Here is a 1153433-nt window from a genome sequence, read left to right on the forward strand (position 1 = left end):
TCTGAAATCCAGAAGTAAGTCTTAAATAAGGTAGGCCCACTGAATCAATGGAACTTATGAAAGAGTTGACTCATTAGATCCCTACAATATTTGTGATTTATTACTGCTATATCATGAGCATTTTGGCTTCTACTTTTTTGACTATTTCCTAACCAAATTTTAAGCTGTCTTTGCCCTTCCACTCTCAGGATAAAGGGCTGGACACACGTGATGGAGTCAACTAGGGCCACACTTTATTTATTATTTTCAACCACTTTTATCCTGCAGAGGGGCATGAACAAAGTACGGATCCCTGGGGCAGGTGCCAGGGCTATCTCTTACCCCTTCGCTGTCTCTAAATGGGGGAATCCCAAGCCCCTAGTCAGAGCTATCCCCTGGATGGCTCATACCTGGCCAGCTAAAACTGGGGGACCCTCCCCATCATCCAACCTTCCAATCCTCTTGAACTTAGATGGGAAGCATCTAGGGCTGGCTCCCCTATACACACTCATCCCAGCAAGCGAATCTCAGGGTCTTATTTGCTATGATGATGGGTGCAATAATACTCTTGTGCCTGCTGGGGACTCACCAACGCTCACTTCCCATTCTGTACTACTTGCTGGTATGACCTATTTTAATACAACGCCACTTCCAATCATACCTGCAGTGTCCTTTGGATAAAGCAGTGTGGGTTAGGCAAAAATATATCCATCAACCTGTTCAAGCCAGTGAAGTGAGACAGGCCCAAAATTCCTATCTGGCCCCAAAGTGACCACTAGAGCCACACTGGACCCAGCGGCTGGTGGGTAGGTTGCTGCAAATGAAAGAAGTTTGGCTGGGTAAGGTCTGGCCTTAACAGTGGTCCCACTCACAGCCAGTCTTGAGGGTATCACTTATTGGTGTACCCAACTGCCCATCTTCCACCAGGAGGAGAGGGCAAAGAACCCCTGCCAGGGCATGTTAGCAACACTGGAGAGAGCATTGATGAAATTGTTCTAAATGAGTGGTACAGATTCTTCTCAATAGCTGGTATATGATCCAACCCAAGTTATGTGCTTTGCTGAACAGTGCTTATTCTCCACACCAAACAGAAGACATGAATAGTAAAAGACACTAAAACACTGTAACTTTCATTTCTCCCTCCCCCCAACCTAATCAACATTCAGTAAATTTGCTTCTTAATGGAACCGTGGCTTAGCTAATTATACCATCATTACTCTGGAAAACAGTGGTTTTGGATTTTTAGAAATATGTGAATATAACACAACGTGCATTTCAATTTTTCCTTGATGCAAACAATCCAGTTGGAATTTTAATGACTAAACATTTAGTGACCATCTTTAGCTTCCAGAATGGTACTTTGGGAACACTCAATTTGTTCAATGATGCATAATTGCTTTAAGATAATTACTGCCAATTAAACAAGTTAATGCTAATTGGTTCACACTAACTTTGAGACTGACAGATATAGCTGGACATCTGTGAAGGTAAAAATAGAAATTAATTTAGCTTAACATGCTTTCACTGATGTCTTGAATGTCTAACAATCTCGTATTCCACATAGGTGTGCAAATCCTTGCTTGCTTTATTTTCCTGGGAGAAATTGAGAAACCACACGTTTTGTTCTCTTTGCCTGTGACACAGCAATACTTTTATTTCTTTATCTAGAAGACATGTCACATTTTTTTAAAAGTTTGCCTTTTTTGGAGAGAAGTTCAAATTTTTTTTTGGGGGGGGGGAGTTCAATTCTTAAAAGTTTTATAGCTGCTGCAGGGACTTCCAAAAATGAAAAGCATCAGATAGGTTATTCATATTTCTTGATCAATGAGCCAGTTTTTCTGTCCTCGCTACATGTGTCTGATCTGCTTCACAACAAGAAAATGAACTGTTTTCTACAGAGATGTTTTTTCTGCAGACTGCAGAAATTTTAACAATAGCAAACACTCCTTGTCTTGCTCTCACTCTGAAAATGAGGAGTCTTGTGAGTGATAATAAATTTTCAGTTTGTTAAGACATGTTGTTTCAACGAGAACAAGTGATTTAGTAAAATACCTTGCCATCCATTTCTCCAGTGGTAAGCAATTTGACACCTACTAATCCAGTGGCATGACATCTAGGAAACAGCTGTTACACTGTTTCATGGATGTCATGTAAGTGGCTTCATAGTGGCCACAAGGACACTACATGTCACATCCTGTATTTATCAGCCTATTGCTCTAAGAGGAGCTTGTCTTATCAAGGTGATAATATTTTGACTTGGTCAGAAAAGGAGATTATGTTTTTTGGAATGTAACCTTTCCCCTTCCAGGGGAATATCTGTCATTCTCCTCTACTAATTTTCAACCAACCGCACTATATAATGTATGTACTGCAGTCACGTAATAGGACATGTTAAAGTTTTCAGTGACCTTCACTCTAAGTGACAGGATTTTGGCCAGTGTTCTGTAAGCAGTTGCAGCTAGAATGTACAATACTCTACCACAATATATTACCTGCTACTGGAGAAGTTTTTTCCCTGTGCTTCAGTCTAGCATATCTCTTAAATTATAGCCTTTGGAACCTTAAGCCAGCACTGATATTTGCATTAGGGAACTCTTAATAAAATCTACCAGGTCATCGGAATAAAAGTGGATGACATCTTCATTCATCTATTCAGTTTTTGATGGGTACAGTGCCACTACAGGCCATACTTCCATACCCTGCTGGCACTGTTGCCTTGGTTTGGGGATAGCTCAATAATTCTATCATCTCTAATAGCATACAGTACATGTAAACCATTCTGCAATCCACTGTTGCTCAGTAGCTGAGATTTGCCCTGATTTGTTACTGTTCTTCTTGTTGTTATTTTCATTAGCAGACTGGAAAGAATGTGAGGTTTTGTTCATTTGATTGTTTTAAAAGAAGAAAAATATCTTATCCCCGTATGAAAGTTCACAACACAGCTATGGCTAAGGGAGAATTTTAATCCTTTCCATCAAATCCCCTGCGAATGATATGGCACCTCTTTTGAGGTGAGGAAGACCAGAACACCATCATTTATTCCTTTAATGTTGCAACATTTGATTGAAGCAACATGGTCTATATAGGACAGATCATTCACTCCTGGAACAGAAGCTTTAGCTGAACCAGGTACTATTTTCCCTTTGGTGTTCAGATGTCAGGAAAACATCCAGTGTTGTTATGCTTGCTACAACATGTGCAATCCCAAATACTGTATTCTATTATTTCCTATATTTGTATACAGTCCTTTTGATCAAATTCTCCAAGTGGTGCATTTTTTAAATGTAACCCCCATTAAGATAGCTATAACATATCTGTACATGAGACACATCTCACAGCCCTATAAATGTCTACCTGACTTACTTAACTTTTCAATAAAAAATTAAGCAATTATGTATAGGATGTTTGATCTCAAAGTGCTCTCTTGTAGTGTTGATGGGTGCCATTTCATTTTATAAGATCTTATTTTATAAGATTTTAATTTTATCCCAAAAAGTTGGCAATGAAATGCAGTGAACAGGAAGTGTTGATCTGTAAAAAAAAATGTTCAATACAGCAGGTTTTTATATTATCAGTGGCTGCTAACAAAGGATGTCCTTCATCTGAACCTTACAATTTGTCTCAAAATCCTCTATGTGCAGCTTTGAAGAAACCATTTAGGCATGGCCATCTGCAGGCAAGAGGCTTTAAGTGCTTCATACATTAATGACAGTGGAAATTAATGCTCAAAAGTAAATCAGAATAACTGGAAAGATAACTCTGCTTTCTCTCAGGATCTGTTTGGACTTTGAAGTCAGATATTCCTTTTTCCCCATTTACAATGATGGAAAGTAAGCTGATATGCATTCTTTTTTTCTTCAAAACAAAAATGTTATTTGATATGAAGCCTTTGGAAATGAAAAACTGAAAATAAAAGTAAGAATTGAATGCATTGAAGTGATTAAAAATGGAATCAATCATTTCAGTGAGTATAACATGAAGACATATAGCAATATTGTCTACATATCTATTCCCACATTCATTCCTCAGTTCAGTATTGTCGCTCAGTGAGTAGGATACCTGGCTACAGAGCTGGAAATCTGGAATTTGATTCTCCACTTTGCCTCTAGGAGAAGAGCCAACCTATGTAGGCTTGGACAAGCTGCACAGTTCCAGAACATCCCCAGAGGAAAGCAATGGTGAACCTCTTCTGCATATTCTATAACTAGAAATTCCCTGCAAAGGGTTGACATACGTTGGAATCAACCTCAGCACTGAGCTATTAATAAGTATTGTGAGATAAAGGTAAAGGTTCCCCTTGACATTTTTAGTCCAGTTGTGTCCAACTCTAGGGGGCAGTGCTCATCCCATTTTTCAAGCCGTAGAGCGAGCGCTTGTCTGAAGACAGTTTCCGTTGTCACGTGGCCAGTTTGACTAGGGAGCACCATTTTACCTTCCCACCAAGGTGGTACCTATTTATCTACTCACATATGCATGCTTTCGAACTGCTAGGTTGGCAAGGAGCTGGGACAAAGCGACGGGAGCTCACTCCGTCGCGTGGATTCGATCTTATGACTGCTGGTCTTCTGACCCTGCAGCACAGGCTTAGTACTATAGCATAAAACCAAGCATAAATTGACTAGAGCCCGCTGTAGCTGTTATCCAAACACACACTCCCCATGTCAATGAAGGGCATGACCACCCTCCCATTATGATTAGAGAGGGGCCTGAACTGCCAAAATGGCGGTTTGTCTTGATTTGTGGTTCATAGATCTCCATAAACCATGAATTGAGTCATTGATTTGTTTGGAATTTTTTTTGACAGCCCAGTCAAAAACAAACAAACAAACAAACAAAAACTGGCTACTTCCCTGCCCCCACAGCCTGATAATTAAAAAAAAAAATTAATTTTGTTAGTGGGCTTGTCAACACACCAGGGGGCTTCTGCACAGTTCTCCACCTCTCAGCTGAGAAACAGGCAGCTGTGGAGACCCCCCCTGATAGGCTGACAAGCCAGCTAAACAATTTTTTAAAAAAAAAATATTAAGCAGCCAGCTGAGAAGTGGTGCCTGTGCAGATATAGAGACAACAGGCCAGATTTCTGGAAGGGAACGGGCTGCTGTATCTCTGGATCGCAGTGGAACAGGTGGCAGGACAAGATAGGGAGGCAACAGGGAGCAGGAGGTGGAACAGGCTATGGGGGAGGAGTAAACTAGGATGTTAGTTAAATCAGAAAAAAACCATTGATTTGAGAAATAATTGGGTTCTCTGGTTTGGACGAACCTGAACCAATCCGAATCAATGAATCATCGATTTTTTGATGATTTTCCAGGTTCATGTTTATATTCATGGCCATCTCTAATCATGACCTTTACCATCTCAACCCTTTCTATATGCCAGGACTGAAGATTTGAATGAAGAGAAATGTATATGTATATATTTAGACTCTCTTCTTGTTTTGAAATGTGTACAGACTCTCCAAACAAGTAAGGAGCCTCAGGAATCAGAGTTTTTGCTCACTTGGAAAAAGCCTGCATGTGCAGAACCTTTTCCTCTGCAGAGTTACGATTTTCCGCACATAGAAAACAACAATGGAAGGCATCCTCGTGTTGGATCGGCATGCTACATAATTTCTGAATCAGGTTCTGCTGAATTTAGAACCCTACAATTATGGTTCTAGATTATATAGTGAGATGGAGTAGAAGTTCTCTTTCAGCTAGCTCTACCTCCCACTATATGGACATGGAGCTAGCAGAAAAGGTGGAGAATGGGGCCATAAAACATTCCCCCAGCACTCTCCCTCCCCCCCCCCCATGTGGGGCATTTCCAGTCTGGATTTGGAGCACAAGATAATTGCTGCACTCTCCTGTAAAAAACAGGAACCGTCTTGACAGTCAAGAGCAGCGCAGTTCTCCCATTACTTGGAGCAGCTGTTCCTGTCGAATTTGGAGAACCTTGTTAGGTGAGATATTTTTGCTCATTGTTTCCCAAATCGTCAAGTTTCTCCCCAAATTCAACCTGTTATTTAAAGGGGAAAATGCAAGAGGAAGACATTTGCTTTGGCTGGCTACTGGCCTTGTCACTCAGCCCAGAGTCTGTACAGCTTTCTATTCAAATGTCAAACTCAAGGACAGCAGAACCATCACTAATCTTCCAGCCATTTAAAAAATAAACTCATTTGGTGAGGACAGGAAAGACCCTTTTCTCAGTGCTTGCTTCCAGGCTTTGGAATGCACTGCCCCAAGGAGCCAGGTTGTCTCCCTCCCTCTTGTCCTTCTGTCCTTAGGCAAAAAGCTTCCTTTTCACGCAAGCTTTTAAGTCATAAGTGGGGGGTCTCAGGAATGCTAAATTTATTAAATTTAGAGATATTTAAATGCTTTTAAATTCATTTTGAATCTTGGTTCTAATATTGGCATATGTTAATTGTTTTGATTATAGTATTTTTAAAACAGTTAATCACTGTATAGTTTTAATTCTTGTGAACTGCCTTGGGTTACCTATGGAAGGAAAAGCAACATATAAATAAAATAAAATAAAGACTAACTCTCTCTCTCTCTCTCTGTCACACACACACACACACACAACTCCAGTCTACTTCTGCGATTGTATACATAAGACTTCTATTTAGTGATCAAAAGCCTGAGTAGCACCAGAGTTAAGACTTTCTCTTGTGGACTCAGTCTCAGTCTCCATAAAGCCAGGAAAATAGGAAGCTAAGGTTGATGCTTTAACAGATGCTATGATAAATAGTCTGGATATGCAATTGCACTTCTCTGAAATGTACTTTATATGTACCCACACTTTTACTCGGCCTTTCAAGTCTAAATCGAAATCCAGATTGGAGACGCCCAACAAAGTTGCCCCAGATTGTCCTCATTCCCTCATACCTGTTTTTCTGCTTTGTGGCTAGGCAAGGTACAAATCAGTACATCATCATGGATTAAGAAGACAGCATTAACAAAGGAAAGAAGCTTCTTTTCCAACAGACTCCCAGTGTTGTTATTCAGCTTATGTCATGCCTATTTGAAAAAAGTAAGTCATTAGAAAAAGCTTCAGCTATAGACTTTCTGCATGATGAATATTTATTTATTTATTTATTTATTTATTTCATTTATACCCCGCCTATCTAGTCAATTGTGACCACTCTAGGCGGCTTACAACATGTTCATGGAGCAGGAGCCTTGAAGGGAAATAAAAATGGCAGTCATTCAGCCAAAAAAAAAAAAGAGAGAGAGAGAGCAAGAGAGCGAGAGAGAGAGAGGACATGCTAGGAATCATTGCCACTGGCTGGAATCCTGTAGTAGGCCATAACTACAGTAGTTGAGTATATAAATATATGATTATATACTATATAAATATATACTTTCACTCACATTTTTTGAACACTTATCTTCATGAATAATTTTTTTCAATTTTTTTCTCATGTTCTCAATGTGACTTAAATCAGCTTTGCCTAAACTGCACAAAATTATTATGTTGGCTGTCTTGTAAACATTTATAAACTGAAACACTGTATGACTTGTTTGGACCGCCTTAAAACAATCAATCATCCTGTGTATGTGCTTTGCTTCTCAAAGAAAAAGGATACTAATTTTGGGCAAAGAGAGTTTGCACAAAAAACGAAAGCCATGATAAGAAAGAAGTGCTTCTGATCTCCTTCTAGAAGCTGAAGGGGAGGAGAATCAAGAATCTGTGAAACACCTCATGGAAGTGGAGGTGGAGGTGACTCATCCTGTCAAAATAACCTAAGTCAACACGGAGTTTGGTAAATACTGTTCACATCTCTAGCACCATATTTGAAGGAACTGGCTAGTACAGCAGACTGTCAAGAAGATGCAGTTCTGTTTTCCAACAAAAAGGAATGTCTGGGTGGACACTGATGCTATCCCCTCTATGCCACCCAGGATTTACTGCCGGAGATGGTTGCCTCACTCTACATCAAGCACGGACATCCTTGGGCTATTTATATCCATTTTCAAAAAAGCAATCCCTTGTAGAACTTGCCTGAACCCATGAACTTTGGGGCTATCAGATTGTTGTTTCAAGCACGGAACTCAGTAATCAGAGTGTTTTTCTAGTTTATCTCACAGTCTCACTTCCTTCCATTGCAGTCTTGAAAGTTGTAGAGTATGGGCATGTGCCAAGGAGAATTTCATTTGACTTTGGTTTTAAGTAAACTGAGTTGAATTTGCATTTCCTAGATTAATGTGCAAGCTGGAACACACACACACACACACACACACACACACACACACACACACACACACACACACACACACACACACACACACACACACTTATAAAAATAGGTACACTGGAGAAAATGATGTACTGTACAAGAATTTCTGTATGTTTTCACCCAATTCTTTAAAACAATTGCAAGCTGATGCAGAAATTAGATTGCACTGTTTTATTTGTACAAATCAGAATAAGTTTTCCATTCCTACCTCTGCCTCCCCTCTCCTCTGCACTAATACACCTTTGTTTGAAGTAAAATTTCCTTCTATATATTCTTATCAGGGACCATTTTCTCTTTGTTTCATTTTTTAGAAGTAAGGAATCAATGATTCTTTGGAAGCTTTAAACTGGGATCCATCCAGTGTGTCATATTGAGAGCAAACTCTCTGGAACATTGCACATTGGGGAAAGCAGCTGGGGTGTGGCCACTTGGACCTGTTTGCATTTAACAGGCAAAAGTCAGTCAACTCCAACCAAAAGATGAGTGCAGATGAGAAGGCATGGTGAAGCTGCATAAAACAGGCAGGAGGAAAATCATTTGGTATTTAAAGAGGAGAATTGTTTTTAAAAATGTGCCATGCAAGACCTGATGCATATCCACTGCCTTTGATAGCTGCATGAGCACAAACATCCCAGAAGCTTTTCTTCTGAGCCAATTAGTACTTACCCAGGAGCGTGCAAAGTAAACAGAACAAATAGCAGTAGGTTGCCAGCAGTAGTCCTCTAATTCACACAGAGATGCAAAAGAGTCTAGCCAAGAAGCCGATGTGGGGATTCAGAAGCTGCAACCAAATCCCCAGCTAGACGTAAATTATAATCCTAGTTTCTCCACTGACTCTAGAAATCTTAAGTCCCATTCAGCCAGGATTCCCAGGAAAATTTCCTCTGCTGTGTGAAGAGAAGAGGTTAAATAGGTATAGCCTTTTGTCTGCATTTCTGTGATAGGACACAATGCACTTTGTGAATTTCTCCCTGTTGTGGACCTCCTAAACTAGGAGATGGGTTTGGTTTGGTCAGTAATTTCTGTCAACTCTGCACACTCATTGTTGAAGGGTGATGGGGGATATAGTTCCAGACTTCTGCCACCACAGTGCTTAGGGTTGCTGTGTCTCTTGGTACAGACTGAAGTCTCAGGAAACTGTTAGGTTTCTCTAGTTCTCCAGGGAAGAAGGCAAATCTCAGGGTAAGTGGTGTTGGAGAAGAAGAACATTTGATTTCAGAGTGTGAGGCAGCATCCAAGCTTGATTTTTCGGTGTGAGGCCGGTAATCTATATAGTGATTACTGAACCCTATTTCCCATAGCAGCCTACCTGGATTGTTATGAAGCTAAAACAAGGGGGAGTGGAGATAATGTATAATGCCTTGAATTCCTTGGAGAAAAGTGTGATGCTTAGGAATAAAAATGACTCTGAGAGCCCAACAATCAAAATTAACAGCTTTTTTCCCTTGTTGTCCTTAACAGATGATGTTAGGAAACACCAGAACCTCTGAACCTGAAGACAGCATATTGTCATCAGACTGGTAGCCATTGTTAAGCCGCCACTTAATAATTTGTCTAAACCCCTTTTAAAGTCATCAAACTATTGGCCAGCATCTATCTCCACATTTTGTGGCAGCAGACTACACTGTATGAAGAAGTGTTCCCTTATGGTTATGCCATCTCTCTTGTCTACCATTGTTATCAGGTGATCCCAAACTATAGATATGTCACAGTCATGAAATCCAGAAGTAAAGGCAGCCTGAATCACCTTTCTGTTTTTGCTCTGGGCAGAAAGGACAACTTTATTTTTTTATCTCATCCCCTCCTCATATTTGAAAGCTACATCAGGTATAAAAAGCAGGAAGAACAATTATACAGTGGTGCTCGCATAGCGATCGCTCCATTTTATGGTGAAATCGCTTTGCAACGATGTTTTTGCGATTGCAAAAGCCATCACTTTGTGATGTACCCTATGGGCTATTTTCACTTTGCGATGATCGCAGGGAAGTGATCATCGCAAAGCGCCCATTTTCACACAGCTGATTGGCGGTTTCAAAATGGCCACAGGGTAAACAAAATGGCCACCCGCTGTTTTCAGGCACGGATTCCTCGCTTTAGAGGCACCGAAAATGGTGGCGCTATGGAGGATCTTCGCTTAAAGGTGAGTTTTAAGCCCATAGGAATGCATTAATCGCGTTTTAATGTGTTTCTATGGGCTGTTTATTTTCGCTTAGCGATGTTATCGCTTAGCAGTGATTTTTTCAGAATTAATTAACATCGCTAAGCGAGGCACCACTGTATTTAGTTATATTTCCTCTCCACTCACCTCTTGGTAACATGTGAAGCCACTTCACTTCCAGTAAGGAGCCTTTCCTTAAGCACAAAGGGTCAAGCAGGGAGGAACGTCATCTGACCCATGAAAACTGATATATTGCTGTATAAAAGGGCTAGTGGCATTGGGTGACGGGGCATTAATTATGTATTTATTAACAGCAATATCATTGCAGAGTTCTACAAACTGGTGGGGGGGACTGTCTCTCCAACAGACACAGAATGGTTCACATGACATGGGTCATAGCTCATTATTCAACTAGAGTTCAGATAAGGTACAATAAATGTAATATGTTGGACTCTGAAAAACTGGGAAGACCAACAATCAAACAAAACTAGTGCGAAATACAGCACTGCAAGGGAAAGACCACATGCCCCCTACAAGTTAACCAAAATTTGTTTGTTAACTTTCCCCTTGTAATTATTTATCCTATGGTTGCAAGCAATTAAATCTAAAATTGAACCTGTTTCATACACACACACACATATTGTATATTTGTACCAATGCTTTCAAAAGTGCTCCGTGAGACAGATAGTCAGTTCATGAAGAGAAAACCTTTTAGTGCAACCTGCAGAAGAAACCTGATGAATAACATAAGTGATCACTAAAAAGGCCAATGTTTATCTTTTTCACACCCCATTTCTGGATGCTCTTTTCCCCATTGTATGTTTCTCCATTTTTTTTTAAAATGTGTATTATTACTTGTTGCTATTCTAAACACTGTTTTACAGCAGGATGTTATGCCTTCCAAGATAATTTTTTAAAGGAATGGAGAGAGAGAGAGAGAGGACAGAGGCAGTAGTAGCTGTCTTTGTTAAGACTAGATGTATTGCATGTGTATTTGTCAAGGGCTTCCACACTTCTCTGGTTTATATAATTGAATTTCTTTACCTTTCTCTACCTTTGTGTCCTTATCATATTAGTCCAATACAGCAGCCTTTTGTAGTAGCAGTGAGATATCTCAACACAATCACAAGCGATCAATGAGCCATCCCATTATTTGTACATAGCATAAAACTGACTGGCTGATTAATCCCCTCTGCATTCATGCATTGTACAGATGAAAGAGCATCCATAGATCAGAACCCAAGTTTTTATATGCCGTGATTACAAATTCAGTAAAGTATTAAAAATTGTCTGGCATATTCTATAAAAATCTGAGGAATAAATATGGTGGAACATAATGTGCAGCTGTATTTGCCAGCAAAATGAGGCTTGTTTCTCGTGCTTAATGATCTGGAAATGACTTCAGCATGGCAGAGGCAACCCAATCAATATGTTTAAACAGCAGAATGCAAATCAAAGAGTGGCATGCTATTGATGAGGATGAGATGCACCTGTTGAACACCTGCATTGCTCTTTTCCTCCTAGTGATCAAAGCTTTCCAGGCACCTTCCATAGAGTGGGTTGTGATCATGATTTACTACCTGGCTACTTCTAGGAAAATGTGCCATTTGGTAGCTCTACTCATGTGCATGCCATAAGTTAATCATGTCATATGTTGTTATCCTGCTGTAACGCAGAAAGGAAGCTTGTTTGTCTTTTCCTTTTTCATCTTCTCTTTCACAATTTTCAATGTACATCTAAAATGAATTTTAGACTCTCCAGTATCAGCTAACAAATGTGGAAAGGTTATATTTTTATTTTGGTGACCATCCTTCTGTATGTTCAGCCATCCAAATATTATTGCATTACAACAACCATCAGCTGGAGCCAGCATAGCCAGTGGTGAATTATGATGAGAATTTCAGGCCAACAACAGTTGGAGAACCATGTTACCTATGCCTGTTTTATTTATGGGTAAATGGGGAGTTTTATTCCCCACTGTACCTCCAGGGAGAAGAGCCTGCCTGTGTGGCTTCAGGCAAGCTGCACAGTCCCAGGATGCCCTCAGAAGAAGGGAGTGATAAGCCACTTCTAAGTATTCTCTAACTGGAAAAACTCTGAAAGTGGTTGTCATAAGCCAGAATTGACTTGGCAGCACATGATAGTTACTAAATGAAGAGCAGACTTAAAAGTAGACCTGACTTACCACAGAATGGTTTGCACATGTAAATAAGCTACAGTTACTGATGGTTTGCTGAAGTGAACTGTTGCATCAACGTAAGGGTATGAGATGTGAATAGTCACTTGTTTGTTTGTTTTGTCTTTTTTGTTTGTTTGTTTGTTTGTTCGCTTAAAATATTTTTACTTTGCCTTCTTCCTTGAGAGGGACCCCTGGCAGTTTACAACATTTGAAGAGAACATTTAAAATTGAAAACAATGAGTATACAATGGTTGTTAACATGATTAAAAGACAATATTTAAAACTGAGAACAATGAGTATAAAGAAGCAGCTTACATCTTTAAAAGGCTACATTAAAGCTAAGAACAAAAGTATAAAATATTTAAAAAGGGGGAAAATGCCACTCTGAGAAATGGAAAACACAAAAATGCAAGACAGTAGCAGTACTAAAAATCTAGTCAAAGCAGTAATGCATAATAATCCACCTAAAATCTCACATAGGTAGCTAATTACGGAGGGAAGATTCACCTGAAAATAAAGGTCTTTGATTGCTTGCAAAAGGATGGCAAAGATGGGGCTAGCCTGGCCTCCTGTGGGAGGGAGTTCCATTGTCTGGATGCAGCAACGAAAAAAGGCTCTCTCCTATGTCGCCATCAGATGTACCTGTGAAGGTGCTGGGACTGAGAGGGAGCTCCCCACCGCCGATGATTTTAACAACCAAGCTGGCTCATAATGGGAGATACATCTTTGAGATATTGGACCCAGGCTGTTTAGGTTAAACCAGTGCTTTGAATTGTGCCCAGAAATTGAGGGGCAGCCATTGTGGAGCTGTGATCCCTTTTACCAGCCTCAGCCATCAATCTGGCTGCTGCATTTTGGACCTGCTGAAGTTTCCTGACACTTTCCATCAGCAGTCCATGTAAAGCAAGTTATAGTAATCCAACTGGGAAGTAACTAGGGCATATATGACAGATCAGATCTCTCCAGAAACAGAAATAGCTAGTGTATTGGTTTTAATTGCTGACTGTGGGATTCTGGAAGTTACCATTCTTAAAAGTAGCTTCTCTCTCTTCCAGGTGAAACAGGCCTCTATAAATTAGTTAGTTAAGGGAAGGTGTGCAATATCAGTGGATTGGTTTGGGCTAAGGCAAGGCTGTCTCTCCTCCCTGCCCCCCTTTTACAAATCTCATATACACAGGGTGGCAAAGGTAGCTATTCCCTAGTTCTTGAGGGTCAGCCAGCTAGGGTGCATTTATGGTTAATACGGCTGTTGACCAAATGCATTCCATGTGGAGGGCAGATCCTTTGGGACTGGGAATATCATGGGGTAAATTAAAGATACAGGTATTCAGCTTTCCTTCCCCCTCCTATGAAACAATTTGCCAGTTTCACTTCTATGAAAACTGGTGATGAATTGCTCTGGCCTGAGGAGGTATGGACCTTTCTGCTAATTTTCAAACCAGCTGCATCACACACTGGTCATAAGCAACACTCAGGCATCTTTTTACAGCTGAAATCCTTAGTGCCACTATAGAAGGCATTAAACTGCAAGAAAAATCAGCCCCTAAACCTCCTTCTAAATAGTTTGAGGTTGTTCCTTTTATACTGCTCCAGCCAGAGTCTCCTTTGCTCCAAGCCAGTATCATACTTCAAATACTCTGTGAAAGAGTTTCTCAATCCAAGTAAATCTTGCTTATCTAGAGAGAGGATGGTTGGCCCTACCTGCTTTTTTACATTTGGGAACAATCCAGGCTCCATGGGTTGAAATATTGGTCTTGAAAAAAGGCCTTTCAAAAGGGTGACCATTGATTTCTTATCACATGCAGTATATGTGTGGCTGGATTTCCTGCTCTGCAACATTATTGTGTTCATTTTATGTATGAAACTTGTTCGTATTGAGGGCTTTTGTTCTTTTTGTTGTTTTGATTTTCCTTTTCAGATATCCAACAGTTAAAACCACCAAGGCACTGGAGCAAAATTCAGTGCTTTGGAGCATTCCTGATCCAATTTGAATCACACTTCAGGCTTTCATGATTTACTTTAGGCTGATATAGAAACTGACAAATGCTCTCCATTTCGCTTCATTTTCTGAATATATTCTGAATCCAAAACACATTCTTTGTATGGGATAATTTTTCATGCCTCCCATGTCTCCTTAGAAGATTTACACATCTCAATATGTAAGATTTGTTTGTTTATTATCTGAGAAATTATGGTGTCATTGGCATCTTGGTCTTTTTATTCAATTTCAGCTCTTAGTTCAGCCATAGTTGTGTCAACTGGAAAGTCCCTTGTTCCTACATCAAGACATTTTTTCCTTTCTCAAAGTATGAATGCATACAGAAATTACACAAGATATAATTGCTGTCTGCCAACAGGGTTACACAGAACCTCAATTGCTTTGAAATGGTTCATACGTCTTTACCTGCTATCATTTGGACTGGGCTGGTGAAGGCTAAATTGAGTCACTTGGAGATAGGTGGAGGTTTAATTCTTATATCCAAATAGCATACTTATCACAAGCAACATTATTTGGCTAAAGAAGGGTAAAGAGAAAACAATCTCCAGTGTTGCCCCTTTCCGTCACCTCTTGCCTTCAGAAGAAATATTTCAATTGTTGTATTATTTTCTGTAAGTAATGTAGCACATCAGTGCTGCCCTAGCTGATTAAAAAATGCCCCCCATAGCTCATGTGGCATCATAATCTGTTAGATCCAGACCCTAAACCTAATAATATAGCTTCTATTTGCTATGCTTACTCTCCTAACAGTATCTAAATGATATGAGTTAAGCTGGTGCAATAAAGGTACATATCTATTGTATTATTTCATTTGTAATAAGGACTCTGGATTATTGCAGAATAGATCAAGGAATCATAAACTATTTACATACAAATATTAGTGAAGGGGTTCTGTATGCCATGTAGATTTACTATGCAATCATAACAATATAAAACACAACTAAATGCAAAGTAAACTTCATGACATTTTAACAAAACGGAACACTCAATGCTTCAAAGGAATTCTGTCCAAGATTTTTTAAATGACATATTAACATTTATATCTTCTAGTCAAGAATCCATTCAACAAACATAATTTGGCATTAAGCTAGAATAGAGGAATAAAGATTAACCGTAATTCCAAATTGCAAATCCATACATGTCTTTTGGTTTACAACCCAGAATCAATACAACTGAGAATCACTGCACCACACAAATGTGCTTCCATATCTGTGCTGTCTGTAACCACAATCTGACACAATTCATTGGCAACTCTTTTATTTTTTTTTCCTAAGGGGGGGGGGAATTCCTGTATCTTGTCACAACAGCAGGGATGGTGCGGAAATGTCTTTGACCAGTGTTTTAACAGACCTAATGTTCGTGTCATAAACCAATACATGACCTGAAGTGCAATTACACTTTGATGTAAACATTTGGGGGTTGGAGCCTAAAAAACATTTCTGGAGACAATGGTATCCCTGTAGAGATGTACATCTTTATGTATTACATTCTCATATGTGAGTACAAAAAACTTCAATGTTATCTCCCACCAATCAGGATTATCAAAAAAAGTGTGTTTCCCCCACCCCTTTTCTTACATTTGAGCACCCTTTCATGAAAACATTCACAGAACTGTTTTTGTACACAAACTTCAGCCTCTGTACATCCAGTGTGCACATCTAGAAAGAAATTCCTGTGCATGAGTAGAATAAGGGCTTCATGCCATCATGATATTTGTTTGTATGGACATTAGGAACATGCTTTAAATACTTAATGTATTTGGAAAATAAAGTGAAGTGGGGAGTATTTGTCACCCTTCAGACTGATCCAATGTCAGTAAAAGAAGGCTGCAGTGGTGCTCAAATTGAATTAGGGCTCTTAGAAGCATTGGGTATTGTTTGGAGACTTCAAAGTCTGAGAAAGAAAAAAAATGGAGTTGGGAAGTCTCCCTTGGAAAATGAAGGTAATGCATTAATATGTCCAAGAAGCCCAAAGGAAAAAAGATTGACAGCTCAAGCACCAATGAAGAGTTCAAGCTCTCCTAAAAACTCCTGTTATGGACCCCCTAGGTGGGCTGCAGTCAACCAAATGAATTGTCCTCTCCCTATAATCAGTGACCATTTAATGTCTTTGTGAGGAGATGGAATGGTATTAGTTTATTAGTGACTGATATTCTCATTGCTTTCATTTTCAGTAAGGTCGATGTGCATTGGATAATTTTTTCTTCGTTTTTTTAAACAGCTGCAGATATCATTTTGTTTTATAGTTTAGATTCTAAATTATTGTGTGCCTGTATGTGCAAATGTGGGGTCTTGGCTTGAAGCAAATTGGTTGCAATCTGTAAGGCAAATTGTTTGGACTGAATCAAAGCAGGTGGTAGACACACACCCCTAGTAGAATCTTATTTGCATAGCAATCTGCTACAAATATAACACAGAGATCTTTTTCAAACATCCATATACGTATACAACATTCAAATGTCAGAGTAGGACTAACTTGCTGTTGTGACACTGGGGATTCATGACATGACCTTGCTTCCACTTAACTGTATGAGCATCTTTCCCATGATAAAATTCTCAATGAGGTTGAGAAATCACTACAAGAACTGTGGAGAATTTCAGTCTGAGGGCCAAGTTGAATTTCAGAAAAATGTAGCTTGAAGATCTCAATGCCAGTAACTAAGTCTTAGGAGAGAAGTTTCAGACTTTGAACTAGGGAAAAACATGTAGAAAAGCTGGACAAATACTGAAAATTTTCATCTTGAGGAAGGGGTTACAGCAAAGGGGTACTCCTTGTTGGACTGGGATCTCAGGAGGTCCAGATTCTGCACCAGGGCCCATGGTTCCGCACCTCTGCACTATAAGGTGGCAAAAGTATTGTGGGTCTTATGCAAGATCTTGATATCAGAGTAATCAGCTGCCCCAACTGCATTAGTATTGCTTTACAGTCAACCACACTCAATGTATGGACTTCAAGGTGAGATTGGCTTGAGCCTGAACTGTTTTTTCCTGCGGCCAGTGTAGCTTTTGTTCTTCACAGAATGGGGGTTTTGTATTTTGACAAAGAAGAGAAAAACAAACAAAAACTATTGAGAGATAATTACAGTACTTTGCTCTCATAAAGACCTGTGGAATCTACAAAAAGAAACTCCATTATGTTTTTAATGGGGTAAAAATTCTAACGTGGTGGTAAAAGGGAAAATGGTGCTAAAAGGTAGCTGTCATCTTCACACTGAGCAGTAAAAATTATATAGGCAATTTGGTGGTTTAGAAATGTTGTAATTGATGATTGTTACCAAACTATTGGCACATGCTTTTATTGGAAAGGCCTGTAGTTCAATGATGGAGTACATGCTTTGCATGTCAAAGGCCTCACTTTCAGTGCCTGGCACCTCTATTTCAGTGGGGAATCCTCCATATGAGAACTGGAAGATCATGTTGACATGATTGCTAACTTTTACAAAGCCCAAGAATGTAAATTCTGACCTGATTTATTATTGTGTGTTAAATGAGAAAATATGAAATTCTGTTTCCTCACCACACACAATACTGTGAAAATATTTTTGACAGGCAAGAAGATTTGTGAGAGTGGTTTTTGTACAGTTCTGAAGGTACATTTCTTTTGAAAAATGAGATTAGTGTTGCTTCTTGCATGAACTAGCAACCCCAATGGCACTGGATATGTTAATTGTATCTTTCTGATGACTTATTCCAGAGGGGTAGCTTTCATTCCTCCACTGCCGCTGTTAAATATCCATCTATCACAAACGACAAACTGGTGCTCAGCTTGCTTTTCAGAAGGGTCATCACTGTCTTTTCAAGCAATGCCTGGACCTTTAAGGCCGGAAATACCTAAAAACCAACGTTATACTTGTAGAAATAAAGGCCAAGAAATACTTAATGCTCATTCTCTCTATGGTTCATCACTTGCCAAGTATGGTCCTGATTGAAAGTTATAACTTTTTTTGGGGGGGGGGAACTGACCCTTCTGTCATAAATGTCTTACAGAATGTTGATTTCACTGGTCATGCAAAACCAGAGGCATTAACACATACCTCTATTCTTCAACAGAGGGAATGGCAAAAAGGCTGAAACTATGGCTCCCATCAACCAGCAACAGTCTTATTCTACCTAGTGAGAGAATTATTCTTGCTAGTTGCAGGGCTTTGCATTGTGAGAACATGAGTGCAGATGGCATCGGCTGAGAAATGTGCTCCTTCTGCTGCTACAACAATGATGGTAAAATAACAGGAAAGAGAAAAGAACTGCTATGAAAAGAAAAAGTGCAGCCCCGACATGTCCCAGGTATAGATAATAGATTAGCTGATGCATTGTTGTGCCAACAGATTGAACTGTTTAGGGAGTTAGATCCAGGAGCCAATGAGTTCCCAGAGATTCTACCACCAGAGGTCTGGCAAACTGGCGCGAAGATGCAGAACAGGCAATAGGCTTGGCCCTGGGACTGAGGACGAAGAGGGTACTCTGCTGTGAGTAAAGAGTTCCAGGAATTTAGGAAGAGGGTTAATTTGGAACCAGTTTGGCTAGCGCCAGTTGAACACCTTCAATAATCCATAGTGTATTTGAATAGGAAGGGTTTGGCGCCGGGAACCATACAGAGTAGGTTGTCAGCGCTAGCCTTTTACGCCAGGGTGAATGGCTACCATGATTATTCCTCAGATTACCACATTAGGAAGATGGTAGAAGGATGGTCTAAGGAGAGAGGTAGAGCACAGGATACTAGAGCTCCCATATCACCTGCGCTGCTAGAACGCAGTTGTAAACAGTGGGAGCTTTTGTGTAGAGATGACTACGAAGTTGTTTTATTTAAAGCAGCATCCTTGTTGACTTTTTTGGTGCTCTCAGGATTAGTGAGGTAGCTGCTGCCGGAAAGGGTAACTAGACTTGGGTGGCTTCGCAATGGCAGGATGTTAAGTTGGTAGATGGGACGGTCCAGATCCACAGACACTGGTCCAAGGCCAATCGGCTAGGTAGGGGCGTGCAACTTACACTAGCGTGCTACCATATAGAGAGCATTTAGTACCCTTCTTACCTCATGCATCACTTTTGGGCTTAGTTTCCGGGCTTACTTAATGCACAGCTTTCCATTATGTCTGAACTCACATAACATTAGCTTAGAAGCAAGATTTGGCTTGCCATTTTAGCTTCTGGCTTCCTAGCCTATGTTCTTAACCATCAGCTGGGTTCCATGGTTTAGGAGTAATAGGGAATTCTGGCCTGACATAAACCAGAAAATAGGCTCCAAAGTTGGCCACAAGGAGAAAAGAAAATATGAGTAATACTTGGCCCTAACTCTCTTTTCTGGCTTGTAAAGCCTTGAAGGATGATTCAAAACATTTGCAGCCTCCTTTATGGAATAATTTGAGCCATGCTAGTATTCTCTATATAGAACAGAGAATGCACACAGAAACCTTAGTAGCTTTCACACAAGATTGTAACCTTTTGTGGTAAAATTCCACGGAGTGAAATTTCAAGAGAAATTTGAGAGGTTTGGTCAAACATCTGAAAAACATGACGGGATTAATGAAACTTTACACTGGTTCCTGTACATCCATATTAAGTGGTCTGACCAATAAAGATTGTTTTTCTCCACCACCAAATAGTGATAGCTGATCATCCAAAGACCCCTATAAATCTGAATATATGAGGTAAAACAATGATCTGGGAAACCTTTAGTGTGTAATTACAATTCCACTAAATTAAACCAAAATTTTATCTAATCTGGGATTTTATTCTCACAGTAGCCTTGCAAATGCCCTTGGAAAGGTTGCTTATAGAAATGTAAATCCTTGCTTGTCTCTTTCTCACACTCGAGAATGAAACAACGCATTTTGTCCTTGTTTGTCTTCAATCAGTTTTGACAAAAGACAATTTGCAAGCATTTTTGTGTGTATTTGGAAACTGTGCAAATTTTATGAATTAGGGAAATGACATTATCCCCTTACCCCAGAATAAAGACGTGAGACAACTGTTATGGGATAACATGGGCCACACTTTATTGAATATTAATAATTGTCCTCAATTAAAAAAAGGGGGGGTCCTGCTGTAGTGTGGAATCAGGCTCTGCAGAGGGGTCTCAACGGACCCCTAACCAAAATATGGGTGAGTCCCGAGCCCCAAGCTCTTGCAGTTCAAGAAGACAGCAAGAACCTGGTTGGCCCAAATTTGACCACCTCTGAACCTCAAGCCCCCTCCTTCCTGTTGACTGTTGGTCCAGTAGCAGCCCCAGCTGATCTTCTCCCCCAAGCACTGTAATCGCAGTGCTGGGAGATCAGACGAGCTATACTTTACCTGTGCTTGTGAGGGGGGTTCACTGAAACCTGTTTTATCCACACTACCCGCCTGTGTGAACAATTAAACCACCTTTCAATATGCCAGTGCACCTTGTCTAGTATGGGATAGGCGAAAAATCCCCACTTCCAAGGCCAATCAGGTGTGATGATTTGTGTTTTTATGTGTATTAGAATGGGATATGTAGTCCTAAGATTGTCCCAATAGCATCCATCTTGATTTAAAGTCTGCTCTGTAGTAGGAAAGTTTTTCATGCTGTTTCAGAGAAGCTTCGCTCTCTGGTTATCTCGTTGCTAAGATGAGCAGAGAGCAGAGACTTTCGTAGTCAAAATAATTCTGCCACAAAGTATGATAACAACTGAAGCTCCATGAGAAAGTTAGGCGGAACAACAAGACCCAGGAGGGGGTGTTCCTTATGAAGAATTCTGGGAAGAAGAAGGAAGTTGGTAAAGGAGTTGAAAAAAGATGGAGTTGGACTGAGAAAGGTCAGACACGTGCTTTTTCCCATAATGGTTTGTAGCTTTGCTATGGACTATTTTTCCTACCATGGACTGATACAAGTCAACTGGATTTCATCTAGCATCAGCCTATGAAGACCCAAGACACGTGAGATGGACTGTGTTATGCTTTTTATTAGTTAGCATAATTCTATTTCTTTATTTTTCCAGCTGGAGTGGGGAGGGGAGTATTCCGTTTGTCTTGATATGAAAATGTACCTACTGAACTATTTTACCATCAACTGAAACCTTTTCTAAAGCAATTCTTTTCAATAAAGCAGTAATGTTTTGATCTGCATGCATTTGTTCTTGTACAGACTAGCTGAATGTCTAATTGGCCATGTGTGTTTGCTACCAAAGATTTAGAGCCAGATTATTCTGAGTATAACTCATGGATTTGTCTGTGTGTGTTGCTTTCTTAATAAAGGGGATTGGCTTTTGAGAAAGAAGTTTAGACAGGACCTTGCTGAGACCTAAGTGGCTCTGCTCAGCAGTCAGAGGTTTGTCTGGATTTTGGACTCATCCCAGTCTCCGGCACCCCCATAAATCTCTTTGGAGATAAGGGGCTGCTTACATGGTGCAGCGGTGACACGAAACACGGGCTTTGATTTATTGTGTTTACTTTGGCTTAAGTTGAAAGCAGCAAGCATCTCGATGCATGTGCTTTTCACAGCTGGGAAATCCCAAGCCTTGGCAGAGGGGTTTCTTCCACGCTATTTACTTTGAAGGGCTATAAATTAGCTATATTGCATTTTTCTTTTCAGCTAAGGGTCTTAAAGAAAGACTTAGCTTTAAGCGAAGTCTGTAAGAACTAATGCTTTGGTTATGTAATTGGGCTGTTTAATGAGTGGGCATTTTCATGCAAGTAAGCGGTCGCCCTTCTGAAGCTCCAGGGTAGGGCTGTTTTCTGCCAGAGTGTTTTATGGCTTTGCCCTCGCCCTACAGTTTCGACTACAGGGGCAGGGAGAGGATTTTTCCTTTTGGGTCAACTTGGCGTCTGCGTTAGTTGCAGCTTGCATGGAGCAACACTTAGAAGGAGAAGAATTTTTGGAGTTGCCTGGAGAGCAGTTTGTGACTCAGAGAAAAGTTAAGATTGGTGGTGCATCTGCTAGGCTGCCTTTGGTTAGTAAAGATACGAAGGCCTTGCATCAAGAGCTTTTGGAGGCTGTTGAGCACGACGTTTTGACTCAAAGTGGAGCTAAGCAAAGGATTACTTATGGTTCTTCACAACTAAGAAGGGAATTACAAAAGGGCAATATAATGGCTAAACTCCCAGCACAGGACATCAAGGACCTACTTGGATCTGATCCAGATCAGACTTGGTCTAAGTTGCAACAGATGGATCAGGCAGAGGAAATGGCGGGTACCAGCACTCCAGTAGGGAGGGGAGTGCCAGCCAGGGACATTCCTGATGAAACAGCAGGAGCGGCAGCAGCAGCAGCCGGTGCTGAGGGTCCTGATCCTAACAAGAGTCTATCACCAGTGGATAAGTTAACCCTTATGTTTGCTGATTTTGTTGCTTGTCACACTCAATCTATTCATAATCAGAACATTGCTGATCAGTTATTGAAGCAGTACAGAGAGAAAAAGGTGGAGCGTTTGGTTAATGAGCTGAAGGAAAAAGAGGAGTTTAAGAACTCAATAGCCAGTGTTGATAGAAGCAATCTACCTTACTACCATGATGGCGATGATATCTTATCATTTTTATCTATATATGAACAAGCGTGTAGAGATCTTAGGATACCTGAGGCCTGGTACCTCCAGTTATTGCGTACGCAGTGTTCTGGGCAACTTGCCAACCTTGTAGCCAAATTATCTGGTGAGGACACTGACTGGCCTATTTTTAAAGAGGTGGTAAAGAGAAAATTTGGTTTCACTTCGGAAATACTGAGGCAGAACTTTAGAAAACTGAAAAAGCAGCCTAATGAGTGTTATTCTGCACTAGCTGACAAAATAGAACATCTAGGTGATCAGTGGATGAGCTCCTTGGGCGTCAGTACCTTTGAGGATTTAAGAACTGCGTTGTACATGGAGCATTTTCTTAATTTAGTGCCTTCAGAAATAAGGAGTACTTTGTTGGAGAGAAACTACAAAGACTTGCAAACCCTTGCTTTAAAAACTGATGAAATTCTCTCCTTTAAAATGCATGAACCTGCTATTAGGGCAAAGACTGCACCAGTAGTGCCTAAGAGACAGAGTCAGCCTGATTTTAGAAAGTCTTTTTCTCAAGAGCCCAGGCAAAGTTCATTTGAGCAACGCAGGAGCCTAGCTCCTAGCCAGAGTAAAACACCTCTTAAATGTTTTGAATGTGGTGGCTCTCATCTGCGACGAGATTGCCCAAGGTTGAATGTGCCAGCTAGCCAAGTTAAGGAGCCAGCTAGAAAAACGCCTGTCCCAGCTCCACGCAGATCTAAAGCAGGCACTCCCAAGATGGCGTATGTAAGTTCTGTGCCAGCGGGAACTCAGCAAGTGCCAGCTGCCAGTAATGCAGTTTCTGTGCCTCACCAGTCAAGCATTGTGCCTTCACAGAGTCAGGAAGGAGTTAACCTAACTGTAACCCCTTTGCAAGCCAGTGGAATGCAGGCAGCAGTAAACCAATATGTGCCTAGAGTTTTGGACTTACAAATTGCTGCAATTTCATCAGAAATTGTAAAAGAGACAGCATCAGGAGAGAAATTTTCCATTATGGATCCTGATTGCATAGTACCAACTACACAAAGGGACTGGGCAACCCGCACATTTTCTGAGGTGGTTTTTCTTCACACACCTGGAGGTGATATGGCTTTAAGTGCTTTTCGTGACTCGGGTGCCGACATTTCTTCGATAAGTCGACAGTTTCTAGACCCCACCTTGATCTTGAACAACCTGAGGTGTCCAGTAAAAACTTACGGGTCTATAGAGACTGAGCAGAAGTATGTCGCTTTGGCATATGTAAAAATTACCTACAAGTCCTGGTCAGATGCAAAACATATTTTAACTCATGAGGGAAAACCTGATTTTCTGCTTGGAAATGATCTTGCTTTTTTGGATCACATGCAAAGTCAAAATGCAACTTCGATGCTGGTAGTCACGCGTTCTCAAAGTAGGGAGATGCATGATCCTGAACAGGAGCAGGAATCCACTGAGGATAGCTCAGATGGAGACCTTACCCAACAGCAGCCTCTTGTGACCGAACCTGATAATGCAGCTAAAACTGAAACTACAATAGAGGAGGTGATACCTAAGGGATCAGAGGACTTTAGACTGAAGCAACTTAATGATCCCTCTCTAGCTTCTTTGAGGTCACAAGCAGACAACTATGTTGAATGTCCTGCACAGCAGCAAGTTAGCTTCCTGTGGGGAGAAAATGGACTGTTGTACAGAGAATATTTCCCCAAATCCAACTTGGATGCCCAACCTATTCAACAGTTAGTCGTACCTACTGAATACAGACTGAGAATACTAGAAATGGCTCATGACCATCCGAGTAGTGGGCACCAAGGGATACAAAAAACCCTAAAGAGGATTTCTCAACATTTTTACTGGCCTGGTATTTCAAAAACTGTAAAGGACTATGTCAGTTCTTGTGACTATTGCCAACGCACAGGCCATCAAACTGACAAGGTAAAGGCCGAAATGCAGATTATGGAGATTCCTGACCAAGTGTTCCAGTGTTTGCAAATGGATGTGCTAGGACCTTTTGTTCCTACTAAATCTAAGAAGAAATACATCATTTCTTTCATCTGTTCAGCCAGTAGGTGGATCGAAGCCTATGCTATTAGCAACCTTACAGCTACCACCATAGCTAGAATCATCGTGGACTTGTGCTCGCGTATTGGAGTACCATCCAAAATAATTTGTGATCAAGCAGGAGCCTTTACAAGTGAACTTATGCGTAAGATCTGCGAGATAAGTGGAATAACCATCAGTTTTAGCACGGCCCATCATCCTCAATCTCATGGTATGGTGGAAAGAGGTCAACAAACTTTGCTTAGGATGATTAAAACTTTGACCCAAGAATATGGAAACATTTGGGATGAACTTTTGCCTTTTGCTTTGTTTGCTTACCGTAGCTCAGCTCATTCTTCACTAGGTGGCTTTTCTCCAAGTGAGGTGGTGTTTGGAAGAAATCTACAAGGACCATTGGACTTCCTTAAATCTGATTGGGAAGGTGTGATTAAAAGTAGTACTGTGCCAGTTGCTGATTTTGTTAGGAAACTTCAAGAGAAACTCTTGGCTGTCCAGGAGTTGGCCAGAGACAATTTGTTGGACGCTCAAGCAAGTCAGAAGTTCTTCCACGACAAGAGATCCAGACACAGGGAATTTTCTGTGGGTGATTTGGTACTTGTTCTGAACCCACTCAGACCTTCTAAGTTAGAAGTTGTCTGGGAAGGTCCAGGTGAAATTGTTCAAAAATTGGGAAATGTCAATTATCTTGTCAAAATGTTGGATTCTAATAAGAAACCTGTTCTTTACCATGTCAATAGTTTGAAACTGTACAAAGATAGATCTGCCATGGTTTTTCAATGTCATGCTGAATATTTTCATGCTGCAAATGAACCTATTGATATGTTGTCTGAATTGCAAGATGCAGGTACATGGTCTGATAATCTTGTTTTAACAGGTACCGTTGATCAGAAAGAAAGGTTGTTTCAAATTTTAGAACAATACCAAGATGTGTTTTCAGATAAACCAGGTTACACCAAATTGATCAGTCATGTGATAACTACTGAGAACAATGCCCAGCCCATACGGTCTAGCCCATATAGAGCAATTGGTAATCATGCTATCCAGATTGAACAAGAGATACAAAAGATGTTATCTTTGGGGGTGATTGAACCGTCATTCTCCCCTTGGGCTTCACCGGTGGTACTGGTGCCAAAACGTAACGCTATGGGTGAAATTCTCGAGGAAGTAAGATTTTGTGTTGATTACAGAAAGTTAAACAGTGTTACTGTTCCAGATCCATACCCATTGCCTAGAATGGATGATTTAATTGAACACCTTTCAAAGGCTAAGTTTATCAGCATTCTCGATCTAAAGAATGCTTATTGGCAGCTCGATTTAGCTGAAGATTCACGAGATAAGACCGCTTTCATCACGCATGTGGGAACTTTCCGTTTCCGAAGATTGCCATTTGGTTTGAAGAATGCTGGTGCTTCATTTCAAAGGATGATAGACAAACTTTTACAAGGTTTACCTTTTGCAAGTGCTTATCTTGATGATGTTGCCATTTTCAGTTCTGATTTTGATTCTCACATGTCTCACATTGAAGCTGTTTTGTCCAGACTTCAGCAAGCAGGACTGACAGTCAAAGCCAGCAAATGTCAATGGATGCAAGGAAAAGTCATGTACTTAGGTCATTTGATTGGGCAAGGAGAAATTCAGACTCTGCAAGCCAAAGCACAATCTATTAATGATTGGCCTATTCCAAAAACTAAGAAACAGGTACGCTCGTTTTTGGGCCTAGTTGGCTACTACAGAAAATTTATTCCTGATTTCAGTCATTTGGCTTCACCTATGACAGAGCTCACTAAGAAGAGACAGCCTGTCAAGGTAAAGTGGACACCAGAGTGTCAAGGTGCCTTTGATGCTTTAAAAGCTAAGATTATGGATGCACCTATACTGAAATCCCCTGATTTTGACAAACCATTCATTTTACAAACAGATGCCTCTGAATTAGGCCTTGGAGCAATATTGTTACAGCAAGGAGAAGATGGGAACCTTTACCCTATCTCATACTTCTCTAGAAAACTCTTGGATAGAGAGAGAAATTACGCAGTACCTGAAAAAGAGGCTCTTTCTATATTTTGGTCTCTAAATTTACTTAGACCTTACCTATGGGGGCGTTTTATCCACACTACCCGCCTGTGTGAACAATTAAACCACCTTTCAATATGCCAGTGCACCTTGTCTAGTATGGGATAGGCGAAAAATCCCCACTTCCAAGGCCAATCAGGTGTGATGATTTGTGTTTTTATGTGTATTAGAATGGGATATGTAGTCCTAAGATTGTCCCAATAGCATCCATCTTGATTTAAAGTCTGCTCTGTAGTAGGAAAGTTTTTCATGCTGTTTCAGAGAAGCTTCGCTCTCTGGTTATCTCGTTGCTAAGATGAGCAGAGAGCAGAGACTTTCGTAGTCAAAATAATTCTGCCACAAAGTATGATAACAACTGAAGCTCCATGAGAAAGTTAGGCGGAACAACAAGACCCAGGAGGGGGTGTTCCTTATGAAGAATTCTGGGAAGAAGAAGGAAGTTGGTAAAGGAGTTGAATAAAGATGGAGTTGGACTGAGAAAGGTCAGACACGTGCTTTTTCCCATAATGGTTTGTAGCTTTGCTATGGACTATTTTTCCTACCATGGACTGATACAAGTCAACTGGATTTCATCTAGCATCAGCCTATGAAGACCCAAGACACGTGAGATGGACTGTGTTATGCTTTTTATTAGTTAGCATAATTCTATTTCTTTATTTTTCCAGCTGGAGTGGGGAGGGGAGTATTCCGTTTGTCTTGATATGAAAATGTACCTACTGAACTATTTTACCATCAACTGAAACCTTTTCTAAAGCAATTCTTTTCAATAAAGCAGTAATGTTTTGATCTGCATGCATTTGTTCTTGTACAGACTAGCTGAATGTCTAATTGGCCATGTGTGTTTGCTACCAAAGATTTAGAGCCAGATTATTCTGAGTATAACTCATGGATTTGTCTGTGTGTGTTGCTTTCTTAATAAAGGGGATTGGCTTTTGAGAAAGAAGTTTAGACAGGACCTTGCTGAGACCTAAGTGGCTCTGCTCAGCAGTCAGAGGTTTGTCTGGATTTTGGACTCATCCCAGTCTCCGGCACCCCCATAAATCTCTTTGGAGATAAGGGGCTGCTTACATCAGGATGTGGGTCAAAAATTCCTATCCAGCCCTAAAAGGCAACCAGCAAAACTCACACTAGAAATCATTTGTTCGAAAGAGGCCCAAGGTAGGTGGGAAGCTCTTTTATCTATACTGCTCCTTCCCCTTCCCTTCTCAGGTTGCTCTTGCTAGACTGCCATGTCAGGCTATCCAGGGAATGGGATAATGGCAGCCCATGCTGCCGAAGAGCCTTACCAGCAGACCAGGCATACACTGCAAATTCAACAGATTGTGTAGCTCAACTGCTTACTGCTGTCTTGTGTGGAGTTTACAAATTTAAAAAAAACTAGATTATTTCTGTGCACCTTTTTGATCAGCTGGTCATTCTGTGTTTATTTTCTATTTCTGTATGGTTCTATGTGTTTTTCTTAGTAGTGATTTTGCACAGAGAAATACAAGGCTTCTGTAGTTGTGAAGGTTTCATCTGAAAAAGGACAACTCTGCGGATTAGGTCTCTGTCTGCAGAGCTAGAGGTCAGGAGTTGACAGCACACTGTTGTTGTTTTCGCTGTTGTTTCACTCTCAGTGGGTAGGCAAGAAATCTCACAGAAGTGAACTTTCCCAGCATGTCAAGGCATTCTCTCTTTGAGAAAGAGTAATTTAGTGAGATTTTTACAGGCCTCTGCTCAAAAGTAGAACATGCATAGCATATATTGTGTTTATTAGCTCAGGATATAAAGATAATTTGCCAGTTTTCTCAGCACAGCTGATGAAGTGTGTCTTGACTCATCAACCTCATATAAAAATTGTCAGTCACAGAGATACCGTATTTTTTTGCTCCATAAGACGCACCTCTCCATAAGAAGCACCAAATTTTTAAGAGAAGAAAACAGGGAAAAGTTAATCTGTTTTCTTCTCCTAAAAATTTGGTGAGCCTTATGGAGAGGTCCGTCTTATGGAACACACCCTAGCCCCCTCTGGCCCTGTGGGGGGGGGTGAGCCTCCAAAGGGTCCTAGGGTGTGTTCCAGGACCCTTTGGAGGCTCACCCTGCCCCCCCCATGGGGCCAGAGGGAGCGAAATTGCCACCTTCTGGGACTCTTTTGAGGCTTGGGAAGCTTCAGAAGAGTCCCTGAAGGTGGCAATTTCACCCCCTCTGGCCCATCGGGGGGGGCAGGGTGAGCCTCCAAAGGGTCCTAGGGTGTGTTCCAGGACCCTTTAGAGACTTTCCCTGCCCCCCCGGGGGTCAGAGGGTGACAGGTCTCAAATCAACCTTAGGAATTGTTCATTGCAATTCAGTAGATAAGTTATAACAGGATCAGAATTTAGTAAGCAACATGTACCAAAGTAACACAGCTGGGTTAATTGAGACAGCTGTGGGACAACCAAGTTGATTGGAGCAACCAAGAATAAAGCTAGCCAAGCTTGCAGACACAAGTTGTTGGGTAGTTGGAGGTTGTGTAGTTGAGAGCTGTATATTTGATTGTGAAGGAAATTTATGCTGCATCGCTGGATGAAGACTTGCTACATTGCAAGAGGAAGATCCTGGAGGAAGACTATCTCCGTGGTGAGAGGAGAAGACTTCGTGGATGCTGGACTATTTATATTGGTAACAATCTTTGGATACTGAACCTGTAATTTACTATTGCAAACTGAAGAACTACTGTGAAAGACCAGGACTGTGCAAAGACCAAGAGAAGTTGTACTTGTACCTGTATATATGAACTTTAATGTAAATAATTCTATCAACACTACAACAGTGTCTGTTTGGTTTCATCTCTGAGCAGTTCATTTCACCATAGCACCCCCTGGCGTAGTCTGGTAACGCCGCACCTCTGTCAGAGGGGGTGAAATTGCCACCTTCAGGGACTCTTTTGAGGCTTGGGAAGCTTCAGAAGAGTCCCAGATGGTGGCGATTTTGCCCGTGCTGGCCCCGTGGGGAGTTGGGGGGACTGTTGCAAGGGTCCTGGAAGGCTCACTCGGACTCTTGCGATGCTCCCCCCTCCCCCACGGGGCCAGCGCAGGTGAAATCACCAGCTTCCAGGACCTTTTGTGAGGCTTGAAAGGCTCAGAAAAGGTCCTGAAAGCTGGCGATTTTGCCCCCGCTGGCCCCGTGGGGATGGGGGGAGCCCCGCAAGAGTCCTGAAAGGCTCACTCGGACACTTGGGAAGCTCCCCCCCATGGGGCCAGTGGGGGCAAAATTGCCACCTTCGCTCCATAAGACGCATAGACTTCCCCTCCCACTTTTTTTTGGGGGGGAAGTGCATCTTATGGAGCAAAAAATAAGGTACTTTTTCTCCAATGTAAGACTTTTTTCTGTCAGCAGTATTGGGGTGGTGGGTGGGAGAATATCAGCCATTATCTGATTTGTATGCTTTACATGTGTACCCATCCATTGCTCATTGGTCTGAGCTTTTTCAGATCAGCACCTGCCTGCGTATATAGCATGGCTACTCCTTTGCCAGCTGTACAACTAATGCTTGGCTTCAACAGAATTTGGTGCCAATGTAATGTAGGACAGTTGGCCAAAATAAAGCACTTTGGCAATGCCAGTTGCTGTGCTCTTCACCATTTTTAAGCATTGCTGTGTGACAGCACTGGGTGACTTCTGCTAACATGAATGCTATGCCTGCAGAGTGTTATATTCAATTGTTAGTGTTTGTAAAAAGGATATTGGTCCTTACATTTTGCAGCATGATCTTTGCATTGGGGGCAGAATACACGGTGTATGTTTTGGCACAAAATTCCAATTTGTTTGTTTGTTGCATTAAAAAAATCCCAGTGTATGTCAGAAAGAAGTCTGGAGCAGGTAAAATGTACAAAACCTATTGTACTCCTTCCCAGAAAACTTTTTTTAAAATGTACATTTCCGGTGGTAAAAATGAAATCAGCAGTTTTGCAATCCCATCTCCACGAATTGTTATTCAGATGGTCTATACATTAACCTTTGATAGCCTTCTTCCATGACATACAAAGCTCTCAGGCTGATGATAGTCATGACTGTAAACTGCAGGTTCAGAGAAATCTCACACATCTTCCTACAGAGGCAATGTGATGGTGGTCAATAGAGACACATGTTCTGCTGCATGTGGTCCAGCATAAAAGGAACCTACCCTTGCTTCTCCATAATTTGTCCACACAATGAGCCTAATGTCCTGCCGGCCCATATCAAAGATTGCTCTAGCAACATTATTAAATGCCATGTGAATATTTCTTATTTTTTGTGGCCCCTTCAACACTCTCTTGTATTTTGCTCCATGCTGAAATTTGCTGGAGATGCATTCAGTGAAATATACAATGAGCAGGAATAGTTTCAGGAGGCTGGTGATATCTGAAAGCATTTTGTTGGTAACGATGTGACCTTTTCTCCATGGAGGCTTAACTGACCTGCTCAGCTCTGCTCTACTCAGTGATATTTTTTGAAGGCCAAACGTTTTTAAAGCATTCTATTCTACTATGCATTTTTCAGTTGGCATATAATTTATATGTTCAGAATATGCCCATTGGAAAAGTCCATCCAAAATCTGCACGCAAAGCCTAACAGAGACAGAATGTTTTTTAAAGCTCTAAATTTTCAGGTCAGGAATACGTAGATAGAGTTGTAAATTAAAACAACAACTATCGCATAGGGGGCAATGGGTGCATGGATTTTTAAGAAATGCTGCCAAGAAGTGCTAATAAAGATCCTTGCCTAGCTTCTTTGAACAGACTATTCCACTACCTGCCAAAGACCTTGCTTTAATGTTGTTCATATTTTACTTATTTATTTATTTACTTATTTTTATTTATTTATTTTAATCAGGCAAATAAAGGAGATGAGCCTCTGGCAAAAAAAAATCAAACTGCAGGTGCAAATCTATGAGGGTAATTTAAGGAAGACTCATTTTAGAACAATGAAAACATCTGATTGCTGGCGAGCACGGGCTAGGATGGCAGGAAAAAAAGGGACGCGTTACAAATCTTTGATGCCACATTTATAATGTTAATAGGTCAGAAGAGGCCAAAAAAGAGAGCCCTCAAATTGCCAGGATTAAAAGGGTTTTATGCACTCACGTGATAATAAAATAACATTTATAATAAAATAAATATTAATTGTTTCGTTAGAAAACCTCTGGAAAAAGACGTATCAAAAATAGTTATTTAAGGCTTCTCAAAAGTAACTTAAACATGCAGAGTAATTATTAAGATACAGTGTCTGGACAGCCCAGTAAAATTTACTGGCTGAGGCAAAGGGCAAGATTTTGCCTTTATTCAACACATAGAAGTCAATAGGAATCATAGTTGATGTTGTCAATGGGATTTGTTCCTTCACCGCATCCAGAGTCAGGAACCTTTCTTTTCAAGAGGTTGCCATTTTTAGTCATTGCTCTCTCTTTTTTAAAAGTCTAACTTATTCTCTGTTATTTGTTATTTTAACACCTAGCCATGGGTACAAATTTAGCCTTCTCCAAATGGCCATGTTCCCTTCTCCATATGACACCATTCCTTTAACATCTTTCTTTAAGCCCTTAGAGTTTGGCTCTTCATTTGCAAGTGTCTTTAACCATGTAAGATAATTCAAACAGAACGAAGCTTGCCTTAGAAAATAATTTTGGGAGGCAGAGAATCGCAGTGTACACTTCACGCATTGTTAAACATTTTAAGAGATTCCTGTAAACAAAATTTAAGATGACAATCCATGCTATTATTGCTTACGCTAACATTAATTCTGTATGAAGTTGTCCTAGAAGCACAGTCATGCTAGCTTCCTTTGTACACAAGAAAACGGTGATTCCTCTCAGCAGTCACTTTGAGAACATACATTTATAATGTCATAAGATAAGTAAAAAGGAGAGAAAAGAAAAGAAAATTCAGCTGAATTGTAAGCCACAAGGGGTTGGGGGAACAGCCAAGTTTGTCTTCAGGCTATTATCACTGTAAGTGTTGACACAAACAAACACAGAAGGATGTAAAACTACATCAGTTTGAATCAGGGCTGGGCCAATATTCACTAACTTTGGTTTTAAAGGCATCTGTTTCCTTTCAGAAGTGTGATATAGCTGCCCCCATATTTCATTAATGATTAGTGATGGATAATACAGTCCAGCTCAAATAAAAAACTGTGCCCAGCAAACCAAAATATCTTCTGAAAATTCAGAACTAGCTTAGGTAACTCTGTACCCAACTTCAAGTCCAGTTTTAACAGTATCCGCATGCACCCCCCACCTAGCAGTCAAAGCTTTTTTTAATCTTACTCTTTCACTGTGTTATTGATGTGCTACTGCAGAGTACTGGCAGCAGTCAAGATGGTCTATAGGATACCCTTTTGTGCTCAATACCATTCACAAAGAGACACCAAGCAAGGGAAGATTCCAGAAGCTTACTCCTTTTTTTCATCAGTTAACCACTTCCCTCCCAAATGCAAAGCAATTGTCATCACTATATTTTAACAAGTATGGAAGTTAGTGAGCAGAAGAAAGTATCCTGTAGACCATCTTGACTGCTGCCATGGTTGTTGTCAACATTTAGGCTGTTCTTTGCTGTGTAAAGCTTAGCATCCTTTATCCTGCTGGCAATGTGGGCACAATATTGTGCAGCACTATCGAGCCATTGCCAGAAGTTTTGAATTGTGGATATAGAAGTGCAATATCCCACATTTATAAACCAGAGATATTATTAAGAATTAAATTTCCTGGCTTTTAAAAACAGAAGTTTAAGTATGCATACACAACACATACATTCTAACATAATTGTCTCTCATGTCCCAGTGCTAGAGGGTCCCAGAAGATAAGCCCATGATCTGTACTATGCTTGCTGTGGAAGGACAGAAGTAAGATCAGCTCGGATGTGGCTGTAGTCCTTCTGTGCCAAAACATTTTTCAAGGCTGTTTAGGACTTAATGAAATTATGAAGCAAAGTTGTAAATAAGTGCAACAGATATAATGGAGAAATATACACACCCTTTCACCTCTCAGGTAAACAAATGTTGGCACGCCTGCTCTATAGAATGCAGACCAGAAAGTTCTGTTCAGTTTCCAAGCCATTTGCTTGGAGTAGGCGACCTGAGATAGAAAAACTCTATTGGAACAAAAGCTCTACAAACATTTTGCATGCATATTTTCCAAAATCTGTCCCTTTGTCTTTTGAATTTTTTTTAAAAAGTAGGGTGGGCTTACAGTTAGCAAAGATTATCATTTGATACCAAGGTCAAAATAATCCATACTATGTAAAACAAAGGCAGCAAAGAAAGATGGGGAAAAATCAACTCATTTGAAATGTGGTGCTGGAGGAGAGCCATACAGATACCACAGACAACCAGAAAGGCAGATCAGTGGGTGCTTAATCAAGTCACGTCTGAACTCTCAATGGAGCAAAGATGAGTAAACTGAGGCTATACTATCATGCACATATAATGAAAATGCAGAACTGATAAGAAAATACAATTTTGCTGGGAAAATTAGAGACGGGGGGGGCAGTAGGTAGAGAGAACAACCTAACATGGGATGTTGTTGGTTTGTAAGACATGAATATAGCTGTTAATGATAGGACATTTTGGAAGACAGTAATTCATATAGTGATCACATATCAGAAGTGACTTGATGGCAGATAATATCTTTGGAGTTGTTTTTTTATTATCAAACAGTTGTATAGTGATAAGTCTGGTTATATTAGTTGACAGATGGGAAACCTTGACGTCTGAGCGTTCAGCCTGGAGGCAGGCGGTGCATCATGGCCTGTCCCAGTTTGAAGAGACACTTGTACAGCAGACTGAGGCAAAGAGGCAGTCCCGAAACAAGCAAAACCAGGGAGCTGGACAGGGGACAGATTGGATTTGTCTCCAGTGTGGAAGGGATTGTCACTCTCAAATTGGCCTTCTCAGCCACACAAGACACTGTTCCAAGACCTCCATACAGAGCACGATACCATAGTCTCTCGAGACTGAAGGATGCCTACACATTAGTTGACACTATTACCACATGTAGACATCAAAGCTGTGCTAACATCAAGTAAGACCATTCTCAGCCACAAACCAAATAATTCAGTAATTTCACAGCTTAGAATGACCTTCTGAATATTTGTTTTCTATCCTTCTCTTAATCTCTCTTTTATTTATTTTTTTTGCAATCAGACATAAAATTTCTTTATAAGTAGGAATGCCTGTTTGGCTAGGAAGGAGTTAAAATCCAAATGATTCCTGATGGATATGCTCAGAAGTTCAGATTGCCCCAAACCTGCCTCCATCTTTATTTGTGCTATAGAATGCTGATTTGTTCTGCTAGCACAAGATCATCACTGCACTCTTGCGCAGGAATAATTACATTTTCCTGGGCATATTGTCCTTACAAATGTTACTCTGTCAGTTTCCTTGGTCCTTTTCTTTATTGTCAGTGCCTTCTTATTTGAACTGCCTGGGTGATTTCTGGAATAAGTTTGATTAATCATTGTAGCAAGAACATAACACATCCCCACAGTCAAATTAATAACCAGAGTCTGAAGGTTAGCTTGTAAATGGGTTCAGGACTTCTGCACTGTAGCAATAGATCTTAAAGCTTCTACAATGCCCCTTCTCAACCCCTCATCTTTGGAAAACCTATTTATTATCACTGGAGAGATGAATGAATCTTGCTTTTTATTATGAAGAATAACTGAGCACTCCATTCTTCATTTTCCTTCCATTTTAAACACTCGGTCCTGGACTGTTAGTTAAGCAAACATCCAATTATCTTCATCCTGTGTTTTAAGAGCTGAAGCAGTAAATTGACTAATGATTTGCTTGAACACAAGGCAGAATGGAATAGAAGTCCCTGCTCAAGATGCCAGGATTCATTTCCACACAATATTTTATCACTTGATCCCTCATGTATCTAGGCTTCTTGTTAAATATAAATTACTTGAAGTTACAGTGGTGCCCTGCATAGCGACGATTCATCGCTATACGAAACAAAAAAGCCCATAGGAATGCATTAAAACACGTTTAATGCGTTCCTATGGGCAAAAAACTCACCGTTCAGTGAAAATCCTCCATTTGGCCGCCATTTTCGCTGCCCGGTAAGTGAGGAAAGGGCGCGAAAACACAGCGGGCAGCCATTTTTTTACAGCTTACCAATCATCGTAAAGCGATTTTTCACTATCTAAAACATCGCAATGCGATCGCTTTTGCGATCACAAAATCTTCTTCGCTATGCGGATTCATAGTTAAACGGGGTGCCCGTTATGCAGGGCACCACTGTAATTAGATACCAGATCTGAAACAGAACAGCAGCTAGTATTGATTTATTTTAAATACTACACGACCTTCACGCACAATGGTAAACAATGCTACACTTCACTTTGGGTATGAAGGAACCAGCACTTTTATTGCCTAATTCATAATACAGCTAAGCCAGTGTATTTAGTTTCTCACCACAGTCACCACCACCACCACCACCACCACCACCACCACCACTACTACTACTACTACTTGTTTTAAAATGTCATTTTCACATTACTATTATTTGCTTTAAAACGTCATTTTCACATTACAGTAGAAGGTCTCTGGAATAGGTTGTTTTCAGCTAGGACTCCTCTGCTGGCATAAAGCTCTTTGACTCATCAAAGGCTTTGATCAAAGGAATGGAGAAAGGCCATTAATTCGCCATCACACTTAAAACCCACCACCCTTCCCATATCATTTCCAGAGTTTTGGGGAGACGTTCAGAGCAGCATGGGAGGTAGCCTGGGGAAGAGTAAAACTGCTGCATATCCCCATGATGGAAGCCTACAGAGGATCAATGAACCCTTTGTTAGTGAAGGAACAATAAACAGATACAAGCTCCCTGTTATTTATTTATTTACTGTTTCACATATTTTCATTCAAGGCCATCCAGCTAAGTTAATCCATGCATTGAAGCAGAGTTTCCTGTGTAAATTACTTGTTGGGCCACAAGTAGACATGCATTGGGTACCCATTGAGATATGAATCCAGGGGAACTCACCATCTCTCCACACTATTGTGACTAGGGTGACCATTCAATTTGCACTGCCTATACGAATATACTTGCTTAGATGTGATTTGAGCCTGTCTGGGAGACATGTATGTAACAAATATTCTTCTTGGAAATACAATTAAAATACAAACTATCATGTTAATAAACACCCTTCACACAATTGCTTGTAGACATAACTAGGGATGGTGGAGGATTTTGTTTCAGTTCTGTTTTGCAAGAACTCCAGAAGAAAGAGGAGAACTTATGTTTGGTGGAAGGGTATACTGCAACATTTTGTTACATGCTTCTTTGGTATATTTCTAAAACTGGGCTATGGCACAGCCTCACCAAAACCCACTTCCCTGCAAAACCTCTGTTCATTTTAAATGCATTTTCTTCCAACTGTCTTGATTGCTATCTCCTACAAAGACTGACATACATCTGGGGCCAGTTGGGATTAGATCGAAACAAAGGGCTGTTTTACTCTTTAAAAGCATCCCACTCCTTGCGAGAGGTTGTGGTGTTGCTGTATATTGAAAATAATGATTTCTTTCTCTAAAAAAGTCTTTGTAGGGTTTCTCCAGGAAACGTTGCAGAAGGAAAAGTGTACAGGGACAGATAAAACAGTGACAAAACATTACTTTCATGCATTGCTGTCATTGTTGGATTCCAGCGGATTCATTTATGGAAACACAGAATGCTAAGGAACAAGCTAACAGGACATAACATTCCTCATTGTGGAGATTATAGTCTTCGATCAGTGATGCTATTGCTGTTAATTATACTCTTTCACTTCTTTATGATCCTTTTTACAGTCACATCTCCAATCCTATGGAGATTACAGAACAAAACTTTCTGTTTCCAAACATGTATGCTTAGAAGAGAAGCAAAAAAGAGGACTATTTTAGAGATCCAAGCTATTTCCAAGTAATCATTTATGTTGAGACAAAACTTAGTGGATTTCCAGGAGTAGCTATCTAGAACCACATGCTCCCTGAAGCTGTTTACTCTCTAATACACCTGATATGCCACCATCTCCCTCACGTGAGTGCCATTACTCCATTATCTCAGCTGCAGTAGAGTTGTTAAAAGCTCGATGTTGGACTACAAATCCCATAATCCTCCAGCCAGCATGACCAGAAGGTACACTATAGTCACTGCTAATGGATAGCTTCCATTCTGAGAAACTGTTGGAGAATTTCTTTTCTCTATGGAGGAATTTGGTGAATGTTTCATATGTTTGGCTCACAAAAAAAAGCTGAGGTCATTTGTGCACAGCTATAATTCTGACCACTTTTTGTCTCTTTTCAAATCAAGGGAACATTTCTCAAAGCCACACATACATTACGGTCCCATATCTTGCATCAGAAAGCCCAGATGACTAATTCATAAAAATCAACACATTTTTAAAAAATCAGTTTACAAAAAGAAGCAATGCATTTTAATAACGTATTTTGTGTTGCTTTTTACACATAATAACCAAGAGTACAGGTGTTTTGGATGAATGTTTTGCAACATCTTTATGGTCTAAAAAAAAAAAGCCCTGCTTCCCTACATGGTAAAATGCTGATTACTATACCATTAAAAATATGGCATTCCAGTTTCATTAATGAGGGTGATTTGGAAGACACAACCTCCAAAGTTGAGATGCTAACCTCACTACTCTTCATATGTCTTCTCAGAGGTAAAGCCTGTTGGAGTTTTCACAGCTTCACATGCTTCTTGGAGAAGGTGTGGCTGGGAGGGGCTTTTCTGGACTTGGGTGGTGGTCCATCTATCCAGCACTAACCAAATGTTCCCTCCTGCCTCTGAATTCGAAGAGAGCCCCTGCCTCTTTGCTCAGCTCTTTTTGCCTTTCCTTAATCTGTTGAAGTCTCTTGCTGAAAGTCGTCATGTTTGTCAGTTTGCGGTTTGTTCTTTTCCATGTCTCAGGCTGAGTTTTTGAGAAAAGGGGGTGGACTGATCTGGGGAACATGAAGCTTTTGCTCAGTTCATTTTTGGGAAGAGCTCTTCTTTCCCCTTCTAAAATTTGCAAATTTTTTCACAAATTGAGGAGAAGAAAATTGAGAATTGAAAATATGTGACTGTGAGATATAATCAAAGTGAATAAAACAGTAAAGTAAAACATGAGCTTCCAAGACTTATCTCTCACACAAGTTGCAATCAAGATGAAAGCAGTAAAGTCTATTTTTTGAAAATGGAGAATAGCACACACAAGGTTAACACATGATATTATGGGAATCACTGCTCCTATCCATGTCCCTTTATGGGTCTCATTAACTATACACCTGGTTGCAAAGAATAGGTCTCCTACAACAAAGAAAAAGTCACACACACACACACACACAGAGAGAGAGAGAGAGAGAGAGAGAGAGAGAGAGAGAGAGAGAGAGAGTTACATTATCATTTACATGGCACACACTTTTCTGACAGGCTGTTTTTAATGATTTTTTCAGCATACCTGTTACTCATGAACTAAAGACAAAAAGATACAGTATTGTTGCTTGAAACCTAGCTCAAACGCAACAAGCTAATGTTTGATGAGTGACAGAACTACTTTCCCAGCACTGCATGGAAAATCTATGTGCAGAACCATCAACAACCCAAACTGAGCAACATCTGATCAACAACAAAATGTTAGGTTTCTTTCAGAAGCACCATGATTATTCGTTAATTAATGGAGAGAGTAAAGAAGCCTGTTTGTGAAAGCACAGAACAATCATGTCCCCAAAATTTTGTCTTTAAAAACCAGTTCACATTTGAAATCTGGACTTTCTCTAAATCTCCTATGATCAGCTGCAGCTTCATGTGGTAAGACAAATTTCCTCTTTTTCACTGTTCATGATGCTGCCCGTGTCCAAGGATCATAAGACAGCATTCAATATTCAAAATCCCATTTAACCATGAAGCTCACTGATGGATCTTGCAGACGTTTTAAAGGTGTAGTCATGCAAGCCTATTACAACACAACCAACAGAGTGGGTTGTGACATCTTGAAGCTTACAATTTTTTATTTGGAATGAGCTTTTACAAACTTTAAACAACTTCTTCAGGTGCTGAAAACACTCTCTGAATGTTAGGTACAAAAATAATTTAGCTGAACACAGAAACCACAAAATTCAGGTGCACCTGAGGAAGTGGACTGTAGTCCCTGCAACCTTCCATCATAATAGTCTTGTTAAACTCGTTAATAGTTCTTTCCTTGCTTTCCATTATATAATCATAACAGTGGTTGGAATCTTGTTTGCACAGAATAATAATAATAAAAACCTTCCTCCTCTGTGGAGGAACAGAGGAAGGAAGCAACAATTCTTTTTTAAAGCTTTTAGAAATGCACTATACCTTCCCGGATTTTTTTTTAAATAAAACTTCCTCTCAGAAAGAAGAGAAACAAGAAAGCAAGGAGGGGAATATTTGAAATTCACTTTCTTAAGGGAGGTGGATCAAATACAGTTGTTTGAAGTGTGCATATAATATGGATACAAGGACTGCAGTAAATAGCATAGTAGACCTCTATGCAACCCTATTTAGCCCATTCCTATTGAGCTGTGTAGGCAAACTGGAAATATCTGCAAGATTGTTTCAGTGAGCTTCATGGTTACATTGGAAATTTAAATCCTAATTTTCCTAGGCCAGAGCATGGAATCTTAGATATAAAAATAATTTAATTAAATGTAAATTTTTTGAAATATTATCTCTAATGGCAACATCTAGCATGTTTACCACATTAAACTGGGATTATTATTGCTTTAATTTAAGCATTAATTTAATGGAAAGCACATGTCACTCACACTCCCCACCCCAAAGTCAAAAAAGGCCTATAGAGATTCTTAAAAATTAAGGTAATGATTGACAGTCCAATCTAGGACTTCAGTCTCTGAAGTTTAAATATCCAGAAAGTTTCATTCAAACAGTTAGCAATCTATACTTTTCTCTGTTCTCAGAATTATTGTCTAAAACAGCCAGAAGCCCCAAAAGCTAGGAAGCACTGCTCTACAATAAGTCTGATTGACATTTCCAATAAACTTTGTTAGCCTAGTGGTGTGAGTAACTTTGTGCACAGTGCTCACTAAAAGGTGCTCAGAGAGCCGCAGACCTTTCTGATCTCACACAGCTCTTGAGGTCATTGTGGCCCCATTCCCAGTACAGGTTGACAGCCCCGCTCCTCAAATAATTATAACAATGAAAGAGGAGGAGGGGGATAGTGTTCCTTGTATGATGTTGGAAAAAGAATGTTATTTGAACCAAAGCCACAACTCAGCAGCTTCTCTGCGTGAGGAAGCTCAAAGGGTTTTTATGGTCAAACTTACTGCTGAAGATTACAAAATGAAATGGTTGACTGATGGACACAAACAAGAAAAAACGAGAACAAAATCTTGGTTGGTGCAAGAAGGGCCTCTTTTTCATTTGTAAGAACTGTGGGATGGCCGTTAAGAACTGAGTCTGAAATGTAGCTACACAGTTGTCTGGGTCTGACAGTTCATCTAGGCAGCCATAGCAGCAAGAAAGACTTCCTCCTCACACCAATGACCAACTGGCTTTTTACAGCATGATGGTTCTTAACTCTTCAAGGTTTGGGGGTTTTATTTCTCAGAAACCCATGGAAACACCACAGGCTGTTTACTGTGTTAAGGTTTCTGACTCTTATCGCCCAAGTGCATTTAGAAGTCCAAGCCTGAGCCAGCTAATACAAATCCATTTCTTAGATTTACTGTACATGGACTGCCACAATCCCTTCTACAAAGGGGCTTGCAACTAATGGGTTTTACTTCCTTAATTGTTACTGTTAAACATTAGATTTTTGAGGTCCTTTGGCACTGATTTAAAAAAAAAGAACAGCTTTACATTTGGCATGAATATTTCAAATTGAATGCATTATTTCCAAGCTCTTCCCCAGACCTAAACTAATGCTCTCACAACTACATCGGAGTTGGGGAACATCTAATGGGATGTTGTTGAACTCCAACTCCCATCAACCAAACCAGCATGACCAATGTCTGAGGATGATGGGACCTGTAGTCCAGCTATATCTGTAGAGCTAAGGCTTCTGTCCCTGCATTGTACCAAATTAGTTCTCATCTAAAACAAATCTGCACGTTCAGGGGGGGCAAAGGGGCTCCTGAAACAGCTCTCAATGGACTATACTACTTACAAGGAAACACAGAACTGCATACACACCCAGGTATGAAAGAAGCAAAGAAATCTTGGAATTTATATAACTAATAAACCAAGAAAGAGGAGCTTTTTAAAAATGATGTATAGGAAAAGAAATCAAGCATTTTAATCATGTATAATCTGATCATTCTGCAAAGCTCAGTATTCAGTTTCTGTTTCTCATTTCTTTTGATAACGAGACAATCTTTTCTCTATTCTTGGCTGTCACTATGATAATGCCAAACCTATACAGTGACCTTTCACATTAAAATGTGATAATTGAGAACAAGCGACTTTATAAATGTAATCTGTAGACAAAGGTAGTATCTCCATTCAAAGGACATATATAGATTTCTAACTATAGCAGGACTTGTGTGCTGCAATGAAGTGCTCAAGATAAAATAGTAATGTTTTATGTAGTGTAATCCTATAACAACCCACAAAGGGCCCCTTAAAGTTTAATAAACTTTATCTGACATAAGTTTTTGTGGAGTGCAACCCACTTCTTCAAATGCATTGAGAGTAGTAGACGGACATTTATACAGAGTTGGAAAGGACAGAAGATGGAACAGAACTGAAATGCAAGGTATCTTGCATGTTGATGGCAAATTAGGGGTCATTGACAAATCACAGAGATGAGAGAGCGAGAGCGCTAAATGGTATTTGTTCAGTTCATATGTCAATGGCAGGTGACAGGTGCTGTATATCCAAGCATACTAGATAAGGAAATTAACACACCAGCAGACAGAATAAAATGATATACAGCAGAAGGATGTTAATACACAGAAATATGCATGAATGAGTCAATTAATATTGGAGGGTGCAGATCAGCTTACAGGCTTACAAAGGTATGGATTGTCTTTTCCCAAAGGCATGCTAGTCTGCATTTGGGATCTACAAATGGAAGAGAAGATCCTATCACATCCATGCCTTGTTTGTGAATTCCCAGAATGCTGGAGTAGATGGGTCTCTCCAGAACAAGTTTTTTTTTTTTTTTAAAGACAGCTCTCAGAATCCCCTAGGCAGAATGTCTTGAAGTCTTGCTGGTTTTGGGATTCTGGGAGATCTAGTCAAACAAAGTAACTTCCTCAAGTGCTGGATTTTATTATACTCATGTAAGGCACTTCTGATGTTCTTGTGAAGCATCATTTCCCAATCTTGGGTCCTAGGGTCTTTTAGGAGTCTAAAAAAACATGGTGATAGTGGGTGATCAGTTTTGTAGCTCAACAGCATCTCCAGACCCACACTTCAGTAGGCTTGCTCAGGTTTTGCACTGTTCATAAGCAACGTGTTGCTTCCGTTCCAAGTTGTAGTAACCAATTAATCAGAACCTAGAGGCTATCATGGAAATTCAAGACCTTCTATACAAAGTTTCCTTTCGTCTACTCATAATATGTGCATAGTTTTCACTTACATCAGTGGATCTCCTGAGCTGAACATGGGTTATTATTTATTATTTATTTTAAATATTGTTGTTCTAGAAAGAATCAGCATTTGTAATTAACAAAAGAATGTTTTTAAACAGGCAAACTATGATAATACTTTTGAGACAAACAGTTTTATTTTGATGTGAGGTTTTGTGTATTAAAATCCATCTCCTCAGACACAGGAGTGCAAATACATGTCAAATATAATTAAAAGGAGATTCGAGAGGGAGACAGCAGAAACTGACTACATAAATAAGCTCTAGTGGACCTCTAAGGGCGTTAATAGAGTTCAGGGCTTCTTAGTGCACTACATATGTCAATAGCCTGGTGTTATAGTCATGGGTATACAATAACTATCTCCCTTGACAGACTTTGACCTCTGTCCCAGAAGCATCTTTCAAGATTCCTATGACAGGCGTGTTATCTTGGTCTACAGGTTATTACCTTTGCAAAGGTAATGAAATAATTAAAGCATGATAATTCCATTCCTGTATTAATGAACTGTTGGCTGAAATCCTGTTCTATAACTTACACTGTCTAAGGCTGCTGATATCAGCTCTGGTGATTTTTCAGAAATAAAAGTAATTACAGTTCTCTGCCCTGAAGGTCACAAAGCTTTCATGAGATCCTGGTCATCATTGTAAAGCTGTTGGAGGTCATGGGATAGAGGGAATTCTTTTCATTTCCAAGAAAACATTATCAGCAGTAAATTCTCCTGCAATAAAAATAATCCACAATTTAAAATCCACAATGAAGTAAAAACATACCAATTATAATGTGAAAGTGAAAGTATAATACACAGCTATTTAAAAATATTATTTAAAAATTATGAATAAGCTTTTGGAAAATCTCCCCCATCTCAAGTGCCCGTGGAATACTGAAAATAATTTCTCAAAACAGGTAGGTGTTCAGTTGCTGATTTGTCTATTATCTGTCCCCTCACATGGTCATAAGGATATGCATGATTATTTGCACTCCTGTGTTCAAGGAAATGGATTTTGATTAGAGATGGGGGTATTCGTATATGAATATGAACATCCCTGCGCAGCTGCACTTAAGGAGGGTCTGGCCCCTGGGGCTGGACCATCCATTCATGTTTCCGGTGGCAGCCTTGCTCTTCCTTCCAATCACTCCCAAAGTGCCACTTTCTTCCTGCTCAGCTAGCGACTCAGCAGTCTTGCAGAGAGACTCATCCGCCCTCCCATTGCCAGGAGTGGCTAGCCAAGCGGGGCTCCAGGGCTGATTGGAAGGAAGAGCAAAGCTGCTACTGCTGCCAGATGCATGAGTGGATGTCCGGCCCCAGGGGGCCAGACTCTCGTTAAGTCCAGCTGCGTGGTGATATTCGTATTCAAATACAAATACCCCCATCTCTAATTTTGATCCATAAAAGCTCACACTGAGATGGAACTGCTAGTCTTTACAATTTTGCCTTTGTTTTCTTTTGCCAACACACTGAGGCAGACTATCATGGCCACTTGAATTATCCCATCCATTTCCTGATTGATGACCCGAGGGAGCTATAACACATGGAGAGGATATGCCATGTTCTTTTTTTACTCCATGTGTAACAGCAGAATAATTAGGGTAAGAAACAAACTGGCTAATTAATGTTTTTTTCCCCACAGAGTTGCCAACTTCTAACTGGGAAAATAGTAGTCAATCTGGTCATTCACTCAACTAGTGGAGCAAAACAGAGACAACATCATGCATCTGATTATGACCAATAGTTGTGGGTATCTACTCCCATCATTTCATGTTGATTACTGAATAAAGTATTGAAAAGAACCTCTTTAAACTTATGGAATTCAATTCATTCAGCTTTACAAATGTGCATTTCTGAAATGGAAAGTAGTGACTCAAATTTTTTGAGGTACACCTTGCTGACAATACATTTCATAATGTCTTATTTACACCCAATCTAATGAACAGGTGGTAACTCTGGTGGATGCCACACCTCCGCAGTCAACTCATGTCAAGTGAGAATATTTACATTATATTGTCAAAACACGATAGATGTAAAAAGACGTTAGTGCAAAGATAAAATAAAAGAGGGACAACCCATTTGTTTGCTTGGTGGCTGACTTGTTTGTTTGCATAAAAAGAGATGCTCAGAGAATTCTCTTCTTCTGACCCAATATTCAAAACACATCATCCTCTGAAAGAAGAGAACTCTTGGCGAACAATTGGACCATCCAAACAAGAAATACGTACCTCTGTCACATCTCATTTCTTTTTTTTAATTCTTGGAAAAGTGTAACATTTTGATGAACTTCTTAAATATTCATTGATTTCAGTCTAAGACTTTACAACGTCAATGGGAATAACAACTTTTTAAATCCCACCCCACCCCATGAAGTGTAGGCAGAAGATATGTAGTGTCCTGTCAGACAATTTGTTTCTCTGGTGAAACAAACCCAAACTGAAATGAACTCTGCCCCCTTTAAGTAGGGTGGTCACTGGAATTATTCCAGCCATTGTTGTAGATGTGTGTTTTAAAAGAATCGGAAGTCAGCATTGTGGCTATTGCTTCTTGACATAAAAGTGACTGTCCTTCCCTTTATGCCAGTTTTTCTTAGCTCCATTGCTGCAGTCATTTCCGCTTTAAATGGTAAGAGTTTCAAGAGGCACTTCAGTGGAATTAAGAAAACATCTACCACTCTTCCACCATGATGCCAGAAAGCTATCTTTCTTTCTGTGTATTTCTATCAATACATTGTAGCTAATAGGCCTGAGGTTGTCTCAGTGTGACGCCAAGGTAATAAAAAATAAAACTCAACCAACCAACCAACTAACAAAAAGAAAGTAGATAGTCAAGGGTGATCCATCCCCTGGCAAATAGCGAAATCAAGATTGACATTTTGATAAATATAGGAACTTGCTGGAAACAGCTTCTGTCTCTTATAATCAAAGGAATCTTGTCCTATAAAGCTTGTTTATTTTAAAATTTATTGTGGGTTAACTTTTCCTTTCCCCCCTGCCTCCAGCTAAGTGACTTTATCAGGATTATAACTTTCTTCTTCTCCAAACATCTCTGCTAAGACTTTAAAGCGTGGTCCCCAGTCACTCAGATAGTCATAATCCTGGTCTGCCTCCGTTGCAAGTGAATCTATAGAGCTGAGAGATTCAGCCACAGATCCATTTCCTTCGTAAGCATAAGTCGCTAGTGAGTCATAAGGTGGAGCTGAGGGGTCGCCATCATTTTCTCTCAGCCTCTGATTGATGAAATCTCTAATATTTCTGTTGTCCTCTGCAGGCGGTCTTGAACGAGGTAAGCAGAGAGCATCCGGCTTTATATCCCTACGTATTTTATTATCCTCAATTGCTTTGGGATTCCTCAGGGCTCCAATGTCAAAAGCCTGAGTGTCCTCTTCACCACCACCTTCATCATCATAATGGATGACATTGTCTCGGATGTCTTCCTTAGAGGTCATAAGAGTGTCTTTTTTCTTCTGCCGTCGCAGGGCTACATAGAGAACCACGATGACTAAGAGAAGAAAAGAAATGTAAGTTAAATTAAATATAAGAGAAAAAAGCCCTGCTTTCTGCCAGTAAAACAGTGCATCATTCTAACACAGAGATTTTCTATTCTCCAAGAACCGTCAGGGCTGATTCTCAAATATAAGCTTCTGACTTTTTTGGGGACATCTGTCTTCCACAAAAAAAGTGGCAGGGAGACTTCAGACTGGAAGATCTTTGGGATAAACTCTCAACTTTTCTCAGGCTGGTTCAACTTTGTTTTTCTTATGTGCCATCACAACCGACTTACAGTGACCCTAAAATAGAGCTTTCAAGGTAAGTGAGATATTTAAGGAATAGTTTTACCAGTTTCACCCTCAATAAGTTTCCATGGCAGAGGCAAGGAATTGAACCCAGGACTCCTGAGCTTAGTCCATTACTTTATCCATTATACTACACTGGGTACTCAGGTGAGCCTAGTATGATATATATATATATATATATATATCATACTAGGCTCACCTGAGTACCCAGTGTAGTATACATATGTTACCAATGGAGAAAAAAAACATGAACTTCAAGGACAGCAGAACTGCAATAGGCAACAGCAATATGGTGGCAGGGCTGGCTAAACACAGTTTGCTGCCTAAGGTGCGCTCGCCCAGCTCATAGTGAAGAGCATCTGTTGCAGAGGAGGCATCACTTCTCAAAGCTTGCTCTCTCTTGCCTTATTCAGGTGTTTCGACATGCAAATGAGAAGGAGCCTACCACTGCATCTTCTGTTTAGAACTTCCCACGTCTGAAAAGGCAAGATCCTGTTTGCATGAAAGCTTTCTACATGAGAAAACCAGGATTCCTGTCTGCATGGAGATCCTAAATGTGGACAGAAACCAGGTGTATCACTTTCCACCAGAGGAAAACAGTGACAGAGGGAGAGGTCCATTCTTTATATGTTGAACATAACTGAGTAAGTATCACTTGAACAGTACTATAGCTTCCTATGGGTTCATTGCCTCCCTGATAGAATACTCTTGGGGTGGCTTCTTCTTGGACTTGCCTCCACTGCAGTAACAATGTCAGAAAGGCAGCAGCCTACATGGCTTCCATGCCTACCCATGGAGAAGAAGATCCACAGCTTCTTACTGCTCACATATTGGTAGTATCCTGCCCAGATGCTGTCCTAATCCATACCTGCTTATTTACAGTTAGATTGCTGCACTATGTGCATTCAGGGATACCCTTTCTGAGGCCTTAGAACAACTCTGTAAGACATACATTACTATCTCATTATAGGATAATTATCTTCCCATTGTTATACCTATAACACAATGAGGCCATAACAGAAACTGGCTTGCCTACGGCCATACCATCCAGTGGATTCATGAACTGAGGGTGCTCTGATCTGCACTTCAGTCTCCAACAGTGCAATTCTACACAGACTTAGGCAGAAGTAAGCCCCCATGAGTTTCAGAGACTTAATTCCAGATAAATATGCATGATTACAGCATCAGCCACTATGCTGCACCAGCTCTCACATATTTTAATGAGCAGTAGCATATCAAGTATAATACCAAACATGCCAGGTTTAATTATCAGTTCTAATAAAGCATCAATCTTTGTCACATCCATTCGCTATAATACTTCAGATCGACCGTCCAAAAATGTGTGTGTTTGCATTATGCACTGTTGTAAAGATTGATGTAGAACATTCATTCAGTGTGTCTGAAATTCCCCTGTCCTTCTCTGACATGCTTTTCCAACTTTTGTAATTTATTGGTTCTTCTCAATTTCCTTTCTGTATCTGAAAATGACTATTAGAGGATACTCATCAGGTGGACTCAGATATTTTTCTACCAAAACAGTACTCTGCAATAGATGCAAGGCAGTTGACTTCTCATGAGATTGTTGTTTATTTGTAACCTATGTTTATTTTTGCCGGGTAGGTGGGACTTGTCAGCCTTGGAAGGCAGCCCATCTAGGAGAAGGAAAACTCCGATTTCAAACCTCCACTGCCTTGTGGCTATATCCACTGATGGTAAAGGCTTCAGGAGTTAACCTCAAGGCAAAATCCAGAGCCAGAGTCCCGGAGGCAGTTCGTGTTGTTCTGGCAACTCCCACGACGTCGCTGGAACCAGTTGCATTGGCTCTTGCCTTTCCACTGGACCATTTCAGTAACGTGGAGAGGGGGGTTTGCTACTCGGGTAACAGCCTATCCTCCATATTATTTTACCCAGGCTTCGTGCTCTGGAGAGGACACTCAAGCTTCGCATACAGCATCGAAACAACACGGGAAGTAGCAGTTACCAGTTATAAGTCTTTGCTTGATTGGCGTACAGCATGATGCCAGGGGCTACTTCTGATGGTGAGAGAGGTCATTGCACCACACTAGGTAACTGCCACCCACATTAATCTGGGCAGTCCCCAGCAAGTAAGGTGCTACCTCGCCACGCCATGGTTTGTTAACCTCACGGGGTGTGTGCGGTTTAGGATGAAAGCCAACAAGCAGATCAATAACCCTGCACCATGCAACAATCATAAGAAAACTTCTGCCCTAAAGTTGGGCCCCTGGAATGTTTGGACAATGATCCCTGGCTTTTGTGACGACGGCTTTTCTGATGACCTGCAGGAAATAGACAACATGTGCAAGACAGCTGTCATCAACATGGAACTGAGTAGACTGCAGATGGACATTGTTGCCCTGCAAGAGGCGAGACTGCCAGACTCAGGATCTGTCAAAGAAAAAAACTTCTCATTCTTCTGGCAGGGAAAACGACTGAATGAGACCAAGGAATATGGTGTTGGCTTTGCAGTCAGAAATACTCTGCTGAGATGCATTGTTCCACCTACTGTGGGGAGTGAAAGAATCCTGTCGCTGCAGCTCCACTCATCAGCAGGATTGGTCACCCTCATTAGTGCATATGCAATAACACTGTCATCCACAACAGATGTCAAAGACAAATTCTACAAAATCTGACAGCTACTATCAAAAAAGTCCCTGAGAGAGAGAGAGAGAGCCACTGTTCATTCTTGGTGACTTTAACGCTAGAGTTGGTGCTGATCACAATTCTTGGCCCACTTGTCTAGGCCGTTTTGGCATTGGGAAGATGAACAAAAATGGCCAATGCTTCCTGGAGTTTTGCTGTTATTATGGTCTTTGTGTCAGCAACACGTTCTTGAATACAAAGCTTCAACACAGACTCTCTTGGAGACATCCAAGATCGAAGCATTGGCATCAGCTCAATTTGATCCTCACTAGACATTCTAGCCTTCCTAGTACAGTATTACGATCACACAGAGTTACCAGAGTGCTGATTGCAATACTGATCACTCCCTGGTGTGTAGTAGAGTAAAACTGTGAACAAAGAGACTGTATCACATGAAAAAGGACGGAAGACCATGTATTGACATCAGCAAGACTCGTGATCAAAAAAAAGTGGAGGGATTTGCCCAAGCACTTGAGGAAACCCTTCCAGTCCCAGCTGATGCAAATGCACCTGAACAATGGAAACATTTCAAGAATGCTGTGTATGACACTGCCTTATCCATATTTGGAAAGAAGACCAAAAAGACGGCTGACTGGTTCGAAGCCCATTCGGAGGAGTTGATGCCAGCCATCGAGGATAAGAAGAGAGCTCTAGCAGCATACAAAGCCTGTCCTAGTAAGTACAACTTGCAGGGTCTTCGAGCTGCTTATAGCCAAGTCCAACGGGCTGCCAGGAGATATTCCAGTGATTACTGGCTTCAGTTCTGCTCTCAGATACAGATAGAAGCAGACACAGGTAACATAAAAGGAATGTATGACAGCATCAAGCAGGCTTTAGGTCCAATACAGAAGAAATCTGCTCCCTTGAAGTCTGCTACAGGCATGATCATCCAGGACTGAGCATAGCAGATGGAACTCTGGCTGCAGCACTACTCTGAGCTATATTCCAGAGAGAATGTAGTAACTGAAGAAGCATTAAATAACATCAAGTGCCTGCCTGTCTTCAAAGAGTTGGACAGCAAACCAACTTTAGCAGAAATAAAAGTGGCCTTGGATTCCCTCGCCTCCAGCAGGGCACCTGAAAATGATAACATCCCTGATGAAGTGCTGAATTGTTGTAAAGAGATCATCGCCACTGAACTGTATGAAGTCTTTCGTCTTTGCTGGAGGGAACGTGGAGTACCACAGAACATGAAGGATGCAAACATTGTCACATTGTATAAGAACAAAGGAGACAGGGGTGACTGCAATAACTACCGTGGCATCTCTCTTCTCAGCACTGTAGGGAAGTTGCTGGCCTGTGTTGTGCAGATGAGACTCCAGCTGCTTGCAGATAGAGTCTATCCAGAATCACAGTATGGATTTCGAGCTAATAGATCCACCACTGACATGGTATTCTCCCTCAGACAGTTGCAGGAGAAATGCAGGGAACAACAACAGCCACTCTTTGTGGCCTTCATAGATCTCACAAAGGCCTTTGATTTCGTTAGCAGGGATGGCCTTTTTCAAATGCTTCCCAAGATTGGATGTCCACCTCGACTCCTTAACATCATCAGGTCCTTTCATGAGGGAATGAAGGGCACTGTAGTTTTTGATGGCTCAACATCAGATCCCTTTGACATCCAAAGTGAAGTGAAACAGGGCTGTGTCCTTGCACCGACCGGGTTTGGGATCTTTTTTGCTGTCATGCGCAAGCACGCCTTTGGAACTGTAACAGAAGGTGTCTATCTCTGGAGTAGATCAGATGGAAAGCTCTTTAAACTCTCTAGATTGAGAGCAAAGACCAAAGTCCAACTGAAATGCATGCGGGACTTTCTCTTCGCTGATGATGCAGCCATTGTTGCCCACTCTGCTGAAGACCTCCAACAACTCATGAATCGTTTTAGCAAGGCCTGCCAAGATGTTGGACTAACAATCAGCCTGAAGAAAACACAAGTCATGGGCCAGGGCATGGACTCACCTCCCTCTATTACCATCTCCACGCAAGAATTGGAGGTTGTTCATGACTTTGTGTACCTTGGCTCAACGATCTGGGACACTCTCTCCCTAGATGTCGAGCTGGATAAATGCATTGGCAAAGGAGCTACCATGTTCTCTAGACTCACAAAGACAGTATGGTTGAATAAGAAGCTGTCGGCATATACCAAGATCCAGGACTATAAAGCCTTTGTCCTGAGGACACTCCTGTATTGCAGTGCATCCTGGACCCTTTGTGCATGGCAGGACACATTCCATATGTGTTGTCTCCGACACATTTTTGGTATCATCTGGCAGGACAAAGTTCCAAATAGAGTAGTCCTAGATCAAACTGGAATTTTTAGCATGTATACATTACTGAAACAGCGATGTCTACATTGGCTTGGGCATGTTGTGAGAATGGCTGATGGTCGGACTCCAAAAGATCTCCTGTAGGGAGAATTCATTCAGGGAAATCGCCTCAGAGGAAGACCACAGCTGTGATACAAGTATATCTGCAAGCGGGATCTGAAGGCCTTAGGAATGGGCCTCAACAGATCTGAAACCCTGACAGCTAAGCGTTCAGCCTGGAGGCAGGTGGTGCATCATGGCCTCTCCCATTTTGAAGTGACACTTATCCAGTAGGCCGAGGCAAAGAGGCAGTCCCGAAACCAGCCAAATCAGGGAGCTTTTTGGAGAATGGAGAATTTTGTACAATTTTTGGAGGAGTCCTGTCATATGTGACAAACTATCAAATTCTCATTTGCAGAAAACAAAAATTTGAGGTATCTGAGGATATCTTATGAGCTTAGTCTACAAGGATGTGCTCTGGAGAATTTCTACCTCCTGAAATTAGTCTACAGGTTATGGTAACAACACAATAGCGATGGGGGTGATGGTGAGAAGGAATTTGAAGTACTATTTTGGGCATATCCTCTACAAGCCTTCGTCAGATCATGTGATATCCCACCATTTCTTCTTTTTTGCCAAATATCTTGAGCAACCAAGATATAATGTATCTTTAAAGGAGGACTACTTACCTAGAAGTATAATAATACACAACAGGATTGCTATCAAGGCCCCTGTGCTGAGCCCCACTGGCAGGAAGATGGCTTCAACATTGCAAGACAGGATAGTACCATCTGAGTCACATCTGCAGACCCGAATTGTCATTGTGTTTGTACTGCTTTGTATGGGATAACTGCTATCTTCTATCACAACTGGAAGGAAATACAACTCTTGCTGCCGACGGCTGTAACCACTTCTCCTGGCCACAATCCCAGCTGTATTGTCTGAAAAACAGAACATTCCAAATAAGCAGCTGATTTCCTCTTTTGCTTCATGTGCTAGACATATTAAAAGTTATCTTGAGTCCTGAATAGTGGAGTGATAGTATCAAAAATAAGCAAATAAATAAAATAATGAAGTGATGGGAAGCTAATGCCTGGACACAGACATTCTAACACATGTGTATATGTCATTGAAAATAGCAGTTGCCTCATCTCCTTTCTCTGGCAACATCAAGTAATACAAAACCATCATCACATTTTCTTTTTGCAATAAGCTGGAGTGGGAAATTGTGTAACAAGCACTTTATTAATAGATGCCATGGTTAACCTGAGTCATTGTGGGTTTTTCAGGCTCTTTGGCTGTGTTCTGAAGGTTGTTTGTTCTTCCTAACGTTTCGCCAGTCTTTGTGGCCAACATCTTCAGAGTGCTGTCCTCTGAAGATGCTGGCCACAGAGACTGGTGAAACGTTAGGAAGAACAACCTTCAGAACACGGGCAAAGAGCCCAAAAAACCCACCACAACCATTAGATCCTGGCCGTGAAAGCCTTCGCGAATACACTAACCTAAGTCATTTTGTTGCTTCAGATGAAAGCAAGATGGTGCCTTTATCCCAATCCATACAGTGAAGCTAATCTGATTAACAGCTGAACCTTCATTCATATTGGCAAAGGGATAGTAGTGTTCTCTATCACACTTGAAGACAACAAGCTAGCTCAGGGAGCAAAGGGAAGACCACACAACACACATGGTCCTTGGATTCCATTCCTCACTTCTTAGCATGTACTGTGTGAGGCAAGTGCCATACCCAGCCACATGGAGGGACCAGCCTTATTAGATATTATGAGGTGGGGAGCTGCTGCCACTTTAAACCTCACATGAGCATTAACAGTGAATTTCTGTCCTATTTCAGAATGAGTGAGACAGTTCCCTTGTTCCATCATTACCAAAAGTGTCACATTCAAATCCCTCCTTCCCCAGGCAAATGTTAATTAGTATGGTTCTCAAGCCAGCTGAGTTTGACAGCAAACTTGTCAGAGAAGACAAAAGGACAAAGGAAAAAGACAAGAGGTATCACATTAGTAAGGGATGTTATATCTTCCCTAGCTCTGGTTTCTTGTTTTTCCTCAGGTTTGCTTGGATGCCCTTCAACTGCTGTGATTTTTCTTCTGTGCTCCAGCAGGATGGGAAATATGGCTTTCTTGTTCTGCCAGTTTCCTCTAGAGAAATCTTTAAAAAGGTAGGAAACTTTCCCGAATCCTAAATCTGTTCGGAACAAATGATTAAGAATAGTCCCACCAGAAATCAAACTAGACACTCAATAGCATTGATACATTTGCTAGCAATCTCTGGCTAAGGTGAGCCCAAGCCTCTGTGAACAGCGTTGTACCACTTCCCTCAGTAGGTGCTCAGTTATTGCAGTTTTCCACTGAATCAAAGCAAGCCGATGAGGAAAAAAAATTGATATAAAGATTAAAAGGATTAAGCAGGAAGGAAGATTAGAAACCAATTTGCTGGCAGGTCTGATTGGGATTGCCTGTGGTGCTCTCTTCTGCTTTATTATCTCTCTAGCGCTCTGTGGTTCACACAGCATCTCCCACATTACACAACACTCTCTATTGGATATATATTTTGCTTCTCTCTTTGAATGCTGCTGTGAAAGAATTGAGAGATGAAGTGACATATCCTGTTTTCTTGCAGATAGACTCCGTTCCCATTGGAATTATCAGTTGCCAAGTACTGAGTATTTGTATTTGAAGAGATTCATTTTAAGGATAAAACTCCTGAATAGATGCTATGGCATTATATGCGAACATACAGCCCCGCTAGTGTTGCATATTAGCATATGGTGCTTTATTTTAAGGTGAAAGACATGAGAGTTACCATTAGAGTTAGAAAAAGCTATTTGGATATGATATTAGATTTATAGCCTATTCCATGATAAAGTTTTGGTTGGAGCTTTTACAGCTTCACATGCTGCCTCTGGTGGGTGTGGCTGGGAGAGAACATCCTGGTCTGGATAACTTTGTCTATCCAGCACTAACCAATAATTCTTTTCCTCCACTGAATTCAAAGACAGCCCCACCTCTCTTCTGAGTTCATCTTTTCCTCTCTTGAGTCTGCTGGAAGCAGTAGCTTGATGTTGGTCTGTTCACCACTATAAGTAATGAAACATTTTTATTGTTTATCCTACTAATGTCTCAGAGTGAGGTATTGAGACTTTAAGTGCCAGTTAATGAGAAAGGGGTGGACTATCTAGGGAACTTGTAGCTATTCTTCTCTGTATTTCTGCTGTGTAGCAAAAGGAATTTTATCAAAAACTGAAACAGTTTCATGGTTGCTTTCCTTATCTTGTTCAATCTCACTGTTTTATCTATTAAATAGGATAGGAGGATCATACACTACCTTCACTGCCGCATCATCACTCTTCATGTGTGAAGATGAAACTTTAATATATCTATATTTATCTATATCTATATATCAGTGGATTGGGTATCTGGCTGTGGAGCCAGAAGTTAAGAGTTTAGTTCCCCACTGTGCCCCATTGACAGGGGCTGGACTTGATGATTTATAGGGTCCCTTCCATCTCAGCAGTTCTAAGATGATGATGTCTATATCTATCTTTATGACAAAATGAACTGGCAATGTATTGTTATACAGCATCCTACCATCAGGACTGTCTCAAGAGTTTGTTTACCAATTCAACTCAAGGTGGATATTACTCAATGTCAGGCAAGATCATTTAGCACACAGGTTTGGAAACCCCAGAAGACCTATTCCCATCTCTCAGAGGAAAAATTCTGTAACAACAAATTAAATAACTAACCATTTGCTGGATTCCATGACACCCAGAATGTGTTCCATGAGGTGACTGCCTCACTCTGCCTATTCCCAGGCCCTGATAAAAATCCTCTGTATGATATTCCTCTGTGTTTATAACTCCTCCTGACAGTACACATAGTAAATACAGGGCCTGGAAAGTTAGGTTTGAAAATTAACTTGTTCATGTCAACCATTAAAAACTGGATGATTAATTTGGTGCTGTTAAATTTAAAACTGAAATTGAACTAGCATTATTAATTTGATAATTATTTGTTCTGGAAAGAACAGTGGTATTTACAGGGCTCCTTCACCATTTATGGCTAATCCCTCCATTCAAAAAGCTCTTTGTACCCCTGTAAAACTGGTTTCCCCAATAATACACTTGTTTCTAGACATGCTACAATTCTCATAATACAGATATGGAATCCAACATGTCTGAAAACCATAAGGCTAGGGGAGATTGTCTGTCCTGCAACATGGGCTCTGTTGTTGCCACCTCCCTTAGGAAGAAAGAGGAAGAAAAGGAATGTATGTTAGAGAAACAATCGGATGTCTATTTGAGAATGAGGATTTGATTGATGTATAGATTGATGATATATATATGATTTAGTGACTTTGAAATCCTTCCTTTCACTCATGGGCTAAGAGTCTTTGGGTTTTTGTATATTTTGTACGGTGTATTTGAAACAGTCTGAAGACCTCTTCAATAAACGTTATATTCATATTCACTAATTTTTTAGACCACTTTCACATGGAATGAGCACACCATAGAAGAAATTAGTAGAACAGTACATGTTAAGAACCTCTTCAGCCCTCAGCACTGATATTTTCATTGTCCATTTACCAATTTATTACCATAGCCATAATATTTATGGCCCTGTCATGAACCTGCCCCATAGAGGCAAATTCCAGTCTCCCATGGACTTACTTAAGACATGTTTTTAGAAATTTGCATGTATAGCAAAAGACCCTCTGACCTCCAGTGGAAGATAAAGCTGGGATTATTTGCATGACCCCTTCTCTAAGTACAACTCTTTTTTACTGAATCTCTCTGAAGGCAAATGATGGTTAACACTAAGACAGCAGGCACCTCCCCTCTATTCAGTATTGCTAGTATGTGTATTTCGTGCACTGCAAGCTGAATAAAGGAAAAAAATTAGTGGTAACGAATTAAACCTTACACATTTCCAAATTCTAAGTAAATATCACTGATGCAGCTATGGTTAAGAAAGATGAGCAATTATCTATCAGTTAAGTGGTGGCTGTTTCAACAGGAGCAGTGCTCAGTTTATTTAGTTGTATTTCCTTCCCCTCTTCCCTTGTGGATTTCTCCATAATGCTACAGGAAGAATGTGAAAATTTGCAAGTCTTGATTTGGTTGCATTTATCCAAATTTCACTTGAATTCCCCCCCCCCCATTTCATACTGAGGGTTTTTTGTATGTTTGTTTGTTTGCAATTTAAACATTTTGCCTAATGTGCACACATATTTATGCATTTTACAGTATTTATGCATTATCACCAATGACTGAAGAATACTGACACACTCCCCCCCCCCCAATCTTACACATTTTCATCTTCTGAGTGATTGTATTTCCCTATACAAGCCTTCTCAGCTTTTTAGATCTTCTGGAAAGAGCCTTTTCTTGATTCCACCAGCTTCCTAAGCTCGTTTGGTGCGGACATGAAAGAGAATCTCTTTAGTAACTGCTCCCAGGCTTTGGAATGTTCAACCCTGTGATGCTAAATTGTCCCCCTCCGTCTTGTCCTTTCAGGCAGAGACCAGCTTTTAAGTAACAGGTAAGGGTCTCAGGAATGCTATATTTACTGAATTTACAGTTTTTTACATGTTTTTAACATTGTTTTTAATTGTGGCTTTAAGACTTATAAATGTTTAATTGTTTTTACTGTAAGTGCAGCAGCTGTTTATAGCATTCTTAAATCTGTGATTATTGTATAGTTATAATTGTTGTGAGCTGCTTTGGGTCTCCTATGGGAAAAAGGCAGCATATAAACAAACAAACAAACAAACAAACAAACAAACAAACAAACCCCATGTATTTTTAAAATGTGGGCACTTTATTTCTGAGAAATGACTTAGGAACTTCACAAATGTGTGTGTTTCAAGCTATGTTTTTTTCTCAAAACAAATCTAGGAAAATATGAAAACATTACTTTCGCTGAGAATGATAAATGCAGTGATTTCCCCCTATTTATATGCTAGAACCACAACTGTGAAATGCTACCATCTCTGCATCTACAAACTGGTGAACCCTAGGATTTCTTTGTCTAGAAAACACAACTGTCATCCATTTTACCTAACTCTGAAAAACTACACATATTGGAACACCTCACACATTGAGACAGAAAACTATAGCCATGACAGCAACAGAACAAAATAATTGGCAACCTCATTATCTGAAGCGGAAAGATAAAAACAGTCTTACTTCTGAAATCGTGGACTGTGAAATTTGGCTTTGTAGAAACCTCTGGTGAGAGTCGAAAGGAGAATCTTTGCCCTGCAGGTGACAGATCCTTGTCTGCTGCACCAACAATCTGTATTACCTAAAATCACAAAGGAGTACAATTCAATCACACATTCCTGACTGAACAGAAAAATCTTAATATGATCACCATGTAACAGAACAAAAGTAGACGTTAGTGTATTACAAAAACACATGGTGGACTACACTTCATGCCTACTGAGAATTTATTTTTGATTGTAAGAATGGAAAATTACATTGTAGTTTGTCTCTTTTATTTTGTGTTTTTTTTTGCTTGAGAAGAACAAGCAGGAAGTGGCACAGTCCCTTAGCTGTGGGTGTCTGTTTCTCTATTTGCAAAATCTTTTTCTTTTAAATCTCTGTTTGCAAAGTTTGGATAACTTTTAAGGACATCAGGTTCATGAAAGACTTGCAGAAAACTGGCTCATAAGCATATCTCCTAGATCTGCTAAGCTCTGAGTACAAAAGAAAAGAAAAAGAAACCAAAAACTAACACAAGCTGAGATCTTTGGAACTTTTGTAGCTATCAGATGTAGGAATTCTTGCTTCAGTTAATTGTGATAAGCATTTTGTGACCCAGTAGGTCCCAATGGCCAATAGTCAGGATTTCTAGGCACTTGAGAAGCCAAGTATGGGAGCCACTGCTCTAATCCTAGTTCAATGACCGAGGTAGTATGGAATATCCACAAACATCCAAATGTTTAGGTGTTGGCTAAAAAATACTAGCTACAGCTGATACTATGTTAGGTTAGCAGGAAGAAAGTATGTGACAAGGGAAACAGATGGCATTAGCAAAGTGTTGATGAACTATTTAGACTGTGTCCATATGAATGTTGAGTATGTTGAAATGAACAGTGCTCATCCGAAAAGTGGATCTGAATACTGCATTTTAATTGCATGAATCAGTAATGTGTCAAAGAATGAAGGATGAGTGGATTCAAACAAGTATTATAAGCATGCACACCTCTGAAATATTGAGATTCTCTACTTGTTCCAACATAAGTTATTCCTTGTTTCACCACTGGCTTACTAAATTATTTTCATTGCATCGCTAAGCCTTGTAAAGCAAATACATATTATTCCTAGAGGGTTTTGGGCCAGAAAAGGTCCAAGGTGCTGCTCTCGTTATAAATCTGAGTATTCTCATCCAGACTCAACAGTCTGCTCACAGATTGGGGAAAGCAATTTAAGCATTCATATATCACATTTACTTTTCCCCTCATACTCCACTTTGACAAGCCATAGTTGTACATGCAGATATTTTCATGAAATTCCCTGCCCCTCCCCTTCTCCTTTGTCCTCCTTCTTCAGAGGCTGCATGTCATAATGACCTCGCTTGACTTTGGGTTCTACAATTCTAAACACTGATGCTGTGTTACATCAAAACCAGTCTTCAAGGCTCTTCAGTTGAAAAATTGTTCTCCTTCCTGCTCTTCTTTTCCCATTTACAGTGGACCCTCTACTTACGGAATTAATCCATATTGGAACGGTGGCTGCAGGTCGAAAAATCTGTAGGTCGAGTCTCCATTGACCTACAATGCATTGAAAACCGATTAATTCCGTAACCGGCCATTTTTGTTCCATTTTGGGTTTTTTCTGGTCTGTAGGTCGATTCTCTGGCTGCAAGTCGAACCTAAATTTTGCAGCCAGAGAAGTCTGTAACTCGAAAAGTCTGTAAGTCGAGCTGTCTGTAAGTCGAGGGCCCACTGTATTTCACCTTTGATGATCAGCTGAAAAAAAATCTGTAATGATCATTTCTAATTGTCTGGTCAAAGTGTTCTACTACTACTAATTCTACTAACTGTGTGACTGAAGTATTTTACTGCATATTTTGCATTTTATGATTTCTCCATCTCTATTTATTTGCTTTGGTATTTTTTCACTGGAAATCTCCTTATCCAAGAAATTCTTAACATCCTAAGAAGAAAATCACTTTTCAATTTAATCTGTCTTTTTTATATATATTCTATCCTGTGTCCACAATTCTATACCATGTAGTACAGCTGAGAATAAATAGCACCACACAATGCACAATTTCAACACCAACATTTTTGTTGCATATTATATCCTTCCTGTGAAGAAAATAGTCCCAGGACATTTCTATTCTGACTTTTATAACATAATGACTATGATCTCATTTTTCATTCAACAACTTTGAAGATATCAACATGCTCAGCATCTTTATTTTGGATCGTTAACATTTCCTAATGCTTTCTTTTTTTGCCATATAAGTTGATGGCTGCCACTGAAAAATGTTGCACCCCAGTTTAGGGCTACAGCTGTGTGGGACAAATTCTGTACACCAATGCCTCTGACATTGGGTGAACTGGCCTTCCATGATGGTTGCCTCAGTGTGATGAACAACAGGTAGTTGTATATACATGGAACTCTGGATCCTTACTCTTGCTGTTACTACCATGACTGCTACTACACCACACACACATTTCCCACTGTCTCTTTAAGATCAAAGTTTGATAAAGTTGCTTTGTTGGACTGCAACTCCCCAAAGTATGCAACCAATGACCATACTGACTGTATGATTCCAAGAATTATAATTTTAAAAGCGTTTTCCCCAAACTCTGCTCATAATAATAATTAGCTTTTCCTTAACCTTGTACATATTTAAAAAATGGAATGGCCATGTCCTGGTCCTCATTTGAGCACACAAAAATCAGGAAGATGAAACCACCATAGCTTATTGAAATGAATCTCTGAGCTAGCCAAGACTTTCCTCTATACAAAGAAGCCATCCAAAGCAGCCAATCTGGAGGTGCCAGCACCTGCTTAGAACATAGCTAGGACTCATGGTGCTAAGTCCACTAAATGGCAGCCATCATCTCATTGTGTGGCTTCCCTGGGGTCATCCACTCAAAGCAGCATGGTGGAATATCCAGAACAGATAAAAAGAAGTTGTTCTTAGCCTTCACTTCAGTTGTGGAATTTACTATCACAAGGTGTTACTTTGCCAACCTGGATGGTTAGAAAAGAGCACTTTGTAGATTTATGTATGTTATAGCAATCAATGGCTACTAACTAAGATGGCTGTATATTTCCTCTAGCACCAGAGGCAGTGCACCTTTGTTGACAGGAAGTGTGGGACAGAAGGAGCCCATCACATTCATAGACTGTTTGTGGATCTCCTCAGAAACAACTGACTGGCCAGTGTTGATATGAATACTGGACCAAATAGGACTTTGGTCCAATCCACCACAGCTCTTCTTATGTTCTCATATTCTTGTTCCATCAGTTTTAAGTGAAGGCCAAGTAGCAAGAGTGGTAGTGTCTCAGTTTAGTTTACTTCCTCTCTATCCCTGTTCCTGTGACAGAGCCGAGAAGGAGTGACAAAAACATCAGCCTCTATTACCACTTGTGTGCAGGATTGCCCCTATTCCCTTGCAGCAGTGGATGGTTTTATGATTTCAGACCTTTGATGTGTCATATCTGTACATTACGACTCTTACAAAAACAAAAGCCATAATGTGGAAAAAGGTTGTATAAGCAGTTAAGACTGGCAATTATTTAAAACACGTTTCTGCCTATGTAGAGGAGATCAAGAAAATGTTTCTATTCTAGGGGTGTAGTAATTCAAGCAAGAGAACTGTTGAGGCTGCAAGATTCATGTCCTTTGGGCAACAGCTTTGAATGAGGTATGGGGGAAAATGTTATGGGCTGGGGCCTGGGAACTCTCTGATTCAACAAAACTGTATTATAGAGTGTAACAGGTCAGATTTTGTTGCTGTTGCTACTGCTGAATAGCACCTGGAAAAAAAGAGTTTAGGGGAACTTTAAATGAGGGGTGGGGGAATGTACTATACACAGTAGTGAGGGTTAGCAGAATTTACTCCTGTAATATATTTTGTGTTTATATTTCTGTCTGTGAACATTTCTCCCACCCTGGCAAGGATATTGCTTTCTTTTATGAGTTTTGCTCCTCTGTAAGGAACTTGCAATCATCCTGCCTAACGTGAGTGGGAAATCCCTAGAGGCCAACTATATGGTGGCTGAATACATCTTTCATAGAGTCACAGTTAATTTGCAGAACAGTCAGTTCACTGTTCACTGAGCTATCTACGAAGCAAGAAATATGGTTACCTAAAACAAGCCTGCATGGCTTTTCATCAGCCAACATACATGCAGCAAATTGCCATGAGTTTAAAAAGTTATTTTTCAAAGGTAATTACTTACAGTTATAGTTCTAATCCTTCATCAGAGATTGAAAAGTAATTTGTTGCAGTTAAAATCCCAATCATTTTCCAGAGCTTAAACTATTAATTAGAGTTGAGGGTTTCTGCATATGAATATCCCTGCACAGCTGGACGTAACCAGGGTCTGGCCTCCTGGGACTGAACCGTCCACTGATGCGTCCGCTGCCACCGTCAGCTCTGCTGTCCCTTCCCACCACTCTGGAGCTCGTGGTTGACTCTCCACTCCTGGCAGAAGAAGGGAAGACAAGCCTCCCTGCCAGGATGACAAGTGGACAGCTGACCGCAAGCTCCGGAGCAATTGGAAGGGGAAATGGAGTCGGCGGTGACAGGGGACACATGAGTTGATGGTCTGGCCCTCTGGGGGTTGGCCCCTTGTTATGTCCAGCTGTGCGGTATACGAATACCCCCATCTCTACTGTTAATATTCCCTATTCCAACACAGATGCACTCTTCTTTATTTCTACATTTTTATTTCCCCTCCCCCACCTTGGGTTTTTGACTGATATTACCAACCCTCCTCCTTTCTTGTTTCACTCTTGCCTGGTTATCTGTTTTCTGTCTCCTGTTGGAATGTTTATAATAGAACTTAACACCAAACATAGATCATAAATTACTGCATGTATGATGTAATCACACACCAAGGATTCTTAAAGCCAATGGATGTTTTGAATTTTTTACTTGTGATTTCTGTATTTCATTCTGCATTTCATTTTTCCCCATATGTCTGAAGAAAGGGACATGATACATGAAAGTTCACATTAAAATACAATAGTCTTTAAGGTGCCACATGTTTTTATTTTGTTTTGTTTTGTCTTGCTTCTTTGGATTTTGCCTGATGAGCCTACGAAATAGTGGCAGAAAGCCTGTTATTTAGTGCAGTAAGTCACAAGTAAAATAGGAACTTAGAGATGAATTGACTCGCCAACTCCCCACTGATTCAGTGGGCCTATACTAGTAAAATGTACTAAGCTAAGGAACAGGATTTCATCCTATGTTTCCAAAGTAATTAGTTATAATTCCAGTTCTTTGATACTGCAGCTGTGATTTTAAAAGCAATTTGTGATTTTAAAAGCAATTTCCCATCCCAGAAAAACAACAATGAAACTCATTTAAGTTACTTTGAAAAATCCAGATGGTTCTCTTTAAATAATATGAGGCATGACACAAACCAGGACTTGAGGACCATGTTTCCCAGATCCAGAGAGAAGGCCATCCTTCAAATGTTCAAGAAGCCATATAAATGAGATTCTTAAACTAGCTTTCCTTGTTTCTTACCTTACTGTGCATGACTGAAAAAACATTTAGCATTTAGAAGAATAAGTATACCTGTCCTGGTCTTGCACTCTCACACACATAGGACTCATAGGGCACTGCAATTTCAGGAGGAAATTCATTGACGTCTAAGACATTTATGATGACATTGACCTTGCTGGTTAATAGTGGATTGCCTGTTACAGAAAAAAAAAGTTAAGAGATACTGGTAACACCTTGAGCAACATTATCTGGCATAGATGACTGAAAGATCTAACTACCTATCTTTCTTGACATGTCTTTTTATATTAGTAAAACACTTAAAGTGAGAGAAGGAATTATGTTATAATGATGCAAAACAGGAGTGAGCAACTTGTAGACTTCCGGGTGTTGCTAAAACGCAGCTTCCTTCAGCCCTCTCCACTGCTATACCAGGTTTGGCTGATGAGAATTTCAGTTCAACAACATCCAGAATTCTGCCCCATAGATTGCTCAACTCTGATGTCAAGGGGGCAGAACACAGAGATATATAATTTAGGTATACAGCTGCATAAGGGCTTCTTTAGGTATAGCATAAGGCCTGAACTGCAGTAAGCTGGACATTGAAAAACAGTTGCAATATGTAAGTTAATTTGTGCGCGCGCGCGCACGCACACACACGCTGGTTTCTATTGATCAGTCTTGATGCCCAGCTACCAACATAAACCAGTACTCTTCATATTTGTCTCATTTTCACTGAGCTAATAAACAGGGAACTGTTTTTTTCTTTTACTGCAGCTTCCAGAATTCCATAGGTAGAAGTCTTGACGTTCCAGCCCAAAGAAGCACATGTATGCACCCTTACATTTTGTTGGCTGCAGAGCTGTTTTGAGGCTTGGTTTCTGGACAAAATGGGAAGCTGTTGTGGTGCTTTCTGGGGTTCTTAGTGTTTTGGCAATGACCAAAACTCTATGGAGACTAAAAGGCAGTGATACTATTATTGCTAAGGAACACCATGACTACTTCCTTTTTTGTCCATTAACAACTGGAAGCAAGGCCTGAAGAAGGTATGAAGGCTTTGGGGGGCAGGCCCAGCTGCAGGCGAGTGAACTGTAGGTGTTTGAATTTATCTGTAAGTGTGGGTCTGTGGGCTGGAACCCCCAGAACTCTGACTGGGAAATTTGTTGGAGAATTTTGGTAGTTGGAGTCAACAGACGAAAAAAGGAAGAGGAAGAGGAGGAAAGGTTACATCACTTAACTCTCCCTGAGCTACATTATTCCAGCCCACAAGCTGGAAGGAATTCGAAAGAATGAATCATCCATACCAAAAATATATATTTTTAAAAACCCATTTACATAGAAAATCAGTATTTCGGAAGTAATTGTGGATAATATCCCCGATCCTGAAACCAAGGTTTGCCATATAGGCAGATTTTTAGATTGTTTTTAAAATGAGAGCCCACTTCTACTGTTAAAAGTGCTACAACTCAGACATCAGTGTATTACCTCCATTAGAGTAAAACCTACATTACTGTGATACAGAACAATACAGTCCTGCCCCGCTTTACGATGGCCCCGCATTACGACAAAACTGCATTACGACATTTTTGCAATTGCTTTTGTGATCGCAAAATGATGGTTTGAATAGGCTTTTTTTGCTTTGCGATGATCAGTTCCCTGCTTCGGGAACTGATTCTTCGCAAAACGACGATTTCCCTACAGCTGATCAGCGGTTTCAAAATGGCCACCAGGTAAATAAAATGGCTCCCCGCTGTTTTCTGGGATGGATTCCTCGCAAGACAGCCACTGAAAATGGCCGCCCTATAGAGGATCTTTGCTGGACGGTGAGTTTTTATCCCATTGGAACACATTAAAGGGGTTTTAATGCATTTCAATGGTTTTTTTATTTTCGCATTACGACGTTTTCATTCTACAGCGATTTCGCTGGAACGAATTAACATCGTAATGCGAGGCACTACTGTATATAAAAGGGGAACAAAGTCCATATTAAAAGTTCAAAGGGTTGATCTGGCTACTTAGAAATCATAAATGGATGAGCTTCTGAGTCCCACAATATTCATCATCAGATTGGGCACTGCAAAGTAGGAATGTAAATCTTTGCTTATTTCATTGAATGAAAAACTTCAAATATTTTCTCTCCACTGGATGATATGATTAGTTTTTGTGCATTTTTTACATCTGGCCTTTCTTGGGTAAAATTTTGCAAAGCACTTTTTTTCTGCACCAAAATGATGTATTTTTCATCCAAACCACTGTATTCTGTAGAAAACGCAAGACATAGTACAATATTTTAGGTGCAAAAAAGCGATGGCTTTTGCTTGTGCTGCTTCTATTGAGGAAGGTGCTGATCTTTTTGCTCTCATGCAGGAACAAAAAAAAAAATCTCAGCGTAGTGGACAATTAAAGTGTCAAGATACCCTTTTTAAAACTGAGGACAAGCAAAGCTTTGAATATTCATTAGATCTTTGCTGCAAAACATATGGAGGAAAGTGACATAAAAGTCTTGCTTCTTCTATGAACCCTGTAGAATAAACCATAAAATATAGAGAACTTTGGATGGAACATTCCATTCTAAGCCTAAAAACAGAATGGCCTGTCCTTGGGATAGTTTTCATGTTAAAGGTATAAAAGAGAATACTTCGATTCATATAATAGGAATTGAATGAGACAGAATCAGCCAGACCTTGTCAAAGAAAGACTAACCTTTCGTGTATGGCGTGATTTCTATTATACATTCCCTGTCATTGTCTTTATCAGCATAAGCTGCACAGCATTTAAGCTGGTAGAAGAAAACCAGTGTGATCTTTTGAGACTGAACAGGATCTCAGATCATTCCTAGTAAAGATTATTTACTTTGAGAGAAGCAGTGAGATAAGCGTCATCATTGATTTTAAATGTTGCCCTGTCTCAAAAGCCGCAGATGCTCTTTGGAAAACATCTGTCAGAGTCCCCAAGGAATAAGACAGGCACAGCTGATCCTATAGACACCTGCTCTTAACCTTCAACTCATCCTCTGTGCTAAGTGGCAAAGTCCAACTTCACTTCTGCTTTCTGAGAACTGACAGGAGGCCACCTGGTGGGGTTATTTATAACTGGAAATAGGAGGACACTTCTATAGTTTGTCCATCCTTCATAATAAGCATCCAGAGTCACTTAACCGACTATGATGGGGAAGAGTTGGAAAACTAATTTAAATGGGAAAAAAAATCCCACCCACCTTGTTTTCAGTTAACTATAATGCAAAATAAACTAATAAAATAATGTTGATATTTTACTTTTAACCTGTTATTTCTAAGTTCTAACTCAAGTAATACTATGTTTGTCCACCCGCCAAAGGTACTCTGAAGATAGCAGTTGAGCTGAGAACACGAAGCCTAAAGGACGTGATGGATAATACTGTATCTGCCAATCAGAAGTCCTGTTCTTCTGATCTTTCCACTACATTTCTACCCAGAATATGCAGAGCTATGCAAACATTTGCCAGAAATTTGTCATCCATTAACAAGTAGGAGGGATGTAGAATTTAAAAAAAAACCAGAAATGTAACATTCTCATAACAGTATATGGTAAAGTCAAGCGGGAGCAATGGCTGGAACCCTGCTGTGCAGCTTCTCCAACACAACTCTGATGGCATCATCAGCAAATCATCAATATAAAAGGCTTCCTTCAGCAGTTTCAGATTGCACACAACTTCATTGCAGATTTGTTTGTTTTTTTGTTTGTTTTCCATGGGGACCCAAGGTGGCTCACATCAACTAAAGCTGTACAAGTAATAACTTAAAATATTAAATAATCTATGAAAAAAATATTAAACATTTATCAAGATTAAAAAATAATTATAAAAACAGTCAAAATATCTAAATTTCATAAATGGAACATTCCTTAGAAAAGGAAGGTCTTTGCATGACAAGAGAAGGACAAGAGGGAGGGGGCAACCTAGCTTCTCAGACCGGTGCATTCAAAAGCTTGGTAGCAGCCACTGAGAAGGTCTTTTCTTATGTCCTTACTAAATAAGCTTGGAAAGGTGATGGAACCAAGAGAGGAGCCTCTCCAGAAGATCTTAAAAGCCGAGAAGGGCCCTACGGGGTGACACGGTCCTTCAAATAGCCTGGACCCAAGCAGTGTAGGGCTTTACAGGTAGTAACCAGCACTTTGAATTGGGCCTGGAAACAGACTGGCAGCCAGTGAAGCTGTTGCGGTAAGGGAGTTGCATGCTCCTTGTAACCAGTGCCAGTCAGCGGTCCAGCTGCGGCATTTAAAACCACCTGAAGTTTCTAAACATTCTTCAAAGCAGCCTCACAAAGAGCATGTTGCAGCAATCCAACAAGACGTAACAAAAGGCAACTGTCACATCCAGAATGGTAAGAGTCATACACATTCCTGTACCACCTTTAATCACTGATCATTTGCCTTTAATCAGAGGCTATTTGCAAGTGATGGTGACATCATCCCTGGTGTGTATGCAGAGAAGTGCAACAGGATTTCAGTGACTGTATCTGAATAAATCATGCCCTTGTTTCTTTCTTGTCCATATATTCTGAAGTGATATGCATATATTTTCTCTTGCCAAATCAGTTTTTAGGGGTGTCAACATTTGGCATTACGCCTGGGCATATGAGGTCAATCACTAACTTAAAATATACTGGCAAAAATGAGTAAAATAAGCCCTCAGAATTTGTATGAATTGCTCCACTGTTGCAGGTCAATCACTTTGGGATGTGGAAAATTATAAATCAAGGAATTTTACAACAAAAGTGGCCAACATCAATTTCATATAAAGTGAACAAGCATGGTTGTCAAGAGAATTCTGGGAACTGCTTCCATAATGGGTGATTCCTTTTCTGTTATACTTACTGACTTTACTTGCAATTATTGAAAAATTGTACTGTGCAGTGGTCTCTCTGTCCAGTAATTCATTTGTGGCAATAGTTCCTTCCATTCCATCTATTGTAAAGTAACTGTCCACATCGCTCTTCCAGTCTATGAAGTACCTGCAGATGCCAGGAAGTAGGAGAGAGAAAAACAAGATATAAATTGGCAGCACCTAGTTTTTTATGAAGATATCAGCTAGTGCAACCTAATGAGTTGTGCTATTCCGATTTGATGAGTTATTTGCTTGTTTTATAATAAGGATACTGTCAGTGCCTTTGTGTTAAAGGCTAAATGGGGAGCAATGAAAGACGGAGGAAGTCAGCACAGAATATGTAAACATCTTTGACTTTATTTATGAAAGAGTGGTTCAAAATGTTGTCTCGGGTGCAATTCTACATTTGTCTCTTTCCTTAAACACCATCAAAGTTTGAACAACATGTACATATCTAGGTCTGCAGACTTCTTCTTCCTGGAAGACGATCAACTCTAGAACAAAACTGTAATTGTTTTATTTCTTTCTCTATTTGTTCTACTTCAGTCATTTTTAAAAAACTGCTGTTCATAAATCCAGTTAAAACACTTCTGTTGCTGCCTTACCGTATTTGCCAACGTATAAGACTGGGCGTATAAGATGACCCCCCAACATTTCCACTCAAAATGTAGAGTTTGTTATATACTCGCCATATAAGACTACCCCCCTCTTCTGCATGCGTGATTCTGCTTTGGCTGCATCATGGGGAGAGTTTGTTTTGCCGCTTTTGGTTCCTTTCACTGGGAGAGAGCGAGGGTTTGCTGGAAGAAGGAGAGCATCTGCGCCGAACAGCTGACTGTCGGGAACCAGCAGAGAGGTGGCAGCCATTTTGGAGAGGCAGCAGCCATTTTGAGAAGCAGCAGCCATGTGGTTGCATCTCAAAATGGCTGCCGCCTCTCTCCTGGTTCCCGACAGTCAGCTGTTTGGTGCTAGAGTCCGGCTGTTCTGAGGCTACCAAGGAGGAGTGAGGCTCGGTCTACTCAGTCTTACTACCAGGTAAGTGACTTTGGTGGGAGACAGCAAGGGTTTACTGGAAGAAGGACAGCATTGGCTTCCTTCTGGGTTTGACTGATTGTTTAAGCGGGTCAGGTAGCTATAATTTGCTTTCATTGGGGGTTTGCTTCTAAGGAGTAGCCTTTTTTTCTTTCTTTAAAGCAAGACTTGCTGGCCTGACTTCTCACTGTGGCGCAGCGGTTTTGCTGCCACGCCACAGCGCAAGTGTCGTTAAGTGAGCAACAATCAAGAGGGCTGGTCCGTGGGAGTGCGAAAGCCTTTAGCTACCCCCCTTGTTTGTGTGTGTGAGTGTATCTGTGTGTGTATGTGAGTACATGTGTGTTGCTTTTGAATTTTTAAGTGCATTCAGTGTATAAGACAACCCCCCCCAACTTGGTGGCATGTTTTTCAGGGCAAAAAAGTTGTCTTATACGCCGGCAAATACGGTAGGTTTTTCATGTTTTCTTTGCAGGTTAAAAAGTATGCTTTATTTCACAATATAGTTGCATATTTATTTACTATATCCTGCTATTTTGCAGATTTTAAAATGAATAAATCTAATATCTCTCAGAAGGGAAAGGTTCCAGAGTTTATTCTGCCAACAGAATTCTGGTAAATGCTGCTAACTTTCTCATTCTCAAAATTAGGATCCAATTCTTGTATGCCATTCTGATTTGTAACCTGGAGCTCTGGTTTTTGACTGCATGTCAAAATCACCTCTGACAGATGGCGATCCAGCCACTGCTGACAAATCTCTAGAGAAGACGTGTCCACTAGCCTCTGAGGCAGTTAATTCTATTGTTAAATGACCCTCATTGTTAAGGAGTCTTCCTGATGTTTAGTTGAAATCTTTCTTGCAACTTGAAACCATTATTCCTGTCCTGTCATCCTGAACTGCCTGACCTGCTTCATCTTTGACATGACAGCATTTCAGATATTTGAAGATGGCCCTTATATGACCTCTCAGGCTTTCCTCCTCAAGGCTACACATGTCAAGTCTCCTCAACCCTTTTTCATAGGGCTTGGTTTCCAAACCAATTAGCTTTCTGGCTGCCCTCTTCTGGACACCCTCCAGCTTCTTGATACCTGATTGGAGCTGATTTGAATAGATTTGTAGGAATGAAGTTTAATTTTTGTGAAAGGTAGAGCCCTACAAACTATGATATATATCATAGTTCAGATGCAAGTCTGTTAGAGTTCAACAGAATATATTCACAAGTGACATGTGCAAGAATTTGGGTTCCAACCATAGCCTTGCAGAAATGGTTTCTAGAAAATCACCTGCATGGTTTTTGGAAAGAGAAATTGGGAGGACATTTTTCCAATTTTATTTAAAGGGAGGAGAAATTCTCCAAAAACATCTCAAAAATGGGGTTTTTGCTGGAAGTGGTTTTATCACAGATGTGTCATTTGTTGCCCTAAAGGTTTTTTAAACCTCCATTGCTACTCGAAGTAGCAACAAAGGGAACAGATTTGACAGCTTAAACACCGTTTTGCTACCCCACAATACTGTAATATTATTCTGAAGCACTGTATCCTTATAGAACCTTTGTCTTGCGTCATTCTAGACACATTCTTGGGTAACTTGGGTGGGTTCTTGGACTACAACTCCCAGAAGCCTTCACCACTATCTGTACTGTGAGCTACAGTCTCAGAACACCTTGGTTCCCCAAAGTTGGGAACCACTATTCTAGACCATGGTGATGGGAAGACTCTTGGGAAGACTGCTATCCCTGCCTCCCCCGCTGCCAAATAGGGGAGAGATTTTGGAAATAATTCCACAAATCGGCTTTATATTTCTAGGACTGTAATGATGGGTGCTGGCAGTGAGGATTCCGCGTATTTCTCTGGGAGCTGGGGAGGCTTCTGAGGAACATTTCGCTCAGTGTTACTTGCCACTCTTCAGGGTTGATACAATTTGTCTTTATTGCAGGTGATGCTTCTAGATCAATTCTTCCTTTCTCTGTCTTGTACAAGTATGAGGGATGTGAGTGTCTTGTCTAACTCCAAAAATGAGATGAAGTTAAGGAAGTTATATGATTTATTCTACAGCTACCCAAAAGTATGTTTCACCATGAAAGAGGTTGTATATCATCAGGGCTCCTTACACTTTCTTTTGGAAATATTTTTGAGCATATCATACTCATGGAGACCAAAGCTACCACATTTGTTTTGTTCTATCACACATCTCTTCACTATTTTGTTGCTTCTCTGGCTCCCCGTACTTCCTCGTTTGCAAAATACCCATTGGAGGAGATCTTATGAGCATTTCCCTGAACTTTAACTGAAACGTCAGTAGCTGGAGAGACTGCTGGTTATCACAGATATGATTGTACCGTATGAGACAGGAAATTGTCATACATCCTCGCTCACCTCAAAAGTAAGGTAAGTATGAGAATACTGAACCTCACCCATGAAAATTTATTAAAACTTTCTCCTCCTTAAAAATTCTTTTCAAAGGGAATTTCGTTTGTATCAAATTGACACAGAATAGTCAATGTTCTCATGGAAGAAATTTTCAGCACACCATTACTCCCAAAATTAGCAAATATGGGCAAATAAGTAGCTAAAAATAGGTGTGACAACATGCTAGAACAAAATTGCTGGTCAAAATATGAGGTATTTCATGGCAGAAATAGATGTTATCAGTCATTGTTGTTATGTGCCTTCAAGTTGGAACTGACATGTAGCAACCCTAACACAATTTTCAAGTAAGTGAGATGTTTAAGGAGTGGTTCTATCAGTTCCGCATATCCCGAGAGCTTCCATGGCTGAGCAGCGATTTGCGTCCAGGCCCCCTGAGTCCTATTCCATCACTCTATCCACTATACCACACTAGGTATCCAATGTGATAGTCATGAGATGAAGAAAATACTCTGAAGCATGAGTAGGAGCTACTTCTACCTTTTGGAATTTGGAAATCAGCTTCTGATTAGTCTTCAGGAATTCAACATAGGGTTCCTTTGAAGTCTGATTTCTCAAACATGAAAGATTGTCTGAATAACGCACTAAGTAGGATTTGGCCATAATCATGGGCTATCCATAATGTATGTTTCTGCCCTCATTGTTCTATTTACAAAGGTGAGGTGACAAATGCCTCCAAGGCATACCGTATTTCCCCTAAAATAAGACAATTGCTCCAAAAATGCATTGGGTCTTATTTTCAGGGATGTTTTATTTTTTTCATGTACAACAATCTACATTTATGCAAATACAGTCATGCCATCTTCTTCTGGTTGCTGCACAGTGGTGGAGGGCGGGATTTCACCTAACTGGGACTTATTTGGGGGGTAGGGCTTATATTACAAGCATCCTGAAAAATCATACTAGGGCTTATTTTCAGGTTAGGTCTTATTTTCAGCGAATCAGGGTAGGAACTAGTTAGAGAAATGATCAAGCAATGTCATTCCTTCTGTGAACCTCAAATTTGTTTGCAGATAGAAGAAGAAACAGAATGGAACTGAAAGTCTGTGCCCCTACACAAATTACTTGTGGAGTCACAAACAGAAATTCTGGAACATGAAAAAAAAATATTTTAGTTTCATCCTTATCCAATTCTGAATCCAAAAATCACCAGCCCTATTCATTCATGGTACAAAGTAGTTGTCTGATTCAAATCTAGAATTTATTCAGATTCTGAAGGAAACCAGGGCATTTATCCATTTTCAAAGCAATCCAAAGAGAAGCATGGAAAGCCAAAGCAGTACTCAGATCAAAGCAGAGCCTTCCAAAGGCCTAAATATTGTTTCAAACATTAAAAATAATGTGTTCTTTGAGAAAATTAAAGTCATGTGATAGAACAAGGAAGCTCAAAGCAGAAGGAGATAGACAGCACAAGAACAAATGAAAAGCTCATAACCTCCTGGAAAGAAGCAAAGCGAAAAGCATACTGCTTATATAACCACTCCATAGTGCTTCAAGCACTCTCTGTGTGGTTTACAAGTTAAGTATGCAGGCTACACATTGTTGTCCTCCTGGCTACTCATTTTACTGACCTCGGAAGGGTAGAAGGCTGAGTCAACCTTGAGCCGGTTACCTAGGATTGAACCCCAGGTCGTGAGCACAGTTTTGGCACAAGCACCCATGTGCGAGAGAGAGCACCCTCTTTTACACATGCGCACAAGCGTAGGGGGGTGCCCCATCTTCCCCAACTGGTTTGTGGGGTTAAAAAGGTTGGGGACCACTGGATTAAGCCTTTTTATGCTTGAAATGTGTGCCATTGTGCAGGGTATGATGGGGTGGGTAGGTCACAGTAGAGTATGGGGTAAGTAGGTCACAGTAGCATTAGGACTAGGACTTAAGCTATCTAAACAGCATGGCTCCTGGCATGGAGGATGAAGAAAAAGCATGGTAGGAGCTTTAGTGGAGGTTCATACGATGGTGCTCAGATTCATATCCCATCCCATGACAAAGCCTTTTATTTTTGTCCAATTCCCTCACATTCACGTTTTTTCACTATTCAAACATAAACAACATAGAAATACTATGCATTTTCAGAAGAGAGTGCTGGCCCTATTACTCGATGCTACCATTTTAATCATGAAAAAATGACTGTCTGAAGAGGAGGAGACTGTTGTATACAGATTGTCTCTTTACATGAGCCAAACTCTCCCAACACTGGGGTCATGTCTCAAATGCGGAGGCAATCTGTAGAAGCCTCCCTCTTTTCAGCCAGTCAAGTTTCTCTCATAAAAGATGTTGGAAAAAGTAGAGCCAATGCACTCACCTCAGTATATATGGGCACCACGTGCTTTATAGCATGGCTGAAGAGAGCTTCAGGTTCCTCCTATCCCAAATATGGAGGAATAGCCAACATTTGGTAAATTTTTCAGAGGACTATGCTGTACTAGCCTGCTATATCAATGCTAAAGATGTGGCACCTCTCAAGAAGAAAAAGAAAAGAGAGAGAAAAAAGCTAATCCTACTTTAACAGGGGTGGATGCACAGAAATGCAGACCCAGACATTTAGTAGTGGTAGAAAACCCAGTGGTATGTATTAGTTTGGGGTCCTTCCTTCCTTCCTTCCTTCCTTCCTTCCTTCCTTCCTTCCTTCCTTCCTTCCTTCCTTCCTTCCTTCCTTCCTTCCATCCAAATCTGAAGTTCTTTCCATCTCAAATATGAAGAATTTGAATCTTAAGATATTTGTGAAAGTTGTATTCGCAAAGGCTTTCACGGCCAGGATCTAATGATTGTTGTGGGTTTTTCAGGCTCTTTGGCCTGGAGTAGGAACAGAGCATGGACAGAGTTCCTACTCCTGTCCTCTAAAGATGCCGGCCACAGAGACTGGCAAAACGTCAGGAAAAACAACCTTCAGAACATGGCCAAAGAGCCCGAAAAACACACAACAACCATTTGTGAAAGTTGGTAAATTCTGATTTTAAAATGCAGTAAAACCAAGTTCTTTCCCATTGCTAGATAAGATGCAGCCTTGTAGATCAAGTTTCTTCACCAAAGGGAAGTTTGATCTCTGATGTAGTAATTCCACCTCATCTCCAAAATAAATGGTAATATTAGAGATACTTTGTTTTACAAACATAGCAATGTGGAAAAGAACAATATTTTATTCTCTCTCCTACTATCTTGGCTAGGCTAAAAATATAACTAAAATGCTAGAATGGAAATTTTAATTGTTAGCAACTTTTTGTGATTGAGTATTGAAACTGATAGGATACATTCATTAGAAAGGTCCTTTTTTTGGTGGCAGACATTATTTTCTACTCTTCCTTCCCTGCAATGAATTCCAAGAATGGTTTACAATTTAAAATGCAGACGCACAAGAAAATTAATATGACAATATTTACAACAACAGTAAATTACATCAGTAATTTTAAAAGCTCTTCATCTGGCAGATAAAAATGGTAAAGACAACACCATGTGAGCTCCTTTGAGAAGGAATTTTACAACTGCAGGACAATGTCATGAAAATTAGATTAAAAGCTACTCTCTAAATTTCAATTTCAAATGGCCATCCTGGTTGAGGATTCTGGGAAGTGTAGTCCAATAAGTAGCCCCTGCTCACTTTGTCTAGAAAGAGAGAGGAAGAGAGTGTCATGCTGCTTACATAAAAGAGGAGCTATATTAAAATTCTAACCATCTTCCCACAGCTCAAACAACATTTTGAAAATGTGTTTGTTCTCTAAACAAGGCGACTGTTTCCTTGTATAGCAGTTGCCATAATCAGCTGATCATTGACTCATCATGACCTACTAAGTATAGCCTTGGTCCAGATATAGTCTTGTAATATGGCACCTGTAGCATTCCCCTTTGTTATGTCAATGGTTCATGATTGGTTAGGTTAATTGTTCATGCATATTCATATTGCTGAGAGGTGGAGCCAAGAGAGATATTATAAGAGGTGGTACCTGAGGGAGTCAGTCAGTCAGAGTCAGAGAGAGAGTATGAGTAGTGTGAGAGAGTGGAGAAGGAGATAGAGTGTGGAGTTCAGGGAAATCTGAGAGGTGATTAGTTAGGAGTGTATTATCAAATAGAAGGTTGTTGTTAATAATATATTTACCTATAGAAGATATTCATGAATCACTATCAATTTCTGTAATCAACAAACAAAAGTTATATTTAAAAGACTTTGAAGTGTAGAACTGAAGTAATGGTGATTTAGCAATCACCTGGTGGCAGCAGTGTAAAAGAGGGAATTGTTTGCCTTCGTGTGCTCTGAGTCTTAACGGTCAAGCAAGGGGCACGAGGGCAAGTGCCACAGCACCAGTTCCTGAATAGCTGTCTGACATATGTAAAGAGCCTGTTGTGTGAATGGGGCCTTTACTATCAATGTTAACTCCAACTTATGGAGTCTTCACCATCCATGCTAACACTCCAATGTATGAGTGCTAAAATGTTTGAAGTGTAAACCAGATATTTTGTTTGCTTTCTTCAGATCCTTGCAAGACAGTGAATTTTGCTGTGGATTATGTTAACCAAAGTCAGTCTCATTTGGGAGTTATGGGTGGACTGCTCAGGTTTGAAAAAAAAAACCATCCAAAACAGGAAGGATGCATATTTTGCTTTCTTTCAATGGTTGCTCAAAGACAGACTCCTAAACATGAACCATCCATATTTATAAAAGAGGAACAAACAAATGATTTAGTTACTTCTGTGTTCACTCTTTTGTGTAACTTTTCCTTCACTCTTGGCCTCTCAAATTGGGGTGAGGCCTTTGATTACATTGTTGTATTTATTTGCTTTCTTGCTTTTCTTAGTTTTGGGGAGGGGAACAATGTGTGTGTAAGTTTTATTTTCCTATTTTATCCCCCCTCTGTGTGTGTGTGTGTGTGTGTGTGTGTGTGTGTGTGTGCGTGCGCGCACGCGCGCGTGTGCATGCGTGCATGTGCGTGCACGTGTGTGCGCGTGTGTGCGCATGCATGTGTGCGCGTGTGTATGTGCAGGGGGGATGTTTTCTATGCTTGATATTATGAATGTCATAATATAAAATAGTGCCTGCATAATCTGATAGTGATTTCCCTTTTTCATCTGTTGCTTGATTATGATTGTAGTGAACAGCCCTGCCCTTACCTGTCCATTACAGCAGAACAATGGAGAAGGAGCCAATGAGAGGATGGAAGGTGGAGCCAAGGGGGGAGGGAACTGGATATAAAGGCTGGTGGATGGAGTCGGAGAGAGATTGTGGTAGTGAGAGACACTGTGAAACTTAAAAGTGAACTAAGCGTGAGTTAGAGATCTGTAAGAGCCTAGATTGAAACCTAGGTTTAAAAGAGGTTTAAAACCTGTGATTTACCTATTGAATATTAATCATATATTAACTTCCCTGATCTAATAAATGACTCAAGTTTTAAAAGCACACATGTCTCTATGATTAAATGGTATTAAAGTAGTAATACCTGGTGGCAGTGAAGAAAGAAGAAGAGCGAGAACCTCGTGAAGATCTGGGGGAATAGGGCTTAAGAGGAGATCACCACAAAGAGGTGGCCAGCAGCGGGATCCGATTTAATCCAGTAACACCTAGAACCAGAAAGGTTCCCAGAGCAGAAAAATATATGTTAGTCAGGGGATCTGAAGCGAATAGAGTGGGTAACTCCCTAGAGCTTTTCAGGGGGGAAAGCTTAGTGGGAAGGCTCCTAAGCTCAGATCGCGGGGGGGTTAAAAGAGGGACAGGCTCTGAGGATACCTTTTCCGGTGTAAGTTTACCTCAAGCAGAAACTGGGACCAGTTGGCTAGCTTGTCCTGAACTCAAGGGACAGAGTTCTGAGGGGACTAAGTGGAGGCCAAAGGTTAGAGAAGCTGAGGTGACTCAAATCAACAAAAACTGGAAAGAGTTAAAGCTGATATTTCTGTTTATTTGGTGCCTAGAGGCGGGGAGACACTTTGTCTCAGGAAAAAAAGCCTGGCTGGGAGCCAGAGGTCTAAACACAGTATTTCAGTGAAAATTGGCAGGGAAGCTACTTTATTACACAGACTCTAACTCACAAAAAAAGGGGGGAGGAAGTGTACCTTTTAAATTTGAGGCTTGTAAATTGAAGCAGAAGCCTACATAACTAAACATGCCTTCCACAAGGGGGAAAAAGGCGACAGAGATGCCTCTTGAGGGTGCAGATGACTCAGATCAGGAGGGGGAAGGAACTCTGGAAGAAATTACCTCAGAGAGTAAAATGGAGACCTCGAGGGGGGAAAATCTCCAAGCATTTCAAAAGTTCCAAAAATGGAAGTTACAAATGAAATTGAAATTGGAAGCATTAGTGATTGAAAATGAACAGGAGGCCAGTCAAATATCCTTTGAGCGGAGGAAAAGACAAATGGAAGAGTGGAAATCAGAACGGAAATCCCAGATAAGACAAATGGAGCTAGATTTTAAGGAGATATTGGAAATAGGGGCTGGGGCTGAGGAAAAAGTTTTACAGCCCAAAGCTGAAGCGGAAAAGTGTAATGATTCTGAAAGAAAGATAAGGCCCAAAGATGTTCAGAAACCAGGAGGGGTCACAGATTTTATTTCACATATTCGAAACCCAAATTTTTCTGAGGTAAAAGTGGGAAGAAAAACCTGGGAGACCAGCAAAAAGGAGCCCAAGGTTTACTTCAAGAACCAGCAGGCAAGTGGCAGCCATTTTGTAGGCACACCCACAGAACAGAGCCAGCCAAAATACAAGCACTGGCAAGGGAGATAAGACCCTTAGCCCAGAACATAGAAATTCTCGATCGTGTTTTGGTTGCAGAGAGAAAGGTCATTTCATTTCACAATGTAGTAAGGCCAGAGAAGGGGGTCAAAAGTCTAATTTACCCAAGCCTAAGTCAGTGTACTGCGTGCAGCAAAACAAAGTTACCTCAGAGAATGGCGAAACAGTAACTCATAATACAAATGCAGCAGGGCAGAGGGTCAGGAATAGCAAGCAGAACAGCTGCCTGTAGCTGATACTGTACATTGCTATCTTATAGAAACCAACCAGGAACTTTTCAAAAGTTCTGGAGAAAGCAGTTACATAAATGAGACAAAATGTATGGCTCTGAAAGACTTGTGCTCTCAAGTCACTTTGTGCCATCCCGACATAATCCCTCCAGAGAACATAAAGGTGAAAGCCTGACAGTTAAAGGGATAGGTGCAGAACTAATTACAGTAGTGCCTCACATAGCGATCGCTCTGTATAGCAATGAAATCACTTTGCTATGGACTTTTTGCCATGGCAAAAGCAATCGCTTTGCGATGGTCCCTATGGGGAAATTTCGCTTTGCAATCGCAAAGCCTTCATTTTCGGCCAGCTGATCAGCGGTTTCAAAATGTCCGCCCACTGTGTTTCCTCGCTTTAGAGGCACCGAAAATGGCCACCCCTATGGAGGATCTTCGCTTAAAGGTGAGTCTTTAGCCCATAGGAACGCATTAATTGTGTTTTAATGCATTTCTATGGGCTTTTTATTTTTGCTTAGCTTGCAGATTTTTTCTGCACAGATTAACATCACTAAGCGAGGCACCACTGTACCATGCCAGTGGCTGAGGTAACTATACGATATCAAGGGTGGAGAGGATTATGGAGAATAGGCGGGCCAGATAGGTGGGGTATAAATCAAATCAATCAATCAATCAATCAATCAATCAATCAATCAATCAATCAATCAATCAATCAATCAATCAATCAATCAATCAATCAATCAATCAATCAATCAATCAATCAATCAATCAATAAATAAATAAATAAATAAATAAATAAATAAATAAATAAATAGGCATGGCTGATCGATTGCCGGCGCCTTGTTTATTTGAGATCGATCTCACTGAGCATGTCAAAAGTGTTTTAGTACAGACTCGCTCCCAACAGAAAAAAGAAGGCAAAGCAGAGGATAAGGTCAAAATTCAAACAGAGCTGTTGAGGGGAGAAGCTCCTACTACTGGATTAATACCTGTTAAGGTTCCACTAGAAAGTACAGTTAAAAGGGAACAGAAAGCAGATCCCACGTTGGATCAAGGTTTTAATAAAGTTGGCGGAGGTCAGTTAACCCCTGAGAGTCCTGAAAGGTTCTTCCTAGAAAAAGATCTTTTGGACAGGGAGGCCTGTGTGAATCCCAGAGGGGGAGGGGAGACTCACCACAAGCAGCTGGAAGTGCCTCTCAAATATCAAGTGGGGATAGAGGAGCAGGGGCACACTGGTACCTTTGCAGCTCATATGGACATGACAAATACTGACCAAAGATTGGCTCAAAACTTTTACTGGCTTGAAATGGAGGAGCAGATAAAAGAATTTGGCCAGAGTATGAAGGAGGTCAGAAGCAAAGGGGTTGCAGTGACAAAACCGATGCCGAGCTATGTCCTTTACCTGCCATTTCGAACTCAGTCCAACACAGTGGTTTGGACATAGTTGGACCATTGCCCAGAGTTACCCTGAGGGGAAACAGAATCATTCTGAATATCACTGAATGTGCAACACGTTATCTGGAGCAGTTCCCCTGAGGAATACTGAGACTCAGAACATTGTAGATGCTCTGCTGAGGCAAATGGGTAGCATGAGGTTTGCTTCTGAGTTCTTCACGTGTTTAAGAACCTCTTTCCTGTCCAAGATGGTGAAAATAACCTCCCAAGTGAACGGCGGGATAGTGGACTGGATGAAGGTGATCAAACCCTACAATAGAAAGGAAAATGTGGTCTGGCTGGAATTGAAAGAAGCTGACAGTGAAAGCCTCGAGTTACCTTTTGGGGAAAGGAGGGGCGGACCCAAATACACCCCAGAGGAGGTCTATTTCAGTCACTCACTTTCCTCCGAACAACAAAAAGAAGCTAGAGCCATGCCTATGAAGTACAAGCAGGTTTTCTCCAACAAGCCCGAAGTAGCCAAGGGTGTAGTGCACAGGTTTGACACCGGGGATGTACGCCCACAGGAGGTTACACCTTACAGGGGACGAACCTATCTAGTCAAACTTTGGGGCCAGAAAGCAAAGTTGGTTCAAGATAAGAGAAGGAGGAAGCTCAAAAGAAAGCATGCATGGCCATATTGGGAAGGCAGAGGGGTGACCTATCGAAAGCTAAATAGGTGGAAATGTAGCCTAACCCTGCCAGGGGGACAAAATGAAAAAGGATTGAGAGCTATGCTCTATCTTGCTAGGCCCTAACTAAAGGGGTTAACTAAGAGCATCACAATGCCTGCTCCAGAGGGAGAGGTGAAACTCTGTACAGCAGACAAAATTACACAGTGGAAAGAGAGATGGAAGACTGCGCCGGTGGCTGACCACGTATGGAGAGGTTCTGAGTGCCGGAGAGGTGTCACCATCATGGAGGGGTCCAGATTCGAGACAGGGGTCACGCCAAGCCAGGCGGATGACTGCAAGATCCTTCATCCAAGGACATTCCAGAGAGGGAAGCTGCAGGTTGACAAGGAACCCCAGCTGTCAGTAATCCGTGATAAAGATTAAGATGGTAGCATTGATGAATGTAATAATATAATCTAGTGTGGGCATAGGTCTGATGATGATTTTTCTTTCTCATGTAATGTTCCATAGTTTTGGAGTAGATTGATTATCTGCTGCCTTGCCTCTGATTTTCTGGAGCAGTTTCAAAAGATTTTCAGTGCTTCTGGAGTGCCAGAAAATACAAATGGGGACATACTGTATTTGAAACATAAAAGAAGTTTTCTTTTTCATGTAGAAAAGAAAGGGCCAGTTAAAAAGTGACAAAAATGAAAGCAACCCCCCCCCCTGCACCTCCTGAAAGAACCCAAAACAAAAGAAGTACAGGAATTGTCACTATGGACATCCCTACTAGATGTGAGTGCATGATAAGGAAAACTATCTCTGATATGACAGGAGGCAAAACTCTTGAGAAGATAGTCCTGAAGACTGAAATGAAGTTGATTGAATAAAACAAAGTTACTAATGCTGCTCAAAGAGCAATACATTTCAGGTTTCAGTTTCAGCAAATGTCTCCTCTTTGCATGTTTGTGAGAGAGAATAGTAATTTTTGTTCCAATTATCAGCACTTTCTGAATGCTGTCTACACTTTCATCATTTCCCACCATGGTCTTTTCAGACACATTGTGCATTAATTTAACAAATGCTCCTGCCAACTTGCTTGTCAGCTTTACATTTCTCATAATAAGCTAAACAGCTTATCAAGAAATGTTGATCTTTGCAAATGCTGATCTGCTTCTAAGGATTCAAAGGCTGCTGAGACACTGAAAGAGACAACGGCCCAGAAAGAGACAAAATGTCATGCTTTCTAATTCAACAGTATCACAAATGTTTCTGCAGGAGTTTCAGGCAGGGGCACAGACATCTGGATTTAATTATTTTAGAAAGATATACCAACATTGAATGATACATATCTGGAGTTCCCACATCAACAAGCACCACAACTTTAGAAGCTAATCATTTCTCTATGAAAGCCTACCCACCCATAAAAAATCAGACAGAAACATGTATCATGCACTCCTAGTTGAGAGGACAATTTCACTAACCCTGGCATCAGTTTCCTCCACCATCAAGTACTATATCACCAGGATATGAACACACAAGGTATCTTACAATGTGACCCATAATTAGAATTAGTGTTAAATAAACGAGCAGCAGGATGTTTAGAAAATGGCTCCCCTCCTCTTTCTTCCTTTGGTACAATGGTGACAAGAGGATTAGAAGTATCACCTCCTAGTTTTAACCCATTGCTTGACAGGCGGGAGTCAAATGTAATGCTAGCGCCTGGAAAAAAGAATTCCACAGGACTGTTGTGTCATTTGTCTCCATGTATTGCTCAGTCTTCATGAAGTGTTAGTTACCCCACAAGGTTTCACAAGCTCCACTCTGCTGCAATTGGTCAGCTTAAAATTCTTATGGCTTTGCTTGTCAATTCCACCTTTATAAAAATGACTGCAAAAAAAGGAGAATAATGCACATAAGGCACTAAACGCTGAGCTGGCTCTCGCTTAAATAATAGCCTCCTGGGCAATCCAACCCCCTTTCCCAATTGAGTTTAGCAGTGCTGTTGAGTTGGAGTTACATAGTTTATATTATACACAGAGCTTAGTTATGTCACCTCATATTTCATTGGTTTGTATTTAGAGAAAACAACATAATACTGGTAAATGAAAATAAAACATAATTTAAAGTTACTTGCTAAAAAGTTCTTTCTTTCCCATTTATGCCCAAATAACCTGATTCATCTCACAGCTGGGGGACTCATTTTTCTGAAATAAGACAATAATGGCTGCAAATTTCTTCCAAACATTTTAAGGCAGTTCCTTGATTAACCCTTTTGGAGCAGGAGCAAACATTTTCATCTCCCAGAGTCACAATAGTTGAATCCACACAGAATGAGACCAACATTCTGTTTGAACACTCAAACAGAAGCTGCCATCAGCATAGTCACCTGAAGGGTTCTAACAGTTTCCCGAGTTTGTGCCTTTTGTCATGAACAGCTCTTTGATTTAAACTTTTCCCCCAAAAATAATAATAATAAAATAATTATTTGTAATCAAATAGTCCTGTGCAGATGTGAATACAAACTAAACACAAATATGCACATAAGCACATAAATCAAACATTGTTAAAGCCCAGCACGCTGAGTCTTGGAAATATGAACCAATCCTGCCCCATCTATCTCTAGGATGCCTACATTCTTCTCCATTTCCTCCTCCTGTTTATTTCTGAGTTCTTGACAGCTTTGATTGTCACGCAGGAAACTCCCGACTTCTCAGAAAGTTCAGCTGCTCTGATTCTACCCAAACAAGAAAAAATAAACCTCAGCATTCTCAATGAGCTTCTGCAAAGCATATTTTTCCTCCTCCTCTATTCTTTAAATAAGTGGATTTCCTTTCTGCTATCATTTAGCTATTATCTCCCAATCCATATGTCAAAGCCAACAGATTTAAAAGTCTTTCTTCCTGATAAAGTGTAATAAATTGCCACGACTAGTGTTACTTCTGCTAATGTGAGCTGTTTTGGAGTGCTTTGTTCTTTGAGTTCTGCTGTCTGCTGCATAAAGCATAGATCTATCTTTTGTTCCCCTCTTCATTGTTTTGCAGATTACAGATTTGTGTAATAGGCATTGTGATGGCTAAAGCTGTGCCTGGAAAACATCACAGAGAAAATGAATTAATTTGCAATGAAACCATACTGCACAGCACATTATATTGGATATCGCAGGCGAGAATGCTTATTGTCTTCCTGTGTCTCCTTAAAGACCTATTATTTTCTCCCTCCCCTTGCATGATGTTTTGCAAGTTCCCCCTTTAAAATATTATAGAACTGACATACTTCAGCTGTTTTTTTTTTTACCCTGACAAGGCAAGCTCATTTTTCAAAAAGCTAGCACAGCATAATGGTTCTACATTGTAACATGTTAGAAAGTTCTAATCCCACTCATCTGTTTGTAACTAATTAATGCTTTTGCTCATTTCTATTTATTGACTTTTAGTTTCAGTTAAAGTAAGTACAGTAAACCTCATGCCTACTCAAGTCTAATATATCAGTAGTAACTAACAACTGCATAAATTTTATTTTCTTTAGTTTTGTGACTGGATAAATAAAGCACTGTCAGCTTATTAAACTGGGAAATCTTCTGAGACTTGACAACTTGTATTTTTTTGAAAATCACAGTATCTTTGTATCAGCAGCACCTCTACATATTCAAATACCACAAAGAGGGCTTTCTCTCATTTCTACCACCTCCACAGGCACAGTTGGTAGGGAAAAACTTGGAATAGTTACTTTTCTTGATTACAACATTAAGATTTATCATGGTGGGAGGGAAGTGTGGGCGCACAATAATGTAACAACCTTGAGGGCCAGGGCTCTCCTTAGGCAAAATAAGGCAGCCATCTAAGGCAGAAGAGTTTGGTGTAGTTGATGAAAGAGTTAATTGTTAGTCGTGTGGTTGGCTATTTATTGTAGAAGTGCTTGAGGGATTTTCTGCTTCCTCTGAACAAAGGATGAATGACAGATTTTGGATAAAATGCCCCTTAACTTGGGCAGGTGGGTTGCACCATTTGTTACTCTGTAACAGGTAGTGAAATTGTTTGGCTTCACCCTTGTTCCATGGAACACCATCTCCCCCAGTAAATTAAGCACAAATACTTTTAGCAAGTTTCTAACAAAGTCATTGGGCGTAACCTGACATTTGACTTCAGGAAAAAAAAAACCTCAGTCAGGTACTGGTTCATTCTTATTTTTGCACCAATGTAGGCATGCTTCAGTCTCAAGAGACTGTAGAGGTCTTGGAACAGCATCTAGTGTCACTGAGAAGGCCAATCCGAGAGTAACAATCCCTTCCACGCTATTTCAGTAATATATAAATGCTAACAATTCTAGCTTGTTCCAGGACTACATCATTTGGAACTTTGCCAGGTGATGCCAAAAATGTGACAGAGAAAACACATATGGAACGTGTTCAGCTTCCTTTCCTGCTGTGCACAAAGGGTCCAGAATGCACTGTAGTACAAGAGTGTACTCAGGACACAGGCTCTATAGACCTGGATATTGGTATATGCCATCAGCTTTTTGTTAAACCATATTCTCTTTGTGATTCTAGAGGCAGCTGCTTTGCCAATGTGTTTATCCAGCTCGACATCTAGAGAGAGAGTGTCAGAGTTCATTGAGCCAAGGTACATGAAATCATGAACAACCTCCAATTCTTGTGTAGAGATGGTAACAAGGTAGTGCCTCACTAGACGATGATAATCCATTCCACTGAAATCGCTGTTTAGTGAAATCATTGTCTAGCGAAAAGCATTTCTCCATTGGAATGCATTGAAACCTGTTTAATGCGTTCCAATGGGGAAGAATCATCGTTGTCTAGCGAAGATCAGCCATAGGAAAGCCGCTTTGGGAACCGCCAATCAGCTGTTTAAATAGCTGTCTTGCAAAGCTTAGGTCCCGAAAACACCTGTTTTGCGAGCACGGAGGGAGCTGTCAAAATCGTCGTCTAGCAAAAATCAGTTTGCGAAACAGGGACCAAACATTGTCCAGTGAAATTCCCCCATAGGAATCACTGTTTTGCGAATCGCTATAGCAATCGCAAAAAGTCAATGTCTAATGAAAAAACTGTCATGCAGGATAACTGTCTAGCGAGGCACTACTGTAGAAGGAGATGAGTCCATGCCCTGTGGCAGTTCCAGCCACAGATAACTCTCTTTATTGCATTGTATCTGGCTAAGACAGTTGGTCAGGTTCTCTCAGGAACAAAATGGTGATAATTTTTCTCAGCTTCCAGTATCAGCCAATGTGTTGTGAAGAACTGGTACTTTCAGGGTATGTCTGCCAATGTGACATTAAAATATCTTATTTTACAAATTTAATGTAGGACACTTTACTAAACTAAATGAAATGTGCCGTAACCCAATTTACAAAAGCATTAACTAAGAATTGTTTTTCTTTGATCAAATATAAGTGGATAGTTTCTGTTGGACAGCTTGTTATTTAATTTTGGATAAGGCACAGGATCTTAAGCAGTTCATTGTTTATTTTTATAATCTAAGTGTTAAAAATTGGCAATGAGCCAAGGCAGAGAAAGCCAATAACCCAGCCTTAAATTGTATTATCCCTTGAAATCCAGATTTATTACAAAATATTTTCTTGTGGATTTCATAGTCATTATAGTGGGCACTTTCAAGCATCTAATCCTGATTTGAATTACACTTCAACTAGATGATGCAAGCAGTATTCGTATTATTATTGCTATCATTATAAATGATTTTTTCAAAAACAGTATAAGAAAGGGATCTGGTCTTACCACCAACATTTCTGATGGAGGAAATGTGGAGGATGTAAATATATCAGAAGAAAATTGTGCAAAAATGTTGGCTTTATTTCAGAATGCAAATAGATGTGGGTAGGATATAAAAAGGAGATTTGGGAATGAGCTTGAATTGCTTTAGGGAGCTTTTCAGAGACAGAAGGCAGTACAGTTTAAAACATGCAGGTGTTATGAGGACATTATTTTTGATGCTCATAAGGTCTGCAATGTAGGAAATGTTGGTAATAGTTAGGAAGACATGATGATATCTTACGTTGAGCCAGATAGTTGGCATATCCGAGTGGCCATGGCTCTGTATTGTTTCAGGAAGGATTCTTTTCTAGCCCTGTCTTCACACACTGATGACAGAATCTGGGGCCTTTTGCATACAAAGCATGTGTGGTCTACTACACCCTCTGCTAAAAACTAGGTTAACCTTTGTTTGAATAGCATGAACTCTCCCTCTGTTTTCATTTTTCTCTGCCTATGTTGTACTCTTTTTCCTTTCCTTTCCCACTGATTTTTCTTTCCGTCAGTGATGAAGTTTCTTCAGCCTTACTCTCTGTACACTCCTCTATTTCCTTTCTTTCTTTCTTCAGGCCAGGCGAGGGAGTTAAATGAAAATCAGATATCTAAGCAAGAACATTCTAATGATATGGTCAAAACAAGTGCAAGGTTGAAGCCAAAGGAATCATTTCAGAAGGCAAGCAAAGGTAATTCAAAGGTGAAATGAAACATTCTACAAACTTCAAACAGCATGGTCCAGTCAGAATACATGCATGTGAGGCAAGGGCAACCCCAAGTCAAGATCAATTGCAATCTAAGTTCAGGCACAATGGAGTCTTTCAGAGAAACATTCAAAGAGTCCAGAAAAGGATGTGAAAAGGTGAGAGCATGTAAGAGGACTATATTCCAACAACCTTCTTGCCAACCAAAGTGGCTTATCAAGCTGAGCTTCCAAAGCCCCACTTTAACCTTAGCTGTAGGTACTTTGCCAGGAAACTTCCTCATGATAGCCTTGTTTGTAAGAAGGCTGCTACCCTTGATGAATCTTTCCTTGAAGGTGGGCATTATGAGCTTTCAGCCAGAATCCTGTGCTTTCAGCTGTTGGTACTTTTTCCTCCAACTTGAGAGCTAGGCTCCATACATCTCAGGGTAGAAACTCTACCACATTCTGCCCCAAGAATTTATGAACATCAGGGGCATTCTGCTCCTCATTTCCATCTAACCGAGGATGCTCTTGATCCTCCGCAATTAGTTCCATAGCCCTTCTGGCTAGAGAGAGATTTCACTTGACCTTTTAGAAAGCTGGAAAAAAAGTTATAAGTTCTGCTCTAGAAAGGCAGTCAAACCTACAAAAAGGCAGTCAAGCCTACATAGCCCAAATTCAGCTACCAGTCACTCTTTGCTTTACTTAGTCCTTAGTCCATCCCTTTTGTTTACCCCAGACACTTAAGTTTATATATTAAGGTGGGCAGCATGTAGCCTGCAAGCATTTGTGCCCCTTAACATCCCACACAACAAGGAAGGAAGGAAGGAAGGAAGGAAGGAAGGAAGGATCTTATTTATATAGATTTTTATAATTAGCTCATAAATCCCCTTTTGCTCTACAGGGGGCATGGGGGGCAATGGTTTGAAGAATCACCAGAACCCCTTTCCCCCATACCCTCCACCTTTAAAAAAAAATGGACAGCAGAGGGTGCCATGTGGCTTTTCAATTAAAGTAATGGGGGATGAGTAGAGAAACTAAAAATTCAAATAACATGTTAGGGATGTAAAAGGGAAGGATGTGTGTGGCTCCCAGCCCTCTTGTAGTTGCCGACTCCATTATATATCACTATTGGTAATGGTGGAAGTAGTGTTCATTTTTCTCATTGAGAAGACTGCCGTCAGTCCCAGAACATTCAAATAGATTTAAAATATTGTGGTGTTACCTGATTTGGCCTTTTCACCCTGGACCACCAGCAAAGTGCTGGTCCCCAATTTTGAGTATCACAAGACTTTTTCTGTCTTCTTTGAGTTCATCCTTCAGCATTAATATATTTTTCCTGGTGCAATCTCACTGAAAACATTGGATGAGTTAGGGCACGGAGCACTTCCTTACCTAACAGCACTGCTCCCGACATCCAAGTCCTGGGCCGTCACAGCTCCTATAATAGTCCCAATCGGTGTGTCCTCATAAACTTCCATGGTGTAAAAAGGTTTGCTGAAAACTGGAGGTTCATCCACATCCAACACATTGATTTTCACTGTGGCAGTATCCTTGAATGGGCCCACAGAATGGAAGCGATGATCAAGATGGACGTTCGAGGCTTCTACTTTAAAAGTGTAGGCCTTTTTTGTTTCAAAGTCCAGTGGCTGCAATATAGACAGACAAGTGCGAAGCACAATGTCAGATTAGGTGCCAAAGACATTCCTTATACTAAGGCAAGGTCTAAAGGGTCTAAAGAATTGTATATGCCCCTGTTGATTCCCCTAGACCAGTGGTTCACAATCTTGGGTTACCCATTGGTTCCTGTACTACAATTCCCACAAACCCCAGCCAGCACAGCTCATGGTGAAGGCTTCTAGGAATTGCAGTCCAAGGTTGGGAACCACTGTCCTAGATATTTAACTCTGGGTGTTTCTTCAGCAGGCTATTATTATGCAATTATGTTTTATGGGTGTGTAGATAAATGTTGTCACTGGCTTAAACCCCTCTTGGGTTCTGCCACCTCTTCCATCTTTTAAAAAATTTTATTTGTTAGAAAAAATCACCAAGATTTCAGAATGAAAAGTACAATCCTATGTACTGTAGTTTTACTCGGGGTGGGGGAATCAGACACATGAGAAAGGGGAAGAGAGAGAACCAAATAAGTCTTTCTCACAAAACTTTTGACCATAATAACGCTGTGCATTTCCTCTGTCTCTTGAATTCTACAGTGGCTAGCTAGAGACTTTCTATTGTTGTGATTGCAGTGGTTGCTGTTTTTTAAAAAAAGAGAGCAATTTAGGAATCCAAGCCAACCAACAGTGCACATAAGCACTGAACAACATGATTAGGTGCTGAATAAAATCTACCCAAGTAGAGAGCTTATAAACTCCCCCCCCCAGGTCCATCTGTGGTTGTCTGAAATCTTGCTATTTCCTTCCCACAGCCTTGCTCTCACTCACTTGTTCCTAGCACAACTACATTTCCTGTCTGTGTTAGGGACATGCACTGCCCCCTGAAGTGATCTGTGATCAAACAAGAGTGCACAGATTGATGCCTCATGCACTGTTTTCCCTTTAGCAGACATTCCAGCCTGTTTGTTATCTGGATCTGTGTCAGTATCATCTGTGTGCTTCTCAATTTTCAAGGGAAAAACGTACTCCCACAAATGGGAGCAACATAAATCACTATGACTTAGGAGCAGGACAATAGACAGTGGCTGAAATCCTGTTCTCACTGATACACTGTGTAAGGCTAACAATGTCATCAGCCATAGTGATTATTCAGAAAGAAAAGAGTTTCATTACATTCTCCCACCCCCACCAAAGGTCTCAAGGCTTCAGTAGAATCTCTTTCATCATGGAGTAACTGGGGGAAATCTAATTTCTGAAAATCGATGCAGCTGCGATGACTTTACTGATGATGAGGAGTTTTGGAAATTAAACACTTCACCCTCACCTGGTCCCCACTGGACTCCCCAAAATGCAGGGAAACCCTGGGAGCCTTTGCAGGGGAGAGGAATCAGAAATACTTCATTTCCAAAAAGAAAGAAAGAATGAAAGGACCAAAAAAAGAAGGTTGATGACACCATAATCTTTACACTGCATAGCTGTGCATACAGGATTTCAGTTAATGTCATCAGATTTATTTCTGGCACAGTTCTTTTCCATGTCCATGCTAGAGAACACAAGAAAAACAGAAGTAGGAGCCAGCTGTTATGAATATTGGCAGTGCTACCATCACACCAACTAACTACAAAAGAGAAGTCAAATGAGACTAGCGAAAAAACCCCAGAAACGATCATCCTGATCAACTAAATATGTTTTTTAAAAGACAGCAGGGAAGAGGGAGGAAAAGCTGAGGATTCAATGCTCAGGCAATATGCTACAGTACTTCATTGGAGGAACTACAATCAATCAATCAATCAATCAATCAATCAATCAATCAATCAATCAATCAATCAATCAATCAATCAAGCTACCAGGCAATGCCCTCAGAGACCCCTAGTGACTGCAAAGGAGAGATCCTGGGTTTCATCAAGGGGGTGAAGCTGTCAATCTATGCCTTAGGAACTGGCTCAGCATCTTCTTCATAAGGTATACTTGTGATTCCCTTTTCTCATGTAATCACATTGATTTTGCCCGGTTGTCACCTTTGAAACACAAATATATCCTTAATTCCACCTGTATTTTCACATTTGTCAGAAGATAGTTCACACCCCTAGTCTCCATCTCTACCATTATATACCAATTGAGATTTTAGGTGCTTGTTTACATCTCTCTCTCTCTCTCTCTCTGTATCGTTCTCAGTCTCTCTTGATCACTCACAATCTCCTTTGTTTTGTCTCTGTCTGTCTGTCTGTCTGTCTGTCTGTCTGTCTCTCTCTCTCTCTCTCTCTCACACACACACACACACGCACACACACCTGCCTTGTCTGTATCTGGTCAACAAGGAGGCTGTGTAGTCTGAGCTACTGTATGATTTAACAGGATTAGAGCTGGCTTTTACTGGCTTTTCTACAGTAAGCTAACACTGACATCAAGTGGTGAGTTTTAGTAACAGCCCACAGCTTTTTATTTTGTGTTAAAACACATGGAACAAAAGTAGCATAGAGGAGACAACTTGAATGGTAGATAGGTTAATGGTTCTTCATTTTAATTAATTACTATTTGCCACATCATGCTGAACGTGGATGCAATCTATACTTTTTGGGCATATATTTACAGATTACAACAAAATGTTTATTATGATTTGTGTGAGAAATTAATATTTGCTCTAAGGAAGCAAGAGATCAAGATTGAAAAGAAATATATTTAAACAGCAGGTTTTTTAAATGGTTCTAATTTGGAATGTATGAAAGCATTTTGACAGCGGTCCAAAAAGGGCATGGCTCAAAGAGGAACACCCAAATATGCCTCATATTTTGCTTTCGTCTTGAGCACTTCAGCAAAGCCCTTTTTGCCTACCAGAACCCACCCACTTTTATTTTATATTGCAGTAGGATAAATGTGATGGGCCTCTGGACTCTGCATTTTGATGACTCAGGGCCAATTCCCACCAGACTTCAGAAAGACCTCCTTTTTTTAACTTGTTATATAGAGTTCTTCAGAAACAGAAGCTGCTATATTCGGGCATTACACCCTGAAAGTTTGTAAGGCTTGAAACATGGTGGTGATGGGGTGGAGAAGTAATTCCTGTTCCTGCCTCCTACAGAGATATCATGCAGAAATTCACGTGTTCAAAATGGAGGTCTGCAGCAAAGGTTGTAAGTGCATTCAATAAAACGCATTTACACTATTCTTGTGATTGGGATACTTATTGGAGTTCCTTATCAAGAAATCACTGCAAGTACTGTACATCCAGTAGAACATAGTAGTCACCAATGCTGTTGCAGACTCCCTCTGTGAACACACAAAGGTGTGACTGAGATTTGGGTAGTGAAGAAAAAGATTTGCATGTGTGGGTGCGGTCCATCATAGAAATGATGCCTAAATAGGACTTACATTTAAAGCAGCACACCATGAGATAAGTAGCTGTAGGAAGAATCAAATACTCATCTTAAGCTAGGGAAATATGATGAACAATTGCACCTAGCAAGAGGCCACTAAGGACAAAGGGGGGAAATGCACTGCTTCCAGGAGTGCATTACACCACACACTATAATGTATTTGCATCATTAACTGGCATTAAACTTGAAGACTGAGAATTTAATGAAAATTAAGGTGCTATGTACAAAATGAATTCCTTTGAGTGGTACAATCCTCTGTCCAAAATGGCCTTCTCATTCTTTTGCACTCACAGATCTGTAAAATACAGTTTACCCTCTCATTAAATAGTTATTCCATAACCCTGAATAAGGATGAGAAGAATACTTGCTAATTACGTTGTTGTAAATTTAAACAATTTTAACACAATGAGACACCTCAACAAACCCTGTGAAATTTGTTGCTGCCAGTAACAGTGAGACAGAAACACTGTTTTTTCTCATCAAAGTTCCTATGATTTGAACATACTATCTCTGTGCAACTCTAATATCCCATCCCTTTCTGAAGTAAAATATATGCATGTGTGCATGCACACATGCACACAGAGTACAGAATTGGCTCATTGTTTATAGAAAGATACAAATAACCTTTCCAATTCTTCTAATTTTTAAATGTCAGGAACTGTTAATTTTTACAAATGATATTATCTGTGTCAAAGTATTAAAGGCTAAAATCCTGTTGCACAATTTTACACTGTACAACATGGAGGAAGTGATCAACTGTGGCCATGCCATATTGTTTCCTGGTACATAATAATAATAAAGAAACTTCCTAGAGTCCACCATCTCCCCCCCCCCCCCCCCCCAGTTTTGAGGATCCTTAGGCATCCCATTCAAGCTGGGACAACTTTCAGGAGTCATGCAACAAGACAGTGAATGACTTAAAGCTGCAAATTTGTCCCTCCTGCTGCAGAGCTCCCAAAGGCTGCCCCTGGACTGAGGAGATCCCTAGGATCTGGAGGCGAATTCATGGATTCTTTTTTGGGGAAATGTGTGAGGTATTTTGAAAGAAGGCAGAATAAGTTTGATAAGACTGCCTTAGTTTCTCAGGGATGTTTTACACACCCTTCACCTTCAGTTATGCTTTTCATTAAACCTTTAACGCATATAGACACACACAAAGTCCGACTAATCCACATTATTCAGAGCATTACACTACTTGAATTCAATAATGAAAATGAAAACCAGTCAGATTAGCTTGATTTATTAGTCTACTACTTCAGACAGCATCCAATTATTCGCCAGATTAGGTGTTCCCCTTGATATCTTGCCTAGATGTAGGCCCCATGTACACATTCAGGAGGTGTGTGCCATTGCTAGCACAGCACTAGAGAGCCAGCTCCTCCTCCCCTACCAGTTTTGTGGCTTTGTAGCTCTACAAAGCTGGATGAAGCGGTGGGAATTAGTGTCTCTCAGCTCAACCCACATGGATTCTCTGCAACAGCAGGCCAGACCTGGGAGTGGGGGGAGAAGGAGGTGTTGCCATAGTCTATTGAGATTATATGCCCCTCACCAGACGTCCTGACCCACGGTTTGCTGGGTTTGAATGTGTTTACCTAAAAGTGGGTGTCTGAGATAGAATATGCCAACAGAATGTCAGTATTCTGCCCACCTGCTGCTCAACAGTCTCCTTCCTTGAGCTGGTTGAGTTGGTCTTATAAGTGATGCTGGAGCCTCCTCAGCTTGTGTGATGTGGACTTCACATCCACGCTGAGGATTCCTTATCAGGAGCCCTTCATAACTTCATGTCCACCATGGCAACTATAGGTCTGTCCCAAGTAGTGTTTGGTCCATAAGTGTTTCAGGGCACACTCTGGACCTGGTTTTCTATACTGGGCAGGGTGAGGGTGACCTGGCTATGAAGGAGCTTTATATAGTTATCTTTTCATAGATAGATCATTACCATATGGGTTTTATTTACTGGAACTCATAACCTTCACAAGGATGGAGGCACACAATTAAGATGGCCCATCCCAAGAGGCCGATAGATTTGTATGGTTTTTTGATGGCCCTTGACAGGCAGCCCTGTTGAAGCCCTGGCTCACCTCTGGATTGGGGAAATGGCCAGAGTCGTGGGTGCAATCACCCCTAAGTGTCCCCTCTAACGGAGCGGAGCCAAACAAGCTCCCTGATTTACCAGGGATCTGGTGATGACAAAGCAAGTGGGAGACAGACTAGAATGATGATGGCACAAAACTCAGAACCTGACTGAGCATAGGCTATGGACCATTTGAAAGCATATTCTGTGGCAGTGGCTATAGCAGAGAAAGCATTCTCAGATGCCACTTGGATTCATTCTGACTTCGATGGTGCAGTTGATGCAACTCCTGTGGATGTAACTTTGGCCCCTTCTTGTCCAGTGATAATGGATACATTCCAATTTTCACAACCTAAGGATGGGGACATAGTCTTTGGAGAGGTGAGGGCTATCACATGTGTACTGGATCCTCACCCTTCCCATCCTTTAGAAGCAGCCAATGGGAAATGGCTGAGTGATTAAAGTAAAGTAAAGAGAATACTGGTTAGTGACCCAGGTGTTCTTAGACTACAGCCCCCAGAAGCCTGCACCACCAGGTGTGTTGGCTCATCAAGTTCCCATTGATTCAATGACTCTACTCCAGTGATGGCGAACCTATCGCACGTGTGCCACAGCTGGCACGTGAAGCCCTTTCTTCTGGCATGCGACAAACCTTTTGAAGTGGCTGCAGCTGGGATTCCCCCTTTCTCTTCCTGTTCTGGGTCCTTTAACTTCCTGTCCGTCCCCATGATCTCCCCCCCTTTAACTTCATATCCATCCCCATGATTCCCCCTGAAATTGCCACTTCCTGTTCCGGTTTTGGTCTTCTGGGTGGCACGGCAGCCACTGGTTTCTTGCCCACCCCCTCATTTTGGGCACTCGAGCCAAAAAAGGTTTGCCTCCACTGCTCTACTCTAATGCAATTTAGTATATTAAACAATAGGATTTGGGCCAATGAAATTTAATCCAGACAAGACACAATTTTTTCTGGTCAGCTGAAAGACTGAGTAGAAAAAAAGGATTGTGACTGGGCTGGAGGGATTTCTACTGCCCTAGAAGGCTCAGGTTCATAACTACATAGAACCATCCCTGAGCCGGGATGTCTAGGTTTTGGCTGTGGACAGCAGTGCTTTTGCATGGTTAAAGCTGGTGTGCTAGCTGAGCCCATTCCCTAAGATGTCTGATTTGGCTACAGCAACACACGCCTTAGTTGCATACTACTGTATTTGGATTACTATAGTGCACTCTACTTGGAAGCTGCCTTTGATAATGGTTTGGAAATTTTAGCAACAGGCAGACTGACGAGTGCTGCATTACAGGGATTATATAACTCCCCTGTTACAATTATTTTACTGGCTCCCCATCTGTTTCCAGGTCCAATTCAAACGGCTGGTTATGACCTATAAAACTCCATGTGGCTTGGGCCCAGCCTATCTGAAGGACTGTTATCTCCCCTTATGCGCCTTCCCACATCCTAAGATCTTCACAAGGTGTGTCTGACAGGAATGGGAGAAAGCACTTCCTCTGTGGTGTTCCCAGGTTGTAGAACGCTCTTCCTTGGAACGTTAGGTTGTCCCTTCTCTCTAGCCCTTTCCACAAGAACTAAAGGCCTGCTTTTTAAGGTAAGTTTTGAATGACTGGATTGGGCAAAACTGAGTCTCTTCTTCTAAGTGTGTTCTCAAAGTTTTGAAATGTTTACATAATAGTCTTGATTACTATTATAAGGTTTAATATCTTTTTTAAGCTTGTAATGTACTGTGTTTTTAGTCAAACTTGTTTTAATCATAGTGACCTCCTTTGGGTCCCCTCAACAGGGGAAAGAGAGCATGTAAATGAAATGAAGTTACATCAATAAATAAGTAACTGGTCATAAAATTGGCAGAGTTTTCCTTCAATGTAAATAAGTCTAGAAACATTTCATAAATATGTTTAAATATATATCTTTTTTTCCATTCAAATGTGCATGGATGCAGGCAAGGAACCCAGTTCTCTTCACTATTCCTTTGCCCTTGCTGAATCTTAAAATGGTACGCCTGGTTTTTTAATGATTTTCTAAAAATTAATCCAATTTGAATTAAAAGGCTTATTTTAAATATATATACATAGAATACAACAAAGGCTGAAAATGATTGAATAAACTGTTGTCATAAACACAACACTGAGGAGGAGGTGTGCTCATTCACACCCCTCATATAGTGATTAGAGACATACAGTGCTGTCTGCTCTCTGTGAAGACTTGCACCGCTAAACAGTTTCTATATTTATCCACAGAACAGGCAAGGCATGAAAAGAAATAGTGAAGCATGTCTTTACACTGTATTATCAGCATTCCTCAGGCCTGGTAAAGAGAAATGTGTTTCTATCTGCTTTCTACGGTGCAGGCCTGCACAATTTGTGTCCAGTGAAGCCAGCAACAACTCATCAGACATACACTATTGTCTGCTTGTCCGTCCCATTGTTTTTTTGCATTCTCATGAAGAGATGCTATTTCATTTCTTGTCCAGTTTCAGGTGAGAAACCGCCAGCCCAAACCAGGTGGTTGTACTCAAACTTTCAGATTCAAAACATTTATAGTACTTTAAAGTGGGGCCCAGCTCTGGGAAAATAAATTACCAAATCTTGCTCAGTTTACATGCACAGAAACCCTTGTAATTTCACCCAGTGAGGAGAATGAAAGAAGCAAATAGACAAACAATTAACAAGTCATGATGTTGCCTCTCCCACTTCTTGTCTTTGGGTGAAGACTGGGAAATGAACATGAAATTATGTCACAGGGAACTGACATCACACAATACAGTATGAGGGGGCAGAACATGACATGAAGAGGCACATATGACATCTGCATAGCATCTATCATAATATATAGTTGGGATTTAGACAAAATGCTGCCATTTTATCCTATAGACCAGGGGTCTCTAACCCCTGGTCCACGGCCCTGTACTGGGCTGTGGCCTTGGCAGGACTGGGCCACAGAGACAGATCTCCTGCCCCCGCACACACTCCACATGCATGCACGGTCCTCCCACCCACACATGCGCACAAGCACACCCTGCCCACCTGCAAGCACCCACTGCCCATCTGCACATGCATGAGCGTGAACCCCGCCCATCTGTGCATGTGCACCCTGCCCACCTGCGAACATGCCTCACCTTCCCGTGAGTATGGGGGGATTGCCCCGCCCCTGACACATGGACCCTGGTCCCCCCCAACTGGTCCACGATTTGGAAAAGGTTGGGTACCACTGCTATAGGCCACAATGGGAGATTGGAAATGGTTATCTCAAAGTTATCTAAGAAGCCTTGTAAAGTCACATCCTTAAAAGAACCCAAAGTGGCCTGTAGATGAGGAGAATAATTTTGTAGGTTCTCATTCTTTTACATGAGGATGACACAAGCAAGTATCCAAGTATCCATGCCTCTAATTTTTCACACAAGGAAGGACCCTGGGAAACCAAGGGTTTTGTTTTCATGTGGAGATGATCCAGATGAATCTCTGTTCTCAGAGTTGTCATTTTCCATATGATAAAATTAGGAGCAGCAGCTAGCACTCCCATCTCATCTATTTGCTAAACAGACTTATTGTTAACAATGATCCTTTATGTACTGGTGAACACATAGGTCCACATGACCAGAGGCTGTTCCAGTGAATATTCCATTATACATATATTCTCACACATGGAAGTGAATGAGGAATGTCTTCCTTGTGCATAACTTGGCATGCATCCCAGAAAGTCTGAGGGCAGGCTATTGGACTGAAGTGACTCTAGCCTTTCTTTTTTTTTGGGGGGGGGGGACTTGCTGCCTTTCAAACAAATGGCTTTGAATCAGTATAGCATGAGCTATAATGCACCATGTTAGGATGTGAATCTCACAGCCTCTTGGTGTCAATAAGAAACCCATTCCTCTTTTCTCCTTGACATTACATCTCTCCGCACATTTTTTTTCCTTGAGAAATCACATGGGATTTTTTTGAGGGGGGGATGTTTCATGGTCTTTTCCTCCCCAAAGAAACATCACTTATTTATTTACTCAGCTTTCTCTTCAAGAGGACCCATGGGCAGGTTACAATATTAAAAACAAACACAAAAACCAGAAGAGGAGAAGGAATCCCACCCCATCAGCCAAACTCTTAGACAGTCAGCCACTGAGAAAGTATTGCGTTTCATGCTCAAAATGGCATCTTTCTTGTTCAAGTGTCCCCACAAAGGGTACCCAGTTGCACAGATTATGACCGTTTCTTGTGCAAAATGTCTGCAGAGAAATTAATGAATAAATAAATAAATAAAAATGGAAAAACATGACTAGGGTCTCATTTTTCTTGGAGAGTCAAGGAGAGGTGGTGTAGAGGTAAGTATCAGTGCAAAGTCTTCATGACGAACTTGGAAGAGCATCAAGAATGATAATGTTTTTCAAATATTCTTCTCATTTCTAGCACTGTGCCCATGTGAAATCAGCATGCATGGCCTATGACCTGTTAAATTCAATGCAGCCCAGCAGCAAAGTTTTCTGGCTTTTCAGGTTTGTGACGTGCCTCTCAATTTCCTATTTGAGACAAGCAGGAATAAACACACATATGGCCACATATTTGGTGTTCTGTAGCATGCATGAGGCACCACTAGCTTTAGGAAGCTATTCTGTTGTTTTCCTTTTAGAATAATAGCAGTTCATTGACATGATGTTGAAAAAGCAGCAAAACAAGTTTCTTCCAGTTCCATGTGGCTGCTAGTTTATCTCCTACCACTATGGGTCAGTAGAACACAGAAGTTGCATGTTTGCTCCTAAGAGATAAGAGAGGTTATCTTCCGATTTGAAGCTCAAAGTCAAATAGCCAGCAATCCTATTATGTGATTTGAGATGCACTACACATATACCTCCCTGCAGGCAGGGCTGGATTACAACAGCTTTTGAAAATAATGAAGAAAAGAGTCTAGCATGGAATCCCCTCACCCCTGACCAACTGTGCCTATCCTTATTATTATTTCCCTGTGTTCTTAAAATCTGATAGTCAATACATCCATGCATTAATAGCAATTCCCATGATTTATTTTATTTTCTTGGTATGATGTTGGTTACTCGAATGGGGTATGAAAAGTAAAACATGCATGGGCATTTTTTTTGTAGGAGCGAACAATTCTTTCTTTCTATGAATGATTAAAGATTTTGCAAATCCATATTCATTCTACAATTTTGATCCAACATTTCAGTTGTTTCACAGTCAAGGCAGGAAATGTTTAGTTCTCTGAATCCAGTTTTTAGAATTGCTCAAGCTACATTTTGCAAATAGAACTGATTCAATTAATTTGATGGCCACTATAGCCCCGAAGATACAGTCTCTTTGGGGCTTTTCAGTACTAACTTTGCTTCTAATAATTTTGCTCTTGAGAGAAAAATAAATGTGAAGACTCAAGCAATAATTACAAATTGGCATGGAATAAACACAAGTTAAATATTGAGGCATTGCTATAACTGGCTAGCCGCCCTGAGTAGACGTTGTCTAGAGGGGCGGGGTAAAAATCGAATGAATGAATGGATGAATGAATGAATGAATGAATGAATGAATGAATGAATAAACAGATAGATAAATAGATAAATAGATAAATAGATAGATAGATAGATAGATAAATAAGTAAATAAGTAAATAAGTAAATAAGTAAATAAGTAAATAAATAAATAAATAAATAAATAAATAAATAAATAGTAATCGGAGCTTTGAACTAAGTAGTTGCAAATCATACGTTGTTCCTGTTGTTCCTGTTACGTGCTAGCAAGTTGCCTCTGGCATGGTGATTCTATGAATGGGTGACCTTCAAAATGTCATATCATTATCAGTCCTGCTCAACTCTTGCAATCTCAAGACTGTGGCTTCCATGATTCTGTTTTTCCCCAATTCATATTTGTCTTCTTTTCCCACTGCCTTCAACTTCTCCTAGAAATATTGTCTTTTCCAGTGAGTCTTGTCTTCTCATGCTGTGCCCAGAGAACAACAGCCTCAGATATGTCACTTTGCTTCTAAAAAGAGCTCAGGTTTTGATTGCTACATATATACAATTCTTTTTAAAAGTCATGACGACGCAACCGAACCTCTTTGCAACTGTGACTTCCATACGGATTCTGCTACTTCTACATTTACAACCCACTAATAATGCCAGTTGAATCAAATGCCTTGATCAGTTACAACTGAAATGCATTGATTTGAAAACATATCAACCCACACGGAAAATAGAACCTTTCTGACTTGGAGGCACACTTGGCTCTTTGTATCTCAGCAGAACAAGTAACTATCATGTGTCATCAAGGCAATTTTGACCCATCCTGACCTTCCCAGGGTTTTCTAGGTATAAAGTATTCACAAGCGGTTTACCAGTTCTTCCTTGTACTGCTCTGGGACTGTGCAGCTTACATAATGCCATATAGCTGGCAGGGCAGATATTTGCTCTGGGTGATCTCAGGTACAGTGAGGATTCAGACTCCTGTTCCCTAGCTCTACACCCAAACACTCCAAGCCACTGAGCGAAACCAGTTCCTAATTACTTAGCTACAAAGGTATCCAAGTGACATTGACAATTCATGCAGGAAGAAATTCTAGGAGCTTGCAGCCTGGTAGCAAGTAATGATGGAAAAGAGGATTAAGAAAATGGAGTCCTACCCAATAACTGTAAAACCTAGGGTAATGTAGATTAAGTCTGTACTGGGTTTAAAAAAGAGATGTACCAGTTGACTGATATTTTGTGTTGAGGATGTGCTGGATCTTTCATAATGGCATGAAAAGGTTATGTGGGGAAACACGAGAAGGTCCAGAATATCAGGAATTTACTTCACCTAAAGCATTAAAAAAAGGTATACTTACTGTTCCTAATAAGTGACTCAACCCACCACCAATTTTGTAGGTACTTTTTTTTACAGATTAAAAAAAGTAACAGTGTAGGCAAGATGTTCTACTGTGCCAACTGTGCTGGAATAATTCAGAGCAGTCTTTAAGATTTCATTTCAAAACAGGAAAGTTACAGAAATGTAAAGTCTCATTTGTTTCATCCTAGCAATGATCCTTACATACAAATGTAATGTTCTTCTCCAGAGACTTTCAATAGAATTCTCATATTGGAGAAAACAATGGTTTATGGTGGGCATAAATCAGAATTTTGTGCAAAATTTACAATACTTATGTAAAACTGCCTGTTTTTGATTTTTTGATTTTTATTATTATTATTTGCATGTCGCTGTGCAATGTGTGTGCAATTTGTCCAAGACTTGGGCGATCCCTACTTTATTTAAGAACCTGAAGAATTAGATGGCTTTTTGACATTTTCTTAACAGTCACCTAGTCTTTTGGTGTTTGCTGGGAATGTGTGTATGCACACCCTGCTTCTTAAAGGGTAGGAACACTATAAACCAGTTACCTGTTTAATAGGGATGTGGTGGCGCTGTGGGTTAAACCGCAGAAGCCTGTGTGCTGCAAGGTCAGTAGACCAGCTGTCGTAAGATTGAATCCAGGTGACGGAGTGAGCTCCCGTCACTTGTCCCAGCTCCTGCCAACCTAGCAGTTCGAACGCATGTAAATGCGAGTAGATAAATAGGTACCACCTCGCCCTGGCCACGTGACCACGGAAACTGTCTACGGACATATGCCTACACATGTCCAATAGCTTGTCAAATTGCTGTGGAAATTTCTGCAATGGCAGCTCTATATGCATGTAAATATTGAACAGGATACTGGCCGTTATACACAAATTACCTAAGCCTTCAGTAATGAAAGGAGCTCTTTGTCTGAAGGTAAAGCATCTATGAGGGCTTTAAAATTTCTCAAAGAAGATGTCCCGATAGCCATGCTAGAAGGAAGGATGTACAAACCAGTCAACCAACAAACCATATCCCTCCTCAATCTGGGAATAAAGAAACAGTGCATCTGTTTCTCCAGGTAAACAGGTGTCTTAGACATGCAATACCTGTGATTGGGGGAATAGAGATGGGAAAATTGCAAGGTCTTTTATTAGAAATAATGAGATTTATATAATCAAATACTGTGCAATTTGAGTATTTTGAGTAAGCACCATTAGATTCACGTGAAGCGCAGCTGGGCACAAATGGTTTGATTTGTGAAATCTCTATGTGGATATTAATTCCAAGGGATGTGTTATTTATGCAGTCTATTAGAGTTGGGTATGAACCGCTAATTCATGGTTTGTGCCCATCCCTACAGGACAGGCCTCCGAGTCAAACTTCTGAGGCTAGTGAGGGATCTCCAAGTGTCTATTATGGCCAGCTGGGTCCCTGCTTGAGCCTCGGCTGAATCTTTGGTTAACAATCAACAATTTCCTTCTGTTATCAAAATATGTGTAATTAATCTAGTACTAGTAATAAAATAATGTATGTTTCATCATTCTGCTCCAAACCTACTTTGGTCTGAAAACTTTGGAGTATTTGCTGTGCAGGTAAGAGGCTTCAGACATAAACTTCTGAATGTGAACGTGGTAGGAACAGATGAAATCTTTAAATTTAAGGACCTAAAAGTTTGTAATAAATCTAGTTTAAGAATGATGCTTTTGTCCATGGGTACTCAGGCAGAAATCCGGTAGTAAATTGCAATTAGAATAGGATTAATGATTCAGTAAGGATTTGATAAGTCAATACTTATGTAAGTTTCATTGATTCAATAGGCCTACTCTAGTTGCATCTTACTACTGGATTTCAGCCACTTTCTTCAGTCTTTCCTTTGTAGCATACACAATCAAACCAGGAAGCCTCAGTTGTCTGTAGTCTCTCATCCATTTGTTGTAGGAAGCTTCTTTGATATCTAATCTTGTTCAGAAGTTTGCACATACAGTTTTCTTGTTGGGATGAAATGGGGAATTACAGTTAATTAGAAGCTTCCTGGTTTGATTGCTAATGCCACAAAGAACAAAGGTTGTGCATGTGCAGACAACAGGGTGGTTCATATCTTGCAATAACCTAAAAATAGCCAAGATTGTAAATGAGCATACTTAAGAACTGTTTATGATCTAGTGAAGTTTTGTTGAGCCAAGTGTATTAATGTTGAGATGGACTATTAGATCATTTGTATCTCTGCTAAATACCTTTTTTAATTTGATGATCCCTTCTTGCGTGTTCTCATCTGTGCTGATGTCAAACAAATTTCCTCCATCTCCTGGAACAATCATATATTCAATTTCTGCATTTTTCCCAGAGTCAGGGTCCACTGCTCTGATCCTTCCAATGGCTGAACCAACAAGAGAAGACTCGGGCACTTTTAAGTGGAAGATACCTGTGATAAATTGATGAGCAATTAATTATTCAGTGCTTAAAGAAGAAAATTTAACATGTTTTTATTATAATTAATATAGCACATTAAGGCAGTAGGTAATTTTTACATTAAGATCATTCTGTGTTTAATAGGGACGTGGTGAGTGAGTACTTTGAAATATTCAGAATTAATCAATATGTCTAGCTTTAGTATCCAAATTTTCAAACTAAGAATTCAAGTTCAGGTTTTTTTAAGTGAATTTTAAATTGACAGATTTACATTAAAGCGTTGTAGATATCTAGGTCTTCCTTCGTTGTTTTAACCTGAGCAGGTATGAAATGTCAAACATTACTAATAATAGAAATATATTGCCAGATAACGCTGCATGATTACCTCTCATTGATTGTTAATGGGTAGGAGCTAAAATTACATGTTAGCAAGTATCAAATACTGATATCATGAATGACTGGTATCAAATATAGAAATCAAACATTTGGTCATTTGATAGATTCAGAAATATTTGAAAAGTATATGTAGAATATTTGATGCAAAATTCCACCAGCTAATTTGTAGGAAAGCGTGTTTCAACACAGTATTTGATTAGCTGCCAAGAAACTAAGTCAAAATGCTTTGCACAGGATCATCTACATAAGAAGGAAATGGGAATTATGCTAAAGTGTTTCTAACTTAAAGCAAAATGAAGCAGAGTATAATATTAAAAATGTTGAAACATTGCCAGTTTGTTTAATGGGAACAGCCTTGCTTGTTCCTCTGTAGGGTCCTTACTGCTGGTCTGGATCTAAGCGTTTGATATGTCTAAAGTCCTAACACATGCCAAATGCTGGCTGCAGGTAGTATATCAGTTTGCTGCAAGTATTGTAGTAACAAGGAACAAAGGTAAGTTTGGACAAGACCAGTCTTACCATTATATGGTGTGAGGCAGTCACCACAGGTGATGGGATACGAGGAGTGGCAAATTGTGTTCTTTCACAGACACATACACACACACACACACACACAGAGAGAGAGAGAGAGAGAGAGACAGAGAGAGAGAGAGAGAGAGAGAGAGAGAGAGAGAGAGAACTGCTCCTCCTCTGCCTTTTGATTTCAACAAGTTGTACAGTGGTACTTCGACTTAAGAACTTAATCCGTACTGGAACGGTGTTCGCAAGTCAAAAAGTTTTTAGCTCGAGGCACCATTTCCCATAGGAATGCATTGAAAACCGATTAATGCGTTCTGGGGGAAGAAAAAAAATACCCCACAAAATTAAATAAATAAAAATAAAACACTGCAAGTCCCATGCTGGGACTGCAAAAAACAAACAAACAAACAAAACAAAAAAACCCAAAAATAAACATTGGAGGAAGTCCCACACTGGGACTGCCAAAAAAAAATCACCAAAAAACAAAACAACACAGAAACATACCCCCTCACCCCAAACCTACTCTCCAAACCCCACCTAGTTCAACATTTTTAAAAGAAAAAAAGCAGCACTTACCAGTCTGAAGCCTCCTGGGGGTCGCCTGCCACTGTGATTGCCGCTGCCCCTGTGAGGCTTGAGCCTGGCCGGGGTGCTTTGGCCACTCGCCCCCGGCCACAGCGGAGGCAGTGGTCACCCAGTGCCGGGAGGCTTGAGCTGGCCGAGTTTCGGCCGCTTGCCTCCCGGCTCACCTCCCACTTGCTCCGTGCCACCCTCCATGGGCCCATGGAGGCAAAATTAAAATGGCAGAGGGCGGCAAGGAGTGAGCGGGAGGCAAGCTGGGAGGGAAGCAGCTGAAGAAACCCAATCAGCTCAAGCCTCCTGGTGCTGGGTGACCGCTGCTTCCGATTGTGGCGGTGGGGGACCCCCTGGGAGGTTTCCCAGGGCTTCCCTGCTGCCATTGGAGGGCAGGGGTCCCCCACCCCTGTGATTGGTGCCTTTGGAGGTCTCTGGAGGCCTCCTGGGGGTCCAATTGTGGCGGGGGACCCCCAGAAGGTCTCTGATCACGACGGAGAAGCCCCGGGAGACCTCCTGGGGGTCCAATCGCAGTGGCAGGGGAGCAATTTTAAATTTCCCGCCCCTTTCCACTGCTACGATCGGACCCCCAGGAGGCCTCCAGAGACCTCTGAAGGCACCGATCACGGTGGCGGGAGACCCCCCAGGAGATCTCCGATGGTGGCGGGGAAGCCCTGGAAGACCTCCCCCAGGTCCCCTGCCACTGTTGGAGACCTCCTGGGGGTCCCTTTTCCTAATAGTTGGGGTGAAAGAGCAGCCTCTTTGCCACTAACGGTTTGAATGGAATGAAAAAAAGGCAGGGGAAATTTGAATTTCCTGCCCTTTTCCCCTGCCTTTTTCTTTTGGTTCATAGGGCGAGGTCTGTTCGCAAGTCGATACAAATTTCTGTGAACAGAGCCATTTGTAAGTCAAAATGTTCATCGTTAGGGACATTCGTAAGTCGAGGTTCCACTGTACTCGTAAGTCAAGGTTCCACTGTACTCTGCTTCACTTTCTGTAACACCAAACCATCATATCAGCTTGCCTCCCTGTTTGTTTGCTTGTCTTAGGGTGGGGCGGGTCTGATCTCATAAAGCATCAACGACATAGAATCTTCCCCATGCAAACCACTGGTTCCCTACAAAGATTAACTGGCTACTTTATGTGCCCAGCACCTTCTGAAGTTGGGGCTGAGAAGAAGCAGGCACGTGTACAGATTCTTCTTCATGGAAGTGAGCAGGAGAAGTGCTTTCTCACTCACTTGCTTGTTCGGTACATTGATGCTCCCTCCATCACTGCAGAGGGAATATCAAACAATTCAGGATCACCAGAGACTACCTTTTCTCCCTTTTGTAAGCTCTGCATTCCTGGGCAGGGATGTTTTCACCATTCCATACAGAGCAGCTGGAGAACTGACAACTGCTGGACGGCTGCAAAGCTTGAGGTGGGATGCATAATTTTGACAAAATGACCCCACTGATACAAGATGTTCCTATTCTACCAAGAAAGAAGAATGGCATTAACATTTTGTTAATCATTCTAAAAGAGCTATATTTTTCACATTCCATCAGAGCCAGAAGTCAAGGATTTTGTGCTGAACAGTCTTACTGGTGCCAACTGAAAGAGCTCCTCAAGGCAAAAGGAAAAAAAAGATATCCTAGTGAGTTTAGTTCTTTACATGGAGCTTTCCCTGAAGATGGTACAGAAGCTTCAGCAGGTTCAGAATGCGGCAGCCATGGTAATCTCTCTGGTTAAGAGATTCTATCACATTACCCCCATTCTGGCTCAGCTACACTGTCTTTCTGTTAGCTTCTGTACCAGATTTAAGGTGTTAATTACAACTTATGAAGCCATAAACAGTTTGGGATCTCTCTGCCTGCTGAAGTGCCTCTTCCTGAGACTATCTACCCTTCCAACCTGATCCTCTCAGGCCTCTCTATTGAGGGTGCCCACCTTGAGGGAAGTAAAGAAGGTCATCACTAAAAATCAGGCTTTTACAGCTGTGACATCCTCTTTATGGAACAAACTTCCATTAGAGATCAGACAGGCCCTCTTCCTACAGTCCTTTAGAAAATTATTGAAAGTTGAATTGTTCAGGGTGGATGCTTTTGTCATCTAATATCACCAAGGGATTTTGTGATCTTTGTTCACTTCTTGTAGTGCTCTACTTCCTCACTCTACCTCTTTCACCACTTCTTGCCTAAGCTTAACACAGGGGCCAGACAGAGAGCTGCTATCAGAGTACTGTTCATTCATTCATTCATTCATTCATTCATTCATTCCTTCATCCATTCCTTCATTCATTCATTCAATTTATATACTGTCCATCTGGCCGACAGCCACTCTGACTTTTCCCTATGGATTCGGCCCTTGTTGACTGGCTGTTGAGACCTTTTTGCTAGGCAGAAACATTTGGTGTTGCCTTTTAAGCTGCTTAGGTAGGCTTCTAGAATTATAAGACTCTGTCAATTTATCCGTGTTCATTTGCTGTCTACTGTGAAGGCAAATAGCAATCCTAGAATTCTCTCACCCATGATAGTGATGTCATACAGTGCTCTGCCTTTTTTGGTAGTGGTGATTCAGAATACCTGCCTCAGGGATTGTATCCATGAGGCTGATAATGATACCTCCTCATCTCTGATCTTCATGCTCAGAAAGAGCAGTCTAGACAGAGTTAGACCAGGTTTACTCTCACTACCTCCTGGTGGTAAGGACAGACCATTTTGTTTCCTTTAGGCTCTAAAGAGACCATGTATATTTTTATCATGCCTCGTTATTGATTCAGTTAGGCTAATGATCATAATGGTAACATAACAGTTAACTGTTGGACTGAAACAATATATCATATGTTGAAAGAAGAGATATAACAGACTGGAAATTAAATGCAAGTTTTTGTTCACACAAATATGAATGGAATTGCCTCAAGAATAATAGTGTTGCTTGTAGTGTATCACAATCACAGTATGGATGACATATGACTGGGAAATTGAAAGACAGAGATTTGGAACAATCAGCAACAACCTCAGGTTACCTCCATCTTTTGCTAAGGACAGCAATAACAGCTAATTGAACAAAGAGCTGCAGGAAATAATACATACTATAAGGCATGTAATTTCAGCCATCTTATACAATCACTTTCCATGACCATTGTGGTTGGAGAGTGGTGGTGGAATTCTTGCCTCAAATTGCACGTTAGAGCTATCAGTGACTGAAGCCTACTTCCCCTTCCCAAATATACCACTGTGATTTTTTTTCCCTTATGTGGTCACACTGGATGGCTCTTCCCTATTTATTTTACACAAATCCCAAAATCACTTTGAATCTTCTTGGATCCTGCTGCTTTCCTCTGGAAACAAAGCTAGCCATAATCAGTCTAAAAACTAGGATTTAGTTCAAATGAATGCACAGCCTACATAGAATGAGTGCACATAGCTTGTCTAAAACGTAGCAGTGAATATGATACATAGTCCAAAGAGGACCTAGATTTTTTAATACCACTGTTTAGTACCTAGAGCTATTTCAGTACCTCAAGCTATTTTCATATTCTCAAAATGCTTCACAGACTACCTTTTAACATGATTTCAGGGTAACTGCAAACTGTCCCCCATACTCTCTTTATGAGAACAGCAGGCATAGCTTCCCAGAACTGCTGCTTTTTTTGGTGCAATGATGTATATGCTGTTCCACAAATACATGTGACAGAAATAGCTCCATTATAAAACTTCCTGCCCCCTCTTTCTCCACCAATGCAACACTGAGATCCAATCATTGTTGCAGAGAAGCTGTTGAATCAGCAGGTCTAATTTGATGGATTACTTCCCCTGGCTTTTTGCACTGTGAGCTCACTAAGTGGTAAAAAGTTGCACCGAATTTTATTCTCCTCTTTTCTTTTCAAAGAAGTATGGCAAGACCTTTAGAAAAGATAAACTCCTTTAAAGAGGATCACATTATGATATAAATAACATATGTCAAGTCAGACCAACCTCAGCATTGTGGACACTTCAGCGAATGAGGTTAAGGGATGATGTTTTAAGTGGTGAATAGCATGATGTATGTGATACCTGCTTAAATGCCATCTTTGTGCCTTTGTCAAAGGGACAGACAACAATGCACACAGAAATAGTTTTTTATTGTCTATTGGATATTAGCAGATCTTGGAACTGAATCCCCCATCAACATGAACTGGTCAAGAACAAATCCTGCTAAACTAATTTGATCTCGTTTTTTTAATCAGGTTACCTCCCTGATAGAGGGAATGTTGTAGATGTGGTATATCTTGACTTCAGCAAAGCTTTTGACAAAGTGCACCATGATATCCTGATTAGCAAGCTAACTAGGTGTGGGCTGGATAGATCAAGTGTCAGATGGATACACAATTGGCTACAGAATCATACTCAGAGGGTGATGACTAATGAGCCCTAACTGGGAGGAGGTAACTAGTGGGGTACCCCATAGCTCAGTCCTGGGCCTGTGCTCTTCAATATTTTTATTAATGACCTGGATGAGGGAGTGCAAGGAATACTTATCAAATTTGCAGATGATAACAAATTGGGTGGAATAGCAAATATCCTAGAACACAGAAACAAAATTCAAATTGACCTTGCTAGGATGGAGCACTGGGCTGAATGCTACAGGGAAAAGTGCAAAGTACTGCACCTCTGAAAAAGAAACAAATTGCACAGTTACAAGATGGGGGATGCCTGGCTCAGCAAAACTACGAGTAAGAAGGATCTTGGAATTGTTGTAGATTACAAGCTAAATATGAGCCAACAATGTGATGTGGATACAAAAAAGGCAAATGCTATTTTAGGCTGCATTAACAGAAATATAGTTTTCAAATCCTGTGAGGTGCTAGTCTCCCTCTATTCAGCACTGGCTAGGCCTCACCTTGAGTACTGTGTCCAGTTCTGGACACCACACTTCAAGAAGCATGCTAACAAATTTGAACAAGTTCAGAGGATCAGGGGCTGGAAACAAATGAGAAAAGGCTGAAAGAATTGGGCCTGTTTAGCTTTGAGAAAAGAAGACAGAGAGGTGATATGATAGCACTTTTCAAATATGTGAAAGGCTGTCATACAGAGGAGGAGCAAGATCTGTTCTCGATCATCCCAGAGTGCAGGACATGCAACAATGGGCTCAAGTTAAAGGAAGCCAGATTTCGGTTGAATATCAGGAAAAAACCTATTAAAGCAGTATGACAGTGGAACCAGTTACCTTGGGAGTTGAGTGCTCCAACACTGGAGGCATTCAAGAAAAACTTAGACAATCACCTGGCAGATATGCTTTGATTATATTTCTGCATTGAGCAGGAGGTTGAACTTGATGGCCTTGCAGGCACCTTCCAACTTAACTTTTCTGCTATTCTCTTTTGTTTATGCTTTCGTACACTTGATAACTCTGCAGGCGGAACAAGCCAGCTTTTTGTCTGCAGAGGTGGGAAGAATATCAGAGTTAGACTTTCGTCACTTCTGCCTCACAAGGAACTGAAATTCCACTTTTCCTTATTGGCAAGCTGGCTTTCTGAGCCAAGTCAATTATATCTGGTCCAATTTTTGAACTCTATGCCTCAGATTCAAATTTTGCAACCTCTTTGTCTGATGAAAAGTTCTGAAGAACCTGAAAGCTCATCTTATTTGTAACTTTTTAGTGACTGAATAAAGCAATGTTACTGTAATTTCCACTGGCTACACCATAACAGTAATGTGTTGGCAACCAGTTACAGAACCTGCGGCTTTTCTGGATGGGGTAGCAGTAATAAGAATCTGGTGCTGATCCAAAGAACTGAATAACATAATAAGTTCCCTTTAAAAAGTAACATTCGGAGCCCTGTTTATCAGATTAAACATTGATAGATGTAGAGTCAATAGCCTTTTCCCCTCTCTGCAGACAAGAGGCTGGCAATGTCTTTAGGTGAGGAATATGGACTCCTGCACTGGCTTGGAAAAGAATGGCAAGCCCCATTACCAGCAAACTATGTATTAAATTAAGAGGTGCCCTGGGGTTTGAGTTTCTGTAAAGTCAACTGAAGCCAAATTATAACTAATATGTACATCTACTTGTTTTTTCTCATGATTTGTTAAGTCTAGTAGCCACATAATGTGTCCTGCCAACCTTCTCAAAAGTCTGCTCTCTCCCTTTCTCTAGTCCTGGGCAAGGAGCAGTTAGAAAACTGTTTATCAAGTCCAGGATGCATAACTGGCAAGTTGCTGTTTGTGTTAAACCCCAAGTCAAGCATATGGCTTCCAATTCTCCTTCATACATTTGAAGGATGTACCCTAAGCTTCACAGGTTAAGTTAGCATAAAACTGACTGGGACATTTCTTTATCCTTGTTTTCCATTACGAAGTGCGCAATTGACTAAAAGAGGTTTTCTTGTATTTACTCCTGATTCTAAGCTAAAGCCGTGAATTAGTTAAAGAAGTTCATTTGAAACAGATTAGGCTGCTGTGATATATTTCCAACAATTTGGGATCCTACTGTTTCCAGAAATTCAACAGCAATAAAAGCTGGGGTCATTTGGATTAATTCAAAACTCGGAAGGATTCTTCAGCTCCTGCCAAACTCAGATTTCTGATGATGTACTGTGTAATTATGCTGCCATCGTCCTCCAGTAATAGTACCTCAGTAGCATATGGAACATCTTAATGGATCTTATCTTGGCAGCATACTGTTAGGGGAAATAATGAAAATAAACAATGTTTGTTTTCCCCCAACTGAGGGTAAAATGTTAAATTCACTTTGCCTTTTTTTTAAAAAAAACCTAAGAATAGGAGTGAGAGATTGTATGAAAAGAACAAATGCACAAACTGCTGTCAGAATGTTTATTCAACTATTCCTCTTATTTTGTTTGTAGTTGAGTGGGCTCTGGATTTAATCATGCTTATTGAGCTACTGGAGTCCGTGGGACTTAAGTCAGTCATGACTAACTCATCTTACTGTTCTTGGTGGGTCTAGTATAATCACTAGGTTTGAACTCGGAATATTTTAGGATTTTAATATTTATCAGAATCTCTCTCAGAAATCAGGTACCAATTCCATCCACTCCTCTCAATCTATACTATTAAAACGGACCACGCAGAGGAAGGCCAAAAAGGCAACTATAAGGTACCATGCCTTTTTGGTGGTAGCCCCCAGACTCTGAAACAAGTTAACAAAAGAGATATGACAAGCTTTTCTCCTCCTAACATTTAGGAAATTAGTAAAGACATAATTGTTTAAAGCTGCCTTTAATAACTGACCCCCCTAGATGCTCTTAATTTTTCTGTACGAATTTTAGATTGTATAAGGTTATTTATATTTATTATTTAATTCATGATATGTATCACCATATTTTTGACAGTATGTTTGTTACGTGCAGTCTTGAGAGTTTTAAGTTTAAACCTGCAACACACCCAATCATGTGCTGTCAAGTAAATTCCCAAGTGTTTACATTAATGGGGCAGTCATGGTTAGCTCTCTGTCTCTCTTTGTGTTATCCATGTTGATCAGATATAAAGTCTACTGTGCAACAATCACAAATTAAAGTAGTGCCTAGAAAATGTGAACCACTGGTCATATCATAAGCAGCTCATTTGACTTTGCCACATATCTATCCTACCAGAATGGACCTTTCCTGTTAAATCTCCCCTCCCCCAATTTCTTCACAATTTGCTGGATATTTTCCCTGCTTGAGATGGATCTTCTGAATTTACCTAAAATGTTCTCAATGTGTTGTTGGAACTGCAAAGAGGTTGTGAGAAGTGGAAACAGAAGACCTCTTTTTGAGATGAGATCTCCCACAGCCTGCCTATGAGACCTTCATTTGAGACAGCCTCTTGTAAGGCTTCTAAAACCATACTTGTTTCCTTACAGCAGACACTTCAAACTGTTTGCTGTTTTTCATCTGGCCTTGTTCTAGGCTGCTAGGCAGAGCAAGAAAGCTGTGTTGCCTGCTCCAAAATGTCTCCTGGGTTCTCTTTCCCAAGCTGTCTAGCCTTATTATATGGGTATTGGTCTCCCTACTTCCATTCCACTATCATGCACAAATTGACACAAAGCAAGGGGAAGTCCCAGAAGCTGATCCTCCCCCCCCCATCAGTTAATTGTTTCTCACTCAAACACAAAGCGATTGTCAGGGCTGTTTTTTGACAAGTGTGCATGGTAGTGAGCACAAGAGGATATGCTGTAGACCATCTTGACAGTTGATATGGGTGTTGTCAACAATTCAGGCTGTCCTTTTCTGTGTAAAGTTTGGCAACTTTTTTCCTGTTGGCAATGCAGACACAATATTGTGCAGTAATATGGGGTCATTTCCTGGCTTTTCGAATCATGGACACAGAAGCACATTTATAAAACAGAGGTATTTTGAAGAATTGAATAAGATAATGTATGGACAATGAATTTTGGCATTTGATTCTGATACCATATTGTAACAACAATTGCATAATTGTGCATTGTCTGTATTTGAAACAGTGGCCACCTAGGTAAGAGAGAGTCAACTTGAGACCACTAGAAAGGGCAAGCTGAATCCAAATGTCACACACGCTTGGGTTACTTAAAGGAAATACATTGTAATTTACACATGCACAAATTGCCTTTTGCTTAGCTGACGTTATCCAAATGGCAACAGTGACTGGGGGAAAATGTCAAATTGTATTAAGTTTTGCTGTTTTATGTTCTGTCTTCCTCGTGGAACATAAAATGCTTGTGTGATCTGAATTCTCATAGAGTAGGATATGGTGAACAAAATTTATAATCTGACCTGTGCATGCAAACACTCATTAGGTGAGACACACCTAGGTTGATTCATGTAAAAAGCTATCATAATTATAACAGGAATTAACACTATTTGTTTTGGGTGAGAAAAATTGTGCATAGCTTCACCTCAGTTGTTGCTATGTTCATGTGAAGCTATAGAGTTGGAGAAAGGAGACAAATCATATTGTGAACACTTTTCACATGAGCCTGAAAATGGGGAAACAGAGGTTACAGCTTTCATGGACAGCCTTTATGGATTAAATAATCTTCCCTTTTCAGAACAGTTCCTTCACATGAGCAAAGCAACTGTGGAGAGGTGGGATGCTCTCTCTCTTCTAGCAGATAGTCAACAACTGAACAGGGCTATTTTATTACAATATCTCTATAAAATACGTTTGTCTTCTTCTTGCTCCATTCCCACTGGAGGTTGGAAGTCATCATAGCCATTTTGATTTCAGATGTGGCATGGTGTGGCATCCAAAACCAAGGGTCCGTGCAGATTTTACAGTACTACCATGAATCATATTTAATCCAGCTACTGTTGAAAAGGCTTCAGCAACTCCTATTAGTTAAAATAAAAGGTAGCAATATCTAATTATTTTAATTTATATTTAAAATAAGACCTTGCAGCTTTGTGAACCTATGTGTCGTCGTCATCGTCATCATCATCATCATCATCATCATACTACTACTACGACGACGACGACGACGACCACCACCACCACCACCACCACCACTAATACTAATAATACTAATAATACTAATACCAATAATAATAAATCTGTCAAGTCAATTTGGATTTACAGTGATCCTTTTCAGGGTTTTCCATGGACCAAATACTCAGAGGTAATTCACCATTCCCTTCTTTTTGGGGCGCCCTGGGACCGTGCAGCTTGCTCAAGGCCACATAGGCTGGCTCTGCTCTCAGGAGGCACAATGGGGAATCGAACTCCCAACTCTGTAACCACAATGCACCCAGCTCTGCAGCCAGATACCTAAACCAGTGAGCTATTCAGCCAGCCAGTTTTGAACATAATTACTGAATTGGTGCAGAAGAAGAAGGACCTTAAAATTTATTTATAACAATTTATTGCTGGCCAGTAGCTATAGTATACAAGGTTGGAGAGAAGTGGGGAATGAAGAATTGGATTGTCCTATTTTGTTTAAGTAGTGGACAGTGGCTTTTGCTTCTATATCCACTATACCTATGTATCTAAAGTTATTTCTACATATCTAAAGCGGTGATTTATACAGAAAACTATATTCCATATATATTGAACACCACAATAATTTCCCAAGAGTCTGAGTAAATCTGCTATCCGTTGGTCATGCAATACACCCGATGCATTTCTGAAGCATGTGCTGTAACTTCTTTCTAGGGAGATATTGTTACACACATTAATTTTGAATTGGATCAGTATCAGAATTTTATTAATGTATATATTTTGTTGAAGTGCCTACCTATCTCATGGAAGTTAAACAGTTATCAATGGAAATGGATTCTCTGTGACTTAATGATATCCAAATGATTGATACTGCAACACTGGAAGGATGAATGCCCACCTATAATTAACTGCAGCTCTTTATTTGGGGGTATTTTTTTGGCCTTTTGTATATTGTATTTTTACCCCCTTTTTGATGATTTAAGTGAATAAAAATGAATTCAACAATGGGGTATATCTCACCATCATGGTTATAATATTTAAGGAGTCCTAGCTTTTATTGTTCTCTTATCAGTGACAAGTAATAGCTGACATTCTTAATATGAAGATTTTGGTTTTTCCATACTTTTTATGAAAAGAAAATCCTTGGGAAGCTGATGTTACCATTCACTGCACATATGAAATCCACTCTATTGGGCTATTACCAAACTAAATGGTCTGAACCTTATATACTCATGCCCATCAGTAAAACATTGTATTCTATGGTGGTCTTACTTGCCTCAATGCTTACCTGGTGTGTTGGATCATAACTTCCATCATCTTCAAGAAGCATGGCTATTGGGAGTTGTAACCCAACACATCGGGAAACTATCAGGCTGACAACAGTGGTTCTACAAGAAGATTCATATAGAAAGTAAACCAATGTGCATCTTACTAAATTGTGCAAGAGTAAGGTTTTAGGGGATGAAAATCCCAGATTTCTGAAAATCTCTGAAAGGTGTATATCTTTTTGATAATCTCATAAATTAATCAGTTCTCCATCCGTTCTCCTTTTATACAAACAATTTCAAACCACTCTCACCTACCTCTCAATATCAGGAAAAACTATAAACTTTTATTGACTCGGGAATGTTTTTTGCTAAAACTATTATTTCTTGAATTGCTGACTACATTTGATTTTTGAAAAAAGAAGTGAATTATGGGAGCAGCAGCCTTTCACTCTAAGAAAATGCTTTTCCCCACCTAAGAGGATAGCCTCTGGTTTACTATAACTAGAATGAAAACAATATGAAATGTATTTCTGTGGCAACTGTGTTCTACTTCATGATTTTTATCTCTCAGCAGTATGTTTATTTTGAATTAAATTTAAGTAGTGGGTGTCTTCTTGAATCAGACTATCCCATGGGTATTCATTGCTTTGTGCACAATATATTATGTGTCTAAATTACTTTTGAATTTTCTCTTTCATTGCCATGAAGAAGATGATGAACAAGCCAAGGAACAAACACACCGCAGAATATGAATTAACCACTTCACTTAATTTGTTTGATTCAATAATGTATAACTTATCTCAGCTAATTATACAGTTTATCTGTTTTAATTTTGTAAGTAAATTCTTATCCTCCTGAAGAACATGGATTAAAACAGCTGGAAATCAGTTACAACAACTATAGCATATATTTTATCCCAGTGGTAAGCTATTTTTTTCTGGATGCACTTCCCTTCTGTTTCCTGTCTCTTAATTTCTGTCACAATTCATGTTAAAGTGACATAAATCTTGTACAGTAAGTGAATTGCCACATGTTAAGATGTTAACACCAGTGTTTGTTGTTACACATTGATTCTTCTTAACTTGTGGTGATTTACCAACAAAATTTAGACTGTGTAAACCAGTCTAACAACTCAACAGTATTTTGGCTATAATGTTTGAAAGGGGGAATAATATACTAGTGAAGAATACTTGATCCATCTTCATTCTCGTAGATTTTGGCTCCCTCTGTAAGACACCTCAACCAGGATTTTTTTTAATACCTCACCAGCATCCAGTTGAGAATGAAAGAAGGAAGACTGCTTTTCTTCACCAGGTTTTCCATAACCTTGGCAACTTTGGAGCATTATTGTTAAAAAAGAAGAAAAGAAAAAGGAAGCAAATATTGCTTGTGATGTTTCTAATCCATAAAAGCCCAAGCATCAAAATAGCTACCACCATCATTTTGAATTAAAATGTGCTATGACTTTGTGCAAATTTGCTTAATTTCTGAAAAACATGATTCTAAATGTTGTTCATCTCTCTTGTCAAGAGTACCATCATATCTCTCACCTTCTTGTGTGGACAAAAGGATGATTCTATAGTTGCTTGTTCCTGTGTGCAAGGATAGAATAAGCAATTATTTATATATGAGTACCAGGTAGATGTTTTTGCAGAGTCAGCCCTAGTATTGGGCAAAGTGAGATGACTAAGGCAGAAGGAGTAGCAATATTCTGGCTATATTCTTCCTAGACTTGTAGGCTGTTTCTCTGCTGGAGTGCATTTTGTCTCCTCCTCCTCCCATGTCCTTCTGCATCATGAGGACATTATTCCATCTCCAGAGATGGAGTAAGATTCAAGGGACAGCCTGTGTTTTTTGTACAGGGAATGGAGAGGAGTGTCATATTGTCTTTTGCTTCAAATATCAATAAGTTTTAGGGTGGTCTTGTCACTTAAATATTTCTCTTGCCAAATCAGGAAGCCAGCATGGATATTTACCTTACTTACATATCACTAGGGATAGAAATCTTCAGTTGTTTCATTGATGTAAGTAGGGACATAGTTTCGCTTGACAGGATGAAATTATGAGTGTTTATGCCCCCCTTTCTTAACTGTAGATCTCTTTTTCCACATAAAACCTTCTGTTTTCATAGAAAACTTTGCATTTTGTGCAACACATGTGTTAAGTGCAGAGTACAAGAAGAGTGCTGTTGTTAATTTAGAAAGTGTTTTGTCATTACATTTTAGCGTGGGAGTGAAAAATCCCACATTAGCTGATAAAAGGTCTCAATGGCTGAAACCCTGTTGTGAAGCATAGCAACTTTCAACTAGAGTAATCAACTTGAATCAATGGAATTTATGAAGGAGTTGACTCCGCAAATTCCAATGGATTCAATGGGCTTATTTTAATTGCATTTTACTATGCTAAGCAACTGGATTTTAGCTGATGCATCGAGATACTCTTTTTCTTGAGGAGAAAATTTGCAAGTATCCATTAGGTCCTTATGCACTGCTCAGATATCCTACACTGCCTTGAAGTAGATTAGTGAATCTGTGACACCTATTTTAGTACCTGTTTTGATAGTGACCCTGCATCTGCTCATTCTTGTAGCATCACCATTTTAGACAATGTCAGATTAACTGTGATGCTTGATTGCACACAGCTATTTTGCAATATAACAAAAGAGGTTTTTTTTAAAAAATTATAATGACTACCCATTAGTTAGTTTATTTCTCTGAAGGACCTAGGTTCAATCTTTTATTGCTAAAAGGAATGCAGGTAGTATGGGTTGGAAGGGCCTCTTTGTGGCCACATGATTAGTTCTAGGTTAGACTGTGTTGTTCAGTATAAGGCAGCTGCTTATTCAACAATTTATAGCTTTCCTTTCCTCAAATGGGAAAAAAAGCTTGACAAGATAGGTTCATTGTTTGCAAATATACAGCATCTTTCACTTCAAAGAAATGACAGTCATTTAGAATGACAGCTTTGTACGAAGAGTTGTCAAAATATACATGACAATCCTTTCCAGAAACAGTATCTTTGTGATGGAAACTTTGAAAGCTGTTTGCTTTCATACAAATCCTTCTGGCAAAGATGCTTTAGTTTCCCCAAATATGTGTCAGATGTGCAACACGAGATCAAACAATTTAATCACAAATAAATAATAATCAGGTTACTTTCTCTTCTTGTCCTCGCTTTATAAAGCAACATGGTTTAGCATCACTTTTGTAGCCAAAATCCTATTGGTGTTCCAACGAGGTTAGCATAGTAGATTGTGGCTAATTGCTGCAGAGTGATTAGGTGTCATTGTGCATCTTGGCCATGCACCCAACCAATTTAGATCCCAACATTTCATCAATTAACAGCAAATAACTATGCCAAGTTATACAAACCCAGATTCACCAGTAAAATTCTTCTATATCAGTGGTTCCAAACAGAGATGGGCACAAACTGCAGTTCCATGGGTGCAGCACACTTCTGCCTCCTCTGTGTGCTCACCCATTCTCTGGGTCCTCTAGTGGCTGTCCACTCAAAAGCAGCACTGCAACCTTCCCTGCCCCACCTGCTTGTCTGAGTGGGCATTCGCCAGAGGAGGGAAGTTCACTTTGTGATGCATGACTGGGCAGTCTCACTGAGGAGGCAGGGAGGGAAACACACATCACCCAGGGAATAGGCAGATATGCAGAGGAGGCAGGAGAGGGAAGTGTGCTGCACCCATGAAACACCAGTGCAGGCACAGTGCCAAACCAACAAACTGTAGTTTGTGCCATCTCTAGTTCCAAACTTTCAGTAACCCAGGTGTTCTTGGTCTGCAACTCCCAGAAATCCTGGGCAGCGCAGCTGGTGGTGAAGGTTTCTGAGAATTGCAGTCCAAGAATTGCAATCCAAGTGGTTCCCAACCTGGGTTACCCAAGGTTGGGAACCACTGTTCTATATGACAGTATGCATGCATATGTCCAAACTACCTCAGATTGCTACAGATTTTACAGCTAAGTACAACCCACAGTTACTAATTTTTTCTCCAAGATTGCCATCAGTAACAACTCTATAATAAAAGAATTTCTAATGGAATTCACGAATGTGTTATTCATATCCTTATGAAATATATTACACAAAGGACAATGGAATTCCATTGATCATTTACTTCTCTTATAATCTAGGCTGTCTGGGAAATTTTGTTTTTCATTCATAACTACTATTCATTCTTCGGCAGATGAACAGCTCAATGGAAAGTCTTGTCCCACTATAAAAACTTCTCAACATGTTGCATTTCACTTGGCAGAATTGTTTCAACATAGTTGCATTTTGCCCTCAAATGCATAAATTACCAGTTTTGAATGGAATTTTTGAAGTTTGATCTGGTGAAATTTTACTTGTTTCATCTGGGTGATTGAACTGATCAACCAAAGACTGTCATCAATATAAAAGCAAAGCGTGCTGCTTATATATCGCCCCACAGCGCTTCAAGCACTCTCTGGGCGGTTTACAATTTAATTATGCAGGCTACACATTGCCCCCCCCCCCAGCAAGCTGGGTACTCGTTTTACTGACCTCGGAAGGACAGAAGGCTGAGTCAACCTTGAGCCGGCTACCTGGGATTTGAACCCCAGGTCGTGAGCACAGTTTTAGCTGCAGTACAGCGGTTTAACCACTGCGCCACGAGGCTCTTCATATATAAAGGAGAATTAAGATAAGCAATGTTTATTGGAAGGATTTTAAATGGCATTTCTAGGTACAGGTGGTGATGTTTCTTTATTCCCATTCTTTATAAACCAGCATCTTAGCACAGGCATGTTTCTTTATTCCCATTCTTTATAAACCAGCATCTTAGCACAGGCATGTCTGTATGTGTGACTGAAGTAGGCATTTCATATTGACAAATCTTATATTTCATTTTATTTTATAAAAAATAAAGCCTGATGTACATTTTAGGCTTGATGTGACTACCTTTTTGTTTCTGCTTGGAATTCTATAAGCAAAGGACATAAACTTGTGCATCATTTGAAAAAAAAAATATAAACATAGCACATAACAAAAGAGATGTACAAATTGTGCTCTCTCCTACTGGGATGATTTGGGAGTTATTACCATTTTCCCCCTATATGGAGCCTCTTCCAGGAATGTTTTACCATTTATATTAGATTAGGCATCCTTCAGTCTCGAGAGACGAAGGTAACATGCACTGAATAGAGGACGGAACAGTGTCTAGTGTGGATGAGAAGGCCAATTCGAGAGTGAATCCCTTCCACACTGAAGACAAATGCAATCTGTCCCCTGTCCAGCTCCCTGATTTGGCTGGTTTCGGGACTGCCTCTTTGCCTTGGCCTGCTGGACAAGTCGCTTCAAAATGGGAGAGGTCATGATGCACCACCTGCCTCCAGGCTGAACGCTCAGATGTCAAGGTTTCACATCTGTTGATGTCGATCCCTAAGGCCTTCAGATCCCACTTGCAGATATCTGTATATCGCAGCTGTGGTCTCCCTCTGGGGTGATTTCCCTTAACTAATTCTCCATACAGGAGATCTAAATTTCAGCTCATTCTAGGACTACTCTATTTGGAACTTTGTCCTGCCAGGTGATACCAAAAATGTGTCAGAGACAATGCATGTGGAATATGTTCAGCTTCCTCTCCTGCTGTGCACAAAGGGTCCAGGACTCACTGCAGTACAGCAGGCTCTATAGACCTGGATCTTGGTATATGCCATCAACTTCTTATTAAGTCATACTCTCTTTGTGAATCTAGAGAACATGGTAGCTGCTTTACCAATGCGTCTACCATGAAGTCTCTGTATTCTAACTCTAATGACATGTTCCACAAAAGCTTAAATTAAAATATAGCAGTCTTTAGAGTGCCACAGTGTCTTGTTTGCCTTTCGTTTTGTGTTTCTTGTTGAAATGCTTGCAAAGACTAACTTGGCTATAACTTCACAGAGTTATAGCTGGCTACTTTCAAGAAAAGTCATAACTATCACCTTTTCTGTTAAAAGGGATTTCCTGTTCTTGCTCTCCCTGTTTCATCTCCACCTGCATCTAGAATGATCTCTGCTATAAAATTCATTGTAAGCTTGCTTTGCTGTGGTCAGATTAGGGCAAGAACCCAGTTAAACATCTAGGAATTCTATATCCATAGAAGAGTACTGGTATACTGGAGGAGCCTCATGTCACAGTGGTTAAACTGCTGTAATGCAGCCAAAACTGTGCTCATGACCCAGGGTTCAATCCCAGGTAGTCGGTTGACTCAGCCTTCTGTCCTTCCAAGGTTGGTAAAATGAGTACTTAGCTTGCTGGAGAGGCACTGTGTAGCCTGCATAATTAACTTGTAAAGCACTCAGAGAGTGCTTTAAGCACTATGGGGTGGTATATAAGCAGCACAATTTTGCTTTATCCTCAAGAGGCCTTGGTACCCAGAAGACACACACCTAGCTTTCTTTTGTATGAGTCAGTATTTGCAGTAGGCACTGAACACCACAAATCCCAATAACTGTTATATCATACAAATGACATGATTCATCCTTAAGCAATGCTTCAATGTGATTTTATGAGGCCCAAGAGTATCAAGCCTCCAAATTAATAAATTTCTCAAGTACTTTAAAGCCAACATGTGGTCTTCTAGAATTTGTCATTTACTTTCTATGAAATTAATTTGACTTTACTCAGGATAATTGGTTCATTTCAAAATCTAACAGGGTTGAAGAACTCAGCTAATTAACACTCCCCCTCCCTTCTGGAATGGATGGCAACACTCTGAGATAAACAGACAGGATATTTCAGGTAGACATTAAGCCATGAGCACATGAAACAGCAGCGACCAAAGACATTCCCACAGGGGAGGAGCCTTGACATAAGGTCACATACATAGGTCATTAAAAAACCTCTCAGTTTTTTGGGGGGGAGAAGAGGGCTGTATCACAAAAATTATTCCTCATAACAACACATGTCAGTTCACTTTCTGAGTCAGATAATTTTTATGGACAGTTACCAGGTGCTGTCATTAGCAGTGGAAAAAGACTTCCTGTTCTCAAAAGTCTCATTATGTTCAGCCATCTTGACACAGTGAAATAACTTCTCCAGAATTCTCCAAACCCCTCCGGAGGGCTCAGCTTTGTCATGAAATCATGACTCTAAATAGTCCTTTTCACTGTGTTTGAACTTTCCACAGTTTTCACAACATTTAATCTATGCAAACCTCCTCTTTCTACACAAAAACATTAGACTTTTTCCTTGTGTGAAGTTGAGCACTTATGAACAACAAGAACAAGAAGACAGGCTGGCGGATCAGAGACACAAACAAACCATGCCAATATCTCTTCGATCTCATTCAACAAAGGCAAAAGTTGTCACAATTTCAAAGAAATGTGCAAAAGCCCATTCAGAAATGCCCAACATTTCTCCAAGATTTCCACCTCCCAAAAAAAGCTTGCTGCTTTGTGGCAGTTTCCATTGAGGAGAATGTTTTGCACAAGTCAGCATTTAAATTCTTACTTGTCATATGAATGTTTGAAAATAGATCTCTTTGATTTATTCATGACTGCAAAGTCTTTCGAGAGTAGTTGTAGGATGAGAAAATAACTATTCTGTTTTGGGTGGATTGGGTGAATGTGCACATTTCAGCATTTGATATTCTGTCTGTGAAATCTGCCTGTTCCATGCTTCCCTCCTCCCTTCTCTCTCTCTCTCTGCCTGAGTTTCTTCTTCCCCTTTGTGTTTGAGGAAGTGACTCACCAATTGGTTATCTTATCCTCCTCCATCTGAATCCTCTGTAGGGTGCAGCACCTCTACACCTAAAGCTGCTATATCTTTGTAATTTGTTATTTTGTGCCTGTTGCCAGAAATGTTTTGAAGCTTGAGGAGGAAGCCCCATCTGTAGGAGATTCCTGCTGTCAGGATTCCACATGGCCTCTGATTGTTTCACCAACCAAAAAGCTCATGCTACGTGCCCCTCAGCTGCCACCAGTTGATTTCATCAACAATACCTATTATGAATGATAGATGACCATATGTCCTGACAGAACAAGCAATATTGTTAACTCTTAAACAAACATTCTTATTTTTCCACTCTCAACCACCATTCTCCCGCCCAAACTCCAAAGCTACACCAGACCCTTCAACTCTCCCTCAAACTCCCTATCTCTAAAACCCTATCAATGTCTATCTAAGCTCCTCCTGCTGCTGCTGAATCTCTTATACCTTGTGACTCTGCCCCTCCAGCACTCTCACTGATCTATGCAAACAGCATATGAATATTCATGACCTGCCTTGCAGACCTGGTCTATAAATGTTTCAAGACTTCTGTCTACAGAGAATCTCAGGACACAGATGTAATGACAAGGAATGGAATCTATGGATGGAAAGAACACTAAATTCCTTGTTGTCACTGATTTAGGCATGAGACATATTAATGAGGAATTTCAGCATGTGGTGAGATTCCTTTCCTCCAAGTGAGGACAACAAATATACATTCATTTTTTTCTGTCAAAATATCTTCAATTTGCATGAAATATTTCTAGTGCCCCTTGAAAAGCAAAGCCATGAGTGCTGTAAGGAGCGGCCAACCATAAAGACTGGCCACTGAAGGACCGGCCAACTGTTAGATGCAAACAACCCATCTAGCACTTCGAATTCTTAAATAAAGCAACAGTCATTTGAGCTTGCAGCAATTTGCACAGCATGGGCAATTGTGCAAATCACCACAAAAACAGACAATGTTTGCACAGGACAGTGCTGTAGTTGATGGGAGATATCTATCAACAGCCTGAGGACATCAATTGCTACCCTTGCTGGTGAGGAAAAAATATGTCCTTCTCTGCAAGTACAAGAGAAGCAAAGATTCACATCCCTACTCGTAACTCTTAACATGGATGAATTTCAGTTCTGCCTCGGTTATTACTGCAGCATACAAGACACCAGTCTTCCGGGTGACATGGCAAATGTTTTGCTACTACCCATTGGTGTGTCTTCTTTGATTAATCACCCCACAATTCAGTTAAGCATTCTGTTACATGATTGCCATAGGGCATGTTAATTTTCCGTTTAATAATGTTACTGTGACAAACCCAGACCTACTGGGATCTGCCACACGTTAACTAAGCTGCCACCAACCATTCCCTATAAGAAGTCACACAGACCAGGGATGGATTTTCAAACAATAAAAAGAATGAGGTTTATTTAAATACACACACAGGGAAAATAAAATAATCAGGTGTATAAGATAAAGTAACGTGGCTTATTCTCATTCATACATGCATACAGTTTGGTTCACACAGAACCCTTAACTTGAAGCACAGACCCTGAACCTATCAGTTCTGGCTGACCAACAGACACCTGAACCTATCAGGTTGGTACTCTGACACACAGTAGTACCCTGTCTGACACACAGACTCCCACACCAGCTTCTTCTTCCCAGCTGCTGCTTCGTCACATCCCAGCGTCTCCTCTTCACCACACAGGCTTCACCTATATATACAGTACAGCCCCTCCTCCTGATGTCCCGCCTTCCACTCCCCATAGGATGGAACTTTCCCTCCAAACCCATGACAGACAGGTAACATCAGTGCTGTATGTAACACCTCCCCTCTTTATAAGTTGTTTTGTAGGGGGAAAGCTAAGGTGCTTTTTCCCAAAAAACAACCTGGATAAAACACACAAAACAGTTATACATACCATATCATACTTACCTATACTTACATTCTAAGTTAACCATAGCAATTAGGCATTTAACCATTTACCATATACATTACATCAATTTACCTTTATTCTTACAAACCAAATTCAAAAAAACAGGTACATTTAACCTTTGTCATCAATATATATACATAGTCCATGTTCTTTCGCCGTCTTCAATCTTCAGGTCTTCTTGACAAGGCGTCAGCAACACAGTTCACTGACCCTCTGACCACCTTCACTTCAAAGTCATAGTCCTGTAGATTTAAAGCCCACCTCATAAGTTTGCTATTGTGGGTTTTCATTGTCTTTAACCATTGCAGTGGTGAATGGTCAGTGCACAGAACAAAATGTCTTCCCCAGATGTAAGGCTTGGCCTTCTGGATCGCGTAGACTATGGCCAAACACTCCTTCTCCACGGTTGCCAAATGTCTCTCACCTTTTTGAAGTTTCCTACTCAGGTAGGACACTGGATGCTGGTCACCATTCTCATCCTCCTGGCACAGAACTGCTCCTACCCCGCTGTTAGACGCATCGGTGTAGACGATGAACTCCCGGTCGAAGTCTGGAGCACACAGCACTGGATACTGGACGAGTGCCTCCTTCAACCTCTGGAACGCCGCCTCACAGTCGCTGGTCCACGGGATGCTGTCATCAGTCTTCTTCCTCGTCAGATCGGTCAGCGGAGCCGCAATCTCGCTAAACCTCGGGATGAACTTTCTGTAGTAGCCCACCAACCCAAGAAATGATTTGACTTTTTTCTTGGTGTTGGGTCTGGGCCAATCACGAACAGCTTCTATTTTGGCCTCCAGGGGTTTTATCACTCCTCCCCCTACCTTGTGACCCAAATATTTTGCTTCTGGGCTACCCAGCTGCAGTTTGTTCTCTTTGCAGAGCCTAGGCCAAAGCACTTCCTCCCCTGGGTCAAAGTGCCTCTCCCTGGCTTTCTGGACACACCAGGCTTTCTTTCTGACCTTTTGAGCTTGCAGGGTCTCTGCTGCTAGCTCTAGGTTTCTCTTTAGGTCCTTCATCAAGGTGTCTATGTATGTCACAACGTCTTGTGGGTCATCCTGGGTGATCTGCTCCCAATTTTGTTTGATCAAATCAAGGGGCCCTTTCACCCTTCTCCCAAATAAAAGTTCAAATGGACTGAACCCGGTACTGGCTTGTGGCACTGATCGATACGCAAACAAAAGGGATTGCAGCTTTTGGTCCCAATTGTTTGGATTCTCTGCCAAGTAAGCCCTAATCATGCGCATTAGAGTCCCATTGAACTTCTCAGTTAACCCATTACTTTCAGGATGATAGGCAGTGGTTTCCTTGTGCTTAATTCCACAGATTTGCCATAAGCGTTTCATGAGCTTTGATGTGAACGATGCGCCCAAATCTGTGATTATTTCTGAGGCAAATCCCATCCTGGACATATACCCCACCAAGGCATCTGCCACTGTGTTAGTTTCAATGTTAGTCAAGGGTATGGCTTCAGGGTACCTCGTGGCATGGTCCACAATTGTGAGAATGAACCTGTTCCCCCTCTTTGTGGCCTTGGGCAAAGGTCCCACAATATCCACCCCTATGCATTTGAACGGAGTGTCAATCACAGGCAAAGGGCACAACTTTGCTTTGGTCCTGTCGCGGTTATTCCCCTGCCTTTGACACACATCACATCGTTTACAGAACTCCCTGATCTGCTTCCCTATGTCAGGCCAGTAGAAATTCTGTGTGATTCTCTGTTGTGTTTTGTTCACCCCTAAGTGTGCAGCAAACATGTCAGAGTGCCCCCTTTGTAAGATCATGGGGCGATACTTTTCAGGTACCACCAGCTGACTTCTGATCCCATCTCCCCCTTTTGAGATATTCCTCAGGGTCTCTCTATATAAAATCCCCTTTTTCTCCAGAAATCTCACTGGGGTTTCAGGTGTTAGCTGGGCGTCAGTCACCTGTTCAAAACACTTTTGGAGAGTGGCGTCTGCCTTTTGCTCTTGTCCAAATCTGCTGTCAGTGGTTAAGGTTTCCACCACAGCTTCTGAACTCCCCTCTGCTTCCGTCTCTGGCTCATCATTACCCCCCTGAACTGTCCCCGTGGTGGCTTGTGAGCGTGTAATCACTAGCACCCGTTTCACATGTTCAGCCAGGTCATTTCCCACGAGCACGGCTGCTGGCAGAGTCGATGAAATCGCTAGCCGCCAAACTCCCCTCCAGCCTTGAAAGTTGACAGGTACCTCCGCGACTGGGAGTGAGATTATCTGCCCCTCAATCCCTGCTACCTTTATGCTCTCATTCGGGATTATATATTCCCTAGGAATAATATCTGGATGGCACAGGGTCACCTGAGAACAAGTGTCCCGCAGCCCCCGATACTGACGGTCAAGTATTCCTACGTCCACCCCTGCTGTCTCAAACAACTGAGAATCTGTTCTCACGAGCAAGCATCGCTTGACCTCCACAAGAGGACCACCTTCCTCAGCCTGATCAGCAGATGCAGCCGTTCCAGACTGAGCAGCCATGGCAACAGGCTCCCTCAGTGACAATGAGCCTTGCTCTCTCTGGACACAGAACACAGCTTTTGGCTTGGTTCCACTAGAATCCTGAGGCACCATTCCTTTTAGCTGCCTTAATTTCTCACACTCTGAGATTAGATGGCCCTTTCCCTGACAGAAATAACATTTTCTGGTGTATTTTGATTCTCTCTCATCTTGTTTTGGTTTTCCCTCCAAAATCTGAGGTCTTGGTTTCATGTCTGAGGGCTTCCCTTCACCATGGGCCCCTCCCCCTTGCTGGCTTTTCCCTGGTCCCTGAGAGTACTTGCTGTAGGTTTCTTTGGGTTTACCTACAGATTTCCCCTCACCCAAGGGCTTTCTTATTTGCGAAATAAAATCTGCGATCTCGGCTGCTTCTACCACAGATTTTGGTTTCCTTTCCCTCACCTGGAATTTCAATTCCCCATGCAGGACTGAATAGAACTGTTCCAGCGCTATCAAATCTTTAAGCTGTTGAAAGGTCTCTGTCCCCTCCTGCGATAGCCATTTCTCAAGCAGCCTCACCAATTGGGCCCCCACTTGGGTAAAAGTCTGCTCTGGCTTTTTGGTGATTGACCTAAATCTTTGTCTCAACTGTTCCGCATTTATCCCATGTCTTGCAAACACCAGTTTTTTAAACTCTGCAAAATCTTTCATCAGTTCCTCAGGCATCTCGGCATAGACCTCAGCCAGGCTACCACTGATTAAAGATCGCATGATGGTCATCTTCTCAGTTTCCCTCACTGAGAAGTCCACAAACGCTCTTTCCACTAAGGAAAAGAACACCTCAGGACAATCTCCCTTGTGGTACACAGGGAATTTCTTCAGGTCAGCTTTAGACAATTGGCCTCCCTCAGAATCCCTATTGTTATTATTGTTCTGGTTCATCATTTCCAATTTTCTTAATTCAAACGCCATTCTTTCTTTTTCCAGAGCAATTTTCTCTCTCTCCATTCTTTCTTCCCTCTCCATTCTCTCTCTCTCTCTCTCTAATTCAAATTGCCGTTGTTTCTCTCTTTCCTCCATTTCAAATTGCCTTTCTCTTTCCTCCCTTCTTTCTCTCTCTAATCTTTCCTCCACTTCAAATTGCCTCATTCTCAGTTCATGCTGTTGAGCTATGAGCAATTTTCTAAGTTCTGGGTTCTGCTCTCCTGTGCTGTCACCTTGCACTGAGCCAAATTCATCCTCAGAACCTTGGTCAACCTGGGGGTCTTTCACTTCGCCCATTTCTGCCATCTGGCTTCGAGTCAAGGGCATAATCCCCCCTCAGAACAGGCTGCTTTAAAAAGTCAAGCCTCAAAATAAAACGACCACTTTTTCCCTCTTTTGCCTCAGAACCAGCTTTCTATAGATTGCTGCTGTTCTTCAGCACTACTCTTGCAACTGTAGCAAGTTGGAGTCTACCCCCCTCTGCTGGGCCTCTCAGCAGGCAGGCTAGATCACTGTTACTACGCAGTTTTGCCTCAGCTTTTTTCCCGCCAAAACAAGTTGCCTCAGAGCACCCTAATCTAGTCTTCCCACTTGGCACGTTCTTCCACTAGCGCACCTCCCCGTGAGGTACACCTAGAAGATTACCTACGCGCCTCAGATTGTCCCTGACTAGACCCCCCTTGCTCTGGGCACACTTGCCAAGGCTTTGCTGGACTGCTGGACAACTGGACCAGTCGTATCCCACACGCTGGACACCAATCAATGTGACAAACCCAGACCTACTGGGATCTGCCACACGTTAACTAAGCTGCCACCAACCATTCCCTATAAGAAGTCACACAGACCAGGGATGGATTTTCAAACAATAAAAAGAATGAGGTTTATTTAAATACACACACAGGGAAAATAAAATAATCAGGTGTATAAGATAAAGTAACGTGGCTTATTCTCATTCATACATGCATACAGTTTGGTTCACACAGAACCCTTAACTTGAAGCACAGACCCTGAACCTATCAGTTCTGGCTGACCAACAGACACCTGAACCTATCAGGTTGGTACTCTGACACACAGTAGTACCCTGTCTGACACACAGACTCCCACACCAGCTTCTTCTTCCCAGCTGCTGCTTCGTCACATCCCAGCGTCTCCTCTTCACCACACAGGCTTCACCTATATATACAGTACAGCCCCTCCTCCTGATGTCCCGCCTTCCACTCCCCATAGGATGGAACTTTCCCTCCAAACCCATGACAGACAGGTAACATCAGTGCTGTATGTAACAGTTACTTCCTCAGATGAGCTTGTGCTCACTTTTCTTATTTCTTTTTCTTTTTGCTCTCCTCTATTCCCACAGAAGGTGACAGCTATTATTGGCTTCTGTGACATTTCATGTGATAGAGGCTAGACATTTTTAACTTTAGCAAGGAGCAGAACAGACGGCAAGCTAGAAGGATTGGCTTTTTGACAGCAAAAACATAGCCAATGAGCAAAACACTTAATATTCACAACCACAGACCTATAACACTTGGAGGGGAAAAATCAACACCCATGATATACCTCCTAAAAATTTTTTTTGAAAAAAAGACTGCTTGACTTATGCAATGTTAGAACTTTTCCCCCCTTGCACCTGGAAATGCCTGAGTCTATTAAGCTGCTGCCTCTGTTACAAGGCAAGGTTTGGCTGGAGGAATAGCAGGTTAGTCAAAAATACTGCTGCAAAAAAAAAATGCTATATGAAGCCAGACATCTGGCAAAATGCAGACCTCTGGAGGGAGGTCAGGCATTGTACAAAATACCTTGAAAACTGGTACTTAAGAGAACAAGGAACAACCATTTGAGGTTTATGAGAGCTAGGGATATTGTGTCAGTAGAGATATGACAAAAATGCTTAAATAACAGAAAGCTTCCTGTAATTTTTAACAGGGATTTTAGAGTTAGTTTAGAAACACCTTGAATAATCACATATCATGCAGGGAAAACATAGTGGCCAGAATCTAGTTGGCAGACCTGCACCAATGGCTATTCCCACCTAAGGTAGGACCAGCAATGGAGATTTAAAAAAGAAAAAGTAAAGGTTTCCTCACCACCACCACTCCAAGTTTCCCAAAGGCTTCTCAGGGCAAAAGGGCAGAGATACTGGTAAATCTTTGGATCCAAGTCCCAACTCCAAGTCCACATTTTTGGTACCAAAGCCCAAGTCCAACCCTCAAATCCCTATTAAAAACAAACTTCTTTTTCCCCTGCCGTGTGTGCATGTGGAGGTCTGAGGGTTGTGAGCCATCCGTTTTTAGTCCCATCTGCCCTTCCCTCGAGCATGTGGTTGTCACCACAAATTTGGCTTGAAAAGCATACCATTATCAAAATTCCAACCGTTTATTGTGAGAGCACAGCTTTGTGTCAATAAACGGTTTGAATCAGCTATAGCAAAACTGCGTATCAGATAAACAAGTAATTTTCTCAGTACAATATGGTAAGATTGGCTCCCAGCCTAGTGCTAAAACTCAAGACATTTCACAACAATAAACTTGCTGAAATGATTCAAGATTATCAAGGTTGTATTGAAGAAACACAATTTTCTCTACACAATTGGCTCCCAGTCTAGCACGGTGAGGTCTCATCACAATTCTGCTCTCACTGAAGACCTGCTCCACTGATGTTGAGCTTGCAGGAACTAGAAACACATTCAAAATAGCCACAGTGAGTAACCCCAGGTCTTTGTGAGGCCTCCTCCCAAATCTCGACACATTTACTAGGCTACGCTCACTGCTTTGCGTTACTAAGGAGTTCTAATAATACATCTCAGCACCAAAATCCAGTTGCGCAGTCAAGAGACTGAGCTTCTTCCAGTACTGGGCATAATGTATGCAAACAGAGAAGTTGACTCACAGGAAAGAATTTTGTTAAACAATTTCATAGTATGTAAAATTTGCTTTTCTATACTTCACAATAATTACATAAAATATTTAAAACTGTATAAGAACTGAATTTAAAATCTGATTTCTCCAAGCACAGGCTTATGCCATATTAGTCTGTCTGTCTGTCTGTCTATGATATATATATATCAGTGCAATTCATACAATAGCCTTAACCTGAGATTTTTAAAAGAAATCAAAAGGAAAAGAAAGAAAATAGCAGAAGGTTTAGTTCATATCTAGTCAATTGAATGACAAAACTCCCAATTTATGGTCTGCTATGTTGGATTAACCACTTCTGTGCTAATACATCAATGCCTGGCTCCTTGTAGCGCATGGATCCAATGGTGGCAACATCACACCAATCATGGAAGTAGTCCCACTGGCGCTGCCCCACCCCCTCCCCACAGCTGGCCGCTCTGGTGTGGAGGCAAGAAGATGCGTCTCCCCACTCAGCTGCTGAGCAATCGGCTGAGAGGAGCAGCAAGGCAGCACCGTTGGGACTACTTCCATAATTGGTGCAATGTTGCTGCTGTTGGATACACATGCTGCAAGCGGTCTAGTGAGTGGACTGGGCTAATTCTGGGGGGTGGGAATGGACCACTGTGCCACCTGTGGTGCTGAGGTTTGTATTCGTATCCCCTGCAATATGAATATGAAGCTACCATGTTTACTCAACTGTATACATCTCAAGTGATGACATTGACTCACACAATGGCTGAAATCCAGTAATAAGTCACAGTTTGAGTAGGCCCGTTGGATAAGGAATGATTTCTTGAATCAACACCTGTTGGTTGGTTGGTTGGTATATTGCCCCATTAGTGCAATGCACTATTCTGGGCAGTTTAGTCAATAAAATCAGACAAACAAAAGCAAAAAAAGAAAATCGTAAAGATAGCTATAAGAGTTTCATTAAGCTTACTCTAGTTGTGACTTACTAATTGATTTCAACCCATGAGTGTTAATTAGATGATATAGAAAATACAGTATTAAACTCTTTTCTCATATAACAAAAATCCATTTCAGAGTTTTGGCAAACAAATCAATTCATGTAGTATCTTATCTACTGCAGCACAGGTTCTCTAGAACATTAATCACATTGCTGTGCTAAATAAATACAGTCATCTTCATTTTGAATATCTCGAAGTTGAGTCATGGCAACTGGACTTCTTCGTTGAAATATTTTGCTTCTCGTCCAATTAGCTTCTTCAGTCTGAGTAGTGTTGGTAGGAGATCCTTGATATATCCTCCACATTGGCTTCACTTCCCCCTGGTCTGAATCGGCTCACTAGAAGGACAAAGGACAAGGGGTGAGGGATAATCCCACTTCTGCAGTCCTTCTCCACCCACTTTCATGGGTTGCTAACAGTCGTTAACAGTGGTATTTCTGGTTAGGAAGAGAAAGAAATCTAGTTGCCAGGACTCAACTTCCAGATAACCACACTTGGATGGCTGAGAATTTTCATAGATATCTTCATTTTGAATGTTACTTATATGTGACAGAACTTACTCTTGGGAAATCGAGGTGGATTGTCATTGACATCAGTGAGAGTGATATTCACAGTTGTTGTTCCAGCTAATCCTCCAAGCTGCCCTCCCATGTCCTTGGCTTGAATGAGAACTTGATACTGTTCTTTGACTTCTCTGTCCATGTTTGGCAAGGCTGTCCTGATGACACCTTTCAAAAGAAGCAGAAGACACATACATGCATCCAGTGTATCAGTATTGTATGATATCCTATGATGTCCATAGAAAAATAATTTTATTATTCATTCTATTGAACAGTAGTGTGGAGAGGCAGGGGACTCCTCATGCCCCTGCCTTTAGGACAACAATCCTAAAGCATTAGGTGTGCACAGAACCTTCTGAAACAGGAACTGTCATTTTCTTACTCCTGACAACTCATGCCTCCTGGAGGAAGATAGAGACAGTCATTTCTCTCTCTCTCTTCTCCTATTGTCTTCAAGTGCTGGGAATTTCAAATAGGTTTATTGCATTCATATGACCCATACAGAAAAAGAGTATACAGTATAAACAATGAGAAGGATTACAGGAAGACAGGTGCATTGAGAGGTTAGGTAACTGGGACAAACATCGCCCTCTTACACATTGTAGCTAGGAAAGAATTGCTACCTGTCCTATGATATAAGGGTTATGGTTTAAGAGGCAGTATTTTACTAACCAACTGGAAGGGTAGCCGTGGAACGTGTTCAGCAACGAGCAGATTAGGCTATTCCTGATTTGTTCATAAAATGGGCAGTATAAAAGTGTAGGCGCAAGAAATTCAGGGGACTCTTTTCCACATGGGCAGAACCTTTCTTGGCACGGGGATCCCTTAAATCTGCCCTGAAGAAGGGCTGAGGGGAGCATGTTCAGTCAGGCCAGCATGAATGTTCTGCAGGCCTGCGGTGAGCAGAGTGAGATTAGGTAGCCTGCAGGGGTCCTATATGGTGGGAAAACACTGTGTGACAAAGGGGGGCACATTCTGTTTGCCTGGGAAAAGAGTTCCTGATTTTCTGTGTTGTGTAGCCTCTGGGTGAGAGCTCTCAGGGCCTGTTTCTGCCGAAGCATCAGAATATGTTCAAGGGGGATGCCTATGGACCTAATTTTTTGTTGGATGAAAGACTGCCACTGATTGTGGTAGTCCACCACTTCTGTAGAAAACCCGGGCCACTGCAAGTGAACTGCATTTGGCGAGATTAAGAGCCTATTTACAGTGGGAAATAATTGTTGTGCTGGAAATTTGTTATAATCTTCTTATTTAGGGTACTGAAAGTCAGGTCTTTTTGGTGCATAGATCCTGGAATCTAGCAGCCTGGAGTTGTACCCCCAAAACCTAACAGTAACCTCTAATCAGGGAAGATGTCGAATATTCCAGCCATTCCTGTGTCTTCCACACCTGGAACATTTGTACAATATTTTTAAGAATGACAACTAAGAAGTATTATTTTTCCCTATTTAAACAATGCCTTTTGGATAGAAACATATTTTGGGGTTAGGGTTGGTGCAAGAAGCGTTGTGGCTCTCTAAAATTTCAGGGTAAGAGTATGTAACCCTCAGACCTCTGGATGCTACCACCTTTCTCTAAAAGACTCTTGATGTGCCTCTCCACAAATATATTACCAGCTGTACGAGATTGATTCTAAGTCTCTACAGAAGGCTCCCTTCTGCCAATACATTTTAGAGGATTTTGAAGAGTGCACATGTAGTGATGTTAAGATTTTATTCCTGAAATTCCAAAGCACAAGAGGATAGGCTGAGTCCACCACTACAGAGTGGAAAGCTTTAAGAATATAGAACCAATGTACTTGCTCCTCCATGAAATCCCTCTCTTCCATAAAGCTGAGAAACAATAAGAAAACCAACACCTAATCAGGTAGAAAGAGGAAATAATTATATCAAATACCTGGAGCAAGTTGTTATTATGTCCTATCAAGAAGCAAGTTGTTATTATGCCCTATCAATTAATTTCTGTCTTTGGATGACCCTATGAATTACTGACCTCCAGAAGGCCCTATCCTGTTTAAGTCTAAGAAAGTACAGATTTAAATCAATCCATTTGATGCTATGCCATCCTCTACTCCTCCTGCCTTTCCCTTTTTCTAGTACCACTGTCTTTTCCTGAGAATCATATTCTCATAGTGACTCAAATCTAACAGTAAGTCAAAACTAGAGGAGGCTCATTAAATTTTTGGGGATTTGTTGAGTCAAAATCTATATAAGTTTCACTTATTCAACGGGCCTCTTCTAGTTGCAACTTACTGCAGGATTTCAGCCAATGTGTATAAATTATAATAGCATAAGTCTAGTAATTTTCAGTTTCCAGTGAGCATTCCAGCTGGATTTCATCTAGAACCTGTTCATTTTCCTTTCTTACTGTCCACGGTATCCAAAAAACCACAATCCAACAACACATTTCCAATGAATAATCCTCCTCCCCAATCTTCTTCTGCTGTCTAGCTTTCGCAGCTATACAACATAATCAAGCATACTATAGTATGGATGAACTTGGTCTGGGTCTCTAGGAGCATATCCTTACTCTTAAGGATATTTTCTAGTTCATACAAAGCTGCCCTTCTAAGTGAGTCTCTTTTTTTTAATTTCTTGACTCCATATGCCATTTGTATTGATGATTTAACCAAGTTGTAGAAAAAATTTAAGAATTTGTTTGTTGTCAGTATTACGTTTATGCACTTCTTTTATACTCGTTTTTTTAATCATAACATTCAACTGTAATCTTGTTTTTGTACTTTATTTTAATCTCCATCGGTAGCTGTTGCAAGTCACTGCTCTTTTCTACCAGTTAAGAACATATATTTGAAACATATTTGCTGCCTGTTCCTTTTCTGAATTCAGCTTAAATATTGTGCAAAAATAAATAAGGAGGGCTCTGATTCAAAAAGTAAGGAAATATCAATGTATTCTGAAATTCCATGAACCGAAGGCAAAGGTTGATCTTAGAATGTTTCTGGATAAGATTCTCTCTTGTGTGTTTGTCACAGCATATGATTTTTTGGCCAATTCTATTATATTTCATATAGAGTGCTTTCTTTTGTGATTGGTCATTGGAAGGCAACTTTGGTCTTAATTTAAAAGTCTCAATGCTGATAAGGCGTACCTTTGGGGAAGTCTCCCTGCAGGAGGACAATGGCTTAGTCAGAGGAAGTATGCATTCTCCTTCATGCCTAGTTTGACTCAGAGAGGGAAGGGAAGCTCAAAGAGATGAAAACACAAAGGTGAAAAGGCCAGTTATTGGTTATAACCTAAGCAGCTTGGGTAAATGTGATCTGAAGGACCATCTTCTCCTTTATGAACTTGCTTGGGCTTTGAGATCTTCAGGTTAGATCCTTCTTTCAGCCTCACCATCTGCAGATGCACATCTAGCAGTGACACATCTAGCAGTGACACAGAAGAAGGCTTTCTCATTGGCCACTTCTGAGTTATGGAGCTTTCTGGAGGCCATAGTTGCTTCCTCGTTGTCTTTTCACTGGTTGACAAATAAGGCAAACTTCTTTTTACTGGGGCAGGAATCTGGCTGAATTTCATATTCCATAGTATAGCACTGGTTAGGACTCAAGTTGGTCCATCCTCCTGTAACTCTGAGCTGAAAGCCAATGCTCTAGCAAAGGGCACCTTTATGGGAGGGACAGAAGAGGGTATTTATCACTTACTATTCAGAGGGATGAAGCCAGTCAAATACGTGGTAAATCTGACTGGACCCCAGAAGAATCAAGGTTTCAATAAAGTTCTTACGCGGTGAAGAGCAAGTCCTCATGGTTCGAATCTGCCCACAGCCAATAACCCCAAACCATTAAGACCTAAGCCCAGCTGTGCTTCCTTCTGAGTGTACGCCGAATATAATTAAGGAAGGTGGCATTGAGAAAAGAAGCCAAAAAAAGCAAAGCAGGAGATCCCGGGGAAATCTTTGTTGTCATTATTCATCTCATCCAGAAATATTGCATAACACTCACAGAGCCAGGATTTTAACACCTCTGCGTTCCCAGCAAGATCTCATTAAAAGAAGAACATGAAGAGGACATTATTTCTATCCCCTTTGGGCCTGGGGAGAAGTGGGGGAGTGGAAATCATGCTCATCCTAATTTCAAAAATAAAGCCACTGATTCACACACTTGCAATACAAATCTTGTGTTAAAATAGGGTATTATTTGACAGAGGACATGACCTCTGGAGAGCTTGCACTGACAGCATTATGCTGTTTCCACCTCCCCTCATTGATTAGCCAGGAAGCAAGAGTCTTTAATACTCCATCTGACATTCAAGTTGAGATTCAGTGGGAAAAAGAAGTTCCATTTGCAGGAAGGGGCTGGCAGGCAGCTCCTCCTACGCTGCATTCAAGACACACAATTGGCAGCATTTACTGCAGAACGTTTTAGTTAAGTCCTTGAATTATTAAATACAGAAGCAGGAATGACATTTCAGAATATAGGACGAGATATGCAATTAACAGTCCTCCTGTCCCATGAGCTTTTCCGGCTGTTCATGCACCGTTTCCCTCCCTCCCTACCCCCCACTCACACATCCAGTGACCTCCAAACAACAGTCTGACATTAACATCTACCTCTTACCCACCAATTTTGCTACCTGCCAAAAGCAAGCGATTGGGAGGAAAAGCACAGGTTTCCCACTGAGTGCCAGTGTTCATTTAAATGCCCGCTTGTGCCAGAATAAAACTTAACGGCACATATCCAAATAACATAGGGCATGGTCCAAAGACCTCAGCTACACAAACACCCTGGATAACTATGGCTCAGAGTAAAGCCAAAGTGCTGCTTATTGGAAATCTGGCTAAAGAAAAGGTCATTCCAAATTAATAGGGAGGATATATATGATTAAGCATGGGATTTTCAGAGGTATGCTGCACACTGGAATTGGATTACACACCCTGGCTGCAAATGAAATTGGCTAACTGTAAGAGGCAAGTAACAAGAATATCCGAATGACAAGATGGATTTCCTGGAAAAGTAGATGTTAACTTCAGATGGCACATAGAGGAGTCACAGGTTTAAATGTTCCCCAGAGCTCAGGAAAGATATTGTTTGGGAGGGACCACTGTTTACAGAAACCCCACCAGCAAACATGGAAAGTCTTTAAACAACAAGGGTGTTTTTTTCCTATATCCAGGGACAGCTGCTGGAAGTGATACAATGCAGCGCAATGTATAGTACATGATCCTGATGATGATGTAACAGAGACTGAGACAAGATGCTGCACTACAGGGCTATGGATTGTCTTCACACAAATGTGCAAGTATGAAAATCAGCACCATGTGTGCAGTTCTAGAGTGACAACAGAGTGGCAGAAAGAGCTCAGGTATATGAACGGGGTGGAGGGGCACTCTGACTACAGTAATTCCTTGTCTCAAGGAAGAAAAACTAAGAAAGATGCTGACTTGCTGGTACCAGAGAATGAGAATTTTTTTTAAACCCTGGAAAGGATCCTTCATTGCCTTTCCTGCCGAAGATTCATTAACATCTTCTGGCGATCACACACCTAATTGCAGATCCAGGGAATATGAAAGGCAGAGGGAAGGACACAGGTCAGAATGGGCAAAGAAAGCCTGCTTTGCCCTTTTAAGAAGGAGAACTGTGTCCAGTTCTGTTTAAAAGGACCTCAGTCATTCCCTTCCCAGTGGCTGCCTTAAAAAACGGGTGGGAGCATAAACCTAGGTCCCGGGGGGGGGGGGGAATAAAAAAAAAATCAGAGCACTCAGCTTTGCAGACTACAGTATTCCTGACATCCTTCTACCCTGCCTCCACCATTCTGTACGTGAGCTGGCCTTGCTGTTTACATTTCCACACTTGCAGAAATGAGGTCTTCATGGAAAACTGGTGGTGGACAAATATAATGATAAACCTGGGGAAAGATTAGGTTGCTGTATTTCCAAAAGGGTACATGGGGATTGGCATTGCTCAATGTGTCCTTTATTTAGGCACAGTCCAGGTCTTGGAGCCTACTGAAATCCCTATTACATTGGTAGCTGTAGAATCCTTTTCGATATATTTGCTGCCCAAGTTGTTAGGGAATGTATTATTAGCTCAGAACTGTAACTTGTGTCAACAGTATCTGCAGCAGGGGTCAGCACAGTGTGGCCACGGTGCACCCACCTGCTCTGGTCTCTTCAGACTCCTTTGCCTTCTCAGAGAGAGAGAGAGAAAAAAAAGCTTTCCCAGTAACAACACAAAAGAAACAAAAACAAAGGAGCCTGCAGTGATTCGTCTTTTAAATAGATTGCGAGACATTAGCCTCTTACTGCTGCAGAAGTAGACTCTAGTCATCATCTTTGTCTTTTCTCACCCTTCTGTTCTTCCGTTCTTTGGAAGTCCCAGACTTTAAAGTGCAGTTCCAGGCCTGTGGCAAGAAGATTAGTGCTCATGCCTGTCAAAGTTGCTTGCTCAAAGCTATGACAAATAGAAGAGTCCCAAGGATCTATACAATGCCTAGTATGAACTGATAAATCTATTATAAGCAGAGAGGTTTTTTTACAGTAGGATCAATTAATGCATTAATTTAGTTGTATAAAAGCAATTGAAAGTAAAGTTAGATGGGTGCCATCAAACACTGAAAGCTATTTTGCTAATGTTGACTATCACATAGTTAGAGCAAGCTGATCCATTTAAAACCCCAACCTCCACTGGAATATCCATAGGTAAGATTTAAGTTAGCCAAACGACACCACAATCACCTATTCCCATCATTTTCCATATGGAGTAAGGCCTGTATGCTCTTTGGTGAAACTTAATTTGATTCAGTTAGGTAACTGTTCACTGAATTTGGGGAAGCAGCATTTCCACCATTCAAAGAGAAGGCAGGTGCTATTTTTCAGTCTGCAAGCACTGCATTGTAAGGGTCACTATATCATTAGAAAAAAAAATTGTCTAGGGGAACATCTGAAAAGCTTGATACTTGAAAAAGGAGAAGTAATAACACTCCTACCAGAAAAAAGGTTTTGTTACCTGTCTTGGGATCGATGGAGAAATATGGCTGTCCCTGAAGAATACTGTAAACCACTCTGGCACTATTACCATATGTTGGATCATCCGCATCTGTTGCTTTGACCTGAAGCACGTATGCCCCTAGGAGAAGAATAAAACATGTGGTCATACAGAAAAACAAAACAATTAAACTTTGTATATCAAACAGGACATGGCTTCATTCTTACAGGCTCAGCTTTTTGGATGCAATTTAATATAGTCATATTAACTTTGTACCTTTTCCTTTTAGGGGAAAACCCAAGGGTTTTAAGGGACAAATGGTCAAAGCAGGTAGACAGACTTACAGTTACTCTCTCTTTCTTTAATAAAATACAGATATTTAGAGCAGAGGGATTGCATTGTGTAAATCTTTAAAAGATAATCATGTGTTATCAAGTCAATTCTGACTTACGGCAACTCTTTTCAGAATCTTCCAGGTAGAAAATATTCAGAAGTTGTTTACCACTCCCTTCTTCTAGAGGTGCCCTGGGACTGTATAGCTTGCCCAAGGCCACATAGGAGGCACAGTGGGGAATCAAACTCCCAACTTTTGGCTCTGCAGCCACTGAGCTATCCAGACAGCTATGAAAATCTTTAGGAAAATCTTTAGCAGGGAACATGTAGCCTTCCAGATGTTGTTGAATGACAGCTCCCATCGCCCATTGGCTATGCTGCCTAGGACGAACGGAGCCTTCAATCCAACAACATTGGTTCCTTAGATGTTTGGAGGGAATGGCTTATGCAGCACAAAACCTGGTCTAGAGTCACATATGTTCCCAAGCACTCTTTGAGAGTATAAATATCAAAACACAGGACTGGCATTTCACATCTCTTGTAAATAAAACTATTTTTATTCTCCGGAGGTTGGAATGGCTCTTACAAGGAGTTATGAGATAGCCCAAGTTTTCCTTCATCCAAGGCTGCATCCCATCAGCATGCATTTTAATTCTATACATTTATATCAAGAGAAGGTTTATATCAACATAGTAATGTTTCCTCCCCATGGCACATCTCTCCTTTACCCAGGTGGATGAGTTGCATACCTTGAAGGACATGGCATTGGACAAGGTGATGAGAATTACTAATTGCAGTTGGGTGAGCCTGTATGAGAAGGAAGATAGGGAGAAAATGGCTGATCTAAAATGGAGATATGAACCCAGTCCTAACTGGGCCACTACACTACACTATTATGTTAACAGTCACATGTTCATCTTCTCCATAAGGTGGAACAATGCAACAAGAGAAGGTGCAGCTCTATAACATACATATGTACACTCCTGACTCGTACCACTGTAAAATCAGGACAATTCTGTACTAATTCTCCTCTTCAAATTGTAGGCTTCCGTCTGCCCCCTCTCCTCTGGTCGCTCTAAAAACGTAGCCACTTGCAATAGTAATATTGTCAAATATAGCAACCTGTCAGCTATAAAGCTATTATTTATTATAGCTATTATTTCTCTATTCCAGCAAAATAAATCAGCATTCATTAGCCTTCCCCTCACCATTTCCTCCCATTTTTCTCTCCCCACTCCTTTACTTTCTTCTTGAAAAGGACAGCACAGTAGATTTAGGATTTTCTCTGTTGGAATTCAGATCAGAGAAGCTGTAGAGACTCCAAATGCATTTTCCTGACCTGTCACTGGCAGTTTTTAGCAAGGCCTTACGACTGTGAAAGTATATGGAGCATCTTTAAAAAGAGAGATGCTGACACTGCCAATAGGAGAGGGGAAAAATTGCCAGCAATGTGCTGTGAAGATATACTTCTGAAGCCAATTCCTATATGAGTAATGACAGCAAGAAATACCTGACCTAGACAGGACCCTTTTTCTTAATGCTGCATTTGTGCCTGGGCTGCCCCTGATAATACTATGCACTTTGCTGGCTCCATCAATATCTCAGACACAAGAAACACAGGAAAATTCTCCTCCCCAGCTACGCAGGCCTGAAGACGGTGTGGATGTATATTTCCTTACTTATTTTCCCATTTTCTTCTGGCAGAAGTAATGGTCATCACATAAACAGTGCAGCTATTCTTCATTATAACAGATTAAGAATGACAGGTCAAGATACTATGTCTACATTGTTCCCAATGCATTTAAAGAAGTGGAAAAGAGGAAAAGGCCCTGTTTTATGCAGGTCCATCTAGCACTCTGAGTGATATCTGGAAGCACATAACTTAATTCAACAAAATTTTGAGCAACACACATCAAGATTACAGATGAAGTATTTTGAAGCAGAAAAAAAGTAGGTGGATCTGCATTGCACTTTTGGGGAACAGTTGTTTACATTTTGAAATATGAAATGTTATTACTGTTAAATATAAGCTATTACAATAAAATTTTGTGCTGCAAACTCTGTAACATTGAAAAAGGGGGGGGGGGAAATGAAACCAACACACTTCCACTGTCAGATACTAAATAACATCAAATGTGGTCAAGGGTTTTATTCAAAGGGTTTTCAAACTATTGCAAACTGTTTTCTGGGAAAATTACAAGGTACTTCTCAGTAAGCACAGGTGAGGCACATACTGAACCTAACTATTGATTTTTCTCTCCATTTACAGCCAATACCCAAAGAATATACAGATAACTCATTATTCTCTAAAGAGTTTTTAGCAAAGAGCCACAGCTCGTGAGGAGCCTAAAGATAAGCAGAAACCTTTCTCCACAGACTCACAAGGAAAGGAACAACAGTGGGGTAAGGGGCTATAGACTTCCTTCTGTACGCACTGGAGAGAAGTAGGCAAGCAACAAATACCGTTTGGCATATGGATCAAATCCATCCCACAGATAGGAGAGTGAACTGTGTACTGTGTCTTCTTGGTAGATAATGAGAAGGGAGATCAAGATTGACTGGTTTCCTAGAAGTTACTTTATTACTACCCTGCCAGGGTTGTGACAGTTTGGTGGCATGATAAATGTTACAATTAAAGTAATTCTTACTTATAATTCAGGGGTCTTACCATCTTTTCCATAAATGGTACATTTTATGTGTGATTGAGTAGTGGTGGAAACACAACACAACATACACTCTCACACACATACCAAAGTGGATTTTGCATTTTTTTCAACAATTTCTTATTCTTCAGTTTTCCACCATGAGGAATTAAGCATAACTAAAGAAAGAAAGAAAGAAAGAAAGAAAGAAAGAAAGAAAGAAAGAAAGAAAGAAAGAAAGAAAGAAAGAAAGAAAGAAAGAAAGAAAAAACCAACCCTACATAACAAATTGCATGCGCTTTTTACATAGATGCTCACAGAATTCCTTAATTTACATTTAATATAAATGATTGAAGTATTTATAAATAATCCACTTTCATTTTTCTTACTTTCATTTTAATACAGATTAGTGTAGATTACTCATGTCTTTACAAGACTCCCAAGAGGTTTGTTCATAACTAAAGACCTATATAAACATTTGCTGCAGTTTTATATCTGAAGAAAATAGGGTTGCCCAAAATAAATGTTAATAGGCTGTACCAAACATGAACATAAAAGACTCCAGAGTAACTGTCCCCCACCACAAAATAAAACTGGGGGAAAGCTCAAGACCCAATTAGTAAACAATAAGTTCACAGGAGGTTGAAAAACAATGAAATATTTCTACTGGTGATTGCTCATCTTGTATTTTTAAATCCACAATTGTCTCCCACGTAAATGAAACAGGTGGGATACAAAGGTATAAGAAAGGTATCCATATACAACTTGTTTGAATCATACTGGCTGATGGGATACAGGATTTGCTGGAAGCCTTACTACACTCGTGGTATACAAATCACCCAATCCATTTAAGAAGACATATCAGGAGAAAGCAGGACAAATTCAATGGTTGAACTATTAAGATGGGGTGGACCTCTATAGGGAAGGATATTGATAGCACAGATAAGGGGCAAAATGACATCATATCCAGAGACATGAAGAAATCCTACCAATGTCTTTTCTATGGTTAAGACAAGCTGTCTCAAAAAAAAAAAAAACACAGGTGGGGGAAGGGGACCGTGTTAAAAAAAAACAAAAAATAAACCACAGAAGAAAAAGGACCATGTTAAAGGGGGGGGTGGGAAGGAGGGAGAGGGGAGAGTCTTGAAACATCAAATAACATCCAATAATTTCACCCAGTCTAGATACCTTCTCTTTCAAATTTCCACTCCTTGCAAGCCTACTTGCTTGTACCTTGGTTGCCTTTATCTCCCTTCCAAAGCCCCCACACAATCAGCAAATCCTTGCCTTCTTCGAAACAGTAGATTTTGAAAAGGACTCCATCCTTCCATATTTTTAGAAAGACATGATGACCGCAGTTGTATCTCCTACTGTTCTTGATTAGAATTGATGTAATGGGTTTCACTGTTTTCCTCCACTGTATAGATTCATTGCTTAAATCCTGGAAGATCTGAACTGAGTTTAACCTATAAACTAACACTTCTAGTTTTTCTTTAAGGACCTTGAGAAATTGCTCTTTTTTGGCATAGTTGAAGAATTTCAATATTATGGGTCATGATCTTTTGGTTCTGGGATTCCCAACAAAATGTATTCTCTCTATATCTTCTTCAGCCAGATGTTGGGAATTCATAATAGAATTAATCCAGGCCACCACTTCCTGCTTAAGATCAGTTCCTTTTTGATGTTCAAAATCCATTATTTTGATGTTGTTACGTCTTGAGCTGTCTTCCAGATAAAATGAGATTGAAAGATCAAATGAAACAAATCCTTCAGAATAAGAATATCTCATGGTTGAATTAAATGCAATTAGAAAGATGGCCAAAAAATGGATAAAGAAATATAATAAAGGTAGAAAATACACAAAGTATGAACAATTTCTATTATCATATGAAGATATTCAGATGACTGATTCAGTAAAGGATGCAGTGAGTAAAATTTATAGATTCCTGCTTGACTTAGAAGAAGAAGAAAGTGAGAAAGAAGGATTGAAGTTAGTTAGGGAACAAGACTTAGGAAAAAGAATAAATGATGAAGAATGGAGAAAGATGTGGAAAATGAGGGTTTTAAGATTTATGTCAGTGAGAATAAGAGATTTTTTTTCAAATTGGGCTTAAGATGACAATATTGAATAAAATTAACACTAGTTATCTGAATGTCTGTTGGAAATGTGAGAAGGAAATTGGTACATACTTTCATATGTGGTGGGAATGTGAAAAAGTACAAAGATTTTGGAAACTAATCTTTAAAGAACTAAATGACATATGTGAAAAATATATAGAATTTAATCCTGTGCTTTGTTATCAATATTTGAGAATGTGGAATATGATAAGATGACTAAAAATTGATTACCAATTTATTAACAGCAGCTACACTAATAATAGCTAGGCAATGGAAATCAAAATCTGAATTTCGAATGGACGAATGGTATAATGAAATATGGAATATAGCTATAAATGATAAGTTAACTTGTAATTTAAAGGTTAAGAAAGGAGACATGAAAAAGGATAATTTTATGACATATGGGGCAGATTTTTGGAATATGTGTTAAAAAGAGGAAAAGGGAAAGCTCGAAATCAAGAATCAATGAAGTTCTGGAGGACAATAAAAGAAGAATATGGAGGAAGAAGAGGATTATTGCAAGAGGTCCCATCTATGGTGGTGGGGAACGCAGTTAATTTGTATTTTGGTTTATGTATTTTATGTTTATGTTATAGTTAAAATAAATAATAATAATAATAAAAAGACAAGCTGTCTCAATATGGTAGGCCAGCTTGCTAGGGATTTTCCAAGTGCCATCAGATTTCTTGTTTCAAATGTAAGAGGAAGCCATAAAGATGCTACTTTTCACTGTTGTGGTTGACACAGTTCACACTGAATGGTTCTCTTGTATTTCCCCTTGCACAGCAAGCACAAAAGAGCAAACTCATTGCTCACAAAGTTACAAATAAGATGTGGCATACCTCTGCTCTCTAAATGCCCATGCAAGAAGGGAGCAGTTACCACTGTTTCACATTTCACCCAACTGCATGTATGTGATCTTACAAACTACAAATTCTCCGAGATCAACCCTTTCATATCTGTTCCTCTCCTCTCCCCACTTTCTCCTTTCATTTCTGAGAATGAACCAAATTGAAAAATACATTGCTAAATATACTTCCCAAGCCATGTTCTTATGAATGGCATAACTGTATAACAGCCCTGGACTTATGGCAGGATACGCCAGTGCTATCTCTCATTTCAACTCACACGGGTGTTAGAAAGTGAGTCTTGAACCCTGATGTATCATTCAGATGCGATTAATCACTGTTGCCTCAAACGTGTTCACATGGGAAACTCAATTTTTCATATGGATTTTGGGTGTCACTAGGTATGCTCCCGAAGTGTACATGGAAACTCACACGTTTTGTGAAACAACCATAAGAGATCATTGGACCCTAGCACATGACATGCATCATGACATAGATTGGGCTAAGTATATTAACATTTTAGAGCAACATGGAGCAATTTAACATGAGAGTTTTACAGAAGTCACAAACATTGAGATACATAAAACGATTACTGGGGAAAGCAAAGGTTCAACAATAACGTATGTAACTAATATGGGGAAATATATATTCAAAGGAAGTGAGAGGATTATGAGATTCAGGCTGCTACTGCCATGTTCTGCAGTGGTATTTGCAGAGATGATACAAGGATAAGATAAGGAAAGAAATAAAAGATATTTTCTTAAGCCACACACATATACAGAGACATGAAAGAAGGGGGGCGTAGTAGATTGGTGAACCACCAAAGTACAGAGAAAGCACTTCTGAGGATTAGGTGTGACAAAGATTACCTCTCCTTAGTCTCATTTGACTGTCATTAGTGTGCTGGAAATCTATCTGGAATAATGCAAGGGAATTCTTGGGCAAGGATGTACTGTACAGGGAAGACAGGCGAACAGAGGTCTTAGGCCAGAAGCCACTAATTCTGGAGATAAATATAGGCTAATAGGATTTTCTGGCTGAATTATAGATGGCTAAGAGAGTGGTTTTATTTTAGAAATAACGAAGTCAGCCCAGAGAGGTCTGGCAGGGATCAGCAAGAGGCCTTCAGCTGCAACAGGATTCTGACACAGATGGAGAGAGCAACCATGTTCACTCCAGAATGAATAATATGGCAATCATAGGCCTGTTAATGAGATTCTTGGGGTGATTTGCTAGAGTGGTTTGACCCCTTAGTAACTCATGTGTGCACGTAACCTGTTTTGACCTGATCATAATCTTGCATAACTCGCTAATCCTATCAGATGGTCAAGGGATAATGGTGATGTCACAGAGCAATGGAATGACTCATTGGACCACTTGACTTACATGAAAACGAGGATGGACAGGCGCTGTTTAAGAAAATAAAAGTCATCTTACGCTGTTTCCTCTCCCAGAAACTTTAGATGATCCTTGTTATAAAAATAACAGAAGGTGATGAAATCAGTATTGCCTCTGTCTTTCTTGACATTGTTTTTGTGGCAGATGTTTTTTTTCCCCCTCATGTTACATTGCAGGTTGGGTTACTTCCTGGTTTACTGCCATTATAAAGGATTTTTTAAAATTGAAGCTCTATGCAAACCCAGTCCAGGTATGTATCTAAGTGTATGAGACATAATGCTGTCAGAATTATATTTGGGCTTTCAGTCGCATAAAGGCCTTGACAAGGGCTGTCTTTTTCTTTTTTAAGTTTTTATCTCCTCCTGACCCCAAATGCAGTGTCAGCTGCAAAACAACATAAAATGCTTCTAAGCAGAATGCCACAGTGTGGAAAGAACTGTCACAGTTAGTTTGAAGAGTGATAAGTGCCAGAGACTGATGGCCAGTTTTCGAACATTAATGTAGCTAGACAACTTTGATGTCATGTAGATCATGAAACATTTCTAACCATCAGCTGCTTACCTTTCAAAATAGGTGAATGCAAGGCAGAACGAGAGCAAGCTGTATGAAAGAGTTTTTTAAATTATCTTTGTTCATATCAATCTACTCCTTTGAAGTGCCAAGTCATCTTCAGAAAGCCAGGTATGTGATCAAGGTCTCCATATAGGATAAGAGAGGACCCAAGATGTCAGACATGACACAGCAGCTCAAGATAAGCATGTCAAGAAGTCATGGCCATCATTTTTACTATGCAGTGCTTCCAACATACTGTGTGTCTTGTGCATCAGCCCTCTGTACGTCAGAAGAATTACAACAGAAGCACTGGCATAGGTTTTAACATAGGACAGAAGGAAGAAAAGGTGTGAAGGAAATGAGATTCTTTTATGAATGATGCATGAAAAACAAGGTGTCACCTCAAATTGATCTCACTGGTTTCTGGTTCGAGAATGCCATACGGGATATCAGATGCACAACATTATTTTTACTAAGAGTTGTTACAGAAATTATCCTAAACAGGTAAATCCAGGGAGGTTGTGTGCTGTGTAGGGATTTCTGCACATTTCATTCAGCCTGCATCTTTAAGCAAAGCAATGTGAACCACAGTTCCTGGAATAACAATGCACAAACAGTAACACACTTGTTTGTCATCTTTTGCACTGCTGTGAGTTGTGTGATGCAATTTTCAGTTCAAAAAGGGACTGGTTTGCTGTCTTTTCAACCAGTCTTTCATACTCCTCTTCCACAAAATGACAATTCCTTGCACATATGAAGTGTAAATGCATGAACACTGTATTTTAATCAGAGGGAATCTGGATATTACCACATGATAACCTCGTAATGTATGCAGAACTTTTTCTAGCATAGATTAAAGACTAAAACATATTTTCTGAACAAACCCGAATAAAAAATGTTTAAGCCTTTTCTCAGACACAAGGGGCATATCTGAGCTGCAATCAAAGTCACATATTTTGTTGTACTCTGGTTCTACTTGATTTAGATAGGATTTTCTGAAAATGATATTGAGTAAAATAAAGACTATGAGAAGAAATAGTTTCCAACTTTAGATACACCAGTACTGGCTTGCAAGCTCAAACTGCTTCATTTGTCTGCAACTCTAATATTCACCTTGTATGCAGATCCAGCCTCGTGGTGAACTGTCCATGGTCCTGGCTGTTTGCTCTCTGCTTTGTATTTTCCCTTTCTCATGGGCTAGCAACAAAACATTATTGTGAGCTCCAGTACAATATAATAGTATCTGCCAAAATGTATTCTTTTTAAGAATAACAGTAACACAAGTGTAATCTGTTAAAAACATTGTGCTCTCTTGTGATTTTCAGAGTGTTATCAATCACATCAGACCTTGCTTTTCCTTCAGTACATTAAAGCTGACACTCAAAAAATTGTGTTCTCTAACTCTCCATGAAAATTTATTGCATACCTTTTGTCACCAGATGGTGCTATTTTCCTTGCAGATTTTGGATTTTTTGTTGGAAACAGACTTTAGTCTTTTCTCACTGGAGTTAAAATTCTTTAGAAAACATTTTTAAAAATAAGAGTTTATGATATTTTTCTTTTTCTCCTCTTGCTAGAAAAATAAGGCTATCAATGGTACTAACTATGATGGTGATGAAATATAAAAGACAATGTTTGGAATCCTGTAACGTAAGTTGCACACTGACAGGAGATCTTTGATAACTAAAGAGTTCTTTCTTCTGTCCCACAGCTTCCATAACTAATATGCAATGAGAGACAAATTCCATATGTTGGTTAAGCTACAGGACAAAAACAGGAACCTTTTAACTACTGAAATCACACCCACCCACCCCATTAGAAACATAATCACTCATATACCAGTGTAACCTACATAATATGATTTTGGTCAGTATGGGCTCTTGTAGTCTAAGATTTCTAGTAGGTCATTGTGAGAACAAAACAGTGACTGAGATTAGATTAGGGATGTGAAGAAAATTTGCTAAATCCCTCCTTCTTATCAGTCTAAATTCTCTTGACATGATGAGACCCCCCCCCCTCCTCAGTGCCAGAACAAGACAAGCACTTTTTTCTTTAGTTTGTGTATCATCTCTGCTCAAAACTACTATCTTCTAAATGTTTAAAACTAAGCATGCACATAAAATTCACGCAGGGATTGGCTAACTGGTCAAAATGCAAACAACCAATCATATGTTTCTAATTTTTAAAGTAGATGCATCAGATTTGTGCAACTTACGTTACATTTCATTTGGTCAAAACTCATTCGCGTAAATGGGAAAACTCTACTCAAGACAGAGAAAATCTCTCATCCTCTCACATGGAAAGTGAAAAATGTTGTTTCTCATTCCCAACAAGCAACAGCTTCAATCCTTTACTCCAATTTAACACAGGTTTTCTTGATTTTTTGGGGGGGGGGCATTTTCTGTTATTTTCTTTTGTGAATTTTTGATTAATATTCTTCATTTTGGATGTCAGCTGCCATCCCCCCCCAAAAAAAACTCTTACATAGGCTTAGAAGAATGCTAGATGCTTAAACAAGGGAGTCAACTGTATTATCTTTGATAATTTCACAATTCTAATATTTCATTCCCCCCCCCCCCGTCTATCTAGGACTTAGGTAGACTGTGGTCAACAAACTGTCAGTGAGTCTCCTCTTGCATCAAAAAAGGGTAGAGTATAAAAACATGAATTCCCTCAAAATATGAGTTTCTTTAAAACTTGAGACTGGGAGTCCACCATTTAATACCCTGCCCAAGAGCATTGAGTCAAAGGGTCTATGAACACGCTCCCTTGAATATCTCTCTGAGATACGGACATCTGTAGCTCTATTCAGGAATTTTAAAAGTGTTGTTATCGACATGCATAGAGGGGGTTGCGGCCCCCTCTGTCGTTCTCTCTCTGAGAAAGCAATGATATGAAGGTGAAATCCTGCTCTAACTTTGGAGGTTTTACATGAATGCAAGCAACATAGAAATATCAGGTTATGGTTCACATTACAATAAGTTTTTTTTTCTATAAATAGCTTTATAGATGGCAGAGACAGCACATTCTCATCGATACATTTGTAATATACAGCATATGGTTTATTAATGCACGAAAAAAGATCATATTAAAAACTGATCTCAATTCTACTTTTGCTTGTAAATCAAACATTCTGTTGCTGAGTTTTGGATTTTGGTTAAATTCATCTAGCTGTGCAGCAGAAGTGCAGGGATTCACAGAGCAGAAATAACGTCAAGTTCCGCAGATAAGGCCACTCCTTTTTCTCACCAACTGGCACCTACAGTCTCAATAATTCACTCTGAGACATTATCAGGAGAAAGAATAAAGATGTTTCATTTACTTACAGTAAACAGATAGCAGCATGCTAGCAATATGACCAACTACTTTGAGCAAAAAGGACTGACGTGGGGGTATCTTTGAGTCAGAGGCAGGGAAGGAACTATTGGTTAGTGCTGTCAGTGATTTGACAGTCTCACCAGCCCAGAAAGCTCCCTCCCAACAGACCTACTAAAGGCAGCGTGCAAGGTTGCCATAACTCCAACGCATTCTACTGTACAACACACACTAATCACCCATCTACAGAAAAAGACAAAAACCTATCTCACAGCCATAAATACTGCACTCCCAAAGCCAACTACACCAGAGCACAGAGTGCTGTCCTCTGAAGATGCGGGCCACAGACCCTGGCGAAATGTTAGGAAGAACAACCTTCAGAACACGGCCAAAGAGCCCGAAACACCCACAACAACCATTCTACTGTGTATTTGGTTAAAGTAACAAAATGGCACACAATAATTAGCCATGCTTAAATAGTTAATACTGAGCAGCATTTTATGTTTTGATTTAAAGGACAAAGCAATTGGCAGAATACCGACTCAGGTTTGGTAATTAAATTTTAGGAAAAGTGTCAATCAAGAAGCCCTGACTCCAGTTTTGTTTTTGTTTTAATCTCAGCATATTGAAAATGAATTAAATTTCTTATTTTAATTTAAAGGCAAGACCTGTCAGCATAATTTCGGTGCCTTTTGTGGCTTTCAGCTGTGAGAGAAAATGAAGACCTTTATGATTTAAAGTTTTAGATTGTTATCATATAACCTCCTTTTCTCTCCTTTTATCGTTCACACTGAATTCATAACATTTTTAATCAAAATCCTGCTTTGTTATAACAGAACTTACCCACTTAGATCCTTAATAAATACTGAATCATTTAAAAAAAAAAAAAACACACAAAACCATTTCCTTAGGAACTTGTTATGAAAAGCACTCAGCTAAAAGGCTTAACTGGAAAAATGAACAGAAAAGTAGCACTTTTGTTCAGAACTTAATAGTTCACCTTCCAGGTTTTGTTTGTTTGCTGTCTGAAGAGCAAACTGTAGGGTTGTGTTTGATTATGAGCCAATGTGCTCCAGTGGGTAGAATGTCTGAACAGAACTCAGGAAACCTGGATTCGAATCCCTGCTTGGCCATGGACTATCACTTGGCTGGAGAGGACAAAAGCAAGCTGTTCCTTCAGCAGTCTCACATCTCTACACATTCCTATTAGGGTCACCATTAGTTGGAACAGACTTGATGGCACATAGCAAAAATTTATTCTACTTAAATCTGATTAACATTGGATAGGAGGTTCATAGATATGCACCTGTTCATGGATAAAACACAACACAAGACTGCAAATGTTTAAATCCCACTAATTTCAATGCATTCTAGGAGTGTAGAGACTTTTATTTTGTGTACTATACTCTCTAGTTCCTAGAGTGGCACTGCTAGCAGGGTCGCTTGAATCTTTTTGGGAGCTGTACTTGCTTCCTTCAAATGACCTTTTGATTACCTCTGTAGAAAAGTGAGAATACATTGTGCAGCGATCAGCCCTGCCCTCACCTGTCCGTCACAGCTGAGCAGTGGAGAAGGAGCCAATGAGTGGACGGAAGGCGGTGCCAAGGGGGAAGGGGGCTGAATATAAAGGCTGGTGTATGGAGTATGAGGAGAGATTCTGGTAGTGAGAGACAGTGTGAAACTTAAAAGTGAACCAAGAGTGAGTTAGAGATCACTCTAGGCAGCTATTTTTATTCCAAAAGATGAAAGGACATATTTTGGAAAATGTACAGGCAACAGGGCTTGGAAATTGGAAGACAGCTTTCTAGTGTGCAATCTGCAGGGCAGGCACAGCAACATTAGTTTACCTGAGAAGTTAAAGGGTGTGCATGCTTCTTTGCTGTATATGTTGCACTGGTTCACACTTTAGCTTCACCATTTCCTTAAGTCCAAAACAGCCCTTCGAAATATTATGTCACATATGGACTGCAGTCACATCCTAGCTGTTCTTGGTTCTGCCCTCCTCCAGCAACCATGGAACAAATAATGCAATCATCTTTTGGGATCCTCAGGCACTGGGTAATTCTATATAAGGGAAATTACTGTTGAATTTGTTATATGTATACTAAAACTTCTGTTTTTAAGGGAATACAAGTATTAAAAAACTCTACAGTTTATGAATTTGGGATATTGTGCTTCCTTTATTCATGAGTCAAAACACTAGGAAATGGCTCAATATTGCTGCACAGTATCATGCCCACAAGGCTGTATATTGTCTCCCTACTTATTTTATGCAGAATCCATCATGCGGAAGGCTGAACTGGATGAATCCCAAGCGGGAATTAAGATTCTCAGGAGAAATATCAACAACCTCCGATATGCAGATGATACCACTCTGCTGGCAGAAAGTGAGGAGGAATTAAAGAACCTCTTAATGAGCGTGAAAGAGGAGAGCAGAAAAAAAATGGTCTGAAGCTCAACATAAAAAAAACTATCATCACCTCCTGGTCTCATCACCTCCTGGCAAATTGAAGCGGAAGATATGGAGGCAGTGATAGATTTTACTTTCTTGGGCTCCATGATTACTGCAGATGGGGACAGCAGCCACAAAATTAAAAGATGCCTGCTTCTTGGGAGGAAAGCGATGACAAACCTAGACAGCATCATAAAAAGCAGAAACATCACCTTGCCGACAAAGGTCCGCATAGTCTAAGCTATGGTTTTTCCAGTAGCAATGTATGGAAGTGAGAGGTGGACCATAAAGAAGACTGACCGCTGAAGAATTGATACTTTTGAATTGTGGTGCTGGAGGAGACTCTTGAGAGTCCCCTGGACTGCAAGGAGAACAAACCTATCCATTCTAAAGGAAATCAACCCTGAGTGCTCACTGGAAGGACAGATCCTGAAGCTGAGGCTTCAATACTTCGGCCATCTTATGAGAAGAGAAGACTCCTTGGAAAAGATCCTGATGTTGGGAAAGTGTGAAGGCAAGAGGCGAGGGGCACACAGGAGGATGAGATGGTTGGACAGTGTCATCAAAGGTACCAACATGAATTTGACCAAACTCCAGTAGGCAGTGGAAGACAGGAGGTCCTGGTGTGCTCTGGTCCGTGGGGTCATGAAGAGTCGAACATGACTTAATGATTAAACAACAACAACAATCATGCCCACATTGCCAACAGGAAAAAAGTATGTCAAACTTTACATAACAAAGGGCAGCTTGAAAGTTGATGTCATCCATGTCAGCAAAGTGCACCAAGCAGGGGAACCCCAGAATCTAGCCCCTTTTTTAAACAGCTAAGCACTCAACCAACCACAAAGCAATTGTCAGGGCTCTTTTTCAAATTATTATGTAGGTATCTCTTGTTTGGAGCCACAAAGTAATCAAAATGCTTGGAAGAAATTTATCTTTCCCACATTCATAAACTGGAGAATTTTTTTAAAGATTTGAATCCTACCCTACCAGTTTTAGAAACCTGCTAGTTTTCTGTCCTTTTAAGATAAACACCCAACACTTTCAAACACCAATAGCTTCTGAAGACAGGCTTTGTTTAAAGTGCCATCTTATCAAAAATACAGATTTGGAATCCAAAGGAATGTCTTTCCTATGCTGTCCAGAGAGAGAAAATACACTGTAACATTATACAAAACATGAAGTATTTCAGAATGTATCAAATGGGACCTTGTGCGCAGAGTTGGAACACAGCTGTATACACCAAGCCTAAATACTGTCGTGACCTTTATACCTGTGTCCAACCAAGCCCAAGTATGACATGCAACACATCACAGGCTACAGTTGCCCTTGGGTTCTGAGATATCTGAAATTGGGTATACTGTATTAACTTATTTATTTATTATCTTGTTAGTTTTATTTATATGTCACATTTCTCCCAACAAGGGACCCAAAACATATGACATCTAATCTTCAGTGCAAAGATCAAGTCAACCACCTTTAAAACTGATTTTTGGAAGGAAGGAAGGAAGGAAGGAAGGAAGGAAGGAAGGAAGGAAGGAAGGAAGGAAGGAAGGAAGGAAGGAAGGAAGGAAGGAAGGAAGGAAAGTGGCATGAATGAAAGAGGCAAAATAATTTGCAAAACAGCATTTGAAGTGAAACCTCTTAACTACTGTGCCTCAGTTTATGTATATCATAAATCACTGAAGTATTGTGTTGAGTTTTCAATATACATAATTCAGTTATTTGTATTAATGGATTTCGCCTTTTATGTCTGAAGATTTTTCAAAAGGAAAATAGTAAAAATGTAACCAGCTGAAAAATCAATCTTCTCTAATGCACTGATTAATGGAAATGTGCCACCTTGCTGTCATATCCTCCATGCAACCCCCATTTCAAGCTCTAATGAAATGTCTCTCTTTTCCAAAGCATATGCCGCAACATGGTACAACTCCAACAATTGAATGATGCATGATTTCATTCTAATGTTGAACCATAAATAAAGTATATTGTTCATACTAGCAATGAGCTTAATTATTTTCACTAAGTTTGCTTTGAAGGCTTAAAACATTACTTTGAGGAACAACCACAGAATTTAACTTTCATTTATTTTAAGACACACACACACACACACACACACACACACACACACACACACACACAGAGGGAAAGAAACATACTGTAATAAAAATGCAAATAATCTTTTTAATTAAATATGCCAACAGTGGTGAGGCCTCTCTTTACAAACGTTACTTTCAATTAGTGGAGTCATTACAGACAACATTAAAATGACAACATAACTGGAAGTTGATGAATGAACTTATTTTCTAATCAGCTATAGGAATATGGATCAGAAAACAATACAACACCACAACACAAGTCTTGAAGTCAAGAGCCTAGATTCCATCATGGGAAGACCTCTTCTTACTATGGTCAAGACTGTCAAACCATAAAGGACTGTTGATTTGTTGTTCAGTGTGGAAATGATTAACTTTGAAAAGATACATTAGCATGTCACTTGATCATAGTCTCTCTTCACTAAGGATGGGCAAATATTCAGAATTTTTCTCTTCCTGGATGAATAGTTTCTCTTGACACCATAAGATATTTTATCAAAGAAAATGTCAGCCACTGCAAGATTTTTCTTCCATATAAGAAAAAAATGACCAGCCCTTTTTTGCCAGTGGCAGATGTCTTTTGCATAAAGTCTTGTCATTGTTTTTTTTTTGCATATAAAAAAAGTCCTCATATTTTACACAAATCATGATTTTCCCTCATCAGACACACATCTGTTGTAAGACAAAGTACAGTCTTTTGAGAGGGGAAGGCCTTTTCATTTTTTCATGAAAAAATCCTGAAACACAAAAAGAAAAGAAAACTGCAACAACTTTCATAACCTCACCTAACAGACAGAAAACTTGTCTTTCTCAGGTGTAAGAATGAAATAAATGCAGATTTACATCCCTGCTCTTTACCCAGCATTAGGGAAGTAAATTCCTGCTAGACTCAACCTGGCGGGGGAGGACGAGGAACTGAAAACATTTCCTCTGCACCCTGTGAAAAAGTGATATCTTTTCTTGTGCTGTCAACTCAACAGCATTTACATTTGGATGCATACATTGCACAAGTTATGAAACTTGCACACCTTGAGCAAATTATACAGAAATACAACTGCTATCACCTGTTGCATGGACTTTAAAGACTCAGAAGCATCTACTGTGTTGAGTCTTTTTTAAAAGAAATACAAAAAACAAACAGATTTTCTCTGCCTGGTGCATGTGTGTGCATGTGATCCCTTTACCTCTTGAAGAGAAAGGTCACCAGATGTACTCAGACTGTGAGACAGACATTGCTTGCTAACTGCAGAAATCTTGATGAAGGAAAGAGGAGCATTTTCTTGAGGCAAGGAATCTCCCAGTTTCCTCTTGACATATCTTATTCCATTGAGATGGTCTGAATCAGTGAGACCTAGGAGTTCTTCAGGTTATTCTTCACAGCCCTGCCCAACACACAGGCAGGGAATAAATAAATATCCCTTCATTTTGATGAGGCAACCAAAAGCTTCTCTTCTTTCCTTCAGTTTAATTATACACTCTGTGGGGTTGGAAAGACTCAATTACCTCGGCCTTATCAAAATCTCATCTCTAAATTACTAGTCAAATCCTGAAGTTACCACTGCAGATTGTAATTTGATTACATGGATTAGAATGCTACATTGGAAGGCTGATGTAGCAAATGGGATAAACTACACTAAAGGCTAATATAGTCAGACAGCTTGCCATACAAACTAGACTGGAAGATGCTGTCCAGAATCAGACACAGAAGGAGGCCCCACCCCTCACTTACAGCCTGGTACCTTAACTTCAGATAATGGATGGAGTAATCTGGTAATTTTGACTTATTTTCATTTCTTATTTTCCCCCTATACATTGGCTGCAAGTTGCATTTACAGGTCACATTTCCACCTCATTTCCAGGTGAAAAATCAGGGACTGAGCTTCAGACCATCTGAAAGAGGCACTAAGCTCTTGTCCTTCCTCAACAATTAAAATGGTTGAGGCGGCACTGGTTGCATTGCATGATGACCTTTTAAGGGAGGCTGACAGGGGTGCTTTGACCCTGCTGGTCCTCCTGGATCTCTTAATGGCCTTTGATCCCACAGTTATCTGTTGGAGCATCTCTCTTACAGAAATGCTGCCCATTTTATCCAGTCCTCCCAGGCCTTGCTGTTGTGGGTGGCCATGCTGAGAGAGGCAAGGAAGACCCTCAATGGTGTCCTCCTGCACTCTGGAATGGCCTCCCCTCAGACCTCCTCCCTCCAGAGCTTTAAAAAACAGCTGAAGACCACACTTTTTAAGGAAGCTTTCAAGGATATTCTCCCCCTCAATTAGCTCAGTCTTCGGCCCTGTGCCACCTGAGGGTTGTCGCCAACATTGTGTGTTATCTCATTCTGTTTGTTTATTTTGAGTTGTTTTATTGGTTTGGAGGTTATTTTTATTCACTGCATATTGGGTGATGGTGGTGGGGTCAGGGTTTCCATGATGTTGTTATAACATCCCAGAGTGGTGGTTTCCACTAAGTGGGGCAGAATATAAATGTGTGTGCGCGCGCGCGAGAGAGAGAGAGAGAGACAGAGACAGAGACAGAGAGAGAGAATGAATAGGCAAATTATTTCTTTAAGGCCATAATGTGAAGGACAAAACTCAAGATCCTTTCCACTTCTCTTGAAAATACATGCTTTCAGTGAAATATATTTTGACCAAATTCAGAACATAACAGTGGAGGACCCTAAGACACTGGTCATGTCAGTAACTTGCAATGCAATTGCAATCGATTAGCCCACCATTAGAGTGGTCCTGATACGACCAGATAGGCGGGATATAAATAAAATAAAATAAATAAATAATAAATAAATTTAACCATTTTTTTTAGGATATATCTTGTGCTCACCTAAACATACTGTACAAGTGAAATTTCCTGTCACCACAAAAATGGCTGAATTGAAAATCTGGATCTCTCACACAAGTGGTTGGTAATTTTAAAAATAATCCACCATGTGCTTTCATTTCTACTATTTGCACCCAATCCCTGTTTTTCCTAAATTACAGGAAGAAAATCCACCAAACAAGTGTCAGAAGCTAGGTGAAGAAGAGGAGCCTGAAGGTACCTTTCCTCCATATACACCCCCAGCTGGGCTCACAGCTGCTTAGTGGCTGCCATCTGGGTGTGTCTAATTAGAAACTGCTTAGAATAGGCTTTCACAAATGTTATTAAGAAGAGGTTCAGCAGCAGATGCAGAACCCTGCGGCTGAAAGAACCCAGGGATCACCAAGTAATCAGAATATTGTTATCACATTGCCTGGTGTTTTAATTCAATGAAGTGTTCATTTAAAGGGCCAAACATTGCTTTTGCTTGGGATTTACATGGTTTCCTCCTGAGACTGATGAATACAGAGAATAAGGACATTTGAGAAAAGAAATGAAAAGAAAAGAAACAGAGGCATACCAAGATATTATGCATCGTGAATTCCGTCACGTGCTGATTGCACAGGCAAGCATTTTTTAAGGCAAATGTCACACTCCCCTCCCTCTTGCTTATTTTACACCCTGCTTCTTAAAGCTGCTAAATGTCTCACTCTCTTCTGCTCGTGGCATTGGAAAACTGAACTTACAGTTTAATGTCTTAGGCTGTTGTTCCCAATGCATGCCCTACAGCAGAACTCCATAGTGATATCTGCAGAATTGTCACTGCTTACTTTCTGCATTAGTATCATACAGACTGAACTCCAAACACTGCTGACTAAAAAACTACCAGAAGGAAGAAGAAAAAGAAAACAGAAGGAGAGAAAAAAGGCTGACTTCCGATGCAAATTTTCAGCTCAGCATCAGGAAAAATGAAAATCATTTCCTGCTAAATTCTGCACATTTTAAACATCCTGAACTGTGGTTAGCCAAGGCCATTTGAAGTGAAATGAAATAACAATCATACTCACTATCTTAATCTTGATATTATGTATAGGTTTGATGGCATCCTGAGTGCATTCCTCAAGCTCCAGGAACATTTCTCAAGGGGCGTCTGCCCAGCCCAATCCCACTGTAAACCTTCGCTGTCCCAGATTGTACAGAATTCTAAAGGTGTTATTAGACAATTACTATTCTGGCAGCAGAACAACCATTTATGATGATGCACATGGAAACCTCAGGCAGTTGCCCCCGAACCCCCCCATATTACCTTTATTCATAAAATGTACTCTCTCTGACACATAATTCTATTTCTTTTCATATCCCAATCATATCTGCAGAACACAGGCATGCTATTTAAATATTTCAGTCACAGATATGCAATATTCACAGCGCAAACCTGTTGATTACCATTGTGATAGAGATATCACTTTCTTTTCCTACATCCTGAAACCAAAACTGAGAAATGTGGTTATTCCTAAAACAAGAGTTGTTTTTTTATAATGACACAATGAAACCTGCAGATCCAAAGTCTTGTGCTCTAGTGAGAGCTGACCTTACCATTAGGTAGGGTGGGGCAATCAATTCACTTAGGAGATACGTGGGCTAGGTGAGCAAATGACTATCCACTGGCTATTCTTCCTCAACTTTCTGGAGTTCCCTTTGAAGACATAAGTCCTATTTAGGCAATCAGGAAAGATTTAATTTCAGGGATGGGGATTTGAGTTGCAGGATTTATTTATTTATTTATTTATTTATTTATTTATTTATTTATTTATTTATTTATTTATTTATTTATTTATTTATATATACCGCCCACACTACCCAAAGGTCTCTGGGCAGCTTACAACATTTAAAATACAATAAAAAGGCAAAATAATTAAAATGCAATTAAAAATAGATACTCTAAAAATTGCCATCAGACCCACAGTTGATATTATTTCAATTAAAAGCCTTCTGGAAACAGGAAGGGTTTGACCTGGCGCCGAAATGTCATCAGTGTCGGCGCCAGACAAATCTCAGTCGGGAGGGCATTCCATAGTCTGGGGGCAGCTGCCAAAAAAGCCCTTTGTCTACAAGCCATCCCTCTTATCTCCTTAAGGGACGGCTCTTTCAAAAGGTCCCCCTGGTTAGATCTTAACTGCCGGGTATCCAGGGCCCAATCCATTTAGAGCTTTATATGTCAAAACAAGCACTTTGCATTGGGCCCAGGTAGCAACTGGTAGCCAATATAACTTAAACAGAATCGGCTTGATATGTTCCCTAGCAGCCCCACCACTCACCAGCCACGCAGCTCGATTCTGGACTAGCTGTAGTCGTCAGACTGTCTTCAAAGGCAGCCCCACAAAGAGCCCATTGCAGTAATCTATGCGAGATGTTACCAGTGTGTGTGTAACTGTCATGAGACTCTGCTTGTCCAGGTAGGGCCGTAGCTGGTATAATTTCCGCAACTGAAGGAAGGCACCACTGGCCACTGCGTCCACCAGGGCTTCCAGTGTTAGACTGGGGTCCAGGAGCACCCCCAAGCTGTCCCTTAAGGGGAGTGTAACCCCCATTCAGGGCAGGGAAATGGCCCTCCAACATGTCCGGCAAAGCACCCACTAACAGCACTTCCGTCTTGTCTGGATTGAGTTTCAATTTATTAACCCTCATCCAGTCCATTATCAGGTCCAGACACGAGTTCAGCACAGAAACCGCCTCACCTGGATTGGTGGAAAACGAGAGGTAGAGCTGAGTATCGTCAGCATATTGCTGACTCCTCAGCCCAAACCTCCTGATGACCTCTCCCAGTGGTTTCATGTAGATGTTAAACAGCATGGGGGACAGTATTGAGCCTTAGGAAACCCCTGACATAAACGCCATGGGACAAAGCAACTGTCCCCCCAGAACCACCGAAGGAGTGGAACCACCATAAAGCAGTGCCCCCAACTCCCAACCCAGCCAGCCTATCCAGAAGAACACCATGGTCGATGGTGTCAAAAGCCACTGAGAGGTCGAGGAGTATCAACAGGGTCACACTCCCCCGTCTCTCTCCCTGCAAAGGTCATCGTACAGGGCGACCAAGGCAGTCTCTGTACCAAAACCCGGCTGAAACCCGATTGAAATGGATCCAGAAAATCCGTTTCATCCAGCAGTGCCTGGAGTTGCCCGGCCACAACCTGCTCCAACACTCTGGCCAAATAAGGGAGGTTCGCTACTGGTCGGTAATTAACCACCAGCCTTGGGTCCAGGTTAGGCTTTTTAAGGAGTGGCCAAATTACTGCCTCTTTCAAGGTGGTAGGGACTACTCCCTCTCTCAAAGAGGCGTTCACAGCCTACTGGACCCAGGTGCGAACCCCCCCTGGCAGATCTTCCAATTAGCCAGGATGGGCAAGGGTCGAGCGGAGTGGTGGTAGAACGGACAGATCCAAGCACCCTGTCCACATCCTCAGGTCTCTACAATTGAAACTCATCCATTAATACTTGACCTAAGCATGGCACACTGGACACATCTTCTGATTCTGCAGTAACGGTGGAGTCCAACCCACTGCGAATTTGAGCGATTTCCCCCTCAAAATGGGTGGCAAACTCATCACAGTGAGCTGATGAGCAGTCCAGGACCTGCACCGGATTTCCCGGTTGAAGAAGATCCCGGACCACCCAAAACAGCTCTGCTGGGTAACATTCTGAGGAAGCAATATGAATGCAGAAATATTGCCATTTCGCCAGTAGTATTGCCACGAAATAGGCCCAAAAATGGGCTCTAAGTTGTGTTCAATTGGACTACCAGTGGGACTTCCTCCATCTGCACTCCAGTCGTCTCCCCTTTCGCTTCCTTGCCTGCAGTTCAGAAGTATACCAAGGAGCTGTCTGGGCGCTGCGTGCAGGAAGAGGGCACTTAGGTGCAATCGTGTCAACCGGCCGGGTCATCTCCCTATTCCATAGGGTGACATGAGCTTCAACAGCAGTGCCGACCATATCAGATGGATAATCCCCCAGAGCATTCAGGAAACCATCTGGATCCATTAGTCTCTGAGGGCGGATCATCTTAATGGAGGGGAGAAGAAGCTAATAGACTAAACTTGACCAAGAAGTGGTCTGACCATGACAATGGGGTCACAATCAATCCCTCCACATCCAGACCACCATCTTCCAGTCCCGTTGAGAAAACCAGGTCCAAGGTATGGCCCTTCTCATGTGTCAGGCTGATGACACATTGAGACAGCCCCATGGTTGTCATGGCGGCCATGAAGTTCTTGCTGTCGAGTCAGAGTTATGTTGCACCAGTGACTGACTTGACTCAGGATTTTTTTTAATGACTTGGACTCAACTGGCGAGTCAGAATTCACTCATCCACTCCCTTTTTTCTGGGAGGGGGAAGCTTGTTTGTAATAAGGACTTGGAATTGGGGCTTGGGCTTTGGTACCAAAGGCTTGGACTTGGGACTCAGACCCAATCACTTGCCAATATTCCTGGTTAATGTGAACAAACTGAGATAGTGTCAGCCATACCGTTTTTATTTTCATAGAGAGGAACAGTCTAAAGAAGAAAGCTTTTGCTCTGTATGGGCCTCTTTACGTGATTTTTCAGGGGTTGTGACCACTTTGAGAACCTACATACATATCAGAGGCTTTCTCTTCAGTCTGTCAATCTTTGTGACAATGGAGGGGGCACAGCTAGCAAGTCTCTGTCCTGACTCTCGTGTCTGATTGTAACCCGTTTCTGAGTGCCTGAATAAGAGCATATAAATATGCTATACAAATACTACATAAATTATCTTGATACCTCTCAAATTAGCCTGTTGCCTCAGTTTGATTACTAGTTTTGAAGAAAGACACAATTCCCAATCCAGCTGGTTTCTAGATGGGGAAAGGGGGGGCAGTGCCATTGAAACCTTTGCTTACCAGTTGCAGCTTGCTTGCAGGTGTCTGAGAGCACCTGTAAAACACTTCATTTTTCTAAGTGATACTGTTGAAGTGTGTATTGGCACTACCTGCCTGAGTAATACCTTTCTACTGGTTTTTATGGCTATTAAGTACAAAAGTGGAAGGTAAGAAAGAAAAGTGAATAGATTCTAAGGTCATTTGTAACAGCCATCAACATGCTCATATCACAGAAGCCCTTTGTGATGGATTAGAGATGTCAGAATGAATACACTGCAACAAGTACGAGAACTCCAGGGAAAATAAAGAGAAGTGTTATGGCAGGAATGAAGACATGAAGAATCATCCACATGGGGAAATGCTGGCCACTTCTCCATCACAGTTGAAATCATTCAGCAAAATGCATCAAACATGAAAGGGAATCTGCACAAATGGAGTAGTAACTCTTTTATGTACCCTACAGCAGTCCTCCAAATAAATCCATACTAATTACTAGCTACGAAATTCACCTGCTTGCCAAAACGTGCATACCTGAAACAGGGAGAAGTAGGTGCACATCTGAAATGAAGAAAATACCTGCTTCTCGTCTAATTTGCCTGTTCAGCTGGAAGCAATTCTTATTTCCTACAATTAACCAGACAAGTTACCATTTGTATAAGTTGGAGGTATAGAATGAAGAATCCTGTCAAAATCAGAGGTCAGCTTCTTATATATCATAGCACATCCTTAAGAGAAGAATTCCAGCCTCACCCTACCTCTTCTCCAAATAGAGGTGAGGAACATGTGACTTCCAGATGTTTTTGAACTGATGAGAGTTGCAGCCAAACAATAACTTGAGAACCATACATTCTTCATCCCTGATCTAGAAAATACTGGCAAGTCTTTCACAATATGAAAAGGGAGGAGATGAAATGTTCTAGTTACAGATACGTTTTCAGATACCACTGATGTGCCTAGTATACCAAAAAGAATGGCGATCATCTTGACATCTTGGTGTGGGCCTGAAGAAACAGAGCAGAGAAGCGACTTCGGCATTGGCCTCTGCTAACCTCCAGACTGATCCAGAGGACAAGCATAGAGGTGTAAATAGCCACCATTTGGACCTTTTGTGGACAATAGGATTGTGTAGTAAAGAAAACACCTCTTGAAGCAAAGACTTCCAAGCTATGGAACACACCCACTCAAACATAGAAAGTACTTTTCTGAGGAAAATCCAGGAATAAATATAACACTGAGGTCTGCAGCCTTCTTACATGCACAGTTTTATCAATGAAATTGTAGGCAAATGTTTGAACTAAAGGACAGTATCTTGTTGCCCAGCTCTGCTGGCACAAAGAGGGTGATGTCACCAGCTAATGTGGTGCTAATGAAAGAATTCCTGGTTCATTATATAGGTTGTACATGACTAGCCCAACATGAGATAAAGTTGTTTGCAACTCAAAAACAAAGCAGGAATTCTTTCATTAGCAAAATTCTGCCATTGCCATCCTTCTGGAGACCAAGAAAATCATTGTGGAGTTCAAATCAGGACTGTGTGTTGGCTATCAAATGGCTACATGTGAACTTCAGAAGGAGTACTTGTCCTTATCCATTACACATGCAATGAAAAAGTGAGTTATATTTTAAAAGATGTGGGATCAATCCAGCAATAGTTGACACCCAAATTACATATGACAACGTAATACATAGTATGAGCTTTTTTTTTCTGGTTTCAATAGTTTGAAAGCTCTCCAGCTTGACTCAGATTTACAGGGGTTATTGACCTATCATTGGCCTCACTGTAGTACCTTCATTAGCTTTTCTAGGGCTCCAGGAATAAATCCAAAGAAGAATGAGGCAATGGTTCCACTGTCTACAAATCATAGTTGAAGGCTAGAAGGGCTCCATATATCAAGCTGAAACAATAAAATACAATTTAGTTCCTGGGCGGTCAGAACAAGTCAAGGCATTCAAACAGTCTGAAGGCCTATGCTTTGCATCAAAACAATGGAAAAATCAAAAGGAAAGAACTCAGCATTCCTTGAATCTTTTACATGATTGAGAATCTCAGTGTTTTTTTATCTCAAATACAAGCTCTAATTCAGAGACAACTCTAATGCTGCATACACGGAGATATTTTAATGGAATCACATAACTGAAGTGGATAAAAAATCACCTTGGCTAATCGCTAGCCTAATAAAAGTATTTTAAAAGACACAGAGAGAGAGAGCTACTTCCCAGTGACACATGGATTAATCTAGCTACTTAGCTCATAGTATTAGCAGTAGACTAGCACGTTTTCCCTGAAATATACATAGCACAAAGATCTCAGTCAACATAGCCAATTAATATAGGATTGGGACTGAAAAATAAATCAACAGAAAATCTTAAGACTACAAATATGGCAGAGAGAGAAAATACCTTCCAGATCTCAGACACTGTAGTCAGATTCTGGGAACAGAGGTTTTTTTTCTTTCAAAATGAGGGGTGGGGGAAGACATTCACACAGTATTGTTCTTATAGTACCAACAATTTCATATCTTGGCTGCTATCCAAAATTTTATTTGTTTGTTTGTGTGTTTGATTTCTACACTGCCCGTGTGTCTACAAGGCCACTTTGGGCAGTTGATACACCCCTCTGATGCTGTATTCATATAGCTCACTACAAAGACTGTCCTATCGCCATATGCCATTAAGTAGTTTCTAATATAGGATCTCTTTACAACTTAGTCACTTTCAGAAGGTCCTCTCATTAACAGCCTTCCTGAGTCCCTCCCAATCGGAGTTGGTGAATAAAATGTAACATGAATGGGGAACTAAATCTAGGTGCTCCGTCTCCTCCCCCAATAGAGCAAGGGTAGCTGGTCAGCAGTTTCCCATGCCCTGACATTTCAAGGTCAACACCTAAGACAAAGAGACAAGCCCCCTGCAATGCCCAAGACCACTGTATTCAGAGGGCAAAGTGCACATTTGCATAAGTCCCACTGTCTGTAGGGGCCCACGTGAAGAGGGAGGTGGAGTGGCCAGAGCAGCAGCAGCATCCAGCTGGGAGCCAATGGGCCTGTGAGGGTGAGGCTGGCCAAGGGTGGTGGTGCAGTTGACACAGGTGGTGCTTCTGGCCAGCGAGTCATGAGGGCTGGACAGCGGGCAGATGGTGCTAAGCTCCTTCATGTACATCTTGCCTCAACAGCCTGCCATAGCCCCACTGCCACAGTGTATAGGGAAGAGCCAAAGGACCTTCTGCTGTGGGTGCCATTGGGGTGGCTGATTTTCTTCCTTTGCCAGATGGTGTCACTGCGCAAGGAGGAAGCACCCCTGCAGGAGGTGCTGCTGGGCACTGCCGCCCGACGAGGAGAAGGGTACCCTCCTGCACCTTGAGGACCTGATCTGGAATGCCTTCCAGGTCCCTGAGGGCGCCACACCTCTGGAGGTGCACATGTCTGTCTTTGCCCCTGGCCACTCCAACAGCATCTAGGAGTTCAAGTGCCTCAGCATGACCCACCTCTCCCAACAGAGGTCAGGTGAGGGAAGAAGGGGAGTAAGGCCAGACAGGACATGTTGGCACTCTGCTTGGGCTTAGAGGCACTCTTCTTGCAATTGTCTTTAGTTGGGTGGCGGTGGCTGTTCCTTCAAAGTGCCTGTGGCCCTCCACCTCATCCCACACCTGAGCCTGGCATCCTGTAACCTCACACAAAAGGCAGCCTCCCTCCCTCCCACGTGGGGCCTGCTCTGGATTGCAGCCTTGGCATTTCCTGCACACAATGTGCATAGTTTATCCTTTTCCCTGGAAGTGTGCAGAGTGCCTAGGAGCTCTGCTTTAGGCTTCCCCTGCCTCACCCCTCCCTCATAAGTTAGACTTTATTTTCATTATGTTGTTGGTTTACCTAAGCATTGTTCACTTATTTGCTGCTAGCAAGATTACTTTAGTGAGTCAGTCTTATTTGTCTTATATTACATTGTTCATGTTGAGTGACCTTTTTAGGTGATAAGTAATGGAAAGAGAGGGAAGAGCCCCCAACTATTACATTTTTTTTGTCCAGGGTCCACCAGAGCTTTGAACTGGCACTGGTGATGCCACAAGCAAGGGGGGAAGATCTTCTTTCAAGGACCTGTAATGCTTCTGCCAAGAAGCCTCATATGTTGCAGTGCTGGGGCTCTGCTCCCTGTCTCACTCCAAAATAAAGAGCCCTGTGCTGATGTACCACAAAGTCAAGAGTAAAAGGAGGAGACAGGATGGACTGTCCATCAGCAGAGATCCAATGGGAGCAACTCAAAGAAATATGTCCCCACTGAACCAGGGGCTATGGTGTCAGCTGGGAATCGATGTCTATGTTTTAAGGCAGCCTCATGTAAAAATATTTGAACTATCTCCTCCACCAGTGCAGCTAATCCTGGTAACCGCAACCCGAACAGCTGGTTGTCAGGAACCCAGCCTTATGCCCTAAGCACTGGCTGCAGAGCACTTGCTAAATCAGAGTGAGGAATTGTGTGAGCAGAGCAGAACTGATTGGATGACACATATAATTTCCCATGCATCTGAAGATGTATTAGTAGAAACTTTAACACTGTTACAAGGACCAGAGAGGTTTACTAGAAATTTCTCTGCTTAACAGATGTATTTTATTTTTTAAAAAATGATTAAATAAGAAACAAAACAGAACAGAATATAAGCTTCTTTCAGGTTACCAGATTATTTTTTTATTTGCTGTCTCATACTTATAGGGTAAAATGTTGACATTATAGGTCAATCTAATGACTTCAATGTTTGTATTCCATATAATCTCTACTTTTAAATATGTCAATTGGGGTAAGCCTTGTTTAATGCAAAAATTACATCAGGCAAAGATCATGAAGCTTTCTTCATTGATATTGACGCTTCCTTTTACTGATATGGCAATTATACACTATTTTCTCTTTCTAATGTACATCTCTATCTCTCTGATTTACTCCCAACAGTTGGAATAGTTCCCATGGCACGAAAGAGGAAACTAAAGAGCAGGCTATTACAAAATAAGACTTATATTGCAATGAGAGCAGAATATCTTTTGACTCAGAGTGTTTGGATCACATCCAGACCCCAGAGTGATTTCACACTCCCTTGAACTTTGCAATAATTTTCTATTAGTGATATCTCATCTTAAAACCAAAAGGGCTCATTCAATCTTGTGAATATATGTTCAAAAAATGGCCATTAAACTAAATTTAAGGATAGACACAGAAAATGTAGGTACATGGAGAATGAACAGAAGGCTAATAAAACGAGGAAAAAGAATGTGGAGATCAATAACAAGCAAGTGTATCGAGTCAGTACCAGCCACAGGATGGACATTTTAATGTCCTGGAACTGCATGGCTGATGTTTGCCTACCTTTTCCGGAGGACGCGAGACTACTCCTGGTCACGTGGTGTGAGGAGGGAGGGTGAGCGGCTACTTAAAGGAACGCTCACCCCCAATGTGCCCTCTTTCTTGTTCGGACAGTGCACTGACAACCGTCTGAGCTGGAGAGAGTTCAAATGTGGCTGGGAAGTCTTCTGAGGCTCCGTTTTCTGGTTTGGGGGAGGGTAGCTCTTTGCTCCCTCCTTGGGTTACATTGATTGTCTTATGAAGCTTTTTGTATTTTTTGATTTCTTTATTTCCTGTTGGTTTCGTTTCTGTTGTCTTTTAATTGTGGGTTGGGAAGGGCGGGAGCGGTGGGGCGGGTTCGCCCTGCTGCCGCAAGTTGCAGCACTTTTATTTACTTAATTATAGCTTCAGGGACTTATTGGATCCAGTTGGGGAACATTGCTTTTACTTGTCATTAAGGGGTTTCTTCTACTTGAATTAAGTGGCCTGAATTTCTGGGGGTTTGGATTGAAGGACGCCATTTTGTGTTCCCCTTTCCCCCGCCCTTTCTGCTACGTCCACCATTTTGATTTTTGTAAAAGCAAGACCTGATTTATATATATATATATAAAAGGGAGGAAGGGCAAGCTAATTGACAGAATATTGAGCCTACCCCCCGCTAATTAAATAAGCCAAATAGGTGTAAATATAATCTTCCCTTATGTTAAAACCAATTAAGAATATTCTAATGGATATAAGAATATTCTATATATAATTTGACCCCAGCAGTCAAAGAAAAGAATATATAAGGGAGGAAGGGCAAACTAATTGATAGAATATTTTAACGAGATTGATTAATAATTCTTATAAATTACTAAGGAAATTCAAGTGGGATATGAATAGTTTAGTATTAAAAACCTCAGTACAGGTCCTCAGTGGAGGTCTTTAGTAGGCATTTTCAGTCACTTCAATAGTAACCAGGGAAGTACACCTTGGGCTAACTAGAGTTATAATGCCTTCCAGAAAGGGATGCAGTGCTAGCAAAGGCAAAATCCCAGCTAAAAAGAGAACTGTGCCACAGGTCTCACCTCAACAATCCTCTTCTGATGAGGAATCTTGGCCAATTTGGAAGGACCTGCAAGAAAAATGTTGGCCTTGGAGGCGCAAAGGTTATCAAAATAAGCCCCCCTGCAATGCGAGGCTTCCCCTCACCAATCTGTTAGGGTACTAATGGCTGCCGCAAAGCTAACCTAATGTCTTTAGCGGAGGACCTCATGAACCAATTTGTTGCTTTGGAATCCAAGCAGGTTCCTGACAGCCAGGACCAAGCAATGTTATCAGGGCCTGACAGCAGGTCAACAGGGAAGTGTTTAGAGGTGTCTGCAGCAGCGGCCTTGAATCGGTGGTCAGTCATCATAGGATCCAAACTTGCAATACTGAATGTTTTCATAGTGATGACGTCCACCTGTCTGATGCAGGTTTGGACATATCTCTTGAAGACATCAAAGGGGGCCTGCTCTCTGAGCTCTGAGTGCATGGTGGCAGGCATGGGACTTAGTCAGGCTAGTCCCTATGCTGTGGCGGGTAGCACGGAAAAACAGGTGTGCCCCTTTGGTAATTCAGGTAAGCCAATAGTGCATCCGACCTCCTGGCTCTGCGGATCGTGGAATTACAGGGCCGGTAGTGAGAAGATGCACTGGGCCACTTCCAGACAAAGTCATCAAGTAAAGATGTCTGGAGGTCTGGGGTATTTATTAGAGGCCGGCCGCATTCCTGCTGTCTTCAAGACCACTGGAACCTGGGGCCTGAGACTCACCCATTGACTGATCTAGGGGTATTTTGGATACCCTACCTTTACCAGTTTCTGCACTACTGCAGGCCCCTTCCTTTGATGAAGTCAGCGATATACAATTGGATTTGATTTAATAAAGTGTGGCCAGTATTTAATCCATATCACTATCTCATGTCTTTATTCCAGGATTGGGTGGGCAACAGTCCATTTCCATACACTTCTTCATTTTCCTTCAAGTCAGTTTCATGCTGGTTCCATGAAAAGTTCTAGTTTTTACCAAAAAATTCCACATATTTCTCAAATACTGTACATATTTTTCAAAGATGCATTAATGAAGCAAATTTTTCACACATTCTCAGTGGAGAAAAGGTTCTGTTCGTCGCTGACTTGCTTATGTCCATAATTCATTAATTTTTCTTCTGCACTTGTAGACTGTGGCAGTCTTTGGCCTTTCTTTAAAGTTTTATGTTCCATTTAGACATATGAATCTTGACTTGATTCATCCTCACGTAGCAGTGCCCCCAAACCGGAGATGTGTACAAACTATATTTTATGCACATTGTGAAAATCACAGCAACCTCCCCTCTATCTGGTATCTTGGTGTCACACCAGAGCTAAGGTCTCTCGAGAGGGGTGGAAAATCGTTGGCTGGCTTTCTCACTGTGCAAACTGTCTCACAGCCAGTCTTGGCCAGAATCTTGGCAATAGTAGCTGCTAGAAGAGGTTGTCTGGAGTTTTGGGGTTTGGTGCCATCAGTATGCTGATGACACCGAACTTTATTTTTCCTTCCCATTAAATTCCAAGGACGCTATCCTGTACCTAGACCAGTACTTGTTGTCAGTAATGGACTGGATGAATACTAACAAACTGAGACAGTCACAAGGCAAATCAGGGGATAAGGAATCAGCCTGTACTGGATGGGGTTACAGCCCCTCTGAAAAGTCAGGTTTGAAGCTCAGGTGCACCGCTGGACTCAACTGTGAGCTTATATGGACAGGTTTCAGCAGTGTCAAAGAGTGCATTTGCACAGTTGAAGCTGGTGCACTAGGCTGCACCCCTTCCTTTAGATGTCTAATCTGGTCATGGTGACTGAAACCTGATAAGTAGAGAGGGGCACAAACATTGGTTTGGAGGTTTGTGCCAGTTTGGTGCCATACATTCCCTTGCCCTGCCTCTCCAACTGGATACTCCACTAACCAGTCAGCATGTACTCCTCTCCTCCTCTTCAGCTGTTTGACCAGTCTCTGGTGGGACCACAGGTTTCCCTGTCCTGTCTCCTTGGTTGATTGCCCAGTCAGACAAGGAGTAGGACAAGTGTAACATTCACCCTTTGTTAGGTATAAGTCATGTATTAATCATGTCTATGCTAATGTGGTTGAGAGGCGGAGCCAAGAGAGAGGTTAAAAGGCAGAGCCTGAGAGGAGGAGAGTCAGTCAGGAGTGAGTCAATGAGTTAGTCAGAGTCAGAAGAGATAGAGATTGAGTTAGAGACTGGTTAAGATAAATAGATAGAGAAGGTGGAAATTATATGGCAAAAGAATAGTATGTACATCTGAAGAACTTGTGACTGACAAATTGGCTTCACTTTAATAAATAAGTTTTGTTTGCATTCACAATAGAAGTGTCTGATCAAACCTCATTTATTTTGTGGATTGAGGTAATCCACTGGTGGCAGTGAAAGGAAAACACAACAGGAACCTTTGTGAGGGCACAAAACGTAGGTGCCTCAAGGAGGTGAACGTCACAATAAGCAACCCCATGCTCCTGCCAGGGACTGGTTGAACAACCAAAGAGGAGGAGAGGAGTGTGTGCCGACTGGTGAGTGGGGGATCCATCCAGGGAGGTGGGAGAAGGGAGCATGTGGCACGTATCGTGCCATGTGCACAAACTGACACAAACCTCCAAACGAAGGTTTGTGCTCATCTCTACTGGTACGAATAGCCAGGACAGCTGGTTGTCAGGAATCAAGTCTTTTGCCCTAAACACTAGCTGCTGGGAAACTTCAAGTGATCCAGTACACTGCAGCCAGACTGGTGATAGTTAAAAAGAGTATATTAATTCCCTTATTGCAACAGCCTAACTGGCTGCCAGTCTGTTTCTGGGCCCAATTTGAAGTGCTGATTATTACCTATGAAGTCCCATATGACTTGGGTCCTGGCTATTTGAAGGATCATATTATCCCCATATGAGTTTTTTCAGCCTTTAAGTTCTTCTAGGGAGGCCCTTCTCTCATTTCCACCACCTTCGAAAGCTCCTTTAGTGAGGACATAAGAAACAGCACTCTCAGTGGCTGCTCCCAGGCTTTGGAATGCACTGCTTGAGAAACCAGGTTGGCTCCTTCCCTTCTGTCCTTCCATTGCCAGGCAAAGACCTTCCTTTTCAGACAGGCTGTTAAGATACGTGCCTAAAGAACACTCTGGTTTTTTTTTTTTTAATGGATATTTTAAAATGTTTTCAAAATTGTTTATAATCTAGGTTTTTAATTTTGATCTTTGTTTAATTGTTTTTAATATGGTATTTCCATAGCATTCTAAAAAGAGAGGTTACTTACCTGTAACCATGGTTCTTCAAGTGGTCATTCTGTGAATTCACACAATGAAGGGGTTAAGCCAGCGCCTGCGCGGGTCCCTCGGAACGTTCTCGAGCTCTGTAAAAGAAACATAATTAGGAGTACCTATACTGTGCATGCTCCGCCCGCCCCAACCTCAGTTCCATTTATCCGCCAATCAAAGCAATAATGACAGTGATAGTGCAGTGACGGATAGTGGGGAGGTCGGGCGGGCTTGTGTGAATTCACAGAATGACCACTTGAAGAACCATGGTTACAGGTAAGTAACCTCTCTTTCTTCAGCGTGGTCTTCTGTGAATGCACACAATGAAGGGTGACTAGCAAGCTTGCTTACCGGAAGGTGGGCCGTCACTGTAGGGCGGATGCCAAGACAGCTCTACCAAATCTTGTTTCCTTTTTAGCCCTCATGTCCAGCCTATAATGGGAGATGAATGTGGACACTCTGGACCAGGTGGCCGTCCGACATATGTCAGGTAAGTCAATCCCTCTTAAGAGTGCTGTTGATGAAGCTACCGCCCTGGTGGAGTGGGCGCGGAGGCCAGCAGGAGGAGATTGATGCTGAAGCTGATAGGCCAAAGCTATGGTAGTAACCAGCCAGCGGGATATTGAGGAGGGAGAGGCTGGGAGACCCTTTTTACAACCAAAATAGCAGAGGAAGAGCCTTGGGGATAGGCGAAAGTCCTTGGTACGGGCAACATAAAAGGAAAGTGCCCTCCTGACGTCGAGGGTATGGAGCATGCGCTCGGTATCGTTGGTAGGCTGAGAGAATAATGTGGGAAGTATCAATGGTTGATTCAGGTGAAACTCGGAAACGACCTTGGGAAGAAAGGAAATGTCGGTATGTAGGACAACTTTATCCTTGAAAAATTGCAGGAATGGTTGGTCAGCTCTGAGGGCAGCCAATTCGCTGGCTCTGCGGGCAGATGTGATGGCTACGAGAAACAAAAGTTTTAGAGACAACAACTTAAGAGAACAGGTAGCCAGAGGTTCAAATGGAGAACGCATAAGTGCATTGAGGACCAGGTGTAAAGACCACTGGGGTACCAAAGGTCTCAGCGGCGGACTCAGGTGTGTAACTCCCCTGAGAAAGGTTTTAACCGTGGGATGAGAAAAAAACCGAGAGGAAGGGGAATCTCTTGGTTGAAAAGAAACTATAGCCGCTAAGTAAACCTTCAGAGTAGAGAGGGATAACTTGAGGTCGAATAAATGGCGCAGGAACTGCAGCGTGGTGGAAAGGGACGCTGGTGATGCTTGAAGTCCTCTGGATCTGGTAAATTTAAGGAAACTTTTCCATTTATGAGAATATAACGTGGAGGTGGACGGTTTTATGGAATGATCTAATATCTCCTTGATCTCGGGGAGATCCTCCACGCAGTGAGGTGTAGCGTGTTCAGGTCCGGATGGCAAACCTTGCCTGCATCCTGAGTGAGTAGGGCTGGAAAGCTGGGGAGTCTCAAAGAGTCTATTGCCAAGTCCATGAGAGTTGGAAACCAGGGCTGTCGAGGCCAGAAAGGCGTCACCAGAATTGCTTCTGCTGACTGAAATCGTAGTTGAACCAAAGCTTTCTGAATGAGAGGGAATGGCGGAAACAGGTAGAGCAGACGGTGCCTCCATGAGATCATGAAAGCATCCCCCATTGAGTTCTTTCCCCGTCCTGCCCTGGACGCATACAGAGGACATTTGGCATTGCGATGGGTGGCAAATAAGTCTATCTCGGGAGTGCCCCATCGATAGCAAATGCGGTGGAAGACTGAGTCGTGGAGCTCCCATTCGTGCATCTGGTTCATGGTCCGGCTCAGCCTGTCTGCAATCACGTTCTCGGTAGTCGATATGTGGACTGCTCTGAGAAATATGTGGTTTTTGTAGCACCATTCCCAGAGAGTTACTGTTAGGAACAGCAGGGACTGAGAACGCGTGCCTCCCTGTTTGTTTATGTAGTGGAGTGCTGTGGTGTTGTCGGTGACAATCTGGACTCCACGGCCTCGCACGAGGGGAAGAAAGGCGTGGAGCACCTTGAAGACAGCCAAAATTTCTAAATGATTGATGTGCAGTGTGCGTTGCTGTGGCGACCAAAGAGCATGGACACGATGTGGACCACAATGCGCCCCCCATCCGGTAGGACTGCCGTCTGTGGTGACTTGAACAGTTAGGCGGAGGGGACGAAAGGGTCGCCCTATCTGTAGATGCAGTACATATGTCCACCACTGAAGTTGTAACGCTAGTTCCTGTGTGACAAGGAGGCGCTTCCTGGGATGGTCCCGGAGAGGATCGAATAGAGATAGGAACCATACTTGTAGGGACCGTAGCTTGAGACGTGCATGAGCCAACGCTGGGGTGGTTGATGACATAAGTCCCAGTAGATGTTGAGCAAGTTTGGCTGGCACTGTACGTCCGGGTCGAAACTTCGCTATTGCTCTGCGGATTTTCAGAATTCTGTCCCTTGGTAGGAAGATCCTTCCCTTGCGGGCATCGATTGTGGCACCAATATAATTTACTACCCTGGAAGGCCTGAGATGTGACTTTTTGTAGTTCACCGTGAGACCCAGACTGTTTAGGACATGAAGGGTGAACTTTGTGTCCTGTATGGCCTTTTTGCTGGAGGACGAGACCACTAACCAATCGTCTATGTATGGGAAAACATGGACACCGTTGAGCCTGAGGTATGCCGCCACCGGGGCCATGCACTTCGTAAAAGTCCGAGGTGCCGTAGCCAACCCGAATGGTAGGGCAAGGTACTGATAAATAGTGTCCCGGAAGATGAAGCGAATTTGCGATGAGCGCGGTGAATGGTGATATGAAAATAAGCGTCCTTTAGGTCGATGACTACAAACCAATCGTTTTCCTTTAATAGGTGAATAATGGATTCCAACGTTACCATCCAGAACCGTCGGGGATGCAGGTAAGTATTTAACTGTCTGAGATCGAGGATGGGTCTCATGCCTCCATCCTTTTTGGTTACTGCAAAATACCTTGAATAGAAGCCATTTGCAATGTCCCTTTTTGGTACCTTTTGAATGGCACCCTTTCGTAGCAAGGAGTGAACCTCCTCCTCTAGGACAGGGTCGAATGTAGTATACTCTGCCCGACCTAAAGGAGGATATTCTGTGAACTCTAGACGATACCCTAAAGAGACGATACTTAGAACCCAGGAGTCTGTTGTAATGGTGGACCAGTTTGGAAAAAATGGCAGTAGTCTTGTATCTGGAACGGGATTTATCTGTGATACCTCTGAGTCAAAGATATTGCTTGTGCTTTCTCGTAGGTTGCTTGAAAGACTGTCGACGTTGGGATGGCATGTGCGAACGGTAAGTAGACGTTGCGGAAGCGACGGGGGGAGGTCTCGATTGTGGTTGGGTCTTGAATTGTCTGTATTGCTGAACCAGCTGATTATATTGAGGGGAGGACTTCTTCCATTGGTATCTGCCAAATTTAGGTTGGGGCTGGATGTAATACGATTTGGCAGTTCTTTTAGCCTTATGGAGTTCTTCAAGATGATTATCTGTCTTTTCACTGAAAAGACCAGAACTGTCAAAGGGCAATCCTTCCACCTTAGCTTTCACATCCTCAAAAATATTTGCAGCACGCAGCCAAGCGTGCCTGCGGAGAGTGACAGCTGTGACCAATATCCTTGCTGCTGCCTCAACTGAGTGTCTAGTAGCAATCCTCTGATGCTTCGAAACAGTCTGCGCTTCCTCGTAGATGTTAAGGAAAGCCTGGTGGGCGTCCTCAGTTATCATCTTCAACCCTGAAAGGGTCTTAAGCCATAACTGTTTTTGATAAGCTTCCAGTGCGGTTTGATGGTTAGCCACACGGAGAATGAAGGAGATCAGAGAATAGAGACGTCTGCCAATCATTTCCAACTTCTTTCCCTCCTTATTGGTGGGGACAACGTGGGCCTTGCCGGATGGTCTAGTACAACTTGTCTCCACGATAAGAGAATTGGGGATTGGATGCTTAAGTAAAAATTTTGCATCAGTCCCATTGATTTTGTACATATTCTCTGTACGTTTTGCCAAAGGTGTGGAGACTGAGGGGTGCTCCCATTGTTCTTTAACGATGTCCAATAAGGCTGGCAAAAAAGGGATGCTAGGGGGCGGGGAGCGGTCCTTATGAATATCACCGAAAATAAGGTCCTCCTGAATAGGGGCTGGATCATCTACCCGCAGCTTCAAAGTTTTAGCAAGGCGCGACATCATCTGTGAATACGATGTAAAGTCCTCTGAGGGAGAGGGGTCGTGCGGGTCACCTGTGTCCGACCCCACAGTCTCCCCTTCTGGCAAGTCCTGAGGTTCAGGTTGGGGAGCAGGCTCTGCCTCCGAGCTTGAAGACCGAGAAGAAAATGAAATGTCCTCGTCCGATGAGGAAACAAGCCCCCTCTTCCGACGTGGAGATTGACCATGCGGTAATGTAGGAGTGGGGCGCTGTGGTGGGATGGGTGCGCCCGACGTCGAAGGTGGAAGAGAAGGACCGAGCGGAGGTTGCGGTATCGACAGAGGCTGTGGAGGGTTAGCCTCGGCGCCCCTTCGGTGTCGACGTCGACGCCTCCTGGGCGGAGTCGACGCGGAAGATGTAGAGGAGACGTAGATGTATTTAATCTTGCGCCGATGCCGATGGCATTCGGGCGACGTCGACGCCGAAGATGTGAATGAACGGTGCCGACGGCGATGCCTACGCCTCTTGCGCCGGTCGATTGAAGAGGAGTCATCCGATGTCGATCCATATCGACGTCGGGAACGTCCGTGTCTCCCAGCGCCATCCCTGTGAGGGGATCGATGGCGATCTCGGGAGCAGTGTCTCGTCTTTCTCACCCGTTTCCTTGGTGGTGAAGGGTGGTGAGAAGACACCGGAGACACAGAGTGAGCCGGAGAGCCCCGCCCGCTGGATGCGGGACTGACAGGGGTAAAACCCAAGCTTGTAGTGGCTTGTACAAGCTGACTTGGCGTCGGTGAAGTAATGCCAAGGGGTAAAGGCGGCTCAACTTGTCGAGGGGGAAGCGGTGCAAACGCTTCAGACACAGAGTCCTTATCCCTGGAAGAGTCCTCCAAAATAGGGGACGGGAGGTTGGTGGCTACGGCGGACATCTGAGAAGTGGGGTCCTTGGATTTAGTCGACCCTTTTGATTTTTCCTTCTTCCCAGGTTTCGCAGCGGGGGCTGTCTTAGGAGCAGGCTTCTTCCTCAGAGCGGACGACTTTTTGGTTGTTTTTTCAGCAGGTACGTCCGCCGCTTTGGTGGTTAATGCCTGGGTTGCTGATCCTTCCGTATGGGAAGTAGAGGAAGAAGCAGGGAGCTCCATAGAGGATGGTGTAGAGGCAGAAAGAGCGGTGTTCCACAGGTGTAATTTTAGCCGCTGCTGCCTCGCCTTCAAGGCGGCCCTAGTAAATGCCTGGCAATGCACACAGTTTTGGGGAGAATGAGATTCCCCTAAACAAAAAAGGCAAGTATCGTGTCCGTCCTGGAAAGGGATCTTTGCAGAGCAAAGGACACACCGACCGAAAGGGCCAGAGGATGGAGGCGGCATAGACACCCTAGGGAAAATGGCCGGTAAAAAGGGCGGGAAAACGGGTAACGACTCACAAATGAGTCGAGGAAAACCGTAGGCACCAGCAAACAAATCCTAAGGCTTAGAGAAGGTCCGTAACAGTCCAAGGTCGAAATCCGAGCAGACAATCCGAGAAAACAATAGAACAAGTGAAAAAATAGCAAGAGCTCAAGCCGAAAGAACCACTTCACACGGCGGAGAAATGGAACTGAGGTTGGGGCGGGCGGAGCATGCGCAGTATAGGTACGCCTAATTATGTTTCTTTTACAGAGCTCGAGAACGTTCCGAGGGACCCGCGCAGGCGCTGACTTAACCCCTTCATTGTGTGCATTCACAGAAGAGCACGCTGAAGAACTGTTTATTACTAGATAGATAGATAGATAGATAGATAGATAGATAGATAGATAGATAGATAGATAGATAGATAGATAGATAGATAGATAGATAGATAGATAGATAGATAGATAGATAGATAGATAGATAGATAGATAGATAGATAGATAGATAGATAGATAGATAGATAGATTTCATAAATCAGAAGCCAGCAATGACATATCCTTTATCACATTTTTAGGAAGAAGGAACATTTAAGAAGGTCTCTTTTAATTAATAGGCCAATGGCTTCAACCACACCGTTTATTACCTTTCCTAGTCTTTCAGCCTGCCCTGTTCATGTTGGCAAAAGCTGACTGCTGACACAATTCATGTGATATTACCTGAGGAGACTGACCTACATCCGTCAGTCATATTCCATATATTGTACTACTATTATAGCACAATAGCAGTGTAGCATGACAAGGTCATCATCACAATATGTGAGACAGGCCAAGAACGATGAAAAAATCAATACCCATTTTCAATAGGTGACAAAACACACTTTCCCACATGGCTCAAGACATTTTGTGTAGAGTTTAAACATGTATGTACTATCAGCTCTGTTGCTGCTTATAAGATTTCAACAAATATTTCTGGGTTTTAATTCCTGCAGTGAAAATCAAGAAGTGGGAAAAATTCCTCCAAAAATACCTGTGCGAAGACAAAAGTCAGAAAATAAAACAACTGGAAATTTTCCAAATGAAAATGTGTGTGACACATCCGAGTGACTGGGATATAATTCAGGATAGAAAGAAGGGACGATGGGGTACAATGAATTCTTATCAAATTTGCTGATGACATGAAAATGGGTGGAATAGCTAATAACCTGAAAGACAGGAACAACAACAACAACAACAACAACAACAAGAACAACAACAAGAACAACAACAACAACAACAACAAATCTGGATAGTGTTGAGTACTGGGCTGGAAAAAATAAACACATTAAAATTAAACTCAGGTGAGTGCAAAGTTCTACCCCTAAGGGGAGACAAAAATAAATGCAAAGTTACAAGATGGGAGATACTTGGCTCAGTAATACTACAAGAGAGAAGCATCTTCGAATTGTTGTACTGTAGATCAAAGGCTGAATATCAGCCAACAGTGTGATGGGGCTGCAAAAAAGCAGATGCTATTTTAAGCTGCATTAACACAAGTATAGTCTCCAAATCCCATGAGGTAGTCTCCCTCTATTTTGCACTTACTAAGCCTCATCCGGAATAATGAGACCAGTTCTGGACACTGCACTTTAAGAAGGATGTCAACAAACTAGAGCAAGTTCATAGGGGGGAAACAAGGAAGATCAGGGGACTGGAAACCAAGCCCTATGAGGAAAGAGTGAAAGAACTGAGCATATTTAGTCTTCAGAAAAGAAGACTGAGGGGAGATATGATAGCACCTTTCAAATACAGTGGTGCCTCGCAAGATGGGTGCTCTGTTTAACGAAGAATCTGCATTACGTTGAGGTTTCTGCGATCGCAAAAGCAATCGCAAAATGACATTTTGAATGGGTGAATTTCGCTGCGCGATGATCAGTTCCCTGTTTCGGGAACTGATTTTCGCTTCCCGATGATCAAAACAGCTGATTGTCGGGGTTCAAAATGGCCGCCGGGTGCTCAAAATGGCTCCCCGCTGTGTTTAGGAGCCATTTTTCGCTGCACAGGCACCCAAAAATGGCCGCCCCTATGGAAGACCTTCGCTAGACGGTGAGTTCTTAGCCGATTGGAATGCATTAACCAGGTTGTAATGTGTTTCAATGGCTTTTTAATTTTTGCTTTACCTTTTCGTTTTACCACGATTTTGCTGGAACGAATTAATGTCATAATGCGAGGCACCACTGTACTTGAAAGGTAGTCAGGTATACAGAGGAGTGGCAACATCTCTTCTCAGTCATCCTGGAGAGCAGGAATATAATGCACTAAAGTTACAGGAAGTCAGAATTAGCCTGAATATGAGGGAAAAAATTCTTAGCTATTGAGAGCAGTGCGACAATGGAACCAATTACCTCAGGAGATAGTGAGTGCTCCAACTTTGGATGCATTCAAACTAATATTGGACAAGCATCTGTCACAACATCTTTGATTTGGATTCCTGCATTGAGCAGGGGGTTGAATTCAATGCCCTTATAGGCCCATTCCAACTCACTTATTCTTTGATTCTATGGTTCTATGAAAGGAGCAAGTACACAATAGTTTTCCAAAGGCAATGATTTGGGTTTAAAAGAATATGATGAACATTTACTCCTTGTAAAGCAAAAAGACTCAAATTATATGGCAAAATCTTTTCTTAAGCACGATAAACAGTTGGTAACAAAAATTAACTGACACACAAATTAGTTGATACAGCTGCCTGCGTTGGTGACTTGAGTTTGATTCTAAACAATGCAGCATGTGTGCATTTTAGAAGAGATATGCTGGAGCAGAGACACTTTAATAGCATGTTTGGTATACAAGACATTTTATGGTTTATACTAAATCCACCAAGACAGTTTATGGTTTGTACTAAATCTTTAAGATATAATCTCTGCTAAACTAGATCAAAGTAGATCTTAAGGGGGCACTGTTCTGTTTTACCTTCCACCATTGAATTTCCTTAGTGACAAGTGTCTTAGAAGTCACACTTGCAAATTAAGCCAGTGTTTACCTTTCAATGATGAATCAGGAAACAAAGCATGACAGATACTGAATAAAGAAGCAGAGGAAATCATGCACTTTCATAAAGTCACACCAGCCACCACTTTGCTCTGAATATCTATCAGATGACCAAACACTGGGAAGGAAAGTATATTTGGACTGTTTTTTCATTGCTTTCAAGTTTAAGGTTTGAGAAATGACAATTGGTGCCTTCAAAAAAACATGAATAATGAAGGCAGTAAGACAAGGAAGTCTAGACTCACCTTTTTGGATGGCAACAGAAAACAGAACTGGTGTCAGAACCAGCTCATTTAAGGATTTTGCAAATTCATTGTATCAATTCTCTTCCTAGGCAGATACCCCTATCTACATTCAACTATATGGTCTGTTTAGCATGGGGATGCTGGATGTCCAGCATTGGCACAAACAAATCTTTCAACCTTCAGTGTGTTTGTTCTTTTCACACTATCTATAATCTATACAATCAGTGGCCTCCCCCTTTACTTTCTCATTAATCAAGCTGCTAGTGAATACTTGGTTATCAGAGTCTTCCCCAAGTTTGGTTCTATCTGTTTTTCTATACCTAGAATTTAAGCTACCAAATTGTCTTTAAGTATTTGGGGGGCGGGGAAGGGGCCCTTCTTCTGAGGTGCCCTGTAGCTCAAGATACTTCTTGCCCTCCTCAATTGTAGTGGAGTAATACACTTTGGAGCAGAAAAAGGAGGGGGAATAGAGCACTATAAAACAAAGGAGCCAGAGTATGTGCCAAATATCCATTCTAATCTATCTAAATATCAGCTTGCTCTCATTATCTTTAGTGTCTTTGTGAGAATTCAATGACTGGGACATTACTGCTTGTCATAAACCAAGGACTGCCTGGATGACAATAACCCTTGCTTACTTTCAGACGTGAAAAATATAAATAGATTTGAACTAATATGAGCAAAATAGCTGAGCAGCTGGAAGGAGAGAAAGGATGTTCACTCAGCTGGTAGCCAGAAAAAGCAGTTTTGATATAATACAGTTAATATTTACAACCATTTGAGCAACTAGAAAAAGCAATCTATTTAAAAATAGTCTCTGGGTTTAGATCCATTTACTGGGCCAGACAGTTATTCTTGTTGAAATCAAAGATTTAGCATAAAATCTTCCACAAGATAAAGTCCATGGGCTACAGCGAGATACATACAGTGGACCTTTGACTTACAGACGGCTTGACTTACAGACTTTTTGAGTTACAGACTTCTCTGGCCGCAAAATTTAGGTTTGACTTGCAGACTGAGATTTGACTTCCAGACCAGAAAAAAACCAAAATGGAACAAAAACGGCCTGTTACGGGATTAATCGGTTTTCAATGCACTGTAGGTCAATGGAGACTTGACTTACAGACTTTTTGACTTGAGAACCGCCTTCCAATACGGATTAAGTTCTCAAGTCAAGACCCCACTGTACCTAAATTACTAGGATAGTCTCAATAAATCAGGGTTTACTTACCATTTAACCAATAAATCAGTGGGCCTACTCTGAAAGCAAGTATTACACAATGGATAGAGTGCGAGGCTAGGATTCAGAAGAACAGGTTCAAATTTCCACTCAATCATAGAAACCCACTAGAAACTCCAGTACTGCAGTCAAGCCTCTGCTCACAGTCCAAGTTCGATCCCAGTGGATTCAGATAACCGGCTCAAGGCTGACTCAGCCTTCCATCTTTCTGAAGTCAGCAACCAGTTCACTGAGGGGGTCAAGTTGTTGTTTGCATAATTATGCTGCAAACTTCTCGAAGGGTGCTCTAGCACTATGGAGCAGTATATAAGTGAAAACAACAACAATTGTAGAACTGCCTCTTAAATATCAGAAACTCTATTACAGTCACCATACTTCAGAATCAATGTGATAGCATGTAGCACAAACATTTGAGAAAGGACTAGCAGATGCATTTAATACATCTGCCCCGATGAGTATCTTTCCTTCTCCACTTCTACATCTGATCCGTGTCTGGTTTTGTCGCTTTTTAAAAATCGGGTAAGGTCTATTTCTTTCTTCGTTCTTCCCCCCCCCCCCAAGATGCACATATTTCAGTGTATGTTTTAAACCATATATATTTGCACATTCCCTACACTGACTTAGAAATGTTTAAGCAGAGTTTTGTGCTCTTTTGATATATGCACTTTTTGCCATGTATACTTTTCAAATGTGTCCATTTGGAAATACATCTGCACCATCTGTCCACATGAAAATTCTGACATACAAACTGCACCTGTCTTATGCACAGTTGGGGAAGCAAAGACTGGCTTATCAAACCTATAATATAAAAAGGGTTCCCCTTCCCCCAACACTCTCATACCAGCTTGTGTTTAAGTCATGTTTGTAATGCTTCACAGCCCAGTCCTACACATGTTTACTTCTACTGGGAAATTTGCTGTTGCAAAGTTTTTAATTTCTAGTAAAATTCCTTGTGATGCGCAGTACAGAGTACAAGTACAGAGACTGATAGAGGAGAATAGCTACAAATTCCCTTGAGTTCATCCCTTTCTCATTTACTGGCACTTAAAGTCTCAGTAACTGACTCTGAGATACAGTATCTGTAGTAGAAATGATAAAATACATTTCTTTACTTACATTTAAAATTAACATTACAAATTTGTGAATGCTGCTTTCATTACTGCACATATACTTACAACTGAACAAATCAACAGTAAGCAAACCGCCACCAATAGACTCAAAGAGAGGGAAATAGGAAACACTCAGCAAAGAGATGGGGCTCTATTTGAAATCAAAGGTGAGGAAGAATGATTGATAGTGCTGGAAAGACAGATAATCATCTCAACCCAAAAAAAGTCCCTCCCAGTCACTCAAACTACAGAGTTAAAATAAATCTCCAACAGTACTATCCTGTGCAAATTTAGTTAGAAGTAAACTTTATGTATTTTAGTTTTAAACAATATGAAAATCCTATCCCTAGTAATACTGCACAGTTCCTTGTGGTATTGCACTTGTGCTTATCCTGCTCTGATAGACTCATGATATGTTTGTTTGTGTGTGTGCAAGATTTTTCTCTATCTAACAATATTTATTTGTCAGAGGTGCAGTTCATAAATAGATCTACTGATGTCCCAGCCATCTATGGCCAGGCAGTAGGTATAACTGGTCGATAACAATTTCATTCATGCACCCTTCCTTCTGCTAGGCTCCTCTTTTGAAAAATGCCCAATTATTCTGTTGAAGCATGTGTCATCCTTTGTAATTACTCCACGGTATGATACTTTATCAATAAACACTTTTGTTTGTTATTTATAACACAAGCCAAGCTGCCAGCTAGCATCTGCGAAAAGCTGATAGGATCACACAGTGACAACATCTTCAACTTAAAAATAAAAAGTCAGCCAGTAAGGAGTGGGAAGGGGTTGGGGGAAAACTTGGCAGGAACAAAACAGAGACCTTAACCAGCTGCTTTGTAGATCATGCACTGCATTTAAGTCTTAAAACCCATTACAAATCTGACAGGACCAATTACAAGCTAGCTTCTTTACTTAGTTTGTTGGAGTACATTCTGATGTCCACAACCTACTTTAGCTCTACTGAATTACATAAACAGATGTTCAGATATACATATAGAGGCCACACTTGTTAAGCATAAGTGCAGAAAGAATGGCAATCTTCCAGTGAACCTTAATTTCTTTCCATTTTAATCAGGAAGCAAAACATAAAATGATTCAGGCAAAATCAGACTTGTAACTAAATAAAGCTCACAACATTAGCAATAACTAGTTATTTGTCATTAATTATTTTTCTAACAGCAAAGGGATAAATACAATACATTCCAACTGTAGCGTAACAACGAATAGCTTCACCTTTTGCAGTGTTACTGTGATCTCTTTCCTTTCTTTGAAAATTATGGGGTGTGTGGGCTCATAAAATGGTAGAGGAGAAATATATTGTTCAAATATAGCTGCCTAGAGTAGCCGCAATGACCAGATAGGCGAGGTATAAATGGAATAAATAAATAAATAAATAAATAAATAAATAAATAAATAAATAAATAAATAAATGCTGGCAGGTACTGTTGTTACATGCTTTATTGTGTGTGTCAAGGTAGTGACGAGGCGGATGGGAGGAGATTGTATGCAGTTTACAATTTTCAGATACGGTTTTTAAAAGAAGTAACTAGAAGTTAGTTTTCAAAAATGAGAAAATATTTTTAACAAAACTAATTAACTACTTTTGTAGGAGAACTGGAACGATAAACTGTAACTGTATGTTTAAAAATGATTCATAGGGTCAATAGGAAACACTATGGTGATGGAAACAAATAAAAGCCAATGCCAATGTAGAGATGACAGGCAACAGGGAAGAGGGGGAGCAAAAAGGGAGGAGATGAAGGATTTGCAGTCATTATATGAGGGAGAAGACCCAGAACCATTCCAAAACAATGTGCACTGTGGGCCGGTCTAGACTGGCCATTTGGGGTGTGGAGTGGGTCAGGCTACAAAGGGTCTGTTGAGGTTGGTAGGGGGAATGAGTGATTGGCCATTTGGCATGCTCCTCCTGTCTGAACAGCTAAAGGCCCATTGTAATTCGATCAGCCATCAATTAAGTGCTTCCCCTGATCCTGTGGAGGGTCAGGGAAAGTTAAATCATTTTCTTACATTGCTCCTATATCCCATTTTTGGTGCCATTCGTTTTCTCCCTTCTCTGTCCCTGCTTCCCTTCCCTTCTTCTCCTTGCATTTTCTGTCTCCCTCTCCCTCAGAATCTGCAGCCACAATGGCAGCTGGAAGCTGAGGCAAGGTGCACAACAGCTTCTTAAAGGGGAAGGATAGATCATTCTAAGTAGAAACACTTGTGGATGGGGTCTTTTTTTTCTGATCCATACCATAAGCAATCCATATACCATATCTATGTGCCAGTGTGGACAGGTCCTGAGACAAACGGCAAGATAGCACCCTTGTTCTGTGCATAGGATCTGACTAGATTGGCACATCACCATGTCTAAGGATGACAGGCTACCCCATATGGAGAAGGAAAATGATATGGAGCTGCCAGCCATTCCCCAGCATCCACCACCTGAGACAGCTACTTCATTCTTCCTAATGGTAGGGTTGGCCATAACCGTGAACAGGGCAAGGGTATAGCAGATAGTTTCTATGCAATATAATATCTGATAGCTCATTAAAATGTCAAGGCAACAGGTACTATGGAAGACCTCTGATTGAGATCCTCTGATTGAGATTCCCATATGATACTGGCAGAGATGGACAAGTAATCCCATCTGGACTAAAATAGTTTCCAAACTTTAAGTGGCTCTTTTATTCCTCCTCTTCTACCCCATTTCTCCTCTGGGCCCTGCACTGTCTACAAGTGGAAATGCTGGACTGTGGTCATGTTCTTCGGCCTTTAAGGTGGTTTCAGAGTGGAACGTGTCAAATCAAATTTTGTTAATGAAATATCATTTATCCTACTATGGAGGTGGTACTAGAGGTACAAGCCAGAGCAACAGGAAATTGATAACTAGAAAGGCGTAAGCTGTTGTGGGTCAAGCTGAGAAACAATAATCTCTTACAGCAATGTACACCAGCAGCGAGCAACCTCTGTGGCTCTCCCTAGTCTTGTATAGATGGCGGTTCCACCGTTGGATCACTTCCATGAAAAAAAACTGCACTAAATCTGCATCCATCCTCATCCATATGGCCTCTGACACATCAAGCCACTCCCAAAAATGTGTGGCCATTTTATGCAGTTGTTCTGGAGTATTACTTCAAATGAAGAGCCTACAGTACATATGGCAGCAATGACAGCTCTGTAGCTCTATGATGAAATAGCACATAGGAAGAAAAAAAAGAATAATTTTGAAATGCAAGATCAGGTGGAAAGTCTACATCATTACAGATCCTTTTCAAAGCAATTGCTGACACAATGAAACCTTGCACCAAAACAGCACTTCCATTTTGCTTGTGGAAATAACACATAGTTGTACATCCCTAACTGCAAAAATCCTATGGCTGTGAAAAATTATTATTTCCAAAACCCTGCAGGGAAATTTCTAAATGACCATATCAAAATACTAATATCTGGCTTCATGGATTGCTACCAACATGAATTTGACCAAACTCCGGGAGGCAGTCTAATATAGGAGGGCCTGGCATGCTCTGGTCCATGGGGTCACGAAGAGTCGGACACAACTTAACAACTAACCGACAACAACAATATTTGACTTAAAAAATCTTCTGCGAGAGAAAAGCTTGTGAAGCTTGTTGCTCCAGCATTTTTGGTGATAAATACTGCTGTTCCAAAATTTGTCCTCCAGTTTCCAAAATAAAAGAGAGGTTGCAGAGGGGTGAAGAGATACATAACAGAAAGACCCAACCCTCATACAGAGCACCCTAAGCCAGTTCACAGTGATGAATTCAAAGAGCTTGTCGCTTGAAAAGTAGTACAAAATGTCTTTCTTTAAATAAAATAAATAAATGAACCACCTAGAGACATTCTAAAGGCAACTGAAAATTAGGTGGGAATAAAGAGGTCTCTTCCACAAAGAAGTAAAAGTTCCCAGAAAGACTGTGCCACACAAACGTTTTCTCATGAGACGGAGGTTCTAAAGGGAAAGGGTGTTTTCATGAATACTAAAACATTTCAAGTGACAGATTGGTTTTCTGCCTTTTTTTTTAACAGCCAGTCCTTCTGTACTTGCTGTGGAGGTGTGTGCTTCCATGTAGACTGGACTAAATTCCGCAACTCAATTTGGTGGGAAGAAATTGCTCTCACAAATGTCGGACTGAATCTAGACTCCTGAAAACAGAACACATTTTTTTTAGCACCAAGGAAAGAATATTTAATTTTCTTGCCCTCACCTGTGAAGATGAGATCAGAAAGTGCTTACATCCCTAATATTAATAATATGCCATCAAGTCTATTCTGACTTACGGCAATCCTCGTAGGAGCTTCTAGATATAGAATATTCAGAAGTGGGGTTTACTATTCCCTCCTTCTGGTACAGGTTTGAGACTGTACAAATTCCCCAAGGCTGTACAAGTTAGAAGATACATCGGTCCATCAGTAATACAATGTCTGGGTGGTCTAAACTGCCCCCTTCCAGCAGACACAGAGGATCTTTGATTCCCCAGGCTTTAATTCCAACACAGAGAGCTATACTTACTTCCCACCTACGTATGTAATAGTCACATACTCAAGCACGGTTTTGAGCCACCTTGAAGGGCAACAATGTTAGATTCCACCCATAAAAAAATCATTGAAATGTTCTCATCCTTTGAACATTTTTTTCAAAAGTAGTGTCTTTAGTATAGAGCGGAATGGGAGTCGATTCAGTTTTCACACTGAGAAAAATAAGGAAGACTTTTTTGGAACAGAACTAGTGATTAATTTAGAAGGTTACAGTATGACTTGAGCATAATGAGGATGGCTTGTTTATCACTATGCATATGCCAAATGCTGTGAATGCTCTTTTCTTTGCCTAAGAATAAGGCAAGCTCTTCATTTTGCCTATGCACACAGAGCTCCCTAATCTTTGAAGGACAAACTTTTCATCACAATAACTTTGCCCCCAAAGGGCAAGTCCATTCCATGGTTGGTTTTCTCCATAGAGTAAAAGACAATTTTTCAGGATGGGGGGAGGATATTACAACCAGGAAAATGACAGCTGAAAGAATTAAATCCCCTTCACTCAGAGATGTGATCCCCAATAGAATTTCTCCCTTTGCAGCTGTTATTGGGTTTCTAAGGCACAGCATATAGCTGGTGACAGACCTCTTTCTATCACATCTAATTAGCTCCCACCCCATTTGATACTCATGCAGTGAACTCAGCCACAAACTAGAGAATGACAAGGAAGGAAGGAAGGAAGGAAGGAAGGAAGGAAGGAAGGAAGGAAGGAAGGAAGGAAGGAAGGAAGGAAGGAAGGAAGTTGTAATCTCATAGTGGAAGTTTTTACTGTAGAATACAGTATTACACATTTGCAGGCTTTTAGGTTTTTCATGCCCACTGTATGAACTGGTGATAGCATTAGCATATAAACCACCAGTGATGGATATGTATTGTTATCAACTATCCTGGGAAAACAAACTTGAAACTCCCCAGGGACAAAGGTGCATTTTACATCCCAAATGCTAGTCACAGAAATGCTTACCTAACATGGTGACACAGAGCTCACTAACACAATGAAAGAGCATCTAGGTATCATATTGAAAATCAAGCAGAAATGTAGCCCCTTAAAATACATCGGGTCCACAGGGGAGTTACCCCGTGTAATTACCTTGGCAGTTTGTGGGGCCACTATTGGGTTATGTTTGAGTGGAGGTCTCCCCCTCCCCATATATGCAACAGCCACCTCTGCTACAATGAAGACCTATCACAAACATGGACACCTCAGGGACCAGGGTCACTTCATTCACATGGTGACAGACCACTTAAACAGTCTCCTATATAAAATGTGTTTTATAAGCAATGATCCCCTATGCTCCGGAGGTAATTCTTTAGGTAATGTCAATCACGTGGAAAATACTCCTCTGCAACAACATAGGCACTGCTCTTCTTTTCAGATGTCATATTTTAATTTCTACAGTCAAATGTTTAAAAGTCCAAAAAGTGACAAGAGTGGTTCAAAGTCTTACTCACCTACTGGAGACATTTCAGGGACACTGGCAACATAAGGCCCATCAAGGAATTTTGGCTCATTATCATTAATGTCCTGCACTTTGATGATGAACTCTGATTCCGGCTCCAGTGGCTTCCTCGTTTCTATGTCCACTGCTTGAGCACGCAGAGTGTAGAAAGGCTTCTCTTCACGATCAAGGCTCCTTATGGCATGAATGTCCCCTGTGGTCTCGTCAATGGTAAACACAGTCCCAGCTCCGTCTCCTGATAATGTATACTTAACACTTCCCACTCCCTTGTCCAAGTCAGAATGAAGCTTAACAGCAGAAAAAAAGAAGAGCGAAATAATTAACAGAGCAGTCCATGGACTGATGAACAGTAGCTTTGAAGAAGAAAAAATTAGGCCTACATGTTGATGACATTCAGGAAAAAAATACTGTACATTTAATTTCCAAATATACAGTAGGAAAGTGTCAACATACAGTGGTGCCCCGCATAGCGAGGTTAATCCGTTCCGGATTAACCTTGCTATGCGAAAACATTGCTGTATGGGGCAGGAAAAGCCTATTGGAACGCATTAAACTTAGTTTAATGCGTTCCAATAGGCGCCAAAACTTACTCCTCCAGCGATGTTTTCGCTGGTCCGGCGGCCATTTTGGAGCCACCGATCAGCTGTTCAGCGGCTCCAAAATGGCCGCCGGATGACCCGAAATGGCCCCCCACAGCGTTTTCGCGACCTCGGTAAGCAAGGGGAGGGCGCAAAAACACTGACAGGGGGCCATTTCGGGTCATCCGGTGGCCATTTTGGAGCCGCCGAACAGCTGTTCGGTGGCTCCAAAATGGCCGCCGGACACCCCAATCGTCGCAAAGCGAGTGCGGCGATTGGGGCAGCTCCGTATAGCGATCCCCAAAAAGGGATCGCTATACGGATTCTTCGTTATACAGTGCGCTCGTTAAGCGAGGCACCACTGTATTCTGAGAAATGGACAGCATTATGTAAACTCTTGTTTCCTACTGTCAGCCTACTTATTTACAGAATATATATCTTTATTTATATATTTGATTCATATCCTGCCTTTCTTCCAGAAACTAGTACTCAAAGTGGTTTACAGCAGTGGTTCTTAACCATTTTGAAAGAAACGCCCCCTTGAGCCATTGAGGAAGTTATCATCGCCCCCCTCCCCGCGGTGATGATATCTTTCTTATTTATTTGTTTGTTTGTTTGTTTGTTTGTTTGTTTGTTTGTTTTTGACACTTAAATCCAATGACCCCTGAAAACAAAATTCAATTCCAAGAAAATGAAATGCCCCCCAAAAAGTAACATTTAATGATTTAGTTGCAAGCGAATTTTAAGACACAAAAAGAAATATAAAAAGGGCATAAAAACAAACCACAATGCAGGAACTAAGAATTTCAAGACGAAAACTTTGAAAATAAATTAAGATTGGAGGAAAATATATATTCATGCACACCGTAAAAAGGCTGCAGCCATCTTAACAGGTTTGGCTTGCTCCAGCGCCCCCCTACCGCCCCCTTCTGCTCCAGCGCCCCCACACCGCCCCTTTTCATTCTACCGCCCCCCTGAAAAATGAAATCGCCCCCTGGGGGGCATTATTGCCCACGTTAAGAACCACTGGTTTACAGCATTGTCTTAAATATATACTTAAAACAACAGATTATAAATATTAAAACATAATTAAAAACAATGCAGTTAAAAACCTCTTTAAAACCACTCAGATAAAATAAGTACAAATTATCAGTAGAAAGACTTCTACCCTCAAAAGGTGGGATACTTAGCAATCAGCTTGCTGATAAAGGCCTGCCTGCACAAAAAAGCCTTGTGTGTCATCAGAGGAACATCAGGGAAATGGTGGATTTGGGGCTTATCTACTACTGATAAATCACAGGATATAGATAGGAGTGTCTTGCTGCAATTTGAAAGTCATGTGACAGTCACATGGTATATGTCTGCATCTCCTTGAGATAGTGGTTATGGCTTTGCATTTTTATACTGCACCTCTTGGGAAAACTTTTAATACAATTTAAGCTGTACTGTAGAGCAGTGGTCCCCAACGTTTTCTGAGTTGCAGACCAATTTGGGATGGGGTCTGTGCGCAGGGGGGCAGGGCACTCATTTGTATCCACAGATTTGGGGGGGGGGGGTTGCCTGGCTTTACAGTGGTGCAAAAACACTGATCCAAGCATGGATTTTAACATGGGATTGTTTCCAAACCACTGTCTAATCTGTGGGCAGAGATGGTTCCTATGATGAAGATTGGGGGATGATCCTACATAAAAATCATGTGGATCCATGAAGATTTGTCCCTCTGATTCATTTTTTTCTGAAAGATAGCTCTTTGCTCCTCCAACTCTACACTGGACTGGCTGTGTCTTCCCTTCCTCTTGGGTTGCCTGCACTTATTTATCCCTTCTTCCTTCCCCTTTTCCTGTGCTCTTGTTGCTGCCGCCACCTCCCTATCACCTGGCACCTCTGCCGGTTACCCAAAGAGGTGGGCGTGATCATGATTGGCCTGGGAGGGGTGAGTGATGGGACAAGGAAGCAAAAAGCAGGGTGGCTGAAGGCAATCAGGCAGGGAGCAATTTATGGTGGGAGAGCAAGGCACATTGGGCAATTTGAGACATTAGACCAGCGGTAGCAAACCTTTTTGGGCTCATGTGCCCCAAACCCCCAAAAACCCAGCACAAGGCATGCCATGGCAGCGGCAGAACCGGAGGTGGCAGTGGTAGGGAGCATCCTGGCCACAGAGGTGCCTTGAGACCTCACTCTGGATCCACGTCCAGCACCAGCTGCTCTGGATCCACCTGTTGAAGCGCCAACACCATGGCTGTGCAGAGGGGGAGTAGCGATCCAGCAACTTCTGGCTCGCGTGCCCACAGAGAGGGCTCTGCGTGCCAGCTGTGGCATGTGTGCCATAGGTTCGCCATCGCTGCATTAGACCATGATTCAGCCCCAAGCTAAAATGAACAAGCCAAGCCGGAGGAGGTTAAATTTATTTATTTATTTATTTATTTATTTATTTATTTATTTATTTATTTATTTATTTATTTATTTATACATACCCCACCTATCTGGTCAATTTTGATCAATGATGGTCAATGATGCACTTCAGAACAAAATAATACAAGTGGGGGGGATCTGATCCATTGTGCATGGTATGATCAATTTTTTTTAACATTGATGCAATTGCAGCTAAACATGGTTTATATACCAGTTCTTTTACCAATGTAATCACAAGCCTAGTTTCCCTTATCAGGGAGTTTTGTAACCTAGGAACAGCCACTGAAAAGTCTCTATTCCATGACATTGCAAGCAATTCTCTGAAGGTGGTGGCATCAAAAGAAGAATATCACTTGCAGATCTTAGAGCCCAGAGGGACTTATATTTATTTATTTAAAGTATCTTGTCCTACCTTTCTCCTTAAGAAGGACTCAAGGCAGCTTATAATCACCAAAACACAATATTTAAAGCTTAAAAAATTGCATGTTTAAAAAGATCAAACAAATACTACACTGAAAGACAGTAAGGAACAGCCATCCATTTAAAAAACCCACTCAGGCAGCCAATCATTAGGAAGAAGCTTGGCTGAAGAGAATGAACAAGCTGCTGCTGAGCCAAACTTCAGCAGCACGGCTCTCCTTTGCCTTCTTCCTCGGGGGTTGTGAGACCTCTTCAATCTCACGTGGGCAGCTAGGTGGGAGAGGGGGAACAATAGGTTATTTAAGGGCTCTTCCCCCCTCTCCTCTTCCTCTTCCTTTGCTAGCACCCACCTGCCTGCCCTATATTCTAGTGAGAGTTTATCTAGTCGCCTTTGGGGCCGGATAGGAATTTTTGACCCGTATTCTGATTGGCCATTGGATGCGGGAATTTTTGGCCTATCCCACACTGGAAAGGGTGAGTTGGCACATCTGAGGCAGAATTTTCGGTCACATAGGTGGGTAGTGCGGAAAAAACAGCTGCCATCTTTGCGAAGAGCAGCCACTCTCCCTTTTTACGTGCATGGCTGGGAGGCCAGAAGGAGACCTCGGCATCAGTGGTTAAGGTAAGGGGGTGTTGGTGGGGATGGGGGCTAATATAGGGGAAGGAAGGGGTGGGAGGGTAGGCTGTGGGGGTGGGTGGCTGTGTGTGTGGAGTGGCTGCCTATTCCCACTGATCAGTTGATTGCTCGCCGGTAGGCAGAATGGTTTTGTTTTGTTTTTTAATATGAAGAACAAATAAAAACAGGTAAATATTTGTCCCTTCATATTCGTGGGGGGGTCTCTGGAACCTACAAATATGAAGGGATGAATATTTAACCAACTGGCTATTTTTGTCAAAAAAGCCAATCCATTTTTATATTCCTCCCCATCTCTACTCTGCATCTGCTTGTGGAAGGACAGTAAAGATAGGGCCAGCCTGGCCTCCTATTGTGGGAAGTTCCAAAGTCCGGGAGCAGCCACAGAGAAGTTTCTCCCTGTGTCCCCATCAAACACACCCATGAGGGTGGTGTGACTGAGAGAAAGGCCTCTCCTGATGATCTTAATGGCCAGACAGGCTCATAAAGGGACATTTTATGCTCCATTTAACTGACCCTGTTTACAATAATTACAAATATACCGAATGATTGGCATATTATTGGTAAATTATTTTGCCGTTCATATTTCATGAAGCTCAGCTTCTTCTAAGGTAAGCTACGCTGGGAGAGCCTGACATTTCCAAAGTCGTTCAGAGCAGTTTCAGATTTTAATGATATGTGCTTACTCAAAAATGATTGCTGCTATGCATTTCTAATTTTCGTTTGAGGGATAGAGGTACACATTCCTCAGACACACGAGGCATCAAGCGTATGCTTCTAATTGGCATGATAGGAAGAAACAGAAACTAGAAAAACAGCACAGCTATGATTTCCACATTTATTAAAAAGTAGTGATGTGCATGTTCATTGGACAAATGTGGAAACACTGTTTCTGCATTTTGAAGGGAGACCATGGGGTGCAGCAAATAGTCACTGGTTGCCCACACTATGGAACGCAACATGCATAGAGTGAGAAATAGGAAAAGAGTTGGGGGGGGAGAGAAAAGACCAAGTATAAAGATAGGGTTGTAATGTTATCACCATTCTTTTTCAACGTAAACAAAATGTTTACTTTTTCTTCTTAAATAGCTTTATTTAAGCTCTCTCTGTATTATATTGCTTCCCATGTAAGGAACTCAAAGCAGTTAAATAAACTAATTTGCTGGCCTAATGGATGAGAGAGGAGAGGACTGAGAAAAAGAAGGGGATAAGTTGACATTCCTGGTGGTGTAAGGAAGAGCAGGCTTGCCACACAGCCCTTTTAAGAAAGAAATCAAAGAAATCAAAATCAAAGCCCTTTGGCTTTTTAAAACTCCTCACATGCTGTTTATTTCACCCGTGAGCAGCTACTTGGGCTCAGGCCTCTACTGTCCAGCATCAGAGTTCAACCACTATAAGACACTGTCTTCTAAGATATTTTGTCATTACAGTGGTGCCTCGCAAGACGAGCGCCCCGTTTAACGACAAAATCGCATTACGATGAACTTTTTGCTATTGCAAAAGCGATCGCAAAATGATGTTTCCTATGGGGGAATTTCGCTTTGCGATGATCGGTTCCCTGCTTTGGGAACCAATTCTCGCAAAACGACGATTTTCGGCCAGCTGATCGGCGGTTTCAAAATGGCCGCTGGGTAAAAAATGGCTCCCCATTCTTTTCTGGGATGGATTCCTCGCTGCACGGGCAGCGAAAATGGCCATGCTATGGAGGATCTTCACTGGGCTGTGAGTTTCAAGCCCATAGGAACGCATTAATCGGGTTTTAATGCGTTTCTATGGGCTTTTTTAGTTCGCATTACGACATTTTCGTTCTACAGCGATTTTGCTGGAACAAATTAATGTTGTAATGCGAGGCACCACTGTACTCTGTCTTAGTGCTTAAGGTATTTCGACAATGAGGGATGGATTGTGCCATCGTTGTTCATTTACCCAAGGCTATCCTTGTGGGCTTGTGGGTTGTAGCACAGATGTACAGCTAAAGACATACAATTCACCACCCCCTTTTTGCCTTTATGAAAGCTTTCTAAAATGATCTCAACGATCTTTACTTGTATGCCAAGTTCATTACAATTAACAGGGAAGCTACCCCCACTTCTGTTATGTATCCAATTCCTCCAGTATTTGTTGAATGAACAGATAATAGCTCCAGCACAGAGATAATTACTATCTCTCCCTCTCTTTGTGGCCAGTGTAATTTAAATAACTCAGACATATCCGGGAGAACGTTAGACCTAAGATCAAACTCTCTTCTCATTTATCGTTAAATGTTTACAAGGCAGATTAAGGAAGACAGTGTTAAAAGGGTGCTGCAATGAAAACATGAACACATTTTGAAACGATTTATCATTGATAGAATGTGAATTTGCAGAAGTACTCTTTACTTCATGGATTTTCTCTCTGTCTCTGCATTTAGCATTTAGTAAAATGTGCAACAGTAGAAATTGCAATCAAAGTTGCCTTTTTGGTTGCATGAACTAGTTGGCACTGGATGTAACTTGTGTAAAGGTAAAGGTTCCCCTTGACATTTAGTCCAGTCGTGTCCGACTCTAGGGCGTGGTGGTTATCCCTGTCTCCAAGACATAGAGCCAGCGTTTGTCCGAAGACAATTTCTGTGGGCACGTGGCCAGCGTGACTAGACACAGAACGCCATTACCTTCCCACCGAGGTGGTACCTATTTATCTACTTGCATTTACATGCTTTCAAACTGCTAGGTTGGCAAGAGCTGGGACAAGTGACGGGAGCTCATTCTGTCGTGTGGATTCGATCTTACAAATGCTGGCCTTCTGACCCAGCAGCACAGAGGAGTCTGTGGTTTAACCCACAGCACCACCACATAACTTGTGTACCTTGAGCCTTATAGAATAATTTCATAATAACTTATCTGAAAACAGTATTCAGGAATTTTGCACAAAATTTTCATATTATGTTTTGCACAAATTACCAAAAAACAAACAAACCCCACACACTACCCTAGCAACTTTGTGTCACAGCAAAGCTGAAACCTGTCAAGCAAGTTGACAAATATTCCCAATGTCACACAGAGACCTCCAGATTCAAGAAAATCTGATTCTCTCACATCTGTAATAGCTAGGGGATTCTGGGAGTGGATTCTAAACAGTAATTTCAGCCTTTCATCCTTCCAAGGTCAGTAAAATGAGTACCCGCTTCACTAGAGATGGGGGGGAACAATGTCTAGCCTGCATATTTAACTTGTAAACCACCCAAAGAGTCCTTTATGTCAGGGCCCCCCAAACCCCTGGTCTGCAGACCGGTCCCGGTCTGTGGCCTTTGAATGACCAGGCTGCGGAGACTGGTCTTCAAACGTTGAAGAACTGCGCAGGTAGGAACCTGCATGCATATGCACAAGCACTCCAGCCCTCACACAGAGACACGCACACAAATGCCCGCCCCCTGCCTGCACAGACGCTTGCCGGCTGCATGCATACCCCCCGCCTGCCCCCCGCACGCATGCACAGATGCACACACACCCCCACACATATGCACAGATGCATGCAAACACACATGCATTCCCCCCCACTCCACGCACACATGCACAGATGCCCACCACTTGTGGGAGAATGGTCTTCAATGAAACTGGTTCCTGGTTTTAAAAAGGCTGGGGACCACTGCTTTAAGTACTATGGATGATGCATAAACATCACACTTTACTCCCCCCCCCTTTAATGTTTTCTGGCTCTGATAAATTAACACATAATCTGAGACTGAATAAACATTTCAACTGCTCATAGATTTCCATCTCAACATTTATAGTTAGATAAAAATGATCAGCTTAACCTGGCTTTAGTCAAGCCTTTAGTATAGTGCACCGCAAATCTGGCAGTTAGAGAAATGTATTGAGTCAACTACCACTGTATAGAAATGCCTTTCAAAATCTATCATCCTATATTTAGGCAAAGAAATGTGGAGGGGAAGTCCCCCCAAGAGAAGGACTGTAGAATCCAATAGTTTCTCAGAGAAGAGTGGAACTATCTGCAGAGGGTGTAGCATAGCTTTGCTCCCATCCAAATCAGGGTTGATTTGTTTATTTTGCACTGTCACTGGAAGTGGCAGCAACAATAACTATACTAGCAATTTGACTACCATTTTGCTGGCTGGAAAGCTCAGTGGTTTAGATAACTGTCTGCGGAGGCAGAGGTTGGAAGTTGTGCCTCCTGCGAGTAGAGCCAGCCTGTGTGGCCAAGGGGGAAACTGGACAGTTCCAGGGCACCCCCAAAAGAAAGTAGTGGTAAACCACTTCTAAGTACTCTCTACCTATAAAACCTCGAGAAGAGTCACCATAAGTCAGAATTGACTTTCTGTGGCACACAATTATTATTTCTTTGTACCTTATACATAATGTCTAGGGCAAGGCAGTGTTGGGAAAGGAAATGTTTGGTGATAATCCCTTCTTTTTCTAAAGGAGAGAGAAAAGTAAATATGACACAATGCTTCCCTCAGCCAGAACCTGGACTGTTATTGTACGATTTAAAAGGAAACCATCATGTTACTCATTAATTTCTTGGGAGCCAAGTTGTTGTTAGAATGGCTTTGATCATGTAAATAATTTGTTGAATTACCAGTACTTATTATTAATCTGTTGATTATTTTTGCTGCCAGCCAGAGAAATAGAGGGGGAAATTCTCTGGCTCCCTCCAGTGGCCAATTCTGATATTGGAAATATTTTTTAAAATATCAAAGACAAAACCAAATCTTTTCCTTGTCATTTAGGACTGATAATATAATAATAATAATAATAATAATAATAATAATAATAATAATAATAATAATAATAATAATAATAATAATAATAATAATAATAATAATAATAATAATAATAATTTATTGTCATTGTAAGTATATACACATACAACGAAATTCACAGACACCCAGAGACCAGACACATGCACACACATAAAATTCCCAAACACTCCCCACCCACTAAAAGTCCCCCACTAAAAATACAAACATCTACACCGCAGGCCAAGTTACACAGTCCAACTAATTATTCACTACTGGTGGTCTTTAAGCTCATTATTAATTGCAATTATAGCTCTGGCACAAAACTGAAAGAAGGGGGAAAAAGCTTACTAGAACACCTGTAAAAATGGCTTAAAACCTTTAAAATTAACTTTGCAGAAAAACTAGATGTCATTCATTCTACCGTATTTTTTGCTCCATAAGACGTACTTCCCCCCCAAAAATGTGGGGGGAAAAGTCCCTGCGTCTTATTGAGCGAAGGCAGCAATTTTGTTGCTTGCGAGGCTCCCCCACCCCCCACAGGGCCAGCGCCAGCTTCCAGGTGGGGGGAGTATTGCAAGAGTCCTGGAAAGCTCACTCAGACCCTTGCGACGCTCCTCCCACCCCTGCACGGGGCCAGCGCCAGCGAAATCGCCAGGTTCTGGGAGTGTTTGGAAGCTTGGGAGGCCTCCAAACACTCCCAGAAGCTGGCAATTTTACCCCCCTGGCCTTCTGGGACTCTTTTGAGGCTTGGGAAGCTTCAGAAAAGTCCCAGAAGCTCGCAATTTTGCCCCCTCTGACCCCTGGGGGGGCAGGCTGAGTCTCTAAAGGGTCCTGGAACACACCCTAGGACCCTTTAGAGACTCACCCTGCCCCCCCGGCCTCAGAGGGGGTGAAATCGCCACCTTCTGGGACTTGAGGCTTGGGAAGCTTCAGAAGAGTCCCAGAAGCTGGCGATTTCGCCCCCTCTGACCCCCAGGGGGGCAGAGTGAGCCTCCAAAGGGTCCTAGGGTATGTTCCATAAGATGGATCTCTCCATAAGGCTCACCAATTTTTAGGAGAAGAAAACAAATTATTTTTTCCTGTTTTCTTCTCCTAAAAATTTGGTGCGTCTTGTGGAGAGGTGGTCTTATGGAGCGAAAAATACAGTAAGTCATGTAAGGTTACATCTGAAAAATAATGTTGAAACTACTAGTTATATTATTCTTTATCCAAAAAGCAACTAGTTGCACATTTTTTTAAACCAATAACTAGTTACAGTGGAACCTCTACTTAAGAACTTAATCCGTTTTGGAATGGTGTTCTTAAGTTGAAACGTTCTTAAGTTGAAGCAAAATTTCCCATAGGAATGGACTGAAAACCAATTAATCCGTTCTGGCTGTTTTTTTGTTATGTAGAGGTGCGTTCGTACATTGAAGCATTAGTTCCCATAGGAACTAATGCAAAGCTGGTTAATACGTACTCTACCACTAGGGGGAGAATTTTTTTTAACCTAAGATGACCTAAGGTTAAAAAAAGAGCAGGAAAGTTTTTTTTTTTCCTGTTCTTATCTTGGATTTCTGTTCTCAAGTAGAAGCAAAATTTAGCAAATGGAGCTGTTCTTAAGTTGGATTGTTCTTAAGTAGGGACGTTCTTAAGTAGAGACTCCACTGTACTGTCAAATTTTCAAGTTTGGCATTTGACACTGTTTGGGATCAGATCTTAGAATAAAGAACAAGGCATCCACGTATACTCCTTGGTCACATGATAACAAGATAAGCACAGGAAACTGAGGCTCACCCACAAGAATTTGTCCATCTTTTTTCTGCCTTTGAAATTCTCATACAATTTCTTTTCTATCAAATTGCAGGAGACTGGTCAAAATTCTCATACGACAAGTTTTCAGTACAGCACTAGAATAAACTATAATTTTTGTTTCCCCTAACCACTCAAGTCAATGTGTCTGGTGAACAAAGCCAAACACTTGACACCCCAGGCAAAAGCAACAGAAATATATCTTCTCATGGAAGTAAATTTATAAAAATAAATTTAATTTAACAATAGAATAATTAACTTTTTGAGAAAGCCTCAATCTATCCCATCCAACTCTGCATAGGATCAAGCAAAATCCAAAGAAACAAAACAAAGCAGGACAAAAACATGTGGAATCTTAAAGAGTAACTACTATATTTTAATGTGAGCTTTTGCGGACATGTTCATTTTGTCAGACATATGGAAGCCATTCAGTCTAAAACAGCATAATATCTAGCTTTCCCTGGTTGTATTCATAGACAACTACTGCATTTTCTCTGTGTTTTTGTTTTCGCTTTTTAATCATGGCTTTCCTATGAGCAGTTTCAAAACAAAACAAAAGATTTCTCCTCATCCATTTTATTCTCCCAACGCGCCTATGAAGCAGGTTAGCTTGAGAGAGTGACTAAACCAAGGTCATGCTGAGTTTTATGTCTAAGTAGAGATTTCTAGTCCAGTGCTCTAAATGAGGAGTAGGCATTTGAAACTGTCCAGATGTTTCTACCTTACAACTCTCACTCCTAGTAAACAGTGAGGTTTTGTAGCAGCTGCAGACCAAACACAGCTGCATTATATGAACAGTAATTTAAAAACAGCTGGAAGGCCAGTTTTCTCAACCTCCTCTAAACATTACATCACACCAACCACAGAGGAAAGTATACGACAATGAAAGTTTTATCTGTGGAGATGGATTAGTGAAACCTCATTCATACAGTTAACTGCTCTTTGCAACATCACATCATGAAATTCTAAAAACAACTTACCAGACCTTGCATAATCTTAAAATAAAAAAACCTTATACTTACAAAAACAGAAACCTTGTAGGTAAATAGAGGAAGAAAAGGAGCAAGATATGATATGAAAGGTAGAGAAAATAAGATATCAAATGGAAGTCAATAATGAGAAAGATAGCACTAAAGGAAAGAGAAATCACAAGCTGCCCATTTAGATCACATTCACTGCTCATGGCAGGTATGTAAAACCCTACACTCTAGATTCTTTAGATAGTAGGTCTATTCTTTACACAGTAAGTTATAATAATGCTTGTCTGTGCTGGGACATGGCCAGAACACTGAGTACCTTCAATTGGATAACTGACAATATCTTGATCAATTATTAGTGTATGTCAGCTAAATTAAGCCACCAGCAATAGGAGTTCATATATAACCGTTATCTCCACAATGTGCTGTTATCCAGTCTCAGTGGAACAGATTGGGTTTATGTTTTTATTTTAGGCTAGAGGTATAAAGGAAGGAAAGGATCACTTTCTTCAGCTGTTGGTTCTACAGCCTGATTCATCCTTCTTCTTTGAACTAAGCCCATTAAATACCTGTTGCTAAGCCACTTCTTTCTTTTTAATGAACTTTGAATCTTTAACACTTAAAAACAAACCTATAAAAAACCTTGAATGAGAATGCTGATAATAATAGCAATAAGAATAATAATGATAATAAATTTTGTTTTCTCACAAAAGATACTTGCATTTTTCTGTCTCAGTTTTAGGTACTTCAGAATTTTTCCCTTTATGATTTTGTTTGCTGTTTTTTTTTAAGCTTGCAGAATTGGAAGATGCTGCATTTATTTTATTTTTCCTTCTTTTGCACATTTCACTACATCTCAGCAGCTGCATTGCCTGCTCATGCTTCCTAATCTTAAAAAGCCTTATGGAAGGAATTATTTACCTTATGGAGTTTACTTGAAAGCCTGACAGCTGAAAAGGGTGACTACCAGCTGTCGCACAGTAGAAGACATACACATACAACTTCTTAACCATTTACTAGGTAAGGTAAGCATAAGGATCCTGAACATTAAGCATGTGAAATTCTTTTTCAAGTGAATATCTTTTTCTATGAAATTTAGCCATTGGATATATTTTCAGGGCAGTAATGTATCTATAATAAACACTCATTGGTATAAAATGCCATTTTATATCAGTGAAAGAGAATGCACATTGGCCACCTTTACCTGTTTCATTCTAATCTCAACTTCTCCATAGCAATTTCTTTCTGGGGCTACATGAGAGACACCCAATAATAGTTGGGCAGGCCGTCAAACTGTAAATCAGCAAGTTTTAAGTCATCTGTTCAGTGGTACACTTTTGTTGACATTGCCTAAATAGGATCAGGTGACAGTTAAAAAGACCAGACATCGACAGAACTAAAACATCTACTGTTGCATCCTTGATCACTCCTTTTGAATTTTTTGCTGCCTTGAACTTGACAAGAAACAGATAGCACTTTCACAGAACAAATGACTGCTTCTTTAATTCTAGTTTATACTTGTGACAGAACCCTCACCTCTTCTACCCAGCAACATCAAGAAAAACATGATTGGCTGAAAATAGAACCAATCCAGAGAAGACAACAAGATATATTTAAAACAAGAGAGGAGAGGTTTTGTCCGTTAAGGAGAAGCCCTTAGAAGGTATCTCAGGACAGGAGTGTGGATTTCCATTTATTCTAGTTACTTTGGATAGGAGAGAACTTGTTCTAGCATGGAAAGCTGATTCTTTTAACACATGAAACTTCAAGCTTATGAGAGTGCCTTGTAACTGCTTACTAACTAAAGAAATTTATTTTCTGTTTCATTTTAAAACTGCTTGGTTCTTATGATTTGGGCTTAAGCATAGCGCAGTAGAAAAGACAAGGCAAACCAAGACATGATTAGGCAGGTAGGACAGGTCACATAATGGGTGGCAGTGGTGGGATATGAAGAATTGAGTAGAGTGTTGTTGTTTTTGAAAAGCCAGGAGAGGTCTGAGGAAAATCCAAAGTAGTGGATTTAAAGACTGAGTAGAGGAGCAGGATCCAAAGCGCTGGGGAAGATTTTGAAGCTTCTGAAGCAGTCTCAGGCAAATCCTAGGTGGATTTGTAGACCTGTTCACTAGAATTTCTAACTCAGGGAGAGTTAAGAGTTATTTGAAAAAGTCAGCTGCCCTGTCAGTTAACACCATTCTCTAGGTAACTGTTTAAGGTAAGTGGTAGGAGAATTGGGGAAAGCTGGAGGAAGACCAAGGTAATTTTGCTGTAGTCCCCCGAAATAAAATGCTTGTGGTAACATAAGGAGACACTGGAAGAATTAAATTCAGCAAAGCATTCTGTGAGGTAAAAAATTGAGGCAAATTAGTAAGAGAATTGCTAGGAAAGCTGAATAAAACAAAACAAAAAACCAATTAGTGCAGTGTTGTTCTGAGGTAAAAGTTTTTGAGTAGCATAAAAAGACACTAAGGAAACATACCCCGGTCAATGAAAGAAATGACAGGAACAGTTTTAAAGTATTTCCTGAGGAAAGCGTTTCAAGGTAGTCGTAAGGAAATACGAGTACATGCCTCCAAAAAGACTAAAAAAATCAGAAATGAAAACCCAGATTAATGAAGAAAGCCAAGCAGTTGAAAGTTTTCTGGAGGATACTCCCACAAGCCCTGTTCTTGTTGAGATTCCACAGAATTTGGAAGTATGGAAAGCTGAAAAAAATGGAACAAAAAATAAAATTTTAGATTAGGCATCTTTCAGTCTCAAGAGACTATGGTAACGTGCTCTGTATGGAGGACATGGAACAGCGTCTAGTGTGGCTGAAAAGGCCAATTCGAGAGTGACCATCCCTTCCACACTGAAGACAAATACAATCTGTCACCTGTCCAGCTCCCTGATTTTGCTGGTTTCGGGACTGCATCTTTGCCTCGCCCTGCTGGATGAGGGTCTCTTCAAAATTGGAAAAGTCATGGTGCACCGCCTGCCTCCAGGCTGAATGCTCAGATGTCAAGGTTTCCCATCTGTTGAGGTACATACCTAAGGCCTTCAGATGTGGCTTGCAGATACCCTTGTATCACAGCTGTAGTCTCCCTCTGGGGCAATTTCCCTGCACTAGTTCTCCATACAGGAGATCTTTTGGAATCTGAACATCAGCCATTCTCATGACATGCCCAAGGCAATGTAGAAGTCGCTGTTTCAGTAATGTATACATGCTAAAAATTTCAATGTGTTCTATGACTACTCTATTTAGAACTTTGTCCTGCCAGGTGATACCAAAAATGCGTCGGAGACAACGCATATGGAACGTGTACCGTTCACCTTAAGTTATGCATTGTAAGTTATGCATTATTCATGTTATATGTTAATGTGGTTAAGAGGTGGGGCCGAACAAGATGATAAAAAGGCAGAGCCTGGGAGAAGGAGTGATAGAGGTGCTGCGTTACCCGACTACGCCAGGGGGCGTAATGGTGAAGTGAACTGCTACTAGATGAAACCAAACAGACACTGTTGTAGTGTTGATAGTATTATTTACATTAAAGTCCATATATACAGGGGTAAATACAACTTCTCTTGGTCTTTATACAGTCCTGGTCATTCACAGTAGTTCTTCAGTATGCAATGGTAAATTACAGTTTCAGTAACCAAAGATTGTTACCAATGTAAATAGTCCAGCATCCACGAAGTCTTCTCCTCTCACCACGGAGATACCGTATTTTTCGCTCCATAAGACGCACCTTTCCATAAGACGCACCAATTTTTTAGGAGAAGAAAACAGGAAAATATAATCTGTTTTCTTCGCTCCATAAGACGCACAGACTTTCCACACCCCTGTTTTGTGGGAAAAAAGTGAGTCTTATGGTGCAAAAAATACAGTAGTCATCCTCCAGGATCTTCTCCTTGCAATATGGCAAGTCTTCATCCAGCGATGCAGTATATACAGCTCTCAACAACACGATCACCAGCAACACAACAATCCAACCACTCAAACTACCCAACTACCCAAACTACCCAACAGTTTGTCTCTGCAAGCTTGGCTAGTTTTATTCTTAGTTGAACCAATCAGCTTGGTTGTCACACAGCTGCCTCAATTAACCCAGCTGTGTTCCTTTGTTACATGTTGCTTCACTAAATTCTGATTCTGTAACAACTTATACACTGAATTGCGATGAACAATTCCTTAGGTTGACTTTGAGACCTGTCAATCTCCTCCAATTGTTTATAGCAATTCTGTAACATATCTACTTACATAGTACATTGCTTTTATCATATACAGAGTTCTTTTACATTCACATATACATTATATCATTCCCAACATTTCACATGCTTTGTCATGTTTGGTTGGCCCCAATACTTTTGTCAAACAATCAGCTTTATTGTTTTCTGTTCCACAGTATACCAGTTCCATTAAACCATTTTCTATACTTTGCTTTACATTTTGGTATCTGATATCTGTGTGTTTAGATCTGCTTCTTACATTTGGTGAGTTCGCCATCTGTATGACAGCTTGATTATCTTCAAAAACTTTAATTTGTGATTTTATATTCATTCCCAGATCTTGTGCTAATTGTTTGTAGAAAACTAGATCTGTACATAGTTCAGATAATGCTGCATACTCAGATTCGGCAGAAGACAACGATATAAATTTCTGTCTAGCTGTCTTCCAGCTTATCAAACTTCCTCCCAAATGCACTGTCATACCTAATGTTGATCGTCTGGTTGTTAAATCACTACCATAATTTGCATCGGCATAAGAGGTAATAGACAGTTCTCCCTCTGGTTCTAAATTCAGCTTTTTATTTTGTGCTTCCTTTAAATACCTAAGTACTCTTTTTGCTGATTGCCAGTGCCTTACATTCGGTTTGCTCACATTCCTAGATAGCAAATTTACAGCTATAGAGATATCTGGCCTTGACCATCTACTCAAATATAGTAAGCTGCCTATCAGGGATCTATATATATCAATATCACATTCTGGGCCATTAATATCTTCTTTCTCAAACTCTATATTCATTGGAGTTGCTGCACCTTTACAATCCTCCATCTTATATTGTTTTAGGAGTTTTAATATTTTGCTCTTTTGGACTATTTTAAATCCTTTCTCACTTCTCTCTATTTCTACTCCCAAGTAGTTACTTATTTCTCCCAAATCTCTCAATTTGTAATGTTTCTTTAACATTTGTATTGTTACTTCAGCCTCTTTCTTATTTTTGGTAAATATAGCTAAATCGTCTACAAATACTAATATTATTGCTTGTGTTTTCTCATTTATAAATAAACAAGGATCTGCCTTTCCTTGCACAAAACCATTATCCTTTAAAGTTTTGGTTAAATGTTGGTTCCATTCATGGCCACTTTGTCTGAGACCATACAAACTCTTTTTCAATATCCAGAATTTACCTTCACTTTCAATTCCTGGTGGTATTTCCATATAAATTGTGTGTTTCAGGTCAGCATATAAATAGGCTGTTTCTATATCAACATGCCTGGTCATGAGATTATGTTTGGCTGCATAGGTTAAAGCAAATCTCAATGTCTCTGGTCTTAGAGCCGGTGCAAAAACTTGATCATAGTCGTTTGATATTTGTGCATACCCTTTTGCCACTAGCCTTGCTCTATACCTCACATTACTATTGGCATCCACCTTCCTTTTAAATACCCATCTGGAACCAATTACTTTTGATTTTTCAGGCAGTTTTACCTCCTCATAAACTTTCAGTTGTTTTAATGAATTTAACTCCTTCTCCATTGCCTCTTTCCATTTTATTTGTTCTTTCTCAGGCATATTGCATATGTCATCATATGTCTCTGGCTCAGCCACATTGAGACAGTAATAGGTCTCAGGCTTGTACCTGTCTGGAGTTTTTCTCTCTCTGTTAGACCTCCTAGGTAATTCCCTGTCCTCCTCAAGAGTTTCCCTCCCTTTTGAGTTGGATGGAATTTCTTTATCAGATTGCATATCTTCAGGTTCTACCTCTCTTTTTATTTCTTGCTCTGGTTGAGAGTCACTATCCTCTCCACTTTCATTCCTTTCATGCAATTTAATTATTGTTTCTGGGGGTTTACATATTTTGTCCCAGTTACTGTGCTCATTAAATGAAGCACTGCTACTTATGACAAGTTTGTTGGTATTTGGCAACCCAAACCTAAATGCTCTCCTATTTTGTTGATATCCAAGGAAATACATCAATCTGGCTTTCTTTTCTCCTTTTCTCCTTATTTCTTTTGGGATGTGAACCCATGCAGGAGATCCAAATACATGTAAAAATTTTAAATTTGGTTTTCTCCCAGTCCAAACTGTGTATGGTATGTTGTTTATTCTACTGTGCCAAAGAATATTAATATAAAAATTCGCGCACAGTATAGCTTCACCCCAATATTTCTCCTATAGACTACTTCCCCTAATCATTGCCTCAGCCATGTTCTGCAGAGTTTGGCCCCTTCTTTCAATAAAGGCATTCTGAGTAGGTGTATAGGGAGCGGCTCTTCTGTGAGTTATACCATTTTTCCTTAATATTGCTTGAAATTTGGCATTGGTAAACTCTGTTCCATTGTCAGTTTGTACTACCTTAACCTTTTTCCCTGTTTTACGTTCTACAAATTTAAGCCATTTTTCAAACTCTACATGTACTGCACTTTTATCTTTCATAAGATAACAGTATCCAAACCTGGACTTTTGGTCTTGGATAGAGAGAATGTATCTAGCTCCTCCTAATGATGCTCTTTTGGGTCCAATAACATCAACTGACACCAAATCTAATATATTTTTCACTTGTACATCACTATGTTTCATTATTGGAGCTTTCTTACTCTTGGCTAATTGACATGCTTGACAATTTACATATTCATTACATTGCCTTAAATTAACTCCTACTGAGTTTTCAATTGTTTTTCTTAATGTTTTGTAGTTTGCATGTCCTAGCCTTTGATGCCATAAATGAATACAACCTTTGTGCATACATTTGTTCTCATAGACATTGTTAGCCTTAGTACAGTTTAGTCTATATAAATTATTTCTAGCATAGCAATTCAATTTTTCATTGTTCTTGCTAGTTATTATACATTTATCCTCATAGAAAGTGCTTACAAACCCATTCTTTGCTAATGAACTCACAGAAAGTAAATTATGCTTCAATTTTGGAACATGTAAAACATCTATTGGTCTAGCTATATAAGGCAATTTCACTTTACCTTTTCCCAGTACCTTAGCACTAATACCATTTGCTAAGCATACTTGTTGGTTGGATACAGGTTGGTAGTTAAATATTAGCTGTTTGCTCTTACACATGCTGGCAGTTGCTCCAGAGTCGACAATCCACTCTTCTTCCTGTTCAGAGTTATAAATTTCCTCAGTCAGGCTTAGTGTTTCTCTCTTGTGTCTGGTTTGTTTTTCTTTTACTTTCTTAAATTTACAATCTTTTATCAGATGTTTTCTTGAGCCACAGGAAAAACAGCGTTTTCCAGAATGAATGCTTGCAGCTGTGTCCCCCTCCTCCTCACTTTCTTTCAGCTTATCACGGTGATTAGTGAGTTTGGAGTCTCGGAGCTGTTTGTTATCTTTTCTCTTTTGTTCTTCTTCCAACAGTTTGCCCGTTATATTAATTACTGTCAGCTCTGCTTGAGGAAGAATTTCTAAATTGGTCACCAGCTGATCATATGACTTATCTAATGAAGACAGGATAATAAATGCTTCCTGTATTTCCGTAAATGTTATGTTCTTTTCTCTTAAGTCCATCAACATTGACTTCATTGCCTCTAAATGTTGAAGCATACTCCCTCCAGCTTGCAGTCTAGTTTGAAAAAGTTTTCTAGCAATTTGTATCTGGCTTCCAACGTTATCTCTTACGAAGAGTCTCCTTAAATCCTCCCATGCCTGCTTTGCTGAGTTTTGGCCTCTCAGGTGGATAAGAAGATGGTCTTCTAGAGTTAACCCAATAATAGCCAGAGCCTTTGCATTTAATTTCTTTTTCCTCTCATTTAGGAGTGCTGGGGGATTTTCTACTATGTCCCATAATGCTTCCTTTTGTAATAGCAACTGAACCTTCTGCTGCCAAGTTGCATAATTCTCCCCATTCAACTTTTTTTATGCACAGTCCAGCCATAGACATTTCGTTGGCCATTTTTACCACGGACTGTAGACCACACTACTTGGCTCTCTCTGGTCAGCAGTTTCTTCAATAACTTCTTAAATTTATACCTGGATGCAGTCTGGTGCGCTGTCTGGGCCCATAACCAATTGACAGAGGTGCTGCATTACCAGACTACGCCAGGGGGCGTAATGGTGAAGTGAACTGCTACTAGATGAAACCAAACAGACACTGTTGTAGTGTTGATAGTATTATTTACATTAAAGTCCATATATACAGGGGTAAATACAACTTCTCTTGGTCTTTATACAGTCCTGGTCATTCACAGTAGTTCTTCAGTATGCAATGGTAAATTACAGTTTCAGTAACCAAAGATTGTTACCAATGTAAATAATCCAGCATCCACGAAGTCTTCTCCTCTCACCACGGAGATAGTCATCCTCCAGGATCTTCTCCTTGCAATATGGCAAGTCTTCATCCAGCGATGCAGTATATACAGCTCTCAACAACACGATCACCAGCAACACAACAACTCAACTACCCAAACTACCCAACAGTTTGTCTCTGCAAGCTTGGCTAGTTTTATTCTTAGTTGAACCAATCAACTTGGTTGTCACACAGCTGCCTCAATTAACCCAGCTGTGTTCCTTTGTTACATGTTGCTTCACTAAATTCTGATTCTGTAACAACTTATACACTGAATTGCGATGAACAATTCCTTAGGTTGACCTTGAGACCTGTCAAGGAGTTCAGTTAGAAGCAGACAGACAGTCAGTCTGAGTCTGGAATCAGAGAGAGAGAAAAATAGCTTGGGGGGGTCTGAGGAGTGATTAGTTAGAGTGTAACCTGTGATAATTAATATAGAAGGTTAATATTGATGATTGATGAATCCTGAAGAATATGCGTATGAATTACTACAGAAACCGTCTGCAATTAATAAACCTGTTCTGTTGAAACTTCAGTATTGGATGGACCTTCATCTTTTCTAAGTAAACTAATTTGATAAAAGAGATCAACTGGTGGCAGCGTATCAGAGGGTGTGCCGAGGTACCTTGTGAGCTCTGTGTTTGGGTAAACAAGCAGAGCCCATGAGGGCAAACACAAAAGAATGTGTTCAGCTATCTCTCCTGCTGTCCACAAAAGGTCCAGGACTCACTGCAGTACAGGACTGTAGTCACGACACAGGCTCTGTAGACCTGGATTTTGGTATTTATTTATTTATTTATTTATTTATTTATTTATTTATTTATTTATTTATTTTATTTCTATCCCGCCTATCTGGTCTTATTCGACCACTCTAGGCGGCTTACAAATCACAGCAATAAGTTCTAAAAACATTATAAATTAATAAAAATAAAAGTCAAAATGATATAGAAAGAGAAAGATCGTCAGGGGTTAGCTGTTGGGAAGGCCTGCCTATACATAAGTGTTTTTAATTGTTTCTTGAAAATACCCAGCGAGGGAGCGGCGCGGATCTCAGGAGGTAAGTTGTTCCATAGGCGAGGAGCCACCGCCGAGAAGGCCCGATTTCTGGTCTTCTCATTCCGGGCCTCTCTCGGCGTCAGGCTCCTCAGCCTCACCTCCTGGCTCGCACGAGTGACCCGGGTAGATCTTGGTGGGAGAAGGCGTTCCGCCAGATATTGAGGTCCTAAACCGTTTAGGGCTTTATAAGTAAGCATCAATACTTTGAAGTCAATGCGGAATCGGATGGGCAGCCAATGCAACGCGGCCAGGGTGGGGGAGATATGTTGGTATCTTCTCACTCCACTAAGTAATCTGGCCGCAGCATTCTGCACCACCTGTAGTTTCCGCAGCAGCCTCAAAGGTAGCCCCACGTAGAGCGCATTACAGTGGTCTAATCTTGAGATTACAAGCGCGTGTACCAAAGTAGTGAGAGCCCCCACGTCGAGATAGGGTCGCAGCTGGGCAATCCACCTAAGATGGAAAAATGCGGTACGGACCACAGACGCCACCTGAGATTCCATGGTGAGGGCCGGGTCCAGATGTATCCCCAAGCTGCGAACCCCATTGCTGGCAGGCAGGGTCACCCCCCAAAAAATATACAGTATACAGTATGTCATCAACTTATTAAGCCATACTCTCTTTGTGGATCTAGAGAACATGGTAGGTGCTTTTCCAATGCATTTATCCAGCTTGGCATCTAGGGAGAGGGTGTCAGAGATCGTTGAGCCAAGGTACACAGAGTCATGAACAACCTCCAATTCTTGTGTGGAGATGGTAATAGAGGGAGGTGAGTCCACACCCTGGCCCATGACTTGTGTTTTCTTAATTCAAATGAAATTAAGGGAGTTAGAATTACAAAAGGAAATGAAATTAAAGGAATTGGAAATGAAATTAAAGGAACTGGAAATAGAAAAGGAAAAGGAAATGAGATTTTTTAAGAATGGAATTTCAGTTAAGAATGAGGGAACCAGAATTGGCAGCAAATTCCTCAAATAATAACAATAGTACCAATAATTTTCCTCACCTAGCTATGATGAAATTTCCCAGATATTATAAAAGCAATAAGGAGGATGTTTTTCTCACAAATTTTGACAGAGCTGGAGTGGAGATGGCAATTCAAGGTGAAATTAAAATGGGTTGTTTGAGGTCTCAGATTTGGGGTGGCTTAGCTGAGATTTATGGAGAAATGAAAAAGCCCAGGATTATTAATTGTTGGAGCACAAACTAAAACAAAGAGGCTTCCTGAGGCTTGCCTAGCATGGAAAAAGCCTCTTAAACCCAGTGCCAATCAGCTGAGAGGCGGGGAGAGGGGGGCGCAGGAGCAGAGACAACCACAAAATGGCTGCCGCCTCCCTGCTGGTTGCCAACTCTGAGCTGTTTGGTGCTCTTTTTCTGGCTGTTCCGGGGTTACAAAGGCACCGTGAGGGGTGGGGCTCAGTCTACTGTACCTGGTAAGTGACTTTTTGCTGACTTTTCTTTTGGTTTCTGACTCTCCCCCCCAATAGGAACACATTAAATTTAAATGCATTCCTATGGGAAATGTGCCTCGCAAGACAAAAAATATCACAAGACACCCTGTTTTGCAAGGCATCAAAAATCTCTCAAAACCCTTTTGTCTTGTGAGTTTTTTTGTCCTGTGAGGCATTTGTCTTGCGAGGCACCACTGTATCTGAATTCTTGGCACCCACACTGAACTACAATACTGAGTCTTTTTTCAAGGATAATGACAGTTCATGTCTTATGTAATTGATAAAAATAGTAGCATAGATATGCCTTCAAAGACACAGTTCTCTTGCAAAGTAAAGCAATTACTTTATTGTCTCAATGTAATATTTTACATTCTACTGTTCATTTATTTATGTACTTCTTTATGTCTTCACCAGCAAATGTATCCAGCTTTGTCAGGGTAGAAACCAATTATGAGTTATCTTCTTCCCTACCTCAAATCTTTTTCATTTATTTTTGTTATTTTTTTCTCCATTTTTCTCAGTACTTATTCATCCTGGGCTGGAAACTGGATGGACCTCCTGCCCTCTACCTTCATATTTTAATAAAAGCTCTTGGTAGATATTGCAAGTCCTTCTGGAGAGGTTTGTTTTTTTCCTCATCAGGAATTGTAGGCAGCCAGAGAAACTGCAGTGTGATGAAAGGACGTATAAAAAGGACAAACAATTATCATCTTGCAATATCGTGTTAAGATCAAAAATCATACCAAAATAGTCACATCGCCATTTACTATTTTTTTATTTATGCAATCTAGGCTTGCTTATATTCCATCTTTTCTCTATCTGTTGGAACATGCAGCATGTTAAAAATAACATACCTTATCAACAATAGTGTACATTGAAATAGGAAAAAGAAAACAAAATCTCAAGAATAAGCAGAAACATCTCAAATAATTTTAGCTTCACTAGGAGGAACATCTAATTCACTTTGCTTCTGTGCTTAATACACATATTGCCATATTTTTCCATGTATAAGACTCACCATGTATAAAATGCCCCCCACTTTTCTAAATCAAAATTTCTTTCTTTGCAAGAAAGTGGAGGGCATTTTATATATGGTGAGGCTTTCCCCCTATATTTTCATTGCAAAAAGCAGCTTTCCCCCTCTAGGTTTTGCAAAGAAAATGCAGGGGGAAAGTGATTACTGCTTTTCTCCTACATTTTCATTGTGAAAAGCAGCTTCCCCCCTCCAGGTTTTGCAAAGAAAATGCAGGGGGAAAGTGTTTTCTTTGCAAAACGTGGAGGGGGAAACAGAGATCAAAGCACTTTGATCCCTTTCCCCCTTACTTCTGAGTATAAAATGGTCCTCAATTTTTCCTTTAATTATTTTAGGAAAAAGTGTCATTTTATACACGGAAAAATATGGTAGTTTGCCTAATCTTAAAACTGCAGAGTTGGATGGGACCCTATAGTTCATCAAGTCCAGCCCTTGTAAAGGAGGCACAGTGGAGAATTGAACTCCCAACCTCTGGATCCACAGCCAGATGCCCAAGCCACTGAACTATCTTTTTATACAGATCATTTGGTGGTCATGAAAATGTTGATGAAAACATGAATCTACAGAGAGAGAAAACATGAGACAGAGAGATCTTACACAGAAGCATTATTTTTAAACTTGCTTAAGGGGGTGCATCCTATCTGAATGCAAATTGTGTTTTCCAAGAATGCTGATTTTTCCCCTCAAAGAAAACATCAGTTGAGATGCAGGCTGTTCTCTCCCCAAAAGCTTTAGGGCATGCACGTGTGATCTGAGGGCTACACTTTGCCCACCCTTGATCTAAAGGATACATTGTACTGAATCATTCTTTATTGCTGATATGAGAAAAGTCTTTTATCTCAGTGCATGGAAGCAGCAGGCCAGGTCAGTGCTGTTGGCATTCCAGCCATTGTTTCATTACATGTGTGTCTCTTTCTATAAAAGCAAAGGCATCTGCTGGCTTAAGCAAGCTATTAGATCAAATTAAGCACCAGAGGTTTTTCACTCAAGAAACCATACAGCTCAAAAGAAATCATGTCATGCTGTGAAGGCTGAGAAATACACTTTGCAAACTAAAAGACTTTCTGTAGCTTCATTTTGTGTTCCATTGGAAAAATTAAGTCCAACAACAAAGAGGCAAGGGGGTGGGAAAGGTCTCTCCTCATTAAGGATTGTTAAGGCAGTCACTAAGGAACAAGTTCTCTGAGGAAGTAGATAAAATAATCTCGTAAAGAAAGAGATAAAATGAGCTTCTGACACCGGGTTAACAACTCTAGTTCCCGTGTGGAAGGCCAAGGAGTTCCAGTAATGGGAATGCATGCAAAGTGGAAGGAAGAGTGGATACAGACATGAAGGCATGGAAGAATGCTGAGAGAATGAGCTCAGTGGAGCTGAGGCATCAAATCCTACAAATTCAAAATCTACCAACTTTTCAAAACCTAAATTTGACTTTTGGAATTCTAGAACTTCTTCAAGTTTGCTTTTAAATTGTAACTTTAAAATAGTTTTATTAAAAAAGAATTGAAAGGCTAATTTTAATTGAAGCCAAGGAATCTTAAGGCAATTAGACTACATTCATATTTCTCTTGTTAAAAGTAACAAACACTGGAAACTGATTTATTTCAAGTTAAACTGTTGGTACATCTGGCCCCATATTCGCAGCTAATCAGAATTACAGAGAAAAGCCTTTCCATATTTATCTATTGATTGATTAATTGATTGATTGTATTTATATCCCGCCCATCTGGTCAACTGACCACTCTGGGCGGCTAACAACAGACAATATCCCATTGCTAGGGACTGAAACCAAGGCCCTTCATAAGCAAATCTACTCCAGTTATGATTTTTCTTCCTTTTAAAATTGAACTCCTGTATCAAGCCTCTTTGACTTGCGGAAGGAGGAAGTTTGAGAAACATAAAACATGAGGGCTTGTTTAACATCCAACATATGGAAAGACCGTTCGAGGTCGGTTGTTGGTGATGGAAAAAAGGTAGGCAAAATAATAGGTTTTATGAGATGGAAATCTGAGACAAGCTTTGGAAGAAAGGAGACATCAGGATAAAGTGCAACTTTGTCAGGGTGGAATGGAAGGAATGGAGAGTCTATGCAAAGGGCGACAAGTTCTGAAGCTCTGCGAGCAGAAGTAATAGCCACTAAGAACAAAGTCTTAAGGGAGATGAAATGTTCAGACGTAGTTGCAAGTGGTTTGAATGGAGGGAGTGTAAGATGTCAGAGGATGGTGTGTAAGGACCATTACGGAGGGGGAGGGGGTCTTGAAGGTTGCATATTGGAGACACCCTTGAGAAATTGTTTCAATGTAGGGTGGCGGAAAAGTAGGGCCACCACTGAGTCTTGTGGTTGATGTGCAACTATGGCAGAAATCTAAACCTTGAGGGTTGACAGGGAAAGCTGTTGACTAAAAAGATAAGAAAGGAATGTAAGGACTGCATGAAGAGTTGTTGGATTGGTTGGAAGGTAGCATTGAGTTGCAAATTTTTGGAAGGGGGCCCATTTATAAGAGTAAGGTTGTGTTGTAGCAGATTTTCAGGCATTGACCAAAATGGTGGTTACTGAGGGTGAATCTTCCATGCTGTGAGGGGGAGAGAGTGAAGGTCGGGATGGTAAGTTCTGCCCTGATGTTGAGTGAGGAGGTGAAGGATGGGGGGCATATGAAAAAAGTATGTGGAGATGGATTAGCAAAGGAAATTGCCCAGCAGAAATTAGATATAAAACCTGAAATGGCATTATTGAATGTCATATCAGGAATCAATGATAATAAATTGAAGCATTATCTCATGTATATACTCACAGCAGCCAGACCGGGGAGAGTAGAGGGGTTAACGAGGCTGGAGTCTCTGACTCCAAAGGGGAGGAGGATTTAGTTTAAATTGAGGGGTTAGTTAGGTGTTTTTTTTCTTCTTTTTCCTTTATATTTGGTCTGTTGCTTTTCTTTCTTTTTTTTCTCTTCTTCTGTGAAAATAATAATAATAATAATAATAATAATAATAATAATAATAATAATAATAATAATAATAATGTTTTGTAAAATTTATTTATTTATTTATTTATTTATTTATTTATTCATTCATTCATTCATTCATTCATTCATTCATTCATTCATTCATTCATTCGATTTATATCCTGCCCATCTGGTATATTCTACCATTCTGGGTGGCTTGCCAGTATGTCTTCGATTCCCGTGTGGCAATCATCAGAAATGCGGGCTGAGTGAAGCCAAGCCTGTCTGCGAAGGGTTACAGCAGTAGCCATATGTTTTGATGCAGCTTCAATGACATCTTGTGCATTGATGCGCTCTTGACATGCAAGGGCCATAGCTTCTTGGTGAAAGGCGAGGCCATAAGCTTTATACTCATCTGTTTCCTGACTAATGTTTTGGAAGAGCCTTATTCCAGCGGTAGTGATGATAGGCTTCCATAGCTGCAAAATAATTAGCAGCACGTAGGGCAAAAGAGGCATGAGAAGAAACTGCGGCCGATAATGTCCAGCTTTCTACCTTCCTTGTGAGGAGTGGCATTAGAGCAATTTTGTGCTCTGTTTTGTGTAGCATCCACAATGACAGAATTTGGAGCTGGATGTTTCAAAAGGAAAGCTGTGTTATCTCCATACATTTTGTATAAATTTTCCACCCTCCGAGACATTTGTGGTACCAAGGATGGTTTGGACCATGACAGTTTGATTAATTTCACTTAGGATGGAATAAGTCTTCAATAAATGGAGCGGTGGAGTTTGGTCGTCATTAATGTCCTCATATACCTTATCGGATTCAGATTGGACTGGTTGTTGGACATCCAAGTCCATGGCTTTGGCTATGTGAAGCATCAGCTGTGAATTGGATGAGAAGTCCTCCAACAGCAGGGGAGGATTGACATCTGCTATGTCTGAATCCGGTGTGGGCAGATGGTGAGTCAGAGGTATCTGGTGGTGAGTCAGAGGTATCCAAATCAGAGAGTTGCAGAAATTATGTTTGAGAAATATGATGACACAGAGGGGCAGAGGTATCGGGATGAGGCTCTGGTGTGTAACGGGTAGGTTTGCCAAAAGTATGTTTAGGCAGTATGGGCTGAGTTGCAGATTGATGAGGTTTAAGGTGTTTCTTTTACTACAGTTGAATAGTATCAAGAGGCCCAGGTGGAGGTCCGGTATACATGGTTGTTACTTGTAAAGAAGATAAATGTAGTAGGCTCAGTAGACAAAAGTGGAGCCTTAACCGATGACCGATATTGCTTCGGTATCATCAGTGGGTGACCTATGAAAGGTTCAGGAATATGACTCCTCTTGCGAGAGGACCTATGTGGCTTTGGTGCTGTAGGTAGAGGTGCGGAGTCATACTCGGATGAGGTTTGGTAGTATTCATGGGACAGCGATCAGTACAGAGGAGGAGATGGTGAATCTGATACATCAGATGGATAGTAGCATCTATACCGTGAACATTTAGGCTTGATGTATAGTTCAGTATAACTTTGCCAATATTGATATGCTTGATGTTGATAGCGTTTGGACAGAAGCTCATAATAAGTTGGTGGGACGTACAGCGTGACTTGCTTTGGGTGTCGATATCGAGTCAAAGAATCATGTGATGCTAACAACCCTGTAGAAGTCAGAAGTTGTGCAAGATTGGCATTGGATTGGCAAGCCTCTGGTGTATGGTGAGTCTTCCTGGATCACTTACACGGAGGTGATGGGTTGGGTAAAGCAGATGCTGACTCCGAATCACACACAGAGACTGAATAACCTATGGATTTGGGACTTGAATGTGCCGTTTGGGAGATAACTGTCAACTCAGCTGAGGTGTTGGCCCGAGATGGAGACTGGGCAAGGACTGGAGACAGTGGTTGACTGGAAGGTGGTGGCATGAAATCATTATCTGGAGAGTAAAGGCTCACAGTTGGCTGATCCTGTAGAGGAACTGTCAAGAGTGGTTTTGTCGGATGTCATAGATCTTTTAGCGGATTGGGAATCCAAAGAGGATTTGGTCTTCTTAGATTTCGAGTGTTCCGGTACCAAAGGAAGGTTCTGTGTCGGTATCGACTTAGTCGTGAATGTCAAAGACTTAGATTTAGAAGTTGTCTTAGATTTGAATTTAGAAGTTGGTAGCTTCGACGTTGGAGAAGAGGTGGCCACATCAGAGGACCCTTTGTGGGGCTGAGAAGTTTGGGAAGCCTCCATAGGCTGGGTGTAGAGAACATTTCCAGAGAAAGAATTTGAGACGCTGCTGTCAGAGTTTGAGGGCTTGTTTAGTAAATTTCTTACAAAACTGGCACAAAGATGGTTGGTGAGGTTCCCTGAGGCAGATGAAACAAAGATTGTGTTCATCTGAGAGGGGGATCTTGTTGGAGCACAAGGTGCACCGTTTAAATGGTGCTACAGGGGCCATAAATGGCAGAAAGGGAGGGGAAGGGGGGACAATCAAAAGAGGGAGAAATAGTTTGAAAAGTCTTACAATTTTCCCTCTGTATTTTTATTTTAGGAAGAACTCGAAAGCAGTGGCGAATGGAGAGGTCGACGAGAGATGAAACCCTGGCAAAAAGGAACTGAGGCCGTCACCAGGCTGGGTGGACCATGTGTACTGGGGGTGGGCGGTCCTGGCAAACACATGATAAACTCTAGAATATTGCGGAGACCTCTGGGCAAGTGCAAATTAAACCCTATAGTGTGTATTTATAGAGATCAGTACACCACCGCACATGTCTAAGGAAGCTGATCAGAAAAGGTCAGGAGATAACAGTCATCAGCTGAGATCCTTCAGGTCCTATGACATAAAAATCTGATCCACTATGAGCAACTTATTAGGTTGATTTAGGCTGACAAACTGCTGGTTGCCTTCCCAGCTTGATTTCTGGCCTTCAACTATACTTTTCTAGTCCTGCAGCCATAACTGTGGGACGGCAATAAAAGCATAGAGTGGATTCCTTTGCTCATTGCTGTCCTGTAAGGAAAGAGCACTGGGCAAAGTTATGTTACACAGTTATGACAAGCAGAGGAAACCCTCTAAAAATCAGGGAATGAAAGGATTTGAGACTATGAATTGGACATGCCCACTTAATTGAAAGGATGGAATACTAGTGCACTGAAACTGGAGGTGCCCTGTACAATGCTCATGAGTGTCTGTGTTTCCCATACCCTTTAAGTGTTTTTCAGCTGACATCTAGACTTTGTATTAAGTTTCCACTCAGTTCCTCTCTTTCTTTATGCCTCTTTCCATCAATCCTCTAGTTTGTCTTTCCAATGTACTCTCTGGTTTTGAAAGTCCAATTCATTTCTTTATTCTGCCCATTCCATTTTTTAAAGAACTTCATCCTTTACCTTTCTCATGTTTTGGGCAGGTACATGGGATCTTATTTTATACTTCCTCTACCAGATATGATGTCATAAGAGAAAGTGAGGCAATCCCTGAAGCAGCATATTTTGGTTTTTCATGAAAGGGCAACAAACTATTATTGTATTTTTGCCAGTAGGAAAGGGAGAAGTATTTGTAAGATTGCTCTGTCTAAGGTGCCAAGAGAAGTAGACTAGGTCCGGGTGTTTTTCACCTTGATTTCATCTGTTCTGTACAGCCCTCCCCATACTCTGGAATCCCACTCCTTCCTTTCATACAGCTGCCCCAGTAATCTTTATTTTTCTGAATATTGCTAGCCACTCTGTGCTCACGTGAGGAAGGATGAGATGTAAATTAATTGAAAAAAGGGAGAGGAGATGGAGGAGGAGGAATAATGAAGTCCAACTGGCAGTGTCTACAAGGCATTATGATCCTCCGTAGGATCACCTCTGATCCTACATAGCATGATCTATTTTAAGATCACTTGAGCAGTACAGTGGACCCTTGACTTACAGACGGCTTGACTTACAGACTTTTTGAGTTACAGACTTCTCTGGCCACAAAATTTAGGTTTGACTTGCAGACTGAGATTTGACTTACAGACCAGAAAAAAACCAAAATGGAACAAAAACGGCCTATTGCGGGATTAATCGGTTTTCAATGCGCTGTAGGTCAATGGAGACTTGACTTACAGACTTTTTGACTTGAGAACCGCCTTCCAATATGGATTAAGTTCTCAAGTCAAGACCCCACTGTACAGGCAGCAGTCCTCACATTTTCTCCCTGAGGATACCAGAAAATGTAACTATTTTCAAAAGCTTCCCCTGATGATGCCTATTCCTAATGTCTAGAGTCAAGGTTTGGGGTCTCCTCCTTGCCTTTCTCAACAGAGTCATTTAATCTTGCTGTAATCTTGATTCTATCTGCTTCTTACCATGTTTTCCCGAAAATAAGACAGGGTCTTATATTAATTTTTGCTCCAAAAAACACATTAGGGCTTATTTCAGGGGATGTTATATTTTACAGTCATGTCATATTCTGGTTGCTGCACAATGGTGGAAGGCGGGGTTTCACTTAACTGGGGCTTATTTTTGGTGTATGGCTTATATTATGAGCATCCTGAAAAATCATACTAGGGCTTATTTTTAGGTTAGGTCTTATATTTGGGGAAACAGGGTATTACTTCTGGACTTCTTTAGACTGTCCCAAACCAGCTCGATTGAGTCCACTGCCTCACACAGACAAAATGCCCTGACAATTTAAAAAATGGACAACTTATTAGCAAGAGTCATTCTTCCTGTAAATGAGAGCCTCATTAACACTAATCAAGCTGTTTATCTGAGATAATTTCTTCCAGAGCTGAGCCATTCCAAGAGAATTGGCCAGACTTTCTGCAGTGAGATGAAAAGGAAAAGAAAGTGAGAGAAAATAATATTGAAAATAAGCTAAAAGAACAACAGCATCAAAATCCTCCATCCATTTAAAAAAATGTCCTGCATCTCCTTTGAAGGTTTTCCTTTTATATCTTTTCTGAATTATCCCTAATCCATACTGGGTTGGCTGCTGCATTACTCCACCTAAATAAAGAAATGGTATGGGGTACTGTAAGTATTGTGAAGAAAAATTCACATAAAGAGTACCACCATGATGATGAACTGCAGGGGGAAAAACTATGCATCATAAATCTATAAGACATTGGAGCCATATTAAGCATCTAGCCTTGCCTCGCTTGCATTTCTATCTCCTGAAACACATGGAAAAAAGGTTTGCAAATTTTGCGAACATATAAAAATGCATCTTGCCTGGGGAGCATCAATTAATTTGCCTTCTGAATGGAGAACAGCCAATTCCATCAGAACATGTGAGGTGCTGGGAGCATTTGATTTTATTCAGGCATTATTTTTTTAAAAAAACTACAAAACTCAGTTTTTACAAAGAGCCATTCTGCATAATTTAGCTATCTGCCAGCTGATGGTAAGCAAGTTTACTCAGAAGTATGTTCCAACAAATTCAGTGCCACTTAATCTCAGGTAGACCATAGTTTGAGGGAGAGACAGATTTTATTCTCTGATGAATCCAAAACTTTTTTTCTCTTATTTACTTCATGTCTTCCTACCCCCATAAAACCTTTGGAAAAAGGTACTGTACGTATCAATTAATGGAATGTTGGCATGAAGAAATAAAAATCTTTTGCTGCTACATGCATGAGTAACATAAAAAGTACCTTTGAATGTTAATTATTTGTACATGCCTGTACCTATTTTAATCCAGTGTTTACTTCTGGTTGGATCTAATACCAGATTTTATCTAAAGGAAAATTTCAGACAAATACAGTATCTTCAAGAGGAGGAAGAATAAGAGATGGCATCCTTCAGTCTCGAAAGACTATGGTATCATGCTCTTTATCGAGGACTTGGAACAGCGTCTAGTGTGGCTGAGGAGGCCAATTTGAGAGTAAGAATCCCTTCCACACTAAAGACAAATCCAATCTGTCCCCTGTCCAGATCCCTGATTTTGCTGCTTTCGTAACTGTCTCTTTGCCTCGGCCTGCTGGACAAGGGTCTCTTCAAATTGGGAGAGGCCGTGATGCACCGCCTGCCTCCAGGCTGAATGCTCAGATGTCAAGGTTTCCCATCTGTTGAGATCCATTCCTAAGGCCTTCAGATCCTGCTTGCAGATGTCCTTGTATTGCAGCTGGGGCGATTTCCCTGCACTAATTCTCCATACAGGAGATCTTTCGGAATCCGACCATCAGCCATTCTCACGACATGCCCAAGCCAACGTAGACGTCGCTGTTTCAGTAATGTATATATGCTAAAAATTCCAGCGCGTTCTAGGACTACTCTATTTGGAACTTTATCCTGCCAAGTGATACCAAAAATGCGTCGGAGGCAACGCATATGGAAGGTGTTCAGCTTCCTCTCCTGCCGTGCACAAAGGGTCCAGGACTCACTGCAGTACAGGAGTGTACTCAGGACACAGGCTCTATAGACCTGGATCTTGATATGTGTTGTCAGCTTCTCATTGAGCCATACTCTCTTTGTGAGTCTAGAAAACATGGTAGCTGCTTTGCCAATGAGTTTATCCAGCTCGACATCCAGAGAAAGGGTGTCAGAGATGGTTGAGCCAAGGTACACAAAATCATGAACAACCTCCAATTCTTGTGTGGAGATGGTGATAGAGGGAGGTGAGTCCCCGCCCTGGCCCATGACTTGTGTTTTCTTTAGGCTGATCATTAGTCCAAAGTCTTGGCAGGCCTTGTTGAAACGATTCATGAGTTGTTGGAGGTCTTCAGCAGAGTGGGCAACAATGGCTGCATCATCTGCAAAGAGGAAATCCCGCATGCATTTCAGTTGGACTTTGGTCTTCGCTCTCAATCTAGAGAGGTTAAAGAGCTTTCCGTCTGATCTAGTCCAGAGATAGACACCTTCGGCTGCAGTTCCAAAGGCATGCTATAGCATGATAGCAAAAAAGATCCCAAAAAGGGTTGGTGCGAGGACACAGCCCTGTTTCACTCCGCTTCAGATGTCAAAGGGATCTGATGTTGAGCCATCAAAAACTACAGTGCCTTTCATTCCCTCATGGAAGGATCTGATGATGTTAAGGAGACGAGGTGGACATCCAATTTTGGGAAGTATTTTAAAAAGGCCATCCCTGCTAACCAAGTCAAATGCTTTTGTAAGGTCTATGAAGGCCACTAAGAGTGGCTGTTGTTGTTCCCTGCATTTCTCCTGCAACTGTCGGAGGGAGAATACCATGTCAGTGGTGGATCTGTTAGCTCGAAATCCACACTGTGATTCTGGATAGACTCTGTCTGCAAGCACCTGGAGCCTCTTCAACACAACACGGGCAAGCAGCTTCCCTACAACGCGAAGAAGAGAGATGCCACGGTAGTTATTGCAGTCGCCCCTGTCTCCTTTGTTCTTGAAGAATGTGACAATGTTTGCATCCTTCATGTCCTGTGGTACTCCACCTTCCCTCCAGCAGAGACAAAAGACTTCATACAGTTCGGTGGTGATGATCTCCTTACAGCATTTCAGCACTTCAACAGGGATGTTGTCCCTTCCAGGTGCCTTGCCGGAGGCGAGGGAATCCAAGGCCGCATTTATTTCTGCTAAGGTTGGTTCGCTGTCCAGCTCTTCCAAGACAGGCAGGCACTCAATGTTATTTAATGTTTCTTCTGTTACTACATTCTCTCTGGAATATAGCTCAGAGTAGTGCTGCACCCAGCGTTCCATCTGCCGTGCTCGGTCCTGGATGATCTCACCTGTAGCAGACTTCAAGGGAGCAGATTTCTTCTGTATTGGACCTAGGGCCTGCTTGATACCATCATACATTCCTTTGATGTTACCTGTTATCCGCTGCTATCTGTATCCGAGAGCAGAGCTGAAGCCAATAATCATTGGAGCATCTCCTGGCAGCCTGTTGGACTTGGCTACGAGCAGCTCGAAGAGTTTGCAAGTTGTACTCGCTAGGACAGGTTTTGTATGCTGCTAGAGCTCTTCTCTTATCCTCGATGGCTGGCATTAACTCCTCCGAATGGGCTTCAAACCAGTCAGCCATCTTTTTGGTCTTCTTGCCAAATGTGGACAAGGCAGTGTTATACACAGCATTCTTGAAATGTTCCCATCGTTAGCGTGCATTTACATTAGCCAGACGTGAAAGGGTTTCCTCAAGTGCTTGGGCAAATTCCTTCACTTTTCTTTGATCACAAGTCTTGCTGATGTCAATACGTGGTCTTCTTTCCTTTTTCATGTGATACACTCTATTTGTTCGCAGTCTTACTCTACTACACACCAGGGAGTGATCAGTATCGCAATCAGCACTGTGGTAACTGCATGTGATCATAATACTAGGAAGGCTGGAACGTCTAGTGAGGATCAGATCGAGCTGATGCCAATGCTTGGATCTTGGATGTCTCCAGGAAACTCAGTTTGCAGCTTCATATTAAAGAATGTGTTGCTGACACAAAGACCATGATAACAGCAAAACTCCAGCAAGCGTTGGCCATTTTCGTTCATCTTTCCAATGCCAAAACAGCCTAGACAAATGGGCCAAGAATTGTGATCAGCTCCAACTCTAGCATTAAAGTCTCCAAGAATGAACAGTGGCTCTCTCTCAGGGACTTTTTTGATAGTAGCTGCCAGATCGTCATAGAATTTGTCTTTCACTTCTGTAGTGGATGACAGTATTGGTGCATATGCACTAATGAGAGTGACCGGTCCTGCTGATGAGTGGAGCTGCAGAGACAGGATTCTTTCACTCCCCACAGTAGGTGGAACAATGCATCTCAGCAGAGTATTTCTGACTGCAAAGCCAACACCATATTCCCTGGTCTCATTCAGTGGTTTTCCCTGCCAGAAGAATGAGAAGTTTTTTTCTTTGACAGATCCCGAGTCTGACAATCTCGTCTCTTGCAGGGCAACAATGTCCATCTGCAATCTACTCAGTTCCATGTCAATGACAGCTGTTTTGCGCACATCGTCTATTTCTTGCAGGTTGTCAGGAAAGCCATAGTCAGGAAAGCCAGGGGTCATTGTCCGTATATTCCAGGTGCCCAGCTTTAGGGCGGAAGTTTTCTTGCGATTGTTGCATGGTGCACGGTTATCGATCTGCTTGTCAGGTTTCACCCTAAACCCCACGCACCCCGTGAAGCTAACAGACCGTGGCAAGGTAGCACCTTACTGGCTGGGGGCTGCCCAGCTAAAGGCGGGCAGTATCTACCTAATGAGGTGCAATGACCTCTCCCACCATCAGAAGTAGCCCCTGGCGTCATGCTCTACGCCAATTGAGCAAAGACTTATAACCGGTAACTGCTACTTCCCGTGTTGTTTCGACGATGTATGCGAAACTGGAGTGTCCTCTCTAGAGCACGAAGCCTGGGTAAAATATTATGGAGGATAGGCTGTTACCCAAGCAGCAAAAAACCCCTCTCCACGTTGCTGGAATAGTTCAGTGGAAAGGCAAGAGCCTGTACAACCGGTTCCAGCGACATCGCAGGAGTTGGCAGAATGACACAAACTGCCTCTGGGACTCCAGCTCCGGATTTTGCCTCGAGGTTATCTCCTGAAGCCCTTTCCATAAGTGGATATAGCCACAAAGCAGTGGAGGTTTAAAATCGGAGTTTTCCTTCTCTTAGATGGGCTGCCTTCCAGGGCTGACGAGCCCCACCTACCCGGCCTGCTCTCTAATAGTGTGGAAGTATGCAGTGTTAATTGGCTGTCCTATTTACCAAAAGGGGGTTAAAAATAGGATTTGAGAATTTCACACACCATTTGACATGCTCTCCTGCTCATCCTCCTTCAGAGCTGAAACTCTGCCCTCCCTCAGAACATTCATATTTACCAAGTTAGGATCAGAGACAGGATTAGAGTATTTGATAATTTGATAACGGTGCGCGGTCCAGGGAAACCCCAATTTAAAACCCTAGGCCCTCCCTCCTCCTAGGCCATGTGATGAGGGGGAGCAAAGAAAAACAAAGAAAAGAAAAAACAGACCTGGCCTTCTTGCCCAGCCAAAAGCTCCTAGGTAAATCAGCAGGGACTCAAGGGAAACCCCAATTTAAAACCCTAGGCCCTCCCTCCTCCTAGGCCATGTGGTGAGGGGGAGCAAAGAAAAACAAAGAAAAGAAAAACAGACCTGGCCTTCTTGCCCAGCCAAAAGCTCCTAGGTAGGAAGAATATGCTCTGGTGAACTCAAGAGGGTTTAGAAAAGATAAGCAAAATTCAAACCAAAATGCAGTAAATAATTTCTTTATGGATGCTCAAGTACGGGCCAAAACAGATGAAATGAGGAGCTTTGCTATTAAGAAGTAACAGCACATTATCCCACCAGAGGCACATCTTCAAAGTAATCGTATACGCAAACTCAACATGCAAACAAAGACCACTGTTTTCTCTGGAAGACACCCTACCAAACAAAAGCAAGCTAGTTTTCAACTAGTAACTCATACAAGATGTTGAAGGATAACCAAATATCCTTCACTGATTAAATCTCCTCCACTTCTACGCGTGCAGCTCCCAATATTGTTTATTCTGGCTTTGAGAAATAAGTAAGGAAAGAATGGTATCTCGGCAAACCTGAGACTTGAAGCTGGATCTGTACAGCCCCCATTCTACCCCCATTCAAGAGGTTATGCTCACTGACTGGAATGGAATCCTGTGTGTGGCTTCTGCTTTTGGCCTAATCAACATCCCCCCCTTGGGGCTTTACATAATTGTGATTCTACCTCCTCAATGACATGACACCTCTGAGATTTCTGTAATACACCAGAGGTTTCGAAAAGATCTTACTTCTCATAGGATGCAACATAGATACATAAATAGCACCTCACACAAAGGAATACAGAGAAGTAGTACACTTTTCCAACTAGGACAAAGTATAGTCCCCTTCCCAATTCAAATAGTTTCTCTGTTGCAGATATATCTTCCAGATATTCAGGCAGAGATACCTAGACTTTTACAAGGATAGACAAGACAATGTGTTCCCATTGGTTCCTTACTTTCTGACACTCAGTGGCTCTCCATTTTTTCATTTTTAAAAACATCTCAATCTTTTTTCTGAATTTGAAGACATCTGCAAATTTTGTAAATTGCTATCAAAACCCTGTAAAAATAAAACAAAACAAAATATTGGCGGTAACCTCGGTTCAATAGTACTAGCAAGGATGAATGTACAGGCCCAGACTTTTAAGAAGTCAATTATTTGGACCAGGATGAATGACTTTGTCCATTCTGGTTCCCCCTATATTAAAGCTGTTTGCACTCAAGTTCTTTCTATTCAAAATAAGAGGAATGTTGTACATTTGGGCAAAGGATTATCAAAGCCAAGCTGAGATAAATTTCTGTGCATGTATGTTCAACCTGATGTGCACTGAAGAGGGCTGTTTCCCCTGGCTAGTTAGTCCTTCCACCATCACCAACTCCATTCCTGCATTCCCAGGATAAACAAAATGAAGCCTCCTGTACCTTTGGCACCATCTCCATTTGTCTTGTCTGAATCATGTATCAGAATCTAACCCTGAGTTTGAAATTACAGTAGCACTGGCCAAAGTCAGACAGATACATCTCTATTTTTTTTTAATGTAACAGCATTTTCTCTACTTGATTTATATTTAAATCTTTGAAACAAAATACTTGGGTTTGAAGTCTGGAATTGACTAAATGTACACCTTGCTACAGGGTAAGTCTTACATGATTAACCATTTATGACTGCAAGCTATTTTACACAGAGAAAAGATGCAATGTAAAAGGATTGGGTCCCTGACTGGCTGAAACAGAGAATTTGCTCAAAGTACTCTCCTGCTCTTAGATCAATTCTCATGTATCTTAAGGAGGTGATGGTTACTCACTTGTCAGTAACACTTCAGATTTGACACTGAAAGAAAGACAGGAACAGGTATCTGCTTGTTTCCATGGGTCAGACTCTTTTTCCTTCTAGCCCAGGACTGTCTACTTTGATAGCAAACAATTCGGACCCTTCACATCTATCTGAATTTTTAAAACTGGAAATGCCAGGAAGTGTACATGCAACCTTATGTATGTAAAGCTTAGGCTCTACCCACTAATCTGCAGTGTCACAAAAGAATTATCAGTAGCTAGTTTTGCAGGGCTGACTCTTTACCTCAGCACTCACTCAAGTTAGGAGTGTTTGTGTGTGCAAGTGTGCATGACAATATACATGCGAGCACAACGCTTTATAATGTTTGCAGCAGTTTTAGCATATTGTCTATACTTGCATATATGAATCCATGTTTGTGTACAGTCCCCAAATTTGTAAACCACCGCATGAACCAGCAAGTAGCCCTTGTATATGGCTTTACTCCTGAAAGGCTGATAATGCTATTATGACCCACATATGCACTTATACTCTTCCTGTTTCACACATCTACATTACGCTGGATAGAAACAGACAGAATTCTCATTCTCACATTTACCCCACTTCTGAAACTTTTCTGGAATCCAGAAAGTAGAAAGAGTCTGTGGTTATGGGAGAAATCTCAACCCTTGTCTCCTTCTTTTTAAGAACAGACCTCTTGTTTTGTCTTTGTCTTTACTACATTAAACTTATTACTTGCTCCTTCTTTACATGTCTATGACTGGACACCACCCTTCCACTCAGTTTTGAGTGACCCATGGGCCCCAAGTATCTCAGCCTGTGAGACCTGTTGTTTTTTCTCTCCATCCCATTGTGTATCACTTTAGGCTATTACCTGCTTTTTTAAAAAAAAACATCTTTGTGTGCTCCTGCAAACTTTTGGGTTCCTCTTGGCCTCTTGTGAGTGAACAGTGCTGGTCTGGCTAGAGAATAAAGATACACTTCTGAATTTCAGACATGCAGGGATGATTTAGAAATTCCTTCTCAAGTGAAACAGCAAACCAACTTCAAGGTATATATGAGTGTTTCCAGTAATGCTGTCAACAGAAGAAGCCCACATTCCCTGCATTTCAAATGACTACAATCCGGATTTGAGTCACATACCTGCTGCATTGCAGGCAGTGACAGCTAAAAAGATTTTCAACATATATGTGTGCTTTTTAAAAAATGTTAATATTGTATTGCTCACGTGTAAATTGTATTTCTGGCATAAAACCTGGCAATCTGACGGTTTTAGAGAAGTCCCCCTATATTTATTGCAATAAGAAATTAAATCAGCATTCAATTTTTCCTTTCTTTTATCGTTGCAGCTGTTGCCCTTGAGGAAAACAGGCAGACAGCGTTGAAGCTGGTCCCACCCTCATGGGCAAGAAAAAGAAAAGACAGCGTCCCTCCAGTGGTTCTCCTAGCAAGGCTCCAAAACAACAGAAGCTGGACCAATGGACCGAACTACTTCCAGTAAGTGATTTTAACAGCCACTCTGCTTCTAAAAACTCTGCCTTGATGGTGAATGATAAGGGGGAAGAGAGTGATACTTGCTCAACCCTAGCTAACCTCCCTTCTTCTGAAAATGGCCAGCCCTTTACCAAACGCTCCCTCCCAACAACCGCAGCTTCGGTGGGAAACCCTAAACAAACCCATCAAATGCTGTGTAAGAATGCTGAAGTGGATTTTGAACAATTCCTGTCCCTCTTGGGAGAACACAGCATTATCTCTGGCAGGACAGTTATGTCTATTTTCCACCGGCTTAAAGAAATATCATCCCAAATTGAAACCCTCCAGAAGCAAATGAAGCAAAGTGTCCTGCAAAATGCTTCGGGAACTCTTCACTGTCTAGATCCATGCAACAGCCGAAACAGAGAGAAGCCTTCTTCGGTTGACTCACCTGACAAAGGGAATGAAGAACATAAGTTAAAACTCGAAACACCGAGCTACTTTTCTGCTTGCTCGCAATGTTTCCAACCCAATCAAATAGTCCTTGAAATTCAAAATGCACTAGCTAACAAGGACAAATGGCTTAACAAACGATGTGCCCTCATTTCTTTAAGTAAACTTCTTCGTATAGAGACCAGCCAAGTAGATCTGGACAAAATAGAATGGCTTCCTGGATCTCCTAACTCAGAAAGAATCCACCTCACCTTCTTTACAAATACACTACCTTTAATGCTCTTGCGCATGGGGAGGTTTCTAGAAAATTTTCAAATAAGAACTAAAAGAGTCTTTGCAACCACAGGGTTAAAACCCCTGCTTACAGGGGAAAAAAAATCCTTGGTAAGCCTCCCTTTTTCCCGAGCTGCTCAAAATATCTCTTGGCCAGCTTCCCAGACTTCCGATAAGCCTTCTGCAATTAACTCACAAACTAATCAGGTGAATCCCCACAGTCACATCCTCACTGAAAAAGAGCAGTCTGCCCTACAGAGTTTGACTCTCAGCCTAGAGAAATCCTTAAACAACATCAGAGGCTCCTCGCTCAAAAGAGGCATGCAAGGAAACTCTGATACGCTACGGAATATTGGCCTAGTAAACCCCCAGGAGTTCCTGATGGAGATCGAGAATTTCCTGGGAACTGACCAAGATCAAGTGGCTGACCCTAGACACCAAGACGATCGAAGGGCTGCCCCTACAGCTGTTCTACCACCTGGCCACGATGATTTTTTTGACCTCTTAACGAACTCTCATAACAAACCTCAGCCGGAAGCAGAGATCATTTCAGTAATGGATCAAGCTAGGACATCTGATTTTAGCCTGACAAACTCCCTTCAAAACTCTGCAAGTTTTGACCCAAGCTCAGGAAAGGCAAATCTCCCAGCCTCTAAACCTACCTCAAAAGACTCACTCCTGCAGCTTGAGTCTGTTGGGGCTGATGCAGCCATTGTAACGAATACTCAGGCTCCGCCCCAACATATGTGTCTTACAATTTCTAACGCCGATCCCATTGCAGTCCCTCCTAGCGAACCCAGCAGAACTACAGTGAGCCCTCTGACAACGGATTCTAATGTTGCTCTGCATCAAACCAGAGACTCTACTAGTTTTCTCGTGGGTCACAATTCCGACCTTGAGGTGATTGCTAATGGTTGCGCCCCATCCCAGTCCAACAACCTTCTAGACCTACTTACTGAATCTGATTGACTGGTCAACCCCCTTTCATACTCCTCCTCCACTTCACCTATCAAGCTAATCTCTTGGAACCTCTCAGGATGGAGGAGTAAGTCCAAGGACAAAGACTTCCTGAACTACCTTCGATCCTTCGATGTCGTGCTCTTCCAAGAAACCTGGGCGTTAACGCAAATCAACGTCGAAGGGTTCAACTCTTATTGTTCTCCAGCCCTAAAAACTAACAACAGAGGCCGCCCACAAGCCGGTCTAGCAAGTCTGGTGGCCTCGCATTTAATTTCTGAAGCTGTCAATCTACTGTCGGACTTTCCTTGTTCAATTCAAGCCACAAAACTCACCATTGCTAAAACAACGCTAATCATACTTAATATATATATCCCTCCATCTCCCAATTCCGCCTCTCTTCATCACCATTGGTCACACTTAACTTCTCTTATGGAGGACCTGGAAAGAAAATTTCCCTCCTCAGAAATTATTCTGGCAGGAGACTTCAATGCAAGGGTTGGTAACGATGCCTTGTTGTTCCACAAGGCTCTTGATGTTGACCACGACACCTTTTTACCACCTCCTTACTCACAAAGCCGACATTCAAAAGACAAATTACTAAACCGTGCTGGCATTTGCTTAACAAAATTCTGTTTTCAGTTTAACAGAATATGGCTTAATGGGTCAACGAACTTCGCCAATTCCGGTGATTTCACTTTCCTGTCACCCAGAGGCTGCAGCGTAATCGACTATATAGTGATCTCTTCTTCTTTTCTGCCATACGTTTATGACTTTGCAGTGGGCGACCGTACAGATAGCGACCACGTCCCTTTAACAATGAAAATTAAGCTTCATTACCAGCCTAGCTCTCTTTTAGCCAAACAATTCCCTGCTGAATCTACCGAGGCCCTATGCAAAATCCATTGGAACGAGGCCTCAATCCAAATATTTTCTAACCTAATCAAATCCCACACCATGCTAGAACTTCGGCTACACTGTACTTCATCTGATGACCCCCCCGAATTTATTAAAAGATACGAGGCTATACTGCTCCACATAGTTGATTCCTTGATCCAGAGTCCAAGATCTCAAAGGAACCTAAGAACGCCTTATAGTTCTCCCTGGACAGACAAGGGGTGCCGTGAACTGAAACGTCTCACCCGTGACACTTACCGCCAATACCGGGACTCCAATGACAGATCTCTACTTCTAAGATACTTTGACCTCAAAAAACAACTCCAACAACTTATCCAGAAAAAGAAAGAAGACCTTTCATTTTCCCAGTGGGAACAGTTATATCAAGCCACAATTTATAATAAACCTAAACTTTTCTGGTCTATAGTATCTGGGTCTTCTCATAAAGCTGATCCAGAGGCTTCCACAGTTTCATCACTGGAGTGGCTTCGACACTTCTCAGCCTTGTTCTTTGAAAGACAAACTGATGTTCCAAACTTTTTAGATCCCCCATTGACCGCCTTACCCAACTGGCCCTTGACCACACCAGACGAAGTCCGTGAGTTAATTTCCCAACTCAAAAATGGAAAAGCCCCTGGCCCCGATGTCATCTCAGCTGAAATGCTAAAGCATGACTCGGACTTCTGGGCCCCCCTTCTTGCTTCCACCTTTTCAATGGCTGACCAAACTGGCTTAATGCCAGAAGCATGGACGAATGCCATTATAACTCCCATCTTCAAGAAGGGAGACCGCTCACTCCCCTCCAACTATAGGCCAATTAGTCTCTTGTCCATCATCGGGAAACTCTATGCAAAGCATCTAATGGCCAAACTTGCCTCCTGGATGGCACAGTCCAAAATCCTTGGGCCTGAACAAATTGGGTTCACTAAAGGGAAGTCAACTACAGACCACTGTCTAGTTCTCTATCATCTGGCCAACAAATATTCACAGAAGCCCAATTGTAAACTCTACACTGCTTTCCTGGATCTGAAGGGAGCCTTTGATTCTATTGACAGAGATCTCCTCTGGTCCAAATTATACAATCTGAACATTGACCAAAGACTGCTCTTCCTCATCAAAAGATTGCATACTTCTACAACTTGCCAAGTCAAGTGTTCCCCCGCTGGAAAACTAACATTAAAGATCCCGGTTAATAAAGGCGTTAAACAGGGCTGCATCCTAGCGCCCGCTTTATTTAACCTGTTTCTCAACGACATGGCCCCTTTCCTGGCTGAAATAGATGCTCACTCTCCTAAAATCGGCTCCCTACAAGTCCCTCTGCTCCTCTACGCGGATGATGCTGTTCTAATTTCCCGCACCCGTGTGGGTTTGAAACGCCTACTCACTAGGTGCCTCGAATATCTTAACCAAAACAAGCTTCTACTAAACTGCGAAAAATCAAAAATTCTTGTTTTCTCCAAATCCTGGCGACCCTTAAAATGGGTAATCAATGGAAACACAATAGAACAGGTTAAGCATTTCAAATACCTTGGTATCAACTTTCAATATAACTTATTTTGGACACAACACCGTAATTTTGTTACAAATCTAGCCACTTCCAGCACCCTTGCAGTCTCCCGGTTTTTCTACAATACTGGCAACCAATTCATCCCTGCAGCCATAAAGGTTTTTAACGCTAAAGTTCAGGCCCAAATTCTATACGGTTGCCCTATATGGATCAGCTCATTCGACCATTCTATTGAGTGTATCCAGTCAAAATTTCTTCGCAAAATATTAGGGCTGCCTAATTGCGTCCCATACGCTGCTCTTTGCCTGGAAACCGGACAGACTTCAATCGAATCTAGAGCCTGGTTGATTACCTTCAAATACTGGCTGAGACTTCATAACGACCCTGATCCAAATAGTCTCATTTTTCAACTACTTCAAGATTCATCCTCCTCCAACTGGCTTGCCATCATCGAGAAAAAAATTAGTGCTTTGGGTCTATGCTTGGACTCCTTCTATATGCTGTCTGCCTCTGAAACGTTTCAAATAATTAAACAAAGAGTCCTGGACATTGAGCAACAAAACCTTTACAATGCGGCTAACAAGACTTGTTCACCAGTGAAATTGTCTCTTCCTTGCAAATTTGGACATATAGCTTCATACCTCTCTGCACTAAGTAACCCCCAGCACCGGAGGGCGTTCTCATTGGCCCGGTTTAATGTGATGCCATCTGCAGTCCTGACGGGCAGATTTTTAAGGACCCCCCACGCAGATAGGCTTTGTTCATGCAAACAAAACTGTATCGATTCAATTTCCCATATCCTATTAGGGTGTCCCAAGTATACTGCCCCTCGTATCCAACTTTTAGAACCAATTTTAAAAAACAAATCAGGCCTCTCTGAAGCTGACAAAGTTTATTTTATGTTGAGTGACTCTTTACAGGATGTATCTGCGAGTGTAGCATCCTTTCTACACTATGTTACAATCCTGTGTAACAAAGACCAGCAAACTGTACTCCTCTTTTAACTTTCCTTTTATACGTTGTCTTGTCTATGCCAATAAAGGTCTGATTGATTGATTGATTGATTTTTCCTTTCAATATGGACAACCATTCCTATTTCAAATCATTGGGCAGCCTCAAGCATTAACTTCCTTCGGGTTCATCTTCAGATCAAACCCATTGCAGCTTCTGTTGCAATTTTTTTGGCACAACTGAAGAACAGATTTGATTTGTTGTGTTCCAAGGTTGTAGTAAATCTAATTTTGATTGGATAAGAAGATCCTAAAGTTGTATCTTTTTCTGACATATGGAGACAAAGGCAGAAAAAGTAGGGTTCTCACTTTTATAGCAGTTTTAAACTTAGGGCACGGAGTCATCACTCACTAGCCTCCAGCCGGCCTTGTTTAGAGTAATGTAATACATGGTTGGGGAAAAAACATCTTGAAAATATCTAAGAAAAATGAGCTTTTGTCTGCCTTAAAAGGGTGGATTTTTCATTTTAATGTTATACATACAGGAAATTTATATTGGTGGTGTAGGCTGCCAAATACCTGTCATGGTCATGGAATGAAATTTGGTGCTATAAAATTATGATGAAGTTTTGCTCCTCTACACAGCATTGCCATCACTGAGTGATGTTTCGTTTGTTAGAATAGGAAGTGATTGAATTTTATGTTTTTTCCCAAAGGCACAATTAAATGCAGAAATTTTGTCAACTGACTGGTCACTAATGGACTTTACTTAGTACACTAATTGACACTGAACTAATTTCTTTCAGGTTAGCCAAAGTCACTTTACCTGTGCTACATGAAGCCTTTAAAAAAGTAAATTTTAAATTTATTGCAGCTTGAGATCAAATATAATCAAAAACTATTGCGAAGTAAGATAAAATATGACTTTTATTAGAATGAAATAGCACATTAGGGCACAGGCAAAATTTACCATTGGAAAAGTGTCCCAGTCAGAAAAAAATGAAAATGACATAAAGCAAAATTGACTTTTCTCATGGAATTATATACAAATTGCATATGTTAGCATAATAATGCAGTAACTCCATATTTCATCATAATGATCTATGGAGGTACATAGTACACTGTAAGGCAAATCACAGTGAGTTGCACTATGTCTTCTTGAGAACAGTGGGGCATCAGATCTCATAAAAGAGCATCCTTAATTCATCAAGATCTCTTGCTGCTCACCTTCCAGTTGTAACCTGGAGGCTCTCAAATGGATTAACAAGGAATGCTGAGATCAAAAGGACTGTGCCAATGCCATAAGAGTGAGGTCCTCATTTATTTCCTTATGTATTTCTAATAAAATATGCTGAAGTATGGCAAAGACTCTTTGGTTCAAATAGTACTTATAGTTTTGCTGACAACAAACTATTCTGCCATATTAGATAGTGAACCACTTTGCATAGGGAGTAGGTGGTGTGAGGTCTACATATATATCCCCACTCCAAATGTTTATGCTGTTCAGGCCAGCACTGATTGTATCTCTTTTGACAGACATCCATCCCAATTTTATCTTCCTTGCCTACTTTATTATCACTCCCTTTGTTTCCAGACTTCAGTTCTTAGAAAAAGTCTATGCAACCCAACAAAGAGAGCACACACCTTTGCCACAGTCAGCAGCTCAGTAACAGGACAACTGCCTCCCCTTAAAAGGTCCTAGATTTAATCCATACTATCTCCTGAATTATGCAATCCTGATTCGGATTATATTTATTTCATATTGTGTTTTTGGCTGTGGCCAAAAGAAGATTGAGAATGGCTTCTCTAGAAGACACCACATAAAAGAATTAGAAACGCTATTAATTACTATGGTTAACAATACATCAATCAGTAAATGAAGGGACTAGATTCAGGAGAAATGAAGCTCAGATAGTTCAGAACAAATTGAGCATCCAGGATGGGCCATCATGAAGAAAACTAGCTACATCTTAAAGAGGCAGCTTTGAGTTGCCGCCTCTTCCTCATCCTATACCATTTAAGATTGTATAAACCATGTGATACATGTTGAAACATTTGAGAGTTTGTACACATAGTTCAAGCACAGTATCAAAAGCCACACAAATAATGAATGGTACAGTCGTGCCCTGCTGGACGATTACCCCGCTGTATGACAAATCCACATTACGTCGATGTTTTTGCGATCATTTTTGCAATCGCAAAATGATGTTTTAAATGGGCGATTTTTGTTTGACGATGATTGGTTCCCTGATCATCGGGTTTCAAAATGGCTGCCGGCTGTTTTCTAGGATGGATTCCTCGCTATACAGGCACAGAAAATGGCCACCGTATGGAGGATCTTTACTGGACTGTGAGTTTTTCAGCCCTTTGGAATGCATTGAATGGGTTTTCAATGCGTTTCAATGGGATTTCTTCATTTCGTTTGACGATGTTTTCGCTCTACAGCGATTTCGCTGGAACGAATTAACATCGTCAAGAAAGGCACCACTGTATTCTCCTTTCTGTGTGCCAGCAGTTGTAAAAAACACTCATTTAAGCTTGGTAACACTTTAAAGAACTTTTACTATAAAAATGTAGTAGCATAAATTAAAAGTGCTTAGAACACTTAAATAATATATTCCTATCAGCTATAGTAACAGACAAGCCTCATGCTAATAAACAAGCTGTCAGACTAAGAGACTAAACAGATGCAGACTCAAGCAGAATAAATTTAACCCCCAACTATCACTTATTTTTTGATCTATCTGGCAGTTAATTCACTTAACACCCATTGGCTAACAACAGACAGAATCTGATAGGTTACAGGACTACACCATGCAAATAATACATTCCAATCATTCCCATATACACATACATGCATGTTGGGTTACACAGCTACATATTCCAACAGGACCAATGTGAGGAAATATAGCAAGATCTCCAAGAGGCATCTTTGAGTTGTCTCCTCTTCTTCACCCCATAACATTTAAGATTATATGAAGCATGTGATACAAGATCATTGTGTTTTGAGACCCTTTCCAATTCATGTGAGACCAGAAAAAGATGAAGTGGAAAGATACATATTGTAAGCTGGCCACACGTGCGGCTCATTTCAGTGGTAGTTACAAGCTTACTAAGTATATTTGAAGCCAGTGTGATGAAGGAATAGAAAGATTTTAATTGGAAAAAACTGAAATTCACAATTTGAAATATGAATGTCTAAAATCCATAGAGTGATAAACAGTAACAACATAAGGTGTACATGTTGGTTCATAAAGAAAACATATCAATGAATTAAGGTTGTTGGCTGAGGAAAAATGCTTAAATAAATGAACACGTTAGAGAAATGTGTTATAAATATACACAGATTTGTGTGTGGTTTGCAAACTAAAAATCACAGGAGTGCGAAAAACACTGCAGGAGGGATTGGGAAAAAAAATTGACAGATAAAAAATGAACTATACATTAGCATGACCCGAAAGCCTGCATCCAGGACAAAAGAAAAAACACAGATCCCAAACCTTGGAGATCAGGGTTATATATTAGTACAAGGGGGTCTTGAAGATTTTCAGAATAAAGTTATATTTAAGGTCCTCCTCACACTTCTAAGTTCCTCACTCAGGGCCTCCTGTATTCCTGCCTGACACTCAATCACAGGACATGTTTTCCCTATCAATAGCTTAATTGAAAATAAGGAATTAATAATTTCGGGAGCATCTTTCTACTTATCTATTAGTACAAGGGGCCCTTGAAGCTTTTCAGAATAAAGGGACACTGGCCAACTCTTCCTCCCTAAAGGCACAGTGGGAAATCCAGCTCCCAAACTCTGCCTACACAACCAGTCTTCGCAACAATATTAAAAGAAACCTAGAGCGTGCCCCCAAAGCTTGCTTCCAGGAGAAAAGCAAAGACACAGATCCCAAACCCTGAGGATCACTCATTACCTAAAGTGTGATATTCTCAATCACAGGAGATATTTTCCCTATCAATAGCTTAATTGAAAATAAGGAATTAATAATTTCAGGAGCGACTTTAAAGAAAATGGGTACTTATCAGTTAGTACAACGGGGCCTTGAAACTTTTCAGAATAAAGTTATTTGTTAAGGTTCTCTTCACTCCTCTAGGTTCCTCGCTCAGGGCCTCCTGTATTCCTGCCTGACACTCTATCCACTACAACACCATAGCTGTAAACAGGTCATAAAGCCCACCTTCAAACCTCAACTTGACCTAACAGGAAGATCCATCCTGACCAGATGAAGCCACAGCCTGACAGTTAACTGCCTCTCAGTTTGAAGAGATACAGACCAGATTGTGACCTCATTCTGACATCGGAGGATTCTGACCTATGGCTAGGCTGGTTAGGAGAATTGTGGGATCTACAGTCAAAGAAAGCAACTTTATCAAGCCCTGCTTGGCATGTGCTGAGCTTACCCAAGGGGACACAGGCCAGCTCTTCCTCCCTAAAGGCACAGTAATAAATCCAACTCCCAACCTCTGCCTACACGCCCAGTCTTCGCAACAATATTAAAAGAAACCTATAGCGTGCCCCAAAAGCCTGCTTCCAGGAGAAAAGCAAAGACACAGATCCCAAACCCTGGGGATCACTCATTACCTGAATTGCGACATCCTCAATCACAGGAGATATTTTCCCTATCAATAGCTTAATTGAAATTAAGGAATTAATCATTTCAGGAGCATTTTTAAAGAAAATGGGTACTTATCTATTAGTACAAGGGGGCCTTGAAGCTTTTCAGCATTAAGTTATTTGTTAAGGTTCTCCTCACTCCTCTAGGTTCCTCGCTCAGGGCCTCCTGTATTCCTGCCTGACACTCTATCCACTAAGATACCATAGCTGTAAACAGGTCATAAAGCCCACCTTCAACCCTCAACTTGACCTAACAGGAAGATCCATCCCGACCAGATGAAGCCACAGTCTGACAGTTAACTGCCTCTCAGTTTGAAGAGATACAGACCAGATTGTGACCTCATTCTGACATCGGAGGATTCTGACCTATGGCTAGGCTGGTTAGGAGAATTGTGGGATCTACAGTCAAAGAAAGCAACTTTATCAAGCCCTGCTTGGCATGTGCTGAGCTTACCCAAGGGGACACAGGCCAGCTCTTCCTCCCTAAAGGCACAGTGGGAAATCCAACTCCCAACCTCTGCCTACACACCCAGTCTTCGCAACAATATCCAAAGATACCTATAGCGTGCCCCAAAAGCCTGCTTCCAGGAGAAAAGCAAAGAGACAGATCCCAAACCCTGGGGATCACTCATTACCCGAAGTGCGACATTCTCAATCACAGGACATATTTTCCCTATCAATAGCTTAACTGAAAATAAGGAATTAATAATTCCAGGAGCGCCTTTAAAGAAAATGGGTACTTATCAGTTAGTACAACGGGGCCTTGAAACTTTTCAGAGTAAAGTTATTTGTTAAGGTTCTCTTCACTCCTCTAGGTTCCTCGCTCAGGGCCTCCTGTATTCCTGCCTGACACTCTATCCACTACAACACCATAGCTGTAAACAGGTCATAAAGCCCACCTTCAACCCTCAACTTGACCTAACAGGAAGATCCATCCTGACCAGATGAAGCCACAGCCTGACAGTTAACTGCCTCTCATTTTAAAGAGAGACAGACCAGATTGTGACCTCATTTTGACATCGGAGGATTCTGACCTGTGGCTAGGCTGATTAGGAGAAATGTGGGATCTACAGTCAAAGAAAGCAACTTTATCAAGCCCTGCTTGGCATGTGCTGAGCTTGCCCAAAGGGACACAGGCCAGCTCTTCCTCCTTAAAGGCACAGTGGGAAATCCAACTCCCAAACTCTGGCTCCACAACCAGTCTTCACAACAATATCCAAAGAAACCTAGAGCGTGCCCCCAAAGCCTGCTTCCAGGAGAAAAGCAAAGACACAGATCCCAAACCCTGGGGATCCCTTGTTACCTGAAGTGTGACATTCTCAATCACAGAACACATTTTCCCAATCAATAGCTTAATTGAAAATATGGAATTAATCATTTCAGGAGAATCTTTAAAGAAAATGGGTACTTATCTATTAGTACAAGGAGGCCTTGAAACTTTTCAGTATAAAGTTATTTGTTAAGGTTCTCTTCACTCCTCTAGGTTCCTCGCTCAGGGCCTCCTGTATTCCTGCCTGACACTCTATCCACTAAGATACCATAGCTGTAAACAGGTCATAAAGCCCACCTTCAAACCTCAACTTGACCTAACAGGAAGATCCATCCTGACCAGATGAAGCCACAGCCTGACAGTTAACTGCCTCTCAGTTTGAAGAGATACAGACCAGATTGTGACCTCATTCTGACATCGGAGGATTCTGACCTATGGCTAGGCTGGTTAGGAGAATTGTGGGATCTACAGTCAAAGAAAGCAACTTTATCAAGCCCTGCTTGGCATGTGCTGAGCTTGCCCAAGGGGACACAGGCCAACTCTTCGTCCCTAAAGGCACAGTGGGAAATCCAACTCCCAACCTCTGGCTCCACAACCATTCTTCGCAACAATACCCAAAGAAACCTATAGCGCAGGGGTCTCAAACATGTGGCCTAGAGGCCACTGGCGTCCCGCTGGATTATAGTTTATGGCCCCTGCCTTTCCTGCGCCCCGCAAAGCACCCTTGCGTCCTCTGCTGTCAAGAGTTAAAAAAAAGCTTCACCTCGCTCACCGGTTGTCTCCCAAGACACAACCAGTCTTCGCACCTTCCATCCAGAACTGTAGCCTGCCAGCCAGCCCTCCTGTCTGCTAGCTGGCAAGCTGCAGTTCCAGATGGATGGTGCAAGAGGCGCTGTCTTGAGGTAGAGCTGGTGAGCGAGGCATGCTGCCGGCCCTTTTCTCCGAGCGCCCGAGCTGCTGCCGCGCGATACCAGTGGGGGCTTTTCTCCTTTGCCAAGGTGAATTCTGTGAGGGTTTTTAAATTTTTATGTCATGCCCTCCTCCCCTCGCCAGCTAGGCAGCCGCCGGGACTCCCTCCCTTCTCCACTTCTTCGTCCTGCTGCTGCTGGTTGTGGTGGTAATGAAGAAGGACCTGGAGGGGGCTGTGGCCAGTGATGAGGGTTCGCATGCCCCTCCTCCGCCTCAGAGCCCCAGACGGGCTAAGGAAACTTCTGGGTGGCTTCCTTGGGCTCTTGCTCCACTTGGCAGAAAATCTGATGCGGCCCAGCCTCACCCACACTCTGCCTCCCGCGGCCCCCAGGTAAATTGAGTTTGAGACCCCTGATTTAGACACTGAAAGAAACAGGAAATAGGAGAATGATGTTAGTTATAAAGTAACCAACACAACTTTTGTTGAATATAAGAAAATAACTGGAGGATAAAAGGAGTTGTGCTCCTCTTTAACATAATGTCTGTTGTGCAAAAAGTGTAACTTTTAGCATCAAATTGTCCCAAGTTAAGAAATTTCTGTAGACATTATCTGTTATATGCTATAAGGTCTACAGAGATTTCTTGACGGTAGGCAGTTTGCCAAGAAAACATACACATTTTGCATAACTGCACCACAGGATTTCAGCCAATGTATTTTAACACTATTATAATCCCATTGTTTCTGTTTCATGGCAGCGAGATTAAGACCAATATCCAACCACTGTCAAACACATGTAAGATACACTTTCTAGGTTATGCTTCAATGGCCAATTGTGCTGGGCACTTAATACCTGCATCACAAATAAAAGGCAAATGGATTTTACATGTGAGGAAAAAATGCAGTACCCAGAAGGGCAAGCAGATGGAATCAGAACTGGAGTCAGTGTACAAGAATTCTCTATCAAGGTTGGTGAATAATATATGCATCCCTTAACTGTTGCTTTTATCTCTCCATATAAAGAACATGAGTGGAACCCTTTCAACATCAGAACGAGCAACGTTCAGTGAACACATTTTCATGTTCAGAGGAAACTATTAACATTTGAGAATAACATCACTTTAAAGATCTCAGAAGTTAAATTTAAATTTAGTGCAATTTTAATTCTTTGCATCCCATTTCTACTCTGATTTCCCCAAGGCAAATATATTAACAAGGGACAATCTCTCCCACTCCTTGTCACAGTCTTAGAGGTGGGACTGAGAGCAGGGAATATGCCTTTCGTTCACCAAAAATGTTCTGTTTTCTAAATTCAATTCATTATTTTATTTTACTTTCTAAAATTTTTAACTGTCTTGCAGCAATTCTGCTCTCCCCACCCATACATTTAATTCACACCACGTTCCTGCTCTAATTATTGAATTCATCATGGACATCTTTACACCAATATCTTGCTTGTGAAAATCTCCCCATTATTCTGAGTGTGACCCATTCCCATGCAAAGTTTTCTTAGATGTGATCCTCACACACTAGAAAAGGAACTTCAAGGTAGAAACTATTAGAGGAATGATTTCAGGTTGAAGTTTTTAATTCTCTCACACTCATATATATTAGGATGAGAATGTCATGTCAGCTCACTTTTTAAACAAGTATTTCCAAACATGCTCAAAATTCCTTGTATTAGGAATAGAATTTTTTTTAAAAAAAATCCAAGTGATGAATTCATCTATGCACAATGTATTTGCAAAGGCTTTCAAGGCTGGGATCTAATGGTTGTTGTGGGTTTTTCGGGCTCTTTGGCCGTGTTCTGAAGGTTGTTCTTCCTGACATTTTGCTAATCACCCTATCTCCTGAAAAAATACCCAAAGCCATTCCCACAGCTATAAATACTATCCAACAAACACCAACAAAGCATGGACAGAGTTCCTACTCCAGTCCTCTGAAGATGCCGGCCACATAGACTAGCGAAACATCGGGAAGAACAATCTTCAGAGCATGGCCAAAGAGCCTGAAAAACCCACAACAACCATCTATGCACAGTTTGGGTCGTGTGTACTCAACTCTAAAACATCTGGCCTTAAATTCCCATGTATCCAATCCAAACTGTCTGCTTGAATTAGGGTTAACACCTCCTCCATGACAACTCATCTTTCACAGCTATTCAGATGTCAGGTACAAAATGCTCTTCTATATTGTGAATAGTTGTACCTACTCAATTTAAGTAGTGCATATATCTATAAAATATATATAAAAATAAAAATAACTTGATTTTGCATGGAAAGCTATGCAGACATAGCAATATGGATGCAAGTTCTTTAATTAAGCAGAGGATCCAAGATTCTGACAGGCAGAATTTGTGTTCCCTGCAACATTAGGTCCAAACATCCCTCTTAGTAATGCATGTGACCTCTATTTGAATCAATTGTTATTTCCTAAGTACTGTATAGGAAAGCATAGGAATAATATCAGTACTGATCTCCCACACTCAGGTTTATCTTTCTAGATTGATATAAACCTTTTGGGTGATTATAGTGATGATGATGGTTTCCACTCTGCTCATCTTTGCATAGAAATTAATTTTACAGTGTAGCCACCATCATTAAAAATGTTAAGTAACAATAATTGGCCAGAATCTTATTGGTTATTTATGTATGTACAAAAATTATAATAGAAGTTGCTGATTAGGTGCCGGTCACATGCCTTACATGTTGGTCACATGGCCTGATCATGCACCCAACTTTATACTCATCCACCTTGTTAATTAGTTGCAGCAATCTCTGTGATTTTTCCTGCATGTTTGTAAATATCCAAAAGTATTTTGACCACTATTGCTTGCTAAATTCCCATTTGAGTTTGCAGGGAAAGCATCTTCATATAACAAACCTGAAGGCAGAGCACCTAGTAAAATATTTACATTCTGAAGGCAGAGCACTTAGGGGAAATATTTACATTTTTTTTAAAAAAAGCATATACAAGTATACTATTTGCAAAGAAAGCACACACAGAATATAGTCACCAGTGTAGTGTAGCAGACAGAGTGACAGATAAGGACTCAGGAGACCTGGATTCAAATCCTTGCTTGGCTACTGAAACTCACTCGAAGTAGCAAGGTAAAACCACTCCTTAAATACTTCACATATGTTGAAAACCCTATTTATGTTGCCATTATTTGGTCATGTCTTGATAGCACATAACAATCACCCCAGGTTCTCCATGCAGTAGAAGCCCAGGGATATGACAAGTAATCCTGATTTGGAGTTGCTTCAAAACAAAACTCTGTTCATAGTACCAAGTGACTTGGGAGTAAGCCTTTTGCCCCATTGTTTCTTTTAAGAACTGACTCTGGAATGTTATTGTACAAATATAAGTTTATTTTTTAAAAAATCATTTTTTATGACTGGTCTAAATAATTGTCTCTGCCTGGAGGGTTAATTCCTGAAAATATGCTCAATGGAACTAAGTCTATCAAACTAAATTAAACAACATATTTGCTTCCTGAGCTTCCACAAAACTTTATTCAATTATAAAGGTTTCAAATGCATTGTTTTGAAGTCTTGTTGCAAATCTAGATTTTTAAAATTAGCTTTAGAAATGTGATCGGTCTTTACTGCCTAGCGGAGAATGAACTGTTATGCCGTTCTAAGTTTTAAAATGGGTTTGATTAGAAGAATTTTTTAAATTTATAGATTCCACTGTTAAAAGCTTTTCCTTTTAGACTACAACAATTACTTCTTAAGTTTTATATTTTGTAAAACCCATCGGCATTTGATTTGTGGTGAAAGAATAGTTGAAGTAATTCTACACAATCTGTTTCGCTACTCAAAAATTGAGAATGTGAAATAATTTCAGCTTGCACCACTGCTGTTCAGATTTACCCAAACATTAATTACTTGATAGCAAATAAGTGGGGCACTCAAAGAATGTGCAGGAAGAGTTTATTTCTTTTTTATTATTATTTTTAGGCCAAAGAGCTGGAGCGACCAGCCTTTTGAAGCATATTCTCACATTGTTTGGACCAGTACAGGAGATTAATCTGTAGCTTCTATGTATACCATATGGCTTCAATTAGTGCTGGATTTATGTAGGGCCATAGAAAAAGGACATAATACAGTGGTGCCTCGCTTAACGAGTGCCTCGCTCAACGATGAATTCGCATAACAATGGCCTTTGCTGGAAATTTTGCCACCTCACCTAATGATGTTTCCTATGGGGGATTTTTGCATAGCAATGTTTGGGACCTTGCTTCACTTAACGATGACAGTTTTAGGTCCCCTGTTTCGCTTAATGTTTTTTTTGACAGCCCTGTTTTCGCTATTTTAAAAATATTCAAAAATGTTTAAAAATGTTTAAAATGCTTGGAATCGTTAGTGCACCTAATAAAACCTTCGTTAAAGTAATTTGGCTTTGTTCTGAGTCTTTTTGAATTTTTGGTGATTTTTTTTCACCATTGAAATGTATTGAATAGGCTCCTATTGGAACGGATTAACCGGTTTTCAATGCATTCCTATGGGAAATGGTGTTTCGCTTAACGATGTTTTCACATAACGATGTTTTCAATGGAACCAATTAACATCATTATGCGAGGCACCACTGTATAGAGTCTGGCCATTGGTGTATCTACACTGGTGCTGTCAGTATTGACTGTCTGTGGTTCTACAGGTTTTCAGACAAGATTCTTTCCTAGTCCTGCCTGGGATTAAATCCAGAACCTTCCACATGTGAATTTGTGTTCTACGAAAGAGCTACAGTTCTTCTGGTGTACCTAACCCTGTTCAGGCTAAACTAGTTGGAGCTTATGACCTCTACAAAGACAGTTGTGCCAATATCGTATTGGGCCTTGTATCATTAATTTCACATCTCACCATATCTTGATTTGGCCATTCTGATTTCAAATGGCAAAACTGAATTTCTAGATGACAATATAAAACCAGAAAAAAGCATAATATCCCTTATATGTAAGTTAAATAGTCCGATTATTAGCCATGTGTCCAGTATAATTACCTCAGGACTACAGAGAGAAGGAAGGAAGAAGAACTAGCTCCGGCTATTAGCTGAAGAACCACAGTTCAGCTGAAAGATATTAGTTCTTTCATTCTTGCCCAAACACCAGCCACATGGCTCCAAACTTAATTAAATAGTTATTAAAATTGATATTAATTACCAGAAAATAGAATATAGTGAATGCTTCGCTTCTTAGAAGAGCTTTGATGTCCTCTAAATTATTTTGCAATGTTTTGTTTATGTCCCCTATTTTGCCAAATACCATCATTATTTCTTTTGACTTTGTGCTGCCAGAAGAAAACTAATGCTTTCTCTCTGTCCCCCTTCCCCCAATTTGCATTTGCTCCCCTTTTGTGTGTTAAATGTCCCTGGGGAAATACAGTGAAACCTGGAACTGCTTCAGGAGAAAGAGGAAGTGCATTGTGATCTTAACCGCAAGCATTCAGGTGGGCAGCTGCAAGTTTCTCCCCTGTATCTGCCCAACAATATTTCTTCTCAATCGAGCAGTACCAGAATTGTCATTTACTTATTACAATGATGTTTTTCCTTTCCTACAAGAAACATGAGCAGCAGTGCTAGGTCAGTAGCATTACAATCCCTAAGATTTCACGACCAAAATCTGGAAACAGGAGGTCAGTCCTCATGATACGTGTCACTGAGGTGTGGCAGGTAGAGTATGGTGAGGCAGAACTGATTCTGGGCCAACTGACTGCAGAAAGAGGTATTGGGGGGGAGCAAAGTAAATATTTACTGACCCAGCAATTGGTAAAATGCACTCAACAGCTATAGTGGTTGCTGCCATTCTGACAAGTGCACCCCACACAGCCTTTTTTGTACCATACATGACACACAGGGAGTTCTTTGAAGCCTCACACTGCTACCAGGGATTGTGAAAGGTTTCCACCAAGCCTTTAATTGCTGCACATAGGCCTTTTGGAACAAGAAGGCACATAAGTCGATGCTATCACTCCACTCCTTGTCATGGCCAAAATGGTATGATAAGACCAAGTTCATGCATTCATGAGATTTCTTTCCAAACTCTCCTTCCCTTCTGGCTCTGAACCAATGAGCTTGGGGATGGGGAGAAATGTCACGCAGCAGATGGTTTTATTTATACAAAAATAAAACCTTCTGCTTCTCCAGCACTGCTCATCCTGAGATTTGTCTCCACACCTACACAGTCGGGAACACATAGGGAAGCATTTCCTAAGACTGCAGTTCCTGCACCAAGAGATGGCAATTCTCCCAGTTCTTTTTTCCTTTCTGCCACACAACTTGTCTATGCTCCCAAAATCAGTCTGATGCCTTAGGCTGTATTGGAAGACACCCATCTATTGCAAATATTGAGGTAAAGCCGAAATAATTCCTTGTATAGAAATGCAGCTGACTCCTCTACAGTAAACCAACCAGAATGCCACCTTCTTGTTTCCCTCTGACAACAAACTGCCTTGCGCTGACCCTGTATCAAGTTGTGGTATCACTGTGAAGCCACCATATGTTATCCCCTTTATAACCAAAGGAACAATCCAAGGTCCGTCCTTTCAAAGCTCATTGATTCAGTGGGGCATAGGGTTGACAGACCAGCAGTATCACATTTCCTAAGATTTCAGAGCCAAAAGCTGAAACTGGGGTTTGTTCCTTGTAATCTTACAGAAGCAGGCCATTGGGATGGAGACCAAGATGGCTTCTGGGCCAAATCAATATGGAAGCAGGAATGAGATTAATCCAAGTGAATGGCCCTGGAAAATCTGACTACCAGGTAAAATGGCAACTTAGAGCCATGTTTGTAGCTGCATTTGGCAGGTAGCTAGGCAGGTAGAAAATGCACATAGAGTTTGCATCTGTTGCTACCACTGCCATTTTTGTTCAGGCTTGCATCCTGTTTGGCTTTCCTACAACACACATGATGTGGAGAGTTTTTTCTGGGTCATGCTCAGTTACCGGAGGCTTATGGAAAGTTCATTGTCATCAATGAGGGATTTTTCTCCCCCCAGGACCTGTTATAGTTCTGTGAGCCCTGAAATGCTTGCTATGTAACAGCAGGTTTCAAAAGTTGTGACACCGACACTGCACTTCCTGCCTTGTTCCAAAAAAGACGTCCACATGCATGTATGCTTTAGGTCCCTTCTCAATCTTTACTCTTCACACCTGGCTTTTTTTGTAAACAAACACCACATGAACATAATACATATAAAAACACCTTTCACTGAGTCAGTGAGCCCTGGTGCCAGCTGGGAATGCACACATACACACAATACAAATGCTCTCCCCATCTAACAGCATTCACCTTCCATTTTGTTCCCTTGCCTGGAGAAGGGAGTCTAGCAATTGCCTGGAATGTCAACCGGTGCCCTTGGACTAGGCAATCCTAAAGGTGAGATAGCTTTCTGCCCTCCTTCCTATCCAGATGATATTATGATATAACTTACACTGAGAGTCAATAAAGTTTATTTTAAGAATCCCAGATACTAACTTTTTCTCTCAAGAGTATATAAGCCCAGTGTCTGGAGAAACCACCATAAAGTACAACACTTGCGGTTTGCTTAACAAACAGACCATGGGTAACTCAAATGAGTCTGTACAACTGTAGTAAGCTTGTACACATCAAATATGGAGAGGCAGAGAGAAAATAAGAAAGAAAGAGAGAGAGAGAGAGAGAGAGAGAGAGAGAAAGAAAGAAAGAAAGAAAAAGAAAAAGAAAAGGCTGGAAAGTTCAATTAAGATCTAAGCTGAGAGCAGCAAAATCCACAGAGTGCTAGGACAGCTTTTGAGTCAACCAGTAATTCCTTCTTGATTTTGTTTCACTGGCAAACAGTATTTGCCGACTTCTAAGTGCCAAGACTGTGAAAAATGTCCATCATGATCTAATAGCTTTTATTTTTCTTCTTTTGCCCCCACCCCTTTGGAAAAGAGAGAGTGCCATTTTGCTAGCAGCATCTTTAAAACTGCTACTGAGTACATAAGTGACTATCACTCTAAATTACAGAGATGTTTATCTGCATAACTAACAGTCTGGTAACTTTGCATTAAGCAAAGAGCTATTTATGTACTACCAGTGGTGAACAAAGTGATTGCTATCATGAAAGAAAACAGAACAATGGGAGACTTTGGGGAAAAATAGGCTTTTATCTATTTAACTGACTGAACACAGACCCTGCAAAATGCATCTGCATTAATAAAACTGTCAAAATGTGTACAATAATGGCAACATTCAGGCAATGTAACTCCTCTGTCTTGCAGCAGCTCACATTTGGGCCCTTGCTCATTTTGTTCAAGTTACACCATTGTTCATCCTACCACAGTTATGCCATGTTGAAATTACATGAGGCTTTATTAAAAGATGCAGAGAATAACCCATCCCTTTTCATGCCCATTGTTTTGTACACAAAGCAAGAGACTCACATGGGGCAATTGTTCTGTCACATTTTTGAACCAGGCAGAGACAGGGGTCCTCACCCTCAAACAGTTGAGGAAGTCACCTTGGAAATTTTGGGGTGAATTTCTTCTAGAAGAAAGAAAAGACTATAAAGGATTATTACAGTCCCTGTGCAGCATTCACCTGTAAAGGGCAGAAGAAACACCAAGCTGTGTATCATTGTCTTCCCTGCACAAGGATTCACCAGAAAAGGCATTTCGTTATACAGAATTTAGCAGTTTGCTGCACAGAACTGTGAGCTTAAAAAAAAAATAGAAAGGAAGACTGACCTCTTTTTTTTTCCTTAGAAAGTCAGAAAATATTGTTGATGCAGTGGGGAGTCCTTGCAGGGAATCTTGGCATGGCAACACTCAAACATGTCTGAGAGCAGGAAATGTAGGAAGGACTCGTGATGTGTCCCTACTCTGTGCTTTGGAACATTTTAAAAAAGAAAAATCAGAGACACAGGGCTATCCAACTGTTTGAATTAAAGACATTCTGTAGGACTTCTCTGCAAGCAAATTCCATTCTGTCACTGCATCAGGCAATGAAATTTGGGGGCGGGGCATATTTTTATTAAGCATCCAGTTTGGTGATGTCTCAGTTATTGTTATTACTGGTTTCAGATCTTTCCCCAGTTTGTTGTGTTTTCAGTACTCATTTAAACAGCCCCACGGAATTAAGAGAGCAGAAGACCAGGGCAGCAGTTTGTCTTTCACAGAATTTTCATCATGAGAAGAGAATACCTCCAAAGTAATTGAGTGCCACTAACTGGATCAGGGGAGAGCAAGGATGTGATGAATACTCACACATTTCCTCATCCTTGATTTAAAAGGGTGTCTCAAGACAACACACTGGGGGGGGGGGATTTCAACTACAACAAAGCTTTTTACCCCATATGATAGAGAAAGTCCCTGATTGTGGAGCCAGAGGTTGGGAATTCAGTTCCCCACTGTGCATCCCAGAAGAGCCAGCCTATGTGGCCTTGGGCAAGCTGTACAGCCCCAGAAGTGCCCCCAAAAGAAGGGAATGGTAAATCACTACCGAGTACTCTGTACCTAGAAAACTGTGGAAAGGGTCACTGTAAGTTGGAATCCACTTGATGATAACTATTATTATTAGAATAAAAAGAGTATTGTCTTTTTTAAAAAAATCAACCAGATTAGCAAATAAATTAAGAAGTTTTGTAGAAAATATCCAGATTTTGCACAAAAACCCTTCCCAAGATAGCCCCAAATTCCAAAAACAAAAAGAAAAAAAAGCAGAAAACCTCTTGTAATCTTTGCCAAATGGGAGGATAACTTTAATGTGTCATCCTCACCTGCCAAGATGAAAGAAGGAAAGACTTGCAGTCCTGGAGGAAGAAATTTGTATGGTTCCTACTTCAAGTAATCTTTGCCAGCCTCTGGATTCTAATGAAAATGGCATGGTTCTGTATGGCACACTGGACAGGCTGGGACCCAAGAGACTCAGTTCATATCTGCATTCAAACATGGAAACTCATAGGGGTGCAGGGTAGCACTTTCAAAACCAATGTTTAAATATTTCATATACATGAACATTCTATTAGAGTCATTATAAGCTGGATGTGATTTGATGACACATATGTTGTAAGGATATGTGGCACTTACACTAGCTCAGTACGGCAGTACTCTAATCTCAAGATTACAAGCACATGGACCAAAGTGGTGAGCGACCCAACATCAAGATAGGGACACAGCTGGGCAATCCGCCACAGATGGAAATAGGCGGAAAGGGCCACTGACGCCACCTGGGTTTCCATGGTGAGCACTGGATCCAGATGGACCCTCAAGTTGCGAACCTCACTCTTCGTGGTGAGAGTCACTCCCCCCAAAGAGAGGGAGTTTCCCAAACCCCCAATGGAGGGGCCACCCACCCTCAGGACCTCCGTCTTGTCTGGGTTCAGCCTCAGTCCATTTTCCTGCATCCATTGCAGTGCAGCCTCCAGGCAGCACTGAAGGCACGGAACAACATCCACTGTGGTAGGAAAAAAGGAGATATAGAGCTGGGTGTCATCAGTGCCCCACACCCCCTGATGACCCCACCCAGCGGCCTCATTTAGATATTAAACAGCATTGGGGAGATAATCAAGCCCTGTGGAACCCCATAACTGAGGCTCCACGGTGCTGAAACACTCTCCCCAAGCTTTACTTTCTGAGGACGGTCCTCCAAGAAGGATTGGAGCCAGGCAAGTGCCAGATCACCAATTCCCAGCTTGGAGAGCCTCCCCAAGAGGATACCGTGGTCAACGGATCGAAGGCGGCTGAGATATCGAGGAGGGCCAACAAAGACATTTTGCCCCTGTCAGCCTCCCTCAGCAGGTCATCAAGCATGGTTGTCATGTGTGGAGGTTTGCTTAACTATGGTGCAGATGCCATGTGAACCTACTACTCTCTAGCTCAGAGGAAGAAATGAATAAGAAGTTACCTCAGTGTGAGGAAAAGAAAGGAAGCCTACTATTCTACATGGATATTTGGGGAGCAGGGAAACTACAGGAGAAAACGCACCTGCCTGTTTACCTTTTATCCCCAGCTCCTCAAAGTGGTTTGAAGCTCTTGCTTACATGCATTGATGCTCTGTTTCAAGAAGATCTTTGAAATTCACCAATGCAATCCCCAAATCCTGCCCATAGAGGATGTGGCATCGTGCTCTCTCGCTCTCTCAGCAACCAAATGGGAATGGGGAAATGAATCATATTAGTAATCATAATTTAAAGCCAAGAATTTTGCAATGTCCTTGCCTAATTTGTAATGCTTTCTACCCTCAACCCCTTTCTCCCTTTAATGTAGTCCCACTGCTTCAGCTGCATTTCCAGACATTTACACTGGAGACTATCTGACTACAGAAGCAAATAATTTCTACATACTTATCCAGTGTTCCTGACTGTGTGTTGGTAATACTGTAGATGGGGAAATGAATGGTATTATGCAGAAGTGGGAAGGAAGGATTATTTGCTCCTAATTAGTAATTATTTTCTTTCCATATAAAAAGAGCCAACCCATCAAGTTTGCATCCTGTTCCCTCTATTGTAGTACCCAGGCCAATATGTAGACAAAAAAAAAAGGTTTTAAATTGCTTCTGTATTTGAAAAGCATGTAGGCCAAAATGTGTAATGGAGATGTGGGGATGCAGGTAATCGCCTATTTGTTAAATATTTGTCCCTTCATATTCGTGGGTTCCAGAGACCCTGATGAATATGAAGGGATGAATATTCCCCATTTTTATTCATCCCCCATATAAAGGGAGGAAAAAGCCATCCTATGGCTTTTCCATTCTGCCTACAGGCCTGCCAATCAGCAGCCACTCAACCCCAGAGTAGGGTTGCCAGATGTCAGGCAAAAGGAGGACATATCCTCCTTTTTAGCCTAATGTCCTCCGTCAGGCAGGCAAAGATAAAATGTCAGGCTTTTGTACATTTTATGTTACAATTTTGGATGGGAGGGGAAGAGGTGGAAGGACCCCCTTCCCCCTGGCTTCCCCCACCCCACCTGCCTGCCTATTCCCGGTATTTTGAAAAAAAGCCTCCATTGAATTTATTTTTATTTTTTAACATGACTGTTTCTTGGTCAGTTAACTAAAAGACATTTATTGGCAGCTATTGTAATAAAATTGTATTGATTGTGGGTTTAATCTGGAACGATTCAAAATGAAACATTCAATATGTCCTCCTTTGTCCTCCTTTTTGTCTTTCTATGTCCTCCTTTTAGTACCCGTGTATCTGGCAACCCTACCTCAGAGCCACAACCCCACAGCCTATTCCCTGCCCCTTTCTCTGCCTACCTTAGCCCCCCCCCAGCCCCCCTGCTGACCCCCCCTCACTGTAATCTCTGCCGCCGCCGAGGTCTCCATCTGGCCTCCGTAGCTACAGCGTGTAAAAAGGGACACTGGCTGCCCTTTGCAAAGATGGCGGCTACGGCTTCATTTAGAGTAGGAAGCTGCAGCTGCCATCTTTGCAAAGGTCAGCCTGGACTCCCTTAGCTTGCCTTGGCAGCAATGGTGATGGTGGCAGTGACGATTATGGTGGCGGGCGTCAGTGGGGGGTGGGGGCATCGGCGGGGACAGCGGGCGGTCAGGTATTTTTAGGAACCCCTCATGAATTGACAAATACATTTATGATTCATCAGTTCATGGGGGCAGTTTTGTGCTTCGTCAACTTTTAACAACTCATGAAGCAGGACAACTTGCCAAAATGGTGAGTCGTCCCCATTTCTAATCTAAATGTAACTCACAAGTATGTAAATATTAATATAGGGGGAAGGGGAAACTGCATTGGAAAAAAGAGGTTAGGTTGCTAGTTGTTACTTTTGATTGCATTTATATAATCTAGCTATTTTGAGCTTTCTATTTCATTGGTTTAGATTATAGAACTTTTTGAATGGGATTGTCAGTTTAATTTGGTAGTAAATCATCTGGAAGGGAATAGCAAGGTTTTTCTTTTTCTGTGGGGGTGGCTGGGTTCATCTCACCTTTGGTTTTTTTGAGAAAGCGCTTGGAAAACAATGGCTAGCTAGTGAAAAATGAGTTTATACTGTTGATGGTGTTTTTCCTTTCTGATGTGAACTGCTAGTTTTTATACACCCACAGACACAATTCACTGCTATTAGAATTATTGTACGTACATACTCTAGGGAGATGGAGCTGTTGCGGTAAAATTTAGCAGAATCATTTGTTTAGGTGTGGTGAACGTTGTGATGCAGGTATGTAAAAGGTTTCTTTCTGACAGGAAAGCAGCAACAAGATGTACAAAACACCAGCATTAAAATGGGGAGGGAGCAAGTGGACCTTATGAATTTTAATAACACACATGGCTTCTGCTGCCAGGTTTTTCCCTCATGGCTAAAACAGAGTAGCTCAGAGTGATGACCCATGCCTGTAAACTTGTAAGAGATGACAACATTCTCTTCTGCTTAGCTCCTTCTCTGCCTGAGTCCCCTAGAGCTTTGTTCACCTTGCAGCTGTAAATTTCAGACTGTTAATGTCAACTCCCTTAGCTTAGAAGTAGAACACAGGATCTAATAGCTGTGGCAGCTACTAGGTGAAACACAGTCTGACCAATGAGTCTTTCGCTTTTCCTCAACACCCTTTATTCTTTTAAATGAGGCAGAGACCTACTGGAGTTCCCCATCTGCATAGTGGAGAAAACATCTGCATCTGCCTCAAAAAAACACTTACGAGGATAATAAGGATTCCAGATACATTTTTCTAGACAGCACTGTAGTCTATTCAAAGTAAAATCAACAATTTAAGAGCCATTGCCTTGAGATTATTTCTAATTCCATGACTTTATCCAAGCAGAACCTGGCCATCTTGTTAAGCCATCAATGTATCTGCTTGATGACTCTTCATTAGGAGCCCAGATGCAAATATAAATGCAGGAGGAACTGGGATCTTTCACTATCCAGATATGCTTGTATTCCTGTATGGTCACTCTGAACAACTGAAATCCCACTGCAGAAACACTTGTGATGACACTTATGGTGTCTATGTCCAAACATTTGTTGTCCAAACCTTCTGAAGTAATTTGGATATAATTTGGGGGAAATGAGTTTATTCCCAGCTCTCTCTCCTTCTGAACATATACTCTTTGACAAGAGGGGTTATGGATAGGGAAGGAAAAGAATGTCAATTTCACTTTGGCTGGGGTTTGAATTTCTTAAATCTCAAATTCTTTCTGAACCAAATTAGGGATGTGATTAGCATTCCTAAAATTTCTTATTCTCTGTGATCTTCTGAGTCTCTTCATGCTTAGACTCCCCGCTGGCACCTTCCCCCTGAGATTTCCCAGCTTCTCATTCCCAGCCTCCCTTTTTTTAAACCTGCTGTTATGCACAGGAAATTGTTAAAATCTATACAGTTTAATGCCTTTTCTGGTAAATCCTGTACAGGAAAGATTATGTTCTGTGCAGAAATTTAAATGTAATAATCCTGCATGATGTGGAGTTTCTACTGCCATTTCTGGGTGGACTTTATGCAGGGAAGGTGCCATTTTGTGCAGGAAATATAAAAATCCTTCAGAGCTTGGCATTTCTTCCAGAAAACAGGAAAAATGTTTCTAAAACCCATGAGATTCTTCACAAGATTCCTCAAGGACAAAATACTTGTGCCAAGAAATTTTGCTGTGAGGAGAAAAGATTTTTTAAAACTCAGTTTCTCATGGATAGGAAACATCCCTATCCCAAACACAAACGAATTTGCCAACTGGGACAAATTTTTCAAAAGAAAAATAAAAGGATAAAATTCTTCCACTTAGCACTGACTAAATTAGTAGGTTTATTTACTCCAAGCAAGGAAAGGACTATGTTATACTTTCCAGACATACAGTGGTGCCTCGCTAGACGATGATAATCCATTCCATTGAAATCGCTGTTTAGCAAAATCATAGTCTAGCGTAAAGCATTTCCCCATTGGAATACATTGAAACCTGTTTAATGCGTTCCAATGGGGAAGAATCGTTGTCTAGCGAAGATCGGCCACAGGAAAGCCACTTTGTGAACCGCCGATCAGCTGTTTAAATCGCTGTCTTGTGAAGCTTAGGTCCCGAAAACATCTGTTTGTGAGCGCGGAGGGAGCTGTCAAAATCGTTGTCTAGCGAAAATTGGTTTGCGAAGCAGGGACCAAACATTGTCCAGCGAAATTCCCCCATAGGAATCACTGTTTTGCAAATCACTATAGCAATCGCAAAAAGCCAATGTCTAGCGAAAAAACTGTCATGCCGGGTAACTGTCTAGCGAGGCACCACTATATAGGTGTTAAAAATGTGGAATATGGCTGGAAAGAGTGCTCATTAAATTCCTTTCTCTCATTAATTTACACTTTCTCAACAAGATGAGAAACCTCAGCAACACATTTTCAAGCCCTGCAAGATTCCTTACCTCTAGTTCAGAGTGAGACAAAGAGCACTTTTTTCTGCCTCAATGTATACCTGGCCACAACTGCAATATACATATATTGGAACCACAAAATGCAGCATCCACACCAGAATCAAAGAACATGAGAGACAATGCTGACTAAAACAACTGGAAAAATCAGAAGTAGCTGAAAATGCCCTGAAACAAGCTAGACATGAAATTCTATTTCAAAACACAGAAGTACTGGACAACACCAGAAATCATTATGTTAGATTGCATAGGAAAGCCATTGAAATCCACAAACACCAGCAAAGCTTTAACAAAAAAGAAGAAAGTCTAAAACTCAATAAAGCCTGGCTCCCAGCACTGAAAAATACAGCCTGCAAAAGGTCAACAAACTCTACCCAGCCACAAGGACCGGTGATCGCTGCACACAAAAGACCAGCTAATGGCACCCATCAAAGAGACAGTTCATCTCTCCTCCTTATCACAATACACCCCCACACACACAAAAAATGCTGATCACCATAATCGCCCAATCTCCTGAAAAGGACAAAAAGCTGATCCCACAACTATAAATACTCAGGTATCCCACAAACTGCACCAAAGCACAGACACATTTCTGACTCCTGTCCTCTGAAGATGCTGGCCACAGAGACTGGCAAAATGTTAGGAAGAAAAACATAAAGAAACGGCTACACAGCCAGAAAAAAACTACAACAACCATCAGACAAATATTTATTTCCTCAAACTTTCTTCCAACATTGATCTAATATAAACACTCTTGGGAGAAAACGAAAGCTAACAACCCTAACTTAATACTGACATTGTGAATTTCCAGGTCTACCACTCCGGATATGAAGATATTTTAGAATTTCATTAGATTGTTTAATCACAAATTAAAATAAACAAACGTTTCACCCATGCCTACCTGTAGAACTAATGTATAGTCTGCAGAGGGACATATAAGAGGCAAAACTGAAGAGCCCCAGGCAGGAGTTACTGAAGCAAACATACTAAAGGTGACATAGGCAGTAAATGGTAATAAATTGATGCTTATATAAGAAGGCAGCAGTGGGAAAACAAAAACTCTGGAGTAAAACTAAAATGGACACTTACAGGCACCATACACTATACACCATACACAGCCAAGCATTTGGAGGTGTTCCTCACCAATATCCAGATACACCTGAAATGTCACTTAGAGATGAGGTGCACATTATAACTTCACCAGAGATGCTATAGAAAATGCCTCTGTATTTTTCTCTCCTGAGGTCCAGAGTTATGAAAAGCCAGGGATTCACTCTTTTTCCAGTTTGTCCAAAAAGTTTAGCACTTTACAAATTACCATTGCTGTCCCCCTTACACCTCAAGTATGTCAATGTGTCCTGAAAAGGACTTCTGAAATTTAGTTGGCATAAAACATTATGGATGCTTCTTGTGAAAAGAAAGAAGTTATACATAAATAAATGTATGGAGAGATGCATAGATTAGAGGTCCACAGGAGTGCACATGTAAACGTGCATAACCAGTCAAATCAATATTCTGTAAGTTGTTTTTTATTGAAAAGGACAATCCAACAAAGCTTTATAATTTTTAATGAAGTATTGAATAGGAAATCTATTTGCTAAAGTGATTGTAGACAATATGGACTTGCTGTGTGCCAAATCTGGAGATCATTTAAATCCCTAATCTTCAATTTAAACAACTGTTCCCCTCCCTTGTCTATATTTAAGATATCTTTTAGGTTGGCTTATAGCAAGTTTAATTGTTGTTGTTGTTGTTGTTGTTGATGATACATATAAAACATACAGGGCAGAAAACTAAGACCTAACAAAAGCAACACCAATAACAAAGAACAGTAAAACTAAACATCCATACTACAAATATAGATCGGAGATGTTGCCATTGTCTGGTCATCTAAATATAATCAACGGATTCCAGTGAGCACTGATTCACTATAAACTAATTCTTCCCCTAAGTTTCTGTCCTTTCCTGGCCCAATTATATATCCGCTTCCAGCTTTCCTTCACAAAGCATCTCGGTTGATCCTGTAGTGCCTTTGAAAGCATATCTAGTTCTGCAATATCCAGTAGCTTCTTTAATAGCTCCTTCATTGTTGGTATTTCTTCATTCTTTCATTTTTGGGCCCAGAGCAACTTGGCTGCTGTGTATATATACAGTAGACTATATTTTATTTTCTTATCAATAATCTCTGGCATTATATTCAATAATAACATTTCAGGTTTAAAACTTAATTTTTGCTGAACAATTTCTTGTGCCATTTCCCAAATCTGTAACCATTATTTTTTTGCTTTTTCGCATGACCACCATACATAATAATAAGTCCCTAGATTTTTTTTACATTTCCACAAACATTACTGATCCCTTCTGACATTTTTGCCAATCTTACCAGAGTAAAGTGCCATCTGTGAAACATTTTAAGGATATTTTCTCTAAGATTAATTGGTTTAATCAGCTTATAATTATCCAGTCAATTTTTGTCCAGTCATCAATATCAATATTATAACCAAAGTTTTGTGCCCATTTGACCATCACCTCCTTCACCCTCTCATCTTTTAGATCCACTCTAATAGATATGTACACATTTTACAGTATTATTTTCTCTTTTGTATAAATCCATAGTTCATCCACCTGAACTTTTCGCTCAAAAAAGCCCATATTTTTGTCCTTTTTAAATCTTGATTCTAATTTCAGCATTGACCACCAATTCCCATATCGGGATTTTCTTTTATTTTTGCATTTGAAATTTTTGCCATACTAGACATAACACTTTCCCCACAATACGTTCTGAGAAATGTGTCTGTTCTTTGAATTTTCCATACCATACATATGCATGCCAACCCATTTTTAAATCATGACCTTCCACTTTCAAAAATATTTGATTTTCTAATGTTATTCATTCCTTTATCCAAACCATAGCACAGGCCTTGTAATATAATAGCCAATTCAGCAGTCTTAGACCTCCTCTCTCTTTTAAATCTTGCAATGTTCTAAGTTTTATTCTTGGTTTTTTGGCCTTCCATACAAATTTCCAAATCAGGCTGTCCAGGTCCTTAAAGTATTATAATTTAAGAGCCATTGCCTTGAGATTATTAATAGAATTGGCAAGTTTTGAAACAAAAACAACAGCTTTGGTAAAATACTCATCTTTATTATCGAGATTCATCCCATCATTGAGATTTGTAGCTTATTCCAATCCTCCAAGTTTCTCTGTATTTCTTTCTGAGCTGTAAAATAATTTTCTTTCATCGAATTACTGTACTTGGGTTTTTTTGTGATAGTAACTCCTAAATATTTTACATTTTGTACCTCCTCAAAGCTAGTTTTCATTATCAATTTTTCAATATCCTCTTTATTCATGTTTTCAGTCAGGAATTTCGTATTTTGGTAATTTATTTTAAGACCTGCAACTGCTCCAAACTCTTCTATAGTTCCCAATCATTCTTCCATACTATCCAGAGGATTTTCTAATATTAGTACTAAATATTCTTGTACCTTAAATTCTTCTCCCCTAATTCTAAGGCCTCTAATTCCACTATTTCCTCTTATTTGTCTATTCAAAATCTCTAATGTTAGAATAAATAGTAACAGAGAAAGGGGGCAACCCTGGCTCATGCCTTCTTTGATCTGGATATCTTCAGTTGTTTGGTCATTAACTTTGATTTTTGCCTTCTGTTTAGTATATATTGCTTTAATTGTTTGTAAAAAAATTTTCTTCTGCTCCCATCTTCTTCAATTGCAATAACATAAACTCCCAGTTCACATTATCAAAGGCCTTTTCTGCATCCAGGAAGATCAGCATCATTTGTTTTTCTGGATGAGTTTCATAATATTCCAAAATGTCTATTATTGACCATATATTTGACATTAGTTTCCGTTTCGGGATGAAGCCTGTGTGGTCTTTGTGTATCATTTCCGTAAGTACCTTCTTTAATCTAGTTGCCCAGATGGTCACATATATCTTGTAATCAACAAGAGAGAGATTGGTGTATAGTTCTTAATTTGTTTCTTCTCTGTCCCTGCTTTATGCATTAGGGAAATATGCGCTTCTTTCCATGAATCCAGAATTTTCCCTCTACTTTCAATATAATCTACTAACTTTTTAAAATGTGGGTTTACAGTTTCTTCCAATGCCTTATAGTATTCAACTGGAAGTCCATCTGGTCCGGGGTTTTTCCCATTTTTCTGTTTCTTCCCTGCCTTCACAATTTCATTTGTCCTTATTGGTTTATTTAGAATTTCCAATTGTTGGGAACTAAATCTCCAGGGAGTTTTTCCAGATAGTTCCATTGTTGCTCCTGCTCAATTTCTTTCTTTCTGTAAAGATTGGTATAATTTTGTAAATTTTGGGGGGGATTTCTTTTTGTTTATGTTTCCAGCCCTTCCTTATCCACTATTGCATTGATTATTGTTTTTAATCTTTTTTTAAAAATTCTGTATGCTAACCATCTTCCTAGTTTGTTAGCATTCTCAAAGAAGCTTTGCCTTGCAAATTTGATTTTATGATTATTCTTTTGCCATTTCTTCCTGTTTCAATAAGTTGATTTTGTGTTGCAATATATTTATCTTATTTTTAGGTACTTCACTCCAACCTCCTCTTCTTGAGAATTGTCCTAGAGTCATCATTATTGGGCTATGGTCTGCTTATGTGTTTGGTAATATTTCAATTTCTTTCACTTGATGTGTCATTTCTGCTGATATCCAGCAATTGTCTATTCTTGACCATGAATTGTGTTTATTTGAATAAAATGTATAATCTATTTTCTGAGGGTACTTAATTCTCCACATATCAAATTAAGTTATTCTGCCATTTCCAAAAAAAAGGTGCCATTTTGTGTAGGCCAGGGGGTTCAACTGCGTCTGGTTTGCTGGGAATTCAACACAAAAGGTTTCTGCAACCATAAACTGTGTAGATAGCTTCACCAGTGTTACTTATATGGGGACATTCATAGTTTGTTATTCTGCATTAAGGGACACCCGGATCCAGGAGGAGGCAAAGATGGAGGCAGTGCAAAAAGACCTGCAGAGGGCTCAGTTAACCCTCCTAAAGGGCCCCAGTACAATTAATGTGTTGGTTCTGGCTGAGTGGTTGCTGCTTTAGCCTGATAAAGAGCAGCGTCCAGGGTGATAGGTGTGCTACCCTGGTGAACAATTTGAAATCTGTCTAGGGTATGGAAGATGTGGTCCAAAATAAGATTGAAGACAGGAGAATAGCTGGACCGTTTATTGAAGCCTCTGTATCAAAGTTGCACATTTCTCCTCTGGGGGTGGTACCTAAAAAGTCACCAGGGGAATTTCGCCTTATACACCATCTTTCCTACCCCACTGGGGAATCTGTTACTGATAGGATTCCCCAGGAGCTGTGCTCGGTTTTGTTACACATCTTTTGATGCTGCTTTTCGGACGGTTAAGTCCTGTGGTAATGGGACTGAGCTGGGGAAGGGAGACATTAAGTCAGCTTTTTGTTTGCTGCCCATTCACCTGGAAGATTTTTAATTATTAGGCTTTCAATTTGAGAGCCATTTCTACATGGACAAAGCAATGCCCATCGGATGCTCAGTTTCTTGCGCTGCCTTTGAGTGCTTTAGTACATTTTTAGAATGGGCCCTCAAACATAAGGTGGGGCTGTCCCATATCGTCCATTATTTGGATGATTTTTTTTTATTTTGTGGGAAGCCAGGATCTGGTCATAGCAAGTTATTTATGAGCACTTTAAAAAGTGTTGCAGGTGAGTTGGATGTTCCCTTGGCAGAGAGGAAAACAGAGGGCTTATCCACCATGTTTACCTTTTAAGGTATTGAACTGGACACTATTCAGCAATCCAGGCGGTTGTCTGATAGTAAATTGGTGGATCTGCAGATTCGTATCTGAAGCCTGTTACATCGCTGCAGGGTTACACTGAAGGAGCTCTAAAAGGTGGTGGGCCACTTTAATTTTGGTTGCAAAGTTATTGCCCCTCACCGGGCTTTTCTGCGAAGGCTTTGCGGAGCCATGAGAGGTCTAAAGACGCCTCATCATAGGAGAAAAATGTCAGCAGACATGAAGTATGACTTGCACACTTGGTTGTGGTTCCCTGATGGACTCAATGGCATTTCATTTTGGAGAGATGAACTGTGATTGGGAGCTGAGTTCCAGGTGCACTCTGATGAGGCTGGGTCATCCAGTTATGGCATTTACTTTAGAGGCCAATAGTGTGCTGGTCTGTGGCCTGCTGAATGGAGTGACTTGGAAGTCACCCGAGACCTCACATTTCTGGATTTTTTTTTCCAATTCTCAGAGCGCTATGGCTTTGGGCTGATGTTTGGGCTAACTCCGCAGTCACATTTTGGTGTGACAATATGGTAATAGTCCATTTAGTGAACACCCACACCTCTAAATCATTGAGGTTTATGAGACTCATGATAGCCTTCACACTTCGTTGTTTGGAATACAATATTGTGTTCCAGGCTTGTCATGTTCCTGGTATAGAGAACGAGCTGGCTGATGCCCTGTCCTGTCAACATATCAACAGGTTCAGGGACTTGGCCCTGGAAGCTCAAGCTCGTACAGAGTTATTGCCTCAGGAGGTATAGCACATTGGAGAATTAAAGCCAACAGGGCAATAATTTTAGCGATTGCTCCGAGCACCAGGCACAGCTACGCAACAGCATGTGAATTATTTGTGTTTTGCGGACGCAAAGGAATGGGCAGTCCATGGTCTATAACGGTGGACCATTTGCAGCAATTTGCAGTTCACCTCCAATGTAAAGGTTTGGCTTCATGCACCATTCAGGGTAAAATGTCTGCCCTTGCTTTTTATGCCAAGGTGTGAGGTTGCCCTGATCTGGCCGTTGACTTCAGGATCAGAAAAATGACTGAGGGTTGATCCAAGGAAAGGGGTACGCAGGGAGATATGTACATGCCTCTGTCTCCCAGAATTCTTGTTCAATTAGGTCAAGTGTGGAATCTAGTATGTGTTGATCAGTATGAGGTTAAGTTGTTTGAGGCAGCTACCCTTTGTGCATTTTGGGGGGCTTTTTGAATTAGTGGGCTTGTGAGGGCTTCCTAATTGTATAATTCACACATGGTGTTGCAGATGGATGACCTGCTTGTCTCTGAAGACAAGGTTTTGTTGCATCTCTGCCAATCTAAAACTGATAAGCGTGGAAAGGAACAAGTTATACATTTGGGGCCTTGCTCTGTAAAATATCTCTGCCCAGTTAGAGCCCTTGCTGAGTTTGTACAGTTGAGAAGGGATTTGGGCAGAGACTTATTTTGCCACTAGGATGGCTCATCCCTTACGAGGTACCAATTTTGGTTGGTCACTTTGCACAGGCTCCAGGAAGCTGACTTTGTGGGATGGAAATTTGGTACTCACTCCTTTCATATAGGTGCAGTAGCCACGGCTGCAGCTTTGGGTTATGGTGAGGATCAAATTATATAGGTTTAAAACTTATGTTTGTTTCCTCCTGTAATAAATTTGATGTTTTTTCTTTTGCAGGACCCAGGGTTTTTTCCTCACGGCTGTGAGTGGTTGTGTATGGATACAGCTATACCCACCAGGCTGGGAAGCATGCCTTGTGGACAGGTTGGGGGGGTTGTAATTTAGGTTTGGGGGCTTCAGGTACTTTAGAATGGAATGGCAAGAGGGGCATGCTGTGGTCTGCAGCGAGCCCTGCCAAATATTAAGGATGCACCCCCGCCCCGATATATTTGTGGTGCATTTGGCAGGTAATGACTTGATGTTGAGAAAAGGCAAGTTGTTGATGTTGCAAGTGATCCACGACTTGCAGACATTGAAGAATATGTTTCCTTCAATGTGACTGATACAGTCTAATATTATTCCAAGACTTGTCTGGAGAGCTGACTAACAGCCTAGTCAGATTGATTGTTCTAGATGTGGTTTTAATCGAAAAATAGGCTGAGCAATGAGGTTGGGGCTTGGTTCGGTGATTCAACACCCCGGCATATGTAGCCACCAGCCTGAACTGTTCAGAAGTGATGGTGTTCACTAGTTTGATTTGGGTATGGACATTTTTATGAGGGACATACAAGGGGGCCTTAGAGCTGAAATTTTCAGCTTGAGTGGCAGGCTTGGGGCATATAAATAGCCCCAGGCTGTGCTGGGTAGTGCGATGGAAAAGTAGGGTGAGTTCATGATCGACACATCATGGCAAAAAATTAGGCCAGGTCGAGACAATTGGCTATCAGATGAGCGGTGGTTTTACATCGGAGGACCTCCCAGCCAGCTACCTGCGTAGGGTCACGAGGCTCAGTGGGATCAGTTGGTTGGGGGGTACCACTTCACACAGCACCTGAAGGTGTGCTGTACAGTGGACAGCACGATTCAGAATTAGAAGCTCGCCCTGCTCTAGGAAGCGTCCGGAGATCTAAGATTATCCGAACATTGAGGAATATTGCACTACAGTAGTCCCCCTTGTATTTTTGGGGGGGGGGGGGTGAGCTTTAAATAGTTAATAAAGTTGTGACCCAGGTTTTAACCCAAAAACTTGTGTCTCACGTCATTATTGAAAACTGATTAGAATTCTGAGCTATCTCTGTGAACCATCACTAGGCATAAAATGAATGCCAATTAACAGTGACACTTATTTTGTTCTACATTCATTTTTCCTTCCGAATCTTAGTATTTTTTTCTGCCTCAGAAGCAAAGAAGCATTTGCTACAGTCTTTAAAAATGAAACAAGGCAATGATCCTTGCCTGTGAAAAATATACAAATAAAGTGCATATGAACAAAAATGAAACATATTTACCCTTTCTCTCAGACACAGATGTCAATTATCTTTGTTGTTATTCTCTGTTCTTTTTAGGAAGTGAGCTTTTTGTTGTTATTTTTCATCATTTTGAAAGCCTCCTGCCACAGAGAAATGGCACAAATTTTCCCGAAACATCTTCTGGTTTTGTTTATAATATGAGAATATTTCAGTTGAACAAGAAGGACCCTCTACATTTCATTTTCAAATTTCACGTGAAACAAAGTTCCCTTGTTTTGGTTCAGAAGTTACTTTTTAGGACAATAAGTCTCACAACCTTTCAACCTGGGATGGCCAGTGCTATTGCTGGCTTGTGAGTTTCTTGGAGTTGTCATGTAAAAAAGAGGTATTTTTTCTGCGTTCTCCTTGGATTATGCCATACAGTGCAAAGAAAGAAGCACTATGTAACAGAATAGCTGAGGGGGTTGACTCCTCTCCAAGCCCTGAGCTTTTGAAACCAAAGTGTTGACACCAGCAATCATGCTGATCTGATATTTAATTCAATAGCATTATTTATCTGTTAACCTAGGAAAAGGTGATATTATTCCCAGGAAATCTTGGAAGACAGCCTACACAATGCAAGAGCTTCTTGATTGTGAACACAAGTGATATGTAAGAGTTTGGAAATGAACTTGATATGGAATCCAACCACTATTTCAATGTTATGACAGCTGTTAAGCCATACAAATGCTGGCTGCCAGATTTCATTAGGATTTAGCATGAATTTCTTTCTGGTTCTTCAGAAACACACTCTCTTTGATTGATTTTACATTTCTTCCAATTTCATCAGTTAGGTTTTAACCAGAAATAGTTACTTGCCATTGGAATGAAGCAGCTGATGTGGAGAAGAAAGGCTATTAAGTGTGTTTTTTCATTGATAGTTAAAAGACAGAGGGCGTAGGAAGTTATGTAACTTTCTAAGTGGTACATTATGACTCCAATCATAAATATAAGTCTGGTGTGATTCTATGTTCAAGAACTATCTGATCCCGTCCATCAAATTCAAGTGGTTTTAAATATTAATGAAGAAACTTTCCAAAACAAGTTCATAATCATGTCTCTGTCAGGCATATGAATCTTCTTTGAATGTTCAAAATGGGACTTTTGGACCTTCCATCCCAAAGTGAAAGTTCAATCCAGTTGTGGAACTAAATAGCCCTAAATTCAACTGCTAGTCTCAACTAGTGGAACCACTGAATCAATGAGACTCTGATCAGTCAGAATGTATGTAAGTCCCATTGATTAAATGGATTTACTCTGGTTGTGGCTAACAATTAGATGTAGCTTATAGTTTACTAATATTAAGAAGCAGAAGATATTTCCCCATTATTTAATGGATAGTCTGAAGGAATCCCATGACTCAACCACAGGTCTCTGCCCTCTCCATTATCTTACAGTAGGAAAAGGAAGTGTATAGTGTTTATCTCCCTTTATCTCTTGCCACTGGCTACTGGATACAATTAATGAGTTGCAGTCCACCGACATCTGGCCACAGGTTGCCTACTTCTGCCCTATGGGATTAATCATTTTCATGAGAGATGATGTAGAGATCGTGCGTGTCAGACATTGATACTACTACTGGTGAGATCAAAGAAAATCAAGCTACCTTCATATCTTAGGATGTGGGTATTATTGCCAACTGGATATATAAATATTTGAACAAACTGGATGAAGGCTGTAAAATGCTGAGATGAACCCAAATGTTGCTCCAGCAGAAACCAAAGTATCCATAATGGGATGAAATTAATACTTTCAGTTCCAGAAAGCAGTGGTATTACTCTGTAGGATTTCCATGAATATGTAAGAGTCTATGATTGAAAGCTCCAGAGAAACAACAGAACATCCTGCCTGACTCCACACACCTCTGGTTTTCTGTTCAGTACATGGATAGCAGAAAAAGTAATGTGGAAAAGCAGGTAATTGTACAAAGCAAGCACAATGTATGGCACAAGAAACCAAAGTCAGACCACCAACTATGTGGAGACATGCCAACGAAACTTATGAAGCACTCAAAGATTATCATGGCTACTGACATATTTTCAATATGTCACAAGACATGCTGTGGAGGATTGGTATGTAGAGAAGTAACATGGCACAGTTGTTAAACTGCAGTACCACAGCCCAAACTCTGCTCACGACCTGGGGTTCAATCCCAGGTAGTTGGCTCGAGGTTTACTCAGCCTTCCAACCTTCTGAGGTCAGTAAATTGAATACCCAGTTTGCTGGGTAGGGGGTCAATTTGTAGACTGCTTTAAGGGCTATGGTGTGGTATATAAGCAGCACACTTTGCTTTTTGCTTTTAAAGAAAATTGGCTATGGTGTGAAGGACTGAGGGCTCTTGGGCATGGCCTCCTCTACAAGGCATGGAACTGGAATATCTGCACAACATGGAAACATTATTTTCAGACTTCAAGTCTCAGAATCCCCCCAGTCACCGTGGCTACTGCTTTAAGCAATAGAAAGTACAAGGGCTGTCTCAAACCAATCATGTTACCTTATCATGGCCCAAATTCTGTTGCTTAGCATAGTTAATTGCATTAGAGTAGGCCCATCTATCAGATATGCAGACGATACCAGTCTGATGGCAGAAAGTGAGGAGGAATTAAAGACCCTTGTAATGAGGGTGAGAGTGTGAAAAATGGTCTGAAGCTCAACATAAAAAAAACTAAGATCATGGCCATTGGTCCCATCACCTCCTGGCAAATAGAAGGGGAGGATATGGAGATGGTAACAGATTTTACTTTCCTGGGCTCCATGATCACTGCAGATGATGACAGCAGCCACAAAATTAAATTTTTGGGAGGAAAGTGATGACAAACCTAGACAGCATCTTAAAAAGCAGAGACATCACCTTGCCGACAAAAGTCCGAATAGTCAAAGCTATGGTTTTTCCAGTAGCGATGTATGGAAGTAAGAGCTGGACCATAAAGAAGGCTGAACACCAAAGAATTGATGCTTTTGAGTTGTGGTGCTGGAGGAGACTCTTGAGTCCCCTTGACTGCAAAGTGAACAAACCTATCCCTTTTGAAGGAAATCAAGCCTGAGTGCTCACTGGAAGGACAGATCCTGAAGCTGAGGCTCCAATACTTTGGCCATCTCATGAGAAGACAAGACTCCTTGGAAAAGACCCTGATGTTGGGGAAATGTGAAGGCAAGAGGAGAAGGGGACGACAGAGGACAAGATGGCTGGACACTGTAATTGAATCTACCAACATGAATTTGACCCAACTCCGGGAGGCAGTGGAAGGCAGGAGGGCCTGGCGTGCTCTGGTCCATGGGGTCACGAAGAGTCAGACACAACTTAACGGTTAAACAACAACAAGGCCCATCTAATCAATGGAAATTTAGTGAGTTAATTGCCCCACATGATTCATTGATTCAAATGAGCCAACTCTAAATGTGACTCTAACATAGCAAGTCACGGTTAGAATAGGCCTACTTTCATGGAGTGAGTCAACTTATGGAGGAACTGACTCACTAAATTCCCATAAATTCAATGTACCTACTTCAGCATGATTTACTATGCTAAACAACAGGATTTCAGCCACTGAGTCAGACTATTGATCCACTTTTGCCTATTCTCATCAGCTGTGGCTATACAGCGTTTCAAGTCTGGAGGTCTCTCCCAGCTTAGATTGCCTCAAGTACTTCTCATTTTAACAAAAGCTGCCAAAACCTGAAACTGGAACATTCAGCATTCAAAGTGTGTGCTCCACCACAGAGCTTTCATCCTTCCCATCCCTCCCTTCTTCATCTCGATCCTTCATTACCTGTACTAAAAATAAAGCAGATAGGATAGTTTTCACATTCATTGTTCTTGCCAATGTGCCTTAACAATGGACTGCAGAAAAGAGGGGAGGATATTAATCACAAACCCAACTTAGAAGTTTTCTGTAGATTACAGAGGAACCATAAATAAGTCTTTAGCATAATTAAACACACACAATTAAAACAGGATACAGTGTAAAAATCCAAATGCTTTCTAACCTGAAAATAGGCCAGCTCCCTTGCAGTTCTTCAGGTGCCTCCAAACGAACATTTTACCCCTGAATTGTTGCAGCAATCAGCACAAAATGAGCCACTGTTCCTGCTCTCTCAACCTTTCTGCCATTTAAAAATAACTTGACGTGGTGTTCGCCCCTCGTGCCTCTGCCTGACCCTCCAAACACAGAGCACACAAAGGCAAACTAATACTCCTTTTACCCACTGCCACCAGTTGATCACTAAATCAACATTAATTATGGTAGGATGAAGATGCAGGTCCAAACCTCAATGTCTTTTAAATAAAACTTGTTTATTGATTACAGATCACAGAGTGCTGTCCTCTGAAGATGCCGGCCACAGAGATTGGCGAAACGTTAGGAAGAACAACCTTCAGAACACGGCCAAAGAGCCCAAAAAGCCCACAACAACCATTAGATCCTGGCCGTGAAAGCCTTCGTGAATACAAACTAAAGTCACTTCTATATTTCTTGCATTAAAACAGTTCATGATTTGGGGCTCCAAACAAACAGCGAATTGCAGAATTCCACATAAGAGAGACATTTTACTCTACATGTTTCAAACAGCCACTTTCTGCCATATGGAAAGAAGTCAGTTCGAGCTTTCCTTTATCTGGAAATGTCTTTTCTCACTTGGATAATTAAATGCAGTGTGTGTGGCTAGGCATTTTGTCTGTGATTTTAACCCCTGAGTAGCAGTGCTGCTCAGCCAAGGCATCATCTGCTTGGACAGATTTGAGTCTCAGACAGATGACCCTTGGTCATCCTGCACACAAACTGATGCTCACCACCAGACAAAATGCTTTAGATTTATGTAATAACAGACACCATTTTCATTTTCAGTGTTTGGCAGGTGTCCCCTTTAAGTGGGCATGACCATCCCTCTAATTTCAGGCAAAGTTACAAATTCTGCTTCTCTCCAAAGTCATGGTACAAATTTTCTTTCCCAGCAGTAAAAAGGCAATTAAAACATTAAAAAACACATTAATGTGAACAATTTGCTGCTGCTTCATGATATTAAAAATCTGATCCCTGAGGTAGCTTCCACTCTCTGACTAAGTTAAGGGTGACCCTGATCATTAAGTAAATACCTCACCTGTATACTGGCTTATATATTGTAGACCATTTTATATCCCTCTGTCCATCAGAACAGCAGATCCCAGGAGACAAAGAATAACATTATTCACCATTCTTTCTTTTCCATTTTGTTTAACCATCTCCCTTTGCGATCCCCATTTTCCCAGAGTGTCCTTCAAATGTAATGCAACCATAATAAGAGAGTGGTGAATTGGCCCAAAAGTGTAAAGACCATTTTGTTTTTGTATTTTTCTCTACTTCCTCATTTCTCTTATATCGATCTTTTTATTTTACTTTTGAAAAGCTACTGTTGTAGCACACAGAGACTCTAAAAGAAAGAAAGAAAAAACCCAACAACCAAAAAATGATGAGATTTGCTGGCACTTTATTCTGCTGAGGTTGAGGGCCCTAAAAGTTTACAACCTCTTACTGAGAAAGCCATCTCTTGTTCTCACAAGTTTTACCCTTAAGGTCAACTGTTTCATTATAGCGAAACAAGCCAGGAGAGGAAGCTCAGAGATGCAGAGGGGAGAGGGAGCCAGAGATCCAGGAGCAGTAGAATTACTTGGAATTCAGAGTGATCTTTTTGCTAAAACCAACAGAACCCTAGACAGGCATATTCAAAACTTAATTGTTACTGATTTGAGTCAGGGCTTCTTTGAAATCCCCTGGCCTAATCTGTATCCAAACAAAGCGCATTCAGATTCAGGCTGATTTTCCTTGTACTCTTTAGATGGCATACCCTCCCATACCATCCTGGGCTCTGTGGCATTATCCCTGTTCCTGGATTATTTTTTAAAGGTGAAGAGAAGAATGCAAATAGCTGTAACAGAGTAGGTGGGTGAGTGAATCTGTTGTGCTGCATCCTAATTATATGATTGTTGCATGGATTTTTGTGAAGTCCATGCAAAAGTTAAAGTCCATGCAGTAATAATGCTTCCACATTCTCCCACATACAATAAATCCCAACAGTGATGTAATATTCTATCAACTTTAGCAAACCAAGCAAAAAGCACAAAAGAAACAAATATTCCAAAATATAAGTCTTTCCATACATCAACAAAAATCATTCTCTTCACTGCCTAGCTTCCCAAAATGCCCAGTGGAGCTGGTATAAGAGGGTATTAATACACAATGATCTCAATCTGAGCCCTCCCTGGCACCTCAGTGGTTAGAGGGCCCAAGGGAGAACATGGGCTTTATGGGTTTGTGTGTCAGCTATCACCTTCTCCTTTGGCAGCAATAGCTCAGTGTGCTGTGTTACTTTCAATTTTCTTTTTCTACATTCAAACCACTGACCATCTTTCAAACTCTACTAATAACAAACGGGATATGAAGGATCTGTTGTGGCGTTGCTCAGCCCTGGAGATGAACAATGTGTCCTTGCTGTGCACTGTAAACACTTTAGAACTGCACAGATACCTTGATTCAGTTCATTTTTACATGTTGCTCAAATGTTCAGACGCATCCTTAATTTCAATGGGGCTTAATATCAGGAAAATGTGCATAGGATTGCAGGCTAAAAACAGCAACTCTGGTTTTTTTAATGAATGATGGCAGAGTTTTTTAAGTATCAGAGCACGGAATTGTTTTCAGCACCAGAATGGAGCTCACAGTCCTTTCACAAATCTACTTCTTTCTCTCTCCTTTGCTTTGTCTCAGCAGTTCAGTTCAGAAGAGGAAAAGAAAATTGTCTGATAGATTGTTTATGGCTGCTGATGTTGTTAAACAACTGGGACTCAAAAACCTTTGCAGATCTACTGCAAATTACCCATGAAAAACTTAGGACAAATGAAACTAGATAGCTTTAAAAGTGCCAAAAGAATTTTTGTTGCTTTTGCTAAAACAGACCTATATGGGTACCCTTCTTGGAAATATTTAAAGGTGTTTTATGTTACATACACAATTCTGACAGCTTTGTGCTCGCTCTCTCTCTCTCTCTCTCTCTCTCTCTCAATTTCCTGCTTTTTTGCTTTGGTCTGGTTTTTTTCCAGATGAAAATTATGTTGGATAGTTAGTGGAGAACAATGTTCTGATTCATTTATTGAAGCAGATCATTTTGACCCAGGATTTCTTTAAGAATTAAGTTCCTGAATATTTTCTAGAGGTGCATCACCTCCATAGCTTGTCAAATGCTAACTATTATTGTCATTTGCAGAAGGCAGTTAGAAAATAAATACTTTTTTTGCCTAAAACCAACGTTCAGTCAAATGCCAAAAGAAATTTTTAAGAAAGCAAAATTCCTTCTACAAAGTAGTATTCAAAACATCACATGGTCCCTATAATTCACTCTTTCCCCTTCCTAAATGGGACTTCCTCAGATATATAGATATAGATATAGATATGGATATATCATTCAATAACGAGACTTGAAAATTAAGTCCCTGTTTTCCAACAACTCTCAGACTACATGATGTCAACAAAGAATGTAAAATGTGAGGTTAATCCTGTGCTATGAAAAAATGCATCATCAATTTTGACCTTGAATTGTCTGGAAAACAGCAACAGCTTCAGTCTTACTGATGGTTCTACTTAACATTTTAGGATTAGGCATCCTTCAGTCTCAAGAGACTATGGTAGAGACAGGACTTGGAACAGCGTCTAGTGTGGCTGAGAAGGCCAATTCGAGAGTGACAATCCCTTCCACACTGAAGGCAAATACAATCTGTTCCCTGTCCAGCTCCCTGATTTGGTTGGTTTCGGGACTGCCTCTTTGCGTCGGCCTGCTGAACAAGGGTCTCTTCAAATTGTGAGCTTGGGCAAGCTGCACAGTCCCAGGATGCCGTCAGGAAAAGGGAATGGTAAGCCACTTCTGATTACTTGCTACTTAGAAAACCCTGAAAAGGGCCACCATAACTCTGAATTGATTTGATGGCATATTGTTTGTTTGTTTGTTTGTTTATGCTTACATTACCGGCCTGCAACATGTTTGTTCCAAATAAGGACTTCAGGCAAATTACCGTATTTTTCCGTTTACAAGGTGACCCAAAGTATAAGACAACCCCCCCTTTTTTTCTAACCCCATATTTACGAAAGCAGGGCTCAAAGGGCTCCCTTTTTGCTAAGCTCCATGCCTTGGGAAAAAGCAAGGAAAGCGGCTGTCAAAGTGACTGCCACTTTTCTTTGTCTTTTGAGAAGGTTAGCAAAAAAAGGCAAGGGCCCGCTGGGTTTAGCAAAAAAAAAGGAAGGGAAGCAATTGCTGCCTTTCCTTTGCTAAAGAGGCAGGAAGAGGCGCCCCAGCGTGCACCTCCCACTGCCTCCACCACAGGAGGGGACAAGGCAGCAGTGATCGGGCAGGCGGGGGGAGGAACGCAGCAGTCAGAGGCACCAGAGCACGTGTGAATGCTCCTTCGCCTATGCCTCCTGCTGTCTCTGCCCCTGAAGGGGATGGGGGGGGGACAAGGCAGAGACTGAGCTGAGCCCCTCAGTCTCGCTGGAGGTAGTGATTGAGCGGGTGGGGGGGAGGCAGGCATCAAGAGGTGCCAGAGTGTGTGTGAATCCTCCTTCGCTTCCGTCTTTGCCTCTCCTCCTGCTGCTGCCACCACCTGGATCACGGAGGGGACAAGCTGTGAGCTCTGAAAGAGGCAATTGGGTGGCAGCAGTGGCAGCAAGAGGCACCCAAACAAGCACGAGCGACTGCTTCCTTCCGTTTATAAGACGACCCTCATTTTTTCCTCTGATTATTTTAGGAAAAAGTGTTGTCTTGTACATGGTAAAATACGGTAATTCATTTCTCACTGCAGGAGCATCGTGGCACAGTGGTTAAACTGCAGCACCGCAGCCAAGAGCCAGGTTCCGTCCTGATGGGCTCTAGTAGCTGGCTCAAGGTTGGCTCAGCCTTTCATCTTTCTGAGGTTGGTAAAATGAGTATACAGCTCACTGAGGGGCAATGAGTAGCCTGCATAAATAAACCACCCAGAAAGTGTTCAAAGCAGTATGGAATGCTCAGCTTAGCATAAACCAGGTAAAATCCCCACCTATCTATGAGACTCAGTGCAAGACCTTCAGCCAGCCATTGTCTTTTAGCCTAACCTAGCCCACAGGGTTGTTCTCTGGACAAAATGGAGATGCAAAAATTATGTACACTCTCCTCAGGTCCTTGGGAGAAATGGCGAGATGTAACTATATATGATTTCAGTGAGAGATATATTTCCCAGTCAAGTGTCGTGAAAAGTGGCAAAACTTACTATGTGATCAGTTATGGGGCCACATTAGTTCCTTCATCTCTAATGTGACATCACTAGATAAAGTCAGTCCTGCAAGGAGGTTTGTTTATGCACTCCTTTACAGTATTTACAAAGGCTTCCACATCATTCAGAATGCAACACAATGGAGGCTTTCAAATATTTGCAAACTTTTTCATTCCCATTGATGGAGGCTTCCACAACTTGATGAAGACCTCAACAAGGATTTATCAGATCCTAGCCTCCAGGTGAGAGTGAATCAAGGCATGCTATTTGCAGGGAAGGCAGCAACTTTATAATCTGCACAAATCAGGGATATGACAGCTGCTTGCAACCTACCTTGTTCCTATTGATTTTCCATTTCTCGACATGCCAAGACTTTTTGCTGAGATTTCCCTCCACATCAGTGAGACTTCCTGGCTTCCTAAAGCAAAATGAGACCTGGCCTCAGCCCCTTCTGTTTCCCCACCTGTTGTTCTGTGCAGAGAACTGCTAAATTATCTGCAGCTTAATGCAATGAATCTTGTGCAGTGAAATATTATTTCAGAGAGGCTTTTTAATGCAACCCTGCTTGATTCTTATGCCTCGTGCTCTACCTTCTATTTGGAAATTACATGTCTTGCAGTATACTGTTTTATTTGTCTGGTTGGTTTTATTTATGATTTTATTGTCCTTGCTTGGATCTTTATTTTATCACGTTGTGAACTGCCCAAAACAATGCTTTGCACTAACGGGGCAGTATACAAATCAAATGAAATCAAATCGATCAGTCTTAAAAATCTTGCACAGCTTGGTGTTCTTCTGCTATTTTCGGGTGAATCATGTTCTGGAAAAACATATTTAGACACAGGAATTGTAGTTATCCTGCTCAGATGGGCATTACTTTCAGAAAAAAATAAGTAATTACAAGATGTCCAAGAAATCCTGTGAGATTTTTTTGGGGGGGGGGGAGGATCTTGGGCAGAGTAATCTAAGACAGAAAATTATTGTCCTCTATTTTCTCTGCAAGAGCAAGAGAAGCAAGACTTGCATCCCTGGTGTAAACTGGTCACAATCCAGACATCATGTACATACAGAACATATAACTGGCTGGTTTAAAAAGCACAGACCAAAAACCTTCTCTAAAGCTTCTAACCTGTAAACACCTGTACAGCAAAGCAGCAGCCATTCTTATCTTGTGCTGTTTGTATTACCTGCACTAAAAGCAATATCTGACTTATTTGCACAGTTTGGGTTATTTGGTGCAACACTTCTTGTTTTTGTTCCTGATCTTGTGCTCATTCTCTTCTCTTGTCAAGGATACCACAAAATGCTTTGCCCTCTCACATGGTGGGTTGAATAATTTGAGCTTCTGTGTCCTTGCATGCAGGGATGAAAAGAGCAAAGGATTCACACACATCCTCTGAGTTCTGAATCATGTGAAAACTTTTGCATGCATAGCAGTACCTGCAAAATCTTTTAATAATAATCATCATCATAACCATAACTGGGCTGAAGTAAAAAAAACCACAAATAAAATTGCAGAGGACAAAATAGCCAAGTGACAAGAATGCCTGGATAGTGGACACAGAATATTACATATAAACTTGGAGGAGATTGGGAGGGAGGATGGAATGTAATATCCAGGAAAAGGGCATGGTTGGCTGTCTGGAAATCTAAACAGTGGGTTGCTGTACAATGCATTTACACTTCTAATTTTTGTCTCCATAAAACTATTCCAGAAGATAAATAAGGTTACTTTCTTCTATAAGAGCAGATATATCAAAAATGTACATGACAAGCTATTTAAGGCCAGTCAGATGCAGGAGTTAATAGTTATTTTTAGGGAGAGATGGAAATGGGTTGAGAGAGAGAGAGAGAGAGAGAGATTTCTTCACATGGTTCACGGCAGGCATTTCTTTTGTCCTGCAATAACCTCTGCTTAAACAAGTTTTATAGGTTTTGAAAATAATGCAAATCCAACAGAGCCTTTAAAAATTGCAGCAATTTCTTTCTCAGGCTTCCCTCTTCTACCAAAACATTTGTTGAGAAATGAGGGTATAAGTCCATATTGCATTCAAAAGGCCTGAAAGCTGTTTTTGCTACAGAATTAAAGGGGTGAGACACAGAGAGTATAGTTGAACCAATACAAAGCAAAGGTCCCAATCTCAAAGAGGAGGCTTGAGACAGTCCCCGACCCTCCCTTAAAGCCACACCCAGTGATATGGAGATTGATGGTCATCAGCCACTCCCTCCAGGGCCACAGAACTCTAGGCTGATCCTTGTAGGCTTACAATCGCAATCATCCATTTCTCTTCACAGCTCCCATAGCTCTTCGTTGCAAGCTTCTGAAATAGTGAATCACCTTTCAGAGTCCCTCTTGGAGTTCATCAAAGTTCTTCTGTACCTGCATAGCTGTGGTAAAATTCACCTACACAAACAAAATATATATATAACTTTGAAACTGGACCTTTGATCAGCACCAAATTCGGCACAGATGTAGCAGGAATTCTGTTCTTGCTCTGTGCCAAAGTGGGGGACAATTGAGCAAAGGGTTCTTGAATTTTAACTTTGTAAAAAGTAACACTTTTTATCCTGTGCAGATCAAATGACCTGAAGCTGTGGCTGTTTGAAAACAGATTTATTTATTTATTTTATTTATTTTATTAGATTTCTACCCCACCCATCTAGACCAAAGGTCTACACTCCCACCACCCTCTGCCAATTTCCCCCTTGAATCTGCATTACCCTTTTAGACAGCTGAAATCCTACTTGTACAAATAACCTTACAGTCATTATATGTTTTCTGTTTCATCAATTTAAATATTAAGTATTAAAAACAACAGTGTTCTTGAATGCACATCAAGTCAGGGAATTAAGTTCTCAATTCAGAAGATTGAATTATCACCACTCCTTTTGATGAGTGTAGATTGATTCATTCAGAAGGTTGGAAAATGCTGTTTTTTTAATAATTACAGGGCAATGTTATATGCCTTCTAGTGTTGTAAATATCAGTGTATTCACAAGCTCGCAACAGGTCACTTTTAAGGAATAGTACATGCTCACTACCACAGCTGTCAGATCACTACATAGAATCTCATAAATTCTTGACACACAGCACTTCTAAGGATGTTTCAAGTCATATGAACACTAGGAAGAAGTCGTAAATGGATAAACCAACGAAATACAAATGAGTATTCTCAAGAAACACTAAATTTATCACCCAAACACAAAGCAAATGGCAGGGCTGTTTTTCAACCAGTATGAATGGATAGTGTGCAGAAGAGGGCATCCTGATCTTGACTGCTACCATTGATGTACATTCAGGCTGCCCTTTGCTATGTAAAAGCATGGCATCTTTTTTCTTCCTGTCAACGCGGGCACAATATTGTGCAGCAATATTCAGCCATTTCCTGGCTTTCTGAATCCTGGCTACAGAAGAATAATATCCTACATTCATAAACCAGAGGTGTTTTTGAAGAACTTTATTTATGATTAGGTTATATATAACCTGAGCTCCTCACCCTTGAAGCTCGTACACGACATGGCAACACCTTAATTGTTGCATCTCCCTCTGGGTTTGTCCTCAAATGACATCCTCCTCCCCACCAAGGCAATATAAAGGAATGGCACTGTAGCAACTTTAGAAGGGAAATCAGTTTCAGAAAGAATTCTTGTAAAGAAAGTGTCTTACTATTTCTTCACCCACCAGGATAGCTAGGTCTCAGGGTGACAATTGGAGCCTCAGGGAATTGCTAAGGGAAGGAAAGTGTATTTTTTGTATGTGATGTATCTTCTACATAGGCATTCATTGCCAATCATTCCCACATGCCACTTGGTTCGCTGGTTCAGCCCAAAGTTGTTGGCATGTGTGTTGGACCTGCTCCATTGCCAACACCTGTCTGCTCCTTCTTTATGACATCAGAAAGATGTGACAGCAGTTGAAGATATGAAGTGGTCTAGTGTGTGTCAGTATCGCAACTGTTGTAACGAGATGTTGTACAAATGCTGCATATATCTGTTTGTTTAAACCAGTCCTGGCACACAGTTTTGTTCAGTAGTCAATCACTTAATCCACTGAATTTGTACTTATTTTATGCCTTTGTTATGGGAAAAATATTTCGCCTTCATGTGGCTTACCTAGCAAGCACAGATTGGAAGCAGAGCTAGTGTTAGTAAGTGTAAAGTGTATATGGGCAGATTTACCAAAGGTTTGACTCAGTACAAGACTCCTATACTCCTAATACAGAAGTACAGTAATTCTTTGCTTGTATTATTCCTGTGGGTAAGAACAACAAACCATAACATGTTTTCTTCCTTGCTTTAATCTTTTTTTCATTATTTTATTACATTTCTATCCTGTCTTTTCTCCAGCATTCTCCTCTCTCCCCTAGTTTTATCTTCATAACCACCTTGTAAGTTGTAAGTTACAGGGTTGCAAGTTGAATGCGAAGAAGACAAAGATCATGACTGCACAACTTTAATGTTGACAACAAATTAATTAAAATAGAGATTTTGTATATTCAATAATCAATCCAAAAGTACACTGCAGCCAAGAAATTAGGAGAAGACTGAGACTAGGAAGGGCAGCAATGATGTATCAAGTATAAGGATATATCACTGGAGACCAAGATCATCCGCACTGTATTTCCAGCCAACATGTATTGGATGTGAAAGCTGCACAGTTCAGAAAGCTGACAGGAAAAAAAATGTTTGTTTGAAATGTGGTGCTGGAGGAAAGCTTTGCAGATAGATACCTTGGACTGCCAGAAAGACAAACAAGTGGATCAAATCAAGCCTGAACTATCCCTGGAGACAAAAATGTTGAAACTGAATCTGTCCTATTTGAACACATCACGAGAAGGCAGGATTCTCTGGACAAGACATTAATGCTAGGAAAAGTGAAAGGCATGAGGAAAAGAGGAAAACCAAATATGAGATGGACTGGCTCCCTAAAGGAAGCCAAGGCTTCAGTCCACAAGAGTGAGCAGAACTGTTGCGGACAGGACAGATTTGGAGACTACTTATTCATGTCAGAACCAACTTCATGGCATGCAAAAACAACAAAGCTAGGCTGAGTGACACTGACTTGACAAAGGCCACATCATAGTCGAGCAAGAGGTTGAAGCTGGGTCAACGAAAAAAATATCAAACAACATTCACAGATATGCAGGCTGTCTTCTCACCCCAGCCTGTGGTGGCTTCATTCTCTAGTCCTGAAAGAAGTGTTTCTCCTTAAAAGGACCCATGTGTTGGCTGACTCTTACTAGTTTGGAAAAGAGAGGGCACTGTTGAAAGTTAATGAAAACGAGGACACAGTGTGCTTTTGGTTTTTGGGCGTTTGTTTGTTTTTAAAGGAGAAAACATTTATTTGGGAACAATTAGAAAAGAGATATAAAAATAAAACCGCCAAGTTTTTTTAAAAGCACATTTTCTAACTGCTCAAATGACCTGTCAGATTTCCCCACTGCAGAAAGCCAAACAAGCTGGAGGGCTGTTTTAGTACCTATTGCACTGCTGCCAATAGATCCTGTGGACCTTCAGTACTGATGAACATGAAGAAAATGAGTTGTTTTGATATGGCTTGGGCAGTTTGATTAAAGCATGGAAACCAAACAGTTCCTGAATCTTACATAAACTGCATTACATGGACTGCCTGTTGTTTAGCTTCTTAATAAACAGACATACGTGATCTGTTAGCTTTCTTCTCTATTTCTCAAACCTCACTGTTCGTCATTTTTCACCCGGACATTTTTTCCAACTTCATGCTACTCCTCCTACTGTGCTTATACATATTTATGTTACTAGCATACTAGATACAATTCTATACTATAGTTCTATAGTTCTGGAAATTGCACCTGAAAAAGGGTATTAAAAACTACAAAACTGAAAATGAAAATTATAAAAGGGGCTAGAGCAACTCCCTAAGGTGTAAGATTAGAAGAACAGTGGCTGAACTGTTCTCAGAGCTATGCTGCGTACAGCTGATGAGGTCATCAGCAACAGTGATTTTTTTAAGGCAATACAAATTTTCCAATCCCGACCTACAGGACATCCTGAGACTCCAATGAAATCCCCTTCAATGTGGGGATGTTGTTGGATTTCCTGGGATGGGAGAACGTCTAATTTGCAAAAATCACCTTCACTTGTGTGAAGTCATCTCAGTGGCAGAGATTTTAGAAAATTTAAGATTTCCCTTATATCACATCCCCCAATGGCTTGCTCATGAAGGGGAAAGGAGCAAGGAGAGGAAATCAGAATTTATTTTAATTTGCAGAAATTCACTGAAGCTGATTTTGCCATCAGCCTTATGTGACCTAGCTTCACAAACAGGCTTTCAGCCAGTGGTTAAGGCTAAATATGTTGAAAGAGTATCTGTTGTGTAGAGCACTGGTTCTTAACCTTGGGTTACTCGGGAGTTTTGGACTGCAACTCCCAGAAGCCTTCACCACCAACTGTGCTGGCTGGGGTTTCTGGGAGTTGCAGTTCAAAAACATCCGAGTAACAAAGGTTAAGAACCACTGGTGTAGAGAAATGTCACATTCCCAGGGGGTTTCAACAGGCAAAAGTCTAATAAGCCAGTCCAATATCAGAAGTCCAGAAGATGCAAAGCAGATACAAAAATGCCAAAGCCAAAACACAAACCATAGTCAGAAGTCAGAGTCCAAAGCCAAGGGTTCAGAGAACAAGGTCCAAGATAACCAGGAGTATGGATGCAAGCCAGAGTGTTGACTTGTTGCTTCCACAAACTTCCAAGCCTCTGGGTGCAGATTTTATAGCAGCAGCAGTCATCTAAACACTCCATCCTGCTAAAACGCAGGGCTGGTCAACCTGATGTTCCTATGGGAAGCATTCATGCAAGCCTCTTATCTTCATGTCATGAGTCCTTGCCAAAGCTTCTCCCTTACTCTGGCTACTGTGGGAGGAGAATCTGGTGGTGATTCAGCTGCCTGCGATTCTGATTGCCCAGCATTTTCCTCAGCTGTAATTAACCCCTCAGATTCCAGATCTTCTTCAGCTGAACTCATAACAAGAAAGTAGATAAGAGAGAAGATTACTTCCTACTTGAAATACTATAATTTGTGTCATGCGCTGAAGTTGAATGGTGAAAGAAGATAAAAGGATGCACTGCATACAGCACATATGAAAGTTAATGAAAATGTGCATGCAGCACATAGTGATACTGTTGACTTTGTGCTTCCAAGATAGACAATTTTAAAAGGGTTTTACACAAATCCATGGAGGATTGGGTTATCAGAAATGATTAGTCATGATGGATCTATATTTCATCCAAGGTGAGAAGTACTATAAATACAGTAGTGCCTCAACTTATGAAATTAATCCATTGTTTCGTGGCCGCAACTCAAAATTTTTGTAAGTCGAAACACCATTTCCCATAGGAATGCACTGAAAACTGATTAATCCATTCCGGCTGTTTTTGGTTCTTATGTCAAGGCGCTGTTCTTAAGTCGAAGCATTAGTTCCCATAGGAACTAATGCAAAGCTGGTTAATCCATACTCTACCACTAGGGGGAGAATTTTTCTTCTTAACCTAAGATGTTCTTGGGTCAAAAAAAGGGCAGAAAAGGAGGAAGGGGGGAGGGAACATCTTTTAAACAGAACATCTTTTAACCCAATCACCTTTTAACCAAAACCAAGCACCTTTTAGGTTTAAAAAAAGGGCAGGAAAGGAGGGAGGGAGGGAAGGAAAAATGGGGAAAAGAGGGAGGAAAGAAAGAAAGAAAGAAAGAAAGAAAGAAAGAAAGAAAGAAAGAAAGAAAGAAAGAAAGAAAGAAAGAAAGAAAGAAAGAAAGAAAGAAAGAAAGAAAGAAAGAAAGAAAGAAAGAAAGAAAGAAAGAAAGTCATCACTGGGACACACAGACCCCTCAGACAAAGGTTTGTGCTGTTAAACACACACACACACACAGAGAGAGAGAGAGAGAGAGAGAGAAGACAATGGGGGGGGAGAGACTTGAGTCTACAGTAAACTCCATTTTAAAGTCTGCCTACCTGCATCAACAGCCCCTCACATAATATTTTCTGATTTTAAAAGAGACAGACCTTGGAGCCACATTTTAAACACACACATTTAAAACTAAAGAGAGGTCACAGTACACAAACCCTGGAAGCCTCAGAATTCAGAAAGTATTATTCCAGCACAGAAATCCTCATCACAAAAAGAGAAGACAGAGAGAGAGAGGGACAGAGAGAGAGAGAGAGAAGACAATTGGGGGGGGGGAGAGACTTGAGTCTACAGTAAATTCCATTTTAAAGCCTGCCTGCTTGCCTGCCTGCATCAACAAACATCACAGAATATTTTCTGAATTTAAAACAGACTTTGGAGATACATTTTAAAAACACACATTTTAAAGAGAGGTCACAAAACCTAGGAGCCACAGAATGCAAAAATAAATTTAAAAAATACATTTTAAAATTACAGTCTAATTTTCACATTTAATTTTAATTTAATATTACAGTCTACTTTTCACATTTTAAGTTCACACTGCAAGACCCATCAGAGCACAGAAACATAACCCCCACCTAGCCCTAGCCCCCCACCAAGCTGCAAAAACCGCTGTACAGTACAGTAAATACAGTGTATTCACCCAGAACAGGCAGTCTCTCTGTTTTAAAAAAGAAAGTAAAAAATCCAAAAAGCAAAAATTTAAAAAGCAAACAAAAAAAAATACAGGCCATATTGTACAGTACCAGGCAGTACCAGGCAGTCTGAAGACTCTCTCCCTATCCACTCTCTAACCACTGGGACGAGCGAGGTAAGAGACAAGCAGCCTCTTTGCTGGCCAATGGTTAACTGAAAGTTAGAACTTCACACTTTCCCCGCCTCCCCCACATTTTTTCATCTGTAACTCAAAGCTCTGGCCGCAAATTGAAGTAATATTTTGCCGCTGGAGCTTTTTGTAACTCGAAATTTTCATAAGTGGGGATGTTCGTAAATTGAGGCACCACTGTAGATGGCCAATATCATCCTGTGGAGCTCCACCAACAGAGAGGATATGACTTCAGTGGAAGCAGCAGATTGCTGCTAATTAAAGATTGCCTGTGTTGCACCGAAGTCCTGCTTATAGGCTTCCCATTAGCAAAGTGGTTGGCCTCTATATGATTAGATTAGATGGTGGCCTAGATAGGTCTTGGGTCCAGTTCAGCATGCCTCTTTTTACAGGCCAATACTCTATTCCATTGCAGTGATTGAGTTTAATACTCTTGTTAATTACTAAAATAAAAATTTTGATGGTATGTGGGCACACAGACATTTGCCCTAGGTTGACTCAGGGTTCTTTATACTTCACCCTCACATTTAAATTGCAGCTGTTGTTCACACTTAAATATTTAACTGTTTTTTCCTCCCTCACCCTTGTTTGTCATTATAACCAGGTTCTGACCCACTCCTTTTGCTGCCATCCAAACCTCTTTTCACTTTTTAATAAGTAGTAAGTGAATTAGCGCTCAACTGACATGGTAAGCATTTGAATTACTGCTGAATCAGTTCAGGACACTACCCATATAAATCCAATTTACAAATTGTGTTGCAGCTGTGGCCGTTACCAGTGTGAACAGAGGAATGGGATTCCCTCCCACACTTAAACTGACTTGGTGCACCATCCATGATGTCCTGCCCAGCAACTGCCCCAAAGGATTGATATAGGCAATTGCACAAGAAAAAAGCAAGACACAAAAATGTGACTGCCTGCCAGCCAGACTGCATACTCATGCCAAAAGATTGGATCAACTACACACTGACACTGTGTCGTTGCTGGAATAAATATCAAAAGAAACAGCGAGGAACATGACACAAACAGCACACCTGCCTAATTGCTCCGAGAATTAAACTTCAAGGGGCTTGGGGAGAAATAGCATAGATCTGTTCTTCTCCAAGCTGGCTAAAAATGTATTTCTGTCTACTCTGTAAAGCTGCTATGTTCCATTTAGAATCCAATATTATGATACAATATGAAGGCAGAAGGTGCTTTGATTTACAGCTTGGCTTACAATGGCCCAAGCAAACTGTCATGAGGAGTTTTAGTGATGGGTTTGAAAGTGTCAACCCCAAACACTATTTCAGGATATCTAACCATGAACTTGTCTAATGCCCATCAGTTTCTGCAAACTGACACTTTAAGATACTCTCCTGGAAAAAGAAAGAAAGAAAGAAAAAGTCAACATAAAATGGATTGAGAGTTTTAGCTGATAGCATTTGACACGGTTGCTGTAAATCTCTTCTGTGCTTGTCCAGGTGCCTTCCAAAATTAACTAGTAATCCAAAAAAGTTTAGAAAAACTGGCAATTGATTTAATATGCTCATCACAGCTCTATTTATAAATTGCAGGGGTATTTCAGTGCTATGCTTCTATAATAACTAAAGTTAACTCTGCACCTGTCTATTTAGCATGAAACCATAGCATGATTTGGGCCATGTGTGTGCAATTGTTATACGTATTTGTTTAAAAAAATCATTGAAAATTCTGGACAATGCAAGGGATATAATACATTCAAAATAGTACAATCGTAGGATAACTATGAACCATCTTTCCAAAGAAGTCAGTGGGGAAACTGACATGGATTTTAATGGCTTACAGTAGGAATTTACATCACCCTCAAACAAAGGTGTAACCTGAGCTGAATCAGAGCAACCATGGAGCTGGTCCAAAAAAATTGCAGAGGCATTAACAAGGTAGAGCAGCACCCCGCCAGATACTTCATATTAATTTCAACACCCACGTGTCACACTTAGAAACTGGAAAAGCTAGAAATACCAAAATGGATGGGAGGAAAGCATTATTCTTAACTTAGAAATTAACCCTCTTTAATTTTCCTGCTACAGAATCACTGATTAAATAATCAGAGTCTTATGGCTACGTCACTCTTGATTTCAGACCAAGAGAACAGGAAGAGAGGGGGCAGAAAGAAAGGACGGAAAGTATAGGAACACAGGTTTTAAGCTACCCTTTGAAGGAATCAAAGACCAGGGGGAAACAGGACGGCACAGACTATCAGAACCAGTGCTTATGTTTGTATAAGAATTATAAACCTGCTCATAGCCCTACTTCTCTGTGTTTGGGCAGAGCTAAATCACTCATGCCAAACACCAGTTTGGGGAACAAGAGGTGCCACTCTTCTGCTGAAAACTGGAGATGGGAAAAAAGTGATTTGTAACAGAGAAGTTATGGGGAAGGAAATAAATGTTCTATTCCTCCTGAGATCCATGCGGCCTCTACGTTGGGCATCTTTAAAAACCAATTGAAAACCTGGATGTTTAGGCAGGTCTTCCCTTCAGTTATTATTTATTTTTTCTTATCACTTTCCATCTTTAACTTTATTACTAATGTCTATAATGTTATTTTTTTATATTGTTATTATATATGTTGGAAGCCGTCCAGAGTAATCAATTGACTAGATGGGTGGGGTATAAATGCAATAAATAAATAAATAATAAATATTGCCTACAAGCTTTCCTGAACAATCTATGAGCATCTTGTCCTCTAGCAAGGAAGGTCCAGGTAAGCAAAGCTGCCCTGAGTGAGTATATATGAGCAAAGGTCACCTAAATGAGTATACAAGTATACAAGGAGGGTAGAGGAGTTAAACATCTTCTTTCAAAGAAAATTTGTGGAAGTAAATCTTTGATGACAATAACGTTTTACTGCAGATAGCAAAAAAGGTGCAAAATGATGTTGCCTGAGATTGCATGAGATTTTGAAGACTCAAAGATCAAGGTGATTATTTGCATCTTGACTGAATTATTGTATTTTTATCTTAGCTTTTTCCCAGTGAAGGCCACAAAGTGGCTCATATATTGTTGAAACAAACAAAATACATTAACTATTTAAAAATATATGTTCTGATTTTAAAAGAGATATCAAAAAGAATTTTTAAAAGATAAGTACATTAAATGACATTAAAGGGGGGGTATAAAAATAGGAAACAGGGTGTCTAAAACTATATTTAAAAAGCTTGTCTGAAGAGACAGGTTTTGACTTGTCGCTGAAAGGACAAGAGCCAAGCTATTTTCATGGCCAAGAGCATTACATAACCCTCTCTCAGGTCTCCCTCAAATGTACCTGTAAAGGTGATGGGACTGAGAGGAGAACCTCCCTGGAAGATCCTAAGACCTTAGGAGAGTTTTATGGTGAGATATGATCTGTCTGATAGGCTGGACTGAAACCATACAGGGTTTTATAGGTCACAACCAGCACTGTGAATTGGGCTCAAAAACTGACCGGCATCTGTAAACAACAACAAAACAGTCAGGTACTCTCTGATAGCTTTACTTCTCAAACTGAAAGGGCACTAGTTTTGCATAGGTAGAGTACAAGCTCACTGGCCAAAATTCTGTTGATTAGCACAGTACATTGTACCAATGATCATTTAATGAGTAAACTCCTCTGCAGGCTCCATTGCTTTCTGGAACTTAGGGATAAATTGACTGAGCAAATTCCTATTGATCCAACAGGCCTCTAGTGTGATTTTCTATGCTAAAGAACAGGATTTTGGCCACTGATTTTAAAAAAACAACACAAATGCTTGTTTCACTCCCTCCTGACAATGAGGAATTTTTAAGGGACTGAACATCCCTTGTCCAAGTGTCCAAGTTAAGTTGAAACAATATAAAACAAAGAGAATGAAGAGGTCTGTAAGTATACTGCATATCTTCAGTGACTTGTGATACTTCTTCACCCTTCCCAAATTTCCAGCTTACTTAGAAATAGAAATCTGCCTATAATTTGTACACATTGTCCCTAATGCATCCAATTTGTGTGCATTCCCCTGCTGTTTGAAGTGTTTCCCTGCAGATTTCACATATACATTTTTCTTTAGCCATTCTTTGTATCTGTATGGTATTTGAAAAAGCAAGGTGGGGATCTGGCACTCACAATTTCCCTCTGATAGCAGGAAACTGAAAGGCATGTGCACATTTTAATGAGCAGTCCCACAGATTATTGGATAAAGTTGTCAGAAATCACAGTGTGAGTTGCTTTTCCATCTTTATGGTTCAGAGCAAAAACAAAAAACAAAAAACGGCAATCATGGCTCTCAGCCCCATGCTTCTTTCTCTCTTATCATATCTGTTCCTTATTCAACAATTTATGGGGGATGGAAGCCATTTAATTCTATTATTAGCCATTTCTCTTCTCCTGTTACATAAGACATGCCTTCAGACCATGTTGGGGGAATTTGTAGCAGTTGGCTGTGGTGTGTGGCATAGCTGTTTTTAACAGCAATACTCATACAACTGTAATGACAAAACACTCTATACTATTAGGCTGTTTAATTTGCATATATATTGCTGCAGTTTGGACCAACAACCTTTTCCTGGTTTAAGAAAATCAAGCAGATAAATAATTACTCAAAGAGCAAAACTTCATTTGTTTGACCTTAGGAGCCAGAGACCACTAGGAATTTCTACCACTGTAAATCCTAACTTGATGAAATCAGCTATAAACATCAGTTTAGTACTCTCTTCAGCAGCCACCATTTTCATGTTCACAGTCCATGCTCCCTAGCTCTCTGCTAATGAAGTATTTGCTATGCATTCTTTATTTTGCATTTTATCACCTAGATCCCCCATATTTCATTTTTATCATCTAGCTACGAGTGGCACGCTAGGGACACATTTGCTTAAAAGTATACGCTTAGTACTCAAGAATGCATCAATATTACTTATCTCAAAGCAAGATTATGCCCATGCTATGTGTGTGGCAGAGAACATTTTCATCTGAGTGTGGCTTCCTGCTCTCCATAATAAAACATTCAACTAGGGATGTGAATCTCACATTTTTGAGCTCTTGAACAGAAACGGAGAGTTAGAGGAGAGACCACTTATTACAAATGTTAAAATTCTTGCACATAATGACATCTTTTCTCAATAATATTCACTGGAAAGGACATGATGCTGCACAGAATTTGGCAGGCTTCACGCCCCACACACACACAAAACAAGCAAAATATGGTGTGTGGGGTGAGTTAAAAGGAAAACAAAGCCAGGGTTGTATTTTACTGGGAAACTGGCAAATCTCAGTGAAGCAGAAGACATCTAGATGAGGTGTTTCGGTATGGCAAGCTTTAGAAAAGCATCTGGAATGAGATTTATTGTGAATGCACATAGCTTCTCATCAGCTTATTCTCATTTGTGCTAACTGGTTAGAGACATACAGGACACCTACAGCCATAAATACAATCTTTATGTGAATCTATCATTTTTTGAAAAGTCTAGAAATTGCTATGAAGTTGCTTTAAGATATTACAGTGTCTGTCATACTGAATAAGAATATGTCTCAATTTATGCAACTTTATCTAAAAATAAGTCAGAAACCAAGAAGTAACACACATACCACAATCCAAATAAAGATCCACGTAAAACAGTAGTCTAGAACTTCTGCTAAGGACTTCTCGTTATTGTGCTGCATTAGGTGAAACCTTGCAGCCTCTATCCCAGGGGTGTCCAACCTTTCACCTTCCCTGGGCCACATTAGATGAAAATTTGGTTTGGGACGCACATAAATTTGGTTTGGGCCGCAGCCCTGCTCCAAGCGCGCTTGCCGGCAGCTGCGATCTCAGACAGCAGAGGCTGCCAGCTTCGACTCCGGTGGCTTTAGGGGGCCGGGAGGGGTCCACCTATTGATGGGGATGGCGCAATGCAGTCACACAGGCCCCCTCTCCCCTCCCCTCCCCTCCCGCTCCTTCCTCTCTCTCCCCCCCCACCATTGTGACGTGCCCCAGCCGCATTCCGGCCGCAAACACCGGAAGTGTAACTTGAAACCTTGAAATTTCTTTAAAAATAAAAAAATTGCACTGGGCCGCATTACGAGCCGGCCTGGGCCGGATGCAGCCCTCGGGCCGCAGGTTGGACAAGCCTGCTCTATCCCAATGGTTCCCAAACTTTTTCAAGTGACCACCCCATAGAATCAGAGAATCAGAGAACCGCTGAGTTGGAAAGGGTCTACAAGGTCATTGAGTCCAACTCCCTGCTCATGGCAGAAATCCAAATCAAAGCAGATGGTTGTCCAATTTTCTCTTGAATGCCTCCAGCATTGGAGTGCCCACCACCTCCCAAGATAATTGGTTCCATTGACATACTGCTCTAACAGTAAATAACTTTTTCCTGATATTCCGCCTAAATCTGGTTTCCTGTAACTTGAGCTCATTATTATGTGTCCTGCACTCTGGAAACATCGAGAACAGTTCCTGCCTCTCCTCTGGCCCGCCTTACAGTGAATGATAAGCAGGCAAATTTTGTCTGTTGAATACTGGTTACCCATGGGATATTGATGGGATGTTTGATGGTGGAGCTACTTCTAACACTGACAGTAGTGCAGAATGGGGAGTATTGGTGAATTCCCAATAGGCGCACATTGTGCCCAGCATCACAGCAACTAGGGTCCACAGATCCACTTGCCAGACTGAGAGGTGCTTGTAGGACCGGATCTGACTGCTGACCGTTTAACTTAACAAGGATTTGATGTTTGGTGGGTGGGAGGGCCTCCCAGTCTTAGCCAGCCAAGCTGGGGAGAGCTCAAACCAGGGGGTTGTGACTCACCTGTTAGGGAGCAATGAAAGGGTAAGAAGTACCCTAGTTCCTGCCTGAGGAATCACAGTACATTTAGTCCCCTCTGCAGGATAAGGGAGGTTGAAAGTTATAATTAATAAAGTGTAGCTCTAGTAAACTCTGTATCGGTCTTTTTATTCCAGAAGTGGGAGGGCAATGAACTGTTTTGCATGAGATAAAAGGAAAAAGAACTCTTCCTGAAGTTGTTATACACTGGCTAAAATCTTGTTGTTTAGCAGAGTATGTTGCAACTAGAGTAAGCCCAGTGAATCAATGCAACTTGTGGAGGAGTTCAAATCCCTACTGATTCAATGGGCCTACTCTGGTTGTGGCTTACTGTGCTAATCAATTAGACTTCAGCCAACACACTATGGTTTATAGGCTGGTGCAAAGGATCTACTTAAATTCACTAAGTGAATGCCAAATGAAAATCACGCGAAAGCTCTGCTTGCTTATGTTCTCCTTGTGACAATAAAGAAGTACAGAAACTCTCAGAAATTACTCATAAATGAGGAAAGCAATCTTAGCTAACATTCTTCTCACATTCACAAATGTTACCTAAATAAATTAACATACACACAATGAACTTACTCTCTAAGGTCAAACTTTCAAGGTTGTTTAGCAACAGAGAAAAATTACAAATAAAGCCAGGGATCTGGAAGCAAATCAGAGTGTTCTTCCTTTAGCTGTATTTTACTCCTCTAGAAATAGAACTCTTTTCTTTCTAGGCAATACTGTAGCTCTACAAAGGGATAGAAATTATAGTATGGTTTTCCCTTTTTAAAAGGGGTATGACAAAAGCATCTTTATATGTACACCATGGTGGCACTTTGCCTGCCCACTCAGAGCCATCAAGTGCAGGCATTTGATGTAGAGGCCAAGGGGGGGGGGGGCTTAGTAAGAAAGCCTTTATTAGGCTGGCTCCCCCCAGGCTCGGCCTCTCTTGCAAGTGCTGCCCACTCGCCCACCCTTAAGAAGTACAAATGAGAGTAGCTGGTCACTTTGGGGCTGGGTGGGATTTTTTTGGCTTGCTTCTGCAATTGGCATGTGATAGGGAGCAGGTGTGTTCCACCCATCCCATTCTTACTTCATGTTATAATTAGGTGATGTTAGAAGGACCCATTAATGAGGCCACAACTGCGAGTAGTGTGAAATTAAGAGTTTTGGTGAGTTCCATTGGGGCACCCGAGGAGGGTGCCAATCATTCCATCTCCCTGATTGGTGGAACAAGAAGTTATATGAAGGGGGGTGGGAGTTAAGGGGATCTCCCAGGTGTCTGTGCCCCTAGGGTCACGAGGCCGTGGGGGAATTCCTGCAGCTGGGCGGCTGAATACTTGCTAGACACAGGTCAGCATACTTCAGTAATAGGAACTTGCCCTTGGTGGTCTTATCCAGTGGTAAATGGTACACCAGAGTCAGAGGATAATTTCGCACTGCAGCAGGCCCCCTTGTGAAAGGGGAATTCAACGTCTAAATAGTTTAATAAAGTTGAGGCTCTAGTTTTATCCAACCCCTGTGTCTCAACCCTTAATTCTGGGCTGGGAAGGCAAAGGTTTTTTGAAAGAAGAGCAGAAAAATCAGAAACAAAACAATAATAAGCCCCTGCAAAAGAAGGCTATTAGGGATGAAAGGAAAATTTGTATACACACTGCAAACAGCAACAGACTCATTTAATCTCTAGGAACACTTTGCATCACCATCACTAGAACTTTGTCATCTGTTGTGCTCCATTAATGTGTCATTTTAGATGACTTGGTTCAAGAGATGCTGATATCAACATGATGCAAATTTAAACTGAATCTCTGATGCTAGAATCCTAGCTGTTTGATAGTATATACTTTAATATATCTATATCAATATTTATATCTCTTGCATTGTTTGCCTATCGGCACTGAAGGACTGGGAAATATTGATGCAAGTGGCTCTCAGTCAGATACCTAAACAGTGGTACCACTTCAATGGTGCAACGCTTCTCCTGACTAAACAGGTTATTTAGAGTGTTATGCTGAACGAAGCGTCTCAAGTCATTAAAATGGGTATATGAAAACAAGGAACCATCACAAATCAAGTCTGTATCGAGGAGTTAGAAACATCCCCTTTATGAAAAAAGCAAGAGTCACAGAGGAAACCAAGAAAAGATTAACTGAGACAGAAATAAATTCTGTTTCAGGAAAGAATTTTAAAATCCACTTGCATTTGCTAACATTACATGTTCTAAGAGCAATTCTGAGGATTAAACATTTGGTCAACTTTTTAAATATATATATGAGTTGCACAAAAGCCTGAAGCCTATTTAAATATTCTACATAATGTGTAGCAATTCTACTCAGAAGAAAGTTCCACTGATTTCAGTGGCCCTTACTTTAGTAATATGAATTAGTACAGCAGTATAGTCTCAAGCTGCATTGTTATAAATCATTTCTCCATGTGGAGAACTCTGTGGCCAGAATCTTCTTGAGAATTTCTGCACATGCAAAACATGTCCCATTTTGCAACTAGTTAACAACTGGTTACATGAAAGACAGTTGTCAGAAGGGGGAGACCTGCTTCCATATTTGTGGTTTCATACCATGTATCCTCAACAGGATTCTGGCCTGTGTCGCTTAGCTTGTAAACTCATTAATTGTCTTCTTTTATCCTCCCTTTGAACTATAATTGCCAGAATCAGAGCTCTTGTCACCAAAACTTAACATTTTCAAGTCTGCTCTGAGTTACAAAGAACTGGTCAGGATAATGATAAATAAGACTTTTTTAAAAATAGTATTTCATTAAAGCTCGTCATCAGACCATTATTATCGTAAGTTCACAGTCATTCAGACAAAACAGGGAAATTGATATAAGCAATTGGTATAATCCCATGCATTTGTGGTACAAGATGTCATTCACTTCAAATGCATCCATTACACACTTACTAGGGAGTAACCCATGCAGAAAACAAGACGGTGTACATCTGAGTGGACAGGTATACATTTCCACTATCAATTAACTGAGCTTTTAGAAGGTTAAGCATTTACCTTTCCCACGTACTGGGGTTCGGAGCCCATGTATTCTTCCAGCACAAAGAACTGATTCCAGACCCAGCCTCGCTTGACCCGCACAGCAGCTGTCCTCCGCTCTGGCATTGTGGCATCATTTCCTCTCGTCTCACCTTCTAAAGTCTGTTGTGGTTGTGGATGAAGTGACATTAGGAGACCTCCATCGAACAGGAACCAGAGAAGCAGGGATAAGCAGTTCCTTGTAAGCATTGGCAATGGTTTCCCTACAGCAAGTAATTAAAAATTCCAACGCTGAATGCTGAGCCGAGGAATCCAGGTTTGAGACTGTCCGTGGGCATTCACCAATTAGCTTCGAATATATGTATTTTATTGTCGAAATGCTAATGCTGACATTAATCCTTCCGGTGACAAGGTTTCTGCCATGTAAAATTCCATCTAAAGGGACCTATAAAAGAGATTTACATGGTAACATGAAGTGATATAAAATTAGACTGAAATATTCATCCAAACTCTCACCTAGCTAGCTCCTCAAGATAGTGACTGAGAGTGAACCACAAAACAGAGCTTGAAGTATTATTAGTATTTTACACTGTCGCTCTGAGATGCAGCAGAACACTGCACAGTAACTGTATGGATGTTTCATTTGGCTTCTGCTTTGTATTATTTTAGTGTCTGCCTGAAGAGCAGCATGCAGCCTGCCCTTTATGGCCCAGTTATAAAATAAAGCTGCTATACACCAGTGAATTCAGATATTATTTACTCAAGATTCACATAGGAAAGGAAAAAAAACAAAACATTAAAAGCAAGAATGGACCAACCTACCAGTAGATGTGGTATTACTATTTATATATTATGTTTCACATAATATAAATACTAAGAAAGGGAGACCAGTCTACTCACCCTAAAAGAACTAGATAAGCAGAGAGAGTTTTGCCAATAATGCTGTCATTATTTTCAAGTGTACAAATTATATTAGGTGCAACTAGGCACTGGATGAGCCTAAGATAATTTACCATCTAAGGTAAAGCAGCAAATGGTTACCTCACCCATGTCAATGTATGCAGGACCCCAACCCAGTCTCATTGGTTAGGCACATGAGGCAAACACCGCTACCCACTGTGAAAATATTAAAATGACAAAATAAATAACTGTCAATTTGGTGCACTTGAACAGGGATCTGATACCAGAAGCCTTAAATATCTGCCAATTACTTATTCTCCTTCAGAATGTGTGTACCAAGAGAAACACAGGATGTAGAGCAGTGACGCCAAAAATATAATGCTATTCCATAAATGTAACTCGTTTCCACAGCTAAATGTCACGAAGGAAGGAGGAATTTGACACAGTGGAATTCTTTCCTCTGAGCCGAAGGAATGGTGTCCCATTTTCTTTAATGCAATTCAAAACACTATATCTTTCCCTACCCTTTGTGTGGGTTAGCTTTATAATGAACTTACTAGCAAAAACATTCTAAGAAAAGGAAACACAGCAAAGAGATTGCTACTATTGGGTTCATCTCCACACTAGACTGTTAATAATATCCATTTATTTTTGTTGAAACAAAGAGGAAGGGGATGAAAAAAGCCCTCCTAAGTGCCATCTGAAAAAGGTTTGGGGATCAAAAGGTAATGCAAAATATTTTTTCTCTCTCTGTGTCTCCCACAGACATTTTTTCTCTCTCTTGTACTCTCTCTCTCTCTCTCTCTCTCTCTCTCTCTCTCTCTCACACACACACACACACACACACACACACACACACACACACACAGAGAGAGAGAGAGAGAGAGAGAGAGAGAGAGGGAGAGAAAGAGAGAGAGACTGAATACATATTTAGATATGGAATACACTAATCCTTTCCTTAATCACAAAAAGGTCAAGATGTTTTCAGCAAGTACACCCTAGTCTTTCATGGGTTTGTGCACACTGTATGTACTGCATTATTTTTATAAATATGTTCAAAGATAAAGTAATTGAGAAATAAATTGGGAAAACAAAGATATGGTCAGAGGGTTTTTCCCAGTGAGAGGAAATTCTACCAATGTAGGGGTCCCAATAAAAAGGCCCTATTATCAATGATGACTCATTCTGCCTCAGATTATGACAGAAAAGAAGGAAAATTTGTTATCCCAATGGGGAACCATGTAAGTCTTTAAAAGACTAGCGGTTTGAATTGAGCCAAGAAACAGACTGGCAAGTCACCACAAATGAAACAGCAAAGGAATTATTTATACTCTCCAATTTGACTGAATGATATCCTGAAATGTTCCAGTCAAGATTTTAACAAGGTAACCTGAAATATGTAAAAACTAGAATTAAGGTCACTGACTCTGGAGAATACAAATCATTAACTAGACTAAAAATCATTCTGTGGATTGCAAATGAAACTCTATTAATGGTGTTAATAAAAAATAATCATATGGTGCCCCTTCCTGAAGACAGTGAATAAGATGAACACAGAGATATGAACAGTCAAAAAGCAGAAGTAGGATTCAAGTTTTCTACAAATGCTCAAGTGTAATTGGACATCCATGCTGTTACACAGCTCTTGGTCATTACAACATAGCCTACATAGGATAAGAGCTTGGTGGTGTCTATCTTTACAAATCACTGAGTGATGCAATGAGTAATGATGAGACATAAATTGGCAGCCAAAGTTGTGTTTCCCAACTGCACTCTGCAACTGAGTTTCCCCCCCCCTCTTCTTCATATTTATGATTTTCTCTAAATAACTGTAGCAATTTAGCAAATTGGTAACATTAAAAGGATGTAATTAAGTATTTCCATTACTATGGGCAAATAGAACAATTTCACTTAATTTGTGGCTTGAATTAATGAGCATGGCAAACATGGAAGCTTTTAGCTCTGTCACGGTAGAATAAATAACAGACAAGCAATGTGATTATTACTGTTGGTGTTTCTATCAGTAAAGTAACACAGGACATATACAGCTAAATGCAACATAAGAATAAAATGAGGCTGGGCCTTGCCCACACACTTGTACTTTACAAAACCAGGTGAGGTCAGGATATTTTAGTAGTACTTGAAGCACAGGACAAGGTGGCATCTGTCACATCTTTACCTGCAGAGAACCTGACAGGGTTGGTTGTCCTTCAGTGACAACTGAAGAACAGCCAACAAAATGTTGTTCTTCAGTGACAACAGAACATTTTTTTTTCATTGCAGCTGGAGGCAACAGGTTAGCTTCAGGCTGCAGAGGGTGCCCTCTACCCCAGTGGTCCCCAACCTTGGGCCTCCAGATGTTCTTGAACTACAACTTCCAGAAGCTTTCACCATCACCTCTATTGGCCAGGATTTCTGGGAGTTGAAGTCCAAGAACATCTGTAGGCCCAAGGTTGGGGACTACTGCTCTACCCTATCACCTAACTTCTCACTGCCACTCAGGGTACAGAAGAAGTCGTGTTACTGCCTGACACAAGAGTAGCAAATAGCACACCCATCCATGTCTAGGTGCACACTGTCCAAAACTAGCCAAATGGTTTTGGCAAACATGACAAGTAAGCACACAAACATCTCCCACTATTTTTTAACAGTAAAATACATGTACTGTACCTGTCGTTAAGTAACTGCGGAATTGGTTGCCCTTCCAAGACACTCCAAAGCTGCTGCCTAAACCTCATGCCTCCCCAGCCCTCACACCAGGCTCTTTCCTCTCAACAATGATTCCCCAAGAAGGTAGGTAAGGATGGCCCAGTTACAAAGAACAGTGCAAATAGGAAGTGAACTGGAATTGGGTGGAAAGTGAAGGAGGTGCATTTGAATGAAGACTCAAAAGGTAGAGATAGCTGAACAATTTTGACAGGGCAAAGTAATTGTCTCAGTCAAGCTCTATTATCACTTGCTATTAGGGGGATGAATATCTCTGAATCTCAGTTTCAATGTCCCCGCCCCCTGCTCTGAATCCTACATGCACTCTGTTCTTACCCTTGTTTCATAGCATGTAGCAAGAACCAGCTTTCTCTTGCATTGACATTAACATATATTTTAAATGCATACACATTTCCTGCATTGAAATCAATATATATTTAAGGCATGTTACCTTTTGTACACATTTTCCCATTGGCTGGAATGTATCTGTGCTTATTTTACAGATTGTGCACATTTTTAGCATTGCTGATGAGCAATATGCAGAAAAATATGGGCCACTAGGTTTTTAGTGGATTATTTAAAAAAAAAAGTCTTAAAAATGTCTTCTAGCAGGGGGAATGGAGGAGGATAGAAAACCTGTGCAGAACGAACAGATTTTCTACCCTCCTCCATTTCACCTGCTAGAAGATATATTTGAGACATTTTTTAAAAAATAATCTACTAAAAAATAATCTACTAGTGGCTCATATTTTTCTGCTGGATACAGAACTATCTTCTGAAGCTAATGCAAACACAAAATACTAGTTTATTAGTAGAATGATAAAAATGATAATACAGTGCAGATGAGCTGACTAGTAATTGTGCAGGATATTTACAAGAACAATATGATAATAGACAAGAGCTTTTGCTCTTTTCAAAAGAGAAACTAATACATTTGAAATTATGATCAAGATTTAAAAATAAATGGAGTTTGCATAGTGATTGTTATATTTCATAATTAACAAATGAGATCACACATTCTCCAGTGGCTTAACAACAGCATCCATGACAAACAGCACACATTTGCTATCAAGCAAAAGCAAAACACAAGCAGGCAAAATGGCAGCACCTCACCTCAAAAGGATGGCAGTAACAAGTCTTAGAAAGAAAAAGCATAGCAGCAGTAAGGGAAGCTAGCAAGCAAAACAATAAGCCAGTTAGAAAGGACTTTATTAAAAGCTGCCTCTCCCCCCCCCCCCACCAGCAGCTCAGTTATAAGAGCTGGGATAGGCTGAATCAACACCAATACAACAAAGGGAGATGCGGAATAGCATACATTGGAAGAGGGAGAAATGGGGAGGAGTTCTAAGTCATAAGCCATTTGGGTCTTTAGATGTAAAAAGTACCACCTTCAGTGAAACCCCCAAAGACCAGACCAAGCCCCCCATTTTACACCTGTCTATCTTGTTGGGTCCTCATATCACTATAGTTGCTTCTAGGTTTGTTTTTTCAACACACTTCAACGAAGGTGGGAAAGTGGGGGTGGGCAAAGAAGGTGAATCATGGGGAAGCATAAGAAGGGAAAAAGAAAACAAAAATTCTAAAATGCAAAATAACCCCTTTTGGCTCAGCTTTGAGGTGTTCAGTTGAATCAAGACTGCCTAAATCAATGAGAACAAAGAATTTAGTAATTATTCTTTAGATTTCTAGTCCATGTTTTGTTGACAGTGATCTGTGAATCTACTATAAAACTGCCTCTCTGCCTTGTCTTTTACCCCATTTGTCTCTTTGTTACACCCTGAACAGAGATTAGCACTAATATATTATAATCAATTTATCAACTAAGTAGGACTTTTTTTATCTAGTTGGGTGATGTAATTAGTGTTTAACTTAGGGATTTTGCATCAATGTTTCTCTAGTGATAAGCTAGTCAGGTATGAAGGAGGACAGGAATCAAAGCTAATGACAGGGTTGTTAATGTGTTCAAATTTAAAATTTAATTTAATTTAAAAAGAGGAAAGGATATATTCTGTAAATGTGAAAGATAACTTAAATATTCTCTTTTGAATTTAAACATAGTTTAGATTTTGTTGTTGTTGTTGCTATTAATGGCTAACTGAATATGTGATTGTATTTTCCCCGTTTCTAATTAGTATGGTAAAAAAAATGCAATAGATAAAATAAATAAATAAATATTCTCACTAAATTTCCATCTGAAGAATGGGTTGATATGTCCTACTTACTGCCTTTTCCTGGGTTATCAGTTAAGGCCGGCTTAGTTGTGGGAGGCAACCATTTCAGATGCTTCCCCCCACAAAATGTAATTTCAGGAGACATCTTCTATATAAAACCAATGTACATAAAGGCCATGAAATTAAAATATTAGACTATTTTCCTCTCAATGTGAAACTATTTCTCGAAGTTCTGTTTTCCCTCTTAATTATACTGTTCTTATCAGTAACAATTATCCAAATATTATTTGCTAGTACAGGCTGACTTCTTTTATCATCAAGGATATATAATTGGGAATTTGGGGATATGTAAGTTCTGAGAAAGGAAGGAAGAAAGGAAGAAATGTAATCTACAATGCCATTTATTTCCACCCTGAAACAGGATTTAATTTCAAAAGCCGAAAAAAGTCCAGTTGACTTCGCTCTCTTTTTTTTCCTGCCCTAAAACTGCCTTGTTTCAAGATCTAAAGGGCAAACAGAAACATATGCAAGAAAGGGGAGGACGGATGAAGAGAGATTAATAAAACGAGAGATTAAAGGGTACTGGAAATGTGTTTAGTTAAAATGATTGCTTGATCCTAGTATTCAGAAAGGATTAAAGCGAGATGCAGGTGGGAGTGAAGAAAGTGCATATAATACTCCGTAAAGTTTAGAGTTCATGTGAAGCCTCTCTCTCAGTCCCCCTCCCCTTTTTTAAACAAGATGTTTCTCCCATGAGCTGATCTTCTTTGGGTCATGCATGGGCCAAACTATGAATAATACACATACATACACCCTCTTGTTATTGGGTTGTTGTCTGCCATTAATGGCTGGCAACCAAGAAAAGAACCCATTATATTTGGGGCTGGTAAAAGTGTGTGGGTTCAGTACACGTGCAATGCATTTCTTTTACCCACTTTATTTATTTAACATATCAGAGGGCTCTCGTGCATCCTCCTTTTAATGGACCTTCACTATATGGTATTACAATCAGAGGTTGCTCATCAATAATGCAACTTCCAGGTCCGGGAGACTAACAAGCCCCTTTAGCATTGTGGCTACGACTGTCTACATAATTCTGATGGCAAAACATCAACAGGACCTAAAGACAGCCGTCTGTCTTCTTCCTTTGCATTTTCCAGATTACAGCTGAAAATCATCATACGGAACAAAATCTACAGAACAGCTCTTCATGTTAGCACAGTATTCCCTAACCTATTTTCTTTCCAATTCAGCTGCCACTCCCAGTAAGGTTCAGCTCAATACGTAATACCTCTCTCACTAGGTCTCAGCCTCCGGCTTTGTCTTGTTAACCGGGGGAGCTTTTAAAGTACTATATAAAGAACCAAAAGTAATGTAACAAGGTTGATGGACTCCCATGAATGAGAAACCATTCCCTCTGAGGCTTGAAGATAGCATGCAGGTTCAAATGAAAATCACTTTTAATCCAATCTCTTTTGCAGACATTGTGTGACCATACAATGTGGCTGGGAAGGGGAAACGTGGAAAAGATGGAAACATGGAAACCATTGTGACAATATATTTCTTGTTTTCCTGTTCATTTAGCCCTTTCTTCTGAGAGCTGATAGAAATGTTCATTTCTATAACTGCTCCTAGCCTAGAAACACTCTAGATCTTATGTACTTTGGGTAGTATAATGATGGCAATTAGATATGGTGCACAAGAGAGAACATGTACAAAATTTTCAGTAAGAAAATACAATGCTGAAAGAAAATGTCAGATCCATTTTCTAAAATCACTCCTGGGACAGACTGCAAGGACAGTATTCAAATAACAAAATATCTGCGGCAAGTTGTGGAGTGTGTGTGAATGTCCTAGAAAAGATAGTATGTTGAGGACAGGTTAAGCCTCTTTGCTCTGGCAGAAAGGTTTGTACATACAGTTTAACATGCAGATGATGTAGCCGAGACTAGCATCATTAATACATGTGATTTCATATACACAAGACCACATTCCCATTTAATGAAATGTCCATGTGTGTCTGTCTGTCTGTCTGAGTGATATGGAAAAGCCCAATGAAGCTTGGAACAGGAATGAAGCTATTTATGCTGAAAACTTCCAGACCATCTTAACATTACAGAAAATGCTCTAGGCAGTTTAAGATGCTTTATAAAGCAAATGCTAACCTAACAAAATAGCAAGACCTCTGCTAAAACACTGGGGAGTCATAACGCCAGTCCATTTTCCCAAGATAAAATGAAAATGGAAAGTTAAAATGAAGAGCAGAACCAGCCCAAATATATCATACCTTATGACAGAGGTTTATAAATTTGGCAAAACCAATATGACACGGAAAATATGGGACCCAAATTGTCCTGGGAACTAGAACAGTGTTATTATGGCAAGATGTGCAGGTATTCTCAAAAGGGTCTGCTGCTAGAGTGCTTCTGTTTTCTAAAGCTTAAGTGTAGCCTTCTCAAAGTTGGCACCTTTCAGATGCACCTGCCATCATCTGCGGGAAGATGGGAGTTGTAGTCCCAAACTCTGGAAGTTTGCGCTGATGAATCACAATGGTGGAGCTCTTTGTTGAGAGAGTTCTGAAGCTGCCACACCTCTACAGAAAACGGAAATAACAAGATTCCAGTTTTGCTTTTCCCACATTTATTTTTTTGCAACTGTACATCCTTTCAGTGCACGTTTAAAAAGTAAACTTATGTATGAACAAGTCTCCAGTTATTTCCATCTCTTTGTGATGCTTGAAAATTGGGGGAAATTCTTAGAAAAGATGAACAGAAATGTTTCTTACCCAGCCTTAAGAACACTCTTAGGAACGCCCTACTGCGTGCCATAACCGGAATATCTGCCATAGAAGATTACTTCAGCAAAATGAAATGTGCAAGGTACAGAGCTAATCCTGCAGTGGAAAAGTTTGCTTTTAAAGTCTCAAGCAGATACACGAACAACATTGTCTCGTGTCAGTCAGAGGAACAATAAAGTGCAGCTTTAAAAATAGAGAAGAAAGCAATCTTGTAGGAAGGCAAGAACATCCCGAACACTGTCACTTGAATGTTCCTGCAAATATCCAACATATTTTAGATAGGAGCAATTGATGGGGAATCTAGTCAGAGACACATAATACAGCCTAAGCACAATCAACTGAATAAACATTGTATGAATTGTGTAATTAATGGTAGAAACTAGAATAGTGGCTTGCACAATGTGGATAAGAAGTGGCCCACATCTTGCTTAAAATGGAAAGTGAGACAAATCTGGATGATTCTGTTTAAGAAACAAGAAACAATTCACATTTAATAAAATTCACAACCATGCCAATGGGAGGCCATCGTACATCTCGCCCACCCATGGTAAAAGTCTGTCCTGTTTTTTCCAGTGAGGCCCCAATATCTACAGGATCGGTATCCATGATTTCATTTATCCATAGTCTGAAAATATTAAAAATATTAAATTAAAAACTCCAAAAATATGTACTTTCATTATGTAATTACCAGACCTGGCCACTAGAGGGAACCAGAGGCTATCCTCGGTATATATAGTGTTCACTATTATCTGCAGTTTTCAGTATACATGGGGGGCTTGGAACCAATTCCTCATGTATATAGGGGTAGTACTGTATAACAGTAGCCTCTAGAAATTTTGAAAAATGTGAAACATAACATTTTTTGAAGCAGCCCTATCATGTATTTTTATCTACAAACCCAGTGCATACCATTAGAATGTTATAAACTAGGACTATATATTCTTTTAATTTGTAGAGTCAAAACAGTTGGCTCTCTTTGACATGGTTGAAATATGAAAGTGTTTTGTGGACAGGGTTTATATGGCATAACAAGGTGCCTGCAATTCATAAGCCCTCTTTAGACATTCAGGCTATAAAGCGTGTAGGGATCAAAGGATGGTGGTAATATTCCATAAACTCTTATATTCTAATTCAGTATGAACACATAAAGTAAGCTGCATATGCTAGCAGACTATGTAATAGAGATGGGCACAAATCAGAAAAATGGTGGTTCATTTTGATTCATGATTTGTTAAGATCAACAAAACATGAATTATGAATTTATGAATATTTTTCTGACAAATCGATAAATCCACTTGTCAATTCTTTCTTTTTTACTTTGAAACCCTATAAAACACCCCCCAAGCACCTAGATACATCAAAATAACAGGAAAGCTTCCCCTGACTCTTCTCTATAAGCTTTCCAAATATGGTGAAGATTGGATTTCGGACGTCGAAGTTATACACCCACAAGGAACACTTCCCCTCCAGGAAAGTGCCCTTTAGCAACTGGCTTGGGGAAACCCAGTCTTCATCAAACTTGGAGGATTCTAGAGGAGAGTGTAAGCGGGTTCAGTATTAGCCTTAGGTTGTTCTTCAGGCAATACAAATGACAACTCTGAATTATCTACAGAGAGTCAGAGGAAGCTTCCCTGCAATAGTGGTGTCTTCAGGTGCCAGGGGGCATTTTATAGCCCAACAAATCAACAAATAAAAAATCACAAAAATTTCATTGATTCATATTTGTCAGGGGCATTGATTCCTACAAATACAAATCAATGAATGAATGATTTTTTTAAAAAAAAAATATATGGGGATTCATTTTTTTTAATTCATGCCCATCTCTACTGTGTAACAGTTGTGTAACAATTATAAGCCAAAAATAAAAGCAAAATAAAAACTAAAGATGGCAAAAATGTTGTGGTGCCTTAAAAACTAACTGCTATATTTTAATGTGAGCTTTTGTGGACAAGCCCAGTTGTTTGGCCTGAGGAAGTGAACTTCTCTACAAAAGCTCACATTAAAGTATAGCAGTTAGTCTTTAAGGTGCCACAACAATTTTGTCTAGTTTATTTATTATTTTTTATTTTCTATATACCTGATATGCTAGCACAGACTAACATAGCTACACATTCTAAAATAATAAGCCAGAATCTATGTATATTATTCCATCACACCCTTGATTTCAGTTTTAATTAGTATGGCCAAGGCATTACGTCACACTTCCAGTCACCTATTGTATGTGGCACTGCATTAATCCTGAGCAATGCTAACATTGTATTTCAGTTGTATATACTTTTTGAGGAACTTTTAAAAAACCAATTTGTTGATGATTTAGCTTGCTTGTTCATTTGTTTCCTATTGCCACTTCAATACTGCCCCATTAGTGCAAACATACTCTGAGTGGTTCACAACATACAATAAAATAATATAGTAAAAAAACCACAGTGTACAACAAATACAAAACCCTGTCAGTAGCTGAACTAATGAACCTGCCTTTAAACAGAGTTGCACACATTAAATCACATTTAAGCATCTCAAATTAATAGTTCAATTCTAGCAAAAGGCAGCTTTATATAATTCTATCTTGATTAGCTTCCTAAAAACTAAGAGAGATGATGCCTAGTGGACCTCTGTAGGAAGCTTATTCCAGAGGAAAGGGTCCATGACTGAAAAAACGCTCACTTCCTGGTGCTCTATCCTTTGGCGTACTTTAGTGTTTCAATTTTTAACTTCAAGGACTGTGAGGGATGGGTGGTACAGGTAGCTATTTTTGTGGGAGAGACACTCTGCAAAGTATCAAGGTCCTTGAGAGGGTTCATAGATTTTTGTTGCTTCAAAAAAGGTGAAAGATTTATTGGTGCATTTAATATTAAACGAGTGTCCATAACACGTTCTTGAGATTTGTCTCCTTCCGCCAATGAGTTTCCAATCTTCGAACATGAACGGATTTCCACAACTGCCGTCCCATGGTCCCAGCAAATCTGAAGGAACCCAGTCTCTTATGGTCTGCCCCATCAAACCTACCAACAGGGGCACGGTCTATTCATCCCAGGCATCAATCCACAGGGTTCATCTCTCTGGGTCTCAATTCTTCCAGGGTCTTCCCTGTAACTCTTCCTCCTCATTCTAATCTTTCTTTCCTTTCTCTCTCCATTCTCTCTTTCTCCTCTCCCAGTCTCCTTCTCCACTCTCTCACTTCAGCTTCTCCCCAATATGAGGGTCTAGGTGGAGTCTCCCTTCTCCTTCTATAGTCAGCCTCCTCTTTGGACACTCGTAGCCTATGACTCAGTCCAGGGTTCCTCCATTCACACCAATTCCCAGCCTGGTGGCAACTGCCCTTCCTTCCTCTTTACTTCCCCTACTCCTGCCTCACACTCCACCCTCTTTTTCCTCTCGTTTCCCGCCTTTTCCTCCTGAACCTCCTCCATCATTATTTTCTGTATCTGTTCACTCAGTTCCTCTATTTTTGTCCCTTGCTGTGCTCTCTCCTTGGTTTGGGTGCTGGCTGGGGTCTTGCCTCGTTATCCTCATTTTGGGGAAAGGACGGCTCTCCGGTGAGTGGGATATCCCTCTCACCTTCTGTCTCACAGTCCTAAACAGTTCAGAGCTTTATAGGTTGTGACCAGGACAGAAACTAACAGGGGGTCAGTGAAAATGTACCAAGACTGGGGGGGGGGGGGATATGTGTTCATATCTGCTGGTATCTGTAATCAGTCTGGCCACTGCATTTTGGACCTGCTGAAGTTTCCGTACTTACTTCAAGGGCAGCCCTTATGTAGTCAGTGCTACAGTAGTCTATTTTAGGCATGAATTGAGGGACGTGGTGGCGCTGTGGGTTAAACTGCAGAAGCCTCTGTTCTGCAAGGTTGGAAGACCAGCAGTCGTAAGACAGAGCTCCCATCGCTTGTCCCAACTCCTGTCAACCTAGCAGTTCGAAAGCATGTAAAATGTGAGTAGATAAATCGGTACCACCACAGTGGGGGAAGGTAATGGCGTTCTGTGTCTAGTCATACTGGCCACGTGACCACAGAAACTGTCTATGGACAAATGTTGGCTCTATGGTTTGGAAATGGGGATGAACATTGCCCTCTAGAGTCAGACACGACTGAACTAAATATCAAGCGGAACCTTTACTTTTACCTAATGCATGAATTACTGTTGTTAGGCATTTCCCGGTAGGAGCACAGCTGTGCAATCAACCAAAGTTGATAAAAGACATTCTTGGCCACAGCAGATATTTGCATCTCCAAAGAGAGAGCTGGGTCCAAGAATACTCTCAAGATGCCAATTCAATCCTTCAGGGGGAATGTAACCCCTTCTAGGCCAGATAAATATCCCTCTAACTAGGCCATTGGTCCTCCTAGTAGGATCTCTGTTTTATCTGAATTCATTTTTAGTTTATTGACCTTCATCCAGTCCATTTTCAATGCCATGCAGTGCTGAAGGACCTGTACTATATGTTCTGCACATGAGAAAAAAGAGATATAGTTCTGTATGTCATCTGTGTATAAATAAGAGGGAACTCCAGATCTCCACATGACTTTCCCAATATTAAAAAATATTGAAGTGACAGATTATCCCTGGGTAACCCCATAAGGGAGGTCCCAAGGGGTGGACATCACCTCCCCAAGCTCTACCATCTTGGATTGGTCCTCAAGGAAGGAATGGAACTACTGAAAAACAGAGCCCCCAAACCCTAAATTCAATAGCCATCCCAGAAGAATACTGTGGCTGTATCAAAGGTTGTAGAAAAGTCCTGGAAGAGCAGCAGGATTATACTACCTTTGTCTGTCCCCCTCAGTTGTGTTATTCAGTAGAAAGAAAGAAAGAAAGAAAGAAAGAAAGAAAGAAAGAAAGAAAGAAAGAAAGAAAGAAAGAAAGAAAGAAAGAAAGAAAGACTCAAGTGAGGGGTAATTTATTAATGTCAACATCTGTGAATGAGTATCCATTAAGCCAGGGGTCCCCAACCTTTTTCACCCTGTGGACCGGCTGGGGAAGGCGGGACCCCCCTGCGCTTGTGCGCATGTGTGAATGAGCACGTGTGCGTGCTCTCATGCAAACAAGCTCGTGTGCATGCATGAACGGCAGCGCATGCACTCATGCACATGCACAAACAGCAGTACGGCGCATGCACAAACAACAGTATGGCGCTTGCACAGGTGCACCGGACTGTGCGCGCATGCACGAATCAGCTGTATGAGGGTGAGTGCGTGCGGGAGTGGGGCAGGAGGTCTTTCTCAGCAGCCCGGTCCAGCTCAGGCTACGGACTGGCACTGGGCCGCAGACCAAGGGTTGGGGACCTCTGCATTAAGCCATTCTCCATTCAGTTTACCAAGTACTTATATGAGAAGAAGATCAGAATCCATAGAAAGACATGTCCAGCATTCTGAGCCCTATTTATTCACAACAACTGGAAGATTTCTGATGTGATTCAAGCATCTCTTTTGGTAAACAAATGTGTAAGGCTTCGGAAATGAAGGTGAATCTGTTTTAAGCTTGTTATTCTTCTCGCTAATTTGAGCTGTACTCTGTTATTCATTAATTACTTATCAGGCTGCCATGTACTTAGATAAAAAATAACTTGCAAATGAGCTCACAAACATTTTATCAGTGACCCAGTTCAATGTCAATCATTATTACAGGAACGGCAGAATAGCAATAAGTAAGCTCTCAACTTTGCTTGTTTGTTTTAACAATCAGTGTGCTTGTTTGTTTTAACAATCTAAAAATTTCCATATGAGCTGGCTGAATTCAGGAGCTACTAATATTCCCACCATGGAGATGACCATGTCGTATTGGTGTTAAATATAAGTGCCTGAAAGGCAGGAAGAGAGAGGGGGACTGACAGTAAATTCAAGGTAGATAATATGCAACGTACAGTATGTTTAAAACTCATAATCAGTGTATGTAATTCTTGAGAACAGTACAGAAGAGTGCTTGGTCAAGGCAGTGTTAGTTGCAGAAATGGACACTTTCTCCTTTTTTTTTCAGACATCAAGAGAAAGCTTCCAGAGTAGAGATGGGCACAAAGTACTCATACCACTCAAATGCAGTGTTGCAGGAATCCCTGCCCTGCCTCCTTGTCTCAGTGGTATGAGGAGGAGGTGAAGAAGGGAAGCCCAGGCTCCTGTCCAGACTGGAAGATTGTGCAACAGAGAGGGATGGAGTAGTGTGCACCAGCTGGTCAGTGGAGATGCTATCAAGGCAAATGGGAGAAAGGAACGCATGGCAGCACAGACAACTTATGATGAAAGGGCACAAAGTAGTTTGTGCCCATCTCTATTCTAGAGGCTTCCTATGACAATTATTTTAAAAGGTCAATGAACACCATCGTCTTTGATTCATTCCTAACGCAACGCAGCGACACTACTGTTCTCCAGTTTCCAACTAACCGTTCTTTCTGCCCCCCTCCCTTCCTGTTCCCTGGATCTGGAATTAGTTGTGCTGTAGCTACAAAACTTTGATGATTTAATCAATGCCTTTGCAGGCAAAGAAGTTTCAGTTCTAAGGTAAAGATTATATATTGCTGTGTTTTTCTTGTTTTTTTTTTTTTTTTTTTTTTGCCTCGTTACTTTGGCCACCCTGCCCAAGTAATGGCTCTGGGCTCTTTGTTCTGCCCTGTGATCACCTTGAGAACTCACAGATACCCCAGATTTGATTCCTTTTTACATGTTTGTCCAAAGACATGCCTAATAAATTTAATATTACAATTAAAAGCCAGAATGCATCTCAAAACCATTTGATAATCAAGGAAGTGGAAGTGGGGAAAGATAACTTCCCTTAGTGATCCACTTTCCAGATGCATTAGGTTAACCACTGCTAGAAACAGGATGCTGAATCGAGTAAACCTCCCTATCTAGACAAGTTCTTGAATTTTCTGACTTTCTGGTGGAACTGATATTTCATTTTATTTGTTTCAGTTCATTTTCGAAAAAATATATATTCAAACTTGCCTTTGTGTGCATCCATTTCAGGTAGAAATAATTTGAAATTTAACAAATGTGATGGTGGGAGAGGCCATCTGCCTCAGACCTATTCTAGACCCATGTCAGAGAATAAATTGATCAAAACTGTGGGAAGATGTATTATGTGCCGTCCATCTTGAATCTACTCCTAATCAATTTAATTGGATAGCCCAGGTTCCTATGGTTATTTTAAAAGGGTGTGTGTGAAATTTTCTCTATCAATTTTCCTCTATTTTTACAAACCACTATCTTATTCTTATTTTACAAACCACTATCGAGTTTTACAAACCACTATCTATAGGAAAGAATCGCTATAAGCAAAGAAGCCAGACCAGTCCAGTGTCAGTAAACCTACAACTTCTCTTTCATTGCTTTTTTTTTTCTTTGTGAGACATATGAGCTGTGCTCGGGATTATACTACAGTATGGTGGCAAAAATTTTGTCCTGCTTTCAGACCTTTCCTAGGGGAGTACTCCAGTATTTATTAGTCAGACTTTAGCTATGAAACTCTCCAACATGCTCTTTTAGAGAGAAAAAAATTACATTAACTCCCTAAGACAGGAATTTTGCTTGACCTACATGATTAGAAACCTCTCAAGTGTCTCTGGTGGGCATTCTGCACACTTCCTCGACTCATGACTAATGAGTTGAATAATTTTACAACAGATGCTGAGCTGGCTTTCAGCACTCAAGGGCCTTGGCAAGCCTGACAAGGTAGCAGCAGCATCTCATACAGATTCATGTTCAGTCTTGGTCCTGAAAATGAAAGTTGTTTTAACAAAAGACCACCTTCTCACCAGGAAGCTTCATGATCTCGGAGGACGGGAAGGGGGCATGATGCTCAGAATAACCTTACCTGTCAAAGGTGGATTAAGATATACTGAAGCCCCAAGATATGTGAAGAGTCTAGAACAGAACAGAAAATGAGGCTCTGCTTAACAGGGAGTTTGATTCCCCACTGAGCCTCCTGTGAGAAGAGCCAGCCTATGTGGCCTTGGGCAAGCTGCGCAGTCCCAATACACCCCCAGAGTAAGGGAATGGTAAACCATTTCTGCATATTCTCTACCCAAAAAAGAAAACCAAACCTGAAAAGGGTCACCATAAGTCAGAATTGACTTGACGGTACATAATTATTCTTATTATATGTTTCCAAGATGCAATATTAGAATTAGCCACTGGGATATATTCCCATGTGTCTTCCTGGCCTATTGGTGAAGGCAACATAATATATTATTAACACACAATGCAATTAATTATTTGTCAATAATGGCAACCTGGCTGCTGAGAGTAATGAGTAATGCAACAAATTCCTTTTAAAATTAACAGTGCATTTAAAATTAGCACTGACTGGGATTGGGTCATGTAGGAGATCATTCATGTGGCTAATTCAGTGAGGTGGGGGAGAATTGGCTGGAGGAAATGATGCTGAAGTGGCAACAGCTTGAGGAAACAGCAATACTCTACTGAATTTGAGTGTGTGTTGGGAGGGGTAGTAAAAAAAATTCATATTGAGTGTTTTACTAGATATATTTCTACCCTAACCAAGCAATTGTTTTGACTGTAATTGCAATTTGAGATTATTTGGGATAGCATTGCTAACAACTAAAATTTAGTTATTTGTTTTGATATAATGCAAGTACAATCAATAGATTTAATACAATGTTTATTGTGTCCAGCCTTGGACAATAAGCATAAATTTGTCTGCTCATTGCAGCCTGCCAGCATGTGGTTTTGATACAAAATCAATGATGCATTTGTAAAGCTAAGCTTCCCTGAAGCTATGCATTGAGATGGTCCCTGATGAAATAGTATATCTGCAAAACTCACCAGCAATGAATGGTATTATAGTGAAAGAGAATGGCACTATATGTAGCAGATTTTTTAGATAGGCTTTGAAGTGTTAACAATATACCATGTATCTTTGATGGAGGAGACATGTCATAAATTGATTTTTGTTTTAAATGAAGGGACGAAAAGAAGAAAATCACATTGAATTCTTTACTAATGTAAGCAGATTAAATTTATAAGGGAAATATTTTGTGATGCAAAATCCCTCTCTTGGAACTTACGTGCAAAGCTAAATCATATGGTGCAGTGTTTCAGGACAGAATAAAAGCAAAAAGCGTGCTGCTTATATACCGCCCCATAGTGCTTCAAGCACTCTCTGGGTGGTTTACAATTTAATTATGCAGGCTACACACTGCCCCCCCAGCGAGCTGGGTACTCATTTTACCAACCTCGGAAGGATAGAAGGCTGAGTCAACCTTGAGCAGGCTACCTGGGATTTGAACCCCAGGTCGTGAGCACAGTTTTTAGCTGCAGTACAGCGATTTAACCACTGCACCACGAGAATAAGATGTTGCATATACCCTGTGATTAGAAGAGCCTATCTAACTAATGAATGCATTGGGGTGTGTCACAAGAATGGGCTTCACTCATCTCTGGGAGCAGGCAAATTGGTTTGCTTTGCTCGCCAGTTGGTCTTAAACATCATATTCCTTTGATGTCTGATTTCAGAAACCAACAAAGTTCCTCAGTCTACTCTCTGAAACGTAATGTGCTCTCAACTATCATTATGAGCTATCACAAATTCTTTGTCTAGCCTCCGAGTGCAACCAGAAGATGTCCCCCATAAATAATAACAGTATCCCTGCAAGCAAAGTTATAGCTATAAGGGAGAAATATAGGTTAGAATGTTGATATTTCTCCATTCACCAGGGACATTTTGATACAGTGGTGCCTCGCTAGACAATTGCCTTGTGGGACAAAAACCCCGCAAGACAATTATTTTTATGATCACTATGGTGCCTCGCAAGATGTTTTTTCTATGACCGTGCTTCGCAAGACTTTTTTTTTTTTGAGACCGATGCTTCACAAGACTTTTTTTTTTGGAGACTGATGCATACGGAACCTCGCAAGATGATTTTTTCACAAGATGACGATTTTCGCGGAACGAATTAAAATCATCTTGCGAGGCACCACTGTACATTCATAGACTATATTAGGTTTATTGAATCATTTTAAAATGGAAGTAACTGATGGTCAAGACATTGGCTATGCATTAGTAGGAGCTATGATGGTGACGTGATGATGCCACCAAAAAACAGCTCACCAGAACCCCAAGCATGTTTGATCCTGTTTCTATCTTACCTATATCTGATTCTTCCGTCAATGACTCAGTGAGTCTGACTACACAACAAAAAATAATGCAAGAAATACTATGGATTTGGAGTGCACTGACTTCCATTTTTTGATCACATGACACAATGGGAAATACATGTGATCACTTTGAACCAATGCAAAAAGGAAAGACACCAGTGTGCGCACACATGCATAGAGCAATACTTTGGCAAAGCACCTCCTCCTCACCTCCTGACATATGAGGGAGGACTAGGAAAGCTGCCTCCAACACATACATACAGACACATACAGAGAAGAGTGCCAGAACTCACCTCTTTGTGCAAAGCCTCTCCTCCAAGACATTTCTCTTTTTAAAATCACTTCTTCTGGCAGAGATGCTTTGTTTGTTTGTTTATTATTACAGTTTAACAAGCTCTAAATTGTAGCTGACAAGATAAGCTAAAGAAATGAGTGATTGAATAAGGGATCAATCACTCGTTTCCTCTTAAGGTAGGTCCTTTGAACCGTGCCACCTACAGGGACTTCAAATGGAACTGCAAGTAGAAGGGATCTTTCTCCTCTGTCTGTGTGGTCACTTAAATGGATGAGAACCAAATTGCCTGGTATGAGAGAATGTGAGTTGTAGTCACACACCATCTGCTGTCACACCCGAACTGGTCAGTCTCAACATCAGCTAGATATGAGTAAATTTATCTTAATATATTCTCTTACTCCTCTATAAAAATCACTGAGTTGTCTTAGGAAATGTAAAGAGTGTCATTAAATTTTTGCTTTTCAGGGTTTCAGCTTTCTTGGTGGAATATCTCAGGAGGGAATTTTCAACCATGAAATTCTTTGTCCCTAAATAAGAGCAAGACAATGAGTTTAGCAAATGGGTTGTACAAAACTCTTGCCCTTTCCCCTGCAGAAACACACAGAGAACAAGCACAGAACAATGGCCAATGGCTAAAAAAGACACAATGCTGACTTCAGTGCTTCTAATACTTAAACATTCATATAGAACAGCAACAACCATTGTCATGTTGTGCAGTTAACATTTTTGTTACAGGATTATTTTGCCTGATTGATGCAGAAAGTCCTTATTCTCTTTTCTTACTAAGAACGGAACAAGATCCTTTGCCCTCTGATGCAGTAAAACCAGTAAGTTTGCAGTTCCTTGTATTGTAAGGTAAAGGTAAGTGAGGTAAGTGGAATTTCACATTTTCTGAATGTTCCACTATAATCCCATTCAGTCACTTAATAAAAGGTTTAACACATGAATGGAGCTAGCCCTTCCACTTCCATCTTGCATGTGAAAAACCAGATCTGAAGAGGAATATCTCCACAAGATCAGGAACCATGGTTTTTTAGGTTGTCTGACCCACAAGAAGAGGGTCTTTCCTCATGTGAAAAGACTGCTCTGCTCAGATTTAGCTATCTACACATGAGAGTTCAGGTGGAGAAAGAGGGTCCAGCTTGCTCCCTCTACTCACAGGCAAAGAATAACCTCTTTACAGAATACCTGAGTAGGATTTCTAAAATTTGTTCTGGGATTAGAAGATTATTTAATTCAATTAATTAACTCGATTAATGTTTATATTTCTTCAATGTTAACACACACATTCACACACAAAGCAGTGATCAGGCATTTAACTACATGTGTGGTGCTGTGCTAATACAGTACTTCCCAGCCTTGGGTTCTCAGATATTCTTGGACTACAACTCCCAGAAATCCTGGCCAACTTAGCTAGTGGTGAAGTCTTAGTGGGACCCAAGGTTGGGAACCACTGTACTGATTGATACATATATACATATATGTGTTTGTGTCTGTGTGTGTTTTTTCATTTGTGAATATACAGCAAAACAAACAAACAAATAACAAATCGGTCATGTGCGAAAGAAGAGAATAGGAAATAAAACTGGAAGCTCTGTACCGTAAATGAAAAAAAGATCTAGAATTCCAAAAGGAGGAAGAAATTTGAAGGAGGAAAAAGTCCAATGTATCTCCATCTCTGGTTAAGATTTCCTTCTTATACTAACACAGTATAAGAAGACTATACTATACAACATAACACCATTTTCGAAAGGTTAAGATCAGAAGTACACTTAAGTGAATTGTGTTAGATTTTGAGCTTTGCATTTTCTTTGCAAAGCCAAATATGTTCATTATTCTGAGTAAAAAAGAAGGAAAGAATAGTTTCTTTTATCACAGAATTTTAGACAAAAAGAAGCAATTTGCACATTAGAAGTAGGACCAAAATATTATTACAGATTTCATACAAAGCTTCAAAACCTTTGTTTTCCTTGATCATTCCACTTTCCCCTTCTTTTTAAAGATTTCTTAAATGACAAGGCTGGTTTCTATGGATTTATTTTTTATATTGAAGTTTGGAAAGTTTCCCTAAGGGCTGCTTAGATTATTATGCAAGTACCCAGGAGTGAGCAAACAAGAACTCTCTGCAAACAAGATGATCTCCATCCTGGGAAGAAAGTCCTCCATAATGTCTGAAGGGCTTGTAGTGAAAAAGGTAATGGGACTATTTTATTAGCAAGTTTGCACCTGGGAGGGGGTCACTTTGATACATGATTGAATATAGATTTTGATAAACATCTTTGGAGTCTTGCAGTTAGGATCAAAACAACAGATATGCCAATAGGTGATTCATCTCTGCTACTTAAGTAAATGATTTAATCTTGTTAATTCTTCTGAAAATGTGTCCCCCCCCCCGAGAAAATGGATGAAGTCATTTCTTTCCCCCATTTTTTAGTCAATTTACTTCCTTTGTGAATGTCCCTTAATATCTCAAAGAAACACAAACATATACTCTTGACACATTGCCATTCCTTATAAATCAAAATTCTAACATGAAATAGTGCTTTCCGTTATCTAGTCTAGCTATTCCCTGATAGAAGTTTCCCTCCTTCTTCTTGGAGATGGAATAGCTTGGCAATTCTCTTCAGTTTTGCAGCTAGCCAATTTATGAACAATTTGGGTGACCTTTAAAGTAAGCCTATTGAGATCCAAAATTATGTTCAGCTTCATATCACATCTTGTGGAAATCCATTCAGAGCCACATCAAAGTCCTACCCCCCATCCGACCATTTAGGGCAAAGGCAAAAAAAACCTTAATAGGCAGTGGCACAGCACATGCCTAGAACACAAAATGTTCTATTCCCTGATATCTCCAGCTGAAAGGATCAGCCAAGATTGGACATACTATAAGGCCAAATGAGAAAACTGACTAAGGTGGCAGATGCTGAGAGGGACAAAAAAAGGCTTCCACCAAACCATTCCTCATTAGCCTCCTGGCCAGCCTGTCAACTCTTAAATTACTGTATTTTTCTGTGTATAACATGATACATTTGTCTAAAATCTTTAGACTAAAAATTGAGGGTCATCTTATACATGGAAGTAAGCTGATGAGAGAACAAAATGGCTTTGATCCCTTTCCCCTCCATTTGCTAAGCCCCGCCCCCATACTTAGCAAGAAAGGGAGGAAATCAAAGCAATCCCGCGGCTGCACGATCCCTTTGATCCCTTTCCCCCTCCAGGAAAAGGGAAAGCAGGGATCAAAGCAATCCCGCAGCACTTTGATCCCTTTCCCCCTCCACTTGCTAAGCCCCACTCCAGATAATCTCTCCCAGGGGTTTCATGTTGATAGGTTCAATAGCATAAGAGACAAAATAATCTCCAGATAATCTCTCCCAGTGGTTTCATGTAGATGTTAAATAGCATAAGAGACAAAACAGAAACCTAAGGGACCCCACAGGGTGAGACAGGAATCCCCAGCACCATCTTCTGAGTTTTCTCCTCCAGAAAGAACTGGAGCCACTGTAAAACAGTGCCCCCAAGTCTCATTCCAGAGAGATGGGCCAAGGGGATACTGTGGTTGATAATATTGAAAGCTGCTGAGGTCCAGCAAAACTAACAGGGAACGAAATCCCCTATCCAGTTCTTGTCATAGGTTATCCACCAAGATGACCAAAGCAGTCTCTGTCCCACAGCTAGGCCTGTAGCCAGATTGAAATTGATCTAGATAATCTGTCTCATCCGGAAACCTCTGGAGCGGAGAGGCCTTTGGCAACACATCTTTGGACAGCCTTGGGATTTGGGTAGCAGATGGTAAAGTAAAAATTATGAAAAAAATAAATTAAGTATCGGTGACAATACTGATCTGGATGGTTCAGTACAAAGTAGTGCAATGTGTTAACTTATATAACATCTATGAGATATCTCCTCCTGTACTTCAGATGGGCATGGCAAAGGTAAGTATCTTGCTTTTTGGTGACCTTATAGTGAGCGGTGACTTGCTACTTCCATCCTGTTCTTCTATCTGCCTAGTATAGTAGTTCCATGCATTTTAGTTATTTCAACTTATTATTAGTCCATGATTATTACTTTTTCTATTTGCTAAGTTAAGAAAGTTTGAAGCTAAAATACAGTGTGTGCTGTGATCAACACAACAGGTGATAAGTTATAACTGCTATCCCGTTTGGAGCTACATGTATAGTATGGGTGTACTCAGCCTCCTAGTACCCATTGGTCTATTTGCTTTTTTTAAATACTAAGTAATTCTGAGGTAATTCTTGGATTTCTTGCCAACTGATTTAAATTAAATTGGTGAGAGATGGCAAGAATTGGTTTACTTCAAACAGCAAGGAAGCAGAATAATTGGGAAAGAGTGTAATGATCTTTCTCTGCCTTTCATTTACATCACAGTAAGCAGTTTCCAAACAAAAGTTAATCTTCATGCTGGAATAATGCATATCCTCCCGAAATGTATGAAAGGCTGTAAACAAATGTTGCTTTGCCTACCAGCATTAAGAAGCCATTCCACAAAGGGGTTCTCAATAAAAGTATTGGAGTCAAATGAAACATACACACGTTTATATCTCATCACACAGTAAACTTAATGGCTTCAAGAGGAAAGTATTACATTGCAAGTGTAAATTGATACATATGCATATATTTGTGTGACAAAGACTAAATAAATGCTATTTATATGGTGGAATGACATTACTGAAATCCATATTCATTCCAATTTGAAACAAGATTGTATTGAATTTTCTTTATGTTCAATATTGGCTTGGAAATTATCATGTATAAAACATACACAGAAACAACGCCTCCCACCTCAAAACCCCAAAGCCATCAAATAATACTAAGTTCACTGACTATTCACATTGTTTCAATTCAGATCAATACCATTTTGTTTCCCTGACTTCAGGTGCTGATTCTCAATGCCATTTCCCTTAGTGTGCATCTTCCCTGTCTTCAGATTTATCTGCCATTTTATCTATTTGTTTAGAGGTCTTTTTCAGAGCACGTGTCACATCATTGCTTTGACAAAACTGAATAGGCTGGATTGGAACTGAACAGCAGCGAGCCCAAAAAAACCTGAGGAAAGTGATGCCAAAGCACAAGAAAAATGGTGCCAAACAGAAAGAGCAGCCAATGTAGTCAAAGGTGAACTGAACAAAATTGAAATAGGTAGAATAATAAGAGGCAGAGAGAGAGAGAGAGAGAGAGGAGAGAGAGAGAGAGAGAGAGATTCTGTCTCCACCTCAGCTTGAAGACTATGAAACAAAGGGACCTGAAATTCATTGTTCGTGCTAAAGGATCCTTAATGGTGTTCATTTTGGGAATTGTACTGCTTTTTAAAATTGATCTCAATTAATTAATTCTAATTAAATAAAAGTACCGACTAGTTGAGTGATTCAGTGGCAAATACCAGCCTCCTCAAGAACAGTGGTCTCCTCATGTCCATTTAGCAGGAAGCCTTGAATTTTAGACTGAACATTTGCAGTTGGTTCAGCTGGAGCAAATTTCAGCCTACCGTATTTGCTGGTGTACAAGGCGACTGCCCATATAAGACAACCCCCCAACATTTCCACTCAAAATATAGAGTGGACGCCTCTGCGGTGGCGGCTGCCCAGGGCTCTGCCTGGGCCCGCCCTGGAAGTTCATGGGGTGGGGGGAGGAGGGGGAGGAAGAGGGGAAGTGGCTGGGCAGGTGGTGGCAGGAGGAAAAGGAGGAGGAGGAAGAGGGGAAGCGGGCAGGTGGCGAGCGAGCGAGCGTGCAGCTGGCTCAGCAGCGAGAGGGTGAGGAAGAGGGGAAGAGGCTGGGTGGGCAGCGGCAGGAGTAGGAGGAGGAAGAAGAAGGGAAGCGGACGGGTGGCAGGTGAGCGAGCACGCAGCTGGCTCAGTGGCATGGGATGGTGGGCAGCCCGGCAGCAGGCTCTGGATGCTCAGGCATGGCAGGCTCTGCTTACGTCCCTCCATCTGGACCGACTGCCTGCCTGCCTGCCTGCCTTCCTCCCAACCAGCACGCTCTATGTCACTCACGCAATGGCGACGGCGGCTCCTTCCTGGCCCAAATGAAGTGCACCCGGTGTATAAGATGACCCCCCCACTTGGAGGCACAAATTAACGAAGAGTCAGAACAAAGCCAAATTAATTTTGCACACGTTTTACAAGGTGCACTAACGATTCCAAGCATTTAAAACAGTTTTTGAACATTTTAAGACACTTTAAAAATAGCGAAAACGGACATCGCAAAACCATTGAAATGCATTCAACAGGCTTCAATGCATTCCAATGGGGGAAACATTGTATCGCTTAGCGATGTTTCCTATGGCGATTTTCGCTTAAGGACAGCAATCCGTTCCTATTGCAACGGATTATCCAGTTTTCAATGCATCTCTATGGGAAAATGTGTTTCGCTTAGCGATGTTTTCCCATGGCGATCTTTTTGAACCAATTAAAATCGTTAAGCGAGGCACCACTGTAGTTCATTTTCCCTAATGCTGTGCAACACTTAAAGCAACAAACCTGCCTTACAATGAACCATAAAAAGAAAGCAGGGGAACAGCAGGGGATAGGATCAATGAAGGAGATATGGGGCACAGATCAAACCACATTGGAATCAGATGGCAGCATGGACACTGTCAATGAAGCAATCCATGGTCTCTATGTGATCATTTATCCCAAAGAGAAACATAAAGAGGCTTCAAATCAAGTGGTAGCATAGTCACAGTGTAGTTGCAGCCTAAGCCTCACTTGTTCCAGATAGTTTGGTAAACGAGAAACAAGAGAAGGAGCAGAGGGAGAAAGGAGCAGAGGGAGCAGGAAACTAGAAGCTTTGTGATCCACATTGAGCTAATACAGGTTGGATGAATACAGGGAGAAAGGCGAGAAAGACTCCATAAAAGAGTTAGTGTAGAAAAGATGAGTGCAGTATGGGTGTGGGGGGAGGAATGGAACCAATAGTTTTTTAACTGGGTAATGCTGGCCACATTTGGCAAAGATAAACATGTTTACAATGAGCTTCAAAACATCAAATAAAAGAGGAAAAAAAATTTTAACACTAGTAAAAACTAGCAATGGCGGTTATACTTTTTAAAAAATCCCTTCTGTGCATGCATGGTAATTGAAGACCAAAAATTTGTAGATTGCTAGGTAGGACAAAATGTGTATGTAAGGAAGAAAACTACTGTAATTCTTTTGGACTGGGTGGACAAGCCAGTGAGTTGGCTACCTGACTAAGGAGCCAGAGGTTGGGAGTTTGATTATCCACTGTGCCTCCAGGGAGAATAGACAGACCATGTAGCCTTGGGCAAGCTGCCCACTCCCAGAGCACTCCCAGAAGAAAGGAATGGTAAACCTTTCTGTAAAATCCCGGAAAGAATCATCATATCTCAGAGTTGACCTGATGACTCATCATCATTTAAAAAAAAAAACAATTTTGACTTGATGCCTTAAAGATACATTTGCCTAAAATTCCTTGAAAGGTTTACCCAAAGAAACCCCTTTACATCTATGTGGACTGTCTGTTGCTGCAAATGTTTGCAATAAAGCTAATTTACTATTCTGTGCAACAAAGTGGGAAGCTATAGCCAAACCTGTACATACATACTTTGCACTGGTAGTCACTTTTCTGAAGCAAAATTGTGAGCAATACTATTCAAGACAGCAGCCGTCACAAGGAGTTACAGTGCAAAGGTATCCTCTTGTTGACGGCAAAGTCATTTTTCATTGCCCTGTGATAGTTTATTCAAGACAGCATTGAGTAGAAAGTTCACCAGACATAACTCCAAGTATTTGCTTTTTGGAGGTTGTCGGAAAGGTGTAAAAGGCAATCAAGGGTATGAAAGACAATGAAAGCTTACCTCTTTAAAGGGATTTCAACTCAAATGGCTTTTGTTACTTCTCCAGCCTTTAACTAAAGGCTCTTCTGATGTTGAAGCTTTTGATATTCCTGGGAGGGTTTCCTCTCCTAAAGGAGCCATATCTTTCCATTTCAAAGAAGAGTAAAACAAGTCTTTGTTTTAAACTCCATTTTGATCCACACAGACAGTTATGTACCGCTTCTTGCCTTCAAGAGTATTAAAAATCTGAGACCTGCTACTCAGAAGCCAAGTAACATTATAAGATTCTATCTATATGGTTTTACTATCCCTTAACAAATTGAGACATTCAATGTATGCATTGAAAAATTTGCCCATTGTTTTAATATATAATTAACCATACATATGCTTCATTCTATTTATCTCTTAGCCTTAGAAATAGAACTGCTTAGGAAGACCTGAAGCAGCCCCTTCCAAATACTTCCCATACATTGCAACATGAGGGGCAGGAGAGGAAATCCCCTTTCTCCAACAGCAGATCGGAAATAACAGCAACAGGGATTGGTTTAGGCCCCAGTTTGTGAGTTAACTGTCCTTGCTAGGACTGAAGCCCTAAGGGAAACACAGAATGCATAGATTGGTAGGCTCATATAGAGAAAGGGGGGGAGAGGTTACATATGCTTTGGAAAGGTAGCAGGTGACTGTTGCTGACTAAATCTTTGAGCAGACCATTATGAAAAATGCTTCATGTGCAAATAAATCTAGCATGTCAGGGGGAAAAACAAGCTAGAACTATGTAACATATCACTTTACTCTTTCTCCTGCTAAATGTGGAATGTCAATCTCTCTCTCTCTCTCTCTCTCATACGTTGCATCTTCCAGCTATTCTATGAAGCAACACAACTTAACAATAAATGTTACATGAGATATCTGCCTACCTACCTCTATATGTGCCTCCCTCTATACCAAGATTTTCTTCCACAGACACGCTCCCACCATTAGCTCCCATAATTTTGATGGAAATGACTGGGTGCAACTCAGTTCATACTTTTAAAAATGTATGCCTTTTAACAGGGAAGAGCAGACAGGGCTTCATCAGATTTTCTGGACTGCCCTTTGTCTGCTCTGACCTGTACTGACCTTCCCTTGCCCTCAGGTGGGTATTTTTAGGGTTGCTGACATCATTTCCTTCCTTCTCACAACTCTCTTTTGTTCCTCCAGAGGCAACATCTTGTTTTTGCTTTCTAGAGATGAAAGGGATAGTTGTGGCTCCTGATGTGTACAACAAAGATTTCTTATCACCTTTCCCAAGCGTATTTTTTAAAAATAAACATAAAGTGTGGAAGTGATTCCTTTCCAATAGGGGAAATGTCCTTACGTAATCATTCCAAATTTCAAGGGGATGTATTCACAGCTACCTTTGTTCCAGTATTGTTATATGTGTACTTTCCAGCACATTTGAGTTATGATACTTCATTAGTAGTGGCATTCCAGACATGGAATGGTCTCCTCAGGCTTGTCTGCTGTCTAAACTTTCAGTAAAGTTATTTCCTTAAGCATTTTAATGTTTCATGTCTGGCGATAACTTGGTGATTATCTTTTATAGTTATCCTCAGATTTTAATTGTACTGCATTATGCTTTGAATCTTTATTGGAAGATGCCCTTCAAATTGAAATAAATAAGAGAAGTACAGACTTATATACTACATACGATTCCCATGTTGGTTCTACGAAGATTCAAGACTTCTAAAAGGCCTCGCGGCATATTCTGAATCTCTGAACGGTTGTGGAAATACTGTGATTCCTTTCAATACGCATAGTTGATTGCACCAGTCTATAACCAGTCCAGCATTACACATGTGGGATGTTCTGCTTCTGTACCCATCATTCAAAAAGTCAGGAAATGGCCTGATATTGCTGCACAATATCATGCCACATTGCCAGCAGGAAAAGGGATGCCAAGCTTTACATAGCAAAGATCAGCCTGAATGTTGACAATACTAACACAGCCGTCAATATGGTCTTCCGGTTAAACTCTTCTACTCAATACCATTCACAAAGTGGAAAATCCCAGAAGCTGACTCATTTTTTTTCATCGATTAGTCACTCTCACCCAAAGACAAAGCAATTGTAAGGGCATTTTTTAAAAAGTGTGAATGGTAGTGAGCTGAAGAACTCTCACTCAAGCAAAAATGAGTCAACTGAGCCTATCCTTTCACACAAATATAATGGAAATACAGATGTGACCAGAGTAAACTTTATTGCGTGAAAAACTGGGGTGGAGCAGTAGGAAAAGAAGAAAACCTAATAAGAGATGGGTTGACCCAATAATGGAATTTTCAAGATTTGAGTAGAACATCATGGGAAAGACAATATTGCTTAGGAAGGTGGGGCGGGAGGAAGACAGAACAATGTAACATGAGATGATTTTCGTTTGCAGGATATGAACAAAGCTCTTAATGACAGGACACCTTTGAAGTCAGTAGCTCATATAGTCACCACACATCAGAAGTAATTTGTTGGGACATAATATATTTGGAGTTTTTTCTTAATTACCAAACTATGGTATAGTTACAAGATTGGGGGGAATAGACACCAGAGCTTCATAAAGCCATCCCCAGCCACAAAGCAGAATACAGTAATTTTGCAGCTTAAATGAATGAGCTTCTGAATATTTATTCTCTATTTCTAAAATAACTTTTAAAATATTTTAACACCACAAATAGAAACTGTTTTTAATGTCTGTTTAGCCAGGAAGGAGTTAAAAAGTTATCCTTCTGCACGTCATTTGATCTGGTCCTGACTGGCAAGGTCAAAAGTTCAGATCTCCCTTCCCACACTCAATGTTTATGTTTAGAACATTTGTGGTGATAAAAAAGTTAAGGTAAAGGTTCCCCTTGACAATTTGTCTAGTCGTGTCCAACTCTAGGAGGCGGTGCTCATCTCCATTTCCAACCCCTAGAGCTAGCGTTTGTCCAAAGACAATCTTCCATGGTCATGTGGACAGCGTGACTAGACACGGAATGCTGTTACTTTCCCACCATGGTGGTACATATGTATCTACTTGCATTTTTGCATGCTGTAGAACCGCTAGGTTGGCGGGAGCTGGGACAAGCAACGGGGGCTCATTCCGTTGCATGGATTTGATCTCACAACTGCAGGTCTTCTGACCTTGCAGTACAGAGGCTTCTACGGTTTAACCCACAGCGCCACCACGTCCCTCATGGTTACCACCCCTTTGATGATAACCAGCTTCTAAGAAAGAAAGCCAGAAACTCAAGAGGTTTTCCCTCTCTCAAATGGCTTTTTTCAAAGTCAATATCAACTCTGTCCCCCCCATGCATGCATTACTTAAAAAAATTAAAAGGTGGTGGGACTGACCATTCTCTTTTAAGACAAGCAGATTTAGTCTTGCAGTGCATTTGATCTGTTTTACAACTGAATATGGAAATGAGTGTTGCGTTTGCCCAAGGGGAGTTCAATACTTTACTTTTTTTAAAAAAATGTAACATGAAAATTGTTTGCCCACCCCCCCCCCAAATGTGGCATAGAGCAAGCACAGTCTGTCTGCTATATCCGTGCCCAATTTGGTGCTGACCCAAGGTCAAGTTTTAAAGTTACCATTTTTTGTTTGGAGAAACCCCTTTTTTGAGTTGCCTTATGGAATGCTGATTTCTCTATTGCACAATACCTATTGCTGCATCCTGTGCATCCACAGTTTCACAGATTCATTTTCTCTACTGTTCATCTTGCCTACCACTCATCACTGATGAAGAATAACCCAGTGAAAATACAACAATTCCAACATAGGCATGATGGCTGAAAATATGAAAGATGAAAAGGAAATTGAGATTAATATTTATCTAGACGACTCACAGGGAAATAGGCAAAATAAAAGAGGGGGATGTTGGCAAATGACTGAATGACTATTTCTTTCTAATGTGTATGCAATAGGAGAATTCAGCCAATCAAGTCAAAATTATTTGCAGACTAGATCATTACTTAGACATAGATTGGTAAACATGAATATGCAAATGAAAAATCCTTGCTCAAATTACTACTATTTGCATAGTTTAATCTTCTAAAATTTACCTGGAGAGCAATTAGGCACCAAAACCACACAAAACGTTTTGAGAATTGCATATTAGAAGGATGAACTTTTACTTATATGTCAGTAAATGTTCAGTGCCCTGACTTTCTGCAAAGCTATTAGACCATACATAATGGCCAAAACCCTGTTGTGCAGTTATACAAAAGGGGTAAGTTTTGGAACTGAATTGCTGTAAGTTACGAAATCTCTATAGACATTATCTGTTGTATTCTGAGTTGAGTGTGGAAGAGTCTTCAAATTGCTTGTGGCATGGGACTTCTCTATGCCCTCTCAGCCTGTAGCCCCTGAATACCCTCCAACTCTATATGTCATAGATGAGCAGTAATTAGCAGCAATGAGGGTGTCTTGAAGCTTGGTGGTGTCTGGGTAGGGAGTGGAAGGTTTACAATCCTCCCTGCCCAGAGGCCAGTCCCCTTTGTATCTTTGCCAACCTCATCCACTTACCTTCTTGGTTAGTGAAAGCACTGCTGTCGCTTATGAACAGGATATGATTTTTTTTTTGCCCTAGTTTAATTGATTAGTGTATTGGATAAAAGGTGGCCAGGACTGATGGACTGATCGATTATTTTCTTAGCTTTAAGTATTGTCTTTTAACGAGGTTAACCACTATTGCCTACTTATTGTTTTAAACTTTAAATCTTTTAATGTTATAAGCCGCCTTGGGTCCTTTTCAAGGAGAAAGGCAGGGTATAAATAAATAGATAGATAGATAGATAGATAGATAGATAGATAGATAGATAGATAGATAGATAGATAGATAGATAGATAGATAGATAGATAGATAGATAGATAGATAGACAGACAGACAGACAGACAGACAGAAAGACAGACAGACAGACAGACAGACAGACAGACAGACAGACAGACAGACACACACACACACACACACACACACACACACACACATACATACATACATACATACATACATACATACATACATACATACATACATAAAAATTAAGTCTTGGCTGAGTGGATAGAATAAAAATTGGGAGGGGGTTTAGTGCTGAGCTTTAGGCAGCACAGTTGATGAAAGGACATTCAACACAATAGAGCCCCTGATCTTGAGGTGCAGGTACCTCTTGAGGTACATTCATGGCCTGGTGAACACCCTCCTCTTCAGGTTTCTGAGGCTTTGGAGAGGAAATGGGTCTGGAAAGGTCTTTCATGTGGGTTGACTGTTGCCATGCTACCGTAATACAGTAAAGCATTGTGGCTCTGGGCTGTCTCCTACAAAGAGGGTTAAGAGGAACACTGTTGTTTATCTAGTTTCACATTACAGGAAGGCTCCTTGGCAGGTGAGGAAGTTAAATAGTTTAATAAACTTGTGGACCTAGTAAACCCCTTGCTTTTATCTTGCATCTTTATAGATTTGAGCACAATGTCCTTCAGTGAATCCACTTTCCCAATGGATCTATATATTTTTAATTGTTTATTTTGACGTTTCATTCTTACCATTGTTTTATCAATTTTTTGTTCTTTTCTGTGGTTTAATATTTTTGTTGCACATTGCTTGTATCCGAAAAGAGACTTTCTTTCTTTCTTTCTTTCTTTCTTTCTTTCTTTCTTTCTTTCTTTCTTTCTTTCTTTCTTTCTTTCTTTCTTTCTATTTATTTATTTATTTATTTATTTAGTACCCCGCCTATCTGGTCCACTGGACCACTCTAGGTGGCTTCCAATACAAGATCAAACAATAAAAACGAATAGATATATAATAATACAACAAATACTACAATAAAATAAGAAGTAAGAACATAGAAAGAAGAAAATCAGGAGTTGGCTGGAGGGAAGGCCTGAATGAATAGCCATGTTTTAAATCAGGTTTTAAAGATGCCCAGCGTAGGGGCCGGGCAAATCTCCATAGGGAGATTGTTCCAGAGGCGAGGAGCCACTGCCGAGAAGGCCCGGTTTCGTGTTCTCTCCTTCCGGGCCTCTCTCTGCGTCAGGCTCCTCAGCCTCACCTCCTGACTCACGCAGGTGATCCGGGTAGACCTTGGTGGGAGTAGGTGTTCCGCCAAATATTGAGGTCTACCAAATATTTCTTTCTTTCTTTCTTTCTTTCTTTCCCTCATTCCTATCCTACTGGAGGTTAGATGTCATTACAGCCACTCCAAACTTAGAGCAAAAATGCAGCTGGACAACAAACTACATCTTTTTCCCTGGAGGATGAATGCTACTGAATTTCACTCAACACATTCCTCAGGAACGAAAAGGACATAAATGTTTAGTTATGGACAGCAAATGAAGTGATTTGCAATAGTCACAAAGATAGGACCATGTCAGAAACAAGGTCCCCTGAAGGACTGCTTGCTTCCCGAACAGAGAGGGTCCAGGTGTAAGTGTACTCCTAATTAGCTGAGCAGAGTCCGGGTGACTCGACCAGGACGTAACGCAAACCCCATTCCACAAGTCTGTTCTTGTAAGTAATTAAAAAAGAAAGATAAAAGGTAAAATCATGAGGTTTGGAGTCTGCCAGGACAAACAAAGCTCAGGCAAAAGGACTCTGTAGCATTCTGTGGCCTAACTTCTGGTATTTTTCTGGAAGCAGGCTCAGCAGACTTGCTATTCAAGAGACGAATCTTAAGGATTTTAAGATTAATTTTTATTAGAAAAATAGAGTATTTAGAGATATTCAGTTTGTTGCATAAGCAAAGCATAGGTTACATTTCCATAAGATATTGGAGTTAGAATCTTAATAAAATTCATTTAGCAAAAATCAAATAAAATTTTAATAGCTTCTTGAAGGGTAGGCAAGGGTTAGCCCCCCTCCTCTAACTCTCTCTCTCTATACTACATCTTAGCATAAAGCATTCAAAATGGCTCTCTAGAAACTAGAATCTAGCATCATACCACTCTTCCAGCTGTGGTATCACAACTAAAAATGTTGGTATAACTAACATAATACTGTCTAGAGATAGAATGTGTTGACTTGTCAAGCCCAACATTCTCATGGTTTTTATTCCCCAACCCAGCAACCTCTTTCCACCTCCATTCTATATAGGCGGTGAGGAGCCTGCATGGACAGGTAGGTAGGATGGTAGGTAGGTACATTTTATTTCAATTTCTTTCTTTCCTTCCTTTAATATGTGCCTTTCCCCTCACATATTCTGAGCCATACACATCAATCGACAAAAAACCCATATTTCTATACATATTAAATGTTTAATATGTAGCAGAGCACATCTCTTGTGTTTCATGAATTTATAGCAATCACATGAATGTATGGATTTCCAATGGCAAATTGTACCCAGGTATATGCTTGCATCCCGGACACATGGACTTCAGAAGATCTTGTAGACACTTGAGCAGAATGAATTCCTCCCACATCCATCCTCTACATGTACTAGCTATGGCTTTCCAGAGTTTTAGGTACTGTAGTTTTTTTTTCAGTCATGCCTGAATATGCCAAGCAGGACTGAAGCATGATTTTGAGTGGGCCAGTACAAACATACAACTGAGCATACCCCACATATATACTACAGACTCATTCCATGGCTCTCACAAATCACAGAAGAAATGTTTCCATTTGAATTCTGCATTATATTTTCTATGCTCTTGTAATTACAACACTGCTCAAAGTGCTGCTTTTCTACCAGGTGCCCAACTCTTCCCCCTTGTACTTTTGGTCTAACATGACCTCCAGTTAGGAAAAAAGTCTACAAAGCTGACTATTTTCTATCTTTTTAATTGGTCTTCAAAAAGACCATATTCATTTGGTTCATGTTCTGACCCTCCTTTTCCACTCTCTCTCTCTTTCTCTCTCTCTGTCTCTGTCTCTCTCTTAGTGGACTAACTCAGCTCTTATATATGGACACATTTTCCCCCTTTTGCCCCTTTCACTGAAACATCGAGAATTAGCCATCAAACAATTAAATTATACACCTGGACCTCTGCAAAAATATTTCCAGATTTTTGGTCATACACCACATAGACACTGGATGTGTTTGAGTGTCACAGAACGCTAACAAGGAAAGAAAACTGTAGCTTGTTGGCAACATGCTATTAATCATGTTCGGACAATGACCCCTGGCTTTCCTGACAACAGCTTCTCTGATGACCTGCAGGAAATAGACGGCGTGCGCAAGACAGCTATCTTCGACATGGAACTGAGTAGACTGCAGATGGACATTGTTGCCCTGCAAGAGACGAAATTGCCAGACATGGGATCTGTCAAAGAAAAAAACTTCTCATTCTTCTGGCAGGGAAAACCATTAAATGAGATCAGGGAACATGGTGTTGGCTTTGCAGTCAGAAATACTCTGCTGAGATCCATTGTTCCACCTACTGTGGGGAGTGAAAGAATCCTGTCTCTGCAGCTCCACTCATCAGCGGGACCGGTCACCCTCATTAGTGCATATGCACAAAAACTGTCATCCACAACAGAAATCAAAGACAAATTCTATGATGATGTGGCAGCTACTATCAAAAAAGTCCCTGAGAGAGAGCCACTGTTCATTCTTGGAGACTTTAATGCTAGAGTTGGTGCTGATCACACTTCTTGGCCCACTTGTCTAGGCCGTTTTGGCATTGGGAAGATGAACGAAAATGGCCAACGCTTGCTGGAGTTCTGCTGTTATTATGCTCTTTGTGTCAGCAACATGTTCTTTAATACAAAGCCTCAACACAGAGTTTCCTGGAGACATCCAAGATCCAAGCATTGGCATCAGCTTGATTTGATCCTCACTATATGTTCTAGCCTTCCTAGTATTACGATCACACGCAGTTCCAGAGTGCTGATTGCAATACTGATCACTCCCTGGTGTGTAGTAGAGTAAAACTGTGAACAAAGAGATTGTATCACATGAAAAAGGAAGGAAGACCACGTACTGACATCAGCAAGACTCACGATCAAAGAAAAGTGGAGGAATTTGCCCAAGCACTTGAGAAAGCCTTCCAGGCCTGGCTGATGCAAATGAACCTGAACGATGAGAACACTTCAAGAACACTGTTTATAACAGTGCCTTATCCATATTTGGAAAAAGACCAAAAATACAGCAGACTGGTTCAAAGCCCATTCAGAGGAGCTGAAGTCAGCCATCGAGGATAAGAGGAGAGCTCTAGCAGCATACAAAGCCTGTCCTAGTGAGTACAAATTGAAGGCTCTTCGAGCTGCTCGTAGCCAACAGGCGGCCAAGAGATGTTCCAACGATTATTGGCTTCAGCTCTGCTCTCAGATACAGACAGCAGTGGACACAGGTAACATCAAGGGAATGTATGATGGTATCAAGCAGGCTTTATGTCCTAAACACAAGAAATCTGCTCCCCTGAAGTCTGCTACAGGCGTGATCATCCAGGACCGAGCACAGCAGATGGACCGCTGGGTGCAGCACTACTGTGAGCTATATTCCAGAGAGAATGTAGTAACCGAAGAAGCACTGAATAACATTGAGTGTCTGCCTCTCTTGGAAGAGTTGGACAGCGAACCAACTTCAGCAGAAATAAAAGCGGCCTTGGATTCCCTCCCCTCCGGCAAGGCAAGGATAACATCCCTGTTGAAGTGCTGAAGTGCTGTAAAGAGATCATCACCATCGACTCTGCACAGCATTACTATCTCCACGCAAGAATTGGAGGTTGTTCATGAATTTGTGTACCTGGCACAACAATCTCTGACACTCTCTCCCTAGATGTCAAGCTGGATAAATGCATTGGCAAAGCAGCTACCATGTTCTCAAGACTCACAAAGAGAGTATGGCTTAATAAGAAGTTGACGGCATATACCAAGATCCAGGTCTATAGAGCCTGTGTCCTGAGCACACTCCTGTACTGCAGTGAGTCCTGGATCCTTTGTGCAAGGCAGGAGAGGAAGAACACGTTCCATATGCATTGTCTCCAATGCACTTTTGGTATCACCTGACAGGACAAAGTTACAAATAGAGTAGTCCTAGTTCGAGCTGGAATTTTCAGCATGTATACATTACTGAAAAAGCAATGCCTACATTGGCTTGGGCATGTCGTGAGAATGGCTGATGGTCGGATTCCAAAAGATCTCTTGTATGGAGAATTAGTGCAGGGAATTTGCCCCAGAGGGAGACCACAGCTGCGATACAAGGACATGTGCAAGTGGGATCTGAAGGCCTTAGGAACAGACCTCAACAGATGGGAAACCTTGATATCTGACCGTTCAGCCTAGAGGCAGGCAGTGTATCACGGCCTCTTCCAATTTGAAGAGACCCTTATCCAGCAGGCCGAGGCAAAGAGGCGGTCCCGGAAGCAGCAAAATCAGGGAGCTGGACAGGGGACAAATTGTATTTGTCTACAGTGTGGAAGGGATTGTCACTCTTGAATTGGCCTTTTCAGCCATACTAGACGCTGTTCCAAGTCCTCGATACAGAACACATCACCACAGTCTCTCGAGACTGAAGGATGCCTATCATTAATCACATGCCCACGGCCTGATTGCTGCCATTTGGAATGGGGTAAGCTAAATAAACTTTGGGCCTCTGTTCCATGATAAGGATGTAAATATTCATTCATGTTGTCCTTGCACCCTAAGATAAACAACCACAAGATTGTTCTCCTTGCACTATGGGGAGTATTTTATGGATTTCTTGACATGAAGCTTTTGGTTTTTATTTTGTTTTGGACAAATTAATTAGAAATGTGCACAACCCCCTAGGTGCATCATTGAAGCAAAAAAAAAAAGTTTTTAAAGACCTTGAAACTTTGAGTGGATGGGGGTGGGAAGGCATGCTAAGAGCCATGACGGAATTGCCCCTAGACTCATCAGAGTGCACAACTGGACTCTGTGTGTGTATGTGTGTGTGTGTGTGTTTCTGTGTTTTTGAAGATGCTGGGGCGCTGAGTTTTGAGTCTTAATGGGCCATATATGGTCTGTGGGCTATATAGTAGCCACTCCAGGCTACCTAAAATTATATTTGTCAGAATGCTGAGTGATAACTGATTTGCAAGTGAATATCACCCATATATAATTAAATTTAGTAGTGTGTTTATAACTGCGTGCAAAGGACAACAAATTAACTCACCCTTGGTGAAAAAGGATGTCTCAAAACATTGAGATACCTTTTTTTTTTAAAAAAAATGGCAATCACTACAGGATGTTTCATTTCTGCATGAGAGCAAGGAGGCCTAATTCTTAATTTTAATTCTCAACAGCATTAGCAAAACAAGAAAAAACAGGTTTTCTCCTCTTCCAGGGAGAAAACCTTTGAACTCTTGCATTCTATCTGCAAAAATTGAGTAAAGATAAACACACCTATGGAATGCCTGGCATTTTGCAGTTTATTTGCCCAGTTTTTCAGAATCTGCCTCAAAATCCTATTCATTTCTTTTGTTTTGTTTATTACCTGGTTCTAAGTAGCTTTGTGCATCCGCAAAGTCCATCTGTTCTCTAGCTCTATTACTTCCTGGCTAATCAATGTAACAGTTCCCAGCCGCCACCCCCCCCCCCCAAAAAATCTTTGACGGCTCACAGTGCTTGTTTTCTCTCTCAGTTTTCAAAAGTGACCATCTACGCATATCCTGTGTTTTCTAATTGCCAGTTGCTAATCAATGATTTCCATTAAGCTTTCATTTCCTTAAAAGCTTTTTGAGAGGATTGTTGTCAAAGACAATTCAAGACCTAAATATGACCCTAAAAGGCTGTCAGCCAGCTCTGCTCCACAAGGATCCGCCTCGGTGTCATTGGCTGGAACTGTTCTTTGCGCGGTAGTTGAAGTCTTAGCAGGCTTCTTTGAACTACTACTGTCACAAGTGTTTACTTAAAACAAAGTGAACATATTTATTCAGACAATATATTCGAACATTTGAAGAACTCCCAGAAGAGTTTTGATAAAACCTGCCCAGTTTCTCAGAGACGTGTCAAATATCTTGAAACTGCCATAAAATTTTACCTAAGACCAGAGATGGAAATAGAACAGTTCATGGGAGTTGTAGCCCAAAAACGATTAGCCCAAACTAATACTATGCGTTCATTATAATGATTAGGACTTGTTACTTAACATTTATGTAGGTTCCATTAATTCACTCAGGGCCTGTCCAGACTGATGTATAGGTCAATATATGAATCTCTTGTACAGTTTGGTTTAAACTAAATGTGGTTTCTACCTGGATCGATCCACCCTGCCCCTTTAAGAGCTGCCGTACTCCTTTCTGGCACAATGCTAGATAATGTATTCTTTCTTGGTATGATTCAGCACAATCCTAATTATCTCATGTAGCTTGTGTGGACAGTTAGTTTGCACCCGAATGGACCTGTGGGTGGCATGATCAGAGGTGACAACGCTATGAAGTAAAAGGTGGGTTGTGGCATTAAAAGAGAGAATTTAGCCCTAAAAGTTGTAATTATCAGCATATTTCATCAAGGAAGGAAGGTACACAGGTATTCCTGATGGTTTCCAGCAGCTCATAGAATCAAGACATAAATTATTACATGTATGGTTCCTGAGTTGTTCAGGTTAAATGAACAGAAAAAGAAATACTCTAGAGATTGATCAAAATGGAGAAGAATAGTAATTTCCAAGCAGCATTTATCTTTCTGTTAAAGCACTTATAATTTTAAATGTTTTTTGGGGGTGTGCTTTTTCAAATTTCACTGGGAGGGCAAAATAGGTTTTTGGTTTAATGTTTGGATTCATTTTCTGTTAAAATGAAACAGAGCAATCACACAGAGAAACAGGAAGAAAGAGGAACATTTAGTTCATCTTTCAAAGGCTTGTTATTGCATGCTAGCAGTAGGAAATTACAAACACAGTGTGGAGTCCTATCGCTTTCTGCAACTTTTTGTACAAGTCTTATGTTGGTGGTTGCAAAGATGTTAGTTGATTAAGGCAGCCAATTTTTAATAAGTGGTGGGGACAGAGCAATAAAGTGAGGGGGTGTTTTTTTTTCCTTTCTTGCTCAAGCTAGCTGATAGATTTAAAAATGAGATGCAAAGAAATGAATGGACAGAAAGAGTCCTCTTCAACCCCAGGAAACCTTGAGGAGATGCAACAATCAGTAGGCCCACAGGGAACCAGCCAGTGTCATCAAGTCAATGTTATGACCAGATCCTCATAGACTACTGATTGATAAGTTTGAATTTCACTTGGTTGGGGATGCGCAATTCCAGACTGCAATGAGTTATTTCAAAGGAGTACTTGTTTAGCAATTATAGCAAGCATTATAGCAAAAGAGGCAGGAAAGTTTTAAGGGTTGGATCATACTTCCATATTACTTTACCCAGGCTTCATGCTCTGGAGAGGACACTTCTCGATACAGAGCATGTTACCATAGTCTCTCGAGACTGAAGGATGCCTATGAATGACAACAAAGGGCAATTGAGGATCTTTCTGGTCTTGGAAATTCTATCCTCCCACCTAGGTTTGGGCCTGAAATACTCTGTCAATGAGCAGGTCATGGAGGGTGAATTGAAAGCAAGCATAATTCATGACTCTGCACAGCATTACAGCATTTGATCAGGGTGCATGACTATAAAGGCACACCCACCCACTGGTAGTCTAGACCTGGATTATGGTTCACTGTATCAATTATAGTTGGCTAACATCCTGCACCCACAGCTTTGTAATCAGCAGAAAAGGAGATATAGCAATGATGGCAAGGTCTACCTAACAACAATTCAATAAGAAGGCAAGACCTATGCCTGTGTATCCCACAATCCATGGCTTCACTCATACTGAGTGAATGTCATCTGCCCATGTTTCCATAATGTTGCTTGAAGCCTGTTGTGTATCACTCTGTACAGGTTCATCTAAGCCATATGAAGCTGGGAACTTGCACTTGTGTGTGTGTGTGTTTTAGCCTCACAATGTCAGCAGTGTCTAATACCTTGAGATGCGATAGCCAAAGCCTAAGGAGCAGCTCTTTGTAATGTCATAGGGCGCAGATCAGTTACATTTGCACAACATATGCAAGATAGACAACACAGAAATTCTGTGAGTTTTAAAGGCCAGTGGCTGAATTCAAGCAGCTCTAGCAACAGCTCTAGAGCATGCAAGGTGAAGAAAAAGATTGGGGCACTTCAGAGCTTGATTCTTGTGGCATATCCTGAAGCCACAAGAATCAGCCCCATAATGTAGGATTGCCAGGCTGGCAGCACTCTCTTCTTATGTTCAAAAGCCAAGAGCTGGAGAATCTGCACCAAAACCTGATCCTCACCGACCAGATAGGCGGGGTATAAATTAAATAAAATAAATAAAAATAAAATACTCGGCGACCCCAATGTGTGTGTTTGTGCATGTATATGCATATGTCTGGTTGTCTGTGTGCATTCCTCCCTGTGCAGGCTAGGAAATAATTTAAGCAAAGGGTGCTGTGCTGTTCACCAATTGTCACTATGCCACAGCAGAGGAAACCACCAGAACAGACTACATAAGAGTATGTGGGGTGAATCAGATCTTGGAGGAGAGAACCATGATTGGGAATGAAGCATGGTACATAACCAATGCCAATGAAGTGAACTGTATGTATCAATACTCATTCAGTGTACTTTATCTTAGACAGATGTTTAAGCATTTGAGGGAGGAACATAATGTGCAATTAAACCAAGCTTTAAATAGTAACATGCAAAAGATGCATAGTAAAAATTGTGGTGGTACAGTGAACATCTCTTTTCCTTCCTGTGGTTCCTTCCTTGTATCTGCTCTGGTAATATACAAATACCCCCGCTTTGCCTCAATATTGCCCAAAGTTATTGGCCAAGATCTGGTGAAACCACCCAACCCTATTTAAAATAAGAGGAGACTGGAGTTTCATTATGATGTGAAATCACCAGAAAGAATTTGGGAATTGTACAGCACCTTTCAGACAGCACACTAAATTTAGCAGTGGGGGCCAGGAAATGGCATGTATCTATTAAAAAAAAAACAATATTTGCTATTTCCAAATCATTGGGAACACGGCTAAAAGAAGCAACAACTTTTATGTTCTGCCTTTCAAATGCCTTTTAACGTATAAGGAATGGCAAACTTCTGTCACCAAAGGCTGAGATTATTGTCAAGAAAGGACCATTTCATTATACAAAGATAAATGTTGATTTTCTGCAAGCAAAGCCAAAGCTAAGTATTACAAATTCTCCTTCCTCTCTTTTATTGATTATCCCTGTTCTCCTAGGAAATCAAGGGGGGGAAAGCTGCAACTTAGTTAAGAATTGAATTACTCATGGCAGTTCATCATTCAGAATCACATCCCTCCTCCTCTCTCTCTACCCCTTACTTTTTTCATACTTTTTTTTCTAAATGACCGTGGCTGGGATTTTTCTGTCTGCTAGCGGCAAGCCTTTGTTCATTTCTTTTGCAAATTTCATTTGCAAATGTTCGGCTTGGCCATAGCGTTTTGGGCCTCCTGAAGATTCCAAATCGTTTTCCAAATGAAACCTCCAGTACATCATGTTATAGTAAACCTCATAGTAACTAAAATATATGTTACTATGGCTCTCCAGGAAGAGACAGAGTTGGGACATTAGCCTTTCAATGCAAATTGAATCCCTGATATGCATTTTGAATGATGAGAAGAAGAAGCTCCGCCTCATTTGGACTTCATCCTCATTCAGGCCATTATTGACACCATACACTGGTTCAGAAATGAAACAGCTTCTCCATATTTGAAAGGAAAGAAAATGGAATCAGGTGTCATCTGCATACTGGTGGCACTGGAAGGGGGCAAAACTGAACCCTCAGGGACTCCAAAGGCCAAAGGCCATTTTTTAAAATAGAAGTCCACCACACACCGCTTTCTGAGCTGTCTCAGTAGAAAGGAGCAAAACTACTGCAAATCAATGCATTCTAGTACCATCCTAGGAACTGAATTATATCAAAAGCCATTAAGAGGTCCATCAGATCCAAATCTTTTTGCTTTCTTTCAAATTTCCTCAGTTTGACTACAGATGTCCTCCCCCGTCCAAGTTCCTTTGAATCTGTATTTAGGCAGAATTTTGTTGCCAACAACTCTACACATTTTACACTAGTGCACAGTGCTGCTAAAGTTGTGGAGGTTTTAGTTGTATGTGGCTTTAAATTGTATAATGCTTTATATGTTTTAATTTGTTTTATGTTCTTTTCACCTTTTTCAACTATCCTATGTGTTTTAAATTAATTTAAAAATGCCTTACATTGCTTTTTGTGCACCCAGTCCTGAGATCTTCTGATATAGTAGGTCAAAATATAAACAATCTAAATAAATACATAAATAAATGGATAAAGAATCAACATCAATATTACATTACACCCTGAACATTGTATTATGGATTATTGTCACATTGTCCATTGTATTGCATACATTTAGGGCATCATGAGAGTATTCCTTCAGTAAAATGCTTTCCTCCACAAGAAAATTCTTATGACAATTTCTGTAGGGACATACATAAAAACATAATGACTATTTGCTCTTAGAATTTCTGGGACAGGGCTATGAGTACAAGCCAGCAGGAATCTAGTGTACTGTTCTGAGCCATATGTTCTCCTGTTTTGTGGATGAATTTTGACAAATGAACAATGAAGGTCACCTGCTAATGCTGAGCTTTCAGTTGCATCTGCTGCTCATGCACATTGAATGATACAGGGGCAACTGCAGATTTGGTAACTGCAACCCAACAGGAACATTGATGGGAGAGCCAATAGAGAGACCAGAAGGCGGGGCCAGAGGAGTTTAAGGGGTTGGGGGGGGAGAAAAGGAGAGGGGAGTGCTGGAAAAAGGGGGAGAGAGCTGGAGGCTTGAAAATTGGACCAGGAGGGTCAGAGATAGATAGAAAGAGTTAAAAGAGTGATTTGAATGAACCAAACCTTGTTTAATAAATGTGATTCACTTCCAATTCCCAACTGATTATTAACCCCACCCTATTCAATAAACTGATTGTGTTTGGCAGCATAAGTGTCCAGTACTTATTTGATGTTAACGAAATAACATCTGGTGGCAGCGTGAGGAGGAGGAAGGAGCGTGACCCTTTGTAAGGATGAAATAAAATGGGCCACAAGGACGAGCACCACAGGCATCATCAGGCATGCATTTTTCTACAGACATAAGCCTCAGTTTGTGCACTTAGCTCTACTTAGGTTCCTTCTCTGAGGATCATATATTTGTTATTTTGGAGCATGGAAGGAGAGCTACATTAATGGAGGGGTGAAGCTAGTCTTCCCTGTTTCAGCAGTCTCCAAACAATTTACTATTACTAAGGGCATGTGCCAGGCCAAATAAAATTTTGCACCACTTGGCTACAATGCATATTAATGTCCTGCTCTGTGGCTGTAAGCTCCCATACTGCCAGTAATGTGTGAGGTAATGGGCAAATCTCTTAGAACATTCTGAAAAGGAAGTCCCAAAAAAACTGGGCTATGTCTATACAGAAAGAAAATGTGGAAGGCAGTTCAAATGAGCGGGCTGAAGGTGTAGTCAGAATAAAAGCTGAAATTGAGCCATAAATCAGAGTCCTACCGAGTCATCAGTCCAAGCAAAGAACAGCTAGAGGTGAACTTGGTGGAGCATCACAGTCAGGTTAGCAAGGTTGCAATCAGCTAGGAAATGTAAGAATGCTGAGAGCAGGAAACAAAGCAGGTGGGGTTCTCAGAAGCTGGTCATGGTATTGCCCTTCCATGCTTTAGGAAAACTGTAACCCTGAAGGTTCTTCCGCTGGAGTCTTGGTTGGGCTCAGCCATCCCACATCATGATACACCTCCTTGGAGTTCAGTCTTCTTTAGAGACTGTTTCTGAGCCATCCTCCTCTGGAGGCCAGGGAATCTTCTCTGAAGATTGCAGCTTCTGAGATATCTATAGGGCACCTTCCCGCCAGGAGTCTGAGTTCCTTCTCTGACTCGGATGTCTCCAGATGGGTCATGTCATCCTTGCTCTTGTCCTCAGGAGAAGATTCCTCTAAGTAGGGCATGACAATTCCAACAGAACTGTAGTCTTTTCTGTGTTTCAGCTGTGTACATTGTACCTGATAATCTTCCTATATATTTTAGTGCTCAAGAGAATGTGTGTTTCCTTTGGTTATCCCATTTCCCCTCTTACAAAGGGACTTCTTCAGATATACTGTACCTTCCACATCAGTCAGACTGGCAGATCAATCCCATTATTTACTTTCTAATAACCAATCACCAAGCAAAGCACAACAAATGCAAGCTAACAAAAGAGAAAAATCATGGCCCGGGGGATAGCTGTAGAAGTGCTGTGTTTTATTCTCCCTGTGCTTAGCAATCAGTGCATGGTTGATTGCCTGTTGTACACTTTTTAAATTGCATTTTGTATGTTTTGACCATGTAGTGTGTTTTATGGATTGGCTATACACTTTTGAACTGCATTTTTGTATTTTGGCCACATGGTATGTTTTGTGAATTGTTTGTATATTTTTTAACTGTACATTCGTGCCCCGCTTTACGATTACCCCGCATTATGACAAATCTGCTTCATGATGACGTTTTTGTGATCGCTTTTGTGATTGCAAAACGATGGTCTAAATAGGGTTTTTTTTGCTTTGCAATGATCGGTTCCCTGCTTCAGGAACGGATTCTACACAAAACAATGTTTTTTAAACAACTGATCGGCAGTTTCAAAATGGCCACCGGGTAATTAAAATGGCTCCCCGCTGTGTTTAGGGACGGATTCCTCGCTATACAGGCACCGAAAATGGCCGCCGCATGAAGGATCTTCGCTGGATGGTGGGTTTTTACTCCACTGAAATGCACTGAACCGTTTTCAATGTGTTCCAATGGGCTTTTTATTTTCACTTTACGACATTTTCGCTTAACAGTGATTTTCCTGAAATGGATTATCGCCGTTAAGTGAGGCACCACTGTATTTTGTATATTTTAGCCATGGATATGTTTTGTGGGCTGGTCACCTGACCGTAATAAATAAATTCTAATTCTAAAAAAAGAGAAGAGAACAATCAAGCGCTACATTTTTCCCTGTTTTTTGGAGTATGTCTGCAAAAGACATGGCAAATATTATCACTTAATTTGACCCTAGCTGCATAACTATAGCAACTAGGAATGTGGACACCCAATATTCTGTGGCAAATAGATAATTAGAATGAAGGTAAATTATTGCTCATCACTGTGAATATAAGCATAGAAAAGAGTATGGTTTTGATTTTGGGATCAGACAGCCTGAACATACAATCCAGAATAGTAACTCTTTTTTTTTCCAGTTCAGCAACACTGTGAGTTGTTTTCTTTGTTGATATGAGAGTCTGCTTAAACCAAAATAATATATAAGAAATTATATATTTTAAAATGCTTAGCTTTGGTGTCAGTTTTGTGTAACTTGTCTATTGGACTAGTTCAAGTTTAACTTTTAACTGAGCCCCTGGAACTGACTTATAGCAACCCTAATACAGTTTTCAAGGTTTAAGGAGTGGTTCTACAAATTCTACTCCCTCAATGAGTTTACATAGCTAACTGGGGATTTGAACCCTGCTCTCCAGAGTCCTGGTCTGTCACCTTATCCACTACACCACACAACTTGTTCAGTTTGTTTTTCAGATTTTGTTTTAATCACTTGAGGTATGTTACATTTTTATTATACTTTAATTGCTGTTTAATGTGTTGTATATTGTACAGTCTTTTTATGAAGAGAAAGGCAGCCTACAAATGAGACTAATTAACTAGATAAATAAATTTCATTTGAAGAATATGGAGAAACAACTACTGGATAGCTCGTTGGCTTAGGCATCTGGTTGTGAAGCCAGAGGTTGGGAGTTTGATTCCCCACTGTGCCTCCCTGACAGGAGCTGGACTTCTAGGGTCCCTTCCAGCCCTGCAGTTCTAAGATGATGGTGATGATTTCCTATAGGCAAAGGTGTCAGACAAGGGTGCATTTTACCTCCCCATCTGTTCAGTCTGTAAGCAGAACATATCAGGGATGTTGGTCAGAGTCTGTCTTGGGCCCAAGTCCCTAGTTAAAATTCGAGCCTTTAGCCCTGAGTCCTGAGTCTTTTGGCCCACTTCCAGGTTTTGGACTGGGGATTTGGACCCAAAAATTCAGACTGTGCATCGCCCAGCTTATAGGCAGTGCATTTGCAAAGAGAGTGGCTTCTGAAAGGGAAGCACAGCCTACTGCCTCTGAAGATGGCCACTACTGCTGAGGAGAAGGGAAGAGCTCCCTGCCCCCCATCCCTGACCCCCTCCATGGTCCTCTAACCCCCTCTGTGCCCCCCACCTGATCCTGCCACCATGTTGACTTCCAGGCTTGCTCAGACAGTGAACCTGGAAGAGAAGGTGAGCAGGCCTGACACCAACCCACACACAATGCCCTCCTGTTACATAACAGCACTGATGTTACCTGTCTGTCATGGGTTTGGAGGGAAAGTTCCATCCTATGGGGAGTGGAAGGCGGGACATCAGGAGGAGGGGCTGTACTGTATAAATATGTGATGCCTGTGTGGTGAAGAGTAGATGCTGAGACAGACTGTGAGACACTGGGTTGGGACGAAGCAGCAGCTGGGGAAGAAGAAGCTGTTGTGGGAGTCTGGGTGTCTGACAGGGTACTACTGTGTGTCAGAGTACCAACCTGATAAGTTCAGGTGTCCGTGGGTTAGCCAGAACTGATGGGTTCAGGGTCTGTGCTTTAAGTTAAAGGTTCTAGGTGAACCAAACTGTATGCTTGTGTGTGTGAGAATAAGCCACGTTACTTTATTTTATTCACCTGATTGTTTTATTTACCCTGTTTGTATTTAAAATAAACCTTATTCTTTTATTGTTTAAAAATCCATCCCTGGTCTGTGTGACTTATTATAGGGAATGGTTGGTGGCAGCTTAGTAACTGTGTGATAGATCCCAGTAGGTCTGGGTTTGTCACATTGATTGGTGTCCAGCGTGTGGGATACGACTGGTCCAGTTGTCCAGCGGTCCAGCAAAGCCTTGGCAAGTGTGCCCAGAGCAAGGGGGGTCTAGTCAGGGACAGTCTGAGGCGCGTAGGTAATCTTCTAGGTGTACCTCACGGGGAGGTGCGCTAGTAGAAGAACGTGCCAACTGGGGAGACTTAGATTAAGGTGCTCTGAGGCAGCCTGATTTTGGCGGGAAAACGCTGAGGCAAAACTGCGTAGCAACAGCGAGCTAGCTTGCCAGCTGAGAGGCCCAGCAGAGGGGGGTAGGCTCTGACTCGATACTGTTGCAAGTAGTGCTGAAGAACAGCAGCAATCTCTAGGGAGAGCTGGTTCTGAGGCAAGAAGGAAAAAAAGTGGTCGTTTTATTTTGAGGCTTGACTTTTTAAAGCAGCCTGTTCTGAGGGGGGATTATGCCCTTGACTCGAAGCAAGATAGCAGACATGAGTGAAGTGAAAGACCCCCAGATTGACCAAGGTTCTGAGGATGAATTTGGCTCAGTGCAAGGTGACAGCACAGGAGAGCAAGACCCAGAACTCAGAAAAATACTCCTAGCCCAACAGCATGAACTGAGGGTGAGGGAAATGGAAATCAGAAGAAAAGAAAGAGCTGAAATCTGTCAGGCAGAGGCAGATGCCAAGAAAAGGGGAATGGCCATGAGGATAAAAGAGATGGAACTGAAACACCAAATTAGACTGGTACAATTGGAATTGAAGTTCCTAAATAAGTTTATTAACAATTTATCAGTGGAAGAAATGTCAAAGAAGGAAAAGTATGAGGCTCAGGTCAGACAAAGTGAGCAAGATCTTGAAAAATATACTCAGCAAAAAGACATTAAATTAAAAGAAATCAGAGATAAGACTGAAGAAAAAGTAAAAGAGATAAAAGCAAGGGCTGAGGAAGAAATTTTACAGATCAGGGCTGAGTTTGAGGCCAAGCAAAAGGAGATGGATTTGAGAATAAAAGGGAAAAGCCAGCAAGGGGGAGGGGCCCATGGTGAAGGGAAGCCCTCAGACATGAAACTAAGACCTCAGATTTTGGAGGGAAAACCCAAACAAGAGGAGAGAGAATCAAAATACACCAGAAAATGTTATTTCTGTCAGGGAAAGGGTCATCTAATCTCAGAGTGTGAGAAATTAAAGCAGCTAAAAGGAATGGTGCCTCAGAATTCTAGTGGGACCAAGCCAAAAGCTGTGTTCTGTGTCCAGAAAGAGCAAAGCTCATTGTCACAGAGGGAGCCTGTTGCCATGACTACTCAGTCTGGAACAGCTACCTCTGCTGATCAGGCTGAGGAAAATGGTCCTCTTATGGAGGTGAAGCGCTGCTTGCTGATAAAAACAGATTCTCAGTTGTTTGAGACAGCAGGGGTGGACGTAGGAATACTTGACCGTCAGTATAGGGGGCTGCGGGACACTTGTTCCCAGGTAACCCTGTGCCATCCAGATATCATCCCTAGGGAGTTTATAATCCCAAATGAGAGCATGAAGGTGGCAGGGATTGAGGGGCAGGTAATCTCTCTGCCAGTAGCTGAGGTACCTGTCAACTTTCAAGGCTGGAGGGGAGCTTGGCGCCTAGCAATTTCATCGACTCTGCCAGCAGCCGTACTCGTGGGAAATGACCTGGCTGAACATGTGAAACGGGTGCTAGTGATTACACGCTCACAAGCCACCACAGGGACAGTTCAGGGGGGTAATGATGAGCCAGAGACGGAAGCAGAGGGGAGTTCAGAAGCTGTGGTGGAAACCTTAACCACAGACAGCAGATTTGGACAGGAGCAGAAGGCAGACGCCACTCTCCAAAAGTGTTTTGAACAGGTGACTGACGCCCAGCTAGCACCTGAAACCCCAGTGAGATTTCTGGAGAAAAAGGGGATTCTGTATAGAGAGACCCTGAGGAATATCTCAAAAGGGGGAGATGGGATCAGGAGTCAGCTAGTGGTACCTGAAAAGTATCGCCCCATGATCTTACAAAGGGGTCACTCTGACATGTTTGCTGCACACTTAGGAGTGAACAAAACACAGCAGAGAAGGGTGAAAGGGCCCCTTGATTTGATCAAGCAAGGTTGGGAGCAGATCACCCAGGATGACCCACAAGACGTTGTGACATACATAGACACCTTGATGAATGACCTAAGGAGAAATCTAGAGCTGGCAGCAGAAAACCTGCAAGCTCAGAAGGTCAGACAGAAAACATGGTATGACCACAAAGCTAGAGAGAGGCACTTTGACCCAGGGGAGGAAGTGCTTTGGCTTAGGCCCTGCAGAGAGAATAAACTGCAGCTCAAATGGGCAGGACCATATAGGGTCATTTCCAAGATGTCAGACCTGAACTACCTAATAGAGCAGGAGGAGAACCAAGCAAGGAGGGTGGTTCATGTGAATGCCCTAAAACCCTACTACAGAGGGGAACAGAGGGTTTTATTCGCGATAAAAGCAGCTGAGAGTGAGGAAGCTGAATTACCCTTCTGGGAGGGTAGAGGGGAAGTAAAATACAACCCAGAGGAGGTAAAGATCAGTCCTGCACTCACCCAAGACCAGCAGCAAGAACTAAAAATGCTGCTTAGTAAATATCAGCAGGTGTTTTCCAACAAGCCGGGGATAGTGAAGGGAGTGATGCATCGGATCCACACAGGGGATGCACCCCCGCAGGCAGTATCCCCATACCGAGTAACGGGACCCTATAGGGACAAGGTGCGGAAGGAGCTGGACGAGATGCTGAGGGAGAACATAATCGTCCCCTCTTCTAGTCCTTGGTCCTCTCCGATAGTCCTTGTGGACAAGCCTGATGGGAGCATTAGGTTTTGTGTTGATTACAGGAAATTAAACCGTGTAACCACTCCTGATGCCTACCCAATGCCCAGGCTAGACAACCTGATTGAAACCATAGGGGGTTGTCGGTTCATCTCATCATTGGACCTGGTAAAGGGATATTGGCAATTAAGAATTGATCCCAGGGATCAAGAAAAGACTGCCTTTTGCAGCCCTTTTGGTCTCTATGAGTTTCGAGTCCTGAGCTTTGGTCTCAGAAATGCACCAGCCACATTCCAAAGGCTGATGGACCAGACCTTGGCAGGGCTCAGTGACTTTACAGTGGCCTACATTGATGACATAGGGATCTTCAGTAATACCTGGGAAGATCACCTGATACACCTGGAGTTAGTGCTGCAGAGGTTAAGTGCAGCAGGGCTAACAGTAAAGGCCAGCAAGTGTCAGCTGGGTAGCCCAGAAATAAAATACTTGGGTCACATGGTAGGGGGAGGAATGATAAAACCCCTGGAGGCCAAAATAGAAGCTGTTCGTGATTGGCCTAGACCCAACACCAAGAAAAAGTCAAATCATTTCTTGGGTTGGTGGGCTACTACAGAAAGTTCATCCCGAGGTTTAGCGAGATTGCGGCTCCGCTGACCGATCTGACGAGGAAGAAGGCTGATGACCGCATCCCGTGGACCAGCGACTGTGAGGCGGCGTTCCAGAGATTGAAGGAGGCGTTAATCAACTATCCTGTCCTGCGTGCTCCAGACTTCGACCGGGAGTTCATCATCTACACAGATGCGTCTAACAGCGGGGTAGGAGCAGTTCTGTGCCAGGAGGATGAGAATGGTGACCAGCATCCAGTGTCCTACCTGAGTAGGAAACTTCAAAAAGGTGAGAGACATTTGGCAACCGTGGAGAAGGAGTGTTTGGCCATAGTCTACGCGATCCAGAAGGCCAAGCCTTACATCTGGGGAAGACATTTTATTCTGTGTACTGACCATTCACCATTGCAATGGTTAAAGACGATGAAAACCCACAATAGCAAACTTATGAGGTGGGCTTTGAACTTACAGGACTATGACTTTGAAGTGAAGGTGGTCAGAGGGTCAGTGAACTGTGTTGCTGACGCCTTATCAAGAAGACCTGAAGACTGAAGACGGCGAAAGAACATGGACTATATGTATATAATGAAAACAAAAAGTTAAAATGTACCTGGTTTTGAATTTGGTTGGTATTAATAAAGGTAAATTGATGTACTGTATATGGTAAAATGTTTAAATGCATATTTGCTATGGTTAACTTGGAGTGTAAGTATATGTAAGTATTATATGGTATGTATAAATGTTGTTGTGTATTTTATGCAGGTTGTTTTTTTGGTGAAAAGCACTTTTAGCTTTCCCCCTACAAAACAACTTTTAAAGAGGGGAGGTGTTACATAACAGCACTGATGTTACCTGTCTGTCATGGGTTTGGAGGGAAAGTTCCATCCTATGGGGAGTGGAAGGCGGGACATCAGGAGGAGGGGCTGTACTGTATAAATATGTGATGCCTGTGTGGTGAAGAGTAGATGCTGAGACAGACTGTGAGACACTGGGTTGGGACGAAGCAGCAGCTGGGGAAGAAGAAGCTGTTGTGGGAGTCTGGGTGTCTGACAGGGTACTACTGTGTGTCAGAGTACCAACCTGATAAGTTCAGGTGTCCGTGGGTTAGCCAGAACTGATGGGTTCAGGGTCTGTGCTTTAAGTTAAAGGTTCTAGGTGAACCAAACTGTATGCTTGTGTGTGTGAGAATAAGCCACGTTACTTTATTTTATTCACCTGATTGTTTTATTTACCCTGTTTGTATTTAAAATAAACCTTATTCTTTTATTGTTTAAAAATCCATCCCTGGTCTGTGTGACTTATTATAGGGAATGGTTGGTGGCAGCTTAGTAACTGTGTGATAGATCCCAGTAGGTCTGGGTTTGTCACACCTCCCCCCCTCCATGGCCCTCTAAATAAAAGATTTATTGACTCCATGAAGGAACCACAGTCTTGAGTTTACAGAAGCTATTACATGCCTGTTGAGAACAAAACATTTTGGAGATCACTTATTCACAGAAGATTTTGGAGATCACAGAATCATGATAAATCAGATGTGATTTGACAGCATTAAAGAAACAACAACAGTTAATGAAGGAGATATCCACGAACCTGCAGAAAATCTCATGGGGAAGTCACTAATTGGTTTACTGCCTTTGCACCCTCAAAACAAGGTCATATCCATCACACAGCTCTGAGTAATATTGCTTCAAGCAATGTTAGGAATAAAAGCTTTCCATAAGATCACCCAATATTTTCATGAAATCTGATTTAAAGCAGGAATAGACCATATGCCTAGTTTCTTATTCGTATTGTCTACTCAGTGACATAAATTCAAACTGCAAGCATCTCCAGTAATAACCTTTAGCTAATTATTTTGTAAATTAAGAATGACCAAGACATAGAATATGATGTCTTGATTCTGGATTATTATTAAAGCACTAGGCCATTAACTAATGTTCTTTATGTAGAGTTTCAGACTCTGAAGACTGATGCATGAGTCTATTTATTACTGTTTTCAGTGGACCTTTACAGTTATTAGTAACAATTCTGAAGCTAATAGAATTGGGCTTTTTAATAAGATTGATACCCAAGATTAGGTATTGTCTGAATGGCAATTTTTTACTGGAATTTATCTGCTTCATCTCAATTCGAAAATTCAAAAGAGAAGGGAAAAGATCTGAAATAGATCTAGCAGTGTTTGATATTAAATAGACACGATACAGATGGTGACAATAGCTATGGTCATTCCTAGGTGTGTGTGAATATCATCCTCTTCAGTCTGACTTTTTTTCTTACAAAATGTAGCCAATTGTCTTTGCGCCAATTTGTACCCCATCTAATTCTTTTTTACATACAGATATTTTAAAATATTTGCATGCATTTGTATTAATCTGAATAATGGAAAAACAACAACCCAATAAGCATAGATAAATAAAGGACTCTGATCTGGGCTGGCTGGCTGGCTGGCTTCCTTCCTTCCCCTGCCCTATCAGAAGCCATGCAAATTCCTCCTTCCCTCCCTCCTTCCCTTCTATTCTGACTACAGTGGTGGCTCGCTTGACGATGTTAATTCGTTCCAGCGAAATCGCTGTAGAGTGAAAACATTGTCAAACGAAATGAAAAAAACCATTGAAACGCATTGAAAACCATTCAATGTGTTCCAATGGGCTGAATACCTGCTCATCCAGCGAAGATCCTCCATACATCAGCCATTTTTGGTGCCTGTATAGCGAGGAATCCGTCCTAGAAAACAGCGGGGGGCCATTTCGAAATCCGATCTGCTGTTTGCTGATCGTCGTAAAGCAAAAAATCTGTTCCCGAAGCAGGGAACTGATCATCGCTAAGTGAAATTTCCCCATTTAAACCATCGTTTAAAAGTCAACGTAATGCAGATTCATCGTAGAGCGGGGTAATCGTCCAGTGGGACACGATTGTAGCTTGGCCTTGTTGCTAAGCTCACGCCTGGACCCTCTAAAATGAAAGTTGCCACTCCAGGTTTGTAACTCCCAAAACAAAGAAATAAATGCAATATTTTGGAGAACCATGATTCAATCCAAATATTGCTTCAAGCCTCCTTACTTTGCTATGGATTAGTCTGTGAATGGACAAATAACCCTACTTCCCTCCTTTTCCCAAACAAGTTCTGAATTTGAAGAACAAACATCCCAGTAGTGACTACTACAGAGGTACCATAGTCAAATTATGTAGAGTCTCAGTGTCTCCTAAACGTTTTCCTCATATTAAGGTTTCCAACCATTCATTCCATCCAATCAAGCCATTTCAAATTTGCTTTTATTTTGTTCATTTTTTTTCTGATGACACAACATTCCATGCCTAAAAGAAATGTTCAGTCCTCTCTCTCTCTCTCTCCCTCCCTCCCTCTGTGTGGGTGGGTGGGGAGTAAGTATACACTCTTAGCTCTAAGAGCCACTGTGGTATAGTAGAGTAATGGACTAAGACTCAAGAGACAAGGTTTCAAATTCTTGCTCAGCCATGTAAACTCATTTGGGGCTGGAATTGGTAAAAACAGTCTTTAAATATTTCATATAACTTGAAAACCCTGCTTGGGTTGCCATAAGCTGGACGTGGCTTGACAACACATAATACATATACACACACCCTTAGGGTCTTTCTGATTTCTTTTGTACTTCAGAAAACCTTGAGGTTTCCTGAATGTGTCATACTTTTCTATTTTTCCTTGGCTGACCAGTTTCAGTTACAGTTCTTATAAGACTGAAAACCCAAGTTTGCTCTTAAAAAGAGTGTTACTGTTCTTGAAGATGATGAAGAAGGAGATGATGGAGAATTTTAAAAGGTTTAATGCCAACACTCTGAAGTCATTTGTTTCATTACACAAGTATATATAAAATCAGTAGTTTTCACTGAGTTAGTCTGCAGCCTCACGTAGACCTGGAACTACCTGATACAATTCCAAATGTTTGACAATACCAGAGGATAATAGTTAATGTGAATAAAAGCAGTGCTGGGATTTCTCAGTTCAGTATGATCAAATCACATTCACCGGCAGAAGTGGAGGGAGGGAAATCTTGAAATCAAAACAACTTCCAGTGGCTTAAAAAAACCCTCAAGCTACTTACACATTTTCTGTACTGAAAATATACGATGCCTTGATGAGCTGTCAAGGCGTAAGATAGAAAAAGTCTCTATGCAATAACACAACACAATAGGCCTTTCGTTTATGAGGGGTATTTCGTTCCTCCTTCATACAGATAGGCTTTACTTCACTGTAGCGCTTTGATGCAAAGATTAGCTTTTCCCAAGGTTTTAGAATGAATCCCCAAGCCCAGCTATGATTTGCTTCATGCTCAAATACTGTAGCAGGCTAGCAGCTGTATATAATGTGCAGTGCAGCAATGTATTTCACAAGACCTGGCTGTAAACAGCCTAATGTTTCTCTTTACTGAAGAACCAGAGAACCATTCTTCACATGCCAAAGTCCCAATCAGGCAAGGCAGATCTGTCATGGAGGTAAGCTTCAAAACACTTAGTAAATCAAGAGCCCCCACATGTTCCTCTGGATGTATCTCTATATTGTGAGATTCATTCTGGCCCCTGCAATTACCCTGTTAGAGAGGCATAATGAGTCTCTAGAGTGCCAGTCTGAGGCTGTGACAACATAAAAGCTTCAACAACTTCCATACAGGCTTGAAATTATGTGGTGACTGCACATCAGTTCTTACCGTCGACAAGGATACATGGGAGCAAGGGCTGTTTTCCCCATCTTCCTTGTAGAAACTGGGGGTGGGGATGGGGGTAAGGAAAGAAATGGTGACTGGGGACAAATGATGGAGGCTGACCATGGGGAGTTGGGTTTTTAAACCCAAGATATAGTACTAGCACTGCAATTCAATAAAGATATTGAACTATTAGAATAGACATCTCTTGTCCATGTTGCTTATCCATGTTGATAAATTCTGATCAAAAACAGTCTGGATTTTAAGAAAGAAATCATTCCACCCCTGTTCAGGACTAGTGAAACAAGAAACCACTCAGGCAGTCTCAAAAAATATTTTACAGAGCACAATCATGGATTTACTGACTCATCACTACCCATAGGTAAAGGTAAAGGTTCCCCTTGACAATTTTTGTCCAGTCGTGTTCGACTCTAGGGGGTGGTGCTCATCCCCGTTTCCAAGCCATAGAGCCAGCGTTTGTCCAAAGACAATCTTCCGTGGTCACATGGCCAGTGCAACTTAGACACGGAACGCTGTTACCTTCCCACCTAAGTGGTCCCTATTTATCTACTTGCATTTGCATGCTTTCGTACCGCTAGGTTGGCAGGAGCTGGGACACACGACAGGAGCTCACTCCGTCGCATGGATTCGATCTTACGACTGCTTGGTCTTCTGACTCTGCAAGCACAGGCTTCTGCGGTTTAGCCCACAGCGGCACCACGTCCCTACATCACTACCCATACCATGCATCAAATCTAGACTGATCTCTCATTTGCTAAATGTTCTGAATATTACATCTGTTGTCACATAGAGGACTCCTAGATCTACTAACGAAACACATTCCATCTTTTCCTCCCCAACAGATTTTCTTTTTTGTGTGTGCCAGGAGGGAAGAAACAATTGTGGGAAAACAAAAAGTGATAAACTGTAGCCTCTGTAAAAGCCCATGAATGAGGCAGAGTGATCACAGAGGAAAACCTAAAATTAATGAGAATTCTACAAAGGCAAACACAGGAGTATATACATCTTGTGGGATTCCACTCCCAAATTGTGAAGTATCTGTGCTCACTGTAACACAGCACAGTACAAAACAAACTTATTATAGCCTTGGATTTCCAATTACACTGCTGCACTTCAAGACAAAACTCTCATGTCTGAAACAATGTATACCAAGCTGTTTTCTTTTACGTCTTTCCAAAGGCTGTCAACATCTCACTTTATTATTCCAGCATTCTGAGCTTGATGTGCCATCACATCAGAGGGCTGAATACTGTTGAAAGGGATTATGTAAAAATCAACTTCACTGCCACAATCTTTTTTCCTCCTCAATCCCCAGCAAGACTGCTTTTTTTAAAGTTCTGTTATGGACTGCAGTATCTGGCTTCAAAGTGCACTCTTGCCCCTTTAATATGAACAGAGCATGAGAACCTTTAGCAAGTGAAATGTTTCTTGATCCTGACCATTTACTGCAATGCCACACTCGAAAATGTTCCCACAGTGGCAAAATGGCTCCCTGAGAGTCTTCTGTTCAAAGCTGCACTGGCCTTGATGCTTTCCACATCATTACATGTAGGCATTAATTGTGGAGGTAGAATCGCAATACAGTATCTCTCCTGCCCTCAGAAACAAATACTAGTCTTGCTAGTTCACCTCTGTAGGATGCACAAAGAAATCCAGTGTTTGCTGTTTTTAAAATTATGATAAATCTTGTTTTCTTCAGGGATACATTCTAGACAGTTAGGCTAATCATTTCATATCACATCACATTATCCTATATGAACAACTGAGCCAGTCTACTTGAAAAAGCCAGCCATGCTCTGAATTACCTGGGACATTTTTTTTCAGATGGCAGTGTATCTAATCAGTGGGTGAATTAGTGTAAATAAGTGCTACAATAATGAACATGCTCTGAAGATGCTCAGATTTAAACTCCTGCTCAGCAAGCAAGTTTACTGAGTAGTTTTAGTTATTAAGGGATAGCTGTTGGACATGAGGCCTTCCAGATGTGGATATGTCCATCAGCCCTAGGAAGCCCAGCCAATGCTGAAGGTTTGTGGAAGTTGTGGTCTTACACCATCTGGAAGACCATACACTGTCCCACTCAGCTCTGCATCCATAGCCACTGGGGATTGGGTCCTACAGATACTAAAAACCAGGGATAACTTGCATTATCAGAACTGGCCATTAGAGGGCACCCATTAGAGTGTGATCTCTGGATCCTTCTAGTGGCCAGTTCTGGTAATACATGTGAAAATAGTTTTTTCTGGATTTTTTTTCTTTAAATATTTTAATATTCTCAGACTGTGGATAAGCAAATCAGTGGATACTGATCCTGCAGATAAGGGGGTCTGACTATAATGGAAAATAAAGTATGATTTTCTGTTAAATGAATGGTATAAGGAAGAATGGACTATAGCTATAAATGATAAATAAACATGCAATATTAAAGAAGGGATTTTTTTAAAGTCTATTTTTACAGATATTTGGGGATAATTTATTGATTATGTGTTAATAAAGGGAAAGGGAAGTGCACCATCTCAAGAATCATTACAAATTTGTAAAGGAAATATGATTCCATGAAGGAAAGAGAACAGTTTGCATTTCCAATGGTTTCTTGTGAAGAAGCACTTCGATACAATTGTTTTGATGCCTTTGTGTTAGAAAATTTGTTGCTTCTCTTTTGGTTGTGTATTGTCATGTTTATCATGTCTTGTTGTGTTATATGTTTGTTATTGCAAAAAAATCAAATAAAAGATAAGAAAATAGTAAATCATCTCAACTTTCAATGAGCAGAACATAACACACTATAGATGTCCTTTAAAAAGCATTATAGAACAAAAAGGGGTCAAAGGCAAACTCCAGCAGATGAATCACATTGTATCAAGGAAATCAATTCTGTTAGTCTTGGCTCAGATCAAGACTATCAAGACTGTGTCTATGCATGTTTTTAAATTATACTACAAGTAATGGCATACAAATGTCAGGAGTTTTGTGTTATTTCAAACACTATCTTGCTAAAGAATACTATTTTACTTTTTAAATAACTATCACTTCCTGTTCTTTCCAAATTTCATTTCCCATATCTTCCCTCAACTCACCTGTCTAATGTATAATAAATACCCTATATCACACCATGAAATCAAAGTTATAATAAATTTGTTAGTCTTTGCAATACAGCAGTCTTAAATTAGAAGGTGAGGTGTTTCCAAAACAATAAGATATTCATTCTGACATAAGCTTTAGGGCATAATTTATTATGGGGGAAAAACAGAGTTTACTTCAACTAATGGATGCAAAGTAACCCAAATTGGCAGGTACATAACTCACAAGGAACAGACTAACAAGATTATAGATGGGTACAAACCAGAAAACCAGTGGTGATGGTTCATAGTTTGTGGCTAATCATCAATCACTATGAACTCCCAGAAAAACAAACTGGTTCACAGTTCATTTTCCTGGTCCATGCCTGGAGGGGGGGGGGGGCTACCTGTCCTTGCCATCTCTGTTGTTAGCACATGCTCAGAGGCAGTGTCCAATTGGCTACAGAATCATACTCAGAGTGTGATGATTAATGGCTCCTTCTCAAACTGGGAGGAGGAAACAAGTGGAGTACCTCAGGGCTCAGACTTGGGCCCAATGCTATCCAATATTTTTTTTATTAATGATCTGGGTTAGGGGATACAAGGAATAATAATCAGATTTGCAGATGACAGAAAATAGGGTAGAATTGCCAACACCCTGGAAGACAGAAAACAAATTAAAATGATTTAGATAGGGCTGGAGCACTGGGCTGAAAACAGAATGAAATTCAACAGGAATGAGTGCAAAGCACTGCACCTTGTAAAAAGAAACCAAACAGTTACAAGATGGGGAATACCTGGCTCAGCAATATTACAAGTGAGAAGAATCTTGGAGTCACTGTAGTTCACAATATGAGCCAACAGTGTGATGTGGCTACAAAAAAGGCAAATGCTATTTTAGGATGCATTAACAGAAGTATAGTCTCCAAATCTTGTGAAGTACTAGTACCTCTCTTTTCGGCACTAGTTAGACCTCATCTTGAGTACTGTGTCCCCTTCGGGACACCATACTTCAAGAAGGATGCTGACAAATTCGAACAAGTTCAGAGGAGGGCAACAAGGATGATCAGGGGACTGGAAGACAAGCCCTATGAGGAAAATTTGAAAGAACTTGGCATGTTTAGCCTTGAGAAAAGAAGACTGAGGGGAGATATGATAGCACTTTTCAAATACTTGAAAAGCTGTCATTCAGTGAAGGGGCAGTATATGTTCTCAGTCATCCCAGAGTGCAGGACATGCAACAATGGGCTCAATTCACAGGAAGCCAGATTTCAGTTGAATATCAGGAAGAAGGCCATAACTGTTAGAGAAGTACGACAATGGAATCAATTACCTGGAGAGGTGGTGCTCCAGCACTAGAGGCATTCAAGAGAAATTTAGACAATCACCAGACAGATATCCTTTGATTTGTATCCTGCATTGAACAGGGCACCGGACTCAATGGGCTTATAGGCCCCCTTCCAACTTCACTGTACTATGCTTCTATGATTTTATGATGATGATAACACATGGTGTTATAGGAGGAGACTGGAATAGAACTGGCACTGGGCTACCACATAGGATTTGGGAAACTACAAGACTCTTTTAATTACAGTATTCCTACAATTTTTCTTTTAGTTATAAATGAGAACGGTTTGATGGTTTAGATGTTTTACCAATTGTGAACAAAACAGCCTTCTGCACGTCATCCAAAGTGGATGTACTATATTTTGTGAGAATGGCCTGACTGATGGCAAACAATCTTCTAGTTCATCATTTACGTATTATCACCAGATCTTGGAAAAATTCCTTTTGGGTCTACAAGTGGCCAAGCTGGCTGGGAAACCTGGGATGCTAGTCCTAAAATGAAGTTGTCTAAAATCAGATAAATTGCCTTGGCATAGTCCCTCCCATATTTTTCACCCTCTTTCAGGATTCTGGCAAGAATTATGGACACAGGTATTCTTTTTCTCCTGAAAATGTCCCTGTGGCACAGTGGTTAAACTGTAGTACTACAGTCAAAACGCTGCTCACAGTCAGTGTTCAATCCCAGTGAATTTAGGTAGCCAGCTCAAGGTGGACTCAGTCCTCCATCTTTCCAAAGCTGGTAAAATGAGTACCCATTGGAGAAGGGCAATATGTAACCTATACCGGTGGTCCCCAACCTTGGGCCTCCAGATGTTCTTGGACTTCAACTCCCAGAAATCCTGGCCAGCAGAGGTGGTGGTGAAGGCTTCTGGGAGTTGTAGTACAAGAACATCTGGAGGACCAAGGTTGGGGACCACTGGCCTATACAATTAAATTGTAAACTGCCCAGAGAGTGATTTAAGCACTGTGGGACAGCGTATGAGCAGCACACTTTGCTCTTTTTCTTTGTTCTTCTTCTTCTTCTTCTTGCTTTGTTCACTTGTATGCAATGCCACTGAAAAATTAGAGCAAGTGCTTTTTCAATGGCACTGCACACAAGTCAACAAAACTACTGTCTTGCCAAGGAGTGAAGTCAGCTTTAGTGCATATGTCCACCTGACAGATAATTCAAGAAATCAGAAGAGTAATTAACACTTGGCAAGACAGATGGCCAGCCTATAAATTTTCTCAGTTCACATGTCTGTTACATGTTTCTACTGGATAAAAGACTCTCTCTATTCTCCAAATAAGCAAATAAGGTAAGCTGGCTTCTCTTTTTTCCAGGCAGACAGGAAAGGCCAAGCCACACTACACCAAAGAAAATAGTAAATAATTTCATTTTAGAGGTTTTCCCCCATAGCTAGCCCAATGTATACCAACAGAATACGCTTGGTTTTAATCACGATTTCTGTTTCTTTGAGGAGCCATGCTAATCTTTCTAAACTATGCGTTGAGGATAGAGGGAGTGACAAGAATGCATGAGGGTGGATGTAATCCAAGGTTTTTTGGGGGGTGGGGGGGTGGAAATAAAGTCAATAGTGTTGCTAAACATTTTGAGTCACACTGTTCATTCAGTTAGAAATGCATTGGCAAACTTTCCAGAAGTATGTCAAGCATTCCTGACTTCATTTTAATGCATCCTTTGGCTTTTTATGTCTGTTGGGATTCTGAAACCTTTCTGTAAGATTTTTTTATTTCAGGGAAAAAATCCACACAGATATAAGCAGCCCTCTACAAACTGTCAGGAAGCCTTTCATCACAGAGTCTCCCCACCCCAGCCTATCATTTAAACGTCTTCTGGAGTTGGGAATGAAAAATAAGGCCCTCTGGAAGGTTTTCATTTGCTAGATAATGATGCCTGCACCCACTTCTGAAGAGACAGGGTGCAGGGCTATTATCATACATCAATCCACACATTCCTTCAGAAAGTCTGAACTTGTCCCTCACGCATATCCTATGAAACAATAGCTGACAGAATGCCCCCACATCATTTTGAACAAGCAATATTCATTGGTCTCTGGGGTGGATAAAGAGCATTATTTAAAATGGTTGTAGAAGCCTGCATGAGTTATCAACCTGGCCTAGGCCTGGCTAACTGATAATGGAATTAGCTTGGCCAAGCAGAAATCACTCAAAAGAGTCCAATACTTTTTATCTTTCATTGAGCATTTCATATCATATCGAGAAGCTATGACAGGCTGCAGAGTGACCTGTGATGTGAATTTATGTTATTTATTTATTTATTCTATTTATATCACGCCTATCTGGTCATTGCGACCACTCTAGGCGGCTTTCTCGAGTTAGCTCTGTACGTTCCATACTGTGGTAAGAGTAGTAGTATGTATTGTAGCCATCATAGTATTAATAGCAACAGCAACAATAATAAGGCACTCTTTGAAGCACAAGTAGGTCATTGCTGCAATGAGCTTACTTTCTGAATCTTATATTCTAAAAGGTACAAACTCATCACCACTAACCACATTGAAACCACACACTTCCAATAGAAAGCATGTGTTTATATTTTCCCAAGGAAATCTGAAGAATATAAAAGTGCTTCTCTTGGGCTCTATCATAACCAATATTTGGACATTGTGGGACACAACAGAGGGAAGCCAGGGAAGGAGAGGTGAGTATAAGCAAGAAAGAAACTGAGCTAATGAGGCTTTATCTGCTTGGACTTTGTAGCAGATTAAGTATAAATGCAGAGTAATCAAAGGCACAGCAGATGGATTTAGACTGTCAAAAGATGTGGAAAAATGCAGAATTTGCTTACTTTCCAAAGAAAAATCAACTCACAGTTGCCCTCTCCCCTACAATAATGTTTTACTCAGAAGCTTTAACAGATTTTGCACTAGCTTGTTCAAAAAGAGCATGCTTATTTCTGTACAGCATTTCCTACCTCTTCATAAATAGCAACAGACGTAGTACTTCATTATTAATTAGAAGTATAGCAAATTGGCTGTCAGAAGCTGACAAGTTTGTCTCTACAAGCTTAAAGCAATTTGCCCACCATGTTTTGGATGATGAGCATGTCTAAATAAGTGCAAAGCACATGTCTTGTGATCTCAAGAATTTTAACATCATCATGAGGACGAATAGTGAGAAAATTAAGTGATGTCATTTTAAATGTGGAAAACTAATAATAATAATATTATACATAGTAATATAGTAAATATAACTAATAATAGTTGTTGTTATTGTTTTACTACTACTACTACTACTACTATTATTATTATTATTATTATTATTATTATTATTATTATTATTATTATTATTATTATTATTATTATTATTATTATTATTATTATTAAAGTATTTGTTAATCAATTTTCTGATCACTGGCACTCCTAAAGAGATGGGTAGGAAAAACAGATTTATAAAATGCATTTAAAATATATTAAATCCTTCTTTTAAAAGGCAGTTCATAAAATTACAGTTTTATAAGTCCAAAGCCATATAGAATAGGACAATGTGGGGTGCCCCCAGAAGGATGGATCCCACACAGCTTGAAGCAAGTGGTCTGAGGAGTAATTCCTTGGTGTCAAATGTTAGAAATGAGGGGTTTTTTGCTGTTAATGTTTAAACCTGGAAATGTTTAATTTGCTGAATTACAGTCATTAATTACATTTTTGAATTGTTAGTTTTTAAAATAAACAATGTGGGTTTATACATTATGACATGGCAGTTGTCACCATCACCTCCAGTAGAATGTTTGCATTTCTACTTTTATATCTGAAAAATTTTCATTGATTGATTGATTGATTGATTGATTGATTGATTTGCTTTGATTTGATTTGATTTGTACCCCGCCCATCTGGTCTATAAGACCACTCTAGGCAGCTTCCAATACAAGATTCAGTTTGTTACTTGGGAATTTCTTTCCAAAAACTGCCTCCCCGCCCTCATGGATTATAAAGCTCAATAATATAATTGCTAGCAAGGACTGGTGCCTTGAACAGATATGAAAACTATTATGTTGAGAAAGGATGTGTGTTCTAACACAGGCTCTCTTCTTCCCACCTGCTGAAAAAGATACACCCATGCACATCCCAGAAGATTGGATCTACAAAAAGTGAGTATACTTCTCCCTTGAATTGCATGTGGTTATACACAGGGGTTTTAAAATAAGAAAGAACAGTCAATAAATATGATGCCCTTGGCCAGCCAGAACCCCATGAGTTAAACACTGAAGGCACTGAAGTGGTCTACTTGCCCCCAAACATAACATCTCTAATTTAGGCTCTAGAACAGGAGGTTATAAGGATCTTTAAGGCTCCTTACACATAGTACTGTACAGAAAGGATTGTCAATGCTATGAAAGAGAAACATGTCTGTGTTCATTAACTGTTTATACTTTTTAATTACATTTTTGCAGGTATAAAAGTTATATGTGAATTTTGAATAATCGGGTGGGGAGCTGCAGCTCTGCTAACCCTAGCATTGTTGAAAGCAGAAGAGTAATTTCTTTAGCCACTATCAATGAAATTCTTTAACAGAACACCATGAAAAATGTTTTCTGTATAACCTAAAAGTAATTGTTGGGTTTGTGTGGATCAGAGGGAGGGCTCGGGTTCTCATAGGCCCCTTTGTCCCAAGAGGTTGCCTTCATCTTCAGATAGTTGGTGAGGGCGGGGAGAGCATTCACTATCCTCCATGTTTTTCAGCATCCACAGAAGGGGTGGGGGGCTTGGAACCAATCTCCCATAGATATGCTTGTTCCTACGGTATTTCAGAGGGATGTGGTGGTGCTGCGGGTTAAACTGCAAAGCCTCTGGGCTGCAAGGTCATAAGATCAGCAGTTCAAATCCACATGACGGAGTGAGTCCCCATCGCTTGTCCCAGCTCCTGCCAACCTAGCAGTTCGAAAGCATGTAAAAATGCGAGTAGATAAATAGGTATCACCAAGGTGGGAAGGTAATGGCGTTCCATGTCTAGTCGTGCTGGCCATGTGACCATGGAAACTGTCTACGAACAAACACTGGCTCTACAGCTTGGAAATGGGGATGAGCACCGCCCCGTAGAGTCAGACAGAACTGGACAATTTGTCAAGGGGAACCTTTACTTTTTACTGTATTTCAATGCTTGGTAACAGCAACCTCTGTAACAGCAACCTGCTCCAGATCCACTCTATGTGGATTCTTGCTATGCTAGAGCTTCCCTTGTTTTAGACACATGGAGACTCTGTCCAACAAATGCTGAAGGAACACACAACAGAAATGGGACCTTTTTGATGTTAAAGGACTTCAGCTCCCATCAACCCTGGCCACTGTGGCTGGGTCAGGAATAACAGAATCTGTAGTTGAACATCTGGGCAGTTCCATAGGTCTTTACATCTATACATAGATGCTTCAGCTCAAGGTGATTCCATTTCAGGTTTCTCTCCAGCTGTCTGATTTCCTTGTCAACACCAAATGGGAAGGCTAAATGTCCTACCAAGTAGCACTGAGAAACAGACAAGCCCTGTTAGAGTAGATCCAAGATCTATCTTGGATTCTGATCCTGGGATCCCCAGAAGTAGGTCAAGAATCCAGTGAAACAAGAATCCAGAGCACAGAGTGAGTTCTGATTCCTGTCCTCTGAAGATGCCGGCCACAGAGACTGGCGAAACATTAGGAAGGACAACCTTCAGAACATGGCCAAAGAGCCTGAAAAACCCACAACAACCAATCCAGTGACCATTCATTGTTTTTCACGCTCTGCAATTTGTACTCAAAAGTTTGCTGCTTTAATCTGAAGCTCCTATTTACTGGTTAATATTGCCCATGAATGTCTCTCATTCTTTTCTAACATTTTAAGCTGTCTAGGATAATGGCCATCACGCTATCCTGTGGTGTTGACACACACATACACAACTATGTGCCTGGAAGCACTGCCATGAGCCAGTCTTGTACAGCATCCAAAAGACTAAAACCTATAGAATAATAAATTAAGTCATTCAGTATTGTGGATTGACTTTTATTCCCTATAAAGGGAAGCATTTTTACGTTTTGAATATGCAGTACATTGTTGTAAACAAAAATTGTTGAACCCCTCCCTGTTTGCAAGCAGTGCACAGAATTCTCTCATATAATCCTTCTCTGCTGATTACAATTAAGGTTTAGTAGTGCTATGAAAATTTATTGGGTATAGTCAGTCATCACTTTAACCCTAATGCATAATTGTGCTGCAGTTCAGCTTTTTGTCTCAAAGCAGCTTTATAATCAAGGGACTATTACTCTTTTCTGTCTCTTCAAGCAGTTGTGCTTGAAGAGACAGTATTAATCATTTCAGGTTGAAGGCATCAGAATAAGTTATTGAGTAGTACGGTATAATCATTAATGGAAGTTCTATGTGCTGATCAAACATAGCCAAGATTCCAGTGTTGGATAATGAAACAATTCATCTTAGATTTTTCTAATGAACTGATTGTGGCGATGCAAATATCACAGATATTGGAATCATTCATATACGCATGGGTGCAAAGCCTAGCTAATAGATTCTTAACTTTTGAATATTGTCTTTTAATGCTGTAAGCCACCTTGGGTGCTTTTTAAGGAGAAAGAAGGGATAAAATATTTTTAAATAAAAAATGAACAGGCTTTGTAACAGAATAACCTTGCTTGTGTGGTTTATGGCACTCATACTGTGGTGTTGACCAACATCCTGGGTGAATGGGTGGAATCTCATTTTTGGAACTTTTATACCTTCATATCATTTAATTTTTAGAAGCATAATTTTGCTGTTTCATAAGACATGGTGCCCTTGTAAGAAATCCCTTGTTGCATGTCCAATGAGCTAAAGTTGTTGTAATGTATTGGAAACCAGAAACAAAACGTAAGAAATCCCCACGCCCATTGTTAGAGCTTGAGTACACTGTATAGGAAAGCTGGAGTAACTTGCATTCTCTTCATTTCCAGAGGACCTCTAGACCTTGCAGAAGCCTCAAGCCATCCATTCTGGGAAAGAAAAGGTAGCAGGACACTGTGCTCTGGCTTTTGAGGTGTTTAAAGAAGCCATAACTGTTGTCTCCGTCACTGTCTGGCACTGGCAAGGGTTGGAAGAGCACAAGGAGAACAAAGACCAGATGGGAAGAATGAATGAGGAAAAAGGAAGCCCAGAGATAGGGGGAGAAACCAGGAATCAGAATGTTCAGGAGCATGTGGGGGCTTTGCCCAGGGCCCCCTCAACCCACAGGGTATCACTGCAACTACAGAAATACAGGGAATCCTTCCTACTTGTATTTTGAGGGATTACGTAAGGCGGCCATAAAACATTTTTTTCATTGCAGAATACTAATGAGAGCAGAAGCAAGATAGTCAATTTGTTCTCCATGCCTTATAAACAAGGAATTAAATAGTATCAGTTATAACTTGCTTTATATAGCACATTCAGAGCACTTCAGATACATTATTTTCACAATCTTTTGCAAGGTGCCATAGAATACAGTAGAAGTTACAATCGCAGGCTCATATACAGAAGGCTCACTAAGACAACTCATGTAAAGACAGAAGAACTGGGAAGTGGAGAACCATCCAACGATGGTCCACACGCTGTATGTTTTCAAACACTACATATCATCCTTTCCTATGGACAGGGATGAACTATTACAGAAGCTCAAAAGATCATTGTTCTGTAAAGGCCGCCATAAAGGTCTTGTTAACTTTAAAATTGATTTGATGTAATAAAGTGTTGTTCCCTTCCCCTCCCCATTGAATTCCTCATGGTCAAATAAATACAATCATCCATTTATTTATTAAAATGTTGGGTTTAAACAAACAAACAAATAAGGTTCTTCAGGTGCTGAGGTTTTTTAAGGTCAGAAGTTTTTCTTCTCACCAACAAATTTAAACCTTTTTTAGGAATTGTGGCAGCTGGTGGATAGAGTTATGGAGTGCTGTAAAAATGGCTCTGAGGGCATACTGTAAAAATGGCTAAAAGATGTTTGTCAGTGGGCCACATGTTTCCACCCCTATGCTGGAGACTAAGCTGCAGACTTATTCATTTTACATATTTCTGTTTTTACTTAGACTGTCATTTGATCAGCAGGCTAAGGATGGACATAGAATTGAATAATCATAAAATAATTGAGTTGGAAGGGGCTATAAGGCCATCAAATCGAAGTTATCAGCATATTTTAGACATCCAAAGGATGTTATGTACTAGGTGATTAAATAAAAATAAAAAATAAACTAAATAAATGTCTTAGTAATTCCACTGCAGCTTGAATCAGCTGCAGTTTTGAAGACAACATCTATAAGTGCATGGTGAAATGTTTGCGTTTTTCCACAACACCATCATTAAATATGGCTTACATTAAAAACTTCTATCCTGCTTGGGCTACTCACAGCATAACTGTTTGAACAGTATAAAAAAATTGAATTCCTCCTAGACTTCATGACTTTGCAAAGAGCACCATAAGTCATTCAAAACTTAATTTCCTCTAGATTTGCAATAAAGTCTCACATATGATCTATGATGCTTATACCTCGTCATGCTGGCTGTAGTTAATGCAGCTCTGTCTCAGACAAGTCTATCTTCTACCAGTGAAAAATAACATGAAGGATATTTTTGGCTCTGCAGTTGGGGACCCATAAAGACTTAATAAAAAGAAAGTGACACAACATGAAGAAAAATAGAAATATAGCAAGTCGTAAGTCTTGCCATTCAAGATGCCACTCACAATACCCACACCACACCAATATGACTGAGGCAATGCCCAATAAAATGGTGGAGGCAAAAGGCTGGTAGAATAACAGGATGGAAAAAATTCATTGAATTCAGCAATCTAATATAAAATTGCTTCTTCACTACGCATATACTCACAAGCCTTGCTATGAGAAGATATCCACATTGCCTCAAGAATGCAGAAATATCTGTCTTGTAGGAAATTCAGGAAAATATGGTGTGCACAAATACACACATTTCAAAATGTAAATGCATAAAAATGCACCTAACTGGGGATGGGTGATGGTGCAGCAGAAATAAACTTCAGTCAATGGGACAAGTACTAAAAATACACTATTAAATGTGCATTTGGAAAAATGTGTCCTAGAAAAAAAAGCAATAAGATGTGTCCAAATTGGAGTGCATGATAAAAAGAGATGCTGTAATCCAGCTGGCACAAGTTTTGACTCACAGCTCCAATGACATCATCAGCCACAGTCATGCTGCAGCCATTTTGGAGGTCTCAGCCACCTTCGATACCATCGACCATGGTATCCTCCTTGGGAGGCTCTCCGAGCTGGGAATTGGTGGCCTGGCACTTGCCTGGCTTCGATACTTCTTGGAGGACCGCCCTCAGAGAGTATAGTTTGGGGAGAGTGTATTGGCCCTGTGGAGCCTCAATTGTGGGGTCCCGCAAGGCTTAATCATCTCCCTAACACTGTTTAACATCTATATGAGGCTGCTGGGGGGGGGGGTCATCAGGGGGTGTGGGGCCTCGTGCCATCAGTATGCTGATGACATGCAGCTCTACATTTCCTTTTCACCTACTTCAGTGGATGCCATTCTGTCCCTTCAGCATTGTCTGGAGGCTGTACTGCAGTGGATGCAGGAGAATGGGCTGAGGCTGAACCCAGACAAGACGGACGTCCTGAGGGTGGGCAGCCCCTCCATTGGGGGCTTTGGAAACTCGCTCTCCTTTGGGGGGGTGACTCTCACCACAAAGAGTGAGGTTTGCAGCTTGGGAGTACATCTGGACATGGCGTTCACCATGGAAACCCAGGTGGCGTCAGTGGTCCGCTCCGCCTATTACCACCTATGGCAGATTGCCCAGCTGCGTCCCTATCTTGATGGCGGGGCCCTCGCCACTCTGGTCCACGCACTTGTAATCTCAAGATTAGACCACTGTAATGCGCTCTATGTTGGGCAACCATTGAAATTGATATGGAAGCTTCAAATGGTGCAGAATGTGGCAGCCAGATTACTTAGTGGAACGAGAAAATACCAGCATATCTCTCCCACTCTGGCTGCCTTGCATTGGCTGCCCATTTGTTTCCGCACTGATTTCAAAGAGTAAATGATGACATATAAAACCCTAAACGGTTTAGGACCTCGATACCTAGCAGAACGCCTTCTCCCACCTAGATTTACTTGAGTCACTTGCTATAGCCAGGAAAGACGACTGAGGGGGATGACGCCGAGAGAGACTCAGAAGAAAGAACAACAAACCGGGCCTTCTCAGCAGTAGCCCCTTGACTTTGGAACAGCTTGCCATCAGAGATCTGCCTGGCACCCTCACTGGGTGTTTTTAAGAGCCAATTAAAGACTTGGCTCTTTAGGCAGGCACTCCCTCCTGTCAATAATACTTGACTTTTACTTTTACTTAGTTTTTTGTCTATTTTCCCATCTTGATAAACACTAATATGTCAATTTAATTTATTCTTTTAACTGTTTTTATGAATGATTTTTGTGACCCGCCCTGAGTAGACAGTGTCTAGAAGGGCGGGATAAAAGTCAAATAAGTAAATAAGTAAGTAAATAAGTAAATAAATAAGTAAATAAGTAAATAAGTAAATAAGTAAATAAGTAAATAAGTAAATAAATAAATAAATAAATAAATAAATAAATAAATAAATAAATAAATAAATAAATAAATAAATTTAAATTTTTCTTATTCCCCTGTGCTAAGTTCTGTGGATCCATAGGGGTCCCCTTTGTCCTAGGAAGCTTTCAGGAGCCACTGAATGGTGTAGTGAATGATTTAAAGTCAGAAAATTGCTGCTGTCAATGCTGGTCTGGATGACATAATCTGAGTTGGTTAGTATAACTTGCCAACAGGATTCTGTTTATTGGCTCACAACTTGGTATGAAACAAGGACAGGAAGAAAATGAAAAGAGGTCTTGCATGAGACTATGTCCTACAGAGGCATGCCAGAGGTACAAATTCATTTTGAACAAAGACTGCATTCTGTAGTGGAACACATAATTTATGAGGAAGGGATCCTGGATCCTTGAGGTAGAACTGGGGTTTCTGGTTGATACCCCAGAGGGCTACTCTCAGTTAATGTAGGCCAATGGTCATTGTTCTACAGATTGTATTGATGGTAGAGCAAAGGCTGGACTTAGTATAATTGCCTTCGTGGCGGTGGCTCCTTGCCTTTGGAATAATCTCCCTCCTGAGATTCGCACGGCCCCTAAGCTGGGTACATTTAAAATCCAACCAAAAACATGGCTGTACACCCAGGCCTTCCCTCCTATCAGCACTTAACTTCCTTTCTTTTTGTTATCTATCATTTATTATATTTTTTGCGCTGTTCTTGTTACTGATTATGCCAATGTATCTGTGTTATTTTAATGTATATATGTTTGTTAGTAGCCGCCCAGAGTGGTAGAATATACCAGATGGGTGGGATATAAATAAATAAATAAATAAATAAATAAATAAATAAATAAATAAATAAATAAATAAATAAATAAATAAACAAACAAACAAACAAACAAACAAACAAACAAACAAACAAACAAACAAATAAATAGATAAAATGATGTCTTCTATTTTTCACTGTATTCAAAACAGGCATGTGTTTGTCCTGTGATATTCATGTTATGGTTATTATGAGGCAAAGGCTTGTCCAAAACATTAAATCCGGTGAAATACTCTATAATGATTAAAAATTATCTTCCACATGCTTGCAAACTGTAAAAATAGCAATGATAATCTATAATGGGTTTTCATTTGGAAGCTTCCAATTCAGGGCTTCCAATCCGATCCCAATGTGGTCCGGATCAATCTCTGTCCCATTTGATGCAATTTGCACTTGGGATTAGAATAAATGTATAAACTGCCCATGAACTGACATTAAAGATAACAATGAAAGTGTCTATCTGCTGTGCATGATCACACAAAGAGGGATGTAACGCTGCCTACATTACTGACAGCTAGCTTCAGGAATCTGTATACTTAGCACCTTTAACATTTGCTGTGAAAGGAAAAAAGAAAAAAAGAAAGAAAGCTGAAGCATTTTGTGCCCAGACTAGTTTGATTCATGCTTAACATTCAAACTGATCTATATATTCACTTCACTTCTGCACTGTAGCTGACTGTTCCAGTTTGATCTGGCCCTCCCTGACAAATTATTCCAAATTAAGTCAATTCTGCTAGCAATCTGGAATTTGTCCAGATTTGGTGTGCAATCTTAATAAACTATAATATTGCAAAAAAATACTAATGAAAGGCAGGAAAAGACAACAGCAAGAGTGAAACTGGAAGCCCAAGTATCTCCACCTGGAAAATCCATGCTATAAAAACTGGCTTATTGGTGCTGTAGCATGGATCTGTAGAGTCAACCAGCAGTTGGGTTTTATTTCAAAATAATGTTTTTGGAGATGTGTCCCTTTAGTTCTGCTGACCACAGAATCCCATCTCTTTCACCTTCAAGAAGAAACAACCAATACAGGCCAGATAATAACACAGGCCAATTCAGGTTTCTATTGTATGTGTTGCTGCCCTCATTCTCTCCAAGAATTCTGCTCTTAGACAATACTCCAGCTCTTCAAATGCCACTAAATGTCACAAAATGCTTTTTAGAGTATTTATTTTAAATAAAGGAGAAGTGAGATTTTAAAGAGACTTAGCTGCGAATGTGATACACTGCAGATCAAATGGCGTGCAGCAAGGAATATTAACCCACAGGGACAGTTATCATTGAACCATTGAACTTTATGGAAAAAAGAACTGATATTAATGAAGGGACATTATAAATAACACATGTTACACAAGCCACCCAAAGCAAAACAGTTTTAAGCCCCTTGCAAAGGGAGAGGTAAGAACATGCTTGGCTTTTAAAATTCAGCATAAAAATGCTTACCTTCACTTTGGACCCACGGGCTGAAATCCTGTTCATGTTTGTGTAACCTAAAGTTATGCCAGTGTAAGTGTGCCAAGCAACTCAAATAATCCAGATTGAGTGATTAGACTGCACCATCAACTGTGTGATTTCAGTTTGGCCATTGCTTAGCATACATGCAGAAGTGCTTTTGTGAACAACATTTAGAGCCTGCCATGCTTTCCCTTAACTTGGCCTCAGCTTTGCCTTGTGCATTTGCAGCTTTGCAACAGGATTTCAGCCACTGAGTTGTTAAATAGCTATTAAATCTATCACAAGAAATACGTAGACGCATCAGTTGCATCAGTGGTTGAAGCTGATTTCCCATGGCCCACGAACATTGTCTTTGTAATTCTTCACATTTCCCATCCGAATACTGTCTTCCATAAATAATACCCACAGATGGGAACTTGGAAAGGACAGCTAGTCCAAATTTGCATTTACGTCAGCTGTCTTGGGCATAAAGTTACTGAAGCAAGTCTAACTTATATCTCTATTTTAATATTTCATAGATTCTTGCCTCTAGGAGCCCCTCAGCCATTAGAAAGGCAGTTTTCTCACATGCTTAATCACAACATTTATCAGTGCTATCATGCAGCTTCTCTTCAAAAGAACCTCTTATGCTCCACCAAGAACAAGTAATCCTAGCAAAGTTATCCAGGAGAACTTTCCCATCTCCTATCTGGTCTTCCTCTAAAGGATGATGGTGGCCTATAGCAATAAATAAGTTTCAAAGCTTAAGGACTATATCTCTTGACTGAAAACAACCCTGTAGCATTACTTGGCCAATGATTCATGAAAGCTTCTAACCTGTCAAAATACACTGCACTGCAAAGATCAGCATGTGTGAAAACTCAGTAGCAATGGGATTTTCAGATTCTGAAAGTTCTACATGACAATAGACTCACCTGGGAGTAAGTCCTCAGCTGGAAGGTTTTGAGCCTGAGCTAGACCTCATTACATCCAAATTTCCCTTGGAAGTTTTTTTTTCTCAACAAGAAGCTTGGCAGAGCAAAGTGTCACAGTTTTTCAGTTGAGGCCTTTCTCCCAGATGAAAAGGGGTGGAATCTGGGGATCTTGAAGCTAATCTGTTCTGTGAATCCCTGCACTTCTGCTGTACAGCTGGAGGAATTAAACCCAAAATGCAGAAGTGTCATAAATGCTAAAAGGAAATGTCTGAATATCTTCAGAGGGTTACTGTATGAACAGAGTCCCAATGAGAGACATATAGAGCTTATATACTACTGCCAAAGATATGATTTCTGTCTCAGAAGATTTAGCAGCCTTTTAACAATATTTCAATCCTTTTTTTCTGGATACCCCTTTGATTTCTCTATTTCTTATTGAATTAAATTTCCAGAAGAAAATCTTCCTTTCTAATACTGTATTTCTTTAGCAAGTAAGTGTGTGTGTGTGTGTGTGTGTGTGTGTGTGTGTGTGTGTGTGTGTGTGTGTGTGTGTGTGTGTAAATGGATGAGTATTTATTTAAATATCTACAGTCTTCATATAAAACTTTGGGTATCCATATAAGCAATATTCAGTCTGAGATGAATAACTGTTAATAACAAGCAACTTTTATATTCTTTAATGTAACTTAAGCACTTAAAGAAGGCTTTAAATGTTAAGACTAGAGATGGGGGCATTCATATATGAATACCCCGCATATCTAGACTTCATGAGGTTCTGGCCCCTAGGCCCGGACCATCCACTCACACATCCAGTGGCAGCAGCAGCCTTGGTCAGCTTTCCAGTCGCTCCTGGAGCACCACTCTCTTTCCGTTCATCTAGCAACTTGGCAGCCATGCAAGGAGACTCATCCTCCCTCCCCCTTCCTGGAGTTGGCTAGATTAGATTAGGCATCCTTCAGTATCGAGAGATTATTGTAAAGTGCTCTGTATGGAGGACTTGGAACAGTGTCTAGTATGGCTGAGAAGGCCAATTCGAGAGTGACAATTCCTTCCACAATGAAGACAAATACAATCTGTATCCCATCCAGCTCCCTGATTTTGCTGCTTTCGTGACTGCCTCTTTGCCTTGGCCTGCTGGACAAGGGTCTCTTCGAAATGGGAGAGGCCATGATGCACCACCTGCCTCCAGGTTGAATGCTCAGATGTCAGGGTTTCCCAACTGTTGAGGTCCATTTCCAAGGCCTTCAGATCCTGCTTGTAGATCTCCTTGTATCGCAGCTGTGGTCTCCCTCTGGGGCGATTTCCCTGCACTAATTCTCCATACAGCAGATTTTTTGGAATCCGACCATCAGCCATTCTCACAACATGCCCAAGCCAACATAGACATCGTTGTTTCAGTAATGTACACATGTTAAAAATTCCAGCTCGATCTAGGACTACTTGATTTGGAACTTTGTCCTGCCAGGTCATACCAAAAATACGTCAGAGACAACGCATATGGAATGTGTTCAGCTTCCTCTCCTGCCGTGCACAAAAGGTCCAGGACTCACTGCAATACAGGAGTGTGCTCAGGACACAGGCTCTATAGACCTGGATCTTGGTATATGCCATCAACTTCTTATTGAGCCATACTCTCTTTGTGAGTCTTGAGAACATGGTAGCTGCTTTGCCACTGCATATATCCAGTCTGACATCTAGAGAGAAAGTATCAGAGATTGTTGAGCCAGGTACACAAATTCATGAACAACCTCCAATTCTTGCCTGGAGATGGTTAATAGAGGGAGATGAGTCCACGCCCTGGCCCATGACTTTTGTTTTCTTCATGGCTGATAGATAGACCAAAGTCTTGGCAGGCCTTGCTAAAACAATTCATGAGTTGTTGGAGGTCTTCAGCAGAGTGGGCAACAATGGCTGCATCATAGGCGAAGAGGACGTCCCACATGCATTTCAGTTGGGCTTTGGTCTTTGCTCTCAATCTAGAGAGATTAAAGAGCTTTCCATGTGATCTAGTCGGGAGATAGACACCTTGTTGCAGTTCCAAAGGCGTGCTTCAAGAAAGATTCCAAACAAGGTCAGCCTGAGGACACAGCCCTGTTTCACTCCACTTTGGATGTCAAAGGGATCTGATGTTGAGCCATTAAAAACTACAGTGCCCTTCATTCCCTCATGAAAGGACCTGATGATGTTAAGGAGTTGAGGTGGACATTCAATCTTGGGAAGGATTTTCAAAAGGCCATCCCTGCTAACCAAATCAAAGGCTAGATGAGCAGAAAGAAAGTGGTGCTCCAGGAGCGACTGGAAGGCTGGTGGAGGCTGCCTCTGCCACGAGATACATGAGTGGACGGTCCAGCCCCAGGGGCCGGACCCTCGTTAAGTCACCTGTGTGGGGGTATTCATATTTGTATACAAATATCCCCATCTCTAATTAAGATATTGAAAAGTCATGTATGTTCTTAATATCTAAAAAGGAGAAAAATAAAAACTATCATAAAAGTCATTTTAAAAGTCATTTAAAAACTGTTAAAGAATCCTCAAAATATTGCAAGATTATTGATTTAGTATCAAAACAGGTGTTTCTGAAACACATCATTTTATTATCGTACCCTCTCCTGACAGAGATCTTCTCCCCTCTCAATGAAAACAAGGCATGAGTCTCTCATAACACTGAACACCATTTTTCCTGTATTTATAGCTAGTAAACCAAAACAATCAGCCTTATCAGCAAGGTTACAATATCGTTAACACAGTGAGCCACTGGTACTGGACACTGTTACTATAGTGAAATGCATCCTCACTGAGGAGTTGGGGGGGCTGCTAGAAAGTGCACCTCACTGGTAATATCAATAGATGGTGCCACAAGATGTATATTATTTCATACTGTCTTCTTTCTGTTTAAAAACTGTAAATTTCATCCATCACCCTCTTATTAAAATAAATAGTTGGCAACTACTGTATGTACCTGCAAGGATTCAAAGGTAGCCTCAATGTGGTTCTGAAAGCTCTTAGCCTTTAGAATAATGGATTGAATTTGCTCTGCAAGAACCCAGTGAGTTCTTTCCCATCATAGCATTCTGAACAATGCTAACCAGGTAAAGTAGATTATCACAACAAAATGTGCAATGTGCTCTGCTGCAATTTACTGTAGCTAATATTTTTTTTATTTTATTACACACCTACACACACACACACACACACACACACACACACACCGAAGAAAAATGGCACAGAGTGAAAGAGTGAAGCTGCTGCTTTGGAAAGAAATGGTATATGAAATAAATAGGTGGTTCAAGATGAGGTAAATTTCCTCAGTATTGCTGATTACTAAATCAATGAGAGAAGAAGAAGGAACCTCAAGTTTCTTCCTCTTCTGTCACTGATTTAGTTTGATTATAGTTTGAAAAATGTATCTTCATAATCTTCAATCAATATCCAGAGTATGCTATGAAATATGAGATGATTTTTTTAAAAAAAAAAAGTTCACAAAATGGTGGGTGACTTACATTATCCATCACTTGTGATGATATAGGCCCCTTCCAGCAGGCATCAATGAATGTACACAGCCAGTTCCACATAACACAGTTATAAATGATGGCTAGCTGGGGGAAAATTGCATTTTCCCAGAGACAAAATATTGTAGCTCCAATGTTGGTAGAAGACGATATCTTTGCAACCAAGTACTACCTTGAGGAAAAGGCTGGTTTCCTCACAATTAATGAGTAGCAACTGCTTTTATCATCCCAAAAGGTCTAGTAACTCAGTCCACAAGCTGTTTATTCCTGGTTTGAAGCATCACAGATATTTGGAGGCTAGATAAAGAACCATTAACATTTGAAACAAAAACAGCAGAAAAAAATCAATTAAGACTCTTTCTCATAATAGTCTGATTATTTTTAGGTCATTGATCCCACCTTATTAAAATAAAATGGCAAAATCTATACCTCTTCTCTCAGTGTTGAGGTCAACGAAAGCAACTAGCACATTAGCGATGCTTACTTTCAAAGATAAAGTTTTTGTCTTGTGTTGCCTTATATTCTGTAGCTAATCTAGTCATGAAAAATGTTCCTCTGCTCAGTTTTCAACAGTACAATACAAATTATATAAGGCAGAGCTTCACCTGTTATTTGAAAATGTTGGGTCCTCAACTTGTAGCAGACAGGATGAAAAGCAGAGAAGGGATGGCTCCATGAGTGCGGGCTAGCCATGCCAGTGGATACTCTTTTCATGCCCACCCAGAGGGGAGACGAACATTCAGGGGAATGCCAGCTGGTGTAGCCCACATCTGCTGTCTGAGGGTGGGAACAGGGTGCCTTTATAGGGTAGTCCTGCTTGGAGCAGAACAGCCTGTCTACCTGCCCTGTAGGTCCAGTATGAGAGTAGCTGGTTGCTTTGGGGCTCAAAATGTGACAAAAACAAAGGAGGGGACTGACAACCTCACCACCCAGTGAAGACCAAGAACCTTTTCTGCACTCTCCAACTTCACAGAATCTGGGAAAGTTCCCTGAGTGACATCACTTGAGGCTTATACTGTATTCTTGCAGGTTATGTTCTCCTACATCCATCTTAGATATTTTGTTAAGGAAATTCTGAGGTTGCAAAGAGCATTTCTCTACTATTGCTGAAAGACTTCTAGTTAGGTAGCCATTGTAGCACACTTCACACAACTGGGGAGGGAGCAATTGTGCCTCCATTCCCATTCTAGTGCCTAAAATAACACAAGTTCATTCTTTGCTCCTGCTACCACTGCTTTTAACTGAGCAGGTCTGAGAAGAAAAATAATCCCAAGATATTCTTGTTTAGTTTTATTTACAAGACAAAAGCAATAGAGGTTTGATGTACATTGCTTTTTAATTACACCTAATGTTATCTTTAAAAGGGCCAAACAACTCCAGTGTACACACAGATGCAATTAAACACAATTTGGCTTACAGGAAGCCCCCAGGAAGGCATTAATGAAAGCTAGAAATGGGCTGCACATTACCCTCAAAGTAAGGAGTGCCTGATGTACCACCAAGGGCAGGAAAATGCATTCCATCAGATGAAATGCTCTTGAGATCATCCAAAATGAAAGAGGAGTCAAGGATTTTGATAAATTGAATGTTTCTCTTTCAAGAAGCAAATGGAAATGCCTCATATTGCCACCATGAATAATTACTAACAACACCCATTCTGTTTACGCCTTCAGCTCTGATGGCTTCATTGTTTAACTTCAAAGCAGATGGCCCACAAAAGTGGGTCTTATCCCTGAGACTCCCCCTGTAAGCCAGTAAGCTTTCATTACTTTCTTACTTGACTTCAGCTGAAATAAGTTGCCTAAAACAGATATCAAAACATACAAATATTAAAAACATGGAAGTACCACTCTTGAAATGGTAAACAGAATTAACATTGAAAACATGTTGAAAGCAGTAAAGCATAATAATCCATTTAAATATCCCACTCATGCAGCCAATCACTGAGGGAAAGCTTGCCTGAAAAGAAAGGTCTTTGCCTGCTTGCCAAAGGACAGCAAAGACAGAGCCAGCCTGGCCTCCTGTGGTAAGAAGTTCCAAAGTCTGGGTACAGCAACAGAGAAGGCTCTCTCCTGTGTCCCCATCAAACACACTTGTGAAGGTGGTGGGACTGAAAGAAAGGCCTCTCCTGATGACCTTAACATCCAAGCAAGCTCATAAGGGGACATGAGTTCCAGAAGGAATAGCAGCCTACACTGCAGCTGTTGGCATGTTTCACTGAGTGCCCACCCAGAACAAAAATTGTGTTATCTGGTTAGTCAAGTTTTACATTGTTGGTTTTGTGCTTGTTTAAAAACATGCCCCTCACATCAATTTCTATAGTCAGTTTGCCCAGAAGTGGTTCGCTTCTGACCATTCTTCCAACTTTTGCCTAGTTGGACAAGAAGCCACTTGTTTTGACATTACCTGTCATCTAAGATTTTGACTCTGAAATCTCAGCAAATGTAATGCTGTTCACTTGGCAAACCAATAAGGAAGTCTGTTCCCTATCCATTTATGAATGTAGGCCCCATGTCACATTGACGATTTTCAATATGCAGTACAGGAAGTTGTGTAGGCCTACAGTTTACTCTTACAGATCACTGCAAGCTAACACTACAGTACGTGTAGAAATAGGGATTAGAAAAAAATTCATTTGGTTCATAATTTTTCCTCTCTCAAATCACACCATGAATCACAACATAGTTATCTTTCCAGATTCATCCTCTCCCCCTTTTTTGCAATGGCATTTTGCAATCAAAAGATCCATACAAAACATGTATATTAGGCAAAATAAGTTTTAAACAGTTAAAACTTATTTGGGGTGAATTAAATTTAATTCAGAGAGAGAGAGAGAGAGAGAGAGAGAGAATAAAATGGATAGATATTCAGAGAGGCCCACAGCTTACTATGTGTTGGCACTATGTGTTGGTACTAGAATAGTATGAACCAGCATGGTGGGATGGATTGTAAAAGAAATGCGTCTCAAACCTGTCACCAGGCAAGTACACCAATATGTTTATGGGCCTGATTTCACTTTATTCATAAACTATAACTGCATAGCTGTCATGGGTTCTAGATGATGCTCATTACTGTTCACAAAGTGACACCACACAAGGAAAAATCCCAGAAACTGATTTCTTTTCCCATCAGTTAACCATTTCTCATCCAAACACAAAGCAATTGTCAGGGCTGTTTTTCAAGATGTGTGCATCTTTTCTAAAATATATGCCTTTACCTTTTGAAATAAATAAATTAAAAAGAGAGAGAGAGAAACTCGAGTTAGCAAAGAGTGTCACTGGAAATCAAGGTCAAATTCATCCATACTATGTAAAAGAAAAACAGCAAAGAAAGGCAGGCCCTCTTAGGTGGCTTTTTCAAAGTCAGTGTTACCTCCCACAAAAGCCTGGATTCCTTTCAAATACAAAAGGGGGCTGGGACTGACCATTGTCTTTTGAAATAATGAAGTTTGACCTTTTCAATGTATTTGAACTGTATTACATCTGCAGACAGTAAAGGTTGCCACTGTCTGCAAGGGAGGGGAACAACTTTACATTTAAAATCGTAACTTGAAAACCTCTTTGCCAAAATGTCCCAAAATCTACTACAGATCAAGAACTGACTGTCTGCTCCATTTGTGACAAATTTGGTACTGATCCAAGGTCCAGTTTCAAAGCTATCATTTTGGTTTTGGAGTGTCCCCATTTTTTGAGTTGCTGAATGGAGTGCTGTTTTGCTCTCTTGCACAATGTCTATCATCACCATCTTAGAAGAGACCCTATGGATCATTGAATCCAGCCCCTGCCAAGGAGGCACAGTAGGGAACTGAACTGCCAATTTCTGGCTCTGCAGCCAGATACCTAAGCTTCTGAGCTATCTATCCATCAGTTACTCTCATGCAGCAATAATAGGAAAAGATTTACTCTGGAAAAGTAAGCTAAATCCCATGCAGGTTGGACTCTTATAATTGTAGTAGCAATAGTTGTTGTTGATTTTTTACAGAGCATTTAAATATGATTCTATAGCAGCAGCTGACGTGATACAGTCCATAAATAACTTAGTTTCACAGGGTTATTGCAGAATGTACAACATTTACACTGCATTGTTCCTGAACTCCATAGCAAGACATTGACACATAAAAGCAGATATGAAACAACAGTATGGGAAAACCACAAAAGCCTTTCATTTAAAAAACACAAGCAACATTCCCACTGTATATAATGCAGTAAGCTGCAAGATGAAACATGCTCCTGGACTATGTACACCTGGAACTGTTCCCTATAAAGTGACAGAGTATAGCTACTGATTGTATAGAATTGTGTGGCATTAGACTCATAAAGTAGGAGCTACAACAGAGATAGGTGATATCTTTTATGTGAACAGTTTTACAGAGCAATTCTGTCATGAAATGAAGTCAAAAAAGGAGATTTTTATTTTCCTTTAGTTCAAAGCTCCTGCCATGGTAAATCAAATGAATTCAGTGTTATGGATGAATGGGGTTTACCCAGAGTCTAATCTGTACTGCCGTGAACACAACACATCCTTTGGTTTGGAGGGAGAAAGTAAAAACCAGAAGCTAAGTGGGAGAGGGGGAGTCTTTTACTGAAGAGGAGCGGCAAGATTTCAAGTTGTTTTAGTCATAGATTTCCTCCTATCTGCAATCTAGCAGGTATTTCAGAGTTCTTGAGATTTACAGTATAGATGCATTTGTGTATGATTTTACGAGGTCAGGGCCAAGGCCCAGAGCAATGAAATAAAGCTGGAAGTACAGCTTTGTATAAAATATTACAATCAGAGATACATTTCCAGAGATATATATTCCACAGGTGCTGTTGAGATATGATGACTGAAGGTGCATGTACAGGTATTTACCGTGGCCCAAATATGGCACTGAGATTTTTTGGACTCCGACTCTCAACAGTGCCAGCCACCCTGACCAATACTTAGATGTGATGTGATTTTTCTAGTTTGCAATTTTTGGAGGTCATCCTGTTGGGAGGGGGGAAAACAAAAATCCTACAATTTCTAGCATAGTTTTGTAGTTTCAATATATTTTCCCCGTCAGAGCTACAACAATTGGGAAGAGATGGTGAGGAAGAAGTTCAACCAAGTGTACAATGATCTCTTTTCAATCTCTTAAATATATATATTTTTTTTAAAAAAAGCTGACAGCATATTATGCTGCTGACATCTTTATGTGAAAATATTTTCTATAAATCCAGTACAGAGATCTACACTGCAGCTGATGTAACATAATAAAGAAAGCTGCTTTAAGCTATTTAATTGTCCTGGTGTGCTTAACAAATACTGCAGAATATATTACAGAGTGGAGGCAGGCACTAGACAGGAAAACAATTGGATTGCAAAGCCGAACAGCTTTAGCATGTTGATGATACTAAAAAAAAACAATTAAAATGTTAACATTACAAACAATTTCTATGAGTTATGAAGGTATTAAAATGAGATATCCTTGAAGCTGGCTGCAACGGATATAATATTTTACTCGGTGCTAAAATTTATGCATGCTGTCTAGAGCTTCATATCAGAAGCAAATGCCTTACTTGCAGAAAATCTATTGACCAGCAAGCTTGATATTAAACCAAACAGTACACGTCTATCAAATTGCGATTAAAGAGACAGACTCTTGTTCAGTCACCCTACCATTACTAGATTATTTGTAGACATCATCACAACCAACAATTAACAGTTAAGCAGCTCTCCAGGGTACAGTCCAACCTGAAGATACTACGGATTATACCTGGTACTTTCTGGATACGATGTACTCTATGGCCCCTGCCAATCAAGAAGCATATCTATTAAGTGAGTTATTTTTTATTTTTATTTTTTAAAAAATCTCAGTTCGTGAGTAGGCCCTTGAGAAAAAGAAACACAGATCATGGCTGTTCACCCCCCTTCTTCTATGATGAACAAATCCTCTCACATTGGCTCTGAGGAACATGGAATTTAGCAGTTATACTGATAGTCTTATGCAGTCATTCTCACCTTTTAGTGTTAAAAAAAATCCCAGGGCTAAAGGTTTGAAAACAGCAATCTTCTACAGCCGGCAAATGTGGCCAAAAGATGGTCTAGCTACCTGCCTGTGCTGTGCTGAGCAAATTAACAAGCTGTCAATGTGTGCCAAATGATTCCAAAGGTAGCAATATGTACTGAGTGACTTGCGGAGGCTCTCTGTTCCATGTATAAATGAGGTACTTAACTCTGGAAATCTTTGGACAACAAGAAGAGTGTTGTACTCTCATGTACATTTTAGATACAGACAATATGAGAAAGGACCAAAGACAGAGGAAGCTATCACTATTTAATAAAAGAGAAGCATCTTAGTAGATGCTGTAATTAGCTTTGAAATACCTCACGTGACAGGATCACCAGGAAATTCTTTTGGTGATTTGCCTTAGCAACATTCAATTAACCATTGCCCAATGCGTTCTACGTAAGGCATTAGATAATCTATAAACCCTGTGTGAGAGGAAGGATAAGGAGAAGACTCTTCCTGTCAGTGTGCCATCCTCTTCTTCCTTGCCTTTGGAAGAGGCAGGCAAATCACCCCTTAAACAAGAAGAGGCAACATCATCATCAATAATCACCTCAGGGCTAGAAAGCCAGGGAAAAGCAAAAGAGGTGGGAAGAGAAAACAGCCCAGAAAATCTAGAGGAGAGAAAGGAGGAGGAGTCTGGGGAAAGGGGAGAAAGGAGAAAGGGAGAATGAGGGGACAGTTGGGACAGTTGGGAGAAGATATAAGGAAGTGGCAAAAGCAGAAATACAAGAAGAAAGTGAGAAGGAAGATTTCACTTGCATAGCCAAACAAGATGCACGGACTGGAGAGTGGGTCAAAATACTGAGATAGTAGGCAGAGAAAGAGTGGCAGAGGAGGCCCCCCAGAAAGCCTTGATACTGATGAAAAAGGGAGTGGAGAGAACAGTTGACATGAGAGTGGGAAAGAACTGAAAAAGAGGAGGTACAGAGGGAGAAAGAAGGAGATGGAAAGAGAAGCAAGCATGAGGCAAAAGGGAGGGAATATCAAGACATGAAGGAATGGGGACACTGCAACACCCTGGTTCCTATGAATTTATCCCCTTTCAACTTACCAACCCCAGGGTAGGGTGGTATGGGGAGTTGGAGAGCAACATACTCATCCATAATCGACTGTATTATGTGTGGAAAGAATTACTTACCTCAGACCCCTCTAAAGGGAACAAAGGGTTTCAAGGATGTTATGCTGTCAGTTGATAAAGAGTTCCCATATAATACTGTTTGAGTTATGAAAGAGAAATACAAGCATGAAGTATATCCAGACCTAGAAGAGATCATTGTAGATAAGTTATTCAATAAAACCTCTTGTGTTAAAAGAAGTTAATAGATCTCTTCCTTCTGGGTGTGTCTTGGGAGGGGAGGGGGCAGTCAGTGAGAACCACACACTATAACTGACTAACTCCATTATTTTGTTGTAAGGAGACATAGTGGAGAGTAGGTCTTGGGAGAAACTTTCACTTAATTTCCATTAAAAGATACTTGAAAAGTTGTTGTGTCTCCTTGGGTCCAAAATGAAAGACTGAAACTTATAGTAAAATTTTTATACCTTTCTTTTTTATTTTAACATCTTGTTCAAAATTGCTGTGAAAGATATCAGTAACCTGTGAAACATATCCATCAGTAAGGCCTCCAAAACCATTCATACGATGCAAAATCCTCTGAAGAACTATTATGTAATGTAGATCACATTTATTTCAAGAAGCCTAACTCCCACATAATTCTGCATAGGATTGCAATCTAAAGATGCTAGAGAATCAAAGTGTGTCTTTGAGGTGGATCATTTTAGGAATTCAAGATGGTCACAGCATGAACCCCCAAATATATGGTTATTACACTGTGACACCGACTGTTTCCTTCTGAAGCAATGGAAATAATATGGAAATCATCTGGACATCATCGGGACATAATTGCAGCTCTTTCACAGAATTCAGATTAGCTCAGAATTGAACTTGGACAGCTTCCCATGTGTTCTCTTCAGTGTGTGAAAAAGGAGAAAGACAGAATATGTGTTTTGTTTCCATGTCGTTGCTGTTGTTTTAGATGTCCAGGAGGAGACTACATAAATAGGCCCACAGGGGATTTGAAGTTTAAAATAGAAGATTAAACTAAAAGGGATTTTGTCAAAGAACCCACATGATCTACTGTGTTTCACTCTTCTGGGGGCAGCAGGAGTGCTAGGTTAATAAAAGACTAAAACATCAAGTATCACTGAATAGAAAAACAATCAAGAAGCTATTCAGGGCCTCTCCTCTTTATACCAAAGATCAATCACTTGGCAGAGAGACAATGTAAACATACAATATTTCCCAAGGAAATCTCATTAGTGTCCAAGTTCATGGAATACAATATCTCACTGTATGTGTTCCAACTCCCCGGTCATCCCCCTCTTTCCTACTTGTTTAACAGTTAAGGACTTGATTTATCTGACACTATAGTAGGACACTGAAAGACGTTTAATAGTATCAGCACACAAATTTGCACATGAGTATGAGGAACTCTTGTATCACCTTGTCAGCCATTTCAGAAACAATGTCAGAACAGTCAGCAAGCCCAGACAACTCTCATGGCATTTTAAAGATCTGAGTTCTTAGGTTTGGAAGGGGGGAAAGCATAAAAATCTAAATTGGCACTGACAGTTAGTAAATAACTCCCTGCAATTACCCAATGAAGCCATGATGTCACAGAGATGGGGATAACTAAGGAGGTGCATAATTGGGCCACCATTTTTTTTTACCCCAAGCTCATTTCTGAGCATGTATCTTACTCAGAACCTGAAAGCTAGTGGGTATAGCATAACTTGTGATAACTCTGACTGGTTCTAGAATTCTATTTCACATGCCTTTGATGATGTCCAGCATGATAGTTGGGTGACTACCACATTCAGACTTCTCATTTCTCACTGTGGCTCCTGGGAAAAGAGCCAGCTTGTGTAGCCTTAGGCACGCTGTACAGCCCCAGAGCACCCCCAGAAAAAGGGAATAGTAAACTACTTCTGTAAACCTAGAAAACACTGGAAGAGGTCACCCATAAGTGAAATTGACTTGATAGCACATACATAATTATTATCTAGCTATCAAAGCTACTTATAAGAGATCGATAAAATTGACACAGAATTCAATGACATAAATGAAATTTAATATTCTGAATCTTCAGTGCATGGTATCTCTCTTTAATATTTTTGTTCCCATTTCAACACAAGGCAAAAGAAATACATTTCTAGGAAACAGAATAAACAATATAACATCAACCAGGACCTTATCATTCTGAATCTTCATCATCAACCATTCCATTATCCTCCATTATATATGTATGTGTGTGTTCTGTGCCGTCAAGTTGGAACTGACTTATAACAACTCTAACAGGGCTTTCAGGGTGAAATGTTTTTGAAGAGTGGTTTCATCAGTTGCACTCCTCCAGTGAGTTTCCATGGCCAAGTGGGGTCTGAACCCTGTTCTCCAGAGTCCATCACACTATTGACTACACACTGGGAAACACACACATATATGACCTGTAGTTTTTTAAATGGGATGTCTGTCTTCCACACAAAAGATGACACTGTTATGAGCAAACCACCACATGTATCTCATATGACCCAAGTGTTGTTTTCTCAGTACATCATAGAGAGCCAAGTGCAGGCTAATACTTATGAAGTCTTCTATTTGTTTAAACCACATGAGCAGGTATGCTCAAAACATGATATATTCTTATTTTTTTTTCTAGCATACTGGAAGGCATTAGATTTAAGTGAGGTTTAGTGAAGTCCCCTCTATTTCTGATTTTATGTAAATGCTATAAAAAACTAAAAAGGAAAAAGACCACAGAATATGAACTTCCTTGTGCAGGATCTACTGTCCCATACTATTTATTATCTGTATTGTTAATATAAGTACAACATAATCACAATCTTTATGACTCCCCTGCTCTTCCAGTTTATGTATCCAGAAGTATAGAAGATGCACCAAAAAAATCACATCTTCCTTCGCTGACTTTAAAACTAGAAAGTGGTAACTCAGATACCTTTGCAAGATCTATCAACCACATAATTCATTTGTCTGCTGTAGTTTATACTGATTCAATTCCTTGGCTTTGTTCAGAGATGTTGTTTTGGTGGATTGTCATCTGCTGGGTATGTCAGCAGCTGCTACAGGATACAAGATGGCACACAGAGAGCCCTAGGAAATTTTAGGTGTCCCTGTAGCCACCTCACAAGCTGCCAGGCTTTAGTGTGGTGAGCATATTGTGGCTAACTACCTGCTTGCATTGCCAAGCATAATGGGTACATTACTGAAAAAAACTGTGAGCCAGGTCCCATTCCGTAGTAATGCAGATGGCAAATGGGATTTCTCTGTCTTCGATGACAGGTAGGACATCCATAGATTTAAAAAGAAATGCCACCAAAGCTTTCAGGGAAATTAAAAGCATAGTTTGGGGTTCCTCCTCATGCAACACAAGAGGGGCATATCAAAAGATGTCACAATATTATCAGTAAAAATACATCTTGATGGAGAATATTTCTCACGTATTCCACGTGCATAGAAACATGAGGTGAATTTTGTGGCACACTATGCTTTTGAAATTTCCAGATCATTGTCTCAAGTGTTTTCACAGAAGTTCAATGTAACCATAAGAATGAAAAAGAAAGGCATATCTGTCTTTCTTAATGATGAGTATCAGGGACAAATCTGAGGTGTGATATCCAATCCACAGCTGCCTCGGTTGTAACTTTAAAACAACAGCTCTAATGCAGCCTGTATCTTTCCTGACTTGCAACTAAAAAAGATGCAAAATCCATCTTGATAAGATCTTTTTGACTTCCAGTTCTTTGCACTGGTATATGCCTCTCAAAGTGCCCTGTCCTGAACCACAAAAACTTGCAGATTATATGATTTTTTTGTTGTTGTTGTCTATAAAAGTATTGTCTACTGTTATATTTGTGTTTTGTAATGGCCGTATAGCTCCCTTTTATTTCAAGGTACAAATCTGTGTTCTCTTCACACTCCTTCCCACCTTACCCCACTTTTTGGGTGGTATGTTTACATTATATTTTTCTCCTAGAAAAGAGACAGTGGATGGTTTCCTCACTTCACCTTCTCATTGTTATAGGAGGTACTGATGTAAAAAATCTGTCAGTCCCATTGTTACTGAAGTGATGTTTTGTTCAGAACTGAATTTTTTTTTTGCACAAAATTTCAGTTATAATTCCACAAATTCCACAAAATTACAATGGCTGTTGCTTTTTTTTAGGAATCTGAAGCACTGGATGAGTGGTTTGCTTCTTTCCTGACAATCAACTAGTTCTTCTTGTGCTTGCTGTGTATATGATCTGATTCTCAAGGGAAAGGAAACTAGATACATACTGTGCTAATATCAGAGACATTAAGGAGAAATAAGATATTTTTTCGGCTCTTGAATGAAGATGAGGGATCATACAGGATGCTGAAATTCTTCAGTGAGGATCTCATCATGTCAGGACATCCAAAATTAATAAGAGCAAGGAATTATTGAGGTTATCCTATCCCTTCCCTCCCTCCCTATGAAACAGAAACACAAGAGATACGAGTTAAGGTCGCTAGAAGTCTTTACTTACACAGAAGCCAGCAACGAACCAACTGTGGAGGACTAGATTATTAGCTATGTTACTAAAGTTGAGCAATTGTGTTCTCCATTTAGGCATGCTGTAATACAGGGTAATCTGTAATGGTTTGATTTCCTCCTCCTTTTTTTTATGGTACTAGAATTTCAAATGCATCTGAACACTGGGGCTTCTGGTACAAAAAAAGCAGGAAAACATCTCTATGTTTACACTGAGAAATTAATGTTACGATTCTTCAAGGATAATTCTATGCTCAATAACAGGATATGGAAAGCAAAGTTGTTAAGCTGCTGGTTCATTTCTGGATCAAAGCTAATGTGCTCTAAAATGCAAACAGCAAGATAACCTAATGTGATGAGGTAATATAATAATATTCAAAGAAATCATTTTAAGGATTTAAATGTTAGATATACAGCTCTATGAAGTTTTGCCCAGTTCATAAAGCTGATTCTGAAGTTTAACTTGCTCTTCAAACATAGTTACTTGTCCAAATATCGACTTTTACCCTGTAGCCACAGTTCCTCCAGGTGAGAACAAGCATATTCAAGGGATCACCCAAAGAAAGCGTTTAATTAACTTACAGCTTTCAATGGACAATATTCATCTCAATTTTAAAAGGAGAGGAGAGAATGACTGTGACCTTTCTCTGTGCAGTATTTTCATGGGGAAAAAACCCTCCCACATTTTAACCTCATGAAACCGGTACGTCTTTAGCATTTCAGCTGTTGACCTCCTTTCAAACAGCTGCCAGATATTTTCTTGCAACCAAAGTTCAACAATGACAATGTGGCAGAAGGTGTATCTAAGGATATTAAATATATACTCATTAAATTGTCTCTCCATATCATTTTTGGAACTGAAGCATGTTACATACAACCTCCTCTGAAAGCTATTGCAGGAAATAAGCCCCACGAGATAGGTTTAAATGGTCAGTCTAATGCTAGTCAGGTTAGCAGATGGTGTTTGGAATAAGTTGTTAAGGTGAACATAAGACACTCTGGAGCCACTTGTTCCATCCAGCCTAGTGTGTCTACTTTGACTGGCAGTTGAATTTTGTGAGGGGTTCTGTACATTTAGGTTGGACGAGTAGGCTGCTGGGATGGGTTGAAATGACCATATGATACAAAAGTCTCAAAACTCTGTGAAGCAATATGAGACAGGGAAAATTAAGAGTTTTCCTCCAAGCCCCAAGAGGGATATTTAGGAGGGAAAATAATTAATATACCTTTTCATATATAAGAGCCATTGCAGCTCCAGCTTTAAATACTTTCAGTCCAAACAACATTAATTCAGTGTCTACAGACTTTCAAATGAAAGGTTGTGGAGGCACCGTTTTTTCTGGCTAATTAGGAGTATCAGAAGGGGCTCAGATCCAAACCCACCCACCGGAGATACTGGGAGATGTAATTAAAACCACATGTAGGATGCCAGAGTGAGCAGGACTGCCCTAGAATCTCTTGTCCATCTATAGGCCATATTGAAAAATCTATATTACACTTTCAGTTGTCTAGACAACATGATAGGCATTTAAAGTATTGCAACTAGACAAAAGTAAACTGCAATGAAGATGTACTCTTGAAGGCTTTCATGGCCGGGATCCAATGGTTGTTGTAGGTTTTTCGGGCTGTTTGGCTGTGTTCTGGAGGTTTTTCTTCCTAAAGTTTCACCAGTCTCTGTTTTCAGCCTACAACAACCATGCAATGAAGATCCTAGAAAAATAAAAGGTGGGGTGATGTCTTTATTTCTGAAACCATAAAGTGAATGTGGGAATATAATACTGAAGAAGGTAGGCTCTCAGAACTATTAAGAGGAACTATTAATTAATTAATTATTCCATCCATCCATCCATCCATCCATCCATCCATCCATCCATCCATCCATCCATCCAATTATTATACTGCCCATCTAGCAAATTGCTACTCTGGACAACAAAAGTAAAGTCAAAACATCATAAAAACAAATTCTAAAATACATAGAACAAAAAAGACAGGCAGCAAGAAACTGTTGAATGGCGAAGAAAATCCCAGGTTCCTCCTTCGCTCATTCAAGCAAGTGAGGAAAACCTCACCAAAAACTTGCTTTAAAAGCTCTGTTTTTACCTGTATTTTAAGGCACGGAGGGTGGGTGCCTGTGGCAACACACTCAACAACAAGTAATATAACAGAAGAATCTTAAGTGCAGATCATTCTGTGAATCCTTTTTCCTCTGAAGTATTATCTTTGTTAAAGTATAAGCCTAATATGAAGTTGAGATTTAACATGGTACTATAAAATAGCAAACGTGGATGTTGCCCATTTCCTATCTTCTGATGGTCACAGTTCTTCTCGAAGTACCTCTTAGGGCATTCCTCAAGTGGACTTTAGAAAGAACTCTAATAAAGCGATCTAGAGTAACTCCAACAGATAAATACACAACATATTAGAAAGGCCACCTAGCAAAAGTCACCATTAAGACATGGTGGATGGGTGATTGCAGAAAAAAAAATGGTTTGTTTATTTTAAGAAAATAAATCCAGAGTCATCAATATAACATAAAATATCATATAAAAAGTTACGTATCACATTAATAGTTGTATCACCCATGATGATACTGGCTGTCCAGATATTTTGAACCGTGACTTCCAGATAGTTTGAACCTTGACACCAGCATGATTGAGATTTGAATATTAGTCCAAAATATCTAAAGCAAATTCTTTGTTTTACAGTACGAAGATGTGGGGAACATTTATTTTAGTATGTTTAGACAACTTTCAAAACTATGTTGCCAGTCTTATGCAGAGTAAAGCTGAGATGTACAGCAATCACCAGTATCCTGTGAGATATTGCCATGTGCATGGAGCATGAACTGCAGAAACAGGAGCAGTGACCTGCTGAGGAACTGATTGTGTACAATCTTGCACACAACCAGCATCTCCTCTGCAGCAACTTCTCCAGCTCCATATGCATAAATATCAAACAGGATACTGGCCAATGGCACTTTATGAAATGACACTGTGAATTATCCAAGAAGAAGATTCCCTGCCATCATTATAATCTAAACAATTCTCCAAGAGTTCAGCCGGGCCATAACTGCTAAGATTTAAAATTGCTGCACCCTAGTCTTTGCAAAATAAAGATCACATTGTCTGCTCTTGATCTAGAATTTGATCAGACCTTAATTGTCTTGCTATTTCTATGGGTCTGTGAAGTGTTAAGTCCTCTAGTATTTGTATTCTCTTTTGTTTAAGGTGGTAACTATCAGTCTCCCTCCCCTTCTTTTTATCAGCATATTCACTGTTTGCCCCATTCATACAAGCCTGTAACAAATCACTTTGTCTCTTTAGATCCATGTGCTTCTTGACAGAAGCCAGATCTTTCATAAACCATATTCTTTTTGGGGATTAAATAGGCATCAACCTTGGCCAGAACAGCCTCACAGTTGTGCTTACAGCTCTCTTGAGCAACAGGCTTTTAAATATTGCTGGCCTCTCTCTACACAGCATAAAAAAGTGAAATTACTTGCACTACTTCCTGTTTTGGCAGTTTCACGATGAGACAGATGCAAGCAAGCACTGCTTTCCATTCTGGCCGTGCTGCGACACAGAGAACTCTGCAATTTTATTTGCTTTGGTAAAATCTGTTGGTTAGACTTGCCTTCTTATGCCACGTCACAGAAGGTTTAGGAGACACTTCAGTAAGGAAGCTAGAAAAGAAATTTAGCAGCTTTCCTAAACAGGAAGCAATGGCTGAAATCCTGTGAGCTTAGATATGCCTGCAGATGTGAATACATTATTAGCAGGGGGAGATTTTCAGTAAGGAAAGACTTCCCTCTTCTGTCCCATGACTTTTCTGCCTTACAAATAATCCCTTTCATCAAGTAGAAGCCATGGGAGTTGTGGGATGTGAAGAGGAAGTCTTTCATTATATTTCCATAATAATACTGAATGCTTTTTTGTCAATAAACAAACTCAATCTTTAAACGCACACTCATTCTTAATCTGCTGTGTCTCTCTCTTTTTTACTCTCTCTTGACTTCTGTATGCACGCTGGGCAGCTGAGGCGTAATCGCCTCTCACTTTTAGTGCCCAGGTGTCAGTTCCATCTCTCATGGGGCAAGCCTTCCTTCATTTGTGAGTCCATTTTGACCTCAGATGCATTAACCCAGCCTGCCCGCATTTTTTCCCGTGCTGTCATACAAGATGTACTCCACATGAAATAAAGAACATCGACCTTGAAAGTGAGGGGGGGAAGGGGGGAATACATTCAGCAGCTCAGACCAAGATCTAGGTTCTGTCAAAATGATTTCTTATTGCATTTTAGCGAAGCAGCATCATGCTTTATCACTTCTGCACTCACATCTTACAGCTCAGGCAACTCACTTGAATAGGTAACTTGCTTAGTAAAAGTACAGATGCGCTATTCCCATTGTCTGGGTGATTTAAACACAAAGAACATTCTGCAATGAATGTCAAGCATGGCCGCCATGAGAAGATGGGATGAGAACACTATTAGCTGCATTGAGTATCTGCCCTGGTATCAAAACTCTCCATTTAGGGTGTGGCCAGCTCAGAGGTGGTTATGTGATCTTTCGATCTTTCAGCAACCTTTGCTATTGTTCACTAGTTGGAGCCATCTGGGAATCATAGCTAAAATGGATTACTTATCTTCATCACTAATCTTTCTAGTGTAATTAGCCAGCAAGATTAAAGTCAGTGCCTGAATGACTGAAAATTCTTTCCAACAAGAACATTCAAGAAGCCCCTTCCAAAATGATTTAAGATATTTTTTGGCCATGAAGCTTTATGCTTCGTTACACCCTGTTCAGTCACAGAACTTTAAGTTCTACATTTATTTCTACATTCTTCTGGCAAGGTTTAACTTCAGCAACACAGGTGGAATGCTGTCGCATCTCATAGCAAGGGACACTGCTTGACATCTACTGATTTTCCCAAAGGAAAAATAGTTCTGTTAAATAGTAGGAAGGAGAAGGTCAAGTTCTCTAGTGGTATGCATGAGTGAGCGAAGGATTGCTCAATGAAATTAAGGATGGGGGAACCTATATATGAATATATGTTCCTAGAGTGCCATCCTTTTTCCTTTGATTTCTTCAAATACGTATTTTCTATATGGAAAAAAATCCTCATCTTTCCATAAAACAATGTCAGAGGAAACAATCACAGCAGTCTCTCTACCATCTCTCTGCCAGTCACACCTTCAAATTTTAGTCACACACACAAAAAAGATACTGTAGGCCAATGACCAGTAAACCCAGCAGGAGCCTCCCAGCACCACATCTTGGAAGCAACCTTCCAGGACATGTCAGACAAGAAAACAGCATCCCAAGTCAACCCTTTTCTGATTGCTTTAATTCCTATGTGCCTGGATGGGACATTTTATATTTTCTAAGGTTATATTCTGTTGCAGAATCCACACAGAACTGGATTTAACAATGTAAGGATTATACAGTACGAGTTACTATCACCCAAACAAAGAGTAGGAAGCAATGGCCTGGATCTTGTTTACACAAACTGCTTGTGCAGTGGGCAGTAGTGTGGGTAATTGAATATGTATGTCTCCTGCATAAGGAAGCATCCTTGTGCAAGTGAAAACTGGACTTTCTCAGTAGAAAGTACTGTACTACTTGTGTGATGGAAACATTTGCACAAGTGCACAATCCCACTTTACGTAATTCACAGGTATTCTACTGAACAGAGTCCCAATAAAATTATGGTTTATGTTTAAGTCTAATGTTCAAAGCACATTTTCCTCCCTTGTAGCAATAAAAATAAAAGGTTGGTCCTGGCCCATGTACTGTAATACACTGGCATAAAAGAGAGAGAAAAAAGAAAAGAAAGTCTTTTACTGATTTACAGAAAACAATTATATGGAGAAAGTTGCAGAGAAATGAGAAACAATCACCATGCCTGCTTGGAGACACAAATCCGGTAGTCAACTGTTAACTGAAAATTCTACCATCTGCACAAACTATTGTTTTTCAAGAAAGTCCCTTGCATTGTTTATGAATAAAAAGACATGTTGTTAGTTGTTTTGCAATCTGGAAATTCTAGTTTCTTCAGGGTTTTGGTTCAAAACAAGGTTTTAATCATTGCAAATTGAGAATAACAGAAGCAAGTTTAAAGAGAAAGAAGTGGTGTTCATTGCACTGTTTTCAAAACAGAATGGATGGCATCTATCCAAATAATGCCTCCACAACACGTCAACATGGCTGTGTGTATCTGGGTATTTTGGAACACACTTTCTTCTGAATCCAAAATACTGTACTCTTTGTCCACCCAATCCCGGAATAAAGATGCAAGACAGTAATATGGATTAAATGCAGGCCACACTTTATTGAATCAACATTAAAATTGTATTTGCCAACATTGGAAAAGAAGGGGCCTGCTGTAGTGCGGAATCAGGCGAAAGGTAGGGGTATCCAAATACCCCTTGATTAGTAAATGGCGAGTCCCCGGCCCCAGGTTCCAGCAGTTTTAAAGACAGCAAGAACCTGGCCTGCCACTAATTAAACACCCCCAGACCTCAAGACATCTTTATTTGATGACTGTTGGTCCGGAAGTGGCCCAGCGCATCTTCCCACCACTGGCCCTGTAATTGCATGATCCACAGAGTTGGGAGGTCGGATGCGCTGTTGGCTTACCAGAAATTACTATTGGGACACACCAAAAATACCTGTTTTTCTGCACCACAGCATAGGGTCTAGCCAAGCTATGTCCCCTGCCCGCCACAGAGCAGCTTGAGCTTGACAAGCAGGCCCCCTTTGATGTCTTCTGAAAGGACATCCAAACTTTCATTTAAAAGATTGACACCGTCACTGCGAAAAAAAAATCTGGTTTGTTCAGTTGTATCCTATGGTGACTAACCACCAATCCGAGGCTGCCGCTGCAGACACCTCTGTAACTTTTCTGTTGACGCCCTGCCGGGCCTTGATGACATTGCCACAATTCCGGGTGCCTCATCAGGCTAACATGGAACGATTGTGGACCACACGATCCGCATCGCAAGATATCAAGGCCGCCACCGCAGACGCCTCTATCACCATCTGTTAACGTCCCACGGGCCTTGTGAACTTTGAGGAAAACTCAGGCCTCTTCAGTTGGATCCTCTGGTGATGCTTCACCGATCCAGGCCGCTGCAGACCACACTGCAGGCCTTGCAGTTAACACCCCTGTGTGCCATGTTAACTCTGAGGAAAACTCAGGCCTATTCAGTTGGATCCTCTGATGACGCTTCAACAATCCAGGCCACTGCAGACCGCACTGCAGCCCTCGTGGTTAACACCCCTTTGTACCATGTTAATTCTGAGGAAAGCTCAGGCCTATTTAATTGGATCTTCTGGTCATGCCTCACTGATCCAAGCCTCTGCAGACCGCACTGCAGACTTCGCGGTTAACACCCCTTTGTACCATGTTAATGCTGAGGAAAAAACTTACCGTCTCTCTGTGCCAAATAAAGTATGCTTGTGAAACACAAGGTACGCGTGTCCGTGTTTGTGGTCTTCAACCATTTAAGGCCACAATGACATTCGTGAATAGCTTTTTCAATGATGCCTGGCTGAATCAGTGCCTCCACAGTGCACACCCAACACTTCTGGTGGAAACTGGCCAAGATCCTCCATACTCCAAAGCTGGCTCCACAATATGCCGAGTAGCCGTTCTCATGGAGCATGTGCTCTGGCTCCAAAATCCAGGTCACTGTTCCATGGGGATGCAGCTGCATAAAGCCCTGACCAATGTACTTGGCTGGGGCTGATAATCACAATATACCTATGCCTCACCGGCCCTATGGGCCCTGCAAAGACATAACCAAACTAGACCCTTGCCTACATGTTAGGAAGTGTTCTTATATATCTGTGGTAACTGGATGATGGCCACCTGCCTAGACACTTGAACCCTTCTTGGGATAGAACCCGGGCTGCAACGATGGAGGCTGCCCCAGTTCTGAATGAATACATGTCAAAATTGTTGCCTTGGATTCACTCTGTCCAGGCTAAGTCAGTTAATTTGAGCACTGATATTTCATCAAAAGCAACTTATCAGTATGTTAACAGAATTAACCAGTGACCTGTTCTCTAAACTTTAACTACAGCTGTGAGGCTTCATGGGGAAAATGCTGCTTGTGTTACACTGCCTTAAGGTGATTTGTGAACACCTTGCCAAGCTGACCAGCCTTGGATCATTGAATGAGAATTTGCATCTTCCCAACTTTAACCTTAATATACCTGCCATTGCAGGGCTAGCCTGTACTCATCCCTTTCACCGGTGTACCCTTTGCTAATTCAAAAAGCCCCAGCAAACATCATTAACGACACCATCTCAAATCTGTTCCTGCAGAAGGGCACCCAGTGTTTGCAAATGCGCTCCCAAAAAGAGGTAATATGGAGCCCTAGTGTCTTCTACTCTACTTCTCTTTTGGGACCATCCCTTTGTTGTTCCACTTGTGCGATAATCTCTTGATTGATCTCTAAGGCCATTTATTTATTTATTTATTTATTTATTTATTTATTTATTTATTTATTTATTTATTTATTTATTTATTTATTTATTTATTTATTTATTTATTTATGCTGGTGCTCAAGCCTTCCCTGAATTGCCCCAAGTGCCATTCCTTTTCTGCTTCAATGTACCCAAATCGTTGTAAATGTCCCACCGTTGCTGGCCGAACCTACTCCAGGTCAACCATTTTCCAAAATTCTACTTTCTAAATCCGGTACATGTCATGCATACACGAGTACGTTAAACTGCAGGGCACAACTGTAATTACCATAACCAATATGATAACCCTTTCTGAATATGACATAGGGTTCTTTATAATGAAAACAACCACTTGATTGTCACGCCAAACAATACTACCAAGTTTGACAGCTCTTTGTCCCATACGTAAATGCACCCAGCATTGGGAAAAAATTTAAGAATACAAATCTGGTATTGTCGTTTTATTGCCGCTTGTCGGGCTGAGTACCAGCATATCTCCTTCCTCTATAATAAGTTCCATATTACAGGGATCATGCCACATCCGTGTGAACCTGGAAATCTGCAGTTGGCCAAGTCTGCCTCTCAGAAGGAGATCCACTTAATTTTGCTAACACTGACTCCAAACTAATATCCTTCTCATTCCTGGTGTAATCCTGGTCCTTTGTGCAGTTGTAAGTAGCCACCTCGCAGCCTCACACAGTCACAGCAGAATCAAAATGCCCATTAAAATTGCTTGAAGAAAAAGTATACGGTTTTAATTTTGCCCTAGCGGGGTTCAAGTGTTACAACCACAATGGGTAAGGCCAAACCCTCCGCTAGCAATGATGCTAGGTTGGGTAAAGGAATGAGAAAAGAGAGAGTAGTGAGCAGTCAGCTACTGAATTGCAGACCGGCACATGGCCGTTGTTGCAAGTGCACTGAAGCCATTATCTCAGGCCTTCAGGAGGTGCTCACTCTTCTACACAGTTGCTGCCACCAATATTTCAGTTTCAATACTAATTATTCAGTGAGACATGTGTTGCTTTAAAACTTAAACTTGTTTATTTGATCAATAATAAATAATAGGCAAATCACAAGATGCTAATCAATCTCTCTCACTCACTAAACTCACTGACACACAGAACCCTACTCTCACTGACTTTCTGGCTCACAGGCCCACAGACTCACGAATTTCTCCACATACTCCATACACCCCCTTTATATCCCAGCCCCTCCCCCTTTAGCACCACCTTCCGTTCCCTCATTGGCTCCTTTTCTACTGCTCAGCTGTGACGGACAGGTGAGGGCAGGACTGAACGCTATAGCTGTGCCTTGCTGTCCAGCCCTGTGATGTACTAGTTGTGTTTTGAGCAAAGTGTGAGATGGATTGACTGCCGCTGGCCAAGGTCATGCAGGGATCGGCATGTGCATGCCTGGTGCAGCGGCTACCTCACCGGATAAAGCCGTTGCCTTACTTGGTACGTCCTCAGTGTAATACTGCAGACCTTGTCCATCAGGGCCTCCTTCATCTGCTTCCTCTTGCACGTACTACCCTTTACCATGCCATAACCTTGGATTCAACGATGACCAATCTGCATCAGCGTCTGGCGGTGACTTTGGATGGCTGCTCTGCCTTAAAAACAACCATTCTCGCCTTTAGATCATTCGCTATTGCCTTGATCTCAGCCTTACAATGTCTATTGGTCTCCCTGCCTGATCTAGCTTTACGATGACTATTGGTGTCCGTAGCTGATCTAAGTGGCTGGGCTCCACTTGTCTGCGGAAAAGGAAAGCGTGCTGCTTATATACTGCCCCATAGTGACTAAAGCACTCTCTGGGTGGTCTACAAGTTAATTATGCAGGCTATACCTCCCCCCCCCAAGCAAGCTGGGTACTCATATTACCGACCTCGAAGGATAGAAGGCTGAGTCACATTGAGCCAGCTACCTGGGGTTGAATCCCGGGTCGTGAGCATAGTTTTGGAAAAAACTTAACCACTGCGCCACGAGGAAACCTGTTTAGTCATTCTTTCGGCCTTCAATGCCAATATTTTCTCCTTTTTAAACCACGTACTATGGGGCTACTTTTGCTGCTAGGGAGGTCTTTTTTACTTCCAGTCCCCATGCCTTAGCCTATAGCCTTCAAAAGTTGCTATCAGGCATCTGCCTAATTTTACTTGTTGCTTTCTTGACTACAAATATTGGACTAATATAAAGGACTGTGCCAATGCAAATTATTTCTGAGTTACATGTTAAATCAACTACTTTACCACCCATTAATCAATCTTCAATTAATTTATGCTGTTTAAAATAAATGCATTAAACAGATTAGTATGATCAATACAGATAAACTAGTTGTTGAATAAGTTAATTAAATCAAGGCCTCAACGCTAATTGATTAATCTTCACTAATATGCTTGGTGCAATAATTAATTGCTTTATTTAAAGTCTGTTCTACATACTGTACCTTAATGTAAATGTTTTATGAATTTATTTGACTTTTATATATCCTATTTTATACTTATTTCCTATATCTGTTATTATTATTATAAATATAAATACATATACACACACAAACACAGACACACACACTCTCACACACATATACACCCATATATATATATATAATTTTTATTTATCATTATTATCATTATAATTAGTTATTATTACTACTTTTATATATATTTAAATTATACATGTAGTGCGGTGGGTATTCGCCCCTCTGCTCCGCTAATCTAATGCATTGAAATGTTAGACTTTGATGAGGGGGAAAAGCCAATTGGTGAGCGCACTATGGCGGCTGTGAGGTGAAAGCCGTTCCCGGTCGAATTGCTTCTTAAAAGGGGGAAAAAAGGAGGCCTGACATGCTGTGGGTAAAAAATGACACCCCGCTCAGCGCCATAAATGCTTGCATCCTATTAAATACCAAAATTTCCATCTAAATAATCTTCCCAGTTCCCTTTTTCCCTTTCCTTTACACTTTCTTATTTCCTATCATCTGTTGTTGTGTGGGTATTTCCTTTTGAACAACAACCTCATGCGCCGAAGCGCAGCTGGCAGGGAAAAGCTGCTGCTTTCCCCCCTTTCGCTCAGTCAGCCACTTTACAAGACAATCCACCATACATACAAAATAATTGAGAGAAACCCTGGGAGGGGGGGCTATGCTACCGTCCCTTCCTTCCAAACCAAGAAAGCGATGCTCGCACTTGAGCACAACGGGCACGAGCCGCCACCGCCGCCTTTTGCCTCCCATTCTAAAACAATCAACCATCCCAATTCCAATTGATTGAACAGTTTTCAAATCAATAAATGGATATTAGCACCCTCGGAGGGAGCTGAAGCTGCCCTCCCCTCTTGCATGAACAAGTGACAATCTCAGATCGAGCAATGTCCTCTTTCCCTGCAATGCCCAAAACAGGAAAGAGGGCGAAACAAAGGGGGAGTACTCCTTTAAATAATCGCACTCCCCCCACGCAGTGACCAGTCACGTGAAAAAGGACAGTCTCACATCATCTGGGATGGCAGGCAAAAGCCAGATACGCTGTTCCAGGTCAGTAGACTGTCCAGTGGCTGGAACCTTTGGACGTGGGGCCTTTCAACAGTGAAATTCTCATTGGGATTAGAAAATACCTCACAAATCACAAAACAGCAACAACAAAAACAACAAGAACACAGTCCTAATAAATAAAGGTTAAGCAGCAAGACCACACTGGTGGTCAACTGAACACCAAAGAAGCCCACACACTCAGGCTGTACAAACTAAAAGGTCACCATAACAATATTACCAAAAGTAAACCCACTGAATCTTGACTAACTGTAGCATTCTGGTCAGAATAAACAAGCAGCTTCATGCACCAAAGCGGTATGAGGTGATTTCAGAAGACCATCAAATGAATACACTCCCTATCCCATGAATACACTCCCTATCCCATGTATGCAAAGATTTTGTGAATGTCTCCTTGTTTTGGAGCTTTCAAATCAAAGTTAGCCAAAACATCAAAATCAATTGTATATGCATATTGGTTCTTAAGAGGGTAGGAGTAAGTCAGAATACAGTGGTGCCTTGACTTACAAACGTTCTGACATATGACCATTTCTAGTTACGACCAGCTCCGGCCACAAAATGTTGCTTCCAATTACGAACACAAAAAGGCAGGGAAAAAAGGTGGGAAATTCAAATTGCTAACTGTAGATGGCGAAGAAGCTGCTTCTTTGTAGCTCTTTCGCCCCAGCAGTTAGAGAGTGTGATTGGAGGAGGCTGCCTGGTAAGGTAAGGTGCTGCTTTCTGCTTTTAAAAAACTTTTCTGGGTTGGTTTTGCAGCATGGTTTTGGGCTGGGGGGGTTATGTTTCTGTGCTGTGATGGGTCTTGGGGGGGTTTGTTTGTTTTTTGGGTTCTCCCCATTTCCAATGAGTCTTAGGGGATTTGGTTGCTTTTTGGAGTGTTTATTCCCATTTCTGATAGGTCTTGGGGGGTTTGGTTGCTTTGGGGTTTTTTCCCCATTTCCGATGGGTCTTGCATGCTTCCCTTGCTTTTTGCTTTGTTTTCTTTGCATTTCCGATGTGCTCCCTTTGCTTTTCCCTTTGTTTTCTTTGCATTTCTGATGTGCTCTCTTTGTTTTCTTTGCATTTCTGATGTGTTCCCTTTGTTTTATTTGCATTTCTGATGTGCTCCCTTTGTTTTCTTTGCATTTCCGATGTGCTCCCTTTGTTTTCTTTGCATTTCCGATGTGCTCCCTTTGCTTTTTCCTTTGTTTTCTTTGCACTTCCGATGGGTCTTGCACACTTGCTTGCTTTTCTTCCTCCCACCCTTTGGCCGGAAGGGATTAATCGCGTTTCCAATGAGTCTTGCAGTGATTTTTTTGTTATTTTTTTTCCTTCAGCCAGAAGGGATTAATTGCATTTCAGTGCATTCCTATGGGAAATGGTGCTTTGATTTATGACCATTTTAAGTTAGATCCATATTCTGGAATGGATTATGGTCGTAAGTCGAGGCATCACTGTATATTTTTGGGGGGTGGGGCGAAGGATGTTTGAATACAGTAGCAATAGAATTACATATGGCATTTCAACCTCAAGTTAACCTGTACTTATAATTTACACTCACATGCAATTCACAACTGTGATTCAAAACTATATTTTTGTCTATGCATTTGAATTGGCAGCATGATGCCCAGAACCTAACTCTGCATGGCACACACATCATGCAAGGATTTGTGCAATGCAAGAATTTAAGCAAACAAATTGGCAATAAAATCAGATCTCTACTTCTATGGATAAGTATCCCAAGCAAATAATACCAGAATCTGGGGAAATAGAAGCATCCTAAATATAGAGAGATTTGGGGGGGGGGGGGGTGGAGATTTAAAATGCATACAAAATAACAAGACTTTTTCCATCCCCCCCCCCCCCAGTTTTACAAGCAGAGAGGGAAACAGATCTGTTCCAGTACTGCTGGAAGTTCCGCTTCTTTTCCATTATATTACAGAAGGGCGTCAACACATTCAAGCATTTCATGTAAATTAAAAACAATATTATCCAAAGAAAACGAACCCTAAATGCTCTGCCATCTGCACTTTCTGCAATGTGAATAAACAAAAAACCCTGAAAGTCATGCAGATGACTTTGCTGACAAAAGAGCCATAATAAAAACTAGGTTAAAAGGGAATGCATTAGTGTTCGATACCATTCTGTCTCTGCCCTTAACATTCCCTTTGCCTTTCTATCTTGCTACCCATTGATTACCTTTCAGTAAAGTTTATGTGCCTTCATTAAATGTTAATAATGCATTAATATTAAGCACGCCACCATAAAGTTAGCAATGCTATTAATAGGCTCACGTGAGGAAAGCAATATAAGACGCAAGTTACCAAGATTGGTTTCAATTGTGATAGACATAAAACCCCACCTTGCCTTTCTAGATTTGATAGCACTGAACAATTGAATGGCGGCAATTCATAATTAATATCCCCTCCCTTTCCCACTGGGTAGAACATATACAGTCAGAAGTAATGGATATTTGAAAATCATAAAAAATTAGATCTATTTTCCCTTCCAAGATGACGGTTCACCTTCTAATCGTTCAGTTCCATCTTTCCATTCTCACGGTACCTAGCAACCATGCCATTTTATTCACTGCTGTCTGATCAACAAAAAGCAACATCAAGAGGAATCTGGCTTCTGTCATTCATGCTTGGCAACCTCTTATTTGGATGACTAAAGTGTTCTCTATGTGGGGCTGCTTTTAAAGGTGGCTTGGAAGCATCCACTAGTGCAGTGGATGCTTCAGCCCAGTTATTATATACCAGCCTGGAAATGGGGAGCACATTATTCCCATATTGAAAGATTGTTGGTTGCCTATTTATTTCTCAAACCCAGTTCAAGGTGCTAATTTAAATGTCTGGGACCCTGTCTATCGGAGAGAATATCTGCTCCTGTACAATCCTATAAAAACACTCTTAACCTCTTCCCAGAAACTTGTTACTACTACCCCACAGTCTCTATTTCCTTGTGATGCCAGACTGGGAAATTAAAGTTGCAGGGCCTGGCTCTCCTTGGGTGTAATATCACAATGTGGAGGTAAGTCAGTAAGGGCAGGTGTTAGGACATGCAGTGGTGCCTCGACTAACGAATGTCCCGATTTACGACCATTTCGAGTTGTGACCAGCCCTGGCCGCAACATTTTGCTTCAACTTGCGGCCGGAGCTTTGAGTTGTGACAGGAAAAAGGCAGGGGGAAAAGGCAGGGAATTCAAATTTGCTAACCGTTGGTAGGTGAAGAGGCTGCTTCTTTGTAGCTCTTTTGCCCCAACGGTTAGAGTGAGTGAGATCGGAGGAGGCTTCAGACTGCTCGGTGCTGCTTTCTGCTCCTGAATAAGTACATTTACTTTGTTTTGTAGGGTGGGTTTGGGTTTGGGGGGGTTATGTTTCTGTGCTGTTATGTTTTTTGTGTTTTGGTGTGTTTTGGTGTGTTTTGGTGTGTTTTTCCCCAGCTCCATCACATTCGGGCTGGCTGTGTGTGGGGTTTTTTTTTGTCTCCCCCCCCCAGCCCCATGGTGTTCTGCTGGGGCTGGCTGGGGCGGGCTTGTCTCCCCCCCAGCCCCATTGCATTCGGGTTGGCTGTGTGGATTGGCTTGTTTTTTTTGTCTCTCCCCCCCAACCCCATAGTGTTCCACTGGGGCTGGCTGTGTTTTGTTGTTGTTGTTTTGGTGTGTTTGTTTTTCAGCCGCAGCGTGTTCCTATGGGTCTTGCCGTGTTTGTTTGTTTGTTTGTTTGTTTGTTTGTTTGTTTGTTTATTTCCCCACGCTGAAACGGATTAATGGGGTTTCAATGTATTCCTATGGGGAATGATGCTTCGACTTATGACCATTTTGACTTACGCCCACTGATTATGGTCATACGTCGAGGCACCACTGTACTTTATGAGAATGAAAGCAGAAGTTTTCTTTTAGAAAACATTTGGACTAAGCAATAGGATGTTGATACTGATTCTGTTAACCTGGTTTTTACTTGGTTTTAGGATTCATTTTACTGATCTATAATCCTTTGCTGAATGCTTGGCTGTTTATATCCAAATCCAGATGATGAGTTTAGCTGTTTTGGTTTGACAGCAGGGTTTTGCTTCCTGTCATAGATGTTTATTGGAGAAATGCATATCAGGAATAAAATGTTTCAGGACAATAATAAGCACTGATGTGACATCACAGCCCAAGCTTTCCACTAGATATCTCCAACAGAGGGAACAGTGACTAAGAGATGCAACCAGAGGCTTACACGTGCACCACACTGATTTTTTAGTCTTATCCTTTGACAAAAACTGATCTGTTATACGAGTATAATAAGCTCTACAGCCATGTCCCTCAAGTATGCTAAATCATTATGTGGGCTCGAATTTGTTTTTCAAACAGCTTTCCTGACTTCACAGCTGGCAAACTGACACTTCCCATCACTCTGGCGCCTGGCAACAGATGCCTCTCACTTGCGCGCAGATGCCAGGTAGCCACCCAACCCTAACATTAGCCTGGTGTTCTGAACTAATTGGGCCAACACAGTTGTAATTAAGATTTGAATAATTGGAAAACTAACATGATCATTTTCACAATTAATCCTCACATTGGATCACAATGCGCAGGGCCAGCTTATGGATGTTGAAGCACTATTATTCGTTGCGACTCAAAGCTCTACCAGTCTTCAAGACAGTGGAATATTGTCATGTTCATGATGCTAAAATGCTATTTAAAGAAAGGGATTACAGAATATTGATTTTATAATGGAACAATGTAGGCATTTTGAATAAGTTTGCTGGGTGAAAAGACAGGCATTTCCCATTTCTTTTGTCTTTCTTCTTTCTCTCCTTACCAATTTCATCTGAATATAGAAACAAACCGCACATAAGAAAAGAACATTTTTGATTTGTCAGACTCAATGTTTTGCAGGATAGCAGGATATAAGCAAAAGTTGTTTTATTGCACTTTCTTAGAAAATGCAATTTTAACTAGTTAAGAGTTCAGTAACACAGCAAAAAGACAACTAAGGTGTTACATAAAGCTCTTATAAAAGATTGGTTACTAGGCAATCCAGTGACAGAAGAGGACGTGCTGCTAAGAGAGCAAATGCAACATAATATTCACTGAAAACGATATGTACAATGGTACATTTGAAATAAAGAATTCAAAATGCATAGTTCCTTTCCTTTGTTCAAATAAAGAACATAACTGAATGCTAGAAGTGAGGTCAAAATAAGGATGATGACTCTCCCCCACCGTATGTCACCTGATGAGTAAGGCCATCCATAATATCAACACAAACAAGCACCAGAACACCTATCATAATGAGTCGTTTAATACTCTCTCTCTCTCTCTCTCTCTCTCAGATGCTAGCTTTATATCCTTAAACACCACACACAAAATGACTTATGAAGCCCAGGCGTTTCAGGCTATAGTGCTGGTGGGATTTGCCTGTTGCACAGGAATGGAAAAGAAGTAAATATGGTCTTCCATTTAGTATGCTGATGCCTTACTAAATGGTTCACAGCCTGGCTGTACTAAAGTCCAACCCCAGCCCCCCCCCCAATCAGTTAACAATGCTAACTGGCTCCCAGAAATGATGTTCTTGGATCAAACCTAAATGAAACCTTTTCCCCTTCTCCCTCTTTAGGACAAGGATATGGGCCCTGGCCATCCCCATCTTTCCTACGTATGGACTCAATAGGCTCAATGAGCTACAGGAAGCCAGATGGTTGGGAAAAACATCTTAACTTCTTAACTGTTAGAGCGATATGACAATAGAAACACTTGCCTTGGGAGGTGGTGAGCACTCCAACACTGGAGGCATTCAAGAGAAAATTGGACAACCATCTGTCAGATCTGCTTTGATCTGGATTCCTGTATTGAGCAGGGGGTTGGACTTGATGGCCTTATAGGCCGTTTCCAACTCTATGATTCTATGAATCCTAGTTTTACATCACAAAGGCTAGCCTACCCCAGTATCATTTTGCCCCAGTGTCAGTCTGCCTTCTTCATTGCAAGAATGATGGGTTTTGTCATCCAATTAACTCTTTCTATGTGCCTGCCACAACTTCTTCTTCCAAGCACAAGGGGCTTTAGGGGGGCTCTGTCGCAGGATATATAGGAATAGGCTCCTTGCTGTATCCATTGGTTGCACCACAGGCCAAGTAGCATGCTTACTACACCCACTGAATTGTCAGGACTAGTCTTTAACTTTTAGTTCAGGCTGTGAGATTCCTGCTACTCCAATACTCTGTTTTGTTTATTTCTGACATAGATTTATCTCACACCTTTCCTCCAAATAGCTCAAGGTGTTGTATATGATAATCTCCTTCACATTTACTCTCACAATAAAGCTTGTAAGGAGGCTGACAGGGTGATTGCCCCAAGGACCATTTCATGGCTCAGTAGGGACTTGAACTTGTGTCTCCCACATCTCACCAGAACACAAGTCCCAGAACAATAAATTACAGCACATTTCCCCATAGCAGTGAACTGTGTGTTTAGTCAGCTGTTGGCATGTACAATGTTAGGATCTCCATATCTTGATGTACTTCAGTATCTGGAACCACTACAAATTATGGATCCTTCCAACTTATTTCTATATCTACACATATTAGTTCCCACTCAGGTTTACAGTACCAGCAACATTCCCCTGAAGATGAGCAGCTTGAGATGAAATTGTCTTCCACAGGCAATATCCTTCCACAGATTTAAACTCCACCTGAACTTTTACACCCAGATTTCCATTTTATTTCTCGGCACATGGGATTTTTGGATCATAGTCTGCTTCAAAAGCTTGCTCTTGATCAGATAAGTACACAGGCCATTGGGATATGAGTAGAATATTGAACTTTGACCAAGACCAGGGTGCAAATCCCTGTAAGAAAGCCAAATTCATTCCCTCTCAGTCAAATACACAACATGGGAACTGATAACACCATAATAATATAACAAATGAACAAAATAATAATATAAAACCCTAGTGGATGGAAGGAGATGAATATTATAAGAGTGATAATAATAGCTGTCATAGCTGCATTGCTACAGATTCTTCATCCCCTAAGGTAGAATTTGAGGTATATAACTTCACCTATGTCTGTCAGCTATTTTAAAGAAAATGGTTTCTTCCTGATCTTTTCCTCCTGGATTATCAAGTTCCCTGTTCTGCATACTGCTGCCAAGGATTTTTGTATCTTTAGCTGAAAGATGCTCAATGGATGATATATAGTGCCTAATAATTTACTTCTCTCTACCCACCCCACCCCACCCCACAAAAAAGTGAATGTCATAGAAGCATAGATTCTATTTTTATTCTAGTTTTCTACAACATAACCAAGCACTTGCCTGTATTAATGCTGTTTTACATTCAGATAAACCTAGCCAGAATGGGAGGCCCAATAATAATGATGCATATATAAATCACTCTTTGGGAATACCACATTTGCATTAAATATACAATATACAGTACAGGAGCTTCTTCTTCTTTCTGTACATTCAAATAAATGTTTAGGGCCCCAATAGAGATCAACTTACACTTGGGCTGTGCACCTCCCATGCAGGGATTTAGGATGGTTCAAATGGGGGAAATCCGCTTTACGTTGATTAAGAGCCTGCTTTGCAAACCGTTTGTTCACAAAATGATGTTTTTCCCGGCTCCACAAAATGGCTTCCCTCCCTTCTCAAAATGGCTGCTTTCCAGTTCCGCAAAATGGCTTCCCTCCCTTCTCAAAATGGCTGCTTTCTGGATGGAAGCTTCGCATTACAGCGATTTTTAACAGCTGATCGGCGGTTCTCTATGGGCAATCTTCGCTGGACGATGAGGTACTTCCCCCATTGGAATGCATTGACCGGTTTTCAATGCATTCCAACTGGGATTTTTTTTGCTTGATGATGATTTCGCTTAACAGCAATTTTTCTGGAATGCATTATCATTGTCAAGCAGGGCACCACTGTATTTGGCTTTGAATCTTTTATCTTTTGGCTCTATCTAGTCATCCTGGGGAAGTTCTGGAACCTTAAATCAGTGTCTCGAAGTAGTTTTGGAATGGATGAGGATGAAGAAGCTGAAACTTACTGCAGACAAGATGAATATCTATGGGCAAAGAAGAATGACTGCTCTGGACTGCCCATGAGCAAAGGACCACATATAGAATTTGATAGTTCTGCAGTTGCACGATCTGTTGATAATTTCCCTCCTTCTTACTGCAAATGTGCTTGTCCTTTTTCTACAAAAATGCTTATAAAAATTCTGCTTAGCCTTATAACATGTTATCTTTACCACCAAAGGCATGCCTTCATTTAATAATGAGCATTTACATTATCATTGATAGCAATGTAATCTGGCCTTTGTAAACAATAAGCCAAGAGTAATGTAGGAGTGACTTTCAAATCCTTTGTAAAGTCTCACCTACCAAAGGAAAATCTTGGCATGTAATTAGTTTTCTGAAGGACACAGACTCTGTGAACAATAATATTGTTTACTTTTTCTCATTTCCAAAAAGAAACATTTCTTTATTATCTTTGTGTTATATTTATTTATACTTTTAAAATGTTTTCCAAATGTTAGCCTTGAGGGTGCTGAAGCTCGTAAAAAGACATTATATTTTGTGGATCTGCATTAACGTCCATTTTCCCCTGACACACTATTTTTAATATCACTTTTGTGTCCTCTGAATTCAATATTCCCTTCTTTTCCTTTTAAATGTATAACTTATCATCAGAACCAGACTCAAAAGATTCAGTTTGTTGCTGTTGCAATTTCCGCTTGAGAGTGAGACTCTTATTGTTCCATATCTGAGGGCCGGACAGATATACAGTACCTATATATTCCTAACAAAAGCACTATTGTTTATGATTACTTTACCAGAAGCATACTAATTATGTGAATTTTGGATTTCCACTAGTATAATATGGAAAGCAAAAGCAACTGTCAGGAAGTTTACAGAATAGATACATAGCACATTGCATGCTTCTTAATGCAACCGGGATGAAAGTGTACCTTATCCCAAAACAAACAAACTTTTCTAACAAGGGCAGGAAATAAAAGGTCTACAGCTCTACTTCATTTCTATATCTAATTACTTACTAGAGTGCTTTTTATTTCATCCCTGTATATTTCTGTGATTGCTTGTTTGCATATTTGTAACTGGATTTTTTTTAAAATGCTTTCTTTAGGGATATGTGGATTTAGACTCTATTTCTAGATATATATTTCCTCCTTCCCCTATGCCAGGGGTCTCAAACTCAATTTACGTGGGGGCCACTGGAGGCAGAGGCAGGCTGAGGCTGGGCCACATCAGATTTCCCGCCAAGCGGTCAAGAGCCTGAAGAAGCTGCCCAGGAGCTTCCTTAGCCCGGCTGGGGCTCCGAGGAGAAGGAGGGGCACGCGAGCCCTCGTCGTCGGCCACAACCCCCTCCAGCTCCTTCTTCACTACCACCACCACCACCAGCAGGAGGACGAAGAAGCAGAGAAGGGAGGGAGCGCTGGCGACCACCTAGCCAGGGAGGGGAGGAGGGCATGACATAAAATTAAAAAAAAAAACCACAGAATTTGCCTTGCCAAAGGAGAAAAGCCCCCACTGGTACCCACGGAATTAAGCAGAACAGGACACCCTCCCCACAGGTGCATGCGTGCACACACAAGCACACACACACACACACACACACACACACACACACACACACACACACACACGGAGATCCGGCAACCTTTCTCTGAGGGCCCCCCTCAAAAAAAGGCACACTCAACAGCAGCAGCTATCTCCACCATGACAGAGGAGCAAACTTTGTGAGGTGAGCCCAGGCAGCCTCCAGAGCTGAGGCGGCTGAAGCAGGACATAGAGGAGGAGGAGGAAGCACCGCCAGGTGCTGAGGCGGGCGCTGGCCAGGCTGGTGCTGGGGGTGCCAAGAGAGAAAGAGAGCCAGAGAGTCACTTTCCTGGAAGAGGCGGCAGCAGCTGCTGCTGTTGGAGGCTTGGAGGCACTCTTTGAGGACAGGCTGGGAGCGAGCTCTGCTCTCAGGCATCGCTCAGCAGCGGCTCAGGTGCTCAGGGAAAAGGGCCGGCAGCGCACCTTGCTTGCCGGCTCTCCCCCAAGACAGCGCCTCTTGCACCCTCCATCCGGAACTGCAGCCTGCCAGCCAGCCCACCTGTCTGCTGGCTGGCAGGCTGCAGTTCCGGATGGAGGGAGGAGAGCCAGTGAACGAGGTGAGACTTTTTTTTTACTCTTGACAGCAAAGGATGCGTGGGCACTTCGGGGGGGTAGGCAAGGCGGGGGCCACAAACTATCATCCAGCAGGCTGCAAAAGGCCCGCGGGCAGCGTGTTTGAGATCCCTACTCTATGCTGAGATGGCATGTTGAGGAAGTTACTTGTTCACAACAGACCTGCAATCTTCATCATACAGATTTGACTTGTTATTATGTATAGTGGAGAACGGTAACTTTGGTCACTACAACTCCCATCTGCCACAGCTTAGAAAATGGTGAGAAAGTTGCAGTTTAAAATATCTACCTGAAGTAAACTTTGTTATACATTAGCTTGTGCAACTAGTGAAAGGAAGAGAGAAATTATCTTATGATAATATCTAAAACGTGGTACTTGTTCCAGTCAATAGTGATTAATGACTTCAACCCTGAACTCACTGATGTAGGAATGTGACCCATTGAACTTGGTGGAAATCCTGTCTGAAGAAATTAACTTAAGATCACATTTTAAGGCATTTTTTTCTCATCCGATGCAAGAGAGAACACATGTTCACACTGTTGGTCAGTCGTGCGGATCTCAGAACAAACTTCAGAAAAGTGAATGCATTCCTACTCTGTTCTTCCAATAAGATCTTGATTTAACTTTCCATACCTGAAAGCCAGATGTCTCTAGCCTTATTCAGGTGATAAACTGAACTGCTCTTACTATGTAAGCTGAGGAACATTCTAGCACACCAGTGCCAATTCCATCACTCCTGTATGTCCAGAGGGCAACATTTTCAAGGGGAAAGCCTCTAATATCCATGGAAGCTCTTTGTGTTCTACCTCACACAGAGAGCTCTCACAGTTTAAGGACGCTGTTTCTCTTCAGATTCCATAAATATGAAAGCTGTGTAAGAGATAATAATGGAGAATAACGCTGTAGTCCTCTCCTTGATCACATGGCGAATGTACTCAAATATAATGCCTGAACAGAGCTCAAAGTTCAACTGTACAGTACATGTAAAGAGAGCTCTATTATATCTGCACAAGCACACTCTTTCAGAGAATAGCCTGCACTCTGCATTCTGCATGCTTGTTCTATTTTTCACATGAGGATGTAAAAATGTGTCTGTTTCATTTATGTTGAATTTCTTGAAATCCCATCAGCATTCTTGTCCCATTGAAGCACCATATTTGTCCAGGATTCCTCCCTCCCCAAGGATGGGCATAGTTTTCTCAATATGTGCAATTTTTTGTAACAATTAACTAACAAATGTGTGTACACACTGTAAATTTATGCACCTTTTAAGTGTGCACATTTACTTGGGTAAAAATCAAAGAAGGAAAAGTGCAGAAAGGAATCTGCTGCTTACCGGTATGTTTTCCTCCAGATGGTGAGAAACCAAAGACTCTGTCTGCTTTTACAAGTGTGATGAATTCATGAAAAAAAAAAGCAGCCTCTCAAGAACTGCTGTATAGCTCCGTGGTTTAGGTATGGTTCGGAGTTCATTTCCACACTGGGCCTCCTTGACAGGGGCTGAACTCAATGATCCATAGGGTCTCTTCCAGCTCTGTAGTTCTAAGATGATGGCAATAGTTATTATTATTTCCTGACATTGGAAGTATGGACAAGGGTAGGCAGATATGGAGAAAGCCAGAGAGTTCCAGAAAAACATATACTTCTGCTTCATTGACTACACAAAAGCCTTTGACTGTGTGGATCACAACAAACTATGGCAAGTTCTTAAAGAAATGGGAGTGCCTGATCACCTTATCTATCTCCTGAGAAATCTATATGTGGGACAGGATAGTTAGACAGTTAGAACTGGATGGGGAACAACTGATTGGTTCAAAATTGGGAAAGGAGTACAACAAGGCTGTATATTGTCTCCCTGCTTATTTAACTTATATGCAGAATACATCATGTGAAAGGCCGGACTGGAGGAATCCTGAACTGGGATTAAGATTGCTGGAAGAAATATCAACCTCAGAAATGCAGATGATGCTACTCCGATGGCAGAAAGTGAGGAGGAATTAAAGAACCTCTTAATGAGGGTGAAAGAGGAGAGTGCAAAAAATGGTCTGAAACTCAACATAAAAAAACTAAGATCATGGCCACTGGCCCTATCACCTCCTGGCAAACAGAAGGGGAAGATATGGAGGCAGTGACAAATTTTACGTTCTTGGGCTCCATGATCACTGCAGATGGTGACAGCATCCACGAAATTAAAAGACGCCTGCTTCTTGGGAGGAAAGTGATGACAAACCTAGACAGCATCTTAAAAAGCAGAGACATTACCTTGCCAACAAAGGTCCTCATAGTCAAAGGTATAGTTTTTACAGTACTGATGTATGGAAGTGAGAGCTGGACCATAAAGAAGGCTGACCACTGAAGAATTGATGCTTTTGAATTGTGGTGCTGGAGGAGACTCTTGAGAGTCCCCTGGACTGCAAGGAGAACAAACTTATCCATTCTAAAGGAAATCAACCCTGAGTGCTCACTGGAAGGACAGATCCTGAAGCTGAGCCTCCAATACTTTGGCCATCTCATGAGAAGAGAGGACTCCCTGGAAAAGACCCTGATGTTAGGAAAGTGTCAAGATGACAGGAGAAGGGAACAGCAGAGGACAAGATGGTTGGACAGTGTCATCGAAGATACCAACATGAATTTGACCAAACTCAGTGGAAGACAGGAGGACCTGGCGTACTCTGGTCCATGGGGTCATGAAGAGTTGGAAACGACTTAACGACTAAACAACAACAAGGCAGATACAACATATAACAGAAATCCAGCATGTGTACATTTAACCATTCATTCAATCAACTTGTGACTAGATCTCTCAGGTATATAAAAGGTAGATTTCATCAGGTATAGTTTGCCTGGGGGAGAAGGAGAGGGCTCAGCAAAGTACCAAGGGGATTACTTCTCACATGTATAGCTACATGCATAAAAGAATACAATATTTGAAGGTTTGTAATATGAAAGCTGAAATAAATTTATTTTCTCTAAATCCAGAAGATAGGTCCAAATTGGATTCAAATGAGAAAAAAGGAGATTTTGTCTCACTATTAGGATGTTTTTTTTTTCAAGATGAAAGCTGCTCAGCAGTGCAACAGACTGCCTCCAAGGGTGGTGGATTCTTCTTCACTGGAGGTTCTGAAACAGAGGTTACATGGCCACATCTCAGTGACATGTTAGCAGTGTATATCCTGCTTTGACAGGGGGCAAGACGTAATAACACATGGAGTCCTTTCCAGCCCTACAGGTCTATGATTCTCTGACTCTAATGCATCTCTGACTCTAATGGATCAACAAATTTGATTCGGGGGGGGGGGACTGTCTTGATTAAACTCAGATGAAGCATCATCATCCTGTGCCAGACCATTGGGCACCGAGACCTGAATTGTAGTACATCTGGCAAAAATCTGTCAACAGTTTTGGAGGCAGAGATCTTTCCTCAGATGAAATCTTTTTAACAGATATGAGAATTAAATCCAGAAGCTTCTGTGTACCCAACATGCAGTCTTCCTTTGAATGACAGCCCTTCCCATCCTTTGGAAGGCATTTCACACTGACTGAAAAACTTGTCCCATATTGTGTGGATTTGCACACCACAGTGCATGCCTTTATAAATCAAAGGCTATCTACAGTAAGTTAAACCATCCCTTTGCCTAATATTCAAGGAACAGGGTTGATGTGGAGGAAATGTTAATATCCGTAGACCGTCAAACACCAACAGCAATTAGATGAACTTTGTGTGTCCTCTGAATTAGGCCATATCATTGCAGGCTGCTTTGCTCTGTTAACAGTGATATTCCAAAAAACACTCAAGTGTGTCACTTTCTGATTTAAAATATGCATGCTCATTGGTCAGAAGTAGGGCAAAAAATGTCATCCAGTTTCTACAGAGATAAGGGAATTGATTAAAATAAGTGACCTTTCCATAACATTTGTGCTAAATAAAATAAAGTAAAATAAATTAGCCCATTGTTAGTTAGAAGATACAGGAATTTTTAGGATGCCTGATATTAATTTAAATAACAAACACAACCCAAAAATTATATTTGTTTATCCAAAGAGAGAAAGAGAGGGTTTTTCTTTTCTTTTCAAACTGACCTATTAAAACTACTCAGATGACTGTCTATGTTATATTTGTTTTCTGAACTGCCAGCCAAGGTGAGTCTTTTCTGATCTGGTACTTCCCATGCAGATCACTGTGTGCATGACATGCCTAGGCTGGCTATATTAAAAGAGTGGCCGGCAGCCCCATGAGATTGTGTCACGCCAGATAATTTGCTCTGGCAATGTTTCTGAAGTTGATCCAATGTTCCCGCTTTCACAGTTTAGATGGGACACCTCCAGCTTCTGTAATCAGATAGAATTAAGTGGTGCTGGTAGGCGCTATGATGGAGCAGGACCAATTCTATGGAATGTCTCCAAGGACTGGAAGATGGACATTGGGTAAAGTTCAGTCTCAAGGCAGAAAGAGAGATTACACAACAGGAAACACATCAAAAAGAGCAAATGTATATGCAGGGCTATCCTGCCTGTCAGATACATCTAATGCACATTTTCGTATGGCCACATAAAACTACAACTGAAATCCTTCATGTTACATGTTGAGTAATCCTACTGAATCAGTAGAGGTGGATTAAGATCCTTAGAGGCCCTAAACATGGAAAAGATCATGGTGCCCCTAAGAATATAACGTGTCACAGCTCCCACAGATTGGGGGGGGGGGGATGTATAACACGGATATTATAGAGATGAAAATACGGTAATTTAATTGTATAGCATGTGGCAGAAAAGAACCATGTTTTGTATACAAAATCATACATGCAGTCAAATTACTGGCTTCTAACTAAATCTTGCACTTTCATGCTTTGATTAATGTAGACAAATTTTGTCAGAATCTGTGAACTGAAAAAGTTCAAACAAGAACTTAAAACCTCTTTGGGCGCATTTTTAACAGTGGCTGTCATTTATTTGGCTTCCACATATAGTGCATAGGCCGTGGGTCTAAAAGACCTGCAGCTCTTTTTATCCATTCCCCCTCCCAACCTCCCAAAATACAGAAATAAAAATAATAAAACAAACACAAAGTGATGATGATGATTGATCATTTCACTCAAAACATAAATTTTCTTGCTTGGCAAGTGTTTATGCTTTTTAGTTTTTACTAGTTCATACCCAACCAATTTAGAGAGGGATGGATGAAGGGAGCATAGAGTAAGGGATGGATGTGATTGTTAAGGAGGGTGCACCATTTGCACAATGGTCCATGGTAAATCTCGCACTGAAAAAAGACTCTGTGGTGCCCTCTTCTTTCGATGATGCCCTAAGCATGTGCTTATTTTGCTTAATGATTAATCCGAGGATATGAATTTGGTGAGCCACCTTCTTAATTAGTTCCACTGATTCTACAGGCCTACCCTAGTTGTGACTTACTATGCTAAGCAATAGGTTCTTAGCTATGTCTTTCTTCTTCTGCCTTAGGAAAGCATACCAGACCTCTGGGTAGTTTGGGCGGCATATAAATTGAATAAATAAATAAATAAACATATATGGGGAAGCCCAATAAGCAACATTACATATAATTCAGGAGTCCTGTAAATAGGTTCCTCAACAATTGTACAGTGTTTAAAGCAGCCACAACCTCAAGGAGTGGAAGTAAATGCATATCATCCCCAGTATGAGATTCAGTATGTTTTTGTATATCAGTTACTGGTGAGTTCAGTTTGGAGGCTCCTATTGCAACTCATGTCTTGCTGCAAACGTCTCCCTGCTGGGCTAGGTGGGCCATTCACCTGATCTGACTTGGCACTTCCTTTCCTTTGTTCTTATGGTATTAGGAGATATAGTACAGGGAGTAGATATGCAGTCACTATCTATAACTAGAAATATCCAGAAAAGGATAAGAGAGTTATCCATATGTGTATGCAACACTGGTTGCTCTTTTATTCTTTAAATATTCTTAATATTTCTTCCAAAGTGCAGAATTTTGTAAAAACAGCCTAGAGTTCTAAAATTCCAGGCAACTTTGAAAGACACAAGTTGTGTTGCCTGCTTTTGGGGACTCCTTTGTACATAGGGACGTGGTGGCGCTGCAGGTTAAACTGCAGAAGCCTCTGTGCTGCAAGGTCTGAAGACCAGCACACATAAGATCAAATCCATGCTTGTCCCAGCTCCTGCCAACCTAGCAGTTAAAAAGCATGTAAATGCAAGTAGATAAATAGGTACCACCACGGTGGGAAGATAATGGTGCTCCGTGTCTAGTCATGCTGGCCACGTGACCATGGAAACTGTCTATGGACAAACGCTGGCTCTACGGCTTGGAGATGGAGATGAGTACTGCACCCTAAAGTCGGACATGACTGGACTCAATGTCAAGGGTAAGCTTTACCTTTACCTTGTACATTCATCCAGGTACTGAACTTTCAGTGAGTCCTTACAATTGTGTGCTTACCATACTTTAACCCTTCTTTATCAGACTATCTTTTCCAAACTCATTGATTCTTCAGTGCCCTCTTTTGTACCAAGATTTATTTACTCCTCCAATCAATTATGTTTTATTGAATACAGTAAGCTAGAAGCATGCACATACAAGCCCCATTGTTTCCTTAGCTTTAAGTCTACAGAATGGATTGGCTTTCACATTTTTCACTGCAACTCAGCATTTGCAGCCCAGATTTGAAAGGTGAAAAATGAGAATGCCCATAGAAGTGGATGAATTTTGTACTCCAGTAATACATGTTACATGACAGTCAGGGAAGGGACATAAGCAACTGTTCTGCGAGCAGGCAAAGACCTTTCTCTTCAGGCAAGCCTCCCCTCAGTAACTAGCTACCTATGTGTGATTTTTAGATGGATTGTGATGCATTACTTTTACCAGATTTTTAGTATTACTTAGGTTTTCTATTTTTGTATTTTTGTTAAGTTAAGTTAAATAAATAAATAAATAAACAAACAAACAAATAAATAAATAAATTTTCCATTTTCAGAGTGGCTTTTAAAAATGTATATATACTTATTGTTCTTAGCTTTAATATTGCCTTTTAATGATGTAAGATGCCTCTTTATACTCATTGTTCTTAGCTTTAAATATTATCTTTTAATGACGTTAATCACCGTTGTATAATTATTGTTTTCATCTTTAAATATTGTCTTTCAATGTTGTAAGCTGCCTTGGGTCCTTTTCAAGGAGAGAGGAGGGGTAATATATTTTAAATAAATAAATAAAAATAAACAATACCTATGGGTTGCTAACAACTGTCTGAGCACAAAAGAACTGTTGCGTGCAACACAGTCAACCCATGGAAATGATTACCTATCAACTGTCCTAAATGAATTGTCTATATCAGGAGTAGAGATGGGGGTATTTGTATTTGTATACAAATACAAATATCCCTGCACAGGTGGCGTTAACGATGGCCCAGCCCCACGGGGCTGAATGGTCCACTCACCAATCCGCCGTGGACGCGGACGGCGCGATTCTACAAATGGCTCCGCAGCGCACAGTCCGCTTGCCACTCCTGGCAGGAGAACAAGCCCCACTGCAAGGCTGAAGAGTGGCGAGTGGATTGTGCACTGCAGAGCCATTCGTAGAATCACACCATCTGCATCCACGGTGGATCGAAGAGTGGAGCCCCATATACGAATACCCCCATCTTTAATCAGGAGCCATAGAACACAGACCACAACTGTGCACATCTAGAAGCTATGAGAGAAAAGGTCAAGATACAAGTTCATTATAAATGCAGTTAGAGTTTGAAATACCTTCTGGTGTTGTGTTCTCAGCTACATAAGTTGTAAGGGAAAGGAAACTTTCTCTCCAGCAATTAGACTACAGCAGAGGCTCTAGGGAAATTAGGACCCTACTCTAGAGCTTACTTAGCATAAAAGTTAACACAGCCCTGTTTCCATCATTAATCATTTGGATCTGATGTGTTTTTTCCAATAGTGCTACAAAGGGCATTTGGGAGACATTTCACTGATTTTGGTATCAATTTATACAGGGGTTAGTGACCTGTGGTTGTTATGTGATGTTTACATCGGAAAAACAACAACAACAACAACAACAACAACAACAACAACAACAACAACAACAACAACAACAACAACAACAACAACAACAACAACAACAACAACAACAACAAGGTTTCAAGATTTGGGTTCCTGTGCTGCAGGAATATCTCTGTTGGAGTAAATTGTTTCTGTGGGGTTTGTCAAGTGTTGAATATCAGGACCATGGGTTGCAGGCTGCAGGGTAATGGGGGACAGAAATATCTTCGAGATTTTTTTGTAAGTGGCATATCACATAGCTGTAACAAAGGAACACTGTTTCAATCAGGTGCCAACATGCTTGTTTTCTCTTTGAAGATACAAGTCGCGTGGTGATCAGAACCATAAATGTGTTCCTATGGGGAATCTTGATTAAAAAACACAAGGACCACTTACTGGTGAGGCTGATGTAGAATCATTAGTTTTCCATGCTCTCAGATCCCTGCAGCCACGTTTCACTCAAACTGGTAATGCCATGTTACGAAGCGCTCTTGCAAAAAGTTTTACAACCACCATGGTGGTTTTCCTGATCCCGCTGCTCTAATTTAGCCTTGCTTTTGCAAAACCCCATCTGTGAATGCTTGCCGGAGAGCAACATTCAGTGCAGCTAAGGCAGGGATAGCTGTTTGTGTGTATGTGTGTGTGCTTTTTAAAGTAAAAGAAAAAAAACATTTCCTGTAAGCTGGCTTGAGGCAAAAGTACCAATGCTGCCCTAATTCAAAGATACAGACACTAAGCTAAAACAGAGCTGACATCACTGTACGCTGAGCATGTCTGTATCAATGACCTTTGAAGCATCCCCTTGCCTTTCTCACAGATCTGGCAATGTGCAGGTATCTGGCATTGTATTCAATTATGAGCCAGGTAAGTTAGATATTTACACTGACAACTGAAACTTTATACCCACTTCATATTTAACTGGCTGAGGATATAATGGCCACAGTTGAGCACAAGCACGGGCATCGTCCTCTGTCATGTGTCTCAGCTAATGTGCAACATGAGCATTATAGGGGCAGTCCTTTGTTCATCAAAAGGACAAAGGTTGCATATATCCAATGCTGTACATCTCCACTTCGCTGCATGCCCTTGTTAAGAGCGTACCAAAGAGATGCATGCTTGATGGCACTTCTGCCACACAAGGAGACATAAGCAGACTTGGAATTTGTGGGTGATGCGTTAAGTATTATCAGTACTAATTGTGTCCCTTGGAGTTCCAACATCGGTCTTCCTTTATTTAATTGCTGAAGGGGTGGAAAACTGGGGCCATCCAAGCGTCCCATCACCCCACATGACTGGATGTCATGACTAAGGCTGATGGAAGTTACAGTCCAAAAACAGCATTGGAGGACTCACTCATGTATTATAAGCACAAAAGGTTCATTTGTACTGCAGTGAGCAGGGAAGGAAACTTTAACCCATTCCTTCTTTAGCACAATTGTATTGAAAATGTCCCCTCCCTATACTGCCATTACATCAGAGATGGGAAAGGTTACACTTTTTTTTAATTCCCAGAATCCTCCATGTTCTGGCCATTCTGGCTGAGATACTGCAGGAGTTGTAGTCCAATAAATTAACTTTTCTTCTCTCTGCATTAGATTTAGGGGGACAGGTGTCATGTGTGCTCTTGTCTGAGCATACATGTGGTCCATGGAATTCTTTGCAACTGAGGCAGGGAAAGAACTGGTTAAAACTTTCCCTTCCTTTGCATTAAGATCCCAATGAAACTCTTTCCTAGTTATGTAATTACATGGGGGAGGGGGAGTCACGACATGCTTGCAAGTAACGTAATTAGCACCATGTACTGTTAGGCTGTCATTCTCGAGGTTATGTGGATGACCCCGCTCAGCAAACCAAATTATTTGAAAGCTCAAGTGTGAGGCTTCACATGCGCTTAATTCAGTAGCTTCCATGCAAGATTAAGGAGATATTAAGCATTACATTGCCAGATTAATATAATTAATGTGCATCGAGTTACACAAAGATTTGTTGGGGGGGGGGACATTCTGTCTGATACTTATGATCACATATTTCAACTCTCGGATAGTGAAAACTTAATTAATAGCTATAATTAATATAAAGAATTAATATGAATATTTATTGATATTTAATATCTTGAAGCCTGACAAGATTTTCTTTTTGAAATCAACATATGGTTTTCTTCTGACTAATGTATGTGGAATAAATGTTTTGATTCATATATATTAACCTATGCTCATTATGTTGAAAAGCCATTGCTTATTTCTGAAATTTGATTCAGTGAGAACAGTTAAATCAGGACCACCCAGCAGAGATATCCACAGTTTGTGAAGAGAGGACACATAGGAGCTGAGGAAAAAATAAAGCAGATATTCTTAAACATTATTCCTTCTTTCAACCCAGTAAGATTATTAGCTACCCAGAGTGTAACTTTTCACTGATTATTATGAGATCATATGTTATTGACCATCTCTGTTCACCCTAGCTGGGAACTAATGTTATCATAGCTGGTCCTCCCTTTTCATTTGCAAAACAATCCTGAGAGACCAGATTAGATGATCTTCCCCAAGATCATCCTCTGAGCATTCCCAGTGAGTGGGGATTTGCACCAGGATGTTGCTGGGCTAGGTGTGTTATTTCCATCACATTTCTCTCATATGGTCATTGTGTTTGAGCTGTGTGTGGCTCTTTGAAAGCTACTAAGCCATTGCAGAATATAATTATTTTACTATTAATATGAGAAGAGAATATATCATATAAGATTCTAGAGAAAGCCTGCAATGGACCATAATAATTAATTGGGTACTCAGTTATGCTTGCCATACTTTAAATCTTCCTTACTGAAGTCCAGTCTAGTCCATCATTCCCACTGGGGCCTACTACATCCCTACTAGAAGCCAACAAGTAGAACCTGCTTGAGGGCAATACAGTGGGGTCTTGACTTGAGAACTTAATCCGTATTGGAAGGCGGTTCTCAAGTCAAAAAGTTCTCAGGTCAAATCTGCATTTCCCATAGGAATGCATTGAAAACCATTTGATCCGTATCTGCTCTTTTCCGTCCATAGAAACTAATGGGAAGCTGCTATTCTGCCTTCGACCACTAGAGGGGGATATTTTGTTTCTTTTTTTCTTAGGTCAAGAAAGGTTCAGGGAAGGCAGGGAAAATACAGTCCAGGCAGTACCAGGCAGTCTGAAAACTGTCTCCCAATCCACTCTCTAAACGCTGGGAGGAGTGAGGAAGCAGACAGGCACCCTTTTCACTGGCCAACAGTTAACTGGAAGTTCAAATTTTGCACTTTCCCTGCCTCCCACGTGGTTTTTTTTCAGTTTGTAACTCAAATCTAAGTATGTAAGTCAAGTCAATATTTTCCTATGAGAGTGGTTCTTAAGTCAAAATGTTCTTAACTCGAGCCGTTCTTAAGTCAAGCCCCCACTGTAATAAATTGCAACCTCACGCTTACTCACCAAGCCATATTTGGAGGCATATTACTGTACTTCTGATGCTAGGGAGAGCATCTAGTCAGCATATATTTGATTTCCAGTACCACAGTATCAGGAAGACACAAGTTAGGTTGAAGTACTTCACCTTAGTGTTGAGGTGGTGAGACATGTGGCAGCTGTGTGTGTTTGCAGTGTGTCATTCTGCTTTCTCAGATCATATTTACATAAATGGGATTAACCAATCCCCCATACTCTCTCAGGCACTGAGCTCATATACTATGCTGAATACTATTAGTTCACAATAACCTTGTATGGATTTCAAAGTTACGTCACCAAAACATTTGATCATTTGACATGTTATATATATATATATACACCATTCTGCTGCTGCTGTTACTCCCAAGTCACTCACTGTAGAGCGAAGACCTGTGTTGCTTTTTATGGTAGAGTCAAGACAGGAGAATGGACTTCTTTCAAGCAGTGCTGCAGAAGACATGGTCCTAATTTGCTCTTAGTAACATAGACCTTTGTCTTCAATAAAAATAAAACAACAGTCTCACAAGCTACTAAGTATTTTTCACAGCAGCTCACCCTAACTTTACTGTGAGAAGTAAAACACTACTTGTTGCATAAAAAAGTAATTACTTTGCCTGTTATGTTACTTAGACCTTGTGACTCTCCCCACAAAGTAACTGACTACAAGCAATGTCATTATTTGTAATATATTACCTGTAAGCTCTGAAGAGGAGGAGGAGAACAACATGGCTTCATTGTGATGGTTTAATTGCCCTTTTCCCAAATACTGTATGCACCCAGGCTCAGCTCCTTATCACTGTTAATTATTATTCTGAAGTTCTAAATAGCTTGATCACCCATACTAAAGGCAGCTGTTGTCTTCTCCCATAGGCACCCAGCCACTAAAATCAACATAAGCATCTCTGCTCTGTGGCTCAGCTTTGAAAACTGTCAATCACTGAGGCTTAGATGGGATGTGAAGAAATCACATAAAATTTCTAAACATCCCCCCCTCACCTTACAAAGCAGAAAATACATAAGCAGAGCAAGAACAAATGTCTGGCTGATTAATGAAAACAGACAGGAGCAACCCATAGGATGTTTTAGATTTTTTCCAAGTCCAGGAAACAAGGAAACAGATGCTGCAATCATACTTCCAGAATTGTACAAAGGTCATTCACACAAATGCAAGAACTCTTGACAAAGAATATCTTGCCACCTCACAGGTGAGGAAAAATATCTTACAGTTCATGTGTTTTGTTCTCACACCTCTGCCTAGGAACCTAATGAGCTGCTGCCAAGCAGAGCAAATACTCGTGGACTGTATGGAGATATATTCTGACATACCACAAGGCAACTTCTTACGCATCCATAGGAACACAGTGATACCCACTATAAGGCAGAGACTAATAGTGGTGACGAATCAACATGGCAGAACAGTTAAGTTTGCACATTTGCTTATGAGGGGGGGAAACTATATATAACATCCACATTCTGTACACTAAAAAGGGAATATCTAGATTTTAACCTGCTTCCCTTGAGAATTTTCTCTGGGCAGAACTTATAAAGGGTATTTTGCATGAATGTGTAATAACAATAGTAACAATGGTTATATATGAGTATACACAGTAGATACCTATTGTAGTGCTGTAACTAAGAGCATAAGCCAGACGGACTTTGGTATACTTCCCATCCCAGCCACACGGTCACAAGGATCTCTAACTTCAACTACTTTTTTTCTTTTTTTCCATATCCTAATACCCTTGTTTCTCAGAGGCAGGAAAATATTTTAGTCTTCCTTATAGGACAGTTGAAAAGATGACAAAAGTCACATATGTGAAGCATTCTGAACACCTGACATGGCTTATATAAATGTTACATATTCTCATTCATATTATTTTTGTTTTTGGTAATGCCATAGTGTTCCTGCTTTTTAATGAACACTGCAAAAGCACTCACAGAAAAGTATGTCATATTATGGAACATACATTCTATTTGTATACTGACCTTACAGAGTGGATTTCCTCAGCATATGACAGTTTGTTACACAGCACCTCTCTCTCTCTCTCTCTCTCTCTCTCTCTCTATCTCTCTCTCTCTCTCTCACACACACACACACACACACACACACACACACCATCCCTTGTGAAGGACTGGATTTTAAAGGCAATAGAAAGGTGAATTTGGAGCTGCTGTTCTATAGGCACGTGGCCACATTTTGACACATTATTCTAAGCTATGTGTCACTTAAGTCAGTCCATGATTCTATGAACTTTTAAAGCAACCAAGACTGAGAAGTCTGGAATAAGCCCATTGTGGAATTTGCCATTCCTGCCACGATCACGCTGGCTGCCCAAGAGCAGTTTCAGATGTGAGCATCTGAAGTCTCTCACTCAAAAGATTGCTAATCTTTCAAGACATGCCGGCTGCTGTCACCTGCCTTGCCCCCTTCTCGGATAAAACATCTCCAACCGTCAGCTTTCCTTCTCCCTCTTAGCACACTGCCAAGCTGCGTTTGTTCTATCTGTTCCCGACCTTTTAATCAAAATGACTATTCACGTCACATTTTATTACTGCTGACAACTATAGATTTCATTTCCCCAATTGCACCCAAAGCAATTTCCACCCCTTACTTCCATTTGCAATTCAGCTGCTAATCTTGCACAAGGAAACCATGTCAGAAGATACTGTATGTTTATTCCCCCCAGACAACAACAACAACAATAAATATGCATATCTTGGATAGAAGTCAGCTGTTCTTTCCTTTCCTGTGCTGGAATGCTAAACAAATATCCCCCACATGCAGCTGAATCACCTCTGCCTGCCTCGGTTGCAAGACTCTGAAAGGCTCTGACAGTGAGATTCTACTAAGCTAGCTGGTACTGTCTAATGAAAAATAATTCTGATGACGATTTGTCATTTACAGGTCACACAGCTTTGCCTGTACACGCACACAAACACACCTCCCAAGATGGTTTAAGCAGTTTAGCAAGATGTGGAAGAGTTCAAATGGGATCCAGCATCTTCTCCAGGAGTTTCCCCTTAGACCGGTGATAACAAGCAAACATGCTCCTGAGACAATTGTTCTATTCTGGGATGCTTCCCTCTAAACTAAGCCCTTTTCTCCTCCTCCCCTGCTCCTTTTCTCCTCCTGACACCACAAACTGTCTGAGCTGCTGCAGTGCAGAATGTCAGTTTACTCATTGGGAACTTTCAATGCAGAACATTCAGAGTGATGCAGTCAACCAGATAACGCAGCACTTACCCTAATTGAAAAAATCCTCTCTTTGGACAAAGGCAAACCGAAGGAAGCGCCGTGCTCCAAAATGAGCTGGTTTATTGGGAGGGCAAAGCTAAGTTTTCAGTCAGCACCCTCCAAGTAGAGAGGCATCCTGGGCTCTGCCTTTTGCTGTTGACGTTGAACTCCTCACTGTCTAGAAAAAGGAGAGAGAGAGAGAGAGAGAGAAGGAAAGATAAGCTGGAATCCTCGGGAGGGACCTGAGTAAGTGAAAGAGTACAAAAGCTCTGTTGCTTAAAGGGGAGGGATGTTTAACAAAACGTGCTCAGGTCTGAATGATCCAGTAGCTGCTGGTGCTGCTGAGGCTGCTCCTCCTGCTGCTGCCGCCGCCGTGATAGGTCTCTGTCCTGTCCCCTGAGCCGTGGGATGATTGTTGACCTGATTAATACCAGGCACTCTCTCTACAGAGAGAGAAAGCATCGGGAGGATTGGTGGGTCGCCAGGGAGTCGCGGACGGCACTGGGGCCACTTGGGAATGTCATCTCCTTCCAGATTAATAGATGTGATGCTGCAGCTGAGTTGTAATTTTGCAAGGTGGGCTACACACAGGGTAAAACCATCCGGCAATTTCAAAATGAACATACATTCCTGCAGTGCTGCCTCCCCCCCCCAAAAAAAAAATCAAGGTGCCTGAGCATTCTGAACAGGTTATGGCTGATTAATTAAAACAGACAGATGTAGCTTCTTAGATTATGTGACGCTCACCGTATGCAAAGCTTTGGGAGCCAGGGGGACATTGAATGCTCTCTTTTAAGCATGGAGACGGACATGCAGGTTCCAGTCCGATAGAAACAGTGATGGGCAAATCTCCCAGACAGATGTTAAGTAGTGTTGGGTGGGAGGGAAGGAAGTTCTGCAAGGTGCATTTGGCAGCAGGGACATGCCATTAAACTTGCAAAGTTTTTGTTTTTGCTCCCTGCCCCGGCCCAGGAGAGAAGTGCTCCCTTGAAACACAGTTATCAAGTCAGTGGCAAACAAATGAGATGTGCAGTTGGGCTCACTGAATCATTTTATAACAGGTAGCAACCCCGGCAGCTCCGTCATGTCATTGGCCAGCCAATGAAGGGATCGAGTGAGTATTATTCAAGATTCTAAAGGATTAATTTATTAGGATAGTTATCTGTTTGCGGAATGAGTGTTTGGTTTTCCTACAAAATAGTGCTCAGATACACATTATAAACGGGCCATGGAGTAAGGCTATTAAAAAATTTCACTAGGGCTGCAATGTTGCTGGTGAAAATCAGGAGTGGTTGCTGGTTTTGCTGCTTTGCTGCTCATGAAAAAAATAATGAGAAATTTAATGGCTATGAGGTTGGCACCAGAGACATCTCTGGCACCAGAGAGCCCTGCCAGGGTGCGAAGTAGAGGGTCTCCTCCACTTCTGAAGTATAAAGGAAGACAAGAGGAAGGGCTTATTCTCATTTTTACCCTATGGTACAACCATAACCTTTTTTTCTGTCAGCAAAAGTAGAAAATGGGAGCAATGGGGCCCACAAAAATAACCTTCAGGACTGTAACTGGCCAGGTGGCGATACATTGCCCAGCCCTGAAGCAAAAGGCTCAAGTTCATTCCTTGGAATGGTGATGTAAAGTTGGGAAAGACTCTTGCCCTAATCTTGAATCACCAATCTGATCTGTTAAACAAATGCCCATCCCATCCCACAGTCTCAAGGTGAGCTAGAACAATGAGAACAAAAATGGAATATTTAATTTCCTTTTTTTTTTTTTCAAAATGAGTACCACTTCATCCAAGTTTTATCCTGTGAGATGTCAGTGGGAAAGTACTGCTAATGAGGTACTATCAAGTAAAAATTAAATCTCATTCATTGTCATGGAATAAAATGAATCATGTCTCGGAGTCTGTCAAAATCCACAGAGATCATTTGTCTTCTCGTTTGACTGGATCCTTCCCTATATATGTACAAATGCCAAGTAAGCACAAATTTGCTGAAAACACTGTATAAATACTTCTCTCATTAAGATGGCACTCAACATATGATGACTGGGTCATCTGTAAAATGTCCACTATGAATTCAGTGTTTGAGAGTTCCTTGTTATGACATTCATGCAGCACTCAAGGATAAACACCAAAATTCCCTTATATGTCAAAGCACAATTAAAGCTGTAGGGGTTTCCAACCCAAGCTATGAAGTTGGGAGTCATGTGAAATGATTCTTCATGACAAACATAGGACTTTTCCATGAGAGACAAGTACTACTGTTTCAGGAATCCACGGCGTCCTTATTCATATTTTCAACAAGAGTTCATATCACACCACTGTACGCACAGTGTCAATTACAGTGTGCGCGTGTTTGTTTTGGTGGGATGGTAGCAGTGGTTGTTTTAGAACCAGCTTTCAGAACAAGTAAGGGAGTACAGATATATGAATCTCTTTCCTGTATGGGCAGCCCTGGTTCCCCTTTTCTCAAGTGAGTTTGAGTTACTTCTCTATGGGAGCCTTTGCACCCTATCAGTCCTTCTTCTTGATAGATGTTTAAATGCCAGTTGAAGATTTGGACCAGAATCCAACTGGTTGCCTTAACCAGAGCAAATCCATCAAATCTGTGAAGTTTACATTCAGCAACTGACTAAATGAGTCTGCTCTAGTTGAGACTGACATGCCACTGCTGTTCTTTTGCTTATATGTCTCATGGCACAGTGGTAAAACTGCAATACTTCACTCAAACCTCTGCTCACAAGCCAGATTCAATCCCAGGTAGCTGGCTCAAGGTTGACTCTTCCATTCTTCTGAGGTTGGTAAACTGAGTACCCAGCTCACTGGGGGTGAGAGGGAGCAATGAGTAGCCTGCATAATTAAATTGTAAACCACCCAGAGAGTGCTTTAAAAGTGCTGTGGAGTGGTATATACACAGCATGCTTTGTCTTCAAGAAGATATTGCTCTGATCTTGCTGTTCTTTTACAGCCAATTTTACTATCAATTGATTATATCTTTAAATGGCAATGTTAATATTAATTTCTGTGTTTCACTATCGGGCTTGCTATTTTAATCAAAATTATTAATTACTTTAAAGGCTAAGTTAAGTGGTTGGTAGCAGCATGCTAAGCAGAGAAGCAAACAATATTTTACATGGATCCACCCCAAATTTCTGGCTTCTGTGCACATAGCTGCTTGAAACCCTGGGTTTGTGCCCACTTACTGTCATGGACCAGTTCTGGGCTTTGGCCCCAAACCCCATTTGGACACCAGAGAATTCCAAGAACTGGCCTGGCATCTCCAACTCTTACTGAAGCCACTGGATTCCCCAAGGAGTGTGGGAGAAGAGAGGTTAAATTCTATGTCTCTTCTGCACATTGCAGTGACCACTTCTAAAAGCTGCATCATCATCATCATCATCATCATCATCATCATCATCATCATCATCATCATCATCATCATCATTTGATTTATTTATTTATTTATTTATTTATTTATTTATTTATTTATTTATTTGATTTATATCCCGCCCATCTGGTCTGGTCGACCATAATAATAATAATAATCCTGTCAAGTCAATTCTAAGTTATCACAACACTTTTCCAGAGTTTTCCAGATAGAGAATACTCAGAAGTGGTTTACCATTCCCTTCCTCTGGGAACGCTCTGGGACTGCATGCAGCTTGCCCAAGGTCACATAGACTGGCTCTACTCGCAGGACACACAGTGGAGAATCAAACTCCCAATCAACCTAAACCACTTAGTTATCCAGTCAGCTAAATGAAAGGAATCAAACTATATTTCTTTCAACTCTGATGTGTAGAAGCTTAGAATACTGTGGAACGGAGAATAAGGATACCTAAGTAGTAATTTTGCCTTGGGTGGACTGTTCACATGCCTTTTAAGCTCCAAATCACTCTAAGATGAAATGAATAATTTGAAAAAATAACATTGGAGACACACATGTATTCAAATTCTCAGTCATGCATTTTAGAGTGGCTCCTAATGAGAAAAGAATTTAGAAACTCCAAGGAAGTTTCATTGTGACTTGGCTAGGATCTTTCTAACACAGACATCTTGTAGAATACTAAGCAGCTGCTTGGCACCACCTCTAACCTCTTCATTATAAAAATAAAAAAATAGAATAGGACTTTGCTAAAGTACCACGTGACAAAGAAAAAATGAAGACAGGCTAAGCAATCCCCCCCCCAATTATTAGACCAAACACTGAAGAAAATGTTAAATATTAGCTTGTATTGGGAGGGGGGGAAGTCTAGCTGATATAAAATTGAATTATTGGAGAAAGGGGTGGAATGTGATTACAGATTACAGAATTTTGGTTAGGATGTGGCATAAAAAATACTCCAAATAAGGGAAATACGCACTTGAGAGCTCAGATTTTTTAAAAAATTAATTTTCATCACTGTCCCTATCTGCTGTACTGCTTGAAACAGGGTCTGAATATTGCCATGCCAAATTCCTCTAATATTCATTTTTCATAAGAGAAAGCAGCATTTCAGTGAGTGCTAAAAGAGTCAAAGAAAAGCAAATAAACAACTACAAAAGCCCTGCCTTCCACTCTTCACGAATCTTCAGCACCTATTCACAGGTTCTTCCTACATTCAAAATCTCTTTCTAAAGAAAACCTCTCACATGCCGATAGTAGCCAACATCCAGCTTTAGTATTAGAAATAATCATAGAAGCTAGAAGGCACCCATTGGATTATCAAGTCCAGCCCTGGTCAAGGAGGCACAGTAGGGAATCAAACTCCCGACCTACCTAAACCACTGAGCTATCCAGCGGTTAATGGAGGATAGAACTAAGCTCAGAAACAGAGATCTTTGGCTGTTCCCTAATGTTCACTCAAAGTCTTCTTTATAGATACTTACTATGCACCAACATACAAGGGTGGCGTCCAAATGTTCTCCTATTGAGAGTTTTTGGTCACAATGATGGAAACTGACAAGACTGACTTTGATCAGTGTGATTCCAGTTTGTCTATCCTAAGCATGAATAAAATTTGAGCCAACCCATTCTGCTTCGAACTTTATCTAAATCCCGGTACTCTGTCTCTCTTGCCAAAAGCAAAGGTGCTTTTGTGCAGTGCATAAGTGGTCATGGAAATTGATCCTCTTGTTAGGCTCAGCATTAACCTCTAGCACAGATGGTAAAAACAAACAGGAGGAGACAGGGAGGCCAAATAGGCTTCATATTTTATGCAACACATGTGTGGAGATGACTTGAGGTGGCCCACATTAATCAAAGGATCATGTTCTACAACACATGCCAATACTGATAAGTTAACCTTCATCTAATTCCTAAAGGACTGCTCTGCTTTTCTGAAAGATTTTAGTTGCCTCGGGAATTCAAAGTAGTTCCTATAGTCTTAGTGCAATGTTTCAAGAATGTATGACAAAACTGTTCCAGTGCCTAGGCTGTTCTGGGAAAAATGCAACATGGTGGTTTTAAGGTACAAAGTTTTACTTTTTTGAAAACTAGGTTTTATGTGAAGCATGTTTATTGTATTCCTCATAATCATCAATTTTGTCTGTACTGACACTGTGGGACACCTGGATGAGACGTTCCTTACCTCCAGAATGAGAATTAATCAAATAGGGTTTCTTTTCTTGTCTTCTTCAAAATTTAAGCAATTTGTATGCAGTGGCTGAAATCCTGTTGATAGTGAGCAACAACTAGAGTAGGCAAACTGAATCAATGGAATGCTGTCTCACTAAATCCCCACTAATTCAATGGGCCTATTCTGCTTGCAACTTACTATGCTATGCAACAGGATTCAGTCACTACATATAAATTGCTTAAATCTTCAAGAAGAAAAGAAGCACTATTTGACTTACTGTCATTCTAGAGGTAGAAAAAGCTTCTCACCCAGGTATGATAAATGAGCAGTGATTGTAGCATTCTGTGATTTGCATTTTACATGATTTGTGCATGTGAGAAGTAGGAGGTTGACAGGGACTTTGGGATCCTTGTCCCACTTTTCCATGAAAATGGCTTATGTCCCAGCTTCTCTTGATCTGGAGGAAACTCTACTTGAATATGATAGAGGAGGAGAGTTAGAAAAGGTAGGAAACAGAGAAACGGGGGACAAGATGAACAATAGTTGGAGGAGGAATGAGGGCATTGGGGAATGCAGGATATAAAAGGGGAGTTAGAGACAGTAGGGGGAGGAGAGTGGAAAGAGGAGGAGAGGATCCTAAAAGATGCAGGGAGGAAGGATGAAGAAACTCCAAAGGACAAAGACTCAGAGATGGCAAGGAGGAGGAGAAGTGGGGAGATGCTCTGGAGGAACATGCTTCAAGGAGAAACGGAGGTGATAGATGCTCCCAAGTCTCTGCCAGAATGGGAGATTATAGAGAAAGCGGACCCATGGACTGGCAAGGCAGTCTCTTTAAGGAGGCCCAAAGAACAGGCAGAGCATCACCATATCTGTCAGCCATCCCATAAGCCTTCTTTCTGGGGAGAACGGGAAAGGAGGTAGAGACATCACCAGGCTCAGGAGAAGGCCTCAGGAATCCATTATCCCGCTCGCAACAAGAGCTAGCTGGGAACTCAAAAGAGAACTTGGCAAACCCTTTAGTATCCAAAACATGAGGTGGGGTTTGCTAGTCCCATCCACCCTCAATACTGCAAACCATCCTTGTTGTGGAACTCCTTGGCTGGCTTATCATTAACCAGTTACTCACAAAACCCAGGATCACAGCACCAGCATTGACAGCTGACCCTGGAATGAATGCCAGAATTTTTTGTAGAGATACAGTTGTTGTTTTTACCAGGTTTAATCTCAGTTCAGACTAGTTGATTTTCCTAGGAAGTATGTTGTTGGCTCAATAAATCCTATTGAAGCAAATACTGTATCATATCATATCATTCTATGGAGCAAAATATGAAGAGGGAACCCCTGGTTTGACAGGGGTCAAAGTGATTCACCGTGCAAGATAAACAGTTTTGCACAAGGTACGCAATATGTATATAAATTCTCCAATTGCTATCACTCGAAAATTTCATGCCATCTCACAGGGCAAGAAGAAGAAAAAATTGTAATGTTCTTGTCTTCATCTACAAAAAAGGCAGAAGGATTTACATCCCTGCTTATACAACTAATGACTGGAAGTGTGAAAAAATGGGTTCAGTAAAGTGCAGATTTCTTTCTTTCTTTCTTTCTTTCTTTCTTTCTTTCTTTCTTTTTATTTGGGGGGGGGGGCGGGCAGATTCACACTCATATTTCCAGGCACAAGTGCAAATTAACACCACAGGAACCTTAAAAATACTTCACAAAAGCAGAGAGGCATGACAGTAGTGAATTAGTCTTTTCCAAAAGCAGACAATGGTATGTGTGTGAGAGAAAAATATCAACCCCCCTATCAAAACATACATCTTTAATAGGATAAATATACATGAACTTAACCATAAACAGTTTTTAAAAATCAGTCAAACAGGGAAAGCACAGAGTGGGGAGAGAGAGATTGAGAGAGAGATTATAGAATAATAAAAAGAACATCCATCTTCTATGTGGTTTTTTAAAACATTTTTTCTTACTATGACCAGCTGAAAGAATCCTTCTCTTTCTGGACAGACGATACTCCTAAATGACATTGTCAATCTTTATCTTAAAAAAGTGCCCCATCAAGTGGTGAGCTAGGTGTACAATTGTGAAAACACATTGTAAGAAGCATGTGTGTCATTGGGATCATCTCGAAAATGTAAACAGTGGCTCCCTTGCATGTCTAATTCCAGAGACATACATAAGAAAGGAGATAACACTGCTAGGCACGACATGTGAGAGCAGGAAAAACACATTTCTCTGAACATGTGTTTTGGCACTGTCTTGCAAGATCTAAATCATTTTGAAAAGGATGTAAATCTCGATGGGCATCTTTAAGAGTCAAAAGTCCAATTTTGTCCTGCTCTATTCAGTGGCAAGGGGAGGAGGATATAAAACAAGAGTTCTGATTATTTTATAGGCACTGTAGGGGTTTGAAGCCAAACTTCCAGGACAAACTGTTATAGTCATTTAAAGCCAATACAACACTTGCTTTAAATGCTCTCTCTTGCTGTTTGTCAAAAGAATTCAGTGATGCAGTTTTCAGGAGTAGTAGGGGAAGCAAAAATGGCCCTGGGGCCACAGGCAGCCCAGAGGCCACACAAATGCCACCATTAGTTTCCAAAGAAATAGGTATATCCTATTAGTGGGTATCCCCTTCACAGATTGCTGCCTTGTCTTGGAGAAGGGGGTTGAGTTATTCAGAGAAGCTAAGGACTAGGCTGTGCAGGGACACCCAAGACGGACAGATCATAGTGGAGAGTTCTGACTAAACGTGATCCACCTGGAGCAGGAACTGGCAAGCCACTCCAGTATCATTGCCAAGAAAACTCCATGGACAGAAAGAAAAGGCGAAAAGATATGACACTGGAAGATGAGCCCCTCAGGTCAGAAGGCATCCAACATGCTACTGAGGAAGAGCGGAGGACAAGTGCAAGTAGCTCCAGAGCTAATGAAATGGTTGGGCCAAAGCCAAAAGGACACTCAGCTGCGGATGCGCCTGGAAGTGAAAGGAAAGTCCAATGCTGCAAAGAAAAATACTGCATAGGAACGTGGAATGTAAGATCTATGAACCTTGGTAAGCTGGATGTGGTCAAACAGGATGGCAAGAATAAACATTGACATCCTGGGTGTCAGTGAAGTAAAATGGATAGGAATGGGTGAATTCAATTCAAATGATTATTATATCTACTATTGTGGGCAAGAATCCCATAGAAGAAATAAAGTAGCCCTCAAAGTCAACAAAAGAGTGGGAAAAGCTGTACTGGGATACAATCTCAAAAATGATAGAATGATTTCAATATGAATCCAAGGCAGACCTTTCAACATCACAGTAATCCAAGTTTATGCACTAACCACCAATGCTGAATACACTGAAATTGACCAATTCTATGAAGACTTGCAGCACCTTCTAGAACTGACACCAAAGAAAGATGTTCTTCTCATTATAGGGGACTGGAATGCTAAAGTAGGGAGTCAAGAGATAAAAGGAACAACAGATAAGTTTGACTTGGAGTTCAAAGTGAAGCAGGGCAAAGGCTAATAGAGTTTTGTCAAGAGAACAAGCTGGTCATCACAAACACTCTTTTCCAACAACACAAGAGGCAACTCTACACATGGAAATCATCAGATGGGCAATACCAAAATCAGATTGATTATGTTCTCTGCAGCCAAAGATGGAGAGGCTCTATACAGTCAGCAAAAACAAGACCTGGAGCTGATTGTGGCTCTGATCATCAGCTTCTTACAGCAAAACTCAAGCTTAAACTGAAGAAAGTAGGAAAAACCACTGGGCTAGTCAGGTATAATCTAAACTAAATCCCTTATGAATACACAGTGGAAGTGAAGAACAGATTTAAGGAACTAGATTTGGTGGACAGAGTGCCTGAAGAACTATGGTTGGAGGCTCGTAACATTGTACAGGAGGAAGCAACAAAAACCATCCCAAAGAAAAGAAAATGCAAGAAAGCAAAGTGGCTGTCCAACAAGGCCTTAAAATAGCAGAGAGGAGAAGGGAAACAAAATGCAAGGGAGATAGGGAAAGTTACAGAAAATTGAATGCAGACCTCCAAAGAATAGCAAGGAGATACAAGAGGGCCTTCTTAAATAAACAGTACAAAGAAATAGAGGAAAATAATAGAAAGGGAAAAGCCAGGGAAAAGCCAGAGATCTGTTCAAGAAAACTGGAGATATTAAAGGAACATTTTTTGCAAAGATGGACATGATAAAGGACAAAAATGGTAGGGACCTCACAGAAGCAGAAAACATCAAGAAGAGGTGGCAAGAATACACAGAGGAATTATACCAGAAAGATTTTGATATCCCAGACAACCCAGATAATGTGGTTGCTGACCTTGAGCCAGACATAGTGGAGAGTGAAGTCAAGTGGGCCTTAGAAAGCATGGCTAACAACAAGGCCAGTGGAGGTGATGGCCTTCCAGTTGAACTATTTAAAATCTTAAAAGATGACACTGTTAAGGTGCTACACTCAATATGTCAGCAAGTTTGGAAAGCTCATTAGTGGCCAGAGGATTGGAAAAGATCAGTCTACATCCCAATTCCAAAGAAAGGCAGTGCCAAAGAATACTCCAACTACCGTACAATTGCACTCATTTCACACGCTATGCTCAAAATCCTACAAGGTAGGCTTCAGCAGTATATGAATCAAGATATCCAAGAAATACAAGCTGGATTTCGAAGGGGCAGAGGAACTAGAGACCAAATTGCTAACATGCACTGGATTATGGAGAAAGCCAGAGAGTGAAGATTCCCTGGAAAAGACCCTGATGTTGGGAAAATGTGAAGGCACAAGGAGAAGGGGACGATAGAGGATGAGATGGCTGGACAGTGTCATCAAAGCTACCAACATGAATTAGACCAAACTCCGGGAGGCAGCAGAAGACAGAAGGGCCTGGAGTGCTCTGGTCCATGGGGTCACGAAGAGTCAGACACAATTTAACAACTAAACAACAACAACAAAAATTAGTCGGTATTTCCCTCTTACTGTAATTCACCATGAGTTAGGAGGTCTTGAGATTACTACTTTTGCCCTCTCATTCACACCCTGCAATGGCCTAGCTTAGGAATGGCCATTCCTTAAAACCATTGCTTCCCAATTCCATATGAGCTTGCAACTTTTTTAAAAATCTGAAGAAATGAATGTTTAAATAACATGCTTTTCTCTGTTACAAAATATCACAGGATTTGTGTTTTAACTTCCCCCTTGCTATCAGTTAGCATACTGTATATTCCTTTGGTGAGGTGGCACAGTACAAAAACCAACCAATGAACCAACGAACCAACGAACGAACGAACGAACGAACGAACGAACGAACCAACCAACCAACCAGCCAGCCAGCCAGCCAGCCAGCCAGCCAGCCAGCCAGCCAGCCAGCCAGCCAACCAATTAACAGCTATTCCATATAGCTACAAAACCTTGTTGTCATCCCACTACCACTTAGTATGCCATTTAAATACACATGGGGTTATATCTTTACAACATTTTCTTGCCACTTTCTTCCCCATTAAATTCAAAACACTGTATCTGGGCATTAAGTTCCAATGGACCAGTGGCACCTTCTGACTTCTTTTTTTATAGGGACAGTGAATCCCATATGAGTCTTGGTCTGAGTTTTGAAGAATCTATCCAAAGTGCTGAACCTGTTTTGGGGGTGGATTCAACCTTTGAGATAGGTCCTGTAGAGTCTGGATGAAAACCCAAAGCAGATTCATTGCCCATGGAAAACTGGAGTCACCAGCCTACACGGATGGAGTTAGGCTGAGGGAAGAGTGACTTGCCTAAACCACTTAATGGTAGGTTAGTTCAAACTCAAGTTCTCTTAGCTCATCTTCAACACTGTTCATACTAGAACTGCCAAGGGCAACAGCATCATGAAGGCCTTTGGCTGAGTCACAGGGCTGGGAAAACATTCTGGACACCAGCTACCAATCAATGTAGACTAGGCAGTGAGCAACTGTTGCCTCCCAGCTACCACTGGCTTGCCATTCCAAAAGTTGTGGACAACTCTTAGGCTATTGCCTGAGCTATAATAAGGCCACTTCCTCTGTTCACGGCAAGTTAGCATCTCACAGCAATTAGGTTTTACTGATTCCAATGCTCAGGAAAAAGAAAGGAGGTTAAGCAACTTGCTTGAGGCTGAATGTGGGGGGAGCTAAATGGAAAGAGGCATATTACGGGGAACTGTAGGAGCAGATGGAACAATTAGAGATGCTGCAGCATGTAATGATGCTGTGTGGGTGAAGAATTTGACACAATCATTGTAAAACAGGTACTGTCAGCAGAGCATTACCCATCCACCCCCAAAAATTGATCCTGCAAAATATAATGCATTGATTCTGTTTAAATGCACTTTTGCAATGCTTTAACCATCATTTTGGTCTTCAGATAATCACATCCTTTAAAAAACAAAAAACACTAAACAAAGCTATGAAAACAAATGTAACACAGAGAAGCTTGATGCTTGCTTTATACTTGCCTCCTATTCTGCTTGACTAAAGGTCCCCACTCCACCCCCGGAGTTGATTAAGTGAAAGCAAATCAGGAAAATGTTTTCCTAGAACTCTTGATTGAAAAACATAAGGGGGCTGTTGTTCCCTTTTTTTTTCCACAACCAGATTTTTCCCACGCTAGTCTTAGCAGACAGAAATATCCCAGCTAGCATCAGTAAGTTTCTCAGTGCATAACAACCTCAGTGTCTAGCTGTGAAAAAAGAAAGCATCCCACTAACGAATCATCTCCACTTCTGATGTGGAGACAAAGGGCTAGTAGAAACTTGCTACCCTTTATATTATTATTGGCTGGCTCACACCAAGAGGTGTGTGTGTGTGTGTGTGTGTGTGTGTGTGTGTGTGTGTGTGTGTGTGTGCGCGCGTGTGCGTGTGCGTGTGCGTGTGCGTGCGCACGCGCGCGCCACAACTCTTTGGGCAAGGTTTAGTTGAACAGGAACTGGGTCAGATTTTCTGAAATGCCCCTTAATGCTTTCTTGGAAGACACACAGACACTGTTGGAAGATTTTGGACCTAGCCCTGAATAGAATGACCCTCTTTCTGCGTCCCCAACCAAGAAAAACATGGAGATGTTTCCAAATGGAGAATCTGGAACACAGAATTGCTGATGTAGCCACAGTATAAAAAGTTACTTCTAAGCAGTAATTAGATACCGTTATAGTCCAAAGGCCTCCCAAGTAGTTAGTTGGCATTATAAATTAGAAATCAAGGCAAAAAAGGGTCAAAATCCTATTGCTTAGTGTGAGGCTTATTTGAATCAATGGAACTTACAGAGGAGTTGGCTTACCAAATCCCCACTGATTCATTGCATCTACTCTACTATGCTAAGCAACAGGATTTCAGACAATAAGTGAAGGGATGTACTTGTACATTTATTTGATTCCAGTGATTATCCATATTTTGCTCCAGTGGACAATCTATCTAGGACTCCATGGAGACTGAGAGAGCTGCTGAAGCAGCAGTGGGGAGAAATGCTAAGCACTATTTCCTTCTCCCAACTTCACGTTGATTTCCTGTGCAAGATTCAGTTTGATATCACTGTACTCCTTATGCTTCAAATATTATGCACTGCAGATTTTTTCATCCTTTTACTGTTCTTACACTTACACTGGGCACGCACCAAATGGTTGTGCATGCAGGCAAATTTTGCTCACTATACCTGGATCAGGAGACAAGGCAGTCCTGGTGCCTACTGGCTGCCCAAGGTCACTGATGAGGTGGGAAGGGAAGCCTTTATTAGCAGCAGTCTCACCTTCCAGCTGGCCTTATTTCTGGGTTGGGTGGGTAATGTGTATATATTTTATTTGGGGAGCTTTGGAGAGCCCTGGGGGAGTACAAAATGTCTCATGCCTAAACATGTTCTAGTGGAAACTCTGAACAGAATCAGGATCAGCCTTTCAATGGTAGAGGCTATGCTGCAAAATTTTATTGCAGGTTCTAATTGCCTTACATAATTTATCACAAATGAAGACATTTTGAGGAGAGAAACTTATTCCACATGCCCAGATCTTGATTCTTATGCCGAATGGCTATTGACTGCATAATTATCTTTACCATGTTTCTTTTCCTGAAGCATTGGCTAATTGCCTAAAATAAAGATTTATATAAACTATTCTGACACAGAAAACTGAAGCTCAATGTAACTACAGTCTTGTGTGACAAAAAATGAGCCAACAAATACCCCCTAGATAAAGTAATAATGATGACCTTCTTATGAGTCACAATCATTGGAAATAATCTTGGTTCAATACATTCAAGAACATGATTATGCTTTGAAGCAGCTTTCTGCATTACAAAATACACATATAACATTTCAAGTCAAAAGATGCCACCCTAGTAATTCCAAAGGGACAGTCCAGTTTCTCTGGTCCTGGGATGAAGAAGTCGCAAAAGTCCCATAAGCAGTATATGTTTTGTAATAGACATCAAAATCACATGAAGCAGAATAAGAAATTTCACCCTGAATTACATTTCAGGTGGGGCTTAGCAGCACTTTTAATAACAGCCCTGATCAAGATCATTCAGTATTTGGTACAGAATCCTGGAAATGACACATGATTTGGAGCTGAACATCCTAGATAGGCAAGAGTTATTTCCATCATCCATACGATTGTTTGGAAATCAAGAAACATCAGAAAGGAAGTGGGGGGATGCACCTGAGTACCTCAGATGAGATTGGATATCTGTGTTCATCCATCCGATTGCCTTTACCTGAGCTTTTCTTAATTGTGAGGACGACTTGACAGGCAGTTACAAAAGCAAAAATTTTACAGCATTATTTGATGGCTCTCTCAGTCTCTTCTGCTGATAGCATGTGATGAATGCATCGAAATGGCAAGTATGACAAGTCCACTTTTCTTTCCTATTCAGCAGTCATAATAGATAAAGAGATAGCAGAATGATGAATGTGTGCATACCAACCACAGTGTAATGGCTACGGTAATTGGAGGCACAGAATAGGAGTGGTTAGAGATGCAGGCTTCCAACACACAAAAATAATCTTAATTAGCAAAGGCTTCTGTTTCAAGTCCAAGAAATGCTATACTGTAGCTTCTAAGCAAATTTAACTTACTGGTTGTTACTATGGGAGATAAGGCTTGGAAAGATGGCACCTTTTTTCTTGGAGTATGGCTGTTGCTGTTGAAGAAATGAACACTTTAATACCAGGAACTATTAGATAACTATAAAAAACATGCCTTGATGATTCTACTGCTGCAAGAGATGATGTAGTTTATTTATTGATTGATTGATTGTTGTTGTTGTTATAAAGAACTTGAAGCAGAACATGAACCTATACACTATATATATGCCTATGTCTAAATATAGTTGCTGTCATAGCTATTTTTAAATAAAGGACATTTAAGGAAGATGACAAAAATACCAAATGTTCTAAAACAACATAGGGCTCCACTGCTTGCCAAGTCCACAGTCACCTTCTGGAATACAGTACTGTTTGCTGGTCACTGTTTAACAGTATCCAGCTGTCACTGCTTCAGTGTCTATTTTTAGCACAATGTCGCACAAGGACGTAGTACAGTACTTCTTAAGTGAAGAGGGTGTGGTCCATATCCACTAAGTCAGGTTATCCTGGTTAGCAATCACTTTTAAACAAGAAACACTTTATTATTTAAAATATTTTACCTCACCTTTCTCCTTAAGATGGACCCAAGGTGGCTTCCATCAATAAAAGACAATATTAAAACTAAAAACAGTAAGTGTACAAATACTGCAAAAGCAGCAAACAGATACCACCACTAAAAGATAGCAAAAAAAAAATAAAATTAAAAAAATAAAAAAACCACCAAAAATGCATTCAAAGAAATATAGCACAAGAAGCCATTTAAAAACCCCACTCAGGCAGCCAGTCATTGAGGGAAAGCTCAGCTGAAGAGAAAGGTCTTTGCCTGCTTGCAGAAGGACAGTAAAGATGGGGGCAGCCTGGTTTCCTGTGGGAGGGAGATTCAAAATCTGGGAGTAGCCAACAGCGAAGGCCCTCTCTTGTGTATCCAACAAATGCGCCTCTGAGGGTGGTGGGACTGAGAGAGGAGCCTCTTCTGCTGATCTTTAAGCAGGTTATGGAAGTTAACCTTATCCCACAATAAGGAATACGTTAGTTCTATTGTCACAGCCCCCAGTCCCCTCACATATCTTCTGCCAGTGGGCTATTGCTATTTCTCAAGAGGTAAATTTGCTTTTGGGGTCAGATTAGGGGACCTCCAATTGGTGATCATTATCATGCCACCGAATATCCTTGTGATGTGGTAATAACAGCAAAAATTGTGTGCCATTAAGTCAATACTGAGTTATGGTAACCCTTTCCAGGGTTTTTCTAGGTAGAGAGTATTCAGAAATGGTTTAACATTCCTTTCTTCTTGGGGCATCCTGGAACTCTGCAGTTCACCCAAGGCCCCACAGGCTGGATCTTCTGGGACACACAGTGACTGAGTTGAACTCTCAATTCACTGAACTATTAGCCAGAAATGTGATAATAGAAGAGAATGGGATAAAATATACCTTATCCCTGCATACAAGACAAACAAGTGGATGGCACTGAAACTGAAGGTATATATTTTAACACCATTCCCCTAATGATAATTTACATGGTCTGTGAGTCACACTGGACATCCAGGCCTCAAATACAGTGTATTGACATCTTTGACAACCAGCACTCCTATATCCCATTTAAAGGATTGTAGTGAAAAGGACTCAAAATGCTCTCTCGTGCCCTTCAGGGGCTGTGGGGGACAGGTATGCCAGGCTTTGAGGGTCCCCTATCATCTTGGAGTCTCGCATACTTTATTTTTTCTTTAAAAGTAGGCCACTAGAGGGTGCAAGGTGGATTTTTCAGCTGAAAAAAAAAGGTTAGGAAAATATTCTAGGTCAAAGGAGTGCGGGTAGCCAGACAGGTGTAGCCCATGGAATTTGCAAATTGCCCACTCCTGCATTACAGGAAAATTACAGTTACCTGCTTAAGTATCTTATTTACTGCTAAAATGCACATGTCTTTGTTGTAAGTTTATATTGGTTTTACTGTTTGGCCTCCTGAAGTAAGGGTGTTTGAACTCTCTCTGTGGGACTTCCTTCATTTCCTTGCAGCACTACATTTGCCCAGAGTTTGTGGGGTCAGTGGGAGAAAACTGCTAACATGGATTAAGATTTGTCCTTACTAGTATTCTCAGTGGAGATTTGTCAGAACTTTATTTGTCTTTTAAAAATGAGATTACTCAGTTTGTACCTTCCAAAATTAAACACAGGTAAGAGCACACATTTCCAAGTTTGTGATGCATGTTTTTAACAAAGTGTTCAAATCATTTAGATATTTTTTGGGGGGAAATGGAAAAAAGAAGAAGATGCTGATCATGATGATGATGATAAAGAAGAATATGAGAGCTTCCGGCCTTGCTTTAGATTTATTATTCTACATGGAGGGCTGTGCTGGGCATCTCAAAAAGACAAGTTGATTCTAGGTTTTGTTGCATGCTAGATTCTAATAGAATCTCTGCTATTCAGAGTACACCAATCCAGTTTCTGACACAAACTCCTGTTGCGTCACTACTAGGGATGAGAAAGAATTTCACTGGAGATAAAATTCTATGAAAAGAGCCAGTATCACATCTCATTGGAAATCAAATATAGTAGGCCAACAGAATCCAAGGGGGATTGGTTCTAGGCTCTCCTGCAGATTCCAGAAAGTTTGATTATAAAAAGCCTATATATCGCATCATCTCTGGTTCCCTTGTCAGTTCTAGTAATACACATTGGAAACACGTATATAGATATAGATATAGATATTTAGAGATAGATAGATAGATAGATAGATAGATAGATAGATAGATAGATAGATAGATAGATAGATAGATAGATAGATAGATAGATAGATAGATAGATAGATAGATAGATAGACAGACAGACAGACAGACAGACAGACAGACAGATAGATAGATATAGATATAGATCTGTATCTATATCTATATATATCTATATATCTATATCATCTAGATCTAGATATATAGATATAGATATATTGATACTGATATTTGTCCATAAAAGCTCACATTAAAATATAGAAGTTAATTTTAATTTACCACAACATTTTTGTCTTTTATATATATATAAAAGACAAAAATGTTGTGGTAAATTAAAATTAACTTCTATATTTTAATGTGAGCTTTTGTGGACAAATCCACTTCCTCAGACATAAGAGTGCGACAGTGTCTGAGGAAGTAGACTTGTCCACGAAAGCTCACGTGAAAATATAGCAGTTAGTCTTTAAGGTGCCACAATGTTTTTGTTGTCTTTATTTATTTGTTTCTTTCATTTTGTTTTTGCTGGGTATGCTAAAACAGTCTAGCATGTATTCCTGTTTTTTAAAATTTAATATTTTCAGTCAGCGGATAAGTGAAATTGTGGGTACAGACCCCATCGATACGGTGGTCATACTGTACTTAAGATCCATATAGTTGGAAAACATACACAGATAATGAGAAAAACATATCAAAAAGGCCTACATTTAGAAACAATGTGCATCAAAAGTGCTAATGAATTTCCACGTAGGAAAACAAAATCTGAATCAAACAAAAGATGAGTGAGAATACAAATACGGCTCAGATGCCAAAATCCTGTTGCTTAGAGCTTGATCCTACTGACAATAAGAACCACAATCTGCTTTTTAAAAATGTTTCATAATAAGGTTCTCCATGACATAAACAGAAGAATGAATTATTTTGCCAGGGAGGTGTGTTTTCTGATAGGAAAGCAAAGTAAAAGATGCTTCTGCCAGAGGATCATTTATTTTAGCACACATGTGACACCTGATTTGTTTCAATAGTTTCCAGATATGTAAACTCCTCTGTTGCTGCAAACCGCACCTTTAGAGAACCAACAGAGGCGACGGGATAGGCGCGGGCAGCAACAAGAGTTGGGAGAGGGAAAGAAGGATGGAGGGCACAGGGAGGACGCAGCCAGTCTTTCTCTTACAGCTCCTCCCCACTCCTGCTGTAGGATGTCCCTTTAAGAATGCTCCCTAGGAAGCAGAAAAAAACAGCATTTAAGAAAAGAGGTACAGTATAGATAGATAGAGCCGCTAGGGACTAGAAGGAGCTCTTTGCTCCTCGAAGCCTTCAACTCAGGCTTTCCCGTTTGCCTTGTTCAAGACTGAACAGTTTCGCATAGGCTGCTTTTCTCTGCTTCCAAGGAAACATCAGGAACATTCTCAAGAGTAAAGAAACAGCCAAACGTTCTGAAGGGACAAGCAGCATTGTCAGCAGACCCTCCCTTTCCCTCTCCCTTCTCGCTCACCACAGAAGCCGGGGTGAGTGGCCAACATTAGGGCAGGGTTGGCACACACAGGACAAAGTGTCAAATGCAACAATTCTAAAAGCCAACATAGCTCCCTCAAATGAGATACAACAGAGCTTAAAAATGGATTATTATTTTTTCCCTAAGAGGACAGACATACCAACCAAAATACCATGTGACTACAGTACATGATTTCTAAATCGATTCCATTTAGAACAGAACATACTGTGAGGCAAATGAAAATAAGCCCATAGTGTGGACTTTGTGAGCCAACTCTTCTGTATGTTCTATTGACTGAATGGAATATTAGCCTATTTAAACCATTGGAATTTATAGAGAAGTTGATTCACTAAATCCCCATTGATTCAATGGGCCTAATCTAGTGTGATTCTCTATGGTAAGTAACAAGATTTGGCCAGAGGAGCACAAGAAAATGTAGCCCACCAGTTTTTTCACAGGCCTTAAAACTGGTCATCTCTATTCACCATTACTTCAGAAATAGGGTGGCCACAAATCCTTTTTTAGGGAGGATTCTTCTCAGTTTTAGGTGCTGCCACAGAACAATCCTCCGTTTCAAGATTGTCCTCCAGTTAAAAGGCTGTCTAATTCAAGTCTGACAAAGTAAAAACCGTAAGGAAGGAGATTAGGGATTTTGAAATTCTCCACCCAGCACCTGGGCAATCGATTCTGCAGACATTCAAAGCCCTTGGCCACTGTCTTCCTTTTTCAAGTGAGGTTCTTTTATTCCCCCCCCCCAAAAAAAAGAATTTCTTATCCTATGTACATATAAATAAGCAAAAGTATTTTTTTAAAAAAATTTAGGATCCTCTTCTGCTCTCATGTTTAGTGATGGCATCACTTCCTGATATTTAAGAAGCCAGAAATTACTATGAATTTGTCACTGGATCTTTCTAGAATAAATAATAATTTTAGAACTGCAGAGCCAGGAGGGACCCTATGAGTCATCAAGCCCAGCCTCTATCAAGGAGGCATAGTGGAGAATCGAACTCTGAACCTCTGAACTAGTAGTTCTCTTATCCAGCTCTCATGGAAGGAAAAGAAAATGAATAATAAAAAGGACTCTTTTCATCTAAAGGCATTGTCCAAAACAGCTTTGAGAGAAATGTAACTGACACATTTAGATATCTTTACTGAAAGTGATTATATTTATGCAAAAGAAACAGGAAGATGTGTCATGTTAAGTAGTTTAGGCATGAAGCTGCTAGCTCCAGGATTAAAGGTTTCAATACAATGTATGATTCTCTGGTGCCCTAATTCAACAAAGCACCCAAACTATCTTAAGAAGGTGAGTAAATCATACAGTTACACTACTATTTATCTATAGCTCAATACTGAACTGTCAATATACAGTGCTCACTTCTTCTGAGACTTCGGCACCTGAAAAAAGTCCTCGCTCAGCACATTTTGTAATTGAAGTTTTTAAATACAATCAGAATGTTGCTGATGTGACCATTTCAAAGAATGCAAAGTTTATTTTGGGCTCTCAACATGAAAGTGTCATTCTTCTCATCAGTTATGTTTCCATATATTTCCATTTGCAGACCTCTCCCCAATAGACACTATGAATAAATATTCGGGATGCTGTTCTCTGGCTTAATTGAATCTATACGAAACAAACAAAAATAGTAGAAAACAAACTAGCCCACCGGCTGACATTAGCACAATGCCCACCAGCAAATCACCTGGATGCAAATTTATCCCACATCATTAATGATATAAAAGATACAAATTTACTTATTTATGATTAATAATAAGTATGAAATATTAATCTGTGCACGTAATACACAGCATAAATAATACATATGCTGGCCTCAACATGATCAGAATAAGATTTTTCTAGAACAGTTTATACAATAATTAAAGAATTTATGAAAGAAGAACTCATTTGGGTTAGAACTGTAAAACCCCTTTAAACACGCCTATAAAATGATTTCTACTAAAACAGAAATTAAGGGTTACTCATATGGACTGAACAGAGTAAGGCTGCCTCTCAGGTAAATAATATTACAGATATCAGCAGCTATTACTCTTGAATACTACAGTTGTTTACCAGATCACAGATTATTTCTCTGAGATTTCTAAAACAAAATCTGAGGCATTTTGGGGGTGGGCCTTTATGAAAATGATGGTAAGTAAAGGCAGGAAAGGGTAGAACTGCTTCTCCACCAACTGGTTATGGATAGAAACTTGAGGGCAATCCAGGTGGTGAGGCCCAGAATCCAGGCAAATCCAGATAAGTAATACAGTGGTGCCTTGAATAGTGAGCGCCTCTATTAACGAAAAAAAAAAGAATAGCAATTTGTTTTTTGGGGAATGTTTTCGCTTTGATTAGCAATTTTTCCTATGGGCAATTTTTGATTAGTGATGGTTGGGGTGGCGGTGGTGGCGGCAGGGGAACGGAAAGGGCCCGGGCGAGTGGCACTTCGGCCGGCTCGCTCCTCCCGGGGCGGCAGCGGGGGAAGGGAAAAGGCCCGGGCGAGTGGCACTTCGGCCGGCTTGCTCCTCCCGGGGCGGCGGCGGCCACCCATCTCCTGGCACCCTGGCCGGGCCTTCTCTGGCTCCAGCTCCTCCTGGCGGCGCTGGAGGTTGAGGGAGGAGAACAAAGGGACTCACCGGGCACCCCCCGGCAGGCAGGGACGGGTGGGCGGGTCGCCCCAACGCTCCTTTTGGGCTGGCTGGCTGGCTGGCTTGCTTCCTCCTCCTTCCTCGCTCCCTCGCTGGCTGGCTTTGTTCTAGGTACCATCTCGGTGGGAAGGTAAACAGCGTTCCGTGTCTAAATCACACTGGCCATGTTACCACGGAAAGATTGTCTTCGGACAAAACGCTGGCTCTATGGCTTGAAGAGCGGCATGAGCGCCGCCCCCTAGAGTCGGACACGACTGGACAAAAATTGTCAAGGGGAACCTTTACTTACTATTTTTTTCCCCATTGAGATGCATTGAATAGGTTTCAATGCATTTCAGTGGGGGAACCGCGTTTTGATTAGCGAGGTTTCCCATGGAGATTTTTGAATAGCGACGGCAATTTGTTCCTATTGGAATGGATTAGCCGGCTTTCAATGCATTTCAATGGGAAACCGCGTTTTGAATAGTGAAGAAATCCAATAGCAGTGTTTTTTGCGGAACGGATTAACATCGCTATTGGAGGCACCACTGTATAGTAATCTAGAGGTACGTGGAGAAGAAACAAAACATGGCCAGACAGGAAGCAAAACACCTTCAACAGCTGCAGTGGTTGGCACCACTTCCATGCAGGAATGTGATGAGTACATGAACAATTTCTGAAACAGTTTTTGAAGTTTTGCCATGCTGAGGATCCCCACTGATTCTCCCACCAATAATATTTCCTGCCTTCCAACAAAAATGAAAACTCAGTCTCAATTTTTCCCATTTATTTATTTATTTAGTTTGGGGTGTTTGCCTATTGTTCTGTGCAGGAAGCTGCCAAATTCTGCTGTAATGTAATGTTGTTTCGAGGGAATCCTGAGCAGAAAGATGCTATTCTGTGCAGAAATAGTAACAGTCCTGCACAGTCTGGAGACTCTTCCACTTCCACTCTTTCCCTGTGAACCCAGCACGGGAAAGAACCTTAGTTGTTCTCAGTTTCGCATTACGTCGGGGGGGGGGGCGAGGAAAAGGCTGAAATTAATCAGAGATATCCCCAATAATTCAAAAAAAGATTTTTTGAAGATAAAATATTGTCCAAAGGTATCTTTGCAAAGAGAAAACAATTTATTTATCCTGGGTAATCTCCATGGCAACAATTCACACCAAACCTCATATCAGTACAATTCTGACCAAGGTCACAGGTCACCCACCCTCACTTGTCCTTAACACCACCTGCTTCCCTGTTTTATTTTTCAGTTTAGCAAACAACATTGCGCTAAACTGAAATAACAGCTTATGAGCCTTGTAGTGCTTATTTGACATAGCACTTAATTGAAAACACATAATAAAAAAATTGTTTAGAGGAGAGCCAAGAGGCACTCACTTTTAATGCCATACCCTGTAGCATGGCATTATATGCCAGTATGGAAGAAACATCTTCCTCCAGTGAGCATCTCTCATTTCTCTTCTGAACATTTTTTTATAATGCTTTCCCAGTCCAGCCCAATGTCACTTGCATTAAAGTGTGCTGCTTATATACTGCCCCATAGTGCTTCAAGCACTCTCTGTGTGGTTTACAAGTTAATTATGGAGGCTACACATTGCCCCCCCCCATGAGCTGGGTACTCATTTTACTGACCTTGGAAGAATAGAAGGCTGAGTCAACCCTGAGCCGGCTACCTGGGATTGAACCTCAGGTCGTGAGCACAGTTTTGGCTGCAGTACAGCCGTTTAACCACTGCACCACGAGGCTCTTATTAGAACAACAACGACCAGAACAAGATGCCCCACCATCAACATCACCCTAGGACATTCCCATCACTTCTTCTTTGGACTAATATAGGTAATCTCATATGCCAGAAACCAGAAAAAAGAAGAAAAAGGGGGGGGGGGAGAAAAAAGTGATGTGAGAAAAATCACTATATAAAAACAACAGCAATTACCACCAAGAACAACTTTGCTGTATGAACAAAAAGCAACACATGTCCATGAAAAAAAGACCTGGCTTAATCATGATTAAATGTATGTCATATAGTCAGGAGAAGCAACTTCAACCATACCAACCCTAACACAAACCACAGGGTAGTCACTTAACAGAAGCCATTATGGTGAGCCAGTGAGCCTACCATCAGTCAAGAGCAAGCATGATCTGGGTACCTGAGCAACAAACCCATCACAAACAGTAAAATGTTTATCCTCCGCTAGTTCAACCTGAGATTTGTTTTCTTGCTTGGAGGCTCAGGGACTTATAACAGTTCCTTGAAACTTCAGCCAATGTCTGAAAATTAGCAATTCTACTGGCAACTCTATCCCTAATATACAACATGCCCTGAACTCCCTGAATCAGCCTGATGTGTATTGAAGGAAACATTTTTTTGACATTGTTGATATGAGATACAACTGCCAGTCCAGGTGGCTGCTGCACAAGAAATGGGCTGGAGTTTTCCTTTGCTACAAGCGTCAAACTGAAGAAATTGAAATTTTATTTTTTTAAAAAAAATTATAGTTTTCTTAACAGCACAAAACTCCAATTCAGTTGGAGGGGGTAAACTTTTCATAGTAAAGTTGATGTTCAATTGCCATTGACGTTTAAGCTACTGCTTGACTAATGGCATTATTAATGAAAAAAAGGGGGAGCAAAGAGAAAACAAGACAAAATATTATGGCACTTTAAGGTATCTGAAGAAGTGGGTTTGATTCACAAATGCTCATGCTGAAATAGATCTACTTAATCTTTAAAGTGCCACAATATTTGTCCTCCCACCCTTTTCTTCTTCTCCTTTGATTTTACCAACAGGCTAAGGCAAAGAAATACAGCTACTGCTTCTGAAATTGCTACTTCAGATTCCTGCAGCTTTAAAAGAAAGAAGTAGGAAAAAAATTCCAGAAATTGTGGTTCTGGCTCACATGTACTTCAGACCCACTTTTGTATGTTGAAAGACAGACAATGAAGGATTATGAGGCTAGGACACTCACCCCAGGAAATGTGGTCTCCACCCAATTATCGCATGACTGAAAAAGAAAGCACTTTTAGTGCAACTTCATCTAATTATGAGTGGGTAGTGTCTACTCTACTATGCAACATGTACAGCAGACCCAAAAAGTGTTCATTTTGTAAATTTCTACAAGATACCAATGTGGCAGTTTTATGGACCCTTCTTCTGGACCGAGGCAAATAAAGATGCAGCTTGTTTCTGTCTAATGCCTCTCTGTATTAAAATAAAAACAAAAATAAAATGATCCATCTGATTTGCATATCTCTCCCTCCCTCCCTCCCTCCCTCCCTCCCTCCCTCCCTCTCTCGCTCTCTCTCAAACAGATTCTTAGAATTTCACAATACTCCATTTAAAAGGGAAAGCCAGTCTGAAGAGAAAGGGCTTGGTCTGCTTTCAGTAGCACAGTCACTATATGTTTGTATATCAGGAGTAGAGATGGGGGTATTTGTATACGAATATCCCCCCGCAGGTGCAGATAACAAGGGTCTGGCCCCCTGGGGCCAAACTGACCACTCACAATTTTGCCACTGCTGTGAACTCCACAGAGCCTTCCTATTGCTCCGCTGCTCACAATAGATTAGCCAGTCCTGACAGAAGGCGGGATGACAAGCCTCTCTGCCAGGTCGCAGAGTGCTTATCCATCACGAGCAACGGAGAGATAGGAAGGCTTTGAGGAGCTCACGGCAGCGGCTTAATCATGAGTGGTCTGTCTGGCCCCAGGGGGCTGGACACTTGTTATCTGCACCTGTCGGGGGGATATTTGTATTAGTATATGAATACCTCCATCTCTAATCAGGAGCTGCTGAATAGCTCAATGGTTTGGTTGGAAGTTTGATTCCCCTCTCGGCCTCCTTGACAGGAGCTGGACTCAGTGATCCATAGGGTCCCTTCCAGCCATGCAGTTCTAAGACTATTATTATCATAACTAGTTCATCAGAAGCATGAGCAACAGGGTCAAGCTTGAAAGAATTTTAAAAAGGCCATGGAGCTCAGGATTATACAAATGCAAGATGCCTTTATTAAACTTGTTTTAAAAAATCAAACAAATTGCAAGCTTTCATGAGTAAAAGCTCACTTCCTCAGACTGGGTACCACCCCATCATGAATAGTGAAGAAAAATTGTATGTCAGAGTCCCAAAAATTCATGGCAGATGTCTGTTCTGAGTCTGCTTGTATGAGTTGATCTGAGATTTAGATTGTAAAGTCAGCTGTGAGGTATGGTTTCAAGTATCACCCCTTGCAGCATGGTTGGGATGTTCCATCCCAAACTCCAAACAAAGAATTTGCTAATTACTGTGTGGCTGCATCACCCATCACATTACTTGCTCCTTAAAATGGAGTTTCTTCTGGGCTGAGGAAAAACAATACAGAGATGCAAAACTTCCAGAGGAAGGTTGAGATTATGAGTTTTTTATTTACCAGGAAGGAGCCAAATGTAGCCAAATTAGTCAAATTAATGGTGTTACCTGGTGAGTAGATGTTTCTTCAGTTTGTAAGCACCTCAAAAGTCTTCATGGCTGATGTTAAGAGAGTTCAGGGTGGTGCTATTGAGCAGCCATTGTTGGTATCAAATTTGTGAGCTGGTTGGCTAATGTGAGTACAGGATGCTAGATTAAAGAGGCTTTTCATCTGACCCAGCAGGGCTCATTTTATGTTCATCCTCTCTTTTTATCTCACATTTCCTCTCTATTTTAGAACATACTACCTACCCTAGGGCACAAGGTTGAAGGTAAGGAATAAGTGCAGATTGATACATACTTTGACTACTGTGCTGCTGATTTTAAAACTGATCATTGTAAAGTCAGAACTGAGCCTGCAAACAAAGTTTTGATGAGTTCACTGCCTGAACTCAAAGTCAGCACTGAGCCCTTGAACAAAGTTTTGATGAGTTTGGCACCTGAAGTTCCCAACTCTTGTTTGTTCTTTTTTAAACCCTATCTTAAGAAAGTCTTGACATTTCTACAGATGGATAGACCAGCAAGCCAGTAACAAAATTGTAAATATCTCACTAGCCAGCCTGATGCATACCTATTTCACATTCCTCCTGCTCTTAAACTTTGTGGTCTACTGTCTCAACCATTGATAAAGTGGGCCTCCCCCCCCTTTCCTTATCAAGCTACTCAGTCAGAAACATCTCTATCTTTTTTTTCACTTTCCTTTCCTCTTGTGGCAAAGGGCTGCTGCCTTTAAAAATTACAGGGAACAGATAGAAATTCAAACAGTACAACTTATTTTGTATGAATATGAGAGAAAGAAGAAACTTCAAACTTTTCAGTGTCTGACTATCCAGATCTTCGAAGGCACAAGAGAGAATATAACATAGTCAGGTAATTATACATCAGCTTCTTCCCAAAATGGTTTTTTTTTTCCCTTTCACTCCATTTCTTTACTCACTCACTGTCTCCCCTATTCTTTAAAAACAGTTAAATGCATAGGGTTTTTTAAAATAGAAATCAACTAAAGTACCTCTCCTCTCTAATCTACTCGTTAAGGTTCAGTGAAAGATGGGCAATATATTATGAAATGTTAGTAATGCTGTAAATAAATCTGTACAGTAAGCCGACATGAGAGAAGGAACAAATAAGAGATAAAGCTTGATTGGCAGACTTTGATAGAGGCAGGTGCATTACTTGAATACCGTGCTCCATTATTTCTCTGACAGTTGTATGAAGAATCTCTAAATGTCAGACGACTCCCGGTCCATTAAAAAAACATGACTCTCCGTGGGCTGTTTCATGGCAGAAAAATATTGGGTCTACTACGTCATGTACGTTCAAGACAGAGCTGCAGTCAAAGCTGGACCGCCAATAAACGTGTCTATACCAGATAGAGTAGTAGAATGGATCAGGAACATGGGAGAGCTGTGTTCCAGGTCCTCTTTCTCAGCCGAAAATGGGACACCATTTGTTGGAGCAATACTTGCTGGTATTGGAATCTAAGATTGTTACTTCTTTGGGTGTGATTAGAGTAGAACATTGAATTAGAAGGACTCAGCTTTGCTTCGAAGCCTTTATTGAATTCAAAATAGTAATCAGTGCTCACACAGGGGTTGCAGAATCATTTTGGGGAGTTCAGTGTTAGCACTGGACACATTGAGATCAATGTTCCACACCACAGGCCTCCATCTTTTCTTCCTCTTTCTAGTCCTGCTTCTGGCTTTCCAGAAGCATACAAAAAAATAAAATCCCAGAATAGAAATCTACCCTAGTCCTCTTCAAAAGGCATATCCAGAAGTGAGACAGATCCTGGGCAACTACTAATTTTGCTGAAGGTATAATAGCAGAAATGACCAACTCTTTCTACAATAATAATAGAGAGATCAAAATATTCATTCCCTCTGGGGAAAGGGAGGAACTGTTATACTGCCGTGACAAGAGTTGTAATGAGATGAGAATATGGATCAACATGAACCCACTCACATTGTAATGATAATGGGAAATTGTGCAAACACAACCTATTCCATTACAATACAAAGATTTTAATCTCCTAGCCATTCCCAAATGCAGTCTCTTCATTCTCGGACTAAATTAAATGAACCCATACACAACGGATAAATTAGTGATAGGAAAGAAGCCATTTTATACCAATCATTATATCCGATGATTACATCTAATTTCCTTCCCTGTCCAAATGTATGCATTGCAGAGAACCAGGGAGGCGGGGGTGGAGGGGAATCCAAAATATTTTTAGTCCAAGTGTGTTGTGATAGATTGTGGGTTGTGTACCTCATTTACAATGGAATCTGTAGGGTTTTAAAGTACGATCTTGTTCCTTCTTATCTAGTTTCACTTTTTAAACCTAACCCCCCCCCTTTTATTCTCTATCAGGCAACCTCCATTTGCTAGAAACTAATTCTAGAATAAAGGACTCAGTCTTCATTGTTTAAATAATTATTCCCCTTCATTTAATTATTCCCTTCTGCAGATTAAATCTAATATAATACCTATTTGATTTAATCTGCAGAAGGGAATTATTAATTAATTATATAATACCTATTAGATTTAATTTTAAAATATAAAGAGAATTGTTGTAAGGTCACACAGAAGATATGGAAGGCACAAGGTACAGTCTTTATATATGGACCACTGAACGTTTGGAAAAAAAGAATTTAAACTATGTAGTAAAAGATGGACTACAATTCTCTTCATCTTTGACCACTGGCAATGTTGACTATGGAACTGGATTCTGGAAGCATCTAGAAGGCCAAAGACCCCTGACTCCTGCAATGAGATGACTCTCACAACCTCTTGCTCTTGGAAAAAAAAAACACAAGGAAAAATAATCACTTCTTTTTTCAACTGGAATTTCTTAGCAATTTTTCCCCTTGAGGAGCCTCATGGAGAATCTCATAGGACTTTTCAGGACGTTTGTTTTATTTTGATTTGCTCTTTAGCAAATCAGTGCAGGATTATTACAATTCCTATGCAGAATGGATTTTTGTGTGTGTATGTGTGTGGGTTTCACATGAAAAAGGTATGAAACACTGCAATTAGACTTTCCGCACAGAATAGGATCTTTTTTCTAGGCAAAGAGATATAAGCTGCAAATAATTTGGCACATGGGAAATCGGGGGGGAGGACTCCAAAAAGCAACCAAACCCCCAAAGACCCATCAGAAATGTGGGGGGGGGGACCAAAAAGCAACCAACCCCCCCCCCAAGACCCATTAGAAATGGGGGAAAATAGCAACAAACAAACAAACCCCCAAGACCCATCAGAAATGGGGGGAAAACTCCAAAAAGCAACCAAATCCCCCAAGACCCATCAAAATTGGGGGGGGGGACAAACAACCCCCCCAAGACCCATCACAGCACAGAAACGTAAACCCCCTCCAAAGCCCAAAACCATGCTGCAAAACCCACCCAGAACAAAGGACAGTGCTGTCCTCTGAAGATGCCAGCCACAGATCTGGCGAAACATGAGGAAGAACAACCTTCAGAACATGGCCAGAGAGCCTGAAAAACCCACAACAACCATTAGATCCTGGCCATGAAAGCCTTCGCGAATACACCATCCAGAACAGTTTTTTAAAAGCAGAAAGCAGCACCTTACCTTACCAGGCAGTCCGAGGCCTCCTCTGATCGCACACTCTCTAACTGCCGGGGCGAAAGAGCTACAAAGAAGCTGCCTCTTCACCACCAACAGTTAGCAATTTGAATTTCCCACCTTTTCTCCCTTCCTTTTTGTGTTCGCAACTGGAAGCTTCGGCCACAAGTCAAAGCAAAATGTTGCGGCTGGAGCTGGTTGTAACTCGAAATGGTCATAAGTCGGGATGTTCGTACATCGAGGCACCGCTGTGTGCCTTTGTTGGGCTAGGCACCAATTATCATGATCTTTAGAACTCCTGAATTTTTGCTACACCAGCTACAGACAGGTGTTTCTTGGCCTGATGAAGGACTGTATGGGCTAAAAGCTAACATTTGTTTGTGATTTCTGAGTATTCTAACACGGGGTCCCCAACCCCTGGTGCATGGCCTGGTACCAGGCTGTGGCCTTGGCAGGACCGGGCCGTGGAGACAGATCTCCCACCCCCTGACTGGTCCATGGTGCCAAAAAGGTTGGGGATCACTGGTCTGAACAGAAGCATTACCTCTGCTTATCATCGGCAGAATAAGACCCAGTGGAAATTCAGATGACATTTGATGGGTCAGATTGGTCGACACTTTTTCTGGCATCTGCATGTGGACATTAATGAAATGGACCAATTTGTTCCAACCTGCACCTTTTTTGAACCCATCAGCAGGTTCTATAATTTTGGTATGGGCTGAAGGGCTCAGGTTTAGTCTGCTTCCGGCAACTGTGGTCACTTGAGACAGACTAAACTAGAGTCTTGCAGCTCATTCTGGTTTCAGTTTTTTATATTCTGACGTTGCTTACAAGCTGCTTTAGGATATTGGAAATTGAATACTTGTCCTATTCATCTGTGGATAACAATGCTGGAAATCGCATTGTTTACTGCAATCAGTAACCTGCAGAACACCTTCTTCCAGAAATAACTGCCTGTCCTACTCATTCATCCCAGGTGGGATGTCAGAGGCCACTAATCCCAAGAGAGCCCCAGAGGGAGAGGTCCAGGAACTGGACCTTCTCAGCAGTCACACCCCAACTTTGGAAGAATCTATTCCCAGACATCCACCTGCCCCCCTTGCTGGTAGCTTTTAAAAACCTTCTAAAAACCTGACTGTTTACACAGGCATTTCCATTAAGGGAATCCTGAAGGAACTACCACCAAAAGTATTGCACTGCCACTTTAAATATTTAACATGTAATGTGTTATTGTTTAATAGTAGTTATATTTTAGTATGATTAATGTGTTTAATTTTCTTTTACACTATAGTGATGTTTTGTTGTTTTGAGTATGTTGTAAACCACTCGCAGTGGCCTTTGGCTGGCTGGATGGATGGATGGATGGATGGATGGATGGATGGATGGATGGATGGATGGATGGATGGATGGATGGATAGATAGATAGATAGATAGATAGATAGATAGATAGATAGATAGATAGATAGATAGATAGATAGATAGATAGATAGATAGATAGATAGATAGATAGATAGATAGATAGATAGATAGATAGATAGATAGATAGATAGATAGATAGATAGATAGATAGATGAGAAGTCTAATCACAGAGATGTAATTCATAATTTAGGTAGCATCCAAATAAATAAGTTTCAACATGTGCCTACTTGGGAAGGTATGACCATGGTGATTGTTCTGTCTCCTAGAAATTGTCTTCAGAATCGGCCAGCTAAAGGTTGACAGATGTGCAGCCAAAACTCACCCTCCTGTGTTGGGAATTAAAGCATCACATGCCACCACCTCACACTGAGCAATGCTGAGCTTATGGTCCAGGTCAGAGATGGACTGCACAGTCACTCGTTGGCTTATCTAAAATCTGGGCAAAATCCAGCAAACTAGGTGATTTGGCAACTCAAGGGGGTACAAAACTTCTTCTCGTTGTTTATTAGCTGTGTCTTGATTAAGAATGCCTAAAGAGGAATGTGTGGATAGAATATCACACAGTGGTAGGACTGTGTGGGTAACATACTACAATATAAATTTTATATATGTGTGTGGGACACCTACTGAAAGAGTCTACAAAATTTTATATGGCTTGATTGCATTCATTCATTCATTCTCATTTCTAAGCCTCCTTTCTCCTCATAAGGCATCTCACAAAGTTAAAACAAATAAAATTAAAAGACAAGAACAAATTGAAAAACAAATTAAAGAAACAAAATAATCAAAATATGTCACATGATTAAAAGCATTAATTTTAAAAACAAACAAGTTGAAAAGCTAAAGATCAGGATCCAGGGACTCAATTTAAAAGTTACATGTTCGATGGTTGGTGTAGGTTTTTCGGGCTGTTTGGCCGTGTTCCAGAACAGCCCGAAAAACTTACAACAACCATTGGATCCTGGCCATGAAAGCCTTTGAGAATACATTGCATGTTAAACGTAAAGGTTAAAAGTTTGCTTGAAATGAGACAAAAGGGATGGGGACAACTCTCTTGGAAGATTAGGAAATGCTGGTTCTGAGGACTAGCATTCCACAATCCGGGAGCTGCTGCAGAAAAGGCCTTTGATAACAGTTACACACTCGATGAAACCTACCCAAGGGCATGTTTTCATTTATACACACCAGTCCTGTCAGTTTATAGCTATGCAAAGCACTTTGTACTCTCTTTAGATCAATAATCTAATCATAAGAAAGCAAGTGCTATTGTGGTCATCCAAAATAGTCCATTTTAGCCTAAATATGGTCCTGAAGAACACTTTCAAAAGTATTCGATACTCGATTAAATTGATTTTTTAAAAAAAGAACAAAAACACTTATCCAAATGTACTAGCCGGCTGTATAGACTCTGCAGATTAAACTTTGAATGATATCATAGGAAAATATTGTTCAAATGCAACGAAGACATTTTCACCGAAGAATGTAATGTTGGGGTGAGTTGCCACTGAAATATCATCTAAACAAACAAGGACACAACAAGGGGGAATTTCATGGGAATCCAAAAAGTTTTGTTAAGACACGTCAGATTAGGGATGTGTGAGGGATTTGCTATGATGGGCTCTTGCACAGAACTTTTGCAGAAAACAAGCAAACAGGTAAACAAACACGACTGGCAGCAAAAAATATATAACAGCTAAGTAGATATGTACCAATTTGGTGCCTTCCATGGTATCCAAAATTTATTACCTAAAGCTGCCACTTTACTTTGCTTAGTAATAGGGCTTGCCAGACATACGCACATGTACAAACACGTATGCAGACGTGCATGTGTGTGCATGCACAAACACAGATAGGATGCACAGAAGCCATGGTTTTCAATTAAAAATAGTTTGCACCTTTTGCATCAAATGGCTTGATAACTCAGTGTATTCAGTATCTGGCTACTCAGCCAAAGATTGGAAATTCAATTCCCAGTGTGCCTCCTGCGAGAAGAGCCAACCTGTGTAGCCTTGGGCACAGTCCCAGGGCTCCCCCAGAAAAAGACAATAACAAACCACTTCTGAATATTTTCTGTCTAGAAAACCCTTAAAAGGGTTATCCATAAGTCAGAATTGAATTGATGGCACATGACTATTATTATTATTATTATTATTATTATTATTATTATTATTATTATTATTATTATTATTATTATTATTATTATTATTATTATTATTATTATTACAAGCACTTTTGGAATACACACAGATTTGAATATTTTTTAAATAAATAATTTCCTATGGCACAGTCACATATCTCTGCAATGAGCCTTATCCCCAAATTCCACCCTCCGATTACCACTTGACTATAGACCCCCTGATCCATGACAGTTGTCTGTCTCTGGTTTCAAGTATTATCAATCTGACTATTCATCTCTCTCAATTAGAGATGGGGGCATTTATATTCGTATACGAATATCCCCGCACAGGTGGCATTAACGAGAGTCCACTCACCGATCCACTGCAGACGTGGAAGGCGCAATTCTACGAATGTCTCTGCAGCACATGATCCGCTCGCTACTCCTGACAGGAGGCTAGAGGACAAGCCTCACTGCAAGGTCAAAAAGTGGCGAGCGGATCACGCGTTAAGGCGCCATTCGTAGAATCACACTGTCCGCATCGACAGCGGATCGGTGAGTGGACTGTCTGGTCCCATGAGGCTGGACCCTCGTTAACGCCACCTGTGCAGGGATATTCATATTTGTATACGTATACCCCCATCTCTACTGTCAAACTTTTTCCCTCCCTTGCCACATTGGCCCCTTTTTTTTGGGAACATGGTGACAAGACGAAACTTTCATATTTTTCTTAATTTTGCATGTTTGTGTGTGTGTGATATTCAGAAAGCTGGGTATATTATTTATGTTGCTGCTTGCTTTCTTTTTTGGATACAGATATTATGACATATTGATTATAAAAATACCCTCTAAAAATAAAAAAAATTAAAAGTGATCTGTTACCTATAGCAAATTTAGTGGAAATAAAATTAACTTGATTCCCTTTAATGGATCAGCAGCTGTACTGCATAGAGTAAATTACATCATGAAACTAGATAATGCTGTACATGGGGAGTGTAACATTGCAGAAGTACACTATGGATAGCACAATCATGGGTATCTGGCTGAGCAGCCAGAGGTCGGGAGTTCAATTTCTCACTGTGCCTGTTGCAAGCAGAGCCAGCTTGTGTGGCTTTGGGCAACGTGCGCAGTCCTAGAATGTCCACAAAAGAAGGGAATAGATACCAGAATCTGTGTGTTCTTCTGTAATGTTACGCTCCTCATGCATAATCTTGGTTTATGATGTACTTTATTACTATATGCAATAGAACCATTTATGGCAATTTGTATTCCTGCCTGGAACTATCAGATCTTACACTCAAAAAGCACTCAATGACTATGGATTGTTTTGGAACCTCTCTAAGGAAACTACTGCCAGAGTCTGGAAACTTGTTTTTTTATATGCAACTTTGCAAGACCAAAGTTACTATTATTGTTGTTCCATGTGTAAAAATACTCCATTGAATTATGCTTTTTTATAGTGGCACAGTGCCCTTACACCAATAATACCTATGCACTGTCAAGTCAATTCTGACTTAGGGTGACCCTTTCTGAGTTATTTTAGGTATAAAATACTCAGAAATTGTTTACCATTCCCTTTTACTGGAGGGAAACACAACCGTCAAAATGTTTCTAAAAATGCCTTTCTAACCACTTTAAAAGTGGTTAGAAAATGTTGCTTGTCAAATTAAAAATATTTTTAAACTATTAATCACATTATTTTGAAATGTAACTTTGCTGTACCCTTGCTATCCCAAAAATAAACTAGTTACAGGGAGTTTCATTACTTGTAACAAGTTATTTCAAAACCCTGGCCATTGTTATATTATCAATATCTTTAACATTATTCTTACTTAGGACAGAGAAATCTGTTCATTTTGGTCACTCTCACTTTCCTATTTTTAAAATCTGTCCCCTTTATGAAAAACCTGCCTAGTGTAATAAAATTATTTACATAAATAAATAAATAAATAAATAAATAAATAAATAAATAAATAAATAAATAAATAAAAAGAAATTTCAGTTTTTTTGAAATCAAAGGAACGAAATCCCCACTGATGCACTTCAGCTAAATGGAATAAATGTAAAGGTAAAGGTTCCCCTTGACAATTTGTCCAGTTGTGTCCGACTCTAGGCGGCGGTGCTCATCTCCATTTCCAACCCACAGAGCTAGTGTTTTGTCTGCAGACATTCTTCCATGGTCACATGGCCAGCGTGACTAGACACAGGACACCGTTTACCTTCCCACCAAGGTGGTACCTATTTATCTACTTGCATTTGTTTGCATTTTGCATGCTTTCAAACTGCTAGGTTGGCGAGGAGCTGGGACAAGCGATGGGGGCTCACTCCATCGTGTGGATTCCATCTTATGACTGCTGGTCTTCTGACCTTGCAGCACAGACACTTCAGCGGTTTAACCCACAGCGCCACCACATGGAATACATACAATTATTTATAACATCATATGAGAAATATTATGTTTGTGTCTAGCTGTTGAAGAGGAACAGTCTTTTGCAGGTGGGGAGGTCCATCCTAATTCACTGCCATAGACATGGTTGAATACACAATGACTTAAGCCCACATTTTAAAAAGTTAAGCATTCAAAGCCTTCTTTATGGATGGGCAAACCTTTTAGTTTCACTTTCTGCCATGTTTGGGAACTCCAGATATCTAATTCTTTCCATCATTTGTATGCATTCATTTGAGAAATTCTCTCCAGTCTCTACTTTTATTTATCCATTGTAAATTAGTATACAGTAACTATAAAGTAGGGACAGAAATAGTATGCGGTTGCTGGTGAATTAATTGTCAAGCCCCAAAAAGTTGTTTGCCTCTAGCCAAGAGCAAAACAAAGAATCTTCCCCAACATTGTCCCTGTAATTCATGAAAAATGTCTTTTGTTTCCCTTCTCTTTGAGAAGCAAAGCACAAAACACACAAAGGCAGAGAGAAAGAGCAAATGCTGAAGGACTAGCTCCTAGGTTGTAGATGCAACCAGCCCTTCTAGTGTTTTGCATTCTTTGATAAAGTGTGAATTGTCCAATTTTTGGAACAAAAGGGGTAATTTTGTGCAAAAATTGACACACACACCCCCTACATTTAAACCCCACACACTGTATCAGAATGCTAGGTAATTCCTTGCCATTCTCACTGCTAAGCAGAAGAATATTTTGATTCCTCATTATTGTGTGTGAGGTAATGATAATTGAAGGTTTACCTCTGAACCTGAAAGGGCGACTTCAGTAATGTTACTGACCACAGATACAGCAAGGCTCTTGCAATATTTTTCAGTCCCAGCTGTGACAACCAGACGATTGGGAAGTGCTGCTTGCTGGCTCATACTCTGTTTGGACATGTGACTTGTTCCTCATTTCCTATCTGTCAGCTCAGCTTCTGATGTGCTTATGGCAAAGTGGTCATCTGTGCACTTCACCAGGCATAAAATGTGATTTAGAAAGTACTCATCAATCCATTCTGGTGTGGTTAGAGCAGTATGCTGAGGCACTGTTTTTTGCCCATGATGGATGGCTCCAACAACTGTTTCAGTAGCACACAAAGAAACCCAAGTCTGGGCTGACATATAACATCAGCCTGGACTGAAAATAAAGTGTAAAACACAGAACTAAATGTCACACAATTCCACCCTCAGATGAATCAAGTAAAACACAACATTCACAGTCAAGAAAACTATGATCTACCAAGAGCTAAATTATCTCTGTTTGAGACCCGTATGGAATGAATACAAACAGACATTTACTAAGAGAGTCCTCTCACAAGAGCTTAGGCAGACATAATGCTTAGATTCCTGAACAAGGAAGTGAATTCTGTTTCCCTCATGGGAATGTCCCTGATTTAATCATGGTTGAAGTTTGTATCAGCAGTACTTATTAATAATGATCAATAGAGAAAGTCTTTGTTTCACCTGTAGTTATTTCAAAACTTTTGGGATGAGGAGAGAGCTGTACCAGTATTTTCCTTTGCTTTATATATGTGCTGAAAAAGTTAGAATTAGTGATGGGTAAGGATAGATATCCTGGTGGTTCATTTTCATGCAATAACTGGGAGGATGGTTACAGCAGGAAAACAAACATATTTGAATTGGAATTAGCATATTTTAAATTGATTTTTTTAAAAGGTGGCAACACAACACCCATGGATGCATTTAATTTAATTGGAACTGATTCAACATATATAAATACCTCCCTTGTTGGAAATGATGTCTGTGAGGTTTGCCACTCACTGGTGGGGTTTTCATGCTTCCTCTCCTTCTCCACTGCCTGTGTGTGTGTATGTGCACATGCACAATGGCCAAGGCTGAGAACCAGACTAAGATGCACCCACCATTTTCAGGATCAATGGTTGTATCACCAGAGGATCATGGATAGTTTCAATGGGGATGGGGCAGAGAATATCCTGATGGGCAGCTACTGGGCAGCAGCAATACTGAAAAGTGGTTTAGAATGTTGCACAGGCAACAGCAATGACACTCAAGCTAACTTTTGTTACTACTGCACAAAACATAGCAATGGTAAGCTGCCGATAGATGAAATAATCCAAATTGAAACAAGCAATAGTGCTGGGATATGAGACCCCCAGGTCAAAAAGCTGTCAATCAGCTACTGAGGAAGAGCAAAGGACAGGTTTGAATAGCACAGCCTCTAATTATGCAACTAGTTTAAAGCTGAAAGAACCTCTTGTGGATGATATGCACAGAGGTGAAAAGAACATCTGATGCTGCACAACATGTACAATTGGAACACTGAACATGTGAAGTATGAATCAAGATAAACTGGAATTGTAAAGCAAGAAATGGAATGCTTAATTATGGAACCACTTGGTATGAGCGAATTTTAAATGGACTGGATTGGGATGTCTTCAGTCAGACAACTACTAAATATTTATCTCTGGAAATGACTAACTCAGAAGAAATGAAGTGGTTTTAATAATGGGGCAAGATGTAGCACAGGCGGTTGGGGCTATAATGTAAGGTCTGACTGAATAATTTCAATCAGACTCCATGGAAAACTTATCAACATAACCATCATTCAAATGTATGCTACAACTACAGATGCTGAAGAAGTCAAAAGCTTTTTGCAAGCATCCAGGAGGAAATTGATCACACACCACAACAAGACATACATACTGATAATTATAGGTAATTGGAATGTAAAAGCAAGCAAGAAAGCAGAAGCAACTATTATCAGAAAATTTGGCCTAGCAATCAGAGTCAAAAGAGGAGAACACTCACAGAATTCTGTGAAAGGAACCTTCTATTTATTGCAAATAAATGCTTCAGGCAACCAAACAGATGACTGTACATCTGGACATCACCAGATGGCCAATAAAGAAATCAAATAGACTACATAATTGGAAGTGGGTGGTGGTGAAGCTGTATCCTCTCTGATAACAAGACCAGGATAAGATTGTGGTACTGGCTATACATTGTTAATATAAATAATAAGAATAAAATTGAAAAAGAGCACAAAAGAACCTTAGTTTCAGAATATATTTTAACAACTTTTCCAATGGCTTTAAAGATCACATAAGGAACAGATTTGCATTACTAAGCTGAACTGACTGTAAACCACAAGAACTGTGTATTGAAATTGATGACACACAGATAAACAGGAAGAATGCAAAAAGACTATCTTGTGGTCAAATAACAGATAAATAAGTAAGTAAAGACAAGACAGGGAAAAGACAAGGCAAGATGTATGAACACTCAAAATTTTTATGGCCCGGTGAGAAGCAAAAGTAAAAAGTGACAGAAGTAGGATGGATCAAACTCCTACATGCAATTTTCATCTTCTATCACATAGAGCTGAAAAGAACTATTTACAATGGCTAGTGCAAAGAAATTGAAGAAAACAAGAAAAAGGGGGAAAACAAGAGACTTTGTACAGACAATCCCAGAAATCAAAGTTAAATTTAAACTTATACAGTGGACCCTCTACTTACGGAATTAATCCATACTGGAATGGTGGCTGCAAGTCGAAAAGTCTGTAGGTCGAAACTCCATTGACCTACAATGCATTGAAAACCGATTAATCCCATAACTGGCAGTTTTTATTCTATTTTTGTTCCATTTTGGGTTTTTTCTGGTCTGTAAGTCGATTCTCCGGCTGCAAGTCGAATCTAAATTTTGCGGCCAGAGAAGTCTGTAATTCGAAAAGTCTGTAAGTCGAGCTGTCTGTAAGTCAAGGATCCACTGTATTAGGGATGCAAATATACCAACAAGGGAATATACCATCAGATCAGGATGAAATAAAGAGAAACTGGAGACAATATTCTGAAGAACTACACAGAGGACACAAAAAGATTACTGATTACTTGGAAAAAATAAATCTAATTATGAAGAACCTGTAGTTTTAGAAAGTAAAGTGAAACCTCACCAGGCATAGACAGAATACTGACAGAACTCTTTCAAGCTACAGAGACTGACTCTGTCAAAATCCTAACAAAAATATGTCAACAAACATGGGAAACAAAACAATGGCTCATCTATTGAATACGTTCAATACGCATTCCAGTCTCTAAGAAAGGAGATGCCAAGTAGTACAGTAACTATATAAACATTGCCATGCAAGCAAAGTGATGCTCAAGGTGTTTGAACACAGATTTATACACTAAGTGGTGTGTGAAATGTCTGATATTCAGACTGGATTCTGAAAAGGAAGAGGCACTAGAGATCATTTTACAAATATGTATTGGCTAATGGAGTGCACCAAAAATTCAGAAGAAGATCAGACTATACAGACTATAGCAAAGCTTTGGATTGGGTGGATCATGAGAAGCTATGGGTTGTTCTGAAACAAATTTGTGCACCTCAGCAGTTGATTGTACTGATGCTTAACCTGTATCATGGACAAGAAGCTACCATTAGGACAGAATATGAAGAAACAGAATATTTCCCCATAGGCAAAGATGTCAGACAAAAGTGTAGTTCCTATCTGTTGAATCTCTGCACAGAATATATCACACAGAAAGCTGGGCTAGATTCAGATAAAGGAGATACGAAAAGTGGCAGAAGAAAAATCAATAATTTAAGATATGCAGATGATACTAATTTATGGCAGAATGCTGCAAGGAGTTGGACCAACTTCTGATTAACATGAAAGAGGAATGTGTGGAAGCAGGATTGCCAATGAATATTAAGAAGATAAAAATTGTGACTACTGAAGAGTTACACAAATTTAATGTTGACAATGAAGAAATTCAAATTGTTAAGGATTTTTTATACCTTGGGAATGGGAACTGCAGACAACAAATCAAAAGCAGACTGAGACTTGGAAGGCAGCAATGAAGGAATTAGAAGAGATAATCTAGTATAAAGACGTGCCACTGGAGACAAAAGTCAAGATAATCAACACTGTTGTGTTCCTGATTCCAATGAATATGTGCAAATGCTGGACAGTGAAGAAAGCTAACAGAAGAAAATTATTCATTTGAAATATGGAGTTCAATAAGAGCTTTCCAAATACCATATACCACCAGAAAGATGAACAAGGGGGTCTTTGATCAAGTCTGAACTTCCTCTGGAAGCAGAAAATGACAAAACTGAGCTATTGAAATGTTGGGCACATTATGGGAAGTGAAGGCAAAGAGAAAAGTTGAAGGCACCTGGAAAAGAGGAAGACGAAATATGAGATGGATTGACCGCATAAACGAGATCGAAGCCTTGAGCTGGAGTTTTGGAAGCATGTAAGAACAACAGTAATAATATTCAATACTTCTATCAATCAAGCTCTAGTGCAAAGAATTAATAAGAAACAGTGTATGATTGGTCTTACTTTTACTTTATGGACTATGAGAACAATATTTTGCCATCCTGTACTGTATATCACTGTCAACTCAAAATGCAATTTCTTCCTTGGATTTGGGGTCTGAGCTTTTTAAACCAACTTATTTTTCAAGTTCACTGACTGACAAAATAGCCAATTTTCTTTGACAGAGAATATCAACACCTTGTTGATTAGTTTGGGAAAATTCACATAGGCACCATCTTAACAATTTCTGCCTATCCTTTTCCAATCACAAGACACACAATGATTCACCAACTGTCTGTTTTATGCATACATTAGTAACTTGACTAAATGTCAAGGGGAACCTTTACCTTTACCTTAGTAACTCAGCCACAATTTCTGTGCTAGTCCTGTGACTTTGCTTAGTAAACTGCACTAGCGTAGGGCCATTGAATCAGTATGAATGTGGCGAACCACCTTTTTTGGAAGTTCCATTGATTCAAATGGTCCTACTGTAATGGTGACTTATTATGCTAACGCAAGTCATGCAGTAGGCCTATTTAAGTCAATGGGATTTATGGAAGTGATGACTCACCACATCCCCATTAATCCAGAATCCAAGGGCTGGATTTTGGCCAATGTTTACTTCTTTTTTTAATGAGTTTAAAAGCTTGATAGGTTATTTGTCCCTGATTTTACTCAGGGCTCTTAAATAATCAAATGCATGGGGTTCACTTTTTCTCCACTTCACTAATCTTGCTCCTAGTAGTATTCAGTCAAAGGTTATAAACAAATTATACAATGGCAAAAAAGACTAACCTAATACCCTTAATTTTTAAAATTCAATATTCTTCTAGCATGTATTTCCATATTTAAGGTAAAGGTTCCCCTTGACCAAAGTTTCCATTCGTGTCCGATTCTAGGGTGCGGTGCTCATCCCTGTTTCCAAGCCATAGAGCCAGCATTTGTCTGAAGACAGTTTCCGTGGTCATGTGGCCAGCACGACTAGACACGGAATGCTGTTACCTTCCCACTGAGGTGGTACCTATTTATCTACTTGCATTGTTACATGCTTTCGAACTGCTAGGTTGGCAGGAGCTGGGACAAGCGACAGGAGCTCACTCCGTCCCGTGGATTCGATCTTATGACTGCTGGTCTTCTGACCTTGCGGCACAGAGGCTTCTACGGTTTAACCCGCAGTGCCACCACGTCCTTCTATTTCCATATTTACTTTACATTAAATAGCTAGTGTGATCCTCAGGTAACAACTACATATACGGTTATAGAAAAAGTTTGATTTGCTGGGTAGAACCTTGCAGAACTTTTGCTTTGCTACCATATACTTTGATAGCCTAGGACCACCCCTCATGCCATGATGAAGCAGTCAAATGGGACTTTGTGGATGTACATATTTGCCATATAAGCATGTGTCCCATCTATATTATGCCAATACCTGTGAAAAAATATTCTCATACACTGGCTGAAATCTTGTTGCATAACTTATGCATGAGTAAGGCTGACGATGCCTTAATCAGGGGTGATTTTTCAGAAATTAAACATTTTCTATTTCTGCGCTGCAGTCCCATGGCTCCTATGTAATTTTTTTTTCATTATCTGGAAATCATGTAGCTGTGGGATGGGAGAAAGAAGTCTTTAATTACTGAAAATTGCCACAAGCAGGATGACTTTATCACAACTAATTATTGTTCATAATGAAGGGCTTCCTTCTCCAGTTCCATGGTTTTCAGAGCTTTCTGATAATGAAATAGATTACATGGGAGTCATGGATGCCTAGGGACAACAGTAGGAAGCATCTAATTTTGAATAATTGTTCCTGCTGGTATCATAATCAAACTCATACAGGCACAGTTGTGTGAACAGATAAGATGGAGACCAGTTAGTGGAGGGTTGTATTTTTCCTCCAGTGCTGTTTGTTTTTTGTTCCTTTTTGTTTTGTTTTGTTCTTTCTCCATTCTTTTTCCTCTTAATCTGCTTATCTTGCCCGTTGTGTTCTTTGTTTTGGGTCATTTATTCTTTGCTGGGTTTGAGCTGCTGGATGGTCTACAGATCTGGAACAGCGTAGCTGGCTTTTGCCCACTATTCCGGATTATGTGAGACTGTCCTGTTTCACGTGACTACAGTGGGGTCTCGACTTACGAACGTAATCCGTATTGGAAGGCAGTTCTCAGGTCGAAAAGTTCTTAAGTCGAATCTGCATTTCTCACAGGAATGCATTAAAAACCATTTAATCCGTATCTGCTCTTTTTGTCCATAGAAACTAATGGGAAGCTGCTATTCCGCCTTCTGCCACTAGAGGGGGATATTTTTTTCTTTTTTCCTTCTAACCTAAGATGACTTAGCTTTTAAAAAAAGGAAAAAAATAGTTCGTAATTCGAATCTAAGTTCGTAAGTTGAGTCCATATATTCCTATGAGAGCGGTGCGTAAGTCGAAACGTTCGTGTGTCGAGCCGTTCGTAAGTCGAGACCCCACTGTAGTGACTGCGTGTGGGAGTGTGATTATTTAAAGGAGCGCTCACACTTGTTTTGCCCTCTTTCCTGTTTTGGGCACCCACCCGCCCTCCCTATTTCTAGTGTGATTTTTTTTTTATGGTTGCCCTTTTAGGGGCCGGATAGGAATTTTTGACCTTCATCCTGATTGGCCTTTGGATGGGAGGATTTTTGATTATTTGATTGACCATGCTGAGAAGTAGTCTTGTAACAAAGTCTGGCCTTCTGATGGTGCTGCTCTCATATTCTATGACACACTCAAACCCCCTCACCATATTAACGTGTGCATCAAAGAAGGAGACTAAACTGAGGCTATTCTACTTTGGGTACATCATAAGACTCAATAGAAATGGCAGTAATGATGGGAAAAGCTGAAGGCAGTAAAAGAGGAAGAGTGAGTTGGCAAGAGGACAACTATTAGTGACACAACTTTTTGGAATCATTAATTCATAGAGTCACTACAGAACACTGTAATGAATCCCTGTTAATAATTTGGGTTGTCTCAGGTGGTAGTATGACAACCTAGAATTGGCAAGGGTAATTGATGTAATTCAGTGGCATGACAAGCAGGAGAATGTGCTCAGTAACTACAGTGGCTGCCACCATTCTTTCTTGGGCTCAGATTCTGGGCACCCTTAACCTACAGCAAACACAACACATGAGGAGATTTTCAGGCCCTTCTTTGGGGCTTGTGGAAGATTCCCAGCTAGCACACATATACTGCATTTCTGAGTCCTGTGCAGCTGCTGGCAGTATTTGTGCAACAAGAAAGCTTTTGATTCACAACACTGTTGCTCCACTCCACACCTTGCTTGAAATGGCACAATGACACAAACACATTAATTCACTGTCTCTCTACCCACCTCTCTTCCTCTCAGTTCCAGCTTTTTTTGGTGAACTGCAGATACCCTGAGACTATATTGGCACCTTGAAGCCTGGCAAGGTTAAATAAAAGATTGTCCTGGTTATGATTTGGGGAAAAATTGGTCCATATGTGAAGGAGATCTCCACTGACAACACTTCAGTGAACCATAGCATTAGTCATCACTTCAGTATATTTCAAGGTACTCTGCATATTGATTGTCATCAACCTATTACACATAATAGAAAGCAAGATGTGCCAGACAAGATGCCATTGAAGTAACTGCATGGATAGCTTCTGAAAATAAATATGGGCGATGTCTCAACTACTTGCATTAGAAAGCTTCCACTAATGGAGCTCTTTTTTCTAATGTAAATAGTTGTCATGGGAACAATTGGTTGAATAGGTCCTGCCCTCCACCATTGCCGATATAAAGATGCTGACTCAGAAGTAGGGACACATACATATTTATTTACTTTTAAAGAATCTTTTATACAATTCCTTATTGCCTGGCTGACACCTGGTCTGATTCAGCTCTCCATTGCACAAATATTCAGTAGCTGTCTGGTACGGATCAAGTCCTTTGTTTGCTGTTTTGGAAACTATCATCTCAGAGTACTGTACAATCCTGACTCACAGATGTGACATCTGTTAGGGTGGTTCGAAACAGCAAAAGCTCTTGCACCAGTACAACTGCCCTTATATTGGGTGGGCTCAAAGAATGTATGCCAAGAGCCCTAAAAAAGGAGCGGAATAGGAATAAGATGAGGGAGGTGCTGAGGTCGTTCAGATCCAAACTTACTGCAGCCATGGACACAGCCATTATGCCAGCAAAAAGTCAGGACAAAATGAGGGTAGAATTAAGTAATACTTCCAACACCCCAAGGATGAGAGATGGTTGGATTCAGCATTGCTTCATTTGGTCCAGCGTCATCTCACCTGGCCCTCAACACCCTTGGGTAGTTAGGATTGTGTTCTTACTTAAGTATACGTGAAGCAAAGTTCTGTTAAGCAATCTAAAGACACTACACATTTATTTCATACCACATAGAGTGTCCTGTACATTAGTTGTATTTTGCCAGGGTCAAACCACTTGCCATTTCCATTCATTTTCAGTGGTTCTATGCTTGTCTTCCTTGAAAAGCTCGATCCAAAGGAACTGTGTTTTCCCTCTTCTTTTTCCAAAGACAATTATAGGCTTAAACTATCAATACCCTTTGTCCCTGCAGTAATAAAAGTAATGACAACAATATAGGTCATTACACTGCTTTTCTCGTCTTCTCTGTTGAACTCTGCATTAGTGAAGCCCAAGCAAACTTTGGAGAATTGGATTAGATTAAAAATTGCCACCTTCAGAGACCTTTGTGTTTGCAAATATGTTATGGGATATGAAATATGCAATCAGATGGAGCATGTGCATTCCACGGGAGGCACAAGAAGCACACTGGAAAAACTAAATTTGGACAGCATGTGATAGATGTCTGCCGAGTGTAAATAATTGCCAAACCCAACTTGACTGTGGTGAGGCTTACTAGGTCAGCCTTTATTAAAGTGATGCCCTTCAACAGCTATTCTCCAAAGTGAGCACCACATCAGTCAGTATACAGTTGTATACATCACTTTTGCCAGGTGCACACAAATAGATATGACCTGAGTTAGGTCAACAATATGTAACAACTGATTCTTGACAAAGCATTTACAAAGTAGTTTCTATTCATTAACAGGTGAGGGGGACAGAAATACAGTTTGATATAGTAAAAACTGATATCTATTTCTACACAGCTTGCTTTTCCATGCCCCCCCCCATACTGCAGTGGTGTAATGCAGTGGGTAAAACAAGATTGACCATCAAGATTGTGAGGTAAGCTCAAGATTGTGAGCTAGGCTTAAAAGGCTAGCTGAAGACATCAGTCTGAAATCCGTTACATACAAAGCATGTGTTTTATGACTGAACCACTGTCTCCTCTCTGTTTCCCCCAAGGAGGAATCCAGCCTTATAGACCCTCAGCTTATAAGTCTCTTCCAACTGAAATCAGCATTATGGCATGATAGCACATGCTCAGTCATCTCTTTTTATTAATATATTTTGTCATGATGGAGGGGCTTCATTCAGTTTTTCTGCTTCAAATGTGAAAGGCTATGGACTGCCTCCACCTATTGATGGATGATGTCTTTATTCAAGAAAAACCTGCCCAAATCTGCACACTTCTTCATAAATGAGACACAAACAATGTGAGATTTCAAGGGGAAAATATGGGTGAAACCAAAATTGACAGATCTGTTCCTAAAGTGAAACAACTCTGAGTGCTTGGCTCATAGAAGTTTAGGTTGAACTCTAATAACATGCAAACCATGTGTATGATGCTAATTTAACTCTGCCACTTCTATGCCCTCTCCTAACAAATTTTTCATCTTTTATATGAACAGGAGCCTATTCTTGAAATGTGTCCTATGACTGCACAGATTTCTTCAAAATCCAAATAAAAATAGAAGACAAACATCCTTATGGTGCCTTAGAGACTAACTGTTACAGTCATGTGGGGGGAAAAGTACTTAGTTCTTCACACATGGCTTCTCCATTTTGGCTTTATTTCTGTACATTGAATCATGACTCGATATAATATGGCATTTGATGTTGTTTATCTGAGGTAGTATTTACCTAATTTTCACACCTGCTAAGGACCAGATGATTTTTATTATGTCCTGATGCATAAAACCACAGCATTCAAGCAGAGTGCGCTTTGTATTCGCGAAGGCTTTCACGGGCAGGATCTAATGGTTGTTGTGGGTTTTTTGGGTTCTTTGGCTGTGTTCTAAAGGTTGTTCTTCCTGACGTTTCACCAGTCTCTGTGGCTGGCATTTTTAGAGGACTGAAGTAGCAGTCCTCTAAAGGCTACCAACTATCTATCTTCCTACAATCCTCTTAGAAAGGCCATAAAATAGCAAAGAGGAAATATACCTCAATGTTACAATGGTTGAAGAGTGACCATGCCCTATATATAGGTTCCTGCATGCCAATCCCAAAGTATATCTAGTTCATTCTTATAGAAATACCATATTGGTTTATTCCTCCATCTATTCAAATAGGAGTACAGAAGACTCTATTACTAGCACTCTGTCCTCTGAAGATGCCGGCCACAGAGACTGTCGAAACGTTAGGAAGAACAACCTTCAGAACATGGCCAAAGAACCCGAAAAACCCACAACAACCAGAGTGTACTTTCTTTTTCACATGGCTGTACATTTTAATGTGAGCTTTCATGGACAAGTCCACTTCTTCAGATATGGAGTAAAAAGTAGATTTGTCCAAGAAAGTTCATAATAAAATATAACAGCCTCTAAAGTGCCATTAGGGTTTTTTTTTGTCTTTTTAATTTTATTTTTCTTTGGGTTTTGCCTGATATGCTTGCACAGACTAATATGGCTACCTCTTCTAAAACAGATTTCTTAGAACTGCACAGATAGAAGGGATCCTATCGATCAACAAGTCCATCCTCTGTCAAGGAGGCACAGTGGGGAATTGAAACTGCTGGTTTAGCAGCCAGAGACCTAAACCACTGAAAGGGAATAAAAGTGTTGACTGAACATCAGCTGCTTAATGTAGAAAAGTAAGTGGCAACTACACTAGGCCTGTTAGGACCAATGGAACATATTGACTCATCAAATCCCCAATGATTCAATGGGTATACTCTAGTGTAACCTACACTGCAAAACAACAGGATTTATTTCGGATTAAAACATGTTTATAGGAGAAAACAGATCTGTAAGATTCATCCACACCTACCTCATATGAGCCAGGAATACTGCAGACTAGACGCCTCAATTCATGGATTTCTTTAATGGAGATATTGCAATATTGACTTAATGTAAACTTTCTTTGTAAAAATTATTGTAAACCACTTTAACTTAAAGGGCTATACATTTCAAAACTTAAATATTTGTGTACTAAATGTTACACCGGTATTGTGCCCACCATTCCAAGAAAGATACAACAGGAAAAAAGAAAATAACTACTTGGAAAACACAGGACACAAAGTGTCATCAGCCATTCACATAAGCCTAGTTCTCTGCTAAATGACATTTATTAATGCATTTATTTTATTTTGCCCTTTCTTTCTATCTCTCTATACCCCTTATACATATTCCAACACCATCCCAATATAGTGTATAAAATATTTAAAAATCAGACACTGCTAAAATACACTCAACTATCACATTAACATTCGGTTAAATCTATTATTATGTTGAAACAATCTGTGTAGAAATAGAATTATAACAATTCAAAAACACTTCAGGACTTTTGTTTTTTTAAAAACACAGTACGGCAAACCTCACTGAATCTGCCTAAAGCCCTTTTTAACAGAAAGGTTTTTGCCTGCTACTGGAAGAACAACAGGCACGAAGCCAGCCTGGTTTTGCAGAGCAATCTCTGGGGAAAAAAAATCTCTTATGAGCATACTTTTCCCAGTTTAGGATACTGTTCCTATTTCCCATTGTTGCAAACTGAATTCTGGCACTTATGTTACCACAGGATGGTCCTTTTTCTAGTTGGGTAAAGGAAGTTTTGTTTACATTTTTAAAAGGTCTTTGCCAAAATATACTGTTTCCTGGGCCTGTCTCGGGGAAATACTGCTCAGCCACCAATGCAATCCTGCACATGTCTACTATGATGTAACTACACCGTCCAAAGAATGCTAGTTGACTAAAGCCAAAAGTATGATGACACACTTCTCCATCTCATAAAATAGCTAGTTGGATTGGCAGCCTGATCTCACTTCAGTATTTGCAATGTAACAGAGTCTCCCACCGTATCTAAGGGCAGCAAGTCAGTTTAAGGGGCAGGGAGAACTGCCTCTGTGGCACGCACAGGTTTTCCTCTTAGAAAATGAAAAAGCCAAAGAGATTGGAAAGGGGGCTATCCACTGCTGCCACCAGAGGCACGTGACTCAATCTGCCTAAGTGGTAGGATTAGCCCTGTGGCAAATATCACTGAGATTGCTAAACTTCAGAAAAACAGACCTTTTATTTTTGGAGTAAGTTTCTCTCTTCTCTTCTCTTCTCTTCTCTTCTCTTCTCTTCTCTCTCTCTCTCTCTCTCACACACACACACACACACACACAGAGAGAGAGAGAGAGAGAGAGAGAGAGAGAGAATATATCTGCCCTTTCAGGTTAAGAAGTATAAGGAGCAGAAAAAACTAACCTGAAAATAAATATTGCTGACAGCAAAAGTGCCTTTCTGAGAGACTCCCACATGATATCTGGATTTAATGGATAAAACTCCCACCTGTTTGTGACATCCCAACAGGAGCTCCACATTTAAATGGCTTATTTGTGGAACATCTTACGTGTGCTTCAAATAAAATAGATTTAATCAGAGCCCCCACTGCCAAATTTCATATATACTGCTGACTCCTCTATATTCTTTTTCTGTACTTTCTGGAATAGGAAAAACAGCCTGGGGGTGTAATTGTCCTCTAAACTTCTCCAAATATCCCTATTTCTGTGGAAAGTTTTTTAAAATAAACTTTGTTTGCAGGTGAGTTCTCTCATGTATACTAAAGGAAACCTCATTTGGGAGAACACTAAGTTCCTGACCTGGAAGAAGTGGGGAAATACCCAGAATTTAGTTCAAAACTTAAAATGAGAAACTCCAAATACTTACACAAGTTTCTGAAATAAATCATATTAATTGCCGAATTGTGTGAAGGCTTATTCCCCCACCACCACCACTTTGAAACAATCTCCCCCCTTTAATTTTTTTCATATACTCATTTATTTTTAAATAAGTTTTATTTGCTGTTGTGTCTGGAGCCTTTTCATCAATTTTTCAATTGGGTGTATAACCTGGTGGGGGTTTATTATATCTTTTTATTGCTGTTAGCCAACCAAAGTTGTGCTCTGTTATCTATCTATCGATCCATCCATCCATCCATCCATTGATCCATCCATCCATCTATCCATCTATCCATCTATCCATCTATCCATCCATCTATCCATCTATCTATCCTTATCAACTGCCATAGTAACAGGCTACTGCTCTGGGAAGCTAACAGAGAAACATCAAAATAACATCATAATAGAAATAAGAACAACAGCAAATGATGCAAAAAAAGTCAGACAATTCAGAAAATATATAAGTTAATTAAAAAGTAATAGGTGGACAGCAAGTTCAAAATAGGAGTAGTAAAAAAAAAGTTAAGCAAAGTTAAATAAACATAACCTTTAGAACACGGCCAAACCGCCCAAAAAACCTACAACAACCATCGGATCCCAGCCATGAAAGCCTTTCAGAATATATTAAATAAAGATTATTTAATCAGGAGCAAGGCTGAGAAAAGGCTTGTGAAAAGAGCCAAGTCTTGAGTTGCCTCTTAAATAAGAGGAAAGATGGGGCCAGTTACACCTCTCATGGGAGAGAATTCCAAAACAATATGGCCACCACAGAGAAGGCCCACTTTCGAGTAGCAAATTTTAGGCCTCCCTTGAGGTGGCCACTCAGAGCATACCAGTATGTGAGTTACGGGTGGGAGAGGTAGACGTTTGGAGAGTGTGCTCAGATAGGTTATTCAATGGGTGGGATACAAAATAAACAAACATTGACAATGAGGCACACTTGGTCTTACTGTTTCGCTGAAGGCAGAAGATCTCCAAGAGCTTGAAAATTCCTCATTTTGCTTTCATATTGTATTAAGACAACCTAAAAAATTGGGGCATTTAGCAAATATTTTTCACATCTTTTCCCAGTCTGAGTCTGGCTGTAATGTAGGGGTGCCCAGTGGACTACATACAATCCTAAATCATTTTTTTCATCTCCCCCGCCAAAAGAAATTTCATCAGTGCAATGAATGCAACTCTACAATTTCACATTTTTAAAAAAATGTGCATAGGGAGCACACACACTATTTTCACTGTAAAAATCAGAGAGAAAAAAAGAATCCTTAAAACTAGAAGCTGCCTAATGTGTTTGTGATTTGTGTTGTCAAATCAGAACAGACTTATAGTGACCCTATTAGGGCTTTCAAGGTAAGTGAGATATTTAAGGACTGGTTTTACCAATTTTAGTGAGTTTCCATAGCTGATTGAGGATTTGAACCATGTTCTCCAGAGTCCTAGTTTGTCACTGTATCCACTATATCATAATGGGAATTTCCCCTCCTATATAGCTATAGGATGTCCTTATGAGCTAGTGAGCAGGATGAATGAAAACAAGTATTTTACATGAAATTGATGGGCTAGATAAAGGATAATGTAGCTGTGGCTGTTGACTTGAAGGTGATTGTCTGACCTGTTTGGAAATATGTTTCTTTGTTTTTGGCTTTTTGTTTGATTTTAGAAGTGTGCTTTGACTAGCACATGGTCCTGGAGGAGCAGTTACGATTGATAGGTGGACAGCAGGAAGTCCATAACTAATTAGATTCAGCAGCATGAAAGCAAACAATTCATTGACTCCCTCTGCTAATAAGTCCATAATTATAATACAAAACATAATTGTCTAAGATCTGAACAGTTCCAGCTGCCCGGCATTTTGCGCTGAAGAAACATAAGGACTAGCTGTCGTAGTGGAACGCATGGAATATTAGCATATGTATATAAAATTGCGTAGGTGGCTGAAATCCCATTGGCCATTTATAAATGTAGTGGCTAAAATCTTCTTGTCATGTGCCCATGAGTGCAACCAGCACCTCATCAATGAGTTGCATTTTGCCACCATGAAAAATGTTATTTCCCTTACACAATAAATGGCCCAAAGGATTCTGGTCAAATAATCACTTCTCTTATTGAATCTATGGATTGTGTTGTTATATAGTTTCGTCACTATATGGCACTGTATGTAAGAGTAAGGTCCATTTACTGGACCAATTAAAGAAAATTACAAGCTTTTGTGGAGAAAATTCTACTTCATCAGGTTGGGCAACTTAACTTCATGGATAATGCAGATAATAGTCCCAAAAATTCATGGAAGATGTCTGTGCCAGCTCTTTTTTTTTAATTTTATTTTATTTTTATTTTATTTTATTTATATCCCGCCTATCTGGTTGTATCAGGACCACTCTAGGCGGCTAACAACATTAAAAAATCATACAATGAATATACATATAAAAACAATTTTTCATAATGGGAATACTAAACAAAATAACTAAAGGAGAGGTAAAAGAAAAGGGAAAAGGGGGTGTCAGGAATTATCTGATGGGAAGGCCTGCCAAAACATCCATGTTTTTAATTGGTTCTTGAAAATGCCCAGCGAGGGAGCCGCGCAAATCTCAGGAGGTAGGTTGTTCCAGAGGCGAGGAGCCACCGCCGAGAAGGCCCGATTTCTTGTCTTCTCCTTCCGGGCCTCCCTCGGCGTTAGGCTCCTCAGCCTCATTTCCTGGATCGCGCGAGTGACACGGGTAGTTCTTGGTGGGAGAAGACGTTCCGCCAAGTATCGAGGTCCTAAACCGTTTAGGGCTTTATATGTAAGCATCAACACTTTGAAGTCGATGCGGAACCGGATGGGCAGCCAATGCAGTGCGGCCAGAGTAGGAGAGATATGTTGGTATTTTCTCACTCCAGTAAGGAGTCTGGCCGCCGCACTCTGCACCACTTGAAGTTTCCGCATCAGCTTCAAAGGAAGCCCCACGTAGAGCGCGTTACAGTAGTCTAATCTAGAAATTACGAGCGCAAGTACTAAGGTAGTGAGTGCCTCCGTGTCTAGATAAGGTCGCAGCCGGGCAATCCGCCAAAGGTGGAAAAAGGCGGTGCGGACTACTGATGCCACCTGCATTTCCATGGCGAGCATCGGGTCCAGGTGTACCCCAGGCTGCGGACCCCACTCTTCGCGGCCAGGGCCACCCCCCCAAACATGAGGGAGTTTCCCAAGCCACCATCCACAGGGCCACCCACCCTCAGAACTTCCGTCTTGTCCGGGTTCAACCTCAGCCCGTTCTCCTGCATCCACTGCTGTACGGCCCCCAGGCAGTGCTGGAGGGACAGGACGGCATCACCTGCAGTTGGTGAAAAGGAAATATAGAGCTGGGTGTCATCGGCATATTGATGACACGATGCTCCACATCCCCTGATGACCCCACCCAGCGGCCTCATATAGATGTTAAACAGCATTGGGGAGATGATCGACCCCTGTGGAACCCCACAATTGAGACTCCACGGGGCCGAAATATTCTCCCCAAGTTGCACTCTCTGGGGGCGGTCCTCCAAGAAGGAACGGAACCAGGCCAGAGCTAAGCCACCGATACCCAACTCAGAGAGCCTCCCCAGGAGGATACTGTGGTCGACGGTATCGAAGGCCGCTGAGATGTCGAGGAGGACCAACAAAGAAATTTTACCACTGTCGGCCTCCCTCAACAAGTCATCGTATAGGGCAACCAATGCCATCTCTGTACCATGGCACGGCCTGAAGCCCGACTGAAAAGGATCCAGGGCATCTGTTTCATCCAGATGTGCCTGAAGCTGGTCAGCCACCACCCTCTCGACTATTTTGCTCATGAAAGAAATATTGGCGATGGGCCTATAGTTGCCAATTTCGTCCACCACCAAATTAGGTTTCTTTCTTATGGGCCTAATGAGTGTCTCCTTGAGGGCAGAGCTCTGTTTCCATGAGGTGAATTCAGATTCAGGTTGCAAACATCATTTGGGGTGGTGGTGGTCTCAAGCACCATCCCTTGCAGCATGGCTGGAATTTTCTACCCAAATCAAAACAAAAGGTTTCCTAATTACTCTTGTGACTGCACTGGACACAGATCTTACATATAGCCAGGCACTTCCTATTGCTGCTCTGTTCTGTCTAAGAAGTTTCCAACAGCATTTCAAAAGCATATTCAGCATGGGTGTCAGAATAATTCACTGTGAATGTCTGCTAAGGCAGATCAGTCTTTACCACATCTATGGATAGGTAATAAAGATGGGCACAAAGTAGTTCATCTCAGTTTATAATGGCTCCCCTCCCTGCTTCCTCAGCCAAGCTAGCCAGTCGCCCGGCCCAGTTTGCTAGTTTCTAGCAGCTCTAAACAGTTTGGGACCTCTTTACCTGGCAGATCACCTTCTCTCACCCAGGTCTATTCGAATCACCCAACAAAGCCAGCAGGGACGGCTGAGGGACCTTATGCCGAGTGAGGCCCGGAAGGAAAGAACATGAAACCAGGCCTTCTCAGCGGTGGCCCCTCGGTTGTGGAATACTCTACCAATGGAAATCCTCCTGGCTCCCTCACTGGGTGTTTTTAAAAGCCATTTAAAAACTTGGCTCTTTAGGCAGGCCTTCCCTCCAGTCAATTGATTGCTTTGTTTCTTCAATTTCCTCATCTTGATAATAATAAAACAACTAACTAATGGATGTATACATTAAGTATTATTAAGTATGTTATTCTATTGTATTTTATTATTTATGTAAGCCACCCCGAGTAGACTTTGTTTAGAGGGGTGGGGTATAAGTCTAAATAAAGTAAAAGTAAAGTAAAGCTCCTCAAATAATCTTCCTCTCCTGGCTGGAGCACAGACGTCTCTGCTCCATTCTTTTGTCTAAGTGGGAGATCAGCCAAAATGACAGGACAGAGAAGCCTGAGCTGTTGCCAGGAGTGGAAGATCAGTTGAGGAAGTGCCAGAAGCTACCAAACTGGGCTCAGTTTGTGGCTCTTTGAGCCAGAGGAACTGGGGGAGGGGATCAGCAGCACCTGTGCTACTGCTTTTACATACCAGGACAAACCGGTTCGTGCTCCTCTAATAGGCAGCCATGTATACAGTATGTAATGGCCCTATCTTATCCTGCTAGATCCTTTTCAATAAGAAATATAAAATTTAAAACATAAACCAGGATTTGCTCTTCCATAACATACAGTTGATCATTAACTGTGCTAAATAATACAGCATACTTTGCAAATTACATGGGGGAAATGACATTTCTTAAAAATCCAAATGTACAGTGAAACATTTATTTAGACCACTAAAAATCAAACTGTCAATGCAAGCTTTCATGAATAAAATTCACTTCCTCAGGCAATAGGTAGAAAAATTATGAATGAAAGTCCCAAATGGACATGGCAGAGATCCACCAGGCATGTTATTTAGGTGAGCTGAGAGCTAATTTCAACCAGTTTGGGTTGGGTGTTTTTAAATGCCTCACCTGGGTACCATTTGGTCGGAATTTTCCACTCAGCCTTTAGGATAGGAGCTGGTCTTAAAAGCCTGTCACAAAATATATATGAAATGATGTACTTTTGTCTGCAGCTTTCACTACTTTCCGATGCTTATGCTTTTTGAGTCAACTGGCATATTGCTATGTTTTATTCAAGGCCATGCTTTACACAAGAATGATGCTGTTTATTTTCATTCTCTTACAAATGAATGAATGAATGAATGAATGAATGAATGAATGAATGAATGAATGAATGAATGAATGAATGCTTTTGGTTTCTCTACCTTCTTACTTTATTATATTACCTTGGGATAAATAATGTCATTGTTTCTTCTTTCATATAGGACAGTACTGTGTTCTGCAGTTGTATTCTGCAATAACACGAAAACCATGTTTTTGTCCCCTCCCATCATCGAAAACTATAAAACCCAGGAAGCTACATAGGTGGGGAGTATCACAGATTTCCCCACATGGTTCCCATCCTCCCTCAGCCACTGGATGAGGCAGATGCAGTATAGCTGGTGCTTAGTTTTCAAATAAATCAAACCACGGGAAAGTTGGTTCTCAAAGTTCCGTGACACCTCAGGAAGCTGATTGAATCACTATCAATAACTGTGATCAATAAACAAAGTTATATTTAAAAGGAAAAAAAGGAAACTGATTCCTGATTATATGAAAAGGCACTAAATTATTTCAGTGTGGAAGGGACTGACACTCTCGAATTGGCCTTCTCAGCCACATTAGATGTTGTTCCAAGACCTCTATTCAGAGCACATTACCATAGTGTCTCGAGACTGAAGGATGCCTACTCCCAAAGTATTTATCAACTAATTGTTATAATTACTTCATTTTACTTCCAAAGAGACACCTGTGAAAGTTTAAGCAGACAAGTGTTGGCATATGATAGATTTTATATACTTTAGATACAATCTTTATGATAATAGGCCATTTCCAGTATTGATATTGACTAAGGTAGAAAAGAGGCTAATTAGTAAGCAAGCATAGAAAAAGACTGGAAACAATTACTTGATGTTCACGTTTTCCCCATTGGTGCCTTCCAGAGTCAGAAACCAATTGCTTCTTACTATTTTCCTGTCACATACCTTCTCATGGATTTGTCATCTTTCAATTAACTGTGGTGGTTTCTGCAATGTTGTAAAATGCAACAGGACACTAGCTGTACCTGCTGGAGCCAAGTGGGGTGGGGTGTTGACAGCTGCAATCTAAAGCATCTAGAGCACTGGTTCTTAACCTTGGGTTACCCAGGAGTTTTGGACTGCAACTCCCAGAAGCCTTCACCACCAGCTGTCCTGGCTGGGGTTTCTGGGAGTTGCAGTTCAAAAGCATCCGAGTAACAAAGGTTAAGAACCACTGATCAAGAGCTTTGGGAGACTAGCTCTTGAGCAGGGGAAACTGAATGTGACCCTCCAGATGCAAGGCTGTTGCTTCCACCAAATCAGAACATTGTGCTTCAACAATTTGATCTCATTTGATTGGTGGGATGGATGGGAATGACAATCCAACAATATATGGTGTGGAGAACATTCCAAACATTAGAAGCTTCTCCAGTCCAACTTCTAGTCTTTATCATCCATATGAAACAACATTTTAGAAACATTGGAAAACTGCAAGGCACTGGAAAGAAACAGCATCCCAGAGAAAAGCTAGACAGCCCTTCCCCCCATCATTTCTGATTTCCACAGGCAGAGAGATTTTGATATTAAGGCACTTTTCAACAAATAACTCTCCATGTAGAGCTTGAAAAGGTAGTGTCCCCAAAGAATACTTAGAATATACTAGACAGCTCCAATGTACTCTCTTGAACAATGACACTAGAGATCTCTAGCACAGATTTCTAAGTACCTCTCCGAATTAGAAATCCCATGATTTGTAAGATGGTGTCACAAGAGCTGAAGTGGCATCAAACTGCTATAACTGTGTAGGGTTAACTCAGTGGCTGCAATCTTAGGTTAGTGTAGTGTATCACACTAGGGGTTGGCTCACTGAATCAACAGGGATATGGTGAGTCAACTCCTTTGTAAGTTCCAATGATTCAAATGGGCCTACTCTAATAATGACTTAATTTGCCATTGTAAGTCAAAAAGTATAGGCCTATTTGAATAAATGAAACTTACAAAGGAGTTGACTCACCAAATCTCCACTGATTCAATGGGACTACTCTAGTGTGATTTCCTATACTAAGTAAAGGGGATTTTTGATTAGCATGTTACTTACATGGGATATTAGCTAGTGCTAAACTTTCAAGAAATAGTTACATGGCCATATTCTTACATGTATGCTTTTACCTAAAGTGAGCAAATTGTGGAGCAGAATTCTCTAGTTTCTCCATCAGCTGGCAGCTGTTCAAAAACTTAGTCATGTGGTATGAATTGGGGCACAACGGGAAAAGTACACAATAAAAGAAACAGCACTGTACCCTACAGTAGAAGCCAGTTAGATACTGATATAACTCAGTGCTAATTAATGTTCAGTTATTTATTCAAAAGCTGCATCCTCAGGTATGAGTGGAATATCGATTTGACTTAATTGCCCATTAGATCGAGGGACAATGTAAAGAGAGTAATCAAAAGTTCGATAGAAACCAAATGGCTTCTGGAGAGTTGCCTGGCCCAGGTATCCATGTAGTGGCAAATGCTATAAGACAGCTTTTCTCAAATCCTTAATTTTTGCTGTGTAAAACATGCCTGGCACCACTCTGCATTTGGGTGTTAAAACATGGGCTGTCTATGCACAGCTGCTTAACTGTTGGTTGTTAAGAAGAGATGGCAGTAAAGCGATTGTCTCTCTCCTCTCCTCTTACATCAGGCCAAATGAGCTTGCACTGATTCAGTTCAATATAACTGGACAGCAGATAAAAGGGCTGTATAATTAATTTCATCATCTCAACAATACGCGTGCATATCCACTTGCCAGTAATGGAATGAGGAGATGCAAGAGAAAAGAATTTTCATGGTTTCATTTTTGTTCCAATTTTGACGTGACAACAATTCAGGTGTACAATAATTCTCATACATAAAACCTTCACAGTATGAATCAAGAAGGATGGATGAAAATTTAATTTTTCTGCTTTTTTTTAGAAGACTATGAAATTCTGCATTTTTTCCCTTAAATTTGATGGAAATTAAAAACAAAACAAGATTTTTTTTAAAAAAAAAATTCTGTACCAGTAAACAAATTGACAGGTTCATCCACCGAGGTATTGAAGGCTTGCTTCTTAAAAGGCTGGCTTTGAATCCCTGTGTATCCAGTCATTCTTGGTGGGGTCACAATCTGCTTTTTCTTTCCGACAGGTTTTTATCTGTAACAGGTACTTGGCAGACTGGTACAGCATGGTCCTCTCTATGGGGATGATGAGTGCTGGCAGTGTCAAGCATTTTTTTGTGTGACCAAGGATGTGAGATATATTTGTGAGCCATATAGCTACAAGCACCGGATGGGTTCAGTCTCCCTAAGCATCTGCCTTTTCAAAGCATGTCCCACTCAATCTGATGTCCTTTTGAGCTGTCGATAGGACCATACCTGCTTGTTTCCCTATAAAATGCCATCTGGACATAAATATTGCAAAATATATATAGAGAGAGAGAACCTTTGATCAAAAAGCCCCATCCATGGACACATGTTTGATGAAAGGCACAGTAACGTCAATGGACCCTGGATTTACTTCTTTGAAATGGATCTAGAACATTTCAAGTCTTTAACGCTTGCTAGTTAGTCAGTGTTTCACTGCCCCTGGAGGTAAAACGATATCATTTTGAGTGGCCAATATCAGTTCTTTAGAACTAGAAAGACTAATTGCTAAATTTCTTATTCTGTTCAATTTAGGTTGTCTCTTTAGGTCTAGAAATGTTAGCCTCCAGTTGAGATGGAGGTAAAAAGCTCCACTGCCCTGTCCAAAATAAATAAAAATACGTACCCATGTAATTTGCACAAAAGGTCTCTAATCTCGTTTTCTTTAGAGCAGCAAAGTGATCATAGATGGAGTGGCCAGTTCTTGAAAAGGACAGAAATAATCCATTTGTGGCTTCACATTTTTAAACAAAGCAGTAGTCATCCAAGTTTTGAGCAGCTTTAACTAGAACATCCATTTCCTTGTCCTCACATATCAGGCTGAGGCAAGTGAAGATCTACATCCTCACGCAGAATGAAATTGCTGTTACTCAGTTCTTCCCATAGGGTTTCAGCAAAATTCCTACTAAGCTTTGCCTCTGATTCACTTTATCTTCCCATATCTCCTTCCCTGACTCACCACTTGCTCTCCTAACCCTGCTTATCTGCCAGAGTTCTCCAGATGTCTCTATTGTATCTCTGCTTCTCATTCTCATCTTTGGCCTCTCATTATTGAGATCAAATGCTGTCACTAGCTAGACTGTGGCACATTATTCCAGAAATGTTTTCGGTTTATCAGTATGAATGAATTGGGTCCAAGCTACTTGAAGGGCTGCATCTCCCTTTATGAGCCCGCCCAGGTTTTAAAATCATCAGGGCAGGCTCTTGTCTCCATCTCGCTACCCTCCCAGGTATATTTGGTGTGGACGTGTTTTTGCTCTCAAGCTGTGGAACATCCTGCATGGGAGTTCAGACTGGGCTCATATTTGCTGCCCTTTGCATCCGGGCAAAGACTTTTCTCTTTAGGCAGGCTTTCCCCTCTGTAATGGGCTGCCTTGGAGTGGGGGTGGGTGGGCTGCTTTGTTTGTTTCTCTGGTTGATTTTTTCCCCTTCCAGTTTTCTATTGCTTGTTTTAATATTGAAAGTTGCCTTGAGAAGGAAGGCATGGTATAAATGTTATAAATAAATAAGTAAAGAAAGAAAGAAAGAAAGAAAGAAAGAAAGAAAGAAAGAAAGAAAGAAAGAAAGAAAGAATTCCACATCATATTTCTCCCCATCTCCTTATTAATTCTTGAATTAATTCCATATCTATATTAGGGATGCAAATATATTTTACCAAAAAAAAAAAAAAACCCTTTTATGATTGAGACAAGCTCTTTCAGATAGCCTACTAAGAATTCTCAAGTCCATATAGGAGATCTCACTTTCAATGTGAAATGACAATAACTTATTTCACTGCTATGGTTCACACAAAATATCTCCACTGAACCTCTGTGAAGGTAAACAAAAACACATACAAAACAAAAAGGAAAGAGAAGGGAAGTTGGGGGGGGAGAGACAGACTGCTAAGCAGTTGCTTCTTCTAATTGTTCATGGAGCAATGTAGCAGTGATTATAGTTTAGATATTATGCATTTAAAATAGTACACAGAAATTATCAAATGTGCAAATGTCTTTTCAGAGTCTGCCCCTCTTGTAGTTTCACAGGAAAGTGTGTATGTCTCTCTCTGTGTGTTCATTTGGTGTTTGAAAAGAAACCAAGGTAGCAACCCTAAACTATATACTATAATTATGTAATATTCCCTTGCGGTTGGGGAAAAGGGATTGCCCTGTTTAAAACCCATTAATTGATGTGCATGGACTTAAAAACACACAAAAGTAACTCTTAACATTGGACTGTGCCACTGGTGTCAAGATTTCCAGTAGAATTGTCAAGTAGGGTGAAAATGTCACTGGGTATTCGCAAGCTCTGTCATTAATCCTTCATTAGCCTTCCACTGAGGAGCAAGTGAAAGCTGTATCCTGCTGGGATAGGAGAACATTTCAAACTGCCTCAAGCACTGGCTCCAGTGAAGCTGATGAAAATATATGGCAACATTTAAATGAGAACAGTGCCTCCCAGTGTTCCCTTCTACCTCAGGGTTAAGGAGCTTATGAAAAACAATCTTCATACAGTATGTGGAATGTGGGTTTGAGGCAGTCAGGGTCCCAATATTCAGTATTCAAATACATTGTTTGATAAGAAGACAAAGTAAAAGCCTCTGACTAAGAAGCTGAAATGCTTTTTATTTCTCACACATTGTTGTTGTTTAGTCGTTTAGTCATGTCCGACTCTTCGTGACCCCATGGACCAGAGCATGTTAGGCCCTCCTGTCTTCCACTGTCTCCCGGAGTTGGGTCAAATTCATGTTGGTAGCTTCAGTGACACTGTCCAACCATCTCATCCTCTGGATGAGGCTATTCTAAGAGCATCCAATCTAAAAGATGTCTGTCCTTGCCCATGTGATCCAAGCCCTACTTTAATTTGCCAATCTAAACTGCCATACTACTGCCCAAAGTGTGGCAGCACTCCACACTGTGTCATTTTATTATCACATCAATTCTGTCATTTCATTTTCATACATCTTTTGCCTAGTTTGGTCCCTGACTTCCCATGGAGCATTCCAGAGAAATGGTTTATTCAATTCTTTAAAAATCACTGGTTTATGAATGTGGAATACTGTGCTTCTGTATCCATGATTCAAAATGCCAGGAAATGGCCCAATATTACTGCAAAAAGGGATGCCAAGCTTTACACAGCAAAGGGCAGCCTGAGTGCTGACAACACCAATGGCAGGAGTCACAATGGTCAACAGGATATCCTTCTGTGCTCACTCCCATTCACAAAAAGACACCAAGCAAAGGGAAATCCCAGAAGCTGACTCCTTTTCTTTAATCGGTAAATCACTTCTCACCCAAATGGAAAGCAATTGTCAAGGCTGATTTTTAACAGGTTCTCTCTTTTTGTAAGAATTGAATCTCCTGGCTTTCTAAAATGGAAGTATACATATATTATATACAAATTCCACCAGCAGCTTCCCTCATATAGAATGATCCTGAAGTATAGGATCCCAGAAGATAATTGTATGATCTGTAAACATTGTGGCTGTTAGAACGCAGAACCGAGAACAGCTGGGATGTTGCTGCGGTTCCTCTGTGCCAAAATATATTGTAAGACTGTCTAGGACTTAAGCAAAAGTGTGAATAAGTGCACCACATACAACAGAGAAACATACACACCCTTTAACCTCTCGGGTAATCTCAAGGTGCCACACCTGACACAAAAGGCAGACTAGAAAGCCATCTATCAATTTTCAAACCTTGCTCTACAATCATGTTGCCTGTGCAGTTTCCAAAAGATGGCCCCTTTTCTTTTGAAATAAAAAAAAGGTGGGGTGTAGTGTTTGGAAATATTGTCCCTTGAAACCAAGGTCAAAATCATTCATACTATTTAAAAAAAACAGGCAGTGAAGAAAGACAGGGGAGAAAAATCAGCTCTTTTGAAATGTGGCATTGGTGGTGAGCCTTGCAGATACCACAGACCGCCACAAAAGAAAATAAGTAGGTGCTCAATCAAGCCGGGTTTGAACTCTCAATAGAGCAAATATAAGTAAATTGAAGCTACTTTAATTTGCACCTATAATGAGATTACAAAAAGTATCAGAATGGACAAAGTTGCTGGGAAAAGTATTGTGGGGAAGCAGTAGGAGAAGAGACCTAACATGAGATGACTCTAGAGGAATTCTCAGCTGTTAGTTTACAAGACCTGAGCAGACATAGTTGTAAAATTCATACATACATACATACATACATACATACATACATACATACATACATACATACATACATACATATGTATAATATAAATACATGTATTATATAGAGGAGGAAGTTCACAACTTAAATGAGTGAGCTTCTGAATATTTGTCCTGTATTCTTTTAAAAATATTTTAAAAATATTTTCAATATCTGTATTTTTTTTTTAAATTAATGTTTTATTTCTCCTTGTTACAGCCAGATACAGAATTCCCTTACAAGGATGATTCTCATAAACCATTTTGGCCAGGAAGGAGGAAAACATTTAGCTAAGAGTCAGCATTGCTAGATGGGTAGATCCTCAAATTTGATATATTGTTGGGGAATGAAAGGTTGGGAGTTGATTCCTCATTGTGCCTCCTGTGAGTAGAGCCAGCCTCAGTGGCCTTTGGCAAGCTGCACAGGCTCAGGATGGCCCCAGAAGGAGGGAATGGGAAACTACTTCTGAGTATTCACTGTCTGAAAAACTCTGAAAAGGGTGACCATATATCAGAACTGACTTGAATGCAGATGATGATTATTATTAACAGTCAGCTAATTGTGTCCTGATTGACAGGGTCAAAAAGTGAGATTCACCCAAGACATGGAGCTAATTTTCCTTCTGAAAACATATATGAAGAGACTGTTTGGTCTCAGGTCCTGAGAGAATGTTTACTGAAAATCCTAGAACCAAACACAGCTGCTATCTCTTTCTCTAAGGTAAGAAGAAATACTTTGAATGTCTTACAAAACTTTATGCTAATTCCCTGAATATACATGATAAATGAATGTCACTCCATTACTTTTCTAAAAGCAAACTGTTTTTTTCTTAACTCTTTAAAGAAAACCTGCCTTTTTAGTCTCTTTCTGTGATCATTTGCTCTGAATATCTCACTCCCCTGCCTACAATGTATATAATTGTAGGAGTTCATTTTGTGAAACTCCTGCTGGCAAGCCTGCATCAGGCATGGTCAGTATTATAATGAAGTGGCTGTTTCTCCCATTTGAAGGGCATTTTTTGATTATTAGTATCTCAGCCCCTCAAACCTGGATCTTAAAAAAAAGTCAGGGAAACAATTCAAGATAAGCAAGACTGGTATTTCCAGTTTATATGAACTATTTTAAATCTGGAGACAGTTGGGGTCACCTCTTTCCAAACAGGTGGGTGCAGTAAAATAATTTTACTTTTTAAAAATAACACAAAAATCTTTGCTCAACTCTCCTTAAATCTGGAATTGACCAACATAAAATTGTCTTCTACATCAGTGCTAAATTCAATGCTGATTCGAAGTTCAGTTTCAAAGTTATTATTCATTTGAGCTGCCATCATTTTTAGAACTGCCTTGTAGAATGTTGATTTGCTCTATTGCACAATAACATAGCTGCACCCTTGTGCACTATAATCATGAGTTGGGGAACAAGGCTAATAAACATAGTAATGCACTTTGAAACATGCATAGCTGATCTTTCACAGCACATGTTCAAAGGAAACTGAAGAAGCATCACAGAGGTGGTGATTTAAGGTTTGGGTGATTTCTTTTTTTTTAAGAATTCTGGTTGAGCATCCTCTGACCTATGACATTCCAGGTGAACTGCAAGTCCTGGGAGTCTTAGGCAATACAACAAATAGTGACCAACAATGACACATGCAGTTCAGCAACTTATGCAGGACCTCAGGCTGCCCATCCTGATAAGGAGAATGGCTAAGGTATGCATCTAATTATAATCAAATTTGTATGTGTGTGTGTGCATGTGCACATATGCATTACTGAAAGGCAACTGCAAAAGACTTGTTCCCAGTACGTTAATGACAGAGAGTGTGCTTAATTTTTTCCGAAGTCACTCCACCTCCTCAGTTGTATTCCCCTCCACTTCTAGAATCTAGATGTCTCCTCACCAATATAAATTAGTCAACTGGAACCCTGAAAAGGGGAAGGAACTGAGGTTAGAAATTGTGAGCCAGGGAATTAAAAACACTTTGCAGAGAACCCTCACAGCTGTCCCACTAAATGTATGCCATGCTAGCACCTCAAATAGGTTTTCATAGGAAAAAGTTGCCAGGACTTTGTTCATTAGCATATAAAACTGTTTTACTCAATGAATGGTAAATGTGAAAGAAGTCTCAACCTTTCAGCTAAGTATTCATTCCTAGTGTTTCATACTCTCAACTTTACCTTCCTTCAATGACGGCAGTACAAAAAGAGAGAAAAGAAGGTAACCATAGGGAATGGGTATATACATTAAACATCAAGATACTAAGCTAAGACCCAGATCCCCAGAAAGTTCAAATAATGTTTTTGTTACAGTGTTGTATCATCACCACGAGTTGTTAAAGGGAAACTTCAGTGATGTAACTGTATTCCTTTGAGTATTGTGTTGATACAGAGGCAGCTAGTTGAAATGAGTGTTTGGCTGTCCTCTGCACTAGAATCTCTGTGAAAGGAATACAAAGGTAATATGGAAATCAGAAAACCCAGAAGAGCATGGCAGACTCTGAATAATATTTAAAAGAGGGGAAAACATAAAGCGTGCAAGTATGGAACTCTGACATTTTGATATGGCTGGGATTACTGCCCACTTAAAACATCAGCCGCATTGAGAATTATAATTATTGGATGGGACATAAATATTGGGCACAGGGAACACTAAATCAGGTTTTAGCATCCTCAGTGCATTAGGTCAGCAACCCAAGAATGTATGTCTGTACCTTGATAATGCTGTCCCATCCCTAGCACCCTTTAGACTTTTAACAAAATAGGAAAGAGAAGAAGTAGAAAAGACTTGTCTTAACTTCCAATTATTAGGATTTCCATCATCACCGAGGGAAGTGCCATGTTCAGCCCTAAAGCCTCAGACTCTATGGGATCCATAATTGGACAATACTGGCTCAATGCTTGCCATACTTTATGCATAGCCAAGAATATCACTGGTTTTGGACCCATTATTAGATGGGATGTTTCAGGATCAGGACTATAAAATCTGGTAAATCCTCAGGATTGTTACTGCGTTAAAGGGATTCAACACAAAGCAACAGAGATGGGGCAGAGATGGGGCAGCACTCTGGAGAAGCTGTAAAGATTCCACAGTCTGTACCACTTCCATTAGATTGCACTTATTCATGCTCCTCATGTCCATTAATACCCTGGGCAGTATTATGCTCAATGAATGGGTCAAACTCATCTCTCATTTGATAAAATTTTTCTGTTCCGAATGCTTTATAAGTGCCACATATCTGCAATAAATGGCAGATGAGAGTACGAGAATAACCAATGGTGTAATGCAATCATTTATAAGAGGAAGAAATAAAAAATTGTTCCTCTGCTCTTGACAATGAAAAGACAAACCATTCAAAATGTCTTTACTCTGGAGGACAAAATTCCACAGACATATGCCAAAAAACTAAACTACAATCCACAGTTAGAAAAACAGATGTATTTAGGTTCTACTCTAAATTAGAACAGTGGCAGACTGTAATAAATGCTCAACCTGACCTAACAATATATATATCTAATGACAAAAGTTATTATAACTTGATATGGCAGAGATCAGGTAGACAGTTTAATATACAGCAGCTTTCTAAACATTCAGAAACTGCTGTGCATTATTGCCATATAAATAATGCCAATTAATTGATCCAGCTGATCAAATATATTTTCTCCATTGCAGTTAGTCATGATGGAAGATATTTTGCCCCTCTGTGGGCTTTTAGCATTAATTACTTACTCGCTCATCACTGCAGCAGTTTGCATCTCCTTTTCCACTGTTCAGCATTTACTGTTCAAGATATATTAGTTGTTCACAGCCGCAGACACCCATATCTGCTGTTTAACAAAATTATAGCCACCCCACTCACCCATGCTTATGGTTAAGGTTGCATCAGCACTTCTGCAATAAAAATGGCTCCTCTGAGTTTTATAACTCAACCTTTTTGAAATTTGTTCTGGTCTTTAACTTGGCATAGAAGGTCATGCCCAAGTCAATTTTACTTTATCCCCTTTCAAACCAATGGAGTCTGCCATTTTCAGTCATAAAGGAAAAGCCATTGTCTACCTGCTTGGGAATCAGATTCATTTCCTGTCCTGTTTGGCACTACTGAATTCACACCATAGGTGACTTTGGGCCATATTAATTTACACACTCAGAGGGCTGGTTCAGATAACTTTGACCTCACTTTTATGCCACGAGAATTAAGAATCCATTATGACACACAGCCAGCACTCCTATGGGCTGTGAAGTGGAAACCAGAGCTTGCTTATCATTGCTCATCATCTTTGTAAAACAAAACAAGACAAGGTGAAACACAACAAAACACCCATTTCCAGGATTCCCAGAACACAGCTTGTAAACCATTGGTATGGTGGGTAAAACAGGGCCGGCCCAAGAAATATTCCTGCCTGATGCACAATGGGAAATAATTTTTTTCTCAGAAGTACATTATATCTATAGCTAACCAGTTTATTTTGACATTCAAGGAGGAAACTTTTAAAAGCATCTCTCTCTCTCTTGCAACATTACAACAATAATAAAATAGTAACTTAACAGATAGCTTCCTTTGCATTACACCGAAGTCCTGATGTCTCAGGTAGCCGCCTCTCCCTGTGCTCCTCTAATAGGTCTGTTAATCCTTAATTCAAGGACTGTTAAGCCTTAAATTAGTGAGATCTAGATTAAAGACCTACACAGTCCTTTCAATTTAAGGAGTGTATCATACATTACAGTGCATGAAATCTACTTTAACCACCCAGAAAAGGCAAACCATCTCATACGTGAGCCTGTAGCAATCACTACATTTCAAACATATCTCTAGGAAAAAAAGGAAACTCCAAGGCCAGACTGAGCTCATTTCTTGGTACTGAGTTAATTAGCCGAATGGTTTCAGGTAAGCAAAAGGAGAAGGAAGAAGTTGCTCTTTGTGAAAGTTTGGGGAAACTTGACACCTGATTGTCAGATCTTTTGAGAGAGACTGGAAGCTGGAACTTTGGGTATAAGAATGGGGGGGGGGGAGGAGCAGGGCTTCATCACAGAGAGACTGATCAGGATTCAGGAGGGCTCCTGAATCTGACCGGGGCCATTTAGTATCAACCCCTACAAACTTTGGGGAGAAAGGACTTTTACCAAGAGAGGTGAAAGTCTGAAGGAGCATAATTCAACTGAGGGGGATGAGGCATCATGGAGCCTTCTCTCTGAGGTCCTGTCTGAGTGCAGAAATTGTCTGGGAGCCATCTTGGCACTAAGCTATGAACGCCCATGGAAGAAGAGGGGAAAGTAAAGAAGGATTTCGGAAAATAATCTTGAATAGAACTTGATGTAAGTTGCTTGTTTTATATATGGATTTTTCAAGGACCTAAATAATGAAAAAAAAACTGAGTGTAATCAGTGAGAGAAAATAACTATATCTGACTTGAGGGGCTACTACTCCCCCCTTTCCTCACATGAGGCTTGAGTGGAAGAAAGAGAAAGGAAAGGAGGGAGGAAGAAAAGGGGGGGAAGGAAAAGTCTTTGCCTCTATGATGGCAGGATGAGATAACTACTTAAAATTTGTGAAGCAGCCAGAAACAGACTTTATGAAGACCAGAGAGAAAGATTCAATTGTAAATTTTACTTGCCCAAAGACATAAACTGCTCTTGTGAATATCTATTGTGTCTTACCCCCTGCTGGAAAGAAAGCTAGAAAAAAACTTGTAGAAGTCTGGAGTTGTTTGAACTATGGAGCAATTTTCTTTTAAGGCAAAGGCCTATGCAAGAAATGTTTGCCTTTGGATTACAACAAATAAATGGAAACATAGATCAGCTATCTGAACAAATTAAAGACATTGAGATACAATTGAGATCCACAGGGAAGAAGGAGAAAAAAACTAGAGGATCACAAAGCAAGATAGGAAGGACTGAGACAGGAAAAATAACACATGTTGAAATTAAATTATAAAAACTACAAACAAAGGGAGACAAGGATACTTTTAGATCCCAGAAACCACCAGAAAAGAAGAGGGAAGATACAGTGCAATGAAGAGTGAATGTGTCAACCCCCTTATGGAAAAGTCAGCAGCAGAAGGACAGCAAATGGTGAACCTATCCTTGGAGTGGAGGGGAAGGGAGATGATGACTTACATGTGGTGGCATACCAGACAAAGGAGTCAGCAAATGGAGTTGAGGAAGCCCTCAGAAGTGGAATTACATAAACATGAATCATTGATAAGATGGAAGATGAAGGATAACAAGTACCTAAAGGATTAATAGTAGTAAATAAAAAGTAATGTCTTTATGTCTAGCTTTTTAGCAGGCAAAGAGATCCTGAAGAAATTGTTAGTAGATGACATGCTTGGTCTAGTGTTTCTTGATCATGTGGAGGTATGAAGCATTATGTAGCTCCAACCTATGCTTCTAATAATTGAGTATCTTGTTTAATATTTTATGAATATGAGTTAAAGTTATTATTTTTGAAGCTAGTTATCTCCTTTCTGCAAGATTAAGTACCTAGAGGATTAATAATAGTAAATAAATAGCAATACTTTTCTGTCTAGATTTATAAGAGTATCTACATCATAATTAGATAGAACTAGGCAGAGTGCATGTCTTGTGATTTTAAAATAGCAAGGAAATGTTGAGCTAAAAGAGAAGGAAGGAAGGTTAAGAAATTGTTGGTAGTTGATATAGTTTATGTACTGTTTGTTGATTATGTGACTAAAGGCATTATTTTGAAGCTAGGCTTTTTCTTTTTAAATTCAAGAAAAGTTAAAAATAAATTATAAAGAAGAAAAGTTAAAAATAAATTATAAAGAAGATGGAGGAACAAGAAAGATTCCATGAGAAAACAGGGGCAGAATAAGAAAATACAGATGATGGAAATCACTTTTAGAGCAGTAATATGATCTTTACTGAATATTACCTGATTTATAGCAATCCCATATGATGGAAATGCTAAATAGATCACATGACAAAAAGGGCACAAAATATTAGAACAATGGATATAAACCCAGCAGAATAATATATATTTTAAAAGTTAGTAAGCTTAAAGATAAGAAAAAGAAAGAGATGGTCCTAGATAATGGAAGATTATTTACTATAATTGATTCTCTTGTGAATGATTTCATTTTTTAATACAATTGTAATATAAGTTTATGAGTGAATATAAGAATATTTTTCCCTCTCTGGAATTTTATCCTTTTCCCACCCTTTTCTCTCCCCCTTTACCTTATTCATTTGTTTGAACTAAATAAGAACTAAACCCATATACTTTGGAAAAAATCAATAAAAACCCTGGAAGGGGCCAAAAAGAAAAAAAGAATAGAGAAATCACTTATTTAGCCTAGTTATCTTACTTCTAGACTCATCTGTTATTACATGACTTGCACTCTGCATATGCTTTGAGGCTGTGCTGAAGCTATGCCAGAATATAAGCGTTAGCATAGGTTAGCTAGCTTTTTTTATTTTCTCAGGGAACTGTTCTGGAATTGTTCCTGTCTTGCTTATTTTGCTCCACTCACCTTTTGAATGTTCTGTAACTGCTCTGAAGTCTTGCTCTGTTTGATTTCTTTTAACCATCTTTAATATAATATCAAAAAATCTACAACTGTTTAGTTTTTTTGATGGTACTAAAACCAGGCTTGCCTTGACTATCAAATACCCTGAGTGTTTTGTGGGCATTTTTGGCATTCATACCTTGCTGGGTTGGTGCAAGAGCCAAATAACTTAACCCTGTGGATTTTTCATAACCCCCTGGAAACACTGCTTAGTTAGAGGCACCTGAGGTGTTGGAAGAGTAATGGGCAGGAAGATTTTCCCCAGCCACCAACACATTTGGCACTCCTAGATTTTAACCACACAAAGACATTCAGGGTAGTGTGTCTGTGTGTTTAGTGTAAGCCGCCCAGAGACCTTTGGGTACTGTGGGCGAAATATAAATAAAATAAAATAAAATAAATAGTGTGAGCCTCTCTGACCTGGGGTAACCTCTATTACCACTGTCATAATCATCCTTAATAAGGCACTTTCATAAGTCTTAGTCATGTCTTCTAAGGCTATGAACACAATATGATTATCTCCTGAGTAGACATTCATAGGACTGCAGAGGTAGGAGGCCTTCCCTGTGTGGCTGAATTCCAATGCATCTCTGTGGAATATAACAATTGCCTTTTTTATTATGACTTTCTCTTCTTACCCACACTCTTTTCAACATTTTCAGTGCAGACTCTACCAGTGTTATTACTCCATATCAACAGGTGAACCACATTGAAAGAAGACATTTTGTACAAGATACAGGGAGAATCACTGTATTTTTTTTCCATATGGGCAGCAGACTCTACCAACAATTTCAAATATTATTCTGCCTGGAATCAGTGCACTAAGCAATAACTCTATATTGCTTGTAAAAATGTAGGGTGTGCATTTTGAAGCCCATACATTTTCATCTGAAGTCTCTGAGTTAATATCAATGGTTTCTGAATAGGTTTGTACTACAGAAATAGTAAAGGAGGATCTGGGAAACAGTTGAGTTGAATAAGAATTACTGTAGCAAAGTAGCTTCAAATTCTAACTTGTACAAAATAAATAATGCACATCAATTCGTAGAACTAGAAGGCTGCTCAAGGGTTTTCTGGCCCAAATATCTATATCCAGTATGTTTTTAAAAGGCTACATGAAACTCCTGGGTGTTGTTTCTAGTATGCTATTCACATACCATATTTTTTCATTTATATGACAACCCAATGTATAAGACGACCCCCTCTTTTCAAACCCCAAATTAGAAAAATTGATTCCTGCCTTTCTCTTCGTTTTGCTAAGTCACAGAGCTTAGCAAAAGGAAGTGAAAAGCAGGGATCAAAGGACTCCCTTTGACCACCGCTTTTCCTTGCCTTGAAGCCATGGGGCTTAGCAAAAAGGAAGGGAGGGCTCCCTTCAGGTAAAGGCTGCACGATCACAGCTCTTTAATCCTGAAGCCCTTTCATGGCTGCTTTATCCATTTCCTAAGCCCCGCTCAGCTTAGGAAGTGGGTAACACAGCGGTGAAAGGGTGGCACGATAACAGTCCTTTGATTCTGAAGCAGCCATGAAGGGGTTTCAGGATCAAAGGGCTGCGATCGTGCAGCCCTTCACGGCTGTTTTACCCAAAGGGAGCCTTCCCTTCCTTTTTGCTAAGCTAAGCCTCGTGGCTTCGCAAAAGGCAGGGAAAGCGGCTGCCTTCCATGTATAAAACGACCCTCAATTTTTTGTCTAATTGCTTATGGAAAAAGTATTTTATAAACGCAAAAATATGGTAAGTACTTGAAGTATGAGACTACACCAGTATATTATCTGAAAATAAGGCTTTTCCAAAGGTGCATTACTTCAAGACCTAGGGCTAGTATAATATATAACAATTACTCATGAAAATATGTTACCTCCTATTTTATTTATTTTTTTCCTCATCTTAAGTTAGTACTTATTTTCATCCCTCATCCTTTTCTTAATAGATACAAATATGTAGAGATAGGGAGGCTGATTTGTAGATAAATGATTAAATGAAAAATTATAAAATAGAGCTTAACACACAATTTATGTTGTCTTTAAACCAGTAGAAGATTGTGTAAGTTTTATAAAGTATATATGAAAATTATGATGGCAATGTTTAAAATCGTAACTTACATCAGTGAAAACTATGTATTGGGTTAAATGTTGTCTTGGTATTTCATGTTCCTGATATTTATTTAAATGCATGCGTGCGCACAAACACACACACACACACCTCCATTTCTCAATAAATTTGTTGAGTGACTATTTTCACTTCAATTTCTTAAAACATATAAGCCTATGGGCAAAAGGCAGGTTACATTTAATGTAGATGTATAATAATTATGTGTTATCAAGTTAATTCTGACTTTCCAGGGTTTTGTAGGTACTGAATGCTCTGAATTTGTATTCTGAGGGCAATCTGGGCCTATGTAGCTTGCCCAGGACCATTCAGAATGCCTCTTCTACAAGACACATTGAAAAATCACACTTCCCAAATCCTAGTTCTGTGGTCATGTCCTCTATCCTGCTGAGCTATCCAGTCTAATTAACCATGATAAATCCCAGTCTTTTTTTCCTGTTCTGGTGCCTTCTTTGGGATATGCTGAAGCAATTCCAGCTATTTGTCTATTCACAGGGTATCACTAGCTGAGACAGTGATTTCAGATCTGGATTGAAGCAGTGTAAAATGAAATACCATGTTTTTATTCTAATATAAACTTCATTCCAAATTTGAGCAAATTAGCTTTCTTTTATTTAATAAAAGCTGCTTTGAGTCCTTTTAAGGAGAAAGGCAGGCTAAAAATATTTTAAATAAATAAATAACTGCTCATCTGGGGAATAAGATGTCTTCATTGACATGTCTATTATCACTGAAGGATTTACATGCTTGGAGGGATAATGTTGTAACAGGAAGAAATATGATTTTGCCTTAACATGTTACTTGATCTGTACACAATGTATAAAACACCCCAAATTTTCCCAGTTATGGATCTTCTTTGCTTTAGAATTTTAAGGTGTATATAGGGAAGAAATATGGGATGTGGTGGCGCTGTGGGCTAAACCGCAGAAGCCTGTGCTGCAGGGTCAGAAGACCAAGCAGTCGTAAGATCGAATCCACGCGATGGAGTGAGCTCCCGTCGCTTGTCCCAGCTCCCGCCAACCTAGCAGTTCGAAAGCATGCAAATGCAAGTAGATAAATAGGGACCACCTCGGTGGGAAGGTACCAGCATTCCGTGTCTAAGTCGCACTGGCCATGTGACCACGGAAGATTGTCTTCGGACAAACGCTGGCTCTATGGCTTGGAAACAGGGATGAGCACCGCCCCCTAGAGCCGAACACGACTGGACAACAATTGTCAAGGGGAACCTTTACCTTTTTATAGGGAAGAATTAAATGAAAAAAGGAAACAAATGTGATGTTAAACTTGAGTCAGGAATCTGTTTGCTGTCCATATATTATTGGAGTCCAAGTCCTATCAGCCCCAGCAAACACAGTCCGTGATCGGGAATGATGAAGTTACTGGCCAAGAATATATGGAGAGCCAGATCCCCCAGATTCTAAGATTGGTTCCAGCCTTAGAAAATTGTTCATGCAGAGTAATTGAATAATCAAAGTTCATTACACAAAAGATGGAGATTACATAAACACATGCTAAGAGCAAATGAAAGCTCTCTGAAAATACAGAAGACGCACATACACAATGGAAGTGATCTGTGAAATAACATAGCTTCAATTGCTACCTGGATATGGCTAGAACAGCTGCAGCAATAAATCTCAACTGCACGCTGGATTTGCATGCAGTGGACTACCACTGACCTCCATTAATTCATGCCAAGGGTATATGTTCCCCACGGAGAAAGGAAAACTGGCAATAACAACCAGGGTCCAAATGAGGGAGGCAAAGATTACACAGAAATATCCCACATGGCAAATTAAACTTTTCCTGAAGGAGGCTGGTTGTTGTTGTTTTCTTCTAAGGCAGTTAATCATTTTTTTAGTCTTGACCACCCTGGTTTAAAAGGAAGACAACAAACACAAAGCAGACCCTTAAGGGTGGCAGTGGAGTTTGACTGCAATAGAAGCACATGCGTTGGCAGTTTTGAGGCCGAGGCAATGTCAGAACGCTGTACATGCTTCCAATTACTATTAGACTTCTAATTAGACTAGTATGTTCTGCACCATGCCAAGCTTTCCCACTACAGAATATTGCTGTTGCCAGCGCTAGATGTAGGAAATATGTTTAAAAGATCTTTATTCCTTGCTCTGAAAATAATTCCAAATATTCCAAATGTACATATACACCTCCAAATATTAATAAATAGATTTATTTTCAGCCAGGGTTCACACACCACCTTATAAGGTTTGTTATGCGACTAGTACAGTCCTGATCTAGATATAGCCTGTATTTCTTTCATACTGTGTTTGAGGCCCTGAGTCCCCAAAAGGTGAGAATGGTTGTTTTTAAATTTATTGTTTAATCTATTGTTTTATAAGCAGTCTTGGGTACCCTATGGAGCAGAAAGGTGGCATATAAAAAATTTAAACATATAAAAAATAAATAAATGGCTGGAATAGATATTGGACTAGGATCCAGGAAACCAGTGTTCAAATCCCTGCTTGCTTGGCTATGGAAACTTACTTGAGGGGAAATATAAAAAGCAAATCACTCTTTGAATATCTCACATATATTGAAAACCCTACAACCACCACTATCAACCAGAACCTACTTGATGGTAAATGTCAGCAGCAACAGCAGAGTTTATAGAGTGCATATATTAAAACCACAAATTTGCTCTAGCATTACATTATTACCAACAGAAGTCATTAAACAATGTGAGATCCAGACTAGAAAGTAAGGGTTAAATTAGGTGTTTCAAATGTTGGAGCCACTCCTGAGCCATGCTTCAGCAGCGTGGCTCGTCTTTGCCTGCCTCCCTGGATATCGCAAGACTTCTAGTCCCTGGAGAACAACTCCGGAGTAGAGGGGTGATGATAGGCTATTTAAGGGCCATTCTCCCCTCGTCCTGTGGTGGCACCCGCCCACCCTGTATTCTAGTGTGAGTTAGTCTGGTCGCCTCTGGGGATGGATAGGAACTTTTCACCCGTATCCTGATTGGCCTTTGGATGCAGGGATTTTTTGCTTATCCCACACTGGAAAAGGTGTGCTGGCATGCTTATGGGTGGATTTTCAGTCACACTGATGGGTAGTGTGGATAAAACAGGTTTTTGGTGTGTCCCATTGCAATCTTAGGTAAGGTATAGCTCATCTGAATTCCCAGCACTGTGGATCACGTGATTACAGTGCTGGGGGGGGGGAGGAGATGTGCTGTGGCCAAACCCAGACCAACAGTCAAAAAGAGAAGGTGGCTTGAGGTCCGGGGGTGGTCAAATTGGGGCCAGCTGGGTTCTCGCTGTCCTTACGACCATGAAAACTTGGGGCCAGGCACTCACCCATTTGTTAGTTAAGGGGTCTATTGAGACCTCTGTGCTTAAACGTGCTTCTGTACTATGCCAGGACCCCCCTTTGCCAAAGGATGGCAACAATAATTAATTTAATAAAGTGTTTAATCAATAATTTGGTCTCCAATCATTATTCTGGGGTAGGGCGGGCAACGGCACATTTTTAGAATTGGGAATTCCTTAACTGCTCAAAGATATTTGTCATAGCATGAGTTTGTCTCACCTCCCATAGCTTGCAAATTAGCTTGCTTCATTTTTTCATTTGTAACTAGGAGGTAAATATCAGACTTCTTGCAATCCTAATTGCTCAGATATGAAGCTGGTAGCGAATTGCATCTGGATAGCACTAATATGTTATTAGAATCTAACAATATGCAATGTGTATTGCATAGTTTGTTTCTACATGCCCGTTTGGTAAATTGTCCTTTGTATTGATCTATGGTTTATCTTCAGCCAATTTCCCAAATCTTGGAGACAGCTTATAAGCCTTTTAGGGTAAAAGACAGAAAGCACTAAAATTATGCTTCTATGTCCCAGAAAGCAGAGATAGCAGTAAAAATACTATGTGGCAGTATATTTACAGGATTGATCAAAAGTCATGTGGGCAGATTATGCCTATACTTTTCCTTACAATCAAGAGCATAATTGAAAAACTACTAGCAACATGTTACTAGGCCACAACATGGGTCATTTATTTATTTATTTATTTATTGGACTTATATACCGCCCCATAGCGCTACAAGCACTCTCCGGGCGGTTTACAATTTTAATTATACAGGCTACACATTGCCCCCCTAGCAACTGAACCTCAACTACTCTGTCACTGCTCCAGCTCCATCAAAATGTCATTCAAAAGAGAATGGAAAAGCAAACAAAGCACAGAAAATAAGATGTGGCAGGCTCAAGCTTGTCTGCTACCTTACCTAAATTCAGAATGAAATTACCTTCAAATTCAGCACCATGACTAGAGGATTTATTAACGGAGTGGTCCATTTTCCGTTTTTCTCTCTTTTCCATGCTTGCAACCATAGATATCATCTAATTTATGTATCAGACTCTATTTCCTTAAAGGAAAAAAAGTATGAATTTATTCTCATGAACATGGTATGTACATATGCATGCGTTTGTATAAAGCATTTGAATCAAAAACACCTTTGCAAAAACAGAAGCATGTAATCTTAAGGATAACTTTGTCCTTATGAGCTTTTTATTTTGAATCACTTGGATCACTTTCCTTAAAAATGCAAACCAAATTAAATTCTATCCAATCTCTAATGGTATTTCAAAAAGTAATAATCCATGAGAAATTTATTTTAATACACTTTCATTTTGAGGTTCCAGCTTTTGGAGAGGAGCGTGAGCCTTAAAAAATTCAAGTGGTGAGAGAACTGAAACAGGCAAGGAACAGCTGTAATACAGTTTTCCTCATATCAGCATAATCGAGCCTACATAATTTTTGAGACATCAAATAAAAGAGTAGCCCACCTGCCTTGTATTGTCCTATTCAGGGCTTCATGACAGAGTAGTGGTAGTACAGGTATACACCAGGGGGCGATAACCAAAAGAATCTTCCCTGAGAAGATTAAGACACCAAGCACCAGAGCGGTGTTGATAGCAGATATTGTATTATTTACAGAATATACAGGTATATTTACAGCTAAGTCTTTGTTCTCAGTTCCAAAGTAATGCACAACAGTTTCCACAGAGTTTAGTGCATATATCAGAGTCAATGTCCAGTAAATAAGTTCAGTAGTCGTATACCATATGTTCCATCCAACTTGCCAGAATTCCTCTTCAATACCAAGCACCTAGACACGGCTTCCTCCAGAATTCTCAGGCACAGGAACATGACAACTCTTCTCCACGAACACACCAACAGCATCACCAACAACAACCCACAGATTGTATGTGCTTGTGCTGCTAGTTTTATCCCATGGATAACTAATCCCATGATTGCATTCACAGCTGTAACAATCACCTCAGCTGTATACATTCAAGCTTTGCTTCACTTTACAATACTGGTCCTGACAATACTTATTGTCATGTTACAGAACTTGATTTAACAATTCTATCCAGGTTTAGCCCAAACCTGTCACTTCATACACCTCTTGGAACTGCTGTGTTTGATTTTAGCATACAGGCATTAAAAAGAAAGGCTATCCAGAACATGTTGCGGCCTCAGTTCAAGGATTCTAAATAAGTTGTTCTACACAATATATAGGGGGAGACAGACTCAATTAGATCTCAATCTTGACAATTTTCAAGTCTCACTATGCTAAGACTCCTCCATGAGACTTCCAGGTAAACCAGGAACATTTGCTGACATTTTTCTTGTTGATTTTCCCCAACCCCATTTTCACATTTTCTTTCCCACAACTCCCTTCCCAAACCCGGTGCAGCCCAATGTCTTTTCTAGGCCTCTGAAACAAAAACAAAAAAGTGATTTTCTGCAGGAACTGTAATCATTCTGCACAGATTGGTGGGTTTTTTTTTGGGGGGGGGGGAGTGTGTGACTATGAAACAGATGAGAAATTCCCCAAGATTTTTTTGTAAGATTTCGCTGGAAAATAATTGCAGCAAAGAAAAAAATGATTCCCCTCCTCATCTTTTACTTATTGTTTTCTGGAAATATTTTTATACCTCTACAGCTGCCTGCTATTAACTGGTTATAAGAAATTGTGCAGAAAACAAATAAGAGATGCATCCACTTATTTTTCTGCCCTTTTAAAAATAATTATTTATCATCAGTACGATGTGAATCTCACAGCCCTTCACTCTCAGCAAAAGAAGAGGGGGGAGAAATCTTCTTTTTTTCTCACTACAATATGGTAAGGGAAAAAGAGGATATATATAATTTTTAAATTCATATTATTGCCCCCATCCTTCAAAGAAAGGGGAGAAAAAAGCCTTTCTCCAGTGGTTTGTAGAAAGCGACATCTAACATGGTAACATGCATTAAAATGAGTAATATCACCTCAGGAGGTCACAGAGCCACACATTCCATTAATTAAGAACAAAAGAGAACAGTCAGTAGATATCATTGTCCAATGGCGAGGCCGAGGTTGTAATTGTGGAAATGAGTGTGGCTTCCAGCTATTTTGTTGTGAGGAAAGAAATACTGCGGACATCCTGTTGGTTTCATTGCAATTAGATTTAACTTTTTATTTCAGTGTAAGCGTTTGTGAAAAGTTGGCTGTATAGTAAAATCAACCACTTCTCAGATATTCAATCTTTTCTTTTCAACTGATAGAAATCCAGCTTGATTAACAGATATATACAGGTAGACAGCTTGTATCTGGGTCAGACAACCCCCTGCTGCCTTGTGAAACCCATGTGTCTCTTCAGTGCCACCAGGCAACAGCAGGTTTAGGATTGTACTAACCCGGTTTTCCACACCCTTGCTGACACATCCTTGCTTCCCTTAGCCAGACAATAAGTTTAAATCTTATCCTGGAAATAACCTGGTGAGCAAAGGACTCATCAGACTTGCTCTCTTTCTTTTGTAATGCTTCAGTCCTCTTTTAGTCTCCAGAGTCATACTTATCTTGTACAGAGATTTGGAATGCTACTTCTTTGGACTACAGCTCCTGGAGGACACTTGTGCTGCGGTGCTTAATCTGCAGTATTGTAGTCAAGACTCTGCTCACAACCTGAGTTCAGTCCCTGTGGGCTCAGGTAACCGGCTCAAGGATGACTCAACCTTCCATCCTTCCAAGGTTGGTAAATGAAGTACCCAGCTCATTGGGGGAGGGGGCAATGTGTAGCCTGTACAATTAAAATGTAAACCAACTAGAGAGTGTTTGAGCACTATGGAGTGGCATATAAGCAGCACACTTTGCTTTGCTTTGGAATACACTGACTTTGAGCTGTATCTCATGGGCCAAATGCAACCGGTTACTGAGTAGCAACCCCCCCCCCATTCATTGTCAACCGAGGAAAAACAAATGAATATGAAGATACATTTTTTTACAGGGCTTGAAAAAGTTACTTTGAGGGCCCTTCAACTCCCAGAATACTCCAGTGATCATGATCAGTGTGGATTCTAAGAGATGTAGCAAAGCAATTTTTTTTCTAGGCTGTTCTGATGGGGCAATAGGACTTATTCTTAGTCTGCTTTTTATACATGGAGCACCTACCCTCCACTTTCTTTTACATTTTCAGCTTGGTCCTCCTGGTGATTGAGTTGCTGACAAAAAGGCTGATTTCAAGGCATACACATTATTTCTCTATGTCATAACGACTCGGTATAAATGTCTAGTTGAGAAAAATATAGGAGGAAAAGAAGAGAGGTGAAACTGCCACCTATTTTCATAGAAGACAGACAGCCGCCTAGAGTGGTAGAATATACCAGATCGGTGGGATATAAATTGAACAAACAAACAAACAAACAAACAAAACCAACTGAGCCTACACTAATCTCTGATTTGTGGTGACTCTATTTAGGGTTCCTATAATCCAGGCAATCATGCCCGCTTTGTGGATACTCAACTTTTCTGGATATTCTATACTTGCCTTTCCCCCCCCCCACCCCCTTCACTTCAATAGCAACATTCCAGGGACACTGAACATTGTTTGTTCACAGTGTGTTGTTTCTGAGTTTTCCCCTCAAAGATATTCCTTGAAAAATTATTTCCAAAAGCTTTAGTGTTTCCCCAAACTTGTCAATAATGTTTCACTTGTTCTTGGATATATAAGTGGCTATATAAGTCAGGCAATTGACTAAGATCACTGAAAGGAGAATAGATGTTAAGTAGGATGAGTCCCCCAAGGCAAGGCTACAAAATGAAAGATGCAGAGTGAATATTTGGGACCTGTATGTACAAAGAGACAGTGGAATAAGCAGGAGTAGCTAGGTTAGCAGGTTAGCAGAAGGTTAGCAGAAGAAGGAACACAGAGGTGCTGTACAGGGATGTCCCAGCACTCATGTTGAGCATGTATGTCCAGTTGATTAAGCTGCATAATTTGGTTGGGTTCTATGCTGGGTCAGATTTAGTAGCAGCAATAACTACACCTTAGAGTAGACGTGAAAATACTGTAAAACATCTGTAAAGCAGGACTCTAAATTAGCCTTCCAGATGTTGCTGAACTATAGCTCCCTTTAGTCCTGTTCAGCATAGTACCAGCTGGTTAGGAATATTGTTGCAACACAACATCTGGAGTATTTTGCCCACCCCCGGACTAAGGAGGCATTTGCTTCCACGTAATTGCAAACACTCCCACTCACACAGTCTGGGAAACACCAGGTGCAGGAGTCCATAATTTCTGAGAACATATATTTTTTGTTTTTGCAGCTATAAAAAGATGGGTGGGGGTGGAACTTGAAACTAGGAGGAGAATAAATGGAGGATGAGGTCAATATGTCTATTTTCAATCCTTAGCTTACTTCTGCTCAGGAGTGACTGTGTTCAGATCAAATCAGTTGGGAGAGAAAATAAATGTGAAACTGAAATGGATGCAGCTGTAATTTGAAGCAAGAGAACAACTCTTTGGAATCCTCTTTTAATTTTTTTTCAGTGGCATATAGTCCTTGTTATCCCTGGAGAATGTGAGAGAGATGATGGGGTGGATTGTGTAACTGAAAGCAGAATTAAGAATAACACCAATTAGACAACCTCCTCATGGTGACAAAAAAGAACAGGTGTGTGAAGGGTTTTTTTCACCATATCAACACAATGAGTTAGCAAGCCCTGCTAGATGTAGTTCAGAAGACATGAATATCAACACAATTTTGAGCACCTTAGCAAATTACAATTCACAGTATTCTTGGCATAAACCGATGAGATGGGTTTATGAATTTCATGTTAGTCACATAGTGCAAATACACTCCTAACTACTGTTCTTCCAGTAACTAATGCAATACAACAGATTTTACAGGAAAATAGTTCAATGAAGCATTTTCATCCAAGGGCAGAACTAACTATGGTACAGAAAGGAAAGGAAAAAAAAGGCAGAAAGAATGTGATGGATTTAGCCATCAAGTCAATTCTGATTTATGGAAACCCTTTTCAGGGTTTTCCAGGTAGTGAAAACTGAGAAGTGATTTGCCATTCCCTTCTTCTTGGGGCACCGCAAGACTGTGCAGTTTGTCCACAGCCACACAAGCTGGCTCTTTTCCTAGAACGGACAGTGGGGAATTGATCTCCCATTCTCTGACTCCACAGCCAGATACCTAATCACTGAGCTTTCCAATAAGGAACTGTAATTTTAAATTTGATAACAAATGTGGCAAGGCTGAGGGGATTGTGCTTCTGGCAAGCAAAAACAGATATACAAAAAGATGTGATTCCCCCACTCATTTTTCATGAAAAGGGGTGTTTTGAGTGCAGGAAGGAAATAAGCAAAAAAATGTACTGCCCTAGAGACAGATATAGATACAGTACATGTGTGCACACTGCAATTAGTGTTTTCTAACAGATAATCTGAAAGCAATGAGTAGCAATAATGATGAAGCTTTTCAGTGGGAATAAGGGTGGTTGCATGGGAACAGAGGATAAATGTATAGATAGTTCTTAATCAGGACAGAAGATGCACTCCCCTGCTCCAGTCCAGAAGTCCATCCTCCTTATACTCATTGGAAGTGTGTCCATAATTCAGTGTTGCCAACTGGGGATCCCATTGGTTAGACCTGATATCTTCTGGATGCACTGACTTGTTATTATCTTATTTACCAAACTGATGTATGAAATCAGTGTGTGATGTGTTCAAGGGACGTGGTGGCAAAGTGTTACTAGGACGAGATAGGCATTTTTACAGATGAGGCAAAAGTCAGCAGTCAGACTGACCCACTAGCAACCATTTCATTATTTTCAGAGGCAGGGAGGGATTTTTTTGTTTGTTTGTTTTAAATAGAGATTGACATTCCCTAGGTGTGTGGTGACATAAAGGGTTCACCTTACTGATAGGCAGAAGCTGAACTTGCATGCATGTTAGTAGTATTACTACTCATGCCCAGAAGACCCCTGACCTGATCTGTGCTTGGATAAAGGACACCTCGATTGGGAGTGCTGACTCACCATGTGTCCTCTAATAGACATTCCAGATAACTCTTTGTTTGATTCTGGGATGTTATTTTTGCACTCCCAGATCTCTATTTAAACCCCACACACACATACCTGCTATGCGGGTGAAGGCTACACGGTGCCAATTGTGTGACCTACCACTCAAAAACCATAGAACTGTCATTGTTCCGTCATCACACAGTCCCAATATCGTGATAATATTTCCATAACATTTAGTAAACTTAGCCGAGTGAGAGAACAAAGAGAAAAAAATGCTCTGGAATGTAAAAGGTCTACCTAAACAGTGCAAGCTTTCTGTTTGCCTTACTGAATTACCCCTTTGAATTTTCCCTGTCCCCATCAAGCAAGTGCTTCTGCAAGCTAGTATGGGGGACATGTGCAGGGCCTCTTACAGTGCCAGAACAGATTTCCAATACCATCAGTGAGATGCTGATGTTGGCTGACCAATCATATTGTTCTGGTGTCCCCCAAGTATAATAATGGATATCTGCCCTCAGGTACCACCCATATTTGTCATTATACACCATCTTCAGCAGGACAGTTATGCTCTACTTGTACAGGGAATGCTAGAAAAAGGATTCTTAGATGCAAAAGTCACAATCCTTAGTGTCACTAGTGATGCACTTCCCCTTCAATACTTGGTGGATCACTCATATGAACAAATCTTGTATGATTCTGGCTTGTTTGGAGGGTAACAGACCAGAAATCTTGGTTCAGATGCAATGCTAAACTACAGATGGAGTGTGCCTAATTTCTTTTCCTGTTCCTGCTGACATGAGGAATGAGGCAACAGTGATCTACCAGCATGCACTGGCAAGCATTCTCATTCACAGTAAGCCAGCAATTCTGCTGTATTCTGATATGTGAACCAATTAACAAATAAACTTGAATGAGAGAGAGAGAGGATGGAAACATATTTTATTGATCAATTTACTGTGGCTCTCCTCCTCCCATTTTACTTAATAAACAACAGAAAATTTAACCACTTGCATATTTACTTTGAGGCCAGCTCTTCTTTATATTAATGAATTTCTCCTTAGTGTGATCAGAGGAATCAGAAATCTCTGTGGGCTCATCATTCTAGAAACTGCTTCTAAAAAATTCTGCTAATGCAGCCATGCACCTGAAAAAAAAGAGTCCTCTTTGCTATAAACATCTTACAAATTTGAATCGCATGGAAAACATGGGGAAAAGCGCTCTTTAATTATAAATACCATGCACAGATGTATAATTGATATAATACACTGTTGGCAGAGACTCCTTTAAAATGAGGGACAATGAGCAATGAATTTTTAGGCTGGCTTGGTTTCTGGCTGGCTTCCTACAATGTGAGACCAAAGCATTTAATCACCAGGCCCCACCCCTTCCTTCATGGACCAACGGTTTTGCCTTAGTTTGCAACCATTGGAAATGATTCTGACATAGAACAATTTAGGACAGCTACTTAGAGCTCTTCAAAGTTAAGCCTAGAGTGATGATCTCAGCTGAATCTCTTGCACTTGTGAGACTATGGTACTCTTAAAATATATTATTTAGGGACTGCCTTAGTAAATAACCTGATATGCTTGCAAAATGTAAGGTTGAGTAACATCCAAGTTGCAGAGGATGTAAAAATTAGTGAAGGCATTGAAAGACCAGGGGTGGAAAGAATCATCATTGAATTCCACCTTTGATCGATCCCCCCTCCACTATTTTTGTTAGATTTTTTTCTACCACTCAAGCTACTTATTTTATATAGCTTTATAGTGTTCTTTCTGCTAGCTGCCTTGATTATGGCTCATTCTCAATGGTACATCATACCCATACTGATCTTAATTACAAAACTGTCGAAGGAAGGAAGGAAGGAAGGAAGGAAGGTCTCTTCCTTTGACAACTGCCTTGTAAGCAGAAAATCATCAAGAGGGCTTCCGGGGTGATGTAGAAAAAATAACAGCAAAGCTAAACTTGTTGAGTACCTGCTTGTTACACAGCTGTTAATAGGCCTGCTACCTCTACTCCTTGCTAGTTTTCAGTAGCAACTGACTTGCTGAAAGTGAATAATAAATTTCTCAACTAGCAGAACTCTTACTTCTTTAAACACTTTTCTACTCATGAAGGAGTAGAAAACAGAGAAAGTGGCCTAGAGGTTAAAGTCTCAGAGCCTGTAGGGTTGAGGGTTTGGAATATGCCAGATCCAAACCATTATCTTGGATTGCTCTGTTAACCATAGAAATATTTCTGTTACTTAGATTACGTTCTATGCATAGGAAGCAAAAACTATCAATCCTCTAGTGTGCTCTTTACACATTCATATTTGCTAGTCCGAGCATGTTCTGGCAACGTAGAAGTAATATATATGCTAGGCAGAATTATTCTTGGACTGGGAGATGCTTTATTGGTGCAAAAAAAAAAAGTACAGCAAGCACATTCGGATGCCTAAAGGAGCAGCACTCTTGTATTTTTAATGTCTGGACAGAAAAGGGGTTTGGGGAAGGTGTTTCTTGGAAAAAGTAAATCTGAAAAGGTGCAGCAGGAAGTAGAACTGCACTGAATTTGTGCCCCACATTGCTCATGGGTGTCTCTGAAAATTTTGATCCTCAGATTCAGCTATCCATTCTCATGTGAAAGTGTCTGAAACCTTGCTGTAACCATGAAGGACCTACATCAGTGGTTCTTAACCTTTGTTACTCGGATGCTTTTGAACTGCAACTCCCAGAAACCCCAGTCAGGACAGCTGGTGGTGAAGGCTTCTGGGAGTTGCAGTCCAAAACTCCTGAGTAACCCAAGGTTAAGAACCAGTGACCTACATGAAACCAGAAAACTAATTTCTATCTGGTTAAACAGGATGTTTTCTTTATCTTGTCACTGTATAAGGAGGTGGGATGAGTGCACTCCCCTAGTCTACAGACTATATAAATAATGTATTGACTTTTAAAAGGCCTTGCCATCATGTTGTGTCCTTTAAAAGAGGCTTTTTGAGTGCTGTGGATGTGAACTGAGTAGTAGGGAATTCCCCAAGCAGTATTAAACCTGCCATCATTTTAATACTTCCTCATCAAAATCAGCAAACCATCTGAGAACACTTGTGCTATAGTGTTTAGTAAAGTTTGAACTAATTCAATTTGTTCCTTGAACAGATGAAAGGAAACACAAAACCTGTCAAATTCCTTTAATGTTAATTGAATCAAACGTGCATAATGTGAATAGGCACATTTCTATTCCCCTCCTCCTGAAATTGTGTTTTCTTTTAACCTTAAACATTTTGAAAGAAGATGGAAAACAAGATGGAAGCAACAATCAGAGTCCCCACTGTTCATGTATAAAGTAGGACAGGCCTCCTGTATTTTTGTATGGAATTGGGAATTTCATGACAGAAATCTTTGACAAACTACCTCTACTGACACTCCTTCTTCCACTCAATTATTAAGGCAGAGGCAGCTTATTTTTATGTGGCCACTCCAATCAACTCCCCCAGACTCTGGACTGCAAAAACTGGCTGGAAATGAGATGCAGTTATTAACAAGTCATCCCCCCCCCGAGGGGGTTTCTTAGGTACATGCCAAGAAAATCCCAGCAGTAACTCATCAGTTGCTAGGAAGAAGCAACTTGAGGGACTATGCAATGGGATTTCAGCTCATATGTGAAAATACTGAGCCAGAATTAGTGGTATAATGGAGCCAGGGCTTGCAGGATTGAAGTACTGAGAATTTTCATCAGCAGGGGGTGATGATGAAAACCCTGCTGATGAAAACCTGCTCAGGCTTCCATGTTCCCTTTGACAATCCTTACAGCAGTTGAGTGAGAGAAATGGATTTCCCTAACAAAATTTTATTGTTACAAAATGTTAGCATGCAGAATATGTTGAATTTGCTTGGTCCTGAATGGGCAATTGAGATTTCCTGGTGGAAATAAAAACTGCTAGAATTGGTTCATTGGTATGTCAACACACCATCATATAGTTTTAGATTATAGCTGAATTTACTGGATTTCATTTGCCAGCATGGGGACACTTTTGTTTCTGTTGAATTTAGATGCATTCAACAAAATTGGTAGTTTTCAAATTTGGGATACAAAGAACTGAAACAATTACCTTAATTATTATGATTTAAAGGTAGGAGAAAGCAAAAGTGTCAGACCTTTTTTCCTTCCTAAATTTATTAAATTGGTGCAAGAATCTCCGAATTTCTCTCCTATATTTCCCAAATCCCTCAAGTGACCAAGGCATTTTAATTATATGGGTCTCTACCACTACCAATCTATATTCCAATCGAAGAGTTATGTCCATTGAATTACTGTCGAATATAACCAATATAAATGTGATATAATTAGATATGATTCATACCATTACTGAAATTCAGGGACTTACTGGCATGTAGAAAATTTGCACCAGTGTATGTCAGGCTGGCAAACATCTATTAAGGCTTTACTTAATTATAGAATTACTCTGCCTACATATCATTATATGTACAGCAATTCCAGCAGTCTTGAAAAATCTATAGACTCATTTCTTGTCTACCAATGAAAGATATAGTATTGAGCAAGGGAACAATCTACATCCTGTTGAAGCAATTTGCCAAGCTGCCATTGCCTATAATGGAGCTGAATAGCAGGGTATGTTAATAACTGCAAACATTAGCAGCTAGCTCACAGAACCATTTAATACTATAAACTGATCAGAATAGATGCCTTAAATGGCAAGAAAGGGAACAACAGATAATGATGCATATGCCATGATGACTGTCCAAAACAAAAAACAAACAAAAAAAGCAAACGCCATATAATACTTCCAATGAATTCACTACGAGTCCATTATTTCTCTACTTTTAATTAGTTTGGAGAAACCAAAAACTTTTGACATAGGAGCCAAATAATAAAAAAACTTAGCATGTTTGTTGAGTCTGAATATTCTTCAGTTTTCGTGCAAATAGGTGTTATATTCATTGTATCATAAAAGGTGGGAGGAACATGTTTCAGCAGAAGTGGGATTCTTATTTTAGACACATTTTAGACTCAGTCTGTGGACCTCAATGCGACTTGCAATCAGGGATCCTTTTATGTTTTTTAGTTTGTGAACAGCATGGAAAAGCCACAAAGCTTGATACTTTCAGTGGCTCCAGGCCCAGAAAATACGTCGAGAGGATGCTATGATCATCTCATGTGCTGTAAAACAAAAGAATGATTTACTTTCTGGGAATAAAGAAAGGTGGTACAGTGATTTTTTTTAAAAAAAGTTGTGATTTATCAATACAGAACTGAATTTTAGTAATGAAGGTAAGAAGCCTACCAGGATGCTGGAAAGTCAGGATTGTTAGTGGAATGAAAAGCAATTACTGCTTGGGAGAATGGAGGACTCACACTTAGTACACTAACATTCATGCTTGCAAACATCTGCTTTTCAAGTCACCTTTTCTCATGTAATTTTTATTTTGCAGTTTTTGGCTACTCTTTGGGCCTCAGTTTACCTTGATTTTGAGAGAAGCTTTAGTTTTTACAGTGGGCTGGACTACTCCTTCTAGGAGATGCTACATTTCCCTTACTATTTCACTTTATTTTATTTGTTATTAAATATTAAATAAATATATGAATTAAACATTACTGTGTTTTCCCAAAAATAAGACAGAGTCATATTAATTTTTGCTCCAAAAAAGCAGTAGGGCTTATTTTCAGGGGATGTTTTATTTTTTTCATGTACAACAATCTATGTTTATTCAAATACAGTCATGTCATCTTCTGGTTGCTGCACAGTGGTGGAGGGCAGGCTTTCACTTAACTAGGGCTTATTTTTGGGGCAGGGCTTATATTACGAGCTTCCTGAAAAATCATACTTATTTTCAGGTTAGGTCTTATTTTCAGGGAAACAGGGTACAGTATATAAATATTATATGCTGCCTTTCTCCTAAAGAATCCAAGGCAGCTTACAGAAACAAAGTTACAAGCTAAATTATAAATTATTGCAATATTTAAAAAAACATTTAAGAGGTATCATATTAAAATCATAAATAAGAGTTATATTAAAAGCTCAAGCAAAACAACAGAATGAAATAATGCTTTTTAAAAATCCTCTTGGTCAACCACTCATTTAAAGGAAAGCTTGCCTGAACTGAAAGACACACACACACACACACACACACACACACACACACACACACACACACACACACACACACACACACAGAGCTAAACACACACACACACACACACACACACACACACACACACACACACACACACACAGAGCGACTTCACTACATTATTTTACATTTTCCCTTCTGATTTTTCCCATCTGAATTGTCCTGTACTTTTGTCTGATCTTCAGTAACTTCCTCTTTTTGTCTGATCTTCAGTAACTTCCTCCCAAGAATAGTGTAGCTAGATGTCTTTCTCAATCTTTAGGCCAAAAATTACTGAATAGCTGGGAACATAATAACTTATGTTATAATAACATAATAACTTAACTTTAACAAGAAGACTGGTGGAAGGTTATGGGCATATATAATGTTTTATAAAGGGCTAACTGTAGCTAATTTCACAAAGCTGTAGTTTCATTTGATACTTTATTCCAGTTTGTCCTGCATTGCACTTTTCATTTTATCATTGCATTGTATTTTGTTAAGACATTCATTGATTCTTTTTATATTGTGCCTTCATTTCACAAATCCTATTCCTTGGTTATCTGCTGTGATTTAAACAAATCTTCAAATTAATGACACCTACAAAACCTACAAATAACCTAAGATCATCTCTGGTTACACATTCCACCCACTGCGGCAAATAGAGGACCTCATTTTCATAGGCCACTGAATTAAGTTTTTTGGAAATTCCTTGCCAAAAGACTTCTCACTGAAGTTCTGAAGGAAGCAAAAAAAGAATTTATCTGTCCACAGTTTCACAAGCAAAGTTATGCATAGCTCTAAAAGTTGTGTTGTACAAATCTATACATACTTTTTTGTGAATGAGATCCACTGATTTAGATTCATTAGATTTATTAGAATTAGAGTGATTTAATAGATGTATTACAGTTCCCAGCATCTGGAATAGGGGTCTGCTGCAACTTGTCAGGGAATTCTTTACCCAGCTCTGAACTACAGCCACCAGACTCAGCAGCACTGAATTCTAAATAAAGATATATAGATTTATGCTGGCAGTTACACACACTCAGATGGTCTCCCCATTGTTTGCTGTGCTTTCATCTAAGCACTAAAGTAGTTCACATTTGCTTTGAAGTGACTCACAGTTTGAGTGGCTTCCTTCAAAATGGTCTATTTGTCCTCCATAGGACCCTGTGTTTCATCCTCATCCAGGATAAAGAAGCTGTTGGTCTGAACAACTGGAGCAATGAATTTACTTTAGCAACACTGCACAGGAAACTTCGAAAAGCTTTATGATATACATCCTTTTATTTTAGGACAATTGAAGTGGCTGAATGATAAGAATTAGCAGCAAAAATTTACTCCAAATGAAAGCATAGTAATAACTTATGGGTAAATTCACTTTCTGAACACATGAATCAAACATGTACAAGGACAAAGACACTGCTGGAAATGTTAGATAATGTTTTGTCAGATAGTGATACATCACTATCAAAGAGCTTTAGAATGAAATAGATTAAGAGCAAAACACTATAGACAGGAAAATGTTGATGGGCTGTTGATTACACATTATACATTTTGCCTTCTAGCAAAAAGGTAAAATATCCTAACATAGTAACAAACACTGTTTGCTTTTCTTGTATTATGGACAGATACTGGGAGCATTTCTTGGCTTTGTTAATTATAGTTTATTATTTATTTATTAATAACCATGAAAATGGTCACCTTAAGTCAGAATTGACTTGATGGCACATTTATTATTATTATTATTATTATTATTATTATTATTATTATTATTATTATTATTATTATTATTATTATTATTATTATTATTATTATTATTATTATTATTATTATTAAACTCCAGCCACAGTCAAAATTATAAAAACTTTGACTGGTATTATATAACAGATGCAAATTTTAACCAACAACCTACATATAAGTTAAATATGAACACAGTATGTATGCTATTCCTAATATTGCTGGTTTTTGTAGCTCTGATGGTGTGATTTCTGAGATCTGCAACTGCTTATAGTACTGTGTGAAGTTTCTTGATATTGTTCCCAATGTTTCAATTGCCAGGTCTCTGTACTTTGTAACTTTTTCCAATTCTTTATTTTCAACTCTGGCATCCGCAGGAATTGCAATGTCAATGATCTGGACTTTTCTTTGTTTTATTGCTACTATGTCTGGTGTGTTGTGTTCAAGGTGTCTGTCCATTTGGATCTGGAAATCTCAGAAGATCTTGACTTCCTCATTTTCTGACACCTTCTCTACCTGATGTTCCCAGTTGTTTTTGAAGGCTGGCATAATGACCACTGCACTAACCCTGCCACTCTATCATGTCTAACTTTGCAATCTGTTTGTGCAATCTTTGGACATTCACAGAAGAGGTTTGACAGTTTCATCTTTTTCTTGACAGAATTGACGTTTGCTGTTAGCACTAACTCCTTGGATCTTACCTTTCATCACATTGGTTTGGAGTGCTTCTTCTTGTCCAGCAAAAATCAAGCCTTCGGTTTCTTTCTTTAGGGTTCCCAGTTTTAGTCATGCCCATGTTGAAATATTATCATGCTTTCCATCCATATTTCTCATGTGTTGTCCATGTAGTGGTTTATTTTTCTAGCTGTTTAATTTCTTTTCAAATTTTTGTTTCTTATAGTGAATCTTGGTTTCTGTTGTTTTCAAAATATTCTCCATTTTTACTGCTTTCAGTAATTTTTCTCTGTGTGTACCGATATAATCATTTAGGCTTCTTTTTTCTTCCTCTACTACCTCCTGTATTTGCAGTAATCCACAGCCTCTGATTTTTTGTCGTATCTATAATCTATCCACATCGTTTTTGGATATAGTGCATGATGCATGTTCATTAGTTTCCATGTTTTTTGATCCAATTCTTCTGGTTCATTTTGAGTCCAAACTGTTATTCCAATTGGGTATCTAATTACTGGAACAGCCCATATGTTTATGGCTTTGATTGTATTTCCCACATTTAATTTTTATTTTAAGATTTTCTGCAGTCTTTTCATATATTCTTTTTCTGTCAGTTCTTTAACTATTGTATGCACAGTACTGTCTGCTTCTAGTATTCCAAGGTATTTATAATTTTCATCACCTGATAGTGATTTTATAATATTGCCATTTTTAAACTCTATTCCATCTGGATCTTACCATGGTGTATAGACAGAACTGCACATTTGTCAGTTCCAAATTTCATTTGGATATCTTCACTAAATATTTGAATTGTGTTTAGCAGTGATCCTATTTCCATCAAACTTTTTTTTAGATGATTGATTTTTCCTGCTTGTTCTGAAATATGGTAGTCCAGTCCAGTTTTATTCAAAATTATTGACATGGGGATTAGTGTGACGTTAAACAGCAGTGGTGACAAAGAATCCCCCTGAAATATTCCTCTTTTGATGTTAACTCCGCCAATTTCTTCACTATGGGCCATTAAGACAGTTTTCCATTTTTCCATGTTTTTCTTGAGGAACATCTGAATGTTTTTACTAACCCCAAACATTTTTAGGCAGGTGTTAATCAAGTTGTGTGGCAATGAGTCAAATGCCTTTTTGTAGTCTATCCAAGCCATATTGTTTGGTTTTTTGTCTTTTTGCATTGTTCAGGATCATTTTATCAATAAGCAGTTGATCTTACGTGCCTCTTGACTTTTTAAAGTTCTCCTTCTGTTCAGTTGGGTATAGGGGAGTTTTCAGTTAAGTGATTATATTCTTGCAAGTACTCCTGTGAGGAGCTTGAACATTGTTGAAAGGTATATAATTGGTCAATAATTACTGAGTTCATTGCCTTTTGATTATCTGTTTTTATCAGAAATGTGCAGCCTGTCGTCATCCAATTTTCAATTGCAGAATTTTGAAGTAAGTGGTTAAATTGCATTGCTATATGTTGATGTTAGATGTTTTGACCAAAAATCCATGCAGCTCATCTGGACCAGGTGCACTCCAATTTTTCACAGCCTTTACTTGCCTCTAACAAATCTTCGTCTTGACTGGGCACTGAAATTATGTCAATACCAGCACCATTTGAGCTTCCAAGAGAGGCCATTCCACAATTGGGATGCTATGGCACAAAAAGCACTTCCCCCATGCCTCCATATAAGAAACTATACCCAGTGGCCAGACATGGAGGAGAGCCTCCCCAGCAGATCTGTGATTGGGCAGGTTTATATATGAAGAGACACCCCTTCAAATATCCAGGTCCCTAGCTGTTCAATACCTTGAACTCAGACTGGAAGCATATTAGCAGGCAATGCAAATCTTTCAGAAATAGTGTCAAGCAGATTCTGAAGGACGTTCCTTGCTGTCAGTTTTGATGATAGGAACGGAACCACTTTAGTACTGTGCCTCCCGTTCCCATTCCACAAAGCCTATCTGAAAGAATAACATACTCAGAGGTATCAAAAGCTGCTGAGAGGTTAAGGAGAATCAGCAGGACCACACTTCCCCATCTGTACCCTGGAGCAGATAATCCGTTAGTGCAATTAAGGCTGTTTCGATGCTGAATCCTAGGCTGAAATCAGACTGGAAATGGGTCTTCTCCAAGAATAGCTGAAGCTGTCCAGCCAACACACATCCAAGCACCTTACAAAAAAAGAAGACATTTGCAATGGGCTGATAGTTGTTACATACTTCTGATTCCAGAGAGGTCTTCTTCACCACCACCTCTTTCAAGGCAGAAGGCACCATCTTCTGTCATAAGGAAGCATTTACCACCTCTTGGGCCCACCTAGCCCATCTACCCCAGCTAGATCTTACCAGCCATGATGGGCACGTATCAGGTATATCTGTGGTGGGATGGACCAATTCAAGCATCTTATCTCCATCACTGGACCACAATAAATGAATCTGATCCCCACAAAACTGCTTAGATAATGCTCTGGACCCCTCCCTAGACACTGTAAAATATGCGACATCAAATTTCAAGTGAATGTGAATGACTTTCTCCTCAAAGTGCCTAGCAAACTCCTCATAGCAGGGGACTGAGGGTTCTATTCCTAACCTTTTTAGGTTCAGTGGCAGGTGGATAATGAAATAATGCCTTGTTGACTGCACCATATTAGGGTTGTTTCCAACTTATGGTGACTCTATGAATTATTGATCACCAAAAAATAAAAAATAAAAATCATGGAATCAAGGGCTCATAGAAGACAAAGGCCAGAAGGGTTCCCAGGGTCACTGAATGCGGCCACCTGCAAAAGCAGGACATTCCTACTTAAGGTATGCCTGTCAGGTCATCATCCAACCTGTTGAAACACCTCCATTTGGGGGAGTTCACTACCCTATGAAACAGTCCATTTTATTGATAAGCAGTTCTCACTTTGAGGAAGTTCTAATGATGACTTGAAATCTTCTTTCCTTTAAAAGTTACTTCAGGTCCTATAATCTGGAGCTGACTCTGTGAGGCATGTGTAGCTGATGTGCTATGGCCCTTGAAGATTCACTTTTTTAAAAATTGCAAATTATGGGACACAAATTATCTATTTTTACTACTGCTAGTAGCAGCAGCAGTAGTTGGTAGGTTTGTTTGTCCAGAGGGCACAGTTGCTTCTAAGAAGAGAATCAAAGTTGGTAAGTTCCAATTAAATAAACATTACATTTATTTTGCAAGAGCTGCCTTTGCATTTTGTGGGTATAAATATTCACTTTTATCCTCCTATATTCCCAATGGATCACTGCTGTAAAAATAACAAACCAGAGATATGAAGAAATCTGGCTATATTATTCATTCTTATTGAAGCAATATACTAAGAGTTCATTAACCATTATAAGGTTTCCCACTGACAGCACAACACACACTTTTTTTTTCTGTTGAGGTTTCCATGGCTTTTATTTAAAAAAACATCTGTGCAAAACTAGTGCATTTTTCTTTTTGCAATTTTTAAACAGATGCACAGCGAGCACAGAAGGACTGGCTGATTGATCAAAAGATGCAAACATCTCATTTGAGGCTTCTGATTTTTTTAAGGCAGCCACCGTTGAGCTATGCAGTGTACACTGTGTGCGCACAGATCATTCCCGCAAACATGAAAACTACTGCTGAGTCTGACAGAAAACATCTATCTGCTTCTTGTTCCTGTGCAGAAGAATGAGACAAAGAAGGGTTTACACCTATGTGCCAAACTGCACAGAAGTAACTTCAAGAAAGAAACTCAACAACATTTCAGTAGGATAGCTATAGCATTTGGTATGGTAGAAGAATCCTACCATAATTCACTCACATGTTTTGTTTTTTTTTTTTGGTTTGGTTTTATGTTTTAAGTAAGTGGCACAGTGGTTAAAGTGCAGTGTTGCAGCCCAAACTCTGCTCACGACCCAGGTTCAATCCCAGGTATCTAGCTTGGGGTTCAATCAGCTTTCTGTCCTTCTGAGGTCCCATTCTCACAGACAAACATGGGGAAAAGCACTTTCTGCTCCTTATTGCCAACATTGGTAATGAATTTACTGGGGCTTTCAACAGCATATTTTACAAAGAGATTTCTATTTTTACTGTCCTCAAACATCTGCAAATCAGTTACCTGATTTAATTTTCTCGTGGCCGTGATCCGCTCATGTGCATATAACAATGGTCAAAATGCTGTTGTTTTAGCATAGTAAATATCAGTAGAACAGGTCCATTGAATCAAAGGTGCCTTAGGAACTCAACTCTTCCATAATTTCCATTGATCTGAATTGGCCTACTGTATCTTACTATGCTAAAGTGAATCACAGTTAGAATAGGCCCATTTGAATCAATGGGACTTACAAATGAGTTGATTCACCAAATCCCTATTAGTTCAATGGGCTTCTAAAAACAATGAAACTCCATCACAGTCCTAACTGAAATGCACTGAAAAAGCATGTGGGAAAATATAAGGTTGGCATGGTCTTATCCCCTCCCCCTTCCTCCCCATCTATCATTCTGCTCAACAAAATGCCAAATTATGTTCTGACTAAGACAATTTTTGTTGAATTCTTCAAGGGAAAAATGTAGTTCTGCATAGAAACAGTAATGATACTGGTCAGTTTGATGTTTCTTCAGCACTTTCCAAGTGATCCCAACACAGAACTGCAACAGTCCTTCACAGCTTGACATTTCTTAAAACACACACAGAGAGAGTTCAAGGAATACTTCAAGATGTCCTGTGAGATTTCTAAGGGAAAGAAAATGTCACAGGGAAATTTCCCTCTGAGGAGGAAAAAAAAGCCCCCCTTCTCAGAGAATGAGAAGCTGCAGGTCCCCATCTCCTGTGTCTCATAATATTGAGACAGATGGTTTTGACCATAAACAAGACATTGAAATCCACAAGCACCAGCAGAACTTCAACAAAAAAGAGGGAAGTTTGAAACTTAACAAAACGTGGCTCCCAGCTCTGAAAAATACAGTGTGCAAAAGGTCAATGAACTCTATCCAGCCACAAGGACCAGGCATCACTACACACAAAAGACCAGCTAATGACACCCATCAATCACAGTGACAGATAATCTTTGCTCCTTATCACAACAATACACCCACAACAAGACACACTAATCACCCATCTCCAGAAAAGGACAAAAGTCTATCTCACAGCCATAAATACTCCACTCCCAAGCAAACTACACCAGAGCACAGAGTGCTGTCCCCTGAAGACGCCGGCCACAGGGACTGGTGAAACGTTAGGAAGAACAACCTTCAGAACATTGCCAAAGAGCCTTAAAAACCCACAACAATAAAAGTTATGCATTCAGAAGATGCCAAGTTCAATCCCAGGTTTCTCAAAGTTGGACTGAGAAAGATCCCTTGTTGGTAACCCTGGAGAGCTGCAGCCATTCAATGTAGACAATACTGAACTCAATGGACGAACATGCTTACACAGCACTAGGCACCTTCCTAGGTTCCTAAGTGTAGCATATTTAATTCAACTGTACATTTTCACTGTGCATAAGCATAACTTGCATTTAAAAAGTGTATGCTATTTAAGTCAACTATGAGAGCCTGAGGCACTGCCTGACTTACTGAGTCAGAAGAGACTTTTATATAACAGCTATAGAGAAAGAAATGTGCTTATCTCTAAAATAAAATACAGTGCAATCTTCAGAGCAGAAGAAAACTTGGAGGGGAGAAACGGACCCTGTACAACACCTGATTTTATTAAGATGAAGACTAGTTGCAAAGCGGAGCACTAGGAACACCAAAAGCTGCATTATTCTGAGTCAACAATTACTCCATCAAGCTCAGTATTGCCCACACTAACTTGCATTTCAAACAGGAATCTTTTAACCCAGCAGAGGTGCCAGAGTTTGAATCTGGGACCTTCTGTGTAAGGATGGGTGGGTGGGTGGATGGGATCTGCATCAGAGTTTTAAAAAAATGTTTCCCCTTCATTTTATGGAAACGTGTGCCGTTAAAATGTACATCTTTGAAAAATGCACACAAATAGTCTTTTGGCAATGGGGAAAATGCACATAAAATGTGTACATTAAGAAAAAGGAACTGTGCTATGAAGCAGTTGCATTAGGAAGTGAATGTACAAACAGAACACACATTTCCATATAGAAAGCAGGTGGCAGGGAGCAAAGACATGGAAACCATTACAGGTCAAGATGCAGACAGTAGTCAAAGAAATGTATCGAGACACATAACTTTTCACACCCCTAGTTTCTGCATGCAAAACATGTACTGTACCACTGAGCTATAACCTTCCCCCATTTCCTTTCTATCTCTTTCAAATGAGCCGAAATTGTGTCCCATGAATATGTTCTTCCAAGGAAGAGATGGACTGCATGCCGTGCTGGAAGAAGATTTTAATATCTTCCTCCAATAGCTTAAACCAAAGGAGGGGAAGACTTCTCTCTGCAACCAGAGGCAAGGGCTATCAGTAAATTCACACATGCCTGATACAGGTGGACCACTAGTTTGACTCAGCATAACTAACTTCTAAATGCTGGAAGTGCTCAGAAAAAAATAATTATAATCCTATGCAAAAATGTCCTACTTCTCTCTGCTAGGAGACAGGGACACAACATTTTCTTCTTTAAAAAAAAAGAGGGGGGAGTCAGGAAAGAATACAGCAACTTAGATGCGGCTAGAAAGAGACTTTCAGCTGCCTTGGTCATGGCTGTTCTGGTAGGCTGAAGGTATCCCAGATTTCTTTCTTTAAAATGTAAGTGGCAATTTTAAAAAAAGAGAGATTCAGATAGATGTTTATGCACATGTTCAGCATGAGCCTGTGATCCTAAATAACTTAATGTGTTTTTTCAAGCATAGCAGAAACAATACCATCAAACAGAGGGGTGTCTTGGGAGTCTGTTTTCATCTTCTGTTCTTTGATCTCATGTTTCAACTACAATCACTCAGCAGATGCTTCCAAATATACCTCTGGCTTCAGTCGATCCATTCTTTTGTCCTGATGTTTCCCCGGAGACATCTTCTCTTGAGTTGTCCTTGATACGTTTTCAAGTATAGTGCCTCCAAAATGGAATTTCTTGCAAGTATTGATATGCATTTACGGAAATCAAGGGAAGAATGTCAATATAACACAAATAGAGATTTTCGTCCATTATCGTCATTACCAAGAAGTGTTCATCTTTTCTACAGGTTTCATCTGTATCTCAGAGCATCTTTTGTTGAGGATTCTTTAACAATAAGAAAGCTAATGAAATGAGCTATTCCCAAAGCAAAAATACTGACATATGCTGTATTTTGTGATGTAATGTTCCTTCATTCTCTGAACAGAAATCTCTACATTAAGTTAGAGTTGGAGACCATATCACTGAATAAAATGAAGTACCTTCCTCAGGTGGCAGACACTGAGGAGTGTGAACTATGAAGGCCCTGTGCAACCTAAAGCTTCTCTGCTGCTTCCACATGAAGTGGAGAACGCCATTTTGTTATCAGTGTTGATTTACCTCAAGTGTTGTCAGCTTTGGCACAGAGAAATGGAGCAGGAATTCTTGTTATTTTCTTCAGGCAGCGAAATCATCTGGGCCAGGCTTGGGACACTCTTAGACATTATTAAGTATTCAGGTCCAATTGCTAATGAGTGCATTCAGGTGTATTCATTTGGTGGTGTGTTGCCGGCACAAAAATAGTCTTCTTCAGCAAAATGTTGCCCAGACAGAGGCAATGTACCTGGGTTGGAATCATACATATGTAAAAGTACTGTATGGCCATTTTGAAGACGCAGAATATGTGAAGCTGAGGAAGTAACCTACCATACAAGGAAAGCACTCTGAAGGACTATTTATGGAATTAAGAGGCAATACTTTTTATCAGGTATATAACTCCAGGCTGCAAGTACTGTAGTCCTCATCTAAGGATGGGATTGTTGAGAATTGTATATTTGAGGTCTCTTTTCTTTTCCATGAACCAACAGCAATAGCACATGCCATTTCAACATTTAAAATATTAAGCTAGCTTGCAATTGTCCTTCCTGTTTAGAAAATGTCCAGATCTCATTATTTTAAAGATATACATGAGACAGGTCAGCTCCAAAGGCATTCCTTTTCTCCCCATCAAATCTTTGAATCCTAGAGCAATCCCTTTCACCCCTATGGTGGCTATGAGTGCTTCTCATTGTCTCATTTCCAAGCGTTGCCTTCCAAGACACCCCATCCAGAAAGGACCAAGCATTTACAGCCCCCTCCCACAGGCAATAATCCATGTGCTCCCGCTGAATCAGAGCAGAGTAGGTAAAAACAAACAATGTGGTGTAAAGCAATGTTAGAGAAGGCAAAAATTCCTACCTGGCCCATAAGCAGAGATTTTCTGTGGGACCAGCTAGGTCCTACTCATATCAAAATATGAGCTGAGCAAATGCTTAAAGCAGTTGGTTTATCCTGCATCTTAATGCCAACGTTGCAATGCCATTGTTGTGCCTACCTCCTTCTAGTTCAGTAAATGGCAGCCTCAGCCAGCAACAACCATACAAGTGACGTCAGGGTGAGGTTGAAGTGTGTGTGAAGATGGGGGGGGGGTTGTAGCTTGCCTGAGGCCCTTTAAATTAATAAAAGGTGAAATTGAAACTAAAGAGTTCATCCTTCCCATTCCTGTCTCCTCAACAGTATGCTATGGTATTCTGATGATCTGCATTCACACCTTTGAACCTGATGCTGAGACCAAGCTCACCACCACTGGGTTGTCTGTTAAAACAGGTTAACCCTGTCCTGTATCAGTGAATCTGTCGGAAGCCGGTGATAATAAAAACAATAACATGGAAAAAACATAAAGCAAAATAACCTGCTACCTACTAGAAAAATGGTGGCAAATAAGAGCAGAGCTGTTGTTAACAGGTCCAAAATATTTGGATTTGTTTTTTTGTTGTTGTGTACCTTCAAGTCAGAACCAATTTATAGCAACCCTAACAGGGCTTTCAAGGTAAGTGTGATATTTAAGGAGTGGTTTTACCCGTTCCCTTGCCCCAGCGAGTTTCTATGGCTGAGGGGGATTTGAACCCAGGCCTCCTAAGTCCTATTCTTCACTCTATCCCTTACACCATACTGGATATCCATTTGAATGAATACCTGGAACTAAAATTGATACTCAAATAAGGGCAGTGTTTTCACCAGCCAGCCTCTTGAGGGTGTCTTCGTCTTGTGCTTGTTCTGGTAAATGTACTACTCTTCCTGCCCTGGGAGGTTCTCCATGCTTGAGAGAGCTGCCATTGCATGGTGCAATTTACCAGAGTAGTTGCATTCTTAGTGCTTTCATCCGAGGGACTTCAGGACTGAGCCCTATGGGCGGAGAAACAAGACAAATGTCCTGTCATGTAACGCAAGGGCTTTCTCTAGCCACCTCTCCCTTTGGGACTTATTCTGAGCACTCACAAAGACTATGGGAGCAGGACTACTGGGGCTGTTCCCATTTTGGAGAAGAAACTATGCTATGGCCATTGTCAGCCTCTGTCCTCTGTACCCACACAGTGCAGTACAGTCCTTATCATCCTGCTCACCCTACTGTCACTGTTGCACCAGAGTTGTGTATTTGTTATGCTCATCATCATCTAAGGACATCACCCTAGCCTGCCTCCTTCCTTGTCAGAAGAGCTGTGTTTGTGTTACTGCCATAGCATGGGGGAAGGGTACTGTGATAGCATAACATGTTCCACCACCACCACACATACACACATGTACCAAATGTGACAACTTTCAGATAGATAGGTGCATGGAGCAAGGTACCTTTAATTTTTTATTATATAGAAAAGAATCACAGATAAATTTGTTACTGGAATTGTTACTCTGAAAAGAGTAGGTTCGTTCATTCAGTTTGGGCTGCTCTTCCAAAAGAGAACACAATTCTCTTGTAAGTGTGTGTGTGTGTGTGTGTGTGTGTGTGTGTGTGTGTGTGTGTGTGTGTGTGTGTGTGTGTGTGTGTGTGTGTGTGTGTGTGTGTGTGTGTGTGTGTTTTTCTATGTCTGTGTGTCCAGGGGGGGACAATTGCAACAAAAAATCCATACAACTTAGATGTAACAATGTTAATTTTCCTAAGGGTAGGTACAGCTTTTTGTGTGAAAAGGACATTTTCAAATGTAGAAGAATTGACTTATATTTCTTTCTGATTTTGGAATGGAGGCAATTTATGGGAATACAGCATGAGTCATAAAGTATCAAAACTTTTGGACCGATGTGACAGCAAAAAAAGTTAGGAGTAGAGATGGGCTCAAACTGAAAAATAAACCAGGTTGTTCGTAAAAACTCACTGGTTTGTTGTTTCAGGTCAGTTCAGATTCATAAAAAGTGATGAACCAAAACAAATGGAAACAACAAACTTTTAAAGTGATTTTTGCTTTCTTTGTTTGCCCACTTTCTTCTTCCTCACCCTCAACAACCTGCTTCTCCCAATCAAAGACTACTGGATTGACAGGTCAGGCAGCCAAACGTGAGCAAAAAGGGGAGTTGCTTGTTCTTATTTATATGACTAATTCAGAGGAACCATTTCCTCCTCAGAGACATCTGCTAGTCAGACAAACCGTTTTATCTTGGAACCAGGTTTAGCTCAGATTTCCAGTGATATGTTGGTTCCCTTGTCAGGCAGCCTGTCTCTCCATATCCACCCCAACCCTGGCTGACAAGACAACAACATGTGTACCTCAGCTCAGACCTCCTATGTGGCACTGTGCACAGGGTTTGGGGAAAGGGAATATTCCCTCCCTAGACCATTTCTTGCTGAACAACACCCTGTGTCAGGTTCCCTGGCATGAATTTTCCCCAAGCCAACTGCTAAAGGGCGCTTTCCCAGGGGAAGGGACCTGCTTTGAGGGTGTATAACTCAAATGTCCAAAATCCAAACGTCACCAAATTTGGAAGGGGTGTAGAGGAGGGCCACGCCTATAAGTGATTTTGGTGTCTCTGAATGGTTGGGGTGACATTTTATGACTCCAAAACTTCCAAACTAAAACGAACCAATTCATGGTTCTTTTTTTTTTCTTCTTCAAAAATTTGGGAAGTTTGTGGTTCATGGTTCATGGACTCCAACAAACCACAAACCACAATGAACCATCATTTTGCTGGTTAATGTCCATCTTCAGTTAGAAGGAGTGAAAATCAATTCAAGACTTATTGTTCTCAGTTAGTTGTTATATGCCAGCAAGTCCCATCTGGCTTAAGGTGACTCCTGTATGATTTTCATGGTATGAGTAATACAGAAGAAATAGTTTTATCAGTGTCATCATACCGTACTAAATTTCCACGGCCATGTGAGAATTTAAAACCAGGTCTCCTGAATCCTAGTCTGTCACTCTATCTACTGAGCTACACTGACAATTAGTACCAAGTCACAAAAAGATTGATACAGAGAGAGTACTGAAAAGTTACTGTAATCTCATCAAGTGAACAGAAATGTTCTGAACTTTTTTGTTGTCACTTCTGAAAATAAAATAATAGTTACCTCCTATGTTGGCGAGTCCTGGTAAAATCATTTAGGAAACCCTGGCAAGAGTCACCATAGATCAGAATGGACTTGATGGCAGATAATTAATTAGTCAAACAGGCAGGGACATACAATTTAATTTTGCCTGGAACCATATTCTTATAAATCAAGTCATCATAAACAGAGGATGTTAATGTAAGGAATATAGAACTGCAATGCCCTGACTGTACCATTGTTTGAATCCTTTGTGATCATAGAATGGCCACTTTACCGCCCCCCCCCCCCCGACTGTACCCATCTCATTAGTCAGAACCTCCTAGCTTGAACTGCTGGTTCGTATTTCTGTACGTCCTTCCATTCTAGCTCTGCTGGATGTCACACTCTTACCTCATTCCCTCATAATCTGGTGGCAATGAAAAGAGTAATTTGTTGGAATGCATTTACCTGGAGCATTATAGCTCATGGTACACTGGCCAAGAATATGTCTGAAGGCATTTGGCAAGGCCCCCAGTTCCATGGATTGTGGGATGCCTTCTTGGGTCTTATGATGAAAGTTGCCAATTTTGGTTTGCGGTCTGCACGGAGCAGTTAATGTTTCTCAAGTGGGAGGGATGGAGTGAGGCTGCAACATTCTTTACACTTCACCTCATACCAGCTGGAATGAGTGCTTCAAACTCCTTTCTAGTACAGTTAACAGCTTTGAAAGAAAAAGAAGGGGTGTCTTCAGCTTTTGCATAGTTCCCCCCACATTATCTCTTAGAAATGGTAGAAAAAAACTGCAAGAAGATGAAATGTCACAAGAGACTGAGATTTTTTTTGTCTGCAAGTCTAGACACAGCTAAGACAAGTAGCGAGAGATACACAATTGATCTGTATTGTGTCTCCCAACATTGCTAAGCCTAACACTCCAATTCTTCTTTTTGCCCATGTCAGTAAGATGAGGGGGACAAACTCAAAAGCCTGCAATATCCAATTATGCCTCTAGAAAAGTTGGAATGGGGTACAGCAACCTGGACACTAAGTAGATGTAAAAAACAACAGTGCCTTTGATCCCTTAAAGATTGAGAAGGTTATTATGGTATAAATGTTCACGGGGACGAGACTGTTTCACCAGATGCCTGAAGCACTTCTAAAGTTTCTGTGCTTGTCCGGATATGGTTGTGACGATATGGAAGGAAATATTGTCAGAGGGAAGCAAAATGGGGAAAAAAGGGAAGCTAATTATACAAATACAAAATGGTTGCAAACAACGAAGTAGAAGAAGTAGTAGCATTGGCAACATAATAATCCTGGCTCTAATTAACATCTTTGGAAGCATCAACTCCACAAAATGCATTGCATAATATATTTGTAAATCTGTAAAGTGTCACAAGAATCTGTTTGTTTGTTTTTCCCCTGCCGCAGACTCAGATGGCTACTCTTCTGGAAATGGTTAAATGAATCGGTCATTGGTTTCCAAGTGAAATAATGATGATAAAGTGATCCTGATAACAAAGGAGTGTGTGACAGGGATTTGCACCCAAACATTTAGTTCAAAACCCAAATCTTTTCCCCTTAAAGAAAATAACTTCCTTTCAAGAAATATTTCAGAAATCCACTTCCCTGCTAGAGCTTTTCTGCTGAAGCTGTTTTGTTTTGTTTTGGATTATTGGCTGAGTGCTAATTAAAAGCTGCTCACTAAAGGTCTGCACTAAAGGTTGTACTGTCAGATGCAAATGGGAAGTACAGTAGAAAGTAATACTATGAATAAACATTGTTCCAGAAAGTTTGAAGATGGCAGCAAAGTCATGGAAAAAAGCACTGAATAAAACTCGCTGCAGTTAACCCTAAAGGTGATCAATTTACTAAAGTGGACTTACTGAAGTAATTACTGATGGAACTGGACTGACTGCTCTAAGCTATTGGACATCTTTTACTTGAAATACAAGTACAGTGGTGCCTCGCTAGGCGATTGCCTTGCAGGATGAAAAACCTGCAATATGATTGGTTTTTGTGATCACTATGGTGCCTCGCAAGAGGTTTTTTTTTCTATGACCATGCTTTGCAAGACTTTTTTGGAGAACGATGCTTCGCAAGACTTTTTTTTTTGACTGATGCTTCGCAAGATGGTGGGTTTTTTAGACCAATGCATAGGGAACCTCGCAAGATGATTTTTTTCACAAGACGATGATTTTCACGGAACAAATTGAAATTGTCTTGTGAGGCACTGCTGTACTTGGCATCTTGGGACACAATGCTACAACAAGGGAAATTTTGGAATGAAACAAAATCTGCACTTCAAGCAATTTTAGAAATAGTGAGATCCCATAATGAAGAGGTGAAATCATTCAACTAAAGAAGGACTATATTCAACAGGAGATAGGGAATAATGAGCAAGGAAATGTGAGGATGGAGGACGATGTATGCCAACCAAAACAAGGGCTGGAGGAAATGTAGAGCTGAGGAGAATTTTAGCTGTATTAAGGAAATGTAAGGGAAGAAAATCAGCAGAATTAATTTAAAATAGTCTGGAAGATCTACTGGAGATAAATCAAGTGCATAAAGATCTACTGGAGACAGATCAAGTGTATAAAATGTTTTCAGATGACACGGGGATGGCAGAATATTTAGGGAGATAGAAACAAGAATTGGGAAAAGACAAATAAGAAAAGGAGTTACTTAGAAAAATGAAAAAGGGAAAAATATTAAGGTGGCCCTCAATGTTGAAATCATGTATATACTTAGCTTCTGGAATTGTAAAGCGGCAAATCTTATATATTAAAAAAGGGAAATAAATTGAAATAAGGGATCATTAATCAATCAAGATGGCGACAGAACCCACGACAGAACCCACAAAATCAAAAGATGCCTGCTTCTTGGTAGGAAAGCGATGACAAACCTAGACAGCATCTTAAAAAGCAGAGACATCACCTTGCCAACAAAGGTCCTCATAGTCAAAGCTATAGTTTTTCCAGTAGCAATGTATGGAAGTGAGAGCTGGACCATAAAGAAGGCTGACTGCCGAAGAATTGATGCTTTTGAATTGTGGTGCTGGAGGAGACTCTTGAGAGTCCCCTGGACTGCAAAGAGTACAAACCTATCCATTTTGAAAGTAATCAACCCTGAGTGCTCACTGGAAGGACAGATCCTGAAGCTGAGACTCCAATACTTTGGCCATCTCACGAGAAGAGAAGACTGACATTACATAGTTCATAAAGAAAGAAGGGGATGGACAAACACATATGCTCTCAATCACAGCCAATTACAGGAACAAGTCAAAAATTCCCATCTACCCCTGAAGTGACCAGCTAATCTCATTCTTACTTCTAAAAGGGTACATGGGTGGGCCATGACGCCCACGCTGGAAAAGAGGCCGAGCTAGGGAGGTAGGCAACCTGATCAAAGCCCTTCCCCTCATTCCCCTCAACCTCATTCTTCTGTGCTCAATCCATCCAGAACAGGCAGACAAAGTGCTACCGTGGTGGCAGTGGTGGCGGTGTGCATAGTTTGCCTTCTACCAGGCAAATTTAAAAATTATGTCAGCCCAAACAAACAATCATAACTTTGGAACTGGGCTTCAGGTCATCATTAAATCTGGCATAGATACAGAAGACAGAGAGCTCTTCCTCTGTGACAAATATTGAGACATTTGGACTAAGGGGTTCCACGTTATGAGTTTTAAAAAGTAAAAGTGTTTCCCACCATGCAGAAATTAGCAATCTCAAAGATCCCCACATTTAAAATAGATAAAATAATTTGAAAAGACCAGTCTTGCTTATCTTGAAATAGAATGATTGGGTGAACCCAGTTTAAAAATATAAAAATAAAAACGGAAGGATACCAAGCTGCAGGGGCTGAAATATTAATTCTCAAAATGGTCTTTCAAATGAGTAAAACAGTGACTTTCTTAATAAATTGAGCATGTGTAGAACAGGTTTACCAGGAAGAACATTCCAAAGTTGCAATACATTGTTGCAGCTTTGCGGCTGGGAAGGGAGACGTTTGGCGAGCAATGAAACATCAGAGAAACAGTCAAAAGAAAGGTTTTCTTTGAAGTGTCAAAAAAAAACCAGGTTTGCTTTAAAGAAACAAATAGAGTGACAATCTTCCAGAAAGGGTGACCATTTGCCATGTATCTCCAGATATTACTATACAATTTTGTAAGGCATATTCAAAGTAGTTTTGCATTACAAAAGCACAGAACAGTTTTTTGCCCTGCTCTGAGTACATTCAGCAAACATTCCCTCAAGGTTTCTGAGACCAGGCTCCTGAAACAGGTCTTCAAAGGGGAAATCAGCTCCAGGTCTGGGGCAGTCTGAATTTCAGTCAGGACCCAGTTAGCTGACTCTCATGAGAAGAAATTTTAACTCCTTTCTGGTCAAACAGGCATTGATACTGGGAAAGGGATTCTGCGTCTGGTTGTAAAAATATTTTAAAAGATATATAAACAGTAAAGAATACATGACTATTGTCTGGTAATTAAGAAAAGAAGAGTCCAAAGATGTTACTGCCATCAAATCACTTCTGATGTGTGGTGACTATATGAGCTAATAGCCTCCAAAATGTTATATCATTAACATCTCTGCTCAGATCTGGCAAGCCAACAACATCTCACATTAAGTTGTTCTCTCTTCTTACCAATATTTTTTTTTCAGTACGTTCTGCTCCAGTCTTGCAAACTAATGGCTGTGGCTTCCTTTATTGAGAAAATCTGTCTTATATTAAATTGTCCTCTCTTTCTACTGTCATTTCCACCTACCCACTTTTCCCGGTAAAATCATCTTTATTGTTAGTTCTATATTTTCATTACATATATTGTATTTTCATGGTAGGATAGCCACAATTTACTCTTTTTTATTGTAGTGATAAAAAAGAGTCAGCTTCTGGGATTTTACCCTGCTTGGTGTCACTCTGTGAATGGTAGTGAGCACAAGAGGGTATCCTGTAAACCATCTTGATTGCTGCCACTCAATATTCCTCCTCCTGCCACAGCACTAGCTGGGAGCTTTCTTTCTGAACTGGATGTTAGGCAGAGCTAGGCCTAGCTCAATCGTAAAGCTGTACAACTGAGGCCTTTCACCCAGTTGAGTCATAATTAGGTGTCTGTAAGATGTCTGTCCAGTAGACCTCCTAAAATGGAGAATTATAGGATTTGTAGTCCAAGAAATCTGAAAGTCTGCTTCCTGTTTAGGAGCTCTCTGCTCTTCTTCTTTCCCAAACAGAAAGGGGCTCCAGTTATCACATGTATCTACATGCATCTGATACATAAGCAGCCCCTCCTTTCCAAGTGGCAGAGTAACAAATGACCAGTTTCCTATGTGATTGCACCTGGGAAATGGTCATCACATCCACCCACTATTTTCAATGGATATGTAATAGACTCAGGTTTAAATGCAATATACCATAGGAAATAGATTCCGTTACAGGCAATTTTGAATGATGGAACTCTGTCTGATGAATCTCTCAGAAACTGTGCAAATGTGTTTTTGAAATCACTGAGGAAGAGCATATTTGAGATTGCACAGTATAATCTGCAAAATCATTTTTCTAGTCATAGCCACTTGGAGATCACACCACCAATCACTGAACATTGTTTGAAGAATGAACATCATTTTTAAAAGTGTAAACAAGGGGAATCACTGGTAGAACTCTCTAATTTGTAATCATATAAGGATTAATGCTGTACATCTTCTAAACAGTTAAGTTCCATGACATGCCTATTGTTCTTCGCCAGCTTTCATACTGTCTTTCCCTGTGGGAAAGCTCTGCCCAAGGTTGTTAGCTGCATTCCGTTTCAGTAAGTGCAAACACTCCTGGCAGAGAGCGCCGTCTCCCAGCGGGTGGGGTGTCTCCTCATTCTTTGGCTTAGAGTTAGAGCATTAGATCAAAGGGTTTCTCCAGCCAGTCCTAGTGGTGATTAGGTAACTAGTATCCTATCTGAATTCTCACAACAGTCTATGTAATCGTGCTAAGTTAATAAAAAAAGTTTTCAAGGCGTTGCCTGAGGCTCCGCTGGCTCGGACATCTGTGGTCGACTCTTCTTTGTACTATTCTCTGAAAGCTAATTGCCTTCCCTTTGGTCCATGATCACCCACATTTCCCTGTTGTATCTTACTTTGTAATCTATGGGAGATATTAAAAGCTCCTGCTCCTAACAATCAGATGTTCTTCACATTTAAGGAATTCTCTTTCTAATGATAGGTCATCTCTAATGTATAGTTTGGTTCTCCCTGGGTAACCTTGCCCAGTCACAGTCCTTCAGCCTCACTCTCAAAAGGAATTGGGGGGAAACACTGGGCATTAAATACCTTCGTTACAGGACTACTGTAGGAATGGAATAGGGAAAAAATGAGCTGTCCTTTGTCCACTGAAGCAAAGGTGGGATATAAATGTGACCAAAAAAATTAAATAAAACTCTGTTTATATTTGGTACCAGGATTGGGTCTGGGGTTGTTTTTTGTTTGTTTGTTTGTTTTTTCCCATTACATGTGAGGGAAGTGACCAGGACACTCCACAGACTACAGACTACATTGCTGTCCCTGTATCTGGCACCTGAGTTGGCTACATCCCACTGCCTAATAGTAGGGCCTGGTTGTATGTTATTGCATGATGGAAGATAATATCAGGCAAGTTGTTTAGAGGGGAAAATTTGTCCTATCAAGTTTGCCCTTGGCTGGCAGCTGCCTTACTACTTTCTAACGTGGCTGCAGCTTCCACGGTGCCCCATTCTGAGCATGGAAACTAATTTTACATTCCTGAGCAATGAGACCCACCAGCACTACAAACTCAATTATTACACATATGAATATTTTATACATTAAATTTCATAAGTTATACTTGAGCGAACAGAGCAACTGAATTAAAATTTGATTTATAATTAAAAACTTATCAATCACTTCAGGAGCCCTGATGCCTCTTTGTGATATTATCTGACATTTTGGTTCTCATTTAGAAACTATTGAGGTAGCATGTCAGGTAATAAGAGCCATCAGTTTTATGCAGGAAACAATTGTTTGCCATGACACAGTGAGCATTTAGAACTCATCAGTAATAGCATAGTGATTTATCACATCTATGATATGTGTACTATACCAGAAAAGTGCTGATACACAGTGATGCATTAAACCTCAGCAATAAATAAATTTCACATTTAAATAGTTCAGCAGTTTAGGAACTGGGCTGGATCTCCTTCCACCCATCATTAAATGAAGTGGAGGGAAATAAAGAAAATAATGAAGAAAAAAGAAAGGATATGGTCAAGAAGGAATGCATAATTCATCATCATCTTCTGGTTTTTTTGTTTTTTGTTTTTGTTAAAATGTACCCAAGGCCCTCTGATATCGACTGGAATATAGAACAATATTGATAGCCAGAAGCTAGAAAAGCACAGATCCTTGCCATTATTTCTAGGAAATTTTGTGGTCATTTTTTCTGGACAAAATATCAGTGAAAGCTTACTCCAATTCTTTGGCAGAACAGCATTGTTTCTGTGCAGGATTCATCCCGAAATGTGTAAGCTGCACATATCATGGCAATGTGTGGAATGGGAAGGAAATGGGGGTGTCATTTTCACAAGAAGCCAGGTAATCTTGCTGGGGTAGGGCAATTTCTTGGAAGGGAGTCTCTCTAAAGAAGAATGGGAAAATTTAGTACTTGTCCCATCTGAAGTATATGGGATAAATCAAGTTTGGCAGATTCTCCATCTGTGCCTAAATTAAGTTACATTAAGAAATTTCATGGAATGACAGAACCCACAAAACCCAAAAGTAAACAGAACAGAGCAACACAACACAACACCTATGGTGACTATCCCGAACTGTGTGTAATGGGTTACAGAGATCTCTTGAAGGAGGAGGGGAAAGGCTCAACATTGGGTTTGTATCTTGTGGTAAATTAGTTTAAGGAAATTCATGGATAGAAAATTTCCCTCCCTGTAGTCTACACTTCAACTCTTATCATGTAAGAACTCTAGACAGTGGAAGAAGATAGAGAAAATGTTCCTTATGTGAATGTATGTAACATCGCTCAGGATCCATGCTGATCCTTCACTGTTCCCTACCTTGTCTTATGTACATCTTATACCCTCAGTTCCCTCTTGCTCCCCAAATCAACACCGCTGCTCTGTTTTTCATGTTTCAGTGGAGGCAAGAAAGAATGGTAGCAACAATCTACTGGTAACAATACACAAAAGGAGACCACGGGAGATGGGAATAGGGAGAGGTATACAGGAAAGTAGACAAAGCTAAGTATTCCCCAGCTCACCAATGGAAAAAACATGGGACTTAGTTTAATTCTGGAAAAGAGTAGAGACTACTACACTTAGCTGACAAGCCCAGGAAAAGTCACAGTCCAATGACGGCATGGTGCAAAGCTAAATAAATATGCAAAGTATCTCAGATCTGGAAATGTGCATGTCAAAGCCTTATTATTTCTCTATGACCAAGTATAATACATACTCCAATACATTATGTAATTTTTTTTGCCTGTTTGTCATCCTGTGTTTGATGATGTCAAACATAGGATGTCTCAAACATAAGATGACTGGTTGCATACAATAACAAATCTCAAAACCAGGGGAAATTAATGAGATTTCTGCTGCATTTCAGGGAGAAAATATAAAGGAATTTGTCATTAATTAATACAACTGCTCCATGATGTGCCTTCAATGACCTTAGATGAACCTGAATTAAAAATGTCTTGTTATAAGGAGACCCAATTAACTTGCATAGAAATTATTCGCCTTTGCCACAGCTATACCGAAAGTGCAGAAGAATCAATGTCGTCGCGTCCAAAAAACACAGCGCACAGTAGCACACTTCACGTCAATCCATCATATCATACATTGATTTTGGACCTTGGAATTGAAGGGAAACAGTGTGATTTAATTAAAAAATCTGCTGCTGCCAACAGACGAATGTCAATTTTAATTTGAAGGAAATTAGTTTTTGTATATGTGTGTGTGTGTACATACTCTGTGTATTGTTTATATCTCTATTAAAAATGATAAAAATGGGATCGCAATTAAGAGCAGCAGCCAAAGACAAAGGGGGATTAATCCTCCAGTTTAGCTGCTGTGATGCAATGATAGATAAGAAATAAACTGTCCTTTCTTTTTTTCCAGGCTGGGATCCTCTCATCTACATCTTAATTATTGTTGAAAGAAATGGGTAGGACAGAAATGCATGTTTGTGGATAATTGAGTTAATGCAGGGGAAAGTGGCCAGTAACTGCAGCATTACTGATAGCTCAGTTCCCTCTTTTCCCTAGGCAATGTGAAACAAAGGGGTCATCCGAGGAAGTACCATGACAAAAGAAGATATGTTTTTTGAAGCATGGCAGCTTCCCACAATCTGGTCCCCTTCAAATGTTTTACCATCACCACAGCTTGGAAGTAAATGGTTATGAATAGTTATCTACTTTTTGATAAACAACGGTGGAAATGAGTTACTTCTGAAGCACAGAATAATGAGTAGTCACAAAATTACTTTGCTACAGTGGTTAGTGTGTTCAAGTTACTCAAAATTACTTTTTAAATGCATTCTATGAGCATTTAAAAAGTAATGAGTTCTATGCCATGCTTTTACTAATCCTGAGTGACAACAGATATATATTATTTCACTTAGCCCTCTGTATTTTTTTATGTATTTTTCATGTGCGGTGTTAGAATTTGTCTCTAAAGGAAACAAAAAATATTTTCCTTTTTTGGTCTGTCATGACAGTGCAACCGCTCAATAATGCATGGTGCAATAAATTATGGGAACAATAATCAAGCTGCAGAAAAGTAATGAATAATGCAGCATTCCTTTTAAAGACATACATACAGACAGACAGATAGATAGGTTGGTTGGTTGGTTGGTTGGTTGGCTGGCTGGCTGGCTGGCTGGCTGGCTGATTCTCAAGGTCTGTGCACTAAGTAGGTAAGCTACTTCCATTCTCTGACAATATAGCATGTAGAACTCTCACTAAATTTCATTTGCAGCAGTACCTGAGTTTGGAAGGGCCAAAATATAAATATTTTGAGGAACAAATTTAAATATAAGTAAATATGAGTATTTTGGGTGACACATTTCTTTATATTAGCAGTGATTTGAGAAGACAGGGGGAAAATTGTTCTTTTTTTACCCTTATGGCTAAATATTTTTTCAGATATGGGCCAAAATTCTATTGTTATTCATGTAAGATTTGAGTATTTTTCGCTCCATAAGACGCACCTTTCCATAAGGTGCACCAATTTTTTAGGAGAAAAAAACAGGAAAATATAATCTGTTTTCTTCGCTCCATAAGATGCACAGACTTTCCACCCCTCTGTTTTGTGGGAAAAAAGTGTGTCTTATGGTGCAAAAAATGCGGTAATTTGCTGTGGACAGTTGCAGCAAATTGATGAGGTATTGGGTACATCTTGATTATGAACCTCATCACACACCTGATTGTACAACCAAGATAAGCCCTGACACCATATCAGTCAGCTGCCTTTAGCTGCAGCAAGATGCATAAAATTAACACAAACATCTACAGGATTTTGGCCAATGTTCGAGCATCTTTCTCAAGTGATGAGCATGGATTGTAAAGGAAGTTAAAACAACTGCAATTAGCTAAGCAAGATTTTGTATGGGGTGCTTTGCATGTTTTTAGGTTCAATATCCCTCAATAACCCAGTTGCTATTTACAGTTACGGTAATAATTGCAATCGGGATTTCTTCTTTATTCTGCTGTAAAGTAGAAGGCCAAATGATTGATTGAAACATAGTGATTAGAGATGGGGATGAAGTGTCAATATTGGGCTGTCTTGGTTCATTGGTTGTCAACCTTGACAACCCACGAATTGCCCCTTGGTGTCCCCCCAGAACCACGAATCTATTTGTCGGTTCATTGGGTCTTTTTAAAAGACAGCCCACTGAAGTGATTCCCCCACCCTGCTGTCTTTGCAAAAACAGTGGGGGTGGAGAAACACTCAGGTCCCACTTTCCTTATCTGTTGATGCCTACCCAGGAATAGAAAGCTGGGGGAAGCCTGACTGAAATTATCCCCCACTGTGATGTCTTTGCAAAGACAGTGAGGGACATTGCTTGGTTCAGGCTTCCTCTTTCTATGCCCCTGCGGCTTAGACTGGGGAAGCCTGACTGAAGTGACCCCCCTCCCCACTGTTTGCAAAGACAGCATTGGGAATTCCTTTGGTCAGGCTTCCCCTGTCTATGCCGTCGAGGCACAGAAAGACAGGAGAAGCTTAAGGTGTCTTTGTAAACAGGGGCTGGGATTCCCTTCAGGAAGACTTTAGCAAGCTGCATGAAGGGAAAACCCCTCTCTGCCTATGCCCCTGAGGAACAGCTGATCCACAGGGGCATAAGCAGATAGGGAAAGACGAAGGGACAAATATAAAAGTTATATTCATTGCTCTGTATTCATTGGATCCTCTGGACCTCAAGAACATGATGTATCAGCGATATTTGTTGAATATTGTGATTCATTTTATATTTGTCCCCAAGTCTAGCAGTGATCATAACCAAACAGAAGTCTTACAATTCATAAACTGTTGCACAGATTGAAGTGATGAACATGCATATGTGGTCTGAAAGAGGATGTGAACATGTATGAAAGAGCTGGAAATACTTGACACAATTAATCCCATTAGTGTTCACACAACCTTAGTGGGCTAACTGCAGCTAATTTGAAGAGTTGCTGGTATGCAAACATGACTGAGACATGCCTTCACATCTCATCAATTAGCTGTGTAAAGTTACAAAAAACATATGCAAACAGCCAGTAGGATTCTGACCAATGCATATTATTATATTGAATTACGTAAACTGTCACAAGCGTCTTAAGACGTTGGGTGTAAGAAAAGGCAAAGCTCTGTTTATGCACTTTTGCACTGAGTACCTGAACTATCTCTGGAGGTGAATATGTTGAAGCTGAGTCTGTCCTACTATGGACACATCACGAGAGCACAAGATGACCCATAGGGTCTATTCCAGCTTTGCATTTCTAAGGTTATTATTAGAGATGGGGACAAATTGCCATTTTGGTGAGTCCTCGTGTTTTGTGATCCATCAAAGTTGACGAAGCACGAATCTCCTCCCCATGAACTAACGAAGCTTGAATTTATTTGTTGGTTCATATGGGGGTTAGCACTGACCGCCTCCACCTCCACAGACTGCCGCCCTGCCCTCTTCCCACTACCCCTGTTGCCTTCCTACCTTGGCTGCCACAATGTGTGCCACTGCCACTGCATCCATCCACAGAGGCCAGTGCCATGGCAGCCTCCAGAATCACCATCCATGCTTGCTGTGATGGTCTCCACCGCTATGGTCTGCCTTAAGGGAATCTAGGCTGCCCTTTGCACAGATGGTGGTTGCAACTTCCTTGCCGAAGAGAAGCTGCAGCAGTCATCTTTGCAAAGGGCAGCCTGGATTCCCTTAAGACAGGCTAAGGGAATCTGGGCTGCCCTTTGCAAAGATGGCGGTTGCAACTTCCCTGCCCTAAAAGAAGCTGCAGCCTCCATCTTTGCAAAGGGCAGCCAGTGTCCCTTACAGTAGGCTGTGGCTGTGGAGGCCACCAGAGTGGGTGGCGATGGATGGCGGCAGCAGCTGGTGGCAGTAGATGATGGTGGTGCTGGGCAGTGGTGGATGGTGGTGGTGGCTAAGGGAGGGAGGGGAAGGGGGTGAGGGATGGGCTGTGGGGGTGGGTGGCTTTAGGGCTGGCTGGCTGCCTTTTGGCCTGCCAAGCAGCTAATTGGCGGGCCTATAGGCAGAATGGGAAAGCCATAGGAACAGAGGGAAGGGTAGCCTTCCCTCTCTTCCTATGGGGGACAAAAAATGGGGCAATATTCATCCCTTCATATTCGTTGGGATCTCTGGAACCCACAAATATGAAGGGGCAAATACTTAACGAATCAGCGATTTTTCATGAACATTGTGATCTTTTTTATTCATCCCCATGTTTAGTTATTATTATTATTCTCTGGAAAAAATACTGTAATAATGCTGGGAAAGGGGAAAGGCAGCAGGAAAAGAGGCAGACCAAGTATGAGTTGGATGGACTTCCAAAAGGAAGCTGCAGGCTTGAGTCTGCAGGAGCTGAGCAGGGCTGTTGAGGACAGGATGTCTCGGAGCTTGCTCATTCATAAGGTTGCCGTACGTTTTATTTTTATTTATTTATTTATTTATTCATTCTATTTGTATCCCGCCTATCTGGTCAAAATGATAGGCGGGCAATTCAACAGCACATAACAACAACCATCCAATTACCAACTTGGCAATAAGTAAAATCTTCTGAAAACCCACCTATCCTGTTACTGATATCATTGAAAGAATGTCTAAGATGTCAAAAAATCAGAATATATTTGGTATCCACTTCTTTGCAAAAATGTTTTCAATTAAAAAAAAACTTTTAAAAAGTATGGATATCGAAATTCCTAAGAATGAAAAGTCTTTGTAACTGTACACTGGTTGTATCTTATTTCATACGGAACAGCAACCATTGTTTCCAATCCAAAAAAATTTTGTTGATAACTTTTTGTTGACAGTGGTACAACACAGTGAGCAGCCTAAGGAAAGTACTATGAGCAGGTGGCAGTAGCCTTCTAGTCTATCACTTGGAACAAATCAGCTGCTTGTTCTGTCTCGCATTGTAACACATCCTGTTGTTTTCATGTGTTAGCATATGGTTTTTGGAAACAAAAATCCTTTACTGCTTCCTGCTCTCTTGCAGTCTTGGAACAAGGCTTCGGAGAATGCAAACTACTCCACAGTCTGAAACTGGCTATTAATAGCAGGAAGAGAGACCTACAGCACCTGAATTCAAATTCTCATAATAAAATAAAGGACCAGGACACTTCTGTTGGGGAAAAATTAAGGCCACAACAAAACTGCCAAGAGCATCATGTGCATTCTTTCATTCACACAATGTAAAAAGAGACAGTATCCATAAGTTTGTCACCTTGCTTTTAGGAATATTACTCAGAGGTAAGGTCAACTGATTTCAATTTGATCTATTTTATTCCCATCTTTGATAGGTAGGTCTTATGGCAGAATACAGTCCAGGAAAAAAAGTTTGAAACTTTTTAAAGCAGGTCAAAAAATATAAAACAATTCAACACGGTCAGAGAACAAAGGAAGAAGCACAACAAAAGAACAATGAGTTGGGTCTCTGATTGCAGAATCAGCGGTCAGCCCCCCCCCCCCGTGTAACTCCCAGAAGAGGCAATCTCTGTGGCCTTGTGCAAACCACACAGTCCCAGGACACCCCCTAGAAGGAGGGACTGGCAAACCAATTCTCAGTATTCTCAACCAAGAAAACCCTGTAAAGGGTCACTATAGGTCAGATCTGACTTGACAGCACATGATTCTTATTATTTTTAATCACATGGTTGTTGGTGATAACCAAGCCTCCTTCTGGTTCTGGCGAAGCCTTTAGAGAAAGTGGGACAGGGGGTAGGGTGCAGGAAGTCTTAAATATCTGATAATTAACACCATCATTCCTTCTGCAGCTGCCCAGAAAATTGCTGTTGGCCATTTTCAGACATTTAAGGCTTCCCACCCTTATCCTGCTGTTCCCAAAGGGATCTGAGGGGTGCCTAGGAACATGTATGCATTTTCTGAAAATGTTGATTATTGGAAATGCCATAAAGTGTTGTTTTCCGGCAGAAAATGTTACATTGGATGGATTGCCTGTGTCTTTATTATTATTATTATTATTATTATTATTATTATTATTATTATTATTATTATTATTATTATTATTATTATTATTATTATTATTATTATTATTATTATTATTATTATTATTATTAATCCAGCAATCCTTTTGTGCTTACAGTATGCTTAGGGAAAAAGCACTCATTTTGTTCTGTCACATTTGATGCCAAATACAGAAAACATCCCTCATCATAGGCATCCTTCAGTCTCGAGAGACTATGGTAACGTGCTCTGTATGGAGGACTTGGAACAGCGTCTAGAGTTTTGACGCTGTACACAAAGCTGGAATGTCCTCCAGCCTGGGTAAAATAATATGCTGGTTGGGTAATAATAGGCTGTTACCCAACCAGCAAATCCTCCCTCTCCATGTCACTGAAATAGTCCAATGGAAAGGCAAGAGCCAATACAACTGGTTCCAGCGACATCGCAGGAGTTGGCAGAATGACACGAACTGCCTCCGGGATTCTGGCTCTGGATTTTGCCTCGAGGTTAACTCCTGAAGCCTTTTCCATCGGTGGATATAGCCACAAGGCAGTAGAGGTTTGAAGTCAGAGTTTTCCTTCTCCTAGATGGGCTGCCTTCCCTGGCTAACAAGTCCCACCTACCCAGCCTGCTCACTCATGGCATGGAGGCTGATGGCGGCACTCAGTGGGGGTTTGAAGTCAGCGTTTTCCTTCTCCTTGATGGGCTGCCTTCCAGGGCTGAACGAGTCCCACCTACCCGGCCTGTTCCCTCATGGCATGGAGGACGATGGCAGTGCCTCAATAGGGGTTTGAAGTCGGAGTTTTGCTTTCCTAAGCACAAGCCGCTGACAAAGTGCTGGATGAAGTTGCCTTTCATCTTCCATTTCTGATTATGGTGTCATGGCTCCAATTTCATATCTTCTTCAGAGTTGTTGTAACTTGTGGTCACTGGTGATCCTTCCCCACTGCCTATTTCAGTCTCCAAACTGTTAGAATACCTCACCTGATGTTTTGTTGGAGGAAAGCTCTTCTGCTTTTTGCACTTTTTGGTTTTCAGAAGTTACCACTTGCAGAAGTTTTTGGTAGTTCTGCAATGAAATCAGGCTGGTAAAGCAGCCCTTTAGGATCCAAAAAACAAAGGTATATTTTAGGATGCCCAATAGGATGTTTCAGGAAACCTACAAGCAGATTTTTAAAAGGAGTACCTGGAAGAAAACTTTCCTCAACCACCTCTATGTTGGAAGTATCCTGCTCAGTCCAGTGAAATAGATTTGACTTCCTCACCCCAGTTGTTTTGTTGGAGGAAAGGTCTTCTGTCTTTTCCACTTTTCGGTTTTCAGGAGTTGTTGCCAAGCTGCTTTCCTCTGTTGAGGACATGATGACTCTACCTAAAGTCTCTGCTGGAGACTTTATAAAGTTGACAGAAAGTGACACCACAAAGTGTGGTCAAGGTATTGTTACCCGGTGTGTGGGGGTGCCATTCCCAAGGTTGCTAAGCCACATGGTTGTTGTAGGGTACCTGTGCAAACACCAGTCCCATTCATGGGAGGCAATAGGGCTGCAGCTTTAATGAGAAACTGGGGAACAAACCTTTTCAAGGGACCCATAGGCGTAACTGGGCATCTGATCTTGCATATGTTGCCTAGTGCTGGTAATGCTGCATCAGGCTCTATGGCACAGATAAGAAACCTGATGCCTCTTTCATGTTTGAGGGTACAGTTAGAACAGGCCTGAGGCAGTTTGGGGGAATTATGGGAGTCTTCATGCAAACCTCTGTAGAGCACTATGTTGGGAACTAGGCCAGCGGGAATTCTGGAAGCTTTAGTCAAAAAATCTAAACGGAGTTTAGTGCATCTGCTCCTCAATAAGCTGACAAGGTCCGCAGCAATAGACATTGTTAGGTAACCCCCACGACTGGAACTTTTAAAGCTCCATCTGAACCTGTAAAGCATCATGAGATAGTAATCGCATTTTTAAAATGTTGTCTCATTTCCATACTGAGAGTGAGAATTTTTGTAACTGCTGGAGAGTTTGCAATAGGCTATACTGCTGTGTGGAGATTATAAACCATTAGTGAGATTTCCCCCCACATCCCTAGGTATCGGCCTATTTTTGTCCTATATTTGATGACAACATTCTTTTTTAATGAGAACAATCACTTTTAGTCCAGGCAACATATTGGCCAACTTGAAAACAAGTTGAATTCCTGTTTTTTATGCTCAGTATGTGCAGTCCAAAGCTGCAACCAGGGGAACGTGCAACAGAGTGGAAGAGTGCTTTTCACAGCAACAGGCAAAATGGGAGATACCCTTTCAATTTTGCCATCTAAGTGCACAATCTAGACTGCTTGAGTATAATGCTCAACATGCTTAACTTTACATTACATGAAGAACTGCTAGATGGCTCTGTGGCTGCAAAGCTAGAGGCTGGGAGTTTGATTCCTCCACTGTGTCTCCTTGACAGGGGTTGGACCCTATGAACCACAGAGTCCCATCCAACTCTTCAGTTCTAAGATGATGATGATGGTTGATGGTATGAAAAGGATTTCTGCCTTTGTATGCTTAGTAATATTAAAAATGTTGGTTAATATTAAAACCAATCAATAAATAAGCATTCTGAGTCAATTATTCATTGCACTTACAAATTCACTTCTTCCATACTTTGCAACATTTACTTATTATAAAGTTACAAGCTGTGAGACAGTATTACAGTATACTCATTTTCATCTCTTCTTATTGGATTTCATATTATGAGTTTTTCACTCAGAAAACAGATTGATTATCCACTCAAAGTTTATGTGATTCTTTCAGTTTCAGTTGCTACGTATCATTACATAATGTGCAGTGGCTACTGTTACTCATTTATTTGACACAGATGTTTATTTTATGCTATCAAACTGAGTCTGCTGTTTGTGTGGTTCCTCCATTGTTGATGATAATAAACAGGGCAAAGTTTATGATTCTGAGAAGTGTGTATGTATGTGCATAGACACAAACATAGATATCTAGCAGTTTTACCGAAGCTTGGGGGGAAATGTTCTTTTGGGGACTACAGCTGCCAGAATCCTCCAGCTATCTTGGCCATACTGAGTGGGGCCTTCTAGGAGTTGTAATTGGAGATGAGGGTATTCATACACAAATATTAATATCCCTGTGCAGCTGGAGTTAACAAGGGTCTGGCCCCTGGGGCTGGACTGTACACTCATGCATCTGCTGGCAGCGGCCCCCTCTTCCTTCCAATCACTCCAGAGCACCATTTGGCTAGCCACTTGAGAGCCTTGCAGGGAGACTCGTTCTCTCTTCCTCTACCAGGACTGGCTAGCCGACTGGGAAGAGAACAGCGCTCCAGGAGTGATTGGAAGGATGAGCGGGGCTGCCGCCGGCAGACGTGTGAGTTGACGGTTATCCCAGCTGCGCGGGGATATTCGTATTCATATGGAATATGATAGCTGTAATCCAAAATAACTTTTCTACTCTCTGAAGACATTAAATGAACTGTATTTAAGGCAGCTCTTTTCCAACATGTCACTGGAGTCTGGTGAAAATGAGGATGTGTTGAATCTCCATCTCCACAAAAACTTTCACAGAACCAAGTCTTACGGTGGGAGCAGAAACATACTAGTGAGGCCCTAGAGCTGACTGCTTTCTGGCAGATCCCAGGTAATGTTCCAGATAAACATGTACAGGTGCCTCTGAAGAAGCAAGGGATGATTTTGCTCCCTCTCTGTGCTCTGGAGTCCTTGGGATGTAGGAAAGTAGTGAAGAATGGGGATGTTCACAGGCCTCTTTGTACACACACATTCACTGTTCAAGGGGTGGGCTGGTATTCATTGACCTCCTGATTAACAATGGTAGCTGGGACAAGTTTGCTATATTATTTGCCAGTTGAAAACACAACCTTCTCTTTTCAGATGCACTTATAAATCTTACCAATGGATTGATACATACAGGTGTACATCAGTTTATGAATGCCTCGGTCAACGTAATTTTCGGTTTAGGAGGCAAAATCCATTGAAAATAATGCCTCAGTTTATGGTTTTGTTTTGGGTTTTTTCGCGGTATGAAGGAAGTTTCCCCAGGATGCATTATGCCTGGAAGTTTATAGCACCGCCCTTGGTCCAATGGCAATCCGCGTTTCAGTTTAAGAATTTTCTGCATTACATAATGTCCCAGAGAATGCATTAAATTCGTAAACTGAGGTGCACCTGTATTCAGAACCAGAATAACCCAAGAATGGAAAACCTTTGAAAAACCTATAGGAAGATTATATTAAATTTTGTTTAAAATCATTGAGGATTCCCAATCTTAATTAAACAATTGGGAGAACATAAGGAATTGCTTGAAGCTGCCAATACGAGGGAATCCTATATGCAACATACAAGGGTGCAGGACGTAGGCCACAAAGGAGTGCCTTTGTATGTTGTACACAGGGCTGCAGCAAACCACAGATAAGTGAAACCGCAGATACCAATCCCATGGATATGGGAGTCTTACTGTAATTGATCACAAAGATCCAGCCTTCAGACAATAACACCTACCATTAGATCTATCCACCTTTTTGAAGATTTAAATAACATTGTTGTCCGCCTGTTCAGCCTAAGACACATCAAACTGCATAAATTTCAACTTACTTTCAAATCTTTTTCTCCAACTGATCCTGTAAGGCTTTTCCTATATCCGTACGCATGCTTAGAGTTTCAGCCACATAGCTTCATGCTATACCTTCTTACTGTGTTCAGCTGGATTTACTCCTAAATTAGTGGACATTGGACTGCATTTCAGATTTGCCATTCATTTTGCTTCATTCCTACTACCCTCTTAAGAATACCTTTTTGACACTTTATGAAACCGAAGTTAATCCTTTTCACTTCCTGGGGTTTCTTTCTTCCTTTCTCTTTTTCCCCCCTCCCTTGCAACAGAGGAATTACCATTTCACAGAGCTTGCATAGGTGGCAAAGTGCCACTCACATTTAGTTTCTAAATGTGCCATCAGTATTCCCCAACCCACCTCCCTGCCTATTTCTATGGAATATAATGGATGAGCCTTTCAAGTGTCCTGCTTCACAATTCAGTTGCATTTCTAATGCACTTTCCTGTCTTACTTTGGAGTCTAGAAATCATTTCACATTAGGGCCCTGCGTAAGAAGATGTGGATCAAGACATCAATGAACACTGCAAAGTCACATTGCTGTATGTATTCGTGACAGCACATAGTAACATCTCTGTGACTAAATGCACTTCCTCTTTCTGATGTACTCACATTGCTTATTATGATTCTCAGCAGACATCCTATGTTTTTTTTCCAGCTGTTTGCATTAATCTAGAATTTGTTTTATTCTCAGCTTGACTTAGTTCTGTCTGATTTCTGAATATCTTATTCCCCATGTTTTCAGTTTGTACACATCACTCCTATCCTTTCTCCACCTTTTCCCTGCAGCTCTGTAATTCAGACAAATGCATGCAGTACACTAAAATGGTCTTGCTGTAAAGATTTCACACCTTCCCCAAATACAATGCTCCCAAACATCAAGCAAAAAGGTGAGGAAATATTGCTTGCCACCAAAATGTTTCCTTCAATGAATTTAAAGAAAGTCTGAGGGCCACATCATGAGAACAGTAAATGTCCCCAAATGGAAAGTTACGCACATGCCCAGAGAGATGCTACAATTGAGTTAAAATTCTGGGGGGAAATAGGAGTTCTTCCTCAGAGGAGGTGAAATAATGGTAATAATGGATTATTTATAATAATCCATTTTGGTTTATTCATTTTTGCTGTAGTTGTTTCCTGAAAAGCACCCCGTATGGAGCATAATGTGCAAGGAGACTATTAAGACACATGTCTTGCAATTTCCATACAACTTAGCCCCATCCTGCCCCTTCCTCTGCTTTCACCATGTCTGAGAGAAGCTGTTATTTCTCAGCTGAAAGTGATAGAGACAATAGACAGGACTGGGAGGGGGGTCTCCAAAAACCCCCAAAATCCTGGCTGGCTGCAGACCACTGTGATGCATCCTGAAAATCCAATGCTTATTCATTGCTTCAAGAAGATCATCATGCTGTTACATGTTACATTTCTATTATATTTCACAGTCCCCCCTGACTCTGTATGAATGGCTGTTTATTGAGGAAATACCCTGTTTCCCTGAATATAAGACCTAATCTGAAAGTAAGCCCTAGTATGATTTTTCAGGATGCTCGTAATAGAAGCCCTACTCCAAAAATAAGCCCTAGTTCAGTGAAACCCCACCCTCCACCCTTGTGCAGCAACCCAAAGAACATGATATGACTGTATTTGAATAAATGTAGATTGTTGTACATGAAAAAAATAAAACATCCCATGAAAATAAGCCCTAATGCATTTTTGAAGCAAAAATCAATATAAGACCCTGTATTACTTTTGGGGAAACACGGCATTCCATGTATGTGAACAAATGAGCTATATTCCATGAATGCTTATGCATGTTAGTGTTTATGATGCAACAAGACTTTTTATAGGTTTTCTACAAGAGACTAACAGGACCACCTTGCTAGAGACCTTTTTGCCAGGAGGTTTCACAAGCTGTAGTCATACTGTTAAGTTGGGATGCACCTCCACAAGATGCCTCCAAGTCTAAAGACATAACAAACTATTTAACTAATCAATATTTACATCTCCAAGCTCTCATCACACTACTGGAAGAACAGCACATTTTCCAATCACTTCAGTTATTTTACTGTGGTAATTAAATGTTACTTTCCTATCTTTCTTCATCATGGACCTAGACTGATTCTTGCAGTCAACCCTTTCCTCTGGGATGGAGAACATCCCCCAAGATTAAAAAATCAGTAGGAAGGGATTTCTTTGTTATATTTTACCATCAAATGCAAGGAAGATTGGTGTCAGAATGAAGGGCCTTCTGGTGCTATCCTTATACAGTTCCCTCCAATGGGGGCCCAGCAATCCCATCTTCCTGGCTTTTTCAGAAGACTGGTAAAAACATATCTGTTTGCCAGGCCCTCGGGAGCGTGAGGGGAAAACATTCTGCTACTAATTTTGGATCTTATGTCTATTGATTTCTAAGCTTATTATTATGTCGTTTTTCATGTTGTTTTGTAGCTGTTATTTTTTAAGTAACAAACTGCATCTTGAGATCAAAAAAGCACACGGACGTGGAAACCCACCCATCAAATTCCTGTGAAAACACTTTGGACATTTAAATCATTATATGTCTGATCATTCTCATTTCACCATCTCTAGACAATGACTCCAAGATGAAAGTGGTACTTATCTAATCAACCATTTGGCTGAGGTCATTGTTCTTATTAAGCATATGGGGATAAAAATATAAATTGTATATTGTCACAATCAAAGCAGCTTGTCAGATGATACATAAATTAATCGATGGGGATACACAAAGATCTCAAGCCTGTCAAACCTACGCATGATGTTCAGTTATTCACCATGTTCTCAGTTTATCCCTGTGACTGCAGATCAGCCCAAAGTGCACCTGCAGAGGCTATGCTCTAAAATGGAATGCCAAAGGAAGGAGGAAAGGATTCCTATCCCCTTTATCTTCCAGCAGCTTTTCAGCTAAACATAGCTCTCCCTTGGCCCCACTGGAATTGGTCCACTGCATTTCCAAATGTGAATTGCCATAGCTATTGCCGTGCCCTTTTGATGTTTCTCGTAGATTGTGATAGAAGACATAGAGCCAGAAGACATGTTGGATTAATTATTAAATTCTTCAAAAATGTGGGATATTGTGCTTCTGTATCCATGATTCAAAATGCCAAGACATAGCCTGATATTGCTGCACAATATTGTGTCTGTATTTCCAGCACAAAAAAAGATCTTTGCGTAGCAAGTGGCAGCCCGAATGCTGACCAAACCAATGCACCAATCAGGATGGTCTACTACAGGATATCCTATTCTGCTCATTACAATTCACAAAGTGACACCAAGCAAGATAAAATCCCAGAAGCTGTTCCCCCCGCCCTGCCATTAACATTTCTGATCTAAACAATTGTCATAGCTGTTTTTTGACGAGTGTGAATAATAGTAAGCACAAGAAGGTATCCTGTAGACCATCTTGACTGCTGCATTGGTGTTGTCATTCAGGCTGCCTTTGCCAAACTACCCCAAATTTGGCACAACACAGGAGCAGACTACCTGCTATACCTGTGCCACATTTGGTGCTGATCAGAAGTCCAGTTTCAAAGTTACAGTTTTTCTTGGGTCTGTCCCTGTTTTTTGAAAATTGATCTGCTCTGCTGCACAATAATATAGAAGCACTCTGGTGCAGCTGTAGTTCTACAGACTATGGTTAGGTTAAGATTAGAGATGGGGGGGACTCATATTCATATATGAAAATGAATATCCCTGTGGAGCTGGACTTAACAAGGGGCCATCCCCTGTGGCCAGCGTGCTGACTCAGGTGTCTAGCGACAGCCTCATCATCTTTCCAATCGCTCCCAGAGCTCCGGTCTCTTCCTGATTGGCTAGTGACTCAGCAGCCATGCATAGAGACTCGTCCTCCCTCCCACTGCCTGGAGTGGTCAGGCGTGCAGGAAGAGAGTGGAGCTCCGGGAGCTATTGGAAAGATGAGCAAGGTTGCTGCCAGACACATGAGTGACAGTCCAGCTTCAGGGGCTGGCCCCTTGTTAAGTCCAGCTGCATGGGAATATTCATAACCATATACGAATACAAATATCCCCGTCTCTAGTTAAGATGAACAACATTGAAAGAATGCTAGCTCCAATTTCTACTGTGATACTGTGAAAATCTCTATTTATTTATTTATTTATTTATTTATTTATTTATTTATTTATTTATTTATTTATTTATTTATTTATTTATTTATTTATTGGATTTTTACCCCGCCCCTCTAGACCATGTCTACTCTACAAATAATACAAGGTTTTGTTGAGTTTTAACAAAGTTAAAGGTATATATTGGAATCACAAACTGCAGCATCCACACCAGAATCAAAGAACATAAGAGTCACTGCAGACTAAAACAACTGGAAAAATCAGCAGTAGCTGAACATGGCCTGAAACAAGCTGGACATGAAATTCTATTTCAAAATACTGAAGTACTGGACAACACCAGCAATCATTATATTAGACTGCACAGGGAAGCCATTGAAATCCACAAACACCAGCAGAGCTTCAACAAAAAAGAAGAAAGTTTAAAACTCAACAAAGCCTGGCTCCAAGCACTGAAAAATACAGCCTGCAAAAGGCCAACAAACTCTACCCAGCTACAAGGACTGGTGATCACTACACACAAAAGACCATCTAATGACACCCATCAATCACAGTGACAGATCATCTCTCCCCCTATCACAACAATACACCCACAATAAAAAACACGTTGATCACCACAATCACCCATCTCCTGAAAAGGACAAAAGCTGATCCCTATAAATACTCAACTGTCCGAACAAACTGCACCAGAGCACAGACAGAGTTCTGACTCTTCTCCTCTGAAGATGCCGGCCACAGAGACTGGCGAAAGTTTAGGAAGAACAACCTTCAGAACATGATCAAAGAGCCCAAAAGAACCCCCAACAACCAATAATTTTAGTAGTAACAATCTCCATCTCTTTCTATTACTTGATTTCTACCTCTCCTTTCCCCCAAAATACAACCAAAAACACATTAAAGCTTTTTTTTCCAGAAGCAATGAAATATAAATATCAGCACATGAATCAATGGGCGCCTTTACCATTGGCTATGCCAGCTAGGTCAGATGATATCCAAACAAAGGTCACACATCCAAGGCCAAATTGCTTCTCTAGTCTCATTAACTAAGCATTGCTACTTCATAACCAAACATTGCAGGAGGTGTGGTTTTCCTTACTGTATTCCTTTCTTTTGCAACAGAACAAGTAACCTGTTCCTCATAGATTTTTGAAGGAGGATACAGAAAACAGTAATAATGCACTTAGGAGATTTTTTTAAAAGTTAATGTAACATAATTACTTTTTGATTAATGAATCCAAAGGTTGTACAGCTAGAATAGCTCCAAACAGCTGTTCATCTCACTCATCTGTTATGAGACAAATGGCACTTAGTATCTCAATAGGTAGTTATGGGATAGTAAGAGAAAGAAAGCAGTGCACTAGTATTCATTTACATTTAACTAGGTAGATAACCCTATTTTGCTTTAACTTTTAGAAAGGTGGAGATATATTTTAAAATGTATATCTGTGCACATGCATACTAAAAATACACCATGCCATATTTTCAGAACAGAAATGAAACAGGGAGGAGAGACTTTTTAAAAAAGTGAAAATCAACAATGGACAAAGTTGCTTATTTCCCATCTATTGTCAGTTTGGCCCAATTCCATTCTGTTTCCATATTGATCTTGATCAGTTCTTACCCCTGGTGTATATTTTCTCCCAAAATAGATGGATACAGTTCATTTGCTGAAAATTGCATTGGAACACCTTGAGAAGTGCAGAAACCTGTGGATACCCATGTTCTCTTTTGCACACTAATCTGAGAGGCGCAAATCTGGTCATTTCATACAGAAGTCCACAAAAGACCAAATTCCTCAAACAACTAGAAAACAGGGTCTCACTCTGGTAAATAAGGGCCTACCACATGCTCATATGTATCTCTTTAGCAAGTATGACTCCCTTTTGACACCATATCACAATGCTTGACTAGACAACACTTCTATTTATATTAAAAAGAAGTATTCCATAATAATTCTTATGAATGTATCCAGCTCTGTTGCAATACATTATTTTGATTGGTGTTGAAACACATGGACTTTTTTTCTCTCCTCTTATCTCTTTTTTCCCATTTACTATTTGCTAATTTCCCCCAGTTAATCTTCCATGCTAGGGAAAAAAAAATCAAGAAACACCACGATTTTACCCTCTAACTGAAAATGCTTATGAATTGCCCATCAAGTACTTTACACTCAACACAGCTGCTGGCAGAGAAATTGGCTCCAATCTTACCTCCCACAGATTCTTGTAGCACAGCTGCTTCTGTTGGGAAGTCGTTTATTTCTCCTTCCCCTGTCATATCCCTGACTTTTTCCCCCTAAGAAGTTGTTCAGTGTTTGGTGTCACAGTGATGAACGAGATGCGCCGATGAGAACCGCTAGGTTGTAGCATGTAGAATTCGTGGAAGCAGGAACAGTCTAAGTAAAAGAGCTGAGAGGAGGAAGCAGGGAAGAAATCTGACAGGATGAACTGGCTGACAGCCCATGTTTATAGGGTCTGTGTGGAATACAGATGAGAGGGAAATGGAGGCAGTGCAGCCGGTGACATTATACATCTTCCCATCACACAGTTTCCCATCGCCAAGTAAACAAATAACATAAAGGTCTGAATGCTATTAATGGTTAATTTGTCATAAAAGAAAAGCATTTCACTTTCTGCCATTCTGAATAGGATTTGTGAAGCTCTGGTCGATAAATGTCATTATGTGCTCCTCACTTGGGCAGAGCTATGAGAAGTTCCAAGGTTGCACAATCTAGGTGTGGTTTCCTTTTGATGAGACAGCATCAAAGATGTTGAGATTTGCTCCTGAACAAACCAGGGTTAGAGAACAAGCCCTTTACTTATTAAAATATTGCACTCTCCAAAACAAAAAACAACACAAAACAGCAAACTACAATGTGGACATTCACACTTGTAGTTTTAAGAACAACCTGACAATATTTGACTTTGCTCAAAGACTAGGCAGTCAATTGCAAATATTCGACTAGTTGACCATTTGACGGATGGGACAATTTTAAGAAGCAAAACATTTGAAGGTCCAAGAAGGACAAACAGAATATGGAAACCAGATTCATGTAAACCGTAAACAATTGAGGTGTAAGTCTAGTGGCAGAAGAGAAATTTGCATTAAGCAGGATCTTTTTTTACAACTGCCCTCAATTTACAATATGTGGGACCGTTCATGAACAGTTGCATGCATCTTTTGGTTCCTCATTGCTAGAATAGGTGAGCTAGGATTTCTTTTTGGAGAAAACAAACCTTAGCTAAAAAACTCACCCCAATAATTAATAATTTATTTTTAGAATTATACTCATATAAAGAATAATTTAGTGATGAATGAGGTGTGATGATGAGAACTGTAATTATTATAAAGAATAATTTCTTTTAGAAATATACTCATAAAAAGGCACATGCATACAATCTAAGGTATATACTGTATATGTGAAAGATGTGCATTTTAGCCACAAATGTGCTCACATTTGCTCTGCAGTGCCTTAATCCCTTCACCACATTTGAACATGCAGACGTTTTGTAAAAAGGCAGCTGAAAGGCAGTTAAGCTTTGGGGGCACTGTGAGTAGCAAAGGCCTTCCTTAGCAACATCTATTCCACCTCTTCTTAAGTTGCTGTCACTGCCTTTGCCACTTCATCAGTTGCCTGCCTCTTCTTCCTCCTCTGGGTGTTTGTGAGCCATTGTAATAATGGCAAGAGGCTCCCATATGAGGGGGAAGGACAGGAGGCAGCCTCTCACTTCTCACTCCAGACAGCAGGAAGGCTTTTATCACCTCCAAAGATTTGCATGAAATACAATGTGTCTGTTGATAAAATAATGCTATAGGAGGCACTAAAACAGGAAAGTGAGGACTGAATGTGCTAAATGGCCAAAGAATACTGACTGTGAGAGCACAAAAACTGAAAACAGAGAAGGGAGTAAAGTGAATTTTCCAGAAAAGCAAGTTGATGGGTTGGAGCCCTGAACAGGACCATTCTACACTGCAATGTGTTCTTACAACTATTTGCCAGATGCCTTGTCAGCCATAATTTCCCCCTCCAATGACATTTATTTATTAGATATCTTTGCATCCCCCTTGTCTGCTAAAGAGTGACTGAGGTAACATGCGCTTGGCAGGAAGTATGCCGGAGATAGGGAAAGTCGCTGAGAATAAGGGGTGAGTGTGAGTGTGCATGCATGTGTGCATGCCACAGTTCTATCTGTGATTTATGCATTTTGGTACCAGTGTTTCAAGGGGAGAAATATGAGAGTGTGCTGAAATCTCTTGTTGAATTCAGTGACCTTCCACTGCATGCCTAGGACTGGAGTTTACCTCATGATTATGTGAACTAATCAAATCACCTTAACCTTGGGGTTAACTTTTTCGGCCCCATATGGATAACCTCCTAATCTTCAGTTTACACCAAAAGATATGTCTTTCTCAGACAAACCAAACAACAGCAACCACTTTGGCATACTTATACATTTCTAAGCAACACCTTTCTGAATGTTTTTCATAACAAATAACATTTCCCTCTGCCTAATCTCAATTGAGCCATCAGTTTCACTGCATAGGTCTTCAGGATGTCCTTGCCGCCTCCAGTCTTAGAAAACAAAACTGCATATTGTTTTGACAAGCAAATTATCAGAGAGAAAAGATGTGATTTTAATCATCTGGGTATTATGCTTCTGTTTAAACAACAACAAAATGCCTCATAGAAAATGGATGTCCATCTGTAAGCAACCTCAAAAGTCCAGAAAGGACAACATGTGATGCACCAATAATTAAGGCAAGAAATTAAAGGACTATGGAAGCACAATCAGGTTACTGTATCTTCTTCCTCATACTGTTTGCAGTAACTGGAATTGTTCCAAAATCTTTTGTTTGCCAATTTAAATCAACTGCTTCCTGAAATCCAGAAATCAGTGATTTGGCAACCACATCCTCTTGTCTGCAAAGTTTTGGAACCTGATTCCAGACTTCTTCATCCGCCCCTACTTGCACCCAGAGCCCCAGAACAGTTTAGACCAGTGGTCCCCAACATTGGGCCTCCAGATGTTCTTAGACTACAACTCCCAGAAGCCTTCACCACCATCTCTGCTGCCCAGGATTTCTGGGAGTTGAAGTCCAAGAACATCTGGAGGCCAAAGGTTGGGGACCACTGGTTTAGACAATCTCTTCATAATATCAAGCAATAACTTGCTATGGTTCTTGTATATATAACGTGCACTGTGCATCCCAAAAGATTTTTTTTGTCACAGCATGTAAATACCAGTTTCTGACAATCTTGCATCTAATGATGTCCAAGTGATTTAGCTACATCATGAAACTCTTGTACATTATGAGAGTTATGTATTAACTCTACCAGATGGCACATATAGAAACAGAAAGGTCAAACAATTCACGGAGCAGCTCTCAAAACATCACCATAGAAGAGACAAACTTCATATGTAGCCCTTCCGACTGGTTTGTACCTTACTGTAGTAACTTTAGCACATCCTGCTTCAGCCACTTACTCTTTCTAATACATCACTATTCATTCTATTCTGTTTACTTCCAAAAATGTTATTTTCACCTTCTTGTAGAGGAGAGATTATAATTGCAAAACAAAGCACTGGTACAACAAAGGTGGAATTATATAGTACCAATTAAAGTGCCTGTGATTATTTTCACCACTAGTCAATTAATCTCCTCTTCCCATTCCACCCTAAAAGGAGGCAATGGAAGAACTGTAAATTAATGAGGACAGGAATATAGACCCGTTACAAGGAAATGCAATGGGCACCAAGGAAATGACAAAGAGAAGAAATGATACAGATAAAGCTGTCTTCCTCGAGAGTTCAGAGCAGTGTTGGTGCAGCTCTGGGAAATTTAGTGAGAACAAAACTGAACATTCGCATCAGCTGTTGTTCACATTGATTGATTGATTGATTGATTGATTGATTGATTGATTGATTGATTGATTGATTGATTGTATTTATACCCTGCCTATCTAGTCATTTCGATCACTCTAGGTGGCTTACAACATAAAAACATAACAAGTTTCAAAGAAATTTATAACAATTAATTAATTAATTAAATGATTCTGCAAGATGGGAAAAATACAAAATAAATCAAATAAAAAGAGAAAGGAAGGAAAGAGGCCAGGAATTAACTGGAGGGGAAGGCATGCCTATACATCCACATTTTTAATTGTTTTTTAAAAATACCCAGCGAGGGTGCAGCACAAATCTCCGGAGGCAGATTATTCCAGAGGCGAGGAGCCACTGCTGAGGAGGCCGGTTCCTTGGTTTTTCCTTCTGGGCCTCCCTCGGTGTCAGGCTCCTCAGCCTCACCTCCTGACTTGCACGTGTGACACGGGTAGACTTAGGTGGGAGTAATTGTTCCACCAAGTATCGAGGTCCTAATCCGTTTAGGGCTTTATACGTAAGCATCAGAACTTTAAAGTCAACGTGGAACCGAATGGGCAGCCAATGCAGTGCGGCCAAAATATGAGACATATGATCAAATTTTCTCACTCCGCGAAGGAGTCTGGCCACCGCATTCTGCACCACTTGGAGTTTCCGCATCAACTTCAAAGGTAGCCCCACGTAGAGCGTGTTACAGTGGTCTAATCTTGAGATTACGAGCTCATGGACCAAGATGGTGAGTGCCCCCACATCAAGATAGGGCCACAGCCGGGCTATCCGCCAAAGGTGGAAAAAGGCGGTTCGGACCACATATGCCACCTGAGTCTCCTTGGTGGGCGCCGGGTCCAGATGGATCCCCAGGCTGCGTACCCCAGCCAGGGTCAACCCCCCCAAATGAGAGGGAGTCCCCCAAGCCACCAATAGTGGGAGCACCCACCCTCAGAACCTCTGTCTTGTCCGGGTTCAGCCTCAGCCCATTTTCCTGCATCCATTGCAGTACAGCCCCCAGGCAGCGCTGAAGGGACAGAACGGCATCACCCCCTGATGACCCCACCCAGTGGCCTCATATAGATGTTAAACAGCATTGGGGAGATAATTGACCCCTGTGGGACCCCACAATTGAGGCTCCACGGGGCCGAGACATTCTCCCCAAGCTGTACTCTCTGAGATCGGTCCTCCAAGAAGGAATGGAGCCAGGCAAGCGCCAAGCCGCCAATTCCCAACTCAGAGAGCCTCCCCAGGAGGATACCGTGGTTGACAGTATCGAAGGCCGCCGAGATGTTGAGAAGGACCAACAGAGATATTTTACGCCTGTCAGCCTCTCTCAACAGGTCATCGTACAGGGCGACCAATGCCGTTTCTGTACCATGGCATGGCCTGAAGCCTGACTGAAATGGATCCAGGGCATCTGTTTCATCCAAAAATGCCTGAAGCTGGTCAGCCACCACCCTCTCCACCACTTTGCGACGGGCCTATAATTGCCAATTTTGTCCGCCGCCAAATTCGGTTCTTTCTTATGGGCCTAATGAGTGTCTCCTTGAGGGCAGAGGGAAATCTGCCCTCAAGGAAAGACCCATTTATTATTGCAGTGGCCCACAATGCTTTTGACATTTCTCTCAACTGTTGTTAAGGCAGGACCAGATTTTTCTCTTGAGAAGGGGAGAGATCAGGAAGAAAGGTAATGCATATTCCCAAAGATGCCTGCTCATTTTTTGAATGCTGTTATTTGGAAGCTAATATTGGGTCTGCAGTGCTCAGCCCAAACAACATATGAGAAAACTACAAATGAAAAGTCTGTGTTTCAATATTGTCCTAATAATGTGGTTGTGAGAAAATGCAGTCCCACGGATAGTGTTGGTCTATAATTCCTGTCAGCTCCAGCCAGCATAGCTAACTATAAGAAATGGTTGATATTGTGGCTTAACATCAGGGGTGCCACACATTGTCTTCCTGTGGGGTAAAGGAGGTTCACAATCCATCAGTATCTTCCTGCAGTGTTTGAAGCTTTATTCACTGCATGGAAAACATAATGTTATTTACTTATCCTTTCCTACAGAGTTCACAATGCTATATGTGGTCCTCCCTCAACATCATCCTCACCACACTTCTTCATGCCCAAATAAACTTTGGAATGGTGACAAAATGTGGATTTGCATCTAATTCTTATGGTCTAAATCTAGCACTCTAACTACTATGCTGTTTCTCTGGGTCTGTCCATATGTGTGCATATGTTGTGGATGGAATAGCTCCATTGAAGAGACAAGTGAATGGATCGCTATCTATCCTCTCATTTAATGCAAGTGCTATTTTTGATTTAGCATTCATTCCCATGCTGTCTCCCTCAGTCCATCTCTCTTCAGCTCCCCCTTCTCTGTGTCTATATAATTTCTCCTCACAGTTTGTCTTATTTGGCTTCTTATGTTAGACCTCCTGAGAAAAAGACATTAACTCTTGAACTTTATTTTAAGAAAAAGGCTGACACTCCCGTTCAACCTTTTCAGCAGTGATGTGATCCTATTCTCTTAAAGTTAATTTAATAAGTGCTAGATGAAACACTTTTTTCCCTGCCAAGACCTATGTTCAGGACAGTACGCTTCTCCTTTGACAGCTGATAACAGGTCTAGTTAATAAAATGAAACAAAATTGTACTGTTTATATACTACCCCACAGCACTTAAAGCACTTTTTGGGTGGCTTTAATTATGTAGGCTACACATTGCTCCCACCCCGAGCAAGCTGGGTATTCTACTGATTTCAGAAGGATGGAAGGCTGAGTAAACCTCAGGCCGACTACTTGAGCCCATCAGGATTGAACATGGGTCATAAGCAGAGCCTTGACTGCAGTTTAACCGTTGTGCCACAAGGCTCCCTTTACAGAGGGATACATGTAAACGGAAATGCAAAGGATACATTTCTGCCCTGTAAAAATGAGATGGCATGTTACACCAGAAGAAAATGAAAACAGCCCATCTAGGATCTTCGCATTTTTCAATTTAAGGTTAAAAATGAAGACCATGATTCTTGTAGTCTTTTCTAGTAGTGGTACCACAGATGCAAAGTTACCATGGTGTACTTTTCCTCATTCTCCATGCTTAACCCTGAAGTCATTTCTGTCCCACATAGCAAGTAATTCATGGGTTTTTGAAAAAATTAAATAAAAAAATGAAATGACATGTACTTCCCCTTCATCTGCCTTGGTCAAATTCAATAGGTAAAGGTATCCTCAACATGGAGGGGGACCATGCTTACCACCTACCATATATATGTTGAAAACAAAGAGTGGATGATCCTATATTGTTATACCTACACTGCTACAACTATGAGGAAATGGACAGTAGAAGAGTGGTATCACAATATCCCTTATAGCATTGCTATTATTGCATTATTATTATTGCAGCACCAGTTTATCAGGATTCCTGCATAAATAACACAAAATATTTTACCAATATCTGGCTGCCACCATATAATTTGTCTGACAATGGCTTTGCAATGAAATGAACCTGCATACATTGAGAGAAATGCTCACCACAATTCATACATAATTTTATATAGCTAGGGTGGGGTAGATTTGCAAAGGGATGCTAAAACAGGCCCAAATAAACTTAGCGGTTGGGAAAAAAAGATGAGTAAAGTGGAAATAAACAGATTCACCCATTCCTTAAATCCTCGTAGTCTAACTTGTACAAGTAAACACACAGTAGACGGAGTGCTGCAGCTATGCCCTGCTCTGATGTTGCCCTTCTCATGTGGAAAGAGGCAATGTAAAGTGAAGGACTTCTTGTATGTGTGAAGGTTCTCCAGACAATTCCAAAATGTCATTGTCACATATTCACAATTGAATGGACAGCCCATAAATGGAGACAAGGCTCTCTGTTTCACACTGTTGCTCTCCATGTGAGGAAGAAGGATGAAAAACAAACTCACCTCTGCAGACATTCTAGCAGAGAATGGCCATAACAACATGGAAAGACAGTGTTTCAAGTATTCTCCATACTGTTTGAGAGATCCTAGCTCCAGATGCCAAGTAGGGCCCCCTTATATGTTTTTTTCATAATTTGCCCATAATATAATTTCTCTAAAACCCCTTATTTTGCTCAAAAATGCTGTTTTTCTTCTTTGTGAAACTACATGGACAAATATAGAGCAGGTACAACTGAACACACCAATCGATCACACAGTTCATGCAGCAAGGCAATAGATTTTCAATAGCACACATTCTACAGAAATGTGAAAAAATTGCTTATGAAAATGTGCACAGGTTGTCAAAGATCAAAATACAACAGACCCACCCCATTTTTATGTTCACTTAAATTAGTAACAATTCCTGAACAATATTTGAGAAGGATGCCCATCTTCCTGTAATATGTAGAACCACCATCAACATGTCGAATAGAGTATGTCACAGAGAGAAACAAATTACAAGTCTGCCATTAAGTGTGAGCAACAGAGGAAAGTAATAATTCTTCAGTGAAAGTAGTTAAATACAACAAAATGGCAAGAATGCAGGTCTGCAAAGCCAGTGAAGTCACAAAACGCTAATCTATGATAATGTCTGGTCCCTCCCCAGTAGAATCATTCTGCACAGCCTGTTAAGCAAATGAACACTCTGGGATGCTGAAGAAGAGAGGTAGTCTTAAGGAAAACAGAGCAAAGAATCTGTGTTAACAGCATCACTTAAGACAACCTCAAACACACATTATGTTAATTTACACCAATCTAGAACCAAGCCCTTGACATGTGAATATGTAGGGCCCAGGCATCCTAATGCTGATGTAAAACTGTGCAGAGTGCCTGACCTGCAAAGGCAAAAGAAACTTTTGTTCAGGGATTGGGAACTGGTGGCCCTTCCAGCAGCATCTGGAATGCCATAGCTTGCCTCTTTTTCCTTAGATATCATGGTCTGAAATTCAGTCAGTGGGTTATATGGTGTAAATTGCATGGCTCAGTTGCAGCCAGTAAGTTCCATCACAGAACAGAACAGAACAGGCATGGAAGGGGCAGCAAATGATTAAAAACTGAAGCCAAATCTGGCAGGATGTGATGGGAAAACATCAAAACAATATTTTAGAACTCATCCAATATCGCTCTTTCAATAATCCTTTAATATTCCCAAACCACCAAGAGCAGAAAAGAATGGTGTGAAATGGCAACTTCTGGGTAGGATAAAGTAACCAAGTTCAGAACACACATGTGGTTAGATTACTCTAGAGGCAACAAGCCACAAAATATCCCCAGAAACCACATTCTAGTATCTCTTCAAGGCAGAAAATCCATACTGCAGAAAACACCCTGGGATGGTGAATTCTAAGAAGGACATCCCAATGAATTTCACCTATCCTTTTGGACTAAAGGGAAGTGATGCTGCAAACCTCAACACATCCCGAACAACCACATTTTATTTATTTATTTTATTTATATGCCGCCCACACTACCCAGAGGTCTCTGGGTGGCTTATAACAATTAAAATTCAATACAGTAAAAGATAAAATGATTAAAATACAATTAAAATTGCCATCAGACCCACCTGGATGGATGGGACTTCTGTGTTTTGACGAAAGGAAAACACACAAAAATAAGTTCTCCTCTTTTTTTCATTTTCATCCTATTTGGTTGATACCAAAAAGCTATTATTAATGAAAGAGGAAAAGACCCTGATGTTGGGAAAGTGTGAGGGCAAGAGGAGAAGGGGATGACAGAGGACGAGATGGTTGGACAGTGTCACCGAAGCTACCAACATGAAAAATTGACCAAACTCCTGGAGGTAGCGGAAGACAGGAGGGCCTGGAATGGTCTGGTCCATGGGGTCATGAAGAACTGGACATGGCTTAATGACTAAACAACAACAAATGAAAGAGGGGAAGATGAAATGTTCATGTTCTTTCCCCCTCTTTCATTTAACCTGCCCTTCACCCTTTATATGTCAAATCACCTGACAATGATTTCATTCAAGAGCGGCATGAGGGCTTCTGCAAAGACTCTCTCTCTCTCTCTCTCTCTCTCTCTCTCTGATTTTTTGTTGCCTTGTCCTTGCCTCTCTCTCTCTCTCTTGAATAGTTTTAAAGGGTTCTTCAGTGGTTTTGGAGTACCAGAGAGGGACAGGACTTAGATTTTTTTAATAAAAAAATTGGATTCTCATAATATGCCAAGAATTCCACCAGATAAATCCCTCAAACAAATGTCTATGGGCTACTTTTCGCTACCTCTATGGGTGCCTCCAATGGCCTGGTTCCCATTCGAAACAAGGAAACTGCATCTATGGGGCTAAAAGATAGTGAGACTCCAGGAAGGCTTGTGATTCCCAGGAAGCTGTCATTCTGGACTGTTTGCACAATATGGCTTTTCTGTCTGAAAATGAGAAGGAAATGTGGTTTGGGAGAAAATTTTTGTGTCTTATTTTATTCTAGTCTGATGAAACAGGTGAATTTCATTGGTTGCCATTCCACACTGTTCTGTACAATATGGGTTTAATGCATGAATGGATACTGTTCCAGGCCCTTCAGTCTTTTACCTAGTCCAAGTTCAAAGATCCAAGAAGTACTTCTACTGGCTAATTACAAAGGATTTAACCAGATGCCAGCTTCTGTGCAATGACCTACTGCATGGGTCCACAGGTTTAATCAGAGATTAGTCTTTTCTACTACCATGAGAGATAACACTGTTAATTATGGTTGATACATGGTAAGAAGTCCACATAGCAGCTGTTAAGTTCTCCTTCAGCCAAGCTGTTTGATCTCAAAGTTTAGGCTTCAGAGACAACAGCTGTTGTCTGGGGAAATCTGTCCCTATTTAACACCAAGCTCCAATACAAAAAGCTGCAGAGTAATAATGAGATCATTTTACAATTATCCTGAAATTTCAGAGTTACTGACTTCTACCTGATAAGATTTGTCTGCTACAAATTATTTACATGTTTACAGTTCTGATACTGTTCTTCACAGCATGTTCATTGAAGGTCTAGTCTTGCAAAGGGGCTTATCTCGCACCACTCTGATGGCTTTCTAGCATCTGACTAAGAACTTTTCTTATTAACTACAGCATTCATATTTAATGTTGGCCTCTTTTATCATAACACTCTTTTTAGAGGCTTGGTAAAATCCATCTGCAGTCTATATCATTGTTTAATAGGGTTGACCAAACCATAGGGCATAACGAGGCAGGAAACTTTTGGTTTCCTGAAAGGATGGCAAATTGCTACTTATTTAATTTTTATGGCCACATTTTATAGGTTCAAGGGAAAGGTCTGAGGGACTTTCCACTTCCAGCATCAAGTATCTTGACCAGCTTTGGTACTATGGACATGAAATGAATTGCAGTTGTAGTGGTAGTGCAGTTTGCTTTTTACCTATAGTGGCAGAATGCTTTAGACCCACCTGCCAGCTAAAAATAGTGGTGAGACTTCTACATAAAGAAACCCCAAAAAATCTATCTTGAGTCTTATAGTCATGGATAATTACCACCCACTGTCTAATGTTTCATTCTTGAGCAGGATCCTAAAGAAGGTGATTATGTCTCAGCTCTGGGCAATTTTTGATGATCCTTACTATGTGCATTGACTCCGATCTTACTTTCAACCTGGCCTTGATTACTCAATTGGGAAATTAAGTCAGAGAATGTACTCAGGGTGTGCAACTGAGCCAGTCACCATGTATCTCTCAGTGGCCTTTGACACCATCAACCTTTTTGTCATTCTAGAATGTTTGGCTGGGGTTCACTGCTGTGATTTGGTATTAAGCTGAATCTGGATTTTCCTGGCTAGGCATCTTTTAGCCTCTGGCCTTTAGCCTATAGGTACCATTCTGTTTCCCAAATTAAAAAAAAAAAAAAAACAACACAAAACAAAACACCTAAAGAGACTCAGGGAAATCTTCCTCAGGTTAGAACTTTGTGTTACTCCCTACTAATTTCAGTAAGAGTCCTGCATGTGTTTCCAGGGGTCATTTGGAAATTAATATGTCTTAATAATTGGAAACTTAATCCTGAAAAGATGGGAGGTACTGTGAGTGACAAAGCTGGCAACTCTGGATAGAGATTTAAACTGTTCTAGCTAGAGGTCCCATTCCCTCTGAAAGTGCAAGTTTACAATTTGAGGCTGCTCTTCAGTTCTGTAGTAACCAGGATGACAGGCCAGCTGTGATTTTATGTGGATGTGACACTTCACCAGGATTACTCACACTCTGATTAATTCCAGATTAGACCACAGCATTCTGCTTGATGCAGGACTGCTTTTGAAAACATGTCAATGGCTTCAACTTCCAGAGTACAATATCATTGGGGGTGGGGTTGTTTAGATTATTTTATACCAGTTTTATTCTGGATGCATAAATGGTTTGGCTTCAGAACTAGCTGCTCCAGAGAGCCAGCTGCCTTGTCATGGAGACTTTTTAGTGGTACCCCTTTTTCTTTTTGTGTGACTCTCTCCCCTGAGATATACGTACGCTTCCTGTGCAGGTAGTACATAACGTATTCTTTAAGAAAGGGCTAGAGATTTCTAAAATATGACTTCCATTACCTAAGCCAACATAGCTAAAATCAAGACATCATGGGAACTGTAGTCCAAGAGTTTTAAGGGCCAGATGTTCCCCACACCTACCATAAGACTTGCCTATTTCAGTGCAAATGTTTGTAGTTTTTCAGTCAGATTTTTTTTAAAAAAAAATCCAAATGGCTTTTGAATTTATTTTTAACTCTGTACTTGAAAATTTCAGCTATTGATGGCTGAAATTTTTTGTCATATTTGACAAATGAATAGGAGAAGATGATTGTTCTGTAGACTAAGAAGTTCCACCTACTGTGGGGAGTGAAAGAATCCTGTCTCTGCAGCTCCACTCATCAGCGGGACTGGTCACCCTCATCAGTGCATATGCACCAACACTGTCATCCACAACAGAAGTCAAAGACAAATTCTATGACGATTTGGCAGCTACTATCAAAAACGTCCCTGAGAGAGAGCCGCTGTTCATTCTCGGAGACTTTAATGCTAGAGTTGGTGCTGATCACAACTCTTGGCCCACCTGTCTAGGCCGTTTTGGCATTGGGAAGATGAATGAAAATGGCCAACGTTTGCTGGAGTTTTGCTGTTATTATGGTCTTTGTGTCACCAACACATTCTTTAATACAAAGCCTCAACACAAAGTTTCCTGGAGACATCCAAGATCGAAGCATTGGCATCAGCTTGATTTGATCCTCACTAGACGTTCTAGCTTATCTAGTATTACGATCACACGCAGTTACCAGAGTGCTGATTGTGACACTGATCATTCCCTGGTGTGTAGCAGAATAAAACTGCAAACAAAGAGATTGTATCACACTAAAAAGGAAGGAAAACCACGTATAGATATCAACAAGATTCACAATCAAAGAAAAGTGGAGGAATTTGCCCAAGCGCTTCAGGAAACCCTTCCAGGCCCGGCTGATGCGAATGCACCTGAACGATGGGAACACTTCAAGAACGCTGTTTATAACACTGCCTTGTCCACATTTGGCAAGAAGACCAAAAAGACAGCTGACTGGTTCGAAGCCCATTCAGAGGAGCTGATTCCAGCCATCGAGGATAAGAGGAGAGCTCTAGCAGCATACAAAGCCTGTCCTAGTGAGTACAACTTGCAGGCTCTTCGAGCTGCTCGTAGCCAAGTCCAACAGACTGCCAGGAGATGTTCCAATGATTATTGGCTTCAGCTCTGCTCTCAGATACAGATAGCAGCGGACACAGGTAACATCAAGGGAATGTATGATGGTATCAAGCAGGCTTTAGGTCCAATACAGAAGAAATCTGCTCCCTTGAAGTCTACTACAGGCGTGATCATCCAGGATCGAGCACAGCAGATGGAACGCTGGGTACAGCACTACTCTGAGCTATATTCTAAAGAGAATGTAGTAACGGAAGAGGCACTAAATAACATTGAGTGCCTGCCTCTCTTGGAAGAGCTGGACAGTGAACCATCTTTAGCAGAAATAAAAGCGGCCTTGGATTCCCTTGCCTCTGGCAAGGCACCTGGAAAGGACAACATCCCCGTTGAAGTTTTGAAGTGTTGTAAAGAGATCATCACCACTGAGCTGTATGAACTCTTTTCTCTTTGCTGGAGAGAAGGTGGAGTACCACAGGACATGAAGGACGCAAACATCGTCACATTGTATAAGAACAAAGGCGACAGGGGCGACTGCAATAACTACCGTGGTATCTCTCTTCTCAGCGTTGTAGGGAAGCTGCTGGCCCGTGTTGTGCTGAAGAGACTTCAGGTGCTTGCAGACAGAGTGTATCCAGAATCACAGTGTGGTTTTCGAGCTAACAGATCCACCACTGACATGGTATTCTCCCTCCGACAGCTGCAGGAGAAATGCAGGGAACAACAACAGCCACTCTTTGTGGCCTTCATAGATCTCACAAAGGCCTTTGACTTGGTTAGCAGGGACGGACTTTTTAAAATACTTCCCAAGATTGGATGTCCACCTCAACTCCTTAATATCATCAGGTCCTTTCATGAGGAAATGAAGGGCACTGTAGTTTTTGATGGCTCAACATCAGATCCCTTTGACATCCGAAGCGGAGTAAAACAAGGCTGTGTCCTTGCGCCAACCCTATTTGGGATCTTCTTTGCTGTCATGCTGAAGCAGGCCTTTGGAACTGCAACAGAAGGTGTCTATCTCCGGACTAGATCAGATGGAAAGCTTTTTAATCTCACTAGATTGAGAGCGAAGACCAAAGTCCAAATGAAATGTATGCGGGACTTCCTCTTTGCTGATGATGCAGCCATTGTTGCCCACTCTGCTGAAGAACTCCAACAACTCATAAATCATTTTAGCAAGGCCTGCCAAGACTTTGGACTAACTATCAGCCTGAAGAAAACACAAGTCATGTGCCAGGGCGTGGACTCACCTCCCTCTATTACTATCTCCATGCAAGAACTGGAGGTTGTTCATGAATTTGTGTACCTTGGCTCAACAATCTCTGACACTCTCTCCCTAGATGTCGAGCTGGATAAACGCATTGGGAAAGCAGCTACCATGTTCTCTAGACTCACAAAGAGAGTATGGCTTAACAAGAAGTTGACGGCATACACCAAAATCCAGGTCTATAGAGCCTGTGTCCTGAGCACACTCCTATACTGCAGCGAGTCCTGGACCCTTTGTGCACGGCAGGAGAGGAAGCTGAACACCTTCCATATGCGTTGTCTCCGACGCATTTTTGGTATCACCTGGCAGGACAAAGTTCCAAATAGAGTAGTCCTAGAACGAGCTGGAATTTTCAGCATGCATACAATATTGAAACAGCGCCGTCTACGTTGGCTTGGGCACGTCGTGAGAATGGCTGATGGTTTGATTCCGAAAGATCTCCTGTATGGAGAATTAGTGCAGGGAAGCCGCCCCCGAGGGAGACCACAGCTGCGTTACAAGGACATCTGCAAGCGGGATCTGAAGGCCTTAGGAATGGACCTCAACAGATGGGAAACCTTGACGTCTGAGCGTTCAGCCTGGAGGCAGGCGGTGCATCATGGCCTCTCCCAATTTGAAGAGACACTTGTACAGCAGACCGAGGCAAAGAGGCAGTCCCGAAACAAGCAAAACCAGGGAGCTGGACAGGGGACAGATTGGATTTGTCTCCAGTGTGGAAGGGATTGTCACTCTCGAATTGGCCTTCTCAGCCACACAAGACACTGTTCCAAGACCTCCATACAGAGCACGATACCATAGTCTCTTGAGACTGAAGGATGCCTACAGATGGCTAACTATTAGTGCTGCTCTATTGAGTTTTATACTTTTGTTTTTCCTAAGCCACCTTTGAGAAGAGGCTGAAAGTACAGCAAATAAAAGCAGAGAGGCCACCCACCTGGCAAATGACAGAACAGCCATTTCAAAATAAATAAATAAGCAAGAGCTTAGATTGTCATTATTATTGATCTAACAATGGTTTTGCCAAATGGCCAAAGTGCCTGATTCAGAGTACAGATTTGTCTAGTTTGGGATATTTGGATGCCACAGGAATCGAACATTATTGCCTCTCCCCAATTGTTAAACATAAATGGAAAGATTTTCTGAGCATATCATTGTCTGAAAAGGTCAGGAGAATATAGATGAGCAGTAGTGAAGGTGGGAAGGGAAAGGGAAGGTTTGCTAAGAGAAAATGAATAAATGACCTTTCTAAATGTTATGAACTGTTCCGGTTTGAGAGTTTCCTAGCACTTGGTTAGATAAGCTCAGGAGTTTTCCAGAATGTCCACACAGTTACCTGGAGGCTTAAAAATCTGCACTTGTGGCTGTTTTGCCTTTTCTCACCACATGGCCTGGGGGTGGGGCCTAGGGGTGGGACTTTCTGCTTTAAAAGAGTGTGTCCCAGGACCCTGGACCCTTTTTCCTAGGAAGCTGGGCTGAGGGTGAAGGCCAGGTATGTTTGCTGAGGTTTTTTTTCTGGGCTTTCTTTTTGTCTCCTCACCACATGGTCTGGGGGTGGGGCCTAGGGGGTGGGACTTTCTGCTTTAAAAGAGTGTGTCCCAGGACCGCGCACCTAACAGCATGTGAAATTCTCAAGTTCTATGTCTGGCCTTAATATGGTAAATAGGAAAGTCATTTAGATTTGTATAAGCCTGGGAGTCAGGAAAGTTTTAAGGATCAGATCATACTTTTGCACTATTAAAGAGCAGGCCGGGTAGGTGGGACTTGTCAGCCATGGAAGGCAGCCCACCTAGGAGAAGGGAAACTCCAATTTCAAACCTCCACTGCCTTGTGGCTATACCCACTCATGGAAAAGGCTTCAGGAGTTAACCTCGAGGCAAAATCTGGAACTGGAGTCCTGAAGGCAGCTCATGTCGTTCTGCCAACTCCTGCGACATTGCTGGAACCGGTTGTATTGGCTCTTGCCTTTCCAATGGACCATTTCAGCAACGTGGAGAGGGGGGATCTGCTGCTTGGGTAACAGCTTATCCTCCATATTACTTTACCCAGGCTTCATGCTCTGGAGAGGACACTCCTCAATTCAGAGCATGCTACCATAGTCTTTTGAGACTGAAGGATGCCTATATATACATTCTCTCCATGGCTTGGACCGAAAGGAAACGAATATTCAAGGAAATACAATACTGTGCAGCCAGCACCATGAGTCAATTTAGAACTCTGGGGGGAAAATTATTTGTTGTTCTGTTATTTGAAAGATGTTTGTAAAGTACATGTTTTGGTCACCCTGTGTGGCTGGTGGAATGTGTGTGGTCTCTGGAATCACAGATTTTGTAATCCTGTACTTGATGGGATTATTTTCTTTTGCCAGTGGAGAGGAGAGAGGCAAAAACTGCCCATTGCCTTTTGACCTACCCAACATAGAGAATCGGAGTGTAATTCCATTTAAGGAGCTGGCTTTAAATCAATACGGAATGCAAACAGTACACAATGAAATACTAGCATACACCCAGGCAAAACATTTGAGGCTGCTTTAATTGTTCAACTCCTAGAAACAGGTGCAAATAAAACTCTACATCTTCCAGAGCACTATCATTAGTTTTGTATGAATTTTCAAACATGTAACCAAGTTAGTCTATCTCAGCATGTTGGGAAAATTAAAGGGGAAAAAAGTGGGGAAATGAGGTGGGGAGGACAACATTTTGTGGCTCTTGGAAAAACCAACAGATTTATTTCAGTGGAAAATAAATAGATTATCATGGAGCAAAATCCATTTAGTTTGAGTTTCCATGGATCCTATAGAGACAGATCAGACATATTGATATAGTTGGCCTAGAAACAATTGTATTCAAAGATGGGTGCCGTTTCATTTGGTTTCGATGGTGACAAACCCATGGAAATTAGTGATGCACGTGAACTCACCCCGGACTGCTGGCATCTGACTGAATTGTTTGGTGTTTTCTAGATGCATTCATTGAGAAAACATGGGATCTTTTTGAGATCAGGATATGCAGTGTGTGGCCCTCCAATTACTGATCAATGAATGCTCAGAATAATATAGATTTGTTAGTCTTTAATGTGTCATTATATTTTACCTTTTCTTCTTTATTGATTTTCTCCTTTGTTTTTGCCAACATTATTAGCTTTGGGTTTCTTTTCTTCCTTGATGTGTACAGAAACCTGATGCATAACAAGTAAGAACCAGTAGCATCTAGCAACTTAATACTAAGCAGCATCAAATTACTAATTCAATTCCAGTATTTCCAGTTATGAGCCAGCTTTGTAGTGCTGAGCCTTACCTTCAGCCAATACAACCCCACCACCACACACATACTTTTTCCTGGAGTCACTTTTCTTAAGGTTGAACAGAGCTGACATCCAAGATTAATGCAACTTGCAGTCTGAATGTTCAAGGCCGGTCATATATGAAACTTTCATTAATTCTGAATTATTTCTTATAAAGAGAATTGCTATTTTACCCTAAAATTTCTGGAAATCCAGTACATGTTTTAGCATATAGTGCTCAACACAAGGGTGCTCATGCTGAACCCCGCAATGTTACAGGACGTTTTAAAATTCAGGATGAAAATATATGAATACATGAATGTAATGGAATAAAATAAGCTAGGGGACATAATCTCATTCCAAATCTTCATATGTTTTATCTCACAGAAATGGATCAAACATGTTAATACAATTGCCCTAGGAACCCTTCTATTCATATTTGGATACAATGTCCTTTGGTTTTTTATGATGATGAATATATGGAAATTAATGATGTGATGACTGATCTGAACCTACTTGGCATATAGTTTGGTTGTCTGATATTTTCTAAAGGCATTATTTGGGGAAACATGAAATATTTTTCAGATACATGTAGAGAACATGTGGTTTTCTAGATTTTGATGGATTGCTGCCATCCTTAACCAATGCCTAAGCTGATCAGGACTGATGAGAGTTGGAAACTGGTAATATATGGAGCACCACAGGCTTCACAAACCCATTCTAAGAGTTACCTGATATATCATGAAAAGCACAAACCTGGAGGAGACTCATCACCCTGAATCCTCCTCCTTCATACACAACATATCTGATAAGGCTAAGACACATAATTTATAGCCTTCATGCCTACATCTATATATATAGTAGCTCCCTTTTTTTGATATTTCCTTACAGAACAGCTTCTGTCCTTCCTTCATACAAAGGAGAGGACAAACGAATGAACTGGGCCATTGTATATACAGCCATATGCACAAAACCTTCATTGCACATGTTATGCTTGATGCATGGTAGCATAGAACATGCCCACTGTGTCCTCCACTGGAAGGACTCAGCAACCCAGTAATTTTACAACAGATCATTGCCCCATTCTATGTGTGAGACTCCTATTAAAGGGCAAAACCATAAAGCAATAGGAAGTCAATGCTAGGCTAGAAATCAAAGACTAATAAAGAACCTGAATGCAATTAATGTGCAATGCTGAATTCCATTTTATTCTTCCACTCAGACAAGCTCATTGTTTAGAGCCATCAGCAGAAGAGCTTTGGCTGAAGCCAGCTTAAGCTCTAAGATGCACTGAAAAAATGCTGTATGTACAAATGATTTATTCTTCTCTTCATTAGGCATTCTTGCATGGGTTATAGTGTATAAACAACTTTCATGCTTAAAAAGTGGGAGGAACAGCATTCACATTGGTATTTACTTAGAGGTCAGTGAACCTCAAATCAATGAAGGCAACTGTGGGTTTTGATGTTTTAAGTGGCTTGCACATTTATACCTTCAGGAAATAGGTGCAGAATTACAGGAAAGTGATTATGCAGTCACCACTTGTCAGATCTGATAAATAACCAGCAGAGCAGGTAGGCAGATTACCACAACGTTTTGGAGGAGCTGAAAATTCCAGAGAATAGAGGGATAAGGTGGAAAATGAACACACTCATGCCAGGTTTTCAGTGTTGTATTACAGTGGATTAGAAGCAGCACACGGGATCTATTTGCATATTTTCTGTATTAGATAAAATAGAGAACAGAGCCATTTTTCTCTGTGATAACAAAAGGAATCATTGTGTAGGAAGCACCATGCTTTGCAAGCCTCACTGCTGCGGTTAGGAGAACTAGTAGTTTCTTATGGCTTGACTATCTATTATGTCAAAATTGTTGAGATGTAGGGAATGGGGTTGGGGAGAGGGTAGGATGTAGCAGCATCCCATTAAATTGACTTTGGCGCCACGTGTGTGTTTCTTTGGCATCACAAAGTGATTACACCGGTTGCTGAAATATGTACGCTAGAAAAGCACACATGTCATAAAGATCATTTTTAATGTATACAGGGTAATTAATGTTCTCCTGACTGTCAAAAGCAATATGCTTGCAAACTTTGGAGCGCTCTGACTAAGTGCCTCAAAAGACTTGGAAAACTTGGGCAATCAGCTCTCAGAACAAGAAATATATCCATAAAGGATGCAAATGAAATGCAATGTGTATTGCATAACAGACAGTCTACATTATGAAGCTATAATTCAGTGTTATCTTTCCCTTTCCATTCCTGTCTCTTCTCCCCATCCCCACCCCAGCCAACGTGTTGGATAATCAAGAATAATGGTGAACATATGCAGAGTTTTGTTTGTTTGCTTGCTTTGTGCCTTAGGAAGTATAAAGCAATTGATCTGGATACAACAGCACAACTTTAACTTGGTCTGCTTTAGGATTCAAATCACAGCTGGGTTTGTGAATACATAGGTACATGCTCCTCGAAATAATGATGTTTTCCTCTGTCCCATAAATGGAAATGGCAATGGCACAGTAAAAGCATCCTCTGGAAGCACTCTGACATAAGTCATTAGGTCAGAAACTACCAGAACTGATATATCCAGTGGTAAAAGAAGTCAAAATGAGAGACCGGGTCTCAGGATATAGAAAGATGTAAATAATTTTCTGATTTAAAAATGCTCAACGTGTTCTGGCTCACAATCTTCTTCAGGAGCAGGATTTTAGAATCAAAATTCATTAGCTCATTTGGTCTGGACCAGCTCAGTAGTTGACGCTGGACTAGACAGAATGAACTAACGAAGTTTTGATCCTAAAATCTTGCTCCTGAAGAACCCATTAAGCATTTTAAAAGCAGAAGAAAGATTGTGAAATTTGCACAAGATGTTGCTGTAGAAGCCTGCATAAAACCAGTGTTCTTTCCTTTGAACACTAGTTCAGAACAAACACATCAAACCTGGCTGATTGTATAGAAATAAGGAAATAAGTTGCTTATGTTTTTCCATCAAAGAAGGTAACAACTACTATAGCTGGTTTGTTTTTTTGCAAAGTATGAAGCTTACGCAATTTCTGCAAAAATATGCAATTTGCTCAAGTCACACAAATTTCTATCGACTTATTTTGTGCTGAGGAAAACTGTACTGTTTCATTATCAGGAACGGGGTCTATCATAGACTTTTTATCACAACTGGTATCTTTCTTTAACCTTGTGGCACGTGACTGTCAACTTTTAAACGTAGGGCTATCTTGTCCATTTGCATGCAAGCAGCTTGGCTCCTCAGGGAGCAGGATACTCTATCACTTTCCCAAAGCACTTGCACTGCTGGTGCTCTGGAGAATGGGCATGCTGACACTGACAGTTTCCATGGACATCTGCCTTACAATGGTTCTGTGAAAGGACTCTTGACACCCAGGCATTTAAACTTGGCTTATTCTGAAGAGGGCATACTTTCCATAACTATCTATTTCACTTCCACAGCAAGACAGGGGATGGATAGGAGTGGTATTGGTAAACAAAGATGGAAATCAGAGGGAAGAGGTATACTAACAAGGGACAGCCGAAGGCTCATGGAGATGAGGGCAGAAGCAGTGTTGTTCCTCTCACTTGAGCCAATTGGAGTCTGAGTAATATTTGTTTATATGGTAGAACTGCACTATGAATCCACATAAATCTTGCCAGTAAAAGGCAACAAAATCCATGCAGTCAATTCTCTCCAGGCTTTATATGTAGGAAAATTAAGATGATATGAGGCCGTGAAGTCACCACATTGCTTCAGACTATAAATGGGCCCTTCTACTTTTGATTCTTCTTCCACATTAAAAAAAGTACGCACACATACAGAGACAGACAAACAGAAATACAAACATACAGACTAGCAGTTGGGGAAATGAACCCTATTCTCCTTTTCATATTGTAGGGTTTTACTTAAGCAAGAAAGCATGAAAATGGAAATATCAATCAGATAGATTCAGTCGGAAACAGATCTATTTTGGCTTAGGTGAGGAATTCTGGCAGCTATGATTGAAAAAAAAATGTAACTTCTTCATGTTATGGTCTGAAATGTGTCCAGTGCAGTTCCTTCAATCACCTCTGCAGTTCACCACCTCATTTTCCTATGTAGATGTCAACTAAGGATCAAAATGTTCATCTCCTGGAACTTCTGTGGAATTTTAGGGACTAGTTTATCCATCAAATCTCTGTTGTTGTTGTTTTTCTAGATTATCCCTCCCTCCTTCCTTTGTTGTTGTTTATAAGTCAGTATACTCAACCATATCATGATACAAATTAATTTTCCTTCATGTTCAAGTTGATATTATAACACTACATTCTTACTGATAGCCGTTCATAGCAAACAGTTGCTCATTAGCAAGCACACTGATGTGTTCCAGAGACTGATAGATAGGAATGGATAGATGTATGGATGGTTGACTATGCCACTCCTGCTAATACAATCAGTTTTAGAAGAAAAACTGAATTATACATTCTTTCCTTTACATTTTTCCTCTAAGAGAATCCATATCACAGTTACCTAATACTAGAAAGGGACTGATGATTAATTTGGAACTTTGCTGCAATGGTACAGAGCTTGCTATAAAATTTTATGTCAAGCATGAAGTATTAACACTGCTAATCACATTTAGTCACAGCTTAAATCTGAGCCTTTACAACCTATTTTCACCGCAATGAAACCTTGAACTATTTGATGGAACGTCAGTACTGAAATTCAATGTGCTTTAAACACACACACATACCCTGCAGCACCATAGAAGTCATTATTCTAGTGAAATACTGTATAGTAGAATCACTAATTTCTTCCAGATTCTATGTAGTTTTATTAGCAACATTAGTTAGTCACAAAATTAGACACAACAGACTTGAAAACAAAACAAGGAAAAAGGTCAGTTAAAGACAATCTATACCTGCTTACAAAAACGACGCATGGTATATTTTGTGTACATACTGCTTAAATTCTATAGTGCTTGGGCTTCCAGGAGTTGCAGTCCAAGAACACCTGGGTTACCCAAGGCTGAGAATCACTAATCTAGATTGTTAATATTGTTCTTCCTACTGCCAACAGTAATAGTGGAGGATAAATCTATTTCTATACTTTTCCATACATCACTCTCATGTACATGTGCCGCTCTAACATATTTTTCTTTAATAATATTTCAATTTGAAAAGCATTTTCCAAAACACACTGACAAGAGGTTGGGAAAATGAGGGATCAGCAGCATCTTAGAACTGCAGAGCTGCAAAGGACTCTATGGATAATCAAGTCCAGTCCCCGTCAAGGAGGTACAGTGGTGAATCAAACTTCCAAACCCTGGCTCCACAACCAGATACCTAAACCATTGAGCTAATCATGGACTCTGTTGCTTTTCTGGAAAAAAAAAATTCAAGCTTTCTAGTCAATGTCTGGCAGAGAAGCAGGGAATGCCTACTGGTAATTGGAAGGTAATACCACCTCAATTCTTTCTCACTGTGAGAAAGAGCTTCAAGGGTGACCTGGCCTCATTCCATGGTACTGAGCTCTTTGGAAAATAAAGGAAGAGGAAGAAGTTACTCTATTCTTCATGAAAGTTCTGGGGAGACTCAATGGCTGATTGACAGATATTCTGGAAGAGTCTAAAGCTGGAAATTGGGGATGAAACGGGACAGAAGTTACTTTAATGGGCTTAGTTATCTCTGAGGAGAATGCTATGCTCATTTGCTACCCTGCTGCAAGGAACATACTTTGTGTATGCTCTGAGTCTGAGACTATGTTGAAGCTGGATATAAATATTAGAATAGGTTAGCTAGCTTTCTTATTTTTTGTAGGTTTGTTCTGTAATTGCTCTTGCCTCAATGTTTTTATTGCTTATTTGCTCCATAGCATTTGCCAGGGACCCTTGTAGTACAGTGGTAAAACTGCATCACTGCAGTAAAGACTTTGATCATGACCTGAGTTGAATCATAGGTTCATATATTTTCACATTTCCAGGGGTTTTAATAGGAAAAAGTTCAATAAACTAGTCCAATATCAGTAGTCCACTAGATGCGAAACAGATACCAAAATGCCAGAGCCAAAACACAAACCATAGTCAGAAATTAGAGTTCAAAGCTAAGGGTCCAGAAAACAAGGTCCAAGATGAGCAGGTGCACGGATGCAAGCCAGATAATTGACTTGTTGCTTCCACAAGCTTGCCAGCATCTGGGTGCAGATTTTATAGCAACAGCAGTCATCTAAACACCTCATCCTGCTAAAACTCAGGGCTGTTCAACATGACGTTCCTATGGGAAGCATTCATGCAGGCTTTGGATCTTCGTGTCATGAGTCCTTGCCGAAGCTTCTCCCTCACTCTGGCTACTGGGGGAGGAGAATCTGGTGGTGATTCAGCTGTCTGCAATTCTGATTGCCCAGCATTCTCCTCAGCTGCAATTAACCCCTCAGATTCTAGATCATCTTCGGCTGAACTCATGACAGTACCTGGCTTGAGGTTGACTCAACTTTCCATCTTTCTGAGGTCAGTAAATTGAGTACACGACTTTTAATGTGTACACTGCATAACTAAATTATAAATTGCTTTCAGTACCATGAGGTGATATATAAGCAACACATTTTGCTTTGCTTTGTGTATTTCTGTAACTGTTGGAACTGCTTTTGAAGTTGTTGTTTTTTTAACTTTATTTCACTACCTTTAATAAAATATGAAGTATTTTCAGTTGGATAATTCTGCTGGTGCTTAAAACCAGACCTTGCTTTGACTATCTACTGGGATCCTGTGTGACTTGTGGATGTTTCTACCTTGCAGGATTGGTGTGAGCATCCAAGTGTTTAACCTTGTGGAATTTTGGTAATTCCCTGGAGGCACTGCTTAGTCAGAGTGGACTAATATATTGGGAGGGTGCTGGGCAGGAACATTTTACCCAGCCATCAGCACACATGGCCCCTCTTGGACCTCACCCATACCAGGACAATTAGGGTAGCATGGCTACGTGGGCAGGTCTCCCAGTCCTGGGGAATCTTGACACACATGCATACACACTCTTCATGTGCTATCTGCACTACAGAATTCAACTAATTTAATCCTCAATACCACTTCTCAGTAGACTAGGAAATTTGAAGTATCTCATAAAACTACAAATTTAGGTATTCCTTAAGATGAAATCATGACAGTTAAAGAAGTGTCAGACTGAAATAACTGCCGTGCAGATACACCTTCAGAATACATATTTAAAAGTGCATTTTATATGAAGTACTTATTTTGATACACTTACACTGAAAAATATTTGTTGTGTGTTGACAGTATATGGAAAAGCAGAAAGTACAATGGACAGCCAAATACTTCTCTGCAAATTAGTATTAAAGACATAGAACAGTCTATTTTATATAAGAATTTACATAGATTCAATAACTCAAGCTTTCATAAGCACTAGCAGTAATCATGATTATTCAACTGTAATGCCTTATACTGACATAAGTTAAAAAGTTGAAATAAAGGCAAATGATTTTGCATTGGTTTGTGCAGACTTCCTTCTTTTTAAGTTTGTGTGGAGCAGGAATGGAGACCAGTGGTCATCCAGATGTTTTAGAATATAAATTCCATAACCAGTACCTTTGGCCATGCTGGGTGAGGCTTCTGAGACATGAGGTTGGTACAACTAAAGGTTCCTTAAATCTCCACTCTTTTTCACTTTCTACAGCCCTGCACAACTTATTGTCTCTCTACTCAAATAAGATAACCAAGTATAGTTTGTGGCCTACTAGCCTCTTATCTCCTCTGCATTTTAATACTCTGGTGACAGATAGATGGTGATATAAGTAAATGAGAGCAAGTGTGGCAAGCCCATTCTGATATTCCACCAAGTGAAAATGGGGGCTCATTTTTTGATGAAAACTTTTCAGATTTTTCTTTAATTAGTTTAATGGAAAGAACTTGAGATTCAGCATATGATTGAGGAAAAAATGGGGACATTTTTCAGTCTGTCAGTACACAAAGGACAACATGTGTCAGCTTTTTGAAAGACAAGAAGCATAATTCATTAGCAACTTGAGAACTGCCAAGATACTTATATTTCATTTCATTTCATTTCATTGCTAGAAAACTGCTCACTCATCCATTCAAGACTGATACATCCCTAGTTCTGAGGGAGAGTCAGGAGCTGACTATAGATCCGCACTCCAAAGGAGCCAAGGCCTCTCCTGTCTATATTTATATTCTGGGAATAACAAGCAAATAAGGGGAGTCTCTTCTTGCCACGCCACCATTTGTGACTGGCATACTGCTTTTGGTTGAACATGTCACCAATTCTGCACACTTGCCTTACTGGCTTAATGCCTTGTAACTCTTATTGACATTGACAGGGAGATATTCCCATAAAGATAAATATATATAGATCTGATCCACAGTTGATCAGTCCAAACAACCTCTAGAAAGAACCCAACTCTGTCCTACCTTTTTCCCTTTGAAAACCACACAATTTCTAAACCTGCATCCTCCCTTACATTACATAGAGCTGTGATATTTCATTTCAGCCTTATTTTTTTAGAGTAAAAATTATGTGCCATCAAGTTGATACCAGCTTATGACAACTCCTGCCAGAGGTTTCTAGGTATGAAATGCCCAGATATGGTTTACCTGCTCCTTCTTCTGGTGGGCTCTCGGACTATGTAGTTTGGCCAAGGCTACACAGCCAAGCTCATCTCTCAAGAGACACAGTGAAGAATCAAACTCCCAACCTCTGGCTGTGCAACCAGATGTTTTTATTCACTCAGCCATAGCTATGCACACATAGTCTTTTGAAAGTATTCACCCTAATTATGGGCAGAGAAATTGGTAGCACTATTTCAATGAATTTCTTAGTGTAGTACATATAATAATAACCAGTTTTCTATAATACCTTATGGATATAACATAGGTATCACCCTTGACAGGTTGACCTCTCTCCCACAAACAACTGTTAAATGTTCCTATGGCAAGCAAAATTTCCTGGAATATAGTTGATGACCCTGTTTAGGATCTGTTAATTAAGAGCTTGGTAATTTCATACCTGTGTTAGCAAGCATTACTTTGACTATAATCCATATCTTCACCTAGATTTGACCCCAGGAGCATGGAAATAAGTATAGGGAAATGTATTTACATTCCCTGGGTCTGAGGAAGTGAATTTGAATCCATGAAAGCTCACAGTGAAATAAACCTGTCAGTTTGTAAAGTGCCACAACGTTTTGCGTTTTTTCCCCTCACCCTTTCTCCCATTACTTTTGCCAACATGCCAAAACCTTGGAAATGATTCTACAAAGTGGTCTTTTGTTTCATGGGAAATAACAAACAGAAGAACTCAAAACATTTTTTTTTTCAGATAAACATCTTCTGAGAAATATTGGCACTTGTCGTCACTCTCTGGGATTCTGCAACTTCCCAAGGACTTCTAAATTTCACACCATTGAGGGAAGTATTGTAGATACATTTGGTCTCTGTTGCAGAAAATTAGAATATATCTCCCCTTTGATGATCTCAGCTGTGGTTAAATTAGTCAGAACTGTGCTTCTGACACAAGGGAGTGTTATGTCCGGGCATATGAAAAAGGTAAGGATAGTGGGGTGGCATAATTTATCCTCCAATTTCTCATTAATTTTACTTTCCCCTGAAAGCAATAGTCTATTTTTCCCCACTCATTTGAAGGACCCTTCAGAATTTCTCTTGGTTACATTTTTTTTGAGCTGACTCCAACATTGCAAGGTGGCTGAAGGTGATGTGTTCCTCTCTTCTTTCTGTTACATAACTCACCACTCTCTGACTTCTCCAGTTGCCCACACTTCCAACTCTGAAAAAGCCCCAGGGAAGGAGTGATCTTATGACATCTTCTCATAGTATTTAATTGAAGCATGAGGAGATGTGTGGGCTGCTGTCTGTCACAAAGACAACTGTAGAAAGAAAGGCAAGATAAATCATAAGCTTCTTGACCCTCCCCCTATGAGAAATTCCCTCAAATTCATCCTCCTTTGAAATGCTTTTCAGAGGATATTTCTTTTCTACAACATTGCATGAGGATCACCAAAATGGTCACAGGGGCGGGGGTGGTGGTTCATTTGTACACTAGCCAGGTTGCCCTTAAAAACCTGGCATTCTCCAAGCTACTAGGCCATTTAAAGCTTTAAAGCATTCTTTAAAGAAGAAGACAATCCTAAACCTAATAGCCATTCAAGCACTTTTTTGCATGTTCATTTCTTGGTTTCCTGTCTCATTACTTCCCTATGTTGTTTGAGTATAAAATAAACGGGTTTACATTGGTGATTTCAGATGCATGGGCAACTTGCTGTGAAGACAATGTAGCCAGAGGGCTTAGATTCATGTTGTGTGCTGTGGGCAAAAGAAGTAAGCACAAACAAGGCAGAATCACAGCTGGCATTTAAACAAATGGAAATCATTTAAAAGTCTTCCTTCCTTTCCTGCCTACTTTTGAGATCTTTTAAAAAAGACAGCCAGAGGGCAAACAAGTTTGCTGGTTAATATCTAACCAGGATTACACCTAAAAAGACCTCATGAGGCTTTTTAAAGCCTCCAGTTAATGTCCATTTATGCTATATTCCTGCATTTCAGAGCAGCATCCTCTAACTGCAACTCCCAGAAACTCAGGTGAGCACAGCTGATGGTGAAGGCTTCTGGGAATTGCAGTCCAAGAACACCTGGGTGATGCAAGGTTGAGACTCACTGTTCTAGATACATTAGCTTTGCCTGAAACCAATTGACACATCAAGATGGAAACAGGAAGCACTGGAATTAAAATCCCAATGGCTAATGGACCTGGTTGGGCATTCTAAATCAATAAACGAGAGACCCTACAATTAATTATTGTACAATTACACTAGTCAGATATTTGGGGTTAAATGCAGCTTTGAATTTGTGACATTTCTATGGTTATCTATGGACCTCTAGAGGAAGACGGGAGGTGGTGGCACTGCAGGCTAAACCACAGAAGCCTTTGTGTGCTGCAGGGTCAGAAGACCAGCGGTCGTAAGATCGAATCCACACGACGGAGTGAGCTCCCGCCACTTTGTTCCAGCTCCTCACCAACCTAGCATGTAGAAATGCGAGTAGGTAAATAGGGACCATCTTGGTGGGAAGGTAAACTGCGTTCCATGTATAGCCGCGCTGGCCACGTGACAACGGAAACTGTCTCTGGAAAAATGCTGGCTCTGCGGCTTGGAAACGGGGCTGAACACCGCCCCCTAGAGTCAGACACAACTGACTAAAATGTCAAGGGGAAGCTTTACTTTTACCTAGAGGAAGAACTGAAGAAGGACTTAATTGGATCAGCTCAATTTTTCTTGAATGGCTCTGGGTATCATTTGTTGCAGAACATTAAGACACAGCATGCAGGAGAACCCATGTCCTCCTTGTGGGCTTCCTGTAGACAACTTGTTGCCCCTTGTGTATGAATGGGATATTGGAGCATCTGAGGTTTTTTGATCTGACCCAGCATGGCCATTCTTAGAATCTTATGCTTATAACAAGTCTAAAACCAGAGATTAGATCTATGTAGTAGAAATGCATATTGCAATTTTTAGGCAAGATTAATTTATTTCTTCCTACGGTCAAAACCTTTTTTTTTTTTTTTTGCTGGGGCATGAGATATGGCAAACTTAATGTCTCTGGCCACAGGTCATAGCAGACATCCCTATCCATCCATGTATTCCATCTCCATCCATATGAGGAAGGTGGTCCTTGAGGAGAGGTTCTTACCTTGCAAGCCTCATGAGAGCAGAAAACTCCATTATCTTTGCCACTCTAACCATCATGATTTTTTCTGATACGATTGTAAGAGCAATAAGAGGCCATGGATCTGGAAAGACTTTGATGCAAAGTCTCTCTGTTTGCCACACACATTCACACACTGGAATTAGCGGCAAAGTGAACCAGCTTTCGAGCAGGCATACATATTTTCTTTTCTGCCAGTCTGGCATCAAGGGGAGGATAAAGCTGAGGGACTGCAGCATATCAGCTGGGAAAGAAGGAGAAAGAAAATCAAAACCTCTCCACCTTTCGTTTGGTCAGCAGCATCTGGACTTTGGATTTGACGGCTCCTCTGCCTCACATTTTTCCTACCTGCAAGATACTGTTTTGTAAGTTGCTCAGGAAGCAAGATGTCAATGGAGAGGAACTGATTCTCCCTGCCTCCAAGTCTCTTCGGACTCTATACTGAGGGTTTTTTTAAGAAATGAACAGAATTTTAGAAACTCTGCCTATGACCTTTACAGTCTATCTTTAAACATACAAAGATGATTTTGGCTGAAAACATGCCCAACAACTATATATTTATTTATTTTATTCATTTATTTATTCAATTTTTACCCCACCCCTCTAGACAACGTCTACTTGGGGCGGCTTACAAAAATTAAAACACATTAAACAATGTAAAAAAAAATAACTAGCATAGTGCAATTATTATAATTAAAACTATCCAAGATGGCAAAATTAAGAACCAGAAAAAAGGAAAGAAAAGAACTTAGGTGACTGGGGGGAAGGCCTGTCTGAATAACCAAGTTTTTAGTTGGTTTTTGAACACACCCAGCGAGGGTGCCAGCCGAATTTCAGTGGGAAGTGTGTTCCACAGCCGAGGGGTGACCGCCGAGAAGGCCAGGTTTCTTGTTTTCTCCTTCTGGGCCTCCCTCGGCGTCAGTCTACTTTGGGCTTCTTTACAGCCTAAATGATCTCCATGTTTAAAGCCCAGCTGTATCTGCTTTACCTAGCTGCATAACTCAGTGGTTTAAGTATCCAGCTGTGGAGCCAGAGGTTGGGAGTTCAATTGCACACTGTACATTCCAGAAGAGCCAGCCACACTGTAATGCCTGTGTGGCCTTGGGCAAGATGCACAGTCCCAGGGTAACCCCAGAACCACCTCTGAGTACTCGATACCTGGGAAACCATGAAAAGGGCTGCCATAAGTCAGAAATGACTTGATGGCATATGATGATGATTGACCACAGCTGTCATCACTATTTCCTCCCTCCCTCCCTTTAAAAGTAAGCAACTTTCACCTGAAAGTTTTAAAATTTAATTCATGAAAATTAATCCAGCCATGGGAGGGGATCAGTATGGGCTGCATTTCTTGAGACGCATTTATTCCAATGATGATTTTAAGCATTAAGATTGCATTGGTTTTTGGAAAGGTTAAGCTTCTAAGTAGACAGACTAGGAAAATTTTTCATGTTGTAAGCAAAACGAGGAGGCCATTTCTAAATTTAGAGCAGAAGCTCCAAACAGCAGAGACTTGTCTTTTGCTTATGTCATGCAGCAAACACCATGTAAATTGATTGTGCTGTGTAAATAATAAATGTATGACTAGAACTATGTATTTCTACACATGCCTCAAGAAGTGCAGTGCAATATGTCCTGGGTCAAATTAGAAATCATATTTATTCACCACATAAACTGGATTATTCTCAAGCACATTGGGATGGTGGTCACTGTAATAAGTTTGTTTCATAATGAACACATTCAGTGCTTTTATTAACATCTCTTTTTCTTTGCCTGTTCCACAAGATGGTGGGGTGGGGGCTAAGGTAGGGAAAGGAAGGGGGTGTGGGGGTACGCTGTTGGGGTGGCTGGCTGTGTGTGTGTGTGGCTGCCTATCTGCTGCCAATAAGCTGATTTGCAGCTGGCAAGCAGAATGGTGTTTGTTGTTGCTATTTTTAATAGGAAGGAGGTGTCAGTGGGGGAGGGCTTAGGTAGGGAGAGGAAGGGGTGGAAGGATAGGCTGTGGGGTTGGGTGGCTGGGGGGGGGCTGCCTATCCACTGCTGATCAGCTGATTGGTGGCCGGTAGGTCGAATGGTTTTTTTAATACGAAGGACAAATAAAAATGGGTATATATTCATCATATTCATGGAGGTCTCTGGAACGCACAGATATGAAGGGATGAATATTTAATGAATCGGCTATATTCATCGAAAAAGCCGATCCGTTTTTATATTCGTCCCCATCTCTAATAACAATGAATCTTCAAGGTGGTACAATATTTTCTTCTTCTTTTCTTTTCTTTATTTTGTGTGATATCCTCAACATATAGAATGAAAGGTGGTTTTCCCAGTAGAGACTGTTAGGAGGCTATTGGGATCAAGATTAATACAAACGAGAACTCCTTTAAGACCCACCTATGTCTAGGCAATCTGTTCAGGAAATTGTGTGATTTGGCTTCTCTAATAAATACATACAGTAAATGCTATATAGATATGTAGACTGTGGGAAACCATGAGTATGAAGGTGTAACATCTTTTTGATTCTGATCCATGAGGTGGCCAATGAAGCAAAAGATTAAATATGAAGAATGTATCCACTACTTTGTCTTAACTGCTAATAAAAGAGAGAGAGGAAGGGAGAGAGGGAGAGATAAATTATGCTTTCTACCAACTGAGGAAAACTATGGTAGAAAAAAAATCATCTGAGTGATCTGCTGGAATCAATATCTTTTGCGAGAAGGCTGAAGATCTGTTACAGGGATTTTTCACTGCCCTGAATCAGTCAGAATTGAAATAATTGTGAGATTCCTTCACATACATAATTCTAAGTATCTACAGTACTGTTGTTCTAGGAGGGAGGAAACTGTTCCAAGGTGGTATACATATTCTTCAGTTTTTTATTTTGAAAATGCTATATAACAACAGAGGGGAAGCAAGTTATTGCCTGATGAAATACGCCCCCAATCCACTGGCAGAGCTGCTGTGATGTCACAAAATGTTCTCAGGCATTCTAACTGTTCAGAGTGAATGGGCAAAACATGTGAAGCTTCCTAGAGAAGTGGCTATTCTCACAAGGATCAAAACAGTATACTGGCTGTTGACATTACTTCTCACACTAGAAGAAATAACAGAGTATTCATGGTTAAAAACCATCTGAGAATGCTCACGGAATACAAAAGCTTGCTACCTTCTGAAAAAATTGAAATTGATTTTATTTAAAGAAAAGTTTTAAGGGAAACTTGTGATTCCAAATGAGGAACAATATCTGTAGGATCTCTGAGTACAGCAAAAAGATTCCTTTTTCAGAACTCCATATTTGCCTTTGAATGCTGCATATTTTCTACAGAGAGGTTAAAGGAATGTTCATAAGGTTATCTAAATTCTTAAGAATTTTGTTTTCAATGGATGTGTTGCGATGAAGGTTAATCTGTCATAGATGGAAGCTTTATGAAATGTAAGAGAATGGTACAATTAAGAATTTATTCCAAAAAGAGATGAAAGCCATTAGAGCAATATGATTCCATCCGTCAACAGGCAACGTACTCAAGTCTGGGGATCTCAGTAACTTCTCCTTCAGTGCATTTGTGTTTCTGCATTGACACACGTGGAAAATGAAGGGAAAGGACGAGTGTGCATGTAATCATTTTGTCTGCTGTTCTTTCCCTGCAGTCTTCCTTGAACAAGCTAATTTTCACATAAAATTTCCATATGTGAGTTTCCTATATGTATTACTTGCTGGAAGGGGACTGGAGGGGAAAATGGCAGCAGGGAAAGGGCAAATCATCCATCTTTCTTTTTCCAATAGAAATATCACTTCTTTCTCTGCTGCTACTTTACAATGGAGTAATGGCTGATGGGTTCATTAAGCACCATGCATGCAGTTGGGCCCTTGAAACAAGGACCTCTTCTTTGTAAAATTCTGACAAAGAACAGTACTTTCACGTCCTTGTTCCTTTTTAGAGTATATATTTGATTCATACCACAGTTAACAGCCACATCATTTGCTACAAGTAAAATGAATGTCATGAATCAAAGTAATGACTAGGCCCTTAGCCTGATATATTATAGACTACAGTAACTTGAGAAATGAGCATTATGTTAAAAATGCACGGGTGGAAGAACTCTATGTAAAAACATGATGGTTCCATTATATAAACTGTGCTTGGGGGGCAAGGGTTCAAGATTAAGTTTGAGTACCCAGCATTGAATATACTGCCCCTGGAGTCAAGTTGAACACTGCAAATATATTTCCCAGGAACAAGTTAGGAGTTGCTAATGACTAGCTTCCTTAAATCGTCTATGGTCCCGGTGCCCAGACATCTCAACCCAGCCACCTGTATGCACCCACATTCAAGCACCTGCATTTGTCCCTTGATTGGTAGTGAACTCCATACCCAATCAGGTTCTGTGTACACAGTTTGCCTCCCATGTAAGGACTGTATCTATGGGGCTTATTTTCTGAAATAGGGAATGTCCAGGAGTTGCAAAAGCCATGTTTAGTAACCAAAGATTGGGGATGTACCGTAAATCTGCACTTCTTGTGCATAATGAGAAACTATAAACTTTTCTCCTTGACAAGATGGCAAGATACCTTCTGCCAGACTTAATGTAAGTTTTTGCACTTGCAAGATTTTTTTTAAGTGAATGATTCAACTTGTGCAAATTGCATAACTAGAACACAATAGCATCTGCTTTGTTTTAAAAATGAGAAACATTGCACAGTTTTTTTAAAAAATTAAGCAGCCAATAATTCTGTGATTGCTTTGTATGCACTTTGTTTCATACAGCAAAAAGATACTCATTTTACACAAAGAAATTGCAGAAATGTTAGCCAAAAAAGTGCCTTTTGTGCACTGAAGGTGAGAGATCTTGAGTAATTTAGAGAGATACTTTATAATTCTTACCTGAGATTTGATCTGCCTACCTGATCAATGCAAAAAGCACTGAAGAGGTGCCTTCATGCACTACTCTTATGCTGGGTGTGGAGCAGGATTAGGTGAAAAATTGTTCTCCTGACTAAATGGGTTTTGTGTCTAAGTGCAAAAATGTCAGTGCTTCAATGCAAGGGCACCTGCTACAACTAACAGGTTGGGTCCTTTGCAAGTTATGATAACTCACACTGGATAAACAAAAAAGAGTCTTATGCAGCTGTAAAGGTTAACAAATTTTATTTGAAACAAGCTTCCACAGACTGTAGTCTACTTCTTCAGTTGCATCTGAAGGAGTGAGGTACAGTCTACAAACATTGCCCAAATAAATATTTAGGAACATTAAGGTGCCACCAGACTTTTCATTTTTTGCTGCACATTTCACAGCATTGCTTACTGTACTCACCCCAACTTCCCATACATATTCCATTGGGACAGGTAAATATAGTATGGTACCAGAACAAAATTAGTGACTGCATATTGAACCAATAAAATTATTTTGATAGCAATGGGTGTAATATTATATTACTACTATAATGAAAGATAGTGTAAGATTGGCACCTCTTTCATTATCCAACTGAGGGAACAAATATGATATTTCAATATATTTATTGCAGGACAGTGCCCATAAATATGGGTTTATAAATACAGATCTGGAATTACAACACATTGGTCAGAATCTAATACCAAAATTATCCCAGCATAACTCCATCAGTTTAAATTTTCAGTTGTGGATTGACCCAAGTTAACAAACCGGTATGAACATTTGTGATTGCTCACTGAATCACATGATTGGTGCTTGTGCAAATGATAGAAAATGCCTACATGAGCTCATTAACTTCTAGCCATTTGCACCTGAGACATACACCAATAGAATTATGCTGGCAGTAATCACTACTAGGATTCTGCCATTTCTTCTTCTTCAATACAAGACACAGTCATTGAATTTATATATATATATATATATATTTATATATATTATGTGGCATTGTTCCCAATGGTCCAATGACTATTGGGACCATTGAAATGTGTTTACGGTGGTGGATCGCTTTATGATTGCCCCGCGTTATGACGAATCCACTTAACAACTATCTTTCTGCGATCGCAATTGTGATTGCAAAACAATGGTCTGAATGGGGGAATTTCGCTTTGCAATGATTGGTTCTCTGCTTCAGGAACTGATTCTTCACAAAACAATGTTTTTTGAACAGCTGATCGGCGGTTTCAAAATGGCCGCCGGTGATTAAAATGGCTCCCCGCTGTGTTTACGGAGGGATTCCTCACTATACAGGCAGCGAAAATGGCCGCCGTATGGAGGATCTTTGCTGGACGGTGAGTTTTTACCCCATTGGAACACACTGAATGGGTTTCAGTGTGTTTCAATGGGGTTTTTATTTTCGCTTTACGATGTTTTCGCTTAATGGCAATTTTCCTGGAACGGATTATCGTTGTTAAGCGAGGCACCACTGCAATTCATAAGAGTTATGCCTTCCCCAGGTTTTTCAATCTTTTTAATTTTTCTAGTTCTTTATCTTTAATTCTGGCATTTCCTAGAGTTCTAACGTCAGTTATCTAGACGTCTCTTAATTCTATTACTGTAGGTACAGTTGTTGTTGTTGTTGTTGCTGCTGCTGTAGCTGTTGTTGTTGTTCATATTTTAGGAGAACAATTCTATTTTCATGGAAGGATTCCACAGCAGAGCTACTGCTTATTTTTAAGCCCTGCCGGCTTGCTATGGCAAATAGGTATATGGTGACTAAGCTTTCCTATGTGTTGGTTTTACTCTGTTCCCTATGGCTCAGCTTGTCACAAAGTTGTAACAGAACAGCTCCCTTAGCATCGCCCTGCTAAAATAAATTGACTACAGGTTCACTGAAAGGAGGAAGATTCGTTACTGAATTTGTTAGCATTTACCATATATTTCATATACTGTAAATACAGTATATTTCCTATACTGTAAAGGCTGTTTACAATATATTTCCTAGCCTTCTAAAGAGAAATTCCAAATGTAGAGACATTCATCATTTTTTTAAAAAAATAACTTTAATCAAATTATCACCCATCCCTCATCCCTGAGTGAGAGGCTTACTTCCAAGTATGTATGTAGAGGACTTCAAGATTTCAGTAAGCCTCAAAGAACTCAGTGAGGCTTACTTCTAGGTTTGTACTGTGCAAGATCAGATTTTGAAAGTCAAAGAGAGACATTATGAGCTGCAGGAAAGGAACATTCATAAATGGCAAGGAAAAAATAATAATTATCCCTGAGTCAATTGATGAATACATTACTTCTATTCTGTTCCAAAAGTGAAAAATGTAACTTTCTTCTTTAGAACAGTTTCCACTTTCCCTTGCTTTAGGCTAGGATGTTTACATTCAATTAAAGTTCTCCTCTTGCATTTCCTCCAGCGATGTTTGATCTATAGGATATGAATGACATATATGCCCAGGTTAAGCACAATGTATCATTAGCTAGTTGATTGTCTCCAGCACCTTTTCAAAGAAGATTTCATTAGCATGAAAATGGAAATTGACTCTTTCTTTTAGACAGGCTAATTGTTATCCAGGGTAATTTATAGAACACTAAATATTAAACTCATCAAAATGTATGAAGCTAAAACAATTCATATCATACAGATTAGACATCTCTGATACACCTGCCAAGAGACTGGAGTAGGAAAGCTAATTGTCTGCATATTGGCTTTTTGCTTCTTGAGGATGGTTCTGGGTTACACCTGTACATGACATTTTCTTCTTTTTGAATTTAATTCAGGGCTAAATGGGGATACTTTGAGACATGTATGTGTTAGTCCTCACTGAGCCATGAAATTCACTGGGTAACCTAAGGTCTTAAAAAAGGAGCTGAGGTGCAAGCATATATTGCTGGAAATCAAGGCCAAGAGCAATTCGTACTACAGCATTCCCAATCACTATATACAGATGTGAAAGCTGGACAATGAAGAAAGTGGGAACACAAAACATTAACATTTGAGATGTGGTGCTGGAGGACAGCTTCTCAGACTAGAAAGAAAACTAAATGGGTTTTTGATTGCATCAAGTCACTAGAAGCTAAAATGACTAAATCGGGGCTATCACAATTTAGACATAAGATGACAAAACTCACTGAAAAGGACAAACATGCTAGGAAAATTATAAGTCAGAAGGAAAAGAGGAACACTGAACGTGAGATGGAGTAACTCAGTAAATGAAGCTATGACCATTAATTTGCAAGTCCTGAGCAGGGTTTTTAGTGATAGGACCTCTTGAAGGTTGTTGATTCATAAGGTCACCGTACGTCAGAAGCAACTTAATAGCGTATTAACCTAGAGTCAGACAGCTTTCCTCAACCTAAGCTTTGTCACAGGGTTGTTATGAGGATAAAATGGAAAGAAGGAGAGCTGTATATGTTGCCTTCAGCCCAATGAAAGAAAGACAGGACATAAATTGAACTGGAGATCTAAATCTTCTGCTGGTAAGAAAAACAAATGCTAAAGGTTTTCCCCTCGCTTCACCAGGTGAAATTACAAGAGCTTTTATGTATTTCCCACCACTTGAAAATTGTGAAAAATTCACAGAAGTGGTATATATTATATGAACCACTTTTGTGCACCCATTTTGAAGCGGAGCCCTCGCTTTCAAGCCTCACATCCTCTGTGGGCTGCCTCTGAGGAGGCAGGGCACCGAACTATGAATCAGGGGTGCAGCTGGTAAACAAACTTTGCTGAACTACCAAACTGGCAGTTTGTGCCCATCTATAGGTTAAGTTACTAATGCTGCAAGATACAGATTCTTGATGGGATAGACTTACGAAAGAAAAATGAGGAAATGACATGGATTGGAAAGGAACTGAGTTATCCCTACTCCTAAGTAATCCTGCATTGGATTGCACTGCCAGTCTGCACCCGCTTTTGTATGAACACCATTAACGGGCTTTCACCTCAATGGGCTTCCTGAATTAACAGGTAGAGGACTGCATGGTATATGAATCACATCTAAAGACACAAACTCCAAGTCAGATTCAGAATTTTTAAAGAGATGGTTGATTGAGGCTAAATGCCTCAGGAACCTATTTCATGTTAATAAAAATGGGTGAATAAGAGATGGAGCACCAGCTGGCCTATAATCTGGAAGGAGATGAGAAAGCTGTTGATTTTGTCTGTCAGTTTGAGACAGCAGAAGAAAAAACACACAAGAATAATGTAATCCTCCTTTCATCTTTTGCTTCTCTTCTGGGGCTAATATTGCCTCTCTTTTTTTAAAATTTACCCTTTGATCTGCCATGAGTGGGCTGTGTGCTACTTCAGGCAAAAGGCACAATCATAAAAAGTGAGAGCAAACTTTTTGTTGAATAGGACAATATCATCTGCTTAAAAACAAGAATCCATGACAGCTTCCATTGGCTGGATGTTGTTTTTTGTACTACTAAAACGGTCGTAATCTTCGGTACTTCAGTATACCATCATGAAAATTTGCAGCCATATTATGGGTTTACACAAAAGGAACACTTGGTAGACAGAGGTGGGGATCAGACCTATTGTTCAAGTATCTGTTTCACTCTCAAGCACTCCTTGCTCTTTTCTCTTCCTTGTGGCTGCAAAACTAGAAGCTATGCTTTGTGTTTTCAATGAACCACAACTTAGCATTGTGTTTAGATTAATCTTAATTACTGTACGGTGTATATTCAAACACACCATGTTACTTAAGGACGTGAAAAATATGTCCTAATGCACTATTTATCCTAGGGACGGGCTTTCTTGACAAAAGACATAAATTGTTCATTGTCTTCTTTTCATGTACAAGGACTCGGAATTATAGCATACATGAGGAGGGCCAGGAATTGCCTCCTGCTTTAAACAGATTTATCTCATTGGCAAGCACAATCTTTTGCAGGAAAGATTTGAGCACTAGCCAACTTCTGTGGAAAAAAACTGCCTAATTTGTACAATTGTGAAAATTGCTCAAAATGACTAGTTTTTTTTAAGGATGACTATTTTTGTTGTTGTTTATCTTTTTGTTTCTTTTTTGTCTGGAAGTTAAATTCAGTGTCCTCTCAGCCTTGTCACTCATACAGGTAGATTTGATGAGGACCCAAGAGAGGGCCTTCTCAGTGGTGACTCACAGAATTATGGAAAGTGCTCTGCCATAAGGCTAAGCTGCCACCTCTCTTATGTGCTTTCAGAGACAAGTGAAAACCTTTCTCCTCAGAGAAGCTTCTAATGTCTAATTTTAACATTAGCTGTCCTGCGGTTAATGATTTTATATTCTTTTTAATTGGCTTTTTAATGCTTCACATTTGTAAAATTGTTTTTAGACATGTGTTTAAGTAATACAGTGTTTAACAGCTTTTAAATGGTTTATGTATTTTGCTTTAATTCCTGTTTGCTCTAGCAATGCTGTTAGCTTCCTTGAGTCCTATCATGGCAGCATTAAAATGTCTTACATTAAAATACAAGAAAAATCTGGGAGAGTACATAGAAGCACATGTGCATGCACTTCACCTGGAATCATCATGTAAGGACCTTCAACACTAATGAACTGCTGGACACAAACCTATTGTGTCTTCTCAGTTAGAAAGAATATGCCTTTACACACCAGTTTCTGATATAATTCTACAACAATTCTCACAATGCTTCTGGGCTTTTTAGACACCCAGCAGGCCTTTGTAGGAAGGGATGCTAAACAGTTATTGCTCTGACCGAGCAGGGCTGTTCTTCCTTTGCATTCTCCACCAAGAATCAGAGTGGGGGTCTTCTGTTTTGCAACAGCCATGAAGAAACGGGTAGAGCAAATGTTTTTCTTTATATTTTAATAAGAAGTGAAGCATAGCTTGAAAATGAGACCATGTGGACAAATTAGATCTTACATATGATAATAATTTCCAGTCAACTGGCAGTTTTGAGGTTTGTGGAGTCAAAACCTTTCAGACTCTGTGGATATTTCTTTAAACAATCAATGCTGATATCCTCTGTTGCATCCAATGGACACCCACCCAAGCAGTTTAGCCAGTCATTCAATTCTGCACTTATTTGATTATTAGAAGTCTGCATAGCGATCTCATAGACACACAACATTACCTTCAATCAATAACCACTTTAATGGTAGATGGAACTCTTTTTTCTCCCATTCTTTTCCCACAGCATTACTGGGACAAGGCTTATTCATTTTGAATAATGATTAGCATGCCCAATATCTCAACGTTTAATTCCTGTTTACATGGAAAGACAATGTATTAGGCATTCTACATTTCTATGCAATATTTTCTATCTAAAACTGGAGCCCAGATTTTTTTTATTGCTCTCTGCACAGGAAAAAAGGCTAGCATTGTTCAGCCATGCAGATCAAAAATAGTACATGTGCTAATTATATCTTGAGTTATGAGATTTCAGGTGGGAATTCTGCTTTCCAACTTCCCAATTTTGGAAAGCAGCAGAGAGAAAGAAAGGGGAATGACCACATTTTAATCCATGGATTAAAATGCATCAACCATGTTCAAAATTAAGCAGATGAAAATTAATAGTTTCAATGGTAATGAACTGAAGAATTGTACAGGCCAAATGCAAGAATGACAGGTTCCTTCTAATTTTAAGACAGTGATTTTAAGACAGTGAAGTGAAAGCCATTGTCAAAGCATCCAAAAGAAATAAATCACTAGGTGTTTATATACCAAAAGAACAATTCCAAACTATAGATTCTATCAAAATCCTAAAAAGAATATGCAAGCAAATATGGAAAACAAAACAATGAATAACATATGGGGAAAAATCTATATACATTCCATAAAAGCAGATGTCAAAGCTGCAGTAGCTATAGGACCACTGCATTAGTCTCCCATGCAAGCAAACATGGTTTTGCAACATGGATTTTTACCATATATGTGGCAAGAAATGCTCAATATGCAAGGTGGGTTCATAAAACAAAGAGGCACTAAAGATAATATTTTAAATATATGTTAACCATGGAAGTATACTGGAGAATTTAAGAGAAAAGAACAGTCTGTGTTTTATAGACTGCAGCAGAGCCATTGATTATGTAGATTATCAGAAGCTATGGAGTGTTCTAAAACAAATGAATGTTCCTCAACACTTGAATGCCCTGATGTATAATCTACTGTATACTGTATTCTGGACAACAAGCCATGATTAGAAACATTATAGAGAAACAGAATCGTTTCCCATAAATAAATGTGTTAGACACTATGGGTGTACTTTATCTCTCTATTCAGAACATGGAAAGGTGGATGAGATACAAATGGAGGAGTAAGAGTAAAATTGATGGGGAAATATCAGTAATTTAAGATACGCAGATGACATGGCCACACTGAAGAAGAAATAGAGAGGTGCTTTATATAGCAATTTTTGCTGTTGTTTCTCTCATTCCTGTGGCATTGAATAGGACTATGGTGGTGGACTGTTATGATAAGCAGGTGGTGAATACTAGAGTTCTCTGTGTGAGTACATGGCACATATACAGATATGTAGAAGTAAGATTTCACTTTCTTGGGCACCATGATCACTGCAGATGGAGACAGCAGCCACAAAATTAAAAGACGCCTGCTTCTTGAGAGGAAAGCGATGACAAACCTCGACAGCATCTTAAAAAGCAGAGACATCACCTTGCCAACAAAAGTCTGAATAGTCAAAGCTATGGTTTTTCCTGTAGTGATGTACGGAAGTGAGAGCTGGACCATAAAGAAAGCTGACTGCTGAAGAACTGATGCTTTCGAATTGTGGTTCTGGAAGAGACTCTTGAGAGTCCCCTGGACTGCAAGGAGAACAAACCTATCAATTCTAAAGGAAATCAACCCTGAGTGCTCACTGGAAGGACAGATCCTGAAACTGAGGCTCCAGTACTTTGGCCATCTCATGAGAAGAGAAGACTCCCTGGAAAAGACACTGGTGTTAGGAAAGTGTGAGGGCAGGAGGAGAAGGGGACGACAGAGGATGAGATGGTTGGACAGTGTCATCGAAGCAACCAACATGAATTTGACCCAACTCCGGGAGGCAGTGGAAGACAGGAGGGCTTGGTGTGCTCTGGTCCATGGGGTCACGAAGAGTCGGACACAACTAAACAACAACAACAACAACAAGCACTGCTTGTTTGTGTGGTCTGCCCCATTATCTTTATCATCTCACAGGAATCCTGTGTGAGATACATACAGTATGCTTTCTTCACATCTTGAACTTTAAAACTCATCTCAGATGTTGCCCACACTTGCATGTGCCACTGAAGCAATAGGAAATTACAGGTGCCAAGCAACTATCAAGCCCTTCAAGCAGTGTACAGCATTCAGCAGGGATAGTATCTAGATGTGGTTTCTGACAGAGGAATGGGAGGGCATTAGATTTGATTGCTGGGTTTGTTTGTTTGGTGAAGGATATTCTGAACTGACATTTGCCTGCAGTGGATTTCATGGTAATGGTGTGACATGAAACATATCTTAAGATAGAAGAAAGAGAGTCAAAGGGATGTGCCAACTCTGCAGACAGAAGATGTTGAGTGCTAAGCTCAGAAAAGTGTTGCTAAGAATGCCTATATATTCAGCCATATTTGTGGTGTGCAATCTGGGTTGCCCCCAGAGGCAGCTTGTGGACCTTACCCCCTTGTTTGGGTCATATGCCATCTCTCATTTTTGGCAGGCTCTACATTGTTAACAGCTACCTGTCAAGCAGGTACAACATGATACTCTCTGTGAGAATACCAGTAGTTGTTGGATTGGACTGATGCAGATGGTTGGGCATTTTGTTTATTTTTTTTTATAAGCACACACCAAAATGCACAGTATTTCTTCATAAGATTTATAGAAAGAATCTGAGATTTAAAAACTTTGAATGAGGGAGAAACAAAACTGAAAGTTTCATCTTGTTATGATGACTAAATAGCAAGCAGGCTCAGAACAAGCTTCGCAGTGGGCCTGCAATTCATAAACTGCTATGTTTAGATGGATCTGCACGCTTCTTTGCTGCTGGAGGCAAAAGATTCATCCGTTGAAAGTCTTAGATGTTAGCATTCAGATTGTTCTTACTGTAATTATGAATCTCAGAATATAGAGTTTTAAATATTAATTTTTATTTCAGCAACTGTTTCTTTCATTTATGAATTTCAAAATATTCACTGAAGAACCGTTTAAATTAGACCAGCCATCCTAAATTAATACATTGCTACCTGGAATACAGTTTTCATCCAAATGAATATTCATATATAATGGATGAAGTCAAAATAGATATTGCAATTGAACCCCAGGCTTAATTGAAATATTCTGCTCCTTGTTCTTATTACTAATTAGCCTAAAATGACTTTTAAATCATGGGCCTTTGCATGCAAATGTTTTTATCCAGCTTAACTGAGTTTCAACCAAATGGTGGCCACATATACAATAACTACTAATTTATCTCTCTCTTTAAAATTGCTAATCATATTTCATACTGAAATATTTGTTGATCTGATCCTGTCTTGTACGCTTAGCCAAGAAAAAAAATCCTTCCCTACCCCCAACAAAACCGTACATGTGTATTCACATTGGGGTTTTAATGGGTGTCCTCTGCTGCAGTAGGATAATATTTTGGATTTTGAGTGTTAGCCAAAAACTAAATGAGGTGATAAAGAAGTGATTGTCTAACAAGTGCAAAGTATGTCAAAAGCATTTTAATACAGTATTCTACTCTCCAATATTTTAGCGAGAGTGGCCATTGAATCAAAATAATCTTAGTAAATTTGTCATGTGTTAGTCGATTGATTATTCACATTTCCATAAAATTTCTATTAATTTACAGATAGAGTGTGCTTCTTATAAGAAAGGACAAGGGGAAAAAACACACTTGTTCTTACCTCGTTCATATATTGATTACAGTGATATGCCCTTGACTATGGAGGATATTCTGGTTTACCCATAACTTCATGTTGCAAGAAAGTACTGAATTATGATACCAGCAACCATGACCTGAAGTGGAATGAATGATTACATATGCGGTGATCAGAGTCCCAAGGATAAAAGTACAGCCTTTCAAACCATTGTTCTATGTGAAAAGAAGAAGAAGAAAGTGGTTGTTGCCTTCTTATACAAGATGTTTCACAATCTGGCATGATGTACAGAGCAAGAGGAGTTGATATAGCACTGAGGCCTTTGGGAATGGCAACTCTGAGGACTATCAAGTCAAAGATTTAACAGAGAGACTAAACACTAGAACAGAAAATTCAATGAGCATTTGTGAGCTGCATAGTCGTGATGAACCCTAACCTATTGTTCCCGACTAGAATGGTATTTTATTGATTTTTAAAAACTTTTTTAAAAATATTCAATATTACTACTGCAATTATTATTTAATTTTTTAGGGGATGGCTGTAAATATACAAATGATTTTATATTAAAAGATAAATAAAGAGGAGGGTCCAGGTACCAAAGAAGAGCATCCCTGGCCAGCTATACAGGCCAAAATTCATAGGATTTGCAAACAACATCTGAAGGTTCACACACTCCCTGTTCCAACCTATGAGATGAAGATCTGTGAATTCCTGCCAGCCAATGAAAACTACAGCAAAAGCAAGTGCTTTTGTCCTGTCTTTGTGCACAAAGCTGGCATAAAGTTGGCACAGAGTCTTTGGTGTGATACAATTTGAAGTGCTGGTGCTTATAATGAGTCTCCACAGGGGCATGGGACACAGGCGTATCCAGAATGCCAACAGCTTGTTTGATCCATATCTATCTACTTAGATATGCAAAATTCAAAACTTTCCCACACCACATTAAAGACCAGCATCATACCCAATTTATTATGATGCATCAGAGATTAGTGTCTCTGCAAACATCAGTATACAGGTCAGCATGTTGAACTTGGGCTAAAGAGAGTAGTGAGCATGAGAAGAACCAGAGAGGGAAAGGTAAAGGTAAAGGTTCCCCTTGACAATTTTTGTCCAGTCATGTTCGACTCTAGGGGGTGGTGCTCATCCCCGTTTCCAAGCCATAGAGCCAGCATTTTGTCCGAAGACAATCTTCCGTGGTCACGTGGCCAGTGCGATTCAGACACGGAACGCTGTTACCTTCCCACCGAGGTGGTCCCTATTTATCTACTCGCATTTGCATGTTTTCGAACTGCTAGGTTGGCGGGAGCTGGGACAAGCGACGGGCGCTCACTCCGTCGCGTGGATTCGATCTTACGACTGCTGGTCTTCTGACCCTGCAGCACAGGCTTCTGCAGTTTAGCCCACAGTGCCACCACGTCCCCTTACGAAAAGGACCCCCCAAAACCACAAGTCCAAACTTGTGCAACGAGGAGAATCAATTTCATCTCAAAGTCAGCAAACCAGATTCTGCAGCTTTCACCTCTGCCAAAAGCAAAGCCTTTGTAAATCCAACAGTCTTGATTTTCCAGGCAAGATTCAACTACCTCCCAAGACTTAGTGTTATAGCAAGGATAGCTCACGGGTTTGTAGTTCTTTGGAAACCTCATCTCCCCCCCCCCACAACAAAGCTGAGAGGAGAAAGGAATGGAATGGTGGCTCACATCATGCCAATGTCCCTGCTAATCTAAAGTGGACTCTCAGAGCCCTGGTTGTGCTTGATTAATGGGCAGTGTGAAAAGTTAGCCTGCCCTTTCAGTTCAACCACATGATAGAGCAAGAACAAACATATAACATATGCTGCAGATGCAATCGCATGCAAGTCAAGTATTTCACGGCCAATACTCCACACTGCAGATGTCTTGGCCATGCAACCTGTCCTCCTCGCTGAAACAGAGAGTAAGGTATGCATAAAAGTGTGACCTACAATATGACATAATGGATGGCAATAATGTAACACCCATAATGTAATGTTTGCCTTGTTGGAGGTTGATGAAAAGGAGAATGTAACTGAAGACAAGGGGTTGTTGGGTTGATCTGACTGAAGAAGAGCTGAAGCTTAGATCTGTTGCCAAGGTGATGTTACTATGTAATAAAAAGGTACAATTTTCACTCTCTAGCCACCAAGTCTGGTGTGGTTAATGGCTGGCGTTAAGCACGTTACTGGATAGTTATTTTAAAAAGTGGCAAACCAGATATCTATGACAATTTTTTACTTTCTACTTTTATCAATTTCTTGCCTTTTTCACTGTAATTGGCATAGCTTTATAATACTTTTTATCACATAAAATATGTACATATATAAAATATGTAGATGGAATCATATTCACCATAACTTAAAAGCCCAGTTAACATATAGATGGTAGCTTGACACTGATATTTACTATGCACAATTTCCTTTGCTTTATGTGATACCCAGAGTTCCTTGTAGGTCAATAACAGAATAGATTTGCTGTCTATCCTATGCATTTTCCATGCTTTGACAAGCTTCCCTGCGACCATTACTTCCCCTGTCCCTTCCATATTATGTGAACAGGTCTGAGGCTAACAGACTCAACAGAAGACACTACAAACTGCACTTCCTACTTTAAGAGACAGACGTGAGCTAAAAATGTTTTCTCCCTCTATTTGAGCATCCAGAGTTAAATGGTTTTGTACTCCAGCAGGAAGCAGAGCAGCAGAAAAGATCTAGGCGCCACCGCTGCAAATCTTTTGCAGGAAGAAGGAAAAATAGCTCCTCCTCTATTTGACAATGCTGTCATGAATATGAAGCACACAATTTATACAGCCATTCAAATTAAATCTCTGCCATTTTAGATTGCTATCTGGATTGTATGTGTTTTGATGTAGCAATTCGTTTAAGCACTTGGAAACATCCAGCCAAGCACCAACTCCCATTAATCTCAACAGCCTTTGAACAGGGGCAGCATTTCATCCGTAATGTCCATTTATAGTCCTGGCAATGTAAATTAATAATGAGAACAGCCATCTACCCATCTATCTAGGCTTTTTAATACAGGTCATCCATCACAACAATAGAGCCAAAGAATATGCCAAGTATTTCCTTCAAGTTGTTTTCTGCTTGCTTTAACTTTGCTGTATTTTGTCCAAATAATAAGCAAAGTTAATCTTCTTCTTCTTCTTTGATCCATTTTACTCATGGCACAGAGCACCTATCTCCTTGTTGAAAGGAACCAATACAAGAAAAAAGTCTTAAACACTAATCAGACCAACATTCACATGTAGGGTTGTGGACATATAAACTTTCTATAAAATGAAATATGTTCAGCAAGCTTCCATATCTCTACACTGAATAATAGCAAGTCCATGTATTTGCAAAGCCTAGCCAGCTTTCAAAACTTATCTGTTGACTCCTCTGATTGTTGTAACCCTCATGGAATCCTGCTCAGAACATGAAGACCAAGGTGACCAAGACTCTCTCTGCAGAAGAGTCCCTGGGCAGAAGAAGGGCTCAAGGTCACAGCTGGCTGTCCCTTCTGAGAAATACAGGAAACCAAAGTAGAGCCTGGCCCTTCTAGGAATGACCTAATTCCCCTCAATCAGTGGTTCTCAAACTTGGGCCCCAGATGTTCTTTAGCTAAAACTCTCAGAAATCTTAATCACTAGCTGTGCTGGCCAAAATTTCTGGAAGTTGTAGACTAAGAACATATGGGACCCCAAGGCTGAGAACCACTGCTATAGATATCTGAAAGTTGAGTCATGGCAACTGGACTTCTTTCTTTCTGGATAACTGAGAATCTTCACAGATACACTGCTCTAGATGATGAGGAAGGCTCCAAAAGAGAAGAAACCCAAAACCTGAAAGCACACCAATGATTAAAAGACCCTGACACGAAGGTACAACCAAGCTGAAGTGTACATTTCCAAGGATAACCCAGCTGTAGCAAACAATTGAACCAATACAACTGGACAAAAGCAGGTGCCTACAGCACAGGTGGATAAATACGGATCAAAACTCAACCAAGCTGCTTCTCTTGACTGTACTTATCTATGCTCTGGCTTCAGCATTCCTTGCCATCCTACCTGACTGGTTTTCTAGCAACCTTAGACAGTTTAATGGCCTTGCTTCTGTCTACTTCCTGTTTGAATGGTTGTGTTGATTCATGATCTATGGACTGATAGGTTGACACTGGTTCTGAGCTGCAGCAACGTTATGCATATTCTCTAATCTCTGACAGGCTGTTCTCTGTGCCTTGCCAGACTGAATTTGGACTTTCCATCTGGAAATTAGGTCCTATCTTGCTAGCTTATACAAGGACAATAGGTATATATTGGAACCACAAAATGCAGCATTCACACCAGAATCGAAGAACATGAGAGACACTGCAGACTAAAACAACCGGAAAAATCAGCTGATTTTTAGGGCTGAACATGCCCTAAAACAAGCTGGACATAAAATTCTATTTCAAAATACTGAAGTACTGGACAACACCAGCAATTATTATGTTAGACTGCACAGGGAAGCCACTGAAATCCATAAACACCAGCAGAGCTTCAACAAAAAAGAAGAAAGTTTAAAACTCAACAAGGCCTGGCTCTCAGCAGTGAAAAATACAGCCTGCAAAAGGTCAATAAACTCTACCCAGCCACCAGGATCAGGGGTCATTGCACAAAAAAGACCAGCTAACGACACCCATCAATCACAGTGACAGATAATCTCTCCTCCTTATCACAACAATACATCCACAACAAAAGCACGCTGATCACCATAATCACCCAATCTCCTGAAAAGGACAAAAGCTGTCCCCACAGCTATAAATACTATCCAACAAACTGCAACAGAGCATGGGCAGAGTTCCTGCTCCTGTCCTCTGAAGATGCCACAGGGACTGGCGAAACATCAGTAAGAACAACCTTCAGAACACGGCCAAAGAGCCCCCAAAAACCCACAACAACCATCAGATCCCGGCTGTGAAAGCCTTCGAGAATACAAATATGATAGTTCTTTGGCCATGTACTTCACAAATCATAACAAGATATCAAGTCATGATATCAACACAAAATGCCACATTTGAAACAACTTTTGCTATTGATTGTGTGCTTTCTCACTCTACTATATTGAAATAATACCTAACCCACTCACTTGCTTTTCTGCTAAAGATTCCAGAGTACAGAAACCTGGGGGTATGTCAAAATCTAAATAGGTTGTCATCTCCTCTTAAAACTTAGCAGGAATTCTAGCATGACTTAGGTCAATTGGTGGAATGGATTCAGAGAAAGTAATAACAGCAACAGTTGCCAAACATATGAACATGTGAATTAGTGTAAATAAGAGTGGTGCAATTTACTGATGAAAATACTCACTAAATTCCTCCTTCTCAAAAATGTTAGGCTACTTTAACAAATGATGCTACTCCAGTGATGTTTTTTAAAGCCCAACAAGATTTCTCATTTCCATCCAAGAACAGGACAAAGTGTTCTTATCTCTCTTCACCTCCCCAGATACAAGAACAGCAAGAACACCAGGAAATCCTATGCCATCTTTGGACAGGAGCAAATGTTGCAGTTCCTTATCCTCGCATATGAAGCTATGAGAGCTTAGAATTCACACTCTTAGTGTGAGCAGATAATGACTCTAAAAAGTAAAATGGAGGACAGGAAAAACACATGCCTACTACCCTGGCCTGAGTTGACTGATATTTCATGGTTTTTCCAGGGTAATAAATAAAATGAACTACTGTCCAATTCCATAAAACTTAAGCAGATTTCAGTCCCAATCTGTATCAGATATAAATTTCCCAGATTCAATCGTATGTTTATTGCTCTCAGTGAAATAAACTGTGGCTAGATCATGCCTCTCACATTTATTTCACTTCCATTTTTCCCCCTTTACTTCCTCCTGAAGTATGAGATTTTTATTAATACCAATCACATTCTGAAGGAAAATCAAAGGAATTCTATACATTCCACAGATGAAGACACTGGAGAGTAAAACAGCTAACTTCTCAGCTTTGTCAAGGTTAACTTTTTGCTGCATGCAAACATCCATATTGCGCCAAATTCCCGGCAGAGAGAAGAGGAAGATTTGAGTGAGTAAATAGGTATGATAAAAATGAGCACCAATCTCAAGAGTCATCATGAAGGCTGAGCTTAATGGATCACTTGCAAAACAGTGGATATTAAACTGCCTCTGGTGACATGTATCAAAGAAATTATAGATGGCCAAGTCTACATAGATTTACAATCAGAATGTGTTTTGAACCATAGGTATCCTTTTATTTTTCATCAGCTTCCACACTTCTTTTATAAGAGCTGAGATATTTCACTGAAAATAAGTTCATACGCAAATTTCCATTAACTATTTCCATGCTAGATAGAGAAGTTATCTTAGCAATATGCAGTACGAACTATGCCTAAATATAGTTCTACCTTTTTCTGTGATTTATGTGATGGCAGTTATCATGTGAAAACAGCAGGGTGGGAAATTGTTATCATCAGTTATCATTTGTTGACTCAATAGGAATGTTTTTACCCTCAGGAAAATGTCCTTTTTCAAAGGTTACATAATTCACAGATATGCTTTTGTTGACTAATCCTTTCTGTTTGAAGAACGAGTGCTTGAAGATTTTCTGGGATGAATTTACATCTTCAGCTGGGGTGATAGTCTTCACATGAGTAAATCTGTCATGTGTTATACTTGTTTGTACGAGTAGCAACAGCATGTTTTCAGTACAAAAAGAAAGCTGTTTCACTCCTGTGCTTTCACATAGTCGTTGTTATCATGTGATGAACACTGTATGCTGCGAAAATCTTGGGGGGACAACATCATTAGGAGTTGGTGTCATTTTTTACTCCAAAACCAGGGAAGAGTTGAAGACAATCAGAATGGCAGGAACAATATTTTGAACCACACTGAAAATTCCACTCCAAATGGACTGCTTTTGTGCAAAACCAGACCATTCACAAATTGTGTGAGTTGCCCAAATTACCTAAAATTAAGATGGTTGCATCTTTTTTTCTGAATATGAAGCATGAGGTAGGTCAATGGCATCTTTTTCAACAATGAGCCTGTCCTATTTTTGCTTATTGTGTTAAGTTAAAATACAAAAGCACACGGAGAAGAGTTCTTTGTCTCACTTTCAGCTGGAGTCAAGGAATCTCAAAGGAATTTCTAATTTCTCTTTGAGATGATCTCATCCTGTAGAAAGCACAGATTGGTGGAGTTAGCACTGTTTTTTTTTTACCCTGCCTAAGAAACAGGTGTTTTCAGTTTTGCTCATTGCATGGAGAATCCCTTCCTCAGCCTTCAGTGTCCAGAAGAACAGCTGGCAGGCATAATAATAGTGCTTATATAGGGAAGATAATAATCTCAGTGCAGCTTGACAAATGCACATGCAGCCATTCATTTTTAATTACATGAATTGTAGAAGAATATCTGTTTTAAAAGAGTCTGTTTTGGCCACAAGTATTGGGCCTCTGTGAATGTGGAAGCTGGCGTTTCTAATTTGGTTCAACTGGGGAAAAAAAAGACATTTTATTGGTCTGATCTGCTTCCGAAGAAAACAGCTCATTATTGATTTTCTTCAGCATTTATTGTCTCCATCCTGAAAATCACTTCCAAGTTTTTCCAAATGCTGTTCTACAGTAACCTACCACAAACACATTCCAGACAGCTCATTCAGTTCAATATGAAATATTCTGGACTGTTACATTTTGGGACCTCAATCAATCCCACTGTTCTGTGCTTAGGCTACATGTCCTATTAAGAGTGCCAACAGAAACAGCATAGGAATTTGTAACAAATTTTCTCCCTTATATTTTATATTGATTTACCCTGTTCACATCTCCTGGATGCAAAGCAAAAATAGATGCATTGTTTGACCAGAAATCTGAATATTTCTTCACTTGTAATACATTCTGCAAAATGAAGAAAAAAAGATGTGAAAAGTGTGGGGAGAAATAAGTTTTCTGCTCACAGAAAAGATGAAGTGTGGGATCCCTGGAGAAATCTCACTGACCATCTCACATGATTTATCAGGTGCTTGGTGGACATTTTTCTCTCTTGAAGAAACCTTGTGGTGCAGGAACAATACAATTCCTGTGCTGAACAACATTTTTCGTGAACAGGATTCACCTGGAAAGGCCTTGCTGTGTGCAAGAATTACAATTCCTGCACAAAATAGAATCTGTTGGCCAGGATTCACATGGAAAGAGATATATAAGCAACACAGGATGGAATGACAAGGCCAAATCACACAGGATTGCTATAATTTGTGCACAGAACAGCACCTTTCCTGCAGAGGAGTCACTAGAAAGCACATTTGGATGTGCAGAATTTAACAGTTCCATGCGGGGTAATATGAGCAGAAAGTGAGGAAGAGAGGTAAGTCAGAGTCTCATTTTCTGCTAAATTGGACTCAGCATTGTCATGATGTAATCTCTGGAAAAGTCTGTCTGAAAAGCCATGTCTTAAGAGATCATTTGAAGGTTCCGAGTGAAGAGGCCAGGCAGATTTCGGGTGGGAAGTTGTTCCAGAGATGGGGAGCAAACACCAAGAAGGCCTGGTTTCTAGTCTTCTCTTTCTGGGCTTCTCTCAGGGTCAGTGTTCTCAACCACCCACCTGGGAACATCGAGTAGTTCGGAAGATCTTGTTGGGAGGAGGTGTTCTGTCAGGTATTGAGGTCCCAAACTGGTTGTTTTCTTCAATAAAATGGACAAATTTTCTGTCTAGAGTTTGTCACATTTGTATCTTGGATTAGCGATAGGTCATAAATGTATTTGATTCAATTTTAGGTATTGTCTTTCCAAAAGAATCATCATCTTAGAACTGCATTGCTGGAAGGGACTCAATGGATCATCGAGTCCAGTTCCAATCTGGGAGGCACAGTGGGGAATCGAATTCCCAGCCTCTGGCTCTGCAGCCAAAGCAGAGCTTTGAGCAATGAGCAATGAGCTATGAGCTATCCGGCAATTCACAAAACCCTGCAAAACCCTGCAAATAGCTTCATGAATCTGGTAAAAAAAAGTTGAACTAGAAAAATATTAAATTCAGGATAAAATGAAACTTATAAATTGTCGGAAACTTATAAGTTTCTCATTTATAACAATTACACATAGACTATTGAAAATTTTGTTCAGCTTGTTTTCAATATGGTTTTCCTAAAATTCTTGGGGTTTTTTCCCTGTGAGTGCTGTGGAAAGAACATGTGGCGTTTAAAAATATGTGGGAGAAAATGGTGCCAACAGATTCATGGCTAATTGGAACCACAATGAAGATCAAATTTTAATCTGATTTTTCAAAGCTTACATAGCAAACCATTAAAAAAATATTAGTTTGTCTGGATGCAAAACAAACAACAAATTTCATTCTGATTGATTTCTTTATAATCAAGAACAGTAAATGTACTTTGCTTTTCAACATATCTAAAGCTAAATAGAACACTCTTTTGACAGATGGGACACTTTCTTCCGTTAAAAATAATTGTCTGTATTTCTGTGTAGAAGAAATGAGCACAAAAATGGCATGATTGCCAGTATTTTGAAAAAGAGGACTTCTTTTCATTTAATGTTTAGTTGATCTGAAGTTAAACTGATGGGAGGAGGGAATTCTAAATGTGCAGTTGTTAAAACTGCTGTCATCTCCTGAAACAATCATTTTAGCTTGCGTAGTTTGCAGAGAGAGGTTTGGCTGGCATAACATAAGAAGCAGGTCCAACCTTACAGAATTTTTTGTTAAGAATCTTCTACACCATCTCCATATGAAAGAAGCAGTATTTTCCAGAAAAGCCCTTGGATATTCCACATGATGTATGGACCAAGACTTTCTTAGTTGCTACTACTGTTGAGAATGGTTTTACAGCTCAACTGTCAGTCATGATGACAGCTACACCCCAACCACATCTGGGTGATCATGTTGTCCATTTCTGATCCAGACAGTATCGCAGGCATTTTGTAATAGGCTGACCACGCTATGCAGCATAATTCAAGCTCCACTGGTTGCCAATCTGTTTCCAGGCTGAATTCAATGTGTTGATTTTAACTTATAATGTCCTAAGTGGTTTGGGCCCAAGCTATCTCAAGGAGTGTATGTACTTTTATGAGCTTGCTCGAGTGTTAAGATCCTCAGGAGATACCTTTCTCTCAGCCCCACCAACTTCACAGGTGCATTTGGTATAGACACATGAGAAGGCCTTCTCTGTTGCTGCTTCCAGACCTTGGATCTCCCTCCTACAGGAGGCCAGTCTAGCCCTATCTTTACTGTCCTTCCACAAACAGACAAACACCTTTCTCTTCAGGCAAGCTTCCCCTGACTGCCTGAGTGGGATTCTTTAATGGATGGCTGTGCCTTATTGCTTTGAATGTGTTTTGGTATGGCTTATTTTTTTGGTATGGTATTTGTATACTTTTTATACTTAGTATTTGTTGTACACCTCTGTAGTATTTGTATACTCACTGTTGTTAGCTTTACTATTGTCTTTTAGTGATGTAAGGAAGCTTAGGTCCTTTTAAGGAGAAAGCTGGAGTAAAAAATATTTTAAACAACCAAATTTCCTCCTCCTTTTTCTGTCCATGCTTCTTTTGGGATAAAGGAGTGGCAGTGTGGGTGCCAAAATTACTAGTTATGGCTCTGTCTCCCTCAGAAAGGGGAAACATATATACTGTATGAGTAACATTATCCTAGCTTTTCTCAAACAGAGGCAGTTGCACTGAGCTTGAGCATTTGCACTACAGAAGATTAGTGTGCAACAAAAAGAGAGGAACACAGAAGGAAAGAGAAAAATGAAGAAGGCAGTTGAAAAACCCAGAGACGCATCCTTTATGATGGCCCTTCCAAATGTTAATGGGCTGCAACTCCCATCAGCAGTAGTCAGCATAGCCTGTGGTAAGCAAGGTTGTACTTGCATACCACATATTTATCTCTCATACTTTACAATAATTACTTGAGACTAGATGGGACAATTATTATTATTATTATTATTATTATTATTATTATTATTATTATTATTATTATTATTATTATTATTATTATTGTTGTTGTTGTTGTTGTTGTTGTTGTTGTTGTTGTTGTTGTTGTTGTTGTTGTTGTTGCTGCTGCTGCTGCTGTTGCTGTTGCTGTTGCTGTTGTTGTTGTTGTTGTTGTTGTTGTTATGATTATGATTATTAAACACCAGGCACAGTCAAAATTATAAAAACATTGGTATTATATAACAATGACAATGGGGACTGCTGAAGTGTGTTTCTTCCAGAGGCAAAAAATTTTTACCACAAGGGCTCTGTGCTTTGGTAGTTTTTCCAGTTCTTTATTTTCAACTGTAGCATCCCCTGGAACTTCAATGTCAATGATCCAGAACTTTCTTTGTTCTATTTCTACTATGTCTGGTGTGTTATGTTCAAGGTGTCTATCAGTTTGGATCCAGAAATCTCTCAAGATCTTGACTTCCTCATTTTTTGACACTTTCTGAAAATGTAGTCATAAGGGGATAGAGTTGTTCTTCTCTCTCTCTCTCTCTCTCTCTCTCTCTCTCTCTCTGTGTGTGTGTGTGTGTGTGTGTTGTGTGTGTGTTTTGCTTCTTTCACTATTGGGAGAATGCCCTTGCACTTAGAAATAGGATAACAAGATTTTTAAAATCTGATGTGAGACTAAAAACAATCATATTTAGCAGGAGGTACACAAAACAGCATGAGCACAGCATTTGATGGTTTTCCCTAGTCACTGATAAAAGTGCTAAAATATTAGTTAAAGCTCTTAATAGTATTTTTCTGGGTTTAAAGACAAGAAAGTTTCCTAGAAGGGATCTAGCAGAGAAGAGGGAATAAATTTCCTGGTGTCAATGGGGAATGTGAAAAATAACCACTTTATATCTTCTGTTTAAACGAAACAGCCAGGGGAAACATGTATTAATAAAACAGATAAAGAAAAAAAGGAAATACTTCTGATTTATAGGAGAAAATAAGTAAGAAAAAAACCCCCACACATTATTTCCAAAGCATGTAGCATCACATTAATCTCCAGCACCATCTCCTACGTGTGGTTCTAGCCAAAAGCATTTAGTGCCTATTAACAACTGTAGGCTAGGCAACTTACAATATTAGCTACTGTTTCTGAAAGTGAGCAAGGAAATGCTATCGAAGTTTGCTGAGCTACTGTAACATACAAGTTTGTGTTTTTTTTCTGCACTTTAACATACAGGCAATATATTGCTTTGAAGAATGTCTGTAGATTAAGTACAGTTGCTTCAAAAACTATGAGGGTAAAATGTGCTTTGGGGAATTCAGGTAATAAAAAAAATAGTTGACTGAGATTCTCTTCAGGGATTCTGAAAAAGCATTCCAAAAGTGTTGAGCATATCCCCTGCTCTGTAGCTCTGTTAAAAAGAACCCTTTTAACTGAATACCAAAATATTGCCATGATTTCACCACATTTTCTGGCACTTTATCTTATTTATTTTATTTCCATCCTGCATTTATCCCAAAGAAAGGCCCAAAGCTTACAAATAACTAGAAGACGGCTAAAATCAGAAAAAGGTATTAAAATACAGTAAAACATACAATGAAAACATAACAAAAAGAGCATATTGCAAAAACCCCACCCCTGAAATGAAACTAAGTGTCTGTAGCTGTGAGATATGTAAGAATGATCAGAACACTGATAACAGAAGTAACGTGTTACAAGTAATCGATAATAATTACAAATAATAATTACTACAACAATCTCTTTTTGTAAATGCTAAGGGATAACTAAATTATAATAGTAAAGTGATGGGATGTGATTGTTAACTGGGCTTTTTAAATCAATTTCTTATCATAGGATGTGGCCTCTCTAATCTACAGACTAGTAGATTATATTGTTCTGTCTTAAGAAGTAACTAAATACATTATCTACCTTATTAATTTAAAAAAACCTGCCTTTCTTCTTAAAAGGTCTTCTTAAATGTAACTATGTTATTTATTTTTGAATAAAGAGAACACAAATACTTTTTTGAATAAGAAAGCAAATAGCTACTTTTTAAAAAATAAAAGTAGAAGCATGTCTTTAGTGGCCATGGAACTTTATCTGTACTGTACCTAACTCTGGGCATGATGGTTTCTCCACATTTTATTTCAAGATGGAGGAGGAGCAGGGACCACTATTTATCACAAGATGATTTGTACACCCATGGCTTGCATAGTAGATGATATTACTGACACAAATGTATTGGAAATCTTTTTGCACGTGTAGCAAAATCAAGCACAGTATGGGCTAGTATGCCCAACATTTAAATTTTGGAGATGACGGATCCATCCTTGACTATAGGTTCAAGTCTTGACGATAAATGATCACAGTACGTTACTGGCCTACATATGTTCATTGTGCACCTCAGTTTCAATGTATACTTACTCACTGAATGCAACAGGGCTTATGTTTGAATAGACATTATATGATTGCACTTCCAATCTTTGAAAGGCTTCTGATTGTCTGAGGTGGTTGTTTGTTTTCTGTCTTGCATTGTAAATTTTCTCCCCATATTTGTTGCCATCATCACAATATTCCAGTTTTTCTATTCCTAAAATCAGTAAAGAGCCTTTGGAAAATTGACAAGTAAAATAAGCTATTTCAATGAAAACTGATCTCAGCTTAAACAGATAACTCAATTAAAAAACTGTGTGAACTACACATGTAACATTGCATGGTTTCTTCTAAATAGTAGACACATGCCTCAATGTTGCCACCTAACTTTGCATTTACATCTATAAGAGATTATAGAAAGCTTTCACAAAAAGAAAGAAGGGGAAAGTAAACTGTTTAAATCTCTTTCATTGTTATCAGCAGTGGATTTATTACACAGTGAAAAAAATATGTTGCTTCAGAAAGGAAGCAATTATCATTCACTACATAGCTAAGGTTCATAAAGTGCTTTTCTTGTGGTACCATAAATCTTGAGATTTCTAAATATATTGGCTTGGGAAGAACTCCATGTCTTCACAGAAGGGGATAAACCCCAGCAGATATATTTGTTTATAAGGGAGAAGTGATTTTTACCATTTCGCCCTTCTTCTGAAATCTCTTGCACTACCACCTATACAAAGAGTGTCTGTCAATGCCACACAACAAATTAGGAAAGTAACAATGGAAAAAAATATCTCCTTAGAGTAGGAACATTCACTGAGTAAAATTCCACCTCACAACATCATTAGGATTCAGTTTATCATCCCTCAGACAGTAATATCAGCTCATCCAAATATGCAAAACTGCCATTCCTAACATGAACAACCATCAGCCTCTGAAAAATAAATGCCACATTTTGTTACACAAGACTATCCACAGCTTTCAAATCTGTCATCAGAACAAAACTCTTTACACATATGTTGTTTGGCTACCCACACTCCAGAAAAATATCTCCAAAAAATAAAAATGTTTTTACCTTCCCTGGAAAAATAACCCCACAAGTTGTGTCTCAGCAAACCTTCCCGATGTGTTGCAGGTTGTGCTTGTGTGAAATATCAAGGGCAATGTTTGCTGGTCACATGAAAAGAGAAGAAGAAGAAGAAGAGAAATGTTATAAATCATAGTACAATAATAGTACAGTACCTTTAGATTCTTCAACAGCTGTACAGATGGTTCACATCAATGGAGTTCTCCAAATTATTTCTCTTTAAGTGAAATTCAGTGGAAATACTAAGTCCCATATTAACTTGAAGTGGAAGACCCATGGCTTTTAACTTTGTAGCTGTCTGGTAGATATGGGCGCAACAGGGCCAGTCCTATAGTGAGACAGATTGAACAAACTACTTTAGGAAAGCAGACAACTCTTCATCTGTTATTGTCAGACAACCTAACCTGGGACCCTAAATTAAACTGTTAGCTCTGGTGTGGTTGGGAATGCTATCCTATCATGATTATTTTTGAAGGACAATTGAGCTTCCAAACCTGTTAATCTCACTAAAGTGTGTTGTCACATGTGGAAATAGATTGCAATCTGGACCATTTGTGAAGTGATCTGTTGCAGTCTTTTTGCTGGCAATCACACAATGCACTCCAGAACAACCTCAGTCTGTTCCCAAACTGGGCCTTTTTGGTCCAGCTGTAAAGCTTCTAGTCTTGACAGGGAGAGGCAGTAGTCATTCCTCGGCAAATGGAAAGGTTGCTTTAAAAGAGATCTCTCCCATTAATGTGACGAGAGATGGGGACGACTCACCATTTTGGCAAGTCATCCCACTTTGTGTATCGTCAAAAGTTGACGACTCACAAAGCACAAAGTTGCCCCCATGAAGCGACAAATAAGAAAGTTATTTGTCGATTCGTGGGGGGATATTAAAAAAAAAACACCCCACCTGCCACCCCCTTCCTATTACAAAATAATAAAAAAGAAAAGCACAATTCTGCCTACCGGCCGCCAATCAACTGATCAGCGGCAGATACTCACCCATTCACACAGCCAGTCACCCCAACAGCCTACCCACCTTAAGGCAAGCTAAGGGAATCCAGGCTGCCCTTTGTAAAGATGGCAGCTGCAGCTTCCATACCCTGAATGAAGCCGCAGCCACCATCTTTGCAAAGGGCAGCCAGTGTTCCTTTTTACATGTGTGGCTGGGAGGCCAGAAGGAGACCTCGGCAGCAGCCATTAAGGTAAGGGGGTGTTGGCAGAGGTGGGTTGAGGGCTAAGGTAGGGAGAGGAAGAGAGTGTGGGGGTGGGCTGTTGGGGTGGCTGGCTGTGGGGGAGTGGCTGTCTGTCTGCTGTGGATCAGCTGATCGGTGGCCGGTAGACAAAACGTGTTTTTTTTAAAAATAATACGAAGGATGAATAAAAACAGGCAAATATTCATCCCTTCGTATTCATGGGGGTCTCTGGAACCCATAAATATAAAGGGACGAATATTTAACATATGCATTAAGGAAATGTTGCAATCTGTTTTTGTAATTTTCTGGCCCAAAGTTGCAAATCCAAGCAGGCGATCAAGTGTGTAACTGAGTATGTGACCTGGGTCTGTCTGGCATACCAGTTGCATCATTCTGGGTTTCCAATATGCAGACTAAGCAAGAGCCTGTGCAGACTAAACAAAAGCCAAGTCTCCATTTGGAAGAACAATGAAAAATCTAATATTGTCATAGTAGATTAACAATCCTTCTTTTTAAAATAATCACTACTGAGAAAATGAAAATAAAAGAAACACCAGTGTTAAAACCCAGTAAGGCCCAAGCCATTTCTGGAGGATTTGAAATACCACTGAACAAAAGCCTGTAAGCTTCAAAATGCCCTCAGAGTAAGCACAGTTAATGTGAGTAATAGATAACAGACACAACAGGAGGCTTTGTGCTGTTTACTGGATTGAAGCCTTACGATAGAGTCCATATCTGCATATGCTTTTGTTTCCATAGTGTTAAAAATTCTCTGAAATAATTAGTGGTAACAGAAAGAAAGCCAAATAGGACAGCTTTCTCTCAGTGAAAGGAGCGTGACCGTGAAATGTAGTAGAGCCATCATCAGCTTTTCTCTAAATTAGAGCTGTTTTTAAAAATATATTTGATAGTTTTAAACCTAATGCGTGTGTTCAATGGTCCTTTTTAAAAATGTCATATTTATATAGTGTTCTTTAAATTGCTTAGTTTATCTGTTGTGAGTTGCCTTGGACCCCCTATGGGGAGAAAGACAGCAAACAAACAAACAAACAAACAAACAAACAAACAAACAAACACCCTGTATGGGGTAGTGAATGGAGTGATGGACTGGGACTCAAGAAGCCTATGGCAACTTAAAGAACCAAACAAAGAATATCAACAGAATGGGCATGGTCTACTTATATTTTTGAAGTTCATTCAAGATATATTATTTCTTGCAGGAACACATGAGAAAATACACCTGACTCTCTTGTATCCCAAGAGAATGTAACGTATGCATCCAACACAGAGAGATGTATCTGACACACAGCCACTGACACCAATTTGCACATATATTCTGAGAAATAGAAGTACAGCACAGGAAATTTCCTAGATGAGGTTTTAAAAAATCTGTGAAAATAAATTTGAAAGAGCTAAGTTCATAGTCTGGAATCAATAATGTTTAGATTATTTTGTGACCTTTTAATTGCCAGTCTGTACTTCCTGGATAAATTAAGTATGCTTAAGTGATTGTCTCCATTTTCTGTTTATTGGTACTAGGCATGCATTTATCAGATATGTAGTTCTTTATGTTCTTTATTATCACATGTGACTTTTGTATAAAATTCCATGATAGCCAGCATAGGCTGGAGTCCCATATAGGCTTACCCGGGAACTAAGCAGGGATGTTAGCAAGTCTTTGGGTCTAAGTCCCATGTCTGAATCTTTGGTAGCAAGTCCTGAATCCCAAGCCCCAAGTCCAAGTCCCTATATATAAAATATATATAAAATATAAAATATATTTATACAGTTGTGCCCTGCTTAACGATTACCCCACATTACGACGAATCCGCTTCACAATGATGTTTTTGCAATCACAACTGCAATCGCAAAACAATGTTTTAAATGGTTTTTTTTTCATGAGTCCTGCGATTCAAGTCTGCATACCTGGAAGTAAGTCATATGGAAATCAATAGAACCTATTTCTGAGTAGTCCTGGAACTGTTAGAAACGTATGCGTGCTGGAGAGGCGTCATGCACACCTTCGAACTCCGCAGTGTTTTTGCTCCCTCGGCCCCAGGAGATGTAAGCAACAGGGGCCACGTGATGTTCTTGGCGCGAACCGGTGCTATTTAATGAAGTGCCAGTCCGTTGGTAAATTCTCTTTCGCTTTTGGCACCCACCTGCCCACCCTTTTCTAGTGTGTTTTTGGGGTCGCCTGTTGTGGGGCCAGATAAGAATTTTTGACCTCTATCCTGATTGGCTTTTGGATGGGGGGATTTTTCGCCTATCCCACACTGGAAAAGGGTTTGTGTTGGCATTTGATGGTGGTTTATTATACTTGGTCACACTGGCGGGTAGTGCGGGAATAGCTGGTTGTCACGATGTCTCCCTTTTGTAATAATCATAAAGCAAACAGCGCGCCAGTCCTGACGGTTTCTGCAGATCTTGCGATTACAGGGCCGAAGGCGACTGATGCGCTGGAATACTTTCGGACCCAAAGTCATCAAATACGATGGCTTGAGGTCCGGGGTGTTTAATTTAGGCCTTACAGGTTCCTCCGGTCGCTAGACAGCTGGAACCTGGGGCCTGGGACTCGCCCATTGACTGATAAGGAATTATTTGCCGTTATTTCCCTGCACTACCGCAGGCCCCCTCAATTTGGATTTGGTTTATTTGGTTGAAAGAAATTGGTTTTTAATAAAGTGTGGCCCATATTTAAACCCAAAGAATTGTTGTCTTGCATCTTCATTTCGGGGCTTGGGGAAGCAAAATTTTCCAAAGAATATCCCAATGACAGGTGCAGAGCCAGCATTTGCTTAAAGAAAATTCTTTATTGGGGATGGTTGCGAAATGGTACCTTTTAATTTGCAGCACGATGCAGGATATACTCCCACATTCTCTGTTTGAGGCCTTTGAATGTTTCCATATAAGGATTTAAAACTACTTTATAGCCTGCGTTCAGATCTCCCCTCCCAGTAAAGTTATGGAAGAATAGCACAGAAGAAATGCGATATATATGTATGTGTTGCATGCAAAATATATAATTTTAGATAATCTTGGTTCAGACAAGTGATGTGCACTCTTACATACTGTGTTATTAAAGAATAGTAGCTGAAAGAGCTCAGTTTGTTTAGATTTTGTAAGCCATCAGTCTGGAACACAGAGGAGACGTAGAGACAGAATTCTGCTTAATATACTACCCATAGTTTACAGATGGCCAAGAACTTCATTTGGTTCCTTTCTCAACAAGAACTCTCAGAAAGTTCTTCATACATGTTACTGGGGGGGAAATGAAGGTTTTTTCCTTCTTCCCTCCAATGAAGGTGTGTGAGGGAAAACGAATTCACAGTTTTACCCATCAAGATAAAGAGTTTTGAGTTTTTAGATTTTACAGGTCTCGCTTTGAATGCATATTTAAACATGTTTATGATGCTGGGTTGCCATCTCTTTTTTTCTGACAAGCTTTTCACCTAAGCAAATGACATCCACATGCACACACAGACAGTAGGTATGAGATTTCCTCACTTCTTCAGTCTTTTCAAGTAAAACATCTACTGATGCTGTATATAGAAAGTTAACAAGGCCCACTTTTCACAGTTTAGAGATAAACTGGTAAATTGTTTTTATACTTCTCTATTAAAAATGTGGGCAGGCTGTCCATGTTCTCATGCAGGTGCGAACTCAAAATAGAGCCAGTCAATAAAATTATTAAAATTAAATCTTAATATCCCAATGTCACATCAATATAAATAGCAAAAGAAAAACAAAAACAAAATGATATATGCTTAGCAAAACAAAGATGAATAAAAGTGCTTCATGCGCTATTTCCCCCTTCTTTTTTCTGCATCCTAGGACAAAATAACACAACTGGACTTCACTTGGTAAATTATATATCGGGGCAATCACATTCAGGTCCTAGACTTAGAATGCTAACTTTTGAAAAACATAATCTTATTCTAACTGTAACAGTTTTTTTTCTTTTTTGCACATCATTTTTTGCTTGATTTTCCCTGAGTCAAACTTCATATGATGGTTTTTATGCTGTCATAGAATTAATTTCTTCAGCATAGAATTGTCATGTATGCCCATTTTTTCCTAAATAGGTATGCATGCATTTTGTACAGGTACACATCATCTAAGTGATAGCAGTCAGAAATATTATAAATGATCATCAGGTAATGTTAATGAGCATTAATTAATATTGACTTCATTAATAAATATTCAAATTTGTTTTAATCAGGATTTTATCATTTGTTCTACCCCTGCCATCCTGAATTCCCATAATGAGCACAATCTGAATGTTGCCTTTGAATGAGCTGCCTTGGGTCCTTTTAAGGAGAAAGTCAAAATAGTTTAAATATTTTTTTAAAAATAAATGTATCGTTATAATCATTTGCTACTTTTAGCATGTTAACAAAGATCAGACTTCTGAGAAAAACTGCATTTTCCAAACCATCATGGAAGTCATTGGAAGCACAGAATGCCTTCAAGGTTGTGCCTTCTGTTCTCTGCTTCCCTGAAATTTACAGAGGGGGCCAAATCTTTGAAAATACCAAAATTCCTTTTCCTCTTGTCAAAAAATTCTCCTGTTTAGATTGTCCAGAGCTTCTACATGGTGCTTAACTTCTTCTTTTTTTTACCTTGCCTTTGCTCAGCACAATCCAGATCATTAACTTCATTGCTTTAATTATCACCTGAGATTAAACTGTAATTTAACAAATTGAATTAAAATCGTTATCTCCTGTCTATCAAAATACAGATAGCACTGGCTCAGAAGCCCAACTAAAAAGGTTACCTGGATCTGGAGTTCAGATAAATAAGACAGAGGCAAGCAAACTGAAGATACTGTACAAAACATGGTTATTCTGGGTGATTGTATGGTGCTATTTATTCATTTATTTATTGCCCCTTTTGCCAGCATGCCCTGCCTGCATAGCTGTGGAGGTAGAGACTTGATGCCTCCCTCCAATGATATGACAAGCTATGGTTAGCAATGCCAAATATGTTGTGATGCAGGCTGGCATCTGGGCAAAGAATGCAGGGTTTATAACCTTCCCTGCCCAGAAGCCAGCCCTCTCAATCTTTGCTGGCCCCACTTGCCTACCCTGTGGATCCAGTGGAAGCATTGTTCATTGCTTAGGGGCTAGACATGAATTTTTGGCCTGGTTCACCTGATTGGCATATAGAGCAAAAGATGTCTAAGACATTTTGGCCACTGATTACTCATGGGGAACAAGAGACCATTTGAAGGACAACCTTGGTTAAATAGGTGGTCATGGCTTAGTGCGCAGTACAGAAATCAGGGGGGATTAGTGGTGAGTTTTAGTTGTCACTGTTGGTGAAGGAAGACTCAATACGTGAGCAATTCAGATTTTAAGGTTCAGGGACATAACCTGAGAAGCACCCTATGGGACCAAGCTGGATAACACTCACTTCTGGTCTTGAGGCTGGAGAGAAAACATACCTGGGAAGGGCTTCCAATTGGGTTGGATGGTGTCAGACTGCAGAGCTGCAGAATGGAGGAGGGGCTATGAGTTCACTCTTACAGGACAGGAGAGAAGGTCAGAAAGGACCTCTGGTTTTGATCTAAGATCTGCACTCTGTTAGGCCCCCCTGCATGTAGGGAAGTTAAATAGTTTAATAAAGTTATCGTCCAAGTTAAACCCATCACTTATGTCATGACTCTTTATTCATGAGTTGGGAGGCAACCAGTCTCAATGGAAGGCGATTTTCTTCTCTGAATATACATGAAAGCTCAATGAATGGCTCCAACATAAAATATGCTTGTTGATTATACCACTTGGAAAATCTCAGCTCACAGATGATGACTAAACCGAGGGAAAATCATAGGCACAGCCCATTGCCATGACAGAGCTATCTGTTTCTAATGATGGAAACTGCAGAAATCACCTTCAATTTTTATATTTTATTTAAACATCTCATACAAACCTTGGTCTACCTAGTCTGAATAGCTCAGTGGTTTAGATATCTGGTTCTGGAGACAGAGGTTAGGAGTTTGATTCCACACTGTGCCTCCAGCGAGAAGAGCTAGCCCTGTGTGGCCTTGGGCAAACTGTACGGTCCCAGGGCACTCCTAGAAGAAGGGAATGGTCGACCACTTCTGAGTATTCTCTACCTGGAAAACCCTGGAAAAGGGTCACAAGAATTCATAATTGACGTGATGGCACATGATTATTGTTATTATACAAACCTGGAGTCCATTCTTTCATTATACTTTTATTATACTTTCATGTTAATCTAATTGAACATTTCGCACAAATGCGCACGGACAGAGACAGAGAACTAATGCCAGCTGTTTTAATATCTTTTAAAAGCAACTTACCTCTATTCATTGCCATCCTTTATAAATAGCTGGACAGCCTTTGCAATCCTGGCTGCCTTTTCTAAATTGCATATTACACACTATGCCTTCCTCATAGTTCAAATTTCCACGCAGACCACACACAATATAAATGCCAGCATTATTAGATTCAGGCTTTTATCACTCACAAAGGCTTCTGTCTAGGGAAGGAAAGTATGATATGACAATATGACTTAAGGGTTGTGATACTGATAACTACTGCCCCCAGACTAATAAGAAAATGAAAGAACGCCACTGAAAAGATTTTCAAAGGCACAAACTGTAGATGTCAGGAAAGGGTCTAAATCCATTGTATTATAGCGGGAACATTCCACTGGATATAACACCCCCTTGAACTCTAAACATCATATTACAACCATTCTGTTTTACTATACTAGTCTAATTTTAGAGTCTGTTGAGAAACATAATTTTCTTTTTTTAAAAAGAGGGGGGTTTACATAGTTTTTCACAATTGCCTCCTTGTTTTGTTTGAGGATTAAGTGATCGTCATCCCAGTCAGAGACGAAAAGGATAGTTTACAAAAACAAATTCAGGAGCTTTTTGTCCATAGCAGGCCCAAGAAATGTGAGGCCCTCCAAATGGACTGTGACTCCCATCAGCACTAGGGCAGTACAGCCAATAATGAGAGACAATATGATTCTCAGTCCATCAGCATTATAAGATAATTAGAGTACTACCTTGTGTTTTGTTTGCTCTCTAACAAAACCAAAACTGGCATTTGTCTTCTGGTATTCATATTCCCCACCCTCACCCCATTTACTAAAATGCTTCTATCTTATCTGGTGGATATGACAGGGCAGGGTACAAATGATAAAAAGAGGAATCCAAACAACGGAATATCATTCAGTAAGCAATGCAATAAAAGAAAACAGGGAGAAAAGCTCACAATGCGACACATGGATTTATTCCACCGCAGTATAAGAATTTCATACATTACAGGCTTCTGCGAAAAGAGATATAATAACTGCACCAAACCCATTGAATTGGTGGGGAGTTCTATAACTGTTGATGCCTCGGTCAGCACTTGATTCAATGTCTCTACTCTAGTTTGAGCAAGTAATTTGATTTAAGCCCACCTGCTACATGTTTGGGGCTTTGCTTTGTGTTTGGAGTGTAACGTGTATTAAAGAAAGATGGAATCTTCCTATAATGTCCAGCAGGAAGAACATTCAGTTAATAGCTGCAAGTTCTTGAACTGGTATTAGGAGTTGTTCACTGGGCAGGGCAGGGGCAGACTTGCGTGCCTGTAGCCCATGTATGTAGCCCAGTTTGCTCTCCGCCCATCTTCTTTCCTGCCTCACAACTTCAGCAGTCATCTAACAACTACAATGGGAAGAGTTTAAATCATTAAAACTTGGAGTTGTTATGGAATTTCATCCAAAAGTGAACTTTTAATATCCAGTGCTGGAGGCATTCAAGAGAACATTGGACAACCATCTGTCAGATCTGTTTTGATTTGGATTCCTGCATTGAGCAGGGCAGGGGGGACTCAGTGGCCTTATAGGCCCCCTTCCAACTCAATTATTCTGTGATTCAATGCTTCTATGATACTAAAAGTCATTATGGCTCCATAACTGTATGAGGTCAAGACTGTGGAAGTTGTTACAATACAACCATTGGACCAGTCTTTCATAAATAATACAAATTTGCTGTCTTCGTCACCCAGAAGAACTGAATGAAAACAAGTGATACAAATAGAACTTTGGGAAAATGAAGAGGATTGTGGAGATATTTCCCAACCAGTGTTTTGCAGATGTTCACTGTTTGACTCAATGCAGAGTATTTGTGAAACACTCAGCAAAATGTCCCTCTTTTTGTTTTCCTAATAGGCATCCCAATAAAGAATACTATCAGGAGTGGTTATTTTCAGATATTTCTGTCCTCCTGCTCCTGTCCCATCATCTCCAAAGGCTTCTGCAGAACAAGAGAGATTCTAAGGGAGCCTAGGAATCTGGGAGGAGGGAATAGAGGAGGGGAACATTTAATTCCCACAATACAGCTAGAATTCATGATGTCATCAGACTTTATGCTACTGGGTATCAGCCATTAGGCAAAATGCAGACAGAAACACACATATCAAGGAAATGTATTTAAAAATATTTCTATGACCCCAAAGAACACCCTATACAAATCCCACAATCTGATATGACACACAGATGGGAAGGAACTACAGATGGACTTCGGAGAAATACAATAAAAACCAGAGGCATATTCACAGCCCTAGCAATCCAGTGACAACTCCTTCTTGGTGTTTAGCTGCAGCACGTAAGCCTTTATCAACCCAAGAACCTAATGATCTCTCTGTCAGAAGTACTTACAAGATTTATTTCAAAAGATCATAAAGATGGGAGGAGAAAAAGAGCTGTTCTTTCTCTGTGAGACATCAAACACCTGCTTGAATTTTTTTTTCTTTGCTAGAGTATGCATGTTTAATAAAAGGGATACCAAACTGCACACTGAAAAAAAAATATTCCTGGATTTTTCTTTATTCTTCTTCAAGGCTGCTATTTTCTATGCTGCAAGAAGTCTCAAGCCATATAAAATCAAATATTTGAAGTGTGAATATATGAATTATGCCTGCCACAGTGAAAAAAAAGAGAAGTGTGTCACACTAAAATATATAGGTATTCTAGGAAGAGTATAGCTCCTTTCTCTGCAGTGATCTTCTTAATTCATACTAAGCAGGTTGACAGATGTGGTTAAACTGGGTGCCATTCACTGATTTTTATAGGAACCTGTTGGTTCTAAAAATCACAAAAATACAAACTTCTCACAGCAATCATTGTAGGAGTAGGGCTGTCCCCAGACATTTGGCTACCTGAAGCAAAGGACAAGATGGTACCTCTGCAATTTGCGTCAGAGAAATGGAGTGAGCTGGCTGATTAATCTAATCTTAACACTGCAGATGGATAACTCCACCAGAGGCAGCTTCTTCATTATGTAGGGCTGGCTCTGCATAAATATTTACTTGCTCTTTTTGAGATGGGAGCTTATAAAATTCCTGCCTCATCAAATTGTCCAAGACATTCTGAGATAAGTGGATTTGAAAAGGACTCATCTAATGTTCCAAGACAGGCTGTTTGTATTGAATGTCCAATTAGAAAGCAGCATTGCTTAAAAATATAATTTTAAAAAGCTCACCTGCCACCTTTCTGTACAAACTCAGTTTTTAACATTTCTGTTTCTATGCCAACTTTTTAAAATTGTGGCTGTAGAAAAACAACAGTGGCAGTAACTAAAAAAACAAAGTATATTCAAGGGTTCAAATGAGCTGTAGAGGTGAGGTCATGATATGGGATCAAAACTACTAATAAAGTCTCATAAGAATAAAACTTTCTCCAGATGCTTTATGGAGCCTGAATGCAGATCTGTTTCTATGCTGTGGTATTTGAAAGTGTTCTGGGTCAATGTTTAACTAGAGCATTAGAAGTACCACATAAGGGCATTGTTCAATTACAAATGTCTTGCAGTTCTGCCACGATCCTTGCCCAGAAAGTAACCATTCTGCTTTTGCTTAAGAGACCCTTCCACCCGGTTTCACCCTTGTTGCCATTGTCCTATGAGGACATGGGAAGGAATTCCAAAGCAATTAAGATGTGCTCATTCATATCTAACCCTGGCTTCTCCCAAGCTCATTTCCTTTCAAGGAGCAATGATAATGCCTGAGAGGAGATTATAACATGTCTAAATGATGTTGACATCTAGTTGACAATGTCATTTATAGCTGGCCACCATTCAAAACAGACAATACTTTTACTATCCCTTTTAGAAAAGTGCTCTTGTAACTGTCCTCATCAGCTGAGACAGCATTGGGTAAAAGCTGGCTCAATTTCTTGAAGTTGAAAGACATCTAGGGGCATTATATGGTCCAGCATGGTGTGATACCACCTTACATGGTGTTCTAAGGTGATGGTCGTGGTATATGTTGTGGAATATCTCCTATATATTTATTGCTTAATGAAAGAGACAAGAAGCAATCCCAATTTATGAACAATTCTATTTTTATTAACTGGTATATATATCATACAGTTCTACCTAATTAGTCAGACAGGCTGTGGAAACATGGAAATCACTGATTGCTTCAGAAGACCTCAGATGCTAAATATTAACCATCTGGTCTCTGTAAATAGAGAACATTTGTTTTAGCCTCTTGTTTAGCATGTTTTATTCAACTAGATGTTACCCACTAGGTCTATGAGTTGTAATTTGTTTTTCTCCATTTACATACAGGGTCTGACTGTCTTTTGAACAATGTATAAACAGAAAGAAATGGTGATTAGAAATCTGATATATTATGATCAATTGATACAAAAGAAAAAATTTGTATAGACATTTTCATGCTTTTTTAAAAAAAATCATAGTGATACAGAAATTGGACAGAAGAGTTATGAATGGCGTCCAACTGGCATGACCTGAAAATAAACTGATTTGTCTTGAAATAGAATTTTTGGCCTATCTCTAGTGAAGAATAACTCCATTCTTCACTCCTAGAGCTGCTACCAAATCCTGTCTAGTATCTGGGCATTGACTTTGGAGAAAACATATGAAAGCATTTTAAAAGAGCCCTGAAATGATGAGCAGAATTTATCAAGGCAATGGAGCCTCTACCTATCTCTAATCATTAGCAAATTAAAACACAAGGTGATTCGAGAAGATGGGAAGGTGTTTTGAGGAAAGATCAAAAAGACTTAATCTAATTTCACAAGGCAGGGTATTTGGACTGAATATGTTGGCGAACTTCACAAAATTATATAGCAAATGACACTTGATGTGGAATGGAGGAAACTGATGCAGTAGTTTGTATTTAGATAGGCGTTGAGTTCTTTTCCAGATATCTGTTGGATACAAAACTGGAAAGACGATAGGAAGTAAAGAGGTGCCGGACTGCAGCTAGTAATAAACAGCACTATAATATTTCACTTCTGTGTTGTGTTGGAGTGAATTTAATCTTAGATCTCTAGTTTTCTAATGGCATATTACAGCATGTGGTCTTTTAAGTCGACCACCATGATCAGTCTCTTTATTGATGCAATTTCTTCCCCACCCCTGCCCTTATCTCCGCTCAGCTACTGCTGAACTTCAGCTCTCTGTGAGTGAAGACAAAAAAAAATATTATCAGTCTGTGTAGCATATAGACTTCTAACTGTGCGGCTTCAAACAAGAGCATCCATTTCACCTCTGCCAATAGCCCTCAGCATTGTATTTTTGAGTTGCTTTTCAAAGCCACAGTATGTCTCACATTTGAAACTGACAAGTGGAGGCATTGAAGCTCTGTGGAACATGACCTGAAAATGGGAGGGGAAAAAGAAACATTGCCAGCGAAGTATCGGAGAGCAGAGTGAATATGTCTCGCAATGCAGGCTTGCAGGCTTCTGGTCTATTAACCATGCAGACCTGAAGAACTGTGCCTGTTGAGTGGAAATTTGGTACAGTCGTGTCTTTAATACAGTGATGCCACTGATCAAATGCAATGGTACTGTTTATAAGCCAACGGCTCCCATAACATGTGAAAAGCTGTTAATGTTGATCAACATTATCACTGCATGAGAGTACAGTGATGTTATTGTGCAGCAGAGCAAATCATTCTACAAGGCAATTCTTGTAGAAATGGGGGCAGTGAGAAACAAAAAATAAATGCCCTTTGAAGCTGGACTTTGGATCAGCACCTAATTTGTCACTGATGTAGCAGACAGTCTGCTCTTGCTACGTGCTAAACCCATACTGTTTAACAATATTTCAAAAGGCAAGGGGACCATGTTTCGAAAGAAGCTCTATGGGCATGTTGTTTGTAGAGCTTTGGGTCTGATATAGGGGTTTGTAAATTGAAAGGTTGCTTTCTAGTCTGCATTCTGTGGCGTAGGCATGGCAACATTAGTTTACCTGAGAGGTTAAAGGTGTGTATGTTTCTCCATTGTATGTGTTGCACTCACTCATACTTCTGCTTCACACCTTTAAGTCCAAAACAGCCCTTCAATGTATTTTGGCTGAGAGAGACTACAGACACATCCCAGCTGTTTTTGTTTCTTTCCTCTCCCAGCAACCATAGTACGGATCATGTGCCCATCTTCTGGAATCCTCTAGCACTGGGAAATTCTACAGAACAGAAATTTCTGTTGGAATTTGTGTGTACTGTATATATACTCAAACCTTCATTTTAAAAAGATAGGAAATTTAACTATTCAAAAAAAAGCCTCCAGATTATGAATGTGGGATATTGTGTTTCTGTACCCATGATTCAAAACACCAGGAAATGGTGCACAATATTATGCCTTCATTATCAGCAGGAAAAAGGATGCCAAGCTTTTCCTAGCAAAGGGCCCCCTGAATGCAGATAACTGAAGGTTTTCTTTGTTTGTTAAAACATATCATTCATTCATTCATTCATTCATTCATTCATTCATTCATTCATTCATTCATTCATTCATTCATTCATTCATTCATTGGATTTCTGTCCCACCCATATAGAACAAAGGTCTCTCATGTAATATGACCGCAATCTCTGCTTCATTGCATGGATGAGAGACTGGATGGACAGCAACTCATGGCTTGTCTGCTTCAATATGACACTCTAGCCCTTGCTACGTTCTTTTGCTATGTTTAGCAGGACATAGTGGTGCTACTCTGCTGATTGTAGGTGTAGTAACCTTGTTGCCTCTCCCTACTAAGATCTTTCCCATAGCATGTACACTTGTCATAGTATGAATCTACACTAGACCTAAAATGATCATTTTTGTTGTTTAGTCGTTTAGTCGGTTTAGGACCTTGATACTTGGCGGAACGCCTGCTCCCACCAAGATCTACTTGGATCACCCGCACGAGTCAGGAGGTGAGGCAGGAGCCTGATGCTGAGGGAGGCCCGGAGGGAAAAGACACGAAACCGGGCCTTTTCGGCGGTGGCTCCTCACCTTTGGAATAGCCTCCCTCCGGAGATTTGCGAGGCCCCCACGCTGGGTACTTTTAAAAGCCAACTAAAAACATGGATGTACATCCAGGCCTTCCCTCCTGTCAACATTGGACTCCCTTCTCTTTTTGCTGTTTATTTTTACTATATTTCTGCACTTTATTTGTTATTGATTGTATTGTAATCCTCTCGTGTTATTTTAATGTATATATGTCATGCTGTAAGCCGCCCAGAATTGTAGAATATATCAGATGGGCAAGATATAAATCGAATAAATACAAAATAAAATAAAAAATAGTCATGTCCGACTCTTTGTGACCCCATAGGTGATACTTTGCCTCTTGGAAGGCAGCCCACAGTCAAACTAATCAATACATTTAAAATAAACTTAGAAGCAGTGCTCCCTCTAATGGTGAAAGAGATTTGTGCTATGCTTTTCCTCACTTATCTTGTATTCCAAGTGTTAGGAGAAGGTAAATACAAGTTTAATTTACAAGTCTCATTGCCAAGGGAAGCATCACTGAAGACGTCACACTGCAGGAGGCAAACCAGGTTGATTATAGGGCATATTTATTCTTCCTAATACATAGCTTCATTGGCAGAAGCTTTGCTTAAACTAATTTTGAGGAAAGTAACCCTCAAAACATGTTACTCTGTTTCGGAAATAACAAAAATGAGGCAAAAATAAAAGCATTGCAGCACCCTTAAGACCGACAAATTCCTTTCAGTGTGAACTTTTGAGGATTGTAGTGCCCTCCTTTCAGACACTTGGAGCATCGTGTCTCATTCACAGATTTATATATGGTCTGTATGATGGTGGGAATAGGAGTGAGAGTGGGACCAAGTGTGGGGATCAGAGAGTGAGAATGGGAGCAAGTACAACTTAATACAAACTAATGTCACTTTGCAAAGTGACAAAGTCATTATTAATGTTGTCAACACATTTCAGTTAGTGGACTGTGTTGGTAACATTAACATCCTGGAAGCTTTGGCAATGGAAACTGACAAAGATCATTAGTTTTCAGAGGTTACCTTTTAGGACTTGGGTTCTCAAGCAGAGTACGTTGTGCTGAGGTCCAGACAGGGTACAATATATTTATGGTATGCACAATTATTATTTATTATTTATTTTATTTATATCCCACCTATCTGGTCGGGTCAGGACCACAAGACAGTAGAGATGGGCAGCTTATTAACGTGCAGTGTGTGCTAAAAAGCTCCGATCATTGTTTGATCTTCTAAGATGTACAACAGAATTTATGAATGTACCTCAGCTCTCCCCCTACCAATCTCTCTTTATAATTCCTCCCCACCCCCAATTGCCACATTGAGCTCAGTAACAGATTGTCCTGGGAGACTGAAATATTTGGGCCCTAGCTTCGTTGTGGTTTCAGATTTGTTTCTGTTTATTCTCTTGTGCAGAGACCGTGCTGTCTGCCTTATGTAGAACCCAGATGGCCACTGCTGGCAGGGGAAGCCATATATCATAATGCATGAGGTAGAAGTAAATGAGTCCTGATGTTGTGGTGACATTGTTAAGATGTGTAATGATATTTCCAAAGTAAATGTGAGCAACAGCTAGCATCCAGATTTGTAGCAAGGTCTTCTCCCCATCTCTGTTTCCACATTGTGTTCTCTGTTAAGTGTCAGTAGCTGCTTCAGGTTTGGGTGTGTGTGTATTTTAATGAGCACACGCCTGCCATACAAAACATGAGAATGGGAAATATTTTAGTTCAAAGTGGGTTATGGTTTATTAGTTATATGACTTAGTGGTCTCACCTAGGACCTGTTCTATCACTCTCTCATTTTGTTTGGTTGCACCCCCTCTCTGCCGTCTCCACATTGGTCCTATTCTGAACCACACCACCATATGCACTGTATGTAAACCTGTGCTCCATGTGTCTGAAGGAGCAGATTTGAATTAATAGTAGCTCACATTGCAATGAATTTGCTATGCTTAAAAGCACCACCATTTTGTTTTGTTTTGTTTTGTTTTGTTTTGCTGTGATCTCAACTAAATACCTCAGTCAACATCAACCATGTAAGTAGAAGGACAGTGTAGAAGTTTTCCTGGCAGTGATGCCTCTGTCTTCTGCTCCATACAAAAGAGTGAGCCCGCCGCTAAGTCCTCGGACTTTGAGCTGGCGGGCGGGGTTTGCCGCCCACCCCGGAAGGACGCAAGACATCGCGGGAACAGGCTTGGCCGAGAGTGGAGAGCAGGCTTTATAAGGGGGCTCTCCACCCGCATCGGCCTCTCTTTTGTTTCCGGGCAGAGCAGGGTTGCTTCGTTGTGACCAGCGTTGGGAGCTGCGTCACGGCGAGGCAGGCGGAGGAGCCTGAGGGCGGGCTGCATCGGCAGCCAGGAGCATACGGTGGGAGAAGGGAGCCGGGTGGTCGGGGGCTTCCCTAGCCCACACGGAGTTCGGCTGGCCGGGCGGTTTCGAGGAGCGGTGGGAGCGGCGACGGGGGAGAGTAGTGTCCCGCGCGCCTGCACACCCCGCTTTAGGTTCATCCCTCCTCCGTTCGTGGTTTTTTCTGCCTCCGCCCGGCGGCGAACGGCCCGGTATGATGGGGCCGTTGCGCAGGTCCGGCGAGGTACCGCCCGCGGCTGTGTCCTCGGCCTTGATTTGGCGTGCTGGGGCTGGTGGGGGTGCGGGGGGGTTGCGGCGGCTGGGCCCCGGTTCAAGGGGCGGAAGAGTATGGCACCGGCCCCGTGGCCCTCCCTCCCCCCGCCCGCCCCCGCGCGAGGTGTTCCCCTCTCTCTCCCTCCGCCCTCCACCCCTCTCTGTTCGGGCCGGCCTGACTTACTGGCTTGGCCCGAGGGGAGCCGGTCGGCCACGTGCGGCGGCCATCTTGGGTACGGCCGCCATTTTGTGTGATGCGGGGGAGGGGAGGAGGCTCCTTATTTAAATAAATAAAAAAAAAAAAGGGGAAGGAATTAGAAGAGAGGGAATACAAAAAAGATAGATATACATACATATAATAAAAAAAAAACTGATTGGTTCCTTAAGAAGGAGATTAAGGAAAGACTGATGACTCTGGCACACGGCCAAAAAAAAAAAAAAAGGGATTACAATGCTACAGCATGGACATGGGTTTGGTGCATAGGCAAGTGGTGTTTGTGAGGTAGCGGTCATGAGGATCGGTTATTGGTTACGGATGTCCAAAGTAAATATATAAATAAACAAATAATAATAATAATATAATAATAATAATAATAAATAATAATAATAAAAAATAAAAATAAGAATAATAATAATAATAAATAATATTAGCAAGAATAAAGCATAACATAAAAGAACGTATAACAGAATAAAATTAAAAAAAAAAAAGAGAGAGAGAGGGAGAGGGATTGAGGCTGTTATAAGGGCCGCAGTGGGCATGAGTGCGGGATTAGCACATGCCTGAGCATAGGCGGTTTGGGAGCTCCCGAAGGGTCGTCCAAGGCAAAAAGGTGTCGGGGGTAGGCGGCAATTGTGTGGCTAGCCATCCGGGGGGTGCACAAGCATAACAATAATCATTTTGGTATTGCTTTATTTTAGGTCAGCTGACTGCAGTGGTTGCAAGGACGCATCGGGTGCAAGGTTGTATTTTACTGTGGTGTTTTTGGATTGGGTAATCTTAGACGGAGTGGGGCAGCGGAGGCAGGTCGGCTTCACTGCCCACCGGGCGTTCTGCGGTGTGAGCACGGGTTGTTGGGTTAGGTAGCATCGGTAAGCAGGTCGGGGAGGTCAGCCTGGGCATAAGGCGAGGCGCTAATTGGGCTAAGTAATAGACCCTAGGGGGTGGAACAGTGGTGTTTGAAATGGCGCCTCGTAAAGGACGAGGTACATCAAAGGGCAAGCAGCCCGCTAAACGACAACCTGTACCGCAGCTGTCTCCACCTCAGTCGTCTTCAGACGAGGATTCTTGGCCGATATGGCAGGAGTTACAGGATAAAATGTCTGCAATGGAAGCTCAGAGGTTGGCCGCACAGCAGGCGTTGCAAGAGGGAGAGCTGCCACGTAGATCGGCTAGGGAGTCAAGGGGGCTGAAGAAATCCAGGTTGAAGGCGATAGCACAAGATCTGATGGCTCGCTTTACCGCTTTTGAGTCTGCACAGGTGCTGGATAATCGACAGGGTGCCCCCAAGTCACCAGTCCGTTCCAGATCAAGGGGCAGTGACAAGGAGACAACGACTATCCCTAGAGACAGCGCTTCAGCGGCAAGGCAAGAAGCTCGGGAGGAGCTAGAGGAAGGGGAGATTATGGCGGATTCCCCATTGGAGCCTTGCGTGGCATCAACTTCGGAAGGTGAGTGTATTATTGCACCACAGCTGCAGTCTCCTGGGACGGGCTGGCCTTGGGCGGGCGGAGCCATAGGCACACCACCGGGAAGCGCATCACAGACACCACTAGATAGAGGGTGCCCTAACACGCCTTGGCCCTACATGGGACCACAGTGGGGTTCATGGGGGGCACCATGGGGAGCCACACCTCCGCCACATCAGCCAGCGAGTTCTGAGGTTGCAGGTGGGTGGCATCCATCAGTTCCTAGCACGGGCTACAATTCGGTGCCGGCGGCGGCCTTGCCGTACGCAGATTATGCGACGCCCGTGGGAGATCATCTGACGGCGGCCACGAAAGAGAAAATTTGGCGTGGCGAATTCGTGGACTTCTTTGATTTGCTGAATAGGGACTGTGAGAAAAAGGATTGGGACAAGGAGGATGAAAGGGAAAAGGAAAAACGTAGGAGGAAAAAGCCCGATAGGAATTGGACGAACTGGCTGCCAGGATTTGTGATTTATGCTGGGGTATTGATAAAAATGCAGCCCTGGAGGGCGCCATCGCTTTTCCAATATCTTGACACGATGATTAGGGCCTCCACTGATTTCGAAGGGTTGGCATGGCTGAGATATGACGAGGCCTTCCGCATGCGGAGCGCCATTCAGCCCAACCTGAGGTGGGACGAGCCTCATCCACGTTTATGGTTACAGCACATGACGCCAGCCAAATCAAACATGGGGGATAGGTTTGATAGTGGACATCTGAATAGACGGACACGGCAGGCGCAGTTTGCCCGCCCTTGGGCGGGTCAGGCGGTTCAACCCCGCTTGTTGTGCTTTCAATACAATGCCAGAGGATTATGTGCGAGGAAGCCTTGCAGATTCAGGCATGAGTGCCTCACATGCGGTGGCCAACACCCAAGTATCAATTGTTTCAAAGCAAGGCAGGACAGAGGGGCAGGTGGTGTTAGGAAGCAAGGAGGTGGGGGCGCTCCTGGAAAAGGGGCCCAGCCCAATTAAGTTGGAGATTCTGGAGGCATGGCTGCAGTGGTATCCTAGGCATGAGGAGGCTATATATTTACTGGAAGGATTTAGAAACGGCTTTCGGATACCGGCAGTGGGTGAACGTAAAAGTTATGTTGCGCGAAACCTTCGTTCAATTAAAGGAATGGAGAGTATTGTTAGGAAGAAAATAAGTAAAGAAGTCCAGGAGGGGCGAGTATTAGGCCCCTTCAAGGAGCCGCCCATTGGGAACCTTAGGGTTTCTCCGTTGGGCATTGTTCCAAAAAAGGCACATGGTGAGTTTCGTCTAATTCACCATCTATCTTTTCCGGAGGGGGAGTCGGTTAACGACGCTATACCACCGGAATTGTGCACGGTTAGATATACGTCATTTGACGAAGCTGTTAATATGGTTAAAAAATGCGGAGTTGGGGCCGAGCTGGCGAAATGTGACGTAAAATCGGCCTTCCGGATTTTGCCAGTCCACCCAGAGGATTTTTGTTTGTTGGGGTTTCAATTTGAGGAATTATATTATGTAGACAGAGCGTTGCCTATGGGTTGTTCCGTGTCATGCGCGGCTTTTGAAAAGTTTAGCACGTTTTTAGAGTGGAAAGTTAGGCAAGTATCGCGATGTACGTCGACGGCCCATTATCTCGACGATTTTCTCTTTTGTGGGGAGCGGAATTCAGGTAAGTGCAGGTTTTTATTAGACACGTTTAGGGATTTAGCACACAAGGTGTCGTTGCCTTTAGCGGAAGAGAAGACTGAGGGGCCAACTACGGTCCTGACTTTCTTAGGCATAGAGATAGATACTGAGCAGCAAACGTCACGGCTACCAGAGGAGAAGTTGAGAATTTTGAGAGCCAAAATAGGGGCGTTGCTGGGGAAGTCAAAGTTGACACTCAAGGAGCTACAGGAGATAGTCGGGCACCTCAATTTTGCTTGTAGAGTAGTGGCCCCCGGACGGGCTTTTGTTCGGCGTCTTTGCACGGCCATGACGGGTCTTAAACGCCCATTGCACAGGGCACGGATAACTCAAGGTATGAAGGAGGACCTCAGGGTTTGGATGCAGTTTCTGTCAGGATTTAACGGGATTTCTTTTTGGAGGTCGGAGAGGAGTGTACAGGTAGAGTTTCAGGTGCACTCAGATGCTTCGGGTGCTCACGGTTTTGGCATTTACCATCGAGGAAAGTGGTGTGCAGGCTCTTGGCCGGAGGCCTGGCAGGAAGAAGGTATTACAAGAGATCTCACTTTTTTAGAGTTTTTTCCCATAGTCGGGGCGTTGTGGTTATGGGCTGAAGAATGGGCCAACTCGGTTGTGCGTTTCTGGTGTGACAACGAGGCGGTGGTGTGTATCATCAATTGCCTCACTTCACAATCAGAGCGTGTCATGAGGCTAGTCAGGGCATTTACATTAAGGGCGCTTCAGTACAACATATTAGTACATGCTAGGCACATCCCGGGTCTTGACAACAGCATTGCCGATGCTTTATCACGTCGGCAGATGGACCGTTTCCGGCAATTGGCACCGGAGGCCATGGAGTTGCCGGAGATCCTGCCTCAGGAGGTGTGGCAAATTGGCGTCACGACGCATCTGAGGCGATAGGTTTGGCTTTGGCGGAGAGGACACGGAAGGGTTACGCGGCTGTGAGTAGAGAATTCGTAGAGTTTAAGAGCAAGTTTGGCCACTGCCAGTTGAACACTTGCAGCAATTTATGGTTCATTTGCATAGAAGAGGGCTGATGCCAGGGACCATTCAGGGAAAATTGTCAGCACTGGCCTTTTATTCGAGAGTGCAAGGGTATAGGGATCATTCCAAGGATTATAGGATTAGGAAAATGCTTGAGGGGTGGACAAGGAAGAGAGGGAAGGTGCTGGATTCTAGGTCACCCATTTCTCCGGCGCTACTGCAGCAGTTAAGCGAGCAGTGGGCGAATTTGTGTAGAAGTGAATACGAGAGGGCTTTGTTTGGGGTGGCATCGTTACTGGCATTTTTTGGTGCGCTTCGAGTTAGCGAGTTAGTGGCAACAGGTAAGGAGGACAAGTCAAGGGTGGCCTTGCAGCTAAGGGATGTCCTTCTCGGGGAGGACAGCTTGGAGGTGTTTATTAGGCGTTCAAAAACCGACCAAATGGGTAAAGGAAGGCGTTTGGTTCTGAGGCGATGCAGCGTGGAAAAGCTCTGCCCGGTAAGAGCAGCAAAGGTGTACATGGAACAGCGTGGACAGGAGGAAGGGTACTTCCTTATGCACGCTGATAATTCACCTTTAACGAAGTATCAATTCTGGAGAATGACGGATTTGGCACTGCAAAAGGTGGGAGTGCAGGGATTGCGCTTTGGTACGCATTCATTTCGGATTGGGGCGGCCTCTACGGCTGCGGCATTAGGTTATAGCCCTGAAGAGATTAAACACCTGGGCCGTTGGTCGTCAAATAGTTACCGGAATTACGTCAGGAGCTTGTCTAATGAATAGGTAGGGTGTGTTTGTATTTTGCAGGTGTTACAGTTCATGGCCGGCGGAAGGACGTTTGGATCATCGGTCATAGTTACATTTATTGGGCAGAGCGTTATGCTGCCGCCTCCCCTTGGGGGAGAGATTTAGGTTTAAGCGCTTGGGCGCAAGTTACTTGGAGAGGAATCCGTGGAATGCAGTGGATACAATTCAACAGGACGACGGCCTTCAGCACTTCACCGCCTGATGTTTTGGTGGTGCATCTAGGCGGCAATGATTTAGCCAGAATTGCCGGTAAGGCATTGATATTGGATGTTCTGCGGGACCTGAGGTGGCTGAAGAGCAAGTATCCGTCACTGCGTATTTTGTGGTCCAATATCACTCCTCGGTTGGCCTGGCAAGGCTCAGGGAGGACTGATGCGATAAATAAGGCCCGGCGGGGCGTGAATAAGGAAGTGCGTAGAGGTGTCTGCGGCGGCGGCCTCGGAGCAGTGATACAGCATCAGCGTATCCAGACTTCACGTTTGGAATTGTTCCGCAGTGATGGGGTACACCTATCAGACGTCGGATTGGAGTTGTTCTTGGAGGATATAAAAGGGGGCCTGCTTCGTGAGCTCCAGGGGCTCTGTGGCGGGCATGCGACATAGCCGTGCTAGTGCGCATGCTGTGGCGGGTAGTGCGGAAAGAACCGGTATTTCGGTGTGTCCCAATGGATAAATCAGTAAGCTAACAGCGCATCTGACCTTCCGGCATTGCGGATCGTGCGATCACTCTGCCTGTGGGGGGAGGATGCGCTGGGCCACTCATAGACCAACAGACATCAGTTAAAGATGTCTTGAGGTCTGGGGTGTTTATTAGCGGCTAGGCAGGATCCGACGGTTATTCGACCGAAGGAGCTTGGCGGCCGGGGACTCGCCCTTTGATCATCTTGGGGTATGATTATACCCCAGTTTAACGGTTTTCCGCACTACAGCAGGCCCCCATATATCTTGTTGGCCGAAAGGCTGGTTATTTGAATTTCCAAGTTGAATAAAAGTGTGGCCCGCATTAACCCAAAACGATGTCTCGTGTCTTTATTCCGGGGTTGGGGTGGCAAACTATTGATGTTATCTCCTTGGAGAAGTAAACAAGGCTTCTCCTTCCTGGGTAAATTACTTAATCATATGAGAAATCTGGAGAATCTCAAGGTTTGGCAATCCCCACCATTTTTCATCAGTAGAACCGTGATTGAGAGAAAAGAGCTGCTACACAAGATGTGGCCTCTTAGAAATGCAAGTGGGCTTGTTTTGCGGCTTTGAGGCTACAATTGAGTTGCTTGATCTGCTACAAAGTGCTTCTACAGCCTGCTGAAAAGTACTACAAATGTTTATTTTTGAGTGGATGGGTCATCTGTCAACATTTCCTCCTCTGCATACCCTGCCTCACATTCTACTAGTTAGGCAGAGTACTCTGCTCTACTGTCCTAATCGCAAACCAGTTTCATAATTACTAACCATACAACCTATTGCAGTGAAATAACATTCCATTATTATATTATCAATAGCAGCAACAAAAAACCCAAGCAATTTCTTTGTGCACTGTCTCTCTGTGTAACAACATCAACTCTCCTTCACATACAACACAACCAACACTTTACAACCACATAGAACAACATAGAACATTAAATACCAACAGTGAATCATGATGATGGATAGATGAAATGTACACTGATAAAAGAACTGCAAAAGAATGCACTCAGAGCTTGATTCAAAATAGAACTTACCCCAATAGAAACCAGTACCAAATTTAAAAGAAGGTGGCCTATACAGCTAAATTCTAAAAGGCTCACAAGAGGAGTATACAAAGAACAAAAAGCAAGAAATTGCAGCTTCGGTTCAAATGAATGAATGGGTTGGAAATGGAAGGCAAAGAGCAGTGAAGTTGGAATAAAGTAAACATTGTGGGGAAGAATGAAGAGGATTGATTACACTAGATTTAGTGGAAAATTGGATACAATTCAAAGGACAACACAAACCACCAGAAGCCACAAAAAGCTTCTTTCAAATATTTCTGTGATTGCATGGGAACATTAGCAAAAGAGCAAGAAAAATAACAGGTAAGATTCCATGAGACTCCCAATCCTGTTTGTAAAGCACAGTGTCCCCTCCTAAAATGTGTCAGATGATTCAAAGGTGAATCTATAAATCATCTATCTCCATTTTCTTTCTCCTCACCCCACCCCTGACATGAAAACACGCTTTTTAAAAAAGAGAGTGTCATTTGGTGAGTCTGTCTTTTTTACAGATTCCTCTAGTATTCAAGCGCTCACAAATCTTTGTGTTAGTCCAGATCTGGATTGAGTTGCTTTGTAAGGAATCCCACTTTACTTCAAACAGTCATGGAACTGGCCTCCATACACATTCTTGCCATCATTTCCAGGTTTTGGGAACACTATTTGACACAAAATTGTGGTTGTTTGTTTGTTTTTCCTCAGATAAAAAGAGCTCTAGCTAGTAGTTAAGAATATTTCTGAATGTCTGATTATAGTCAGGATACTGTCATTTTAATACCCACCAAATTATTTCCAGCTACATAAAATGATAATTTCCATGAAATGTTGTTATTGGTCCATGTATTTGTCATTTCTGTGTGCCTATATATAGACATAGTTCTATTGGTACAACAAAGGGGAAAAACACTTCATTAGGTGGTGAGAGACATTTCAATCTTTTTCAATAAATGCATTGAAAATCTCTGCAGTTCACAACATCTGTTATAGATTTATATTTGGTGCACCTATTGTCAGAGAAAATCTCTTTTAGAGCAACTGACTTTTAAACAATTTTAGTGATTCTACATCACCATGTTCCACAAATGTACCATGGCTATAGAGTAGTGCCTTGACTTACGAACGTCTTGACTTGTGAACATTTTGAGTTACAACCAGCTCCAGCTGCAAAGTTTTGCTTTGACTTGCGTGACTAGAACTTTGACTTACGACCAGAAAAAAGGCAGGGAATTTGAACTGCTAACCGTTGTTCAGCTAAGAGGCTGCTTCTTTGTAGCTCTTTCGCCTCAGCGGTTAGAGAGTGTGTGCTTGGAGGAGGCTTCGGACTGCCTGGTACTTCTTTCTGCTTTTTAAAATGCCTGTTCTGAGTGAGTACAGGGTTTTGCACCATGGGTTTGGGCCAAGGGGGTTATGTTTCTGTACTGTGATGGGCCTTGCAGTCTTTGTTTGCTTTTTTGGTGTCCTCCCCCAGCTGGAATGGATCAATCACATTTCCGATGGGTCTTGCAGTGTTTTTTGTTTTTCGGTGGGTTTTCTTTTCCGACCCAAATGGATTAATGAAGTTTCAATGTATTCCTATGGGAAATGGTGCTTTGAGTTATGACCAATTTGAGTTACGGCCAACATCCAGAACCAATTAAGTTCGTAACTCAAGGCACCACTGTGTTTGAAATTGGTAATGTTATATTGTTATTATTTTAAAAAGTCACCTTGAGGCTCTTTGAATTGTACACACACCATCAAAGAGTCTTGGGGCACCTGAAAGGCTAACATGTTTTATTCAGTATAAGATTTTACACTGCCCCAAACAACCCACCCTTCCAGATTTTTCAGAGTAAATGGGCTGCACCCCCACAAAAATTGTAAGTAATCAAAGTTTTAGTCTTTAACAGCTACAGTGGATAGGGTACAGCCTAGCATGGCTACCCCTCTAGAATCATCTTAAGTTGCACATTGCCTTGCTGGACCAAAAGATTATCTATACCTATTTGCAATTGTTGTTTTGTGCTGTCAATTCAGGACTGACTTATAGTGACCGAAACAGGGTTTTCAGGGTAAGTGAAATGTTTAAAGAATGGTTTTACCATTTCCACTCCCCCCGTCAGTTTTCATGGCTGACTGTGGATCCAAACCCTGTTCCCCAGAGTCCTATTCTATCACTATATCTACTACACCACACTGAGAATATCTCTAAAATGCTTTTAAACAAGAGTCTTCTGTTTTATTCCTGAAATCATAGATTTAAAAAAAGAAAGCAAAGATCACAAAGAATGGAGGTACAGACTTGACACAACTACCTTGGGACTAGTTTACCATGTTAATATATCATATCTGTTAATGCTAACAGAAGTATCCCAGTGTTCACTATGTACAAATGTTAGAAGTATGGATACTGGCCCAGCCAGGTATGATTCCCAGTTCTCTGCGGAAAAAACATTATCAATCTGTCCATGTAATATATCTGCTGCCAAATTGAACCTCTTGATGTTATACGAAGAAATATAAACCAGGGGACTTCCACTTTAACCAAGCTTGCCAGTGATGACACTGGGCTAGAATGTTCATCCCCGGCATAACAGTTGTATACATCCAAGATTTTTTGTTTAATTTAATGGAAAGGTGCATAAATCAAGAGCAGCAGAATATCAAGAGAGAAAAGCAAATCAGTGCCAGCTGCTAGCGTAGGCTAATTGTGACTGGAAGCGGGGAGCAAAAGGTGGGGTGAGGTCCACAGACTGTGGATTGGGGTACTCTGGGGAGAGGAAGGAGTCATAGTACATTCTATTCTGAACAAATGCACAGTAATGGAGCAGCAAGTTTTACCCCCAAAGTGAATAAAGCCTGGGAAAGCACATCCATCTCTGCTTTCAACAGCATGTAGTAAGACTGAGGTGTATGTTTGGTTTATGACATGTAGACAACTGGCCCAGAGAGCAGTCTGAGGGCCTTTTTGATGCTAAAGCTATGCTCCTGTGGTCCTGAAAACTGCCCCTGAATGGAGGACTACCTTGGGGAGCTTTCCAAATTTCTCTGCACTCTGTGTACGAAGAGCAGACTATAAATACAACAAAACAGCAAGCAGTCCTTGCGATGAAGAAAAAAAAAGAAAGAAGTGTAAGCTTTTTCCTCAAGTGAGGTCAAATGAAAGTGATCTGTGCAACCAGCAATATTAAACCAATCAAAGGCAGAGAAGTGCAATGAAAACAGGAAAAGAAGCAGTACCATTTAATGCATCACTTTCTCTGTCATCATGTAGGTTCTATTGCTAATTAAAAAACCACCCAATTCACAGCACTGCTAGTCTAAACCTCTGTCCTAACCCCATTCTTTAAAATGTGGCCCATAAACAGGGAAATCCACCATTGGCTTCCTGACAAAATGTGTGCAATAGCATGAAGACAAAAGGATTTACCTTGTTCTAATATGAACATTGACTCTAAATAGGAATTACTCTGGCCACTCTTCCAAGATAAATGGTGGTAGATCTACATTCAGTGGTTTCTCCAATAGATTGCTGGGTTCTTTTTCATTTGTTTGTTCTTGTTTTTGATTAATAGCATCTGCATTGTTGTTCAATATTGAGAACTCAAGCTGATAATGCAACAGCTGATTTCATATCCGTTAAGTGCTAGCAGCATGACACAACAAATAAATAACTTCCAGATCCCTGGTTTGGGAATTGGAAACTGCCAAATGCTTCTCGGCAAATTTCCAGGGGAAAATTGTTCATTTAGTTGTTGTGACTGCAGTTTCCAATGAGCCACAGATGGCTTCTCAATGATGGCATATGTACACAGTGGGCCCAGAGACCACGGAGGGGTGCATTGCTGACCCCTGCCAACTTTTCTTCCTTCTATACCACACACTGACTGTGATTTCCCATCTACACTGCCATCAAGAATCTTTGACATCAATTATAGATGTAGAAAGTTCTAGAAATACGTTCAAATGAGAGGCTCTCTCTGGAAATAATAACCTTGGCAAGGAAGTCATACCGCATATTCCCTGTGTTTTGAAGTTAGCAGTGATTGTGAAACAGTGAGGTTAAGTGTTCTTTATGTTTGCAAGGATATTGTGCTCCTTTTCATGTGTCTAGAGAGCAAAGAGAGACTGACATCACAATGCTACATATATTTGCTGAGAAGAAAAAGCCTCACTATATTCATTTGGGCTGACTCCCAGGCAAGTGTAGGCAGGTTTGTGATACATGGCCATAAAGGACACAAAAAGATCATTCTTTGTCACTAGGAATGTACATAACCTGCCAGTCTTATTTTTGTTCCCTTTCTCAGGCAAGCACCAGCATTTTTACCTCCTCCTACTTCTGTGTAGGAGGGACGTGGTGGCGCTGCGGGCTAAACTGCAGATGCCTGTGTTGCAGGGTCAGAAGACCAAGCAGTCATAAGATCGAATCCATGAGACGGAGTGAGCTCCCGTCACTTTGTCCCAGCTCCTTGCCAACCTAGCAGTTTGAAAGCATGCAAATGCGAGTAGATAAATGGGTATCACCTTGGTGGGAAGGTAAAACGGCGTTCCCTAGTCACCCTGGCCATGTGGCAATGGAAATTGTCTTTGGACAAGCACTGGCTCTACGGCTTGAAAACAGGATGAGCACCGCCCCCTAGAGTCGGACACGACTGGACTAAAAATGTCAAGGGGAACATTTACCTTTACCTTTACTTCTGTTTAGGGCATCAATGTTTCTGTTTGCCCACCCAGCCTGGAAAAAAGCGGCGAGACACATCTATTCCCATCATTCACTTGCCTTCCAGGAGCAGTGGGCAAAGAGCACTTGCGCCTGCAGCTCATCAGGCAATTTGTGCACATCACCTCTAAGATTAGCAAGAGCTGATGAGAGCTATTTCTCCTAGGGATCTCATGTGGAAGAAAAGAAGGCTGCTTTTTGTGCTGACCCTGTATAATGTTTCTGGGAGTGTGTGTGGAGGTGATGGAATGGAATATAACCATATGCACATGTATCTGAGGCCTTTGGGTCAGATTTTCTGTGCAACCTTTAACAGCCAGATTGCTGGCAGCTTTTACCAACTTAGATACAATTAAAAGTAAGCCCACAGAGCAACTTGTGCATGTCTTTCTCTCTTTTTTTTAAGGACATTTCCTCATTTAGGGTAGAAATGGGACTGAGCGTACCTTCTAAGGAACACATGCAAAAATAACACCAACTGAAATTATGCTGAGTTGTTCATTCCAAATATAACCATCATTTTAAATATGTGATCGAGCCACATCTCATCAGGGCAATTCCTCAAGCTAGAAGTATAGAGATATGCTGCTGTAATATTTAAGATCAACATAATCCATACATCTTTTTTTTATTTTTTTAAAAAATTAAAATATTATATCATTGATTGCTTTTGGGTTCTGTCATTTTTTTAAAAAATCACACCTTGAATGTCTAATGATAAATTGATTTGTGAATAGGAGTTAATATAGAGAGAGCTACAAAAAAAGAAGTGTGAAGCTTCTAACTCTCTCAAAAGTCACACTTACCTCAACAATTCTAACTACTGAGACTGGTGACCCTCTCTATATTATTTTCCCTGTGTGAATCTGTACAACAGTGGCAGAATTAGGGTTGATAGACTTTCAATTATTGTGCATTATGCACTTTTAGAAATTATTTAAATGGGCATTTGCATGATGGACTATTATGGGTATTCTGCCTGCTATGGCCCATTGAGTACGTATTATGTTCTATAAAAATAGCAATAAAGCTTTATGGAAGAAAAAAATAGACATTATATAAAATGTTGTAAAACTCATGAATGCCTCTGGTGAAAGATACAGCTTGTCATGGGTATTATGTTTTAAAATGCAAAGAATAACCCTATCTGAAAAGCCATACACACATGCACACAGACGCAAATTAAGGATATACAGGCCATAAATTGATATCAGTACATGGTTTGGCCTCCTACAAGCACTGGACTTTTATGTGTTTTTATGGCTTTGGGCGTATATTATTATGATTCAAAACATATGTATTGCTACAAAGCTCCCCATTTTTGACAGAACTGCCAATTTATAATAAACTGTATCTGCATAATTGGGTTTTCAACCATTCTAGAATTATTATTCACAGCAGAACATTGTTCATAATACTGTGAAGTTGTCTGCACCCCTGCTTAATTTTATATATACATTAAAATTAATGTTGGATTATGAGTATGGGATATTGTGCTTCTGTAGCCATGATTCAAAATGCCAGGAAATGGCCTGACATTGATGCATAACATTATGCTTGCATTGCAAGCAGAAAAAAGGATGCCAAGCTTTACCCATCAAAGGGCAGCCTAAATGTTGATAATAACAATGGCAGCAGTCAGGATAGTCTGCAGGATACCCTCTTGTTCTCACTACCATTCAAATAGTGATAGCATACAAGGGAAAATGCCAGAAACTTAATCCTTTTTTCGTCAGCTAACCGTTTCTCTCTCAAAGACAAAGCAATTGTTAGGACTGTTTTTTTTTTAACATAGCAACATCAGACTGTGTCAAATTTGGTACTGATCCAAAATCTGGTTTAAAATTTTTGCTCCATTTTATAATTGCCTTATAAAATGTTGTTTTGTTCTGCTATACATTAACATTGCTGCATTCCTGTGCAGTGATAATTACGTGGGTAAAAAAAAGATGCCTATTTTCTTTTAAATCATCATCAACAACAAATTGACTGTTAAAACCAAAATAATGCTTTTCTCTAGACATAGTAAAACCAAGATTGGGTTATTGAGGACCAACAGATAGAACAGGTCAAAAAATTCAAATATCTGGGAATTACCTTCTCACACTCCCTCTCCTGGTCCTACCACAGACAAACAGCAGTACAGGTGGCCAATAACACAAGTAAACTACATAGACAATTTCACTATGTTTAGGGTGGGGAGTTGATACCTCTGCAGCCCTAGAGATAGTCAAGCATAAAATCCTTGCACAGTTGTTGTATGGTATCACTGTATTAAGGATTTTAACTTCTCAATTGAAAGTGTTTTCTCAAATACATTGAGATCCTTATTTGCCATATGCCAAGATGTACCTCTTCATCCGGTCTGCGGCTCGAAGCTGATATGCCCTCAGTAGAATGTCAAGTGTGGCTACATGCATTTCGTTATTGGTTAAAGGTGGTCTATGGCCCAATAACCTGTGGCTACCTATATTATTTGCAGAAATATGTCTTTGCCAGCTCATGGCATAAGGGATTTAGAGAAAAACATCTCTTAGGCTTCTCTATGGATTTCCTGCTGAGACAGCCTCAAGGTAGCATAAAACCAATACTTATTCAACATATCAAAGATATAGATCTTCAGTACTCTCTAGCTTGTGCACACAGGACTTGTTCACCACTGTGTTTTGGCCTAAATTTTAACTTCCCCAAGCCAGCTAACTACTTATATCAAATTACAGCACCGAGATATCATTTTGTCTTTTCAATGGCTAGGTTAATTGCTTTCCCACAGCCCTTTTAAAAGGGCATTTTAATAACACCCCATATGGTGAAAGGATTTGTCCCTGTGGGAAAGAAATTATTGACACCTTGGCACACATCATTTTAGAATGTAGCCTATATAGGATTGAACATATTCAATATCTTGGTTCACTCATGACTAAATGTACTGGTCTACCTCCCACAAGCTATTTAAGAGTGACAATCCCTTCCACACTGAAGACAAATACAATCTGTCCCCTGTCCAGCTCCCTGATTTTCCTGGTTTGGGGACTGTCTCTTTGCCTCGGCCTGCTGAAAAAGTGTCTCTTCAAAATGGGAGATGCCATGATTCACCACCTGCCTCCAGGCTGAACGCTCAGATGTCAAGGTTTCCCATCTGCTGAGGTCCATTCCTAAGGCCTTCAGATCCCGCTTGCAGATATTCTTGTATCACATCTGTGGTCTCCCTCTGGAGTGCTTTCCCTGCACTAATTCTCCATACAGGAGATCTTTTGGAATCTGACCATCAGCCATTCTCACAACATCCCCAAGCCAACATAGACGTCACTGTTTCAGTAATGTATGCACGCTAAAAATTCCAGCTCATTCTAGAACTACTTTATTTGGAAATTTGTCCTGATATCAAAAATGCGTTGGAGACCACACATATGGAACGTGTTCAGCTTCGTCTCCTGCCATGCACAAAGGCTCCAGGTCTCACTGCAGTACAGGAGTGTACTCAGGACACAGGCTCTATAGACCTGGATCTCGGTATATGCCGTCAGCTTCTTACTGAGCCATATTCTCTTTGTGAGTCTAGAGAACATGGTAGCTGCTATGCCAATGAGTTTATCCAGCTCGACATCTAGGGAGTGTCAGAGATCATAGAGCCAAAATACACAAAGTCATGAATAACCTCCAATTCTTGTGTGGAGATGTTAATAGAGGGAGGTGAGTCCACACTCTGACCCATGACTTGTGTTTTCTTCAGGCTGATTGTTAATCAAAAGTTTTGGCAGGTCTTGCTAAAACGATTCATGAATTGTTGTAGGTCTTCAGCAGAATGGGCAACCACAGCTGCATCATTGACAAAGAGGATGCATTTCAGCTGGACTTTGGTCTTTGCTCTCAATCTAGAGAGATTAAAGAGCTTTCCATCTGATCTAGTCCGGAGATAGACACCTTCTGTTACAGTTCCAAAGGTGTGCTTCAGCATGACAGCAAAAAAAATCTCAAACAGGGGCGGCATGAGGACACAGCCCTGTTTCACTCTGTTTTGGATGTCAAAGGGACCTGATGTTGAGCCTCAAAAACTACAGTGCCCTTCATTTCCTCATGAAAGGACCTGATGATGTTAAGGAGCTGAGGTGGGCATCCAATCTTGGGAAGTATTTTAAAAAGGCCATCCCTGCTAACCAACTCAAACGCCTTTGCAAGATCTATGAAGGCCACAAAGAGTGGCTGTCATTGTTCCCTACATTTCTCCTGCAACTGAGGGAGAATACCATGTCAGCGGTGGATCTATTAGATCTAACTCCACACTGTGATTCTAGATAGACTCTGTCTGCAAGCACCTGGAGTCTCTTCAGCACAAAACAGGGTCAAGCAGCTTCCCTACAATGGTGAGAAGAGAGATGCCACGGTAGTTATTGCAGTCACCCTTGTCTCCTTTGTTCTTATACAATGTGACAATGTCCTCTAAATGGCTGGAATCCAGTAAGAAGTCACAACTAGAGCAATTTGAAGCAATGGTGAAATTGTGAGTCAACTCTTCCTCCACGAGATCAATGGACCTACTCTACTTGTGACTTATTTCTGGATTTTAGCCATTATATTTTATGCATATGCTAAACTAGGGGAAGAAGGATGTATATGTATCTCATAAAAACACGGATAAGCATCCAGAGCATACTTGGGTACCTTAACATCTCTTTGTGGGGCAGATAGCAACAGATTTTCTAGAAATAGTGTGCTACTGCTAGGAAAGAAAGTTGGAAACTAGATCTTAGGAGAGCAGGAGCTGCTTGTCACCTTGAAAGATGGAATAGGGCTAAGGAAGTTGTCTATGGAGGTGATTCAGGAGCAAACAGATCTCTGGTAAAGACCGTATAGGCTGCAACTCTTATGGTGGAGGATAAAGCAAATCCTGATGGATTTGACTGTTTTTGACTGAAGTGTCACATTTAGGACACTAGCAAGACAGGGTTCAAGACTGTAAAATACATTGGATTAAATCTGGTTCATGTATGGTTACTAGAGATGAGGACAAATATAAAAATGAATTGGGATATTCATTGAATATCCCTGATTTATCAGATATTTGTTGCTTTGTGTTCCTGGGGTCCAGAGACCCCGACGAGTACAAAGTAATGAATATAACCCTTTTATATTTCTCCCTTCATTCCCTATCTGCTTATGCCCCCACAGATCAGCTGTTCCTTGGAGGCATAAGCAGACAGGGATTTTCCCTTTTGACGGCTTGCTAAAGACTGCCTGAAGAGAACCCCACCCCTGGGGCTGTGGGATGGCTTGGGTCCCCTTTCCTCCTCTTCCTATGCCCACTGCAATGGAAGAGGAGGGAAGGGAGCAACGCGGGAGCAACACAACCCCCAGCCTGACTGCCTTTGCAAATGCAGTGTGACTGTGGGATGGCTCGGGTCCCATTTTCCTTCCTCTTCCTATGCCCCACAGGCATAGGAAGAGGAGGAGGAAAGGGATCAAAGGGATACCTCAGCTTGGCTGCCTTTGCAGAAAAAGCAGGGATGGGGGATCCTTGCCTGGGCATAGAAAGAGCAAAGGGGAACCCAAGCAATCCCCCACCCCTACTATGGGGCATAGGAAGAGGAGGGAAAGCGGGACCCAAGCCATGCCACAGCTGCACTGCCTTTGCAAAGGCAGCCGGGCTGGGGGATAGCTTTGATCCCACTTTGAACCTTTCCCTCTTCTTCCTATGCAATGGGCATAGGAAGAGGAAGAAAGAGGACCCAAGCCATCCCGCAGCCCCGGGAGTGCAGCAGCAGTAACTGGGGACATGCCAGCATAGAGGTAAACTTCCCTGAGACCTATATGGATCATGCTCCTTCAAAAAATATGAAAGTTAAACCCACCATTAGTGCTACCTAAAGTACACTCAATGAAATCAATGGAGCTTAAATTATTTGCTGCTAACACATCCCATTCATTGTATGCCATTTGTATGAATTTTTCCCTCACAAATGTTAGAACTTTGGTAGAGATCATCATCATCGACAACAAAAATCTTGCTCTCTTGTAAGTGAACAGAGAAAAAACAAGTGGTTTCTTGTTTTGCAGGTGAGAATGATACAAATAGAGATGATCATCTTTAATTTTCATAATTGTGGAGGGGTGCTGTTTATGTAGTTGAACTAGAGTGTCACACAATGACCACACTGTCCTTGGGGGTCATTGAGTCTACTGTGTGCGTAAACTCCAGGGAATGTCTGAAGTGAGTGTTCCAAGAGTGTATGAGCAGCTCTAGATCAGAGATATGTATCCTTGTAGTTATACCCGTTTCTTCATTTGTCATAAACAGAGATGGGGACAAATTAGAAAAAAAAAGGTGCTTCATCACGATTCGTCATTTGCCAAAGTTGACAGATGGATGAATAAATGAAGTACCAAATTTTAGTGGCAGACAAATATTCATTGATTTGTTGTTAAAACAATGTTCTGCCAATTAGCTGATCAGCGGAACATTGATAAGCAGGCTGGTTGTGGGAAAGGAACCCAGTTCCTGTTCCTGTAGCCAGCCTGCTTGTTAATGTCCTGACAATCAGCTGATTGGCAGGATAACTAGCTAATCACTGGGTCATTGACAAGCAGGCTGGCTGCAGGAAGGCAAACCCAGGTTCAGTTCCCACAGCTAGCCTGCTTGTCAATGACCCAAAGATCAGCTGATCATTGGGTCATTGACAAGCAGGCTGGCTGCCAGTACAAGAACAAGAAGAAGAATGAGGACAGATGGAGTTTCAAGAATGCAGAAGAACCATCTTGGCTCCAGAGACAACTAGAAATACAGTGTTGTCATTAAAGTGTCCCTGAGGAAGTCATTTTCGAAATATGTTGGGCTATGAAACCTTTATTGTACTACAGCTCTGAGACTGTGTATCTCATTATCTCTCTGTTATTGGTGTCTTCTCTTCTTTGTTTTCATTTAAAAAGAGAAGTATAATTGTAATTAAAAGCCCCAGACCAGTAATATACCTAACTGAGGACAGGAAAGAATGTAGAAGACATTGGAAAAACCATATGTGTTTAACAAACAGGGGAGACCTGATTTGTTAAACACATATGCTTTGTCTTAAGCTAGATTCAGAACAATTGCATTGTTTGGCAATTAGGCGTGGAATAGCAGATGAAGGAAACAATTAAAGAAACGTTATTTCCCCCTATTTAATTACACTTAACAGTAGGTGAAATATTTTTAAAAATAAAACTGTCCAACATTCACAGGTTGCTTCATATATTCAATGGAAAAAAACAGATTTAAAATTAAATCTGAATGTGGAAGTAGAGACGACTAAGATCAATCACTCGTGGCAGAAAGTTTTTAGTACATAGTTCCTAAAAGGGGATATAGTTAATTACAAAACCACCCTTTTGTACTTAACTATATTTGTGGTTCTTAATTAAAGCTGTGACCTCACTTTTTCTGACAAATCCCACTTTTTCAACAGCTATCCTCCATGAATTAATTTGGCCAGAGTTTGTTGGGAAATTTTAAAAGTGTAATGAACTGTTTCTTTCAATACCCTGAGATTTTGTCTCTTCTTCATATGTGGGTCCAGTTTCTAGTTTGTACTAAATACAGCCTGTTCAGTTTCCAAAAGCTTGTGAGAAGAGAACTGTCTTTGCCTTCCAGTGGAAGGACAGCAGAGAGCCTCTTGTGGAAGGGAGTTGCACAGACTTGGGTCAGCTTCTAAACAAGGCTCTCTCTTAAATCATCACCAGATATGTCAATAAAGGTAATGGATGGGACAGGTCTTTCTTGAAGATCTTAACCACCGAGGAGGCTTATATGAAGAGTTGTAGTCCTTCAGACAGCTTGAATAAAGGTCTTTCAGAGATTTAGAGCTCATTGCCAACCCTCTGAACTGGTCTGCAAATATGCTGATGGCCAGTGAAGCTTTTGTAACAAGAGACTCACCTATTTTCTTTAACCAGACCTGGTCAACAGCCTGGCTGCATTTTGGACTAACAGAAGTTTTCAAACATTCTTCAAAGGCAGTGCCACTTGTAGCATGTTAACTAATCCAAAGAGGATGTTAGCCAATGCATATGGTATGGTCATGCCCTGGCAAATTAGCTTTCATTGGCAAATATCCTCCTAGCCATTGCAGAAACCTGGATGTCCTGGTTCTAGGCTGAGTGTAGGAGGATGTCCAAGTTGCAAAACTGAGTTTTCAAGGTTAGAGTAGCCCCTTCCAGTACACATTGCAGTCCTGTTCCTTGATTTGACATTTTAACTGATCAGAAGTATTTCACCTTTTTTCTCTCCTTCACCCAGTTCATTACAATGCGTTAGAACCAAGATAGCTTCTTTGGAGTTAAATGGGAAGGAGAGATAAAGCCGAGTGAACTGCCAAACAGAGGACAGTTTCTTCCCTCAGTTTTGCTGTATTTGTTAAAATAGCATGAGGGAAGTTATACTTGAGAGGCTCCACAGACCAAAGGCCCCACTGTCTTGGATCAGTGCCTTTAGTATACAGTATTACGCCCCCACTGAATTCATTTTCCATGGTCACTGGTTCTGTGCTCTACGAATACTTCTTACAGCAGCACATGAGGGGGGGAAAATCCATCCAAGCTGGAAGCATGCAGGCAAATGAAGAATTTTATGTAAACTTATGGAACCTGTTAGGTGCTACCTTGTGGCAACAAAAAGCTGTTTGATCTCTTCAGATGTGTCAATAATATAGCTTTTGTCTTAATGTAATTGCATCTCTTTCATGTTGGTGATTTATTGATGAACAAAACAAACACGGGTTTTCTGAGGTTTTTGCTTGGCAGACCTTGAAAAGTCTTCTCTTGTTAATATATACAGTTGGTTGGTTCACAGTTTTGGTTCCTGTAAAAGTGTGAATAATAGCTGCTAAGCACATTGATAGAAAACAGGCATACGTTGAGTATAATTTCAAGTGGGCATTCCCCATATTTTTGGATATTTGTCGTTTTGGCACAGGTCTTCTTTAGAACTGGTAGGCTGTTACCATGCCATGAATATATAACTAACCACTTTCAAAGTGAACCTTGTGCTACGGGTAAAGAAATTTCCCAAAATAAAATACTAATCTGTCTCAATGAGATAACAGTGCATTTTTCTTTCAGGTTTGATTATCAGTGCTGCTGATGCCACCTCCCCTTCCTCCCCCTCCTCCATATTGCACTATCTATGTTTTAGCAAACTGGAGACCCAGTATGGTGCAGTGGGTAGAGTGATGGACTAGGAGTTAGCAGGTTCAGGTTCAAATCTCCACTCAGCCATGGAAGCTCACTGGGAAGTGTGGAATTGGTAAAGCCAGTTGGTAATTATCTCATTTATCTTGAAAGTCCTCTTAGGCTTGCTGTAAGTCGGTTCTGACTTGAAGGCACATAACAACTTTTCTTAGCACTGCTGGTGCATGAGGGCAGGCCAAAGGGTAAAATCCAAACATTAGAAGTCAAGTCCTAGAAATTTGTTGCTGAGATGCCATGTTTTAAATTGGTAACCAAAGACTTTGGAATGCCTCCAGTTGCTAAAATTAGTATGAGAATGACCTGAACTCACTTCCACAGTGTTTTAACACCTAGGATTAACAGTTGGGATACTTTGAAACTTTTGTACTTTCTGTACTTTTGAGGTTGCTTGTTGATAGGACTCCCATCTCTATAAGGTACAGTATGTTTTTCCTTGTGGCTTATTCATAAGGAGAATATTTGGCTTATTAAAGTCAACTGTTTTATCTGTGGATTGCTTGCTTGTACCAGTATGGTAGTGCATTTTCTTTTTCTAAAGCTAGAGATAGCTGGAATGTACATAATATGAAGGAAAAGATGTGACTATTACTATTTTATTAATCTTAATTACAGAAAAGGAAAGGAAAAGGAAAGAGAGCAGAGAAGAGAAGATGTGACAAGAATGGCCTTGAAGTAACTTGAATACATTCAAAATGAGTGCCAGCCACAGGAAACACACTTTGAAACATATAAAAATGAAGATAGAATAAGATGTATTTTTGTTCACCACTAATCATTGTGTACTTTATTTTTCAAAGACTCTTCACATAACTTCAGAACTGAACCTTTCACTTTCTATCTCTGCTGCTCTTTCTACTAGAAGGAATCTATTAGTCATAGACCTGTACAATAAACTCTGAGGTAGAATCAGGCATCAGCAGAGACACACCAGAGCAGGGGTGGAAACCATGACTCTCCAAATGTTGCATTCAGACTTGCAGCATTCCTTACTACTGACGCTATTGGCTAGGGCTAATAGCAGTTATTGGAGAGCAGTATTGGGAAGGCCTCCATTTTCTCCCTCCTGTGCTACAGAAATGAATGGAAGGATAAACCAAGAAGAGTGTGGGTAACCATTCTGGAATGGGGCAGGTTGTCCCCCACAATTCTCTGTAGTCCAGATAATATCAAAAGACAGCATCACATCCTAAACGTCATTGGAACCTTAGTCAACGACTTGAGTGAAACTATTCCATGTAAAACTTTGTCTGGAAAGCCCATGTAGTGTAGTGGATAGAATGATGGATTAGGACTCAAGTGATCTGGGTTCAAATTTCTGCTTGGCCATGAAAACTCAGGCAGAGGAGGGGCTGGTTACGCTACTCCTTAAATATCTCACATACCTTGAAAACCATATTAGTATCACCATATATCACCATATATGCAACTATATTGGCCCATTTGGAGTGGGCTGGCATGATCTAAATAGGGTCACCAGAGTTTGGGGAAGGAGCAATTTGGTGCAACCCTCACACACAAGTGGGATACTGACCTCAAGCAACCATATTTAGTCTGGCTCGCTCCACTGTCAATTTTTGATATCGTGAAGTGGCTTAATAAACAAGTTGCTTCAGGATATTGACAAAAACGAACATTTTCCCTGCTCTTTGGTAGAAGGACAGGGGAAGTGGACCATTTTTACTTCTGTGAGGCCATTGCTGATGTGTCGAATCAGGTTACATTTTTACAAGTTTTTTTCTTGTGTGTAATGCTGATTAAAAAGCTGCTTCCAGCCACAGGTTCAATCAGCTCTTCACACAAAGGCAATTTTTTTAAAAAAAAATCTAAGGGATTCAGTGATAGTCTAGCACAGTGGTTCTTAACCTTGGGTTACTCTGGTGTTTTTGGACTGCAACTCCCAGAAGCCTTCACCACTAGCTGTGCTGGCTGGGGTTTCTGGGAGTTGCAGTTCAAAAACACCTGAGTAACCCAAGGTTAAGAACCACTGGTCTAGCAGACATAATCATCATCATCATTGTCATCATCATCATTTCACTTCTCTTGCTGATTGCTTATTAAACCACTTCATGATAGTGGAAATCGAAAGCAAGAAGGAGCTTTGGCAGCTTTGACAGCTGTATCAATTTTGGTCCATTCCCATTATCACACAAGCTGAAAACAGACCAAATTTGAGTGCACCTACCTGCATCAAAAAAGTAGAAACCCAGAAAGATTCTCAAGAAGATATGTGTAAAAACACTCTGGATTGGTTCATTAGCATTCAGGTCACCTGATTGCTGGAAAAAAGAGCAAACCTATGCACCTCCACAGTGCACAACAGGACAAAGGCCCGTTTTATAAAATCCTGTCTGGGGATCAGGCTTCAGCTTTTACCTGTGCAGGAAAGAGGAATTTTTAAGGGATAGCAATTCTCTCGATTTCACTTCCTCCCTCATTCAAATTTTGTGAATTTTGGTAGTCAGACCCAAAACGAAGCAGAATTTTCACCTATCCTATCAGTTCTTGCTTTCTCTCATGCTTGTCTTTCTGAGCAAAAACTACATGAAATGAAATTCTTACCTATTGCTATGTAAGAGGAGTGAAGCAATGAGCCACCAGTTCTATAAACCATCAGAATCCTGTATGGCAGTGGTCTCTAACCTTGGGCCTCCAGATGTTCTTGGACTACAACTCCCAGAAGCCTTCACCACCACCTCTGCTGGTCAGGGTTTCTGGGAAATGAAGTCCAAAAACATCTGGAGGCCCAAGGTTGGAGACCACTACTGTATGGGATTCTACTAATTCCTCAAAACCCACCAAAGAGTGTTCATAGCACCAATAGCATCCTTTCAAATTGATACCAACTCATGGTGACCCTTTCCAGGGTTTTCTTGGTACAGAGCATTTGGAAGTAGGTTACTATTCCCCTTTTCTGGGGACACTTCAGAGCTGTGCAGTTTTCCTACTAGACAAGTTGGCTATTCTCCCCAAAAGGACACTGGGGGATTGAATTTCCAATCTTTGGCTTCACAGACAGTTACCTAAATCACTGAGCTGTGCTCCAGGTGTATAGAAATAGGGTTAGAGTTCAACCTACTCATCTAGGTATCAAGGTATAAGTATTTTATAATTTCCTAATTTGAAAATCTTCAGGGGCATAGTAAAAGCTTGTAAAAATTAACTTTCAGAATATAACCTCAAGACACCACTACCACCAGTGTTATTTAGGGAGTAGTGGTACCAAAAAGTAGCTTTTACAAGCTCTGAGGACAATCAGCTATATTTCAAATGTTGCCTGAAACCAATACATTTTGCCCCTTCCCTTTCAAAAGAAGCTGGATAATGTCTTTGTTAATGCTTTTAAAAATGCATTTTAAAAAGCCCAGCATGAAATAATATTGTTATGAATATAGGGATTAGGCTTCAAAATAACTCAGGTATAGCCACCCCTGGAAAAATCTTTTATAAACTGCTCATAAGTGATTTGAAGCTTTTTAAATGTCAAACTTCCATTGTTTTCTGAACTGGAAGGGGTGGGGAAATAGACAAAGCCAGGTGTCAGGATTTCTTGGAAGACTTATTTCACTGTCGGTTTTGCTACTTTCTGTATTAAGACTTATGTCAAAGCTTGTTAAATGTTAACACCATGATTTTATATGCTTTTTAAATAAAGCAATTTCCCTTGAATTGCATAAGCCGCCATCAGAACATGTAGAAAGTGCCCCAGTAGACATGGCTAGTAAAGCAACAGTATGATATCCTTTCATTACAGTTGATGCCATATAAAGAGAGAGGCTGAAACCTTTATAAGATCTATTAAAATGATATTTCATCTAGAAAAAAGTTGGGCTGCTATAAATACAGATAGACACACAATACCACACAAATTTAAAGGAATATTTTAAGGAATAAAATGTCCTTATTTTTAGCTCTGCATTTTCCTATATATCAAATATTTGATGAATTTAGTCACTGCGGGTTGATTTTAATTAATGGGACTAGGAATTAAGGACATATCTCTGTTGTGGTTTCCCTATGTTATTGTGCATTCAGAGTACCATAGAAAATATACTATCCAATATTTTTATTGATGTCTTGAATGAGGGGGTACAGGGAACGCTTATTACATTTCTAAATAACAAAAATTGGATGGAATAGATAATACCAAGAAAACACAAACAAAATTCAAAAATATCTTGATAGGCTCGAGCACTGAGCTGAAAACAACAGGATGAAATTTAAGAAGAATAAATAAATCAGCATTACAATAAATCTAGAAAAAGAAACCCAACAAAATTACAAGATGAGGAAAGCTTAGCTTAATAATACTACATGTGAAAAGGAACTTGGAATTGTGGAATTCCACAAGCTGAATATGAGCCAACTGTGTGATGCAGCTGCAAAAAAAGGAAAATTATATTTTAGGATGCATTAACAGAAGTATAATCTCCAAATCCTGTGAGGTACTAGTCCCCCCCTCTATTTGGTATTAGTTCAGCCTCATCTTGAGTACTGTGTCCAGTTCTAAACACACTTTAAGCTGGAACAAGTTTAGAGGAGGGCAATGATCAGAAGAATGGAAACCAAGCCCTGAGATGACTGAAACATTCATAGGGATGCAGGATGCCTACTCCCTTTCACTTAGAAACATAGGAACATATCTTTGTCTTCACTTCAAAGAGGAAAATGACAGAAGGTAAACTTAGGAGACTACCCATTTTACTGCATATTTATCACACATAAATATCCTCAGGGTTATAGAGTTATACACATAAAGAGCAGTGAATTGGCAAAACTGTTCATTGGCAAAGCAGCTACCATGTTATCTATGTAGATTCACAAAGAGAGTATGGCTTAATAAGAAGCCGACGGCATATACCAAGATGCAGGTCTACAGAGCCTGTGTCCTGAGCACACTCCTGTACTGCAGTGAGTCCTGGACGCTTTGCGCATGGCAGGAGAGGAAGCTGAACACCTTCCATACGTGTGGTCTCCGACGCATTTTTGGTATCACCTGGCAGGACAAAGTTCCAAATAGAGTAGTCCTAGAATGAGCTGGAATTTTTAGCATGTATACATTACTAAAACAGCGGTGTCTATGTTGGCTTGGGCATGTTGTGAGAATGGCTTATGGTTAGATTCCAAAAAATCTCCTGTATGGAGAATTAGTGCAGGGAAATTGCCCCAGAGGGAGACCACTGCTGTGATACAAGGACATCTGCAAGCAGGATCTGAAGGCCTTAGGAATGGACCTGAACAGATGGAAAACCCTGACAACTGAGCGTTCAGCCTGGAGGCAGGCATTGCATCATGGCCTCTCCCAAATTTTAAGAGACCCTTGTCCAGCAGGCTGAGGCAAAGAGGAAGTCACAAAAGCAGCCAAATCAGGGAGCTGGACAGGGGACAGATTGGATTTGTCTTCAGTGTGGAAGGGATTGTCACTCTCGAATTGGCCTTCTCAGCCACACTAGATGCTGTTCCAAGTCCTCCATACAGAGCACGTTACCATAGTCTCTCGAGACCGAAGGATACCTACTCTTAGTCTGACTTTACCACTTCAGAGTGCATGTTTGTGGTTACAGGTTCGGGGCTACATGGCTCAGTGTATGTGATCATTTCCTGAACATACAAAAGTACTGTATCAAATCAAACAGAAGATTCCTGTTACGTTATTAAAATTCCTGATTCCATCAATGTGATTAGTGGACCTAGTTGTGTTCTATCTTTGAATTTCTGGACTGAGCAGAGAGTTGGACCCAGTGGCCTTTGTAGGCTCTTCCAACTCCAGTATCCATTTATTCTGTGTTTGCTTTGTTTAAGTGATGACAGAGGAGACTGAAGATGAACAGAGTCTATTCACATGTAGGCTCTACACACAAGCAGAAATGTACATTTCCATAATTCTAGCAATGAGTAGGAACTCCTCTTCAGATCTCTCTTTAGCATGAAGAAAGCAATAACAGAAGGAACATGAGTAGGAATTTTAATGTCCATGTATGGCTCACGATCAACAAGAATTTTTCTTTCTACCTGGATTAAGGGCCACTGGGTAAATAGTGATCTAAATTTTTCTTTTACCACCTGATCTGCTGTGAACTAGGTAAAACCACCGCTCTGTTTCATGGTTGCATTCTCAGCATAGTAAGTTCCAACGAATACTCATTGCCCCTTCAGATGACTTGTTTATTTTTTTAAAGAAAAAATATATTCTTAGAATTAATGGTACTTGCTCAAGTGCAATTCAAATCAACTTTGGATTTCATAGAAGATGGATTTTTTTCAAAAAAAGGAAAACTATTTTCTTGTTGTGCAATGAAAAATTGAGGTATTTTTCTCCTGCTGTGTCACAGGAAGAATTTTATGTAGATATTGATCTCTAAACCCTGTATTTTAGTACTTTCTTATGTAGACATTTTTAAAAATAGTATGATCAATCAGTGAGGATGCCAATTAGAATGAGTTTTGATTGTAGCTTTTGAGAAACACTTTCATCCATTATGTACTGATTGCAAGCTTATGTTAAACTACATGCACAGAGACATCAACACCAAACAGAGATCAGATGGGCTTGTTGACTTTTATTCTAGTACAAAACTAGAAGAAAGTGAAATATTATTAGCTGGAATCTGTTTCACAAGCCATATGGTGATCTGCATAAAATCATATTTGCTTGACTGTTGACTTATGCAGCTTGATATCACTTTCTTCCCTTGCCTGCATTGAGAGAAAGATTTCTTCGAGGCTGAAATGACTGCAGCAAGCTGAGCAAAAGAGTTAGTTCCAATTCTTTCTTCTGTTTTGGACAGGATTAAGAATCTTCCCAGTGCCACACGAGGGGTTGGATTCAGGGGCATCCCTGCACAATTGCAAAACTGGTATCTGTTGCAGATACCTTCTTATCTTGCTTTCCAAAGGGTCAAATCGATAATTTAATGCTGGTTGCACAAGACCTTGTGCAGGTCATTGCATTAGTCATGGCATGCAAAGAGGGAGAAGCAATGTTATATTGAAGTCAGGGCTTCCAGGGATAAAGCACTGGAACTTTCTGATTAAAACAGACAGTGAAAGCATCTGCCAATTTCCTTAGGCTTCCTTGTCTCCTTATTTTAAGTTGTTTTCATGTGCTGCCAAGCCACGTCTGACTTGTGATGACCCTAATTCTGTCTTTTCATTAACAGAAGGAGGACTATTTGTGTGGTGACCATCGGTTCTACAGGGCTGCTACGGATGCCCTGTAGTACCAGCGCTACTAATGAGTACAGAGCCCAGTCACATATGACAGTGGCATGGCCTCTGAGGAGGGGGGGGGTCTCTTAAGCCACCACCATTTTGTCTAGTCCCAGCAACTTGAGGCAGCATCCTTCCAGATCAGCATTGTAAAAAAGGTATAATTATCAGACTGACTACTAGAGGGATTTTTTTACAGTATTCACTCCATAAGATGCGCACACTTTTCCTCCCACTTTTTTTTGGGGGGGAAGTGTGTCTTATGGAGCGAAAAATATGGTAATTGCTTATATTTTTCTGCTACACAAATAGTGAATCATTGATCACTGATACTAGTTACTGAAACAAATTGCACTGAGATATTTTATGGTTTGTATTTTCCTTTGTGCCAAATAACCCTCTGTTTTTGCTTCTTGGTTTTCTAGGTGTTTAGACAGCTTGCTTATTCCTGATGAGCCAAAAATGTTTCTTTGATGCCACAAAATAATCACACAAACTTTAATCTAAAATAAATCATCCTTCTTGCTTCTGGGATGTAAAGTCGATCCAGATGTGGGAAGCCATGTTTGGAAGTCATTCTTCAAAGAGAACCACGTAAGCAACTTTTTGTACAGACCCTGGAGAGCTACAAATAATGGTGTCATGTTTGGTGCTGTAACATCTACTCTGAGGCTCAAAGTGCCTTTATTGGCTGTTAAATTGATTTCCAATAGTCTTTCTCTTCCCTTTTCTTCAGGAGGCATGAATCGCTGTTAACTGAGTGAAGTACTTTGAAAAGGAAGTGGAGAAAAAGCCCCACATGTATAACCACAAAACAAAGCAAAACCGACAACAATTATGGGGGGGAAGGTTGACACTTCTTTTTTTAAATCCCTGAACAAAGATTACATTCACAGCATGTTGTAATCCTTGGATTTGCAGTTTTGCTTTACAGGGTTAAGAAGATAAATGTTCATTGCTTTTAATCCTCCTTGTGATTTATGAGGCCCTGGGTATCTTCCCCCCACCCACAGCATCTACAACTGTGCAGTTGTTCTGCCTGCTGCTTAAATTACAGAGACATCTGTAAAGTGTAAATTGTGGATCGTTGTCCTACAACACAGCAGCTACTTCATGTCTCCTGCAACACAATCCAGTTTATAAGGATGGGATGTCATTTCTCCCCTTGGTTTTTAAACTTTTTGTACAGAGTTCGCAGAGGGAATTCTGGCAGAGTGGGTGGCGTTGTGATGGCCTGGGTGATCACTTTTCATGTTAACTTGAAAGCAGTATGATCTTGACAGCAGCTGCAGGAGCTCAAAAGAGAAAGAAGCTCAAAATGTTGGATTTGACTGTTTGGGCCAATGCTCGACTCCTCTCCTTTACAGATGGGATAACAGCAAGTTAAGCAAGGTTTGTTTATGGTAAAGAAAAAGCAAACACAGGTGCATTCATCATAGAAAGTTATCCTTGATTAGAACTTTCTCAGGTTGCATTTCCTTTCCTTTGACTAAAGAGGGTAGCCCAAAGGTAGATTAACCAGTGCTTCCTACTAGGGAGAGAATAGCTTTGTTAGTCTGTAGCAAAAGCTTCAAACTTTTAAAAGGTTGTGGGATTAAGAGGTAGATCTGCAGCATCAAGGAATAATAATCAATAAAAGACTGTAGAAAGCAGTCTCTTCCATCCACTAATTTCTGTTCAGAGAAGAAGTTGTGGAATAGATGAAGTAAGAGGAATATGGATGAGAAGGAGACGGGCAACAGAACCACCAAATGCTGAGACTGTGGGGAAGGATTGTATATATTATATATAATATATATATTACACTGCAGCTGCTCAAGGAAGGTAGTTAAGAAGGGAGTATCCAACATCACTTTTCAGCAAACTGTTGGATTCTGGATTTTTCCTCTCTTCCTCGCCTTTTGCATTACACTATCCAGTATATCTATGGTGGCAGTGGTGGGAAACTACAGATGGATGAATGTGTTCATTCTTTTGTGGGGTTTGATTGGATAGGCCAAAAATACTGTTAGGAATTATGTTTCTCCTCCTTCTTTTCCTGCTTCCTTTTATTTTTGTAAAGTGTTCACAGCATATGGATTCAGCAATGGACACTAGAAGAAACAGGAGAGTATGTATTCACTGTAATTTGCAGGTGTAACAGTAGGGTAACACATTAATAACATGGAATGCATCAAATCTCTGCTGGAAGTAGTGCAACAATAACATTAATAATTTCCTATTAGTTCATTGTAGCTGGCTGGATGTCTCAGTGAGTAGGTAGAGCCAGAAGTTGGGGAGCTCAAATGTGACAACCTAAGCATCCACACTCACACACCCCGGACTAGTGGAAGGACATTTCCATCTCCCTGGAGACATAGTCTGTGACCTCAGGATGGCTAACATTGAAGGTATTTCAAAGACAGATTCCAATGTGGAAGAGTTAAACAAGATTTCATCAAGAGGTTCATCTTTATCTCTTTCTGCTTAAACAAAGAGATGCTTCTTATTTCATTACATATATTTATCAGCTCATCCATGTGTGTTTATGTGTATTACTACTCCTACTGTGTAAAGCTTAAATAATTTTTCCCAACAGGGTTATAAGACAAAGCAGGTCACTTACAGCCTCAGTTAAAACACATATTCCCTCCAAAGTAAAAAACTGTTGTGGAGTGAGAACTCCCAGAAGTACAAGCTGGATTTCGAAGGGCAGAGGAACTAGAGACCAAATTGCTAACATTTGCTGGATTATGGAGAAAGCCAGAAAGAATCTCATGAGAAGAGAAATCTCCCTGGAAAAGACTCAGATGTTGGGAAAGTGTAAAGAGGAGGACGACAGAGGACAAGATGGTTGGACAGTGTCAATGAAGCTACCAACATGAATTTGACCCAACTCCAGGAGGCAGTGGAAGACAGGAGGGCCTGGCATGCTCTGGTCCATGGGGTCATGAAGAGTCGAACATGACTTAACGACTAAACAACAACAACAACTGTTGCTTTAACATCATCATCATCATCATCATAAACAACCTTTATTGGCATGTGAAATAAACATAATCAGGCTAGTTTGTTAGACTTCTGGATTCACAGGGAGTGTGAAACAAATACATGCGTTGGAGGTCAGGACTTGCCTCCAAACAATTGACCCAAGAAAAACAGCTACTTGTTCCATAATGTCGACCACCTCCACTGATAACATGAAACGGACCTTGTCCAGATTGGATTTTGCCCCCAGCTCTAATAATATTGAGATGACATACTTTTTGTGACAGTCCTGATGAAGTGGACAGTGCAAGAGCATGTGAGTAAGGCTTTCCAAAGCACCCTGCTCACATGGACAATATATTTCAAGTGCTTTAACACATCCAAGAACTGAACGGTGCAATTGACCTATTGTTGCCAGGATTATTGCAGTAGCCAGCCATAAAAATGTTTCTGACCAGTGGAAAGACAATCTCTACATCTCATTTAATTCTCTCCATTCCACCTCTGTCCATCATCAGAACCAGTGTGCATATAAGACTCTGGGTTGAATAGATTGGTCCATAAATCTGAAAAAGTGAGCTAAGTGAACAAAGGTTCATGCCAAATAAAACTTGCTAAACTTAGGGTATGGGTCCACTAGCAGCACGGAACAAGCTAGTGTGGGCTGCCTGGGACCAAATGGGCTTCATTAGGTAAAGGTAAAGGTTCCCCGTGACATTTTTAGTCCAGTCGTGTCCGACTCTAGGGGGCGGTGTTCATCCCATTTTTCAAGCCATAGAGCCAGCGTTTGTCCAAAGACAGCTTCCGTTGTCACATGGCCAGTATGACTAGGGAGCACCATTTTACCTTCCCACCAAGGTGGTACCTATTTATCTACTTGGATTTACATTCTTTTGAACTGCTAGGTTGGCAGGAGCTGGGACAAAGCGACGGGAGCTCACTCTGTCGTGTGGATTCGATCTTACAACTGCTGGTCTTCTGACCCTGCAGCACAGGCTTATGCAGTTTAGCCCACAGCGCCACCACATTCCCCTTCATTACAATGATCTAATTAAGCCTGACTGTTCACACAGAAATATCTCCTGCCAGTATTATGAAGTGGCTTAATAAGTGAGCCATTTTAGGATATTGGCAAATTAATCATTTTCCTTATTTATCAGAGAGCAGGGGAAGTGGAATTTATATAAAGTATGTAGACTATCACTTTAGACGTCAGTTATGAAACAAAAAAAATTAAAAATCTTTTCTTTGCCTTCTCTTAAAGAGCTGGTCAAGAAACTGCCTGCAGCCAAAGCCACCACCATGAATTTGACTGCTGGTAGTTTCTTGACTGGCTCTTTAAGGTGAGACAAAGAAAATATAGTTTAAATAACTTCTGTAGCACATCGATGATAGCCTACATACAGTTTTTTTAAAATAATAACTTTCCCTGCCCTCTGCCAAGCAAGAAGTGGCTTTTTAAGCCACTTCACAACGTTGGCAAATTGAAAGAGGAAGTCTCGCTTTGGATCAGTTCCAGGAATTAAACATATAAGATCCAATCCAAACCCCAGCAATACTACCCACATCAGAAAGGTTTAAAACCCTTGATAGAGGCCAGAAAAGTGTGGGTAATAAAACTCTGGGGGCAGGCTAATGTACTCTATGAAAAAAGATGTCTTTAGGAGTGGACCAGTCTGTCTTTGCAGTGCTCCAAACAGCAGGCTAAACAGTCCATGTTGTCAGCCTCTTAAAGGCTCCACAAAACCTTTTGTTGTTTATGCTACAATAGACTAACACAGTCACTTCCTTAGAAATTTCAATTAAAAAAGGTTTTTGTAGTGGACTGCCCTAGTCATGCCTGTCCATCATATGGAGCTCTAGGACTAGGGGCCTATAGCAGGACAAGAGGGGCGGAGTCAAGAGAACAGTTGGAGAATTAGAGAAAGGTTTTTGAAGTGTTAAGACAGGGATTGGAAAGTTGGTGTGTGTTAGAGAATAGATTAGAGATAAAAGTAATAGAAAATAGATAAACAGTCATAAGACAGTGTTACAGTGGTTAATGTGAATGAATACAAACAAGCAAACGTGTAACCCTATCCAAGTTTAATGATTGAACAATAAAAGAACATCTATGACTTTACTTCTGTGATTTACCAATCAAACAATAAATAAACCTGTTATATTTGGCAGCCTGGGTCTAAGAAACGTATTTGGTACAGTGTGGATGAAGAACCACTGGTGGCAGCGGGTAAAGGGAGAAAATAGTACATTGTGTCTGAAGGTTGAGCTGTGGTTGAGGGAAAACAAACAGGGGACACTGGGGGAATGCCACAGTTTTGATGTTGCATAGGGTGAGGTGCTTGCTGCCAAAAGGTGAGTAGGTAAGCACAGACTTTTGGGAACAACTAGCATAAATATCCAACCACCACCAGTAGATCACATATTTTGTCTCCCTTACCTACAAATGCAATTCTACATCCTCTTCAGCTTCTCAGTGGTGCAGTTTTAACTTTTTGAGTCCCAAAAACCACAACTGGTAATGGAGATCTGCTGAAACAAAAGGAAAAGAGGTTATTGGGAACATTTATGACAGAGCAATGTAAGCGACATCACGCCATACCAAGAAGGATTGTTTTGGTACCTTACAGACCAAAAACTTTTATATCCCACACGTTGTCATGGGTTGTAGGCCAATTCTTTAGTGGGCTAAAGCCCACAATTTTTTTGCCAAGTAAATCTCTTCTGAAATCAAATATTATTTATTTACAATATTTTTTAGCCGCACCACTGCCAGTCTTTAAGACACTTTGATGCTCCTTGTCCTTTGAGTGAAAGCAAGAATCACATACAGATCTTAGTTTTCAGAGATATAACCATGTTAGTCTGTTTCAGCAATAACAAGAGTAAAACCAAGCCAGAAATCACGTGGCACCTTAAAAGACTAATTTAAAAGACAATTTAAATAGTCTTAAATGTGTTAGCCTTAAATGTACTGGAATACTCAGTGCAGATCTCAATATCTTCCCCTGAACTAAAATATGACAGTAAGGAGTGTGTGAAAAAGAACATAGCAGATCTTACATTCCTCTTATGTTCAGTAAAACAGTGTGTGAACACACATTAAATTTAGAATAGCTACACAGGACTGAAATGAAAGCAAAAATTTTACAGTGGTTTTTAAGGTATTGAAATGGCAAGCAAAGAAAATGAGATTTCAGTTAAGATTACCAGCAAAATGCCTCAGGGTTTTTTTGTTTGTTTGTTTTTGTTTTTGTTTTTTTGCATATTGCTTTTGAAGGGAATGCCAGTTACCTCAAGAGAAGCTCTTTGTTTAGGTTTGTAACAGGTTTTTGTGATCAAAGGTCTAAGTTATATGTCCATACAACCAAAATCTCTAGCTCTAGCTCTCTTGCTGCCTCAGTGGCTCAGTGAGTCAGGAATCTGGCTATGGGGCCTGAAGTCAGGAGTTTGGTTCCTCACTGTGCTTCGTGAAAGAAGAGCTGTGTTTGTAGCCTTGGGCAAGCTGCACAGTCCTGGGGGACCCCTAAAGAGAGGAATGGTAAACCACGTCTGAGTATTCCAGGCCTAGAAAACTCTGGAGGGTCTTGCTATGAGCTGGAATTGATCCAGTGACACGATGATGATGATGATGATGATGATGATGATGATGATGATGATGATGATGATGATGATGATGATATGAGTGTGTTGATACTGATTTTTTGCAGGTAGCAAATACATGGATTTGAATACAATCCAATAAATCCTCCTAGCATAGTTTTGTGTTCTTTTTTCAAACCGAAAACAGAGGAGGAAAAGTATCCATGCAACTTATCCCCCATCAGTTACCTGGAAAGTCCTAGAGCATCATTCTACCACTTTTCAATAATAGATGGCTTCAGCCTGTCCTTCAATTCATTCTTTCCAAAGGAGCTTGCCAAGCTTTGCTGCCCTCCCCGTTGACTTAGCATTATTTACTTGTGGGCATTGCCAACCACTGGAGAGAAGCAACCCACACATATTTTTAATGCACAAGCATTGCAGATTAGTAGATAGATAGCAGGTGACATTTATTGATTGAAGCCTAGCCACAGACTGAAGCATAGCAGTGAATAAGTGGTATTATTCCCCATTTGTCTCCAATGTTATATGATAGTATGCTATTGTCACATGAGGGTAATTTTGAAGGGCTGTTAAAAGTAAAAAATGAAACAAAACTAGACTGGGAATAACACCACTGCAGAAGCAGTGAATGCAGGAAATGCAAAATGTCTAACATTCTTAGGAGATATGATTATAGCTACTAATAGGCTGGATCCACCTTCATCATACAATCCAAACTTAGTCTCCTGCCTCAAATTCAGGACTTGGAAAAAGTGGATTGTGTTGTTGTTGTTTTTCCTGCTGTACCATAATTGCCATAATTACCCACCAGATTTTTGGCCCTGCAGTCTAAAAAGGTAGCAGTTGAAATCCAGTTATGAGTCACAACTAGAGTAGGCCCCTTAAATTAGTGGGGATTTATCGGATCAATGTCTATGCAACATCTACTGATTTGGTATGCTTACTCTAGTTGCAGATTACTACTGGATTTCTGTCAGTATTTCCAGTTTCTGTTCATACCATGTTCATGTATGTGGCAAAGTATGCTATCCCATCATGAATGTTAAGGTAAAATTCATCTGCCTGCCCAAAAGAGCCTTTTGCATCTGATTGAGGAAAGGACACCATCATATCCTCCACCTCAGTAACCAAGATTCCTTGATCTGCCTTTGTCAACAGACTTCTCCTTCTCCAGTGTGGTTAACAAGATGGTGTATATTTTTACACGAGATGCGTAAGAGTTTGTACTACAAGATAATAATCACCGGGACTGAGAGAAGGTGTATAAATCTTGAAATACTGGAGCTGCTCTCATCTATTCTTAGAAGACTATGCTGAACCCTTGCTGATTCCTACTTGGAAACTCAAAAAGCTTCCCTAGTACTGTATTGATTACAGAGAAATGGAAGTGATTTGTAATGCCCTGTAAGGACAATGTTTGCGTACTGCAGAATAAATCAATTCATTAATCAGTTTGCTTTGATTCCCTTTGTAGCCAGAAACATGGCAGTTAGCCCTGTTAGTCTGTTTTGTAACAAAAGAGAAAGAAGACCCCCTCACCAAAAAACTGCCAAAAAGAGAAAATATAGGAGAAACAAGAGAAAGAGAAATAATTATGCACAAATGTGCATAGATACACACAAGCTGATGATAATAAAAACTAGTTAGTTTATAGGTGCTACAAGGCTATTTCTGTTTTCTCCAGTTATACCATTTTTCTTTAAGGTACAGAAAAGACTAAAGTATATGTGAAACTTATTCTTTTAAAAAAACCAAAGTATATGCCATGCATCTACTGAGAATGCAGGAGCATCCTATAGCTATGTGAGCTCTGCTTTGTGTTAATGCATTAATACAGAAAAAGCAAAGGGAAGCTTATTGCATCAAATGCTACTATGCACTTTGGAACAATAGACATCTGGTTATTTATAGTCCCGCTTCATGGATTGCTGCCTTGTCGTGGTGAAGGGGCTTGAGTAACTCAGAGAAGCTACAGGCTATGCCATGCAGGGACACCCAAGATGGACAGGTCATAGTGGAGAGTTCGGACTAAACGTGATCCACCTGGAGCAGGAACTGGCAAGCCACTCCAGTATCTTTGCCAAGAAAACTCCATGGACAGAAACAAAAGGGTAAAGGATATGACACTGGAAGATGAGTTCCTCAGGTTGGAAGGCATCCAACATGCTACTGAGGAAGAGCGGAGGACAAGGACAAGTAGTTCTAGAGCTAATGAAGTGGTTGGGCCAAAGCTGAAAGGACGCTCAGCTGTGGATGTGCCTGGAAGTGAAAGGAAAGTCTGATGCTGCAAAGAAAAATACTGCATGGGAACCTGTAATGTAAAATCTATGAACCTTGGTAAGCTGGTCCTGAAGACAGATCCTGTGAAGGCAAGAAAGGGACAACAGAGGATGAGATGGTTGGACACTATCATTGAAACTACCAACATGAATTTGACCAAACTCCAGGGGGCAGTGGAAGACAGGACTGCCTGGCGTGCTCTGGTAAATGGGGTCACAAAGCGTGGGACTCAGCTTAACGACTAAAGAACAACAGAAACAGATTTATAGTCTGTTTTTGGCTAGAATCAGACTGTATAGTATTACAAGCCAAATGGTAAGCTTTTATTAAATTCCCATTCTTTCTGCTAACATTTAGTCAACTTCACCTGAGATTGGAGTTGCAGTCCAAAAAAAAAGTAACTTTACTTATGTCCTATTGATAGCATAAGGTTATATATTCTCCACAAGAGGTAACCAAGGATCATAGAAATGTAATACTATCCTAGCATTACAACAAGAGAAAACATTTAAAACAAACGCACTAGGGATGCACTCTTTATTGAGAGAAAAGTGTCCAGATAAAATGGAGCAGAGATATCTGTGTGATGCTGGATTAGCTACATGGGGTGCTCAAGAAGCTTCCGATTATACTCAGATCACTTCGTTCACCCTCAGAGATCAGTGTTTTTTTGGGGGGAGTCAAAATGGTGAAATTTGAACAAAAATACCTCAGCACCAGCTGATACTGTATAAGAAAAGAAAGAAGCACCAAAGCAGGAGGTGAAACCTCTCCTGGAAACTCCAGTGGCTGAGCGTCAGGGATGGATCAGATCAACTTTACTGAACTCTATATTCGCGAAGGCTTTCACAGTCAGGATCTAATGGTTGTTGTGGGTTTTTCGGGCTCTTTGGCTGTGTTCTGAAGGCTGTTCTTCCTAACGTTTCTCCAGTCTCTGTGGCTGGCATCTTCAGATCACAGAGTGCTGTCCTCTGAAGATGCGGCCAGAGACTGGCGAAACGTCAGGAAGAACAACCTTCAGAACATGGCCAACTGAACTCTATTTCTCTCTATCTAACCATGCAGCCATTTGACATCTGAGCACAGCCATTGGATAGTGCTCCATTGCTTATTAGACTGCCCACATTTGCAAAATTGCAGGCTTTTTCTTTTAGATAGCTACATTGTATATTTAGCACATTGAGAACCGAGTTTGTGAGTGTGAATGTGGAATGGATGACTGATGATCTTGTGTGGATTTTAACTGAATAGGTCAAAGTAGCACCAAGGGTTTTATTTCTCCTGTCCCATAATTTTTTTTAAACTCTCTTTTTTATATAATGACTGCTGCTGGCCTTTATCTGCAGGACCATTTTTCCTCTTGCTGTGGGTGTCTCTGTATGGTCCAGTGTGGGTTGGTGATAAATGTGCAGCACTCCAAATTCAGCTAGGCAGTGAGTCGACAGACTTGAGTGAGCCAAGCTACTGACTGGGATATTAAGGAGACATATTCAATGCCTCCCCCCAAAAAATGTTGTTTTTTTCCTGGAAGGAAACAGGTGGGAGTTTGTCTATAAGCTGAAGGTTCACCGTATTGATGGTACTGCATAGCACCCACGCATAGCCCTTAGTTTTTTCCCCAGAGCCTGAAACATACAGACTCATACAGGTATTTGCAGAAATTTGATAACAAGCAAGTTCAGGCCACTTCCACATCACTTTAGAGTGGGCTGGTTCTAATTTGTTTAGCAAATCCTTGGATACAAATTGAATCAGATGGTATTTGCACACTTACATACACATTTATATGCAAATATCTGTATGGACTTTTTAACATTTACCACAGATCAATGCAGAAATAAGATGTAATATTAAAACTGAGCCTGATGAACTGCGATGGCAAAACAGAGGCTCTCCAGTGTCAGAGAATCTTGTTTTGTTAAGTCAACACTTCAATGTACCTAAAATTTAACTAGTACTGCACTTCCCTGTGTTTGGGAAGCATTTTTGTTAGCCTTAAATTAATCTGATGAATAATAGCATCAAAAAGAATCCAAAGCACTGCAATCACCTGTAATCAATGTGTAACAGAATGGATACAAATTTTTGCATTCCAGCTGTGAAGAGAACCAAATAGAATTCACTTATTAGAAATTGCCATGTATTTATCCTTTTCCACAACCCTTTGAAAACATTGTTATTAGAAAGTTTAGTCTCATGAACGAGGACATCTTAAGAAATCCCCCACCAACTGTGTTCTAATGACCAGTTTCATTTGCAGTGACAAAATTGGAGTAAAGTGTGTGTCTAGCAATGGATGACCCAGTTTTTTAAGCTGAAACATAAAAAGCTATCGCACCTGGGCATCCTGTAAATTTAGAAGTAGATTTCCTGCAGGTGATAATTACTACAGAGTAGATGTCTGTGGTTTCCAAAATTAAATATTGGGCTACAGTACATCTATAATTGGTTATTGCTGTGACTATCACCAGCATTATAAAACTTAACATAGACAACAAAATACAGATTAGGACCTTGCTATTTGTCTAAACGCCTCTCCCTCAGAACAACCCCCACAGCTACCCACACCTCATACTCTGTGATGTTACAGGTGATCAGCCCTGGATTAACTATTAAGCAAAACAAGCATGTGCTTAGGGTATCAACAAGGGAAGAGGGCACCACAGCTTGTGTTTCAGTGCTGGATTTTCCATGGACCATGGTGCAAATGGTGCATCCTCCTTAACAAATCACATCCATCCATCCAAATCCCTTGGTGTTCTCCCTCCCTCCCTTGAAAGGCCCAAGAAAACCATCTCCCTACCTAATGTAATTGAGTATGAGTGAAATGATCAGTCACCATCATTGTTTGGTGTTTGTTTGTTTTCATTTTTACTTCTGTATTTTGGGAGATAAGGATAAAAAGAGCTGCTGGTCTTTTAGAACTGTGGCCTCTGCACTATATGTGCAAGCCAAAGAAATAACAGCCACTGTTAAAAACATCCCCAAAGGGGTTTTAAGCTCTTGTTTGAGCTTTTCAGTTTACAGATTCTGACAAAATCTGTCTACATTAATCAAACTGTGAAAGCGCAATATTTGGTTAGAGGCCTGCAATATGATTTATTTATTTTATTTATTTATTCCATTTCTATCCCGCCTATCTAATCAATTAAGATTACTCTAGGCAGCTTACAACAATAGAGCAACAACAATATGATTGTATGTATGATTTTGCATAATACAGTATGTGGTTCTTTTTTGCCACATGCTGTACAATTAAATTACTGTATTTTCATGCATATAATGTGCACATTATATGCTTTTTTTCCAAGCCATGGGACTGGCCGCATGTTATATTTCTAGTTCATATCTAAAGGTCTTAAGGAAAGCCAAGTCAGATATACCCGAGCAACTGTGGGAGTAACACTAGATATTAAAGGGAAGGTATATTTACCGTATTTACTGGCGTACAAGACGACTGGGCGTATAAGACGACCCTCCCCCCAACATTTCCACTCAAAATATAGAGTGGATGGCTCTGCTGTGGTGCCAGCGGCAGCTGCCCGGGCCTGCCCTGGAAGTTCATGGCCGGTGACGAGGAGGGCATGGAGGAGGGGAAGCGGCTGGGCAGGCAGCGGCAGCAGAGGAGGAGGAGGAAGAGGAGGGGAAGCAGCTCTCTGGCAGCGGGCGGATGAGTGGACAGCTGGCTCAGTGGCACAGGGCGGGGGGCAGCCTGGCGGCAGGCTCTGGCCACTCAGGCATGGCCGGCTCTGCTTCGCTCCCTCCGTCCACACCGACCGCCTGCCTGCCCGCCTGCCCTCCTCCCCAGCTGGCAAGGCCCTGTGTTACTCACTCAATGGCGGCGGCTCCTTCCTGGCCCAACTGAAGTTCACCTGGTGTATAAAACGACCCCCCCACTTGGAGGCATGTTTTTTGGGCCAAAAAAGTCATCTTATATGCTGGCAAATACAGTACTTCCCATTAATATATTTTCTGTTTGACAACAAAATATCCTTACAGACACATGCTCAGCAAATGGACTTGCAAATTACACCCAGCCTCACTTTACCATAACTAAACACAAAACAAATCCTGTCAAATGCAAGGTACACAAATGATAAAAATCAGGTGCTATTACAAAGAGACCATCTTTCACCAGTTCGAGAGAGAGCCTTGGGGGCAGGATGGAGAAGACATAATGGCTGAAATCCTGTTCAAGAATGAGTAACGTAAAGTTACACCTGCAAAAATGTGCCAGACTTTATGCCCAGGCAACACTGAGAAATTGATCACACAGTTCATGTCTCAGGCTGCCCAGTTCACATCACAGTTGCACAACTGTTTATGTGGTTGACATTTGTGCAGTTTATGCTGTGGCTGCACAGTCAAGGTTCACATCAGGACTGTTGTGCCACATGCCTGCGGAAGTGCTTTGTGGGTATTATTCCTGTCTTGCCATGATTTTTCCCTGCTGCTTCTGAAGCTTTGTGCACACTGTAGCTGTGCGACAGGATTTCAGCCAATGTCTAGTATAACACTGTATGTGGTGATCTCATTTGGAGAAGCAGGAGAGAAATAGGAATTGCTAGTGAACCTTGGAATTAAGTCCTTTTTTTGAACTGGTCAAATAAGTGTCAGGAATGGTGACTACAAAGAGTTCCATAAAGAACATTATTAGCCAAAATTTCTGGCTGGGTTATTAATGCCAAACTGGCTGGATAGCTCAGTAAGTTATGTATCTGGTGAGTGTAGCATTCTCTATTTATTTGATCTATGGTCTATGTTATATCATATAATGGTTTATGAATATTAATGTTGCGGAGAGGCGGAGCCGAGACAGATGCTATAAGAGGCGGAGCCTGAGTCAATATTTCAGTCAGAGTGTGAGATGAAGTGAGTTTAAGTCAGATTGAGTCACTGAGAGTCAGGGTGTGCAAGAGAATGTGTAGTTTGGGAAATTTAGATGTGATTAACTACTGAAGATATTTATGAATCTCTGTAATCAATAAACCAAAGTTTTACTTTAAAGCAACTGAAGTGTGGACCTGAATCTTTCTGAAGTAATGGTGATTTAGAGATCACCTGGTGGCAGCAAGTGAAAAGAATGAGGGTGTTTGCCTTCGTGTGCTCTGGGGGCTTGAAGGTCAAGCAAGGAGCACGAGGGTGGATGCCACAGCGAGTTTGGCAGATCAGTTCTCCACTGTGCTTCCTGTGAGTAGAGCCAGCCTGTGTGACCTTGGGCAAGCTGCTCAGTCTCAGAAGAAGGGAATGGTAAACCACTTCTGGATACTCTCTGCCTAGAAAACCCTGGTAATGGTTGCTATAACTCAGAATTGACTTGATGACACAGTTATTTATTAATGCCAATAGTATTGTGAATCTCAGAGATTCATCATACCATTTGCTGTGTGATCCTTGAAAAACACTGTTGAAAGTTTTGTTGTGAATGCTTTGCCCTTAATATAGACGACTATTTGGATGACATTCCCTGCTTTTGTTCATGTTGCTATTCTAAGAAAAGGAACATATGGCTCAAAATGTGTACAGTTGTTTTTGTTTGTTTTGCTAAGTGTTTGGCATGTGAAATAAAGGAGAATGGGCAATCATGCGGATATAGAGAAACAACTCTTTTTTAAAAAAAAGTCCTCAGTCTGAAGGCAAGAAGATTTCACTCACAGAAATCAGTTATGGTATACTATATGTTTAATTCTGGAGCATATAGAAACAATGTTCTGCATCTCCAGACAGTAAAGAAAGTAACTGCTATCCAGCAGTTTATTAACATTTATCTGGGAGGGTTATAAAATTGGTAACATGTTGTCTAAGTGGAGCATACATGAACCTCAATGGATACTGGGTCTAATTAGTCCCCCTTGGCATTTTCTCTAAATTCAAATATGGTATTAAAATGTCTTAGCTTCCTGGGTTGACTGGCAAACTGGCAGGGAGGTAACCCTAATGCAATAAAAATCCACCTCACCTCTAACATTTGTGTTTCATTTCTAACAGTTCACTCATGAGCTGGTGGTGCAGGGGAATCTCATCAGTGAATGACCCTCATGCAAGGATGATCTGTCACCTGACACAATTCATAAAACTGAAACAGTGGGACGGCAAAAAAAGGATGAAGGGTTTCAGTAGCTGAAAGACAGCCAAATCCTTGTTGCTTAGTATAATAAATTGTGCCAGAGGAGGCCCACTGAAGCAATGGGAATTTTGTAAGTCAACTGTTCTGTACTTTCAGTTAAATCAATGACCTTCTCTAGTGCAATTTGCTACACCAAGGAACAGGATTTTGGCCATTTAATGCAGTGTGTAGCTCTGCCACTCATGCTTCTTGAGATTGAATCTTTAGGTCTTAAAAAGCCTTCCAGGCCTAGAGTGGAAGAGCTGTCACATCAGCTGTTGAAATTGGAAGATATTGTGACTTATCTAAATGGGCCGAGAACTGGCAGAAACAATAGCTGGGGCAGTTTCTGGTATAGATGGGGGAGAACCTTATCCCAAAATGTTTGACGTGAGCCATCTTTCTACTCATGACTATAAACCACCTATGAATAACAGGACCGTGGCTTCTTATTCTTGCTTTGCCAAGAAAATAATGCCTTCCAGAATGTTTCACTTTATTCAACATTCAAAATGCTGATGATGGAATATGTAGGTTTTAGAGATCATGTGTGTTTGTATGTGTGTGTGTGTACTTACACAGACATAACTGCCATGTGGGAAACAGCATACTTTTAGCAGAGCAACTAAAGACAGTGAAAACTAAAACATTTTGCCTATATAATCTGTAAAATCTCTCTTTCTTGGCAGTTTTATTAGTCTCAGCATGCTGAGACTCCCCAGTGAGGCTCCCTTATCACCAATGAGATTTTTTGCCTCCCCACAGGAAACAAGATAGCAAAAGGTGTGCACAGGATATAGTTCTATCAGCTCCCCATAAGAAGCTGCTTCTTAGCACAGGAAACTGTGGTGTTCTGCTTGGCTCAGTGTGTTCTTTCTGGGGAATTCTATGCAGGAAAGATGCTATCTTGCAAATGAATTGGAATAATTATGTGTACATTTGTGTTTATCCCAGAAAAAAAAGTTCTAAGAAATCCAGTGTAATTTTCAGTAAGATGTCTACAGAAAAAATAATCTCAAACAGAGAAATCTCACTACATGGAGAAAACAAGGATTTTCCCCCATCTCTCACTGATACTTAAAGTCTGTAAGATTCACAAATCTATTTTTGAGCACAGAGAGGATTGTTTTGCACTGAGCTGACCAAAATCCTTTGGGGGACGGTTTGCCTGTGAATCAGCAACTGCTGATTGCCACTGATTAAAGGCTTCCTCGTGTGGCTTCAGGGTGTGCATGGCTCATGCACAATGCAACGAGGTTGCACGTATCCTGAAATCAACAAAGGGAAGCTTTTAATCAGCAGTAACCAATGGCTACCAACAACGTAATTCCCATTGCTCAGATGGAGCTGTGTTTCAGTCATTGTTAAAAGTTGAGAAGTCTGTCTCGGAAAAAAGAGGTGGTAGTTATAGATTAGTATCAATACACTGTGCAAGAGCAAAGTATTCCATAGCCTCAGCTTGGATAACTGATTCTGTTAGTTTTGATTTCTTTGGTGTTTGTTCCGTTTTGAGGATATCTCAAGTTGCTGCCATCAAATTTGTGAGAAGATTTGAACATTGTGGAAAATCCCTGTCAGAACTAAATCAAAACAAAGTTCTTTTTTTATGCCTAGTATCTTCTGTATGTGAATTATCACAGTCTCAGTAAGTGGCTACCTCAAATCACCTCAAATTAGCATGGCCACTCACAGAGCTAGCTTTGATAAGATAATGTAAATAAGTCTATAGCTGAAGATTTGCATTGCAAATTCTAGACATACTTCACACGTAAAGTTTAGCAGATAAGAAAGAAAGATGTCAAGTATGTATGCACAGGGATGTGCCCACAGGCAGATATACCCATCATTTGCTCAGCTCTCTCTTTGTCTCTGTTTCTCTCTCTCTCTCTCTCTCTCTCTCTCTCTCTCTCTCTCTCTCTGTGCAAATACAAAATATGCCATATGCCTCATTGACTCTATAATAGAGAATGGGGGCATGAACCAGAGCTGAAATTAGCATCTGCAAATATTGAAAGTATTTAAATACTGTAAACCTCAAGTACAGATTTTCTAGACTGACTTTTACTGTGACGCTAGAGGAGTACACATTACTATCCAATTCTTCCAGACCCCCTCCCCAGATTATGAATGTGGGATACTGTGCTTCTGTGTGCATGATTCCAAAAGCCAGGAAGTGGCCCGATATTGCTGCACAATGTTGTGTTCATGTTGCCAGCAGTAAAAAGGATGCCAAGCATTACATAACATATAGTCTTCACGGATGCATCCAATGTCAGGCAGGGAGCTGTGCTGAGCCAAGCTTTTCCAAGGGGAGAGGTATGTGACAGTTGCCCCACGTCACTCCTGTCACTCACAGTCTGGTTCTCATTTGCATGAGCCTGAGAGGAGTGGAGGGGTGGAGTCAGCAGAGATAAGAAGGTTGGCAGAAGAGATGGGGAGAAGAGATATAGAACTGCAGAAAGAGAGAGATAGAGAGATAGGGAGATAGAAGAAATAATAATAGAGATATATTTTTCACTCCATAAGACACACCTGACGATAAGATGCAGCTAATTATGGAGCGAAAAATATGGTACATCCAAGGATAGGGGGAAAGGATGGGAGATTCAAATTCCCCGCCTTTCCCCCCTGCCTTTTTGCCTCTGGAGGTCTCAAAGGGCTTCCTCCGATGTTGTGGGAAAGCCCTTGGAGACCTCCTGGGGGTCCGATCATGGCAGCAGGAGATTTGAATCTCCCATCCTTTCCCCCTGCCTTTTTGCCTTCAGAGGTCTGCAAGGGCTCCCTACGATGTCGGGGGAAAGCCCTTGGAGACCTCCTAGGGGTCAGATCACGGTGGCAGGGGACCCCCAGGAGGTCTCCGATGGCTTGGAGGAAGCCCTTGGAGACCTCCTGGGGGTCCTCCACCACTGAGATCCGACCACCAGGGGGTCTCCAAGGGCTTTCCCCCGACATCGGAGGCAGCCCTTGCAATAGTGTATTCGCGTCATAAGATGCACACACTTTTCACCCCACTTTTTTTTTGGGGGGGGGAATGTGCATCTTATGAAAAATATGGTAAGCTGGTCAAGATAAGCAGATAGAGTAGGTGGTGAAGGTAGCAAGGTATATGATATTTGAATGATTATATTGTATGCAGTGACTAAAGAACATCTGTGATTATAATTAAAGTTAATACCTTTCAATAAATTAGTTCTGTTGGCAGCAACCTGACAAGTGTCTGAATAAAGTCTTCATATATTGTGGATAAAGGCAATCCACTGGTGGCAGTGAGAAAAGGGGGAATGTCCCAATTGTTATCTGCTGGTGGGAAGACATAGTGTGGGCCCTTTTTCTGAGGAAACAAGCAGGGGTTACATTGTAAACGTCACAAGTAAAAATACTTTATAATCAAGTGATTGTTGGGGCTATTTTTCAACAAGATTGAATGTTTGTGAGCAGAAGAGGTTATCTGTAGACCATCTTGACTGCTGCCATTCGTGTTGTCAACATTCAGGCTGCCCTTTGCTATGTAAAGCTTGGTATCCTTTTTTTCTGCTCTCAACACAGGTGCCCCCCCTTTTCAGTTGCTTTATGGAATGCCAGTTTTGCTCAGATGTAAAAAAAAATCTATTCCTGCACTTTCATGCAGCAGTAATCAGGGACTACTGAAAGATGTTTAGAAGAAAAGGAAGAGGAAGATGAATCCTGAATGGCTATAAAACAGAAACAAAATGAGGTTATATCTGCTTCCCTGGATCACCAACGACCGGTATAGAGACCATCACACAAAACCTAATAGACTGCCCATTGTACAGTCTCTAAAAATTAACCTTTAGCTGTTAGCTTTCATGACTGGAACTCAAATAGTCAAGGACTGGGATAGCACTTGTCAAATTATTCACAGCTGTCATTGCCCAGTTAACTGAAAATGATGCCCTTCTCTTAAAGAATTGCATGGTTGGTATTTCTAATGCAACTTATTAGAGATGGGGACGAAGTGCCAAAATGTCATGGTCCAACCATGAATTGCCGCCCAGTGGCCCGACAAACCATGATCCAGTTTGTCAGGTCTTTTTTATTTTTTATTTTTAGATAGCTTGTGGGGTTAAATAACAATAACAATAACAAGGAGGAGGAGGAGGAGGAGGAGGAGGAGGAAGAGGAGGAGGAGGAGGAGGAGGAGGAGAAGAAGAAGAAGAAGACTCAGCCCAACAGCCTTCCCACACCCCTTTCCCACTGCTGCTTACCTTCCCAGCTGCCTCCTCCTGCTCTGTGGCGGCTTCCGCAGAAACATAAGCTAGACTGCTGGAACTGTGGTTTCAGTTACACCAGCCTAGCTTTTCCAAGGAGGAGTGGGGAGAGCTTCCTTTTCGGCAACCCTGACTGAGACGATTCCCACTATCTTGCACAGATCGCAGGGGTGGTGGATCACTTCACTCAGGTTTTCCTCATCTTTCTGTGACCCAGCAGACATAGAAAGAAATGGGAAGTGGAATCCAAGCTATCCCCTACCCCCGCTGACTTTGCAAAGATTGTTGGGGTGGGGGATTGCTTCTGGCAGGCTTTGCTTCTCTTTCTATGCCCACTTGTGCATAGGAAGATGAGAAAAGGGGAATCAGAGTTGGATTAAAGTGATATTTTCAAAGACAGTGGGGAGAATTCTATTGATCAGTCTTCCCCTGTGTATATCACAGGGGCATAGAAAGACAGGGGAAGCCTGAGCAAAGTGATCTTCCGATTTTTTAAACAGGAGGATGGGATTCCCTTTGGTTAGGCTTTAGTAAGCCGCCTGAAGGGAAAACCTCTCTCTGCTTATGCCCCCGTGGCGTAAGCTTATGCCACACCTGATCCGTGGGGGCATAAGCAGATAGGAATAGATGAAGGGACAAATATAAAAGGGTTATATTCATTTCTTCATATTCGTTGGGGTCTCTGGAACCCAAGAATATGAAACAATGAATATCAAACAAATCAGGGATATTGGTTGAATATCCTGATTCGTTTTTATATTCATCTCCATGTCTACACATTATCAATTACTTTTCTTTAAATCAAAATTCAAGGCAATCTGGGGGAAGGCCTTGATCAGGAAAAGGAATGAACTGTTTTGGGGGAGGATGATCTGTGGTAAGGAAAAAGTTAAGTGCCTCGCTTAAGGATTTTAATTGGTGCAAAAAAAAAAAACATCACCATGGGAAATCATCACTAAGCGAAACATGTTTTCCCATAGAAATGTATTGAACACAGGATAATCCATTCCAATGGGAACAGATTGCTGTCCTTAAGCGAAAATCGCCATAGGAAAAATCGCTAAGCAAAATGTGGTTCCCCAACTGAAATGCTTTGAAACCTATTCAATGCATTTCAATGGGGGAAAAATTACAACAAATATAAAAAGAGTCAGAACAAAGTCAAATTAGTTTAGCAAAGGGTTTATTAAGTGCACTTATGATTTCAAGCATTCTAAACATTTTTAAAACATTCTTAAACATTTAAAAAACAGCCAACACGAGGCTGTCAAAAGCATTGTTAAGCGAAACAGGGGGACCCAAAATGTCATCGCTATGTGAAGCAAGGTCCCAAACATCGCTATGTGAAAATCGCCATAGGAAACATCGTTACACGGGGCGCAATATCGCTCCGAAAAAATCATCACTAGCAATTACATCGTTAAATGAAGCAATCGCTAAGCAGGCACCACTGTACTCATTTTATGTCTTGCCTTCTCTCAAATTCTTATTGTGCTGGAGAAGTCACTGGAGATTACTTTTCCCAACCCATTAGGCCTATTGTTGTATGGCTGTATGTAACAAAGTATTTGGGGCATCATTCCTGTAGACGTAATCTGCTTCTTAGCGGTGTCTCTTTTAAAAGAGATGTCTTTTTATAAAAAATCTACCAGAAAATCTTCTTTTCTGAAAAATATGGCACCCTTAGCTTGTTTTCATTGGTAGTCTGCCTGTATGCATGAGACCAAAATCCATCCATCCATCCATCCATCCATCCATCCATCCATCCATCCATCCATCCATCCATCCATCCATCCATCCATCCATCCATCCATCCATCCATCCATTCCTCCATCCATCCATCCATCCATCCATCCATCCATCCATCCATCCATCCATCCATCCATCCATCCATCCATCCATCCATCCATCCATCCATCCATCCATTTCTAAGCCATCTTTCAGTCATATAGTTAGCAGGGAGGTATGTAAATAATAGAAAAGGAAAAATCAATTATTTGTTCAGGAAAATTGGAGATATTAAAGGAACATTTTGTGCAAATATGGACATGATAAAGGACAAAAATGGGAGGGACCTAACAGAAGCAGAAGACATCGAGAAGAGGTGGCAATACACAGAGGAATTTTACCAGAAAGATTTGGATCTCCCGGACAACCCAGATAATGTGGTTGCTGACGTAGAGCCAGACATCCTGGAGAGTGAAGTCAAGTGGGCCTTAGAAAGCTTGTCTAACAACAAGGCCAGTGGAGATGATGGCATTCCAGTTGAACTATTTAAAATCTTAAAAGATTACGCTGCTAAGGTGCTACGTTCAATATGTCAGCAAGTTTGGAAGACTCAACAGAGGCCAGAGGACTTGAAAAGATCAGTCTACATCCAAATCCCAAAGAAGGGCAGTGCCAAAGAATGCTCCAACTACCGTATAAATTGCACTAATTTCACATGCTAGCAAGGTTATGCTCAAAATCCTCCAAGGTAGGCTTCAGCAGTATGTGGACCGAGAACTCCCAGAAGTACAAGCTGGATTCCGAAGGGGCAGAGGAACTAGAGACCAAATTGCTAGCATGCGCTGGATTATGGAGAAAACCAGAGAGTTCCAGACAAACATCTACTTCTGCTTCATTGACTATGCAAAAGCCTTTGACTGTGTGGACCACAACAAACTATGGCAAGTCCTTAAAGAAATGGGAGTGCCTGGCCACTTTATCTATCTCCTGAGAAACCTATATGTGGGACATGAAGCAACCATGAGAATTGGATATGGAACAACTGATTGGTTCAAAATTGGGAAAGGAGTACGACAAGGTTGTATATTATCCCCCGGCTTATTTAACTTATATGCAGAATACATCATGCAAAAGGCAGGACTGGAGGAATCCCAAGCCGGAATTAAGATTGCCGCAAGAAATATCAAGAACCTCCGATATGCAGTTGATACCACTCTGCTGGCAGAAAGTGAGGAGGAATTAAGGAACCTCTTAATGAGGGTGAAAGAGGAGAGTGCAAAACACGGTCTGAAGCTCAACATGAAAAAACTAAGATCATGGCCACTGGTCCCATCACCTTACTGGCAAACAGAAGGAGAAGATATGGAGGCAGTGACAGATTTTATTTTCTTGGGCTCCATGATCAGTGCAGATGGTGACAGCAGCCACAAATTTAAAAATGCCTGCTTCTTGGGAGGAAAGTGATGACAAACCTTGACAGCATCTTATAAAGCAGAAAATTCACTTTGCCAACAAAAGTACATATTGTCAAACTATGGTTTTTCCTGTAGTGATGTATGGAAGTGAGAGCTGGACCATAGAGAAAGCTGACCACTGAAAAATTGATGCTTTTGAATTGTGGTGCTGAAGGAGACTCTTGAGAGTCCTCTGGACTGCAAGAAGAACAAACCTATGCATTTTGAAGGAAATCAACCCTGAGTGCTCACTGGAAGGACAGATCCTGAAGCTGAGGCTCCAATACTTTGGCCATCTCATGCAAAGAGAAGATTCCCTGGAAAAGACCCTGATGTTGGGAAAGTGTGAAGGCAAGAGGAGAAGGGGACGACAGAGGATGAGATGGTTGGACAGTGTCATTGAAGCTGCTAACATGAATTTGACCCAACTCTGGGAGGCAGTGGAAGACAGCAGGGCCTGGCATGCTCTGGTCCATGGGGTCACGAAGAGTCGGACACGACTAAACGACTGAACAACAACAACATGTAAATATGATCAAGACAAAAAAAGAGTGGCAGCAGCTGCCTGAAGAATATGAAAATGCCTTGGCAAGCAAAAAAGGACTCCAAAGGACTTTTGACCTACTGCTCAAATAACTGAAACATCAGCATCAGTTGCACCCCTATGCGAATATTCCATAATTTAGGCACCATAACTGGCGAAGCTCAAAATGTATGTCCAATAATAGGAGGTGTTTCCCCTTTTTGGTGCATACTGGAGTCACAGTTCAAAGGTGGCAGTGGTGTGTTCCTGGAAATTAACTCATAAGTAATAAGGGGCCTCATCACTAAAGTCACAGACTAAGTAATCTTTCCATTGCTTGCTGGCAGGGACAAGGTAGCCTTGTGGAGTCTTCGACACCAGTGACACATCCATTACCATTCAAATCCACAGTGCTTTAACTTTCATATTCCTGGGATACAGCCTTCAGTCAAAATGAATGATTAGCTTGCCATAAGGAAAAAGAGGGAGGATCAAAGGGCAAACACCACAGATGCTTGGAAGGCATGAATTAAATTAAGTTTGGTGTAGACAGGTGACAAGTCAGCAGATCATATTATGTACTACAGTGCAGTTTCACATTTTGTTCTGTCAAAATAGCTAACACAGAATGTCATTTTGTGTGTGTGTGTGACAGAGGGAGAGAGAGAGAGAGAGAGAGAGAGACTGGCAGTTTACTAATTTATTAAAAATATTTGTATGTTGCTTTGTTATGTTTCTGGTTATCATTATATGTGTGTCTCATGTGACTCAGGAGAGACAGGCAGAGGAGAAAATCACCCTACACACACCAACATAAACATTATGATACATTTGGCATCACGGTGAGGGCTTGGCATGGAATTTACTGGACAACCTAGTAGATCAGCTGAAAAAGTTTTCTCCCCCTGTGGTGTACTTCTCTCCCTTTACCCGTCACATTTATTTGGACAGTATTCACAAGGGTGTAAAATGTATTTCCTGAGCTGTGTAGGGGAAAGGGAAGGAAAAGATGCCAAGGAGGGCTGGACTCTTCCCATGACAGAAATGGAATGAGGGGAAAGAAGGCACAGGTACGACATTGGCACACAAGATCAGACATGGATTGCCTTGAGCAACAACAGCAGGAAGTCTTTGGACAAATGGTCTCCCTTAGATAACAAGTTACTAACTAATAAGTTCAGATAAGGTAATTCTATAATTGTACTTGATCCTCCTGCTCTGGCCCCTGTCATAGGTAGCTGTAGATTGTGCCATGAAAATAAAGCTTGGCTATTTGGATACCTATGAAACAGATTCAGCTCACTATGTATCAGCTACAGGATCATCCTTTCTGCTGTTCAGGGGATTTGGTGCTGCAGCTGCTCCCTTCTTTCTTACCCCCATAGAAACAGAGAAATAACCAAAGGAGCAGCTAAAATGTAAACAAATAGCCATCTGTAGGTTTCTCAATCTCCTTCTAGTCCTTGGACACCATAACCCAAGTAACCACCACAGTTTTTTTTTTTAATTCATGATGGCAGCGACATGCATCCATCTTTGGTTGGGAGATACCAATTATATTTTGCGATGTATGGAAGTGAGAGCTCTACCATAAAAGGGGCTGACTGCCAAAGAAATTGAAGCATTTGAATTGTGGTGCTGGAGAAGACTCTTGAGAGTCCCCTAGACCACTGGTTACTCAGGTGTTTTTGGACTGCAACTCCCAGAAACCTTCACCACCAGCTGTGCTGGCTGGGGTTTCTGGGAGTTGCAGTTCAAAAACATCTGAGTAACAAAGGTTAAGATCCACTGCCCTAGACTGCAAAGAGAACAGACCTGTTCATTCTGAAGGAAATCAACCCTGAGTGCTCACTGGAAGGACAGATCCTGAAGTTGAGGCTCCAATACTTTGGCCATCTCATGAGAAGAGAAGACTCCCTGGAAAAGACTCTGATGTTGGGGAAGTGTGAAGGCAAGACGAGAAGGGGACGACAGAGGACGAGATGATTAGACAGTGTCATCGAAGCAACCAACATGAATTTGACCCAACTCCGGGAGGCAGAGGGCCTGGCATGCTCCTGTCCATGGGGTCACAAAGAGTCGGACATGAATTAATGACTAAACAACAACAACAGGATATTTTGAGGTGGGGAAAGCTGTTAATATGACAGGAGAACGTGCTAGTGTTGTGCTGTCCCAGACAAGGGACACGCTGGTTAAAACTGCAGGAGCAAAAATGGCTTGCTGTGAAATCCGTTGATGATCTTCTGACTCCTTCTTCTTGTGCTTTTCAGGAGGGGGGACAATGTGATTGTGTCTCCTCTCTGTCCTTCATAGGAAAATAAGACACTGCCACATACTGAGTAAAATCCATTTGTTGTTATGTGCTTTCAAGTTAGAACTAACTTATACTGACCTTCACAGGGCTTTCAAAGTAAGCGAGACACACTTCTCAAATGAGGTACCTTCCTTGAGAAGCCTCACCTGGGCACAGTGACACCATGCTCTAGTTACAACTGGATTATTGCAAAACACTCTATGTGGGGCTGTTTATGGAAATTGTCTTGAAACTTCAGTGGGTCTAAAACACAGCAGCAAGATTGCCACAGGGATCAAATAACCCCCTTGTTATAGCTGTTCTGCTGATCCATTTCCAGGTTGTATTCAAAGTACTAGTTCTAACCTATAAAGCTCTGAACAGCTTGGGCTCAAGCTATCTCAAGGACTGTATCTCCCTTCATGAGCCTACTCGAGTGTTAGGATCATCAGGAGAGGGCCTTCTCTTGGTTCAGCCACCTGCACAAGCACATCTGGTGGGGATCTGGGAGAGGCACTCTCTGTTGCTGCTCCCAGACTTTGGAACAGCCTCCCACAAGAGGCTAGACTGGCCCCATCTTTGCTGTCCTTCTGCAAGCAGACAGAGACCTCTCTCTTCAGGCAAGCTTTCCATGACTGGCTGCCTGAGTGGAGTTTTTAAATGGATTGTTGCATGCTTTACTGCTTTGAATGTATTTTGGTGTTGCTTATGTGTGTGTGTTTTTTTAATATGGTATTTGTTTGATACTTTTGTATTTGTATACTCAACACTTAGCATTAAATACTGTCTTTTAGTGATGTAAGCGACCCTGGGTCCTTTTAAAGGAGAAAGATGGTGTAATGGTATCATAAATAAATTATTTTTACCAGTTCCACACCCCTAGTGAGTTTCCACGGCTGAGCAGGGATTCAAACCCAGGCCTCCTGCATCCCAGTTCATTTCTATATCCACTATACCACACAGTACCCACCCCCATTGCTTCCCTATTTGGTCCTGCCACCTCCTTCTTTTCATCCTCCAACCCTGTTATCTTTAGAATCAGCAGCTGATCTTCCCTTCTGGGAGGCAGGCCAGCTGTCTCTGCATCTGCACATGCCTATCAGCTGAGAGGTGTGTGCATGCACAGAGACAGCCAGCGTGGATCCCGGAAGGGAAGCTTCATTTCATTTCGGCAAAATGGAACCCCTGAACTGAATCGTGAACCAGTTCAATTTGTGGATCTTTTTTTCTGTTCACAGTTCAGTTTATGCCCATCTCTAGTTGATGGCGTTGGAAGAAACCTCACTCTCTTATGGGTCATGGAGGGGAAAGAAAAAAAACCACCACCCCTGCAGCTTCTTGTCCTTACTAGTGAGGAGAAAACAACCTGGGATTTACATGCCACATAATACCTCCCTGTGCAAGCTCCATAAAAGCCAAAGTCCTCACAGTTGTTGCACAAGCAGTTTGTCTGGAAAGGGTCATGAACTTAGGGATAAGACAACAGAATTTGGGAATATAAGACTCAATAAAAGTAGAAAAGTGGATCGGTTGTTCTGTGCTACGTGTGTCAGCTGCGGTGCTTTCAGTGTGAGACTGAAATGTAGATTAGCAGAGCCATAGCTAATACGAAAGTAAAACTGACATGTGGTGTGAGATCATCACACTCAGCAGCATGTTTACCAGTAACGGATTAAGTGTATAAAGAAACAGATGACGCTGTAAGAAGTCAAGTTCTATTAAAGAGGCCCTGGTTTTCACCCTTTCCTTATGGCATTGCTTTTTCCACCCCTCCTTCACTGAAGTGCAAGACAAGTATATGAAAATAAGATGTGCTGGCAAGCTGCCAACACCCTGTACCAGCTGCATTACCAGGTGGGACATCATGCTGCTTGACAGAAGAAAAACTGCTGCTCAAGTGCCTAATTCCATTGTTTGCTTGCGGCAGGAGGTGTGATTTTTTTTTCCTGAAGGGTTAGTTGGTAAGTTAGCAGCAATGAATCCTTGTGTCAGTTAAGATTGTAGTTTCAAGCCTCGTTTGTGGATGTTTTTTTTAAAAAACCATCCCTTGCATTATATTAGTCCTTTGGATTTCAGGCAATGCTTTTCACTTCCCAGGCAATGTTGGTGTTATTTTACTAGAAGATGGAAAAGACTGAATATAAAACGGGGAAAAAATATGAGGAACACCGTCACTGAGCACAACACATCTTTAAAATGGGATGATCAAATGGATGGCAAAAGGAACACAACAGTTAGTCACATTGTCATTTGGGGTGTGGGGAGAGTTGTCTTCCAGTCTATGGGCCAAACTGGTCCATGGAGGATGAGAATCTAGCTTGATTCTTGCCTCTCCACTCCTACCAGTGGAAGCTGGTGACTCATGTCATGAGGGCAGTGACTCTGCTACAGGTTTTAATCAAACCTTTGCAGGAATTATCCAATATTCTGAAATCTATCCCCTCCCCCCCCCAATATATCAGCACATTTGGACTGAGACCTGGAATAAATTTACTAACGCCGTGACATTGGAGTCACCAGTGTCCACTGAGAGCTGCCCTTCTCCCAAGCTATTAGTAAAGATGGGCCCCGTGTGGGACCATTTTAAATCCATATCCCTGCTCTAATTTGTCTGTAAAACAGATCACACAGGACTTAGAGTTAGAGGCACAGCCCTGATTATTCAAGAACAGAGATGGGGATTGTGAGCAAGGAGCTGTCAGTGTGCTGTCCTCCGAGTGACCCATTATAGAGGAAGAGCGCATGCATTGGGGGAGGCTTGTTACCTGATCCAGAAGGAATAGGAGGGAAGAAAGAGGAATTAGAACCATTGGAATGGACTGTGGTGGTCTATACACGCAACCAGCATGGGGGAAGGAGGGTGATTCATCCCAATCCCTCTTTACTGCAGCACCAACGCGAGGGGGATTGGGTGAGACACCCTTGCTGAGGCACAGTCTGTGCAGTGTGAAGCAATCCCCTGCAGCCCATGACAGATTGGGAGCAATTTGGGCCAGCCCCAATGTAAGAAGCGACTGGACAATCCCCGAAGTTAAAGTTTGCAGTTATAAGATTTTACTGGAACTGAGTTTGATCGACCCTTTTGAAGCAGTAGAATTAGATGTGTTAAAAAAATAAAGGACATTCTGTTAAAGATTTACAGCAGCCCCTGTCTCTTTTTCCCACGCAAACTTGGAGGGCGCTTGAGGGAGAAGAACCGGATCACAGGGATGAATATAAAAACAGATTGGCTTTTTCAACTAAAATAGCTGATTCATTAAATATTCATCCCTTCATATTTGTGGGTTCCAGAAACCCCCACAAATACAAAGCGATGAATATTTACCCATTTTTATTTGTCTTTCATACTCCAAAAAAGCAAAAACAAAAACCACTCTGCCTACTGGCTGCCAACCAGCTGACCAGTGGCCGAGAAGCAGCCAACCCCTCCCACAGCCACCCACCCCCACAGTCTGACTCCCCACCCCTTCCTCTCCCTACCTTAGCCCCACCCCTACCAACACCTTACCTTAATCGCCACTGCTGAGGTCTTCATCTGGCCTCCCAGCCACACCATGTATTAAGGAAGACTGCCTGCCCTTTGCAAAGATGACGGCTGCGGTTTCATTTAGGGTAGGGAAGCTGCAGCCGCCATCTTTGCAAAGGGCAGCCAGTCTCCCTTTTTACATGCCATGGCTGGGAGGCTAGATGAAGACCTTGACAGTGGCAATTAAGGTAAGGGTGTGTCAGTGGGGGTGGGGTGGGGGCTAAGGTAGGGAAAGGAAGGGGGTGGTGGGGGTAGGCTGTGGGGGTGGATGGCTGCCTAGGTAGCGAGCTTGTTTGCTTCCTTTCTTCCTTCTTCATTCCTCTCTCCCTCAGGGAGTTGTGCTCAGAGAATATATGTGTTGGAGTGTGCAGAAGTTGTTCCCCAGCCAGCCATCTGTCTTGTGTTAGATTTACTAGACAGACTTACTATCTAGTCTGAATCAGAATGCTGCATATTCGGCACCCACCCACTCTGGAATGTACACAGGCACCTACAGCAAGGAAAACACAGTTCTACAAGTAAAGGCCATCTGTAGCCATTTTAAAAAGAGCAGGAAATAGCCATTACAATAGAATCACTTGTACATCTCAAATTCACACACCTGCTTAATTGTAAGGTTAACAATGATTCAGGGTAGCTACCCGAAAGGGGGGAAAAGTCAAGAAACTTTATAACATGTCCAGTCTAATAAGCAATGTAGCATTCTAGCATTCTCCCCTTGCCATGTCAACAATGGTTGCTTGATTAGCTAGCTAGAGAATAAATTAGAGTCTGATGAGGGTGACCTCAACCCTTCCCAGAGCTCAACTATTGGGGTTTCCAAGAGAAATTCTGTCCTTCATCATCTTCTGCTTTGGTGTTTCCTTCTTTTACTACAGCAATTTGTGCTATGTATGTTTTCCTTGGATGTCAGCATTTTAATTCCCCATCTTCAGTGTCTTCTAGGAACTAACCAACCCAAATTGAGGTTTCTTGGATACATAAAAACATCCCTGATATATCCTGTATTGACACTTTGTTTCTAAGGCCACATCATATGCTAGCAAGAATGGAGCGGGCTGCACTCTCCCTGATAGTGGAACTCAGCACTGTCAGCAGAGACGTTTGTCTGCCACATCTTAGTCCCCTTGGATAGAGATGATTTTGTACCTTCTCTGAGAGGATTAGATATTCTCACTTAGACTGTAGTCTTTAGTGCATTTACAGGCAAGTAAGCCTCATTCAAATCAATAGCTACAATAGATATGTATAGGTGTGTTCCATTACTTCCAGATAAGCTGTTTCTGATCAGTGTAGTAACATATAGGATTTAATTGCCATTGTAAAGTCATTATTATCAAATCTAGGATCAATTTTAAAACATACACCATTAAAAAAAGTTTCAGATTCTTACATATGTAATGGAATCCTATCTGTGTTTATTGAAAATTAAGCCTTAGCAAGATTCAGTACACTTATTCTCAAGGATGTGAATCTATACTTCTTGACTGAATAACCTTCATATCATATTTGAAACAAAAAAGTCAAGCACTAAGAGTGCCACAATACAAAAAGGATATAAGATTTCTCCCAAATATCAAAGGTTAGAGAAACCTCACTGGTGATACATTTTAGGATTTATAATTCCTGTCTACTAAAACCTCATAAATTTCAGTTCCACTGGCATAGTTTATGCGTACATAAAAACAGCAAGAGAACAGACTTCCTTTTTGGTATTCAAAAGAAACAGTTACTGACGCTGCCTTACAAGAATAATGGTGAATATGGGCCAGGGCAACAAATTTTCAGTAAAATCTTAGCATTTTACACGTCACAACAGTTGTTGTCACACAGTAGGTTATGCAACATTGGCCAAAACTCTGTTTCATAAATTACACCTATGTAAGGATGATGATGTGACCAATAGGGGAAAATTTCTGGTAATTAAAGAATTCCTGCTTCAATCCTGAAGCTTGCCCCAAGTGCTTGCAATCAGTCTTATTGTGTGCAAACTGAACAAGACCTACAATTGAAGCAGGAAGTCTTTAATTATCAGCAAGCTGCTGCCACCAGAAATATTGTCAGCAGGGAGGGATTGCTGGTAATTGAAGAGTACCTCCTTTAATATTGGGGCTTACTCAATTTGCAGGCAATGAGATTGTTCACACAGGAGATGAGCAAACTCCGGAAGCAAAGCAGGAATTCTTTAACTGTTGGCAATCCCTCCCTTCCAGTGACATCATCATCTTTATGCAGGCACAATTCCTGGAAAAGGATTTTTGCCATAATCTAAATGGATTCTTTAAAATACTGCTGGAGATACTACTGGGCCAAGTTTTTAAAAATGCTGAGGTGGGCAAACATTATGTTGCTTTTGGGGGGGGGGAAGCCTACCATTTTTAAAATTGTGTTTATTGAAAGAAAGATTTGCTATATCAGATAAATCACTTTGTATTTGTGGTGAAAGCCTAGAATATGTAGATACAAGGAAGTAAGTTCCTATAAATATCCCCAATATGAGCTATAATTTATCCTCACTTCCTCTTAATCTGGATTGAATCTGGGTTGGGCTCCTCTAAATCTCTAGGACCTGGTAAAGTTTACCCTCCCCCCTATGTGGAGGCTTATGGGCAGATATCTTGTGAATATGAATGAAATGGTGTCACCAGACATTCACTGTGGTATTTTATTTCTATTCCAGAAGGTAGAAGCAATCACTCCTGAATAGGTCAGGATATAAACACCCAGTTTGTTCTGCAATCTTGCCTGTGGCAGTTACACTAGACAAGCAAGCCAAGTGTGAAAGGCAGGGGCATGCCTCCAAAGACTAAAAACTTCCCAGAACTCCCATTGAGATCCTCCTTACAGAGATCTGAATCTGAATTAAAGTTCAGCTTCCTATGGGAGGGGAAAACATGCACAACACCCCCTACTACCACTTTTACTACAGATCTTCATGCTAGAGCACTCACAGCAGGAGCAGTTAAAGTATATTATGATGTCTGCATACAGATCCTTTTTTTATCTCTGGTTAGTTTCTCTCCTAACAGACTACATAACAAACCAAAAATATAGTGTTCTTCCTCTAGTCTGTTGGGAAAGAAGCAAACCAGAGGAAAGAAGGCATCTGAGCATGAATGACACAAGGAACAAATCATGGCACAAAGGTCCATGGTGTGCCTATCTGCTCGGCCACTACTGGCCACTGCTTGTAACCAATAAGACAAGGTTGTGGCACATCCTTCTTGTCACCAATCCACATCCTGTTGAAAGATAAAGAACCACAAAGGGGGAAAGTACAGAAACCTCAAAATTGTCCATCAAGAATTAAGCATCAGGATATGGGACTGAGCAAGCAGTCACGGGTGGTCGCAGCCTCTCCTGCCCATCCTGAGAATCATTTGTCTTTCTCTTTTATTTTGAAGAAAAAGGGCAAAATTTCCATCTGTACACCCAAATTAGAGATGGGCACAAACCAGGAAAGTGCTGAATTGGGGTGGTTTGTGGTTCATGGCTACCCATGAACCAGGAACCACAAACCACCCATGGACTTTGGAAACATGAACTGGCTCGCAGTTCATTTTTCCAATTTGTGCTGGGGGTGGGGTGAGGGGAACCTAAGGCTCCTGTTCCCTTCCCATAGCCTGGGTTGATTCCCTACCTGGTCCTGCCACCTCCTCTACCTCCTCCCTCATGAGGAACAGCAGTCCAGTGTCCCTTCTGAGAGTCTGGCCATCTGCCTCTGCACATGCACATGCCTATCAGCTGATAGGCTGGCACATGTGCAGAGACAGAAAGTCCAGCTCCCTTTGTTTTTATGGTTGGGAATTGTCTTACTCAGTGTTAGCAGAGCTTGGGTCCCTGCATCTAATTATACTCTATTATATTGACTATTGCCTGTAGCATTATGTACAATCCTACAGGTGTCTCAGTGGGAAGTTTCATATCAAACTGTTTTGGGTAACAAATGTGCTAAATAAACCTGTTTCTCTAAACTTACAGTTGGATGATCCCCATCTAGGTGCAGTATTTTTATCCCACAACTGCTACCATGGAGAACATAATAGCGAACTATTCTATCACCAGAGGAAAACTCAATTTCCCCTGCAGCTCTTTTCCTTTGTTGCAATTTTTCTACACCTCAAAGTCAGATATAAAGCACCAATAATCAATCAGTTAAATGACATCTATGAAAACAGACATGTATTGTGTTATTTGCATAGTCAAGCAGTGAAATCTGATGACCTTAGTCTTAAAGGACACCTCCTCTGTTCTGTACCATCCCATTCTCTATGGTGATCAGAGGAGCCCCAGCTCTTTGTATAACTGCCTTCCGGGATTAGAAAGAGAAGTAAAAGAGACATAAGCTTAGAAGTGCCTTTTAAGAAGAATGACTGTAATGATGTGGTGAAGCAATGCATAACTGAACAGTGGAAGAGAACCCAGAGGGACTTTATGTCTCAGATGTGGAAGCAATAATTCTAATCATCTGAGACTCAGTCATATCCAGAAGTGCTTTACAAGAGATACAATCATATTGACCAGATAGCTTAGATCTTTAATATATATATATATTAACTTAGACTCTATCTATCTATCTATCTATCTATCTATCTATCTATCTATCTATCTATCTATCTATCTATCTATCTATCTATCTATCTATCTATCTATCTATCTATCTATCTATCTATCTATCTATCTATCTATCTAAACTTAGATCTTTCCAAGGCTTAAGGTTCCCAATAATATTCATTGTTGTTGTTTACATGCTATCGGGTTGTTTCCAACTTATGATGGTCCTTAATACGGTTTTTGAGATAGGTGAAATGTTTAAGGAATGAATCACCTTTGCCACCATCCAATCAATTTCCACGTGTGAGTGGAGATTTGAATCTCTTAAATCTTAGCCTATATTATACCATCATAGATATCTATATCTATATCATCTATTATATATCTATGGGTCTGTCTGAATCCTGTTTGGTGCCAGCAGATGGTAATAACCCATCAATGTACATTTGTACAGGCAGTGCCCATATGCAAGAAACCATAGCATGCATCAGGGTCCTGGGAGTTCTTTATATAATGATAAATAGACATATATTTGATTATGGAAAGAATCTGCATTTTTAAAATTCTTTATCTTCTTTGTGTGACATTGACAAAATTGACAGTGAGACCAGCGGTTATTAACCTTTTCTTTACCATGGAACACTTCTAAATATCATTTGTTGCCGTAGACCACCAAGACTTAACTCAAGATTTAAAACCCTAAAATATATCAAATATTGATTTAAAGTTTCTCACGAAGGGTCTCATTAACAGATATTCATTGCTATAAAAGGGACAGTTTTAAAGATAACTGGAAGAAGCTTTGTTTTGCTTTGAACAGGATGCACCCTCATCAACATCATCAGGTTTTTTAGGTTTCAAATTCAGCCAGTGATCAGTTTTGAGACTCAGCTAAAATGCATTGCTATGAAATTCACTGTGATAATATCAAAAAGTCACTTTATCCAACAATAACCAAATGGTTCTATTAGCAGAAATTGAAGAAGAAACATGATCACAAAGTCCATCTGAACACTCACACACGTTGACACTGACTAACTCTGACTCTCTTTTTTCCATGGCTTTTGACTGTCTATGCCAGGGTCCCCAACTCCTGGTCCGTGGCCCGGTGCCAGTTCGTGGCCTTGACAGGACCAGGCTGCAGAGACAGATCTCCTGCAACCCCGCATGCACTCCCCCCACATACCCATGTGCATGCACGGTCCACCCACCTACATGCATGTGCGCACAAACGCACCCTGCCCACCTGCAAGCACACCCTGCCCACACTTACGTTTGTGACCGTGTGCCCCACCCATCCATATATGCATGCAAGCGTGCCCCACCCACGTCAACCAGTCCGCAGTTCAGAAACGGCTAGCGGCCACTAGTCTATGCAATAGCAAGAAATGTTATGTGGTGTCTCTCAATCACTCAGTGTCATTCATTTGCATTTTTTCACCATTATCTTCATAACCAATTTTTACTTTTTCTTGTTTTTAATGGAGGTGGATAGGTTAGAGAAGCCAAGATTTACACAAACAAGGAAAATTAAGATTTCCTTCCTTCCTTCCTTCCTTCCTTCCTTCCTTCCTTCCTTCCTTCCTTCCTTCCTTCCTTCCTTCCTTCCTTCCTTCCTTCCTTCCTTCCTTCCTTCCTTCCTTCCTTCCTTCCTTCCTTCCCTCCCTCCCTCCCTCCCTCCCTGCAAAAGATCATAACATTTCTTCAAGCCTTTGTGGACCCTCCTATGAGAATATCGCACCTCCCCTGGTGTCTGTGGACCACAAGTCAAGAACCTATGAATTAGACAGCCAGCTATGCATATTTCAGGTTCCTTCCTGTCCCTCTATACAATTGCATGCCCAGGTTGGTATATTACGCCCTGCTTGTCTTGCCATGCTTCTTTACACACAATTGAAGCTGCTGTACACTGCCAAGTTAAATTTCTGATGTTCACATTTCTGTTCTGTTGTGAAGAAATTATTCTGAACCCATGGTGGGTGGGTAGGGGGCCACTCAACATGTCAACAGTGATTCTTCCTGTATGTTTCTTATGTCCAGTTCTATTCAATTTATTCTTCAGAAAAGGGGGAGTGAGATTTCTAGTCAAGTATGCAAATTGTTCTTTAAGGCAGGTGGGAAAATGTTGGGGAATATGGGTGGTGGAGTATGCATCAGAATGCACATGATGATGCATGGAATGTAGCTGTCTGCCAACAGTGCATTTGTCTTGGTGAAAACTGCTGAATAGCTCAGTGCTTTAGGTATATGGATGCAGAACCACATGTTGGGAGTTTGATGCTTCACTGCACCTCCTTGACAAGGGCTAGACTCAATGATCCATAGGGTCCCTTCAAGCTCTGCAGTTCTAAAATGATTAAAATACACATCCCCAGGACAATGTACAGAACTGTCACACAGAATTATCCAAGATTCAAGTTCTATGGTGATGTAGATCCTCATTTATCTCATTCTTTTACATTAGCATGAAATGCTGCATATTTTTTCCAGTAACATGGTGAGATATTTTCTGCAGGTCTTGACAAGAATTCCTGTATCTGATAGAATTATTTTAGGGTAAACTGTGTGATTGTGTTAAACCTCAGGTAGGAGCTGTCTTGTTGCATGGACTTCTAAAAATTAGGAAAAAATATGTGTTTGGTCAGTCAAGAATACTCTGTGCTCTCTCTCTCTCTCTCTCTCTCTCTCTCTCTCTCTCTCTCTCTCTCTCTCACTCACTCACTCACTCTCACACACACACACACAGAGAGAGAGAGAGAGAGAGAGAGAAGAGAGAGAGAGAGAGAGAGAGAGAGCTTTGTTTCACAAAAAGAAAATGCACTAATTTTTCAGGGACACTTTAGTCTAATTGTGAAAACCTTGGCAAACAAAAATTCTATTGTCATCTCATCCTCACCCAGGAGGCAAGAACTCTCTGGAGAGAGAGCAATTCTACAACAGACTGCTTCAATGGTGTCAAAACAGCCCATCTCACGTTGTGTTATTCTTCACATGCCTATGAAAGATACATATGGCAAAAGCTATTGTGCAATGTAATCACAACAAAAAGAATAATTCATCTGAGCCTGTATATGGCACTTTCCAGAACGGTGCCTGCAAGATCTAATGTTGCTCTTGACCCAGTCTCAGATTGTGCATGGGCTTCTAGATGAAGCCCATGCAGCAAAACAGAATAGAAACTGAAGCAGAACCAACAACATGGCACATTACCCCACTATGAATATGCAGCTATCAAACATCGTGTAATATGCATCTGTATTAGAAACTGGTGATATTTTGGAAAGGGATTGATAAATACACTGCATACACAGAAGCTGTTTGGAAACAACAATATTCTGCAATTTTCTTTGAACCTTCTGTATGTATCCAGGAGCATAAGCAGGCAAAAAAAGAGAAAACTCTGCATGAATAAAATGGCCAGTTTCATAAATGCTTATATTTGCAAAACTCACAAGCAACCAATTTATGGAAACTCTAACTTTTAAATTCATTTAATTCAATTGCATTTTGCAGACATTTTTCTCCAGTTCAGTGAACACCAGGCTGAGCTAAGCACTAAAAAAAGGGACTCAAAATGCATGCTGTCAACCTAGACAAAAGGAGGGGGAGCAGGTGCTTAAAAACCAAAAGATGTTTCTTGTACCCTTCTCCTTAAAAATTATATGAAGTAGGAGACATCAGCTTCAATGGAGATTATCTCAGATAAAACCTTAAGGCCTGATGGAGAAGACCATCATTCTCATAGCACTCATTTATCAAAGCAATTGGCTTGGCTACCAATACTAGTCTAATCTGCATATGTGGTCTGTTCAAAGGATATGAAGACTACTTGTTGTTTCATTGTGCTCATCAATTTAGCAGTCCTGATACAATGAGAAACCTTGACTCCACTGCCACAGGAGATTTCTGTGTTTTCCCTCAATGTCTCCACAATTTGCACAAAGTATTTCTGTGTGAAATAGCACCCCTTATCTTTGAGAAGCAAAGCACACACAGAGAGAGAAAGCACAGAAGGATTGACTGATTATTAAGACAGATAAGAACAACCCATTCAATGCTTCTGTTTCTTTAAGCTCCATGAAACAAAGCAACAGTTTTCTTGGTCTTGAGCAATTTGTGCCATTGTTATTTATTTACCGGTATATTAAAAAAGCAAAAATTCTACACTGCTTATTTATTCATGCAAATATTGCTCTTACAAATGTCAAAATGTGTTGAGGCCAACAAAAAATAGCTCATGCTCTGGTAGGCAAGATGAAAAAAAATGCTTTCTTGTTCTCATATTCAAGAATGAGAAAAGCAAGGATTTTCATCACTACTTAACTCTGCCATAATTGAAACTTTGACTAGATAGCTCAGTGAGCTGGAGCAACTGACAGTGGAGCCAGTGCTCAGAATTTGATTCCCTATTGTATTTCCTAGGAAAAAAGTCAGTCTTCATTGTTTTGGGCAAGCTGCAGTCGAGGAGCACCCGCAAAAGAAGGGAATGGTAAACCACTTTGGAATACTATGTACTCTTTGCTTTTCTTTACCTTGGTAAACCTGCAGAGGATTACCATCAAGTCAGAATCAACCTTGCAGTAATTTACTATTATCATATTTGGTTACATATTGGGGTTAAGTATACAGTAGTGGCTCCAAATCTGTTGCATGTTCCTCACTACATTTCTCCATTTCAGAGCATGGCAAAGTTACTTTTTAAAAAACTACAACGTACAAAACCCCATGTGCCTGGAGGATTTTAAGGGTTGTAGTACAAAAAAGTAATGTTTCATTTTTCTGCTTGAATGAAAAGAACGTCTAAGTTTATTTTATGTAAGCTTTAATATGGTCCTTGTCCTACTAGGCTACTGAAATTGTGACATGCATACATTTGCTATGCATTGCCTTTGATATCTCAAGACTCTAAATATCCCAGTTCTTATAATCGTTGGCCACTTTTCATTTGGGATCCATCTGGCTAATTCAAGACTTTATTATCTGGTGCACTGGAAGAGTCCAAAACATTCCGAAAATCTCCCAGCAATGGCAACAACTAGAAAAGACTACAGCCAGCATTGTTTCCCCCTGATTTACCAACCATCACCTTCTCTGCATCTGGTAGTTCCACAGGCATGGCTAAGAGTGGCCAGGGCAAAAAACAACAACAACAACAAAAAAAAAACAGAGGCATAATGCTTGCATCTAGCATTGCTTCCTGTGATCTGTTATATCTGTGATGAGCTTGTATTAATTCCTACATGCCATGTGATTACATGATGAATAATTAAACACACACCAACATGTGGAACTTGTTGAGCACCAGATTTTTCATACTTTAAAAGTAGCAAGATACCAAGGAAAAGTTATGCCTTGTCAAAGCCCTTCCATGAAATCATATCAGAGAATTCAAAAGCAACGTTGTGTGGTTGTACCAAACATGCAGTCCATACTGAAAGTAAAAGTAAAATAGCTCCATCTGCATAGAAGAGGGAGCTATCAGCAGCTTTGGAGAATCATAAGGTTTGCAAACCTACCAAAAATAAAAATTAGGAAGGAACCAAACAGAAGGAACTCCAAACCAACTCACCTGGTGACTTACTGTTTCCAGCAGGTGGGGGAGATGAAAAAAAAAAAAAAAACGGAGAAGGAAGGAGAATGCAATGGAGCCTTCTCAAGAAGGCACAGCTGGCTGGCTGTAAATTTGATCTGGGTATGAAAACACTGTGTTTTATTTTACCGTATAATCTCCTGTACAGTATGATGATGGCTTTAATTTGAATTGTGGAAGCTCAACTCTGGAATATAAAAAAGTCTGTCAATCTGTGCCAGCCCCAGCACCAGTGTTTGGCATGGTGGGGTTAAAACCCAAGCCCTCATGGGTCTGTTGAAGTTGATGGTGGTGTGCCATGCTGCTCAGCAGAGAACTAGCGATGAATGGTGACAGCCAGTGGAGAGGTGCCAAGAGAAGCAGCTATACCCTGTGCTACTAATTTATTTCTTCCAAGAAGAAAAGGATGCCTCAGCATATGGAGAGGATAGTTACTTTCAACTACCTACAATTAAACTACAGATAGTTTTTCTGATGGCTGTTGCTTGAGAAATTACTCTCTTTTAAAGGAAAAAGCTGCCTTACATTTTTTTCCCTTCCATATATGAGGGAAGTTTTCTTCAGCCAAGGAAAATTTCTCTGAAGCAGAAGTAACCTCTGCTGGCATTGTGTTCTGAGAAAAGGCCACACTCCCAATACATTTTGGGTTATGCTTTTTTACCTCTTTCTTCTTCAAGATGCAGTTTTACATGAGGTGGTCCAATTTGTCTTACTCTTATCTCAAGCGGCTGTGAAACAAATGAGCTCATACATCCAGTATTTCACAGGCTACAGAAGAGGCAAAAAGGCACAGATGTATTTCTAAAACAGAACATCTACCCGCTGCTGATGGGGAAGCACATCAGAGCCCAAAGTGCCGTTGTATAAATCTCTTTTGCTGGCATGTTCAACTGTACAGTTTGTCATCGGATACATTTAATGAAATCCACAGAAAACACTCGGCAGCACATTTGTTTAGTGTTAATATCAGATAAGAGGTTTCATCAAGTAAAATCATCAGTAACACAGCATGGCATAGGAAAACTAAACAATATGGAACACAGCTGAAACCTTTCTTTACAAGGCCCCATGATGTTGCAGTAAGACATAAACAAAAGGTTTTTCTGCTTGCAGATAACAATTTAAGAGACATGTTGGTATTGTAGCTATAGTAATGTGCTTCTTTTTCAAGTTGTTACCCTCTTTTATAGTAACGAAGTAACCTGTGCCCCCACCACACTGGACTAAAAGGGGTTTTTAACAGGGTAAGAAAAAAATATTAAAAATATTTTTCAGAATATAATTCTAACCTAAGATTTATTATGATGGTTGTACTTGCATCATGGCAATCAGCTTCAAAACTCATGGCTGAGGGTTTTTAAAACCACTTTGCCCCCCCCCCCACCCGACCCCAACAATCCCTTAACGGGCTCTGGGAAGTGAAGGTAATGAAGGTGCATTACAATTGAGTTCTACTGCGTGAGGGTGAATCTTCCCTCAGGAAGGGAACCGTCACCCTTTTTTGTCCTTCCTTCAAGGAACGGCACCCCCGCCACCACTGTCCTCCCTAAAATGGCAACTGAGATGAGAAGGGGGTAAAATAATGTCAGCAGTATTGTGTTTTGTTGTCTGTTTTACACTGCCCAGTGTGGCCCCAGGCCGGACAGTGTGGTATAGAAGTGTAATAAATAAATAAATAATTTTCCTATTCCACCACCATTTCTCTCCTCCCTCTCCAGCCTCCTGCTGCCTCCTTGTGTCTCAATCACCACTGCAGCAGGCCTGGTTCGCAAGGTTTGTTGCTGGGTCCTGCCTCCCAGTCTTCCCTATCCTAGTCCCCCAACAAAGCCAACCAGCCACCAGAGCCAAAGAGGAGCCTTTGCTGCTAGAGAAGGAAAGTGCGCAGCCAGGGGGAAGCGGTCAAGGCATCCAGGACACCGACAACAGGGAATGAAGAGAGCTTGACTTGTTGAGGTACAAGTGAGGAAGGGGGTGGGGTGTGCAGAAGGGAACAGCAGAGGGGAGTATGAGTTGAGGGTGACACCTTCCTCTCCTTTGAAAACTGCAGCAACCTGCCAGAAAACACTTTGTGACTTCTCGGGGATTCTGGCCCACAAGTTGGAATCCCATGTTCTGAAGACTTGTCTCACCTTTCCTCCTCCTCTCAATCTCTCTCTTCGCTTTAATGGGTTACCTTGTATCTACTGTTTCAGGTACCCACAGTTGATCCTGGAATGGATCACCCGCAGATATTGGGAAGGGCAAACTACTGTAATATCAGTGTGGTGGCCAGTCCCAATTTTATGGAAACAGATTTTTCAGCACGTGATGTAGGATGTAGAAATTGCATTTTGAAATGCTATGGTCCCAGGAATCCATATCCTGTGATTTCGACCATTTAATAATTTAATCTCAAGATTAGACCATTGTAATGCTCTCTATGTGGGGCTGCCTTTGAGGTTGATGTGGAAACTTCAAATTGTTCAGAATGCAGCAGCCAGGCTCCTTAGTGGGGTGAGGAAATATCAGCATATCTCCCCCACTCTGGCTGCTCTGCATTGGCTGCCCATTCGTTTCTGCATTGACTTCAAAGTTCTAACGATGACGTATAAAGCCCTAAATGGTTTGGGACCTCGATACTTGGCAGAGCGTCTTCTCCCACCTAGTTCTACCCGAATCACCTGACAAAGCCAGCAGGGACGGCTGAGGGGCCTTACGCTGAGAGAGGCCCAGAAAGAAAGAACAAGAAACCGGGCCTTCTCGGCAGTGGCCCCTCGGCTTTGGAACAGCCTCCCGACAGAAATTCGTCTGGCACCCTCCCTGGATGTTTTTAAAAACCATTTGAAAACATGGCTTTTCAGGCAGGCTTTCCTTCCAGTCAATTAAACTTACCTTCACTTTTCTTTAATCTTTCCATCTTGGCAAGGCTTTTATATAATTGTTAAAATTTTGATGTTTTGATGTTTAAATGCTTTTTAGGATGTTGCTTGTTTGTTTTTATGTATGTAAGCCACCCCGAGTAGACCTTGTCTAGAGGGGCGGGGTATAAATCCAATTAAAGTAAAGTAAAGTAAAACAAAGGATTATTTATAGATGGCCAAGGGGTGTGGAATCTAGGGACATGAGTTCTGGGTAACCACCTGGACCCTCTGTGCTTCACATTACTTTTGAGAAAGGATAAGGAAAAAAAAGAGTAATATTTCATCCAACTTTCAATCCCTTTTTAGATTGCTTTGTCTCCTCACTTTGATAGACTCCTCACTTTGAGAGAAACTCCCTCTTTAAAAAGAGGACATTTATCCTTAACAATAGATCTCAACAGTGTATTAGTATATTCCTCTTCCAGTTTACCTGTATTTCCTATGCTGTTATCTACATAATCGATTTAAAAACCATTTTCAGCCTAGACCATCTTGTATCATCTGATGGCTGCTCCTCTCAGATTAAGAGGCCCTTGTACTTCAATGGGAAGCAGGTGTGCTTCGCTGTCATAATGGGGGTTGGACTGGCAATTTCTGCACCTATTTTGCATTTTTCATACATAAAACATATGTCCGTGCAGTTAACATATGGCTGCAAAGAAATTTTGCTCTGGAAAGAAACACTCATTCACATAGGGTGAAACTTTGTAAAGACAACTTAAAGAGACTGCTTTCTATAGCAACACTAATTTTACCATCTTAATTGTTATACTGTGGTATTTAACACAACAGGGATGCATCTTCTTATGTGGAGTATACCGTTTTCTGCATGTTGATTATGAAGATGAAGGAATGCTTAATTTGAATTTATCCTTCAAGGACCTACCCAATAGTAGCAATAGTACATTTTTTAAAAAATAAGTCTCCTCTGAGGTTTATAAAATGGAGCAGCCGCTCCTATATTTTATCATGAGAGTGATAAGAATGCTAAATAAGGGCATCCCCTCATGAAAGTAGAAGTAGCTGAGGCCTTTTTCATGGAGACAAGAAATGAAGTGATCGAACTATTTCTGGACTGTGCAGCATAGGAATTTATGGACTTCACGCCCTCCATCTAAAATACTCCGCAATAAAGAAAATAATTCTAGTCCAAAATGGGGGTTCAGTAGGCACTTCCAGCCTGCCAAGACTGAGTTTTGTGGTTGAATGGAGACTTGAACTTTGACATCTTACATCCCAGCCTTACGTACTACCTCAGCCTTGCTCTTCTTTCACCATCCCATTTGCTTCTTTCTTGAAAGCAGGGTCCAGCTAGCATGTTTCTTGTTCTCTCTTCCCACTCACAATCCAGCATCATCTATAATAATTTATGCTGCTGTTACATTGAGGTGTTTGGTATTTCCCTGCCCTGAAATATAAGAGTTGGGGCAAGAGTTGGAAGAAATGCAGGAACAAGATGGATCCCAGTTGACATCAGAAGATAGAAGTGGAAGATATGGTGGCAGTCTTTGCCCTTCAGCAACACAGAGAAAATGGCTCTGATTTCATGAAATTCTCTAAGCTTGGCTGTTTCAGTTATAGGAAGTGACAGACACAGCGATTTTGCTTCACAGCATAGTGTTAACAACTTGTCTACTATCCATCTGCAGGGTGCTTCTGTGCATTTAATTAGCTTTCCTGTTCATGAGATATGGGTCATCAACACCAGGAACTTCAAGGAACGCAGCATGCTTGGGAGACCTAAATCTCTGAAGCACATGTATGAATAAGAAAAGAAAGATAAAAAGGGCGATGTGACTTTTCTGTTGAACAAGGAAAAGGTAATGAAGAAACTCTCCTGATAGGTGGTAGGAAGATAAATTGTGTGGAATTTACAACATGGGGAGTAGTCATGTGGAAAAAAGGAAGAAAAGCTACCAACTATCTGTCTTCCTACAATCCTCTTAGAAAGGCCATAAAATAGCAAAGAGGAAATATACCTCAATGTTACAATGGTTGAAGAGTGACCATGCCCTATATATAGGTTCCTGCATGCCAATCCCAAAGTATATCTAGTTCATTCTTATAGAAATACCATATTGGTTTATTCCTCCATCTATTCAAATAGAAGTACAGAAGACTCTATTACTAGCACTCTGTCCTCTGAAGATGCCGGCCACAGAGACTGGTGAAACGTTAGGAAGAACAACCTTCAGAACATGGCCAAAGAGCCCGAAAAACCCACAACAACCAGTGCCCTCTTACTTTCCTAGAATCTTCCACTGTACTCATAAGAGCAGGCTAGTTTACTTGATACAGGGCAAGGTGAGTGGCACACAGCTCTGTCCTCAGAGGAGAAAGTCTGGAAAATTGCTGTTGGTTTCCCCTCCTGTCCCACCCTTTTGCCTGTGTGGTTGTCTCATTCTGTCTGAAGGAGAGACCGGTGCTACTTTTAAAATATGTACCTCTTATTGTTCTCTTACAGCAGCAACATCAGTCACTTTTCCTCAGGAGAATGCCTGAGGAGAGCCAGAAGTGCTACCCTCTTCAATATCCATCCCCAGACCTTACTAGAGATAACAGAGGCCCCAAACCTACGGACTAACATAAATAAAGAGCTTCTATTTCTCTTTTCCTCTCCTTTCTCTGGAAAATAAAGCAAAACAGCCTTTCCTACTCCTCTTCCCTAGAGGAAGATAAAGAGGGAAACAGGCCTCCTTCATCATATATCTATGCTATTATAGGGAGGTAACAATACTTTTGATTTTTATTGCTCTAGTATTATATTTATTCAGAGATGTGTCATGGTCACTTTTATTTTTTCTGAGCAATCCATTTGTCTGCTCAACATGGAAGGCAAACAAAAGAGAAATTCTGGATTTTTTCCCCTTGACACCCACATAGCTTGATCTAGCTGTTCAATAAAAGTAAGAACTGCCACCTACTTTGGTTGGGTGACAATCTCTGGGAAGAGACCCAGGAGTTACTAAAACCAAGGTTGATGCAGGCACATATGCTGACACAATCAGCTACAGCAAAAAATTGGAAGCAGGAGAATATGGGCTGCATTTGAAATGCACTTGATGAAGAAAAGCTTTAGAGAGAGTGTAATAATGCATAAGAAAGCTCATGCCATATAAAAAAAAGCCCTCTTTGGTCGTAAGATTCTTCGCCATAGGACTAGTTTTTTGTTTTAAGCTTTCTGTTCTTCACAAGGATGTGGTTTTTCAAGGGTGAAGGATGAGAAGTTGAATAGTAAGGGATGATGGACTTCCAAGGTAATTGTCATTGTCATCATTGTCATTGTCGTAGTTGTCATCATCATCATCTTCTTCTTCTGGCTGATAGATCAATAAGATGCAAACAAGTCATCCAGTCCTCCTAATTTTAAGAAAGTTTATGCAACAAGGGAGCAGCACGTATAGTAGTGTTGCAATTTGTGCTGTTTGTGCTATTTGCACGCAAATGAATCTGCTGAATATGAAAACTCAAGTCAAGAGCCTTTTCCTTCTCCCAGGAGAATTTTTCAGTGGCTTCTAAGCAAGATTTACATCCTTACCACATGCATACACCTCATCATCTGCCTTTAATAAGCAATGTAACTAGCAGATGATAGGGATGGACAGATCTGTCACTTTTTCTTGCATGGAGATTTTGCAAATTTGGATATATTCCAATGAAAAATAAACTGAAACAAAATCCTATCCCATGATAACCTCTGCGTCCTGGGAATAAATTTCTATTGCGTTTCAGCCATGGAATACATCTACCTGTATTCATGAACCAGTAAGCAAGTCAGCATGCCACTTTTACTGTCAAAAATCACAAACTGAAAGGTAATGTATCAAGGTCCTTTTCAAATGGCATCCTTTTCCCCCCATAGGCATCTGTTTGCCTGACACTTAGGTGGCTTTTTGTTTTTTCTTCTATATTTTTTGATTATCTTAAAGAAAGTGAGGTTTGACAATATTAGCTTAGTGGATAGATAAAGATTAGCCACAATCTATATTCTATGTTGTCATTTGCTTTGTTCTGGCTTTGCTTTGTTTAGATTCTCTTCCATTGCATTGTTGCTTGCAATGCAGGATCAGGCGTTTACTGCTCACTGCCAGGATGGTGGTGTAAATAAAATCCAAGTTTGCATAGACTTTCTGGGATTGGGGAGGAGAGAGAGAGAGACAGAGACAAACGCTTCCCACTTGATGGAGTATTTAAATGAGTTGTTCAGAGGTCAGATTCAGGGCAGCTATAAATGTCTCACTCATTTATCTCTAATGGGTAAAACAACATTTAGCTATGTACCATCCTGTCAGCAGCCATTCATCTACCGTAAGCATGCCTCCCTTCAGTGAGTAAAGTAAGGGCATATTCTCACAGAACCCATTTTCTCCCATCACCAGATGAGTTTCATAATCAATCACCACACATGAAAATAATCTGAAACGCACTGAGATTGGACCAATGTAAACTAAAAATAGAAGGCACAATAAGAAATTCAGGACTGCCATCTCTTGGTGTCCAGTAAGAATTCCTCACTGTCGTGATAAAACATTACTCTGAAAATAAAGGTAGCTGTGTTGCGAGATATGGAAGAACATTTACTTTAGGTCATGGTTACATGAGGCAAATGTTCCGCTGTTCTAATGATACATTTCATGTCTTTGTTGTACTGAGTTGCTGTCACATGGTACATATACTGGGGGGGGGGGAAATCCCAATGTGTTTCAAAGTTACCAATTCATTTTCTTCTATTTGAATTGTTATGGCTGGCTACACTGTAGTACTAATTTATATTCTCTCTTTTTTTCTGGGGCACTGCTCCCTCTTACTTTATTTATTTATTTTTTAAAAATACCTATATATTTTGTCTTGAAGGGGTTTATTTATTTATTTATTTATTTATTTATTTATTTATTTATTTATTTATTTATTTATTTATTTATTTATTTATTTATTTATTTATTTGATTTATATCCCGCTCATCTGGTAAATCTATACCACTCTGAGCGGCTAACAGGAACATATATACAATTATAATAAAATAAATTAAAAATATCAATTAACAGAAAATGACAAAAATCATAAATAATCGTAAATAATAAATAGATAAAGAAGAGAAAAATAAATTAAGTTAGATTAGGTGCTGGCAGGAGGGAAGGCCTTGACATAGAGCCATGTTTTTAGTTGGGTTTTGAATGTACCCAGCGTAGGGGCCGCGCGAATCTCAGGAGGGAGATTGTTCCAAAGGCGAGGAACCACCGCCGAGAAGGCCCGGTTTCGCATCTTCTCCCTCCGGGCCTCCCTCGGCGTCAGGCTCCTCAGCCTCACCTCCTGGGTCGCGCGGGTGGTCCGGGTAGAACTTGGTGGGTGAAGGCGTTCCGCCAAGTATCGAGGTCCCAAACCGTTCTTGTTTGGTAAATATTTCTCTGTTGCGCTGGCACCTCTGCATCACACTAAATGGATTTGGTACCCCTATCCAGGGCCTTGTTGCTTGCCAGACAGTACCACTGAGGTATACATGTCTACGCCATTGGAACAAAATAACAGAAGCCTCCAGGTGAGGGGGAAATAAACTGCAGTTACACTGCTGGCTGGGTGAATGATTTGATGATAGCTATGTGTCATGTGACAAGAAACATTTCTCTCATGTTATCATGCCCTTAAAAAGAATAGATATACTGTAAGACCATGGTGGGCATCAAATGGACTTTCCAAGTACTGTGGGACTGCATCTCCTACCAGCTCTAGCTTGCATTGGATATTCAACAGGGAGGTCTGATGGGAATTCCAGTTCAACATCAGAATGACACAAGTTGCCCACAACTCATATCAGGTCACATATGGACAGACTGACCAGGAAGTTTATATCAGCTCAAAAAAACCCTCCTCTACCCTTCTGTGTGGTGAGGACAATACAGGTACATGCAAGTCAGAACAGGTTATGACATGGTGGATGTAAAATGGGGTGGGGAATCTGCCATTTAGAACATGTCAGCCAGCCAGCCACTAGACTGAACTCTGTGGTAATTAGCATAGCTTTTGCAAAGCCTAAGAACCATAACTAAAAATTATGCTAGAATCCAATGCAGGAACTACCAAAACTTTCCAAGCTTTCTTCATAACTGTAAAGAGGTCAGTAGGCCCACCATCATAGCCTCTGTTCTGGCTGCTGCAGAGAAGCTGGAGGAGCACCGTGATGCAGCAATTCAACTAGCACTGCAGTCAAGAACCTGCTCACAGCCTGATCTTGATCCCAATGGATCTAGGTATCCGGCTCAAAGCTGATTCAACTTTCCATCCTTCCAACATTGATAAATTGAGTACCCAGCTTGTGGGGTGGGGGGGCAATGTGTAGCCTGCATAATTAAATTTTAGACCACCCAGAGAGTGCTTTAAGCACTATGGTGTGGTATATAAACAGCACACTACTTTTTGTTTGCTTGCTTGTTTTTTTTGCTTTAGAGTTTCAATTGGTCGCTGGAGTGGTGTCTGGAAATGATAACTTTACTGGCTGCTGCACATCAGTTAGTCTCCACTTAACATCCACGAAGGGGCAGTGTACATGATTGCCTTGAGGGAGTTGGGGGAGATCAATAAAGGAAACGGGGAACTCAAGCAGTTGTATGAAGAGAATTTCCCCAGCGTAGTATTTTACACATGGCTAGTGTGGTTGGCTTAAGTTAGTGAAATGTCAACAGGAGATTAAGAAGTCCCACTTCCAACAGAAAGATGGAAACAGAGAAAGTAGCCCATTGGGTTCAACTTGACTCACAGGATCACATTGTGATTGTGCTCCTAATTCATAGGTCGGCCTTAGGCTTCATTGCTGAATCTACTGCATCATTGTTCGTTGGCCAGTTTCCCATACTTTGTCTTACTTTCCACTGAACATCTGGCATATCCTTCAATACACACAATCTTTTCCTCTGACATTTTTTAAAAACAACTCACAGCTGTCAGTTCCTCAGAGACAAATACTGGCACAAATGTAGAATGTAAAAGGGCGGTGAATTGGTGATATTTCGACAAAAATATGAAATATGTCCCTAGACCAGTAGTTTACCTCTAAAATAATCCTGAGAAGGGTTGCCATAAGTCAGAATCAACTTGAGAGCAGGCAATTAATTTATTCACTGATTGGCCACTCTACATGGCCGCTTCCAGTCCTCAGCTACAAAGACAGATTTAGAGAAACATTACAGTTTTTTTCTATCTATCTATCCATGATAAAGGACAAAAACGGTAGGGACCTAACAAAAGCAGAAGATATCAAGAAGAGGTGGCAAGAATACACAGAGGAATTATACCAGAAAGATTTGGATATCCCGGACAACCCAGATAGTGTGGTTGCTGACCTTACGCCAGACATCCGGGAGAGTGAGTTGAAGTGGGCCTTAGAAAGCATGGCTAACAACAAGGCCAGTGGAGGTGATGGCATTCCAGTGGAACTATTTAAAATCTTAAAAGATGATGCTGTTAAGGTGCTACATTCTGTATGCCAGCAAGTTTGGAAAACTCAACAGTGGCCAGAGGACTGGAAACGATCACTCTACATCCCAATCCCAAAGAAGGGCAGTGCCAAAGAAGGCTCCAACTACTGTACAATCGCAGTCATTTCACATGCTAGCAAGGTTATGCTCAAAATCCTCCAAGGTAGGCTTCAGCAGTATGTGGACCAAGAAATCCCAGAAGTACAAGCTGGATTCCGAAGGGGCAGAGGAACTAGAGACCAAATTCCTAACATGTGAAGGATTATGGAGAAAGCCAGAGAATTCCAGAAAAACATCTACTTCTGCTTTATTGACTATGCAAAAGCCTTTGACTATGTGGACCACAGCAAACTATGGCAAGTCCTTAAAGAAATGGGAGTGTCTGACCACCTTATCTATCTCCTGAGAAACCTATACATGGGATAGGAAGCAACAGTTAGAGCTGGATATGGAACAACTGATTGGTTCAAATTGGGAAATGAGTACGGCAAGGCTGTATATTGTCCCACAGCTTATTTAACTTATATGCAGAATACATCATGCAAAAGGCCGGACTGGAGGGATCCCAAACTGGAATTAAGATTGCTGCAAGAAATATCAACAACTTCCGATGTGCAGATGATACCACTCTGATGGCAGTAAGTGAGGAGGAATTAAAGAACCTCTTAATGAGAGTGAAAGAGGAGAGTGCAAAATATGGTCTGAAGCTCAACATGAAAAAACTAAGATCATGGCCACTGGTCCCATCACCTTCCTGGCAAACAGAAAGAGAAGATGTGGAGGCAGTGAGAGGTTTTATTTTCTTGGGCTCCATGATCAGTGCAGATGGTGACAGCAGCCATGAAATTAAAAGACCTCTGCTTCTTGGGGGGGGGAACAATGACAAACCCCAACAGCATCTTAAAAAGCAAATACATCACCTTGCCAATGAAAGTACGCGTAGTGAAAGCTATGGTTTATCTGGTAGTTATGTATGGAAGTGAGAGCTTGACCATAAAGAAGGCTGACCATCGAGGAATTGATGCTTTTGAAATGTGGTGCTGGATGAGGCTCTTGAGAGTCCCCTGGACTGCAAGGAGAACAAACCTATCAATTCTAAAGGAAATCAACCCTGAGTGTTCACTGGAGGGACAGATCCTGAAGCTGAGGCTCCAATACTTTGGCCATCTCATGAGAAGAGAAGATTCCTTGGAAAAGACCCTGATGTTAGGAAAGTGTGAAGGAAAGAGGAGAAGGGGACGACAGAGGATGAGGTGGTTCGACAGTGTCATCGAAGCTACCAGCATGATTTTGACCCAACTCCGGGAGGCAGTGGAAGACAGAAGGGCCTGGAGTGCTCTGGTCTGTGAGGTCACGAAGAGTCAGACACGACTAAATGACTAAACAACAACAACAACAACAACTATCTATCTATCTATCTATCTATCTATCTATCTATCTATCTATCTATCTATCTATCTATCTATCTATCTATCTATCTATCTATCTATCTATCTATCTATCTATCTATCTATCTATAGATATATCTATTCCCCTAAAGATATATCTCTATCTATCTATCTATCTATCTATCTATCTATCTATCTATCTATCTATCTATCTATCTATCTATCTATCTATCTATCTATCTATCTATCTATCTATCTATCTATCTATCTATCTATCTATCTATCTATCTATCTATCTATCTATCTATCTATCTATCTATGGATTAGAAGTAGAGGTATACTTGTTTGTCACATTATCTGAATCACAATTTACATTCAACAATTATTTTTATTATTTATTTTCTTTCAAATTAACAATATACAATCACCCCATTTACTCATTCTTCCTTCTTATAATTAAAACCTGGAAGAGAAAGCAAAATTGCATTTACTAGTCCTGGGCAAGATATCACCACCCCCTCTGCCTTCTCCCACCCTTTCCTCCACCCATGCTGTTGTAAAAAATGGAAGGGGGTTCAGTGTCACCAAGCACACAGCATTGGGAATGAAACCAGAATGAATCCCTGGCCTGTTCAGTGATGAAAAGAGTGAATAAGGCTGACAATTAATCTCATGGTAAACCTAAGTGAGTTGCTGGATGAAGCCATAGTTGGTGAATTAAAATAAGCATGAGGATAGTATGAATGAGCCTTGCCTGTGTGAGGAACAGTGTGTGCTGAAGACAAGACAGGGAGACACAATGCAGGTAGCTGTGCTTGGTGTTGGATTCTGGGAATTGTAATCCAATTTCCAGGCTTTAGGGAGCTGGAGGTAAGAAAGTGAGCTCTACTGAGCCACATTCCTATCCTTATCCAGAGGGAAGGATTATGTTTGAAGTCCTAAACAAACTTGCCATCACAATACTAGGGCTTAGATAAAAACTCCTGGAGGGTGATAGAAAAAGAGAGCTGCCCCAAGGTTAAACATTTTTAAATCTCATTGATTCCAAGAGAATAGGTCTGAGAATTAGTTTGACTCTCTCCCTTTGGTATCAATAACACTAGAAGTGGCTGGATTGTGCCACAGGAATTCCCCACCAGCTTTAGATTGTGCCATGGGAAACCCATGACTTTAATTCACAGTTAAATCCACAACCTGCAGTTTCATCTATTTGAAAAGAATGTGGTAAAATAGCTATGCTAAAAGCTTTAATGTTTCCCACAGTATGTGTAACCATTTATAGAAAGTAGAGATGCCTTGAAGGAGTCTCATGTGCAGTGGTTAAACTGCAGTGCGGAAGCCAATACTCAGCTCACGACCTGGGGTTCAGTCTCAGGTACTTGGTTTGAGGTTTACTCAGCCTTCCAGCCTTCTGAGCTTGGTAAAGCGAGTATCCAAACTTGCTTGGGGGGGTGGAGGGAGAATGTGTAGTCTGCATAATTAAAATTCTAAAACTGTCTAGAGTGTGTTATAAGAGCTGTGGGGCAGTATATAAGCAGCAGAGTTTGTTCCTCCCCTTTTTCAGATTGGAATTCATTTGAATTATGAGGCAAAGACGTCTGTATTTTTCTGCTTCATCATAAGGTCATTAAATCTGGTATAATTTTTTACGTCTAACAGTCTTACCAATCAGCCACATATTGAGACCATTTCAGATAGTTTCTGACCTCTGATCTTCACCATCTTTTGTTTCACATGGCCAAATTATTTTCTGAAGGAACATTTCAAACCACTAAAAGAACTCCTTTCCTCTTATAATCGTTCAGCAGTAATTCAAACTGTTACTCTGCTCTCAGGCTATTTCCACTGGAGCTTTGAATTATAAAATCCACTTTTAAAACTGACTAGCAATGGAACCAGGGAAAAAAAGTTCAAGATTTACATGTTGCACTCATGTGCAAGGAGAAAAATAGTACACAGGTGGCAGAAGAATATGTATTTCAATTTCCAACACTGCTTGAAAAGAAAAATAAAATAACTCAGCAATGTTTTTACAACTACGGAGGAAACCATGCATCAATGGCTTGCAGGTTTACATTGCTGCAATTATGGCAGTAAATTTGTGCAGATTTAATTTAATTATATGTTTACAAATCCCAATGTACAAGAAGTAGCAAGTTCTGAAACTGTTCATGAAGAACACAGTCTATACAAAACAGAGCCTTAAAAAAACCTTCTTAACATGGACTCTATTTATAATGTGCTGACCTGGAATTATAGAGTTTTGAACTGGCAATGGAGATGTTTAGAAATTGGCTTCAATTTATTTTCTATATGCACACTTTTTCTGCAGCCTAAAAGTTTAAACCTGTTTATAAATAATAATTATCAGCAAATTACTCATCAACATGTCCAAACACACTTGTAAGTTCAAAAATAAGCTTTAGAAAAAGTCATAGGAATCCTACGTCTATTTATTATAGTTAATTAAGTTATCAACTGTTGAATATTTTCTAATGCAACAAGATCAATTTAATTAGTAGTTTACCTAACATTGTTTTATTTTTATCAACCTTTCTCCAGTGATAGTCAAGTATGGGAGGGCGCAAGGAAAGAAAGCTGTTAGAAACGAATGTGAATCTACCAAACAGCACAGGAGATGATGCTAGAAGCAGAATATCAGAGGAGAATTGGTGAAAATCCCTTCTCTCACATCCCCTCACTCAGAGGATCCTCAACAGAATTGTGCTCAGGAAGTTCTCCTGCTGGCAGGATAAAACTTACTTACTTACTTACTTACTTACTTACTTACTTACTTACTTACTTACTTACTTACTTACTTACTTACTTACTTACTTACTTACTTACTTACTTACTTACTTACTTACTTACTTACTTATAAACCACTCCATTAGTGTGAAGCACTATTCTGGTTGGTTTACAACAATCACCAACACATCCAGTACCAAATAATAATTTAACAAAATTTAAGAAATTGATTTAAAAAACCAGCACCAATACAGTCATTGCAACCTCTCTCTTTTTGGCAATCTTTTGTGACTATATTATATTTAGTTGAACAGGGTATCCTGCCTGAGGTGACCCACTGAATTAATAGCTCATTTAGGCTTTGTAGATGAGACTTCATGGTTTACAGATCTCTCTGTAATGGCATAATCCTGAGCAGTATTCAGTTGCTCAGAAATAAATTTCACTAAATTCAGTGAGATTTATTCCGGATTGCTTCAGCTTGCTACACTACAGGCTGTCTTCATTGCATCCTTTGAAACGCTTATCCTTAATTTCTTCTTTAATTGCAAACACTCGTCTCTAAATGTAATTTTGTGTTAACAGAATGACATTTCTATTGGAGACAGAAACAAGATACGCAAGACATACAAACCTATAATCAGAGTAAATATAATTAGGTTGCCTGTGTGGAAGATTGACTGATACATTTATCTTAAACCAGTCAGGTGTCTCTGTTAGTAAACAAAATTAAACCTCAACTGGCAGTGCCAGCACTATTTCTGAAAAGCTCCATACCGTTCTATTTTGATAGGATTATTTTTGTTTCTGTGTTTTAGACCTAAAGAAGAATACCACATATCTGCAGATGATGTCAGAGTTTACGACTTCTGGAAAGAAGATAGGGAACTACATGAATATGGTAACACAGGCCATGTACAATTACACCAAGCAGCCTTATTTTGTATAGCCACCGAAGTGCATCAATTAATAATTGAGTTTCAGACATATAATGACTATTTTGTAATGATACAAATGAGTAATATTCATCGTCAGCAGAGTTTTTGAGAAGGAGATATCAGGAAAAGGAAGGCCTTCCCCCCTCATCTTCCATTTAACGTCTTCTTACATAATGTTCACCATCTCATAGTTTGCTGTGATACCTCCAATGGTATCATTTACAATGAGCCACCTTTGACCAGTATGTCAATGTGGATTGATTCAATCAGTACATATTTATAAAAAATGCCTTAACTATTCAAGACAAGACTGTCAGATCAGTGACAAGCAAAAGCTTTCTTTCTCAAAGAAGCAATGCCGATATTGCCCCAACATGCTGGAAGGATTCTTTGGACTCTTCTGGAGAGACTACAATGTGTCTAGAATGCAGTGGCCAGACTACTAAGTGGGGTTAGAACATACCAACATATTTTCCCTACCCTGGCCACCTTACACTGATTACCTGTTTCAAAGTGATTAACTGTTTCCATTCCAGTTTCAAAGTGATGGTATTAATCTATAAGGCCATAAATGGTTTGGGACCTCGATAGCTGGCCAAGCACCTTCTTCCAGTTAGGTCTGCCTATCCAATATTATCATCACAGGAGGGCGGCTGAGGGACCTGAGCCCGAGAGAGGCCTGGAAAATAGATACCAGAAATCAGGCCTTCTTGGTGGTAGCCCCATAATTCTGGAACACCCTCCTGCCCAAAGTTCACCTGACCCCCTCACTAGGCACCTTCAAAAAGCTATTAAAAACCTAGCTATTTAGACAGGCCTTTCCTGAACAAATAAAAGCCTGATGCAACAGTGCCTCTGATAATGTAGCATTTAACATACCATCATGTTTTTATGCTATTAAATTAATGTAATGTATTGTACTGTATTTCACTATTTCTTTCGCTATGTCTTCCACTGTATTTTGTGGTATTTTGATTTGCCCTTTTAATTTATCAATGTCGTTTTATTTTGTTATTTTATTGTTTCTATCTAGTTGTTGTAAACTGCCCAGAGTGGCCCTGGCTGCCAGATGGGCATTAAATATATAAACAAACAAACAAACAAACAAACAAACAAACAAACAAACAAATAAATAAATACTGTTTAGAATAGATAGTTTGCCACACCTGTTGGGCAGCAGTAATGCTTAATATTAGGCTGAATATAATGAAAAACATCTTAACTGTTACAGCAGTACAACAATGGAACCAATTACTTTGGGGGGTGATAAGTGCTCCAACTCTGGAGGCATTCAGGAGAAAATTGGACAACCATGTGTCAGATCTGCTTTGATTTGGATTCCTGCATTGAGCAGGGGGTTGGATTCAATGGCTTTATACAGCCTGTCCAACTCATTTATTCTATGATTCACCTAAGTGAACAGCACATATGCTTTTCATTTATCTGCAGCTATAGAGAAACGCAGGAGAAAATGATGCACTGTGGACAGTTTATGATGTCCATATATCATTATTGATCTCCACACACTGATAAGTTCAAATGAATCTAAAATGCAAGGTTAGAAAGTATGTGGATGATTTGACAATTGTAATTAAGGTAAAATAACCCTTTCCAGATCCTGAGAAGCTGTTGAGATGAATGTTCATTTAAATATATAATCCTCTTTATATAGAACTATCCCCACTCTCGGTGGGCTGAAGCTAAGTGATCTGGGTCTGAACTAAAATGGGGGTGGGCTTCTTTTACATACAGGTGAATTTATTTTCAGAAAGGGTCTTAGAATACATATTTCAATTAGCAAATAGGAAAAAGGCAGGATCAGAAATGTTACTCTTTTTTAGCATAAAGTTCTTAATGCATTAGGATGGACATTTCTGCATTATAGAATGAGAACCAAGCTATACAAAAACAATAATGTACAATATTTTCATGGCATTGTGTGAGTGGATATTGGGAGAGCTCGTAGGGCTAGATTTGGCTCCAGAATATGCATATCAAGATAAGAGATTGTCCTGTAATATCAGGTAAGCAACCATGGCTTCTATTATGGGATAAAAGTGAACGATAAACAAAGAAAACAAACTCTGAAGGTTCTATTAAACACAGGGTGAAAAATCAAGGCATGGTTCAGAAGAAGAGGGGGAAAATGACAAAGTAAATAGATGTCTTGTTTGGAACTCACAATGCCATTTGTAATCATATTGCCTCAAGCTATACAAACCTGTTTGACCTAATTAGTTGCACCATAGCCAGTTCATTAGCTTTTTCAGCAGCTGCCTTGTGATACAGGTGAGCAAATCTGGCCATTTATTTGGACAAGCTGCTGATTTAACCTCTCCTTTTCTCTCTCACTGACAGTCAGAATCCATCATTTCTTGTTGAGGCTGGAAGAAATTGGTCAGGTGGACCAGTCTTGACCATTAAAGGTTAATATGGTGGCAGAAGCAGTTAGTGGATAGTTCAGGGCTCAGATGTGTAGGGTTTTTGGCTCTGAGTAATAATATGATTTTCGGGCAGAGGGGACATATGCTCATATTCAATTATCTTCTTTACTCCCTGGGAAGGGGTGCAGATCTCTCCATTCCCACCCCTAGTGACTATGACCACTCTTCATCACAGACAGCATTTGTATGAAATTGGGGAGGGAGATTTGATAGTAGGCAAGTGGCAAGGCTTCAGTGGGGGACTGTGCATAAATCCTAAAGGACTACATGCAACCTTAGAACTGCTGCTTATGGACTCCCACTTCAGGGCTGGACCCAAAGAAAAAATTTGTTCTGTTTATATTTTCACATGAGCATACTTAATGTGGTCTCCCAGAACCAGTGTGCACTTTGAAATGGAACTATACTTTTGATATTTGCATTTTCCCCATTTTTGTGATGCAAGAATGCTTACAACAATGTATATACTAAGGACATTTTTATTTATATTAATGAAAAATAATATATACACTGTGAGAGAAACCAAATGAAATAAAATGCACCCGGTGACATCCACTATTGGCTACTGCAATTTTGGAACAGCAATGCCTGACAAGGAGATTTCAAAATAATGAGATTTCAGAGATGGTTAGGAAATTGTCCCAAATGAGACCTACCAATATGAAACCAACCAACCAGCCAGCCAGCCAGCCAGCCAGCCAGCCAGCCAGCCAGCCAGCCAGCCAGCCTGCCAGCCTGCCTGCCTGCCTGCCTGCCTGCCTGCCTGCCTGCCTGCCTGCCTGCCTGCCTACCTACCTACCTACCTAAAGGAAAGGGCAGAAGTGCTCTCCTGTGACCTTGTGGCAAAAATAATTAGCTGAGTCTCAGGAAAGTTGGTAATTATGGTCACATGTGCAGACAGGACAGTGGCCGTTATTATTTACTTGTAAGAGCTGACTATCAGATCGCTTGAGTTTTGCTTTTATATAACTTTATTATTCAGGAGTGAGATTTCTGGGGCATTGATAAATCCTTCTTTACAGATAGAATGCTATATCAGCAATAGGAAGCATATTCTTGAAATATATCATCTGATCATACCATTTCCTATTCATACTCTTTACTCTTATTCTTCACATCAATGAATATTTTTTGTTTGCCTTATGTGACGCACCACAGCCTTACCTGCATCCATTCATCCTGCATTACTCAGAAGTAAAACTTTGGTTTAGAAATAGTCTTTTGGGGTTGCACAGGTGAGTAGGAGAGACAGCACCTTTTCAGCATCCATAATTCATTATGGAATTCCTGCTCTAACACTATCAATGAGGCACAAAAAGTTCTTAGTTTCAATGCTAACAATAGCTAGCCTTATGACTGTTTCTGAAAACGTAGTATCCAGTTGAAGTCCCTCTTCCTGATTGCACCTCTTCAAAGGGTGACAAGGATGAAATGAATCCCGGTCAGAGTTTTATAGTCATTGCTTAAGACTGCTCAGTAATTTTCCTAGTCATGAATATTAAAGATCACTCAAAAGAGACAGAAGGTGCCAACCGGTATCACTTACAAACTCACTAGTTTTGAAGTATTCTTACATGCCAAGCTGATTTCTGAAGGCTTCTTGAACAGAACCATCTTAGTTCCTCAGTGTGGAACTAAGTGAGCTGAATCAGAAGATTGTAACCCTTTAACACAGACCTACATGACGTACAGCCTATCAAATCTACCTGTCCCAAAGGACAATTCATGGCAAAGTAAGGCCCTTGGGCTATACATGGCGCTCAGGGCCCTCAGTGTACCTCCATCTATAATTGATTGATCAGAAAGTTTAGTCACCTGCTGTTTTTGGCCTACTACAGACAAAGGAACCAAATTACATTTAAAAAAATCATATTGTGCACCACTGACGCTTTATTTTTCAAGGAGGAACAATTTGCTATTTGGGGAACAAATAAATTGTAAAGCTTGGAGACACATTAGGTTTTTTTTTTTTTTGACAGGTGGGGAATAATGCTTTTAGGAGACTACAGGTTAATAGTTGCCATTGAATTCTGGGAGTTGTCATTCCAGTCTCTTCTTTGGTGTGTTAATGGCAAGTCTAAATCAGATTCTGGTAAACTGTGGAGCTATTTTAGGCATTCTTTAAAAAGGATCACTGGTGATATTTCTGAGCATAGATGCCATAATTTGCTCATTTCCTGGAATAATGTACAATTTATATAATAAGCTAAGTTGTTCACCACAAGCATAAAGCAAGTCTATGGGATGTGAGATCCACATCTGTCAGAAGATTCACTACTTTGTTAGCCAGATACTACATGGTGAAATAGGGCAACAATATTTGCATTTTTCCTCAGGCAAACCAGGAGAAGAATCAGGTGAAGCAAACAAGAGCAACCAGTAATTCACTGCTCTCTGAAATGTTATTTACTAAAATAAGGGCAGTGCAAGTTACTTAACATAGTCGGCATTTTGCTTTTATGTTTTATGGAAGTGCTTCCAAAATACAGACAGAAAAAAAATCTATGAATGCAATATTCCCCTTTAAGTTGCAGGCACCAGGGAGAAATCAATGAGAAGATTTTTAACCTTGTGCACTTCATGAACATGGAGGAAATGGAAATTACTTTTGTAGAATATGCCAAAACAGGGGTGGGAGGACCCACAGTTTCCAACTGGCACGATCTGTGAAATGAAGACAGGTCAAACATTTGCTTCAGAGCTGTGGTGTGGAATGCAAATATAGCAGCCAAAGTGACTTGCCTCAGCCTCAGAGAGGAAATGCACCTCATTCATTGGCATGCAAAGCAACCTCCCGCTGCCTAATACTCTGATGCATAAAGATCAGGAGCATTATATACTCTGGATTGCAAGAAGATAGTGTTGAAAAAAGATCATGTTGATGTCGCACTGAATAGCACAGAGAGGCAATTACTGAGTGATTGCATGGAGGGTGGGACCAAAGGGGGTGGCTAAGCGGGGGAATTCATGCAAACAAATGTCTGTCACTTTAAAAGGATGATTCTTCCTCAGCACACCACCACCTCCTGCCACCTTTCTCTGTATGACTAGAGAAATTCTGAACCGTTAGTAAAAAATGAACACAGACTATGAAGTGGGATTTGAAGATCAAGCTCCCCCACCCTCCCTGGCAACTTGACAGTGTATCATATTGCAGACCTTGTATTTTATTCAGCAAACCTCTATTACTAGTGAGTGAGTTCGTAGAAAGCTTTTATTTAGTCTTTGCAGCTCTGTATCATACATACACAGCCAATCTCTTAGGCTTCTCAATGGTTTCCCCTCAGACTTATCTATCTAAAGATGCCTGGTGTTTATCCTGGGGCCATCTCCATGAGAGGCACCTGCACTTTTGCTAAACTATGATGCCTCCCAAGTTCCTGTTTTAATAGCCCCTCTCCAGATACCATTTCTTTCTACACTATGAAAGAACCTAGGAAATAGGTTTTCATAGGCACAGAATATTGCTGATATCTATTATGAGAGAAAACGTTGACCATCTTACTTCAGTGCTTGCAAATATTTAGCTAATGACTGTATCCTTGATGCCTGTATCCATCCATCCTCCCCCATGTATGCCTCCTGAAAATTGTTCCAGATAATTTCTTAGCCCTCTGGAACTGGTTTGGGGGATTCTTTGGGGGGGGACATGGGAAGGGAAGACTGCATGCCTCCACATGGCGAATTCTGCTGTTGAAAGTGTACCCAGGCTCTTGGTTGCCCTGATGAATAACTTGTATTGTGGACAGAAAGCTATCATTAGGACAGATTATGGAGGGAGACAGAATGGTTTCCTTTAAGCAAAGGTGTCAAATAAGGATATATTTTATCCCCTCCTCTGTTCAATCTGTACACAGAACACATCACACTGAAAGCTGGACTGGATTCAGATGGAGGAGGAATGAAAAGTGGTGGGAGAAACAGAAATAATTTAAGATATGAAGATGACACCATCTCACTGGCAGGAAGTAGCAATGATGTGAAATTAAATCTGGTGAAAGTGAAAGAAGAAGGTACCAAAGCAGGACTGCAGTCGAGCATGAGGAAGACCAAAATTGTGACTACAGAAGTGACATGTAAGGAAATGTCACTGGAGACCAAGACCAAGCTAATCCACATTATTATATTCCCAATTACCATGTACAGTATATTGCAGAAATGAGGACACCCTGTCACATTTCATAATGCGCAGCGGTAGTGGCATGGGGAGGGGGTGTGATGATAACTTCCTCAATGGTGGCGGTGGCATGGTGCAGTTGTGGCACCACATCTGCTGCAAGTACTAGCTGCTCTGGATCCAGCGGTGCAGCCTCGGTGCGGTGGCACCGCCACAGGGAGGGGGGCGATGATAACTTCCTCAATGGCAGCGGCTTGGCAGCTCCATCGCCCCCATATCACCCCCTTCTGTTCCTTTGCCCCGCATTGCCCCCTTTCATTCCATTGACCCCCTGAAAAATGAAATTGCCCCCTGAGGGGTGATATCGCCCTGGTTAAGAACCACTGGTCTAAACCACTGGCAACAAAAATGAGTAAACCCCTAAGTGACAATGTCCAAATTGAGCACAAAGTGTCAATATTTTGTGTGGCCACCATTATTTTCCAGCACCGCCTTAACTCTCTTGGGCATAAAGTTCACCAGAGCTTCACAGGTTGTCACTGGAGTCCTCTTCCACTCCTCCATTATGACATCACAGAGCTGGTGGATGTTAAAGACCTTGTGCACCTCCACCTTCCATTTCAGGATGCCCCACAGATGCTCAATAGGGTTTAGGTCTGGAGACATGTTTGGCCAGCCCATCACTTTTACCCTCAGCTTCTTTAGCAAGGCAGTGGTCATTTTGGAGGTATGTTTGGGGTCGTTATCATGTTGGAATATTGCCCTGCATCCCAGTCTCTGAAGGGAGGGGATCATGCTGCTTCAGTATGTCACGGGACATGTTGGCATTCATGGTTCCCTCAATGAAGTGTAGCTCCCCAGTGCTGGCAGCACGCATGCAGCCCCAGACCATGACATTCCCACCACCATGCTTGACTGTAGGCACAACACACTTGTCTTTGTACTCCTCACCTGGTTGCTGCCACACATGCTTGATGCCATCTTAACCAAATAAATTTATCTTGGTCTCACCAGACCACAGGACATGGTTCCAGAAATCCATGTCCTTAGTTTGCTTGTCTGCAGCAAACTGTATGTGGGCTTTCTTGTGCATCATCTTTAGAAGAGGTTTCCTTCTGGGCCAACAGCCCTGGAGACCAATTTGATGCAGTGTGTGGCGTATGGTCTGAGCACTGACAGGCTGCCCCCCCCCCTTTCAACCTCTGAAGCAGCACTCATACGTCTGTTTCCCAAAGCCAGCCTCTGGATATGACGCTGAGCACAGGTACTCAACTTCTTTGGTCGACCATGGTGAGGCCTGTTCTGAGTGGAACCTCTCGTTAAACTGCTGTATAGTTTTGGCCACCATGCTGCAGCTCAGTTTCAGAGTATGGCAATCTTCTTATAGCCTAGACCATCTTTATGTAGAGCAACAATTTTTTCAGATCCTCAGATAGTTCATTACCATGAGGTGCCATGTGGAACTTCCAGTGACCAGTCTGAGAGGATGAGAGTGGTAACACCTGATCCCCTTCACACCTAAGACTTGTGACACTAATGGGTCTCATGACAGCAGGGAGGGAAAACGGCTATTTGGGCCCAATTTGGACATTGTTACTTAGGGGTTTTCTCACTTTTTTTGCCAGCGGTTTAGACATTAATGGCTGTGTGTTGCATTATTTTGAGGGGATGGCACATTTACACTCTTATACAAGCTGTATACGCACTGCTTTACATTGTAGCAAAGTGTCATTTCTTCAGAGTTGTCACATGAAAAGATATACTAAAATATTTATGAAATGCGAGGGAATGTACTCAGTTCTGTGGTACTGTATGCATGAAAGTTGGACAGCAAAGAATGCTGACATGGAACAAATGAGTTGTTTGAAATATAGTGCTGGAGGAGAGTTTTGTGGATATCCTGGACTGCTAGAAAAATGAACAAGTTAGTCCTGGGGCAAATCAAGCCTGACCTATCTGTAGAGACAAAAATGATGAAACAGAGGCTTTTATATTTTGGACACATCATAAGAAGGCAAGATTCACTGGAAAAAACAATAATGCTGGGAAAGGTTGAAGATGACAGGAAAACAGGAAAATCAATTGTCAGTTGGATTGTCTACCCAAAGGAAAGCACAAGCTTGTCTAGAGAAAATGCATCTGAGAAAATTTTAGTCTAGAGAAAAGGCGCCTGAGGGGGGACATGACTGAAAATTATAAAATTATGCAGGGGATGGATAAAGTGGATAGAGGAAAGCTCTTTCCCCTCTCATGCAATACCAGAACCAGGGGACATCCACTCAAATTGAGTTTTGGGAGAGTGAGAACAGACAAAAGAAAATATGTCTATCCATCGTGCTGTTAGTCTGAGGAATTCCTTGCCACAGGATGAGGTGATGGCATCTGGGCTAGATGCTTTTAAAGGGGGATTGGACAGATTTCTGGAGGAAAAATCCATCTCAGGTTACAAACCATGATGGGGATGTATACTCTCCAGGCTTAAATCAGAAGTAACATGATGGCATGTAACAACATTTCTCCATTACCAGGGATGGGGTACATCTCTCTCTCTCTCTCTCTCTCTCTCTCTCTCTCTCTCTCTCTCTGTGTGTGTGTGTGTGTGTGTGTGTGTGTGTGTGTGTGTCCATGCATGTACACTGTTTCTTGTTCCACATAAGGCAGAAAAAGGTCTTGGGTCAACCCAACACAATCATTCTCAGATTGTCAGACTTCACAATTTGAGAATGCATTGAAGTGAAAACTTAGTGAAGTTCAAGTCACTTGATGATTATGATGCTATTCATGCATGCCTATCATTATAAGCCATACTTTAAAGTCCATTATTCCCATTCTTGATAATATACTGCCCTCTGTTAATGTGTCTCTCAGAGATATCTGATTGGCCAAAGCTTCAAACAGATTATGGATTATTTAGATCTGGGTCTCTTATGGGGAGAAGGCATCATATAACTAATATAAAAATAAATAAATACATCTGATCAAGGAAGGCACTTCACACATTTTTAAGAAATCAAATAGCCTGCTATTGTTAAGGTCTAGCTACCTTGTTATTTCAAAACCAGTGTTTTGCCAGCTGTATCCAAAGAACAGCTATATTCCCTCTTACAATGTGCAATGATATTGGTAGAAAGTAATACAATCCATATTTATAGTTATTCACTGTCTTGACACACAAAGCGATACATTGGTATCAATGATTGCTGCTATGATTATGTGTTAATTACACTTAATCCCATTTATTTGAGCAATGGTTTCACCTATAACCATTTATTAGCTCTCTGAATACAATCATATAATTGCCATGAACACCAAGAAGGACAATATTTAAAGCAAATTTCACCTATTTTCATAATCCTTATTCCTTTGCAAGGTGTACACTCTAACAAATGAAGCATATAACATTATTCTTGCCAAGCAAACACTCAGTGAGAAACTTTGTCTCAGCCTTTTACCTCCATTATAATTAAAAAGCAAAAAAGCAAAATTAAAGCTTCTTAACATATGTTTTGTACCGTGCCTTCAACACTGTTGTCCAAAGCACAGGTATAATATTTAATGACATGAGAATGAATGAGTGAATGAAGTGTTTCCACCTGGATGAGCCTGCTTATTCTTCAGTATCTGGAGGGGTGGTGGTAGTCATGTTGGGATGGGGCAGAGGGCCTATTGCTTTTGACATAAGAGGTAGCATTTCCCATAATGATGGGGGAACATCCAACCCAGCAACGTCCGTTTTCTTACCTCTTTCTGGGCCAGTCCTTATGAGGAAGACAGAATGAGAAGGTTCTTTTATGCTTCTGATCTGTAGTGTCAAAAAAGGCAGCCAGATTTGACCCATCTGATTTGATATGTTTTTACTTCTAAAGGAAAATTTTGGACGCAAACTGCTGTAACTTAAGTTGAGAAAAATCTGACATAAGTATCTGTTGCATACTGAGTTGCATGATGTCAGATATTTCTTAACCTATAGCAGTTTGCTTCCAAAAGTCACCCTTTCTTGTCTCTGCATGACTCAGTATGTAAGAGATATCTACAGCACCTCTTAATTGATGGCAATTAACCTTATGCCTTTCAAGTAACTGTGCAATAGGGTTTCAGTCATTCCATTCCATTTTTCTTTCAATTAATTCAAGGCAATTACCCTGTGAGTTACTGAAGCTCACAAAAACTGAATAAGCTGTGAATTCTGTGGCCTCGTGAGTATTTGAACCCACATCTCATGAGTCCTAGTCCAGCATTCTAACCATTACACCACATTGGTTTACTCTGCACATACCTCAACCATTCTGATGGGCTAATGTTGCATGATAGCCCAGCCATCAAATCCCTATGTTACTCTGATTTTTTAAAGAACTCGCATTCCACACTTTCCCCAATGTGCTGTGAGACCAGACCAACCTAAAGCCATCAGGCATACTGTTATATCAACCTCAACTAGAGCAACCAACTCTCCAGCTGCATCACAGTGAAACCTTTTTCTGCCATCTCAGTTGATACCATGACACTCATGGCATCAGTTACAGCATAGTCTTGAAAGAGAGAGGTGGAAGGTCTCCATTCATTCCCCTCAGGCGAGTTCAATGAAAGTTCAATCACATGCTTGACGTGAGCTAACTCCTGTTCCTGTTTTGGGCTGAAATAAAAATAACTGTTTCCTTATAGAGGTACAGCCAGAGTAAGGGCACTGGCTATATATGGAGGGACTGGGCACGTTCTTTTCTTGGCAGCTGTCCACGTGTGTCTCATCACTGCAGATTTTTTTAATAAGCACATTTCAAGATCTATATTTAAACTGAGAGTATTCATATGGATTTAAAGGGGGAAAATCTGGTATGAATGCAGAAACAGGAAGGAACAGATGCAAGGGTGAAGAAAGTTGAGAATGATGTGGGCAACAACCACTCTAGTTTATCCATTGCAGCTTTCATCCTGGTCCAGTGTTTTTAGTTAAACACATATTTTGCTCATTCTCAATTAAAAACATTTTAAGGTAAACAGTAACAGCGATGGGAACCACAAACAGCAGTGGCTGAAAAAGCTCAAACAAAACTCACTGGATAGAGTATCATGATGTACTTATGATATGGGGTGAATATTTGAAAATGCATTTCTTTCGGAACTTGAGATGTTCGCTGGGTTGGTAATGTGGGAAATGCTGTTCATTGGCAAATACCATAAAAGGGAGCTACATTTCCACAAAAAGAATCTCTTCATTACTCTGTCTATACTGTTGTCAAACTATGTCTCATTTCCTCCAGTAGCATCATAGTTCATAAAGTATTGCAGATCTACATATTGAAAGCCCTGTGGCAAATTATCAGTGTATGGTGATCCCTGATCTATCAGCCTTGAACATTCATGCAATTAGGGTTTTGTACTTCACGTTCTCATTGTTCATGGTAAAGATGGACAACAAAGAATGAACTGAACGTTCCCTTGAAGCATTAGAGGCTGTGGGACTCCAGTTTCATATGGGTAGTGAATCCATTCTGGGTTTTAGACTAAACTGTAAAGGAGACCTCCACAGAGCTGAACCTATCTGAGGATATGGGGTTGGGATGACTCCATAAAGTTGCAACTAAAACCTGCTGCAGATTCACTCCCTCCATGACACTGGAATCATGAGCATTCACCACTTTGGGTGAGTAGAAACTGGAATTATGAACCCAAGAAACTACTTTAGCCTTCTTGCAATATAGTTCTGTATTACCTACTATGACTGGCAGCTTTTCTCTTATACAGTCTCTGCCTGGGGTCTTTCCATAACATGCTTCTTTAACAAGACTGATTGAAGACAGCTTGCAAAACTTTTATTCCTCCAAAGAGGCCAACAGGATAAATATACACAATCATGAGCTGCTGCACAAGGCTATGAACTGAAGTTAGAAAAGCAATTATTATTATTATTATTATTATTATTATTATTATTATTATTATTATTATTATTATTATTATTATTATTATTATTATTATTATTATTATTATTATTATTATTATTATTATTATTACACCACCCAGAAACCCCACCTTACACAACTATTTACCATGCTGCCTGGGGATCCCGGGAGTTGTAGTCCAAACATAATTTCTTCAATCTCTGCCTGTAACTGCAAATGGATCAGGCCCAGTTCAGCTGTGATAGTTCAATGATAAAAACAATAAATGCTGGACTGCTTTTCTGAAATAAGCTCACACTTGTAAAGTTTTCATCCTTATTTTCTTGCACTGTCACTCTGGTCCACATAACGACAGCTGCAGCTGACCCAGCATTTTTGTTTTTTAACACGGAGGATAAGACCCCTAAATTTCAAGCTTTATGATCCTCCTAAAAACAACCTCTGAAAAAGACAAAGCATAGTCATCATCTTCCAAAAGAAGAATCTCATAAATGAAAGAAGAAGAAGAAGAAGAAGAAGAAGAAGAAGAAGAAGAAATGAAATGAGCAGAAATAACCCTTGTATTTGTCAGCCTGTTAGAAGCTTTTTGAGGGTGGGGCGGGGGTAGGTGGGCGGAATCCAGATAAAGCAAAGATAGGTAACAGCTGAATGTCTTTGGAATATACAAGAGCTGCTATAAGTTATCATTGTCATTTTCTCCATGGAGCTGTATCAAAATTCTTGCTGTGGCACAGTACTAGAATCACTTGTAGATGTAATGTAGATGTTACAAGATATGAGGAACTGCAAATGCACAAGGATCTTTCTTCTGTTCCTTAAATGCCTACTTTAACATAAGAGATGCAATGTGTTTTGCCCATCAAGAATCTTGTGCTAAACCTGGTTCCGCAATTTCTTTGCAACACATGAATATGTACGTATGTGTTGGAGCATCATAGGAACAGGCACAACCCTCTGCCCTATTTTCATTCATGAGTACATGTGTGAGCAAAGGGCAGCCCTCCAGAGTTTGCTGGACTGCAGCTGCCAGCATGCCTATGCTGGTGAGGGACGATGGGACTCCAGAACCCATCAATAACTGGGAAGCTACTCTTTACCTGCTCCTGCTCCAAAGGCATAACTTCATCATCCATTGGAAGGTGAGCCTCTCTCCATTCCATTTCCCCCAATTTTTGAACTATTTTAAGCTCTCAGGTTCTTTTTTTCTCACTGTCAGATATGAAAATAGAAATTGGAATTGTCAAATGTTTATTCAAAACTGAAAGGAAAATAAATTCTTTTCCTTTCACACAGGCCAAACTCAGGAGGTAAAGCTAGGCATGCAATGGAGAGAACCATGCGCTCCACATCTCCCTGTCCTAAAGAGAAAGTGTTGCCGATGAGGAGAAAAAAAGAAAAAGAGGTGGTAACTAGAGATGGGCACAAAGCTAAAAACAAATACATTGATTCTGATTGGTTCAGGTTCATACAAACAGGAGAATGTGAACTTTCCCAAACCAATGATATTTTTGTGATTTACAAACCTGGTTTGCTGGCTCCCCAGCTCGTCCCCCACTCCTTTCCCATTGCCCCCTGTTTCCTCTGTAATGTTTCCTACACCTGCCTCCTCTTCTTCCATTGGAACTGCCATCCTGATTGCTCTGTACAGGCCGGTAGCCTTTGCACATATCTCTGCCTCTCAACTATCTCCCCACCAGCTGATAGACCGGTTAGCAAAACATCCATCCATCCGTCCGTCCGTCCGTCCGTCTGTCAGTCCGTCTTAGTTTAGCTGGCCTATCCCCATCTCTCAACTGGTAGGCAGGGACATGCGCAGATGGCCCCTGGTGGCATCGCTCTCAAGATGGCAGCAGTAGCCACAGTGGACAAGGAGGCAGCAGTAGGCAAAGGGAGGGAGGCAATGGGTGCAATGGGAAGGGGATGGGGCAGGCTGTGGGGGTGGGGAGTCAGCCACGTTGTTTTTTTGTTTTTTTGAGACAGCTATCTAAAAAAAAATTCTGAATGAACCAACACCCTGAACCTGGTTCAGTTCAGGAAAAGTCATAAATTCATGGTTCCTGGATGTCCACAAACCATGAACCAAGACAAACTGCCATTTTGGTGGTTCGTGCCCATCTTTAGTGCCAACCGTAACTCGGCACTACATGGCTGGATATAACCCATCCTTTAATGAGCTAAATATTCAGGGACCTAGCCTGAATATGACAGTTTTGGTTGCTGCCACATTTGATCATTTTATATCTCAATCCTGAATGTGAAGAGATCTGAAAATGTTGGTAAATTCTTTTTGAAAACAAACTGAAGCAAAGGCTACCTGCTTCAGTAATAACAAACTGGACCATGCAACTGACATGTGTACAACCGAACTGGAGCAGTCCAGGTAGAAACAGTGGCCAACCATCAAGAAAGGAGCAGAAGTGGCAAGACACTTAACTCTAGTTATGTGTGCATGGTAGATCTTCAGTTGAACAGAGCTCAGCAGAGGGAGAACGGGAAAACACTGGCAACATGGAGCTGTATTTGGATGAATATAATACAAATACAAATACAAATATATTAAGGAATATCTGATTTTTCTGTTTATTCTCTATTTATTTTCTATTCTATCATTGCATTGTGTTTATTGCAGTATGATTTATGTAAATTTTTGTATTATTTTATTGTTTTTACTATATTGGAAGCTGCCTAGAGTGGTCTTTTAGACCAGTTGGGCGGGGTATAAATAAATAAATAAATAAATAAATAAATAAATAAATAAATAAATAAATAAATAAATAAATAAATAAATAAATAAAATAGACCTGGGCATCTTAGACTGAAAAATATCAACTGCAGAAATAAATGGCTTTTCACCCCTTACCATTCCTTGTAGCTTGTCTGAGATTTGTTTTGAAAGCTACTGATACAATTGCAAATGCAGGCATGTGCACAGCGTGGCAAATGTTGGGCTCTATGTTGACTTATAACAACCTGAACAGGGCTTTCAAGGTAAGGGAGGTATTTAAGGAGTGGTTTTACCAGTTCCACTCCCCTGCTGACTTTCCATGGCTGAGCGGGTATTTGAACCCCGGTCTTCAGAGCCCTAAAATCCATCACTATATCCACTACACTGCACTCTATCTACTGGGTATCTATAGGGATTAGCAAAAGGACAAGAAGTTATAATACTGTGACACAGAGAGGAAGAAAATGGATTTACCTGGAGAATACTACAGCTATCTCTGTCTTTGTTTCAATCCCTTCCTCAAACAGCAAGGCTGACATACATAGTAACCACCTCTCCCACTTAATATAATGTTCTGAGGTAGATAAGACTGAAAGATAGTGGCCCAAGGTCAGCTGGTCAAGTTTCATGGCTAAATGGGCACTGGAACTCATTTCTCATCATATAAAAGGCTACAAGAGGAGAAGGAGGCAAAAAGGAGTGAATGTAATTACTCTTCCTATTTTTTCTTATTGCTTTCTCTGTTTGGTTTCATATGTGGCTCTTTCCAGCCAGTAGCTTTGTTATGAAACCTGAGAGGATTCCAGTTTTATTTGTTTTCTACTGGGCATAATCCATGGCTGTAAATCCTAGCTTGTTTCATTCTCATCAGCAATGGTGAGAAACCACAAGACAATTCTCCTTGCTCTTGAAGGGGGTGAGGTATGTTGTGCCAGACTCAATAAGGGGGAAATTCTCCCACACATAAACACACAAATTAAACAAAACTGTGCGAAAATGACACTTTACTACAAATAATATTGAATCCAATTGGAGCTAAATGAAGATATCTGCTGCTTTGCTATATGCATTTCTGTGGATTAGAAGGAGGTGCTTTGCATCTTTTTAAAAGCAATCATCCATTCCTTCTGTGCGTATTTTGTGCACATCAAAGGAAAATAACATGACTTTTGTTCAAAGAAGGTCTGGACAAATTTCAGAGAATTTGACAGAAATAAGAGAGAGAATTTTTGTCACACTTTTACTTGAAGGTAAGGAATCTCACAGGACTTGAAAATTACTCATGGACATATCTCACCAATTAAGACAGTCTCTATCTACAAGAATAAAGAATTTAATGAATATTTTTCATATTATGTTTCAGGTACTTCGTTCACATACCACTGAAAAAGGATTTATTTGACAATAACATAAAATAAGGTCACAGTTTTTTATGGCAAGTAAGTCACTGTCTGCAGTTTTGGAAATGAAGCCAGTCAGATCAATGCAGGAGCACAGAGCTATGTGAAAAGTTATGGTCTCAGATATCTCCACCATATTTGTGGGCAAAAACATTATTAGATTTCTACTAAAGCAGAAATTTAGGGGAAGCAGAAATTCTCTAGCAGTTTATCAGGGATGTTTCTCATTATTAGAAGCATCTCTTTACTTTCTCTAACCTTCTGATCTTGTTGTGGAACTGACCACAAAGTCTTGGACTGACCATAAGTACAGTGTTACCCTATTCCTAATTCTTAGCATCTGGCCACCCACATGCACCACTGTTTTGCATTTAAGTCCAGGGGATGGATCTCAGTGTCTGAATAAAATACAATGTAGATCGCAGAAGCTGAAATTTGTTCATTCATGTTTGGTTGGCAGTTGTTCAAGAGTATGTTTGTCCCTTTTCCTTTTATGTCCTGTTCTAAATACATAGTCATTTGCAAGAAGGAATATGGTATCTCTCTCCAAGGCCATGAAATGGCTATCAAAATGTGAGGTTTATTCAAAGCAAATGTTAGCTAACTGGTATTCAAACATTATTTTTTGTCAGAAAGAAGCTGTCTTGTTGTTTTGTACATCTACTAGACAGGCACACATTTCACAAAGGCAGAATCTACATAACATCTGATAGATACAATTCTTCATTAGTGCCATCTCTCTCCCCCCTTTTCCAGTGTAGTTTCATCAGTTCAGAAGCTTATGCCATTGAGCTTTTCCAGTCACCCCTATATTGCCTTTGGAACAACCAGCAAATGTTGAGTCCTTTATAAAGCAACAAGAATGTTTATTAGGATGGCAAGCCTTAATTGGCTAAAACAGCAGATTAATTAACTGAAGCTTTTGTTGATTGCTTGGTGAGGGCAAATGCTAATCAGTGGAACTGTGAATTAAGGCACATTTGTGTGGTTTTTTTTGTAAGTTATTTTGACGCTGGCATGAATCTGTTAAAAAGGAATGAAAGAGAGAAAAATTAAAATTGGTCTTTTCTTTGAACAATGTGGTATGATTGTCAAATTGCAAGTTTCCTTAGATTCCCTTCTAAACAGATTTTGGAAACAGGCTCATGTATTGAAAGGTATTTTGTTAGTAATTTTAAAAGGAGGCCATTAATCATCTAAACACAAGAATACCTGAAATCTCTGCATCAGGTAAAGGTAAAGGTAAAGGTTCCCCTTGACAATTTTTGTCCAGTTGTGTTCGACTCTAGGGGGTGGTGCTCATCCCCGTTTCCAAGCCATAGAGCCAGCGTTTGTCCGAAGACAATCTTCCGTGGTCACATGGCCAGTGCAACTTAGACACGGAACACTGTTACCTTCCCACCGAGGTGGTCCCTATTTATCTACTCGCATTTGCATGCTTTCGAACCACTAGATTGTTGGGAGCTGGGACAAGCGGCGGGAGCTCAATCCGTTGCGTGGATTCGATCTTACGACTGCTGGTCTTCTGACCCTGCAGCACAGGCTTCTGCGGTTTAGCCCGCAGCGCCACCATGCCCCCTGCATCAGATACCCCCTCCCCATTCCATATATTACCATCATGGGTGTGGTTCAACAGGGACACAAAACAGGGCCTTCTCTGTGGCTGCTCCAAGGTTGTTGAATGCTCTCCCTTGGGAAGTGAGATTGGCCCTCTCCCTTTTATCCTTTCAGCAGCAGTTAAAGACCTGCCTCTTTAGGCAGGCTTTTAATAATGGAGTCCTTCTTGAATGCTGGTCATATGTTATTTTTAAGTGTATTTTTATAGTTTTAAAATATTTATTCTTATTGTTGTTGGTAGTGGTCATGATGGTTTAATTGCTTAATAATTCTGTCATTTTTTGGTTTTAGCCTCACTTGTTTTAATCATTTTGAGTCACTCTCACTGAGAGAAAGGTTGCCGAGAAATTAAGCAGACAACTGAATAAATAATAAATAGTTTGTCACAGCGTTGCCTCACTATACTCTGAATTTTTCCACTTTAACATACTGGTTCCATCTGATGTAGGCAAAGAAACACATAACATGATGTCACAGCATAAGCTAGATGATCTTGTGAAGCTAAGTGGGTAAGTTGACAGTTTTCAGCAAAACCATGGTGGGATTTGTTGCTTTAAGGGACTCCACAGGAGTTACTTCTAGTAAACAACATGCTGAAGAGCACGGTTTACAAGCCTTCTAAGTGGTTCATAGGCCAATGGCAGTAATAGAGTATTTACATCAGTGTACCATGCAGCAAAATGGTTGACAGAAGATCTCAGCATAGAACCACGGAATCTCCATTCAACAGGTGAGCTGACTAATGTCTTATTTGCACTTTCATCTGAAGAAGCATGTACTGGCTATTGCCTGAGGCAAGATAGTGGGCTTGATGACTAACTCTCTGATGCAGACTGGCAAAGCCTCCTTCTGAGAGAGAATAAAAGAGAAACATTTACTTAGTGACAGTGGCTGAAGTGTCACCAAAAGTGCCTTTTGCCTAGAGGATCTTACGAACTGAACTTTTTCAACTGCAGTTACTGCTACCTTCCCAAAGAAGGATCTTTGAAATCAGGTAAATCAAATAAAATTGAGTATATCACACATTTCCAGACTGGGCTCCTTCACTTGTCCATGTTCATCATGCTGATGACAAGAACAACTATGAGAGAGCAATCAGAAATTCAAGACCAGAGCTAGAATCTTCATATCACCACATACCTCTTAAGATGCAAGGGTTTAAAAATTAATGCATTCAAGAATCGAGTTTGCTCCTGGATCAGTGTTATTGAATGGAGATCCAGCAATTTTTTCCTCTCAAAATTTGCAATACAAATTTCTCCCAGTCTTAGTAGGGATTTTCAGACCACCCACTACTTACTCAAAAATTTTCACTAGCTTTGTCAAAACTACATTGGCTTCCTTCAAAATCTGGTTGTGAACTTTGAAATGGTTTCATATTTTACTACCAGTGAAATCTGATGATGCAACCTTGAGGATTTGCCCCAGCTAGAATGGTCAAAGGTCAAGAATTTTAGGACCTGCACTTGCACAGAATTTGCAGTGAGACACATTTCTAATACCTTGCAGAAACTTTCAGAGAAAGTTTAAAGCGATCATAAGAATTCACCTAGCTTCCATTGTTATTTCTTCATATGTTTTCCCAGTGAAGGAATCAAAATTTGGATGGCTTTTTTCATCCACTACAGAAAGAACATTCAAATGCTTCAGTAATAGTCATTGGAACCTTTGAAGTCATTTTGGTCAGAATGGCACATACATGCTATTTATTAAAAAGGACTCTGGGATTTGTAGTCTCTGTTGGGAAAGGATGCTATGCTGGAACTTTGGAAAAGTCTGCCATCTTCTCTGCCCTGAAGAAGGAGCAGGCAGTGGAAAAGGTTTCCATGAAACTGAACTGATTGTTAAGTATATGCTTTTTCAGAGTTGTCAGGGCTCCATGAAGCCCTCAGACGTCTATGGCTATCTAGAACAGCTGGAAAAGTTCATCATCTGTCATATGTAGAGAACTATAGTGAGCACCATGGCACAGTGGTTAAACTGCAGTCAAGCCTCTGCTTATGACCTGAATTCGACCCCAATGGATTCAGATAGCTGGCTCAAGGTTCACTCAGCCTTCCATCCTGCCAAGGTCAGTAAAATGGGGAGTTAACGAACTTACTGGGAGACAAAGTGTTCCTTGCATAAATGCACTGTAAACCATCTGCAGAGTCAAAACAACAACAAACATATTGTATAAGGGATTGCTTTTAACAACAGAGATCTGTTACCATGCAATGTGCCAGAAATCTCAACCCAGGGACCTGACTAATGGGAGCTGGGTATCTTCCTCCCTCTGAATTTGATTGGAGCTACCTCATCCATGCTTCCTTCTCCACCTGTTTTGTTGTAGTTCACCAGAGGTGAATAGACTTTTCTTAAACAGTATTTGGTCCTGAGTGTGGAATTTGGCCACTTCTATTGCTACACCTCACTGACAGTAGTATACATGCTGTTTTGTAACACAGGATGCCTCGGAATCAATATCAATGTCACCCTTGAAATTTGATCTCTCACATTTAAAGAAGTATAAGTTAAATCTGTCACCATTTATGATGGCAAAAAAATGAAAAACAAGTAAATAAATGGATATCTATTTTTGCCTTTCCCTTTCTTCTCTATCTTGTACTAGAAGAGAGCTGAGGCAGAAGAAAATAAATATTTTACCCTCATTTATAATTTCTAGAATGATCCCAAACACATTGAATGTCAGGAAATCTGCTGACAGCTTAAGACTGACATGTAACACCTTAATTTAGATGCTAACTAAACAAATGTGTCAAACAGCATTCTGCAACTAAACAAAAATATGCATTTTTGTGACGATGCAGCAGTTTGATGCAGCCTCAGTCATAGTAAATAATACAAAGTATATAAGTAATTCAAATTTGTATAACTAGTAAAACAAATGTAGAAGGGGAAAGTTAACATGGAGGAAATATTTTTTAAAAAATGTTTTTTAATCTCCCTGCTGCCCAAACTGTCACTCTCCTGAATTTCCTCCCCACACTTATAAAGCATAAATGTGTTTTCCACCTTTGGAGAATTGCCATCTATTAGATTCCCAAATCCACATGTGCATATTGTGCAAATTACTTATGCTGATCATGTGGTGGTTCATGAAAAGATTAACCAGCAATCATAGCACAGGCGCAGACAGGCATGCACACATGCACATGCATGCAGGGAGAGAGAAAAAAAATGAGAGACAGGGCATCACAATATTTTCCTGTCCATTTATAGTTTTGTGAGGTATCTTGAATATCTGAGATCTTGGACAGTGATACTAGTCAGACCAGTGGTCAGGGAACAGGGGTAAATTACCCCAAATGGGATAAAAATGAAAATCCTGGGGGTAATGAGGATGGTTGCGGCAGGCATTTTACCCCCAGGCATTTTATTTCTGACAATGCTGTTTGTAGGCAGGCATTCCATCGCAGGGAAAGCGAGCCCTGGTGAGGAACTGTGCAGGGCACCCACCTGCCCTCCTTGCCTCCAAAGTGGGGGGGAGGGCGGCGTACCAGGCCAGCTGGACTCTTTGCCTAGTGGAGCCCTGGCCAGGGCTCTCCTTCCTGTTCACACCCACTCACCTGGTGCACTGATGAGGAGGCCCCCTTCCCACCCCACCTCACCTGAGCTCATGGCCAGTGGACCTGCCGGACCTGCAGCACCCACCTCCCCTCGCCAAGGATGCACTTTCCCAGCAGTGTGGTGGCTCCAGACTGGCTGCCCGGGCAGTGGCCACAGGTCCCGGGCAAGCGCAGAGGCGGGGGGGTGTCGGCCACGGACAGCGAGAACCAAGGGGGGTAATGTCAACGTATATAAATTTTGTTTTTTTGGGGGGGGGGGCAGAAGGTTAAAAAAGTTCCCTGACCCCTGAGTTAGACAATACTATACTGGAGAGACAAATATGGAGATTTTATACATGGCAGCTTCTTATTTTCTCATTACTGCCAAAGGGTGTGATTTTCTTATTTTGTTCCTCTTCCTTATGTTACCATTGCCTAGATCAGTGATGGTGAACCATTTTGAGCCCTAGTGCCCAAACTGCAACACAAAACCAACTTATTTGTTCCAAAGTGCCAACACTGCAATTAAAACTGAATACTGAGGTTTTCGTTTAGAAAAAAAACCAACTGCCCTTGCACTGCAAGGGCTAAATGCTTGTTTTTCCTTTGGGCGGTATCAACAAAGAAATACTTACCAGTCCTCCAGTCCCCCATTGGGCTAGACCAGTCATGGTCGCCATTGCACCCCTCCACTGAACCACTGCACCAGTAGAGAGGAATGCCAAAATCCAGGATTGGAGGTCGGTTAAGTATTTCTCGATGGTGACTCATGGCTGGTGTGCCAACTGTGGCACGCATGCCATAGGTTCACCATCACTGGCCTAGATGGTATTGCTTGCCCCTGAAGCAGAGCTGGACTGAGCTTGTCCGGGATGGTTTACAGTCCCAAAAGAGCAAGTTTTTCAGCTTCTGCACTGGAGTTAATGTTCCATTGTCCCAAGGAGTGCAGGCCGAAAGCAACGCAGACAATGTGCACACTGAGACACAACACTTTCTAAGCTTATAAATATAAATACCGCAAGGTATTGTTAGATGAGAATGAGTCCTGAGGCAATGACAGCTGATCATGGCTATAGCGGCTTTCCAACTAAACTGCTCATTTGCTGGGATCCCTAAGTTGCAGCACTGCTGATATTAACCTACAAAGGAGATTTCCCTGTGAAAGAGCTGTCTTGTCAGCATAGCTTGTAAATTAAGAGAATACTGCACAGCCAAGGACGTAGTCAAAATGACAGATGGATGGACAGACATACGAGAGAGATGAGAAATATAATAGTGGCAAAAGAACCCTCATTCCTCATCTCAGCATTTGTCTGTCTAACATAAAGAGGGCTTGTCAACTATTTTCACAGGCATCCACAGCAGCTTTTTTCCCCCTGCCTCCAAGGGTGAGGAAAGCTTAACAAACATGCCACAAAACATCCTTCTCCTGCTTCTAAAGCCAAAGCAAAACAACACAAAGGTCCATAACTGCAGGTAAGGATCCTGAACCATGACACACTTTAAAACTTTTAGGCCAGATGGCGGGGTATAAATCAAATAAAATCAAATCAAATAAAAAATGATGCCATGGGGTTTCTGACTGGATATACAAGATGTTGGGCAATTAAGCCAACTTGGCATGCAGTAAGTGACACTAGTTCTGGCCCGCACGATGCTGTTTAGGGGGGCGTCTGCAATTTTGGATGAGGACCATAATGTGCAGTTGGGCAGCTGAAGGCAAGGCACTTCTGAGGGTGAATGGCAGTTCAAACTGACCGGAGAACATTGCATGTTCACTGCCTCTGTGTCTCAAGTACACAATACCAGCATGATAAGAAAGGTCTGCCTAAAGAAAGGGACTAATTGCACAAATTTTCAAGGGCACAATTCTTTTCCACACTTACTTGGCAACAAAACCCACAGAGCTCCGTTGGACAAAGTTCAGGGTGAATGAACAGAAGGAACAAGAACAAGAACAAGAACAAGAACAAGAACAAGAACAAGAACAAGAACAAGAACAACAACAACAACAACAACAACAACAACAACAACAACAACTTCATTTTTATACCACCCATCTGGCCAAAGGCCTCTCTGGTCGGTTTAGAACAAATATCAACAACATGCTTGAAATACAATTTAACAGAACAGACAATAGAAATAATAAAATGCAAACAAACAGTACCATCAAAACACAAAAATGCATTTACATAAAACATTCAAAACAGTTAAAACATTTAGAATGGTGGGTTTGCTCAAATAGGCTAACTAAGCTCAGCTGAGTCCACAGGTATAACATTTTGGAATGCCTGCCTAAATAACTAAGTTTTAGTGATGTTTTCAAAGTCGCCAGTGAAGGGGCCAAACAAATTGCAAGGGGAAGTCCATTCCACAGCTGAGAATATAGTGAATCATTCTTAAAGCCAAAGAAATCTGCAGGATCAGATATGAAAAACTGAGGAAAGGAAGAGAAGACTCACAGCACACTAACTACAATCTGAAAGTGAGGCTGTTCTGAAACAGGACTCCTTACACTCCAGGGACCTGGGCAAGATATGTTCCAAAGTGACTAATTATACAGCATGACAAATGGCTGGTAAACAGACTTGTCATTCGTCTGGAGTTATTATGGTGTTTGTCATCTCTCAGATGCCATCTCCCTTTGGGATTACAAGATATCTCATTAAGGGAGTGAGTAGAATCTAGATTCCATGTCAGGGTTTATTAGTTCTGGCAGTCAGAGAGGAAAAGCACTCTTTATTGACTAACACAGATCCTCATCGACTCAAGGGTGGTCCCCCCGACAACACCCCCACCCCTATAAGAAATACATACCGAGGGTGAAATGAATACTGGCTAAATTCCTCATTCTTGTTGATTAAGGCTTCTTGTCAAGATGAGAAAACCTAATGAGGAATTTTGAAGCCCTTGGCTTCCTTGCCTCCAACTAAGAGTGACACAAAGAGCTCCTCCCCACTCCCACGCCAATCCCCACTCCTCCAAGATCTCTGTAATTCCTTTAAAATGTCTCTACTGCCCTTGTCTTTGGAGAAGCAAAGCAACCAAACATGTGCACAGCAAGCCTAAAAGAATAGACAGATTGTTAACAAAGATGCGAGCAACCTACATGGTGCTTTGAATTCTTAAAGACAGCAGCATGCAAACTAATTTGGGGCAATACACTTAACTCCATAAACAGCATGATGTTGGGTACAAAATGAGCTATACCCCACAAAAGCTGGCCTTTGTTCCAGAAAAAGAGCAGTCTTCCCGATGCAAGAGTTATATCAAAAATGATGGGAAATTACTTGCCTTCATCTTTTGACATTGAGAGGAATGTTCGAACTTCTCATCCTTGCAAGAATTAGAAAAACAAAAATTTACATCCCTAGTGCTAGTAAGTATCCCTCAATGGGGTGCACAGGCAATCTAGACCACATGCACTGTTTGCCCAAATTAACATTGCTAGTCCTGGAAGACTGTAGCTGTTGGCTATTAATTTTCTCAACAGTAAGCTACTGTATACTTCCATTTATTAAAATTTCCTAAAGGCAGTGCCATGGCCCACCACAAGCTCACTCTTAATTAGATGGCAAGTTGGCTGTATGTTTTATTTAACAGTAATCATTTCAATCTGAACAGAACTTTCATTTTTCAATATACTGTATGTGATATGAGTGTTGATTAAGTCGAAGGAACTTGATAGGTTGTTGAGGAAGTCTGTGAAAATACTTACATTAATCATTATTTAAGGGGAATCTGAACACTATTTACAACAGGATTTCTTCTTCTTATAGCATTCAAGGAAGTAGTGATAACAGTTGTGGGCCAGATGTGAAACTTTTAAGGATAAGAGCTCAAGGCACAGCATGGAAATAGTGTAGTCAGTTTAACATGTTCAAACTAATTTGTTCAGGTTTTAAAGTAATGATAACCAACAATCTTAATTAAAAATATATATGTTAATGTAATGAGGACTGAAGCCTTTGGGGAAAAATAAGTATAACGAGGTCTATAAGGTATGACACCCCGATATTTATGCCTATGCACTAAAAATTAGTGAAGAACAAAGGAAATAAAAAGAGCACAATTCCAGAACTAACTAGTGACCCTCAAGGCAGGTGGGGTAGGAGAGCAGGGGAAAGACAGAGCAAGGTATGCGAGTGAGCAGAACACTGAAAATGGAGGTGTGCTGGTGGTCTATGGGTGATGAATGGCCAGAGGGAGAGTAAGAGACAGGGAGAGATCAAGAGGGCTGAGCCTCGAGATTGGGCTGGCTGACAGAATAGGACAGAGAGGGTCAACAGGCAGAAAGTGGAAGACAGTAGCGCAGAGAAAGCAGAGCTGTCAACAGGGCAGACAGCACAAAATGCAACCCCCAATCAAGTTTGTAATTCAGTTACCAAGAAAAAGAGAGAGAGAGAAAGAAAGAAATTTGAAAAAAACAAACAAACCCCACAGAGGTAATTTAAAAGAATGAGATAAAATATAAAAGCAGCAATGACGCACAGAGAAAAATATACCATATCATGCACATTAATAAACTGCTTTCTGCAGTCTAATGTAGAAGCCTAGTACCCTGAACTTCTCCAAGGCTTGCCTTCTGATGGGAGAGGCCTGGGCTACCATCATCTAAGTATACCAGCCATTTGCCTGGCCAGCTTCTCTTGTGGACCTGTGTCCTGTGAGTGGACCTGCCCTCTGTTGCCTGAATGAGGCTTGGCCTACTGGACCTATTTCCTCCCCCAGCACTCTCATTTACCAGCTAGTTTGCTAGGTGAAATCTGAAGTCTGTTCAGGAGACAGAGTTTGTCCCTGTCTTTTCCTGTGATGGTTCACTAGGTTGCTGAAGTGATCCCGGAAGTCTGGATGGAGATACCTTCACTGCAGAGGAGTGGGGAAGAGCTTTGTACCATCAGCCTCCTTCCAGTTGCTGACCCACTGCTATCTGCAGACAACCCATCTGAGGGAGATCAGACCTCTTTCTGCATCCTTCTTCCTTGTACATGCTGGAAGTTTTTGTTTTGTTTTGGAGGCAACGGGTGTTGCATTGTGGGCATTGGGGGTGGCAGTCTGCTTCCCACTGTAATTGATGGATGTGGACTGGGGGACTCTTGTTCAACACCTTGACTTTGGAGTGACTCGCGTTTCCATGATTCCCTATACTACTTCACATACTATTTCACATATAAATGAAAAACCTGAAAGAGGCTGTCCAGAATTTTGTAGTGTGGTACTACCACTGTGTCGATGATGCCCAACTCCATCTGCTTTTTAAGATCTTCCAGGAGGCCCTGATTGGACAGTGGTTTGGGGATAATCATGCAGAAAAAATCATGTGGATCCATGGGGATCTGTATGCTGGATCCATGTTTTTACACCACTACAAAGCCATGTGCTGGGGGACCCATGATTTCTGTGGTGTAGTCTGTGTCCTGAGCACACTCCTGTACTGCAGTGAGTCCTGGACCCTTTGTGCATGGCAGGAGAGGAAGCAGAACACGATCCATATGCGATGTCTCTGACACATTTTTGGTATCATCTGGCAGGACAAAGTTCCAACTAGAGTAGTCCTAGATCGAGCTGGAATTTTTAGCTTCTATACATTACTGAAACAGCAAAGTCTACGTTGGCTTGGGTATGTTGTGAGAATGGCTGAAGGTTGGATTCCAAAAGATCTTCTGTATGGAGAATTAGTGCAGGAAAATCGCCCCAGAGGGAGACCACAGCTGTGACACAAGGATATCTGCAAATGGGATCTGAAGGTCTTTGGAAGGGACCTCAACAGATGGGAAACCCTGACATCTGAGCATTCAGCCTGGAGGCAGACGGTGCATCATGGCCTCTCTCAGTTTGAAGAGACCCTTGTCCAGCAGGCTGAGGCAAAGAGGCAGTCAGGAAATCAGCAAAATCAGGGAGCTGGACAGGGGACATTGTATTTGTCTTCAGTTTGGAAGGGTTTGTCACTCTCGAATTGGCCTTCTCAGCCACACTAGATACTGTTTCAAGTCCTCCATACAGAGCACGTTACCATAGTCTCTCGAGACTGAAGGATGCCTAATCTAATCTAGTCTGTGGGTGCAAATACAGTAGGATCTATGATCTGACATGGATTTAAGGAGGATAACATCTAAAATCATATGAAATCATGTGGATGTGTAAACTGGGTAAACCTACTCATGAGTAAACTAGGTAAATCATGCTTTAAGATCATTCAGAGTCACAAAGGGAAAAACAGTAATTTCACAGTCTTAATGAGTGAGTTGCTGCATATTATTATCTATTTTTAAATTAGCTTTAAAAATATTTCCACAGGCAGGAGCTAAGAATGTGTGGCCAAGAAGGAGTTAAATCCTTTATTTCACACTGAAGGCCATTGCAGCCTTAAAAGCAACAGACACCTGCCCTGTGGGCTAACTGGATACACATTCTGATTGGCCAGAATGCTGTGCTATACAAATAGGTCCTCTGGAACCCTCAGAAGTTATTTAAAAAGGAGTGATTTCAGAGGTTTTAGGGGCTAAAAAGCAGTAATTAAAGGGTCTAAACTAGATCTATCAATGGCCCAATTCCTGTGGATAAAACATAATAGTATTCGCGAAGGCTTTCACAGCTGGGATCTAATGGTTGTTGTGGGTTTTTCAGGTTCTTTGGCCGTGTTCTGAAGGTTGTTCTTCTTGACATTTCACCAGCCTCTGTGGCCGGCATCTTCAGAGGACAAAGAGAGCAATGAGTGCTGTCTTCTAAAGATGCCAGCCACAGAAACTGGCGAAACGTCAGGAAGAACAACCTTCAGAACACGGCCAAAGAGCCCGAAAACCCCACAACAACCAAAACATAATAGATTAAAACAGAGGTTTTATTCCACATGTATGCACATTTTGTCTTCTCTACATTTTCATCTCCTTTCTAAGAGCTGTAGAGGAAAGTTGGTTGTAAGTTATTTTTTAAAAACAGTAAAACTCAAAAACTCTTTGTCCACATAACCCCAATTTTTGTTCTGAGCAGGAGCACAGTTTCTGCTACATCCTTGCCGAATTTGGTGCTGATATGAAGTCTAGTTCCATAGTTATTCTTTGTTTGCCTCCCCCATCTTTGATTTTGCATTTAGAATCCTTTTTACTGCATTTTGGCAAAATATATGGTATCACTACTGTGGTGCCATAATTAACATGTTTATTAATATAGCCATCAATATAACAGATCAATTTCTTGAGCTCACCAGCAATTAAGAAGACTAACTAGACTTCACTATCGTTCCAACTCATTTATTCTTAATTGCTCTAACATATCTCAACAGTCTATTTGAGTCTTCAATATTTTTTTAAAGGTCCAAAAACATGGCAAGAGTAGCCCAACCTGAAATAGACATTGAGCCAACTTTACATGGCATTAAGATTTACTTAAACAATGTATACAGGCCAGGTTCAAACTATGTGATCAGTATTAAGGATATCTGCCCACCTCACCTTACTTGGCATTGATGGCAAAGAAACAAACACAAGCAGAGGGCCAAACTGCATTTAGAAAAATTACTACAGAATTGTTAAATATCCACATCTTTCAGGTAAAGCAGGCAATGGCAGTACCTCAGGACTTCTTATCGACTATGCAGTCCCTGAAGTCAACTGGAGAGGACCTTGTACTGGTGCCACAGGCTCCATTCAGCAGATATTTAGAGTAGGCTGTCTAGTGAGATGACACACACAATATGAAACACTCTTCTCTCTGATATAAAATATCCCCAGTACACCTTACACATTTTTGGATAATCCCATCAACCATCTGTTTTATGAAAAATGCAAATATTGTTATCATGATTTTATGTAATGCTTCTCTTTTATTTTTGTTGTAGAATACTTTGAAATCTCAAGATACAAGTAGTTCCTAAGCAGTCACGAAGACTTTCAGCCCTGGCACTCATTTGGCACAAATCTAACTGAAGGGGAGTAATTTTGGAGAGCAAGCTGGCCAAAAGCTGAATGTCTGTGGTCCTTCTATGGCCATTGATGCTCGAAGTATACTTCTTGATTCAGCCATAATTGCCCCCAAAGCTTTTAAAATGCAGATATGCTATCTCCCCATTCCAGATGACTCACTTGCTATGAAGTGGCACATAAAATAACATAATGCAGTGCACTGAATATGACATAACAGTGATGTATAGGGATTCTCTTGCACTGTGAGAGGATGAGCAAGGTCACCAGCTGGGAGGCGGTGGTGGGCCTGTTCACATCCCCTATTCCCAGATATTAAGGCCAGGTTGCATACATTTTCCTGGTGGGAGGGAAGGAGCAACACACACTACCCAAGGACTGGGATGTCCAGTCACTTTGCAATGTCAGAATCAAAAGGAAAGGAAGGACAGGTGGCAGAATACATAAAAAGGAATAGGGCAGGTATAGAGTAGGAGAAGGAAGTTGATGCAGAGCCAAAAGGAAAGGTTAGCAGGAAAAGAAGGCAAGGCAAGCTGGCCAGGAGACTGAGGGAGCCAGCAAGAACTTGGGAAGTACAATGGACAGGAGCAGGTCCTCAACCAGAACTTTAAGAGACAAGCGAACAAAAATCCCCCATATTGCCCATTCCTGTCTCTTTTTCATTTGCCTTTTTTAAAAAAAGTGATGCAATACATATGTGCTGCTCAAATACTTTTTTTTTTTTTAAAAAAAATCCCACTTCCTCATCCCATTTCCTACTTGCTCAGCCCATGGAGCTGAGGAAGTGTTGAATTTGCCGGTATCTTGAAATGGCACCCTTCTTTGCCACTTTGTGATACTGGCCTATTCAGGCTGGCTACTGGCAGATGAGGGACTGCCAAGGATGGATCTTTTAATGAAGGATGCAGTGCTTCTCTACTGTAATTTTCCGGTGGGCTTTTAAATTGTTCATTGGCTGTTTTAATTTGATATTATATTTGAGTGCCAATATCATATGTTATTGTGGTTTCAACAGTATTTGCTTTTTAACTATTTTTTTTTAAGCCACCCTGAGTCCCTCTTTTGGAGAAAGATGGGATAAAGGTGGGGAGAATGCTACCGCCAGGTGTTCTCCCCAGCCTGATGGTGTGTACTCCCCTCTGCAGTGTTGGAGGGGAGATCTAAAATGTCAGAGAGGGTTTGTCCCTGTGGTGCAGGTGCAGTTGAAACAATAGAACACATTATGTTTTCTTGCCAGTTTTACCAGGAAATACGAGTCAAGTTCATTCTTCCTCAGCTTACAAGGCTTTCGAACTGCTCAGATTCCAAGACTTAGATTAAACAATGGTGATATATTATTATCAATTTGTTTTCCAAATCCCTATGGTCAGAGATATATCATTCCATATTGTTACGGTCATGCTAGTTTTCCATCTGTTAACTACAGCTTCCTCTGCAGCTGCCGGTAGAAACCGAAAAGAAAATTTATCTAGTGGATAAATTTTTAACATTATTTATTTTAATCTTTAATTGGGTGATTATGAACCATTGTGAAATTTCTTTATTTATCTTGGGCCACTACTAATATATTTTGATATTTGCATAGTTTGTACTGTGAGTTGTTCTTGTCGTCGGCCATATTAATAAATGAAATGAAATGATGGGGAGGAGGAAGATACCTAAATTAACAGCTATGAGAGAGCTAATAGAAATATATCTCCTTTGGAAAAATGTTAGCTTCATTCATTGGTCTATACTACTGTTCTCTCTAATTTCCTTCCGTCATAGGACACTTCATTCAGAATCAGATTACCTGGGATCAGCAGTAGGCGTGTGAGGGAGAAATGCTTTCTTTCTGGTTTCCAAGTGTTTCAAATTACTATGCTGGCACAAAACACAGGGTATTCTATTTCCCAGCATGGAAATAAATGAGAATAAATGGTCTTGTATAGATGTCAAAGTAGCCCAATTTGCAGCTCCTCTCACCTGACCATCCTGTGATTAAAAAGCATTTTCTCATTAAAAGTGCTTACGGGCGGTTCATCTCCTCCCTTACTCTTTTGTTTGCTTCTTTGATTATGAGGATGGTCCCTCCTTTTCCCACTCTGTTTGCAGCAATTTATGAATGCTTGGTTCCTAAAGTGTTTTTGAGAAAACCCTGGGGAGTAGCTTTTCTACAGAGCGAAATGTTATTGCTAGGGATCACAGGTTCCAGTTGTGCAAAGGAAAGGCTGGTACTGGGTGGAATAATTGCTAAATATGTTTTTTTCTCTAATCATCATCATCATCATCTTAAAACTGCAGAGCTAGAAGGGAACCTATAGATCACTGAGTCCAGCCCCTGACAAGGAGGCACTTCGGGAATCAAACATTCTAACCACTGGCTGCATAGCTTAAACCACTGAGCAATGGGATGGGCAAAGATAAGGGGTATGATAGGGAATGATGGACCGGCTTATAACGGAAGTTTAACAGGCAAATAGCTTAGGGTGAATATCCAGCAATTCCACTGGAAATCAGCATTTAAAGAGGAGGACCAGTGAAACCTCCTATCTTTTACAACAAATCTCTTATTAATTTGTTTAGAAGGCTAAAATGAGGTTGGGTCACAATGTTTGGATTACTCCCCACCCTGTGATAGTTTAAGTACAGCTTTTAAGTCACACTGATCTGGAAGCACACCTGGAAAATATTTCCTTTAGAAGTTGAATGGTTTTCTTATGTTTAGTGGCATCAGAATTTACAAAAACTTGCAAATTTACAAAGAGTGCCCAACTCCTAAAAGTCTAGGTTTGAGTCTCTATGTCCTGAACTTTGTTAACGCTGAATTACAAAACAGAATGCCACCTCTCTTTTCTGAAACATGAGACTTATAGGTAAAAACAAAAATAAAAGAACAAATAAAAAAGACAAAAACGTAGTGTCCCCTTAAAAGCTAACTGTTATATTTTAATGTGAGCTTTTGTGGATAAAATCCACTTCCTTGGTCATAAAAGAGATTTATTTATTTATTTATTTATTTATTTATTTATTTATTTATTTATTTATTTATTTATTTATTTATTTATTTATTTATTTATTTATTTATTTATTTAATTTATACCCCGCCCCTCTAGACCATGGGGTGATATAACATGCCAAATAATTACACATGGCATCAAAATATAGAGATTATTGTTGGTTGGTAAGAAAGTCAATGGGAATGTAACAGTGGGATGATAGTTTATTTGATATAGAGATACATGATTCTAATTTTTTTTGATGTTGCACTACAGACCATTTTTTGGACTCTCCTCTTTCACCCTCATTATTTAATTCCGCCTCACTTTCTGCCATCAGAGTGGTATCATATGCATATCTGAGGCTGTTGATATTTCTTCTGGCAATCTTAATTCTGGCTGGGGATTCCTCCAGTCCAGCCTTTTGCATTATGTCTTCTGCATGTATGTTAAATAAGCAGGGAGACAATATACAGCCTTGTCGTACTTCTTTCCCAATTTTGAACCCATCAGTTGTTCCATAACCAGTTCTAACTGTTGCTTCCTGTCCCACATATAGATTTCCCAGGAGGTAGATAAGGTGGTCAGGCACTCCCATTTCTTTCAGGACTTGCCATAGTTTGCTGTGGTCCACACAGTCAAAGGCTTTTGCATAGTCAATGAAGCAGAAGTAGATATTTTTCTGGAACTCTCTGGCTTTCTCCATAATCCAGCACATGTTAGCAATTTGGTCTCTAGTTCCTCTGCCCCTTCGGAATCCAGCTTGTACTTCTGGGATTTCTTGGTCCACATACTGCTGAAGCCTACCTTGGAGGATTTTGAACATATCATTGCTAGCATGTGAAATGAGTGCGATTGTATGGTAGTTGGAGCATTCTTTGGCACTGCCTTTCTTTGGGATTGGGATTTAGACTGATCTTTTCCAGTCCTCTGGCCACTGTTGAGTTTTCCAAACTTGCTGGCATATTGAGTGTAGAACCTTAACAGCACCATCTTTTGAGATTTGAAATAGTTCAACTGGAATGCCATCATCTCCACTGGCCTTGTTGTTCATCATGCTTTCTAAGGCCCACTTGACTTCGCTCTCCAGGATGTCTGGCTCAAGGTCAGCAACCACGCTATCTGGGTTGTCCAGGACATCCAGATCTTTCTGGTATAATTCCTCTGTGTATTATTGCCACTTGTTCTTGATGTCTTCTGCTTCTTTAAGGTCCCTACCATTTTTGTCATTTATCATGTCCATCTTTGCACCAAACATTCCTTTAGCATCTCCAATTTTCTTGAACAGATCTCTGGTTTTTCCCTTTCTAAATTTTTCCTCTATATCTTTGCACTGTTCATTTAAGAAGGGCCCCTGGTCTCTCCTTGCTATTCCTTGGAATCTGCATTCAATTTTCTGTATATTTCCCTATCTCCCTTGTATTTTGTCTCCCCTTTCTCTTCTCTGCTATTTGTAAGGCCTCGTTGGACAGCCACTTTGCTTTCTTGCATTTCCTTTTCTTTGGGATGACTTTTGTTGTTGCCTCTTGTAGAATGTTATGAGCCTTCATCTATAGATCTCCACGCACTCTATCCACCAAATCTACTTCCTTAAATTGGTTCTTCACTTCCATTGTGTATTCATAAGGGATTTGATTTAGATTATACCTGACTAGCCCAGTGGTTTTTCCTGCTTTCTTCAGTTTAAGCTGTCCTTCCAGTGAGCAATCAGGGTTGATTTCCTTCAAAATGGATAAGTTTGTTCTCCTTGTAGTTCAGGGGACTGTCAAGAGTCTCTTCCAGCACCACAATTCAAAAGCATCAATTCTTCGGCGGTCAGCCTTCTTTATGGTCCAGCTCTCATTTCCATAAATAACTTCAAGAAAAACCATAGCTTTGACTATGTGGACCTTTGTTGGCAAGGTGATGTTTCTTCTTTTTAACATGCTGTCTAGGTTTGTCCTCACTTTCCTCCCAAGAAGCAGGCGTCTTTTAATTTCATGGCTGCTGTCAGCATCTACAGTGATCATGGAGCCCAAGAAGGTAAAATCTGTCACTGCTTCCATCTCTTCCCCTTTTATTTGCAGGAGGTGATGGGACCAGTGGCCATAATCTTAGTTTTTTTGATGTTGAGCTTAAGACCATTTTTGGCACTCTCCTCTTCCACCCTCATTAAGAGGTTCTTTAATTCCTCCTCACTTTCTGCCATCAAAGTGGTGTCATCTGCATTTCTGAGGTTGTTGATATTTCTTCCGGCAATCTTAATTCTGGCTTGGGATTCCTCCAGTCCTGCCTTTCACATTATGTATTCTGCATGTAAGTTAAATAAGCAGGGAGACAATATACAGCCTTGTCGTACTCCTTTTCCAATTTTGAACCAATCAGCTGCTCCATATCCAGTTCTAACTGTTGTTTCCTGTCCCACATACAGATTTCTCAGGAGGTAAATAAGGTGGTCACTCCCATTTCTTTAAGAACTTGCCATAGTTTGCTGTGGTCCACACACTCAAAGGCTTTTATATAGTCAATGAAGCAGAAGTAGATATTTATCTGGAACTCTCTGGCTCTCTCCATAATCCAGCGCATGTTAGCAATTTGGTCTCTAGTTCCTCTTCCCCTTCAAAATCCAGCTTGTACTTCTGGGAGTACACATACTGCTGAAGCCTTCTTTGGGATTGGGATCTAGACTGATCTTTTCCAATCATCTGGACACTGCTGAGTTTTCCAAACTTGCTGGCATATTGAATTAACAGCATCATCTTTCAAGATTTTAAATAGTTCAACTGGAATGTCATCACCTCCACTGGCCTTGTTGTTAGCAATGCTTTCTAAGGCCCACTTGACTTCGCTCTCTAGGATGTCTGGTTCAAGATTAGCAACAACGCTATCTGGGTTGTCAGGGATATCTGGATCTTTCTGGCATAATTCCACCGTGTATTATTGCCACCTCTTCTTGATGTCTTCTGCTTCTGTTTGGTCCCTCCTATTTTTGTCCTGTATCATGTTCATCTTTGCACAAAAGGTTCCTTTAAGATCTCCAATTTTCCTGAACAGATCTCTGGTTTTTCTTTTTCTATTATTTTCTTCTATTTCTTTGCATTGTTTATTTAAGAAGGCTCTCTTATCTCTCCTTGCTATTCTTTGGAAATCTGCATTCAATTTTTTCTGTAACTTTTCTTATCTCCCTTGCATTTTGTTTCCCTTCTCTTCTCTGCTTTTTGTAAGGCCTCGTTGGACAGCCACTTTGCCTTCTTGCATTTCCTTTTCTTTTGGATGGTTTTTGTTGCTGCCTCCTGAACAATGTTATGAGTCTCTATCCAAAGTTATTCAGGCACTCCGTCCAGCAAATCTAGTTCCTTAAATCTGTTCTTTACTTCCACTGTGTATTCATAAGGGATTTGGTTTAGATTATACCTGACTGTCTTGAGAGGCACCATAGCGACTGCAAAAAACAATCGTCTTGCGGTTTTTTTCTCCCGCAAGGCATTCGTCTTGTGAGGCACCACTGTACAGCTTTTCCCACTCATTTGTTGACTATGCTGGCTAGTCCATTTCTTCTACAGGATTCTTGCCCACAATAGTAGATATGGTAATTGTCTGAATTGAATTCACCCATTGCCATCCATTTTACCTCACTGACATCCGGGATGTCAATGTTTATTCTTGCCATTTCCTGTTTGACCACATCCAGCTTACCAAGGTTCATAGATCTTACATTCCAGATTCCTATGCAGTATTTTTCTTTGCAGCATCAGACTTCCCTTTCACTTCCAGGTGTGTCCACAGCCGAGGGTCCTTTCAGCTTTCGCCCAACTACTTCATTAGCTCTGGAGCTACTTGCACTTGTCCTCCATTCTTCCTCAGTAGCATGTTGGATGCCTTCCAACCTGAGGGGCTCATCTTCCAGCATCATATCTCTTAGCCTTTTGTTTCTGTTCATGGGGTTTTTTTTTGGCAAAGATACTGGAGTGGCTTGCCAATTCCTGCTCCAGGTGGATAGCATTTACTCTCCACTATGACCTGTCCATCTTGGGTGTCCCTGCCTGGCATAGCCCATAGCTTCTCTGAATAATTCAAGCCCCTTCATCACGACAAAGCAGGAATCCATGAAGGAGGGTGAGTGAATTACCCCAGGCAATTGATGAGCATGAGAACAACATAATAATGAGGTAGTGTTTTACCTTTGGAGTTTTTAAAGTGGATCTGCAAGGGAGGAGATCATCTCTGAGAGATACAGTACAATAGAATTTTTATTGTATTTATATAGTATTTGTACGTGCCCTGAGGTTTATGTGTTTTTGTGCCACCTTTCTCAAAGCAGTGTAAAACAGCAGCAAAAAACAGTCCAAAATGTAATATATTAAAGCAAAAGCAAAGCAAAGCATGCTGCTTATATACCGCCCCATAGTGCTTCAAGCACTCTCTGGGCAGTTTACAAGTTAATTATGCAGGCTAGACATTGCCTCCCCAGCAAGCTGGGGAGTCATTTTACCAACCTCGGAAGGATAGAAGGCTAAGTCAACTTTGAGCCGGCTACCTGGGATTTGAACCCCAGGTTGTGAGCACAGTTTTGGCTGCAGTACAGTGGTTTAACCACTGCGCCACAAGGCTCTTATTTATATACAACTGTAAAATGAAAGATTTTGAAAACAACAACAACAACAACCCAAAATCATATGGTGTGGTTTGACCATTTCTTAAAATCGTACTGCGGGACTTCTGTGAGTAATTAAGAGATGCCTATGACCATAAAGGGAACTTGATCCTGCAAATCCCAAGACTCAAGTCCACACTCTATCTTTCATTGGGCACCTCACTGTGTGTTTGTAGCAAGGAGCTCTCCAACTATGAAGCAAGACTAAGTGGACTGGGGCTATGACAGCAGAAAGCCTGTTTTACAAGAAGAATATTCTGGGTGTGGTCTCTAATACTACAAGCCAAAACAAACAAACAAACAAACCTCAAATGGAGAGACTGGCTTCAAATCTTAGAGTATCCCTGTGAAGCTGTCCTTCTTGTGAATACAAATTGTGATGTGAAAATCAAGTTTTAGGCATACTCAATTCAGGCCTAGGAGCAGATTCAGAAATCCCAGACAAATATAGCCTACAGAATATTTCTGACAGCTTCTTCATTTTACCAAATTCCTATAGCATGACCATAACAATACGTAGTGATATATTTCCATATATAGGGATTTAGGGGAAAAAAGTAATAATAATATATCACCACTTGTCTAAACTAATGGATAATTTTTAATTTGCAGATATTAGAGAAGTAAAGATGGATATAATTAGAGGGGATTTTTGTGTTTCTATGGCAAGATTTATTTTTCATAAAAGTAAATTGAAACTAACCCTGCTAAAATTCCCTTGTACATTAATTATTATTGATCTCTGTAACATCAGCTGAATAATGCATAATTCGAAAGACCTAACAGTCTTGCAATGGTATAAAAACTAATTAAGAACTATGAAATAAAGCTTCGGTGAAGAGCTTTCTTCTAAGTGGTGATGAAATTGAGAGGATCCTCAAAAGTAGTTAGAATTAGTAATCATCCGGGAAAAAATGATTCTAAGTAGATGGATGACATTTACTGATAGCAGGAAACGTCTCTGTCCTTTTTAAAACTAATGGCAAGTGTCCATCAAGACACATATAACACCCACTGAGGTTCCCTGAAACATAATTTGGCATAGTGGTATATGCAGTGCAATTTGTTTTAATTTAACAGAAACTTTTGTGATCCAGTTTCCTGGATTCTAGATAATCAAGATATTTTGTGAAAAGGAGGCCTGGGAATCACACTGGTGAAGATATATTGTTAGTGCTGAATGCTGAAATGTAAATCAAATAAAAGGGTAGAATACAGATATGGCATGAAATATAGAGTGGAAAATGAATTTCAGTATTAATAGCACACTTTGACTATCGGTCTAGTATCCTATTTAGGTTTTTGGTGAGCAGAACATTCTGCTTGTGCAAACATTATGCCACTTATAGGCATCACCGCTATGTGAGAAAATATACTCATCTAAATATTCATGGCAACCATTAGCTGAAACAGTCTTGGTTGGCAATGCTTATACAATTGGCGTAATTCCATCTTATCCAACTTTCTACTTAGTGAAAACTCTACAGGCTAGGGGAGCTTGTTTTTAAAACACTGACATAGTCAACTCAAGCAAGGATGTCCATGTTGTTACTTCTGTATTTATAGGTCATGTTCAGTAACTTGCTCTTGTGTCAGGCCTAAAAGCCGACCAGGACTATCTTTGCTAATTGTTGCCATCAATACTGAGATAAAGAAACATTTTCACTTATTGTGCTTATACTCATGATGTTAAATCGTTAAATCATTCCGTTAAGTACTGCTCAGAAATAATATATCAGGGACAAGGGAAATGTCTAAGAAACATAGAAGGAATACATAAAGAGATTCTAATACAGAGGGGGAAATCATAAGGAACCACTCCACACTGTGAATTCTGTCAGGAATCTATAGTTCTACTTCAATATTTCTTCCTCAGATTAGGGGCTGATGAGAATTTACTTTCAGGTCATTTTAAAAAAAGAATTTACCGAAGTCTTAAAGTATAATTTCTGCCACTCTAGTAGCATGTGCCTTTACTCTTTTCAGCTACAAGGCAGATACTTATAACATGGACCCAATAGCTGAAATCCAGTAATAAGTTGCAACTTAAGTAGGCCCATTGAATCAATGGTGATTTGGTGAGTCATTTCTTTTGGAAGTGCCAGATTCAATGGCCCTACTCTAGTTGAGACTTACTATTGGATTTCGGCCATTCTGTTAATATTCTGTAGCAATTTACAAATACATATTTCTTCATAAACACAGTGGAAAGAATTTGAGGATTTAAAAAATAATCAGATGTAGTAGAGATTAGAACTGACAGATTAGTCTATCCCTAGCAAAGGTGTTCTATTCCATAAAGTGGAGTCTAGTTTAATAGTATACTGCAAATTGATTGACTTTTACTTTCCTTATCAATACAATACGAATACCTATTCTTAACGGAATACCAAATGCTTCAGAATCTCCTCTGATGAGAGAGGTTAAAAGCATTAGGGCATCATTAAGGTAAACTAATTGTGACATGAAGTTTTGTAGGCAGGAAAGGTCAGATCAACTTTTTGAACATGAAGGGAGGAATGCTCCATAGCAAATGTGTTCTAAAGCCAGCAGTAATAGAAAGACCCTTTAATTTTGATTCAGCAAGACTATTTTCACCCTCAGTTTACACCCAAAGTGTCAATTAAGTGCACACACTTTGACAGGAAAACAGAACTAAGAAATTTTAATGAGCAGCTTTGCTTTTGGAGCTCACATGTTCTCCTGGTAAGGTACTCATGCTATTGGACAAAGTGGCTACCAGCAGTGGCCAGAAAAGGAGAGGAAGGTCTGTTATGTTGCCAAGTCCTTATTATGCAGCATTATGTGGCCTGTTCATTTTACAGCAGGTCCACTTGACAGAAATGTGTGATTTAATTCTGCATCTGAAAATCCACAGCCTTCATTATTAATATTTGGCATTTCTGATCTTATTTTTGTGATTTACTAGGGAAAACAAAGTATGAATGCATACCATTTGGCAAATTGAAAAGATCCCCAACCACTCCAAAGAACACAGTTGTCACCCATGTGCTTTGGCTTCAAAAGAAGATTATTTACCTCTTCTTTCTATGTATTTATTCTACTTTCTATGTATTTATATATCTATTCGTTCTAAATCTTAGTGCTCCTGTGAGATGGTTCAGAGAAGCTCAAATAAATATCTGGACAGATTTCCATTGCTGTGCTGAGACCTGTGTAGCTTGAGAAATGCAACGATGGTGCCAATGATAGCAGAATTTCCTCAGAGCTGATGGCAATTAATACAACATTTAATCTAATGACTTTCAAGAAAACAGAAGAGGGTACTAGGGCAGTCAATCATATACCAAAATCTGTATTCTACAGGAACAGATGAAGTCTCAACAAAGCATGAGCTTTGTATGACACTTGTCAATGCTTTTTGAACTAGGACTCTGTATGGGGGGACTTCTGAGAAAAACGAGACACGGTTATATTAAAAATTTAAAAGCAACATTGTATGAACCAAACAGAGATGAAAGGGCTCTAGTAGTAGCTACAAACATCAGAAGAGTCCAGAGGTATGACGCCAGTTCTCCAGCAATAAGAGTTTCTTACCAATGACTAATTATAATTAGGGATCGACAGCCCTTTGCCATTTCACAGAGAATAACAGTGCTGGAAATGGCCATAAGTTTATTGAGGTCAGTAAATGCAACAAGAAAGATAACTATAGAGCTGTAATTCATACTTTTGCCAGGACCCAAATAAATGAGCTACAGCATGTGCCTAAATGGGAGGGTATGACCATGGTGACAATTCTCTTCAGATTTGAAAAGTTAAAGTTTGATAGATGTGCAGCCCAAGATCACTTGTCTGGGGGGGGGGGAGTAAAACATTCCATATGCCACCCCCTCACACTGAGCAATGCTGAGCCACCCCTACAACAATCTCCTGGATGCAAAAAAAAAAAAAAAAGTGATAAAAAGTGAACTTTCAGGATCACACAATCCCAGGGAAGAAAAGAAAGATAGTCACTCCACTTCTTTAACATCTCATTCTCTTTTGCTGGTTTCAAGGGGAAGCAAGGCATGATGGGAAGAGTCATTTCTGAGGTCACCTGCACTCAGGAACTGATAATCTAAGACACTACTCTCACTTCCCAGTACCTCCATTTTAATCTATCAGCCAAAGTAGAGTGGTTGCCTTTTTCTTTTTTTCTGTGGTAGCATGAACTTCTGGACGACTGCCCTTTCTTTTCTTTTCTTTTTTCCTGACATATTGAAGGTGACAATTGGGGTGGCTGAGCATGTCTTGGTGGAGGAGGCACCACATGACATTTTGTCCCCAGTAGCAGATGGCCGAGCTTGAGTGGCATGGTTGCCTGACTTCAGCATGCCTCTTGCAAGGAGGATCAGTAAACAGGGTACTTGCTGTTGCCACGCCGTCTGAATTTGCTACCCTGGGATTTAGTCTTGATTGCTCCACCTTGGTTACAGCCCTGGTTAACCATGTTAACATAATCAGTATACAAGGCCTGAAATTCAGTAAAAGTGATTACAATCCCCAGGTCAAAGTCAGCAGTGGGTGAGCACCTTGTCAGTACAGCAGTGTGAGAGGCAAATTCTTGATGCATGCATATATATATTCTCTCTCTCTCTCTCTCTCTCTCTCTCTCTCTCTCTCTCTCTGTGTGTATACATATATATACAGTGGTGCCTCGCATAACGTTTGCTTCGTTTAACGTTTTTTTTGCTTAACGTTTATTTTTTCAGAGTCAGATTGTGCTTCGTATAACGTTTTTCCCTATGGGCGATTTTCACATAGCGATTTTGGGACCATGCTTCGCTTAACGTTTTTGGTTTTAGGTCCCCTGCTTCACTTAACGATGTTCATTTTTTCAATTACAAAAGTGTCTTAACATGTTGAAAAATGGTTTTAAATGCTTGGAATCGTTAGTGCACCTTCTAAAATGTGTGCATACTTAATTTGGCGTTGATCTGACTTTTCGTTAATTTTTTGTGAATTTATTTCTCCCCCATAGGAAACAATGGAGCTGTCAGATTTTGACAGCTGTCAAAAGTTGGGGGGGAAAATTCACCATAAATTAACGAAAAGTCAGATCAAAGCCACATTAACTTTTGCATCCATTTTAGAGGGTGCAGAAGCTAATCCAAGCATTTAAAACCATTTTGACCCTTTTATGACACACTTAAATTTGCAAAAATTGACTTCGCAAAGCCATTGAAATGTATTGAGTCGGCTTCAATACATTCCAATGGAGGAAACATCGTATCGTTTAACAATGTTTCCTATGGGTTTTTTCGCTTAAGGACGCCAATCCGTGCCTATTGCAACAGATTAACCGGTTTCCAATGCATTCCTATGGGAAATGGTGTTTCGCATAAAGTTTTTTTCGCATAAGGTTTTTTTTTTTTTGGAACCAATTAAAAACGTTATGCGAGGCACCACTGTATATACATTAAAAATGTGTACATTAGGAAAAGAACATATCTGAATTCACACCTTAAGCAATATGTGAATGAATTTCTATGTGGTGTGAAAAAAAGAAAGCAAAGTTTTGCAATCTAATACACCGGAATAATTCAATGCGAAAATGGATGGTAATGAAAGAAGAAAAGCAAAACTCTTTCCAACTCTAGGACTGTTCATATAAAGTTGGCTATGAAGCTAATACATTTGTCATCCCTAATCATATCAGAGAGATATGCGATCATAATTTTACGGACACATATCACGTAGCTAGTTCTCACACAGGAGAACAAAAAGTGTCAAAACTTTTCTCTTTGCTGGTGGTAGAGATATGAAACTGTTTATGGTTTGTTTTTTCCCACTATAACATTTTGTGAAAATTTGCAGATTTTATAATATATATATTTGCACAAACTCTGCCATTTTGCACTTTCCCCATAATTTTGTTTTTCTAAGGCTGCTATTGATTTTTAAAAGTGCTGATCTGGTTGCACTCATGCAGAATTTAAAAAAAAAACTCCAACGGCAAGCTATTTTTCAGTCTGTCAAGACACCCTTTTTTCACCAAGGATGATAAGATTTATGAGCAGTCATTACATCTTTGAACTATGTACAGATTATTTTAGGTGAGATAGTTTCCATACACATTATAGGGATTGTTTAAAGAAAGGATAGAGATTGTATAGAAATGATAGCTGTCTTGGTATATTTACAACATTATATAAGGCTTATGATGTCCTGGTGGTTTGAATGCTCTGTACTATTCTGGTCAGCCATTCACAAAAAGTTAGGTTTGAGTCCAAACCAAACCGAAATAATTAAAAGGATACTTCTCCTTAAGTAAAGTACTTCTCCTTAAGATGAGACAAACAAATCTGATGTTAATATTAAAAGGATTAAGGAAGGGCATGGTGATGGTTTATGAACAGTGTTAAGATGTGTTAGCTGCCTCTCAAATGTTTGTCATTGAGAAACGAGCCGCACAATTAAATTGATACCATCAAAAAAAAAAACCCCACACACAAACAAAAACCCTGAAAGTAAAGGAATTTGGGATATAGAATGCAGCTTAGATTCAAGTCTGTATGGGGAAATAGTTTCCAGCTGTAATGGTCAGATCTGCGTCCAGCGATAAGGATGGGATCATCTGCATCTTATCTCCTTTGAACAGCCTTTCAAGGCCACGCTGACCAGCAATAATTAGACAGAAATGATCTCAGATGTGGGTTGGGAGGGATGAGAACTGTTTTTCTTTCTCAAAGTTTCAATTACATTTCATTGGTTGTTTGCATGGAATCATCTGAAATTGAGAACTTTAGGGTATAAAGAAATCACTTTAATTGGCTTTGCTCATGTTCAGATCCCATTCTGCATAGCTGTTACATATGCTCTCTGTGTATGCTCAAGAGCTAGACTATCTTTCATGTTGATTTTATTAGATAGCTTTTTAAAAGTTTTCATATATGACCTTCTGCTTTTCCTCAAATTTATCTCCAATTGCTTTTTGATACTTTTTGAACTATTGTGACTTTCTGCAGTTTGCTTTTCTACAAGTAAACATAAAATCTTCTCCACATAAAGGCTTGGTTACTGAGTTGGGATTTAGAACTAAATCCAGCCTTGATCCCCTCAACCTGTTGGGAATTTTGGCCTAAAGTGTGTGTGGTGGCAGTTCTATATGCAAAGTGCATGGTTTTGTGGATTTTCTCTAGTTCCTGGAAAGTATAGCTGAGTCAGAGCTGGACTGATGTGCAAAGAGCTGAGGTTTAAGGGAGACTTTGCCACCTGAATCAAGGTTTACTCTTTTGAGTCTCTCAGACATGTTCAGGAATAACAGGGTGGCATGGCAGAGTGGCTAGAATAGGACCATTGACCAATGCAATAGAGAAAAGGTAGCGTCATTTGATGAACAATGTAGCCAGAACTTATAAAAGGTGTTGGTGTTTTGTTTTGTTTTTGACTAGAGCTCCCAGATTCATCCCAGACAGAATGGTCAGTGATTCCTGAATTTGTAGTCCAAATACAAACTTTTAAGCTCTGAGAATTCATTGGTAAAATATGTGATGCGGCTGTTGGTTTAAATGGTTCTAAAGGAGCTGAGAGAAATTGCTGGCAACCAGCCTTTGCCTGTATTATAGCTACATGGAAACTTTTGTGTTCATATAAGCACAAAAGGGGAAAAGTGTATTCCCCCCCCCGCCACCTATTTTTGTGATCTTCTGAATCCTGTGTAGAGATGGGCATGAACCACACTTCAATGCTTCAGCCCAGTTTGGTGCAGCACTTACAAAGTTGTTCCATAGGCGCCATGTGCTTCCCTCCCTGCCTCTTTTGTGTGTTTGCTCAATTATAAATGGCAGCATGCTTCCCTCCCCCCACCTCCTTCGGTGGCCAGCCACACACCAGCCAGCAATACACACTTCCGTCCTCTGTCTCCTCCAGCAGGTGCACACTCAGACAAGGAGGCAGAGCCGTCACTCTACCTCTGAATGGGCACCGCTGGAAGAGACAGATGAGAGAAGCATGCGCTGCTGCCAGTGAGTGGCTGGCCACTGAAGGAGGTGGGGGAGGGAAACATGTTGCCACTCATCATTGGGCTAACATGTGAAAGAGGCAAGGAGGGAAGCCCACAGTGATTCATACCCACCTCTAATCCTGTGTTAAAGCCTCTGGAACAAACTATGAACTAAATGAGAGAGAGATACACAACAAAGTCATGTTCTTTCATGCTTTCCTTTTTTCATTTAACCTTTCCTTCACCCGTTGCATAATAACACCTTGAGAACTGGTACCAATAGCCGAAGGAGTAGTGGAGTGAAAATTTCAAAGCTGCAAAGGGCCCTGAACTGGTTGGAATCCAAAGAGAGGAGTGTTGTGCTTTATTTCTTCTTGTGTACTAGTTCCTGGTGTCCTCCATCTTGTATCTTGCTACCTGCTTGCCTGACTAGTGGATTCAGAAGAGAAAGGATCAAGTGGTAGTGGGAAGAAAAAACTTACCATATTTGCTTTCTTGCTTTTTGGGAGAGGGCTCTCTCTGTGTGTTTTCTCTAATTTTGTTATTTGTCCCCTGTGTGGGATGTGTGGAAGGATGCTTTCCCTGTTGGGCTGTTGTTGTTGTTTTAAAAAAAGCTTATTGGGCTAATTTACTGTGTCTTTATTCCACTGAAAGTGTATATTTTAGTAGGGTTTTACAAACTCTTTATCATGCACTTTTGCCTGATTTTGGAATTGAATGATTCTCTGTTGCCCTGCCTCTCTACTTTTCAGAAATAGTTCTTTGAATCTGTACAGCTTGATTTGAACTACTGCCAAAAAGCATAAATGGGAAATCCAAAAGGGAAGAACCTGAAAGAAGACAAATGAGGCAACTAAAAAACCAAAAACAAACATTATTAATTTTTGGTCATGCACATCTCTAGTCAAGACACTAGAGATGTTCATGGTCAGAGGCAGTATATTTCTAAAATATCAGTTAAACTACTGTCCCTGTGACATGTCTGCTTGTGCTTTTCCTGAAAGCATGTGGCTGCCTAGTGTATCAAGAAAGATACAAAGTTGACCCATCCAAAGGTATTGTCATATGGAGTTCAATCTTTATCTGTTTCATAGCATATTATCTCCACTAGCAGTTTTGTTATACTGCACATGACCTGAAAAGAGGCATACAATGTAACACAATGAAAGGAAGCTGGAAACATTTCCTATATGAAATCCCCAAGGCTGAAGACATTATTTGATAAAAGTTTTATTTGCCACTCTTCACTCATTTGCATGTTTGCTGGAGAAAGAAGATTCCTTGAGAGAATTCAGATAAAATAACAAAAGACATGAGAATTCTTCTGCATATAAATAAAAGTAGGGGGAGAAAAGCAGCCAGGTAAATAATAATTAAAATGAAATTTTTACCAATGGGAATAATGTATAACAATGCACCAAATGACAGTTGAATCACTTTAATTAGCAGAATACTTTCACAATGTTCACGCCTAAACTCTTTTGGCTGAAAACCAGTCTTAAAATAGTCAGGGTAACATGAATTAGATATAGATTTGTCACTATGTGTCTCTGAGGCTCATGGGCATGTACGTTTCTTTCTTTTGCTTTGTTTGCTTTGTTTGGTTTCTAAATATGTCGATAATTCTAGTGCCGTTTAAAAAAGTGTAATTGGAAATCCAACTGTTTTTCTTAATTAAAGGAAAGTCAAGGAAAGATCCCTTGTAATCCCAATATCTATTTTTTTTAATACAATGTCTTAAAAGTACTATTTTTAAATTGTAAAATGTTATATTTGAATTTAGCAAAAGTTGCAGCTAAATAAGGAACACTTTGAATGTAAAGTTACATTGAGAATTTTTTTCTTCAGCCTCAGGTGGCATAAGTCCTCAGGTGGGAAAAGCTGTACTGGGATACAATCTCAAAAATGATAGAATGGTTTCAATACAAATCAAAGGCATATCTTTCAATATCACAGTAATCGAAGTTTATGCTCCAACCACCGATGCTGAAGAGGCTGAAATTGACCAGTTCTATGAAGACTTACAATACCTTCAAGAACTGACACCCAAGAAAGATGTTCTTCTTGTTATAGGGGACTGGAATGCTAAAGTGGGGAGTCAAGAGATAAAAGGAACAAAAGGTAAGTTTGGCCTTGGAGTTCAAAAAGAAGCATGACAAAGGCTAATAAAGTTTTGTCAACAGAACAAGCTGGTCATCACAAACACTCTTTTCCAACAACACAAGAGGCGACTCTACACATGAACATCACCAGATGGGCAATACTGAAATCAGATCGATTATATTTTCTGCAGCTAAAGATGGAGAAGCTCTATACAGTCAGCAAAAATAAGACCTGGAGCTCATTGTGCTCTGATCTTCAGCTTCTTATAGCAAAATTCAAGCTTAAACTGAAGAGTGAGAAAAACCACTTAGTCAGGTATAATCTAAACCAAATCCCTTGTGAATACACAGAGGAAGTGAAGAACAGATTTAAGGAACTAGATTTGCTGGACAGAGTGCCTGAAGAACTTTGGATAGAGGCTCGTAACATTGTTCAGGAGGAAGCAAAAAAAAAATCTGAAAGAAAAGGAAATGCAAGAAAGCAAAGTGGCTGTCCAATGAGTCCTTACAAATAGCAGAGAAGAGAAGGGAGAGAAAATGCAAGCGAGATAGGGAAATATAGAAAAATTGAATGCAGACTTCCAAAGAATAGCAAGGAGAGACAAGAGGGCCTCCTTAAATGAACATTGCAAAGAAATAGAGGAAAAGAATAGAAAGGGAGAAGCCAGAGATCTGTTCAAGAAAATTGGAGATACTAAAGGAACCTTTTGTGCAAAGATGGACATGATAAAGGATAAAAATTGGAGGGACCTAACAGAAGCAGAAGATCTCAAGAAGAGGTGGCAAGAATACACAGTGGAATTATTCCAGAAAGATCCAGATGTCCCTGACAACCCAGATAGCGTTGTTGCTAACCTTGAGCCAGACATCCTAGAGAGCGAAGTCAAGGGGGACTTAGAAAGCATTGCTAACAACAAGGCCAGTGGAGGTGATGGCATTCCAGTTGAACTATTTAAAATCTTAAAAGATGAGGTTGTTAATTCAATATGCCAGCATGTTTGGAAAACTCAGCAGTGTCCAGATGATTGGAAAGGATCAGTCTAGATCCCAATGCCAAAGAAGGCTTCAGCAGTATGTGTACTCCCAGAAGTACAAGCTGGATTTTGAAGGGGCAGAGGAACTAGAGACCAAATTGCTAACATGCGCTGGATTATGGAGAGAGCCAGAGAATTCCAGATAAATATCTACTTCTGCTCCATTGACTATGCAAAAGCCTTTGAGTGTGTGGACCACAGCAAACTAATGCAAGTTCTTAAAGAAATGGGAGTGACCACCTTATTTACCTCCTGAGAAATCTGTATGTGGGACAGGAAACAACAGTTAGATCTAGATATGGAATAGCTGATTGGTTCAAAATTGGAAAAGGAGTATGACAAGGTTGTATATTGTCTCCCTGCTTATTTAACTTGCATAGTGTGAAAGGCAGGACTGGAGGAATCCCAAGCCGGAATTAAGACTGCTGGAAGAAATATCAACAACCTCAGATATGCAGATGATACCACTTTGATGGCAGAAAGTGAGGAGGAATTAAAGAACCTCTTAATGAGGCAGGAAGAGGAGAGTGTCAAAAATAGTTTTAAGCTCAACATAAAAAAAAACTAAGATTATGGCCACTGGTCCCATCACCTCCTGCAAATAGTAGGGGAAGAGACGGAGGCAGTGACATATTTTACCTTCTTGGGCTCCATGATCACTGCAGATAGTGACAGCAGCCATGAAATTAAAAGATGCCTGCTTCTTGGGAGGAAAGTGAGGAATAACCTAGACAGCATCTTAAAAAGAAGAAACATCACATTGCCAGCAAAGGTCCACATAGTCAAAGCTATGGTTTTTCCGGTAGTTATGTATGGAAGTGAGAGCTGGACCATAAAGAAGGCTGGCTGGCGAAGAATTGATGGTTTTGAATTGTGGTGCTGGAAGAGACTCTTGAGAGTCCCCTGAACTACAAGGAGAACAAACTTATCCATTTTGAAGGAAATCAACCCTGATTGCTCACTGGAAGGACAGATCCTGAAGTTGAGGCTTCAATACTTTGGCCATCTCATGAGAAGAGAAGACTCCCTGGAAAAGACCCTGATGTTGGGAAAGTGTGAGGGCAAGAGGAGAAGGGGACAGCAGAGGATGAGATGGTTGGACAGTGTCACGAAAGCTACCAACATGAATTTGACCAAACTTTGGGAGGCACTGGAAGACAGGAGGGCCTGGCATCTGGTCCATGGGGTCATAAAGAGTCGTACATGACTTATCAATTAAACAACATCAACATGTACTTTAGATTCGGCAATGTGTGACTTTTTGGTCACTGTGACATATACTGCATGTCCTTTGTTTATTTTCCCTTAAACACAAGTCCACCCTCTGGATCCTTTTCCTCACTTCACACTGCCACAAGGTACTATTCCCTCTGTACCAAATACATCTTAAACACGTGCTGCCAATTCAACAGATTTATTGATTTTATAGATGCCATGCCAATCACAGGAGTAAATCACAGATGTTTAGACTTATTCATTAAATATCATTTGCTTTCACATTGGGTTTGTTTGTTTTTATTCAGTGTTATAATATTTCTTTGACTATATATATTTTCTTTATACTTTTAAACTCTTTCCTATTCTCTTTTCCATTCTCTCTTAACTTTCTCAATGCAATCTTCTAACTCTCTCTTCAATTCCCTATCTGAAACCTGTTTTCTCCAACTCTCTACCCTGTCTGACTAACTGTCTAACTATCCTTCTGGTTCCGCGCCTCATAGGCTCCTGCCCATGAGCTCACTATGATGGACAGGTGTGATGTGGGCGTTCCGCTACAGTCACCTTCAGAATCAATCTGAAGTAAAACAAGGATACCAAAACAAGGCTCAAATGTGAAATATTGCCCAATCCCAGGTCATTTTTGTTTCCATTTTCATCCTTTTTCACTATTCAGACAAATACAAATATTTACAAATACTTTAAAATCAGACAGGCTACAAATTGGATCAAGCAGATTGGTTGTGATTTGTAAGTCAATAATTTGGAAGTGTGTGGTATTCAAACACCCCTATGGATTGACGTGGTGGCGCTTCGGGTTATACTACAGAAGCCTCTGTGCTGCAAGGTCAGAAGACCAGCAGTCATAAGATCAAATGAATAAATGGAGTGAGCTCCAGTTGCTTGTCCCAGCTCCTGCCAACCTAGCAGTTCAAAAGCATGCAAATGCAAGTAGACAAATAGGTACCACCTCAGTGGGAAGGTAACTGTGCTCCGTGTCTAGTCATGCTGGCCACATGACCACAGAAACTGTATTCGGACAAACGCTGGCTCTATGGCTTGGAAATGGGTATGAGCACCGTGCCCTGGAGTCAAATACGACTGGACTAAATGTCAAGGGGAACCTTTACCTTTACCTTATGGATTGAGTGCAGGGTATTTGTATACTCTTATTTCTTAGCTTTTGATTTTGTCAATGGCCAATAAATAAGGGAGGGGGAAGAAGGAAGGAGAAAGGGTTTTGTGTGTCTCCACAGCAAGTCTGGAATTGAAATGTTTTGCCATCTCAAAACCCTAAATAGTCTTGAAGAGCAAACAGTGCCTGAAACTAACCCTGATTCAAAGTGCATAATACTAAAAACTACTTGAGGTTTTTCTTAGTCACATATGGAAGAAAGTCCCGCAAGCATTTCTTTCCCTTCCTGGCTATAACAATACAATAACAATTTATCAAATAGCTAAAAATGTGCTGCTGTTTCATAACATCCAAAATCTGCTGCCTGTGGTGGCTGCTTCATACTGCCTGATGGTAGAGTTGGCCTTCCTTGTCAGGCGGTCTTCCTTGCTCTCCTACAGCAGTTTTGGCAAACCAAATTATCTACTTTCACTCTTGCTTTATTCCTCCTTCTCTTTGGTGTTCCTCTGACTTATAGAGAGTGCTGCTTCCTTATGTGGGAAGACAAATTTTCCCACAAATGTACCAATAAATCTCCTAAACTATATCAATACCTCCAGATACTTCCAGGAAATGTATATGAGCTTTATTTAAGTGTACATTAAGTTGTCAATCTGAACCCATGAGGTGGGGGGAAAGATAATTCCTCTCCTCCATCTCACTATATAGACAATGGAAGTCTGAAGGAAAGTTCCTCTGCTATATTGCCAACTCTTCCATGTTCTTTGAAGGTCTGACTTTTTAATGTACCGAGAGACTTCAGAAGTAGCATACAGTAGGCTTTCCTCTTCAGACTGTTGGTTTCTGACATGAGTTGGGGACAAAGCTAGCTCTCTTCCTTCCTCACATGTTCAGGTTACCCATTTCCTTGTCTCCACAGCAAGTCTGGAATTGAAATGTTTTGCCATCTCAAAACCCTAAATAGTCTTGAAGAGCAAACAGTGCCTGAAACTAACCCTGATTCAAAGTGCATAATACTAAAAACTACTTGAGGTTTTTCTTAGTCACATATGGAAGAAAGTCCCGCAAGCATTTCTTTCCCTTCCTGGCTATAACAATACAATAACAATTTATCAAATAGCTAAAAATGTGCTGCTGTTTCATAACATCCAAAATCTGCTGCCTGTGGTGGCTGCTTCATACTGCCTGATGGTAGAGTTGGCCTTCCTTGTCAGGCGGTCTTCCTTGCTCTCCTACAGCAGTTTTGGCAAACCAAATTATCTACTTTCACTCTTGCTTTATTCCTCCTTCTCTTTGGTGTTCCTCTGACTTATAGAGAGTGCTGCTTCCTTATGTGGGAAGACAAATTTTCCCACAAATGTACCAATAAATCTCCTAAACTATATCAATACCTCCAGATACTTCCAGGAAATGTATATGAGCTTTATTTAAGTGTACATTAAGTTGTCAATCTGAACCCATGAGGTGGGGGGAAAGATAATTCCTCTCCTCCATCTCACTATATAGACAATGGAAGTCTGAAGGAAAGTTCCTCTGCTATATTGCCAACTCTTCCATGTTCTTTGAAGGTCTGACTTTTTAATGTACCGAGAGACTTCAGAAGTAGCATACAGTAGGCTTTCCTCTTCAGACTGTTGGTTTCTGACATGAGTTGGGGACAAAGCTAGCTCTCTTCCTTCCTCACATGTTCAGGTTACCCATTTCCTGAATGCCTCATTAGAGGCAATACAATATTCTTCATCTTCAGTTTGAATTTTGGTAGAGTTGTGTGGTGAATTCACTCTATTGATATCTGTCTCTCAGACCAAAGACTGGAATGTACATAATTTTGTGGTTGGAAATCTGTACTTTTTCAGGCATGCCACATAGCCCATAAGAGGGGAAAAAGTTTGACAACACACATTCTTTTGATAAATGTATACATACAACACAAACACAGGGCACATTTCTAAAATTTACATGGACACATTTTAATCAACGGCCCAATACTATGTCCATTTGAATAAAGAAAATCATGAAATATATACAGATATGTTTCACTGTTTGAAAAAAGAACCACATCTGCACAGTACCAGCATGGAACAGATTTGCAAGCAGGAAAGAGGCAGTAAACACAAATGTAAATACCAGGTATTCTCATCCCTACATGTTAGTAGAAACCCAGTATATCACACTATCTTTCATTGCTGATCTAATTTAACTAAAATGTTTCATTTATCTACATATACACTTATGCCTTACAGGTGTTTAATACAGGCAGAACAAATTCTTGTGAAGCAAGGAACAAAAGCTCCAATCAACTGAACCTAGCCTACCCAATGGCATTATGGGTACTCTAGCCCAACAACATCTACACAACTATACATTGCCAATTGCTGCTATACACTAAGTACACCCAATCTTTAGAGCAGACAGCATTTGGCAGGGGGATCCATTTCACAAACCTTTAAGAAGCAAGAGACATTAAGGGAGTCAGAGTCACCATGTTCCTGTGGGAACATCTTCATTCACATATGTTCCCCCATACCTTAAAAAAAGATGGGCCACGGGCTTTATTGCTTGTAGAGGAAGACTGTAAGACGAGGGAGTAGGACATTTCCTTTTGTAATGTTCTCCATAGAAAACGTCCTAGAAAAGAAACTTAATTTAACCCTTTAGCTAAAGTTGCTTGGGGATTTTAATATTTGTAGGTGTAAATAAAAAATAGCCATATTTACATATTTTCTTCAGTGAGGATAACAACATAATATTTTGAGATTTCTGAACATTTCAACACAGTTCTTGGCTTTCAAAAGGCAAGGAATGTTTAGGAATGCATACTATTATTGTTATTTATACCATATTATTTACTTTCATATCCTGCCTTTCCTTCAATAAGCTGATGTTTCTCTTTTCCTCCTCTTTATCCTTACATCAACAGGTTCATTGGTGAAGTCAACTCAAGGGCATGAACTGAATGCTGAAGGAAAACATATAGAAATCACTTTTTAAAAGAAAAAAAACATCAAACTGTACATGTACATTTAGGTGACATTTGTTGCTGCTGTCATTTTTAAATAAATATTAATGCAGAAAGTAGGGAAGAATGGATTTATGGGTAAACAAATGTGAAAATAATACAGAGTGGAAGCTGAGTTGTCGATCTCTGAGTATCCTTGTTGTTCATCACCATCTTGAATGTTTTTATTTCCAAAGGCATTTCCTGACTCCTTGTGAAACTGTTGTTAAGACTCATACTGACAATGCCTGCTGATTTTATGCTGTGCTTTGCTGCTGTTTCAAATTAATGGTTTATTGACCTTAAAAGAGTTTTTAATTTGGAAGTCTCTTTGAACACCCTAATTCAGAAGCTGGAACTGCAACTCAGGCATTATTATCTCAGAGTGTTTAGGCAACTTACACATAGTGAGAAAAAATGTTTTCTAAAGCATTCGTAAGTCCTTTACAATTACATTGTACAGCTGATCAAATAGGGAAATGCTGACTGTTCTGCAGCACCATGGACAGCTCCTGAATCTAACAAGTTTCATAGCTTCATTGGGAGGATTTTGCCTAGAGATGGAGACATTCATATTCATTTACAAATTGAATATCCCCATCTCTAATCTTGCCACATGTATCCCTGCTATACTTTCCAAGCCTCTAAACTATCGTACAACAGAATTCACAATCAGGTCCTCTTGGAAGATCACACAGTGCCATATGCTGCTACTATTGGAATTGGGGAGATGGAGGGGAATGAAGTTTTGGGGATGGACCAAATATACCTTGCTTCACCCCACCTTAATTACCCAACTACTTTTGAAAGCTTGTACAATGTTCTTTAGCTACTTATACTTTCTACCATTCTTTGCTATTCCCCTAAAAACTCATCCACTTTCCCACACATCCTTTTGAACATTACAGAAAAAAAAGTTGTATGCCCTCTGTTAATGGGGATAGCCTCTAGATGGCTATATTTAGAATGACCTAGAGCATATATTCAGGTCCTGAATCCATTGACATATTGATCATGATTACTAGAATTATCTTGGACAAAAAGAACTTATGTTAAAAATATCCTGTGGGAAATGGCCCAGTCATACAAACAAGAATTTCTTTTGGTGAACCATACCATGAAAGAGAACATTTATGAACTAGTAAACTATAGAAAAACTAATGGAAATTATGCAATAAAGAGCACTACAGGTAAAGGTAAAGGTTCCCCTTGACATTTAGTCCAGTTGTGTCTGACTCTAGGGGGCAGTGCTCATCTCCATTTCCAAGCCATAGAGCCAGAGTTTGTCCATAGACAGTTTCTGTGGTCATGTGGCCAGTGCGACTCGACATGGAACATTGGTACCTTCCCACCATGGTAGTACCTATTTATTTACTTGTGTTTACATGCTGGAGCTGGGACAAGTGACAGGAGCTCACTCTGTCGTGTGGATTCAAACTGTTGGTCTTTTGACCTTGCAGCCCAGAGGCTTTGTGGTTTAACCTGCAGTGCCACCATATCCCTTCCAAAAGAACAACTCTTGCTTAAAAAGGCTATTTTAACTGTATCTCTGTTTGTGTGTATGTGAGTGAGAGAGAGTGAGAGAGAGAGAGAGAAAGAGAGAGAGAGAGAGAGAGAGAGAGAGGAATAGTGGCTTAGTTAGAGGTTTTTAATAAGATGGGGGGACATAAGTCTTCAAGTACTGGACATTCCCTGCCAGCCAAGTAGCACATTTGTAATGTTGACCTTTTAAAAATGGATGTTTTATGAAATTGAAAGAGAGATGAATGTTATTTTCCAGCTTGGTGCATAAAAACATTTCCTTACTGAAGTATGATTCAAGAGTAAATGTTGTTAGCATGATGTGTAAGAGTGGAAATGTTCCAAAACACCATGGACAAAGCCAACCCTTCAGTGCACATAAGCAGAAATCAACAATCAAAAGAATAAAAATCAAAAATACCATCTAAAGTAATTTTAAACACTGCAAACCATTCATGGAATCATTTAGAACCACAACATTACTGCCACTTCACCTTCTGCAACAGCTTGGTGTAAGAGAACTTAAGTGTCCTTTCTTGTTAAGAAGTGGGACTTAAAATGTGAAATCAGAGTGTACTCACAAATCACAGATACATGTTGGGGCATGGATGAGGGAAGAGGCGCAAGTGTTTTTCATTTTCAACGATACAATGTCTGATCAAAAATCTGCCACTATGGTAAAATGCCTATACTCTAGATATTGATACAGCTTAGGGATGAAGGTGTAATTGGAGATGATATCTGTGCATAAAAAAATTAAAATCCATCTCATGCTACTGGATGGCTGCTAGCATAGCAGGATATACAGTACTTATCTGGGGGGGGGGGGAATAGTACTCCAGACCAAGCATTGAGGTTGTACAGAAGAAGACTGAAGAGAAAAGGGGAATCATTCCCTCCTGGTTCTGTTGACAGGCTCGTTCTGTAAGCACATTGACCTAATTGGATCTCGTCTTTTAGCCTCCTCTGAAGGCCCACCAAATTTACCTGTTTTTTTCTACATTCACAGAAGAAGCATTGGCATATAAAGCTGGCCGGATAGTTGAGTGGTTTAGGTATCTAGTTGCAGAACTTGTGGTTGGGAGTTCAGTTCCCCACTGTGCCTCCTGAAAGTAGAGCTAGCCTGTGTAGTCATGGGGAAATTGCACAGTCCAAAGGTGTCACCCAGAAGAAGGGACTAATAAACCATTTCTATCTACCTATAAAACCCTGGAAAGGGTTGCCATAAATCCAGAATCAACTTGACAGCACACAATTGTTGGCATGTAAGCACAGCCATTAGACAAGGCAACACATGGGTCTTCTTCTTCCTCCTCCTCCTCCTCCTCCTCCACTTTCCCAATACAGTGGACTATTTTCAACAACATTTGGCTAGCCCAGTCCCAAAGGAGAGTTGACAATGGGAGACATCTTCACAGACTACAAAAAAGAGATGCAAATTTTTGGCTTAACTCTCCTGTGGCCTATTTATCTTTGCGGTGAAAGTGAATTGTTACAGCAGAAGCACCAGATAGCAATAATATCAAAATCTGCCTTCTCTCTTTTTCTATTTATGTGGAGTTCAGCCTATAGTCTAAGCCTATAAGCCATGATTGAAATCCAAAATATTTCAGATACAACCAACAGGACAGCATAGGACAGTAAGAACAACACAAAACAAAACAAACTCTAACTACAAACAGTCTTCTAGGTTGAATATGAAGTGATTTAATGTAGTACAATTATTCAACATATGTTTTTCAAGAGATCCAAGTGCTTTTCAATCTATTTTGAAGCCAGGAGAAAATCAATAGCCATCTCACAGGTGAGGAAAATAATGCAGCTATGCCCAGCTGGAACAAAATGTGCCATAATTGACAAAAGGGCATCTTTTCCCCTTCATTGCTTTCCCCTGTTCATGCAATGAAGAAAACCAGAACAGCACCCGGAAATCTGCTCTCACCTTCTAGTTCTACAATCTTTACTGCTGTGCTTACTTCATAATGCCCCTGTGTCACACTTCAAGAAAACGAGGTGTTTTGCATAAATTAAAAGTGAAACTAGCACTGTTACAAGTTCAGGAACTGAAAAGAGGGAGGGAGAGAAAAAGGCAGAAAGCAGAGAGGTGGAGGGCACAAAAGTGAGCAATAAAGAAATGTAAGCATTTGATCATTGTGAAAAAAAATGGATGTAATGTGAAAAGGGAAACTAAGGATGAGAAGAAAGAAGAGCCAGATTATTATGAAAAGGCAGAAATATGAGAAAAGGGAAATATAAAAAGCAGGTTGCAAATGTATAACCGATAGAATGGAAATGGGGAGCATGCCATCATCCTGATGTATTTGAACTATAATTCCAATGAGTCTTCAGTGCTGACTAAAGGTGATGGAACGTGAAGTCCAATATCTTCAAGAGGGCCATCTATTGTTGTAGTTTTGAAATTTGGTGGTCTACCTTATTCAGTTGTGCAGTGATATACACAGAGTAAAATAGCTATTAGTTCCCAAATAACCCACTCCTCTTTCATTAACTGACATTTGCAGTCTCAGTTATTCCTTTTGCTTACAAATGTCAATATACCAACAGTGAACTAACAACATGACTAATTTTAACAATTTGGCTTCTTGTATACTTTAATATAAACTGTTTTTTTACCAACCACCATCAATGGACTTTAACAGACTGAGGAAAAAGAATAAATTCTAACACAGGAGAGAACTATTGGTTAATAGAGATAGATTGACAGCCCCTCCCAGCCAAACAAGCTAGAAAGCAGCATGCAAGGTTCTAGTAAGCTACAACATCTATTTCAGCTACCCTTGCAATAAAAGAATAAAATAAAACCAAACAAACACAGAGAAAGAGGCCAGGCATTATCTTATTGAGAACATTAATTTGATTTTCTCTTTTCTCCTCTCCTAGTGTTTGCCCCATCTTGTTTAATGTTTTTCCCTTTATTTAAAATTGTTTTACTTATATTGTTATATATCTGTTGTAAGCCGCCTAGAGTGGTCCTGAGGGACTAGATAGGCGGGATATTAAATAAATAAATAAATAAATAAATAAATAAATAAATAAATAAATAAATAAATAAATAAATAAATAAATAAACAAACAAACAAACAAACAAACAAACAAACGAACGAACGAACGAACGAACGAACGAACGAACGAACGAACGAACGAACGAACGAATGAATGAATGAATGAATTTAGTTAACAGTCTACCCTGGCTGAGATTGCAGCTAAACAGGAAGTGATATCAATTTCAAGTGCAAAAGGTGAGAGGTCATGTGGATAAAAATGGGAGCCAATGAATGAATCCTGATTACAGAAACAGAAGGGAAAACTAGAAAGGAAAGGATAAAACTCCAAAGCTGAAGAATCCAACAGATAGAAGGGAGGCAGAAATATGAAACAGAGCAGTGAACAGAAACCAAGAAGCTCCACTTCATGTGGTGCAAAACTGCTGTCATAGTTGCACTTTGCTTGCCTGCTCAGAAATTGCGAGTGCAGGCAATCTACGTGGAGGCCAAGGGTGAGGGGTTGAGCTAGGAGCCTTTATTAGGCTGGCTCCCCCCACCCCAGGCTTGACCTCTTTTGGCAGCAGGACATCGCAACTCACCCTTCCTTATAAGTAAGAATGAGAGTAGCTGGTCACTTTGGGGTCAGATGAGAATTTTTTACTTGTCTCCACAATTGGCATGTAATAGGAGACAGGAGTGTTTTCGCCCATCCTATTCTTACTTCATGGTTATTAGATAAAGTCAGGAAGACACATTAATTAGGTCACAATGGTGGGTAGTGCGAAAAGTAAGAGTTTTGGTGAGTTCCATTGGGACACCCGAGGAGGGTATCAATCATCCCATCTCCCTGATTAGTTGAACAAGGAGTTATATGAAGGGGAAGGGGAGCTAAAGGAATCTCCCAGGCGGCAGTGCACCTAGGGTCACGAGGCTCGGTGACTGAAGCAATGGGGGGATTCCTGCAGTTGGGCAGCTGAAGATGTGCTAGACAGAGGTCAGCGTGCTTCCGAAATAGGAACTTGCCACTTGGTGGCCTGATACGGTGGTAAATGGTGCACCAGAATCAGAGGATGGTTTTCGCACTATATTAGTCCACCTTGCAGTAAGGAGAAAACCAATGTTTAAATAGTTTAATAAAGTTGTGGCCCTAGTTTTATCCAACACCTGTGTCTCGACTCTTATTCCTGGCTGGGCAGGCAAAGATTGAAACAAACCATAATTTCCAATAGGAGTTTGAGGAGATAAACATAGACCAGCTGATTTAAGCTGAATTAACTATTCACAAATACTTCATGTTCCTCTATTGATCAGTTTAGTTATCTTAACAGATATCAGTGATTTGCATACAAATGAATGTCACAAACAGAACATTACGTCACTTTGATGCCAAAGGTCATTAGTAGTGTCAATTCAGCTGCCAGTCATCTAGTGCAGTGGTTCTTAACCTTTGTTATTCAGGTGCTTTTGAACTGCAACTCCCAGAAACCCCAGCCAACAGAGCTGATGGTGAAGGCTTCTGGGAGTTGCAGTCCAAAAACATCTGAGTAACAAAGGTTAAGAACCACTGGATTAGAATGTGTGTCTGCTGTGCTGTCAAGTTACTTATAATTTCTAGTGACTCTGAGATAGTTTTTAAAGGTGTGTGAGATATTCAAGGACTGGTTTACCATTGCCATTCTCCCCCTCTCCATTTGAGTTTCCATGGCCAAATAAGGATTTGAGCCCTGTACCCCTGAGTCTCATTCCAATACTTTATCCCCTACTCCACACTGGCTCTGTAGATTGAAATACTTTCTATTAAAGGAAAGTAACAGCGCATCTATACTGCATAGTTACAGTAGTTTGATTCCATTTTAACTGCCATGGCTCTACATGTATTTGTAGTTTTATGAAGTACTTATAGTTCTATGTCTTGGACTCTCCCCTGAATTGTGTAGGAGCATTCTAAGTAGCTCATCAAATTGCAGATCCTCACACGATTCCATAGGATGGAGCGTGGCAGTTAAAAGTGGAATCAAACTGCTGTAAATTTGTAGTATAGATCAGTGGTTCTTAACCTTTGTTACGCGGATGTTTTTGAACTGCAACTCCCAGGAAACCCCAGTCAGCACAGTTGGTGGTGAAGGCTTCTGGGAGTTGCAGTCCAAAACTCCTGAGTAACACAAGGTTAAGAACCAGTGATCTAGTGTGTCCATTCTGTAAATGTGAATCAGTTTGGTCTTCAAGCTAATCATATGTGATGCATGAGATGAGATTTGTTGTCAGGCCTTATTCTCCTAGAGCCATTTTGTTTTCAGAACAAAGAAAATCTGGAAATTTATCAATCAACCTCCAGACTTGTATGTTGGTGGGCAAAGGGGGGGGCAGAGGAAACCTTTTCCTGCACACCATTTCCCTGATATAAAACACACCCCCAAAGTATTTTCCCTATGTAACAACAGTGGGGGGTTCTAGTAACAGTACAAGAAGTGAAATCCCACGAACAGCTTTCCCTCATCTATCCATGACTGCTTTTATAGACATATATGTGGCAAATCTTGTTCCCAGATCACCCCTGCTAAATAAACTTACCTCTTATAGCCACATCGTAAATGTCACATGCAGCTAGAGACATAGATATGTTTCCCTCTTCACTAACTGATGCACTTGTTTCATCTTAAACACTGTCTTCTTGTTTGTTATGCTTGTTGCTACATGGAGGTGTGTGTGTGTTTGTGAGTGTTTGTGTTCGCATGTGTGTGTGTGGATATAATGCTTTCTGTGATAAGAATGCTTAGTCATTAAGACACTTGAATGACTCAATGCTAATTAGACTTTACAATGATCTCTCTTCTTCATAATACTCTAATCATTACTGCCCAAGCAATTAGGTTTTACTGGAAATGGGGCGGGGGAAGAGAAAGAGATTGTAATGTTTGCCTTCAAGAATTGTAATTAAATCTGTCCAAAAATAGAAATGGGTTTGAATACTTATCCCTTTTTCTCACTGAGACTTTCGGGAATGCCGCTACCGCTGCCACCATCGCCAAGAGAGCAGCATTCATATATTTCAACTAAAGCATTTTGCAGAAAGCCACAGTGTGTAAACTTAGTTTATACAGCATATGTAAAATTACGGAGTCCTTTTGACAAAAGAAGTTGTCAGTGAAACTCACACAGGAGATGTCATGGCAAGTGGAACTAAACATTGTTCCTAATAAAGATAGGAACCCTGCTGGATCAGGCTAATCTCCATCCTGCCTCCCACAGTATCCAACCGGACGGCCTGCCCACTCTGGCCATCTCACAAGCAGCACATGATCACCACAGCGCCCAGCAGCACCTTCTTCCAAGCCAGTGGTATTCAGACCAAATCCTTTCTGATGCTTGCTGGAGGAGTATGAGAACTACAGTATAGTGAAGGAAGGAAGGAAGGAAGGAAGGAAGGAAGGAAGGAAGGAAGGAAGGAAGGAAGGAAGGAAGGAAGGAAGGAAGGAATCTTGCCTTTAATCCTGGATTGCCTAATTATTGCCTAATTGTGAGTCTATGCTATCAAGTTGATTTTGACTTGTGGCAAACCTTTTCCAGGGTTTTCTAGGTAATGAATAGTGGTTTACTGTTCCCTCCTTCTGAGGCTACTTTGGAACTGCACAGATTGCCCAAGGGTTTTCTCCATGAAGGCACACAGGGGAATCAAACTCTTGACCCCTGTGGTTGCCACACCTCAAAAAAGACATAGTGGAACTGGAAAAGGTGCAGAAAAGAGTGACTAAAATGATGACTGGGATGGGGCACCTCCCTTATGAGGAAAAGGTACAGTGTTTGGGCTCTTTAGTCTAGAGAAAAGGCACCTGAGGGGGGACATGATTGAGATGTATCCACCCAGGGAATGGATAGAGGGAAGCTCTTTTCCCTCTCACACAATAGTAGAACCAGGGGACATCCAGTCCAATTGAGTGTTGGGAGGGTGAGGACAGACAAAAGAAAATATTTTTTCACCCAGCGTGTTGTTAGTCTGTAGAACTCCTTGCTACAGGATGTGGTGATGGCATCTGGTCTAGATGCCTTTAAAAGAGGATTGGACAAATTCCTGAATGAAAAGTCCACTGCAAGTTACAAGCCATGATGGGGATATATAATCTCCAGGAAGGTATCTCAAAATGCCAGATACAGGGGAGGGGTATCAGGAGACAGGTATCTAGTTGTCTCATGTGCTCCCAGAGGCATCTGGTGCGGCCACTGTGAGATACAGGAAGCTGGACTAGATGGGCCCTTGACCTGATCTAGCAGGGTTCTTCTTATGTTCTTATGTTTTTATGACCCACATGCTCCAACTCAAGGAGCTTTCGGCCAGCTAGTCCCCTTCTAAAATCAGTTGCACTGGTGGGGACCAGCATCTCTTGAGAGAGAGAAAAAAAGCAAAAGAATAATTTCATGTTTCCTGCAAATGTAGCCACCTCACTGGGCAGCCCAATGCAGATAATTTCTAAGCAAGCTTAAAAGCACCAGTGCAACATTGAGGTCCGAGCTGTTCACTTTCCTACATTGTGAGGGCTGTATATTCAACTCTATTTTTCTGTTGTCTGTTCTTTAGGCCATTACAGATACATTATGCAGATCCTGCATATTTATCTATACTGCTAGTTTCTCTCTGAATTTTGACAGCTGTCCGGCAAACATTTTTGTTACCTCCTTCTCACAGTTTACTATAGGTTACTGCTTAGAATGGCGCAGAGAAAGACCAAAGTTCAGCTTAATTGGGTAGAAAGAGCCACTTGCTATTGAAAATGAACTCATAAAATGTAAAAATAACAACAATAATTTTGATTTATTGAACACTCCACTCACATCTTTTCCACATAATTGGCAGCAATTATTTTTCACTAAGAATTATGGAGGGAAAAAAATCATGTTAACTTGTAAAATTAAAGTATTCTGTTACAGGAACACTAAAATCACAGCAGTGATTTGTAGATCACCAGCTCATGGGTCCCTTTAAGAGAAAGGTGGGGTTAAATAAATAAATAAATAAATAAATAAATAAATAAATAAATAAATAAATAAATAAATAAATAAATAAATAAATAAATAAATAAATAAATAAAGCATGCTAGAAGCCCCATATTTAGAGAAAGCTGGAAATCTACTTATGGAGGCTTTTTTACTCAAGGGGTCAAGATTTTGTGCCCAACCTCTGACAAATCCGGTTTCTGTTTTCATTCTTATTGTTTTGGTAAATTAGGATGGTAGGAAGACTGCTACCTTGTTTAGATGTTATTTAAAAAAAAGATTACCTTACAGCGGGGATGGAAGGAATTTTGAAGGCTGAAACATTCCTGACAAATGTATCTATGTTGCACCTCTTGAGACTCACTTTTCCTTAAGCGTGCCTTTTCTCACAATTTTGAGGCTTATGATGCATTTCAGAGATGTAAAATATGCACAAACCCAAGCTAAATATACTACAGGGATGTTTCTGTACATATATTTGCACCTTTTTTTCAACATTGATGGACAGCATGTGAATGCATTCTCCCCCCTGAATGAAAGCAAAATAAGCATTGCTTATTCTGTGCCTCCTTCTCAGATCTCATTTCTTTTTCCCCTCTTGCCACATAATCCGATATGGATGCATCAACAGCAATCCATCAAGGTGCGGATTTGAGAATGCAAAATTGAAGATAGGAAATTTCATCCTATCACCAGTTCAAGAAGTCTGCATCAAGCCAAGCAACCCAACCAAAAAGTCCACCAGCTTGGATGCCTTAAGCATGCCTATTAAAATAAGTTCAGCCACCCAGTTTGTGGCTGAACTTATTTTAGGTTCCAATTAGTCATGAACATAAGACAGAAAGCAATTAAATAAGCTGCAAGGAACACAGCTGTTGCTGGATGCCACAACACTATAACATAAGTCCATCCATTTTCCATTATCTAAACCTAAATTGCGTGTAGTGTGTAGGCATCCTTCAGTCTCGAGAGACTATGGTATCGTGCTCTGTATGGAGGTCTTGGAACAGTGTCTTGTGTGGCTGAGATGGCCAATTCGAGAGTGATAATCCCTTCCACACTGAAGACAAATCCAATCTGTCCCCTGTCTAGCTCCCTAGTTTTGCTTGTTTCGGGACTGCCTCTTTGCCTCAGCCTGCTGGACAAGGGTCTCTTCAAATTGGGAGAGGCCATGATGCACCGCCTGCCTCCAGGCTGAATGCTCAGACATCAAGGTTTCCCATCTGTTGAGGTCCATTCCTAAGGCCTTCAGATCCTGCTTGCAGATGTCCTTGTAATGCAGCTGTGGTCTCCCTCGGGGGCGGCTTCCCTGCACTAATTCTCCATATAGGAGATCTTTTGGAATCCAACCATCAGCCATTCTCACGACCTGCCCAAGCCAACCTAAATTAAGTTGTTAATATAAAGGTATCAATGTGAATTACTATAATCTCTTTCTGTCCCTGGCCATGCAACCCTGTACATTCTTATGCAGAAATAAGACCCCGCAAGATCAGTGAGTAAGTGTGTATAGGACTGCAGTCTTAACATCTTTTCTTCCTACATTTATTTTATAACTTTATAACTTTTTCTACTTACTGTATTTTTTGCACCATAAGACTCACTTTTTTCCCACAAAACAGGGGGGTGGAAAGTCTGTGCATCTTATGGAGCGAAGAAAACAGATTATATTTTCCTGTTTTCTTCTCCTAAAAAATCGGTGTGTCTTATGGAAAGGTGCGTCTTATAGAGCGAAAAATACGGTAATATATCTGAAGCTGCAAGAGGAGATATGCAGGGAGCTGAGCCAAATGTCCCATAAACAGCTAAATCGTATCTTTTTCACCTATCCAAGGAGAGGTGTGGGCCATCATCCTTGTTCTATGGTTGATGCCACACTTTGCTAGTGTCTGCCTGAGTCCACCCTTCCCCCAGCATAACAGAAAAAGCTAAGTGAACCAAAAGTAATCAATGTGGACTGATGGAAACAAATGCATTTAGCTCTCAAGCATTAGGAGAGGTTATTTCAGACCACAGCATGGGGCAAAGAAGGTGAAGGAACAGCGCAAACTAAGTTATTTCATGGAGGGGACATTCATCTCACAACAACATTTTTGCCACTAAGGTTTAAAAAGTGCTGCAAGTAGGGTTAAGCTTTATATCCTAGCATTCTGGAACATGAGGATAAAACAAAGCAATCAGTAAAACCAAAAGAAATTAAAACAAAACAAAATACTATGCCGTTCATAAGGTGGGATATTTGTTCAACCCCAAATGATAATTCCAATACATTGCAGGGCAGAGAAATATCCCATACCACAGTGTTTATTTGTTTTTAGAACACGAGCACCCCATTTGGGCATCTGCTGGCTTATCCCTGGGTCTAAAAATATTGGTGGATACCTGATTGTGCGTATAAATCATGGACGTGCAGTTTCCAGAGATCCAGTAACCACATATGTTTCACTCCATTTCCTTCCCACCAATGTAAGCCCCATTCTTATTCCCTTCCCATTTTTCCATCCATTATGATTTTTCCCTCCTCTTCTCACTTCTACCCACATCAGCAGAAACTCTATTTTCAACACTCTTCTGTATTTTCCTCCCCACAACTGGAAGCTCAATTCTCTCCCCATCACCAAAAGTATGCTGCTTATATACTGTCCTGTAGTACATTAACACATTCTCTGCGTGGTTTACAATTTAATTAAGGGTAAGCATTGCCCACCCACCAATGAGCTGGGTGTTCAGTTTATTGACCTCAGAAGGATGGAAGGCTGAGTCAACCTCAAGTGAGTTACCTGAGCTGGTTGGGTTAGTTTATTGACCTCAGAAGGATGGAAGGCTGAGTCAACCTCAAGTGAGTTACCTGAGCTGGTTGGGACTGAACCCAGGTTATAAGCAGAGTCCTGACTGCTGTACTGTGCCACTGCTGTTTTCCAAAATGTAAGTACCCCCAAAATTATGAATGTTTTTTTTTTGCTTACTGAAGGGCCCGGTGTCCATAGGACCCCAAAAATGAAAGTGTCCCCCAAAGACTCTGAAATTAAAAGAAACAAAAATTTCCCCTGCATATCCCTGTACATGAAATAACACAAGCCTATATGATAAATTTGCTTCTTATGATTTTAGAGGAACTGGAACTTGATGTAAGAAATCAGAAAACAGAAGCCTAAATATTCTTTACAAGAAGATTTCACAAAACCTGCTCCCTAATTTTTGGCTGGTAATGTTATTAATCACAACGATTCAACGCCAACATGAAAAAAATTCAGAGTGGGCATAGTCTAGCCAAAAGTGTGCCATGTTGTTTTCAGTGGATAACAACAAAATATATGTTTGAGACAAAACTAAGTGGGACAGCATTCAACTGAATCTGCCCTAGCCCCATAAAAAGACAGGGTGGAGTATATTTTAACAAAAGAATAAAGCTGGGTGGGGAAAATGTTGAATTTCCCTGAATGGTGCTTACTCTCCCTGTCAGGCATCTTTCTAAATGCTTTCATCAGAACACAGTTGTTAATAATGACCCTGAAATTAGTAGTCGGGGAATCTCATGTTTTTCTCTTTTCTGTCAAGGATGACTTAAGGGAAAGTGTATAAAGGAACATATTAAATTGAATCTGTTCCCAGGACTTCAGCAGTTTGTGAGGGTTAAACCACAGAAAGTGTCTTCAATCAGCCCTTGTGGAGTCAATGTTTTTGAAATGTCTCTGTGGCAATAGATCAGAGAGAGATATAAACCCTACTCAGTCGTGCTTCAAAGTATGTGGAACCGACATGTACAGAGGGGACCAGAATAGATACCCCCTCATTTTCTCTTCAACCACAAAAAATTCAGTTCCTTTGCTGTCTGTACTTAGGTTGCCTCTCCGTGAGAGGAAGAACCTCAGACTTGGGACTCAATCCCCAATACTTCCCAACTTCCCTGTTACCTATGCATATCAACCTCCCTTTCTAAACACAGAAATCACAGGTGGTGGAGCTAGCTCACTCCCATCAAAGCATGTAAGCACAATGTACTGTGAAGCATCACTGAATGTGGCTATAGTGAGAGCGTTGGTGTTTGTCTTATTTATTCCCGTTAATTTTTCCCCCTTTAAAAAAAACAGCAAACAAGTCATCAGAAAGAATACAACCCTCTCAAGGTGGCTTCCAAGAGTCCATAAAACATAATGACAGAAAATTTTCAGGACATCAGTAAATAAAAAAATAATAAGAAACCTAATACACAAACATTAGAATTCCTGTATGCTTAAAACTTGAATAATTCCTACCTCAATAAACAAATTTTAAAGAAACTCAGCGAGAACATGAGAGACCCTGTGAGCTAGGGTATTGCATGCATGTGGAAGCAGAGTCCTCTCCTTTTGGCTGCTGAACTAGTTATTCTCAGTGATGGTGGAGAAAGGAGTAGCAAGTTACTTCTGAGTGCAAGAAGGTTGATGTGGATGAGAGCCGACCTTCAAGTAACCTGGTCCTCTAATGCCTGCAGTGCAGCATGAGCATTCTCTCTCTCTCCATTTTCTTAAAAATAAAGCATAACCTTAGTGTTTGAAAGGGCTTGCTCGGCTGTTTTTGATACAAATATACTTATTTGGGTTGTGGCTTGAATTTCATAACAGTTTGGTTCAAGGCCGCTTCAAGGCAACCATTTTCTTGCTTATCTAAGTCCTATCTATTCTGAAGCCAGTATGTTATAACATTGAATACTGGAAGAGATATAGGTCTGGCCCCTCATATTTTTTTTTATTTAGATCCTTATCTGACACCATGACTTTAAATCTATCAAGCTGAAAAATAAGAAAAACCTTCACCAAAGCACATTTGGGAGAAATATAAATCTAAACGCAAACCTGACAGGATTAAGAAAATATTAATCTCTTTACACAGTAATGGAATCACATTGGATTTCATAAATCAATACTTGGGCAAACCGAAAAACAGAGCTGAGCAACTGCCTCATACATAACTTGCACATTACAGCACACCAGGAAATATATATGGGCATGTGTGTGGGGTGGTATTCGTGGTTGGAAATAGTACCTAAAACTGTGCAGAGAGATTTGAAATGATGAATTAAATTCACAAGCACTAGAGAGAGCACCTTACTGAAACTAGAACAAACTTGCTTGTTTATCTAAAATGAAGCAGGTGGAGAAAAAAATGAAATTAATAAAAAATGAACAGGCTCATTAGTGACATGATTATGTTATTTCTTGGAAAGAGATAGAAAAATGGATAGTGGATCAAGGCAAAGGCATGATTGTATCCATTTACTACGAGCCAGATATTTTTTGGTTGTTGTGGGTTTTTCGGGCTTTTTGGCTGTGTTCTGAAGGTTGTTCTTCCTAATGTTTCACCAATCTCTGTGGCCGGCTTATTCAGAGGACAGCACTCTGTGCTCTGGTGTAGTTGGCTTGGGAGCACTCCCAAGCTAACTACACCAGAGCACAGAGTGCTGTCCTCTGAAGATGCCGGCCACAGAGACTGATGAAACATTAGGAAGAACAACCTGCAGAACACGGCCAAAGAGCCTGAAAAACCCCCAACAACCATTAGATCCCGGACGTGAAAGCCTTCGCGAATACCAGATATTTTTTGTTTGTTTTTAATCTGACTCTTTTAATCTGAACACCTTTTAAAAAACAAATACTTCTGTATTATTATTTTAAAAACATATAAAAACATATAATTCCAGTCTGACCATGTGTTGAATAATTTTACAAAAATATCCTGCTGTGCTGCCGAAATAAATGGTACCTCAAAGCCACATTCTCTCTTCCTACTGATCCCCCTTCTTTGTCTTCTCTAGTAACAACTTTGCAGGTCTGCAAATAAAACACTTGTGGATTCCTTTATTAAGTCAACCCATCTATGTTAGGAATTTGTTTGGAAATGGGAACATAGCCTTGTAGTTTGCATTCAGTGGGACTGGGTGGGCATGGCAACATTAGTTTACCTGAGAGGTTAAAGGATGTGTTTGTTTCTCTGTTAAATATTTTGCACTTGCTCACACTTTCGTTGCACCATTTCTTTAAGTCCAAAAGAGCCCCTCAAAATATTTAGACACAGAGGGAATGCAGCAACAATCCAGCTCTCCTTGGTTCTGTACTTACTCAACAACCATATCAGAGATCATGTGCTCATATTTTGGGATCTTCTAGCATTGGGTAATTCTACATGAGGGAAGTTTCCATTGGAATTTCTGTGCAGTGTATATATACTTAAACTTCCTTTATAAAAAGCCAGGATATTTAATTCTTATCTATCCTCCAGGTTATGAGTGTGGTATGTCTTTTTTCGGTATCCACAATTCAAAACACCAGGAGGTGGTCTGATATCGATGCACAATATTATGCTTGTATTGACAGGAGGAACCCTCTCACTGCCCACTTCTCATCCAAACACACAACAATTGTTGGGGCTATTTCTCTACATATCCATTGCTTGGAAAACATGAATGATCATCCAGTGTCATGATGAAACTTTTTGGGGACGGGGGTGGGATGGGGTGGGGAGAGCAATTGACAGGGGCTTATTCATCCAGAAGGTCAGTCACACTTACTGGTGAACTGACCCTTGAACTTACTGCATATAGCGGGACATCGCTTTGATTTCATATTTCATATTTGGGGTTTTGCAGATTCAGAGGATGGACGTCTTTCCACTTTCTCCCGATCTGCATCAAGAACATTCTTTTCATTTGCTGAAGCATGGCACCAGCTGAACTTGATCTTTGCTGCTGCTCTTGTTTTTTAATCTGAATGCTGCCGATGTTTCAAACACAAGGGGATGATTTATAAATTCTGGCATTTATGAGAATTATTGACAACATTTAGTGCTCCATTTATCTTGATGTAGAGCAGCAACTCGGCAACTACAGAAAAGGGGGGGGGGGGGTGTTGAATTTGATTTAACATACTTTTTTCAATCCAAAAGAGACAGCCAACCAGATGCCCTGATTGAAGCCGTTTCGATTCCTTCCCAAAGGTTCAAATAAATCTCCAGTAAGCATAGTTTTTCAAAGAAAGGCCCACACTGCACACCCCCAAGAGTAATTTAAAATGAGATGTTGCAAGAAGTATCCATACCTTTCTTTAGCCTTCTCTTAGATTCTAGATGCCTTACATTCCATTCTTGAGCACAATGGCGGAGACTTCTTTTCCAGATGCCTGGGAGTTTTGTGTATTGGGTTTCACGCAGCAGAAGCCCTCCAAATTCATTTAAATTCCTTAGAGATAAACAATCCAACACTTCCCAGCTGCACGTACATGTCCTTAAATGCACACAGTTAATCTGAAAGACATTTCTTTTAGGCATTTTGATTGCTTTGTGGCTCAAAAGCAATAGAAACCAAGGCAACATGTTGAAAAACAACCCTCACAATTGTTTGTGTTTGGATGAGAAGTGGATAACGGATGAGAAAAGGGAGTCAGTTTCTGGGATTTTGCCTGCTTGGTGTCTCTTTGTAAATGGTACCGAGCCCAAGAGGGTATCCTGTAGACCACCTTGACTGCTGACATGAGTGTCATCAATATGCATGTTGCCCTTTGTTATGTAAAATGTGCTGTTTCCCTGCTAGTAATGTGAGGATGGTATCATACAACAATATCTGTCCATTTCCTGGCATTTTGACTCATGTATACAGAAGCAAAACATTCCACATTCATAAACCAGATGTGTTTTTTAAAGAACTGATCCTATACAAAGCAAAACAAAGCAAAGTATATATGCTTATATACTGCCCCATAGTGCTTACAGCACTCTCTGGGTGATTTACAGTTTAATTATGCACACTATGCATTTCCACCACCACCACCCCACACACACACCCTGATTACTCATTTTACCAACCTCAGAAGGTTGGAAGCTTGATCCAGCTACATGAATCCAGTGGAATCTAACCAGGTTGTGAGCAGAATTTTCACTGCAGTATAGCAGTTTAACCACTGCATCACAAAGCTCCTACAAGTGGAGTGAAAAAAAAAAGCACTGCTTTGTTTTGAAGTTGACTCGTGGCAACTGGGGGGACATGGTGGCACTGCGGGTTAAACTGCAGAACCCTCTGTGCTGTAAGGTCTATAGATCTTCAGCTGTAAGATCAAATCCACTCGACGGAGTGAGCGCCTGTTGCTTGTCCCAGCTCCCGCCAACCTAGCGGTTCGAAAGCATGCAAATGTGAGTAGATAAATAGGGACCACTTTGGGGGGAAGGAAACAGCATTCCAAGTCTAAGTCGCACTGGCCATGTGACCACGGAAGATTGTCTTCGGACAAAACGCTGGCTCCATGGCCTTTACCATGGCAACTGGACTTCTTTCTTGTTAGATTGAACTGTTTCACTACTCATCCAGGCAGCTGCTTCAGACTGAAGAAGCTGCTTGGATGAGAAGCAAAATGGTTCAACCTAACAAGAAAGAAGTCCAGTTGCCATGACTCAACTTCCAGATAATCACAACTGGAAGACTGAGAATCTTCACAGATATGATCTGTTTTGAATTTGCAAGACTTTGATGTGTACATTCCCTATGCACATTACTTAAGGTCATACACATTATATTTCACAGTCAGGAATACAAATGGGAATTTTCTGATGTGCAATTGTGTTATTATCTGTTCAATTTATGTTAGACACATTTAGGTTCCACCTTTCCGCCCAGAAGCTCAAGGTGGTATACATGGTTTTCATTCTCCTCACTTTATTCTCAAAGCAAACTTCTGAGGTAAGTCCAATTGAGAAGGAGTGAACCTAATGCTGCCTGATGGTTTTCATGGCTCAGTGGAGATGAGACTAAGGTCTCTCAAGCCGTAGTTGGAAATGATAAATACTGTGTCACAGAGAAGAAAGGCTCTATTTTTTTTTTTTGCTCTGTGTCCATTTTTTCTCCTCAGCTGGCTGTAGGTTTCTGGGTCAAATGTAGGAAAAGATGTAGAGGAGTAAGTACAGATGTAATATAACTGTTTTCTGTCTACTAATCCTGATCCTGCAGCTCTTTTACTCTTCAAAGCACAGGCAATTCAGAATACTTTGCTACTTAAGTACCTTTCCTCACACTCCTCATTCAAATACAAACCATTTCCCCTCTTCATACATAGGTAACTCATATACCCCAGGAAATTATTATTATTACCATTAGCATTGCCTCACATATGCAGCCAGTAGTATGACCACAAAAAAAATTGTCACAATAATGCTTATACGTAAGACTCCTCTCCCCCGATGAGACTCCTCCACTACCTGCTTTGAGTTCATGATTACCAAGAGTTCCTTCCTTGAAGGCTGATGAGATCAATGCTCTGAACAAAAAAGGCCTTGCAAAATTATCCGCCTTATCTATGGGAAGAAAAATCAGGGGGTCAAATTCACTGACTTTCTCCAGAAGAAGGAAAACTTTTCAAGTAATTTTTCAAAGGTGATTCTCACTGTTAGTAGTAGTCACCACATGACTTTATCCTTCCCACACACACAAAAAGAGATTTTTGTTTCTTTGTACTTTAAGCAGCAGCAACTATATTGGCAGCCTAGTTGCCATTTTGTCCTTCCTCATATACTGTACCTACACTTATTCTGGAGGTAGTTGTGGTGGGAGCCGGTCACAAAATAATGGTGGAGAATTATTGGGAAAAATTCTGGAAAATGGCTTTCAATTTTTCCAAGAGTAATTAAAAATAAAAACCACTGAAAGTTTCTCAGAAAAGAATGCCTTCACAGAGAAATTTGGGGTCCATGTTTGTTATTCTTCGGCATCCAACGCCCTCTCTGAGCTTTCCAAATGTTATATTTTTGAGGATATATTGTAAATACATTTTGTGTCTACTGCAAGTGCTTGCCTATTTCCTCGGGAGCCATGTAACAAGCATGAGAGAGGAAATGGAGTGTCTAGTTCCAGGAAACAGTGAAATTAGTACTGTGTCATAATTTGTCCTCCAACTTCCTAGATGTTTTACTCCCTTATGAAAGAGGCTTCCATGTTTCTGCCTCATTGTGACGGCCCTTTAGGATTTCTTTTGGGGATAATTCTGATCTTTCTAAAACATTGCTGTTTTCAGTTTGCTTGCTTTCTGCTACACATCTCTTCCTCACTCTGCGGTTCGCTTGGCCCCCTGAGAGGATTTATCTTATGATGTCTTCCTGGGAATATATGGGAAACAGGCACAGAGATTATTGCATGGCAAAAAACAAAAGATTTGTGCGTGTGCCTCAGCTACCTCATAAGTAAGGTACACACAAGAAAGCTGAACTTCACCCATGAGAATTTCTCTGAAAATTTCTCCTCCTTTGAAATTCTTTTTCTATGGGAATTTCTTTCCTATTCAACTGAATGAAAACCGTTGACATGCTCATGGGAAAATTTTTTCAGCACATCACTCGGTAGCATCAACTCACATTATTTCTTGACTCATCCTGTCCAATACGTAAGCGTGGATTATGACAACAAGTCAACATTCCTACAGTAAGCTTAAGGGCTGAGTGGGAATTTGAATCCATGTTTTTGAGTCATCTCTCTCTCGCAATCTGTTTATTACACCATACTGCTTGCCTTTACATGGGTCAAATTTGAATATACAGCATAATGAGAAGGTGGAATAATATGGATTACTTCAAATAATAGTTAAGTGCTATCCTTCTTAAATGTTTCCAGTGATAAAAACATCTTGGTAAATAAACAGCTGGTAAGAGCAAAGGTGCTAGTTGAGCCTCTCTACCCATAATGATCCTTTCTACTTGTAAGATTTATTTCTCCTGAGGAAGCAAAGTTGGAACCCCCATCCACAGTCTGACGTGGTAGGATCCGATACACCAATAATGAATCTATGTCCAAGTGCCAAAACTTACGGGGTCAAAAAAAGCCACTACCCACAATCAAGGAGGAAGTATCTGCTGGCTTGGGCAAGCCAATGGTTTGTGAGAGCACCAAGGAACCTTTAAAACAAGGGTGAGACAAGCCTAAATTAAAGAAAAACACTGGGAAAATAGAAGGGAGAATTTTGGTTGGGCAAGGGTATGGCAGACTGCAACAATGTATGGGAAGACCCATTCCATACCCCACACTATACTGTATGTACTGTACCTATTCAGTTATGGAGCATCAGAATGAACATTCTAGTGCTAGAACAGAATAAGAAACCCTAGTGTTTATCTACAGATAAACTGCCCAGTGCCTCTTGATCAGGGAAACCATTTTGCCGATGGAACGTAGTCCGTAAAAATAGCAATAGGGGAATCTGCGGGGTGAATTTTTATTCCAATTTTCTAACAATAATGATCTATCTTTTAATCCCAGGCAAGTTCCTTCTCACCACTACCAAGATCTCTTGTTCTCTGAGCCCTGGTGTGATTGTGATCACTTAAACAGACAGCACTTACTGGATATTAAACCTCTACTAATGCATTATAATTATTACTTCAGGGTAATTTGGTGCTCCTGTAGAGCATCAGAGCTAATCTGATGGTAACGGCTTTTTCAAGGAGCTGCTCATATTTTCTCTCTTTCTGTGCTGAAAATTCCTCCTATGTTTGTAGCCACAGGCTGATTAATGATCTTAGTGTTGGAACAGGTGATTTGTAGCTCAGTCAGCCAGCACCAGAAGAGATGTGGGGTAACTTTCATGGATACAGTTAAATAAGTTTAAAACAGTGAATTCTGATAGCTCAAAGTTAATCCAAGAAGGAGAGAGAGGAGGGTAGAGGCAATAAAGAGCAGTAACTAAGGCTAATGTTGCTTTCATATGCATGCAAGAAGCCACCAGAAAACATCTCTTGAAGTGACAGCCAGCTTTAAACACACACATAATTGGCAGTGAAGCCAATTTCTTCTCACAAAAATGCCATCGTCCTAATAATGTGAAAGCAAAACGGAAAAAGTCTCTGCACAGAACTGTTTCCTCTCTTTTATTTTAATTAGACCACCTACTGCTTGATGTAAAGTGGAAAATTGAAGGAATTAGATTACTGTATATGAAGCTGCCTTACACCAAGTTACAACCATGGATGAGCAGATCAGTCAGGTCAGTTCCCGAAGATGACTTCTTTTTCCTCTTCCAAATCTGTGCCAGTTCTGCATGGATTTGTTTTAGCAGAAAAATGTATTTCTATGCTTTTTGGAGGGACATATTTGAGGATGCAGCCCCACTGATCAAAGCATTTATGCTCCTATACTAGTATGGTATACAGTATTTCTGTGTATTTTTTAAATAGGTGCTTGTCAATTCCCCCCCCCCTTTCCCCCTTCATTTTCTGGAATGCACTGCAAACCTAGAAAGATATGGATTGCCGGCTGCAAATGGCACCCATTTTTGTGTCCATTATATATGGTTCACATTAGAGATGGGCTTGAAATGAGCCATGAACCAAAAAGGCTGATTTGTGGTTTGTTTCACAACCCAGTTTGGGGATCCTGTTTTGTCAAAGCAAAATGAAACACTGAATTTTTTCCCCTTTGGCATTTTGTTTGATTTGGCAAAATGAGATGCCTCCCCTGCCCGCCCCCTTCCCACTGCCTCCATTGCCTATGCATACCTGCTCCTGTGACTGCCTCTTCCTCCTCCGCCGCCACAGTTGGTGTCCTCAGAGGCAGTGAGCCTGGCTCCCTTGCAAGGAGCTAGCCTCTGCCTCTGAGTATGCACTCGCCTATCAGCTAGGGGCTGGGCATATGCCCAGAGGCAGTGGTTTGGCTTCCTGGAGCTGGAGGCTGCATCTGAGATGATAGGTGGGCACATCCTCAGAGGCAGCACCCACTGCCAGGAGCTGACCACTGCTTCTGAGCATGAACCACAAAAAACAAACCACAAGCCAGTTTCCCAGGGGTTTGTGGTGGTTCATGGTTAGCCATGAACCAGGAATCATCACAGACCATCAGCTTTCCAGTTAATGCCGATCTCTAGTACTCATCTTGCAATCTGGGGTTTGTTTGCTTGTGTGTGCCCTTTTTAGCATAACTTCAGTGGGGCAGATTTCTCGCACATCTTTAGATGTAACATTGTCCCACCCACTCCAGTGTTGTCTACTCTGACTGGCAGCAGCGGCTCTCTAAAATACTGAGTTGGAAAGCAAAGGCTGGGATACCTTGTTTTTAACTAGCGATTCCAGGAATTAAACTTAAGAGTAAAACCTTATGGATGTGAATGGTGTGTTGCCCCTGAAATATGAGTTCATGCATATGGATACACAGTTCATAGGCTGCCTTGCAACCAAAGCTCACTTTGCAGTTTATAAAGATTAAAGCAAGAAATATTATATCAAACTAAAAGAGTTATCATTTTTTAAAATCACAAATCATTTTAAATTAGACAATAGAAAAAGGAGCTTTGCAATGATCAACCAATTCAAAAATATAGGATTATTGGGTTAATGAATGTAGAAAACGTTCTGTGCCCTTCGTAGAGGTCAAGTCCAATAAGCATGCAGGATGACTAGAAGCATATGTTCAGGTCTATTTTCTATATTATTGCATTTGTACAGTTAAAGCAGGGATAGAGAAAGTGAGTCCTGCCAAGTATTGTTGAGTGTCAGTTCTCAGTGCCCTAGTCATCATAATCACTCATGTGGGATAATAGGAATTGGAGTCAAACAATCCCTGGAGGGTCAGAGATGTTCCCCATCAATGACTTACAGCCCTGTCTTCTGCATGTTGCAAGAAAGTAAGTACTACTATATTCAATGGGGATTGTTTTTATTATGTGTTGTCATGTTGCTTCTGACTTATACTGACCCTGTTAATTAGCAACCTGTCATTAAGGTCCTGTCATTAATACCCTTGGTGAGCCCACACAAACTAAAAGCCATGGCTTCCTTCATGGAGTCAATCCATCTGTTGTCTAGCCTTCATGTTTTCTTGCTGACTTCACATTATTGCCTTCACATTATTGCATTATTGTTGTTTGCAGTCCTATCTTCACATCATGTATCCAAAGTATGATAGCCTCAGTTTAGTCATTTCAGGCATTTTACTTGTAGAGAGAGTTCCAGCTTGATTTGGTTTGCCACTTCCAATACGCCACTTTGAATGAACTGGTTATATTTGCCTGTCAGCTTTCTTCACTGTTAATCAGGAATACCATGGTACAAATTATCTTGACTTTGGGCTTTTACTCATAAGGTTCTTTCTAATTCTTTCATTGCTGCCTTTCCAAATTTCAGTCTTCTGTTTTCTTGGCTTTGGACTAATGATTGAAACAAGCTATAGAGATCTTTCGCCAGTTTTCACTTTTCTGTCACCTGAATCTAATCCAGCTTTTCATACGATACGCCCTGTGTATACACTGAACAGATAAAGAGATAAAATGCACCCTTGTCTGACATATTTGGCTGTAGTAAACCATTCTGTTTCTCCATATTCTGTCTTTACAGTAGCCTCTTAGCTAGAGTATAGGTTATAGATTAGGACAACCAAATTTTGTGTCATATACATTATTTTAGGATAATCCATAGCTTTTCACAATCGCACACACACCTCCTTACCATGTTAAAGTATGCATCCAAGAAGAGTTAAATGGGACATACTGCTAGTTAAACCTGTCAAGCTAAATAAAACTGCTAGTCCCAACTAAAGTAGACTCACTAAATCAATAGGACATTAAAACAACACTTATATAAGTGGCCTTGTACTGAATGGTCTAATAAATCCCATTCATTGCATATGTCTGCTGCAGTTAGCATTAATACTTAGTTACAGCTTTTAAAAACCAAAAACATGGAAGTGTTTCTGTTTTGGTGTTTTTTTAAAAGACTGTGACTTTGTATGACTCACCTGGCCTAGAGTAAGTTGTCTTACTTGAAGGAAGCTTGGCCAGTTAGTCATCTTGCAAGTATTGCACAAAATTTCAGGTGCTGTTGTGTAACAAAATCATATACACCCACAAATACATGGGAGCAGAACTATTTATATCATATAACATTTTTTCCAGAATTTTTTAGAATAGCAGAGCTATGTAGTTATAATAATAGGGAAAGAGAAAAAGAGCGAGAAAGAGAGAGTTCTAGTAGTTACTTTGACAACAAGTTAGTAAGGAGTTTACAACATATTTTGGTTTAAGGATGAGAACATTTCTCTCCTTCAAGAGGACGATATGAGGATAATTGTGATTGAGTTAATTCCAATGAAGAAGCATTCATTCAAAGAGGGAAGGGTGAAAGAGAGGGGGAGGATGAGAGTGTATGTAATTAGGACCTTCAATCTATCATTGTAAAAGCAAAAATCTCATGAACTAACAGAAGTGAAAAATGAGTGTAAACAAATCCTGAAGTACAAGCTCATGGTAATTAGTGACAGGTTCAAATTATTTGTGATGCAATTAGAATTACTCATTATTCATAATCAATACATGAAATTGTCATTGGGAGGCACAAGAAAACAATACTGAAATTCATAGGAAGAGAGAATGTAACAGCATCCCCTTTCAAAGTTTCATGATCTTCAGCCATCTTTTCCTATCTCTTCAACTACTAGAAGGTTGACTTCCAGCCAAACAGGCATAGCCTTTCCCAGACAAATCTAGCGTTGTTTGTTGATATTCTACTGTTGACTCTTCCGGTGCACATCTGGAACATTTGCAAGCATTCCACATTACAGCAGGTAAAGTCTGAGCTTATAGGTGAGAGGCAAGAGCCAATGTTTACACAATTCCATTTGATTAAATGCTCCCATTGTGGTCATTTATTTTGTAGATACGTGCACCGAACAGCAAACCTGAGATCCTGTTATTATTCTTTAAAAGATTTATATCCTGACACTTCCACCAGTGCCACCTTCTCAAACCTGCTTACAAACACATTCAAAATTCAGGCTCAAAAAAGCTGGGAGTAAATAAAACAAAACAAAATAAAAATGCCCAGTTCAGTTGGAGACTTTGTGTGAGCTGTCGGGGCACACAGGTGAGATCAGCATAGGACTCAGCAATTATTCAGGACAGTACGAAGAATTAATATTTTAGCTTTGCAACTCCTAGTGTTACACTGAACGCAGACTCTGTGGAAAGACTAGAATTTGTAACCTTCGACTCCAGTCCCTTGTCATTGCTTTGCTCCTCCTCTTTTCCTCCCTACTGGCAAAAATTCCTATCGTGTTTCTTGCAAAACTAGAACAACAACAGATAATTCTTCATGGCAAGAATGCTTTAAAAGCCTGCAGAGCAGGATTCAGAGAAAGTTGTTTATTATCAATTATTTGCTGAAAATGTATAACTCCTGATTCTCCCTTCCACCTTCCACTATAAATCTCAGTTAAACACACTCACAGCAAAGACTATGCTTTCTTAAATGGTGTAGCAACAGGATAGAAACATTATGATGCAGTAAGATGTACCTTCTAAATACATCAACCAGGCAAACTGAATTCATTCTGTTTCTTAGAGACTTTGATAGCCTTCTTTGTCCCAGAAAAATTCATCATGAGCAGAAAGGTTTAGACCAGACAGCCATCAGAAAATCTGGAAATCCTTAATAACGTCATAGGGATAGTATAATCAATGAGAAGACCTTTAATCTGGTGGTTACCCACCATACTCCAGATGGACTTGAGGCTGAAGTAGGCCCCTGTAGAAGAACTGAAAGCACTTCTTGAAGTGAAACCTGCATATTTGCATGGCAGGCATGTGTCCTAAATTTAGCCACTGAATTTGAAAATGCAGCATAGAACTGTGGAGGGAAAAAAGAGTGATATGTACTGCATTTTGTTTATTAAAATGATGATAATTGTGTGCTGTCAAGTCAATTCTGATTATATGGCAACTCTTTTTAGAGTTTTTCGGGTTAAGAGTACTTAGAAGTCATTTACCATTCCTACTCCCTAACTTCAATGATCTTCAGTTTAGCTGTAATATGCACAATGTGTGTGTGTGTGTGGGGAGGGAATTTTAATATATTTTTCAACCTTCAGCTGTTATTACACCAAGCATTTGGGGCAGATTATTAAAAATATATATTATATTCTGTACCTTTTTAAGAAGATCTGCTCCCTCAAGTGATGAAATATGCTTTTGTCAAAGCACATGATTTTCCTCAACTACACAACTTGCATTTAGCATGCTTTGTCTTGTGAATGGTCATAGGATAGTTAATGTGGATTAAAGTTACAATTTTGATTGTGAAGGCATGTGTCTCTGGCACTATCCCTGCTAGAGCTTTTGCAACTTTGCTTTCTGCCTTTAGTAGGAGCCTCGTGGCGCAGTGATTAAACCACTGTGCTGCAGCCAAAACTGTGCTCACAACCTGGGGTTCAATACCAGGTAGCGGCTCAAGGTTGACTCAGCCTTCTATCCCTTCCGAGGTTGGTAAAATGAGTACCCAGCTCGCTGGGGGGGGGGGCAATGTGTAGCCTGCATAATTAACTTGTAAACCACCCAGAGAGGGCTTGAAGTGCTATGGGGCTGTATATAAGCAGTACACTTTGCCTTTGCTTTAGTAGTCTGGAAGGCGAGTCATGGCAACTGGACCTCTTTCTTATTAGGGTGACATAACTCAACTTCCAGATAACCTAACCTGGATGACTGAGAATCTTTACAGATATATTGCCTTCAGTAGTTTTTGCTAGGAGGGACCTTTCTGGTGTAAGGTGATTGTTAATCTCTCCAGCACTAACCAATTGTTCCTTCCCTGACTCTGAATTTAAAGGAAATTTAGCATCTCTGCTCTGTGTTTCCCCTCTCTCTAGAGGCTCTTAAGACCTCTTGTTGAAGGCAGTTTGCTGCTTGATTTGTTCACAACTGTAAGAAAATAGTTTTTATTCTTTCTACTGCTAAAGTCTCTGAGTGAGTTATTAAGACTGTAAGGTAAAGGTAAAGGTTCCCCTTGACATTTAGTCCAGTCGTGTCTGACTCTAGGGTGTGGTGCTCATCCCTGTTTCCAAGTCATAGAGCCAGAGTTTACCTGAAGACAGATTCCATGGTCACGTAGCCAGTGCGACTAGACACGGAACACCATTACCTTCCCACTGAGGTGGTACCTATTTATTAACTTGCATTTTTACATGCTTGAGAACTGCTAGGTTGGCAGGAGCTGGGACAAGCGACAGGAGCTCACTTTGTCACAGGGATTCAATCTTATGACTCCTGGTCTTCTGACCTGGCAGCATAGAGGCTTCTGCGGTTTAACCCGCAGCACCACCACGTCCCTCTGTTAAGACTGTAAAGGTAAAGGTAAAGGTTCCCCTTGACAATTTTTGTCCAGTCGTGTTCAACTCTAGGGGGCAGTGCTCATCCCCGTTTCCAAACCATAGAGCCAGCGTTTGTCCAAAGACAATCTTCCGTGGTCACATGGCCAGTGCGACTTAGACACGGAACGCTGTTACCTTCCCACCGAAGTGGTCCCTATTTATCTACTTGCATTTGCATGCTTTCGAACCGCTAGGTTGGCGGGAGCTGGGACAAGCGACGGGAGCTCACTCCGTCACGTGGATTTGATCTTACGACTGCTTGGTCTTCTGACCGTGCAGTGCAGGCTTCTGCGGTTTAGCCCGCAGCGCCACCACGTTAAGACTGTAAGGGCCAGTTAATGAGAAAAGGGGTGGATTACTCTGAGAAACCTGAAGCTATTCTGCTGCATAGCTAGAGAAATATAACCAAATACAGTGGTGCGTCGCAAGACTAAAATAATTCATTCCGTGAAACCTTCCATCTTGTGAAATTTTCATCTTGCGAGGTGAGTTTTCCCATAGGAATGCACTGAAATTAAATTAATGCATTCCTATGGGGAATTTTTTTTAAAGTCCCATGTAGGGAGCTGGGGAAGCACCACTGGAGGGCTGGCGGGGGTCCCCTGCAACCATGATCACCGCTTTCAGAGGTTCCCGGCAGTCCTCTGATGGTGCTGGGAAAGCCTTCCCCAGCATCCTTTTTGAACTTCCTGCCCTTTCCCCCTGTCTTTTTCCATTCGTAGGCTTGCCAAGCACCGTCAGAGGCAAGCCTCTGAAAGGAGAATAGCAGGGGAAAAGGGCGGGAAGTTCAAAAATGGTGCTGGGGAGGTCTTCAGAGGCTTGCCCAGCTCCATCGGAGGACTGCCGGGGGACCTCTGAAAGCGGCGATCGCGGTTGCAGGAGACCCCCGCCAGTCTTCCAATGGTGCTGGGGAAGCCTCCGAAAATATCTTTGTCTTGCAGGGCACCAAAAGACTTGCAAGACGCTTTCATCTTGCAAGTTTTTCATTGCCCAAGGCATTCGTCTTGCGAGGTACCACTGTATTAAAATTCTGCAACAGTCATAGTTGGAAAGGACAGCAGCTAATCCTTGGAAACAGGCTTGGAAAATGTTCCTCTTGATCCTTGGTCACGAGTAGGCAAGTCAGCCTTTGTAGGCGCCATCCAACAGCTTAAAATTTACCATCACAACATTGGCTTTAGATAGCTCCACCGACAATATTTTCCATTCTTGTACAATGGAAGTCAAAAGGTTGTTACAGTTCCTGTGACAGAAAACAAAACTCCATCCTTTGGCTTAGCCAGGACTTGAGGATTAGGCTGACCTTCTCTTTGAAACCTAGAAATAAATTCTCCTTATCAACAGTTCCCTTATCATGTTTTAAGTACTTAAGCAGTAAACAAACTTCATTTTTATTTATATGCTGTCATATTTGAGCACATTAGTCATATGTAAGTCTCTTTTTTGTGGTTGTTCATGATTTATATGGAACCCTGCAAATGCAACAAGGCTGCTTTCCTATATTAATAAATATTTTATGCTTAATCAGGCAATGGTTATTTTAGACGATGTGCCATGAATATGATATTTTTCAAACCTTTTGCTAACCTTGAAGGGAGATGCTTGTATGTTTTCAACATTATTTCTTCTGTTCATGTTAAAAAATATTAAACTGAAATTCAGATGCTGGCTTACTATCTTTTCTCCCCAAGGGTTGGAGGAATAACAGAAAGTTACCCTTGAAGAAAATGTGAAAATATCCATAGCACCAATTAGAATGTGCTCAAATAAAAAATTATTGGCATGTGAATTAGATGAAAGGCATATATCAGGAACAGGGGAACATATGGCTCTGCAGATGTGGTTGGATTCCTATTTCCATCATTCCCTAATACAGTGGGGTCTTGACTTAAGAACGGCTTGAGTTAAGAACATTTTGACTTAAGAACCACTCTCATAGGAAAATATTGACTTGACTTACATACTTAGATTTGAGTTAAGAACTGAAAAAAAACCATGTGGGAGGCAGGGAAAGTGCAAAATTTGAACTTTCAGTTAACTTTTGGCCAGTGAAAAGGGTGCCTGTCTGCTTCCTCACTCCTCCCAGCGTTTAGAGAGTGGATTGGGAGTCTTCAGACTGCCTGGTACTGCCTGGACTGTATTTTCCCTGCCTTCCCTGAACCTTTCTTGACCTAAGAAAAAAAGAAACAAAATATCCCCCTCTAGTGGTCGAAGGCAGATTAGCAGCTTCCCATTAGTTTCTATGGACGGAAAAGAGCAGATACGGATCAAATGGTTTTCAATGCATTCCTATGGGAAATGCAGATTTGACCTGAGAACTTTTTGACTTGAGAACCGCCTTCCAATACGGATTAAGTTCTCAAGTCAAGACCCCACTGTATAGACTGGCTAGGGCTGACAGCAGTCACAGTCCACCAACACCTGGAAGGCCACACATTGCTTATATTTGTCACATAGAGGACACTATCATAGTATTAGTGACAGAAATTGCTAAGTATGCAGAAAATTCCGTGTTCAAAGCTATAATCACAGTGTGTATATTTGCAGAAGCTCAGCAGTAACTCATTCTTATTGCAATGATGAGCATACTGTTTCTAGTACAATGCCTATCAACAGCTAAGTTCCATTCTTATTTCCCATTGTTAAAGATTTCATAAACTGAATTTGATCTAAATTTAAATGTGTAGAATTGTCAGGAATCTCTTATTCCCCTCTTTTCCAGGGTAGACCCTTCCCCCCCCCAGCTGACTGCAACAGCCACAAATAAGGTTAGTAGACTCTGCTCAATGAGTCGAAATAGCCTAAGTGAACAGAGCTGTTTAACAGCCTGCATTTCATCCAAGATGACAAGATGCACAGTAGGTTCTTTACTTCACTATCTCCATGCATTTGGAAAGCTATGAAGACAATAACTACAGGGAAGGAGCATAGTTTAACAGGAGAGCACTTTTTTGGTAAGCAGAACATCCTTTGGTCCAATTCCTGGCATTTCAAGGCCAACAGAGCAGATGAGAGGAATGACCTTTACTAGAAACACAGGAAACATCTTTCACTCATAATACTCGGCTATATTAAATGGATATATAATCTAACCTGTTGCTGAATTTAATCAATGGTATTGTAGAAATTCTGCCTGTAAAATGCCATCCATTCTGGAATATGGACCAATTCAGGAATAAGGACGAAACCCTTGTCCAAAGTTTTATCTCATGCAGTGGTCTACACTACGTTAAAATGGCCATATGTAGTGGTCATGAAATGAGAAGGCTGATAGTTTAGATGATTACAAGTAATTAAGAAAGCAATTAGTTTTTGAGAGAGAGAAAAGAAGCCAGTTACACACAGAGATGTCTGCCAGCAGAGTCCTCCACACACACATCTCTAGGGCAACACGCCCAGGAGGACTCCTTTTTATTAACCTTACAAATTGTTGATAGTATACAGATAGGATAACGGATACACAATGCCAATTAGGATTGGCCAAAGAAAGAGGCTTTGAAGTTAGCTTTCTATCTCTATGAGAAAGAGGAAGAATGGGTAGCCACTCCTTCCTCAGAAGCAGGTGCGTTCCACTAGGAGAGTATGCTCGTCACTACAACAGAAATGCAGCTTAGCAACCTTGGGGAGAGGGTTTCCACAGCCATGTGCTATTATTTAACTTGTACACTTTCATTTTTTGTATTCTTTCTGTACATTGAAGGTCTGTACCTTTCTTGACTGCAGGTAGTACTTTCAATTATACAGATTACAACAGTTTCATACTGTCCTCTTTTGTTTGATTATTGTCCATCTCTTGGCATAAATCCTCTGTAGAAGATCTGTCTCACATCCTGAAGGCTTATTTCTTTTTCTTTCACATCATACACATATGAAGAGAGCATTTACAATGTCCAACAGTTATGCCTCATTCTTGCTCATGACCAGCTAGCTCATCGCTCTTTAAAACCAGACATAGCTTCAGTGATGTCCTTAACTTCACTTTTTTGCCTTCAAGTTATCCACAGGGTTGCATCTAACTTATGCTCATCATGTGTCTTCCCATTGTTTTTTTACTCATTTGCAGTTTTATGCTTTTGTAGTTGTCCCAATATTTATACCTATATTCACATTTCACTGCCATATTGAATTAGCAGATTATTTGTGTTGAAGAGTTGTCTCATTTTTGTGTTGATGGCTTGCTATTATAATCAGCAAAAACTCCTCTTATTTTCTCTGCTTTTGAAACAGGTGTAAAAATAATACAAGAAAACCCACATCTCCATGTTTCAATGTGAAGTCAGAAAGAGTGGCATTGATTTTTCTCTCCTAAAAGACTGGAGTAGACAGATTTATACCACAGGGAAATTACATCTTTGCAGAAGTAACGCCAAATGACCTGGTATTGACAGTCATGAAGTTACTGATAATTTAAAAAATACATTTATATTCTCTGATGCTGTGACAATGTTTATGATTTTTATATAAACATTGATGGAAGATGCAGATATACATGTAGAACATAAGGCAAACAACAGCGCAACTGACAGAACTCTGATGCCATATCTAGCAGCTGTTGGTATAACCTTGAGATACAAAAGGTGAAATTCATTTCTCATTTCCAAATAGACTCACTGAACGAAGATGACTTGTTAGGTCAACCCTTCTGTAAATCATATGGATATAATAGTCTATTATATTTGCCACTAGAGTTGGAATTAGCCCAACACACAATTATTTTGGAAACTACAACAGAGCTACAAAAACAAAGAAAAATTAGCAGGATACACATCAGTATACATGTGTGTAAGGTTACAGTGTCGACATCTTTCACTGTTCTATATCTCTTAATTTCAAATACTGGTTGTCATCTAGATATGAGCTGGGAACTATGTGATACAGTCATGTTGGAGCTGCGCTGACCTAAAGTGTGGGATGTGGGCATTTCATCCTGGATTACATCAGGAAGATAATTCAGCAGAATTCTTTGCTACAGAGACTGTAACTAATCTCAAAAACAACAACAAGAACAACAAGAACAACAACAACAACTTTGCATTAGTTGGTGAAGTAGTACACTTCAGCAGTACATGAATACATTGCATCCATAATGGTGAGAGGAGAGAAGACCTCTGGCTGCTTCTGCCACTATCACAAGTAATCTAAGACATTTCCTCCATTCCTGATATCCTGCCTTCACTACCATCCCAGTCCTAGATGTGATGGTGTTTACTTGGCAGCCATACTAAACACTGCATTTCAGAATCAAAGTTCTGCCTTCTTAAGTGGGAGCTAATCTTCTCCATGAATGCAAGCCCAACATCTCTCAGTGGGATGGATGGGGTACCCCAAGCCTTGGAGCCACATATGGCCCTCTTGGGGTTCCCGTATGACCCTTAGGGCCTCTCTGGCTGGTAACATGATGGCATCATCATTTTGTGGTTTACCATTTTTTGCCCAGATTTTCCCCATTGTCAATTGCAGAAATACATCTCCTGAGACTTTCTTACCACTAGTCAGAACTAAGCTCAAATATTCCATTACTGTCTCTTTTGGCCCTGTGAACTTCTCTGATTTCTCTGAATTTGGCCCTCTACATAAGTTCCTGATTCCTGGCTTACAGTAGGCTTCTTACAGTCACTGGAGTTCAAATAATAATAATGTCCCATCTAGTCAATTCTGACTGGTGACTCTTTTTAGGTTTTTCTATGTACTTACTTCTGAGTACCATTGCCTTCTTACCATTGCTTTCTTCTGGGGTATTCTTGGGACTATGCAGCTTGCCCAAGGCTACATGGGCTGGCTATAACTTGCAGGAGGCACAGTGGGGAATCAAATTCTCAAGCTGTGACTCCACAGACTGATATCCAGTCACCTATTGGAGCTATATCATAGGCTATCTACTTGCCATCCTTACCCTTATATCTACCTCTGCTATCTTGACTATAATCAGAATACACATTGGCTTGCCATTCAAAATTATGAGCTTGCTCACCATTCCAACTTACCCACTGATTCCTTAACCCACATGTTGTTGGGATTTAAGGTAAATCACATATGCCACAGCCCTTCTATGGACCTCAGTTTGAGCAACAACAACTCTGTGGGCCTAGCTTTGAACAAGAGACCCTCACACTCTCAAGGGTCATGACATATTCATCAGTATCTATGAGTTCATGGCTGCTGTGCCTCTTAAAAATCTCTGCCCTGCATGCAGCCATGTAATGAGACAAATAAAAATAAAAACAAGAAAGAAAATTGAAAACAGTCATGAACTCCACAGGAGACTTCTTTCCATCACCTATTATTTCTTTCCATATGGCCAATTCAGAAGTTGTAGAAGTCACTCCATCATAACGCCTTATAACCAGAACAGCCCCTGAGCAAAAAAAAAAGTCGAACGATGGAAACAATGCTTGCTTCTTATGTGCGTCATTCACAATCTTCAAAGAGATTCAGATTTGATCACGCATTAAAGCTAGGGCCAATGAAAGTTAATGACCCATATTCTATTGTCTCTATTAATTTCTGAAACAACTGATCACCAGACTTAGTCAATGTAATGTTTCAGGAGAAGAGTATTCCTCCAGGGTGAGTGTGTTGATAAAAACTCTTTGAGTAATCCATGTTTTGGTATTGCAGCTTCTCCTATATGAAATTGCAAAGCAGATTATATTAAAACTGTTAGAAAGAAAATATTCAAGGTGACATAAATGGAAGTCAGTGCATAAGATTCCTTCCTTCATTCTAGTTTAAACTAGATCTGGATTTAGCAAGTGTACTGAAACAAGTACCATTTTTTACATTATCCTACCACAAACATTAAGCACTTTTGCATCCATCGAATCCTCAAATCAGTTGGATATGGCTGTTCAGAATACCGGAGGTGTTTGTCTATTGGAGGGGCAACATGTGGGAAGGGAAGATTCTATGTTGTAGAAGCACTGCTGCAGGTACATTGAGTCTCTGCTCTCCACCTCAATAGCCCTGCAGTGAGAATCAAAGGAAACATTTCATCTAGTAAGTTTTTAGATGAAGTACACCCCCCACCTGCAAGACTTCTGTTTCTCACAGCATAGGCTTTTCTTCACCCTTACATCCTACATTTAGCAGGCTTTGCTTTGTGACTGACCACTAAATGTGGGCTTAATTTGAAGTCGAATTGCCAAGACCCATGTATCTAGTGAAGTTCCATTGTGAGAGGGCACACAGGTAAAACATTCCTCCTTTACTTGTAGTTAAATCTTGAACCAATCTAATTAGGTTGAAAGGTAGAGAATCAGTTTTGTATTGTCTTTGTCATCTTATTTTTCTTCGTAAGCAGGAATACCTGTCACTCTCTTATGTGGAAGAACATGAAGGGCTGTCTTCAGGAGCACCATATAGCTGAGATAAATCTGTGTAGATTCTCAGTCATCCATGGGACCTTATCTGGAAGTCGAGTCATGGCAGCTGGACTTATTTCTTGTGAGGTTGAAATGTTTTGCTACTCATCCACGTAGCTTCTTCTTCTTCTTTGACTGAAGAAGCTACTTGGATGAGTAGCGAAATGGTTCAACCTAACAAGAAAGAAGTCCGGTTGCCATGACTCAAGTTCCAGATGGCTGAGATGACTTTGATCCTGATGAGTCCATTAAAAGAAGGGATGTACATTGCTTGTAGATGAATAAGGACCCAAAGCTTCATACCTTAACTGTTGCCTTACCTGCCCAGGATCCTTTTGGAATTATTCTGACCCAATCTTTGTTTTCTGACCCTAATATTCTGTGTTTCAGAGTTTGCAAGAGGGGGAGGAATCCCGAAACGAGGAAATAGACAAAGCTATGACATGGTGTGTGTGCGTGTGCGTGTGTGCGCGTGTGCGTGCATGCACGTGCATGCCATACAGGAATCCAGACATTCACTGCACACACATGGACATTCAGTCCTTGTAGTGTAACAAAGTTTAAAAATAATTAAAGAAGGTAGAAAGAAGAAAATTTAAGCACTCAGACTCAGGCTATGTGCTAGATCAATGGTATGGTATCATATGACCTGGGCTTTTCCTCACTTTACTGAAAAAGAAAAGAAAGGAAAAAGAAAAAAAAGAGGAAGATCAGCTGCCATGGTAGCTTTAATCAGAGACAAATGAGCTCACTTAGAGGGTTCCCTATTGATTGGAGGGTACAGGAAAGGTCTTGGGTTCGCTGGGGTGAAACTGTTATTCTCCTTCCTTGGACCTGGTACTTTTAATGCCCTTTTCTCTACTTTTAACCACATGATGGCTTTTTTTAACATTTTAAACTCTACAAATGCCAGATTTAACAAGTGAGATCCACAGAAATTGCCATTCTGCCTTATGGATGCTCCAGGGATCTTTGTTCCATACCACAACTCCTTGGTAGATGTACACATCATCCTGATTCTGACTGTGTTTACACCTTTGTCTGAAGATAGTGCAGCTCCCTAGTAAAGAGTCTGATTCAATTTGTGAAACTCTACCTTTTTATCTGCACAGCTAAAATGTAGCTCTCTTCCTTGAGCTGTTCTTTATTTATTAAAAATATTAGTTGAGTCATCTTTCTGCCAACAAGGGCTCTCAAAGTGATGCAGATCAATCAACAGTTCAGCAGGCAGAATTATGCTTTCTTTCAATTGCTCAAAATTCTGTTGTGTGAATGGTTGAACAATTTCTTAAGTTGTGCAAGGAATAATAATAGTAATAACAATAACTGCATGCCATCAAATTGATCCCTATCTTATAGTGATCCTTTCTAGGTTTTCTAGGTTCAGAGTGCTAAGAAGAGGTTTACTTTTCCCTTCTTCTGTGGGTGCTCCAAGTCTGTGTTAGCTTGCCCAAGGCTACACGCATGCTAGTGCTTCTTCCAGGAGGCAAAGTGGGAAGTCAAACTCCTAACTTGTGGCTCTGCAACCAGGTACTCAAGCCACTGGGATAGTCATCCAACAATAACTCCTGACACATACTCAGTAAGTGTCCAGCTGCTTGCATTATGGACTATTACATTAGCCGAAGGAAGAAACAGGAGTCTTCCCAGTAATAAAGAAAAAAAAGTTTTACTAAAAGGCAGGCCATTATTAAAACCCACCACAGGGGGTGTGGAGCCTTGTGTCATCAGTATGCTGATGACACTCAGCTCTACATCTCCTTTTCACCAACTGCAGGAGATGCCGTTCTGTCCCTTCGGCGCTGCCTGGAGGCCGTACTGCAATGGATGCAGGAGAATGGGCTGAGGCTGAACCCAGACAAGACGGAGGTACTGAGGGTGGGCGCCCCCACAGTTGGGGATTTGGGATACTCCCTCTCTTTTGGGGGGTGACTCTGCCCGCCAAGGATGGGGTCCGCAGCTTGGGGATTCATCTGGACCCGGCGCTTACTATGGAATCTCAGGTGGTGTCGGTGGTCCGTACCGCCTTTTTTCATCTCAGGCAGATAGCCCAGCTGCAGTCCTACCTTGATGTTGGGGTGTTCACTACCTTGGTGCATGTGCTCGTAATCTCAAAATTAGACCACTGTAATGCGCTCTACGTGGGGCTACCTTTGAGGCTGCTGCGGAAACTACAGGTGGTGCAGAATGCAGCAGCCAGATTAATTAGTGATGTGAAAAAATACCAACATATCTCACCCACTCTGGCTGCACTGCATTGGCTGCCCATCCGATTCCGCATCGACTTCAAAGTGTTGATGCTTACGTACAAAGCCCTAAACGGTTTAGGGCCTCGATACTTGGCAGAACGTCTAGTCCCACCAAGATCTACCCGAGTCACTCGTGCGAGCCAGGAGGTGAGGCTGAGGAGCCTAACGCCGAGGGAGGCCCGGAAGGAAAAGACAAGAAATCGGGCCTTCTCGGCGGTGGCTCCTCACTTCTGGAACAACCTACCTCCTGAGATTCGCGTGGCTCCCTCGCTGGGTATTTTCAAGGATCAATTAAAAACATGGATGTTTCGGCAGGCCTTCCCATCAGATAATTCCTGACACCCTTTTCTTCCCTCTCCTATAGTTTCTCCCATCTTGTTTAATGTTTTTGCTATGTAAATATTGTTTTATATATATATATCTATTGTACTATTTTATGTTGCTAGCCGCCTAGAGTGGTCTTGATCCGACCAGACAGGCGGGATATAAATAAAAAATAAAATAAATAAATAAATAAACGATCATGTTGACACACATCCACATCAGGTGGGCAAACACAACTCCCTTTGGAGATCAGGCAGAAAGATTTCTTTCAGTCTGAGTTTTGTAAGCGAAATATTACTGGACCTAGCATAAATTTTCAGAGATTTAAGACACAATTCCAAACATACTTCAGGGAGTGACATGCGAATGGATGACTGACAGCAGGAATATGTACTTTCTGTATCCTTGACTTCCCTTGTCAGTCACTGAAAAGAAAACTCTCCCTCAAATCAATGGCATTGACACCTACAGAATGTGCCAACATCAATTTCTCAGAGACTGTCTGCAACATGCCTTTTAGCAATTGTTGTCCGACAGATGGTTGGCGTTTTGATGAGAAATTGAGGCAGTGAAGCAGAGAGGAGAGAAGAGGAGTTACAATTATTGCCCTGTGGAGTAACCTGTGCCACAAAAAAGGGTGGGGTCTTATTTCCAGGTTAAGTGCATATTTATCCACCCAGTGCTACAAGGAAAGTGTTTAAAAATCCAGTTAATGAGATGCTCAATAAGAAGAAGAAATCTCTGAAGAGCATGTGGCAATTTCTTGAGGAGGTACAGATAAGAAAGGTGTGTCCTGTTGATGGAACATTTGGAGAAGGCAAGCCAAATCAACTGACTTAAGAGATCACACATGAATTAGCTTATGAAGTGGTGAGCAGGCATGAAAAAAGGTGTAAAATACCCACATATCCTCTCATATGGTGTTATTTAACCTTCAGAAGAAAGCTATGAAGACACCAAACACCATGTAGAAACAATGCTAAGGGCTGGTCCATGCACTCCTGAGTCTTGGCTGAGTTCTAGGGGCTACTAGTTGCTTCCTTTTAGGCTAATGTGAGCCCAGCTGTCAATTACCTGATTACAGACACTTGAAAACATGAATCTGCAGTTATAGAAATGGCTGCTACTTTCCCATATTTACAGTTCAGTTCAAGCTAGCTTAGGTTTTTTTTTTACATTACAAATGATTTACACTTTCTGTTTCCTGGTTACTTGGACAGAATTGCACTAAGTTTCCGGATAATCTTTATGCCTGGGATGGAAATCTGAACCCAGTATTGCACAATCCAAAACTAAAACTTTGTCAGCCTCTGTATACAATCAAACCTGACTAAAACATGAGCCACCTGTCCAAAGAAACTGCTAGCATACAGTAGCAGGTGGCACCTGCTTGCAGGAATAGGGACCCACTGTCAAGTCAAACTTAAGTTGCACCAGTGACTCGACTTTAATTCAATTTTTCTCCCCAACGACTCAGACTTGTCTTGCAACTCGGAACCCAAGCACCCCTTCCATTTTTCTAGGGAGAAGGGCTTGTTTTTAATAGGGACTCAGACTTGAGACTCAGATCCAAAGACTTGCCAACATACCTGCCTGCCTGTACATTCAAGAAGAGTCCTTCCAATAGAGCCCTATGAGGACTAGCAGCTAATGGCCCTGATTCAGAATGGTCTTTAAAGTACATTTTCAAGCTCTGGATGGCTTGTAAGAAGCAATTCACAATTACAGTACTGCCAACTAAAACATCTTTTACTATTGACCAATATTATTATTATTTAATTAACGGCGATGATTTTAACTATTTGTAGAGTTAACTCATTTGAATGTTTTTTATAGTTGCTTGTGGTTTTATTTTATTGTAATGGTTCTATGACTGAATTTGTTTTTAATTATTTTCATTATGTTTTCTCATGATCATAAACTGCCTAGAGCACTACTTGGTAATGGAATAACAGAAAAAATGTGTGTGTGTAAAAGAGAGAGGAAGGAAGGAAGGAAGGAAGGAAGGAAGGAAGGAAGGAAGGAAGGAAGAAAGGAAGAAAGGAAGAAGTAATATGGCAGATGACTTCATAAATCTGCTTCTTTTGCTGCACACACACATTGTACAAAGTGTGGATCCATCTGAATATTACTCTTCCCCATATCAAAATGTCCATCAAACCATATATCTGCAAAAGAATAAGTGAAGTGGCAGTGAAATCACTGTTAATTTCACCATTCACCCAACGTGTCACATCATAACTGAGGGCATGAAGAGCATTACAAGTTGTGATGTACTCACATACCAACCTCAGCTATGATGACAAGTAGTACAGCTACAGAACTCACCCCCACTAGAAATCCTCATGGCTCCTTGATTATTAGCTGTCCCATTTTTTCAACTCTCAAGTCTTTTAAAACTTAAAAAAAGGATTTCATCAACTGCGGTACATTGGATTAATTGTTCACTACCATTAATTTTCTATCTATTTCAAAAGAGGACATAAGGAAGCAGACTGAATCAGAGCGAATTCTTTATGTTGTAAATTTCCACGGGGGTGGGGAATTTGAACGGCTCCAATAAAGCTCCTGATCAACAGGCTTCCTATGGATGACCCACAGATTTGTGTCCTTTACACATCTGGCAAGGATTTTATTTACGGTATCAGAAGATATTGTACCCTGTTGTGTTTATTTTAAATCTTCATTCCTGGATAGCATGTATTCATCTTGTATTAAGAATTCAAAAATGAATCCTTCTGTTCTTTAAAAGGTTTATTTAGCAAGCAACTAACTGAGTAACTAAATGCCAAAAACATAACAATTGCATGAGTATATACTTTCAAAATCACAGCCTTCTAGTACATATTTCTCTAGTCCATATGTCTAAATAATACTTTGTCTATGTTACAATATAAACCTTGGTTCTATTAAAATAAGAGTTTCTCTTTTGGCATCATAAGTGAAGCTCAGTAAGTCAAAAATATAAAGCAAACAAGTTCTCTATAATAAAAAAAACATTTCTTAGATAACTCTCATTCAGTCAATTAAAAACAAATTCTATTGTAATACAAATTGTTATTAAACAATTATATCAAAGCATGAGAAAGAACATGTGTAAATAAGTTGCATCACAGTAGAGATTTCTCACCCAATGTACTTCCTAGCAGAGATGTCTCCCCTGTTTGTTAAAAGCAGGTGGCTGTGTGTTTTGGAGATGTCCTTCCTAACAAGACAGAAATCTCTGTTTTTATATGCTTGGTGTATAAAACAATACACAAAACAATAATGACATTGAGTTTTGGTTTTCCCATTGGTAAGCAGTGTCAGCTTGTCTAGATAGCTGGAAGTCAACTCAGCTGGCTTACGAATCAGCTACCAGCTGAGATGTGAAATTGCCCCCACCTTTGGAATAACTTCCTTAATACCATATTTGGGCAGAATAATACATTTTGAATGCTAACTTCCTGCATTTTACATGTTCTATATTTCCAAATGAAATTCCATATTTAATTTTTCCTGCCATATAATTTTCCCAGAACCTATTATTGTGACAATGTGCTTTTAGCTGATGAATCTATTTATTTATCTATCTTTTATAATGCATATATGGATGTATGAGTGTATATATGTATCCACATATATACACATCATCTGGGAACTTGTATACTGCACACTGGGAACTTGCAACTGAGGGTTATGAATGATTCCCAAAAGCCAATTTAGAAATCCTTTAATACATACATAATAAATAATACATATGCAATGGTACTATAAGCAGAAGCAGTCATGTAGCTTCTGACAGAGCATACAAATATATACAGATTAGCTTTTGGCTAGCCTTTGCTAGTAAGCCTTTTTGATCCCTTGGAATATAGTACAGTCAGGTTACTCATGGTTGAAAGCACCAGCTCTTTATGTACTACCAAGTCAAACAGAAGGAGCACTTGTTTCTATGAGCACAATAATCTGTAACAAATATGCAAAGCAGTGTTGATTACATTCATAGGAACGTGCAGTACAATTTCCCTCCCAAACATAAATATTATATTCTGTGTTTCTGACTCTTTAAAGCACATCCCCATGAATCCATTCAAAACAATCCCATATATTTTAAAAAGTTGGGCTGTTTTACGTTTTTACAGGAGAACTGCTTAGGCAGTCTTACACACAGTCAGATAAAAGCAACTTGCAAAGAAAAGCCCAGGGAACTAACAGAACCCTGGGAAGAAATACAAAAGGTGCATTTGATTGTAAATATCAAAAGAAGAAAAGGAAAGAAAGGTGGACAGGTGCTCAGAAAAGACAGAAGTTAATAAAAAGGCTTCTTCTAAAAATAATGGATTAAGGCGTCAGTTGAAAGCTGACCATTAAACTGTACTATTTTGCTCATATTCTGTTCTGCTGCCCAATCTGCCATTTGTTATCATACCTCAAAGCTGAGAGAGAGAGAGAGAGAGCATCTGAGGCTGTGTATTTGCGGAGCAGGTGAGATAGAGGATGTTGTCCACTATTTACTTAATTGCCAGCTCTATCAAAACCCCAGAAAAAAATTCCTGGGTAACATTTTGGCTGCTCTACAGGACGAAAGCCCCCAGACAAAGGTGGTCAGGTTGCTTTTGGATTGTGACCCATATATCACTTACAGAACAGCACTGTTAGCAAAAGCGGCCAGAAACATTCGCGCTAATTCCCTGAGAGCCATTGCAATCAATTGTGCTGGAGACTCCCAGATATGAACAGTCTCTTAATATTTTATATTATTTTTTATTCTGATTTTATTTGATTATATTTGTATTTTAAACAATTGTGACGGCTTTTAGCTAATACAATAAACTTAAACTTGGAAACTTGGAGAGAGAGAGAGAGAGAGAGAGAGAGAGAGAGAGAACTATCTTTCTTTCTACTGCTATTCCATAGGATGTGAAACTACTCTTGTCAAAACTGGTACCCTTCAGGACTTTGGGGCTGACTTCTGACATGTCAAGTGCTGCTGTCCAATGTCTAGGGATGGGCCTCAGAGTCTGGAGGCTGCCCATCCCTCGTTATACTGAATCCATTTCAAGTAATTTCAGGTAGTTTCAGCACATACATTTAAGGGCGCTAAGAAACAAATGACTTTCTTCTTTCCTGCTCTGCACACCTTCACAAGTGTTCTAACATCACTCTGTCACAGCTCTGCAAACGTTCACAGCTACATTTCCCTTGTTCCAAACAGAGTCCACCGGAATGATGGTGCTCTTCATGCCTCAGCTTTCAAGAGGCTAAACTCATTACAAAAGGAGAAGTGTGGAAGGAGATTAAATTACTGATGATTCTGAAGTGCCTCCGCTATTGAACTGCTTTTAACATCCTAAGTTTAATAGGAAAAATAAGGGAAGGAGTTATGGACAATTAAGGCACTGTGAAGGAGCTGCCAATAGAGACTGCTAAAGGCCTCCAGAGTGATTGTCAATGGACAGAAGTGCTGGAGGCTCCCTGAGTTTAGGATTTGTTGTTACCTAACAGGTTTAGCAATGATTCAGAGACTGAATAAAAGACTCATAAGACCTGTGAGGCATTTGCCATTCCCCATTCTAAAGAGATCATTACAAATGAGATATAACCAGATAAAAACAGAGTTTGGAAATGTTACTTTTCCGAGTGTAGAGTGTCTGTGCCAGTATGGTGTCTGGGAGGTGCTAGGAGTCTGAGTCAAAATAAGTAGAGTTTTCAAGCTCTAGTTGATTGATTGAATTTGTATAATGGAAACTATTACTCTGGGTGGTCATTATGATATAAAATAAAGCATTATTACCCACCCACCCCATTCCACCCAAAACCAAAATAAATAGAAGTAACTCCCAAACCAATAAAACAAGTCAACTGAATAAGTAGGATTAATGTTTACTGCCTCCCTTCTGTGTTAGACTGATAAAAAGAGGGCATTGACTTAGACTTGCATTATTATAGATTGGGCCTTGCAGAGCAGCAGCATAAGCAGCCAGCTTTAGGTTGTGATGTGATCAAAACCAGCCCAAGCTCTCCTGATGCTTTAGCAGGAAGCAAGGGTTGCTGTCCTACCACCATTGTGCTACACAGCCCTGCAGAAAAAAGGACTCCCCTTCACAATAGGCAGCAGTATCTCCACATTCTTCTTTCCATGCATATCACCAGAGAAAGAAAAGTCATATATGGCTGCACCCCACTCACTGTCAATAAAGCTTGAAATGGATCCCAGGAGTCTTCCTGCAGCCCACACAAAGATGGGTACCAAGCATCCAGAGAAAGTGCACAGTTACAAAACAGAGAATACTTGGCTCAGTAATACTAAAAGCAAGAAGGACATCACAATTGTTGTACCTCACAAGGGGAATATGAACTGACAGTGTGACATGGGTTCAAAAAAGGAAAATGACATTTTAGGGTGCATTAATAGAAGTATAGTCTCCACATCCCATGAAGTACTAGTTCCCCTCTATATAGGATTGATTAGGCCTCATCTTGAGTACTCTGTCAAGTTCTGTGTACTTCATTTTAAGAAGAAAGCCAGACAAGCTGGAACAAGTTCAGAGAAGGGCAACAAGGATGATCGAGGGACTGGAAACCTACGAGGAAAGACTGAAAGAACTAGGCATGTTTAACCTTGAGAAAAGAAAACTGAGGAGAGGTATGTTAGCACATTTCAAATACTTCAAAAATTGTCAGAAACAAGTGGGGCAGGGGCTGTTTTTGATCATTCTAGAGTGTAGGACACATAAGAACAGGAAGCCAGTTAAATATCAGGGGAAAAAAACCTTTTTAATTGTTAGAACAGTAGAACAATGGAACCAGTTTCCTCAGGAGGTGGTGAGCACTCCAATATTGGAAGTATTCAACCATTTCTCAAATATACTGTACTTAGATTTGGATTCCTGCATTGAGCACGGTGTTGGACTCAATGGCCTTATAGGCTCCTTCCTACTGCATTATTCTATGGTTGTATGATTTTGTAAATCAGGTTCTTTTACTTGCAAAGCATGAGTTCTTCCATCAAGAAACAAACTTCACAGTACATTAAAAAAATAGCTAGCAGCTATGCTCTCTGTCTGTCTGTCTGTCTCTCTCTCTCTCTGTATATATAACATGCATTTTATGAGACAAAAATCACACCTTAAGTGAGAAGGCAATATTTATTTATATCATTGAATTTAAATGTCAGTTTTCCCTATAGCTTCCTTAAGGCCTCTGTCATCATATTTGCTGAATCTTCATTTTTTAAAAAAATGAATAAGCTGTGAGCACTGAATTATTGAAGCCTTTTCTTAAAATAATTTGTATCCTGCCTTGCAATGTTCTTAGCTCCTTCCTGTTTGATTTCACAATTTCCACAGTTCTTCATTGTTCATTCTTCACTGAGCCCTACTGACCATCTGAACATCTATTCTTAGGGAAAAAAATGGTTGAAACCTGAAAATCAAGGCATGTCCATTTGTGCTTCCCTGCATCCTTTTTGCTGCTTTTTCAGTTTGCTTTCAAGGTTAACGCTCTTACAAGCCTATTTCCTTTTCAATACTCTCCTTTGAAAATGTTACACCAGCACATTGCTACTGAGATAATAGCTTGTTAGGATTATTTGATATTCATTTTTTGCAAAATGCAGTAGCCCAGTACACAGCCTGTGTGACTACTAAATAGAAATTACTAATCTGAAGACTGGTAATAAGGTGAAAAGGAAAAAAATGTACTGGCTGGAATGCTGATGTGCAGTTGCACAAGAATATAACTTTTGAAAGCAAATTGCCACAAGTTAAGAAATATCTATTGATATTATTGGTTGCATACTGAATCATGTGACACTGTCATAAATTCCATATGGATTTCTTAATTTATGGCAAGAAGCATCTACTGTAAAAGAGTATTTTCCAGTCTAGGGGTCAAGACCCCCAAGGGAGTCACAAAGTGTTTCTGGGGTGGGGTGGGGTTGCAGATAACTTTATATGTGTCACAGCTAGAGATGGGGATATTCATATACGAATATCCACACACAGATAGACACTCTTTGATCTGGCAAGGAGTCTCATCTTGCCTCCTGCCAGCAGTGGTTAGCCAACTGCAAGCTCCAGAGTGACAGGAAGAGAGTGCAGAGGCCATGGCAACAGCAGAAGGTGAGTGGACAGTCCAGCCCCAGGGGGCTGGACCCTTGTTATGTCCACCTGTGTGGAGATATTCCTATACAAATATCCCCATGTCTAGTCATAGCCCTTGTTAAATAATTTATTCCTTGATCTTTCAGAGATGGGTATTAAAGTCAGTGTGTATGTGTATGTATGAGAAACAGGCCCTTTAAGAAGCCTCTTCTTTCTGAGAAGTGATGATTTTATCCCATTAAAATGCCTTTTATGCAAACACAGTCATGGGTTGCTTGGCTATTATAAAGGGAGTTGTGACTTGAAAAAAGTTAGAATCTATTGCTCTAAAGTTTATGCTGTTTGTGTTACTGCACAATAGGATTCATTATTTAGGAAATTAATATAAGGATACTACAGGAAGTCACATTCTACATGGTTGCAGGTAGCTTCTTCTCTAACTAAGGTGGAAGAACAAAAAGCAGGAATTGTGAGAGAAGGAAGGCAGCCTAAGAGTACCAATCTACACATAGAGTTAGAAGAGGTAGTCAAGCACTTGTCTTGTGCTTTATTCCAAGAAATACAGCCTCTTCAGTTTTGGGAAAAAAACTGCACCTCATGTGGAGGGATTTTGGGCTGCTTTTGGAGAGCTGTAATGTTTTTTTTAAAATGTTGGGGTGGGATGAGATGAAAATTAGTTTTTTCTCCTATCTCTTGAGTTGGTTAAGGATTCCTTTGCACCTGCCCACTTTTTAGCACACAGTAAATCAGGAAATTCAGGCAAATTGACCTTTAAAAACAAACAACCCTCCATAATGCAGGTATTCCACTTTGGCAGAACTTGAGGGCAGGAATCCAGGGGCTTACTCATTAGAACAAGTGGGCACGTCTCCAAATGCAGCAAATAAGCATTGGCTTGTAAGTAATTATTGTGGTTATGTGCAATCAACTTGTTTTTGACTCATGGGGACACTAACAGTTGTGAGATATTCAAGAAATGGTTTACCATTTCCACCCTGAATGATTTTCCATTGTCAAGTGGAGATTTGAACCCATGTCTCCTGAACCTGGTCCAACATTCTACCCATTGTACAATATGGGCTGTGTTAAAAGTAATGCATTCTGCCATGTAAGAATCCCGCACACACCCCTTTCACATCACTCGAAAGAATGATTTCCCTTCCACTAAATAACATACATATGTTTTATTTGAGTTTCAGGTAACTATTGTTAGAAGAGTTACAAAAATATGTGAAAGCAAGGCTGGGTGATACCTTTATCAAAAACATGCTAGCTTTCAGCTTCTTCCAGATATTCACCCCATGCCTTAACAAAGAAGACAACTTCTTTGTATAACTGAATTTGAATAGATTTCTTTTTTTCCTTTTTTCCTAACAGACACAAACATACACACTCTAATAAACTGCAGCGTACATGACATTCTACATATTCTTGGGAAACAAAACTTGACATGGACACAACAGGGAACTAGGTTATTTAGTTCTCATTGTTCATTATACTTCAAGCATTGCAAAGAATTCAAAAGGTTCTGAGCCCAAGTGAGACTTCTATTTTATCTTAGCTGTTTTGCTTGGGTTGTTTTGTTTCCATTCAGTGTGCAGAAGAGTCCCATTTCTTTCATAGCTATGGGATCTTCTTTATTGTTTTTTTTTAAACCAACCCAAAGAGATTGAGTGATTCACTGTTTATTTTGAAACACAAGTAATTTTGACAGGCACGCTGGCATCCATGATTTAGCAACACAAGCTTTCTGGAAAACACTAATAAGGGTAAATTTCACGACTATTTATTCAGCTTGACTTTATCTGCTGGGCTTTTACGAATTGTGTGGTGGTGGGAACCACTGAGTTATTAAAATGCTAGACATACAAAAGAGGTGTAGAGGGATATTATAACAAACTGCTTGTTTCTCATTACATGACGTTAATTAAATTAGCAAGCAGCCTCGGCAAGGAACGAACAGCCCATTTTATTTCATCAAAATCCTGGTGAATGTGAAAAGCTTACTTTCAAATGGGCCTAAGATAAACTTCAATTAGCGAAGGGCCTCCTTCTCTGCTGAGGAATGGAGCATTATCTATAAAATACAGGACAAACTGAAAGCTCCTTCTAACAACAGGAGGGGCATTCCTTCTATTTTGCATGTACAAATTCTCCAGTTTAATCCATCCTCACTGGGGCCAATTTAGACTTCAGGCAAGGATTCTTCAGGGACTCTTCTCTTTGGATCATGATCTCACTTCCTTCACTTACCTCAAAATGTGATAAATCAGATTTACTATATTTTGGAGATATCTTCATTTTGATGAGGAAGGTCTTCAGTGTGGCCTCTAGTTTTGAATTTTTTTGCCACCATTGTCCCTGCTATCGTCAATTAAGGGGTGTCAAGCAGAAGGGCTGGGTATGTCCCATAAAGCAGTGGTCCCCAACCTTGGGCCTCCAGATGTTCTTAGACTTCAATTCCCAGAAATCCTGGCCAGCAGAAGTAGTGGTGAAGGCTTCTGGTAGTTGTAGTTCAATAACATCTGGAGGCCCAAGGTTGAGGACCACTGCCATAAAGCACTGTCAGCCACAATAGATACTGAGCTTCATGGTGTGATTTAGATTTTAGGGATGCCACTGAAATTCATGCATCTTTCTCCTTTGATGTAGAATTTCAAACCCACCTGGACTCTTCTCGGATTTTCCAAGTCTAGGGATGGAATATATAGCCACTGTGTTTCTGTTTCTGCATGGAAACATGCATTCTCTCTTCCCAAGACTTTCAGTACTTTGAGATCTCATTTTGCCTCAGAAAGCCACACATTTTTGAGCCTTTCAGTGTATTTCAGAGGGGGGAAATGGGCACAACATAACATATATCCTTTAGGTCCATGTTTGACTAAAAAGGTGTACATTCTAAATTGGTACAGAAACTTGCACTGTTCAAACAAAAATGCACACATTATGGAAAAAAAACCTGTAAAAAATGGATGTAGGGTTCTGAGAAGCACAACAAAAACAAGGGAGATGGATTTTCACATTCCTGTCTAAACCTCAAGTAATAGAGAGTGGGGAAGTAGTATCTGGCCTACCGCTCTGTTGCATCCTCTTGGACTGGCCCAGCCACTCTCTGTATTATTAGGACAAAGGACTGGGGGTGAGGGATAATCCCACTTCTGCAGTCCTTCTCCACCCATTGTCATGGGTCATTAATAGTTGTTAACAGTGGTCTTTCTGGTATGCGTGGCCCTGATCTTTCTGGGGAGAGATGAAAGGGCAGCATAATAAACCACCTATCTTCTGGGTCCAAAATGAGTTGGAGAGAGGGGTCAGGGAGGCCATACATGTGCATATAGAAAATTCCTCACTCAACAGGGGTGGAGGCCTTAGATAGAATCTGTCTCCTATTTATCGTGCTGCCCTTTCATCCTGCTCCAGAAAGATCAGGACCACACAAACCAGAAAGGCCTGTTAAGGAGCCATGACAATGGGTGAAAAAGTACTGTAGAACTAGGATTTTCACTTAACCACCCCCCCCAATTCTTTGTCCATCTAATGACCCTATGATATATCTCCCATGTAAGTGAAACTAACATGGGAGATATATCAGGGATCTCCTACCAACTCACTTCAGATTGAAAAAGCTACTTGGATGAGTAGCGAAACATTTCAACCTAATAAGAAAGGAGTCCAGTTGCCTTAACTCAACTTCCAGTTAACTGTTACATACTTTTTGTCATGCAGAAATACTTTGAATATGCCTTACAGAATTGTATGCTAATTCCCTGAAGATACATGGCTAAATGTATCACTTTCTGGAGGGTTGTTGCTCACTTAATTTTGTTAAAGAAAGTCTGCATTTTTTATTCTTCAAAGAAAGCCTGTCTTTTGACTGTTTTTATGACCTTTCTTTATTCTCTCTTCCCAGCCAATGATGATACATCAATGTATCTACTTTGCACCACTCTTGCTGGTAAGCAAACTAGGTCTTATAGCAAGTGGTTGTTTTTTCTTTTATAAAGCCTTTTTTGAGGATCAGTATTTCAGCCCCTGCAGCCTGGAATCTTTTCAAATTTTTTTAAAAAGTGGATGGGACCAGCCATTCTCATTCAAGATAAACAAGATTGGTCTTTTCAATGTGAATGAGCTATTTAAATCTGGCAACATTTAGGGTCACTTGTTTGTGCACGGGTACAGGTAAAAGTGTTTTCTTTTTTAAAAAAAGAATCTGATCCTGAAATCCCTTTGCCCAAACTTCTCCAAATTTGGCACGGAACAAGAGCAGCCTGTCTGCTATATCTATGCCAAATTTGGTGCTGATGTTAATGTTTCAAAGTTAGAATTGTTTGTTTCAGCCGCCCCCATTTTTAGAATTGTCTTGTAGAATGTTGATTTGCTCTGCTGCCCAATAATATAATCACATAGCATTCTGAATTGCTTAGGAAGCCTACAGGCATGGAAGAGCTCCCCCTCACATATCTTCACTCTCCAATATGTAGTGAGCAACACTGCAAAATAACAGAAGAGGCAGGGCTGGCTGGCACATCTCTTTTCCTTAACATGATTGTAGTAATGAGAACTTGATTGCCCTGCACATGGGCACAATCTGCAGTGGAACTGTTGAGCTAGGTATTAGATCTTCCACTCCTCTTTGTTTTTCAACCTTCTGCATACACTGTATGTTCTTTGGGTTCATGTGTGTACATTTCAAACATACTTATTCTATATTTGCCAAGTATGCAATATTCTGGCTTGTTAAGAGTACTATCGTGACATGTCATGTCTAAGGTATAAGGACGGCAATAACAAACAACAACCACATGAATGGGGACAGCTAGCAGTGTCCAGTCATTTTCTTACTCAAAGTTTGTTTACAGCCTGTAAGTCTGTGCTTCACTTTTACACAGGCAATGTTGCATTTTTTCAAAGTGGTTTTCCCTCCTGCTGCTTTAAGCTATATCTGTGTGTTATTCTTTGCCCTGCTTACAACCATGAAGGCAGGTCAGTGGGCAAACAATGTTGTAATCATTCTGCTGCTTAAAAGAGATACTTGTTGAAATGCTGTTGCTTATTATAGTAAGTCACAACTAGGGTAGAACCATTCAATCAATGGAATTCATGGAGGTGCTGACCCATCAAAAACAAACAAACAGGATTTCAGCCACTAAGATTAAAAAAAATGAGAGGGAGAAAAAAATTAATAGGATATTTTGTTCTGGATTTCTCAGAGACTTCTTCCAGCCTATGGGATTTTTTTGCCTCATGAGGCTAGGTTGGCCCCTCCTTACAGTCCTTCCACCAGTAGGTAAAAACCAATGCAAAATATTTTTATTAATATGTTTCTATGGTGTTTTCAACTGGATTTAATTTTTTTAACCAATGTTGTTTGTAACATTCTCTTGGTTTAATCTTGTTTTAATAATAATATCCTAATTTATTGTGTTTTCATACATACACCACTTTGTGTTCTTTTATTGGAAGAAAGGTGGGTTATAAAGTAAATAAATGAAGAAGAATTCTGAAGATTAATCATGGGATGGGTGTTTTGCGTATTTTGTATATTATGTATTTTGTGTATTATTTGTGTACCTCCAATTTCAGATCCTTTCCTTTTTTTGCCTGGATTGCTTTTGGGGAGAGGGGTTGAAATTGTTTGGATTATTATTACTGCTGCCATGCAGCCTGCCTGTGCCAATGTGCCTCCTAGGGGTAATTTTTTGAATTATTTTGTCATCAAGTGTAAAGAAGAGTGGAGGACAAGTACAAGTAGCTCCAGAGCTAATGAAGTGGTTGGGCCAAAGCCGAAAGGACGCTCAGCTGTGGACGTGCCTGGAAGTGAAAGGAAAGTCCAATGCTGTAAAGAAAAATACTGCATAGGAACCTGGAATGTAAGATCTATGAACCTTGGGAAGCTGGAGGTGGTCAAACAGGAGATGGCAAGAATAAACATCGACATCCTGGGCATCAGTGAACTAAAATGGACAGGAATGGGCGAATTCAGCTCAGATGATTATCATATCTACTACTGTGGGCAAGAATCCCGTAGAAGAAATGGAGTGGCCCTCATAGTCAACAAAAGAGTGGGAAAAGCTGTAATGGGATATAATCTCAAAAATGATAGAATGATGTCAATACGAATCCAAGGCAGACCATTCAACATCACAATAATCCAAGTTTATGCACCAACCAGCATTGCTGAGGAGACTGAAATTGAACAATTCTATGAAGATTTACAACACCTTCTAGAACTGACACCAAAGAAAGATGTTCTTCTCATTCTAGGGGACTGGAATGCTAAAGTAGGGAGCCAAGAGATAAAAGGAACAACAGGGAAGTTTGGCCTTGGAGTTCAGAACGAAGCAGGACAAAGGCTAATAGAGTTTTGTCAAGAGAATAAGCTGGTCATCACAAACACTCTTTTCCAACAACACAAGAGGCGACTCTACACATGGAAATCGCCAGATGGGCAATATCGAAATCAGATTGATTATATTCTCTGCAGCCAAAGATGGAGAAACTCTACACCGTCAGCAAAAACAAGACCTGGAGCTGACTGCGGTTCTGATCATCAGCTTCTCATAACAAAATTCAAGCTTAGACTGAAGAGAGTAGGAAAAACCACTGGGCCACTCAGGTATAATCTAAACCAAATCCCCTATGAATACGCAGTGGAAGTAAAGAACAGATTTAAGGAACTAGATTTGGTGGACAGAGTGCCTGAAGAACTTTGGATAGAGGCTCGTAACATTGTCCAGGAGGCAGCAACAAAAACCATCCCAAAGAAAAGGAAATGCAAGAAAGCAAAGTGGCTGTCCAACGAGGCCTTAGAAATAGCAGAGAGGAGAAGGGAAGCAAAATGCAAGGGAGATAGGGAAAGTTACAGAAAATTGAATGCAGACTTCCAGAGAATAGCAAGGAGAGACAAGAGGGCCTTCTTAAATGAACAATGCAAAGAAATAGAGGAAGATAACAGAAAAGGAAAGACCAGAGATCTGTTCAGGAAAATTGGAGATATTAGAGGAACATTTTGCGCAAAGATGAACATGATAAAAGACAAAAACGGGAGGGACCTAACAGAAGCAGAAGATGTCAAGAAGAGGTGGCAAGAATACACAGAGGAATTATATCAGAAAGATTTGGATATCCCAGACAATGTAGTTGCTGACCTTGAGCCAGACATCCTGGAGAGCGAAGTCAAGTGGGCCTTAGAAAGCCTGGCTAACAACAAGGCCAGTGGAGGTGATGGCATTCCAGTTGAACTATTTAAAATCTTGAAAGATGATGCTGTTAAGGTGCTACATTCAATATGCCAGCAAGTTTGGAAAACTCAACAGTGGCCAGAGGATTGGAAAAGATCAGTCTGCATCCCAATCCCAAAGAAAGGCAGTGCCAAAGAATGCTCCAACTACTGTACAATTGCACTCATTTCGCACGCTAGCAAGGTTATGCTCAAAATCCTGCAAGGTAGGCTTCAGCAGTATGTGGACCGAGAACTCCCAGAAGTACAAGCTGGATTCCGAAGAGGCAGAGGAACTCGAGACCAAATTGCTAACGTGCGCTGGATTATGGAGAAAGCCAGAGAGTTCCAGAAAAACATCTACTTCTGCTTCATTGACTATGCAAAAGCCTTTGACTGTGTGGACCACCGCAAACTATGGCAAGTTCTTAAAGAAATGGGAGTGCCTGACCACTTTATCTGTCTCCTGAGAAACCTATATGTGGGACAGGAAGCAACAGTTAGAACTGGTCATGGAACAACTGAGTGATTCAAAATTGGGAAAGGAGTACGGCAAGGCTGTATACTGTCCCCCAGCTTATTTAACTTATATGCAGAATACATCATGCGGAAGGCTGGACTGGAGGAATCCCAAACTGGAATTAAGATTGCAGGAAGAAATATCAACAACCTCCGATATGCAGATGATACCACTCTGATGGCGGAAAGTGAGGAGGAATTAAAGAACCTTGTAATGAGAGTGAAAGAGGAGAGTGCAAAAAACGGTCTGAAACTCAACATCAAAAAAACTAAGATCATGGCCACTGGTCCCATCACCTCCTGGGAAATAGAAGGGGAAGATATGGAGGCAGTGTCAAATTTTATCTTCCTGGGCTCCATGATCACTGCAGATGGAGTCAGCAGCCCTGAAATTAAAAGACACCTTCTTCTTGGGAGGAAAGCGATGACAAATCTTGACAGCATCTTGAAAAGCAGAGACATCACCTTGCCAACAAAAGTCCGAATAGTCAAAGCTATGGTTTTTCCTGTCGTGATGTATGGAAGTGAGAGCTGGACCATAAAGAAAGCAGACCGCCGAAGAATTGATGCCTTTGAATTGTGGTGCTGGAGGAGGCTCTTGAGAATCCCCTGGACTGCAAGGAGAACAAACCTATCAATACTAAAGGAAATCAACCCTGAGTGCTCACTGGAAGGACAGATCCTGAAGCTGAGGCTCCAGTACTTTGGCCATCTCATGAGAAGAAAAGAGTCCTTGGAAAAAACCTTGGTGTTAGGAAGGTGTGATGGCAAGAGGAGAAGGGGACGACCGAGGATGAGATGGCTGGACGGTGTCTGCGAAGCAACCAACATGAACCTGACACAACTCCGGGAGGCAGGAGAAGACAGAAGGGCCTGGCGTGCTCTGGTCCATGGGGTCACGAAGAGTCGGACACGACTAAACGACGAAACACACAAGTGTAAAGATGCATCACTGAAGATTGAGACGAAGATCTACCCTACCATTTTTGCCTCCAGAGATAGTTCAGGATAAAATCAAGCCTAAACTATCTCTGGAGGCAAAAATAATGAGGCCATCCTACTTTGGGCACATAATGGGAAGGTTCGGTGCTGGGGAAGGTTCAAGGCAGCAGGAAAAGAGGAAGATGAAATATGCAATGGATTGTCTCTCTAAAAGAAGGCACAAGCTTGAGTTGATAAAAGCTGAGCAACACTTTTAATAACAGGACATTTTGGAGATCTTTTACTCATAGGATCATCATAAATCAGAGGCAATTTGACAGCATGTAATAACAACAATAACATGCAAGATACCATTGCATTACATCAATTTTAGTTTCAATTGTATTTAAATTTACATCTATCATAATCTCTTGTGACAGCCTGAACAAAGAAGACCTGAAGTTCATTTTCAGTCTCTGACATGGATACACTGGTCTGTCCTTGAATCTATTCAAACTCTATTCAGGCATTACCGACCCAAGCAAAAGCATCCTTGCTCCAGATGAGGCATTCCCCTCTAAATGTGGGAAGCCAACAGGTTACACTTTTTTCAGTATTAAACCTTTGAAAGCTTACCCAAATGCAGAAGGTCAATTAAATCTGACTTATTTATTTATTTATTTATTTATTTATTTATTTATTTATTTATTTATTTATTTATTTATTTATTTATTTATTTATTTATTTGCATCCCACCTATCTGGTTGTTATGACCACTCTTGGTGGCTAGATAGACTTAGTAGTCTATCAGATCTTGGAGATTTGGGGCAACATTTATACCAAGGTTCAAGGATGTGCGACTTTTTGATTTACACTGCTACACAGAAAGAAGAAAGATGTCTATAGCTCATGGAGCAATTTGAAGAGTTAACTGATGACATTTGTTCCATTTGTCAGAAATTAGAAGAAAATTTAGCTCAATAAAGAGGTTGCTGTCCTCTCCAGTTCATTTCAGAGCCTGAAATGAAATAGATTGCTATGCTCAAGTAGATGGCATGAAGTAACCTCTCTGCCCCCTTTCCTGCTTTTCAAGACTCCACTGAACTAATAGACTGACTCTGTCTAATCATATCTGAAGCAGGATCTTCATTCCTTTGCTCATCTTGTGCTTGATGCAGCAGCTGCCCCTGAGATGTCACTGTCTGATGTCTCGAGTAAGGGCCTAATTTCTTTACCAATAGAAAGCTTGCCAGGGGAGTGTTCACACCTGAACAAGTTTTGGAAACAGCGGTTCATCACATAGCAATTCTGAACACTAACACAATTTCAATGAAATTCCCCCATCCATTGGGTTTCAACTAGTAAAAGATGGTGGCTGCTACTCGTTTTGATGTCAGAGACAGAACAGGGAATTTTTTCCCCCCCATCTCCATTTTTTCTGGCTTTCTTTTTGTTTGTGTCAGAAACACTGCTGTACGATTATTAAATACATTAGATATTTTTTATTAAGGGCAACATCAAGAACATTTGGGGCAGTTAGCATCAAGTCTTCCATGGTACATGTTTAGGTGCCTAGAGTACACTGACATAGCTGTGAATTCGTTTGTTCTCCATATTTGCAAAGGACTGTGTTGGTGCAACACCCTTCTCTCCCATTTTCTTAGGTTCACTTCCATTCTGTCAACTCCATTTCATGGCCTACTGAGAGACTTTCAAGAAACCCAGTTCTCTAAGTGACCAGGAGCTAGACTTTCCTGTCTAGGCAGGCGGTTTTCTTTCTTTTCTTTCCACATCACGGTTCTGGCATTCTCTGCTGCTCCTTCAAGATTGACAGATGTTCTAAGAATTTTTTTATTCTTGATTTTAATCTGAGAGTGGTAGGATGACAGCTATAGAGTGGATCATATTTGATGTAGCTGCTTTTAGTCTTCCTCTATTAGCTGCTCCCCAAGTGATAATACTCCCATACTGGTCAAGCGATTTTGGCAAATGGGATCAAAATTATTTGATATCTTATTCATTCCCTTTTTTTTCAGCACACAATTATTATTAGGGCTAGTGGAATTTGTCATTTCTAAATGCTTCTAATTGACAAAGAGTAGGGATGCAGCTCAGTTGCACAATCACGTACATGACTAGGCATGTGACTGAGATGCACCCCAGCACCTTGTCAACTCGCTACAATAGCTGCAGTAAGTTTCACAAACTATTGACAACCACTAAAGGGAATTAAGTAAGTAACAGTTTGCTGCTCTATTCTTGCATCATGAATCTCTGGGGCATACACCTTCTTTTTGCATAATAGTAGGAGCAGGTTACAAACCTGGCAGGAAAAGCTTTGCTGACTCATTGCTACATGTCTGGCAGTTGTTATATGCACAGGAACAAGGTCAGTGCAAATGTAGAAATGTGATTGTTTTGGGCGGCAATCCTGTGCATGCTCACCAAGTAGAATATGTAGAGACCTGAGCTTCTTCTAAGCATATTGCTGAGAATCAGGGATTGACTGAACAGTGTTGTGGAATTGGGTGTATTTATGAATTTTGTTTTGTGGACTGTTAGTTTGTTTCAGACCATATATTTACTTCCCTTTGATGATGTGGGAACTTTTCTAACTACACAAAAAGTTATGCATTTGGAGTGCATTTTTTTTCTAATATAGATTTTTTGGGGGTCTCTGCTCCTCCTAATGTCTACATTCTAGAAGATACCAAGAAATAGGACAATCATTTGGACCACCTTGGGATTAGGGCTGCCAAGTCAACAGAGCTCTATGCCCTCAGATCTCAGGGCCCAAACCTGAACCCAGTGGTGAGTCCTTGTGGTGTCATGGGATACATTCTTCTGATTTCCAGAGGCAGGGATAGCAGGTATTGGAAGGTACAGAACTGCTTCTAGGCCAGCTGATTGTGAAATCAGGGCCTGAGAGGAATAACGGTAGTGGGCCAAGACTGAGGTAATACAGAGGGAATATTTTTGCTGCTGAAACAAACAGCAAAATGTGACTATCAGCTGCAGAGGTTGCCAGCCAGCATTCCATTTATATCCTACAGGGTTTATCTATATTTTTATATGTCCTGCTGCTGGGACCTTTGGAAAACTCAGGGCCAGCCCTGCTGCAAATTTAGCTTTATCCAGGTCTTGGATTTCTGCTGCCTGAACTTGTGCTCACTCCCTGTCCCCAAGTGTCTCCTTCCCTAATCCCCTGCTTTCTCTTCTGAATATTTGATATGTTGCTACTATGAAAGCATCACAATGAACACCTCCACACTCAGCTAGTTAGCCTCCATGCTACCTGGAAATTAGTGTAGATAGGTGCCCAACCTGTAAAGCCATCTCACATTTTGTCTCCTCTAGATTAGCATACACTGCTATTTGTGTTACTCTCTGGAGCCTGAGAAAGCAGAACACCTTGATGAGACTTTGGCCTTTTCCCTGAGACCTGACAATTCTACTTAAGAGGACAACTGAGGCGCTCGTTAAGACATTGGGCTGCCTCTTTTGAGTTCTGCAGTAAGTTCAGACTGCTCTAATGAGAATTAATCTTGTCTTCAGATATCACCCAGAACTCCAATGTTAAAGGTCAGTAAAGAGCCATATTATACATTACTTTTAATATAGACCAAGCAACAATATCTGCTATTTTGCTCAGAAAGAAGGTGGCCATCATTCCAGTACACACAAAGAAGGTAAGTATATGCACACTTTAATTTCTGCTCTCTTTATTGTGGAATTTTCTGATTCAACTTCCAGAACAACTCGACCAGCTTTTGGTACGATGGCTAGAATGGTATTTCCATGAGCACAGGGCCAGCAGTGTAACATTCAGAGATGAAAACCTGCAAAGTTAAAAGCAAAGTGTGCTGCTTATATACCACCCCATAGTGCTTCAAGCACTCTCTGGGCGGTTTACAAGTTAATTATGCACATCCCCCCCCCCAAGCAAGCTGAGTACTCATTTTACTGACCTTGGAAGGATAGAAGGCTGAGTCAACCTTGAGCCGGCTACATGGGATTGAACCCCAGGTTGTGAGCACAGTTTTGTCTGCAGTACAGTGGTTTAACCACTGCACCATGAGGCTCTGTACAAGTCAAAGTAGGCAAGTCATGAAATTGATGTGTGACAGGAAAAGCCTATTTTGATTTCTTCATTGGTAGCAATTCTCCACTGAAGTTTACACCACTGGTGTTGTCCTGGTGGGTGTAACTAATAGCATTCCAACCAATATATTTCATAAGGGGTGAAGGAAGAAGCACCATTTGCAGTTCCATCGCAGGAAATAGTTTGGAATGACCATGCAGGAATCCCTTCTAATGAACATATTATGAGGGGCTTGATTGAATCCACTGGTTTCTTTGGTAGAATAATCCCCAAACCACTGTCCAGTTATAAGATTCATCTCTGTGCACAGACTAAAATAATAATAATAATGGATCCCCCAGTGCATGGCTTTGGAGTGGTGCAAAACACTTATGGATCCATGTGATTTTTATACAAGATCAACCCCCAAACCATAGACCCCATTTGTGCCCATAGTTTATGACACCGGAATCATTGTTCCCTGAATGCATGGCTTTGCAGTGGTGCAAAAACATAAATCCAAGGCATGGGTAATCATCATCAACATCTTAGAACTTCAGAGCTGGAAGGATCCTATGGATCACCAAGTCCAGCGGCTGTCAAGGAAACACAGTGGGGGATCGAACTCCCAACTTCTGGCTTTGCAGCCAGGGAACTAAACCAATGAGTTATCCAGCAGTTCTTGAATCCACATGAATTTTGACATAGGATAATCCCCAAACTACTATCCAATCACAGGATCCATCATGGCTCCCCTAGCACATGGTTTTGCAGTGGTGCAAAACATGGATCTGATGTATGGATCCTCAGGGATCCACATGATTTTTTATCCCCAAATCACTATCCAGAAATAAGGCCCATTTATGCTCATAAATTTGCAACTCTGATTGGTCAGAATGCTATGCAATGCAAATAGTTCAGTTTACATTGTTCAAATTTCTATTATATATGCATGCTAGGACAGACTCTGGTTACTCATTTTTGCTCAAGTGAGAGTTCAGGCTTGACTTGATTACACACCCATTTTTCTGCTTTTCTGGCTGTCTTTAGTATCTCTACCAACATCACACTTCAAAAGATTTGTTTTTTGTTCCTGTTTTTCTTCACTATATTCCTTTCACATAATATGCATGATTTTGATCCAAAAGCAAGACCACACCTTGGGGACTGAGAGACTTGTCTCCTGGAAGATCTTAAAAAGCAGGTGGATTTGGGTGTCATCAGCACACAGGTAGTACCAGACCACAAAATTCTGGACAGCCTCTTTCAGGTTTTTCATGTAAATGTGAAATAGTATGGGTAATCATGGAACCCTGAGACACTCCCCAGGCTAATTGCCAAAGTGTCAACCAGGAGACCTCCAGCATCACAAAGTGACACAAAGCAAGGGAAAATCCCAGAAGTTGACTTTTATTTTCATCAGTTAACCTCTTTTCACCCAAACACAAAGCAATTATCAGGGCTGTTTTTCAATAAGTGTGAATGGTACCCGTAGTAAGTACAAGAGGGTATTTGGTAGACCATTGTGACTGCTGCCATTGGTGTTATCAACATTCAGGCTGCCCTTTGCTATGTAATGTTTCACATCCTTTTTCCTGCTGGCAATGTGGGCACAATATTGCGCACCAATATTGGACCATTTCGTGGCTTTTTAAATCATGGGTACAGAAGCAAAATATCCCACATTCATAAATCGTTATGAATCTTTAGAAGAATGTGAAATACCAACAGAGATCTTATGAAACATCTCAAATTTGTGAAGATACATCCACATATCTTCACTTTAAAAAAATCTCACAAGAAATAGAAAAATATGGCTGATGAAACACAATTATATTCAGTTTAGGAAACAATAGTGAGAGGATAAATAAGTTCTCCTTAAATGGCTTTTGGAAAAAAGTCAATGTATCCCTCTTCCTGATAGTCTGGTAGGAATTCTACAATGATTTCACTGGGTAATGGGGGGGGGAGGGGAAGCGAAGCAAAAAAAAAAAGACTTGTGGGTGGTGTTCATCTTTGCTTTAACTTATGGTGACCTGGTAGTATATATGAAAATACAGAAATATAACCAATTGTACTGCAGCTGATTTTAAGGCACAATTGTTCCGTATATAAAATGATTAATTTAATTGCCCTTCTATTATCCATCAAAGCTTATGTAGTTTTAAAGAGAAACACTTTTATCTGCTATAGATGAACACAAAAGTCTGAAATAATTGTTTCAAATTTCTGGCAAAATCATCATCATCATCAAACTTTATCATGTATTTTTCTTTAAATTAGCCCCATTTTCATTTGTTCTAAGAATAAAAGCTGAAGCTCAGAAAACAGATTTTTCTCCACTGAAAATGCTCCATTTCTAATTAGTTTTATCCTAATTTGAGGTTAATCCTGGCTAAGTGATTTGCATATCCTTTCCCCATGGGCAAGAACACAGAAGCAAATATTGAATTCTAGATAAAATGAAATGCAAAGTATATTTTAAAGACTACATTTCAGTTGGGAATTGCAAAGCAACACTTTTCCCTGAAAATTTGAAATGAGGTGTACATCAGTCACCTGAAGGGCAGGCAAAAGCTTCACAGGTACAGAACAGAGATTGCCAGATTTACTCTCTTTGAAAACATCTAATTTATATAGTGTATTCATATTTAGACATATTTTTTTGAATCTTAACTTCTCATTTCTATATGCTTTGCTCCAGAAAGTAAAGCATTATACTTTTAACTACTCCTATGTTTTGTCACAGTCTGACTGGTATCACAGAGAATACTGCATTTTATAGATGGACAACAGTTGCTTCAAGGAAGATGTCTTGGAATCATAGGCTAGAACCCTATTGTTCTTTGCATAAGATTTCCATAAAACATACGAAAGATGGTGAAGTCTAGAGCAATCTATGTATTAATGCTGGGTGAACCTCTGTCAGAAATTCTGATAAGAATTTCCACCAGCCTCACCCAGCATGGCCAATTAAAATGAATCATGAGCGCTATAGCCCAGAAAACCTGGTTCATTCATATGATTCCCAGCTCTGTCCTGACTGCAAACCTTATGGGCCACTGGACCAAACAGTTCAGCCATGTGTGATTGGTAGGGATGGAAAATGTAGTAGAATTAACTCCTTCTTAAAATAATTCATCCAATTCTTTGTCTATGCATACTGAGCCCTATGCATGCAATTTTTTTCATGCAAACATCCAGGTGAACATGATGGCATGAGCCAAGAGAAGCCATTCAGTTTCCATCTGCCTTCCATTAAGAGTATGAGGAGGACTCTTTCACATTTAACATGTGACAAGACTAGCCTATCTTCTGAGACTGTGTCTATGTCTGTGTTACAATGTCAGATGTTTTACAGACCCTTCAACTGCAGTCAACAAAGAAGTGGAATTTGTAGTATTTTGTAGCACACGTGAACATACCTATACAAATATATCTCATCCGTCACACTTGATACTTTACAGAAAGTTAGCAATAAAACTCACATGCCACATGTTACATACAGCACTGATGGTACCTGTCTGTCATGGGTTTGGAGGGAAAGTTCCATCCTATGGGGAGTGGAAGGCGGGACATCAGGGGGGAGGTGCTGTACTGTATATATATCTGGAGCTTGTGTGGAGAGTGAGGAGTTGGAGTCTGTGTGTCAGACTGAGTACAACTGTGTGTCAGTTGGTACATACCTGATAGGTTCAGGTTTCTTTATAGGTAGCCAGAACTGATAGGTTCAGGGTCTGTGCTTTACTTTTAAGTGTTCTGTGTGAACCAAACTGTTGTATGTATGATTGAGACTAAGCCACGTCACAGTATCTTATTTACTTGATCTTTTTATTTACCCTGTTTGTTATTTAAATAAACCTTGTTCTTTTGTTTGTTAAAAATCCATTCCTGGTCTGTGTGACTCCTTATAGGGAATGGTTGGTGGCAGCATAATTAGAGTGTGGCATACTCCAGTAGGTCTGGGGTTGTCACATTGATTGGTGTCCAGCGTGTGGGATACGACTGGTCCAGTTGTCCAGTGGTCCAGCAAAGCCTTGGCAAGTGTGCCCAGAGCAAGGGGGGTCTAGTCAGGGACAATCTGAGAGCGCGTAGGTAATCTTCTAGGCTTACCTCACGGGGAGGTACGCTAGTGGAAGAACGTGCCAACTCAGATTGGGGACTAGATTAGGGAGCTCTGAGGCAACCCGTTTTGGCGGGAAAAAGGCTGAGGCAAAGCTGTGTGAAGTAACAGTGATCTAGCCTGTCTGCTGAGAGGCCTAGCAGAGGGGGTGGATTCTGCCTGGCAACAGTAGCAAGTTAGTGCTGAAGGAACAGCAGCAATCTATAGAAGGCTGTTCCTGAGGCAAAAGGAAAAAAGTCGTCGCTTTATTTTGAGGCTTGACTTTTGAAGGCAGCCTGTTCTGGGGGGATTATGCCCTTGACTCGAAGCCAAATGGCAGAAATGGGTGAAGTAAGAGAACCACAGGTAGACCAAGGTTCTGAGGAGGAATTTGGCTCAGTGCAGGATGAGAGCACGGGAGAACAGAACCCAGAACTCATAAAAATGCTCCTAGCCCAACAGCATGAACTGAGGGTGAGGGAAATGGAGGGAAGATTAGAGAGAGAAAGAAGGGAGGAAAGGGAGAAACAAAGACAATTTGAATTAGAGAGAGAGAAAGTTGCTCTGGAAAAAGAAAGAATGGCGTTTGAAAGGGAGGAGAAACAGAGACAGTTGGAGGTAGAAAAAATGGCGTTTGAGTTAAGAAAATTGGAAATGATGAACCAGAACAATAATAACAATAGAGATTCTGAGGTGGGCCAATTGTCTAAAACTGACCTGAAGAAATTCCCTGTGTACAACAAGGGAGATTGCCCTGAGGTGTTCTTTTCCCTCGTGGAAAGAGCGTTTGTGGACTTCTCAGTAAGGGAAACTGAGAAGATGACCATTATGCGATCTTTAATCAGTGGCAGCCTGGCAGAAGTCTATGCAGAGATGCCAGTGGAAATGCTGAGAGACTTCGCGGAGTTTAAAAAACTGGTGTTTGCCAGACATGGGATAAATGCGGAACAGCTGAGGCAAAGATTCAGGTCACTCACAAAGAAACCAGAGCAGACTTTTACCCAAGTGGGGGCCCAACTGGTGAGGCTGCTAGAGAAATGGCTGTCTCAGGAGGGGACAGAGACCTACCAGCAGCTCAAAGACCTGATAGCGCTGGAACAGTTTTATTCAGTCCTGCATGGGGAACTGAAGTTCCAGGTGAGGGAGAGGAAACCGAAATCTGTGACAGAGGCGGCAGAGATCGCAGATTTTATTTCCCAAATAAGAAAGCCCTTAGGTGCTGAGGGGAAATCTATAGGTAAACCCAAAGAAACCTACAGCAAGTACTCTCAGGGACCAGGGAAAAACCAGCAAGGGGGAGGGGCCCATGTTGAAGGGAAGCCCTCAGACATGAATCCACAAAGACCTCAGATTTTGGAGGGAAAACCAAAACCAGATGAGAAAGACTCAAAATACAGCAGAAAATGTTATTTCTGTCAAGGAAAGGGCCATCTAATCTCAGAGTGTGAGAAATTAAAGCAGCTAAAGGGAAACTTGCCTCATGATTTGAGTGGAACCAAGCCAAAAGCTGTGTTCTGTGTCCAGACAGAGCCAAGCTCCTTGCCATTGAGGGAGCCTGTTACCATGGCTACTCAATCTGGAACAGTGACATCTGCTGATCAGGCTGGGGAAAATGGTCCTCTTGTGGAGGTCAAGCGCTGCTTACTAGTGAGGACAGATTCGCAGTTGTTTGAGACCGCAGGGGTGGACGTAGGAATACTTGACCATCAGTATAGGGGGCTAAGGGATACTTGTTCCCAGGTGACCCTGTGCCATCCAGACATTATTCCTAGGCAGTATATAATCCCAAATGAGAGCTTGAAGGTGGCAGGGATTGAGGGGCAGGTGATCTCACTGCCAGTAGCTGAGGTACCTGTGAGCTTTCAAGGCTGGAGGGGAGTGTGGCGGCTAGCGATTTCATCGACTCTGCCAGCAGCCATGCTCGTGGGAAATGACCTGGCTGAACATGTGAAACGGGTGCTAGTGATTACATGCTCACAAGCTACCACGGGGACAGTTCAGAGGGGTACTGAAGAGCCCGAGGCTGAAGCAGGGGAGGGTAGTCCCGAAGCTGTGGTAGAAACCTTAACCACAGACAGCAAGTTTGGCCAAGAGCAAAAGGCAGACGCCGCTCTCCAAAAGTGTTTTGAACAGGTGACAGACACCCAGTTAACACCTGAAACCACAGCGAGATTTCGTGAGAAAAAGGGAATTTTATATAGAGAGACCCTGATGAATATCTCAAAGGGGGGAGATGGGATCAGAAGTCAGCTAGTGGTACCTGAAAAGTATCGCCCCATGATCTTACAAAGGGGGCACTCTGACATGTTTGCTGCGCACTTAGGGGTGAACAAAACACAACAGAGAATCACACAAAATTTTTACTGGCCTGAAATAGGGAAGCAGATCAAGGAGTTCTGTAAACAATGTGATGTGTGTCAGAGGCAGGGGAATAACCGTGACAGGACCAAAGCGAAGTTGTGCCCTTTGCCTGTGATTGACACCCCATTCAAATGTATAGGAGTGGATATTGTGGGACCTTTGCCCAAGGCCACCAAGAGGGGGAACCGGTTCATTCTCACCATTGTGGACCATGCCACGAGGTACCCCGAAGCCATTCCCTTGACTAACATCGAAACTAACACAGTGGCAGATGCCTTGGTGGGGTATATGTCCAGGATGGGATTTGCCTCAGAAATAATCACAGATTTGGGCACATCGTTTACATCAAAGCTCATGAAACGGTTATGGCAAATCTGTGGAATTAGACACAAGGAAACCACTGCCTATCACCCCGAAAGTAATGGGTTAACAGAGAAGTTCAATGGGACTCTGATGCGCATGATTAGGGCTTACTTGGCAGAGAATCCAAACAATTGGGACCAGAAGCTGCAATCCCTTTTGTTTGCTTATTGATCAGTGCCACAAGCCAGTACCGGGTTCGGTCCGTTTGAACTTTTGTTTGGGAGAAAGGTGAAAGGTCCACTAGATTTAATCAAACAAAATTGGGAACAGATCACCCAGGATGACCCACAAGATGTTGTGACATATATAGACTCTTTAATGAATGACCTAAAGAGAAACTTAGAGCTAGCAGCAGAGAACCTGCAAGCTCAGAAGGTTAGACAGAACACCTGGTATGACCAGAAAGCCAGGGGGAGGCACTTTAACCCAGGGGAGGAAGTGCTTTGGCCTAGGCCCTGCAAAGAGAACAAACTGCAGCTGGGTAGCCCAGAAATAAAATACTTGGGTCACATAGTAGGGGGAGGAGTGATCAAACCCCTGGAGGCCAAAATAGAAGCCGTTCGTGATTGGCCCAGACCCAACACCAAGAAAAAAGTCAAATCATTTCTTGGGTTGGTGGGCTACTACAGAAAGTTCATCCCGAGGTTTAGCGAGATAGCAACTCCGCTGACCGATGTGACGCGGAAGAAGACTGATGACCGCATCCCGTGGACCAGCGACTGTGAGGAGGCGTTCCAGAGGTTGAAGGAGGCGCTCATCAATTATCCAGTGCTGCGTGCTCCAGACTTCGACCGGGAGTTCATCATCTACACCGATGCTTCTAACAGCGGGGTAGGAGCAGTTCTTTGCCAGGAGGATGAAAATGGTGACCAGCATCCAGTGTCCTACCTGAGTAGGAAACTCCAGAAAGGTGAGAGACATTTGGCAACCGTGGAAAAGGAGTGCCTGGCCATAGTATACGCGATCCAGAAGGCCAAGCCTTACATCTGGGGAAGACATTTTATTCTGTGCACTGACCACTCACCACTGCAGTGGTTAAAGACAATGAAAACCCATAATAGTAAACTTATGAGGTGGGCATTAAATCTGCAAGATTTTGACTTTGAAGTGAAGGTGGTCAGAGGGTCAATGAACTGTGTTGCTGATGCCTTGTCAAGAAGACCCGACGAGTGAAGACGGCGAAGAAACATGGACTATGTATATATTTTGGTGACCAAAAGTTAAATGTACTTGTTTATTAAACATGCTTGGTTTGTATTAATAAAGGTAACTTAATGTATGGTAAATGTTAATGTTTAAATACATAAGTGTTATGTTTAACCTAGAGTGTAAGTATGGTATTGTATGATAATGTATAACTGTTTTGTGTTGATCCTGGTTGTTTTTTTGGAGAAAAGCACTTTAGCTTTTCCCCTGCAAAACAACTTATAAAGAGGGGAGGTGTTACATACAGCACTGATGGTACCTGTCTGTCATGGGTTTGGAGGGAAAGTTCCATCCTATGGGGAGTGGAAGGCGGGACATCAGGGGGAGGAGCTGTACTGTATATATATCTGGAGCTTGTGTGGAGAGTGAGGAGTTGGAGTCTGTGTGTCAGACTGAGTACAACTGTGTGTCAGTTGGTACATACCTGATAGGTTCAGGTTTCTTTATAGGTAGCCAGAACTGATAGGTTCAGGGTCTGTGCTTTACTTTTAAGTGTTCTGTGTGAACCAAACTGTTGTATGTATGATTGAGACTAAGCCACGTTACAGTATCTTATTTACTTGATCTTTTTATTTACCCTGTTTGTTATTTAAATAAACCTTGTTCTTTTGTTTGTTAAAAATCCATTCCTGGTCTGTGTGACTCCTTATAGGGAATGGTTGGTGGCAGCATAATTAGAGTGTGGCATACTCCAGTAGGTCTGGGGTTGTCACATTTACCTTGAAGACACTCCAAAACAAATCATTCTAAAAGCATTTTCCAGAGCACAACACAGCATTACAACCTTTTTGACGGTTCAGAAGTTCTGCTTCTTTTGACGCATAGTTTCCCCCCATTCCAGCTCCAGACTCTGGGTAAAATTTGGATTTCACTTGATAATATTCACCTTGAGGAACAGCTTTCCCCACGCAAATTCAAATTCAAATGCAGCATCAAATCCTTGCTCAGCTATGAGACTCATTGGACAATGCAAGCACGAGTCACATCATTCTTCCCATCTTGGAGGTTGGGCGGGAGATAAATATAACACATGAAAACAAACTAACAAAGAAGAACAAGTAGTCAGATTCCCAAAGGGACATGCATTTTAGTGAGTAGCATGAGGAAGGTCGGATAGAAATTCAGCCTGTGTGTTTCTCTCCCTAGCTCTGGCTAAAGGAGGGAAGGAAGGGTTTGTGGACAAAGCTGCTCCATTTTCTACCCCTTAAACTGAACCGAGAACTGGATACAATCTTTTTCTGGCTTGTAATACATTTTGTGAAAGTCAGACACTTGTGTTCAGCAACATGTGTTCAATCACATGTGCAAATTTGAATGCTGTGCAAAACCCAATGTGCACATTCCTGAAATGTACATAAACACAACTACAATCAATGGGATAATACAGCCATTAATGGTTATGTTTGAAAAATTCATGCACCAATGTATGCTGTACAGTGGAACCTCTACTTAAGAACTTAATCCGTTTTGGAATGGTGTTCTTAAATTGAAACGTTCTTAAGTTGAAGCAAAATTTCCCATAGGAATGGACTGAAAACCAATTAATCCATTCTGGCTGTTTTTTTGTTATGTAGAGGTGCGTTCGTACATTGAAGCATTAGTTCCCATAGGAACTAATGCAAAGCTGGTTAATACGTACTCTACCACTAGGGGGAGAATTTTTTTTAACCTAAGATGACCTAAGGTTAAAAAAAGAGCAGGAAAGGTTTTTTTTCCCCTGTTCTTATCTTGGATTTCTGTTCTCAAGTAGAAGCAAAATTTAGCAAATGGAGCTGTTCTTAAGTTGGATTGTTCTTAAGTAGGGACGTTCTTAAGTAGAGACCCCACTGTACATTATTTTGCTGCAGAAGCAGCAGCAGAAGAATTAACCTATGCAACAAGATCTGGCATGGAATGTATCTAGAGATACAAAAGGAAGAAAGCTGTGGAAGCAGAGAGGGAACTGCAAAGCGCTGGAACAGTATTTTTGAGGATATTAGACATCATAATTTATAGAAGGGATTACAAAGGGATGACATTCATTTTAGTTCTAGCCTAGTTTCTGGGAAATTTAACCTAGATGTGCCAAGTCCAGGACAGGTGGGTAGAGAAACAGATGAAGAGAATAAGACTACCAGTTCCATTTCAAGAATATTGGGCTGAGTGAATCCCCCTATTCCTATCTTAGCTTTCAGTATAGCTTCAGCAACCATGTTTGAGATTGTCTGAAAACAGAATTATATCATGTTCTCCCAGAATTCAAGATATATTAGGCTTGTAAACTAAATATGTAACTTCCATTGCCATAAATGGAAGTGCAAAAAAAAAAAAAAGCTGTTACCTTAGCATCTATCTGTCTTCTATCCATCTATCTGTTGGATATCCAGTGAGGTGCAGAATGATAAACATGAACTCAGGAGGCCTGGTTTCAAATCCTTGCTTGGCATGGGTAACTTAAGAGAATAAAATTGGTGAAACCACTCCTTAAATGCCTCACTAACCTTGGAAAGCTTATCAGGATTGAATAATCAGTTCTGAGTTGACATATGAACCAGGGTTGAATAATCATTTCTGAGTCCTTCCATATGAACCTACCCGACAATTAAGATATCACCAGGAGGCTCTTTTGAAAGAGCCGTCCCTTAAGGAGGTAAGAAGGACGGCTTGTAGACAAAGGGCCTTTTCAGGAGCTGCCCCCAGATTATGGAATGCCCTCCCGACTGAGATTCGTCTGGCACCGACGCTGATGACATTTCGGCGCCAGGTCAAAACCTTCCTGTTCCAGAAGGCTTTTAATTGAAATAATATTAGCTGTGGGTCTGATGGCAATTTTTATATATGTTTTAATTGTATTTTAATTGTTATGAATTTTTATTCTATTTTAAATGTTGCAAGCCACCCAGAGACCTTTGGGTAGTGTGGGCGGCATATAAATAATAAATAAAATTAATAACATCTATCTTTTACTACTGAATATTACTTAATCTGTGTGCATATCTTTTTAAAAAGTCAGTGTATTCATTATCCTATGCAGAATTTATTTTTTTAAAAAAGCTCTAGAGATTATTGTATTCTCACTGTAAAGCTGGCATCATTTCTCTCCCCCCTCCTCCCCCTGTTCCTGTAGTCGTAAATACTTTGTATGCTATGTCTGCAGGGGAAAGGGGACATTAAAAACAGACTCAAGCTGTGCCCAAAGGCTTTCACTTTTTGACATGCAGGTTGCCTCTAGCAGCACACAAATCAGTATTAGACATGTCTGATCACTTTCATGCAATTTATTAGCACTTATGCCTTTGAAACATACCTTCCTTCCGTCTTCCTCCTAGGTACAACTAGTAACTGCTGCTGGCTTTCTAGTGTTTCTATCCCACACAATTTGCCAACAGATGTTTTATGGAAGCAAACATTTCATCACAACTGGAGTGGGTGTTGCAGGAAGCATACCTCAGCACTGTTCTAATTAGAGAGGAAAGCTTTCTGCTTGTTCCCTTTGCAGGAAGTATGTTCTAGCCTCTTTTACAGCAGGCGGTCTTGTACTCTCAAATATCAGATGAGGCGGCAAACCATTTACAGGGCTGAATCACTTCAGGTCCAAATTGAACATTAAGGCGAAATCATGTTATCCATCTCAGCAAAAAATAAAAAATAAATAAATTGTGAGCACACACTGCTGTATGGGTCAGGCCAGATAGTAGCTGAGAAAAGTAGTTGCTATACACATTTTGATTTGTGCCTGAGACTGAAACCCACTTTTCAGACACCCGCGCAAGATAGTTTAGTCATACAGAATGAAATCCAGGACCTACAGAACCAGCGCAAGACATTTTACTACCTGAGATGGAAACAGCACGTGATGTCATTCACACCTCTGACCCAAGAGACACAACGTCCAAAACTAGCCAAGTTATTTTGCTACATGACAAGATCTTCCAAGAAATTCTCCCCATCCTTGGCAATAATAATAATAATAATAATAATAATAATAATAATAATAATAATAATAATAATAATAATAATAATAATAATAATAATAATAATAAATGATGGTGGTGGTGGTGGTGGTGGTGGTGGTGATGATGATGATGGTGATGATGATGGTGATGTTGATGGTGATGAAATACCCAACCATTTGCTGACCTTTAAAGAGCATCCCAACTGCCTTCCTCATTATCTAATAATAATGGCAAGCCTGCACATCATGTTTTAGTGTTTTAACATTACCCATGGGAGGCTGGAGGCAGTAATACTCCCCCCCCCTTCTCTTTTAATTATTGAACAGTTGGGTTGAACTCTTTTGGGTACAAGAGGAACTGATTGTGTTGATCTCACTAGTAGCCTTGGGTGAGATTTGTGCCAGATTCTAATCAGACCTAGACTTCCAGACAATTCTATTGTTATACCAAAATGTGATGACTAGGAGAGGCCAACTGACTTTTGATAGAACAGTGGTCCTCACCCTTAAGGGTTCTGATAGTCTTGAGGCTTCTGAGAGACTTCAGAGATATCATAGATTCGTGGCTGGTTTAACTTAGGTTTCTGGATACTAGTCCAAATACATTTATAGAGTCAAGATATATTTACATTGATTTGCAAACGTGGTTTTGAAAAGGCTTCTCCCTTTCTGAGAAACATAACAAAGTGTTGTGTACCCTGACAGCTAATTTTTTTAAAACAAGTAAAACTCACATTGACCTTGTTTTTCAAAACTTAGTTTTCAGACACTCAATTTTGAGAACCTTATTCTGGCTTTGCTCCAAAAAAAAAAAAAATACAAATTTTAACACTGCCACATATATTCCAACACTTTATTTCCATGTCCTGACCTTGGTTAGGTTGGCTAGGGTGGATGGGAGTTACAGGTCCATTAAGTCTACAGGGCCACACATTTACATCCCTGAATTTTAAAGGATCAGCTGGCTCATAATAGAAAGGATATTTTAAAACTTGCTGTTAGTCATAATCAAGGATACTCAATTTCATTTTTACCAAGAAGAACCCAACATAAACTGGCCAACCATTTTCAGTGCACATTTTATTCCAGCATTCCAATTTGGAAGACAGGCAACAGAAGTAATTCTGGCATTGTTACTCATTGCTGCAATTAACTATTTAGATAAATGATGAACAGTTAGGACCTAATTGCATGGTTACAAGAAAATCAGGCTATCCATGCTGTGCAGCTCACAGAACTAGCCAAATGAAAAGAATCTGGGTGGCTTTACTTTTTTTGTTCTGTGGATTTCACAAATGCAAAATATTTTAAACTATAATTCATGATATCTGGGCATAGTCTTTTTGTAGATGATGATGATGATGATGATGATGATGATGATGATGATGATGATGATGATGATGATGATGGATTGCCTTATTCACTGTTCATATCACTTACACAGTGCTGACTTTAGCTTGGGTAAAATATAGCATTTCTGTTGTTTGTATTATGATGAAAGAGATTTTACTGTAGTCACAGGTCCCTTTGGGAACGTGTTATTTATTCAATAGAAAACTGGATTTCTGCCTCTTAGAAAGAGTTGCTAAAAGAATGAAAATCCACTGTCACTCTTCTTTCTCCCCATTTTTTGTTTTCAATCTGCAGGTGTCTATGGCTCCATCCATAACAAATTTTTCACTCGCTTCCTTGACCATATCTAAACCCTTTTTGAATTCATATAGCCTGCTCATTCTTAACACTTGAACAGTATGATTACACTTGTTTGCTCAGTAGTGCATCCCATTGTAATCTAAGCCAGCGTTGATCAGTTGTGACCTGTGCCTGGATCTGATATTCTTATCCAAGTTACCGATACCTTTATGACACAAATGTCTTATGACTCCATGTTCACAGGAACCATAAATCTGCTTCTGGTTTCAGCCTGATCTTTACAGTAGCTATTCAAGGTACTGAACCATAATGATTAAGAAACCTAGTGCTATAATTGTTCTTTCTTTCTTTCTTTCTTTCTTTCTTTCTTTCTTTCTTTCTTTCTTTCTTTCTTTCATGCTTGCTTGATTGCTTGCTTGCTTGCTTGCTTGCTTGCTTGCTTGCATACCAAAAATTCCAACCACCACTCACAGCAAAAAAGAGGCATAATCAAAACACTGGTAGACCATGCAAATTGAAACTGTGAAGCTCAGTTTCTCAGTACTGAACTCAACCATCTGAATTGGGCCCTACAGGCAAATGGCTATTCCAAAAATGAAATCACAAGAGCCATCAAACCAAGAAAACAACACCGAACTGAAGAAGAAAAGCAGCCACCCACAAATAAAGTATTTCTGCCATACATCAAAGGGGCCACGGACCGCATGGGGAAACTTTTGAAAAAACACAACCTACAAACAGTATTCAAGCCCACCACAAAAAAAGAACAAATGTTACAGTCAGCAAAGGACAGAAGGGACCCCTCACCACTGCAGGAGTATACCAGATACCTTGCAGTTGTGCCCAGGTATACATTAGAATCACAAAACAAAGCATCCACACCAGAATCAAAGAACACAAGAGACACTGCAGACTAAAACAACCAGAAAAATCTGCAGTAGCTGAACAAGCCCTAAAACAAGCTGGACATGAAATTCTATTTCAAAATACTGAAATACTGGACAACACCAGCAATCATTGTGTCAGACTGCACAGGGAAGTGATTGAAATCCACAAGCAACAGCAGAACTTCAACAAAAAAAGAGGGAAGTTTGAAACTCAACAAAACTTCACTTCCAGCTCTGAAAAATACAGTGTGCAAAAGGTCAATGACCTCTACCCAGCAACAAGGACTGGGGATCACTACACACAAAAGATCAGCTAATGACATCCATCAACCACAGTGACAGATAATTTCTTCTCCTTAGCACAATACACCCACAACAAATCACCCATCTACAGAAAAAGACAAAAGCCTATCTCACAGCCATAAATACCGCACTCCCAAGCCAACTACACCAGAGCACAGAGTTCTGTCCTCTGAAGATGCCGGCCACAGAGACTGGTGAAACGTTAGGAAGAACAACCTTCAGAACATGGCCAAAGAGCCCAAAAAACCCACAACAACCATTTAACACTAGCTTTACTACTAATAACAATATGCTTAATGCTTTGATAGTGGAATATTACACAGAACATTTGTTAGTTATATGTACAGTGCCTCTGAGGTACTTTGAAACACAATGAAGCGATAAAAACCTAATAATTGTGCACCCTGAGATTTCATCTCCTTCCCTCTTTTCCCCCTCCAATACTGGAATTGCAAGCCATTACTAGCAAGTAAGATGCACCAACTTGTTTACAGAGCTCTGACCATCTGTGAGGGGCTTAGATTGTGAAAGAAAGCAAGTTCTTAGCTGCCAGATACCTGAATACAGTATGGCCCCTGAGAATAGAGAAGCTGATTGGGCTTCCTCTGAGCCAATGCAGGGGTTGAACATTTCATTCCATCAGTTCTAAAAAGTATATTCCTCTCAGAGAAGGAGAACAGACCTTTTTGGAATGAACCTCAAAGTTTTAAACTGTGAACATATTTACCAGAAAGTAAAGTAGGATGTGAACAAGGTGTTGGAGGGTTTCATACAAAAAGGAAGGAAGGATGAAGGGTTAATAATAAATCCTTTCACACCACCAGATCCTCACAGGCTATGCTCCGTCAATCGCTAATCCAAAGGAGGTCAGAAAATCTTCAACAAGATGTCAAGCCTTTTTGGCAATGGCACCATTTTTTCTAGAATTGGCTCCATTCCCTCTCCATTTTTAAGAGGATGCTGAAGACACTTCTCTTTTGACATCCTTCAAAGGCAGCCTCACTTGAACTTTTGCCTCTTATCCTGCTGCTTTGTGGAAATGCTACACCGTTGAGGCTTCATTGCCATCTTATTTTGCCTGTTTGTCTATCCCATATCTAGTATAGCATTAATTTAATCTGTTATACCTGGTTTAGATTTATATGCTTTGCACCAATGGGGTGGTATATAAATAAATACATTAATTAAATAAATAATTTATTTAATGTATATACTACCCCATTATTGTGGGAGGCATAGCTCTCTTACTTCAGGGTACTCTGGTGAAAGATCACCCAAACAAAGATCAGAATCTAGACTAGTTGTTTTACTGATGGAAACTATCAGAGCAGCAGTGCAGCCATAGGAGAAGCTCATTTTATTTCCCATCAAGGGGATGGGATTCAGGAAATTTCAACCTCCTTTTCTTCTGCTCGGATGGGGTGATGACGTCTTGTGAGAAGAACAGACTGCTGGCCATCTACAGGAAGTATTGTTAAGTCTTAGAAAGGTGAGAAAGGATGGTAAGGTTAGATTGAAGTAGGACTAAAGGCAGAGCTTGCTAACCAACTAGTCAAGCAGCAACAAAGCCCCCCATGCCACTTAAGAATACACATGCATACTGGAGCTGCCATTTCCCCATTTCCACTAAAATAAGATGTGGTATCTAGGACAGAGAGAGAATCATAATCTTGGGCTGAGAAACATGTAGCCTTCCAGATTCTGGACAGCAACTCCCATCAGGACTAACCACCATAGCCAATGCTGGGGATGGTTGATGTTGAGCCCAGTGACATTGGGACAATGACATCCCTGCTTTAGAAGAAAGGGTTTCTTGAAGGACAAAAAGTGTTGCAGTCGTTGGTCTGCCATACAGAACATCACCACTGTATGGCAGATAAAGGCATTTTCTCGAGAAGAATCTTCACAAGGAACATCGTCACACATCAAAAAGCTGTAGGCTTCATCAGCTTCTTTGAATAAAAGATTGAGGTCTTCTTCACTTCTCCACCTCAGAGAGGAGCATACGTTCTTACTTTAGCCGACTGAAGGAAACAGGTGGAGACTGTTGTTGCTGCTTCGTTTCCAGTAAATAAAGTCCATGGTAGGTAAAGAGAAAGCTTTTACTGGATGAACTAATGCTTACTGTCCCAACAAATGACATCTTCTTCCCTACGGTATGTAATGTATAAATTAAATACCACTAATACAATTTTCTGCTGGATAACTCAATTAACAATATACTACCATTTACTCTTCAGAGGGAGTTTACTCCAAAACTGGAGGAGACATATGAAAATAGATGGCTACAACTTTTTTTTTAAAAAAAAGAAAAACAACTCTGTTTCCCCACCTAGCTGTGCGCATTGTAGCAATAAGTACAATGTCTAATGCCTACAAATCTAATCTTTGCTCAAGAGCTTCCAGTGTGTAAACTGAAGAATTTATTAAAACCATTGTGGAAAGCCCTACGGAGCATGCATGGATTCAAGTTCAATTATAATGTCTCTCTGCACGGTGACACCTCCCAAAGAAATGCAGTGTCGCACATAATTATACAGAAGCTAGCGATAACACAAAAGACCATCTGTAAGCTTTGAACAGATGTAGCTTTTGAATACTTGGGCTTATCTCACACTTGAAAATACAAACCTCAGAACAAGTGGGGCTTACCAAAATATCAAAGGAGGAGCCTCCCTTAATAGAAACCTGTTTAGAATTTCTCAAAACATAGCCAGTGTTATGCTAAACATTATCCTCCGTTACCGAAGCTTGGAAATATTTCTCTCTGTTAAGATCAGATGGGATCTGGATTTGACTCAGTATATGTAAGAATTCAGGATTTGAACACATAAAACAGGACTAGCCCTACTATGGCAGATAACCTCGGGTACCAGATTATAGCTGTCATGGAAAGGTACCAAAGTGCTACTTATTTGTGCACTTTGGTGCCAGGCAGAGGGTGGGGGAGAGAAAGGATCCTGAGGTAATTTTGCCCCAGATTCCAGAATTACTGTGTTGGCATATGATACTAGAGATCTTTACCTGATTTCTGACTGCCACTTAAGCCTGATGAAGCCAGGAGCTACTGTATTTAGTCAGACTGAAGACTTCCTCAATAAACATAGCAAAATACTCTTTTAAAAAGTACCATGAACAATATCTGACCACTAACAACATTTAAATGAGAATAATAAATACATAATAGCTGCAGATAAGCAGGAAAGTAGCTGGGGCCATTATGAAATCAAATGAAATCAAACTGCCAGCATTTTAAAACTTTTTGTTTTATGTTATCCTTTATTTTGTCATTATTGCAAAGTATAGCCTCTGAGCTTCTGGCCACAATGAATATGGCCCTTTGCCTGGTTATGATTGATCAACTCTTGGAAAAGGGGTGGAAAATTACTTACCTATCCATGGTGGGCCAGGCTGCCTCACTCATTAATTTTGGAAACTTGCTCCATGTTAAGGTATGCCTACATTCTCTTGTTAACAGATCTGCTTGGGCATTAATAAGATGCACTTGGTTCATTGCAACTGCTGTCGCATTGTCTCTTTCCCCAGTTTCCACTTCCAATGCATCCATCCGGCCTTCCAATTTTCAGAAAAGAAGCTACATGTTCTACCCTCTCCTGATTTGTTGGTAGTGAATATATGTCTGCATTTTCATTCCTCTTGCAGACATCTATTGACTTGCCAATGAGGTGACTGCAAAAAAAGCTGATATAAAGCAGCATACCTCTGCAGGGGTCTACATTTGTCTCTCTTACACATTATGTTGAACAGAGTAAAAAATGTTATGCTGGAAGCAGCAAAGCTGAGAACAAGAGAGTAAAAACATTATGCAAAAATATTAAGCAGGATGGGACAACGCTGGGAATAGACTAGGCAGGTCCATTCCCTTAAATCCAGGAATGGAAAAATTGTCCTTCTTCGGAGGTTGCTGCAGGGCTGCTCCCATCTGACTGAGCCAGTGTGCCCAATGATGGGAGGTATGAGTGCTCACTGAATTAAGGATGTGAGAAACTCACACCTCATTTCCCTACTCCCCCAAATTCTCCAGATACCACTTGTACTCTTTTCCAATATTTTGTTTGTACATTTTTTGTGATGAGATTCTTCCCCCACTCTGGCTTTGCTCATAGAAATATGTATGCATTTTGTGAACCCATTTTTCAGTATTGCAGCAATGCCAAAGTTGTGGGAAGAAGTGCTGCCTCTCAGAGGCATTCTGTAGAGGCATTCTGCTATCTCACAGTGCCCTGGCTTTGAAGACTTCGGAGGCAGATGTTACCTCTATAACTCATAGAAGCAGCCAGCCGGTGAGAGCAGAGTAGATCTGCAATGGCCACCCTGGGGTTCCTCTTTATCCTTCTCATCACTGTCACTGCCAGTTGCTTTTTCTTCTTCTTCCATCCCCACTCACAACTGGCACTGTTTCTCTGCCACTTCGAGGTTGAGCAGAGCAGCAAGGGTGCACCTGGGTTTGTGGGGGGGTTGCAATCCTCAGTGCCAAGTGAAGCAGTTGCTTCACTTGGTCAAATGGGAAGGCTGTCCCTGCACTCTGCCCCTTGACTAAAGGCTGCTTGTGCATATTTTTTTTATTATTTCATGCATATTTACTTTTTACTTTACTTTTATTTGATTTATACCCCGCCCCCTAGACAAAGTCTACTTGGGGCGGCTTACATATATTAAAACATAGCAAAAAGCATCTTAAAACATTTAAAACATCAAAAATTTTTAACAATTATATAAATCCTTATCAAGATGGAGAGATTAAAGAAAAAGTAAAGGTCAGTTTAATTGACTGGAGGGAAAGCCTGCCTGAAAAGCCATGTTTTCAAATGGTTTTTAAAAACATCCAGCGAGGGTGCCAGACGAATTTCTGTCGGGAGGCTGTTCCAGAGCCGAAGGGCCACTGCCGAGAAGGCCCGGTTTCTTGTTCTTTCTTTCTGGGCCTCTTTCAGCGTAAGGCCCCTCAGCCGTCCCTGCCGGCTATGTTGGGTGATTCGGGTGGAATTAGGTGGGAGAAGACGCTCTGCCAGATATCGAGGTCCCAAACCGTTTAGGGCTTTATACGTTATCATTAATATACCTCTTATCCCCAGTATATAGATCCCTGTATTTTTAAAACATATATGCAAATTCCAAAGGCAAGGTTCAGGTTTCTGAAGATGCAAAACAAGTCATTTTGGTGAAAATCTCAAAACTATTCAAATACTTTTGCATCCTTCACTGTAGTCCAATACCATTTAGAAACACACACTTTGAGAAATATGAGTATAAGCTTTTTAAGACAACAGTTTCTATCTGACTGGTTGGCTGACATTATAACTCATGAATTATAATTGTGCCAGATCTCTCCAGAACAGCAGTACCCAACCTTCTGTTCACAGAGGTTCTTGAACTAAAACTCCAGAACCCTTCACGTCCCTAATATGAGATTATTTGCCTTTCTTGTTCAGTTATCCAATTGCCTTTCTCAGAGAACCTTTTCTGCCCCTCTGATTTCTCCCAGCTTCAGACAAGCAGCACTGACCTCTCATTGCCATTTCCCAGTCCAGGTTTTCTCCTCTCATCACCAATTTTCCTTCAGGGTTTTCACTAAGTCAGCATTACTGATCCAACTCAATGGGCTTAATGCACACAGGAAGTTTGTTATGTGAATGGCTCCCCTGGGTCTTTAGTGCAGTATGGATGACTTTGACTTGATGCTCTATATCTAATGTTGCAAATGTCTTGTGTCAGAAAGTGCATTGACTTCATTAAGGTGGCTATCAGCAGAAATCCCCTTGAGATCCAGCTGCCTATTACATTTCAACATATGACTTAAGGGGGCTTTAGCAAATGGAATTTTTGGTTTAGGGGCACACTTTTCAAGGGTTTGAGGTTTTTTTTTTAAAAAAAGAAACACAAGAAATCCATGTGGTTTCTTTTTTTTAAACTTTCTTGTGAAAGAAAAAAGAGCACGCACTGCATATTACTGTTGCAAAATTTAGTTTGCATTTAATTCAAAGTATTCTGCCTCAATGACATGCAGTTAAAACAGCAGAAAGTCTTAGCTCTCTCCTATTTATGAGGTAGATATACATGGTTAAAAAGAGCTACAACTTTAACAGATATTTCTATGCCAAGAAGATCACAGATAATAAAGACATGACTTTATTTCCACAACTTTCTTTAAAAATTCCCTACTGAGTCACAGTTTTAAACATCAAAGCATTAAAGAAATCTTAAATTAACTCTCTTTTATTAATAAGTGGCTGAAAATATTTTCTTGATGGAAAATGACTCCAGCAAGGCTCACAGATAACTAGGTATGTTGAAATGGGAATTAAAAGATGTTCTATTTATATAAACTCATTGTTCTAAATGTAACATCTGCACCAACTAAGAAAAGACAGGTCTTACACTACTCAAGCTTAACTCCAGTGTCAAACTAGCAAATTGTGCTTTGCATTGTTTTGCCCCTACTCCTGTGAATTAGACAGTGTCCATTCACTGCCAGGGGTGCATGGAAGATATGGAAATGAGTGACAGCTTAAGAGGAGCATTCTTCCAAAAGCAAATGTTCCTGACTGAGGAAGACAAGTGATGCCACTTAGTGTTGTGTCAGCAGCACTGGAGACAGCAGTACAGGTGATTTAAAAAAAAAAAACCTTCCACAGAAAGAGTTTTACCTCACTGTGTGCAAAGTGGTTATTACAATATACATGAGGTGCTGAAGTCATGTGACTCCTGCTATCCTCTGAAATGCCCTTGGTCTTTAGCCTTCAACCTTTTTGACATCAGCCTCAATCCAAGACCTAGATTTATTTTGCTATGCAGTTTCTTATACAGCTCTGTAAGTGCTAGGATGGTTCAGCTCTCACTTCCATACATTGCTACTGGAAAAACCATAGCTTTGACTATGCGGACCTTTGTTGGCAAGGTGATGTTCCTGCTGTTTATGATGCTGTCTAGGTTTGTCATCGCTTTCCTCCCAAGAAGCAGGCATCTTTTAATTTTGTGGCTGCTGTCCCCATCTGCAGTAATCATGGAGCCGAAGAAAGTAAAATCTGTCACTGCCTCCATATCTTCCCCTTCGATTTGCCAGGAGGTGATGAGACCAGGAGGTGATGATCTTAGGTTTTTTATGTTGAGCTTCAGACCATTTTTTTCCTGCTCTCCTCTTTCATGCTCATTAAGAGGTTCTTTAATTCTGCCTCACTTTCTGCCATCATTCATTCATTCATTCATTCATTCATTCATTTGATTTTTACCTCGCCCCTCTAGACAACGTCTTCTCGGGGCGGCTTACATCAGTTAAAACACGTTAAAATAACATATAAAATGCAATTATACAATTAATTCTAAGCAACAGGTTTCCAAGATGGCAATACTCCAAAGAAAAAAGAAAAAGAAAGAGAAAGAGAAAATCACTTAATTGACTGGGGGGAAGGCCTGTTGAAATAACCAAGTTTTTAATTGGCTTCTGAAAACACCCAGTGAGGGTGGCAGCCAAATTTCAGTAGGGAGTGTGTTCCACAGCTGAGGGGCCACCACCGAGAAGGACCGGTTTCTAGTTTTCCCCTTCCGGGCCTCTCTCGGCGTCAGGCCCCTCAGCCGTCTCTGCTGGCTATGTTGGGTGATTCAGGTAGATCTGGGCAGGAGGAGGCGATCTGCTAAATACTGAGGTCCCAAACCGCTTAGGGCTTTATATGTAATCATTAATACTTTGAAGTCGATGTGGAAACGAATAGGTAACCAGTGCAGTGCAGCCAGGGTGGGGGAGATGTGCTGATATTTTCTCACCCCACTAAGAAGCCTGGCTGCTGCATTCTGGACCATCTGAAGTTTCCGCATGAGCCTCAAAGGCAGCCCCACATAGAGTGCATTACAATGGTCTAATCTTGAGATTACGAGTGCATGGACTAGAGTAGTGAGGGCCCCCCCATCAAGATACGGCCGCAGCTGGACAATCCGCCATAGATGAAAATAGGCAGAGCGGACCACGGCCCATTCAGTTGTTACTGGCCTGGCTGCTTTGATTAGCCAGGGCGGGCAAGGGTCGAGAGAAGAGGTGGTGGTATCATCTGCATATCTGAGGTTGATATTTCTCCCGGCAATCTTAACTCCGGCTTGGGATTCCTCCACTCCAGCCTTTCACATGATGTATTTTGCATATAAGTTAAATAAGCAGGGAGACAATATACAGCCTTGTCATACTCCTTTCCCAATCAGTTGTTCCATATCTAAATCTAACTGTTGCTTCCTGTCCCACATATAGATTTCTCAGGAGATAGATAAAGTGGTCAGGCATTCCCATTTCTTTAAGAACTTCTCATAGTTTGCTGTGGTTCACACAGTCAAAGGATTTTGTGTAGTCAATGAAGCAGAAGTAGATGTTTTTCTGGAACTCTTTGGCATTCTCCATAATCCAGTGCATGTTAGCAATTTCGTCTCTAGTTCCTCTGCCCCTTTGAAATCCAGCTTGTACTTCTGGGAGTTCTCAGTCCACATACTGCTGAAGCCTATCTTGTAGGATTTTGAGCATAGCGTGTGAAATGAATGCAATTGTATGGTAGTTGGAGCATTCTTTGCAACTGCCCTTCTTTGGGAGTGGGATGTAGACTGATCTCTTCCAATCCTTTGGCCACTCCTGAGTTTTCCAAAGTTGCTGGCATATTGAGTGTAGCACCTTAACGGTATCTTATTTTAAAATTTTAAATAGTTCAACTGGAATGCTATCATCTCCACTGGCCTTGTTCTTAGTCATGCTTTCTAAGGCACACTTGACTTGACTCTCCAGTATGTTTGGCTCAGGGTCAGTAACCACACTCTCAGAGTTGTCCAGGACATCCAGATCTTTCTGGTATAATTCCTCTGTGTATTCTTGCCACCTTTTCTCGATGTCTTCTGCTTCTAAGGTCCCTACCATTTTTGTCCTTTATCGTGTCCATCTTTGCACAAAATGTTCCTTTAATGTCTCCAGTTTTCCTGAACAGGTCCCTGTTTTTTCCGTTTCTAATATTTTCTTCTATATCTTTGAAATGCTCGTTTAAGAAGGCCCTCTTGTCTCTTCTTGCTATTCTTTGGAAGTCTGCATTCAATTTTCTGTAACTTTCCCTAACTCCCTTGCATTTTGTCTCCCCTCTCTCTTCTCTGCTATTTGTAAGGCCTCAATGGACAGACACTTTGCTTTCTTGCATTTCTTTTTATTTGGAATGGTTTTTGTTGCTGCCTCCTGTACAATGCTATGAGCCTGCATCCATAGTTCTTCAGGCACTCTGTCCTCCAAATCTAGTTCCTTAAATCGGTTCTTCACTCCACTGTTTATTCATAAGATATTTGGTTTAGATTATACCTGACTAGCCCAGTGGTTTTTCCTACTTTCTTCAATTTAAGCTTGATTTTTCATATAAGAAGCTGATGATCAGAGCCACAATCAGCTCCAGGTCTTGTTTTTGCTGATAGTATAGAGCTTCTCCATTTTTGGCTGCAGAAAATATAATCAATCTGATTTTGGTATTGCCCATCTGGTGAGGTCCATGTGTAGAGTCGCCTCTTGTGGTGAAGACTGTTTATGATGACCAGTTTGTTCTCTTGACAAAACTTTATTAGCCTTTGCTCTGCTTCGTTTTAAACTCCAAGGCCAAACTTACCTGTTGTTCCTTTTATCTCTTGACTCCCCACTTCCAATCCCCTATAATGAGAAGAACATCTTTCTTTGGTGTCAGTTCTAGAAGGTGTTGTAAATCTTCATAGAATTCGTCAATTTCAGCCTCTTCGGCATCAGTGGTTGGTGCATAAACTTGGATTACTGTGATGTTGAAAGATCTGCCTTGGATTTGTATTGAAATCATTCTGTCATTTTTGAGATTGTATCCCAGTACAGCTTTTCCCACTCTTTTGTTGACTATGAGGGCTACTCCATTTCTTCTACAGGATTCTTGCCCACAACAGTAGATGTGGTAATTGTCTGAATTAAATTTGTCCATTGCCGTCCATTTTAGTTCACTAACACCCAGGAAGTCAATATTTATTCTTGCCATCTCCTGTTTGACCACATCCAGCTTACCAAGGTCCATAGATCTTACATTCCAGGTTCATATGCAGTATTTTTCTTTGCGGCATCAGACTTTCCTTTCACTTCCAGGCACTTCCACAGCTGACTGTTGTTTCAGCTTTGACCCAACCACTTCATTAGCCCTGGAACTACTTGTACTTGTCCTCCGCTCTTCCTCAGTAGCATGTTGGATGCCTTCCGACCTGAGGGTCATATCTTTTAACTTTTTGTTTCTGTCCATGGAGTTTTCTTGGCAAAGATACTGGAGTGGCTTGCCAGTTCCTGCTCCAGGTGAATTATGTTTAGTCAGAACTCTCCACTATGACCTGTCCATCTTGGGTGTCCCTCCACGGCCTAGCCCATAGCTTCTCTGAATTACTCAAGGCCTTTCGCGATGACAAGGAAGCAATCCATGAAGGGCTTCCTTAATAATACTGCATGCAAATCAGACTTCAGAGTAGTCATCTGGGGCAGAAGGAAACCTGCTTTCTTATGGAATGATCTCTCAGGATGGATTTGCTCGAGTCCAAAGCACAGCACATTTGGACACAATCTAAATTCTGAACCTTAATATTGTTACCTCCTTAGTTTGGGTTTTGGCACTCAAGATTAAGGCAGGGTAATGGTAAAATGATCTGTTGCTGGTTTTAATTTATACAGTTGTCATTCTATCTTCTAGTCTTGAAAGATACCCAAGGTGAGTTATGTAAAATAATAAAAATACAATTAAGTTGTCCAAACCATTCAGTTAAAACATGGAATTAAACAATCTACATATTTGCCCTTTTAGAAAAGGCCTTGAGCAGCTGCCTCTTCAGTTGCTAGCAGTATGTGAATTCTTTTCTCTCTAAATACATCCAGAGTTTTTAAAGCAGACCCTTTCTTTTCTTTTTGTTTATGGCTCAACATAACATCATTCATTGAGGGATCCCTTTAGATCTTATGGCATGACAGAGGAAATAATATCACATTGAAACTGCAATATTTGAAACTCAGTATTTTCTTACCATGTTCATTTGCACAGGGCCTATGGCATAGGTCATTCCCATCCAAAGTGCACCTTTACAGCCGCTTCGTAACACATACCCATTGAATTGGTTCAATCCACAAGATTATGGGCATTTACATTTGCTGACAGCAGTGAGGGATATTACTTTTTTCTTTCTTTACTTTGTACTTCACCTTCCCATTATAAAAGCTTCTCAAACCAACTAACAATACAGGCTTAAAAAACAAATCTTTAAAAACATATCAAAAAAAGCAACCATTTAAAAACACACCAATGAAGTTTATATGCCAAAGGCCTACTGGAATAAAAAAGTTTTTGTCTGCCTCTTCTTTACTTTTAGCGACTTCATCTTTCTAGCTCACACTCCACCTTGTAACATATGAAGACCCCCTGAACAGGATATGTTTGACATATCACTGACAAGGTTTATGCCACAGAGCATATCCTCTTATTCAATCATGACATCTTCCTTATTTTTTTCCATCCCACAATTTATATCACTTTTTTTTGGCCGATTAGTTTAATATATCTTTTGGGCTGTTTCTTAGATAAGAATTCTGTAGACAGGACCCAGATTTCAAAATGTGGCTGTGTACACTTTCTATTAACCTTCAAAAATGACCTCCTTTGCTCATAAGCCTGTCGTTTATTTTCTCTAGATTTACCTGTCATTTCACAACTCAGTTGTCCTTGACTAGTCTGCCTCTTTCATCATACTTAGTTTTTCTTCAGTACTCAATATGCAGTGGTATGCCTGAAATCTCGTGGAAGTCTATAGGACTACTTTGGAGAAAGCACTAAGTAAATGAATTGTGATTTCTTTAGTCAGGAATGTTTTTATAAAGCATAGCTGCAAAATGAGAAAAATAATTTACAACGAAGTTTGAAATATCAGTTATAGGTATAAGAAAGTAAACCCTGCTGGGCACAATAGTGCTTACTTCTAAGTAAGCATACTTAGGCTGAGAGTATAAGTGTGCCATTGAAATAACTGAACTGCATTGAATTTTAAAGAAAAATTCAAATCAATTTAACAACATGGATAATTACCTTCACTATTTTTCCACAGCAGGAGAGGAGGGGTGTCAGAATCTGAGTTACCTGGCACTCCATAGTGGGATATAGCCACAGTAACTGCCCATTTGATTTTTCCTCCTTGCTCCCTCCCCCCAAAAAACCCCACAACTCTTGCTGCATTTCAATTCAGTTCCTACTGGAACAGGCATTTAATTCTACCCAGGCTGATTTAATACATGAACTCCCTATTGCTAATTAGTCTGTAGAGACTATTCGAAGTATGTCAATTATTTCCAGTCTAAGTTTCATAACAACAATAATAAAAAGGAAGGAGGAAGAATAAGGTCACCTTGCTACTTCAGTAATGAGTGACACTTAAAAGGCTCCGCTTACGGAAAGCTCAAAAAATCACGGTGAAATCATATGAAACTTAGAACTATTGTGCCACTGTGTGGACCACAGAAAGTGCAGTTGTCAAGATATAGAAGATGACTTGAAGGCATCTTCAGCAAATTGTTCTCTGCGGGAAACAGGAGCATCTTGATGAAGAAGCGTACTACAAAATGTCAAGATGTATTATGGGTCTCATTGCCTAAAGTAAATTCTTCATTATTTATGGAAAGACACAAAGACTTGTGTTTCACACACTCAGAATTGTGAAGTTACTTCTCTGACTTCTTAGAGGAGAAATTTGGTGTGGAAATATTCTAAGACATCTACCATAAAATAAGAATATCGTAGACTTCTTCCTCAAGTGGGGGAATCCACGTGTCCGCCAACTTTCCCTGGTCTGATACTCTCTAGTTCTTTTCAGCTATTGTTGTTGTTTAGTCGTTTAGTCGTGTCTGATTCTTCGTGACCCCATGGACCAGAGCATGCCAGGCCCTCCTGTCTTCCACTGCCTCCCGGAGTTGGGTCACATTCATGTTGGTGGCTTCGATGACACTTTCCAACCATCTCGTCTTCTGTCGTCCCCTTCTCCTCCTGCCTTCACACTTTCCTAACATCAGGGTCTTTTCCAGGGAGTCTTCTCATGAGATGGCCAAAGTATTGCAGCCTCAGCTTCAGGATCTGTCCTTCCAGTGAGCACTCAGGGTTGATTTCCATCAAAATGGATAGGTTTGTTCTCCTTGCAGTCCAGGGGACTCTCAAGAGCTTCCTCCAGCACCACAATTCAAAAGAATCAATTCTTCGGCAGTCAGCTTTCTTTATGGTCCAGCTCTCAATTCTGTACATCACTACAGGAAATACCATAGCTTTGACTATTCGGACTTTTGTTTGCATTGTTTTAAGATGCTGCCTCGGTTTGTCATCGCTTTCCTCCCAAGAAGCAGGTGTCTCTTAATTTCGTGGCTGCTGTCACCTTCTGCAGTGATCATGGAGCCCAAGAAGGTAAAATCTGTCACTGTACTTCCCATGAACTCAGATGATTGGCCATGCTGGCTGCAGATGATATTTGGAGACCATTGGCTTGGGAGTAGGATGGCATGGCACTTTTACATGATGCAGAATATTAATACATGCTACATTTCCAACACAAGCCATGCCTGCTGTTACAAAATTCTGAAGGTGAGAAACTGCATATCTTGAAAATAAATCTCCAAAACATGAGGGCCAAACCAGGCTGGCTTTCATGTTTTGGAGATTCATTTTCAAGATTCATTTTCATATCTATCTATCTATCTATCTATCTATCTATCTATCTATCTATCTATCTATCTATCTATCTATCTATCTATCTATCTATCTATCTATCTGTCTATCTGTCTATCTGTCTATCTGTCTGTCTGTCTGTCTGTCTGTCTGTCTGTCTAACCTACCTACCTACCTACCTACCTACCTACCTACCTACCTACCTACCTACCTACCTACCTACCTACCTACCTACCTACCTACCTAACCTACCTAACCTACCTACCTACCTACTTCCGTGTTAGACTGTGACTATTGCACTGCTATTTCACACACTTGACTCAGCCTCGGACCAATTTCCAACAGCAGGCAAGAACATGGACCTTGTAGAATCCATGGTGAACTACCACAGTGGCAAAAATACTGTTGTATAGTTATAATAGTGGGGGAGAAACAGCTTAAATTGTAACAGCAAATTGCAGCTAATTAGTGAGTCTCTGCTTGGATTCCTGATCGGATTCCAAGCCATTTGGTTGGCATGCAATGAAAAATCCAAATAGGAGCTCATTAATTTGTGGCAATCTGTGGGTATGAGCTATGCCATCTCTTTTCTGCCAGTGTTAAGTATGCAACAGGATTTTACCCATAGTCTATTTGGTTTTCACATTGTTTTGAGGAATTAACATTTCTTTAAGACTTATCACAGAGGAGTACATGTCCACCAAGCATGTTGTCACACACTTGTATGTAGCATTACTACATAGTTAAGATTGACTGACTGACTGACTGATTGATTGATTGATTGACATGTGTATACACATCAGTTACTTATTGATTGACTGATTCACTTATTCATTCATTGATGGATTGATTTTGCTGCCTTTATACCAGGACTGAGACCTAAGGTGGCTTACAATGTTAAAAATAGTAGTACTAAATCACAACAATTGGCAAGTATCAAAATATATTTAACTCCATTATTACAGAGAAAACGACACAAATGTCTCAGCTAAAATACTAATGACATTAAAAATAAAAGAAAAGCAGTACATTGAGTCAAAACCCCTGCCATTTTAGCAAGCTGTCTAGAAGCGTCTACCCTGTGGATCCTGCTACAATAGGTTCCACAGTCTGGTAGTGTCTACAGAGAAGGCCCTAATATAGATATGAGAAAGAAGCAAATGGGTAGAAAGAGCCCAAAGCAGAAGCAAACTACACATGCTATAACTGTAAAATCAACTTTTAGAAATTATTCTCATTAAGCTGGAATTCAGGGAAAGTGGGATACAGGCCAGATAAAACTTACAAAAGAATGAAATCATGGTATAGGGAAAGTTCCATTCAACTTTCCAAAAAGGACTTTGATATAAATTATCTTCCTTCATTCTGATACATGTGCATCATATCATTTCTTCCTTAAGGATAGTGATACGAATGAAAGAAAGCAAATACATTTAATGCAAGCTCATATAACTTGCAATGCACAAAGTTATAGTCCCACAAAGAATTGCTAGTCATGCATTAAGGCATCAGTTTTGTGAGCTGCCTGGTGCAAAGAGAAATCAGAATGGGTACGGGAATTTCTGATTCAAGAGAAAGTATTCTCCCACACATGATATTGTCTAATGTTCTTCTGTCACCCTTAAATACTTGCCAATCCAAGGAATTCATGCTAACAGCAAATGTCGACTCTGCCAAGAAAAAGATGAAACTGTGTCACACCTCATCTGTGAATGTCCAAACAGATTAGACATGATAGAGTGGCAAAATCAGTACACTGGTCATTAGGGGGGAAAAAACTTGCCAGCCTCAAAAACCCCATGGGAACATCAGACAGAGGTGTCAGAAAAGGAGGAAGTCAAGATCTTGTGGGATTTCTGGATCCAAATGGAAAGGGACCTTGAACATAACACACCAGACATAATAGTAATAGGAAGGTCTGGATCATTGACATTGCAATTCCTGAGGATGCCAGAGGTGAAAATAAAGAATTGGAAAAGCTAACAAAGTACAGAGACCTGGCAATCGAAACATCTCACTTGTGGTTTGGGAACAATATTAAGAAATTTCACACAGTGCTATAAGCAGTTGAAATCACACAATCAGAGCTACAAAACAGTGTACATATTATATAATACCATTCAATGTTTTTATAATTTTGACTGTGCCTGGTGGAATAATAATAATAATAATAATAATAATAATAATAATAATAATAATAATAATAATAATAATAATAATAATAATAATAATAATAATAATAATAATAATAATAATAATAATAATAATAATAATAATAATAATAATAATAATAATGAAGAAGAAGAAGAAGAAGAAAATACTTAAGGTCAAACTAGAAGGTATGCTCAACTCTCAGTGAGAAGCTACCTACCAATTTTATCACCCCCAATAGGTTTTCTTTGATGATATAAGCCTGAGCAATCAAGTCTACAAATTCAGCATAGGTAGTTGTCTCTGGCACCAGACATTGGGGGTTCAATTCCCCATGTTGCCTCCTGTGAGTAGAGCTAGCCTATGTGGCCTTGGGAAAACTGCACAGTCCCAGGGCACCCCCAGAAGAAGGGAATGGTAAACCACTTCTGAGTTCTCTCTACCTGGAAAACCCTGAAAAGGGTTGATATAAGTTAGAATTTACTTGGTGTAACATGATTAATAATAATCTTAGAACTGGACCTGCCAACCCGTGACTCTGCAGCCACTAAACCACTGAACTATCCAGCAATCAATCAATCAATCAATCAATCAATCAATCAATCAATCAATCAATCAATCAATCAATCAATCAATCAATCAATCAATCAATCAATCAATCAATTCTTTCTTTCTTTCTTTCTTTCTTACCTTCCAATGACCAAGTACAAAATAAAATTCACTGTGGTACAAGGTATGGAGCTGAATGAGAAACATGTGATAATCAGACATCTTTGAACTATTAAGGAATGCACATGTTTAACACTGTTCTAACTGTCTTGTCCAGTTTGACCCCAAAATAACTATGACAATGGGCAGTATCCAGTACAAAACTCATGAGAAGATAGTTGTACAAAGTTACTCTCCATCTATCACCTTCTCACTAGGGTGCTTGTCCTTCTTGAAAAGCCTCTTGAGAAGGTCAAGAGAACTGTACTGAGATGGGGAGAAATGGGGGAAAGATGGTTCTCTACCTAAATTACAGTTAGTGATAAGTAATCACGGTGAAAACCACCTGAATAATGCTGGAGAGATGAAAATATATTCTTTATGCCAATGCTTTCTATAAGGGCAATTTTTTGAATTTCTTCTATGGTTCTCTATTGGTCAAGAAGCACATTTGACACAAATTTCTTGTGCACGTAAATCTGAGGCATCACTATCAAGATGATTATTACTCCTCATCTTGATCTCTAAAGCAATTTTCTTAACCTTATTCTTTAGTATCTAACAGAGCAATGTGACAGCACATGAAAGCATTTCCTTTCTATTTAAAGCATTGTCTGAATCCCTGCTTTAAATAAGATTAAAAAAAACACCTCACTCCCTGAGAAATACCTGAAATCACTGTAGTTAATTCTATAAAATGACCTTAATGTCAAGCAAGGAAGAAGTTTTCAAAGAGTTTGAAGGAGAGCCAGCGAATGGTTACTCTTACTTTAAAAAATACATCCAAAGGTCCCAAAGATATCTTCCCATTGGTTGGTTCCCCCCCCCCCCGGATCAGGATTTTGATTGGGCTGCGATTCTGTGCTTGTCTTACTAGGAGCATAACTAAGAAAGGTACCTTCCAAAGGACTAGATCCATTTGTGCATGCCTCTGTCAAGAAGCCAATCACTGGGACAAAGGTATATACTGTAGGGTAATGGAATCAAAGGAATGGCTCATTCTTCACACATCTCCACCAAAAGTCCCAGTCTAAGTTGGTGAAAGCAATCAAACCCAATTAAAAAAATAAATCTAAACTGAAAAGATAGAAATCAATCTGGATAAACCTGTTTGCATGACAATCAAGAATATTGGAGCTTCTGCAACTTCACATGCTTCCTGGAGAAGGTTTGGCTGGCAGGGACCTTTCTGGGTCATTCCTTCCCTGCCTCTAAATTCAGAGAGAGCCCTGCCTGTCTGCTCAGTGCTTTTTCCCTCTCTCAGCTCTTTTGAAGTCAGTTGTCTGTTGGAAACAGTCATGTTGGATCTGTTCACGACTCTAAGTAGAGAAAATGGTTTTTATCCTAATGTTTCAGAGTGAATTATTGAGACTGTAAGTGCCAGTTAGTGAGATAACTCTGCGGAACATTAAGATATTCTGTTCTGTAAATCCCTGAACTTCTGCTGTGCAATTAGAGGAATTTAAACAAAAATTCAAAACTCTGCAACAAAAGATGGGGCTAGCCTGGCCACTACTAGTAGAACACCAATTTCTCCTAGATGCTTCTTGATGTTTTGTTAGCTGTCATTCCAAATTATTGGCATTCTGGTTGTGACGAGTTATGGTAGCAAAATTCACCTCTGTGATTTATTTGTATGAGTCCCAGCCAAGCCCTGAAACAATACTTTCATCATTGCAATTTTTAGATTTGCAATCTTTGTTCTTTGAACCTAGCAGTAGCTGGATCCATGTCCCCCCTGGACACTTTACAAATGAATTCTATTTGGAAGACTTTTTCATGCATTCATCTGTCAGTCACAGCAGATACATTCTGTTCAGGCACCATAATTAGCTGGCAACAGTGGGACCCTACCTGTGCAATGAATTACATCAGCAAGGATCATGGTGAGGAGGCGGTTCTCCCAACAGATCTGGCCATGACAGGCTGCCCCAATCAATTTTCATTACTTCTGCCTCTTTAAATCTGTCTCTTCTTTTGGAAATATTGTTATCTGCATCAGTAAACTATGGCAAAATAATTAACAAAAGCACCGTAGGATGCTGATAGCACCAATGGCCAATTTCCTTGGCAATGGTCTCTGTTTTAGAAGCAAGCTGGGCTAGGAGTAATGCGAGGGTGATTTGCAGGGCGAGATCATGTATAAAATTCCAATACTACTCCAAAATAATACCTTCTCAAATTTTAATTATGTGGCTTCAAGGAAGGATTAATGACACTGGGTTCAGATAAACAACTTCAGGGGTGTGTGACCAAAAGAAGAGAAAATGTCGTTCAACATAAGATTTTGACAGCTCAAAACCAATGTTTCATGATAGCTCCAAAGTTCATTGGGAGAACTCCAAGCTTATAAAACACTGTTTTTACACACTACTTGATATTCATGTCCAGACACCCACTATGTAACCCTGATTTCACTGAAGTGATGATGTCTCAGCCACACGGTTCAATTTCATTTTCTATTGCTGGCACAGACTGAAGGACAGCATGGCATAGAAATGACAATGTTATGTGTTGACATCACTGGTGAGATGGCATTTGTTTGACATATTCCATTAGCACCTTAAGTAGTTAAGGCTTGTGTAATGAGTGTATGTTCAGCGAACAGAGAGATTCTCTCTCCCCCCCCCCCAAGCTCTATGTCTCAATCACAGCAAGGAAGAAAATTATTTCAACAACCTGACATCGAAAAAGAAACCAATGCACATTTTCACAGTCAGACCAAGTCAAAGCTTGATTCAACAACTTTCTTTCGTCACCTTTTAGCCCTTTTGTTCATATAGAAAACTATTTCCTAAATGTGCCCAATTAAGTCATTGTATTTGACATCTACTCCAGAATAGCACGAAACAATTTTTAAAAAAGCAAGGATTAATGTTTGTAGTTCAGATGTGGAACTATAGAGAAAAAAGTAGTTTGATTCTCCAGTGGCGCCATCTCCCATGAGATTCGATTTTAAAAAACCTCTCAGAAATATGAATTTAAACAAACAAACACACAAGAATAATTTCTTTAACTATTGCTTTACTATTATAACTGAAAGGTTTTACTATGTTGGGACCATGCAAACAGAGCTGGGAAACTGAACTATTAAGAGCTACAGATAGGATGGCATGATGAAGACATCCATTACTGAGCAGTGAGTCGTGAGGCAATTGTACGGCTGGCGGGCTGCAAGTGCTATGGGTGGCATCTTCAAGGCCAGTCCATTCTGAGTACAGTCGTGCACAGCTTTACGATTATCCCGTATAACGACGAATCCGCTTCACAACGACGTTTTTGAGATCGCAATTGCAATCAAAACGATGGTTTGAATGGGGTTTTTCCACTTTGCGATGATCGGTTCCCTGCTTCGGGAACCAATTTTCGCTTTACGACAACAAAAGCAGCTGATCGTTGGGTTTCAAAATGGCCACTGGCTGAAGAAAATGGCCCCCCACTGTGCTTAGAGACGGATTCCTCGCTGCACAGGCACCAAAAATGGCCACCCCTATGGAGGATCTTCGCTGGACGGTGAGTTTTCAGCCCATTGGAACACATTGAACAGGTTTCAATGCATTTCAATTGGCTTTTTAATTTCACTTTACGACGTTTTCGCTCTACAGTGATTTCGCTGGAACGAATTAACGTCGTAAAGCGAGGCACCACTGTATAGGGATGTGGTTCAAAGAGTCTACAGGTCAAGCTGAAGGTGCAGTCCAATAAAGCACCACCTTATACAAGAGGTAGCAGCCAGAAGCATGCCCATGAGTCAACCTGGATTGTAGGGGTTCCAAGAAATCTGGCAGGCAGAAATGGCATCAAGTAAGCGACAGTTTAGACATTTCTCTTCCAAAGAGAACAATGATAGCTCTTGGTGTGCCTCTCCCAGGCACCAGCAGTTTCCAACGGGTTTCTCAGGAGCCTGTTTGACCCTGTTTGGTCTGGCCGATAAAGCAATATGTGTGGAGTAGTTGTTCATCAGCATCTGGAGGACCAAAAGTCTACCATCTGTGTCACAGGAACTTGTGGTGACTGGAGGAGTGGGAGGAGTTTAGAAGGAAGAGTTTTTGCCCCATATCAGTGCAACATCTGAGCCTGAAAAAAACATGTACAGTTTTCAGTGCTTGTTTCACTTTAATGGTGAGCTTTACAATTGCCAAATTTCTATTCCAAGCACTTACAAATCTCAGTTATTTCTTCAAGCAAAACAAGACCTCACATTACTGCTGAACATCTCTGTAGCCTTGGCAGTTTGCCTTCTTTCATGCTTCCTGGTTTGTTCCTTTGTTTTTTTCTGCCTCCTGGTGCTTCAGATTATGATTCCCAGCATACTGTGTTCCAAGCTGAGTATATTAAAAGACAATATTTTTAATCCATCATCGCTATAGGGAGCAGCCAAAACCTCATCCAAGACATGCGTGTTTAGAATGTCTGAACTGTAAAACACAGACATGAAATCTTCACATTTGCAAAAGCTATTAAGATTGTGATTCTCTGAAGTGCCCCATGAAATCAGCTATTAACTGCAGAAGCAAGTAATTCAATCTAACTTGCTAAGAAGCTGGTGCAACTGTAATGTGCTAAAAGAGCACAGAAACCATTCCTGAAAAGTAAACCTTTATCCCCAGGTCACCGACATTGTTAACAAGGAGCTACCAATTTGTCACTGAAATGGGTACACAACTGCTATGTGATTGCTCAAAGTGGTTAACATTTAACATTGTTTCAGTTCCTTACTTTGCCAACAGTAAAGGGGATCATTTTAATCAGTAACACTACTGCAATCATGGCACTAACATGCTAGTAGTGACTAACATGACAAATTAATTTTATGCATTCTGCAGAAACTACTAACCTCCAACTAATTTGCAAATTAATGACAACAGCAACATATTAACTTTGAGTTGTGTCCAGAAATGGCAGTGAGTGGAGATGTAATGATCTTAGAACTGCAGTAACTGAAACCTTTCCAAGCACTGTATTCTTCTGTTGATCTAAGTCTACACTTTGAAGGCATGTGACACAATAGTTTTGCTGAATCTAAGCACATGTGGTTAGTGTCTGGATGTGACTTGAAATCCTAGGTGCCCCTGACCACTCTCATGGAAGCAAGACAGAGCATAATACAACATTATTCTGAGAATAATTCAATAGAAAAGCTTTATCTGCAGATTCGTTCATTCTGCTATACATCTAACCTTTCAATGCTACTAAAGTATCATGCTTTACTTTCTTTTTCTGTGCTGTGACACTTAGGTTGGAAAAATATCCCGGTGTTTTGTTTAGCCTTCGACTTCATCTGTTGTAAATAGCTGGCTGTCTAAGAGAAGAGAAGCAGAAGATGGGAGACAGAGCTGTATTTACATATCCATAGCCGTTTCATACCAGGTGCTGTTATATTTCTTTGTACTTCCCAAGATGTACAGGCAAGCAGCTTTGGGAAAAGAACTTTTTTGTCTTCCAGTTCACTGCAGCACCTTTATAGAAGTGAACCTCTGAGAGCAGGTTCCAATGATCAAAAGTAGGTTCACAGTCATGGGTATTATCTGCACAAGTACTGGATAAGAATGAAGCAGGAATGGTTCTGTCTCCTTTTACACAAATTGGTAGGTTATAATATTGCACTCAAACAATGGTACAATTCAAACAACTAGAAACCTTTTTGTAAATGGTTTTTCTTTAAGCAGTATTATTGCATAAAATCAGAGTAAAGTGTCAAAGCAAGGCTGCTGTTGAACATTAAGACAAAAATCATGGTACTACCGAAGAATCACACAACTTTAACATTGACAATGAAGAAATTGCATAATGAAAGATTTTGTATATCATGGTTCAAGGATCAATCCAAAGGGAGACTGCAGCCAAGATATCAAAAGGAGACTGAGGCCCTGGTCACACAAGGAAAATGTTTTCTGGTTCTTCCGATACTTTTCATACCTCTGTTGTACTGAATCATGGTCATGTGGTTTATATTCTGGGGAAAATGTCTCAAGAAATTTCAGCAGTACCAATTTATTTCCTCCTATTTGAATTGTTATAGCTGACTACACCATAGTACGAGTTTATTTTCTTTCTTGCTTCAAGGGGCAATTTAGCCCCTTGATTTTTAAAAAAAAAATATTTATTGATACATTGATATATCAGAAACAAGGCTCCCTCTAAGGTGTGTGACTCTGCAAGCGAGCTTGACTCCATCCCTCCATAGAACTTTCCTCCTTCCCCGTTCATCCACAGCAATTGTTTCCAGCCCCTTTCTATCCAGTCACAATGGAACCCCATGCAGGGGATGGACTAGCACACTGGGGGGGATGGAAATTAAAGGGAACATTGCTCGGAAAGGGGGTTCTGTTTAGGAAAATGTTCTCTGTTGCATTGGCTGTTCCTGCAGAAATGCTTTGCACACAGTAGACGGGATATCCACACAGCAGTACTGGCGATCATCCCTACCCCAGTGACATTGGCTTACCAGTGTTTCAACATCTCTTCCCACAGAATAAAAAAAAATTGCATTCATTACATGCCAGTAATATAATGGCGGAGTCCCCCTGGGGACATACTTTTACCAACATATCAATGTATCGGGCATGAGAAATAAAAATAATGTGTGTGCTGCAATAATGGCAGTCACCTTCCTGGCTTCGATCCTGAAGAGAAGCAGGGCAGGTCATGCACACAGGCAATCCCGATAAAGAATGCACTGTTTCAACAAAGGTACAAAATAACACAACCCTCCTGGCAATGGAGAAATGAACCGCTATTTTATACATCTGGCCAGGAAAATGTCTAGATCTTGACTCTGTGTCATTCGACCAGAAAAAAAAACCATGAACCAACTGGGCAATAACTAGAGAAAAATAAATAATTAAATTTATTTATTTATTTATTTATTTATTTATTTATTTATTTATTTATTTATTTATTTATACATACATACATACATACATACATACATACATACATACATACATACATACATACATACATACATACATACATACATACATACATACATACCCCGCCTATCTGGTCATTTTGACCACCCTATTTATTTTTGATTTGATTTGATTTGATTTGATTTGATTTGATTTGATTTGATTTGTATCCCGCCCATCTAGACTACATCTACTCTGGGCGGCTTACAGTAAAAACATGAAAAACAACATATAAACAATTAAAACAACAATTCAAATCAATAATGTTAGTGGCATTCAAGATGGAAAAGCAAAATGGAAGTTAAGAAAGAAAAGAAAATCAAGTAGTGACCGCAGAGAAGGCCTGCCTAAAGAGCCAGGTCTTAAATTGGCTCTTACTGTAAAAATGCTCAATGAGGGTGCCAGGTGAATTTCCAACAGAAGTTTATTCCAAAGTCGAGGGGCCACTGCTGAGAAGGCCCAGTTTCTTGTTCTTTACTTCTGGGGCCCCCTCGGTGTTAGGCCCCTCAGCCGCCTTTCCTGGCTGTATCAAGTGATTCGAGTAGATCTAGGTGGGAGAAGGCGTTCCGCTAGGTATCGAGGTTCTAAACCATTTAGGGCTTTATATGTCAACATTAAAACTTGGAAATCAATGTGGAAATGAATGGGCAGCCACTGCAAGGCAGCCAGGGTAGGAGAAATATGCTGATGTCTTCTCATACCACTGAGAAGTCCGGCTGCTGCATTCTGCACCATCTGAAGCTTCTGCATCAATCTCAGAGGTAGCCCCACGTAGGGCACATTACACTGGTCTAATCTCGAGATTACAAGTGCATGGACAAGAGTGGTGAGGGACCTGACATCAAGATAGGGACCCAGGTGGGCAATCTGGCACAGATGGAAATAGGTGGAATGGACCACTGACACCACCTGGGTTTCCATGGTGAGCGCCGGGTCCAGATGTATCCCCAAGCTGCGAACCTCACTCTTTGCAGTGATAGGCACTCCCCCAAAAGAGAGGGGGTTTCCAAAAACACCAATGGTGGGTCCACCCACCCTCAGGACCTCAGTCTTGTCCGGGTTCAGCCTCAACCCATTCTCCATTGCAGTACAACATCCAGACAGCGCTGAAGGGACAGAATGGCATCTACTGAGGTAAGTGAAAAGGAGATGCAGAGCCGAGTGTAATCAGCATACTGATGGCATGAGGTTCCACAACCCCTGATGACCCCACCCAGTGGCCTCATGTAGATATTAAACAGCATTGGGGAGATAATCGAACCCTGTGGAACCCCACAGTTGAGACTCCACCGGGCCGAAGCACTCTCCCCAAGCTTTACTTTCTGAGGGAGGTCCTCCAAGAAGGAACGGAGCCAGGCTAAAGCCAGGCCACCGATTCCCAACTCAGAAAGCCTCCCCAGGAGGATACCGTGGTTGACGGTATCAAAGGCGGCTGAGATATCGAGGAGGACCAACAAGGACATTTTGCCCCTGTCAGCCTCCCTCAGCAGGTCAGCCAACAGTGCAACCAGTGCTGTTTCTGTGCCATGGCATGGCCAGAAGCCCAACTGGAATGGATCTGGGGCATTGGTTTCATCCAAAAGAGCCTGAAGCTGATCAGCCACCACCGTCTCCACCACTTTACTGAGGAAGGAAACATTGGCGACGGGCCTATAATTGCCAATATTGTCCACCACTAAATTTGGTTTCTTCCTTATGGGCCTAATGAGTGTCTCCTTGAGGGCAAGAGAGACCTTGCCCTCCTGGAGAGAACCATTAATCATTGCTGTGTCCCATTCTGTTGTTATAGGCCTGGCTGCTTTGATTAGCCAAGCTGGGCAAGGGTCAAGAGAGAAAATGGTGGCCGGTGATCAAGCACTTTGTCCACCATATCTGGTATCACAGGCTGAAAGAATTCAATTTCCCTCATGTGACCAGGTCCTGGGACTTGGAAAGACAGCAATGAAGAAATTTAAAAGCTCATTAAGTGCAGGGATGTATCACTGGAGACTAAGACCAAGATCATCCACACTTTTGTATTTCCAATCATTATGTATGATGCTGAAAGCTGAATAATAAAGAAAGCTGACAGGAAAACAAAACAAAACCCCCCAAAAAAACACATTGATTTGTTTGTAATATATAATGCTGGAGGAAACCTTAGATTGCCAGAAAGACAAATAAGTGAGTCCTAAGACAACTCAAGCCTGAACTATCTCTGGAGGCAAAAATGCTAAAACTGAGGCTTTGGGCACATCGTGAGAAGGCAGGATTCTCTGTAAAAGACAATAATGCTGGGAAAGGCTGAAGACAAGAAGGAAAGAGTAAGACCAAATATGAGATGGATTGCTAACTCAAGGCATGGTGATCTGTGTGGATGTGTGTCTGTGCGTGTGCCCTTTCTTGTTTAATTTTGTAAGGACAAACTGGAATAAAGGACTAAATAAATTATTTACATCCCCAACAGCATTACATTTTTTAAAGTAACCCCAACAAATCTTCTCACAATAGACTGCTCATTTGATATTTTATCCTGAACATAAATACTGTATTGCAATATGGCCAAACCCTTTTTGTTTTGTGTTTTTTGCACAGAAACCGAACAGAACTTTACTACGGTCTCTAAACTAATCCACTTTCTGTTTCAGAGTTACAATGTCAACCGGGGGTGGGAACAAGATTATCCAGCCCCTTCTGACACACTATTATCACAGAAGCTGAGAAGAGGAAGAGGAATCCAGCCTCTCTCTTTGAAGTTCAGCTGCTTGAGAAATGCTAGGAGTAGCCAAACTTCAAAGAGAATGCGGCCTTCCTACCTGGCTGTAGCGCTTCAGAGAGAGCTAATTTGCCTTCACTGGTAAACTCCAGCCTTGCCACTCTTTCCTTGCCTCTGAACTGCTATGGCTGCTGGACATCTGAACCCAGGTGGCTCTCCCTTTGAAATTTGCCCACTGCCATCATTAGCATTTCAGAGATGGCAAAGCACATTTTTATAAGTTAGCATTTCATAGACGGCAAAGCTAGATTTTTGTAAGTTAAGGTTTTACTTAGAAAGTTAACATGGAGTTCCTTCAGGAGGAGGGGATAGAAATCGTACTCTTTAAAGGGCAGCATTTGCAAAATCATTCTCTGCTGCAGTTTGGCGCCACAGAAATCCTGACTTTTGACACCTGAACTATCGAGTGTATGAGTTATACTTCCCCATCATTTTGTGTAACGTATTTTCCTTGCCATGAAGGAAGTAAATTATACCATAAAGATGGATAATCTCAGTGGTCCTAGAGGCCAGTTTTTACCTTCCTAGGGTTCCTGCATGGGCTCTTGCTACCACTGCATATCACCAACATTGCTCAGCATCCCACACCCCAGTGTTGAAGAAGGTAGTTAAATAAGGTAGGTAAGAAAACCATCCTGTTTTAAGGGGGCCTTAGGTTTCCTGGAGGTTTCTGAAAGTATGCTTCTACTCTAAAACAAGGCATCTGTTGCAGGCATTGCTGTGGTTAAAAAACAGAGTGGTGTGCCATCACACAAACAAATTTTGATGGTGGGACCTCTGGGAAGGGCATGCATCCCACAGACTTTGTGCTCTCACCCTCCCCCAATTTTAAATGTTAACTGAAATGAGGGGTGGCATCAACGTGGTTAGGCAGGGAACATGCTCATGGCCTTCTCCCTGAGTTGTTTTTGGACAGGTGTTGAACTGTGTATTTAGTCCCTGTGTTGGGGTTGAATTAGAGATACAATCTCTTCCTCATCTCTTAGGTCTCTGCATACTTGGTACGTATACATTGGGCAGGCAAGATATAACCTCTCCCTGTGAGGAATGCCTATACGTATCAAATCTGGCCAATGGAGATGGGGGGATATTTTTGTTCCAGTGCAGTCTTCTTATGAACTCATCAAAACCCATAAATTTTTGTTGATACTTGAGAACATGAAACTTATAATTAATGTTAAAAACCAAATGTAGGAAAAGGAGACAGTGGCATTAAATGTTAACATAATTTCCAGGAGAAAATCAGAGCAATGTAGAATCAATAATGAACATTTTAAAAAAAAGCAATGGAAATTATTACAACCACAAAACATGGGGTGAGGTTTAATTTGAAAAGGGGATGGGTGGAATTCCTTCGGGGGGGGGAAATATTTCTAGTGAATTACATGGATCTTACTGGGTTTTTTTAAAAATCAGTGTTAATAGATCAATTGAAGCTTAAAGAACCTTAATTTAATAGCATTAGAACACTCTAGGGCATGTTATATCACCCTATTAATACATACCTTTGTTGGCTAAAAGCACTTGGTCAAATTTTAATTAACCAATAAAACATGCTCAGTTTAGGGTTTTTTCCGTGGTGTAGTGACAAAAGAAATGTGCATAATTTTGTCTAGAAAATGTTCCCAGATAGCTTTTGTAACCAACAGAAGCACTCTGTGTAAAGAGCATGCTATGGAAGTTAGGGGGCAGGGATGAATTATGTATATGTGCAAGCACAGAAACAGACTACATGTGAGGATGAAGTATGCCTTGTCTGGTGTGTATATTGTGCACAAAACATCCACCTTCGTATTCTGTATAGAGCTGAATATTCCATCCAACCCAATTGGATGGAATTTTCCCTCAAAGAGCAGGGGGGCAGGGGATGCAGACAGACAGACAGATCCCTCCATAGAAGAGATCTAAAATTTGAACCCCACTCTTTGCTCCTGTGGAAACCTCCACAAATGGACCATTTTGAACTTTGAGAGATGGGAAAGGGGTCATGCCACAAGAGTGGCAATGGGTGTGCCAGTATCCCACATCCATCCAAAGGACACACCATGATTCTGATCCTCAGACCATCCAAACTGGACAGAATGCTATACCATTTCTGAGAGTTACATAGTTCTCTCTGATTGGTTTAAATAGGAGGGTATTAGTGAAAGCAGGAACACTGCAATTCTACTCTCAATTCTGCTCTGCTGGTAACAGCCCAGTTCAACTTTAGATATCTTGGAGGCTCAGATATGAGAGCTGGCTAAGATGATGGATAGGTCTGCTCTGTCCACCTGTTTTATCAAAACGACCTGTGCTTCACTCGGATGTTTTGCCTAAGGGCAGACCTTCAAGTATCACTTTGATTTTCATTTTGAGCAAAATCTACTTATAACCTGGAGTGAATGCAGTCTTCTTGGGAAATGTTAGTAGACATAGCATTATTTTTACCTGTGGGATAACATTTAAGTTTGCACAGTGAGTATCCATAGCTTGCCTATAAATAATGTACAGATAAGAAATTGTTCTTTGACATACTGTGAATTAAGGTACATCTTCCCAGACTGTTTCAATATATGGAAATATATATGTTTCATTACAAACAAACATGGAAGCTGTAGAGTGACTGAAGTTTAAGCAGTTTTGAGCCACTAATGAAAACAAAGAAAGGGCTTCTTCCAAAATGTGGCGCGGAAAAGATTTACAAATAAATATCATGCAATAGGTAATTAGCTGTACCATATAAATATGAAAAATATTGGTTGTTGATTAATGAAGACTTTAAAAAGAAACCAGCTTTATTGAATCAGATGTTGAAAGCCCTGCTGTTGTAGTTTTTAACCTTTATTTTTATTATCATTACTTTAATATAGTTGGTTAACATGATGGGAATCTGAAAGTTTACCTGAATTGGGAATAATAAGGTTGTAGTGGCTTCAGCCGCTGGAAACCAATCCAAAGTCAGGAGCGGAAAGCATTTGCAGGGAACAAAGATAACTAATGGAAGAAACCAAGGATTGTTCAGCCTGACTTGTTGGGTGGACTGAAGAAGTTAAATGCAGTTTGGTACTACTCAGCTGGCTTTGCTGGTTTGAATATTCTTTCTGAATACTTCCTTTAATGTGTGTGTGCAGACACATATATAACTTGGGTGCTTTTTTTAAGAAACAAAAATATGGATCAAAGCAGATAACTAGTTTTTGTTGTTTTTGTTTTGTTTTAAAGGACCGGGACAGATAGGCATAAAAGAGCATGCCGTGATCTCCCCCAGACTTCTTGCCTACAATAAATTAAGCCTTTTACAAGGCTTTCCACTACTTAGAATTCAGAAACTGTCTTTGAGAGATGCTGAATTATTAATCCATGGATCTCAGATTAGTTTTAATATTTCATTGCTGTCAGATATAGACTAATCTGAGATTATTCAAGGGGCGCATCTTATTCATTTGGAATCTGAGGAGCATATTTTAGACATATTTTAGTTAACTTTTACTAAATGACATGCCATAGAGTACTAGAAATAATTTCTTTGGCTTTCCGTACTATATATCTTAACTCGAGGCGTGTCCAGACAAGCATATAGCTTGCTATTCAGATCACTTTTGGTGCTCTTTGATGCAAACCAAATTGTACCATCTGATCATGTTTCTAATTAGATCAATCCCTCCTGCCCCTTTTTAGAGCTGCCTTACTCCTTTATGGCACAGTATTAGGGCTAGCTTTTTGGTGCAATTCACAGCACGTCTGATTATCTGCTGCCCAAGCAGATGGTTAGTTCACATCAAAATAGAGCTGTGGGTGGTGTTATCTGATGTGAAAACCCTGTGACATATTTGGTGAGCTGTGGCATTGAAAGGAATGATGGAAAGCCCCATTCTCTATTTTCATCTACCCACTGTTTTAATGTTTATGTATCTATATTTTCTTTTCAATGCAGCACAATGAGATACATTGGCAGTATTATGTATACCATGCAAGACAGATGCATTACTGTTGCACTATGTCAGTTACTTTATTTAAGCGCGCGCGCGCGCACGCACACACACACACACACACGCACACACGCACACACGCACACACGCACACACACACACAAAAGTCACAGAGGCCCACTCAAGGTGGCTAAGGAAAAAGGTAGGGAAGAGGGTGGGAAGTGAAGTGCCATTAATCAGAACGGGGACATATTGGAGCAATCCAATTCAGGACCCTTCTCACATGAGAAATAAAATCAATGAGAGTGAGTGGAAGGATCACTCAAGTGAAAAATAAAACAGATCACACTAAAGGCAAGAATCTTTTAAGTGTGAACCAGACCACTGCAACTTCCCCTGTCTGGAGATGCTCTTGGGTGACTGAGAGGCAGTATTAATTGCTTTGCCTTTAGCAGTAAAATGCCACAGTTCAGCCCTGATTTCTATGCTAGGAATTTTCTGAGTTTCCTTCCAACACACACACACACACACGCACGCACGCACGCACGCACGCACACAAACACACACACACACACACACACACACACACACACACCTTGAGGGCCCTAATGTGTATTTTAAAGGGGTTAAAATGATGTGTTTTGTTTTAAGTGCCTTATTCTATATAACAGATCTGTTCTCAATATCTGAAACATTACTAGATATTCAAGCCATGAAGGAATTTCCTGACAGCTGTCTACTGATGCTTAGAAAACTGTGTCTAATTTTAAACTGGCCTCAATCATTCCTGTGACCCAGTAAACAAAAGAATTCATTGTGGCTGGGTTTTGAGAGTAGCTCCTTGCAGTTGACCTTATTCTCTCTTGAAAGTATGTGTTCTTACTGTTGAGAAAAAAAAATGCCACAGTATGGCAGAGTCGCAGAGGTGCAAATGATTGAATCTCAGCTTCATAACAATAGTAGCTGCTACAAACAGAAGACAACAAAGAAACCAAAAATAATAATACGTAATAATAATAAAAAAGCAACATGTCTAAAAGGGAAACATTTTTCACAAATATATTCAGCCATATTAAAAATCTATGCTTTTTCTATAATCTTTTTGGGGAACCGTGTTGCAAATATTCACAAGAAGAGCAAATAGCAGTTTGTTCTGCTGAGAACATCTGTTGAAGTGACTATTGTAGGAAGCGTCATGCCTCACTCTCACCTGGTTTGATTTCTTCTTTGAAGCCATGATATACCCAGAACCTTTCAGCTACAGAGCACTATGATGTCACACTGACTATATAATTTCTAAAGAGCCAGTACAGAAGTGGTCACAAAGCAGGAAAACTATGCATGTACACATATGAGCAATCCCCACAAAGCTGTACATGAAAGATTGCATGCTTTCCCTTCCTTTCCCCCAAAGTTCTATTTTCCGTCTCAAAGTTTGTGAACATGTAACAAATGTTACAGGATTGCCAAGTTAACAGTAGCCCATTTCTAGAGATTTCACGGCTGAATCTTGTGAACAGAGGGATAGATTTTTATGACGTTACAGCAATAGGACAAGCAAGGGTTTGGACGGGCTGGAACTGCCTCTGGCCTCACTGATAGTGGAACGAGACAAGAGGAATCTGGGTAAATGGGTCCAAAATCTGGGTAAAATCTTATTATGTAACATAACTCAAGCCTAGAGCAGGAGTATTTGGGGTGGCTGGGCAGATAGGAAAATACACCCTGGTTCCTGCTGGAAAATGGTGAAGAGGGGTATCCAGATTTTACAACCATCTCACATACAAAATTAAAACTTTCTTCTCCTTCTGCATGGTTTACCCTGAGATTTGTTTTCCAACATGGAGAAATGAAGGAATTCCCTGAGGCTCAAGATCTAGCAAACCTAAGTAGACCTCTAACAGCCATCCTTTTCTACATTATCAACCCTCACCTGAAAATGCTGGGTGAAAACTGCTTTGGTCCTCCTCGCTGTATCCCACACCAAGCAGTGGGAGCAAGAATGAAATCCACTCAATTTGCACTTGCAGGCACAGTTAGTTCTGTTGTGCCTTATGATTAGGAAGGACAGCAGAACACAGATGAAGTCCTCTTGTTACATCTGATCAATGGCTGGAGATGACAACAGGTATTCCCCTCCCTCACGTCCAGCTGTTGGGTTTAAAGCTGGATATGATCAAGGAGCCTCCAGAGTCCTTAAGCTCTGCTCCCTGTTCCAAACATAAATACAGTACCATATTGTTAGTGTTCTTTTCTCTGTCACAGTTGCACAGTTAGTGCTGTGTTTCTGCTTGTGCTGCTCAGAATGACACTAAGGAGACCGTACATTAATTTTGTATTTGGGAAACCATTTCACAGACAATTAGCCTGGCTGTGCTTCTGTGTCACTTAGCAGCGCTACTTTCTTTCTTGGTTTCATCTTCCAAAATCCTATGCAACAAAAGGTGGGTGAATTTATCATTATGATTGTGCTCTTTGCCTTTTAGTTGTGTTGCTGTCAAAAAGTTCCTGCAAGTTTGACTTTTCCTGTGTTTCTTTCATTAGACTCTTTCTACTGGTAAGAAATTAGGAATGCTGGAAACTCAGAAGTTTCATTCTTTCCTTCACCCTAGGGGCATCCCTTTTAATGTGCACGCCACTGAATTTGTGATTTTACCTTATTACTGGCTTCTTTGCAATCCATTACATTCCATCAAATTCCATTTTACTGCCACTCGAAAAGACTCATAAAACTAGCATCTCCCAACAACAGAACTGGGACAGATTAAATAGTGTAATAACTAATTGGAAAAAGCTCTGCGCCTTTACTAGTATTTCTTGCTTTTTCTAAATATGTATTCTAACAGATAAGGCACCAAACAGATAGAGCAAGAGATGACACATTAACCTGCATAGTAGTCTTAGCAATCTTGCCATAAAATTTCTGTACTCTCATGAAGCCCACTATCATAGATATACAGGCATATCACGTGACACGTGTGTTAAAAGAAAAATGAAATAGTTGCTATATTGTAACCCTTGGTGATCTCCCACTGCCCTGGCACCACCTTTACCTTTGATAAAGGGGTGATGATTCCTCCCATGATTTTCTCATGGCTTAGCTGAATTTTCTTCCTACAACTTAAATTACCCAGGACATAGATAGCTTGTGACCAGGACAAGGAGATGTTCCCCTGTAAATTTCTGGGTGAATTATTCTCCTGGTTAGAGATTGGCATCAGAGGTTCATGATGGTTTGTACGTATGGCACCACAAGTGCTGCTCATTTCATCCCCCCTGCCTATCCAGCCAATGACCCACTCACCACCCAGCATATGATCTTCTCTTCATCCTCTTTGGGTTTTTGACCAGTGCCCAGCAGGAACATAGGTTTGCCTGTCTCACCTTCTTGTCTGAGTGGGCAATCAGCCAAGGAGGTGGGGGAAGGGAGGCCCGTCCTCCTGCTGAAGAATATTTAAACAGCTGAAGTGGAGGAGCAGATGAATGTGCACCAGTTGATGAGTGGAGTATCCAGCCAGTGAGGCAGGGGGAAAGGAATGTGTGACACCTATGATGCCATGTGTACAAACTCGCACAAACCGAGATTCATATCACCTCTGTCCATGGATATTAAGTCCATTATTGGATAGTTTTGCTCTCAAGGTGTTCTAAGCATGCAAGGTCATTTAGGGATTTGAGACGAGGCTCTGGCAATCAGCTGATGATTCTTAACATGCATCATCTTGCTCTGTGTTAAGATGGGACAGCACAAATTAAATGAGATAATAGTGATGACTGGAATCACTAATAGACTTGATGAAGGCCACCAAACTGAATTCCACCGTATGAATTCCACCATGTTTCAGCTATTCAGAGGTATGTTCTGAACAGGGTTGTACTCCAGCCATGCCACTGAGGTTCACCTAGCCTCTTTAGTTAGCACTTCTTAGGCTAGTATACTGGGTATGTCCTAGGCATAGACAATCTAATCAAAATTATCCATGGTCTGGCAATGTCTCAGACTAGCTTTTACAAGGAGTTACACAAAGAGCTGTCTTTCAAAACTTTGTAAATTTTTGTTAATTCTAAGCTGCCCAATAAAATTGGAGCATATCTCATTAGCATATAAAGAATACCACTGGATTCTCATATTTATCTTTAAAGGTCCATATGGCTTAACTTATCCCAATAATAATTTGCCCATGGTCGAGACCTTAGCTACTCCTCCATGTTTTTTTTTCTTGTCCTATTGTGTATAGAGGGCAAATCAGAGAACGAGAATAACTATATCGACATCTACAATATATGGTATCTATATATACTACTGTATCTATGTATCGAGTCTGCAATGACTGCTGCTTTGGTTGTGTACTGTGAAGTGCCAAAATCTAGTGGTGAGAACTGAGGAGCATGAGCTGCTGCCTATGGAGCAAACAGCTGGAACTCTGTTAATAAACAAGCATTAATCTGGTACCTGCCAGTGCATCTGGAAACAAATGTGTGAGGAACTTCAGCTACCAATGGGATTAAAAACTAATGTTGAACGTAAGACTGGAGAAAAGGGAAGGGGTAAGTGAAGAGAGAGATAAGGGAAGTGACACTTAAATGTTCACAGTTTTGTGTGTTTGTGTTTTCAAGCCATAACATCTACTTTCAAAGAGGCATAATTTTGGTTTAAAAACATACACCCCAAAATAGAGGCAACTAGTATGGTATAGGTATAGGTATGAACATGAATAACTAATTTGAACATTCAAGGCTAGAATGAAGTCAGATAATGTTAATTTTCAAACAGATTCCACAGGGACATCTACATGAATCATATGTGTATGGTATATTTCGCTGCTCTCCTCTTACTTTGAGTCAGCCCACACTGGAGGACGTTAAGAAACAGGGTTACTTCAAAAGGTGGCTTGTGATAAAAAGTGTGTGTATGTGATGACCCTCCCCCCTTGGTTCACAGACTTTCCTAGTTAGCTAAGATATTTTTCTGCCCAAAGCATAGAAGATCTACCCAAATCACCCACCAGAGCCAGCAGGGGCGGCTGAGGGGCCTGACGCCGAGGGAGGCCCGGAAGGAAAAAACAAGAAATCGGGCCTTCTTGGCGGTGGCCCCTCGGCTGTGTAATACTCTTCCAACCGAATTTCGGCTGGCATCCTCGCTGGGTGTGTTTAAAAGCCAGCTAAAAACTTGGCTATTTAAACAGGCCTTCCCTCCAGTCAATTAAGTGATTTTCATCCCTAGTCCTTTTTTTTTTTTCTTTTTCCTTATGTATGCCAATTTGGCAATGTCTTGCCTTCTAATCAAGCGCTAATATTGTAAATATAATTGTAAATAATTTGAAATTTTTTTATGATTTTATATTTGTTTATATTGTTGTGTTTTATTTGTAAGCCGCCCCGAGTAGACACTGTCTAGAGGGGCGGGATAGATGATAGATAGATAGATAGATAGATAGATAGATAGATAGATAGATAGATAGATAGATAGATAGATAGATAGATAGATAGATAGATAGATAGATAGATAGATAGATAGATAGATAGATAGATAGATAGATAGATAGATAGATAGATAGATAGATAGATAGATAGATAGATAGATAGATAGATAGATAGATAGATAGATAGATAGATAGATAGATAGATAGATGACTGGTGACCCTTACTGCGGGTGTACTCTTTTGGGGTTTTTGGACTCCAACTCCCACAATTTATCAATAATTTGCCTAAGAAGAATTCTGAATCCCAGTCCAGAAACACATACGTATCAACAGACACCTACATTTCACTGGCCTGGAAAAGAGCTTACTTCCAAGGCTTCCTAACGAAACTGTCTAGGAGTTATAGTTCTTCAGGAGATGCCCTCTAAGGAATTTAATGGGCAGTGAAAGGACAACTCCCAGGAAGATAACTTCCTTTTGTAGCATTAACAGCAGGAACAAAAGGCTGGAGAAAGCTATGCAGTCTTGGAGAGAGAAAATTCTGGAGGTAAGTTACATATAAATGACTGCAGATGGGTATTTGTGGGTAGAAATTCCCACCATTCCACCTAGGGAATTCGTGGATACTTCTGTGATTTTGGAGTCCAAAACAAACAAAAACCTAACAGAGCATACCCTTGATTTTTAATTGCAATGCTAGCAAGATGAGACCATATGTGATGGCACCAGGTTTAATCAGGGAAAGTGTAGGGCGGGCTGTAAGGCACACAAAGTGGTGTCTTCTGGTATCTAACAATTGCTATTATTTTTATGAATCTAGATTGTTGGTCCATCTATCCATGAGGAAGCCAACCCATTCTAACTAATGCTAACTAGGCATAGTAAGGAGTAGTGAATATGAATGGATCATTCTTGAAAATTGGGTAGCACGGTGGTCCTCAACCTTGGGCCTCCAGATGTTCTTGGACTACATCTCCCAGAAGCCTTCACAACCACCTCTGCTGGCCAGGATTTCTGGGAGTTGAAGTCCAAGAACATCTGGAGGCCCAAGGTTGGGGACCACTGGGGTAGCAGGATTCTTGAACTTAGATGAGATTTACTGTGGTATCATTTTTTCAATTTAAAAAAAGAACTTTTGAAGTGCAATGGTAAAATACACCCCGCATTTCAAATGAAGATTTCTTTTAAAATGCTGCAGTTATCAGGAATTTGAGAAAGATCAGTGCCTGACAAAATAATTAGATGGATATACACTTAGGTTTGGGAGAAATACCACAAAAATGGAATTGACATATTATTACATTTGTAATGGATTAGTTGCTTAATGACTGTAAGAAGAAAAAAATAGGCCTGCAGGCACTGATAAAAGTTTCTTTCTTTCTCTCTCTCTCTCTCTCTCTCTCTCCTTCTTTCTTTCCGTACACAACCTTATGGTAGAGCCTTCAGGTTGCTGCTGTTTCTAAAATATTCTTAACTAGTTACATGCCATCAAGTTGATTTGAGTGACTCTGAGGTTTTTCTTGTTATACCATACTCAGAAGAGGCTTGCCCTTTCCTTCTTTTTGAGGTATTCTGGGATGGTGTAACTTTCCCAAGACCACAGAGACTGGTTCTTTTCCTACAAGGTACATTCGAGACTCTGCAGCTAGACTTTCCGCCTCACTGAGCTATGCAAACAGCAAAATATAATGCACTACAACATAGTAAACATACCTACACATGCCTGGAAGAACAAAAATATATTTCTGCAGCAACAAAAAACATAGCATTGGCATTAGGTAGACCTTGTTTGGGAAGGAATTTCTGAAATGGAACACTGCCACTTAGAAGGTAGTCTCTCAGATTATCAATTATATTGTCTTGAAAGATGGAGGGCATGGAAGATATAGACATTCTCCTTCTCCAAGCCCCTCACCCCAAGCAGAAAAGAAAACAAAAACAACTTGTATATATACTGTTCAGATTTGCTTCATTGGCTGTACAGCCCTTGTATGAGAAAACCACTGAACTGATTCACTACATTTACAGTGGTGCCTCGCTTAACGATTTTAATTGGTTCCAAAAAAAATTGCTATGTGAAAACATCATTAAGCAAAACACCATTTCCCATAGAGATGCATTGAAAACCGGATAATCCATTCCAATTGGAACGGATTACCGTCCTTAAGCGAAAATCGCCATAGGAAAAAACGTTAAGCGAAACGCGGTTCCCCAATTGAAATGCATTGAAGCCTTTTCAATGCATTTCAATGGGGGAGAAAAAAATTCACAAAAAATTCAAAAAGACTCAGAACAAAGCCAAATTAATTTAACGAAGGTTTTATTAGGTGCACTAACGATTCCAAGCATTTTAAACATTTTAGAATATTTTAAAAATAGCGAAAACAGGGCTGTCAAAAAATTGTTAAGCTAAACAAGGGGACCAAAAACCTAATCGTTATGCGAAGCATGGTCCCGAAATCGTTAAGCAAAAATCGCCCATAAGGAAAATCGTTAAACGGAGCACAAGATCACTCCGAAAAAGCCATCGTTAAGTGAATTTTTCATTACTTTCTCTCCTCTCAAGTCAATTTCATCCTAGGCAAATACTGTATAAGAATCATTTCCTTCCCATAACAGTGGTTAAGAATGCATGCTGGAACAACAACAAAGGTGTAGGCAACCTTAGACCCTCCAGATGTTTTGGACTGCACCAGACAGCATGTGATAAGGAAATATAGGAGTTATCATCTCAAATATCTGAAAGGTCCCAGCTTATTTGATCTTAATCCTGATTGAAATTACTGTAGATGCAATGCAAGGGGTAAAGCAGTGAGTTAAACTATGTCTACAGAACAAGGCTTTCATGAGCTATGGGTAAAGTATTCCCTTGCTTCTCTGTCTGCATAATGGCAAGCAGGACCAGCTGAAGTTGCCTGAAACTAAAGGTGGGCAAATTCCAGCTCTCCAGATGTTCTTATACTGCAACTTTCAGCATTTCTAAACATTGCATAAGCTTCCTAGGGCAGGTGGAATCTGATAACATACATAGGTCTCCATGGTGGCCAAATCTAACTCAGACATACCAAAAGAAGAAAAGTATTTGGTACCAAGTTGAACCATGATGTCTCTCTATATATATTTCAGGGCATTAAGCAAAATTAAGATGTAAGATACAAAACAGTTCTTGTGCTAGCTGCGGTTAAGAATTATATGTGTACTAGGATGACATGTGATAAGAATACAATTCAATTCTTAATTTTTAAAAAAATTAATGACGGATTTTGTGCTTCTATAGCCACAATATCAAAAGCCAGGAAATGACCGAATATTGCTGCATAATATTGTGCCCTCACTGCCAGCAGGAAAAAGGATGCCAAGCTTTACATAGCAAAGGGCAGCCTGAATGCTGACAACACCAATAGTAGCAGTCAAGATAGTCTATAGCATACCCTCTTTTGCTTGCTGCCATTCTCAAAGTGACACCTTACAAGGGAAAATCCCAGAAGCTGATTCCTTTTTTCATCAGTTAACGACTTCTCACCCAAACACAAAGCAATTGTCAAGGCTGTTTTTTTCACAAGTATGAATGGCAGTGGGCACAAGAGGCGACCGGGGAAATGAAAGCAAGTCACTTAGGCTGAACAGCAAAATGGCACAGGAATTCTCGCTTACCATATAAAGAGGAACTGCCTTTTTTCTCTTGAGAAGAGTGGAAGAGAAATGGACTTATCTTGAGAAAACTTACTTGCCCAGAGACACTAGCAGTTTTGACTAAGAACACTTCTTGTGACTTTGTAAAACAATTGAGAGTTTGGCCAGATGGAAGAAGTGATAGGTTAAGACATTTCTCTCTGGCCTCCCTAATGATCTTGTTAACAAAGAGTGAATGTCTGAAGCAAGCAAAACAAGCAAAGTCATATGTTCAGAAGGCAGTACAAATGAGGTTTCTCTAATAGCATGCCATGTGCATAAGAGAGGTCAAAACTGATTGGAATAAGGTGTTTAGGGCATGAAATCAGTTTCCTGAGTTCCACTTAGCCTAATATAATACTCTACAGAATCTTTACTGTAGGCAGGCAGCTGTGCACATGATATTAGTGCGTGAATGAGCTATGATTCAGACAAAAGCTTTTTGGCAGCAAAAGGCAACTGTGGCCCTTGAGATGCAATTAGACTACACCCCTCATTATCCCTTGCCAGCATAGAGAATGTTGAATGATTACAGAAGGTGCAATCCAGCAATGCTTGAAGGGTTGCAGTTACTCACTCTGCTTTTCTTGCATATGACCACATGTATATTAGTCAGCCACCACATGGTTTAAAACTGTCCAATGTGCTGTGAAGTGCTTAGAATCTTGTCCTACAAATTCCTTTGAGCACGGTCTGCTCTTTGTGTAAAATGAGGTCTGAGATTCAGCTCACTACAATTACTGTTTTTTGTTGTTTTCCTACTGAGACTCAGAAGGAACAGTTCTGAATTAAAGTTAATTATCAGTTCCACCAAGTCAATAATAATATATAATTCAGGAGAGCATGAAATGAGTGAGGGGGATGACCAAGCTGACAAACAAGGGACCAGGCAGGTCCTGGTTTTTTCAGCGAGCCCAGTGCTTGCTTGCTTGCTTGCTTGCTTGCTTGCTTGCTTGCTTGCTTCATTCATTCATTCATTCATTCATTCATTCATTCATTCTTGCCTGCTCTCTGGTAGCAGGAATTTTTTTAAAAAATGGATGGGGTGTTCACATGTGCAGAATCAATTCCAATGAATTGATTCCACATCCAGCCCAAAATAAACAGACCTCGGACAGGGGAGTAGAAAACTCTTTCCCCTGACACAGTGCTCTGTGCATGCACATGCCTAGTGTGTAGGCTAAAATTTAAATTGTGTCTTTTTTTAGAGCCCAGTACAATAGTGTTTTTTTTTTCCCAGTGGGATTGAGCCCTGAAGGAAGCTCAGCAAGTTCTAGCCAGGATTCAACATGGTGAAATCTGAAGATACAGTTATTTATGGACTTCCCTTTATTTAATCCAGCATATGCTATTTTAAGTGTTAAAGGATTAATGAGTGGCTCAGTGACAAGAATCAAGAAGAATATTTAAACAAACTCCTTCTATTCTCTGGATTCTCAGAAGACATCTTGCTGTCCATACTTCATTTTTGGCACTTTAATCAATGTTATGGTACAGCTGCTGCTGACCTTTCATGCCATATGCCCTGTTACCACAACATACTTTATAAGAATAGCTACAATTGGTTCATTAATCACAGGAACCTATACAACAGTGGAGCTTTTAAAGACGATCAAGTGAAGAAGGCTGGAAGAAAGAAGGCCTCAGTATTGATAAATTAGTTGAGTCTTGCCCTGCCACATTAAATGATGGTCTTTGCAAAATAAGGAAAGACATAGGTTTTTCTTTTACACAAAGTGGCACAGTTTAAGCAAGGGGATCATTTGGAACTCTATTTCTGATTTTACATGGAAAGAATTGTGTGAGAATTCTACTAAAATAGAAAATAAATAGCAGTTCTAGTTAATCTAGCTGATTTATTTTAAAAATAACAGCAAACCAACACATGTGCAGTTGTATTCCTGGCTGTAACCAGAGTTGTTCCTAGTTACCTTTGCATAGGCATGGAGTTGCTTTTAAAGATCCAAATTCTTGGGCCACATTCTAACAATGTAGCATCTGTCCTGATCCTCTTCAAAGGCAGCAGTCATTTCAAGCCCAGCTCAATCCCTCAACTAAGGAACTTTAAGCCTTTTGCTTACAAAGTATAACCTTTTAATTCCCAAGTTCAGAATCAGTAATTTACCTCACCTGGGTTCAATATTTCGGTGCCTCTGGAGAGAAGATACTGTTGGATTCCTTACTAAGAATACATATGCCTGTGTGAAGGATAGGAAGTTGGAATTGTTGACCAGTCTTTTTAGTAAATCAGGCAAAATCCAAAGAAACAAAACCTTAAAGACTAACTAGTATATTTTAATGTATGCTTTCGTGGACATGTCCACTTTGTCAGACATATGGAAACAAAAAGAAATGTTGAATGTAGTATCAGTTTCACAAGTTGAGTGAAATCTCAAAGTCTTTTAGTAGACTTGTGATATAGTAGGCTTGTGAAATAAATAATGTTTTTATTACAATACTTCCTAATTTTTTTATGTTTTTTTAAAACTGAGAATTGCTATGAATTAGGGAGAGAAGCTGTTAACTGATGAAAAAATGAGTCAAATCCTGGGATTCTCCTCTGCTTTATATCTCTTTGTGAATGGGAGTGAGCACAAGAGGGTATCCTGCAGACCATCTTGTCTGCTGACATTCTGGCTACCCTTTCCTATATAAAGTTTAGTATCTTTTTTCTTACTGGTAATGCGGGCATAATATTGTTCAGCAAGAATGCACCATTTCCTGTATATTTCCGTGCTAATTTTCACTGTAATGATACATTATTGTGAGGGAACCACTGGGAGGGGGTGCATCCCAACCATACAGCTGGATGTAAAGGGAGTCATCTGACTGACAATAATTTTTTCTGTTAGAAAGGGAGTACCACGCTCCTTTGTTGTACCCATGGAGGATCAGACCTTGACCCCAGCAGGCATTAGCAGTCAAGTCACCCAACAAGGCTGGATTGCCTACTGACAGCCTCAGCAAGGGCAGCATGCACAATTATAAAAATATATATCCTTTACTGCTGTGATAACGCATATGTTCAAGTGCCCCTTCTTTCAGTCCTTCAGTTTCTCCCATCTCTTTATAGTGGCTTCAGTGCCAAATGTTAAATTATGATATTTGTGGGTGTGATATCATCTTTGCTATTGTGTTATAAATGTCCATGGACACTTAAGGCTATATATAACAGTCAGATAACTAGATAGACCTGACTGAAGTTGGCAATGCCAATGCATCAGCACAACAGAAGTGGTGGCTATATCCTAAATCAGTGGTTCTTAACCTTGGGTTACTCAGGTGTTTTTGAACTGCAACTCCCAGAAACCCCAGCCAGCACAGGTGGTGGTGATGGTTTCTGGGAGTTCCAGTCCAAAAACACCTGTGTAACCCAAGGTTAAGAACCACTGTCCTAAATGAACACAGTGTTTTTGATGGTGGTTCCCAAAAAAACACAGTATGACCTTTAGACATCAATGAAATATCCATCAAAATGATCCACTTTACTGCCTTCTGTAACTGCAGTGGCCTCTTTTCAACCTCTGAGTCACTCATAAGAAGCAGTGGTTCCATCCATGCAAATGAAGGATTGGGGGCATTATCTTTCTTTAAAGGATTTATTTCCTAAAAAGATATATTTTTGTTCTTGTTCTGCCATGAAAGCATTTATGTTTCAGCTCCTCTTTAATAAAAAAACTGGTTTAACTGTTCTTATTTTGGAATAATATGGATCGATGTCTTTGTTGCTATCTTGATGTTTGACATAACATATACTTTTTGAAGATGATGCAGCTATATATTATTTTTCTGTTTTCAGTTTTGAATCATTGTATTGTTGTATTGTCACAATGAATGTATTCTTTTTCTCTTCTGATTGTAAGCTATTTTGAAATAACCTTTTTAGTTTTGAGAAGTGACATTATCTTTCTTAGGTAGATGGATGGTTGGGTGGATGGATAGATGGATGGCCAGCCAGTCAACCAACAAGCAAGCTAGATGAATGAATGGATAGATGTAATCTTGTTCATACATAACATCATATGTGCCAATTCATCCTGAGAAAATATAATGTGAAGGCTGCATTTAGCATACTGCTCTGCCAAATCCATCTAGATATTTCAACAGAATCCTAATTTGATATTTCTCATAAATTTAAGGAAGCTGAGTTTCATTGTTTTTCTCTTTACTAAAAAGAAAAAAGAAGAAGAAAAAGAAGAAAAAGAAAAATTTTAGGGGTTGAACAAGGTTCTACTGGCTGCAAAATGGAGAGTCCCATGGCCTGTTATGAAATAATGCCAAATATTAAATCAATGTAAAAGAGATCATTAACCTGATCGCATTTGTACAGTATGTCTCATAAATGCCTCACATAAAATGTCTCCTGAATAATGAATGAATTTAAAACTCCGGGGATGGGAGTCTTATTTTTCAAGACAATCAACTGCAGTGGTTGATAGCATGTTTGCATGTCTCAGCTGGCCTGGATCTAGGATTAATATGCTTATATAGTGGTAAAATAAATGAATGAACCCTTCATTTTGAATTAAGTATAAAACTAAAACCAAGGAAGGAGACTGAACAGAGAAAGAAGAGACAAAAAAGCATGAAGGCTAGTTGTCAAGAAAGCTACCAAACCAAGAATTTATACCTGCAAGGTGTAATTGGCCATATGCACTGATTGCATTGATAATATTCTGATAGCAGTTTGATTGAGAATGAATAATCTCATCCAATAATTATGAAAAACTAAAATAAAAACTGCCCAGAAAAAAGGCTGTCTTGACATTTACAGAATGGTTTTTGAATGCCACTGCCACTTTTCCCCTATAATTCTTGGGATAATGGGATTCTATCAATATTCTTGTGTTGTTCAACACAGCCTACATAAAAGTCCAGATAATTGTCTTCCAAGTCTAGTAATATCTCCCCAAAAGGCAGGGTGTAGGGTGCAGTCACATATGTATCATTCAGTATCTCATCTTGATGAATATCAATGAGACTTGACCTATATATCCAGCACAACAATTTGAAGAAATCCTTTAGAAGTAAAATAATTATAGTACTTAAGGCTGCAGGTGGGGATACCAACACTCAGAAGAATCCAGGTTTTCTGCTGTTCTTATCCCATTAAAATTACTGCAATAGGTATAACATGGACTCAGAAAAATATGATGTTAATTATCAAGGGATGGCATTTTTAAATACTTCCCTCAATGAGAAGTAGCTCATTCATCCTAAAAGTAAGGTAGCTTAGCAGGGAGAACAATTCTAGCCAACCTTTTGTCTGTTTTGGAGTTTTCACTCCAAAAGTATTCCAAATTGTGACTCTTTCTCAACACGTTCTATATGGGCGGCAAATAAATAAATAAATAAATAAATAAATAAATAAATAACCTGAGATAGCACAACCTATTCCAGCAATTCATGATCTGATAATTTTATTCTCATCTTACAGAGAGCTATTAAGTAATTGCAGATGAATATGTAATTTGTTCCCATGGAAAAACAATGGAACAATGGTTCTTCCACATTGTTTCCCTGCGTGACATCCAAAGGGTCAATGATAAACCTGACCAGTTGAGCACATGACCAGTATCAAGCTCAAGTGATCTATTCTCATTTCAAATAAGTTTGGTTCATTAGCATAGGAAATGGAGACCAGAAACACGGGTGGCCAATCAACTCTTCTCATGTGTTACGGCTGAAAGTGAAATTATACATTTGGTGGGAAGCCCAGCAGCATTTTCACTGGAGATGCATTGGACAGGATGGGGATGCTTACTCTCTCCCTGGTTCTCCAGCCACTATTCATTTTTTTCTTCTGTCCCTGTTCTAGCCCCATTTCAGGATCCTCCTACTGTAAATATTGTAGAAAAAACAAACGAAAACCAGTCACATATGGGAAGGCCTATACACCATTCTTCATGCTCACAACTTCTATTATATTTCCTCTCCACTCAATTTGAACAAGAACAAAAGAAAATACAGTATATTTGAAGCTGTTTAGCATTTCATAAGAACACTTTCAAAGACAGCAGCAATACATTTGCTGGGGGCGGGCACTTGTGAAATGGTACCTGAACATTTGCATTGTATTGTATTGTATTTTTCTCTCCTCTTCTTTTTCTTCTTTTTTCCTTTCCCATCTTGGACTAATCTGGAGTTTATCTTAGTTTATTTTTATATTATATGCAAACCGCTCAGAGTAGACACGTTCTATATGGGCAGTATATAAATAAATAAATAAATAAATAAATAAATAAATAAATAAATAAATAAATAAATAAATAAATAAATAAATAAATAAATAAATAAATAAATAAATAAATAAATAAATAAATAAATAAATGTCCACTACCAAGGATAATGCTTTGCCATATGCCACCTGCTTTGCCATATGCCACCTCTCAAGGTATTTTGCCCAACAGGGAAATAAGGTTACTTTCACCTCCAAGAAGGCAAGCTAGCAGAAACATCCTTCCAGATAACTGTTTCAAACTATTTAGAATCTTGTAAGTCAACAATAGCAACCACATAGGCTTAGGACCAAACAACTGATATGAATCTTCAAGGTTTGCTGCCTGACAACTGTCACTTGTCAGCATCCTGCCATCCACCTTTTACATCAACTGCCACTTCTGAATTATTTTTGAGAGGAATCTCACATGAAGTCCAGTAGAGTAATCCAAGTGAGAAGTTCCTACATCGTGGTTCCCTGTAGCTAAGTTACATGTGTCTAGAAAATGTCATAATTGGCATATCAGAAGAAGCTGGGCAGAGGATTTCCATGGCACTGTCGCCACACTACGCTTTTTTTCTTTCGGGGGAAGGCCAATTCCATCCAGATTGGTCTATCTATGCAATTTTTGGACATAAGGACTACCCATGAGAACTCTGTCATATAGGAATTCAGTATAAATTTATTGGACCTATTGTTTCCAAGGACTGATCCATCACCTGGCCTGGATGATGTCACTTGACTCTGATTTCAGGGGGAAATGGAGCAAAGTGTCATCAGCTTACTGCCAATGCCTAATTCAAATCCCCCCTTTTTTCCCCACCTGGCTCTGTGGGAAATGTAAAACAGTAAAATGTATTACAGCTATTCATTAAACTTGGGTAACTGTAGACATTGCTGATTTCACATTTGCTAAATATAACTCTCAACAAGATTCCCCGTAGAGACAACAAAGCTCCATAGAGGCTTACTGTTTACCCACACAGATTTTATAATGTGTTTGAACTTTGTAACAACACTAACACTACATTTGCAGCTTACAGAAAATTTCCAGTGACATCTACAGGATATCAAGTGGAACGCTTCTACAAGATGTCCCCAAGGAACATGGGGATGGGTCATCTTTGGAGAAGATTCTGTGCTGTCATAATTAGGAAATATGGAAGCTCGAGATGTCCCTTTAAGAACCCTCTTATTGCACATGTGTGTGTGCACTTCTCTCAGAGAGAGAGAGAGAGAGAGAGAGAGAAATTATTCCCTTTGTAATTTATTCCCCAAAGTATTCAACTGTCTTACTGCTGGTCAGTATTTGAAGTTGATATGAAAATTAAATTGCTATTGATTTCCACCTCCCACATCTGCATGCTCATTTTAGTTTAAGAAAATGCAATGGTTCACTTCTGGGCCAATCCTGCTCATCTCGCTCTTCAGCCTGGAGGCATGTACATTTGCTGGTTATGATGAGTGGTATATTAGCTCTGCTGTTTCATTAGCCTGTGGTCACATCAATCACACAACTAATGGAAAGCCAGTTGGTTTCATTTCACAAGTGTCCACCTCCAGCAAATGTATCACTGCCCTCTTTGAAATAAGGCTTCTTATGAAGCAGCTAACAGCTTTTCATATATTTTCTTTTATTCTTGCGCCTTGGTGTGAAAGTTTGGTTAGTTTTTTTTCTTTTCTGGGGAAAAAAATCTTTCAAAGTGGCACTGAAAGCAGGCTTTAACCCCCCCCTCCCCAAACTCAGCAAATCACAGGGGAGCAAGTTTTCCACCTGTGGCACCTAATGAGGTATTAAGGGTGACAACAGAAAACCGCTTACCACGTAAGCGGCTTGCCAGAGCTGGGTATTGCTGGAAATTTGTATTTGAAATTCATATTTCAGACACAGTTTAGATTGTATCTCGTCTCTGTAAAAGACGTAGAGAATGGATAGGTTTTGTGTAATAGAATTACTTTCTGCTGTATTTGGTGTCTTGTGTTTTCTGAGAAATGGAAGAAATAGAAATGATCCCTTCTTGATGATAAGGACAAGCTATAGAAAGCTGGATTTGTCGTAGGCTATGTACCAAAATAGTGTGAATGGTTCTCAGCTCTGTGCATGCCATCCTGGGTGAGTAGGGGAGGTGGATGGAGGTTGCCATTTGCTGTCTAACCAACCACGCTGAGTCTTCTTATGGGGAGAAAGGTAAGTTATAAATGAGTTATAAATGAGACGAAATAAATGAAATAAATATATAGGAAGCAAAATATCATGAGTCAGCCCTTCTAGATAGAGCAGAGCATTTTTTTTCCTATTCTGCCTTCTTTCAAATTATAATTCTTCCGTTCTTCCATGTTGCAATACAGGCTGAACTCAGATAACTTCAGATATATTCCAGCAGGTTGCATCTTCTAGTTTGGCTAAGCAGGCCTAGAAAAGTGGTGAGGCGAAGTAACAGTGGATTCTAAACAGTCAACTCAATGCAAACCTTAAATAAATGTACAGACTGGGGGTTTGTTCTAGACTTAGTACTCATTAATTTGTGTAAGCAAAAGCATTTGACTTACATCAGTTAACGTTCAGTCTCTGCATCATACAATCATACAGTAATGGAGTTGGAAGGGACCTCAGAAGCCATCAAGTCCAACCCCCTGCCCAGAGCAGGAATCCATAACAAAGTAGATCTGAGAAATGATTATCCGATTTTCTCTTGAATGCCTCCAGCATTCAAAATGCTCACTACACCATGAGGTAATTGGTTCCATTGCCATACTGCTCTAACAGTTAGGAAGTTTTTCCTGATATTCAGCTGAAATCTGACTTCCTGAAACTTGAGCCAATTATTACATGTCCTTCATTCCGGAATGATTGAGAACAGATCCTGCCCCTCCTCTGTATGACAGCCTTTTAAGTATCTGAAAAAAGCTTTCATATTTCCCCTCTTTTCTCAAGGCTAAACATGCCAGTTCTTTCAGTCTTTTCTCTTAGGGCTTAGTTTTAAGCACAATATAGGCAGGGAAATGAGTTTGGCTTTTAAAGCTGATGTATCATAGTAACCAGGTGGCAATAGTTTGGTGAAAGAAATGAAAACAGCTCCTAGAAGTGAGGAGCTAGAATATGTGGCCCATTCTGAGGCTTGCAGTCCACAGTTGGAGAATTGTTGCACAACAGCCTAACTATAACATACCATTAATGGACTCCCCCCCCCAGTGGAATAAATAAACATTGTTCCAAGAACAATGAAAAGAGGAAAATATTTCTGCCAGTTGGGATTGGGGCTCACAAGACCACTTAGGCTATTATTAGTGCTTTACCACTGTCAAATAAATGGGACAACTTCAAGCTAAGTCTTTGCCTGCTTTTCCCTATTCATCATGTCTTTAAAAACAAAATAAATTCTGTGACTGGGGAAATCATCCCACTTTTTGTTTTGAGTATTGCTGTCCTCCTAAGCCATCTTATTCTGATATTTGTAAAACAATATTCTTTATTCTAATAGGAATGTGCTGCCTGAGGTGATATAGATGTAAATGGAGAGGACACTACAAACATGAAAGGACAGGCAACATGAAAAGAGTCAATTAAGGTGAGCTAAATTTGGAGAGGGGCATTCCCTCAACCATTTTAAGCCTTAAAAAAAAAAACAACCTCTGTCTGCATTATTTATTTAAACTGATACAGTTTATGAAGGGAAATGACATGAGAACTTGATGGGGAGCCCATAAGTTCAATATATGTCATTAATAGCTTGATCAACAACAGTATGCCCTTGGAGAAATTGTTGTACTCCTGAGGCAACATGTGAACTCACATTCATCAGCACAGAGCTACTTAACATTTATACCAGTCTTCTACAATATGGTGCCTTCCATATAGGATGGGCCACAAATCCCATGAGTTAAGCAAGCATAGCCATTGTCTGAGAGGATAAAAATTGTCACCTCAACACTAGCAGAGTGGGAAAGGCCAGGTTATGCCTTCTTGTATGAAAAAACAAAACAAAACCACAGATACAACAATGAGATTTGTGGCAAGATAAGGACTTCTGAGTTTCATTCGACTTCTGACAAAGGAAATTAAATGCTTTAATGCATTACCCAATTCATCAAGCCCATGGAGTGTAGCCATGATAATCTCGGTATCCTGAGAAAGAATCTGAAAGAAGGCTTTAAGCTACTGCACTTTGTAGGAGTTCTAGGACAGATCACTAAACAAAAGCAGCAGGAGAGTGAATGTCCAAAGCCATCAAAACAAGATTGGGAGTTATGGTGTTAGTTCAACATTACCTGCAGATATTCCCAGTTGTTGATGAACAGAATAAACCAGAAAATTCAAAGTATTAGCCCTGAAATGTCATGCATGCTTCCAATTGGTAATCGGTTTGGCCATCAAAGCATCTACAGATTCTGAAATTACTTTAATATTGCCAGATGAAATATTATGGAGAAAAAAAGAACATTTACTTGTTAAGAAATACCAATCTGCATTAGTTATCACTGCATAGACTGAAAGACTGCAATACTGTAGTTGCTTACATAGAAATAAGTCACATTGAACTCAATGCGATTCACTTCCTAGGCCATGATTACATCAGTAAAAGAACTGATTTTTGAAACACATTTACATTCAAGTGATTTGCCATTTAAAAGAGTGCTCCATTACACAAACAGAAGTCAGGATTACTTTGTTTTATACCTGAAATGCGAGCTAAAATACTGTCGTTTAAAATAATACACATGTGGGGGGGGGGAGAGAGAGATGCTGAAGGGACATAAAGGGGAGGGCTAGAGGGAGAAAAAGGTTGGGGGGAGAAGGACATCCCAACCAGAATGTGCTCTTTGATGCACTGTGTGTCTATGCTTTTTGGGGGGAAGGGGGGGAAGACCCAAACACAAAACCCCACACAGGGACTGCAGTTGCTGTGTTCCCATGTGGGAACTCAAACAGCATTTCAAGTAGTCACAGAATATAAAATCAAATCCATTTAGAATGGAGCTTATGGGGGGGGGGGCAAATGTAAACAAAGATAATCCCATATTTACTATTTTTCATGTTGTTCCTATGTCACCTTTCTCTTGGAATACAGAGCTAAGGAGGCTCACAAACTATTAAAAACAAGTACAGTTAAAGGCTCCCCTTCATGGATTGCTGCCTTGTCGTGGCGAAGGGGCTTGAGTAACTCAGAAAAGCTATGGGCTATGCCGTGCAGGGACACCCAAGACGGACAGGACATAGTGGAGAGTTCCGACTAAACGCAATCCACCTGGAGTAGGGACTGGCAATGCCACTCCAGTATCTTTGCCAAGAATGCCCCATGATCAGAAACAAAAGGCTAAAAGATATGACGCTGGAAGATGGGACCCTCAGGTCGGAAGGCGTCCAACATGCTACTGAGGAAGAGTGGAGGACAAGTACAAGTAGCTCCAGAGCTAATGAAGTGGTTGGGCCAAAGCCGAAAGGACGCTCAGCTGTGGACGTGCCTGGAAGTGAAAGGAAAATCCAATGCTGCAAAGAAAAATACTGCATAGGAACCTGGAATGTAAGATCTATGAACGTTGGGAAGCTGGAGGTGGTCAAACAGGAGATGGCAAGAATAAACATCGACATCCTGGGCATCAGTGAACTAAAATGGACAGGAATGGGCGAATTCAGCTCAGATGATTATCATATCTACTATTGTGGGCAAGAATCCCGTAGAAGGAATGGAGTAGCCTTCATAGTCAACAAAAGAGTGGGAAAAGCTGTAATGGGATACAATCTCAAAAATGATAGAATGATGTCAATACGTATCCAGGGCAGACCTTTCAACATCACAATAATCCAAGTTTATGCACCAACCACCACTGCTGAGGAGACTGAAATTGAACAGTTTTATGAAGATTTACAACACCTTCTAGAACTGACACCAAAGAAAGATGTTCTTCTCATTCTAGGGGACTGGAATGCTAAAGTAGGGAGCCAAGAGATAAAGGGTATAACAGGGAGGTTTGGCCTTGGAGTTCAGAACGAAGCAGGACAAAGGCTAATAGAGTTTTGTCAAGAGAATAAGCTGGTCATCACAAACACTCTTTTCCAACAACACAAGAGACGACTCTATACATGGAAATCACCAGATGGGCAATATCGAAATCAGATTGATTATATTCTCTGCAGCCAAAGATGGAGAAGCTCTATACAGTCAGCAAGAACAAGACCTGGAGCTGATTGTGGCTCTGATCATCAGCTTCTCATAGCAAAATTCAAGCTTAGACTGAAGAGAGTAGGAAAAACCACTGGGCCACTCAGGTATAATCTAAACCAAATCCCCTATGAGTACACAGTGGAAGTAAGAACAGATTTAAGGAACTAGATTTGGTGGACAGAGTGCCTGAAGAACTTTGGATAGAGGCTTGTAACATTGTCCAGCAGGCAGCAACAAAAAACATCCCAAAGAAAAGGAAATGCAAGAAAGCAAAATGGCTGTCCAACGAGGCCTTAGAAATAGCAGAGAGGAGAAGGGAAGCAAAATGCAAGGGAGATAGGGAAAGCTACAGAAAATTGAATGCAGACTTCCAAAGAATAGCAAGGAGAGACAAGAGGGTCTTCTTAAATGAACAATGCAAAGAAATAGAGGAAAATAATAGAAAAGGAAAAACCAGAGATCTGTTCAGGAAAATTGGAGATATTAGAGGAACATTTCGCGCAAAGATGGACATGATAAAGGACAAAAATGGGAGGGACCTCACAGAAGCAGAAGACATCAAGAAGAGGTGGCAAGAATACACAGAGGAATTATATCAGAAAGATGTGGATATCCCGGACAACCAAGACAATGTAGTTGCTGACCTTGAGCCAGACATCCTGGAGAGTGAAGTCAAGTGGGCCTTAGAAAGCCTGGCTAACAACAAGGCCAGTGGAGGTGATGGCATTCCAGTTGAACTATTTAAAATCTTGAAAGATGATGCTGTTAAGATGCTACATTCAATATGCCAGCAAGTTTGGAAAACCCAACAGTGGCCAGAGGATTGGAAAAGATCAGTCTACATCCCAATCCCAAAGAAAGGCAGTGCCAAAGAATGCTCCAACTACCGTACAATTGCACTCATTTCACACGCTAGCAAGGTTATGCTCAAAATCCTCCAAGGTAGGCTTCAGCAGTATGTGGACCGAGAACTCCCAGAAGTACAAGCTGGATTCCGAAGAGGCAGAGGCACTCGAGACCAAATTGCTAACTTGCGCTGGATTATGGAGAAAGCCAGAGAGTTCCAGAAAAACATCTACTTCTGCTTCATTGACTATGCAAAAGCCTTTGACTGTGTGGACCACAACAAACTATGGCAAGTTCTTAAAGAAATGGGAGTGCCTGACCACCTTATCTATCTACTGAGAAACCTATATGTGGGACAGGAAGCAACAGTTAGAACTGGATATGGAACAACTGATTGGTTCAAAATTGGGAAAGGAGTACAACAAGGCTGTATATTGTCTCCCAGCTTATTCAACTTATATGCAGAATACATCATGCGGAAGGCTGGACTGGAGGAATCCCAAGCCGGAATTAAGATTGCCGGAAGAAATATCAACAACCTCCGATATGCAGATGATACCACTCTGATGGCAGAAAGTGAGGAGGAATTAAAGAACCTTGTAATGAGGGTGAAAGAAGAGAGTGCAAAAAATGGTCTGAAACTGAACATCAAAAAAACTAAGATCATGGCCACTGGTCCTATCACCTCCTGGGAAATAGAAGGGGAAGATATGGAGGCAGTGACAGATTTTATTTTCCTGGGCTCCATGATCACTGCAGATGGAGACAGCAGCCACGAAATTAAAAGACGCCTGCTTCTTGGGAGGAAAGCGATGACAAATCTTGACAGCATGTTAAAAAGCAGAGACATCACCTTGCCAACGAAAATCCGAATAGTCAAAGCTATGGTTTTTCCTGTCGTGATGTATGGAAGTGAGAGCTGGACCATAAAGAAAGCAGACCGCCGACGAATTGATGCCTTTGAATTGTGGTGCTGGAGGAGACTCTTGAGAATCCCCTGGACTGCAAGGAGAACAAACCTATCAATTCTAAAGGAAATCAAGCCTGAGTGCTCACTGGAAGGACAGATCCTGAAGCTGAGGCTCCAGTACTTTGGCCATCTCATGAGAAGAAAAGACTCCCTGGAAAAGACCCTGATGTTGGGAAAGTGTGATGGCAAGAGGAGAAGGGGACGACCGAGGATGAGATGGCTGGACAGTGTCTGCGAAGCAACCAACATGAATTTGACACAACTCCGGGAGGCAGTAGAAGATAGGAGGGCCTGGCGTGTTCTGGTCCATGGGGTCACGAAGAGTCGGACACGACTAAACGACTAAACGACGACGACAGTTAAAGGCTAATAAGTTATAGTATTTAAGATAATTAAACATATAACAATTTTAAATGCTAATCGAAAGAGTTTAAAAACTCAAAGACAGATTCACATAAAAAAGGGGGGGGAACCACAGTTGACTTCATGTTTTCAAAGTTTTCCTAAATGAAATAGGTGTGGTCCTTTATTTTTGCTAAGAGGACAACAGGGAGGAAGGCCAGGTTGCACACTGAAAACAGCCACTGCAAAGGCCCTCTTGCACACAGAGATGAGAAGGCCTGGGAAAAATACAGAGACATTGGGAAGGACCTCCATATGTTACAGCTTGGACAGCCTTATATGGGGAGATATGGTACTCCAGACAGCCTGGACTCAAAGTGTATGATGGGTTTATAGGTTATGTGACCAGCACATTGAACTGGACCCAAAAGCAAAATGACAGCTAGTGAAGTTTGTTGTTACTGTATGTCCTCCCTATAACTAGCATTGTCCAGCAATATGGCTGCAGCATTTTCAACCAGCTGAGTACTCTTCAGTGGCACCCTATTTCTGAGGGTATGTGGAAAGTAGGATTATGATATTAAGAGTGACGGAAAGAATACGTGCTGATTTCTTCATGTTTGCTGACAGCATTATATACAATGGAATAATATACGAAACTAAGCTTTTGATTATCTAAAAGGAGTGCCTCATACAGTAGAGTTACTGTTCCAGAGGGGTCAGCAGTGTTTCTTTTTGCTGCTTCTTTCTTTTGTTTTGTTTTCTAAAACTGTTTTTCTTTTTATAAATGTACAGTACAAGTTTTTTAGTTAAGTCTTTTTAAGGGAAGGAGGGCTGAAGATAAGAGAACTCGGAGACTTCATTTTATGGATATTACTAGTTCAGCTCATAGTAGCTACTCCATACATGTTGTCTGTTCTTGTGCAGATGAAGACATAAGTTATTAAGAAACATAAATATTCTTGGCCTTGGCACTAGATTTGGCCTACTTGTATTTATATCCCTGGGGATATGAATTTGAGTATTGGCGCCATAGGTGCCATAGAGGTCCAGCCCCTCCCCCTCAACCAACCGGTCCAATCACTGTTTGCCACATGGCACATATTGTTGCGCTAATTGCAGAAGCAGCCTGGGCAGCTGTTCAACACCTCTCTGCGCAACCAACCACTCCAGCGAGAAGGTGGGATGAAGAATCTCCCCACTCAGCTGTTCAGTGATTGGCTGTGCAGGGAGGTGGGAAGTACTGGCTGGGCTACTTCTGCAATTGGCGTGACAATGTAGACAACAACCACATGTGCCACATGATGACTGATGAGTGGACTGCCTAGTTTGGGGGGAGGGGTAGATCTCTAGGACACCTGTGGTGCCAATATTCGTAGCCCAACTCTACTTGGTACCAAACAAAGGAAAATTCTAGAAGCTGACTCCTTTTTTCATCCGTTCACCACTTGTCATCCAAACACAAAACAATTGTCAGGGCTGTTTATCAACAAGTGTGAATGGTAATGAACTCAGCTAACTTTGTATGAAACCATCCCCAGCCACAAAGCAAAAAACAAACAAAAAACCCCAGTAATTTCTCAGTTTAAATGAATGAACTTCTGAACATTTGTTCTCTATTCTTTAAAAAAAAAAAAAAACACTATATTTTAAAATATTTTTACAACTGGTCACAGAAACCCTCTCCCCCCCCCTCCAGAGAGTTACCTAATTGTGTCCTGACAGATAGGGTCAAAAGTTCAGACTTCTCCAGACCAGGTGCTGATTTCCCTTTCGTCAGGTTCCTGGTCTCAGAAATGTTTACTGAAAGCTCTCAGGGTTGGACAAACACAACTGTGCTATGCTTTTATAATGAAGAAACACTTTGAATATGTCTTAAAATTATATGTTAATTCCCTGAAAATATATGAGAAAATATCCCTTTCTGGAGCACTGTCACTATTTCTATAAATAAGCCTTCTTCTTTTTTTTTTTTTAAACCTCTTCAAAGAAAACCTGCCTTTTGTCTGCTTCTGCAACCTTAAATTGCCCTCCGAACACCCCCCTCCCAGGCCACAAAACTGCAATTATATATCTAGTTTTGAACAGTCTTCTGAGTAAGTCTGTTCCGCTCATGCACAGTTTATAAGAAAGTTACTCAATATTTCAGCCCTTAGATTCCTTCCAAGTTTTTTTAAGTGAGTGGGGCCACATTTTCTTTCTAGATAAGCAAGATTGGTATTTTCAGTATATCTTAACTGTTTTAAATTGAGGGTCATATAAACTTGCTTGCTTCTGCATAGGGGAGGAGAAACCCAGTTATCTTTTTTTAAAAATTATAACTTGAAAACCTTTTGCTCATATTTCCTCAAGTTTAGCAACAAACAAGAGCAGGCAGTCTCCTATACCTGCGCTGAATTTGGTGCAAATCTAAAATCCAGTTTCAAATTATAATATTTTTGTTTGGGATTTTAAAGTTTCCTTGTAGAACTTGTTTATTGATGTTTAAAATCTTATTATATTTTAAATTGTTATTATATATGTTGGAAGCTGCCCAGAGTAGTTGATTGACTAGATGGGCGGGGTATAGTTACAATAAATAAATAAATAAATAAATAAATAAATAAATAAATAAATAAATAAATAAATAAATAAATAAATAAATAAATAAATAAATATGTATTAACAAAAAAAATCAAATGTGTTGAAGTCAATGTATAAATATATGTAACTTGGTCACTTTAAAGATTTACAACAGCTTTTCTTCAATGGAATCTTGGACTAATCAACTTGAAAGTTTTTTTTAAAAAAATCGAAATCATACAGTTAACTCTCTACTAAGGTTTTATTTGGCCAGAGGTTATAGACAGATTCCACCTGCCCATAAAATTTACGAGGCTAAGATTATAATTCAGATTTCTTATGGTGCTGAAATATGGAGGTCCACTCAAAAATGCATTTAGAAATGCCCCAGAACAAATATTTATAAGCCATCTTAGGCCTTCCGAAAGGAACTGAGGTCTCTGTTCTTTGGCTGGAAGAATACATGTTCAAATATTGGTTGAAATTGAAAAGGGGGATAGAATTGATTTTAATATTGTCTGCTTTTAGAGAGAGTGGTTAATTTACAACAGTTTTATCTTGGAGCCAGGAAATTCTGCAAATTATTGATATGTACAGACTCTCTTGGGATAGTCTGAGTGTTTTAAATTTTGAGATGGCAGCTTGTTATATGAAGTTTCATATCTTAAAACATTATATTTGAGCCAATCGTATTTCTGCCTGTCTGTCAAAATGTGCTCCCTGGTACGCCAAATTACCTATCTGGATATTCTATTACTAGTATCTCACCCACAGCATTTAACAAGTATATAAAATTTTAAATGGAGAAATGCTTTCACAGCTTTACGATGCCAGTCTGTGAATTCCACAGTGGTTGAGGGAAATATCTTCAGATTCCTTAGAGGAGAGAGTTTATCCATGTGAGACTAATGCAATTGAAGGCTTAACTCACTATTTACTTGTTTTCCCAATTTATAAGGACTTAAGAGTAACTCTGTTCAAAGAGTTAGGTCTTGTATTCAATAGATCTGCTGTACATCTGATCAACTTTTTACTGGAGGATGCGGCACCATATATTTCTGAAAAGTAAGCCTCTTTTGCTTTTAGATGAAAAGTTTTAAGAAGGAAGTTTTGTAATGATGAACTCTGTGTGTGTGTGTTTTTTTTTTAAGTTGAATTAATTGTCCTTATCAGAGTGTTGGCTTTGGCTGACTTTTAACAGTGCAATGTATTTGAGTTTTTTATTGTTTTTTGTTGTTATTTGAGTATGTTTTGTGATGGCTATGGCTATACCAATCAACTTGTTTTACTAAAAAAAAATTGTAAAACTGGGTGAGACTCCTCCTCCCCCAGCTGAAAGCAAGAAAAACAACTTCCCCCCTCTCAATTCTATCAAGTTTTCTATAATGAAATGCCTCCAGCATCTCCTTCCATTTGAGAAGCAAAGCATGTGTAGACAGACAGGCTGACTCTGAAAAAGTCACAAAAACTGTTTATTATTTCAAATTGTTAAAAAAAGAGGCAGTTATGCTTATTCAGGCCATTTTGTATAATTCACACCTTTTTCCAAATCATGTCATTTTGCATAGAAGTGTCAAAACTGTGCAAAAGACATCACTTTCAATAATGGAAGAACTCTATCAAGAGTGGCAAAAAATATATCTTGCCACCTCAGGTGGGATGAAGAAAAAGGTTGCAAGGATGAGACAAGCTACAATGTACACCTCTAGCTATTAATTAGTCTCCTCCAAAGCAATTTCATGGATATCTATTCAGCACTGAGTTGAATGGGACTTATTCCAAGATACGCAGGCATAGGCTTGCAGTCTTAAAATCCACTGAGGAATAAATGTGTGTGGAATATTAGATACTCTCTAAGTGGTATGGAGAAAGCAAATGTGTTACCTCTGTTCTGTAAATAAGGCACATGTGTTTGCCCCATACACTACAATCCATCTTTAAAACAAAACAAAACCCTAGGTGAAATGTTTTCATAAGCAGAACACTGCATCCTTTGTAGAAGATTGGTGTTTATCAGAAGGAAACAAACTTATCAAAATGCCCAGTATGTATTTGTATTACATGATGGCAGGCTTAGCAAACAACTGGATATTTACCTTCCCAATTAATTGCAGTTTAACCTTCAAAAACAGGTTTAAAATATGACAGATTTGAGGGTGATTACCTTCTAAAATAAATCTCATTCCATTGTGGAGATGGCTGGGAGCTAATTAACTACTGTAAATTGATTTTATCTAACACATTTATAGCCATTAGGTGTAGTGTGATTACAGGCTTATTTTTCAGGTTTTTTATCTCTTCATAGCTCCATAGATTTCAGGAACCATTGCACCTTGTGTGTGTGTGTGTGTGTCTGTGTCTGTGTCTGTGTCTGTGTCTGTGTCTGTGTGTCTGTGTGTCTGTCTCTGTGTGTGTGTGAGAGAGAGAGAGAGAAATTTGCATTCAACTTTGCAATAAATTGCCATATGATTCATGTTCAGTGACCTTTAATTGTAATCCTTACAAGTGTAGATTTCCTAATTATTATTAGCTTTAACAAGTGTCCATTTTAACAAATTTGGACAGTTTACTGTATATTGAAACATAATAATGTGGAAATGTAATGTGCACACATTATATACTACTGCCGTAAGAAGCAACTGGAGCCTTCCATTGGGGAAACCATTTGCAGCATACATGCATGCTGGTGTGTGTGTGTGTGTGTGTCTTCCTCATTTTGACTTTTAGATTACACATCACATCACAACTTCTCAGGAGCACGAAATACCTGAACATGGAGAAAGCAATTACATTTCAATCAAAATTGCAACCTCTTTACCTTAATGGAAAAGCTGAGGTGACATTCTACATTGTGCTTATAAACAAACTTTTTCCCCCTCTCTGTCTCTGCTCTGCCCAGATGTTTGAGGCCCAGCAAACTTTGCAGGCTCAACATAAAAAAAAAACTAAGATCATGGCCACTGGTCCCGTCACCTCCTGGTGAATAGAAGGGGAAGATATGGAGGCAGTGAAAACTTTTACTTTCTTGGGCTCCATGATCACTCCATGAAATTAAAAGATGCCTGCTTCTTGGAAGGAAAGTGATGACACACCTAGGCAGCATCTTAAAAGGCAGAGACATCACCTTGCCAACAAAGGTCCACATAGTCAAAGCTATGGTTTTCCTAGTAGCAATGTATGGAAGTGAGAGCTGGACCATAAAGAAGACTGACCACCAAAGAATTGATGCTTTTGAATTGTTGTGCTGGAGGATACTCTTTGAGAGTCCCCTGGACTGCAAACCTATCCATTCTAAAGGAAATCAACCCTGAGTGCTTACTGGAAGGACAGATCCTGAAGCTGAGGCTCCAGTACTTTGGCCATCTCATGAAAAGAGAAGGCTCCCTGGAAAAGACCCTGATGTTGGGAAAGTGTGAGGGCAAGAGGAGAAGGGGACGACAGAGGATGAGATGGTTGGACAGTGTCATCGAAGCAACCAACATTAATTTTACCAAACTCAGGGAGACAGTGGAAGAGACGAGCTGGTGTACTCTGGTCCATGGAGTCATGAAGAGTCAGACATGACTTAATGACTAAACAACAACAAGCTTTGTCAGAGCCATCAAGAAATAATGCTACAACACACAGGTGAAATTTGAAATAATTGACAACTAGGGCCCAGAGGAAGTGCTTGTACCGAAACTCTTGGGTTTGCTATTTGAGGGGTGTATTTTTCCCCATGGGAACTAGATGTACCAGGTAGCAATAACTGTTGCTTCCATTTCCTACACAGAAGCAAGAGGAAATAACAGACTATGACAACATGATCACTCTTTAGGGATGGATGAGAATTCTACTTCAGTTTGATTTTGAGCAGAGTTTCACCGTTTGCAAAAGATGAATGTGAGAGAAAGTGAAAACACCACCACTGAGAAGTATTAGAGCAAATTATTTGGACCTCTGGTCTCCAATGAGCATAGAAAAAGTGATAATATATTGTAAAGTCAAGAAACACTGTCACTGGTATAAAATTTGTCACTAAATATCTGTGGGTGCCACCATGCTTGGCGTGGCTGTAAATACAAATCCATGTAGCCAGAAATAAGGATACTAATTAAGGGGGGGGGGGGCGAGAGATACAGAAACCACAGGACATCTACTAGTTTTTCAAACAAGCAATGCCTTCCATGGAGGGCAATGAGATAGGAGATGGTAGGAGCCATGAAGCCACAGCACACTGTTGGAAGATAGAGTTGTATGTGCCATACACCCTGTCTTTCACCCCCTCCCAACATGGCTGCTGGCCTCAGATTTGCTGTCCAGTTGTCAGCAAAATTAAGATTGAGTCTTGGCTTGTATCTGTGAAATGAGGTGGTGCCATCTTGTTCTTTGTCTCAGGCAATAAAAATGCCTTGTGCCAACCCAGTTATGATCTCAGCCCCACCATCTAAAAGCTGAACTCTGGGGGAATAAAATCTTTAGCACTTGTACTCCTGTTGAGTTATGAAGAGATTCAGCATGTAATTATCAGGGCTCTTCATGGTCTATGGCCAAACCCAGAATCTTGAATGGAAATTGCTCTGATCGGAAACTTTTTATAGAAATTCTAGACTCAAGCAGAATGGGCAGGTTTGGTTTCAGAGCAACATGAAGGCTACTTTGGACAGATCTGAAAGTTTAAAATGAGAGAATGCAGATCACTAAAAATTCAGTCTGCATGGAAGGATTAAGTAAACAAGTGACTGAGAGGAAAGGAGGAGAGTCAGACTTCATGTAGTGACAGCCGTAACATGCAAACTGAGCTAGAATTTCACTTCAATCACAGCACTTACAAAGAGGGAACTTTAAAGCTGCCCAGGATGCAAAACCCTGAAGCTAACTGTCTGAATTTTGCAGATTTGATCCTCACTTTAAGGTCTACCAAGCTGGCAAATTTCATATGCATCAGTGCAAAAAGAAAAAGAATAGCAGTTTTGGTTTTTCGGTGGAAGTCAATAAGAGAGCTGGAAATCTTAATCTATAAATTGCTTCATACGGAGGGCAAAAATCAGATCTGGCAAGCATCATGGACAAACTGGGATACATTCCAGCATGCCAGATTGGCCTCTGAGCCAAAGGGGGGGGGGCATTTACAGCCCAGATAATTAAAAATAAATTTCCAATATCTACTCGCCTCTGGGACAACCTGCCCCCAGAGATTCACGAGGCCCCTATGCTGGGTATCTTTAAGACCCATCTAAAAACTTGGATGTTTAAGCAGGCTTTCCCTCCAGATAACCCTTAATCTTTCTTTCTTTCTTTAATTATTTCTGTTATATTGCCATCTTGAAGAATCACTTATTGTTTATGTCTGTTCCTTATTGCTTATTGTATATTGTTGTTATTTTTATTTGCATTATGTATACTGTACGCTGTTGTATTTTGCATGTTTGGAAGCCACCTAGAGTGGTCATATTGACCAGATAGGTGGGGTATAACATAGATAGATAGATAGATAGATAGATAGATAGATAGATAGATAGATAGATAGATAGATAGATAGATAGATAGATAGATAGATAGATAGATAGATAGATAGATAGATAGATAGATAGATAGATAGATAGATAGATAGATAGATAGATAGATAGATAGATAGACAGATAGACAGATAGATATTTCCCTAAAGAAGACATGTAATTACATGAAACATGTCATATAAGGGAGAGTGGGGAACATGTGGCTCTCCAGATGCTGTTGGACTGAAACACCCATTTTCTTTCACCAATATCTCTGGTGGCTAGGGCTGAAAGGAGCTGTGCTCCAAGAACATTTGGAGGACAGTAGGCTTCCCAGCCCTGGCATGATGAAAATGAGTCTTTCTAAACTGTGTAGAACTGGAAATGAATATTTACAGAGATATCGTTATATGTTAATTTTGAATGAGTGTATTTGGGGTTTAAGGAAAAATGTGGGGAGTATGTTATTTGTAATTAGACCGTCTTGACTGCTGGGCTGTCTACCAACTGCAGTTAGCAGCAAGATAGTTTGCAGCTGCATATCATTACAGACATTTGCTAATTATATGAGCAGACTCCCTAGACAGTGCTCTTTTCCTTGAACCTAATTCTTGCACAACAGATTCTCCGGCAAATCACTTCCCCACTAGAATTCTCACCTTTGCTATTTGAAACAAGCAGAGCGGAAAAAAGTCAGTTTATGGATGGGTGTTTGCATGGAAGAAGGTCTAAGTTTTCCGATGTTTCAGATGGTAAGACCAACTGAAAAACCACGGGACTTAAAGTCCAGAAATGCCCCCTTTGTTCCTAGTCCTGCGCTTCAGCATTTCAGTAACTGATAACCACAGGAATTCAGCAAAGTGATCTTTCCTGCCATAGCAATATGAGAGGAAAGCCTTCCTTTGTTCACATTCTTTTTACCACAATGGTTAAGTGACAGCTCCATACATATGCCTTTTAAATCTCATTTCTGCTGTGAACTCACTAGATGGCATCAGGCAAGCCATAGTGTCTCATCTTCTCAAGTCCCCTATCTCTGTATGACATTACAGTATAAGTCTGCAAATGCCCGGCTTTATCACTGAGCAAAGTGAGTTAGCTGCTTGAAACAGCAGATGCTGGGGTGAACACAGCAGCAGTAAGATGTTGAAGAACAAAGCTTGTATGTGCTGCACAGACTACCCTGTACCTTCTGAGCTAACCTGCTGCCCCCTGGTGTTGTGGAAGATACCGTCTCATCATGAAAGCCAAACTGAGATTCAGCTGCTGCTCCAGTTATTAAATACCGCACTCCGTATGATAGAGTGGTGGGTTCTTGCCCTCTGTCTCAACTACCAGCCTTTCTGGATCCAGTCCTAACACTGCCTGCCTGCTATTCATTCCTAACATTTCACAAATGAAAACAGACACATTTGTATTTGAAACCTCTCTTTTCACCGCCGGTATCATGGACTGAAGCCGTGTTGCTGATGGCTTTTCTTTGCCTATGAGGTGTTCGTTCGCTCTCCAGTTCATTCATTCCGATTGTGGCTCCTATGGTTTCAGCAGGCCATATTAGTAAACTGGCAATTATCACTTTATTTATTTATTTATTTATTTATTTATTTATTTATTTATTTATTTATTTATTTATTTATTTATTTATTTATTTATTTATTTATACCCCGCCCATCTGGTCTAAAAGACCACTCTAGGCAGCTTCCAATATAGTAAAAACAGTGAAATAATACAAAAAAAAACACACAAACAGAATACAACAATAGAATAGAAAATACGTAGGGAGAGAATAAACAGAAAAGTCAGATATTTACTGGACGGAAGGCCTGAATGTATAGCCATGTTTTTAATTGACTTTTAAAAGTGCCCAAGGTGGGAGCTGCGCGGATCTCAGGAGGGAGATTGTTCCAGAGGCGAGGAGCCACCGCTGAGAAGGCCCGGTTTCGTGTCCTTTCTTTCCGGGCCTCCCTTACTTTATCTGACCTAAAACTTCTGCTTACTTTTATTACAAAATTTCTAGATTCTCGATATGTTAGTGGCAAGTCAAGAATCCCCATCCTTCTTTAAGGGTACATTTCTACTCACACAAAGTGTGTGTAGAGAATTTAACAAGCTATGTGCATGACAAGAAATTTTTTAGTAGGTGATTTATCCTTATACAGGGTGTGGACGGGGTCAGCAAATCTGTCAGTTCCACTTTTCCACATATCTGAATGTTTTAAACATGTAGTTCTTTCTGATGAATTTATGAGATTTTTTGTTCAATTTTTGTAGGTTCTTCTCCAAACCAAACCTATAATATAATCTTAGAACCGCCAAGTTGGAAAGGACCCTTTGGATCATTGGGGCCCAACCCTCGTCAAGGAGGCACAGTGTGGAATTGAACTTCCTATCTCTGGCCCTGCAGCCAGATTACCTAAAGCATTGAGCTATCCAGCGGCTTATTATCATAAAATCTTGTTTTAAAAATGCTTGATAACTACATGAATTTTACAAAGGGGTTGCCTTTCTCTTTTTTGTCCACTCCAACACTAGCACTACAATGACTCTCAGGTTAACAGGATGTATATGTCCTGAATTGGACTCTAAACCCACTATTTTCTGTACAAGTGAAATTTTGAAATAAATACTTTTCAGAAGTCAATGGAAACAAACCAAACTATTGAAACCTATTTCTTGCTCTTTCGAATTAAGGCTATGAAAAGGATTAGCCACCCTCCAAGAGGACTGAGTGCTATTACATTTCTTAGGGACAATATGGATTTTCTGTTGAAGTGGTAAAAGAGGAACAGGAAATGACATGCACTTCCTGTTCCTCACCTCTAGTTCTTACCCAATGGAAGGTGGATGAAGACTTCCCCTTATGTATGACACACAGTAATCTTGGTCTTTTCAGTTATGTCATTTGGTCAAACTTAGATTTTATAGATCCTTGAAACACAACAAATCTTGCAAGAAGAAATGAATGAAAATGAAATGGACCACCAATTACACAGGCTCCATCGGTCATACATCCTTCAAGTTGCTTAAAAATAGCATTTGTACACAGCCCAAGCATGGCAGAAGAGAAAAGGTTGCACTTGAACCAAGCCAGGTTGACTGAATCTAATACATTTTAATATTTAATTAAATATTTCACTCAGGATAACGATGCTGCAGTTAAGATGTACTGTAATGATCTCAAGATGGGGCACCGTCATCATCCATTTACTCTATTTATTGTAGTTTGATGTTAAGCAAAATATGCAGAAGGTATCATATACATGACAAAACCAAGACAAATGTTTCACTACCTACCACAGTATTGATCGATGCTGCATTCCAAAATAGCATATGCATAAAGATTAGATACTATAAAAGTACTCTGTCATTGTATAGGAGAAATATATCATTTGCTGCAATAAATTACTCACCTGAAAGAAGGAAGATACAGGGCTGTTTACTGTATATTTCCAAACAACAACAACAAACTTTAACTTTTGTCTTGTTTTAACATTTTCTGATACTTTATTTATATCTCCCCTCTTATCTTGTTATAGGAATGAAATGCAGTAAATTATATGTAGACTCCCTTTGGCCAATCACAGAGCCTGATTAGCTGCACTCTAATCATGGGATAATAAATGGGGAAGTGACAAATTTCCCCTTTCTCATTTATTCACATAATTAAATGGCATCGTACACATCAATCAAATAATCTATGTTATTAGGATTCACAAACTTTTGGGGGAGGGAGCTCCCATTTTGCTTTTCTAGCAGAGGGCATTCATCAAAGTTTATAGCCACCTGTCAGACAATCAAAGAGCACTAACTAGCTAATAATGACCTCCAGGTAGGATGGAAAATAATCAGCAAGCCATCTTGCTAAGACATTTTCAGGGACCTGTCATGAATGTATCAGCAGTTCAAATGCAACAATGTGTACATATTCTTCTACATAGGAAGATATTCTTCTACATAGGAAGACTGACTAATTGCAATAGCCATCTCTAGCCCCAAACCATTTTTAGGTGACTTTTAGAATATCAAATTTTCATCAAGGCATGGATTGAAAAAAGGAAACAGACTGCTTTCAGCTTCCATCACCCATAACACCTAATATTTTCAAGCTAGGAGATCCTTGTTTCTGCTTATTAAAAATATAGAAAATTTGCTAATTTATTCACATTCAGGATGAAAAGAACTTAGGGTTTTCAAATAATGAATAGAGTAGAGAAGCTACTGGGACTGAAGCTGAATTTTGATATGTGTTTTTTAAATCAGAATTTACCAATATCTAAATGATGCAGAAAATGATATTGAAATATTTGCTCATCCCTACATTGTACCCCAACTACTTGTACAGTTATTTGAATTTTTTTTCCTTCTATATGCTATCTGGAGACTAGAGCAGTCACCCCAAAACTGTTCATATTAGTTTGGATTTCAAGAAACTGATGGCCAGTTTAACCCAGCATTTCATTGTGTATAGTAAGGAGGCTAAGAAAACTAAATCAGGCCCATAAGACTCTTTCTTATTTTTTTTTCTATGATGAAAATGCAGATCTGTCAACGGGTTTAATGCAAAACTATATGGGAAATTATCAGTTAAATATAGCCTTGTTTTCTCTAAAAAAAGTTATAATTCTTCTCTTCACTTTATCCTCACAACAGGATAAATGACAGGTATGTACAGTCTATAAAGTAAATTTGTGTGTGTGTGTGTGTGTGTGTGTGTGTGTGTGTGTGTGTGTGTGTGTGTGTGTGTGTGTGTGTGTGTGAGAGAGAGAGAGAGAGAGAGAGAGAGAGAGAGAGAGAGAATGAATATTTAGGACAGAAATTAGGTTGCTTACACAACTCTGTAATTATTCCCTCCTCGTTTCATTCTGGGACAAGGAGCTTTCTCTTCAGTCTGAAGTATTTCTGTGGGTCACTGACCTGCACCGATCCAAAAATATAGTCAAGGCCTGGTGGCAGCTTGAATGGCAGAAATGACTAGCTACACAATATTCACTTCAAATTATTCATGCAAGTCAGAGATAACAACTTTGAGAAATGTCCAAGAACACAGAATGTCAAAGCCCTCAGTCAAATGAGGTATGCAAAACTTTTTGTAGTAATTATATAGCAAATGTTTCTAAGGCCATTCTTTTCTCCATTTCCACAGTAAGTGCATTTCAGAATGCAGCTGGGTTAATGAGTGTTGAAGATCACTCTAAAATTGGACCAGAATTGCAGTGTTAATGAATCAAATGCTCAAAATTTAATGAAACCTTTCAGTCATTTCCTGTGTTCTTCTTTTTGGTAATTTCGCCCAAGAATGGCTATTGCATGATTTTGTGTTGTGGCAGATCCCATCTTTTGATTCTGTCATCCACGTAAAATTTGCCTACAATGTTTTTAAACCGTTATTATAGAAAGGCTGTTGTTGTTGTTTTTAAAGACTCCTAAAGGGGTCTTCACCTCACTTTATAAAATAAAAAAATCAAGGAATGATGCATCTTTTAATACTGAGATTGAGGGATACATTGAACAGTTATTCCCAAATTAAGAAGACTCATTGACTCAATGGGATTTTGAATCGTCAACATTTACATTAACTCTGTAAATTCAAAGGGTCTCTTCTAGTCTAGATATTTGGGAATTTACCCCTAAATGTTTTGTTCAAATTAAGCATATGCATTTCATAAACAAATTCAACCACATGTTATGCTTAAGAAGAAAAACACAGACACAAGACAAAATAATGCCTTATCTTTGGTTGCTTCCCAACAGAGGAGTGCACTACCCTCTGAGCTGTGATCAGTTCTCATTCTGATTACTTTGAGACACATTTGAAAACAGCTCTTACATGGGCCTTTCAAGCAATTTTTGACTTTATTGACCATTGTTATTATTTCAGTAGCTTAATTTGTTTTTACTGATGTGGTTTAGGTTCCTAGAGAGCTACTGAACCATTGTGTAAATAAAACAGTGTGATTACACCGACAGTCCTTATCAGTGGTGGGATTCAAATAAATTAACAACAGGTTCTATGTCCTAATGACCATTTTAACTATACCAAAAGATATACCGAAAGGTAGTTTAATAATTCACGCATTAAGTACTGTAATAAGAGCAGTAAAAGAAGTACAGACAACTAGATTATGTTTAAAGGAAGATTTTTAATATTAAATACATGGCAAACAGTTATTGAAGATATTTCCATATTGCTGTTTGATTGCCCGCTCGGTCTGCAATCCACGAAGGCCTTGCAAGGGGGGTGGGAGGTGTCTACTATATTTTGTCCTCTTCCTCCTCTGCCTTGTCCGAGGGTGTGTAAATTGGGAGTGGAGCAGATGGGAAGTCGAAATGGTCTCTATCCTGCGCCCCCAGCAAGACATGCAGGCTCTTTCTGTGATTTCCTGTGAGGAGACCCCTCTCTTTCCCCAGATCCTTAAGGCACCCTTTTTGGGAAGGTGGCAAAAGGTTCCCTTTCTCTCCCCCCCAAGAAGGAGAAAGGGGGGCTTCCATGAAATGCTTGGCAGACCCTATTGGTGGGGGGAGGAGGAAGAATAAAGAGGCTCTCCTGCCCCCATGAGGGTCTCCCCTCTCCTGTTTCTGTGCCATTGAGGCTCCATCCCTCCTGCTCCTCCCCTCCACCCGCTTTGTTCTCACACCTCCTGCCCCTGCCCCTCTTTCCATTCAAGAAAACTGAGAGCTATCAAAGGGGGAAAGGCCACTTTGCGGGGGGTGGGGTGGACGGGCTTCCTCACAAGTTTCCTCCAGAGGACCAGCAAGGAGGGGGTCCAGGACTGGGGTGGGGGCTAAGGAGTTGCAGAGAGATATTTTTAAAAATACCCAGAAAAAAGCCTTCCTCCCCAGAGACTGTGCACTCTGGACCGGATCCCTCCTCCCGCTTGCTCTGCAATGCAAGAAGGCCTTGCAAGGGAGGGGGGGGGGAGATGTCTATTTATTTTTTGTGTGCCAGCTCCTCTTCCCCCTTCTTTCCCCAGATCCTACAGGCACTCTTTGGCAGGGGAAGGAGGGGGTGTTGCCAGTGGTAGGATTCAGCAGGCCAGCAAATGGTACTGCAGAACTGATAGTACGTTAGGTATTGGTTCTGTAGAACCAGTGTGAACCGGCTGAATCCCACCACTGGTCCTTACTGAAATATACATTTAAAGAAGTTTGTTTAAAAAGACCAAAAAGGTATTTTGTGTCCCCCTCGTTAGCTTGCTTTCATCTCATCTGTCATTGTCTTGCAACATGGAAAGTTGAACAACAATGTTCAAGAAATACAGGGCTTTTTTTCAAAATCTGTGTACAGTTTGATAACTTAATTAATTAAAAGCAGAGAAATATAATGGATTTGTTTGCCAGAGCCACATATTTCAGTTGTAGCTTGCATTCAGGAGAAATGACTTTCTGAGCCACCGAGTGGTGCTTTGAAAACTGCAGATCCAGAAATGCTGGAGCTTGCAGAGACACAGGAGAAGTTTACAAACAAGAATGTCAAAAATGACAGAAAGAAGAGAATGTCTGCAGTTCTGTTGCACAAATGGGAGTCCAGACTTAGCTGGGCATCCCTTGCTCTTGCCAAGGGGATGGATCCTGAGCCTGGCAGGAAGAGCTGGAAGCTGGGGCTGGCATGGCAGATCCATGTGGTCCTGCTGGGCCTAAGGGGGGGGGAGCCACAGGGATTTCACTCCCACTCCTCTGGCTCCAGATTGGCCAGCAAGGAATGGAATTATTATGGTGGTGAGGGAATTCAAACTTAGGACTATGGGACTGGCAGATGGCAGAGAACAAAAGTTTCCACTCTGGTCTGCCTGTCCAGGATAAAACAGAGTGAGGAAGTGAGCCCTAGTCAGTTTGTTGCTCACCAGCTTGCTAAAGTCAAATATGGCAGACAGGAGAATGCCTGAAATCCTGTTGCACAATGTAAGGCTGATAGCATCATCCAATGTAGTGATTTTTCATAAATTAAGCATTTCCAATCCCCTCCTTCTCAAAGTTCCTGAGGCTTCCTTGAGGTATCTTTTGTTGTGTGGAAGCTTTTGGGGGCTGAGATTCTTCAATTTCCAAAAAACTGCACCACCAGTAAAACCATCACTGTGGTGTCCATTTCTGAAAATGAATGAAAATGACAGGGCCCCAAGTAGCTTCTCTACGATGAAAGGAATCCCAAAGGAGCTCTGGGACTTTCAAGGTCAGGGGAATTGGTTAATTTCTAAAAAATTGCCATGACTGATGACATCAGCTTTACTTATATTGTTCTTGACAGATAAATTCATGTGACTTGAGAACCAGGCAGTTTGAAAACTATTGTCATGGAGCTCCTAGCAGAAAACTCAATGCTACAGGAAGCAGTCTGCACAGATAAAGTGTGGAGAACTCAGTAATATCAGCCATTTTGTGCTACTGGAAAACTAGGAAAGAGAAACACCCCGAAGATGTTCTGAAGTGTTAAAACAGGGACTTGTCTAATCTTTCCTTCCTGTTATTTTCCAGAATAATTGTGCTTCCCCCCCCCCAAAAAAAAACAGAAGCAATTAGGAATCTAAGGACTAAGGAAAATAATGTGAATGTTTCCTCTATAGCAGTTTTCTTGTGGCCTCTCTTCTCTCACTCTAATGTCTAAGACATCCCACACATCACAATGATGTAACATCTGCAGTCAATGAAAACCTTTCAGGAGTTACCAGTGTGCTCTCCATAGGAAACATCAGTGATGTTTGCACAGAGACCCTGAGCACTTTTCAGTGAAGGAAAGGGAGAGGGATTGGACTTGCAGGTAGCTCTCAGTGTAAATAATCTGCCACAGCAGGTCAGGTCAGCTAACCTTCTCTCTGGAGAAGAAAAGTTGGTAGCTAAAAACAGAGAGAGAGTCAGAGGTCTCATTTCTGAGAACAGCCAAAACATCTATTCAGTCCAAATGGCCAAATGGAGCCACAGGAGGCAGGTGTCATATGGTGACTGAGAAACCTGACCCTGGCCTGCTTTTATCCAGCTCTGGCTGCAGCATCATAATTTATCAGCAGCCTGCAATGCTCACAAATTCCCAGTCCAGCCATATGCCGTTTGCTGGTAATCACCAGCTATATCCAGGAATGAGGGGCACCTTGGCTCATTATTTAAATGCAATAAGCTGAGCCTCGCTGACATGGAGGGAGGGCTCTAATGGGCAAAACAGTGCTCTGCAAATTGTATCATGGAATGATCCATCATTAACCTTCGTGAGCCACTGCATTACTGGAGCAGCCCTCTGACTAAACAGGTCACTGTTGATTTAAAAGCTCCAAAATGTGTTAATGCTCCAAGGACTGATATTCTATTATAAAACATACAGCTAAGGCCTAAGGGGGCTGGGTGGGTGAACGATCGATGCTCTTAGTATAGGAAATATAAATGTTAGTTTAGTTTTACTGCTATCAAAGCTCACCCTTTAATTATATTATGTATGTGTCTCGAGCTTTGTCAGATGTCTTCTGATTCTATTATGGAACCTGTAAATAAATATTGCTCAAGGTTCCACATATATCCTTGAAAAATACCTGGACTGTATGAAACATATTTTTTTTCTAATTCCCAAATCTTTTGGTATCATCGATTTCCAAGGCTACTGCAGCCTCCCAGTATTTCACCTCATTATAGATTCTCCTCTCTTCTCAAATTAGTTTGTGATACCAGCAAATGGTGTCACCATGTTACACAATGAGCCAGAGTTGGCTGTGGGAAAACCTCACTGAAGGTAAAAATAAGTCAATGGAAAATGAAATTAAGAGGGAATGAATAATGAATAGGTGAGCTTTTCAATACAGAAGGCTGGGGGGGGGGGGAGAGCCATAATTTCACTCTGACAAAATGTGATGCACTATGTTGAATACATTGGGCACACACATGGCAAAGTTGTGAGGAACATGGGTTGGGACATGGGAAATCCAGGTGCTAGTCTCCAGTACTCCAAGGATGATCTCTCCCCTCCTGACCTATTTCACAGAATCATTGTAAAGATAAAGTAAGGGGGGGGGAGGCAAGCATAATGTCTTGAACTCATTAGAGTGAAGGTAGAATATACCCAGAATGAATAAGAGAGGGAGAGGGACTCACTTTCAGGCACAAATATTTATCATTAGAGTTAGTTAAAAGGACAAATAAGAAAGTCACCAAGGGGGAAAAAAGCTCCAAAGCCTTTCAAGGAACTCTAAGGAAAGCCAAGCAGTTAAGGTACAGAAATTAAAACAGCATTGGCTAATGTGAAATGGCAGTTCATGAAGAATTAGCACTGCCCTTCAGAACAATTCTACTGAATTGAACCTAGGAGGGTTTTAAGATTAAGCTATTTAATTGCTGCTTTAGGAACCCCAGATTTTGCATAGGCATCAGTCCAGGTGTTAATACTGATTCTTCTCTGTTCAGTTCTGATAACAGGCATGAATCTCAGAACCAATTAAGAGGAAGCTTTGAAAGATTTCCTTCCAGGTTTTAGTACATCCTGAGGCTTTATTTTAATTGGGGGCACTGCAGGAATTTGGGGATGCAGCTCTGTAAGGAAGCTAAATATTGCCTTTAAAAAGGAGGGGGGTTGCTCTTCTATGTGTTATCCCCAGGTGCTATTTCAGTTAATTTTTTTAAAAAATTTTGATATCCTGTGTCATGCATTGATTTTTAAGATCTATTGAAGAAAGAGCTAATGCATAGCTAATGGTAGCTAGGGTTGGCCATACCTTCTGAGGTTCTCCGCAAGTTGGCTTCTTTCTTCTCCTTCAAGTTCACTCCACTTCTGAAGTTGAAAAAAACTGGGGAAAGTTCCCAAGCCAGACTAGACTGAGCAATTGGAACGTGTTGCACTGTAACCTGACAGTCTTGCCCACCCAGCCATCCCCATCACCCCAAATTTGGAAACACATTCCTTTGTCTTCTCTGTTGGCTTCTAAGAAAATAAAGAAGTGTTCTGACAACAACAAGATGAGAAAAGAATATAGCATTCTCATCCCAGCTCCATTGGGTCCCAGTCATTTAGAACACTGGTTCTTAACCTTGGGTGACTCAGGAGTTTTGGACTGCAACTCCCAGAAGCCTTCACCACCAACTGTGCTGGCTGGGGTTTCTGGGAGTTGCAGTTCAAAAACATCCGAGTAACAAAGGTTAAGAACCACTGATTTAGAAGAGTTGGTTCCCAACCTTGGGTCCCCAGATGTCCTTGGACTACAACTCCCAGAATTCCTGGCCAGCACAGCTGGCGGCGAAGGCTTCTGGGAAATGCAGTCCAAAAACATCTGAGGACCCAAGGTTGAGAACCACTGATCTAGAAGATCAGATCTCCCTCCTTGAGTCTGCCCAAATGAGGCCTTTCTCTTAGTCTCAGGCATGATTGGTAGTACATGGGAGAGGGCTTTCTCTGTCACAGCTCCCAGACTTTCTCCCTTAGGAGGCCAGGCCGGCCCCATCTTTGCTATTCTTCCCCAAGCATGAGAAGACCCTTCTCTTCAGGCAGGCTTTTCCTTAGGGAGTGGCTGCCATAAAGTTGTTTCCCCCCCCCCAATAGATTGCTGTGCTCTGTTTTCTTAAATGTGTTTTTGGTATTGATTTTATTTACCTTTTCAAAATATCACACTTGTTTTATTCTTTCTAAATATGTGTACACTTACTGTATCCAGCTTTTAAATATTGTCTTTTTAATGACGCCAGCCACCCTCGGGTGAAAGTTGGGATAAAAATATTTTTAAGAAATAAATAATAGTAAATTTCCAATGTTTCTCAGCTCCATCCCAGTGATGACCCAGATGAATCCTGGATGTGACAGAAATTACTTGAGTGAGTGGCTTCTTTGAAATTATACAGGGAGGGCAGCAGAGAAGAGTTCTAGGTAGGAATATAGAGTCTACAAAAATATCTTTCTCTGTTATTTGCCAAGTATCATCATTCCAAATCTGCTTGACCAGACGTCCTCCTGCACCTGATTTCTTACAAAATTGTGATCCCAGTCTTTCCCATTTGTTTGCTTGTTTACTGGATTGCTTGCATTTTTTACCTGCTTCTTTTCTTTGAAATTGGCAGATTCGGGGTATTTGGGGCCCATACTGCCTCTGGTGAGAATACTGCCATTTCAGCTCAGGTTGGTTGTGCTGATATCCACACTGCCAGCCAAAGCAAGGTGTATTGGGAAGTGTCCACATTACAGTTCAAAGAATATACAAACATTCTAACTGAAATCCTGTTGTGTAGCTCCGTGTGCATAACATGAAGATGCACAACTAATTTGGAAAACTGTGACACTGCAGAAATGGTATTTCTGTATACACACTGCACAATGGTTGTGATGGAAGCCACACAAACAGTTGCACAATCGAATTGTGAAATTCTCATTGCTTTTATTTAAAGCCCATCACCCTTAAATAGGCTTAACTTTACATTACACAAACATGAACAGAACTTCGGCCATAATTTCAAATGCATGCATTTGATATAAGACAATTAACCGTCATTTCAGAAGCCAGCAGTATTTTACCGGTGTTATATTCTGAGCTACATGAATTAATGCTCCCAGGTCCACTGTCATCAAACAAGACATATAAGATGATATTCATCATGTTGTGTTTGAATGACCCTTTGGTTTGGTTTTGTACATACACCCCGGATGTACATATGCAATATTTTCCATTTTCCCTTGATGTCTCTCACTTGGGAGAGGGCCCTCTCTCTCCCAGCAAAGGTTGGGAAAGAAATTAAAGCAGTGTAGTAGTTTTCTGTCTATTGTTAAAATGTATACTTAGCTTTCGTAGGATTCTCAAGGCATCATGTAGTGTAAAATGCCACACAGCTGGCATTGCTAGACCTAGTGGAGTTCTAACATCAGTAGATCCAACAACATCACATGAGAGGACTTCCATTCACACAACATAACTTTTCCCTCCATTTGTCCTCCACCGCCAATCCACCATGCTTTTCTTAAATCTGTTCCAGAAGTTGCTCTCACTCTCCAGAGCACATTGGGGAGATGAAGAAGGAAGGCGGAATTGCTTATTTCTTTCAATTAAGGGAAGCCACTCCATCTGCTGACAGGTTAATTGAATAGCATTCACAAATTAAACATGTGAAGTGTTTCAGAAACTTGGCAATTCAACCCTTCTCTGAACCATAATTATACTTACCTGGATGACTGTAGGCTGATTTCATGGCTGTTAAAAAACTACACAGTATGTGGATACATAAAAAATTATCCTACTAGGAATAGCAACTCTGCCAGTATTCCATTGACTTGTCATAAGGATTCTTTTCCCCAAATATATAGGTTCAGATGTCATGATGTCCTCCTGCCCAACAATTGTTTTAATGTACTCATCCACAAAATTGTCCTCCTGTCCTCAGGTGTACATCCCAGTGCTGGCATTGTATTAAATTCAGTTGACATCCAACTCAGCTTCAGCATGTGGGATGGGAGAAGAAGCAATAGCTCCCCCTTTGCCTCAGGCAACCTTATGTGTCACTCCCCATGAGCAGAAGACATTTTCCTGTGAAGTCTACAAGCAACAACAGTCCATAAAAACTTCTGAAAACATCCTTCCTCATACATACTCAAGAATCAGGATAATTCCATGGTCTACCACCATCTGTTGGCAGTGGCTACTCAGACTTTTGGAGAAGTTCTCAGGCAGGTCAAGATTTAATACCAATATCTTATTCGTAACCTACTTCATTTGAGAACACACCACCTATAGGTCCTATTTTCATGGCCATTGCCTTTCTTCAAATAATTTAGCTATGAGAATACCACTAGTTTTATCAGTAGGCAGATATGCATTAATATCCTGAACCAAAAACAAAATAAAATTTCTCATCCAGTTTACATAAGTCTCTAGTTCTACCTGGAACTCATATTTATCAAATACCAGCCACTATTCACAAAGCTAGATGTTATTTTTTATTTCTACAGGTTTACAACAGTAAATCCAAATTTTATGCTCCCCAAGTAAGTAAATCTACTGATTTACATTTATTCTTTTTTTAAAAAAATCATCCACCTTCCAAGGTAGCAAATAACTACAGTTGAAACCATAAATTAAAATATCTTTTTAAAATGACAACTGCAACAGAATCACAGTAAAAGCTGAGACACCTAGCAATAAATAATATCAAGAAAGACAGTAAATATGAACTCTATTGCAGCTGTGAGAGAACAGAATTGCTGTTGTTGTTTTAAACAAAGTTTAGCAGAGTAGATACCAAGAAATCCTGAGAAAAAGTACTCGCTCATCAACACCAACACCTTGACAACCCCATCACAGTCATCAGTGATCACTTACCAAGTCACAGGAGGCAACAACCAACAAACAAGACCTAAAGAGGAGAACACATCAAAGGTGCCACAAAAAGACAATAGGGCTTTACCAGACTGTGATTGATTATGGTTGCACATTTCATCCTAGAAGTAGACTACATGGTTGAAAATTTATAAGGCTCCAAAGAACTGTATACTAAAATGCCTATTTTGGCTTTTTTTTAAAAAAGAGATCCCTATATGGTCTTATAAATTGGATAAATATACTCAGTCTAGTCACTGTCTCTTCACTGTGCCAAATAATAGCTTAAGAAAGAGAAAGAACTCTTTTAAACAGCTGTAGCCAGCAAGCTGTTAGTGAGTCACATACTTGTAAAAGGAAAAAAAAATCCCCTTTAACTAATTTAAGTATAAATTAGAGACCAGAACCTACTTAAGATTCATGTGTATACAAGAGGATGTGGAAGCTTTTATGGCTAACTGTAGCTAATTGACAAAGTACTAAGTGTGTACTGGGTGCATGAATAGGCATGTGACTGGCACTTGATCAATTAATCATGGCATAAATCTTCTTGTTGTTTAGTCCTTAAGTCATGTCCGAATCTTCGTGACCCCATGGACCAGAGCATGCCAGGCCCTCCTGTCTTCCACTGCCTCCCAGAGTTTGGTCAAATTCATGTGTGTAAATATCAAATAGGATTCTGGCCAGTTATTGACATCGTGCCAAAACCTCAGTTGATAGTGATAGTGGTTCTCATTTCTCTCATGCCTTTTTCTATAAACAAGATTGATGTTTTTCAGATTTTTTAAAAATAAAAATAATAAATACTATATCAGGTATAAAACAACACATTTCCCAGTAATACATTTTTAGGGGTATCAACTGGCCTAAGGCCAGTATTTTAAAAACAGCCAATCACATCCCACAACATGTCTGATGAAAAATAAACATTTTTACCAGGTGCCAAAATGATCCACAACTAAAGGAAGAACAACCTTCAGAACATGGCCAAAGATCCTGAAAAACCCACAACAACCATTAGATCCCAGCCGCGAAAGCCTTCGCGAATACATAAAACTGAAAAAGGCCTCACCTCATTAACGGCCATTCAATCCTCTCTAGATGTCTTTTGATATTACAAAAGGTACTATCTATAACTAGAGATGAGCACAAACCACTGGATCAGTGGGGTTCATATCCCAGCTGAACAGCTGATCTGCATTTCAGTGCCCTGCCCCCTCCAGTGTGTGTCCACTCAGCAGCAGCTCCCGGGGAGAGGGGACAAGGTGCTGCCACCAAAGGGGTGCCTGCTGGAGCGCCGGGGTGCTAAACCACAGATCAGCTGGGAAAAGAACCACATCAAGCTACCAAACCAATAGTTTGTGTCCATCTCTATCTATAACTCACTGAAGGAAGGAAGGAAGGAAGGAAGGAAGGAAGGAAGGAAGGAAGGAAGGAAGGAAGGAAGGAAGGAAGGAAGGAAGGAAGGAAGGGACTCTCCTAGTTTATGCCATAATCAAACTTGTTTTATAACACTAAGAACACTTACTCGCAAATTGCAATTCACCAAATAAAACTCAGAGTAAAATTAGGCTCTATTCGTTAGTGGACTAAAGCCTGTGTTTATTGATTGCTCTTTCTATTACTTATACTGAGTAAAGCTCCCAGACTTAGTCAGCAGCACATATGGTACATACAACAATCTTTGTTCCTTTTTGTTTATTATTTCTTATGCTCCAAAATGAGGGGAAAAATGAGCTGGCTGGATAGTTTGGTGGTCTGTGGAGCCAGAAGTTGGGAGTTTGGCTCCCCATTGTACATCCCAGAAAAACCAGCCTGTGTGGCCTTGGGCAAGCTGCACAATCCCATGGTGCCCCCAGCAGAAGGGAAAGGTGAATCACTTCTGAGTTCTCTACCTGGAAAACCCTGAGTCAGTGTAATTGACTTGACAGCACATGATTATTATTATTCTCCAAAAACTAAACAGTAGCAAACCCTCACTAAATGAAATAAAACATATTGTCAAATAGTTATTAGGCCACTGCTCCAGTTATTTATCATACTTATTCTGGCACTTATGAAAGTACCAACCACATTAGGTTCAAATAGGAGTAAAGCCTGTTCAGGGTATCCTCATAGATGAAGAGGAAAAAAACACATTTAGCTGAAATGAATTTAGCAGCACTCCAAATGAGATTCTTTCCATCCATTAAGGCTGGTTTGCTATCTGTGACTCCTCCTGGATAGAACCGGCCTTGCCATAGTAATCTATATTGTTTTAGTATGCTACAGGTTACAACAATATGGAGGTTTCAAATATGGAGGTTAGATTGCTGCAATGTGTTGTAGGTGGGGCAGCCTTTGAAGACTGGGATGGAAAATACTGTGAGATTAAAACAACCACCAGGCATCTAATTAGACTGAGACATTGAGTACCCAATTCAGCAGTGCTTAAAGAGCACCATTGATAAAATATATATTTTTCCTATCAACCTCCTTGTAGGCTAAGATCACATGAACGCTATAATAGGTGTCCTACAGGACATGAGGCAACAGGTAACCAGAGAGATCCTTTCTGGTTGCAATACCTGACTTGAAGAATTCTGTGTTCTGGGGAGGCTCACCTGGTACCTACATGGATGTCACATTAATGTTATAAGGATCCTTTTCTGTAGACAAACATTGATGAGCCAAGAGCAGCTCAAGACAGCAGAGTTTCAACAATATGCATGTCCCCATCCTCGATGCTGATATTTCAGAAGAAAATTCATCTCCCAAGTTCTTTGGAAAGGGGAGTCTAATGCCCTCTGCTATAGAACTGTCTACATCGCCATGAAGCACGATTCCTCACACCTAATTGTTTGCTAAAGTCTAATGCCACCACAATACTGCTGAGGGCTGGGCAGGAAAGAAAGAAAGGGGATGCCATGTTGGAGTTTCATGGATCTATTGCTCATATAAGATGTTGAATCCTTGTTTACTGTACCCTTTACAGCCAAATAGTTGAATAAAAGCTGGAGATCACAGGCCATTTTTCTAAATGAGTACTGGATGACCCTGGCGCTTTGGACACTATCCCTCCTTTGAAGCATTTGTCTGTGCAGCTCCTTTTGTTGGCATGAACTATAACTCATACAGATGGCAAACCACTGTGCAATACCCTGAGTGTGACAGGTTCTATATAAAACCAAATTCTATTTCCCTTTAAAAACAGCTCATAAAAATGTCATCCATTTAAGTGTGTGTGTATATAGCATTTTGTGTGTGTATACATACACTTAAAGAGGAGGCATTTTTATGAGCCATGTGTAGTATGAAAGAGAACGGAACTCTGAAACAGAAGCTTTCATACTCAAGATCTCTCGAAGTACTTTACAAATCAGTGGGTTAGAGGCTTGTAACGCCACTACTTCAGGCAAATACATATAAATTGAGTATGCATATTACTCAACATTTCACTTTATTCATGAGTAGAAATCCTGTATTTAAACTATGGGACTCGAGAGCTTATGAGAATGATATTCATAGGTTATTAATCTTTTTAAAATCTCAATACCTTCTCACTTAAGAACTCATTTTAAACTGAGCTAGCAGAAGCCCATGGCCGATGAAGCCAAGCACTGCATCCCAGCCCTACTCTCAGGCAGGGTGAGGCTACTGCTTCAGGCAACAGATGTTGGAAGACACAGAGGTGATGTAAGATGTTGGAGGACAACGTCCAATGTGCCACATGGAATGTTGTCTCTAACATTAAATTAAATTATTTTTGCAAACAGCAAAATATATTAGGTGGCAAAGTATCCTAGACCAGCTCTGCCAAACACAGGCCTTCACCTATATATGAAAGGTCATGTTTCTTGGGTATGGTCCTTAACAAGGACTACAAACATCAGGAGTCTGTCAAGTACCTGTTTTGCTACAATATATGGCTAGTGAGCTGCTTTAGGCTTGGTAGCCACAGACTGAGTAAGACCCGTTCAAATATAATTCAGGGTAGCAGTGCTGCACTTGGCGATTACCCTGTCTGACGATGAAATCGCTTGACGATGAGGTTTTTGCGATCAGCGAGCCCTGCACAGCTGCTGCAAACTCAACCCTGTGGGCTCTCTGATGGCGTCAATGCATCTCACATTTGGTTTTCCTCTTTTCCTGTTGCCTCCAACCTTTCTACAGAACCTGGAATGGGGAGGGATTAAATGATTATGGCATTGTTCAGAGACCAGTTCACATCCCAGGGTGGCAGCCCTCTCTTGCTTGTGCTATAGCGATTGCAAAATGATGATTCAATGGGTTTTTTTCATTTTACAATGATTAGTTCCCTGCTTCAGGAACTTGTTTTTTGTATTACGATGATTAAAAACAGCTGATCTTTGGGTTTTCAAAATGGCTCCCCACTGTTTTCCGGACCTATTTCCGGAAGACAGCGATGCAAAATGGCTTCCCCTATGCAGGATCTTCGCTGGACAAGCAGGTATTTCCCCCATTGGAACACATTGACTGGTTTTCAATGCATTTCAATGGAGTTTTTTTTTTCAGCTTGATGACAATTTTGCTTAACAGCGATTTGCCTGGAATGCATTATTGTCGTCAAGCAGGGCACCACTGTAATGGGTTGAGAGGCTTATCTATAGCAACTCTCCAAGCTGTGCCAGGTCTTACTTAGGAGTTACAGAGAGTGGAAGGCTGAGATCAAGCTGTGTGGTAACAGTATGCACATAAACCTTTCTGCAGCATCCCCAATCCACCAAGAAATATGGCAGAGTGTAGCATGTTCAGTGTGAAGGTCTGCAGAGGCACTTGTCAGTACATTCAGCTGATATGGGCTCTCAAGCATGGGAGTTCTGTAAGCACATTCAATCAAATATGTGTAGAAATGCCTCTGCAGACTTTCACACTGAACACAGAAAGGTCTGCTTCACTTCCTGGTAGAGTGGGCATGAACAGGGATGATGGGAATGGGGTAGTGTGAGGAAAGAGTAATTGATGGGGGCTTGCATCAGCCATTTAGCCTTTCACATTTTCTGATATAATGCCTGAATAGGGCTCTACTCTCATTCTTGCATTGAAGATGATATATCGTATGTTAATCAGTGAGTTCTGAACAGGCTATCACAACCTCAGGAAAGGGTCCCTTGCCTGTTTTTTCAAGAATGGCTGTCTTGAGAAGCGGAAATTTAGCAGGTTACTTGAGTTTCCAAATGGATGAATGGTCTTGATTAGAGAGCAATCACCATTCAAAAAATTGGAATCATAGGTATCAATCATTGTATGGGACCAGTTTTCCTATAGCTGAATAATACTTGAGAATCTGCTCTAGAAACAAATTATCACGTCACGTGGGGACCAGACATAGGGAAGCATGGCATCAATATGGTAACATTTCCTGTAATCTACCTGTTTGGGATATACTTTATGTTCTCGTAAGATGCATTTGGGGTCATTTCCTAGATTTCAAAGATGGGCTATGAAAAGGTTGAAAATGGAAGCCTCAAAAGCTCTTCCTATGCCAGCTAACATTGTTCATTCTGTGAATAAACCCTGCAATTCTTTTGTATGCCAGTGCTGGCTGTTTATAGCAAATGGAGAGAGACAGCAGGGATGGTCTGATTCAAACCAAGGAGGAAGAACAGGGTCATGATGATTCAGAGACCCAAGTGCAGTTGATGCTATCAATGGGCACCTAGAGAATCATAGGTGTTGGTATTGGTATTACGAAAATGACTTCATCTTTTTTAAAAACAGTCTAAGTTTCTTACAGAAGACTAAAAATATAGAAACAAGATAAATAATAACAGAATGCTTCCCTCAAACACAAATGACAGGAATGTCAATTGGCTTATTTTAAAACCAGTTGATCACATTCTAGCAAATGCTTATTCTTCATGCTTAATCCAAAAGGAACAGATGATGGTAACAATGGCAATGATGATGACAATGACGATAACAACAATGATGGTTTTCGAATATATAACAGATGTTACGTTCTCTTGAGTAATCTATTTAATTTATGTTCCAAAAAAGTTATGAGTCAGAAGGGTGCACATAGACAGGTGCTGAGGCATGGGAACTATACAACCTGCATAAATTCTTCGGTGGCAACTGCAACAGTGTGCTAAGATGACAGTTGAGCCTAAGGATGACAAATATACTCTCAATAAAGGTGAGGGTGGCTATGCCATCATTGAAGTGACAGGAACCACAGTAGTAGAAGCACTATATGTAACAGGGATTTCACAAGCCTCAAGTCTTGTGGGGAGACACTATGTACCCCTATCCTCCACTGGTGCTTCCCCGATATCCGTAAATATTGTTTCCATCAATAATCCCACAGTTCTATGCTGCAAGAATGGTACATGAAACAGATGAACTGCAGTGGTATGTGCGCTGACGAAATAATGTGAGCTAGGGCTCATAAGTGTAAATCAATTCCACTGGAATAGTGAAATTTACTCTCAGGTTGATGTTATTGCAGCTTCAGAGCTGACACACAGCCTTTAGAGCTGCTGGAGTAGAACACAATATTACATGGCTCTTGGGGAATTTCAGAAATTTGGAGATTCTTTCTTTATATGAAGTGGATTGAAACTTACGCTCTAATATTGATTATTAGGAACGGCTTGGTTTTTATATTAGCTAAATGACACCCCTATTCAAAAGATAGCTGTAAGACTGAAAAAAATGGCATCAATCATCCAGGTGTTATGCAGATGTAATAAACGATAATCATGAATGACTACATACGGTTATCAAAGTGACAGTGCAAGTGAATGGGTTTGAAAAACCTCCACATTCCTATGGATCAAAACTTCCTTCTGCCCAGGTGAATGGATCATAAGCCTTGGGAGAGCTTATGGTCTCTACCTGCTACACAGTCCAGCAAAACATATATGGAATGCCGCAGGCTTGGCATGAACTACAGCTATTTTGTAAACAAATCCCAAACAGCAAATGACAATGATGACAAAAAGACACAGTTTTAGCTGCAGGCAGAGGCACCAAACAAATTCTTTTCCTGGCATAGCTTTCCATATTAAACCACAATTTGTCTTCTTACCAAGAGCCGAGTGCATGTATTACTGTATAGCTTCCAAAAAGGACTCTTTGATCTTGGTACAGGTGAGTGTTGAGAAAGGACTTTGATCAGTTAAGATGTAAGCCCTGTAGTTTAGGTGCTGATATGTTCCAGAGGGCTCCAAATTGGCTCAGCAATTAACTGCTTATGACTTTGGTGGTATAACCATCTGGCTTCCCTTTCTGGGGACATATTTGTAAAACTCTTGAGAAACCCTCTTGACAGTTGGTGGCAGTCACTGAAACATCTAATCAGGTGTGACGGGGGGGGGGGGGAGACCTTGTGACCAGTTTGTGAATTACATGATTGTATTGTGAATACTTTTCTTCTATGCATAGCATTTACATTCAATAACGCTTTGTCTTACTGCAAAGTATACATCAAAAAGTGCAGTGCTTGTCATTAACACCTGCTCATTATGCTCACATTGTGATGCTTTTGTTGGCAGCACTGGAAGTGGAAAACCATAGAGCAAAGAAAATTTAAATCACTTTTTGGGTGTTTTCCAGCACTACAGCCATGCTGTTTTTCCCCTCTCATAAGCACCCCGTGGATCTATTTTACAATGTATTGGGGGGAGGGGATATGATCACAAAGCATCACAGAATTCAAACATAAAAATCCAATGGTCACCTGTTCTGTCACAGTGGAAAGCAGTTTAATACAGAGAAAATATGTGCCCCTGAATACAAGCCTGTCAAAGTCACAGAACTGTGAATCATATTTCTAATTTATTTTTTGTGGTGGGGAGAGTGAGAGTTATACATGTAGAAGGAGAAGGCAAATGATGCTTCTGCTTCCACCCTAATATCTTGCATCCAAAACATGAGGCTGCAATTCAGTGCTAAGTAGTTCATTCAAATGCTTAGTTAAGATTTACACATTTCACTTATCACCTTATGAGTAATTTGGCTGAGATCATTTGGAAAAGAAGATGGTAATCATATATCCAAGCTTACATCAAAATTTCATAGCTACCAGGGGTGAATTAGACTCCTTGGACAGTGTAGCTAAGAATCTACTTTAGAGCAAGGAAAACAACATGTAATACACACATGGATTTACTGAGGGAAGTTGCTTTAGATGTTCTACTTTTGAGCAGAAATAAATGAGTCCCCCCTGTCTTCAGTTGCTCTACCACTTCAACCATCTTGTTATCATTTCTTAAAAATTCTTAAAATTGCACCAGAAATAAGTTATACTTTAAATGGTAATACTTGTGAAGAGAGAGAACACATTGTAATACATTACAATACATTATATCTTACTTGTGAATCTTGTACTTCACTGTACCTTACTTCTGAACAGAAAGGACAATTTTAGAAACATCACAGCTACTGACAGGCACATTTATGAACATTTCTCACTCTTATCTGAACATTTATCTGAGATCAAATAATCTATGATCACCACCTTTACATTATGAAGCCACAATGGAGACAAAATCTTCCACCCCCTTGCACTTTTGCAAAAACAAAACAGCTGCTCACTCCATGACAGCCCCCCCTTGCTTTTTCCAGTCAACACCTGCAGCATGTCAAAGACTTATCCACTTCCTCCAGAACTTACTCAAGTTTTTCCTTCCAGGGTATGTGGGACAGCCTCCCCTATCAATAAACAGATCCTTTCTTCTTCCAGAGTGCAAAACCTCTAAACAATCCAATGATGCAGCATTTACAAATCCTGTATCCCAAACTGGATCCAGGAATGCAAGGGGGGGGGGAAAGAATCTGAATGCATTCCATCATCATTATTTTGTTTTGCTTGAAAACAACACTTACCTGCTCTGTGCAAGTGCAGCAGCCAGAGAAGCAGCAGCGACAGTAAGATGCAACAGAAGCTTCTACTAAAAGAAAACCATGTATCTCTCTCTACCCCACCATAGCAACAAACTGCCTTCTCAAACGTCCTTTTTTTTCATTCACCAAACGCACGACAAGGAAAGCAGACGGGTTGAACCACTTTCTTTCTGGCAAAGGTTGTCTATCTTCTCAGAAATAAGTGGATCTCTCTCTCCCTCTCCCTCTGGTTCTCTCTACTCATTTACCCTTCAGATCAATACAGCTCTTTAGCAGCAGCTGGAGCTGAACTGCAGCTGATAGAGCCCAGCCAATAGGTACTGAGGATTCCCCTTCTACCACCCTCCCTCAAAAAGACACACGTAAGAGTATGCATTTGAAATTTTATTAGTTGTGAAGAAAAGGGGGAATAAAGTCATCTTAACCCTTGCATGAAACTGAATTAACTGCTCCTCCACACACTTTCCGAGCTTCACTGTCCTTAAGCTTTAGGAGAATCCTTGACTGAGCAAAGGAATCCAGCTGGTTATATTTGAATATAGGTTGAGAGCACTACAATGCAAAAGTGAATGGATGTAAAAGTGATTAGAACTGATCAAATGGTGTTGAACTTAATACATCTCTCTCTCTCTCTCTCACACACACACACACACACACACACACACACATATGGGGGGAAGAGAGAGGGAGACACACACACATATATGGGGGGAAAAGAGAGAGAGAGCACATATGTAAACATTTGGAAGTAAGGAGCAATCTGTATGCTATAATTTGGCTCTAATACAGACTAATGCCTAGTCATGTCAATGCCCAGCTCATGAAGACAGTGCACGGCCAGCCCTACCATTAGACAGAGTGAGGCAATCACGTCTTGTAACTGCAGCTGGGGCAGGGGAGCAAGGAAAGAAATAAATTGAATGCTGCTTGAGGACAAAACTTAGGTGTAGTGAATGTAGGTGCTGTCTATCGCCAGTATTGATCTAAGATTTATCCATGAGTCCTACTGAGTTGTGTGCATGGGATGTATGTGCATGGGGACCAGGATAAGGTGCCATATGGCTGTTTGCTTCAAGCAGCAAACTCTCTTGGGCTTGCTCTAAGGCAATTTGCACCATGTATTTAAAATATTTTTATCCCCTCTTTCTCCTTAAAAAGAACCCAAGGCGGGTTATTAATGATATTTTTATTCCATCTAATGACTTGGCACTACTCTGGTTGGCTTGCTTGCTTGTTTGCTTGCTTGCTTATTGATTTATTGATTCATTCATTTAAACGCAACTCAACTTTTGTACCACCTATCTGGCTACGAGACCACATTGGGTGGTTTACAGTTAAAAAAAAAAGACACACAATAAAGACGTTGTTACATTACAACCATCCGTGGTGGGCTTAAATTTTAAAATTAAGCAAAATCAAACAGAAATCCAAAATCCAAATAAAAAATAGAAGACAAATCATAAAGTGAAATCAACACGGACATAAATCCTCAAGAGATCAGATGGTGGAACAGAAATAAACACTGGAGAGTGTAACACGTTATTCAGATGTCAACAACAACAGAAAACAATTACCCACCCATCACTTGCAATCACATCAGTACTAAGACCCAACAATAACAGTAACAAAAGGATAAAATAAAACCAGAGGATGGCGAATTAAAATTAACATCCAACTCATGGATCCAAAAGTATGTCTAAAGGGGATAATTTTCCTCTTCAAACAACATAGATTTAACATGTTTCTGGAGCAAAAGAAGGCATGAAACCTGGCATATATCAGCAGATCACCACCAATAAGACATGGTTCTTGGTAGTACTTTTCTACACCTTTCTAGGGGTAACCAAAGCCTGGCTGGCCCAGGTGACCAAGGTCGATGATCTTAAGGAAAGACACTCTGACAAGGTCCCAAACTGTTAAGGGCCTTATAGGTTAATACTAGCACTTTGAATTTGGCATGGGAGCAAACAGGATACCAATGCAGGTGTACTAGGATCAGGGAGATGTGATTGTACTGCAGTGCTCCCAGTACAAAACTAGTCATTACAATCTGCCAAAGATGGGAAAAGGGAGACCTGGCCACTGCAGAGATTTGCTTCTTCATGGGGAGAGCCAGGTCAAAGAGCACACCCAAGTTACAGATCTGGTCTTTTAGAGGGACTGTGATCTCATCTAAACCAGGCAAAATACCTCTGCCCCAGGCATGTTTCCCTCCTAACAACATGATCTCTGTCTTGTCAGGATTCAATTTCAATTTACCATCTTATCCTATGCATGATTAATTAGAAGTAACCACTCTCATTTATTCTAAAATTCAGTGGAGTCACCCTTCAGATAAATATGTACACGACTAAGCCTGTTTTCAGTAGATTTGTCCATTTATAGATTTGATCAAATAAATATTAGACAACAATCATACTCTAACAATCGGTTAGGCAGGCCAATACATTTTCTTTTGAAGACTCACCTTCATATGTTGCGATGCTTTACTGCTCAGCAATGATCAGAGTCCTTGGGAATGGGCATGCTATGACTGTAAATACAGTAAACAAAATCCGGGAACATGAATTCTGGGATCATAAAACATTAGATTGTTATTAGGCTTGGCTGCCCAAGGTTTGAGAATTCACTGGCCTGTTCTATATTAGTCTGTATGTACACTCTGGGGAAGTTTAGGAAAATTGTTATAATAATTGTTTGTCAAAAATATATTGCATTGTGTGATAATATGTTGGATCTTCAGTCATCATTGCCACTGTGTTTAACAGCATATATTTATTTAACAACCTCAACCCACTTTGAAAGTGACAGGCACTAGGACATATCCCTGTAACATTCCTGTCAAGGTTTGGAACGTCGTGTGTTCGAGAGAGTCGGGAAAATAATAAAACAACTATGGTGGGTGCAGGAAAAAAAGTGCTTTAAAAGGGAAATTTTGATTTGAACTTTGTGTTTTTTCCAAACAATCTGCTGAAGTTCAAAACAGTTAACCAGCTCTAGCAGAATAAGGACAATGAATTATAAACAATCTTGGCAACTGAATGAATGTTTGGGTTAAAATTGGTAAACTTAGATAAATTTATAGTAAACAACAGATGAATGGAGTTGTCTAGATGGTGGGAATATGAAAAATTTGTGATTATAGTAGCACACATTACCAGTGAGAGTAATATTTTACATTTTACAAGAATTTAGAATCCTAAGTTGTTATCACAATAGTGTCTAATTTACCTGTCGGGTTACAGTCCTAGACCATTAGAGCTCTAAGCTCTGAAAAACATTAGCCATAAGAATACTACTTATCATAATGATGGCTGTTAGCCAAAAGTAAGTTTGCAGATCCCTGACAACACAAAGGGTTGTAAATATTGGGACAACATTCTTTTGAACATCAGACTCCTGTAACCAGCAAGTTCTGTAAAACTGGTTGTTTACAGATCAAGAAGATCTGAAGAAGTATAAATATGGGGAGATATGAGACAACACAATGAGGCATTCATTCATAACAAGACAATTTCATGTTATGCCACACACACTGGATATCAACAACATTGATATAGTGTAGCAGAACAGCTGGACATGGAGATAAACCAGAGAAGCATTAATCACCACTCCATGCCATTTTGGGCACCAAACATCAAAGAAGATGTGACAGCACAGCAGCAGGTCTTGTTTCCAGATGCTGGAAGGAACAGATAACATGGATATCATGTAGACTTTAATTTCTGTGGTTGGGGTGAGCATTTAGTATTATTGTGTGTGTAAATACATTTTTACTTTTAGCATCTTTGATATTTTTAACTTACTTTTAAAATACTGTCAAAGAGTACAAGATGGAGGTTCTTAGGGTGGGTGCCCCCACCGTTGGTGGCTTGGGTGACTCTCTCTCATTTGGGGGGGTCACCTTTGCCATAAAGAGTGGGGTCCGCAGCCTGGGGATCCATCTGGACCTGCCGTTCACCATCGAAACTCAGGTGGTGTCGGTGGTCCATTCCACCTTTTTCCATCTTTGGCGGATAGCCCAGCTGCGACCCTATCTCGATACGGGGGCGCTCACTACCTTGGTTCATGCGCTTGTAATCTCCAGATTAGACCACTGCAATGCGCTCTACGTGGGGCTGCCTTTGAGGTTGACACGGAAACTCCAAGTGGTGCAGAATGCGGCAGCCAGACTCCTTACGGGAGTGAGAAAATTCCATCATATTTCTCCTATTCTGGCCGCGCTGCACTGGCTGCCCATTCGTTTCTGCACTGACTTCAAAGTTTTGATACTTCCGTACAAAGCCCTAAACGGTTTAGGGCCTTGATACTTGGCAGAACGCCTACTCCCACCAAGTTCTACCCGTGTCACTCATGCAAATCGGGAGGTGAGGCTGAGGAGCCTGACGCCGAGGGAGGCCTGGAAGGAAAAAAAACAAGAAACCGGGCTTTCTCGGCAGTGGCTCCTCACCTCTGGAACAACCTACCTCCGGAGATTCGTGCGGCCCCCTTGCTGGGTATTTTTAAAAATCAGCTAAAAACGTGGATGTTTCGGCAGGCCTTCCCTCCAGTTAACCCCTAATGTCTTCATTACCTTTCTTTTCCTACTGTTTGTTTTCCATCTTGTTGAATTTGTCCATTGTTCATTACGTTAATAATTTTATATTCATTTATGTATTGTATGTGTATTTTATTTATGTTGTAAGCCACCTAGAGTGGTCATAACTGACCAGATAGGCGGGATATAAATTAAATAAATAAATATAAATAAATAAATATTTAAAATTACAATGTCTTTACTTTTCACTGATGTATTCTAGAGATGTACTCTGCCTGTGCATGGTATAAGCTCTTGTATGTTTGGAATGCAACTTAAAACATTCACATTGTTCTTTTTTATTCTTAAAATATATTTTACTCCAATATTTTTGATTTAAGTATTTACCTACAGCTTATGTTCAGTTTTTGTATATATAACTATATGTGTCTGTTTTTTTCATAGCAGTAATTCTTACATTTTACAACTTTGAAGTGATTATGTAAAGATGGAACATAGAAGCTATGCAGATAAAGCTTGTAGAAATAGATAGGTGGATGTTGCCTGAAATTATTGCAACAATGGTAAGACTTATATTTTGATATTCAGATGAATATAGATATGATTGTCTGGTTTCATTTTGGAATTAACCCTTTATTGGAATAAATGCCAGCTGTGGTGATTAACATAGGCTTCTGATCCTCCCCCCCACCCCCCGAGTTTTCTAGGTCTGCAGGACTCTTGCGACAGTGATCAGGCATTAGAACCTGGCATTCCTATACCTGTTTTTATATCAGAAACACACTGTCTCTATGTGCTTGGGGTTCAGAAAATCCTCTGTGCTGCAACAAAGCAAACTAACTTCATAAAAAGAGGGCCCATCAAAAGGGAGCCCATGCAATTTGAGTGTTCTGTGCATCAGGCGGAGAAGTCCAGAAAATGTGAGCTGTGCACAGTGAATGAGCTATGCCAAAAACAGTGTCAACCTTGTGGTGTTTCCTTTGCATAAGTCACACAAGCTGAAGTCATACAAAGTGTTTCTCTGGCACCATTTATTTGGCTTGATTAACGGCTGCATTCCAAAGTTGGGAGAAGTTACTCCCTGGAGCCTACATTTCACACATTATTACAGGCAAAACTGACAAGGGATTCTGGGAGATGTCATTTTAAAAATAACATTTCCCAGCTTGGCACATTGTTTTGATTTACCGTCAGCGTATTGACTCTTGATAACTCCGTCCAAGATGTGACCAAGGAGAACTATAAACTGGAGATTCCTCCTTAGTAGCAACCAAGCCATTTTTTTTGTTAGAACTATAGGGTAATTATGAGGAAATGATTGCATGAGGTTTTTGTTTGTATTTTAACTGGTTTTACTTAATCTGCATATATTGAAATCATGTGTGGGATGGAATACAATTTGAAGTGAGAAAGCTATACATTGCTGAACATAGGTAAAGGAAAAGGTTCCCCTTGACAATTTTTGTCCAGTTGTGTTCGATTCTAGGGGGAGGTGCTCATCCCTGTTTCCAAGCCGTAGAGCCAGCGTTTGTCCGAAGACAATCTTCCATGGTCACATGGCCAGTGCGACTTAGACACGGAACACTGTTACCTTCCCACTGAGGTGGTCCCTATTCATCTACTTGCATTTGCATGCTTTCGAACTGCTAGATTGTTGGGAGCTGGGACAAGCGGCGGGTGCTCACTCCGTCGCATGGATTCGATCTTACAGCTGAAGATCTACGGACCTTACAGCACAGAGGCTTCTGCGGTTTAACCTGCAGCGCTGCCACGTCCCTTGCTGAACATACCATAGCTCTATTATGCTATTATGTTTGACAGTATGGAGGGTTGTAATCATGGTAGGGAACAGGGTATGCACATTCCTCTTCCTGTCATCACCCAAAAAATAATTAAATCTTTCACATGATTAGTGGAAAATTGTGTGAAGCAGACATTCAACTGAATGTATTTACATAGCACCTGTGGTCAGGAGTCCTTCTTTAAAGGGAAAGCACATTCAAATGATCATACTTCCAGGCTCCTCAGCAGACCTTCACACTAATCACTTGAAGGTCTCCATGGTGGGACTATAACTCCTTTCAAAATTAAACAAGTAAAATTGTGTGTTTCTGTGTGTCAATGAGTGTGATATTCTCTAATATGTAGATACATGCTTGATTTTATCCCAAATCCTTATCATTCATATACAATGTATGAATGGGTCTTTCGTGTTCCCCAGAACAATAACAAAAACAATTGGCAATTTTTTAAAATATGCAAATTAAAAAACATGATTCAAAAATTTTAAGTCTTATAATCTTAGAACTGTAGAGATGGAAGGGACCGTATGGATCACTAAGCCCAACCCTTGTCAAGGAGACACAGTTTGAAATGCAACTTCTAACCTCTGGCTCTGCAACCAGATACCCAAACCACTGAGCTATCCAGAAGTTCATTTTTGCACCCTGGGTGCTCTAGATCAGTGGTTCTTAACCTTTGTTACTCGGATGCTTTTAAACTGCAACTCCCAGAAACCCCAGTCAGGACAGCTGGTGGTGAAGGCTTCTGGGAGTTGCAGTCCAAAACTCCTGAGTAACCCAAGGTTAAGAACCAGTGCTCTAGATCACTGGTTCTTAACCTTGAGTTACTCAGGAGTTTTGGACTGCAACTCCCAGAAGCCTTCACCACCAACTGTGCTGGCTGGGGTTTCTGGGAGTTGCAGTTCAAAAACATCCGAGTAACAAAGGTTAAGAACCACTGCTCTAGATGTTACTCTTAAAATGTACCACCTGTGCCTCGGCCGATTGCTGCTGAACTACTTGCTTGACACCCCAATAGAAATTTGGCATGATCCTGTGGCTAAGGATCATTCTGCATGGCAATTGGTAATGGGGTGTCAGCTCTGCCACAAACCTCCAGAAACTGGTGTTTTCCATAAAATAGAATGTCTGGTCATCCAGAAGTATTATCTTCCCAAGGTGACAAGTAATCTGAGCACTTTTCTGTTTGCACAAGACCTTTCCCTGTAGCCTTCCGAGATCCTCCAAGGTGCCCTAGAACTTGAGATATGTGTCGATGAGTGTTGTTGCTGTTATGTGCTGTCAAGATATTTCTAACATACGGTTACTCTGTGAATGAATTATCTCCAAAAATCCCTGTCATTAACAGCCTGCTCAGGTCTTGTAAGTTAACAGTTGTGGCTTCCTTTATTGAGTCAAGCCATCTTGGTCTTCCCCTTTTCCCTCTCCTGCTTTCAATTTTTCCTAGCATTATTATCTTTGCCACTGAGTTTTGTGTTCTCATGATATAGCCAAAGTAGGGTAGCCTAAGTTTAGTCACTTTTTTGCATCCAAAATTTATTTTAAAATATGCATCCAAACATGCAATTGAAAAGAAATGTGAACATACATAATTCTCTCAGGAAAGGGGGACAATCCACAGTGAAAAAACAAGTATGTAATCTGAATCATTATTCTCTCCCTATGATTGGTACAAACACTTCAAAAGTGAAAATGGAACAGAACCTGTTTGCTGGTACTTTGAATCTCACATGGTTTGAATTATTATAATCGTCGTCGTTTAGTCGTGTCCGACTCTTCGTGACCCCATGGACGAGAGCACGCCAGGCCCTCCTATCTTCCACTGCCTCCCGGAGTTTGGTCAAAGTCATATTGGTCGCTTCAATGACATTGTCCAACCATCTCATCCTCTGTCGTCCCCTTCTCCTCTTGCCTTCACACTTTCCTAACATCAAGGTCTTTTCCAAGGAGTCTTCTCTTCTCATCAGATGGCCAAAGTACTGGAGCCTCAGCTTCAGGATCTATCCTTCCAGAGAGCACTCAGGGTTGATTTCCTTTAGAATTGATAGGTTTGTTCTCCTTGCAGTCCAGGGAACTCTCAGGAGCCTCCTCCAACACCACAATTCAAAAGCATCAAATCTTCGGCGGTCAGCTTTCTTTATGGTCCAACTCTCACTTCCATACATCACTGCAGGAAAAACCATAGCTTTGACTATGCGGATTTTCGTTGGCAAGGTGATGTCTCTGCTTTTTAGGATGCTGTCAAGGTTTGTCATCGCTTTCCTCCCAAGAAGCAAGCGTCTTTTAATTTTGTGGCTGCTGTCTCCATCTGCAGTAATCATGGAGCCCAAGAAAGTAAAATTTGTCACTGCCTCTATGTCTTCCCCTTCTATTTCCCAGGAGGTGATGGGACCAGTGGCCATGATCTTAGTTTTTCTGATGTTGAGCTTCAGACCATTTTTGCGCTCTCCTCTTTCACCCTCATTACAAGGTTCCTTAATTCCTCCTCACTTTCTGCCATCAGAGTGGTATCATCTGCATATCGGAGGTGGTTGATATTTCTTCCGGCAGTCTTGATTCCAGCTTGGGATTCCTCCAGTCCAGCCTTTCGCATGATATATTCTGCATATAAGTTGAATAAGCAGGGGGAGAATATACAGCCTTGTCGTACTCCTTTCCCATTTTCAACCAATCAGTTGTTCCATATCCAGTTCTAACTGTTGCTTCCTGTCCCACGTATAGGTTTCTCAGGAGACTGATAAGGTGGTGAGGCACTCCCTTTTCTTTAAGGACTTGCTATAGTTTGCTGTGGTCCACACAGTCAAAGGCTTTTGCATAGTCAATGAAGCAGAAGTAGATGTTTTTCTGGAACTATCTGGCTTTCTCCATAATCCAGCGCACGTTAGCAATTTGGTCTCTAGTTCCTCTGCCACTTCGGAATCCAGCTTGTACCTCTGGGAGTTCTCGGTCCACATACTGTTGAAGCCTACCTTGGAGGATTTTGAGCATAACCTTGCTAGTGTGTGAAATGAGTGCAATTGTACGGTAGTTGGAGCAATCTTTGGCACTGCCCTTCTTTGGAATTGGGATGTAGATTGATCTTTTCCAGTCTTCTGGCCACTGTTGAGTTTTCCAAACTTGCTGGCATATTGAATGTAGCACCTTAACAGCGTCATCTTTTAAGATTTTAAATAGTTCAACTGGAATACCATCACCTCCACTGGCCTTGTTGTTAGACAAGCTTTCTAAGGCCCACTTGACTTCACTCTCTAGGATGTCTGGCTCAAGGTCTGCAACCACATTATCTGGGTTGTCTGGGATATCCAAATCTTTCTGGTATAATTTCTCTGTGTATTCTTGCCACCTCTTCTTGATGTCTTCTCTTTCTGTGAGGTCTCTCCCATTTTTGTCCTTTATCATGTTCATCTTTGCACAAAATGTTCCTCTAATGTCTCCAATTTTCCTGAACAGATCTCTGGTTTTTCCTTTTCTATTATTTTGCTCTACTTCTTTACATTGTTCATTTAAGAAGGCCCTCTTGTCTCTCTTTGCTTTTCTTTGGAAGTCTGCATTCAATTTTCTGTAACTTTCCCTATCTCCCTTGCATTTTGTTTCCCTTCTCCTCTCTGCTATTTCTAAGGCCTCGTTGGACAGCCTCTTTGCTTTCTTGCATTTCCTTTTCTTTGGGATGGTTTTTGTTGCTGCCTCCTGTACAATGTCTATCCAAAGGTCTTCAGGCACTCTTTCCACCGAATCTAGTTCCTTAAATCTGTTCTTCACTTCCACTGTGTATTCATAAGGGATGTGGTTTAGATTTTACCTGACTAGCCCAGTGGTTTTTCCTACTCTCTTCAGTTTAAGCTTGAATTTTGCTATGAGAAGCTGATGATCAGAGCCACAATCAGCTCCAGGCCTTGTTTTTGCTGACTGTATAGAGCTTCTCCATCTTTGGCTGCAGAGAATATAATCAATCTGATTTCGGTATTGCCCATCTGGTGATTTCCATGTGTAGAGTTGCCGCTTGTGTTGTTGGAAAAGAGTATTTGTGATGACCAGCTTGTTCTCTTCACAAAACTCTATTAGCCTTTGCCCTGCTTCATTTCGAACTCCAAGGCCAAACTTCCCTGTTGTTCCTTTTATCTCTTGACTCCCTGCCTTAGCACTCCAATCCCCTAGAATGAGAAGAACATCTTTCTTTGGTGTCAGTTCTAGAAGGTGTTGTAAGTCTTCATAAAATTGGTCAGTTTCAGTCTCCTCAGCAGTGGTGGTCAGTGCATAAACTTGGATTATTGTGATGTTGAAAGGTCTGCCTTGGATTTGTATTGACATCATTCTATCATTTTTGAGATTATATCCCATTACAGCTTTTCCCACTCTTTTGTTGACTATGAGGGCTACTCCATTCCTTCTGCGGGATTCTTGACCACAATAGTAGATATGATAATAATCTGAATTGAATTCGCCCATTCCTGCCCATTTTAGTTCACTGATGCCCAGGATGTCAATGTTTATTCTTGCCATCTCCTGTTTGACCACATCCAGCTTACCAAGGTTCATAGATCTTACATTCCAGGTTCCTATGCAGTATTCTTTGCAGCATCGGACTTTCCTTTCCCTTCCAGGTGCGTCCACAGCTGAGCGTCCTTTCGGCTTTGGCCCAACCACTTCATTAGCTCTGGAGCTACTTGTACTTGTCCTCCACGCTTCCTCAGTAACATGTTGGACACCTTCCGACCTGAGGGTCCCATCTTCAGGCGTCATATCTTTTAGCCTTTTGTTTCTATTCATGGGGTTTTCTTGGCAAAGATACTGGAGTGGCTTGCCAGTTCCTACTCCAGGTGGATTGCATTTAGTCAGAACTCTCCACTATGACCTGTCCGTCTTGAGTGGCCCTGCACGGTATAGCCCATAGCTTCCCTGAGTTACTCAAGCCCCTTCACCACAACAAGGCAGCAATCCATGAAGGGGGAATTATTATAATACTTTAATATAAATGGAGGATCAGCTGGCACTCATATTATGAAGTGCGAACCACGCAAAATCTTTATAAGAGGGAGAATCATTGCCTATGCTTCCCACAAGAAGTTTTGAGTAATGAAATAAGTAAGTTTGAAAAATAAAATGAAAGACCTAGTAACTCAATCTGCAACATCTACCACATCCAATCCTTATTGGTTCTTGCAAAACTTTACATTTGAATCGAATATGTAGGTACTCTTGCACATGTACGAAGGGGTGGGGGAGCACTTACACTAGTGCTGGCAGGCAGGTATGCACTCCCCCACCGCTTTGCACATATGTCTGAGAGAGTGCGCACATCCACATGTGAGCATGGGGAGGTTGTTGCCCCACCTTCCTAAAAGGCTCAGCCGGTCCGCAGTCCCAGAAACGGTTGGGGACTGCTGCTGTATGGCATACAGACAGCAATTGTACATATGGAAAGCTTTAATAGAAACCTGTGTGTAGTCACTCTTTTCTTTTACCTTGCCATGCCTTGCCTTTTTTTTGCTTCCTCGCTTTTCCTCTATATCTTTTCTTTTCTTTGCTTTTGCTATTTAGTGTTTAGACCTATTGTATCATTATTCTAGTTACTCTTTCTTTTGTCATACCTTAAGTAATTCATAAAAATGTAAAAAACAACTCATTGTATGAGCTAACTCTATTGAAATGTATTGTTTTGAAGTGATGAGAAGAGATATGAAAATTCTATCTGTGTTTTTTAATTGGTGACAGCTCTTTCACATATAACAATTTGTCACTGAGAGAACCTTGCATTTCACTTCAGCTGTTTCTATGCTCAGATAATAGTCCTGAAAATATCAAGGAAGACAGAATTCACTCATTATGATTTCCAGTCAATGGCTCTCTTCCACAGAGCATTCTGTTATACATAGTATAGCATAAATAGTGGAAAGCATATTAGCCACTCACTTCTAAGACAGAAGTGAAAATCTGAAGTATGTAGAGGAGGTCATATCATTACACCATACCAACCCTACTGGTGCATAGCTCACTGAGTTGGGCACCTAGCTAAAGAACCAAAGGTCAAGAGTTGGTTCCCCACTGTATGGTGTGGAAGAAGAGCCTGTGTTTGTTGACACTGGCAAGCTGTTCAGTCCCAGAGCACCTAAAGAAGGGACTGGTAAACCACCTTTGAGTAGTTTATACCTAGAAAACTGGAATGCATTGCCATAAATCAGAATTGACTTGACAGTACACAATTATTATTATTAATATACATATTCTACCACCCTCCATATTCACATCAATGGATTCATATCTGAAGATCTAAAAGACAACTATACAGTCATTAAGATATTGTACTGTATAGAAAGACAGAAAGAAAGAAAGAAAGAAAGAAAGAAAGAAAGAAAGAAAGAAAGAAAGAAAGAAAGAAAGAATCTCCATCTTACATTCTCCTTACCAGGCGGAGCGTAATGGCTTCTTGCAAGATCATAAAATTCAGTTCATTCTATTTCCCATCCTCACTTATCACATCCAGCCAAATATACCTTGAGGTATATTTACTTTTAAGATCAACTTACATTGTGATATATCTATACCCCATTAAAAAAACCCATAGTAGTTGAAGTTGCCTTGTGTCTTGGCAAAGCCACAGCCACTTGATTCCAGCTCTTCAATTAGAAACAATTGTTATAATTGGAAACATTTGATAACGTTGTTAGCATCGGCCATGCTGTTGGGGAGTGCAGTTCTTAGAAGTAGCTTTCTATACTTTCTATCCTTTATATGCATAATTAACAATGTTCTGGAATTGCAAGATAGAATTTTATGTCATATATCACTGGAAGTGAAGGCTGATGATGCCTTGTTGGGCATCTTCCACTGAATAATTCTAATTATTTATCAAATGTAATGTTTGCATTTGGCATGCAAATAAAATCATCATAACAAATAAGCACCAAAAGAATTTAAAAAGCCAATTTGAAGAGATGGGTCTATATACCTTTCCTAAAAGTAAGAAGAGTGGGATGTGGCACAGTTTTGGTGGAAGTGCATTTCAGCATTTTGGATCAACACAGGAAACAGCCCTATCTCTCATGTCCAGGATGAACAGACCTCCACAGTTGTTCACTTTGGGAAAATTATTTGGACAGTTCCAAGCTCCTCACAGCAGTCAGTTACTATCAAATTTACACTTTAAAAAAGTATCTATTAGCAATTTAGCAAAACCAATTTTGAATTACTTTTTGACAGCACTGGAAGATTTCTCATTCAGTAACACAAGGCAAAACATTAAAAAAAACTAACTGAATCTATCATACTTTAGGCACATCATGAGACATCAAGGAATGTCTCATGATGTGCTCAAAGGAGGAATACTAGGGGAAAAAATGAAAATAGCAGGGAAAAAGGATGGAAAAGAGATGGCTTGACTCAGCCAAGGAAGCCACAGCCTGGCATTTGAAAGACATGAGAAGAGCTGATAATGATAAGACCTTTTGCAGGTTCCTACTCAAGGGATATCACAAGCCAGTATCTGAACCATATTATAATTCTTTGTTTAGATGAGATCACGCCCCTGTAACTTTGCAGTCCAGTAGCTACATATAGAACGAAAGGTTATAGTTACTGTCACATTCTCTCCATGCCCCCTGTTTACTATCCTCATGTTGCGTTCGCTCTCTTTGCTGCCACCAGTGGATTACTTCAATCCATACTAAATGACGTATGTCTGAACAGTTGTCATGTAAACAAAACAGAACTTATTTATTGAAGTGAAGCAGAATGAATAATAACAGAAGCCTAGAGTGGTCGTAATTGATCAGATAGGCGGGATATAAATAAAATAAATAAATAAATTTAAAGTATTGAGTGTACACAAGCGTTTCATCATCAGTTCCCTCAGTACATAATTTTCTCAGTTTACAATTTCATTACCACCCTCTCTACCTATCTCCCTAACCAGCCCTATCTGATTTCTCCTTCTCCAGCCAAGCCTCATGTAGCTGCTGACTCCGCCTCCCCAGCCCTCTCATAGGTTTATGTAAATCACCTCATGAATATGAGTGACATGGGCTGTTGCCACAGTTACATTGCCAAAGAAATGAGAGTATCTCTGGTTAAATTGCAATAATAACATAATGTAATCATGCCTTCATTAGGACTCTGGAGACTAGCGTTTGAATCCCTACTCAGCTATGGAAATTCACTGAGGGTGTGGAATGGGTAACATATTTTTAAGCCAGCATTTCTCCACATATGCTGCCCAATATAAATATCTCACTTACTTTGAAAGCCCTATTAGGGTCGCTATAAGTCACTTCTGACTAAACGGTACATAACATAGCATGCTTTCATTATTGGGGAAGGCACTTAGCTTAATTCAAAACTCTGTAATTCATTGGTTACATACCCTGCTAGTATTCTAGTTTACCTTCAACTGGGCTCCCTAATGGCTTTGGACAAATATCCTTAGAAGATAAATCATCTTGGTTTTCACTTATCCCTCTGTTGTCTGATATTGTTTGTTTTAAATTTTGTTTCATATTCATAATGTAAGCCACCCAGAGTAGATTCGTTGAATCTAGATGGGCAGGGTAAAAGCCAGAAAATAAATATATAAAATAAATAAAACATATAAATAAAAATAAATGAAAATAAATAAATATGTGCAAAGTAAAGTTTGGTACCCTCAATGGTCCATCTAAGCTGTGCATGCACTCGTCCAGAGTTCCGTCGGGGTTGCACATAGGCATCTGACAGCTGTTTACTTCCCATTTTGAATGAAGCCCCACCCACCCCCATGCATACAAAGTGAGGCTCCTACACAGCGGGACAGAAACAGAGGGAATGTTGGTACCCAGTGTTTTGTAGTAAATGGAGTGATGGACTAAGATTCAGGAGACTTTAGTATGAATTGGACATGGAAACTCATAGGGGGGGCTGCCCTGATAAAACCTCTCCTTAAATATCTCATTTATATTGGAAATTCTACTAGAGTCACTGTAAGTTGGAAGTGACTTGACAGCACAAAGTAAGGCTTCTTATCCTAGAAAAGAGTTCTTTGCATATAACCTGCAGGAAACATCTTCCGGGTCATCTGGTGTCCAAAGACTTTCAATTCCATAGCAGCTATTGAGCTTCTTCATCAGTGGATAGCTTTTATTCCCAGTGTCATGATATTCTTTTTTTTTTTAAAGAAAACTCTCCAAAATTCACAAATTTCTTCATCGTTCTGGGCATTAGAAAAAAAGGCCATAATTGACAGGTTTTCTCTTCTAAAGCCCAGGGCTGCAGGTGGAAGAGGGGTTACCATTAAACTGAGAAGGCAAGTACTGAATTACCCTTAAACTATCTACTCATTATATCATTGAGGTATTTATGCTGATGTATACCATCTGCAGACTGAGATACAAAATTGGACTATGTCAGGCATATGTGTCAATTCCAGGGAGTGTGGAATTGCACATACTGTATATGCCTAACACAACACGCCCAGGGATTTTTCATGTACTCTCTGGCATTCATGGGGTTAAAAAGTTTGTATCCAAAGACACCCAGTCCACGTGGGTGGGGCCGTTGACATGTTGGGACATGTCCAAGGAAGCCATAGTTTCCAAGAACTCAAGTGCTGGACCGGAAACCTCTGCCTCTGTATGGATGTTGAAATCACCCAAGACCAAAAGCCTTGGAGATTCCAACAGTGCTGCAGAGACAAAGTCCACCAGTTTGGGTAAGGAAATGGCTGGGTTGCGGGAAGTGCGGTAACCCAGCAAGATCCCAATACCATCCCTGGCCCCAATTGACATGTGTAGGGCCTCAAAACCTGATGTCACCACCGTGGACTGCCTAACAACCTCTAGAGTGTTTTTATAGACAATGGCTACTTCCCCCCATCCCTCCAGTCTATCCTGGTGTTGGACTGCATAACCTGAAGGGCAGGCAAGGGTCAAGGGAACACCACCTCCCCCACCCATCCAAGTCTCAGTTATGCATGCCAGGTTTGCATCCTCCTCCAAGATAAGGTCTTGGATAATGGAGGATTTGTTTGTTACAGACCTGGCGTTCAGCAACACCAGATTTAGAGTGGAGGGACGGCTCTTCTGGCTACCTCGAGTCTGACAGTTGGTCACAGTGCCAGAACAGTGAACAGCCTTCAAACATCTGTTCACCGCTCTTCTGCAACAAGTAGGAACTGTGCCAATGCCATATCTCCCTCTGCTCATAATCATTCTGATGTTCAGAGGACCCCCACTGAGGGGGCCAGGCCCTCCACTCCATGTCAATCGAAAAGAAGGGAAAGAAGGAAAAGACCAGAAAGATTACAAATTAAACAAAAATACAATAATAATCAAATTAACAACATTAATTAAATCATAACATAAAAATAGACATGTAATTTTAAATTAAACAATAATCAATTTAAACAATTAAAAAAATTAAAATATAGGAAAAAATAGAATAAAAGACATTCCACACCCAGACTAACCCCCCCCCCGTCATACCCAGTAACAGGTCTCAGTCCTCCCAACAGGCTCGCTGCCAAAGATGATTCAGTCACCATTAAGCAACAGGGTTGGTAATAGGGCCAGCCCTTTCTAGGGCTCGGTCATTGCCACCAACACCCCAGCAGGTTACAAGGCAGCAATCCTGATGCAGCCAGGGAAGGTGATAAAGTCACAAAGGTGCTGGATACAAAAGGCAGCAGGCATCAAAAGTCTGAACTTCCAACCAAAAGGGCGGCAACGAAGGGGCATATTGGCAGATTCAATGCACTAACCGACCCGCCACGTTTCTCAGTGGCCAGCACAACGCCAAAGTCTCACGAGGCCAATCCGAGGGTCCTCACCGAAGCCACCCTGCCAGTTGAGAAAGCAGCATCCCACAGCTGAAAGCTTCCTCCGCAACCGACGCCCGTCCTCAGCTCCCCTGAGTTTCAGGAATGCTGGTCCAGTAGGGCCCTGAAAGCAACTCCGGCTTACAAGCCTCTTCTCCCCCTGAGCCAGGTGGCTGATGTTGGGGAGGGGGTGGGGCAGCCAGGAGTGGCAAGGGCCCAGTCCTGCAAGGCAGAGGGAGACTGAGCCAAGCTCCCTCAGAAAAGCTGGTAGCCAACCACAGCCCAGCCACAGCCACACTGTCTCTCACTCAGTGCCTGTGGATGGCAGATGTTATTTGGTTCCCTGAGCACAGGAATGCTGGTTTGGTTTACTACTAGGACTGAGTGTGTCTGTAACTATGATGAAATGCCTGCATGCCATTTGTATGGATTTTTTTTTCTCCAGCTTCCCCCTCCCCCTTGTTTTGGTGGTTCAGATCCCGTTACCTGCTGGCCTTTGTGCGATGAGTTCACAAAAAGGTCCCTATAACCATCAGTAAAATCATCCAGTCCACCACATCCTTGAACCTGTAGTCTTACCTCCACCCCAGCTCAGAATCATTTCCCCCCACTCAAGGTAATGGCATTTTCCACAAAGCTCTGGGAAATACACAAACACAATCATGAGTTCAATCACCAATCAGCTCAGAGTATCACCAAAAGGTCAAAGGCATCTATCTCAGTGACCTCACTTTTGCATGGAGGGCAGGATTTCTACACATCCCTAATAATGTGTGGCTTGGCTCTGACTATCCCACATGGTGGAAAATTCTCTGCTCCCTATTACAGGACTTCTTGACCCTTACTTACCAATATACAAACCGCACTGGAAGGAAGTAGGCGGGCAGCCATAGAGGTAGCACTTATCATCAGAGAGATATCAGCTCCCCAAACCAACAGGAACCCTACTCCTCAAGATTCTTTATTAACTGCTGCAGCAAACACAACAAAGAACCTTGCAGTACCATAAAGACTAACAGGTTTAATTTGGTTTCATGGACTGCAGCCCACTTTTTCTGAAGCATGGAGTACTGCCTCAGTAGGCAGACATTTATGCACACACATTGAGCAGGGCAATGTGAAATGTAATAGAAATGCAAATGGTCCTGTATGGTTACAGTCTGAACAGCGATAATTAAGGGCTGTTTAACAGTCCTTGGGAGGTGACAGGTACAGCTCTTAATGCTGGTTGTTAAGAGTCATTCAAAGATCACTGGTGGGTGACAAGTACATTCAGAGGATAGATAAGCAGGTTAACATTTGTAAGGTGGAGAAAAGTCTTTGTCTGAAGTCCAGTGTAATGGAAGAATTTGGCTTACAGAAATACACATTATTCCAGGATTGAAATCAAAGACATTTCCAGAGAGAACAGGAATGCAAAAAAAATTGCTGGTAGTGATAATTGTCCAACTAATTACCATAGCATACACAATATAACCCCCTGGAAATGTGTTGACTGTTTCTTTCTTTCTTTCTTTTTTCTATGCAAGCACAAACAGATTTTATTTCTGGGATAGGTAAGAACATCACCTGGCCATGCATGCTAATTTAATTAGTCCTCACAATCATTAGTGTTCCAAAGGGGGTGTCTCTTCAATGCAGGAACATGTCAATACTAAACAATAGACTTGTTGTGGGGAAAGACAACAATTGTATAAACTAACAATAGTCACTCCTTAAGATACAATAGATGGCATTCTATTATTAAAAGATTTTCATAATCGATGTTTCAGACAAAGCATCCACAATGCATTTGGACAATTGTTCAGTTATGACAACAGTAGGGCACTACTTTCTGACCTGATGTCCTGTCACCTAATGCTTTTACTTTTGGCTTTCACTTAGAGAGGTGGCATTAGATATTTTAAGCTAAAGAAATTGCTGCGGTGACTGATTACTTCCAGAAAATGAGTTACTATAAAGAGAAAAGCTGGAAATAGCCAATGCATTTAAGTTTCATTTTCAGTAATACTATGTATTTAACTGCAAAATGATTGCTTTAATGTGATCACTTTCCCAGTTATTTTGTTCATCAGATTTCTTTTCAGTTAGCATTCTTCTTAATTCCTGCATTCTGTCTGCATGAGATACAAGTGCATGTAATGGGAGCTAGTGTGCTGCACTGGTTAGAGGGCCCGGCTGGGCTTGGGAGATTCATGTTTTAGCCTCCACTGTGTTGGGAAGTGCCCTGGCAGACCTTAGACCAATGAAGTTCTTTCGCTCTCTCAGCTTCATCAAACTTCCTGGGCTGTTGTGATAAATAAGTAGGAAAGCAGAGGTCCAAGTATGTTGCTGTGAACTTGCTGGAGAATTATGGTTCAGACGGGTCCAAAATGATTTCATTTTAAGCACGGCCTTAGTCTGACTTTCCAGTCTGGTTGAATTCCTGATAAGGTCACTAAGAACACAGTGAGGCTAAGAATGCAGAAGGGTGACTCACACAGTCAGATCACTGGCTCACCAGTGTCTGATTGTGATTAGCCCTTTGGGGTCTTAAACAGAAGTCATTATCAGGTGCAAATGCAGAAAGATTGAACCATGAAAAGCACATCATCTACTACTGAGGTACACCTTCCAATCTAACTCCTTCAAGAATACCAGTCAGAAACATGATAACATTTTGAAATTTACCAGTTGATGACCACTTCAGGGACTTTTCTACTGCCTTCTGCTCTTCCTGACAAAAGAATTAGATTCCAAATTAGCAAGAAAGGCAGCTTCTGCTGTTGTAGCAGCAACTTTGATGACACCTTTGGCATAGTAACAAGCACAGAATCTTCTTGAATTTTCATTTTGCAGGGCTTTCATGTTCATAATTAGGGCATAGATATCTTAGACAATGACATTTCCACTGAGCTGACAAAAATATAGTAATTTTCAATAATTTAAAAAAACCTCAGGTTTAAGAATGTCGGATATTGTGCTTCAGTATCCATAATTCAAAACAGCAGGAAATGGTCCAATATTTCTGCACAATATTGTTCCCATACTGCCAGGAGTAAAAGAGATAATAAAGGATAGCCAGAATATTGACAACACCAATGGCAGCAGTCAATATGGTCTACAGAATATCCTTTTACATTCACTATCATTCAGAAAATGATGCCAAAAAAAGGAAAAATCTTAGAAGCTGACCCCATTTATCATAAATTTATCATTCTAAGACAAAGGGTGTCAGGGTGTTTTTTCATGGTTTCCCAGGCCACAAAACTGCAACAATGTATGTACTTAGCAATGCTTTTGCTGTTAAGCCTGTTCTATGTATGCTCAGTTTATAATAAAGTGGTTGCTTTTCCCTTTCAAAAGGCCTTTTTGAGGATCAGTATTTCAGCCCCTGCAGCCTTTATTCCTTCCAAATTTAAAAAAAAAACAGTTTGTGGGATTAACCATTCTCTTTCAAAATAAGCAAGATTAGTCTTTTCAGATCATTTGATGTGTTTTAAACCTGGGGACATTTAAGTTCATTTGTTTCTGCATGGTGGAAACAGTTTTATGTTTTAAACAGTCATAACTCAAAAAACCCATCCCCAAGATTGGCACAGAGCAGGAGGAGATTGTCTGCTACATCTGTCCCAAATTTGGTGCTGATTTGACATCCAGTTTCAAAGTTATAATTTTTTCTTTGGGCTTCCTCTATTTCTAGAATGTTGCAGAATGTTTATTTGCTCTGCCAGCACAATAATAGCACTGCACTCTCTTGCACACATGTTGCCTAATGTACATAGTTTTGTATACATGTTCCTTATTAACTAAAGTATGTTTGTGAATATTTTTCAAGCATATGCTTCCTAGCCATTTGCACTGTAAAAATGTATGTCTAGTGTATTATTTGTTTCTCTGCAATGGAAGCACAAGCCTCACAGAAGTTGTGTTTTGTCTCAGGAGGAGGTAAATGGGCTAGTTCAGTAAGGATTTGGACTCCACTGCCTCCCTCTCCCCCTCGCCTCAGCATTCAAAAGGCTTCTCCTAGCAACAACTCTTTGCATTGCTTCTGCCAGAAAAGTTTCAATGTGAGGAAGATACCTCAGTGGGGGGCAAAGACTGAGATGTTTGGCCTTAGCCATAATTCACTGGAAAACTGAAAGCTAGAGGAATTCTCATTTTGAACTTGGGTGGTATCAAAATTCAGTGGTCCCAAGCTGCCCTCAAATCTGTGTCTAACATTTTCACTAGTGTACTGTGGCTATATTTATAGCAACAAACTGGTTTAACAGTAATTTTCTCTTCCCTATGTAGCTGTAGTTCTCTGAGTGAAGATAAGGATCTGTAAGGAAGAATTCTCAGCTACAAATACCCAGGGTACTCTGCTGGGAAGTCATGACAGTAAAGTGTGTTTAAAAGAAGGATAGGTCCATAGTATTAGTAGAGTAAATGTTGAAAATAATGTTCCTTACAAGAAAAGTCTGGATCAGTTTACAGCACCTTGTTTGCTCTACAGTGCTAACAAGTTGTACTAAGATCCATTTTCAGTAAAGAGTAAAGGTGTGAAGGACTGGCAGGAAGTTGCAAGATTGTTTTTGAAGGTGTAATTTTTGGATATTGTTTCTTCAGCTGTGGTGTAATGTGTTTTGCTTTTGCTTTCTCACAAACTCAGTTTTGTCTCTCCCTGAGAGATCTAAGGTAAAATGGTCTGTGAAATACAGGCCAAGCTTGCAAAACACCTTTTTCATTGACATACTCATTGCTGTCAGTAACTGCAACATTTAATTCCTATTCAAAATTACAGCTGCAGGGGATGTTAAATTGGTGGTAGAATTTCTGGCAGATGCCCTTCACCAAGTTAGTACTTAGCTTGTACAGCCCCATGGATGTCTCTTGGTTAACACCTCTCCTCTTTCCAAGATCAGACAGATGAGTGATCTGGCCCAGTCAGAGATTGTGTAAAGTGAAATGGATGACATGGCAACACTATGTTGTCCATCAGACATGGCTGTAGTTCTCTGAGCGAAAATGTGTACATGATGTGTAAATGGCTTGTGACATTTATTAATTAAATCAAATATTTTAATAAAAACCCTTTAAAACAGGTGATAAGATGAGCAAAAATAAAACAGATTGGAATAATGGAAATATAACAGAAAGGGGGACAACTAGGAATGGGGAAAACACAGGAAAGTGCAGATATTTTAAAATGTGCTTTCAATTCTGAATGTGAAGAAACTTTTGAATTTTGCTGATTTAAAAAAATGGAAATGAAGTCTTCAGAGTAGAAATATTTTTCAACTGAAAATAAATTCTTCATTTGTACTGACTAAATGTAATAGGAACAGGTCTTCTCAGAATAAGGATGCTGCTATGCTTGTTTTACCTGCTAAAAATAATGGAGCCTCTTGAAGGGGCAAGAGGGGGCAACCTGCCTACCTGTAACTGGAGAAATCTTCCAGTCATAGTGTCTTCCACATGACATTGGTTAGAAACCAAACCAAACTCTCAAGATATTTCCATCCCAGTTATGAAGAAAACATATATATTTGGGTGATTTATAAAAAATCAAAATGAAAATAATTTTTTACCTATCAATTGTTGCCACTCTTTAAAAAGCAAATAAAGCAATAGAACAAAAATCTCTGATGACTTTTCCTATGAAGGCAATCTTAACACAAAGCACTTGTACACGGGGGACAGAATGGGGAAAGCATGAATAGGTGTTAGGGTGGCTGAAAATAGTTACAAATAAATTAGGTGTTTCTTTTAGAAATCATCATTTAGCTTCCATATTCTTTTTTTTCCCCCACAGGACTATTTCACACACCTTTCCCCAGAATAGTGTAAAAGGCCTTTGGCAGTAATATCCCATGTACTTACTTACTGTTTTGACTTGTAACTTGCCAGCTTTAGAAGAAGAAGAAGAAGAAGAAGAAGAAGAAGAAGAAGAAGAAGAAGAAGAAGAAGAAGAAGAACCCCTCCTAACTGAGAGGCTGGAATTTTGAGATCTGATCATGAGCTGTGCACAGCCAGGATTCACAAGCTGTCATAATCTGACTGGTTGTGACTGAGAGCACATGTGCGTATGGGTGGTTGGATGGGTGGGTGGGTGAGAGAGAGAAACTATATACGTATTTTTGTTTCAGCACTGAAATATATGCATAAATTACATCTTATCACAGAGAATAGTGACATTAATTGATTTTAGCAGGGGGCGTAAACAAGCAGAGCAGAATGAGAGAGAGAGAGAAAGAGCTAACTCCTCTTTTTGGCAACTTGCTAGACACTCAAATCCTTAATGCCATTGAAAACTGGCCCAAATGTCATGTTCATAGACCTCTTTTGTATTATGTTCATATAAGGGGTTGCAGAATATTTTATACTGGTATCTGTAATCTTTTTTTTTAAATTTAGTACTTGATATAAGTTTCACATTTTGTATTTGCATTTGACACCAATTCTAATGTCTATATAAATAGCTGATGTCAAGAAATTACATTTAACATTTCACATGTGAGAGCATTTCAAAGCTTGTATCTATCACAAACTCAGAGATTTGAGGTATCAGCTACTTTATATGCTGACATGAAGCAATAGCAGTCAGTATTTGCCAGAAATATACAAGTTTGTATACTAAATTATCCAGCACTTGCAACTGACAAAATATAAGATTTGAAAGCTGTTAAATTAACACAAGATATAATTTAAAACAACAACCTAAAACCCTAAAGAGAGACCTATATATCTAACTTAATCAATTACCAAAAGAATTTATATTTCTTTTTCCTTAATCTATGAGGTAAACAACTCCACATTTGAAATATACATTTGAATTTTACATTTTAAAATGTCATCTCTGTCCTGACACCACAATTAAATGCAAGATCCCACAGAACTCCCAAGGGACAAAATGCACCCATACTTGAGGAACGTCTTGTACACCTCCTTTTGAGTAAGCATACATTTACTATGATAATGTCCATCACTGCCTTGGTGAGCAAGACTTGTATTTCTCAGGTCATCAGAAGTGGAGATGATTTCTCCAGAAGTGGATAAAAAGTGTACTTCAGAGTCAGTCAGCAGAAGCAGACATCAGTGAGGTGAACAACTTCCTAAGGGAAGCTAAGATTTTAGCTAGTAAAACAGACAAGAAGAGAGGAATACAGGGAACGTGTATGAGGAACAGCCTTGTAGACAATGTGGGTCAACTAAAATGGCCTTGGAAATGTGACATAGTGCCTCTCCTCTGGAGATCCATTTTGTATGGCTTGCTAATTTTCCTCTCCAAACACATCTATAACTGTGTAACAGTCGAAGCATCTGTGTCACACTACCAGATTAAATACAGTGGGCACCGAGGCATACTAAAGACTGTAATACTTTCTGGCCCAAAGAGAAATCAGATTTGTGTAATACATGTGAAAAGATACAATCAAGTCTGACTTGACTACAGAGTATTGTGGCACAATCCATTTATACCATATGGTATAAATCAGCACATGCCAAACAAGTGGATGTAGCTCTTAATGAATCACACAGGAATATTACTGGCTGCCTGAAACCTACCCACACTGAAAATGTCCATTGTTTGGCTGGCATTGGCCCTCCAGAAGTTTGTTGAGAGGTACTAGCAAATAATGAACAAAATAAGATAATGCAGCACCAAACCTATCTACTTCATGGACACCAACCCCCTAAATTATGTCTAAAATTGAGGAAGAGTTTTCTGTGGACATCTCAAGCTCTAAATATTAAACCAGAAGAGGCTAGGCTAAATCTATGGACAACAGCAGCAGCAGCAGCAGCAGCAGCAGCAGCAGCAACAACAACAACAACAACAACAACAACAACAACAACAACAACAACATGCTGAATGAGTGAATGCTGTAGAGCGGGACCATCTGGAAGTTACTTATTAGACTTCACAGTAATTAGAAAGATCAAACAATAATTAAGTAAAATAGGGCTACTTGAATACAGGACACTTTTTCTGTGACAATGGAGAAATTTAATCAGTGCAGCACTTACGTGCATGCAGTTTATGCCCCGTCCATGTGTAGAAAAGATCAAGCAAATAGCTGAGATAACACCATTGAAGTAGCCCGCTTCTAGTCAAAAGTAGTCTTAACTATTTTAGTTTGTTTTTAATGTTACCTATATTTCATAAACATCCACAATTTTGAATTGTATAATGCTCTGATACAGATAGACAAGATCCATTTTTCTGCATGGATCCTGATGGGATGAGATCAAAAGAAGGAACAAAAACTTGCATCCAGGCAAATGACGAAGCAGAAGTGACAAGAAATAATGGTGCTGAATATACTGCTATTTTTTTTTAAGATGGATAGTCACACAATTTAGCTTTGGGGCAAGGAAGGAACAATTTTTACCTTGCCAAATATACTAGTTTTTGGCAGAAAACTACAGATAATTCCAGCAGTATTATCAAGGGAGAATATCATTCCTATTCATTTTAAATAAGAATCTTCCCAAATGCTTACATTTCTTTTCAAAAGAAGGGGGTAGAATACCCTCTGAGATTTTAAAAAAATCAAACATGAGGCCTAGTTAGGGGATATCTCTCCATATAGAGCCATCATGAAGAAAGGGAAGAGCTCTTACTCAACCCCCTGTTTCTAGTTATGCCACTCTTATACAAAGTCAGGGTTCCAACATACAGGGAGGGCTCTCCTAGTGAAGGATACCCTCCTCAAACCTATCATCCTTCACATGTAAAAGAGTTACAGACCTGAAACAGAGTGTTTGGGTGTAGCATTCTCCTCTATCTATGGTCATTATACATGGTGAGATTACGCCTGGCAAATTTCTTAGAATAATCTAAGTGAATTATCAAATTATCGAAGAGTCCAGAAACTTCCAGAATCTTCCATCCAGTGCAATGGTTTAGAGGACTTAAATCTTCAAAGTCTGGGTTTGAAGCCCTCTATATTGGGTTAAATTATGATGGCCTACTCTTTCTCTCTTTTTTGGAACAGATCCTTATCAGGATGCAGGTACAACGTGGCCCCTCATTCCTATGCTGGGAATAGCTCCATAATTTAACCTTGGCCAGTACAGATAGTTGAATATTCCATATTGTTTTTTTTTTAATATTATTTTTAAAATTAAATTTAATTTGTTTACATGCAAAAAAACCCAAAACAAAAGAAAACAATAGTGCACCCTTCACCCAAGGGGCCATCCATTAATACAATACATAGATATATTTTACAATAATGTTTCCTTCATCTTTTGAAAGATCCCTTATCCCTTCCAGAAATTCCAAAAGCCAGGTCAAGAATACATTCTTGACCTGACTTTTGACCTTTTCCTTTATTCAATACAACATTCATAAAGTCATCCCGTATCTCATTAAACTGTTAATCTTTATCACTCCTTTTAAAAACTTAATTCCATATGTCAGTTTACCGTTAATCACAGTATTCCAGATTTCATTATACCATTCAAGTGGTTGAAAAAATCCAATTCTTCTTCCATTTTCTTGCTCTAAGTAATTGAGCAGCTGTTATCATATTTATAATCATCTCATTCTTTGAGTTATTTATGTTATGAATATATATTAACAATAATAATGCTGTTCTTGATGATGCTACAGTGTTGATTTCCAATATTTCTCTAATTACTTTAAAAACTTCCCTCCACATTCTTTGTATTACCTCACATCCCCACCATAAGTGCAGATATGTACCTAATTCTATATTGCATCTCCAACACTTCTTGGAATATTCAGAATTGATTTTGTTTAATGTTATCAGTGTTATATCACATCTCCACATTGTTTCATAAACATTCTCTTTTATTCTGACAGGTTTTTAAAAACTCTTTTGTTCCATAAATTTTTATTTTTTTTCCTAATTAAAAAAATGAAATAAATATATGGAATAATATTAATATGGAAGAAACTGAAACTGGCAGAAATTACCATCTCTACTCCAGCTTTAAATAGCAGTAAATGAAGAGTTCATTCCTAATAATCAACATTTTGAAAGTTTAGGATGCATGATTCTCTTAGCTGTTGTCCAAAAGAAAAAATTCCTCATCTCTTGATTTTGCCTTAGGTTTCTCAGGGAGAGACAGAACCAAGTTTGCAATTAAGACAACAGTCAACCAGATTAGTTGTATCTTTACCAGGTTCTGGTATCCTTACTGTAGAACCAAGATGGGAATTTTGAGTAGCTTCATCCTGACTCAATGGTATTTTTCAGAGTTTTCATACAAATACATAGGTTGGAGCATGAGTGGGGAACACTCTGAGTTGGGTGATTCTCAGGCACTGGTTTATGAATCTTTCTCAGAAGAGAGGGGCTCATATGCACTTGCAGGTCTACAAATTCTGAGCTCTTTGTCTATGAATAGTGTTGCCACTAGATTCCTGCAAACCTAGATTGGCCCTGGCTGCCACATGGGTGGTATATAAATCTAAAAAAATATATAAAATAAAATAAAATAAAATAAAATAAAATAAAATAAAATAAAATAAAAATAAAATAATAATAATAATAATAATAATAATAATAATAATAATAATAATAATAATAATAATAATAATAATAATAATAATAATCCAGACTTCCTGATAAACTTGGAATAACCCTTTTTAAGAGATGAATTTGGGTAATTCTGGAGGTGGGAAACCAAGAGATTTTTGGTAGGACTTGGAAACTTTCTCAAGAGGGTTCCACACACGAAATTTTCTGTGTAATTATGAACGTCTGAGAGGAAATTTATCATTAGTTGTTCACATCAGAAAATGACAGTCACATACAACAATGGTGAGATCTCCCCCACTTTCCCCCCCTGAACCCTGACTTGATATACCTGAAGGCAATAACTGCTGTCATTTCACCTTTTTATTTTTGCTTTTTTTAAAAATTGTACTGTTCAGCACTTTCAGGTCCTACTATTTCATCTTAGAGCATAAACTATAACTTTATAAATTCAGCTTGTGAGCTTATGTATCTGTGTCTGTGTGTAGTCTAAATAGCCTTGAGCAAGCATTCTCTGAAGAGGGGGAATGATAAATGTACATTTCAAAAGCAAAGAGTGTCAAATAGTTTTGCACACCTGCCACTTGTCCTGGCTTGGCATTTATTTCAAGGCCACAAAAGAACAATAAAACCAAAGAAATGAAAACCTTGAACATTATACAAATAAAATAAAATAAAATAAAAGATTATGTTCCACGCCAGAAGCTGAGGGTTCCCTTCAATGTGTCATATTTCACTACACATACTTCCTATAAAGAAAGAGATTTTTCTTTTGACCAACACTTAGAAAAAGAAGTACAACCTCTCCAATTATTATCTTTGCTGCTAACCTTCACCCCATAAATAATTATGTGTTTGCAACCATAAATTACTTCCAGCCTACCAAAATGGGGGGAACGTCATGTGTTTGTTAGTTTTTTAAGTTTTACATGAGTCCAACTTTTCTTGGGAAAATGATTGAACTACTTGGCAGATGCTTGAATGGTTTCATAATTCACAGTGATTTTTGCTAAAGTAAAGATTTAGACAAATTTGAAGGGCAATACCTAAACAGTTATGTTAGATGGATCAGTGTCCTTTATTCTCAATGCACCTCAGAATATACATTTTCGTTGCAATTTCTACAATTAAACTAAATCAGCTGGAGTAGCTGATTTTCTCAAGTTTTGGTCAGAGCTGTTGCCAAAGACAAAGGATAAAATCCTGCTCTCTGTACAAAGCTGCCCACAGTGACACTTGAATCTTCTTCTTTTTAATAGTCGTCGTAGTAGTTGTTGCTGCTTTTTCAACGTATATATTGCCCTATAGTGCTAAATCACTCTCTAGGCCGTTTACAACATAATTGTGCAAACAATACATTGCCCATCAGCGAGCTGTGTACTCATTTTACTCAGATGGATGGAAGGCTGAGTGAGCCTTGAGCCATCTTCCTGAATCCATTGGAATCTATCTCGGGTTGTGAACGGAAGCTTGACTGCAGTACTTCAGTTTAACCACTGTGCTGGGGAAATCTACTAATATTGATGGTACAGTGGCATCTTTTATATCTGAGAAGAGCAAGACAACTTGAGGGATCAGGAAGGGCTTAAAAGTGTCATAGTTATTTCAATATATTATAGCTATGGCCTGAGAATCCATCAGATGAGGTGACCATCTCCATTTGCTGAGAATCAACTTTAAAATGTGTTTATGCAACTGCCCTGCTTATGCCTACTTTAAAATAGGTTGCCTCTGAGACATCCTCATGAGATTTCTAGAAATGCCATAGGAAGCTAGAAGAATTCTGATATGCAATCTGTGTCACTTCTCAGTCAAGGCAAAGTGGGAGAGATTTGTATAGTGGCCACACTCTGATACTGCTATTTCATTTTGGCACTGTAAAGGCATAATAATGTCATTTAATAATAATAATATAATTTATTGTCATTGTAAGTATATACACAGTATACCCATACAACATTTGCACTCATCCTTAGGGCTGAGTTAGTCATAAAGCCAAAGTACATTGAAAGATGAGATGACAGAACTACAAGGACATCAAGTTTAGCCAGGCTCATGGCAGCAGGGAGATCAGACAAAGTCTCTTCAGTTTATGGCTCAATATGAGATCAACCAGACCAAATGGAAATACAAAAGGCCACTCTGAGGTTTTTAAACAGTTGCCTTATTAATCACAAAATGCATTAGTTATGGAATTTTTAAATTTATTTTTTTATTTAAATAAAAAAGAAAAGAAACACATAGCAAAAGAAAATGCATTACAATAAAAATAATTCAAACCTAAAGAAATAAAAACTTAATAGGAGTCTCATAGTGCAGTGGCTAAATTGAAGTACTGCAGCCAAACGCTGGTCATGATTTAGGTTCAGGTAATCCCAGGTAATCAGCTCAAGGATCACACAGCCGTCCATCCTTCTGAGTAAAGAGTATTTAGCTTGCTGGGGGAGTGGCAATGTGTAGTCTACATAACTACATTGTTAACAGCACAGAGATTGCTTTAAGCATTATGGGGAGGCATATAAGCAGCACACTTTACTTTTTCAATAAACATAAAAACAAAAGCAACATAAACTATACAATTACACAAACAGTGTGCCCCACCACAGGGACTATTTGGGGATATATTAAATAATTTCCCCCCATTTATGAAACCACATTCCCCTTCCAAAGCTGCACTGAGTCTTGCAAAGGTACACAACTCTTCCCTTTTATCAGTACATAATCAAACTCTGCAACTTGTCAAGCTGTAGCTAAGGACATGGCTGGAAGAACACCTAGACAATTAACTTGGTTACAGTAGTGTGTGAGGCTAGCTTACAAAGCTGCATGGCCTGCTTACCCATTCTCTTGGTTTTATATCTTGGAAAAATAACTACTTCTACTTCAGGTTAAACTATATTGACCTAACTGTGGAGCAAAAAATTGAACGCTCATTTATTTCTGACACACAGAAAAATGTGTGGTGAGTGATGTGGATAATATATGTGGATAACGAAAGATTAAACTCTGTATAACCAGTTTTATTTTTTAACCTAAATTCAACCATTCACACTAGCTACACTTCATAGTAATGGTGTTCTGTTTAAATAGTGAGTTGGAGGAAGGTTTAAACTTTCTTCGCCCTCTGAATGCAGTAACAGAAAGTTCTTGCATGGTACTTCCTATGTCTTAAAACAGTGCTTTCCAACTGTGTTCCAGATGTTAATGGATTACAACTCCCAGAAATCCTGGCCAACATAGCTAGTGGCAAAGGCTTATTGGATTTTTAGTCAAAAAATATCTGGGGAAACAAGGTTGGGAACCACTGTCTAAAAACATGGCTGAATAACTCCTTGCGAACCATAAACCAACTAACCATAAACTTGTTGTGATACCTCATATGTCCTGCGGCCACTAGCAGTCCCGCTTTGCTTGCTAAATATGAGGAGGGGAAACATTTTGTAAGCCTTTATATATAAATTATAGATAAATTATAGCATGCATTTACAAGACCCAATGGAGCAGAAAAGGAGGAATATGACTGGTGCTTTTCAGTTATTAAGACTTGTCAAGCTGTTTAAATTCCATTTTGTCCTGCGAGTGCTTCAGAGGTTAAAAAAAATCTGCAAGATAAGGCAGTAATACCATTTTACTGTGTTAAAGACACCTATTAGTCATGTCCTGAGCAAATAGGGATTTATGACTCAAACATAATTCTTCCAAATATGCCGGCTGTTCATAAAAGGCAAAGATATATGGCTCAAAAATAACATTGAGACAGGAATAATTTTACACTTCACTTTGCAACATTGACTTTCCTCCAAAATGTATGGCAAAATCTCCATGCTTTATGAATAGGTTTCTGTCAAGGCTGCAGATTTACAGCTCACACTTTTAAATCAAGTGAATCTCTTGAATGAGAGAGATCAGCACAGATGCCGATGAAAGGCATGTGTAAGACATGATTATTATTTCAAGTAGCTGTGCACCCCTCCTAATTTGAAAATGATGATGTGGCTCTTGCATATTGGCTTCGTTGCTCTTTACTTGCCAGACTGAAAGTGACAAGCAGTCTGCAGGAGCCACAAACCTGATGATTACAGGAAAGAAATGTGCAAGTGGTTTTTAGCTTATGTCTCAGGGTCTTCCTTTGGGAATGAGGGCCAGAAAGGAATGTGATGTCATATATGATTCTCAAATAGTAAGCCTTTTTATAGGGCTAGCCTATGAAGGAATCCAGTCTGGTTCTATAAGCCGTAGCAAATGTCTATGTCCTGAATACAGTGGTGCTTCTACTTACGAACTTAACCCGTTCCAGAAGATGGTCATAACTCGAACTGGCCATAAGTCGAAGCACCATTTCCCATAGGAATGCATTGAAACCCCGTTAATCCATTCTGGCTGGGAAAAAACATGTTGAGGCAAAAAAAAAAACCCCAAAAAACAAAACAACACAGCAAGCCCCATCGGAATGCGCTGGGGCTGGGAAAAAAATTGCCAAAACAACAACAACAAACAAACAAACAGAACAAACCCCATCGGAATGCACTGGAAAAAAAATCACCAAAAAAAAATAATAATAATAAGACAGCAAGCCCCATCAGAATGCTGGGGCTGAAAAAAAGTTGCCAAACAAACAAACAAACAGAACAAGCCCTATCAGAATGTGCTGGGGCTGGAAAAAAAACCCACAACAAAAAACAAAAAAAATCACAGCACATAAACATAACCCCCCCCAGTCCAAACCCACCCACCCAGGCATTTTAAAAAGCTGAAAGCAGCACCACGTAGTCTGAAGCTTCCTCCAATGCACTCTCTCTAACAGTTGGTGTGAAAGAGCTACAAAGAAGTAGCCTCTTCACCAACCAACAGTTAGTAATTTAAATTCCCCACCTTTTCCCCCACCTTTTTTCTGGTTGTAACTTGAAGCTCTGGCTGCAACTTGAAGCAGAATTTTGTGGCCGGAGCTGGTCGTAACTCAAAAGGGTTGTAAGTCGGGACGTTTGTAAGTTGAGGCACCACTGTACAGTTAGCACCCCAGTGGACTCATTGAATCAATGAGATTTACTTACATGTTGAGCAATTGATTTAACAGTCTCCCCTAATTGGGATGACAAATTTCACACCTTTCTGCTGCAATCCAGTTGCCAGTCTTAGGCATCCTGTGCTACTGTGGAACCAAAGTCTCCAAACCCATTGAGCCTGGACCTGCATCAACGTAAGCTGAACCTTGTTTTAGCTCCGGGCCATTGCCTCCTTCTCTGACAGATCCATAATGTGTGGAACCAGTGTGAACAGTGAACCCAGCATAAGATTTTGGAGACATGGCAGTCTGCAAGATTCAAGAAAATTGCTTTTTAAGAAGCTTCTTATTTCTTAGGAAGAGGCAGTCTGAGAGGAAAGTGAAAGACTGGAGTATAGCACTTTGATATAAGACTTGTTGGAACAAGTTGTTCACCTGGAGCTGTCCTGGGTGCTGCAACATCAGGATTGCCTTCTGAAGTGGGTCTGAATATGACACACTGCTGCTTTCCACTTCATCATTTTCTGCGGTTTTTCATGACTGTGAAGAATGTGATACATCTTTGGGTCCTTTATTTTCCAACAGAAGGGTATTGACCTGTTATGTAAGAGTTGTTTTTGAACTACTTTCTTGTATGCTTTTGCCTGTTGTGGGAAACAGTGACATAAAGCCCCCCTCCAAATGGAATGAAACACTTCAGACCCTTTGAGGTTATGTAACATCCTTCATTTGCAATATACTACTGTGGTGTGGCTCTTGCATTACCTAATGCATTGGCTTTGGCCATTACGATGGATTGCTCTTGGGAAGAATTCTTATATGCAGGGTTTGTTGGCAAATACATTATACTTGACTGTTATGTAAATGTTGACTTACAGGTACTAATCAGACTGACCATTCTGGTCTTTCCAATGATTGTTCCTTATTTCCATCGGTATCCAAGGCAATTTAATTTAGTAGTGAAAGAGAGCTTCTTTCTTTTTCTATGCTATATCAGCATGGTGGATACTGGTTGACCACATATCAGCTTTATCCTGTTTGTTTGGTCTTTTTTAACAGATAGTAATTATCTATGTCCCCTTCACAGATTACTGCCTTGTCGTGGCGAAGGGGCTTGAGTAATTCAGAGAAGCTATGGGCTATGCCATGCAGGGACACCCAAGACGGACAGGTCATAGTGGAGAGTTCGGACTAAAGATGATCCACCTGGACCAGGAATTGGCAAGCCACTCCAGTATCTTTGACAAGAAAACCCCATGAACAGAAACAAAAGTCTAAAATATATGACGCTGGAAGATGGGCCCCTCAGGTTGGAAGGCATCCAACATGCTCCTGAGGAAGAGCGGAGGACAAGTACAAGTAGCTCCAGAGCTAATGAAGTGGTTGGGCCAAAGCCAAAAGGACGCTCACCTGTGGACATGCCTGGAAGTGAAAGGAAAGTCTGATACTGCAAAGAAAAATACTGCATAGGAAGCTGGAATGAAAGATCTATGAACCCTGGTAAGCTGGATGTGATCAAACAGGAGATGGCAAGAATAAACATTGACATCCTGGGCACCAGTGAACTCAAATGGATGCGAATGGGCAAATTCAATTCAGATTGCAGCTCGAGACAATGTCTCCTCCTGCTCTTCTTGTTCCATGTCTCCCATTTCATTTCCTTTTGATACTGTTAACCCACAAGGAACAGATGCCAATCAGTTTTGGCAAGTGGATGTGACTCATGTTCCCACTCTTGCTCCTCCTTCTTATGTTCATCTAACTATTGATACTTATTCAGGATACATCTGGGCTACCCCTCTTCGTGACGAGACCTCTCACCATGTCATACAACATTGTTTATGTGCATTTGCAGTTATGGGCCAGTCTCAAGCTTTAAAAACAGACAATGGGCCTGCCTATACCTCTCACGCCTTTACCACCTTTTGTAATGAATGGGGCGTTTGACTTTCCCATGGTATTCCTTCTAACTGCACAGGACAGGCTATTGTGAGAAGAGCACATTGTTCTTTTAAATTTAAATTTCTTTTAAATTTGCAAAACAAACAAAAAACAGAGGGATCAAGCCCCAAGATGTTCCAGATGTAGTGCCAATAGCATTAAATCATTTAACTGTATCTGCAGATCAGCACAAGCTGTCGCCAATAAACACTTTCGTAAAGAAATCCCTATGGAACGGCTGCTGGTGACTTATAATCAACCTCTTGACCCTCAGTGGGAGGATCCAGCCCCTTTACTAGCATGGGGTTGTGGCTATGCTGCTGTGCTTACTCCCACAGGCCCTTTTTTGTTCTCAGCTTGGTGTGTGAGGCCATATCATGGAAAGAACAATTTGGCATCACAACCTGCAGGACCCCATTCCAGAATTCAGTCCAGCGATGGCTCTGGAGCAGGACCAGATGACTGTGCGACTCAGTGAGAGACAAGGAAGAATAATACTTTTACAGTGACTTGTGTCTTTCTCTTCAGCCTACAGTTCTTCAAAATGGCTGGCAGAATGGCTTCACAGTGAGATAGTTATACAATGCACATGATTTAAGTCTGATTCCTCCCTAATACCTCAGTGTTTTATTTATTTATTTATTAAAATCTGGTATATCCTTCTTCTTGTCTTTATCCTCTTACTTGGCTTAATTTATTAATCCTACAAATGCTGAATTGGATACAAAGAATGTGTTGTGCTACTGCTTTGCTTTGGGGATGAACAGTGAGCCGAAAATTTCACAAATTTTCACAAAAGCTGTAGTGCATGACTACTCCATTTATCAGTCATTCATGGACTTCTATTGATATACACTAGAAATAAGGATGACTCACCATTTTGGCAAGTCATCAAAAGCTGACAAAGCACAAAGTTGCCCCATGAACCAGTGAATAACAAATTTATTCATCAATTTGAAGGGGTTACTAAAAAGAAAACCACCCCTCTGCCCTGTCCCTCTACTGCCACTGCCACCCCCGCTGCCACCCCGACCGCTGTGCTGCCACCCCCTCCACCCTACCGTCTGCCACCCCCACCGACACACCCATACAAAGAAAAAAAACCATGCTGTGGCTTTTCCATTCTGCCTACCAGCCTGCCGATCAGCTGATTGCCAGGCTGATAGGCAGCCACCCCCCACAGATACTGTTACATACAGCACTGATGTTACCTGTCTGTCATGGGTTTGGAGGGAAAGTTCCATCCTATGGGGAGTGGAAGGCGGGACATCAGGAGGAGGGGCTGTACTGTATATATATGTGGATCCTGTGTGGAGCAGTTTAGAAGCAGAGAAGAAGCTGGGAAGAAGAAGCTGGTGTGGGAGTCTGTGTGTCAGACAGGGTACTACTGTGTGTCAGTCAGTACCAACCTGATAGGTTCAGGTGTCTGTATGGTTAGCCAGAACTGATAGGTTCAGGGTCTGTGCTTTACTGTATGAGTGTTCTGTGTGAACCAAACTGGTGTATGTATGATTGAGACTAAGCCACGTGACTGTATCTTATTCACCTGATCATTTTATTTTCCCTGTGTGTTGTTTAAATAAACCTTATTCCTTTGTTTGTTTAAAAATCCATCCCTGGTCTGTGTGACTCCTTACAGGGAATGGTTGGTGGCAGCTTAGTGAAAGTGTGGCATCCTCCAGTAGGTCTGGGTTTGTCACATTGATTGGTGTCCAGCGTGTGGGATACGACTGGTCCAGTTGTCCAGTGGTCCAGCAAAGCCTTGGCAAGTGTGCCCAGAGCAAGGGGGGTCTAGTCAGGGACAATCTGAGGGCGCGTAGGTAATCTTCTAGGCGTACCTCACGGGGAGGTGCGCTAGTGGAAGAACGTGTAACCTCAGATTGGTGGGACTAGATTAGGGAGCTCTGAGGCAACCTGTTTTGGCGGGAAAAAGGCTGAGGCAAAACGGTGTGAAGTAACAGTGATCTAGCTTGTCTGCTGAGAGGCCTAGCAGAGGGGGGTGGACTCTGGCTGGCAACAGTTGCAAGTTAGTGCTGAAAGAACAGCAGCCATCTATAGAAGGCTGGTTCTGAGGCAAAAGAAAAAAAAAGTGGTCGCTTTATTTTGAGGCTTGACTTTTGAAAGCAGCCTGTTCTGGGGGGGGGGGATTATGCCCTTGACTCGAAGCCAAATGGCAGAAATGGGTGAAGTGAGGGAACCCCAGGTAGACCAAGGTTCTGAGGATGAATTTGGCTCAGTGCAGGATGAGAGCACAGGAGAACTGACCTCAGAACTCAGAAGAATGCTCCTAGCCCAACAGCATGAATATAGAATGAGACTATTGGAAAGGGAGGCCAGAGAAAGAGCTGAAATCAGTCAGGCAGAGGCAGATGCCAAGAAAAGGGGAATGGACATGAGGATAAAAGAGATGGAACTGAAACACCAAATTAGAATGGTACAATTAGAATTGGATTTCCTAAATAAGTTTATTAACAATTTATCAGTGGAAGAAATGTCAAAGAAAGAAAAGTGTGAGGCTCAGGCCAGACAAAGTGAGCAAGATCTTGAAAAATATAATCAGCAAAAAGACATTAAATTAAAAGAAATCAGAGATAAGACTGAAGAAAAAGTAAAAGAGATAAAAGCTAGGGCTGAGGAAGAAATTTTACAGATCAGGGCTGAGTTTGAGGCTAAGCAAAAGGAGCTGGATTTGAGAATAAAAGAGAAGAAATTGCAGCTAGAAAAGAAACCAAAAGAAGGCACACAGGTTAAGGCACAATCTCAAAACCTGAATTATTCTGAAGAAAACATGAGGGAAACATGGGACCCTAAGTACTCTAAAGGGTTAGTTCAGAGCCCGCCAAAAATGGGCGGCCATTTTGTTGATAAAACTTCTGGGCAGAGCCAGTCCAGGAACCAGATTTTGGAGGGAAAACCAAAACCAGATGAGAAAGACTCCAAGTACAGCAGAAAATGTTATTTCTGTCAGGGAAAGGGCCACCTAATCTCAGAGTGTGAGAAATTAAAGCAGCTAAAAGGAAATGTGCCTCATTATTTGAGTGGGACCAAGCCAAAAGCTGTGTTCTGTGTCCAGAAAGAGCAAAGCTCCTTGTCACTGAGGGAGCCTGTTGCCATGGCTACTCAATCTGGAACAGTTACATCTGCTGATCAGGCTGAGGAAAATGGTCCTCTTGTGGAGGTCAAGCGCTGCTTACTTGTGAGAACAGATTCGCAGTTGTTTGAAACCGCAGGGGTGGACGTAGGAATACTTGACCATCAGTATAGGGGGCTGAGGGATACTTGTTCCCAGGTGACCCTGTGCCATCCAGATATTATTCCTAGGGAGTATATAATCCCGAATGAGAGCCTAAAGGTGGCAGGGATTGAGGGACAGGTGATCTCGCTGCCAGTAGCTGAGGTACCTGTGAACTTTCAAGGCTGGAGGGGAGTTTGGCGGCTAGCGATTTCATCGACTCTGCCAGCAGCCGTGCTCGTGGGAAATGACCTGGCTGAACATATGAAACGGGTGCTAGTGATTACACGCTCACAAGCCACCACGGGGACAGTTCAGGGGGGTACTGATGAGCCCGAGACGGAAACAGAGGGGAGTTCCGAAGCTGTGGTGGAAACCTTAACCACAGACAGCAGATTTGGCCAAGAGCAAAAGGCAGACGCCACTCTCCAAAAGTGTTTTGAACAGGTGACAGACGCCCAGCTAACACCTGAAACCCCAGTGAGATTTCGAGAGAAACAGGGAATTTTATATAGAGAGACCCTGAGGAATATCTCAAAAGGGGGAGATGGGATCAGAAGTCAGCTAGTGGTACCTGAAAAGTATCGCCCCATGATCTTACAAAGGGGGCACTCTGACATGTTTGCTGCGCACTTAGGGGTGAACAAAACACAGCAGAGAATCACACAGAATTTTTACTGGCCTGAAATAGGGAAGCAGATCAAGGAGTTCTGTAAACAATGTGATGTGTGTCAGAGGCAGGGGAATAACCGTGACAGGACCAAAGCGAAGTTGTGCCCTTTGCCTGTGATTGACACTCCGTTCAAATGCATAGGGGTGGATATTGTGGGACCTTTGCCCAAGGCCACAAAGAGGGGGAACCGGTTCATTCTCACCATTGTGGACCATGCCACGAGGTACCCTGAAGCCATTCCCTTGACTAACATTGAAACTAACACAGTGGCAGATGCCTTGGTGGGGTATATGTCCAGGATGGGATTTGCCTCAGAAATAATCACAGATTTGGGTGCATCGTTTACATCGAAGCTCATGAAACGGTTATGGCAAATCTGTGGAATTAAACACAAGGAAACCACTGCCTATCACCCTGAAAGTAATGGGTTAACTGAGAAGTTCAATGGGACTCTAATGCGCATGATTAGGGCTTACTTGGCAGAGAATCCAAACAATTGGGACCAGAAGCTGCAATCCCTTTTGTTTGCTTATCGATCAGTGCCACAAGCCAGTACCGGGTTCAGTCCGTTTGAACTTTTGTTTGGGAAAAGGGTGAAAGGGCCACTTGATTTGATCAAACAAAATTGGGAGCAGATCACCCAGGATGACCCACACAAGATGTTGTGACATATATAGACTCTTTAAGGAATGACCTAAAGAGAAACCTAGAGCTAGCAGCAGAGACCCTGCAAGCTCAAAAGGTCAGAAAGAAAGCTTGGGATGACCAGACAGCCAGGGAGAGGCACTTTAACCCAGGGGAGGAAGTGCTTTGGCCTAGGCCCTGCAAAGAGAACAATCTGCAGCTGGGTAGCCCAGAAATAAAATACTTGGGTCACATAGTAGGGGGAGGAGTGATCAAACCCCTAGAGGCCAAGATAGAAGCAGTTCGTGATTGGCCCAGGCCAAACACCAAGAAAAAAGTCAAATCATTTCTTGGGTTGGTGGGCTACTACAGAAAGTTCATCCCGAGGTTTAGCGAGATTGCGACTCCGCTGACCGATCTGACGTGGAAGAAGACTGATGACCGCATCCCGTGGACCAGCGACTGTGAGGAGGCGTTCCAGAGGTTGAAGGAGGCCCTCATCAACTATCCAGTGCTGCGTGCTCCAGACTTCGACCGGGAGTTCATCATCTACACCGATGCGTCTAACAGCAGGGTAGGAGCAGTTCTTTGCCAGGAGGATGAGAATGGTGACCAGCATCCAGTGTCCTACCTGAGTAGGAAACTCCAGAAAGGTGAGAGACATTTGGCAACCGTGGAAAAGAAGTGCCTGGCCATAGTCTACGCGATCCAGAAGGCCAAGCCTTACATCTGGGGAAGACATTTTATTCTGTGCACTGACCATTCACCACTGCAATGGTTAAAGACAATGAAAACCCACAATAGCAAACTTATGAGGTGGGCTTTAAACCTGCAAGACTATGACTTTGAAGTGAAGGTGGTCAGAGGGTCAGTGAACTGTGTTGCTGACGCCTTGTCAAGAAGACCTGAAGAATGAAGACGGCGAAAGAAACATGGACTATGTATATATTTTGGTGACCAAAGGTTAAATGTACTTGTTTATTAAACATGCTTGGTTTGTATGAATAAAGGTAACTTGATGTATTGTAAATGGTAAATGTTTAAATGCTTAATTGATATGTTTATCCTAAAGTAAGTATGGTATTGTATGTTATTGTATAACTGTTTTTGTATGTTTTGGAACCAGGTTGTTTTTTGGAGAAAAGCACCTTAGCTTTCCCCCTACAAAACAACTTATAAAGAGGGGAGGTGTTACATACAGCACTGATGTTACCTGTCTGTCATGGGTTTGGAGGGAAAGTTCCATCCTATGGGGAGTGGAAGGCGGGACATCAGGAGGAGGGGCTGTACTGTATATATATGTGGATCCTGTGTGGAGCAGTTTAGAAGCAGAGAAGAAGCTGGGAAGAAGAAGCTGGTGTGGGAGTCTGTGTGTCAGACAGGGTACTACTGTGTGTCAGTCAGTACCAACCTGATAGGTTCAGGTGTCTGTATGGTTAGCCAGAACTGATAGGTTCAGGGTCTGTGCTTTACTGTATGAGTGTTCTGTGTGAACCAAACTGGTGTATGTATGATTGAGACTAAGCCACGTGACTGTATCTTATTCACCTGATCATTTTATTTTCCCTGTGTGTTGTTTAAATAAACCTTATTCCTTTGTTTGTTTAAAAATCCATCCCTGGTCTGTGTGACTCCTTACAGGGAATGGTTGGTGGCAGCTTAGTGAAAGTGTGGCATCCTCCAGTACGTCTGGGTTTGTTACATTGATCTTCCACATCCTATCCCACCCCTTCCTCTCCCTACCTTAGCCCCCTCCCCCACTGACACCTTGTTACCATTATTGTCACCACCATGCCAAGGTCTCCATCAGGCCTCCATTGATGTAGAAAGGGAAACTGGCTGCCCGTTGCAAAGATGGCAGCTGCAGCTTCCCTCCCCTAAATGAAGCCAAAGCCACCATATTTGCAAAGGGCAGCCAGTTTCCCTTTCTACAGCTACGGAGGCCTGATGGAGACCTCGCGGCAGCAGCGACAATTACAGTAAGGGGGTGTCGGCAGGGGAGGTGGGTGTGGGTGCTAAGGTAGGGAGAGGAAGTGGTGTAGTCTGCGGTAGTCTGTGGGGGTGGTGCCTGTGGGGGTAGGCAGAATGGAAAATTCATATGATGGCTTTGATGATGATGATGATGATGATGATGATGAATAAAAATGGGAAAATATTCATTGATCCATATTCATTGGAACGTCTTCATTGGGACTTAAAATTCAACAAATACAGATTGATGAATATATGACAAATCAGCTATATTCATTAATAAAATATCCTTTTTTATATTCATCCCCATATCTAGTATGCACTAATGATGAGAATACACAACAGTCTTCCAGTTTGCAAATAGTTATATGAAATTTAATAACTGTTTTCAGTACTTAAGCACATCCATATTAATACATGTGCAGACAAATATTGCTTTACTCTAAGGTAAAGGTAAAGGTTCCCCTTGACAATTTTTTTTGTCCAGTCGTGTTCGACTCTAGGGGGCGGTGCTTATCCCCATTTCCAAGCCATACAGCCAGCGTTTTGTCCGAAGACAATCTTCCGTGGTCACATGGCCAGTGCGACTTAGACACGGAACGCTGTTACCTTCCCACCGAAGTGGTCCCTATTTATCTATTTGCATTTGCATGCTTTCGAACCGCTAGGTTGGCGAGAGCTGGGACAAGCGACGGGCGCTCACTCCATCGTGTGGATTCGATCTTACGACTGCTTGGTCTTTTGACCCTGCAGCACAGGCTTCTGCGGTTTAGCCCGCAGTGCCACCATGTCCCTTGCTTTACTCTAATTAAGGCAAATAATGCATTGTGCCCAGTTGTACAGATGCTATTGGTGGAATGGACTCCTCTTTATCCCTACGGGTCTATTTACAAATCTGTTCTGGAGGGTTTGGGAAACCACTCAGATTTGAAGGGGTTCAGGGAGAAGAAGAGAAGGAAGGTCCAGAGCATGAGCAGAAGTCTGCTCATGGGGGTGGATGGAGTTGTGTATTACATTCCGAATAGCTTTGAATGGATCTAACTATTTATTTTGGTCCTCACCTTTCAACTCATTGTATAGCCTGAACCTCATTATAATTATGTTTTTCCTTGGGAAAAAAAAGCAAACAGAATGGAAGGTATCTAGTGGACAAAAGGACTTTTGATTTAGGGCTGAGATCCTCTCCTAATGGTAAAGTTTGACTGGATAGGACACAGGTCCCAGCATCCATTTCCATTGTTAAAAGCCTCTTTCTTTGCATAATTGGGATGTATTGATTTGTAGTCCAATTAGTATGTTGCATCTTCACAGGTGTTCAAAGGCGGATAAATGCCAGGGCAGTGATTTCCACCTGGGAACTCTGCAATTACCGCCACACCTTTGAAAGCAAAGCTAGATGAACATGGGTGGCTCCTGCTCACCATTAAGGAACTTGCTGCTCTCTGTTAACATGTGACCAAACCTTTTGACCATTTCCAACCCCTTTTGACTTAAAATTGCTTTATTAGAGTGCTCAATGTTTCTTTGCTAATGAAACAGGCATTTTCAATTTGCAGCTCTCCTACTGTTTGCCATTAGTGATATTTCTGGTTAAGCGTCTTTACCATCACCCAGATTTGCTAGCACTTAACAACCATCATTAGCACCAGACACAATATAACCTCACTAGAGCTGAAGGTAATGTATTTTATAAATGCTCTCCTTGGTGTGAAAGAAAGCTGACAGCATCTGAGCTGACCTGTTCCAACACTGTTATTAATTCTTCAGGTATTATAAGCAGCTTGAGGCTATCAAAACATACACACACACTTTTTCCATAAAGCTTTTTATGTGTGTTGCTTATTCTGCTACAAACATGATCAAAGAAAAGTTTCACAGGATTAAAAAGCAAGTATCTCTAAGGAGAATTAAGCCTGTTATATATTGCTCTGTTAATGTATTTTTTTTCCACTCAGACTATTGTGTTTATGGTGATGATGTATTTTCAAAGTAGAAACTGCTAATGTTTCCTCGGCTGCTATTGCAACTTGCCAAATGACTTGGTTGAATTTCCTACAGAGCTATAGGAAGAATTTAGTTAGAACCGCAATGAAATTGAATGTCTTGCCAAAAAGCAGAATGGGAGAAAGAGACTCTAGAGATATAGCCAGTGAATCATAGGAAGCCGTGGGGGGAGAAATTACATATATTGTTATAGGGTGTTTGTTTTCACTAAGAGCCTGTCTACATGGACATTTGCCCCACTGTTTGATACACTCATCGGTTGTTTAGATTTTTTTCTAGAGTCCATATGTGAACATTGGTGGACTGGGCCAATTTGTCCCAACCCATTTTGGAACCTGGGTCAGGGAGTTCTATTACTTTGGTGTTGGAGGACTCCAGTTTAGTCCTTTACCAGTGAGTTTGGTCATCTGAACAGACTAAACCAGAGGCTTGTATCTCCTTCTGGTGTCAATTTCCAATATCCTGAAGTGGCTTATGAACTGAACTCTTGAATGTCTGTGGAGGATCAAGGGAAGCAAAATCAAATTTTATTGTGTCTGCTAGATTGTCACTGATGTGATGAATCCCTTCAATTAATTTTTTTCTTTGCCTATCTTTGTACTGCTGATAAAAACCATAGCTGCAGGAAGTTTCTCAACCTTTGTCTACAGGAAACCATTCTCTCTCTATATGTTCTGTCCTAACAGTAGCTTGTAAAAAAAAATACAGGTTACACATTAGGACAATCGAGTGCTGAGGCACACACATATCTTTCAGAACAATCCATAATTTTCATGATCCATGAAGTCAAAGGCTTTGTTGTAGACTAGAATGCATTGACTAGGATTTTTTTTAACCCATTGGTGTCCCTAGAGAATATTTGTGGTATGATCTTGAGTGCCTCTTACTTTTAAGAAACCAGGTTGAACACCAGGCATTTCTCACTCCATGTAAAAAGCCTTTGTTGCAATGACTTGAGCATCACTTTCCTTGCATAGGAAATTAAAGCAATGGCCCTGTCATTACTACACTCCTTGGCATTTCCTTTCCAAAAGTTGCAAATCTGTGGACCATTGTTTTGTTTTCCATATTTGTTGGTATATTCTTGTCATGATTTCGGCAGATTCAGTCTCTGTGGGTTGAAATAGTTCTTTTGGTATTCCATCTATCCCAATTGTTTATTTCTTCCTAGGGCTTTCAAAGCAGCTTTCACTTCACTGATCATACATAACTGCAGATTTTTTTGTATGATAGGATTTTTATTCAAAGGAGACTGTCATCCTTTCATTGCTTCTGTATAGGTCTTCAGTAAACCACTTCCACCTTCTCATTATTTTCTCCTGGTCAGATAGTATGCTTCCCAGTTGGTCAATTATTATTTCTAATCTAGGCTTGAATTTCCCTTTTGTTTGTCAGATCATCTGGAAGAGATATATCACTTTATCTTTTTTATGTTCTCTGTTTTTGTCTGTTTTTGTTTTTACACTGGCTGTACTACTCGTTCTCTTTGTCTCTATGTGAGGGTTGCTTAAAAACTACATTCAGGTTCATCTATTCATTATAATTTCAAGTGCTTCTCATTCTCTCTTTGCCTCTGCAAGCTCCAAGCAGAAACCCATTTTTGCTCAGCTTCTTAGAAATTCTGAACAGTTTGCCCTCCTCTTGTCTTGTTTTCCCTCTCTCTTGTTTATTTGCTGAATTTTATAGGCCTCCTTATCTAAGTTTCAAATGGGAAATTGGCTAACTGTGTGGCCAATCTTTGAACCTGTCACTCAGGACCCAACTGTCAGCTAGGATGAGAAGATTTAATTTCTTCCTAACCACAACGACTACAATATATGGGATTCATGCTTGTAAAGAGATTCTGTGTCTAGCTGTAGAAACACAGGCATAAATATCAAAGAGAGAACAGAGAACAAATATTACAAAACTCACTCATTTAACCTTGGAAACCCAGACAATCCAAGAGGTGGTTGTGTTTTTGTTTGGTTTTTTGCATTGTGGCTGGGGATGATGCTACCCAATGAGCATGAACACAAGAAAGCACTTCCTTTTACTTTTCTGTGGCATGTCTGCAAATTAGGAGAAACAGCTTTGTGTTTGGATGAGAAGTGAGTAACTGATAAAAAAAAAACCCATGTCATTTGGAAAATTTTCCTGCTTGGCGAGTCTTTGTGAATGGTAGTGAGCACAAGAGGGTAGCCATCTTAACTACTGCCATAAGTGTTATTGGCATTCGGGCCTTTGCTAGGTAAATTTTGGCATCCTTTATTAGGCTGGGAATGCAAGCTCAATATTGTGCAGCAATATTGGGCCATTTCTTGGTGTTTTGAATCATGGACAGAGAAGCACAATATCCCACATTCATAAACCAAAGCTAATAAAGTTTTTTGAAAAATTACTTTACTTGGAATCTCTGCTTGCTTCTGTCTCTCTAGATTAAACTGTAATATAGAAAGCCCATATTTGGGTTCTCTTGTATCTCTTTTCTTGAAAAGAAGGTTTGTGGATGCATTTTGGATCTGGGAAAGTCAAAGAGAAGGAGGGAATCTTATTATTTTTTAACAAAAAAACTTGTTCTGTGCCATAGCTTGAGTGTGCATTGTTCTCTTTGAGGCTTGTATTATATGTGGAGAAGAAGATATATGGTTTAAGCCCAAAATTTCTCCTCTATTTAACTAATCATACCTTCAAGCCAAGGTCATTTGTCAAGGATTTAGCAAAGAGGCTGTAAATACAGTTCTTGGTCCATGCTGCTTCTGGAGATCAAAAAACATTAATAGTTCTGTGGATGGAGGTCTCACATTTTAGATCCTAAGGACAGTACTGTAGTAATAAAGTTGGATGTGCAAATACTCATTGTGATGGAGTTAAAGCAGTGTGGGATATGTAGTCAGAGAAATATAAGATGAAGTCAGGTTCTATGTGAAGATGATTTGGGAGACATTGGAATGTGTTTTTCTATGAGAGTGTTTTTATGAAGACCGTACAACATGGTTTGAGAAAGACTCAACATTCTGAGCTAAATGGAGAAGAGATAAACACCTGGATCTTTATGGGAACTGAGGGAGGAAGAAGGCGTTACAGCCCCTTGAGGCTAATTGGTTAACAGCCATGAAGTGTCAAGAAGAAGGGAGAAGTTAGTGAATGTAGAAAATGAGTGATGGGTTATGTGGGAGAGGTTTGATTCCATGATGATGGGAGAGAAAAAGAACTTGATGGTTTGAGCATGTGGCTTGAAGGAGAAAGAATGTAAGTGAAGAGAAAGAAGGAGGTGGGGATAGCCCACCTTAGCCCAGCTTAGTAGTGTTTTTTTATTTTAATGGGAATTAGTTATTTTATTTAACTGTAATAACCTTTGAGTATGTTCTTTATGGTAAAGCTTGAGCAATATAAACTGATTCTATGAAGCTCTATTTTTCTAATAAAAAATAATTATAAAAATTCTTACAAAAGGACTGGTCTCTTGAATAGCAGGGTCTGGCTAAATCCAGGGAGTGGAGAGGGCCACAAACTAGCTAACTTTAAGAGTCCTACCTAACTGAGCTGTTGTGAATTCTAAGGAATCACAAAGCCCATGTGTTTGTCCTTGCAAAGAACTGGGTAAAAGTAAAGTGTTCTTTTAAGGTCACACTTGTTCAAGGGGCTTATGCTATGCACTGCTGAGGTCTTGGGACTTGCCTCAGCACAAAGGTGGTAGGTAGGTGGCTTGTCGAACTCTCTGAACGAGTGCTAAGTGCTCCCTATGGAGGTTTGGGCACCACACTCATCATGACAATGCTTGTAGCCATCTGGTCTCATAAGCATAGTTCAAAAATAGCTCAAAAATCATCAGCAAATAAGGACCAGGCCTTTTGTAGAATTAATGGCTCTTAATTGCAGATTCAGGGACAATGCCCCTCAAATATTTTGGTTTACAACAGGGACTGGCTGCTCCTTGAGGCACAGAACTGGCGAGGCGGGGCCGCTTTGCCCTCCCGTCCAGAGATGATGGGATCTTGCGAGGCTTGGGTGCACAGGCTGCCCAGCATCACCCGCTTTGGCTTCACCAATTGACCCACCCGCCCACCCTATATAGTAAGAATGAGAGTAGCTGGTCGCTTCAGGGCCAGATTGGAATTTTTGACTTGCACCTGAATTGGCCTGGGGTGTGAGTGGTTTTTCACCCATCCCATTCTTACTAGCGAGGGTGGCAGTGGTATATTAATAAGTTGGTAATTAAATAGGCCACATTTGGTGGGTAGTGCAAAAGGAAGAGGTTCAAGTGAGTTCAAAAGGGGGCAATCAGCGGATATCAAGCACCCCTCCTCTCAGGTTGGAGTTAGCAGAATTTAGCTGAGGGGAAGGGAAGCAGGGTACTCTGGTTACATTATGCCTGAAGGTGTGCTGTATGGTAGGACAGCACACTTGAGGAATAGGAATTCACTAAAGCAAGGTCTGGACTGGAATGTCTTGATAGACTTCAGGCACAGACCAGAATTTGCACTACGGTAGGCCCACTTGTGAAAGGGGAATTAAAGTTTAAAAGTTAATAAAATTGTGGGCCAGTTAACCCCATATCATGTGTCTCCTCTCTTTAATCCGGGCTAGGCGGGCAAAGTTTACACCTGTAGACTCTTCATGAGAAAACTCACTTCTCTTTCAGCTAATGCAATTAAACCTGGAAGAAATAGGAAAGCATGGGGGAGTGTTGTATGATGCCATAGTCCCTGCAACTCAGATAGCCCTGAAGCTCTGACCCTCTGACCTGTGGCTCTACTACACCACTGCCTTTGGCTATATTTGAATGTGAATATTGTTTTTTATATGCCTTTTTATATGCCATTAATTATGCACACATAATTAATGCTACTTTTTTCCTCAGCATCATGCCATAAGCCTGGAAGTCTTATTGACAATTGAAGCTATGCACCTGAATGTTCAAAGGGAGTGTAACCCCATCTAGCACATGTTGAATTCCTCTACTTTGCTCTGCCTTTTGATTGACCAGGAGCACTTCTGTCTCGCCTAGATTAAACTTCAGTTTGTTCAAATTCATCAAGTTCCCTACTGACCTCGGGCACTGTTTTACCACACAGATAGCCTTCTTGGATTTAGATGGAAAGGAGGAATAGATTTGTATATAACAGTGACACTGAAACCCGCACTCTGGACAACCACTCCCAGTGATTTCATTTAGAAATTTAAAGACGTGGAAGGCAGAGTAGAACTCCCTCAGGCAAGTGGCTCAGGCATTGTAACAGGTGTTCCCCTGGATCACCTTCTGATCTTGTCCCTCCAGGAAGAACCAGAGCTATGGCAACATGATGCCTCCAATACCCATACCAGACAGGTGGTCCAGGATGATGTCATGGTTGATGTTTGCTGAGAGTAAAAAGAGAATCAACAGAGTTACACTCTCCTACATAATTCCTAGCATAGATCAGCCACCATGGTGACCCAAGAAGTCTCTATCCTATAACCATAATGTCAAAGTCATCAGAGTGGATGTGCTCTGGTCCTGTGAAGCACAGTAATGCCCATGCCATACACTAGTAATTGTGACATTATTGCTGCCTATAATTGATCTAACAAACTTCCCAGAGAGTTCTGATTAGCAAGGATGATGAAAAATCCAGTCTCTGGGGTCCTCACAATATGGCAGAATAAAGATTTACAGAAAGGATACAATTGCAACTTGGAGGAAGCACTTAGACACAGACACAGACACAGACACACACACACACACGCACCACTGAAGGTGGGGGAGGGGAGGAATGTTAATAAAAATTGGAGACAACAAATAAATATTCTCTAATTTGAACGCTGAAAGCTAGAGGCATTGCAGCCCCTGAAACCTCAGATGGGAACTGATACATTACCAGTTAAATGCTGCCATTCAAAGCTCGTGGACTTCAATCTATAACGTGAATTTATCAGATTCTCCACAATTGCTTTCTTATCTGAATGAACAACTGGGGGTGTACAGTATAGGACCAATAAGTCTCAGAGATAAGAAGGTGTTAGAATTAAAAAGAGCATGTATAAATGTGTAATGAAACTCTTGTTCTCAGGATTATCTTCACTGAGGCAAAAGTGAACTTGAAACCTGGAAGTAAGATGATGCCATAGGTTGGTCCACTGTAAGATATGGCATGATTTGTCAAATTTTCAGTGAAAAAGAGGAGCAAGATAAGAGCTTCAGACTGTGGCAGTTTACAGCCTGCAAATGTAGGCAGGCTTTGTGAACTGTATCGCTTGTATCAAACTGCATATATATATATTTCTTTTAAAATTATCTGATGTATACTACTATTTTTGTGTGCTGTGTTAATGGATATTTCAAAACCAAATAAAAGGAGAAAACCATGGATGTATGATTTTGGATACTTAAACATGAAATATTAAGGCTAAAATACCTAAGGTAAAAGAAGAAATGAATGCTGCTATTATTATAATCTTTATTCCTTCCCATCTTTTGAAGCAAGCTGTCATTTTGAGATTTACCCTCACCCTATAAATCTCTTCCTGTCACCATTCAGGAATCTTGAGGCAATTGAATTCAGTCCCAACTTTAACATATCTACAATATTAAATAAATAAATAAAACAATATAGTAAAATAAAACACTCTTTATGAATTTTAAAACATTTCTGTACAAACACTTGAGGCAATGTGTTACAGATTTCAGTACCTTACAGTTCTAAAAATAATTCAAATAAAAAATTCATGAACTCAATAGCCATAAAATCAAAAATCGTTACAGCACATGCAAAATAGAGAAGGGAGGACCAGAAGAAAAGATCAATTCACAAAAAATTGATGAAGGTACCATGAAACTTTCTAAACCATGTCAGAGAGGCATATTGATATGCTTCCTTTAGAGTCTAGGCTCAAAATCCCTGAGCTACTCAGAAAAGATGCTGCTGCTATTTATTATTCATTTATTCAATTTCTATATCACCCATCTAGCTATAAGGCCACTCTGGGTGGTTCACAACGTGATAAAACATCAAATATCACTTTAAATAATATCAGAACATAATAGTACAAAAATCAAATTAAACATATCAATCAACTTAAACTAAGAAAAAACAACAGCATGAAAACAATGACAGGGTTGTGGAACAGATCACTTAAATGTTAGGGTGACCATTCCTGCATCATCAAAAAAGAGAATGGGCACCAAAAATGGAGGGTACAGAAGACAAAAATCATCAGAAAGGATATTTACCACCAAGGGACGGCATGGTTGCTTTAAAACTGCACATGCTAATTTAATGTAATATATGAGGGTAAGTCATAAATAGATATACCTGCTGTACTTTGCTAGCATATAATTCATCACAGAGCAGAAGGCTGGCCATATGATTGTCTTAGGCCCCAGCACTGGGAGAAAGGTGGGATATAAATTAAATCAATGAAGTTATTAATAGCCATTTTGAGAAGGGCAATCTTTGAGTTGAACTCATTCAGAAAACAGGCTTTCTGAGATATTACCTTTCCCATCATTTCCAGGTTCAGAGAATTTCCCCCAGGAACCTCTCTAGCTTGGTCCTATATCCTAAAACCTTTGAATCAATCATAGGGTAAGATTTTGGAAAAAGATTGATCCAGTCAAAATTTAAGCCAGTGGCCATACTAGCTGCTTCCCCTCCCTCCCAAGTTTCCTATAACAATACATTGAGTCAAGGCCTACCAGTCTGTCTGTGGGCAGAATATTTTGTGTACCTGTTAGGGGGGTTGTTTGTATTTTTTTAAAACAGGGTTTCATTTCAAGGCCTTGACAGATACGGCTTCCTAACTGCAGAGTGACCTCTTGAGGGAAGATACCTCTGTTTCACACTGCTGCAGATATTAAGAAAATGCTCAGTTCCACTAAGATTTTAGTGCAGTAATTCATATAATTAGTCCTGAAAGTGACCTACTTGAGGCTGTGAAAATTATCTAAAGAAACATATGTCACTACCTATGTTAGGGGTGGGCAATGTTCAAAAATCTGGAAGACACACATTGACACACACCCCTCGACCTCAGAGGCCTTTTCCACTACTACATCCCAAGTATCCCCCACAAAGCCCTCTATTTTTTCAAAAACAAAAACAAAATATTCAGAAATAGTAGTGACAATGAACCATCTGTTTCATAAGCAGTTAGATTTTGGCTGCTTAGTCTAATGTACACCAGATTAACAATTAGATGTGGGTGCCAGTCCTGTATGTCTTTCTTCCAGTGAACAGTGTGGAGATATTTTTTTAAAAAAAGCTTAGGAAAGAATAGCATAATATGCAAGTTTTCTTCTGTAAATCAATTGATTGGGAGCTTGACCAGAATACAGATGTGTTTCCTAGCACAAAGCATAAGGTAGATGTGCAACAGATAAACATACAAAAGAGAATTCCAAAAATATCTATCTTCCTACTTTCTTCAAACTGAAACCTTTACCTCCCCTTCCCCCTTTGGATAATTTCTTCAGGAAATCCACCAGCACAGACATTGTTTTCATTTTAAGAAGGTCTGTTCACATTGGGTTCTCCAAGCCCTTTAAAATACTGACAATATGTGTTAAAGGGGAAAAAACCCGATATAATTATTTCCATCTCTGCAGAGAAAGAAAGAATACAATAAGCTACTGGAAGTCTCCCAAAAGCTGCTTCTCTTGGGGTTTCCATTTTAATTTCCAGAGCCAAGCTTGGTTGCTATAGAGTTTTCAAGAGAACATTTGAACATTGGGATGGTAATTCAGAACAAAAAGTGAATACTAAGCCAGCTTTGATCCTCTGGCCTTAGTCAATATTTTAGGGACATTTCAAAACAAAACACCTGGGAAGTCCATGTGAAAAGCCCTGCAGTAATCCATGAACACTGAGGCTTCTTAAAGGTGCAGTTTAAAATGTGGCAACAACCCTTTTAACTTTGCAGAAGCTGCCTCTCCTACTGGTATGCTGTTCCTAATTATCTCGTCAATGAGTCCAACTCCACAGCAGATCTGTTTCGTATGTTTCCTTCCATTTACTAAGTCTTCTTTTGGAAAATCCGTTGCTGTTCCCTTGGAGAGTGTGCCAGTCTACTCCTTGAAGAACTGAAATGTATTATAAAAGATGTAAATGCTGTGCCATGTGTCCTTCTGTTCCCCCTGTTTCCCCCCCTTTTTTAGATTTCAGGTGCTTTTACACATCTACCTGTTTGCTGTAGGCAAGAGAGAAAGCAAGCAAGAGAGAGTCCTGCTTGCTACTTGAGAAGTACAGTCACTCCAAATTAGAGGCTTTACTGACGCATATTGTATTTTCAGGATGATAGGGACTATCTCTAGTTGGCCACCAATTTCCAGCAGTGAGACATTGTGTATAAAATTCTCATTGTGCCAAATCAATTCTCTGGCTCATGCCTCTATTCTCACTCCCTGCTTTGACTCCCACATCTTTTACAGAGGCTAGGAACTTATTTTGTAAAAGGAATTTGAATGCAATGCAACAATTTGTGTTGTAGGCACAAGTGTGCCAGAAAAATGCAGGGGAATATTATCTGGTTCCCTCTACCAGTCGGTTTGGATATTTCATCATGAAAAAAATACAAAGGGGTTAAAAACAAAGCATCCCTTGCCACTTAAGGGCTGATGAAAGAATAATCTAAACGTTAAGTGGTTTGCTGCTTTTCTGCTGTCCCAGGCTTCATTTAAGCCCAGGTAAAGATAGTAGTGAGGTGTAGTGGATAGAGTGATGGACTAGGACTCAGGAGGCCTGACTTCAAATCCCTGCTCAGCCATGGAAACTCATTGTGGGGTATGGAACTGGTAAAGCCACTCCTTAAATATCTCGCCTTGAAAGTCCTATCAGGATTGCCATACGTTGATCCCATCTTGACTGTACATAACAACAACAGCAGACTCTCACAGTCATGGCATTGTTTTTAGGTATCAAGTATGAAGGAAATCAACCCTGAGTGCTCACTGGAAGGACAGATCCTGAAGCTGAGGCTCCAATACTTTGGTCATCTCATGAGAAGAGAAGACTCCCTGGAAAAGACCCTGATGTTGGGAAAGTGTGAGGGCAAGAGGAGAAGGGGATGGCAGAGGACATGGTCTAGAGGGGCGGGGTATAAATTTAATAAATAAATAAATAAATAAAATAGAGGATGAGATGGCTGGACAGTGTCATCGAAGCTACCAACATGAATTTGGACGTAGGAATACTTGACCATCAGTATAGGGGGCTGAGGGATACTTGTTCCCAGGTGACCCTGTGCCATCCAGATATTATTCCTAGGGAGTATATAATCCCGAATGAGAGCCTAAAGGTGGCAGGGATTGAGGGACAGGTGATCTCGCTGCCAGTAGCTGAGGTACCTGTGAACTTTCAAGGCTGGAGGGGAGTTTGGCGGCTAGCGATTTCATCGACTCTGCCAGCAGCCGTGCTCGTGGGAAATGACCTGGCTGAACATATGAAACGGGTGCTAGTGATTACACGCTCACAAGCCACCACGGGGACAGTTCAGGGGGGTACTGATGAGCCCGAGACGGAAACAGAGGGGAGTTCCGAAGCTGTGGTGGAAACCTTAACCACAGACAGCAGATTTGGCCAAGAGCAAAAGGCAGACGCCACTCTCCAAAAGTGTTTTGAACAGGTGACAGACGCCCAGCTAACACCTGAAACCCCAGTGAGATTTCGAGAGAAACAGGGAATTTTATATAGAGAGACCCTGAGGAATATCTCAAAAGGGGGAGATGGGATCAGAAGTCAGCTAGTGGTACCTGAAAAGTATCGCCCCATGATCTTACAAAGGGGGCACTCTGACATGTTTGCTGCGCACTTAGGGGTGAACAAAACACAGCAGAGAATCACACAGAATTTTTACTGGCCTGAAATAGGGAAGCAGATCAAGGAGTTCTGTAAACAATGTGATGTGTGTCAGAGGCAGGGGAATAACCGTGACAGGACCAAAGCGAAGTTGTGCCCTTTGCCTGTGATTGACACTCCGTTCAAATGCATAGGGGTGGATATTGTGGGACCTTTGCCCAAGGCCACAAAGAGGGGGAACCGGTTCATTCTCACCATTGTGGACCATGCCACGAGGTACCCTGAAGCCATTCCCTTGACTAACATTGAAACTAACACAGTGGCAGATGCCTTGGTGGGGTATATGTCCAGGATGGGATTTGCCTCAGAAATAATCACAGATTTGGGTGCATCGTTTACATCGAAGCTCATGAAACGGTTATGGCAAATCTGTGGAATTAAACACAAGGAAACCACTGCCTATCACCCTGAAAGTAATGGGTTAACTGAGAAGTTCAATGGGACTCTAATGCGCATGATTAGGGCTTACTTGGCAGAGAATCCAAACAATTGGGACCAGAAGCTGCAATCCCTTTTGTTTGCTTATCGATCAGTGCCACAAGCCAGTACCGGGTTCAGTCCGTTTGAACTTTTGTTTGGGAAAAGGGTGAAAGGGCCACTTGATTTGATCAAACAAAATTGGGAGCAGATCACCCAGGATGACCCACACAAGATGTTGTGACATATATAGACTCTTTAAGGAATGACCTAAAGAGAAACCTAGAGCTAGCAGCAGAGACCCTGCAAGCTCAAAAGGTCAGAAAGAAAGCTTGGGATGACCAGACAGCCAGGGAGAGGCACTTTAACCCAGGGGAGGAAGTGCTTTGGCCTAGGCCCTGCAAAGAGAACAATCTGCAGCTGGGTAGCCCAGAAATAAAATACTTGGGTCACATAGTAGGGGGAGGAGTGATCAAACCCCTAGAGGCCAAGATAGAAGCAGTTCGTGATTGGCCCAGGCCAAACACCAAGAAAAAAGTCAAATCATTTCTTGGGTTGGTGGGCTACTACAGAAAGTTCATCCCGAGGTTTAGCGAGATTGCGACTCCGCTGACCGATCTGACGTGGAAGAAGACTGATGACCGCATCCCGTGGACCAGCGACTGTGAGGAGGCGTTCCAGAGGTTGAAGGAGGCCCTCATCAACTATCCAGTGCTGCGTGCTCCAGACTTCGACCGGGAGTTCATCATCTACACCGATGCGTCTAACAGCAGGGTAGGAGCAGTTCTTTGCCAGGAGGATGAGAATGGTGACCAGCATCCAGTGTCCTACCTGAGTAGGAAACTCCAGAAAGGTGAGAGACATTTGGCAACCGTGGAAAAGAAGTGCCTGGCCATAGTCTACGCGATCCAGAAGGCCAAGCCTTACATCTGGGGAAGACATTTTATTCTGTGCACTGACCATTCACCACTGCAATGGTTAAAGACAATGAAAACCCACAATAGCAAACTTATGAGGTGGGCTTTAAACCTGCAAGACTATGACTTTGAAGTGAAGGTGGTCAGAGGGTCAGTGAACTGTGTTGCTGACGCCTTGTCAAGAAGACCTGAAGAATGAAGACGGCGAAAGAAACATGGACTATGTATATATTTTGGTGACCAAAGGTTAAATGTACTTGTTTATTAAACATGCTTGGTTTGTATGAATAAAGGTAACTTGATGTATTGTAAATGGTAAATGTTTAAATGCTTAATTGATATGTTTATCCTAAAGTAAGTATGGTATTGTATGTTATTGTATAACTGTTTTTGTATGTTTTGGAACCAGGTTGTTTTTTGGAGAAAAGCACCTTAGCTTTCCCCCTACAAAACAACTTATAAAGAGGGGAGGTGTTACATACAGCACTGATGTTACCTGTCTGTCATGGGTTTGGAGGGAAAGTTCCATCCTATGGGGAGTGGAAGGCGGGACATCAGGAGGAGGGGCTGTACTGTATATATATGTGGATCCTGTGTGGAGCAGTTTAGAAGCAGAGAAGAAGCTGGGAAGAAGAAGCTGGTGTGGGAGTCTGTGTGTCAGACAGGGTACTACTGTGTGTCAGTCAGTACCAACCTGATAGGTTCAGGTGTCTGTATGGTTAGCCAGAACTGATAGGTTCAGGGTCTGTGCTTTACTGTATGAGTGTTCTGTGTGAACCAAACTGGTGTATGTATGATTGAGACTAAGCCACGTGACTGTATCTTATTCACCTGATCATTTTATTTTCCCTGTGTGTTGTTTAAATAAACCTTATTCCTTTGTTTGTTTAAAAATCCATCCCTGGTCTGTGTGACTCCTTACAGGGAATGGTTGGTGGCAGCTTAGTGAAAGTGTGGCATCCTCCAGTACGTCTGGGTTTGTTACATTGATCTTCCACATCCTATCCCACCCCTTCCTCTCCCTACCTTAGCCCCCTCCCCCACTGACACCTTGTTACCATTATTGTCACCACCATGCCAAGGTCTCCATCAGGCCTCCATTGATGTAGAAAGGGAAACTGGCTGCCCGTTGCAAAGATGGCAGCTGCAGCTTCCCTCTCCTAAATGAAGCCAAAGCCACCATATTTGCAAAGGGCAGCCAGTTTCCCTTTCTACAGCTACGGAGGCCTGATGGAGACCTCGCGGCAGCAGCGACAATTACAGTAAGGGGGTGTCGGCAGGGGAGGTGGGTGTGGGTGCTAAGGTAGGGAGAGGAAGTGGTGTAGTCTGCGGTAGTCTGTGGGGGTGGTGCCTGTGGGGGTAGGCAGAATGGAAAATTCATATGATGGCTTTGATGATGATGATGATGATGATGATGATGATGAATAAAAATGGGAAAATATTCATTGATCCATATTCATTGGAACGTCTTCATTGGGACTTAAAATTCAACAAATACAGATTGATGAATATATGACAAATCAGCTATATTCATTAATAAAATATCCTTTTTTATATTCATCCCCATATCTAGTATGCACTAATGATGAGAATACACAACAGTCTTCCAGTTTGCAAATAGTTATATGAAATTTAATAACTGTTTTCAGTACTTAAGCACATCCATATTAATACATGTGCAGACAAATATTGCTTTACTCTAAGGTAAAGGTAAAGGTTCCCCTTGACAATTTTTTTTGTCCAGTCGTGTTCGACTCTAGGGGGCGGTGCTTATCCCCATTTCCAAGCCATACAGCCAGCGTTTTGTCCGAAGACAATCTTCCGTGGTCACATGGCCAGTGCGACTTAGACACGGAACGCTGTTACCTTCCCACCGAAGTGGTCCCTATTTATCTATTTGCATTTGCATGCTTTCGAACCGCTAGGTTGGCGAGAGCTGGGACAAGCGACGGGCGCTCACTCCATCGTGTGGATTCGATCTTACGACTGCTTGGTCTTTTGACCCTGCAGCACAGGCTTCTGCGGTTTAGCCCGCAGTGCCACCATGTCCCTTGCTTTACTCTAATTAAGGCAAATAATGCATTGTGCCCAGTTGTACAGATGCTATTGGTGGAATGGACTCCTCTTTATCCCTACGGGTCTATTTACAAATCTGTTCTGGAGGGTTTGGGAAACCACTCAGATTTGAAGGGGTTCAGGGAGAAGAAGAGAAGGAAGGTCCAGAGCATGAGCAGAAGTCTGCTCATGGGGGTGGATGGAGTTGTGTATTACATTCCGAATAGCTTTGAATGGATCTAACTATTTATTTTGGTCCTCACCTTTCAACTCATTGTATAGCCTGAACCTCATTATAATTATGTTTTTCCTTGGGAAAAAAAAGCAAACAGAATGGAAGGTATCTAGTGGACAAAAGGACTTTTGATTTAGGGCTGAGATCCTCTCCTAATGGTAAAGTTTGACTGGATAGGACACAGGTCCCAGCATCCATTTCCATTGTTAAAAGCCTCTTTCTTTGCATAATTGGGATGTATTGATTTGTAGTCCAATTAGTATGTTGCATCTTCACAGGTGTTCAAAGGCGGATAAATGCCAGGGCAGTGATTTCCACCTGGGAACTCTGCAATTACCGCCACACCTTTGAAAGCAAAGCTAGATGAACATGGGTGGCTCCTGCTCACCATTAAGGAACTTGCTGCTCTCTGTTAACATGTGACCAAACCTTTTGACCATTTCCAACCCCTTTTGACTTAAAATTGCTTTATTAGAGTGCTCAATGTTTCTTTGCTAATGAAACAGGCATTTTCAATTTGCAGCTCTCCTACTGTTTGCCATTAGTGATATTTCTGGTTAAGCGTCTTTACCATCACCCAGATTTGCTAGCACTTAACAACCATCATTAGCACCAGACACAATATAACCTCACTAGAGCTGAAGGTAATGTATTTTATAAATGCTCTCCTTGGTGTGAAAGAAAGCTGACAGCATCTGAGCTGACCTGTTCCAACACTGTTATTAATTCTTCAGGTATTATAAGCAGCTTGAGGCTATCAAAACATACACACACACTTTTTCCATAAAGCTTTTTATGTGTGTTGCTTATTCTGCTACAAACATGATCAAAGAAAAGTTTCACAGGATTAAAAAGCAAGTATCTCTAAGGAGAATTAAGCCTGTTATATATTGCTCTGTTAATGTATTTTTTTTCCACTCAGACTATTGTGTTTATGGTGATGATGTATTTTCAAAGTAGAAACTGCTAATGTTTCCTCGGCTGCTATTGCAACTTGCCAAATGACTTGGTTGAATTTCCTACAGAGCTATAGGAAGAATTTAGTTAGAACCGCAATGAAATTGAATGTCTTGCCAAAAAGCAGAATGGGAGAAAGAGACTCTAGAGATATAGCCAGTGAATCATAGGAAGCCGTGGGGGGAGAAATTACATATATTGTTATAGGGTGTTTGTTTTCACTAAGAGCCTGTCTACATGGACATTTGCCCCACTGTTTGATACACTCATCGGTTGTTTAGATTTTTTTCTAGAGTCCATATGTGAACATTGGTGGACTGGGCCAATTTGTCCCAACCCATTTTGGAACCTGGGTCAGGGAGTTCTATTACTTTGGTGTTGGAGGACTCCAGTTTAGTCCTTTACCAGTGAGTTTGGTCATCTGAACAGACTAAACCAGAGGCTTGTATCTCCTTCTGGTGTCAATTTCCAATATCCTGAAGTGGCTTATGAACTGAACTCTTGAATGTCTGTGGAGGATCAAGGGAAGCAAAATCAAATTTTATTGTGTCTGCTAGATTGTCACTGATGTGATGAATCCCTTCAATTAATTTTTTTCTTTGCCTATCTTTGTACTGCTGATAAAAACCATAGCTGCAGGAAGTTTCTCAACCTTTGTCTACAGGAAACCATTCTCTCTCTATATGTTCTGTCCTAACAGTAGCTTGTAAAAAAAAATACAGGTTACACATTAGGACAATCGAGTGCTGAGGCACACACATATCTTTCAGAACAATCCATAATTTTCATGATCCATGAAGTCAAAGGCTTTGTTGTAGACTAGAATGCATTGACTAGGATTTTTTTTAACCCATTGGTGTCCCTAGAGAATATTTGTGGTATGATCTTGAGTGCCTCTTACTTTTAAGAAACCAGGTTGAACACCAGGCATTTCTCACTCCATGTAAAAAGCCTTTGTTGCAATGACTTGAGCATCACTTTCCTTGCATAGGAAATTAAAGCAATGGCCCTGTCATTACTACACTCCTTGGCATTTCCTTTCCAAAAGTTGCAAATCTGTGGACCATTGTTTTGTTTTCCATATTTGTTGGTATATTCTTGTCATGATTTCGGCAGATTCAGTCTCTGTGGGTTGAAATAGTTCTTTTGGTATTCCATCTATCCCAATTGTTTATTTCTTCCTAGGGCTTTCAAAGCAGCTTTCACTTCACTGATCATACATAACTGCAGATTTTTTTGTATGATAGGATTTTTATTCAAAGGAGACTGTCATCCTTTCATTGCTTCTGTATAGGTCTTCAGTAAACCACTTCCACCTTCTCATTATTTTCTCCTGGTCAGATAGTATGCTTCCCAGTTGGTCAATTATTATTTCTAATCTAGGCTTGAATTTCCCTTTTGTTTGTCAGATCATCTGGAAGAGATATATCACTTTATCTTTTTTATGTTCTCTGTTTTTGTCTGTTTTTGTTTTTACACTGGCTGTACTACTCGTTCTCTTTGTCTCTATGTGAGGGTTGCTTAAAAACTACATTCAGGTTCATCTATTCATTATAATTTCAAGTGCTTCTCATTCTCTCTTTGCCTCTGCAAGCTCCAAGCAGAAACCCATTTTTGCTCAGCTTCTTAGAAATTCTGAACAGTTTGCCCTCCTCTTGTCTTGTTTTCCCTCTCTCTTGTTTATTTGCTGAATTTTATAGGCCTCCTTATCTAAGTTTCAAATGGGAAATTGGCTAACTGTGTGGCCAATCTTTGAACCTGTCACTCAGGACCCAACTGTCAGCTAGGATGAGAAGATTTAATTTCTTCCTAACCACAACGACTACAATATATGGGATTCATGCTTGTAAAGAGATTCTGTGTCTAGCTGTAGAAACACAGGCATAAATATCAAAGAGAGAACAGAGAACAAATATTACAAAACTCACTCATTTAACCTTGGAAACCCAGACAATCCAAGAGGTGGTTGTGTTTTTGTTTGGTTTTTTGCATTGTGGCTGGGGATGATGCTACCCAATGAGCATGAACACAAGAAAGCACTTCCTTTTACTTTTCTGTGGCATGTCTGCAAATTAGGAGAAACAGCTTTGTGTTTGGATGAGAAGTGAGTAACTGATAAAAAAAAAACCCATGTCATTTGGAAAATTTTCCTGCTTGGCGAGTCTTTGTGAATGGTAGTGAGCACAAGAGGGTAGCCATCTTAACTACTGCCATAAGTGTTATTGGCATTCGGGCCTTTGCTAGGTAAATTTTGGCATCCTTTATTAGGCTGGGAATGCAAGCTCAATATTGTGCAGCAATATTGGGCCATTTCTTGGTGTTTTGAATCATGGACAGAGAAGCACAATATCCCACATTCATAAACCAAAGCTAATAAAGTTTTTTGAAAAATTACTTTACTTGGAATCTCTGCTTGCTTCTGTCTCTCTAGATTAAACTGTAATATAGAAAGCCCATATTTGGGTTCTCTTGTATCTCTTTTCTTGAAAAGAAGGTTTGTGGATGCATTTTGGATCTGGGAAAGTCAAAGAGAAGGAGGGAATCTTATTATTTTTTAACAAAAAAACTTGTTCTGTGCCATAGCTTGAGTGTGCATTGTTCTCTTTGAGGCTTGTATTATATGTGGAGAAGAAGATATATGGTTTAAGCCCAAAATTTCTCCTCTATTTAACTAATCATACCTTCAAGCCAAGGTCATTTGTCAAGGATTTAGCAAAGAGGCTGTAAATACAGTTCTTGGTCCATGCTGCTTCTGGAGATCAAAAAACATTAATAGTTCTGTGGATGGAGGTCTCACATTTTAGATCCTAAGGACAGTACTGTAGTAATAAAGTTGGATGTGCAAATACTCATTGTGATGGAGTTAAAGCAGTGTGGGATATGTAGTCAGAGAAATATAAGATGAAGTCAGGTTCTATGTGAAGATGATTTGGGAGACATTGGAATGTGTTTTTCTATGAGAGTGTTTTTATGAAGACCGTACAACATGGTTTGAGAAAGACTCAACATTCTGAGCTAAATGGAGAAGAGATAAACACCTGGATCTTTATGGGAACTGAGGGAGGAAGAAGGCGTTACAGCCCCTTGAGGCTAATTGGTTAACAGCCATGAAGTGTCAAGAAGAAGGGAGAAGTTAGTGAATGTAGAAAATGAGTGATGGGTTATGTGGGAGAGGTTTGATTCCATGATGATGGGAGAGAAAAAGAACTTGATGGTTTGAGCATGTGGCTTGAAGGAGAAAGAATGTAAGTGAAGAGAAAGAAGGAGGTGGGGATAGCCCACCTTAGCCCAGCTTAGTAGTGTTTTTTTATTTTAATGGGAATTAGTTATTTTATTTAACTGTAATAACCTTTGAGTATGTTCTTTATGGTAAAGCTTGAGCAATATAAACTGATTCTATGAAGCTCTATTTTTCTAATAAAAAATAATTATAAAAATTCTTACAAAAGGACTGGTCTCTTGAATAGCAGGGTCTGGCTAAATCCAGGGAGTGGAGAGGGCCACAAACTAGCTAACTTTAAGAGTCCTACCTAACTGAGCTGTTGTGAATTCTAAGGAATCACAAAGCCCATGTGTTTGTCCTTGCAAAGAACTGGGTAAAAGTAAAGTGTTCTTTTAAGGTCACACTTGTTCAAGGGGCTTATGCTATGCACTGCTGAGGTCTTGGGACTTGCCTCAGCACAAAGGTGGTAGGTAGGTGGCTTGTCGAACTCTCTGAACGAGTGCTAAGTGCTCCCTATGGAGGTTTGGGCACCACACTCATCATGACAATGCTTGTAGCCATCTGGTCTCATAAGCATAGTTCAAAAATAGCTCAAAAATCATCAGCAAATAAGGACCAGGCCTTTTGTAGAATTAATGGCTCTTAATTGCAGATTCAGGGACAATGCCCCTCAAATATTTTGGTTTACAACAGGGACTGGCTGCTCCTTGAGGCACAGAACTGGCGAGGCGGGGCCGCTTTGCCCTCCCGTCCAGAGATGATGGGATCTTGCGAGGCTTGGGTGCACAGGCTGCCCAGCATCACCCGCTTTGGCTTCACCAATTGACCCACCCGCCCACCCTATATAGTAAGAATGAGAGTAGCTGGTCGCTTCAGGGCCAGATTGGAATTTTTGACTTGCACCTGAATTGGCCTGGGGTGTGAGTGGTTTTTCACCCATCCCATTCTTACTAGCGAGGGTGGCAGTGGTATATTAATAAGTTGGTAATTAAATAGGCCACATTTGGTGGGTAGTGCAAAAGGAAGAGGTTCAAGTGAGTTCAAAAGGGGGCAATCAGCGGATATCAAGCACCCCTCCTCTCAGGTTGGAGTTAGCAGAATTTAGCTGAGGGGAAGGGAAGCAGGGTACTCTGGTTACATTATGCCTGAAGGTGTGCTGTATGGTAGGACAGCACACTTGAGGAATAGGAATTCACTAAAGCAAGGTCTGGACTGGAATGTCTTGATAGACTTCAGGCACAGACCAGAATTTGCACTACGGTAGGCCCACTTGTGAAAGGGGAATTAAAGTTTAAAAGTTAATAAAATTGTGGGCCAGTTAACCCCATATCATGTGTCTCCTCTCTTTAATCCGGGCTAGGCGGGCAAAGTTTACACCTGTAGACTCTTCATGAGAAAACTCACTTCTCTTTCAGCTAATGCAATTAAACCTGGAAGAAATAGGAAAGCATGGGGGAGTGTTGTATGATGCCATAGTCCCTGCAACTCAGATAGCCCTGAAGCTCTGACCCTCTGACCTGTGGCTCTACTACACCACTGCCTTTGGCTATATTTGAATGTGAATATTGTTTTTTATATGCCTTTTTATATGCCATTAATTATGCACACATAATTAATGCTACTTTTTTCCTCAGCATCATGCCATAAGCCTGGAAGTCTTATTGACAATTGAAGCTATGCACCTGAATGTTCAAAGGGAGTGTAACCCCATCTAGCACATGTTGAATTCCTCTACTTTGCTCTGCCTTTTGATTGACCAGGAGCACTTCTGTCTCGCCTAGATTAAACTTCAGTTTGTTCAAATTCATCAAGTTCCCTACTGACCTCGGGCACTGTTTTACCACACAGATAGCCTTCTTGGATTTAGATGGAAAGGAGGAATAGATTTGTATATAACAGTGACACTGAAACCCGCACTCTGGACAACCACTCCCAGTGATTTCATTTAGAAATTTAAAGACGTGGAAGGCAGAGTAGAACTCCCTCAGGCAAGTGGCTCAGGCATTGTAACAGGTGTTCCCCTGGATCACCTTCTGATCTTGTCCCTCCAGGAAGAACCAGAGCTATGGCAACATGATGCCTCCAATACCCATACCAGACAGGTGGTCCAGGATGATGTCATGGTTGATGTTTGCTGAGAGTAAAAAGAGAATCAACAGAGTTACACTCTCCTACATAATTCCTAGCATAGATCAGCCACCATGGTGACCCAAGAAGTCTCTATCCTATAACCATAATGTCAAAGTCATCAGAGTGGATGTGCTCTGGTCCTGTGAAGCACAGTAATGCCCATGCCATACACTAGTAATTGTGACATTATTGCTGCCTATAATTGATCTAACAAACTTCCCAGAGAGTTCTGATTAGCAAGGATGATGAAAAATCCAGTCTCTGGGGTCCTCACAATATGGCAGAATAAAGATTTACAGAAAGGATACAATTGCAACTTGGAGGAAGCACTTAGACACAGACACAGACACAGACACACACACACACACGCACCACTGAAGGTGGGGGAGGGGAGGAATGTTAATAAAAATTGGAGACAACAAATAAATATTCTCTAATTTGAACGCTGAAAGCTAGAGGCATTGCAGCCCCTGAAACCTCAGATGGGAACTGATACATTACCAGTTAAATGCTGCCATTCAAAGCTCGTGGACTTCAATCTATAACGTGAATTTATCAGATTCTCCACAATTGCTTTCTTATCTGAATGAACAACTGGGGGTGTACAGTATAGGACCAATAAGTCTCAGAGATAAGAAGGTGTTAGAATTAAAAAGAGCATGTATAAATGTGTAATGAAACTCTTGTTCTCAGGATTATCTTCACTGAGGCAAAAGTGAACTTGAAACCTGGAAGTAAGATGATGCCATAGGTTGGTCCACTGTAAGATATGGCATGATTTGTCAAATTTTCAGTGAAAAAGAGGAGCAAGATAAGAGCTTCAGACTGTGGCAGTTTACAGCCTGCAAATGTAGGCAGGCTTTGTGAACTGTATCGCTTGTATCAAACTGCATATATATATATTTCTTTTAAAATTATCTGATGTATACTACTATTTTTGTGTGCTGTGTTAATGGATATTTCAAAACCAAATAAAAGGAGAAAACCATGGATGTATGATTTTGGATACTTAAACATGAAATATTAAGGCTAAAATACCTAAGGTAAAAGAAGAAATGAATGCTGCTATTATTATAATCTTTATTCCTTCCCATCTTTTGAAGCAAGCTGTCATTTTGAGATTTACCCTCACCCTATAAATCTCTTCCTGTCACCATTCAGGAATCTTGAGGCAATTGAATTCAGTCCCAACTTTAACATATCTACAATATTAAATAAATAAATAAAACAATATAGTAAAATAAAACACTCTTTATGAATTTTAAAACATTTCTGTACAAACACTTGAGGCAATGTGTTACAGATTTCAGTACCTTACAGTTCTAAAAATAATTCAAATAAAAAATTCATGAACTCAATAGCCATAAAATCAAAAATCGTTACAGCACATGCAAAATAGAGAAGGGAGGACCAGAAGAAAAGATCAATTCACAAAAAATTGATGAAGGTACCATGAAACTTTCTAAACCATGTCAGAGAGGCATATTGATATGCTTCCTTTAGAGTCTAGGCTCAAAATCCCTGAGCTACTCAGAAAAGATGCTGCTGCTATTTATTATTCATTTATTCAATTTCTATATCACCCATCTAGCTATAAGGCCACTCTGGGTGGTTCACAACGTGATAAAACATCAAATATCACTTTAAATAATATCAGAACATAATAGTACAAAAATCAAATTAAACATATCAATCAACTTAAACTAAGAAAAAACAACAGCATGAAAACAATGACAGGGTTGTGGAACAGATCACTTAAATGTTAGGGTGACCATTCCTGCATCATCAAAAAAGAGAATGGGCACCAAAAATGGAGGGTACAGAAGACAAAAATCATCAGAAAGGATATTTACCACCAAGGGACGGCATGGTTGCTTTAAAACTGCACATGCTAATTTAATGTAATATATGAGGGTAAGTCATAAATAGATATACCTGCTGTACTTTGCTAGCATATAATTCATCACAGAGCAGAAGGCTGGCCATATGATTGTCTTAGGCCCCAGCACTGGGAGAAAGGTGGGATATAAATTAAATCAATGAAGTTATTAATAGCCATTTTGAGAAGGGCAATCTTTGAGTTGAACTCATTCAGAAAACAGGCTTTCTGAGATATTACCTTTCCCATCATTTCCAGGTTCAGAGAATTTCCCCCAGGAACCTCTCTAGCTTGGTCCTATATCCTAAAACCTTTGAATCAATCATAGGGTAAGATTTTGGAAAAAGATTGATCCAGTCAAAATTTAAGCCAGTGGCCATACTAGCTGCTTCCCCTCCCTCCCAAGTTTCCTATAACAATACATTGAGTCAAGGCCTACCAGTCTGTCTGTGGGCAGAATATTTTGTGTACCTGTTAGGGGGGTTGTTTGTATTTTTTTAAAACAGGGTTTCATTTCAAGGCCTTGACAGATACGGCTTCCTAACTGCAGAGTGACCTCTTGAGGGAAGATACCTCTGTTTCACACTGCTGCAGATATTAAGAAAATGCTCAGTTCCACTAAGATTTTAGTGCAGTAATTCATATAATTAGTCCTGAAAGTGACCTACTTGAGGCTGTGAAAATTATCTAAAGAAACATATGTCACTACCTATGTTAGGGGTGGGCAATGTTCAAAAATCTGGAAGACACACATTGACACACACCCCTCGACCTCAGAGGCCTTTTCCACTACTACATCCCAAGTATCCCCCACAAAGCCCTCTATTTTTTCAAAAACAAAAACAAAATATTCAGAAATAGTAGTGACAATGAACCATCTGTTTCATAAGCAGTTAGATTTTGGCTGCTTAGTCTAATGTACACCAGATTAACAATTAGATGTGGGTGCCAGTCCTGTATGTCTTTCTTCCAGTGAACAGTGTGGAGATATTTTTTTAAAAAAAGCTTAGGAAAGAATAGCATAATATGCAAGTTTTCTTCTGTAAATCAATTGATTGGGAGCTTGACCAGAATACAGATGTGTTTCCTAGCACAAAGCATAAGGTAGATGTGCAACAGATAAACATACAAAAGAGAATTCCAAAAATATCTATCTTCCTACTTTCTTCAAACTGAAACCTTTACCTCCCCTTCCCCCTTTGGATAATTTCTTCAGGAAATCCACCAGCACAGACATTGTTTTCATTTTAAGAAGGTCTGTTCACATTGGGTTCTCCAAGCCCTTTAAAATACTGACAATATGTGTTAAAGGGGAAAAAACCCGATATAATTATTTCCATCTCTGCAGAGAAAGAAAGAATACAATAAGCTACTGGAAGTCTCCCAAAAGCTGCTTCTCTTGGGGTTTCCATTTTAATTTCCAGAGCCAAGCTTGGTTGCTATAGAGTTTTCAAGAGAACATTTGAACATTGGGATGGTAATTCAGAACAAAAAGTGAATACTAAGCCAGCTTTGATCCTCTGGCCTTAGTCAATATTTTAGGGACATTTCAAAACAAAACACCTGGGAAGTCCATGTGAAAAGCCCTGCAGTAATCCATGAACACTGAGGCTTCTTAAAGGTGCAGTTTAAAATGTGGCAACAACCCTTTTAACTTTGCAGAAGCTGCCTCTCCTACTGGTATGCTGTTCCTAATTATCTCGTCAATGAGTCCAACTCCACAGCAGATCTGTTTCGTATGTTTCCTTCCATTTACTAAGTCTTCTTTTGGAAAATCCGTTGCTGTTCCCTTGGAGAGTGTGCCAGTCTACTCCTTGAAGAACTGAAATGTATTATAAAAGATGTAAATGCTGTGCCATGTGTCCTTCTGTTCCCCCTGTTTCCCCCCCTTTTTTAGATTTCAGGTGCTTTTACACATCTACCTGTTTGCTGTAGGCAAGAGAGAAAGCAAGCAAGAGAGAGTCCTGCTTGCTACTTGAGAAGTACAGTCACTCCAAATTAGAGGCTTTACTGACGCATATTGTATTTTCAGGATGATAGGGACTATCTCTAGTTGGCCACCAATTTCCAGCAGTGAGACATTGTGTATAAAATTCTCATTGTGCCAAATCAATTCTCTGGCTCATGCCTCTATTCTCACTCCCTGCTTTGACTCCCACATCTTTTACAGAGGCTAGGAACTTATTTTGTAAAAGGAATTTGAATGCAATGCAACAATTTGTGTTGTAGGCACAAGTGTGCCAGAAAAATGCAGGGGAATATTATCTGGTTCCCTCTACCAGTCGGTTTGGATATTTCATCATGAAAAAAATACAAAGGGGTTAAAAACAAAGCATCCCTTGCCACTTAAGGGCTGATGAAAGAATAATCTAAACGTTAAGTGGTTTGCTGCTTTTCTGCTGTCCCAGGCTTCATTTAAGCCCAGGTAAAGATAGTAGTGAGGTGTAGTGGATAGAGTGATGGACTAGGACTCAGGAGGCCTGACTTCAAATCCCTGCTCAGCCATGGAAACTCATTGTGGGGTATGGAACTGGTAAAGCCACTCCTTAAATATCTCGCCTTGAAAGTCCTATCAGGATTGCCATACGTTGATCCCATCTTGACTGTACATAACAACAACAGCAGACTCTCACAGTCATGGCATTGTTTTTAGGTATCAAGTATGAAGGAAATCAACCCTGAGTGCTCACTGGAAGGACAGATCCTGAAGCTGAGGCTCCAATACTTTGGTCATCTCATGAGAAGAGAAGACTCCCTGGAAAAGACCCTGATGTTGGGAAAGTGTGAGGGCAAGAGGAGAAGGGGATGGCAGAGGACATGGTCTAGAGGGGCGGGGTATAAATTTAATAAATAAATAAATAAATAAAATAGAGGATGAGATGGCTGGACAGTGTCATCGAAGCTACCAACATGAATTTGACCAAACTCTGGGAGGCAGTGAAAGACAGGAGGGCCTGGTGTGCTCTGGTCCATGGGGTTACGAAGAGTTGGACATGACTTAACGACTAAACAACAACAATGGTGTAGCAGATAGAGTGATGATCTAGGACTAGACATGGGATATTTGTATTTGTATCCCTAGGAATATGAAAATGAATATCAGCACCACAAGTGCATGGGAAGTCCAGTCCCTCCCCCCCCACACCAAAAGAAGTCCCGTTACTGGATGCTGCACGGCTGCGCTTCTCTGCCTCCCTGCACGACCAATCACTCCAGCAAGGAGGCTGGATGACGAGTCTCCCTATTCAGCTGTTGAGCAGTCGGATGTGCATGGAGGTGCCAGCTGGGCTACTTCCATGATTGGTGTGACAAGAACAATGCCGGCTGCATGCTCCATATGGCAACTACTAATTGGACCTGCAGGTTCGGGGGGAAGGACTGGACTTTCCAGGTACCTGTGTACTTATATTTATCTTCATATCCCAAGGGATATGAATACGAATATCCTATGTCTAATGAGGACTCTGAGGCTCCAATACTTTGGCCATCTCATGAGAAGAGAAGACTCCTTGGAAAAGACCTTAATGTTGGAAAGTGTGAAGGCAAGAGGAGAAGGGGATGACAGAGGATGAGATGGTTGGACAGTGTCATCGAAGCTACCAACATGAATTTGAAACAACTCTGGGAGGCAGTGAAAGATAGGAGGGCTTGGTGTGCTCTGGTCCATGGGGTCACGAAGAGTCGGACATGACTAAACAACTAGACGATGAATGAGGACTCTGGAAACCAGGGTTTGAATCTCCACTTGGCCATGAAAACTTACTGGGGCAGTAGAACTGCCAAAATCACTCCTTAAGAATCTCACTTACCTTGAAAGCCTTATTAGGGACGTTATAAGTCAGTTATGACTCAATGGCACATAACTAAAGCTAGTAGGAGATAAAACTTCTTATGGGGCTTTTTCAGAGTAGGAAGTGCAGACAGCTGGGGAATGTGCAGAGCAGTGAAGAACTGAAAGAAAGAAAGAAAGAAAGAAAGAAAAAGAAAGAAAGAAAGAAAGAAAGAAAGAAAGAAAGAAAGAAAGAAAGAAAGAAAGAAAGAAAGAAGATCCTTCAGCTTCTCACAGGGGAAAGGTAAAAAGCATTCTGAACAGAAATTCAAAAGACGTTTCACTCAAAGCATCCTGAGAATAAAATATTAAACAAAAGCTTTGTGCATAAGGGACAAAAACTCTGAGGAATTTGGATGGTAGATTTCAGCACACAGTAGGAAAGCAATTAAACAATGAGGCCAGAATCCAGTCAGCAAACCCAGAGCATAACCATTCTTGATAGCTGTGGGTATTTCAGCAGGTAAAGCTTACATGCCTTTCCTCTTTTCACACCTAGCCACCTTTGCAAACCTAGGTTCAAACAAAAAAAAAAATGAGCTTTTGAGAAACGTGTTCATTGGCATGAAACCTTCACTGTGATGAGGTGCTTCACAAAGCTGCTAATCACCATTTAACAAGATATTTTCAACCAACTTAAAAGGTGACATGCTTAACATTCCCTAACAACCTTATTCACAATTTTAAACAACTCCGTGATTGGAATGGAGAGAGCTATTAGATGGTGGAAATTAATAGAGTGAGTTCTCATATACATTGAATCCTGATGCAAAATGTGTGACAGGACTATTCCCATCTTACCCCTCTAAAAGTATTTCTGTGTTTTCAACATGACCAATTTAGATCCCAATGTACTCCAGTGTAAAAGGTACTCTGAACAGGTGTATCTGTGACTTGCGACCGCTGATCAAAGTAGTAAAGAAGTAAATATTCAGTCTTATGGGAATTGCCAATGACAAGGCTCTTTCCTACTGTACTGCAACTCCTCCTTAGCTGCCTTTTGTTTTTCAAGATATTTCTAAAGATGTGTGACTAGGCCATACTGTCTCTATGGAGGCTCAAATACAGTTTGCACACATGCCTCACCACTTCCAGGATTCATTCAGTTTATGAGCTACAATGTACTTGTGGTGGATGAATCACTCCAGTACATTTGTGTGTCAGTTTCAAATTTCTCTTCTTTCATAAGTTTGTTCCATTCCATTTCAATATTAACCTGCTTCCATTAAAAAAAACAAATGCATTTGATCAATTGATTAAATTTATATATCACCTTAATTTTTAAAAAATTACTTGTTGATACAAAGTATCCTCATGTCTGCTGTCAAGAAGGTTTATGAGATACCCCCTTGAGCTCACAACCATTCACAAAGTGAAACCAAGTAAATGAAGATCCCAGAACTTGACTCATTTTTTTAGCAGTTTACCACTTCTCACCCAAACACAAAGCAGTTGTCAGAGCTATTTTTCAACACCACTATCTATTGATTGATGATGGATGGATGGATGGATGGATGGATGGATGGATGGATGGATGGATGGATGGATGGATGGATATTGTGCTATGGCATGACACTACTCTGGGTAGTTTCCAACAAAAGGATAAACATGAACATAATGAGAACAACCATTCCCCCCTCCACACCATAACAATATTTTAAAAAGCTACCCTATCCTAAGTGCACCCTAATTACCCATTCTGAGTACATCAGTAATCTGTGCACCTGATGAATTTCTCATGAATAGAAGAACTAATAAATTGTTGACCATTGGGAATCATTTGGCACCATTCTAGGCAAGAAAATAGATAGTCCAAAGAAAAGAAACAAGTAACAAAACCTTTTTTTAATCTCCTGCACTTCCATCCTGTATGACACAGATTGGTAAGCAGGGTTCAAGAACATCTTATCTAGGCCTCCTCCTCAGTGTTTTATTTATTTATTTATTTATTTATTTATTTATTCATTCATTCATTCATTCATTCATTCATTCATCCATTCATCCATTCATTCATTCCCCGCCCATCTGGCCTATGCTCCTTGCCAATATGATGTTATCATTTAGAGAATCTCATTAGGTTAAAATACAAAGAAGGGCTTCACAACTTGTGACCCACTCAGCCATTAGTGGTGGTTTGCTCCAATATCAATAAATCTCAGTAAATCTCATGATCTTAATAAACTATCTTGTTTTGCTTGTCAGATTTGTGACACTCATCAATGGATAAGTCATCTCCCCTTGTTTTTGTTGTTATCTACATCACTGCAGTGGGCCTCCTTCATCTATGAAGTGTGCTTCTACTGTTATATTAGAAAGATGTTGTTCTTCATCAGTCAGACAGTTGGAAAACGCTCCTACATTTTTATGTATCTGTTAATAGCAATTGCATTCAGATCCAATCTTTCTCATGAAGCTCAATAAGGCATTCATAGTCTTCTCACTCTTTTTATCTTCACAAATAAAGGTAAGACAGGTTCAAGATTAAGGAGTTTCTGATAGTCACCCATTAAACTACAGAATTCAGTTGGTATTTTAATATTGGTTTCCCTAGTCCTAATTCAGCACTCAGATCATGTCTTCTTAAAACTGCACCAAGGAGTTGGGAAGATTTGGAGGGATGGGATTGGCTTCAGAATATATGTCTGAATGCAGCTTTGAGCTGCATATAGATGTATCTTCCTTCTGGTGTGTTACACAAGCTCTATGCCTAAAATTTCTGCCTTCAAGATACCAATGTTTAGTTCAGCTCAAGCACATTACTGAAAATGATGAATGACAGGGCGGGAGAGGAAAGATCTTTTGTCAGAATTATTTTTCTGAAATAGACATCTCTACACACCATCAAAGCTCACCCCCAATATACCTCACGTAACTGTCCAAAGTCATTATTTATATTGGGGAGGGGGAATCATATATGTTCAGCAGCTATATAAAGCTACGATTCAGTCATTGCAAAATTCAAGAAATGTAATGTGGTGCAATTCAGTAAAAGCCTGAAACCAGATTAGTGTCACCATTCAGATCTTAATAATCTGAGACAAATGCTGCAAATGTCTCTAGACTCAGAGATACACTAATGGGTGTTGCCAATAAAATTAGGATGTATGTTCAAAAACAAGGGAAATATATCATATTTATTTCTAGTCTGTAACATGTTTCATCAAAGATTGTTACAATTTTCCCTGTTAAAGAAAATTTGTTAAAATTTGCCTTATGAATACATATTTTCTGTTCATTTAGAATATATGTATATGTTATTGCTAATTGAGCTCATCCTTATGGATCATTCCTTACACCTCATTTGCACAAACAATGATAACTGGTGTTTTTCCAGATGTCCAGACAGCACAAAAGTGTAATAAAGTATAACAAAAACCTTTTTTTCCATATTTTTAACTATCTACATGAGATGTTCTTTTTCGCTGCTGCTAGAGTTTGCTGTAGATTTTAAAGTCAGTAACTTTTGAAGGCAGCTGATTTCTAAGATGTATTAGCTATAGATATCTACACATACAGTATATGAGAAATATTTCAATTTAAATCCAATCCCCTAAGGGGAGGGGGGAAGGATTCAGCAGACAATATTGTTCCAACATGTTTTAAAGGGTTTCTTCAAGAGCTTTTTCAAGCCTTTTGAAAGATTGATTTTAAAAAAAAAGATGTTGATTTCTTAAGAAAAGAAACCACTCAATCAGTGTGGACAAAAATCCTGAACAGATCTATACTTCTGTGGCCCTAAGATGTTGCACTTGGATGAGCCCAAACTTGCTTTCAGATTAATTGTTAGATCTATGTTTGCAATGTTTAGTTGAAGTATTCACCTTATGGATTGTGTTGATAAACTGCTGAAAACTAAACACAATTTACATTTTGTTTCAGCTTGTTGAGAGCTCTTTTTCACATTGTTTATGCAATAGTGATGTTGATGTCTACTTAGTCCACTGTATGAGGAGGAATTTGAGCACTTTTCATGGCTTGTGATTCATTTTTAAGGTGAGCCAAACTCAATGGAGCTCACTTGCACATATGATTGGTGATGGGTGCCATTTTCTTTTACCAAGAATGCCACCACCTCCTCCTTTTCCCCATAATGCCTTACCAAATGTTTAAAACCTTCAACCAGATCAACTTACGTATGTTATTTTTAAAAGTTCAGTTCTCACTTTACAGAGCTATACTCCTCCCAGTGTGTATCTTTCATAGCTTATTTTCTGCAATAATATACTTTTATTGAACATATATCTATCATCAACTATCTGGCTGAGGAATTAATGTGCATATTGGTACTTACTTTTGGCAGCAGCCTTCCATTCAGAGGACACAGCTAATGAGGCAAAACCACAATATGGTACAATAAGAAAAGAAAAGAAAAAGGATAGCCAATGTTAACAATACTGAGCCAACCACTCTTGCTTCATTCAGCCTGTGAAATTGCCGCTTCTCCCCCCCCCCCCCCCGGATTTTAGGCCCTCAAATTCCCTAATGAAGGAACAAGTAATTTTGCAAGTTGTACTTCATTACAAAAGCATTACATTTCCTCAGAAAATATAAATCAGTGTTGAGAAATGTAGTGACATCTGTTATAGGAAACATGGATTTGATGCTTGATAGAATTTAGCATGACACAAGGAGAAAACTACAAAGAGAGGGAAAATCTATAAAAGGAACAACCCATGAGAAAAATATGTAAGTTGAAATGTGTGACAGTTAATATTTCCAAGAAAGTATGTAGGCTTTATGACTAACTACAGGAATATGATACAATGACAGATACATGGGTATTAGTGACAACTGTTTCCAGTTATACCAATGGAATATTCTTGTGGCAATCATCATGTTATTAGTAGAATAGTTCTCCCGTAATTCTTTTTTTTAAAAAAATAATCTTATAGCAAACATAAAACCTGCACATACAAACCTAAAGGGGGGGACCCTAATAACAAAAAATACCAAAAAACAACTACACAAAAAGTGCCCCTCCCATTCACTGGGACCATTTGGAGATATAACTTTTCGTCCTTTTATGGAGCTCCAGTTACCTTCCAAAATTTTATTGACTCTTGTGAAGGTACTCATCCCTTCCCCTTTATGAATACCGAATCACTAAATTCTCCCCAAATATTTGTTAAACTATTATTATTTAAATGTCCCTTCTTTATTTTGATATTACACAATAATTTATCATTAATAGTTTTATTCCAAACCTTTTGTATCCTTCATTTAACTGAAAATCATACTTTATTTTACAGATCTTAGCCACCATTAATCTTTCTGTTGTTATCAAATTTGAAATTACTTCTTTAGCTGACCAATTACACTGCTCTGACCAAATATTGATAAAAGTGCTATTTTAGGGCATGTCTCTAAAATTTAACTGATTTATTTCATTTATTTCTTTAGCAACTAATTGCCAAAATTTCAATATATTCTCACATTTCCACCACGTATAAAAATAAGTACCTATTTTCTAACATTCTCTCCCACATATCATAGATAATTCATATCTATTTGATTTAATACCATCTCCAGATGAACTTTAAAAAATTGCCTTTATCCTTCCAGACATATATTTCAATATTGTTATATCTTATATTTCTTCCCAACACCCAGTACTTAATTATTCATCCAGATCATATTCCTACAATTCTTTAAGAGAATCTTGTTGATCCTGTGCTTCCAATAATATTTTATAAATTTTACTTATTCTGTTTATTACCTTATTTTCATAAGTACTTTCCATTTGCATTTCTACAAATTTTGTAAGTTCCCTACATTTACTGTTATTTCTTACTCAATGTTTCAGCCAGTGCTCTAACTGGATAGGATTAAACAAACATATTCTATCCTAATACTTCCTTTATTTGCTCTTTATTCCCCATTTTTTGGAACCAGTCTTTTATCTTAATACAATGGTGCCTTGCAAGACAAATGCCTTGCCAGACAAAAAGCCCATAAGACAAATGGTTTTGGCAATGGGGTTGAGGACTCACAAGATAAATGCTCCTATGGCTGTGCTTCGCAAGACAAATGTTTTCCATTTTTTGTTCCTGCCTCATGTTTGCTGATTTTTAAATGTTTTTCTATGATGTTTAAAAAGTTAAAGTTTATTGATTGAATTTTTTTTAAATCATCTGCACAATACGTATAGCTTTAAAGAACACTTAATAAACACTTTGTAAACCAAATTTGACTTTGTTCTGACTTTTTTTGCCCATAGGAATGCATTAATTAGATTTCAATGCATTCCTATGGGAAAACACGTTTTGCAAGATGAATTTTTCGCAAGACATTAACCACGGAATGAATTAAATTTGTCTTGTGAGGTACCACTGTAATTTGTTTTTCTCTTAATAAAGTATTTATATTTTAATGGTTGTTGTGGGTTTTTCGGGCTCTTTGGCCGTATTCTGAAGGTTGTTCTTCCTGATGTTTCACCAGTCTCTGTGGCCAGCATCTTCAAAGGACTGGAGTAAGAACTCTGTCCATGCTCTGTTGCTGTTTGTTGCATAGTTGAGTATTTGTAGATGTGGGAACTCTACCTAGCCACAAGGACCAGGGATCATTGCACAAAAAAGACCAGCTAAAGACACCCATCAACCACAGTGGCAGATAATCTCTCCCCCTTATCACAACAATACATTCACAACAGAAACACACTGATCAACCTATCTCCAAAAAAGGACAAAAGCTGTTCCCACAGCTACACATACTCAACTATCCAACAAACAGCAACAGAGCATGGACAGAGTTCCTACTCCAGTCCTCTGAAGATGCCGGCCACAGAGATTGGCGAAACGTCAGGAAGAACAACCCTCAGAACATGGCCAAAGAGCCTGAAAAATCCACAGTAACCATCAGATTCTGGCCGTAAAAGCCTTTGAGAATACATATTTATATTTCACTTCAAATTTCCTGGAAATTTCTCCAACTCTACCACATGAAATAGTGGAGCATAGTTGGAATAAATATTTGTTTTCTATACCTATTCCAATTTTTTTTTACCATACTATTATTACATTCTATAAAAAGAATATTCTTGGCGGTCAAATATAATTCTTGTGATTCCATGTCTAACCATATCAATTTATCGATCTGCAAAATAATATGTATATCTTAATTGGTTGGTAACATAATATAACCTTTTGAACTTTATACCATCTCTTCTTATTAATCCTTTCCTTACCGTTCTCCCTTACTTCCATTTGCCAGTGCCAAGATTTCAGAGAATTATAATTCCAGCGCACAGTTAAATGACAAAAAATTTCTCCTCAAAATGTAGCAACTGAAGCAGAACTGGCTTTGAAAGGGAATTAGGCAAGCTTATGGAGGCTAAGGCTATTAATGTCTCCAATCTGTTTAGTCAGGATTCAGGAACCTACACCCACAGTACAGAACTAAAACAGAGGGTGCTGTTCTGTCCCTGCGGCGCTGTCTGGGGTCTTTACTGCAATGGATGCAGGAAAATGGGCTAAGGCTGAACCTGGACAAGACAGAGGTCCTGAGGGTAGGTGGACCCACTGTCAGTGGGTTGGGAAACTCCCTCTCTTTTTTTGGGGGGGTGTTACTCTCACTGCTGAGGTTCGCAGCTTGGGGATACATCTGGACCCAGCGTTCACCATGGAAACTCAGGTGGTGTCAGTGGTCCACACCGCCTATTCCCATCTTTGGTGGATTGCCCAGCTGCATCCCTTTCTCACCACCTTGGTCCATGCGCTCGTAATCTCGAGATTAGACCACTGAAATGCACTCTACATGGGGCTACTTTTGAGATTAATGTGGAAACTACAAATGGGGCAGAATGCAGCGGCCAGACTTCTTAGTGGGGTGAAGAAACATCAACATATTACTCCCACTTTGGCCACATTGCATTGGCTGCCCATTCGATTCCACGTTGATTTCAAAGTTCTAATGATCACATACAAAGCCCTAAACAGTTTAGGACCTCAATACTTGGAGGAACGCCTCCTCCCACCTAGATCTACTCGTATCACTCGATCTAGCCAGGAGGGGCGACTGAGGAGCCTAACGCCGAGGGAGGCCCAGAAAGAAAAAATAAGACCCTGGGCCTTCCCAAGAAGGCCGTAATAGTTATGTAGTCTCTCCTGAAACACAGGCAGTAATCAGAAACCATATATTACTTATTAGGGAGCAAGTGCAAAGCATTCATGGCCTACATACGGCTTCCCAAACAAATTGGATTCTCTGCTATAGGAATAGATTGCTGGACTAAATGAGCCTTTGTTCTTGTCCAGTGCAGCTCTTCTTCCACTCTGACTAATTAGTTTAAAAAGTTAGTATTGCACTATTGGTAAATGAGTTTCTTTGGCAGTACAAATGCTTTTTTAGTTTGACAAGTATGTTTTTTTACTTTTCTGCTACAGCTTCAGTTGCTAAGTGAGGATACAACACAAGTGACCAGCAAATTTCACTCAGCAATTCTGGTACCAGCCATTGGAAATGCATATTCCCGTCCTACATCCCCTATGTCCATATTTGTATATTCAAACAAAGATTCTGAGAAGCTTCTAAGTGTGCCTACAAAACTCTCCTATATCTGGAGGAGGAAGGAACATATTCTACTCTGAGGCTTGCTTTAGTTTTCTTTCAGGTTTCCATGTCTGAGAGCCCTCCTGCTACGAAACTCATTTGAGCTCTGTTGAAACTTCTCATATGTTTCAAGTAAGAAGGAATCTCAAAATGTTTGTATTATTTCACTTTAAGCAAAATAGCCTGGTTTCAAGTGTAGTTAATGGAGGATAATAGACTCCCTTATGTGGCAACAATCACAGTCCATGAATATGCTATTTGTGGCTCGGTATGGGTTGTCAAACAAATTTATTTACGGTTTCTCTTTTGAACATTTCTTCATGTAAGAGATGGGTGAGGCAAATTCAACCTTGAATTCTTAAGATGAAAATTCCAAGTATCAAACGGCTGGAAACTCAGATAACTCCTAGAATCCACTGGAATGAGCATGATTGGTGGTGGATTGTGAGTGATCCGTAAAAGTAACACTTCCAATAATTGAGCTGCAGTCTGGGGGATGTGTATGCCAAATAAAACTTGGTCATTTTTCAGGAGCCACAAGATTGTATGTTGATGCTACTGTAACAAACAAATGCAGCCATTCTCCTCTGTATGTTGAGTTCTGCTGGGAGATTACAATAGATCTCTTCCCATGTAAAAGGAACAAACATTATCATTGCTTTTAAGCTCTACCCTTTGTCTGTCTCTGATCAGTGTATGCTAGCTTTGCAGCCTGGGTGGCGACAGGCACATGTGACCTGTATATATTGCCTCTGAGTTATTTTTATGGGGAGCCAGAGACAACTAAAACATTGGTGAATCATGTGGTGAAAAGACCCGCTTTTGAGCTGTCTACTGCCAGATGAATAGCTAGAACACATTTTATAGATAAAATTAGGAGCTCCACAGTATATCTATACCTCAAGTTCTATATTGGCTACTACTTGCCATTAAAGTCAGATCTTATTAAGATAACAGAGCCATTATAGTCCTCTTGGTTATTTATGGCTAATAATGTTTCCTTAATGCTCTTTATGTTCTTACTAAGAATGAGGTCTTTTTATTAGTACATAATAAACCAAGTATATGCTGCTGAGCTGTGGCTTCCTTTCTTAAATGCCAATGCCACAGACATGATCCTCAGGCTTACTACTGTTGCTCTTTTCATTTTGAGAGGGGCAAACATTTTCTCAATAAATCTTTTGCCATGGGGAGACACATTTGAAACATGTGGTTAGTGCACAACCTTGATTTAAGGTTAACGTTAACATATCTCTGGATGATGTTTGTGTGAGACACCACTGGAAATGTCCTCTAAGCAAGTCTCACCAAAACTGCACAAGAGTATTTATCACTGAATGTCTTCCCAAACTTCATGCAAATAATTGCAAAAAATCCTTGATATGGGATACTGCACACATTTTTTTCTGGCAGAATCCAATATATTGTTCCACATATCCTTATATGCCAAATAACCTTATCGGTCATACTTCCGAGAATTGCTACGTTCAGCCCAATTAAACTTTAAAATCTACTCAAATGCATGCATCAATTATTGAAAATGCAGAAATAGGTCTAATTTGGCTCGAGGGGAAGAAAACAATTTATGTCCACAGTACTGGTATTATTATAAAACAACTAGATTGGATGTGTATGTTTGGGGGTAAATTACAAGTCCCACAGTTGTTTTATGTGAGACTATAGTTAGCTTGAATGCATTATCTGGTTGTATACCAAACACACTGACACTTGCTGTGTGCCTTGAAATCATCTTTAGATACAGGTCCACCTGTACAGCATTTGGTATCTATTAGTCATATGTACATGACTACCTACCATGGGTTGCATAGTTACTTTAGACTACGTTTTCAATCCCATAAGCCCCAGTCAACACAACCAATGATGACAGATGATAGGACCTGCAATTGGACAGATCTGCAGGACTGCAATTTATCTGCCCCTTAGAGACATGTTTGGGGGTGTCTGCATAATGATTCTTATTCACAAAGGCCACTATGCAAATAAGACATCAGATGCACACATACCTCTAGGTAAGGAGGCTATGTCAGAACTGAAGAATACAGCCTGATCATACCTATCTGATCAACATCTATATGGTTATCTGCATATAGCCATTACCTGCTGTTCACAAACTTCTCCATAAATGGAGAAGAACTCCAGGTTTTGCATGTGGAAGAAAGCAAAACAGACCAGGGTAAGACAACTAACCCAGGTGGTTGATGCTGCAGGGCAAAGTACTGTCTTCCAAATTGTTCCTTTGCATCCTCCGACACATCTGGAGTGGTCTCTGTCCCATGGCTTGTCCTATGCCTTGAAACCAACCTGCCGTGGGACAGTGAAAGATATTTCCCCAGTGCTGTCAATCCTGATGTACGAGTCAACATTGAATCCAGTTTATTTCACTTTGTAATAGGGGTGCCCCTCCAAATATTCTTGTCTATACCTCCTGCAGACCCTAACCTGCAGGGTAGGGCTGAAAGGAACCACACACTAAAACCATCTGGCCCTCAATTGTGAACTCTTAATATATGTAATGGTGTAGAGGACTCCCCTCTCCCACCTTTGCTTCAGGGAAGAAAATGTCCTAGGTTGGCACTGGGATTCTGAGCATACATTTTTGGGCTTACAGGAGCCCATTGTCCAAGCCATCAGATGACAAGCAAGCAAGAGACACCTGGGCCTGACATTTTGAGATGGGAGTGTCCCATGTTAAGATCGTGAACCACCCATGTGCACAACATGGTCTTTCCTTGTGAACAATATATACAGAGAGATTTTCCCCCCAGTGTGGATGGGTGGAAAAAGCACTCGCAAATCTTGGTGACTTTGGTTTTCTTTCAGTTAGGAAAGATAACAGTCTGTCTTCCAGGCTGTCAGACTCCCACGGAACTATTTGTATTTTACAGAGCAGTATTATAAATAAAGGCTTATAAATAGTCTTGGATAATATACATTGGTCTTGTGTTGTTGCTGTTGTTGTTGTTATGCTCATTTGGTGAGGAAAGACATTTGCATTGCAGAAATCTCTCTTTCTGGAAATTGTTCTGTTAAGTTAGGGATGAATACACACTATTGCTTTCCAGCTTTCTGATCTCGGAGTACTAAGCACATAGGGAGATATGCATATCCAGCTTTTTAAAGCAGTGTTCAGACAAAGACAATTACAAAAGAGGTGTTTGTTAATGATATGTTTGACATGCCAAGTGTAATTTTATGCCACTGCAATGACAAAAGATATTGCTGTAAAACATAACTTATTGGTTATTTCTAGCTGTGTTGAGTTTAATTAAGCATGTACAAGATGGTGATCTCGTGGCTTATCTTTAAAAACAAGGCACATCTAATGTATATCCCTTGCTGGCATATCTCTTTTCAAAGGGAGCACTTTAAAATTGGGGCCATATTTTAAACTGAGTAAAGGGCAGGCAACGATGACAAGGAACAGCTGCCGTTTCCACTGATTCACTCAAAGGTGTGAGCTGGAAGACAGGCAAACTCTACTATGCTTTGACCCTGTCTCCTGTCAATGTGACTTTCGTTTGATACTTTAGAAAATGACAAACTCCCACCACCCTCTGTTGGCAATTCTGGCTGCTTCCCTTTATTTGAACATAATCCAAAAGTGAGCAGCACAAGTGGATTAAAAATGTCTGGTATAAACTTTGTTGTTGATGAATTTAAGGAGTCCTGAACCATCTAGACTATCAGTTGTCTATTAATGGATTCCTTGACAGATCAATTGAGGGATGTGCAGTGCCCTCTACAACCTTGTCTATGTCTCAATAAAGTCTGGACTGTGGTATTTTTGATACGCATGGCCCTTGTCCAGATCCATGACAGCATTTGTTTGTTTACAGTTCATTTTGGGAAAAAAATCCTGCAAATAGAAAATCTCAAACAGCAAAGCCAGGTGATAGATTATGTGGTAGAGTAAGAACAGAAGGAGTTCTGGCCATGGACTGGATGGTCTCTTTTGTTTCTTTTTCTATTTTTCCTCTTTCTTTGTTCCATCCTCCAGGAGAAAATCAATAGTGGCTTCCTAAGTTTGCCTGCCATAGGGAAAGGGGTCAGTGGAGGGCAATGGCAAAGTCTACATTGATTGCTTCCTAGAAACGTAATGAAGACAGACTTCTCTTCACATCCTTCTCTTTTCTCCCCAACTCATCCCTGTATATTAATATGCATAATATGAAGAATATAATGGTAAACCACTTCTGAATATCCTCTGTGTAGATAACCTTGGAAAGGCTCCTCATAAGTTGGAATCGACTTGACAGCACACAATAATAATAATAATAATAATAATAATAATAATAATAATAATAATAATAATAATAATAATAATTATTATTATTATTATCATCATCATCATCATCATCATCATCATCATCATCATCATCATCATCATCATCATCATCATCATCAGAGACTTGCACTTCAGTGCCAACCCATATTTGCTGGCTGTAGGGTTATCAGGTCTCTTGGCACATGTTGGCATCTCATGAAATTGCTATGTTTCTGTAGATTAAGGGGAATATATTCCAAAATTAGCAGTATTGGAGCATCAGAAACCATGATTTTTGTGTGCAAGGTGCTGAGCTTCATTAGCTCAAGATGAAGTTATTTTTGTGTTTCACTTGCCATATTAAGATGGCAAAAAAGCATGAGCAACAGGAGGGGATTGGGATGAGAAATGATGAGTGCATGCACTTAGACCCATCATACCATTTGGAGCAAGGTAGGGAATGGAGAACTCTGTCCCTGTTTCAACAGTCATGGCTTAGAAGCATTTCTGCCCCACCCCAAAAGTATTGTCTACCCCATGCTTCTGACTGCCCTCTGGTCTCAGGGTTTGGTCCTGAAATATCAGGAAATAGGATGTAATCGGCAACTAGCTGGTTAGAGGTGTTGTCACTGTTGTGGAAGTCTTTTTTTCTGGTGGAAGAGGAGTGTGGGTTCACTCTTTACCTTAGTAATCTCTGTGGAAAGTGCTTCTGCTATAAAGCAACCACCAGAAGCTTGCCTATTGATGATATAAAATAGAGGGCACCATAACAGGGCATTCAAAAATGGACAAGTGGAGAGCTTTCAGTCTTCTAGATCCAAATCCATAGGAGGTCCCATTATGGAACCTCCAACCTAAACCAGCCTTAAGCTAGCATTGGCTGTTTGCTCTTCCACTGAAATCCATGATGGAGAAGAGGAAAAAGTCCTGCGGTCTACCAAATAAAAAATTTCGAAACACCATTCCAGCTCTAGCCTCACAAAGCAGTGGGATCCAGTTGGGGTGCAGCAGTAGCCATGAATTTCCCCACTGAGTCATGTTAGGAGCATTTGGCTACTCTGGGATGATATGAACATCAAGTACGTGCTTGGTTGCTGAGCACTGATGAGCAGGACTGCGTCCTTGGAGTATAAAGTGCCAAATCCTATAGCCAGCACGCATGATATGTGGGGATTTTTTCATACATTATTGCTGGGTCCTGTGAAAGACTGAGTATCAGGCTGTAGGGAGCCCTACCCCTCAAAGCCCCGTGTCATTGCTGGTAACAAAAAAACAAAACAAAACAAAACAAAAATCAAGTAGCAGCTAAAATAACTCATAGATTTAGTCCCTCACTGGCATTCTGAGATTTTTAAATGTATTGTTGTGCCTTGTTGCTGTTAAACATGTTTTTACTATTGATTTTATTTACCATTTTAAACATACCTGTTTAATTCTTTTAAAATATTGTTATACTTACTGTTTTTAGCTTTTAAAGATTGTTTTTTAATGATATAAGCTGCCTGGGGTCCTTTTTAAGTAGAAAATAATGCAAGCAAGCAAACAAACAAACAAGACAGACAGACAAACAGAATTTGATTTTTACCTCTACATTTAATGCTGGGGATAGGTTATGTTTCATTTGCTTGCAAGTTATTAGCACATAAAGGCAGAAAAATAGATTATGGCTGCAGATTATGCATATATTCTCTATGTATCACATACTGCGGCAGACGTAGTATGACACTCATCCATTTAGGACCAATTTTATTGCAGAAAGGAAAAATGTTGCTTTTATAAGAATAAACTGCTTTACATTTTATGCATGAAAATGAAGGCCATTAATCTGGGAAAGTCTTTTGAATTTTTTAAAATCACATCAGCTATTCCTCAACATATTTTGCTGAAGAGACGGACATGCCAGAAAGATTCTGTATTTATACAGAGTACGGGAATGTTGCAAAAAGTGTAGTTCGAAAGCAGATTTGCAACTGTCAATGATCTATCACAATATGTCAGGCTATCCATATAAATATCTCAGACCTTATTCAGCTGTTTTCTAAGTTTGTGGAGTCAACACATGTCAAAGAGAGTATGCTGTGCCTGCTCCCTCCATCATTGCTTGTAACCCTTGAAAGCAACAATATGAAACAAGGTGGTTTATCCAGGTAGCCTCTCCTTATGACCTACAAGCCCAAGAACTCCACATAACAAGTGAGGGTGGTAACTGACAGGTGAAGGGACAATTGTTAACACCTCATGAGCCAGCATGCTCCACCTTGCAACCCATTTTCCAGCTCTCTCCCACCTATCACAACTGGAGATGGACCTGAATTTAAAAAGAGATCACCAAATATGTTCAATAATTGCTAATTCACTGATTCATATTTGTATGAATCTATGCCCCAATGAATATGAATCAAAGAATTTTAAGTGATTTTTGATTCATTCTGTTGATTCATTCAAATACAAAATGCTTCTTCCCAACACCTAGAGATACCAAAATTGCAGGGAAGCTTCCTCTGACTCTGTTCTACAAGCTACCAAGGTTGGTGAAGACTGGGTTTCAGATGTCTGAGCCATACACCTACAAAGAGCCCTCCCTGGGGAAGTCCCCACCCCAGGCACTTAGAGACACAGAAATCATAGAGAAGCTTCTACTGAATCTCCTCTACAATCCCTCCAGGTTTGGTGAAGATTGGGTTTCCCCAAGCCAGCTGCTAAAGGGCACTTTCTATGGGGACCCAGTTTGTGGGTGTATCACCTGGATGTCTGAAACCTAATCTTCACCAAACTTGGGAGGACTGTAGAGGAGAGTCTGTAGATGTTACTCTGTGATTTTGGTATCTCTAGGTGCCTGGGGTGAACTTTCCTGAGGGGCCTCTTTCTGGATATATAACACATACATCCAAAACCCAATCTTCACCAAACTTGGAGGGCTTGTAGAGGAGAGTCAGGGGAAGCTTCCCTGCAAATGTGGTGTCTTTAGAGCCTGGGAGGCCATTTTATACGGTTTTAAAATAAAAATGAATTGACAAATCAATGAATCAATTCATCAGAAAAATTGTAAATTCATAATTTGTGATTCATTGACCTTAACAAATCATAAATCAAATGAACCACCATTTTCCTGATGTGTGCCCATCTCTAATCACAACATAACACCCACTAATTTGCCATGAACATCCCTAGGAAAGATAGCAAGAAGGAGACCTTCACAGAGGTCCAGAGTTAGGCAAGTGGAGGGCAATTCACCCTAGCCATGGCTGACTTTTCTATCCTGGAAACCACATCCTTCTTGAGCTGCTTGGCCTTCCAAACCTCCATCTGTTTTCATTCGTTGCTCAGACCTGCCCTTCCACATCTATACTGAACGAAATGGGCAGGATTAATCAATGGAATAAGGAAGAAATAGAGCCTGAAAAATAACATTTTAAACATGAAAAACACTATGGCAGTACATTTCCTTAAAAAAAAAACAAGGAGCACTGACTTTACATTCATTTTTAACTTCACAAGTCCCATACTTGTAACACATGTGTGTGCATATGTTCATTTGGCAGAATGAATGGTGTATTTAAGTTCACTATTTTCTTTCCTTATCTCCCATTTGATATAAGGAGCTATTTAAAACCTGGGAATGTTGTGCAGCAAAATGATATCTGACTTCAGCTCTGGATGGTTTGGTATAGAACAGAAGCTCTGTTGTACAGGTTGGCATGCTTTTCAGCAGAGCACCTGGGATTTGCTTAAGAAGTAACAGCAAATGCAACAAAGTACAGTGGTGCCTCGCTTAACGGGCGCCCCGTTTAACAACGAATCCGCATAGCGATGGCTTTTGCGATCGCATTGCAATGTTGCCTATGGGGAAAAATCGCTTTGCCCCAGCTGACCGGTGGGGGCTTGGGAAGGACCGCGGGGGAGCCCTCCCCATGGTCCTCACAAAGCCCTAGCCGGCATTTTACCCAGATGAATGGCGGGAGCTTCCGAAGCCACCGCTGCTCAGCTGGGGGAAAATGCCAGCTAGGGCTTTGTGAGGACCGCGGGGGAGGGCTCCCCTATAGTCCTTCCCAAGCCCTAGCCGGCATTTTCCCCCAGCTGAGCGGCGGGAGTTTCCGAAGCCACCCTCACTCAGCTGGGGGAAAATGCCGGCTAGGGCTTGGGACGGACCGTGGGGGAGTTTCCTTATGAGAGGGGGTTTCCTTATGGGTGGCTTGCTAAAGCCTGCCCGAAGGGAATCCCACCCCTGGGGCTTGGGAGTGTCTTGGTTCCTCTTCTCTTCCTATGTCTGCATGGCATAAGAAGAAGAGGGAAGGGATCAAAGAGGGATCAAAAGGATCCCCCAGCCACTGTGGGATCCCTTTGATCCCTGCTTTCCCTCTTCTTGCTACGCCCCATGGGGTTTAGCAAGAAGAGGGGAAAAGGTATCAAAGCGCTGCACAATCGCTTTGATCCCTGCTTTCTGTCCTCTTGCTATGCCACACAGGGCTTAGCAACAGGAGGGAAAGGGGGAAATGACAAATAACGAATTGATTTGTCATTCATTGGGTCACCTGAGGGGGCAATTCGTGATCCATGGGTCGTCAAGTTTGATGACCCATGAACTAAGACAAAGCACCATTTTGGCACTTCATCCCCATTTCTAGCCTGGACCCTAGCCACATAGGGCTTTATAGGTAACAAGCAGCACTTTGAATTCCTAACGGAGGGGGTTGAGACTGGAAAAGGATTTGCCTATAATTAACCCAGTACCATACTCACAGCCCGAAGCCTTTAAAATTACCATTGAAAGCTCATGGAATTAACTTGCCATACTATGTGTGGCTTTTTAAAGTGTTTTCATTTGAAACCATCTCTGTGATGGCTTTTACCAAACTCCGGGAGGAAGTGGAAGACAGGAGGGCCTGGCGTGCTGTGGTCCATAGGGGTCATGAAGAGTTGGACACGACTTAACGACTAAACAACAACCACAACAACTGTGCTGGCAGTGTTTAGCCTGCCCGAGTCCAAATGGCGTTGGTCCCATTACTAGCCACAAGTGTGTGCTTCTGGGATTCCTGACCTGATGGGAAATTCTCCCAAAGGACGATCGAGCAGATTCTTCCTCGGCTGCTGCCCCAAACTGTTTTATGGCCTGATATGGAAAACCAAATGCACCTTGCTTCCCTGAAAGGGCCTTGCAACTTGCTCAAGGCTGCTTCACAAGGATGTTGCTCAAGAAGATTCTCATATTCTTCAGGCTCACATAGCTCAATTTTTTTTAATAGACTTGCCTCTACCGTCTTTCCATCTGTGAAATGCTGGTACGTTTGCACCCCTGAAAAGCTCTTCTGTTCTCTGCTGCAGAGAGTGCAAGCAGTAAGTGTGCTTGACTGTATGAAGGGTGCCATAAGTGTTTCATTGTCCGTCGGTGCCAATGCATTCAGGCAGAGAGACATTGTTGCTGGAAGAAGCCTTGGATGCCAGAGAGGATTTTGTGAAGTGTCCAATAAATAGTTTAATTAGCTGCCCACCATTGTTTATCCCATTGTCTCTCCCTTTTGTTTGCACCTGTGAATCCAGCTGTGCGTTTACTCATACTCTTCTGAAAATGTTGAAATTATAAATCAGCCTTCATTTTATCCTCATCTGACTCCCTTTTTTGTTTAAGAAATATTATGAGGTGATTGTTTTTTAAAACAATCATTTTGGAATGATCCCTTCCTATCTTATTTATAGAGGGAGAGAAGGAAGGAGTGAGAGTGTGTGCATGGAGGGGAGATTGTTACATAACAACATCCTATTAAAGAAATATATTTTGCCTCAGTTGTATGCCACCTACCTGGCCTGGCAGGTGTTCTTATACATATTGGCAGGATTATCCCATTGTTATTCCTCAAGCTGTTCTGTCAAACTCTTCTCTGAGGTTGCTAAGAACTTTGAGGAAAGAAAAACAGCAGGGACGCTGAAAAAACTGTTTATTATGCTGACAAGACTAGGCTCATTGCTTCTTTTATTCGTCATGTCTATCCATTGTGTTGTTGCCAGTTACTGTGGATCTGAAGCATCACAGGTTTGAAGCCAAACGTATCTGTATGTGTGATTCATATGCATCTGAGGAGTATTGTAAAACAGGCCTAACTTAAGACGTATGGTTTTGAACTACAGAGCAAGCCACATGCAATGTGAGATTTTCTTTTTTACAGGGACAGTATCATCACCTATGTTGCCTCCTCCAAACACACAAAGGAGTTACAGCATTTTATAGAGCTCTCACTGCCCATGATGGTTTTGAACAAAACCTGTGAAAAGATCAAATCTCAGCACAGTTTTATCCTGTATTCCCCTGCATTCAGGGGAATCTGGGGGTCCTTTGGAAAAGGTTTGGAAGCTCCTCAACAGTGATATACATCATGAAGCCATGGCAATCATCATGGCAGTGCCATAACTGTACCCCCAAAGACAATAAAAAGTGCAGATAGCTGTGTTGATCAAATATATTCCAAAACGCAGCACTGTTTGAACCAATAACATCCAGTTTATTAAAATCTATTGACATCCATAGAAGTATGAACTGAAAAGGATGGTGTGGTTTGCTTGTAATACGCGTGTCTCTGCTCAGCTGTGAAGCTCACTTTTCTAATGTAACTTACAAGCCATTTGGTAGAACAGGGAAATAAAAGAAAATATTATTAAATCAGTCAGAACAATGCAATGACATTCTAATAATGTTTAAATAACATAAGCAGATTAAAACCATTGTTAAAACACTGTGCCATAACATTACCCCAGGGCATAGTGGAATTTTAAGTTTGTAAAAAGTCTTCCTAATGAGATTGTACAGGGATCTGTGCATGCCTTTTCTAGGAAAAGTATTTTACAAATAGAGGCACCAAGGGGAGAGACTTAAGTGTGGTATATTCCATCCTAACCACTCTTACTTGTAGATCAGAAGGCAAAGCCTGCATTACTGATCATAATGTTCAGGCAAATCTGAATATTGTAGGCAGTATTGCTACACATCAGTTACAAATGACAGTTTATAGCTAGGGCTGGTTTGGTGATCCAGATTTGATTCAGGTTAATTCAGCCAAATCAAAATCCAGAAACCTGAATCTGTGCCTGTCCCATAGACTTGCATTGGTTTTATATTGCTGTTGCTGTTTTCAAATAGTTGTGTGAATTTTGTTTTACAGGAAAAGGGAAATGTTGTTTTTGTTTTACAGGAAAAGGGAAATGTAGGGTTCCCTGACATTCAGGTTTCACCACTTTTATTTTCTGGTATTCCAAAATCCCTAAAATCCTTTAAAACTACTACATTTTTTTAAAAAACACAAAGAAGCAAACTACTCCAAAAGCAGAGGACAGTATATGGAGAGAGGATGAATGGTATTCTCGCCCAGGCAGGCATGAGTTTATATTACTTCAGGAAAAATAACAGTAACATTTCAGTACTACCACCCAGCACCACAGACGCTTAGGGTCCGAGCAGCCCAATAGAAAAAAGACAAGGAAGCAGTCAGCCAGGCACTGGCAGTTTGGCATATAGAGTCATCCACTCACCAAAGCAACCAGCAACACCAGAACTCAAAGAACAACAAGAAAAAAAATGATCTAAGCTATGTCCTACTAACCACCACTACAACCCAGTGGCACACTGGCATAGTCACCCACTAGCCCACAGACCTCCACAGAAACAAAGAAAACTCTCCCCCCAAAATATCTACAATGAAAACATGAACCCTTTACAAAATAAATACACAGTAAATTAAAGAATTGTGTTTAAAAATCAAACAGGCAAAGCACCTGCCCACAGGGGAAAATAGCAAAATGAAAGACAAGTACACAGCCTTCTCCTCCAAAAGCAAGGAAAACAAGTCAAGATATCTGTCAGCCATAATGTCTAGAATATAAGGAGATTTCTCTCAATCTCATAAGGATATTCTCTAGAATATAAGGAGATTTCCCACCCCCACCACTTGATGCCATTTCTTCTCTTCTTTGAGCCTATCAGGTAAGTCAGGCAGCTGCAAAAATAATCTAAGAAAGGCAAGCCACCCCCCACAAAGCCTCATCAAAAATGATAGAAAGAAATATGGAGAGAGGGATCCATTCAAAAATCAAAATCCATTCAAAAATCAAAATAAAAAGGTATATATGCCTTTTAATATATATATTAAAAAGATCCAGGATGGAGGCAGAGAAGCCAAGCAGATAGCAATCCAAGATTCAGGGCAGCAGGGAGGTCAGTGCATAGTAATCCCATGAGGAAGACTGAAGGAAAAACCACTTTTCTCTGGATTCCAAACTGTTTTACAGTTTCAAAATGACCACTCTCTTCACCTCCTGGATGTTCTGATTGGCTGGCTGTTGACAGCTCTTGTTATTTATTTATTTATTTATTTATTTTATATCCCACCTATCTAGTCGATAGACCACTCTAGGCGGCTTACAACAAGGGATACCACAATAAAAACAACAAAATTACATAAAAGAAAACTTTCGACAATTGGGTTAAAACATTAGGAAAGAAAAGAGGAGGGGATCAGGAATTAACTAGGAGGGAAGGCCTGCCGAAACATCAATGTTTTTAATTGCTTTTTGAAAATACCCAGCGAGGGGGCCGCGCGAGTATCAGGGGGAAGGTTGCTCCAGAGGCGAGGAGCCACCGCCGAGAAGGCCCGATTTCTTGTCTTTTCCTTCCGGGCCTCCCTCGGCATTAGGCTCCTCAGCCTCACCTCCTGGCTCGCGCGAGTGACACGGGTAGATCTTGGTGGTAGAAGGCGTTCCGCCAAGTATCGAGGCCCTAAAACATTTAGGGCTTTGTACGTAAGCATCGACACTTTGAAGTCAATGCGGAATCTGATGGGCAGCCAATGCAATGCGGCCAGAGTGGGTGAAATGTGTTGGAATTTTTTCACCCCACTGAGGAGTCTGGCTGCCGCATTCTACACCACCTGAAGTTTCCGCAGCAGCCTCAAAGGCAGCCCCACGTAGAGCGCATTACAGTAGTCTAATCTTGAGATTACGAGCGCATGCACCAAAGTGGTGAGCGCCCCAACATTGCGATAGGGCCACAGCTGGGCTACCCGCCTAAGATGGTAGAAGGCGGTTCAGACCACTGAGGCCACCTGGGATTCCATAGTGAGCGCCGGGTCAAGATGGATCCCCAAACTGCGGACCCCATCCTTAGCAGGAAGGGTCAACCCCCCAAAAGAGAGGGAGTTTCCCAAGCCTCCAACTGTGGGGGTGCCCACCTTTAGTACCTCCGTCTTGTCCGGGTTCAGCCTCAGCCCGTTCTCCTGCATCCACTGCAGTACGGTCCCCAGGCAGGGCTGAAGGGACAGAATGGCATCTCCTGCGGAAGGTGGAAATAAGATGTAGAGCTGAGTATCATCAGCATACTGATGACACCGAGCTCCACACCCCCTGATGACCCCACCCAGTGGCCTCATATAGATGTTAAACAGCATTGGGGAGATGATCGACCCCTGTGGAACCCCGCAATTGAGATTCCACGGGGCCGAAACACTCTCCCCAAGCTGCACTCTCTGGGGACGGTCCTCCAAGAAGGAGTAGAGCCAGGCCAGTGCAAGGCCCTCAATTCCCAACTCGGAGAGCCTCCCCAGGAGGATACCGTGGTCAATGGTATCAAAGGCCGCTGAGATGTCGAGGAGGACCAGCAGGGACACGTTGCCCCTGTCGGCCTCTCCCAGTAGGTCATCACACAGGGCGACCAATGCCGTTTCTGTGCCGTGGCGTGGCCTGAAGCCCGACTGAAACGGATCCAGGGCATCTGTTTCGTCCAGGTGCGCCTGAAGCTGGTCGGCTACCACCCTCTCCACCACCTTACTTAGGAAAGAAACATTATGCTACTGGATGTAGAATTTCTTAGGCAGTTTGGCCAAGAAAGAGCACCAAGTGTTTGCACAAAAGAGAACACAATGTATGTTCTGTTTGTGTGTTTCCAAGATATATCCATTTGGTTAGTGTGCTTGGCAGCATGCTGGATTAGATACTCCATTGGTCTGATCCAATAGAGTTTTTATTTACTGCCTTATGAGTCCCCATGTGCTGCTACAAAGCCAATGACTAGAATGTTCATAAGAGCTCATTGCCAGAGGTGTAGGCTGAATAGTCAGTGAATACTAGAAAATGCAGGAGTTCTAAAAATCTAGAGATCTGTGATGGTGGGTTGCTCAAACAGGGCCCCAAGCAATGATGATGGATAAGTACACTGACTGCTGTAGGCAGGGAAAATTGGTTCCTTCTTCACCACTCAGCAGTAACATCTTATAAGAGAGGACTGTAGCCATATTCACTGAGATGTGTTTTTTTTTCTAATCTCTTCTGAGAATGAGGCTATAAACAGCCTTAAGATAGTACAGATGCAACTGAAGCAACTGCTTTTACAACAGCATATGAAACCCTGGCAAAGAATTTGTTTGAAGCATGAATATGGTGCTAGAAATCTGTTTGTCAATTAGGGAAAACAGCTAACGTTAAAGTGGGACTAAACCAGCATACACCATTTATTCATTTAGGATAATTCTTACACCTCTCCAAATGTTGTTTTCAGAAAGGCAGCAAAGCTATTCGGTTGTCAACATTTCAAATCTGTTTATATGGTCTGGCGTGACATTATATGCCATCTCACTACGCAGACTCCTCCTGACAAACCTGGTGTAATAATCGTTTATAAGAAAATAGGCCTATTTGTCTTTTATAGCTGTGAAAAATGGAGGATGGTGGAAAAGCAGGCAGGCAACAAATACTGAATCTAATACTCAAGACAATATTTGAGTTGGAAAGTTCCAGACATTAAGTTACAATGAGCAGCCCTGAGGGAGAAACTGTTGTCAGAAAATACAACCATTGATAAATTAAAATTGATGATGTTAGTAAGGATAATATATTTAGCAATTAACATAGTGTTTACTTAGTTTAATACCTTTTCAGAGACTATTTGGTTTCCGCCCCCTCAGCATCTGAACTGAGATTTGGAGAACGCCAATTCCGGATCTGGATTTGAGTATGTCTGACCCGATTCTGACACAGATAATATTTTTTGTACTAACTCAAGCATAAACAGGTCACTTGCAGAGATGGGCACAAACCACAGTTTGGTGGTTCAGCCAAGTTCAGCACTGCACCCACATAGGTGTTATATGGGCACTGCACATTCCCCTCTCCCACCTTATCTGCATGTTTACCCATTTCCTCGGATGATGCGTGCTCGCCTCCATAGCATCTCAGCATGCTATGGATCTCAGCATGTGCTTCTCTCCTCTGCCTCCAGCAGCTGCCTACTCAAAGGCAGTGCTGTGGGCTTCCCTTCCCTGCCTCATCATCTGAGTGGGTGTCTGCCAGAGGAGGCAGAGGAGAAAAGCATGCACTATGATCCATGAGTGGGCAGTCACACTGGGGAGTTGGGGACAGAGGCACACATCACCCAGGGAATGGGTGAACATGCAGAGGATGCAAGAGAGGGGAATGTGCAATGCCCGCATAACACCTGTGTGCATCTGACACCAAACTTGGCTGAACCGCCAAACTGCGGTTTTTACCCATCTCTAATCATATCTGATTTATGGCAACCTTTTGCAGGGTTCTTTAGGTAAAGAATACTCAGAAGTGGTTTACCATTCTTCTTGAGACATCCTGGGACTGTGTAGCTTTTCCACTGAACTACCAACTTCTGGATCCATAGACCAATACGTAACTTCCTCAGCAATTCAGCAAACTCCTGGATCCCCTGTTCTATCACTCTCCATAACCTGGAAGGGTTTTTTTTAGGTCCATCACCCTTTAGTTTGAAAAAAAACAAAGAGGGGCAAAGCTCCACCAAGATTTTGAGGTGAAGTCAGGGCTTGGAAAGTTTCTTTCAAAATGTATTTAGTGACTGTCACATCTCTGAACTCCCAGGCTCTAAATGTTAATTAGTTCTCATTATGTTGCAATTTAAAATTACTGTTTCCTTTTTTTTGGTATTGAAGAGACTTTTTAAGTACTTCATCAACTTACAAAGTGACAGTTAAAGCATTATCACACTATTACGATACAGTATAGATACTTTATGTTCTATCAGAATCATTGTGGCTCCTTATTATGCCTTAGTTTTAGCCAAACATAATTAATTGCAGGTCAATTATTATTAGGGATGGGATTTTTGGACTACAAACACATCATTCTTCATTCTGCAGATTCCACCTGACTGAATACGTCTTAAAGACACGCAGTTGTGATTCATCTAGGAGAAATACCTAAATGGGAAGGCTTTAAGATGTAGCAAGGTCTAAATGAGCCCAAACTTCCTGTTCCTGTCTGGATAATATGTAGCTGGGGCTTTCTTTCTGGATAGGAAACTAGGAGGAGTTAGGCCTACCAAGGCCTGAGAGATTTTCAGCTTAGGTCTTTCTCCCAGGTCTAGGTAGAACTCCCAGAATGTCTAGGTAGAACTCCCAGAAGAGGGAAAACAAAACAAAACATGGGATTTGTAGTAAAAAATATATTAAAAAATCCTACCCTTATTCATTATTTCTAAGAAACTGCTGCCAAGCTCTCGGTAAAGCACCATCCACTGAGATGACCTTCTATCCAATTCAAAATGGAATAAATAGATTTGTGATGCAGCAGGATGAAAAAACGATAGGCAAACAGACAGATTTATAAGCCGTGCCAGACATGGGCATCTATTTTATTTTAAAATCTCTCACTGTCATGTCTTTATTTGATTCACCCATCTCCCTCACTGTTGCTTTTAGGATTTAAATAAATGCTGGTGATGATGTTCACTGATCTCTTGCACAGTGCCGTATGTCAAATGTACATGTCATGTGCAATAACAATGATTCAGATTTGTATTACTTTCCCCTGCCTTTGGATGGACCCTATGATAAAGAGCTGTGGTTGATATGCATGTAACACATGCTAATGGGCTTGTCTTTGCTGCAAAAACTAGATATTAAAAATGACAAAAAAGTAACTTTTAGCTACTTTACAAAAACAAAAATGCTAGCCATTTCTAGAACCAAAAGTACTAAAAAAATTATTATAGAATGAGAAGATGCATGAACTCTCAACCTATAATAAACATGTTAGTTTAAAGACACAGTAGGATGACATTGTTCTGGCTCTCTCAGACTAACGTGGCTTTCCAGTGGGGAATCCATTCATCTAGCTGATTTTGCAGGCAGCATTCTATGATTTGTGGTGCTGGCGTAGGGAAAGTTGGAAATATCCATAAAAACAAAAAGGCAGGTTTTGCACATCTTTAATGAAATGAGTTGTCAGCAGAAACTGTGGTGAGTGGGAGGAGAGAATGTCAATACATGATGAAACTATTGTTTAAGAACGGAGAACTATGCAAAATTATTTTTCTCCCCTCCTCAACATAAATTTGACAGTCAGCAAATGATGGAAATATAGTGTTAGGATTCAGGCTCCCATACTGAAACCTCTACATCTTTGTCATGTGTGATTTCATTTGTAAGTCTGAGAACTGCAGATTTCACATTTTTTCCACAGGCAAATCTAGGAAGTGGAATAAAACAAGATTTATGTATATGTCACCTTGTAAATAGGCAAATCCCACTAGAATAAATGCAAGTTGGCACAGAAAATTGTCTTTCATTGCATGTACATTAATTTTTTTCTTCGTTGATGTTCAGAAAGTAGAAAAACTTATTTAGATGCCAGATGTGGTTTAATTCACACTCTCCAGGCAGCATGCACTTTCCTTTCATCAAAAACAGTATAAATGAGGTATAACCAAGTCTTAATTACAGGATTCGACCCCAGCACCCGTTTTCCATGTCAAAGCTTCCAAACCTGGACAACAACTTTTTACAAGCAGTTAGTTACAGGTATGGTATCACTTCCCCACAAAGTAGTTACCATTACAACTATAATTATAGGTGTGTGGCATTTTAAAGACCTCTTCGCTTCAAAAATAACTTGATTACTTACTTTTTAAATAACTCTCCAATGGCCTGATCCCACTGCCAGAATAAACCAACAGAAGGGCTGGGGGTGGTGGGGTTTAGATTCGGGCTGAAGTCACATAGACTTTAGCTCAAATCCCAACTTTTTTGTGGCAGTTTGTGCCTCTTCACTTTACAGCTGCTGCCAACTTGGGCTCCCTGCCACTGCTGTGGTCTACATCTCCAATCAGATGGGCCTGAGGCGGGGGGGGGGGACAGCAAGGAGAACGAAAAGGAAGTGGGAGGAGGGGGAGAGGGAGAGAAGGAAAGGATGAAGATGGGAGGGTGTGGGGACAGGTACCCGAGGGGTGGCCATGTGAGTGTGTGAAGGAGCAAAAGAGCAAGCAAGAGGGAGCAACCAGACAGGCAAATGGGCAATTGGGCAGTTGAGGGTGAGTGGGCAGGCGAAGAGGTGAGCACCACCACTTTTTCAAGAAGCCTGGAACTTTTGTTTTTTTTTTTTTTAGAATTCCTGCTATCTGGTAGCAGATTGTTTTTTAAATGGATGGAGTGTTTGAATATGCAGAATTGATCCCAATGAATCTCTTCCACATCCACCCCAAAATAAATGGACCTCTGGCAGGAGAGCATTAAAACCTACACCTTAAAGGCAATATCTGACACATCTCCTGCAGATTCCTGTAAACACTCTCTGATTGTATTGCTCATTTCTTGAATCCCGCTACCTCCTGTCATATGCATTGTGTCATAAAGTGCTGCGACTTTTCATTTTCATCCTAGCTGATTCATATTGGCAGGGGTCTCAAGCCATATTTACTGGGCAGAGTTGAAGATTGTGTGTGCATGGGTGTAGTTATATATGTGTGTGTTCTATTCACAAAACCTCACAGGGCAACTCCACATGGCAGCTCTGCCTGAGTAATCACACTGTTCTGATTGGCTTATTAGCAGAAAATGGTGTGTTTTTAAATAATATATGTGACGGGCTTAAGATGACTGTCTTCTGTGAGCCCAAATGAAATCATACTGTGTCAAGCAAACACAAAGCACAGCTTCGGATCTCTGCTTGCTCAAGAAAATGACTTCGTGATTTTTACAGATCTGCTGAGGACTGAAGACTTCACAAGGCAACACAAAGCCGCCTGCTGATTACAAGGAGCAGAACTTTATTTTCATCCTGGAATGCTGTGCGTGCATGGGGAAGTGTTATGTTCTTATTCAGAAAGAAATGCGTCAGATTGGAAGTTGTCATCCAAAAAAAGTGGTATTTTCAGAGATTGGTTGGAAATGAGGGCTGTCCCTGCACCCAGTTCTTCTCGATTCCACTTTTCCTACAGTAGAAACTCACCACTCTGCCATGCCCTGAGAGATCATGATATGAGAAAATTGTTGTAATTACTAACTGGACATTAAAGAAGAAGAAGAAGAAGCAAACAACAGCAACTCAAAAACCCTAGAAAAAAACTTGGGGTTCAGAAGTTGGCAAGTGAAGAAAACACCTCATTTAATGAGTCATCTGCTGGATATCAAGGTAAGTTGAGGTCTGCATAGTGATGACTCAAAGAAGTAATGAGCTACTATTGCAAGCAGTAGCACTGGTGAAGGGTTCTCTGTGAGTCTTTCTGAGAAACATTTTGGAGTCACCAGACGCTTTTTGTTTGTTTGGAAAAGTTTTTTAGTGATTTTCTCCTCCAGGAGGTCACTGAAAGCATTGGTTTTGCAATAACATAGGTTTCTGTCCTTCCACCCCCAACACATGAAACTTCCCAAAATGAAACTCGAGGTAGATTTCTAGCAACTTTTTTTTTTGGTGTATTGATTTTGGGGTTTTTTTTGTTTGTTTTTAACATCCATTTTGCTCATTTTCATGACTGGCATATCCCCAGAAGATCCTAGATCTTCTGAAATAACCTGCCCCAGATTGAACCCTTCCCTCCCTAATGATTATATTTGCTACCTTTCTATTTGTCTTTGTTTCTTTCCATCTTGGTTCATCTTCATCTAGGTACCCTGTTTCCCCGAAAATAAGACAAGTTCTTATATTAATTTTTGCTCCAAAAAAGCATTATGGCTTATTTTCAGGGGATGTTTTATTGTTTTCATGTACAACTATCTACGTTTATTCAAATACAGTCACATCTTCTTCTTCTGGTTGCTGCACAATGGTGGAGAGCTGGGTTTCACTTAACTGGGGCTTATTTTTGGGGTAGGGTTTATATTATGAACATTGTGAAAAATCATACAAGGGCTTATTTTTTGGGAAACAGGTTAACATATTTAGATAATCAAAGAGTAAATGATATTTACCCTTTGTTCACACTTACAGATTTTCAGTTGAGTCATTGCAGGATTTGCCTGGAAATAGGATGGGGCATTCTATCTGTGCTCTCATCCATATTTGTTTAAAATAAAACTACTTGAAAGGACTGAATGAAAGAATAGAAGTCCTTGAGCCTACATTCTGTAAGAAAACAAAACAAAGCATGTTCCTGTGGTGCATCCATGATCTGGTAAGAGAAGGAAATACACTCCCTGCAGCTCTGTGGTAATAGTTCTTTGTGTTGCTCCAGTTGAATCTGAAGGAACCATGCTCTAATCACTCTGTATAGAATGTATTCTTGTTGCCGTCCTCTTACAAGTCTGCGAGCTTGGCAGACTATTGGTGTCTGATGGTAAGACAAGCTGTCTTGTGGTTATTGGCAAACCATACAGAGACTATTGAGAGAATACACTTCTTCCTTGATTTTTTTAAAAAAATAAATATTTCAATTATTTATTTATTTTATTTATTTATTTTATTTATATCCCGCCTATCTAGTCAACTCGGACCACTCGGACCAACAAACAAATGGTTGTTGTAGTTTTTTTGGGCTGTTTGACCGTGTTCTGGAGGTTTTTCTTCCTAACATTTCACCAGTCTCTGTGGCTGGCATCTTCAAAGGACAGGAGTTAGAACTCTGTTTATGCTCTTGTATAGTGTATGGGATAGTTGAGTATTTGTAGCTGTGGGATCAGTTTTTTTTTCTCCTTTTCAGGAGGTTGTGTGATTATGGTGATCAGGATGTTCTTTGCTGTGGGTGTATTGTTGTGATCAGGGGGAGATGACCTGCCACTGTGATTGATGGGTGTGTTAGCTATTCTTTCGTGTGCAGTGACCACCAGTCCTTGGGGCTGGGTAGATTTCATTGACCTTTTTGCAGGTTGTATTTTTCAGTGCTCGGAGTCAGGCTTTGTTGAGTTTTAAACTTTCTTCTTTTTTGTTGAAGCTTTGCTGATGTTTGTGGATTTCAATGGCTTCCGTATGTAGTCTAACATAATGATTGCTGGTGTTGTCCAGTTCTTAGGGGTTTCGGAATAGGATTTCACGTCCAGCTTGTTTCAGGGCATGTTCAGCTACTGCCGATTTTTCTGGTTGTTTTAGTCTGCAGTGTCTTTCATGTTCTTTGATTCTGGTGTGGATGCTGCGTTTTGTGGTCCAAATATATATCTGGCCACAACTGCAAGGTATCCGGTATACTCTTGCAGTAGTGAGGGTGTCCCTTTTGTACTTTGCTGACCATAGCATTTGTTGTATTTTTGTGATGGGCCAGAATACTGTTTGTAGACTGTGTTTTTTCAACAGTTTCCCCATGCAGTCCGTGACCCCTTTGGTGTATGGCAGAAATACTTTATTTGTGGGGGGCTGGTTTTTTTTCCTTCAGTCAGTCACTCAGTTTGGTGACTCTTCTGATTTCATTCTTGGACTAGCCATTTGCCTGTATGACCTAATTCAGGTGGTTGAATTTGGTGCTGAGAAACTGAGCTTCACAGTTCCAACTCGAACAGTCTATCAGCCTTTTGGTTATGTCTCTTTTTTGTCATGGGTGGTGGTTGGAGTTTTTGTGTAGGTACCGGTCTGTGTGGGTGGGATTTCTGTAGATCTTGTGTCCCAGTAGGAGGTCAGGTTCACTAAACGTTCACTAAATACTGTGCTGCTGTTTGTCTCCAGGATGTGGACAGAAAAATGTAGCTCTTGTTTGTTTGTTTGCAAGATTTTTTAAAAAAGTGATTTTCTCCTGGAAATCACTGCGAGCCTTGGTTTTGCAATAACTTGGGATTCTCTCCTTCCCCCCTCAAAACCTGGAACTTCTCAAAATGACAGTGTGGTGGGCCCTAGTCTGAGGCAATGGCCCGGCTGGCCCCCTCTCCTGTCATGGTGGCTTCACATGGTACCCAGGGAGGACTGGGGCATGTTAGGAGGCTGGCACAGGCTGAGGGTGGTGTGTGTGTGTTAATTAACTGATTATGGTTTGTAGTTATGTTTTGGGCATCATAAGAGTTATAAATGGATTTTGATTTACACAGGGGTCTGGCACCCCTAACCTCAGCCTTGTTGAAGGGAGAAACATATTTGCCAGCAATGTGCAGCAAGAATTTAAAGGAGAATGGTTGCAAGTAAGTTTACTGCAATTTTAATGTGCTTGCAAATGTATAATATGTACAAATGACTGGAGCCTAGAGAAATTTCCTCAGCTCTATTGCAGCCCTTAGCTTTCCATTGGGTTTCTCAGATATTTTGCTATGAATTTCACTTTAATTGAAATCTATTGGACATCCATCTCCCTCACAAGGAATTTTTATTGTGTATTTGTTAAAAAAATACTTATAAGCATCATTCTGTCCCTTCAGTGCCCACAGTAACCATATGAGCAGAGGGGGATTATGATTACCTTGCTCCCTTCACCATCACTTCCATTGTTTTCCACATGTGGAATCAAGAGGTGTGAAACAGATTCCATTACTCTTGGAGGCCTTCCATGTGAGTCCGAACACTCAAGGTTTCTGAATGCACTGAAAGGTTGCATACACAAGAAAGGCCAACATTCTCAGGCTGTTGCTCTCTACATCAACAGAAAGACAAGAGAGTCTGACTGAGGTAGCCTATTCCATTTCTTCACATGTCCATTCCCAGTGTCTGGATAGGGGTGAATAACCTTAAACACATGAAGCTAAATAAAACTCAAAGTCTGGTGTGGTTGTGAAATTTTGATGGACATAAGATTTTAACCTGACTTCAGGAGATGGGAATGAAGAAAAACCTGCAGACATCTTGGAGTTAGCATCATAGTAGCAAAAGGAAGGAATAGGGCCTTATATATACTCTGCATAGGAAGGGGAATTTTTCTAGCAAGTGGGTTCTACAGGCAACTCCTAAAAAGTGAGCCTGACCTTTACATTTCTGATGTCATTTTTGAATAACATTGGCATTCCAATACCAGTCACTTATTTCAATGCAGGGACTTTCTCCTCCTTTTCACGAAACCCTCCAGTAATAATGAAACACGGCACATTCTTGCCAATCAGTCATGCTTCCTGATTAGAGATGGAGGTATTTGTATTCGTAGACAAATATGAATATCCCCCCACAGGTGGAAATAACGAGGGTCCAGCCCCATGGAGCCAGGATGTCCACTCACCATTTGGCTGCTGCCACGGGCGCAGCAGTGTCTTCCTATCGCACTGCGCTCTGCAATGGATTAGCCACTCCTGGCTGGAGGCGGGATGACAAGCCTCTATTCCAGGTCGCACAGTGGCTAATCCATTGCAGAGCACAGCACAATAGGAAGACACTGCTGCACCTGCCGCAGCGGTCGAACATTAAGTGGACGGTCCGGCTCCATGGGACCGGACTCTTGTTATTTCCACCTGCAGGTTGATATTCGTACTTGTCTACAAATATCCCCATCTCTATTCCTGATTCTGCATAGCCGAAAGTTCAGACGTCATGGTACGAGTCCTGTGAGTTATTAGAATTGCAGTGTGAATCCATATCCCCTTCCTCAGCACAGTAGCTACACTCTCAGAGCATTTAAGTCGATGGCAGATAAAATATTGCCCTGACTTCCATATATTTGGGTTAAAGTCAGTTATATTAAATTATATCAGGATCCTGTATTACTCAGACTGCCAGAGCTAAAACCCACTACACTTACAAGCTGTTGATTTAATCAAATATGAGATATTTTATTGGTCTATTTAGAGCTGCATTCAGGCAATACAATGGAGAAGATGGTTTTGCAGTATTACCCTTTCCCATCTTCACTATGCTGAGCCAGTACTACTTTCATTGTACAACATGAGCCAGTTAATTTATAGATCTTTATCTCCGAAGGATGTGTCTAGCTTTTAGATGACATTGGGGGACAGGCTGAAAACACTGTGCAGTAGACTGGGGCAGTAAAAACAAGGCAAACAAATCAAATACTTCTTTGCCTTTCATGGGACAAATATTCTGGCTTATAAAATGGACTTCTTTTTGAATTCTTCTTCTAATGGAATATAGCTGACATTCACCTCAGATCTCTGGCTTAATTTCTCAAATTTGGCCAGGATAACCGGCATCTTAATGCTGTGAAAGCCATTGAACAATGTAGATATTTACGTATTTTAGATACTTTATGGCCCACCTGTTCTTGTGGCTTAAGGCAGGAAATAATATAAAAACACAAATAAAGTTGCCAAATGAAAAACAGATGAAATAAAAGATTAGCTAGTAGTCCTTTGAAAACCAAATGCTGGTCACCAAAAGCTGGCTTTGTTTCTCATAGAACATGCTGAAAAGCAGTAATATCTCTTTCATATTTATCCATTTTCCCCACAGTTCCCACATTTAGCCTCACAACAAAGTCCTATTCAGGCACTTGAAAAAGGTTCTAATAAGCTGGCTTCCTTTACCTCATGTCTCCACAAGTTCAATGCTATATTGCCTCTGATTAAGAAAATAGGATCCACCTGCTTCCTTCTCAGTCTGAATGCCTAAATTACATGTTTTGTTCCTCAATTCTTCTATTTCCACCTCATTGCTAAGATGATATACAATCTCCTTATACTACTGCTTTTCCTGAGTTTAACATCCAGATCATCTGTGCAGGCCAAAATACATGTCAGCTGTAAATTTCTGGTCTTCTTCAGATTGCTTGAAACCTTGCTGTAGTAACATCCGATTCAATTTTTCATTCCAGGCTCTTGCAGCGTTCTTCGGTCTATATAAGCTTCCGTTTTGTTTACAAAATACATCCAGTTGCTTCTGGTTGATGAAGCCTGATGGCTGTTCAATATACAACTCCACTGCAATCTCTCCATGTAGGAATGCTGTTTTAATGTCTAGGTGCTTAATTTGCTTTTGCTTGGAAACAGCTACACTTGGGAGTATTCTTATGCAGTGTTTCTGTCTCTTCCTTTGCATCTTCTAGTCATCTGGAGGCTTCAGTTGCTGACTGGACAGGGCATCTATCTGTGCAGGATTTGTCATTTTCCTGCACGGAATAACAGAGGAAAAACTAAGAAGCCAACCAACCAACAACAACAACCAAAAAGAACAACAACTAAAAAGTGGGGGAGGGCGGAGAGGCTAGGGACTCATTTTCACAAGAAGCTGAGAAAGCTCAATTGTCCAGAGGAAGTCATATCAAAGAGTTATGGCAGGGTAAGATTCATAAGACACAGAAAGAAGGAAGAAGATGGCCTTCTCAGTGGCTGCTCCTAGGCTATGAAATGCCCTTTCAAGGAAATCTAGGCTACTCTCTTCCCTGTTGCTTTTTTTCTGGCAGACAAATAACCTTGTATTGACCTAGGCCATGAGCAGCTGACTGGTTGCTGACAAGGGGGTTTTGCTGAGTTGGTACTGTACTTTCTTAATTTTCTTAATTGTCCACTAATTTATTTTCAGTTGTAGTTTTAATTGAATTGTGTTTTAGTACGTGAACTTCTTTTGCATTTTAATTGCATTTTTATTCAATCATACTGTGAGCTGCCTTGAGTCCTATTTTGGGGGGAAAGGTAGCATATGAAATCAATCAATCAATATAATATGGATTGCTAAGGACAGATTCCAGGAACCCAATGTCATCCTCACCATTTTATTCTACTCTGTTTCTAGATCCTGTCTCACATTAATTACACACAGACACAGACACAGACACACACACACACAACATGTGCTACTCTTGCCAAGGTCTAACTCTTATAAAATGCTACTCAGAGTGAATTTTTGCTAATGGAAATTGTGGTGCTTTAAGTGTAGCTATTTGCCTGTTTGGAACTAGAAAAAGGTTCATTTTTTAAAAAGCCTCCTTAGCTATTACTGTAAAATAAAGAGAACAAAGCAAAATTAAAACTCTCTACAAGCAGCTGTGCTTTCTGTGCACACAGCAGAAGCATTCTTTGGAAATGCATGAGGCAATACTACCTTAAAAGGACCTTTTCACCCAGTAAACACCTACAGCAGCAGGTAAGAGAAGCTGCCAGAAAAAGAGGAGCTGAAAAAGACCTCTCATCCATTCACTGGATGTCTCCACTCCCATGGTTGCATGACCACAAAAATGGATTCTCTTCCAACTGAGGTGGCAACCTCCCAAGGAAACAGCACAAAACTCAGAGCCGAGGCATGGAAACCACTGTGTCATGTGTAGTTTTTACTGGAGCTCTGGAAGACAAAGTTAGTAATTGAGGTAAACATCAAATGATCAAGGGATGCCTTTGCACACCTGGTTTCTATTAATACCATCCGGAACTTGTGCTGAGAGAAAACTTGCCTTACCTCTTCCTCTTCCTCGAGCAAGGAAACAGTTTATGAAAGACAGGCAGATTGCTGAAATGAGAAGCATCTTTAAAATATTCTCATCCAGGCGGGGGTATAAATAGAATAGAGTAAAAATTAATAGCAAGAATCCAGCCAAATATTCTTCCACAACATGGAACAGAAACAGGGGACAAGTAATTTTGAAGGGCAGTTTGCAGAACGTCTATTGAAAACAGCAGCCCCACAGCCCCACTTTCTCCCAACAGTGTGTAGTATGTGAGGTGTGGTAAAACCCCAAATATTGTGAAGTTGTATGTGCATCCTGTTCAATACAAAAGAAGATATGTGAGATGGCAGCTTTTGATGCTCTCCTTGTTTGGATTGACACCTAGTTCTTCTCATTAATGTTATTATTTAGCATGCAGTATTAGTGTTGCAGAAACACTGTTAGGGCTTTCATGGAAAAGTGCATCTGTTTATGGGTTTATCTCTAAGCCTGTCCTTATGTTCGTGAAAGACTAAGAAGTCTTATTCACTCATTAAAAACTAAGCCAGCCCAAAATATTGTATATATCAATAGGGGCAGATCACTGTTAGGAAATCACAACTAACAACCCATTTCTACGTATCTGCTCTAAAGACTGCAGACTCATCTCTTAGGGAAACCCTAGGGAAGGGAGTTAGATAAAACCACCATCCCTTCTTAAACAAGCAGACAGACACACTGGTCCCCTGAGACTCTGAACTCTGACTTCACTGCATCACAGAGTGGCTCATAGTAAAACACACAGACTCCCACAACAGCTTCTTCTTCCCAGCTGCTGCTTCGTCACACCCCAGTGTCTCTCAGCTTCTCAGTGTGTCTCTCTTCACCACACACGCTCCACATATATATACAGTACAGCCCCTCCTCCTGATGTCCCGCCTTCCACTCCCCATAGGATGGAACTTTCCCTCCAAACCCATGACAGACAGGTAACATCAGTGCTGTATGTAACACCTCCCCTCTTTATAAGTTGTTTTGTAGGGGGAAAGCTAACGTGCTTTTCACCAAAAAACAACCTGAATAAAATACACAACAACAGTTATACATACCATATTATACTTACTCATACTTACATTCTAAGTTAACCATAGCAATTAGGCATTTAAACATTTACCATATACATTACATCAATTTACCTTTATTCTTACAAACCAAATTCAAAAAATAGGTACATTTAACCTTTTGTCACCAATATATACATATAGTCCATGTTTCTTTCGCCGTCTTCATTCTTCAGGTCTTCTTGACAAGGCGTCAGCAACACAGTTCACTGACCCTCTGACCACCTTCACTTCAAAGTCATAGTCCTGTAGGTTCAAAGCCCACCTCATAAGTTTGCTATTGTGAGTTCTCATTGTCTTTAACCATTGCAATGGTGAATGGTCAGTACACAGAATAAAATGTCTTCCCCAGATGTAAGGCTTGGCCTTCTGGATCGCGTAGACTATGGCCAAACACTCCTTCTCCACGGTTGCCAAATGTCTCTCACCTTTTTGAAGTTTCCTACTCAGGTAGGACACTGGATGCTGGTCACCATTCTCATCCTCCTGGCACAGAACTGCTCCTACCCCGCTGTTAGACGCATCGGTGTAGATGATGAACTCCCGGTCGAAGTCTGGAGCGCGCAGCACAGGATAGTTGATTAACGCCTCCTTCAACCTCTGGAACGCCTCCTCACAGTCGCTGGTCCACGGGATGCGGTCATCAGCCTTCTTCCTCGTCAGATCGGTCAGCGGAGCCGCAATCTCGCTAAACCTCGGGATGAACTTTCTGTAGTAGCCCACCAACCCAAGAAATGATTTGACTTTTTTCTTGGTGTTGGGTCTAGGCCAATCACGAACTGCTTCTATTTTGGCCTCCAGGGGTTTTATCATTCCTCCCCCTACCATGTGACCCAAGTATTTTATTTCTGGGCTACCCAGCTGACACTTGCTGGCCTTTACTGTTAGCCCTGCTGCACTTAACCTCTGCAGCACTAACTCCAGGTGTATCAGGTGATCTTCCCAGGTATTACTGAAGATCCCTATGTCGTCAATGTAGGCCACTGTAAAGTCACTGAGCCCTGCCAAGGTCTGGTCCATCAGCCTTTGGAATGTGGCTGGTGCATTTCTGAGACCAAAGCTCAGGACTCGAAACTCATAGAGACCAAAAGGGCTGCAAAAGGCAGTCTTTTCTTGATCCCTGGGATCAATTCTTAATTGCCAATATCCCTTTACCAGGTCCAATGATGAGATGAACCGACAACCCCCTATGGTTTCAATCAGGTTGTCTAGCCTGGGCATTGGTTAGGCATCAGGAGTGGTTACACGGTTTAATTTCCTGTAATCGACACAAAACCTAATGCTCCCATCAGGCTTGTCCACAAGGACTATCGGAGAGGACCAAGGACTAGAAGAGGGGACGATTATGTTCTCCCTCAGCATCTCGTCCAGCTCCTTCCGCACCTTGTCCCTATAGGGTCCCGTTACTCGGTATGGGGATACTGCCTGCGGGGGTGCATCCCCTGTGTGGATCCGATGCATCACTCCCTTCACTATCCCCGGCTTGTTGGAAAACACCTGCTGATATTTACTAAGCAGCATTTTTAGTTCTTGCTGCTGGTCTTGGGTGAGTGCAGGACTGATCTTTACCTCCTCTGGGTTGTATTTTACTTCCCCTCTACCCTCCCAGAAGGGTAATTCAGCTTCCTCACTCTCAGCTGCTTTTATCGCGAATAAAACCCTCTGTTCCCCTCTGTAGTAGGGTTTTAGGGCATTCACATGAACCACCCTCCTTGCTTGGTTCTCCTCCTGCTCTATTAGGTAGTTCAGGTCTGACATCTTGGAAATGACCCTATATGGTCCTGCCCATTTGAGCTGCAGTTTATTCTCTCTGCAGGGCCTAAGCCAAAGCACTTCCTCCCCTGGGTCAAAGTGCCTCTCTCTAGCTTTGTGGTCATACCATGTTTTCTGTCTGACCTTCTGAGCTTGCAGGTTTTCTGCTGCCAGCTCTAGATTTCTCCTTAGGTCATTCATCAAGGTGTCTATGTAAGTCACAACGTCTTGTGGGTCATCCTGGGTGATCTGCTCCCAATTTTGTTTGATCAAATCAAGGGGCCCTTTCACCCTTCTCCCAAATAAAAGTTCAAATGGACTGAACCCAGTACTGGCTTGTGGCACTGATCGATAAGCAAACAAAAGGGATTGCAGCTTCTGGTCCCAATTGTTTGGATTCTCTGCCAAGTAAGCCCTAATCATGCGCATTAGAGTCCCATTGAACTTCTCAGTTAACCCATTACTTTCCGGATGATAGGCAGTGGTTTCCTTGTGCTTAATTCCACAGATTTGCCATAAGCGTTTCATGAGCTTTGATGTGAACGATGCGCCCAAATCTGTGATTATCTCTGAGGCAAATCCCATCCTGGACATATACCCCACCAAAGCATCGGCCACTGTGTTAGTTTCAATGTTAGTCAAGGGTATGGCTTCAGGATACCTTGTGGCATGGTCCACAATTGTTAGAATGAACCTGTTCCCCCTCTTTGTGGCCTTGGGCAAAGGTCCCACAATATCCACCCCTATGCATTTGAACGGAGTGTCAATCACAGGCAAAGGGCACAACTTTGCTTTGGTCCTATCGCGGTTATTCCCCTGCCTTTGACACACATCACATTGTTTACAGAACTCCCTGATCTGCTTCCCTATGTCAGGCCAGTAGAAATTCTGTGTGATTCTCTGCTGTGTTTTGTTCACCCCTAAGTGTGCAGCAAACATGTCAGAGTGCCCCCTTTGTAAGATCATGGGGCGATACTTTTCAGGTACCACCAGTTGACTTCTGATCCCATCTCCCCCTTTTGAGATATTCCTCAGGGTTTCTCTATATAAAATCCCCTTTTTCTCCAGAAATCTCACTGGGGTTTCAGGTGTTAGCTGGGCGTCAGTCACCTGTTCAAAACACTTTTGGAGAGTGGCGTCTGCCTTTTGCTCCTGTCCAAATCTGCTGTCTGTGGTTAAGGTTTCCACCACAGCTTCTGAACTCCCCTCTGCTTCCGTCTCTGGCTCATCATTACCCCCCTGAACTGTCCCTGTGGTGGCTTGTGAGCGTGTAATCACTAGCACCCTTTTCACATGTTCAGCCAGGTCATTTCCCACGAGCACGGCTGCTGGCAGAGTCGATGAAATCGCTAGCCGCCAATCTCCCCTCCAGCCTTGAAAGTTGACAGGTACCTCTGCTACTGGCAGAGAGATCACCTGCCCTTCAATCCCTGCCACCTTCATGCTCTCATTTGGGATTATAAACTCCCTAGGAATGATATCTGGATGGCACAGGGTTACCTGGGAACAAGTGTCCCGCAGCCCCCTATACTGACGGTCAAGTATTCCTACGTCCACTCCTGCTGTCTCAAACAACTGAGAATCTGTTTTTATCAGCAAGCATCGCTTTACCTCCACAAGAGGACCATTTTCCTCAGCCTGATCAGCAGAGGTAGCTGTTCCAGACTGAGTTGTCATGGCAACAGGCTCCCTCAGTGACACTGAGCCTTGCTCTTTCTGGACACAGAACACAGCTTTTGGCTTGGTCCTACTAGACTCCTGAGGCACCATTCCTTTTAGCTGCTTTAATTTCTCACACTCTGAGATTAGATGACCCTTTCCCTGACAGAAATAACATTTTCTGGTGTATTTTGATTCTCTCTCATCTTGTTTTGGTTTTCCCTCCAAAATCTGAGGTCTTGGTTTCATGTCTGAGGGCTTCCCTTCACCATGGGCCCCTCCCCCTTGCTGGCTTTTCCCTGGTCCCTGAGAGTACTTGCTGTAGGTTTCTTTGGGTTTACCTACAGATTTCCCCTCACCCAAGGGCTTTCTTATTTGGGAAATAAAATCTGCGATCTCTGCGGCTGCTGCCACAGATTTCGGTTTCCTTTCCCTCACCTGGAATTTCAATTCCCCATGCAGGACTGAATAGAACTGTTCCAGTGCTATCAAGTCTTTAAGCTGCTCATAGGTCTCTGTCCCTTCCTGCGATAGCCATTTCTCAAGCAGCCTCACCAATTGGGCCCCCACTTGGGTAAAAGTCTGTTCTGGTTTCTTGGTGAGGGACCTGAATCTTTGTCTCAGCTGCTCTGCATTTATCCCATGTCTGGCAAACACCAGTTTTTTAAACTCTGCAACATCTTTCATCAGTTCCTCAGGCATCTCGGCATAAACCTCAGCCAGGCTACCACTGATTAAAGATCGCATGATGGTCATCTTCTCAGTTTCCCTCACTGAGAAGTCCACAAACGCTCTTTCCACTAAGGAAAAGAACACCTCGGGACAATCTCCCTTGTGGTACACAGGGAATTTCTTCAGGTCAGCTTTAGACAGTTGGCCTCCCTCAGAATCCCTATTATTATTATTGTTCTGGTTCATCAGTTCCAGTTTTCTTAATTCAAACGCCATTTTCTCTCTCTCCATTCTTTCTCTCTCTCTCTCTAATTCAAATGCCATTTTCTCTCTCTCTAATCTTTCCTCCATTTCCCTCACCCTCAGTTCATGCTGTTGGGCTAGGATCAATTTTCTGAGTTCTGGGTTCTGCTCTCCTGTGCTGTCACCTTGCACTGAGCCAAATTCATCCTCAGAACCTTGGTCAATCTGGGGGTCTTTCACTTCACTCATGTCTGCTACTTGGCTTCGAGTCAAGGGCATAATCCCCCCTCAGAACAGGCTGCTTTAAAAAGTCAAGCCTCAGAATAAAACGACCACTTTTTTCCTTCTTGCCTCAGAACCAGCTCTCCCTAGAGATTGCTGCTGTTCTTCAGCACTAACTTGCAACAGTATCGAGTCAGAGCCTACCCCCCTCTGCTGGGCCTCTCAGCTGGCAAGCTAGATCACTGTTACTACGCAGTTTTGCCTCAGCTTTTTCCCGCCAAAACTAGGCTGCCTCAGAGCACCTTAATCTAAGTCTCCCCAGTTGGCACGTTCTTCTACTAGCGCACCTCCCCGTGAGGTACACCTAGAAGATTACCTACGCGCCTCAGACTGTCCCTGACTAGACCCCCCTTGCTCTGGGCACACTTGCCAAGGCTTTGCTGGACCGCTGGACAACTGGACCAGTCGTATCCCACACGCTGGACACCAATCAATGTGACAAACCCAGACCTACTGGGATATGTCACACAGTTACACTAAGCTGCCACCAACCATTCCCTGTAAGAAGTCACACAGACCAGGGATGGATTTTCAAACAATAAAAAGAATAAGGTTTATTTTAAATACACACAGGGAAAAAATAAACAATCAGGTGAATAAAATAAAGTAACGTGGCTTATTCTTACTCATACAAGCATACAGTTTGGTTCACCCAGAACCCTTAACTTGAAGCACAGACCCTGAACCTATCAGTTCTGGCTAACCAACAGACACCTGAACCTATCAGGTTGGTACTCTGACACCCAGTAGTACCCTGTCTGACACACAGACTCCCACAACAGCTTCTTCTTCCCAGCTGCTGCTTCGTCACACCCCAGTGTCTCTCAGCTTCTCAGTGTGTCTCTCTTCACCACACACGCTCCACATATATATACAGTACAGCCCCTCCTCCTGATGTCCCGCCTTCCACTCCCCATAGGATGGAACTTTCCCTCCAAACCCATGACAGACAGGTAACATCAGTGCTGTATGTAACACACTAGATATAGTCTATATTGAGTCTGGAAGAGTGCAAAGAAGACTGTTACTGTTACAATGTAATATAGACGATACTTCCATGCCAAAACATTTTGATGGATGTTTTTTAAGAACATTCATGCACTGTTTAGAAACATATTTTAATGTATACAAATTGGGCCATTTTTCTCTTAAACATTATGGATAAGCACACAAATAATATGAGGGAAGCATCCCAATACTGCTGTCCAATGAAACCCTTGGTCACGCAAAGTATCTTCAATGTACTTAATGCTGAAATACTAAATGTAGTATTAGTTGCTGGGTTGTAAGCCAACCCTAGGGTACTGAAATACATGGCTGTGGAAACATAGATTGTGAATTCTGCTCAGATTTGTGTTTGCGCTAGAAAGCAAGTGGTATTGCTAAGATAATTAACATTTTTTTTACTTGAAAAGGCTAAAGATACTCATTGATACAGTGGATAGAGTGATGGACTAGGATTCAAGAAACCTGGGTTCAAATCCCCAGCTGACCATGGAAACTCATGGGGGTTATGTGGCACTGGTAAAAGCATTCCCTAAATCTCTCACTTACTTTGAAAATCCTGTTAAGATTAGTGGAAACTGTATGTGGCTTGAGAGCACATAACAGAACAGAGGCTGAGAAAATGAGGTTTGGGCTTCTGCAGACTAAAACTGAGATTGCTGGTGGGGATGATGAGGCATCTTGTCACCTGATTATAATTTGCATATTGGAGGGATGGAGGAGTAATGAAAAAACTCAATGCCAGAACTCCAAACAAAGGGATGGAGCCATGTTTTGAACCATTCTTGCCGGTCTGGATAGTCTAGGCCAAACTGGAATTTAGTCTCCTAATTCTGTGTATACTGGATCATGATAGGGGCCTCCCCAGCCCAGTCTGTGCCCAAATAAATGGCAGACAGGTTGCGCCAACTTGCCTTGTGGCCTTTTGGTGATAGTCCACCCTGATCCTTATCCAGATCTGTAACAATGTTCCAAACCTGTTGCTTACTAGAGTAAATCTCACTATAGGAGGCCACTGAATCACTGGGGATTTGGTGAATGAACTCCTCAGTAGGTTCCATTGATTCAAATGGGCTTACTTGAATGGCAATGTACTGTGCTAAAGGGAATGCAAAAGGCTAGGACAGGTGATAAATTAAATGACGTAGGCAGGATATGACAGCAGTGGCAGTCTGAAGGGCTGGGAGTTCTGTTTTGCTTTAATCTTTTATTATTACTTTATTGTATTTATTATTGTATTTTACCCTTTTTCCTGTTCCCTGGAGGTGAAATTAGTGGATCTGCAGCAGCAGAATTTCATGATTCGGGAAATGACCTCATAGGAGGAAAGGCAAGGAAATTTCATTTCTAATATAAAGGGTACCCTCTCTTTCATCTCCCTTACTTTTACTTTCTCTTTCTCCACCTTTATTCTTCAGACATGAGTGCAGAACTAACACAAATGATACAAGGAGGTATTACTCCATCCCATGGGTAACTAGCAGCTCCTTGCACCGCCCTGTGGTAACACTAAAATGCTCAAGTACTCCAGTTTGGTTAATATTTTCATGTACGTCTGAAAACAGTGTGACTCTCTAGTGGTCACTAAGTCAAATATTTAATGTTCTTTAAAAACAACATATGTGCAAAAGTGATCTCTCAAAATTCTGTATCCCATTTTGTGTGCAGAAAAGGGACTACCAAATTTCTCCTGGTGAAGGAGAAATTCTCCAATAGTTTCTCAAAAGTGAGATTCACCATTCATACAAATTGAATCACAGGTTCTTTCCTCAAAACAGTTTTGTAACACAGCTTTCTTCCCCCTAAGAGTTTCTTTCTTTCTTTCTTTCTTTCTTTCTTTCTTTCTTTCTTTCTTTCTTTCTTTCTTTCTTTCTTTCTTTCTTTCTTTCTTTCTTTCTTTCTTTCTTTCTTTCTTTCTTTCTTTCTTTCTTTCTTTCTTTCTCTTTCTTTCTTTCTTTCTTTCTTTCTTTCTTTTTAAATTTCCAAAACAAATACAAGAATACAAAATACTTACTAATACAGTCTAAAATACAGTGCACCCCCATACCCACGGGACCCTTTGGAGCAATACTTTTATTATGAATCTCCTTTCCAAAATTGTATTGATTGTTGCTTAGATACTTTCCTGTTTCCCTTCACTAATACAAATTAAATAAATCTACCCCAAAGAGCATTAAAAACAGTCTGAATTTGTTATGTTAAATTTCCCCAGAGTCATGTAAAACCTAAAACTAAAAAATCCTTTATTCTTACCGACATTAATCTTAAAACTCTCATCTTCAAATTTTTGTCCAATCCTCTGTTTTAATTTCTGTCTTTAAATCATGTTCCCAAATTGATTTCAAACCTTCTATTTCAGTCTATTTTTCCTCTTGTTCCAAAATTAGGTTATAAATTCTACTTACTACTCCCTTCCTCAAAGCATTTTTCTGCATGTCTTCATGTGATGATAGAAATTGTTCATACTTAGTGCATTGTCTACATTTGCCATTAGTCTTCAACCATTCATTTGTCCAACTATCTAATTGGATATAATTATACCATGATAGTTTATTAGTTTGAAATTCAACTATAATGTGATACTTCAATCTCATTTTAATCATCCAATCTTTCAGTCTGGCAACTTTTTTATCCTTAAACAAATCAGCTAAACCCTTCAGGTTTGCTGGGAAATTATCTATTTCAGTCACTAATTTTAGTGGTGAAGTGAAGGGACATAACTTTTTTATATCTGTTCCAGATATTTAACATATTTCTTAAAAAAAGGATTGTCCACCTGATTTATTTATTTCTTTTTGTTACATTAAAGAAATATTTTTCAATATTCCCATTTATTTCTGAGGATTCCATATCCCACCAAATTAATCTTCCTTTGTAATATATAACATCTCCAATAAATATTAGTTGATTCACTATATAATAATTTTTATATTAGGAATACCTAAACCTCCATTTTTGAGCCTTATATCAAGATCTTTTATTGATTGATTTTTTTTTCCTAGATTACAAAATCCGTTAATTAATCTCTGTCGATACTTACAATCTTGTTCTTCTAATTGTATTGGGAGCATCCTGAATAAAAAAGTAAGTTTTGGTAATATTTTCATTTTGATCATAGTGATTCCCAAACCACGATAGTTTCAATTTAAAATACTCCTGTAATTTATCTTTAATATCAGTTTTTAATTCATTAAAATTTTGCTCCTTTAATGTTTGAGTCCCTGGAAGATTGTCTTCAGACAAAAGCTGGTTCTATGGCTTGGAAATGGGGATGAGCACCATCTCCTAGAGTTGAACACGACTAGACAAAAATTGTCAAGGGGAACCTTTACCTTTTTTATTGAATATAATTACACATTTTAAAACCATGTTTATTTACAAATGTTTCTTGTTCATATTTATTGTAATTAAACATCATTATTTGTGTTTTTTGTCAGTTAATATTTAACTGTTATTTTCCCAAATTTTTCTAAATGATTTTCAATAATACCCATACTTTCTAATGGGTTTTAATAGTTAATAAGGAATCATCAGCAAATAAATTAAACTTAATTGTATTATTTTACCTAATCCTTTAATTAATTCACCATTTCTTAATGCATTAGCTAAGAGTTCTATAATCATACAAAACAATATTGGTGAAAGTGGACAGCCTTGTCTTGTACCTCAGTCTAGAAAAATCCGCTCTGTTAAACTGTCATTAACCATTACTTTTGAAGTATTATCTGAATATAATTTATCTATAACGCCTAGAAATCTTCTACCAAATCCCCAACCCTTTATAAGCAACTTTAATATTGGCCATTCCACACAATCAAAGGCCTTAAATATATCTAGTGATAAAACAATTGGCTTTTTTTCCTTTTCCACCTCATATATAATGTTCAAAATTCGCCTAGATAAATTATCCATTTGTCTTCCTTTTAGAAAGCCACGTTGATCCTCTTTAATATAATATGCTATAAATCTATTTAATCTATTTGCTAATATAGCAGTAAAAATCTTAGCATTTTGATTTATTAGAGATATAGGTCTATAAGATCCTGGATCTGTTAGATCCTTGTTGGGTTTTCGAATAAGAATCACTAATGAGTGTTTCAAGAAGGTGGAATTGTCCCTCCTTCCAATATGTTATTATAAAACATTTTAGCTTAGGTATCAAAATGGAACTAAGAAGTTTATAATATTCTGGACCCAACCCACCAGAGCCTGGTATTTTACCATTTCTCTGTTTATTGATGACTTCAGCAATTTGATCTTCTCTAATCTCTTCTTCTAATATTCTTTTATCACATTACAATAATTTAGTTTTTAAATTCTCATTTATATAAATTTCTATATCCTCTTTCAGTACATTGTTTCCTTTATATAATTTCTGAGAAAATTCTTGAAAAATCTTCAATTTATCTTTCATTATATTACACCTATTACTTGTTCTGTCTTTAATTACCCCAATTGTGCTTTTAATCTATTTGTACACATTCTAGCTAATAATTTTGAGTTTTTCTTGCTAAAATTCCTCTTTATATACATCAAATTCCTCTGGAATTTCTAAGTTTTATCATTCCTTTTTCTTTGCCTGAATTTCTGCCAATATTCTTCTATCTCTTTAAAAATTGCTTTCCAAATTTCTCAATTCTTCTTCCAGCTTTTTAAATGTTTATCTCCTTGATTTTTTTTCAATTTACAGGATTCCCTTATTGTTATGCCTCTTGAAATTACTTTCAGTATGTCCCACAACAGCAGGCCTAATTTCCTACCTCCTGCTTCATTTATTGTCCATAATTCTAAACATTCTTTCTTCATCCTTTCTATTACCGCGGGTACTGGAAGATGTTAATATCCATTCTCCATCTTTTAGAGTCTTTATAATCTTTTTTAATCTCAATCTCCATTGACATCAAAGCATGATCTGTTATTTTTATATAATTAATCTCAGTATTAACTATTTTAGGAATTAAATCTTGAGATGTGAATATGAAATCTATTCTCGAATAACTATTAGATACTGCTGAAAAATAAGTATATCTTATTTCATTACTCTCCAAATATCCTTCAAGTAGTTATTTTTTACCTTCTTGCTCAATATTGTGTTTCTTTTAACCAAAGTATATACTTCTAAACCCATTTTACCCTGTATTATTATAAATCTACCTTAACAATCTTTTACTACCTATTTCACTATATATTAACAATTTTTAGAAATTACGATTGCCAGACCTCTAGATTTAGACATTCCAAAGTTTTTTAAATAAATGTTTATATTATTCATCTTAAGTTCATTGACTCCATCTTCTGATTGATGAGTCCCTTGCAAAAAGGCAATGTCCACCTTATTTTTCTTCAATGATGCTTCTATTCTTCTTTTCACTATTGATCCCAGGCCTTTCACATTTAAAGTGGTTAGTCTTATTCTCTTGACCATTTCAGCTCAAAGACTCTCCTCCTAATAGGCACCATGTGCAACCCATCCCCCCAAACAAACAAAAAAAATACACTAAAAATTAAACTCAACATATCGCAAACATATAATACTTTACCCCAACAACCCAGTGAACATTTATCTTTTTTTCCCACCCCACCATATTCCTCCACCATAAATACTAGCGAGGGCACAAGGCCATTCTCTGGTAGAACTGCAACCAGAACTTTGCCTGTGCTCTTTTTAACAAATTTTTGCATTTCTTCTTAATATTTGATAACATTGAGGCCCTCTTCTCCACTCCTTTCTCCCATATAATTATTAGTAAAGAATTAATTAAAATCCAAAATTATTAGTAATTTTCATTTTGTTATTACGTTTGCTATCTATTATTACTATAATTAGTATAGTTAAAATTAAAAAATTATAAGAAGCAAGTGAAAAAATCGATATAAATGAATGAAGAAAAGAGAAAATAAAAGTAAAAGCAAAAAAATTAAAAGATTTGGAATGGGGGGAGAGAACAAGTGGTCCGTCTTCTAACCCTTCAGAAATCTGGTCCTTTCTGCTTCAACCTTCTGGTTTTTTGCTTGAAGTCGGAGTTAACTCCTGATCTCCATCTTCCTCCTGCCAGAGTTTCCACGCCTTCAATAGGTCTTTACCTTCTTCATATGAGTAGATTTTAAATAGAACCTGATCTTTCCAAATTTTCAAAAAACCAGGATAACCCCATTGGTATTTGAAATTATTTTTGATCAATACTGCTGTAACAGGCTTCATAGATTTTATCTATTTAAAAAGTCTCTGCTTAAATCTTGAAAAACCTGCAGCTTAATGCCTCTGTAGACCAGCTGGTCTTGTTTTCTCTCATAAATTGTTCTTTCTTTGTATAATTAAAAAACTTCACCACCACTGGTCTTGTCCTTGGGCTTTTGGGGTTACCAACAAAATGAGTTCTTTCTATGTCCTGTTCATCCAAGTGTTGTGTTCCCATTATGGAGTTAACCCACATTATAATCTCTTTTTTGCGGTCTTCTCCATGTTACAATTGAAAATTCATTATTTTAATGTCGGACCTTCTGGAATTGTCTTCCAGATAAATCAGCTTTTTGTTTGTTTCACTGATTTTCTCATCTAACCTGCTTATCTTGGTCTCATTTGCTTCTGCCCTGTCTCCCACTTCTTTAACTTTCTGTTTGACAATTTGCAACTCCTGTGTTATTCCTGCAATTTGATCTTGAAGTTTATTAATGTTCATTTCAATAGACTTGGCTCGTCTCACTGCTTGCTCAAACTCCTGACTCATTTTACAGGACATGTCCTTCACAACCCATATCACTTTGTCCATTGCTTCTTGCTTATCTACAGCTTGGGATGATGAGACTTTATTCTCTGACTCTTTTTTTTCTAATGCAGCCTTCACCCTCCTCAAGTGTTCCAGGCTGCGATCTGATGGCTTGTCAGAAGGTTTATGTAAAGCTTTATTTCTTGTCAAAAAAAGGAATTTTAAGAGCCTTGTCTTTCCTCTTCAGCATAGAGAAGAATAATTAGGAATGAATATTGTTGTTGGAAGTTCTCATTAGAAGCAGGGCTCTAAAAACAGCTTATCAGACTCAAAAATGAAAGCAGTATTCCACTCTAAATCAACACAGTCTTTAAAGATTTTAACTAGCTGTACACATTCCTTATCTTTCTCTCTGAAGGTTTATGTAGAAAAAAAACAGTCCTCAAAAGGAAGAAATGCATTTTAAAAGTTGTTTACCATATCAGCGATACAGAGGTTTAGTTCTTAGCTGCACATTCCTCCTGAGCGGAAGTGATGTCTTTCTTTCTTTCTTTCTTTCTTTCTTTCTTTCTTTCTTTCTTTCTTTCTTTCTTTCTTTCTTTCTTTCTTTCTTTCTTTCTTTCTCTTTCTCACTGCCATCACAAGTGGCAACAGCAGCAATATTGTGCTTGCCATATTGCTAGAATTTTGCATTCTAAATAGTGACCTAGTCATACTGTGGTATTTCCAGACCTTTGGAAAATTACAACTTTTGAGGATTCAGAGAATTAAATTCAAAAACAAACACAGTTTTTCCAAGCTCCACATATTGTAGGAATGAGGAATTCTGCCCCTACCACAACATTGTTTGTGCTGGCTTGAGGACTCTAGGACTTGCAGTCTAATTTTTTTTTTTTACAAAAAATGTGTGTAAGAACTAATCAAAGGAAAATGTCTTCTGAAAATTTAAAGGGAATTAAAGTTTAATTCTGCTCTAAGTAAATTTCACATGGTAGTCTCTGAATTCACAGTTATGTGTGGGAAAGCTTGTGAAAGAGGTGATAACGGAATCTCCTGCCATAGTGGTTAAACTTCAGTACTGCAGCCAAATCTCTTCTCACAAATAGGGTTCAATCCCAGGTAGCCAGCTCAAGGTTCATTCAACATTCCATTCTTCTGAGGTCAGTAAATTGAGTTCCCAGCTTGTTGGGAGGAGAGCAATGTGTAGCCTGCATATTGATATTTCAAACTGCCCAAGTGCTTTAAGCGGTATATAAGCAGCATGCTTTCCTTTTTGCCCCCCCCCAGCCCTGTATTTGATTCCCTACCTCTGGGCTTACAGTTTAGATCAGTCATTTTGTCCAGGACCAGATTATTCAACAGGGCAAATGATTTTCATCAAATGCTGCAGTTGTGCTCTGTGGGTTTTTGGTGTTTTTTTTTTTCTTGTACATTTATTATTTAAAGTGGCCAATCCAGGCAACCTGACTCAGGAACTGGATATTTCATGAAATTCTTCAGTTTTTCATAATCATGTCAACAACAAAAAAGAAAAATGGCATTGTAATATGAGGTATGTGTGTATCCTTTGGTTGCAGAACAAAAATAGTTTTTTTTAAAAAGTGGTACCTCTTGGTCCCGAACTATTTTTAAATGGTCCATAAATTTTTTTTGAGGATCACTGATGAAGAGCACTGTAGCATTATTAATATCTAGTGACAGAAATATATTGTCATTTTCTAAAACCTCAGTAAATTTCCATTTTACTGCATCACTATAGATTTTCATTAATTTCACTAAATGCAAATCTCATCATACTGACTGCATAATATTGACTCAAAAAGGAACAAATATATAAAAACATATTATATATAACCAGTGAATCATTCATGGATTCTCTGGGAATCGGAACAGATGTTTTAATTAAGAAAGACTATGTGATAAATTGCACTGTACTTTAATTTCTTCAGAGAGTTGGCAATGATAGGAACGAAGTATAAATATTTATCCGTGCATCACATGCTTCACTCTCTTTTTCTGAACACAAACAGGGAACTGAGAGGGAGGGAGAGAGCTTATTTTTTGTTTGGTCTGTCTTTCCAGAAAATCCCCTTCTGCTTGTGAATAATACATTCTATTCATCACAATTTCAACAATCCCAATTGTTTGCTTTATTGCATATTCTGTTCCAAACCTAAAAAAATGTTCACAGATATCCCTGATGGTTGCAAAGGCGAGAGATGGGGGTTGCAAGCACAAAAGCTGTCCATTATTCTCTACATAACATAACAATCAAAACTCTATTTAATTTATTATTGAATGACAGACTCTACTGGAAGAAAGAAAGAAAAACACCTGCTGTGATTTTTGTGCATCCAATTGGCTTTCACTTAATGCTTCCTTTGGTTAGTTTGGTTCATGGGGCATTGCGTCAATAGGGATATGGAGGGGGGAGTAGTATTTTGTTCAACAGCTTTGTTCACTGTCACCATGGAAAGTAAGAAACATGTGGTAGTTATTCTTTGTTAGGCTATTAATGCCACAGTAGTATAGAGGGAAGTTACACATTTACAGTCTCAGGAAACTTCATAAATAATATAGATGCAGGATATTCTTGGGAAACTAAACTTATTTCTTCTTTTTCCTAACTGAGCTCACTTTCACAGAGTAAAGATAAAGGCCTCTGAAAATCTTATTTTCTATATATCAAAAAACTGGGCCTGTCACTTTTTGCTGAAAGTCTATTTGGTTTTGGCCTTCTACAGGTAAAGCTAATGTTTGGTGGATGAATTCAGGCTACCATTTTACTGACAGTTGTCAGAGATAGCTTTTACTTCTCATCCATATTCTCATGTACATGGTAATTACCAGTAAAACTGCACCTTAAGGATGTAAGTATTAAATTTTCCTTCTCCTTCCTCCCCAAAGTGGGTCCAACAACAAGAAAAATAACATAAAAACAAAGTAGAACAAGTATTACTTTCTCTGATTTGCGACAGCCATAGTCCATATGCACATTTATTCCCCACATTGTGAAGACTATGTCATACCTGCCTGTAATATGGATATTCAATGTTATTAGACGTGGGGGGAGAGGGGAGTATATACACAAAATCCCCCATCATTGTTGAATACACAGGGACTCAAATTCTTGCTTTTAAAAGCTAAGTTCCTGATGTCCTGGGCCTGCATAGATGCATCTGTCAGGTTTGGTTCACCATACACTGAAATATTGTAACTCTCAAGTTTCTCACACCTGAATATGATGGTAGCTGCAGATTTTGATAAACACTTATCTGAACTGAAACAAAATTCCCACCTATCCATTGCTGTCAATGAATGGAGGTAATGCCTATTCAAAGAGCAATTATTTTGAACTTGAGGAAAACTCTAGACTATGTCATTGTGCTGGCAATTGTTCATGTAACAAGATTGGAAGAGACATTCCAGTCCATACCACCAGAAGAAGAATCTTAAACCTACACGACCATCCTCAGTCTGCAGCCCCCATTAGGAAACTTACTTTTAACAAAAGAACATAGCATCTAATTCATTATCATTTTTGGAACTTCTATTATTTTCTACATCATCCATGGCTTTGTGATACCATGATGAAGACCTGTAGCACTTGAAAGCTAGCTTATGTTTCCAATTGTTCAGTTGTCTAACAAAAATACTGACTTTCTGTCACCCTTACCAGGGCTTCTTAGGTGTCAAGTACTAAGAAATAGAAAGGTTACTTACCTGTAACCATGGTTCTTCAAGTGGTTCTCTGTGAATTCACACATTTGGGTTAAATCAGTGCCTGTGCTGGAACTTCGGAACCTTCTAGAGCTTTTCTGAAAAAGATAAAAAGTTTAGGTTGACCCTAGCATGTTCAGATTTTCCCAGAATGGGAGCAGATTTTCCTTTTGAGGACTGGTGTCAGGAATCTATTTTCAGAAATGTTTATATAAACCACTCAGGGTTGGGACAAATAAACTGTGCTGTGCTTTTGTACTGCAAAAATAATTTGAATATGTCATAAACTGTATACTGTATAGAGATACATGGCAATATGTCTCTGTCTTTTGACTGTTTCTGTGTCCTTTCATTGCCCTTCAAACATCTTCCTTCCTGGCCTATGAAACTACAACAATGTATCTACTTTGAAACAGTCTTGGGGGTAAGCTTGTTCTACACATGCTCATTTTGTAAGGAAATTACTGTTTTGCCATTTTGAAATGACTTTTTTGAGAATCAACGTTTGAGCCCCCTTAGCCTGAATTTCTCCCAAATATAAAAAAGCAGATTGGGCAAATCATTCTCTTTCAAGATATTTACAAGACTGGTATTTTCAGTTTATTCCATCTCTTTTAAATCTGGAGATGTTTAAGTCTGGAGTGACATGTTTCTGCTTGTGTGTGTGAACAGATTTACATTTATAAAATCATAATTAGATTTTGCCCAAATATCCCCAGACTTGGTCCAGTAGAAGAACAGACTGTCTGCTCCATCTGTGCCAAATTTGGAGATGACCTGAAGTCCTGTTTCCAAGTTATAATTTTTGTTTGTTTGTTTGTTTGTTTGTTCAGTCGTTTAGTCGTGTCCGACTCTTCGTGACCCCATGGACCAGAGCACGCCAGGCCCTCCTATCTTCCACCGCCTCCCGGAGTTGTGTCAAATTCATGTTGGTTGCTTCGCAGACACGGTCCAACCATCTCATCCTCGGTCGTCCCCTTCTCCTCTTGCCTTCAAACTTTCCCAACATCAAAGTCTTTTCCAAGGAGTCTTCTCTTCTCATGAGATGGCCAAAGTACTGGAGCCTCAGCTTCAGGATCTGTCCTTCCAATGAGCAGAGTTTTGTTGGCAAGGTGATGTCTCTGCTTTTTAAGATGCTGTCAAGGTTTGTCATTGCTTTCCTCCCAAGAAGCAGGCGTCTTTTAATTTCGGGGCTGCTGTCTCCATCTGCAGTGATCATGGAGCCCAAGAAAGTAAAATCTGTCACTGCCTCCATATCTTCCCCTTCTATTTCCCAGGAGGTGATGGGACCAGTGGCCATGATCTTAGTTTTTTTGATGTTGAGTTTCAGACCGTTTTTTGCACTCTCCTCTTTCACCCTCATTACAAGGTTCTTTAGTTCCTCCTCACTTTCCGCCATCAGAGTGGTATCATCTGCATATCGGAGGTTGTTAATATTTCTTCCTGCAATCTTAATTCCAGCTTGGGATTCCTCCAGTCCAGCCTTCCGCATGATGTATTCTGCATATAAGTTAAATAAGCAGGGTGACAATATACAGCCTTGTCGTACTCCTTTCCCAATTTTGAACCAATCCGTTGTTCCATATCCAGTTCTAACTGTTGTTTCCTGTCCCACATATAGGTTTCTCAGGAGATGGATAAGGTGGTCAGGCACGCCCATTTCTTTTAGGACTTGCCATAGTTTGCTGTGGTCCACACAGTCAAAGGCTTTTGCATAGTCAATGAAGCAGAAGTAGATGTTTTTCTGGAACTCTCTGGCTTTCTCCATAATCCAGCGCATGTTGGCAATTTGGTCTCGAGTTCCTCTGCCCCTTTGGAATCCTGCTTGTACTTCTGGGAGTTCTCGGTCCACATACTGCTGAAGCCTACCTTGTATGATTTTCAGCATAACCTTGCTGGCGTGTGAGATGAGTGCAATTGTCCGGTAGTTGGAGCAATCTTTGGCACTGCCCTTCTTTGGGATTGGGATGTAGACTGATCTTTTCCAGTCCTCTGGCCACTGTTGAGTTTTCCAAACTTGTTGGCATATTGAATGTAGCACCTTAACAGCATCATCCTTTAAGATTTTAAATAGTTCGACTGGAATGCCATCACCTCCACTGGCCTTGTTGTTAGCCAGCCTTTCTAAGGCCCACTTGACCTCACTCTCCAGGATGTCTGGCTCTAGGTCAGCAAGTATATTGTCTGGGTTGTCCGGGATATCCAAAACTTTCTGATATAATTCCTCTGTGTATTCTTGCCACCTCTTCTTGATGTCTTCTGCTTCTGTGAGGTCCCTTCCATTTTTGTCTTTTATCATGTCCATCTTTGCACAAAATTTTCCTCTAATATCTCCAATTTTCCTGAACAGATCTCTGGTTTTTCCTTTTCTGTTATTTTCCTCTATTTCTTTGCATTGTTCATTTAAGAAGGCCCTCTTGTCTCTCCTTGCTATTCTTTGGAAGTCTGCATTCAATTTTCTGTAACTTTCCCTATCTCCCCTGCATTTTGTTTCCCTTCTCTTTTCTGCTATTTGTAAGGCCTCGTTGGACAGCCACTTTGCTTTCTTGCATTTCCTTTTCTTTGGGATGGTTTTTGTTGCTGCCTCCTGTACAATGTTACGAGCCTCTATCCAAAGTTCTTCAGGCACTCTGTCCACCAAATCTAGTTCCTTAAATCTGTTCTTCACTTCTACTGTGTATTCGTAAGGGATTTGGTTTAGATTATACCTGAGTGGCCCAGTGGTTTTTCCTACTCTCTTCAGTTTAAGCTTGAATTTTGCTATGAGAAGCTGATGATCACAGCCACAATCAGCTCCAGGTCTTGTTTTTGCTGACTGTATAGAGCTTCTCCATCTTTGGCTGCAGAGAATATAGTCAATCTGATTTCGATGTTGCCCATCTGGTGATTTCCATGTGTAGAGTCGCCTCTTGTGTTGTTGGAAAATTTTTGTTTGGCCTTCCTCCATTTCTTAGAATTGCCTTGTAGAATGTTGATTTGCTCAGCGAGCACAGTCACTCTTATGCAGTGATAATTCTCTACATGGGCTATATTTTTCTTCTTCACAACTGTTTCTGTCAGTGCTGCTGCTGGTGTTTTGAAACAGATGTGAGGGCTATAGTGGAGCCCATAAGCGTTCTTCAGTTTTTCCAAAGAATATGTACAATAAAATTGGTAGATTATTATCATTCTGGGGGATTTGTTAATTGTTTTTAACAGAAATTCCATGTAAATCCATCAGTTTATTGATTGATTGATTGATTGATTGATTGATTGATTGATTGATTGATTGATTGATTGATTCCATTTATACCCCGCCTATCTGGTCATATTGACCACTCTAGGCGGCTTACAACAGTTCTGGTGCTATGCCCATCTTCTTTCCCTTTAAAAGAGGTCCATGTACATGTATGTGTGGGATGGTAATCCATGCAGAACCCCCTAACAGTATGTACCAGCTTGCAATCACATCCTAAAACATGCTTTGTAACTTGACTAGCAAATTTTGAAGTTTTGAAACCACAGGTAGATATCTGTAAGGTGGCAGCATCCTGCTCCTGAGTTGTTAGAGATCATAGGACTTGGAAACCATTAGGAAAGAAATGAAAATAATGGCCAAAATAAGAGACAGGGTGCCTGTCCTAGGTCTAGTGCAAAGAAAGAATCTGAGTACTAATAATGCTTGTGCTTAGCCTCAAGGGATCAAAACTCGTGAAAAGGCAAAAAATAGGAATGTCAGACAGGCAACATACCAGGGAAGAATACACTTAATTCACAGACATATCTTCTAATGTTGCCACAGGGGGACAAAGTAGTTTTTGGGATTTTTTTTACTTTCAAAGTAGTTCAAAGAGGTGTTCAAGGTTGGTTTTTCAGGACTGTTATCTTGGAATTTATAGCTGTTGTTTACAGATAAAAGAAATCCCTGGCCATTGCATACAGATCCCCATTTCTTTTCTGTAATTGTTGTGTGCTGAATTCTAAATATCATTGTGGGGCTCATGTACATACACCATGCTTAGGCATTATATGCTGTGAAGTGCAAGGAAAAAGGTCAAGCATGTCATTCTCCGGAATGTAGAAAGCCTTCAGTCAATCCATAAGCCTATGTGCTGAGAAACTGGGGAGCCTGATTCACTGGAAACCCACACCACTAAAAGGGTGCAAATAAGGCAGAGAGCCCACAAGTCCATAGTAGGGTTAGTGGGAAAATTTGTTTGGGTCTGACATTATTTTCTGATCATAAGCTAATATATGAATCATGGTGGCGGAGGACAGTTCTGTTTTGATATTTGCACTTTTTTTCAGTGTTATGGTGAATGTCTTCAGTTGAAAAATATCAACACACAAGGGTATATAAGAAGAAAGTGCACATGATCAAGTGACCATACTTGAAAATGACATGGTGTTGATATATGATGTAGTAATATAGAATCATAGAATAGTGAATTTGCAAGTGGCCTATAAGGCCATGGAGTCCAACCCCTTGCTTAGTGCAGGAATACAAATCAAAGATCTGTCATGTGGTTGTCTGAATTTCTCTTGAATGCCTCCAGTGTTGGAGCACTCACCACCCTATTAGGTATTTGATTCCATTGCTGTACTGCTCTAACAGTTAGGAAGTTTTTCCTGATATTCAACCAAAATTTTCTTTTGACTTGAGCCCATTGTTGTGTGTCATGCACTCTGCAATGATTGAGAATAGATCCTGCCCCTCCTCTGTATGACAGCCTTTCAAGTATTTGAAGAGTGCTACCATATCTCCCCTCAGTCCTCTTTACCCAAGGCTAAACATGCCCACTTCTTTCAGTCTTTCCTCATCAGTTTCCAGCCCCCTGTAACATGCCCCCATTTATAAGATGCCTCTTCACTTTTCTAACCCTAAAATTAAGAAAATTTAGCTTTAAGGATTCAGCCTCTGAGCTCAAAACAGTCGGCTATTATGAGTCCCTGTTGAATCTGAGCCTACAGGCTCCATCTCCAACTACTGTAGGTATATTCTAATTGCTTTTTTCAGCATCAGCTGACATTGGTTCCATTAGGCTCATGATTGGAGGAAGCTAAGTCTCCTGACTATAAGAAGCTAAGCCTTGTGACTGAAGGAAGCCTGTTTGCAGAGGCAAGGTATGTTCAGTTTTGTTCTTTCCTCAGCTATCTCAGCTTACTTCTGTGTAAAAGGTGCCCCTCAATTTTTAGTGTAATGATTTTAGGAAAAAGTAGCAGCTTATACACAGAAAAATGTGGTAATGTTATCTGTATTGATATCCTGCTTTTTACATGCTGGCTGAAATCCAAAATGTAAAATTATCTACCCTTTTAAAGTGTTGGTGTCATCAACCAAAGTGATGTTTCAGAATTTTTTAAAAAAAATCTGATCACCCTCAGATTCCTGAGGTACTCATGAAATATCTTTCATCATGGGAAAGCTGTTGTGTGCTGCAGAACAGGAGAATGTCTGTACTTCCTGAAAACTGCCACCACCAGAATGATTTTGCCAATAGCACCAGTTTTCAGACATTAAAGATTACCCCTTGGCCCCAAGCCTCCTAAAATTCCTAAGGATAAAAATTCCCTTTGAGAGGGGGATTGTAAACTTTTAATTAGTGATAAAAGGCTGTGACTAATGGCATCATCAGCCTTTCATGCATAGGGAGGCATTGAAGTGCTGGCTGGGTTACTTCCACAACTAGTGCAATGTTACCAATGATGGCCATATGCAACATACAAAGACCAGTGAGTAGACTGGCTGGTTCTGCAGGGAGGGTTGAAAGGGACCAGACTTTGTGGTGTTTAGTGATATTTCTATTAGTCTCCCCTGGGAGATGAATACGAATATCCCATCTCTAGTTCAGGCTTGATTTGATCTAAAACCCACTTGTCCCTCTTTCTGGTTTTTCAGGGTATCAACATTGCTCTCCTCCAGCACCATATTTCAAAGAGTTTTTTTTCTTGTCTACTTTCTTTACTGCCCAGCTTTCACATTTGTAAATAGTGATCAGGAATATAATAGTGTGGATAATCTTGGCCTTGGTCTCCAGTGACAGAGCCTTACACTTGATGAACTTTTCTAATTTCTTCATTGCTGCTCTTCTGAGTCTTAGTCTTGTGACTTCTTGGCTCCAGTCTCCCTTTGGATTGATGATTGAACCAAGATATACAAAATCACTATTTCTGTTTCTTCATTGTCAACATGAACATGTACAGTTCTTCTGTAACCTTTTTTTTGTCTTAATATTCAGCTGCAGAACTACGAAACATACCTTAATGCTTATTGTTCCAAAACAAACCTGTGTTCTGATTAGATATTGCTTCTTCACTTAAATAGATGTTATCATGGGATTCTGCAAGAAGAGGATGATTGTTTCAATTGTTTGGTTAACTGTAATTGTTTTACTGCACACTGAGGGGTGTATATATATCAATTGCAGTACTTATTGAAATATTATGTCTTTGTGATTTTTGTCATTAAGTATATTTTATTGGATAAATACCCATGCACTGCCATAAACTTTAAGTCATGAACACAGTATATGTACTGTATACTCCATGGAATATTTGTATATAATTAGACATTGCATATAGGTAAAGGTAAAGGTTCCCCTTGACAATTTTTGTCCAGTTGTGTTCGACTCTAGGGGGCGGTGCTCATCCCCGTTTCCAAGCCATAGAGCCAGCATTCGTCCGAAGACAATCTTCCGTGGTCACATGGCCAGTGCAACTTAGACATGGAATGCTGTCACCTTCCCACCGAGGTGGTCCCTATTTATCTACTTGCATTTGCATGCTTTCAAACCGCTAGGTTGGCGGGAGCTGGGACAAGAGATGGGAGCTCACTCCGTCGCGTGGATTCGATCTTACAACTGCTTGGTCTTCTGACCTTGCAGCACAGGCTTCTGCTGTTTAGCCCGCAGCGCCACCACGTCCCTGTGGTAGTGCATTGCAATGTCTAATTATATACAAATATTCCATGGAGTATACAGTACATATACTGTGTTCATGACTTAAAGTTTATGGTAGTGCGTGGTTATTTTTATCCAGTAAAATATACTTAATGACAAAAATCGCAGAGAAAGACATAATATTTCAATAAGCACTGAAGTTGAAGCATTAAAAATATAAAATCCATGCTTACAAAATTGATAAGTAGGGACTGAAAATTTAAATGCACGGATTTCTGCTGAAGGAGAAATAAAAAGACTTAAGATTTGTAACATGAAAATGAGTCACAGAAAAAAGTGTGATATGTCACGAAAGAGGAGGATTATGAGAAATTAAGTTATTCATAAATAATTCTCAATTTTCATTTCAAAACACCTCTAAACATCATTAATGCTGTCAATTTCAGCAGCAGAGGGAAGTTAAGGATTTATTAACTGAGTACACCATATGAGTCTACTGTGTCTCCTATAGTAGTAATTAGAATCAAAATAAGTTGCACTATCCCAGGTTTCTGCTCTGGTGGAATATATTTCCAGAAAATTGCACCACTCAATCAAGTAGAGACATAAATGGTTAAATTATGATCCGGAAAATACATTTCAGACTAGCTTCAGACTGCTTCCTGGTTATGTGCAATACACTGGCTAACACAGGTGAATTGGAATAACCTGTGATGATGGCAAGTGGGTTGGGGAATAGAAATTTGGACGTGGAATGCCTGGGCTGTTTCAAATGGCTGCTTCCTCTTGCAAATATATCAAGCAGCCATCTTACCAGAGGTAATAATGAGTCATATGTAGACATAAGGTAAAGGTAAAGGTTCCTCTTGACATTTAGTCCAGTCGTGTCCGACTCTAGGGCACGGTACTCATCCCCGTTTCCAAGCCACAGAGCCAATGTTTGTCCAAAGACAGTTTCTGTGGTCACGTGGCCAGCATGACTAGACACGGAACGGCATTACCTTCCCACCATGGTGATACTTATTTGTCTACTCGCATTTACACGCTTTCAAACTGCTAGGTTGGCAGGAGCTGGGACAAGTGACGGGAGCTCATTCTGTCATGTGGATTCGATCTTACGACTGCTGGTCTTATGACCCTGCAGCACAGAGGCTGCTGCGGTTTAACCCACAGCACCACCACATCCCCTTAATAATGAGTCATGTGTAGACATGGGGGCAAAAAAACCCCCACAAAAAACAGATTGTGATATTTGTGTAAAATTGCTGATTCATTAAATAGTCATCCCTTCATATTTCTCAGTTCCAGATACCCTGACAAATATGAAGGGAGGAATATTTCCCTATTTTTATTTTTCCCCTATAGGAAGAGAGGGAAGGCTACTCTTCCCCCTCTTTTTCTGGTCTTCCCATTCTGCCTATGGGCCTGCCAACCAGCTAATTGGGGGGCCAATAGGCAGCCAGTCAGCCCCACAGCCACCTACCCCCACAGCCTATCCCCTTTCCCTTTCCCCTCCCCTACCTTAGCCCTTGCCATTGCCATATACTGCCACCCGCTGCCATCGCCATCCATCACCGCCCGCTGTGGTGGCCTCCACAGCCATGGCCTGCCATAAAGGACACTGCCTGACCTTTGCAAAGATGGCAGCTGCAGCTTCTCTTAGTAAGGGAAACTGCAGCCACCATCTTTGCAAAGGGCAGCCTAGATTCCCTTAAGGCAGGCCATAGCAGCAGAGGCTATCACAGCAAGTAGTGCAGGATGGTGACCGTGGAGGCTGGTGTGGTACAGGCCTCTGTGGATGGTGGCAGCAGTAGCAGCGGCACAGACTGCGGCAGCCAAGGTAGGGAGGCAACAGGGATAATGGGCTGGGGGCGGGGGCCAGCCTGTGGGTGTGGAGGGGTCTGTGGTTTTTTTTAAGACAACCTCTGACGTCTAACTCCTCCATGAACCAACAAATAAATTAGTGTTTCATTGATTCATGGGGAGGAGATTCGTGCTTTGTGGTTCATCAACTTTGATGGATCACGAAGCATGGTTGACTCACCAAAATGGTGATTCATCTCCATCTCTAGTCATATGAGTAAAAAGGATTCTGTGGAAGATGTCCAGCCTCTACCTCAGTACACATCATCTACGAGAACATTATTCCATCATGAGTCTCTGAGAGTATGAAGCATACTGCTTCCCCATTCCTGTATTTGGACAATCATATTCTTCATCTAAACCATAGCACAGGCTGAAAAACAGCTGGGAGAGATTAATTGAGTGGATAAGAAGGAAAAAAGGCTCCTTGAACTGCTGCTGGGTTCCAGCATGTCTAAAGGAGTCACCAGAATGAGTGCTGCTCAAATATACCTCCTTGGATACCATTGCACTGAAAAACTGCTGACAGTTCTCTAATGTTCCATTCTTGGGCAGAGTATTGGATTATGTACTGGTTTCTCAGTTCCAGGAGTTTCTTAATGAAATGTATAATCTCGATCCATTTTTCTTTGGCTTTGTGCCTAGTTGTTACCTTGGTGGATAAATTATGCCAGGTACCGGATAGGGGAGCTTGTCACTCTTGGTTCCACTTGGTGGCTTTCAATACCATCAATTATAGTATCCTTCTGGGCCATCTCTGTGGAATGGGACTTGGAGGCACTGTTTTATTGCATCTCTTGTCCTTCCGTTATAAATAAATCAAATCAGCGAACAAATGAATGCATCTGCAGCAGTATTTAATGGGCCCAAATAGTATTTCAGGATATGCAGTCAAAGAGGTAAAACACTCTCCCAGCTGCACACAAGAAAAAAAGGCAAAATAAAAATCCCCCCCAAAAAAACCAAGAAAAGCAAGCAAGCAAATAAAGAGGGGAAAATGAGTTCACCCAAACTAAAATTACTAGAATATGTGTGGGATTTCTCTCCCCATCCCTACTATAACTTGATGCCTTCTTCTCTCTTTGCTTTTTTGAGTCCAGCAGGCAGGCCAGGCAGCTGCAAAAATAATCAAGGGGGGGGGGGAGAAATAGGCGGGGGAAATTTTAAAAAACAACTCTAAAGAGGCCTGCTGATAATGGCAGAAGTAAAATTTGTCCAAAGAAATGGGAAAAGGATGTCCCCCCCAAAAATCAAGAAGAACCGGGGGGGGGGAGAGGAAAAGATCAAAGATGGAGGCACAGGAGATATACTTTTTACAATTCCAGATCGGGATGGTACCAGGAGTTCAGCACATAGAATCCCATGAGGAATGGCTGATGAGAAGAGCACTCTTTACTGGGTCCCAGATCATTTTAAAGATTCAAAATCTCCCCTCTTCCTTTTGATTATCTGATTCATTGGATGCTGACAACCCTCTTCTTTCTGTTTGATAAAAAAATTCTCAGGTGATGTAACAGACAGAGAGGGCACTGAACGATTACACAATGGAAAGAACATGAAAGAACCACAAAACCATCTATTTCTCTTTTATTAACATGAACCATTTGTTTTTAAAAGCTACCTTTTGATGATCACTTAAAGCAGGGGTCCCCAACCCTGGTCTGTGGCCCGGTGCCAGTCCATGGCCTTGGCAGGACTGGGCTGCAGAGACAGATCTCCCAACCCACCCACCCACCCCCGCACTCACACCCCACATACAAGCATGGCCTGCCCACCTGCATGCACAAGTGCCCCACCCCCCTCGAGCACACCCCGTGCCATCCACACACACGTGTGTGTGTGTGTGTGTGTGTGTGTGTAGGGGATGCCCTGCCCCCCCACGCGTGGACCCCACACCCCCAATGGATTCACAGGTCGGAAAAGGTTGTGGACCACTGACTTAAAGAGTATGAATTTATTGAAAGAGAAACTCCTTCACATTTTGGGTATTTTGTTTAAACACAAAATTCCCAGACATAATAGTGTCCTTAAATTATTCAGAAAGGTATTTAATAATGTTTTTAATAATTTCAAAAGTATTTAAAATGTTTTTTCTGTTTACTCAAACTCAAGGGAGTTGCCACTATTAAGGATAATGAGTTTAACATGTAGCTTAAGCTAATATACAGATGGAATTGTAGTCTGTGTGTGGTTTGCTCCAGCTTCCTGGGTGCTAGTAATTATGAACCTAAGTCTGAGATTTGTTTGTTCATTGCCACAGCCACATGATATCTATGCAGCCGAAACAAAGTGGAAACCAGCATCATTCACAAGGAATCAAAGAGTTGGAAGAGACAATTACACTATCCCACCTTTAAGATTTATGTTGCCATAAACCAGCTGGAATCCTATTCAAAAAGCAAAGTATGCTGCTTATATACTGCCACATAATGCTTAAAGCATTCTCTGTGCAGTTAGCAATTAAATTATACAGGCTACACATTGTCCCATCCTGGCCCCAGCAACCTGGACACTCAATTTACTGACCTTGGAAGGATGGAAACTGAGTGAACCATGATCCAGCTACCTGAGCCCAGGATCGAATTCAAATTGTGAGCAGAGCTTTCATTGTAGCACTACAGTTTAACCACTGCACTATGAGGGTCCGTAAGGCTCCTTGTTCATGCAAGATGACATAATCAGTCTCAGTTATTTTTGCAAATAAAAATAATGATCCCTCTTCTCAGTAACATTGGGCTTCAGTGTAATCCTTGTCAGAATGGGGAAGCTGTTGCGTACCATCACGGGCAATGTCATACCCAGGGTGATATTTGGAAATGAGAGTCCTTCCCACTCCACTGACCCTAACAGCTTCTCCACTGCAAAAGGACTGCATAGGAACCTCAGGACCTTTGGGGTGGTTTTTTTTTTTAATTTCCCCAAAATGGGTGCAGCTGATGACATAATTAGAGATGGGCATGAACTGCTGGTTTGGCAGTTCATGCCAGTTCAGCCAACTGCCAAACAGGACCCTGGCTTCCCTGCCCCTCTAGGCACTACTGCTTAGTGGGTGCTTACCAGAGGGAGCAGGGTGCCAAACGGCAGAACACCTCTTTGAACATTGGCCGAACTGACACGAACCACCGAACAGGCAGTTCATACACATCTCTAATCATAAGCCTTACGCAGTGTAGCTATGCAAACAGTTATCTGTCTTGGCACAGGACAAGCTACTGAATAAAATATGCAACAGAATACTATGCAGGTTTACTTGGAGCTGTGTTCTGCTGTTTCCAGCGGGACCCATGGTTGCAAAGTTGAGCAGAAACTCCAGTTGCGGTGCACATGTTAAGAATGTTGCTCTAGGTTGACTGGGTCCATCTATTTGAATTTTTAATAAATTACAGTCTATTGATCTGATGGCAGTTGAAGATTGTAGTGGAAAAAGAAATGTGCCTTTCAAGAAGAAGGTAGCATTAAAACTGACTTAAAACTCGCAAGACCTTTAGCAAAGTTAGCTTAAGAGCTTTGCTGGCTAGTTTTGAAAACCTGCACTCTTGAAAGGAATCAAATCAAAAAGATTGACAACTTTCATACTAACTTGAAGACTTCAATGTAAGCTGGTTTACCTGTGCCTTATTTTATTTAAGCTCTTTATCAATCAAACACACTTGCTATCCCGACACTTTTTGTCATGTGGGCTAGGCACAGAGTTTGAATGAGTCTTTTATAGCAATCCACATATTTGATTCTGAATCTGCTGAGACTTCTCATTCTTACTAAAATGGTGGAAACAGAGCAACTTTCAAGTGTATCCTAGACTTGTGATTTTGATTGTTTAGGCATCCTTCAGTCTCAACAGACTATGGTAAGTATATGACTTGTAGTATATGACTACATGCAACCAGCTGCAAAGTATGTTTCAAACAAGTTCTTGGGAAGTAATTGCAACAGAATCCTGATTGAAACCAAGTTTAAAGACTGAAGGAAATGAGAACTGCAAAGAACAAACTGAAACAATTATTTATATCCCATTTTTAAAAAAAGATAAATGATAAAATTTCATCACACCATTAGAAAGGAACTGAACTTATAATGAAATAACATAAATTAATACAATGTTGTATTCGCAAAGGCTTTCACGGCCAGGATCTAATGGTTGTTGTGGGGTTTTCAGGCTCTTTGGCTATGTTCTGAAGGTTGTTCTTCCTAACGTTTCACCAGTCTCTGTGGCCGGCATCTTCCACAGAGACTGGCGAAATGTTAGGAAGAACAACCTTCAGAACATGGCCAAAGAGCTTGAAAAACCCACAACAACCATAATACAATGTTATTGTTGTTGAACTCACATTTATCCTACATTTTTTCCACAATGATAAACATACAAAATGTATCTGGCAATCTGTCACATTCCCAGGGGCTTCAACAGCACAGTCTAATAAGCCGGTCCAATGTCGGAAATTCAGAGAATGCAGAGCCGATATCAAAATGCCAAAGCCAAATCACAAACCATAATCCAAGGTCAGGATCCAAAGCCAAATCACACAACGTAGTTCAGGGTCAGAGTCCAAATCCAGGGGTCCAGATAACAAGGGTCAAGGTAGTCAGGAGTGTGGATGCAAGTCAAAGATTTGACTTGTTGCTTCTACAAGCTTGCCAGCATCTGGGTGCAGATTTTATAGCAACAGCAGCCATCTAAACAGCTCATCCTGCTAATACTCAGGGCTGTGCTACCTAATGTTCCTGTGGGAAGCATTCATGAGGGCTTCATGTCACGAGTCCTTGATGAAGCTTGTCCCTTACTCTGGCTACTGGGGGAGGAGAATCTGGTGATTATTCAGCTGCCTGTGATTCTGATTGCCTAGCATTCTCCTCAGCTGTAATTAACCCCACAGATTCTAGATCTTCTTCGGCAGAACTCATGACACAATCTTCCATAATTACATGCCTCAGGTATGTAATGATTTGTGAATTACACTGTGGTGCTGCCTTCTTAAATCTAGTAAATATTTACGTTTTTGTCCTTACACAAGTTGCTTGGTCTGCCAGCTGCAACCATTCTTGGAAAAGGACAATATTTCATGCACTCCTGACCTCCCAATTAGGGCAGTGTAATGCACTGGGATGTGGTGGCGCTGTGGGCTAAACCGCAGACCCTGTGCTGCAGGGTCAGAAGACCAGCAGTCATAAGATTGCATCCACGTGACGGAGTGAGTGCCCATCACTTTGTCCCAGCTCCTGCCAACCCAGCGGTTCGAAAGCATGCAAATGAAAGTAGATAAATAGGGACCACCTTGGTGGGAAGGTAACAGCGTTCCGTGTCTAAGGCGCACTGGCCATGTGACCACGGAAGATTGTCTTTGGACAAAACGCTGGCTCTATGGCTTGGAAACAGAGATGAACACCACCCCCTAGAGTCGAACACGACTGGACAAAAATTGTCAAGGGGAACCTTTACCTTTACCTAATGCACATTACATGGGCCTGCCCTCGAAGATGGCATAAGTGTTGCAGTGAGTGCAGTCTTTGGCAGCAAGACTGCTAACTGGAACAACTTTCAGAGCCCATATGACATCAATTCTGAAAGAATTGCACTGGTTCCCATATACGTCTAGTTCAAGTTCAAGATGTTGATAATAACCTTTAAAGCCATAAATGGCTTGGAACCTGAATATAAGAGGGAAAGCCTTTCCCTATATATGTACTTCTGCCCAATTACTAAGATCTGTTATAGGGATCATGTTTGTCTCCTACTATGGAGAATTATCCACTATGCTGATGCACACAGGTGTGCTTTCTTGGTGTAGCACCTCAGTTACTGAATACTCTCCCCTTGAAGGTTTATCTGTTGCTGACATTAACTTCACTTTGACACCAAATGAAAGCATTGTTATTCACTAAGGTCTTTGGGGATTAAGGTAGTAAAATATGGAAGCTTCCTTTTTTGTTATTGGTTTTAATGTAGGCATATATTTTTAATGTTTGTGAGCATTGCTGGTCCCTTTCTGAAGGGCTGTTGTTTCGTTACTTTCTTGAAACCAAGTCTTTTTCCTTTTAAAAGAAAATCTGTCTTTTGACTGTGTTTGTGAGCTTTTACTGTTCTCCAAAGATTTTCCTTCCTGGCCCAGGAAGCGACAACACCATATATAACTTACAGTGCTCTTGCCTATTCCACACATGCTGAGTTTATAACAATGTCACTTTTGAAAATACTTTTTTGAGGATCAGTATTTTGGCCCCTGAAGCTTGTATTCCTTCCAAAAACAATTTTTATAAAATCATATGGGGCCAATAATTCTCTTTCAAGATAAGCAAGATTTGTCTTTTCAATTTATTTGAACTGCTTCAAATATGGGGATGTTTAATATCACATGTTTTTGTATGTTTTTTTTAAAAAAGGTTTTACATTTCAAAAATCATGACTTGGAAACACTTTGCCCAAATGTCCCCAAATGTAGCACAGAAGAAGAGAAGACTGTCTGCTACATCTGTGGCAAATTTGGTGCTGACGTGAAGTCCCGTTTCAATTTTATCATTTTTTGATCAGGCTGCTCCCATGTTTAGAATTGCCTTGTAGAATGTTGATTTGCTCTGCTACACAATAAGATCACTTCACTCTCATGCAGTGATAATTTAAGTAAACACATGAGGAGGTAACCATGGTAGCCTTGTCTTTTCCATCCATTATTCTCCTTGTGTGGAGAACAGTTCTTTCTCTGTGATTAGAACGTCCCCACACAATAAAAACTTCTATTTTTCAGGTTCTGTGAGTCTGTAGTTTCCACATGTGGAGGAGGATCTCCTCTTCAACTAGCATTCTCTGTATTGTGAAGTGATCAAAAAAGGGTAGCAATAGTATTCTTGCCTTCTTCACGTGCTTACTTAGTACCAAATCTCTGTATAGTCCTTGAACAGACTATAACAAATTATAACATTTACCCTGCCTTTCCATTAGTCAGGACAACCCCCCCACCCACCCAAAATAGACCTCCCTGACTGTGGTTTGTACATTAAGAGAAAAAAGGAATTTCCTGAATGTTCCTTATCTAGAAATATGCATAGTGGTATTCATACAGAAGGTGCTGATGTTTGTTTTTATTAAAGCAAACAAGAACAGAAAAAAAATCCTTGCTTTGTTACATAGATGCAATAATCAAAGATTAGAGATCCTTGAAGGAAACAGTTTGTTACCAAAGGATGACTGCAGGTGGTGTAACCTAGGGGTGAATGAACCTGCCAAACCCAATGATTCTGAATTTTCTCTTTTTTCCAAAGTTAGATTTGCCCCATCCACTGTCAACATTGCTGTGGGAAACTATTATTTTTAGCCCATATACAGTACAATTTCATTTGTATCTGCATGTGCCTTTCTCAAAATGTACAATGTTTTTCAGGCACATTCCAAAATACACACATTTTCAAAACATATTTTGCTTTGCAAGAAAATATTTCTGCACAGTTCTCCAGAGGTCTGGCCAGTTATTATTTTATTTTATGTCATTTCTTTTTATCGGCACATTTTCTTTAGCATTTAAAGAAATAGGGAGTCAAATAGACCTAGTAAAAATCATACTTATCAGTATTACAGACTTTATAGTGTGGAATGTTATTGACCATGGTGACTAATTTTTAGTTTTAAAATAAGAATTCTCTATGAGAGAGCATTTTGTTCCCTGCAAAGAATATTACACTTAAAACATTCACCTTATTGCAGTGGCTTTCTTCAGGTACATTGAGGCCAATAATAATAATAAAAATCGCACTGATGGGTTGAAATCATGCCAACACATGAATAACAAAAACATCTGTTTCTCATACACCCATCTGCTTTTGCAGTTTGGAGATGACAGGGTTGTGTACTTCTCAAACTTCAAAAGTATGAACTTATGGGGGCTGCACCTACCTATTTCAAATCAGACTCAATGCCACCAGAACTTCCACCAATGCAAGTGAGAGCTGCACTATAAAGATGGAGGGCTGATATGTCAGACTCAGAACATCTAACATGCTTCAGACCTTTAGGAATGGTCACCAGTGGCAAACCACATTGGCTTACAGTGTCCGGGCACTACTCTGTACAACAACTGGCTGCATGGGTGGGGACTCTTTGCTACCCTGACCAAGAACAGGACAGATTGCTGTGTGCACCAATGGAAGCCCAGGCTTGCTGGCTGAGGATGGGAGCTGGGCATCTTTAAGAGGCAGGCCCAACCTCCATCTAGCCTCTTTTGGAGCCCATTGAAAGAATAGCTGGTCATGTCTGGGCTGAATAGGAATTTTGGGTTTGTCTCACCTGGTTGGCATATTGAAAGAAAGGTGGATAGAAGATTTTTGCCTATCTTGCACCGACTGTTCACAGGATATACCGTATTTTTCGCTCTATAAAACGCACCAATTTTTTAGGAGAAGAAAACAAGGGGAAAATAATCTGTTTTCTTCTAAAAATTTAGTAAGCCTTATGGAGAGGTCTGTCTTCTGGAACACACCCTAGCCCCCTCTGGCCCCATGGGGGTGGGGGGGAGCCTCCAAAGGGTCCTAGGGTGTGTTCCAGGACCCTTTAGAGGCTCACCCTGCCCCCCATGGGGCCAGAGGGGGTGAAATTGCCACCTTCAGGGACTCTTCTGAAGCTTCCCAAGCCTCAAAAGAGTCCCAGAAGGTGGCAATTTTGCCCCCTCCAGGCCCGTGGGGGGAGCCTCCCAATAGTCCTGGAAGGCAGACTCGGACCCTTGGGAGGCTCCCTCACCCCCACGGGGCCAGAGGGAACAAAATCACCACCTTTAGGGACTCTTCTGAAGCTTCCCAAGCCTCAAAAGGGTACTGGAAGCTGGTGATTTTGCCCCCGCTGGCCCTGTGGGGGTGGGGGGAGCCTCCCAAGAGCTCCTGGAAGGCAGACTCTGACCCTTGAGAGGCTCCCGCCCCCCCATCCCCCCCGGGGCCTGAGGGAGCGAAATCGCCACCTTCAGGGGCTCTTCTGAAGCTTCCCAAGCCTCAAAAGAGTCCCAGAAGGTGGCGATTTCACCCCCTCTGGCCCAGCGGGGGGGGGGGCAGGGTGAGCCTCCAAAGGGTCCTAGGGTGTGTTCCAGCACCCGTTAGAGACTCACCCTGCCCCTCGGGGATCAGAGGGGGCAAAATCGCCACCTTCCGGGACTCTTCTGAAGCTTCCCAAGCCTCAAAAGAGTCCCTGAAGGTGGTGATTTCACCTGTGCTGGCCCCGTGGGGGTGGGGGGAGTGTCGCAAGGGTCTTGGAAGGCTCACTCAGACCCTTGCGACGCTCCCTCCCCCATGGGGCCAGCGCAGGCAAAATTGCCAGCTTCCAGGACCTTTTGTGAGGCTTGAAAGGCTCAGAAAAAGTCCTGGAAGCTGGCGATTTTGCCCCCGCTGGCCCCGTGGGGGTGGGGGGAGCCCTGCAAGGGTCCTGGAAGGCTCACTCACACCCTTGGGAGGCTCCCCCCCCATGGGGCCAGTGGGGGTGAAATCGCCACCTTCGCTCCATAAGACGCAGAGACTTTCCCCCCACTTTTTTTGGGGGGGAAGTGCATCTTATGGAGCAAAAACTACGTTATATGGTGTATCAGGGGTGTTGTTGTTCTTAAATAGGTTGCACTGGTGCATAGTGTGGAGTGGAAGATGAATAGCAGTGAGTTCCCAACATCTCAACAACATGAATCCTGAGATTCAGTTACCAGGATTGGGGGGTGCACTGGTGGCCAGCCATGGCCATTGTCTGCCTGAGGTCATTAGGCTTGAACAGTTGGCTAGAGGAGGATTATCCAGGTTTAACTGGTCAGGAACAGGATGCCTACAGGACATCACAAGCTCAGGGCTTGGAACTCACCCTTTGTTCACTGCAAAGAATTTTGTGTTTGAAACATGCATATTAATGTTATGGCTTTCTTCAGGTACATTGAAGGAGTAAGCTGATAGCCCTGGCTAGAACAGGTCCCTCTGCATGAAGTGAGAGGTTACCAGTTAATGAGTTAATAAAGCCCTAGTTAAACCAATCACCTGTATATCATCTCTTTATTTTCAGGATTGGGCAGGCAAAGGCAAGGTAGAAATGTAAAACATACACTCACATATCTAGTTTCACTCCCATGATTATCTATATCCTGGATGCTGATGTTACAATAGTTTCAAGTCCTTAGGCTATATCCCTCCTCTTGTCTCCCTGTTACAAACTAGAAGGCTTTGTGGATTCAGAATGAGTTCTCATATAAAATCTGATTAATTTTCAACAAGCCACGCAAATTACCAAAATTAATCTGAGTTAGAGTCTCAAATGTTTGCGGATGTCTCCATCTATCTATCATGCATAATTCTCTGTTGCTCCTAATTTTCATTGAGAACTGCAGTGTTACCATTCTTTTAACTCAATGTAACCAGAATTTTGATTATATTGAATTGCAAGCCAAAGCAGGAGAAAAGAGAATAGAGAGGGAATAGGGACAAGCAAAGTCTTGGATTACTAAAAAACTTAGTGTGTTGTCATGATGTTAGCAAAGAAAATAGCCACTCCGCAAATACAACACACCACAATTTACTGCTGTTTCTTGGAATGCCAATCAATCAATATCAATCAATCAATCAATCAATCAATCAATCAATCAATCAATCAAACTTCTGCCAGGTACAATGTTGATTTATGTTTGTCTTTGGGAGTCACTGCTTTATTTATTTGTTCCTCTGCCTGATTATTGTGTATGTGCATGCGCATGTGCACACATGCATATGCGCACATACACTCAAAATTATGAGAGGAGAAGTCAACCAAGCATGTTGCCTTGAATTTACTAGAAATAAAGTGCTCTCTCTCTCTGTGTGTGTGTACAGTATATCTATACTGTTACTGTTGCTATGTGCTGTCAAGTCAGAACTGACTTATAGTGGCCATAATAGGGTTTTCAAGGTAAGTGAGGTATTAAAGCAGTGATTTTACTAGTTCCACACACCCCGGTGAGTTTCCGTGGCAGAGCCAGGAAATCAAGCCCAGGTCTTTAGAGTCCTAGTCATTGCTCTATCCACTACACCAAATTGGGTATCCATCTATATCTGTATATGCATCTATTATTTGCTTTACTTCCAGTGAACCCAAGGCATTATACTAGTCCTCCTCCTCCCCTTATCTTATATTCTCACAACAATAATGTGATATAAATCATGCTCAGATATTGTGACTAGTGTAGACTCAACCAGTGAGTTTCATAGCTGAAGAGGGTTTCAGTCCAGCTCTCCAAGTTCAACACTACCACTGCTATACTGTGCTGGTAATGTGAGATGGCTGCATCAGTGCCTAGGTGGAAGCCTAACCTCACTTGTCAAAATTAGGCAGCTACCATTTTGGTGAGGTGGCAGAAGAGCAAATGACCTCAAATACCTTGATCATTTTAAACAAGATGTTGCTAATGTGCCAGGGATGGGAAGAAGCACTAGTGGTGGCAAAAGGATAGAGATTTTGAAGGACAGAGATTTTGAAAACCCTTCATTCTCAATTTAGTTGTTTTTCTCAGAATCCTACCTTCATTTCCTCTCTTTCTTTGAATCAAATCATGTCGTGAGAATGTATTCTCGAAGGCTTTGTGGTGAAACTTTGTGAGATAGAGTTTCCACATGAACATTTGCATGAATGATTTTAATGCATTTCTCCTCATCCACACATTTATCTTTAATGTTCCCACCATTCATAACTCTTCTTCTGACCTTCATGAATTTAGGGTACAAGTTTTGGAGGGAGTTATAAGGTCACTCAGCAGTACCGATTTAGCATATTCATAAACAAGAGTCACCCTGACTGTACAGAGTAGGGATATGAATCTCTTAGCCTCTTGCTCTTAATGGAAAACAGAAAGGGGATCCCTCTTTTTTTCCCCCATAGTGACATTTCTCTGCATCTGTTTTTTGTTCCTTGAAAAAACTTGAGGATTTTTTGGATGTTGTGTGACCATTCCCCCCTCCCCCAAAAAGAAACATCACTTTGTACAGAAGCATTTCAATTGCTGCAGAAGATGATGTTTTTCCTCTGCAAGTTTCCTTGGCAAGAGCTTTGAGCTCTGCGGAATTTGGCATTAGTTTCTTTCACACATGGGGGAAAGGGGGGGGGGACAAGATCACTGTCTAGTTTCCCTAGAAACCCAAGATGTTTCACTGTTCTCAGTGAGAATTCTCGTATGGGAGGAGTTCGAAAACTGCTGAGAATGACAAAATGTTTACATCCCTAGTACAACATTCCTGATTTCAGGAGGGAGTTTAAATAAATCAACTAAATGCATTCAAAATCTTTCCTCAGACCTTCATGGCAAATGTTCAAAAGTCTGGAATGGGACTGGAATGTGGGAGATATGTTGGGCTCAATGGTAATACATGTAGCCACTCCTCCAAATATTTCTTTGCACACAAATGAAACTAATGCCTGAAGAAGACTTCTTATCTCACGGCACATGTTAATTAGCTGGTCTACGCTAGGATCTCTACATTATTACCCAAATTTGTTTCTTCAATAAATACTCTTTAGTCAGTCTTCATTGCCAGTAATTTTTGCATTTCTGTTCTTTATTGTTACAACTTCTCATCCACAGGAGTTCATCTGGAGATCAGACTCCATCTCTCCTAATTGGCTTTGTTCAAAGACTTTTCATCACCATACTTGTGTAAATCCACTTATCTGTGCTAGGTTGTTCTTGTCACTTCCCAAAATTTGTTAAATGGGATATAAGATAATCATGAACATTTGTACCAGGCATGTGACTAATATTCTCAGTTTTTTTTTTCTGCATTTGGAGGAATTTGGAGGTTCTTTTCAAGTGGAGATTCTCTCCAGGTTGAATATAGACAATGTGGGGATTTCCCTGCCGGCTGTGGGGAGACATGTGATTTCCTGTGCATTGACAGTTCCGCTGAAGAAATTCAATGCTGCCCTATGGAGCAGCCATTCTCAACTCTTTTTTTTTTTTTTTTTGCCATGGTCTTAAACACAATATGAAATAAATATAGGCCAAATCAGGATTGTATAATTCACATCATGAACCTTATAAGATGGTGTGTGAAGAATTGGTTCCAGTCTGTGCTCCCCTTCAAACATGTCAGGAATCCCCAAGGACCATATGTCCGCTGTTGAGAATGGCTGATATGGAGAACATACAAAATTCTCTTTTGCTGACTGGAAACCCCAGCAAAGAAAATAAAAGATGGGGGCGAGGATCTTGACACTGAGAAGTAAAACCACAAGAAGCCACAAGCTGCAGGAAGAAAAAGGTTTACATCTCTAATTTGTACCTTTCGGTTCTCTCAACCCTCCTTCCAATGAAGTATGTGTATAAATGTGTGCCTTCTCAGGTAAAATTCCATGCATCTAATGAGGTGGGTTACTGTCCACAACAGCTTATGCCATGTTTTAAACTGTGCCACTTAAACGTGTATATGACATCCCTTGGCAACTCATTAATTGAGTGGGGGGATGCCTCAATCTGAAAATGAGGGATGGAGGAAGTACCTTCTTTCCTTGTACACAAATTGTCCACGGCTACATCATTCGATCTGTGCTGAAGAAGGACCTGTTCTTTGTTCACTTGCCTTTGCCACCAGTGTTAAAATGGCATCTTGCTCTAGCAGCACAAGGGGACCCATTGTCCTGAAATGATATCTCCTGAACTTGAAAATAGATCAGATAGCACCTTTTGTGGGGCAAGAGAGTGTACTTAGAAACAGTTGAAATTAGCTGAATTCATTGACAATTTTCAAGAAAGCCCCAATCTCCAGTTAAGAGTCCCTATAGAGCCTCATGGCACAGTGGTTAAATTGCTTCACTACAGCCAAAACTGTGCTCATGACATGGGGTTCAATCCCAGGTAACTGGCTCAAAAGTGATTTGGCCTTCCATCCTTCTGAGGTCAGTAAAATGAGCACCCAGCTTCCGGGGTGAGGGTGGGGGTGGGGTAATGTATAAACTGCATAATTAACTTGTAAACTGCCCAGATAGTGCTTTAAACACTATGGAGCATATATATGCAGTATGCTTTGCTTTAATGGAGTTATATTAGTTTCAGTTATTGCATATTACAAATAATTCTCAGAATTTAGGTTGGCTAATAGCTATGGACTGTAGTTTATAATAATAATCTAATAATAATAATAATAGAACTGGAGAGCTGAAAGGATCTGTGGATCATTGAGTCCAGCCTCTGTCGAAGAAATACAGTGGAAAATTGAGCTCCCACCTCTGGCTCTGCAGTCAGATGCCTAAACCACGGATCTATGCTAAAAATTCCATGAAAGTCCCTGGGAAGGAGGCTGGTTTTATCCTTACTGTTCTTCTTTGACCAGGGAAAAACAGGCCTTTGGCAAATATGTTTTGTTCCTGTGAAAGGGATTTTTGGTCAAATAAGTGGTGTTCTTTTATCGGTGTGGTTTTAGGTGTGATTTTCTTGTGTTCTACACTTAACTGCACCTGTTTCCATCAGATCAGTCTTATCTACCTTGAGTACCATTCTTCAAAGGAAAAGGTGGGACATAAATATATAGTGGATGGGTAAACAGATGGGCAAATTCATAACATTATTCTGGACCTGTAATTCCCAAAATTGCTTGAAAAGAGAATATCACATTTAAACCAATTTAGCCTGTCTAAAGTCCCCCACACCCACACACAAGTGAAGGCAAACAAAATTAAACAAAATTAAAGGTGTGTCTGTCCACATTCACCTTGAAAAATACTGTCTTCTTTAGTACAGAAAATGTCAAGAAAGTAAGTGCCTATTTTGTCAACACAGAGGGTTGCCTTTCTTTTATTTTCTTTTTTGAATGCAAGGAAAGTTGGCAGCAACATTTCCAAAGTTAAAATATGTCAAACATGTCAAAACCTGTTCCTCACTTACTCACTTGGCAGTGTTAAAGGGAATGTTGGCAGAGTTTGTTGCTTTGGAAGCCAGTCAACATGTCTTGAAACATGTGCTCAGTACTGAGAGAATTCTGGAGGGAAATGGTGGGTGCATGCCCCACACTAGGTATATCTCAGTAATAGGGATGGGAACGCGACTAAGATCCTTCAAATGTTTACTGTTGCTTTCTACTTTTAGAAATGTTTAAAAGAAGCATCTACATACTGGCAAATATTGGCAGATAACATGAGATTCCTTTCACAAGCTGTCAAGCAGCAGTTGTTTAAAATGAAATAAGCTATCAATAGGGGGGTGGAATGTGATGACTGGTTCCTCCTTCTTGCACAGAGATATCTTGGTGTGGGCCTTTTTACTTCTTCTTCTTCTTCTTCTTCTTCTTCTTCTTCATCTACTACTACTACTACTACTACTACTACTACTACTACTACTACTCGCTATTCTTGTGTACTATATGAGAGCATGCAAAGAATTTCCATATTTTCTTGTGGAAGACAGCAATACAGGCAGATTGCTGTTTCTGGGTGCTTTGCACCATGAAAATTCCACAAGATACCAAGGGACCCACTGTTATGTTCTTCCTTATTTCTTGCAGCCTATTCCTGGATTGATTGATTGATTGATTGATTGATTGATTGATTTGCCACATTTCTCCCAACAAAGGACCCAAAGAGACATATGGGCAGTATATAAGTTAAATAAATAAATATAAGTTAAATAAATAAAGTGGCTCACAACATTAAAAATCACACAATTTAAAAACAAAATAAGGTAAATATTAAAAATAAATTAAACAATATATGATTTAAAATACAAAAGTTGGGTCTTTAGCTTTTTCCAAAATGATAAAAGGGAAGAGGCCATCCTGATCTCCTGAGGGAAAGCATTCCATAGCCTGGGAGCTGCCACAGAGAAGGCCCTCTCCCGTGTCCCCATGAGCTGTGCTTGTGCTGGCAATGAGGAGGGTCTCCTCTACTGATCGTAATTGCTGAGAAGGCACATGCAGGATGATACGGTCCTTCAGGTAGCCTGGACCCAAGCTGTAGAGGGCTTTATAGGTAATGACCAGAACTTTGAATTGGACTTGGAAATAGACTGGTAGCCAGTTCTTGTAACAGGTGCGTTATATGCTCCCAGTAGTCTGGCTGCAGAGTTTTGCACCAGCTGAAGTTTCCAAACCATCTTCAAAGGCAGCTCCACATAGAGTGCATTACAGTAATCCAAATGGGATATAACTAAGGCATGTATCACTGTAGCCAGAGCCAACATCCCAAGGAATGGGCACAGCTGGAGCACTAGCTTTAGCTGTGCAAATGCACTCCTGGCCACTGCTGAGACTTGGGCATCCAGGCTTAGGGATGAATCCAGGAGTACATCCAAGCTGCGGACCTGAGTTTTCAGGGGGAGTATAACCCCATCCAGCACAGGTACTATCCCTATTCCCTTATCTGCCTTCTGACTAACCAGGAGCACCTCTGTCTTGTCTGGATTAAGTTTCAGTTTGTTTGCCCTCATCCAGCCCTTTACTGATGCCAAGCACTGGTTTAGAGTCACGACAGCTTCCCTGGGATTAGGTGGAAAGGAGAGATAGAATTGGGTGTTATCCACATACTGGTAAAACAAAACCCCAAAACTCCGGATAACTTATCCCAGCGGTTTCATGTAGATGTTAAAAAGCATGGGTGACAAAGCAGAACCCTGGGGAATGCCACAGGCCAGTGGTCATGGCATTGAGCAGGAGTCACCCAGCACCACCTTCTGAGTTCTCCCCTACAGGCAGGACTGGAACCACTGTAAAACAGTGCTGCTGAGTCCCATCCCAGACAGACAGCCCAGAAGGATACCATGGCTGATGGTATCGAAAGCCACTGAGAGGTCCAGCAGAACCAACAGGGACACATTCCCCCTGTCCAGTTCCCAGCGTAGGTCATCCACCAATGCAACCAAATATGCCTTCAGACTAGCCAGGAGAACCTGGATTGTGACTAGTGACTGAGAAAAACAGAATTTCCCACCCCATTCAAAGGACTGAGGTGACATAAAATGGAGGATTTTTTTTTCTATTTTCTAGGCAAGTGAGAAAATAGAGAATGTAGACTGTGCAAATTTTGGGCACCTAAGAAATAAAATAAAGATGTAAATATTAATTTAAAAAACTATGGTAGATAACACTTGGTGTTTACTCCATTTACAAATGGAGCATTTGGACTACCTTAGGGCCTGATTGTTCCACTCATGACAGACTTGTCCTCTGAAAACTTCAAGACATGGACCTGAACCTGAAGTTTCCTCCCCTCTTTGAGGGTAGTCTTGGTGATGTCCTCCCTGCCTCTTGAGCCACCCTTGTCAACTAGCCATCCTAACTGCAATTGACAAGGATGGTGGTCCTCTGTGTTTAACAAAAACTTCCAAATAAAGGAATTTTCTTTGCATGAGAGTGAGGGAGGCATTGTGAAAGGACAGCAGATTTTTTTTGTTATTCTTGGTTTACAAAGATGGCCAAGGGGGCCTGCATGAATGATAATAGCATGTCATGAAAGATGACTGGCCTCAGGGAATGTGCTTGTTGGCACAATAAAAGTGATGGTGGTGAGTGACAAAACATCACAACAGTTTAAAGACTAAATTTGCTGCAGTCCTATCCAGTATAATGCCCCTGACTGATTGGCTTATCTTGGAGTATAATAGAATGAAGAATTACAACTGACATTTAAAAAATTAAAGTGGTAAAAGGTGCCTGTAAACTGATACAAAGTGCCATAAAGTACAGGATTAAGTGATGATGATGGGTGTCCCCATAATTAGGAAGGAATGAAGTAGATAGGCAATGAATCATTAATGGACACAGTGCTACCATTAAACAAATGAAGCTAATTTATTAAAGTAGAAAAAGAAGCTAATTTATTGAGGCAGTTTATGAAGATTCAGAGCAATATTTCTAGAAGGGCTTCCTGAAACTTTCCTTATAGCTCAAGAACTGTTTAATGTTTGAACAGATTCCATGGAGAAGTATAATATGTAGATTAAGCATGGGTAAATGAAAGTCCTACTCACATTATTTCATAGAAAGCTATGCTGGGAATAAATCTCACCTAACTGTCTTAGTCAGACCCTTTTTAAAAAGCAAAAGATAAAAATGATGCTTCTGTCTGTTCACTGTTGCTGTCTCCAATATTGTTTGTATTAGATAAAGATGTTAGGTAACGAAAAGCCACATAAACTCTTTCTACACTGCAAACATAGATATGAAAAAAAATGACACGTCAGTTGATTAATATTTTCTGCAAAATAGGCCCTCGGGTAAAAGAAAATGAAGGAGCTACTAAATACCAATTAAATACAAATTAAAGCAAGGGGGACTGTAGAAGGTAAATTTACACAACAGTTATAGTTACTTTCTCATGGGGGAAGAATAACCAGAAAACAGTCACTCAGGCACACACAAACAAACAGTCATGACATGATTTCTGAAAACAAAGAGATGTTACTAGAAAAAGCAAAGCCTCCCACCTCTTTTCCTTCCATCCCCCACCAAAAGAAAAAGTTTGTGGATTTTGATGAAAAATTACTTAAAGTAATGTGGGAGCACATGAAATACATTGAAGGCAACACAGCAGATGGAGAGTAGAGCAACATCTTGAGTTAATTTAATTTTGAAGTACATAGTGAGTTTTTATGATATAATTGAATTAAAGAGTCAGTAGGGGGAGGGGGAAACACTCTGTACTCCTACTACATTTATTTTTCTCAGAAACTGTCTCTAGAAGTTAAGTGGACTGCTTTGAAAACTGGCGTTGAAAAGAGTGGTGCCTAAACATCCTCAACTCAGGACTGCAACTACGTAGTGAATTCAGATCCAGAAAGGAAGAGCACAACTGCTTTGAAGAACTAGGCTACATTTTCAAGAGCAAAATTGTGAAAATGGATGAGCCAAGAATATACATACCCCCCCCCACCCAGGATTACGCTAAATCCATGTTTGTGATCTGTAAAGCCTGCCATAGGTTTTCATGAGAAGAAGACCCTTTGGATTAGGGCTCTTCCCTCAAGCACTTGTGATCTAACTGGCCCAACCTCAGGCTTCTTATCATCTAACAGATCCTTTGCCCAATAAATTGTTTTCTTCATTTTTTTGACACCACATTGGTTTATCTTTCTTTCCCACTAACAGAAGAAAAAATAAATAAAATTGGGGGGGGGGAGACCCTACACACACAACTAAGGAAGAAGAACAGCAGCAAAAGCTTCAGGAATCAGACTTTAGTTCTGTACAGGTGCTTAGTGAATAAGTTTTTCTTTTCTTTTTTTTAAAATGGGAAAGGTGATGAGTCAGATCTCTGAATTTAGGATGGGCCTTCCATCTAGATATCTGAATAGACTATAGCAAAAGTAGAAGATGTTGCACTGTAATCTGAGTTTGCCGGCTGAATAGCTGAGCAAGTTATGTATCTGGCTTCCGAGTTGAGTCTTGGGAGTTTGATTCACAACTCTTTTCCCTCCCCACCCCGGAATGAAGACACAAGACAAGAAATATGGGTTTGAACATGGGCCACACTTTATTAAGCATAATCAGTGTTGCCATCCTTTGGCAAAGAGGGATCCTGCCGTAGTACAGAATCAGGTTTAAGCAAAGAGGTCTCAAAGGACCCCTTAACCAACAAATGGGTGAGTCCCTGGCCCCAAGCTTTGGTGGTCTTAAAGACAGCAAAAGCCTGGCCAGCCCCAATTTGACCACCCCTGGACCTCAAGCCAGCTTCTCCTTGTTGACTGTTGGTCCGGGTATGGCCCAGCGCAACTTTCCCCCAAGCACTGTAATCGCACCATCCACGGTGCTGGGAGGTCAGATGGGCTATAGCTTACCTGATATTGCAATGGGACTCACCAAAAACCTGTTATATATGTACTACCCACCACAGTATAGGGACTAGCTGAGCTAAGTCCCCTGCCTGCCATGGAGCCGATCAAGCTCAGAAAGCAGGCCCCGCTTGATGTCTTCCAAGAAGACATCCAAACTAGAGATGGGGAGAAATAAAAAAAATGGGGATTCATTTTGATCTGTTATTTGTCAAGGTTAATAGATCAATTAATACAAATATATGAATCTTCTTTGATGCATCAATCTGTCGATTCATCTGCACTTTAAATGGCTATAACACTGGACCCCAACGACCTAGAGACACTACATTTGCAGGGAAACTTCCTCAGATGCTTTCCTGCAACTTCTGAAAGTTTGGTGAACATTGGATTATGGACCCCCGAGTTATATAGTTACAAAGAAGACCCCCAGGTAAGCTTTCCCGGGTACTTAGAGACTCCAGAATCACAACGGAGCTTCCTATGTCTTTCCCTAATACGCCTGACAACTTTGGTGAATATTGGATATCGGACATCCCAGTTATTCACCCACAAATTAGGTCCCCCAGGAGAGTTTACCACACAGCACAGAAGCCAATTCTGCCTACCGCCCACTGATCAGCTGATCAGAAGCTGATAGGCAGCCACCTCCCGCACACAGCCAGACACCCCAACAGTCTACCCCCACACCCCCTTCCTTTCCTTACCTTAGCCCCCACATCACTCCCACCGACCCTTACCTTAATCGCTCCTACTGAGGTCTCCATCAGGCCTTCGCAGCCATGGCATGTAAAAAGGGAGACTGGCTGCCCTTTGCAAAGACGGCAGCTGTGGTTTCATTTAGGGTAGGGAAGCTGCAGCTGCCATCTTTGCAAAGTGGAGCCTGGATTCCCTTCAGGCAGGCTGCAGCTTCCCTACTCTAAATGAAGCTGCAGCCACCATCTTTGCAGTGGGCAGCCAGTCTCCATTTTTACATGTGTGGCTGCAAGGCCAGAAGACCTTGGTGGCAGCAATGAAGGTAAGAGAGTGTCGGTGAGGGTGGGGTGGGGCCTCAGGTAGGGAAAGGAATGGGGTGGGGTGGGGTGTAGGCTGTGGTATTGGGTGGCTGTGTGGAATGGTGGCTGCCTTTCTGCCACCTATCAAGTGATCGGTGGCCAATAGGCAGAATGGTGGTGGTTTTTTTTAAATATGAAGGACAAATAAAAACGGGTAAATATTCATCCCTTTGTATTCATGGGGGTTTCTGGAACCCACAAATACAGATCGATGAATATTTAATGAATCAGCTATATTTGTCAGAAAAAGTGATCAATTTTTATATTCGTCCTCATCTCTAATCCAAACCCAAATCGGACAGATGGACACCATCCTTCCAAAATAAAACAAAACAAAACTCAGGCCTAGCCATATGGATCCTCTGGTGACCAATCACCAATCCAAGGCTGCTGCCGACCACTCTCCAGACCTCCCGGGTTAACATGCCTGCACAGTGTTAACGGAGAAAAAATTCCTGGCATCTCTCCATGACAACTGAGGAACAATTGTTGACCACACAATATGCATGGCTGGATACATAGTCTTCATCTATGTCAAATCATGTAGAATGTCCAAGATCAATGCCTTTCCATGACACCTGGCAATATTGTTACCACCCAGATGTACCACCAACAAATCTGGGGGGAAATGTCCAAATGCAACTGCTCTGCATAGCTGGATTCACAGCATTCCGTGCAGCCCTCTCCACTCAATGTGGGCTCTGGTTCCAAGGCCCAGGTTGCTCCCCCATGGGGATGCAGCTGCATGTCTCACTGCCAAAAAAACATAACCTGCCTTGCTGTCACCACAGGTTCTGCAAAGATAAGACAAAACCAGGCCCATGCCTAGATGTTAGGAAGTGTTCTGGTATATCTGTGATAGTTGGATAAAGACCACCAACCCAGACGCTTAATTTCATCCATGTTGTATTCCTAGTGCTGCAGCAGTGGATGCTGCACCAACTTTAAAGGAGTGCAATCCGAATCTCAACCCTTACACTCCCACCTTATTCAGCGCTAAGTCTGTCAGCTTCAAAAACTGGTACTTAAGTTAATGGCGAACCATCACTACGTAGAAATAAATAACCCGGCTCTTGCCCCCTAAGTTCCAGGTATGCATTTGCAAGTTTTACTGGGCAAATGCCATCTATATGGCAGCGCGCAAGAGCAAACTGTGCACCCCTTCCTAACTGATCGGCCTTGGATAATTGAATGTTAATTTGAACCATCCTGTCTACAACCCTAATATCCTGCCATTGCAGGGCAACTCCAGTCTTATTGGCCTTTTGTGCAGCAACTATCTCATTAATCCTAAGGGTGCTGAAAAAACTCAACAAGGACGCCACTGTAAATAAAGTAATTTCCTATTGATCCCTACACAGAAGCTCCCTCTGTTTACAAATACGCTCTAACAGCACAGGTGATATGGGAGCCCTGGTATCCTTAGCCCTACCACTTTCCTTAAACCACCCTTCTATCATTTCTTCAGTGCAGTAATCAGAGTAATAATCCTGGTAGCCATGGACCCTAGCATAGAATGAAAGTGCCAACAACCTACCTTGTATAGTTCCCGGTGCCAAACCTTTCCTATTCAAATGCACTATAAATTGCTGAAGGTGTCCCACTGGTGCAGGCCAAACTGGTTCCAAATTGACCAGCTCCCTAAACTCCTAAAACTCTATACTCATAGTCAAGTACCCTTTTCATGTCCTCAGTGCCAAATCTATTGCTCTTCCCACATCTTCGCACCAATTTGCTATACCTCTGGGGACAGAATCTCTGGGAACTTGTTGGCTCATGGGTCTAGCTCCCTGAACAGCTTGAGCTGTTGGCATGACAATGCATCAGCTAATCTATTGTCGATACCCGGTACATGCCGGGCCTGTACTAGAACATTAAACTGTAAGACCCACAGTGTAAATGCCCGGACTATTGTCATGATCTGTTATGAGTGTGACGTAAGGTTGTTTATGATGCAAACAAGTGCTTGATTATCTCACCAAAACTGAACCACAGCTTTGGAGCACTCTTCTACCCATATCCACAGTGCACCAACTATTGGGAAGAATTCTAAAAATGTTAAATCCCTGGTAATGCCATTCTGTTGCCAGTCTTCTGGCCACATGCCGGCACACCATCTACCCCTGAAATAAATTCCAAACCCCAAAGAACCTGCCACATCAGAATGAACCTGGAAGTCTGCCTTCAGCCCTATTTCACCTCTCCAGAAAGATATCCCATTGAAATCTGCTAAGAACTGACTCCAAACTTATAAACCATCCTCATACAACGCGTGACCTGAGTCCTATACAAAGGGCAGTGCAGACCCTTCATTGCATCATAAAGTCGATGCAGAAAGGTGTGCCCCGGTGCCAAGACTCTGCATGCAAAGTTCAAGCGGCCAACTATCTCCTATAACTCTTGCAGATACACCTTTTTCTTCTGCAATAGCAAGTCGAACTGAATCCTGAGGTCAACTAATTTGTTGTCAGGCAACCACGATATCTGTTGCACCATATCTAGTTCAATGCCTAGGAGAATAAGGGACATGGCCAGTCCCTCCATTTTTTCTACTGCCATGGGTAAGCCTAGCTCCCCTGCCATCTCTTGAAAGGTGTTTAAAATAAATTCACACCTTCCTGTGTTCCTTTCACCACAGAAAAGGTAATCATCTAAATAATAGGCCGTAAACTTGCAGCTCACCCTGCACCTGATCTCCCACTCAAGAAACAAGCTGAAACATTCAAATCCAGTGCATGAAACCGAGCATCCCATAGGTAAGGCCCTGTCAATATAAAAGAAATCCTGAAAATAAAATCCTAACAGATCAAAATCCTGCGGCTGAACTGGCAAAATTTGGAATGGCAATTTTATATTACATTCTGCCAGTTCACCCCCATGCCACACTTTCTTACCATGCAAACCACCTCATCAAAAGAGGTGTAGTGCATGGTACAATGCTCTTGTGTGATGGCGTCATTAACCGATGCTCCCTCCGAATAGGACAAGTTGTGTATTCATCTAAACTCACCCTGGACCGATTTTGGAATTATTCCCAAAGGTGAGATCCTCAAGGTCTCCAAAGGAGCCATTGCGAAGAGCCACAGAACTCTCACTTCCTTTACTTCTTTGACAATCTTCTCCTGGACCACCTCTTCCATACCACACACGGATTTTAGGTTTTGTGCCAAAATCGGCATGCACTCACCCACCACCAGAATCCTAAAACCATACCTGAAATCATCCCATAAATAACTAGCATCCTCCTTGCATGGGTAAGCATGCAACCATACTTCTAGTACCCCAGTCTTAATTGGACTGGGGCCCTTTTCCATGGTTACTCCCACCACTACTGGGTTTTTTTTACATCCTCCTGGGCCCCTGTTCTGCTGCTGTGCCCCAGCCCTGAAGCATGATATATTGGGGTGTTGTCCCCCACATGCAGAACACTCATGCCAGAAACAGCATGGCTTCCTCGTGCAAGCCTCCTTGGCATTGTAATCCCAGCAGAGCAGGTGGGGTTGAAACACCTGCCCTGGTCCTACACAGAGATTTTCAGTCAGAGTGGCCTTTCTGTTCAAATGTCCACTATCAAATCTATCTCCAAGATTGGGTCTGGCTGGTGTCATATACTGCAGCCAAAGACCCAGCAGAGGCTCATCCCATCAAAGATTTGGCTGAATAGCGCTCTGCATATTGAACAATTCATCATAGTTAAGCCATGCCTGCCTAGCGAAATCTACATAAGCCCTGTAGTTAAAATCTAAATACAGTGGTGCCTCGCTAGACGGTGATAATCCGTTCCACTGAAATCGCTGTTTAGCAAAATAATTGTCTAGTGAAAAGCATTTCCCCATTGGAATGCATTTAAACCTGTTTAATGTGTTCCAATGGGGAAGAATCGTCGTTGTCTAGCGAAGATTGGCCATAGGAAAGCCGCTTTGTGAACCGCCGATCAGCTGTTTAAATCATTGACTTGTGAAGCTTAGGTCCCAAAAACACCTGTTTGTGAGCACGGAGGGAGCTGTCAAAATCATTGTCTAGCAAAAATCAGTTTGCAAAGCAGGGACCAAACATTGTCCAGCGAAATTCTACCATAGGAATCACTGTTTTGCATATCACTATAGTGATCGCAAAAAGCCAATGTCTAGTGAAAAAACTGTCATGTGGGGTAACTGTCTAGCGAGGCACCACTGTCTTTAAAGAGGGATTGTGTCCTCCATGGCTGGGCCTTGACAACTATCCCTGCATAAATTAAGAAGCCTGGTAGCCAAATGGACCATGTCCTATCTGGTTTCTTCTTCCTACACCTCTCCTTGTCTTTTTCATCCTCCTTGTCCAAGTCCTTTTTCTCCACATTTCTATTTAGCAGTTCAAATAAATCCACCTACTAATCAAACCATAATTTCTCCTGAGTTGCCAGGGTGAGATGATCACCCAGGGATATCAAATAGTCGCCGCATGGTAATGCGTGTAAAGGCACAGTATTATAGCCTGTGTCTGGAATGGATTGGTATGGCCAGAGTCCTACAACAGCTGTGGTGTTAAACTGGGCTGGTAAAGCAACCTGGGGGCCTAGGGTACCCTATCCACCAAATTGCATGCTGGAACAAGGCCATGGAGTTTTGGGGGGCCTAAAACCCTGTGTATCCTAAGGCAAGTATAATGTGAGATTGAACAGTCTACAGCCAGCCCAAGGCCAAGTAGGGAAAGGTGAAAAAGTGTCCAGTGTAATGGCAGACTCACCTGACAAAGGCGTACCCATGCTTGTGTCGTCTCTGCCATCGAGCCAGTCAGAGCTGGCCTCGTTCATTTCCTCCTGCCCTTCAGGAACTGGAGCTGGCAACTCAGATGCTATAGTAGAAGACCACCTACTCTTATCAGTATGCCACAGCCTCGGTGTTGCAGTCACCCCATCTGCATCACGTCTGGACATCCCGCTGTGGCAACCCCAGACCTACTGGAGTATACCACCCTGTAGTTATGCTGCCACCAACCATTCCCTGTAAGGAGTCACACAGACCAGGAATGGATTTTAATAAATAAAAGAACAAGGTTTATTGAAATAACAAACAGGGTAAATAAAAGAATCAGCCAAATAGGATAATGTAACGTGGCATAGCCCCAATCACACACATATAACAGCTTGGTTCCCACTGAACCCTTTAAGGTAACGCACAGACCCTGAACCTATCAGTTTTGGCTACCTAAATAGAAACCTGAACCTATCAGGTATGTACTAACTGACCAACAGTTGTACCCAGTCTGACACACAGACTCCAACTCCCCACTCTCCACACAAGCTCCACATATATATACAGTACAGCTCCTCCCCCCTGATGTCCCGCCTTCCACTCCCCATAGGATGGAACTTTCCCTCCAAACCCATGACAGACAGGTACCATCAGTGCTGTATGTGACACCTCCCCTCTTTATAAGTTGTTTTGCAGGGGAAAAGCTAAAGTGCTTTTCTCCAAAAAAACAACCAGGATCAAAACACAAAAACAGTTATACATTATAAAACAATCCCATAACCCATACTTACTCACTCTAGGTCAAACATATCATTTATGCATTTAAACATTAATATTTACAATACATCAAGTTACCTTTATTAATACAAACCAAGCCTGTTCAATAAACAGGTACATTTAACTTTTGGTCACCAAAATATACATAGTCCATGGTTTCTTCGCCGTCTTCACTCGTCGGGTCTTCTTGACAAGGCGTCAGCAACACAGTTCATGGACCCTCTGACCACCTTCACTTCAAAGTCAAAATCTTGCAGGTTTAAAGCCCACCTCATAAGTTTACTATTATGGGTTTTCATTGTCTTTAACCACTGCAGTGGTGAGTGGTCAGTGCACAGACCAAAATGTCTTCCCCAGATGTAAGGTTTGGCCTTCTGAATCGCATATACTATGGCCAGGCACTCCTTTTCCACGGTTGCCAAATGTCTCTCACCTTTCTGGAGTTTCCTACTCAGGTAGGACACTGGATGCTGGTCACCATTTTCATCCTCCTGGCAAAGAACTGCTCCTACCCCGCTGTTAGACGCATCGGTGTAGATGATGAACTCCCGGTCGAAGTCGGGAGCACGCAGCACTGGATAATGGATGAGCGCCTGCTTCAACCTCTGGAACGCCTCCTCACAGTCGCTGGTCCACGGGATGCGGTCATCAGTCTTCTTCCGCGTCAGATCGGTCAGCAGAGTCGCTATCTCGCTAAACCTCGGGATGAACTTTCTGTAGTAGCCCACCAACCCAAGAAATGATTTGACTTTTTTCTTGGTGTTGGGTCTGGGCCAATCACGAACGGCTTCTATCTTGGCCTCTAGGGGTTTGATCACTCCTCCCCCTACTATGTGACCCAAGTATTTTATTTCTGGGCTACCCAGCTGCAGTTTGTTCTCTTTGCAGGGCCTAAGCCAAAGCACTTCCTCCCCTGGGTTAAAGTGCCTCTCCCTGGCTTTCTGGTCATACCAGGTTTTCTGTCTGACCTTCTGAGCTTGCAGGTTTTCTGCTGCTAGCTCTAGGTTTCTCTTCAGGTCATTCATTAAAGTGTCTATATACGTCACAACATCTTGTGGGTCATCCTGGGTGATCTGCTCCCAATTTTGTTTGATTAAATCAAGTGGACCTCTTACTTTTCTCCCAAACAAAAGTTCAAACGGACTGAACCCGGTACTGGCTTGTGGCACTGATCGATAAGCAAACAAAAGGGATTACAGCTTCTGGTCCCAATTGTTTGGATTCTCTGCCAAGTAAGCCCTAATCATGCGCATCAGAGTCCCATTGAACTTCTCCGTTAACCCATTACTTTCAGGGTGATAGGCAGTGGTTTCCTTGTGTTTAATTCCACAGATTTGCCATAACCGTTTCATGAGCTTTGATGTAAACGATGTGCCCAAATCTGTGATTATTTCTGAGGCAAATCCCATCCTGGACATATACCCCACCAAGGCATCTGCCACTGTGTTAGTTTCAATGTTAGTCAAGGGAATGGCTTCGGGGTACCTCGTGGCATGGTCCACAATGGTGAGAATGAACCTGTTCCCCCTCTTTGTGGCCTTGGGCAAAGGTCCCACAATATCCACTCCTATACATTTGAACGGGGTGTCAATCACAGGCAAAGGGCACAACTTCGCTTTGGTCCTGTCACGGTTATTCCCCTGCCTCTGACACACATCACATTGTTTACAGAACTCCTTGATCTGCTTCCCTATTTCAGGCCAGTAAAAATGTTGTGTGATTCTCTGCTGTGTTTTGTTCACCCCTAAGTGTGCAGCAAACATGTCAGAGTGCCCCCTTTGTAAGATCATGGGGCGATACTTTTCAGGTACCACTAGCTGACTTCTGATCCCATCTCCCCCTTTTGAGATATTCATCAGGGTCTCTCTATATAAAATTCCCTTTTTCTCGCGAAATCTCGCTGGGGTTTCAGGTGTTAGCTGGGTGTCTGTCACCTTTTCAAAACACTTTCGGAGAGTGGCGTTTGCCTTTTGCTCTTGGCCAAATTTGTTGTCCGTGGTTAAGGTTTCTGCCACAGCTTCGGGACTACCCTCATCTGCTTCAACCTCGGGCTCTTCAGTACCCCCCTGAACTGTCCCCGTGGTAGCTTGTGAGCGTGTAATCACTAGCACCCGTTTCACATGTTCAGCCAGGTCATTTCCCACGAGCACGGCTGCTGGCAGAGTCGATGAAATCGCTAGCCGCCAAACTCCCCTCCAGCCTTGAAAGCTCACAGGTACCTCAGCTACTGGCAGTGAGATCACCTGCCCCTCAATCCCTGCCACCTTCAGGCTCTCATTTGGGATTATATACTTCCTGGGAATAATGTCTGGATGGCACAGGGTCACCTGGGAACAAGTATCCCTTAGCCCCCTATACTGATGGTCAAGTATTCCTACGTCCACCCCTGCGGTCTCAAACAATTGCGAATCTGTCCTAACTAGTAAGCAGCGCTTGACCTCCACAAGAGGACCATTTTCCTCAGCCTGATCAGCAGATGTAACTGGTCCAGAGTGAGTAGCCATGGTAACAGGCTCCCTCAGTGGCAAGGAGCTTTGCTCTGTCTGGACACAGAACACAGCTTTTGGCTTGGTTCCACTCAAATCATGAGGCAAATTTCCCTTTAGCTGCTTTAATTTCTCACACTCTGAGATTAGATGGCCCTTTCCTTGACACAAATAACATTTTCTGCTGTACTTGGAGTCTTTCTCATCTGGTTTTGGTTTTCCCTCCAAAACCTGAGGTCTTGGTGGTTTCATATCCGAGGGCTTCCCTTCAACATGGGCCCCTCCCCCTTGCTGGTTTTTCCCTGGTCCCTGAGAGTACCTGCTGTAGGTTTCTTTGGGCTTACCCACAGATTTCCCCTCAGCACCTAAGGGCTTCCTTATTTGGGAAATAAAATCTGCGATCTCTGCCGCTTCTGTCACCAATTTAGGTTTCCTCTCCCTCACATGGAACTTTAGTTCTCCATGTAGGACTGAATAAAATTGTTCCAGCGCTATCAGGTCTTTGAGCTGCTGGAAGGTCTCTGTCCCCTCCTGAGACAGCCATTTCTCTAGCAACCTCACCAGTTGGGCCCCCACTTGGGTAAAAGTCTGCTCTGGTTTTTTTGTGAGTGACCTGAATCTTTGCCTCAGCTGTTCAGCATTTATCCCATGCCGGGCAAACACCAGTTTTTTAAACTCAGCGAAGTCCTTCAGCAGTTCCACTGGCATCTCTGCATAGACTTCTGCCAGGCTGCCACTGATTAAAGATCGCATAATGGTCATCTTCTCAGTTTCCCTTACTGAGAAGTCCACAAACGCTCTTTCCACGAGGGAAAAGAACACCTCAGGGCAATCTCCCTTGTGGTACACAGGGAATTTCTTCAGGTCAGTTTTAGACAGGCTGCCTTCCCCATTCCCTGGGTTCCCCTCATTATTATTGTTATTCCTATTTCTACTCATTATCTCCAGCTTCTTCAGCTCAAACGCCATTTTTTCTAACTCAAATTGTCTTTGTTTCTCCCTTTCCCTTTCCTCCATCTCCCTCACCCTCAGTTCATGCTGTTGGGCTAGGAACATTTTTCTGAGTTCTGAGGTCAGTTCTCCCGTGCTCTCATCCTGCACTGAGCCCAATTCCTCCTCAGAACCTTGGTCTCCCTGTGGTTCTCTCACTTCCCCCATTTCTGCCATTTGGCTTCGAGTCAAGGGCATAATCCCCCCAGAACAGGCTGCCTTCAAAAGTCACGCCTCAAAATAAAACGACGACTTTTTTCCTTTTGCCTCAGAAACAGCCTTCTATAGACTGCTGCTGTTCCTTCAGCACCAACTTGCAACTGTTGCCAGGCAGAATCCACCCCCTCTGCTAGGCCTCACAGCAGACAGGCTAGATCACTGTTACCTCACGCAGCTTTGCCTCAGCCCTTTCCCGCCAAAACAGGTTGCCTCAGAGCTCCCTAATCTAGTCCCCCCAATCCGAGTGTGCACGTTCTTCCACTAGCCTACCTCCCCGTGAGGTAAGCCTAGAAGATTACCTACGCGCCCTCAGATTGTCCCTGACTAGACCCCCCTTGCTCTGGGCACACTTGCCAAGGCTTTGCTGGACCACTGGACAACTGGACCAGTCGTATCCCACACGCTGGACACCAATCAATGTGGCAACCCCAGACCTACTGGAGTATACCACCCTGTAGTTATGCTGCCACCAACCATTCCCTGTAAGGAGTCACACAGACCAGGAATGGATTTTAATAAAAAAAGAACAAGGTTTATTGAAATAACAAACAGGGTAAATAAAAGAATCAGCCAAATAGGATAATGAAACGTGGCATAGCCCCAATCACACACATATAACAGCTTGGTTCCCACTGAACCCTTTAAGGTAACGCACAGACCCTGAACCTATCAGTTCTGGCTACCTAAATAGAAACCTGAACCTATCAGGTATGTACTAACTGACCAACAGTTGTACCCAGTCTGACACACAGACTCCAACTCCCCACTCTCCACACAAGCTCCACATATATATACAGTACAGCTCCCCCCCCCTGATGTCCCGCCTTCCACTCCCCATAGGATGGAACTTTCCCTCCAAACCCATGACAGACAGGTACCATCAGTGCTGTATGTGACACCCGCCAGTCTGCTGCTCCTCTTTGAGAACAGCAAATTGAGACATTAGGTCATCAGCTATAGACTTAAGTTTGGCCCTATGATGATTCTTGGTCTCCCTAGCTGATCTGTGGGGCTGTGCCTCATGGGGCTGTGTAGCCTGACTTGCCAACCATCCAAAGCAGAAATTTTCTCCTGCAATTGTTGCCATACAGGCCATGATTCCTCGTCTGATGAAGATTGAGGCGGAGACACTTGGGGCACTGGCCTTTTCTTGGCAGGTTGTTTTCTTTTGTTATTGTGCTGACCCTTACAAGATGCCATTATAATTCTAGTGCTCACGAGAGTCAAATTGCCCTATGTGTCTCACCAGCTTTTGTACCCAGCCAGATGAAAATCCCAAACTGTGTTGATTAATTAAAGGTGATCAGCTTAGGACTCCCACTGTGACTTGCTGTACAGTGATGTTCTCCTATCCTACTGTGTGAAGAAACACTTCTATAGATCAACTGAATATTGATTGTTTTTAATTAACCAATTGCTTCTTTTTTATTTAACTACTATGTTGAATGAAATTGATTCCCTGAGTAATTTTCTGTGATTAAACTTATTAAATCAAATTAGACTAATGTGCTAAGTTAGCTTTAATTAAACAGTTCCTGCCTCATGTACCAATTTATGTAAATACCATAAATTATAATATCAACTAAATCTATCAATGGGGATTTTTAATCACACTTTGAATTAGTGAATTTCTTAGGTATATTTAATCCTAAATCAAAATTATTCAATTTACAATGTTTTGGGTTTTTTAAAATATAAAACCCTGATGCAGCTAGGCTGGTAAAAGTGCAAGGCTAATTCAAACTTGGCACCTCGCTAAGTGTTCTTCTCAGAACCTCCAACCAGATGGCACTATTGGGACACTGCACCACTAAGATGATCTGAATGCTGACCGTTGATAAGGAGGGAGGATGGGGGAAGAAATCAGCATGTGATGGCCAAAACGCCAATCAGCCACACGGGACAGACCCTACTGGCCAAGGATTGATAGACCACCATCCCTCAACTGCCTTGTGGCTACCCAACCCTCGTCCACTGCAACTATCAGGTAGGCATGAAGAACCCTTTAAGTTCTGTCAATTACCACAACCCAAATCGTGCTGAAGTGCAAGCTGCGTGGTCGCGACCCTCTCCCCCTCCTTGCGACTACCAATTCCCCTTAAAATACAATTGACTGTAAATAAAAATTAATTCAAGTTAATTAATACCAAACTAAATGAAAAGAATTCAAAATATTAAAACTATAAACTAGAAAGCCAAACAGAACAATATTAATAAGCAAACCGCAGGAGGAAGCCGATGCTATCCTCCCAGTCTTCCAAGAGTCATAACTCACAGGTCTTGATGATGCCGCTCACAACAGAGCTGAGTATCAGAGCTCAATCCTTTACCAGTGCGAAGAAAGGAAGAGGGCAGAGAAAGGGGGGGACATCCCTTAAATAACTTAGCATTCCCCCCTCTCCTCCTACATTGGTCTCATGATATCCATGGGGGGAGGCAAAGACAAGCTGCGCTGCTGAAGCTTGGCTCAGCAGTGGCACAAGCATTGCCCTCCTCACCCCGGAATGAACATGTGAGACAAGAAATATGGGTTTAAACATGGGCAAAGCTTCAGCAGCGGCACAAGCAACCTCCTGGGAAAAGAGCCAGCCTATGCAGCCTTGGGCAAGCTGCAGAGTCCCAGAGCATTCACAGAAGAATGACTCCTGAGTGTTGTATGCCTAAAAATCTTGGAAGGGGTTGCCATAGTTTACAACTGGCTTGACAGCACATAAATATGACTGTGCTCACTGCCTGAAAGGACTTAAGATCATAGAGGAAGATCTAGAGAAGAAATGTAAGTATCCCATAAGACTAGAAAGGATAGGGAGAGAGTTAACAGGATTCTAAAAGAAGTAAAAATGAGAAGTTTATTCTCTCTCTCTCTCTCTCCCCGTTTGAAAACACTGGCTTTTGAAGAAGAAGGATATGAAGTGTAGAGCTAGGAAGCCAACCATGAGACCAGGCGCAATCCAATTAATGTTTTGTTTCTCGAAAGATTAATTGCTGACATCTGCACTACATTGAATAGCTATGGTGCTTAGTTTAAGCCAGGTCGGATTATATTTGGATGTTTGCTTTTCTTTTCTTTCCTAAATCTTTGGCCTAGCTGAGGCATTTTTCTTCCTTGTACTTCCAATATTGTGCCTGGGATGATTACTTTTTTTGATCCTGATACTGATGATACTTTACTGTTGCTTTTAATGTCTTGCAGTAAAAGTTCTGATGCAAATTCTTCCTCATTTTTTAAAAAAGGGAATGTTATTTTTTTTAAGATGGGTTTATTCCTGAATCTGAGTAGGGAGATCTATGTTCTCATGCCTAAAACTGCAGGGGCAAGGACCAGAGAATTCTACTTTCTAGGGATTACAACTGGATTCAGCAGCTGAGAGACTCAATCTCTCTCTCTAGAGAAGGGGATAAAGGTTGGCAGACACCTTCCTGGGAGACACAATACCAACTGATATAAAAACAGTGTGACTTCTATAAGTGATTAAGAAATCTCTGTAGACCTTACCTGGTACATGTCCATATAGTCAAGGTCTACAAAGATTTCTTAACTTATGTCAATTCATTTCCATAACTACTACTGTTTGTCCCCAAATTTTACGCTGTTACAATTTAGCTAGATAATCTATAGATAAATACTTGTTTCTTATGTTAATATTCTGGACCAGTGACTTGTTATCTTCAAGGACACAAGGTGATTAGAGTGAAAACTAGAGCTTATTGTTGCAGGGAGGAGATGTGCCATAACATATGCACCCAAGAATCTATCACAACCTATTCAGTATATCTTCCAGTGACAGGTAACTTGTCATTACATGCTTCAGTTTCCCTTCTTCCATTACAGACACACTTTTCATTGCACAGGTGCTTCCTTTCGGCATCCTTGTAGAGATAATAGAGCAATCCAATCAAAATATCTCAGAGAACTCATGACAGAACATGTGCTGCTTTCGAAACATTTGCGCTCACCATATGGCAAGGGCAATGCAGGCATAGGAGTCTACGTGATCATTTTTCCTTCTTTCTCTCCTTTTTCTCTTGCTTGGTGAAAGGTGTTGAAGTTTTATGAGAGTCAACATTCATTAAATGTCAACAAAGCGATTCACATTTTAAAAGCACTTTTATTGCATTTGTAAAATGAAATCATAGCATCCAGCAAAAGCTTAAAAAGAAGAAGCAGAAAAGACAAACGCACCAACACAAAATCTGCCTTGTGAAGTGAAAAGCAGCCAAACACCATTGGATACATAAAACTGAGGTGCCCCAAATGGTTGTGTGATGGCCTTAAGGTAAAAGACACAATCACAACAGGTCACCTTGTACCCATTACAGAAAGGATTAGAATGCACAATTGTTTCACTGTTAGTAATGAGTCACAGAATTATGACTGTGTAAGTAACAGTGAAGTCTAAGTCCCAGAAATATGGAGAGCAGAACTAGATTGGTTGTTAGGGCATTTGAGAGTTGGAAAGGAGGACTCAAGAGGTGTTGTGATCAATGAACCTGGAATTACTACAGGTAGGGGTTATCTTAGTATGTTATTATGGCATTAATCTAATTGCTAATTCCAACTAGAGAAGACTTGTATCCCTGCACCAGTGGGGACTCTTTGCCTGACTTTCCCAGGGAAAGTACCTACAGACACTTTACAAGTCACAGGCCTGCAGGTGGAACTATGCTGGGTCTTCATTAGGCTTGCCTGCCCCCAGCCAGCCCTCTTTCACACTTGGAGTTAACCCTGACTTCAAGCAAAAAGAACACAGAAGGTTGAAGCAGAAAGGACCAGATTCGTGTTTGTTGGGGGATGGGTTGCACGCGGGGCCTGCTAGGAGGAGAGATCATGAACTCAAATGTGTAAGAGAATAAGACTAGCTACTTTAAGTGTGAAAGGCCTGGGATCAATAGTGAAAAGAATAGAAGCATTGTTGAAGAAAAATAAGGTGGACATTGCCTTTCTGCAAGAGACTCATCACTCAGAAGATGGAGTCAATGAACTTAAGATGAATAATATAGACATTTATGAAAAAACTTTGGAACATCTAAATCTAGAGGTGTGGCAATCATAATTTCTACAAATTGTGAATTTATAGTGAAACAGGTAATAAAAGATTGTAATTGTAGATTTATAATAATACAGGGTAAAATGGGTTTGGAAGAATATATTTTGGTTAATGTGTGTGCACCTAATAATAAACACGGAGATTTTTACGACACGGTTATTAAAGAAATGGAGAAGGTAAAGAAGGGTTATGTTATTATGGCAGGGGATTTTAATATGGTTATGGATAAGATAAAGGATAAAACATTTTATGACCGGAATGATGCTCTTCAAAGAAACACAACATTGAGCAAGAAGGTAAAAAAAAATCACTTTAAGGATATTTGGAGTGTAATGAAAGGTGATGAAAGAAAATATAAATTTTCAACAGTATATAATAGTTACTCCAGAATATATTTTATATTTACATCTCAAGATTTAATTCCTAAGATAGTTAATACTGAGATCAGTTCCATAAAAATAACAGATCATGCATTGATGTCAGTGGAGATTGAGATTAAAAAAGATTATAAAGACTCTAAAAGATGGAGAATGGATATTAACATTTTCTGATACCCAGAGGTAATAGAAAAGATAAAGAAAGAATGGTTAGTATTATGGACAATAAATGAAGCAGGAGGTAGTAAATCAGGCCTTCTGTTGTGGGACATGATAAAATCAATTTAAAGAGGAATAACAATAAGGGAATCCTGTAAACTGAAAAAAATCAAGGAGATGATCATTAAAAAAACTGGAAGAAGAATTGAGAAATTTGGAAAGCATGTGTTTTTTTAGAAAGAGATAGAAGGATATTGGCAGAAATTCAGGCAAAAAGAAAGGAACTAGAAAACATGGAGATAGAGAAAGTCCAGAGAGATTTGATGTATATAAAGAGGATTTTTTTTGAATTTAGCAATAAAAATTCAAAAATATTAGCTAGAATGTGCAAAAATAGAAGATTAAAAATACAATTGGGGTAATTAAAGATAGAACAGGCAAGAGGTGTAATATAATGAAAGATAAATTGAAGCTATTCACGAAGGCTTTCACGGCCGGGTTCTAATGGTTGTTCTGGGTTTTTCGGGCTCTTTGGCCGTGTTGAAAAACACAACCTACAAACAGTATTCAAGCCCACTACCAAAATACAACAAAGGACAGAAGGGACCCCCTCACCACCGCAGGAGTATACCGAATACCTTGCAGTTGTGTCCAGGTATATATTGGAACCACAAAACGAAGCATCCACACCAGAATCAAAGAACATGAGAGACACTGCAGACTAAAACAACCAGAAAAATTTGCAGTAGCTGAACATGCCCTGAAACAAACTAGACATGAAATTCTATTTCAAAATACTGAAAAACTGGACCACACCAGCAATCATTACGTCAGACTGCACAGGGAAGCCATTGAAATCCACAAGCACAAGCACAGTGTCAACAAAAAAGAGGAAAGTATGAAGCTCAACAAAACTTGACTCCCAGCCATCAAACATACTACGTGTAAAAGGTCAACGAACTCTACCCAGCCACAAGGACAGGGGATCACTATACACAAAAGACCAGCTAATGACACCCATCAACCACAGGAACAGATAATCTCTTCCCCTTAGCAAAACAATACACCCACAACAATACACACTAATCACCCATCTACAGGAAAAGATAAAAGCTTATCTCACAGCCATAAATACTGCACTCCCAAGCCAACTACACCAAAGTACAGGTTGCTGTCCTCTGAAGATCAGGAAGAACAATCTTTAGAACATGGCCAAAGAGCCCTCAAAACCCAGAACAACCAATAAATTGAAGATTTTTTCAAGAATTTTTATCAGAAATTATATAAAGGAAACAATGTACTGAAAGAGGATATAGAAAATTATGTAAATAATAATTTAAAAACTAAATTATTGGAATGTGATAAAAGAACATTAGAAGAGATTAAAGAAGAAGAAATTGCTGAAGTTAATAAACAGAAAAATAGTAAAACACCAGGCCCTGATGGATTGGGTCTAGAATATTATAATCATTTTAGTTCCATTTTGATACCAAAGCTAAAAATGTTTTATAATAAAATATTGGGAGGAGAGACAATGCCACCTTCTTGGAAACATTCATTAACTATTCTCATCCCAAAACACAACAAGGATCTAACAGATCTGGGATCTTATAGGCCTATATCTCTATTAAATCAAGATGCTAGGATTTTACTGCTATATTAGCAAATAGATTAAATAGATTTATAGCATATTATATTAAAGAGGATCAATGTGGCTTTCTAAAGGGGAGACAAATGGATCATTTAACTAGGTGAATTTTGAATATTGTATATGAGGTAGAAAACGAAAAAAACAAAGGCAACTGTTTTATCACTAGATATATTTAAGGCCTTTGATTGCTTAAAAAGGGCTGGGGATTTGGCAGAAGATTTATAGGGGTTACAGATCAATTATATTCAGATAATACTTCAGAAGTAATACAGTAGTTAATGATGGTTTAACAGAGAGGATTTTTCTATGTCAAGGTACAAGACAAGGCTGTCCACTTTTACCAATATTGTTTTGTATGGTTATAGAACTGTTAGCTAATGCAATAAGAAATCCCTTTACTTCACCACTAAAATGAGTGACCAAAATAGAAAATTTCCCAGCAAACCTGAAGGGTTTAGCAGATTTGTTTAAGGACAAAAAAGTTGCCAGATTGAAGGACTGGATGAATAAAATGAGATTGAAGGATCTGATTACAGTTAAATTTCAAATTAATAAACTATCATGGTATAATTATACCCAATTAAATAGTTGAACAAATGAATGACTGAAGACTAATGGCAAATGTAGAGAATGTACTAAGTATGAACAATTTTTATCATCACATGAAGACATGCAGAAAGATGCTTTGAGGAAGGGAGTAGTAAGTAGAATTTATAATTTAATTTTGGAACAAGAGGAAAAAGAGACAGAGACAGATTGTTTGAAATCAATTTGGGAACATGATTTAAAGACAGAAATTAAAACAGAGGACTGGACAAAAATGTGGAAGATGAGAGTTTTAAGATTAATGTTGGTAAGAATAAAGGAAATGTTTGTAGAAAAATTAGTTTAAGGTGGTATATGACTCCGGTGAAATTGAATATAATATAAATTCAGACTATTCTAAGGCCTGTTGGAAATGTGATGAAGAAATTGGCACGTATTATCATATGTGGTGGGAGTGTAAACGGATTCAGAAATTTTGGAAACTGATTTCTAAGGAAATATGTGATATATTTGGAAAAGATATTGAATTCAATTCTAATATTGGTTTGTTGTCAATTTTTGATAAGATAGAACTTGATTATTGCTTAAAGGAATTGATTTCCAATTTTATGACAAGTGCTAGAATATTAATAGCTAGATTCTGGAAAGATTAAAATGATATAAAATCAGAAGATTGGTATAATGAAGTATGGGACATTGGTTGTTATGGGTTTTTCGGGCTCTTTGGCCATGTTCTGAAGGTTGTTCTTCCTAACGTTTCGCCAGTCTCTGTGGCCGGCATCTTTAGAGGACTTGCCCCCTCAGCCCCGGAATAATGACGTGAGACAACAATATGGATTTAATATGGGCCACACTTTATTTAATAGATTCAATCAATTATTGCCAATTATTATAACAAGAAATGGGGGCCTGCTGTAGTGCGGAAACAGGATATGTCGTGGGTATTAAAATACCCCTTAAGGATGCCATTGGGCGAGTCCCCGGCCCCAGGTTCCCGCTGGCTTACTGACAGCAAGAACCCGGCTGGCCGCTAACAAACACCCCAGACCTCCAGACATCTTTTATTGATGACTGTTGGTCCGTAAGTGGCCCAGCGCATCTTCCCCACACCGGCCCTGTAATCGCACGATCCGCAGAGCCGAGAGGTCAGATGCGCTGTTGGCTAGCTTGAATTACGCATGGGACACACCGAGACAACCTGTTTTTCCGCACTACCCGCCACAGCATACAGACTAGCCTAGCTATGTCTTATGCCCGCCACCAAGCTCCTGGAGCTCCAAAAGCAGGCCCCCTTTAATGTCCTCTAGGAATAAGTCCAAACCTGCCTCAGACAGGTGGACGCCATCGTCCCGAAAAAGGCTTGTATCACTCGCCGCGATCCTGTGGTGGCTAACCACGGATCCGAGGCCGCCGCTGCAGACACCTCGACAAACCTCTCTGTTAACGCCCCGCCGGGCCTTGTTAACCGCCTCATAATTCCGGGCGCCTCGCCAGGCTAACCTCGGTATGATTGTTGACCACACCATTCGCATTCTCGGGTATCTGGCCTTCAACCTTTTGAGGTCCCTCAAAATATCTAAGGTCAAAGCTTTACCTGCCGATCCAGGCAGGTCATTGCCGCCAAGGTGGATCACCAAAATATCTGGCGGTGATTGGCCAAAGGCCGTCAATCTACCCAGCTGTATCCACCGCATACCACGCAGACCACGCCAGGTGATGTGTATGTGGGCCCCAAGGCCTAAATCATTCCCCCACGGGGAAGATGCCGCGTAGCGCGCTGCCCAGTAAACGAAACTATGGCCGATGATCACTGCGTGCTTTCGGCCCTCAACCGTCGCGGTACCTGAAACGACAGGAACACATCCCCTGCCTACACATTAGGTAAGGGTCTAATATATCTACGGTAGCTACCAGAAGCCCATCGGCCCAGCTGTTTAATTTGATCTGTGCTATACCCCAGGGCTGCTGCCGTTGATGCGGCACCTATTCGAAATGAATGTGTGCCAAACTTCGTGCCTCTCATACCCACTCTTTCTAAAGCCCTATCAGTCACCTTCCAAAATTGGTATTTGGTCAGAGGTGATCCATCCGAATGGCTGAAAAAATACCCCGGCCAGTGTCCCCTTAATTCCAAAAATTCCTGCACGGCAGTCACAGGACAAATTGACCTAATGCTACATTTTCCTAACTCTAACTGCTTACCCTTGCCAGACTGGTCAACTTTAGATCACCTAACCATAATCCTCAATTGACAGTCCTGCAGCAGAACATCCTTCAGCTGCAAAGCCCTGCAAGAGGTGTCTGCTCTACCCATTGCCACGAGCTCGCTAACTCTCAAGGCTCCAAAAAAGGCTACCAAGGCGGCGGCCTTAAACAATGAAGTTTCATATTGATCTGTACACAGCTTGATCCATTGTTCCCCTAACTGTTGGAGGATAGAAGGGGACATAGGTGTCCTTGAGTCGTGCACCTGCCCCCTTTCCCTGCTCCAACCCTCCAACATTTTCTTAATTCTAAAGTCCCCGGAAAAATCCGTAAACCCATTAATTTTTGCAACGAAAGCAAGGGCTGACAACCTGCCCTGTATTGTACCGGGCGCCAACCCTTTTCTGTATAAACTAACTATAAATTGTTGAAGATGCTCCACCGGAATGGGCCAAACCTGCTCCAACTGCATTGTCCGCCGAAACTCCTGAAACTCAACACTGGCGGCGAAATAGCCCTTTCTAGTCCGTGGAGCCAAGGCCATACCTATTGCTTTAGATGCTTCTTCACGCCAATCTCCCAAACCTCCTCTGGAAGTACCTCTGGCAGATCTCTGGCCTCTGGGGCAAGCTCCCTGAAGCGTTCGATCTGTTGGCGTGAAAGAGCATCAGCAATACTGTTGTCAACACCGGGAACATGACGGGCATGCACTAACACGTTAAACCGCAGTGCCCTCAGGGTAAAAGCCCTAACCAGGTCCATAACCCTTTCGGAATGCGAAGTCAAAGTGTTGATGATGGAAACAACCGCTTGGTTGTCACACCAAAAACGTACTACTGCATTGGACCATTCTTCCGCCCAGAGCCACAAGGCTCCTACAATCGGAAAAAATTCTAAAAATGTTAAATCCCTGGTGATACCTGCACTATGCCAGGCCTCGGGCCATGTACCGGCACACCATCTTCCCCGAAAGTAAATCCCAAAACCTATGGCCCCGGCAGCATCGGAATTCACTTGGAACTCCGCTTGCAACCTAATTTCTGATCTCCAAAAAGAAATACCATTGAAATTCTCCAGGAATTGCAACCAAGTTCTAAGGTCCTCCCTCATTCCCTTGGTTAACCTAGTTCTATGCATAGGGCGTTTCAGGCCAGCCATAGCACCACACAGCCGCCTTAAGAAGGCACGGCCGGGAGCCACAACCCGGCAAGCAAAATTTAAATGTCCAACCAATTCCTGGAGCTCCTTAAGAGTCACCTTCTTCTCCCCCAGGAGGTCAGTAACTCTGTGTACAAGATCCTGTAACTTGTCTGGAGGTAACTTAGACGTCTGTTGCTCTGTGTCTAACAGGATTCCCAAAAAGGTAAGGGACGTAGCCGGTCCCTCGGTTTTCTCCTCGGCAAGTGGCAAACCCAACTCCCTTGCTAAGGCTTGAAAGGCCTCTAGAATCATCCTACACCTACCCGAATTTGCCCTACCACAGAACAAAAAGTCATCGAGGTAATGGGCTGTAGAGCTACAGCCCACCCGCTGCCTGATTTTCCACTCTATGAAAGTGCTAAATTTTTCGAACGCGGCACACGATATCGAGCAGCCCATAGGTAATGCTCTATCTACGTAATAATAACCCTGAAACTGAAAACCTAGCAAATTGAAATCAAGAGGGTGAACTGGCAAAATTCGAAATGCCGATTTGATATCGCATTTCGCCAGCTCCGCCCCCACCCCGCAGGCCCGGATCATATTAACGGCCTCGTCAAATGACGTATACCTTACTGTACACAGTTCCTGAGGAATGGCATCATTAACAGATGCCCCCTCGGGGAATGACAAGTGGTGAATCAATCTATATTCACCCGGGGCTTTCTTTGGCACAATACCTAATGGTGAAATTCTCAGATTAGCCATAGGTGGTTTTACAAAAGGGCCAAGCACCCTGCCCTCTTTTACCTCTTTCGCGATTTTCTTTTGAACAACACTCTCTAAACCTTTTACTGATCGTAGATTTTTAGCAAAATAAGCTTTCCTATCGCCTACCGCTGGGATCCTAAATCCGAATCGGAAACCCTGTTGTAAATAGTCCGCGTCCGCTCTTCGCTGGTAACGCAACAACCAGTCCTCTAAAATGTTAATTTTGATTGGGGTTGGTCCCCTTACCAGAGGGACTGCCGCTCCCTCCTGGTTTCTTTCCACCACCAATTCCCCTGTTTTGGCGTTGAGCTCCAGCTTTGAAACAGGAGGAATTGGGGTGTTTACCTCCACATGTAATGCATTCGTGTTTAAATTTACACGGGTTCCTGACACAATAACCCCTGGAGTTATATTCAAAGCAGGGCAAGCGGGGTTGAACCGCCTGCCCCGCTCCCGAGCGGGGTGCACTGCTAACACTCACCTTCCTGTTCAAATGGCTGCTATCAAACCTATCCCCTGGAATGGGCCTGGCTGGCATCATATACTGCAACCACAATCCCGGCTGAGGCTCCTCCCAGCGCAAATTGGGCTGGATGGCACTCCTCATCCTAAAGGCCTGGTCGTACAAAAGCCAGGCCTGACCCGCAAAATCCGTGTAGGCCCTATAAATTATGTCAAAATACTGCAATAGAGAGTAAGCTCTCCAAGGTTGTGCTTTTACTAGGACCCCCGCGTAGATGATAAAACCGGGAACCCAATTCGCCCAAGTCCGATCTGGCTTCTTTCTCCTGCGTTTCTCCTTCTCCTTTTCATCCTCTTTGTCAACCTCCTTACTTTCCACTTCCCGGTTCAACAGACTAAAGAAATCAACATATTCGCCTCGCCAAATCTTTTCTTTAACCGCTGGGGTCAAATGGTCCCCAAGCGGCATCGCATAATCCCCATACGGCATCACCGCAATGGGTACGGAATTATATCCTGTATTAGGCACAGCTGGGTGCTGCCCCACAGTCGTTCCCTGTCCCATGCTAGATGTGCTTGGCATCACTGGAGCCATGTAAGGTGTACTCCATCCGCATAACTGAGGGTTGGACAGAGGCCAGTATAAGGTCGGCCACCCCATGGATTGAGAATTGTATGCCGTGGGTGCAACTTGTGTATGTGCAGAGCCCGGCCATGGCCAGACAGCTTGGGATGGTAAAGTGCTGAAAGCCGAGGCCGACTCACCTGAAGCCGACCCAGACGTACTAGGAGCATCCCCCGGGTGGCTTGCCGTAGCGCTTGGCCCCTCTGGGAGGATGCCTTCCGTCGGCAGTTCAACCTCCGGGTTGATCAATTCAGGCGCAGCCGCCTTCCCCCGTCGCAGTCTAGCTGGGACCGTATTTGCAGATGAAGGCCCCTCATCTGCCTCCTGTTCATCTCCCGCTGTAACCTGTAGGGACTCCAAAACATCACAACGTTGCATCAACTCTTGAGCCAAAGCTGCCAGTTTAGCCTTCCGTTTACCCTTAGTTTCCCTCTTCGATGAACGAGGTACCACGCTCGGCGTTGGCACCTTCTGCACTGACTTCTGCGCCTCAAGAGCTAATATCTTCTCTTGGAGCTCCTGCCATATCGGCCAGGATTCCTCGTCAGAAGATGATTGTTGAGGCGAAACCTGGGGAGCAGGTCTCTTTTTCGCCGGAGCCTTGCCCTTGCTTGGGCCACTCCCCTTTTTGGGCCCCATTGCTCCCTAGTATACTAATACACTGTCTCAGACTCGCAGTTTGTCTTGTCTTTATATTTATTTTCCCTTGGTATTAGTGCAATCTCCCCTTAAGTAGTATTAATTTGAAACTAATATTATTTATTGTACTATTAGTCTTTCAATTTGTTGTTATTGTTGTTGATGTTGTTATTATTATTATATATTTCAAATTTTACTTATTTATCTTTATTATTTATGTAATTTCCCCGTTATTTCCCTTCAAGTTTAGTATTGTTATCAGTACTACAGATTTTTAGCTATTTATTTATTATTATTATTATAATTATTATTATTATTATTAGAATATAATGGGTGAATCGGCACTTCCCCCTTTGCTACACGTTAACACTCCAAGCAATAATCACTACTGTTAATACAAGTAATTGTGTGTAATGGTCATCAAATTAATTCGCCTCTTATCTATTTGCTTATTGATAGTAATCCGAATTTTTATTGTAAATAATTATTTATATATCAACCTTGAATTTAGCCGAACCGGCTTTCGCATAAACCGACCTCTCCTTATGAATAACTGCAAAGGCTGCTGCCTTTAATTGTCCAACCTAATTAATTATCAATTGTACTTATTTATTTATTTATTCCAATAAACTTCCACAATGAATTATACTTTCCAATTACCAATCACTATTTTTATCTAATCAATCAACTCAGTTCCCAATTTAAATCCGTACTGAATGGTATCTCTCTCCCTATATATGTTTCAGCCTTTTATCAATGTGATTAAATTCCAAATCTGTTGTTTTCCCACCTCCTTAGCAGCAGCTCTTCAATTAAACTGAGTGCAATAATTTGTAAAATGAAGTAACCCTTTCTTAACTATATATTGTAATAATTCTACAATGAAATTTTTAATTAAATTTTTTTTAATTTTTTTTTTTTAATAAAAATATATATATATATATATATATATATATATATATATAATGTAAAATGGCCGCCGCTGTTAGGTTGCGAAACCCTCCAGCAACGGTCGGCACACAAAATGGCGGCGGGCACAAAAGGGCGGGAAATAAGGAAACAGAAAGCAACTGAATAGGCACCCCGGTGTAAAAGAAAAGACCCCACTTCCCCAATAAAACAAAGGCAAAGGGCAAAAAACAAAGCAACGGTCAGCACAGAAAATGGACGCGGGCACAAACAACAAGGGAGGGAGCGGGAATTAAGGAAAGAGACAGTAACTGGGTAGGCACCCCGATGTAGAAGAACAAAACCCCACTTCCCTGACAAAACAAAGGTAGAACGAAACAACAAAGTCCAATTTACGGGTGTGGGGAATTAGTAGGAATGTAGTAATGAATAAAAAACCTGACTGAATAAACCCTACTGCCCCCCCAACAGCACAGAAACTGATGCAAAATAACCAAAAGCCCCGAATTAAAGGATGGAAAATGGGTCAAACTTGTCTGCACTAAATAAATAAATGAAACAAGGGGGAAGAGCCCCGCCGCCGCGCGGCGGGGCGCGCGCGCCCCGCCGCTTCTGTCTCGATCGCCCCACCAAACGCTGCCCGAAACTCCACCTAAATGCTAAAGAAACCGGCAAAGTAAAGAGAAATAAATAAAATTAACAAGGGAGGGAGCAGACGCCGCCCTCCCAAGCACGCTCAAACCGCAAGTGGACCACTGATCGCAATTTCGCTGCCGCTCGCCCTGTTGGATCGCGCAACTCCCTTCCTGCTGCGATGCCCGAACAGGAAAGAGGGCGAGTACTGGGGAGCGCTCTCTTAAATAGACGCGCTCCCCCTCCCAGCATGCGCACGTGGCTCCAACGGTCTCGCGCCATCCGGGGACGCCGGGGCAAAGACCAGCCACACCGTTCCAGGGCGCAAGCGCCCGTCCGGCGGCTAAACCAATTGATTTAAATGATAAATTGACTACTGAACTTAAGATGAAACGAGGGGAAATGAGTTCAAATATTTTTATGCTATTTGGGGTAGATTTGTTGAATGTGTATTAGTGAAAGAAAAGGGGAAACCCTCTAAACAACAATCAATACAATTTTGGAAAGAAGGTTCATATTAAAAGTATGGGCCCTGTGAGTATGGGGGAACATTGTAGTTTAGAGTGTATTAGTAAGTATTTTGTATTTTTGTACTTGTTTTTGTTTTGGAAATTTAAAAAGGTAGGAGGTACCCATGGACTCTGCTTCAGGTTTCTACACTATGTTCAGGCCTCTCTGCAGATTGAAGGTGGTTTAGTTAATTAAGTGCCCCTAGTTAACTCCAATGTAGGGACGTGGTGGCGCTGCGGGCTAAACCACAGAAGCCGGTGCTCCAGGGTCAGAAGACCCGCAGTCGTAAGATCGAATCCATGCGACGGAGTGAGCTCCCATCGCTTTGTCCCAGCTCCTTGCCAACCTAGCAGTTCGAAAGCATGTAAATGCAAGTAGATAAATAGGTACCATCTCGGTGGGAAGGTAAAACGGCGCTCCCTAGTCACACTGGCCACGTGACAACGGAAATTGTCTTCGGACAAGCGCTGGCTCTATGGCTTGAAAAACGGGATGAGCACCGCCCCCTATAGTCGGACACGACTGGACTAAGAAATGTCAAGGGGAACCTTTACCTTTTTAGTTAACTCCAACACCTGTGTCCTTCTGTTTATTCCAGGAGTGGTTGGGCAATGACTGAATGTCAAAATAATACCCCTGTAACTTACAGACCCATTGATTTAGTTACTCCACTCTAGCTGGGACTGCCAGTTGGATTCAGCTCCCTGCCCTTAATATTCTTTCTCCTTTTGTCCAGCACGAATGATGAGGTGCAAACCATTGGCCCTTTATAACGGGCAGCATTGAGTTTCTCCATGAGTCAGGCTTGGTCTAAGGAAGAGCCCCCTCCAGACAAAAGAATTGGTACTTACTGCATGTACATCGTACTAATATCAGGAATTCTAATGTGAAAACTGTTTCCTTCATGTCTGTAAAGCTCCTGACCCTGACCAGCCTGTATGAAAAGCAGACAGGAAAATTTACTTGGTATCAAAAAACCTTAAATTAAGAACTGCCACCACATCTCCCTCCTTCATCTGACCAAGATGAATGGAGTCCCTCTCTTCCAACAGACAGGAGGGATTCTGTAGAAGGTTTGTCAAGGCACAATAGAAAAAAACAAAGAATAGTCTTGAGTCCTGAGTCTCATTTGGGCTGTGTCCTTGGGGGGCTTCCAGATTTTACTGGAACTCAGCCAGTTAAGGCCTTTGTCTAGGGGAAGGCTGGCCCCAGGCACACAGCATGACTCCACTTTACATTAGGTCCCTTTTTGAAAGGGGAATTTTGTGTTGATGTGTTAACCTTTAATAAAGTGTGGCCCATGTTTAACCCATCTCCTGTGTCGAGCCTCATCACTCTGGGCTGAGCAGGCAAAATAAATTAATTCGACTCCCATTGTTCCAGGGGTCAGCTCTCCTTCATGGTCAGCTGGAAACAGGAAGTCCAAAAGGACACAAAAGAAGTTTTTGCTAGATATTTAAAATTCCTCAATCAGCTTGAGTGGCTAATATCTGTGAGCCATCACTAGCATCATCACAGATATCACAACAGTTTTATTTTGGGTGCTAGCCCTTTCCAGCCTTTTCAGTTACACATGTTGCAAATCTATATTATATACATGAGAACTTTTGACCTATGTTGCTGCTAAACAGATGGATCTAATATCATCACTATACCTATATGTGGATATAGACATTCACAATTGATCCTGACAAACTATTTTAATGCACTTTTGTTTCCTCAGATAGTTTGACCTACCATTCTCATTTGCTTCTCCCAGCATGCCCAATAATCAGGGACTGTGTGGAAGCTGTAGTCCAAACCACCATGAAGGGCCAAAGCTCCCTTGCCTCACTTCAGAGAATCATCACTGTTCATTTCCATACTCTGAGCAGGATGAAACAACTGTTGAAACTCAGGCAGTTCATATGTACATACAGTAGATATGAAATGAGAGACAACAATAGGAACAGACACCTTATCAGCACATTTATGAGTCCAGTTTGAGCAGATGCCCCATTATTTTCTCTTGTGATGTACTTTTTGGTAACCAATCTGCAGTTGTTTAATCAGTTGTCCAATAAATGTAATCCCAATGTTTTATTCAGTAATCAGCTATCCTTCTCTGTAGTTAATACGGTTTACACGATTCCTCACATTGGGTTGTTAATTAAATGTCTCCTGATGGTGGATGCTTTTTTGTAATTAATTTGGCGCCTGGAGTATAATTAAAGGAAGAAGAGCCACAGTTCCCACAAGTTAAAAGAAATAGTTTGGAACAAAGTGGCCATCATTAATCTTAAAAAGTGACGCTGTAAATATAACAAGACATACTTATGTACCTCCACTAAAAAGAGCAATGAGAACACCAGGGATGATCTAGAGATTCTTAATCAGCTCTTTTATTGGAAAACCTGGTTTCAATATAAGTTGATAATCACTCTAGGCAAACAGCATGCCACACTTCTCTGAAAAGTTTACTGGGCTTATAAGAAACTGGAAGATGCAGTGGGAAGCAAATTTTCTTAGATTAGTAACATGCAGGGCCCTCCCTAAGCATTTTGATGTATGAGATGGAGCACAGTATGGTGCCCTCCTCCATGTCATGTTCATGCTGTCTAGATAACTAGTTAAAGCAACACCTGTGACCGAATAGCATCTTCCACCTGCCCCAGGAATTTAGGCAGATCACACAGCATACCTAGGTCTTGTCTCCAACATCTTGCTACACATCGACTACTGACTCCTGGCATCTACTTCCTGGAGCATCTTGCTTATCCTCATGACAGGCCATCCTGGTTACATGTTTTTTTTTTCTGTAACAATTGTAGGGCAGAACACTGGAGAATCCTGCACCTCATTAATAGAGAGATAAACAAACAGCCTTGGTTGTTGTGGGTTTTTCAGGCTCTTGGCCATGTTCTGAAGGTTGCTTTTCCTAACGTTTCGCCAGTCTCTGTGGCCGGCATCTTCAGAGGACAGCACTCTGTGCTCTGGTGTAGTTGGCTTGGGGGTGCAGTATTTATGGCTTTTGTCTTTTTCTGTAGATGGGTGATTAGTGTGTCTTGTTGTGGGTGTATTGTTGTGTTAAGGAGAAGAGATTATCTGTCACTGTGGTTGATGGGTGTCGTTAGCTGGTCTTTTGTGTGTAGTGATCCCCTGTACTTGTGGCTGGGTAGAGTTCATTGACCTTTTGCACACTGTATTTTTGAGAGCTGGGAGCCAAGTTTTGTTGAGCTTCACACTTTCCTCTTTTTTGTTGAAGTTCTGCTGGTGCTTGTGGATTTCAGTGGTTTCCCTGTGCAGTCTGACATAATGATTGCTGGTGTTGTCCAGTATTTCAGTATTTTGATAAACATAGTCCCATCTGGCATTTTGAAGGAGCAGTGACCATGAGAAAGGTGTGTCCCCCACAACAGATAGATTTCCCTCTGAACTTCCTTCCTCTAACATGTGTATTAATGCTTGAAGAATAGCAGCTAAGGGAGAGGAATGCAGAAGAAGTATGCACAGACTTGAGCATCCTTCCTGGCTTTGTATTTCTTTCCTTCAATGGTTCCCTACCAGCAGCACTTTTCAGATATTCTGAAGGATCTTTAAGGGCTCATCCACATGGTGCGGTTCTCCCCCATCATTCTAGTTGATAGAGATATCTAGTTGATAGTTGAAGATTTTTTATTGCAGTTTTGAATATAATGTCTCAGTATTTGTATCCACATATCCACGTTGCTAGATATGTTGGGAGTCACCTGTCCACACATATCCAGAATTGTTCTTTAATGCCCCATTTCCAACATGGGTGACCTTCCCATTTTGCATATTTTCTCCATCCTCTTCCTAACATGTCACCTTGTTATACAATACCACTTCCACAATTACTAATAATAGCAGCAATGTTTTCAACTGTTTCAAACAGCTCATTTGAACTGTCTAGCAACCATTCTTAGAAGCATACTCTACAATAAATCAGTTTTATTTTCTCCATATTCCTGATGAGATGCATGCCATAGAACACCTACTGGTTTCACAGCTCCTGCAAGATTCAGATTAGGTACTTCTAAATGGGAGCTGAAACAATTTTCAAATTTCAAGTGATGTTTGGACCCATCCAACAGTTTCTGGGTCAGTTCTACTACTCACACACAAATATTTAGAGACCAGAAGCTCATGATACTGGCAGTTAGTGTTATCCAAACATTTACATAACACCTAAACTCCTCTCAAAAGCAGTCTTAGGAAGCAGTTCACTGGCAATAAAAATTGCAGTTAAATCAATTTTAGCATTATTTAAATCAATTTACAAATTCCTGATCACACAACATATGGGTGAAATCAATTTATTTTGGCTGCAAAGTGCTTTTTTTTTCCAGCTGGCCAGCAAGAAATTTTTAAAATATCACACTTCTAAATTGATTCAATTCAATGCAGTTTTGTGGATGTGAGCACTGCTGTCATTTTAATTTATGCCAATGTGTATTTCAGGCAGGGGCACTGCCACCTTTCCTTTAGGTAAAGGTAAAGGTTAAAGGTTCCCCTTGACATTTAATCCAGTCGTGTCCAACTCTAGGGAGCGGTGCTCATCCCCGTTTCCAAGCTGCAGAGCCAGCGTTTGTCCAAAGACAGTTTCTGTGGTCACACGGCCAGCGCGACTAGACACGGAACACCATTACCTTCCCACCATGGTGGTACCTATTTATCTACTTGCATTTGCATGCTTTAAACTGCTAGGTTGGCGGGAGCTGGGACAAGCAACGGGAGCACACTCTGTTTCATGGATTCGATATTATGACCGCTGGTCTTCCAACCATGCAGCACAGAGGCTTCTGCGGTTTAACCCACAGCACCACCACATCCCTTTTCCTCTCCTTTAAAAATACAGTGGTGCCTTGCAAGATGAATGCTTTGCAGGACAAAAAACTCGCAAGACGAATGGTTTTGGCAATGGGGTTGATGACTCGCAAGACGAATGTTCCTATGGCCGTGCTTTGCAAGATGAATGTTTTCCATTTTTTGTTCCTGCCTCATGTTTGCTGATTTTAAAATGTTTTTGATGATGTTTAAAAAGTTAAAGTTTTTTTAATTAAAATTATTGAAATTATCTGCACAATATGTATGGCTTTAAAGACCACTTAATAAACACTTTGTAAACCAAATTTGACTTTATTCTGACTTTTTTTGCCCATAGGAATGCATTAATTAGAAAATGTGTTTCGCAAGACAATTTTTTCGCAAGACAACATTAACTGCAGAATGAATTAAATTTGTCTTGCGAGGCACCACTGTATATATATTTTCTCTTTCTTAAAATGTTTATCATTGCTTCATTTCTTCAGGATGTTTGGCATTACAACCTTCTATGCTGTTCTTTCCATTCAACTCATGAATGAGCCAGCAGAACAGCATAAGACCAGTGGATGCAGAGTGTGTACAGAACACACATGCCAGGACCCAGAGGACAAGCTGCATGCCAGGGGCATCATCCCACAAAGCAGCTGACTAGCCCACTGAGCCAGGGAGTCATTTCAGCTGGCCCAGTGGCTAAGCAGCGTACAAGCAGGAGCAGAGCAGGTGCATCAGGACTCAGAGGACAGCTGGCACACCAGGAGTGGGGGAAGTCTGATAGCCAGCTGACCAGTGCAAGGGGATTCTCCATCCTGGAAATGATGGTGCTAGCAGCTAGTGGGGATGCAAATGTAACCTGTGGGCCATCCCCTCTCAGAGAAGCCTAGCATCCAGAAAAGCAGTGCAGGGGCTGAGGCTCCAGCATTGGCTCTCTTCCTGCTGAATGTGCTGGAAGCCTCCCCCCCCCAATTCTCCTTTTTCTGTCATTGGCTAGGGTCACCTCTGTGGTGTTTACCCCCCATGGTTTCTAGGGACTATTATAGCAGGCAGTACCTTGTAGAAACTCAGTTTAGCAATGTATCACTTACTTTTTTAAAAAAATACTAAAACAAAATCAAAATCTTTAAGAACAGTGCACTCCTGAAAAAGAAGGGAAATAAATCTATTCAGTTCAGTCCCCCCCAAAACCAGTTTTAAATTACCAAAAATAAATCAAAGTAATTTATGTCAAAGTGAATGTCTGTACCGATTCATATACCATGTGACTTCACAGTGATATAAAAAAAGTCAGAACTGGAATCGATTCAAATTTGCACTCTGACCAAGCCCTTATTTAGTAAGATGATCATTTTCTGAGTCTTTTCCTCACACCTGAAATGTTCTCCCCCATCTGAAATATATTTATATAAACAGTTCCAAAAGTATATAGTGTTAAACAATCATGGCGACACTCGGCATTTATTTTGCTAGATTAGCATTATTCTGTATCATTTATATAAAACATGCTCTTTTTTTAAAGACAAGTACTTCTCGCTTCATTTCCTCTTTTGGCTGCATTGTGTGATTTATAAATGTAAAAAAGATAGTATAACTCTCTAAGTGCTAGACAATTAGGTCTAAGGAAAACAAATTAGAACTGGAGACCATAACACTCAGAAGTGGAGCATTAAATTGATATATCAAGTGATCAAGTTCACAGCTCTTAATCTCCAGCAAACAGTGTAAAGTTTCAGCTAACTTTTGCATTTTTATTTTTCGCCTTGCTTCCTCTAAATATGGAACAGACCACACTGGGCTAACTCATTTTTAAAAATCTGATTTTAGTGGCAATGATTGAAGTTAATGGAAGGTAGAGCAAATTACTCAAAGGAAGATTAGGAATCATGAGAGAAGCCGTAAAGTTGTTCCATTATGACTTTGTTTTCATGGCACAGTCAAATGTGCACATATATATTCTGTGTAATGAATGCAACACTAAAAATAATTGTACAGGAAGAATACTCTGTGAACACGATGGTTTTAAACAAATAAAACTGCTTGGCACGATCAAGCCAAAGAATAGATCTGCAGTACAATCACATACGTGACTACCCAGATATAAACATCACATATTTTAGTGGGACTTATTCCTAGATAGTTCATTATTACATTTAAAGCCTTCTTCATTTTAGTGACCTGACGTTAAGTACATATAAATTTTACATTAATTTTTAAAAATGGATACACTTGAACCCTTTCTTTTATTTTCAGAATCTTTATCTCAAAAATTGCTGATCAACTTCACAGGGTCATTGTGATGATAAGAAGATAAACAACTATAAACAATTACAACTATAAAGAATTTTGCACATTAAAGGGATTAGATACAAGATTAATGGAAGCATAAAGAAGTTAGGCAATTAGTGAATATAATTTATAGTTTAGGGCCCTTGTTGAAACATATCTAAGCTATGAACATATATCAGTTAAATTGTTATGCCTTCCCCAAAATAATCTGAGGAAACATCTTTTGTTGTAGAACCATGAATTTTCTCTTAAGATTTTTCTAGCTGCCCTCCCATTATATACAGATGTGTTTATTTAAATTATGTTTTACCACCCTTCATTATGATTAAAAAAATGAAAATTAAGAAGCAGCACAAAGTACTGTAGAATCAATTAAATTACAACATAAAATGCTACAGTAACACCTCACACAAAATTAGTTTTTAAGTTCTTTCGACCAGGATCCCATGAGGTTGTTCCATGAACAGAACTGCTTTTGTCCATGAATATAGGGGGTGTGCCTCCCTTCCTTCTGTGGGTCTCCCTGTGACTTCAAAGCACTCTGAAGCTTGGGAAAGCCCTTCAGAACTGGTGTTGCAGAGGGCTTCAGGAGAGTGGGGGGAAGAGCCACCCCACAATATCAGTGGTCGTCTCTAGTAGGATGATGGTTTGGGGGCACAAGTGAAAAAGTCAACATGTGTAAGTGAACAAAACCTTTTTTTTAATTGAGTGTCCAAAAGATCACTAGATGAGCTACAATTCTCCATTGAGAAGGAGCCACGATTAAATCTAGTTAATGCAGTTTAATACAGTTAGCTTTACAAATAGCAGAGAAGAGAAGGGAAACAAAATGCAAGGGAGATAGGGAAAGTTACAGAAAATGGAATAGAGACTTCCAAAGAATAGCAAGGAGAGAAAAGAGGGACTTCTTAAATGAACAATGCAAAGAAATAATAAAGCATGGCTAACAACAAGGCCAGTGGAGGTGATGGCATGCCAGTGGAACTATTTAAAATCTTAAAAGATGATGCTGTTAAGGTGCTACACTCAATATGCCAGCAAGTTTGGAAAACTCAACAGTGGCCAGAGGACTGGAAAAGATCAGTCTACATCCCAATCCCAAAGAAGGGCAGTGCTAAAGAATACTCCAACTACCGTACAATTGCACTCATTTCATATGCTAGCAAGGTAATGCTCAAAATCCTCCAAGGTAGGCTTCAGCAGTATGTGGACCGAGAACTCCCAGAAATACAAGTTGGATTTTGAAAGGGCACAGGAACTAGAGACCAACTTGCTAACATGTGCTAGATTATGGAGAAAGTCAGAGAGTTCCAGAAAACATATACTTCTGCTTCATTTACTATGCAAAAGCCTTTGACTGTGTGGGCCACAGCAAACTATGGCAAGTTCTTAAATAAATTGGAGTGCCTGACCACCTTATCTATCGCCTGAGAAATCTATATGTGGGACAGGAAGTAATAGCTAGAACTTGATATGGAACAACTGATTGGTTCAAAATTGGGAAAGGAGTACGACAAGGCTGTATATTATCTCCCTGCTTATTTAACATATGCAGAATACATCATGCGGAAGGCTGGACTGGAGGAATCCCAAGATGGAATTAGATTGCTGGAAGAAATATCAGCAACTGCAAATATGCAGATGATACCACTCTGATGGCAGAAAGTGAGGAGGAATTAAAGAACCTCTTAATGAGGGTGAAAGAGGAGAGTGCAAAAAATAGTTTAAAGCTCAACTTCAGAAAAACTAAGATCATGGCCACTGGTCCAATCACCTCCTGGCAAATAGAAGGGGAAGATATGGAGGCAGTGACAGATTTTACTGTCTTGGGCTCCATGATCACTGCAGATGGTGACAGGAGCCCCAAAATTAAAAGACACCTGCTTCTTGGGAGGAAAGCGATGACAAACCTCGACAGCATCTTAAAAAGCAGAGACATCACCTTGCCAACAAAAGTCCGCATAGTCAAAGCTATGGTTTTTCCAGTAGCGATGTATGGAAGTAAGAGTTGGACCATAAAGAAGACTGACCACTGAAGAATTGAATTGTGGTGCTGAAGGAGACTCTTGAGAGTCCCCTGGACTGCAAATCAACCCCGGGTGCTCACTTGAAGGACAGATCCTGAAGCTGAGGCTCCTATACTTTGGCAATCTCATAAGAAGACTCCCTGGAAAAGACCCTGATGTTGGGAAAGTGTGAGGGCAAGAGGAGGAGGGGACGTCAGAGGATGAGATGGTTGGACAGTGTCACCGAAGCTACCAACATGAATTTGACCAAACTCCAGGAGGCAGTGGAAGACAGAAGGGCCTGGAATGCTCTGGTCCATGGGGGTCATGAATAGTCAGACACAACGATTAAACAACAACAACAATACAGTTGGGCATCTAAAATATTTTAAATTAAGAAGATAAAACGTTCTATGATGTGCATTGATAACTGAAGTCCATCAAGAAGACCATAATGGTGAAGAACTCCACTCCAGTTGTTACAGATTTAAATTTTCACATTCACAGTGAATTGCTGTTTCTGCTTTCTAAAGATTCTGTGGTTGTTTTATAATATAAAATGCAATAATCTCTATATTAGCTTTTACACATGTCTTTGTGCCTTGAAATGTTTAAGTGTTTTTGTTTTATTTTATTTTTACTTCTTAAAAAGAGTTTTAAAGTTAGAGACCATGATTACATGGTCATTTAATTATTATAGGGTGAAAATTGGCTGAGGAAATCTGTTCCCCAGAAAAAAGAGCTTAATGAATGAAAGGAAATCTGAGGTGTTTATCCTCTATAAAATATGGTAAGGGAAACATCTTCATGTTTTTGAAGAGTAACATCTATACAGTGATAAAACAGCGGTGCTGACTCCTAGGGTCCCCCCACCCTGAGTTGTCCTTTAAAGTGATAACTTTATATTGTGAAGGCCTAAGTGGCTTTGCTCCATTGTAGCCATGGAGAGTCCCTCCTCACTGACAGTTTCCATGCATTATGATAGTGAGATGATGTCTTGTTTTTTGCATCAGCTTTCACTAGCAGAGATGAAATGCAGGGCCTTTCCTATTATTCTATTGTTTTAGGGCTTTAGAACATCCCAAAGAAAGCCTTAAGAAGCTCACCATGGACAAATGTTTATGAGATTTAGGTAGAGCACCTTTTACTAGAGTGCTTTTCAGATTATTTGCATTTCCTGGGTTGCTTTGAGATATACTTGAATCTGTACTGATGTATCTTCCATTGTATTTTTAACTTTATTATTACAGAATAGGTGATGTTTAATGATGTCCTAAATGCAACATCCCATTAGTAGCTATTTTCTAGCATGAAAGGACTTCCTTCCTTTCCTCCTACAATGGCCTTTTGTACTGCCCTCTGGAATAGATTTGAGGTTGTAATTTTCTTTTCTTATGATGACATTTCTTCCAAGACCCATCAGACATAGGAGGTCTTTGGAAGGGGTCTTCAGAGAGGATGGATATCATCTTCCTCCCAGTTCTACTGGCAGAAGCCATTTTGCCACTTGAATGGCCCCAATTGATCTTGTCCAATGTTTTTAGCTCAATATTTTATTGATTGCTTTATATAGCATGAGTTGGCATTTTGGTTTATTCGGTCATGTGGTAGGACAGAAATATCAAACCAAACCAAGAAACAAATAATCAGTCTTGTGCTCTTTGGCCTGAACTGCTCTGTTACTTGATAATGTTTGTTTGAACAAGAACTTCAAACTTTAGTCTATGACTCTATTGACTCCAGTAAATGATCCTACACCGTTCTCTTCTTAAAGTAATATTTTCCTGTTTATTGACAAATTGGTTATACGACTCATTTGCTTTGTCAACTTCACTTTAATACAGACATACCTGAAAAAAAAAGTGAGAATCCATTTTTTTAAAAGAGAGAATACACTGATATATTGATAGATAGATATTTCTGTGGGTTTTGTAGTAAACACTGTTTGTTTATGTAGCATGTTAATGTGCAAGGCATTTTTATGTGTTCCCTCTCAGTCTTCTCAACAGCCCTATGAAATAGATTGATTGGTTTATAAGCAAATGTCCTTGAGGCAATGACTTGCGAAGGGCTACATTCTTACACGAGCACTGAAGTCCAGTGGGAGCCTGGATCACACACAGTTTGGACACAAGAGAAAAGCAAATAAAACTGAAGATATGATTCTTAAGGTAAGAATTCCTTCATTGTCCCATTATATTGCAGCAAGATGGAAATATATTCCATAAGAAAGAAGCCTTGCTTTACTAATGTCTGTATTTTGGAAGGATTGTGTGGTGCTGTGTTTCCTGCCTGAAAGCTGGGAACTTCTGATTAAACTATGAACGGAACTTTGCCCCCTCCCCCAGAATAAAGAGGCAGACACAGGTGATGGGCTTAATTAAGGCCACACTTTCTTAATTCTTATTTTGAACCTCTCTCAATCTTCAGTGTGGCCTGAACGTAGTGCAGATCCCTGGGGCAGGTGCCAGGAGTATCTCTTACCTCTTTCCTGTTCCCAAACAGGCAAGTTCCAAGCCTCTGGTTAGAGCTGTCTCCTGGACAGCTCGTTCCTGGCCAGCTAAACTGGAGCACCCTCTCCATCATGTCACTGTCCAATCCTCTTGAACTCAGATGGACAGTATCCAGGGGTGTTCCCCATGCACCACTCATTCTGGCAAGTGAATATCAATATCCTAATTGTCGAGATGCTGGGCACAACAAAACCCTTGTGCCTCTTGGGAACTCATTGATACTCACTTCCTATTCCTCATTACCTGTCATGGTGAGGGCTACCAAATGACTGCTAACTTCAGTCAACAGACCCCACTGCAGGTTCTCTCCAAATGAGCAACTCAGTTCGAGGCAATGTACCTCTTTACCTCACAAGGCAGCAGACGTTCAAACCTGACTTCCATATGTTCCACATGGAACTCCTGACAGTTCTGCAATTGGCTGCCTCACAGGGGATCCAATAAACAAAAAGTGTGCCCACAAGTGGGATCTGGAACATTGACATCCCGTAGACACAACCTGCAACAAATCAGAAGAAAACAACCACAAGAAAGTGTCCTTTGCTATAAAACAGGCATTTGTACTTCAAATCAGGCCACCTGCCAGACACTCTATATATTCCCAGGCACATATGCCATGGCCACCATTGTTGAAGCAGCTCCAATACAGCATGAATAGTATCTCAGGCACCAACCACAATGCTCGCCTGCAAAGGCCATAGATATTACCCTCCAAACTGGAAACCTATAGGGGTAACTTCCCAGCAGAAAGTCAGTGTCCCAGCTTTGCCCCACAATATTCCCACACCACTGTAACTGGGCAGGATTCTCTACACAATGCTGTCCGAATGTGATGCTGTCAACTCCACTGATCTGATCTAGCCACCCCAGTGCAGGGTTGGTACCACATCAGCAAACAGGAAGGCCAGCCTGACACTCTGACTGAGTGAGTGACCTTGTGATGCCCCAACCAACCCACCCACCAAGGCTGTAGCTTCACAAAGCAGGGCTTCAAACTGGTCACTAAAACCTCCGTCCAGGACCCTGTAGAGATTTTGGGATAACAGGGAGGGTAGCTTGATTAGGGTAGTACTTATTTCCCTTACTTATAATTGGCCACCACAAACAATGCTGCTGCCAAAGCTCTCTACGGAAGCAGGCCAGAACTGCACCAAACTCTCCCTATTCCAGAATTATATTACTGGAATTACATGCTGCCACAGCATCGGTACAGCACATGCTTGGGACTGTTAATACCAAAGGTCCTATTTAACTCACCCTTCCAAGATGCCACAATCTCATAGGCAGGAATGGGCAGGGTAATGAAGGGTGAAGACACAAACTAGGTGGATAATCTGGCAATATTTGGTTGCACTACTTCCCAGTTGTTGCATCCAAGCACTACTGCCCAGTTGGTCCACACTCACCCCCAGTCCTAGTACCCCAAATTATGCGAAGGAATTCTGGGAAAGACAATCTGTCGCAAAACCCAGCTGCAATCCTGTGGCCTTTGTCTGGCATAGCTGAAAAAACAACTCCCATACTCCCAGAACGTGTTGGAATCCATATGAACGTGAAAATCAGCCCCCCATGGGATTCTGTATGCCTGAAGGACCCTCCATTAGAGTCACAGATAAATTGCTACCCTACCACAGTTCTTCCTTCATTCAGCCCACTTCCTTGCAACTCTGATTGTATTAGTCAAGCACTGCAATGAGCTACAGCCAATTGAGGGAGGCCCAACCTGGTGCTGCCACCTGAGTCAAACTGAGATGGACAACCAGCTCCTGTAATATCCTAGATCAACCTGGCAGGTACTGCATAACTCCCAGACTCCACCAGCAATAATTGACTTAGCTCCTATCCATTGGCCTAACTGGTGCTGGCGTCCAACTAGTCTGCTGATTTTAGCAATGGATTTCTCAGTCTATCTCCAGTCAAAGTAGCTCTCAAGTCACCTGTCAGGTGCTGAAATGCCCATAGCAACTAGAGTTGTCTAAAACCACCTTTCCCTGCCAGAGGGAATCATATGAATAATGCCCTCCTTGGCAAAATCCTTACCAGCCCAGAACCTATCCTCAGCAGCCCAGTAAATTGTCCACCCCATGTGTAGGGGCTGATCTATATACTTACATTGGCAAAAGTTGTGTAGAGAATGCTATATACATCTGCTGTAGCATATTCATCAATTTACTACTACTACTACTACTACTACTACTACTACTACTACTACTACTACTACTACTACTATTATTATTATTATTATTATTATTATTATTATTATTATTATTTTATTTTATTTTATTTTATTTTATTTTTTTATTTTTATTTTAATTTTTATTATTTTTATTATTTTTATTATTTTTATTATTATTATGCTTCCTATTGTTATTATTATTTATTCTCATATTCATCACCAACCTCAATTATCAATCTTAATGCAATACTCGCTCCGAAAATGAAATACAAAGACCAAACTTAAAACCTTTTAACAGGTAACAGGCTTCCACTGCCAAGGGTATGTAATAAGTTACCATGTCAAAACCCATTTTTAATCATACTGGGGCCTCAGTAGAGGTTGAGTGCCCCCACTGGGATGTTTCTTTGAGGCCCTGATACCCTGGCTCCACTGTTACTATAACAGCCTCTGAGCATCCTATATAGGGTTGAGAGCAAGCACCATTAGAGCTGTCATATCCACATAGCTTCCTGATACCAGAGCCATGACTGAACTCCATAGCACTCAGGTGGAACTGACTACCCCATCACAAAGTGGGGAGCGATGAACTGCTGTGTCCTCTAAATCAAGAGCCTACAGCCATTATGGTTCTCAAACACTGGCCAGGCTAATGTAATCAGCCGCCACCATAGCTGGTCATCCAAGCTCATGGTGAGGTCAATCACTGCCAGTCCTGTGGGTGGCCTGATCATGACTGTCCTGGAACCAATATCTGCAATGTATATGAGATTGCCATATGCAGCAAATATGATGTCCGCCATCGCTATGCCCCCAACAAAAGGCCAAGGTGTGGGTCAGCAGGGAGTTGTAACCTCTATCTGGCACAGAAGGGAAAAGCCATAACCCTTTGCTAGTACTGACCCTTGAACCAAAATGGCATAAAGGTACTATGGTTTAGGGAAATGAAAGCACTCCCCGCAGGTGTAAGCAATGCTAGCTCACCTGAAGTATCTGCCACCAGCTGTTCACCATTTGCAGCACCCAAGTCACCCATCTCACTGCTCAATGTGTCTTCATTTCATCCCTTGAATTTTTAGCACAGATGTCCCTCTGCCACTTACAGGCCATTCAATTTCTCTAGGAGAGAAGGAGGTGTCACTATACTCCTGCTCCAAAACAGAAACACACTACATTAAGTCAGCTGCAAAATGTTTTCACTGGACTTTTGTCTCTGCCTTAGTTTCCCTGCCTAAGAATCCAGGCCAAATTGGGCACCAGGGCCTCCTTCCATTCTTTCCCCAATGCCTGGATCCTAGCAATAGCTACAGGTGAGGTTAGCAACTCACCTTTGTCTAAAGACCCCAGGCAGTCACAATAAATAATAGTAATAATAACAATCTGAGAACTGCAGAGCTGGAAGGGACCCTTCGGATCATCAAGTCCTGCCCTTGTCTAAGAGGCACAGTGGAGAATCAGACTCCCAACCTGCAGCTTCACAGCCAGATACTTATACCACTGAACTATCCTGCTGGTGCTAAAAAAAAAAATTAGGGGAGGCTAGAGGGAAAAGCCCTGCATCCTCCAATACTCCCCTACTGATTTCTCCCTGTGTTCTTCTTTATTCATTCATTCATTCATTCATTTATTTTCAATACCATATAATTTGATCTTCAACAGAATTTAAGTCCTCATTTTTTTCCCTTTTTTCCTCTTTCTTCTTCTTTTTAAATCTATGTAGGTGACCAGACCACATATCTGGTGGTCTTCCTTTCCCCACTGATGTCTCCCACCAATAAGGTTTGGTAACCTCTATATGGTATTGACCCCAATGTATTATATTGTAATTCTGTTAGACCAAATAAAAAAATGTAGGTGTGTATTTTAGACCAGCTTATGTTTCACATGGCCCATTCCAAAACCCTAAATCACTGAAGAATTATGAATATCAATAATAAAAAGCCGGAACCTTCTTCCTTACAAAATGAGAACATTTCTGTATTTTCATTATCCCTTTGTAGAATTAAACAGGGTAAAGAAATCAATAGTTTTATTTTTTATTATTATGGTCAGACTAAATATATATGCTCATTGGAAGGACAGATCCTGAAGCAGAGGCTCCAGTACTTTGGCCATCTCATGAGAAGAAAAGAGTCCTTGGAAAAAACCCTGATGTTAGGAAGGTGTGACGGCAAGAGGAGAAGGGGACGACCGAGGATGAGATGGCTGGACAGTGTCTGCGAAGCAACCAACATGAACCTGACACAACTCCGGGAGGCAGTGGAAGACAGGAGGGCCTGGCGTGCTCTGGTCCATGGGGTCACGAAGAGTCGGACACGACTAAACGACTAAACACACACAAATATATACCTTGAACAAGATTTGGACTCTGTAATATCTTCCATAATTTATATCTTTAAAACACATATTAATCTTCAAGTGGAAGATTATTCCATGTTCACCAAAATAAAACACTCTTAGAAGTTTGAAAAAAGTTTTTTTAAATAAAATAAAATAGAAAAGCATCAGCCACACTGGCTGCACTCAAAGATGGGGATTGATGAGGGAGGAATAAGGTGAAAATGCTTTGTGTGCTAATGGCAGCCACACACACACAGCCAACAAAGATCCTGACAACTGCTGCCATCATAGCTCTCTGTGAAGTCCAGGAAGGCCTGCTGAGAGGCCTGGCCAAGCAGGGAAGCAAGCTGCTCAATGCCCCCCTGCCGCCACCCCTCAAAGACCCAGAACGAGGCCTCAAAGGCAGCTGTGCAAGCAGCCACTAGCTAAGGGGACCCATTTGTGGGTCAAATATAATCTGCAACAATGCAAAACCACCACTGTCCATTGCTTCAGGCAGCTGTTGCTGCCGAACCCAGCTGCCCTCTTTGAGAGCAGAGGACATGTACTCTATGCAGCCTAACAACACAAGGGAAGAAGCTGCTGGTAGCTCCCTTGCTGCAAATGAAAGAGAACTGGCTGTCTGTTGTCTGGCCTTATAAAGGACATCTGGTCCCGCCCCCAGCCATCCTTGTTGGTAACACCTATTGGTGTTCCCAAATGCCTGTCTCCCACTGGGAGAGGAGAGCAAATAATCCCAGCCAGAGCATTATCCAGCTCTGGCGGAGAAAACATTACAGTAGCTGTCTAATTCTGCCTAAACCATTTATTTTTAAAAAAGAAAATCTGAAGGTCCATGCCCAGGGAACACATCAAAGAAGAAAAAGAAAACTTGGATAAGACAAGCGACATTTCTCAGGGACACGTTTCACAGTGCTGACCCTGGATTTTTCATGATATTTCATGTTTCCTTGGAAGCTTTGCTGCACCGAGGTCGCATTGCACTACCTTGAGAAGGTCATGCTGTGTTCTTTGATTTAATTTAACTCTCACAGCAGATACATAGTCTCCTTCACATTGTTGTAGTCAGTGGCTTCTGAAGCCAAAAGAACTCTGGAACCATTCCATTCTACCTTTCACCTTGTCCCCTCAAGTCTATACCAATAGGAAATAAACTTCTGAGCCTTGTCATATCTGTTCCACGGAAGCTATTAAATGCCTGCCTTTGTATCCATCCTTTAACGAAAGTGTGAAAGGAAATCTTTTACCACCCTCCCCCCACTGACTGAATCTCCTCCATTTTGGGTGAGCAGCGAGTCTTGTAACAGATCTTCTTTCTCACAACCTGCTCTGACACAACTAAGGGATGTCATGGCATTGCAGAGTTCAATGGCCAATCAGATTCGGAACTGTAACCTTTCCATTGGAGAAACCATTGTGAGGAAATACTTTGTGAATACTTTTGTCCATTGAACTTTGCTCTTACTCTGGATGGAAAGGAGAGGCAATACAGATGTCAGGTTTTGGAGAAAGGGGTTGGGCTGCTGTAACTTCCATACCAAGGCTTCTTGGAAAAGAGAGGTGAAAGACTGCAGCTCTTCTTGCAAAGTTAGCAAAACGTACGAAGCAGCAAGCCTGAACAGGGCTGTGAACTTAGTAGGCCATTTTCAGGTCAGACCTTGGAATATTGTATTTAAATCCAGAGGTGGCAATAAAACTTAGAGACTGAAATGTATTCTAGTAATGACTCACTAAGAGTTGAATGCATTGTATTAGAACACCCTACGTAGCTTCTCTGCCTTTTACATATACTTTCTGTTTCCTCTCCAGTTGAATCCTGGATCTTTCTTGTATCTGCCCAGAAGTCTGACCCAGAGGAATGGCTGTAAGTCAGAAGTTAAACTTCTACTCAGCTGTAACTTTAGTAAGAAATTCTTATCTTCTACACTGTATCTCCCAGCAGCAAACTAACAATGAGCTCTTGGGTGTATTTTGTCTGGATATGTTTCAGTCATAGTTTGCACTTCGTGGTACTTGGATTAAGTCAGGAGTGTCTTGTGACTCTTCTCTTCCAACTGAATGAAACTATGATGTTCTTGTTTCTCTTCTTGAGTGAAGTGTCCCCTAATCCAAGGTTGGGAAACCTTCAATTTCATTTATTTTATTCAAAAAAATTCCCCATAGCTTCTATTGCAATTTCACCATGCCACCCCCAGCTTCTGTTTTTGAAGAGTGGTGGTTCTCAGCCTTAGGTCCTCAGATGTCCTTTGACCAAAATTCCCAGAAATCTGGGCCAGCACAGCTGGTGCTGAAAGCTTCTGGGAGTTTTAGTCCAAGAACATCTGGGGACGCAAGCTGGAAACACTGGTGTAAAGCCTAAAACTGCCTGCAGACTGGCAAAAACAAGGCAAAATTGCCCCATGCAGCCAGCCATTGTAAAGAACCTGGGACCAGCATTCTTTTTAAAAAGAAAAAAAATAGGGGAGGTTTAAGGGGGTTTGGGGATGCACTTCTGCCCCGAGAGACCATGTGCAACCCATGGCCCACATTTTTCTGGTCCCTGTACGAGATGTGCAGCTGCTGTTCTGGGTGGAATTAGGAGGTATGTATTCTTGTTCTGTTACTCAAAAATTTCGGTGCCAGGTCAAAACCTTACTGTTCCAGAAGGCTTTTAATTGAAATAATATCAGCTGTGGGTCCGATGGCAATTTTTAGAGTATATATTTTTAATTGCATTTTATTTTTATTTTTTTGCCTTTTTATTGTATTTTAAATGTTGTAAGATGCCCAGAGACCTTCGGGTAGTGTGGGCGGCATATAAGATAAATCAATCAATCAATCAATCAATCAATCAATCAATCAATCAATCAATCAATCAATCAATCAATCAATCAATCAATCAATCAAGTCTTGCTTCCCTACTTGTGACAAATCAAACAAATTCACTCTTCCGAAGCTAATATGCAAAGTACATTTTATTCAAATTATATGAACATTATAGCCTCATTTTTGAACTTCTCTAAATATTGCAACACAGTTCTATTTTTAAAAAAATGTGAGTCTTACAGAAAGGGAAATCAATTTGACACCTATTCCTGACTACTATATCTGATCAGCTTTTGCTGGCAGGATAGATCCACCTCAAATTCTTCTGCAGGTGAAATTTTAGTGCCAGTTTGGAAACTCTGTGGTAAATAGATATTAGATATTAAAATTTCTTGTATGCTAAATGTTTTTATGTATTAGGAATATTGGAAATTTGTAAGGGTTTTTCCCCCATATGATTGATCTAAGAACTGTAACAATTAACTGACTGACTGATAGCTCTAGCTCTAGGATCTCAACTATGCACCTACATAATTGTGTTAATTCCAGTCAGTGGCTTAATCTTAATATTAGTCCTTTCTGGAGTAGCCCTACTGAAATCAGTGGCACTTTCGGTAGCAAGGTTAACATTCTACATTTGTTTCAGTGGATCTGCTCCACATAGGGCTAACACTGGATTTATCCCCGTTTGTTATTTGATAGCAGTGCCCTACTTAAAGGGACTATTATGTCCCCTGCAATTTTTTGCTGTCTGTGACAGCTTTGTGTGTGTAAAAGAGCATCTCACATTACATTATCACTAGCAACCAGCATCTGTTAGAGCCCTGGGTTTTCTTTCAAAAGCTGATGTGCCCACTTTGAAATTGTTTGATGCTAAAAGTCACTACAAGTGAAAAGGATTCTGAAGGTTCCACTTTTGGCTATGATTAGAACAGTATCTTGCATGGGCAGCCAGAGCAAAGAGTCTGTGTTGGAACAAGGCAATACTGTTTGCAGAGATAAGATAAAGAGTTGAAGCAATGACTTTTCTTTCATGGAAGTCTTCCCTCCAGAAATCTCTGATAAACTTCCCGTTTTTAAGTCCTGTGGCAGAGAAATGTAACACTGAGCTTTTGGAGGGCAGAAACATCCTTTGAGAAAAAACAACAACATAATATTGTTTTACATTTCCCACTTCCGCGAACAATGGTGGCGGAAAATTCCAATGCTGCTTACAACAGTTTCCTCTGGACAATTGCCTCATCTAGGGAAGGATAAGAAATCCACTGCCTTTGTAGTTACATTTTCATATTAGAAATTCTGCATATCCTAACGGGAAATGGTAGTGCTGGCTAGATATCTCAGTGGTTTAGGTATCTGGCTGCAGAGACAGAGGTTGGGAGTTTGATTCCCCGCTGTATCTCCTGCGAGTACAGCCAGCCTGTGTGGCCTTGGGCAAGCTGCAGAATCCCAGGACAGCCCCCAAATACCACTTCTGAGTGCTCTCTACCTAGAAAATCCTGAAAAGAGTTACCATAAGTTAGAATTGGGTTAACCGCACATGTCATCATCATCATCATCAACAGTATATAGAAATCTGTGTGGCCCATGCTTACATTTGAAGAATGGGCATAACCAAAAATAAGCACATTTGAAACATGCGCACAACCACAACTTTAGAAGTCTATTTCATAGCTCAAAAGCCAGATTAAAAAATAATTTTTTCGGCTGCTGCTGAAGAGACTGTAGTGAGGAGCCAACCTACAGTACCTGAGGTAGAGAATTCCGTTTTACTTCTGGTCTCACTGAAAGCTCAGCAAAGGTCCCCTTCTGTCGTTAAAAGCCTGTGGGTAAGTTACAGAGTAACTTAAAGAGTTGTTGGTATTTGCTCATGTCCATGATGTCCCAAGGCCATAACTCTAATTATGGGTTCACATTATTAGTTTTTTAATGAAATCTCACTTTTAGGTTATATCATTGTTTTATGGAATTCTAAAATAGGCACAATTTGGTTTCTGTGGAAATGAACTAGTTCATTTCTGCAGCAGGTCATCTCTGGTGGCACAAAGCTTTTGATCAGGAGCTCCAGATGGAATAAACACTGGTAATCTTACTGTCAATGCAAGACTGAAAGTTGTGAATGATAAAGCTTGCAGGATTGTAGCTGTACACTATGGATCAGTTGAACTCCTAAGATGGACTCAGATTTTTTTTTCTCCCTCACACACATGCCACCATGTAAAGGGGAGAACAGAAGTCATGCTCCCTACCACAAATCCTGTTCAGTGTTCCTTCAGCCTTTCAAATACTGAGAGATCAGGTCTTTAATCAAGCAAAAAGACTGCTCATGTAGAAGAGCCTCCACTGCAACGGTTTAGCTCCCACTCTTAGTCTGCATCACTGGGTTGCAGTTTTGAGGAGAGCAGTTCAGTCTTGCTGCTTTTCTTCCATTTCCAATTGATCAGTCAAGAAAATGGAGATCAGTAATGCGACATATATAACTCCAATCAGCTGAATAACTGAGGGACTTATCTTCTGAATGAACAACCTTGGGAGCCATCAAGATGAGAGAAAGTCAGTGAGTAAAATAGTAAGACAGCTGTGACACTTAGATTTCCAGGGCACTCTTAGGAAAAGCTTAGTCTTTCAATAAATTATGTAGAAGCTCAGCAGATCAGTCCTGGAAGAAATCCCTCTCAACTGTCTACCTTTCTCCTCAGCCTTTCCAGTCACTACTTTTCCACCTCTTTCCCAGTTTCATTTATAAATCATAAAAGAAACTGGTGGCACAGAAGCCTGTGAAGAAGAGGAACTGGTAGCATGATACCCATCTTGCATGTTTAGTATTTTCTATTGTAAAACAGAGGTTTCAAAAAGCACATTTAGAGTATTTCACAGTTGAAAAGTAATAGAGAAAATGAACAAAAATGCAATGTTCCAAGTAACAAGATCAGCCAGATGTCAATGTGTCCACCATTTGGTTGAATTTAACTTCTGCATTTAATGTCTGCTTCTGTATTTGGCGTATTTAATCCAGTTTTCAAAATCAGCTGTCACAGTAAATTCAAGAGATATATTTTCTATGGCATCATTCATGAATATGCTTCAAGGTCACTATTCTGGGCCAGGAGATGCTGCTATTTTGTGGATTCATCTTCCAATTCTTCATTTCATCCTTCATTTTTGCTGGAGAACATTAATCACTACATTTCATTATCCTTCCAGTGAAAACACATCACTGAAAGAAATGTCTTTTCTTTGTGGGTGCTTATAATACCCATTTGTGGAGGGAAAATAACTCATAATGCTCACAGACAAGTAAACACAGAGAGAAGAGATGTAAAATATGAGTCTTTAACAGAGGCAGGTATTCCTATGGAATAGTACAGTTAATATGGTTGAGATTTAGCCTGTGCTTTGAGATATCCATGGTTCTGGGAATAGTAATCAGCACCTTGGAAATTTCCTGTAAAGCTCAGACTAGAGATGGGCACAAACCTTAGTTTGGAGGTTCATGCCTGTTCGTACATGCAGCACCACGAGTGCTGCATGATCCCTTCTCCTGTCCCACTCACCAGTTGGAGCACGCTCCTCTTCTCCTTCTCTTCCTTGCCCTGCCTCCTGTGTTACTTCTGGGACCTGGTTGAACAGCCAAAGAAGAGGAAGGAGGAGCGTGCTCCAAATGGTGAGTGGGTCACTGGCCGTAGAGGTGGGGGAAGGGAACATGTGGCACCTGTGGTGCCACGCATACAAATTGGCATGAACTTCCAAACCAAGGTTTGTGTCCATCTCTAGTTCAGACAAAAACCCAGAACAGATTTACCTTCCCATGACATGAGAGTCTCCAGCCTACATTGATTGATTGATTGATTGATTGATTGATTGATTGATCGATTGATCGATCAGTCAATCAATCAATCAATCAATCAATCAATTGATCGATTGGTCGATCCATTTCGCCTGCCCACCTCCTGCCTGGCTGTGATAATCTCCTATTTATGTAAAGGATATATCCTATTTCTATATATTTCTCCTTTTGCAATCATGCACAACAAAATTTCAATGCTGGACAAAGTTGGGGGAGATTCTTTAAAAAAGAATGAATGGAATGGCAAGCTGATATCCACAATCAATTAGGTAGTAGTAGCAGTAGCAGCATTTATTTTGCAGTCACTGACCCAATAAATCAGGTAGTAATGTTTCAAGTACCTTGCTAAAGATCATGAAGAAGGTGTTTAAAGCAGTCAATTAATTTTTTTTTGGGGGGGGGGAGTTGGGGCAGCTCAATTATAATTTTATTTCAATATAAAGCTCTGCATTTAATGTTAGAAACTGATGGAACATAAAATGGTAGATTCAGTATTCATTGAATTAGCATCATTCCTCCCCCACCATACTCTTTGATGAATGTTTGAACCATTGTCTCACTCACTGCCATTTGCTGTAGTGCCAATGAAGAACAGTTAATTTATTTATTTATTTATTTATTTATTTATTTATTTATTTATTTATTTATTTATTTATTTATTTATTTATTTTATATCCCGCCTATCTAGTCAATAGACCACTCTAGGCGGCTCACAACAGGGGTACAACAATAACTAAAAACGAATTTACAAAGAAGAAAACTTTCAACCATGAAATTATACACTAAGAAAAAGAAAAAAGGAAAATCAGGATTAGCTAAGGGGGGGTGGGGGGGGAAGGCCTGCCGAAACATCATTGTCTTTAATTGCTTTTTAAAAACTTTGTTCAGTGTGGTGGAAGCGGTGATGGTGTGGTGGCAGCAGTGGTGCCTTGCAGAGAAAAGAAGGAGCATACAACCTGAAGACAGAGGGACCCAGGCTGTCAGGAATGCTGCAGTATATCATGCTGTCTCTAAAATGTATGTGGGAGGACTGCCTGGCTGGAATCTCAGAACAAAAGAATGAAGGGCAGGCTAGAGATTGTGAGAGGAAGACAAAGACAATGAGAGGATAACAGACAAGAGACTCTTAAAGACAAAGACAACAAAAATCTGAAGTGATAGGGTGCAGGCACAGATTACAGAGGTGAACGTATGGGCAGCAAATTAATTTTGATGTTTTACTATTTTTCATGTGGGGCAATATCAATACCAAATCACCAGGTTTTCCCAGTTAAACTATTTCAGAAAAATGGAAGCATTTTCTTAATTTACCCGCATGGATAAAGCTAACAATTAGGATATTCACTTATTCCTTTTCTATTGTATGTGCAGTTTTGAGACACAGGTTCATACATGTATTATACTTGCACATGAAGGCAAAGAATGGCAACATTTTTTTTTTAAAAAATCACTATTTGGGGTCCTGATCCCAGCGGCACAAATCCAGCAGCCACTTTTGGCTATGAAAGGCTCCCTCCCAATCCTGAGGCTGTCAAGGTCTTCCTTGGACAAAAAGGAGTCTTAGGGAGCTTCAGAACCTGAAAGAAGGCAGGATATAAATCTTTCAATAAATTTAAATTATTTCTGCCACCAGCTCATTTACACCAGCATAACCTTACATAACAGGATTTTGTCCATTGTGTGATATTTCAGATGGGGTGTGTGAGAGTGTACACAAGATGGTGGATAGCTGACAGAAGACCTACCTCTAGTGAGATCTGCCCAACCTACTCAATCTTCCCTGGTCAGGCAGTTGAGATTATTGACCCCAAGAGAGGCCCAGAAAGAGAAGACCAGAAACCAGGCCTTCTCGGCAGTTGCTCCCTACCTATGGAATAATCCCTTGCTTGAAATACACCTGGCCCCTTCACTGGGAATTTCCAAGAGATCTTTGAAAACAGGCTTTCCTGGATATCACATTGTCAGGGCCCAGAGGTGCTGTCAGTGCGTAGGTTACCTGTTCCATCACCTTGTCTTCAACAATCGTTTTCATGTTGCCTTTTCTTAGTTTAAGTTATTTGATATGTTTAATTTGATTTTTTAATCATTATTCTGTTGTGAATTTATTTAAAGTGTTTGTTGTTTTATCATGTTATAAACAGCCCAAAGTGGCCTTGTAGCCAGATGGGCAATATTGAAATTGAATGAATGAATGAATTGAATGAATGAATGAATGAATGAATGAATAAATAAATAAATAAATAAATAAATAAATAAATAAATAAATGTGCAACTTTCCTAGAACTGTCATCTCTGGAATTCTCTTCTTCAGACCAGCTGCAAGCTAAAATGATGGGAATAATGCACTCTACATAGACTCAAAAACATTGTCCTTTGTATTTGCTTCACAGCCATTGGCACTCAAAATGTTTGGGGATTGAAAATTCTCTGGGTCCTGCCTCTCCCTACTTAAGTTCTGATGCCTGCAATTTATAAGTGTCTGCAATTTATAAGTGTAACCTAACTCTATGATTTCCTCACTCTCCCTGTAACACTTGGGCAGAGTGAACCACTGTAAATTCCCTGCAGTGTAATTCCCCTGCAATTTCCCACTGCAGAGAATGATGTGGAACAAAACTGGAGAAAGGTATGTGATGAGTCATTGCCAGATGTTAGCGTGAGTGCTGACAAGCAACTGCACAGATGTCAAGTAATACAAAGGGCTTTTTTTCAGACTATCTCCTTACAATTATGACAACAAAGTTAGCTGGAGTTCTGCATACTGTGGTGAGTGGGTGGGTGTTCTTCATTTACACTGTAAGGAATCTTTCTCTCCTTTCAAATTCCATCACTTGGAATATATATTCTAGAACAGAGGTGAGAAACATTAGGCCCTCCAGATGTTTTGTACTCCCAGAAGCCCCAACTATTCTGGACAATAATTAGAGATTGTAGTCAAATATATAAGGAGTATCAAAGATTCCCATCCTTGCCCTAGGCTCTAACCTGCTCCAGTATAATGGATAATTCAATTTTTCAAAAAAGAAAACCTTCTGTTTTATGAATGTGGGATATTGTATTTCTTCACCCATAATTCAAAAAGCCAGGAAATAGCCCAATATTGTGTTCACGTTGCCAGCAGGAAAAACGAAGCCAAGCTTTACACAGCAAAGGACAACTTGAATGCTGACAATTCCAATGGCAGCAGTCAAGATAGCCTCTTCTGCTCACTACCACTCACACTTGGTTAAATACACACAAGATAATTGTTTTCTGTTTGGGTGAGAAGTGATGAACTATGAAAAAAGATATTGTTCCCCAGGTTAATGGTCAAGACATTGAACAGGAGTCCCTTAGTACCACTACCATTCACAAAGTAACACCACACAAGGGGAAATCCCAGAAGCGGACTCTTTTTTTCATCAGTTTACCACTTCTCACCCAAACACAATTTGATCCTCCTACACCAGCATCCCTTGCCCACCACTGCTGCTGCTTCCCTATGCCATGGAACGACACGAGTCCCACCACCCAGTGGGCTCAGCTGGCTCTGGTAAGGAGATGGCCAGGCTCTAGGGCCAGATGAGCAGAGGTGCATCATCAGCTTGTTCCACCATGGCCCAGCCAGATGTGGCATACCATATAGCAGGGAGGAACTTGTTCTGCTCTTGAAACATCCACTTTCCCCCTTTTCACCTCACTGGTTGACTCCAACAGACCAGATCTGGAGCAAGGAGTTCTGGCAGGTTGTCTCCAGTCAGCTGACATTTCCCCACTCCAGTGAAGAGCATCCAGGTGTCTTGATCATCAATGTGCCTGTGTGTTGCTCCTGGAAAAGCTTGCCATGGGAAGAGCCAGTGTGAGTCACAAGACAGCTGGTAGTAGAACATAAGAACATACAGTAAGAAGAGCCCTGCTGGATCAGGCCAAAGGCCCATCTAATCCAGCTCCCTGTATCTCACAGTGGCCCCACCAGATGTCTCTGGGAGCACACAAGACAAGAAGATACTTGTCTCCTGATACCACTCCCCTGCATCTGGCATTTGGAGGTACCTTCCTCCTAAGCCTGGAGACTGTACATCCCCACCATGGCTTGTAATCCGCAACAGACTTTTCCTTCAGAAATTTGTCCAATCCCCTTTAAAGGCATCTAGGCCAGATGCCATCACCACATTCTGTGGCAAGGATTTTTACAGACTAAGAACACACTGAGTAAGGAAACATTTTCTTTTCTCTGTTCTCACTCTCCCAATGTTCATTGCCCCTAATGAAGTACGACAAGTATTATGGGATAAACATGGGCCACATTTTATTGAATAATCCTTTTTGCCCATCATGAAAAGGGGAGTCCTACCATAGTGCAGATTCAGGTTCTGCAGAGGGGTCTCAAAGGAACCCTTACCAAACAAATGGGCAAGTCCTTAGCCTCAAATTCTCATGGTTGTGAAGACAACGATAACCCGGCCGGCCCAAATTTGACCACCCCTGGACCTTGAGCCACATTCTCCTTGTTGATTGTAGGTCTGGGTGTGGCCCCAGTGCATCTCCCCCCCCAATCACTGTAATCGCAGGATCCACAGCGCTGGGAGGTCAGATGAGCTATACACTACCTGTGATTGCAAGGGGACACACTGAAACCTGTTCTATCCACACTACCCACCTGTGTGACCAATTGTATTCCAGCCTTACAAAATGCCTGCACACCTCAATTAGTGTGGGATAGGCAAAAATCCCCACCTCCACTTGCCAATCAGGATGCGGGTCAAAAATTCCTATCTGGTCCAAAAAGGCAATCAGAGAAACACTAGTATCTATGGTCATCTGACCAGATAGGTGGGGTAAAAATACAATCAATCCATCAATCCATCAATCCATCAATCCATCAATCCATCAATCAATAGGGTGGTAGGTGGGTTGCCAGGAAGGAAGAGGACAGAGGGAGGGGGAAAGACATTTAAATAGCTCACTCCTTCCTGCCTCGCCTCCCAGGTCACTCTTGCAAGACTCCCAGCAGCTTGAGATATCCTGTGAAGGAGGCAATGGCAACCTGTGCTTCCGAAGCATGGCATATTAGCGGACCGAGCATTGACCCCCTACCCTGGAAATATGATGTGGGATAAACATAAGCCACACTTTATTGAATAATCATTCTTGTCCACCATAAAAAGGGGGATCCTGCCATAGTGTGGATTCAGGTTGTGCACAGGGGTCTCAACAGACCTCTTACCATATAAATGGGCATGTCCCTAGCCCCAAGATCTTGTGGTTGTGAAGGCATCATATACTGTAACCACAGGCCTGGCAGAGGCTCGTTCCAATGTAAATTTGGGTGAGTCACACTTCTCATACAAAATGATTCATCATAAAGCAACTAGGCCTGCCCTGCGAAGTCTACACATGCCCTTTATATCAAGTCAAGGTACTGGAACAATGACTGAGTTCTCCAAGACTGTGCCTTCACTACCACCTCAGCGTAAATTAGGAAATGGGAGATCCAGTTTGCCCATGTCCGATCTGGTCTACGTTTCCTACGCTTCTCTTTGTTTCTTTCATCCTCTTTTTCAAGATCCTTTTTCTCTACAATTCAATTCAGGAGCTCAAACAAATCCACGTAGTCGCATTATCATATTTTCTCCTTGGTTGCTGGAGTGAGGTGATCACCCAACAGCATAGCATGATCCCTGAACAGCAAAATCTTTAAAGGTACGGAGTTGTAGCCAGTGTCGGGTACTGATGGGTAGGGCCAAAACCCCACACTGGCTGTCAAACCCAGAAGTGCTGTGAATATAATTTGTGGATATGGAGTAGCTGAGTTTCTTACCTGCGTACTTGTATTAAGCCAAGGAGTGGCTGGGGCCCTAAATCCCTGTGTGTCATGTGCTGTATGGAATGGTGAGCTACCCTGTCTGATGCCCGGCCAGGCAATATCGGGAGGATGTCTGGTACAACCGCTAACTCACCTGATGCCAGAGGTGGTGTCCTATCAACCTCATCTCTGCCATGCTGGTAACCTGCTGCCAACTACTCAACTATTTCCTGCTGAGCTCTAACCACTGCCAATGATCCTGCCACCTCCAGTGTTGGCGTCACTTTCCTCATGCTCGCTCTGATGCTGGGGTGTCACAGCTGATGTATCTGACTATCTCCTGGAGGGTGCAGTGGCCTGCCAATCAGCCTCTAAAGCAGCAAAGCAAGAAATTAAATTTTCCACAATGGCCTTAAGCTTAGCTCTCCTGTGGCCCTTGGTGTCCCTAGTAGAACAGCATGGTTGTGGCCCATTATACTGCGAAACCGTTTGTACCACTCTTTCAGCTTCTAAAGCCGAAATTTTGTCATGCAGCTGTTACCAAATAGGCCAAGACTCCTCATCTGAGGATGACTGAGGAGGCAAAACTTGAGGAGCTGCATGGTACTTAGCAGGCTGCTTGCCCTTCTTATTGCCTTGGTCCTTTCTGGAAGCCATCGTTACCACACAACTCAAGCTTTTATGCATCCAGCCTCCACAGACAGCTTGAACCCAGCCACCTACACATGCCTCAAGTTTAAAGGGAACACTAACCATATTCCACTACCTCAATAGGTGCCAGGCAATAGATTGGCTAATAATGCAGAGACTAATGTAGATTATACAGTTAAAAAACCTCTCTCACACTCATTTTTCTTTTTTCTTTTCTTTTTTCTTTTTGAGTCCTTTCCAGCTGCCACCCAGGCTCAGCAACGCTCCTTCACTATTCTCCTAACTTGAAAGACTAATGCGTACCAACCTGTCCTTTATTATTTATGCAGTATACTTCCCCTTGATATTACAATCATTATGGCCTTATTATATATTAAGACTTTTTAAAAAATTATTATGAATTTATTTATGTATTGTTAGCCCTAATTCTACTATTATAATAATTATTTTGTTTTAATTCTTAATTTATTATTGGAACAAATCAATAGTTTCTGGGCCAAATCACCCCACCCCTAGTGGGTGGAACCAACCCAATTATCCCTACTCTTGATATGAGGTAACCAATTATTGTTTTTTTAAAAAATCCAAAAATGTATACAACATTGGCTACTTAATTGAGGCAAATTAATTAAATATTTATGTATTCATTTATCAACAATATTTCATTCCAATGTGAGGCACTGTCCATCTGATCCTGCTGGCCAGGAGGGCTGAGTGTGCTCTTTCCAACCTGTGGCCTGCTGGCTCTTAACAATAGTAATCAAGATGTGATTAAAATTTATTTTATTTTGTTTTATTTTATTTATTTTTGGGTGATTAATTTAAATGTTTATTCTCATTACTAGCAAAAGAATTAATTGTTCTTTTGCTAGTAACTAAAGATCACCCAGTTAAAGATTCCACCCAGTTCTCTCAATAGGCTCAGAGGGCACCCAGGCCTCTGCCTGGCCAGGCCTGAGTGGCTGCGCCTTCCTCCCGAATGCAATCTGCAATCCTCGCCCGATAACAATAAAATAATAAAGTGAAATAAATTAGATTATTTGGTTGAAAAGTGCTCCCCAGTTGAAGAGCTGAAAGAAAACCGCTCATTGAACTGTAGGGGTGGTGCCTATGCAATCCCCTTTCCTATAAGTGAGAACACCGAGGCCTCAAAAAAAAAAAAAAAAAAGCTACACAGCTCAAAAAAGTCGCACAAGCAGCGGAGCTCCGTCCTCCTTCTGTTGCCAGCCAGGAAGAGGACGGAGGGAGGGGAGAAAGGCATTTAAATAGCTCCCTCCTTACCTTCTCCCCTCCTGGGTCACTCTCGTGAGACTCCCAGCATCTCGCGATATTCCAGAAAGGAGGCAATGGGGACCTGCACTGCCAAAGCGTGGCTCGTCAGTGGATCGATCAATTTGAGAGGATGTCCCCTGGTTCTGGCATTGTGTGAGAGGGAAAAGAGCTTCCCTCTATCCACTTTATCTATCCCCTGCAGAATTTTATACATCTCAATCATGTCCCTGCCTTGGGCACCTTTTCTCTAGACTAAAAAGCTCCAAATCTGTAGCCTTTTCTCATAAGGGAGGTGCCCCAGCTCAGTCATCGTTTTTAGTCACCTCTCTTCTGAACCTTTTCCAGTTTAGCTATGTCTTTTTTGAGATGCGGCAACCAGAACTGTACGCAATACTCGAGGTGCGACCTTAACAGAGTTTTGTACAATGGCATTATAATATTGGCTGTTTTATTTTCAATCCCCTTTTTAATGATACCTAGCATGCAGCATTCCTGGCTCTTGCTCAAAGCTACCAAGGAGTGTCATGTTGGTGCTCTCCTCCCACACGGGGATTTGCCCCAGCGGCCTCCTGCCCAGCAGGCTTCCTTCTCCCTCTACACCTCCACAGAAGGGCAGTAAGCCACTACCACATCTCTTTATGTGAGGGAGAGCCCACAGGTGTGTGTCTGAGAGCCGCATTCTGATCAGTCAGAATGCTCTGCTATGTGAATTAGTCAGGTTAGAATGTTTGAAGTTATAAAAAGCCAGTGGATTTCAGAGGTTTTCAAACCATAAAAGCACAAATTAAAAATTCTCAATTAGAAGCATGAATGGCTCAATCATTTTTAAAAGAAAAAAAGCAAGAAAAATGAATGTGTTCTTTTTCAGGTATGCAAAATTTGTAGTTATGTATTTTATCTCCTTTCTATCTGCTCTAGAGGAAAGCTCCTTGCTTCTGGATGGAGTAAAACAGTGTTTTTCTAAAAAAACCTCACATCTTGAAAACCCTTTGGCCGAATGGCAGAGAGCAAGACCACATGTTCTCCTACATCTGTGCTAAGTTTGGTGCTGATCTGTTCTCCAGTTTCATAGCTATAATTTTTTTGGCAGGGGGCACCACTACTTTTTCATTTGGCTGGCAGAATGCTGATTCTTGGTGCCAACACAAAATATTGGTGCCCTTCTGGGCAACAATAATCCTAAAGTTGTGGACAATGCATGCTTCTTGAACACTTGTGCAACCCAAACTGTGACAAATATGGACAAACGTTCCTAATCATGACATATTGAGACAATGTTCTTAATGCAAAATTCATTTGTTTCCTGCACAAAATACAAATGTTTTGCACAAAAACCACTTTTAAAAGTTTTGAAAAGAAAATATAACTACAGAAGGGCTCTTGTCATCTCACCCATGTGAATTCAATATATGAATTTTTATCACCAACTGTGAGAATGAAATAGATTTGTATCCCTGTGTGCACCCACATAATAGACTCTGAAGCAAGAACCAGAAGCAGCATGAAAATACACTCTGTATAGGTGAGATAGAATTGGTTGTATAAGCTGCCAACTTTGCTTTTTGATAGCAAAATACTTCAGTTTTGCTCTGTATCAAACTCTATTTGTAAAAATATTTCAAGTTTTTTTCAGTTCTTAAGAGGATTGCATTTGTGGATTTGGGGGAAAATATGAGAAATGAACATAAAGTTCTTCAGGATCTTCAGCAACTGAATTTCTAGTTCAGTAGCAATGTAGTTGAATGCACAGAGATTCAAGCCCATGCTCACAGCTGTCAAGCTCTCAAAGCCCTAGGCCTGAATACATAGATCTGTCAGTTTTCATTTCTCTCTTACTCAGTTTCTTTAAATCTTGAAATTTGTTTGAACCAAACGGGAAGGAAAAACAGAAAGTGGACAGGGAACAAAATGAATATTGGTAAATTATCATTTAAACAAGCACAACCACCACCAAACACAAATTATCATTTGTCTGTTTTGTTGCACTGAATCTGTGCATTTTAATGTTGATTCCTTCCAAAGAAGAATAGGCTACTAGAATAGGGGTTCCTTTTAGGATTTTATGTAAGATGGCCCTCTTAGTGTAAATGTAGTGATACATACAGTGTGATCCAATCCAAACAGCAAACAAGAAAATAGTTACTCCTTTTTCCAATGCTGTGAATTTCACTACGTGTGGAAAAAGCAACCTACAAAATGTGCAGATCTGCTCTGAGAAATACTCAGCAACCGTCAAAACAGACAATGCTTTCAACCTTGAGAAATGAGGGAAACAACACTTTAGCTGAAAAACATAATACATACCATCTTGTGGCAAAGATCGAAGAAAAGCATTTTTCTTGTGAATCATGAGAATTTACATCTTTACAGTTGAATAGGTGAATCACAAGAAGTGATGAGATTTTTGAGTGATACTTTTTTGAGAAGCACCTCCAGTAGAAAAGAGGAATTATCATCCTTTAATGCCTTGTAGCTCCTATGAAGCTTAGAAAACTACACCCATGTCCTTCTCCATGATTTAATGGTCATTGTTGCTTGACAAAGAACTGATATATACCCTAATACTCCTGAGACAGTGTTTTTTTTTTTAATTAAAGCTACTAGAATTCTAGCCAGAGAAATTCCCACTGATTTTTGATAATTGTAGTGGGGGAAAAAAAAACACAAAAATCCCATACCTACCATGCTTCCCCGAAAATAAGACCTACCCCGAAAAATAAGCCCTAGTTAAGTGAAACCTTGCCTTCTACCATTGCGCAGCAACCAGAAGAAGATGACATGACTGTATCTGAATAAATGTAGATTGTTCTACATGAAAAAAAAATCCCCTGAAAATAAGCCCTAATGTGTGTTTTGGAGCAAAAATTAATATAAGACCCTGTCTTATTTTCGGGGAAACATGGTAGTTACAAGTTGTAGTTGCATATTACAGAGGAAGGCATATTTCAGGCCTGTGGAATCTACTTTGTATTTCATTAGGATCCTGAGTTCCACCAAACTGAGCCAAAAACCTTCATCATAGCTCCAAAATAATGCACAGGGAAGAAGGAAACACAATTTCCCACAGAACAGCATGATCTGAGGTGAAATATGTATCTGATTTACAACAGATCAAGGATTCTGTTTCAGATCTCAAAATAGCTATTGTTAGACAATAGTGATATGGAGATCCTGGCTGATCTTTGCCAGATCACCAAGAGATCTACTAGCAACTCCCAATCTATTTCTTTCCTGTCATCATGGTAGAATTCTGTCTATATATCTAGTTACACATTGTTGTGAATGCTTATGAATGAGCTGCCCATGGATGATCTGTGATGTGACTTGATTCAATCATTGAGTAGAAAAAGGTGCCAGGAATAGATCCAAGTGGTTCTAGTGAACCCCTGATGTCCTTTGCCAGGACAACTACAGACAAATGGGCAAATATGGTGCATATTAAACTGTTTCTGGAATACATTTGTATTCCTTGCCCTCTGAGTAAGATTGTTCATTTACAAAGATATTCTGGTCTATAACCATATTTTTAAAACCAAGGTCTATAAGTGTTGGTGGGTGGGTGTGACGGCTGCGATGACGTCACCTGCCTATCATGGTTATGCTGGAATCCATCTGCCTATAGCAGCGCAGGAGTTGGGACTCCAGGAGGTGGAGCTGTGTATATAAGGGGGGGGGAGTGAATGATGTGAGACAGTTTTTAGTTAGTTAAGAGTTTTTGAGAGTTAAGAGTTATGAAGAGTTAAGGTCTGAGTGATAGTGTGTATGAGGGGATACTTTATTATTGCTGATTGCCTTTTTATTTTAGTTGATAAAGTGATTTACCATTCCTTCTGTTGTTATCAATAAAATACAAGTTTTTATTTTTAAAATCTGTCTGAAGAGTCTTATGAAGGAGTGGTTGGTGGCAGCGTAAATAAAGTGTGAATGAGAGAGTGTCCTGACCGTTGTGACGGGAAAGAGGGACGTCACAGTGGGTTTTTGAGGGGGGCAGATAGGGGTTGCTTTTTTTGCCTATTTTGGTGTGGGGAATTTTTGGTTAGTTCCAAAAACTTTCCAGATATAAATGCAACTAAGCCCTCATTTTGCATTCACATGATAAGATCCCCAGACAAACTGCACACAACACCCAGGAGCTAAATGATGTGGAGTGCTGAAATATTATTTCGTATTTCACTTTGTTGCTTCAAAAAACATGAAAGAAAAGCTGTTTAGTATTCCTTGCAATTTAGAAAGCTAATTGGATATGTAAAAAACATCAATTCTCTTCCATTCCTTTGTTCATAACTCCATTCTAAATGCTGAACCCATCTATCCATGTTCTTCCCATTCCAAAATATATGGAACTACATAAATATGCAATGAATCATTATTGCTGATCATTTTACAATACTGACAATATGTGAAGCACTTTGCAAACTTATTTGCCCTCCTGTTTCCTTGATTGACAGGCCACTGGCATTTCTATTTAGACAATTTGAGAAGGGATGGTAGTTAATGAGAAGGGTTTGAATCCAGACTTTTCAAACCCAAGGTGAACAACCTACTCCAGTTCCACCATCAATGTTTCAATGTGGCATCACACAAAAATAGATGTAATGGATATCATTCCCCTAGCTACAAATCCCCACTTCTTGTCCACTCCTCCATCCATCCTTCAAGGGATGAAGGACCTAGCATCACTTACCCCATATTTTTGGTGTTACACAGAAAGGCAAGGCTACCCAATGGAATTATTATTTTTTCCAACTTAGATTACTTCTGCCTCATAGCAAGAACATCTACCTGTGATGCTTTCTGGGGCAGAGACTAGAGCACAGTATGTATAAGATTGGAATAAGTAAGAAATCCTAAAAGATGTTCAATCCTTCTGACCCAGGATTCTCTATTCTAGGGATGGTCCATGAACTACCTGTGTCTTTGTCCACTTCTGTGCCTTCCATCTCCCCCTGCACACATGCAAGCATGCATGCACATGTGCGTGCGCGCACACACACACACATACACACACACACACACACACACACACACACACACACACAGAGAGAGAGAATAGGGAAAATGATAATTATTTCAGGAAAACCTCATGAAGAGGCTTCTTTAAAACAAGGCACGAGAACCCAGAACTTTTTTATTCCTGATTATGTGCAAAAAGAAAAGAAAACAGAAAGAAAGAAAAGGACATGTTATGACTCCAGAAGCATAAATTTTGCACTATTAACCACATACACAACAGGAAGCATAAATAGTCTGTGCAAGGCCAGCAAGTATCATGATTGTAACTTTTGCACATTTAATATACAATAGTCTAAAAATGCCTTTGAGATTCACAAAATGTTCTCCTTGTATCATGAAGGCAACTTTTTCTACACTAAATGGAGGGGCACTCTTGAAATTTCATGATTCCCATCTCTATTTATGAGTCATAGCTGTTTCTTTAGACTGGAAGCACCTTGAGATACAGAACTGGCCTCCTCTGCTGTTTAAAAATCAATGCATAGGGATGTGATTGGGGAACATATGGCCCTTCATATGTTGTTGGACTATAACTCCCATCAGCATCAGCCCATATAGCCAGTGGTGAAAGAACATGGAATCTGCAGTCCGATCACATTTGGATGGCCACCGTTCTCCAACTCTTGTGTTAAATGAAACAACAAATGAATGATACTATCAAAACTGCCCCCAAGCTACATCTGAAATACCAAGCATTATGTAATAAACTGAGCCAGCATCATTTTCTGGATCATACTGTGTCATAATGCTGAGAAATGTATAAAATGATTTATTTGCTAGGGCCCTAGGCAACAAAATCAAGGAGCATCATTTCATATTAGGGCACAGCATTGGCAGGGATGTTTGAGAAATTCACTAATCTAGATTTCCAGGATAACGCACCTGATCTGCACTTCCTGACAGACAGCTTGGACCATTTCTCCTGAGGAATCTGTACCATCATTGAACAAGGTTGTTTCAATAGTGCTTCCTATTCTGTCTCTTTTTTTAAACAAGAAAAAGCTGCCTGATGTGGTTATTGTTGCCTTTAACCCTATATTGACATTCTAAGGCTGCTCTGTTGTGTTACCCTGTTTCCCTAAAAATAAGACCTAACCTGAAAATAAGCCCTACTATGATTTTTCAGGATGCTCGTAATATAAGCTCCACCCCAAAAATTATCCCTAGTTAAGTGAAACTCTGCCTTCCACCACTGTGCAGCATCCAGAAGATGGCATGACTGTGTTTGAATAAATGTAAATTGTTGTACATGAAAAAAATAAAATAAAACATCCCCTGAACGTAAGCCCTAATGTGGTTTTTTTGGAGCAAAAATTAATATAAGACCCTGTTTGATGTCCAGGGAAACACAGTATCTTTATTCCTTGTGTCCCCTTATTATTATATGCTGCTGTTAAGGACAAAAGATAGGTCCTTCTCTCTCTCTCTCTCTCTCTCTCTCTCTCTCTCTTTCTCTGTAATTGAATCAATAGTTGGAATAAACTGAAACTGTTTGTGAATGCTGCTGCTTGCTAAGGAACATGAGAGCACCTCATTTCTCTCATAGACAATGCATGGTGAGAAAAGGTGGCTACCCTATGATGGGCAGAATTGTCCATCATAGTCCAACATCTAGTCCAACATCTTAACAACAATTCTAGTCCAACATCTTAACAATTTTATCAGAACTAGCTCCCTATGTGAGGGATGACTAGTAGCAACATATGTTCAGAGAAAGAAAATGGATCCTGTTGCTGGCCCAGGGAACATCTGCATCATACATAACAGTGTACCAAGCTAGTATCATGTTCACAAGAAAATAACATCATGGTGATTTAACTATTCAGACTGCAGAGTGCTCTTCTCCCATGCCTGGCAACAAATTAGTGCACGTTCAGAGCAAGGAAGTGGTGAACACATGCTGTTTCACATGGTGCCATCTTGTGGACCTGTGAGAATATCACAGAAAAGTTGCCTGGTGAAAAGTTGAGGGAATATGAAATACTATAAGCAAGGAGGCTATAAATTCTAGCAATGTCTGCACATGTATGGAAACTGCATTCATAGAAAAAAGCCAGCAAACCTATGATGCTGTCAGTGTTGGCGGAAATGGATAGATGGCACTAAAAAGATGGTAATGATGATCAGACTGTTTGCATGTATGATGTTCAGCAAATGTTCAGATTTCTGCTAAATTGCTTAGATTTGGGCTTTGAAATGAAAAAGCTGAGATGGCCAATCTGTTCTTGAAGAGGAAGCAAACAGTAGTAGTCAATTGGTTGAAACCAGCCATTCCCAACCTTTTCTCTTTTTTTGTCATGGCCATAAACACAATATGAATGAAATATAGGCTGAATCAGGCTTGTATAAGGCATCTAACAATCTTTATAAAATGGTGTGTAAAAAACTGTTTCCAAACTACGTTCCCCTTCAAATGTGCGAGAGGCCCGAGGCTAAGTGTGGCTGGAACAATTTGTAACAATTCATAGTCCATGTATTTGAATGGGGAACACTGAGAAATAGCAGGGAAGAAAAGGTAAGAGTTCTATTCATGAAGAACAGAGGAAGAGAACATGGAGTGAAGCATAGTACTCCAGGGTATATTGTTGAATGAGAAACATTCTGAGCTGACCCTGATGCCCGATTTGAAATTGAACTTGCTTTAGTCACAGACATTCTCACTAGCAGTTGTTGTGAGTTTTCGGGCTCTTTGGCCGTGTTCTGAAGGTTGTTCTTTCTAACGTTTCACCAGTCTCTGTGGCCGGCATCTTCAGAGGACAGCACTCTGTGCTCTGAAGAGTAGACCTTTGGTCTAGATGGGTGGGGTAGAAATCCAATTAAAGAAACACCAAAGCACAGAATGCTGTCCTCTGAAGATGCCGGCCACAGAGACTGGTGAAACGTTAGAAAGAACAACCTTCAGAACACGGCCAAAGAGCCCGAAAAACCCAGAACAACCATTAGATCCCAGCCGTGAAAGCCTTCTTGAATACATTCTCACTAGCCCTCAGTACATTAAGCCTTCTGCATAATCTGGAAAGGCCAGAAGAGACAGGAAAGGGGTGTAGTTACTTAGTTCTTTCAAGTCATAGAGGATGGAGAAGACAGGGCTAGGGAGTGCCGCCCAGAGTATACCTTTGGTCTAGATGGGTGGGGTAGAAATCCAAATAAATAAATAAATAAATAAATAAATAAATAAATAAATAAATAAATAAATAAATAAATAAATAAATAAATAAATAAATAAATAATAAATGACCATGGAAACTGAGCTGTGCAGATCACATGTTTGCTTGTTTGTTTGTTTTATGTTATTTGTGATTAAGCTGTTGGAAGAGGTTTGGCAATTGAATATCACTCTTATCACTGTTATTGCTGACTTAGATATCTCATTTCCCTAATATTCAAGGTGCCTAAAAGTACAGCCTAAATGAACCAAAGCTCATTTAAAGAGAAGGAAGATGGGGAACTAGGTTACTCAGGGACTAGCAGCTTGATGTTCTTGATCTTCAAAAACACAAGAATCATAGTTGCTCATAACTGGACAGAGATATCTGTTCCCTGTCGTCTTTTGAGCTTGGAGTGGAGGCACATAGAGACGCATGATGCAGAACACTTGCTGTCATGATTCAGATAGCATCTGAACAACCTGGGGAATTCATTGAGCTTTACCATTCCAAACCACTCTCCTGATCTCCTCCTTTCCATCCATGTGGCCACTCGTTCAATAATCTTTGGATAGCCGTATGAGATTAACAAGGCACCCTTGGAAAGACTGAGTTAGAATTTGGTGGTTATACTCCTAAATCATATGTTGGGTTCATCTTTTCTCACTTACTACCAGATTGTCTTAAGACAACCAGGCAGTGTCGTCTGACTGAGATAAGTGATAAATGCTTCTCCTTGGTGAAAGGAGAGAAGTGCAGAGAAGGAGAAAGATACCCTGATGAAGACCCTAAGGTATATCAAGGATGAAAAACTGATTACTACCCCTCATTGTGATCTAACTCCAAGAAGTGTGGAAATGGAGTTGTTCTTGATTTCTAAAGGCCTCTCCATATAGGTTTTATGTCAGAACAGCAGGGTTGGATGACTGCTAACGTAAGCAGGCAATACATGGGTCAGTAATTTAATTGACCAAGGTATATGGCAAAAATGATATCAGGATGACCTCCCTTGTCTATCAAGGGATCAGAGGAAGTCTATCCCAACTTCTATGTAAATTATAAAATACCCCCACATTGGTTTAGGGCTGTTAGAAAGCTGCTGCTTCCTTTTACTCCGAGTTACTAATAAAATTGCAAGCCTTAGCTTCCTAGAATCATCCCATGTCATCATTGAATGAGGGGTAGTGGTGCTCATCCAACACCTGGGGATATTTTCAAACTCTTGACCTTTATAAGACATTTTGAGGCTGAGAATGATTGCTGCTGGCCCTCCTGTGGAGTCTAACAACTTTGACATTGTGGGTGGGAGGGAACAGAATGGATGTACCACTGATCCCACACACTGATGCAAAGGTTGCAAGCTTTGTGTATCACTCAATTACGATTCTCTTATTCCAGAGATGCCAGAGAATACATAATGTCACCTAAAAAGCACTTTGGATTTTTTCCGTACCAATTAGAAGAGATGTCAGGCTGCATTTTGATCCACATGAGCCCATTCAAAGTTAAATATCAAGCTGGTGTCAGGGGTCCTGTGAAGGACCCACACTGTATACAAAAGCCTCATGTTTGCAGTTCTCTAAACATGTACTTAAGACAATATTTCAAGTTTGCTGCAGGGAGGGGGAATCCTCCATGTGGAAGAACATGTTTTTCTTTCCGTCATAGGGGGACAATACCACTGAAATAACCAATGTCTATTTTGAGAATATTTCTTTTGACAACCCCAGCAATATCTAAACGTTAAAATATTGTAGAGAGAATAATATACACCATTTTTCTTCTTCTTCTTCTTCTTCTTCTTCTTCTTCTTCTTCTTCTTCTTCTTCTTCTTATTTATTATTATTATTATTATTATTATTATTATTATTATTATTATTATTATTATTATTATTATTATTATTATTATTATTATTATTATTATTATTATAAAATGAACTTTCTCAGGGAGAACTTTCTCTGGGGTGCTTTCCCTGCACTAATTCTCAATACACAAGATTTTTTTTGGAATCCGACCATCAACCATTCTCATAACATGCCCGAGCCAACGTAGACATCGCTGTTTCAGTAATGTATACATGCTAAAAATTCCAGCTCCATCTAGGATTACTCTATTTGGAACTTTGTTCTGCCAGGTGATACAAAAAAATGCACTGGAGACAACGCATATGGAATGTGCTCAACTTGATCTCCTGCCATGCACAAAGGGTCTAGGACTCACTACAGTAGAGGAGTTTACTCAGGACACAGGCTCTATAGACCTGGATCTTGGTATATGCTGCCAGCTTCTTATTAAGCCATACTCTCTTTGTGAGTATAAAAAACATGGTATCTCCTTTGCCAATGCATTTATCCAGCTTGACATCTAGGGAGAATGTGTCAGAGATCGTTGAGCCAAGGTACACAAAGTCATGAACAACCTCCAATTCTTGTCTGGAGATGGTAATAGAGGCAGGTGAGTCCATGTCCTGGCCCATGACTTGTATTTCTTTCAGGCTGATTGTTAATCCAAAGTTGTGGCAGGCCTTGCTGAAGTGACTCATGAGTTGCTGCAGGTCTTCAGCAGAATGGATAACAACAGCTGCACCATCAGCAAAGAGGAAGTCCTGCATGCATTTCAGTTGGACTTTGGTCTTCACTCTCAATCTAGAGAGATTAAAGAGCTTCCCATCTGATCTAGTCCAGAGATAAGGCACCTTCTGTTGCAGTTCCAAAGGCGTGCTCCAGCATGACAGCAAAAAAGATCCCAAACAGGGTTGGTGCGAGGACGCAGCCCTGTTTCACTTTGCTTCAGATGTCAAAGGGATTTGATGTTGAGCCATCAAAAACTACAGTGCCCTTCATTTCCTCATGAAAGGACCTGATGATGTTAAGGAGTTGAGGTGGACATCCAATCTTGGGAAATATTTTAAAAAGTCCATCCCTGCTAACCAAATCAAAGGCCTTTGTGAGATCTAGAGTGGCTGTTGTTGTTCCCTACATTTCTCTTGCAACTTTGACATAATCATAACAAATGATTATGCACATTAAAATGTGTATTTAAATGTGTATTTTAAATTTCAACAGGCCATGGATAAGAATGATACTAATATTATGTATTATATACAAACACATAGATCTGTGGGATAGGAACAGTCATGTTCTATAGTTCAACAAAGAGGAGCATAAAAGACTATAAGGGCAAAGTAAAGTCCTCTCACATGGTATTTCAGTACATAAGGTAATGCATATTTTTCACTCAAAATTCATATGGGCATGATACTCTTCTCTCATAGCACATGTTTAAGTTCATATTTTAATGTCTGCACAGATCTATAGAGTATTCCTAGAACAAGCTGGAATTTTTAGCACGTATACATTACTGAAACAGCATCATCTACATTGGCTTGGGCATGTCATGAGAATGGCTGATGGACAGATTCCAAAAGATCTCCTGTATGGATAATTAGTTCAGGGAAATCACCCCAGACCACACCAGTGATACAACAATATCTGCAAGTGGGATCTGAAGGCCTTAGGATTGGACCTTAAAAGATGGGAAACCTTGACATATGAACGTTCAGCCTGGAGGCAGGCGGTGCATCATGGCCTCTCCCATTTTGAAGAGACACTTGTCCAGCAGGCCAAGGCAAAGCGGCAGTCCTGAAACCAGAAAAATCAGGGAGCTGGACAGGGGACAGATTGCATTTGTGTTCCATCTGGAAGAAATGGTCACTCTCGTATTGTCCTTCTCAGCCACACTAGATGCTGTTCTAAGACCTCTATTCAGAGCACATTACCATAGTCTCTCAAGACCGAAGGATGCCTACTATTATGACTATATCTATAGGTGGATTTCTCTTTAAGATAGTATCCACCTACATGTATAGGTGGATTTCTCTTCAAAATAGTATTGAAGGGTGTTTGAGCTGCCAAATGTCATGTAACAACAAATAGAGTTGTGTGAAGTTTGATAGATATCTTCCAGGCTGCATGTAAGCCCATTCTGTATAGGAATATATAATAATTCCTGGTTTCTGCTCATTGCTACCAAAGGCTTAACTTTGTTCACTTTGCTTAGACAAAGTAAAAAAGATTAGAAACCTTTGTGTATCAACCTGCATATTTCAAACAATCAAATGTTAGTAATAATATTTGCGGGTTTTTTAAAAAATTCATTTTCAAGTCTATTCATCTCTCTCTTTTTTTTTAAATTGCATTGGGTTTCTTGGCACAAGACATAATATATGCCACACCTAGTGGCAATGTGTAGATATGAATGACAGATGTAAAACAGATGGTGTTTCCATATGTCTTCGTATTATCTCAGGAATTATTGTCTGGGTCCAAGTAGCAGCAACACAAGTATGGAAGAAAGCTTTTCTCTGCATATTGATCGTGAAGACTGTCAGTTTTTTTTAGATTTTTTTAATATTAAAGTTCTTTCTATTCCATATTGAAGAAGTTCACAAATTTGAGTACATTCTTATTGTAAAAAAATACTGAAACAAAATTATCCCTTGTTTGACTGGCCAAATGTAATAGATATAACTATTCATTGCATGGATAGGACAATTTTATACATGCCTGAAATGTAGGTTTCAAAGACACAGAGTCTTCGAAAGATAGATAGATAGATAGATAGATAGATAGAGAGAGAGAGAGAGAGAGAGAGAGAGAGAGAGAGAGAGAGAGAGAGAGAGAGAGAGATATGAAACCATCTCAAACATTAGATAGTAAACCAAAATCCAGAGGGCCAACAAGAAATTACATCATGAGTAAAATTAATAAATTAGAAAGGGATGAGGTTCCCAAAGGCCTGGGTAAAGAGTTAGGTTTTGACTTGATTCCTGGAGCTCAGGAGGGAGGGGGTCAGATGCACCTCTACTGGAACAGAGTTCCAAAGCGAGACAGCCACTACTGAGAAGACTTGGTTTCTAGTTTACAACTTTAGGGCCTCCTCTTGAGTCGCCACCCACAACATCAGAGATTGGGAGGTGTGGGTGGGATGGGATGCAACAGCGGGGAGTGGTGGTCTGACAAGTAACAAGGTGCTAAATAGAAACAGGAGCTTTTTATTCATCTCCTGGGGGAGACAAATATGAAGTTTGTCAGCACAGGTGGCCAACCCAATTGGACCCTCCCCCCAGCATCCACTTACCGCTTGCCACATGGTATGTGCTGCCAGCATCATCAAAAGCAGGCCAATCACAGCAGTAGTTCATTTAACCCTGCCTGCCTATCTGCTCAGCTGGTCACTCAGAAACTGAGCAGGGAGACTCATCATGCCACCCCTTCGTTGGAGTGCCCAGCCAAGCAGAAGAATATCCTGTCAGCATTGAAGACCTGAGACACTTACTCCTGAGTTAGGAGGTCTCTGTAGCTATGCACAACAGGCATATGGGAATATGAATACCAGTGTGTTTAATGGAGTTGGTGCTTGGATCTCCCATAAGAGAAGCTTTGAGCTCTGTTAAGAATGCCACAGTTTTGCCAGGCTACTTCCGCCATTGGCAGTGCAGACAGGTTAGCACAGGCAAAATATAGCCAAATTTAGATCTATCCATGACAAGACCAGCCACCACATTCTGCATTTTCTGCAGCTTCCAGCCACCTTAAAGGGCAGACCTACAGTGGGCCCTCTACTTACGGAATTAATCCGTATTGGAATGGTGGCTGCAAGTCGAAAAGTCTGTAGGTCGAATCTCCATTGACCTACAATGCATTGAAAACCGATTAATCCCATAACCGGCAGGTTTTATTCTATTTTTGTTCCATTTTGGTTTTTTTCTGGTCTGTAAGTCGATTCTCCGGCTGCAAGTCGAATCTAAATTTTGCAGCCAGAGAAGTCTGTAACTCGAAAAGTCTGTAAGTCGAGCCGTCTGTAAGTCGAGGGTCCACTGTACAGATACTGTATATTATTGCAATAGTCAGTCCTTGAGATTGTGAGTGCATGAACTAATGCTATTGGGGTCCTCCTGCTGAGAAAGTGGTAAAAGTGTGCAATCTACCTCGGATGAAAAAAGGCAGAATGCAGTTGAGTTTCTTCTGAATATTGATGGCAAAACACTGCAGATCTCTGAATGACCTCTCATAGCAGCTTTTAGGTAAATAGTAAACAGAAATAGGGAGATAATTGACCACTGTGTGACACTAGATTGTAGCACCCACAGGGGCAAAACAGCATCCCCAAGCTGAACCAACTGGCACCAGTCATCAAGGAAGGAACATAGCCAGTGTCTTTGACCCGGTGTCAAGGTAGGGATGCAGCTGAGCGATCTGCCTTAGATGGAAATAGGCAGTGCAGATCACAGACGCTATCTGAGACCCTACTGATAGCACTGGCTCCAGAAATACGCCCAAGCTGCTCACCGTAACCTTTGCAGAAAGAGTGACCCCACCAAAAAAAGGAAGCACCCAGACCACAAACACTAGGGTCTCCCACCTGCAGGATTTCCATCTGGTCCGGGTTCAGCCTTAGCCTATTATCCTATTATCATTCACCCCAGCAATGTGTCCAGGCAGCACTCAAGGGCATTAAAGACCTGAGAGACTTACTCCTAATTTAGGAGGTTTCAGTAGCTATGCAATACAATCCAGCTATTGTACACGGGATGTGGGAATATGAAGACCAGTGTGTTTAATAGAGTTGGTCCTTAGATGCCTCATAAGAGAAGCCTTGAATTCAGTTAAGAATTCCACAATTTTGCAAAAACAAAAAGCTCAAATCTGACCTCTTACTTCCTGAATATCACCTTGGGGAAGGCAGGATGGCTTCATACATATAATTTGCCAACTCTTTGCAGATATGGTGCTATTATGTACTTAAACATATGCTTTTGAATTGTCATTTGCAGACTATTCTAACATCATTTCCTTCTGTTTCTTGGCAGGTTATGCATCTTTTTTTTTTTCAACCTGGAAGTGGATTCTGTCAGAATGTTGCTTCTCAAATGATTTCCCCCTCCTTGGAAACATTATTTTTTTCCCGATGAAAAGAGTGCTAAAAGTTGGCAATTATATAGCACTGTTGATTTAGTCAGGTACAGTCAAATTAGGAGCGACCACTTCAAAAGTGATGAAGCGTTCCCTGTAGCTTTCATCAAAGATATTAAATGTCATCATTTTCACACTTCATTAAGTGTATAATTCAAGGGGGAAATGGCTTTACAGCATCTCCTGACTTTAGACAGTGTTTGTTGTGCTTTGATGAAATATTGTTGACCTCAATAATATAACTTTAGGCAGAAGTCTAAAGTTTAGTAGGAACTGCTCAGTGTGATGAAAAATCTAATATCTCTTATGCCATGTAGAATATAAATGCTGTTAATGCCAATAATTATACAGTACTTGCTTCAGTCATGCCACCTTATTTAATCAGGGCCATTAGCCCCTTTGCACAGTACGGCTAAAAAGATGAAATACTGCAAATAATGGAGTGGTCTGAAACGTTGAATCACCAGAGGGAATTGGAGGTCCTTTAAGATGAATTTGGTCCTCAATCAAAGCAAATATCTTCACCTCTCAAGGCATGAGACATAACTGGTACTGTAATGGGAATGAGACCATGTTTGGGAAAAAAAAGGGAGTCAAAAAACAAGTTTGGAATGCAACAACTGAAAACAGAAGAGGTACAAGGCAGAGTATGCCAGAGGACTGGAGGAGAGCTAATGTAGTCCCTATCTTCAAAAAGGCCAAAAAAAGAGGAACCTGGGAACTACAGACCAGTCAGCTTGACATCAACCCCAGGCAAAATTCTGGAACAGATCATAAAGCAATCATTGTGCAAGCACCTAGAAAACAATGCAGTAATAACTAGAAGCCAACACAGATTTGTCAAGAACTAATCCTGCCAAACTATTTGATCTCATTTTTTGATCAGGTCACCTCCCTGATAGACAGAGGGAGTGCTGTAGATGCACTGTTCTGTTCTGAAACCTTTAATGGCATTTACAAGTTACAAAAACACAAGCAAAATAGGAAAAGTGAAATTACCCTTTGGAGTCATCAAGCAGAAACCAAGTCTCTTACTGATAATTTAAATTCAGCTTCTTCTTCCCTCACAGCTATCTCTGCATATAATTCTATAATTGATTCATTGGTTCAATTTCTGTGCATTTCCTGTCCCTCTCAAACACCCAGGGACAACCATAGCTCTTGGTTTGACTCAGATTGTTGGTCCCTAAAAAAAAAAAAAAAAAAAATCAGGACACTATTCCAACTAATTCGTCAACAACCCATTCCATCACTTTTAAAATTGTATTTTCATTTGTGTAGGGCAGGCCGTGCCTTGTTTGATGAGAAAAGACATTGGTTTTCCCAGCAAAAATGGTCCCAACTCCATCAAGCAATTCTATCACACGATCAAAAGGCTTTTTGGTCTCTGGTGTCTCGGGCTAACTCTCCAGCTTTTAAGCCATCCAATTCTATTTCCTCTGTTACCTGGATTGATTATTTTACTAAAATTTTCTCCATCACGTCCTCATGTTCCTCTTCAGTAAACATTTCACAAGACCTTCCTGAGTGGTCCCCAGTCACCCCTGAAGAGATCCTCGAACTAATTATCTCACTTAAACCAGGCAAAGCTCCTGGCCCCGATCCCATTTTTAATGAGATCTTGACCATAAACCCTCACTGGTGGGCAGAGCCCTTAGCTACTCTTTTTACCCTGATAAATCACTCTGGCTGTTTTCCTAACTCCTGGTTATCATCCATACTCATACCCATTCATAAAAAAAGATGATCCCTCTCAACCGACAAATTATCGCCCAATAAGCTTATTATCCAATATTGGAAAATTATATTCTAAATGTCTCTTGAAAAAAACTCTGCACGTGGGCTGCTGACAAGGATCTTCCTGGAAAGGAACAGATAGGCTTTCATGCCAGAACGTCCACTCTGGATCATATCTTTTTACTGACTTTTCTTGCTGAAAAATACGCAATCCACAACAAAACCAAACTTTTTGTTGCCTTTGTGGACCTCCGAGGGGCATTTGACTCCGTCAACAGAGATCTACTATGGAAAAAACTTTCCAACTGGAGTATTGATCCACGGCTGCTATTTTTGCTCCGCCAATTGCACTCCCATAATTCCTGTCAGGTTCGTTTACCTGACACCAACACTCTTACCGAAAAAATTCCAATTTTCAAAGGCGTTCGCCAAGGTTGCATCTTGGCCCCTTTATTATTTAATTTATTTTTAGCTGATCTTCTCTCTTTTCTTTCCCCTTGCAATCAGTCGGCTCCGGCCCTTAATGGTGTTCCCTTATCTATACTCCTATATTCTGATGATACAGTGCTGATATCTTGTACTAAATCAGGACTTCATCGCACTTTACTTAAATTTCAGGATTTCTGTGATCTTAATGATCTATCCATTAACCCAAATAAAACCCAAATTTTGGTTTTTTCCTGCTCCTGGTCCCCTACATCTTGGACAATAGGATCTTCTTTCTACCGTCAAGTTCATTCTTATAAGTATCTGGGTCTTCATATTCATCACAAACTCAGCTGGACATTTCATAAAAAAGCTGCCATTTCTTCAATTTCTCCCCAATTAAAAGCTATTTCTAAATTTCATTATTCTTCCAGAAACCAATATATCCCAGCAGCCACTCAGAGTTTTCGGTCTAAGATTCTTTCTCATTTGCTGTACGGTGTGCCTATATGGATACACTCGGCTAATTTGGATATTGATCAAATTGCAGCAACTTTTTTCGCAGAATATTAGGAGTTCCTAACTTAATTCGGCTTTCCACTATTTCTTTAGAATTGGGCATCCACCTACCTTCCACAACTGCCTGGTTACTTACATTTAAATTTTGGCTCCGTCTTTTTTTAAATTTACATTCTGGATCCCTGATATATGATTTATTGTGCAATTCTTACTTCTTTTCTTGGTTCCAGCTTATTGAAAAGAAACTCTCTTCTCTTCACATATCCCTGGAATCTTTGGTAGATATGAATCTCACCAGGGCTTATTCCATAATCAAGGACAAGCTCTGTCACGCCGAATTCAATCACCTGTGCAATAAACTTAACCCTGTATGTTCCCCTCTCTCTGTTGGATTTTTTCCATCTCAGGATCACTCTCCCAAATATTTCCACTCCCTAGTAAATCCACATCTAAGAAGAGCCCGTTAGCCCATTTTAACATTTTTTCCTTCGGCCACCCATGCCAGTCGATTTCTCAATATCCCTCATGAAAAAAGACTTTCTTTTTTGTTTAGAGACACCTGGCACCCTGGTTCATATACTGTTTAAATGCCCTGCTCATTCCCACCTCCGAATTTTTTTTCTTGAACCTTGGATTTCTTATTTTTCCAATTCTCCTGAGACAATTCTTTCTATTTTCATGAGCGATGAATGTAATGCCCTGACCGCTGCTGTTGCAGGTTTCTTATCTGCAATTCTGAAATTGTCCCCTGCTTCTCGCTCCTAACTTGTGAAATTTGTGCAATTTTTAGATGTACTGTAGTATATCTTGACTTCAGCAAAGCTTTTGACAAAGTGCCCCATAATATCCTGATTAGCAAGCTAACTATGTATGGGCTGGATAGATCAAGTGTCAGGTGGATACACAGTTGGCTACAGAATCGTACTCAGAGGGTGATGATTAATGGGTCCATCCCCCCCAGACAAGGATGATTAGGGGGCTGGAAACTAAGTCCTAAGAGGAAAGGCTGAAAGGATTGGGCATGTTTAGCCTTGAGAAAAGAAGGAGGGGTGATATGATAGCACTTTTCAAATATCTGAAAGGCTGTCATACAAAGGAGGTGCAAGATCTGTTCTCAATCATCCCAGAGTGCTGGACACGCAACAATGGGCTCAAGTTAAAGGAAGCCACATTTCGGTTGAATATCAGGAAAAACTTCCTTACTGTTAGAGCAGTACAACAGTGGAACCAGTTACCTCAGGAGTTGGTGAGTGCTCCAACACTGGAGGCATTCAAGAAAAACTTGGATAATCATCTGGGAGATATGCTTTGATTGTATTCCTATGTTAAGCAGGGGGTTGGGCTTGATGGCCTTGTAGGCCCCTTCAAACTTCAGTTTTCTATGATTCTATGATTTTAAAGCTAAATTCAAACAATATGTGAAACTTTCACTACCTGAAATCCTGTTTAAGAAGTCTTCTGGTGTAAATGATGTTGCTGTCATCAGATAGCAACACAACTAATTTAATTTAATTTGAAGTTTCATACTCGTCCCTTTTGGTTGTGAGGCTCTCTGAGGGGTCATTTTTGACCTGGGGAGCCTTTGGGGGCCTCAAGACATAGGGAAGGTTTTTATATCTGAAAATTGTTGCAATCAGTTCTGCTGCTGGGATCAGGACCACTAAAGTGATCTGCCAGTGATTTTTTTTAATATTGAATGCTTAGGAATACTATTCAAATTTATGATACAGTGCTACCACAGCATATCACACACTGGACTGCAAATAGCAGCAGGTCTGGAGTGTAAAAATGGCTGGCAAAACAAAAATTTAGTGTGTCCTTCCTAAATCTCTAAGGCTTGTTCTCATTAATTTTCTCAGAAACTTAGCTGTGGTCTTGTTTTTCCTGAGGAAATTCCTTAATTATATGAATTTTTGGAAATTATGTTTTTGTACACATTTGTACACATATTCACTAATATTTTTTGGATATTCACAAAATTGCCTCACAAATTCTTTTGAATCGCACTCATGAATTTCTGAAATGATGTTGTGTGTATTTGCCTCTTCCAAGATACATTTCAAGTGGCCTGAATCTGTCTGCTTCATTTCTCCCCCACCCACCCATATCTGAACTTGGTGAACTTTAAACATACTGAGTAAAAAAAATTCCCTTTCTCTCACATTTGAAATATTCAGTGTTTGATAAATCTGCATTAATAATCTAAAATTAAGCTCTCATACATTCTTGTCTTCTTTATCACATTTCTGTTCCATATTACCACCTCCACAGCTTCTTTTAAAAAAAAAGATAATAGAGATAATTGCATAGAACATCTTGTCTATCTCTTAATGCTGTCTGAAATTATATGTTCTAACCTAGGAATGGCTGCCAGAAAAAAATTGTTGATCTTTTTATCTTCCTCCTCTTCCCTTCTAAATACTAAATGCATGCTGTGATGCATTTTCTGTGACTCCATCCATTTCACTGGTTATAGCTTGCAAAGTGGAGGAACATCAGTATGATTTTGTTGTGTTATTTGGTTTTTTCGTGCCATTCTTAGGGATAAGACATGGTGAGGTCAGTCTACAATAAGGAGCTCATCCTATTGTTCAAAATATGCCTACCTTTCACATTAGACTATACAGAAGAATCTGAGCCCCTAGGGAGTCATTTCCTTGTACACATGAGGGTTGAAATCCTGTAGGAAGCAATAGGACCATGAACATGAGCCACACCACATATAACCTCAGGCACACAAGCTCTACTAATAAATTTCTTGTGTTGAGACAGAAATCCTGTAAAGTACTAATTTAGAGGCAGATTGCCACTAATTAAAGTGTTGCTACTTTTATTTAAGGTTGTATGAGATTCACAAACAGCAAGGCAAAGTCATGTGCAACCCAGAATCAAATTAGGATCTCTTTAATTAGTAGCAATCTGCCACTTCCAGTGATGTCATTCCCATTGCACCAGAGTACAGTGCACATATTCTTGTTTACCTAAACAGGCCTGAGGAAACATTTGCAGATTTTCTTTTTCCTACTCAATCAGCCTCATAACACAACCATTAATAATCTCATTGTTTGTTTATTTATTTGTAATATTTAGACACTGCCTTTATCCCCGCGTTATTACATTAAGATCGGCTTTTTCACAAGACACTGATGAATTAATATAAAATTGTTTCCTTCCCAAAGTCTGTATAATAAGGCACATGCTTAAAAAAACAATTACAAAACCTTATGTGTAGTGTTGAGCAACAGAGAGAAGAAATTTAAATTATATACAGTATATAATTGTATACAGTTTGTAAATGCCATACGATGGACAATAAATGATGACAGAACAGAGCAGAATACCTATCTTGCTTTCCTATTCTAGAGCATCTTCAGTTCAGCCTCCCACATGTTCTCATGTAATGTACAAATTATTTCTCCCCAGTCGTCCCTTCTCAATTAATGCTCTAGAGATGCATCAATGCTGAAGTAATCGGAGAGAATCTGAACAGCTTTCAACCCTGGGAGTTACTGATCATATTACAAACATCATACAGCACTCCCTGCAGGATAGTACTAAAATAAATATGCCACCTGGGGTGCTAATGTGCTATCAAAGCATCTGGCAGCAGAGGTGCAGAGATGAGGAAAGTGTGGATGCAGAATGTTCCGTCAGCCTCCTGCATCTCTAAGCAGACCTTCAGAAGAGATTTTCTTTCATATCAAAAAAGCCAAATGAGTGACTTATATCACTGTTACCTTTGTGTGTCTACTTTTAGAAATAGGTATCAATTATAGATGGGGGATGTGTGGCCTCCCCAGATTTTGCTGCACTACAGATCCCAGTCATCCTGGGCAGTATACCCAATGGTGAGGGAAACCAGCACTGGCAGTAAAGAGAACTTGCCTTCAATGCAGGGTTTCAACGCAGTGCTTTAAGATGTGTTAGAAATCCACCCTGCTTTTCCTTCCAACTGAACATTGGAAGGAAAATAGGGTGGATTCCTAACATTTCTTTAAAATTTTTCTTATATCTAAATAGTTCAAGAATGTATAGTGAAGCACTGTAATTTTAAATAAGTCCAAGTAAATATTGCTGAATTGTATCAAAAGCAATGACTGAGGAATAGTTAGCAGTTGCTGCTTCACAGAAAGTGCCAAGAAGTTTTGAGGATTACAGTATTTTTAAGCCTCCTCACCAAAAAACCAAAAACAAAAACAAAAACAAAAACAGACAGAGAGAGAAATTTCTCAGACAGTACTCACACAGTCCTAAACTGAATTTTATATTGCTTAAAACATATTTTTGAAGTTAATTATCTGAGGAATTCTGAAGGAAGCATTTTGTTTGATTACTGAAATATTTCAAGGGCATTTAATATATTCTTAAAAACAGAATAAGCAGGTCTGGGACCCTTATAACACAGAATAGTGGGAACATGCAGCTGCAGTAGAATACGTAGTTATCTTAGACACAATTTCATTGCATTTTCTAGGTTCTCACCTGCATTTTCATCCTCTCCTTGGGTTGCAAGACACACACACTCACATTTCAAAAGAGAGATTATGTGGGTTTTTTTTTTACATGCAGAAACCCTGTACCCGTTATAATGTATATATTTTTCCAACTGATCACTGTGTGCTTGCATTTTTCAAATATAAATAATTTAGATGTCCACCATTTTGAAATGTATGTACCATTTGAGTAGCACTTTACTGCTTGGAAATATTCCTCAATTTGCAATGCAGATGTGCAGATTTGTGGGATAGGGTATTTCTTTTCTCTTATACATGTGTGGCACAGAAAGAATATTTTTTTTGTTGAGAATAATGAACTGAATTCAACCAAATCATTTTCAATTATACTATAAATGCATAAGAGTGCAGCAATGATCTCGTGCAGCAGAGCAAATCAATATTCTATAAGGAAATTATTAAAAAAGGATCCAGGTCAAATATGAAGTATAACTTTTAATCAAGGCTTCAGATCAGCATCATATTTGGCATAGGTGTGACAGATAGCCTATTCTTATTTAGTGCCAAAATGTGGGGGATTTTGGACAAAGAATCTTTTAGTTATGATTTTTTTAAAAGTAAAACTCATTTCCACCCCAATTCAGAAATAGGTGACCTCACAGCCCTTTCAAGTAGGAGAAAGAGTGATTTGTTATAACATTGAGCATGCATGGTACAGGCTTACGAGCAAGAACTTCAGAAAGTAGATGCATTGTAGATTTGTGGGTTGGGAAGAGATATATTTGTAGAACTGCAGGACAACTAAAGGGCACAGAAAAACAGTCAAAACAAAGGTTTTCTTTCAAGAGTCAAAAACAGGTTTTCTTTTAATGAAAGTAATGGACCGCAAGGAGAACAAACCTATCAATTCTAAAGGAAATCAACCCTGAGTGCTCACTGGAAGGACAGATCCTGAAGCTGAGGCTCCAGTACTTTGGCCATCTAATGAGAAGAAAAGACTCCCTGGAAAAGACCCTGATGTTGGGAAAGTGTGATGGCAAGAGGAGAAGGGGACGACCAAGGATGAGATGGCTGGACAGTGTCTGCGAAGCAACCAACATGAATTTGACACAACTCCGGGAGGCAGTAGAAGATAGGAGGGCCTGGCGTGCTCTGGTCCATGGGGTCACGAAGAGTCGGACATGACTAAACGACTAAACGAACGAATGGACTGACAGTCCTCTAGAAAGGGGAGCATTTTGTCATTACCCTCAGGAAATTAGCATGCAATTCTATAAGGCACATTTAAAGTATTTCTGTTTTACAATAGGACATAATAGTTATGTTTGTCCTATCTCTAAGTACTTTGTGTAAATATTCTCTCAGTATTTCTGAGACCAAAGAGTTTTCAAGGGGACATAAGCTCCATGTCTGGGGCAAGCTGAGCTTTTGAATTTGTTAATCAGAACCCAAATGAATGTTTAACTCCTTCCTAGCCAAAGAGAGTGATAAATAGCTAGAGTACTAGTTGAAAAATAGTCCTGACAGTTGCTTTGTGTTTGGGTGAGAAATGGTCAACTGGTGAAAAAAACGAGTCAGCTTCTGGGATTTTTCCCTGCTTGGTGTCACTTTGTGACAGGTAGTAAGCACAAGAGGATATTCTGTAGACCATCTTGAATTTGATATTGGTCTCATCATCATTCTGCATGACCTCTGCTATGTAAAGTTTGGCATCAAATTTTCTGCTGGCATCACAGGCACAATATTATGCAGCAACATTGGTTCACTTCCCAGAATTTTGAATTATGGATAGAGAAGCAGAATATCCAACATTCATAAACCAGAGGAGTTATGTGTGTGTTTTGTTGTTGTTGTTGTTTGGAAGAATTGAATATTAAACAACTCTTTTGCAGTTTCCTTCACTCCTGTTGCTGCTACTACTGCTAGATCTTACCTAATGGATTGTTGTTGTTTAGTCGTTATGTCCGACTCTTCGTGACCCCATGGACCAGAGCATGCCAAACCCTCCTGTTTTCCACTGCCTCCTGGAGTTTGGTCAAATTCATGTTGGTAGCTTTGATGACAACCTAATGGATTAGTATGATTTAATTACTTAAGAATATTTACTTAAATTAAAATGTTTAATTAAATAAAATACATTATTTCAATATTATTAAATTTGTGATTCATTCATAAATTTAATGTGTTGGAGGCAATTTTATCATATTAGAAAAAGTGTTGTGATAAAGGAACAAAATATAAGTACACTGCATTTTAACAATCAAAAGTAATTTTAAAATAAGTCCTAATCAATTTTTTACCTTCAGATTTGCAGCCCCTGAGCAGTGGTCCATTTTGTAGCACATCCCCTGGTCCTATAGAAGTTGTGCACCCTATTGTTAGACAATTGGTCTTTTAAACCATGGGTGCATAGGAAATAAAACATGTGATCTTGTTTTCCATACATGGAGTCCATATCACTTGAACAGTCTCCAGATAAGAAAATAATTTTGTAAGGATAAATGGCAAATGACATTGGAGCTCAGTCTCTCACACCATTCCATAGTCCTGGTATCCATGAGCTAATGACAACTTTCCTTTGGCATTTTCTCATTTCACATGTTACCAGAGAGGTGCAGGATGAATTTAAAGGCACAGAGCATATATGTCACTCAGGCAACACTAATACAGATTGGGTATCCACCACTGCACAAACCTGGGATGCGAAATCCACCATCACAACTCAGCCAATGTCTCAAGAAAACACATACAGATCATATATGACTCACTCTGGACTATTACAATGGCATTCCAAAACCAAACTTTGTCTGGGTTCATGGCAGGTTTCCAGTTCTCCATGAAGACCCCATTTCTTGTGAATGAGGCAATGCAAAGTCATAGACTGAATAATGCAGGCAAAAGAGAAGGGCACAAACAGCAGTCAGCAGAGCTGGGAACTCTATTTCTCTCCTTTTTTGAGCCACTGGCAGAAAGATGGGAAGGGAGTTGATGAAGGACATTAAAGCAGCAATGTGAATGGCCATTTTGATTCTTTCTTGAAAGGACAATGAGTGAGTATGCTCCACTACACATTGCTCCTGTGCTTTCTGTCACCTTCCCTGCTTCCTTCCTCTCTGGCTCTGTAATCACTGGTGCTGAAGCAACAACATAGTTCATGATTTCACAGAAAGAAAGGAAATGAAGGTCCATTTCTAAAGTAAAGATCATGGTTTCCTTTGCCTTTTTGAGCATTGATTTTGCTTTCCACACTTCTCTGCACAATGTGTGAATGCCAGATATAAAACAAGGGATCCCAGAGTGTGCCACTATGCTCTATTAAAACTCCTGGTCTCTTTTATTAGCCGTTTAGTTGGCTTGGAAATGCACATGATTTAGTTCATTTTTTACACGTTAGTCCAAAGAGAGTGCACATCCTCAGTGCAAAATGAAATTTAAAGGCAAATGGGGATAAAATGTCAAAAGAGTTAAGAAACCTCTCCCCCTTAGGCCTGGATTTATAAAAGAATTTATCCTGACAATGTCCCAAGAATCTCACTGAAAATGATGTGCCATTTTCAAAAGCGAAACAAACAACCTTTGACTGGGCCACAATTATAGGGCAGTATTTTCAGCTCAAGGCCAGTTTTATTATAGAGCCTGGACACTGTGTGAGAGAGGACCAGTTTGTGAAATTAAATGCTGTTTTTTTCCAGCCCCAGATCAATGATTTGAAGCAGAGCACACCTAAGAACACAAAAGTTGACCATCCTGCTTTCAGAAAAACTCTCAAAAGCTCGTGTCTCTGTGTGCTTGTTGGTGTTAACAGTATTTAATTAGTATCAATAAAATTCTCACAGTAGAGCCATTTCTGTGGATTAATAACCAGCAGGGTTTAATTAACAGCCATCAGCACCTCCCAGGCCTTAAATAATCTTATCAGAAATGACCTGAATCTTAACCATTATTCCTTAATTGAAATATTACTAAGGAACTAGACTTCAGTCCGATTGTTATATTTTATCTAATCTCCAGGTAGCATTTACAGAGTTTCCATTAAAGAGATAACCAACAATCATTAAAGTAATCCTTCTCAGTGACCTAGGACTTCAGATATCCAATTTATTGAGTGCCCATCTCCTGCAAAGACCAAATATCTAGAAAAGCTACAGATGACTGAAATATATTAAATCACATCATGTCCTTCTGTCTTCCTCTCCTCATTCACAGAGTGTAAGGGCAAATTTAATCCCCTCCATAGAACCTGGGCCCTGGTCACATAAGGGAAACGTTCTCTAGTTATCACTCGGTTAGATCATTGTTTTTTTTTTCTGATCATACAGATCAAGACATTTTCCCAGCCAGCGGTGTAACTGCTGTTTGTTTTCCACTCTCTGGGAAGGTTGTGTTATTCTGTACCTCTGTTGTATCAGTGCATTCCTTACTGGAATTGCCTGTGTACATGACTTGCCCCACATCTTTTCAGAATCAAAGCCAGGAAGCTGGCTGCCATCATTGCAGCATACTTCTCCCCCCCCCCCAGTACACCAATGTGTTGGTAAAAGTATGTCACAGAGCAATTTGAGCCATTGCTGTAGTACCGCTTTTCACCGGTCCTTGTGAGGAGATGGGTGTGTGTGCGGGGGGGGGGAGGAAATGTCAGATTAAGCTGAAAGGCAGGGGAGATGGTGGGGAAAGTAGACAGACCAATGTGATTCTGCAGGAGCAGCCAGCGCAACAGAGGACATATTCCGAAACAGAAAGCCCTTCCTGATACATCGATGTATATAAATCAAGGGGCTGAATTGCCCCTTGAAGCAAAAGAGAAAATAAATCCATACCATGGTGTAGCCAGCCATAATGATTCAAATAGGAGGAAATGAATTGTTACCACTTAAATTTCTGAAGAGTTTGCCCGGGTATATATGTCACGTGACCAAGAATCAGTACAACAGAGGTATGGAAAGTATTGGGAGAACTAGAGAACATTTCCTTTGTGTGATGAGGACCTAAGTTTCTTCCTGCTCCACAGGGAATGCTTATAAAATTTGCAGATGGTACAAAATTGGGTAGAATTGCTAATACCAAAATTCATAAAGATCTTGATAGGCTCAAGCACTGCACTGAAAATGACAGAATTAAATTCAATAGGGATAGGGTCAACATCTATTGGGGGGGGGGGAGTGTGGTTACAAGATAGGGGATACTTGGCTCCATAATACTACATGTGAGAAGAATCTTGGATTGTTGTAGATCACAACCTGAATATGAGCTAACGGTGTGAAGTGACTGCAGAAAAAGGCAAGTGCAATTTTAGTCTGTATTAACAGAACTATTGTTTTCAAATCATGTGCAGTACTAGTTCTTTTCAATTTAGCACTCATGGCGCAGTGGTTAAACCGCTGTACTGCAGCTAAAACTGTGCTCACGACCTGGGGTTCAAATCCCAGGTAGCCGGCTCAAGGTTGACTCAGCCTTCTATCCTTCCGAGGTTGGTAAAATGAGTACCCAGCTCGCTGGGGGGCAATGTGTAGCCTGCACAATTTAAAATTGTAAACCGCCCAGAGAGTGCTTGAAGCGCTATGGGGCAGTATATAAGCAGCATGCTTTTAGACCTCCCCTAGAGTACTGTGTCCAGTTCTGGACACACACTAAGAAGGATCCTGACAAGTGGAACACGTTTAGAGGTGGGCAACATGGATAATCAGAGGACTGGAAACCAAGCTCTCTGGGTAATGAATCAAAGAACTGGGTATGTTTAGACTTGAGAAAAGAAGACTGAGGGGAGATAGCACTTTTCAAATACTTAAAATATTATCATACAGAGGAGGCAAAGGTTGTTTACA

At 40.6% G+C, this 1153433-nt stretch overlaps 1 protein-coding gene across 3 annotated transcripts; it reads right to left on the reverse strand.

The window, feature by feature from the left end:
• Nucleotides 1-43782: 43782 nt before the first annotated feature.
• Nucleotides 43783-918860, reverse strand: CDH12 (cadherin 12). Of its 3 annotated transcripts, XR_012086709.2 has the most exons (16): nucleotides 918488-918827; nucleotides 657742-657830; nucleotides 607260-607354; nucleotides 420398-420566; nucleotides 294524-294950; nucleotides 191083-191377; nucleotides 140808-140927; nucleotides 133844-134011; nucleotides 104020-104207; nucleotides 89302-89555; nucleotides 68989-69125; nucleotides 64210-64331; nucleotides 58622-58739; nucleotides 53106-53357; nucleotides 45882-47154; nucleotides 43783-44385 (listed from the first exon to the last, which is right to left on the reverse strand). XR_012086709.2 is itself a non-coding variant. In XM_078391722.1 (15 exons), exons 5-15 carry the CDS (start codon nucleotides 294752-294754, stop codon nucleotides 46655-46657), a joined length of 2385 nt encoding a protein of 794 aa, XP_078247848.1. In that variant the 5' UTR covers nucleotides 294755-294950; nucleotides 420398-420566; nucleotides 607260-607354; nucleotides 657742-657833; nucleotides 918488-918860; the 3' UTR covers nucleotides 45897-46654. The 3 variants fall into 3 exon arrangements, 2 of the variants coding, with proteins under 2 accessions (XP_078247848.1, XP_078247849.1); XM_078391722.1 differs by lacking the exon at nucleotides 43783-44385 and having other exon boundaries at nucleotides 45897-47154; nucleotides 657742-657833; nucleotides 918488-918860; XM_078391723.1 differs by lacking the exons at nucleotides 43783-44385; nucleotides 45882-47154 and having other exon boundaries at nucleotides 53038-53357.
• Nucleotides 918861-1153433: the final 234573 nt, after the last annotated feature.

The sequence above is a fragment of the Pogona vitticeps genome, chromosome 4 (assembly GCF_051106095.1).
Source record: "Pogona vitticeps strain Pit_001003342236 chromosome 4, PviZW2.1, whole genome shotgun sequence".
In the NCBI taxonomy this organism is placed as follows: domain Eukaryota; kingdom Metazoa; phylum Chordata; class Lepidosauria; order Squamata; family Agamidae; genus Pogona; species Pogona vitticeps.

What these genes read in the sequence shown, in the direction of transcription:
- CDH12 (XM_078391722.1), bottom strand. Translation starts at nt 294,754, where the DNA reads ATGCTTACAAGGAACTGCTTATCCCTGCTTCTCTGGTTCCTGTTCGAT. An exon ending in TCCACCTCGATTTCCCAAGA is followed by an intron (nt 104,208 to 133,843) that starts GTAAGTTCTGTC and finishes AATTTATCACAG; the next exon opens with GTATCTTCCACTTAAAAGTG. An exon ending in GTCGGGAGCAGTGCTGTTAG is followed by an intron (nt 69,126 to 89,301) that starts GTAAGGAAGTGC and finishes TGGCATCTGCAG; the next exon opens with GTACTTCATAGACTGGAAGA.